The sequence below is a fragment of the Chiloscyllium punctatum genome, chromosome 17 (assembly GCF_047496795.1).
Source record: "Chiloscyllium punctatum isolate Juve2018m chromosome 17, sChiPun1.3, whole genome shotgun sequence".
Classification (NCBI taxonomy): Eukaryota; Metazoa; Chordata; class Chondrichthyes; order Orectolobiformes; family Hemiscylliidae; genus Chiloscyllium; species Chiloscyllium punctatum.
The window spans coordinates 23,317,051-24,470,483 of NC_092755.1; the positions used below are offsets into that span (position 1 = coordinate 23,317,051).

Genomic DNA, 1,153,433 nt, shown 5'->3' on the forward strand with positions numbered 1-1,153,433 from the left:
TGCCCCCTCGTGCTCGCCGTCACCATACTTGGAAAAACGCTCTGCCTTTCCTCCCTACCTAACCCTCTGATTATCTTATATGTCTCTATTAAGTCACCTCTCAAACGTCTCCTCTCTAACGAAAACAACCTCTCAAGTCCCTCAGCCTTTTCTCATGAGACCTTTCCTCCATACCAGGAAACATCCTATTAAATCTCCTCTGCATCCTTTCCAACGATTCCCCATCCTTCTTATAATGTGGTGACCAGAACTGTATACAATACTCCAAGTACAGAAGCACCAGAGTTTGTACAGCTGTAGCATAACCAGATGGTTCCGGAACTCGATCCCTCTATTAATAAAAGCTGAAACACTGTATGCCTTCTAAACAACGAGGGCTTTTGCCCGAAACGTCGATTTCGCTGCTCGTTGGATGCTGCCTGAACTGCTGTTCTCTTCCAGCACCACTAATCCAGTATTTGGTTTTCAGCATCTGCAATCATTGTTTTTACCTCCTCAACAACCCTGTCAACCTGGATGGCAACTTTCAAGGATCTGTGCATATGGACACCGAGATGTCTCTACTCATCAACACTACCAAAAATCTTACCATTTACCCAGTACTTTGCATTCCGGTTACTCCGACCAAAGTGAATCACCTCACACTTGCCCGCAATAAACTCCATTTGACACCTCTCAGCCTAGCTCTGTAGCTTATCTATGTCTCTCTGTAATCTACAATGTCCTTCATCACTATCCTCAACTCCACCGACCTTAGTGTCATCTGCAATCTTACTAACCCACCCTTCTACGCCCTCATCCAGGTCGTTTATAAATATAAGGAACAGCAGTGGATCCAACACAGACGCTTGCGGTACACCACTGGACTCCAGGATGAACATTTCCAATCAACCGCCAACCTCTTTCTTCTTTCAGCAAGCCAATTACTGATCCGAACTGCTTTTTCTCCCACAATCCCATTCCTCCGCATTTTGTACAACAGCTTACTGTGGGGAACCCTACAGAACGCCTTGCTGAAATCCATTTACCCCACATCAACCAGTTTACTCTCATCTACCAGTTTGGTTACCTTCTCAAAGAACTCAATAAGGTTTGTGAGGCACGACCTACCCTTCAAAAAACCGTGCTGACGAGCCCTAATCAAATTATTCTTCACGAAGTGATTATAAAGCCTATCTCTTATCACTTTTTCCAACACTTTACCAACACCTGAAGTGAGGGTCACTGGTCTATAATTACCAGGGTTGTCTCTACTCCCCTTCTTCAACAGGGGAACCACATTTGCAATCCGCCAGTCTTCTGGCAAAATTCCTGTCGACAATGACGATTTAAAGATCAATGCCAAAGGCTCGGCAATCTCCTCCCTGGCTTCCCAGAATATCCTAGGATAAATCCCATCCTGTCCAGGGGACTTATCTATTGTCACACTCTACAGGATTTCTAATACATATTCCTTGTGACCTTCAATTACACCTAGTCTAATAGCCTGTATCTCAGTATTCTCCTCGACAACATTGTCGTTTTCTAGAGTGAATACTGTCGAAAAATATTCATTCAGTGCTTCCCCTGTCCCCTCTGACTCCACACACAATTTCCAACTGCTATCCTGGATTGGCCCGAATCTTACTCTCGTCATTCTTGTATTCCTGAAATACGTTCAGAATGCCTTCGGGTTTACCATGATCCTATCTGGCAAAAACTTTTCATATCTCCTCCTGGCTCTTCTGAGCTCTCTCTTTAGATCTTTCCTGGCTACTTTGTAACCCTCAAGCGCCATAATTGAGCCTTTACATCTCATCGTACCACATGCCTTCTTCTTCATCATAACCAGAGATTCCACTTCCTTCGTAAATCACGGCTCCCGCGCTCTATAGCTTCCCCCCTTATCTGATAGGAACATACTTACCTCGGACACACCGGAGCTTTTCCTTGAATAAGCTCCACATTTCTAATGTGCCCATCCCCTGCAGTTTGCCTCCCCATCCAATGCTTCCTAAATCTTGCCTAATCGCATCGTAATTGTCTTTTCCCATTGCTGTAACTCTTGACCCGTGGTATACACCTCTCCCTTTCCATCACTAAAGTAATCATAACAGAATTGTGATCGCTATCACCAAAGTGCTCACCTACTTCGAAGTCTAACCCCTGGCCCCGTTCATTGCCCAGTAACAAGTCTAATGTGGCTTCGCCCCTTGTTGGCATGTCTACATACTGTGTCAAAAAGCCCTCCTGCACACACTGGACAAAAACTGACCCATCTATAATACTCGTACTATAGTGTTTCCAGTCAATATTTGGAAAGTTGATGTCCCCCATGACAACTACCCTGTCTCTCTCACTCCTATTGAGAATCATCATTGCTATCATTTCCGATACATCTCTGGAGCTATTCGGAGGCCTATGTAAAAGTCCCAACAGGGTGACCGCTCCTTTCCTGTTTCTAACCTCAGCCCATACTACCTCAGTTGACGAGTCCACAAACAGTCTTTCTGCAACTGTAACAGTGTCATTCTCCAACAATGCCACACCTCCCCCTGTTTTACCATCTTCACTGTTCTTATTGAACCATCCAAATCCTGGAGCCTGCAACAACCATTACTGTCCCTGCTCCATCCATATATCCTAAATGGCCACAATATCGAAGTCCCAGGTACAAAACCATTCTGCAAGTTCACCCTCCTTATTCCAGATGCTCCTGGCGTTGAAGTAGACACCCTTCAAACCAACGTCTTCCCTGCTGGCGCCATTTTGCGTCCCTGAACCTTGATTTCGGACCTCCCTTCTGTCAACTTGTTCGATACACAAACTGCAATTTTGGTTCCCATCCCACTGGTGGGTAAGTTTAAACCCAATCCAATAGACTTAACAAATTCCTCCCCCCACCCCGCAGGATATTGGTACACCTCTGGTTCAAATGAAGACCATCCTGCTTGTAGAGGTCCCACCTACCCCAGAAAGAACCCGAATTATCCAAGAGTCCAAAACCCTCTCTCCTGCACCATCCCTGTAGCCACGTGTTCAACTCCCCTCCCTCCCTATTGCTCACCTCACTATCACATGGCACTGCCAACAAACCAGAGACTAAAACTCTGTTCGTCCTGGCTCTAAGCTTCCATCCTAGCTCCCTGAATTTCTATCTTAAATCCCCATCTTTCTTCCTACGTTTGTCGTTGGTACCTCTGTGGACCACGACTTGGGGCTGCTCTCATTCCCCCTTAAGGATCTCAAAAACACGATCAGATACATCACGAACCCTGGCACCTGGGGGGCAATTCACCAACCGTGCGTTTCTCTCGTCCCCACAGAACATCCTATCTGTCCTTCTAACTATGGAGTCCCCAATGACTACTGCTCTGTTCCCCTTCCCCCTTCCCTTCTGAGCATCAGGATCAGACTCTACGGGAGCTCTGTGCCGCACTGCTTTCCCCTGGTAAGTCGTTCCAAGCCGTAAGAAATGCGATAATAGTCAGGATGAATGCGTAGCTTGTGAAATGATAAATTAGGAAGGGGTTCAAATTTTGGGGAAATTGGTATTGGTTTTCGGGGAGGTGAAACAATTTACAAATTCGATGGCCTACACCTAGGCCGGACTGGAGCAGTTCCTTTGGGGGTGCTTTTGTTGGGAATTATTTAACCTAATGTTTCAGCGGGATGAGAACAAAATCAGGAGGTTTGTTGACAGTAAGGAGGTTGTAAGGAAATCCTGTAAGGAACTAGGTAATGAAGTCCGTATGATGGAGGGGAAGTGTAGGCAGGGAGCAGATGATTAATGTGAACTGACAGATGGTTCGAGATGATTTTGCTTTCATGCGAGCAGTGTAGTAGGTAGGTCTTGGATTAGAAACTGGGAGTATGATGTTATTGTTGTTACTGCGTCATGGTTGAAGAATGGGCAAGATTGGCAACGAAGTAGCACACGATATAGCTGTCTCAGGTGTGATAGAGAGAGAGGTAAGAAGGTTTGAGGAGTTGCTTTACTGCTCAGAGTGGATATCACAACTGAGCTGAAGGAAAGCATCAGCGAGAACTGGAGAAGTGAGGCAGTATGAGCAGAACAGAGAAATAGGGAGGGTACAGTAACAATGCTGGGGTTTTACCACAGGCCTCCCAACAGTGAGCATGAGATAGGGGTACAAATATGTAAACAGATTATGGAAAGATATAGGAGCATCAAGATGGTCATAAAGGGAGAGTTGGATTTTCCCAAGTGGGATTCACTTGGTTAGAGGGTTAGTCTTTGGAGAATTCATAAGGAGCATCCAGGAAGATTTTATCGAACAGTATGTAAATAGGTTAACACAGGAAGGGCCGTATTGGACATCGTCTGTATAATGAGCCCAGCCAGTTGTTTGAAGTTTCCGTAGGGGTTTACTTTGGGCATTATGAATAATTTCACAGGGTTTTAGAATACTTATGGACAAAGACGAGAGTGGTCCAAAAGGAAGAGTGCTAAACTGAGGGAAGACCAACTGTAGCAAAATTCGGCAGGAGCGAGGAAAAAGGCAGCTGTTTGAAGGTAAATCCACATTTAATATTTGGAAGACTTTAAAAGAGACATTGATTGGAGTCCAGGACAGACACTTCGCTATGAAAGTGAGGGATAGAAATTGCAAGATTTGGGGTCGTGGATGACAGGTGAAATTGTGACAGCAGCTAAGAGGCAAAATGAAGCATATATGAGGTCTCGGTGAAGGAAAACAGACAAAGCTTTGGAAGCATATCGGGAATTTAGGACTAATCTGCAACGAGGATTGAAGACGGCTAAAAAGGGGGCATTCAATATCTTTAGAAACCAGGGTTATGAAAAATCCCAAAACCTTTTATTCGTGTATAAGTAGCAAGAGGGAAACTCGAGAAAGGGTTGGCACACTCAAGAACAAAGGAGTGAAGTTTTGAATGGAGTGAGAGAACATTGGTGAGATTCTTATTGAGTGCTTTGCAATGGTATTCACCGAGGAGAGGGACATGATGGTTGTTGAGTTTAGGAATCGCTGTTTGGTGACTCTCGCGTAAGTTGGCATGAGTGAGGAGGATAGGTATTGGGTATTACAAAAGACATTAAGGTGGATGATTCCTGCTGGGATCCAGCCCAGGCTACTGAGGGAGGCAAGAGCAAACATATCTGGGGCCTTCACAGATGCCTATCCAGCACACATGAACACAGGTGATATCCCAGAGGGCTGGAGAATTGTTAACATGTTCCCCTTGCTTAAGAAGTGTTGTAAGGATAATTCAGGTAAGTTTAGAGCCTGGTGTCAGTAGTGGGGATGCTGCTGGAAAAGATAGTTAGCGATAGAATGTGTTATCATTTGGAAGAAGATTGGATTATCAGTGATAGGCAACATGGTTTTTTACAGGGAAGGTCATGTCTTACCAAATTAACAGTTTCCATTGAGGAGGAAACAAAGTTAATTGATGACGGAAGGGCTGTAGACGTCATATGCATGCACTTGATAAGGCTCGCTATATTAGGGCGATGGAGAAATTGAAGTTGCATGGAGTCCAGGGTCTTCTGTCTTCCTGGACAGCAGGAGTCAGAGTAGTCGTGGGAGGGATTTTTTCAAAATGGATAACTGTGGCCAGTGATGTTCCACTGGGATCCATGATGAGACCACTGTTGTTTGTGATATGCATAAATGATCTGGAGAAAGGTATAGGTGATATGGTTAACACGTTTGCAGATGACACTAAGATTGTCAGCAGAGAGTGAAGAGGACGGTCAGAGAACGCAGCAGAATACAGATAGATTGGAGATTTGACCAGAGAAGTGTGAGAAGGAGTTCAATATAGGCAAATGTGACGGTGATGCATTCTGGAAGATCTAATTCGAGAGCGAAATGGAAAAGCCCTGGGAAACTTTGTTGTTCAGAGAGACCTGGGCATTCAGGTCCCTTGTACCTTGAAGTTGGCAATGCAGGTCGATGAAGTGGCCAAGGAGATATATGGCATACTTTGGACGGGGTATTGTGTAAAACGTTAGTGGATCATATTTAAGTTCTTTTGACTTTCTTTCGGCCACGTTTTAAATACTGCATACAGATCTGGTCGCCGCATTATCAAACGTCATGGATGTTTTGGCAAGGGGCAGAGGAGTTCCACCAGGATATTGTTGGTATGGAGAGCACGAGCGATGAAGCCGGGTTGAATAGTTTGGGATTATTTTTATTAGAAAGACAAAAGTTGAGTGGAGTCGAGATTGAAGTCTACGATATCTTGAGAGGTATCGACATGGTGTTAAGCAAAATGATTTTATACCGAATGGGGAACTTCATTAATCATGTTCATGATTTCAAAGTGAGAGGGGAAATGTTTTTAGGAAATATGCGTGGAACGTTCTTTATGCAGAAGGTGGTTGGAACCCGGAATGTGTTGCCAGCGGAGGTCATAGAGGCGGGCACAATGGCTTCATTTAAGATATATCTCGACATATACATGAATGGGTTGGGGGCAGAGGCATACAAATCCTTGGAAAACAGCTGGCAGGTTCTTCAGAGGACTTGGATCATCGGAGGCCTGGAGGGTCGAAGGGCCTGCTCCTGTCGTGTAATTTGCTGTATTCTTTATTCTTTGAAGCAGTGTAGAGATTGGGCCACATGCTGTTTTTTGGGGCAGAGAGCAGGAATGGTTTAAAAAGACGTTGCTCGGAGAACAGAGGTGGGATAGTTTCACAGGACGTTTCTAGCATAACAGTGTGGTGATAGGTCACAGGCTGTGGACGGACAACAGTATAGCTTTATATTCGCAAACCCTTGCTTGCAGAGCAATGTGGGAATGGGTCACGGGCCATTGGACGGGCAACAATGTAGTTATACGTTCGCAGGCTGTTGCTTGGTGAACAGTGATGATATGTTGACAGGCCATTGCTTCGAGAACAGAGTGAGGATTGGCTCTCAATGTTTGTTCGAGAAATAGATTCGGCATGAGTTCAAATGTCATATCGAGTGGAACAGAGTGATGCGAGTGGGGTTGGGGTCACAGACTGTTTCTATGAAAACAGAGTGGTGACGGGGTGTTGTGAGGGGAACCATGCGAGGATGGCATCACAGGCCAGTGCTTGGAGAACAGATTGGGGTTTGGTTCATAGGCCGTTGCTCGGGAAATAGCCTGGGTATGGTTTTACAGGCTGTTACGAGGAGAACAGGGTTGGAATATACGCATAGGCCATTTCTCTGGGAACCGAGTGGCAATGGGTTCACAGGACGTCGCAAGAAGAACAAAGTTGTCATTGGTTCAGAGGCAGTTGTGAAGGAATGCAATGAGGATGGATTTATAGGCGTTTGCTATGGGGTACAGTGGCGATATGGGGTTGCAGGCTGTTGTTCGGAGAACAAAGCGGGGATAAATTCACAGTAGTTGCTGAAAGAACATACAAAGGTTGCGACATAGGCCACAGCTAAGGGTACAGTCTGGAGAAAGGGTTACAGGATGTTGCTGGTGGAACAGGCATTGCGAGGGGAACAGAGTGGGCATCGATTCAGAAGACGTTGCTCGGAAAAAAAAATGTCGATTGATTCACAGGCCGTTGCTATGAGAACTGACTGGGTGTATGTACACACAACGTGGCTCAGAGAATACTGGGCGATAGGTTGACAGGCTTTTGCTTGGTGAAAAGAGTAAGAACGGGGTCACACGTCACTGATGGGAAATACTGTAAGGATGGGATGCAGGCCGTTTCGAGAGGAATGTTCGGATGGATCCCCCAAAATTTGCTGGGAGGGGAGCGTTGGAATGGAAGACAGGCCGTTGGTCGGAGAAGAGAGTGGTAATGGGTTCACAGGCCAAACCGAGAAGAACAGAGTTGGAATGGGATTCGAGGCCATTGCCATGGAAACAGAGTTGGGTAGGTGACACAGGCTTTTGCTTGAGCAACAGAGTGGGAATTGTTGATAGGACAACAGGCCATTGATAGGACAAGAGTTTCAGGACGTGTTCACAAGCCGTTTAGAGTGAAACAGATTAGAGCTAGCATCACACTACATTGTTAATGAAACAGTGTGGACATGAAACGAGTGGCGATGAGTCACAGGCCATTGCGAGAGTGAACAGCACAGAAGTGAGTTCAGAGGCCGTTGCTATGGGAACCGAGTGGGTATACGTTCACAGCACGTTGCGAGGGGAATACTATGCTGATGTGTGAACAGGCTTTTGGTGGGAGACTGGAGTGTGAATGGGGTCTTAGGTCGCCGTGAGGGGAACAGGGTGAGCATGAGTTAATACACTATTGACAGGTGAAATAAGTGGGGGTCTGGTCACAGCCCATTGTTTGTAGCACAGTGGGATGCGTTCAAAGGCTGTTGCTAAGAGAACAGAGTGTGAATGGCTTCACAGTCCACCACTAGACGAATAGAATTAGAGTGGAGGGAAAAAAGTTGAGACTTTGAAGGGAGATTACAGAGAGTTAGGCAGAAAATTAAAAAGGAGGTCTTCACGGGCAGTAATATCTGGATTACTCCCAGCGCTACGAGCTCGTGAGGGCAGAAATAGGAGGATAGAGCAGATGAATGCATGGCTGAGGAGCTGGTGTATGGGAGAAGGATTCACATTTTTGGATCATTGGAACCTCTTTTGGGTTAGAAGTGACTTGGACAAGAAGGACGGATTGCACCTAAATTGGAAGGGGACTAATTTACTGACAGAGAAATTTTTAAGAAATCCCTAGGCGGATTTAAACTGGTTGGCGAGGGGACGGGGGGGTTGGGGGTTGTGGGACCCAGAGAGATAGTGAGGAAGGAGATCAATCTGAATCTGGTACAGTTGAGAACAGATGTGAATCAAACAGTCAGGGTAGGCAGGGACAAGGTATGTCGAATAAGGTAAACAGCATTTATTTCAATGCTAGGGGTCGAACAGGGAAGGCAATGAACTCAAGGCATGGTTATGAACATGGGACTGGGATATCATCGAAATTACCGAAACATGGCTCAGGGATGGGCAGGACTGGCAGTGTAATGATCCTGGATATAAATGCTACAGGAAGGATAAAAAAGGGAGGCAAGTGAAGAAGGGGAGTGGCATTTTTGATAAGGGATAGCATTACAGCTGTGATGAGGGAGGATATTCCCCAAAGTACATCCAGGGAAATTATTTGGGTGGAACTAGAAATAAGAAAGAATGATCACCTTATTGGGTTTGTATTATAGAGCCCCTAATAGTCAGAGGGAAATTGAGAAACAAACTTGTAAGGAGGTCTCATCTATCTGTAAGAATAATAGGGTAGTTATAGTAGGGGATTTTAACTTGCCAAACATCGAGTGGAACTGCCATAGTGTTAAAGGTTTAGATGGAGAGGAATTTTTTAAGTGTGTACAAGAAAATTTTCTGCTTCAGTATGTAGATGTACCTACTAGAGAAGGTGCAAATCTTGACCGTCACTTGGGAAAGAAGGCAGGGGAGGTGACTGAGGTGTCAGTGGGGGAGCACATTGGGACCACCGACCATAATTCTATTCCTTATAAAGTCGCTATGGAAAAGGATAGACCAGATCTAAAAGCTGAAGTTCTAAGTTGGAGAAAGGCCAATTTTGACGGTTTTAGGCAAGAACTTTCGAAAGCTGATCGGAGACAGATGTTCGCAGATAAAGTGATGGCTGGAAAATCGGAAGCCTTTAGAAATGAGATAACAAGAATCCAGATAAAGTATATTCCTGTCAGGGTGAAAGGGAAGGCTGGTAGGTATTCGGAACGATGGATGATGAAAGAAACTGAGAGTTTGGTTTAGAAAAAGAAGGAAGCATATGTCAGGTATAGACAGGATAGATCGAATGAATTCTTAGAAGAGTATAAAGGAAGTAGGCGTATACTTAAGAGGGAAATCAGGAGGGCAAAAAGGGAACATGAGATAGCGTTGGCAAATAGGATTAAGGAAAGTCCAAAGGGTTTTTACAAATATATTAAGGATAAAAGGGTAACTAGGGAAAGAATAGGGCCCCTCAAAGATCAAGAAGATTCCTGAAGAAGGGCTGATGCCCGAAACGTCGATTCTCCTGTTCCTTGGATGCTGCGCTTTTCCACCAACACATTTTCACCCCTCAAAGATCAGCAAGGCAGCCTTTTTGTGGAGCCACAGAAAATTGGGGAGATACTTAATGAATATTTTACATCAGTATTTAATGTGGAAAGGATAGCGAAGACATAGACTGTAGGGAAATAGATGGTGACATCTTGCAAAACGTCCAGATTACAGAGTAGGAAGTGCTCGGTGTCTTGAAACCGGTAAAGGTGGATGAATCCCCAGAACATGATCAGGTGTAACCGAGAACTCTGTGGGAATCTAGAGAAGTGATTGCTGGGCCTCTTGCTGAGATATTTGTATCATTGGTAATGACAAGTGTGGTACCAGAAGACTGGAGGTTGGCAAACGTTGTACCACTGTTTAAGAAGGGTGGTAAAGACAAGTCAAGGAACTATAGACCAGAGAGCTTGACGTTAGTGGTGGGCAGGTTATTGGAGGGAATCCTGAGGGACAGGATGTCCATGTATTTGGAAAGTCAAGGACTGATTAGGGATAGTCAACATGGCTTTGTGCGTGTGAAATCATGTGTCACAAACGTGATTGAGTTATTCGAAGAAGTAACAAAGATGATTGATGAGGGCAGAGCAGTAGATGTGATCTATATGGACTGCAGTGAGGCGTTCGACAAGGTTCCCCATGGGAGACTGATTAGCAAGTTTAGATCTCATAGAATAAAAGGAGAACTATCTATTTGGATAACGAACTGGCTCAAAGGTAGAAGACAGAGGATGGTGGTGGAGGGTTGTTTTTCATACTGGAATCCCGTGACCAGTGGAGTGCCACAAGGATCGGTGATGGGTCCTATACTTATTGTCATTTACACAAATGATTTGGATCCGAGTATAAGAGTTACAGTAAGTAAGTTTGCAGATGACACCAAAATTGGAGGTGTGGTGGACAGTGAAGAGATAACAGATTACGTCAGGTTACAACAGGATCTGGACCAGATGGGCCAATGGGCTGAGAACTGGCAGATGGAGTTTAATTCAGATAAATGCAAGGTGCTGCATTTTGGGAAAGCAAATCTTAGCAGGACTTATAAGCTTGATGATAAGGTCCAAGGGAAGGTTGATGAACAAAGCGACCTTGGAGTGCAGGTTCATAGCTCCTTGAAAGTGGAGTCGCAGGTCGATAGGATAGTGAAGAGGGCGTTTGGTATGCGTTCCTTTATTGGTCAGAGTATTGAGTACAGCAGTTGGGAGGTCATGTTGCGGCTGTAAAGGAGAATAGTTAGGCCAGAGTTGGAGCATTGCTTGCAATTCTTGTCTCCTTCCAATCGGAAATATGTTGTGAAACTTGAAAGGATTCAGAAAAGATTTACAAAGATGTTGCCAGGGTTGGAGAATTTGAGCTATAGGGAGAGGCAGTAATGGCTGGGCTGTTTTCCCTGGAGCATCAGAGGTTGTGAGATGACCTTAGAGAGGCTTACAAAATTATGAGGGGCATGGATAGGATAAATAGTAAAGTCTTCTCCCTGGTATCGGGGAGTCCAGAACTAGAGGGCATAGGTTTAGATTGAGAGGGGAAAGATATAAAAGAGACAAAAGAGTGATACATGTATGGAATGAGCTGCCAGAGGAAGTGGCGGGGGCTGGTACAATTGCGATATTTAAGAGGCATTTGGATGGGTATATGAATAGGAAGGGTTTGGAACGATAAGGGCTGGTTGCTGGCAGGTGGGACTAGATTGGGAAGGGATATCAGGTCAGATGGACAGGTTGGAGTGAAAGGTCTGTTTCCACGCTGTACATTTCTATGAGTCTATGAGTGAAATCACTGGCCGCTGTGGCAATATGTTTACAGGCCATTGCTAAGCGAAGAGAATGGGAATGGGTTCAAAGATTATACTATGGAACAAGACTGGAGATTGGATCAACGGCTATGGCTGTGCAAACAGACTGGAAATGGATTCACCGGATGTTGCTTGGGTAGCAGATGTGTGATGAGTTCACAGGCATTTGTGAGGAACACCGAGGGGAATGATTTCAATGGACGTTTGATGAAAAAAAGTGGGGATGGGTTTCAATACCGTTGCTCGGGTATCAGAAGATGGATGAGCTTAAAGTCCGCTACAAGATGAACATTATAGTAAAGGGTTCACAGGCATCTGTTCGCAGCACATATTGAAGATGACCTCAGAGACAGGTGCTGGGTGAATGGAGTGGGGATGAGTTCACAGCCGTTGCTCGCTGAACTGAGTAGCATTGGGTTCACAGGCAATTGTTGGGAGTACAGTTTGCGAATTGTTTCTTAGGACGTTAGCTGGAGAACAGAGATGACATGAGTTCACAGGCCATCGCTAACGTGACACTGAGGGGACGGGGTCTCAGTCTGTGGCGAGGAAACTGTTTATGGATTCAACTGCAGTTGCGAGGGGAACACGCTCGGTTTGCGTTCACAGGCCGTTGTTCGGAGAAAAGTGTGTAAATAGGCTCACGATTTTTTTTTATAGTAGAACAGTGTCGGGATTGGTTCACAGTCCGTTGCCAGTGGAACACAGTGGGGATCGGTTCACAGGCAGTTGCTACGGGTACAGAGTGGTAATTGGTTTACAGGCTGTAGCTAGGGAACACAGTAGGATTGATAGGCTGTTGTTGGGGAAACTGTGGGAGTTGGCTCATTGGCTGTCGTTAGGAGAACAGAGTGGGGATGGGTTCAACGGCCCTCGCTGGGAGAACAGAGTGAGAAGGCATTGACAGGACGTCACCAGCGGAACATTATGTGAACGATTTTAAAGGGGGTTGCTATGGGGAAAGAGTAGGAATGAAATCTGAGGCCGTTGCTGGGAGAACAGAATGGGAATGGTTTCGCAGGTCGTTGCTCAGAGAACACATTCGGACGTGATCACATGTATTTCCTTGGAGAACAGATTGGGGCTGCTGTCACAAGCCATTACTAGAACAGCACAGTAAGGATGGGTTCACAGGACTATGCTGGGGGAACAGAGTCCGGATGGGGTCACAGCAATTGCTCGGAGAACAGAGTACAGATGGTTTTTCAGGCCGTTGCCAGGGAAAGATATTGGGAACTGTTTCACAGGCTGTTGCCAGGAAAACAGAGTGTGGATGGTATCACAGGCTGTTCCGTGGGGAAGAGAATGATGATTGGTTCACAGGCCTTTGCTTGGAGAGCAGCGTGAGGATGGTTTCAGGGAATGTTGCAAAAGGAACATAATTGGGATTGTTCACAGGACTTTGCCAGGACAATGCTGTATTGATCGGTTGACAGACAGTTGATAGAAGAAGAGAATGGGAATGGGTTCACAGTCCCTTACTTTGACAAAAGAAGAGAAATGGGGTCCCAGGCAGCTTCTAGGGGAATAGTGTGCATGTGGGTTTACAAGTCGTTTTTAGAAGTACTGAGTAGGGAGGAGGTAACAGGGTAGGAGAACAGTGAGTTTATGGAATCACAGGACGTTGCTCAGTGAGCAGAATTGGGATGAGCACGGGATGTTGCTGGGAGAAAAGAGTGGGGATTATATCAAACGCCATCACCTGGTGAAATGTTCGGGCATAGGTTCGTAGGCTGTGGCGAGGGGAACAGATTTGGTATGGGATCACAAGAGATTTCCAAGAGAACAGTGCATGAATGAGCTAACAGGCCGTTATCGGGGAACAGAGTTGGTAAGGGGTCATGGCTTGTTGCAAGGGAAGCAGCGTGGGGATAGGGTCACATCCTGTTGATAAGGGAACAGAGAGGGCATGTGTGCAAAGGACTTTGCGAGGAGAAGAAAGTGGAAATGGGGGCAAAGGGCGTTACTATGGGAAAAAGTGGGGAATATTTGGGTGACCATTTCTCGGGGAGTAGATTGGGAATGGTTTAATAAGCAGTTGCTAGGAGAAAAGAGTTGGGATGAGCTCACAGACTGTGGGAAGGAGAACAGAGTAGGGATATGTCACAGGTCATTGCTGGGTGAACATAATGCGGATAGGCTAACAGGCCAATGATTGGGCGACACAGTTGGAATGGGGTCACAGGATGTTGCCATGGAAATATTGTGGATGCGGTCACAGACTGTTGCCAGGCGAACGGAGCGGTGAAGGGTTCAGAGGCCGTTGGAAGCAGAACAGAACGGAAACGGTATTGCAGGACATTATCATGGGAACAGTGTGGTGATTGGTTCAGAGGCTTTTTCGAGAAAACAGGGAGCATGGGTTAGAAGGTCGTTGATACAGGACGAGAATTGAGTTGGGCTCCCAGGCTGTTGCCAGGGAAACAGCTTGAGTGTGTGTTGAGATGCGATTGCTAATGAGCAGAGTCAAAGGATTCACCAACACATTCCACGGGAACCACTTATAAATACGGACACAGTCCCGGGAGTCTCTTGTAAATTTCGACTCAATGCATGCGGTCCACCTGTGAATATCAATACATTTCTTGGAACACCGATTTAAATACTGGCAATCTCCCCAGGACATCCAGAAATACCGACACATTACCCAGGCTCTCCCTGTGACAACTGAGATCTCCCGGGACGCACTTGTAACGACCGACACACTCCTTGGGAACCCCCCACTCCAAATGCTGAGGCATATCCCAAAATTCGGGCAAATGCTGGCACACTTTGTGGGATAACATGCAAATGCTAATACTCTCCATGGGACCCCCATGTAAATATGAACACACTGCATTGAGCATCCGCTGTAAATACCATCACCCATCCCAGGACTCACGTGTAAATGAGGACAGGCTCCCTGGGAACACCTCTGTAAATACCAACACACTCCTTCACACCAAGCCCTCAAATACAGACACACTCCGTCAGGCCACCCTCTAAATACTAACACATTCCCCAAGACACCTTGCAAATGTTGACATACTCCCTGTGGCCCTCTAGAAGTACTGACCCTCTGCCCCGTACCCCACACACGAAAATACCGACACACATCTCTGGGGCAATGCCTTGTCTACCAACACACTCACCAGCACTCTGCAAATACTGACAGGATAGAACGTAGAACAGAGAACAATGCAGTGCAGTACAGGCCCTCGATGTTGTGCCGACATTTGAACTACTCTCACCTCGTCCTCCTACACTAAGCCATCATCGTCCATGTGCTTATCCAATAAGTGTTTCAAACGCCCTGATGTGGCTAAGTTAATTACATTGGCAGACATGTAAGCCAAGCTTACAACTCTCGCAGTAAAGAACCTGCTTCTGACATCTGTCTTAAATCCATCATCCCTCAATTTGTAGTTATGTCCCCTCGTACAAGCTGACGTCCAAGCTGATGTACAAGCAAAAGACTTCCACTGTTTACGATATCTCATACTCTGATAATCTTTTATGTCTCTATCAAATCCACTCTCAGCCTTCATCTTTACAATGAGAACAGATCCAAGTCTCTCAAGCTTTCCTCATAAGACCTTCCCTCCAGACCAGGCAACATCCTGGTAAATCTCCTCATCTGCTCTCCACCTTTTCCAATCCTTCCACATCCTTCCCGAAATATGGGGACAAGAATTGTGCACAGTATTCCAGGTGTGGCCGCACGAGTGTTTTGTATATTTGCAGCATGATATTGTGGCTCTGGAACTCAATCTCTCTACCAATGAAATCTAACACACCGACTGCTTTCTCATCAGCACTAAACACCTGGGTGGCAACTTTCAGGGATCTATGTACATGGCCACCCAAGTCCCTCTGCACATCCACATTACTAATAATGTTTCCATATACCCACTAGTCAGCCTTCCTGGTATTCTTCCAAAAGAGCATCACCTCACATTTCGCTGGATTGAACGCCATTTCCACCTTTCATCCAATTCTGCAGTTTATCCAACAACCCCGCAACCTGTATATTGCTTCCAAACTGTGCACTAATCCAACGATCTTACTGTCATATGCAAATTTACGGATCCATCCACTTATGCCTGCCTCTATGTAATTTATTAAAATGACAAACAGCAATGATCCCAAAACAGATCCTTGTGGTACTCCACCAGAAACCAGCCTCCAGGCTGAATATTTTCCATCAACCACCATTCGCTGCTTGTTTTCAGAAAGCCAGATTCTAATCGAAACTGTTAAATCCCTTTCAATCCCATGCTTGTGCATATTCTCCAACAGCCTACCATGCGGAATATTATCAAAGGCCTTACTGAAGTCTATGTATACCTCATCAACTGCCCTACCCTCATCTGCCTGCTTGAAAAAAATCTCAGTGAGGTTTGTGAGACACGACCTGCCCTTGAAAAAAACCATGTTAACTATCTGATATAAAATTGTTGCTTGCTAGATGATGATAAATCTTATCTCTTATACTCCTTTCCAAAACCTTCCCTACATCAGAAGTAAGGCTCCATGGTCTCTAATTACCTGGGGCATCTCTGCTGCCCTTCTTTAGCAAGGGCACAACATTTACAATCCTCCAATCATCTGCTCCTAAACCTGTTTACAACGACGACTCTAATATCAAAGCCAATGTCTCTGCTATCTCGTCTCTAGCTTCCTAGAGAATCATCAGACGAATCCCATCTGACCCAGGGGACCTGTCTACTTTCACTCCTTCCAGAAATGATAACACAAGTTCGAAACTAACCTCGATCCTTTCTCGTCTAATATCTCGTACCTCATTCTTCTCCTCTGCAATATTGTCCTTTACCTAAGTGAATCCCAATGAGATATGGTCGTTTAGCATCTCTCCAATCTCCACAGTGTTCACACTCAACTTCCCACTTCTCTCTGACTGGCCCTATTCAAATCCTACTTATCCCTTTATTCCTCACATACCCTGAGAAAACTTTAGTGTTCTCATTTATTATATTTGCTAATGTCTGCTCGTGTGCTCCATTAGCTCTTCTTAACTCTCTCTTGAAATCCTTCCTCGCTGACCTATAACTCTCCATCGCCTCATCTGAACCATCTTGCCTCAACAAAACATAAACCTCCTTCTGCTTAACAAGAAATGCGATTTCTGCAGTAAACCATGGTTTCCTTGCCTTATCACTTCCTCCTTGCCTGACAGGGACATAACTATCAAGGACATGCAATATCTGTCCTTTCAACCAGCTCCAAATTTCTATTGTCTGCATCCCATGCATTTTGCTAACACATTCTATGCGTTCTAATTCTTGCCTTATGGCGTTATGATTGCCCTTGCCCCATCGATAACACTTAGCCTGTGGCATGTATGTATCTCTTTCCATCGCTAAACTCAAAGCAACTGAATTATGGTCACTCTCTCCAAAGTGTAGACCTCCAACTAAATCAAACATCTGGCCTGGTTCATTACCAAGCACCAGATTCAGTGTGGCCTCCTCTCTTTTCGGCCCTTCGACATTCTGTGTCAGGAACTCTCCTGTACACATTGGACAAAAAACTGAACAATCCATTATTCTGGACGTCTAGCATTTCCAGTCAATGTTGGGGCAGTTAAAGTCCCCCATAATGACCACCCTTTTCCTTTCACTCCTAAGCAGAATAATTTTGCCAATCCTTTCTTCCACCTCCTTGGAACTCTGCGGAGGACGACTAAAAATTCCAACAATGTGACCACTCCGCTCCTGTTTCTAACAGCGGGAACCCCTTGTAACTACCAACACATCATCCCCGTGACTCAGCCTGTAAGTAGGGACATTCTTTACGGGACACTCCCTGTTAATACCGACACACGCCCTGGGAACCCCTTCTAAATACCGACACACTCCCAGAGACCTCCTGCAAGTGCTCAATTTCTCCACGGGGCGCGCGAGAAATATCACCAAACACCCCGGGATCCACCTGTTACAAAAAAGAAACACTCCATGGAAAACCCCTGTAAGTACTGAAACACTCCCCAAAAACCTCCTGCAAATACTGACACAGTCCCCGGGACCCCACATTTAAATACGGACACAGTCCTCGGGGCCCCCTCTGTAATTAGGGACACACTCGCTGGGATGTAACTGTAATTCCCTACATATTCCCCGGGACCCCTATAAATTCTGACACACTCACTGGTGCCCCCCTCTGAATATAGGCACACCCATTAGTAACCTCCCGTAAATACTAACTTGGTCCTCGGGACCCCAACTTTTATCCAGACAGACTCCCTGGGCCCCTCGCTCCCAGCAACTCCACCTGAAAATACTGTCACTCTTGCCATGGCACCTTGTAATTACTGACACGCACCTGGGACCCTCCCTGCAAGTGTTGGACCCACACTCTCGGTCCCCCTTTTCAATACTGACAGACTCTCCAGGACACACTCTGTAAATACCCGGAACTGCCCATCGTAAATAACAACACATTCTCTGCGAACCACTTGTAAATGACGACACACTCGCAGACAGCCCAGTTCAAATACCGACAGGCTCACCAGAACCCATCTGTAAATACAGACATGCTCCCCAGAACCCTGTAAATCAAGAGAAACTCAACGACCCCTAAAAAATGTTGACATATTCCCTGGGTTCCCCCTGTAATACCAACACGCTCCCTGGTACCTCCCCTGTAAATACAGACACAGTCTGGTACTTTCCAGAAGAAAAAATAACTGATGCATTCAATGGACTCTCCCTGGTACTCTCTCTGGTACCTGCCCTTTATATACAGATACTCTCCTCAGGACGCCGTTTGTAAATACTGACACACATCTTGCAAAACGTCTTTGATTACCGACACACTCCTCGTGATCCACTTCTAAATAATGACACATTCACCACACCGTAAATGCAAACACGCTTTCTGCATCCCAATGTTAGGACTGACACACTCCCCAGGAGACACTCTCAATACTGAAACACTCCCTGAGACTCCCTGTAAATACAGGCAGACTCCCCAGGACAGAATCTTTAATTGTGGACGCCCCTGTAACTACTGACACAGTTCCCGGAAACACCTTGTAAATATCCACACACTCACCCAGTCCCGCTGAAAATCTCCCTGGGACCCAGCCTGGAAATACAGACACACCCCGTGGGACCACCCACTAAATAACAACACAATCCCTGAGACACCCTGTAAATGATGACACAGTCTGTGGGACTCCCTGTAAACACTGACACTCTCCCTGGCACCTCTCTCCAGTAAATACCGGCATACTTTCCGGGACCGTCTGTAAATACTGATACACTTCCTGTGACCCACTTTGTATACACCTCCCAGGAACGCCACTTAAGTACCGATGCAATCCCCAGGAACACATCTGGTACATACAGCCACACTCCCAGGGTCTATCTGCAAATACACACGCAGTCCACTGGAGCCCCTTGTCAGTCACAACGCAATTCCCTTGCTCCCCCTGCAATATTTACACCCATTCCAGGAGCCACCACTTTAAAGAGAGGCACACTCTGCAAGACCCTCTGTCAGTGCTGACACACCCCCGGGACACCCTGTAAAGACTAACACATTCCCTCGTACCCATCTAAATGCCGATACACTCCCCATGACACCCTGTAAATACTGTCACGAAACTGGGATCCCCTGTAAATACTGACACAAACTCACGAGCCGCCACTGTAAAAACCGACATACTCCATGCCCCCACATACAAATATGGACGAACTCCCCGGGACCCCACCAGTAAATACAGACACACTCCCCTGGAACCTCCCCTGTAAAAACAGTCACACTCCCCGAGACCCACAGTAAATACTGACACACTCCTTGGTACCATGCTGTAAATGGAGGCACTCTGTCTGTGACCCCCGCTAAATACCAACACATTCCCCAGCACCCACCTACAAATACTGATTCACTCCCCCAAATGACCGCTGCAAATGGTGACACACTCCCCAGGACCCCCTGTATCTATTGACTCACTCCATGTGACCCTTGTCCGTAACTACCAACATAATCCACGGAATCTTTGTTGTGAATGCACACACTGTCCCCTGTAATTACCAACACATGCTCCGTGCCCTCGTTGAAAATACTGACAGATTCCCCTTGAACCCCCTGCAATTCTGGCGCTCCCCGCGGGATCCAGCACCCAGTAAATACCAACCCAATCTACAGAAAAACCCGTGAAAATACCGACAGAATCCCTTGGACACCCTTCTAAATACTAATATACTCTGTGTCACTAACCTGTAAATAGCAACACACTCCTTGGGGCCCACTTGTAAATACCGACACATTCTGCAGTATCCCATTCTAAAGGACAGCACATTTGCTGGAAGGCTGCTACTGTAAATATCGACACACTCCCTGGGATCCACCCAGAAAGGAAGTTTGAGGGGGATCTGCCTCTGGAGGCAGTATGGGCTGAAGTCAGAAATAGGAAAGTTGCAGTCACCTTGTTGGGTGTTTACTATAGGCCCCCCAATAGCAGCAGAGATGTGGAGAAACAGATTGGGAAACAGATTTTGGAAAGGTGCAGAAGCCACAGGGTCGTAGTCATGGGCGACTTCAACTTCCCAAATATTGATTGGAAGCTATTTAGATCAAGTAGATTGGATGGGGCGGTGTTTGTGCAGTGTGTCCAGGAAGCTTTTCTAACGCAGTATGTAGAGTGTCCAACCAGAGGGGAGGCCATATTGGATTTGGTACTCGGTAATGAACCGGGACAAGTGGTGGGCTTGTTAGTGGGTGAACATTTTGGTGATGGTGACCACAATTCTGTGACTTTCACCTTGGTTATGGACAGAGATAGGTGCGCACAACAAGGTAGATTTTACAATTGGGGGAAGGGAAATTACGATGCTGTAAGACAGGATTTGAGGAGCATACGTTGGGAGCATAGGCTGTCAGGGAAGAATGCGGTGGAAATGTAGAACTTTTTCAAGGAGCAGATACGACGTGTCCTTGATATGTATGTACCTATCAGGCAGGAAAGAAATGGTCGTGTGAGGGAGCCTTGGTTGACGAGGGAGGTTGAATGTCTAGTAATGAGGAAGAAGGAGGCTTACATAAGGTCGAGGAAACAGGGTTCAGACAGAGCAGTGGAGGGATACAGGATAGCCAGAAGGAACCTGAAGAAAGGGATTAGGAGAGCTAAGAGAGGGCATGAAAATTCCTTGGCGGATAGGATCAAGGATAACCCCAAGGCATTTTATGCGTATGTGAGAAACCTGAGAATGACGAGAACGAGGGTAGGTCCGATCAAGGACAGTAGTGGGAGACTGTGTATTGAGTCGGAAGAGATAGGAGAGGTCTTGAACAAGTACTTCTCTTCAGTATTTACGAACGAGAGGGACCGTATTGTTGAAGAGGAGAGTGTGAAACGGACTGTTAAGCTAGAAGAGATACCTGTTAGGAAGGAAGATGTGTTGGACATTTTGAACAACTTGAGGATAGACAAGTCCCCCGGGCCTGACGGGATATATCCTAGGATTATGTGAGAAGCAAGAGAGGAAATTGCAGTACCGTTGGCAATGATCTTCTCGTCTTCACTGGCAACGGGGGTGGTACCAGCGGACTGGAGAGTAGCGAATGTTGTGCCCCTGTTCAAAAAAGGGAATAGGGATAACCCCGGGAATTACAGGCCAGTTAGTCTTACTTCTGTGGAAGGCAAAGTAATGGAAAGGGTACTGAGGGATAGGATTTACGAGTATCTGGAAAGGCACTGCTTGATTAGGGACAGCCAGCACGGATTTGTGAAGGGTAGGTCTTGCCTTACAAGTCTTATTGAATTCTTCGAGGAGGTGACCAAGCATGTGGATGAGGGTAGAGCAGTGGATGTAGTGTACATGGATTTTAGTAAGGCATATGATAAGGTTCCCCATGGTAGGCTTATGCGGAAAGTCAGGAGGCATGGGATAGAGGGAAATTTGGCCAATTGGATAGAAAAGTGGCTAACCGGTCGAAGGCAGAGAGTGGTGGTAGATGGTAAATATTCAGCCTGGTGCCCAGTTACATGTGGAGTTCCGCAGGGATCAGTTCTGGGTCCTCTGCTGTTTGTAATTTTTATTAATGACTTAGATGAGGGAGTCGAAGGGTGGGTCAGTAAATTTGCAGATGATACGAAGATAGGTGGAGTTGTGGACAGTGAGGAGGTCTGTTGTCGGCTGCAGAGGGACTTAGATATGATGCAGAGCTGGGCTGAGGAGTGGCAGATGGAGTTCAACCCTGCCAAGTGTGAGGTTGTCCATTTTGGAAGAACAAATAAGAATGCGGAATACAGGGTTAATGGTAGGGTTCTTAGTCAGGCGGAGGAACAGAGGGATCTTGGGGTCTATGTACATAGATCTTTGAAGGTTGACACTCAGGTGGATAGAGTTTGTAAGAAGGCCTATGGAGTATTATCGTTCATTAGCAGAGGGATTGAATTCAAGAGTCGTGAAGTGATGTTGCAGCTGTACAGGACTTTGGTTAGGCCACAGTTGGAGTACTGTGTGCAGTTCTGGTTGCCTCACTTTAGGAAAGATGTGGAAGCTTTGGAGAGGGTGCAGAGAAGATTTACCAGGATGTTGCCTGGAATGGAGAGTAGGTCGTACGAGGATAGGCTGAGAGTTCTCGGCCTTTTCTCGTTGGAACGGCGAAGGATGAGGGGTGACTTGATAGAGGTTTATAAGATGATCAGAGGAATAGATAGAGTAGACAGTCAGAAACTTTTTCCCCCGGTACAACAGAGTGTTACAAGGGGACATAAATTTAAGGTGAAGGGTGGAAGGTATGGGGAGATGTCAGGGGTGGGTTCTTTACCCAGAGAGTGTTGGGGGCATGGAATGCGCTGCCCGTGGGAGTGGTAGAGTCAGAATCATTGGCGACCTTTAAGCGGCATTTGGATAGGTACATGGATGGGTGCTTAATCTAGGTTAGAAGTTCGGCACAACATCGTGGGCCGAAGGGCCTGTTCTGTGCTGTATTGTTCTATGTTCTATGTTCTATGTTCACCCTGTAAATATAATACAATAGACAGCAGGTGCAGGAGTAGGCCATTCTGCCCTTCGAGCCTGCGCCACCATTCATTCTGATCATGGCTAATCATCCTGAATCAGTAGCCTGTTCCTGCCTTATCCCCATAACCCTTGGTTCCACTTGCCTTCAGAGTTCTGTCCAACTCTTTCTTGAAAGTATCCAGAGATTTGGCCAACACATGCTGGCACACGCCCTGGGAAACCCCTCTAAATAAAAACACACTCCTCTAAATTCTAAAACACTTCCCTGGAAACCATTCCCGGTAAATACCGACACACCCCCGGGATCCAACCTGCACACATGGACGCACTCGCCAGGACTGCCTGGAAACAGAGACACACTGCCCTGAACACTCTTGTAAGTACTGACACCTCCACTAGGAGACCCAATTGCAAATGCTGACACACTCGCTTGGATCTCTCCTGTTCATACAGACAACTCCGTAGAACCTCAGCTGTAAATGCAGATACAGTTCCCGGTACCCCCCGTGTAATTAACAATACATTCCCTGGTACCCCACCCAACGTATATCCTGACACACAAACTGGACCCCCGCAGATGCTGACACATTCCCGGGATCCCCAAAAAATACCGACACAGTACCAGGGACTCACACTGTAAATACTGACATACTCCCCAGATCAACCCCCTGCCCAACTAAATACCTACACACAGCCCAAATCCCCGTGTAAATGCTGATATGCTCCTTGGGTACCCTTGTTAGTTCTGACACACTCTGTTGGAGCAGTGTGGAGTAGTGACACAATTCCCGGAAACGCTTTATAAATGCTGACACATTCCCAGGGACCCGCACTGTAAAAATTGATATTCTCCCCAAGACCTTGCCCTTAATTGTGCACCAACACCCTGGGACCCCACCAATAAATACCGAGACACTCCTTGTAACCCTCTGTAAATATCGACACAGTCCTCGAGACCCCACGTAAAGGGTGACACACTCCCCAAAGGCACCTTGTAAATACCGAAACACTCCCTGGGACCGAGCCTGTCAATGCCACTGTCCCCGCCCCCCTGCAAACACCAAACACTTCCAAGGAAGCTATGTAAATAGGGACACACTTCCTGGATACTGCCTGTAAATACCGACCCCCCCCCCCCCCCAAGGCCCCACTGTCAATAACGACACACTTACTGAGACGCCTATCTAAATACTGACACTCCCCAGTAGCTCCCTGTAAGTACTGACACATTCTCTGGGATCCCACTGTAAGTACCATCACACTCCCTGAGAAGGACAGGAAATACCCACACACTTCCCGTGACACCCCCTGGGTATAAAAACACACTCACCATTCCTCACCCTGCCTGTGCCCACCCCAGGTAAATGGAACAAAGAACAATGAAAACTTACAGCACAGCAACAGGCCCTTCAGCCGTCCAAGCCTGACCCAATCCAAATCCTGCATATAGCTATAGCTGTTGCCCAATTCTTAAGCATGTGGGCGGCATGGTGGCTCAGTGGTTACCACTGCTGCCTCACAGCACCAGGGCCTCATGTTTGATTCCAGACTGAGGCGACTGTCTTTGTGAAATTTGCACATTGCCCCCGTGTTTGCGTGGGTTTCCTCCGGGTGCTACAGGTTCCTCCCACAGTCCAAAGATGTGGATTGAAGGTCAGGTGAATTGATCATGTTAAGTTGCCCGTAGTGTTAGGTGCATTAGACAGAGGGAAATGTGTCTGTGTGGGTTACTCTTTGGAGGGTTGGTGTGGACTGGTTGGGCCGAAGGACCTGCTTCCACACTGTAGGGAATCTAATCTTCGTATAAAGCACTTGCGAAAATATCCACCTAAAACGATTCACCTCTCACCTTGAATACCTCACCCTGGGAGAGAATCTCTATTTACCCAATCCTCACGTTCATGATTTTGTAGGTCTCAATCGGGTTCCCCACAAATCTGCTTTTTTCTAATGAAAACAATCTAACCTACTCAACTTCTCTTCATAGCGAGTACCTTCCAGACCAGATAAGATCTTTGTAGACTTTCTCTGCACTCTCTCCAAAGCGTGTAGATCCTTTTGGTAATGCGTCGACCAAAACTATATGCAGTACTCTAAATGCAGCTGAACCAATGTGTTGTACAATTTTAACATGATCTGCCAGCTCTGACACTCAATACCTCGTCCGGTGAAGGCAAGCATACCATGTGCATTCTTGACCAGTCTCTCCACCTGTGCAGCCATCTCCAGGGTACAAAGGACCTTAGCTCGCAGACCTTTCTGATCAGCAACTTTTCCCACGGTTCTTGCGTTTGCATTATAGTTTGCTCTCGAATTAGAATTCCTAAAATGCATCACCTCACATTTGTTATGTGGAACTCCATCTGTCACTTCTCCGGCCAACTCTCCAGTCTATCAATATTCTCTTCTATTCGTTAACATCCCCTATGCTTTTTGCTACTCCACCAATCTTCATGTCAACTGCGAACTCACTGATCAGACCAAAAATGCCCTCTTCCACATCATTTATATATATTACAAGCAATTGTGGCTTCAGAACTGAACCCTGTGGAACACCACTGGTCAGCTTTCTCCATTTTGAGAAACTCCCATCAACTCCCAGTCTCTGTTTCCTGTTGCTCCACCAGTTCTTTATCCACCTAGCTCGAACATCCTGCACACCATGTGACTTCATTTTCTCCTTTGACTTAACACGGGGAACCCTATCAAACGCCTTACTAAAGTCCATGTAGATGACAACTATAGCTCTTGTAAATGCCAACACACTCCTTGGGATTCCCTGTGAATACAGACACAGTTGCCGGTTCCTACTTCTAAATAACGTCAGACTCACCAGGACCCACTTGTAAATACTGACACAGTCCCACACCCACTCTTCTCCCGCATATGTATTAACACAGTCGCCTGTATTCCTATAAATGCTGACATAGTTTCCATTATGGACACCCTACCAGGAATCCCTGTGACCACTGATGTAAATACTGACACATTCCTCGCACCTCGCGTTTGAAAACTGGTGTATCCCTCAGGATCCCCTCTAAATACTGACACATTTCATGGAAACAACCAGTAAATATTAATACACTCCCCGGGACACCTCCTGTAAATGCTGACACACACCACGTGGAACTCCTGTAAATACTGACACACTCCCTGAACACACTTGCACATACTGACACAGTCCCCTGGACACGCCTGTAAATATTGACACACTTCCTGTGATGCTCCCTGTGAATACTGACATTATATCCAGGACCCCATCTAAGTACAGAGTTCCCTGGGTACCCCATTTAAATACCGCCACATACCCCAAGGCTTCCACTGTAAATAGCAACACTTTCCCCGTATCTCCCCGTCAGGGCCGACAAATGGCCAGGGACCCCACAACAGCTCCCAGGTAAATAATGCAATACTCACTGGACGCCCAACGTAAATACTGACACGCTCCCCGGGATCCGCATTATAAAAGCCGACATAATCTCCAAAACACCCCTGAAAATATTGACACACTCCTGCCATCTGTCCTATAATTACGATACAATGCAAGGGATGTCCCCTTTAAATCTTGACACTTTCCCCAGGAACCTCCTTTCAAATGCTGACACACTCACTGGAACATCCCTGAAAGTTCTGACACATGCCACAGAAACCCCTAATAAATGCAGACACGTTGCCCGGGAACACCCCTGTAAATGCCATAACACATCCTGTAAATAACAACACACACAGTCCCCAGGAAACTACTGTGAATATTAACAAACTTCCTGGACACCCCTCTAAATATTGACACACTGCCCAGGACCACGCCTGTATCAAATTACCCATTCACTGGGACGTCTTGTAAATACGATGCATACCTTAATACCGACCCTCAAAACACTGACACACTCTGAGAATGCAGACACAATCCCGAGACAACCTATGGAAATGCCAAAACACACATCTCCCCTGTGAATACTGACACATTCCCCGGTGGTCTGCTTTAAATGCAGATACAGTCCGCGGTAGCCGTCTTGTGAATATATTTACACTTTTTAGAGCCCTCGGTAAATTCTGAAAAACTCCCCAGGGCACCCAAATAAAAGTTGACACACTCCCTGGCAACCCCTGTAAATAGCGACACACTCCCTAGGACCGCAGTGTAAATAACAACTCGATCACTTGAATTGCATTAATACTGAACAGTCCCTCGGACCCCCTCTAAATAGTGAGTCAAGTTCTGGCATCTCCCCTCTAAATACCAACACAGTACCTGGACTTCTGCTGTAAATACTTATACAGTATCTGCGACACTCAAAAAATACACACACATTCCCAGGACCCCATTGTAAATTATGACACCCTACCTGGACACCCCTGTAGATACTGACACACACCCCGGGAACCCATGCAAATACCGACACATTCGTTAGCAACACCCCTCTAAATGCAGTCATACTCCCTGGGACACCACATAATTGCAGACCATCTCCCTTTTAACTGCTGGGAAATTATGAACCCAGCCCGGGACACTCCTGTGAATACCAACACACTCCATGGAAAACCCCGTAAATATCGACACATCTCCCACCGAACGTTTGTGAATACTTACACATTCATCAGGACTACCTTATAATTAATGACACACTCCTCAGAACACACCTGTGAATACTGACACACTGCTAAGGACCGCCTGTAAACACTGACACACTAACCGGACCCCTCTTGTGATTACCGACACACTCCACAGGACACCTGGAGATATCGACATGTTTCCCAGGACTCTTGTAAATATTGACACATTGTCTGGGATCCCTGTAAATAGTGGCACACTCCCTGGGACTTCCCTGTAACTGCTAGCATACATCCCTGTGCCTCTACTCTAAATAATGGCATGCTCCCCAGAACACTACAAATCAAACTGACACATTCACCATGACCCCGCTGTAAATATCAACAAACCCCTATGGGCCCCCCAAAATACCGCACATTCCTCAGGATTCTTCACAAATACCGTGATACTCCCCGACATCTTTCCTGTAATAACTGATAGAATCCAAGGGATCCACCCGTAAATAATGTCACACTTCATGCGACCCTCCTTTAAAACCAAAAGAATCCATGGATCCATCCAGTAAATACCGTCACGCTCCCGAGGACAACTCCGTAAAATTTTGACAGGCTCGCTGTGAAGTCCAACACAGTCCCTGGGACCACTGCTGCAAATACCAACACAATCTCCGGAATATTCTGTAAATACCAATACATTCCCCTCGTCCTCCTCATTTCCCAGGGACTCACTCTTCAATACTGCACACTCACCAGGACATCGCCTGTAAATAATGACACACACCCCCAGGACACTCTGCGAGACCACAGTTAATACTGACATCCTGCCTGAACACCCCTGTAAATACTGACACACTCCCTCTGGTAGAAAAAAAGGGCTGATGCCCGAAATGTCGATTCTTCTGTTCCTTGGATGCTGCCTGACCTGCTGCGCTTTTCCAGCAACACATTTTCAGCTCTTACACTCCCTCGGGTGCCCTTGTAAATACTGACATACTTTCTAGGACCACACTTAAAATGCCGACACCTTGCCTGGACCCCCTGAAAACACTGACACACTCCCCAGTACCTTGCTCTAAATACACACACACTTCCTGGGACCTGCTTGATCAAATTGACACGCTCACTGGGCCCCCGTTGGAAAAGCAGAAACATTTCGTAGGACCTTCTCTGAAAATACCAATTCACTCCGTTGGACACATCTGCAAATACTGACACACTCACCAGGACCCACATGTAAATAGTGACACACTCCCTGCGATCACAACAGTACATAATAACACACTCAACAGGACACACCTGTAAATACCGTACACTCCCTGACATACAACTGCAAATACTGACCCATTCCCAGGACAATGCTGAAATGCAGACACAGTCCCCTGGACCACCCATGTAAATACAGACACACTCCCCAGGACCACCCTATCGATACTGATGCACTCCACAGGAACCCCCTGGAAATACTGACACCTGCCCCGTGACACTCCCCTCCAAATAAATCCCGACATTCTATCCAGGAACCCCTGTAAATAGCGACACACTCCCTGGGACCTCCCTGGAAATACCAATGCACTCCCTGGGATCCCTTTGTAAAAACAGACACACATCTGGGAACATGCCTTTAAATAATGACATACTCCCCGGGACTTCCCTCAAAATAACACCACACTCACAAGGAGCCCCTAGTAAAAACAGAGACACTTGCCGACTTCTCCCCTGTAAATACTGACACAATCCCCGGGACACCCCCGTAAATAGCGAAACACTCCCTGAGACCACCCCCTTCAAATATTGACACAATCCCCATGTCTACCCTGTAGTTACCAACACGCTCCGCACGACTGTTCTGTAAATACTCATACGTGACCCAGAACTCCCCTCTAAACAGCAATACAGTTCCCAGAACCTCCCTGTAAAGACCAACACTGTCCACGGGACCTCTGCTGTAAATACTGATACACCCTGGAGGACCTAATATAAATACTGACACACCCCCACCTTCCCCCATTTAAAGACCAACAAACTCTCAAGGACCCACCTGAAAATACTGACACAATCCCCATGTCTATCCTGTAGTTACCAACACGCTCTGCACGACTGTTCTGTAAATACTCACACGTGTCCAGAACTCCCCTGAAAACACCAATACCATTCCCAGAACCTCCCTGTAAAGACCAACACTATCCACGGGACCTCTGATGTAAATACTGACACACCCTGGAGGACCTAATGTAAATACCGACACACTCCCACGTTCCCCAATATAATTACCAACAAACTCTCAGTGACCTACCTGAAATTAGACTCCCCGGACAGCCTCTGTGAAAACAGACACACTCCCCGGGAACCCACTGTCAATACAGACCCTGACATCAATGTAAATGCTGATACACTTCCCAGGACCACATTGTAAGTAATAATACACTCACTGGTCTTCCCTGTACATGCTGACACATTCCCTGGACGGCTCCCTACAAATGCTGACACTCTCACCAGGACCTGCTATAAATAATGACACACTACACGGGCCTCCACAATACAAACACACACACTCCCCGGGATCCCAATGCAAATAATGATATACACACAAGGACCACCCTGTAAATATCAACAAATGCCCTGGGACACCCCTGTCACTCCCCAGGCCACTCCCGTGAATACCAACAGTCTCCCCGGGACCCCCCTTTAAATGCCCACAAACTGGCCGGGACACCCACCCCCGGTAAACACCAGCACACTCACTGCCCCCACGTCTAAAAAACTGACATACTCCACAGGAAACCCATATAAGTACCGACACACTCGCCAGGATCACCCTTTTAAATGGCGACATATTGCAGGGCCCCTCCTGTAAATAATGACACACATGCAGGAATCACGTATCTGACCCAGAGTTTGTATTTAATTTGCGATAAGACTGTTTGTTCTAACTTTTGCATTACTGCTTCTGTTATGAGTCCAGAGATCGGTGAGCCCATGGGTGTTCCATTGATTTGTTCGTATATCTGGTTATTGAATGTGAAGTGTGTTGTGAGGCACAGGTCCAGTAGTTTAAGTATGCCGTCTTTGTTGATGGGTTCAACGTCCTGTTTTCTGTTCTGTATGTCCAGTAGGTTGGCTATTGTTTCTCTGGCTAGGGTTTTGTCGATCGAGGTGAACAGTGCCGTTACGTGAATGCCGAAAGAAAACAACTGACGCACATCCCCAAGACCAACCTGCAACTACTGACACACTCACCGGGACTACCTGGAACTACTGACAAACTGTCTGGGACACCCTTTACATACCAATACAATCACCGGTACCTCCCCTGTGAATACCGACGCACTCCATGAACAGCCCTGCATATAGAGGGACTCTCCTCGGGACACTGCCTGTAAGTGCAAACATACTCACTGTGAGAATATGCTCCTCTGACTCCCCTGTGAATACTAACTGCGTGGAGAGACTGTAAAGACTAAGACAAACCACACACCCCTATAAATTGCAACATGGTCCCCGAGACTCCCCTCTGAATACTGACGCACTTCTCGTGGATCGTGTGTAAATATTGAATCACTCCCTGGGATCCCTGCAAGGACTGGCACATTCCCCAGGGATCCGCTTGTAAATACAAACACACTTCCAAGGACGACCCTGCAAACACCGCCACATTCCCCGGGACCCCTCTCTAATAACGGGCACACTCCCCAGGGACCCCGTCGTTCAAATATCGACACACACCTCATAACCTCACTGTAAATACTGACACACTGGGAAACTCCTATAAAATCGAGTACACTCCCGTGATATTCCCTGTAAAGACTTTCGCACTCCCTTGGAACACCTCCCATAAAATCTGACACGGTCCCTGGGACCTCCCTCTAAATACTGACATACTCTTTGGGACTCGTGTCCTAATACGAACGCACTCCCAATCAAACCCCTTTCAAGACAGACACATTCCCTGGTAAGCCCGTGCAAATCCTGACACTATGCCTGGGCCACCCTATTAATACAGTCATAGTTCCCAGGAACCCCCTGAATACCGACACACTCCCCGAGGCCCCCTAAATAAAGACACACACCCTGGAACCATCTATAAACACCAAGACGCTCCCCAGGACACCCTAAAAATGTCTGAACACTCCCTGGGAACCAGTTGTATTCCGACACACGCCCCGGTACTGCTTCATTTTTTCCTGTCCCACTGTCTCTCACCTCACTTTCTACCACCCTCTGACTCTTTCTCGCTCGACCCACATCTCACTCTTGCTCATTTTGCTCCCTCCACTCTTTCTGTGTATCCGTCCCACACTCTAACTCTGTCTCTTTTGGCCCACACCCACTTTTTTTCCACATCTCCCACTCTCTCTATCACCCCGCCAGTCTCTCTCTCCATTCCTACTGTCTCTCTACCCAGAACTACACTGTGTATACGCCCGCTCCACTCTCCCTCCCTCCAACTACACCACTAACACTTTTGCTTAGCCGTCCACCCACACTCTCCCCACCCTGCTGCAAATCTCTCAGCATCCCGCCATTCTCTCTCCCTCTGACCCTTCCACACTCAATTTTCTTTTCTTTAACTTCCTCTCCCTGTCCCCAACTCCACCCTCAGCCAACTCTCTCACTCCACACCTCTCCACACCACAGCACTGATTACTTCTTCCCCCTTAATCTCCAAGCCCTCCCCTCGATCTCCCTCTACCCCCTTCCCAACTCTGTTTCTAAACTCCTGTCCATTCGCGCTCTCTACCCCCTCCCATTTTCTCTCTCTTCCCCACTCCGTCTTTTTGACTTACTCGCTCTACCCGCTACCACGCTCTTTTCATCACCACCCCTCTCTTTCCCCTTCCGTCCCCACCGCCAATCTGTCTTCCACTATCTCTCCACCTCCCACTGTCTCTGTTTACCCTCCTCTCAATTTCTCTCTCGGTATAACTGTCTCGCTCCCGCACCTCCCACTCTCCTTGTCACTCTCCAGCTGCTCCCAAACTCTCTCCATACACCTTCATCCTCTTTCTCGTTAACCACCTCCTCTGTATATATATACAATCTACTCTCTCTCTCACCACCTCCTAATCACTGTTTCCAGTCCCCTCCCACACAGTCACTCGCCCCTACCACTTTCTATTTCTCTCTCCACTGCACTCATCCCTCTCCCTCTGGCTGTCCACCCTCCTCCCACTCATTCTACAGATTACATTAGATTCCCGACAATATGGAAACAGGCCACATGGCTCGAAATGTCTACTCCTACCCTCCTAAGAGCATCTAAACCAGACTCATCTCCCTTTGACTAACGCGCCTAACACGATGGGCAATTTAGCATGGACAATCCACCTGACCTGCATATTTTTGAATTATGGGAGGAAACCAGAACGACCGTAAGAAACGCACGCAGGCACTGGGAAAATGTGTAAAAAACACAGTCACCCGAGACAAGAATCGAATCCAGTTCCCTCGTGCTTTGAAGTAGCAGTGCTACCACTGAGCCACTGTGTCGCCCCGCCAAATTCCCCACTCCAATTCTCTCGCTCTCCCCCGCTCGCTCCCAATCTCTTTGTACCTCACTCTCTCTCAACCCCTCCACTCTCTCTCTCCATAACCCAATCCCACTCTGTCTGTAGCCTCCTTCCAATTTCTCTCTGTAATCTTCTCCCGTTTTCTCTCTCTCTGTCTCTCTTTCTCTCCCTCCCTCTTCCCTCTGTGTCTCGGTCTGTCTGACTTCTTGTCTCTCTCTCTCTCTGTCTCTAACGCGTCCACTCTCTCTCCTTACCCCGAACCAGCCCCCCCCCCCCCACTTTACAGGCCTCCCTCTCTTTCTCTCTTTACCCCACTCCAGCTTTATCTCTCTCACTTTGTCTCTATTCTGTTCCCACTCTCTCTGTATCTACATACTCTCCCACTGCCTCTGTCTCTCTACCCCTCCCCACTCTATACCCCCTCCCACTCTCTCTAAACCACTCCCCTTCTCTGTTTCTTGCTACCCGACTCTGTCTCTCTTTCTCTCCTCTCTCTCTACCACGTTACCTCCCTCTCTATTTACTCCGTCCAGCTCTCTTGCAACCAATTTCCTCTCACTTTCGCTCTCACCCCTCAAGCTCTATCTGTCTATACCCCTCGCACTCGATGTCTACCCCTCCAACTCTTTCTCTTTCTCTGTCTACCCTACTTCCTCCCTCTCTCTTTATCTCTCCCCGCTCACTCTCTCTCCATCCCACTCCCAAAGACTCACTGTTTCCCCACATTCTTTCCATCTGACTGAATCTTCCTCGCTGTCTGACATACTCTCTCTCGTTGGTCCTTCGCTCTCCACCTGACCCAGAGACGGGAGGCGTTAGAGAAGCTGCGGGGTGAGGGGGTTTGTGTGAGTTTGAATATGAAGGGTGTGGTTGGAGCAGTGAGATAGAAAGAGGGTGGGAAACAGAGAAAGCAGAAGAGTTCAGAGAGAAGCGGAGGGAAAGGGAGAGAAGAGTGGAGCCAGATGGAGCAACGGGGGTGAGAGAGTGAGAGAGTGGGAAGTGAGGCAGTGAAAGGGAAAGGCGGTAAGAAAGAGAGATTGTGCAGTGGCGGAGAGAAAATGAGAAGGAAGAGCAGGGAGAGGAAATGGGGAGAGATTTCAAGAGAGAGTGACTGATAGGACAAATAGCGAAGAATGGATGGAGGGAGAGTGGGGGAGGGGGAAAGAGAGAGAGACAGATGTGGTGGGGTGGAGATTTGTTGAACGGGGTCTCAGAGATGAATTTTCCTGAGGCCAAATCGGTGTGGGGGACGCAGAGGTGAGAGCTAGGACAGAACGAATTTCCTGCAAAGATTGAACTTAGGCCACTGTCCACTCCCCTTGACTAAGAACCACGACTTGGAGCTGAGTCTGTCACTCTCCGGCTCAGCTTCCTCAACATAAATTAAAACAACATCTTTCAATCTGCTGCTCGGCACATTTAGATGGAAAGTTTTAATCTTTACAAATTAAAGTAACTGATGCAGTCAGTGGGATGGATGCCTTTTGTCGCTGGCTACTGAGGTTTGAGGAACATTGAAATGACTCCCTGTGGGATAATGTTGGACGATCAAGCACTGTCCTCAGTCCTTTACCATAGAGGCAGGCTGCTTCATCGCTGAAAAACTGAACTGAAGTAAGAAAATGCCGGATGAAATTATTAATGAGTGAATTTGATTGATTAAGGAGTTTCGCTGAAGAGATATTTCGGCACATTCTTCAGCTGCTATCTGAACTTAGTCTGGGTCACAACATAAATCGTGGTGTTTGTGCAGCAACTGAGCAGCAGCAGCCTGAAGCCCAATGCCTGCACATAACAATCCAGAAAGCTAGGCGTATCCATAACCCAGTAAATCCGCTATCATATGGAATAAACCATTAACGTTGACCATAACAGGATGAACTTGGCCGAGATCACAAACTGTAAAATGATGGACCTTTTTTCAATGTCTATTTTCTATGTCAGACTGAGCGTCTCCATTTGTTTGAACCGGGTGTCTCCTGCGGGCTGTACTTGTCACTAAAAATGTATCTAACTGAGAAAACATTGAGCAGCAGATTCAGGAGAAACGGGAGAGTCGGTGTTAGAATGTGTTGGAGGATCTCGATTGTGACCCAGACGCAAGAGAATAGAACACTGTCCGTTTCCTGACAAAACCAGGGCGTCTTCCACATCCAATACCAAGCTATGAACATAAACTACCAGGAAATAGTCTTTAAATAGCTCAGCATACTCGCTACTCCCAGAACCACCGCCGCATTTTTCTCAATGCAATATTTACTTTTCAGCTTCTTGCAACAAATAGCCACAAACCGATCAAAGGTGAAAATGAAAGTCAATGGCTGCAGAAAGCAGGACGGCGTGGATATTACACACGGGGATAGAATCCCTTGAGAAATAAAACTGTTGCGGATAACAATGGAAATGAGTCTCAATATCAGTTCGACGATAATGACGAGTAGATCCTCCGATATAATGGCCCTCAGGTAACGTCTGACACATGGAGACAGTCCACAATCTTTGCAAAGCATGACATAGCTTGTCACGACATCAACTTTTGGACAGAAACCAAACATATTTTCCATCTGCCTGGAGACAAAATGACCAGTTTGACTGTGGAGCCAGTGAAATATTCGAATGTGTCACAGTCGTCAGAGATTTATTCAAATAATTGGAACTGAAATAAGAAATGGCAAGGTCTGAACTGCTTAAAAAAAATGTGTCATGAAACACAAGAACCCCTCCCTCCTCAAACACACAGAGACACATCCATAATTGTGTCCCAACTAGACCGGCACCATTCCCCAATATTTCCTCTGCTGTATTGATGACCTCTCCCTGCCACGGGGTGTTTGAATAATTCATCACTTCACCAGCACATTACATCCCGACTTCAATTTGACCAGGACCATCTTAGTCTCGTCACTCCCTTTCCTGGGCCGCTTCATCTCCATCTCCAGCGACTGACTAAACACGGAAATTTAATACAAACCCGCAAACTCCGACAGTTACCGAGACTACACCTCCTCCCAACCTGCCTCCTGTAAAAACGCCATCCCGTATTCGCAATCCTACCACCTCCGCTGCATCTTTTCCCAGGATGAACAATTCCAATTAAAAAAAGTCAGATGACTTCCTTCTTCAAAGACCCACAATTTCCCCTCCAATGTAGTCGACGATGCCCTTCAGCCCATTTTACCCATTTCCCAGACCTCCGTCCTCACACTCCTTCCCTTCAACCACAACAATGACACAATCTCCCTGTTCCTCACCTTCCAGCTCACCAACATCCATATACATCCCATCATCCAGCGCCAACTACGAATCTACCCCACCAACACCGCCCAAAACACCCCTCACCATCGTACAGGGCCCAAAAGGAAACTTCCACGTCCGACAGAAATTTACCTGTACTTTCACTCATATCATCTACTGTATCTGTTATGGTCTTCTCTACATCGGGGAGATCGGACACCAACTTGCTGATTGTTTCAGACAACATCTCTGGGACAACCACACAAACCAACCCCACCACCCTGTGACTGCACACTTCAAATCCCCCTCCTAATCCATCAAGATCCTGCAGGTCCTGGGCATCCTGCATCGCCACACACGAACCATCCGATGCCTGGAGGAAGAACACCTTATATTCTGGCTTTGGACCCTCCAACCACGTGGTGTCAATGTGGATTAAACAAGTTTCCTCATTCCGCTCCTTCCACATTATCAGAGGTGCAAGCGACCAACTCAGCTCGAACCTCTTGAACTATCCATACATTAGCCTTTCCCAGACATAAGCACCACCCTCCTTTGAGAGCTATCACCTTACTGCCCATATTCATCGCCCTACCCCATTACCAGCTAGCTTCCTCCAAGCCCCACTCCCCTTTCATTTATCTCTCAGCCTCTTGGCACACGGACCTCATTCCTGATGAAGGACTTTTGCCTGAAACATTGATTCTCCTGCTGCTCGGATGCTGCCTGACCTGCTGTGTTTTTACAGTACAGCACTCTCTGTCAGGAAATTATCTGACACAATCATACTCACAGACGCAGACCTGAGGGGTAATGTTTCATGAAGCCCTATCACCTTACCTGGCTCTATCTTGTCCCGCTGCCAGGAGAGCCCGACTCATGTTAGAGAAATCCTGCAATACTCTCAGGGAAGGACATACCCTGGAATTGGCCAACATTGATTCCAGAACACGGGAATTCCCATGGGAACAGGACAAAAATGTTCAAGGAAATGGCCTGATGGACATCGACTGCCCTCCGCCGCATGCCTTGATGATAACTCAGTTACCCCGATTTTGAAAACAAATGAGTTTGATAAGGACACCGAATGTACTATGGGTGTGGTTCCACAATGTCCATCATCAAGATTGTCTCCACAGGCCCAGCACTGACTCAGCAGGGCGAGGCCTCAAATACACAGTACCCAGACTGTGGGAAGTGTTGGATGAACCAAGGGAAACATTCTCACCAAACCCATCGTCATACATGGATCTGTCCCTCAAAGCATCTGTCGGAGCACACAGCACACTCTCCTGCAGAGGACAAGTCTCAGCCTCATGTTAAAGAAACTATCCACTGTGTTATGTGGTACTACGCACTCTGAGGTAGGACATGCTTGTAAATGACCGACCAAGTAGAAACTGGACATCCATGAGACACTGTGGGCTATCAGCAGCTGTAACATCAATGGCCCTCCCGCCATCATAAATTCAGAAGTGATTTGGAGATGCCGGTGTGAAGTGCAAAGTTAAAAAATTACACAACACCAGGCTATAGCTCAACAGGTTTATTTCGAAGCACCAACTTAAGGAGTACTGCTCCATCATCAGGTGGTTGTTGAATACAAGGTCGTAAGACACAGAATTTATAGCAGAATTTACAGTGTGATGTAACTGTCATTAGATTTTGAAAAAGACCTGGATTGTTCATTAAATCTCTCATCATTTAAAATAAACATGTTGTTTTCATTTTTTTAATGTAAATTGGAGAACCTTTTTAAAAGTTACATTCTTAAATGAACTTGAATTGGAGGCATGTCGGCCCAGATAATGCGTTTAACGTGTGAGTTGCACTGTGTGAGATTGTTTGGGCCACAATGTTCAGATTGATTCTATTTAAAAAAAACAACGAGTTTTCAGAACCTGAAACGGATTCGTGCACATTTCTGAGCAAAATAAAATGTAATTAAGCAAATACACGTTCAGGCAAAAAACTTATAAGTGTTTTTTTGCTTGTGCGCATGTATGTGTGTGCGTCTGTCGGGGGTGTCAGTGTTGATGGCTATGCGTGTATGCGAGAGCGTGTGCATATGTGTCTGAGAATGATTGTAAAGTGTACACTTCTGTGAGAGGGTGTGTGTGAGTGTGGGTGTGTATGTGTCAGCGTTTGAGAGAGCTCTGCATTAGTGTATGGCTCTGAAGGGGCGTGTGTGCCTGTACGAATGCGTGTATGCGCCGGAGTACCTGTGTGTCGGACTGTGTGTGTAGTAATGTCCTTGTCTGTCAGTGTATTTGTGTGTCTGTGTCTGTGTGTGTACAGTACAGCGTGTTCACCTGTAGTGTGACATGAATCCAAGGGCTGCTCACTGATGGTTCCAAACGTTTCAGCCCAACACGAACATTGAAGCAGACTATTCAGCCCATCAAGAGTTTTGGATAGGAACAAATGAGGCCATTCAGACATTCGATGCTTTTACTCAACGAGAGAAGTCGATCTTTTAATTTCTTATGCCTGTAACACAGGAAATGGAAGGGAGCATTCAAATTTTCAAAGCTGCTGCACAGATATGCAGGTAAGACTGGTTACTGAGCAGCGAGCGGGAATAAATTCGGGATAAATCAGTTTTTAACAGTTTAACACAAATTGACCACTGCACTGACACAGTGACGAGTGCTGAGGCCTTAACCATTGGCAACCAAGAGCAAATTTTTAGATAATTGGAACAAATTTATTGTCACGAGGATCGGCTGGACATTACATTATCGAGAGGAGGTATATTGTGCAGGAAATGGACAACAATTCAGCAGCTGTAATATAACGTGGGTAACTGTGGACCTTTGGATTTTTCAGGAAGAATAGAAGGCTGTTTATTATATAAACGAAGAGAGATTACAGTACTTACTGGCCCGGTGAGTAATGGAGAATTCACTCTGACCCATTCAGAAGTGGTAAGTGTTGTTCCATCTCCCTGATGGTCTGCTCCCTGATGGTTCCAGTGGTCCCGTTTCTTACAGTACACTCGGAAGTTTCTGATGTTGTTGGTTGGCGGTGGGGAGTGGTGACGGGGAGGGTGTTCTGAATTGTGGATCAAGTGGATGGCGTTTATCCAAGAGGGCATCGTTTCTTTCTACGTGGAGACCCGAAAATGATGGGAATGTCTAACTGCTTCTAAATGAAGATGCTGTGGCTGTTGCCAGGAGACTGTATGAACTAAAATGATATACTGAGCATGGTTGCACACCGATTATAATGTATGGCTTTGAGGTATGTAGGGAAGAGGTGTTGGAAATTCTGGAAAGGGTGAAAATAGAGAAGTGTCCTGGGCCTGATGGCATTTATCCTAGGATTCTCTGTGAAGCAAGGGAGGAGATTGCAGACCCATTAATCTTGATTTTTATGTCCTCGTTTTCTGCAGGAATAGTGCCAGAAGACTGGAGGATGACAAATGTGGTTCCCTTGTTCAAGAAGGGGAGTAGGGATAACACTAATAACTATAGGCCGGTGAGTCAAAATTCTGTTGTGGGCAAAGTCTCAGAGAGAATTGTAAGGGTTAGGATTTATGAACATCTGGATAGGAGTAATGTGATCAAGGATAGTCAGCATGATTTTGTGAAGGGCAGGTCGTGCCTCACAAACCTTATTGAATTCTTTGAGAAGGTGACTAAGGAGGTGGACGAGGGTAAAGCGGTAGATGTGGCGTATATGGATTTTAATAAGGCATTTGATAAGGTTCCCCATGGTAGGCTACTGCAGAAAATACGGAGGCATGGCATTGAGGGTGAGTTGGAGGCTTGGATTAGGAATTGGCTGGCTGGAAGAAGACAGAGGATAGTAGTTGATGGTAAAGGTTCATCTTGGAGTGCAGTTACTAGCGGTGTTCCACAAGGATCTTTTTTGGTACCATTGCTGTTTGTCAGTTTTTTTAAATGACCTGGACGACGGGCTAGAAGGTTGAGTGAGCAAGTTTGCGGATGATACGAAAATCGGTGGAGTTGTTGACAGTGAGGAAGGATGTGGAAGGTTACAGCGGGATATAGATAAGCTGCAGAGCTGGGCAGAAAGGTGGCAAATGGAGTTAAATATAGGTAGGTGTGAAGTATTCACTTTGGTAATAGTAACAAGAAGATGGGATCCTGGTCTAATGGTCGGATACTTGGTAGTGTGGATGAGCAGAGGGATCTTGGTGTCCATGTACACAGATCTCTGAAAGTTGCCACCCAGGTAAATAGTGCGGTGAAGAAGGCATATGGTGTACTGGCTTTTATTGGTAGAGGAATTGAGTTCCGGAGTCCTGAGGTCATGTTGCAGTTGTATAAGACTCTGGTGGGGCCGCATCTGGAATATTGTGTGCAGTTTTGGTCGCCATACTATAGGAAGGATGTGGAGGCAATGGAACGGGTGCAGAGGAGGTTTACCAGGATGTTGCCTGGTATGGTAGGAAGATCGCATGAGGAAAGGCTGAGGCACTTGGGGCTGTTCTCATTGGAGAAAAGAAGGTTTAGGAGTAACTTGATAGAGGTGTACAAGGTGATTGGCGTTTAGATAGGGTTGACCATGAGAACCCTTTTCCATGTATGGAGTCAGCTATTAAATGGGGGCATAACTTTAAAATCAGGGGTGGTAGGCATAGGATAGATGTTAGGGGTAGATTCTTTACTCAGAGAGTCGTGAGTTCATGGAATGTCCTGCCAGTAGCAGTGGTGGACACTCCCTTTTTATGGGCTTTTAAACGAGCATTGGATAGGCATATGGAGGACAGTGGGTGAGTGTAGGTTAGGTGGGCTTGGATCGGTGCAACATCGAGGGCTGAAGGGCCTGTACTGAGCTGTATTTTTCTATGTTCAATGTTCTATGATATTAATGACGTGAAAAATGGAGTTCCCTATCATAAGAATGAGAATATTTTTTAAAAATAGCATTGACAGAACAGCTGAATTAGTTAGTTATATCACATTCTCAATCCACCACAGATGTGCATTAACCCAGAGGAGATATTTGTTCAGCACAGATCAGCCCGTGCTTGGTCCAACCCAACCATCAGTTTGGTGCGGAAAATGTGCAGACCACAGCGGTACGTTGATCTATGAAGCCAGTCTAGATATCTGTCCGGCACAGGAAACTGTGCAGACCGCAGGCGTGTATTGGACTATAAACATGGACTGGATCTCTGTTCATCACTGGGAGCTATGCAGACCACAGCAGTGCATTTATCTTTAAACCTGGTCTAGATATCAGTCCTACACGGGGAGCTAGGCAGAACATAGAAGTGCATTGACCAATGAACCCAGACTGAATATTTGTTCCTCACTGGGAGCTATGCAGAGAACAGCAGTACAATTGTATTCAGGCCACTCTGAGCGAAGCACTTTGTATGAGGTTGAAATAAATTTTGTTTCATTTTCTCCCTTTTTCAATTTTTTTAATGCACACTTCCAAATTATAGTGACAATAGCTTGTAAAGACTTGAACCAAATGAAATGGCAGCAATGGGCATATTCATCTCCTTCTGTTAATATCTTCGGGACTGAATTGCAAGGAATCAGACAAAATATGTCTGAGACACCAAAAAATTTCTTCGAAGAAGGAAACAGTCATGAATTGTCTGAAAGATGGCGGCAGGGTCAGAATCTTTCCAGGCGGCGCTCCTCTGCTTCATCCACTCACTCATTGTGTGTCTCCTTTTTTAAATCCTTTATTCTTGAGGGTCTTTTTTTCCACAAACGTTAAATTTTTTGAAGTTACTCCGACAGGAATGGAAGAGTTGAGTCTCAGGACGGAGGTTGGTGTTGGGAGGGCAGGTCGTGAGATTTGAAGCACAGAGCAGTCTGGAGAGTGGGCCTGTCATGGTCTGGAAATGGGGCCCGGCATGGTCTAGAGATTGAGCCAGTGCGGCTTGGAGACTGGGCTGGCACGATCTGGGAATGGGCCCGGTGCGTCCAGGAGATCGGATGTGTAAGATCTGAAGCTGTGCATCGTGCAGTCTGGAGACAAGGCCGGGTAAGGTCTGAAGACTGGGGCCGGTGCGGCTTGGAGACTGAGTGTGGTGCTGACTGGGGACTGGGCCGGGCGCGGTGTGTAGACTGACCCCGCATGTTCTGTAGACTGTGCCCATTGTGGGCTGTCGACTGAGCCCGGCGCTGTCTGCAGACTGGGCTGTGTGCAGTCTGGAGACTGTGGTGCCTGGAGCTTGGGCTCATTGTCGTCTGAAGACTCGACTGTGCATAGCGTGGATAATGGGCTCGATGCGATTGGTAGACTGGTCTTTTGCAGCATGATACTGGGTATTGCGCAGTCTGAAGACTGGGACGTGTGCGGCCTGGAAGCTGGGAACAATTTGGCCTGCAGACTGGGCCCAGTGTCGCCTGGAGACATGGCTCACTTAGGTCTGGAGACTGGGCCCCATGCTGTCTGGAAACTGCGCCCGGCGCAGTCTGGAGACTTGTCCCAGTGAGGTCTGGAGACGGGGTCCTGTGTCGTCTGTAGACTGGGCCCAGTGCAGCCTGGAGACCCGGTGCTCACACAGACTGGGATGTAAGCAACTTTAATTCGAATCTGATCATTTTTCATTTTTATTCTTCTGCTGGACTTACATTTATTATTCTTTAAATTTTGTACCAATTACTCAAGAATCTTTACCGACGTGCCTTGTAAATAAGATGACGCCATAAGCGAGGACATTTCATGGTTTTCACTGCATTTATTAGAGTGCACGTATCAATGAAGCCAATTCAACTCAAATGCCGTCTTCGATGTTTTTCCCAACAAAGCTGCTCCTTCTGCATTGGTCTGGAGCAGCGTGCAGTGGGTGGCATTAAATCACTTCAAATACACGGGAGATAGATTGAGAAAAAGTGATAGTGCGAAGATTTTCATCCCCATTTCAATGGATTCACTCCCAAAACAACAGGAAGCCAAACGCTCCGAGACGTAGATGCATTAATACATTGAAGCACTGACAAAAAGGCACATGAAAACACACACACACACACACACACAGACACACACAGACACACACACATACACACACTCAACTATAAACACCCATACACAGATAGAGACACATACACACAACCATAAAAACACAGGTATATGCAGCCGTTCGCCACTCATGCCTGCCTTCCCAATTAATAGGATCACAGCTGATCTGATCCTGGCCTCGCCTTTATTTCCACTTGACGAATAAGGCAAGGCAAGTGACTGACCTGTTACAATTTGTGCACATTGGAACCTGTGAGTGAAAGTTTATGAGTTTGAAAATAGTTCCAGAAAAGGATAAGCCTTTTCGACAAGGTTAGGTTATAAAGTGGGGCAAGGCCAACTGTGATGGTATTAGACAGGAACTTTCGAAAGATGTTTGCGGGAAAGCTGGTCACAGGTAAAGGGACGTCAGGCAAGTGCGAGACTTTCAAAAGCGATAGCGTTAAGGGACAACATGTTTCTGTTAGTGTGAAGAGGAATGCCAGCAGTAGTAGGGAACAGGTCATGACAGGAGATATTGAGGCAAAGAAAGAACAAGGAGGTTTATGTCAGATACAGGCAGCTGGGGACCAAGGGAATTCTTCAATGAACATAGGCGGTGTAGGAGAAAACCCGAGGGAAATCAGGAGGGGGAAATGAGGTAGGCCATAGCTTTGGCTGTTTATCTTCCAACAACACAGTCCATATGTGGGTGGCCATGCTGGGCTCATACTCCTCACAAAGACTTGACCTCCTTCCACTCCACTGCTTTACAGGCAATTCCTGCTCATTCGATAAGATTCTACATGAATAAATCGCGTCAGTATTTACTGCGGAGAAAGTCATGGAAGCGAGGGAACTTGTGGATACCAAAAAGAAGGTGAGGTTTTGAAACGAGTCCTCAATTTAAATAAGGAATTGATGCAGGTGATAAAATGCATAACCGTTGGTAAACACCCAACACGTGTTCAGTTGTATCCCAGATCTTTGCAGGAAGCTGAGAAAGAAACTCGAGGGCCCCGAGCTGAGATATCGAATCATCGCTTAGAGCTATGAGGATGCATCACTGAATCCAAAACATTAACTGTGATTTCACTGCACAAATGCGGCCAACCCTGCTGAGCATTCCCAGTATTTGCTGTCTTTGTTATTAATTTACCGCATCCTCAGCTCTTTTCGTGTTTTATTTGTATAATTGACAACACAGATGAACTGCTGGAGGAGTGGAAGACTGCTAATGTAATCACATGTTTTTTTTTTAAAAGTGACTGCAAGGAAAAACCAGGGAGCTACAGAACGTTGAGGTTGATGTCGGGGTGTACAATTGTTTGGGGGAGATTTCATGAGACAGGATTGATCAGCATTGGGAAAGGCAGGGACTGATTAGGGGCTTTGTGTCGGGTAAAACGTGTCTCACCATCTTGGTTGAAATTTTTCAGAAGGTATTAATGAAGTCGGATGAAGGCAATCTACGTGGACTTAGTAAGGCTCAGCAAACATTCGACATGGTAGTCTGGTTAAGAAGGTGATATCACAGGGGATGAGGGAGGCCTAGTTAATTAGGTGCAAAGGTGGTTTGACCGAATGAGGCAGAGGGTAGTGGTAGAGATTTGTTGCCACAATTTGTTGTCTATGATACGTCATATGCCAAAGGACCAATCTGCCATTTTTCGTTATTTTTATTAGTGATTTGTATCAAAACATAGGAATGATGAATAGTAATTTCGAAGACGAAACCAAAATTGGTTTTATAGTGGACTGTGAAGAAAGTCACTTAAAAGGACAGTGAGATCTTGAACAACTGGTTCAGCGGGCTAAGGAATGGCAGATGGAGCTTCATGCAGATAAATGTTAGGTGTTGCATTTTGTGAGACAAACCAGGGCAGGGTCTGTACAGTTAAAAGCAGGGCTCTGCAGAATGTTGTTTAATAGACTGACCCAGGATTGTAGGTAGAAACCTCCTTGAAAGTGGAGTCGCAGGCGAGGAATGCCTACGTTGATTGATCAGAGCATTGAATATATGAGCTTGGACATCGTGTTCCAAAGCCGCACTTGGAGTACTGAATATAAATCTTGTCACTCTGATTTAGGTAGGATATTATGAATTGGCAAGGGTACGAAATATTTAACATGATTGGAGAGAGAGAGAGGATGTTTTGAGATACAAGACAAGGCTGGGAACTTGTTCCCATTGAAGACTTTATAGAGTTACATCAAGCCATGATGGGCATGAATATGATGCATAGCCAAGGTTTTTTCCACATGTTGGGGTGTCCAAAACCAGAGAGTATCGGTTTCAGGAGAAAGGGAAGAGGTTTAAGAGGGATCTAAGAGGTAGTTGTTTCTCATATATTGTGAGTATGTCGCGCGCTATCAGAGGAAGTGGTAGCAGCAAGCACAATTACAACATTTAAAAGACAATTTGATGGGTACATGAATAGGAAAGGTTTTTAGGGATATTTTCCCAAAGCAGAAAACTAGATCTAGTTCAGTTTAGGAGACCTGGTGAGCATGGACGTGTTGAGCCAAATGGTCTGTTTGCATAATATATGACTCAAAGAGCTTATGACTCTTTCACACCCCTCTCATTTCCGTCATTACCCTCAATTTATTTCCAGGTAACAAACACTATGTGGATACTTCCAATGATCTAGTTTTCTGATTTTGCTTTAACAGAGAATTCCTAAAATAACATGGCCCTGCAGAGAATAGCTGAAGCAGAATTCTCATCAACCACAGTTTGTAACTTTTTGCCGAGTATTATTCCTTAGTTTATCGTTTGTATCAAGCTGATCTATCGTTCAGAGACGAGTGAGGGTGAAAGTGTCAGAGTCAGAAACATGTGGACCTAAAACTGAACACAAAACGTTAAAGATACTGCACTTGAATGGTTACATTTCAATTTTCAGGATTAACATCTAATGGAGAGGGCGACATAATCCCAAGATCAGCTCAAATCTCTGATGTACCGCCTCATCCAGTCTTCAATGACAATGTACGATTGAACAACTCACTGGAGGAGTTGACTCCATAACTAACCCCATCTTAAATTATTGAATAGCCCTGCACATGATGGTAAAAGACAAGTATGCAGTATCTGCATTATCCTCAGACAGAAACGTTGAGTTGTTGATCCATCTCACACTTGTCATGATACCCGCAGAATCACAGATTTGATTCAAAGCACATGACACGAAAAAAACAGCTGAACACAGTTATGAAGATAAAGGCAATGATCCCTGACAGTATTCCTGCAACAGCACTGAAAATATGTGCTATCCAACAAGCAGGGTCCATGGGGAAGCTGTTTCATTCCAGCTCCAACTCTGATATCTATCTCGGATGTGGGCAATTACTCAACTATATCCAGTCGTACAACAAGAGAATAATTAAAATCTGTCCAATTAGTGACCCGTTATCCTCATCATGATAGTCAAATTGGTGGAAGTTCTTTTTTGACGAAGCTGTCAGGCAGCACAGAAATAATCTAGTCAGTGTGGTTTCTGATAGGTCCCCATGAAAAGATGGTGCCGTTGTGGAAATGTCACTGGATTACTAATCCAGAACAGGCTGATGCTCGGGCAGATGGTGCGAGTTAAATCAATTAATAAAATATCAAGATCTAAAATATAATGTAATAGTGCCCTTGAAGCCAATGTCGATTTCAAACAACGGTTTACTTTCCCAATGTACTTAAAGAAAGCAAATCTCCGGTGGTTTCCAAGTCAGGCCGAAAAGTGATTCCAGACTCACAGCCATGTGATAAACTGTTAAATGGTCCCTCAAACAGCCAAGCAAGACACTTAATTCTATCAAACTGCTCCGAGGTCTTTAAGAATAAATCCGGACAGAATCCTGGCACCAACCTTGGTATCGAAAAAGGAATGGGCAATACAGCCCTTTCGACCCTGCAGAGACTTCCTTCCTAACACCTGAGAGCTTGTGACAACATTTACAGAGCTTTCCCACAGACTGCACAAAAACATAGGGAACGGGGTATGCCATTCAACACAGAGAATCTCCCCCATGCTGGTTCATGGGCGAAAATCTCGAAAATGCACTTATCCCTTAATGGCCATATCCCTTAATGTGATCAACCATCGCGAAATATTGGATATGAATTGCAATAGTCCCTTTTCTCCATCGATTTTTCTCCCCATTCAATTACAGATGGTTCTCAATGAAGCGAGTTTATTAAACAGATAACGTGATTCGTAAATTGTGGATCTTATTTTTATAAAGAAAACGCCCGTCCACTGTTATGCGATTCCATACGTGATGCCAGCTGAACAGCAAAACCCAGCCTCAGGATCCTCGGTCAGCAAAATTTACACTCAGTGTGTTCAGTTCCAACAATCCGTTCTGTGAGGCTTGAAATTGAGCCTGAACTGTGAATTGTAGTCTACACTTAGAAGGAACGTTATTTCAAACCAGGAGGAGAATCTTTGGGACAACTGGAGTACCACGTCAGCATTCGGTGTTCAATCAGCTGACGCGCTTATTTGTGAAGAGCTTGATAAAAGGTAAACTGCTGAAGTCAGAGAACGCTGTGTGAAAAATATAGATTTGCTGTACTATTTCAGGATAATTTATGAAATTATGAGGTTGACTTAGACTGTGCTGTCCGTCGTATTCGGCGAACTATTAATTTTGTTTTGCTTTTTACTGATTATTTTTGGAATTTCGTCGAGAAACCTGCTCTTACACCGGCCCCATGATTTATATTGCATGATTTTCTATAAAGGAGGAGAAAGTGAGGACTGCAGATGCTGACGATCAGAGCTGAAAATGTGTTGCTGGAAAAGCGCAGCAGGTCAGGCAGCATCCAAGGAACAGGAAAATCGACGTTTCGGGCATAAGCCCTTCTTCAGGGATGAGGAAAGTGCGTTTATTAGGCTTTGATAAAAGGTAGGGAGGATGGACTTGGGGGATGGGCGTTGGAAATGCGATAGGTGGAAGGAGGTCAAGGTGAGGGTGATAGGCCGGAGTGGGGTGAGGGAGGAGAAGTCAGGAAGAAGATTTCAGGTTAGGAAGGCGGTGCTGAGTTTGAGGGATGTGACTGAGACAAGGTGGGGGCAGGGGAAATGAGGAAACTGGAGAAATCTGAGTTCATCCGTTGTGGTTCGAGGCTTCCTAGGCGGAAGATGAGACCTCTTCCTCCAACCGTCGTGTTGCTATGGTCTGGCGATGGAGGAGTCCAAGGACCTACATGTCCTTGGTGGAGTGGGAGGGGGATTTGAAGTGTTTAGCTACGGGGTGTTTGGGTTGGTTGGTCCCGGTGTCCCAGAGGTGTTCTCTGAAACGTTCCGCAAGTAGGCGGCCTGTCTCCCCAATATAGAGGAGGCCACATCGGGTGCAGCGGATGCAATAGATGATGTGTGTGGAGGTGCAGGTGAATTTGTGGTGGATATGGAAGTATCACTTGGGGCCTTGGCGGATTGTGAATGGGATAACGTTAAGTGCAGGTCCCACAGTAACTCTGCATTAAAGTGTTCAAACTTCATTCAGAGCCTGTATCTCTCTGTCAATCGACATGAGATCACTGACAGGCACATAAATTCTCGGGAAGAAAACATCCTATAGGAAGTATGGAATTTCACACTTTATTAATGACTGTTTCAGACATAATGAGTAAGTTTCCATAACCATCAGTTGTTAACTACTTTTTCTCTCATAGCTCTACAGATTCAACACATTGTTACTGCACTCTCTCATCATGGTAACATGACGTCAGGGTTTAATGGCACGTCCCAATCGTGAAGTCAGAGGTGAGGGAGAGAGCTGATGCTTTCACTTCACACTACGATGATTCTCGTGTGTTTTTGCAGGCTAGGAAGTGCTGGGCTCCCGAGGCTGCTTGCTACTGATCAACAAGCTTTCTGAGTCTTTTTGTTTAATTTCTTTATATTTCACTTCAACATTTATTTTCCTATCATTTAACGGCTTGAGTGGGCACAGGACATTTTTTTGAAGCTCCATTAGTGGCTTAGGCGGGGTGAGTACGTTCCCTTCCTTATGGGCATTATGGTCTGTGGAGTGGTGCGCGGCTTCAGTGGAGAGATGGTCAAACTGACTCACACAGAATTCTTAGTTTGACAGATCGCCAGCTATCGCTGCCGTATCAGCAGGGTTGTGTGGTAGTAAATATCTCCGGTCTGCTGCACACTCTCTTTATGATTTATCTCAGAATGACCTTGTGATGTTGTTTCCTCCCGGTTTGGAGAACGGCTTGCAAGAAAATCTGTCTCCTGAATTGCTTTTTGACAAGTGTGTGTCTATGTGTTGTCCCCATTTGGAGAAATTTCTTAAATAAGCCTATTTGTCCGTTAAGTTTTCCAGTAGAAACAAGTTATTCCAAGTTCCTCTTCCTTTAGTTGTGTTTTGTCAACGGTGTATGAATAAATTGTGTTGTGTTATTGTCAAATATTTTGACAAAGCGAATTGTATCTGCAACACAACACCTCACATTTACCTTTAAAGAAGAAAACGCCTTGGTCGAGACTGCCTTCTTTGTGTATTTTGAGGAGCTCTGTCTGATCTATAATAAGAGGGGTACATATCGACGTTTTAATTGGATCTGTACGTAATGGACAACATATTGCAGAAATACGGGGTTGGACTGCAGCTGGAAGAGTCATAATAGATACTCATTCCACCTCAGAGATCCAGCCCGGACATGTATAAGTCCAGATGAGATACCTGCTCAGCATGGAGCACTCTGCAGACCAGGCTCAGAACAAAACAGCAATCTGTCCAGGAGAGAACACTGTGCAAGTCACCTGACCACTAGTCATGTTTCCAACATGGGGAGCAATGCAGACAAGAAAGGTGCATTGATTTATAAACCCGAACGAAACGCTTCGTCCAGGATGAAGAGATACACAGACCACACCAATGTCTTGCTCTATCAACGCGGGCAAGGTTAAGGAGCTGTACAATGAACAGGCCTTCATTTTACAGTAGCTGTGGGATTGGTGAGATCGAGGATCTTGGTTGCTGAGAGGTTAGGTGAACTATATTTGAGCAAAGGCTACAACCGAGACATGACATGTGTAAAATCTCCATCCGCCCTCCTCCTCCAATCAAAAAGACTGATGTGCTGATAAGGTAAGGATTTCCACTTCTTTTACATTGCATGATTGCGGAAGATTTACTTTTGTTTTCTTCTATCATTTATATTCGACTTGAGAATTTGAAATAGGCCATAGCAGAAAAGTATTAAGTCATACATTTATTCAAATAAAATACTGACATAAGTAGAAAAAACTGGGCAGGTGATGTGTGTCGCTGTATGAAGTGGGAATTGGCCAATCCCTTTGTGAACGGCAGTGACCACATCTGCAGCAAGTGTTGGTTGCTGGGTGAGGTCCCGCTCAGAGTTGATGGTCAGGAATCTGAGTTTAAACCTGTCGGTACATCCAAGAGGGGAGAGTAATCTGGATGCTTTGTTTCTGTCGGCAGTGACACCTGGTTGATTAAGTAATTCAAATTCAGTCCGTTCTCAGGGCCAAAAGAGTGTGATTGAAAATGAGGCATGGAGGGCCATACAAGAATTCAGAAATGAAGGTACCTCAGTTTTTGACCTTATCCAACAGATATGAGATGCTTGGTCCCTGTGTGGATGTAGAAAAGGGCTGCGGGGAGCATCAGCCAGCTGACGATATCACCGTGTTGCAGAAGGCGATTGAAGAGACAGCGAAAACCATCAGAAATTCATTCAGAAAGCGACAGGGTGAGGGCAGCAACTCACAAAACGATTCAACCTGATTTCTTATCCATGTACTGGGCTAAATGTCTTTTAAACGTTGTAACTGCACCCGCTCCCACCACTTCCTCTGGAAGTTCATTCCTCACACAAGCCTGTTCCTGTGTATAATAAATGATCCTTATGTCTTGTTCAAATCTTTCGTCCTTTAATCGGAAAATATCTGTGCCATATTGAATAGCCAACCCTCGGTAAAAGACACCTGTCATTCAGCATATCTGTACCCTTCCTGATGTTATAAACCTCTTTAACCTTTTACTCTCCAATGAAAACGTTCCAGCCTATCCAGCCTCTCCTTATACCTCAAACCCTCCATTCTCAGTAACATCCTGTTAAAACAATTTTGAATCGTCTCCAGCTTAATAATATCGTTCCTATAACAGGGCAAGCTGAGTTTGACACAGTCGTCAGAAGAGAACTCACCAATGTCCTGTAACATCTCAACACAGCTTCACAACTCCTGTAAGGAAGGCAAGTGTGCTAAGTTTAGAAAACGTCTTCTGCAGCACACTTCTTTATGTGACGCAAACATCAAAGAATTCTACCTGACAACTTAACTATCTGTTCCATATGACCAAAGCCTAATTTTAATTGTAAAAGTCCTGCCCCTTGTTTATTTCACAAAATCGACTACCTCGCGATCATTCACACGAAACGCCTCTGTCACTCCTCAGCCCAGTGAGTGCCGTTTCAGCCCCTCATCCTCTCCCTTCAGTTTTAATAGACTCTCTCTCTCTCTGCAGGAGACTTACACACTCTTGCCTTGATTACGCGAAGTCTTTGAGCATGCCTTAGGTTGTGCAGTCAGTGGGTAGGAGAGGCTGGAAAGAAATCAGCTACCTTGTATCACTTCATCGTTTCAGAAAGAGGGCGTTCACACTTCAGTGATATGAAGTTGTGATCAGTGTTTGAGGCCAGAAATTATTCTCTTCGGTTTTCCCTTGTGTTCAGTAATAATATTTTTTCGAGATCCTTCAAAGCACAGAATGTGTCTGAAGTATTTGTTTCCTTAATATTTCAGTTTATAGAACATAGCCATTTACACTGAAAGTTATACTCAAGCAACTGCAGTTGTTAATGGACCATAGAACATAGAACAGTATAATACAGTATAGGCCCTTCGACCCTCGATATTGTACTGATCATTTTTCAGACTCTGGGATCTGATTACATCACATCCCCTTCATTTCTATCTTCCGTGTGCCTATTGAAGAGCAACTTAAGTGTTGCTAACGTATCTGACTCTACTACCTCTGCTGGCACGACATTGCACGCATCCACTACTCTCTGTGCAAACATGCTATGTCTGAAATCTCCTCTAAACATTCCTCCTTTAAATTATGCACACTTATGCTAAGACATTTCCGCCATGAGAAAAAGTTCCTTGTTATCTACTCTTGCCATGACCCTCATCATCTTGTCCACAGATATCAACTCACCACTCATCCTCCTTCACTCCAGTGAGAAAAACCCCAGTTCCCTCAACATTTCTTCATAGAGCATGCACTCCACTCAAGGCAGCATCCTGGTAAATCTCCTCTGCAACCTCTCGAAAACTTCCACATCCTTCCTATAATCAGTCGACCACAACTGAACACAACTTTCCAAGTGTGGTCTAACCAGGGCGCTGTTGACCTGCAGCAAAACCTCATGGTTCTTAACCTCAAACCCCTGCAAATCAACGCTTTCACACCTTCTGAACAACTCTAGCAACTTTCTGGTAACTTTGACATATCTATGAACATGGATCCCATGGTTTCTCTGTTCCTCTACACTGCCAACGATCCTGCCTTTAGCCTTGCAAACTGCATTGAAACGTAACCTTTCAAAGTGAATCACTATCCAAGTTGATCTTCAACTGCCAATTATCAGCCCAGCTCTGTGTCCTGCCTTGTACGGTTGCCATCTTTAACATCACTACATACTTTCCACAACTCCACCAACCTTCGTTTTATCGGCAAACTTACTAAACCACTCTTCCACTTCCTCATTTCAGTAATCTATAAAATTACAATGAGCAGAGGTTGCAGAACGGATCCCTGCAGAACATCACTAGCCACTGAGCTCCAATCTGAATATTTCCCATCCACACCACACTTTGTCTTCTATGAGCCAGCCAGTTCTGTATGCAGACAACCAGATTTCACTGTATTCCATGCCCTCTTACTTTCTGAATGAGTGTACCATGGAGAAACTTGTCAAATGCCTTGTTAAAATCCATTATACAGCACTTCACTACTCTAACTTCATCAACGTGTTTTGTCACACCCTCACAAAGCCATGTCGATTACCTCTAATCAAATTCCAAATAATCATAAATCCTGTTTCGCAGAATCCTGTCCAATAATTTGCCCACAACCGAGGTAAGACTGACTCGTCTGCAATTCCCAGCGTTATCCCTCCTTCCTTCCTTAAACAGGGGACGAGCATCTACCACCTTCCACTCATCTGGTAATACAACAGAAGGCCACGAAACACAATGCGATAAGGGCGTACGAGAGTGTAGTGAAGATGAAACATGTGGGTAAAACAGCTATTACTATAACAGATTGAAAGACTTTCTTTTCCTTTAAAGTTATGTAAAAATGAGAGAAGCACGGATAGACATTTGTCCACTGAAATTTGAGTTCACAGATTTAATAACGGAAAGCAAATAAATGGCGTAAGGAAATCAGTTGCTCGTTTGAGTGGCCGTCATGGCAGAAGACCCCAGTAATGCATGAGAACATCACGAGAAGCTGCGGTTCACGTGAGTGCAGTGGCCATCCCAAATGAAAAGATGTTGCAGACGTTTGGTAGACGGATCGATCATCCACATGAGAAGCACAATATTCCAGAGTTCTGAAGGGCAATGCTGAGGAGACTCAAGATGCATTTTTGCTGATCTTTGAAGAACCAGTTGAGTCAGGGCGGGTGTTAGGATAGAATGCTGAAAAATTCAGCCAAGTACCTGGAATTCACTTCGAGCATCAAACAGTTTATTATCATGATAGCAGTGGGGTGAGATCCTCTAAAAATCCAGATCAATCTGCAATGAAGAAAGAAAAACATACATTACTGCCCACTTCTAAAAATTACATCACAAGCATAATATTATATAGTTCCATACACTTCCAACTGAGTTAATCATATGACTGCACGGATAGATACGGACAGGCTTGTGATGAAGAACGGCATTGCATGGTGTCATGATGTTTCCCAGACTTCCTCCTTTCACTTTTTGGGGATTTTCACAATGGACACTACATTTAAGTACATTCCTTCCCTGTTATTTGCCACCTTCACCATGTTAAGTGCCAACAAATTGAATAGTTGCCCATCACTTCATGAATTTTAATTCCTTCGCATTGTTTAATGATCTAATTACAATATCTGCAAAATGATTTCATTTTTACAAATTGTTATAGAAATTGTGACATCAGTTCCAATAAATTTATAGTTAGAACTGACGTTACAATTCTGCAGCTAACAAGTTATGCGCCGTTCTTTATTGCCGTTTTTAATAGAAACGCTCTATTTTTATTGTCGTGTACCACAAAATGTAACCATTAAATCCACATTCCACTGTCTGCTAGTTTCTATACCGATGATTAAATTATCGCAAAAAATGATCTGGAGACTGCTTTTACAGTCTGAGTCTGGCTTGTTCATGCAATTCTTTATGATTTCCCCCCTTTATTCTATTACTTTGAGCCTGCAGAAAGATAAAGAAACAATGCAACACCGACGATAGGAGCGGAGTCGGTAATTTGGCCCTTTCGGCCTTCTCCTTCATTCATCCCCATAATGGCTAACCATTCAACTCAATCGCCGAATACTGCTTTCTCCCCAAGACCTCTAATCCATTTCGCCCTAAGTGGTATTGATGTCCTAACTTATGCAGGCTGTATAAAGCATATGTATTTCCACACTTAATAAGAGTACTATCAGTCATGTTTCGACTGCTTTTGCCAGGGCCGTCTGCCGCCATCATGCTCTGGCTCGTTATAAGTAGACATAACATGTGATCATTCCAACTGTAAAATAGCGAAATTCATAACTCTGGTTAAGAAGTGCAGGAGGTTGAAGACAGGAAAGTACTTGCTAGTTAGCCTTACCGACGCCATTGACACGATTTCAGAGTGTATTATTGAGTATGAGATTTGAAGTAATTTTGAAGTCCATGTTGAAATATGGGTGACATATCACGACTTTGTCAATGGAAAGTGAAGCATGACAAATGTTTTCGAGGAGGTAACTTGCATTTTACGTGAAAATGGCGACTGAATGTGATCTTGTCGGATCTCCAGAAGTATTTGACAATGTCCTTCCCAGGAGACTGCTGAATAATTTAATAGTCTATCGAGTTCGGCGCAAGGTACTTCCATTGATGGAGATTTGGTTGAAATGTTGAGGGCAGAGACTGGACTTCAAGCCATTTCTTTTCAGAATTGAAGCCAGTTACTCTTGGAGTTCTGTGGGAATCCATGTTCGGATCATAATTCTTCATGATGTACATTCATGATCTGGATGACGGAACTCAGCGCATTGTTGCTGTGAAGACAGAGAAAACAAAGATGAGTGGAGAGACAGATAGTGTTGAGAAAGCAGGTAAGCTTCAAATGGAAATGGACGGAAGACGAAAGTGGGCAAAGATGTACAAGGTGGAAGAAAACATGGAAAAAGGGTTTTCATGTGCGTGATAAATTCAGGTGAAATAGTGACCTGCAGATAAAGTTATGATGAAAACTTATAACATCAATAGTCGAATAATATAGATTGAGGAGCTTATAAAATTAATGCAGCACTTGGTGGAAGGCTGCTGTGAAGACTCCTAATTATTTTATCTCGGTCAGCACTTGTCTGATGCTTCTGGTTACAGAGCGCCGATCCAAACCAAAACAACAATATATATCCGAGATGGTCATTGGAACGAGACAATACTGGTCATTTAACTCAAACAAAGTCATAAATAAATATAATCATAACGTTGTCAACTCAGCAACTCATTTCCAAAACATCCGTTCATTCAAAGAAGAATTCTTTCGTTGTGCTAATGAGTTCAGCCATGTACAATTGGGTAATGGACGAAAGGCATTGATTTGACTTTCACACACACACACACACACAAATTAAATTACTCAAACTCTATGACTGTGAGTTGAGTAAACAGATACATTGCAAGACAATGACAAAATGAGAAGATGATGATCAAGAAATCAGAAAAACCCCAAGAGATAAAATATGTCTTAACTGAATGTCTGTACTAATTATTAGCAGGTTGAAGTTAAATTGTCCAGGAATATATTCCGAATTCCTGCAGGTAATGTTCACACTGATAATATAAACATACTGATCTGAAACTGTACAATTAAAATAATGCATTTTGGAATCAATGTAAGTATGCTGAACAGGAAAAATTCACACGATATATTAGTAGTCTGAAATTCACGTCTTCATAAGGGTCATAAAGGTTCATAGCTAGATCTTTGCATTATCAGTTTAAACTACTGCCTCTGAAAGCAAAGACCATGGTATCGCGTAGTTTGAAGCCATGTTCCATATGAATCATCTTTACATGGATTGAATATTAATCTGAGGAGGAAGCTTGTTTATGTTTGCCTTTTGAAGCATAAAAAAAACCTTTGACTGTTCATATCTTTTCCTGGAAACAATGAAAAAGATCACGGAGCAGGTGAAAACGAGCAATTCCTCATCTGCAGCTGTTTTTGTTTTCATTGTCTGAAATATGCATCATTCCATAATTTCTTGTTTTCTTTATGTCTCATCTTACAACTGAATATAACGCCACGAGGTACCTTGACCTCTGTGAAAACAGGCCATAACAATTGCAATCATTAGGATAATTACTGAATAAAGCAAGACGAAAAAAGCTAATTATCTCCCTGGAGCCCGACAAACAGTACAAATTTGACAATCATTCAGTGCAACGCAAAACGGATTCACACTATCTAAACGAAATGCACGGAACACCAAAGGGTTTGCTCTACGCAATTTACTATCCAATCATTGCAGCTATTGGTGTTCCAGGTAAACACACTTTTTGATATTACATTGAATCATGATGATCTGTATCAATGTTCCAATTTCTCAAATGAACTTTGTGTGCTGAAGAATTTCTTACCTCCAAATTCATGGAAAAGGTTCCCGCTTACGATGGGATTATTTGGTCTTGTAACTATTTATGCTGGATTTTCGGAATCTGCCTGAAATCGCATAGTGTTCCTGACTATGTCACTGTGAATTTTTCAAAAAAAAAATCACCCGATAAGGACAATGCTGGCTCGGCCAGTCCTTAATTGTCCAGAAGACAGTGAACAGTGAAACACGTTGCTTGGATTTGGAGTCACATGCAGACTCCAAACACTTGGTATGGTAAGAATAGCAGTTTTCTTCTTTAAAAGATGGAAATAGATCAGCTGGGGTAGCCGACATTAACAATTGATTCATGCTTATCACACGATCCGTGATTCCAGATATTTGCTGAAATTACGTTCCACGATCTGCTTTGATTGGATTTGAAACTGAGTCTCAAGATTGATACCTCAACCGCTGTGCTAATACTTCAGTGATAATGCCACTCAGACATCGATCCCCCAGTGCATGTTATTTAGTGTTATTGAAATTAATTTTCCCTCGAAAATGTTCATGGTGTAAACCGAAGTGTACAGTGTTTTTGTCACGGTCACTCTGAGGATATTTGGTAGTGTGGAGGAACAAAGGGATCCTTGGGTCCATATTTTCCACTAAAGTTGAGACTGTTGTCAAAAAGGTACGTGGTGTGTTGGCTTTCATTTGCAGGGGGATTGAATTTAAGAGCTGGGAGGTTATGCTGCAGCTCAAAACAACCCTGGTTTGACGCCACTCGGGATATTGTGTCCAGTTCTGGTCGCCTCGTTAGAGGAAAGATTCTGAAGCTTTAGAGAGGGTACAGAGGAAACTTACGAAGATGTTGCCTGGATTGGAGTGTTTGTCTTGTGAATAATTGTTGAGGGAGCGAGGGATTTCCTGTTTGGAAGGAAAAAGGACGAGACGTGAGTTGATAGAAGTGTGCAAGATGTTGAGAGGCATATCTAGAGTGGATAGTCAGCGATTTTATTTTCCCATAGTGGGAATGTCTATCGGGAGCGGGCATAATTTTAAAGCAATTGTAGAAAGGTTGATTGGAGATGTCAGAGTCAGGTTCTTTGCAGAGAGAGTGGTGGGTGCAAGGAATGCACTGCTGGAGTGGGACTCGTTTCAGAAACATTAGGGACATTTAAGCGACTCTTGGATTGATATGTGGAATAGAGTACAATGTAGGTTATGTAGTTTAGTCCGATCTTGGCGTGGTAAAAGAAGCTGGCAAAACATCGAGGGCCGAAGGGTCTTTATTGTGCTATTCTCCTCTGCGGTCTCTGCTCTTCTCACATTCTAAAACGGTGTAGAAGTTTGACAATTGTGGGAATTAGCATTTTCCGTGTATGCAGTGTCAGATTGTCCGACAGGTTTGAATTTTGCTGTCGTTTTGGGTTGGCGAATTTACCTCTGCTACCACAGCCTATTTCAGACCTATTCTCATTTGAATAGTTACCTGATGGATTAATTTCTGAAAACGGTTAATTAATTAGATGCTTCAGCGATTAGATGATTTATTTCATGCATTTACTAAATTAATTGAGTGAATGCATAATATGCATCGAATCCCTTTCACATAAAAGCAGTAATTTATTTGTGACCAAGAATATAACCCTTCTACTGTAAGATTATGAGACATTGAATTCCCAGTTTCTCCTTCTTCACATTATTTGATGAAAAACAATTTAATAATTCTCATTATTTGCATCTGTCTTTTTTTACCTTCTTCACCTGCAATCTGCCAATACATGTATCTTAGTTTCTTCAACATTTGTGAAGTAACATCGATATTTGTGATGTCACTCGCATTTGAGGTGTAATATTCACCACTAAGTATCCACTTTCTATCCACAATTAGTTTTCATTCCTAAAGAGCGGGCAGTACTGAGGGACTATGCTATTTGGAAGGAAACGTTTATCTGTGTAAATCTTCAACGATCTCAATCTTCCTTGTGCCAGATGGGCAAGTTAACTCTCAAACTACTTTGGATTTATCACTTTGACTAAATCAATGCCTCTGGAATAAAACGCCATTGAAGCTCCTGCATAATGTTGTTTGATTAGTTTATGTTATTTTCCAATCAAATTATTTTGAGAAATATAAATGTTTAGAGTGTACAAACACAAGTATTCGTCTGAAAGCAGTAAACCTGATACAAATTTAGTAGAAAGACAGATGTTTTAAAGTATTAACACCCCTTTCGCTTTCAGGATCCAAGGTTTCCTCTTTCGATAAACAGAGCCTTACTGAGACAAGACCTGGTCAATTGTTGACCGTTTTGGTTTTCTAACCCTAACAAACGTGATATGGTCATGTCTGCACAGCAGCAAAGCTTTACCAGGCTCGTTTTTGTGATGGAAGGACTGATATTTGACGAGAAAATGGACCGGTTCAGAATGGTTAACCATCCACTAAAATGTCCGATTTTCGATCTGTGGAAGGTCTCTGGACATGAAAAATAAAATCTATTTTCTTAGCACAGTTACAGCGAAAGCTGTGGAGATTCTTCAGCGGTTTCAATTTTTCCAGCATACGCAGTTCCTTGATTGTTTGTTCTGGAGTGGGGGTGAGTAGGGTGAGGTGCAAACGATGTTCACTAGAGTAGAGAAGAACGAGAGAAAACTCACAGTAAACTATAATACTTAACAAGGCCGAGAGAGTATAAAAACAGGAATGTTGTATTTCAAATTCAGGCGTTACAGAACGAGATGTCACAGTCTAGGGATACAAGATCAAGCATATAGGAAACAGATGAGGATAACTTCTTCATTCAGAACGTGTTAAGCTGACTGTTGACATTCTCTGGCAAGAGAATGGAAGAGGCCAACACATTGAACAGGGTGGAGCAGTGGATGTTGTGCACATGGATTTTAGCAAAAGATTTGATAAGGTGTCCCATGATACACTCATCCAGAACTTTAGGAAGAATGGGATACAGGAGAGTCTGTCGGTCTGGATACAGAACTATAGACGACAGAGAGGATAGGACCATAGCCGACAGAGAGTGAGAGTGGATGGAAAGTATTCACCCTGAAGTTCTATGATCAGTGGTGTTCTGTCGGGATCTGTTCTCGGACCTCTGCTCTTGATGATTTTTATAAATGACTTGGATGAGGAAGTGTCAGTCTGTTTGTGTATGTTTGTCGATGTTGCAGTTGTGCATAGTGTGGAGGGCTATTCTCGGTTGCACTGGGGCAAGAAGTGACAGGAAGCAGAGAACGTCTGAGAACTGGTTGATGCATTTAAGCTTGAAAAATTGAAAAGTGATTAATTTTAGACTTTCGAATTTGAATGCAGAATACAGAGTTAAAACACATGTTTCTTAGCAGTGTTGAGGGACAGAGCGATCTTGGGTTCTATGCCCATAGATCTCTCAAAGTTACCAAACAAATTGTAAAGAAGGCGTATGGTGTTTTGGGTTTCGTTAACAGGGGGCTTGAATTTAAGAGCCGTGAGATTATGCTGCAGTTCGATAAAGCCCTAATTAGACCGCATTTAGAATATTGTGTTAAGTTCTGCTCGCCGCAATGTAGAAGGATGTAGAAATTTTCGAGAGGCTACAGACGTGATTCATCAGGATTCCCAATGGACTGGATGGTATGAATTAAGGAGAAATGCTGAGGGCGCTAGACCTTTTCGCACTGGAGCAAAGAAGTGTGAGCGACGATATGATTAAGGTGTATTGCATGATGAGTAGCATAGACAAAGTGAATAGCCACAAACTTCTTCCTATGGCAGAATTGTCTATCCTGAAGGGGTACGATCTTAAGATTATTGAAGGAAGGTGTAGGAGAAATGTCTGAGGTAAGTTCTTGATACAGAGAGTTGTGGGTGCGTGGAATGCACTGCCAGCATTGCTATGAGAGTCAGATACATTAGAGCAATTTAATCTTCACAGAGCTGATAGAAAAATTATGCGCATGAAAGTTAGTTTGATCTCAGCGTAGCATAACATTCAGTACAATATCGAGAGCTGAAGTGCCTGTACTGTGCTGTACTATTTTGTATTCTCCGTTCTACGTAGAAGACGAAATAGATGAGTACCTAACGAAAAATAGATCAAAGATATGCAGTGAAAATGGAAATATGTTCTGATTGGATGATAGAACTGGCTTGATGGATTGAATGGCCAATTGTTGTCTCAAATTCCATGTCTTCATGTTCCATTTTTTCACTGTTATCACTTCCTCTTTCACCTTAATGCATACAGATATATGTTATTACAACATTCCCTCTTCTCTCTTCCAATCTGTTCTCCAGCAAACATTGCTGTTATTGTGATCCTGGTGAGAGGAAGATGCGGACTCTCCAAATGTATTACCTCCTATCTGGTGTCCATGGCAGTGTCAGATGTGTTACTCATTATCACCGCTGTCGTAATGAATCGGATTTCTGGGATTTTCTGGCCATTTAGCTTCTTATCTCTAACACCATTATGCAGAGTCCGTATTGCATTTATCTATGCAGTCATCGACTGCTCTGCCTGGTTAACAGTTGCTTTTACCTTTGATCGATTTGTTGCCATTTCTTGTCAGAAGCTGAAAGCAAAATACTGCACCATGAAGACGGCTCAGCGCGTCATAGGAATCATTTATATTCTTAGCTGTCTGAGGAATACGTTTTTGTATTTTATATATGAACCTTTATACATCATTGACAATGTTCCCTGGTTCTGTGCCATTAAGTTAATATATTATACGTCAGCTGCATGGGCCACATTCGACTGGGTTCTTGTTATTTTTACTCCTTGTCTCCCTTTCATTCTAATATTGTTACTCAATGCCCTGACCGTCAAGCACATTCTGTTAGCCAACAGAGCTCGCAGGAGACTCCAGTTCCAAATAAATGGAGGAACTGAGAATGACCCAGAGGTACAGAAGAGGAGAAAGTCAATTGTTTTACTTTTTGCTATCTCTGGCAGTTTCATCTTGTTATATCTGTTTTATTTTATAACAATTGTCTATGTTCGGGTTGTTGATGTTACTTATTTCTCAGGGGCTAATTTCAGTGACACAACATTCCTTTTGGAAGAAAACGGATATATGCTTCAATTTTTGAGTTCCTGCATTAACCCATTTATTTATGGAGGAACACAGAGCAAATTCAGGGACGAATTAAAACATGGGTTAAAATATCCACTCAGACGTTTGAAACAGTTCAGTAAAAATTAAAATTGTTACACAAAAGATTAATTCTCTCCTAATTTCTGTGTCCCGTGTTTCGTATAGGTCTCAGAAATGGCTCATATTGCAAAATGTGTAATGAATTGCTTTGAGATCTTTAGTGCCCTGAATTTAACAATGCAGAGCAATAGCGTAGTCTAAACACAATGTAGACCCATAACTTCAAATAAATTAATTTCAAGTTTCAACCATGTTGCTGACAGCATGCTTGATGCTCATTGCCGTAAAAGTTATGCTTTCTACTCGCAGTCTAACCTTTAATCTATCATGAAATAACAAAAACCTTTGGCTAATGAAGGATCTCTATTTCTATCTCCATAAACATCCAATTAGTACATATTTGTGTTCTATTTTTATCTCTATGCGAAACTTTTTTTTAAAATTATGTGCGTTGTTCAATATGTAAGGTCCAAAAATCACGTATCTATCACCATAACTTATTGCAAAGAAGAAGCCAGAGGTGGAGTGTGGAGCGTTGCGGAAAGTAATTACTAGGCATTTTATTTGTCACTGATTGCAGTCAATTCACAGTAATTCATTGGACAATCAAACGGTTCCCAATATATGGTTAATTATGTTGAAATATGGCAAAGTACAATTGAAAATTGGGCGATCATTAAAAGCACAACACATTTCTATAATTAGTTTTAAATTTATTCGCAGTGAACGGTACAAGAAATATACAGGGGTGGAAATCAAGGGCACACAATGACTTGCAGGAATGCATCCCAGCCTGTTGTCTGGAATTTCCGAACTCAGACAACTGTCTCTGAAACACAAGTCTGAATTCGGCTTACACTGGTGCAAAAGTGCATCTTTGGAATTCCAACAGTATGCAAACTCGGAAGAAATTGCACATGAAATTGAATATTTCCCATGCGATTTTTCTTCGCCTGAAGTTGTATGAAAAATTCATATCAATCGTAAATCCCACGGGGTCTATTGAAATGAAATAAATTGTTATTCAGAAAAAGGTAGATACTTAACAACATTATTAAACATATATTAAACATTTATTAAACACGCCCCTACCTAATCTAACACACGACGACTAAAACCTCCATTGGATCCTTTGCAGCCACAATCCTCCACCATGTTCTCCAGCATATGGAGTCCTTACTTTCTCCCAGTTGATTTTAAAACTCCTGCGAAGCCCCTTCCCATGATGCCTACCTTATGGAAGTTCTCCTCCCTCTCCACAAGGATCCCAGTGAGTCGCTCTCTACCTTGAAGTTCTTCAGGCATGTTTTCAAGCATACTCGCTACTATAGCCACATCTCCTTCCCCAGTACTTGCCGACAGAGTCATGCATGTACTCTGGAAAAGTACGATTTGGAGTTCAACAGGACAACAAGAACATAGGTCAAATCTGAAACATTCAGAAATAGTTTTCCTTTTGGATCCTCCATTCTACACTCGTAACTATATGCTGCCAATTCCCCTACTTACTATCATTACTGTCTCCCCTCAGGGCCACAGTGTCACAGGCATGCAAATGACCTCTGTTGTTTTACATTCTCAGAAGTATTCACACGCTAAATAAATGTTTTTATCTTTACCATATCCGCCATAAAAGAACGTACGTTAAACAAACGTTCATGTACTTAAATCAAAACTCGGAGGATTTGCTCGACCATCCAAGAACCTTCTCTTGGGCTCCTGAACCGTTCTGATGCAATTAGCGACTCAGCCACTTCAGGCACCACGCCATGGAGAATTATGAGCCTCTTGCACACCCACTGAACAAAAAATCACAGCTACTGCCAACTGCGCCTCCTTCACGATCGCCATCCAGACAACAAACTTCATTATCCCTGGGAAGATGACCCACTCCGCGACCGTTGCAGGATCTGCTGCTGCCGTGATGGCCAGCACCGATGAGACACCTAACCTGTATGTCACTTCTGCCATCGCAAATGCCGCCACCGCAGTCACTTCCATCCCAAGGTATATCACTCACCAGAATACCAACGGCTAAAGCATGACATCAATTCTGGCATCAGTGATGTCACTCACCAGAGCTCAGCTGACGACGTTGTCATCACACGTTATGTCACTTCGTCCCGCATGTCCTGCAATCGGCCCCATTTCCGCCTCTATGGTCAGTGTCATTGACGTTGGTGATGTCACCCCAACACCTTGGCGGGCTAATTCCCGTGGCAGTCTCTGCCCCCAGTCCTAGCTCCAGCCAGACCCCAGGTCCTGTCTCCCTGCCCTGCTGCATTTTCACTATTTCCCCAGACCTCCCCCTTACTGCGGATGAACGTTCAGTCCTTAGCAATGGCCTCACCTTCATCATTCTATTCTCCCAGATTATTGAGTTCCACACACGTTGTTACATGGAACATTTATTTTACTGCTTCTCCCTTCCGGCCCACTTATTCAATCCAAACTCTTGCCCACATTCCGCGGACTACCTCTCTCATCTCCAACACCGCCAACCTACCTGAACACCCCGTGCTGGCCTGTTACCCTTCCTTGAGCTCTTCATTTCTAACTGCTGCCATGACGGAGACCATCTCGGCTGGTTCACCCCCTCACCAACTCCAATGTCCCGCCCTCGCAACGAGCAGCACTCCACGACCTCCACTCCAACCCCAAGCTCGCAAGCAAACCAACTGACAGTCAGGTGCCAACTCGCTGAAAGCTCCTTCTTTTGCCCACTCGACCATGATCTCAACTCCCATCAGCAAACCATCGTCTCCCAAACTATCCACAACCTCAACACTTCCAGGGATCTTCAATCCAAAGCCTCCAGCATCATAGTCCAAGAACTACACACTGCCTGATTCTACCTCCGATGATGATTCATGAACTTGACTGACCCCGCTGACTCATTGTCTCGGCCTGCTCCTGTCCCACTGAATTCATCTCTGCCTACCTTGATGCAATCCTGTCCACCTTCGTCCAGGATCTCCTCACCTATATTCGGGACACCATGCACGCCTTTCAGCTCTTCCAATACTTTCCTTTCCGTGGCCCCATCCTATCTTCACCATGGACATCCCTCCCCTGCACACATCTATCCACCACGACGAAGGCCTGCAAGCCCTCCGTTTCTTCCTTTCACTCTGTCCTAACCAGTAATCTTCCACTGATCTACATGGCTGAACTGGTTCTCACCCATAACAGTTTCTTATTACAATCTTCCCACTTCCTTCAAGCAAAAGGGGTAGCCATGGACACACGCATGGGTCTAAGCGAAGCCTGCCTCTTTGTCGCATAAGCGGAACAGTCCACCTTCCACAGCAACACTGGCATCATTTCCAACCTTGTCTGCTGCTACATCAATGATTGAATCGGCGTTACCTCGTGCTGTCACAACTCAGCGCAAACAAACCTGACACACCCATCAATAAAACGGGGCTCCTGACTCTGTTCCAGCACTGAATCGGCACTCTTCCGTGCCCTAGCTCACTGACTCTTTTTGTGATCAAAAAAAGTCTGCCACCTGCATCAACAATCTTGCACACATGAGGACCTGGACCCATGTAACAGCCACAAGCTCTCTCCCTTACTTCAGCAACTCTGATTCTCCATTGCATTGTGATATTCTTTACAGAGTCCATCACATACCTGGCAACATTGTAACCCTGCACCCTGACGTCCTCGGGGACTGACCATACGGAACGTTAAAATGTATGCAACCTAGCCTCCTGCCCTGGGATGAATAATCACCCGACATTCTACTGGTTTGTACCCTATCCTCTCGCTCGTTACACTTTATCAAACGACCGCCATACTTACCTGGCATCCTAAACCACGATCAATTTACATTCCTTCACTCCTCATGGCGTAACGTCGCGCTTACTTTACCCCTTAATGTTTGGAAGAAGCTGTCAAATTATCTGCCTGCGATGTTTGATATTTAAATAATAGAAAATGACAATTCACTGCAGTAAAATAGTTGAAATGAATTGATTTCTCTGGAAGTTCTGCCCAGTTGCTGCCCATCTGATATTTCTGAAGGATCCATGATCACAACCGACTTAAAGTCATGCAGGACTCTTCTACTGCAGAGAGAATAAGCCATGGAGAACGAATCTGAAAAATCGCATGCTTGCAGGAACGCTGCCCTGATGTATTTTTTCCTGCAGTCTACTGCTTCCTGCATTTCCTGCTGCCATTCATTAAAAATTCTGAAGGCGAATGTCCAGCCTGCAACGAATCAGTGTCAAGCTGCTGTGAAAGTTTGTAAGCTGATAGCACAAAAAAAATGTGAAAACTGATCAATGCTGACAATGTCATTGTAAATTTTGTTTAAAAAAAATCTTCACTTGTGGTCTTCACTGGCTGGCCAAAATTTATTACCTGGTCCAAGTTGTCCTTGCGATGGTGGCAATGAGCTGCCCTTTTGAACTGCTGCAGCTCCCGTGCTCTATTAGATCAACAAGGCCCTTCGCAAGGAACTTCCAGTGCATGAACCGCAGAAATATATATCGGACAATCCTGCAACTTGTTAAATCGACAGATTAGTTCCCAAAATAATTATTTGAAGAGTTTGTTCTCTTCATTGAACTGGAAATTTCATGTGTTGCTACTCGAATGATATTCTTTTTTTTTAAATTCCAGAGCGATGTGTTGCATGTTGTGAAAAGTAAAATATATTTTGTTATCACTTCACACAATACGACAACTTGTTATAGTCCAACAAGGTAATTTGAAAGTACATGCTGTGATCGTTCACGGAAATTGGATGTCTAAGATATGACAGAGGAAAGTCAAATTAACTGTCCAGCGAGTCAATGAAAAAAAATTCCTCCAAAAACAATTACTTTACTACATTTCCCAGGGATTAATTTTAAAAATTGCATATCTTAGAAATTGGGAAATATTTATACTGTTCAATGCAAATACATTTCAACAACGACAATGCCATCGTAAACACATAAGAAATGGTGAGAAATCCAATTTCCTCTCAGACGATTTTTTTTTCGGGCAAATAAATACCATCCACCATACTATCAACCATAACTGGTAGCCTTCATTTACAAGATACGGCTTGAATTTTGAGGGGACAGTTATACCTGATTTTGATTGTCTTATTTTCTGACACTGGTAAAAGTAACACTATCAGTAATTGGTGTAAAAAATACTATGTTGACGTTTCCTGTTCTGATTTAGCAACGAACTTGCATCGTCAAATCCATACAATATACAATACAAAGAACAAAGAAAATTTACAGCCCAGGAACGATCCAAATGTACTGTCTAAACCTATCGGTCAATTCCTAAGCTTCTGTATCCATCTGTTCCCCAGCTACACATGCATATATCCAGAATCTACCATGCCTGCCTCTGCCACCTGTGCTGGCAACACGTTCCAGGTGCCCGACACCCTCTGTGAGAAGTACTTGCTTCGTTTATCCCCCTTAAGCTTCCCAGCTCTCACCTTGAAAGCGTGACCTCTTGTTATGGAATTCTTCGCCCTGGGAATAAAATCCTTGTCGCTATCCACCCAGTCTATACCCTTCATGATTTTTGTGAACCTCAATCAGGTCCCTTATCAATCTCCTCTTTTTTAATGAGAATAAACCTCACCCACTCAACCTGTCGTCATAACACCTTCTCCACCAGGCAACATCCTTGTAATCCTTCTCTGCGCCGTCTCCAAAGCGTCCACATACTTTTGGTAATGTGGCGAGCAGGACTGTACACAGTATTTCAAATGCTGCCGAACCAAAGTCCTGTAAAATTTTAAGATGACTTGCGAGCTGTTATACACCGTCCAATGAAGGCAAACATACTATATGCTTTCTTGATCACTCTATCCACCTGTGCAGCATCCTCCAGGGTACAATGGACCTGCACTCCCAGATCTCTCTGCCCATTAACTTTACACAAGGCTCTGCCGTTCATTGTATAATTCGCTCTAGAATTAGTCTTGCCTAAATGCATCACCTCACATTTGTTTGGATTGGAGTCCATCTGCCACGTTTCTACCCAAATCTCCAGTCTATCTGTACCCTCCTGTATTCTTTGATATAGTCTCTTATGTTCTTTGCTACTCCACCAATCTTGGTGTCATCTGCAAACTTGCTGATCATATCAACAGTGCCCTCTTCCAGATCATTTATCTATCTTGCAAACAACAGTGGCCCCAACACTGACCCCTGTGGAACACCACTTCTGATCTTTCTCCACTTCAAGAAACTCCCTTCAACTGCTACTCTCTGTCCCTTGTTGCTCAATCAGTTCTTTATTCACCTAGCTAGAACACCCTGCACACCATGTGACTTCACTTTCTCCATTAGTCTACCTGGGGAACCTTATTAAACGGTCCCATCTTTCTGTAAAATGTTTTACAATATACATATTCTGACTTTCTTTTGTTTTCTTCGCAAGCATGGTGTACAGCCATTTTGTAAAGATTCATCTGAAATTTCCATTCACAAATAAAATTGGTGTTTCACAAATAGTGTCATTTGAACCACCTGAAAAAGAAATTCTTCGGTTTCATTTTCTACAATTGTAACTCAATCCATTTTTTCGTAAAAGTAGTTGCAGAAATAGCTTTTCGGGACTTTTGCGTTCTGTGCATCATCAGTTGTCATTTTGAATTTCCAGAGACTCCAATCATACTGTTACTAGCATAACTTTCTAGTTGAACAAAATATTCTTCCAAAGATAGTTATAAAGTTATCTTCAGTTGTAATCAACTCCCCAGCTGGTCTTCCTTATTTCTTCAATTAACAAATAACATCCTTGCCAGTTTTCTTTTCTATTAGCTCTATACATATTGTCATGTATCCATGAAATGTGTTATCGGTAAATGTGCAAATACCTTCCAGCTACTTCTTCATCGCGTTTGCCTTAACGCATTGAATCTATTTTAAATCTGCTGTGGAATTTCAGGATCATCTATGCTCCTTCCATTAACTTTACATATGGCAGCAAGGAGTCGCAGGGTCACGGCGCCATTCAATCTTTCACTACATGTCAACCAGTAGTCACGAAGGACGATCACAATTTTTGTGATATAAAGACATGCTCGGACTGTAAATTAGTTAAATAATTGTAAATTCAAAGAATCCATACAGGCTGGAGACAGTCGGGTCGGCCCAACAAGTCCGCATTGAGCCTCCAAATCCCAAACTACAAAGACTCCCATCACTCTACACCTTTCACTGACGAAGGCACCAAACCTACACATCCTAAACATAATGGGCAATTTAGCTCATCCAATTCACTTAACATGTACTGTGGGAGAAAGCAGAGCACTGGACGGAAACCCACGAAGACACCGGGAGAATGTGCAAACTCGATATGGACAGTCGCCCGAGGCTGGAATTGAACCCGAGTTACTGGCGCTGTGAGGCAGAAGGCTGCTCACTGTGCCACTGTGGCAATTTTTCAGCGTGTTACCATTGTTTGGAGAGTGCTTGTAAATGTTAAAAATCATCGTAAAGAAAGGATGATGGACCAAATGAACGGGGTGGAATGGAAATTTGATTAGTTATTCAGGGAGGTGTTAAATTCTTGTGGGCATATGTTTGTAAGGAAAGGCAAGAGGCGATGAGGCAAGTGTATTTACTTCCTAGGAAGACATAAGTTGTAAGAAAGACTGATTAATTTATGAAGTGGTACCGTTGTTAAGGAAATAAGAAATGGAAGTATGTTACGAAATTGTGTAGCGTGTGTTTGAAGTGGCAGGCTGTAAGCCAGAATTTGTTAGTAAAAATGAATGGAAGGGAAGAGTGCACTGTCAGGAAAAGAGGTGATGAACTTTTCAATAGTTGGAGATTTTTTTAAAAGCAACTCTTTTAAAAACAAGCAACTGGCATTTCCAAAATGAAACGTATGTATCAATTGGCTGAGTGCTTGGCAATCTCAGCTTGTTTTGGTGTGCCGGCAACTAGTTTGAATATTAGCCAACTAATTTAAACCAGGATCTCGAAACCAAAACCCTTTTATATTTAAATCTGTTAGTTATCACTGCCTGAAGCAATCTGCTTTTAAATAAATTAATATGTTAGCTGTTGAACTAAAGTGGAATTTGAAAATAAGAGGGAATGCCAACTGCCACCCTGAGGTAAAAAAAAGAGAACATCTCGTTCTGACAGAAATCTCCAATCTCTCTAAAAATTGAACATCCAGTCATGAAGGTGTATGGTACATATAGATAATATTCCTGACATATAGGTAATATTCAATGAGATACGATTCCACAACAGAAAACAATGTCCCATAGAGAATATCCATGAAGGATGAATCAGCTGAAAGAGAAGCGTTTCTGACTGGAGAGACAGATAAACATTCCAGAATACATATCCAGTTTGGAATTTGAGATTCTAAGTTTTAATTTATATTTTTATTCCTACTTAGGTGTACTGGAACAGGATACCGCGATAATTTGTTTCATATAACATAGAACATAGAACATTACAGCGCAGTGCAGGCCCTTCAGCCCTCGAAGTTGCACCGACATGTGAAATTAATTTGATGTCCATCTAACCTACAAAATTCCATTATTATCCATATGTATGCCTAATGAACATTAAATACCCTTAACGCTAGCCAGTGTACTGTTGTTGCAAGCAGGCCATTCCACGAGCCTCTTATTCTGTGCATAAAGATACTTCTGTTATGTATCCTAAATCCATAATCCCGCAATTTAAAGCTATGTCCCCTCGTATTAGCCTTCACAATTCGAGGAAACAAAACGGTCTCACTGTCCACTCTGTCTAACCCCCTGATGTTTTGATACGTTTCGATTTAGTCACCTCTCAACATTCTTATCTCCAACGAAAACATCTCCAATTCCTTCAGCTTTTCCTCATAAGACCGTCTTTCATACCAGTCAACATCCTATTAAACCTCCTCTGACCTGTTTCCAAAGCTTTCACAATCTTCCTCTCACATGGTGATTTGAACTGTACACAATACTGCAGGTGCGGTCGTACCAGTGTCTTGTTCAGCTGAAGCATCACCTCGTGGCTACGAAACCCCATCCATCCTCCCAATGAATTTCAAGAACCATATGCCTTCTGAACATCTCTATCAACCTGAGTAGCAGCTCCCAGAGATTTATACACCTGGTAACCGAGATTTCTCGTCATTTGCAACCCCACGCCTCCCCCCCCCCCCCCCCCCACCCCCGTCCATGAGCCTTCACTTCTCCTCCTCACATAAGCGTTTTTCTTCCTCTTAATAAGAGCTTCAACTTCTTTATTAAATTTTGGCTCCCTCTCTCGACAAATCAACAAATACCTCCCTGCCTGATAGGAATATAATTATCAAGGACCCACAGTAGCTGTTCCTTGGATAAACTCCACATTTCAATTATTTCCATCCACATTTACATTTCCTTCCCGATCCTATGCATTCTAAATCTTGCGTAATCACATCATAATTCCCTTTCCCCGAGTTATACTTCTTTCCCTGCCGTATATACCTATCCCTGCCCATTGCTGTTGTAAATATAACTGAATTGTGGTCAATATCACCAACGTGCCCACCTACCTCCAAATCTAACACCTGGCTAGGTTCATTCCCCAATACCAGATCCAATCTGGCATCGCCCTTTGTTGGCCTGTCTACATACTGTGTCAGAAAACCCTCCTGCACACTGAACAAAAACTGACGCTTCTAAACTACTCGAACTAAATTTTTCACAGTCAACATTGGAAGGTAAAGTCCCCCAAAACAACTATCAATCATCATCTTTGTTATCCTATCCTCTACATAACTGAAACAATTCGGAGGCCTATAGAAAACTTCCAACAGAGAGACCTATTCTTTTCTGTCTCTGACCTCAGCCCAATCTTTCTCAGTAGACGAGTCGTCAAACGTTATCGCAGCTGATGTAATACTAACTTGATTAACGCCATCACCCCGTTTTACTATCTTCTCTGTTCTTATTAAAATAACTAAATCCAGAAATCTGAAACAACCACTCATTTTCCTCCTATTTCCATGTCTCTGAGGTCGCCATAACGTCGAAATCCTATGGGCATGTTCAGCCAACATATCCTGGCATTGAATCACACACATTTCAAATTGGTGCACTCTCCTGATGCTGGAAACCTGTCCCTAATCTCACTCCCCTCAACCTCTTTTCCACTGGAATTAAAATTCAGGTTAGCATCTCCATGTTGCATGAGCTTAAAACCCTGCGAACAGCATGAGCAAAGTTCACTCCCCAACGGTTTTGGTATCCCTCTGGTTCAGGTGAAGATCATCCTGTTTGTCGATGACCCACCTTCCCCAGAACGAAAATCCAATTATCCAAGAATCCAAAGTTCTCCCTCCTGCTTCATCCCTGCAGTTACGTGTTCAGCTCCACTCTCTCTCTGTTCCTCGAATCACGAGGACGTGGCGCAGGCAATAAAACTGACATAACAACTCTGTTTGTTCTAGCTCAATGTTTCAATCCTTGATCACCTTATTTCTGTTTTAGATCCCCACCTTTCTTCCTACCTGTTTCGTTAGTGCCTATGTAACCCACGACTTGGTGCTGCCGTCCCGTCCCCCTCAAGGATCCCAAAAACTCCATCAAAAACATCACGAACCTTGCCACTTTTCTTGAGGAGCTGGAATTAAGTGCAATTCCCAAAATGAAGTCAGTAGGAACACGACAGGTGACTCTTACTTTCCACATAATGCAGGAGGAATATTCAATTGACCTAACAGCCATTCCAACTCTTCTAAATTCCCAAATAGGAACATAATACCATAAGGCATAAGAGTGGAAGCAACGACATTGGGCTGATCGACTTCACTCCGCCGTTTAATCATGGCTAATGCGAGTTTCAATTCCACTTATATGCAGTCTCTCCATTGCCCTTCATTTCTTGTGAGATCAAGAATGTATCAATCTCTGCCTTGAAGATACCCCTCGTCCTGGCCTCTGCTCCACTCCATGGCAATGAATTCCCGCTTTTCTTTAGTTGAACAAATGTCTCCTCATTTCCATACTAAATTGAACCCCTCTCGTTTTAAGGCACTGCCCACGTGTCCTAGCCTCCACACCTAATGGAAACATCTTGCCAGCGTCCTCCCTTTCTAAGCCATGCATTAACTTGTACGTTTCTATTAGATCTCCCGCAACCTTCTAAACTCTAATGATTGCAATCCCAGGATCGTCAACGAACCATCACATGTTAGGCCCACCATTCCAGGCATCATCCTTGTGAATCTCGACTGCAGACGCCCAAGTGCTAGTATATCCTTCCTGAGCTGTGGTGCCCAAACTTGAACACAATATTTTAAATGGGGCCTGACTAGAGATTTATAATATCTCAGAAGCACGTTGCTTTTTTATTTAAAATTCACACCCTCTTGAGATATGTGACAACATTACATTTGCTTTCTTAATCACGGACTCAACTTCCAAATCAACCTTCAGAGAATACAGGACGAGCACTTGTCGTGCATAAAATGTAGGGAATCACCAGGAGAGGCAGAAAGTACTTCAAGGCGAAAGTCTTTATTTGCAAAGAAAAAACCGTAACACTTAGAAACCAGATTCTTGAATCTCCACGAACATCAGAATCGGTGGTTCTTCATATCATTCTTATCATGCTTTTGTTAGCTTATCAGCATGTCCGACTGGTGCTAATTAAAATTACCTCACACCAGCTAACGTACGAATCCTCAAATTTCAGTGCCAATATGCATGTCCAGCAGTCTCTTAAATATCCCCAATGACCTCACTTCCACAACTGCTGCTAGCAACGCATTCCATGCTCTCACGACTCTCTGCGTAGAGAACCCGCCTCTGACATCCCCTCTATACTTTCCTCGAAACAGCTTAAAGCTATGACCACTCGTGTAAACAATTTCTGCCCCTGGGAAAAAAGTCTCTGGCTGTCAGCTCTATCTATGCCTCTCATTTTCTTGTACACCTCAATTAGGACCCCTCTTTTCCTTCTTTTTTCCAATTAAAAAGGGCCAAGTTCAGTCAACCTCTCTTCGGAAGATAAGCCCGCCATTCCAGGCAGCATTCTGGTCAACCGCTTCTGAACACTCTCCAAAGAATCCACATCTTTCCTATAATAGGGCGACCAGAACTGGACACAGTATTCCAAGTGCGGTCTAACCAAAGTTTTATAGAGCTGCAACAAGATCTCACGGCTCTTCAACTCAATCACACTGTTAATTAAAACCCAAACACCATATGCTTTCATAAATCCATAACACCAACCCTGTCCACTTGGATGGCAATTCTAAGGGATCTATGTAGCTACACACCAAGATCCAGCTGTTTCACTACACTGCCAAGAGACCTGTCTTAAATCCTGCACTCAACTTTCAAGTTTGAACTTCCAAAATGCATCACCTCGCATTTATTCAGGTTGAACTCCATCTGCCACCTCTCAGCCTATCTCTGCATCCTGTCAATATCACGCTACAGCCTACAACTGTCCTCTATACTGTCAACGACACCTCCAACCTTTGTGTCGTCTGCAAACTTGCTGACCCATCCTTCAATCTCCTCATCTAAGCCATTAATAAAAATTACAAAGAGTAGAGACCCAAGAACAGAGCCCTGTGGAACTCCACTCACCACTGAATTCCAGACAGAATACTTTCCTTCCACTACCACGCACTGCCGTCTGTCGACCAGCCAATTCTGTATCCAGACAGCAAGATTTCCGTGTATCCCATTCCTCCAGACCTTCGGAATGAACGTACAATGGGGAACCTTATCAAATGCCTTGCTGAAGTCCATATACACCACATCAACTGCTCGACCATCTTCAACTTGTCTGGTAACATCCTGAAAGAACTCAATAAGATTTGTGAGGCATGACCGTCCCCTCACAAAGCCGTATTGACTATCTTTAATCAAGCCATGCTCTTCCAGATGGTCATAAACCTTCTCCTCAGAATCGTTTCTAACACCTCGAAGACGGCAGACGTGAGACTGACTGGTCTGTAATTATCGAGGATGACGCCATTTACTTTCTTGAAGAGTGGAATTACATTTGGATCCCTCCACTCCTCCGGTACGACTCCGGTGGAGGGCGAGGATGCAAAGATCTTCGCCAGCGGGGAAGTAATCACATTTCTCGCTTCCCAAAGCAGCCGAGGACAAATCTGGTCTGGCCCTGGCGACTTGACAATCTTCATGTTTGTCAAAAGCTTCAGCACATTAGTTTCCTCAATCTCCATCAATTCCAGCATGCGTGCCTGCTCCTCAATGGTTTCATTCACCACAAGGTTATTTTCCTTCGTAAAGAAAGAAGCAAAAATCTTATTTAGGGCGTCCCCAACATCCTCAGATTCTATACACAATTTCCCTATGCTATCCCTTATTGGCCCCACTCTTTCTTTGATCATTCTCTTACTCTTCACATGTTTTGATTAGTGTAACATTCCACAGACATTTTGCAACAGTCCACCAGTGGTCTGCATGTTTTAACTCTTCCCATGCTTTTATGCTCTTTATTTTTGCGTATTCCCCTCTTTGAGACCAACTGGTGTCACGGAGAGAAAGAAGACAGTAAGCTCAGCCATTCTGATGCACGATACAGGCAATGTGTTCCCAACACGGTCTAAATAATTTTCGGAGTCCGAGTCGGACAGAGTTCTTTCTCCGTTCGTGGAGTCCCTTGCGTCAAAACCTCTCCTCGAATAACTAGAACCGGAAAAATGGCCAAGGTCCCTCATAATCTAGGACCCGTGCATTCATCACAAGTATAATCAATATCCTCAAGTGGACATATTCCTCGCACCGTGCTGGTTGTGAGATCATGACAGTCGAGCAGTGGGGTTCCGTCAGAGGACGAAGCACTTCCTGGGTTCGTTGAACTGACCACTAGTTGCCATGTAGTGACACAAACTAAAAAAGACTTAATAAAAGGTAAAGCACAACAAAAGACGAAAGCAGCAAGAAGTAAAACCGTTCGTATAGTAAGACCGATTAGATTACTTACAGTGTGGAAACAGGCCCTTCGGCCCAACAAGTCCACACCGCCGCGCCGAAGCGTAACCCACCCATACCCCTACATCTACCCCTTACCTAATACTACGAGCAATTTAGCATGGCCAATTCACCTGACCTGCAGGTCTTTGGACTGTGGGAGGAAACCGGAGCACCCGGAGGAAACCCACGCAGACACGGGGAGAACGTGCAAACTCCACACAGTCAGTCGCCTGAGGCGGGAATTGAACCCAGGTCTCTGGCGCTGTGAGGTAGCAGTGCCAACCACTGTGCCACCGTGCCGCCCAACCAATCTGGACAAACCATGCTCCCCAAGACCCTAGTATATTATTCAACCAATCAAATGCCTGATGAAGAAACCCTGCGTTGTCTTCTAACTCCTGTCTTAGATTCTGTAGTTTTTCCATCGTTTTAATCAAAGATACCCCAGCGCTTGTGTTGTTAGGTACAAAGATACAGTGATGATCCCCAAACATCAGACACACCCCGGTTTTTCTGCCAATATCTAATCTGAGGCCTGTCTGTTTTGCCATGTCACTTTTTCAGAAGCATCCAATTTAATTCAAGACCACAAGGGCATCATCAGTATAATTGATAAATCTCTCCTGGTTGTAATAAATGTAATTAATCCATTCACAATTCTTGCTAACCTCTATCCCTGGGATGAGAGCCTCCCAGGATGACATGGGAAGGCAACAACTCCAATGGTGCTGTTGTTGTAGTACCCCGTGGTCCACCAGCAATAGTGCCTGCGGCAAGTTCATTGCGAGCATTTAACTTATGAGGAATTCCTCCTGGCTGTCTTATGCTATGAATCTGAATCATTGTATCAGGGACATTCCGTCGCTTTGCTTGGTGCAAAGCTGACTAACGTAAAGGCGTGCGTTTGATGATATGACTACCTCGTATTGGAGGTCGTCATATCACAGGTACAGCTGCCACTCCGTTCAGCAGGCAGCAGCGCAAGCAACCGTCCTTTCCTACCACACATGCACCAAGTATATGCAAGTGGGACGAATTGACAATTTTAGATAGCCCTAAATGTGGTGTCTGCCTCGAGTTGAACCGTATTCCCGTAAAGACTCTGAAAATAAGATACTGGTGTGAAACCATTTTGATTTAAACATTGAAAACTTAACCCGAGCCGTATCCTGAAAGCAGCCACGGTGAACGTGTAATTAGCCTTGCTGGTGGACCTTGGGATACGATAGCTGCAACACTGTTGGAGTTGCTGCCTTCCCACATCATCCTGCTGGTAGAACATAGAGGCTTGAATTAGAAGACACAAAAGGAGGCAATTTAATTTGATGAATCATCCGGATTAAGAGGTCAGCTAGAGTGCTGTAAATGCCATTGAGTACAGGTAATCAAGTTATAGGGCATGGCGACAGCAGAGTATGAAGTGGTCGCCTTAGTGCACAAGGATCAGTTTTCTCCAGCCATTATTACAGCCGTGTAGTTTGCCCATTGAAACCAATGATTGTCACGGGCGTGTACCCTGTTAGGGCAGCAAGGTCTACACTTCTAATTCATCTTTGTCTCCCTGGCATTAGAAGCCCTGGTCTGCGAGGTTAATAACCTCCAGGTCTGCACATGCTGGCCTAGCATCAGAGAAGGGAGTATCAGGGGCTTCTCCCTTGTCTTTCCTATCCCCGCTGCCAGGAGAAGAGCTATGCTCCACATCTACATCACTACCATTTCTAGAATGGTCAGTATCCCCAAGAACTGCACCTGTACCCTGTTTGGAACCCTGCTGGGCCGTAGTAGCCTCCTGTGTGCCCGCCCCGTGTCCACGTTCCTGGGCCTCATTTCCACTTCCTCATTTTCAGAGTTAATTTGTGCTGGAGTGAGAGCTTTAACACAATGGTTAAGGTGGTACCATGCGTGTTGTTCTGTCACTTGGATGGCTGCAGGTGATGCCTTCGTCACGACGAAAGGTCCTCTCTCCTAGGCTCATTCCAGCATCTTCAGAAGCCCCACACGTACACCCAATCCCGGTCTTAATAGATCCTTCTTCGTTGTCAAGTATTGGTTCTGCATGTGGAAAATCTCCTGCAGCACAGTTAGCTGCTGCATATATTGCTTAAGTTCTAGACTTAACTGCTGAAACGAGGCACTTCGTTGGGGCCTCTCCACTTTGGCACTGTCATAGGTCTGCCTGTGAGCATCTTATACAGTGTTAAATTGGACATGCAGTTTGTCTCCATGTTATAAATCATTGGCGCCAGCGGTAGCGCATCGAGTCAATTAAGGATGCTGCTTGCTCGGATCGTGTTTAATTTGGATGTCAATGTTCCATTAATCCTTTCCACTATACCCTGTGACTGGGTATTGAACATGCACCCAAACATCTGATTCTCAATAAGGGCAGAACGAACTTGACTATTTTCTGAATGAAGGCAGGCACATTGCCTGAACCAATTTCTGACGGTACATCAATCCTTGGGATAACTTCCTTCGTCAGAAATGTGACCACTGTCCCAGCTCCTGCAATTTTGGCAGGGATAGATTCTACACGTCGGCAAAATTTATCATTCACTACTAACATTTGCCTTTTCCCTCTCACCTTTTTTTATCGTGTCGACGTCGTCAATTACGAAATGGTTAAATGGCCTTTCAGGTAATGGTATGTTGTCTGTAAGTGTCGCTGTCCCCTCCTAACATTATACTGTGCACACATTGTGACAATAAATAGTCCACCGAAGCCTGCAGATACGGTTACCAGAAACCATCCCCCATTATCCTCCTGAGTACTTGCCCTGCGCGCACAGTGATCCAATCCATGCATCGCTGAAATAAGAATTGTCAAAAACGGGGTGTGTCCTACTCATAAACCTTCCTCTGTGGTTCATAAACCTTTTTGATTCTGTCTAACACCCCTCTGAATCCATAGGGTTTGCTCAGCCAGGGTAGCTCTCCCTTGCATTTCAATGAGGTCCTCTATCCTTGGTTCCGAATCTAACTGCACCTGAGGTGCAATCACAGATGAAATAAAACAAGCTTTCTTAGCTGCCTCACCCGCTGCCTGGATTACCCCTTATCACCATGTCACCGACATTTCTGTGTGCTTGGCTCTTAATAATACCTAGTGCCTTAGGCTTCATCTGTTCCAAAATCTGCTGGCAGTCTTCTGTTCCAAAATCTGCTGGCAGTTTTGCATGTGATCCCCATCAGCTTTTTTACCCTCCATCATTTCACAGACCTCCATCAATGCCTTAAGTTCAGCCAACTGAGCTGAACACTGCTGTTGTTAAGTTTCCAGTTTTATTGTCCTATACTGTGACTGGTCCTGTCTTACAATCGAATACTTTGCATAATTCCCATCATAATCCCTGTAGCAATAAACCTATCATCATCAGGCCGTGGCTCGGACTCAGAATCAGCTTTCAGTTTGAAAACTGCAGTTATTTCCCTTATACAGTCATGGGGTCTCCCTCATTCTCAAATGAGACATAGACCATTATGGTCCTTGTTGTGCACCTCTGTATGGTTATGTCAGGAAATGTCAGCTGCATCCGATATGCTAATCCTCTGGCTGGAGTCAGTACAAATTTTCCGTTCTCCAATAACTCCGCCACCTTATGATGCATATATCGGATGACGGGGTAACCCATTGTTAGTGAGGATGCTTTTTCATACGGAAAATAGGCAGCCGCCAATCACTGAGAGCACAGTGGACGGCCCTGAGCTACTTCATCTCGGCGGGCGCAAAAGGAAGCAATCGGCTGCACAGTTCTCCCTACACTCGCCTCCTGCACCAGTACTGCAACGGTGTATCCTGTCCACCTGTTTGACACAAAAAGGTAAAAAGGTTTGTCGTAATCAGGCAAGGTGGCCTCAAAGCTTATTTAAGGGTATTGAATGCTGTCATAGCCTCTTCATTCGACTGCAAAATGCATCTTCAACATGAATGCACGACATCCTTCATTATTTTCCTTTCGGGTGCCACAATCTCAACATACTCCTCAATCCAATCTGCGCTAAATCCTGTGATGCCCAAAAATGTCATCATTTTCCCTACTGTCTCTGGTCTAAGAATTGTATCATTTGCTTCAATCTGACTTGGGGAAATTGCCTTCATTCCCTTTGCAAATAGCCTACCCAAATACTCGACCTGCTGTTTGCAAAACTGCAGCTTTTTCCTGGTTGCGTTATGCTCTCCATCGGCCAGTATTTTCAAGAGGAAAAGGTATCTTGCTCACACTGTTTCTGACTATCTAAACAGACAAGCAAATCTTCTAAATACTGTTCAGCGTACTTTCTAAAGACGTAACCTCCACTTTTAACTTTCACAATTGCTTGAAGACATGTAGTAAACGCTTAAAACAATGGGGCATTCTTGTGTAAGTGTATTGTTGACCTTTGTATGTAAACGCAGCAGACACTGGCAGTGATCTGCTCGGGGAACACTACAGAAAGCATAACATAAATCTACAACCGAGAACCAAGCTGCCTGTGCAGTCATATTAGACAGCAGCATGTGCAGATTAGGAAGAACTGCTGCCCAACCCTCCACAACCTCATTTGTTGCTCTTAAATCATGTACGAATCTCCATTATGAGCCGTCGGCCTTTAAGAATGGTAACAAAGTTGAATTGCAGGGATTACAAGTTACTTTAAGTACCCCTGCCTTCAGCAATACTTGTATTGTAGCTGCTATTCCCTCTACTGCCTCTGGTTTTAAAGGATACTCCGGTCTCCTAAGCAGAGTAGCTCCAAGTTTCAATCCTGTTTCCACTGGGCTAGCTGATTTCACTATTCCCACATCTGTCTATTGCTGTTACCACAAAGTGGATGGAAATGTATCCAATTGCTCATTACCATGTTGACTATGTTCCTGCACTTCACTGGCATGCTCCGATTGGGTGTTACCTTGACTTTCTTCGGAACCCCTGTCATGTTGCAGCATGCTAAGATTTTAATATAGCTGCCATAGTCGGATTCCAAAACCACTGTCGTAAGTATATTCCATTTCCGAAATGTTTCTACATGCCTACAATTCTACAATTTATATTTTGATATCCTTTATTTACCAGTGCGGCGCCTGGCACACTGTACCATTTTTCCAGGAACGCACATCTCTTTATTTGCAGAATCACTCGTGTCTCCCCTGATACTATTGCTTCACTTCTCACATGTTGTGGAGCGGTGACTTCCAGCTGCCACTGTCTCTCTAATACCTCATCCTGAGACTTATCAACTATCACTGTACAGTGGACCTCAGACTAAGGTAGTCATGCTCTAGGCAGCATCGTCAACACTTCTGCTTCTCACATCCCCCAAATGTCTTGAATCTCACTTGCTATATTCCCTATCCAAGAAATATTAATATCTCTAACCTCTTGCATCACTAATTGTGTATTAGCCTTTTCTACGACCAAGGCCGTCTGTTTTCACTCCAATCTCTACCTCTAACTGGAGAAAATCATCGCTACCAACAATGTAATTGGCGTCTTTTTAGTCACTAATAATATTATAATTGGCAGAACATTCCCCTACGTTCCATTTGTAATCTTAGGGGAGCTGTAAATCGATTTAACCATGATTTCGCTGAGACCCATACAGTTTTAAGAAGTTCGCTTGACATGGGAAAGGGAGAGGCAGACTGCGACTGTACACAAGTGAATGTGGCTCCAGTATCTATCAACACCTGTGACTGCAGCCCTTCCATATTAACTTGTACTGCTGGTTTTTGATCAGCCTCCAATGTTACTAGAGGATCGTGCCACTGCCCACTCAGGTTCTCAGGGCATCCAGAGCATATCTCATTCGTGTAAACAGTTCCTGCTGGACATATAGGTAAATGGTAAGTGGACTGGGGACTCCCGCCATCTAGGTCTGCTCTGGGGCAGCGAGGGTCCAATAAGGGCAATTCCTCCTGATGTGGCCGGGTTGATGGCATCCCCAGCACATCATTTCTGCCTCCCCCCTTAAGCCTTAGTCCCTTTTCCTACGCCGCTGTCCTTGGGAATCCCAGTTTTGTTTTGGCTGCTCTTTAAATGTGCCCTGTCCTGGTTGCATCACCAGAGCGAACATTTCTCGATAAACCTCCATTGCTGGCATGGGACTTTCTGGCCCATGACCACCTACCTGGTAGAACACCCCTTTACACCAGCACTTGGTGCAGCCAGTGTTCATTACTGTGTCGGTTCTTACTGACAACACATTGTTAGCCTTCTCTTTTTCTTTCTTATGAAGCACTTCAAGCTGCATTTCCGCCAGCTTGCATTGCACCTCCTCCTTCTGCTCAGATAATTTCTCTTGGTCTTTTCGAAAGCTTTCAACTGCATGAACGAGTTGATTACTAAATTCCTCATGGCTCAATGATGACGTCACACCCTCAACGTCCTCCCAGTGGATCCGCTCTTAACGCCTGAGAGCCCATGTTTGGTGGATTATAGTCTCTTTCGGCCTGCCATGCTCGATCAAACCCAACCCCATCAACCATTGGATTGTCTGCCACATTTCAAACGGCCTCGGACTATTATTTACTTTAACTTATTGAGCCATTCTAACCTAACCAGCAATGCCTTCAAGATTCCTATATTCAGCAATCGCCCTGTGGTTTCACCTTCAGACCCCGATGCACTCTTCCGCTCCCTCATGTAAACTGGCCAGTGCAGTTTCCAGCCCTTCCAGATCCTGAGTTCTCCAAGGAATGTATTGTGGCTTTCTCCCCTATTTTATTAGCAGCGGTAGCATCCTTCCCTGTTGGTCGCTTTCCCCTTTATCTGTGCTACTTCTCAATAATTCCCCCTTGGAGTCTGTGTCCGTTGCTATTTCCAATTCCTCCCATTCTTTAGGCACTCAGTTGTTTTTCTTTCCTTGTCTCTCTTCAGCACTTTCCACTTCTTCTGCGTCACCTTCTCTTCTTCTCTCTTTAGCCTCCCTCTAATTTAGCCAGTAATCCCTTTCATTACAAATAAATCAACATGAAGAAAAGATGGCTTCATTATTTTTTGGTATGACATACATAGAACTTCAATCTAAGTTCATCTTAACTTGTGTGTGTGTGTGTGTTTGCGCGAGTGTACGTGTGTATGCGTGCACAAACATTGGATAGAAACGAATCTCATCTAAATTTTGTCAGTTAAATCTGTGAAAGCTCATCTACAACTCGCAACAGTTATGTTTGTAAATCAAAAGTGTGTAACCTAAGACTCAAAATAAATATGCTCATAATCCTGTTTTGAAAGCATTTTAATAATGTCAGGGTTTTGTAATCCATGAACAGAATTGTCTCTGACACGTTGTTCGTGATGTGCGCATTATAATGTGTTAAGGTCATTACAGACTCAATAATTCTTTTTCGGTCATGGAGTTTTTTTTTCTGCGAGGTGCTGAGTTTCTATGAGAAGAAACCAACAGGCAGTTCAATGCTATCATCATCTCCCACGAGCAATACAGCTAAAACTCCTATGTCAATAACAACTTTGAAGGATTCGAAAAGTTTATTGTAATTGAAACTAACGTGATGGTTAATATTGCATTTAAATGACCAAATGCCTCCTGGCAATGTTCTGTTCACGGAAATGTTCTGTTCTTCTTCATCAACTCTGTTAATGGTACCTCTGCATTGCTCCATCGGTTTGGGAAGTAAGATCTTCTGATAGACTCTGCTTAGTCACAAAAATCTAGGCATGTCGTTGTTTGAGATTGAGTGAAAAAATTACTCGACGGCATTCGTCTTTACATTCCGTGGGATCAAACTTCCATGATCGATGTTATGTCTCAAGAACGTCACCACTCCTTTCGCCAAGTCATTTTCTTCGAAAGTTATTTCTGGTTTTGCTATTCTTCGTCGTTCAAAGAGCTCTCCCACTGTTCCAAACGATTTTTCCAGGACTCATCAAAGATTACAACATCATCCAGATAAATTGCACTTTTTTTAACCCAGCCATAACTCTGTTCATGAGTCTTTCGAATGTCGTGGGTCCATTCTTCATTCCAAAACGCATCACTTGGCATTAAAATAGCCGACATTTATTTCATCATCTCTGATGAAGGTACCTGCAAAAAACCATGCAGGAGTTAGAACTTGGTGATGTTAATAGCTTGTACAGCTTTTTCCATACCGTTCTCCAGTCTTGGTGTCGGATATATATCCAATTCTGTTCCAGCATTGACCTTATAATAATCCACGCAAAATCGTTGAGTCCCGATAGGTTTGGGAAGGAAGATGATCAGCAAACTCCACTCGCTCTGGCTTGGTTCAATCCCCGTTGAGAATGGTCTCCACCTCACTCAGGACGTGTCTGCCTTTGAAGGGGAAATCCGATTCGCATGTTCTTTTATCGGAGGAGTAAACACTACGTCTTCATCATGAGCAATAGCATTCGTGTTTCCCATTTGATTCCGACATCTGCCCTCACACTGAAGTAAAAAAACGTTCTTGTGCGTTCATTGCTTCTGTGACAGATAAGTTACTCATCTATCCCACTCGTCAAGGGCTTTTATTCAACTTAATTTGAGGCCCATCAAAGCCCACACTTTCTGAATTTGTTTCCTCACTCTGCGGGACAGTAACTAAAACGTGTTTGTCCAGTTCTTTCTCTCACATATAATACGGTTTCAACACGTGTTGTGACATACCCAACACTGTTTTGTTTTAATCTGGCATCTTAACTAGATAGTTCACATGTCTCATTTATTTTTCTCATTATTATAGCGACCAAAAAACCTTGGTTTGAAGGCATCTGCTAACACTGGTAATAGCAGTAAAACGTCATCCCCTTGGGTAAACGTTTGATTCTCAGTTTTTTTCATCTGCGACCTGTTTCATGGTGGGTTGTGCCCTCCATCGGTACTGCTTAGCTAACTTACATACTCGATTTTATCATTCCCTCAACTCCAAGACATAATCTCTGAATTTGCTACTGTCAATTTATATTTAATTAATTCGTATGGTCCTCTCACTTCAAGTCCGAATGTTAACTCGAAGGTTGCAAAGTGAGTCGATTCGTTTGCCGCATCAGCAATGGGAAATAATATGGATTGGATACCATTATCCCAATTATTCGGGTAATCCTGACAGTATGCTCTCAACATGGTCTTCAATGTCTGATAACACATTTCTAAACATCACTCAGGATGACACGCACATGATTTAAAGTGCTGTATACCTGAGCTATATCTACTTAAACAGCCTAGGAGTAAAATGTGCTCCTTATTCCGACTGACTCTCGCTTCATAGCCCATACGGTGACAAGAAAGCTACTAACTTCACCACCAAACTTTTTGCCTTGAAATTCCATAATGGATTTGCCTCTGGAAATGTGGAAGACCTAATCAATATGGATCTCAAGTACTGTTTCCCATTTTTACTTCCCGGTTGTGGACCTACACAATCAAAATAACCTGAGTGAAATGTCCTTCAAATGCTGGAATTTGAACCAAAAGTGCCGGACTCAGTAAAACCTCTGGCTTGCTAACCATTTTGGCGTGTATGGCAGGTTAGGCAAAATATAACCACATCCTTGTGAATTCCAGCCCTATGAATACGTTTTTGTGCCTGAGTCTAATTCTTTCATCCCACTATGTGACCTCCTATAGTTAGGTCGAGAGCTACACATAGCACCCCCTATCCAAGTTACCGGCAACCCAATCTTGTGCATTTCAGCCCATCTCTCCTCTGCACTATCCTGCCATGGTCTCTGTTTCTGTTTCAAAAATATATCTTTTCGATAATTACCCTCAGGAATGTATTCGGCCTCCTTTTTGGAATATGCATCCAATATACATCTTTTATCGTTTTGTCTTCCTGTTACAAGGTTTTTACTCTTTTAGGACCTGAAAACCTCTGTCTGACCCGCGACCTGTTCGGGTTTGTCCCACACCATTGCGTCAAATCGTTCATCTATCTCCTTATTTTTTTCTCGCTCTGTGACTTCTGATAGTGGGATCTGCTTTGTACACAGTCTGAGAAAATATAAGCATATTTCTGCTTTAATTCTTCATATTCTTGGTTTCCCTTGGGCTTCTTCAAAAAAAGGGAGTCACTCACACCTTAAAATTTGCTAATTCATTACCAACAGCGAACTGAATTCCTGGAACAAAGAATCTGTCAATCAGTCACACTGTAAATTCCTCAGTCTTCGGTTGTCAGCCCAACCAAATCTTACGTAGGGAACATTAAATTTCTGTGCATGTAGCCCAGAATTTACCACACTCTCAGGTAACCACATCAGAAACAACGAACCATTCCATGCCCCCACTCCCACCACCCTCCCCCACCCCCAGCTCCGCTCCACTTCAGGAACGCCTCTAAATACTGACACGTTTCTCCGGTGTATGAATTCATTTCTGAACATATGTATAAACATATGCACAAACACGATAAATCAGCTTTTATCAACCTACCACTCAAATGAAAGTTAAGGTACCACTACAACATGAGTGAAATGAACAATCAGAAAGTTCACTCATCCCATAAGATCAGCAACCAGTTAGATCACATATCTCTCAAAATTATAACATCTTGTCCTTTTCTCCCAGTTCGTTCTGTATACACTTTACACACACAGGCAGTTTCTTCCGAGATCAGGTACTAACTCAATTCCCAGGCACTGTCTGGGCTGTGCAACGTCCTGCTGCCCCTCGGCTTTTATTGGGGTTTCCTTTACGACCTTCATTAATGACACTGTCGTACCTTTTTTTTTGCTGCATCTTTTCCCACAGTACCTCTCTTTAACAACCAGCACTGTGCCTTTTTGTGTCCGAATTTACAGCAGTGGAATCAAGTCAGGCCTTTCATGTCTTTCGCCATCTCATGGACCTTTTCTTTAACCTGTGGTAAACTCTTACCAGTGTTCGCTACTCTTGGCTTTATAGTGGAGGGTCTCCTCCTGTCCCACCTTCTATCCCGCACACAAGATTCTGCCTGGAATCTGTCATACACACCAACATGTATTAATCACTTCCTAAAAGTTCTGTTCCACCAGGTGAATTCTTGCCATCTCTGGAGTGAGTTTTTAAACTCCACCATCAGAATAGTCTTTCCTGTCGCCTTACATGTCCAATGTATCTTCAAGGCACGCGTTGTTCCATCAAAATGGCAATATTTAATTGTTTCGAGCACAACGTAAGTCTAACCTGGTTCCTTCTTTATGTTTGTCAAACTCTCTGTGTGCACTTCTGGTACCAATTCATAAGCACTTCAAATAGCCTGTTTGACCTCTTTATAATCACTTGACCTCTCATCTGACAGCTCGCAAATATCTCACAAGCTCTGCCTACCAGTGTAGACTGTAATAACATTACCCACATATCCTTGAATCACTCGAGCTCCCTTGCCATTAGTTCAATGAAATAAATAAGAAATTCAACATCCTTCTTATCAAACGTTTTGCAGAGCTTCGACATAGTTGTATTCATTACTGGGTTCTGTTTTAAGTCCTCCCTGTTAATTTGACTTTACTGACTAAGTAGCAAACTCTCATGTTCAAACTCTCTCTCTCTTTCTCTCTCTCTCTTTTTCTCTCGCTTTCTACTTTCTCTTTATCTCTCCCTTCCTTCTGTCTCTTTGCTCAGGAAAGCACCATCTCTCTCTCTTTCCCTCTCTATTTCTCTTTCTCTGACTCTCTATCGACTCTCTATCTTCACATTTCTTCTTTCTCTCTTCCTTTGTTTATCTTCTAACTTAATTTCTATCAGGTGTATTGCAATTCTTGTACCTCTCTGACACACATGTTTTGAATAACTCCCTTACTTCCTGCCTTTCTTTTCTCCTTGGTTAAACCCAAATCTAACTTAGTCGCTAATTCTAAAACTTTGTATTGTTCTTTCCTTCTAAACGTTCCCAGCAAATTTGATAATCATATTTGAATCTTAGATGATGTTCAGCAATTTTAAGGGCTGATTCTCGCACTTTTAATTTAATCAAACACAGGTCACCGAAATTAAACACATCGTCTCGGCGATGTTTTGTTTTAAGATCGAGGACATTAACCTGGAAGTGTTTAAATCTACTGGGCTTTTTTCAAAACCCAAATCTATTCAAATCTGTCCAAATGTCAGACTGAATCTATCAAAACTTGTTCAGAGCTTGAATCCAAGAGCCAAAATCTGCGAATTCGCCCGAAACTGTTCCGACACGGCGTAAACCCCTCTGCTAATTTACACAAGCAACACGGGAATGATTCATCCCGTGCTGTAATCTGTTCAAAATCGAGAGGCAACGAATTATCCTCAAAGTCACGATTTAAAGCAAAACTGAACAACGTTAGTTGTTTTAAGTCATTAGGTCGTATTAACTAACGACTAGTTTATAAGTTCTTCGTCTTAAACTTATCTTTTAACTCCCTGTCAACAATACGAGTCTGATTATTTAAAAAATCTGATTACGACTTGCTGAAAAATAATCAAGATGAATAACCAGTCAGCTTTGCCTAGTGTCATCAGTAGATTTTAATCTGCAGTTTGTTAATTCCAGTCAGGTTCCATGTTTTTCTGTGCAAAATCCTTCTCCAGACAGATACCTCTCAGAGACCCCTTACTCGCAGCCAACATTTCATGGTCTTTTGGCAATTATGTTTGTCACACTGACCACCTGTTCAAAATATCTGTTGTTTGCACTCCAAGTACGAGATCATTACTTATGTTTTAATATTATCAGAATACTCAATTGATGCGTGATTGAAGTTTGGTGTCTTGGAGTATAATTTAAACTGATTGGACGAAACTGAATTTGTGTTTGTCTTATCATAATCCAGCTCCTCAAGCCGTTTCGAAGGAATGTAACAATGTTACCTTCTGCTGGGCTTTTTGTGGTTGTTTCCGTCCTTGATAGCTTTTCAACTCTCTTAAAGGAACAGTACGCATCCACCTTCATAACACAAGTCTGAAGTGATTTTTGAAGTCCTATACATCTGTCTGACAGTGCAAACAATTCATCTCATTCTGTGAATGACAATGTAATTTTCAAAATATGTCGGTTACATATGACGTTTGAATTAAGTTCCAGCTGACATCAAATGAAAACAAACAACCTTGCAAACTAGAAATGTGACACACATGCAGGGAGTGCTCGGTAAAATCAGCAACTGTGACTGTACACTTGCTTCAGAACTTTTCTTTACAATGTACCAAAAAATATCTGGTGATCCTGAAACCTTTAAACGTTTGGCAGCACTAAGAACAGGGTGGAAATGTAACGATGGCCACGGCTTTAAATCGCATTCTGAAGCACTTTCTATTTACTCAGTCTAAACTATATTTATTCAATAACATGGAAAAGTAATGTGCAGTGTTCTATTCACAATATCCTGTCCACAGAAATAGCAGTCTAAATCTGAACTGACTAATCACTGTGCAATGCGTCATCTGTCAGGTGGGAAGGATAGTGATAATAAATTTTATGTTAATTGCAATTCAGTCATAATTATTGAATATGATGGATTGTTTGATTATACGAACAAAGTATACTCATAATCTTATTGCAGTATTCCGATTATATTCATTTAACATTATCTACGGCCTTGATTTTCAATACATTTAGAGAGGCTTGATTTTTAGACTGAGGGGGGATTTCAGTGATATTAACCAAATGCCAAACCTGAATTTTTTTATCCTCCCAGATGCCAAGAACATGCCCAACAATGATACTTCAAGTATTTCTTGCTATTGCTAATTTCACATTCACTTTCAGCACTGTGTTCTTCACCAAGTGTCGATCTTGCATCGAGAAGAAAATCCTGTCAATTTATCCTTTTGACACTGTGCCAGGCCATCTGAGCTCATTAATGATTTCTGATCCGATGACAAGAGCTACCACGTTCTCTAATAACGCAATACGTTCCGTTGTAAACGGTTTGGAAGTGAGGACAATTCTCTCTCTGTTCTTTATTTGCAGTTCGGTCTATCTTCATTTAGATATTTGCACAGGCCCATAATACGCAGCGATTTGGTCAACTTGCAATGTATGAATTGAATTCTAGATTATATACTTCCCTGGAAGATTTTCTTCAGCATTAAATTTCAGTAGTGTGTTTATAACTGTGCAGCATGTGACAATGATTTACCTGAATTTAAGGCTATATCAATGGTTGAACAATGCATGATCTTTCACAACCTTGCCGTCGTGACGTTTTCTACTCACTGAGGAAAATAATTTAATGTCCCATTCAGCCAACTGCATTTGTAACCGTTCTTTCAAACTGTGAAATACATGCAATACCATTCATTGTTGTCTGCATTGTAACTGCACTGGCAAAAGCGCCTGTGTGTTCCCTGTTCAATTAAAATTGTCAGATAGGACGGAAAATAAATTAAACCCAGGAGATGACATGGGCCCTCTGCTGAAGTTATAGTATAGAGCACTGAAAACACTGAAACATTTCAAGCATGTTTAAGTCTGCTATATAGGAACAGAATTCGGGTATTCAATCGGTTAAAGAAATATTAAGGAACTGTGAGAGACAGACATCCTGATCGAAATCTATATTCCACAGTATCATGAGGAAAGTGGAAGTTTCAGGTTGTAGGAAAAAGGCTGTTGAGTGTATACAACAATTAGCAATCAGAGTTTGTGAGGCCTTTACCTTAGGAGTCATCATTTGTTCGGTCGAGAAAAGAAGGGGCTGTAAAGTAGTCAACATGGTTTGACTTTACTTGATGGATAAAAAGGCTAACCACAGTGGGGGACAGGTGACCTTAAAGCTCTGGATTGCTCCTCCCAGACTAATAATTTCAGTGAAGAAATCGGCAGTATTTATGACGCTTGGGGCTCAGCATGTAAGCAGGAAATATCTCCAGTGCACTCTTCTGGACGTGTGGGCATTCGGAACGGGGGCGCAGGACATTCGTGAGCCTGAGGGAATTTTGGGTAAAGTGGAGGGAGAGGAGAAGCGTGTCAAGAGTGCGTGGTGCTGGAAAAGCGCAGCAGGTCATGCAGCAATCGAGGAGCAGGACAAGCGATGGTTTGCGCAGGAGCCCTTCATCAGGAATGAGGCTGGGAGCCTCGTGTGTAGAGAGATAAAATCGGGGTGGTGGCAAGGGGAATGCATCTGAGAGTGCAATAGATGGATGGAAGTGCGGTTGATCGTGATAGGTCAGAGAAGACGGTGTTGCAGATAGGTGGGAATGAAGATTGACATGAGGGATATGACTTATGGACGGTTCTGAGCTGTAAGATCGGAACTGGGGTAAAATGGGGGATGGGAAATGAGGAAAATGGTGAAGTCCACATCAATGCCCTTTTGTTGAAGGTTCCCGAGGCTGAGGATGAGGTGTTGTTCTTTCAGACATGGGGCCGGGAGGGAGTGGCAATAGAGGTGCTCCAGGGCCTGCAAGTCCTCGGCAGAATGGGAAGGAGAGTTGAAACATTTGACAAGGGGGCGGTGGAGTTGATTAGTGCGGGTTTCGCGGCGAAAATCTCTGAAGCGCTCTGTTAGAAGGCGTACAGTCTCCCCAGTGTAGTGGAGACCGCATTGTGAGCAACGGATACAGTAAATGACATGTGTGGAAGCTCTGGTGAAACGTTGATGGGTATGGAAGGCTTCTTGGGGTCTTGGGCGAAGGTGAGGGTCAGTGGTGGTCGCATGTTTTCCAATTCCTCCGGTGGTAGGGGAATGTGCCAGGAGGGGAGGGCGGTTTGTTACAAAGCATGAACCGAACATAGTGATCGTGGAGTAAACGGTCTTTGCGGAAAGCAGATAGTGGAATGGAGGGAAATACATCACTGGTAATGGGCTCCATTTGTAGATAGCAGAACTGTCGGCGGATGTTGCAATTTATGCAGAGGTTGGAGAGGGGTAGCAGTAAAACAATGGAGGAGGATTGCACGGCCAGGAAGGAGAGTCAATAGTGAGATGAAGAGGCAGGAATACTGCCAGGTTCTGGCCATTCACTATAGAAAGAGATACTGCTTTGGATCCTGTTGTATTGCCAATGGGCTGTCGAGGGAAGGAGGAGCAGCAACGGTCAATCAAGATCGATGATCATGTTAGTTTCTGCTGGACAGGGGGAAAAGCAAGAAGTGTCGAAAGACATGATCCAGATATACAGGGCCCTGAGGTTATAATGCTCCTACTGCTTGGTTCAGGGAGAAGGTGAACAGCCAATAGTCAAGGGGCACATTCACACCAACAAGGTGTGTATAACATCAGGGACATGATGCTCAAGGCAGATGGTTTGGTATCAGGCAGCAAGCACAGCAGTTGCATCCCAAAAGCAGTGATGTCAGGATGACTCATGAATATTACTTCTCATTTCCCATCCAAAGCATTCTCCTGAATGTTCTCCAGTGGACGTGCCTTCCCAACATTTCCAGACACAACATTCCACCACGTAACTACTGGCTGGATGAGAGAGTTATTCTCTCAACAACATCCTTTGAAAATAATTATAAAACTGAGCCATCTCACTCATTTGCCTTTTAATGAAACAGAGCCAATGTTTTAATGGCTTTTCACTGCTGAGATTTCCGAGTCTTGAAATCCTCTCTCTAAACCTCTCTTGCCTTCTGCTCTCCCCTCCAAATTTAGCACTCCCATTTTCAAAACTCGCTTTCGAAGCGATCTGTGAACCCTCCACTGCACTCTCTCCAACATATTTCCAACAGCGTGGTGTCCAGAACTGTACACAGGACACCCAGAAGTATGGATTAGTGTGGACGGTAAGGGTGAGACAATAATCTAGTTTGATATCCAACCTGCACACTACGGTAGTGAGTGTGATGTGCGAGTGATTACTGACAAACTGTAAAGGCAGGCAAATGAACTTAAATACAAATTTACAACAGGGCAGAAAGTCTGAACTATTGGTATTTTCCTCAATGAGGGTTCCAAGCAAACATAAAATCACTCTTTATTCTGCTTCAATGTCGTTGTGATACTTTGCCGTGGAAGTGCATTTTTTTAATTTTGCAGAATGTTTGCCGATCCAGCCATGCCACACATAAAATCAAGCTTTCTGAGAGAAGGAGAAATGGGCAAAATGCAGACATGTCAGGAAAATGCAGAACTGATTTGAGAGACATAAGTCATCGTAAAATGTTACGGTGTTGACGACCCTGTAAAGATAAGACGGGGCTGGGAGGTGCCATGACGTAACCATTGGTTACCAATTTGCATGAACATTTAACGAGCGTCTTACCTTTTCAGTGAACACGCTTGAATCACGGTGACAAGGTTGAGATGATGCACAGTTTTAACCCTGAGTTATTATGCAGTGACAAAAAAGGAGTAGGGATCCGCATTAAGTGCAGACAATTTGTCAGTCTGGTTATGACCTCAGTGAATATCAGTAATCACAGGTTTGAGTTTGAAGAGAATGAAAGGGAATGGTGCTTTTCTGGGGTCTCGGGTGATGGGCAACGTGGCCGGAAGTCACAATAAGTGGGAGAGGGTGAAGGAGGTCTCTATTCTCGGCTCCTATTGCTGAAAGGTCAAGCTCAATGAGTAGAGAATTGTTCAAAGGGTCCCAGAGGTACACAGCATGTAAACAGATGCTTCAGCCCCTCTTGCCCATGTGAACATTGTTTACCAAATGGAAACAAATCACTTTGCCTGTAGTTTGCTTATATCATTTTATTTTAAAGACAGATGTTTTGTTGATTGGAAACGGTTAAAGTTCCCTGTCAGGCTGCAGCCCATAAATATTCCATATTCGACACAACGGCTGGCAGTGAATTTGTGCAAACCTCCTTCACACTGGATGGGTTTTCTATGGACGAAACGCAGGAGGAAAGTCACGAATTTTCACCAATACATCCACCTGTACGTCTACAGACCAGCCAAGGACAGAATTGCAGTTCCTGTGAGCAAATCCACAAAGGTGACATTAATGGAAGCACAACTCTCTCATCAATCACACAGAGCAAGCACCACGCTGTTTTCCTGGAAAGGAGCAGCAATGGGCTACAATCGTTCTTCTCCCTTTTTTGATATTCATTGAAAATGGTTACAATCGCCTTTGAAGCTGTATCCGTTTTAGAGTTTTAAGCCTACAAGAACGTTGCTTCAAAGGAACATCATTTTCTATATCTGCATTATGCATGATCAGTTCCCTGCTTATTCATATCTGCCTATGCAGGTGATGGTTACAACTATTTGAGCTCATTTTGATTTTCGTTTGAAGGTATATCAATAATTTAAGCCTATTTTCAAGAACTTCTTCATTGTTCATTTCGAGTCATGTCAGGTTTAGAACTATTTGAAATTGACCCGGTGGTTTCAGTTGTAACACGTTTCACCTTATTCTTTTGCTCTAGTTCGTGATTGAAATATTTTGCGCATATTCACATGACACATTTTGAGAGATGTATGGATGATTGGCTAATGAATTGAAAGCGATGTGTGTTTTGGGATTGACTACCAGTGTGCCTCACGGATCAGTGCTGGAAACAAAATTGTTACCACTTATAGATTCACAGAACCTTCGGTCCAACTCATCCATACCGAACAGGTATCCCAACCCAATCCAGTCACACCTGCTAGCATCTGGCCCATAATCCCCCAACCCCTTCCTATTTATATATCCATCCAAATGCCTCTTCAGTGTTGCAATTTTACATACCCCCCCAAAACCTTTTCTGGCAGCTCGTTCCATACATGTACCACTCTCTGTGTGAAAACGATGACTTTAGGTCTATTTTATAAAATTCCTCTCTCATACTAAACCTATGCCCTCTACTTATGGACTCCCAGACCCCAGGGAAAATACTTTGCCTGTTTACCATATACGTGTCACTCATAATTTCGTAAACCGACATAAGGTCACCTCTCAGCCTCCAACCCTCCAGGGAAAACAGCCCCTACCTGTCCCGCCTCTCCCTACTGCTGTAATCCTCCAAACCTGGCAACATCCTTCTTAAACTTTTCTGATCACTCTCAAGTTTCACAACATCTTTCCGATAGGAAGGAGACTATAATTGCACGCAATATTCCAACAGTGACCGAACCAATATCCTTTATAGCCGCAATTTGACCTCCAAACTACTTGACTCAGTACTCTGACCAAGAAAGGAAAGCATATCAAACGCCTTCTTCACTATCCTATCAACCTCTGACTCCACTTTCAATGAGCTACGAACCTACACTCCAATTTAACTTTGCTCAGCAGCAAAGTTGAATGACCTTACCTTTTAGTGTATAAGTCCTGCGAAGATTTGCTTTCCCAAAATGCAGCACGTCGCATTTATCTAAATTAAACTCCATCTGCCACTTTTCAGATGGCCCATTGGCTCGTCTGGTCAAGATCCTGTTGTAATCTGAGGTAACCCTCTTCGCTGTCCACTACACCTACAATTTTGGTATTGTCTGCAAACTTACTAACTGTACCTCTTGTGCTCGCATCCAAATCATTTCTGTAAATGACAAAAAGTATAGGAACTAGCACCCATCCCGTGGCATTCCCCAGGTCACAGGCCTCCAGTCTGAAAAACAAACCTGTACCACCACCCTCTGTCTTCTAGCTTTCAGAGAGTTATGCATCCAAATGGCTAGATCTTCCTGTATTCCATGAGCTCTAACCTTGCTAATCAGTCTCCCACGGGGAACATTGTCGAACGCCTTACTGAATTCTATATGGATCACATCTACCGCTCTGCCCTCATCAATTCTTGTTGCTACTTCCACAAAAGACTCAATCAAATTTGCGATTGATGATTTCCCACGCACAAATCCATGTTGACTATCCCTAATCAGCCCTTTCCTTTCCAAATACATTAACATCCTGTCCCTCAGGATTCCCTCCAACAACTTGCCCACCACCGACATCAGGCTCACTTGACGACAGTTCCCTAGCTTATCCTCACCACCCTTCTTCAACAGTGGCACCACGTTAGCCGACCTACAGTCTTCTGGCACTTCACCGGTGACTATCAATTATACAAATATCTCATCAAGAGGCCCAGCAACCACTTCTCTAGCTTCCCACGGAGTTCTTGGCGACACTTGATCAGCTCCTGGGGATTTATCCACCTTTACCTGTTTCAAGATATCCAGCACTTCCTCCTTTGTCATATGGAATTTTTGCAAGATGTCACCATCTATTTCCCTATATTCTATATATTTCATAGCTTGACCTACTGTAGTTTTCCCTACAGTTTATATCTTCCCTATCATTTTCCACAGTAAATACTGATGCCCATTGTCACCCATTTCCTGCAGCTGCCCACAAAGGCCGCCTTGCTGATCATTGAGGGGGCGTATGCTCTCTCTTGTTACCATTTTGTCCTTAATATATTTGTGAAATCTGTTTGGATTCTCCTTAATTGTATTTGCCAAGGCGATCTCATGTCCCCTTTTTGCCTTCCTGATTTCCCTCTTAAGTGTACTGCTGCTTCCTTTATACTCGACTGAGGATTCACTCAATCAATCCTGTCTATACCTTACATATGCATACTTCTTTTTTAACCAAACTCTCAATTTCTTTAGTCATCCAGCAGTTCCTATACCTATCAGCCTTTGTTTTCAGCCTAACAGGAATATACTTTCTCTGGATTCAATCATCTCAATTCTGAAGGCTTCCCATTTTCCATTCGTCGTTAATCTGTGAACATCTGCCCCCAATCAGCTATCGAAATTTCTTGTCTAATACCGTAAAAATTATCCATTCTCCAATTTAGAACTTCAACTTTTAGATCTGGTCTATCCTTTTCCACCATTATTTAAAATCTAATAGAACTATGGTTGCTGGCCCCAAAGTACGCCCCCAATGTCACATCAGTCACCTGTCTTTCCTTATTTCCCAAGACTAGGTCAAGTTTGCACCTTCTCTGGTACGTACATCCACAGAGTGAATAAGAAAACTATCGTCAAAGACTTTAAAAATTCCTCTCCATTTAAACCCTTAACTCTGCAGTAGTTCCATTCTATGTTTGGAATATTAAATCACAACCAAAACCAACCCTATTAGACTTACAGATAAGCTGAGTTCTCCTTGCAAGTTTGTTTCTCAATTTCACTCTGACTATCGTTGATTTAGAGTTGGCAGCCAAGTGGAGTGTGTAAATTTTCACAGATGACACTAAGAAGAGTGGCACAGTAAAGAATGCAGAGGGATCCTGACAGGTTAACTCAGTGTGCAAGATTGGGGCAGGTGCATTACAATGCCAGTCAACACAAAGGCATTATATTCTGAAAGGAATAAGAGTAGCATAGACTATTATAAAAATGGTGAAAAATTGCAGCACGTTGCGACTTAGAGGAACCTGGGTGTCGTTGTGCATGTCTCACAGAATATTGATTTGCAGGTGCAGCAGGTAATTACGAAAGGAAATGGAGAGGTTTCCTTAATTGGGAGTTGGATGGATAATTAACACACCAAGTTGATGCTTCAGCCTTCTCCGGTGCAGATGTGGCCACACCTGATCGGAATGTGTACAGTTGTCATCTTCTTAATTGACAAATAATGTAATGGCACTGGACGGGATGCAGAGGAGGTTCACTACTATGTTTTTTTGCTTCTGAGGACAGCTGAGAGGATACTCTTTCGAATTTAAATAAATGGGTGTGTTGTCTCATAGTCACATGCAAAATTAGGAAGGGAATAGATAAGATAGAAGCAAGGAGGTTTTTCCACTCGGAAGTCAAATTGAAAGGAGGTGGCACTGCCATTAAATAAAGGGAAGCAGATTGCAGACTGAGTTGAAAAAGTGCTTTTTCACCCAAAGGGTTGTGAATCTGCGAGTAACTTGAACTCTGCTCGTGAAAACATAAGCAGCGATTTTATTGAATGGTGCAGCAGGCTCGAGGGACCAGATAACGTACTTCTGCGTCTTATGTGTGTTATATCTGTGTGTCGAACACCGAACACAGAACGTCACAGCACAATACAGACTCTTCGGCTTCGATGTTGTGTTGATCTGTGAAACCAATCCGAAGCCCACCTAAGCTGCACTATTCCACTAGGCCAAACTCTCAGTTTCTGCCTGATCAGGAAACTGCAATGGGATGTCTGAACTTCTCGTGCAGACTCTGTGACTCATACAGAGGTTGAGAAGAGAAAGTTCCTAAAAGTGAAGGAGCAGAGAACATTAGGCGCAATTTGGCCGACTGACTCTGGGCATTCCCTTTCGTGAATTGCGAGATCACCTTCTCTCTCTCTCTCTGACGGACACAGAGCGGTGAAATAGGAGGACTGCAATTGCAGGCCATCCGAGTCAAATAATGTGGTGAATGACCACTCTGTGATACTCACCCCACACAGATCGTAAGTGCCCGGAATCTTCACGGCTTTAGTGATCAATGTCATGTGCTCTTTGACAAAATCCATGCACTGTCAGAACCAAGATATGGACAAGAGAGAAAAGTGTTCAGCTGATTACATGCAGATGCATTTGAATATTCGAATTGTACCAGTCTCCACCACTTCCACGACGAGTTCGCTTCACACACGCACCGCCCTTTGTATGAAAAGGTTACCCCTCTCTTCTCATTTAAATCTTTTGCCACTGAACCTTAACATTACGCTGTCCGATTTTTAAACCAGCCCACTGATAGAGATAATAACGGCGATTTGCCTCATTTTTGCTTCTTATGATTTACTACATTTCGTTATGGGACCCACTCATCCTCTTAAACACCAGGAAAAAACTTCCCAACATCTCCAGCCTCGCGTTATAACTCATATCTTCCAGTCTCGGTAACAACCTTGGAAATCTTTCTTTGCTCCTTTTCAAAATTAATATTATCCTTCCTGCAGCAGAGTGAGCAGAATGATGCACAGTTTACGAAAAGTGGTCTCACCAAAGAGTCATACAGCTCTAACATGACATCTTATCTCCTGCGTTCAATGTAGGACCGATGTAGGGACGTGCACGACGTCCATTCAAGTAAATATGTAGCTGCACCCCTTGGTCTCTCTGTTCGACAGCATTCCCCAGGCACTAGCATAAACTGTGTAAGTCCACCCTGAGTTGTCTTGCCAACACCTCACGGCCTAACCTGTTTAGCGTTTGCTCATTCATCAATTCCTCCATGCTAAGGGACCCTAGTGTACATTCCCTGAAATGCCTTCAGGGGAACGATATATTTCCTTAAATAAGCACAGTTTCCTCAAGTTATGTTTTTTTTTCCCAGCACCTTTCATCTCATTCTTACTGAAACTCACCACCAAATTGGACTCATGAGGCAGCGAGTTGCAGACTTCCTGCTGCAGTGTTTCCATGTCTACACCTTCCTTCCATTGCGACTGGAGCCTAAGGGAGATGTTCTCACACAGGTGACAGGACATTGTTGACCAAACTAAAATTCGGAGACATGGGAGAGATTCGGATTAAATGGGGAATGCTTCCCTGCAGACAATGAATAAAACAATCTTCATATTTTAGTTGAGTGCAGAGTGAGGGCGATGGACATTTTTTTTAAAAAGAGATTCATACTAAAAAGCAAAAAAGTGGTTCTCTCGCTGTGTATCTTCGGGGGTGCGTGTAGTTTCAAGACACGTGGAGAAGATACAGTGAAATTGATCTAGAAACTCAGCAACTCTGGAAGCAGCTGTGGAGTCAGAGAATGTACGGTCAATGTTTTGGGTCCACTGTACCCTCTTCAGAACACATTTCGTCCTGCACAGAGCAATCGAGTCATTTTACAGGCATTTCCAATAATGCTTCCATCAAGACATGCATCAACGAGCGCTGGCCGTGACTGGTTAATCATATTAACCGCCTTGGGGCTGTTGGAAATAGAATTAGGATTGAGAAGGGCAACACTGGGCAGCAATGTCCTTCAAAAAGATTTCAGAATTCGTTTTCGCCTTTATCTCTCTCTCTCTCTCTCTTCCTCTTTTCCAAGCTCACTGTAAGGGTAAGCTCAGAGGTGGAAGAATCACAGATTTTCTTGTTGACTGTAGAGAATTGAGTTGGAGGTTCCAGAAGGATAGGACAATCCGGAATTGCGTCGAGGTGTAATACCATTCCCCTTAGTGCAACATCTGAATAATCACAATGTTTTGTGGTGATTTTCAGTATGGAACATTCAAACCTGAATGTTCAGGATTCTTTGTGCCATTTGAACTGATGTGTTTCTTGTCTCTCCTTCATAAGGACACAACTGGCCACAGATGCTGTGGCTGCTTAAGACTCAACAGATTCTGGACTGGAAAATGCTTCCAGAGAGACTGCTCAGGTCATAATGAGACTTCACTTTGCTGAAGTGCTGTTGGTAAAACCGCGCCACAAGGGGATATATTGTCTCTCCCACAAGTGGAATCAGCATAGCTATTAGGCACAGTTATCATAACCCCTTATGTCGAAAGAAATACAAGAGTGCTTGTCAATATTGACTGCATTGTCGACAGTTTTGACAAGGTTTCAGATCAATGACATATGTGTCAGTTATGAACTGTTAACTCGCCTTTCTGTCTCTGCGGATGTTACGAGACCAGCTGATTTTATAAAGCAGTTTTGGTTGTTTTTTATTTCCCAACAGTGTAAAGGGAGCCCATTTGGTCCGTCACGTCTGCCGCAGGGCATCCTGCACTTTCCCTGTCGTTGACGACTTTCAGAATCCACAGTATAATCCCCTCGTGGGCAATGCAGGGCTCGGTTGTGAAGAGGATCCCACGGTCTGTCCCATTCTGACACGGCCTCTGATCTCTCACTTCCTTAGAATAACCGCAATTTTCTCGATAGCCCCGCTTAAATCGATGAGTTGCAATTAAAGCTTAATCGATTTCCCTCTTTCCACGCAACCAAGGAAGCTTTACCGGGTTATGAGCTCTCTCCGAATTTCGCATTATGTGAATGCAAACATCTAACCATCTTATAGAACCGCTAAATTAATGCAACTTTCCCATCGCTGTCACTGAGAGGGAACATTTCAGATTGCACTTTGAGCAGCAAAAGAGCGGTGAATTCCCAACAGCATCAGAGCAGTGGGAAGCGACAACCGCTGTTTGTAACGGCGTTTCCGAGACACCTACTCAGCGTTCATTTTCTCTGTCAACGTACAAAAGAGGAACATTTTACAAAGAAGTCCACATCTTACCCGGAGATAAGCAGAAAAGGAGCAGGAGCACAAAGAGAGCCATCACTGTTTTCTGACTATCGAAACCACATGAACCCCTGTTTTTATACAACAGGCAATAGCCCTGAATAAAGAGTTCGCTGTCCAATGACAGAATAGCGAGCATAGCAAAACAGGTGAGGCGCCCAACAGGAACGCTGCTTTGTGTCCAAGACAACCGTCCCTGACACCGACAGATTCATCTCCGTTTGTCCGGGTTGAAAATTGCACCACATTTTCTCACTGCCTAGAAATTAAGATCATACATTCTCGAATAAAGAGAGAGAGAAGCAGAGTTCCCGTTTGGATATGGTGTGCATTTCCCTCAAGGGGCATACCCTGTACCAAAAAAAGACCAGCCAATGATCCCATCCAGGAAGTCGGTTGCGGATCTGAAGACGGGGAGGTGACTGACCCAGAGAACTGGCTGTTCCTACTATCAGTGACTGGCAATGACATGGATTTGGGAGTTGGCACATTGAAGGAACCACCGTGCACCATCTTCATTTCGCATACGGAAAAACATTCGATCAGATGGAGAGCAAACCTTATTCAACTGTGAAGGAGAAATCCGAGGCACACTTTGTTAAAGCTCTCCCATTTTTATTCCGACCTTTCCCAGCCATATCACAACTCTAATCTCACAACTAAGTGCTATACATTTCTCCATACATTTCCGAACTCTAAACTCATAAGGGAGGAATCTCTGACTCGGGACAGCCAAAATTTATGCTGTACATTCAAAATCATCTGTGAATCTGATTTGCAAACTTCCCCCTCTATGTTTACTTATTTGCAGCAAGTGCCACTGACGAAAGTGAAATCTTTTCCAGTTGCAAACAAAGAAAACGTTCTGAAGAAAAATGGAGATGTTAACATGTTGATGATTCACTTGTGACTTCGTTTTATTCCGTTGCTGCCGGGTTAACCATAACGTCGACTGAGGCAATTTCTGAAAGCGAAAATTGAACTGTAATGAAGTTGCAATTTTGTCAGAGGATCTCAAAATATTTTCCTGACAGGCGCTTAGTGATGCACATTGCCTGCTGTAAGTCACAGATATCTAACACAAAAGGCCAAGCTGACTGCAATTTCTTAGCTCAGAGAAACGATGGAGGATAAACTCAGGAATGAGGCAATGAGCTATGTTAAGTTTTGGACAATGAGAAGAGCAGCACATGCGTTACCAACAACAGATCCGGAAGGAAGGTTAATGTGTTTCGTTCGCCTTCTGTTCAACCAGGGGAATTATGAGTCTGTGAATTTCAGTGCCACAGAAAGCGTTTGGATTTGAAACTTTACGCATTATCGTGTACAAACAACACATGGATATCGAGGATAATAGACAGAGAAGGTGTAAGTGCTTAATTATGGTCGTGGAACATCATGAATGGAGAAGATTGAGAGGCTGAACATCCGGAGTTTGTTTTGCATCAACACAATGCATTGCATTTTGGTAAAACAACCGAGGGGAGGGCTTATAAAAACATACATAGAGCTTTGGGTAGTGTCATAAGATGGAGAAACAGGGTACGCGTGGATATTTTTAGCTGAAGAAATGCATGGCGTCCTGGCCATCGTCCATTAGTGGGTATTCCAAAGCGAGTTGAGAGTTTACCAAAGCAATTTACCAGGAGTTTGCGAGACATGGCGTGTTTGAGTAGCAAAGAGAGGATGGGAGCTTTTTCACTGGAGACTCGGAGGTTGTGGGGTGACCTTGAACAACTCTTTAAATCATGAGGGGCACAGCGAAGATAAATGGCAGGTTACTTTTCCAAATGGTGGGTGAGTTGAATACGAAGAGTGTTTTTTAAAGTGAGTGGAGCAGATTTACAAAAACATGAGGGGTATTCAAATAACCAGCATGTGGTTCGTGGGAGAAATTAATTTCCAAAGGAAGTCTTAGATATGGTTACAGTTACAGCGTTCAGAAGACATGTGGATCGATACGTGAACAAGTAAAGTTTCAAAAGACTCTGAACAGGATTGGTCAGGTGGGAATGGTTTAGTTTGGGATTAAGGTTGGAATGGACTGGTTGGACTCAAGGTTTTGTTTCTGTTTTGCATGACTCGATGCCTTGCACAGATTTCCAGAGGCCTTTGAAAGAGCAGCCATAAGGGGAGCCTTGTTCAGTGTGGCCGTTTCTACCCGGAGGTGTTGCTTTGTTGCATTTGACTGTCACTGAAATTTTGTGGAAGAGAAACCGGCAATCGCAGCTCTTCAGAATGGTTACTGATACTGTTCGGGGATGACTTACCAAAGGTAACCTAGGCCTTTCAGATCTCTGGCACAGAGTCTGACCATGTTGCTCAGTACGGAAGGGGTGGGGTGGAGGGGAAGAAGACCATCACTTATAAACGACTCCATAGCTGGGAGACAGATAGCTGTTTCTGTGGAAAGGAGAGAGACTTAAAGTGGACATGCTGTCTCCAAGGTGCCATGGTTCAGGTTGACTCCGATCGTGTTTTTGGAATTCTTACTCGGGAGGGTGACGATCTCAAGACTTGTCCCACACAGGTATCAACGAAAATGAACAACTAGATTATGGCGTGTGAACTTACAACATGAAGTCGGACCTGGGATTTCTATGTTTTGACCATTTCGGAGATGTGGATAGAGCAGGGTCAGGAATGAATGTTGCAGGTTCCAGCGTCAGAATAGGGATGTGATGAAAGAGAGAGAAGTGTAGCATTATTTGTCAAGCACAATATTACGGTAACAGAACGGACATTTGATGAACACTCGACTTCTGAGATTTGTGGGCTGAGGACTGAAACAGAAAAGAAGAGATTGGGATTATTCTATGAGCCACCGAAAAGTTCCAGTGACTTACTAGAAAAGATTATAAAGGTGATTCTGGATAGCAGCGAAAGTAACATGTTACTTGTTATTGGGGACTTGAAATTTCCAAATATTGACTAGAAACTGTGTAATTCGAGCACTTTAGGTCGTTCAGTTTTTGTCTAATGCATGCATGATGGATTCCTGACACAGCATCTGGACAGGCCAACAAGAGGTGAGGCTAAATTGGATTTGGTATTAGGTAATTAACCAGGTATTAGTTGTGGAGATAGATGAGCACTTTGGTGATAATGATTGCAATTCGGTTCCGTTTATTTTAGCAATAGAAAAGGAATATTATGTGCTGCAGGGCTGCAGCTCAGGGAAAGGCAATTAGGATGGGAATGGCAAGATTTAGAATGCATAGGATGGGGAAAGAAGCTGCAGGGGATGGGCACAAATGAAATGCGGAGCTTGATTAAGGATGAGCAAATTCGTATCCTTGATAGGTCTGCACTTTTCAGGCAGGGAGGAAGTGGTCAAGCAAGTGATTCGTAGTTAACTGAACAAGTTGAATCACTTGCCCTGACAGGGATGGAGGCTTGTGTGAAGATGTGACGTTAAGGCTCAGTTACTGCACTGAGAGTTTCAACTTAGCTAGAATGGAACTGAAGGTAGAGCGAAGAAGAGCCGGAAGAGGACATGAGAAGTGTTTGCCAGGTAACATTAAGGAGAACCTAAAACTTTCTACACCTATTTCAGAAATAAAAGAAATACTGTGTAAGCTTAGGGTCAGTGAAGGACAGCAGTCAAAGTTTTGTATTGAGTGTGAGGAGACAGGAGTGGCGCCAAATTAATATTTTCCGTCAGTATTCACACTGGAAAAAGACAATGTTGTCGAGGAGAATACTGCAATACAGGCTATTGAGGTTCATAAGGCTGGCCAGGTGAGCTCAAATCTTTGGGTGCTCCTCCTGTACTATGGGATTAAAAGCAGAAATAATACCATGCCTTTGGACCCACCAATGAAACAGGTGATGTCTCCAGTCCCAGCTCTTCAGAGCACATGTTTAATGGGAGCCGGGGCTGGGAATACAGTTCGCTACCTGTGAGGCAGACTGGATCAGGAATAATACAAATGGGTGACGGGGATGAGGCTATGAGGACGCACAGAATGCTAGCAATTCCTGGGAAGCAAGGGAGATGTTTGTCCTCGTGACAGAGAGAGGGGACTTAGCAGGAACACTATCCCACTATGGATATTCCCCAGAGAAAAAGAGAAATGATTTTTATTTTTATGGATGACGAGTGGGCCTTCGGGATGGAGGCGGTACTAACAGACAATTGCTTGAAACCCGTTGACTCCACTGCAGAGGGAAATGGGAAAATGTGTGGGAAATACAGTCGTGAACCAATTGTAAGGGGAGAGAAAGTGTTTCAAAGCTTTCCTCTAAAGTGCAAGAGGATGTGCGATTTGCTCGGTGTTCGGTAAAAGGATCTCCCAGAGAGTCTATTCAATGGTCGTCGGGCACATTGGCACCAACAACATGTGTGCAAAACAAGGGTGAGGACCAAGAGGCAGGCAGCGGCGTGTTGGGAAGCAATTGCAACAGTGTGATCTCAAATGCAGTGATCTTAGGATGATGCGAAGTGCCACGTGCCCATCAGTGTAGAAACAGAAAGGTATAACGGACAAAGATATGGCCAAGGAGATGGCGCGAGAGGGAGAAAGATGGAGTGGACGAGGTTCTGATTCTGGGCACCATTTCATGCAGAGTAGGAATTAATACACACGGGAGCTTCACAACTGGGCAGGCACTGAGATCATTGGGGTCGAGGGGTGGTATGTTGGTCATTAAACCAGGTGTATACATGGACTGTCTCACGAGAATGGCAGTGTGCGCAGTGTTAGCAAACCTGGTACGAATGGCCGCGAGAAAACAAAAGGACAGTATTTCAGAGGAAACTGGACATTTCGCTCTATAAGTTGCTGGAAGCAGCTCTGAAGAGTTCCAATTTATAATCCCCTGGTTTTAATGCGGACTGTGATTAACGATGCCAACTTATAATGTGAGTTTCGCAGTTCACTGCTGTTTATTCAGTGTCAGTCCAACGATCTGGAGACATCGAGGACATTACCTTTGGTTTCAGTCTAGCTGGAGCTGAAACGACGGGAATCGTTACCTGCAAGTCTGTTTCTGAATTAGGCTGCTTGCAATGCAGACGGCGTTGTCTGCCGTGGTTTGGATCTGCCTGTGGACATAAGCAATGCAACAGCGGTCAACGTACATGGCCTAGTCAGGCACTGCGGGATTAAAACTCTCTCACTCAGCCTTAAGTCATTCGCATGAGGAACAGCAAATTGAGAAAATTGTCGAACAGAATTGCTAACAGCTGTTTCGATTATCCCTATCCATTTGCAATGTCGTCTGTTTGCAAAACTTTATTCAGCGAGTGAGTTGCGTTTCTAACCAGCAATGAGATCCAGAGGACACGGTGAAAATATTCATGGGACATGCTACTGCGAGAATTCCCATTGACAACGATAACATCAAATTCGTTCAAATCTCCCCCACCCCCACAGCCCCCATTCTGTTGGAAAAGCTAACATTTTCTTTCCCATGTGGAATGGATAAACATGTTTTGTCCTGAAAAGTGTTAGTGTCTTGAAAATGTATCTCCGAAAGTCATTGAGAGCAGATATTGGAAAGGCAAGAGTTAAAACGACAGTGTCGTCCAAACTCAGGATAACTTTGGAACTAGCAAAACTACATCAGAAACAAGAACCTATTTTAAGACATGCTTGGTCAATTTTTAAACTTTTGGATCTAATGTGTTCAGTTTTCCAAATATTGGCTGGATGCTTGAAACGTTGACTGAAATCAATGACGATTATTGCGAGCCAATGTTTCAGTCACACTTTTTTTTTCTTTTCTGTGCATTGAAAATACTCCAAAGAGGCTCCAAAGACTGTACATGCAACGTTAACTCGGGTTACTCTCTCGAGAGGCTGTTTTTTCCCAGTGTTTGTTCGGTCTTTTTCTCCCAAAAACGCAGATTCTTCTTTTTAACCTGCTATCTTCAGTCAGGAAGGAGAAAGGAAAACTCAGTAAAAAAGAAAAACTCTGTAGCTGCAGAAAGAGTACGCAAGGTGTTTTGTCAGCAAAAGGGGCAGATCTGTGCCTCTGAGCTTCAATCTCTTTCCAAATCCCACCCCAACTTAAAGTGACGGGCAAACTAAAAACCTGTTTACCGGTGAGCCTGAGTCCACCCAGATATGCTGCTTTTGTTTAATTCAACAAAAGGCAACAATTCAAGGATCTCAATGCTGTTTAACCACTGTTTCTGAAGCAGACATTGCAACAACATTCTGTCAAAATAAGTTTCCCAAGAGAACCAGTACATAGTTGTCAGATTAGATTCCCAACATCATGGAAACAGGACCTTCGGTCCAACAAGTCCACAGCGACCGTCCAAAGTGTAATCCACCCACCCGGACTCATTCACATAGGCAATAATTACACCTGACTAACGCACCTAACACGATGGGCAATTTAGCATGGCCAAATCACTTGACCGCCACATCCTTCATTGTTGAGGAATCACTCCTTAATGAATTCCACGATGTGCGTTTTGGTCGGAAGTGTTGACATCAATTTGTGATTTTATATCTTGAGCAGTTATAACATGTTTTTGAAAACGGTATCATAGCAGCTGATGTAATGTTTTTGCTTCAGTGAGTTCAACTAATATCAATGATGAGATGAGGAGCCATGTAAGTGAATATGTATTTCAATTGTATTCCAGGGCCCACTTTAATGGGTCAGTTCAGAGTATCTTGTTGGACTATCAATTCCAAATTAATTAAAACAACTTCTTGTCTAAGAAATGGAACATTCAATAGTTGGTGAGTTACAGCGTAGTCACGAGCCAAGTCGAGCAGCTGTTCAGATCCCCGGTTATCTCCTTTGTAAATTGCTGATGTTGAAAGTCGCTGTGAGCTCTGTATGTTCTTGATAGCAGTTCAAATTGATTTATTTCACAACTTGTTGTGCTTAAAAATTGAGCAAAGTGAGTTACTCTGTGCACAGTGTTGCAGTGCTTTAGATTGCGTTGTACCTGCAATGAGTTTGCTTTGTTAATTTCTAGCATTCAGTCCTAGTTAAACAAAACGGGCATGTATATTTCAAAAATGTGCTGTTTTTTGTACTCTCGAGGGTAGTTGTGAGTCTTCAGAATTCTGGGCAGCAAAGGTTAATAAATGATTTTTTAAAAATCCTTGATGACCAATGAAGTGAAAGAAAAGCAGGGATATTCAATAATATCCAGGAATATCGATATGAGGATAAAGGTGTGTGAGTTTTGAAATGATCGATTAGCAATGCAAGTTTAAAGGGATAAATGCGCGGCTTTTGTATTTTTGATTGTATCTTCAAAGGGTTAACGAATTGTGTTTTGCCTTGAGTGTTTTTGTTGAGAAGAAGGCTTCTGCCCAAGAGATGGGAGTGGACAGTCATCAATTCTTACCAGGTTTTACTTGTGAGCCTGGCGATCAGAATCAGTATAACCAAGTACCTTTCATGTGGAGGCAGGCCGTGCGGTCCACGGAATCCAAACCAATCTTCCAAAGAATGTCCAATCCACCTACCCAATACTTGTATCCCGCATTACACGTGGCTAACACATCGACACTGCACATCCCTGGATATTATTGGCTATTCACCACGTATAACTCACGTTCTGTGCACATCTTTGTACTGTGAGATGAAATCGGAGCTCTCAGAGAAAATCCACGCAGAAACATCTTGTGGTCACATGAGGATGAAATTGAACCGACGTGTCTTGCAGAGTGAAGCAGCTGTGTTAACCATTGAGTCACTGTACCAAGAAAAATCGGTTGATATAACTCTTTTCAGGAGGAAAACTGTGTTTTCCAGTCCCTATAATAAAAGAGGAAGCTGGAAATCGTCTCACCCTACTCCGAGGCTTACGTTTATTCGGATTTAACAATATTGACTATCAGTCTGATGTTGTATAATATTGCGCATAACTGAGCCTAAAACAGATGGGCGTAAGATTTTAAATAAGGGGAAACAAAGATCAGAGATTATTGTAATTTAGAAAGAGAATAACATCGAGCACATGCAGGCACAGAAACTGATCAGGAAGAAGTCAGGAGAGGTATGAATGTGGGTAGAGATAGCATGATCGGTAACAGGTTAGGAGAGATAAAAGGATGAAGAGATTACACAGACAGAGTGAAGAAAGACACAGGAAAAAGCAACTGTGGGTTTGAAAGGAGACTGTGTTTTACAGAGTTGAGATGGCGACGCAAAATGGCAATTGGGACTGTCTGAGAGAGAGTGACAACGAGGGGTGGAGAACAAATTAGAGGGATAGAAAGGGATGAAAAGCTATTGAGATGGATGGGAGAAGCTGTGAAACTAACAGACCATGCACAATAATTCACGGGAGAAGCTGATTTTTGTTTCTTGACTGAATTCTGTCTTATTGAGCGATATTGCAAGTTGGGCACACTTGAAGCAACGATGTTACTTTCAGTATAACAGTTTCTAACATAAACCTGTTGTCTTTCCGAAATTCTAAACCGCAATTGTGTCCAATGTTGGATCAATATCTTCATAACCCAGTGTTTTGAAACTGAGCATAAAAAGGCCTTTCTCACAGAAATCGAAAAGCACAAGTCTGATGGGCTGGAATGGAAGATAATTATATAAAAACCGGCCGTGTAGAATTATTAAACTTGGTTTGCACCCTTCGCTAACCTGTCACTAACATCAAAGACCATAGAGATTAATAATTGATATGGCTCTTGAAACATTGACTGTTAGTTTAGTTCAAGAAGCACGGCTGAAGTGTAATCCTTCACAGATTGCTGACAGTGTGGAAACAGGCCATTGAGCCGAAATGACCACAACGACCCTCCAAAGAGTAACCAGTTCCCTGCTCTAATGCTGTAGGTTTACTCCTGACGTTTGAACCTAACGCACATAACGTTCAACCCTAACCCTATCATATCCAGTTCACCTTCCCTGCATATCTTTGGATTAAAGATGAAACCGGAGATCCCGGAGGAAACTCACACACTCAAACAAGGGGAGAATTCTAAATTTTCTCGTTTTTAAAAATGGAATCCCTACAGTGTGGAAATAGGCCACTCGGCCCCACAAGTCGACACTTGACCCTTCGAAGAGTATAAACAATGACTGCAGATGCTGGAAACCAGATTCTGGATTCGTGGTTCTGGAAGAGCACAGTACTTCAGGCAGCATCCAGGTAGCTTCGAAATCGACGTTTCCGGCAAAAGCCCTTCATCAGGAATAAATGCAGTGAGCCTGAAGCGTGGAGAGATAAGCTAGAGAGGGAGGGGGTGGAGAGAAATTAGAATAGAGTACAATGGGTGGGTGGGGGAGGGGATGTAGGTGATAGGTTCAGGCTCACTGCCTTTATTCCTGATGAAGGCCTCTTGCCCGAAACGTCGATTTCGAAGCTACTTGGATGCTGCCTGAACTGCTGTGCTCTTCAAGCACCACTAATCCAGAATCTGGTTTCCAGCGTCTGCATTCATTGTTTTTACCTCGTTGATTATAACCCGACTGCGAATCCTCTTGCAAGGATGCCTGCCTTGAAGAAGTTTTCCTCCTCTCTTTACAAGCATCTCAGGGAGTCCCTCTCCCACTGCAACTCCCAGGTCATTTCCTCTGCCCTAAAGCTCTTCAACCATGTGGTAAAACAAAATCGCTACCACAGCCACATTAGCTTCCTCAGTGCCTGCCTCCGTAACCAACTCATCCCATACGGACTCCAGACCACCTTTAAACCAGCAGAGTTTTGGGCCGAATAGGACAAACAGTACAGACTACAGATTCAAAAACACCAGCAACAGTTCTCCTTCAAGATCCTCCGGTCAACACTTGCAGCAATGCACCAGCACCTAACCTCTCTACAGTCAGCCCTGCCTCAGTTGAGGGCTACATTCTCTCAGAATTGCAAAGGACCCACTCTGTACTCCATCCTCAGGAGAATTCATTCTTTCAACAAACATTATTTCAATTCCATCTCAAACATCAAAAACTGTAAGTACAACAAACTTTTATCCACCCACCTCCATAACCAGCGCTCGTCAAACATTCCAGAAGATTTCCCCGGCCTCGAAATTTGTTCCACCATTCGCCATGCGGCTGATGCAGCTGCCACCCCCACGCTGATTGATGATGTCACTTCCGTCCCCATCATGACCACTTCCACAGCCATTTCCACCCATCACAATTCCTCATGCAACACATCTGACATCACTTCTGCCCTTCACATCATCGCTGATGCCACATGCTCAGTGACTTCCGCCACCCCTCCTGCCGTGTTCACCACCACTTTCGCCCCCAACAGCGCCACTCACCTGCATTCTGCTGACATGCCCCCCACAGACCCCACTGTCACTATCCCCACCCCCCAGAATTCCGAGGGGAACACTACCCCTGCTCATGACTCCACCCCCATTCCCCCAACATCAAACCCACTCCAGTTACAGGTTCTGCCCCAACTCCCAGCTCTACACCCACACCAGATCCTAGCTCCCAGCCCTGCCGAGTTTTCACCATCCCCCCAGACCTCCCCCTCACTGAGGACGAACGATCAGCCCTCAGCAAAGGACTCACCTTCATCCCCCTCCGTCCACGCATCAATGAATTTAATACACGCCGTGACGTCAAACAATTTTTCCATCGCCTCCGCCTCCGAGCTTACTTTCACAATCAGGTCTCCCGCCCACCTTACGAGGACCCCTTCTCCCACCTCCAACACATTGCATCCACCTGGACACCCCGCGCTGGCCTATTACCTGCCCTCGACCTTTTCATTTCCAACTGCCGCAGGGACATTAAGCGTCTCAACCTGTCTACCTCCTTCCCCCGCTCCAACCTCTCACCCTCACAACGTGCAAACCTCCAATCCCTCTGCTCCAATCCCAACTTTACCATCAAGCCAGCGGATAAAGGGGGCGCAGTGGTAGTCTGGCGCACTGACCTCTAAACCGCTGAAGCCAAACGTCAACTCGAGGACACCTCTTCCTACTGCCCCCTCGACCATGACCCCACCCCCATTTCCAAACCTTCATCTCCCAGACCATACAGAACCTCATCACCTCAGGAGATCTCCCACCCACAGCTTACAACCTCATGGTCCGGGAACCCCGCACTGCCCGGTTCTACCTCCTTCCCAAGATCCACAAGCCTGACCACCCTGGCTGACACATTGGCTCAGCATGCTCCTGCCCCACTGAACTCATCTCTACATACCTCGACACTGTCCTATCCCCCCCTTGTGAAGAAAATACCCACATACGTTCGTGACACCACCCACCCTCTCCACCTCCTCCAAGGCTTCCGTTTCCCTGGCCCCCAACGCCTCATCTTCACCATGGATATCCAATCCCTCTACACCTCCCTCCGCCATGACCAGGGCCTCCAAGCCCTCCGTTCTTTCCTCTCCAGACGTCCCCAACAGTACCTTTCCACCGACACTCTCATTCATTTGGCCGAACTGGTCCTCACCCTTAGCAATTTCTCCTTTGAATCCTCCCACTTCCTCCTGACCATAAGGGTAGCCATGGGCACACGTATGGGCCCCAGCTATGCCTGTCTCTTTGTTGGCTACGTAGATCAGTTGATCTTCTGTAATTACACCGGCAGCACTCCCCACCTCTTCCTCCGCTACATTGATGACTGCATTGGCGTCACCTCGTGCTCCCACGAGGAGGTTGAGCAATTCATCAATTTCACGAACACATTCCACCCAGACCTTAATTTTACCTGAAATTTACCTGGACCATCTCTGACAGCTCCCTCCCCTTCCTGGACCTCTCCATCTCCATTAATGATGACCGACTTGACACTGACATTTTTCAAACACCCACCCACTCCCACAGCCTCCTGGATTACACCTCTTCCCACCCTACCTCTTGCAAAATTTCCATCCCGTGTTCCCAATTCCTCCGCCTCCGCTGGATCTGCTCTCAGGAGGACCAGTTCCACCACAGAACACACCAGATGGCCTCCGACTTTAGAGACAGCAATTTCCCTTCCCATGTGGTTAAAGGTGCCCTCCAACGCATCTCGTCTACAACCCGCACCACCGCCCTCAGACCCCACCCCTTCAACCGTAACAAGGACAGAACGACCCTGGTGCTCACCTTCCACCCTACCAACCTTTGCATAAACCAAATCATTTGCCGACATTTCTGCCACCTTCAAACAGACCCCACCACCAGGGATATATTTCCCTCCCCACCCCTTTCTGCCTTCCGCAAAGACCGTTCCCTCCGTGATTACCTGGTCAGGTCCACGCACCTTACAACCCACTCTCCAATCCTGGCACTTTCCCCTGCCACCGCAGGAACTGTAAAACCTGCGCCCACACCTCCTCCCTCACCTCTAGCCAAGGCCCTAAAGGAGCCTTCCACATCCATCGAAGTTTTCCTTGCACATTCATTAATATCATTCATTGTATCCGTTGCTCCCGATGCGGTCCCCTCTACATTGGGGAGACTGGGCGCATCCTGGCAGAGCGCATTAGCGAACATCTCCAGGACACGCCCACCAATCAACCACACCGCTCCGTGGCCCAACATTTCAACTCCACTTCCCAGTCTGCCAAGGACATGGAGGTCCTGGGTCTCCTTCACCGCCGCTCCCTCATCACCAGATGCCTGGAGGAAGAACGCCTCATCTTCCACCTCGGAACACTTCAACCCCATGGCATCAATGTGGACTTCAACAGTTTCCGCATTACCCCTTCCCCCACCTCACCCTAGTTCTAAACTTTCAGCTCAGCACTGTCCCCATGACTTGTCCGGACTTGTCCGACCTGCCTATCTCCTTTTCCAGCTGTCCACTCCACCCTCTCCTCCCTGACCTATCACCTTCATCCCCTCCCCACTCACCCATTGTACTCTATGCTACATTCTCCCCACCCCCACCCTCCTCTAGCTTAACTCTCCACGCTTCAGGCTCACTTCGTTAATTCCTGATGAAGGGCCTTTGCCCTAAACGTCGATTTCGAAGCTACTTGGATGCTGACTGAACTGATGTGCTCTTCCAGCACCACTAATCCAGAACCTTCAAAGAGTATCCCATTCAGATCCATACCCCGACCCGATTACTCTGCATTTCTCCTGACGATTGCACCGAAGTTACAAATCCCTGAACACTATGGATAATTTCGCTTGGTCAATTCACCTGACGTGCAAGTCTACTGAATGTTGGAGGAAAATTACTCACACATGGGAAGAACGTGCAAACTCCACAGAGGCTGTCGTCCGAGTCTGCAACTGAACGTGGTTCTCTCGCGCTGTGAGGAAGCAGTGCTAACATCCCGGGGGGGGGGGGGGGGGTGGAGGTGAGTGAGTGGTCGTGTTCCAATAGTTTTACATGCCTTAAGTCGTATGGGAAGGTACCTTTGGGTTCGGGCACATTTACGGGGCAATGTCACCAAATATATGGGGACTGGAATGAGACTTAATGTACTCATGAGGGGTGGGGAGAGCAAGGTATTCTTGGTATTGTGATTCAATTCGAGTTGTTAGAAGGGTTTAAGGATTATTGGTTGATTGCAGAGACTGGTCAGCCGTTCTATGAGCGGAAGGGTGAAATTATCTTAATGTGTGTAAAGGGGTTTTGAGAGCAGTGCAGCGGGGAATGGAGGAGGTGCGCTCGAGGGCTCTCTGAATGACAATGCAGAGAAACACTTTGATCAAAATGGGTGGATATCTATGATGCTTGATAGTGGAATGTCTCCTCATCCAAGCAGATGGAGTATCGGCTAAAGTATTGCGTGAATGCAGTGGACTGCTTGCCGGTTATTGGCAGGGAAAGGGTGTTGTTCCTCTAGCGATGAGAGACTGTTGGTTTTCTAGCACTCATCCGCCTGGAGATTGCACCCGAAATAGAAATGGAGATGTCAAGACAGGGGAGGTTGATGTCGGGGATGTACCAAGTGTGACTGCTGCAATGTGCCTCAATGTTAACTGCCCTGGAGCAGTTGTGGTGTGATAAAATACTGACATAGTATACTATTCAATGCATGAACTATTAAAAGAACACTTCCATTCTTGCTTCAATTATTCCAACCAACTTATTCTGTCAAGCTGTCGTCACTTGAGTTTCATAACCGTTGCTCTCTTGAGAAACCCAACGTTATTTTCAAAGTTAGAAATCACACAACGCCAAACTATAGTTCAACACGTCCATTCTAATTATTAGATGACCTTTTCATATGAATGAATAATTATCCATATCATGATTAGAATATCTTCTGCATTTGTCGTTATAGAGAATATTGAAAAAATATAATTTCAATCTCGCCTTCAATTTTTTAATATTAACATATTAAAAGTTTTATGAAGTACTTTCTATAGTGATGAAATTCACTGTAATGGATTGAAGAATATTTGTATTAAGACTCTGTTTATGTCTCTGTCATTTTATGTTGTGATGACTGTTATGTCTCTTGGCTCCTGTTACTGCATGTCTGAGGTCTTGTCTTTACTGTCTGAGCTTGTGATCTTACACTGTCTTTCTTCCTAAATCCTAAATCCGTGGCTCACAATTACGGGAAGAAGAAATGGAGAAATCTGGGGTAAGTGGTGTTTACTCGGCACCAAGGCCATTTTTTGCCATTTTTCATTTTCTATCTATTATGCTTTGACATTTTTTTCAGATTAACCCTTTTGTGCTCTGGCATCATGTTGGATGATCTTTATCTACTCACATAAATGTGTTCTAACATTGCTTATGCTACTAAGAGACTTTAGAAATGTGAGCCCGAATCCCTTAAAATTACATAATGATGATTTAAAATTAAGTGTTATCTTTTTAATAGAGGGAAAGTATAACTGTTTGAGATAAATATTTTTAATATAAAAATAAGGATTAATGTGGAAGTCATGATTCTATTGACACTTATGTATTGTACAATAGCTCCAGTGTCAAGGAAGAATTTTTGAAATCTCAGCATTTAGTAACTTTTGGGTAAAGCTTCGAATAGGCCTTTTTGATCTCATGTAGAAGGAAGTGTTCTTTGAGTGCTCCAGTTTCATCCCACAGTCAAAAAAAAATGTGCAGGTTGGGTGAATTGGCCATGCAAAATTGCCCGTAGTGTTAGGTGAAGGGGTAAATGTAGGGTAATGGGTCCGGATGGGTTGGTCTTCGGAGGGTCGGATTTGGACTTGTTGTGCCGAAGGGCCTGTTTCCACATTGTAAGTAATCTAATCTAATCTAATCTAACCTAACAGCTCTATTTGGAAACACGAGCTTTCGGAGCGCTGCTTGTTCATCACGTAGTTGTGGAGTTTCAAACGTCTTAGAAAATATTAATTCAATTCCCACATTTCTCATGCATTCTGCCTGAGCAGAGCACAGTTTCTCATTCTGCCTAACATGTCGAAAGGAATCTTTTGCCGTCACACTTCAGCAGCTTTTAAACTTGTGCCAGATCCGAACTTGTACCATTGGATACTCTCATTGACAAAACAATTTGCCAGTTGCATACTTCACTGCACTTTACTTCAGACATTCAAGTAGATCCCATGCATTCTTTTATTAAATTACTGTATTGAGCAAATAAAGCATTCTCTTTTTTTTATCAAAGTTAATTGTACAGAAATAGAGAGAAATCCTCTATCATAGAAATGGCGGAAAACGATTAAAACTTCATTCTAGAAATGTTAATTGCGACTTGGACTCTGGTTACGATCCAAGTATATTTTGACTCATTCAATTAACCTCAGTTTAAACTTGATCCTGTCCCGCTGAAAGTGTGCTCTGATACTGTCGGATAGCCTTATTTATAAAACATTTCATCCCTTCCTGACTTCACTGCACCTGACTTGGGCCCTTCAAATGGATCTCGTGCTTTTCTTTCTCAATTATGGTATTGAGTAAATCAATGATTAGTGATTTCCCATTTCTAGCAAAGGAAATTGAACACAAGTACAGAGCAAAAGTTTGCTTTCCTTATAGAAAATGTACAGACAACGGTAAAAAAGATCCGTCTAGACATGTTAATTGCGTCGTTTTCTTTGTATCTGATAAGAAAGCTCTGAGATTATTCTTTAGTCTTCTTTCGTTAAACACATTTCATTTATCATCCTCTCCCCCGCATCAACTGTTCTTTCTTCAAAAGCATTCTTCACGATCGCATGGTCGTTCTCACTGGAGTTATGTTGTGGTGGATAGCTGCAAATTGTTTCCGAAATTCATGCCCGCTCATCACACGTGTTTGTTCTCTCATGGCCACTTTGAAATTTTCAGCCAGCGTTGTTTCACTGGCTCACTGTGGTTTTCGCCTCTGATTTATTTTTCTCGCCATTTGTTGAGAAAAGCATAAAATAATGCACTAGACTGAAAAGCAAAACACCAACTTTGGTTCCAACCACAGTGAGTGTACTGCGCTGTTTGGAACCTCATCATTGAGGCTTTCCACAGGAAGGTCGATTTCTGATTGGCATTGGTCCATGGCAATGCGGTTTGAAACTCAGCTTTGTTCCTGACGCGTCATGGACCGCATTTATCATGTTTCATTTCTCCCAAATGTTCTTGTTTTGCAGCTAAATATTCTGACAGTCGCAATGCAGTGACTACGAGAGAATGACACGGTCTCCAGGACTGAACCATTGGAGAGAATCACAAAGACGGAGAAATGGTAAAGGGAAGGAGATCCATCATTTTACTCTTTAGTATATCGATACTTTGATGGTTTCATTGGCTACTGGGCTTGTTTATGATATATATGAGCGAACTAAAAACATTGAGTTTTATACCTCCGGCTCAGATCACCACATGAAAACAGAACGCTCATCTGCCATGATACAGCTCCGCAGCATATTTGCCAATACTTTCCTTTACACTGTAACACAACATCAATTCTGAAATGAGCTCAATCACACTGGGAAATATCCAGGCGAATGCACTGCAAAATTAGTAATGACTTCTGCCTGTTTAGAGCGACTGTGGACTTGTTCCTGGCACAAATATGCTGACGACAACACTGGAACAATGTCCAGGACAGAAGAAGCCTCAATGTGCAAGTGAATTTACATATCTCCTTAGTCATCAACGGATGTACTGTCTGACCGAATGACAAGTATGCGGCGGTGAATTCTTTGAACGGACAAGCTGTGAATTGAAACCTGCGGCGTTGATACTGCATTTAGTGTGTCATACATTCAGCTCTGCATTCCTTCCTTAATTCTTTTTGTTGTAGTCAATAATAAGCACACTTAAACAATGACTTCATTTTTTATCTCGAAACACAATAAGCCCGTTCTGTCCTGTCACTTTCGGATTTATTATTTAATTATATTCATATCCTCTAATGCAGACACAATTTCATGAGGCTGCACTTGGAGTCTGGAGAACAGCTGGATCTTGTTTGGAGAGGAGTGAAAGGGTCTGATACTACCGAAAGGTTGATGTTAAGAAGGCGGATGTGCTGGAAACTTTGTCAAACATAATAATATATAAATCTCGTGGGGAGACAGGTTGTATCCAAGGCTTCCCCGAGAAGGGATGGAAGACATGCCTGTTTCGGCCAAGATCTTTTCTGTCCTCTTTGAGCAGTGCCAGATGATTGACGCTGACGTGTGCTCTTCCGTTGTTCAAGAAAGAAAATAGGGATAAGCCTGGGAATTCCGGACAAGTCACGCTTATATCGTTGGTGGGCACAATATGGCAGAGGATTCTGAGAGTTAGGATTTATGAATGTTCGTAAAAACATTGTTTGAGTAGAAATAGTCAGCATGGTTTTGGCTGTCGAAAATTGTGGTGCTTGAAACCCACAGCAAATCAGGCAGCATCCAAGGAGCAGGAGAATCGACGTTTCATGCGTAAGTCCTTCATCAGGATTGTAATCGGGAAGGGGATTGAGAGATAAATGGGTGGCAGTGGTGCTGAGTGGAGGTCAGTTGGGAAACCAATAGGAAGAGGCAGTTGTGGCGTGGTGGTGATTGGTCGGAACAGAAGGTGGGCAGGAACATAGAGAGATAGAACAGTTCAAGCGGGCAGTACCACGTTGGCGGTTTGAATTGCGATGAATTGGAGGGAGTGGAGATGGAAAAACTGGCGAAGTCGACTGTGCTACGTGTCATTAGAGAGTCATATGGCGAATGGTAAGGTGTTTTTCCACCTGGCATTGTATAGCAAGTATTTGGCAGTGGAGGTGGTCCGGAACTTGCATGTCCTTCACAGAGTGGGAGAGGAAGTCGAAGTATAGGGCCACAGGGCAGTGGGGTTGCTTGTTGCGTTGTGTTCCAGAGATGTTAATTGAAACATTCCACACGTTGGCGCCTTGTCTCCGTAAAATAGAGGAAACCATATCACGACCAATGGAAACAGTAGGTGACGTGTTTGCATACACAGAATAATCTCTGCTGGATGTGTAAGGATCATTTAAGCCCTTGGATAAAGGTGAAGAAGCAGTTGTTGGCATGGTTGTCCTGCGGCGACCATGAATAGCGGGTCCATCGGAAGGGCGCGTGGACATAACGAGAGAGTCATGGAGGGAATTGTCTCCGCGGAATGCTGAGATTCGTGGAGAGGGAAATGTATATCTGGTGCTTGGGTCTGACTTTAGTGGTGGGAGTGGCGGAGGATTATGCGCTCTATCCGTATATTTGGGGTTGGAAGGCGAGGTCCAGTGGGATTTTTATTCTTATTGTCCTGGGAGGGATGCGGTTCTTTGGCGAGGGTCGGGAAATGGAAGAAATGCGCTGCAGGGAATCCTGACCCCGTGGAGTGGGATGTTGCTTTCCTTAAAAATGAGATCATATGCAATGGTCTGGAGTTGAATTGTTACTACTGGATACAAATACGGCCGGGACGGATAATTTAGGAATACGGGACAGCATTTTCACAGGAGGAGGTGAGGGTGCAGTTGTTTTTCAGGTCGTTGTGGGAATGGTTAGGATTGAAGATGATGTGCGTGCTGAGTCGGTTGCCACAAATGGAAATGGAGAGGTCCATGAAGAGGAGGAAGGTGTCTGAGAATGGTTAGGTGAACGTGAGGTCAGCGTGGAAAGTGTAAATTCTCCTCACAGTCGCACAAGGTGGCGCCCACAGAATCATCATTGTAGCGAATGGAAATAAAAATGAGAAATGGTGCCATGGTCACTCCTGAAGGTGGATTGTTCCACATATACGATGGAGAGGCAGACTTGACTTGGGCCCACATGTTTGGCCAAGGCTGCTGTTTAGGTCTGAAAAATGTGGGAGGATTCGAAGAAGAAGTTGCTGTGGGTGAACACCAGTTCTGCCACTTGAATGGGTGTATCGGTGTAGAGATAATGGCTGGATCAGCTGGAGTGGAGCAAACGGAGGGTATAAAGGGTTACACCGTGCTGAATGGATGCGTGTAGAGAACGCTTCTCCATGGTGAAGATGTGATATTGTGGGCAAAAGGGAAACGAAATTCATGGAGGAGGTGTAGGACGTGAAGTGTGTTGCCAATGTATGTGGGAGGGGAATAGGACACTGGCAAGGTATGAAAAAATAGGTTCCGTGGGGCATGATTTGGAAGAGACAGTGGTTCGATGATGGCAATAAGGTTCGTGAATTTTCGTTGAGAGGTAGAATCACAAAGTGTTGGTTTTCTGGACGATGAGGTTGAAGGCTGTGCATGAGCGATATCTGAGATGATGAGGTTGTGGATAATATGGGAGATCATGGTTTGTTGATGGAAGGTGAGGTCGTGTTTGGGGGGCAGCAGGAGGAGCTATCCGTGAGATGGCGCTGGGCTTCACCTGTTTCGAAGTAATTGCACCAAACGAACACAGCGCACTCCCAACTTCCCGTCCCGTGGGTTGATGGTTACTTTGGGCTTGGAGCGAAGGGAACTGAGGACTGAGCATTGTGAGAGTGAGGTTGGAGTGGTGGACCGGTTGAGGTGGTCAATGAAATGGCGGCAGTTGCTGCAAAAGCGGTCAGGGGTGGGCAACAGAGCAGCACACGGTATCCAGTGGATGGAGCATTTTGGAGGTAGGAGAAGGGATCCTCGGATGTTGGATGTGAATCATGATGGATAAAATAAGCACGGAGTCAGTGGCAGCAGAAGAATAATGTGATGATCAACAGCTGTTGAAATCCTTGATCCATGAACGTAGATGGCGCCTGGCTTTAACTGAGGACTGAACGTTCATCCTCAGTAAATGGGTCGTGTGAGGGATGGGTAAAACCATTCAGCAAGGCTGACACTAAGGACATGGCACAGAGTTGGAGTTGGAAATTGGGGCAGAGACTGTCATCAAACGAAGTGCCATTAACCATGTAGTTTGGAGGGCGGAAATGCTGCATTCAGTCGCATCCTCGGGATTGGCAGTGTCCTTACGCATGACATCAGTGGTGTCTTCAGCGGCGGCTGTGCTGATTGACTTCAATGGGGTGGAACTGTCTTGGGTGCAGCAACAACAGGGAAGGATGTGGTTTGGAGATGCCGGTGTTGGACTGGGGTGCACAAAGTCAAAATCACACAACGTGACGCTGAATCACCTGATGAAGGAGCATCGGTCCGAAAGCTCGTGTGATTCCAATTAAACCTGTTGGACTATAACCTGGTGTGTGATTTTTAACTTTGGAAGGAAATGGCGTTGCGATTAGCTTTGGAAGTGATGTCAGCAGTGAGAGCAACCCTGACTTAGAATTGTATCAGGGTTTCTGCAGTGTGATTGAGCTTGTCTCCCAGAAAGCCCTTCCTTTTGAAAATGAGGTTGCTCCTATTGCACAACCTTGCGACATCGTTATTAAACCTCTGCTTCTCTGTCACATATTATACGCCCTTTCAATTCTTGGATTACTGCCGTCTTACGTCATTACATGCCCTTTCCCAGTCTTCGCTTTATTCCTTCCCAGCCAATTCTGCAACTGAAAAGTACTTGCATGTCCGTCTTCTCTTCTCTTCATGTATGTTGCTGTTTGACACTCAATCTCTCTGTCTGTCCGCTCTCCCTCTCTTTCTGTGTTTTATCCCTCTGTCACTGCATCTCGCTGTCCTTTAATGTGTCTGGCCCCTCTCTCCATCAGTTTCCCTGTATTTGTAAATAATTTGGTGCATCACTTCTGACAAGTATCCCTTCCGGTGCTTTATACCTCACAACACGACCCGTCAGTCTTCCAGAATACACAAGATTTAGTGCAGAGACAGGGTGCTTGATGCATCGGGTTTGTGGAGTCAATGGTGCAATTCGAAATTAATCATATATATCCACACATTGTTCATTTTCCTCTACGATCACGCCCACGCCCACCGTCCACTCTTCAAGTGTCGGTTGATATGCTCCTTAAATACTGAGACCATATCTGCTTCTACCTGACCCCTGGAAGCGACGTCCACACACCTACCAATCTCTGTGTAGAAAAAAACGTTTTCCTTAAGCATCTCCTTTAAACTTGCCCCTTCCTCCCTAACCATTGTATTGATATTTCTAGTCTCGGATAAAAGATTGAAAATGTCCAAATCTCTCAAAATCGTACGGACTGTTATCAGTTCGCCCGTCAGCGTCCAACTCCCAACAAAGATAATTCAAATATTTCAAACGTCTCCTTTTAGATATTCCATTACCTTCCAAGAAACGACCTGGCAAAATTGGATTACACTCGTTCCAAAACTCAGATCGTTCTTCTCCTGTTGTGACCATAACTGTACTCAATGCCACTCTTGCCAACTTACTAAAGTATTAAGGAGCTCCAACGTGACCTGCCAAGTTTTGTACTCAGTTCCCTCACCTGATGAAGGTAAGTATGTTGTACACCTTTGTCACCTCGTTACGCTATAGTAATTTAACTTTGAAGCAGCTACTGACGTCTAACCAAAGACTCTCCATGTGTCAATGGTCCTCTGAGTCTTGCCATTTGTTCATACTGTATTGGAACAAAGGTGTAGTGGCCAGTCGGGTAGCAATTAGCTGATTGCCACAGCTTTTCTTTGCTAATTAAAGTTTAACTTGTTGTGGGATTTTCTGCGTCTCCAGGTTTTCTTTTTACAAAATATTGAGTGATTCTTCCACAACCATCTTGGCATGTCCAATGGGACTGAGAAGGGACGTTTCCCTTCAAAATTATGCTGTAGCATCCGAGGTTTAGCGTTGGCTTTCGTGAGATGGGCAGAATAAATGTGTTGGCCACACACAATAGAAAGTGTAAACATTTTGCTGCTAATCTGGGCTATATTTTGTCAAACAAGGGGGGTTCTCGGAAACACGAAAGTGTAAAGAAAGCTTCTGGTGGGTCTCTCTGATGGTTGATGGTAAATGAAAAGGTCAGGATATTCAGGAAAACTGCGCATGGGGTTGATTAGGAACAGAATAAAGAGATCGAGTCAAAATTCCACGTCGTGTAAATAACTTCTGTGGATTCCGCCCTGAAATAGTAAAGGAAAATCTAAAAAGAAACAGAAAGAAAAGGAAAATCAGGTGACTGAATGAGCAGAAACGGTGAGGACTGTTTTATTGTTAGTATTATTGATTTTCAATTAAATTGTAAACCGGCAGATTAGAAGTAGACGATTAGAAGTGAAATAATAGAGAATAGCAAGTTTTCTAAAGTGTTACCGGAGTGTTGATTTTTTTCTTCAAGTGGCCTGGATGATAATCAGACCGAAGCTCTGGCTTGCAGAAACACTGTGTGTGTGTGTGTGTGTGTGTGTGTATGTGTGTGTGTGTATGTGTGTGTGTGTGTATGTGTGTGTGTGTGTTTGAGAGAGAGACAGACTTTCGAGTTCAACCATTGTGGTCTGGTGTGTATGCACAATTTATTCTTGGTGGTTAAATGTTTATGTCTTGTTCTCCGGATCTCGAGATCCGGCAGTGATTTGATTTTGTTTAGCACTGTAGGAATTTCAGATAGAGCTTTTGTTAAAACCTATTTCAAAGAAGCATCAGTGATTACAGTATTGTGTAGATGCACTCCTCGAATAGTACAGGCAGAACGAACGAGAATAGATTATCTTTATTAATTAGGTGAAACTAAGGGAGTTTCAAGACTGTTAAACCGGTAAGAGACGATTGCGAGTTGTAGAGATATGGAATAATCACAACAATTGACGAGGTACTACCGGATATGTAAGGCATAAGGGAGTAAAATGTGAGAACCGACGCAATCGATCAGCTTGATTGCAATATATGTCACGTTGAATAAAGGGACTGAGTTTGAAATAACTGCAGAAGAAGTTTCCAGTCGTCAGAAAGTATATCGTAAAAATTTCTAAAAAAATGGAGAAAACGATCTCAAAATTTACGAACTAAGTGGCCATAATAGAGTAGCTTTGATGAAAATCTCTACACTGAAATGAAAGGATTAAATAAAAATTCCACACCAAAGGAAAGTGTTTCCGTGGGCCATTTTGAGGGTACTTGTGCACTTACATTTGGTGTTGTAACTGCTGCTTCTTTTCGTGTCCGTGTGATACATGATGAGCTCTTTATGAACACATTCAACGCATTGGAGGTACCCCGTTGTTGACCAATACCTTAAACAGGCAAAGTAGGATCAGGGACACACTCACATTTCGGGTGGCGCAAAGTCGGCGGGGCAGAACATCAAACGGAGCCCCTGGCGAGGCAAAAGTCTCATTGAAGAGCATCAGACGAGTGCAGTTGCCATCTCAACTGATTGCATGTGTTGCATGCGCATTTAGATTGTACGGGGTTTTTAGATCTTGTTTTTCCTCTTCCAGTGCGAGTGGTGCGAGTTTTTGGCCTGTGCTTCCAGGTGCAGAAGGATAATCTTTTGAGTTCTTATCCCTGGAAATTATTATTGCCCGCTTTTGGAACTATGCAATCGATTTGGCCTTTGAGCATCCAGCATCCTTGTATACTTTGTCCGTATGAGTGTAATGGGGTAAAGCATGCATGTTAATTTGTCGGTTATGTCGGTAACTTAGTGTTGTAATGCTTGCACAGGATCATTTTATAGAGCACCAGTAATCAATAATGGTTTTTCACATTGTCATAAGCTAATTCAATCACCACTGGATGATGTAGTACTGAAGGCGATTGTACTGTCAGTTGACAGGTAAAGTGCAATGTAGCGAACCAGTGTGGCAGAGGATTATTAGATGAGGAAAACAATGCAAGCCAGTATGGTTGGGTATGCTCATGCTATCGGAAAAGCGCAGGAAAGAAAGCTGCATAAAGTACAGAGAAACAGAAGGCTCTTGGGCAGACAGGGAAGCAATTTTCTAGCTTTGATTTCACAAGATTAAAGTTTAATTTCGTGAATGATTTTCTGTGTCTGCTGGTATTTTTAAATGGAACTTTGAGTGGTCTTTCCACAACAGTGCACCATGGAACCCATACGACATCATCTTCTCCATCAGACTACCATGAGGAACCTGAAATCAATGTAAATGACATATACAGCCCTTCCCTCATTCATCAACTTTGTCACTTCTTTAAAAGCTTCTATGAAATTCGGAAGACATGACGTTTCCTGTACTAAAGTATATTACCTATCAATGCTAAGACCCTTTTATTTCAAGTGGGAATAGATTCTATCCCTCACTATCTTCTTCAACAGATTCCCTATCACTGACGTCAGGTTCACCGGTCTTTCATTACCTGGATTATCCCTTGTTTCTTAAACAAGGTGACAACATTCGCAATTTTCCAGTTTTCCATATCCCCACCCGTGTTCAAAGATGCTGCAAAGATATCTGTTCAGATCCCAGCTATTTCCTCTGTTGCATCCCTCAGAAAACTGGGATATATCCCATTCGGACCGAGATATTTGACCACATTTGTGCCTTTTAGAATACACAACACTTCCTCTCTACTTATGCTGCATTTACTGAGAGTAATCAAACATCAATCTCTCCCCTCAACAACCTTCATACCCCTCTCCTCGATGAATACCGAGTCAAAGTACTCATGAAGAATCTCACTCGTTTTCTCTGACTCCACCCACAAGTTTCATCCTTTGGCCTTGAGTGCGCCAACCCTTTCTCTTGTTACCCTCTTGTTTCTTTAAGATAAATACAAGGCTTCGGAATTTTACTTAAACCTGCTCGCTAAAGTTATTTCATGACCCCTTTTAACCCCCTAAATTACTATTTTCGGATTGGTGCTAGATTCCTGATATTTTTCCAAAGCTTTGTCTGTCTTCAGTCTTCTCAAACTTACGTACACTTCTATTTCCTCTTAGCTTGTCTCACAATTTCACCTGTCATTCATGGCTCCCTAAACTTGTCATTTCTATCCATCATTTTGTTTGAAAAAGCCAGAGTGATGAGTACAAGGATACTGTAAAATTCTAGATTTACAGCACACGGCAGGAGACCAAACCATATCATCACGAATCGCCACAATTGGAAGCAAGTATTCGAACATATGCCCACTGTTTTTCATATTGGAAAAGAAAGTTTGTAATAAACGTTCTCAGAGCATAATGGATCTTACAGTTGTTCATGCGATTGCAAGCATAGTTAAGTATTAATTATTATTTTATTGCAGTTAACGTATTCATGGTAGTCTATTTACACAAAGTTTTTTTTCTATTTGTTTTATTAACATGCAAAAAACAAACAAAAAACAAAAATAAGTCACCATTTAAAGGGTGGAATATAAGAAGATTGGAAAATTCTGTATATCTTTTGAGACTTTTCTTTTTTCATTGCAAAAACTTCCATTTTGTTTTGGAAAACCGAACAGTTTTGCTTTAAATAAGAAGTTATGCCTTCATTCTGGAGAGTCCAACACATGTTCATCTCTGGAAAATACATTTTTTCTTCGAGGAATGTATTGCAGAGGGGTCCATTTAGCTAAATGTTTGATTTTATTTAATCTTACATGTTTGATATGTGTAGTGTGGGACTATGCATACCTATACATTTAACCATTATCGCCTGTAGGTAGTGCAAGGTAGTGAAAGGTATCATATAAAGTCCTGCTTTTAGGCATAATGTTATTCAGACCATATAAAAGGTAGCGAAAGAGATGGCTAGAACCCTTAGGAACGTTTTTATCCGGAAACATCATTCAGAAGGTTGTTGACTCAGGAAAGATCAGAAGATAGTTGAAATGTCTCGGCTTGCTATTCCTTCCTTAAACAGATATTCAGTTATGGGAACTCTTGCAGGGGTAGTCTCTCCGAAGAAAATGGAAGAGCCATCAGTTATTGAACACTTGGAACGATTCTAATGTTTGGAAGCGTTTGACGATATTTGGAGAATTGTTGCCACAGGGGATTGCTCTGACAGGGGCAAAACACGGGATTCTGTGGCAGTAAGCGTAAATTAAGAATAGCTTGTTGCTGTTCCGTTATTCAGATAAAGAAAGTCTCGAAACATTTGAGGCATATTGTTAAAAATGAGATTGAGAAGCCAAAATTATAGCACATTTTGGTAAGAAAGTCATTTTTCGGGAAAATAATAAATAGCACAGAGTAAAGTTAAGAGTTGTGGTGGAAGATTTTTTAAAAAAAGAACTTAAAAGTGGTAATTTCTTGTTTGGTCGCAACTCTAAACTAAACCAAAGGAAAGAACTTAACAGTAGGAAGAAAAAAATCAATTGCAGACGATTGATTGTTCAGGCATATAAGTCTTTTGGAGTTTTTTTTTTGTAATAGAAAAGACCAAAAAGGATTGGTCTAATCTAAACTGGAAAGCAACCAATATTTGACAAAGAAGATTTGCTCACTTTTTCAAGGCAAACTTTACATCTTTAGAGAAGGAAACAGCAGTTATTCTAAGTAGCATTGTAAATGGTAGGATGGTTGGAGAAGGGTATGAATTTGATGAAAGCACATCAATTAGAAAAAAACACAGACGAGGGAGTCAGAAAATATAGTAAGTCTGGAGAACTAAATTGCATTCATTTCATTTCAAGGGGCCTACAGGGAAGGATGATGAATTCAGGGCAAGTATAAAAACGTGGGAGTGGGACATAACATCTATTCCTAAAACCTGGATAAAAGATGTTCAAGAGTGGCAGTTCAATGTTCCAGGCATTAGGGGCCATAAAAAGGATAGAAAATGAGACATGTGGTGGCTGCCTGGGTTTAGAGGGCTGGCTGGAGGGCTGCCATCATGATTAGATTAGATTAGATTCCCGACAATGTGGAAACAGGCCTTTCGACCCAACAAGTCTTCGCCGACGCTCCAAAGAGTAACCCACCCAGATCATTTCCCTCAGACTAATGCATCTAACACTACGGGCAATTTAGTATGCCCTATTGACATGACCTGTACATCTTTGAGTTATGGGAGGAATCCGAAGCACCCAGAGGATGATTAGGGAATAAAGTATTGCAGTAACGAGGGAAGATACGAAAGTAAATATCACGCTGAAGAGATTGAACGATATGCTAATTTGTGACAAATCGCCCAGTGAAAATATATTAGTGGAAATTAAAAACAAGAAAGTAAAGAACACGTTGATGGGATTGCACTATATGTACCCCAGCATTAAAAAGAAATTGAGGAACAAATATGTAGTGAGGTTTCCGATATACATAAACACAGTAAGGTTTTCATAATGATAAATTTTAATTTTCCAAAAATTGACTAGGATTACCGTAGTGTTAACGTTTTGTGGTGAAGATTTTGTCAAATGCTTTCAAGAAAATTGTCTTTATCAATACTTGGATGCTTCCAGAGAGAAGGAGCAATACTACATCTTCTTTTCCTATAATAGGCAGGGCTGGTGACTGAAGTAAATGTGAGGGAACACATAGGGTATTGAAGTCATAATTCTATTACTTTCAAAATGGTTGTAGAACAGAATAAGCCTTCCATTAACATTATATTTTCAATTGGAGTACCACAAATGTTATTGGCATCTAACAAGGATTTTCCAAGTTTGATTGATGTACAATGTTAAAAGGTTAAAAGAAGGTCTGACAAGTTGGAGGCGTTCAACACTGTGACGATGAGTGTTGCGAGGCATTATCTTCTTGTTAAAGTGAACGGTAAGGCTGGTATCATTAAGGAACAACGGATGAATAAAGTTACTGCGGTTTCACTCAAGAATAAAAGCGAATCTTACTTCATATAAAAACAACTATGTTCAATTTGACCTCTTAATCATTATTGAGAGAAATATCAGGAAGGCAAAAAAGGATACGAGATAGTATGAGTTGAAAAGGCTCAGGGCAATCTAAACATGTTCATCAAATACGTTAAGAGAAAGAGGGTAACGAGGGAGAGGGTTAGTCCGCTTAAAGGTTGTCTTTGATACCTTTTCGAAATAAGGCTGCTACTTATGCAGTGGAATGGCGCGGTTTGCAGAGGGTGGTATTACATCACACTAACACAAGAGGGAAGGACAGATTGAGAGAGAGTGAGGGAGCGAGGCAGGATATTTTGAATCTCAGTTCACTGGATTCACTCTCATAACATCAGAAACCAAATGCTCAGAGGAGCAGATACAAAGGTGCACACATTAATACAGTAAAACATTTCCAAAGGCACACACGCACACACACACCCATAAACAGAGAATTATATGCAAACATTCGTTCTCTCATTCCGACCTTGCAATTTATTAAGAACATGGCTGAGCTGATGTAAACCTCAACTTTATTGCTCTTGGGAAGTAAGATAGGGCAAGTGACTGAGCTGTTCGACTTGGAGCACTTTGGAATAAGAGAATGTAATTATCTCATATTGAAAGTCGTTCTGGCAGTTCTGAAAATAGATAAGACTGCTCCACAAGTTACTGTTGTATATTTGCGCAATTTTGATGTTAATAGGCAGGAACTTTAAAGGTACAGGTAGACAGAAATTGTTTATGGAGAGAGGGACGTCTGGTTTTGTAGGCGGCTTACAAAAGCGTGGTAATAAGTGTTCAGGGTCAGCATGTTCCTGTTAGTATGAATGGCAACGCTAGCAGGAGTAGGGAACAGGACACGACAGGAGGTATTGAGGCTCTGATCAACGAAAAAAGAAGGAGGGATAGTTCAGGCGCAATAATCGGGATCAAGGGAATCCCTTGAGCGTCCCTGCTGTAGGGGAACACTTTGCAGCGACATCACAAGGACAAAAAAGGAGATCTGAGGCAGCTTTGTCTGATAAGGTTATGGCAAATGGACAGAGATCCTGCCAGTACATTGATGATAAAAAAGAAACAAAAAAAGGGAGATAATAGGGCCCCTAAAAATAAAACTGCATTCCGTGTGCAGTTCCAGACGAGATGAATGAGGTTTACCAGGTTTATTGACACAGTGATAAGTTTACAAGTTGCCACATGTGAACTTATGGACAACTGTAATCCCCACCAGTAACAGAATCTCAGTGCAAAACGGAAAAAAGAAAGCAAAGTTAAAAAGCAACACATTGCAATCCTTCCTGTAAATGTGGAAGAACGCAGAAACTCAGTTAATGTTGAACAAAACAGTCCATAAGTGCTTGTTCATGCTAGGTTCACACTACTCACAAGGATTCGACCTCCACCATTCCGTGGCCTTACAGCCTCTTCCTGCACGATGGGTGAGATACAACACAAATATGTCGTCTCACTATTTACTGTGGACAAAGACATGGAGATGAGGGAACTCGGGGAAATAAACCCATGTTATGACTTTTTGAAAAGCGGCCAAATTACAGAAGAGGAAGTGCTGGAGGTCTTAAAATGCATCACCGTAGATAAATACCCAGTGCCTGTTCAAGGATATCACAGGTCATTGTGGGAAGCTGCGAAGACATTGTTGGGGCCCTCACTGAGATATTTGTATCAGTCCTCAGGGTGCTGAGGAAGGGTCACTGAACCCGAAACATTACCTCCGATTTCTCTGCACAGAAGCTGCCAGACCAGCTGAACATTCCCATAAAATGTTTGTTTTTCCTTTCTGATTTAGTATCTAAATTTTTTTCAGTGTTTTTCTTTTATCCGGAGAAAACGCTGGAGGACTGGAACACGGGGCTTCGGTTGTAAGCACTGCTGCCTCACGGTATTCTGGACAAGGGTTGAATGTCTGCCTCGGGCGACTGTCAGTGTGGAATTTACATATTCTCCCCGTGTCTGCGTGAGATAGCTAAGCATGCTCTACTTTCCTACCACAGTCCAAAGATGTGCAGGTCAGGTGAATTGGACATGCTAAATGCCAATAGTGTCTGGTGCATTAGTCAGGAATAAATATAGAGTCGGTGAATGGGCCTTGGAAGGTTGCTCTCAGTGGCAGTGCGGACCTGTTTGGACAAAGGGACTGTTTTCATATCGTATGGAATTTAATCCAATGTGGAGACAATTATTTTAAAAGGCTGCAACGAAAAGCCAGGGAACTACAAAACGGCGAATCTGATGTCAGGGCGTGGTTAAGTGTTTGGAGTAGACACTGAGAGAAAGGATTTACATGCATTCAGAAAGTCAAGAACTGGTTTTGGATAGTTAGCACGACTTTGCGTATGGCAAAACATGTCTCAGAAACGTGTTTGCAAGTTTTCAAGAGGTGACCAAGGAGACAGATGACGATAAAGCGGCATACGTTATCGACATGGACCTTAGTGCGGCCCCGCACTTTTCTGCATTTTTACGCTCATTTATAAGGTGAGATCACAGGGGATCAGGGAGACCTAGCCAATTATATATAAAATTGTCTTGACATTATGAGACAGAGGATGCTTGGAGAGTTTTGTTGTTCTGACTGCTGACCTGTGACGAGCAATGCACCACAAGGACCAATCTGCTATCGTTCGTTATTTTTATAAATATTACGGATGAGAATACAGGAATCATGGTTAGTACATTTGTAGACAAAACCAAAATTGGTGGTATAGAGGATGGTGGGAGTGTCGTTTATTAGGACAATGAGATCTTGATCAACTGGACCAGTGGGGCAAGGAATGTCAGATGGATCTTTATACAGATAAATGCGAGGTGTTGCATTTTGTTGCACAAACGAGGACAGGATTTAATTGATAATGATAGGGCCGTAGAGTGTGTTGTCGAACAGAGACCAAGGGGTGCAGGTACATAGTTCCGTAAAAGTGGAGTCATGTGTTGACAGGAAATTGAAGAAGGCATTACGACCGCTTACCTTTATCGCTGAGAGCATTGGGTAAAGGAATTGGGGCATTCTATTGTGGCTGTACAAGAGAATGGTAAGAACACTTTGGGAGGGTCGAGTATAATCTTTCTCGCCCTACAACATGAATTATGTTGTGAACTGGAAAGGGAACTAAAACGCTTAAAATGATGCGACGGACTCCGGAGGTTTTGAGATGTAAGAATGGGCTGGGAGTTTGTTCCCTTTGCGGAGGAGAGTGAGGGGTCACCTGAAACAGGATTATAAAATCATGAGGGGCATAGATAGGAAGAATAGCTTAGAACTTTTCTCCAAGGTAGGAGTATCCAAAACCGGAGAAGGTATGTTTTAGGTGAATGGGAAGCGGTTTAAAAGAGAGCTAAGGGGCAGCTGTTTCTCACAGCTGGTGGTGTCAGAAGAAGTGGTCGTCGCGAATAGAATTACAATATTTAACAGACAGTTGTATGGAGATATGAATAGGAAAGGTTTGGAGCTGTATGCGCCAAATGCAGAAAAAAGGAACTCGTTCAATTTAATAAACCTGGTGAGTGCAGACGAGTTGGGCCAATGGGTCTGTTTAAGTATTGCATGACTCGATGTGTCCATGATTCTATAACTCCTCTTGCGTCTCTAATTTTTCATTGCCCTCAATTTATTTCCAAGTCAAAAATCATGGATAAATATTGTTAATGATTTAACTCTCCGAACTTTATTGAATAGAGTATTCCAAACATTGATGTCGTGCCGTAGACCACATCAGGACAGAAGCAGAATTGCATTCAACGACAAATTTTAACTTTATTTCCGGGATAATCCCTCTGTCAATCATTACCATCAAGCCCACCTATGGTTCCGTGATGAGTGGGGGTAAACATGCCAGACACATGTGTGCAGAACTCTAATGACAAATCGTTAAAGCTACCACCCTTCACTGGTTACAGTAGAAACAACAAGAATAACATTTGATGGTGAGGGGGAAATCATCCCAACCGGAACAGATCAGATCTCAGCTCTGCAGTCCTGCCACATCCAGTCACAAGTGTGGATGGACGAAGAAACAATTTACTGAAGGATATGGGGCCACAAATGTCTCCATCAAAAATAAAAGAAAACAGCATTTACCTCGGTGTAAGGACGAGGATGCAGTGAACATCCTCATTTCTTTTGGCATGATGTGGGGAAATACATTAATGAAGCAAGTGAAGATGTTTGTGCAGACGAATCTGCACCGAGGAATGCACACAGCTATATGCAGGGTCTGAGATGATCGATGTTCACCAGTCACATTGTGTTCTGAATGATCCAACCAGTGATGACTGTAAAACCGATGCCAGTTAAGATCAATTTTGTTCAGGCTCCTTGACACCTTGCTTTGTCTAACCCTGCCATGATATCAGGGCCATTCACTCTTATGATGTGTTCATACATTTTGTTCATGGCAACAGGACAATGTATATGTGTGGTGAGTGTTTCCTGCTGTCGAAGGGTTGTGACTGTTGGGGCCACTTTACCCAGATCGTTAGGGGAGCTATGTCACTTAAATGTTGGGTAGCGTGTCAACGCATTTTGGCATGTCAGAGAGTTGAGGTTTACAATCAGTTCGGTATGAAAGAGAAATTGCTTACAGGCGATTATCTATAATCTTCCTGAAGGGAAAGGTAGGACTGAGAGGTCTGAGATAATATTCCATTATTCCCCATACTCCAGTCATTTGCTCGCCCGTGGGACTGAATTGAAGAGGTTGAATGGACTGATCCGGTTGCTGTGTAACAGGGTATGGGTATCCCATGGCCTCGACTTGGTCCAGTGTTCTAGGCTTGAGAGGCTGACTAACCTCCTCTTGTAACTTTGTGACTATATATTCGTCTCGAGGGCTGAACTGCCTCATCCTGTTCTGTTGTAACTGAAATCCATAGACTAAAACTCCTGCACCAGGAGAAAGTGAAGACAGTAGATGCTGGAGATCAGAGTCTAAAACTTGGCGCTGGAAAAGAAAAACAGGAGAGGCAGCATCGAGGAACAGGAGAATCGAAGTTTACGACATTCCTGATGAAGGGCTAAATCACGAAACGTCGATTCTTCTGCTCCTTGGATTCTCCCTGACCAGCTGGGCTTTCCCAGCACCTCATCTCTCGACACCTTCCACGCGCTCGTAAACCTTTCTGGTCACTTTATCAAACTTCAAGAAATTTGTCAGGTATGAAGTTTCACGCACAAAGCCATGTTTACTATTCCTAATCAAACTTTTTATTTCCAAATGCATGTATATCTTATTCCTGGGAATCTTCTCAATGAACTTACCTACCACAGGCGTTCAGCTTGCTGGTCAATAACTACCAGGCTTTTATTTTCAGTCTTTCTTGAACAAGGTCATTTTGCTTCCCACCTATTCGCTCCACTCTCCTCTCCGACTTATCACCCCACCACAGGATTGACAACGTTTTTGGCATAAACCCTTCATCGGGAAGGCATTGGTGCCTTCCCATTCTTTTCCATTCCAGTATTACAATCTGCAATGGAATTATGATCTGTGCTTGCTCAGAAGGCAGCACTGTATGCAGCACTAAATGGAAAGCGGTCTACCAGATGTTTGAAGGGGGCATTGTGGAGTAGAGAATTGGAGATGAAGAATAGACTGTTTGAAGTAAAAACACGAGGATATATAAGTCTTCTGGGCCAGACGGGATATAACCCAGATATCGACAGGAAGAAAGGGAAGATATTGTTGCTTCTTTGGCGATGATCTTTTAGTCCTCACTGTCACCTGCAGAAGTGCCAGATGATTGGAGGGTGCTAAATGCTATTCCCTAGTTCAGGAAAAGGAATAGGGAAAATCATGGGAAATATAGAATAGTCAGTCATACGTCAGTGCTGGGCACAGTATAACAGAGAATTCTGTCAGACATGATTTATAATTACTTTTAAAACGATAGGTGGATTCGGGATAGTCAGCATGACTTTGTGAGGGGCAGGTCATGCCTCACAAATATTATTAAATTATTTGACGATGTGGCAATACACATGGAATGAAGGTGGTGCAATGATATAATGACCATGGATTTTAGCCAGGCGTTTGATAAGCTTCCACTGGCAGGCTCATTCAGAAGAAAGGAAGCATGGTATGGAAATACACGTTGTTTGGATACAGAATTAGTGGCCATAGAAGACAGAGGGAGTAGTAGATGCATAGTATTCAGCCTGGAGTTCGGTGATCAGCGGTGGTCCGCAGGGTCGGTTTTGGGACATCTGCTCGTTTTGAGTTTTATAACTGACTTGGATGAGTCGAAGGATGCGTAGTATGTTTGCCGATGACACAAACGTTTGTCGAGTTGTGGATAGTGTGAAGGCCTGTGGTATGTTGCAACAGGACATTGTCAGGATGCAGGACTGGGCTGAAAAGTGGCAATTGGAGATCAAAAGGAAAAGTTTGAAGCGATTGATTTTGGATGGTCAAATTTGAATTCAGAATACGGAATTAAAGGTAGGATTCTTGGCAGTGTGGAGAGATAAAAAGTTCTTGCAGTCAATCACCGCAAATCGCATGAAGTTGCCACTCAAGTTGATAAGATTATTTAAAATTCTGGATTAGTGGCGCTCAAAGAGCACAGCAGTTCAGGCAGCATCCTAAGAGCAGTAATATCGACGCTTCGGGCAAAAGTCCTCCATCAGGAATACAAGCAGAGAGCCTGGTGAGTGGAGAGATAAGTGAGAGGAGTGTGGGGGAGGGGATAAAGGTGAGAGGTCGGAGGATGAGTGTGGAGTGGGTAGGTGGAAAAGAAGATAGGCAGGTAGGACAAGTCATGGGGACAGTGCTGAGATGGGAGTTTGGAACTGGAGTGAAGTGGGGGAAGGGAAAATGAGGAACCTGTTGAAGTCCACATTGATGCACTGGTGTTGAAGTGTTCCGAGGGGGAAGATGAGGCGTTCTTCCTCCAGGCATCTGGTAATGAGAGAGCAGCCACGAAGGAGGGCCAGGGCTTCCATGTCCTCAGCAGAGTGGGAGGGGGAGTTGAAATGTTGGGCCACAGGGTGGTGTGGTTGATTGGTGTGGGTGTCCCCGAGATGTTCTCTAAAGCACTCTGCTAGGAGCCGTCCAGTCTCCCCAATGTAGAGGAGACCGCATCGGGAGCAAGGGATACAATAAATGATATTGGTGGATGTGCAGGTAAAAACGTGATGACGTGGAAGGCTCCTTTAGGGTGTTTGATGGAGGTGAGAGACGAGGTGTGGGCGCAGGTTTTGCAATTCCTGCGGTGGCAGGGCAAGGTGCCAGGATGGGATGGAAGGGTGAGTTGTCGGGGAGCCTGGACCTGACCAGATAATCACGGAGGGAACAGTCTTTGCGGAAGGTTTTAAGGGGTGAGGAGGGAAACTGCCATCCAGTATTCCCAATTCCTCCGCCTCCACCGTATCTACTCCTAGGTGAACCAGTTCCACCACAGAACACAGTAGATAGCCTCCTTCTTTGGAGACCGCAATTTCCCTTCCCACGTGGTTAAAGATGCCCTCCAAAGCATCACGTCCACATCCCTCACCTCCGCACTCAGACCCCACCACTACAATCATAACAGGGACAGAATGCCTCTGGTGCTCACCTTCCACCCGACCAACCTTCGTATAAACCAAATCATCCGCCGACATTTCCGCCACCTCCAAACAAACCGCACCACCAGGGGATATTTCGCTCCCCACCCCTTTCCGCCTTCCGCAAAATGATGGTGTCACTGCCAATCATATTGAGATTATCCCGCTCCCACATCCAACAGCTGCAGCACATCACCTGCACAACCACCTCTACTTCGTTAATTATGTTATTAATTGTTTTCTTACACTTCCTGGTCACACTCTGTTTCAAATTTTCATGGAATAGATAAATAGAAAAAGGACACAAAATTGTAATTTTTAACCCAATCTCACGATCGAACAAAACTAGAAAACCATTACCCTTCCAACCCACCACTTTCTTACTTGTTAGAGGAGGAGGGTGGGTGGGAGAAAGTGCATGTGTCGTGTTGGCTTCAGGTTCTGCCAAAATATCGCAGTTCATTTCCCTTCTCAACTGCTCCTGTTCCCGGCTCTCACCACTACCGCTGCTACTGCAAAATGAAGCAATGTTCCACATACTGAACACTTGTCTTCGCTGCACTTATAGAGAAAGGCACTGCGGTGGTCTGCATATCTCCCCATGCCAGAGAGACCGTTTCGTCCTGGTTTATAATTGAATGTATCCATGTGGGCTCCACTGCTCCTCATGTTGGACAGATATCTCGTCGACTGGTGAGCATTGTGCAGTGTTCCTGAACAGATGGCTGGGTTGCACTGAGCCAGGACTGCACATTGTTCCATGTTAAGCAGATATCTCATGTGGCCATCCATGTTTCTGAACAGAATCTGTGAACTGGATTGAGTATCGGATACAACGCCTGATATCCGATATCACTCCTCCATATCGGCCCATTCAGCTGTCAAGCCCCATTATTCTGTAACTTGTGGTCCATTAAGTAATTATCCAATTAAATCGGGAATTTCGGTCCCACTCGTTATGGACCAAATAAAGTCCTTCAAACTACATGGAGATGGTAGACTTGATCTGCATGCTTTCTGACTTACAAGGTTGATGTGACGTGCTGAGTTTCAGACTCAACTCGATTAGTCAAAATATTCGACATTAAGCCAACCAAAATTTATTAAAACACTCGAAAAAATAGAGCAAAATTAAGAGGAACATTGAATAACTGTTGTGATTCTGTTCGCCGAGCTGGGAATTTGTCTTGCAAACGTTTCGTCCCCTGTCTAGGTGACATCCTCAGTGCTTGGGAGGCTCCTGTGAAGCGCTTCTGTGCTGTTTCCTCCGGCATTTATAGTGACAGAAGCACAGAAGCGCTTCACAGGAGGCTCCCAAGTACTGAGGATGCCACCTAGAAAGGGGACGAAACGTTTGCAAGACAAATTCCCAGCTCGGCGAACAGAACCACAACAACGAGCACCCGAGCTACACATCTTCTCCCAAGCCACTATAAATGCTGGAGGAAACAGCACAGACGCGCTTCACACGAGGCTACCAAGCACTGAGGATGTCACCTGGACAGGGGACGAAGCGTTTGCAAGACAAATTCCCAGATCGGCGAACAGAACCACAACAATGAGCACCCGAGCTACAAATCTTCTCCCAAACTTTGAACATTGAATAACTTAATTCTATTGGAAAACTTAACAGAAAACTATGTTATTGAACTACTAAACAGCAAATGAGTGGAATGAAGACAGGCTTAGATCAGCAGACTGAAATGTTCTAAGAATGGATCAGAGTCTGAGAACGTTGACTGGAATGTTCGAACAATGGATCAGAATCTGAGAACATTCGACTTGAATAATCCAACAATGGACTGGAGTTTATCCTTGGTTCTTTCCTGTTATTCTCCGGGCTCGACATGGTTAGAGTTGCAGACAGAAGCTGTACTGATGATTGTTCACGCCCGTTAGTATCCCATCCTCACTATTGTTGGTGTTCCTGGTGAGCCTATCTCTGCCAGTTCGATAAACGACGCTGAATATTATTGCTCTTTACATATGTGTATTTAGCAAATACATAAACTGTTATCTTCAGTTTTACTCACAAACTCCACCTCATTTCCATGAATTTCAGAATCCTCGCTAACTCATTTCAGAAGGAACAACACTGGTCCGCCTTTCAGTCTCCCTTTTCCCTGGTGTTTTAAGATCCGTATACTATCTGTCATCAAACATGCCTACACCTATCTCTATAATATCCACAGTCTCCAGTTCCGCCTCAGTGCTGTTGTTGCATGAGCCATCATCGACTCTTTTGTTAACCTCAGACATGACAGTTCCAGTTATCGTCTGACTACATTTCCATTTACTTATGATTTGACCAAAAACTTGTTCTTACCTCTTCACTTATTTCACAATAGGGACTCCATATCAGATTTATAACGTCACTGAACGGATAATTCAGAGGCACAAGTTATGACTCTGAAGGCATTGTTTCAAATCCTACCACAGCCTCTGACATAACTAAAATTTAAATGAGAAAAATTGGAACAAAACCTCATTTTAATATTGGGAACTAGAAAGTATCGGGATTCATTTTATTATTTCACTGATAACCTTCGGTAAAGAAACTAAACATTATTGGCCAGTCTGGACTAATTGTGAAGACAGATCCACAACAATCTGGCTGGCTCAATATCGTCTTAACAAATGGCCTCATAATCAAGGCCAGTTAGTGATGGACAAGAAATGCTGTCCTTGCCAGTGATGCTGACATACCGTGGCAAAAAAAATTACTAAAAGTGAAATAAGCCAACGAACTGTGGATGCAGGGGATCTGAAATGAAATTCTTCAGCGTTTGGAAATGTTGGAGAATGTCATCAGATATGGGAACCTCGGTCGGGAGAAAAACATAAAGTGTCGAGGTCACTGGACTCGACATCGGAAATAAACAAAACTGGGAAATATTCTGATTTATATGAGCGATGGCTGGATGACTGATGGAAAGGTTGCGGTTAAATGGAAGGAGATATGTTCAGCGAGTGAGAGAGAGAAATATACATACATAGGGAGAGAGAGGAGAGAAAGAAAATACAGGCATTGCTGATGGTGAACTGGAATGAAAATGAAATAGGAGCTTATTTCAACATTTTTCTTTTCCCCATATTCCTGAATATCACGTCAATTTATGTATGTCACTGTTTGAAGTGAGTTACATTAGCTCTCCCACTCTTTTCTGTATGTGGTAACGTGATAGTCAACTCCATTGGCAAGATTGGTGCTGCTTTCATAGTTGCTGAGATGCAGAGGACGATAATTTACGTTGTCAACTGTCTCTTTGTTGGAAGGAACTGTTACTGCGTGATCATGCAGTGACGTCAAGGCATTTTTCAGCCAGGAAGGAAAACATTATCAACACTGAATGGATGCAGCATGGATTTGGGAATTTCACTCGCTCCTTTCATTGGAAAATACACGGAGGTTCGATGGACGCTTTTTCTCGAGTTTGTGTTGTCAACTGCTGCATTCATTCAGGGAGAAACGACAGTCTGTTGACCACACTCTGGACCCTGCACCTACAGTTTATTTGGGTCCATGACAAACAAATACAGCTGAGACTACACGTAAGGGAAGCCCTGTCCCAGGGAGGAGCAGGGCACTGTACTTCACGCACCGACACCTCCACTTCCCGAGTTTTCCACGAATATTGTTATAAGCTGAAACAATTCCAAGAGTAAAATGTGAACCCAGCTTCTTTCGAAAATGTGGTGGTCAGTGTGCTGTGTCCCATCCTTCAGAATAATGTAGTCTCACACGTTGGGCATGACTGTGCCGAGACTCGTCATGAAGTGAAATACATTGAATTTGACGTTTCCACGCACGAGTGGGTGACACATCCATCGTTTCTAAAGTGCAGCCTTTGGATGTTTTCACGAATTGACAGACGCCACCTGCCCACTGAGAGGAATACATTGTTTCTATCTCCCACAACGAAGGTGCAGCAAGGAAATTCCCGAAATACGAGGGAATAGAAGGACTGGTGAAGATGAGGAACTGCAGGAAGATAGAATTAACGAAGAGTATGTTTTTATAATCTAATTAACTTGAAGCTTGGCGAGTTGATACATGTGATGAGCTACATCCAAGAGGACTGAGGAGGTGGCAATAGTACTAGTGAAAGAATGACTCATTATTCATTAAAGCTATTTAGATTCTGGAAAAGATCCTGCAGACTGGAAAGCAACTATTGTGACACTAAATATCTAAAACAGGGCAAAGTAGGAAAACAGAAAACAAAATAGCTTGGTGTCAGCTGTGTGAAAAAAAGGAACATTTGATGAGGAATATGACAGCTTGACATTTGGAGAATAATAATATGATTTGGTAGAGATGGCCTAGATTCAGGAAAGGGAAATCATACTTTATATACCTTCTAGAGTTTGTGGAGAGTGTCCATTGTGACATCAATAATTGAGAACCACTGGGATTGGAGTCTTCGAATTTTCAGAGGATATTTGAGATAGTTGATAACAGGTTATTGGAGAATGTTAGAGTTCATGGGTAGGTAGGATTAGAATATTTACTGAATGCATGAAAACTTGAATCATGGAATGAATGCGAAGAGTCGTATTTTTCTCTGGACTGAAGGCTTGTGTGTCATGAGAGGAATCAGTGCTCGGGTAATAGCTGCTCAGAAGATATAAAAAGTGATATGAATAACAAATATAGTAATTCTCATTTATGTTAATTAAATGGTGAAATGTTGGGGAGTACTGTTGTTGAAAAGGACTGGGTGCCCTTGATTATAAGTTACTAACAGAATTCATGTGTGGCAGTAAGTAATTATTACTGTAAATGATACGTGTTCCTTCATGCAAAATGATTAAAATACCAGTTTCAATGGTAGCGTTTTGTTGAAACAGTGTTTGGGATATTGTGCACAGATGGAGTCTACTTTAGAAATAATGACCTTCATGTGACCGAGACAGTTCAAGGAGTTTCATCAGACTAAGCCCTGGCATGATGTCACCATGAGGAGAAAGTGTTTAATCTTCAGCACTGTAAGAAATAAGAAGTTGAAACTTGATGGTTATGCACTACACTCATTATATCTCAAGCAGCAATTGATAAGGTGAGAAATTCCATACTTTCCGTAAGATGCTCGATTCCCGATAGGTTACATGCCTGTGCAGTGAACTCATGTGGATTGACACAGAGATACAAGTTCTGAGTTAACTCGGAGTACTTTACTGAACAGTTAGACTGTGTGACGCTGCACTCAACATTATTTTGTTCATAATCCTGTCAGCAGCGACTATACCTGCATTCTGAAACAGTTAGCCAATCCACACAAGCTTCTGACATCCAGAGGGAACATGAGTTTTCTCTCTCAGATGTGAAGATGTCTTTGAGAATGGCGAAAACAATGGCTTTATTCCCAACGCCAGAAAACCATGATAAAATAAGATGTATGCATTTTGACTAATGAAGCCACAAGGAACAAAATGGAGCAGTCCATCTGTGCAGTACTTGCTCCATTTGTTTGTGACATTAAAACATCTATGACACTTTCCTGTTCATGTGTTAGTGAGAAGCTGAATGACCTTTATAAATGATTCCAAGTTTGAAATTCACTCTTTCTGATCTCGCGTGCGTGTTTTGTGTGGCTGAGCACACTCCTTGCCTTCATGTGTAATCGGCAGGAGGAGCTAATTGTGCTGTCCCGATTCTTGTCCAATAATTTTGATGGACTGAATGGCTTCCTCACATTCTTGAGAAGCCAGATTGAGGTACTGAATGAAAGTGACCGGATACGTTATTAGGTTAACTGAGAAATCACCAAGACATAGATTGTGTTCGTCGGAAATGTGCAATATCTGACATCGCTGTTACATGAATGTTACAGACACTTTAACATAATAGTTTGAATGATGTCCAGGTCTTTTTGCACATTGATACAGAATGTTCAGGAGCTGAAAGGGTCAAATTGTTCTCAACATTGCGTGATCATTAGTGATTTGAATCTATGTAGACTCAATAGGATGAATGTCCTACTTCCACTCTGCAGTCATTCCCCACTGACAAATTGGGAATGCTAGTTTGACGAAGCTACCCTGAGGTTCCTGCAGGGATGATAAATGCCCACCGATGATAATCAACTGCTATTGTGCCCTGAATGACTCCAAACAGTGGAAAGGCCATAATCGATTTTCATAAAGTGAGATTTTGCTCAGGCTCCATGATGTCATTCTCAGTTAAATAAAGACTTGATGTTAGGGCCAGTTGCCCTCACATAAGCCCTTGTATTAACGTCTTTTGAACGGGTGATTGTCAGTAAGGCGGAAAGACTTATGTTACAGGATGATACAGATGGAATGGTCAAATGGGCAGATCAATGGCAGGTGTGAAGCAAAAAAATATAAGTTTGTGATGATGCACTTTGGAGGAAGAACTAAACGGGGGAGTACGCAATGAATAACAGCACACTAGGTAGCTCAGAGACTGTTTTTCGATTAATCCCTGAATGTGACTGGACATGTTAATTGGTTAGTTAAGAGGTCACACGCGACTGTAGGCACAGCCTTTATGCATCGAGACATAGAGTGTAATAACTAGAAAGGACTTTGGTTAGGCCAGCTGTTCCCATTATATTTCAAGCATTTGCTTGAGGGAATCATATGCAATATTTCAATGTCTGCTGACAAAATTAAACAATGTCTGATTACGAGTGAGTGAGGAGGACGTAACAAAGTTTCAAGTTGACGGAAACAAGCAGAGTGAATGAGCAAATACGTGGCAGACGGAGATCAATTGAGGTATATGTGACGTTGTGTACTTTGGGCGGGGGAGGGAACAGAGGATGGCAGCTTAAAAGGTGAAACGGCATTGGTTGTAAATCTTTGGTCTATAAAGGGACGGGTGCTCCTTTCTTTTTGTTTCCTTCTGCGGAGACCTCTGAGAACCATGCAAGGTATTACGTTCTGAAGGCAGAAGTCAATTCTGGGAATGGCACTGGCACGCTAACCCGTGTACAAAGACCCACCAAGTGGGTAGCTGTAACATTGAAAATGATCTGGATCTCTTGGTATACCAGTCACTGAAAGTAATATTGTAAGATCAGAAAGCAATTGAAATGATTAATGTTGTGTTGACCTACATTTAAGGGGGATTTGAGAACAGGGATATGGGTGTCCTACTGCAGCTGTACAATGCTCTGTTGACACTTCATCTCGAACATTGTGCAGTACTTGAGCAGTTTAGATCTCCTTATCTAATAAGAGACACACTTGACACTGAGGGAGTGCAGCGAAGCATGACCACACGGATCTCTGGAATAACAGGCTTATTGTGGGAGCAGTATTTGGTTCGAATGGGCCTGTATTCCATAGGGTTTAGGAAAATGAGTTAAATATATAAAACACTGACAGTTAGAGACTGATAGGAAGTAGGGGTGATGATTCCCCTGGCTGGGATGTCTAAAACGGGAGACCACATATTAGTTCAGGGCAGGTCACTGCGCATTGAGTTGAGAATGCGTGTCTCCACTCAGAGACTGGGGAAACTGAGGAACTATCTGCAACGTAAGACTGTGGAGGCCAATACACAGAATTTAAATCAGGATTTCGGGACACAAACGTTATATGGAGAAATCAGGGGTACGATATGGAATTGGAGGGTCAGTCATCATTATGTTGGATAGAAAAGTCGATGGAACAAGGGGACTACTACAGTTCGTTTTTTCATTTTCCCGAGTTGAATCCCACTAAGGGAGTGTACTTTGTGCGGGAAAAGTGCATTGACTTGTGCTGATTGACCTATTCCCTTCCCGATGTTTCTGTGCGAAACTTCTGTAAATATTGTTCGAAGGATGTCTCTGCAGGGTCGTCAGGACTGTATTTCCCATTCCCTTTTCTGATATCGAGGCTGGTGCTTTGTGTTCTGTCCGGTTTATCCTTTGGATCTCGGAGCAGTTTAATACAATTGGGTAGCTTGCTTGGCCGTTTCGGAGACCATTGAAGAGTTTCTCACAAGTCTCAGTGTCTGGAGTCAGTTTTAGGCCATACCAGTAATACACGGATGATTTGCTTCCTGAAAGTATGTTGGGGAAGAAAGTTGATTTTTACGACAGACATTGGGTTCCTGGTCACTATTACTGATACCAGATTTTAGATTTCAATGTTTTATTAATTGTTTTTGAATTTCCACCGCTGCCAGGCCATTAGCCTGGTTTGGATTAGTAAGCCAATGACATTTGGCAACAGTACCATCCCCACATGGGGACCAAACTGAAATCACACTGAACGGGTTTTTTCTGTGCTTCTTGACAGCTCTGTCAAAATGAACACCCACCAATTTGAGTATCGTAATGGGACTGCGGGGGTGATCATCTCCTCTTAGGGGATTGGACAGGGTTGAGTAATGTTACATATTGCCAGGTAAATGTCAGAGTTGCATATGGAATGAAACAGCTTCCACAGAGACACGGTTTGCTGTGCAACACAAATCTTCAGTCATGTTGCAGGAATGGTGCCGGGGACCATAACGTTTGTGGTATCTACTGTGTTCAGCAGGTTTTCATGCCAAGTGCAGCGAATCGAATTGATTGAAGTTTGACATCTGTGATTCTGTGGGCATCATGGAGAGAGTGAGGAGGATTATCGACTAAACAATTCTGGCTGAGGATGGGACAGACACTGCATCCTCGTCCTTTACACCGATTTGAATGCTGTTCTTTTTATTTTTGATGGAGAAATTTGTGGCCCCATCTCCTTCAGTGAATTGTTTCTTTGTCCATCCACACTTGTGACTGGATGTGGCAGGACTGCAGAACTTAGATCTGATCTGTTACTGTTGGGATGATTTCCCACTCACCATGAAATGTTATTCCTGTTGTTTGAACTGTAACCAGTGAAGGGTGTTAGCTTTAACGATTTGTCATCAGAGTTCTGCACACATGTGTCTGGCATGTTTACCCCCACTCATCACGGAACCATACGTGGGCTTGATGGTAATGGTTGACAGAGGGATTATCCCGGAAATAAAGTTAAAGTTTGTCGTTGAATGCAATTCTGCTTCTGTCCTGATGTAGTCTACAGCACTACATCAATGTCTGGAATACTCTATTCAATACAGTTCGGAGAGATAAATCATTAGCAATATTTATACATGATTTTTGACTTGGAAATAAATTGAGGGCAATGAAAAATTAGACACGCAAGAGGAGTTATAGAGTCATGGACACATAGAATCATGCAATACTTAAACAGACCCATTGGCCCAATTCGTCTGCACTCACCAGGTTTATTAAACTGAACTAGTTCGTTTTTTTCTGCATTTGGCACATACAGCTCCAAACCTTTCCTATTCATATCTTCTTACAACTGTCTGTTAAATATTGTAATTGTATTCGCGACTACCACTTCTTCTGACACCACCATCTGTGAGAAACAGCTGCCCCTTAGTTCTCTTTTAAACCTCTTCCCATTCACCTAAAACATACCTTCTCCGGTTTTAGTTACTCCTACCTTGGAGAAAATTCCTTAGCTATTCATACTATCTATGCTCCTCATGATTTTATAAACCTGTTTAAGGTCACCTCTCACCCTCCGAAGCAAAGGGAACAAACTCCCAGCCCATTCTTACATCTCAAAACCTCCAGAGTCCGTCACATCATTTTAAGCGTTTTAGTCCCCATTCCAGTTCACAACATCATTCCTGTAGCAGGGCGAGAAAGATTATACTCAACCCTCCCAAAGTGTTCTTACCATTCTCTCACACAGCCACAATAGACTGCCCCAATTCCGATACTCAATGCTCTCAGCGATAAAGGTAAGCGTTCGTAATGCCTTCTTCAATTTCCTGTCTACCCGTGACTCCACTTTTACGGAACTATGTACCTGCACCCCTTGGTCTCTGTTCGACATTACCCCCTATGACCCTATCATTATCTATTAAATCCTGTCCTCGTTTGTGCAACAAAATGCAACACCTCGCTTTTATCTGTATAAAGATCCATCTGATATTCCTTGCCCCACTGGTCAAGTTGATCAAGATCTCATTGTTCTATTAACCGACACTCCCAGCATCCTCTATACCACCAATTTTGGTTTTGTCTACAAATTTACGATCCATAATTCCCATATTCTCATCCGTAATTTTTATAAAAATAACGAACGATAGCAGATTGGTCCTTTTGGTGCACTGCTCGTCACAGGTCATCAGTCAGAATAACAAACTCTCCAAGCATCCTCTGTCTAATACTGTCAAGTCAATTTTATATATAATTTGCTCGGTCTCCCTGATCCCCTGTGATCTCACCTTGTAAACGAGCGTATGATGCAAAAAGGTGCAGGGCCGCATTAAGGTCCATGTAGATAACGTATGCCGCTTTATCGTCATCTATCTCCTTGGTCACCTCTTGAAAACTTGCAAACACGTTTCTGAGACATGTTTTGCCATACGCAAAGTCATGCTAACTATCCAAAACCAGACTTTCTGAATGCATGAAAATCCTGTTCCTCAGTATCTACTCCAAACACTTAACCACGCCCTGACATCAGACTCGCCGTTTTGTAGTTCCCTGGTTTTGCGTTGCAGCCTTTTAAAATAATTTTCTCCACATTGGATTAAATTCCATACCATATGAAAACAGGCCCTTTGTCCAAACAGGTCCGCATCGCCACTAAGAGCAACCCTCCTAGGCCGAATCTCCAACTCTATATTTATTCCTGACGAACGCACCAAACACTATTGGCAATTTAGCATGTCCAATTCACCTGACCTGCACATCTTTGGATTGTTGTAGGAAAGTCGAGCAGACACAGGGAGAATGTGTAAATTTCACACTGACAGTCGCCCGAGGCAGACATTCAACCCTTATCTGGAATACCGTGAGACAGCAGAGCTTCCCACCGAAGCCCCGTGTTCCAGTCCTCCAGCATTTTCTCCGGATGAAGGAAAAAAACTGAAAAGATGGTAGATGATAAATCAGAAAGAAAAAGCAAACATTTTCTGGGAATGTTCAGCTGGTCTGGCAGCATCTTTGCAGAGAAATCGAAGGTAAATTTCGGGTTCAGTGAACCTTCCTCAGCACCCTGAGGACTGATACAAATATCTCAGTGAGGGCCCCAACAATGTCTTCGCAGCTTCCCACAATGACCTGTGATAACCTTGAACAGGCACTGGGTATTTATCTACGGTGATGCATTTTAAGATCTCCAGCACTTCCTCTTCTGTAATTTGGCCGCTTTTCAAAAAGTCATAACATGGGTTTATTTCCCCGAGTTCCCTCATCTCCATGTCTTTGTCCACAGTAAATACTGAGACGACATATTTGTGTTGTATCTCACCCATCTCTGCAGGAAAAGGCTGTTCGGTCACGGGATGGTGGAGTTTTAATCCTTGTGAGTAGTCTGAACCTAGCATGAACAGGCACTTATGGACTGATTTGTTCAACTTTTAACTGAGTTTCTGCGTTCTTCCACATTTACAGGAAGGAATGCAATGTTTTGTATTTTAACTTTGCTTTCTTTTTTCCGTTTTGCATTGCGATTCCGTTACAGGTGGGGATTACAGTTGTCCATAAATTCACATGTGGCAACTTGTAAACTTATCACTGTGTCAATAAACCTGGTAAACCTCATTCATCTCGTCTGGAACTGCACACGGAATGCAGTTTTATTTTTAGGGGCCCTATTATCTCCCTTTTTTGTTTCTTTTTTACCATTAATGTACAGGCAGGATCTCTGTCCATTGCCATAACCTTATCAGAAAAAGCTGCCTCAGATCTCCTTTTTGTCCTTGTGATGTCGCTGCTAAGTGTTCTCTTACAGCACGGACGCTCAAGGGATTCCCTTGATCCCGATTATTGCGCCTGAACTATACCTCCTTCTTTTTTCATTGATTTTAACATTTAAACAATTTTAAAAATGTCTTCATCCCAATGGACAATAAAGCTGCTCTCTTATTAATGATAAACGACTGGTTGTGATTTCAACCTGAGGGTTACCATGTCCCAGGTGAGTGGTGATGGTGGGAATTTCGGAACTTCATGGTGATATCAGCCAGTGTGGCAAGTGACCCACACTGTTGGTGCCACTCTCTATCGCAAAAACAGCCGTCCAGCCAGCAAAGCTGCAGGAGTTCAGTTCGCACAGCTGGTTTGACAGCGACTGTGAGGAATAGAGAGGTGAGGTAATCCTCTGTTCAATATCGCTGCCAGTTATCTCATCGTCTGACAGAACACCACTCCATATCTAAGATGATTCGTTCGGTGTCCCATTGTCAAAATCCTGGACATTCCCTATCTCCTGTCCCCATCATACCTTCAATTATTTTTCCGACACTGTCGCGACTGTAGTGGCACAGGAAAGCAGCTTCAATAAAATACTGAAGGGAAATAAATTTTGGTCCATACATTAGAAAACAATCCCGCTGAATTAATTGATGAAACATACCTGAACAAACCATTTTGATAGCCAAGATTATGACTACCAAAAATTCAGATTAATGTACAAGTAAAATCGTTGGATATGTAAACATTTGGCAGACTTTTTTCGTGTGGAGACTGAGTAAGAGAATATGCATGAGAGTGTAAGAGAGATAGTGCGAGAAAGAAATGGCATATCAATTGCTGAACTCAGTTCAAAGTCATTTTGACTATGAGGAAATACATTGAGCAAAGACCACTGCTGACTGAATTTTCTTTGAAAATTTTCGACACATTGAAGCATTTTGAGACATGACTTTCCGAAAGTGGTTAGTACATTTCGCACGTCAGAAAGTTCCTGCTTCTAATAGCAGAAATAGCTCCTTATAATCCTAAATAATCATCTGATGTTTGCGCAGTCCTTGTGTCTCAGATGAAAATTTCGTTCTCGTGATTCAAGATTGGTCAGTGTTTGTGCTCGAGAGAAATGAAACATAGTGTCATGCCAAATTGCTTATTGCTATTGAATTGATGAAGTTCTGTCATCAGCTTTTACGCTGCAGTTGGATTAGAAGAGTACTGTTATCTATGTTGGGTGACACAAGTATCGGGAGAGAAGAGTAAATTTTCCAGTGAGGGGTTTTACATTCAAACCGACATTGAATGATTACTGTTAGTGCAAGGATATGATGACTCAGTGGTAAGCACTGCTGTCTCACATGTCAGGGCCTCAGTATCGATTTCGTCATCGCGCGACTGTCCGTGTGGAGTTTTCACATTTTCCTGTGTCTGTCCGTGTTTCTTTCAGGTGCACCGGTTTCCTCCCACAATCCAGATATATACAGGTGAGGTGCTATAGTCAGGGGTAAATGTCAGGGAATGGGTCTAATAGGGTTACCCTTCAGACGGTTGGTGTGTATGTCTTGGGGAATAAAGGGCCTGCTTCTACACTGTAGGAGTTCTACGTATTTATGAAGGACATAGGGAACGAAAGTTTGGTCAATAGCTGATTCAAGACAATATGTCTGAGAAGAGTTCCCATCGCTCGTACTTGGAGATAGGCTCGCTGCCAGTTCATCAAAATGTCACTTTCCAATTGGAAGTAATTACTTGTTGTATCTACAGACCAAACTTCTGTGATTCATGCACAAGCACACCCAGGTGCCTTTGCATAGCAGCATGCTGAAACTTCTTGCCATTCAAGTAACAATTCTTTTTACCATTACTCCTTCACATTACTTTCCATTTATTCACATTGTATTCCATCTGCCAGACCTTTGCACATTCAAGTAAAGTATATATATTTCTTTGCAAAGTTTCACAGTCGTCTGCACACTTTGCTCTGCCACTCATCTTCGTATCATCTGCCAATTTTGACATACTACACGTGATTCCCAACTCCAAATCATCTCGATAAATTTTGAATAATTGCGGTCCCCACACTGATCCCTGAGGCACAGCACTAGTTGCAGATTGCCAAAGCGAATCGCACTTTTTACCCCGACGTTTCGCTTCCTGTTCATCAACGAATCCTCTATTTATGCTCCAACTTCATCCGTAACACTATGCATCTTCATCATTTGCAGAAGCCTCTTGTGCTTCACCATGTTGAAGGCAATTCAGAAATCTAGATACACCGTATTAGTTGGGTCCCCTTTGTCCACCTTGCATGTAACGTCTTCATAGTATTCAAAAGATGTATTAATATCCTTCATAAACCCATATTGCGTCTACCAAATGTGACCACTTCTATCGAGATGCCCTGCTATTTCTTCCTTGAGAATAGAATCAGGCATTCTGCCCATTACAGAGTTCAAGCTAATAATTCACCAACTTCTATCCAAATGCCTTTTTAAATAGTGGCGTCACATTAATTGTTCTCTAATTTGCTGGGACTTCCACAAAGTCCAGTAACTTTTGGAAATTTAACACCAGTGCACTTGTTATTTCTCACGCCGTCATTTTAGTATCCATGGATGCCTTTCATCAGTGCCAGTACATTTGTCTATCCTGAGAACCATCAGTTTTGTGGAATACAGCATCTTCCGTAATAATGATGGTACCCGCGACTTCGCCGACTTTTATCTCATTCTCAATTTCTGGTGTCATATTAGTGTCCATCACTGTGAAGACCGATTCAAAATACCTGATCAAAGCCTCGATCATCCCACAAATAAATTTCCCTTCTCATTCTCTAAAAGACCAACTTTTAGCCACGTTTTGTCCTTTTATGTATTTATAGAAACTTTGGGAGCTTTCTTGATGTGCTATGCTATTCCTTTTCTCAGGTTCCTTAAAGTTCTTCTTCTGGCTTTCTGTTGACGATTAAAATTTTCCCGATAATCTGTTTTCATATTGTTCTTGGTCACTTTTTATGCCATCAGTTTTAATTTGATCGTCTGTCCTATTTCCTCAGGAATGCATGGCTTTTTCTGCTTTTCTGACAGTCCTTCCTTTCCCTCCAATATAATTTTGCTGAGCACTTCGGAAAAGTTATTTCAAAGTCCATCACTGCTCGTCAACCGTCCCACCATTAAATCTGTGCATTCAGTCGACTTCAGCCAAGTCCTCACTCATCGCATTGCTGTCTGCCTGGTTTAAGCACAGGACCCTGGTACTGGATGTTATCTTCACACCCTACATCTGTATTCTAATTTCAACCATACTGTCATCGCTTCTTCCTAGAGCATCCATAAGTATGATGTTATTAATATAGGACCAGATCTACGAGCGTTTGCTCTCTCGTCAGTTAAATTGCATAGTCTTTAAGAAAACTACCATGGATACACCCAAAACGATTCTCCTCAAGGCTACTCTGACTGACCTGGTTCGATCAAACGACATGTAGTTTTACATACACCATGATAACAGTCTTAACGTTTTTCCAGGCATTAGTACTTTTCTTTGTTATTGCCCGCCCTAATGAGATGCTCTTATTTGGCAGCCTATAGACTACATCTATCAGTGACTTTTTCTTCCGAGAATTTCTAAATTCCACCCAAATGTATTAAACCATGTTGTCCATAGAAACTCGGTCATCTCTCAGAGCCGCCCCGATGTCGTCCATGTATATTAGAGCTACACCATTCCCCTTATATTTCTGTCTGTCCTTCTAATCAGTGTGATCCCCTGGATATTAAAAAAAAACAATTGAGACCATCCTGTAACCATGGCTCTGTAGTGACTACTAAATCATATTCAACCATGATCATTTGCGCCGTCGACTCATCGACCGTGGAATGAATGCTAGGAACATTGAGCTAAAGTGGCCTTCCGCTATCTTTCTTACCGTCATGAGTTCCAACGTCACTAAGAATATCTCCTGAGTTGTCCTTCCTTTTTAATTCTTTCATAGTCTGCTTTGAACGTTAACGCTCCTACACACATGGTAACATGATGCTTCCCTTCGTATTTATCAGTGTACTATCTGAAGTTTTCCCTTTCCCTTCCGCACGACTCACTCGTGTACAGTTTAGTGACCACCACATTTATCATTTTCGCGAGAACACTGGTTCCATATCGTATCATACAGTGACCTTCCCATCCACATCGGTCTCCTTGGTTTCAATACTGATGCCAATGCCCCATGAAATGTAACCCGTCTTTGAGTCATGTGTTTCCTTCACTAATTGTTTTATCCCTAAAACAATTTGCGTGTCTCAGGCATTAATCTGAAGATTATAACCGCCCAGGAACTGTCCCGTAATTTCGTTCCAACTGCTTGATAATCCCCAAACAGATCCTACATCTTAGCCTTCCCTCTCTCATTACTCCAACATGGACCACAACAACGAGATTGTCCCCATTCCGCTCCAATATTCTTTCAAGCCAGTCAGATAGGTCTTGCACCAAGGCACTGGGCAGTCAACATATCATGCATAACTCTCGATCCAGCTTGGAAAGGATACTATCTATCCCCTAATTATAAAAACCCCTTAACTGCTACTTGTCTTTATTCTCCCCGCTCTTCAATGGCCTTCTCCACCATGGCGCCGTGGTCAGCTCGCTCATCCTCCCAACAACCCGTTTCCTCATCCACACATGGAGCCAACAACTAACACCTGCTGGATAAGTTCAAAACCTGGGGCTCCTCCATTACTGAATTCACCTGCCTCACTTGCATACACACCATGTTATCCTGATCACTAACTGAATTTGATTTATTTAATCTACCAGGTGTGACTGCCTTCAGAAGCAAATGATCCAGTTTACTCTCCTCATCCTGATTGTGCTGCCGTGTTTGAAGCTCAGATTTCAGATCGTCAACTCTTAGCAGGTCTTCATTCAACACTGCAATTCACAATGAGATCACTACGCCCCACCCTCATACAACGACAGCAGATCACCTACCAAGCCATCTCTACTGAGTTAATTACTTACATACAGTTCTGAGTTAGTTGATTGCTAAACTTTTCTGATATGCTTCTTCAAATAATCAAGTAATAAATAAATGATAAAGGAATGAAAGTAATTTATACGAAATAATGGGATGAAAAAGAAACAGAAAGAAAACTTACCTATTCAGCACACCTAATCACCACTGTCTTTATTTTAGAGGACAGGGGTCTCGGGTCCAGGCGCTGTACAAAAATTGTAGTTTATCAATCTTCCCGAAATGCCCCGGTCCTCGCTGTTACCAATCCCACTGCTACTGTGGAATTACTGTCTGTTCATTGCACAGCTCCCCTAACTTAACAGGTGCCTTGTCTGCATTTACAGAGCAAGACACTGATGTGGTCTGCATATCTCCCCATGCTGGCCGGACCGTTTTGGTCCGAGTTTATAAATCAATGCACTGGTGTCATCTGTCCTGCTGCACAGGTTGTACAGGTAACTAGTGGACTGTTGAGCCTTGCATAGTGTTCCATCATGGGAAAATTGCTGAGTTGTGCTGAGGCTGGTCTGCACAGTGCTCCATAATGAGCACATAGCTCATGTGTGCTTATACATGCCCGGGCTGAATCTGTGAGGTCGATCAGTATCTGATATAACTCCTTATATAACTATCAAGTCTCTGGCTCGCCCATTCCGCTGTGAAAACCCAGTACTCCTGCAACATGCTGTTCATTATGTACATATCCATTTGAAAGATGGATATCTATCCCCCTTGATATGGACCAGTCAGATCTCCTTAAAATAGATAAGAATGTAGCATCGACCAGGGCTATTTAATTACTAAGTTGTAATTGCTCCAATATGGGAACATTCCATAAACGCACATTTGTCAAAAAGTAAATTAAAAAAAAACAGATGGTCTCACATGCACTTCTCCAATCCAGGAGGAAAGAATATCTAATGTACCATTCTAACATCAATCACCGAGCGAGAGTGCAGCAGCCTGGAGAGATTTACTGTCTTACAAAATTGATGAGACCCCAGAAGAAACTTGCAAAAAGGAAATCTAAGAATCCTGGTTCTGTGAAGCAGATCACCACTCCAAAGGACCCGAACGGGGCCACAATGCCCACAGGGAACGGGCAGTACTCACTCTGCTGTAGAGTGGTGCTGGAAAACCACAACAATTCAGGCAGCATCCGAGGAGCAGAACTGCTCTGCTTTTCCAGCACCACTCTACTCCAGAATTTGGTTTCCAGCATCTGCAGTCATTGTTTTTACCTTTACTCACTCTGCCTCCGTCATTGTAGGACTTTCGCAAAAGTGGCCTCTACACACTCAAGCCGTTCAATGATGGTAAAAAAAAACGTTAAAGTTAAATATAAAAGAATAAAACAAAAGGATGCAGAAGGCCTCGAGAGTCTAACTCTTCCTCCCGGACCATAAAACAGTAGAATCATCTAGGTAGTGAAAAGAAAGCATCATCTTCTAACAATACGCTTGGAGATATTTCATTAGCCCAATAGCCAGCGATATCAACGTCACATTCAGACCAAGTAATCTTGTTGGTTGTCCTGTATTTAGTGAAAAAGGGTTAACTAGAACTGTTCGTTCAGTGACCGTAATTCATGTCCGTCTCCATGGATCCTAACTATGTCACTGGAGGATTTCCCTCTTCTATAATTAAGAGGCTATTTTAAACTTGTTATTCAATAATATCAGGGATAGCATCATCCTCAACACGTTTGCGCTCAGCAGCTATAGAGAGAGGGAGAAGAAGAGAATCTTACAACAACAGACTGGAATGTTCCAAAATGGATGAGAATCTGAGAACAAAAGACTGGCCTGTTCCAAGAATGGGCAGAGGTTTATCCATGGGTCTTTCTTTGATTTCTGCGGATTGGCCATGGTTAGAGTTGCGGATACAGGCCGTACTGATGATTATTCAGGCGGGTTACTACCCCGCCCTCGCAATTGTTGGTTTTCCTGGTAAGCCTATCTGTATTAATTCGATAAACGATGGTGAAGGCTTCGGTAATTTATATTTAACAGATACGTGATGTATTATCTCCAGTTTCAGTCAAAAACTCCACTTCCTGTCCATGAATTTCAGACTCTTCACTGATAATCATCTAAGAAGGAACAAGACTGTTGAGAAACTCGAGGTGAATTTCGCCCCGAACTGTTTTATGTTTTTGTGTTCCCTCTGTCCTCAAACCTGCCGACAACCACCTGCATAACACCCTCACCCTCCAGCTCTGCTTCAGTGATGTTGCTGACTTAACTATCGTCTACCCTTTGTTAACTTCAGGTTTTCTGGCTAGAGTTCTCCTCTGACCACCCTTCCAGTTACATAATATTTTGAACACAAACTTGCTCTTGTCTCGACAGTTACTCCGCAATAGGGACTCATATTGAGTAATAATGTAAATGGATGTGTTCTTCAGAGGCACAGGTTATGACTCTAAAGGCATTGAATCAAAACTACTGCAGACAATGACAGAACATAAATTCGAATGGCAAAAAAAGAGGAATATAACCTAATTTCACTCTTAGAAATCATAAACCATCAGGACTGATTTAATAATTTTACTGACATCCTTTGGTAAATAAACTTCTTGCCATGTCTGGACTAAATGTGACTTCAGACCCTGAGTAATGTGTCTGGATTAATACGATCTTGACAATTGACTTCGCAGTTAAGAGCAATTAGGATGGCCAAAAAATGCTGCCCTTGGCAGGAATGCTGACATCTCGTGAAACAAAAATAGCGAGCGTGAAATAAACCCAGGAACTGTAATGATAGAGATCTGAAATAAAATTATCCAGCGTCTACATGTGTTGGAGAATGAATTGAAAGGAAACGAGAATGTGAGGATATTCTACCATTTTCACTTTTCCCATGTTCCTGAATATCACATCCGTTTAGGGATGCCTCTGCTTAATGTGACCCGTGTTCCCTCTGTCTCACTTCTCTGAGTGCGGTGACCAACTCCATGGGCAATGCTGGTGCTGCTTTTAAAGTTGCTGAGATACAGAGAAATGTAATGTTAAGATGTCAACTACTTATTTGGAGAGAGGAACTGTAACTGTGGGACTGTGTGGAATGGTTATGGATTTTTTTTCAGTGTGTAAGAAAAACTGAGGAGAGGGAGGCATTATCAACACTGAATGGGTGCATGATATGTGTGAGGATTGGACCTTCTCCTGTCATTGGAAAGTCAGTGGAGGTGTTGTTGATGCATTCTCCGGTTTGTGTGGTCAGCTGTTACATTAGTTTAGGGAGACTTTAGGTTCTGGCGACCCAACTTTAGAAACTACATTTATAGAGTATCTGACTCCATATTAAACAAATGGAGCTGAAACTACACAGAAGGGAACCTCTGTAAACAATGAGGGGCAGGGCCTTGGATAATCCTCCCTGGGATTTCCAGAAACATATTTTCGAAGCTGGACCCATTCAGGTCTAAATTATGAAACTGGTTTGATTCAAATATTGGGTCGTCACTAAGCTGACGGCCCTCCATCAGTACAACCTTTAGGAAGAAAACAGGGGCAGGACTGTGCTGAAACTCACCATGAAGTGAACTGGATTGATTCTGAGTCTTCCCAGGCAGGAGTGGGTGACATGTTCATCATCGCCGACGTTCATTCCTTCGATGTATACGAGCTGACAGAAGCCATGTGGCCACTGAGACGAATGCATGTGTTCTCTCGCACCACCCCTCCCCCCAAGGAAGGCACAGAATCTATATCCAGAAATACTACAGAACAGAGCAACGGGTAAATGAGGAACTGCAGGAAATTAGAAATAATAAGATGTATGTTTTTGAAAGTCTCATTGAATTGACGATTGCTGAGTTGCTGCATCTGATGAGCTGTGTCCCAGAGTATTGTGGATATGACAATACAGCCCGTGAAAGAATTACTGATTAGTTTTCAAAGCTGGTAAGATTGCAGAAATGATTCTGTCGAGTACAAAGCAGCGATTGCGAACAGAAATGTTTAAGCAGGGCAGAGAGGAAAAACAGAATGCTAAACAGATTAGTGTCAGCTTTGAGAAAAAATATTGGAACATTTTACAAGGAATGTGACAACAAGACACTTCTCGAAATAATGACATTTTAGGAAATTTGACGTGGTTGAATGCAGGTCAGTGGAGAATGTTAGAGCCCATGGCTCCGTAGTGGTGTAATGCATGCCGAATTGATTAAAATTTGAATAATGGGCAAACTTAAGAGAGTATTGTTGTTGTGGTTCTGTTCGCCGAGCTGGGAATTTGTCTTGTAAAAGTTTTGTCCCCTGTCTAGGTGACATCGTCAGTCCTTGGGGGCCTCCTGTGAAGCACTTCTGTGCTGTTTCCACCAGCATTTATAGTGGCCTGTCTCTGCCGCTTCTGGTTGTCAGTTCGAGCTGTCCACTGTAATGGCCGGTATATTGGGTCCAGGTCGATGTGTTTGTTGATAGAGTCTGTGGATGAGTGCCATGCCTCTAGGAATTCCCTGGCTGTTCTCTGTTTGGCTTGCCCTATAATGGTAGTGTTGTCCCAGTCGAATTCATGTTGCTTCTCATCTGTGTGTGTGGCTACTAAGGATAGCTGGTCTTGTCGTTTCGTGGCTAGTTGGTGTTCGTGTATACGGATCATTAACTGTCTTCCTGTTTGTCCGATGTCGTGTTTTGTGCAGTCCTTGCATGGCATTTTGTACACTACATTAGTTTTGGTCATGTTGGGTATCGGGTCCTTTGTTCTGGTGAGTTGTTGTCGGAGCGTGGCTGTTGGTTTGTGTGCTGTTGTGAGTCCCAGTGGTCGCAGTAGTCTGGCTGTCAGTTCAGAAATGTTTCTGATGTATGGTAGTGTGGCTAGTCCTTTGGGTTGCGGCATGTCCCCGTTCCGTTGTCTCTCCCTTAGGCATCTGTTGATGAAATTGCGAGGGTATCCGTTTTTGGCGAATACTTTGTATAGGTGTTCCTCTTCCTCTTTTTGTAGTTCTGGTGTGCTGCAGTGTGTTGTGGCCATATTTGAATAGTGTCCTGATGCAACTTCGTTTGTGTGTGTTGGGGTGGTTGCTTTCATAGTTTAGGACTTGGTCTGTGTGTGTGGTTTTTCTGTAAACCTTTGTGGTGAATTCTCCGTTCGGTGTTCTCTGTACCATCACGTCTAGGAATGGGAGTTGGTTGGTCGGATTCCTGTGAGTGTGGCATTGATAATCTGGTGTGTGTTCTCTATTTCTGTGTTTTTAATTATTACAAAGGTGTCATCGAACGTATCTGACCCAGAGTTTGGGCCAGATATGTGGATGACACCTTTGTAATAATTAAAAACACAGCAATAGAGAACACACACTAGATCATCAACTCCACACTCACAGGAATCCGATTCACTAGAGAGGAAGAAAAGGACAACCAACTCCCATTCGTAGACCTGATGGTACAGAGAAAACCGAACGGAGAATTCACCAAAAAGGTTTACAGAAAAGCCACACACACAGACCAAGTCCTAAACTATGAAAGCAACCACCCCAACACACACAAACGAAGTTGCATCAGGACACTATTCAAAAGGGTCACAACACACTGCAGCACACCAGAACTACAAAAAGAGGAAGAGGAACACCTATACAAAGTATTCGCCAAAAACGGATAACCTCGCAATTTCATCAACAGATGCCTAAGGGAGAGACAACGGAACGGGGACATGTCGCAACCCAAAGGACTAGCCACACTACCATACATCAGGAACATTTCTGAACTGACAGCCAGACTACTGCGACCACTAGGACTCATAACAGCACACAAACCAACAGCCGTGCTCAGACAACAACTCACCAGAACAAAGGACCCGATACCCAACATGACCAAAACTAATGTAGTGTACAAAATCCCATGCAAGGACTGCACAAAACACGACATCGGACGAACAGGAAGACAGTTAACGATCCGTATACACGAACACCAACTAGCCACGAAACGACAAGACCAGCTATCCTTAGTAGCCACACACACAGATGAGAAGCAACATGAATTCGACTGGGACAACACTACCAATATAGGGCAAGCCAAACAGAGAACAGCCAGGGAATTCCTAGAGTCATGGCACTCATCCACAGACTCTATCAACAAACACATCGACCTCGACCCAATATACCGGCCACTACAGTGGACAGCTCGAACTGACAAGCAGAAGCGGCAGAGACAGGCCACTATAAATGCCGGAGAAAACAGCACAGAAGCGCTTCACTGGAGGCTCCCAAGGACTGACGATGTCACCTCGACAGGGGACGAAACGTTTGCAAGACAATTTCCCAGCTCGGCGAACAGAACCACAACAACGAGCACCCGAGCTACAAATCATCTACCAAACGTTAAGAGAGCAGTGTTTCTTTTTGCTGGACTGAAGGCTCATGGACTGTCAGAAGAATCAGTGCTTGGGCAACAGCTGTTCACAACTTGTAAAAATATTTCTGATGTGAACCACAGATACAACAATATTAATCTATATCTATTGAACGGTGAGAATTTGGGAATTGCTGTTGTTCAAAAGGACCTCGATGACCTTGGTCAGAAGTCATGAAGAGAATTCATTCGGGGCACTAAGTAATTATAGCTGTAAATGATAAATGGTCCTTCATGCAAAATGATTAAAATATCAGAGTTAATACAACTCATTCAGTAGAAATATTTTGATGAGACGGTATTTCGGGTACTGTGTACAGACTGAGTCTGCTTTATAAATAATAACCTCCATGTCACCGAGACAGTGCAAAGGCATTTCACCAGACTAACCCCTGGCATGATGGTAGCATGAGCAGAGAGTGCAGTAACAATGTGTTCTATCCGGAGCGCAGTGATATAATAAGAAGTTGAAACTTGATGATTATGTACGCACACTCGTTATGTCTCAAAAATACGGTGAGGAATTCCATACTTTCTGTAGGATACTGTGTTACTGATAGTTTACGTGCCTGTGCACAGATGACAGAGAGGAACATGCTATGAATGAACGATGAACACTTTAATGCACGGTTACTGAGTGAACCTGGACTCAGTGCTACGTTGTTCAGAATCCTATAAGCAGCCATAAAAATTTCGTACTGAAACAGTTACCTCTTGCCCATCAACTTGTGACATTCAGAGAAAACATGGGTCTGCACCCTCAGAGGTGGAAGATGTCTTTGGAATTAGTTTTGAAAAAGGCGTCATTCCCAGTGTCAGAACACCATGCTACAGTAACACGTATGTACTGTGACTAATGAGGCAAGATGTAAAACATGGAGCGGTGCATCTGTGCAGTTCGTGCGCAATTAATTTGTGATGTTGAGCATCTCTGATGCCTACCTGTTCCTGTGCTGGTGACTTGAGAGGACGAATGACTACTTTCTGCTCCTTAGTAAATAATCCCAGGTTGAAAATGGTTTCTTTCTGATCCCTTTTAATAGGCACGTGGATTGAGCAGACTCCTTGTCTTCCTGTGTAACCGGCAGGAGGAATTGAATGGGCTGTTCCTCCTCTTGTCCAATAGATTTCTTGAGCTGAACGGATTCCCCATATTCTTGTGAACCCAGTTTGAGGTACTGAAATAAAACCTCCATTTACTGTGGAAATGTGAAGCCCTATTACATGAATGTTACGGACATATTACCAGCATGCGCTTAAATTTTGTCCAGGTCTTGTTGCACATGGGCACAGACTGCATCAGGAGCTGTAGGGCGTAAACTGTTCTGAATGTTCTGTAATGTTCAGTGAGCATCCAAACTTCTTTTCAGTGTGGACTCAATACGCTGAATCTCCTGCTTGCACACAGCAGGGATTCGTAGTTGACAAGCTGGAGATGCCTGGGCTGAGGAAGCTTTCCTGAGGATCCCCTGCAGAGATGTCTTACTGTTGAGATGATTGATATTCATTGACAATTAAAATCTTCCCTTGGCTTATTAATGACTTGTAAGAGTGGAGAATTACAATGAATTCTGATGACATGCAATTTTCCTTAGGCATTTTGATGTCATCCTCAGATAAATATCAGGAACAGTCGCTCTTACCTAAGCCCTTATATTCACTTTTTTTGGCCGAGTGGTTTTCTGTGGTGAGGAAGCTCTTATGTAACAGGAAGATGCAGATGGGATGGTCAGATAGCTGATCAATTACAGATGGAATATAACACTCAAAGGCATGTACTGATGCACTTTGGCAGAAGGAACCAGAATTGCAGCACACGAGGAAGCTCAACGGGTGCTTCTCCACTCACCACTGAATGTAACTCATCACGTTAATAGCTTAGTTAAGAAGTCACAGATGACTGCAGGCATTGCCTTTATTCATCGAGACATAGTTTATAAGAGCTATACAGGATTGTATTTCGGACCGATGTATTCCCAATACCTGTCAAACCTTTGTTTGCGGGAATCAATTGCAATATTTCCAAATCGTTGGTTTGTGAGTGAGTGAGGAGGATGTAAAAACGTTCCAAGGTGACTGTGACAACTGGAGTGAATGGGCATACACATCGCAAATGAAGAACAATTTGGGTAGATGTGAGGTTGTGCACTTTGGGAGGAACAAATGAAGGGGTGCTCACCTCTTTAAAAAAGCATTGGTTGTAACATATATATTTATATAGGGACTGATGATTCTTTTATTTTGTTTTCTTCTGTTGAGTCCTCCGAGATATATTTAGGACAGTGTGTTCTGAAGCCAGAATTCAATACAGGGAATGATATTGACACACTGACCAGTGTACATAGGTCCATTAAGTGAGTCGCTGTTAAGTTGAAAAGGATCTGGATCTCCCTATACATCAGTCACTGAAAGCAATATTACAGGAGCAGAAAACAGCTCGGAAGATAAGTGATGTGTTGACCTGCATTTCAAGGGGATTTGAGTGCAGGAGTAAGGGTATAAGCCTACAGCTGTACAGGGCCTTGGTGAGACCCCATCTCGATCACTGTGCGGTATTGTGTGCAGTTTGGGTCTCCTCACCGAATAAAGGAGAAACCTGAAATTGAGGGTAAACAGCAAAGAGTGACCCGACGGATCTCGGGGATAACAGGCTTGTTGCGCGAGCAGAGCTTGGGTTGACTGGTTATGTATTCCGTGAGGTTTAGGCAAATGAGTGGAGATATCAGTGAAATGTATAAAAAAAAAACCTGACAGAAAGACACGTTTTGGAAGCAGGTATGATCGTTTCCCTGGTGGGAATGTCTAAAACAAGGGCCCATATTTTTAGGAAGAGGCAAGTCACTCTGCATTGACATGACAATAAATGTCTTCTATCAGAGACCAGTGAACCTGAGAAAGTCACTCCCACATCAGGTTGTGGAAGCCAAATTACCGAATATGAATAAGGAATTCTAGGCACTAAAAGGATGAGGAGAGAGCAGGAATATGGTGTGGAGGTCAAGGATCGGGTATTATTTGCGGGATTCTCCTGTAACACAGCAGATGTGCTCGCCTACGTCATTGTCGTTATAGAAAATCATGCAATATAAATAATGCGGCATGTGAGGTAATAAAAGGGTTCTGTGAGAAATGCCAAAAATATCAGTAAAAAGCGAAACAAATCTCATCGTTAGCCTAACACAACGGAGAGCACCGTCTAAGTACATCATTACATCAAAAATTCTCTCGAAAGAGTGCAATAAATGTAACGCTTTAACACTGCAATCAATGATATCATTAACTTCCTTTCACTAAGTTATTCAGCAGAATGCGCATGAGCCAGTTGACGATTGATACTGATGTGGAATTCCGTTCTCCCCAAGATTCTCCCCATGAATTGAAATAAAGTTCCTTCTCAATGTGCACTACAATTCTTCATTACAGCCTCAGTTTCAAGGCAGAGCGGATTGCATTCCTGTTTTAGTTGAACACACTGTTTGTGCATTTTGCAAACAGAGAATCCTGAGTTGGATATCGCTGTTCAGCACCTGCGAGGGACTGAATTGCGTAAAAGTGAACGGCCGTTTGCTTAATAAATATACTGTCTACAATTTACTACTCGCGTTGCAGCCACATCGTGTAAAATGAACGCACTTTACATGACAACTACCTCTGTATTGAAAGGGGGAGCAAGATTGATGGATCAAAGGGACTATTACAGTTGCTCTTTTTTATTTCATGATGGAAATTAACATTGAGTGAAAAGGTCACACTGCAGATTAGAATTGCTAACGGAGACAGTAAATGGGTGACCAATAGACATGAAAAGAGTAGGAAAGCAGTGCAGGTGTCCCCTGCGGTTATCACCCTACAAAACAGGTAGACCAATTTGAAACGTGTTGGGGGAGATGGCTCACCAGGAGATGGCAGCAGTTCTCAAGATCATGGCACCATGGCGGGCACTGCTGTTCAGAAGGGCAGGAAAAGGGCTCATAGGGCCACATTCATAGGTGATTCTATTGTGAGGGGAATGGTTAGGCGGTCTTGGGGCCGAAAACTGGACTCTCGAATGGTATGTTGCCTCCCAGGTGATCAGGTCAGGGACGTAATCCGATCAGCTGCAGAGCATTCAAAAAGGAGAGGGTGAACAGCCAGTTGTCTTGGTGCATTTAGGCACCACCAATATATGTAGAAAACGAGATGAGTTCCTGAAAGAAGAATTCAGAGAGCTAGGAGAGAAGTTAAAGAGAAAGACCTCAAAGGTAGCGATCTCGGATTACCACCAGTGCCACGTGCTAGCCAGCATAGAATTGAAAGAAAAAGGCATGATGAACACGTGGCTTGACAGATGGTGTAGGAGGGAGTGTTGATATTTGTTGGACATTGGGACCGGTTCTGGGGAAGGTGGACTATTAGAAAATAGACACTCCACATCTGAACCCGACTGGTACCAGTATTCATGGGGGAGATTTTGATACTTTTGACAGGGAGGTTTTGAACTAATGTGGCAGCGGACTGGGAACCAAAAGAGCAAACACGTAGGCAGCGAGGTGGAGACTGGAGACTGCAAGAATCATGAAGATCGTTGAATAAAGGGAGGTGTAGGCAGAGAGTAGATGAGTGCAAAAGAACTGGTGACCTGAAATGCATCTACTTTAATGCAAGAAGTAAAGTGTGTAAGGCAGATGAACATAGGGTTTGTATTGGTGCCTGAGAGTATGACGTTATTGCAAGCACAGAGACTAGTTTGAAGGAAGGGCATGATGATTGGCAACTAAATGTTCCAGGATATAGATGTATCAGACAGGACAGAGAAAGAAGTAAAAGTCTTCGGGTGTCGGTGGCTGGAGTTGCATTGCTCGTCAGGGATGTGTTAAAGGAGGACACTATGGAGGTCTTGATTAGTGAGGCATTATGGGTGGAGCTGAGAAATAAGAAGGGTGCAGTTACATTATTGGGGTTGTATGCGAGGTAGAAGAAGAAACACGATACCAGATTATGGAAGGATGTAGAGTAATAGGGTAGTGGTGAGGGGAGATTTTAATTTTCCCAAAAATAACTGGGATACAGTAGCGTCAGATGTCTTCATGGGGTAGAAGTTGTACGAAGCGTCCAGGAGAGTTTTCACGAACAGTATGTCAATAGTCCGATGAGGGAAGCGGCCATATTGGACATGGTTCTGGGGAACGAGCCAGGACTGGTGGTAAAAGTTGCGGTGGAGGATTTCTTTGAGAACAGAGACCATAATTCTGTAAGTTTTAGAATAATCGTAGATAAAGTAAACAGTGGTCCTAAGGAACGGTTACTAAACTGGGCCAAGGCCAGTTGTATTAAAATTAGGCAAGAGCTCGGTAACGTGTTTTGGACGCAGCTATTTGAAGGGAAGCCCACATTCGTGATGTGGGAGGCTTTCAACAATAGTTTCAAGATAGTGCAGGATGGACATGTCCTGTTGAAGGCAAAGGATAGGACGGGCAAGATTCGTGAACCGTAAATGACTAGCCAAGAGGAAAAGGGAAGCATACATAAGTTTAGGCAGCTCAGAACAACACGGGCCCTGGAGGAAATTCGGATGAGTAGGACAAGTCTTAAACGTGTAATCAAACGTGCAATAAAATGGGTCATGAAATATATTTAGCAAGTCGAATTAAGGAGAATCACAAAGAATTTTATTCTTGTATAAGAAGCAAGCGGGTAACTAGACAAATGTTAGGACCACAAAAGGATAAAGAAGGAAGGCTGTGCGTCGAACCTGAGCAAATGGGTGAGATTCTGAATGATTGCTTTTCATCCGTGTTCACTGAGGAGGGGAACATGATGAATCTGGAGAATAGAGATAGGAGTTTGATTAGTCTGGATCGCATTGACATAAGTAGGGAAAATGCATTGGGTAGGCTAAAGATTATTAAGGCGGACAAATACTCAGGACTCGATGGGATCTACCCTAGATTGCTGAGGGAGGCGTGAAGGAAATAGTTGCGGACCTGATAGATATCGTTGAGTCATCCTTAAATACAGTTGAGGTGCCAGAGGACTGGAAGGTTGTTCATGTTGTATCCCTGTGCAACAAGGGTAGTAGGGAGATTCCGGGTACCTACAGACCAGCGAGCCTTACATCCGTGCTGGAAAAGTTGCTGGAGAGGTTACGGAGGGATAGGATCTATTGATATTTCGAAAAGAATGGGCTTACCAGTGATAGGCAACATGGTTTTGTGCGGGGGAGATCGTGCATCACCAATTTAATAGAGTACTTCGAGGAAGTGAAAAAATGAGAAATGATGGAAGGGCTGATGATGTCATATACATGTACTTTAGTAAGGCGTTTGATAAGGTTCCCAATGGTAGACTAATGAAGTCACATGGCGTGCAGGGTGTTCTAGCTAGGTGGATAAAAACTGGTTGAGCAACAGGAGACAGAGAGTAGTAGTTGAAAGGAGTTTCTCTAAATAGAGAAAGGTGACCAGTGGTGTTCCACAGAGGTCAGTGTTGGGGCCACTGTTGTTTGCAATATACATAAGTGATCTGGAAGAGGGCACTGTTGTTATGATCAGCAAGTTTACAGATGACACGCAGATTGGTGGAGTAGCAGAAAGCGTAAGGCACTGTCAGAGGATACAGAAGGGCATGGATAGACGGGAGAGTTGGGCGGAAAAGTGTCAGGTGGATTTCAATCCAGACAAATGCGAGGTGATACGTTCAGGCAAAGTTAATTCGAGAGCGAATTATACAATGAACGGAAGAGCCTTGGGAAAAGTTGACAGGTAGAGAGATCTGGGAGTGCAGGTCCATTGTACCCTGAAGGTTGCTGCACAACTGGATAGATTAGATTAGATTAGATTACTTACAGTTTGGAAATAGGCCCTTCGGCCCAACAAGTCCACACCGCCCCACCGAAGCGTAACCCACCCATACCCCTACGTCTACATCTACCACTTACCAAACACTACGGGCAATTTAGCATGGCTAATTCACCTGACCTGCACATCTTTGGACCTTGGGAGGAAACCGGAGCACCCGGAGGAAACCCACGCAGACACGGGGAGAATGTGCAAACTCCACACAGTCAGTCGCCTGAGGCGGGAATTGAACCCGGGTCTCTGGCGCTGTGAGGCAGCAGTGCTAACCACTGTGCCACCGTGCCGCCCACACGGATAGAGTAGTCAAAAAGTCATATAGTATGCTTGCCTTCGTTGGACGGGGTATTGAGTAAAAGAGCTGGCAAGTCATGTTAAAACTGTACAAGACATTGGTTCGGCCACATGTAGAATATTGGGCACAGGTCTGGTCGTCACACTGCCAAAACGATATGGATGTTTTGGAGAGAGTGCAGAGAAGGTTTCCGAGAATGTTGCTATGTGTGGAAGCTGTTTTCTATGAAGAGAGCTTGAGAAGGTTAGGTTTATTTACATTAGAAAACAGGAGATGGGGGTTCTGATTGAGGTTTACAAAATCATAAAGAGTGCAGACATGGTGAATAGAGATAAGCTTTTTCTCAGGATGAAGGTCTCAATAACGAGAGGTCACGCTTTCAAGGTGAGAGGTGCAAAGTTTAAGGGGGATACACGCAGTAAGTATTTCACACAGACGGTAGTGGGCGTTTAGAACGCGTCGCCAGCAGAGGTGGTAGAAACAGGCACGGTAGATTCATTTAAAATGCGTCTGGACAGATACATAAGTAGGTGGAGAGCAGAGGGATAGAGATGCTTAGGAATTGACCGGCAGGATTAGACAATATATTCCGATCGCCTCAGGCTTGGAGGGCTGAAGGGCCTGATCCCGGGCTTTAAACTTTCGTTGATCTTTCTTCTCACCAAGGGATATGTACAATGCATGGGAAAAGTACATTGAGGAGATCTTCGGCCATGAACCAATATGAGGGAGACTCAGTGTGCTGAATTGCCTCCCATTTTGTCATAATTCTGTACATTCATTGGGGAATTTTTGTAAAAGGTGTCACAAGGTTTCAGATGTTAGAAAGGAAGTCTCTGGAGGATCGACATTCCCATTCTATTTTCGAATACCAAGGCTGGTGCTGGAAATGTGCCTGCATTTATCCTTTAAGAACACGGAGCAGTTTGATAGAATTCAGTGTCTGGATTGGCCGTTTGAGAGACCATTGAAAAGTTATCAAGTGTCTGTGACTGGAGTACCTTTTAGGCAAGATCGGGAGAGCATAGGCGATTAGCTTCCATGAAAGCACATTGGGGAAGCAAATCGTTGTTTAAAATCGACATTCGCTTCAAGGTCACTGTTACTGACACAATATTTTTGATCTCGATATTTCATTCATGGTTTTTAATTTCCACCAGTTACCAGAGTATTTGTCTGTCTGGATTAGTAATCCAGTGAGAGTTCCACAACAGCACTCTGTCTACATGAGGACTTATCGGAAACCACACTGAGTAGGTTATTTCTGTGCTGCCTGACAGCTCTGTCAAAAAGAACTCCCACCAATTTGACTATCGTGCTGGCGCTGAGGGGGTGCGAAGTGGTCAGAATGTAATTATTCTCCTTTTGAACGACTGGACATAGTCACATAAATTTCCACTTTGCCAGATAGAAACCAGAGTTGCAGTTGGAATTAAGCAGCTTCCCTATGCATACGGCTTGTTGTACAGCACAGGGCTTCAGTCCTATTGTCGTGATGGTGTCAGGGGCCATTGGCTTTGTCGTATCAATTGTGTTCAGTTGCTTTTTCATGTCATGTGCAGTGAATCAAATTGGTTGAAGACTGGAATCTATGTTTGACTGGGCATCATTAAGAGGGTGAGGTGGATAATCGACTCAACACTTCTGGCTGAGGATAGTGCAGATACAACATTCTTGTCGTTTACACTAATGTGCAGGGTTATTCAATTATTGAGAATAGGGATATTTGTGGACCATCTCCTCCAGTGACTTGTTTAATCATCCATCACCTGGATGTGACAAGAGAGGAGAGCTTTGATCTGGTCTATTGTGCTTGGGACAATTTTACCCTCTTTATCAGATGTTAGCCCCGCTATTTGGAATGTAAGCAGTCAAATGCGGTAGTTTTCACGGCTTGTCATCAGATTTAGGTACACATGGTTCTGACCGTGGTATGTTCACCCACACTCATCACTGAACCACAGATCGGCTTGATGTTAGATGTAGATTGACGGATTATCCTGGACATCGATTGCAGCTTGTCCTTCAGTACAACTCTGCTTCTGCTATCGTCAGCAGGCCCACATCAAGATTAAGAATTTTCCATTCAAGCAAAATCGGAGAGGTAGATCATTGCAATTATTTACAGAGGGTTAATGACCTGGAATTAATTTCAGCGCAACGAAGATGACTAACGCGGCATTTTGTGGTCATAAACTATTCGAGTTGTAACATATGCAAACAGACCCTTCGGCCCGGATTGGCTATGCTCACAATGTCTATGGTTTCCGAAACTGAAGAAATCCTATTTTACTACTTTTGGCACATGTCCCTCAAAAGCTTTCCGATTCATGTCCCCATCCAATCGTCTTTTATATGGTGTAATTGCACTCACCTCTACCACTTTCTCTGACACATCATGACATATAAAATATGCCTTGCGAAGCAAAGGGAAACAAATACCTCTTTGATCTGTTCTATATCTCTTCCCTCTCAACTTAACCCTATACTCTCTGGTACTGGACAGCCCACCCTGGCGAAAGACCAAGGCTGTTCATCCTATCCATGGCATTCTTGATTTTCTCAACCATTTTAAGGTTACCCCAGAGCCTTCTGTGCCACCAAATCCCAGCCTATCATTTTATTTCAAAGCATCCTTTCTGTTCATAATATCATTGTTACAGCGGGGCGACAAGGTCTCTTTTTACAGCCACAACGTGATGTTACAACTCCTAAACTCAATGCTCTGATCGATAAAGGTAAACATTCTAAACACCTTCTTCACTGCCCTGCCTCCCTGTGACTCTACTTGCAAGGAGCTATATAAGTGAACCCTTCTGTCTGTCTCTTAAGCAACATTCTCCACAGTCCGACAGTTAACTGTGCAAATCGTTCCCTGGTGTTTCAAACAAAATGCAACACCTTATATTTATCAACATGAATCTCCATCTGCCATTCCTCGGCCCACTGCGCAAGTTAGTCAAGATCTCATGGTCATTTTAAATTGCCTTCTTTACTGTCCACTATTACACGAAAATAATCCTTGGTATTTATCTACGTTGTGCATTTTAAAAGCACCATCAAATCCTGTTCTCTATTGTGGTCTCGTTTCACAACATCTTTCTTATTTGTTTCTCCAAGTTCCCACGCTTCAATATCTTTCCTCACAGTAAACACTGAAGGGATATATTTGCATAGAATATCACATATTCCACAAATTCTACTGCTGTGGTCCGCGTAACACCCCGTGATGGATAGATGTCGAGTACGGGCTTACAGATCAATGCACTGCTGTGGTCAGCATACATTTCTGTGCAGGACAGATGTCTAGTCCGGGTTGATAGATCGAGCAGAAACAGGCTGTGAGGCAATGGAGCGGGGCAGATCTACTTCTTGAGATGAGTGTGAACTCAGCATGCTCGGCATTAATGGACTGTGTTGTTAAAATGTTACATGTGTTTCTGTGTTTTTCCAATTGTGCATGAGGGCAGAAATGTTTTATACATTAATTTTGTTGTCTTCATTATTCCACAAGAATAATGTGCCAAGGTACTGTACCCGGGGGCTGCGGTAACATGTGATGATTGTAAACTTTTCATTGTACTCATTTGAGTTTCTGCGACAATAAAGCTTTAAAAATAATTCGCCTTCTCTGTGTCCACACACAGAAGGCTCTTTGACTTTTAACGGTGCTCTGTTCTCTCCCAAAGTACTCTTTACTCGTTAATATCCTTGTTGAATCTCTTTTGATTCATCTTAACCTGATCAGCCAAAGCTGTCTCATGCCGCGTATTTCGCCTCCTGTTTTCCTTCGGTTGCCCTCCTCCACCCCGTATACTCCTTGATGAAGTCCTTGATCCCAGCTGCCTAGACCTGGTATATATCTCCTCGAGATCTTTTTTCGTGACGAGAGTCCTAAAATCCCCTGTCATGTCCAGTTCCCTACTCCTACTACCACTGTCCCTCACACTAACAAAAACACGCTGTCGCAAAACTCTCATTATCTTGCATTTGAACGACTCCCACGTGCTTGACGTACCTCGACGTGTGAACCGCTTCCCCACTCAACTTTTGAAAATTCCTGCCTAATAACATCAAAATGGGCCTTGCCCAAATTTGTAAATTGTAAAGCTTCTGGACCAGGCCTATTGTTTTCCAAAACTATTTTTGAACTAAACGAATTACAGACACTGTTCTCAACGTGCTGTCACTCCAACAGCACAGTCACTTGCCCTGCATTATTTCACAAGAGGAAATACAGTTGAGGGCAGGATCAGACCAGCTAAGATTTTTCTGAATGGGAATGTAGGCAGGAGGGACAAAGTGATTGCAGGTACCTGTGTGTTTATGGTTGTGTGTATGTGTGAGTGGGTGTGTGTGTATCTGTGTATAGTGCGGATTTGTGTGTGTGCTTCAGTGCATTAATCTGTGTACCTCTGAAACTGCATTCCTGAGCATTTGGGTTTATGTTGTTTTGGGAGTGAATGCATTGAAATGGGCATCAAAATGCCCCTCTTCACTCTCATTCTTCATCGCTCTCACTCCCTGTTGTATTCGAAGTGATCGAATACAACCCTTTGTTGATCGCCACACACGACTGCAGAAGGCACAGCTTTGTTTGTACAGCCATCAAAGACAGTGATTCTCTCACATTTGAATTGGATTGGCATCATTGCCATGTGCACTCTAATGAATGCAGTGAAAACTTTGCAATGTCTTCGCTTATGGCATCATCTCAGGTACAAACAATCTAGATATAGATTCTTAAGTATTTGATACAAAATGGAAAGATAATAAATAAAAGTCATAGAGTCAAAGAGTCATAGAGATATATAGCATGGGAACACACCCTTCGGTCCAACCTGTCCATGCCAGTCAGATATTCCAACCCAATCTCGTGCCACATGACAGCATCCGGCCCATATTCCTCCAAACCCTTATGATTCATATATATATCCAAATGCCTGTTAAATGGTGCAATTGTACCAGCCTCCACAACATCCTCTGGCAGCTGATTCCATACTAGTACCACCATCGGTGAGAAAAGGTTGCCCCTTAGGTCTCTTTTATATCTTTCCCCTCTCACTCTAAACCTATGCCCTCTACTTCTGGAACCCCCGACCCCAGGGACAAGACTTTGTCTATTTACCCTATCCATGCCCCCCATAATTTTCTAAACATCTCTAAGGTCACCCTTCAGCCCCCGATCCTCCACGGAAAACAGTCCCAGCCTGTTCAGCCTCTCCCTATAGCTCAATTGCTCCAACCCTGGTAACATCCTTGTAAATCGTTCCTGTACCCTTTCAAGTTTCAGAACATGTTTCGGATAGGAAGGAGACCAGAATTGCACGACATATTCAAACAGTGGCCTACCTAATGTCCTGTAAAGCCGCAACATAATCTTCCAACTCCTGTAAACATACTATGACCAATTTCAAGGAGTTATGAAACTGTGCTCCAAGGTCTCTTCATTCAGCAACACTCCCTGGAACCTTACCATTAAATTTATAAGTCCACTAAGATTTGCTTTCCCAAAATGCAGCACATTGCATTTATCGGAATGAAAGTCCATCTGCCAGTTCTCAGCCCATTGGCATCTGGTCAAGATCCGGTTGTAATCTGAGGTAACCCTCTTCGCCGTCCACGACACCTCCAATTTTGGTGTCATCTGCAAAATTACTAACTGTACGTCTTATGCTTGCATCCAAATCATTTATGTAAATCACAATCAGTAGAGGATCCAGCACCGATCCTTGGTGGCACTCCACCGGTCACAGGCCTCCAGTCTGAAAAAAACACCCTCCACCACCACCCTCTGTCTTCGACCTTTGAGCCAGTTCTGGATCCAAATGGCTCGTTCTCCCTGTATTCCGTGAGATCAAATCTTGCTGATCAGTCTCCCATGGGGAACCTTGTCGAACGCCTTACTGAAGTCCATACAGATTAACTCTGCTGCTCTGCCCGCATCAATACTTTTTGTTACTTGGAAACTTTCAATCAAGTTTGTGAGATGTGATTTTCATGTACAAAGCCAGTTTGACTATCCCTAATTAGTCCTTGCCTTCCCAAATGCACATCCTGTCCATCAGGATTCCCTCCAACAACTTGCCCACCAGTGAGTCAGGCTCCGTGGTCTATAGTTTCCCAGGATATTCCTTACCACCCTTCTTAAACAGTGGCACCACGTTAATTAAAATCCAGTCTTCCGGCAACTCACCTGTGACAATCAATACCGCAAATACAAGAGGCCCAACAATCACTTCTCTAGCTTCCCACAGAGTTCTAGGTTACACCTTATCAGATCCGATTTATCCACCTTTACCCGTTTCAAGACATTCAGCAATTCCTCCTCTGTAAAATGGACATTTTGCAAAATTTCACCATCTATTTCCCTACATTCTATATCTTCCATATTCTTTTCCACAGTAAATACTGAAGTAAAATAATCAGTTAGCATCTCCCCTATATTCTGCAGCTCCACACAAAGTCCGCCATGCCGATCTTTGAGTTGCCCTATTTTCTCTGTTGTTCCCTTTTGTAAAAAGAAACCCTTTGGACTCTCCTTATTTGGATTTGCCAAAGCTATCTCCTCTTCCCGTTTTGCCCTGCTGATCTCCCTCTTAACTATACTCCTACTTCGTTTATACTCTTTTAAGGATTCACTCGATCTAACCTGTCTATATTTACATACTCGTCCTTATTTTCCTTATCCAAATTCTCAATTTTTTTAGTCATCCAGCGTTCCCCAAACCTACCAGCCTTTCCTTTCACCCTAACAGGAATATACTTCATATGGATTTTCATTTCTGAAAGTTTCCCATTTTCCAGTCTACCTTGAATTGCAAACATCTGCCCCCAATCAGCTTTCGTAAGTTCTTGCCTAATACCATCAAAGTTGGCCTTTCCCCAATTTAGAACTTCAACATTTAAATCTGGTCTATCCTTTTTCATCGCTATTTTAAATCTAGTATAATTATGGTCGCTGGTCCCAAATTGCTCTCCCACTGACACCTCAGCCACCTCACTTGCCCTTGCTTATTTCCCAAGTGTAGGTCAAGTTTTGCACCTTATCTAGCAGGTACATCCACGTACTGAATCAGAAAATTCTCTTCCTCGCACTTAACAAATTCCTCTCTATCTAAACCTTTAACACTATGGCAATCCCAGTCTATATTATTCGTCAAGAAAGCTGTGTTCTCCTTACAAGTTTGTTCCTCAATTTCCCTCTTATTATTCGTGGTCTATAATACAATCCCAATAAGGTGATCATCACCCCTTTTTTATTTCTCATTTCCACCAAAATAACTGCCCTGTACGTATTTCCAGGAATTTCCTTTCTCAGCACAGCTGTAATGCTATCCCTTATCAAAAATGTCACTCCCCCCCACCCCCCCCCCCCCCCCTCTCTTGCCTCCCTTTGTATCCGTCCAGCAGAAGAATATAATGGAAAAGTGAACAGTCTCGGATAACGATCTCTTACATGCCAATCTGTGCCAGCAACGAGTCTCCGGACTGCACCAAACTCAGTGTCCAGACGACAACAGGCCCACTCTCCATAACTTACCAGCTCAGTGTCCAAACTGTGCAGAGCCCTATCTCCAGAGTGTGCCATGTCTGACCTCTCTACTGCACTGAGCCAAATATCCAGACCGGTCCGGGGCAAGACTCCAGAATGAACTGGGCTCACTCTCCACTCTGCACTGGGCCAGGTCTTCAGGGCCCACCGTGCCCAGTCTCCAGACCGCACCAGGCCCAGTCTGCAGACTACAGCGGGCCAAGTATTCAGATAGGAACAAGACCAGTCTCCACATTCTGCTGGGCCCAGTCTCAAAACCATGCTGAGCCCAGACTCCACGCCACACCGGTCCGAGTCTACATTCCACACAGGCCTAAGTCCACAGATCACACTGAGCCCAGTCTACAGACGGCGCTGGGCCCAATCTCCAGACCGCGCCGGACACAGTCTCTGGACGCAATGGACTGAATCCTCAGACCACATTGGGTTCAGTCTCCAGACAGCACCAGGCCCAGTCTGCAGACTGCAGCGGGCCAAGTATTCAGATCGGAACAAGACCAGTCTCCAGATTATTCTGGGCCCAGTCTCAAGACCATGCTGAGCCCAGACTCCACGCCTCACCGGTCCGAGTCTACATTCCACACAGGCCTAAGTCCCCAGACCACACTGAGCCCAGTCTACCGACTGCACTGGGCCCAATCTCCAGACCGCGCCGGACACAGTCTCTGGACGCAATGGACTGAATCCTCAGACCACATTAGATCCAGTCTGCAGACCGCACAGGTGTGGTCTCCTGGCTGTACTGGGCTTTAAATCTCGAGACCTCATCTTCACATACGAGCCTCCAATCTGGGGTTCAACTCCTGCATTCCCGTCCGAGTAACTTCAAAACATTGAAAGTTTTTGGAAGAAATAACTCTTCAGAAATAGTGTAAAAGAAGAGACACAACGAGCTGGCAGAGCAGAGTTCCACCTGAAACAGTCCGACCCTGCCGCTATCTTTAGGATACATCACGCTGTTTCCTTCTTCAAAGAATGCCATTGGAGACCCAGAAAGGTTTGGCTGATTCCTTGCAATGCTGGTCCTGCGATATTAAAAGAATGAGGTGAGCATGCCGATTGCTGGCCCAAATGCTGCCATTGGGTTTGTTTCAGGAACTTACAATCTGTTTTAACCATAATTTGGAAGAGTACATAAAAAAACAAAGACGAAATTGAGAGAAATTACCAGAACTTTATCGCAGTCTCTTCCAGAGTACTTCACTCAGAGTTGCCTGGGGTCAGTTGTACTGCTGTGGTCTGCATAGCTCCACGTGCTGAACAGATATCTAGCCCGATTTATATAGATCAATGCACTGCTGTGGTCAGCGTAACAACCCGTTCTGGACAGCTATCTAATCCGGGTTTATAGATCGATGCACTGGTATAGTCTGAATAGCTTCCCCTGCTGAACAGATATATAATCTGTGGTGATAGATCAATGCACTCCTGTGTTTTGCATAACACACGATGCTGGACAGATATCTAGTCCAAGTTTAAAGATCAATGCCCTGCCGTGGTCTGCACAGTTTTCCACACTGGGCAGCTTCCTGATGAAGGACCTTTGCCAAAAACGTCGACTCTCCTTCTCCACGGATCTTGCCTGACCTGATATGTTTTCCAGCACCAGATTCTCGACTCTAATCTCCAAGTCTTCTGGGTTGGACTGAGCAGAGCGTGATTTATGCGTACTCTGTGATGAACAGCTATCTCCAATGGGTTCATGGCTTTCTGTGGTGGCAGAGATATGTGCTGTCTCGCAGCGCAGTTTCACTAATGTTACAGACACTTTAACAACACAATTTGTAGACAATTCGGAGAGGTAGATCATTTCAAGCATTAAAGTGGAGGCAGATGGAACTTTGACAATCAGAGAGCGGTGAGATGTGAAAAATTGGGCATTACAGTGGGGATGAATCCAACAGTAGATCAGCCATGATCTTATACACTGGCAAGGCAACTTGATCGTCCGAAATACCTACTCCTGTTTCTTATGTCTTCATATTCTGTAATTGCAAAATTAATGATTGTAATTTTCCTGGACGTTCTGTTACTCAATGCTGCAGTCAGGGACACCAGATGATTTTATGAGTTATTTCTGGAAGAGTATGTGGCCTGTAATCACAGTGAATCTTGGTCTCGAAAACGACCAACAAATGAAGCACAAGTATCAAAGAGGAGAAACTCCAACAGGCATATTTTGTACCCGGACCTGATTTCCTAATAACATTTTGCTCCCACTCCAAACTGCGTGTGACAGTCTTGGCGATCTGCATGAGACCCTGAGATACTGTGGACTAGCTAATTCGACCAATTGGGCTCTATCTGCTCCTGTGCAGGAGGATTTAGATGCTGAATAGAATATAAGGACAGTGGACTGAGTAGCAGGAGTGGGCGATTATCCACTTCTTTACTGTTCCACAAGAAACTAAGATCATGACTGATATGACAATGTTTTTAACAGCACTTGTCTCTCTGTTCACCATTTTCCTTCATTTACTTGGCTGTCAAATGTATAACAAAGAAAACTTTGAACCAACGTAAACACCCAGGCACCACTAACTTCTGGTGAGTAGAATTCCCACTTGAACAGCCCTTTGACAATTTCTCATTCATGTTCTGAACAATGTTGGATGGTGACCGATGAAATTTCCAGTCCGACTACTCCACTGGTTACAACAAATTTGAAAGGTAAGAAGGTCAGTATTATTGCCAATGAAATAGGTCTCATGCTGGGTCACTTTCCCGTACAATTAGATATACAGAGGCACACACACAGGCGCATACACAAATGCAATCGTCTTAAGGCAAACAGAAAAAAAAGAATGCTTTCGAGCATTTCATAATTGCAGAACTCATAACAAGTTGCCATTTACATACAGAACTGGCTCAAAGGTAGAAGACAGAGGGTGGTGGTGGAGGGTTGCTTTTCAGACTGGAGGCCTCTGACCAGTGGAGTGCAACAAGGAGCGGCCCTGGGCCCTCTAAGTTTTGTCAATGACATAAATGATTTATATGCAAGCACAAGAGGTACAGTTAGTAAGTTTGCAGATGACAGCAAAATTGGAGGTGTAGTGGACAGCGAAGGGGTTACCTCAGATTACGTTAGGGTATGGACCATATGGGCAAATGGGCTGAGAAGTGGCAGATGGAGTTTAATTCAGATAAAGGCGAGGTGCTGCATTTTGCGAAAGCAAATCTTAGCTGGACTTAAACACTTAATGATAAGGTCCTAGGGAGTGTTGCTGAACAAGGAGAGCTTGGAGTTCAGCTCCATAGCTCCTTGAAAGTGGATTCACAGGTAGATAGGACCGTGAAGAAGAAGTTTGGTATGCTTGCCTTTATTGGTCAGAGTATTGAGTGCAGGAGTTGGGAGGTCATGTTGCGGCTGTACAGGACATTGGTTAGGCCACTGTTGGAAAATTGCGTGCAATTCTGGTCTCCTTCTTATCGGAAAGATGTTGTGAAACTTGAAAGGGTTCTTAAAAAATTTACAAGGATGTTGCCTGCGTTGGAGGATCTGAGCTACAGGGAGAGGCTGAACAGGCTGGGGTTATTTTCCCTGGAGCATCGGAGGCTGAGGGGTGACCTTCTGGAGGTTTACAAAATTAAGAGGGGCATGGATAGGATAAATAGACAACGTCTTTTCCCTCGGGTCGGGGAGTCCAGAACTAGAGGGCATAGGTTCAGGGTGAGAGGGGAAAGATATAAAATAGATCTAAGGGGCAACTTTTATTCACGCAGAGGGTGGTACGCGTATGGGATGAGCTGCCATAGGCTGTGGTGCAGGCAGGGACAATTGCAACACTTAAGAGGCATTTGAATGGGTATATGAATAGGAAGGTATTGGAAGGATATGGGCCAGGTGTTGGCAGGTGAGACGAGATTGGTTTGGGATATCTGATGGGCATGGATTGATTTGGCCGAAGGGTCTGTTTCCATGCTGCACATCTCCATGACTCTATGACTAATTGAAAAAGTGAATGCCGGTGCCAAATATTATGCTGTGTCTGAAGTTTTTCTGCTCGCATAAGCTTCTTGTAATGGTATTTTTTCTCGGAAAATTGGATTTAACTGAATTCCCTTTGCGTCAGGCAATGTAGCGATTCTAATGAATCCTGCATCAGGAATCCTCCACGAGTGGTAAAGATGCTTGTGAGATTTTCTTCTCACACTTTGTTGTCAGTAGGAACAAAATAAGACAGATCGTGGAATAAGCTTCTGCTTCTCAGGCAGGTAATATTCTTCTCCCGCTCTGTGTTGAAATATGCAATGATATCAACTGAATACCAAACTGTATATATGTGATATACTTGAACATTTTGTGGAAAATTATTCTGGTACGTATGCAGGTGCATCATTGCTGTTGTCCTACACAGTAGCTTTCATCAGCAAAAAAAAGTCCTTGCATTCTAAATTGATAACATGTTTGCATGCATCTGCATTTTTTAAACAATAGGTTAATGTCTTCATTATAACTGTGCTAATTTTAATTGATCTTATTCTTTAAACTCATTGGTGTGTTTTAGTCGCTTTAACAAGTGATAATATGTTCAACCTGATATACTTTTCTGAAAATCGAGTATGTTTCAACAAAATCTCTCATCCATAATCTAAACTGATCTTTCTTCATAAAATGAGATCTTCCTTCCAGAAGGGTGGGTTGCGCTTCGCCGGGTCGGTGTGGACTTGTTGGGCCGAAGGGCCTGTTTCCACATTGTAAGTAATCTAATCTAATCTAATCTAATCTAATCTAATCTCAACGAGTAAAGGGAAACATCTTTCAAAACCTACGAAAACAATCATTTATTCAGAAATTATGTATTCTTTTAAAGTTTAGGGCATTTTACCGGCACACACTGTGTCAGATGTGTTGTCAGTAATGCCCTTTAAAGACGCAGGAAAACATTCCTACGATTTAAAGTGACTCTCTTTCGAGAAACATCACCATTCCACTGACCGTCCAAATCACTTGCTGCATCTGCAGGCTTACTGTATATTATTCATGTACCAGGAACCCAAACAAAACCTGTCTCGAAGAGTTCTGCAGTGGTCTTCCATTCAAACTGTTTACTGCTGTTTTATGCTTCCCAGCACACCAGATAACTCATTCTATGTTATTTCTCCTGAAGGCTTGCTCATCAAACTCCACGGCCTAAAATCACATTGTACATTCACTAACTCCATTTGACGACTTATTGAAGGGCCATGTTGGTTCATGAGCGAGCTGAGCTTCAATCTATAGAGTTCCCTTCATCGAAATCTTTGTTACAGATTATTGATCTTTTATGAATTGATAAGGAGCGTCTTCACCAACAGGGTTGTTAATCCATGGAACTCCTTCACTTGTGAACTAATTGATATGACTTCAGTATTTTTCAAACCTAATGTATTTTTTTAACAATAAGGGGCATGGTCAGAGGAATTAAGTGATATGGTGACACCGCGGCTAAGTAGATGTAATTCCATGCAAAGATCAACTACGATCTTATTGAATGGCGCAGCAGGCTCGAAGGCCCAATAGCGTCGTCCTGCTTCTCGTTGTTATGAACTCCTGACCCACGCTGATCTCTGATGTACGCTACTAGTTACAGCTCATCTATCTGAAAGTAAACATTTATCTCTGCTGCATATTTGCTGTGAGAGACAACGTCGCTGAACCTGTTAGGAACTCAGGTGGTATGAATGGCCTCTTCCTGTGCTGCATAATTTACTAATTCAGGTAAAGTATTTCATTCCCTTTTCTTGTAGCAGTTCAGAGAGACATACCTGTCTCCTCCCGTCTCGTTGTAATGATCCTGACCAGCGGCATGGTCCTTTACCTCTATCACAACCTCAAGGGGTTGATTCGGATAATGGTGCATAAATTGGAGCAGCAGTTAGCCATTCGATGGCACCATTCAGAATATTCGTTGCTGATCCGACTGTGTGTGGCCATTGCTAATCTGTTTGTTCCCAATAAACACTGACTCTCCTCTCCAGCAAGTACCAGTCCTGGACAACCTTGAATTTTCTCAATAAACATCTCTTCACTGTTGCATGACGATGTGGACACCATAGACAGCACAACACCAAAGACAAATGCATATCCTTATTTCACTGCTGTTCCTTTATATTAAAAAGATATTTATCTGGCATCAAATCGCCACCTCTTTTGAAACATAAGGGCACATTAATTTTGAACAGACATAAACCATTCACCACACGAAACGTATGCAACATTGCCACTGATTCTTTCAAATCTAATATGTGTCAAACACAGCCTCGATTGCTCTCTGCATAAGACAATATCAGATAGCTTAACACCTTAAGATCATAAACCCCATATGGCCAATCGAGTCGATATGCCATTTAATAATGTGTTAATATTTCTCAACATCGTTCTCCTGCCTTTACCATGCAACCCTTGATGCTCTTGTTAATCAAAAAAAGTATCTGAATTGGTCCTAAAGACGTTGTCTAGCGTGTCTCTGTGTGTCTGTTTGGGTGTGCATATGCATATGTTCTAGTGTCTAATTCTCTTTGTATATTAACTTGTGAGTTTCTATATGTGTTTGCTTCAATTAGTGCGTGATATACGTATCTCTGTGTGCCACTACCTGTACGTGTGTGTGTGTGTGTGTGTGTGTGTGTGTGTGTGTGTGTGTGTGTGTGTGTGTGTGTGTGTGTGTGTGTGTGCGTGTGTGTTTGTGCGCGTGCATCTACCTTCATCTATTAAAGCATATGATAATATTGTGGAGTGTTTAAAGATGTTTGTGTCCATTTCTGTGTCTGTGAAATTAGGTTGGTGCTGTTTTGGGAATGAGAGCCAGAACAGACAGTAGGATTAACGTGAAAATTACTATTCATTGGACGTTGCTTCTTATTTGGTAAGGCGTAGAAATTTTCAAATCTCCATAGGAGTTGTCCTGGTCTCCTGCATCTCGTGCCATGGTTTTTTGAACAGAGCCGGGAAAGTTTTGTGTAGGAATGTATATCGGGCACTCCACCACCCGAATTGGGTCTTTCTATCCTGTTACAGTCAGTTTCACCTGAAACGAGACGAAGAGAGGGACGCAGTGATTATATGAATGGGTGGCCTTGTTTCTCGTGATGGTATAGGTGTGTGGAAATGTTGAGGTGTCAGAAGTGAGTGAGTCCATAGTGTTGAATCTATGCAGTGTTCTTACTGTAAGGGTTATGGTGAAGCAAGCAGAGAGAATAAGTGAAGATAGGTGCTGCATGCAGGAGTGAGAGTGGTAGAGCGTAAGCCCTGTTCAGTGGTATGTGCTAAAAAAGATATGCAGTGATTTTGAGGAAGCAGACGGAATGCAGTGGCACTTATCCTCGCAGAGTGGGGAAGGTCATTCATACTTTTCTTCTATTGCCAAACATTGCAGAACTTATTGTGGAGAATAGGGACATGGTAGAGAAACTAACCAGTTATTTTGCACTTGTCTTCATGGAGAAACGTCCAGAAAATCTCTGAGAATTACCACGTGTTCGTATGGGGCTTGTAGACGGAAAGAGGTAAAGTTAATTTATATAAGTATCAAAATATAGCTGGCTTGACGATTGTTAAGTCTGACGGACCAGGTGTACTTGTTGCCAACATGTTAGAAAATTTAAAAAATAGAGATATTAGTTGCACTGTCAATGACTGCATTTGAGATTCCAGTACATTTTGCAAAGGCCGGCAGCCAAGCTGTCTAATGGAATATGGTCAACGTCATCCACCGTTTACAAAGAGAAGAAGAGATAATGTCGAAAACTCTCATTAACTTGACATCTCCTGAGAAATTGTCGGAATTTACGAGATATGACATGGTGTTGGATATTTAGACATTATTACAAACTTTGGAGAGAAACAGCATGAATTTTTGAAAGAGAAATTATTCGTGACAAACTTCAGAATTGTTTGAATTTGCTTCTTGCAACAAAGCTTACGTAGAGCTAATGAAAGTGGTATATTTGAATTTCGAGAAGGCTTCCCACAAGAACTCATGCAATGAATTTATAAATGAAATTAACGCAAAGAGTAGTTAGAGGAATGCAAGTAAGCAGAAAGTTAAAGTTAAGTTTGCCCTCATGTCAGGGAATCAGAATATGGATGTAAATACATTATGAAGGAGTTACACCGACTGTAGCTGCGATTGCACCAGGAGTATCTTTTTAGTGCCCCAATCTGAGAAAGAATATAGTATCCACAGCGAAAGTGCAGCGGACAGATAAATCCTTCAGATGGCAAGATTGTGTGATGACGAATCTTGGACTCTTCAGTTTCAAAGAATGAGTAGTGATCACACTGAAGATTAGAAAATTCGCAAAACGTACGGCATGGTGGAAATTACCCAAATGCTTTTTTGGCTGTTTACTCGACATTTAAGTTAAATCATTGTGGGATTGGGGCTGGACATGTAAAATTGCAATGAGAAGGAAATTCGGAGGGGATTGACGAACACGGAGGCATGGAAACCTGCTCACAGGCAAAATTAGGGAGAATATTCAGCTATTCCTGAAGAACGTCATTTGAAACAGAATAACTAGAGGATAGGACGGACCAATTCGTGACCTCGCAAGTCGCATCCAGTATCAACAGTAGATTGACAATGGTAATAGTTGGTTGTTCGTATGACTGCATACCTGCGACCAATGGTTACTGCAAGGGTCAGTGTTGTGTCCCTGAATAATTGTGGCATTTATCAATGATATAAATGTGAATAGGAGGGGGAATGGGCAGTGTAATAACTAAGTTTGTGTTTGACACAATAATTTGCCGGGTGGTTGGCAGTGAGCAGGTATATCTTCTTTTTCAGGGAGCCATGGATGGGATGATCACATCGGCAGATCAATGGCAAATGGAATTGAAACCTGATAAAAATGAGTTGATGAACTTTGTAAGAAGGAATCAGACAGGGGAGTGTTCAATGAATGGCAGAACAATAGGAAGCTCAGAAGGTGCTTCTCCACATATCCCAAAATGTAACTGGACAGGTTAAGAAGGCATCCGGCACCATAGGCGGAGCCTTCATTCATAGAGCAATAGATTAAATGAGCTGCACAGGAGATGGTTATGACACAGATGAAATACAATGTACAGTTCTGGACACCAACTTACACGATATGTGCAATTGCATGGAGCGGGTGCAGACGAGATTCATCAGGATGTTCGAAGGGGTGGAGCATATCAGTTATGAAGAGTGACTGGATAAGCTCCGATTTGGACTTTGCAAAAAGTGAGTAATGCAGATGCTGGAAAAGCACAGTCGGTCAGACATCATCCGCGGAGCAGGAGAGTCGTCGTTTCATGCAAAAGCCTGATGGAGGCTGATGAAGTCCTTTCTCATGAAGGACTTTTGCCCAAAATGTCGACTCTCCTGCTTCTCTGATTCTGCCTGACCTGCTGTGCATATCCAGTACCACACTCTCGACTTTTGTACTTTAGAGCAGGGAAGGCTAATGGGGACGTGATTCAGACCAATAAGATTATGAGGAACATCGACAGGGTGGATAGACAGCAGTTGTTGCATTTAGTCAAAGGGCCAAGAACAGGGAAGAATCCTTTTTGAAATTATGTGATTGGGATTTAAAGAGAATTTGATGATAGTAATTCACGCAGAGGGTGTTAGCTTCTACAATTCACTTCCTGAGAAAATAATTGTTGTGGGTCGCCTCACACCATTAAAACGTAATTATGTGTACATTTGAAGTGTTAAAACATTCACGGCTGCTGCCTTCATAATGGAAAATAGGACTAATGCAGATCGTGCTGTATATCTGTCAATATAGTATCTATGCATCTATGATTGTGTAACATTAGAAGGACAATCATTTAGCCGTTTAAGACGGGAATTATTGAGTTTCTGAAGATTACATTAACAATGGTTATACGACTGAAATTTAATAACTTCTGAATGAATGGCAATGAGGACAGTAAGAGAAAACAAGTGCAGTTTCCTAAATTATAAAACTGGAGCATAGAGAATGGAAAACAATGAAATTGTAGAACTATGATGCAACTACTTCAGTTTTGCCTTCGCGGAAGAAAACATTTAAAATGAATCTTTCCAGAATATTTGGATTTTCAAAGATATTTGATGGAGTCACAAGCTGTGTGCGATAAGTCAATGCACGTGGAGTCATGGATATTGAAGGCATGTAAGTAAATTGTTTTTGGAGTATACTGCACGTGGTCGTACGGCAGCGATCAGTCCTTGGACACGAGCTATTCACAAAGCTTATCAAATAAATGTTTGAGGAAATCAAATGCAATAGGTCCAAGTCTACTGACAGCTAAAAACTGGGTTTGTCAGTGGTCAGGAGAATGCTCTGGCCAAGTGGAGTCAATGTGCAAGTGTATGGCAGGTACAGAGCAATTAGGAGATATCTGGCATTGTGCATTTTTTTCGGCATACAAAGCACTGAAGTGGAATACTGGCAAAGTGATTTGTTGAATATTATGGAGCTACAGCTACTTATGTCCCTTTCTTTCATTTTTCTCTGCGCAGACCTTTGAGGTCCATGCAGGGCAGTGACTTCTGAAGCTAGAAGTCAATATTGAAAATAACGTTGGTGCGTCAATCTGTATACAGAGACCGCCAAGTGGATAGACACAATTTTGAAAATGGATCTGAATGTCATAGTGTATTACTCATTGAAAACAACACTGCAAGATAAATGGGGTGTCGATAATGATTTCAAAAATAATCATGTTCAAGATTAAGGTTCTCGAGCTGGTAATGTACAGGTGTGAACTCATTTCAATGTTCTACAGTATTTTGGCAGTGATGGTTCCCTGATTTAATAAAGAACGCATTTCCTCTGGAGGAAGACAGCTAAGTATTATTCGTCTGATATTTTTGATGACGGTTTCGATCACTGAGACGTCTTTGGGCTGACTGGACCTGTATTCGATGAGGATCAAGCATATAAAAGTTTGTCAGGATGAGTTAGAATGGAAACAAGGATCATGATTTCCCTGGCGAGATATCTAAAAAAAAACAGAGGTCACAGACTTGGATATGGGCAGATAACTTTTCATTTAGCTGATAAAAAATGGCTTCACTCAAAGACGGGTGAACGTCGGGAATTCTCTGCCACTTAAGACTGTGGAATCCAAGACACTGAAAATAAAGTAGAGTCAAGTCGATAGATTTATCGAAACTTAACAGATGGGGAGAGATGAGGAGTACTGTATGAAGCTAAGGGGTCTGCCATCATTTAATTGAATTCGGGAGCACGTTCAATGGACTTAAAGTTTGACTGCAGTTCCTTATTTTTTTTTATTCCCATAGTTAATCGCATTAACGGACATACAAAGTCCATTGAAAGAATATTCAGCCATAAAATGGGTGTATAGGTTGAAATATATTCGCGTTCTCCTTTGACTGTGTGATTTAAAGAAAGCTCTGTAAATCTTGTTCCAAGGTCTCACATGTTGACAAGGAGACCGCAGTGTAATTATATACAATAGAACATACCACATCAACCAATACAGCGTAGTACAGGCCCTCCAGCCCTCAATGTTGCACCGACGTTTGTAAACGATCTGAAACCCATCGAACCAACACTATCCCATTTTCATCTGTACATTTATCCGATCACCATTCAAATACCTGTTAATTGGTTGAGGCTACTCCTATTGCAGGGAGGGCATTCCACTCCCTTACTACTCTATCATCCCTCAACTAAAGCTATGCCCCTCGTTCCAGCTAACATGATCCGAGGAAAACCCTCTTCACGCTATCCAATCCACTCATCATCTTGTACGTTGTCACCGCATCACTTTCTTCTCTCCAACGAAAAGACCCTCAATTCCCTCAGCCTTCCCTCATAAGACCATATCTCCATGCCAGGCAACATCCTGCTTAATCTCCTCTGCACCCTTTCCAATGCTTCGATGTCCTTCCCATAATGCAGTGACAAGATATTATACCCAATAATGCAAATGAGACCGCAACCAGAGCTTGTAAAGTTGAGATATGCCATCATAGCTCCGAAACTCAATCATTCTACAAGACAAAGCGAACACTTCATACACCTTCTCAACAACGTTATCAATCTAGATGGAAACGTTAAGGGATCTGTGCATATGGACACAGAATTCTCTCTGCTCATTTTTAGGACCAGGAATCTTAATATTAGCTTCGAGCTGTAAATTCCTGTTCTCCTTCCAAAGTGAAAACCTCATACTTTTCCACATTAGTCTCCATTTAACAATTTCTGGTGCCAGCTCTGCGTCTTATCTATGTCCCTCTGCAATCTGCAACATCCTTCCGCATTGTTCACAACTTCACCGAACTGAGTGTCATATAAAAATTTCATAAACCATCCTTCCACATCCTCAACCACGTCAGTTATCAGAAATGACCAACAGCTGTGGCAACAAAACAGATCTGTGCATTCCACCACAAGTAACTTAACTCCAGGATAAACATTTCCAATCAGTCAGTCAATTTCCGATCCCAATCGTTAACTGATCCTCAATCACATTCCTCTGTACTTTATGAAATAACCTAACATGCTGAAACTTATCAAACGCTTCACCGAAATCCACATATACCGCATCAACTGCTTTACTCTAATCCGACTGTTTGATAACCCTCTCAAATAACTCAATAAGTTTTGTAAGGCACGACCTACCCTTCACAAAACGGTGTTGGTTCTCCCTAATCAAATGATTCATTTCTAGGTGACTATAAATCCTATCTCATATGATCCTTTCCAACAATTTACCCACAAGTGAAGTCAGGCTCACTGGTTTATCATTACCAGGGCTGCCTTTACTCCCCTTCTTGAACAAGGGGACAGTATTCGCTATCCCCCGGCATCTGGCATAATTGCTGCCAAAATTTATTGCATAATGCTAAAATCCAAAGGCTCTACAATCTACCCCCTCCCCACAGCTTCGCAGAAACTCCGAAGTAAAATCCCATTTGGCATGGGGGATTATCTATTGTCACACGCTCCAGAGTCGCTAACGCCTCATCCTTATGAACTTCAATCCGATCTAGTCTACTCGTGCCTCAATATTCTCATTGACAACATGCATGGCCTTCTTACTGCTTGTATACTAACGAAAAATATTCATTTATCGCCTCTTCTAACTTTTCAGACTCCACTCACAAAGTTTCATCACTTTCCTTGATAGTCCCTAAAATGTCACTTAGGTGTTTTTTTTTTAACCGACATATCAACAGAAAGCTTTAGAATTTTCCTTAAGGCTTCCTGCCATCTGCCTCTCATGTCTCCTCTGGGCTCTTCTTAGCTGTCTCATTAGATCCTTCTTGGCTAACTTGTAACACTCAAGAGCCATAACTGAGCCTTCTGGTATCACTTTTACATGAACGTCCTTCTTCGTATGACAAGAGATTCAACTTCTTTAGTGCACCGCGGTTCGCTCGCTCCACCAATTCTTCCCAATCTGACAGGAACATACTTATCAATGACTCGCATTTGCTATTACTTGAACAAGCTCAACATTTCAGTTGTGCCCATCCTCTGCAAGTTCTTTTCCCATCCTATGCATCCTCCATCTTGCAATTCACATCATGATTGCCTTGCCCCCAGAAAAAAAACATTAATCCCTATCCCTTCAATCGCTAAAGTGCACGTAACCGAATTTTGGTCACTATCACCACAGTGCTCCCGTACCTCCAAATCTAACACCTGGCCCGATGCATTACTCGGTGCCAGATCCAATGTGTCCTCGCTTCTTGTTGGCCAATTGCAATACATTGTCAGGAAACCTTCATGCACACATTGCACAAAAACTTACCGATCGAAGAAACTCGAACATTAGCGTTTCCAATCATTAATTGGAAAGTTAAATTACCCGGCAACAACTACCATTGTACATCAGCTCCTATCCAGCATCATCTTTGCAATTATTTGCTCTACATGTCTGCAAACTTTGCGGAGGCCGATAGAAAACGCCCAACAAGGTGTTTCTTGTTACTAACCACAGTCCACAACATCTCGATAGACGATTGCTCATCAAATGTCCTTTCTTCCACTGTAATACTGTCCTTAAGTAACACTGCCACGCCTCCTCCTCTTTGACCATCTCCCCTGTTCTTACTGAAACATCGAATCCTGGAAACTGCAACAGGTATTCCTGTTCCTGCTCTATCCATATCTCGGAAGTGACCACACCATCGAACTCTCAGGTACCAATCCATGCTGCAGGTTCACGACCTTATTCCAGATGTACCTACCGTTGAACTAGTCACACTTCCAACCACCTTCCCACCTGCCAGTAAACTCCTGCGACGTTCAAGCTTTATTCATGACTTCACTACTCTCAGCCTCTTGAAGACTGGAGATACAATTCAGGGTCGCAGGCCCCTGCTGTATAAGTTTCTATCCTTCCGAAGAGCATTAACATCCTTCCCACAGTGGACATTTGTACCTGTGTATATTATAGTGAACAGCAGTCCCTGTGTGTATTCTATCATTCTATCGAGATGTCAGAGGATGAATATTCACTTCCTCCTACTGAGTGTAAGAGTCGAAAGGGTGAATACCCTTCTCGTGTTGCACTGTTACAAACTGCAGAGGCGTGTCAATCTAAGCCTGTATCAGTTTAATAGAATCACGAGGTTGAATGGCCTCCTTCAGTTGCCGTATAACAGGCTCGAGAGGTGGAATGACTTTCTCCTGTGCGCTAGTTATATGCTCCAGAAGGTGAATGATCTCTTCCTGCCCCTGCAACGCAATAGAGAGGCTGAAACATCTCCGCCTCTCCCCCTTCAACAGATCTGAATACATTGACTAACACAACAATCCGTAGACAATGAGCAGACATAAAAATCATCTGATGGAGATTGCTCCCTTCTCAGTTACAGAAACATAAACAGCAAAATGTTCTCCAGTTGACCTCACAGTAAAACCTCGTACAGTTGCCGTAACACGGTGGATTATGCAAGTAACTTTGCAAAACCTACCAACATTCCATAATTCCACCTCTTCAAATGGTAACAGGATAGTTTGGGCTGAATGGCCTTCTGCAATCTTTCTCTGCCAGGCACATAGATACAAAATTGCTTCTCCCTATTTCTCAACAGCAGTCTCAATGCTCTGAATGATGCCGCAAGTTTTTGAAATTATTTGACAAGGGGCAATTATCAGTAGTACTACGACTCAGCGTAAACTCTTTGGTTAATTTTAACATGACACACAGCAAAGCTCACCTTGCCACGTAATCTGTCAAAGATTGAGTGACAAAGTACTACCGAAATCCGACGAATTAAAGAAAAAGTAATCATTTATTCTTTAACTCCAAGTTAAAAAATGCTTACAACATTGTAAACCTCCTTTGGTATATTTATCTACCTCCCAAACTGCAACAATATTATGAAGCAAGAAACTTCTCCACTCCGATAAATTTTAACAAAATAAAATCAACATTCAAACCCAGCTATCTTTCGGTCGTCCCTTTGTGTCTTGCTCTACAGATTTTCCTGTCTCATTTTCGTCGGTCTGCTGCTTTACAGATTTCATATGAACACTTACCTTTCAGAGAGTCGTTCCGCGGACACAGTCTGTTTGTGCTCTTTGCCGCTCTATTGAACTATCCAAAATGCCTGATTTTATAACCCAATAACATCGAACGGGCTCGTTGGTTTGTTGTCATTAAAACAGTAATATTCAAATTCATTCACAGTTGTGTATCTTGGAGCATAATTTATACTCTCAGGCCGGATTTGAATTTGTTGTGTAACATTCCAACTCCGCTCAGCAATTTGTTTCAGAACCATATCATACATCTTTAATGTTTGAGTGCAAGCTGTGCTTTTCGTGGACTGTGCCAGCTTTCACACTCCTTAAAGTACAGTACACACCTCCAAATTCATAACACCTTCCATCGTAACGAAAAGATGTCTGAATTTTTTTCTATTCCTTAATGATATTACCATGACATACATATGACTTTAGTCAAACTTCATCTTAACTTCTTCCAACGTACATATAAAACATTGAATAGACCCTAATCCCATCCATAATGTATCAATAAAATGCGCGATAATGCATTTAGTGTTATATTCGTACAACCCGCAAGATGTACGATTTGTAACTAAACGTTTATAATATAAGGCCTCAACGAAATGCTCTCGTATTATTGTTTTTAAAGCGTTCTAAGAATCTAAGCAGATTGTAGTCTGTGTACACATCCGTCTCCGACACACTGTTTGTTACATAAACTTTAAGACATTTTAAGGACAGTACCAAACTCATTGCCTGTTTTCCACTGTTGAGTATTTCCTCTGCTGGGTGTTGAGGTTTTTGTAGAAGTAACTTATTGACAGTTCAATTCCAGCATCAACTTTCTGTAGCAGTACAGCTTTAACTCCTAAGTCACTAGCATCGATGGCAAACTTAAAGGCTTTCAAAGATATTGATGTATTTCGGTGGTTAATACTGTTTTTAAACTGTCTAATGCCTCCTGGCATTGTTCAGTCCGACGAAATTTTCTGTTCTCCTTCAACACATCTGGTAATAGTGTCCCGACTCTGCTGATGTTTTGAGCAAAGGTTCGAAAGATTCCGTTGAGTCCCAAAAATCAAAGTAACACTTTCTTTGAGTTTGGGCGTGGAAATTTCTCTGTGGCCTTCTTCTTTGCATTCCTTGGAGTCAACCACCCTGACCAATGTTATGTCCCAAGAACGTCACCTCTGCTTTCCCGAATTCAGTTTTGTTAAAGATTATTAACAGATTTGCTTCTCTTAATCAGTCCAAATATTCTGGCAACTGGAGATGGAGAGGAAGGACGGAACATAATCTAAGAATATCGGACTAGAATGTTTCAACAATGCATAGGAGATTATCCAGGAATAATTGGTTTCTTTCTTCGTAACAGCAGATGTCATTAGCAGTGTAGCTGAAATGTCGACTTTAAATGTTTCAAAATGTTTACTGCCCTGTCCAGGCTATCGTTGATGTTCCTGGTGAATCTCGGTGTCCACGTATTCCTTCGACAAATCATGTTCAACTGCATTCCATTTATTTTCAGATCCTCTACTCTGCTTGCCAATGTTATTATCATTCTCATACTTTGAAACCAGGTGTCCACTTCACAAACCAGTTCGAACAACATCAGTGACTTTGTTCAATTACTCTTTTCCTCTTCGGTCCTGGAAGTGTCTTGTTTCAGCTGTGAACCACCATTCATTGTATTACCGTCATTTAAATATTTGGAGCACTGAGTTCACTCTCTTCTTTTTTTATTACAAACTTAACTTTCTCCGTATGACTTCATCTAATGTCTGAGCACTATCTGAGGCTGAAACAGATAAATCACATGTGTGATAATCCGTTTGCCATGAGCTGAATCCTGACACTGTACCGTGACAAATAAAAAATTTAACTTCTGACACATCCAGAATATATGTCACTGGCTGAAACCATCTGTTATTCGAAATATGAGGTGCGAAATACAGATTCACGATGGAGAAAGTGAGGACTGCAGATGCTGGAGTTCAGAGCTGAAAATGTGTTGCTGGAAAAGCGCAGCAGGTCAGGCAGCATTCAAGGACCAGGAGAATCGACGTTTCGGGCATGAGCCCTCCTTCAGGAAGGGCTCATGATTCACGATGCCAATAATCTGCTGTTGTTAACATTCCCAATTCTAAATGTGCAGAAAGAATATTGATGCAATACTTCAAACTCACAAAAAAATCCCATCAATCCGTCATTACAGTCCACACTGATGTAGTTGTATTATTTTTCAGACGGACAATGCCCTTCTTTTAATATTCCAAAGCAAGTCTTTCAATCTATCAATGAAACAACCCTCACTCGATCTCTTTCGCATGTCCAAAACCCTGCCAGTTGTTAAATTTAAACTGATTTCTTACATGTGTGTTTTCTTTCAAACAATGACTTTCACATCTAACCAATCCATCACACGCTACACACGCTCGCGGGCACGCGCACACATACACACACGCATACACACACACACACACACACACACACACACACACACACACACACACACACACACACACACACACACACACACACACACACACACACAGTCTCTCTCTCTCTCTCTCTCTCTCTTTCTTCTGCCTTGAACGGGTGCAGTGCAGATGTAGACTCATAAATATTCATGAGCTCTATTTAGTGGCGCCTGCAGTATGGGTTACAAATTTTCCCAGCTTGGTCGTCATTATTTGAAAGTATGATCGCAAACCACTGACAAAGACTTCCAATACTCCACATGCTGACTAGATAGTCCTGTTAACTGATCAAAGCATTGGCATGGTGTCAAACGCTGCATATGCTTGGCTGTCATTCAATCAATCAATGAAACAACCCTCACTCAATCTCTTTCACTTGTCCAAAACCCTGCCAGTTATTAATTTTAACCTGCCTTCTTGATGGCGTCTATGGTGTTTCTAACAGGACTTTTGAGAACTTGACGTAACGGACCATTTCAACTGATCGTGCAATGTTCTTATTCAATTTTGCATTCTTGTGATTGTCACCCTCCAACGGCTTCACTTCCTCAGTTCTTCTTACTTCCCTGTCTCCTTTCCTAATTTTCCACAACAAATCATCGATTGGTGAATTGTCTATATGCGTCTTAATTGTCAATATCCCTCTGCATCTTTACATTATCTTGGCTTTTGACTCATTTTTACATTGAGTACTGGAGTTGTGAAGATCAGAAACAATGCAATGGTGCGTTTCAGGCTGTTGACACACTTCCTCGTGTTTCCCATGTGTTTAGCATCTTCAGCAAGGAAGTTTCTGTAGCTTTGTCTCACGTCTTTGAAACTTTGTCTGTGTCTGTCAACTGCATGCCTGTGCTTGTCCCTCTCAGCCGATCATGCAGTCAGGAACACGAGGAAGATTCTCGGTCATTCTTTGTAAAGGACGAGGCATCGAACTTTCCACGGAGCACCTTCTGACCGACTCCTGGTATTGAAACATTAGTGGAAATATAGGGAATGTTTTGCTAGAGTTTGCACTGTGAACTGCTTCAGACATTCGCCTATACCTGAGGGTTTGCTGACCCTACTCAGGGCAGAGCATAGGGACAGTAGTGATAGCATCTGGGAATTCACCGCAAACAACAAATGGAGCAGAGGCATCAGAGGGAAAGCTGTGCAACCACGGAGTGAGTGCATGTATGGGGTGAGTGAGGGATAGGAATGAGGAGTGTGCACCGACCAAATCGGGTTTTCCCAGAAAATGGTTAATCAGAAACTGTAAACGTTTCACGAGAAGTACAAATATGCAGATAGATTGCACGATATGTTGCACTGGAGGGGTTACTCTGACCAGTTCAGATATAAGAGTTTGCCAAGTTCAGATTATTAACAACACCAAAGTGTGAACATTGTGTGAGGTGACCCTAAACGCAGACTAGCGTCAATTCCTTCAATGCAACCTGCAGCTTCACACCAGGGGTACGACGTGGTTCCAGTTTTGTTAAGATCACAGAATTATTCATCATCCATGATCCTGACCTTCCCAGGTAGGAGACGGTGCATACCCTCATTTTCCAGTACGTCAAAGATGACGTATTAATCATGTGATGAAGGACATTTATATCAGTTGCTGCTCCCTCAGGAGGGAACTGCCGAATATATACTTTGTTTCCAAGTTTAGTGGGATTTGCAAACCTGTGCAAGGCTTCGCACGGCCCCATATCAATGTGGTGTGATTGAGGAAGGATCTCTCACGCTATTATTGTTGGACAGTGACAATACACAGCAATCAATTTGATGAATACAATATGACCGGGCAGCAGCCACAATCTTTTTCGTGTGAATCAGTCAGCCGTTCCCATCTTCGGGCCTCCACTTAGAAATAAATGATGGCATCTCTGATAAAGACCAACCCTTTGAAGCACAAATCAAAACAACCTCCCGTGTCACCACTTGCCACCGCCCTCAACAACGTCAAAATTTCCTGTGTGGACTGAGAGCGAAGGGGCCACTGGGAACATCAGTGAACAGAGCATCAGGAAGGTGGAGCAACACTTCCAGTGTCTGAACTGGTGGGAATAGACGCTTTAGCACAATCTGTTACACTAAGTCCTGTAATTTACTTCTCCATTTTTCTGATCTTTTGTTTGTGGCCTCTAATATTTCCTGTGTTATATAAATAATGAGCAGGTTAATTAGACTCATCCTGATGCTCCATAACACGGTATTGGCGCTGTATACCCTACTCTATTGTTATCGGCTTCGGGGCCATGTTGAAAGAATGTCATTTTTCATTCTTATAAACCCCAAATGCGTTTTGGATCAAACTGTTTATCTTTTCTTCATACATTAACACTTCAGTCATTGGAGTCAGTCAAGTGAAACATTGCTGAGCTGTTGCCAATACAATAATTTCGCGTCATCAATGATGAAACACAATTGTGTAATAGAGCCCCAGTCTGTTCAGCCTCTCCCTGTAGCTCATATCCTCCAACTCTGGCAACATCCTTGTAAATGCTTTCTGAACCCTTCCAAGTTTCGCAACGTCTTTCCAATAGTAAGGAGACTAGAATTGCACGCAATATTCCAACAGTGGCCTAACCAATGTCCTGCACACGCGCAACATGACCTCCCAACTCCTGTAAGAAAGTGAGGACTGCAGATGCTAGAGTACCAGAGTTGAAAAATGTGGTGCTGGGCAAACACAGCAGGCCAGGCAGCATCTGAGGAGCAGGAAAATCGACGTTTCAGGCATAAGCCCTGAAGATTTTTCAAGTCCCAACTACTGTGCTCAATACTCTGACTGACAAAACAAAGCATATCAAACACCTTCCTCACTATCCTATCTACCTTCGACTCCACTTTCAAGGAGATATGAACCAGCTGTCCAAGGTTTCTTGGTTCAGCAACACTCCCTCGGTTATTACCATTACGTGTATAAGTCCTGAAAAGATTTTCTTTCCCAAAATGCAGCAGCAATTAATACTGTGACTGAGACTCGACCTATGTGTCACTTGAAGGGGGGAAGAAAGGATTTTCCATTTAACTTGGAGATGACGACTTCTTCCTCTCCCGGAAGGTTATGAATGTTTGAAATACTTTTGCTAGAGAACGGTGAAAACAACACTGAATATTCCTGAGGCCGAGGCTTTCACTCGGGTCAATTGTAATCGCTGTGGGGGTGGAGAAATATGGAACTGACACGACAAAAATTTCCTCCATTCACTTCTTGAATAGTGGAGCAAGGTCAAGGACCAGAATAAAACCTACTCATGGACATTATTCGCGTATTCGTATATTTGCCACACGCAAACAGTTCTCTTGTTTCTGTTGATGGTCCGGGTAAGACCCGCTCAAAACATTTCAAGAATGCCCAGACCCTAATTTTGCGAATTGTTTTAAGCAGGTGTGCAGTGCATATTCCTGGCATGATGTAGCTGGTCAAAGCACTTTGTGCAAAACAGAAAATGATTAATTTACAGCATGATGCAAAGGAACACCAACAAAAGAGAGTCGAATATAAAATGACCGAAAATCTGAAAACTCAACATTTTAACTCAATTTAATGATGCTGTTCCTAGCAATTGCAATAATCCCCATAATCAACCCTTGGGGAAAAAAATGAATAAAAAACAAACACAGGCTCTTACAGGAGAGATCTCAGAGAGAAATGGTCGGGATGGATTTGCTTCATTGAGACAAGCAGCATCAATACGGACTGACTTCCTTCAATGAGCAGCCAGACTGCGAAAACCCAGACTAAACCATGCCATAGAAGCTGAGCTGAGAGACCTGTCAACTCACATTTCAGTATACAAGTGTATTCGTTTTTTGTTCGAAAAAAGACAACCTGAATGTTCGATGCCTGATGAAGTATCTTTTAGTTATACTCACATTGACCCTAAAACACTCCCAAACAGACAGCTTGGCAAAGCTGCGTTTATGACTTCTCTGGAAAAAGAAGAACCTTGTTGAAGGAGCATCATCACACGTTGTAAGATAACACTGTGACCTGACTGACCTGTTCTTGTGCATGGGGTCACATTTGCAAGGATGAATGATCTCTACGTTTCCTTATGAATTCAGTTAAAATCGTTGAAGTATGCACTTCCGCTGATTTCAACCAAGTTTGAGAAAATAAAAAGTCTCCTGCTGCTCCTGTGTAATGGCATTGAGTGGCAGCAAGACCTCCAGCTTTTCTCAGTCTTTAATCTCCATAGGGCATAATGCTTGTTCCTGTTTTCAGAGAACATTTTCAAGCATCTGAATGCCTTCCTTGCTTTTTGTTATGATTCAACCAATACGTTGATGAATCCCTAATATCGCCATGTGTCGTATTTTGCAATTGAATTCACTCTTGCAATCCTTTCAGTCCAGGCCTGTGGTACTAATAACTTGCTGTCATATTATATACAAGGCTCGAGAGGCTGAATGACCTCCTCTTGTTCCTGAGTAGTATACCCGAGGGTTTGAATGGCCGTATTTTGAGCCGTTATAACAGACTATAGAAGCCGAATAGCCTTGTGCTCTATCTATGTAAATAGCTTCAGAGGCTGAACAGCTTCTTCCTGTACATGCACAACAGGATCGTGTGTCGTGTACTCAGGACGACTACATCAACAATCTTGATCATTCTTTTGACTTCACGAGTATATTCTTTCATCGTAGGCTGAAAGTTCATTTTAGTGTTCCCGGTTGAAAGAAATTCTGGAGTTTACATGTTAAAATTTCCTCCTGCTATGTAATTGTAAATGACTTCCTCTTGTTCCTGTTTCAAAGACGGAAGTGTCTTACCGGCCACTGACTGCTGCTTGTCATAGAACCAAAGCGTTAATGGGCTCCTCCTCTTTCTTTGTGACAGGCATGAGATTCTGATATTCTCTACCAGTTCCTGTCTGACCCAGTCGAAAGGCCAATGGCTGAGTGATTTTCGTCTGTACCACACACGAGAGGTTGAATGCCTCTTCACTTTCCGTTTTAACGAACTTGAGACGCTGAAGGTTCTCATTTTGCTCGACTGTAAAATACTCAATTGGCCGAATGGCACCCCACTGCTCCTGTGTAATAGACTCACGAGGCTGAATGCCCTCTTCTTCTTCATTTTTAACTGCCTGGAGTCAACGAATGCACTCCTGATACCGTGCAAATTAATTTAGAGGCTGAATGGCCTCCTCCTGATTCGTTATCACAGAGTCAAGAGGCTCCACAGCGTCTTTCTGTTACATTTTAGCAGGATTGAGAAGTTGAATGAACAAACGAGATTGTTGTAAAGTCTTTCAACGGTCAGAATGCCGGTTTTGATTTTTTAACATGTAAACTCCAGAATTTCTTTCAACCAGGAACACTAAAATGAACTTTCAGCCTACGATGAAAGAATATACTCGTGAAGTCAAAAGAATGATCAAGATTGTTGATGTAGTCGTCCTGAGTACACGACACACTTTTTTGCCCCATACTTCTCACTTTGGCAACTTCGACTGCCTTCTAAAGATGCGCAAATCCCAAACACCGAGATTTCTCATCGTATCATTTAATAGCATTCTTTGTGAGAACGTCTCCGACTTTGTCGAGCCCATCTTGAAACCGACGGTACAGGGGGGCGCCAGCTTCTTTTGCAACACGACAGATTTGCTATAGTAACTTCACACCAACAGACTACACAAACGAAGAACATTCCTCGTCCTAATTTATGTTTTGGCCATCTGCACCAGCATCCTCCTTGACAACGATATCGCTGAAATAGACTCAGTACTCAAAACCAACAAGTACTAATCTCCCAGTGAAATCCTACAAAAAATTCGCTTCACCTTCAAACAGAGCATCTAAACCTTCGACAGCCAATTCTTCATCCAGACACATAGAGCGGCATGGGACCACGTTTACAGTCCAAAATGCCAAATGGTCTTGCACAATGTCGAAAAAGACGTAATGCTGCACAGGGCCTCCCATCAACGAGACACACCAGATACATAGACGACACTTTATCCATCTGAACACATGGTAAGGAGTGCCTGAATCAACGACATTGCGGGAAAACAAGTTCCATCCCACCACACATTTAACACGTCCTACTGTTTAGAATCAATATCACTCTTCGACACAAACATCTTTATCAAGGACGAACAACTCAGTACCTCACTCTACAGTAGGCCTATGGATAACCTCAAGATGTCGTACTTCTCTAGCTACTATTTTAAAAATAAATTTAAAAAGGCATGCCCTACGGGCAAGCCGTATGCACACTCAGAACTGTACAGGTGAGGAGGAAAGTGGCGAACAACTGAAGGTGCTGAAGGAAGCCGACATAAGAGCTGGACGTGATACTGATCACAGGTTCTGGTATGCCACAATGGAAATCTGCAACGGTCCCTTCAAAAACAGATACAGGATATGACTGATAGTGTCCACTTTGTCATCCAGTACATCCCGGGAGTGGAGGGACCATGCCATGTACTTTGCAATCTGCAATATATTGTCGATGACGATGAGCATCTCGACAAGATCTTCCCTGTATCTCCACTTCTTGCCTTTAATCAATTGCAAAACCTTTAAAAGATCATTGTTGAAGCAAACTGTCCAGCCATCAGGCAACGGGACACCTCAATACCACACACTGTGCCACGGCAAACCTTGCTAGACAAGACTGATTAACGCTCTTTCCTCAAGAATCCCCTTTGTTACTTCACCAAAAAAAAACTCGATCATGTTAATGAGACATGATTTCCCACGCACAACCCCATTTCGACTATCCCGAATCAGTCCTTTCATTTGCAAAAACATGTATATCTCTTCCCAAGGTGGAATGTGAAGAGTTCTTTCTCCAGGTGTCGGGTGGTCAAATTTTGGCGGTGGAGGAGGCCAAGGAACTGCATATCCTTGATAGTGTGGGGCAGTTTAACTTTGAATTCCTACAATGTGGAAACAGGTCGTCGGCCCAACAAGTCCACACCATCACTCCGAACCGGACCCCATGGAAACCCATTCCTGTAAGCTATATTTAGAACTGACTACTGCAGCATGCCTGCACATCCCTAAAAACTCCGGGCAAATTAACACGGCCAATTAACCGAACCTGCACATCTTCGGGTTGTGGGAGAAAACCGGAACATCTGGAGGAAACCCGCATTCAGGCAGTCACTGAAAGCTGGAATTGAACCATGGTCCCTGGACCGTGAGGCAGCAATGATAACCACTGAGCCACCATGCCAACCGAGGGAGATTTGTAGTTTAAAGCCATTGGGCGGTTGGGTTAGTTGATCCTTTCGTCCCAGAGATATTATCTGAAACGGTCCATAAGTTGGCATCCTGTCTCCCAAATGTCGAGGAGTCCACATCGGGATCGACGGGCACAAATGTGTGGAGCTGCAAGTAAATTTATACCAGATGTGAAATGATCCTTTTGGGCCTTGGGCAGAGGTGCGGGGGAAATATGGCTATTGGTTTTGCACTTCCTGTGGTGGCATTTGAAGGTGCCAGGAGTGGTGGGTAGGCTGGTGAGGGAGTGGGGGTGGGGAGCGGAGGGACCTGACAAGGGAGCAGCAGAGGAAATGGTCTCTCCGGAAACCTGATAGTTATGGGCAGGGAAATATATCCCTGATGGTGGTGTCCGACTGTAGGTGGAAGAAACGGCGAAGGATGATGCGTGTTGTCTGCTGTTTGTTGCGGTGGATGGTACTCTGACATTGTTTTGGAGGGAGAGGGAGTTTGGGTTTTCAAGAGTGGAGAGTTATAGAGGCGATGCGCAAGAAGGCATTATCGACCTTTTTCGAGAGGAAAATTTGATCTTCGAAGAAGGAGGCCGTCTGGGAATTTCTTGTTGGAATCGGTCATCCTGGGAGCAGACGCTACGGAAGTGAAGGAATTCAGAATAAGAGATGGCATTTTACAGGAGGCAGGGTGGATGCGTGTATATTCCGGGGAGCTGTGGGTTTTAGTGAGCTACAATATGCAAAGTTGAGTCTGTGACCATTGATGGAATTGGAGAGGTCCAGGAAGGGAGTGGGGAAAGGTGTCTGAGATGGTGCAAGTGAATTTGCGGTCGGGGTGCAATATGATGGTGAAGTTTATGAACTGTGTGGCGCCGATAAAGTCATCAAGATAGCGGAGGGAAAGGTTGGTTATTGTGCTGCTATACCTTCAGAAGATTTCCTGGAACATTATGTACCGGACATGGTATAACTGACATTACCCAGAACATTCTGTTCTCAACATTGCACAAAGGAATTATCCCAGAAACGTCTGTGAAGAACGTTGTACAACTGCCATTGCCAGGAATATCCTGCACCCGATATTCTATCACTGAAATTCCCCGGAACATTCTCTACCCAACATTGCATAACTGACATTCGCTGGAATATTTTGTAACCAACATTCTACAACTGTCATTTCCTGGAACATTCTGTACTAAACATTCGAAAACTGACATTCCCCGTCATATTCTAAACCCGTCATTGTGTCGCTGACGTTCCCTGGAACATTTTGTCCCTGACATTACTTGTGAACGGCCGGACTTCAGTGAATTGAGCAAACGATAAGATCTCGAGGGAAGAGATCCCGTTCCAGGGAGAAGGAGATAATGTTCCGAAGTACCCTCAGGCAGTTAAAGTGTTTAATACTCTTTAGCTGAAAAGAAAGAATTTTCGGAACTCCATTTGTCTTCAAGGAGCTTCGAGAGAGCATGCAGAACAGAAACGTTTTCACTCACCATATTCGGAACTGGAAGGAAGTGACTTGTGTCTGCTTTCGGGGGATTGATTGTGTACGAATATTCCAGGAAACGCCTGTTGTTATGGATATGTCTCTGTGTGTTTGGGGAGGGAGGGTATTTTGTGTTTCACGATGTATTTTTGCCAGCAATTCAGACTTTCCGTATTGTTATTCGACCTCAAATTATTTTCATAAATCTCTAAATGCGGTGACACATTTGGAAATTTCACTGGGCCCTCTGTCAAACTGGTCACTTTGTCTCTAGGCTAATATATAATGTGTTTGTTTTTCTTCCTCACAGTTAATGTAGTGACCATCTACGTTCTGCTTTATAAAGATTGTGAATTGTCTCCATGTGTCAGACGATACCTAGGGGCCATGGCAGTGGCGGATCTACTGGTCATTATCCTCGACCTTATAATGAGACACATTCCCATTGTTTATAATGAAAATTTTTATTTCCTGGAGTCCATCCCCGTGTGTAATATCCACGCCGTCCTGCTTTATGCAGCCACTGACTGTTCTGTCTGGTTCACCGTCACTTTCACATTTGATCGATTTGTGGCCATTTGTTGCCAGAATCTGAAAAATAAATATTGCAGTGAGAACACGGCGGCTGTGGTTCTGGGAACAGTGACTGTACTGAGTTGTTTAAAGAATATTTTCTGGTATTTTATGCTCTCACCTCGGTATCAGCTGGGGCAAACACCCTGGTTTTGTGTGGCAGCAATCGGTGTTTATAACTCCCTTGTCTGGATCACAACTGAGTTCGTCCATAATATTCTCACCCCGACTCTGCCATTTTTCCTGATTCTATTGCTCAATGTTTTCACCGTTTCACCGTCAGATACATTGCAGTGACCAGCAAAGCCCGCAGAAGACTCCGGGCTCACACAAATGTGGACCATCGTTCTGACTCAGAAATGAGAAATCGAAAGAAATCCATGATTTTACTGTTTGTTATCTCAGCCAATTTCATTCTGTTATGGTCAATGTTAATGGTGTATTCTGTATGGTACCGAATATGGTATATTGTAGATATCCCTGTACACCCACAAAACTTTGTGCGTGAATTGGGCTCCATGCTGCAGCTCCTCAGTTGCTGCACAAACACCGCGATTTATGCATTGACACAGTCTAAGTTCAGAAAGCAGTTGAAGAACGTGCTGAAGTACCCCCTTACCCAAATTTGTCAATCGATCAAATTCACGCATTAATCAACCCATCCTGGATTTTCGAATTTCAGTTCAACATTTCAGTGATGAATTGGTACGTTGCTATGGTAACAGGCTGGTTTGTCCAACCTTATCGCACAGCAGGGTTACTGGGACACACTTCAATATCTCTCTCTGCCCAGGGGCCAGTTATGAAAGGAACCATCCCACTTACTGTATCGATCACATGAATTTGTAAACAATAAAAGCCTTCATTAAGAAGCGCCGAGCAGCAGAGTGAACAATATTGTTGTTTGACTTTGTGTTGACTAAACTGAACTGATCTTCAGGGAAGAAGAGGGGATTGGTCCTGATCTCAGGAGTTGAGTTTTAATCACCCAGTCCTTGCTATCACCACTGGCTACCCCCACCATTACATGGACAACGACACAGATCATCTATCGACCCCGTTATCCCATCTCTGCTCAACAAAGTCCGCCTGTCTCTCTCTCTCTCTCTGTCTAACCCTGTCTCTCTCTCGCTCGATCACCCGTTCTCTCCCTTCCCCGTTTCTTACACCTTATTTCTCCCTCTCTCTCTGCACAATCTCTCTTTCTCTTCCTGTCTCCCTTTCACTTGCCGTCTTCAAATCTGTCTCTTCTCTGTCGTACATGCCACAGTTTCTCCACCGGAATGCACTCTTCTCTGTCTGTGAGAGGGACGGAAGGTGAGACAGCGAGAGAGAGAGAGGGACAGGATAAGAGAGAGATGGGAGAGAGTTGGGGTTGGGAGAGTGGCGGGTGGAAGAGTGTGAGGTTGGTAGAGCATTGGAGAGAAAATATGGGTGGAGGGAGGGATTGATTTGTGGAGAGTGGAGACAGGCACGGAAACAATGTGAGAGAGAAGGGAAAAGCGGGAAATGCTGAGGGGTGAGAGGTTGGATTGGGGAGAGAAAGTGGGAAGACGTAGAGAGAGGGGAGAGAGAAGGCAGCGGGAAGAGGAAGGCTTGGGAGAGAGGGAGAGGGTGGGAGAAAGGAGGGAAATGGAAGAGAGTGATAAATTAGAGGGGGAGAGGGAGGGAGGGGAGAGAGAGATGAAGGGGCAGGAGAGAGATAGTGTGAGAGGGAGTAGGGAGAGTGAGCGATTGGGGCATGGTAAAGAGTGAGAGAGGAGAGCGCGAAAGGGGAGAGAGAGGGAGGAGAAGGAAGAGGGAGAGAAATTTGTGGTGAAGAGTAAAGGGAGGTAGAGTGTGCAAGAGAGACCGTGAACGAGAAGACAGAGATTGAAGAGGACAGGAGTCCGCGAGCGGCGGGGTGGGTTTGAGAGAGATAGCGACAGGAGAGAGAGAGAGTGAGGAAGAACAGAGACGTACGGAAGTGGAGAGAGAGAGTGGGAAGGGAGGCGGAGAATGATTGTGGGACGGAAAGGGGAGAGAGTGGAAGAGAAGAAACAGGAGAGAGAGGGAGAGAGGAAGGTGGAGGGGGAAGGAATTGAGAAATGGGAGGAGAAGAGGGAGACGTAGGGGCCAGAGTGGGAGAGAGATGGATGAGAGAGGGGAAGAAATAAAGTGAAAAGGACGCTCCAGGATGAAGTGAGGAGGAGTGAAAGTGGGTAAGGGGCTGAGGGGGAGAGAGAGGGAGGTGAGAGACAGGAATAGAGGTAGCAGAGAGGATGTGGTGTGGAGAGAGGGAGGCGGGGAGAGAGAACGGGGAGTGAAAAGACAGAGGTGGGTAGAACGACAGCGGTAGGAAGAGAGTGAGGGAAGAGAGTGCCATGCAGTTAGATAGAGGGAGGCAGGTGAAAGGGAGACTGAGGTGAAAGTGAGAGAGACATACATACAGACAGACAGAGGGGGGATATAAAGAGAGGTGTGGAGAGAGAGGGTGGAGAGAGAGAGACAGCTTGAAAGAGAGGAGCGTAAGTGCAAGAGTGAGGGAATGAGAGGGAGAGAGAGACTATGTAGAGTGTGGGAGGCGGGAAAGGTAAAGAATGTGGAGGGTGTGTATTCTTGGGAGACATGGGGAGAGAGACAGTGTGATGGGGAATGAGCGAGAGTAAGAGAGCGAGAGGGAGGGATGTAGCGCAAGAGAAATGCAGATGAGAAGAGAGACAGGTGGTGGAATGAGAGGGAGCGATAGACAGAGAAGGGAGAGTGATGGCGGCGGTTAGGGAGTGGGAACTGAGTTGGAAAGGGAGAGACAGACGGGTTGAGGGAGAGATGGAGAGGGAGAGGAGCAGACCGAGCGAGAGAGAGAGAAAGAAGAGAGAGCGCGGTCAGGAGAGATTGGGAAGAGAAAGAGGGAGGGGAGAGAGAGATTCAGGGTGGAGGAGAAGAGGAATGGGAGGAATGGGAGACGAGAAGGATGGGGGAAGGGACAGAGCGAGAGAGTGGGGAGAGAGTGGGAAGAGAGTGAGGAAAGGCAGAGATTGAGAGGAGGAGCATGAGAGTGAGAGCGTGAGGGACGGTAAGAGAGATAAGGATGTTGGGAGACCGATTGAATGAGGAAGAGATATAATGAGGAAGGAGGAATAGAGAGGGGGATTTGTGAGAGACAGAACGAGAGAGACGGTTGCAATAGAAAGGTGTCGAAGAATAACGAGAGAAATAAGGACTGTGGTAGTGTTAGAGCTAGACAGAGGTACAGGGGAGAATTAGTAAAGGGAAGAGAGAGAAATGGAAGACGTGAGAGAAAGGGTGGCAGCATGGGAGAGAGGGGTATAAGAAAGATAGAGAGGAGGGAACTGAAAGCAAGAGACAGGGGAGGTGGGCGAAAGAGAAGGAGGAGAGAAAGAGCAATGAAGAGGGAAAGAGAGTTTGGTGGGAGTGACAGTGAGAGGGCGGAGTGAGAGATTGACAGGAACGACGAAACAGAGGCATGGTGTGAGACAAAGAGTGAGAGATCTGTACATAGTGACAGTGAGGCGGGGGAGAGAGAGGGAAAATAGTTGAGAGAGAGGGCGGGAGGATGGGAGAGAGAGGTATAAGCACATAAAGAAAGGGGAGAGTTATGAGAGCGCGAGAGAGAGTGGGGTGGAGAGAAAGGCCGCCAGAGAATGTGTTGAGAGAGAGCGCAGGAGGGATGAAGGCAAAAGGTAAGGAGGAGCAAGGCGGTGGTTGCAAAAATGGAAGGGGAGAGAGGGGGGAAAGCGATATGTGAGGGAGAGAGGGACGAGGATAGATAGAGGGAGGGGAGACAGGGAGGGCGAGGGAGGCAGGAGAGAGAATTTGGGGAGAGACAGAGTGCGGGGAAAGTGGAGATCAAGCGAGAGAGCGCGGGGAGAGAGAGTGAAGAGGCGATAGAAAGAGAGTAAGGGTGAGGGAGAGAGGGATATGGTTTAGTTAGGGAGAGAGGGATTTGAAAACAGAAAGGGGGAATGACAGAAAGGAATGTGAGGAGTGAAAGAGATGGGTGGGTAAATCAGTTTGAGTTCTAGGGAGAGACAGAGAGGAGGGGGAGGCACAGATGGAGAGGAAACAGCGATCCAGAGAGCAGCAGAGATCGAAAGCGAGCTGGGTCAGAGAGAAGAGACGGAGTGGGAGACATAGATGGTGGGAGTGGGGAGAGACGGAGCGAAAGAGTTTGAGTGTGTTGAGAGAGTGATGTGAGGAGGGAGAGAAAGAGGGAGAGGAAAGCTGGGGGAAGAGAGAGAGAAGTGAAGAGACAGAGAGAGGGGTGATGGGGCAGAAAGAGACTGGGAAGGATGAGGGAGAAAGAGGCAGACAGGACAGAGTAGAAGAGAGAGAGGGAGGAGTAGAAATTGAGACAGAGAGGAGCGAATGGAAAGGGTGAGAGGGGAGGAGACAGAGGAGCAAGAGAGGCATTGAGAGAGGGGGAGGAAGAAAGAGAAAGGCAGGGGAAAGTGAGATTGGGCGGTGGCAGAGAGAGTGAGGAGGAGAGAGCGAGGAAGGGGACAGAGAGGGAGAGGTACAGCGTGAGATAGGGAGGGACGAGGGAGAGAGGGTGGAGAGAAAGACAACAAGAGAGACAGAACAGTTTGGAGACAGAGAGGGCCACAGAGATTGTTGAGAGAGACAGCAGTGGGATTGAGAGAGGGGGAGACTGAGGGAGAGAAGAGGCAGAGAGAGGGTGGTGAGACAAGGAGAGGATGAGTGAGGGGGAGGGGAAAGAAAAGGAAGGTGATGGAGAGAAGTAGGCCTGGGATGAAGAGAGGGAGGATGCTGAGGAGAGAAGAAGGGGATGACAGAGAGAGATGGAAGCTCGAGACAGAGATATGGGGAGAGAGAGAAAGAGTGAGGAAGATAAGGGAGGATTCGGGCTACAGAGAGCGGGGTAGAGAGAGTGAAGAGGGAGCGAGAAAGAGATAGAGAGAACAATGAGAGAGATGGAAGAACAAGGAGGGTGGGGGAGAGTGAGAAGGGGACACAGGTAGGGAGAACGAAAGAGCAAGTGAGTAAGAGAGTGAGAGTGGTGGGTATAGCGACAGTAAGGCTGCCACGAGAGAGATCGAGGGTGGATGGAGTTGAATAAAGGGAGAGTTAGGATTGAGGGAGTAGAGAGGAAAGGGTGTTGAGGTAGGGAGGTGGGAATATGAGGGAACGGTTAGACAGAGGGAGGGATGGAAAGAGCGAGACAGAGTTTGATGAGATGAGCGAGAAAGAGGTGGGGAAATCAAAGGGCGAGAAAGAGCGGGAGTGGAGCGGAGAGAGAGAGGACGGTTAGAGAGATGGATGTAGTAGAGAGAGGAAAAGACGGAGAGACGGAGACAGAGGCAGAGAAGCTAGGCTGAGATAAAGAGAGAGGCAGGAGGCAGAGTGATAGAGAATGAGGGTTAGGGAGAGAGAGGGAAAGGGGAGGAAGTAAGAACGATAGAGGGACGTGGGTAGGAGAAAGCGAGACAGAGAGGATGACAGAGATATCAGCGGGGAGAAAGAGATGTACTGGGCAGGGTTTGAGAGATGGGGAGGGAGATATAGGAATACATGACAGCCGCCATGGGGGGAAGAGTGACGGAGGAGAAGGAAGGGAGAGCGGAATGGAGAATTGAGAAAGCCAGAGAGGTGGAAGAGACAGAGGGGGAGAGACAGAGCAATGGAGGATGGAGAGATAAAGAAATGAACAGGAGAGAGAGCAGGAGAGGTAGACAGATGATTGGAAGGAAAGGGAGAGCGCTGGAGGTATGAGAGAGAGGGAAAAGGGAGAGAGAGGAGGAGAGAGAGGGGAGAAGGAGAGAAATTGGATGTGGGAGAGAGTGTGGATGGAGAGGTATAGCGGATGAAGGTGAGGAGGGTGACACAGGTGGAGGGGTAGAGAGTAGGTTTTGATAGAGAATGGCAAGAGAGAGGCTGAGCTGGAGTGTGGTGGAGGGATCAGTCGAAGGAGAGAGTGAGAGAGGGAGGGAGAGAGAGAAGGATTGGGAGAATAAGAGAGACAGAGAGGGAGGGAAGAGAGCGGGAGAGAGAGGTACTGGGTTATAGAGAGAGAAGCAAGTGAGAGGGAGAAAGAGTGAAAAAGAGAAGGAGGGGTGAGGGACACATGAGTGAACAAGAGGGAGGGAGAGAGAAAAGGAGCGAAGGGAGAGCGAGAGATGGGGACATGGCTAGGTAAGTTTTGTATTGTGAGAGTGACTTGGAGGGGTTAGAGTGAGAGATGGAGGGCGTATGGGAGCAGCAAAGATATATAATCTGCTCAGTGTGGTTTCTGGTAAGTACCCATTTGTAAATGGTACTATTGTGGAAATGCTATTGGAATGATAATACGGACCAGGCTGACGGTCTGGCAGCTGTTGGATGTTAAAAACAAGTAACAAAATTTCGAGATTTAAAAACTCCTGGCAGTTATTGTGCACGTGAAGCCAATATCCATTGCAAATACCAATTTACTTTACCAATGTAGTTTCAGGAAACAAGTGTCCCCTGCGTTTTCGTCTGGCCTGAAAGTGACTCCCGACACACAGGTGTGTGATAAACTCTGCAATGGTGTCTGAAATGGCCAAACAAGACACCTAAACTGGTGCAATGTATGAAAAGATAAAACCAGGCAGAACACACGGCAACATCCTCGGTATCGGAAAAGGGGATGTGGGACACAGTTCTGGCGACACTGCAGAGACGTCTTCGTCAAATCTGAGAACTTACAACAAAATTTACAGACTGCACGGTAAAGAGAGAAGGATCAGGTCATCCAACCCATTGTGTATTCGTCCATTCAATTCCAAGACCGAATTTCTCTTCAGTGTACTTATCCCACAACATGCTCATATCCCTTGAGATTAGCTATCGGCAAAAAAAATTAAAATAGGGTCTTTAGTTATCACTTCGGTCCATCAATTTTGCTTCCCTAGGAAATAAATTGATGGATACGCCTCTATCCCAAAACCAGACATGTCCTCTCCTCATTAATTGAGAGTTTAGTTCTCCTCATTTATATACAATATCTTGGTTTCCACAGCATTATGTGGGGGAGAATTTCCAGGTTCACCAGTCTCTGAGTGCAAACGTTTATCCTCATTTCAAAGCAGAGTGTCCTGCTTATACGTAAGAATGTGGCCCCTTGTTTGAGACGTCCCAGGCAGGGGAATTATCAGCCCTGTTTCCAATCTCTCTCACCTCGTCAGATATTAATATATTTTTGTGAGATCTCCACTCATTTTCTGAAATCTCATATAAGACAGACCCAGTCGGCCCATGCTCACACAATAAGCATCTCATCACAGTGATCAGATGGTAAACCTTCAGTGCACTTGTGCAATGCCCGGTTTGTCGCTTCTTCGGTAAGGCAACCAGAATTGCACAAATACTGCACAATCTTCGCGATGCATTTCACCAAGACCGTGTACAGTTACTCCTGAACTCAAATCCCCAAAAATCGAAGTCAGAACAGCATTTTTCTTCCTTACTAAGTTCTATCCTGTAATGCTGCCAACAGTGACTGCCGTACAAGGAGATTCAAGACCTTTTCAATGTTACAGCTCGCCCCATCCTGGTCTCTGTACACTGAGCAGCGTGAAATTGCCATTCCCAGTATTGACGTTTATCTCCAGAACTCACTCCACTGGAATTCAGAGGTCTGTGCAGAAATAAACAAAACAAGGAACATAAGTCCCTTTTTCGAGCAATATATTTCAAACAGCTCCAGCCTTTGTAGCTTCTCCCTGTCAATCTAATCTTCCAAGCCTCGCCACAACTTTGCATTTCTTTTTTAAACCAGGTTCCACGAAATCTTTCCAACAGAAAAAATCAGAATTGCACAAAATATTCCAAAAGTGGCCAAAACTTGACCTCCCAATTCCTTTACGCAATGCTCTCACCGATAAAACAAAGCATAACAAACGCCTTCTTCACGGTGTTATCCACCTGCGTCTCTAATTTCAATGAGTGTGAACCAGCACTCCAAGACGTAAAAGATGATCAGAGGATACGATAGCGCAGACAGTGAAAGGCGTCTTCCTAGGATGATGACGTCAACTTGTACGAGAGGGCCCAACTGCAAATTGAGGGGTGATAGATTTAAGACAGATGTCAGAGGCAAGTTCTTTACGCAGACAGTCTAAGGGCGTGAAATGCCCTACCTGCTAAGATAGTCAACCCAGTCACATTAGGGAGATAAGGACACGGCTGATTTTGGGACACTGTTGGGGGAGGAGCTGGGAATAGTTCACAGGTCGCCGGAACATTGAGGGCTGAAGGGTCTGTTCTGTGCTGTATTGTGTTTTATTCTATGTTCTATGCCCCACTGTTCAGCAATACATCCTCTCTGCAGACTTCGAAATAATGCATTTGATTCTCTCAAAAGAATGTTGATATGTATTATGAATAGGTAGCGCCCAAGCAGACATCTGTATGACATCTCATGAGCCTTTCACTCCAACATGAACATTCCTTTATTCCAGTGTTTCTAATGGAAGATAGTGGCCGGGGTGGAGTCCTGTGCTGCAGGTTGGCCGCTTTGACTGCTAAGCATCTTTTTCTCCCGTTTCTTGATTTTTGTCGTTTACTTCGTTAAATCTCAGCTCTGCCATCACTTGGATGGTGGCAATCGACCAAAACTGTCTGCGTGCAGTTTGCACATTCTCCACGTGTCTGCGCGGTTTCCTCTGGGTGTTCCAGTTTCGTCCCAAAGTCCAAAATCAGGTGAATTGTTCATGGTTATTTGCCTGTTTTTTTGTGCATTAATCAGAGGTAAATATGTCTAGTTGGGTGACTCTTCGGAGGGTCAGTCTGTACTTGTTGGGAAGAGGATCCTGTTTCCACACTATTGGGAATCTAATCTGAAAAGTGCACATCAAGTTGTTTTGAGCTGGGGCAAAGGAGTAGGCCTACAGCAGGGCCTGGAGTGTCCAAATAGAGATAGATGCATTTTGAGAACTTTGAGATTGGCCCTGGTTGTCGACTTCGAGATGTTTCCAGAATGTGGACATTGAAATGGGCACAGGTGTGGACTTCGAGATGGGTCAATGGGCAGTTCTTCAGGAGGGCGCAGAGCGCGAACCTTGACTGGACCAAGTGCACAGGAGGGTGAGTCATTACTGGCTTTTGTGAAACAGACAGCAGACGTGCAATCAGTGGCTGCTACCGAGTTTTCATAAGATTTGTACCTCAGGTTGAGTTTCTGCGTGTCAGATTGCTCGCTGAGCCAGAACCCCAGCCAACAAACGTTCATCTCCTGGCTGCTGCATGGTCGGAGAGACCCCATCAGTGGCACAAGGTTTCCGACGTGGATTAAAGCGAGGCGTTGCTTGTAGGATGGCGGTGCAGGCATCATCAATGTTCATGACTTGTCGCAGGATTGATGGACTCCCGCCAGTCTAAACTCTCCTTATTTCCTTGTTCTTATACTGTTCAAAATGGCAGATTTCCTGTTAACAAATGAAAACATTCTCCCTTTTTATTGTATCTTTACTGCAAAATACATGTGTCAAGAAAATGAAAATCCAAATTCAAAATTCTACTCACTGTTCCATGCCAACTCAACTGTTCTACAAGCATGTCTTTATATTAGTCCCAAACCAATTTGATCTTCAACACCAAGATTAAGACATTAACAATGATCCTTTTTAAAATCCAAACATATTGCAAACTGGTTTTCTGTAATTTATCATTTCGTCGGTCTTTCAAACGGAATTTCCACTTCATCAATCTATCTTGACATTGTCTCTGCTGATTACTTTCAGTTCCAATAATTTCTCCAAAACTGTTGATTCAATAAATTCATTTTATTTTTGCACACCAGAGGTAGATTTCCCAGTATTGCTGGGAACACTTTTGTTTTGATTTTTCCTTCTTCGAAGACAGAACGGAAGTGGCTGTTTCATTGTTCAGCCATTTCCTTGCTCTCCAATCGCAATTTATTGGTTTCAGACTGTAACAAGGGTGCAGTTGCTTTTTCCAGCCTTTGCCATTGGAACACTTTTCGAAGCTGTTGGAATCCACGCTTTTGCACAATGCTCAAATACACTTTTGAAATCCATCAGTTCCAGACTCAACCTACGCAATGATTGACATTCCACAATCACAGATACCAGACGGAAATACAAAACGATCTACATTAGACCGTCATTAAAATTCGACGACAGGAGCCGAGAACGTTATCACACTTCAAGTGCACGTGCAAGTACTTTTTGACAGTTGTGAAGTTACATGAGACATCTACCCTCTCAGGAAGTACATTCCAGACACCAATAGACTATGAAAGAAAATCGATCTTTCAGTCCTCTTTTAACATCAAAATCTTCACTTCAAAAGTGTTCTCCTTTGCTCCTCACCCTTTGACTTGAACCATCAACTGTTGTCTATTCATCATGTCCATTTCACTCATAAACCTGTAACTCTGAATCACGTCCCCCTTAGTCTTGTCTGCCCCAAATGAAACAACAAGATCTTATCCAGCCACTCTTCATAGATTATATGCTCCAACTCTGGGAACATCCTGGTTAATCACCTCTACAACACAATCACATCCTTCCTGTGATGCGACATGAAGAACTAGACCCAGTATGCCATCTTGGCATAAACAATGTCCTGTATAGGCTTTTAATCTATGGCTCCATAAATAAACACGATGCCTACGGTACCTTACACCTTCTTTAACTTGTCCATTAGCCTGGCCATTCACTTGAGGAATCCGTGGAGAATCGCCTTCTCAGCTGGTTAATGTGTTGCCATGCTTTGAGTACCTGCCGCCTCGTTCCTTCTTCCTCGGTGAATGACTTCATATTTAACGGTGTTACATTTCATCCGCCATTGAACTGCCAGTCTGACCATTGAATCCATATATTCCTGTATCATAATGGCTGTGAGGATACCCGTGACAACTCCCTTTGCATGGAATGCGTGAATGTACTTATTACACTCCCCATTCACATTCCTCTCTACATCATTCAGAAATATCACAAATAATGAGTAACACAGCGCTATTCCCTGTAGCAGACCAGGAGGCATTGTTCTACTGCTCAAAAATGGATTCAAATACGATCCACTGTCTCCTGCACGAAAATATTTTCGAATATAATGTGTTAAAATGGTCATATTATTATAATATTTAACTTTTTTTATATGTTTCCTATTTGGGGTTTTTTCAAAGTCCTTTTGAACGAATTAATTAAGCGAGTATCTCAAACAAATTTAATCAAATTTGCTGCACATAGCTCCCTTCCGTTAACGTTATGATCACTAGTGCTGTTCAAAACTTGCGTCGAAATGGAAATCTTTTATCTCTTTTCGGGAGTTCCTCCAATACATTCCTGAGCAATGATTTGATGCTCACTTCTCTATGGTTATCTATTAAATCTCTGATATATTTCCCATTCAGTGGAACCACATTAATTATTGTTTGTTTCTCTGGCAGGTCCTGTGAATATTTTGTTACACTTGAAATATGCTTAGAATATACTGGGATTCTCGCTAAACTTGCCTGCCAACAGTTCTCTGCGTCCTGTGATAGACAATCTCCTCCATGTGATTTTTCTAAGTTTCACTGCGATTACATCTCATTCCTTGAAACTGTTGACAACAGTCCGAGTTCACTCAACAGACAATCTTGGCATCTGAGGGATTAATCTGCAGAATTCCATAAAGCAAATGTAGTCCGTATATGATACTTTGCATCACGACACCAAAACTGTACACACACACCAGATACAGTCTCATCAACACGGTGTTATTGTTGCAATACGTCGTTACTTTGAATCGGATCAGATGCTGATATCTGTAGTGCAAACAACAAATAGTCGGGATCACAACCGGTCACATAGTATCCATGGAAAGAGAGAAAAATAACATTGCAATCGAGACGACGTTTCATCACCTGCAAGTTGATTCCCTTGAAATGGATTCAGGCATAATGTTAAACTTCCTATTTTTAGGTGCTGCTCCGAATGCCCTTACATTCTGAGTATCAAATATCACATTCTTTATAATAAATTCCTTCTAGTTAATGAAAGGTTAAATGGTCTGTCGTTCTCCATTGTCCCTCTTCTTCCTTTTTTGCATAAATGGAATGCATTTATAATCTTCGAATGTGATGAGGGAAGAATAAATTGATTGGCAACACAATCGCTAGATCTATTGCTACTTCCTGCGAAATTCTGGTATGAAGGACAGCTGGTCCATCAGATTCATCAATACCCAATCTTCCAGATACTAACATGCCACGGAAATTCATGCTTTCCGGGTATAGTTGCACATTTCCCATGATCCCGTGGTATTTCCGAGAGTTTTTCCGTATCCTTCTCTGGGAGACGTGTTATAACTCACGCAAACATCTTTTCAGATATTCAAAGCCTGGAAAATATTTTTACCGTTTGTATGAGTGTCTGTTTCATCAAGCTTTTACTTTCCTAGGCTCAGTGAGATGGATACAAGTTCAGCAGATGTCCTCGCACCTGATACAGCATTCGTTCCACTATGGGAATTTTCTTCTCTTACAGGCATTTATTCACATACTACTTATTGCTGATCAACTATTGAGCAGCACTGTCCAGACGATATGTGACTGGGGCTCGTGATTGGGCTGAGTGCCCACTTGCTCATTGTAAGGCAATGAACTTTAGCTGATTGTTAAATGACTGTAACCGACACAATCACTCAGCTCTCTCTATCTCATCGGAGTGACTTTTGACCATAAGGTCGCCTTGTCTCTTCCCTTGAGCACACGAATAAACAGTCAATAACTCAAGATTTGTGTGGCACAGGTTATTGCTCCGTGAAATTGGACCGCGACAAGCGAGTCACCCACAGCATAATATTATCCCAGTTCTCACAGTTGGAGGCGTCTGCAGGACTTCTATTACACGAGGTTTTTGGACTGGAAACTTTTATTTTTTCCTTTTATTTGCAACATCCCTGAGTCGGCGATTTTGCTTTAACTTGAAAAGGGAGACGAGAATTCTTCCCTTAAACAATGGGGTGGAGTTTTGAGTTGAGAAGTGAGAGGCGGTTTCCTCCCTAAATATACGTGGTTCTGTGTTTTCTTTACTATTACGGGATTGTGTTTTGGTTGAAGAAGGTAAACGACGTTTTGTCCCTGAGCCTACGATGTTCTGTGTTTTTATTTCACTAAGAAGAAGTTGTGTTTGAGTTTAGAAGGCGTACACGGTTCCTCATTGGATGTACGGGCTCCGGCGTTGTTTTAATTACAATTTTCTCGCCACAACACAGGAGAGTTTCATTCACCGTTGGCGGCGTTTCCCTAAGTTGGCTGCCAGAGTGTTTCCCTTTTTGCTGTGGTTCCAGAGACTTTTTTTCATTTTGTTTTGATCCTGCAGGATCGTTTTCTTTTTCCTCTTACAAACATTGAGTTTCGGGCCACGGCCTGTGAAAAGAGCGATTGCTTTTGGAGGGTTTTATAAAACTCCCCCAGCATTTTGTCCTTTGAGCCGACGAGCATGAGTAGGGAGCTGGGTTCCTTATTAAGTACGGCCTGTTCTGAATCTCTGAAGCAATCTTGGGTTGAAGGAGAGTGCGCCACACTTTGTGTTTAATTCGGCGGTGTTTGCCTTGCGTTGTTGGTAGGGATCCCGATTTTTGTTATCTGAATCTGTTTCTCTGTTGTATCTGTTTTGGCTTATCATGTTTTGCTGTTTTGTCTTGTTTCTCTGTTCGGCTTTGACCTGTTTGTTTTGGTGTTTGTCCTTTGCTTCCTGTTTTTCTTTTCTTCCATTCCAGGATAATGGAATCGCTGAATTCTAAATGAAGGAGGATGCCTGCCGGCAGGAACAAATGAAACTAATCTCGCTGATCATAGTCTATTTGCATCTCGAGGAAAACACAGAAGCGTCTTGGTAAATATGCTCCAATCAAGGCAATAGATATCCTGGTCCTTCCAGGTCACTGGCCGATAATCTTTGAGAGATGAAATATAGTGGGCGTTTGCTCTTTTGTCCCATTCAAAAATAAAAAAGGAAAGCTCGCCAGGGACAAAATGCTCCGAGACAGGCTAATACAATTCTCGCTAATCGGCCACAAGATATTGGCGTGATTACTGAATGGGATCCGAGTTTCCGGAACGAAAGTGATGCTGAGAGCAGCTTAGGCTTTTCAAAATTAGTTTCTAAATATTTGGTGGATCCAGGGTTATGTCAGGTGTAACCCCGTTTGATAAGCCCTGGAAACAATCTAAGGTTCGCAGCATGCTCCTACATGCCCCGATCCGTTCGAGTGTCCAATCTGATTTTTAATTGGCTTTACAAATCTGCAGTAATTCCAGTTGCTTACTTCAGAACTTAATGAATTTGGGCAATTATTGGGCAACATTGGGCAATTATTAAATGCTCAGTTGTATTTCCCCTGAGTGTTGGACACACGTAGAGGCACGAACAACTTGCCATGTTCATTCCGTTAGAATTGCAAATGAACCTCCTGGAAGGTTTTAGATTTTGGTTCAGCAGCCACGTGTCACAGCCATGATTTATGAGTCTTAGCACCCCAACTTGAATATTCTGGATTGCGACTGCCTCATTACCCTTATAAGCATCATTAGATTTAAAATAATAATGGAAAAGGATAGATCAGGTCGAAAAGTTGAAGTTGTAAATTGGAGAAAGGCAAATTTGGACTGCATTAGGCAAGAATTTTCGAAAGCTGATTGGGGGCAAACGTTCGCTGGTAAAGTGACGGCTGGAAAATGGGAAGCCTTCAGAATTAGAAATAATGGGAACCCAGAGAAAGTATATTCCTGTTGGGGTGAAAGGAAAGGCTGGTATGGAAAGGAAATGCTGTTCGGTATAGGAAACCCTAAAGAAATTGAGGGTTAGTTTAAGAAAAAGAAGAAAGCAAATGTAAATTATACACTGGAGATATCGAGTGGTTCCTTAGAAGAGCATAAATAAAACAGGAGTTAACATAAAAGGGAAATCAGGAGGGCAAAAGGGAGACATGAGATAGCTTTGGGAAATAGAATTAAGGAGAATCCAAAGAGATTTTATAAATACAGAAAGGACCAAAGGGTACCTGGGGAGAGAATTGCGCCACCCAAAAATCAGCAATGCGGTCTTTGTGTGGGGCCACAGAAAATACGGGAGATACTAAATGAGAATTTTGCATCAATATTTACTGTAGAAAAGGATATGGAAGATATCGAGATAGAGAAATGGATGGTGACATCTTGCAAAATGTCCATATTACAGAGGAGGAAGTGCTGGATGTCTTGAAATGCATAAAGGTGGGTAAATCCCAACGACCTGATCAGGTGTAACCTCGAGCTCTGTGGGAAGCTGGAGAAGTGATTGCTGTGCCTCTTGGTGAGAAATTCTTACCATGGATAGTCACAGATGAGGTGTCAGAAGATTGGAGGTTGGCTAACGTGGTGTCACTATTTATGAAGGGTGATGAGGACAAGCCAGGGAACTATAGACCAATGAGCGTGAAGTCGGTGGTGGGCAAGTTGTTGTCGGAAGTCCTGAGGGACAGGGTGTATATGTATTTGGAAAGGCAAGGACTGATTAGGGATACTCATCATGGCTTTGTGCATGGGAAATCATGTCTCACAAACTTGATTGAGGGTTTTGAGGAAGCAACAAAGAGGATTGATGAGGGCAGAGCGGTAGATGTGATCTGTATGGACTTCAGTGAAGCGCACAACAAAGCTTTCCATGGGAGACTGATTCGCAAGGCTAGATCTCACGGAATACGGGGAGAAATAGGCAGCTGGATACAGAACTGGCTGAAAGGTAGAAGACAGAGGATGGTTTTGGAGGTTTGTTATTCAGAGTGGAGGCTAGTGACCAATGCAGTGCCACAATGATCGGAGCTGGGTCTTCTACTTTTTGTAATTTACATAAATGATTTGAATGCGAGCATAAGAGGTGCAGTGAGGAAGTTTGCAGATGACAAAAAAAATTGGAGGTGCAGTGGACAACGAAGTGGGTTACTTATGATTGCAACAAGACCTTGACCAGATGGGTCAATCGGCTGAGAAGTGGCTGATTGAATTTAATTCAGATAAATGTTAGATGCTGCATTTTGGAAAAGCAAACCTTAGCAGGACTTTTGCGCTTAATGGTAAGTTCCGAGGGCATGTTGCTGAACAACGAGACCTTGGAGTGCAGTTTCATTGCTCCTTGAAAGTGGAGTCGCAGGTTGGATAGGCTAGTGAAGAAGGTGTTTGTATCCTTTCCTTCATTGGTCAGAGTATTGAGTACAGGAGTTGGGAGATCATGTTTCGGCTGTACAGGACATTGGTTAGGGCACTGTTGGAATATTGCGTAGAATTCTTGTCTCCTTCCTATCGGAAAGGTGTTGTGAAACTTGAAAGGATTGAGAAACCATCGACAAGAATGTTGCCTAGGTTGGAAGGTTTGAGCTATAGGGAGAGGCTGAACAGGCTGGGGCTGTTTTCCCTGGAGTGTCAGAGGTGACCTTATAGAGATTTACAGAATTATGAGGGGCATGGATTGGATAAATTGGCAAAGTCTTTTCCCTGGGGTAGGGGGAGTCCAGAACAAGAGGGTTTCGCGTGAGAGGGGAAAGGTATAAAAGAGACCTGCGGGGTAACTTTTTCACGCAGAGGGTGGTACGTGTATGGAATGAGCTTCCAGCAGAACTGCTCGTGGCTGGTACAATTGCAAGATTTGAAAGGCGTTTGGATGCATATATGAATAAGAAGAGTTTGGAGGGCTATGGGCCGGGTGCTGATAGGTGGATCTAGGTTGGGTTGGCATATCCGGTCAGCATAGACGGGTTGGACCGCAGAGTCTGTTTCAATGCTGTGCACCTCTATGACTTTATGAATCTATGAAAGCGGACACACGTTTTAATGCAGCTGCAGTCATTTCACAGCCGTTAACATTATAAATGAGCACTTACTGGTCAGATTACTTCAGGTTTCTCTTCTGGGATTTATATTAACGGATTAGCACCAGATAATTATAATGGACTGCAGTGTTGGAAACTGTGCGAGTTTTAGATTTTCATATTGAATGTTGAATCATTGAATTTCCATTGGCAAGTGTCTTCATCACTTGTTTCGTTTCCACCTCTGAATTACCGTTAATCATTTATTTCATTTTTTTTCAGAATGAATTGTACTGGCCCTGAATCACAAAATCATAATTATTTGGCAGGGTTGATTGGTTTTATTTCTTTATACATTGTCAGTGATCTATGTCCTCGCGTAATTTGAAATGCTGTTGCATTCAGTCATTGTTAACTAAAGAATGGAAAGATAACTTATTGGCCATTTGAAAGAATTCTGCATGTGATAGGGCGATAGAGATATATTTACAAGATGGAACTCGCACAAGCATGGAGATGTTCTTCGCTGACCTTGAATGGGTCGAAACAATATTTTAAAAAAAACAAAGGGAAACAGTGTAAGGCCACTAAGGCTGAGGAATATACAAACATTGTTAAAGAGGAGAAAGTGGGATGTGTAGATACTGTAGATAATGGCCAAGAGTATGCTGCTGAGAAAAGCACAGCAGGTCAGGCAGAATCCGAGGAGCTGGAAAGTTGATACTTTTGGCAAAAAACCTTCATCAGGAATTAGGCGGGCCGGCGCGGGGATGGACAGATAAATTGGATGGGGTGGGGCTGAGTAATTTAGCTCGAGAGTGCAATAGGTGGCTGAAGGTGAGGATAACGGTGATAGGTCGGAGGAGAGGGTGGAAGGGATAGATGGGAACAAAGATGGACAGAATGGACAGGTCCTGAGAACAGTGCTGAGCTGACAGATTGGTACAGGAGTAAGGCGGGTGGCGGGTAAATGTGCAAACTGGTGAAATCCAAATTGATGTCCTGGGGTAGGAGGGTCACGAAGCGGAATATGAGTCGTTTTTCCTTCAGGCCTCAGATGGTAAGGAACAGCTGATTGAAGAGACCCAGGACCTGCATCCTCTCGGCAGAGTGTGAGTAGGAGGTGAAGTGTTCGGCCACGGTGTGGTTAGGTTGATTGTTGCGGGTGTCCCGGAGATGATATAAAGGAAACCCCATCGGGAGCAAGTGATTTAGTAAATGACATGTGTGGAAGTACATGTGGAACATTGGTGAATACTAAAGGATTTTTTTTGCGGCCTTAGATGCAGTTGAGAGAGAGGTGTGGGCACAGGTTTTGCAGGTCCTGCATTGGCAGGAGAAGGGGTCGGGAGAGGAGGGCGGATTGAAAGGGTGCATGATTCTGAGAAGGTAGTCTTGGAGTGAATTTTCATACAGAATGCTGATCGGGATGGGATGAGAAATATATCTCTGGTGGTAACGTTTGTTTGTAGGTGGCAGATATAGCGGATGGTGGTGCAGATTATACAGTGAGGTGGAAGGTGAGGAACGGGATTCTGGATCTGTAGCGGTTGGATGGGTGGGTTTCTAGGGCGGAGATGCGGGATGTGCATGAGTTGCACTGGAAGGCATCATCAGTCACGTGAGTGAGAAATTGCGTTGTTTAAAGAAGTCGGCCATCTGGTATTTTTTGTGGTTCTCCTGGGAGTAAATGTGGAAAAATCGGAGGATTTTGGAATAAAAAAAACATTTTTTACAGGAGGCGGGGGGGATGTTGTGTCATCCAGGTAGCTGTAGGAGTTGGTGGGTTGGCAGAAAGTGTTAGTGTTCAATTGGCCAACGTTGATGGAGATGGCGATGTCCATTAAGGGGAGAGAGGTGTCAGAGATGGTCCAGGTGAATATGACGTGCCGGTGGAATGTGTGCTGAAGTTGATGAACTGTTCAACCTCCACGTGGGAGAATGAGATTGGGCCAAAGCAGTCATCAATGTACTGGAGGAAAATGTCTGCAGTATTGCGGGTGCTAGATTGTTCCATGGCGCTGATAAAAAGGCCGGCATAGCTCGGGCACTTACGGGTGACCATGGCTACCACTTTCGTCTGGAGGAAATGGGAGCATTCGAAGGGAGAAATTGTTGAGTGTGAGGGCCAGTTCACCCAAGGGAATAAGACTGTCAGTGGAAGGTTACTGATGGAGTGGTCAGAAGAGGAAGAAACGGAACGCTTGATGCCCTGGTCATGGCGGGTGGAAGTTTATAGGTAAAGTATGTCCATGTTGAAGATGAAGCGTTGCGGGGCAGGGAAACGGAAATCTTGGAGGAGCTACAGGGCGTTAGTGGCATTCCAAACATATGAGGGGCGTTCCTTTTCCTGATTGGCGGGGGTGGGGGGGATGGGGAAATGACAATATCGAGGTGTTTGGAGATGTATCGTTGGGGCACGACTGGATGAGATGACAGGTCACCGGAGGTGGTCCGGCTTGTAGATCTTCCATATGGGTTTGAATCGGGTGGTGAGCAGTTCCTGAAGCGTTGGAAGCTGTGGCTGGGAAATCCCCTGATGTGATGAGGTTGTGTACGGTCTGTGAGATAAACTTTTGGTGCTGGGAGCGAGGTCGTCGTCGATTGGGTGGTAGGAGGATGTGTCTTTAAGTTGGTCCCTGGCTTCAGCAGTGTAGAGGTCAGTGCAAAAAACTACCACTGAACATCAGTCTCTGCTGGTTTGATGATGAGTTTAACATCGGAGCAAAGGGAGTGGTGGACTGGGCTTTGTGAGTGTAAGACCTTGGAGTGCGGAAGTGTGTAGACAGGCTGAGGCTGTGAATATCTCGTCGTCATTTCAAAGTAAAGGGCTTGAGGGCAGGAAACAACTGGGTATGGTTTGAGCAGGGAGATGGAGTGTTTTGTTGGTGGGTTATGGGGTCTTGGATGGTGAGTAGGAGTCTTCGTTGAAAAACTGAGCTCAGAGGCAGACATCGCAGCAGTGTTTGACGTCACATCACACATTGAATTCGTTGGTATGTGAAGGGATGGGAATAAAGATACGGCCTATACTAATGATTGTTTGTTTGCTCTCAGTGAGGGAGAGATCTGGAAAGAAAGTGAAAACTTGGGAGGGCTAGGGGCCAGATCCTGGAATGGGGCTGGATCTGCGAGGGTGGGGGGAAGACTGTAACTGGCGTGGGCTGAGTATTGGGGTACTGGGAGTGATGACATTTGGGAAGCGATGCTCATCCAGGGGTTCTGGGGGCAGTGGTGTTGACAGTGATGACCACTGCCATGGTCGCTATGATGGCAGACAAACGCCCCCACAATTGCTACGAGGTCCAGAAAACTGTTGCCATCATCATTCCGAGGGCCAGCCAGGTGCCTCCGTTATCGCTCCGAGAGCCACAGAGTTGGAACCACGATCGGGATGAGGGCCAGAGAAATGCCGTCGTGATCGCAATGAGGTCCAGAAAACCACTGCTGTGACCGCAACGAGGGCCAGAATCCGCCACCATAACCACTACGAGGGCCAGAGAACTGCCACCGCTATTGCTATGAGGGACTGACAACCGCTGTCCTGAACGTGATGAGGGCCACAGAATCACCACTGCAAATGTTACAAAGGCCAGACAACCTCTGCTTTTATCTGACGAGCGCCAGACAACTGCTGCCATAATCGCTAGGATGGCCAGACAAACTCTGCCCAGATTAGCACGAGTGCAAGACACCCTCGGGTATGATCACCATGAGGGCCACACAGCTGCCACCACAATCATTACAAGGGCTAGACAAATGCCACTGCAATGGCTGCAAGATCCGCTGCTGCGGAGACCAACACAAGCTTCAAACCTACTGCAACCACTACTGTCAACATCAGCATCACCTACACCATGGGCTTCACCACATCCTTCCCCGCAGCTGCCATCGTCACAACCACTTAAAACCCCACATACCCAATTAAACGCCCACCGACAATGCGCCAAGCACAGATCTCAATGTTACCGCCCCACACCACAGAAACCGTGGGTAGTCATCAATAAGTCAAATGATAGCACCACTGGACCCCCTCTACCACCACCACCACAGTTATCTTCATCCATTCACGCATCAATGAATTCAATACATGTTGTGGCATCGACCACTTCTGCTGTCTCCGACTCTGAGCTCACTTTTTCAATCCCACCCACCTTCCGGCTCGTCCGGCTCCAACACACTCCATCTACCTAGACAGAACGTGGCAGTCCGTTATGCGGCCGCAAACTCATTATGTCCAACTGATACTGAGATATAGTCACTTCTTAACTCTGTCCACCCCAATCTCCCACTCCAACATCTCATCTTCACAACATGCAACCGTCCACTCCCACTACTCAAACACCAAACACACCTTCGAACCAGCGGACTGACGGGCTGCAGGAGTAGTTTAGCGCACTGACCTGCACGCTACTGAAGCCGGGTGTGAATTGAAAGACACCTCCTCCTCTTGCCCCATCGACCACAGCCTCACATCCCATCACCAAACCATTATCTCCAAAACAATACACAAACCCATCACCTCAGGGGGTCACCCAACCACAGCTTCCAAACTCACAGTCTGTGAACTCCGCACCGCCCTATCCCTCCTCCGTCCTAAGACATACAAGCCTGGGTACCCCAGCACATATCATCTCAGCCTTTGCCTGCGCCTCCAAATTCATCTCCATACGCCTCGATACTGTTCTAACCAAATCCAGTCTGACCCCCAATAGCTCATCTTCACCATGGACATCCAGTCACTATACACCACCATCCGTCATGGCCAGGGCCTCCATTCCTCCTGTTATCCCCCTCCCGATGTCCTCACTAGTACCCTCCCACTGGCACGTTTTTTCCCTTCGCAGAAGTGGCCCTTATCCTCAAACATTTCTCCTACGAATACCACTTCATTCAGATGAAAGAGGGAGCCATGGGCACCGCAACGGCCCCAGCGATGCCTGTCTCTGTCGGCCAATGGAACATACCATCTCTCGTCGTTACACCGTCACGTCTCTCCACATTATCCTCCGCGACATTAATGATTGCGTCGGCGCCACCTCGTCCTCCCATGAGGAGGTTGAACGTTCATTAAATTCATCAACACATTCCACAACACCTTCAATTCATCTGGACAATATCTGATACCACTCTCCTTTTCCTGGACCACACCAGCTCCACCGATGGTGACCAACCAAACACTGACATTTTCCACAAACCCTCTGACTCCCGGAGCTACCTGGAGTAAAGGTCCTCCTACCCTGCCTCCTGCACAAATGCTATGTTTTATTCCCAACTGCTCTTCCACCACCGCATCTGCGTCAGGAGGACAGGTTCCACCACAGAACATACCAGATGGCCTCTTTCTTTAAAAAAAACAATTTTCCTACCCACTTTGGCGTTGATTCCCTCCGGTTGATCTCAATCACATCCCGTACCTCCACCGTCAAAACCCGCCTTAAAACCACTCAACTTCTCAGCACCAACCTCCTTATGCATCCCATCATCCTCAATTATTTTTGCCAACTGCAAACGGACCACACCAAAGATATAATTTCCTCCACAAATATATCTGCTTTCCGTAAAGACTATTCGCTCCACAACTTTGTCAGAATCACGCCTACATAAAAAGCCACCCACACCTTCCAACACCTTCCTTTGCCACCTCAGGATTTGCAAAACCTGCGACCACACCTTCCCACACACCTCCTTCTCCGCCAAAAAGGAGTCTGCCTCATTCATCAATGTTCCACCTACTCATCAACACATGTCTTTTCTACTCTGTTGCTCCTGATGTGATCTCCTCCACACTGGGGAGACAGGATGCGACATTTAGAGGGCGTCAGATCACACCTCTGGGATATTCGCATCAATCAATCTGACCACCCTCCGGCCAATTGTTCAACTCTCCCTTGAACTCTGTAGGGGACTTGCAGATCGTAGGCCTGCTCCATCGTCAATCCCTCACCATGCGACGGCTGGAGGAAGAACACCTCATCTTCTGCCTTGGGGTGCTCCAGCAACACAACATCAATGTGAATTTCATCAGTTTCCTCATTTCCCCATTTCCCCACCTTACCCAAGCACCTTCCTCATGACACGTTCCATCTGTCCATCTTACTTCACACCTGTTCAACTCCACCAGACGCTTCGACCTATCATAGCTACCCCCACCTCAGCTCGCTTCACCCCAGCCCCTCCCTCCCTCCTCGTCTGTTTCTTGATGAAGGGCTTTTTTTCCCAAAACGTCGGTTGTCCTCCTCCTCGGATGCTGTTTAACCTGCTGTGCTTTACAGCACCGGACTGTTGACTAAACACAAAGACATTATGCTCTTCAGGAATACAAAGCCTATGATGGTTGGCATACTGCTGCTATTTGTGGATTGGTGATGATACTGATAGGAATGAGGAATGGGCACTTTATTCCAGGATACACAATGAGCCGTTAAAATCACGAATTGCCCTCAGCACACTCCCTCATTACAAACCTTTCCTTCTTTTGAAACAAAAGCGTCCAGTCTTCATGGCTCATATCATGGGAATGAGCGGGCTGAGCTATCCTAAACCAGCCGCCATCCGGGAAATCAGAGTTATCAGAGCGAAATATCGGAGTGCATGATTAAAAAGGCCCAATTTGCTCAATATGTCCAAAGGATGATACATTTGTCAAGTCTCCAGAGTTCTGGGAGTGGCCTGAATCCAAATGGTTTGCGTTATTAAACTGAAACAACTAGTCCCTCTCTGAGGGAGGTGTTATACAGCCCACATTTGGAAAATAATCGAGAAGCTGATTCACTTTTTTTTAGATTACTTACAGTGTGGAAACAGGCCCTTCGGCCCAACAAGTCCACACCGCCCCGCCGAAGCGCAACCCACCCATACCCCTACATTTACCCCTTACCTAACTTTTGTTTCACCCGACGCTTCTTCCTCATGCTGCCACTGACATGATCCAGACAAACAATATGAACGAGTCCAGGAATTTCCAGTCGCAAATGGGTAGGCAGTGATTTTCTATTGGGATGGCCAGAACTAGAATGAACCACGACGCGACTTACAGGTAAAAGTGCCCTCGCGATCCCGTATACCGTCTGCTATGCGTTATGCGCTTGATTGGGAACAAGCTATCCACTGGGGCTGGAAGGAACCACCCATGACCACCCAGGGAGCACTGCTGAGCAACCCTTTCAAAAGGACACCCTGGATATGGGGACAAGCAGGCCTCAGCCCTGCACATTTATGACTGGGACAAATCAACAATGACTCCTGGGGACAAATGACGAGCCTTTGCTTTAACTGTGGAAATATAACCACTGTGGGGGCGATGTGTCCTGAATGTACACTTGGAGATAACCTGGTGATCGGTATGCTTAGATCCTAGCAAGGAGAAATTCTTGAATATACACTGGCTGTCATTGTATTTTTGATGTGACCCACGATAACGGAGACTTGTGGGAACGCATTGAATTTAACTTCCAAGGGACATCCTATTAGTAATTCTGGTTTGTCCAAACAGCCTGGCAGTTATTAAAATCTTCGACTCACGCTGAGGTAACTGATGCAGTCTTGAAGGGAAACGAGCTGGTAGTCGCTGCTTCCAAGCAGGCAAAATGACACTCCAATCTTCTCGTCGCATTGGTTGTCCAGCAAAACACGGTTAGAGAGAAGGTAAGGACGGGCAATTCAGAACTACATCAGCTACATTAATCACAGTGGAAGCCCCTGCTGAATTTCACAACCTATGGCTTCAAATCGGGTTTTCCCTCGATTCTCAAACCATGAAGTGGGTGGGCACTGCTGGAACTTTTGTGTTCCTTATTCGCTGATGCCTGTTCGAGTTGATTTACTCATTCACGTGCGAGAAGAGTGAATAGTCAATACTTTTTTACAAACTTGGTGGCACCTAGATGTTCACAAAGAGGCTGAATAACGAGCTGAAGAATGACTGATTTGTCGAAAAAAGACAAATGCTGTGAAGGAAATGTCCTGTTTTGTTGAACCACTTCCTTGCGTCCTGGGACATTTACTCGTCTCCAACTTGCATTGATAGAATTACATTGCATAGATTTTTATGAATGTCGTCTAATAATAGCAAATGTTTGAGTAGATAAAAGAAAACAATCCTACCGACTGACGACGCAGCGACAATAATATTGAACAATTTGGAAATACCTGCATCAGTTAATCAGAACACTTCAAAGTTTATTTTCACATGTACGCCAAGCCAAATAATTAGGACTGGGACCAATTGGAGCCTTGGTGAAAAGGTCTGTGCCTTGGCGTGCTGGTCATCTGTACTTCAGGCAAGGTCAGTTGGAGGCCCAAAAGGATACACGCGATGCAATTCAAAAGAGTGTGAAACCCCGGAGGAAAACCAGAAGGTCCTGAAGACAGACCGGTTCAGTATCCTTCCGCGAATGGCTCAGCCTGATCTGTCTGCCTTTCGTGACATTCTTTATTTTCTTTCTTTTCTTTCTTTGACGAACTGTGATTAATTGGGGCACAACAGATAACCTGATAACCTCCAAAAAACAGGAGTCACATACTTTAGTTTGTGCACTAAATTTCAAGAACTCTCGCTGATGGGCATGCACCCATATCCCCATCCAGTCCAAATTCGCACCATTGAGCCAGTATCGAATTAGAGCGGCTTGCAGCTTTCCCTTGCATTTGAAACTTCTGGACGAGAAATCGAAGTAAATCTACACACCATCCCATGTTTGGTTCAGTTCACTGTTGTCACCCACCTCTCCAGCGCACTCGCAGGTGCCTCGATTTCCCATTTCTGATGAAACCCCCGATGATGATCCCAGTCCATGCAGCCTTCTGCCCCTTTCCTTTCTGAACCAGAGGATGATCTAACCGATCGCTAACCTTCACCTCTGAAAGTCATCCGGCTCTGAGTATATGCATCATTTTGCTGACACCTCCAATCCGTTCTGCCGAAAAAGTGTTGTGAAATTATGGAAGAAAATTTTACCAGATTTATTAGACATGTCTGTGGAAGCCATTTTTTTCGCAAAGCAAACTTTGCAGAAAGATGCATACTGCTGACACTGCAGACTGAAACTGAGCTGTTTTATTGGATGTAAATCAAGCGTAATTTTCATGGAAACAGCCTTCTAAATCTCTTCTGAACCCTCCACAACCTAAAATATCCTCAACATTACACGGTAAGCAATACTTGTCATAGTACTCCAGGAGAAGCCTCACCATTGGCATGTCCAACTTGGACATGCTGTCCCAATTCCTATGACCGAAAATCTGTGCAATTACGGCAAACAGGCCAAATGCCTTCTTAACCTTCTTAAATGCTATTGCGATTCCTGAGACTTGATTGACGAAAGGTTATTTTTGGCATCTGAATAGCCTCAGATATCGATGCTTCAGGCGGGAAGTAAAGGGAGGTAAACGGGATGGAGAAGCATATGTCAACGGATTATGACATGATGTCGGAGCAACAGCGTGGTGGCGATAGGATATCTTAGCTTTCCAGATTGGTTGGTATTTACGTAGCGGTGGAGGTATGGATGGAGATGAATTTGTACGGAGCATCCAATAGTGTTCTCTATCGCAGTATGTGACTAGTCCAACTTGCGAAGGGGCTGCAATGAACCTGATTTTGGGGAATGAGTCTGGCCAGGTGTTTGAAGTTTCAGTCGAGAATTACTTTGGGAATATTGGTCACAATGCCGTAAAATTTACAATATTACAATACTTATGGACAAAGACCAGTGTGGACCAAAATGAAGCTGCTAAATTGGGAGATATCTAATAATACCAAAACTCGGGAGGAGATGGAGAAGATAGATTGGGAGAAGCCGTTTGAAGGTAATTCCGTATTTGATATGTGAGAGGTCTTTTCAAGCGAGGTTGATTCGAGTTCAGGAAAGATAGGTTACTGTGAAAATGAGGGATAGGAATGACAAGATTAGGGAATAATGGATGATAGGTGAAATTGTTGCGTTAGCTAAGAGGAAAAAGGAAGCGTGCAGGGTTTAGGTGACTGAAGACAGACGAAGGTTTGTAAAAAATATCGGGAATGTATGACCAACCTGAAACGATGAATTAAGAAGGCTAAATGGGTCCATGAGACATGCACGTTTATGGAAAATCTCAATCCTTTTTACTCATGAAAGGAAAAAGCGTGCAACTAGAGTAAGGATTGGCCCAACAAGGGCAAAGCAATTTGTTATGTTTGGAGTCATTGGAAATGCATGTGATTCTTAATGAGTACATTGCATCATTGCTAACCCGGGGAGAGGGGAATGACGGTTGTAAAGGGTAGGATCTATTACCATTTGGAGGAAAATAGACTTATCAATGTGAGGCGACATGATATTTTGCAGAGGATGTCATGTCTTACAAACTTAATAGAATTCTTTGAGGAAGTGACAAAGTTGATGTCGAGGGAAGAGCTGCAAATGTCATGTACGTGGACTTCAGTATGGCGCTTGATGTCATTCCCTGGTGGACGAGGGCAATTCGAGTGGGGTCAAGCGTGTATTAGCTCAATGGATAGAGAAATGGCTTGGAAACAGGAGACGGAAATGAGTAGTGGAATCACTTACTCAAAATGGAGAACTGTGACTAATAATGTCCCACAGGGATTGGTGCTGGGACCACTTTTTTTTGATGTACATGCTTCTTTTGGAGAAAGATATAAGTTGCCTGCCTAGCAAGTTTCCAGATGACATTAAAACCGAGGGAGTAACAGATAGTGAAGAGGTCTTTTAGAGAACACAGGAGAAAGTGAGGACTGCAGATGCTGCAGTTCAGAGTCGCGAGTGTGTTGCTGGGGAAGCAAGACAGTTCAGGCAGCATTCGAGGAGCAGGAGAATCTATGTTTCCAGCAGTAGCCCATTATCAGGAATGAGGCTTGTGGGCCGGATGCTGAGAGATGAAAATGAGAGTGTTGTATTGGGGACAAGGTGGCTGAGAAAGGGATCGGTGGACGAAGGTGAGGGAGAAGGTTGTTGGTCAGAGCAGGAATTGGCGGGTAAAGATGAGGAGGGCGGTGCCGAGTGGGCCGCTTGGGATTCGGATAACGTGTGGGCGTGGGGAAATGAGGAAGCTGTTCAAATCCATATTTAGCCGGTGTGGTTGCAGGGTCCCAAGGCGGAATATGAGGTGTTCCTCCTCCAGGCGTCAGTTGGTGTCGGTTTGGCAGTGGACGAGGCCCAGGACCTGTGTGTCCTTGATAGAGTGGGAGGGGGTGTTGAAATATTCAGCAATGGGGTGGTGGGGTTGGTGGGTGTGAGTGCTACAGAGATGTTCTCTGAAACGATCTGCAAGAAGGCATCCTTTCTCCCCGATGTCGAGGAGCCCGCATCGGATGCAACGCTTGCTGCAGATGACATTGGTTGAGGTAGAGATAAATTTTTGAAGGAGGTGACAGGATCCTTGTGTTGTGTTTGGATTGAGATGAGACGAACGGCGTGGGGACAAGTTTTCCAATTCCTGCAGTGGCAGGGCAAGGTGTCAGGAGTAGTGTGCGCGCTGATGGGGCGTGTGGACGTGATAAGAGAGTCAAGGAAGCGAAAGTCTCTTTGGGACGCTTATTGTAACAACGAGGAACATATATCTTTGGTGGAGGGATACGTTTGGAGGTGTAGGAAGTCGCGGAGAATGATGCAATGTATGTGGAGGTTGCTGGTGTGGACGCTGAGGAGCGGGGATACTGACCTTGTTGCATTTGCAGGGGTGGGGTTCAATGGCAGTGGTGCTTGACGTCGAGAAGCTGCACTGGAGTGCATCATTAATCCTGTGGAAATTGAAGTTACTATCTCAAAAGAAAGAGGTTATCTGGGACATTCTGAGGTAAAATTAGTCATCCTGGGAAGAGGCAGCAGAGGCGGAGGAATTGGGAATAAGGGAGGTCCAGTGGGAGGAGGCGTAACTTAAGCAGCTGTGGAAGTCGCTGGGCTTGTAACAAGAGATCAGGGTTCACCTGATCAATCTCGTCCATCACCATCCCTTTCCTGAACCTTTCATCACCATCTCCAGCGACCAACTAACAATAGATATCTAATACAAATCCACCGAGTTCCAGAGCTATCAAAACTACACCTCCTCCCTCATTACTTCCTGAATAAACGCCACCCCTTCTTAAATATACTTAATGTCCCAGCCTCGACAGCCCTTTGCAGTGAGGAATTACCACAGATTCCTTGCCATCTGAAAAAAAGAAATTACTCTTCATCTCCATCTTGAAATAGTGAGCTCGTTCTGGGATTTTATGACCCCGTTACATATTTTTGCACAAGGAAACAAAGGAAGTGTCAACGATAATTTTTGAGGGTAAGGAATGTGGAGTGGTGCATTTCTGATTGGAGGTCTGTGGCCAGTCGTGATTCGCACAGATCAGTGTTGTAATTGCTACTTGTTATTTTCATTCGTAAGTAAGATGGAAATTTCCAGAACCTGATTGGTAATTCTGCCGTCGACATTTGGAAAGGCATGTTCTAATTAGTGATATTTGATGGAAATAGTGGGCAGTGAGGATATATGTTGAAGTTTACAGCAATATGTTGATCAAATGGAATGCTGGACAGAGAAATGGAAAATTCAATTTCATCGGCAGAAATGTGAGGTGATGCATTTTGGGAAGTCAAAAGGAAGAGAAAATTGCACTGCAAATGACCAGACTCTAAGGAACATTCATATACAGTGGCGTTATGGAAAATCATAGCTCTCCGAAAATAAAAACACAGCAGGATACATAATAAGGAATCAGAATGGCACTCTTCCCTTTCTCGGTCGCAACTTTGAGTCAAGACATTTGCACGTCATGTTGTGACCTAATAAAACTTCAAATCGGCCACTTTTGCAATGTTGTGTGCAATTCTCATCGCCCCAATATAGGAAGGATGTGGAGGATTTGGAGAGGATGCAAAAGAGTTTACCTGTTGCCTCGATGAGAATATGTTATGATAAGGAAAGTTTTGACGTAATTGAATGTTTTGCTTGAGTGTCGGAGTTGGAAGGTCGACCTTATACAGGTTTGTAGCATCACATGAGGTGTGGATAATGTGGATAATCGGAATTTCTTTGCCAATGTGGAAATGTAATATTATAGGACTCATCAGTTTACGATGAGAGTGAGAAATTTAAAACGAAATGACTGAATAAAGATTTTTTTGTCTAAAGTAGGGTGAAGCAACCCATAAGGTGTGTTGAAGCGGACATCTGAGCAGCATTTTGAAGTGGCCCTTAGATAGAAACGTGAACGGGCAGAGAATAGAGTGGTGTGGACCACGTGCAGGCAGATGGGATTAGTTTGCAATGACATCATGGTCAGTCAAGCTATGGTGAACGAAATGGCCTATTGATGTGCTTTCCTGTTCGATATTCTACCTTCCCAGCATTTATTTTCTCAAATCCCTTCAGAACCTTGGATCTTTCATCAAGTTTATAGATCATTCTTTAAAATGTCAATGTGTTCAACCTTAATACATTCCAACTCTTGTCATCAGAAAATCCCTTCATTCCCATGATTAGTCGAGTGAAAATTCTCTGACCCTCCTCCAATGGAAGAATATCGTTCCTTTGGGCACTCACGCTCTTCATGATATTGTAGGTGTGGTCCGACTCGTACCTCAGCCTGGATTTTCTAAACACATTTTCCAAACAATAGCTAACCGGTGACGTCTATTGTCTTGTCGACCTAAATCCTGTTTAGCAAGTTTTTAGGGCTAATTGGAACATCAGAACATGGGAGTGAGGGGCATCAAATGCAATCCTTTGAAACGACTCTACCAGTAAATATGGTCATGGCTCATCTCTTTGTGCTCCCCGATGCACTATTCTGTCAATACATCATTGTCCCTCAATCGCCTGTCTATCAATAAACAAATGAACTCAGCTTCGATAGAATTTAAATTTCCGACCAACACAAATTTCTCGGAAGGAGAATTATCAACTGACTGAATTCCCAATTTGTGAATTTCTTCTCTGTTCTGACTCAGAGAGTCGCTGTTTCATTTTCAAATTCCACTCCTCCAGTGATCACAACAGATTTCAATTGTAATCAATTTGAAGACATGGTAAATGAAAAAGGCCTCAGACTGCGTCAGGTTCAGTGAAAGGAACAATCAGGCAGGTTTTTATCATCAACCACAATAATATGTTAGGACCTAAAGGAGGAGCATTGTAGATCTCTGGTCAGCATTGCTGCCTCAGACCACCAAGGAGTTGGGTTCATTTCCAACATAGGGCGAGCCGCTATGTGAAGTTTGCACAATCTATCAGTGTCTGTGGGTTTTTCGTTCAAATGATTCAGTTTCCGTCTGCAGTCCAAAGACATGCAGATTAGACTGAATTGGCCATGACAAATTTGCCCATTGTCCTCACTGTCCCTCCCTCTTGCACATCTCTAATTCTCAATTTCCCTCTCCCAGATTACCACACAGCTTCCGTAGTTATGGGCATACCTGTCATTGACAGGAGAACAGTGTTTGGATGGGCTCACATGATTTTGTAAGGGGAACAGAGTCAGAATGGTCTAACACGAGAGTGCCAAGTGAGCAGAGTAGGGGTGGGAGCAGAGGTAATTGGTCGGAAAACAGAGGGGATGGTGTCACAGGCTATTGCTAGGAGTATAATGCGGGATTGTAGCCAGAGAGCATTACGATTAGAAGAGAGTGGGGATTAGATTATCGATCATTTCTGGGATATTAGCGTGGGAATATGTTCACAGGACGTTGCCAGGTGAAAAGAGTGTTGGCGGGGCCGGAGGCTATTGCCAGGAGAACCGTGTTCTGACGAACACACGTGCCATTGTTAATGGAATGGATTGGAAATCAGCTCACCAGCTGTTGCAAAAGAAACATTGCACCTAAGTGCTCTCAGGCTGTTGCCAGGATTAAATAAAAAGTGATATGTTCACATGGGATTCTTTGTAGAATAGAGTGGGGATGGGTTCATGGGCCATTGCGAGGAGAACAGGGTGGTGATGGTTTCACAGAGAGTTTTTAGGAGAGTAGACTAGGGATGGGGTCACACACCATTGTTCGGGCAACAGGGTGGGAATGGATTTATTCAACTTTGCTTGGGTAACTGTGTCGGGATGGATTCACGGGAGATTGTTTGGAGAACAGTGCAGGGATGAAGTAAAGGCTGTTGTTAGCAGAACAGCGTGTGGACGGATTGAAGGTTGCTGCGCCAAGAACCGATTGACGATGGATTAACGATCCGCCTTTAGGACACCAGAGTGGAGTTGGAATCGACAGGCTGTTGGGATGGTAACAAAGTGAGGACAGGATCACATTCCGCTGTTAAAAGTACAGATTTAGGATGGGGTCAGGCAGCAGTGCTTGGAGGACAATGTGGGAATGTAGTCACAAGCTGTTTCTTGGAAAACAGAAAGCCGATGCGTTCACAGATTTGCAAACTGAAAGGAGAGGGATTGACAGTTAGGTGTTCTGAGATCAGGATGGGATTCGGTGGACACGCAGTTGCTAGGAGAAACGGGTGCGGATGTCATCACAGATGTTGCTAATTCGAACCGAATGTGGATGGTACACAGGCCCTTGCGTGGAAAAAACAGTGGGGATGGGTTCAAAGGCAGTTTCGACAAGAATAGCGTAGGGATGGAGTTAAAGGTTATTATGGAAGAAGTCAGTGAGGATAAGACCACAGACAAATGCTCAGTGAACAGAGTGAGAATGGGTTTACAGGCCGTTGTTAGGAGGACAGAGTGTCGGTGGATGGCACGCTGGCTTCCAGAGTTTGGACGGGTTCAACGGCAGTTTCAACGAGAACTGAGTGTGGATAGTGTGGATGGGTTCATGGTCACTGATAGGAAAACAGAATGGGGATGGACTTTTCAGTCTGTTGCTAGTTTAATAGAATGGGTTCTTAGGCTGTTGCTCGGGGAATAGATTTGTGATGGGTTCAGCTGTAGGGGTAAGGACAAACAGTGGAAAGGGGTTCACTGACAGTTGCTCGGAAAACAGAGTGCTGATGGAAGTCACAGGCAGATGGGAGGTCAACGGAGATTGAGAGCTGTCACATGCTTTTGGAGGGAGGACAGAATGGGAATAGTTGCCCACGCCATTGCTCGCAGGACACAATGGGGATGTATTCACAGGGTAATGCTTGGCGAACTGAATGGGAAGGGGTTCACAGACAGTTGCTAGGAGATTAGGGTGTGTATGCATGTAGTGGCCAATGCTGGGAGAACAGAGTGTGGATGGTGCCACCGGCCGTTGCGACTGAGAGCGCAGTAAACATGCAGATAATAGGCTATTGCTTTGTGGACAGAGGGGTGATGGGTTCACTGGCCGTTACTGTGAAAATGGGAATGATCTGCACAGGCTGTTGGTCGTGAAACACAGTGGGGTTGGGTGTCACAAGCCTGGGGAACAGAGCAGGGATTGGTTTGCAAGCTTTTGCTTGGAGAACAGAGAGGGCACGGTGCCACAGGTAGTTTCCAATGAGAACAGAGTGGGGACAGAGTCACACTCCGTTGATTGGCAAACACAGTGGATGGTTTATTGGCAGTTAATAGCAGAACAGAGTGGGGAACGTTTCAGAAACTGCTGGTAGGAAAACTGAGTGAGACTGAGTTTTCAGGTCATAACAAAAGGAGAAGAGTCAATCTGGGCTCCCAGCACATTGCGAGCAGAGGAAAGTGAGGATGTATTCATAAGGAGTTGCTCGGAAATCAGTTTTGGCATAGGTTAGTAGGTGGTTGTGAGGAGAACAACTTGCGAAGAGTTGACAGGTTGGGAATGATACGCAGTTGGTATGTGAACAGAGAGAGGTTGGGATCACCGGCCATTATTATAGAAACAGTGGAGGGAGTGATAGAGAGGTCATATGGAAACAGAGTGCAGATGGTTTCACAGGTTGCTGGTCGCTGAAAAGTGTGACGATTGGTTTCCATGCCATTGCTGGTGATCAGATTTGGGACCGTTCATGGGTCATTGCTCGTAGAACAGATTGAGGGTGGTCTCACTGGCTGTTGTTAGCAAATCAGCGCGGGCCTGAGCTAACAGGCGATTTCTGAGAATGCAAGAGTATTCTCTGAGTGCAGAGCACAGAGGTAAGAGAGCAGAATGGGGATAGAGTCACAGGTAATTGCCGGAGGAAAGAATGGGGGCAGTGTCATAGCCTATTGCTTGGAGCACAATGTGGTTATGGAAACACAGCCGTTACGACATGTATAGATTGGGCATGAGTTCACTAGCCATTGCATGGGCGGCAGAGCAGTTGTGTGTCCACAAGCTGTTGCCAGAAGAAAATACTGAGGGTATGCTCACAGCACGCTTCTCGGGGCAGTAAGAACTGCAGATGCTGGAGATCAGAGTTGAGAGTGTGTTGCTGGAAAACCACAGCAGGTCGGGCAGCATCCGAGGAGCTGGCAAATCGACATTTCTGGACTGTGCCCTTCATCAGAAATGTTCCTCTGGTAACAGACTGGGGTTAGTTCACCGGATGTTGTTGGGATAACTGAGCGGCGATGGGTTCACAGGCTGTTCCCCAGGGAACGGAGTATGGATGGGTTCACGTGCAGATTTTAGGAGAACTGAGTGAGGATGGGGTCACAGACTACTCTTAGAGGAACAAAGCGTGTTGCCTTCACAGGCCAATTCTGAGGGGAACAGAATGCGAATGGTTTCACGGGGCATTCCTAGGGGAACGGAGTGGAGATTGGGTTCATTGTTGGTTGCCAGGAGAACAGAGTGTGGATGTATCCCAGGTTGTTGCAAGAATGGGGATGGGTTAATATACTGACTGGAGATAGGCTCACGGTCCACCGGTAGGAAAACAGTGTCGAGATGGACTTTCCTTTTCAACCTCTGGCTATGGAACAGAGCAGAGGATAGGGTCAGAAGCTGTTACTACTTAGAACAGAGTGGGGAAGATAATTGCGAGGAGAATAGAAAGGGGATGAGTTCACAGGCAGTTGCAGGAGAAACAGAGTGTGGATTGGTTCAAAGACCATTGCACGTGGAGCAGGGTGAGGAGGTTTTCATAAAGTGTAGGTGGGAGAGTGAGGGGGATGGAGTCACAGGCTCTTTCTCAGGTAACAGAGTAGGGATGGGTAACCAGGCTATTGAGAGAAGAGCAGCGTTGGGATTGTTTCACAGGCAGTTGCCACAGAAAAGAATAGGTATATGTTCACAGGCTAATGTTAGGCGAACAGTGAGGACATGGGTTCACTGGCCGTTGTCAGGAGAACAGCCTGTGAATGGATTACAGGTTTTTGCGAGATTGTGGACAACTTCATTGACTGTTTCTCGGAGAATCGTGTGGGGTCAGGTTCACAGTCCAGTGGCAGAGAAACAGTTTCGAGATGGACTTTTCAGGCAGTTGCTACGATAATAGAGTGGCGTTGGCGTCACAGGCTTTTTCTCGAGGAGCAGAGATGCGTTTAGGTCAGCGACTGGTGCTAGCAGAACATGGGGGAAGGGGTTCATAGGCAGTTCCGAGGACAATGAGTGGGGAGAGACGTCAATTAAAGTTGCTATGGAAAGAGTATCTGGATAGGTTCCAAGGACATTTCATGGGAAATGAGTTCAGAATGGTTCAAAAGTTGTTGCTAAGAGAGAGATTGGCGATGGGTTCACAGTTAGTTCCTACTTGGAACAGTGTGGGGATGGTTTCCAGGCCATTCTAGGAGAGTAGATTGCAATGGATTTCCAGGCATTTTCTGGAAGTACAGGCTGGGGATAGGGTCGCAGACCGATCCTATGGAAACCTTGGGAATTGTTTCAAACACTTTTGCTCGGAATACTGAGTCAGGCGATTTCACAGGCCATTGCTAGTGTAACAGAATGGCGATCATTTCACTGGCCATTGGATGGAAAACCATTTGGCGATGACCATCACAGGCTGTTGCCAGGGAATGGGCTCACAAACTGATGTGAGGGGAACGGTGTGGTGATTGAATCACAAACATTTGCTCGGACAGCACATTTGGGATGGGTTCACAAAGAGTTGTGATAGGAAAAGAGACGGGATGGGATGACCATCCTTTGTGACGAGGGATTCAAGGCACAGAGAACATCGTGAGAATGTTTTCACAGACTGTTGATCATAGAATAGAGTGTTCACAGGCTATTCCTTCCCAAACAGATTGGGGAAGGGTTCAAAGGCAATGGTGAGGAGAAAATATGGGAATGGAATCAAATGTGGTTTTTTGAGCCACACGAAGGTGAAGGTTTCACTGGCCGGTGCCAGAGACAGTGTGGATATGGCTTCACAGGCCGTTGCTATGGAAACAGGCCTGGCATGTTGTTGCGAGAGGGACTGAGAGGGAATGCATTCACAAGCTGTTGCTCAGAGGGCAGAGTAGTTATGGGTTCAAAGGCCGTTGCTCAGGAAACAGCACAAGTTCATGGTCAAACGCGGCTGCTCATTAAACAGAGTGTGGATGGAGTCACAGGACGTTGCTTGGAAACAGAGTCGGATAAACTTCACAGACTTTTTGACGGAAATAGAGCAGGGATGGGGATACAGACTGTTACGACGTGAACAGAATGAGGAGCCTTCACAAGCAGTTGCTAGGAGGACATGTTGTGGACGTGACCACAGTTAGTTCTGAGGAGTACAGGGTTGTAATAGGATCACCAGCCATTGCTAGTGGAACAGCGTGTGGATGGTTTAAAAGGACACTGCCAGGGAAACTGGATGGCGATTGGTGCACGGGTTGTTGCGCGAAGCACAGAGTTGGGATCGGATCACTGGCAGTTATTATCGAAACAGTGCTGGACGGATTACCAGCCATTGCCAGAGCCATGATGGATTATCAGGTAATTGCTGGAAAAACAGTATGTGATGGGTTGACAAGCTGTTGTTTGGTGAACAGAGTGGGGATGGGGTCACAGGACTTTGTCAAGGCAACAGATTTTGGATGGGGTGCCAGGGTGTTGTAAGGGCAACAGAGCGGGGATTGTTTCACAGGCAGTTGTTAGTAGAGAAACGTTGGGATGTTGGAGAACAGAGTGGGCATTGTTCCACAGGATGTTCTCGGGCAGCAGAGTGGATATGATTTCAAATAATGTTGCAGGAGAGCAGAGTGGTAATGGGGAAGGTATTAAGCGATACTGTAACTTTAAGAAAGTTGAAAGAAAGCAAGGACTTAGAGATGGAAACTGTGTGCTTAAAAAACTCTGCAATTCTTGGTTCAGAACATCTGGCACTGACTGTGTTGACAGGGTAAAAGAGCACATTACAATTCGACCAATCAGTTTAAATTAATGCCAATCTCCAAACAACTTTAAGTTTAGTATATTGACCATGTTAAGACCAATGGAACGAGTCGATGCTTTGGAGTTTAGACCGAGAAAAATTGAATAGCTCGGGAGAACTACCAAACCACCAGCATGTTCAGATTGCCCAAAATGCTGCTCTCTTAAAAGTATCATTATCTATCAATAATCCGTGCATCAGATATCGCAAAGAAGAAGAAGATCTACAGAAGAAAATTGAAAAAGAAGTTTCGACAGATGCCTGATTCTGAAATTTGAACTTTTTGGGAAATATTACGGGTGTATTTATGGGAATAATATTGTTGAAGAGAAAGGAAAAGATAGTTTAGAGGTATGAGTTGCAAATAGTTGTTTGTTAATTGTACTTTAAGAAGTGAACTTGCTAATGTGAACTTTAAATAGTTATTTGCCTCTTGAAGTTTTACAGATTATTGCATTGGACTAAACTTTGGTGTGATGCTGGTTGGAAAGAGCAGGTTTGCAGTGGGGGTTTACTCTTTATCGTAACAGGTTGGGGGATTGTCGTCGGGATTTAAATGATTTAGGTCTTTGATTGGTGATTTGAACTGGTTTGAACATTTTCAATAAATTTACTGGAAAGGGCACAAAGTTTGCAGGTGTCTTCGATAGTATAAAGGGCAACTGTAGGCTGCACCGTGACATAGGCAGGTTATGGAGCTGGCTTCAGAAATGCAGATGGAATTCAACCTGGATAAATGCGAGGTGATGCATTTTGGTAGGTCGAACTTGAATGCTTCAGAAATGATTAAAGACAGGATTCTAGGCAGTGTGGAGGACCAGAGGAATCTGGGTGTGCAAGTACATAGATCCCTGAACGTCGCCACCCAAGTGGATAGGGTTTTTAAGAAAGCATATGGCGTTTTGGCTTTCAGTAACAAGGGATCAAGTTTAAGAGCCGCGAAGTTTTGCTGCAGCTCTGCAAGACCCTCTTGAGACCACACTTGGAATATTGCGTCCAATTCTGGTCGTCTTACTATGTGAAAGAGACATGGATTTGGAGAGAGTGCAAAGAAGGATTACCAGGATGCTGCCTGGACTGGGGTGCTTGCCTAATGAAGAAAGGTGAATAAGTTTGGACTTTTCTCTCTGGAGAGAAGAAGGAAGAAACGAGACGTGATCAATGTGTACAAAATAATGAGTGGAATAGATAGAGTCAATAGCCAGAGACATTTCCTCAGGGCAGGGTTGACTGGTTAGGCGGAGTCATAGTTTGAAAATATAAGGAGGAAGGTATAAAGGAGACGTCAGAGGAAGGATCTTTGCGCAGAGAGTTGTGAATGCATGGAATGCGTTGCCAGCTATCTTGGTGGAAGTAGAGTCAGTGGGGACAAGTAATCGACTACTATACATGTACATGGATGGCAGTGAGGTGAGGGGTGGCCGAGTTCAGTTGCCATATTTTACATTAGGATTAAATCTTGGCCCAACATCGTGGGCCAAAGGGCCTGTTCTGTGCTGAACTTTTCGATATTCTAAATGCTATGGATCGACAAATCCGAGCAAATGTAAACGCTTGCAGATCCTAAATCTTTATGTAAATCTTTCACTGCCTGAAAGTGGGACATGTATAGACACAGTGCTGGTCAATAAGTAAAGGCGCAGTGGGAAAACATTCCATAAAAGAAGGTTCACCAGTAGCATGAGTACAAGTTGGAAATGAAATCCCAGAAGAGCAGAGGAGCTGCACGAGGTTGTACAGCTGAGGCAGAGCTGGGTATGGAGTTAGTACCTTATCTCTAGAAACAATTCTCTTCTGTGGTTCAAGTTTACTCAGAAAGAACGTGAAAGATGGAAAACTAGGTCGAATTTTGAGACATACAGGATCTAATCATGCACTGATAGTCAGGGATGAGTGAAAGTGCACTCTTTCTAATCTGTTACTCGAGAGTGCCCTAATTTGTGGGATAGTTTGTCAGAAAGTTAGCGTATGCCTATGGAAGTTTAGGTCGTAATACCAATTCAAGACTGGGGAAGTAGCAGTGTGAGTGTTTGACAAAATGTCAGTTCCAGGAATTCAGTTTGTTCTTGTGAATGACTTGGCAGGATCCGAGGTCGGGGTGAGACCCATTGTTGTGAAGAAGTCCAAGAAAGACCAAGAGACTGAGGAGGTAAAACAGAAATATCTCAGTATTTTCTCAGACTGTGTGGTAACCCGATTTCACTATCGAAATGACAGCACGAAGTGAGAAGTAAAGAGAAAGATGAAGAAGTTGAGGTTCAGTCAGGGGACACCCAGAGTGTCGTGGATATATCGTCTGCTCTGCCCCAGATGGCAGTCGAGGACAAGTCTCTTCATAGTTTCAAGAAAGAGATGGATAAACCTCTGAAAGATAGTGGAGTCAAGAGTTATGGGATTAAGGCAGGAAAAGGATACTGATTGGTAATGATAAGCCATGATCATAATGAATGATGGTGCTGCCTTGACGGGCCGAATGGCCTACTCCTTCACCTCTTGTCTATTATCTATTGTCTACTGATATCTTGTTGGACTTAACGGTACAGGTCAAACCTGAATATGATGAATGTTGAGATGAGAGAAGTTTTATTCGTCTGGATCACGTTCGCATTATTAGGGTAGATATGTTGGGTATGCTCTCGGTTATAAAGGTGGACAAATCTCCAGCACCGGATTGGAGCTATCCCGGGTTGCTGAGGGAGGCGAGAGAGGAAATAGATGGGGCACTGACAGATATCTTTGTGGCATACTTAAATACACGTGGGTGCCGGAGGACTGGAAGTCTGCTCATGTTTTCCCCCTGTACAAGAAGGCAAGTCAGGATATTCCGGTAACTACAGACCAGTGAGCCTGATGTCAGTGCTGGGAAAGTTGCTGGAGAAGGTACTGAGGTATAGGACCTACAAATATTTACAAAATACTGGGAAAATCAGTTATAGGCATCAAGGCTTTCTGGGGGATGAGTGGAGATCGTGCCTTACTAACTTAATAGAGTTCATCGAGGAAGTGAACAGTTTGATAGATGAAGGGAGGGCTGTTGATTTCATACACGTGGACTTTAGTGAGGCATTTGATATGGCTCCACATTGTAGACAAATGGAGAAAGAGAAGTCAGATGGTGTGCAGTATTTTCTGGATAGGTGGATAAAGAACTGGTTCAGCAACAGGAGACAGAGTGTAACAGTTGAGGGAGGTTCTCGAAAGGTAGAAAGTTGACCAGTGGTGTTCCACAGGAGTCAGTATTAGAGCAACTGTTGTTTGTGATATATATATATAAATGATCTAGAAGAGGGCTCTATTAGTATGAGCAGCAAGTTTGCAGATGACACAAAGATTGGTGGAGCAGCACAAAGTATTAGGGACTGTAAGATAATACTGGCGGATATAGATAGACTGGAGTGTTGGGCGGAAAATTGGCAGAGGGCTTTCAATCCAGTCAAATATGATGTGATGCATTTAGACACACCTAATTCGAGAGTGAATTATACAATGAATGGAAGAGCTTTCGGAAAAGGTGTTGGGCAGAGAGATCTGGGAGTGCAGGTCCATTGTGACATGATGTTTGCTGCACAGGTGGATAGAGTGGTCAAGAAGGCATATAGTATGGTTGCCTTCAGTGGACGGGATATTGAGTATAAGAGCTAGCAAGTCATGTTGTAATTCTAAAAGACATTATTTCGGCCTCATTTAGAATACTGGGTACAGTTCTGGTCTCCACATTAGCAAAAGATGTGGACGCTTTGGGGAGGAGGCGGAGAAGGTTTATGAGGATGTTTCCTGGTATGGAAGGCGATATCTATGAAGAGAGTTTTAGGAGGTTAGGTTTATTTTCACTAAAAAAAGAGATTGGTGGGGGTGGGGGGGGGGGGGGGGGCTTGATTGCGGTTTACAAAATCAAGAAGGGTATCGACAGGGTGGGTAGAGATAAGTTTTTTTCCCAGCGTGAAGGTTTCAATAACGAGAGGTCAAGCTTTCAAGGTGAGGTGAAAAGTTTAAGTGGGAAACACGCTGCAAGCACATCACACAGAGAGTGTTGGGCGTTTGGAACGAGTTTCCAGCAGAGGTGGCACGGCAGATTCATTTAGGATGCGTCTGGGCAGATGCATGAGAAGATGGGGAGCAGAGGGATACAAATGCTTCGGAATTGACCGACAGATTTAGACAGTGCATTTGGATCGGCTCAGGATTGGAGGGCCGAATGTTCCTAGGCTGTAAATTTTCTTTGCTATTTGTTATTTAATTAGGTAGATGGCAAGCCAATGTGTTTAGTCTTGAAAAGCTAAGGGAAATGCAACAGCGAGAAAGGTAATAGAAGACACAGACACACACACGGACGGACACACACACACACACACACACAAACACACACACACACACACACAAGTCCTCGGGTGTGGCAGGTAGCACATGACATGCATGCAGGAGGTCACCGAGAGGCAGAAAGTTTGCAGGCTAAGGCACAAAAACATATATTTTTTTTGTCTGGCTTGCACAAAGATATGATTAGATTTTGGTCTATGTGTAGTATGTTCAATGTGGTAGGTAAGACACGGCAGCAATAAAATCGGCACATTTATTGCTAATGCTCATATTTGAAGTTTATTTCACGTGCATTATATTTGAGGGTATCGGTGCCCTCCAAGGAAACAGGCGAGAGAAATAGCTGGAGAAGCGGTTGTGACTTGCTGCCCTGCCGGGTGAGTAATCAAAGTCAGGTGATGTGGGTTTTGATGTTCCTCAAAATAGATTAGAAGTCCTTAAGGAGTGCGATAACTAAGTAAGTCATCTGTCTCAGGAGGATAAACCTCATTGGAAAGATTTCTCACTGCAGTACAAGGACATATGTACCAATCAGATGGGGAGGACTAATGCCACTGTACAGGAAGTAACAAAGGGAAAATTGCTCTGACAAAACAACGCACCCATCTGCTCAATACATCTTTGATAGTCTTGGTTACCAAATTGGACGGGACTCCATTATTCTGCGTGAATCATCCGAAGGTCAACGTCGCTACAAAACCGCACTCATATCTCATTTCTAGCATGGAGAAAGTCGAACAAGCCAGTTGCATTGCCAATTTGGACTGAATGCGTGGTTACTGGCAGGTACTGTATCAAGATGTGAAAAGAAATTTCTGTGCTTGTAACGCCAAATGGTTATATCAATTTAAAGTGATGCCCTTTGGAATGACGAATGCACCCGCCACATTCCGAGGACTCATGCACAGTGTTGTGTTTTGGTTAGAAACCTGTGTACGATGTAGTGATTACATGGTACAGCTGGCAGAGCTCTTTGAACGACTACGGGAATCAAAACTGGTAATAAACTGAAACAAAACTGAATTTGAGAAAGCAGAAGGGACATTCTTGTTAAATAGCATCGGTCACGGAGGGTTGATCCTATGGAACTGAAAGACGAAGGCCATTCAGCAATTTCCACAATCAACCTCGAAGAAAGAGATGCTTCGAATTTTCAGACTCAGCACATTCCATCGGAAATTGATTCCAGATTTCCGCAGTGTAGTGGAGCGTTTAACCGCTTTGCTGAAGAAGAACTCAACGTTTGGCGAAACAGAAAATTGTAAAGAGGCATTCGACCATTTTTACATAATATTAAGCAACAAAACAGTTTTACCTACACCAAACCTTTTAGAACCTTTTAACGACGGCATAGATATTACTGACATAGGAGTTGGAGTTGTACTCGCACAGGAAGATGTGGAACAGCTGGTTGGAACATTTTCGAAGAAGATCAACATCCAACAGAGGAAATGCTACATGAACGAAAAAAAAATTATTGTGTTTGGTACTGGCCTTACAACATTTTCATGTGTATGTGGTGAACAGTGTGTTGGAGACGGTTCTGTGCACGCGTCACAATCCGCTTCCGTTCACAGAAAGCGTTGAAGTCAACAGTATGAGACTATTTCGTTGGAGCCTATGCTTCAGACCTCGAATATAAATTTCGTACACGTTGCAGATTGTAATGCTTGAATTTCAGGTGTGTGGTCGTGGGTTTAACTGATGACGTTTCGATGACGTCTGCATTTACTTAGTGCTATGTGGTCTATACGGTTATACGAGAAGAAGTTAAAATGAACGAAGGTTGAATTTATCGGTTTGCTAGGGTAATGTGTTTAAAGAAAACAATAAAATAAAATCATTGTTTACTTATGTTTGCTATTTTTTTCTGAAGGCGGGAGGTGTTAGGAAGAGGTAAAGATTCCTGTGGCTTTAAGACAGTTTAAATCTAGCAGAACTACCTGACAACACAAAGTGTTCTGAACTGATCCAATTGAATCCAATTACTACAGAATGTGGATTGTATTCACTACTCATTTTCTCTTTCCTTCATTTCAAGATTCTGCTTCCAAGTAATCTTTGGAAAACAAAATTGGTGGTTACAAAGACATCTTAAATTGCATGCATCTTTCACATCTCTTAAAACCTCTCGACAACATAACATTGTCATTAAAATACTTGATTCCTCAAACTATTTGTAAATTCCCATTCTGAACTGAGCGTGATAGATTTTGGAAAGTCCTTTAACATGTGGACGGTTGGCACTCAAACGAAGAGATGTATTTGTTTCTTCTGAATGTCTCTCAACATATTTATTTTATAATCTCATTTTTAAAAGAAGTGGAAGATATGAAAACTGAAGGGTTTCTCTGATCCCATTTCTGTGCTATCTTTTCAGCTGCAAGGACCATCAGGACAGCTTGCCTTGAAGAACGATGTCATTCTTTTGGAGGTGAATATCATTGAGCATTCATCTATAATTCGATCCTAAATTGCTTTGCTGTAGTTTATTGGTGAGGTCCTGTTGTGATCCCTTCACAGTGGATGTAAATCCATGATCATCCATAGCTGTGCTCCCGAATTTTGCCATTGTCCTACTTGTCGTATCTTTAATAATGAACATCTTGAATCTGTGAGTTAGTTTGCTGTTCTTTCTTCCATTCATATTCAAGAGACGGTTTCACCACGGCAGATCCCATCAACTGTATGCTGCTAATTTATTCTACTCGTGGACGTGGCCTCTTTCACAAGCATCACTCGCACTCTCCAAAGGTCCTGCTAACTTTCGTTTTTCGTGCTCCCACTTAGACACACGATTCCCTTTGCTACTCTTATCCGAACCGCTCCCCACCCCTTTATCGCTCTCTTTCAACCTTGAGAGTTTTTTGTAAGTCCAGAACCTTCCTTGATGGATCATTGCAAAAGAGTTGTGGAGAACATTAAACAACAAAGCAAAGAATCAGGCCGAAGATGTTATGCTGAACATGACACAAAATTTAACTATTTCCCTCCATTCATTGTATCATCATGTGCTTATCTAAACGCCACTTAATATCCCAGATCGTGTATGCATTCACAACCACACCTTTCAGCATTCTCCAGATTCCTCACACTCTCTGTGTGAAAAATCTTGCCCCTCATATCTTCATAATCTTCACACTGAACAACCCTCCCTATATATTTGACGTTGACCGAACGTTACAATTGTCCAGGTATTCCAATTCCCGTGCTATTGTGACCTCCGCCATTCTCTCCCCACGCCCAATCGCTGTCACCTTCTGCAGTCACTCCAAATCTCCCTATCACGGTCACATCCTCCAGTCACTCCAACCCATCCTATTACTGTCATCTTCTCCAGTCACTCCAATTTTCCCTTTTTCTCTTATCTCCTTAAGTCACTTCAAACCACAATGATGTTTCAACCTCTTCCAGTCATTCCAATCCTCCCTCTTGCTGTCACCTCTTAAATTCATTCTAGCCCTAAATGTTTTTCCCTCCTCCATTCACTCCAAACATTCCTATCTCTGTCAGCTCCTCCAGTCACACCAAGCCTCCCTATTGCTGTCACTTCCTCCAGGCATTCCATCACTCCCTATTGCTGTCCCCTCCTCCAGTCCCTCAAGCCCTACCTGTCATTTTCCCCTCCTCTCATCACTCCAAACATTCCTAGTTCGGTAACCTCCTGCACTCACTCCAAACTTCCCTATCGTTGCCACACCTCCAGTACCTCCAACCCTACCTGTCATTCTACTTCCTCGAGTGATGGCAACGTCATAGGGAATAGAGTGAAAGCGGTAGCAGGGTACTGAGTTAGATGATCAGTCCTGACTGCATTAGACAGACGTGTAGGCTCGTGGGACTGAATGACATACACTTGCACCTCTACAAAACACTCTCTGTTTCCATGACTTCCTTCAGTCACTACTATCTTCTCTATCTGTGTTAAACCCACAAGACCTGCTCACCATGGAAATTTCTCAGACAGCAGAATATTACTTATCTCTCCATCAGAACTTACAGCCCTCCAAATCTGTTTTATACTCCAACCCAAAACATTCCCGAACTTTATGACTTCTTTTAGCTGCTGGAACCGAGCCGATCTCTGAAACTCCATATCCTACAGCGTCCATACTTTGTGTACCCCTCCAATCCCTACAGCCCCCTGCTTTTGTAGCCTTATCACACACACTGACAACTCTTCCCGAACTGTAACTTTAACTGTTACTGTTATCTTATCCTACAAACCTCCCTATTTGAATGATCATTTTTGTTTCTCAGCCCTTCCTGTGTCTGCAACCTATACTAGCCTCCGTAGCACTCCTTACATCTGTAAACTACTTCGTTCCTCACACCATTCTCTGTGTCTGTACCTACCTCCAGCCCTTAAATCACTCCACATCTGTCAGACCCAAAGGTGTCCCGATAGACTCTGCATTCCAGTCGCTTTCTAACATCCCCCAGGCGCTGCAAGTCATCCTATAATCTGTAACCCTCTGAGCTGCAATAACATTCCACCATCTCGGTTTGCTCCTGTACTCTCTCCAACCCCGCCAGCTTCTCAACCACTGTCTCCCTGTGAAACTCTGTAACTTTCCCTCTGTGTTCCCTGTTTCTGTCCAAAACATTTCTGTCTCTCTGTTAACTCATCCAACCCCTCCACACCTCACGATCTCAGTAAACTCCTGCAGATCCTCCATTCTTCCATCGCTACCGCAACCAATTGCAGCACGTGTTCCACTCAAAAAATCCTAAAGAATTGCAGTGGCTTGACGAAAGCCTCCTGCCCGATAAGTTGATCTTGTTGCTCCACGGATGTTGCCTGATATGCTGTGCATTTCCACACATCTTTGCACATTCAATATCGAGTAAAATAGTTCTGGAACATATCATCCTCCTTGTCTGTGCTTCCTCTTCAATTCCCCACAACTCCCCTATTTCTCTAATCTCATGCAGCCCCGATAATGCTGCCTTAGAGTGCCACCTAAATATGTACTCACTCTGGTCACTATAAGTCACTTAACTCTAACATCCACCAGAGTCTAGTCCCAAAATGTCCCTGTCTCTCATTTTATTTTCCCTTTGTTCAAGTATTCATGTTTCTGTAACCATTTAGTAGAAGCCATTTAGACATATCGAGCACTAACTCGAGTAAGTATTTCCAACACCAACAAGCGACAATAACTTTCATTTACCTCTTCAGTTCCAGCGTTTCTGCCGACAATTTCCAGTAACCTACTTCAGGGCCTGCGACTTTCTCAAGTTTCCATATAAATGGTCCCAACCTCTACGGTGCTTTCAATCACTGGAAGTCCTCTGTGCCCTCTTAATCTCATCCTCGTTTCTGCTGCCTTGTAGGTAGAAAAGCGACCCTATGAGGCACCAATGATGTTCCAACTCTCATCTGAGGCTTGATGGCGACCATTACCTGGGAGTCACAAAGGCAGAGAACTTGAAAATGATTCGAAACATGTCGGTGAATATAGATCGGCAGTGAAGCTCAAGACCCACTGGGACAAGTGAGTCAAATTTTCCCTATGAGGAGGCAGCCTGGATTGGTAGCTGGAGAAAAAAAAATAACTCGTGCCTGGGTGAGACAGAGAGGGTGACATGTGAGGACGCAGAATGTAGTGGGAGCTGAAGATTGACACTTGCCTGGGAATCACAGTGATGGTGACGCTTTCAGGGAGCAGAATGCAGTGCGAGCTGTAGGATTATACGAACCTGTGAACAGCAGAGACGGTGACAATGTGAGGGAGCAGAGAGGAGTGGGAGCTGGAAGATTACACGTAAATGGAATTTACAGAAACGATTATCCTGTGAATGAAAATAGTGGAGCAGGAGCTGATATAATACACGTGCCTGACAGTCACTGAGACGGGGAAGCTGCAGGTGGAGTGTTGGTTGGACCATTGCCGAGGAGTCACAGTGACTGTGACCCCGTGAGTAGTAGCGAGCAGATTGGAATGGGAGCTGGAGGTTAACACGGCAATCAGAGACAGTCATCCTGTGAGGGAGCAGAGTGGAGTGAAAGCTAGAATACTAAACGTCCCTGGAAGGCACAGAGACGACGACCCTGTGAGGGACCAGATTGGAGTAGGAGCTGGAGGATTACTCGTAACTGGGAGTCGCAGAGGCGGTAAACCTGTGAGGGAGCAGTCTGGAATGGAAACTGGAGAATAACACGTACTTTAGAGACACAGAGTTGGTGCGGCAGTCAAGGAGCAGATTGGAGCAGGAGCTGGGGCATTTCACGTACCTGGGAGTCACAGAGACGGTAATCCCGTGAGGGAGCAGAGTGGAGTGGGAGCTGGAAGATTAGAAGTACTTGGGATAAACAGAGAGAGAGTGACGCAATGTGGTTCGAATCATTGACTCACCGCTCCCAGCAGGCTCCTGGTCCAAGATCCCTTCGAGTTACTTGTGCTGCTGAAAAACAGAAATGGAGCACTCCCACGCCCGATATTTCCACTTTCATTCTGACTGCTTCTCAATCAACTGACTTTCTGTTGATATTTTCTAGAATGAGCCGATAAATAGAGTTTCAGATAAGGCCAATCCCACTCATTGGACCACATACCTCATCAACACACAGTTCTCTCCACCACAGCTACACGTCCCTCATCTCCAATGTTTTGTAATGAGGATTAACAGGGACGCTTGTTATAAACAGAATCAAAGAAATACGATGAAATCCTTCACTATCTCTCAATGGTTACCAAATTGCATTCCGAGCTCCTTATTCCCACACCCTCACATATAGCCCTTGATGGTCATGTTTATATTATACACACTACGCACACACAAATACAAGCACACATATGTTTGTGCCATAATCATAACCAATAAGTCTGGCTCCACCGCTCTATGGACAAGATTATTCCAAGGACTCACAGCATTAAAAAAATCTCCTCACCACGATAAGAAATCGTGAGTAATTTTAGATATTTTGTTGCTGTTGCTGTGAAAGCGAACAGTTGTATTGGAAAAGTTGGAGGAGCTGCAGGGTCAACAATTGTTTGCCTCGTGTCATAAAAAATGAAGTCATGTGGCGTGAAGCAGCATTCTGCAAAAGTACTGGTATTCCCAGTAAAGTTGGATGTCGGTATGCGCTGTGTGTCGGCCTTCCCTTCTTCACGGAACACTGAAGGTTACTGAAGATTTCAGGATTGTGTTTGACAGATCCTCAATGGACCCTTCAATGGGAACAGAGAGAACATGGTTTTTCGGCGACCGTTTGTTCAAGCATAAAGTTTGCAAATTGTGTAATAGGCTCGAGGGACCGAATCGTGAAAGACACCTCCCACCTCATGTGATATTGTCTCGGTCAAGCTCTTGAGGCTGTTGCAAAGACACATAAAGATATCATCCGACGATTCAGGACTATTAGAATCAACACAAAAACAGTTACACAAAAGTCGACGAGGCCAATCAATACTTCACAGCTTCTCCACAGAAAGGCAGAGCCCTGTTCAGACAACAGGAAAAAAATGTTTAGAAAAACTGTTAAGTTGTAATGTGAAGATATAACTATTCGATGGCTTCAAAGAAATGCATCAGCAAATATTTACCGTTGTGTCAATAATTTGGATCAGGGAAATATATGGATTAGAGCTCAACTCGCTGACACACGGACGCAGTCATTAAATAAATTGTCAGATGGATGGAGAGAGTGTGAAAAGGGATGCAGAAATGGCAAGTAAATTAGAAAACATAAATAAAAAAAACAGCGTGAGGACATTACCTTTACAAAGGATATACCAGCTTAACTTTCAACCTTAAAGATGGGATTTTCTTGATTTCAAAAGAAATAGCACCGTGAATGACAGCAGTTATTATGCATTGACATGAAAGAAGGAGCTGCGATGGAATCATACAGAATGGGAAAAAATCTCTTGGTCGAACTTGGGAACAAATAACACAAATGTATGTTTCAACGAAGAGAACGAGAAAATGCAACTGAGAAGAGAAACAACAGCCGAATTCTCGCTGTTTCTTTTTTCGTTTCTCCTCACAGCAAATTCGTTGAGCTGAAAGCGTGTCACATTGTTGGAACACCTTAATGAGTCCCATAGATATTTCATTAAAGTGTTCCAACTGTCTGTAGCAAAGAGAAAGTGAATCGAATATAGCTGTACGAGAATGAACTTCCAGAGGCAGGATCTTGCCTGAATTTGATAATTTTGCAATGCCATTCGTGACAAACTGTCACTTTCCGCTTTGCCAATACATTATCTATTACTTCGACAAAGTGCTTCAAGTCATAATTTCTTGGAATTTTCATGTCTGTGCTTGCACTGATGCACTGACACGTCTGTGTGTGCGTGTGTGTACTTCTGTGCGCGTGTCAGTTTCAGTTTGCCTGTTTGCATCAGTGTGTCTGTGTTTGTATATATCTATGTCTAAGTGTGTTAATGCATTTGTGTGTGCCTATATCACGTGTATGTGTATCTGCGTCAATATGTCTATGTTCATGTGTGTCTGTATCAGTATGTGTTTTATTATTTGTATGTGAGTGAGTATATCTATATCAGAATAGTTGTGTCGTGTCAGTGTGTGCGTATGCATCAGTATTTTACAGAACTGTACATACAACAGCAAGTTTGCATATTCAAAACTGTTCATCAGATGTCTTTGCGTCTTTGTTGAGGAAGATGATCTTTAAAATAAACCAGTTATTTACTGCTGACTGAAGAAACTTGGCTGACTTGTTCTTCACACTGAACGTCATACCGTCATATAATTTGCCGTAACAGTATTCTGTTTTGTCGCTGAGTCCTTGGAGCTTAAAGTTTCACTCTGCTTTCCCTGGCAGATACTGCTAGGCTTAAGGTTTTCCAACAGTTTCAGTGTTTGTGTGAGGCTATATCATAGGACAGTTTACATTGATTTTTTTGTGACCTGATGATGGGGACTGAAAAGGAAAGAGTAATCATTCCAAAAATTATTCGGACAGATATGAAGAATGTTTCGTAATGATCTTTGGAATGTCGAATTCTGTGGCACACCAATGTTCGCATTGGGTGTCTCTAAGTTATATGGAGGTTCCCTTACATTTTTGACCGATGAACCATGGACTGACAGAGCAGCATGGCGAAGATCACAAACGGATCTGTTAGCCCCTGTCAAATCGTCGCTTTACAAAGCTTCCTCCGTCTGCAACTTCTGCTTAATTTATTGGTCATAGTGTAGACCAAGATTCATTAAGTACATAGCATCTGTAAATTTCTAGGGTCAGCTTGACATGCATTCTGATCATCGTGAATTCAGCATTAGACCTTGTTTTTATTTGGATAATCACATCGGCAAAAAAAACTTCCATTAATCATGGATGATCTGTCATCTCATTGAGTTATTTTGACTTTTTTTGCTAAAAGTTATGTAATACGTCGTCACATATACGCTGCTGTTCGTCAACTCACTTTCCCTTTGGTCTATTTTTACAGCTGACTTTAATCAATTAGTAATTCAAACAATACTTTGTTTCTGCTTTGCTACTGTTTCAAGCTGAGGGGTATGCGTTGGCGGCGTGGAATAGGGATTCCTTAGTTGGCTCATAATGACAAGCAGACAACTAAATAAGAGAATCAAAACAACTTACAAAAACGAATGTCAAAATGACTCAAATTCCATGTTCAACAGAGAGGTCCTTTGCATACAAAGGAATTGAATTCAGCGCAAGTTATACCATTTCATTGGGTCTGAACTTTATAATGCTAGAACCGCTGTACAGAGTCCACCTTCATGGTCAGCAAATGAAATAAAGAAAAAGTCCATTCACTCCAAAATTAGAGATTTCCATAATTCTGGAATTGAAACGATTCAGAGACAGTGTGAAAAAGCTGTGGGAATGTCGCTCATTGGTGGAGGTAAACTTCAGATGGACCCGACAAATGTAGGGAATATTAATATGGAACCCTGAGCACAACAAAAGCCAGTGTCGGTCAGTGAGGGCAGAAGTGATGGGTGAACAAGACTCTGAGTAATTGGGGATCCAGGCACCAAAGTTGTAAATGAGCTGACGTTTTTCGAAGGTTGTTGTAATGTCGTTGAGACAAGAGTTGGACTATCTGAGTCTACAATCATCCAAACGACATGCGTGCATGTTCCAGTCGCAGAAAACGCGTGCAGACGGTCATCACCTGGTTTTTCAGTAAGGCAATTCATACCGTCTTGGACTCAATTTTCAGTTAATAACTTCACATCAAAATTTCTGATGATGAGAATCCAACAAAACTTCATTCAGTTGTGACTTCTTTGCATAACTAGAGTTAGAGCAGACAAATTTTCTCATCACATATTTAAGGGTATTTTATATTTCTAAATGTCCTTTCTTACTATTTTCACTCCCTTTGTCTTATGTTTTGGGCACACCCGTCATATTCTGTCCTGTTCATCTTGTCCCCCTCAGAACTTCCTCCCCGTACATGCACATTCATATGCAACTATGAATGTTTATTTTTTTTTAAATCTACTGCTTCATTTCTGTTGGGTAATTAGGACGAACCATCTCTACAATTTACTTCGTTTCTCTATGCGTAGCTGTTGCCAGACCTGCAAAGTTTCTCCAGGATTTTGTTTTATGTAATTCTTAGCATTTGTAGTGTTATGACACAGGGTAAACCCTTCTGCAAATTTCAACTAGATACGCAGGAAAGCTAGCATCGTCCCGTGGTCCCTTCAGTTTCGAGTGGCAAGAAATTATCCCAAATATCATTATTTAAAGGAGAAAAATATGACACTTTTTTTTCTTTAAGCCCAAAAGAAAACATTAAACAACAACTTGTCCCAAGTCTTTTCTCTTAACACTATTTTTACCTCAAAATCTACAGTATTGGTACGATAAAATCACGTAAAATTTATGACAAATCGATTTTCGAAACCATTTGTCGACTTTGGTTTCGAACATCTTTTGGACGTTTCTGTAGGTCGTCTTCAGTCTTCTACTGCAAAACGCTCGTATAGTCAGGTATATTTCAGAGACCTATTGGGCTGGTAGTCTGTTGGCGATTGGCTGTTTTTTGCTGTTCTAAAAGTACGGTCTTATTCATACCTTCTAAATTTTCGTGGCAAATTAGAGAATCATCTTCAAATCCCAAATACTCTTTCTAAATTTTAAGATGCATGTCTCTTTCTGTTAATTTTCCCGACCACACGTCACCAAGAGTAAACAAATTTTCTTACCTAATTTCATTTCAGTATCTAGGGCACTAACCTGCAAGGTTTGAACTCCAGTGGATTTTCTCGCACCCCACAGACACTCAAATCTGTCCAATTCACACACCGGATCTGTCTACACCTATCCAATTCAACAATCCGAGACCCAAAATGTTCAAATCCTGGCGATGAGCACCGAAGAAATTGGACCGGATCATTCGTTTTATGTAATCGAAAAGAGTAAAATTCAAATGCGATTGGATTTTGGTATATGGGACATAATTTAAACTGATTGTGCGAATTTTAATTTGTTGTGTACATACCATAACAATGTGGCTCCAAGCATTTGCTTTACAACCAAATTTTGTATTTTAAGTCTTTCAGTACACTCTGTGCCAGCCAGAAATTTCATCTCCTTTAAAGGTACAGTACATCTTGACAACTTTATAACAACTCCCCCATTCATAACAAATAAATCATCATGAAGAAAAGATGGTGTCATTTTTTTGCTATGCCATAAATAGAACATTAACTTAAGTTCATCTTAACGTGTGTGTGTGTGTGTGTGTGTGTGTGTGTGTGTTTGTGCACGTGCATGTGTGTGCGTGCGTGGACAAACATTGGATGGAAACGAATCTTATCTAAATTTTGTCAGTTAAATATCCTAAAACTCATCTGCAATTACATTCTTACAATTCCCAACATTTATGTTTGTAAATTCAAAGTCTATAACATAAGACTCCAACGAAATATGCTCATAATCTTGTTTTGAACGCAGTCCAAGAATATCAAGGCTATTGTAATCCATGAACATAATTTTCTCTGGCGAGTTGTTTGTGACATGCACATTAAAATGTTCTAATTTCATTACAAACTCAATAATTCTTTTTCAATCGTGGAGTTTCTATTTTTTCTGGTAGATGTTGAGTTTCTATGAGAAGAAACCAACACGCAGTTCAATGCTATCATCATCTTCCACGAGCAATACAGCTCAAACTCCGATGTCAATAACAACTTTGAAGGGTGCGAAAAGTTTGTTGTAATTAAAACTGACGTGATGGTTAATATTGCATTTAAATGAGCAAATGCCTCCTGGCATTGTTTTGTTCGCGGAAAGTTTCTGTTCTTCTTCATCAAATCTGCTAATGGTACCTCTCCATTGCTGATCTTAAAACTATCTTCTGATAGAAGCTGCTTCGTCGCAAAAATCAAAGCGTGTCTTTATTCGAGATTGAGTGAAAACATTCCTCGACGGCATTCGTCTTTACATTCCATGGGATCAAACTTTCATGACCGATGTAATGTCTCAAGAACATCACCACTCCTTTCACGAAATCAGTTTTGTGGAAGTTTCTTCCTGGTTTTGCTATTTTTAGTCGTTTAACGAGCTCTCCCACTGTACCATGTGATTTTTCCAGGATTCACAAAAGGTCACAACATCATTCAGATAAATTGCACGTTTTTAAAACCAGCCACAGCTTTCTTCATGAGTCTTTCGAATGTGGTGGGTCCATTCTTAAATCCAAAACGCATCACTTCGCATTAGAATAACCGACATTTATTTCATCATCTCTGATGAAGGAACCTGCCAATAAACACGCAGGCGTTCTCACTTGGTGATGTTAATAGCTTGTACAGCTTTTTCCATGCAGTTCTCCAATCTTGGTGTTTGATATCTATCCAATTCTGTTACAAAGTTGACCTTCTAATAATCCACACAAAATCGTTGAGTCCCGATCGGTATGGGAACTAAGACGATCGGTGAACTCTACTCGCTCTGGCTCGGTTCAATCCCCGTTGAGAATGATGTCCACCTCACTCAGGACGTGCCTGCATTTGAAGGAGAAATCCGATTCGCGTGTTCTTTTATTGGAACAGCGAACTCAACTTCTCCATCATGAGAAATAGCATTAGTGTTCCCCATTTGATTCCAACATCTGCCCTCACACTGAAGTCACAAAACGTTCTTGTGCGTTCATTGCGTCTGCGACAGTTAGTTTACTAACCTATCCCATTCGTCAAGGGCTTTTTAAAACTTATTTTGAGGCACATCAAAATCCACACTTCCTGAATTTCATTCCTTACTCTGCGGGGCAGTAACTAAAACTCTCACATATAATACGGTTTCATCACGTGCTCGTGACATACTCAACACAGTGATTTTTGTTTAAATCTGGCATCATAGTGCACAAATCTCATTTCTTTTTCTCATTTTGATAGAGGCCAAAAAACATGGCTTTGAAGGCATATGCAAACTCTGGTAATAGCAGTAAAACGTCATCCAGTTGGGTAAACGTTCGATTCTCAGATTTTTAATCTGCGACCTGTTTCATTGTGGGTTGTGCCCTCCCTCGGTGCTGTTTAGCTAACTCACATACTCTACTTAATCGGTAGCTCACCTCCAGTACATAATCTAAGTGTGAGATCTCTGAACTTGCTACTCTCATTTTCTATTGAATTAATTAATAAGGTCCTCTCACTTCATGTCCGATTGTGAACTCGAAGGTTACAATGTGAGTCAATTCGTTTGGTGCATCTCCAATGGCAAGCAATACGGATGGGATACAATTATGCCAAGTTTTCGGTTAATCCTGACAGTATGCTCTCAACATGGTCTTCAATGTCTTATAACACATTTCTAAAGATCACTCAGGATGATACGCATTTGATTTAAAGTGCTGTAAATCTGAGTTATGCCTCCATGAACAGCCGAGCAGTAAAATGTGCCCCTTCATGCGACTGACTCTCTCTGTATAGCACATACGGTGTGAAGAAAGCTACTAACTTCACAACCTATCTATGTGCCTTGAAACACCGTAATGGAATTGCTTCTGGAAATGTGGTCGACCCAATCATTATGGTTCGCAAGTACTGGTTCCCATTTTTAGTTCTCGGTTGTGGACCTACACAATCAATATAAGCCGAGTGAAATGTTCTTCAAATGCTGAAAGTTTAACAAATGTAGTGGATTCAGTACCGCTTCTGGCTTGCTAACGAATTTGCGATGAATGGCAGGTAAGGCAAAAAGGTATCCACATCCTTGTGCATTCCAGGCCAATGAAAATTTTTTTGTGCCTGAGTCTACATCTTTCATACCGCTAGGTGACCTCCTACAGTTAGGTCGGGTGCTGCACATAACACATCCATTCAAGTTACCAGCAACCCAATCTGGTGCATTTCGGCCCATTTCTCCTCTGCACTCACCTGCCATGGTCTCCGCTTCTGTTTAAAAATTATATCTTTTCGATAATTATCCTCATGAGTATAATCGGCCTCCTTTTCAGAATATGCGTCCAATATATATCTTTTATAGTTTTGTCTTCCTCTTGCAAGTCTTTTACTCTTTTAGGACCAGAATACCTGGAACTAAGACTCTGTCAATCAGACATAATGTAAATTACTCAGTTTTCGGTTGTCAGTCCAAACCAAACTTACGTAAGGAACGCGATGGTTCTGTTCATGTAGCCCACAATTTACCACACTCTCAGGTAACACATCAGAAAGAACGATGCCCTCACCCACATCCGCCACCCCAACCCCTCCCCCGCGCCGCGCTCCACTCTGGGAACGCATCTAAACACTGATACGTTCCTCCAGTGTATTAATCCATTTATGAAGGTGTGTATAAACATACACACATCCACGATAAATCAGCTTTATCAAGCTACCACTAAAATGAAAGTTAAGATACCTCTACAAAATGAGTGAAATGAACAATCAGAAAGTTCACTCATCCCTTCCAATCAGTGACCGGTTAGATCATGAATCTCTCGAAATTATAACTTCTTGACCTTTTCCCCCAGTACGTGCAGCATGAGCTTTACACACAGTGGGGAATTCTTTACAGAGATCAGGTACTAACTTAGTTCCCAGCCCCTGCCTGGGCTGTGCACTGTCCTGCAGACCCTTGGCTTTTATTAGGGTTTCCTTTACTACATTCCTTAATGCCACCGGCTTAGCTTCATTTGCTGCATCTTATCCCACAGTGTCTCTGTTTAACGACCAGCACTGTGACTTTACGTGTTCGAATTTACCACAATGGAATCAGGTAAGGCCTTTCACGTCCTTCGCCCCCCCATGGACGTTGCTTAATCTGTGGTGAACTCTTACCAGTGTTCTCTACTCTTGGGTTTGTCGTTTAGGATCTGCTCCGGTCTCACCTTCTGTCTCTCACACGACAAGATACTGCAGATGCTGGAGACCAGAGTTGAAAAATGTGATGCTGGAAAAATTTATTCATTACTTCCTGAAATTTCTGTTCCACCAGGTGAATTCTTACCATCTCTGGAAGTGAGTTTTTGAACTCCTCCATCAGAGTAGTACTTGTTGGAGCCTCATATGTCAAATCTATTTTTAAGGCACGCAAAGATCCCTCAAAAGTATGTTTAATTGTTTCAAAATCAACATAAGTCTGACCTGGTTCCTTCTTTATATTTCTAAACGGCAGTTTGTGCACTTCTGGAACCAATTCATAAGCACTTCAAATAGCCTGTTTCATTTCTATATAATCATTTGGCCTCTCATCTGACGGCTCGCAAATATCTCACAAGCTCTATCGACCAGTGTAGTCTGTACGAGCATTACCCACATATCCTTGAGTCACTCAATCTCCCTCGCCATTTATTCAATGAAATAAATAAGGGATTCAACATCTTTCTCATCAAAAATGTGGCAGAGATTCGACATGCTTGTATACATCACTATATCCTGTTTTAGTCTCCTCCCTGTTAATTTCACTTTGCTGTCAAAGTGGCAAATTCTCATATTCAAACTCTCTCTCTCTCTCTCTCTTTGTCTCTCACTTTCTACCTTCTCTCTATCTCACAATTAACTGAATCAATCTCTCAAATTGCGTTCATTGACACACGAACCAAAGTTGTAAATGCGGAACCATGCACAACTCAGAGTCATAGTGATGAACAGCATGGAAAGAGACCCTTTGGTCTAACCCGTCCATGCTGACCAGAGATCACAAACTAATCTAGTCCAAGACGACACTATTCACTCGCACACATCCGTTTGTTTCAACAGGTTATGTCAAGAATTTGGTCTGAATTCCTTTCTCCTGTTCTCTGCCACTGCGGAATGAATTGAACAGTAACATTTATTCTCTGTGCTGGGTATAATGTGTTGAAGAATGGCTTATGCCCGAAACGTCAATTCTCCTGCTCCTCGGATGCTGCCTGTCCTGCTGTTTTTTTTCAGCTTCACATTTTTCAACTCTGTTCTCCAGCATCTGCAGTCCTCACTTTATCCTACAATGTGTTGAAGTTCATGTACATGAATTTAATTGAGCTTGAGCGACATGAATTCCTGCAGTAACACCCCATGCTGAATCAGACTGCAGTGACCACCCTGCATCATCGAGAATGGCAGAGGCAAGGTTCCCCATTATTGGGCAAGATTGTCTCTTTCTCAGCACCTTTGCAACTTCGACTCTGTCTCAGATGAAATAATTTTATCAAGGTTCCCACCAGAATGTTAGTTCTCGTGCATGCATGATTTCACTTTTTTTATACCCTACCACACCTTCTATAATTACAAATCACGATATCCCTACGACCCTGTCCCGCAATCCAGTGTTTGACAAGGAGATGAGAGCGTATTTGTGCTGCTCTCCCCAGCACTATCTGTCAGTTGAAGACGGGTGAGTCGAGGCGCCGACCGACATAACCCGGCATGTGGGAAAGCGAAATATCACTGCCTTCTGGGAGCATGGAGTCACAACGGGAAGAAGCTGTCATTAAATCTCAGTACTTCTTTACCTCCCCACAGCAACAAAAATATCCTTTATTAAAAAGAAACACATAACTTGTTTATTGATGACACCACTAGCATGAAACTGGTTGGTTGGTTTACGTTTATAATTTTCGCCTCGGGGAGAGAATTCAGATGGGGGCAGGGTGGGTTCAAACGCCATGTCTCCTTCGTCTCCGCCGCATCTGCTCCCAAAAGGACAAATTCCAAGACCGTACAACCCAGATGGCCTCCTTCTTCAAAGACCACAATTTCCCCCAGGCGTGAACGTCGATGTTCTCACCGCATCACCTTCACTTCCCGCTCCTCCATCCTTGAGCCCCGCCCCTCCAATCGCCTCCAGGACAGAATCCCACTGGTCCTCACCGACCTATATATACATTGTATCATCCGTCGTCATTTCGGCCACCTCCAAACGGACCCCACCACCAGGGATATTTTTCCCTCCCCTCCCCTGTCAGCGTTCTGAAAAGATCACTCCCTCCGTGACTCCCCCGTCAGGTCCACACCCCCCACCAACCCAGCCTCCACTCCCGGCACCTTCCCCTGCGACCACAAGAAATGCAAAACTTGCGCTCACATCTCCCCCCTTATTTCCCTCCAAGGCCCCAAGGGATCCTTCCATATCCGCCACAAATTCACCTGCACCTCCATGCATATCATTTCCTGCATCCGCTCCACCCAATGTGGCCTCCACCATTTTGGGGAGTCAGGCCGCCTACTTGCAGAACGTTTCAGAGAACACCACTGGGACAACCGGACCAACCAACCCAACCACCCCGAGGCTCAACACTTCAACACCCGCTCCCACTCCACCAAGGACATGCAGGTCCTTGGACTCCTCCATCGCCAGACCATAGCAACACGAGAGCTGGAGGAGGAGGCCTCATCTTCCGCCTAGGAACCCTCCAACCATAAGGGACGTACTCAGATTTCGCCAGTTTCCTCATTTCCCCTCCCCCGCCTTGTCTCAGTCCCAACCTTCAAACTCAGCACCACATTCCTAACCTGCAATCTTCTTCCTGTACTCTCCGCCCCCACCCCCACTCTGGCCTATCACACTCACATTAACCTCCTCCACCTATCGCATTTCCAACGCCTCTCCCCCAAGTCCCTCCTCCCTATGTTTTATCTTATCCAAATGAACACACTTTCCTCATTCCTGAAGAAGGGCTCATGCATGGAACGTCGGTTCTCCTGCTACTGGGATGCTGCCTGATCTGTTGCGCTTTTCCAGCAATTCATTTTAAGCTCTGATCTCCAGCATCTGCAGTCCTCACTTTCTCCTCTGGGACAGAGCCGCTTACAGAGAAACAATAGCTCATTTTTAACCCTCCCTTCCGCATTGGACTGTCTGCAGCTTCGCACCTCAGGGCAGTGCTGATGGGTTTCACTCGGATTCTCTTCATCTGGAACAGCCAGAACTCCACTGTTAACTGCTGCCCCCTCACAGCAAACAACGTGAATCAGATTGTTAAAGCATTTTCTACAGGATTGCAATGTGAGCTTGGATTCTGGACACGAAACAGGAAGCACAAAACAGAACTCTGTTATAATAATGTACCTGAGGGAGGAGATTCACATTTCCATTTCTCTCTTTCTGGTCAGCTGAGCATCTTTCCATCTCACCGCTAACAGACGTCTGGAGAAAATCCTGCTCATTGGAGTAACTGTCTCCTCCCACATCAAATGACCGCCATGTAGCAGAATATGGAATAGGGTTATCCCTCCCACAGTACAGTTTGCAAGTAGAAACAAAATGGATTAATTAACGGCCAGTGGAGAAACCCTGGTCCCTGGGGAAGGGACACACAGCAGAGTCCCGGGAGCAGGTAGACAGAATGAGAAGCAGATATCCTGGAACCTCTTTGATTCTTGGAAATCCTAGAGCAAAGTGGAATGTATTTCATGCTGTGAAAACCTCAGCTGTTTCGTGGTGAGACACCGTGCTGAGTCTGTGGGTCATTGGTCAAGTGGAATGATTTTCGCTTTGCGCCTCCTGGAATAGAAACGTGTGAGATCGCGGGTTGGGTTCCCCGTTCGAGCCTTGGTTTCCAGTTATCACGTTATCCAAAATGCCAGATTAATTTTATCAAAAAGCAGCTTCATTTACCGAGATCAATCTACCTTAAGAAGGGATGGGTTGGAGCTACCCTTGCAGCGACAAAAGCAAATGGAAACGCTTGTACAAAGTGAAAGTAAGTGTTTCTGAATGTGCACCCGTGCAATCAGACTCTGAATGAATCCTCCAGCTGCATTACTGCTCAATTCTGAGTATGATCCGTCAGAAGCGGGAAGTGAAGTATTTGGAAACAGTGCAGAATAAGTTGACGTAGAAGGTAACGTGTATGAGGAATGTCACTGACGAGGTAGATTGAACGGTTGGGACACTTCTAAGAGAAATATATCACGCGAATGATATATAACAGAAGTTTTAAAAGGCATGGAGGCGGGACAGATGGAAACAAGATGAAGAAAATACTCACTCACTGGGAAGTAATGAGAATAATTTGGCAGAGATTTAGAGTGGTTGGAAAACGAATAGAAAGAATCACGAGAAAATACAATCGCCCAGGTACTGCAGAGTATATTTTAGAAGAATGACACGTACGGAAGGTGAACGGATGGAATAGATGGGAACTTGGGTCTGAGATATCCCAAATGTTACAGCACGGGTTAGGGATGGAACTAACTGTGAGCTGAATATTATGGCAGAATGGAGTCATACAGTCATCCAGATGTACAGCATGGAACCAATTGTTTCATTCCAATTAATCCATATCGACCAGACACCCTGAGTTTATTTCGTCCCGTTTGCAAGAATTTGATTCATATCGTTCTCAACCTTTCCTTTTATATGCCCATCCAGATGTCTTTTAAATGTTTTGATTAAACCAAACTCCTCCACTTTATTTGACAGCTTATTTCATGCAGCACTTCCATCTTTGTGGAAACGTCATTCCTCATGTTCTTTTTAAATATTTCCCCTCACCGTACACTTATGCACTGAAGTCATGATTCGCCCTCGCTGACAAAGATGACATTGTCCATGTAACCTATCCATTCCCTTCATGACTTTATGAACCTTTAAAGGGTCATATCTCAGCATGATGTTTAGCGAAAATCACCAGAACCTTTTCAGCCTCTCCCTATAGATCATAACCTGGCAAATCTTATCTGAGATATTTCAATATTCACAACACTCTTTCGGTAGCAAGGCGACCAGAACTGCACGCAGTGTTCCAAAAGAAGCCAAAACAATGTCCTCTACTGCCAGAGCATGACCTCCTAACACTAATGCAGAGGTGAGGAATGCAGACGCTGGATATTTGAGTGCAAGGTGTGTTGCTGGAAAAATCACTGCATATTTGCAAGGTTTGTGAAGTTTTGTAGCTCAGGTTGACGTTTAGGGTGTATGTTTGCTGACTGAGCAGTAGGTTTGATATCCAGACCTTTCATTACCTGGCTTGGTAACATCATCAGTGGCGACCTCCAGGTGAAGCGAAGCTGTTGTCTCCTGCTTTCTATTTTATTTTTGTCCTGGATGGGGTTCCTGGAGGTTGTGGTCATGTCATTTCCTGTTTGTTTTCTGAGGGGATGATAGATGGTATCCAGATATATGTGTTTGTTTATGGCGTTGTGGTTTGAGTGTTAGGCCTCTAGGAATTCTCTGGAATGTCTTTGCTTAGCCTGTCGCAGGATAGGTGCGTAGTCCCAGTCGAAATGGTGATTTTTTTTCCTCCGTGTGTCGGGCTACGAGGGAAAGAGGGTCGTGTCTTTTTGTGGCTAGCTGGTGTTCGTGTATCCTGGTGGCTAACTTTCTTCCTGTTTGTCCTACGTAGTGTTTGTCGCAGTCCTTGCATGGAATTTTGTCGATGACGTTGGTTTTGTCCATGAGTTGTTCTGGGTCTTTTAATTTTTTTAGTTTTTGTTTGAGAGTGTTGGTGGGTTTGTGTTTTGTGTTCCGAGGGGTCTTAGTAGGCTGTCATTTCAGAAACTTTATTGATGTATGCTAAGGTGGTTAGTGTTTCTGTCTGTATTTGGTCTGCTTGTCGTGGTTCGTTCTTGAGGAATCTGCAGACTGTATTTTTTTGAGTATCCGTTCTTCTTGAATACATTGTAAAGGTGGTTCTCCTCTGTTTTACGAAGTTCGTCTGTGCTACAGTGTGAGGTGGCTCGTTGGAATAGTGTTCTGATACAGCTTCGTTTTTTGTGTGTTGGAATGGTTTCTGGTGCCGTTAAGTATTTGGTTAGGGTTTGTAGGGTTTTCTGTATTCACAGGTTTGTAGTTCTCCGTTGTCCTTTCTTTCGACTGTGACGTCCAATAATGCGAGTTTGTTGTCGGTTTCTTCCTCCTTGTTGAACTTTATGCCTGTGAGGGTTTCGTTGATGATGTTAAATGTCTCTTCTATCTTGTTACGTTTTGTGATGACAAAAGTGCCATCTCTGTAGCGGACTCCGATTTTTGGTTTGATGGTTGGTGGGGCTGTTTGTTCTAGTCTTTGCATTACGGCTTCTGGTATTAATCCTGATAGCGGAGATCCCATGGGTGTGCCGTTGGTTTGTTTGTAGATTATATTGTTGAACGTGAAGTGGGTGGTGACGTACAGGCCCACGAGGTTCATAATGTTTTCGTTGGTAATGTGATTGATGGTGGTTGAGGTGTGTGTGATTATATCTTCTAAAGGTTGTTCTGGTTCTGTTCGCTGAGCTGGGAATTTGTCTTGCAAACGTTTCGTTCCCTGTCTAGGTGACATCCTTAGTGCTTGGGAGCCTCCTGTGAAGCGCTTCTGTGCTGTTTCTTCCGGTATTTATAGTGGCCTGTCTCTGCCGCTTCCGGTTGTCAGTTCGAGCTGTCAACTGTAGTGGCCGGTATATTGGGTCCAGGTCGATGTGGTTGTTGATCGAGTCTGTGGATGAGTGCCATGCCTCTAGAAATTCCCTGGCTGTTCTCTGTTTGGCTTGCCCTATAATGGTAGTGTTGTCCCAGTCGAATTCATGTTGCTTGTCGTCTGTGTGTGTGGCTACTAAGGATAGCTGGTCGTGTCGTTTCGTGGCTAGTTGGTGTTCGTGTATACGGATGGTTAACTGTCTTCCTGTTTGTCCGATGTAGTGTTTTCTGTAGTCCTTTCATGGGAGTTTGTGCACTACATTCGTTTTGCTCATGTTGGGTATCGGGTCCTTTGTTCTGGTGAGTTGTTGTCTGGGAGTGGCTGTTGGTTTGTGTGCTGTTATGAGTCCTAGTGGTCGCAGTAGTCTGGCTGTCAGTTCTGAAATGCTCCTGATGTACGGTAGTGTGGCTAGTCCTTTGGGTTGCGGCATGTCCTCGTTCCGTTGTCTCTCCCTTAGGCATCTGTTGAGGAAATTGCGAGGGTATCCGTTTTTGGCGAATACTTTGTATAGGTGTTCCTCTTCCTCTTTTTGTAGTTCTGGTGTGCTGCAGTGTGTTGTGGCCATTCGGTGTTCTCTGTACCGACCATTACAGTGGACAGCTCGAACTGACAACCGGAAGCGGCAGAGACAGGCCACTATAAATGCCAGATGAAATAGCACAGAAGCGCTTCACAGGAGGCTCCAAGCACTGAGGATGTCACCTAGACAGGGGACAAAACGTTTGCAAGACAAATTCCCAGCTCGGCGAACAAAACCACAACAACGAACACCCGAGCTACAAATCTTCTACCAAACTTTGAATCTTCTAAAAGTGTTTTCTTTACCAGATCGATGTTGATGGAGGTGAACAGTGTTGTTACGTCGAATGAGATTATTGTTTCGACTTCCTCTATTTTGGCGTTTTTGATGATTTTTTTTGGGAATTCCTGGATGGAGTGGATGTAGTGGCTGTGACTCTTCTACTAGGTATTTCAGTCTTGCGTGTAGTTCTTTGGCCAGTCTGTAAATTGGTGTTCCGTGTAGTGAGACTACGGATCTCAGGGGTCTCCTGGTTTATGGATGTTTGGTAGTCCGTAGAATCGTGGCGTGTTGGTCCCGTCTGGTTTCAGTTTTTGGAATTCCGTCTTATTTAATTGTCCGGAATTCAGGATGAAGAGCTTTTGCCCGAAGGGTCAATTCTCCTGCACCTCGGATGCTCCCTGACCTGCTGTGATTTTCCAGCACCACACTCTCGGCTCCTAACTCATGTACCCAATGTCGTGCAAAATAACAGGCAAGCATAACAATCGCCTTCTTCACCATCTATGTACCTGCAACTCCACATTAATGGTACAATGAATATGCAGTCCACGGTCTCTCTGTTCTTGAACACTGTACAGGAGCTTACTACAAAATGTACAAGTCCTTCTCTGATTTGTCGTTCCGAAATGCAGACCTCATATTTCTCAATTTCCATCTTCTGCCACTGCTCGACTCATTCGATCATCCATTTAAAATCCCGTTGTAATCTGAGGTGATAATCTTCTCCAGCTTTTGTGTCATGTTCAACCTTACTGGTTGTACCTTCTACAATCACATCCAAAACATTTAGGAAATGACGAAAATTTACCAAGCATCGATTCTTGTGGCACTCCAGTGGTCACAGGCCTCCAGTATGAAAGATAACACTCCACCACCAAGCTCTGTCTTCTACCTTCGATCCAGTTCTGCATCCGAATGGTTGGATCTCCTAACCTTGCTAACCAAACTCCCATGGCGAACATTGTCGACCACTGAAGTCCGCATAGATCCCTCACATAGCTCTGTCCTCATTAATCCTCTTTGTTACTTCATAAAAAAACTCTTCCTATTTCACAAGTCATCATTTCCCACGCATAACGCCATTGCTGACTTTTCCTAATCGGTCTTGCCTTTCCAAATACATTTACTCCTGTTTCTCAGGATTCCCTCCAACAACGTGCCCACCACCGACGTCAGACTCGCAGGTCTATAGTCGCCTGGTTTTCATTACCTCCTTTCTTAAATGTAGTATCATGTTAGTCAGCCTACAGTGTTGTGGCCCCTCACCTTTGATTATCGATGACACAATATTCAGAAAGTGACCCAGAAATCACTTGCCTCACTTCCGACTGAGCTCTGAGGTGCGATCTGATCACGTCATGGGGATTTATTAACTTTTATTCGTTTCAATACATCCAGTGCCTCCTCCTCTCTAACATAATCTTTATCTCAAGATAACAACATCTATTTCCCCACAGACTTCATTTTTCATGCCAAAGGTCAAGACTTATCGATGGGCAAAGGCAGTTGTAATGCGATTTGGCAATTTTAAGATGCATAGAATGGGGTAGCAAATGCAAGGGATGCAGAAAATGGAAACGTGGAGCTGGTTTAAGAAACCGGTATTGCGTGTCCTTGATAGGTATGTCCCAGTCAGGTAGGGTGGAAGTGATAAGGTAGGGGAACCGTGGTTGACTAAAGAAATTGCATCTCTTGTAGAGTGGAAGAAGGAGGCTTATAAGTTGAGAGACAAATGGGGTTGAGATGTGGAAATGGAGAGTTACAGATCATCTGGGAAGGATTTAAAGAGAATGTTAAGAAGAGCAAAGAAAGGACACGAGCAGTCTTTAAGAAATACATAAAGGAGCATAAAGCTTTCTATCGGAATGTGAAGATTAAGAGGATGACGAGGGAGGGAATAGGGCCAGTCAAAGACAGAAGTAGGATGTTGAGTGCGGAAACTGTAATGATCGGAGAGGTACTAAACGCACATTTTTCACCGTTTTTCACTCAGGAAAAGGAGAATATTGTAGAGGAGAAGAATGAGATACAAGATTTTAGACTTAAAACGGTCAGTGTTAGTTATGAAGAGGCGTTAGCAATTCCAGAAGGAGTGAAAGTAGGCCAGTCACCTGGGCCAGTTGGGCTTTATCTGACGACTCTCTGGGAAGCCAACGAGGATATAGCAGAACATTTGGCTTTGATGTTTGAGTCGTCATTGTCTACAGGTTTAGTACCAGAGGAATGGAGGATTCCAAATGTTGTGCTCTTGTTCAAGAAGGGCAGTAGAGATGACACAGGTAATTAAAGATCAGTGAGCCTTACGTCTGTTGTACGAAAGGTTTGGGAAAGAATTATAACATGTCAGATGTATAATCATCTAGAAAGGAACAATTTGATTTCAGATAGTCAACATCGTTTTGTCAAGACCTCATTGAGTCTTGTTTGATCACGTGACCAAGAATGTAGATGCGGGTAGAGCAGTTGACGTGTTAAACATGGACTTCAGTCAAGCCTCTGAGACGTTTCCACATGGTAGGCTATTGAAAAAAATGCAGATGCATGGAATGGATGGTAATGTGGCAATTTGGATTGAAACAGGCTTTCTGAAAGAAGGCAGGCAGTGGTGATTGATGGAAAATATTCAACCTGGAGTCCAGTTACCAGTGGTGTCTAACAAGGATTTGTTTTAGGACAACTGCTGTTTATCATTTTTATAAATGATTTAGACGCAGGCATGGACGTGGATGAATTAGGAAATTTGCAGATGACAATAACGTTGGTGGAGTAGTGGACAGTTTGCTAGAATGTCACAGGTTGCAGGGGGACTTGGATAAACTGCAAAATTGGAATGAGAGGTGGCACATTGAATTACATGCACCTAAATGTGAGGTGATGCACTTTGGGAAGAATAATAGGAAGGCAGAGTATTGGGTCACCGGAAATATTCTTGCTTGTGTGGATGTGAAGAGGGATCTTGAAGTACATGAACATAGATCGTTGAAAGTTGCCACCCAGGTTGATAGTGCTGTTAAGATGGCATACGATGTGTTAGGTTTCACTGGAAGGGATTGAGTTTCGGAGCCGCAAAATCATGCTGCAATAGTACAAAATGCCATTGCCGGGGCAGTTGGCATATTGTGTACATTTATGATCGCCGCATGTTGGCAAGGATGTGAAAGCATTGAAAAAGGTGCAGAGTAGGTTTACCAGGATGTTGTCTGGTCTGGGGAAGGTCTAATGAGGAAAGGCTGAGAGAAATGTGTTTGTTCTTTTCGGAAAGAAGAAGGCTCAGAGGAGATTTGGTAGAGACATACAAGATGATCATATAATTAAATAGGGTAGACATGAAAGTCGTTTTGCTTGGATGATGACGTCAGCTTGCACGAGGGCACATAGCTACAAATTGTGTGGTGATAGATTTAAGATAGATGTCAGATGCAGGTTCTTTACTGGAAGAGTTGAAAGGGCGCGAAATGCCCTACCCACCAGTGTGGTTAACTCAGGCACATTCTGGAGATTTAAACAATCCTTGGATATGCACATGGATGATGATGGGATTGTGGAGGGGGATAAGCTGAGAATAGTTCAAAGGTCGACGCAACATTGAGGGCCGAAGGTCCTGTTCAGCGCTGTATTCCTTTATGTTCCATGTTATATGTCCTTCCCCACAGTAAACATTCAAATAAAGGACAGGATTCATATCACCCCCATCACGAGTGGCACCAAACAGAGACTGGCTTATCGATTTTGGAGATGTCCCTTTACTCTTCGCAGACTCTTTTTTTGTCCTTAATGTATTTATAAAACCAGTTATGTCTGATGTCAACAAAGCAACATGCTGCAATTGAGCTAGGTAGAACTCAAAACGATGATAGTCTGATTCGAATTCAGACGCGTTACCCATTACAACACTGGGCCGGCCGAGCGCCGACTTCCTCTCAGCGTTTCCATGTGCAATGGAGACATTTAGATTGGGAGTAATAAGATTGACAAGGTGAAGAACTAGCAAAGGGAATCAGCGTCACTGCTTTAATTCAATAAGTCCCACTTTGTGAAGCAGTGCCTTTCCCTGGTAAAGGAAACACATTTGTCTTCAGGTGCCCCCTGCAGTATTGTCTGCATCTCTACTGAAATTTTCCATTGTTGTATTCACAGCCACTATATACGATTTCATGATCCACTTCAGTAAAATGTACTTTTATCATTTGAGTCAAGGGCTCTTCCCTTCAAGAGCATGAACAATAGCGAGAAAACTCTGTTCATTTCTAGCCCCGAATCTAGAATAAGACGAGTTGAACGGCTCGCTTATTGGTGCCGCCCGCTCACTTGGAGGCCAGTGCGTCAAAACGAAGCCCTGTGACCATCTGCCTGTTCTGTGCCTTCCTTAAGTACATCTGCTGAACAACATCAGATTATCACAGCTGTTTTTTTCACATTGAAACACAAGGCGATAATATGAGCTGTTTTGAAACTTGGGGAAGGCAACTTTGCTGCTGATTTTGGTTATGGAGTTAACGACAGACACAAGAGTGTGCACAAGTCAGGTCACAAGGTTTACGGTCAGCATCACTGGAGGTCCCTGCTTTGGAGTCCGAGTTTTCATACCACAGACCTGGATATAATTCCCACACAGATAGTGAAGATATCTTTCTCGTTTTCTGAATTATTCGAAGTAAAGCTAATTCCTGCTTGCGTGCAGAGCACACACCTGGATCCTGCCAAACTTGGTCCAGTGAATCTTTCCATCCGTCTATCAGGACAATGGCAGCAGATTCACGGGAAACTACCACCGCAAATCTCCCTACGATCATATCACCTTTCTGATTTGGAAGTATCTCGCTGATCCTTCAGTATCGCTGTGTGTAAATGCTGGAAGTCCCCCCCGCCCATCGGTATCATGGCCATGTGTCCGTGCTGAGGCGTAGAAAGGTTCAGCAAAGTAACTCATCCATTCCATCACTGTGGTAATTCGGGATATGAACTGAATACTATCCCATTGAGTGACGACTATATTCCAGGAAAACGATTCTAAAAGTTGAAGGTTCCTATCAGACATCTGCAATCGTTTGGAAATAATTTGAGAAATGGAACAGGACAGTGAAATAAAGTGATCAGCAATGATGGCTGGGAGGCATGAGGCAGGAAGTGAGCGTGGTGCAAGACTCAATGTCAGTGCCAATCGGTCAACTTTTTCTGCGCAAAGTTTACAATTACTTACACATTACACCTCGTCAAATCTCCACAATGAACTTGTTCATCTTGTTGAGGTCCCCTCTATGTGTATTAACGTGGTTCATGGGCCCGAAAAGAATGAACACATCCTCTTTCTCCTGTCAGTTTAAAGAGGTGAAGGTATCAGTTTGAAATTAATGCAAGGGGATATTATCTTTTTATGTGTCTTTTCAGTGGAGAATGCTCAGCTGTAAACCGTCTGAGTTTGTAAATTCGAGGACTGATTGCAATTCTCTGTGATCCGAAAACACGTTTCCAAGTCATGTAAAGAAGTGGTTAACCAACTTCACATATGGATGAGCGGATGAGCAAATGAGTAAATCGTGTGGCGCCGTGGCTTAGTTGGTTAAAGCGCCTATTTAGTAAACAGGCGATCCTGGATTCAATTCCCAGCGGTGCCTGTTCGTTGCATTCGTATTTGGGCTTGGTGTTTTAACTCTTTACAAATGCCGTGTCAACCAAGTCAGCGTCGACTTGGATGTTCATCTTGTTATGATTTGGAGATCCAGGTTAAGTTACAACAGTGATTCTTTTTTTTAAGTTCTGAACTATCAATTAAGTCTGTGGTTTATTTCCCTTATTCAACGAGCACTTCTGCTTCTTGTCCTCTTTTTCCCCCTCCTTCATACCCAGTTTCGTAGGAATAACGAAATTACACAGGAGGTGTTGCAGATTTGCCAGAGAACTTTGTGGTAAAGACCGAGAAACCACCAGCTGATCACTCTCATTCTCTGAGGTCAACGTTCATTCATTTTAACCAACATTTAAACCATCGCTGTGATTTTTTAGTTGTAGTATACTTGTGTTTTTTTTATGGTGGATTCAGAATTCTACTTTGAATTCGAAACAGTCACAAATGATTGAGGAACAAATGTCACCTGACCTGCGATCGAATTGACAGACACATTATCCGGAGAATGTGAGCCCAGATCTGCACACTCCAGTCAATGAGCAAACATTTTCTCATCAGCTGCACTCAAACTGCCTCGAAATGTCAGGCTTTTAATCGAGCATAAATCGGTAATGAGCTGTATGGACAGACAGAGTGTTGGAGAATGTGAAAGAGAAAGAGGGTGAGGTGGATACACAGAGACAAAGGGAGACAAATGGAGACACATGCTGAGTTAGACACTGAATGGAACAATTCGCCATGAGACATTGCTGCAAACTGACAGTAAGGAAACGAGAAAAGGCAATCATTTAAGCACAGTCTTTTACCAGCTGAGAGCATCGGAGGCAGCATTACAGCCAATAAAGTCCTTTTGAATTTTTAAAGGTGACATTTGTCAGTCATTGAGTTTTTTTGATAAATATCCTGAGTCGACAGGTAAGACTGATTATTTTCCCAGCATTACAGTATGGAAATGTATAACTGACGTGTTCTGTCAATCTGAAACTTTTACTCGGTTTCTCTCGACAGATGTTGCCAGGCCTGATGAGTTTCTCCAACAATTCATGTTTTTTATTCGTTCAGATCTACATCATCAAAGAAAAATGAAACTCAGTATTCTGTTGATGGCTTCATTTTTCAAACCCCTCAAAAAAGACTGTTTAGCATTCTAAAAGTCAAATATACACTACACTGACTATACAGCGACAAACTTGCAAAACCACTTTTAAATTCAGGACCTGGAAGACTCAAGACCGAACGTATCCATATCCTTTTCGGAGTCTCGACAATATATGGGAAATCACGTTTCGGTGACCTGCCAAATGCACAATTGTCAAATTGACTGGCTGTAATAACAGGCTCCGTCTACTTGGCAGAATGGGAGCGGGAGAATAATAAGTTTCCAACTCCAGATAAGTTTCCAACCAGATATCCACTCTATCATTACAACCAGCTTATTACATCTCAGGAACAGTACCTGACTGTACCGCACCTCAGCAGAAATTGATATCTTTAGATGCTGGAGATCAAAGTCAATAAGTGTAGCACTGGGAAAGCACAGCCTGTCATTCAACATCTGAGGAGCATGGGAGTCGACGTTTCAACCATTTCTGATGAACAGCTTATACGTGAATCAACGAGTTTTCTGCTCTCCGGATGCTGCTGGACGAGCACCACACTTTTTGACTCTATCCCACCTCAGCTCATCTGCTTCAGAAAAATAATGATGAACTTTCCACCACTCAGTTTGATTCTTCTGTCTCATGTTTGACAGCTTTTAACATTCTATTCCTCATATGAATCAGATCATCCAGATTACTGTCTAAAAATAAACTGTGGATGCTGGAAATCTGAAACACAAGCAATAATTGCTGGAGAAACTTTGCATTCCCTGAATAGTTGAACATTAAATTGGGAGCAGGAAATGAGAAAGCCGCAATTTAAAAACTGCTACAGATAGTTTCTCCCAAAAAAATTATGAAGTGCAGTGTTTCGATCAGGTGCTCACCGTCTCATGTGCTGATAGCAATGGGGACATAAATGTTGGCCCAGCCATTGATGAACAAATGAAAAAAAAACTTTTTGCGTTGCTCATCAGTTGCTACCCCTGCAGACCATGTCAATTTGATTCATAAAGCATGACTGCCAGACCTCTCTGCATTTCAGAGTCTTGCAACATCTCATTTAAATTAAAGGTTCATTATTGAATGTTACTGACAGACATCTCATTCTGTACTTCATTCTTCATGGGTCAATACTTTACGTATAAGGTTCCTCATCACGACGTCATACAAGTTTAATACCTTTAACGTTCAATTCACGGTTTAACTTCCAAACTACTTTCACCAAGAAGATGCTCATTGTTTTAAATCGAAGACTAAGCTGAAATGAAGCCTGTTGGAAAATACAAATATCGCTCTATCACTCTTTGTACCCTGTTTAGTGTTTCTGTGTGAAACTCGTTAAACTTGAGCCCTCTCAGTTTGAACTCCGCCAACCTGGGTTAAAAGCAGACCTGGGTCAGTCACCTATCCACCCCTCCTCATGATTTTATAAACGTCTAGAAGGTTACTCACCAGCCTGGAATACTGCTGGGGATAACCCCTGCTCAAACACTCTCTTTACAACTCAAGCTGTATCGACACTGCAACATCCTTGTACATATTCTCTGCACACTTTCAAGTTTTACAACACCTTTCCTGTTGAAGGTGATTGGAATTGTAAGCAGTCTTCTAAGTGTGGCCTCATTAATATTCTGTACAGCCAGAACATGACATGTGAACTCCAATAATCGATGTTCATACTAATCAAGACTAGTGTGCCAAATGCTTTCTTCACGAACTTTTCTACATGTGACACCAATTTTACTGCTGTCATAGTCTTTGCTTTGACTTATAATGTCGTGCTTGTCTTCTTAACTACCATATTCTGGTGCCTTCACGAATCTGTGGACCAACATGCAAGGTCACTCTGTTCCTTTGGGTGTCCCATGCTCTAACTTTCTTTGAGTACTCCCATGACGTGTTACTTACAAAATGCATCGCCTGATGTTTTTATTGTTATTTTCAGCTCCCAATATCTGCCCATTTGACAAATCTACGTCGAAAATCCTGGAATCTAACAGTGAGGTCTTCCTCACTGTTAACCACTTTGCCAATCTTCATATACTCCTCAAATTTTCTTATTATCTCCCCCACATCATTTCCACATTCTTTATGTGCAATCACAACCATTAAGGGACAAAATATTGATCCTTGTGGTAGACGACTGAATACCAGCTCCACGTCACAGAAACAGCACCATCCTTTGTCTCCAGGCACCCAAATAAGTTTGCATCGAACTTACCAAGTGTCACTGAATCCCTTTTATTTTAACCCTGTTACCAGTCTCCGGTGTGGAATCTTGTCAAAGGCTTTCCAACATCCTCATAAACAAAATCAACTTCACTACCCTCGTTTACATCTCTGATCACTCCCTAAAATATATTTAATCTGATCTGTCATGTATGACCTGCTCTGTCAAAACCATGCTGACTCTCGCTGGTCAAACTTTGTCTGGAGAAGTTGCAATTAATTTTCTCCTTAAGAGGTTTCTCCACATGTTTCCCGACTAATGATGCTCGACTCACGGCTCTGTAATTCGCTGCATTATCTCTACCAGCCTTATTGAAAACTGGAAATATCTTAGTCGTCCTGCGGTCCTCGAACTACTCCCAGATGTCCATAAAGCAATGTAAAACATTGGTCAGAACATGTGTAACTATCTCTCTTTTCTCACAAAGCAATTTGAGACACAACTCCATCCCGAGCTGGGGATTTGTCTCATTTTCGCCTGTCAAAATCTCCAATACCATCTCAGTTGCGATGTGAAACGGCTCCAGAAAACCTCAGTCCCTCAACCGGCTTTCTGTAAATATATATTACCACACGAGGACTGTCCCCAGCTGAATTTGTAACGTGATTAACTCAGTTATCCGTTTGCTGATTTTACTGCGCTATCACACTGGAGGGAGATAATTCATGTATTATAAGTGGAAAACGCTGTTTCAGCCTTTGCACCTACAAATCCTATAGCTTTGACAAGCAATGGCACATTGTCATAGTGAGAAAAGGTTCAAGTGTTCTGTATCTGTAAAAACAAAATGCATTCACTTAATTCCACCTCCTGCGGAGACTCCAGTCTGTTCAGATTTGATATGAGGAATTATTTCTCTCTCTGTTGTTCATCGCATCCAAGACAGAACTGCGTTATAAAGCCCGTGCACATGATTGCTATATTAACAAACCTAAGTAGTTGATGCCTATGGCACACATTGTACTGGGATTAATCCACAACAGAAGTTTTCAATTGGAACACAGTACTGTCTTCGGTGCAGGGGAACATGGACAATCTCAGGCTTCCAAAGGGGCACAGACACTACCGTTCTTCCTCGATCATTCACAGTATCAGATTCCAACCAGGGCAAAAACAGAAGGTGCTGGAACAGCTTAGCAGGTCTGGCCGCAACTGAGTAGAGAAGTAAGAGTTAGCATTTCGGGTCCAGTGTCCCTTCGTCAGAACTGTTGGCACCTAGAAAATTTTGGCCGATATGCAGAAGACAGGGTGGTGGGGTTGGTGTAATCAGTAAACGGTAGGTGTGTATAGACCAAAAAGAGGGAGAAGAAGAATTGGACAGACAAATGAATAACCATCTGGCTTGGAGTGTGAGTAGTTTTTAATGGAGACTGTTCGTGACTAAACGTACTTAGTGTGTAATGTCTGGCTATGTGATAATGAGGAGTGGCATGTGGGGTAGGGGGCGAGGACATGAAGGAGTTCAGCTCCTAAAAATATTGAAATTGATGGAGTCCAGAAGGTTGCAGTATCCACAAATGGAAAATAAGATGTTGTTCTTCACGCTTGTACTAAGCTTCTTTGGAACACTGCAGTAAGCCTAGACAAAGATGTTGACCAGGCAACGGGCTTGTCTGTTAATAGGGCCCGGAAGTGATAGTTGAGGGTCTTTCTTGAAGACGGAGCTTGGATGTTCTGCAAAGCAGCCAGTGAGTCCAAACTTCATTTCCCAAGATAATGGAAACCACATAGCGAGCAGTCAATGTATCATACTTGGTTGTGCGAAGTGCAGGCAAAGTGATGCTTCACCTTGAAGGTGTATTTGGGCCCTTCGATACTGAGGAGGGAGGACGTAAATGGACAGGTGAGGAAACAAAATGCGCAAAGGAAGGATTATTCAGGAGACATTATGACAGATGTTGGAAATCATGAGGGTAAGAAAGCTATCATGAAGACAGATTATCAAATGATCGTAGCAATTGGAACAAAGATGAAGAGTTAATGGCACAACTCATCAGGAATGAATTTGTTTTAGTTGCCATTACGGAGACATAGTTACGGGATGGTCATGACTGGGAGTTAACTATCCAAGGTTTTCAGACTAGTCGGAAGGACAGACAGGAGAGTCTGATATTCAAGGACGACTTCAAGGCGGTACTGCGAGATGGTATGGGTTCGATGCAGAATGAGTTTGAATTCATTTTGGTGTAAATTAGAAAGTCTAAGAAGGAAACTTCACTTATAGGCGTAGTATGTAAACCACAAAATAAGCGATTACATTTGGCAGGTCAATGAACAAAGAACTAAGTAATGCCGGTCAAAATGGGCAGGCTACCTTATTTGGGGATTTTAATCAAAATGTAGATGTATCGAACTAGCTCAGTCAGTATTGCGTTGGGGAGGACTTTGTTCGATTTAATCATGATGGTTTACCTGAACAGTATGCCAAAGAAGCGACGAGTTCGCAAGCTATCGTCGATCTGGTCCTCCGTCGTGAGACAGGCATCATTGATTACCTCATCGTTAAGGATCCTCTCGGAAGGAGTGATCACAGTGTGGTTGAATTTATAATGCAGATAGAGAGGGTGAATTTAAAAGCCAATGCCAGATTCCTGTGCATGTACAAGGGGCTCTATCATAGAATGGTGCGGGCCGAGCTAAAGTCGACTGAAAACAAAAGAAAAACTTATGCTGAACCAGCTGATGAGCTGAACTTTCAAATACATTTTTTCAAAACGCTCAGCGAAATTATATTCCAGTGAAAAGGAAGGACTGTACGAAAAGGTGCAATCCGCCATGGGTGGCTCAAGAAAAAAGGGAGACTATCAAATTCATGGAGAAGGCATACAAAGTGGTTGAAATCAGCATGAAACTGGAAGATTTTGAAAGCCTTCAAGGTCAAAAGAAAGCCACAAAAAGTGCTGTAAAGAATTGTAAGAAAGAACAAGATAAAAAAAAAACAACTCGCACAGAATATAATATATTTAGCAGACGTTTCAACCAAAAAAAAAGAAAAAGAGTGGTTAAGGTGAACGTTGGCCCTTAGGCATTTAGTTATGAGTTAGTTCGTGATGAAATGACTGAGTCATTGAACAGGTATTTTGTACCGTTCTTCACAGCGGAAGTCACTAACACATGCCAGTAATTGACAAAGAGACAGAGGTCGGTGACGACTTGGAAACAGTCTTTATTATGGAAAAACGAGCGTTGGGCAAACTGATGCAGCTCAGGATAGACAGTCTCCTGGCCCTGATGGAAGGCATTCCAGGGTGCTAAAGGATCGGCGGGGGGAAAAAAACAGGTGCACTGGCGGTAATTTTTCAAATTCGCTGGACTCTGGAGCAATTTGAGCAGATTGGAAGACAGTAAATCTGGCGCCACTGCTTTAAAATTTGGCGCCACTGCTTTAAAAAAGGGAGGTAGACAAGAGGGGGAATTATAGACCAGTTAGCTTAATCTCTGCAGAAGAGAAGGTGCTTGAATCGATTATCAACGAAGGATAAGAGGTCGCCGCGATAGAGATTGAACAGACACAGCATGGATTCTTGAATGGCAGGTCATGCTTGACAAATCATTTGTATTCTATGAAGACAAGACAAGTATGGTGGACAACGGGGACTCAGTGGGTATGATACAACTAGATTTCCAAAAGGCCTTCGACAAGGTGCCGACAAGAGGCTGATGCATCAGGTAATGATGCATGGTGCTAGTGGTCGGGTAAAAGCATGGATAGAGGATTGGTTAACTAACAGGAGGCAAAATTGATGATAAATGAGTACTTTCTTGCTGGCAAACAGTGAGTATTGGTATGCCTCAGTGATGGGTTTTGGGACTGCAATTACTTACATGGAACATACAGCACATATAGAGCATTGCAGCGCATTACAAATAGAACATTATGGCCCATCGGGCGTCGATGTTGCATCGACCTGTCATACCAATCTGAAGCCCATCTAATCGACACTATTTCATGTACGTCCATATGCTTGACCAATCTCAAATTAAATGTACTTAAAGTTGGTGAATATACTACCCTTGCTGTTGAAGCATTCCATGCCCTTACTACTCTCTGAATAAAGAAACTACATCTGACAACTGTCCGACATCTATCACCCCTCAATTTAAAGCTATGCCCCCTCGTGCTCGCCCTCACCATACTTGGAAAAAGGCTATCCCCGTCCACCCTATCTAACCCTCTGATTATCTTATATGTCTCTATTATGTCACCTCTCAACCTTCTTCTCCCTAACGAAAACAGCCTCAAGTCTCTCAGCCTTTCCTAGTAAGTCCTTCTTTCCATACCAGGCAATATCCCAGTAAATGTCCTCTGCACCCTTTCCAAAGCGTCCACATCCTTCTTATCATGCGGTGACCAGCACTGTACACAATACTCCAAGTGCGGCCGCACTTGAGAGGCAACTTTCAAGGATCTGTGTACCTGAACACCGATATCTCTCTGCTCATCTGCACTACCAATAATCTTACCATGAGCCCAGTATTTTGCATTCAGGTTAAACCGACCAAAGTGAATCAAGTCACACTTGTCCGCATTAAACTCCATTTGCCACCTCTCAGCCCAGCTCTTCAGCTTATTTATGTCTCTCTGTAGCCTCCAACATCCGTCGTCACTGTCCACAACTCCACCGACCTTAGTGCTGAAAGCAAATTTACTAACCCATCCTTCTTCGCCCTCATCCAGATCGTTTATAAATAATGACGAACAGCAATTGTCCCAACACCGACACTTGCGGTACACCACTCGTAACTTGACTCCAGGATGAACATTTCCCATCAACTACCACCCTCTGTCTTCTTTCAGCAAGCCAATTACTGATCCAAACTGCTATATCTCCTACAATCCCGTTCTTCCGCATGTTGTACCATAGACTACTGTCGGGAACCTTATGGAATGCAATTTATATTGATGATTTGGATTTTGGGACAACGTGTAGCACGTCGAACATGATAGATGAAACGAAGATGAATGGCAGAGGACAGTGTTCAGAGGACTGCGTAACATTGTAGAGGAATATAGAAACATTGGCTGAGTGGGCAAAGGTCTGGCTGATGGAATGTGAAGTCATCTATTTTGGTAAAACTTAGAGTAAAAAGGGTTATTACTTGTCTACTAAGATGTTGAAGCATGCTGCTGTGCAGCGGGACATGGACGTCTTTTTGCAGGAATGACAAAAATTTGGTCTGCAGGTACAACAGGTTATTAGGTAGGCAAATGTAATGTTGTATTTCATTTCTTAAGAGTTTGAGTTTAATAGAAGGGAGGTTATGTTGCACCTGTACAGGGTGCTGTGAGGACATGCTTAGAGTAATGTGAGCAAGTTTGGTCTCCTTACTTGAGAAAGAATGTAGTGGTACTGGAAGGGGTACAGTAGAAGTTCACTGGGATAATGCCGGAGTTGGGGGAATTGGGGTATGAGGACACACTGATGAGATTGAAGTTATATTCATTGGAATTCAGAAGAATGAGGGAAGATCTGTTAGAAATATGGACAACTTTGAAGGGAATAGTTCAGGTAGAAGTAGAAAGGATGTTTCCACGAGCGGGTGAAATTTGGACACGATGGCATAGCCTCAAGATTAGAGGGAACAGATTCAGCACTGAATTGAGAAGGAACTTTTTTAACCAAAGGATTGCTACTCTTTGGAATCCTTGATTCCCGATGAAGAGCTGTTGCCCGAAATGTCAATTTGTTGCTCATTGGATGCTGTCTGACCCGCTTGCGCGTTTTGCAGCACTACACTCTTAGCTCTCATCTCCAACATCTGCAGTCCCCACTTTCAAAATTGGAATTCTTTGCTCAGCAGAGTAGTTGACGCCAATTCTTTAAACGTTTTTAAGGATAAGATCTTATTTTTGAACAATAAAGGAAGGCAAGGATACTCTGAGAGGACGGGTAAATGGATCTGAGCGCTCGAAATGATCAGCCATGAACGTATTGAATAAACCCTGCTCCTATTTCTGATATTTTAATGCATGCATGTTTCAGAGCTACATCAATTGCAGGGGAAGATTTCACGATGCTATGTGGTGAGGAGTTGGGCGTAAAGGCAGAATGCACCTGGAGGGAAGGTTCCATGTGGAAGGCAGCGAAGGGAGTTGAGAAAAATATGAGTGTGGTGATAGCATTTTGCTGGAACTGAATTTTTTTTGAAAAAACGATTACCACTTTGAAGCACCACAACGCATAAAGTTACAGAATATGATCTGGAAAATGGGATGAGAGTTGATAGGCGCGTGATGCCTGACATTGGCAAGGAATGACAAAAGACCTCTCTCCTTGCGGTAAAAGTGCTCGTCTCTATGAGAAATTAATTGCAACAGCGTTATGCGGCCACAAGATAAATCAGAGTCCGGAATTTATCCAGCAAGTAATACAATTCTTTGTTCCCTGAATCCTCTCTATTAGACTGCCTGCCATTACACACCACCTACGAATACTCACTAACTGTATCCATTAAGCGATTTTAACTCTCCTAGCCAGATCTTTGGCCAACTTTTCTTCTCCTTCTTTGGGTTCTTTCCCCACCTATCGTTTATTCCTTTACAAGACAAAAGTTAGTAATACTCCTTATTTGCCTGACCGAGTACAGTATTGAGAACGCACGGTGCAGGAGACGCACAGCGGGTAAGGCAGCATCCAAGTCGCAAGAAATATTTCAGTCAGGACCTTCTTGAGGACTCCTGACTGCAGTTCCAACAAAATTGCAAAGCTCAACACCACCCAGAACAGAACAGCCAAATTGATCAGCACCGCATGATTGACACAACATCGACCCAGATCAATTTCGTCCACCAACAAATACTAAGACATTCATGTCATTCCATCCACAAGATACACTGCAGAAATTCACCAAGCCTCTTTAAACTGTATCTTTCACATTCACAACGAATTCCATCTCAAAGGAAAAGGGTAGGTAGGAAAACCGAACAAACCAGTTATCATCCTGACCTGGAAATATTTTGCCATTCCTCTCCTGTCAGTCTCGAAATTCTGGATTTCCCCTCCTTTACAATGTGGGTCTCCTGATAGCACACGGGCAACAAAGTTTCCGGAAGGCAGCTTATCATCACCAGCTGCTCTGAGCAGTTGTAATCCTTCCCACAATCCGTACATTTCCATGTTGCATATCTCCTTACATGTCTCCAAGTTGGATGACCTGTTGAATCCTTCCCCTTACCCACAGAAAACGTATGGCGTCTCTACAGATCTTTTAAAGAATGTTAATTGGATAATGTGGAATAACTTCTGGGGTTAGTGCACTGGAACACTCACACTTTAGAGATTCTGTGTGTGTGTGTTGGCGCCTTACCACTCACATTGTCGTTTGAAATCTTTTCCCACAGAAATAACAGATAAAATTGTAGCCTTCAGGTCCTGCTGAATTTAGTGATTCTGTTGGATCTTTATACAATACTTGAGTTGACTCACTCGTCTTCAATTTTTTCAATGTATTCCTCTGCGAAATATTATCGCTGTACATACAGTGTAAAATCTATGCCGAAGTGTGTTAATGCGTTTGTTAATGTCTGTATCACATGTAGGGGTATCTGTGTCAATATGTCGATGTGCATGTTTGTTTATGTGAGTATGTGTTTTAATATGTGTATGTGAGTGTGTGTGTCTATATCAAAATGGCTGTGTCGTGTCAGTGTGTGCATATGCATCAGTATTTTACAGAATTGTGCATATATTAGCATACCTGAATATTCACAAATGTTCATCAGATGTCTTTGCATCTTTGTTGAGGAAGATGATCTTTATAATAAACCAGTTATATACTGCTGACAAAAGAAACTTGGATGAATTGTTCTTCACACTGAACCTCATACCGTCATATAACTGGCTGAAACACTATTCTGTTGTGAAGATGGGTCTCTGTACGTAAAAGTTTCACTCTGTTTTCTCTCACACATACTGCGAGGCTTGAGATTTTCCATACGTTTCAGTGCATGCATGAGACCATATCACAAGGCATTTTACATTGAAATGTTTTTATTGCGACCGGATGATGGATACAGAAAAGGAAATATTAAACGTCCCAAAATTTAGTCGGACAGGTGTGAAGAATATCTTGCAATGATCATTGGAATGAAGAATTCTGTGGCACGCAAATTCACGCATTGTTTGACGCTGAATTATATGGAGGTTCCCTGACATTTTTTGACCGACGAGCCAATGATCAATAACATGGATAGACAGAGCAGCACGGCTAAGTTCATAAACAGATCTGTTACCCACTATCTTTACAACGCTTCCTCCGTCTGCAACTTCTGCTTAATTTATTGGTCATACCATATAACAAGATTCGTTATGTACGCAGCATCTGTAAATTCCCAAGCTTTTTTAACTTACATTCAGATCACCCTGAATTCAGTATCAGACGGTGTTCATTTTGTTTTTGGAAAGTTAGATACTCATAAACTCGGAAATCATGGATGATCTGTCATCTCAGTGAGTTATTTTGACTTTTTTTGCGGAACGTTATGTAATACTTCTTCACACATAAGCTGCTGTTCATCAACTGACTTTCACTTTCGTCCACTTTCACAGCTCAATTTAATCAATTAGTAATTCAAACAAACCTCTGCTTCTGCTTTACGACTGTTTCTTGTCCATCATCCAAGCTGAGGGGGACGGGTTCGCAGCCAGGAAGGGGGCATCCTTATTTAGCTCAAATTGACAGGCAGACAACCAAATAACAGAATCAGAACAACTTGCAAATACGTGCGTCAAAATGACTCAAATGCTATATTCAACAGAGAGCTAATTTGTATACAACAGAAGTGAGTGCAGCACAAGTTGTACCATTTCGTTGGTTCTGAGCTTCATAACGCTAGCACCACTCTACAAAGTCCAAATTCATGTCAAGAAGAGAAATAAAGAAAAAGGCCATTCACTGGAAAATTATAGATAATTCTGGAAAGGAAACGATTCAGAGTAAGTGTGAAAATGATGTCGGAATGTGACTCATTTGTGGAGTGACACATTAGATTGACCCTACAAATGCAGGGAATATTAACATGGAAGCCTTAGAACATCGAAAGCCAGTGTAGGTCAATGAGGGCAGAAGTAATGGCTGAACAGGACTCTGAGTAATTGGGTGCCCAGGCAGCAAAGTTATGGATGAGCTGAAGTTTTTTCGAGGTTGGGTGAAATGTCGTTGAGACAAGTATTGGAGTAACTGAGACTACAGTTATCCATACGACATGCATGTTCCAGTCGTCGAGGAACTGAGACAAAGACAGAGGTTGGGAATGGAATGGTGGTCGAATTACGTGGTTGTCTTATTAGACGTCAAATTTGACCAGAAACTCAAATCTGTGAAAAGTGGAAGACGAAGTGCTGCAGACTCATTGGTCCAGACTCAGTCATTGACTGGAGATGGATCAAAAGCATACTCACCACTGACAAGATTGCAAAGCTCCAATGGGATCCGGGATCCCACTAGGAGGCAGAAAGAGAAATGATTTTATAATGACACATATTATCGTTAGTTAAATCATGCATTTGGTGGTGAGGATAAGTTTCGAACAATAGTAACAATGTGGTGATTTCCACCACAATTATTGTCAAAGTAACCGGAGAGCAGGATAAAACAAACAGTCTATATCCCTCAATGACTGTATGGTTTGTGTTATGTACATGAGTGTAAAGGTATTAAGCTATAGAAATGTATGATATCAGTGGGATCACATCATGAATCTCCTGTGCAGTTTGCTAATTAATTCTATTTTTTGTGTTCATGCTATGAAAAGATTCCAGAGAAAATGTAGTCAATTCATGCCAGGCATGTATGAGCTATTTTATGAGGAAAGTGCATCTCGTTTCCACGGGAGTTTAGAAGAAAGAGAGGTGTATTGATTGAAGTTTGTAAATGTCCCCACTGTCCTAACATTGCCTCTATGAAAATGAGATTTCATATTCTGATGAGTCAAACTAAATTTTGTTGAATGATTGGTCCTTTATTATACTTCTGGGGCGAAAAGTATCATTTTTTCTTTACTTTCCTTCAGGTTTATGATAGATTTCAATCTTCTGAATCAGTACAAACACAAGCACCATAACGAGCAGTAAGCCATTCACTTTCTGAAGGCTGCACCCGGTTTAACAATACCATAGCTGACCTGACTGCGACGTTCAATTTGAATTCCTGCCTGTTTTTCATTAGCTTTCAAGTCCTTGTCGAACAAAAACTGATCGATCTGTGCAGTTAAAATATGATCGAATATTTCCTCCAGCATCTTGTCAAGCACCAAGTTAAACGACATGACTGCATTTCAAACGAAGAAAGTAAGCGCTTTATTCAATGGCGACTCCTGATTTTTAAGCAATGAATTCGTGTCCTGGATTCAAACATAAATTTAAGCATTCTCTTCCGTTTTACCCCGTTTGCATCCCACAGCATCAGAGTAAGACAAAACATAAAGCTGAAAATGTATTGCGTGAAAAGCGCAGCAGGTCAGGCAGCATCCAAGGAACAGGAGAATCGACGTTTCGGGCATATGCCCTTCTTCAGGAATGAGGAAAGTGTGCCCAGCAGGCTAAGATAAATGGAAGGGAAGAGGGACTTGGGAGGGGCGTTGGAAATGCGATAGGTTCTCAAACACATTCTCAAACAAACTCGCTACCACAGTCACATCTCCACACTTTCTAAAACATAAAGCTGCCGAGTCTGTTCTCCACTATTCACTAACATCGAGGCTGATATGATCATGAGATTTTACAGTAAATAAGAAAGCCATTCGATCCATGCTGTCTGTTTCAGCTCCCGCAAATGCTGCCTGTCTAATCCCACTCTCAAAGCTTATCTCCATAGCCATCTATGGAAGCAAAGGTTGGACTCCATGTCGGGGACCTGAACAACAATTCCTGCTTCAGTAAAGCGTATATTAACCACGTTTCGGAGATGCCGGTGTTGGACTGGGGTGAACAAAGTTAAAAATCACACAACACCAGGTTATAGTCAAACAGGTTTAATTGCAAACACACTAGCTTTCGGAGCGACATTTCTTCATCAGGTGATTGTGGAGGGCTCGATGGTAACACAGAATTTATCGCAAAAATTTGCAGTGTGATGTAACTGAAATTATACATTGATGAATTAATTGTCTGTTAAGCCTTTCATCTGTTAGAATACAGTGATAGTGGTCCGGGACATTCAGCCTCGGACCTTCGGGTAACTTCGGGACAGGCAGCAGAGGAACGTGGCCGAGCAGAGGCTGATAGCTAATTTCGGTACCCAAAAGGAGGGCCTCAACTGCGACCTTGAGTTCATGTCACATTACAGGTGATCACCATTGCACTACAAACACACACACAGATATTCCTACACACATACACTGCCACACATACACACGGGCACAGTTACGCACTGACGTGCACACAGACACCCACACACACCCTTATAGACACACACAGTCCCACACATGCACCCCCTCACAGACTTAAGACACGATGCACTCACTACACACACACACACACATACTTTCTCACACTCACAACCCCCACCCCAGAGAGACACACTCACAGACAAAGACTCACATGCACACATATATTTTGTGCGGTGAATGTTTTTGTACTTTCAGAGTTCCATTGCACTTTGCTCAAAAACTACATACATTCATGTCGAACTCTGAGCTCAAAAACTGCATGAATTTCTCTAAAACTGTGTTATCTCACTTTTAAGATTAGAATCAATCTAAACATCAGTTCATAGACAGAGAACACAGGGGAGTAACACCTTCAACATATTGTCTAGCTATCACCATTGTTAACAGCTAACTGAGAATGCAACTTTAAAAAAAAGGGTTTTGCGATTTACACATGAAAGAAGTGAAACTATCACTGTATTCCAACAGATGAAAGGCTTAACAGACAATCAATTCTTCAATGTATAATTTCAGTTACATCACACTGCAAATTTTTGCTATAAATTCTCTGTTACGATCGAGTCCTCCATAATCACCTGATGAAGGAGCGTCGCTCCGAAATCTAGTGTGCTTCCAATTAAAACTGTTGGACAATCACCTGGTGTTGTGTGATTTTTAACGATATTAATCACTGCCTTCTCAAATGCACGTCTCATTCTTATTCTCATAATCCTTCATTCCTTTCGTACTTGGAAATCTGACCCCATCACACTTGACTCTAACTATAGACACAGCTATGGAAACCCTTTCACTCATTGCTCTCTGCGAGAAGAAGTCGTCGCTACCTCTGTCATAAATTGGGATCTTTTAAGCTGAAGATACTTTCTCCGTTCACAGAATCTACCTCAAGGGGATATAATCTTTTGATAACTATCGTGTCATGACCACAGATAATTTTATATTTATTTTCCTCATCAGGGTCTTCTCTCAATTTTACAAATTCCAATGAATACATGCGCAAACTAATCTAGTTTGGTCTCTGAGGAAGCAGATCAATTCCTCGCATAAACTTCCTGAACCTTCTCTGGCATGTCTCCAGTGCATCTTTATTCCTGAGGACTTGTTTTTTACAATAAAAAGAATTTAACTGTTCATCGTGTTGCAGTTGTGGTCAGATAGAGACTGGTATGATTATGATAGGATACTTGTGCATCACCTGTTTTTATTTAATGACCAACAGTGCACTTGAATTCCCAAATACCGACGGTCCTCAGAAGCAAGACATTTCAAGGTTCAACTCGAGGATCCCAAACTATTTGGTACAGATGTTTCTGGTTTATGTTCTCAATTGAATAGCACTAAGCTATTCTGCTCTTATTCCCACATAATTTACATTACCCAATAATACATAGGCCAATAATGTATCCTGTTGCATCGCATCACTGGCTTCGTGTAAATTCCCCAGAACTTGTTTTCGTCATTCATTTTTGTTTTATTTGCAAACATGGAGTGAGTACAATAGTTTCCGTCACTCACATCGTGATAAGTAATATCATCCCTCGTATCGATCCGTCTGGCACTTCGCCAGTGAAAGCGTGCCAATGTAGACATTATACCTTGATCAAAACTTTATGTCCATTAGTGAGAAATACTTGTGGCCAATGTGCTTCAATGAAGGCAACACAGACATTTACTGCACTGCTGCGGGAATTCAAACAGCACAATTGACATCTTTCTGTACTTCAATTCGGACAATCAGCCAACTGAGTCCACTAAATCCCTGGAGTCCTGGATAGTAACCCACAACCCTCCAAATCATTATTCAGTTCTGCTTATACAAACTCAGATTTTAATAAAAAAACTTCCTTATTAGTTGCTAAATCTGAAAAAAAAAGTTTATGATTCATTGATAATAACACACGGATCCTACGGCATTTTGTGCATTCATTATAATTCCTCAGTAATAAATTCACATTTAAACATATAATCTTCAATTTCTGATATCTTATTCCACTCACCTGATGAATGATTGTGTTCTTATACACTTCAGAGATTGATGGAGATGGATTTTTCATTTGGTTGGAATGTGGATGTAGATGGATACTTGTTGAGGAGGTGCATGAACTGTTTTTGGAGAAGGAAAACAGCGGCTTATATAACAGAAACAGAGGAGTCCTAATTTCTTCAATGATAAAGACTCATTAAAATATGTCTAAGGTTCAAATCCTTCTTTCAGTTTAGCAGTTCAAAGTAAGAAATACTTTAACGTTAAATGTTACCTTGTTCCTTAATTTTTCTACATATTGCATGAATTAATGCTTCACGTTTTAACGATATTGCACTGACTGCCTTGCATCTAAACTTTTAATAGAACGTGAGGACTGCAGATGCTGGAGACCAGCGTTGAAAAATGTGGTGTTGGAAAATCACAGCAGGCCAGGCTCATCGGATGCTGTCTGGCCTGCTGTGTTTTTCCAGGACCACATTTTTCAACTCTAAACTTTTTTAACCTAACGCGGTGCTTTGTCTTTGGACATTACACCCTTCTTCACTGTCCGCCTATACTTATGTACTTCAGGCACGTAGCGATAAAATCTAAGTATAAATGTTTTGGAGCATAGAACATAGAATATAGAACATAGAAAAGTACAGCACCGAATAGGCCCTTCAGCAGACGATGTTGGGCCGACCATTGATCCTCCTGTAAGTTTAGCCTGATGTACGAACCCTCTTATTTCTGTGACCAAATGCATGTCCAGCAGTTTCTTACATATCCCCAATTACGTCGCTTCCACAACAGCTTCTGGCAACGCATTCCATGCCCTCACAACTCTCTGCATAAAGAACACGCCTCTGACATCCCCTCTATTCTGTCCGCCAAACAGCTTAAAACTATGACCCCTCGTGTTAACAATTTCTGCCCTGGGAACAAGTCTCTGGCTATCAAATCTATCTGTGCATCTCATTATCTTGTACACCTCAATTAAGTCCCCTCTCTTCCTTCTTTCTTCCAATGAAAAATGTCCGAGCTCAGTCAACCTCTCTTCCTAAGATAAGACTTCCATTTCAGGCAGAATCCTGTTAAAACTCCTCTGAAGTCTCTCCAAAGCATCCACATCTTTCCAATAACAGGGTGACCCGAACTGGATGCAGTATTACAAGTGCGGTCTAACTGACGTTGTATAGAGCTGCAACAAGATCTCACGGCTGTTAAACTCAATCCCCCTGTTAATGAAAGCCAAGACACCATATGCTCTCTTAACAAACCTGTCCACTTGGGTGGCAATTTTTAGGATCTATGCACCTGCACATCAAGTTCCCGCTGTCCCTGCACACTGCCAAGAATCCTGTCTTTAATCCTGTACTCAACGTTCAAGTTCGACCTTCCAAAATGCATCACTTCGCACTTATCCAGGTTGAACTCCATCTTCCACCTCTCAGCACATCTCTTCATCCTGTCAATGTCACGCTGCAGCCTACAACAGTCCTCTATAGTGTCAACGACACCTACAACCTTTGTGTCGTCTGCAAACTTGCTAACCTATCATTCAATCTACTCATCCAGGTCATTAATAAAACTTACAAGGACTACAGGCTCAAGAACAGAAGCCTGTGAAACACCACTCACCACTGACTTCCAGGCAGAATACTTTCCTTCCACTACCACTGTCTTCTGTAGAGCAGCCAATTCTGTATCAACACAACTAAATTTCCCGATATACCATTCCTCCTGACCTTCTGAACGAGCCTACCTTGGGGAATCTTATCAAATGCCTTGCTGAAGTCCAGATCCACCACATCCACGGCTCGACCCTCATCAACTTGTCTAGTAACATCCTCAAAAAACTCAATAAGATTTCTGAGGCAGGATCCCCTCACAAAGCTGTGCCGACTGCAATTAATCAAACCATGGTCTTCTAGGTGGTCATAAATCCTATCCCTCAGAATCCTTTCTAACACCTTGCAGACGACAGACGTGAGACTGACTGGTCTGTAATTGCCAGGGATTTCCCTATTTACTTTCTTGCAGAGAATAATTAAAGTTGCCTCCCTCCAGTCCTCAGGTACGACTCCGGTGGAGATCGAGGATGCAAAGATCTTCGCAAGCGGCGAAGTAATCACATTTCTCGCTTCCCAAATCTCGTCTGGCCCTGGCGACTTGCCAATCTTAATGTCTGTCAAACCTTTTAGCACATCAGCTTCTTCAATCTCTATCCGTTCCAGCATGCTTGCCTGCTCCTCAATGATTTCATTCACAACAAGGTCCTTTTCTTTCGTAAATACAGAAGCAAAACCTCATTTAGGGCATCCACGACCTCCTCAGACTCGACACACAAGTTCCCGATAATATCCATGATCGGCCCTACTCTTTGTGTGATCTTTCTCTTATTCCTCACATGCATATAAAATGCCTTTAGATTCGCCCTATTCCTTCCTGCCAAGCCTTTTTCTTGCCCCCTCCTGGCTCTCCTCAGACCATTTTTGAGCTCATTCCTTGCCTGCCTGTAATCGTCTGGAGCTGAGAAAGACCCTTGATTCCTCCACCTTACCTAAGCTGCCTTCTTTCTTTTGTCGAGAAGCTCCTCCGCTCTGGTCATCCAAGATTCCTTTATCTTACCCCTTCTTGCCTGTCTCAGAAGAACACATTTATGCATAACTCGTAACAATTTTTCCTTAAACAGTCTCCACATGTCAATAGTGTCCTTTCCATGGAACAATTGCTCCCAATCCATGATTCGCAACTCACGTCTTATAACATCATAGCTTCCTTTTCCCAAATTAAATATGCTCCCAATGTGCCTGCTTCTCTCCTTCTCCATAGCTATGTCTAATGTGAGGCAGTTGTGGTCACTGTCACCAAAATGCTCTTCCATCGCAAGATCTGACACCTGGCCAGGCTCATTGCTGAGCACTAAATCCAAAATGGCCGCTTCCCTTGTCGGCCTGTCAACGTAAAGAGTTAGGAAACCCTCTGAACAAACCTTAAGAAAAACAACTCCTTCCAAACCATCTTGGGGAAGGAGGTTCCAATCAATATTGGGGAAGTTAATGTCACCCATTACAATAGCCGTACTGCATTCAAACTTTTCCAAAATCTGCCGACCTATGCTTTCTTCAACCTTTCTGCTGCTAATGGGGGGCGGCAGTAAACTCCTAATGAGGTGACTGCTCCCTTACTCTTCCTAATGTTAACCCATACTGACTCAGTAGGCAGACCCTCCTCGACAATCCTAACTTCTGTAGCTTGGAACCCTCTCTGATTAGCAGAGCTACACCCCCACTGCTTTTTCCTCTCCCTATTATTTTGAATTGTTCTAAACCCTGGACCATCCAGCATCCATTCCTGCCCCTGAGAAACCCACGTCTCTGTGTTGGCCACAACATCATTGCACCTAGTACTGATCCATGCTCTCAGCTCACCACTTTTATTCCTGATACTACTTGCATTAATCAAACACACTTTAACCGATCCCTTGGTTCTTTCCCAGGAAATTCCTTCCCACTGGCTCCGCTACCTCTTGCTATTACCTCATCTCCATCAACTCTCAGCACCGGTGTAGAGCTCAGGTACCCACCCCTGGCCATACTAGTTTAAACCCTCCTAAACCACTAAAGAAAATTCCACCCAGGATATTGCTCCCCTTCCAGTTCAGGTGCAACCCGTCCTTCATGTACAGGTCTCACCTTCCCCAGAAGGCATCCCAATGATCTAGATATCTGAAACCCTCCCTCCTTCACCAGCTGCGCAGCCACGCATTAAGCTGCGCCTGCTCCCTGTTCCTCGCCTCGCTATCTCATGGCACCGGTAGTAAACCCAAGAACACGACTCTGTTCGAACTGCTCTGCAGCTTCCACCCTAATTCCCTGAAATCATTTTTTTTAATATCCTCAATCCTTTCCCAGGCTGTATCATTGCTGCCGATATGTAACACGATTTCTGGCTGTTCCTTTCACAATCTTATGCACCCGATCGGAGACGTCCCGGACCCTGGCACGAGGGCGGCAAAATACCTTCCGATAATCCCGATCATGACCACAAAATCTCCTGTCAATTCTCCTAACAATCGACTCTCCTACCACTAGCGCTTTTCTATTCAGCCCCATTCCCTTCTGGTCCACAGTGTCAGGCTCAGTGCCAGAGAACAGGCCACTATGGCTTTCCTTTGTTAGGTCATCCACCCAGCAGTATTCAAAACGATGTACTTATTGCTGAGGGGAATGTCCACAGGGGATCTCTGCACTGTCTGTCTGTCCCCATTCCACCCCTGACTGCAACGCAGCTATCCTTATCCTGAGCCTCAAGAGTGACCAACTGCCGGTAAACCCTCTCAATTAACCCCTCAGCCTCCTGAATGATCCGCTGTACATCCAGCTCCAACTCCAATTCCCTAACACGTTTTCCAAGGAGCTGGAGTTGGGTGCACTTCCGGCAGATGTAACCAGCGGAGACATGTTTCATGTCTCTCACCTGCCACATTCTGCAGGAGGAGCAATCAACTGCCTATATATATATGCCCATATTTCTTCCATCACTAAACATGTCCACTACTTCCGGCATAATATTCTGATTCTTCCCTTCTGCCTCTACTCTTTGTAAAGAAATCATCATCACTGTGCTGTCAGTGGCAATGAAACGACAGTTTCATTGAACTGTTGTGATTCTAGAACTTCTGAGCTGATACCATGCGCATTATATTCCAAATGCAGTTCTCTGATGTATTCGCAATGTGACTGAGGCTGTCTCTGCTCCTTGCTGAGGGGAATGCATTAGCTATATTTCCAAAACGCAAAACACACAAAATCTACGAGATGGTTTACCCTAAAGAGTGACTGGTGAAAATGAGAAACTGGGAGATCAGAAGCAATACAGATAGATTGTTCAAAGACAAATTGAATTGAAGCTTAGATAAGTTGCTGTACTAGTTAGGCCCCATTACGCAGTGTTCAGGGAGGTGGCAATAGAGTTAATGACAGAGTTACAGAATTACACATTACTGAAACAGACCCTTTAATTCAATCTGTCCGTGATAAGCATAATCACAAACGTACATGGTCCCACCTTCCTGTGCTTGGCCCTTATCCCTCTAAAACTTTGAAATTCATGGACTCGTCCATTTTTGTTGAACGTTGTAAGTTCAAGAAAGTGTTATGGAATGCACTTCAAAATTCTTTAGATTCTGGAAATTCTGGTTCCTGAAGACTGGAAAGAAGCTATTGTATCCTGAAATAATTAAAACGAGAGTGGGAGGGAAAACTGAGCAAAACTATATATTGGACAAGCTAATGTAAGTTGTGAGGAAAACATTATAATCTTTGCGAAGGAATATAAAAAGCAGACACGGGGGATATCAGATTATGACTTGGCAGAGTCAGCTTAACTTCACTAAATGGAAATCATCTTTCAGAAACCTATATGCTATATAGCGGTTGTGTCATCAACAAATGAATAGCAATGGGAGTGATCCATTTAAATTTACAGAATACTTTGAAATGGTTTCTGACAGGTGAGCGATAGTCAGTGTGTAAGGGGAAATGGATTGAGAATTATTCAATGTCGAGAATACAGAGAGCAGCACCGTGGTATGGACTGGAGACAATTACTCATGGGAAATCGCATATATCAATGTTGCAGCACAGCAATTTGCAAGGCAATGGCCTGTTTTAGATGTCAGCAGCAAACAGTGTACATCTCATTTAGTACTGATTCAATGGTGCGAGGTTTCGATGTGTTCTTCAAAAAGACAAGTATGCCCTTGATCAAGAGTCACCAAAAACAGGACAAACACTGTGTAAGTCATTAGTGCAGTAGTTGCTATGCTTTCATTCATTGTAAGATGAAGTACGTACGTAAAGCGATCTTCCTCCAATTGGCGAGCCTTGATTAGAGGATATTAATTTGTAGCTTGAGTAATTTAATTGCACATATTTCGTCCCCTGTCCGGGTGATATTTTCTGTACTTTGGAGCCTCTTGTGATGCGCTGTGTCTTCTGGAATGTATTCGGGTAAGTCCCTGCTGCTTATGGTTGCTGGTTCCAGATATTTGTTGTAATTGCCAGTATATTGGGCATGGGTCTGTGTGCTTGTTTATGGAGTCAGTGGATGTGTGCCATGCCTCTTAGAATTCCTTGGCTGTTCTCTGTTTAGCTCGTCCTATGATCGCTGTGCTATTCTAGTCGAATTTGTGATTCTTGACATCTGACTGGATTGCTATTAGCAAAAGCTGTTATGGCGTTCAGTTGCTCATTGCTATTCGTGGATGCGGATTGCTCGTTATCTCTATGTTTATCCTGTATAGTGTTCCGTGCAGGCTTTGCATTGAACGTTTTGAATTACGTTCGTCTTGCACATAATTAGTATCGGGTCTTTTGATCGGGCGAGTTGTTGCGTGAACGTGGCTGTCGGTTGATAAGCTGTCATGAACCACAGATGGAGAATACCCTGTAGGTTTCATCTCGTTTGTCGGAAATGATCTCCTTTCCACAAACACTGATGGTGGTACCAGGAGGAGAGAATGAAGAAACTGAGTATTAAATCCGTAGCCCTGTGAGAGAAGAAGAGATGGTTACCTTGAAAGTTGTTGGTTGGCGTGGATCAATTATTCCCATAAGAGACATTGATCGTGGCAGAGATTCATTATTTTACTCAGAATTGATTTATTTGATTTATTATCAGGTGTACCCGAGTATTTTGGAAATCATCGTTTGTGAGCAGGTTAGGCAGATCGTGGTAAGCAAGCACATATAGATCAAAGGGAGAAGGAAATTTTGAACACTGTAAGGCACACCGGTTACATTGCACCAGATGAGTATGAGACAAGATAAACATGAACAATACCAACATTATTTGAAATTTGAGAATCCCTTCATCAGTTAAATACGAAGTTCCTAATAGTTTATGTGGCTCTGTGATCCTCGTGGCAATTGAGAGAGAGGTAAGGCTCTAAATTAGCTCTCGACGCATAAATGTGCACTCGTGTGTTACCCTGCAATGGACGTCAGGTTTATACAATCCCGTCAGCAGCCACAACACCGTTCTTAAGAAACAATGAGCCATTCCCACCGTCTTCTGACATGCATGGAGAAATACATGGCCTCACGGGGATGGATGTTGCCTCCTCGACACTTCAAACATAATATTTTGCTTCCCTCCTCATAGCAAGCAAACCCACGTTAATGTCCCACGTGTGTATCACGAGACACAAGGAACAACGTGGAACAATCAGCCCGTGAAACCTCTGCTCCACTCTCAGTGAGAGTCGCCTGGCTGCTACTCTCTCTGAATATTCTGTTCATTTTCTTTTTATCACCTCCTGCATTGCAGAACTGGATGTGAGAATCTGTGTGTGAATTTTCCTTTTTGCTAAGGGATGTGTATGTGGGAGATTGCTTTCTTGGAACAGTTAATCAGTAATCGTCACTGTATCTAATATTCTGATAAGTTTTCCAATAGAGTTAAGTTATTTTAAAATCCTAATCATTTAGTTGTATTTTATCAACAGTGGTTAAATAAATGGTGCTTTGCTTGACAATGAGTAATTGGACCAGTCACATTGCATCTGAAACAGCCACTTTACAGGTCCCTTTCAAATATGTAAAAACAAAAGACTCCATACTACCGTCTTAAAATATTTTTGAGGGCCTCTGGTCTGGTCTATAACACTGGACTCTTTATCTTCCCTTGTCACAGGACTGAATGGGCTATGCCTCTTTTTGTCCCATGGTTTCAATGAGCTGACGGACGACCTCATATTCCCGTGAAGTGAGCATGAGACGCTGAATCAAACTCTTCATTTATAATTGTGGAATTGTGCAGTATCGAGCAGTGCTGTTACAAGAACACTAAGTGGACTATAAAATAACAAGCTTGAATATTGCCCGGGTCTTACTTCACGTGGCCTCAGTGTGCTTCAGGAGCGAAAAGGTCACACATTGTTCTGAACATTGTGTGATGATCAGTGACAAGCCCCACTTCTGATGTTATGATTGGGGAAAGATTTTGATGAAGCAGCTGAAGATGTTTCTACCGAGGATTCTACCCTGAGGACATCATGCCGTGGAAGCGCAGGACTGGGACGATTGACATCCATGGTCCATAGAGAACTTCCTTGGTGCCAGGATTGACTCCAATCAGTGGGACGTTTTCGTTGATTCCCATTCAGTTCATTTTTGTCGAGCTCTTTGACGTCATCTTCAGTCCACCACTGCCTTGATATCATGACCAGTCACTCTTACCCCGACCCTTGTGTTCACCTGATTTGTTCATGTGAATAGGTCATTGTATAGGGTCAGGGAGTGTTTTTTGCTGTGAATGTCAGGAATTCTCTATTCCACAGCGTTAGGTGAGCTAGATCACTGAAAATACTTCAAGAGGACTTAAATTTTGACTTATCAGAGAGTTGAGGACCATAAAGAACCGGACACTAAAAAGAATTTGAGATCTGGACCCGATCAGCGAAGATCTTATTTAAGTGCAAGGCAGGCTTGGTAGGCAAATGACCTTCTCCTCTTTACGATGTTCTTACATCACATTACTGGAAAGTGGCATTACATATGGAAAAATCATCTTGATCCAAATTATTCTTCAACTGCCACTCCTGTCCCGTTGGCCCATCTGATTATCGTTCCGTTCTATTCTGGGATAATAATCTTCACTGTCCTCGACACCACCATTTTGATGTCATCTGCAAACTTCCGAACCATATCTCCGATATTCATCACAAAATAATTTATGAATTAGAAACTGTGTTGAACTCAGTACTGACAGCTGCAGCACACCGCTGGTCACAGGCCTCCAGTACAAAAAGAAATCTCTCTACCTTTAAGCCAATTTTGAAACTAACTGGCGCCTTTTCTGTGAATCCCATGTGACCTACCCTTCCTAATCTGCCTACCAATCGGAACATAACGACCACCTTGCTGAAGTCCACATGAAAAATGTTTGCCACACTGCCTTCATCAATCTTCTTTGTCACCTCTTCAAAAATCATAATCCAATTAATAACATATGACTTTCACAACAGAAAGACATTTTGACTCTTCCTAATCAGACTTCACGTTTCCAAATGCATATAAATCCTATCCCCCAGAATCCCCTCCGACTACTTAGCCACCACTGTTGTCAGGCTTACCAATCTACCGTACCCTGACTGGTCGGGTCACTGGTTCCTTTTCTAGTTGCACTCCTCCACTGATGGCAGTAAATTTGAAATTAAGTAGGTTAATGATGTGACAGGTCTCAGACATGGTCAGGGTCAGTGTTCAGAAGATGTCAGCAGTTTCGTTAATCTTCTTAATTTAACAGGTTAATAACCAAAACAAAATTACTCAAACTAAAAGTAAAATGAATGAGCCACATTGAGGACCTTCACGTTTTGGAGGTGTTTTTTGTTGGATTGGAATGGACAAAGTTAAAAATCACACAACACTAGGATGTTGGAAGCGTTGACATTCGAAGCACTGTTTCTTCATCAGGTGGTTATGGAGCAGAATCATAAGACATAGCCTTTTTATCAACAGAATTGCAGTATCACAGAAAGTAATATTAGCCGTATTTAGATTAAATCTTTCAAATTTTCAAATGGTCATATTAGTTTCCGTTCCTTAATACTTCTTATCGGATGTGGGAGTTTCCGAGAGTTTATGGGTAACTGATATCTACGATATATATCATTTGTTTCGAATCCTATCAGATCGATTGGATTGTTTGAAGGGACAGGGTTGAGGCAATGCGGAAAATAATAGAGCTAGTTTGCAAGAAATATGACAGTTATAGAAAGGGACAAAAGCTGCAGATAGATTAGGTACATAGGTGAACACCACGAAAGGTCGGAGAGTTAAGAGGGTAGAACAGTAGTCTTTTGTAGTTATGCCCATTGCAAACAATTATGTTACTTTGGAAAACGTGCGTGGTGATAGCCCTTCACTAACAGCCAATTATCTGCTATCAAAATTGGCTTTAATGTAATGAGGGGTACAATGGATTCCAAGGGGTCGAATGTGTGAGTAGACTATCCAGTCAGACGTACAGACCGATGCTTCTGCAACCAGCAGCATAAAAATCAGAATGGTGTGTTGCCTCCCTGGTGCAGGTATCAAGGATGTCTAAGAGAGGCGGCAGAATAAACTCAAAGGTGAGCGGGAGTAGCAAGAGGTCATTGCACGCAGTGGTACCAATAACATAGGTAAAAAGAATACAACTCTGAAGGGACATTATATAACGTTAAGCGGGAAATTTTTAAAAAAGAGTTCACCGAAAATGGTATCTTCTTGATGACTCCGGATGCTACGAGTTACAGAGGGTGGGAATTGGAGGGCAGGGCAGATGAATGTTTGGGTAACGAGATGGTGGATGGGAGAAGATTCCCATTATTGGATCATTGAAATCTCTTTTGGGGTAGACGTGATCTGTAAAAAAAGGATGGATTGCAACTGAATTGGAAGGGGACTAACATTCTGGCAGGGAGATTGGCTGGAGCTGACCTGGAGGGTTTAAAACAGTACGGAGTGTTCGCAGCGGCGGGGAGTACAGGGAAATACTGAGGAAAGAGATTAATCTGAGTCTGGTACAGTTGAGAAAAGAAGCGAGGCAAATTCTCAGGGCAGAAAGGAACAAAGCAGAGAGCAACGTAAGACTGATTAATTAACCTGCATTTATTTCAAAGCAAGAAGCTGAACAGGGTAGGCAAATGGACTCAGGACATGATTTGAAATATGGGAGTGAGATATCATAGTAATTATATAAACGTGGCTAAGGGATTCACATGACAGGCAGCTAATACTCCAGAAGGCAAAAGCTACAGGAAGGATAGAAAGGGAGGCAAGAGGGGAGAGGGAATGGTGTTTTTGATAAGAATAGCATTGCAGCTCTACTGAGGGAATATACACCCAGAAATACATCCAGGGAAGTTATAGGACGCAACTGAGAAATATAAAAGCGATTTTCACCTTATAGGAATTGAATTATAGACCCCCTAAACACCAGCGGGAAATTTAGAAGCAAATTTGTAAAGTGCTTTCAGTTGTCTGTAAGAATAACAGGGTTCTTATGGTCAGGATTACTACATTCCAAGCATAGACTGAGACTGCCATATTGTTAAGAGTGTAAAAGCAAATTTTGTGAGTCAGTATGTGGATGTACATACTAGTGAAGGTGCAAAACTTGATCTACTCTTGGGAAATACGGTAGGGCAGGTGACTGAGTTACCAGTGCGGGAGGACACTGGGGCCAGCGACCAATGTTTTATTAGTTTTAAAATAGTGATGGCAAAGGATAGACCAGTCAAAGTTCTAAATTGTAGGTGGGCTATTTAGAACGTATTAAGCAAGAAAATTCAAAAGCTGATTAGATGCAGATGTTCGCAGGGGAAAGGATGGCTGGAAAATGGGAAGACTTCAGAAATGAGATAACGAAATCCAGGAAATGTATATTTCTCTTCGGGTGAAAGGAAAGACTGTTCGGTATAGACAATGCTAACGACTGGGGATATCGAGGGTTTAATTCACGAAATTTACGAAGCAGATGTCAGTTATAGATCGGAGAGATCGAGCGAATTCTCAGAAAAGTATCAAGGAAGTAGGAGTAGACTTCAGAGGGAAATCATAAGGCTAAAAAGAGAACATGAGATAGCTTTGGCAAAGAGGGATAAGGAGAATCCAAAGGGTTTTGAAAAAATACATTTTAGTCAAGGAGTAAATAGCAAGGCAGCCTCTGTATGGAGCCGCATGGAATGGTGGAGATAATAAACGACTATTTTGGATCAGTATTTACTGTGAAGAAGGACATCGAAGATATAGAATGTGAGGAAATGGATAGTGACATTTGAAAAATGTGATATTGCAGAGAAGGATGTGTTGGATGTCTTGGAACGCATGAAGGTGGATAAATCGCCTGGACCTGGTCAGATGTATCAGAGAACTCTGTGGGAAGCTGGGGAAGTGAGAGCTGGGCACCTTGCTGAGATATTCCTGTCATCGAGAGTCAAGATGATGTGCCAGAAGAATGGAGGTTGGCAAACGTGGTAACATTATTTAAGAGTGTTGGTAAAGACAAGCCAGCGAATTATAAACCGTTGGGCCTCACGTCCGTGGGGCACATATTGATAGAGGGAAGTCTGAAGGACAGAATTTGCACGTCTTTGCAAAGGCACGGAATGATTAGAGATAGTCAACGTGACTTTCTGCGTGGGAAATCATGTCTCGCGAATTTGATTGAGTTTTTTGAAAAGTAACAGAGAGCATTGATGGGGTCAGACCGCTGAAAGTGATCTGTATGGACTTCAGTAAAGCGTTCGACAATGTTACCCATGGGGGAATTGTCAGCAAGATTAGGTTGCATGGAATACAGGGAGAACCAGCCACTTGAATACAGAACTGCCTGGAGGATGGAAGACAGATATTAGTGGTGGAGGTTTGTTTTCAGGCTGAAGGCCTGTGACCAGTGGTGTTCCATAAGGATCGGTACTAGGTCCACGACGTTTTGTCATTTTTATAAATTATTTGAATGCAAACATAGGAGGTATAGTTAGTAAGTTTTCATGTGACAACAAAATTCGATGTGTAATGGATGGCGAAAAAAATTTACCACAGATTAAAACGGGATCTTGATCAGATGGGCCAATGGGCTGAGGAGTGGCAGATGGAGTTCAATTTAGCCAAGGCACAGAGTTGCATTTGGCAAAGCAAGTCTTACCAGAAATTATGCACTGAATGGCAACGCCCAAGGCTGTGTTGTTGAACAAATAGATCTTGGAGTGCAGGTTCATAGCTCCTTGAAAGTCGAGTGGCAGGTAGATAGGTACATGAAGAGGGCGTTTGGTCTGCTTCACTTTATGTTTCAGAGGACTGAGTAAAGGAGTTCAGACGTCATTTTGCTGCTGTATAGGACGTTGGCTGGACAACGTTTGGATATATTGCGTGCAATTCTGGTCTCCTTCCTATCCGAAGAATGTTGTAGAACACGAAAGGGTTCAGAAAAGATTTACAAGTATTCCGTCACGCTTGGAGCTACTGGAGGAGGCTGAATAGGCTGGGGCTCTTTTCACTGGAGTATCGAAGGCTAAGGGTGATCACATGGAGATGTATAAAAGCATGAAGGGCATAGATAGGATAAAGAGACAAAGTCTTTTCCCTTGGGTGGAGGAGTCCAGAGCTAGAGCTCATAGGTTTAGGGTGAGAAGGGAAAGATATAAAAGGGAGCTAAGGGGTAACATGATCAAGTCGAGGGTGGTGCCTGTGTGGAATGCACTGCAGATTAAGTGGTGGAAGGTGGTACAATTGGAATGTTTTTAAAGGCATTTGAATTGGAAAGGTTTAGAGTGATATGGGCCAAGTCTCGGCAAATGGGTCTGCATTATGTTGGGATATGTCGTCATCATAGCCAAGTTGGAGCAAAGTGTCAGCTTCCGTGCAGTACATCTCGATGCCTCTATATAGAGTATAGAACATTTTAAAAGTTACGTTCTCAAGATAACTTTTAACAATATGTGTTATCTCAGCTCAGATGTGCATTGAAGGTATAAAGTTAAATTGTGTCTTTGCCCCAATATTCGTCAGACTGACTCTATTGCAGTAGGATGAGTTACAGAATATTGCAAGGGTTTATGTATTTTTCGACCAATTTAAAATGTAATTCTGCAAGTACAAATCCTCTCCACTAACACGCATATGTTTGCCTGCAGGGCAGACCGAGTGGATGTGTTCGTGTGGGCGTGTGTTTAGGGGTGTGAGATTCCATGAGAGAGTGCTTCTGCGTAAGAGAGGGTTTACGTGAGTGTTTGGGTGTGTTTCTGTGCACGCTTGTGTGTGTGTGCGCGTGTGTGAGGATGTATATTTCAGTGGGGTCGCCTGCAGTGTGACATGAACCCACGGTCCCGGTTGAGGCCATCCCCATGGGTATCGAACTTGGCTATGAGAATCTATTCAGGCACTCTGCGTTTATGCTTGTCCTGAAGTCCACCTTGGAAGATGGTCACCCGAAGGTCTCAGACCGAATGTCCCTTACCAATCAATTATACTCCGACTGGAAACGAACACTCTTCCCAGTGACTGTTGAGAGTTGTAGAGTCATCCGTTGTTGCAGCATCTGTTCCTTCTCGCAAATGTGCCTTGCCTCAGGACATCCTTGCCTGGAGTGTATGAGATAGACTGCATTTGCTGAGTCACAAGATAACCTGCCACGAACATGGTGGGTGGTGTCCCCAAGTGTAATGTTGGTATCCGTGACGACATGCTGACACTGCGGCATAGAATGAATGAACATCACATTCTGTACCTGATATTCCCCGGAACATTCTGTAACTGACATTCCCGGAACAATCTGCGCGCAACATTCTCTATCTAACGTTCCCCAGATAATTATATACCCAACAAACTTCACTCAACATTCCCCAGAACATTCTGTAAACACATTCTCACTCAGATTCTATACCCAGCATTACCCGGAACATTCTATAACTGATATTCCCCGAAAAAAAAACTGTACCCAAATTTCTATAACTGTCATTCCCTGGAACATTGTATACCCAACATTCTGTACCTGACATTCTCAGGAATATTCTGTAACTGACATTCGAGGAAAATTCTATAACCGATATTTCCCAGAACCGTCTGTCACAGACATTCTTCAGAACATTCTATACCCGAAATTCCGAGGAAAATTCTGTAAACGACATTCTCCGGAAATTTCTATATCAGACATTGTCTGGAGCTTTCTCTTACAGGCATTCGCTAGAACATTCTAAAACTGACATTCTCTGAAACATTCTATCCCTGACATTATTTGTGTATGTCCTGATGTCAGTGAATTGAACAAAACATAAGATCGCGAGGGAAGCAATCCGGTTCCAGAGAGAATGAGAAACTGTTTCAAAGGCCCATCCGGTCGTTAAAGAGTTGATTATGTTTGCCATATGTTTCTATTTCTTTACAACATCGGATGGACCACAATTGAGATTAAGAGACAGAAATTTCCAATGTCCGGTGTCTTCAAGGAACTGGGAGAGAATCCTGCAGTGCAGCAATGTTTTCACACTCTGCATTCGGCACATTAGACAGTCACCCGTTTTTACTCTCGAGTAATCGACTGTATGGGAATGTTCTAGAAATCATCTCTTCTTATGAATGGGTCTCTGCGTGTTTGGGGAGGGAGGATTTCCTGTGTTTTATGATACATTTTAATTAGTAATTCAGATCTGACCATTTGTTGTTTCAGTTCAAACTACCTGAAAAAGTCTCTGAATGTCGTGACACATTTGAAAATCTTACTGGGTCCACAATCAAACTGGTCACTTTGCCTTCAGGTGGATGTTTTACGTGTTTGTCTTTCTTCCTTATAGTTAACATAGTGAAGACCTAAGTCCTGCTTTATAAAGATTGTGGATTTTCTTCATATGTCAGGCGCTACCTAGGGGCCATAGCGGTGTTGGTCTCCTGGTCATTGTCCTCGACGTTATAATGAGACACATTCCCATTGTTTATGAGGATCAGTTTTATTTCCTGGAGTCCATTCCCGTATGTAATATCCACGCCGTCCTGCTTTATGCAGCCACTGACTGTTCTGCCTGGTTCATCGTCCGTTTCACCTTCGATCAGTTTGTGGCGATTTGTTGTCAGAAGTTGAAAAGTAAAGATTGCAGTGAGAAAACGACGGTTCTCGGTACAGTGACTGTGCTGAGCTGTTTAAAGAACATTTTCTGGTATTTTATGCTCATAGCTCAGTATCAGCTCGGGAATGTCCCCGGTTTTGTGATGTAGAACTCGATGTTCGATCCTACTGTGTCTGGGTCACATTCAAGTACCTCCACCATATTCTAATTCCGGCTCTGCAATTTCTCCTGATTGTGCTGCTCAATGTTTTCACCGTCAGAAATATTTCAGCAATGAGCAGAGCCCGGAGGATACTCCGGGCTCACTCCAATAGTAATGTTCAATCTGACACAGAAATGAGAAATCGAAAAAATCCATCATTTACTGTGTGTGATCTCGGCCAGTTTCATCCTGTTATGGTCAACGTTAATGGTGTATTCTATATGGCGGCGGATGCATGAATTGGGGTATAGTTCTGTGTCTCTAGATTTCTTTGTCCAAGAAATGGGTTTCATGATGCAGCTTCTTAGTTGCTGCACAAACACCGCAATTTATGCTGTCACCCAGACAGCAGCTGAAAAATGTGCTGAAGTGTCCCCTTATCAAAATTCAACAATCCAATTCACTCCTTAATCAAGCTATCCGGGATTTTCTCATTTCAGTTAAATGTTTCAGCAATGAATCCGTCTGTTGCGATGGTAGTGAAGGTTTGTCCAACCTTATGCCACAGGGAGCTACCAGGGCACATTTTAATGTTTCCCTTAACTCAGGGGCCAGAGAGAAAAGGCAACATCCTACAGTCTGCATCGATCATGTCAATTTGGACACAATGAAAGGATTCTTTTAAAAGTACCAGGCAGAACAGTGAAATATGTTGCTCTTTTTGTTTGTGTGAAAGAAACTGAGCTGGAAAGGGACTGACTAAGCCAAAAGTCCTGGTCCTCAGGGAAGGGGAGGGGACTAGATCCTGAAATCAGGAGTTGGGTCAAAGTCACTGTTCTGGCTTTCTGCTCTGGGTGCACACTGAGACCTAACTTTGAGCAAAATTCATCTCTGTACACTAATCTCCAATTCTCTGTCCAACCGTAGCTGTCTCTCTATCTCTCTCTCCCTCTCCATTCCCCACTTTCCACCCTCCCCTTACACCCTTCTTGCACTGTCTCCGCTTATCCACGCGCCCTGTTTTTCTCCTCATTTCTCTCGCTCTGTCCATACGCTCTCTCCTTCTCTGCCCCACTGTTTTTCACTCTCTCTTCCCTCCTCTCTCTCATACACCCCGTTGCTGCCAACCCTTCCAATCTTCTCTATTTCCCTCAACATTCTCTCACTCTCCGGCTCCCTCTGTCTCATACGCGCCTTTCTTTCTATTCACCATTTCACTCCTACCACCCCCCTTATCTCTCCATGAAGTTTTCACCCCGCCCCGCATCCTCGTCCTTCCCCAGCCTCTGCTCCCACCTCCTCTCACTGGATCAGATGAAGAGGCAAGGCCAAGCGAGGAAGATTGTGCCAGATAGGGAGGGCGGGGATGATAGAGATTCATTCATAGGGATGGGGTTGTGGGAGAGCAAGAGTCAGACAGAGGGAGAGGGAAGGAAGGAGAGAGGGGTAAGGAGAGAGAGTCAGAGGCAGGGAGAGGGTGAGCGAGAGAGTCAGACAGAGGAAGAGGGAGAGAGGGAGAATCATCATCGGTAGACGGCAGAGATGGATAAAAACATAGAGAAGAGAGAGAGTCAGACAGTCGGAGAAGGAATGAAAGAGTCAAACGGAGGGAGATGGACAGAGATAGAAGGGTGTGGGGAGGGACGGAGAGGAAATGACGGAGAGAGTCAGACAGATATTTAGGGAGAGAGATGAGAAGGCGAGGAGACAGAGAAGGAGAAGGGGAGTTAGATAGAACGGTTGAGAGGGAGAGAGACTGATGTGGTGAGAGAGAGAGGGGAAGGGCGAGAGAGTTTGTGAGGATGGGAGTGGGACAGGGAGAGGGAAGCGAGAGAGAGTGGGGTAAAGAGAGTGGGTGTGGGTGAGAGGGATAGATAAGTGGACAAGAGAGGGGAGGGGAGACAGTGGGCGAGATAGAGAAAGTGGGAGGGTGGAAAGATAGAGAAAGAGGGGAGGAGTGGAAGAGAGAGACAGAGAGCAATGGGAGAGAGACGGGGAGAGAGAGGGAGGGACGCGAGACATGGGGAGAGAAGGATGGGGATTGTGAAAAATATGGGAGGGCACGAGAGAGGTCGGAAGGCAAAAGAAAGAGAGGAGGTGAGAGAAGGATAAAGGGAGACAGAGATAAGGGAAGAGAGAGAGAGGGTTGGAGAGAGAAGAAATGGTGACAGGGAGAGAGGGATTGGAGATGGAAGAGGCAGAGAGAGTAAGGGGGAGAGGGAGGTGGATAGAAAGTGGCTGGAAACAGAAGTAGAGGGAATGGGTAGAGCATAAAGAAAATACATGATGGAAAGAGAGAATGCGGAGCGGGAGAGCGATATATGGAGAGACAGATATGACAGGTGAGAGACACTATGAAGGGGTACCCAGTGAGAGAGGCGAGAGGTGGGAGAGAAGAAGGTGAGAGAGATGACCGTGGGAGAGCGAATGGGACGGGTGAGAGGGAGTGGAGTTGTAGGGAGTGGGAAGAAGAGAGAGAGGTTGAAAGAGGGGAAGGGAAGGGTCAAGAGAGAGAAAGAAAGAGGAAAGAGAGAGGAGCGGGAACGCGAGGATGCAACAGTTGTGAATTAGAGAAGTACTGGGGAGTTAAAGGGAGAGACAGAAGGTGAGGAATGTTAGGTGAGGAGGGAGAGAGGGCGGAGTGGAGATAATGTGGATGCAATGCAAGAATGGGGCGGGAAAGTGTGGGCGAGGGATAGAGATTGTGTCGAAAGTGGGAGGGAGGAGAGGGAGAGTGAGATTGCACAAGGAGAGGGAGAGAGTAGGTGGGGTCGAGAGATTGTGGGAGTGGGAGAGGGAGAGAGATTGTGGACAGAGAGACGGGGAGTGGGAGAGACATAGAGTGGAATCACGAGAGAGGAGTGGATAGAGATTGAGGAGGAAGGCAAGAGAAGGAGCGAGGGGAAGAGATAATTGGTGCAGACAAAGAGAGAAGGAGTGCGATAGAGAGAGTTGAGGAGGGAGAGTGCGAGCATTGTGGAATCGGAGTGATAGTTGTGGTAAAGAATGGAGGATTGAAAGTGTTATGAAAGTGTGGAGGTACTGTACCTTTAAGAGATTTGAAAAGCTTGCAAGAACTGTCAAAGCAAGGAGATTCATGAACAATTTAAGAATGGAACACTTTATTGAATCAATTATCCACAGTTGAGTTGCCATGAAACAAAAGCAAATTCAAATTCTGATAACCAGTTTAAATAAAGTCCTAATGTACCAAAGTCCAATCAAACTTGAATTTAGTATTTTGATCATATTAATATCAATGAAGTGATCGGATGTTCTGGGGGACAAAACTGGACATTTTGAACATCAAAAGCGAGCACTGCCGAGAGAGAGCTCTCGGACAGGTAACTGTCTGTGAAATAAATTTATTCAGGAGAATATCGAAACTGCCTTGGGGAACATCTACAGGGGAAAATCTACACAGGAGAATCAATAAAAATAGTTAGTTTTGATTTTATTTGTAAGTATTAATCCTGATTTTTTTAAAAATTGGACGAGTATTGCAGATTGGGAGGCAAAAGATAGTGTGAAGTCAAATGAGTTGTAAATAGTTGTTTGTTTTAATATTCTCCATTGGACATAAAGAATAAAGCAATTATTTTCTTCCTTTAAATGGTGACCTGTGCGATAGTTTGCTGCTTCGTGAATTTTAACATGGGGTACCTCTTATATGTGTTGTTGTATTAAGTTAATAGAGGGGTTTAACACCGTGTCGAATAAAAAAAAAATCTATATATGTCTTACCCTTGGTTGTTTTACCAAAATGCAACACCTCGCATGGATCCACTCAAGGGTGATGAGCTCAAATTTTCAAGGTCTCTTTGTAGCTTAGATAACTTTCGACACTGTCAAATATACCACCGAGTTGCTGTCATCTGAAAACGTGTTAACCATGCCTCCTAAATTCTCATCCAAACCGTTGAAATAAAAAACGATCGAAGGACCTATCCGTCTGCATCGCTTGGGTTCCATTCTGCAAAACAAGCCTACACAATGCCCTCTGGCTCCTAACGTACCAAAATCGCAAGCTCTCCCTTAAACCCATGTGATCTAAGTTTAGTAATCAATCAACCACTGCCGACTGGTGGTAAAGATTGCACTAAAGTCAGTGTTGACAACGGCTACCACTTTGCCTTCAAGAATTGTTTTAGTGATGACATCCAGAAAAATCAATCCTCTCAACTTTGTGAGGCATGACTTCCCATGAATAAGGTCATGCTAACGACACCTGCACAGTGTTTATCTCTCCAGTTGCATGTGAATCCTATATCTCATATCGCCTGAAACAAATTGCCCAACACAAATGTCGCACCCAGTGATCATTCGTTCCGAGGATTCTTTTTCGCAGCGGTTCTTCAATGAAGTCAGTAAATTAGGCACCCTCACCTTTTCAGACATGTCATCTGCAGATTTTCTTTCTACTAATCACAAAATTGGCCACCCTGAACGTTTCAGTCACATCTACACCAGCTGTGAACTGAACAGATTACTCTGCCTGGACCCTGAAATTTCTTCCTAACTACGCACAAAATTTCAGGATAGAGCTGATCAGTTCCTGGAAATTAATTGACTTTCCTATTTGATTTTATCGCTCCAGAACCTACTCATCTGCAATGTGAACTGTTTACAAGACATACATACAGACTTACCCTGTCTCATTATACTACATTTCTTTGACCACAGTTAAACTTACTGACGAAAAAGCGACATATTCATTCAGTATATCTCCCATATCCTGTGATTCTAAGCATGCACTAACTCGTTGATGTTTAAGTGGGGCTATTCTGTCCTTTGTTGCTCTTTTGCTCTTGATATACTTGTCGAATGTACTTGCATTGTCATTTACTTTATCTGCTAAAGTCATTTCATTTTTTTTGCCCTCCTAATTTCCGTCTTAAAAATGTTTTTCTGCTCTTAAAGTGTTTCATTGATTTGAGTTGTCTGCATGTGCTATATTACTACTCATTATTCTTGACCAGAGTCTCATTATCTACATTCACACATTGTTCACGACTCTCCTTTGATCGTTCACTCTCACAGAAACATCATGCCCTGAACTTCCGTTGTCTCACGTTGGAAAGCATTCCATTTACAGTTTCCCCTTTACCTGTGAATCTACTCGAATTAAGAAACGTAACTTTCATACAATCCTTTTACATTTCCATTATGACTTTCATCGATTTTTGAACTCATTAAAAAAGATATGAACGTCTCTAGCTGGGTCAGGAGGTGTCTTTTTCACTAATTTTCTAAGAGTCAATCACAGTGCTCCTCGTCTGGAGTACCATGTGGGACAGACCAGATTTGCCAACATTTCCTTTCCCTAAAGGTCATTCGTAATTGTTTCCCGCAATTAAGGGTAGATTATGGCGATCAGTTGACTCTTAATTCCAATTGATGACTCAATTCAAATTCCACCATCCAGCATGCCAGGATATGAAGCCATGTCCCCGGGACATTACCAACGTCTTTGGATATATCATCTCATAATAATACCACCATGCCATCTCCTCCAACAAACGAATGAAATTATGGTCAACGGTCAAAAATTCCTTAACTTTAACATTCTGTCGTTTGCTCAGCCTTGGATTATTGAAATAAAGCAGACAGACCATTTGGAAAAAAAGGGAAAATTAATAACGTATCCATTATCAGGCAATACATCTGAACAAAGGGTACAATGCAACTTATGTAATGGTCCCTTCGTTTCTGGATGGTTAGCAGAGTACTTGATTTATTCCAAACATATCACAACCTCGTTGAATAACTTTGATGTAAAATTTAACCCTTAATCCGCTTGTATTTCTGTCAGTATGCCGTATCGAGTTAAACAAATTGAAGAGTAGCATTTCTGCATTAGTTTTCTCCATGATACTGTGAAATGAATGGTCCCTGTATAAAAACAAAGGGTCACTGTAAATCTAATAGACACATTCATCATTTGCATAATGGGACAAACAAATCTTTCTGTTCAGAATGATTTGAAATTTGATGACGGCAAATGAATCATTTCGACCCCCATTTGACGCAAATTCCAAATATGTGATCTCTGAAACTTCCATTCTCAATTCCATGTGAATTAATTCCAGGGGTTCTTCCAACTCATATCCAAAATACAATTTATATGGACTGAACTGATTTGTTTCATTCGGTGCATGCACAGTTGCAATGTCTACGAATTAAGTTCATTAATCCATATCCCCTGGTTAATCGACAAATCAAATCTCTTTATCCCAATCCTCTGCTTAATCTTGACTGTAAGGTCTCAAAATTTTCTATAAAACTGATGCAATATTTGTAATGTTCCCTTCTTTGCTGGATGGTACACAGAAGATTTGATGTATACCTGATATATCACAACCTCGTTGAATAACGTTCATGTAAAATTTAACACTTGATCCGCTTGTATTTCTTTGGATAGTCCGTTTCGAGTTAAACAAAAACAGTGTAACACTTCTGCATTAGTTTTCACCATGATACTGTATAATGAATGGTCCCTATGTAAGGAAATGGTCCCTGGAAATTTAGTAGACACATTCAACATACGTAATAAACATTGATGTCAATTTGTTTGCATCCAATCGGAGTCCGATGTATTAAGTAAGCCATTTTCAAAAAAAAAGTTTGGCAAATGCAGGAAGTTATTAAAGATGCCGTTTGTATCAAAACCTGAAGATTTCCAATTACCTCACACATATGGCGTGCCCAGCAATATTCAAACACATCCTTATTCAGACCAAGACAATGAAATTGTATTTGTTTTGGAGCGTGCTTTTTCCTTAAAAGCCAATTGACCTCCCTATGGCAATTCATGCGTTACACGCAAAGCCTTTTTTCTGTAACACACGTGTCATGCAACATGAATAACTTTTAAGTATTTCTCATCATCCTGGTGGTCTCACTGTGTGATCTTCACTTTCTCACGAAGACTTCGTTCTTATGACAGTGCCATTTTGGTACACGTGCACAGTCTTCATCTGTTTTCTGCGTTTGGATAAAACTGCCTTAGAGTTTCAACTTATCATGAAAAAACACCTGATTTGCCGGAACTAAAATAAAAAATGTTGTTCTGGAAATGTTGGCTTATTTTCTCTGTCTGAATGATTTGATTAAACATGATCTGTGATATCTGAACATGAACTTCTTCACATTTCCTCTCTGATTTCCACTCTTATTTTTTGATTTTGCTTTTAGACCTTGTCATCACACATTGAAGAAAACTCTCAGGATATACACAGTGACAATAACTTCTCAAGATTTAGTTTAGTCATGGACAAGGTCAAGAGTGACCCTAAGGTGAGTTGCTTAATTCAACAAATGCCAATTCCTCTAAATGAAACAGTAATTGGACAATGTGGGTTGGGAACAGTTGTGGAGGGAACATCCATATCTGGGATGTGGGAGGTTTTTAAGGACCAATTCATTAAAGTGCAGGACATGCATGCCCATGCAAAATAGTAGGATGGGAAAAGAAGGTTTCGAATGCCATGGATGACAATGGAAATTGTAAGTTTAGTCAAACGGTAAAAAAGGAACAATATGACAGGTCCAGACAGCTACAAACCGAGAGGAAAACTTGAACAATATTGAAAAATTATGAAGGAAATAAACACGGAATTAGGACAACTAAAATGGGCCATGAAATGTCCTTAAGCAAACAAAATCGAGCAGGATCCTAAGACTTCTTACGCAGAAAATAGAAGATGGAAGATAAAAGTAGGAAGTGTAGGTCCACTCAAAGAAAAAGGAGGCAAGTCATGTGTGGAGCCATAGGTTGTGGGAGAAATCCTTAATAATAATTTGTGTCAGTATTCACCAAGGCGAAGGACATGACTGATGTTGATGCCAGCGAAAAATGTATGTGAAGTGCAGACATTGGCACTCTATTCAAAGAAGTCTTGGTTCTCCAAAATTGCAGCTGAAAATGTGTTTCTGGAAAAGCGCAGAAGGTCAGGCAGCATCCAAGGAACAGGAGAATCGACTTTTCGGGCATAAACCCTTCTTGGATGCTGCCTAACCTGCTGCGCTTTTCCAGAAACACATTTTCAGCACTCCAGCATCTGCAGTCTTCACTTTCTCCTCACCAAAATTGCATCAAAACAGAGAACTGCCCAAGGCCAAATGCGAGATAGCCGAAATTAATGCGAGAGGTAGGGAAAGAAATAGTCGGGGCATTAGCAGATAACTTCACAACATCTTTGACAACAGTTGACTTTCCAGAGGACTGTAGATTAGCTAATGTTGTTCGCTTGTTTTAGAAAGTAAATTCGAATAACAAAGACAATTCTCGGCCAGCGAGCCTGACTTCAGCATTGAGGAAGCTCTTGGTAAAAATAAAGAGTAATAAGAAGTATGTATATTCGGAAGAAACTGGAATGGTCACTGACAGGGAGTATGGGGAAGTGTCATCTCCATCAACTCAGTAGTGTGATTGAATTGTGGGAAGTGGTGACAAAGATAATTGATGAGGGAAGTGCTATGGATACAGTTTATATGAAGGTTTTTTTTAATGGCATTTTATAAAGTCCCACCGCAGATTGGTAGAAAAACTAATATCACATAATATTCAGGTGTACTGTCGAGCCGAATACAAAACTGATTTCGAGTTAGAAGACAGAGGTTAGCAATGGATAGAGATTTCCCAGAATGGACACGGCTAACTAGTGATGTTACACAGGGGTCTGATTTAGTTCCCATGTTGTTCGTAATGTGGAAAAAATAATATGGAGGACAATGTGGTTGGTCTGAATACAAGGTTTGCAGACGATACAATATTTTCAGGATTTGGTGAGAGAGCCAACGATTATGAAAGAAGAAACACAATATCGGTAGATTGGTGAATTGGGCATAGAAATAGTAGGCAAGTGGGAGATGATGCATTTTTGAGATTCAAATTTAAGTGTGTTATTTTTTGTAAATGGCAGAACCCTTACGAACATTAACATGTGAACGGATCTCATCGTGCAGTTCCACAGCTCCTTAATAGTGACAACGCATGTTGCCAGGGTGATTAAGAAGGCATATGGCACCCTTGTTCATCGAGGCATGGGGGAAACGTGGAACCGGGTTGCAGCTACATTAGACCCTTGTTATGACGAATTTCGTGTATGGCGTGAGTTTGTGCCGCCACACCACCAGGATGAGACCTTAAGAGCGATTGAAGAACAATGTCAGCAGGGTTTTACCTGATTTTGAGGATATTGCCGATGAAGAAATGTGAGAATTGATGAGAATTATTTTAACTGGAAAGACAGCGGCTGAGAATCGACCCGATAGTTGTCTACGAAATTATGAAAGGTAGACCGACAGTGGATAGTAAATGGCATTTTCCCAGGGTTGAACTCTCAATTACAAGGTCACAGAGGTACAAGATGAGAGTGGGAAAGTTTAAAGGACATATGCGAGGGAAGTGCTTCATGCAGAGTGTTAGGAGCCTGGAACTCACTTCCAGATGAGGTGATGCAGGCAGGCAGATCAGTGATAATTAAGAGGCATTTGGATATTTCCGTGAAAAAAGGTTTGTATACAGAATAAGGACAAAATAAGAAGCAGAAGATGTGGTATTTTTGGTTTCGTTTAGGCATGATTATTGGCACAGACTGAATGGTCGAAAGTCCTGTTCCTGTGCTGTACTTCTCTTTTGCATTTTCTTCTTCTGTTCCTGTAGTACCACAGTTGCCTGATTTTAATATGGCTTAGTGTGGACATTAGCTGTGACTCCCAACTGCGATCTCGCCAAGGGTCAACAGCATATTCAGAACCACACTTTCTCTGATCCTCCTACCACCACATCAAGACTTTTCTTTGCACTGTCATGCGCACTTTACATAATGGAATAATGCTTGTCTCAACATGAATTGCATATTCTACAATCTATCCTGGCAATACTCCTTTGACTCACTTGTATCCTCATCACTCACGGGAAACTTGCTCAAAATGTGAAAAACTCTTAATTTCTTTGCCTACCCTGCTGTCATACGTAAGTAAGCCTTACCTGCACATGTAAATTATTTAACGAGGTCTCAAACATTCTTCTGAAATAACCACTCTCCAAGTTGTGATTCTTTGAAGCTTCGCACAGTGACCATGCTTTCCTTTGTGTATTCTATAAAATTCACTGGCATAATGTGTTTTCCCACATCCAGCATGCCATTGTGTTTTCTGAAACACTACCATCGAGTTTTCATGTGGCTTACTTAAATACAGTGAACATACTTTAGGTTTCTTTTTCCCTCAGGTGTTTCCTTATTAGCCATGTTGTCAGCTTTCATTACAACTTTCAATGGGATAGCCTTTTCTTTTGCCACATGTCGAATTCTCGTTTCCCCATTTTCTATATCTCGAAGAATGAAATTAATGTCAAAAATCAAGCATTGTTTTTTGAATGAACTTACAGTCATCTGATATTTCCCCTGCGCCGTCTAAACTCTCGGCTGTTCCACACAAAATCTCATTATTTCAGCAAGTGAACCTTTGAACTACTTCAAAAACATGAGCTACATTATCAAATGAAATGAATCACATGATCTCGCAAAAAATTCGGCAATGATTGGAAATATCTAAACCCATCCCTACCGACGTTTAGCGATGACGGGATTGCGCTTGAACAGTGACGTCATCGCTGCTCCCTTTCACCACTGCCTTCGTCATAGTCATTCGTGTCAAGTGTTTTCAGTTCCAAATGGCGAATTTCAAAGAAACTTTTTTTTTGCCTTACTTATGCTATGGCCACCTTTGCTTGTTTGCTGCCATTTTTCATGACTTTCAATCTTTTGTGCTGCCTAGCGTATAGATTCTTTGAGATTTTTCCCTTGCAGTTGTCTCCATTTCAATCTGATTCATTTGGAATTGAATATTAGTAATCTCTTCAATGGTTCGGACTGCAATTTTTTAAGATGAGCTATTTCTGAAGTTATGTTCTCTTTCCTCTCAGAGTTTTGCAACTCCACCATCAAATTATCTTCCATGTCAGAAAGCTTTGCCTTGCCGCACATTGGGTACAATCCCAGGATTCAGCACGAGTGAAGGAGTCATTATTACAGAGGATAGCTATTGTTTAAGCCAAACAATGTAAATCCCCAAATTAATTATAAAACACCAAAAATCGCACGGAATGCATTTGAATCAAATAATCCTAAACCCTTTCTGCAATTGCAGATGTTGATTCCGACCAGACCCTCAATTTAGGTCTTGACCAGACTAAACCCCCCTCAGGATACTTGACGGATGTAAGCAAGACCCGATATTGCAAGGTTTCATGTTTTAAAGTTAAGTTTAATGCATTGCATTCCACATGAGATTCGATTGGTCAAACTATTCGACGATAAGCCAAAAGAATCACTTTAATGTTTTGCAACAGTTAAAATCTCGACAAAATAAGAATAAAAGAAAAGTAATGAAGTAACTTTAACTCTACCAAATTCTTAACGATGTCATAGGTTTATGAACTATTACCAAATAACTGTTCTGATAAAATCTCATAAACACTATTGGCATAAACTAAATCAGTCAAACACTTTACCTCTCACGCCATTCTAGCAGCAGGAAGAGAGCAAAAGCAGTTTGCTGTATCAAAAAGAAGATTGACAACTTCCACGTCCAGATTGAAAGCACAAGCATCAGCAGAAATCAAAAACCAATTGTCCTCGGTCTTTCAGATCTTGACCACATCCATTCAGGCTCCTCTATTGTTCCAACTTTAAAAAAAAAGTATTTCACAAGACATGAAAGCTGATGAAAAGACTCATGCGTAAAAGCTCGACTCTCCTCCTCATCGGACGCTACCTTACCTGCTGTGCATTTTTCAACTCCAAGATGTTTAGTCTATTTGCATTAACTGGACTCTTTTTCACCTCTAGTTCAGCCTTTCTTCAAAAAAGTACAAAATCCTCCCCTTAATTCCATACTACTTGTTATCGTCAATATATTTAGGTTCACAGCACTGATCCCTCCTGCAGCCCACTAACCAGTGCCTGTCATTAACAAAAATAGACACGTGATCTAACGACTTGTTTCCGACCTGCGAAAAATTTGCACTCATCGTAACACAGTGTTTCCAAATTCATGTATATTACTTTATTTATGCGGACCTAATGGTTATCTTTCTGAAAATCCAAGTAAACCATACCGACTCATTAAGTCCGTGAAGTATACCTGTACATGCGTAAAACATAAGGTCCCATTGAGAATCATACAATCATACAGTTCTAGAAGTCCTGATAGAAACATTATCTCAAAGACATGTTTCCAACATTGATCGTGTCTTTTGTTTACAGTGATTAAATATCCATCATCTCCAAATGACTGACTGCCCGACCTCTCTCTCTCCCCTTGGATTTCTGCTCAGGGGTGTACCATAAACCCCTCTTCCCCAGATAATATGTGCAACATTATCCTGTAGAGGCCAAAGATGGAAACAGTCAAAAACTTGCAGTAAACGGTTGTGTGTGTGTATGTGTGTCTGTATGTGTGTGTGTGTGTGTGTGTGTGATAGTGCGTGTGTGTCTATGTAAGTACGTGAACATGCGCTACTTGCGAACTCGCCTGCAAAAGGCAGCAGCCGCAGCAGTCTTCTTGTTGATGTGCACTTGTTGATGGCGTGGACAAGGGCAACAGGGGAGCAGACGGGGATGGTTTTGGACGGGGTCGGGGGCGGATTGAGGGCGGTGTTGGACGTGGTTTAGGGAGTGAGGGGTTGCATGCCCTGTGCTGTTGCCTTGTCTCCAGAAGGGAGAGCAGACTTAAAACAAACTCTGAGCTCCAGAAGAAAGGCAGTCAGTTGATTCACCAAATACACTATTATCCAAACGGCGATTCAACAATGGCCATCACCAGTCAGGATTCCTCTGATTCTGTTGGCAGTTGAAGAAATGCAAAATGATCTCGACAATATGCAGGCTTGATCTCATAAGTGGCTCGTAAACCTTGCGCTTCATTAATGAAAGAAAATGATAAGAGAGAATTGAACTACTGACCCTTGCATTCATTGATTTTATAATCACTGAATGATCCAATGTGATGTACTGGGCGTTGCTATCGACTTGTAACTCAGTTGGCCTCGCCATATAAGTACAATGGGGACCAGAGTATAGTCAGATGCTGTGAGCACTGTGGCCAGTACGTCACCTCCTGACTCATCAAAGCCTGTCCACCATCTAAGGTTCACAACTCAGGAATGCCATGGAATGCATATCACTCAAAAAATAGAGAAGTTTCGTGAGACTGTGCAGAACAAGGCAGCGTGCTGGGTTTGTCCATTGTCCATCACGGACGGTCATTAGCAACAGTGTGTGCGAGTTGCAAGATTCATTGAAGGAATGCATAACATATCTTTCGGCAGCGCCATGGAGACCTACGACAACTTTCTCTTCAAACGAGAAGGAGAAGCAGGCACATAGTGAGACCTTCGACTGCAAGATCTCCAAACCAGTTATCAATCTGACTTGGAAATATTTTGTCCTTCATTTACTGGATCAAAATCCTGAGATTCCATGCCTTTATGAACCGTGACTGTTTCTGTTGCAACCGATCTCTAACAGTTTAAGATGAAAGCATACCATCTCGTTCTAAAAGCCAATGCGGGATGAGTAACATATGTTGGTCAACTCGTTACGTTCGTGCACCATATTCGAATAAAGAAATGTTATTGTTTTCCTTTGTGATGGCAGAAAGGACCTGCTTAAATTTAATTTGTCAAACGTTTATTTAATCCACACTATGTGCTAACGTTAATTCAGTTTGTAGCAGTTGAGAGTGTGTTGCTGGGCAAACACAGCTGCTCAGGCAGCAGCTGAGAAAAAGGAAAATCGACTTTTCTGGCCGGAATGTTTTTTCTTCAGGAATGAGGCTGGGACCCTCTGGGGTGGAGAGATAGATGAGAGGGGAGTAGGGTTGGGGGAAGATAGCTGAGATTGCAATACTCGAATGCAGGTTGGTTAAAGGTGAAACGTCTGAGTGTAGGGTGTCGTGGAAATGTGGGAAGAAAGATCTACAGGTTCGGCCACACATTGGGGTGGTGCAGAGCTGGAAGTTTAGAAGTGGGTAAGGTGGGGGAGGGGAAATGAGGAAACTGGCGAAGTCTATATTCATGCCCTCGTGTTGAACGTTTTCGAGGCTGAAGATAATGTGTTCTTCATCCCAATTGTCGGATGGTGAGGCAGTAGTGATGGAGACGGCCAAGGACCTGTATGTCCTCGACAGAGTGCGAGCGACATTTGAACAGTTCAGCCAAGGGGCGGTGTGGTTGATTGGTTCGAGTCTTCTGGAGGTGTTCACTAAAGCGCCCTGCGTGAAGTCATCCAGTCTCCCCAATATAGAGGAGACTGCATCAGGAGCCATGGATAAAATAAATGGCATGTGTAGAAATGCAACTGAAACTTTGATGGATGTGGAAGGATTCTTTTGAGGCTGAGATGGACGCAAGGGGGTCGTCTGGGCACAGGTTTTGTAACTCCTGCAGTGCCTGGGTAATTTGCCAGAAGGGGAGGTTGGTTTCTTAAGTGGTGTGGGCTTGACCAGTTGGTCACGGAGGGGACAGTGTTTGCGTAAGTGGAGAGTGGTGCAGAGGGAAATGAATCACTGGTGACGGGGTCCATTTGTATGTGAAAGAAATGTTGGCGGATGATACAATTTATGTGGAGGTAGGTGGAGTGTGAGGTGAGGACCAGGGGGGTTTTGTCCTTTACGCGGTTGAATGGGGTGGGTTCGAGCGCCGAGGTGCGGGACATCCATGAGGTTTATTGGAGGGGAAGTTTCAGTCTTTACGTAAGGGCACCAGCTGGCGTTTTTTGTGGTGGAAGTGGTCCTCCTGCGAGCAGCTGCTGCCAGAGTTCCATCTCTCCCCTTCCTAGACCTTCCTAGACCTCCCCATCTCTATCCACATGGATCACTCAACACTTATGTTTTTTGCAAACCAACTGGCTCCCACAGTTAACTGGATTACAACTCTTCCCAGCCTACCTCCCGTAAAAATGCTCTTCGTAATTGCCAATTCCTCTGCTTCTTCTGCATCTGCTCCCAGGAGGACAAGTTCGAACCTCAGAAAACAGCAGTTGACCTCCTTGTTTAAGGACTGATATGTCTCCACCCACGTGGTTGAAGAAAACCACCAACGCATCTCAGCTCCGTCTCGCACCATCGCCCTCTAACCCCACATCGAAACGTCGATTTTCGTACTCCTCGGATGCTGCCTGACCTGCTGTCCTTATCCAGCAACACACTCTCACCTCTGAGTCCAGCATCTGCAGACCTCACTGTCTCATTCAGTTTGCAGCAGTCTGCTTGCTTTCTCATGGCATTACACCTGATTGCAGTTAGTTCATTCCTCCAAAAAAGCTGACTTACCCACTCCATTTTCCTCGTCGAAATTAATTACTTTGTCCTCCTTTGCCATTTTCTAAACTGTTCTCAGTCCAATGGTTTTTATATTTCATTTGTGTACACCATCTTTTTTGAATTTGAAACAATTTCAAACTTCCATTGCAACCAATGTTCTCTTTTTGCTGTTATTCCAGACAGGAATAATCAAGCTTTGAATTTCGTCCATTCTCTCTTTGAAGGTTTATCACTTTTTAACGACTCTTATTTGTTCAGTAACATTTTACAATCCATTATAAGTGACTGATAGTTCATGCCATTCCTTTTGTATTTTCGATTCATGAACATAGGCAGAGATACAAATCCCTCTTTTCTTACCTTGATTGAATTTCTACCATGTTTTACTGCTCATAACCAAATGGTCTCACACAGGACCAATTACTCATTTATCATTTCATCATGTCCAGTCCAGGATGATCTGTTCTCTGTTGATTTCATTGACATAATGGTGTGGTAAACTTTCCCTCCACGCATCATAAAATACTATTGTGTCATATTGAATCTAGTTAGGTTACCAAAAATGCTTATACATGTTCTTTTATCGCACGAATCATTCATATCTATTTAAATAGCATTGCCTTCACCACCACTGCAGTTAAGTGGCTTTTTGCCACCTGCAATAATGCTTTTTTTTCTTTTACGGTTGGCACATATCAGTTCTGCTCACACAAATTTTACATTAACTAGTCAGCCTGTGTCAATGTTGTGTTTATTTGCTCTTTTAGCTGTTCGGAAACTCCAATATCATTTCTCTTATGACTGTTCTTCCTAAATACGGGACTTACAGCACGCATTCCTGGTCATCCTGCAGGCATGTTCCCTTTCTTCCACGTCATACCCTTCACAACCATTTGTATTGCCAAGTTTCCACGTTCTTTGCAATGCACCTTGCATTTAGGCAGAGGATTAAGGCTTAATGTTTATGCTTCATTATCCAATTGCTGCTTGTTAAAACTATGCTTTTATTTGATTCTGATATTTGACATTTTGCTTATCTTTTTCCTTACTTCCCTCCTGTACTCTCTCAATTGTTCCTTGATTCCCCTTCTTTAATGCGTTACCTAGTTTTTTTTCACGATCCTGCCAATTGAATTTCATGTACTTTCTAACTACTGAAGCATTAAGCGACTAAGGGCATCAGTACCACCCTTCACCAAGTGCAATCGATTCATGTTGTACTTGTTCTATCTTCGGCAAACCGGGTCCCAATGCTCCAGAAATACGAATGTTCCAGCTCACACCGTGTCTTAAGTTACGTGCTCATCCCATTTGCCCTGTTATTTCTATTGGGACACTCACATGATACGAGGAGGGAACCTGATAACAGTACATTCCTGGTATTCCTTTTCAGCTTGCTTGCTAATCTTTTCACATAATGTTTTAGAAATTTGAACCTTTTGGGTGTTTGTTTTTTGCATCAATATGCACCATGAAAACTGGCTGATTATCTTACACCTTCAGGATGCCCAGTCGTCACTCTGTACGCAAAGTTTTTCGTGCATTGCCTACCTGGTCTTCCAAAGTTGCTTAATATTTCACATTTCCCTTCTGCCTGTGAAGTCATAGACTGCGCTGTCAACTCTTTGCTTTTCTCTCAACATCATGGATTATCTGCAATATCTCAGCAACCGCGCCTGCTCAGAAACCCGCGATTACAACAGCTGAATTAAGACCTGCAAAAAACTAAGGACGGGCTGTTTCCGTCACTGGAACGATGTTGTGGTTTCCAAAAAGAAATTATAGAACACAACACATCTTTCACCGCTTTTGCCATGACATAATTCTTTAAATTAAATATTTAGAAAAGACGTAATACTGAATTAACATAAATGTATATTGTTTCCTCTTTCCTGTTCTTTCTTCATCCAGTACATATTTCTCAGAAACCATGTGACACGAACATCCCTGGTATCCGGGAATCGACAAATGTGACAATATTCACATTACTTGGACTTCTATTTATCTTTAAGATTTCTTCCTTTGAGCCTCTCGTCTTGCAGCAGAGAAATTAATTTGTTTTCCTTTAAACTCACTGATTTAGCTAACAGGCAGCAAACACTTCCCTGCCTGCTTCACCATGACGCCGACAGCGAGGACCGCAACAAAGCTCATCCTTTTTTTTAACAAAAGCTGTTCCTTGGGTCAAGTATACTTGGTCCTTGATTTTATTTTTCCAGAGGGGTAATAAACCGGTCCCTGTTCAGAACAGTCTGATATGGTACAGAAATGAAAAGAAGTTTGATAGGCTTTTGTTTGTATGAGAAGTCAGGCTAATTTGATCATGTGTCAGAAGTGCTATGTATGAGGAAAGGGGAGCGGTCAGCTCTCTAACTGAGATGATCAGCTTTACTTCAGTCTTGAAATGATTGGAGGTTCAACACGCAGCTGTATGGAAGATGTCTCTTTTCTGCTGCCGTTCAACTTCAACCCGTAATCATGTGCATCATTTATACAGGGCTTTAAAGGGAGTTTGCTTATTGGGACAGTTATGTATATTCGGAGTAAAATAATTACGTCTCTTTGGATACGATAGGTCCTGTCGGAGTTCTTTCTCTGTTCTTTGTGTTTAATTTCTTGGTTAAAGTTTTGTCTGTTTTAAAACTTCGCAGTCAATCCAGCTAACTCAATCCGAGTAATTTCTACTGAACACTTAGCGAAATAAATTGGAAAGTTATTGTCTGGCGCTACCTGTTTAAATTTAGATTGAGTGTTCTGGCTTAGTCCATAACAGATTGGGAGCTCTTCCAGGATTTCAAATAGCGAGTGGAACGTCTTTCTTTTTGGTGTTGGTTTGTTTGGATAGACAAAGCTTGGGATAAGAATGGCTCCCTCAGTCGCTGACAACATTCTGGATGTGGATGCAGTGACGTTGGAAATATAGCTAGATGTGAATGAGACACAGATGCAAATGTTCGCAGAGAAGCTGGAATTGAATGTGTCTGCTTCTGTCAGGAAAGGAGAGATAATTACAGCAGAAGTTCGGCATTTAAACATGATAAAGAAACCATCAGAATTTTTAGATGTCGCAAGAATTCAACTTCAAGAGGCACACCTTGAGTTACAGGCAAAAGATAAGGAAGCGAGAGCAGAAATGAAGCGTTATGAATTGCAATTAAAAGCAGAAGAGAGGGAAAAAGAGAGAGAAGAGAAGGAAAAATAGATATTTTTAGCATGAAAAACTGACAATTGGAAAGGAAAGTCTGCTTAAAAGGCTGGAGATAAAAGGTGAGGATAGGCTCAGTGAAGAAATAGTGCAAACTCAGTGGAAGAGCAGAGAGCTAAAACAGTAAGGTCAGGAGCAGAATTGGCTTAATGATTATGAGCTGGCCCCAAAAATGCAGTTTTGCTCTGGTGATACGTTTACTCGCTGAGCTGGAAGGTTGATTTCCAGACGTTTCGTCACCCTACTAGGTGACAACTTCTGTGAGTCTGCAGACGAATCACTGTACATGGTTCCCTCTTTCTATTTGTATATTTGTGTTCCTTTGCGTTGGTGATATCATTTCCTGTGGTGACCTTATTTCGTGTTCATTTCCTCAAGAGGTAGTAGATGGGATCTACTTAAATGTGTTTGTTGATAGAGTTCTGGTTGGAAAGACATGTGTTTGGCTTGTCCGAGGATGGATGTGTTGTCCATGTCGAAGTGAAACAACGCATCCATGCCTGGACAAGACAAACAGAGACACACACGAGAATTCCCAAAAGCGAGACATTTCAACTGGAACTTTATCAACAAACACACCGAATTTACCCCATCTTCCAACCCTGAGGAAAATAAGAGGAAATGACATCACCGCATGAAATGACATCACCACAGGAAATAACGTCACCAACCGAAAGAAATCCAAACAAATAAAGAGAAAACGGGAATCCTGTGCAGTTCTTCGCCTGGAGGCCCACTAAAGCTATTGCCTAGTACGGTGACGAAACATTTCAAAAGGAACCTTGAATTCAGCGAGCAAACCTACATCCAGAACCTCAACCCGAGTTACAAATCTTCTTTAAACTCACCCACTCGGTTTGGCTTCCAGCATTAATTTGAGTCCATGAGAGATATACATTGCATCAAAGAGACATCCTTGCGTGGAAAGGGAAAGGGTCATCTCAGTGAAAACATAAGGATAACTTACCACATAGTAAACAAGATACCCTTAAGGTTAACAAGGAAGTTAATAGGTTCCCATGTTGTCACTGCAGCTAATAGGACCACAAAAAATCACAGTGCTGGGGGTTTGGGGTGCTGAGAGAAAGCCAGATGTAGAAAAATGAGACAAGCCTGGAAGTTTTGTTGGTTAGGAACAAAAGGCATAAGGGAGGATATAGAAGGACTTCAGAATGTACAGGATTATCAGAGTTCGGATAAGGAATAAGTGCCAAATCTGCTTAAACATCCTCATGCCAAGGTAGAGTTTATACACATAGGCAAGGAGTAGTATGTAACGCGTTTACAACATTAAGACACACAGAATTTTCTCAGTCTGCAATGTTGAACGATAAGGTGATATGCACTCCTGAGGGACTATTGGTAGAAATGCCACTAGCGACAGGAAATCATGGAGGGACAAAGATTTCTCAATTTTGTGTAGTGAGGGTGGAGAATATAGAGAAGAGTGGAAAAATGGTGGCAGGTGTACTGGACAACTATAAGCTCAAGAAATACAATATTTTCTTGCAAATGATATAGCTGATTCGCCGGTAGGCCTGCTGCCTACTCTAGTTGGAAAGCCAGTCGAATAGCCTTGCAACTGAAGACTTGGAGAATGTTTATCAAGAATCATCCCTGATTGTGTGATCAGACGATCACAGAGGCACAAGTTGGAGAAGGAGACTTCAAAAGGCCCAGATAAGGAAGCTGGCAAACAGATATCTGAAACGTTCAATGATCATATAAATGGAATAGAAAAAGAGGAAAGAGGTGAACATGCCAGTGAACACGAATCTGCTCTGCTGATTTAATACAGCAGAAAGATGAGGAATTAAAACAATTACATCAAAAGGCAAATACAGATAAAGCAAGTGAAAACATTCTTGTTATTACTTAACAATAGATGTCTTAATGAGGAAATGGAGACGATCACATATTCAAGCAGATAAGAAATGGTCAGGGATGCATCAAATTGATTTGCCAGTAGGAGACAATCGGAAAACTTCAGGCAGAATGAAAACCTGAACCTTTAGTACCTTTTCGTACATTTGAGGAAATTTTCACACGAGTCTTAATTGATTGCATAGCTCTCCTACGTGAAAAAAAAGTGGGAATATACATTTATTAATAATAATACATGTGCCGACTGGTTTTCGAGAGGCAATCCCATTACGCAACATGACAGCAAAAGGTAATGTAGAAGAATTCCTATTTTTTTTCTCAATGAAGACTGCAAATTGTGATCCAGTCAGATCATCGATCAAAATTCACATCCAACCTATTCAAGGAGGTTATGACAACGTGGCAGTAAAGCAATTTTAATCTTCTGCGTACCATCCAGAAACACAGAGAGCCCGAGAGAGATGGCAACAAACACGAAAGATAATGTTTTAGACCTTCTGGTAACGTTAATCCAAATATTTGGGATGAGGGAGTTCCGTTTGTACATTTTGCGATCAGAGATGCACCGAATGAATCAACATAATTCAATCCACTTGAATTGAATTCTGGGCATGAAATAACAGCATTGTTTAAATTGATTAAGGAGACTACACTTTTGGACGATATTGCAAATTGTAGAGAACAATTAACAAGACCTGGTAAGTTAGCTAGGCAACATTTAAAAGTGAAACAGTATAGAATGAAACAGCAAGCCGATATGAGATCAGAAATTCGCAATATTGCAATTGGGGGTGAGGTATTGGTGTTACTTCTTGTCAGAGGTGAACCTTTAAAAGGAAGGTCTGGAGGACCGTATGAAATTGAGAGGAAATTGAGAGGACTCAACACCGGAAGAAGTTCTCACAGAATGATGTGCCATGTAAGTTCAAAACGCATTTTGATCGATAAGGAAAGCCAGAGGAGAAGTTGTTAATGATTGCAGCACAGAAGGAAGAACCAAGTTCAGAGGATTCTGAATTGGGCATTCCTCAAATTAAAATGAAGAATGACAAAGTTGTCAAAATATGTGATAAATTGTTGAGTTACCTTCCACAAGAAAAGCGAAAAGACCTAAAAGTGTTGTTATTATCACGTTGGGAGATATGCAGAAATAAACTGGGAAGTACGAAGCTGGCTGTACATGATGGAGATCTTGGATATGATGTTCCGAATAAGCAACATCCTTGTGGGGATAACTCTCGAACGTTGGTACAGATTAAGAAAGGATTCAAGCGCACGCTGTACGATGGAATAATCGAAGTGAGTTACAGTAACTGCAGCTCACCCATAATCATGGTGCGAAATCCAAATTGTAACTAATGATTATGTGTGGACTATGGCAAAATCAGCACTGTTTGAAAGACTGATACATATAAAATTCCAAGGTTGGAGAATTGTGTGAAAAACGTGGCACAAGCAACGTATATTTCTGAGTTCGACTTGCTCAGATGCTACTGGCAAGTACCTCTGGTAGAGAGAGCAAATAGAATTTCGGCTTTCGTAACGCCAAAAGGACTCTTTCTGCTCAATTCATGCCATTTGGTATGAAAAATGCTCCGGTCACATTTCTGAGACTGACTAATGAGGTAATCCAAAAATTGCCGGACATTCCCAACTGTGTAGTGTACATTGATGACCTGGTGATTTTTAGTCACTTTTGGAATGAACATTTTGACAGGGCACCATTGACGACTACAAATTCTCACGATTAGACTCAGGACCACCAAACTCTTGGCTCTAAATGCATTTTGACAGATCACTGTCCACTGAAACTTCTTGTCCTTTTCTTACCAATTCGCTGAGTGGAGTAGCCACACTGCTAAAGTTCGGCAGAAGCATTGATTGGACTTATTTGACCTAGTTTGGAATGTAGGTTTGGTGGTAAAACTATCTAAATGTGAATTTGCCACTGACCAAGTCACCTTCCTGGGCCATGTTATTTTACACGAACGAGATGCAAAAACGAAAGTAATTCAGAAATTCGCCACATGGTCGACAAGTAAGCATTACCTTCGTTGAATAGATTTTACTGAAAGTTTGTGCCGAACATTAGCAGTGTGGCTACTTTAGGGCCAAGAGTTTGGTGGTCCTGACTCTATTCGTGAGAATTTGCAGTAGTCACTGGTAACCTTTCAAAAGACTTTTGCCATCCTGAAAACTGTATTAACCACATTCCAGCATTAGCCACACCGGAATTCACGAAGCATAACATGGTGATCATCAATGGCAGTGATGTTGGTGACGGTGGGAGGACGATGAGTGAATAGAATGAAACATTGGTTATTTCTTGCGGATGTTGAACTTTCATCAAAAGAAATTTTCAATGGTGGAGACAGAGACTTTAAGCTTGAAGTATTGATATTACCAGCAATGCATCTGAGGCAACTGGTTTGTACATGATCACAAACCATTCACGTTTGTGGGAAATTCAAGGACAAAAAAAAACATATAATTTAGAGGGAACGTGTTGTTGCAGCCATTCAATTTGAGAATTGTGCATGTGGCATGTCGCGAAAGCGTGATTGCTAATGCATTATCGAGACAGGAGTGAGATACAGAGGCAGTCAGAGGTGGGTGCATCGCGGCCTGAAGTTCCATGTACTTGTGTTGTTTTCATGTTGATAATCATGAAAGTGTAAATATGTGTTTAGACTATTAACCAACTATTGAGGAGTTCGAAATGAAGCCATCTTTTGGTATTGTTTGTTCATTTGTCTTTAATGGAGGAGGTGTCACAAAACTTGTCTCTTTTTTATCTCCGAGCTATTGCTTGGCTCAGGATAGCCTGTTCTTGATTTTCTTTTTCTAACGGGTAATAAACGGGCCGAGTTCCCATCAACCTGGTTTGGTACAGAAATGAATAGTATTTTGGGAGGAATTTGTTTAAATGTAAACAGATTAGACTTGAGACCAAAATCACCATCTGTGAGAAGCAACCTGTCTTATGAAAGGGAGCAGTCAGCACTCCAGCTGAGCTGATCTGTTTTAGTTCAGTCCTGAATTGGTTTGAAGTTTAACAGGGAGCTGGGTAAAATCTCTCTTCCTTTTCATGCCATTCAACTTCAATGTATTCAATTTATACTGGGTTTGAAAGGAGTTTGCTTATTGACACTGTTGTGTATATTTGGAGCAAAATAATTAAGTCTAGTTGGATAGGTTGAATTTTGTGAGGGTGCTTTATTCAGTTTATTGTGTCTCTTGCAATTTTGTGAATACATCTTCGTCTGTTTTAATATTTAGTAGTTAGCCCACCTAACGTAATCCGGGTATTTTTCACTGTTCACTTCCGGAAAACAATTTCAAAGTTATTGCCTGAGCTGCCTGCATATGACTGTTTTGAGTTCACAACAGGACAAAACCAAGACTGTTGCAAGGCAATGCTGATGATGAGCACCCCATTGGAAAGAGTATTTCATGGAGACACCAAGAGCAAGGATATTCTTCCAAGAATTCCCAAATAGGTCTCCCGGAAACACCGAAATTTTATGTTGTCGAAGATACAGCTTTATCTGTGTATTACAAGCATTTTTACCACTCAGATTTCTTGGAAATAACAAAACTGCCTGATTTTGCTCTGTGAAATGCTAGAAAAGTGATAACTGAAGGAAAACCACATATTCTGATAAAATCCTGAAAAATAGAAATGGAGTAGTTGAACAGGGAGTGTTCCTAACTAGCAATGTTGCAGACAGAGCTTATTGGTTAATGTGGGATGGGAGGGAGTATTCGTGAATATTCCAGTGCGCATGTGAAGATATATATTGATATGTGGATCACAACAGCTCAAAACCTAAGACGATGATCTCACTTTGAAAAGTCTACTTTGTTCTTGGGGAATGTTTAAAGTGAGTTCATAAAGATGTATCGAAATGCCTACTTTACTTCTGGTAGAGTAGAGGCCAGTTCTCGCAGTGCGTTTTTTCAGTTGGGTTTTGTTTTAAAAGTGAGAAGCACCTTGTTTAGCTCTAGCAGAGAAACTGCCGCCTTCCATATCAAGGATGAGTCTAGACTGGTTTGTCTCTCTTAAATCTTTTGGAAGTTTTTCCCTGTTGTCTTAAGAAACTGTGTTTGAATTTACCTTTTGCCACAGGGGTGTGTTTATGGGAGGTTTGGATTGGAGAAATTCCACAGTGATGTTGCTGTACTGGGCCAGTTAACTGTTCCAATTGTTATGTTATTCTAAATTCCATTTTCTTTTGTCCAGATTTCAGCTGTAGTGTTTAAATAAATTCCGTTTTGCTTAAAGCCGAATGGTTTGACCAGCTGCATCGCACATGGTACATGCACTCTACATCTGTCCCTAAACTATGAAAAAACTTAACATCGATTCTACCGACTCAAAATATTTTTAGGGGGACTGACCTATGTCATAACAAGCTCTTCAATGTTACGATTTGTGAAACAAAATGCATCCAGTAATCAGCTAGAATGCATTAATTCGGCATGAACAGTGAAAATTACTGGCAAAAAAAAGATTTTGCGATAAACTTTTGTGGACGATGTGCCAGAACATTTCAAGAGGGAATACAAAGTTTGTGAAGAACGTTCGCCAGCTGACTATGAAGAAAAAGAAGTGGATGCGACCTCATGACTGCATTTAAATGCCATAGGCAGGGAAAATAGCAGGTACCAAAACAAATAGAGCAGATAATATTTTCCCAATAATTTGGATCACGGTCAGTGATCAAATGCAAACAAGGTGATCGTGCTCACTGAAAGGATTAAAAACAGGAAGAGTATACAAAGCGTTCTTGAAACGGATTAGCAATCAATTGTGGTTGATTGTGTTTGGTAATGACAATCGTTTTCCCTTCACTACATTAAACAAGAATTTAACGAATCGTCGATAGAATGATGAACTATCTTCAGCCAAAACAACAGGAATAGATTAAAGTGGGGATTGCTTTAGCTCCCACCACCTCCCCTCCACCTCCCCCCCCCCCCCCCCTCCACCCCGCCACACCAGATCCCAATGAATTCGTCCCCAGTCCGAATATGCATAATGTAATCTCGAGTAAGAATCCACTAATTTGCTCTGGACTTGTTGCCATTGGTCAGTGGTAATCTGCAGCCATTGTATATTGTAAGTCTCATCTATGGTCATGCAGTTCAATGACATGATTCATTCCACTTACTTAATAAGGTAACTGCCCAAAGCATTTGCTAATTATTAACACAAATCTGACTGCTGGCAATTTCCTTCTGCACTTGGAAGCGAACCACTTCAGCAGCCATGAGTTCACTTTGTTTCTGATGAGACACAAACCATTGGTTAGCTTTCACAAAGGTTCACAAAGCTTCAATTCTCTTCGGTATTTTGCCAAGCTCTACCCCCTGCACGTATTTACCAAATGGTAAGGCGTATCGTGTGCACAGTTTTTGTTTCCATGCACTCTGGTTGGAACACACTCGGCATAGATTTTTGTTTCAATACAATTGGCTGACATAAAGCTTGGATTGCTCTGCATCATACATTTGTCCATCAAACTGCGAGTTCCGTGATTAAAGGGACAAGCAGCCTTGGTGCTGATACCAATAATGAATTCATTTCTGTTTCACGGGCTCGTGTATTGCGAATTCCTTGCAGTGAATGCAAAGTAAAACATGACGCTAAAGATGGTATGATCTCAAACTGAGATGTGTCAGAAAGAATTTTTATTTTTTGGAAGAGCTTAAATCTCTTCAAATTAAATTAGGAAAATAGCAGTAAACCATAGCTTTTCTTAATATAAAGACAAGTGTCAGGCGTTATATGCTGCATGCAAATTGATTGATCAAACTCACTTTCTCGAAGCAACACACACCTTATTCATAAGTAAAATGCATTAATGGAAAGTCAAAAAAGGCAACAACTCGATCAGAAAACTTAACAGATCATTACATTATTTAGCAAATAAAGAGTAATTTTTCGAAAACAAAATCATCCCAAAATATGCCATTGGCAAAAAAAAATAAACTAAACATAGACTGCCTCACAGACAATTCTCTTGACATTAATTTAAAAAAAGATGAAGAGACACACCTGAGAGAGATAAATAAAGAGACGGAGAAAGTATAGCTCGAACGGACATATTGAAGCTTCCAGTTCTCTGCTGAAGATCCAGCAATTGTTCCTGAAATAAACAAAAAAAAAAGATTCTTGCCTCTGTTTCTGCTTGACTCCACCCATTCCAGCCTATTTGCAAGGGTTCAACTTTTAAAAAAAGACATAACAAGCCATTTACTTCATTGAATTCGAATACACAATTTGTATTTGTGTAGATAAAAAATGAGAGGAAATATCACAGAAAAAGAAAACAAAACACGCTTTCAAACCACATCGTCACATATCCCCTTTTTAACAATGACCTATCAATATTCATGGATAGTTTCATTTAAGAATAAAAACACTTTAAACCTTATGTAGGAGAAAGTGAGAACTGCAGAAGATGGAGTCGAGACTGTTGCTGGGAAAGCACAGCAGTTCAGACAACATCGGGAAGCAGGAGAATCGACGGTTCAGGCGTATGCCCTTCATCTGAAAACATCCTGATAGAAGGCTTATGCTCAAAAAGCCGATTCTCCTGCATCTCAGGTGCTGCCGGAATTATTGTGACGTTACAAAGAATTAAAATTACTTTGATAATAAGCATGAAAACGTTCACTTCTACATTTCATTTCCGTCCATTTACTCACACCACTGAATGCCTCTGTCTTTCTTCATTACAGTCACGAAAATGAATCGGTAATTATAACCACCTGTCTTGTAATGTATGGAATTTTAACACTGAATGCCTGCAATAATATTCTCTGTTTCAACAATCTGGAAGTGTTGTCCTTAACGTTTCCCAAAGATTTGAAGGAATTATGAGAAGTAGGGATAACATGAGTGATATGGTGTAAAGTTCCAAAGCTAAAGCAACTCTCAAGGATTTCTTCTCAATCTGAGAACAGTTCTGTTGATATATGTTCTACTTTCTGGGAAAAAAAGAAAACGCCCAATATATTGTTCTCAGCTCTCGTCATCTTCTTGCAAAAGCACAGCAAGGGCGTGCACATGATTCGGATCAGTATCCACTCAATGTTTTAATTCTACCAATAAACATTGGCTCCTTGGTATAGAAGCGTAAAACTGTTTGATATATCGAAACGAATTATCTTCTGAACTGAAATGAGGCAGTCATTGTTTTTATGTAAGGTGATACTTGTTGACATTTAATAGATCCAAAAATATGCAGTCTTGCTCGTTTTTGGTGTTGTAAACAGCAGTTGCATACGTTGACGAAAAATGAATACCATTACAAAGAACAATGAACAACAGTAGGCCAGTTACACATTCGCATCTGTTCCACGATTCTATAATGATTTGGCTGAACTGATTTTGTAGTTAACTCTACTTCACTGCATAGCACCAATCGTCTTCGAAGCATTTTTCATTCGAGGATCTCTCCACCACAGAGTGGCATTACAATTTGCCTGTTTGTCAGATATTACGTTTTTATGGAAGGAATTCAAAAGTATATTTTTTTGCTGGGTAGACTTCTCCTTTTCCTCATTTTTGTTTTAAATGATTGTTACTTTTTATTCAAGGATCAGTGTTTTTATTCGAGGACCACAATTATTCATACATTCTAAAGATGTTTTGACCACGTGTAGTTTGTCAAAGTTTGCAGATGAGACTGGTATGTGTGGCAGGACAAAGAGTGGTGAGGATTGTAAAATTTGCAAAGGAACATAAATATATGTGCAAACGCCTTACAGATGGAAAACAAGAATCGTAAATGCTAAGACATTCATTTGGGTGAGATTAACAGTAAATAGGACTATACTTGAATGGTAAGAAAACGTTACAGCATGCTGTTGTGCAGAGGAACATGGGTGTCCTTGCGCATGAAGCACAGAAGGTTGTCCTGCAGTTACAATGGGAAAGCAAGTAGGAAAATAGAAATTTGTTCTTTATTTCTGAAGAGATTGTGTTTAAAAGCAGGAACGTTAAGTTGCAGCTGTATCGGTTGCAGTTGAGATGACATCGGAAAAACTGCTCCTCGGCTTACTTCCGTGAGAAAGGATATATTGGTACCAGAGTGGATGGAGGGGGGTTCACTAGGCTGATTCCAGAGTTTTGAGGTTTGGCTTATGAGGAGTGACTGAGTCGACGTGGAAACTATTCACTGGAATTTAGAAGAATTAGGGAGAATCTTACAGGTATATATAAATTTATGAAGGAAAAACCTCAGATAGACGTAGAGATGATGTTGCCAATGGCAGGTGAAACTAGGACTACAGCATGAAGCAGGTTTGCAACTGAACTGAAAAGGAACGTCTTCACCAAGAGGGTTGTGACTCTATGGAATTCCCGGCCAAGTGGAATAGTTGTCACTAATTCAGTAATTGTTTTTAAAACTAAGATACTTAAATGTTTTTGAGAAAGAATTGATTCAAGGGTTTCGATGAGAGTGCGGATTAAGTGGAGTGAGGCGAGGAGGTTCCATTCATGATGTTATTGACTGGCAGAGTATGCTAGAAGGTCCAGGGGACCTCCTCCTGTTCCTCAGTCTTATGTTCGTATATTCATTCAAAAACAAATTGAAGGTCTCAAGCTCTGTATTCTCCCAAAGAGGAAATTAATTCCCAAATTCAGCAGCCCGGTGCTTCTCAGGATATTACATTTTGCAATGAGTCATTTTGGACTCTTCGAAATATCACACGCATACAGGCCCAAGTAGACTTTCTTTACACAAAAGACAATCGCCTCATTGCTGTTACAAGTACGATAAATCTCTTTGAAATCCTTCCAAACAATTAGCATTCTTTGGTATTTACGGCAGTCTCCATTTTATGCAGTCCTCCGGATGGGATGCAAAACTAAACTATAAATTCCCTATTCTGCATTCAACTCAATATGTCTCCTTTCCACACTTCACTTTCCGAACTATCATTGTATTATCATGAAATTCAACGGTAGTAACTTTCATTCATTCAGTCAAATCTTTTTCTACCAGTTAGAAAAATTTGAAGTCCCAGCGCCGATACATATCGACACAATGCATCCGATATCCGCCAGCATGATGTAAAAATAATTTATTCTGCTCTTTATTTTCGTGTAACCAAGTCACTCTTCCTTCAAGGATAATACTTTGCTACCAACACAAATAATTGGATTCCGAATCATGATTTTATGTGAATATTTTTTGCCGTGTATAGGATTTGTTTTGGAAAACGAAGTAATATAAATCATCTTGCTCCCCTTTAAAACTTTACATCTATGAGTAAGTCCATAAATTAGTTCAACGTGATATAATTTCAACAAAACCATGTTCGTTCTGCCTGTAAATCTGGAACATACCCGACTGCGAAATTACAACGCCTTTAGTATTAAAGCTTCTCAAATTTACAAATAGTAGGTGTTAATTGCTTTTTATTTGCACATTCTACGGTATTAACAAATAAATGACTTACGTTATATGTTAGACAATTTAAAGGAATCTTGCACTAATCTAATGAGATTTGCAAAACTAAAACTGATGTACAGCAACCTCAGTCGATATTCGGTTCGTGATCCTTGGGACGAAATCCATCAAATATAACAGCTTGTCAATTTGGAGTTCCAACAATTTTAATTAACATGTGGCCAGTAAACGTTGTGTATCGTATGTGATTGAAAACAGAAAGAGTTCACATCAAACTTAAATGTGAAGAACACAATTACAATGAATGTTCATATTTAATACATGTTACGTTGACTTACCAGCAATCTCCACCGTCCTCTTGTTTCCCCTCGCATTAATTGCATAGCACGTAATCGAAACTCATCCGGCAACATGTGCAATGATAATCTTGTCATTTGCTGTTTTAGCCTTGAACGTGCCTCGCAAAAGACTTTCCATCATGTACTTCTCAATGGACAATTCAGATTCTGGTCTTAGACTCTCTGTCATTTGGTCGACCAAAGAGAACTGCATCCCATTCATTTAATTGATGCATTTTGCCAACAATTATCGGATCAAGTTTTCTGTGGAGAATCTGAGTATTTACGTGACCAATAGTGCCACATAATTGGAAACATATTTCTGGATGAATGATGCTTCCCTAATTACACAGTTAACTCAAATCGTGAACGCTACATGGCAATCGAACTAATTTATGTCCTTGAAACTACACTTTGTGTGTGCCTCAAGTGGTCATGCTGCAGTAGATGTAAATGCACGGTCTCCTTCCATGTATTGTCGCGATCTCCCTGTCACAGTAATTGCTGACCTTCATTCCAAAAGTGTAGAATATGAGCTACTTTCTTCGACCTGTCCCCACTGACTTACAAAATGAATAATTGATGAGATTCGATCCTATTGCATATCATCATGAAATATTCCAAGTAAACGATTTTCAGAGCTGACTGTTCTTGCAATAAGGAGAAAGTGAGGACTGCAAATGCTGGAGATCAAAGTTAAAGAATGTTGTGCAAGAAAAGCGCCGTCAGTCAGGCAGCATTCGAGGAGCACGAGAGTCGGCATTACGGGCATCAGCTTTTCATCAGGAATGAGGCTTGTGGCCAAAAGTGGCTGAGAGGAAAATGGGAGGAAAGGTGTGGCTGTGGGAAACGTCGCTAAGAATGCGATAGCTAGATAAAGTTTGGGGTGAATTTGATAGCTCGGAGAGGCAGTTGACCGGACTGGTACAAAGGAACAAGGACATGTAGGAAGGTGGTCAAGAGGCCAGTGTCCAGTTAGAAGGTTAGACCAGGGATAAAGTGGGCGAGGGGAAAAGAAGAACCTGGTAAAATCCACATTGACCCGAGTAGTTGGAAGTTCTGATGGTGGAAGATGAAGCGTTATTCTACCAAGTGTCGGATGATAAGGATTTGGTGGTGGAGGAGGCCCAGGGTTTGCATGTCCTCCATGGAGTGGGACGGAGGAGTTGAAGTGTTCGGCCACAGGCCACTGGGGTTGGTTGTAAGTGTGTCCTTGAGATGTTCCCTGAAATGTTCTGCAAGTTAGCGTCCTATCGCCACACTATTGAGGAAAAGAAATCTGCAGCAGCAAACACAGTAAATGACGACAGTGGAAACACAGGTAGATACATAACGGGAATGGAAGAATTCTTTATGACCTTCGGCAGTGGTAGGGGAGGATGTGGATGCAGGCTTTGCGATTTTGCCATGACAGATGAATGTGCAGAGAGTGAAGGGTGAGTTCGCACGGTGCTTGGACCCAACAAGGGACTCACGGATGGAATGATCCTTAACGAAAACAGATAAGGATGTGGAGTGTTGTTGGAGTCAGTTTGTAGGTGCCCATGTTAAGTCAGTACCCGGAAAACGAAATTGAGAGGTCCAATGAGGGGAGGGAGGTGTCAGAGACACTCCACGTGAATGTACGCTCGTATATGAACGTCTTAATGAAGTTGATTAACGCTTCATGTTCCTTTGGGAGCTCGTGGTGCCACTGATACCGTCATTGATGTCGCAGGTTTGGTAAGGTGGGGAAAGATGCTGGTGTATCTGCGTAAGATGGACTCATCGACGGACCCTATGAAAGAGAGGCATAGATGCGGGGGCATCTGAGTACTCATCGCTAACATTTTGATCTGGAGGAAATGGTAATATTCAAAGGAGAAATTGTAGAGGTTGAGGACCAGTTCAATCAGGCGCTTGAGTGTTGTCATTTCAAAGGTACTGTTTGGGTTGGCGGGAGAGGAAGAAACAGAGGGCTTGGAGGAAATTGTCATGGTTGATCGATGTATATTGGAAATAGATGTTACCATTACACACAATTGCAATTTCCACAGTCCTGGTAAGAAAAGAAAAATGTATATAATCTGGTCATAGATGAACACAGCGCAGATGGAGTCTTGATCCAAATGAATGAGTAACACTATACCTATACCAATCAACTTTCAATCACTTGGAGGAAAGTCTTGAACTTAATGACTTTCCAAGCTTACAACAAAGTGCTCTTTCACAGTCATTAAATTTAAAAAGTCAGAAATTCAGCATAAGATTACAAATGTCGGTATCATCGCATGAAACATGCATTTTGACGTAATTCACTGTCGCCAATGTTGTTATCCAGCACCTATTTTTGATAGATTTATATCAGTACACTTACTTTGCACATGGATCAGAACATAGAACAATGCAGGAAGAGACCCTTCGCCCAATATGGCTTACATGACGTCATTTGACATGAATGTAATCTGAATAAGCATGGTCCATATGCATCTATTTTATGATTGATTGCAGTCAAGCATGTGGTGCTGGAAATGCGCATAGGTGAGGCAGCATTCAAGAAAAAGACAATTCCTGATGAAGGTCTTTTGCGTAAACCATCGAATTTCCTTCTCCTCCGATGCTGCCTCATGTGCTGTGCTTTTACCATACTTTTGACGTTAGTGTTGAATTGCACTTACTCTCTCATTCTTTGTTGCCCTGTATCGAATATCCACCACAATGTCTTTGCAGCATTTGTCAATTTTTATTGATTTGTTCTCCGTGTTCTCTCATTTGCTCCAATTCTTGAAGTTTATCGAAGTTGCACCATGTCTCTAATTTACTGATGCTCAGCATTAAATTTCCAATTCATTGTTGCCCAGCACCAATTACCACGTTAACTTGTGTCCTGAAAAATGTCTTTAATCAGGGTTAACCTACACCAATTCTCATAATTACTGATGCCATAACCCATTTCTCCCATTTAGTATTTTCCTGCCCCAATTCCTCCATTCAGTGTTGTTCTTTAATAATTCTCTAACTTACAGCTATATTGCAGCAGTTCTAGCACTTTGTGCAAAACTGTCCCAGTTCTCCCATTTGTGCTACATTTAGTGCAAAACTGCACCAGTCCTCCCATTTAGTGCAACACTGCACAAGTTCCCTCACTTAATGCCACACTGCAACACTTCTTCCATTTAGTGCTACAGTGCCCCAGTTCTCCTATTTAGTGCTTCATTACCCCAATTCTCCCACTTGTTGGAACACTGTACCAATTCATCCATTTAATGTTACAAGGCACAACTTTCCCATTTAGTGGTACATTGCCTCAATGCTCCCATTTAATAGTACACTGCATCAATTCTCTCAATGAGTGACACACGGCACAGGCTCTCCCGTTTAGTACCACACTGCACCAATGTCCCATTTATTCTTGCATTACCACAATTATCCCGTTAGCTAACGTTTTCCATTGTTGTATACCTTGAAACAAATTAAAGTGGATAAATCTCCAGGAACCAATCAAGTATACTGTAGAACTCTATGCGAAACCAGGGAAGTGATTGTTGGACTCCTTGTTGAGACATTTGTATATTTGATAGTTGCTCGTGAGGTGCCAGAAGTCTTCAGGTTGGCCTATGTGCCACCGCTATTTCAGAAAAACGGTAAGGAAAAACCAGGGAACTATCGAACTGGGAGCCTGACGCTCCTGGGCAAGGTGTTGGAGGAAATCCTGAGGAATAGGATTTGGATGTTTTCAGAAAGTCAAGGACTGATTGGGCATTGTCTGCATGCTTTTACGCCTGGGAAAACATTAACTTGATTGAGTTTTTGAACTATTAACCAAAGAAGATTGCTGAGGGAAGAGCGGTGGATGTGATCTCTACGTAAATCACTAAGGTGTTCGAAAAGGCTCCTTATGTTAGACTGGTTACGAAGGTTGATTTGATGGAATACAGACAGAATAGCCATTTAAATACAAAAGTGGCAGAGGGTAGTGGAGGAGGGTTGCATTTCAAATTGTATGCCTGTGACCAATGGTGTTTCCTAAGAATCAGTGCTGTATCCACTGTTTTTCGTCATGAACATAAATGATTTAGTTTAAGTTTGAAGATGACACCAAGATTGGTGGTGTAGTAGACCACAAAGAAGGTTACCTTAGAGTACAATGGAATGTTAATGAGATGGACCAATCTGTTGAGAAATGGTCGATGGAGATTAATTTAGTTAAAAATACTTGATGCTACACTTTGGAAAAGCACATCAGTGAAGGTCTTACAGTCTTTATGGTATGTTTCTGCAGAGTGTGCTGATCAAAGAGTCCTTTGTTTGCAGGTTCCTTGAAAGAGGAATCGCAGGTAAAAGGTAGTGAAGACGGAGTTTGGAATGCTATCCTTTGTTGATCAGAGCACTAAGATTATGATTTGGGAGGCAACGTTGGAGCTGTTCAGGACATTGATTCGGCCACTTCTGAATTATTTCACAATATCGGATGGATATTGTCAAACCTGAATGGTTTCAGAAAAGATTTACAACGATGTTGACAAAGTTGAGGATTTGAGCGACAGGGATGTGCTAAATAGGTCGCGGCTGTTTTCACTGGAGCGTTGGAGGCTGAGCGGAGAACTTACAGAGATTTATAATATCATGAGTGGCGTGGTTAGGATAAGTAGACAAGGCATTTTCCTGGTGATGGTAAAGTCCAGCACGAGAGGGCATAGGTTTCGGGTGAGAGGGGACAGATTTAAAAGGAATCTGAGGGGGAACTCAGACATGCAGAAAGGAACGTCATGTGAGTGTGTAATGAGCTGCCAGATTAAGTGGTGGAGGCAGGTACAATTACAACATTGAAAGACATCTGAATGGGTATATGAATAGGAAAGTTTCGAATGATATTAGCAAAGTACTGTCAAATAAGACCAGATGAGATTCAGTTCACTGCTCGGCATGGACGAGTTGAACCTTTGTCTGTCCTATAATCTGCCTCTCTACGACTCTATGATTTGAAACATTTCTTTCTGAAACCCCTGTCTCTCTGGTGTAACAGGACGACCAGGTATTTTTTGTTATGTTGAATAATAATGTTGGGTATCCTTAGATCAAGTAATCCTTAGTTTAACCATAACGTTATTTAGACCACGATCGAATCAACTGAACGAATTGATTGCCCGAATGGACGCAGCTGTGGGCTTAAACCCCAGATGTAACAATTTGTATTTTAGTTTTTACTCTATGACACTGTGGGGAGAGTGGTAAATTAAGCATTCACCAAAACAATGGCATACCATTGAAATGTTGTGCATGAAACTGACAGGGAACGCTCATGACTTAATCAAAGCAAATAGATAGAAGATTCTAATTTTTAAACATGCACAGAGAACTTACACTTTCGTGAAGTTAAACGCAGGGAGTTGAATGTTTATTAAACACCATGACATTAACGCAATTTGAAGATGAAATAGTCTACTCCAGCTTCATACATTGGACCGTTGCGCTCCAAGCCCACACCTAATCTTTCACTGCTCTGCAGCATTAAGTGAAGTGATTGTACTACAATAATTTCAAATTATGACTGACAACAGACGTCAAAAGCTTTTGCCTGCTCCGTATCTCTTTCTCTTCGTCCATCTCTGAATAACTTGCCCTTCTGTCTGTCTGCACATCATTCCGAAATTCTCAACTTCTCCCTTTCCCTTCCTCCTCCATCCGTTTGCCTCAAGATACACTGACTCCAAACTGTAAGTCGCAGTGTGCAACCGGGAATTCAGCCAACAGGAGAAAAAGGACCTGTGAGGTGTTTTTTTTTAAAAAAACACGATTGGTTTCCATTCTCATTTTCTGGTTATTTTACTGTACGTTTAGCAATCAGAACACAATGTTTCTCTAATTTCACCAAGAAAAGCGTCATGAATATCAGAACTAAAAACGTAATACCAGAACAGTTGATTAATTGAGGCCATTCGCCGAAGTGCCTGTGACTATAAAGTATAAATGGAAATCCCTGGGGATGAAATAACATTCCACTGAATGTTTCAGTCCCACGGGACCCACGGCTAGTTCATGTTCACTGAAGTTGCTGAAAAATCCCAGCAGGTGTGACAGAATCTCTGAAGAGAAATCAGATTTAATAGGTCAGGTCCGTTAACCCTTCCTCATAACTGATAGTAGATGAATATGTATCGGTTTATGTGTAGAATATGGTGTGAAGGTCGGGGGTTGGTCGCGAAAGTGAGGAGTAAACAATAGCTGGGGATAGAATCCAAAGAGACAGAAGAGCAGTTGGATCAACAAAGGAGTGATAATGATCTAAGTGTAAAGAGTTAATAGCCGTTAATGTGTTCGGTTCGAGGTTAACACTGAGATTTGTGTAACAGCGGGCTGTGTGATAACTAGGTTTGGCGGATGGGTTGGGAGCCAGGAAATAGGAGATTTCAGCTCGAAAATTATTGAAGTAAATATTGAAATCGGGGGGCTGCAAGGTTTCCAAGAGGATAATGATTTGTTGCTCTTCCAAATTCTGCTGAGCTTTATTGGATCATTGCAGCAAGACTGACTCAGAGATGTTAGCCAGGGAACAGAGAGTTGCCTTATATTGGCAGACAACTGGAAGTTCAGAACCTTTTCTGAGGACAGAGTGCAGATGTCCCGCGAAACAGTCACACATTCTATTTTTAGTTTCCCCAGTCGTGTTTGTGATAGGTTTCTTCATGGGGTCCAGCCCATCTCCCTCGGACCCCACACCCGCACTTATTATCAGACGTCATGGTGAGGCAGGAAGCTTCGGAGACTTCCCTGAGGGTGAGGCAGCCGTATACGGGAAAGCATTGAATTGGTCAAGATGTCTCCAAATTAAAAGCCTAGCGGCAATCATCCATTCATTCATTCTTTCTTTCTTTCTTTTTTTCTTTCAAGACACATCATCACACAGGTATATTTGGAAGCATTTCTTCCAGCTGTTGGTGAATTATTTCTGTGGAAACTTAGCTCAACCTTGTTCATGATGACAAATAATGTCAGCAAGATTTGTAACCATTGGCTTTTTAAGCTCAGAACCTGAACATCTTGACAAATATTGAATGCAATGATGGTGCTCTAAAGCTACAGCCATGATTACAACACAGACAGACAATTTTCGGCTCGGCCTGAATGAGTTTCTAAAAAGAAACGGAAGTGATTGAGTAAATGGCATAGAGGCTGCAGTATAGCTTTGTATGTATCCACACATAGGGCTGCTTCCTGGTGAAATGGATGTGTTTCTACTGGTAGGGATCAGACTGTCGATACCTCTCGACAATGAAATTTCCATCTTGTACCTTGGAATATGAGCATTGGTAAAGACAATCATCCTATTAGTTACTGAAATCTGAAGCTGAACTCGCTAACACCCGCAATGCGGTGATCATGGAAGCTTATTGCACCTCAGTCTCTGTGGCTAATTAGGCGTTGGGTGTTGATTAAAATCATTGTGCGTTGACAATGGGAATAATCTGAGATTTAGGTCCAGACCACCCAGGAGTTGTGTTCGGAAGCACTGTAATCGACAGAGATTGTCAAATATTTAGAACTCTTTTGCGTAAGCAGCAGTGGACACAGGATCATACCTTAAATTTAAATCTAAGATAGATAACAAAGGTGCTAAGTGTCATGCGCTAAATAGAGTTCGGCCACAGAGTAGCCTTTTTTTAAATGTTAGAACAGGCACAAATGGGGTGATTGGCTTACTCCTGTTTACTGGTCTGTTATTCAAGATTTCAGTGCTGTAAATTGGTGCATTGCTTGCAAGAAAACATCTTCAAATATTGACTGTTCTTTGAATATCTCATACAGATACAACACAGTATCTTACAAATGCAACAGCGAAACAAGTAACCGACTGTTTTTCTCCACATGAAGCATTGGAAAATATATATTTTTAGGTTCAAACAACCCGAATAATACCTTCAGTTCCATCTGCTCAAAGCTTCAACGACTGGGATTAGTTTTCGTGATCTGTTCTGAAAGGAAACTGATCTAAAGTTTTCTGTCAGCCTTCTCCACTTTAAACTCATGGCTGAAATGTGTCACTGCCGGAGTCTGTCGTATCGAGGTGTTTTCTCCAAATCTACCAGTGTTCTGTCTGTTCTTCTTTTCCGCTTATACTGTATTACTTCTGGAGTTAGTGTCGTGTGCACCCTGGTTTCTGATTATCCTCATCGTGACCAATTAACTCCAGTAAAGACCGGGAAAAAATAAGTTACTGTTTCCAATCCCTGCTCCAAGGTTCATTCCTGCCTCTGCCACACCCACCCAGCTCCCAATCGCTCTCTCTTGTTGATCACTGAGAATCAGCCCAGATGGTTAAGGCTGGGCTTGTTTAGGAACAGAAAACCTGAAGCTTTCTCGCGCTCAGAGCAAGCACAAAACACTCTTCCTTGGGCTTCTACGTCGTCACTGTGTAATTCTAAACTCCCCGTTGTAATCGAGCCTGTGGCTCAAATCCGTATGGCTCCAGCCAGCAGTTCGTGTCCTCCCTGCCACAGTTTTTCTCGGCCAGCCGGTTCACAGCTGCACAGCGCATGCACGTGATTGACATTAGCACCTGCCCAATACGAATAGGCGGAGAAGAGAGCGAGCCTCCAGCGAATGAGAGTAAATGAGGGACGGGCTGATTCTGCTGGTGGCATGGAGCTGTGAGGGTGAATGTTATCTCTGTCCTCAGTCAGAACAAAGCAGAATGGAAATGAACTATTCATCTCAAGGATTGTCTCGGTCATTTCGGAGATGGGGGGATTCCAGCACAATCCGTGCAGATAGCAATGCAAAAGCACTGCCAATAGTCTTCAGTCAAAAGTGTGAAAGGTTGGTCGAAGCACAGAATCCATGAGTAACAACAAATGTTTGAGTGCGTTCGACGATTCTAAGATTAGCAGCGGATAAATAATGGAACAGGAGGCGATTCTTTGAACCTTTGTGTCTACCCTGCCGTTCAATATGATGATGAATGGTCATCATACTCAGTGAAGCTGCTCTCGTGTAACTATAACATTGAGATTGACGAATACATTTAAAAAATATGTGTATTATGTCGAGTCCACAAACGCAGAACAAATACAAACCCAACCGACTCAAGTCAATCAAGAAAGTGATGGAAGGTTGTTAGCTCCCACTTTGTTCTCACTCAGCAATAAGCAACTCATTGATGCTGCGTTCTCCATTAGGACCACCCCGCCTTTGTCTTCATCACAGGATGAGTATAACATGGATTAAACACTGAATTCCAGAGACAAGCTGAGAATGACTGCCGTTGATATTATGACAGCACCTCTGTGTAAGGCATCAAAGAGCTATTGCAGAACGGCTGTCAATTGAAATCAAAGGAAATTCTCCACTGGTTGGAACCATACAGCTCAAACATTTGTAAATCTTGGTGAACCATCATCCCAAGCCCAGCCTATCAAAGTAGGTGTTAATCAGGGTAGTGTCCAAGGCCAAGACATTCTGTGCTGCTGCAATGACTTTCGGGCATGAAAAATGTCACCGTTTTTCTCAGAGATCCATAAAATGATGGAATCCCTCCGGTGTGGAAACAGGTCATTCGACCCAGCAAGCCAATTCCGAATATCTGGAGCGCATCCCACCAATAGTCGCCACCCGCTCCCAACATCTGTAGACCCTACATTTCCCATGGATAATCCATCAAACTAGACATCCTTGGGTACTGTCCAATTCTGCATGGCCAATAAACCAAAACTGCTCAACTTTGGAATGTCAGAAGAAGCAATAGCACTTGAAGGAAACCAAAGTAGACATTGGCAAAGATTCATAACTCAACACAGACAGTTATCCGTGTTTGGAAATGGACCCGGTTCCTAACTCTGTGAGACCATGATTACACAATATACAGCACAATTTGGGACACTTCAGATGGACAATCAATGCCTGTCCGAAAGTTAGTGAAGAAAATCATTCACTTCTCTGATCGCTGTTTGAAGAATCTTATTTTGAACGAATTGGTTGTTATAATAAAGGAATAACATGCCACTTGCTTCATGCAACTAAACTCCTCCAGTGCCTTCAGGAGAGTTTGCAAAATCAGTATCTGACAGACACATTTGATGATATTCCATTGAATGTCTGAAAAATGAGTACTATGGAACAAATACTACTAATAAGGGGAACGGCAGACAGGTATAGTGAGGAAATAGCAGAAATGCCTGCTGAAGCTAGGCTATAATGAACAATTGGAGATTCTAACGATTGCAGAATGATAGCTGCACAGGTATCTCAGGTGGGTTATTATAAATAACAGACGCAGGGAACAATACAGTCAAACGTGAAGATATCACACAGAGTAATGGACAGGAGATTACAGTGATCAAGCGTGATGAGGACATGAACGAGTTACAAACCAGATGCAAATTTTAAAGTTTGTTATTTTCTTGAGCGTGAGAAAATGTGTTAAGTGAGCTTGGGATTGACGAACAAGTTGAACCTGGGGCGAGCATGTGCATGCACGCCAGAGTTTTGTGTGATCTTATATTTATGGTTGAGCTAATGATATATAAGGTTAGTATGAGAGGCTGACCAGGGACATGGAGAATAATCTTAGAAAAAAAATCCTTCCATGGATGGAATGGAAGCACGCAATGATCCGGAGAATTGCAGTTAGATTTCAGGATGGTGTGGAAATATGATGAGGAGCTCATTTTGTTTAAAAGACTGACACAGATTTTGGATTGATTGAGACTGGTGCAGTCTCGACTGCACTGTAGAGGGATTGAACTCACTAGTTATGCCACGGAATAAGTAGTGACTATGACGATTTTTAACTGGAGCAAATAGCGTAAAGTAATTATCGCCAGACAATTAATCCAGAGACATAAGTTACGTTCTGGGGATATGGTTTTGAATTCCACAATAACAACTAGAACCCGAGTTAAGTGTTGAAAAACCCCACCTTGTTCAGTGAAGTACGGTGGGAAAGATACCTGGTCCACAGTCAGTGTAGTCAACATGTTACACAGCAGACCACAGCAACATGGTTGATTTAACTGCTTTTGATGGGCAGGAAACGCTGAATGAGCCAGTGACCCCAAAGCCTTGTGACTAAATAAAACATCCATTGGTGTGGGATATGCATTCTGATAATTTCGCAATAGTGGAGTAATGGAAACACCAGGATGTGTTCCAAAATAGAATTGGGCCATGCCAGTAGATGTGTGAAAATTAATGCCGGGATTTTGGCTGAGGTGATTTACTGGTGTGGTGTCGGTGACAATAAGGGGAGCCTCGCGGCATCTTTGAGGGACACCAAGTTCCAAAATTTTAGAGTTGGGTTTAACTGAAGAATGGTAAAGGTGGATATCGAATGAGAGGGACAAGACCAGACAAGAGGAAGAACTGTCACGAATGTCAGTGAATTAATAGAGGCTGGATGCTCAGCGATTCAGTGGAAAAAGTTTAAGTAATTGCTGTTATTTCTTAAGGGTGTGATGCTGTGGATGTAGCAGAGGAGCTGGAGAAAGTTGAGCGTTCAGAGCTCAGACAAAGTGAAACTTCAGAGACAGTTGCTGGGAAAGAAAGGACGTGGAAAAGACAATTGCTCGATCTGTCTCAATCTGAATGACAAAGTTGCTGCATGAGCTTCTCAAAGGGTGGAGGACAAAGAAAGGGAAAGCACTTCTAAATAAAGAGAGTTCATGAAATAATCTCACATGGATTCATCTCACATACAAAACCTCACCGAATGAATTTTGCAATTCCAAATATATTTCTTCTATTGGTTTCCACATGATCTAAACTGTTGTTACCTTCTCTAAATATTTTAATATATTTGTCCCTTATGATTTCATTTTCACAAACCATGCTGATTCTGCTTGATTGTTTCATGCATTTCTAAATATTCTGTTATTCCAATTCGTGTCATAGATTGTCAGCTTTACACAATCACCGAACAGATTGTGAAATTCTGTTGAATTAATCGAGCATTTTCACGACCTGGACACACAGAAAAGGTGATAAATAACTAGTAATTGCTATTTAAAAAAACAACTGACTGTGATGTCTTCCAGAACTGCTACGCAGTTTGCTCTTAGAGCCTTCATGTGAGAGGAGGGCCTGAGCGGTGAGGTGGCGGAGGTTTTCAACAAGGAGGCGGGGATGAATGAAAGGATTTATTAACCAACAGCACAACTATTACTTTTTTGCCTTCCCCAAAACCAGTCACTTGCACCATTAAAAAAGAGCTGGAAAGCAGTCGTTTGTGCATGTGACCTCTTTGATTGTCCCCCCAAGTCACAATGTCCTGTCATCGAGTGCTGTATGAATGGAAATTTCCTCGAATTCAATCCGGTACATTGGGACGCCGTCTTTGCTTGAGGGATGGTTGGAATACTTTGTTCAAAATGGCAGTTGGTGCGCAATCATTCAGCTGTTTAGCTTTAAATCTGAGATGGATGAATGTTTCACACCAGCCCATGTTTTCATTCAATGGCACAAAACGAAATTGCATAATCCTAATCATTTTTTCTCTGAACGTTGCTGGCTTCAGTGTCCGTTACAAACATCCTCATTCCAATTGCCTCACTCGCTCCGAAAACTGTCTGACGCAAGCTTTTCACAACTTTAGTAGAATGTATATATTAGCTTTTGTTCGCATTGCCAAGTCTTTACTGTGACGTTCCATTTCCATTTCAGTTACACCTTCTGACTCCAGCACAGACTCCATGTGCTCTAAATCTCATCTAATCCTTTGTAACCTCGAGACAGAATGGCCGTAACACACTCCTGGTCTACCTCCCACTTTCAACCTTCTCTGTAACTTTCATCTCTCCTAACACTCTAATGCCTGTGTGCTCACTCACACTGAGTATTGTACTCCCCACACTGAGCTCAGTGACCTCGCCAGGTGAGAAATAACAATATTTTAAGACCTTGTTGTCGTTATTTTCAAATCCCTCAATGATAGCGGTCATTAAAGTCTTTGTACCCTCTGTAAGCGAAACATTTCTTCAGACGATCTGCACCCACCTAATTCTGGACTGCTCAGCATGCTCAATCACCCCAAAATGGTGGTTGCTATTTCAGTACGAAACTTCAATTAAGCAAATAAAGTCGTAAATAATTAAAATACTTATGCCACTCCAGGAGGATTCGTGATTTCTCGATTCAATGGCAGCTCATAGACCCCATTGTGGTTCAAAGTGACCATAACCACAGCAACTGTTGGTTGTGTGAGGAATCCAGGTTCAGATTGACGAATTGGAGCCTGATCTCCGAATCACTTCAGGAATCCGGGAATAGCTTACGTGGACTCTCTGTTTCAACAGGCAGTACCACTCCAGAGATTAACTGCCTCTGTTGACTATGAGTGAGGCATGTAGAGAAAACCAGAGGGTATTGCTTAAGGACCAACAGGTTTGAGATTCTTTTTCCCTCTGTGAATGAGAGTGGTTGCTGTCGGGAGGATGAGCAAACTGAGCACTGCGGTAGAGGGAGACATTCAAGATGAAGAAGAAAAGTGAAGTCGTTATCAGGAAGAGACAAGTCACAGAAATGAACGGCGTTCTCTGTTGCCAGAATCGAAAGCCCGAAGGCTGTTTTGGTTAACTTGTGTCCAGATTTAGGATCTCGCATCTGGGCTGCAGAGGAACATTGGAGTGTGAGAAGAACTAACCCCTTTTCCTTCTAGAATAAAAGAGGGACGAGGTTCTGATGAACGAATATGAGTAGAATACGGCTAAATTACAGAGGAGAACCAAAAATATTAATGAACTCTATATTACTATCTGATCCAGTAGCGAATCGGGACAAGGGAAGCTCGATTAAAAAGGTACATGAATGACTGAAAATTTTGTTTTGGTGGTGGGGAGTTTGCAGGTTTGAATGCATTGGACAATGGCGTTAGTACTCACTTTCGCCAAGGACGGAACTGTGCCTTAGGGACGTGATCTAACTGAATGATGCTCGGATTAGAGTTTAGATTAGATTACATTACAGTGTGGAAACAGGCCCTTCGGCCTAACAAGCCCACACCGACCCACCAAAGCGCAACCCACCCATACCCCTAACCTAACACTACGGGCAATTTAGGATGGCCAATTCACCTGACACAGCACATCTTTGGACTGTGGGAGGAAACCGGAGTACCCGGAGGAAACCCACGCAGACACGGGGAGAACGTGCAAACTCCACACAGTCAGTCGCCGGAGGCGGGAATTGAACATGGGTTTCTGGCGCTGTGAGGCAGCAGTGCCACCGTGCCGCCGGCTTGTGGATAGGACTTCAATATAAATTGTGCAGTAGGTTTCACTTAAGCGGGAAACTATTGGAAAAATATAAGTGAATGGAGGGCTCAACACTGGTTCAAGTACCTGCAAAATCTTAAACAATTTGGATGCGTTTGTAGCAAAAATTGAAATTGGCATGGACAATGTTGTAGGTGCTGCAGAGATGTGGCTGCAAGGGGAATGAAGTGAAGTAGAGAGGAAGAAAGAAATTTGTAGAATGTCTAAAATTTTTTTTTGAAGCGGCTTGTGGGAACGCCCAACAGGAATGGGCAATTCTGGATTTAGTGATGTGTAATGTGATTCTGAATCTGAACGTGAAAGAAACCATTGGAGTCAGTGACTTGAAAGAATAGAGTTTACCCAGCAGGTTGAGAGAGAAAATACACAATCAGATGTAACAAGATTGAAAATAAAGGGAGCCTATCATGGCAGACAGTGCAACAGCAAGGACAGGAGTTTCTTGGATGACTCAGAAGACACTGCAGAAACTAATTCGACAGAAGAAGAAATAGACGGAGAAAACGATGAGGCAACCATGGCTAACAAAGGAAGGCAGGGACAGCATGACAGCAAAAGAAAAAGAAAAAGCATACAATGTAATAATATTTTGTTGAAGCCAGAGGATTGGAAAGGCATTAGAAGCAGCATAAAATTAATCAAGAAGAGAAATATGGGGACATAAGAAAGAGTATGAGAGTAAGCTCGCTAATGAATTTTCATGGAATACTTTAGATATCTAAATGTTTACAAAAGTGGACATTGGAATGCTAAAAATGCGGGTGGAGACACAATGATGGGGAATAAAGAATCAGCAGAGGAACTGAATAGGCAATTTGCATCAGTTTTCAGAGTGGAGGACACGAGCAATGTCGCGGAATTTCAAGAAAGACATGGGCAGAAGTGAGATTAATGGCCATCAACCGTAAAAAAGAGTGCTAGGTAAGTTGAAAGGTCCGAAGATGGATAAATCACTCAGACCGAATGTACTACAGACCAGAATGGTCAAGGAGGCAGCTGAGGGTCATGATGCATTCGAAATCTCTGGAGTTAGGAGGGTTCTGAGAGGACTGGAAATTAACAAATGCAACACCGCTGTTTAAGAAAGGAGGGAGACTGTGGTAGGGGACAAAAGGCCGCATACCTGACCTCAGTTGTTGGTCAGGTTTTAGAGTCCCCTTTTAAATATGAGTTTGCATGGTAGTTGGAAGCGCATGTTAAAATAGGGCAGAGTTTTGTCAAGGAGAATTCATGCCTGACCTACCTGTTAGATTGCTTTGAGAAAGTAAAAATCTAGTTCTACAAGGAAGAGCCAAAGGATGTAATCCATTTTGATTTCCTGAAGGCCACACAGCAGGATGTTAAATGTGATAAGAGATGGTGTTGGTGCCAAGGGAGATGATTGGTTTAGTGGCAGGAGACAGAGAATCGGGCAAAAGATGTATTTTACAGAATGGAACAGGCGGTAACTTGCTGAGTTTCGCGGGGGTCAGTGGTCGGACCACAACTATTCACGGTTTACAATAACAATCTGAACAAAGTAATGTTGGGCATTACTGAGATGTTTGTGGATGACGCAATGATGTAGATACAGGTAATTAAGTGGGGAGGTTGCAGGAGGATTTGGATAGGATCAGACAATGGAGAAGAAGTGCAGACGGAATAATGTTTGGGTAAGTGTAAATAATGCGGTTTGGTTGGTTGAAGAAACGCGCAGACCATTTTCTAGCCGGGAAAGGCTTCAGAAATTTAAAGCACAAAGGGAATTGCAAGTCCGAGTTCAGAGATGCTCATATGGCTAACATGCAGGTTCAGTTGGGAGTGTGAGTCGGCGGGAGCAGACATGAAACGTTTGACGTGAAGTACTGAATTTGGCTGTTTGTGTTATCTGAAACACCAATTACATCATGTCCTCCAACTCTCGCCCTCCCGATTCGTGAAGTTCCAGATGTGGTTTTTGTTTTTTTTTCTTATGTCTCTTTGGGAAATTAGAATCGTGGGAATGGCTGTTCGGGCAGTTGAAAGTGACATTGGGAGCCAAATATTGATTTATGGACGAAGTCATAATCGTCAGACCTTTCAGCTGCTATTCTTGCCATTATATGACTCCTCTCTTACACGTGGGTTCTTATTACGGCAGCAAAGGAATTTGTGGACTCCCAAGTGCAAATTTCGAAAGTACAAACTCCCTATGTTTTTATCTTTTCTTCTCTCTCCTTTTCCCTGTCTTCACTCTCATTTTTTTCTCTTTTTTCTTTCTACTTCCCACTCTCCTCTCTTTTTTCTCTTTCATTTGTTTTCCGTCATAATTTCATATCTTTTTATCTCTCCTTTGCTCACGGAAGGACACAGCTCCTGAAACAGTTTGTTGGCTAATTTCAGCAGCTTGGCTTTCGTCACGTTTTGCAATACACCCAAGTCACTTCTTCCACTCCACCCCTTCTCCGATAACTCCTGGTGACTGAAAGAACCATGGCTATCCCAAGCACTGTTTAAAACCACCAAGGACAAAACACGGAACAAAAGTCACGAACAAAAAACACTTGTTGCCTTCGGCTCCAACAAACAAATCCCAAAGTGAACTTCAGAACAAGTCCCGAACGAGCCCCCAGACTGTAATGTGCCAGACCAGGTCCCCAATAACGCTTATAGAAGGTAGCACAGACTATAACTTTGCTATTTTTTTAAGCAGGGGTGAGTGGATATTGCAGAAGACATGCAACTGGTTTGAAACAAAACATAATTTGTTGCATCATCGCTGAATGAGGCACAAACAAAAGGGAACAGAATACAGAATAACTTAACTAAGCCGAAAACAGAACAAATTATCCCACGTTAATGATGCTGTTCCTATTACTTACGACAATTCGCATAAACACCCCTTGGTACAAAATGTAAACCCAAACGCGGGGCATTACATAAGGGAAATTAGAGAGAGAGAGCACGAGACTGGAGCTGCTTCTTTGTCCCAGCAACTTCAATACATCTGCGAAAAACAAATCCACACCTGACAAATGCTGAGCTGGGAGAAATGGTCACCATATCCCTTTCGTTGTAGTAAAAGTCTTACTTTCAAATACGTCAAAGCCTGTTGCTTAAGGCTATTGGTTTCAAACAAAATAGCCTTTAAACCCATCAATTCAGATTTTTCAGAGTCTGTGTCTTTTACGACCTCACTGTAAAAAATGACCAAGGACAACATAACCTTGTTAATGGACCAGCTGTGTCATGTGCAGAACAGAGAGACCTGGGTGTCAGGCACAAAAGCTTGAAGTTTGTGTAAATGCAGACAGGTTGTTCAAGAAAGCGTTTGGAATGCTTGACTTCATTGATCAGATCATTGAGTATAGCAGTTGGTCAGTTATTTTTAGCTTGTGTAGTGCATTTGTGAGGCTTCCCCTGGATTACCGTGTTCATTTCTGGTCGCCCTGTTATATGGAGGATATTATTACGTTGGGGAAATTTTAAAACAGACTTACAAAGTTGTTCCCCGGAATGGACTGTTTGAGTTAAAAGGAGAGGATGGATCGGCTGGGGTTTTATCAACTGGAGTGTACGAGGTTGAGAGGTGACCTGATAGAGGTCTATAAAATGATCAGGGGCATAGTTACTGTTCAATTGCTGACGCCTTTTCCCTCGGGAATAGATATCAAGACGAGGGGGGCAGTTTTATATTGTGAGGAGAAACGTTTTCCAAAACATATAGAGTCATAGAGCTGTACTACGTGGAAACAGACAGTTCTATCCAGCTCGTCCCTGCCGACCAGATTTCGTAAATTAATTTAGTCCCCGTTACCAATCCTTGGTCCATATCCCTCTAAACCCTTCCTAATCATGTACCTATCCAAATATCATTTGAATGATTAAATTGTACCAGCCGTCACCACTTTCTCTGGCAGCTCATTACACATGCACAACTTTCTGTGTGAAGAAGTTCTCCCTTAGATCCCCTTAATTTCTTTCTGCTCCCAACTTCAACCTTTGACCTCTCTTTTTGGACTGTGCTACCTCAGGGAAAATAATTTGGCTATTCTTTCCAACTATGCCACTCGTGATTTCATAAACTTCTAATGTGCCTATTCAACCTCTAATCCTCCAGTGAAAACATCCGCAGCCTATTCAGCCTCTCCCTAGCTCACAGTTTTCAAACTGGTCACATCCTTGTAAATCTTATCTGAGCAATTTCAAGTTTCTTAGCTTCATTCCTTTAGTATGGAGGTAAGAATTGCACATAGTATTCCAAAAGTAATGTAACCAATATATTGTAATGTTGCAATACGAACACCCAACATTTATGTTGAATGCACTGTCCAAGAAATGGAGGCATACCAAACGCCTTCTTCATTATTCTATAAATTTGCAAATCCACATACAAGGAACTCCAAGGTCTATTTGTTCAGCAACACTCCCCAGGGCATCAAGTGAATTGTATTTGTCCGACCCTGATTTTGACGTTTCGAGAGGTTCAATCTCACAATACTCTAAATTAATATCAGTTTGAAACTCCTAGGCCCATTGGCCCATCTAAACAAGTTTCCGTTGTACTCTGAGGTATCTTACTTCGCTGTCCTTTGCATCTCCAATTCTGATGTCGTCTGTAAACGAACTAACTAATCTCTTATTCTCACATCCAATTGCTTGATATAAGTGACGAAACGTCGTGAGTCCTGCACCTCCTTGCGTCACACCAGTGGTCGCAGGCCATTAATCTGAAAAGCAACACTCCACCATCACCTTCTCACTTCGACCTTCAAAGCAGTTCTGCATCCAAATGATTGGTACTCCGTCTATTCCCTTTAAGCTGACATTGCATCGCATTCGACGATGAGGGAGGCGTTCGAATGCATTACTGACCTCCTGACAAATATCATCCAGCACTATGCCCTCACTAATCCTCCTTGTTACTTTGTCACAAATATAATCAACTTAGTGAGATGCGATTTCCCATATAACTAGCCTTGTTGCCTACCCCTCATCAGCCCGTGACTTTCCAAATAAATGTAAATCCTGCTATTCAGCATTCGATCCAACGACTTGGACACCATTGATGCCAGTCTCCCGGGTCCATTCCTCACTCGGTTTTCCTTCCCAGTTTGTTAAGTAATGGCACTACTTGAGCTGACCTCATGCATTCCATCATCTCACCTGGAGCAATTGATGTTTTAAAAAAACATCTTAACAGGAGGTGAATAAAACATTTCCCCAGCTTCCAAAGATTAGATTAGATTTACAGTGTGCAAACAGGCCCTTCGGCCCAACAAGTCCACACCGACCCGCCGAATCGCAGCCCACCCATTCCCCTACATTTACCCCTTACCTAACACTACGGGCAATTTAGTATGGCCAATTCACCTGACCCTGCACATCTTTGGACTGTGGGAAGAAACCGGAGCACCCGGAGGAAACCCACGCAGACACCGGGAGAATGTGCAAACTCCACACAGTCAGTCGCCCGAGGTGGGAATTGAACCCGGGTCTCTGGCGCTGTGAGGCAGCAGTGCTAATCAGGACCCACGAGGTGCATTTTTTTATCCAGCCCGTGATTTATGTGTGGAATGAAGTACTGGCAGAAGTAATGAATGTGGATAAAGTTAAAACATTCAAAATAATCTGATTATGTACAAGCATAAGGGTAATTTTTAAAACAAAATTTAAATATAGGTCAATCGAAGGCAACCGTGCCTGGATTAGTTTGAGATTATGGTTTGCACTGACTTAAATGGGCTGATAAATCTGTAACTCTGTGACTGATTGTGTGTTTGTGTGTCCAAATTCTTATCAGTATATTTCGTATCGTCTTTGTTTGTTGATGTGTGCCTACACATATCTCTGTCTACCCCTCTGAATGTATCTCACTCTCTGTGCATGTAATGTGTATTCCAGAATTACTGTTTGCATTTACGTTTGTATCTCGGTCTCTGCATCTCTGTACAATACGAAGTCATTTGTGTGGAGGTGGGTCACTGAAATGGGGTTCAAAGGCTATCTCCCTTTACCCCTCTATCTTTCTCTCTGTCCATTTTATTTCATGTGAGGCAATACCAACCTCTACTGGTCTGTTTTTGGGCTTTTCAATGCTTTCCCACATGTAACATTATTTCTATTAGTTATCACTAGACATTGCTAACTAACAGAAAATGCAATGAAATTCATATCTATATTCAACTTGATTTTCTCTGCATTCCTGAGATATAATTGCAATGGGAATACTCTTTAATCTGTGCATTCAGGAAGACTGCTCAAAGGCAAATAATTTCGTCATTGCAGAGGGAGCATTGACATTTATCCACATGAGCATGTTCAACTCTGATGCCCCCAGCAAAACGAAAATGCTCTTGATGGCGTGCGCGTGTGTATGTGTGTGTTTGTGTGCGCGCGTGTGCGTGATTGTGTGAGTCTGTGTGTGTTTGTATTTGTGTGTTTGTGTCATTGAATGTGTGAGTGTGTCTGTGCGTGTGCCCTTGGGCAGTGTTTTAGTATTGCGCTTGATCACACCAGCTCGTGTGTTAGTATTTCAATGTTTGCAGATACCAAATCTGGAAGAATTGTAAAGTTTGCAGATGACTGTGTGGTACTGCAACAGGGCAGTATCAAGTTTGTGCAGTGTTCGTGTATATGGCAAATGAGGATTAATTCAGAGCCGTGTAAGCTCATGCATTTTGTAGGAAGAATTTTGAAGGACAATTGTAACTTGTCTACACAGTTATAAAGGGAATGCAGAAGCATAGGGCAGTTGGTGTGTATGAACACAGAATGTTGAAGATGTCAGGGAAAGTGGAGAGATACCAGTATGTATCGCTAATTAGGTTCATTATCTGAGCTGTTCATAGGAGGAGGAACAGGAGAGAGCATCCGTACTCACTTTCTGGCAGGTGGTGGCGGCGATGTGTTCCGAGCCCACCCGACTGCTCATCATGACCATGCAGATTCGATTCGTCCTATCTCAACACAAAAGAGAAAATGAATTGCGGCTACAACTTCTAAGTTGTGCCAAGGCAAAATAAACTGTTGGTTGGTTTAAATTGAGAATTGCCCTTCACTGACCATTACACTTTACTCGGGTATTCGGACGTGGATGTTTCAGAAACATTAGACAAGTTGTCCCGATCCTCTTCAGCCCACGCCTGGGACACTTGTTTATTTCTCGATATCTGTGGGAAGAGGTGAATCATTGCTCAGACAGAGGTTTGGGGCTCCTCACTGATGAGTCATACCGTCTCCACTCAGATACTTCCGTGTGCAGTTTGTAAACGGTTACAACTCGTAAATAGAAGACTACAAGACAATACAGGTCGAACTATGAGCGATAGTTTAATAATATCGAAAAAAGCGAATAATACCAATGGTATAATACACATGATTAGTTGAAAAATCATCGCAGCCTGAGCACAGTGTCTCATATTCTATGGTTTTCAATATTATGTTGTTTGTAGAAATCTTGTCTGCGAAGGCACTGGTTTAGATAGGATTACCCCTGGACAAGAAATCCCTCGGGATTGCTGCTAATGCATGTCGAAGTGAAGTGTATTTTGAGTTAGAGCATCCCATTCGCTGATTGTTTGGTTATCGTGCCTCCTCCGATTCGAAAATGATTTGATCACAGTCAATACTTCTGCATATCTTGAGTCATCTCTGTTATGTTTGGCACATTCTTTCTTAGCTGGAAATAATAGCTTCCAAACCCAAAATGATTTCCCTTTCTCCCACAATAAAACAGTACAGCGAGTGCTGGAGAGCAGAGACAATACGGTGACAATTATGCTTGCAGTGTGGGGAGAATAATTGATCATTTCCCTGTATTGCTGGATAAATTTGCAGATACCAAATTCTGCACTGAGCTGGGTGTTGAGCTAAAACCATGCTTGGTGTGCACCGTGGCGTGGCCCCATTTGGGAAGAGAATAGTCCTCCTCTATACTATCCATCATGTCCTCCTTGTCCCTGCAGACAAATCGTAAGGTAATTGCCCCTTATCTGCCATGTAAGGGCAACTCCAAACTAAGAAAGTTCAACCGTCCACACTTTGACCATTTTAAGATGGCACCAGTGACATGGATCACGGAATATACAGGGGCATCCCGGCGACAGTCATTAGCTCCGGCCATGATGGGTGGGAGAATCGGGATGGTGTTGAATGAGTGGGACACGATAGTGTAAGGCAGTTCGTGAATAAGTTGAGTTCGAGAAGATGTAAAGAGGAGAGTAGTTAGGCCTCGTGAAGGCGATCCCTCTGCCACACTCAATGAAAGTGGCACTGTGACAATTTATTGATAGATGTACCACAATAATTCGAGTCTCTGCTGATCCCACAACAATTTACAAAACTCGATCATATGAACTCACACCTATCCCCCGTTCACCAAAGATTCCTGGAAACAGTATCTCATGTTGCAAGATGCTGTCGAAATGTCTTCCTTTCAGCATTATTAAACCTGTGAATACATCCTTCGATGACATTGCCTCTCAGTCTCCCCTTCTGTCCCTATATTCTGTACCCTCTGATTTGTCGATATTCAAAATGATTCCCATGACAACTCTCCCTGGCATTGATGTTTACAACCTCAGAACCCCTTGTTATGGCTTAATGGAGATATGGAGCTGTAAATGGATGGGATCTCTACATTTTGTCACTCGCAGCAATGGGTTGATATTTTTCCCACGCTGGTCAGTGACCCAATGCTGTGTTAACAAGCAATGCATTGACGTCGTGGACACAGCTCTCCATGCTGTTCAGATACCTGGTCTGGGTTTACAAATCAATGCACCATTGTTGTTTTCACAACGTTTTAATCTCGGAAGATTGCTGGGTTACTTTGAACAGAACACTAGGTTGGTCTACACAGATTTCCTAGTGGATATATATCGCCTCTGGGTTTATGGTGTCTGGCTTCCTTCTGTAATATGGACTGACAATGTGATATAACTAACCATTACGTGATTTGGCAATGCCTTTATTTAATGTTCTGATTCTCATGATTGGGCTGGCAAAGTCTGACTGCTCCACCTAGTCCCTTGCCCACTGTCACACACTTTATTTCTGCCACTTATGATCCATAAACAAATCACCCAATATTCATATGAATAACTGTGCTGTATTTTCATCAGGCGCTCGATATTGCTCATCCTGAGCATTGAATTCCACAGATGCGTTGCACAGAGACAAAGTTGAAAAGCATGGTTGGCACTTTCTTTCACTTCACTTCCCAGTGTCATAGAACATAGAACATAGAAGAATACAGCGCAGTACAGGCCCTTTGCCCTCGATGTTGGGCCGATCCAAACCCACCTAACCTACACTATCCCACTATCCTCCATAAGCCTATCCAATGCCCGCTTAAATGCCAACAAAGAGGACGAGTCCAGCACTGCTACTGGCAGGGCATTCCATGAACTCACGACTCGCTGATTAATGAACCTGCCCCTAACATCTGTCATATTCCTACCACCCCTTAATTTAAAGCCATGCCCCCTTGTAATAGCTGACTCCATACGTGGAAAAAGGGTATCACGGTCAACCCTTTCTAAACCCCTAATCATCTTGTACACCTCTGTCAAGTCACCCCTAAACCTTCTTTTCTCCAATGAAAACAACCCTAAGTGCCTCAGTCTTTCCTCATACGTTCTTCCTACCATACCAGGCAACAGCCTGGTAAACCTCATCTGCACCCGTTCCAGTGCTTCCATATCCTACCTATAGTATGGCGACCAAAGCTGCACACAAAATTCCAGATGTGGCCTCACCAGAGTCCTATACAACTGCAACATGGCCTCAGGACTCCTGAACTCAATTCCTCTACCACTAAAAGCCAGTACGCCATATGCCTTCTTCACCGCACTACTTACCTGGGTGGCAACTTTCAAAGATTCCAATGGACACCAAGATCCCTCTGCTCATCCACATTTCCAAGTATCCGACAATTAGCCCAGTACCCCATCTTTTTGTTCCTCTTACCAAAGTGAATCGCCTTTCACTTAGCTACATTGAACTCCATTTGCCACCTTTCTGCCCAGCCCTGCCGCTTATCTATATCCCGCTGTGACCTGACACATCCTTCCTCACTGTAAACAACTCCTCCGACTTTTGTATCATCCGCAAACTTGCTCACCCAACCTTCTAACCCCTCCTCCAATGACAATAAAAATTACAAACAGCAATGGTCCCAAAACAGATCCTTGCAGAACAACGCTAGTAACTGCAATCCAAGATAGAACCTTTATCATCAACTACTACCCTTTGCCTTTTTCCAGCCAGCCAATGCCTAATCAAACTTCCAACTCACCCTCAATGGCATACCTCCGTATTTTTTGCAGTCGCCTACCATGGGGAACCTTATCAAACGCCTTACTAAAATCCATCTACACCATATCTACCGCTTTCCCCTCATCCACCTCCTTAGTCACCTTCTCAAAGAATTCAATAAGGTTTGTGAGGCACGATCTGCCCTTCTCAAAACCATGCTGACTATCCTTGATCACATTATTCCTATCCAGATGTTCATAAATCCTATCCCTTACAATTCTCTCTAAGACTTTGCCCACAACAGAAGTGAGGCTCACCGGCCTATAGTTACTAAGGTTATCCCTACTCCCCTTCTTGAACAAGGGAACCGCATTTGCTAGCCTCCAGTCTTCTGGCACTATTCCTGTAGACAACAATGACATAAAAATCAAGGACAATGGCTCTGCAATCTCCTCCCTTGCTTCCCAGAGAATCCTACGATAAATGCCATCAGGCCCAGGGGACTTATCTATTTTCACTCTTTCCAGAATTTCCAACACCTCTTCCCGACATACCTCAAAGCCGTCCATTCTACTTAATTGTGACTCAGTATTCACATCGTCAAAAATGTCCTGTTCCTGAGTGAACACTGACGAAATGTATTCATTCAGTGTCTCCCCAATCTCTTCAGCCTCCACACGCAACTTTCCACTACTATTCTTGACTGGACCTATTCCTACACTAGTCATTCTTTTATTCGTGTCATACCTATAGAAAGCCTTAGGGTTTTCCCTAATCCTACCAACTAAGGAAGTTTCATGTCCCCTCCTTGCTGCTCTTAGCTCTCTCTTCAGGTCCTTCGTGGCTACCTTATAACTCTCAATTGCCCCAATTGAACCTTCACGCCTCATCTTCACATTGGTCGCCCTCTTCCATTTAACAAGGGATTCCAATTCCTTATTAAACCACAGCTCCCTCACACGACCCTTTCCTCCCTGCCTGACAGGTACATACTTATCAAGGACACTCAGAAGTTGCTCCTTGAACAAGATCCACATATCAATTATGCCCTTCCCTTGAAGCCTATTTTTCCAAGCCACGCATCCTAATTCATGCCTCACTCTTACCCTGCAGTGCACACTTATCCCTCTCCATCACTAAAGTAAAAGTCACCGAATTGTGGTCACTGTCCCCAAAGTGCTCACCTCCCTCCAATTCTAACACCTGGCCTGGTTCGTTACCCAGAACCAAATCCAGTTTGGCCTCACCTCTTGTTGGCCTATCTACATATTGTGTCAGGAAACCCTCCTGCACACATTGGACAAACACCGATACATCAAACGAACTTGAGCTATAGCTTTCCCAATCAATATCTGGAAAGTTAATATCCTACATAACAACCACCCTATTACTTTCACTCTTCTCCTTAATCATCCTCGCAATTCTTTCTTCTACTTTTCTAGGACTATTAGGAGGCATGTAAAAGACTCCGAACAGGGTGACCTCACCTTTCCTATTCCTAACCTTCAGCCCAAACTACCTCAGATGGCGAGTCTTCATCCATCGTCCTTTCCACCGCTCTAATTTATCTTTGACAAGCAATGCCACACGTCCCCCTCTTTTACCCCCACTTCTGACCCTCCTAAAACATTTAAACCCTGGACCCTGCAACAGCCAATTCTGTCCCTGCTCTACCCATGTCTCCGTAATAGACACAACATCGAAGTCCCAGGTACCAACCGACGCTGCTGGTTCACCTTCCTTATTTTGAATACTTCTTGCATTGAAGTATTCACACTTCAAGCCACTTTCCTGTTTACAGGCACCCTCCTTTGAGATTTATGCCATGTTCCTAACCTCCCTACACTCCAGGCCCTGCACCCTAAAGCTACAGTCTAGGTTCCCATGCCCCTGCAGAGTTAGTTTAAACAACCCCCCCCCCCCACCCCCAAGAGCACGAGCAAACCTCCCGCCAAGGATACTGGTGCCCCTCAGGTTCAGGTGTAGACCATCCTGTTTATAGAGGTCCCACCTTCCCCAGAAATAACCCCAGTTTTCCAGAAACCGGAATCCCTCCCTCCTGCACCATCCCTGAAGCCACGCATTTAACTGTTCTCTCTCCCTGTTCCTCGACTCTCTATCACGTGGCATGGGTAACAAACCAGAGACAACAACCCTATTCGTTCTAACTCTGAGCTTCCACCCTAGCTCCCTGAAAGCCTGCCTAACATGCTCAGCCCACCTAATTTCTATGTCATTGGTTCCAATGTGGACCACGACTTCGGGCTACTCGCCTTTTGTTTGTTTTGGATTCATTAAATTTGTCAAAAACTCTTGTCCTCAGTTACTTAAGAACTTTGTGTAAATTTGTGTACTAAACTTATGTTCATTTATACAAAGAGCTAGTGTCCATTTTTGGAATAAACTTGCGTTCATTTATGTAGAAATGCCTTCAGTTGAATAGTATTGGAACCATGTGTGTGGTCTCTCTGGGTATGAAACTGCAGCATTGTGTCCGTGTGTATTCCAAGTCTGGGTCCAGTGTGAATGGGGCAGTGACAGGAACAGACCTGAGCTAAAGCATTGGTTTGCTGCTTTCTCCCACACTCGGTCTCATCCCACAAAAGTGATTGCGGTTGTGTTTCATACCTGTTGGAGGTGTGTTCCAATAGAGGGTGCTAGGACCAGAGTGGATGAACTGGGATGTCGGAGGAGATGGGTTTTGAGTGACAGCCTCTGTTAGCCACAACTCATTTGGCAGGTTGACTGACCGAGGTCAGTATCTGTGTGTCTCTGACTACCAGTAGATAAGGAATTGTTCAGCATGTAGTGTCATCGAGACACTGCCGGAAAATGAAAGGAAGGATCTTTTCATGTGGTTCCTCGAGCATGCTGTCAATACCAACAAACATTAAGACTTTCATTGGGTGGCAGTGAGAAGGACAATGCCTGTGAGATCCTCAGTGTCAACCTGAAATGGAGACAGAGACAGACGGGTAATAAAGTGTCCACTGCCGTCCACTGGAAAGCCACTGACGCTCATGGTTAATTTCCCTGCAGCCCCATATTCCCCATGTCCTTCAAGAACCCCATCACATCCTCCCAGTACTTCCAACCAGAAAGCATCTGTTGAATGACGCCTCCTTCCATTAGCATTGCTGCTGGCATGGCTTGCTTATTCCATGACCGTGGTTTCCAACCCACTGTGATTGCCTCACCTGTATTCGACCTATCACCCGTCCTTAACCCCTTGTCCCTTCCCGTCACTCAGAGCAGCGTTGTCAAGTTCTCTTTGCCATCACGTTTCATCCCACAGGCTTCTGCATTCAAAAGATCATTCCTGATCATTTCAGAAAACTCCAGCAGAATGCCAGCACCAAGCATATCTTTCCCTCACTTCCACGATCTGCATTTCTCAGGCATCATTCCCTCTGAAACTTTCAAGACCATTCCACAACCACTAAATCCATCCACTTCTCCATGGCACCTTCAGATGAAACTGCGGAAGGTGTGAAACCTGCCCCTTCACCTCTACCCTGCTCACAATCCAAGTGCCGAAACACTATTTCTAATGAAGCAGCATTTCCTCTGCACCTTCTCCAATCTTGTGAGTTGTATTCGCTGCACCCAATGTGGCGTACTCCTCCTTGGAGATTCCAAAATCAGATTTGGTGACGGCCTGGTCGCACACTTCTGATCTATGCACAAGCATTATTCCAACAATCTCATAAACGAACATTTAAATGCAGGATCCTGCTCGTATGCCTGTATCTGTCCTTGGCATGCTGCAATGATCCTGTGAATCACAGCATAAACTGGAGGAAGAAAGCTCATATTCAGACGAGGCACTTTTCAGATTTCTGAACTTAATAAGGTGTTCAAATTATAAACCATTTCTTCACTTTCATTTAGCTTGTGATCATGCCCTCTCTCCCCACCCCTTATCCCAGTGACTGCCCTTTCAGGTCTGACAGTAAGACATAGCATTGCTCTGTCTTTCTCACATACTGATAGCTTCATCTGAGCAATCACAATATTTTCTCCACCAGCACACACTGCACCCACGAACCTCCCCCAAAATATCATATAAATGCTGCCCGCTCCACTCTTCTTTCCAGTGCTGATGAAAAGTGATCGTGACTTGAAACGTTCACTTGGTCTCTCTTCTGTGATGCTGCCTGTCCCACTGAAATTTCCAATATTTTTTCTCAGTTCAGATGTCAGCATCTGCAATAAATTTCTCGTGACATGATCAAGAAGTTTGCAAATCATATGAAATTCGTAGCATAGTCAATAGTGAGGGGGAGAGCGTAAACTGGTGGAGAAAGTCAAAGATTACTTAGATGTGCAGAACAATAGGAAATGGAATTCAATTCATAAAATAATGAGACATGATGTACTCAATGTGTTTGAGAATCCAGCGCTTTTAATCCAAAGTGGAAAATAGAGTTATTGCGCAAAGAACATAGATCCGTATAGCACAGTACAGACCTTTCAGTCCTCGATGTTGTGCCGACTTTTTATGCTCCTCTAAGATCAAAGTAACTTGCATACCTTTCATGTTACGATCATCCATGTTCCAATCCAAAAGTTGCTGAAGTGACTTCAAAGTATGTGACGCGACTACCACTGCAGGCAATGCATTCCACGCAACCACCCCTCTCTGTGTAAAGAACCGGCCTTTAACATCTCCACTAAAGCTTCGTCCTGTCAGCAAAAATTATGCACTCCATGACAGTCATTTCCGCCTTAGAAAAAAGTCTCTTGCTCGCCAAACTACCTATGACTCTCATCATCTTGTACATATCTATAAAATCACCTCTCATTATTCTTCGCTCCAATGAGAGAAGCCCGAACGCCCTGAAACTTTCATCATAGGATATGCCCTCCAGTCCAAGTAGCATCCTGGTAATTATCCTATCCACCCTCTCTAAAGCTTCTACATTCTTCCTATAACGAGGTGACCAGAACTGAACACAATATTTCAAGTGGGTTGTAACAAGAGGTCTACAGAGCTGCAGCACAACATTGCGTATCTGAAACTGAATGTACCTGCATATGAAAGCCAGCACAACATACGTCTTATTTACAAATCTCTCAACTTGTTTGACGACTTTTAGGGATGGATGCATGGACGTGGACGCCAAGATCACTCTATTCTTACACACTGTCAAAGATTCGGCCTTTAATGCTGTCATCTGCATTCAGATTCGACCATACAATTTGAATTATTTCACACTTATCGAGGTTGAACTGCATCTGCGGATTCACAGCCCTGGTCTCCATTCCTTAAATGTCGCACTGCAACTTACAATACACCCCACACTATCCACAACTCCAAAACCCTTCGTGTCACAGCCAAATTTACTAAGCCACTCTTCCGCTTCCACATTCATGTCATTCACGCAGAGCCACCAATGGTCACTGAGCTTCAGTCTGAATACTTTCCATCTACTATCACTCTCTTTCATTCAATAACCTAGGAAATTCTGTGTTCATATAGCCAGATTTCCCTGTATCCCATCTCCCCTTACTTACTGAACCTCCTTGGTAATATCCATATACATAATATGCACTGCTCGACCTTCATTAATGTGTTTGTCATATCCTCAAAGAATTCAGTAAATCATGTGAGGCATGACCTGCACCGCACGAAGCCATGCTGACTAACTCTAATCAAGCCAATCTTTCCCAAATAATAAGAAATCCAGTCTCTCAGATTCCTCTGCAATAATATGCCCATCATTGAGGTAAGATTGTCTGTTCTGTAATGATTGGCATTAAACCTACTTCCTTTCATGTCCAAGGCAAAAACATTGGCCAACTTCCAATCATCTGGTACTACTCCAGTGGACAGTGAAGATGCAAAGACAATCGCCAAAGGCGCAGAAATGTATTCCCTCGCTTCCCGTGGTAAGGTTGGATATATTCCATTTGGACCAGGGGAATTATCTAACCTCAAGCTGCCAAACTTTCCAGCATATTCCCGTTCTTAACATCAGCCTGTCCAAGCATAACAGCCTGTTTCACGCTATCGTCACAAACGTCAAGATCCTCCTCACTCGTGAATACTGAAGGAAAGCATTCATGAAGGAAATCGCTATACTTATCCGACTCCATGCACCAATTCCCTCTACTATCGCTGATCGGCACTGTCCTCACTCGGCCATCTTCCTTTTCCTCACGTAAATGTGGAATGCCTTGGGGTTTCCCTTAATCCGAATGGACAAACCGTTTTCATGACTCCTTCTTGCTTTCGTAAGTCCATTCTTCAGTGTTTTCGTGGTTACCTTTTATCCTTCTCGAGCCGTGTATGATCCTTGCTTCCTCAGCCTTATGTAATCTTCCTTCTTCTTCTTGATGAGATGTTCCACATCTCTATCATCCAAGATTCTTTCACCTGATCATTCCTTCCTTGTCACATTGGGACAAATCTATGCCAAACAAACAGCAAGTTCTCCAAGAACACCCTTCACATTTATGTCGTGAATTTCTCTGAGAATACAAGCTCCCAATTTATGCTCGAATGTTCCTGTCTAATGGCATCATAGTTTCCCCGCCCACAATGAATTTTTTCCGATACTGTCTGGTCCTATGCCTTTCCATAACTATAGTAATGTTAGGAGAGTTATGATCACTTTCACAAAAATGCTCTCTCAACGAGAGGTATGACACCTGACCTGCTTCATTACGAATCTCCAAATCCAATATGCATCCCGCTCCCCCCCTTCCTCAGTCGGCCTTTCTACATATTGAGTCTGGACCCCTTCCTGGGCACACCTGAAAAAATATGATCCATGTTATGGAAGTTAGAGTTGCCCTTGAATAGAACCCCTTTACTTCTGCACCTTTACAAAACTTGATCCTCCGTGTCACTGTTGCTGTTGTGGGCTGTGTGGAAAACACCCAGTAATGTGATTGCTCCTTTCATGTATCTAACTCAAACTCATACTGTCTCAGTAGACAAAGTATTCGCGATGACCTCCCTTTCTGCAGCTCTGACACTGTCCCTGCAAGGCAATGCCACTCCCCCACCTCTTTGTCGTCATATATTTATTGAGTGGAATGGGCAAGTTGTTCTGAATATCTCCCGGCTGTTCAGTTCTTGCTTCTGTGTCAATGTGTGAAACATGCTTCTCAATGTGACAAACAAATGCAGAAAGTGGTGTAAAAACGCAGTAGATCCGGTGGCATTTGTGGAGAAAAATCAGAGTTCACGTTTTCGGTGCAGTGACCCTCACCAGCAGTAACCAACAATTTCAGATTTTGTTTCGTATTGCCAGCATCTCCAATTCTTCAACTTTTTTTGAATCTCTCCCACTGGTCCTGGTCTGACGGAGGTGGGGGTGTGGTTGGTGATTTCTAATTGGATAAAGCAGCCGTTGCACTGCCACTCAGATTGATTGCAAGTGCCAATGTCAGAGGTTGACTGCTCTGATTGCCTGAAAGGATGTGAGCCAAAGCGTGTTGTGGCATAATTATCGGATTGGTTAACATAGCTGTCAGTCATTTGTAGGCTGGTCTGATTTGTTGTTACAGCTATCAGTAACGGGTCAGGCCTCCCTCAAAGGCTGTGCGGTCGTGCAGACGAAAGACAGAGTTTTCTCAATGGTTCAGCGAGCCATTGCATGTCCGCAAAGCTCACTGATTGTCTACCACGGTTCTCTGGGTGGGTAAAAAACGAAAAACAACCTGCAGAAGTGACAATCTTAACTTAATTTGGAGAATTGTGAAGTGATGTTTTTAGGAAGGGAACAGGCAATCACAGTTATGCATCACGAACAAAAACAGAAATTGCTGTTAAAGCTCAGATGTTCTGGCACCACCTGTGGAGAGAAATCAGTGCTATCCTTTCGGGTCGAAAGACCATTCCTCTGAACTCGAAATTAACAACTGACCTGAGAAAAGGCAAAGTGACAGGTTGTCTCGAAAGTAAAGGCTGAGGCAGAAGACAATGAGTGAGAGAAGTTTTGTGTTTGGAAATTTGATTCCAAAGCGTCTTCTCAGAGGTTGGTAGTGGTTTCTCTTTTTTCTGTTATCACAACAGATGCAATTAACACATGACATAAAAACTAGCCAGATCTCTGATAGCGAGGATCAATTTCAAGCTTGGGCGACTTTCTGAGGAGAATTTGTACACTTTTCTCGTGTCTGCGTTGGTTTTGTCCGGTTGCTGCGGTTTTCTCCTACAGTTCAAAGTTGTGCATGCTTGGTGGATTGGCCATGCGAGATAATCCATAGTGTCTTGGGAATTACAAGCAAGGTAGATTAGTCATGGTAAATGCAGGGTTATCTGAATTGGGTGGGTTGCTCTTCGGATGGTTGGTGTTGTTCGGTAGGTAGAATGGCATGGTTCCACACTAAAATAATTCGAAGATTCTTGCAATGTTCATTCATACAGAGAAGAGTCAAATATAACTCTGTCTGGAGCTGTGTGAAGCTGTGTGTTTGGGAAGAGAGAAAGAAAAACAACACGTATTGTGGCTATGCAAGAATGGGGAAGCACAAATGTGGTGCAGTGCATAATTATTTTGGGTCGACCGAGTGCAAAACAGATAGAAATAGACAGAAGTAAGAGGTAACGTCAGGTACATGGAATAGGAGACAGATATATAGGATATGCTTGCACAGAGGTAGAGGAAGAGGAACGAAAGATAAAGACAGAAGGAAACACAGTGAGAGCTGGCTGGGGACAGAAAAGGAGAGAAATCTGCTCAACTGCTCTGTGAAGCCACTTTCCAAAGTTTGTCATAAACACTTGGAAGAAATTGCAGGTTCAACAGGTCTGTTTCTTGCTTTGTCTTTTCTGGCTTTATCTTTTCTGTTGCCTAGGTCATGCTCAGCTGTCGGTGCCATTTCATTTGTTTTTTGAGACATTGTAGCAATTGATAGAACTGACTGCCTTGCTCTTTCAGAGGGCAGTTAAGGATCTACCAACTGGCCTTGAGATTGGATTCAAATGTAGGCAGACCTGGTGAGCATGGCAGATTTCCTTCTCGGAAGGACATCTGAGAGCCAGTTGGATATTTCTGGAAACCAACAATAGTTTCACAGTGATCAGTGTATTCATAATTCCAAGAATTTCTGTGTGAAATATTCTGCAATCTGCCATGGTGGGATTCGAATCTGAGCATTACATGAGTTCCTGGATTAATCTGCAAATTATTCCAGACCAAATCAGCCCGTTAGCCCGTCACTCACGCCTCGATGACTTCTGACGCCAGCTGAACCCCTCCTTATCTGTTTAACCCTCTCCAGCCCAGACATCCGTCCCCTTCCACCTCTTTGATTGCTCACCCACCAGTTATACCTTTCCATATCTCTGTAACCTTCCACAGCTCCTAGACCCCTCTCACCTCTGACATCTGCTACACCCCTCCATATCTCTGTAACCCCCTCTAGCCCCAACACCTCTCCACTTCCTTATATTTGTAACAGCCTCCAGCCTAACATGCATCTTTGTCTCTGGCAACTCCTTCAGCACTTATTTGCCTCCGTTTTTCTGTAACGTTCTCCAATGCCTATAACTTGCCCCCTCTCTCTAAACTCAACCTGCCCGGACACGTTTCTCTTTCTTGAACCTCACTAACCCTTAGACACATCCCTATCTCTGTAAAATCTTTACACCTTCACTTATCTATGACTTCATCTACATCAGAGGAGAGGACGTTGAGAGGGTTGAGAAGAACAAGTTCCTCAGACCGACGATAACCAACATCCTGTCCTGGACGGCAGTTGTTGATACAATGGTTAAGAAGGCACATCAACACCACTTCTTCCTGAGGCAGCTTAGGAAGTTCGCCATGTCCATTATTATCTCAAGATCTTTTACAGATGCACCATGGAAAGCATAGTATCATGGCGCATAACGGCTTCAGCCGGCAACTGTTCAGCCGAGGACTGTCAGAAACTACAGAAGGTTGTGTGCAGAATCGAGCTCATCAGGAAAGTCAAGGTTTCATCCATGAACTACATTTACGCAGCTCATTACCACTTGAAAGACTGCCAACAAAATCATGCTCCCTCCGACCTCAGTAATATTCTCCTGCAACATCTTCCGTCAACCAGAAGATCCAGAAGCATGATCAGGCACCATCAGTTTCAAAAGCGGCTTCTTCCCTCCCGTTATCAGAATGTTGGATGGACTCCCTAACTTCAAATTTTGCTCATCTTGTTTATATTGATTTTGCTTCATGCATCGCTTGTGCAAAGAAAACATTCTGCCTCACTTTATCGAAACACTCTATGATGTATATGCTCGATTATTATGATCCAACAAATGCTGCTCGCAAACAAAGCACTGTACTTACGTACATCTGACTACAGTAAATCAAATTAAATAAGTCAGGCTCAAGGCGACACCCGATCCATTCAACACTTGCGAGCACAAACACCCGACTGATCTCTGTTAACTCCGAGAGCACCTGCATCCTTTACTATTTCCGTAACTTCTTCCAGCATTTACATCTCTGTCTATCTCTGGAAACCACATACACCCTGACATTTTTCCTTATCGCAGTAGTGATCTCCAGCAGCTACACTCCTCCATATATAGGGAACCGACTCCACAATCTTCATCATTCTCTATCTCAGTGATATACTCTGGCCCAACAACGCTTCGTTTGTTTCAGCATCTGCTCAAGTCCATTAACACCTTCTGTTACACCCTCTGACAGGTCCTCCAACCCAAGAGCCTCCCTTCTTGTGTAATTCCACACAACAGTAATGTCCATTTCTGGAACTTCCGCCAACATCGACAAACATCGAAATCTCTGAAAACTCTTCCAGCGGTCACACATCTCCCTATCGCTGTCATCTCCTTCAGATACTCCTGCCCTCTCTATCACTGCAAACTCCTCTCATCCTTGCCACTCCGGTCATCGCTAGAAACTCCTACAGTCCCTATACCCTTCAATATTACTGTTATCTGCTCCAATCCCCGTAAATCTACCTCTCACTGTTTCATCTTCCAGCCTGTGCAACGTTCGTTTTCGTTGTAACCTCTTCCAGCAACGACATCCCTTCCTATTAAATGCAGAATCGTAGGCTGATCAATACTACAGGCGATGGCTAGGTCCATGAACCTGTTCTGGAGTTTGCAAACACGCTTATGGAGAAAAGATTTAAACTTTAATGTCCGGATACTAACCCCCCCAATCCCGCCAAATCCCACCCCTCCCCCCCAAACACACACCATTGGCTATGTTATCTGTAATGTTGCTTTTTTAAAAAATTCTGCCTTTGTAACAAAGTTGATACCTGAGAATGGGGACATTGTACACTGTTTACAATTCTCGCGTGTTCATATTCATCAGGACACATGACAGTACAGCCTAATTCTGTTTCTAATTCGAGTATCAAATCTCCAGGTAGCCAAGTGTGTTAACTAAATAGTTCCATTATTTGTAGTCTTTTAACAAGTATTATTAGTTTGTTTTGTATGCTTCACTTTGAAAGAAAGTGTTGACAATATCATTACGTAATTCAATAAAACAATACTTCCAATTGGAAAGTGACATTTTGATGAATTGGCAGCGAGCCTATCTCCAAAGTACGAACGATGGGAACTCTTCTCAGACATATTGCCTTGAATCAGCTCTTGACCAAGGTTTCGTTCCTATCTCCTTTATAAAACGGTAGAACTCCTACAGTGTAGAAGCAGGCCTTTTATTCCCCAAGACGTACACACCAACCATCTGAAGGGTAACCCTACCAGACCAATTCCCTGACATATACCCGTGAATATAGCACCCCACCTGTGTATATTTGGATTGTGGGAGGAAACCGGTGCACATGAGAGAAACACGGACAGACATGGGGAAAATGTGATAACTCCACACAGACAGTCGCGCGATGGTGAAATCGATACTGAAGCCCTGACATGTGAGGCAGCAGTGCTTACCACTGAGCCATCATATCCTGGCACTAACAGTAATCATTCAATGTCGGTTTGAATGTAAAACCCCTCACTGGAAAATTAACTCTTCTCTCCCGATACTTGTGTCACCCAACATAGCTAACAATACTTTTCTAATCCAACTGCAGCGTAAATGTTGATAACAGAACGTCATCATTTCAATAAAAATAAGCAATTTGGCATGGACACTATGTTTTATTAATCTCGAGTACAAACACTGACCAATCTTGGATCACGAGAACGATATTTTCATCTGAGATACTCGGACTGGGCAAACATCAGATGATTATTTAGGATTATAAGGAGCTATTTCTGCGATTAGAAGCAGGAACGTACTGACGTGCGACATGTACTAACCACTTTTGGAAAGTCATGTCTGTAAATGCTTCAAAGTGTCGAAAACTTTCAAAGAAAATTCAGCCAGCAGTGGTCTTTGCTCAATGTATTTCATCATAGTCAAAATGACATTGAACTGAGTTCAGCAATTGACATGCCATTTATTTCTCGCAGTCTCTCACTTACACTCTCACGCATATTCTCTTACTCAGGCTTCACCCGAAAAAAATCTGCCATTTGTTTACATATCCAACGAATTTCCTTGTACATTAATCTGAATTTTCTGGTAGTCATAATCTTGGCTATCAAAATGGTTTGTTCAGGTATGTTTCATCAATTAATTCAGCGGGATTGTTTTTTAATGTATGGACCAAAATTTATTTCCCTTCAGTATTATATTGAAGCTGCTTTCCTGTGGTACCACAGTCACGACAGTGTCGGCAAAAAATAGTTGAAGGTGTGTGAAGGGGACAGGAGAGAGGGAATGCACAGGATTTTGACAATGGGACACCGAACGAATCGTCTTAGATACGGAGGGGTATTCTCTCAGAGAGTGAGATAACTGGCAGCGATATTGAACAGAGGATTACCTCACCTCTCCATACCTCACAGCAGCTGTCAAACCAGCTGTGCTTACTGAATTCCTGCAGCATTGCTGGCTGGACGGCTGTTTTTGCGATGTAGAGTGGCACCAACAGTGTGGGTCACTTCCCACACTGGCTGGTATCACCATGAAGTTCCTAAATTCCCACCATCACCACTAACCTGGGACATGGTAACCCTCAGGTTGAACTCACAAACAGTCGTTTATCATTAATAAGTGAGCAGCTTTATTGTCCATTGGGGTGATGGCATTTTTTTTTGAATGACGATACATTAATGTCATGATAGTGAGTGGCTTGTTAGGAAACATGCAGCTGGAGGTGTTCCCATGCTTCTCCTGCCTTTGTATTTAGAAATGTGTCAGTCGCAATTTGGAAGATGCTGCTTAAGGAACATCAGCGAATTTCTGCAATGAGTATTGTCAGTCATGCATAATGCTTCCACTGAACATTCGGTGGTCAATGTAATGCATGTATGCAGATATTTTACCAAATATGGCACCAATCAAATTGATGTGTGCCTTGCACAGTAGATGGTGGTGAGGCTTTCGGAGTTATGTGATGCATTACCCATGACAGTGTTCTTTACCTCAGATCTGCTCTTGGAGCCACAGTATTTAATCTGTGAGTCCAGTTCATTGTCTGCTCAATAGTAACTCCACGTTATTGATTACAATGGTTCACAAACAGCAAAGCCTCTGAATGTCAAGAGGTGGAACTTTAGTGATCTCGTATTCGAGGTGGTAATTGTTTTACATTTGTGTGGTACGCATTTTAATTGGCACTGATCAGCACAGCCTTGGATGTTTCTGAGATTTTGCATCATTGCGGCATGGAGTGCTGCAGTATGCAGGAATACTTCTGAAGATTGTGCAATTATTCGCAAACAGTCTAACTTATGGCACTTGTAATTGACAAGAGGTTTTTTTGTACAGTTACAAAAGACAGTTAGGTTTGGCTGTGGACAGCAGGTTTCTTTCCCTAAAGGACATTTATGAATTCGATGAATTTTACTTCAATTGACCATAGCTTTCTGTCAATATTAAAAGTCATGAAATGAACTGATTCAAAGCTGGCATCCTGCCTGAATTTGAGACCAACTTGAAAGTTTTGTGCCAATTACTCGATAAAGATATAAGTTTTAATATTATTTAGCGAATTATTAACTTGCTTCTACTTGATCCCGAGACAATGTGAATGCATTCAAATTAAGACCAGGCAATGGCATTACCATTGACTGCGAACAATTAAGAGAAAATCAAGATGGCTTAATGTATTTGCTCAGTGTGTAAGAAGCAAATTTTGACGATCAGAGGAATTGTTTCCCCATGCAAAAGAAAAAGTTAAGTAGTGAAAGAAGAATGTAAAAATACATTTCATGTACTCTGTGTGTGTGTGTGTGTGTGTGTGTGTGTGTGTACCCGCGCGCGCGCGAGAGAGAGAGAGAGAGAGAGAGAGAGAGAGAGAGACGTTCTATACTGCCCATAGTGTCCAGAGATGTGCAGGATAGCTGGATTGGACAAGGGAAATGAGAGGAAACAATGATAGGGCAAAGGGTGGGTCAAGTTGGATGCTGTACAGTGAGTCGGTGTGGAATCGTTTTACATGTGGCCTGCGTCCACAGTGTACAATTCTCATGTTCGAAAATCGGCTTTTCCTTAGTCTGAAAGGACTTCGCCATGTGTTTATGCAAAAAAATAATTCGGAAATCAAGGTGCTTGGAACACATTTTGTCCTCCCTTTGTAGGGTTGGGAAACCGAATGGGAAGTGAAAGAGTTAAAAGAAAACGAAACTCGCTCAATCTCTCACCATTTATATGATGCGAGCAGATATTGCAGATTTTGGAGACCTTAAATGTGTAAAGATTCTGATATGCATAGGATATATAACCAAGGGAACAACGGAAAATATTACAGGGACTCTGACTGAAGCATTCAATTCCTCCTCAGCCACGCTGGGGTGGGGACGCGGAGAGGTAGCGGGGGTGCTAGAGGACTGGAGGACAGTTGGTGTTTTTCCATTTTTGAAGAAAGAGGTGGAGATCGAACAGGAATAACAGGCTACTGAGTTTCACATCAGTGTTCAGGACACGATTGGAGAAAAGAAAACCAAAGGATAGAATTAATCTCCGTTTAGTGTGGAATGTTTTCAGCATGGATAGTCAGGACGGTTTCGTCAGAGTGTCACATGCCTCATCAATCTGGTGAGGTTTTTCGATGAGGTGGCCAGATCTGTCGATAATGGTTGGGCAGATGAAGTACTTCATAGCAATTGAGCAAAGCCTTTGACAAGTTCGCACATGGGGGACTGAGAAAGTGTGTGTGTGTTTTACGGAGTGGGTGTGGCTGGGGAATGGGGAGATGCAGTTGATGAGGTTGGGAATGTGAAATAGGATTTTTGATGATACTATCATTGTCTGGGTCGTTGTGAGGGAGGTATATTTTCTTAGGTGAGAGATAGAAATAGAGAGATTGGTCAGATGGGCAGATGAGTGGTTGATGAAATGTAATCCTTCTGAAATGTTAGATGATGCACTTTAAAAGAAACCCAGTCACCAGAAAAGGGTATACTCAATGAATAGTCCGACATTAGGAAGGACAGAGGATCCGAACGGATTTGAGGTGCTGTTGACAGATCCCTGCAGGTGGAATGACAGGATACTGGGGTAGTTTAGAATGCTTATACGACACTCGCCTTTTTCAGTCGATGCATAGGTTCTAAGGAGAAAGTGAGGACTGCAGATGTTGGAGATCAGAGTCAAACAGTGTGGCGCTGGGAGAGCACAGCAGAACAGACGGTAACAGAGGACTTGGAAAGTCGACTTTTCGGGCATAATACCTTCATCAGAAATGTGGGAGGATTATAAAAGGAGAGTGCATGTTGAAGCTGTACCGAACTTTGTTTAATCCACAGTTGGAGTATTTGTGTAGTTCTGGAGACTGCACCATAGGAAGGGTGTGATTGCACTGGAGGACGTGCACTGGAGATTCAACAGAATGGTGCTCAGTTTGCAACAATTTAGCTGTGCAGAAGGAGGGTGGATAAGTTCGGAGTGAATTATCGAGAGCAGGTGTATAACTTATAAGGGGCATGGACAGTGTGAATCCAAAGTAGCTGTTTCTCTCAGTCCAAGTGTCAGGAACAAGGTTGTATAATTCTATGTGAAAGGCAGGAGGTTCACAGTGGACATGAGGAAAATTCCTTTCTTCCAGAGAATGGTATTTGCCTGAAATGCACTGTCTGGGAGGGTGTTTGAGATGGGAAAACATACACACTTTTAAAATTACTTGGATGAGCTTTTGAAATGTCATAACATTGAAGTCTATAGGCCAAGTGGTTGAAAGTGGGATTAATGTAGATTTAGATTCATTTTGGTGGAATGAACACGACGGGTCGAAGGGTCACTTGTATTATGTATCATTCTGTCATTCTGGATTCTGAAGTCAAAGGTCTAAATCTTTTCTGTTTAGTTTTTGCATTTGTTTTGCGAACTATATCACTTAGTACACGTACCAACTGTTGTGGTTTCTGTCAGCTTCAGGTTCTGATTGAGAGTGCTCATTCACAGATCGAATTTCCCAAATGTGTTGTAAAATTGGATTAACAAGAAAAATAGGGATACAACAATATGCAATAGAACAGCTCTTAAAAAGGTCCACCGCGCGAACTATTGAATGACTGTAAAGCCTGATCAAAATGAATGCCGCCACTGAAAAGAATATCGAAAAATATTTTGGTATTGATGGGACGAACTATATATGATTTTGTACAAGCATTGAAGTTTGAAGAAGATTTACAATTAATATTAGAGATCTAACAGGATGAGATTAATCTAGTCTTTGGGGTATTTCAATTACAGGCTTAAATCTCAATTACATCACAAATTTAAAATAAACCTTCTGTCATACATTGTTTGTTAAAAATGTTGGATAAAAATTCAATGTTTCCCAGTGGAGCACCACATGATATAAAATAATAACTTTTGAACTGTGTCAGCGCCAGGTAATTCTCCAATTCAGACAGACTCTCAGCAGCAGGACGTCAAAGGCTATTTCACAAACAGCAAAATGTATGTTCCAAGGATAATGATAGAAAAAATTTACTATACCACCTTGGCCATTTTTGGTATTCCTGGTAAGTCTTGAAACAATTTATTTTTAAAAATCTCTGCATTAAATCATACTTACTTCCACTCTATGATTAATAGTTATCTCCTTTCCATTTAGCATGGCAAATACCGATGGCAGATGACAATGCCCCCACTTACTGATTTTAATGTGAATAGTTTATTGATTAGGAGGATCCTCAGTAATGTGCAGCATTACATTTTCACTATGCCGCGCAGAATGGGTTGGCACTGAGGCCACACTGATGGAGTTTGAATGAGTACTGACTTTGGATGGTCGAGAGAGTGTTGAGGAAGACCGATCTCTCTCCGTAGTAGCTCAAACCTGACTATCAGTCAGATGGTTTTTGTAACGACCGACATCTTAGTAACCTCTGAGTAAGGTGTTCCAAATTCCTTGATGCAAAGGTATTTTGTTCGTGGATCTCTCTCAGGTATCTTGGTCAAACTGGGAGAGCAGATGCCAGGTGGGCAATGTTTGGTTTGAGTCATTACGGAGTGATAAGTGATGGCTTTGAACATCTTGTGTGTTTTCGTCAATCAGTGGGTGTGTGGGGCCACGACATATGTGAGGACAGATTGCTGGGAGGGGTGTTCAGCACAGGGTTCCAAAAATGATGTGTATTTCTGGATTGTTTGTTTCCACAAAAGACATGTGAGTCGTGCCATTTGTAAAGAGAGGCACTGTACTGTAGGGCAGAGTCGAATATGAAAAATATTGCGACCTTGAATTTTGTGACAGCAGCAATCCAACAGTTGTGAAACAGGTTTTTCAAACAAGATATTTCCCAACTATCCCTTTGTTGAGTTATATTTCGATGTTCCCCTTACGATACTGGTCTATTTGAATGGTATATAAGGGCATTTGGGCATTTGATTGGGATTGTTACTCCGTATTTGGATCTGAATTTACGTTTATATTTATTATTATTTTTATTATTGTCGCTGTCATTTTTCCAGTTCTGACGTTTAGGAGATGAACCTCCTGGATATAGTTTAGACCAATTCACTGTGAAACCGTCGTGTTATACGTTGGACTGCAGTTCTGTGTCAATTTTGAGAAATTCCTGTTATTGTACCCCATCTAGAGGACTCAGAACTTTGGAGATTGTGTGGTACAACAGATTTTCCTGATGGAAGAGAAGTCGATTTGGGGTGACTGAAGTACAATTTAAGATATTTCAGATTATTTTACTGTTCCAAGGTTCCAATAAGGCTCAAAAATATCTGGCAAAATGGAGTAAAATTTAGAGCTGCTGCGTGTGCCGATGTTCAGAATTGAGGGGATTGGTGAGTTAGACAACGCATCAGGGTCACCAATTGATTTCTAATCCAACAGCAGCGCATTGCTACAATAATCTGTACCGTTTGTCGACCCAGCTTTGAATGACGTTCTTTGCCACATGGTGTGGGGTATCAACGCCGTTTTCATGCGGCGTGTCTGTCCAAGCAGTGATTTCGATTAACACCACACAGACAAATTTATATAGAGGTATAAATGCCAACAATTATAATTGCTTTGCTATATCGATGCCATATCGATGTATTTCAAGATCTTGTTGGCCGATTTGAGCTAATCTACTTCTTAATAACGTCACATGTTCCTTGTTTTCTGAATGATCGGAAAGCAGAGTTGAGTGGGATTGACTACTCACCTGTGTTTAGTATGTGGGAACTTGCTTATGACTAAACCTGTGCTGGGTGTGGATGACCATTCTGGGCATTGACCCCCCGCAGGGCAGTTCAGCATGTTCAGCTCCTTCTGCTTCGATGAAATGTTTCATATTTTTCGAATTACTGTTTGAAGTGGGGTGATTTATTGATGATCACATTTAGGTGCTGAGCTGTCCCGGAAAGTTTTGAGGCAACTGAGGATTGAGATTATCTTGATGGTGAGAGAGAAGTAAGAATACAGGGACCTGCTGTTTTGTCCAATTGTCAGGGTTGCCACATCAACACTGCTTGCTGGGATATATCTGGCACAGCGTTTGTTGCATCACGGGAGTGGATCAGACAATTTGATGCAATAATGGCCTGTCTTATTCCATTCCAAAATGGTTCATTTGAAGGAAAATGGAGACTTGTTAGTCAAATGAATTTTATTTTCTACCCAATAAGCCTCTGTAAGTTTCACAGAACACAGATTACTATCATCATGCCAGAGGTGAGAACAACACAGCACACTGAGAGTTCTGGGGCAAAAACATTCCTCGATGGGCTCTTGGAGTAGAATCGTGTCTTGACGTTTTGTCTTTACTTCGCCAGAGCATCTTACACCCTGATATGGAGTGCTGTCTGAATGCTGATCCATTGACATGCATAATGGTTAAATTTAACACTCCACTTACTGGGCATTGGCCTGGTTCTTCATGTGTAATATAAATGTTTGCGGTTAATATTTCCAAACCATCACTATCGTGTAACTTCTCAATTGGAATGAAGAAAACATTTTGTCTGCAGCTTTCAGGCACTCCATATTATCCCGCGATCGACTGGGATGTTGTGTACAATTGATCTAGATCTCCACGAATTACACTGTTTGAAGTGCTTACTGATTGTGTAATTGTACTGAACAAGGATCACGAACTTCAGTCCAGATCCCCTGGCTCCAGTGGCCACATTGTACTAGGAGGATATTCCATTGTCGAATTGCACTGAGTGTGGGTAACTGCTGAAATAGAAACTTATGACGCAGCATTCTTGCGTTTCTGTGGTGACCTGTAAATGCAGCATTGTCGTAAGTGTGGAGCACTGAGAGGAGACGACCTGTGACTCCAATTGGAAATTTTGCAAAGAGTATCTTTGACTATAGATCTATATTGCATGTGGGTCAATAAATTGACACTGAATTCCAGTGACATAGTAATTCAGTGAGCATCTTCAAATAGAATTTTAGCAAAAGTGATTTCCTAAATAAAGAGGAACAAATGACCGGAGTGTGAAAGCGCAACTGGGAGCATCACTCAAAGGAAAATTATGCTGAGTGGGAATTATTAAATGGAGTGGAAGTATCTCCGACTGCTAATTTAGCTGTTTGTGGGGAAAAGAATGATTTATAATATCTGACTGCAAAGGTAATTATGACCATAAGAATATGAAACAGTGACTCCTTCGTTTGGATGACCTTCCTCATTGCTGTACTGTCCAGTGATGAAGTTCTCAATGCAGTTTGTAAATATACAATGGTTTGCTACTAGGAAAATACTCGCAACTCGTTGATTATGTTTGATGCTAAGTTTAGAAAGTGAAATGTCCCATTGAAGATAAACAGATGCAATATTTTCCGAGAGCAATAACGGTCATTCAACAAAATGCCATTAAGACATATCATGTTGATTCAAGCAATGTTTTTGATGCTGATTAATTTTCCATCAAGGTTAGGGCAAGTTGTGAAACAATGGTTACACTAATGTCTTATCTGAATATTAATAGGTAGGTATATAGAGTTGGAAATGTTGTCACGAATTGCCATCTGTATGTGGATAGAATAAAATTATCAGTTGTTAAATCTGCAATTCATAATCTGCCTACAGTTAATTGTTCAGAGATCGCTGCCCTGCACTTTGTGATGTGTGGCTTCATTCGGAGGAAGAGCTCTCGATGAGAACTGTGCATCAATCAGTTTTAAGGCAAATTATAAAAATAAAAATAGGAATACCAATAGGAAAAAAAGTCTGTTTCAACAAATAATAAAATTCAGTAATTACCTCACAAAGCGCTGTGTATTCTCCACCCATCTGTCATACTCCATGCCACTTCACAGCTTACAAATCCAATTTCCTGATTTATAAGCATTTCCCTTCTTTGAGCGTCATAATGATAAACATTCCGACTCTCTTGGGCTGAAACTCAGTCACATGCTTGTTGCATTTTGTACGATGAACTCTGACCTTCCCAATATTCACATGTTAAATCTGTCGAACGCCACACTTAGGACTGTTTGCCTTGCATTTACAGGAGGATTGGCTGTCTGTTTATCAATCAATTGTGCCTATTTTTACAGTTAAATTTTAGTTCCCGAAAAAAAGATTCAACTCTTTCACATACAAATCACAAATAGTGATTCACAATAAGGCAGCCATCAGAAAAAACAAAATGAAATTACATTCTGGTAATCTCATTCTCCCTGGTTTCATCCTGACCACAGGTGAAAATGGTTTTGGCTTTTGGAACACAATCATCTCAACTGTCGAACATCGCTCCAGCAACTATTCAGTTTCCTAAAATCTGTATCTGTCTCAGCAATACCTTTCCTTCCACCATCATTTCCAAATAAAAGATATTTTCTTGTGATTGCACACTGGTTACCACCATGTATGATGCACTATTTAAGTAAGAGGTCTGTGCCAATATACAGTAAGATAAAATTTCGTTTAATCTGATAAGTGACAAACGTTGGATTCAAAACGAAATGCAGAAATTTTGCAATCCCATATGTATGTAGGGTGTCTCAAATTCTTTGCTTAACTGATCCAAAATGTCTCTGTGGTGGATGTTGTGGTCATATGGGAAACCCCAGCCAGTCTGTTTCGTCTATGAAGCATATGAAATCAAACACTGCCGACACCAAAAAGAGAATACATGATCGTGTTTTCATCAGCAATCCGCTGATCATGTTCTTCCCTGTGTCTGGTTGAGATGGTTTAAATTTTATATTTCAGAGTACAACAATCATCTTTGTGTCATTACGTACAGTCGGCATGAATAATGCTCCATCAGCAACTTGAAATCTCTTCTTGTCCTTTCTCTTACAGTTAGTCTCGTGATGATTGTAATTTTAGCTCGGGGCAAATGTGGTCTTTCAACATGCAGCACTATCTACCTGGTGGCCATGGCAATGTCTGATCTACTGTTCATTTTTTTTTATGTCGTACTTATCCGATTTCAACAATTTTATTATCCACGATGTTTCCTGAGCATCACTCCGGTTTGTAGTCTTATCGACATCCTCTGCAGCCTGACCACTGACTGTTCTGTCTGGTTCACTGTTGCCTTTTCTTTCGATCGATTTGTCGCCATTTGTTTTCATCAGATGAATACTACGTATTGCACAAAGAAAACTGCAATGAGGGTTCTAGCGATCATCTGTATTTTATTTTCGCTAAAGAACATCCCTTCGTACTTTCGTTTTATACCTGGAACGATTATCAACAACATTCAATGGTACTGTCATGTCCGGTCTAGTTATTATTACGACCGTCGGTGGATAAGTTTCAGATATTTTGAACAATTTTTAAGACCGATGTTACCATTTATATTTATTCTCTTTCTCAATGTTCTGACTGTTAGACACATCTTCCAGGCTATTAAGGTGCGTAAGGGATTGGGGAATCAGAGAAAAATAGAGAACGATCCAGAGGTAGAGAGCAGAAAGAAGTCTGTAATTTTACTCTTTGCCATCTCTGCCAGCTTCATACTCCTCTGGTTGGGCTGTATTTTATATTATTTTAATGTTGGTTATTCATTGGATTATGCTGTTTATCGTCTCTTTGAACTAATTGTATTTATGCTGCGGAACTTCAGCTGCTGCACAAATGCATGTATTTATGTAGTGACACAGAAAACGTTCAGAGACCAGATAAAGTATGCTGCTAAATATCCAGTTATGAAAATTATTCAGTCAATGAATAAATCCAAGTAATTGAGAAACAAGATTAGTTGCAGCAAATAATGGAACGAGGAGTCCACGTGAGGAAAGGACGAACAGATAAGAAGGGTTAGAAACACGACAATACTCCTTTTCTAATGGGCAAGGAATGACTCCTGCTATTTTATTGCATCTGTTCTCTCCATCCAGCTGAGGCTATCCACAGTTTTGTGTTTATTTTTAAATGATAAGCATGCAAGAAAGTAAACAATCTGAACTAAAATAAAATTGCCAATAAGGCATTGAGTAACCACATGGAGCAGATGTGCGTTCAATATTTAGGGAGAATAAACTTGCAGTGCAGCTTGCTCAGCATCACAGCTACAAATTCCCTGTCTACACCACTGGTAGCAGCAGTGCATACCATAGACAAGATACACAGCAGAAATTCCATACTAAACAACTTCTGAACACACAGCACTCTTATCTGGAATGTAAAGCTCATCAGATAAATAGGAAACACCCCAATTGGAAATTTCAAATCAAACCATTCACCACCCTGGTTTGAACAAACATTTGGTTCCAAAATGTGCCAATTTTTGGAAAATCCTGGAATTCCTTCCTTTACAGCACTTTGTATTCAGCTGCACAAAATGGAATCCAGCCGTTCAAGAAGGCAACTCCCCACCGCTTCGTCCATACCTGCTACGTGTGGGGAACAAAAGCCAGCAGACAGCCAGAAATGCCAACACCCCATGAATAAAGTATAAAATAATTTCACTATTTGCTGCCAAGATTGCATGCCATGTGTCCATATCCTCAATTATCAGAAAATTGAGAAACGATTCCATTGAAATATATAAGATCCTGAATGACAGAGGCTTGATAGGGGAGATGCTGAGAAATTATTCCAGATGGTGTGGTAATCTTAAACACGCGGACGCAATCTCAAGATAAGGAAAAGCTGTTTTAGGAGTGAGAGGAGGTAACGCCTTTTTCCTCAAATCATCTCGGAGTCTTTGGTATTTGATATCGCTGAGGATTGAGGATGCTCCCTCACTTAGTTCATTTCAGACTGAAATCGACAACTTCATAGTGTCTCAAAGCATCATGGAAAATGGGGAGGACGCTGGATTTGAAGTCTGAAGTCAGCCACAATCATACTGACTGCTGGAACAAATCGAATAAACGCGTCTTCTCCTGCTCGTTTTCTGGGATCTTGTTTTCCTTGCTGGCCCAGTCAGCAATCCGTTTAGATTTGTTTCCATGAAAACATTTGTCGTTTAACGATTGCAGCTTCCACCCTATCATAGACCATTTCATTTCTTCTTCAGCACCACTCCTGGTCCAATTGCGAAAAAAAACTTTTTCTAACTTCCGTTACTTCTGCGGAAGTACCCCAGAAAACAAATGTTATCCTCTCCCTTCCCCATTTCCATCACACAATTCCCCGCGCTCTCTGGATGCTGCCCCACCTTGTCAGTTTTCTCATCATGGTCATTTGAGAGGCAATGGGTCCACCTTTCGCTCTTTTTGTGACAGGATGCATTCTCCAGCTCAACTCCTTAATATTCTGTTCCTTTCGAGATCACATTGGTGCAATAAAGGAATATGAGAGACGTTGTTATCACGCAATACGTGGGATGGGACATACCTTACAAGGGGGAAAGGCCAAAATAACGAATCAACGTACTTTAACGCTCCGTTCATGCCATCTCCTGGCAGAGACTGATTGAATCTGCAGTCTACAGGCAGACCTGTGAAATGTATGTACACAAAAGAAGTAGAAAAACGGATGAATGCAACTTCAGCATGCATTGCAACCGTCTACACGGACAACAGGCTGTATAATATGAAAAGGGCAAACATAGCTGTGTGGAGGTTATTTGGAAATGGGTGCACCAGTACAATCGTTGTAGGTTGGCTTTTCACTTGCCTCACGCACACCACATACTTCTTCCTCGGAAGAAGCCCGAGGGAAATAGAAATGACCAATCCCAACGAGAAACCGGTTCATGGAATAGTACTATTAAACATAGGTGAGAGGTATTGGCCCAGTTCTGACCTTCTTCCACCGCCAAACACGAGCCACGCGACGTCTGGGTGAAGAACGGCTCACCTTCCGACTAGGCATCCTCCTACCCCACAGTATCAACTTCGATTTCTCCTGTTTCCTACTCTCCCTCCCCTCACTGAATTCCAGGTACAACCCTCCAACTCAGCACTACCTTGTAGAACTCTGCCACTAATCCATCTTCCTTCCAACATATCCGCTCCAACCTTTGCTCCGACCTATCCACATCACCTCCAGCTCCATATTCCTATTGCCTGCTAAGATACTTTACCTTAGCTCCACAACCCCCTCCCATTTACCTTTAAGCTCCGTTCTCCATCCTCACATTCCAACTGAAGGGCTTCTGCCCAAAACGTCGAATGTATTGCTACTGGGATGCTACTTCACGTGCAGTGACTTTCCAGCTCCACAGTTTTTGACAAAGGTGAGATGTCAAATGATAACGTCAAACATTCAAACGCCAGAATATTTCTCGTTCGATTGAAACAAATGTATCACATGTTAACCAATGCCGTGGTGCACAAAGCATTTGATGCCACAGGGGCCACCAAATGTGGGGAATGCCATACTCTCACTCGACACCAGAAGGATGACGCTGTCACAAGGGTCAATGCTGTGCCGTTCCTCGTCAATTTTTATTGAACCTACAGGGTATGAATGAGAACATGCAGAGGGTTAGACAAATCATGAAAGAATTAACAGTTTAAAGTGAGGAAAATCTCAAAAACCAGGCAGGGCCAATTCACAAAGTTGTGGACATACAGTTCGAGGGGCTGTTGGCAAAGGAGGCACGTGCTAAAACAATTAATCATTTAATCGATAGGGAATGAGAGTGTACTAAGATATACACTACCCCATCACACACCTCAATTTCTGCTTCAGTCCCCAACATTAGTATTGATCAAGCTCGAAAGGTGCTCATCAAACAACGTGAGAGAAAATTGCTCATGGGATCTGACATGTGTCATGACGATTTCATGGATTATGAAGCGATCATATAAAACATTATTCCAGGTAAAAACAATGACTGAAGATGCTGGAAACCAGATTCTGGATTAGTGGTGCTGGAAAAGCACAGCAGATCAGGCAGCATCCGAAGAGCTGTAAAATCAACGTTTCGGGCAAAAGCCCTTCATCAAGAATACAGGCATATTGCCGGAAGGGTGAAGAGATAAATGAGAGGAGGGTGGCGGTGGGGAGAAAGTAGCATAGATTACAATAGATGAGTGGGGGAGGGAATGAAGGTGATCAGTCGGGGAGGAGGGTGGAGTGGATTGTTGGAAAAGAAGGTTGGCAGGTAGGACAAGTCATGGGGACAGTGATGAGCTGGACGTTTGGAACTGGGGTGAGGTGGGGAAGGGGAAATGAGGAAACTGTTGAAGTCCACATTGATGCCCTCGGGATGAAGTGTTCTGGTTCTGCAGGGATCACTTATGGAACCTCTGCTCTTTGGGAGTTTTATAAATGGCTTGGACGAGGAAGTGGAAGCATAACTTAGTAAGTTATCAGATGACATGAGTGGTGGTGAAATTGTGGATAGTGTGGAGATTTGTTTTCGGTAGCCACGAAACATTGACAGGATGCAGAACTGAGAAAATAACTGGCAGATGGAGTTAAATCTGGAATAATATGAAGTCATTCACTTTCGACGATAAAATTTGAACGCAGAATACAGGATTGGAAGGAAGATTCTTGGCAGTGAGGAGGAAAACAGGGCTCTTGGCATCCATTTCTACAGATCCCTAAAAGTTGCCACCAAATTTGGTGGGGCTGTTGAGAAGACGTATCGTTTGTTGACTTTTATTAGCAGGGGGATTGAGTTTTCGAACCGTGAGGTTATGCTGCAGCTCCATCGAGTCCAGGTTAGATCGCACTTGGAATTCTGTGTTCAGTTCTGGTCAGCGTATTACCAGAAAGATGTGGAAGCTTCAGAGTGGGCGGAAATAAGATTTGCCAGGATGCTGCCTGGACTGGAGGGAGTGTTTTATCAAGAAACGTTGAGAGAGATAGGACTTTTTTCATTTGAGCGATGAGAACTGACTTGATCGAGGTGTACAAGATGTTGAGTGGCACAGATAGAGTGGATGACCAGAGGTTTTTTTTTCCCCATGATGGAAATGTGTATCACGAGGAGGCACAATTTTAAGGTAATTGGAGGAAGGTTTTGTGGAGATGTCAGAGGTAGATTCTTTTCTCAGGGTGGTGACTGCGTTGGATGCACTGCCAGCAGTGCTAGTAGAGTCAGATACATCAGGGCCAGTTTATCAACTCTTGGATCATCACGTGGAATTAAGTACGATGAATGTTATGCAAGATAGTCTGATCTTAGAGTCGGATAGAAGGCCAGCACGGCATTGAGGGCCGAATGGCTTATATTTTACAACACGGTTATACGTTGTGTCACTTACTGATCACACTGCAATATCCTTCCTGGGAATTGGAGATCGATTACAGCAGAGAAAGACGTCACTTGGTTTGGGCGAGTGAAACAAAATGGATGTGTTGCGAAAGCCAGCATTGAAACTGGTTAGATCCTCAAACTAACAATGTCTAAACGGAACGATTTCAGTCAGGTACATGGGCACTAATCTTATAATTCATTTGCCCGAACATCACAAGTTGGCCTTCCTTCGGACATCATCGTCCTTCAAACTAAATCTGTCAAGATCATCAGGCATGTCTTTCGTTCAATAACTCCTGCTGCCTCTCCTGGGTTATTGAATCAATTTTGGAATAAAAAAAAAGAACTGATGATGTTGTAAATCAGAAACAATAACATAAGTTGCTGGGAAAGATCAGTAGGTCTGTCAACATCCTAAATCTTCAGGTCTGAAGAACATTTACTGGAGACGAAATGTTCACTCGGCCTTTTTCCTAACAGATGCTGGCAGACCTGTTGAGTTTCACCAAGAATTTCTGTGCAGTGGTTCAGATCTCTGGTATCCGAAGTTCTTTGTTTAAGTAGACCTGATGTTGAACAATCCAAGTGGATATTGCAATTGGTGATAGTCTATTTCATCCCTTGAAGCACATGTGAAGAGTCATAGGATCTTAAAATAACAAAAATGTGGAAATGGGTCTTTCATTCCGTCAAGTCCACACCGACTCTCTGAACTGTATTCCGCCCAGTCTCAACTCTCTTATCTTGTAACGCTATATTTTCTATGGGTAAACCATCAACCCTGCACATCCCACAATATTATGGGCAAAGTCGCGTGCCAGTCCACACAACCTGCACATCATTGGACTGAAAGAGGAAACCGGAACACCCGGAGGTAACTCACACGGACACCATAGAAAATGTGCAAACTCCATACAATTAAATCAGTCTTAAATCAGAAGCTGGGTATCTTTGTAATTGGAATGGTTTCGAGATGGAGAACAAATGTTTAGACCACCGTGTGAATCATACGCTGAAAAGCCTAAATTTAGTGCGGTAAAACATCTAAAATATGATGACAGAATACAACGTGATCTTGACCAGATGAGCCAATGAGCAGAGAAGTGTCAGATGGAGTTTAATTCAGATAAATGTGAGCTACTGCATTTTGGGAAAGCAAATCTTAGCAGCACTTATCTACTTTAGGATACGTTCCCAGAGAGTGTAGCAGAACAAAGATACCTTGGAGTGCAGGTTCATAGCTCCTTGACAATGTAGTCGCTGGTAGATAGGATAGTGAAGAAGGTGTTTGTATAATTATTCTATCGGTCAGAGTATTGCAGACAGGGGTTGGGAGGTCATGTTGCAGCTGGACAGGACATTGGTTAGGCCAAAGTTGGAATATTGCGTGCAATTCTGGTCTCCTTCCTAACTGAATTATGTTGTGAAACTCGACCGCATATTCCAACCCAATCTAGTCCTACCTTCCAGCACCTGGCACATATCCCTCCAAACCTTTCCTATTCACATACCCATCCAAATGCCTCTTAAATGTTGCAATTAAGACCATAAGACCAGAAGACATAGGAGCAGAAGTAAGTCCATTCAATAATGGCTGATGGGCATTTCAACTCCACTCAGCTGCATTCTCCCGGTAGCCCTAAATTCCTTGTGACATCAAGAATTTATCAATTTCTGCCTTGAAGACATTAAGCGTCCCAGCCTCCACTGCACTTGCGGCAATGAACTCCACAGGCCCACCACTCTCTGGCTGAACAAATGTCTCCGCATTTCTGTTCTGAACTTACCCCCTCTAATTCTAAGTCTGTGTCCACGAGTCCTAGACTTCTCGCCTAACGGAAACAATTTCCTCGTGTCCATCCTCTCCAAGCCATGTATTATCTTGTAAGTTTCTATTAGATTCCCCTTAATCTTCTAAACTCCAATGAATACAATCCCAGGATCCTCAGACGTTCCTCATATGTTAGAGCTACCATTTCAGGGATCATCCGTGTGAATCTCTGCTGGACACGGTCCAGTGCCAGAATGTCCTTCGTAAAGTTTGGGGACCAGAACTGGACACAGTACTCCAAATGGGGGCTACCCAGAACTTTATAACGTCTCAGTAGCACAACGGTGCTTTTATGTTCCAACCCTCTTGAGATAATTGACAACATTGCATTCGCTTTTTTAATCACAGACTCAACCTGCTTGTTTACCTTTAGAGAATCCTCAACTAGCACTCTCAGATCCCTTTGTACTTTTGCTTTATGAATTTTCTCACGGTTTAGAAAGTAGTTCATGCTTGTATTCTGTTTTCCAAAGTGCAAGACCTCGCATTTGCTCACATTGAATTCCATCAGCCATTTCCTGGACCACTCTCCGAAACTGTCTAGATCCTCTGCCGCCTCCCCACTTCCTCAGTACTACTTGCCTGCCCACCTAACTCTGTATCATCGGCAAACTTCGCTAGAATGCCCCCAGCCCCTTCATCCAGATCATTAATATACAATGTGAACAGTTACGGGCCCAACACTGAACACTGTGGGACTCTGCTTGTCACCAGCTGCCATTCCGAAAAAGAACATTTTATCCGAACTCTCTGCCTTCTCTCAGACAGCCAATCCTCAATCCATACCAGTAGCTCACCTCGAACACCATGCACTCTCAGCTTGCTCAGCAGCCTCCCGTGTGGCACCTTATCAAAGGCCTGGGTTTCCCCGGTCTAACCTACTTGCCACCTCTTCAAAGAACTCCAACAGGTTTGTCAGGCACGACCTCCCCTTACGAAATCCATGTTGACTTGTTCTAATCCGACCCTGCTCTTCCAAGAATTTAGAAAACTCATCCTTAATAATGGATTCTAGAATTTTACCAACAACCGAGGTTAGGCTAATTGGCCTATAATTTTCCATCTTTTGCCTTGATCATTTCTTTAACAAGGGGGTTACAACAGCGATCTTCCAATTATCCGGGACTTTCCCTGACTCCAGTGACTTTTGAAAGATCTCAACAAACGCCTCCGCTATTTCCTCAGCCACCTCGCTCAGATCTCTCGGATGTAGCCCATCTGTGCAAGGAGATTTATCAATTTTAAAACCTTTTAGCTTTTCTAGCGCTTTCCCTTTTGTAATGGTAAACCATACTCACCTCAGCCCCCGACTCCCTTTAATTGTTGGGATATTACTCATGTCTTCCACTGTGAAGACTGATGCAAAGTACTCATTAAGTTCTCCTGCTGTTTCCTTATCTCCCATCACTAGGCTTCCAGCATTAGTTTGAAGTGGCCAAATGTCTACTCTTCCCTGTCGTTTGATTCTTATGTATTGAAAGAAACTTTTACTATCATTTCTAATATTACTGGCTAGCCTACCTTCATATGTGATCCTATACTTCCTTATTTCTCTCTTTGTTATCCTCTGTTCCGTTGTGTAGCCTTCCCAATCTTCTGATTTACCAGTGCTCTTGACCACTTCATAGGATCTCTCTTTTTCTTTGATAGATTTCCTGACTTTCTTTGTTAGCCATGGCTGTCTAATCCCTCCCCAGATAATCCTTCTCTTCTTGGGGATGAACCTCTGTACAGTGTCCTCAATTTTACCAACAAACTCCTGTCTTCCCTGCGAGGCTCTGCTTCCAGTCTATTTTCGTCAGTTCCTCTCTCATGCCCTCATAATTACTTTTATTTAACTGTAACATCATTACATCAGATTTTGACTTCTCTCTTTCAAACTGCAGACTGAACTCTGCCATATCATGATCGCTGCTTCCTTACTTTAAGATTTTTTTTATAAAGTCTGGTTCATTACATAGCACCAGGTCCAGAATAGTCTGCTCCCTTGTGGGCTCCATGACAAGCTGTTCCAAAAAGCCATCCTGTAAGCATTCCATGAATTCCCTTTCTTAGGATCCACTGGCAACATTATTTACACAGTCCACCTGTATATTGAAGTTTCCCATGATCACCGTGACATTGCCTTTCGGACATGCCTTCTCTATTTCCCGGTACATGTTGCACCACTGTTACCATCCTGACCACTGTTAGGAGGTCTGTACATAACTCACACTATGTTTTTTTTTTTGCCTTTGTGGTTCCTCAATTCCACCCACACAGATTACACATCATCCAACGCTATGTCATTCAGTGCCATAGATTTAATTTGTTCTTAACTAACAAAACAACCCCGCCCCCTCTGCCAACCTCCCAGTCTGTCTAATAAGTTGAAAACCCTTGGATGTTTAACTGCCAGTCCTGACCCCCCGTAACCACGTCTCTATGATGCCTACCACATCGTAATCATTCACAATGATCTCTGCCATTATTTCATATGCTTTGTTGCGAATGAGCATTCAGGTAAAGTGCCTTAATGCTAACTTTCTTATCATTAGTGATATTGGAAGTTATATGATGTCCTAAGTTTTACTTCCTTTTTTCTGCATTCTCAGTCTGCCTCAATTTTAAATCCGCCTGGACACATGCTATCCTGCTGCTTGTCTTTCCATTTAACGCCATAATCCCTGTTGCTTTCACTTTCCCTTCCCCCCAACTCAGAAGTTTAAAGTCCTACTGACCATACTATTTATCCTCTTCGCTAGAGCATTGCTACCTGATCGGTTCAGGTTGAAACTGTCCCAACGGTACAGATCCCCCCTGTTCCAAAACTGACGCCAATGCCCCATGAAGTGGAATCTCTCTTTCCCATACCAATCCCTTAGCCACGTGTTTACTTCCCTAATTTTCTTATCCCTATGCCAACTATGACGTGGCTCGGGCAGTAATCCAGAGATTATGACCTTTGAGGACCTGTACTTCAAATTCCTTCCTAGTGCTCGATAATCCCCAAACAGGTCCTCCACCCTAGCTTTGCCTATATTGTTAGTCCCAAAGTGGACCACAACAACTGGATCCGCTCCCTCCCGCTCCAATATCCTTTCAAGCCGGTCAGAGATGTCCCGAAACTTTGCACCGTGTAGGCAACACGCCATGCGAGACTCCCGATCCGGCTTGCAAAGTATACTATCTGAACCCCTAATTATAGAATCCCCTAAAACAACTACTTGACATTTTGCTCCCCCTCTTGAATGGCCTTCTGAACCATGGTGCCGTGGTCAGCTGGCTCATTCAGTCCAGAGCTCTTTTCCTCATCCGGACAGGGAGCAAGAATCTCATTCCTGTTGGACAAGGTGAAGGGCTGAGGCTCCTGCACTCCTGAACTCAGGTTCCCCCTACCTGCGTCACTTACAGTCACATTCTGATGTCCCTGATCATTAACTGAATGTGAATTACTTAATCTCCCAGATGTGACTGCCTCCTGAAACAAAGCGTCCAGGTCACTCTCCCCCTCCCGGATGTGCCGCAGTGCTTGAAGCTCAGATTCCCGATCATCAACTCTGATCCGGAATTCATCCAGCAACCAACTTTTGCTGCAGATGTGGTGACTGCCGTTCACAATGGGATCAGCCAGCTCCCACATCCAGCCTCCACCACATCCACTTCCAGCTCATTCCATACTGAAAATGTGTTGCTGGAAAAGCGCAGCAGGTCAGGCAGCATCCAAGTAGCAGGGGAATTGACATTTCGGGCATGAGCCCTTCTTCAGCGCTCAGTCCCGAAACGTCGATTCTCCTGCTCATTGGGTGCTGCCTGACCTGCTGCGCTTTTCCAGCAACACATTTTTAGCTCTGATCTCCAGCATCTGCAGTCCTCACTCTCTCCCAGCTCATTCCATACATGTACCATCCTGTGCGCGAATACGTTGCCCCTGAGGTCTCTTTTATATCTTTCCCCCTCACCTTAAAACTATGCACTCTAGTTCTGGACTCCCCGACACCATGGAAAATACTTTGCCTATTGACCATATGCATGACCCTCATAATTATGCAAACGTCTGTGAGGTCACCCCTCAGCCACCAACGCAGTGGGGAAAACAGATACAATCTGTTCAGACTTTCCCGGGAGCCCAGATCCTCGAAACCTCGCAACATCCTTGTAAATCTTTTCTAAACCCTTTCAATATTCACAACATCTTTCCAATAGGAAGGACACCAGAATTGCCCGCAATATTCCAACAGTGGCCTAACCAATGCCCTGTACAACCGCAACATGACCTCCCAACTCCTGCACTCAATACTCTGACCAATCAAGGAAAGCATACCAAACGCCTTCTTCACTATCCTATCTACCTGCGACTCCACTTTGAAGGAACTATGAACCTGCACTCCAAGGTCTCTTCGTTCTGCAACACTCCCTAGGACCTTACCGTTAATTATATAAGTCCTGCTAAGATTTGCTTTCCCGAATTGCAGAAACTCGCATTAATTTGAACTAAACTCCATCTGTCACTTCTCAGCCGATTGGCCCATCTGGTCCAGATCTTGTTCTAATCTGAAGTAAGATTACAGAAGAATGGAAGAAAATTAGGACGGTAATGAAGTCTGAGCAATTGTAATGGGGCTGTTACTGCAGTAAAAATGAGATCATTAGTAAAAGGTTGGAGACTGCAAAGAATTATTAACAAATAGTCTCAGGGAACGGCATCGCAATGATTGTTCATGCGTTCATAATAGGAATGAAAGCTCAGGAAACTGGAGCAGGAGGAGACTGTGCAGCCTGTTCAAACCATTTAGGCTCCTCTGGCAGTAAATCCAATCATTGCTGGATTTATTTTTCGAATTCAGTTTCCTGTCTTCACACATGTCCGCTGATTCTCTGTGGAACCACCCAACTGTCTATTCTAATCCGAAATGTTCTCAATGAGGAAACACGCACAATCCTCAGTGATAGAGAATATTAACGAATCAGTGTTGACTCCTCATCTCAGTCAGAAATAATCTGTCTCTTTCGCCGACGTCGTATCAGTGAAACCGAAGGAACTGAAACTGTTGTAAATAAGAGACAAAACCAGAAGTTGGTCGAAAAGGTCAACATATCTGACAGTATCTCTGATGACAAATGAAAGGTATTGTTTCGTGTCCGGTGACCCTTCAATTACCAGACCTGAAACGTTAACTCTGATTTGTCATGACAGAAGCTGCATGATCTGCTGCGTTTTTCCAACAGCTCCCTAGATTGTGCCCTTGTATTTCAGATTCCAAAATTCACAGGAATACGTTCTTAGCAGAGGCCCTATCAATTTCTGCCTCTTCACAATCTGATACATTCCAACGAAATTGTTTTTCAGTTTTCTAGAATATATTCAGAAACTCAGCAACCGAGATATGTTTCTGAGCAAGGGTGGCGAGTTGCTTGATGTTGAATTGGCAACAGGTGGTGTTCCTGTCTGTCTGCTGTGCCTTGCGTTCTGGACTATCGAGCTAGAGATCTGGAAGCTGTTCTGTAAGGAACCTTGGCGAATTTCTGCAGTACGTTTTAAACAACGCACAGCTGCTACAGACTGTCGTTGGTGGAGTCAGGGGATGTTTCTGGCTGTGGTGCAGAACACTAGTGCTCCCCATCATCATCAATCTATTACAAAAACGGAAATCCACTGTTTACACAGATCTGCTGTACGACCTAGTTAATTGTAAAAATGACCATGGAATGTTAAAGATGTTCAGCTCTTTCCCTGACACTTGAGGCATCACGCGACTGTTCGAGAGACTTATCCGCATTTCACCTGTAAAAGTTGTGAATGAGATGATTGACATATGGTGTAATAGATGGTAAAATCAGGGATCAATCGGTTATTGCAACCTATCCTATGTATTTCTGTGGGTCTGCACGGAGCTGTGAGTATTCATGTGTGTTCTCGTTCTGTGTCTGTGTGTCGGTGTTTCTTTCTATCCGACTCTCCGTGTCTGTGTAGGTATGTGTGCATGTTAGTAGGTTTCAGTGTGCATATTAGTATGTGTCCCTTGTTTGTGAGTATGTGTGTCTGTATCGCTGCAATGGGCTCTCTGTTGTTCTGATGGTTGCATCAACTGAAATGTCTGTCGACCCATTCTTCTGGTGTTATGGTGTTGGGGAGACAACTGAAAGCATTCTCGAGAAGGCACACCGTGACGTAACTTTGCAACTTGTTTTGGTAATTCCAAAGTGAAAATGACCAGGGGCAAGATAACTAGGTTGACCACTCTATTTTAAAATAGACAAAATTACACAAAAGTACACAATGTAACACAAAGGACAGAATAAAGAACCCCTACAGAACTCAATGCATCCAACTAGACCTAATTATACTCTTCCCGATACGCACAAGAGTCCAAATAAGCAAACTCCCTTAAAACCCTAGTATAAATGGGACTCATACTTACAGGATGAAGTTGAAGGGTAGAAAAGAGAGTGTTTCCATGCAGCTACCTGTTGAACTTCCCACTTCAAACTGAACTAAACCTGCTCAGCTCAGCTAGTTCGAGAGCTGACAATTCCCCTCTATTTAAACAGGTCTCTGCTAAAGCATGACGACGTTGACATGAAATCTCAAACATTTATATAGAAATGAAAGGCCTCAAAAATCCTTTTTATTTCATTTATGAAACAGGCTGACCGAAGGCTGAAAAATGTGTTGCTGGAAAACAGCAGCCAGTAAGACATCATCCAAGTAGTAGTAGAATCGACGTTTCGGGCATAAACTCGGAGGATCAGATGCAGTGGAGGCGAAGGAATTGCTCCCAGGAGGAACAATTCCAATACCGAACAACCCAGATGGCCTCCATTTTCAGAGACCGCAATTTGCCCTCAGATGTTGTTGATGATGCTCCGCACCACGTCTCCTCCACTTCCCGCACCTCTACCCTTGAACCTCACCCCTCCCATCGCCAACAGAACCGAACCCCACTGGTCCTCACCTCCCACCCAACAACCGACAGATACATCGTATCATCCTTCATCATTTCTGCCACCTCCAAACAGACCGCACCACCAATGATATATTTCCCTCCCCTCACCTATCAGCGTTCCAGAAAGACCACTCCCTCCACGACTCCCTCGTCAGGTCCACACTGCCCACCAATCCAACCGCCACTCCCGGCACCGTCCCCTGCAAATGCAAGAAATGCAAAACTTGCGCCAACACCTCCCCCTCACTTCCCTCCAAGGCCCCAAGTGATCCTTCCATATACATCACAAATTCACCACCACCAACACACACATCATTTACTGCATCCGCTGCACCCGATGTGGCCTCATCTACATGGGAGATAGAGGCCGCATACTTGCGGAACGTTTCACAGAACTCCTCTGGGATACCCGCACCAAGCAACCCAACTGCCTGTGGCTGAATACTTTAACTCCCTCTCCCACTCTGCCAAGGATATGCAGGTCCTTGGCCTCCTCCATTGCCAGACCATTACAATACGTCTCCTGGAGGAAGAGCGCCTCATCTTCCGCTTAGGAACCTTCCAACCACAAGGGATGAATGCAGATTTCTCCAGCTTCCACATTTCCCCTCTCCCCACCTTATCGCAGTCCCAACCCTCGGACTCAGCAACGCCTTCTTGTCCTGCAATCTTATTCCCGACCTCTCCGCCCCACCCCCGCTCCAACCTATCACCCTCACCTTAACCTCCTTCCACCTATCGCATTCCCAACGTCCCTCCCCCGAGTTCCTCCTCCCCACCTTTTATCTTAGCCCGTTTGGCAAAGCCTCCTCATTACTGAAGAAGGAATTATGCCCGAAACGTCGATTCTCCTGCTCCTTGGATGCTGCCTGACCGGCTGCGCTTTTCCAGAAACACATTTTTTAACTCTGATCTCCAGGATCTGTAGTCCTCACTTTCTCCTGACCGAAATCTGCCCGGTTTATTGCCCTTCTGTCAAGAAAAATCAAGGACAGAGTGTCTGTAAGTCAGGAACCGCTTTTTTTTAGGAAAAAGAGACTAGCTTTGTGTCTACTACCCCCTGAAAAAAATGAACAACCAATGCCAAAAGATGACTTCCTTTTAAAACCTTCAAAACCCATTTCGTAGTCTAAACATACACATGCATTGCACTAACTATAAACATGCAAACATGCACATCCCCATTGAAAGTCAAGGCACGGCACACCCACTCCATGTCTCATTTGCATTTTGATAACGCATCAGCAATGACATTTCTGCGACTTGTCACATACACAATTGTGAAAATGAATGGTTGCAACAACAACAAATTCATCTAAACAGTCTGGAATCTTTGTCCTTAAATTTCTTCCAAAATATCAATGAGTTGCGATCAGTGTATACAATTGTGTCAGATGCGTTGTTGATAAAATAAAAACTAAAATATTGTAATGCCAACAACAAGCTCAATGTCTCTTTTTTTCACCGTTGAAAGTTTCTGTTTATGAACTTTCAACTTCCGGGAAAACCACGCGATGGGTCTGTTTATTCCCTTGTGATCCCCCTCCAGGAGCACAGCACCAACCCCCACATTACTGTCATCGATAGCCACCTTGAAATGCTTTGAGTGATCCGGTGTGGCTAATCATAGGGCAGTGGTTAACACACATCTTAGGCGATCAAATGACTTGTGACAGTCCGTTGTCCACTGCAACTTCTTGCCCTATTTAAAACATTTTGATGAGAGGTGTAGCCATACTGTTAAGTTTCGGCACAAACTTCCGGTAAAATCCATTTCATCCCAGGAACCTGAATACCTCTTTTTTTTGTCGTCGCTGTGGGAAATTCCCATATTACTTTAGTTTTTTTATGTCCTGGGTCCACTTGTCCATGTCCGATAACATGGCCTAGGAAGAATTCACTTTTAGCTAGGTTTACAAACCAACCCAGACTTCCCAAGTCGAATGAAGAAGTCTGACAGATGCTATAAATATTCGTTCCATGAGTGACTAAAAATCACCACGTCATCAATGTACACCACACAGTTGGGTAATTGAGCAGTGGGCTTGTTAGTCACTCTCTGAAATATGGCTGGAGCGTTTTACAAGCAAATGGCATGACGTTGATTTGACATCATCCATTTGGCGTTACGAAAGCCAAAACTCCTTTTGTTCTCGATGAAAGTGGTAGTTGCCAGAAGCTCTGAGCAAGTCCAACTTAGAAATGTAAGTTGCTTTACACGCTTCTTTGACATAGTCCACCAATCGTGGAATTGGATATGCATCAGTTTTCGTAACAGCGTTGACTTTGCGATAGTTCACGCATTACCATTGGCTAGCATCTGGATTTGGCACCATGACTGTGGGTGAGCTGGAGTAACTATAACTCATTTCAATTATGACATCCTGGAGCATGCGCTCTATTTTTTTCTGAACTTGTGCTAATTTTAGAGGGATATACCTATCAGCATGATGTTGAATTGGAAAAGCATCTCGTATAACTACATCATGCATAAGTAGATTAATACTTCCCAGTTTATTTCCACATGTCTCCCCATGTGATAGTACTAACGCATTCAGGTAATTGGGATTTTCTTTTGGAAGGTAAGTCAATAACGTATCCCAATTTTTGATAACGTCCTCAATGTCCAATATGATTTGAAGAATATCCAATCCAGAATCCTCTGAAAATGTTTCTTCCTTATGTGCTGTAATCATTAACACCTTCACCTCTTGCTTTCCTTCCCGATCAAAATATCGTTTGAGCATATTCACATGGCACACCCTGTGAGATTTCTTCCTGTCTGGAGTCCTTAGCAAGTATTTAACTCCCTTCAATTTCTTATCAATTTGACAAGGTTCATAAATATTGTCTTTACAGGCGACTTGTTACTGTAAATAACACAAATACCTTATCCCCAATTGCAATATCGAGCTTTTGTGATTACTCATCCGCATTTTGTTTCATTGTATGCCGTGGTACTTTCTAATGCGGTCTAACCAACTCTCCATCTCTATTTTATCTCTCTCTACAGATAGTCCAATAGGGTGGTCTCTGATTCCTGATTTATTCATTTCTCCTGAATCAATTTTAACGGTTCAATTCATACTCAAAAACTAATTCAAACGGACTAAATTTGTTCGATTCCTTCGGTGCATCTCTGATCCCAAAAAGTACAAACGGAATTCCTGGGAAAATCTGATGGTCACAGAGATGTGGGTGTTCAGGTCCATTGTTCCCTGAAGGTGGCAAAGCAGACCAGTAATCAAGAAGGTATAAAACATCCTTTCCTTCATTGGACGGGTATTGAGAAGAAGAGTTGGCACGTCACAATACAGATGCATAAGACTTTGTTTCGGGCACATTTGGAATATTGCTTAACTTTATCTTCACGCATCACCAAAAGGATGTGGATGCTTTGGCAAGGATGCCGAGGAGTTTCACTCATGCGTTACCTGGTATGGAGTGCGCAAGCTATGGAGAAAGTTTGATGAGATTAGGACTCCTTTCATTGGAAAGACGGAGGTTGAGGCAGGACCTCATTGAGGTCGACAAAACCATGAGTGGATAGACAGTTTGGACAAAAGAAGCTTTTTCCTCGAGAGGTAAGTCAATTATTCGGGTTCACGAGATCAAAGTCAACATGTTACTGGTCAGTGGAGATATCATTGGAAAGTTCTTTACATAGTGGTTGGTGGGTGCCTGGAGCACGTTTCCAGCGGAGGTGGTAGAGGCAGGCACGTTTGCATCACTTAAGATGTATCTCGACAGATACATGAATGGGCACAGAGCAAAGAATAAAGCCCTTGAGAAAATACGCAACAGGTTTAGATTGTGGTTCTGCTTCGGTGCAGGCTTGGAGGGGAGAATATTTCAGACAGTTCTCATGCTGAATCTTCCTTTATTCTTTGTTCTTTCACCCCGTAGGCTTATATGTCAATATGCGTGAATGAGAGATAGATCAAGTTTCGCCTGTGTGTGTGCGTGTGAGAGTGAGTGCGCGTGAGGGAGTGCATGTTTCCGTGTGTGTATGCTTGCTAAAGTGTCTGCGTGTGTGTGCATTTGATGGAGTACATGCACGTGTGCGAGTGTGGTGGTTTTTGTACGTGTGCATGAGAGACAGCGTGTGTTAGAGAGATGATCTGCGTGAGTGTGAACATATGTATGTGTGTATGTGTGTGTGAGAGAGAGAAATAGAGTAGTTGGTTCATCCAGAATGTGACATGATCCCATGTTCCCAGTTGAGACAATCCTCATTGATTTCAAACTTGGCTGCCAGCCTTCACTTGATCCCTCTCATTGTTGCATCTCCCAAAGTCCACCCTGGAGGATGTTCCTAACCGCTGAAGTGTTCACCAAAGGGGAAGAAACGCCCCTATACCACGTTTGTTGCTTGGCTTCCTGTCATTTATTTTCATAATGTCTGCTTGACCTCGCTACATAATCCTTGCCTGTTGCGTATCCTTGTTTCACAATCTCATACATTCTTCATTAAGCATGTATACACACAACACACACTCTCTCATGTGCACTCGTACTCACGTGCACACACTCACGTGCATACACAAACATTCTCTCACATGCACTTGTACATGCACATTGGAGCATGGGGAGAATTTGTATTCGCAGAATTATATTTGCATACTCTTTCTAATTTGCTCAAAAATGCACAAACTGCAGGCAATCAATGCATATAATTTATGTAAATTCCACATTGGAAGTGGAAACAGTCTGACTCTATATTGGAATACAAACGGATCTGAACCTGATATCTTTAATGCATTGTCTGAGCTGAGAAATCACCTTCTTTGTGAGCAAAACATTAAGTTATATCGAGAATGTGACTGAAAAGACTTTCAAATTTACATGTCAATGAAACAAATCCTGAAACCCATTCTAAAATATGAAGGACATAACAAGAGTTGAGGTTTACTTAAAGTAAAATTGCAGTTGTGTGACACTGTAATCCTTTGCTCTAACTTCTGCGTCTTACGTTCCTGCTCCACAACTTCCTGTGAAAATAGCAGTGTTTCAAAATCTAGTGCTTCCAAATTACTTGTTGGACTATAATATGGTATTGTGTGATTTGCAGTTATTATTTCTGACACTTTCACAAAGACCTGGGTGGCACCAAGTGGGAAAGGTCTACGCGGTGACGTCGTCCCAAGATGCCCGCCCCAGTGTGGGAATGCCGAACAAGGAGGAAACGAAATGACAAACCGAAGGGGCCAGGACTGTGAGGCATGGAATATCCATGCCTCAGGTGGCGATGAGGAGGAATCAGCAGCGTCGATCGGAATGTTCTATTCCACAGAAATATCCCACTGCTCCTCTATTTTCCTTTAATATTCCTTAGAGAATCCACCCACGAACATATCAGCATGAAGTACTTCAATGTTATAACACAAGGCATGTGACACTGATAGGTCCTACAGAAGTATGAAAACATTCAAAATTGTTGATCATATTGTTCAGCGATGTGCAGGGTCTGCGGGTTAGCCATGGGAAACGCGGTGTTACAGGGATCGCGAGAGAAGGTGTCTGGGCGGACGCTTTTCGAATGAGTGGTGTGGATTCAATGGACCAAATGTCATCGATCTGCCCTACAACAAATGTATGATTCACAGTTTGCTGTTTGGCTGTTTTGTGATGGATAGCGACGGTAACAATACGGGCTGAGGAACCTCGACCAGCTGAGGTCACTCTGAACACACTGCCTTACAAACCACAAGTTAAAATCACTCCTCTTTGAAGTGAGATAGTAACCGTCCAGGGCAATGGCGAATGGGTTAGTGACAGAGTCAGAATAGGGTCAGGTTTCTCTCCGTGCGTCAGTGATGGGAAACACACTGGGATTTGTCTGTTCTCCCCTGGGTCAGTGACAGACACATCTTGGGGTCCGACTGTTCAACATTGAGTCAATGACAGAGACACAGTGTTGTCAGTTTGCGTTTGCCTGGGTTAGTGGCAGAGACACAGTGTGGTCAGCTTGCTGTCCTTCCTGCCCCCCTCCCCTGTGCGCAGGTTTGCTGATGCCTTTCCTCATGCATTCGGACATGCTGCCAGGCAGAGTGATGCGCTGGCATAGCATGGATGGTTTCATGGATGATCAAGTTGAATGCAGGCGAATACAAATCATTGATTCATTACTTCTGGGAGACGAACTCTTCTTAAAGGACTGCCCAAGGTTTGTTCAGACCCTCCAAAAGACATTGGCTGTGGTCTCCATTTTGCAGAATGGATGCGGATCAGAGACTGTGCTGCATATAGCCCTCACATCATACAGTTTGACATTAGGCAATTCACATGTACTTCAAAAAATTCTGACTATGAGAAGGCCAGCGTAGAATGCTATCGTCTCGTGCTAAAATACGAGCGTCATCGAGGGACATGGGTAACGTTCCAGAGGACTGGAGGGCTGCTCTTGGTCTGCTGTTAAGGAAAAGCCATTTAATTATAAACCCGTGAGACTGACATAAATGGTGGGTAAGTTTGGACAAAAGGAATTATGTTAAAAAAGAGGCAATTATGAGCATTATTTTAACATATATACTGAGATTGTGGAGAGGCCGACAGATGGACCACTCTGGAGGAATTCTATTTTCATCCAGATTTTGAAGAATGAATGGTGGATCTCTTTGACAAGCAGTTTTTTTTTCGTTTGATCAAATTTGTTTGATTTCTTTTCACGATTTGACAGTTTATTTGTATTGAGTTGTCGCATACTTCATGTTATATCTGTGGGAAAGGAATGGAACCTTATTTTCAGAAGAAAGTCGATATTGATAGCTGTTCTTTTTAGGTTTGTGTCACTGAGGGCATATGGGAGGCAATGAGTGTTATTATTACGAAATTTAGAGAAGTGATTACACAGCAGGAACCGTCAGACAGATAATGGACTGGCAGTGAAGGTATGAAGGTATTTCAGGAAAATTCTGTGGCTATTCTTCTTTCAAATACATATCTTATTTTGTTTCCTCTTGAAAGAGGCAGGCTTTCAAAGTAAGGTAGAAGAGCAGGTCACATCAGAAGCAATAAATATGAAACGTATGTGCAACGGGTTTTTCAAAATGTACAAGATTAATTCTTACAGTGACTCTCCTGTCAGAGGCACAGACAGAGATTCTGTGACAGTGAGCGAAACTCGATTATGGTATGTTGCTTTTCTGGTGTCAGTTTGTGGATGTCTCAAAATGTGTTCAGTATATTGTGAAAGGGGAGAGTGAGAAGCTGGAAGTTGTACATATTGAGCGGAATGATTTGGTCAGGAAAAACGTTAAAGCTTTGCAGAGTCAATACAAGACATTATGTCGAAGGTTAAAAAGCAGAACAGAAAATGTAGTAATCTCTGGTTTACGTGTGTTACCAAGGTCGAAGAAGAAAAATTAAATCACTGGAAGAAGAGGCAGGTCAATGTGCAGGAAATCAGTTTCTTGGATCGTTCTGATTTTTTGAGTTAGAAAAGACCTGTTCAAAAAGAAAGGTTCATACTTGAACCAGAAAGTGACCAAAAGCCTGGCAGGGAGATTTGCTCATTCCATTGTGGGAACAAGTAATCTTTTAGAGATATGGTGGGCGCTTTCTAAGATAGAAAATAGACAAAAAGGTGAGGATGATTATGAATCAGAAATAAAGAGTAAGGTAAGTAGAAAAGAGAGACAAGAGCTAGTCATGGAACAAAGTAACTTTGAAGAATTAAACTGCATTTATGTCAATGCAAGAGCTCTTTCCGGTCAGTCGGATGAGCTAAGGACATGGATGGAAACGTGGGATTGGGACGTCATAGCTATTTCAGAAATTTGGCTGAGGGAAGAGCAGGACTGGAATCTCAATGTTCGCGTTTTCGCTGTCATGGGAAGGGTGGAAGAGAGGTGAAAGGGGAGAAGGTGTGACGTTTTGATTCAGGAACGCATTACGTGAATAAATAGAGTAAACGTTTCTTAGATACTACTTAATGGAAATGTATTTTCGAAATGTTGTAACTGTACCTGCACTTACCACTTTCTCTGGCAGTTTATTCCAATAGTCAGAAGGTCTTTACTGATACATTCTGCAAGATTCTCCTTTGAGTTCACTTCAATATAACAAATGTCATATTAATGCTTCATCAATTTTTCACATTTAACACAACAGTCGAAGGAATTGCGAAGCCATCATGTACAGATCACAAACACCTCTCAGTGCTCTAAGGTTATAATAGTAGGGGAGTTTAAACTTCTAAACACTGCCTGGCACTGACATAATTTTAAATGTTTGATGGTGACGAATTTGTTAAATGTTTACAAGAAAGTTTCTCTCTCAAAATGTAAATGCTCCATTTAGAGAAGGGACAAAACCTGAACTTCATTGAATCCCTGTGGCAGGAAGCAGGTCATCGGGCCCAATAAGTCCACACCAAACCGTGGAAGAGAATCTACCTAATGTTACCCATGACTAATATATTTAGCCTGCACATCCCTGGACACATGTTAGGTGAATTGGTCTCGATAAATTGCCCATCATGTTCAGCGATGTAGACGTGAATTAGTCTGGGGTAAGTATAGTGTAGTAGCAGAATCAGTGTGGGTGTGTTACTCTAGGGAGGGACGTTGTGGACTTGTTCAGCCGAAGTGCCTGTTTCTGCACGGTAAAGATTTAGGTCTCTCTGCGACCGGAAAACTATTGTTTCATTAGAAAGGTAATAGAAAGTATTATTTTAAAATATTCATTTGTGGAACTTGGACGTCACGGACTGTGCAGCATTAATAGCCATTCCATATTTGCTCTTGAGAAGGTGCTGGTGAGCTGCCTTCTTAATTCGCTGATGTCCGATTGCTGGAAGAAGACGTCATTTTATCCAAAGACTGTGAAGTATCAATGGTATATTACAAAGACAGTGTCGTAAGTGGCTAGGTGGGGAACTTGTGGATAGTCGTATCCGGAGTACCCATTGCCTTTGTCCTTCTCGGTGGAACTGGCCGTGGTTTGGAAGGTGCTGACTAATGTTATACCGTGAATATCTGCGGTGCATCTTGCAGATAGTACACACTGCTGCTACTGCGTTCCAGTGGTGGACGATTGAATGCTTGTAGAGTTCGTACTAATCAAGCAGATTGCTTTATATTGGAGGGTATCTTGAGTTTTATCGGAGCTGCACACATCCAGGCAAGTAAGGAATATTCCGTCACACTTTTGATTTGTCGTTTGTTGATGGTGGAGAGAGTATGGGGTGTCATGAAGTGAGTTGCTCGTCGCAGTATCTCTAGACTGTGATCTGCTCTTGCAGCCACTGTTTTTATGTGGTGAGTTTGGTTGAGTTCCTGGCCCATGGTAACCTCAAAGATGTTAACAGAGGAGGATACAGTGATGGTAATACTGCTGAATATAAAGGGGCAGTGTTTATATTGTCTCTTTTCAGTGATCATTATTATCGGGCATTTGGGTTTTGTAAATGATACTTGCTACTTGTGGGCAAAGGCTGGATATTGTACAGATCATGTTGCCTTTGAGCACGATTAATTCAGTACCTGTGGAGTCGCACATGGTGCTGAACATTACAACCATCGGTGAATATCCCCACTTCTGACATTATGACAAATGTAAGGCCATTAATGGAGCAGTTGAAGATTGTTGGCAATACCGTGGGGGACTTCAGAAGAAATGTGGTGGGTTGTGGTGATTGACCAGCCAGAATCATAACCATTTTCCTTTGTGTCATGTATGTCCATAATCCTGATATTCATTGATTTTAGTTTTGCCTGGACTCCTTGGTGAAATACTCGGTCGAATGTGACGTTGAAGTCAAGGATTGTCAGTCTCACCTTAACTCTGGAATTTAGCTCTTTTCCTCATTTTGAACCAAGATTGTAATGAGATTAGGAGCTTCATGATACAAATGGGAATCACTTTGTAGGTTGTTGCTGAACAAGTGCTAATTCTTGTTTGTGACTTCTTCCATCAGCTTCGTCATTTTGGAGACTGGACTGATTGGACGCTGATTGGCTGGTTTGGGTATGGCCAGCTTTTTGTGGACAGGTGTGAACAATTTTCCCGATTATCGGATACATGCCAGCAATGTAACTGTACTTGACGAGCATGGCGAGGGTAGCAGCAACTTCTGGTCCACACGTCTTCAGTATAATTACCGGAATGTTTTCAGGACCATTGCCTTTGCAGTATCCAGTGCCTCCAGCCTTTTCTTGTTCTCACGTCGAGTGAATGGAACTGGCTGGAAACTGGTGTCTGTGATGCTGGGTACCGTTCGAGGATCCCCAAATGGATTATACGCTCGGGACGTCTGACTGAAGATTGTTGCTGATACAGCAGCCACACCTTTTTCACTGAAGTGCTAGGTTCTTCAGGATTTGAAAATGCTGACATTTGCGGAGCCTCTTCTTCATGTGCTTTGCTTAATAGTTCACCACCATTCACAAATGGATGTGGAAGTGAATGTTACTTGCATTGGAGCTTTGAGCCACGAGAGAGGCGTATAGGCTGTGGCTCTTTTCCGTGCGGCATCTAAGGCTGAGGGCTGATCTTATGGAAGTTTATAACATCGTGAAGGGTATAGATAATGTTAGTATGCGAGGGAATTTTTTTCAATTGAAAAGCAGTGAACAACGGGGTGTTATAAGTGTAAGTTGTGAGATGAAAGATTTGGAAAGGGCCTGATGGCCAACGTTTTCACGTAGAGGGTGGTGCGTGTATGGACTTAGTTTGCACAGGAAGTGGTGGAGGTTAGTTCAGTTACAACATTGATGAGACATCTGGACAGATATGTCAGTAGAAAGGATTGAGTGATATGGGCCAAATGCTGGTAAATGGAATGAGATCAGACTAGAGTACCTGCTTAGTATGGATTGTGGGAAATCAGGGTCTGTTTCCATGCTTTACGACTCTATGTCGCTAGATAAGTGCAGAAAACAGCATTAATCACATTAAATTGAATAGAGTTAACGTTGACCCATTGAAGGTTCGTCACACGAGAGTAACATCAAATATTCTCAAAACTCGCTGGGTAAGAAATGAAATATTAAAAGAGATTAATTTTATGGAGTCTCTAATTTGGAGAAGGAGCAGGGTAGTCAGGCGAGTATGGAGGAGGGGATCTGTTCAGAAATGTACACAGCTCAGTGACTCAGGATTGTCAGATTTATTAGTGCTTCTGGCGTTATCAGCAGCCATTACATTTAACTTATTTCGATGAAATCTGTAATTTTTTTCATCATCACACCAGCTGGTAACATTTATGTCAAAGCCGAAAATCTAATACTTCCATGCAGATTAAAAAAAAAAGGTTTCCACCAACTAAAGAAAGCAAAGACGTCAATGGATGGCTTCGGAAACTATTTGAGTAAATTGGGTGAGAACTTAAAATTCAACATTTAACACACAACGCGCCTTTGACGTGTCACTGTGGTCAATTCATGGTGACGAAATGGGATTTGTTGGGAAGGCAAACCAAAACAAATTTGGACAAAGTTAACGCATGCATTTTATAAGCAGGTCATTAAAATGTGCTTCAGGAAAATAAAATATCTATAAAGCAGCATCGAAGGAGGAAGAGAGTTGACTGATGAAGGATTCTGCTTGAAACGTCAATTCGTCTCTTCTTCGGATTCTGCCTGACCTGCTGTGCTTCTTCCAAGGGAAGAATGATTCTACTCTGTCTCTCCAGCATTGGCAGACCTCACTGTCTGCCAGGTTTCATTCTGGTATCAGCAAATATGGCCGTTGGATACGAGGGTCCAGGGGTAACAATGGAAACAATAACTGATTCACGAGTTATGAACTGAGCTCGAGATGGATATAGGAGCTGTATTGCTGATGGAAGCAATCATTCTTCGTGATGATGCAGATATCTTTTTGGACTGACCTCAGGATCTATTATGAGGCCACAAGCAAGCAGGTTTCACTTAGAGACAGTTTACACTGAGATCAATGCACACAGCAAAAGCCATAAAACGCTTTCATGGAAGCACTGAGGATATTGTCTCAGGTTTCACATCTGACCCCATTCCCAAGCTTCAAATCCGTTCTGGCATTGAGTCATTGCCCTTGGATTCCCCCACCAACACAGAAGCAGATTCATTGAAAGAAAAAGTAAAGGAAGGGAATGTTATGAGTATAGGGCCAGGGGGAGCTAAAAGACAGAATTCAGCTAAAAATACATTTGTAATAAAAAGACAAAGTATTTTCAGCATAATGTGTTCCATGTATAAATTCTTTTTTTTTTTAAAAAAAACTTTCGTCCAGATGTTTGGATCAGTGAATTATGTCTTGGAGAGTCGACAAGAGCCTCATGTTGCTGTTCACAATCTGGCCTGCAGAGAACAATTATACTTTCCACGTGTTATTTATTTTTGGATCTGACCATTCAGAGACCGGATTGCTTGGGATGATTTCTTTTTTTTTTCATGGCATGTCTAATTCCTCTTTCGGTTTGTTTCTTGTTCCTCAGCTTTCTCCTGAATGCTGTTCAATGCTATCATCACTTTCCACTTCCATTGCTCTTCCACTCTCTTGCAATTTGCTCTTCAGTTGGACCAATTTATTGCCCATGTGAAACCGAGGGTAATCATGTCGCTGCTCGTCCATTTCCTTTCAGACCATTCCTCACGTGGCCTCCTCGTTCATCTTTTGCTGCATTTCATGTTGTCTCAAAGTTACTTGGATTTGTTCATCGATTGAATAATTTATTAACCCGATATTTGACTACATATTTAAACTGGTCTCGAAATGATGTCTTCGTCACCAGATAAAACAAGGTAACTTGGGTTCTGGAGGATTCATGTTACTTATTTAAAGTGATCGGAAGCAGGAGATTCCATGGAATAATTGGCATTAATGACCTCTATAGTGTACCCCATCGAGAGAAGTACAAACCTTTCGGATTTGGCGATGACTAAAGTCACAAAATTATTTCTGCTCTATATCTCTCGTTCTTCTTTGATTTTTCTCTGAGCCCTCGGCCCCTTACGAATGTTAATGTATGTCTGCCAGTCGAAATGTTGATATAGAGAATACATATGAATGGAAAATTACTGGTAAAACTGCTTCCACGTATTTGAAACTTGTCCTCAGATTGTCATTACAATAACTGCCGCTTGAATAGAAACACAATGCAATATTGTTCCTGTTAATTCCAGGTTAAAATCGGAGTTGATGGGAATGTTATGTAACGAGGAGAAGATGCAGATTGTTGCTAGACCCCTGATTGCAGTTTTCTCTGTGCAATAAAACATTTTCGTTTGATGTAAACAAATGGCAACAAGTTAATCAAGTGTAAAAGCAGCAGTATACCAGAGAGAATCAGAGATTTTAGTTCAGCAGTAGGAAGGGGGGAGCGTAGACGAGGGGGTTGTCTGGAAGGTGAATCACTGATTGAAGATTTACCTTATGCGTCGGTGATTTTTTTTCCTTTCAGCAGCAGGAACAGCTGGTGAAGTTGAATCATTAACGTATTTACAGGAGCAACCGGAGAGGGGCTGCCAAGGACCAAAGAACTACCGGTAATATATTTGGACAGTGGCTGAACGTGCTGAGCACCTATAGTGCCTCCCACCCGCCATCCTCCTCGAACAAAAGTAAGAATTGATGATCTGGAATCTGAGCTCCAAACACATCGCCATATGCAGCTTTGGGAGAGATCCTTGGGCGCTTTGTTCAGGAGGTGGTTATACCTGGTGCATTAATTAAGTGAAATTCAGTTCGTGATCAGGAACAACAGGCAAGTGAGGCAGGTACGGCGATCCTGAGTTCAGGAGTAGAGCAGTCTCAGCTTTTGACCTGATTCAACAGTTATGAGATTCTTGGTCCCTGTATGGATCAAGAAAACGGCTATGGGGAGGAAGTGCCAGCTGACCACAGCACTGTGGTACGCAAGGCCATTCAAAAGGGGAGAATCAAAAAGACAAGTAGTAGTCAAGGGGATTTTATATTTAGGGAGATATTCGTACCCTTGGTATGCCGGATCGGAATTCCTGCGTCATGTGTTGCTTGCCTGGTAAATATCGGGAACCGGAAAGGGGACTATATGGGTTTCCTTCCAGAGGTCGGTGTGGACTTGTATGGTTAAAGGGCACATTTCCACACTGGCGGGATTCTATAAAAAAGAGCATCAGGTAAAAAACTTGCACAGAATATAAAGACAGCTAGCTATAGTTTCTATAAAGGAATTAAACGAAAAAGACTGGCTAAAGTAAACTTTGGGCGTTTGGAGGATGAGAAGGGGCATTTAAGTGTGGGATGTAATGAAATGGCCGAGATACTGAAGAGGTATTTTGAATTCGTATTTACACTGGCCTTCGCTAATAATATGCCATTAAATTACAAAGAGACCAAGGTAGGTGAGGACCTGGAAACAATCATTATTACTGAAGAGCTCGTGTGGGGCAAGCTCACGGAGAAAAGAATTGATAAGTCTCCTGGCCCTGATGAAATGCATCCCAGTGTACTAAAATAAATGGTGGGAGAAATAGCGGTGCTCTGGTAGCAATTTTCCAAAAGTCATTGGAGTCTTGGCCAGTCGCAGCAGATTTGAAAACAGCAAATGTGACACCATTGTTTAAAAAGGGTAGTCGACAAAGATTGGGAATTATAGATCAGTTAGCTTAACCACTGTAGTGGGGAAGATGCTTGAGTCGATTATCAAGGAAGAAATAGTAGGATCTCTCGAAATAAAGTGTCCTAATTGGCAGACGCAACATTAGTTCACTAAGGGTGGGTCATGTTTAAAAAAATCTTTTAGAATTCTACGAAGACAAGTCGATAAATGTGGACAACGGGACCCAGTGGATGTGGTCAACCAACATTTGCAAAAGGCATTCGACAACGTGCTGCACAAAAGGCTAGTGCATAAGAGAAGGATGCATGGCATGAAGTAGAAAATATAAGCATGGATACATGATTGCTTAACTGACAGGAAGCAAAGAGTGTGGATAAATGAGTGTTATTCTGCCGGGCAACAGTGACTAGTAGTATACCTCAGGGTTCAGTGGTGGGACTGCATTTATTTACTTTTAGATGGGTGATTTGGAGTTGGGCACCACGTGTACTGTGTCCAAATTTGGAGATGACACGCAGATGAGTGGCAGAATACAGAGTGCAGAAGATTGTGAAACATTATGGAGGAACGTAGATATATTGAGTGAGTGGGCAAATGTCTGGGATATGGAAAGTTATGTGAATAAATTTGAAGTCATCGATTTTGCTTGGAGTATCGGTTAAAAATATTAATTGGATGGTAAAACGTTTCAAGATGCTGCTGTGCAGAGAGACCTGGGTGTCCTGCATGAATCACAGAAAGTTGGTTTGGAGGTACAACAAGTAATGAGGAATGCAAACGGAGTTTTGTCCATCATTGCTTAGGGGGTTTAGTGCAAAAGCAGTAATATAATTTTGCAGCTTTATAAGCTGTGAAACCACACCTGGAGTAATGTGTGCAGCTTCGGTCTCCTTGAAATAGGATAAATTTGCATTTGAGCAATTGCAGACGATGTTCAAATGTTTGAATCTGGAATTGAGGCGGTTGAATTAAAAGGAGACCCTGAGTAGAAGGGGATTATGTACATTGGAATTCAGAAGAGGGTGCATTTTAAAGAAACTTATGAAATTATGAAAGGAATCGGTAAAATCGAAGATGCGGCGTTTCCATCTCGCAGGTGACGTGAGGAAAAGACGGCATAGCCTCAAGATGACAGGGCGCAAATTTCGGACTGAATTGAGAAGGAAATCATTCACCCACAGGGGCGATAATCCATGGAATTCCTTGCCCAGCGAACCAGTTTATGCTACTTCAGTAAACGCTTTTAAAGCTAAGGTAGATTTTTAGAAAAAGGAACTAGGGGGTATGGTGAGAGCGTGGCTAAGTGGTGCTGAGTCCACGAAAAGATCAGTCCAAATCTTATTGAATGGCGGAGAGGGCTCGAAGGGCTGGACGGCCTACTTCTGCTCCTAAATCCGATGTTCTTATGATCTGGGAAATATACAGGGAAGTTGTTCCATTTTTAATAGGACAATTTCTTCATGGAGAACAAGTTGCAGAAATATTCGTGTGGATAGCCGAAGAGTATTGGTTAAGGAGTCAGACTTGGGCGAGTTCAATCAAAGGAATGAAAATATGTATGAATGCTTTGCCGAATCAACAGAAAAAAATATTTACCACACGTTCTGGATCCACCAGACAGAACGAGCCCTATCGTTATAAACCCGAATGATATATCTGTTCACCATGGTGATCTGTAAAGACTAGGCTAATGCACTGCTCAATAGGTAATTTGTCCACCGGGATTCATTGTGCATACCTAACCAGTACATTTCTCATTGTCCAGCAGGCATTCATTTGTAAACGTGGAGTGGGCAGGTCGAGCACGCATCAGTCTTTGATTGGCGGCAGGTGCAGCTTCATTCTGTAACCAATCCCATGCTGTTCTTTTCCTGGGAATGTTTGATGGTGACAACATGCGGGGGTGTGAGTGGCTTGACACACATCATTGAATTAGTGTCACAACCATGGTTTACATTACCTGTCTTTTGACAAGAACAAATGTAAGTGGAGTTTCAGTACTTCAGTGAAAAAGGTATGGCTGCTTTATCAGCAACAATCTTCAGTCAGACGTCCCGAGGGAAGAATCCATTTCGTAATCCTCGAACGGTCCCCAGCATCACAGACACCAGTTTCCCGCCAGTTCCATTCACTCTACACGATAACAAGAAACGGCTGGAGACACTGGATACTGCAAAGGCAATGACCCTGAAAACATTCCAGTAATTATACTGAAGACGTGTGCTCCAGAAGTTGCTGCTCCCCTCGCCATGCCCTTCAAGTACACTTACATTGCTGGCATGTATCCGATAATGGGGAAAATTGTTCACGTATATCTTATCCACAACATCCTGGCCATACCCAAACCAGACAATCAGCGTCCAATCAGTCCAGTCTCCATTATTGTTAAGCTGATGGAAGAAGTCTTCAACAGTGTTATGAATCAGCACCTGTTCAGCAACAACCTACAGAGTGATGCCCAGTTGTGTCATTAAGCTCCTCATCTCTTTACAATCTTGGTTCAAATATGAAGAAAAAAGCTCAATTCCAGAGTTAAGGTGAGACTGACAATCTTTGACTTCAAGGCCGCATTCGACCGAGTATTTGACCAAGGAGTCCAGGGAAAACTAAAATCAATGAATATCAGGATTTTGGACATACATGACACAAAGGAAAATGGTTATGATTGTGGCGGGTCAGTGACCACAACCCACCACATTTCTTCTGAAGTCCCCCACGGTATTGCCAACAATCTTCAACTGCTCCATTAATGACCTTACATTTGTCATAATGTCAGAAGTGGGGGTATTCACCGATGGTTGTAATGTTCAGCACCATGTGCGACTCCTCAGGTACTGAATCAATCGTGCTCAAAGGCAACATGATCTGGACAATATTCAGCCTTGGCACACAAGTAGCAAGTAACATTGGCAAAACCCAAATGCCCAACAACAATGATCACTAATAAGAGACAATATAACCACTGCCCCTTTGTACTCAACAGTATTACCATCACCTTATCCTGCTCTGTTAACATCTTTGAGGTTACCATGGGCCAGAAACTCAACCGAACTCACCGCATAAAAACAGTGGCTGCAAGAGCAGATCACAGACTAGAGATACTGCGACGAGCAATTCACTTCATGACACCCCATAGTCTCACCACCATCGACAAACGACAAATCATGTGCTTGATGGAATATTCCTTACTTGCCTGAATGTGTGCAGCTCCGATAACACTCAAGAAGCTTGATACCATCCAATACAAAGCAATCTGCTTGATTAGTATGAACTCTACAAGCATTCAATCGTCCACTACTGGAACGCAGTAGCAGCAGGGTGTACTATCTGCAAGATGCACCGCAGAAATTCACGGTATAACATTAGTCAGCACCTTCCACACCACGACCAGTTCCACCGAGAAGGACAAAGGCAGTGGGTACTTCAGATACTACGATCCACAAGTTCCCCACCTAGCTACTTACGACCCTGTCTTTTAAATATACCATTGAGACTTCACAGTCTTTGGATAAAATGATGAACTCTTCCAGCAAGTGGACCACAGCAAATTAAGAAGTCAGCTCACCACCACCTTCTCAAGAGCAAATATGGATGGGCTATCAATGCTGGACAGCCAGTGACGTCCAAGTCGCACACATGAATATTTTAAAATAATACTTTCTAAAACCTTTCTAATGTAAGAATAGCTTTCCTGTCGCAGAGAGACCCAAATCTCGACAGTGCCGAAACAGGCACTTCGGCTGAACAAGTCCACACAGACCCTCCCTAGAGTAATACACCCACACTGATTCTCCTACTACACTATGTTTACCCCAGACTAATTCACCTCCACATCGCGAAATTACGGGCAATTTATCGAGACCAATTCACCTAACATGAACACCTCGTGATTGTAGGAGGAAATCTATGCAGACACGAGTGGAATGCACAAGCCCAAAATAGACAGTCACCTGATGGAGGGACGAATCCGTGTTGCTGTCGCTGTGCTAACCACTGAGCCACTTTACCATATGTCTTCAATTTTTTGCGTTGGTTTCCTCCCTCAGCCAGAAGATGTGCAAGTGATGTGCATTGGACATTAAATACGGTTGCTCGTGTCCAGGGATGTGCAGGCTAAATATATTTGTCATGGGTAACATTAGGTAGAGGGTTGGGATTCTCTTCCATGGTTTGGTGTGGACTTATTGGGCCCAATGACCTGCTTCCACGCCGTAGGGATTCAATGAAGTTCAGGTCTTGTCCCTTCTCGAAAGGGAGCAAGTAGTTTTGATAGAGAAACTTTCTTGTCAGCATTTAATATATTCGTCACCATCAAACCTTTAACAGTATGGCAGTGCCAGGCAGTATTTAGAAATTTTAAATCCCCTACTATTATAACCTTAGAGCACTGAGAGGTGTTTGTAATCTGTACATTCCAATTCCTTCGCAATTCCTTCGACTGTTGTGTTAAATGTGTAAAAGTGATGAAGCATTCACATGACATTTGTTATATTGAAGTGAACTCAAAGGAGAATCTTGCAGAATGTATCAGTAAAGACCTTCTGACGATCGGAATAAACTGCCAGAGAAAGTGGTAAGTGCAGGTACAGTTACAACATTTCGAACCGTACATTTCCATTAAGTAGTATCTCACAAGCGTTTACTCTATTTATTCACGCAATGCGTTCCTGATTCAAAACGTCACACCTTCTCCCCTTTCACCTCTCTTACATCCTTCCCATGACAGCGAAAACGCGAACATTGAGATTCCAGTCCTGCTCTTCCCTCAGCCAAATTTCTGAAATAGCAATGACGTCCCAAACCCATGTTTCCATCCAGGTCCTGAGCTCATCCGACTGACCGGAAAGAGCTCTTGCATTAACATAAATGCAGTTTAATTCTTCAAAGTTACTTTGTTCCATGACAAGCTCTTGTCTCTCTTTTCTACTTACCTTACTCTTTATTTCTGATTCATAATCATCATCACCTTTCTGTCTATTTTCACGTTGCATAGAAAGCACCCACCATATCTCTAAAAGATTACTTGTTCCCAGAATACAACGAGCAAATCTCCCTGCCAGACTTTTGGTCACTTTCTGTTTCAAGTGTAAATCTTCCTTTTTGAACAGGTCTTTTCTACCTCAAAAATCATAACGATCCAAGAAACTGATTTCCTGCACATTGACCTGCCTCTTCTTCCATTGATTTAATAGCTCTTCTTCGAACTTGGGAACAGACGTAAACCAGAGATTACTACATTTTCTGGTCTGCTTTCTAACCTTCGACATAATGCCTTGTATTCACTCTGCAAACCTTTATCGCAGTCCCTGACCAATTCATTCCGCTCAATGTGTACAACTGCTAGCTTCTCACTCTCCCCTTTCACAATATACTGAACACATTTTGAGACGTCCACAATCTGACACCCGAAAAGTAACATACCATCATCGAGTTTCATTCACTGCCACAGAATCTCTGTCTGTGCCTCTGACAGGAGAGTCCCAGTAACAATTATTCTTTTACGTTTTGACAGACCCGTTGCACATACGTTTCATTTTTATTGCTTCAGATGTGACCTGCTCTTCCACCTTCCTCTGAGAGGCTGCCTCTTTCAAGAGGAAACAAAATAAGATATGTATTTGAGAGAAGTATAGCCACGGAATAGTTCTAAACTACCTTCATACCTTCACTGCCAGTCCATTATCTATCTGACGGTTCCTGCTGTGTAATCACTTCTCTAAATTTCGTAATAATAACACTTATTGCCTCCCATATGCCCCCAGTGACACAAACCTAAAGAGAACAGCTATCAATATCGGCTTTCTTCTGAAAATAAGTTTCCATTCCTTACCCACAGATATAACATGAAGTATGCGAAAAGTCAATGCAAATAATCTTACAAATCGTGAAAAGAAATCAAACAAATTTAAACAAACGAAAAGGAAACTTCTTGTCAAAGGAGATCCACCATTCATTCTTCAAACTCCGGATGAAAATAGAATTCCTCCAGCGTTGTCCATCTGTCGGGCTCTCCACAATCTCAGTTTATAAGTAAAAGAAAATGCTCATAATTTCCTCATTTTTTTTACATAATTCCTTTTGTCAAAACGTACCCACCATTTATGACAGTCTCACGGGTCTATAATGAAATGGCTTTTCCTTAACACCAGACCATCAGCAGCCTTCCTGTCCTCTGGAACGTTACCCATGTCCCTCGATGACACTAATATTTTAACACGAGGCGATAGCATTCTTCGCTGGCCTTCTCCTAGTCAGACCTTTTTGAAGTTCATGTGAATTGCCTAATGTCAGACTATGTGATGTGAGGGCTATATACAGCACAGTCTCTGATCCGCTCCCAATTTGCAAAATGGAGACCACAGCCAATGTCTTTTTCGGGTCTGAACTGATCCTGGGGAGTCCTTTAAGAAGAGCTAGTCTCCCAGAAGCAATTAAACAAAGATTTGTATTCGCCTGCATTCAACTTGATCAGCAATGAACCCGTCCATGCAATGCCAGCGCATCACTCTGCCTGGCAGCATGAGGAAAGGCATCAGCAGTCCTGTACACAGGGGAGGGCGGCCGGAAGGAGAGCAGGCTGACCACACTGTGTCTCTGCCACTAACCCAGGCAAGAGCAAACTGACAACACTGTCTCTGTCATTCACTCAACTTTGAACAGTCGGACCCCAAGGTGTGTCTGTTACTGACCCAGGGGAGAACAGACAAATCCCAGTGTGTTTCTATCACTGACGCACTGAGAGAAACCTGACCCTATTCTGACCCTGTCACTAACCCATTCGCCATTGCCCTGGAGGGTCACTATCTCACTTCAAAGTGGAGTGATTTTAACTTGTGGTTTTGTCAGGCAATGCGTTCAGAGTGACCTCATCTGGTCGATGTTCCTCAGCCCGTACTGTTACCGTCGCTATCCATCACAAAGCAGCCAAACAGCAAACAGTGAATGATACGTTTGTTGTCGGGAAGATAGATGACATTTGGTCCATTGAATCTACACCAATCATTCGAAAAGTGTCCGCCCAGACACCTTCTCTTGCGATCCCTGTAACACTGCGTTTCCCATGGCTAACCCACAGACCCTGCACATCGCTGAACAATATGATCAACAATTTTGAATGTTTTCATACTTCTGTAAGACCTAACAGTGGCAAATGCCTTGTGTTATAAGATTGACGTAATTCATACTGATATTTTCATGGGTGGATTCTCAAAGGATGATTAATGGAGAATAGAGGACAAGTGGGATATTTCTGTGGAAAAGAACATTCTGATCGACGCTGCTGATTCCTCCTCATCGCCACCTGAGGCATTGAATACTGAGGCATGGATATTCCATGCCTCACAGTCCTGGCCCCTTCCGTTTGTCCTTTCGTTTCCTCCTTGTTCGGCATTCCCACACTGGGGCGGGCATCTTGGGACTACGTCACCGCGTAGACCTTTCCCACTTGGCGCCATCCAAGTCATTGTGAAAGTGTCAGAAATAATAACTGCAAATCACACAATATCATATTATAGTCCAACAAGTAATTTGGAAGGACTAGATTTCGAAACGCTGCTCTATTATCAGGAAGTTGTGGAGCAGGAACATAAGAAGCAGAAGTTATAGCGAAGGATTACAGTTTCACACAACTGCAATTGTACTTAAAATAAACCTCAACTCTTGTTATGTCCTTCATATTTTGGAATGGGTTTCAGGATTTGTTTCATTAACATGTAAATTTGCGAGTCTTTTCAGTCACATTCTCAATATAACATAATGTTTTGCTCACAAAAAAGGTGATTTCTCAGCTCAGACAATGCATTAAAGATGTCAGGTTCAGATCCGTTTATATTCCAATATAGAGTCAGACTGTTTCCACTTCCAATGTGGAATTTACATATATTATATGCATTGACTGCCTGCAGTTTGTGCATTTTTGAGCAAATTAGGAACAGTTTGCAAATATAATTCTGCGGATACAAATTCTCCCCATGCTCCAATGTGCATGCACAAGTGCATGTGAGAGAGAGAGTATGTGCATGCACGTGAGTGTGTGCACGTGAGTACCAGTGCACATGAGAGAGTGTGTGTTGTGTGTTTACATGCTTAATAAAGAACGTATGAGATTATGAAGAAAGGATACGCAACAGGCAAGGATTATGTAGCGAGGTCAAGCAGACATTATGACAATGAATGAATGGAAACCACGCAACAAACGTGGGACAGTGGCGTTTCTTCCCCGTCGGTGAACACTTCAGCGATTAGGAACATCCTCCAGGGCGGACTTCGGGAGATGCAACAATGAAAGGGATAGGGCGAAGGCTGGCAGCCAAGTTCGAAATCAATGAGAATGGCCTCAACCGGGAACATGGGATCATGTCACATTCTGGGTGAACCAACTACACTATTTCTCTCTCACACACACACATTCTCGCACGCACACACACATACATATGCTCACACTCACGCAGATCATCTCCCTTACACACGCTGTCTCCCATGCACACGTACAAAAACCTCCACACTCACACACGCACACACATTCTCACAGGCATGTACCCCATCACATGCACACACACGCACACACTTTAGCAAGCATACATACCCTGAAATACGCACTCTCTGACGCGCACTCACACTCACACGCACACACACATGCAAAACTTGATCTCGCTCTCATTCATGCACATTGACATATAAGCCTACGGGGTGCAAGAACAAAGAATAAAGGAAGCTTCAGCATTAGAAAAGTGTGAAATATTCTCCCCTCCAAGCCTGCACCGAAGCAGAACCTCAATCTAAACCTGTCGCATATTTTCTCAAGGGCTTTATTCTTTGCTCTGTGCCCATTCATGTATCTGTCGAGATACATCTTAAGTGATGCAAACGTACCCGCCTCTACCACCTCCGCTGGCAACGTGCTCCAGGCACCCACCAACCACTATGTAACGAACTTTCCAATGATATTTCCACTTACCAGTTACACGTTGACTTTGATCTCGTGACCCCGGATAATTGACTCACCTCTTGAGGTAATAGCTTCTTATATCCAAACTGTCTATACCACTCATGGTTTTGTCGACCTCAATTAGATCCTGCCTCAACCTCCGTCTTTCCAATGAGAGGAGTCCTAATCTAATCAAACTTTCTCCATAGCTTGCACACTCCATACCAGGTAACGCATGAGTGAAACTCCTCGGCATCCTTGCCAAAGCATCCGCATCCTTTTGGTGATGCGTGAAGATAAAGTTAAGCAATATTCCAAATGTGCCCGAAACAAAGTCTTATACATCTGCAATGTAACATGCCAACTCTTCTACTCAGTACCCGTCCAATGAAGGAAAGGATGTTGTATTCCTTTTTGAATACTGGTCTGCTTTGCCACCTTCAGGAAACAATGGACCTGAACACCCACATCTCTGTGTACATCAGATTTCCCCAAGAATTCCGTTTGTGCTTTTTGAGATCAGAGATGCACCGAAGGAATCGAGCAAATTTAGTCCGTTTGAATTAGGTTTTGAGCATGAATTGAACCGTTAAAATTGATTCAGGAGAAATGAATAAATCAGGAATCAGAGACCACCCTATTGGACTATCTGTAGAGAAAGATAAAATAGAGCTGGAGAGTTGGTTAGAAAGCATTAGAAAGTACCACGGCATACAATGAAACAAAATATGGATTAGTAATCACAAAAGCTCGATATTGCAATTGGGGATAAGGTATTTGTGTTATTTACAGTAAACAAGTCGCCTGTAAAGACAATATTTATGAGCCTTATCAAATTGATAAGAAATTGAAGGGGGTGAACTACTTGATAAGAACTCCAGACAGGAAGAAATCTCACAGGGTGTGCCATGTGAATATGCTCAAACGATATTTTGATCGGGAAGGAAAGCAAGAGGTGAAGGTGTTAATGATTACAGTACATAAAGAAGAAACATTTTCAGAGGATTCTGGATTGGACATTCCTCAAATCATATTGGACATTGAGGACGTTATCAAATATGGGATACGTTATTGACTTACCTTCCAAAAGAAAATCCAAATTACCTGAATGCGTTAGTGCTATCACTTGGGGAGACATGTGGAAATAAACTGGGAAGTATAAATCTACTTATGCATGATGTAGTTATTGGAGATGCTTGTCCAATTCAACAACATGCTGATAGGTATATTCCATTAAAATTAGCACAGGTTCAGAAGGAGATAGAGCGCATGCTCCAGGATGTCATAACTGAAGTGAGTTATAATGACTGGAACTCACCCACAGTCATGGTGCCAAATCCAAATGCGACCCAACGGTAATGTGTGAACTCTCGCAAAGTCAACGCCGTTATGAAAACTGATGCATATCCAATTCCACGATTGGTGGACTATGTCAAAAAACCGGGTAAACCAACTTACATTTCTAAGTTGGACTTGCTCAGAGCTACTGGCAACTACCACTTTCATCGAGAACAAAAGGTGTTTTGCCTTTCGTAACGCCAAATGGACGATGTCAAATCAACGTCATGCCATTTGGTTTGTAAAACGCTCCAGCCATATTTCAGACAGTGACCAACAAGCGCACTGCGAAATTACCCAACTGTGTGTTGTACATTGATGACGTGGTGATTTTTAGTCACTCATGGAACGGATATTTATAGCATCTGTCAGACTTCTTCATTCGACTTGGGAAGTCTGACTCGGTTTGGAAACCAAGCTAAAAGTGAATTCTTCCTGGGCCATGTTATCGGACATGGACAAGTGGACCCACGTCATAAAAAAAAAATTAATATGGGAATTTCCCACAGCGTCGACAAAAAAAAGAGGTATTAAGGTTCCTGGGATTAAATGGATTTTGCCGAAAGTTTGTGCCAAAACTTTAACAGTATGGCTTCACCCCTCATCAAAATGTTTTTAATAGGCGAGAAATTGCAGTGCACAACGGACTGTCACATGTCATTTAATAGCCGAAGATGTGTGTTAACTACTGCCCAATTATGAGCCACACCGGATCACTCAAAGCCTTTCAAGGTGACTATCGATGACAGTAATGTGGGTGTTGGTGCTGTGTTCCTGCAGGGGGATCACAGGGGAATAAAAAGACCCATCGCGTGGTTTTCCAGGAAGTTGAAAGTTCATTAACAGAAACATTCAACGGTGAATAAAAGAGACATTAAGCTTGTTGTTGGCATTACAACATTTCAGTGTTTATTTTATCAACAATGCACCTGACACAATTGTATACACTGATCGCAGCTCGTTGATATTTTCGAATACATTTCAGGACAAAGATTCCAGACTGTTTAGATGAATTTGTTGTTGTTGCAACCATTCAATTTCATAGAAACATAGAACATAGAAAAGTACAACGCAGTACAGGCCCTTCGGCCCTCGATGTTGCGCCGACCGATGCCTACCTAACCTACACTAGCCCAATAACCTCCATATGCTTATCCAATGTCCGCTTGAATGACCATAAAGAGGAAGAGTCCACCACTGATACTGGCAGGGCATTCCATAAACTCACAACCCGCTGAGTAAATAATCTACCCCTAACATCTATCCTTATACCAACCTCCCCTTAATTTAAAGCTGTGTCCCCGAGTAACACCTGACTCCAAACGCGGAAAAAGGTTCTCACTGTCAACTCTATCTAAACCCCGAATCATCTTCTACACCTCTTTCAAATCGCCCCTAAAACCTTCTTTTCTCCAATGAGAACAGCCCCAAGTGCCTCAGCCCTTCCTCATACGATCTTCCTGCCATGCCAGGCAACATCCTGGTAAACCTCCTCTGCACCCGTTCCAGTGCTTCCACATCCTTCCTATAGTATGGCGACCAAAGCTGTACACAATACTCCAGATAAGGCCGCACCAGAGTCTTATACAACTGCAACATGACCTCAGGACTCTGAAACTCATTACCTCTACCAATAAAGCCAGTACGCGATATGCCTTCTTCACAGCACTATTTACCTGGGTGGCAACTTTCAGAGATCTGTGTACATGGACACCAAGATCCGTCTGCTCATCCACACTACCAAGTAGCCAACCATTAGCCCAGTAATCCATCTTCTTGTTACTCCTACCAAAGTGAATGACTTCACACTTAGCTACATTGAAATCCATTTGCCACCTTTCTGCCCAGCTCTGCAACTTATCAATATCCCGCTGTAACCTGCCACATCCTTTTTCGCTGTCCACCACTCTGCCGACTTTCGTATCATCTGCAAACTTGCTCACCCAGCCTACAAGCCCCTCCTCCAGGTCATTTATAAAAATGACAAACAACAATGGTCCCAAAACAGATCCTTGTGGAACACCGCGAGTAACTGCACTCCAAGATGAAACTTTACCATCAACTACTACCTCTGTCTCCTTTCAGCCAGCCAATTCCTAATCCAAACCTCTAATGCACCCTCAGTGCCATACCTCCGCAATTTTTACAGTACCTACCATGGGGTACCTTACCAAACGCCTTACTAAAATCCATATACACCACATCTACTGCTTTACCCTCGTCCACTTCCTTAGTCACCTTCTCAAAGAACTCAATAAGGTTTGTGAGGCATGACCTGCCCTTCACAAAACCATGCTGACTATCCTTGATCACATTATTCCGATCCAGATGTTCATAAATCCTATGCCTTACAATTCTCTCTAAGACTTTGCCTGCAACAGATGTGAGACTCACTGGCCTATAGTTACTAGGGCTGTCCCTACTCCCCTTCTTGAACAAGGGGACCACATTCGCTATCCTCCAGTCTTCTGGCACTTTTCCTGTATGGAACGACGACATACAAATCAAGGCCAATGGCTACGCTATCTCCTCCCTAATTTCCCAGAGGATCCTCGGTTAAATGCCATCAGGCCCAGGGGACTTATCTATTTTCACCCTTTCCAGTATTCCCCGCACCTCTTCCCTACATACCTCAAAGCCATCCATTCGAATCACTTGTGACTCAATATTCACATCAGCAACAACGTCCTGTTCCTGAGTGAATACGAACGAAAAGAATTGATTTACTGTCTCTCCAATCTCCTCTGCCTCCAAGCACAACTTCCCACAACTATCCTTGACTGGACCGATACCGACCATAGTCATCCTTTTATTCCTGATATACCTATAGAAAGCCTTAGGATTTTCCCTAATCCTACCAACTAAGGACTTTTCATGTCCCCTTCTCGTTGCTCTTATCTCTCTCTTCAGAACCTTCCTGGCTACCTTATAACTCTCAATCGCCCCAACTGAAACTTCACGCCTCATCTTTACATAGGCCGCCCTCTTCCCTTTTACAAGGGATTCCAATTCCTTATTAAACCACGGCACCCTCACAAGACCCTTTCCTCCCTGCCGGACTGGTACATACTTATCAAGGACACCCAATAGCTGCTCCTTGAACAAGCTCCACATATCATTTGTGTCCTTCCATTAAAGCCTATTTTTCCAATCCACACATCCTAAGTCATGCCTCACCGCATCATAATTTCCCTGCCCCCAGCTACAACTCCTGCCCTGCAGTGCACACTTTTCCCTCTCCATCACTAGATTAAAAGTCACCGAGTTGTGATTACTTTCCCCGAAGCGCTCACCTACCTCCAAGTCTAACACCTGGCCTGGTTCATTACCTAGAACCAAATCCAGTATGGCCTCACCTCTTGTTGGCCTGTCTACATATTGTGTCAGGAAACCCTCCTGCACACATTGGACAAACACCGACCCATCTAACAAACTCGAACTATAGCTTTCCCAGTCAATATCTGGAAAGTTAAAGTCCCCCATAACAACCACCATATTACTTTAAATTGCAATACTTTCCTCTACGTCTCTCGGTCTATTAGGAGGCCTGTAGAAAACTCCTAACACGGTGACCTCATCTTTCTTATTTCTAACCTTAGTCCAAACTACCTCAGATGGCAAGTCTTCCTCCATCGTCCTTTCCACCACTGTAATACTGTTATTGACAAGCAATGCCTCACCTCCGCCTCTTTTGCCCCCACCTCTGACCCTACTAAAACATTTAAACCCTGGAACCTGCAACAGCCATTCCTGTCTCTGTTCTCCCCACGTCTCTGTAATGGCCACAACATCGAAGTCCCAGTTACCAACCCACGCTGCAAGTTCACCTACCTTACTTCTTATACTTCTGGCATTGAAGTATACACACTTCAAGCCACCTTCCTGTTTTCCACCACCCTCCTTTGAGATCGATGCCATGTTCCTAACCTCCCTACACTCAAGGTCCTGTACACTAAAGCTACAGTCCAGGTTCCCATGCCCCTGCAGAGTTAGTTTAAACCCTCCCAAAGAGCACTAGCAAACCTCTCCCCAAGGATGCTAGAGCCCCTCAGGTTCAGGTGGAGACCATCCTGTTTATAGAGGTCCCACCTTCCCCAGAAAGAACCCCAGGTGTCCAGAAACCGGAATCCCTCCTTCCTGCACCATCCCTGTAGCCACGCAGTTAACTGTTCTCTTCCCTATTCCTCGACTCTCTATCACGTGGCACGGGTAACAAACCAGAGACAACAACTCTGTTTGTTCTCGCTCTGAGCTTCCAACCTAGCTCCCTGAAAGCCTGCCTAACATCCTCACCCCTCTTCCTACCTATGTCGTTGGTGCCAACGTGGACCACGACCTGGGGCTGCTCCCCCACCCCCTTAAGGACCAGGAAAAAACGATCAGAGACATTACGTACCCTTGCACCTGGGAGGCAACATACCAAACGTGAGTCTCTATCACCCCCGCAAAACCGCCTATCTGTCCCCCTCACTATTGTCCCCAATAACTATCGCTCTATCTTTCTCCGCCCTTCCCTTCTGAGCAACGCGGACAGGCTCCGTGCCAGAGGCATGAACCTTGTTGCTTACCCCTGGTAAATCGTCTCCACCACACGTATCCACAATTTCACAATTGCGTATGTGACAAGTCGCAGAAAATGTCATTGCTGATGCGTTATTGAAATGCAAATGAGACATGGAGTGGGTGTGCAGTGCCTTGACTTTCAATGTGGATGTGCATGTTTGCATGTTTATAGTTAGTGCAATGTATGTGTGTGTTAGACTACGAAATGGGTTTTGGAGGTTTTAAAAGGAAGTCATCTTTTGGCATTGGTAGTTCATTTTTTTCAGGGGGTAGGAGACACAAAGCTAGTCTCTTTTTCCTCAAAAAAAGCGGTTCCTGACTTACAGACACTCGGTACTCGATTTTTCTTGACAGAAGGGCAATAAACCGGGCAGCTTTAGGTCAGGAGAAAGTGCGGACTACAGATGCTGGAGATCAGAGTTAAAAAATGTGTTGCTGGAAAAGCGCAGCCGGTCAGGCAGCATCCAAGGAGCAGGAGAATCGATGTTTCGTGCTTAAGCCTTTCTTCAGTAATGAGGAGGGTGTGCCAAACAGGCTAAGATAAAAGATGGGGAGGAGGGACTTGGGGGAGGGATGTTGGGAATGCAATAGGTGGAAGGAGGTTAAGGTGAGGGTGATAGGCTGGAGAGGGGATGGGGCGGAGAGGTCGGGAATAAGATTACAGGTCAAGAAGGCGTTGCTGAGTCCGAGGGTTGGGACAGAGATAAGGTGGGGAGAGGGGAAATGAGGAAGCTGGAGAAATCAGCGTTCATCCCTTGTGTTTGGAAGGTTCCAAGGCGGTAGATGAGGGGCTCTTCCACCCACCTCCATAACCAGCGTTCCTCAAACATTCCAGAAGATTCCCCTGGCCTCGGAAACGCTATTAGCCATGCGGCTGACGCAGCTACCACCCCCACGCTGAGTGATGATGTCACTTCCGCCCACATCATGGTCACTCCCACAGCCACTTCCGGCCCTCACATCATCACTGATGCCACACACTCAGTGACTTCCCCTACTGCTACGATCACCACCACTTCCGCCTCCACCAGCGCCACTCACCTGCCTTCTGCTGACACGCCCCCCACAAACCCCACTGTCACTATCATCACACCCCAGAACCCCGAGGGCAACATTACCCCAGCTCATGCCTCCACCCCCATTCCCCCCACCATCACACCCACTCCAGGTGCTGGCTCCTACCCCACTCCCAGCTCCACACCCGCACCAGATCCCAGCTCCCGGCCCTGCCGAGTTTTCACCATCCCTCCAGACCTCCCACACAATGAGGACGAACGATCAGTCCTCAGCAAAGGACTCACCTACATCCCCCTCCGTCCACGCATCAATGAATTTAATACATGACGTGACATCGAACAATTCTTCCGTCGCCTCCGAGCTTACTTTCACAATCAGGACTCTCGCCCACCTTCCGAGGACCCCTTCGCCCACCTCCAACACACTGCATACACCTGGACACCCCCCGCTGGCCTATTACCTGCCCTCGACCTCTTCATTTCCAACTGCCGCCGGGACATTAACCGCCTCAACCTGTCGTCTCCCCTCCCCCACTCCAACCTCTCACCCTCACAACGCGCAGCCCTCCAATCCCTCTGCTCCTATCCCAACCTCACCATCAAGCCAGCGGATAAAGTGGGTGCAGTGGTAGTCTGGCGCAGTGACCTCTACACCTCTGAAGCCAAACGCCAACTCGAGGACACCTCTTCCTACTGCTCCCTCGATCATGACCCCACCCCCCATCACCAAACCATCATCTCCCAGACCATACAGAACCTCATCACCTCAGGAGATCTCCCACCCACAGCTTCCAACCTCATAGTCCGGGAACCCCGCACTGCCCGGTTCTACCTCCTTCCCAAGATCCACAAGCCTGACCACCCTGGCCGAACCAATGTCTCAGCATGCTCCTGCCGCACTGAACTCATCTCTACCTACCTTGACACTGTCCTATGCCCCCTAGTCCAGGAACTCCCCACATACGTTCGAGACACCACCCACGCCCTCCACCTCCTCCAAGACTTCCGTTTCCCCGGCCCCCAACGCCTTATCTTCACCATGGATATCCAATCCCTCTACACCTCTATTCGCCATGACCAGGGCCTCCAAGCCCTCCATTTTTTCCTCTCCAGACGTCCCCAACAATACCCTTACAATGACACTCTCATTCGTTCGGCCGAACTGGTCCTCACCCTTAACAATTTCTCCTTTGAATCCTCCCACTTCCTTCAGACCAAAGGCGTAGCCATGGGCACACGTATGGGCCCCAGTTATGCCTGTCTCTTTGTTGGCTGTGTAGAACAGTTGATCTTCCGTAATTACGCCGGCACCACTTCCCACCTCTTCCTCCGCTACATTGATGACTGCATTGGCGCCACCTCGTGCTCCCGCGAGGAGGTTGAGCAATTCATCAACTTCACCAACACATTCCACCCTGACTTTAAATTTACCTGGACGATCTCTGACACCTCGCTCCCTTTCCTGGACCTCTCCATCTCCATTAGTGAGGACCGACTTGACACTGACATTTTTTACAAACCCACTGACTCTCATAGCTACCTGGATTACACCTCTTCCCACCCTATCTCTTGCAAAAATGCCATCCCGTATTCCCAATTTCTCCGCCTCCGCCGTATCTGCTCCCAGGAGGACGAGTTCCACCATAGAACACACCAGATGGCCTCCTTCTTTAGAGACCGCAATTTCCCTTCCCACGTGGTTAAAGATGCCCTCCAACGCATCTCGTCCACATCCCGCACCTCCGCCCTCAGACCCCACCCCTCCAACCGTAACAAGGACAGAACGCCCCTGGTGCTCACCTTCCACCCTATAAATCTTCGCATCAACCAAATCATCCACCGACATTTCCGCCACCTCCAAACAGACCCCACCACCAGGGATATATTGCACTCCCCACCCCTTTCCGCCTTCCGCAAAGACCGTTCCCTCCGTGACTACCTGGTCAGGTCCACACACCCCTACAACCCACCCTCCCATTCTGGCACTTTGCCCTGCCACCGCAGGAACTGTAAAACCTGTGCCCACACCTCCTCCCTCACCTCTATCCAAGGCCCTAAAGGAGCCTTCCACATCCATCAAAGTTTCACCTGCACATCCACCAATATCATTTATTGTATCCGTTGCTCCCGATGTGGTCTCCTCTACATTGGGGAGACTTAGCGCCTCCTAGCAGAGCGCTTTAGGGAACATCTCCGAGACACCCGCACCAATCAACCAAACCGCCCCGTGGCCCAACATTACAACTCCCCCTCCCACTCTGCCGAGGACATGGAGGTTCTGGGCCTCCTTCACCGCCGCTCCCTCACCACCAGACGCCTGGCGGAAGAACGCCTCATCTTCCGCCTCGTAACACTTCAACCCCAGGGCATCAACGTGGACTTCAAAAGCATCCTCATTTCCCCTTCCCCCACCTCATCCTAGTTTCAAACTTCCATCTCAGTTACTGTCTCCTTGACTTGTCCGACCTGCCTATCTTCTTTCCACCTATCCACACCACCCTCTCCTCCTTGACCTATCACCTTCATCTCCTCCCCCACTCACCCATTGTACTCTATGCTACACTCTCCCCACCCCCACCCTCCTCTAGCTTACCTCTCCATGCTTCAGGCTCACTGCCTTTATTCCTGATGAAGGGCTTTTGCCCAAAACGTTGATTTCGCTGCTCGTTGGATGCTGCCTGAACTGCTGTGCTCTTCCAGCACCACTAATCCAGTATTTGGTTTTCAGCATCTGCAGTCATTGTTTTTATCTTCCTCCAGGAGTCGTATTGCCATGGTCTGGCAATGGAGGAGGCCAAGGACCTGCATATCCTTGGCGGAGTGGAAGGGGGAGTTAAAGTGTTCAGCCACAGGGCAGTTGGGTTGCTTGGTGCCGGTGTCCCAGAGGTGTTCTCTGAAACGTTCCGCACGTATGCAGCCTGTATCTCCAATGTAGAGGAGGCCACATCGGGTGCAGCGGATGCAGTAAATGATGTGTGTGGAGGTGCTGGTGGATTTGTGACGGATATGGAAGAATCCCTTGGGCCCTTGTAGGGAAGAGAGGGAGAGTTGTTGGCGCAAGTTTTGCATTTCTTGCATTTGCAGGGGACGGTGCCGGGAGTGGTGGTTGAATTGGTGGGCGGTGTGGACCTGACGAGGGAGTCGCGGATGGAGTTGCCTTTCTGGAACGCTGATAGGGGAGGGGAGGGAAATACATCATTGGTGGTGGGGTCTGTTTGGAGGTGGCGGAAATAGTGAAGCATGATACCATGTATCTGGAGGTTGTTGGGTGGTAGGTGAAGACCAGTGGGGTTCGGGTCTGTTGGCGATGGGAGGGGTGAGGTTCAAGGGTAGAGGTGCGGGAAGTGGAGGTGATGTGGTGCGAAGCATCATCAACCACGTCTGAGGGCAAACTGCGGTCTCTGAAAATGGGGGCCATCTGGGTTGTTCGGTATTGAAATTGTTCCTCCTGGGAGCAATTCCTTCGCCTCCACTGCATCTGCTCCTCCGTGCTTATGCCCAAAACGTCGATTTTACTGCTCCTTGGATGCTGTCTTACCGGTTGCTCTTTTCCAGCAACACATTTTTCAGCCTTCGGTCAGCCTATTTTATAAATGAAATAAAAAGGATTTTTGAGAACTTTCATTTCTATATAAATGGATGAGATTTCATGTCAACGTCGTCATGCTTTAGCAGAGACCTGTTTAAATAGAGGGGAATTGTCAGCTCTCGAACGAGCTGAGCTGAGCAGGTTTAGTTCAGTTTGAATTGGGAAGTTCAACAGGGAGCTGCATGGAAACGCTCTCTCTTTTCTGCCCTTCAAATTCAACCTGTAAGTATGAGTCCCATTTATACTAGGGTTTTAAGGGAGTTTGCTTATTTGGACTCTTGTGCGTATTCGGAGAGTATAATTAACTCTAGTTGGATGCATTGAGTTCTGTAGGGGTTCTTTATTCTGTCCTTGGTGTTACGTTGTGTACTTTTGTGCAATTTTGTCTAGTTTAACATAGAGTAGTCAACCTAGTTATCTTACGCCGGAAATTCTCACTGTGAAATTAACAAAACAAGTTGCAAAGTTAGGTCACGGTCTGCCTTCTCGAGAATGCTTTGAATTGTCTCCCCAAGTCCATAACACTTGAAACACCCGAAGAATGGGTCGACTGACATTTCAGTTGATGCAACCATCAGAACAACAGAGAGCCAATTGCAGCGATACAGACACACATACTCACAAACAAAGGGGCACATAGTAATACGCACACTGAAACCTACTAACATGCACACATACCGACACAGACACGGAGAGTCGGATAGAAAGAAACACCGAGACACAGACACAGAACGCGAACACACATGAATACTCACAGCTACGTGCAGACCCACAGAAATACATAGGATAGGTATGCAATAACCGATTCTTCCCTGATTTAACCATCTCTTACACCATATGTCAATCATCTCATTCACAACTTTTACAGGTGAAATGCGGATAAGTCGCTCGAACAGTCGCGTGATGCCCCAAGTGTCAGGGAAAGAGGTGAACATCTTTAAAATTCCATGGTCATTTTTACAATTAACCAGGTCGTACAGCAGATCCGTGTAAACAGTGGATGTCCTTTTTTCTCATGGATTGTTGATGATGGAGAGCACTAGTGTCTGCACCACAGCCAGAAACATCCCCCGTCTCCACCAACGACAGTCTGCAGCAGCTGTGCGTTGTTCAAAACGTACTGCAGAAATTCGCCATGGTTCCTGACAGAACAGCTTCCAGATGTATGGCTCAATAGTCCAGAACGCAAGGCACAGCTTATCGACAGGGACACCACCTGTTGCCAATTCAACATCAAGCAAATCGCTACCCTTGCTCAGAAAAATATCTCGGTTGCTGAGTTTCTGAATATATTCTAGAAAACTGAAAAACAATTTCGTTGGAATGTATCAGATTTTGAAGAGGCAGAAATTGATAGGGTCTCAGCAGAGGACGTATTCCTGTGAATTTTGGAATCTGAAATACAAGGGCACAAACTAGGGAGCTGTTTGAAAAACTCAGCAGATCATGCAGCTTCTGTCATGACAAATCAGAGTTAACGTTTCAGGTCTGGGAATTGAAGGGTCACTGGACAAGAAACATTACCTTTCATTTGTCATCAGAGATGCTGTCAGATATGTTGACCTTTTCCACCAACTTCTGGTTTTGTCTCTTATTTAGAACAGCTTCAGTTCTTTCGGTTTTACTGATATAACGTCGGCGAAAGATACAGATTATTTCTGACTGAGATGAGGAGTCAACACTGATTCGTTAATATTCTCTATCACTGAGGAGTATGCGTGTTTCCTGATTGAGAACATTTCGGACTGGAATAGACAGATTGGCGGTTTCACAGAGTATCAGCGGGCATGTGGAGTGGACAGGAAACTGAATTCGGAAAATAAATCCAGCAATGATTGGATTTACTGCCAGAGGAGCCTAAATGGTTTGAACAGGCTGCACAGTCTCCTCCTGCTCCAGTTTCCTGAGCTTTCATTACTATTATGAATGCATGAACAATCATTCCGATGCCGTTCCATGAGTCTATTTGTTATTAAGTCTTTGCAGTCTCCAACCTTTGACTAATGATCTCATTTTTACTGCAGTAACAGCCCGATTCCAATTACTCTGACTTCATTACCGTCCTAATTTTCTTCCATTCTTCTGTAATCTTACTTCAGATTACAACAGGATCTAGACCAGATGGGCCAATCGGCTGAGAAGTGGCAGATGGAGTTTACTTCAAATAAATGCGAGGTTCTGCAATTCGGGAAAGCAAACCTTAACAGGACTTATACACCTAATGGTAAGGTCCTAGGGAGTGTTACAGAATGAAGAGACATTGGAGTGCAGGTTCATAGCTCCTTCAAAGTGGAGTCGCAGGTAGATAGGTTCGTGAAGAAGGCGTTTGGTATGCTTTCCTTTATTGGTCAGAGTATTGAGTGCAGGAGTTGGAGGTAATGTTGCGGTTGTACAGGGCATTGGTTAGGCCACTGTTGGAATATTGCGTGCAATTCTGGTCTCCTTCCTATTGGAAAGATGTTGTGAAACTTGAAAGGGTTTGGAAACGATTTACAAGGATGTTGCGAGGTTTGGAGGATCTGAGCTACCGGGAAAGGCTGAACAGATTGTGTCTGATTTCCCCACAGCGTTGGTGGCTGAGGGTTGACCTTACAGACGTTTGCATAATTATGAGGGTCATTGATATGGTCAATAGGCAAAGCTTTTTCCATGGTGTCGGGGAGTCCAGAACTAGAGTGCATAGTTTTAAGGTGAGAGGGGAAAGATACAAAAAGACCTCAGGGGAAACGTTTTCACGCATAGGGTGGTACATGTATGGAATGAGCTGGGAGAAAGTGAGGATTGCAGATGCTGGAGATCAGAGCGAAAAATGTGTTGCTGGAATAGCGCAGCAGGTCAGGCAGCATCCAATGAGCAGGAGAATCGACGTTTCGGGACTAAGCGTTGAAGAAGGGCTCATGCCCGAATTGTCAATTCCCCTGCTACTTGGATGCTGCCTGACCTGCTGCGCTTTTCCAGCAACACATTTTCAGTGTGGGATGAGCTGGCAGTGGATGTGGTGGAGGCTGGATTTGGGAGCTGGCTGATCCCATTGTGAACGGCAGTGACCACATCTGCAGCAAGTGTTGGTTGTTGGAAGAATTCCGGATCAGAGTTGATGATCTGGAATCTCAGCTTCAAACACTGCGGCATTTCCGGAAGGGGGAGAGTGACCTGGACGCTTTGTTTCAGGAGGCAGTCAAACCTGGGAGATTAAGTAATTCACATTCAGTTCAAGATCAGGGACATCAGAATGTGACTGTAAGTGAAGGAGGTCCGGGGAACATGATTTCGGGAGTGCAGGAGCCTCAGCGCTTGACCTTGTCCAACAGGTATGAGGTTCTTGCTCCCTGTACGGATGAGGAAAAGGGCTCTGGACTGGATGAGCCAGCTGACCATGGCACAATGGTGCAGAAGGCCATTCAAGAGAGGGGAGCAAAAAGACAAGTAGTTGTGATAGGGGATTCTATAATTAGGGGACAGATAGTATTCTTTGCAAGCTGGATCGGGAGTCTCGCATGGTGTGTTGCCTGCACGGTGCAAAGTTTTGGGACATCTCTGACCGGCTTGAAAGGATATTGGAGCGGGAGGGGGAGGATCCAGTTGTTGTGGTCCATGTTGGGACTAACAACATAGGCAAAGCAATTTGGAGGACCTGTTTGGGGATTATTGAGCACTAGGAAGGAAATTGAAGTACAGGTCATCAAGGGTCATAATCTCTGGATTACTGCCCGAACCACATGATAGTTGGCATAGGGATAAGAAAATTAGGGAAGTAAACACGTAGCGAAGGGATTGGTATGGGAAAGAGAGATTCCTCTTCATGGGGCATTGGCATCAGTTTTGGAACCGGGGGGATCTGTACCGTTGGAACGGTCTCCACCTGAACCGATCAGGTACCAATTATCTAGCGAAGAGGATAAATAGGGTGGTCAGTAGGACTTTAAACTACTGAGTTGGGGGGAAGGGAATGTGAAAGCAACAGGGAGTATGGAGTTAAATAGAAGGATAAGCGGCAGGATAACATATGTGCAGGCATTTAAACTTGAGATAGACTGGGAATGCAGCAAAAAGGAAGGAAAACTTAGGACATCTTATGACGTTCAATGTCTCTAATGATAAGAAAGTTAGTATTAAGGCACTTCACCTGAATGCTCATTCGCTACAAATTTGATGAACTAATGGCACAGATAATGGTGAATGATTATGATGTGGTAGGCATCACAGAGACGTGGTTACGGGGGGGTCAGTTAAACATCCAAGGGTTTTCAACTTATCGAAAAGATTGGGAGGTGGGCAGAGGGGGCGGGGTTGCCTTGTTAGTTAAGAACAAATTAAATCTATGGCACTGAATGACATAGCGTCGGATAACGTGGAGTCTGTGTGGGTGGAATTGAGGAACCACAAAGGCAAAAAAACATAGTGTGAGTTATGTACAGACCTCCAAACAGTGGTCAGGACCAGGGGTGCAACATGTACCAGGAAATAGAGAAGGCATGTCAGAAAGGCAAGGTCAAGGTGATCATTAGAGACACATCAATATACAGGTGGACTGGGTAAATAATGTTTGAAAGTGGATCCAAAGAAAGAGGAATGCTTACAGGATGGCTTTTTGGAACAGCTTGTCATGGAGTCCACAAGGGAGCAGGCTATTCTGGACCTAGTGCTATGTAATGAACCAGACTTTATAACAAATCTTAAAGTAAGGGAACACTTAGGAAGCAGCGATCATGGTATGGCAGAGTTCAGTCTGCAGTTTGAAAGAGAGAAGGCAAAATCGGATGTAATGGTGTTATAGTTAAATAAAGGTAATTATAAGGGCATGAGAGAGGAACTGATGAAAATAGACTGGAAGCAGAGACTAGCAGGGATTACAGTAGAGCAAAAATGGCAGGAGATAGTGGGTAAAATTGAGGACACTGTAGGGAGGTTCATCCGCAAGAAGAGAAGGATTATCTGGGGAGGCATTAGACAGCCATGGCTGACAAAGAAAGTCAGGAAATCTATCAAAGAAAAAGAGAGATCCCATGAAGTGGCCAAGAGCACTGGGAAATCAGAAGATTGGGAAGGCTACAAAAAGAAACAGAGGATAACAAAGAGAGAAATAAGGAAGTAGAGGATCAAATATGAAGGTAGGCGAGCCAGTAATATTAGAAATGATAGTAAAAGTTTCTTCCAATTCATAAAAAAAAAACGACAAGCAAGAGTAGACATTTGGCCACTTCAAAATGATGCTGGAAGCCTAGTGATGGGAGATAAGGAAATAGCAGGAGAACTTAATGAGTATTTTGCATCATTCTTCACAGTGGAAGACATGAGTAATATCCCAACAATTAAAGGGAGTCGGGGGCTGAGTTAAGGATGGTTGCCATTACAAAAGGGAAAGTGCTAGAAAAGCTGAAAGGTCTTAAAATTGATAAATCTCTTGGCCGAGATGGGCGACATCCTAGATTTCTGAGCGAGGTGGCTGAGGAAATAGCGGAGGCGTTGGTTGAGAACTTTCAAATTCACTGGAGTCAGGGAAAGTCCGGGTTAATTGGAAGATCGCTGTCGTAGCCCCCTTGTGAAAGAAATGATCAAGGCAAAAGATGGAAAATTATAGGCAATTACCTGAACCTCGGTTGTTGGTAAAATTCTAGAATCCATAATTAAGGAAGATGTTTCTAAATTCTTGGAAGAGCAGGGTCGGATTAGAACAAGTCAACATGGATTTAGTAAGGGGAGGTCGTGCCTGACAAACCTGTTGGAGTTCTTAGAAGAGGTGACAAGTAGGTTAGACCGGGGAAACCTAGTGGATGTGGTCAACCGAGACTTCCAAAAGGCCTTTAATAAGGTGCCACACGGGAGGCTGCTGAGCAAGCTGAGAGCCCATGGTGTTCGAGGTGAGTTACTGGTATGGATTGAGGATTGGCTGTCTGAGAGAAGGCAGAGAGTTCGGATCAAATGTTCTTTTTTGGAATGGCAGCCAGTGACAAGCAGTGTCCCGCAGGATTCAGTGTTGGGGCCGCAACTGTTCACATTATGTATTAATGATCTGGATGAAGGAGCTGGGGAAATTCTAGCTAGGTTTGCCGATGATATAAAGTTGGGTGGGCAGGCAGGTAGTTCTGAGGAAGTGGGGAGGCTGCAGAGGATCTAGACAGTTTGGAAGAGTGGTCCAGGAAGTGGCTGATGGAATTCAATGTGAGCAAATGCGAGGTCTTGCACTTTGGAAAAAAAGAATACAAGCATGAACTACTTTATAAACGGTGAGAAAATTCATGAAGCCAAAGTACAAAGGGATCTGGGAGTGCTAGTTGAGGATTCTGTAAAGGTAAACATGTAGGTTGAGTCCGTGATTAAAAAAGCAAATGCAATGTTGTCAATTATCTCAAGAGGGTTGGAATATAAAAGCACTGTAGTGCTACTGAGACTTTATAAAGTTCTGGTTAGACCCCATTTGGAGTACTGTGTCCAGTTTTGGTCCCCAAACCTCAGGAAGCACATTCTGGCACTGGAGCGTGTCCAGCGGAGATTCACACGGATGATCCCGGGAATATGAGGAACGGCTGAGAATCCTGGGATTGTATTCATTGGAGTTTAGAAGATTAAGCGGAATCTAATAGAAACTTACAAGATAATACATGGCTTGGAGAGGGTGGACGCTAGGAAATTGTTTCCGTTAGGCGAGAAGACTAGGACTCGTGGATACAGCCTTAGAATTAGAGGGGGTAAATTCAGAACAGAAATGCGGAGACATTTCTTCAGCCAGAGAGTGGTGGGCCTGTGGAATTCATTGCCGCAAGTGCAGTGGAGGCTGGGACGCTAAATGTCTTCAAGGCAGAAATTGATAAATTCTTTATGTCACAAGGAATTTAGGGCTACGGGGAGAATGCAGGTAAGTGGAGTTGAAATGCCCATCAGCCATGATTGAATTGCCTTACTTCTGCTGCTATGTCTTATGGTCTTATGGTCTTAATTGCAACATTTAAGAGGCATTTGGATGGGTATGTGAATAGGAAGTGTTTGGAGTGAATAGGGCCGGGCTGGCAGGTGGGACTAGATTGGGTTGGGATATCTGGTCGGCATGGACGGGTTGGACCGAAGGGTTTGTTTCGATGCTGCCCATCTCGATGACCCTGTGACAGTATTTCATTCAGAACGAGGTTAATCATATACAGAATCAAAACGAAATGTAAACTGCAATGAAAATGCATATACTGAGTTATAGTGTAATACTGTCAAGGTTAAGTACAGCATGGAAAAACTGAAAGGGTTCCGAAAAGATTTACAAGGATGTTGCCAGTGTTGGAGGATTTGAGCTATAAGGAGAGGATGAACAGGTTGGGGCTCTTTTCACTCGAGCGTCGGAGGCTGAGGGAATCTTTATAGATGTTTACAAAATTAAGAGGGGCATGGATAGGGTTAAAAGACCAAATCATTTCCCTGTGTTCAGGGAGTCCAGGACGAGAGGGCATAGGTTTAGGGTGAGAGGGGTAAGATATAGAAGAGACATAAGAGCAGCTTTTTCACACAGTGAGTGTGTGGTATGTCATTGGAATCAGCTGCCCGAGGAAATGGGGGAAGCTGGTACAATTGCAAATTTTAAGAGGAATTTTCTGGGTATATGAATCAGAAAAGTTTGGAGGGATATGTGCCAGGTGCTGGAAGGTGGGGCTAGATTGGGTTGGGATATCTGTTCGAGTTTCACAACATCATTCCGTTCGGAAGGAGACCTGAATTGCACGCAATATTCCAACTTTGGCCTAACCAATGTCCTGCACAGCTGCAACATGACCTCCCAACTCCTGTCCGCAATACTCTGACCAATAGAAGAAAGTATACCAACACCTTCTTCACTATCCTATCTACCAGCGACTACATTATCAATGAGCTATGAACCTGCACTCCAAGGTATCTTTGTTCTGCTACACTCTCTTGGAACTTATCCTAAAGTGGATAGGTCCTGCTAAGATTTGCTTTCCCAAAAGGTAGCACCTCAGATTTATCTGAATGAAACACCATCTGACACTTCTCTGCTCATTGGCCCATCTGGTCAAACTCCTGTTGTATTCTGTCATCATATTTTAGATGTTTTACAGCACTAAAATTAGATTGTTCGGCGTATGATTCACACGGTGGTCTAAACTTTTGTCCTCCATCTCGAAACCCTTCCAATTACCCAGATACCCAGTTTCTTGTTAAGACGGATTTATTTGTATGGAGTTTGCACATTTTCTATGATGTCCGTGTGAGTTACCTCCGGGTGTTCCGGTTTCCTCTTTCAGTCCAAAAATGTGCAGGTTGTGCGGATTGGCCTGGCTACTTTGCCCATAATGTTGAGGGATGTGCAGGGTTGAAGGATAACCCAAAGAAAATGCAGCGTTACAAGATAAAAGAGTTGAGACTGGATGGAATACAGTTCAGAGAGTCGGTGTAAACTTGATGGAATGAAAGACCCATTTCCACATTTTAGGATTTTAAGATTCTATGACTCTTCACATGTGCCTCATGGGAGGAAATAGACTATCACCTAATGCAATATCCACTTGGATTGTTCAACATCAGGTAGACTTAAAGAAGGAACTTCGGATACCAGAGATCTGAAAGACTGCACAGAAATTCTTGGTGAAACTCAACAGGTCTGACAGCATCTGTTAGGAAAAAGGCCGAGTGAACATTTCTTCTCCAGTAATTGTTCTTCCGACCTGATGATTTATGATGTTGACAGACCTCCTGATCATTCCCCATAAATTATTATTCTTGTTTCTGATTTTCAACATCATCAGTTCTTTTGTATTTTTTTTATTCTTCTATTTATCTGATGAGCTTTACTTTCCAGATAAGAGTGCTGTGTGTTCAGAAGTTGTTTAGTATGGAATTTCTGCTGTGTATCTTGTCTATGGTACTCACTGCTAATACCGGTGGTGTAAACAAGGAATTTGTAGCTGTGATGCTGAGCAAGCTGCACTGCAAGTTTATTCTCCCTAAATATTGAGCGCACATCTGCTCCATGTGGTTACTCAATGCCTTATTGGCAATTTTATTTTAGTTCAGATTGTTTACTTTCTTGCAGGCTTTTCGTTTAAAAATAAACACAAAACTGTGGATAGCCTCAGCTGGATGGAGAGAACAGATGCAGGAAAACAGCAGGAGTCATTCCGTGCCCATTAGAAAAGGAGTATTGTCGTGTTTCTAACCCTTCTTATCCTTTCAGTCCTTTTCTCACGTGGACTCCTCGTTCCATTATTTGCTGCATCTAATCTTGTTTCTCAATTACTTGGATTTATTCATTAATTGAATTATTTTTATAACTGGATATTTAGCAGCATACTTTATCTGGTCTCTGAACTTTTTCTGTCTCACCACATAAATACATGCATTTGTGCAGCAGCTTAAGTTCCGCAGCATAAATACAATTAGTTCAAAGAGACGATAAACAGCATAATCCAATGAATAACCAGCATTAAAATAACATAAAATACAGCCCAACCAGAGGAGTATGAAGCTGGCAGAGATGGCAAAGAGTAAAATCACAGACTTCTTTCTGCTCTCTATCTCTGGATCGTTCTCTATTTTTCTCTGATTCCCCAATCCCTCACGCACCTTAATAGCCTGGAAGATGTGTTTGACAGTCCGAACATTGAGAAAGAGAATAAAAATGAATGGGAACATTGGTGTTAAAAATTGTTCAAAATATCTGAAACTTATCCACCGACGGTCGTAATAATAACTGGACCAGACATGACAGTACCATTGAATGTTGTTAATTATCTTTCCAGGTTTATATCGAAAGTACGTAGGAATGTTCTTTAACGAGAAGAAAATAGAGATGATTGCGAGAACCCTCATTGCAGTTTTCTTTGTGCAATACGTAGTATTCATCTGATGAAAACAAATGGCGACATATCGTTCGAAAGAAAAGGCAACAGTGAACCAGACAGAACAGTCAGTGGTCAGGCTGAACAGGACAACGATAAGACTACAAACAGGAGTGATGCTCAGGAAACATCGTGGATAATAAAATTGTTGAAATCGGATAAGTACGACAGAAAAAACAATGAACAGTAGATCTGACATTTCCTTGGCCACCAGGTAGACAGTGCTGCATGTTGAAAGACCACATTTTCCCCGAGCTAAAATTACAATCACCACGAGACTAACTGTAAGAGAAAGGACAAGAAGAGATTTCAAGTTGCTGATGGAGCATTATTCATGCCGACTGTACGTAATGACACAAAGATGATTGTTGTACTCTGAAATATAAAGTTTAAACCATCTGAACCAGACACAGGGAAGAACATGATCAGCGGATTGCTCATGAAAGGACGATCATGCATTCTTTTTTTGGTGTCGGCAGTGGTTGATTTCATATGCTTCACAGACGAAACAGACTGGCTGGGGTTTCCCATATGACCACAACATCCACCACAGAGACATTTTGGATCAGTTAAGCAAAGAATTGGAGACACCCTACATACATATGGGATTGCAAAATTTCTGCATTTCGTTTTGAATCCAACGTTTGTCACTTATCAGATTAAACGAAATTTTATCTTACTGTATATTGGCACAGACCTCTTACTTAAATAGTGCATCATACATGGTGGTAACCAGTGTGCAATCACAAGAAAATATCTTTTATTTGGAAATGATGGTGGAAGGAAAGGTATTGCTGAGACAGGTACAGATTTTGGGAAACTGAATAGTTGCTGCAGCGATGTTCGACAGTTGAGATGATTGCGTTCCAGGAGCCAAAACCATTTTCACCTGTGGTCCGGATGAAACCAGGGAGAATGAGATTACCAGAATGTAATTTCATTTAGTTTTTTTCTGATGGCTGCCTTATTGTGCATCACTATTTGTGATTTGTATGTGAAAGATTTGAATCTCTTTTCAGGAACGAAAATTTAACTGTAAAAATAGGCACAATTAATTGATAAACAGATAGCCAATCCTACTGTAAATGCAAGGCAAACAGTCCCAAGTGTGGCGTTCGACAGATTTAACATGTGAATATTGGGAAGGTCAGAGATCATGGTACAAAATGCAACAAGCAAGTCATTGAGTTTGAGCCCAAGAGAGTCGGAATGTTTATCATTCTGACGCTTAAAGAAGGGAAATGGTTATAAATCAGGAAATTGGATTTGTAAGCTGTGAAGTGGCATGGAGTATGACAGATGGGGGAAGAATACACAGCGCTTTGTGATGTAATTACTGAATTTTATTATTTGTTGAAACAGACTTTTTTCCTATTGCTATTCCTACTTTTATTTTTATATGTTGCCTTAAAACTGATTGACGCACAGTTCTCATCGAGAGCTCTACCTCCGAATGATGCCACACATCACAAAGTGCAGTGCAGCGATCTCTGAACAATTAACTGTCGGCAGATTATGAATTGCAGATTTAACAATTGATAATCGTATACTATCCACATACAGATGGCAATTCGTGACAACATTTCCAACTCTATATACATACCTATTAATGCTCAGATAAGACATTAGTGTAACCATTGTTTCACAACTTGCCCAAACCTTGATGGAAGATTAATCAGCATCAAAAACATTGCTTGAATCAACATGATATGTCTTAATGGAATTTTGTTGAATGACCGTTATTGCTCTCGGAAAATATTGCATCTGTTTATCTTCAATGGGACATTTCACTTTCTAAACTTAGCATCAAACATAATCAACCAGTTGCGAATATTTTCATTGTAGCAAACCATTGTATATTTACAAACTGCATTGAGAACTTCATCACTGGACAGTACAGCAATGAGGAAGGTCATCCAAACGAAGAAGTCACTGTTTCATATTTTATGGTCATAATTACCTTTGCAGTCAGACATTATAAATCATTCTGCTCCCCACAAACAGCAAAATTAGCAGTCAGAGATCCTTCCAATCCATTTATTTATTCCCACTCAGCATAATTTTTCTTTGAGTGATGCTCCCAGTTATGCTTTCACACTCCGGTCATTTGTTCCTCTTTATTTAGGAAATCACTTTTGCTAAAATTCTATTTGAAGATGCTCACGGAATCAATATGTCACTGGAATTGGGTGTCAATTTATTGACCCACATGCAATATAGATCTATAGTCAAAGGTACTCTTTGCAAAATTTACAATTGGAGTCACAGGTCGTCTCCTCTCAGTGCTCCACACTTACGACAATGCTGCATTTACAGGTCACCACAGAAACGCAAGAATGCAGCGTCATAAGTTTCTATTTCAGCAGTTACCCACACTCAGTGCAATTCGACAATGGAATATCCTCCTTGTACCATGTGGTCACTGGAGCCAGGGGATCTGGACTGAAGATTGTGATCCTTGTTCAGTACAATTACACAATCAGTTAGCACATCAAACAGTGTAATTCCTGGAGATCTAGATCAATTGCACACAACATTCCAGTCGATTGCGGGATAATATAGAGTGCCTGAAAGCTGCAGAAAAAAGGTTTTCTTTATTCCAATTGAGAAGTAACACGATAGTGATGGTTTGGAAATATTAACCGCAAACATTAATATTACACATGAAGAACCAGGCCAGTGCCCATTCAGTGGAGGGTTAAATTTAACCATTATGCATGTCGATGGATCAGCATTCAGACAGCACTCCATATCAGGGTGTAAGATGCTCTGGCGAAGTAAAGACAAAACTTCAAGACACGATTCTACTCCAAGAGCCCATCGAAGAATGTTTTTTGCCCCAGAACTCTCAGTGTGCTGTGTTGTACTCACCTCTGGCATGATGATAGTAATCTGTGTTCTCTGAAGCTTGCAGACGCTTATTGTATACAAAATGAAATTTATTTGACGAACAAGTCTCCATTTTCCTTCAAATGAACCATTTTGGAATGGAAGAAGACAGGCCATTATTGCATCAAATTGCCTGATCCACTCCCGTGATGCAACAAACGCTGTGCCTGATTTCTCCCAGCAAGCAGTGTTGATGTGGCAACCCTGACAATTGGACAAAACAGCAGGTCCCTGTATTCTTACTTCACTCTCACCATCAAGATAATCTCAATCCTCAGTTGCCTCAAAACATTCCGGGATAGCTCAGCACCTAAATGTGATCATCAATAAAACAGCCCACTTTAAACAGTAATTCAAAAAATATGAAACATTTCAATCGAAGCCGAAGTTGCTGAACATGCTGAACTGCCCTGCGTGAGGTCAATGCCCAGAATGGTCATCCACACCCAGCACAGGTTTAGTCATAAGCAAGTTCCTACATACTAAACACAGGTGAGTAGTCATTCCCACTCACCTCTGCTTTCCGATCATTCAGAAAACAAGGAACATGTGACGTTATTAAGAAGTAGATTAGCTCAAATCGGCCAACAAGATCTTGAAATACATCGATATGGCATCGATACAGCAAAGCAATTATAATTGTTCGCATTTTTACCTCTATATAAATTTGTCTGTGTGGTGTTAATCGAAATCACTGCTTGGACACATGAAAACGGCATTGATACCCCACACCATGTGGCAAAGAAAGTTATTCAAAGCTGGGTCGACAAACGGTACAGATTATTTTAGTAGTGCGCTGCTGATGGATTAGAAATCAATTGGTGACCCTGATGCGTTGTCTAACTCACCAATCCCCTCAATTCTGAACATCGGCACACGCAGCAGGGCTAAATTTTACTCCGTTTTGCCAGATATTTTTGAGCCTTATTGGAACCTTGGAGCAGTAAAATAATCTGAAATATCTTAAATTGTACTTCAGTCACCCCAAATCGACTTCTCTTCCATCAGGAAAATCTGTTGTACCACACAATCTCCAAAGTTCTGAGTCGTCTAGATGGCGTACAATAACAGGAATTTCTCAAAACTGACACAGAACTGCAGTCCAACGTATAACACAACGGTTTCACAGTGAATTGGTCTAAACTATATCCAGGATGTTCATCTCCAAAACGTCAGAATAGGAAAAATGACAGCGAAAATAATAAAAATAATAATAAATGTAAACGTAAATTCAGATCCAAATACGGAGTAACAATCCCAATCAAATGCCCAAATGCCCTTATATACCATTCATATAGACCAGTATCGTAAAGGGAACATCGAAATATAACTCAACAAAGGGAAAGTTGGGAAATATCTTGTTTGAAAAACCTGTTTCACCACTGTTGGATTGCTGCTGCCACAAAATTCACGATCGCAATATTTTTCATATTCGACTCCGCCCTACAGTACTGTGCCTCTTTTTACAAATGGCACGACTCACATGTCTTTTGTGGAAACAAACAATCCAGAAATACACATCATATTTGGAACCCTGTGCTCAACACCCCTCCCAGCAATCTGTCCTCACATATATCGTGGCCCCACACACCCACTGATTGACGAAAACACACAAGATGTTCAAAGCCATTACTTATCACTCCGTAATGACTCAAACCAAACATTGCCCACCTGCTATCTGCTCTTCCAATTGGACCAAGATACCTGAGAGAGATCCACAAACAAAATACCTTTGCATCAAGGAATTTGGAACACCTTACTCAGAGGTTACGAAGATGTCGGTCGTTACAAAAACCATCTGACTGATAGTCAGGTTTGAGCTATCACGGAGAGAGATCGGTCTTCCTCATCACTCTCTCAACCAGCCAGGGCCAGCGCTCATTCCATCTCGATCAGTGTGGCCTCAGTGCCAACCCATTCTGCGCGACATAGAGAAAATGTAATGCTGCACATTACTGAGTATCCTCCTAATCAATAAACTATTCACACAAAAATCAGTAAGTGGGGGCATTGTCATCTGCCATCGGTATTTGCCATGCTAAATGGAAAGGAAATAACTATTAATCATAGAGTGGAAGTAAGTATAATTTAATGCAGAGATTTTTAAAACTAAATTGTTTCAAGACTTACCAGGAATACCAAAAATGGCCAAGATGGTATAGTAAATGTTTTCGATCATTATCCTTGGAACATACATTTTGCTGTTTGTGAAATAGCCTTTGACGTCCTGCTGCTGAGAGTCTGTCTGAATTGGAGAATTACCTGGCGCTGACACAGTTCAAAAGTTATTATTTTATATCATGTGGTGCTCCACTGGGAAACATTGAATTTTTATCCAACATTTTTAACAAACAACGTATGACAGAAGGTTTATTTTAAATTTGTGATGTAATTGAGATTTAAGCCTGTAATTGAAATAGCCCAAAGACTACATGAATCTCATCCTGTTAGATCTCTAATATTAATTGTAAATCTTCTTCAAACTTCAATACTTGTACAAAATCATATCGCTTATCTCTCCATGCTGCAGGCTCACTGCCTTTATTCCTGATGAAGGGCTTTTGCCCGAAACGTTGATTTCGCTGCTCGTTGGATGCTGCCTGAACTGCTGTGCTCTTCCAGCACCACTAATCTAAAATCATATAAAGTTCGTCCCATCAATCCCAAAAGATTTTTCGATATTCTTTTCAGTGACGGCATGCATTTTGATCAGGCTTTACAGTCATTCAATAGTTCAGGCGGTGGACCTTTTTAAAAGCTATCTATTGCATATTGTTGTATCCATATTTTTCTTGTTAATCCAATTTTACAACACATTTGGGAAATTCTATCCGTGAATGAGCACTCACAATCAGAACCTGAAGCTGATAGAAACCACAACAGCTGGAACGTGTACTAAGTGATATAGTTCGCAAAACAAATGCAAAAATTAAACAGAAAAGATTCAGACCATTGACTTCAGAATCCAGAACGGCAGAATGATACATAATACAAGTGACCCTTCGACCCGCCGCGTTCCTTCCACCACAATGAAACTAAATCTACAATAATCCCACTGTCCACCACTTGGCCTATGGACTTGCATGTTATGACATTTCAAACGCTCATCCAAGTAATTTTAAAAGTGTGTATGTTTTTTCCATCAAAAATACCCTCCCAGACAGTGCATTTCAGGTAACTACCATCCTCTGGACGAAACAAATTTCCCTCATGTCCACTCTAAACCTCCTGTCTTTCGCTTAGAATTATGCAACCTTTTTCCTGAAACTTGGACTGAGAGAAACTGCTGCTTTGGATTCACACTGTCCATGCCCCTTATAAGTTATACACCTGCTCTAGTCACTCCGAACTTATCCACCCTCCTTCTGCACAGCTAAATTGTTGAAAACTGAGCACCATTCTGGTGAATCTCCTTTGCACTTCCTCCAGTGCAATCACACACTTCCTATGGTGCAGTCTCCAGAACTACACACAATAGTCCAACTGTGGATTAAACAAAGTTCTGTACAGCTTCAACATGCCCTCTCCTATTATAATCCTCCCACATTTCCGATGAAGGTATTATGCCCGAAAAATCGACTTTCCAAGTCCTCGGATACCGTCTGATCTGCTGTGCTCTCCCAGCGCCACACTGTTTGACTCTGATCTTCAGCATCTGCAGTCCTTACTTTCTCCTTATCATCGAAGCATCGACTGAAAAAGGGGAGTGTCCTATAAGCATTCTGAATTACCCAAGTATACTGTCATTCCACCTGCAGGAATCTGTCAACAGCACCTCAAGTCCTTTCGGATCCTCTGATCTTCCTAATGTCGGACTATTCATTGAGTACACACTTTTCTGGTGACTGCGTTCTTTGAAAGTGCATCATCTAACATTTCAGAAGGATTACATTTCATCAACCACTCATCTGCCCATCTGACCAATCTATCTCTTTCTATCAGTCAACTAAGAATATATACCTCCCTGACAACGACCCAAACAATGCTAGTATCATCAAAAATCCTATTTCACATTCCCAATCTCATCAACTGCATCGCCCCATTCCCCAGCCACGCCCACTCAGTAAAACACACACACAAACACACACACATTCTCAGTCCCCCATATGCGAACTTGTCAAAGGCTTTGCTCAATTCCTATGAAGTATTTTTACAGCCCTTCCCTTATCTACACATCTGGCCAACTCATCGAAAAACCTCACCAGATTGATGAGGCATGAGCCCCTCTGACGAAACCGTCCTGACTACCCATGCTGAAAACATTCCGCACTAAATGGAGATTAATTCTATCCTTTGTTTTTTTTTTCTCCAATCGTGTCCTGAACACTTATGTGAAACTCAGTAACCTGTTATTTCTGTTCGATCTCCACCTCTCTTTTTGAAAAATGAAAAAACACCAACTGTCCTCCAGTCCTCTGCCACACTCCACACCCCCCCACCCCGTCCCCACCCCACCGTGGCTGAGGAGGAATTGAATGTTTCAGTCAGAGTCCCCGTATGTTTTTCCATTGTTCCCTTGGTTACATATCCTACGCATATCGGAATTATTACACATTTAAGATCTCCAAAATATGCAATATCTGCTCGCGTCATATAAATGGTGAGAGATTGAGCTAGTCTCGTTTTTTTTCACTCTTCCACTTCCCATTTGGTTTCCCAGCCATACAAATGGAGGACAAAATGTGTTCCAAGAACCTTGATTTCCGAATTCTATTTTTTTGAATAAACACATTGCAAGGTCCTTTCAGACGAACTAAAAGCGGATTTTCGAACATGAGAATTGTACACTGTGGACGCAGGCCATTTGTAAAACGATTCCACACAACTCACTGTACAGCATCACACTTGACCAACCCTTTACCCTATCGTTGTAACCTCTCATTTCCCTTGTCTAATCCAGCTATCCTGCACATCGCTGGACACTATCGGCAGTAGAGAATGTCTCGTCCATTCAATCTGCACTTCCCTTGGAATCTGGGAGGAAACTGAATCATCCAAAACCCAAACAGAGACTGCGGGAACATGCGAAATCCACACAAACAGTCGCAGAGCGTTGAAAATAAACCTGGTCCCTGGTGCTGTGAGGCAGAAGTGCTAACCACTAAGCCACTTCATATAGCACTCATAATTCAGAAGAATGGTTTAGGTTTTTACACTGTCTGTCTCTCTCTCACTCTCTCTCTCTCGTACGCGTGCACGAGCACACACACACACATACACACACACACACCACTTGAAATGTATTTTTACATTCTTCTTTCACTACTTAACACTTTCCTTTGCATGGGGAAACAATTCAACTGATCATCAACAGTTGCTTCTTCCTCACTGAGCAAATACACTAAGCCATCTTCATTTTCTCTTAATTGTTCGCAGTCAATGGTAATGCCATTGCCTGGTCTTATTTTGACTGCATTGACATTGTCTCGGGATCAAATCAAAGCAAGTTAATAATTCGCTAAATAATAATAAAACTTATATCTTTATTGAGTAATTGGCACAAAACGTTCAAGTTGGTCTCAAATTCAGGCAGGAAGCCACCCTTAAATCCGTTCATTTTATGACTTTTGATATTGACAGAAAGCTATGGTCAATTGAATTAAAAACCCATCGAAATCATAAGTGACCTTTAGGGAAAGAATACTGCTGTCCACAGTGAAACTGAGCTCCACGTGTCTCCATGCTCACAGAAATTGATGTTGATTTCGCAGGTTAGTCACATAAGCTCAAGGCCCACACTGCATGAGTTCCTCAGGATTGTGTTCTTGACCTAACTGTCTTTTGTTACTGTGCAGCTTACCTCTTGTAAATTAAAAGAGCCATAAGTTAGACTGTTTGCGAATAATTACACATTCTTCAGCAGCATTCCTGGATAATGCAGAACTCCATGCCGCAATGATGCAAAATCTCAGAAACATCCAAGGCTGTGCTGATTAGTACCAATTCAAATGCGTACCACACAAATGTCAAACAATTACCACTTCGAATACGAGATTATCAAAGTTCCACCTCTTGGCATTCAGAGGCTTTGCTGTTTGTGAACCATTGTGATCAACAATCTGGAGTTACTATTGAGCAGAAAATGAACTGGAATCACAGACTGAATACTGTGGCTCCAAGAGCAGGTCATAGAGAAAGAATACTGCCATGGCGAATGCATCACATATCTCCGAAAGCCTTTCCACCATCTACTGTGCAAGGCACACATCAATTTGATTGGTGCCATATTTGATAAAATATCTGCATACATGCATTGCATCCACCACCGAATGTTCAGTGGAATCATTATGCATGATTGACAATACACATTGCAGAAATTTGCGGATGTTCTTTCAGCAGCATCTTCCAAATAGCGACTGACACATTTCCAAAGACAAAGGCAGTAGATGCATGGGAACACCTCGAGCTGCATTTTTCCTACCAAGCCACTCACTATTCTTACTTTAATGTATCTTCATTAAAAAAAATGCCATCACCCCAATGGACAATAAAGCTGCTCTCTTATTAAACGACTGGTTTTGAGTTCAACCTGACGGTTACCATGTCCCAGGTGAGTGGTGATGGTGGTAATTTAGGAAAATCATGGTGATATCAGCCAGTGTGGGAAGTGACCCACACTGTTGGTGCCACTCTACATCGCAAAAACAGCCGTCCAGCCAGCAATGCTGCAGGAGTTCAGTTAGCACAGCTGGTTTGACAGCTGCTGTGAGGGAGAGACAGGTGAGGTAATCCTCTGTTCAATATCGCTGCCAGTTGTCTCACTGTCTGACAGAACAGCCCTCCGTATCTAAGACGATTCGTTCGGTGTCCCATTATCAAAATCCTGGATATTCCCTCCCTCCTGTCGCCTTCACACCTTCAACTATTTTTTCCGACACTGTCGCGATTGTAGTGGGACAGGAAAGCAGGTTCAATAAAATACTAAAGGGAAATAAATTTTGGTCCATACATTAAAAAACAATCCCGCTGAATTAATTGACGAAACATACCTGAACAAACCATTTTGATAGCCAAGATTATGACTATCAGAAAATTCAGATTAATGTACAAGTAAAATCGTTGGATATGTAAACATATGGCAGATTTTTTTTCGGGTTGCGACTGAGTAAGAGAATATGCGTGAGAGTGGAAGAGAGATAGTGCGAGAAAGAAATGGCATGTCAATTGCTGAACTCAGTTCAACGTCATTTTGACTATGTTGAAATACATTGAGCAAAGACCACTGCTGACTGAATTTTCTTTGACAGTTTTCGACACTTTGAAGCATTTTCAGACATGACAGTCCGAAAGTGGTTCGTACATGTCGCACGTCAGAAAGTTCCTGCTTCTAACAGCAGAAATAGCTCCTTATAATCCTAAATAATCATCTGATGTTTGCGCAGTCCTTGTGTCTCAGATGAAAATATCGTTCTCGTGATTCCAGCTTGGTCAGTATTTGTGCTCGAAAGTAATCAAATATAGTGTCCATGCCAAATTGCATACTGCTATTGAAATGATGAAGTTCTGTAATCAGCTTTTACGCTGCAGTTGGATGAGAAAAGTATTGTTATCTGTGTTGGGTGACACAAGTATCGGGAGAGAAAAGTAAATTTTCCAGTGAGGGGTTTTACATTCAATCCGACATTGAATGATTACTGTTAGTTCAAGGATATGAAGACTCAGTGGTAAGCACTGCTGCCTCACATGTCAGGGCCTCAGTATCGATTTCACCATCGCGCGACTGTCCGTGTGGAGTTTTCACATTTTCCCGTGTCTGTCCGTGTTTCTATCAGGTGCACCGGTTTCCTCCCACAATTCAAATATTTTCAGGTGAGGTGCTATAATCAGGGGCAAATGTAAGGGATTGGTTCTGATAGGGTTACCCTTCAGACGGTTGGTGTGTATGTCTTGGGGAATAAAAGGCCTGCTTCTACACTGTAGGAGTTCTACGGTTTTATGAAGGAGATAGGGAACAAAAGTTTGGTCAATAGCTGATTTAAGGCAATATGTCTGAGAAGAGTTCCCATCGTTCGTACTTTGGAGATCGGCTCGCTGCCAGTTCATCAAAATGTCACTTTCCAATTGGAAGTAATTACTTGTTGTGTCTACACACCAAACGTCTGTGATTCATGCACAAGCACACCCAGGTGCGTTTGCATAGCAGCATGCTGAAACGTCTTGCCATTCAAATAATAATCCTTTTTACCATTATTCCTTCACATTACTTTCCATTTATTCACATTGTATTCCATCTGCCAGACCTTTGCGCACTCAATTAAAGTATATATATTCCTTTGCAAAGTTTCACAGTCGTCTGCACACTTTGCTCTGCCACTCATCTTCGTATCATCTGCAAATTTTGACATACTACACGTGATTCCCAACTCCAAATCATCTCGATAAATTTGGAATACTTACAGTCCCCACACTGATCCCTGAGGCACAGCACTAGTTGCTGATTGCCAAAGCGAATCGCACTTTTTACCCCGACTTTTCGCTTCCTGTTCATCAACGAATCCTCTAAAAATGCTCCTATTTCATCCGTAACAGTATGCATCTTCATCATATGCAGAAGCCTCTTGTGCTTCACCATGTTGAAGGCAATTCAGAAATCTAGATACACCGTATTCGTTGGGTCCCCTTTGTCCACCTTGCATGTAACGTCTTCATAGTATTCAAAAGATTTATTAATATCCTTCATAAACCCATATTGCGTCTATCAAATGTGACCACTTCTATCGAGATGCCCTGCTATTTCTTCCTCGAGAATAGAATCAGGCATTCTGCCCATTACAGAGTTCAAGCTAATAATTCACCAACTTCTATCCAAATGCCTTTTTAAATAGTGGCGTCACATTAATTGTTCTCTAATTTGCTGGGACTTCCCCAGAGTCCAGTGACTTTTGGAAATTTACCACCAGTGCACTTTTTATTTCTCACGCCGTCATTTTAGTATCCATGGGTGCCTTCCATCAGTGCCAGTACATTTGTCTATCCTGAGAACCATCAGTTTTGTGGAATACAGCATCTTCCGTAATAATGATGGTACCCGTGACTTCGCCGACTTTTATCTCTTTCTCAATTTCTGGTGTCATATTAGTGTCCATCACTGTGAAGACCGATTCAAAATACCTGATCAAAGTCTCGATCATCCCACAAATAAATTTCCGTTCTCATTCTCTAAAAGACCAACTTTTAGCCACGTTTTGTCCTTTTATGTATTTATAGAAACTTTGGGAGCTTTCTTGATGTGCTATGCTATTCCTTTTCTCACGTTCCTTCTAGTTCTTCTTCTGGCTTTCTGTTGACGATTAAAATTTTCCCGATAATCTGTTTTCATATTGTTCTTGGTCACTTTTTATGCCATCAGTTTTAATTTGATCGTCTGTCATATTTTCTCAGGCACGCATGGCTTTTTCTGCTTTTCTGACAGTCCTTCCTTTCCCTCTAATATAATTTTGCTGAGCACTTCGGAAAATTTATATCAAAATCTATCACTGCGTGTCAACCGTCCCACCATTAAATCTTTGCATTCAGTCAACTTCAGTCAAGTCCTCACTCATCGCATTGCTGTCTGCCTTGTTTAAGCACAGGACCCTGGTACTGGATTTTATCTTCACACCCTATATCTGTATTCTAACTTCAACCATACTGTCATCGCTGCTTCCTAGAGCATCCATATGTATGACGTCATTAATATATGACCAGATCTACGAACGTTTGCTCTCTCGTCAGTTCAATTCCATAGTATTTAGAAAACTACCATGGATACACTCAAAACGATTCTCCTCAAGGCTACTCTGACTGACCTGGTTCGATCAAACGACATGTAGTTTTAAATACACCATGGTAACAGTCTTAACATTTTTCCAGGCACCATTAATTTTCTTTGTTATTGCCCGCCCTAATGTGATGCTCTTATTTGGCAGCCTATAGACTACATCTATCAGTGACTTTTTCTTCCAAGAATTTCTAAATTCCACCCAAATGTATTAAACCATGTTGTCCATAGAAACTAGGTCATCTCTCAGAGCCACCCCGACATCGTCCTTGGATATGAGAGCTACACCCCCCCCCCTTACATTTCTGTCTGTCCTTCTAATCAGTGTGATCCCCCTGGATATTTAAAAAAAACAATCGTGACCATCCTGTAACCATGTCTCTGAAGTGAGTACTAAATCATATTCAACCATGATCATTTGCGCCGTTGACTCAACGACCGTGTAATGAATGCTAGGAACATTCAGCTAAAGTGGCCCTCCGCTATCTTTCTTACCCTCATGAGTTCCAACGTCACTAAGAATATCTCCTGAGTTGTCCTTCCTTTTTAATTCTTTCATCGTCAGCCTTGAATGTTAACGCTCCTACACACATGCTAACATGATGCTTACCTTCGTATTTATCAGTATAATATCTGCCGTTTTCCCTTTCCCTTCCGCACGACTCACTGGAGTATAGTTTAGTGACCACCATATTTATCATTTTCGCGAGAACACTGGTTCCATATCGTATCATACAGTGACCTTACCATCCACATCGGTCTCCTTGGTTTCAATACTGATGCCAATGCCCCATGAAAAGTAACCCGTCTTTGAGCCATGTGTTTTCTTCACTAATTGTTTTATCCCTAAAACAATTTGCGTGTCTCAGGCATTAATCTGAAGATTATAACCGCCGAGGACCTGTTCCGTAATTTCGTTCCAACTGCTTGATAATCCCCAAACAGATCCTCCATCTTAGCCTTCCCTCTCTCATTACTCCAACATGGAACACGACAACTAGATCCCAGCCCCCCCCCCCCCCCCCCCCCCCCCCCTCCGCTGCAATATTCTTTCAAGCAAGTCAGATATTTCTTGCACCAAGGCACTGGGCAGTCAACATATCATGCATAACTCTCGATCCAGCTTGTAAAGGATACTATCTATCCCCTAATTAGGGAAACCCCATAACTACTACTTGTCTTTATTCTCCCCGCTCTTCAATGGCCTTCTGCACCATGGTGCGGTGGTCAGCTCGTTCATCCTCCCAACAACCCGTTTCCTCATCCACACAGGGAGCCAGCAACTCACACCTGCTGAATAAGATCAAAACCTGGGGCTCCTCCATTCCTGAACTCACCTGCCTCACTTGCATTCACACCATGTTGTCCTGATCACTAACTGAATTTGATTTATTTAATCTATCAGGTGTGACTGTCTTCAGAAGCAAATGATTCAGGTTACTCTCCTCATCCTGAATGTGCTGCTGTGTTCAAAGCTCAGATTTCAGATCATCAACTCTTAGCAGGACTTCATTCAGCAACCAACACTTGCTGCAGATTTGGTCACTGCAGTTCGCAATGAGATCACTAAGCCCCACCCTCATACAACGACAGCACATCACCTACCAAGCCATCTCGACTGAGTTAATTACTTACATACAGTTCTGAGTTAGTTGATTGATAAACTTTTCTGATTTGCTTTTTCAAATAATCAAGTAATACATAAATGATAAAAGGAATGAAAGTAATTTATACGAAATAATGGGATGAAAAAGAAACAGAAAAAAAACTTACCTAATCAGCACACCTAATCACCACTGTCTTTATTTTAGAGGAGAGGGGTCTCGGGTCCAGGCGCTGCACAAAAATTGTAGTTTATCTATCTTCCCGAAATGCCCTGGTCTTCGCTGTTACCAATCCCACTGCTACTGTGGAATTACTGTCTGTTCACTGCACAGCGCCCCTTACTTAACATGTGCCTTGTTTGCGTTTACAGAGCAAGACACTGGTGTGGTCTGCATATCTCCCCATGCTGGCCGAACCGTTTCGTACGGGTTTATAAATCAATGCATTGGTGTCATCTGTACTGCTGCACAAGTTGTACAGGTAACTAGTGGGTAACTAGTGGACTGGTGAGCCTTGCATAGTCTTCCATCATGGACAAATTGCTGGGTTGTACTGAGGCTGGTCTGCACAGTGCTCCATAATGGGCACATAGCTCATGTGAGCTTATATATGCCCGGGCTGAATCTGTGAGGTAGATTAGTATCTGATATAACTCCTAATATAACTATCAAGCCTCTGGCTCGCCCATTCTGCTGTGAAAACCCAGTAATACTGTAACATGCTGTTCATTATGTACATATCCATTTGAAAGATGGATATCTATCCCCCTTGATATGGATCAGTCAGATCTCCTTAAAATAGAAACGAATGTAACATCGACCAGGGCTATTTAATTACTAAGTTGTAATTGCTCCAATATGGGAACATTCCATAAACGCACATTTGTCAAAAAGTAAATTCAAAAAACAGATGGTCTCACATGCACTTCTCCAATCCAGGAGGAAAGAATATCTAATGGACCATTCTAACATCAATCACTGAGTGAGAGTGCAGCAGCCAGGAGAGATTTACTGCCTTACAAAATTGATGAGACCACAGAAGAAACTCGCAAAAAGCAAATCTAACAATCCTGGTTCTGTGAAGCAGATCACCACTCCAAAGGCCCTGAACGGGACCACAATGCCCACAGGGAACGGGCAGTACTCACTCTGCTGTAGAGTGGTGCTGGAAAAGCACAACAATTCAGGCAGCTTCCGAGGAGCAGAACTGCTATGCTTTTCCAGCACCACTCTACTCCAGAATTTGGTTTCCAGCATCTGCAGTATTGTTTTTATCTTTACTCACTCTGCCTCCGTCATTGTAGGACTTTCGCAAAAGAGGCCTCTACACACTCAAGCCGTTCAATGATGGTAAAACAAAACGTTAAAGTTAAATATAAAAGAATAAAACAAAAGGATGCAGAAGGCCTCGAGAGTCCAACACTTCCTCCCCTGCCATAACACAGTAGAATCATCTAGGTAGTGAAAAGAAAGCATCATCTTCTAACAATACGCTTGGAGATATTTCATTAGCCCAATAGCCATCGATATCAACATCACGTTCTGACCAAGTAATCTTGTTGGTTGTCATGTATTTAGTGAAAAAGGGTTAACTAGAACTGTTTGTTCAGTGACCGTAATTCATGTCCGTCTCCATGGATCCTAACTATGTCACTGGAGGATTTCCCTCTTCTATAATTAAGAGGCTTCTTTAAACTTGTTATTCCATAATATCAGGGATAGCATCATCCTCAACACGTTTGCGCTCAGCAGCTATAGAGAGAGGGAGAAGAAGAGAATCTTACAACAACAGACTGGAATGTTCCAAAATGGATGAGAATCTGAGAACAAAAGACTGGCCTGTTCCAAGAATGGGCAGAGGTTTATCCATGGGTCTTTCTTTGTTTTCTGCGGATTGGCCAAGGTTAGAGTTGCGGATAGAGGCCGTACTGATGATTATTCAGGCGGGTTACTACCCCTCCCTCGCAATTGTTGGTTTTCCTGGTAAGCCTATCTGTAATAATTCGATGAACGATGGTGAAGGCTTCGGTAATTTATATTTAACAGATAAGTGATGTATTATCTCCAGTTTCAGTCAAAAACTCCACTTCCTGTCCATGAGTTTCAGACTCTTCACTGATAATCATCTAAGAAGGCACAAGACTGTTGAGAAACTCGAGGTGAATTTCGCCCCGAACTATTTTATGTTTTTGTATTCCCTCTGTCCTCAAACCTGCCTACAACTACCTGCATAACATCCTCACCCTTCAGCTCTGCTTCAGTGATGTTGCTGACTTAACTACCATCTACCCCTTTATTAACTTCAGGTTTTCTGGCTAGAGTTCTCCTCTGACTACCCTTCCAGTTACAAATATTTTGAACACAAACTTGCTCTTGTCTCGACAGTTACTTCGCAATAGCGACTCATATTGAGTAATAATGTAAATGGATGTGTTCTTCAGAGGCACAGGTTATGACTCTAAAGGCATCAAAACGACTGCAGACAATGACAGAACATAAATTCGAATGGCAAAAAAAAGGAATGTAACCTAATTTCACTCTTAGAAATCATAAACCATCAGGACTGATTTTATAATTTTACTGACATCCTTTGGTAAATAAACTTCTTGCCAAGTCTGGACTAAATGCGACTTCAGACCCAGAGCAATGTGTCTGGATTAATACGATCTGGACAATTGCCTTCGTAGTTAAGAGCAATTAGGATGGCCAAGAAATGCTGCCCTTGGCGGGAATGCTGACATCTCGTGAAATAAAAATAGCGAGCGTGAAATAAACCCAGGAACTGTGGATGATGGAGATCTGAAATAAAATTCTCCAGCGTCTACATATGTTGGAGAATGAATTGAAAGGAAACGAGAATGTGAGGATATTCTACCATTTTCACTTTTCCCATGTTCCTGAATATCACATCCGTTTAGGGATGCCTCTGCTTAAAGTGACCCGTGTTCTCTCTGTCTCACTTCTCTGAGTGTGGTGACCAACTCCATGGGCAATGCTGGTGCTGCTCTTAAAGTTGCTGAGATACAGAGAAATGTAATGTTAAGTTGTCAACTGCTTACTTGGAGAGTTGAACTGTAACTGTGGGACTGTGTGGAATGGTTATGGATCTTTTTTCAGTGTGGAAGAAAAACTGAGGAGAGGGAGGCAGTATCAACACTGAATGGGTGCATGATATGTGTGAGGATTTGACCTTCTCCTGTCATTGGAAACTCAGTGGAGGTTCTGTTGATGCAACCTCCGGTTTGCATGGTCAGCTGTTACATTAGTTTAGGGAGACTTTAGGGTCTGGTGACGCAACTTTAGACACTGCATTTACAGAGTGTCTGACTCCATATTAAACAAATGGAGCTGAGACGACACAGAAGGGAGCCTCTGTAAACAATGAGGGGCAGGGCCTTGGATTATCCTCCCTGGGATTTCCAGGAACATATTTTCGAAGCTGGACCCATTCAGGTCTAAATTTTGAAACCGGTTTGGTTCAAACATCGGGTCGTCACTAAGCTGACGGCCCTCCGTCAGTACAACCTCTAGAAACAAACCAAGGGCAGGACTGTGCTGACACTTACCATGAAGTGAACTTGATTTATTCTGAGTCTTTCCAGGCAGGAGTGGATGACATGTCCATCATCGCCGACGATCACTCCTTCGATGTATCACTAGCTGACAGAAGCCACGTGTCCACTGAGACGAATGCATTTGTTCTCTCGCACCACCCCTCGACCCAAGGAAGGCACAGAAACTATATCCAGAAATACTACAGAACAGAGCAACGGGAAAATGAGGAACTGTAGGAAATTAGAATTAGTGAAATGTATGATTTTGAAAGTCTCATTGAATTGACGATTGCTCAGTTGCTGCATCTGATGAGCTGTGTCCCAGAGTATTGTGGAGATGACAATACAGCCAGTGAAAGAACTACTGATTAGTTTTGAAAGCTGGTAAGATTGCGGAAATGATTCTGTCGATTACAAAGCAGCGATTGCGAACAGAAAATTTTAAGCAGGGCAGAGAGGAAAAACAGAATGCTAAACAGATTAGTGTTAGCTGTGAGAAAAATATTGGAACATTTTACAAGGAATGTGACAACTAGACACTTGTCGAAATAAAGACATTTTCGGAAATTTGACGTGGTTGAATGCAGGTCAGTGGAGAATGTTAGAGCCCATGGCTCAGTCGGGATTTGTAATGCATGCCGAATTGATTAAAATTTGGATAATGGGCAAACCTAAGAGAGTAGCGTTTCTCTTTGCCGGACTGAAGGCTCGTGGACTGTTAGAAGAATCAGTGTTTGGGCAACAGCTGTTCACAACTTGTAAAAATATTTCAGATGTGAACCACAGATACAACAATATTAATCTATATCTATTGAACGGTGAGAATTTGGGAATTGCTGTTGTTGAAAAGGACCTCGATGACCTTGGTCAGAAGTCATGAAGAGAATTCATTCGTAAGTAATTATAGCTGTAAATGATAAATGGTCCTTGATGCAAAATGATTAAAATATCAGAGTTAATCCATCTCATTCAGTAGAAATATTTTGTTGAGACGGTTTTTCGGGTACTGTGCACAGACTGAGTCTGCTTTATATATAATAACCTCCATGTCACCGAGACAGTGCAAAGGCATTTCACCAGACTAACCCCTGGCATGATGGTAGCATGAGCAGAGAGTGCAGTAACCATGTGTTCTGTCCGGAGCGCAGTGATATAATAAGAAGTTGAAACTTGATGATTATGTACGCACACTCGTTATGTCTCAAAAATACGGTGAGGAATTCCATACTTTCTGTAGGATACTGTGTTACCGATAGTTTACGTGCCTGTGCAGAGATGACAGAGAGGAACATGCTCTGAATGAACGATGAACACTTTAATGCTCGGTAACTGAGTGAACCTGGACTCAGTGCTACATTGTTCAGAATCCTATAAGCAGCCACAAAAAAATCGTACTGAAACAGTTACCCCTTGCTCAATAATTTGTGACATCCAGCGAAAACATGGGTCTGCACCCTCAGAGGTGGAAGATGTCTTTGGAATTAGTTTTTTAAAAAGGCGTCATTCCCAGTGTCAGAACACCATGCGACAGTAACACGTATGTATTGTGACGAATAAGGCAAGATGTAAAACATGGAGCAGTGCATCTGTGCAGTTCGTGTTCAAATAATTTGTGATGTTGAGCGTCTCTGATGCCTACCAGTTCCTGTGCTGGTGGCTTGAGAGAACGAATGACTTCTTTCTGTTGCTTAGTAAATGATCCCAGGTTGAAAGTGGTTTCTTTCTGATCCCGTGTAATAGGAACTTGGATTGAACAGACACCTTGTCTTCCTGTGTAACCGGCAGGAGGAATTGAATGGGTTGTTCCTCCTCTTGTCCATAGATTTCTTGAGCTGAACGGATTTCCCATATTCTTGTGAACCCAGTTTGAGGTACTGAAAGAAAACCTCTATTTACTGTGGAAATGTTCAGCCCTGTTACATGAATGTTACGGTTATGTTACCAGCATGGGCTTAAATATTGTCCAGGTATTGTTGCACATGGGCACAGATTGCGTCAGGAGCTGCTGGGGGTAAACTTTTCTGAATGTTCTGTAATGTTCAGTGAGCATCCAAGCTTCTGCTCAGTGTGGACTCAATAGGCTGAATCTCCTGCTTGCACACAGCAGGGATTCGTAGTTGACAAGCTGGAGATGCCTGGGCTGAGGAAGCTTTCCTGAGGATCTCCTGCAGAGATGTCTTTCTGCTGAGATGATTGATATTCACTGACAATTAAAATCTTCCCTTGGCTTTTTAATGATTGAAAGAGTTGAGAAGTACAATGAATTCTGATGAAATGCAATTTTTCTTAGGCATTTTGATGTCATCCTCAGATAAGTATCACGTACAGTCGCTCTTACCTAAGCCCTTATATTCACTTATTTGGCTGAGTGTTTTTCTGTGGGGAGGAAGCTCTTATGTAACAGGAAGATGCAGATGGGATGGTCAGATAGCTGATCAATTACAGATGGAATGTAACACTCAAAGGTATGTACTGATGCACTTTGGCAGAAGGAACCAGAATTGCAGCAAACGAGGAAGCTCAACGGGTGTTTCTCCACTCACCACTGAATGTAACTCATCACGTTAATAGCTTAGTTAAGAAGTCACAGATGACTGCAGGCATTGCCTTTATTCATCGAGACATAGTTTACAAGAGCTATACAGGATTGTATTTCGGACCGATGTCTTCCCAATACATGTCAAACCTTTGTTTGTGGGAATCAATTGCAATATTTCCAAGCCTGCAGATGGCACTAACCGTTGGTTTGTGAGTGAGTGAGGAGGATGTAAAAACTTTCCAAGGTGTCTGTGACAACTGGAGTGAATGGGCATACACGTCGCAAATGAAGAAAAATTTGGGTAGATGTGAGGTTGTGCACTTTGGGAGGAACAAATGAAGGGGTGCTCACCTCTTTAAAAAAGCATTGGTTGTAACATATTTATTTATATAGGGACTGATGATTCTTTTATTTTGTTTTCTTCTGTTGAGACCTCCGAGATCTATTTAGGACTGTGGGGTCTGAAGCTTGAATTCAATACAGGGAATGATATTGACACACTGACCAGTATTAATAGGCCCACTAAGTGAGTAGCTGTTAAGTTGAAAAGGATCGAGACCTCCCTATACATCAGTCACTGAAAGCAATATTACAGGAGCAGAAAACAGCTCGGAAGATAAGTGATGCGTTGACCTGCATTTCAAGGGATTTTAGCGCAGGAGTAAGGGTATAAGCCTACAGCTGTACAGGGCCTTGGTGAGACACCATCTCGATCACTGTGCGGTATTGTGTGCAGTTTTGGTCTCCTCACCGAATAAAGGAGAAACCTGAAATTGAGGGTAAACAGCAAAGGGTGGCCAGACGGATCTCGGGGATACAAGGCTTGTTACGCGAGCAAAGCTTGGGTTGACTGGTTATGTATTCCGTGAGGTTTAGGCAAATGAGTGGAGATATCAGTGAAATGTATCAGAAACCTGACAGAAAGACACATTTGAGAAGCAGGTATTATAGTTTTCCTGGTGGGAATGTCTAAAACAAGGGCCCATATTTTTAGGTAGAGGCAAGTCACTCTGCATTGACATGACAATAAATGTCTGCTCTCAGAGAACAGTGAACCTGAGAAAATCACTCCCACCTCAGGCAGTGGAAGCCAAGGCAACGAATATGAATAAGGAATTCTAGGCACTAAAAGGATGGGGAGAGAGCAGGAGTATGGTGTGGAGGTAAAGGATCAGGTATTATTTGCGAGGATTCTCCTGTAACACAGCATATGTGTTCGGGTGCGACATTGTTGTTATAGAAAATCATGCAATATAAATAATGCGGCCTGTCGGGTAATAAAAGGGTTCTGTGAAAAATGCCAAAAATAATGGTAAAAAGCGAAACAAATCGCATAGTTAGCCTAACACAAAGGACAGCAAAGTCTAACTACATCATGACATCACATATTCTCTTGAAAGAGGGCAATACATGTAACTTTTTCACACTGCAATCAATGACATCATTACTTTTCCTTTCACTGAGTTATTCAGCAGAATGCGCATGAGCCAATTGACGAACTGATACTGACGTGGAATTCCGGTTCTCCCCAAGATACTCCCTCTGGATTGAAATAAAGTTCCTTCTAAGTGTGCACTACAATTCCTCGTTACAGCCTCAGTTTCAAGGCAGAGGGGATTGCATTCCTGTTTTAGCTGAACACACTATTTTTGCATTTTGCAAACAGAGGATCCTGAGTTGGGTATCGCTGTTCAGCTCCAGCTGGGGATGGAATTGTGTAAGAGTGAACGGCCGTTTGCTTAATAAATATACTGACTACAATTTACTATTCGCGTTGCAGCCACATCGTGTAAAATGAACGCACTTTAAATGACAACTACCTCTGTACTGAATGGGCGAGCAAGATTGATGGATCAAAGGGACTATTACAGTTGCTATTTTTTATTTCTTGATGCAAATGAACATTGAGTGAAAATTCACACTGCAGATTAGAATTGCGAATGGAGACAGTGAATGGGTGACCAATAGACATGAGAAGAGTAGGAAAACACTGCAGGTGTTCCCTGCAGTTATCACCCTCCTAAACAGGTATACCAATTTGAATAATGTTGGGGGAGTTGGCTCACCAGGAGATGGCAGCAGTTGTCAAGATCATGGCACCGTGGCGGGTACTGCTGTTCAGAAGGGCAGGAAAAGGGCTCATAGGGCCATATTCATAGGCAATTCTATTGTGAGGGGAGTGGATCGGCGGTTTTGTGGCCGAAAACTGGACTCCCTGATGGTGTGTCTCCTCCCAGGTGCTCAGGTCAGGGATGTCACCGATCAGCTGCAGAGCATTCTAAAAGGGGATGGTGAACACCCAGTTGTCTTGGTGCATATAGGCACCGCCGATATATGTAGAAAACGAGATGAGGTCCTGAAAGAAGAATTCGGAGAGCTAGGAGAGAAGTTAAAGAGGAGGACCTCAAAGGTAGTGATATCGAATTACCACCAGTGCCACGTAGTAGCAAGCACAGAATTGAAAAAAAAAGGCATGATGAACACGTGGCTTGACAGATGGTGCAGGAGGGAGGGTTCACATTTGTTGGACATTGGGACCGTTTCTGGGGAAGGTGGACTATAACAAAATGGACAGTCCATATCTGAACCAGACTGGCACCAGTGTTGTTGGGGTGATTTTGATACTGCTGATGGGGAGGCTTTGAACTAATGTGGCAGCGGACTGGGAACCAAAAGAGAAAACAAATTGGCAGCGAGTTGGAGACTGGAGACTGCAAGAATCATGAAGATAGCATGCATAAAAGGAGGAGTAGTCAGAGAGTAGATGAGTGCAAAAGAACTGGTGACCTGAAATGCATCTACATTAATGAAAGAAGTATAGTGTGTAAGGCAGATGAGCATAGGCTTTGTATAGGCCTGAGAGTATGATGTTCTTGCAAGCATAGAGACTTGTTAGAAGGAAAGGCATGAGGATTGGCAACTAAATGTTCCAGGATATAGACGCATCAGACAGGACAGGGAGGGAAGTAAAAGTGGTGGTGGTGGGGGCGATGACTGGAGTTGCATTGCTGGTCAGGGATGTGTTAAAGGAGGACACTATGGAGGTCTTGAGTAGTGAGGCTTTATGGGTGGAGCTGAGAAATAAGAAGGGTGCAGTTACATTGTTGGGGTTATATGTGAGGTAGAAGAAGAACCACGATACCAGATCATGGAAGGATGTAGAGAAATAGGGTAGTAGTGATGGGAGATTTTAATTTTCCCAAAAGTGACTGGGATACACTTAGTATCAGAGGTCTTCATGGGGTAGAAGTTGAACGAAGCGTCCAGGAGAGTTTTCACGAGCAGTATGTAAATAGTCCGACGAGGGAAGGGGCCTTTTAGGACATCGTATTGGGGAACGAGCTGGGACAGGTGGTAAAAGTTGCGGTGGAGGATTTCGTTGAGAAGAGAGACCATAATTCTGTAAGTTTTAGAATAATCGGAGATAAAGTAAACAGTAGTCTTACGGAAAGATGACTAAACTGGGCCAAGGCCAGTTGTATTAAAATTAGACAGGAGCTCAGTACCGTGTTTTGGACACTGCTATTTGAAGGGAAGTCCACATTCGTGATGTGGGAGGCTTTAAAATATAGTTTCAAGATAGTGCAGGATGGACATGTACTGTTGAAGGCAAAGGATAGGACGGGCAAGATTGGTGAACTGTAGATGACTAACCAAGAGGAAAAGGGAAGCATACGTAAGTTTAGGCAGCTAAGAACAACACGGGCCCTGGAGGAAATTCGGAAGAGTAGGACAAGTCTTAAACGTGTAATCAAACGTGCAATAAAATGGGTCATGAAATACATTTAGCAATCCGATTTAGGGAGAATCACAAATCATTTTATTTTTTATGTAAGAAGCAAGCGGGTAACTAGAGAAATGATTGGTCCACAAAAGGATAAAGAAGGAAGGCTGTGCGTCGAACCTGAGAAAATGGGTGAGATTCTGAATGATTGCTTTTCATCCGTGTTCACTGAGGAGAGGAACATGTTGAATCTGGAGAATAGAGATAGGAGTTTGATTATTCTGGATCGCGTTGACACAAGTAGGGAAGATGCGTTTGGTAGGCTAAAGATTATTAAGAAGGACAGACACTCAGGTCTCGATGGGATCTACCCCAGATTGCTGAGGGAGGCGTGAAGGAAATAGTTGGGGCCCTGACAGATATCTTTGAGTCATCCTTAAATGCAGTTGAGGTTCCAGAGGACTGGAAGGTTGTTCATGCTGTCTCCCTGTACAACAAGGGTAGTAAGGATATTCCGGGTAACTACAGACCAGTGAGTCTTACATCAGTGCTGGGAAAGTTGCTGGAGAGGTTACAGAGTGATAGGACCTATTGATATTTCGAAACGAATGTCTTTACCAGTGATAGGCAACATGGTTTTGTGACGGGGAGATGGTGCGTCACCAATTTAATAGAGTTCTTCGAGGAAGTGAGATCTGGGAGAGCAGGTCAATTGTACCCTGAAGGTTGCTGCACAAGTGGGTAGAGTAGTCAAAAAATCATACAGTATGCTTGCCTTCGTTGGACGGGGTATTGAGTAAAAGAGCTGGCAAGCCACGTTAAAACTGTACAAGACATTGGTTCGGCCACATGTAGAATATTGTGCACAGCTCAGATCGTCACATTACCAAAACGATATGAATGCTTTGGAGAGAGTGCAATGAACTTTTACGAGAATGTTGCTTTGTGTGGAAGCTGTTATCTATGAAGAGAGTTTGAGAAGGTTAGGTTTATTTACATTAGAAAACAGGCGATGGGTGTCCTGATTGAGGTTTACAAAATCATCAAGGGTGCAGATATGGTGAAAAGAGATAAGCTTTTGCCCAGGATGAAGGCCTCAATAACGAGTGGTCACGCTTTCAAGATGAGAGGTGGAAAGTTTAAGGGGGATACACGCAGTAAGTACTTCACACAGACGGTAGTGGGCGTTTCGAAAGCGTTGCCAGCAGAGGTGGTAGAAACAGGCACGGTAGATTCATTTAAAATGCGTCTGGACAGATACATAAGAAGGTGGAGAGCAGAGGGATACAGATGCTTAGGAATTGACCGGCAGGATTAGACAGTACATTCCGATCGCCTCAGGCTTGGAGGGCTGAAGGGCCTGATCCTGGGCTTTGAATTTTCTTTGTTCTTTCTTCTTTCTAATGGATATGTACAATGCATGGGAAAAGTGCATTGGGGAGATCTTCGGAAATGAACCAGAATGGGAGAGACTCAGTGTGCTGAATCGATCCTACTTTGCCATAATTCTGTACGTTCTTTGGGAAATCTGTAAAAGTTGTCACAAGGTTTCAGATGTTAGATAAGAAAGTCTCTGGAGGATCGAAAGGACTGTCTTTCCCATTCTCTTTTCGAATACCAAGCTAGTGCTGGTATTGTGCCTGCATTTATCCTTTAAGAACACGGAGCACTTTGAGAGAATTCAGTGTCTGGATTGGCCGTTTGAGAGACCATTGAAAAATTTATCACATGTCTGTGTGACTGGATTAACTTTTCGGCAAGATCGGCAGACCATAGGAGATTTGCTTCCATGAAAGTACATTGGGGAAGCAAATTGTTGTTAAAATCGACATTCGCTTCAAGGTCACTGTTACTGACTCAATATTTTTGATCTCGATATTTTATTCATGGTTTTTAATTTCCACCAGTTGCCAGAGCATTTGCCTGTCTGGATTAGTAATCCAGTGAGATTTCCACAACAGCACTCTGTCTACATGAGGACTTTTCGGAAACCGCACTAAGTAGGTTATTTCTGTGCTGCCTGACAGCTCTGTCAAAAAGAACTTCCACCAATTTGACTATCGTGCTGGCGCTGAGTGGGTGTTAATTGGTCAGAATGTAATTATGCTCCTTTTGAACGACTGGACATTTTCGCTAAAATTTCCACTTTGCCGGATAGAAACCAGAGTTGCAGTTGGAATTATGCAGCTTCCCCATATATACGGCTTGTTGTACTGCACAGGGCTTCAGTCCTATTGCAGTGATGGTGTCAGGGGCTATTGGCTTTGTCGTATCAATTGTGTTCAGTTGCTTTTTCATATCATGTGCAGTGAATCCAATTGGTTGAAGACTGGAATCTATGTTTCACTGGCCATCATTACGAGGGTGAGGTGGATAATCGACTCAACACTTCTGGCTGAGGATGGTGCAGATACAACATTCTTGTCTTTTACACGAATGTGCAGGGTTCGTCCATTATTGAGAATGGGGATATTGATGGACCATCTCCTCCAGTGACTTGTTTAATCATCCATCACCATTTATGCCTGGATGTGAGAAGACAGGAGAGCTTTGATCTGGTCTATTGTGCTTGGGACAATTTTGCCCTCTTTATCAGATGTTAGCCCTGCTATTTGGAATGCAAGCAGTCAAATGCGGTAGCTTTCACGGCTTGTCATCAGATTTAGGTACACAGTTCTGCCCGTGGTATGTTCACCCACACTCGCCATTGAAACACACATCGGCTTGATGTTAGCTGTAGATTGACGGATTATCCTGGACATCGATTGCAGCTTGCCCTTGAGTACAACTCTGCTTCTGCTATGGTCTGCAGGCCCACATCAATATTAAAAATTCTTTATTTAAGCAAAATCGGAGAGGTAGATCATTGGAGTTATTTACAGAGGGTTATTGACCTGGAACGAAGTTAAGGGCAATGAAGATGACTAACGCAGCATAATGGGGTCATAAACTATTCGAGGTGTAACATATGCAAACAGACCCTTCGGCCAGGATTGGCTATGCTCACATTGTCTATGGTTTCCGAAACTGAAGAAATCCTATTTTACTGCTTTTGGCACATGTCCCTCAAAAGCTTTCAGATTCATGTCCCCATCCAATCGTCTTTTATATGGTGTAATTGTACTCACCTCGACCACTTTTTGTGACACATCATGACATATAACAACTACCTTGGGAAGCAAAGTGAAACAAATACCTCTTTGATCTTTTCTATATCTCTTCCCTCTCAAATTAACCCTATACTCTCTGCTGCTGGACAGCCAACCCTGGCAAACGACCAAGGCTGTTCATCCTATCCATGGCATTCTTGATGTTCTCAACCTTTATAAGGTTACCCCAGAGCCTTCTGTGCCATCAAATCCCAGCCTATACTTTTATTTGAAAACATCCTTTCTATTCATAACATCCTTGTTACAGCAGGGCGACAAGAACTCATTTGTATAGCCGCAACCTGATGTCCCAACTCCTACACTCAATGCTCTGATCGATAAAGGTAAACATTCTTAATGCCTTCTTCACTGCCCTGCTTCCCTGTGACTCTACTTGCAAGGAGCTATATAAGTGAAACCCTCTGTCTGTCTGTTAAGCAACATTCTCCACAGCCCGACAGTTAACTGTGCAAATCGTTCCCTGGTTTCTCAAACAAAATGCAACACCTTATATTCATCAACATGAATCTCGATCTGCCACTCCTCGACCCACTGCACAAGTTGGTCAAGATCTCATGGTCATTTTAAATTGCCTTCTTTACTGTCCACTATTACACAAAAATAATCCAGGGTATTTATCTACGTTGTGCATTTTAAAAGCACCAGCATTTCCTGTTCTCTTTTGTGGTCTCGTTTCACAACATTTTTCTTATTTGTTTCTCCAAGTTCCCTCGCTTCAATATCTTTCTCCACAGTAAATACTGAAGTGATATATTTGTGTAGGATATCACATATTCCACAAATTCCACTGCTGTGGTCCGCATAACACCCCGTGATGGATAGATGCCTAGACCGGGTTTACAGAGCAATGCACTGCTGTGGTCAGCATATATTTCTGTGCAGGACAGATGTCGAGATATCGAGCAGAAACAGGCTGTGAGGCAATGGAGCGGGTCAGATCGATTTCTTGAGATGATTGTGAACTCAGCATGCTAGGCATTAATGGACTGTGTTGTTAAAATGTTTAATGTGTTTCTGTGATTGTCCAATTGTGCAGTAAGGCAGAAATGTTTTATACTTCAATTTGGTTGTGTTCATTATTCCACAAGAATAATGCACCAAGGTACTGTACCCGGGGGCTGGGGTAACATGTGATGATTGTGAACTTTTCATTGTACTCATTTGAGTATATGCGAAAATAAAGCTAGTAAAAACAATTCGCCTTCTCTGTGTCCACACACAGAAGGCTCTTTGACATTTAACGGTGCTCTGTTCTCGTCCTAAGTACTCTTTACTCGTTAATATGCTTGTGGAATCTCTTTTGATTCTCCTTAACCTGATCAGCCAAAGCTGTCTCATGCCGCGTTTTTCACCTTCTGCTTTCCTTCCGTTGCCCTCCTCCATCCCGTTTGCTCCTTGATGAATTCCTTGATCCCAGCTACCTAGTCCTGGTATATACCTTCTCGATACTTTTTTTCGTGACCAGAGTCCCAAACTCCCCTGTCATGTCCAGTTCCCTAATTCGACTACTCTGTCCTTCACACTAACAAAAACACGCTGTAGCTGAACTCTCATTATCTTGCATTTGGCCGTCTCCCACTTGCTTGACATACCTCGACGTGTGAACCGCTTCCCCACTCATCTTTTGAAAATTCCTGCCTAATAACATCAAAATGGGTCTTGACCAAATTTGTAAATTGTAAAGCTTCTGGACCAGTCCTATTCTTTTCCAAAACTGTTTTCGAAGTAAACGAATTACAAACACTGTTCTCAACGTGCTGTCACTCTCACAGCACAGTCACTTGCCCTGCATTATTTCAAAGAAGGAAATACAGTTGACTGCAGGATCAGACTAGCCAAGATCTTTCTGAATCAGAAGTTAGGCAGGAGGGACAGAATGATTGCAGATTCCTGTGTGTTTATGGCTATGTGTATATGTGCTTGGGTGTGTGTGTATCTGTGTTTACTGCGGAGTTATGTGTGTGCTTCAGTGCATTAATCTGTGTACCTCTGAAACTGCATTCCTGAGCATTTGGGTCTATGTTGTTTTGGGAGTGAATGTATTGAAATGGGAATCAAAATGCCCCTCTTCACTCTCATTCTGCATCGCTCTCACTCCCTGTTGTATTCGAAGTGATCGAATACCACCCTTTGTTGGTCGCCACACACGACTGCAGAAGGCGCAGCGTTGTTTGTACAGCGATCAAAGACAGTGATTCCCTCACATTTGAATTGGATTGGCATCATTGCCATGTGCACTCTAATGAATGCAGTGAAAACTTTGCAATGTCTGCGCTTATGGCAATATCTCAGGTACAAACAATCTAGATATAGATTCTTAAGCATTTGATACAAAATGGAAAGATAATAAATGAAAGTCATAGAGTCAAAGAGTCATAGAGATATATAGCATGGGAACACATCCTTCGATCCAACCTGTCCATGCCAGTTAGATATTCCAACCCAATCTCGTGCCACGTGACAGTATCCGGCTAATATTCCTCCAAACCCTTACGATTCATATATCTATCCAAATGCCTGTTAAATGGTGCAATTGTACCAGCCTCCACAACATCCTCTGGCAGCTGATTCCATACTAGTACCAACCTCAGTGAGAAACCGTTGCCCCTTAGGTCTCTTTTATATCTTTCCCCTCTCACTCTAAACCTATGCCCTCTATTTCTGGAACCCCCGACCCCAGGGACAAGACTTTGTCTATTTACCTATTCCATGCCCCCCATAATTTTCTAAACATCTATAAGGTCACCCTTCAGCCCCCGATCCTCCACGGAAAACAGTCCCAGCGTGTTCAGCCTCTCCCTATTGCTCAATTGCTCCAACCCTGGTAACATCCTTGTAAATCTTACCTGTACCCTTTCAAGTTTCAGAACATCTTTCGGATTGGAAGGAGACCAGAATTGCACGACAAATTCAAACAGTGGCCTAACTAATGTCATGTAAAGCCGCAACATAATCTTCCAACTCCTGTAAACATACTCTGACCAATTTCAAGGAGTTATCAAACTGCGCTCCAAGGTCTCTTCGTTCAGCAATACTCCCCAGAACCTTACCATTAAGTGTATAAGTCCAGCTAAGATCTGCTTTCCCAAAATGCAACACATTGCATTTATCGGAATGAAAGTCCATCTGCCAGTTCTCAGCCCATTGGCATCTGGTCAAGTTCCGGTTATAATCTGAGGTAACCCTCTTCGCCGTCCACGACACCTCCAATTTTGGTGTCATCTGCAAACTTACTAACTGTACGTCTTATGCTTGCATCCAAATCATTTGCGTAAATCACAATCAATAGAGGATCCGGCACCGCTCCTTGGTGGCATTCCACTGGTCACAGGCCTCCAGTCTTAAAAAACACCCTCCACCACTACTCTCTGTCTTCTACCTTTGAGCCAGTTCTGGATCCACATGGCTCGTTCTCCCTGTATTCCGTGAGATCAAATCTTGCTGATCAGTCTCCCATGGGGAACGTTGTCGAACGCCTAACTGAAGTCCATACAGATTAACTCTGCTGCTCTGCCCGCATCAATACTTTTTGTTACTTGGAAACTTTCAATCAAGGTTGTGAGATGTGATTTTCATGTTCAAAGCCAGTTTGAATATCCCGAATTAGTCCTTGCCTTCCCAAATACATGCACATCCTGTCCATCAGGATTCCCTCCAACAACTTGCCCACCAGTGAGTCAGGCTCTCTTTTCTATAGTTTCCCAGGATATTCCTTACCACCCTTCTTAAACAGTGGCACCACGTTAATTAAAATCCAGTCTTCCAGCAACTCACCTGTGACAATCAATAACGCAAATATCTCAGCAAGAGGCCCAACAATCACTTCTCTAGCTTCCCACAGAGTTCTAGGTTACACCTTATCAGATCCGATTTATCCACCTTTACCCGTTTCAAGACATTTAGCAATTCCTCCTCTGTAAAATGGACATTTTGCAAAATTTCACCATCTATTTCCCTACATTCTATATCTTCCATATTCTTTTCCACAATAAATACTGAAGTAAAATAATCAGTTAGCATCTCCCCTATATTCTGCAGCTCCACACAAAGTCCGCCATGCCGATCTTTGAGGAGCCCAAAATCTCTCTTGTTCCCTTTTGTAAAAAGAAACCCTTTGGACTCTCCTTATTTGTATTTGCCAAAGCTATCTCGTCTCCCCGTTTTGCCCTGCTGATCTCCCTCTTAACTATACTCCTACTTCGTTTATACTCTTCTAAGGATTCACTCGATCTAACCTGTCTATATTTACATACGCGTCCTTATTTTCCTGAACCAAATTCTCAATTTTTTTAGTCATCCAGCGTTCCCTATACCTACCAGCCTTTCCTTTCACCCTAACAGGAATATACTTCATATGGATTTTCATTTCTGAAAGCTTCCCATTTTCCAGTCGTTCCTTTAATTGCAAACATCTGCCCCCAATCAGCTTTCATAAGTTCTTGCCTAATACCATCAAAGTTGGCCTTTCCCCAATTTAGAACTTCAACATTTAAATCTGGTCTATCCTTTTTCATCGCTATTTTAAATCAAGTAGAATTATGGTCGCTGGTCCCAAATTGCTCTCCCACTGACACCTCAGTCACCTCACTTGCCCTTGCTTATTTTCCAAGTGTAGGTCAGGTTTTGCACCTTATCTAGCAGGTACATCCACATACTGAATCAGAAAATTCTCTTCCTCGCACTTAAATTCCTCTCTATCTAAACCTTTAACACTACGGCAATCCCAGTCTATTTTTGGAAAGTTAAAATCCCCGATCAGAACCGCCCTATTATTCTTCCAGAAAGCTGAGTTCTCCTTACAAGTTTGTTCCTCAATTTCCCCCTGACTATTCGTGGTCTATAATGCAATCCCAATAAGGTGATCATCACCCCTTTTTTATTTCTCATTTCCACCAAAATAACTGCCCTGTACGTATTTCCAGGAATTTTCTCTGACAGCACAGCTGTAATGCTATCCCTTATCAAAAATGTCACCCCCCCCCCCCTTGCCTCCCTTTGTATTCGTCCAGCAGAACAATATAATGGAAAAGTGAACAGTCTCGGATAACGATCCCTTACATGCCAATCTGTGCCAGCAACGAGTCTCCGGACTGCACCAAACTCAGTATCCAGACGACACCAGGCCCGCTCTCCATAACTTACCAGCTCAGTGTCCAAACTGTGCTGAGCCCTATCTCCAGAGTGTGCCAAGTCTGACCTCTCCACTGCACTGAGCCAAATATCCAGACCGGTCCGGGGCAAGACTCCAGAATCAACTGGGCTCACTCTTCACTCTGCACCGGGCCAAGTCTTCAGGCCCCACCGTGCCCACTCTCCAGACCGCACCAGGCCCAGTCTGCAGACTACAGCGGGCCAAGTATTCAGATCGGAACAAGACCAGTCTCCAGATTATACTGGGCCCAGTCTCAAGACCATGCTGAGCCCAGACTCCACGCCTCACTGGTCCGAGTCTACATTCCACGCAGGCCTAAGTCCCCAGACCACACTGAGACCAGTTTACAGACGGCGCTGGCTCCAATCTCCAGACCGCGCCGGACACAGTCTCTGGACGCAATGTACTGAATCCTCAGACCACATTGGGTCCAGTCTCCAGACGGCACCAGGTGTGGTCTCCTGGCTGTACTGGGCATTACATCTCGAGACCTCATCTTCACATACTTGCCTCCAATCTGGGGCTCAACCCCTGCATTCCCGTCCCAGTAACTTCAAAACATTGAACGTTTTTGGAAGAAATAACTCTTCAGAAAACAATATAAAAGAAGAGACACAACGAGCTGGCAGAGCAGAGATCCACCTGAAACAGTCCGACCCTGCCGCTATCTTTAGGACACTTCACGCTGTTTCGTTCTTCAAAGAATGCCATTGGAGACCCAGAAAGGTTTGGCTGATTCCTTGCAATGCTGGTCCTGCGATATTAAAAGAATGAGATGAGCATGCCGATTGCTGGCCCAAATGCTGCCATTGGGTTTGTTTCAGGAACTTAACCGTAATTTGGAAGAGAACATAAAAAACCAACGAAATTGAGAGAAATTACCCGAGAATTATCGCAGTCTCTTCCAGAGTACTTCACACAGAGTTGTCTGGGGTCAGTTGTACTGCTGTGGTCTGCACAGCTCCACGTGCTGAACAGATATCCAGCCCGATTTTATACATCACAGCACTGCTGTGGTCAGCGTAACAACCCGTTCTGGACAAATATCTAATCCGGGTTTATAGATCGATGCACTGCTATGGTCTGAATAGCTTCCCCTGCTGAACAGACATCTAATCTGTGGTCATAGATCAATGCACTCTTGTGTTTTGCAAAACACACGATGCTGGACAGATATCTAGTCCAAGTTTAAAGGTCAATGCCCTGCCGTGGTCTGCACAGTTTTCCACACTGGGCAGCTTCATGATGAAGGGCCTTTGCCAGAAACGTCGACTCTCCTTCTCCACGGATCCTGCCTGACCTGATATGTATTCCAGCACCACACTCTCGACTCTCATCTCCAAGTCTTCTGGGTTGGACTGAGCAGAGCGTGATTTCTGCGTGCTCTGTGCTGAACAGCTATCTCCAATGGGTTCATGGCTTTCTGTGGTGGCAGAGATATGTGCTGTCTGACAGCGCAGATTCACGAATGTTACTGACACTTTAACAACACAGATTTGTCCTTGGTCCAGATCTTGTTCCACATGGAAAAAGGCTGGTTCAGTAACTAAGGGGTGAGAAATTGTTCTGAACATTGGGTAGTCTTCCCCACTTATGACCAAATGATGGGGGAAGAAATAGATAAAGCGGCTGAAGAAGTTTGTGCCGTGGAACTATCCTGTGGCTGTCCTGCAGAAATGAACAGTACTGAGAGGATTGAATCCTAACAACCACAAACATCTTCATTTGTGCTCTCAGTGACCCCAACCAGTGGGGATATTACACATGATTCTATTAAATTCAATTGAGTTGGTCTTCTTTCGTGACAAGGAACGGGAAAATCGACGTTTAGGGCATAAGCCCTTCTTCAGGCTTATGCCCAGAACGTCGATTTTCCTGTTCCTTTGATGCTGCCTGACCTGCTGCGCTTTTCCAGCAACACATTTTCAGCTCTGATCTCCAGCATCTGCAGTCCTCATTTTCTCCTTCCTTCGTGACAGACTCAGTCAAATGCTGTCTTGATATTAGGGCCAGTCATTGTCAGATGAGCTCCTGTGTGCAGCTCTTTTTTTCATATCCATAGGTAATGATGCATGTCCGGGGATTGTTTTCATCTCACAGAGGGTAGCGAATGTCCGGAGTTATCTTTTGTAGACAATTGGCGGAGGTAGATCATTTCAAGCATTAATGTGGAGGCGGATGGAACTTTGACAATCAGAGAACGGCGATGTGTGAAGAATTGGACATTACAGTGGGGATGATACCAACAGTAGATCAGCCTTGATCTCATACACTGGCAAGGCAACTTGATCGTCCGAAATACCTATTCCTGTTTCTTATGTCTTCATATTTTGTAATCGCAAAATTAATGATTGTAATTTTCGTGGACGTTCTGTTACTCACTGCTGCAGTCAGGGACACCAGATGATTTTATGAGTTATTTCTGGAAGAGTATGTGGCCTGTATTCACAGTGAGTCTTTGTCTCTAATACGGCCAACAAATGAAGCACAAGTTTCAAAGAGGAGAAACTCCGACAGGCATCTTTTGTACCCGGACCTGATTTCCTAATAACATTTTGCTCCCACACCAAACTGCGTGTGACAGTCTTGGGGAACTGCATGAGACCCTGTGATACTGTGGACTAGCTATTTCGACCAATTGGGCTCTGTCTGCTCCTCTGTAGGATGATTGAGAGGCTGAATAGAATATAAGGACAGTGGACTGACTAGCAGGAATGGGCGATTAGACACTTCTTTACTGTTCCACAAGAAACTAAGATCATGACTGATATGACAATGTTTTTAACATAACTTTTCTCTCTGTTCGCCATTTTCCTTCATTTACTTGGCTGTCAAATGTATAACAAAGAAAACTTTGAACCAACGTAAACGCCCAGGCATCACTAACTTCTGGTGAGTAGAATTCCCACTTGAACAGCCCTTTGAGAATTTCTCATTCATGTTCTGAACACTGTTGGATGGTGACCATGAAATTTCCAGTCCCACTACTCCACTGGTTACACCAAATTTTAAAGGTAAGAAGGTCAGTATTATTGCCAATGAAATAGGTCTCATGCTGGGTCACTTTCCCGTACAATTAGATATACAGAGGCACACACACAGGCACATACACAAATGCAATCGTCTTAAGGCAATCAGAAAAAACAGAAAGCTGTCGAGCGTTGCATAATTGCAGAACTCATAACGAATAGCCATTTACATACTGAACTGGCTCAAAGGCAGAAGACAGAGGGTGGTGGTGGAGGGTTGCTTTTCAGACTGGAGGCCTGTGACCAGTGGAGTGCCACAAGGAGCGACCCTGGGCCTTCTAAGTTTTGTCACTTACATAAATGATTTGTATGCGAGCACAAGAGGTACAGTTAGTAAGTTAGCAGATGACAGCAAAATTGGAGGTATAGTGGACAGCGAAGGGGTTACCTTAGATTACAATAGGGTATGGACCATATGGGCCAATGGGCTGAGAAGTGGCAGATGGAGTTTAAGTCAGATAAATGCGAGGTGCTGCATTTTTCGAAAGCAAATCTTAGCAGGACTTATACACTTAATGGTAAGGTCCTAGGGAGTGTTGCTGAACAAGGAGAGCTTGGAGTTCAGCTCCATAGCTCCTTGAACATGGATTCGCATGTAGATAGGACCGTGAAGAAGGAGTTTGGTATGCTTTCCTTTATTGGTCAGAGTATTGAGTACAGGAGTTGGGAGGTCATGTTGCGGCTGTACAGGACACTGGTTCGGCCACTGTGGAAAATTGCGTGCAATTCTGGTCTCCTTCTTATCGGAAAGATGTTGTGAAACTTGAAAGAGTTCAGAAACAAATTACAAGAATGTTGCCTGGGTTGGAGGATCTGAGCTACAGGGAGAGGCTGAACAGGCTGGGGTTATTTTCCCTGGAGCATCGGAGGCTGAGGGGTGACCTTATAGAGGTTTACAAAATGAAGAGAGGCATGGATAGGATAAATAGACAACGTCTTTTCCCTCGGGTAGGGGAGTCCAGAACTAGGCGGCATAGGTTCAGGGTGAGAGGGGAAAGATATAAAATAGACCTAAGGGGCAACTTTTTTCACTCAGAGGGTGGTACGTGTATGCAATCATCTGCCAGAGGCTGTGGTGCAGGCAGGTACAATTGCAACACTTAAGAGGCATTTGAATAGGTATATGAATAGGAAGGTTTTGGAAGGATATGGGCCGGGTGTTGGCAGGTGAGACTAGATTGGTTTGGGATATCTGATGGGCATGGATTGATTGGACTGAAGGGTCTGTTTCCATGCTACACATCTTTATGACTCTATGGCTAATTGAAAAGGTGATAGCCGGTGCCAAATATTATTCTGTGTCTGAAGTTTTTCTGCTCGCATAAGCTTCTTGTAATGGTATTTTTTCCCAGAAAATTGGATATAACTGAATTCCCTTTGCGTCAGGCAGTGTAGCGATTCTAATGAATCCTGCATCAGGAATCCTCCACGAGTGACAAAGATGCTTGTGAGATTTTATTCTCAAACTTTGTTTCAGTAGGAACAAAATAAGACAGATCGTGGAATAAGCTTCTGCTTCTCAGGCAGGTAATATTCTTCTCCCGCTCTGTGTTGAAATATGCAATGATATCAACTGAATACCAAACTGTATATATGTGATATACTTGAACATTCTGTGGAACATTATTGTGGTTCGTATGCAGGTGCATCATTGCTGTTGTCCTACACAGTAGCTTTCATCAGCAAAAAAAAGTCCTCGCATTCCAAATTGATAACATGTTTGCATGCGTCTGCATTTTTTAAACAAGTGGTTAATGTCTTCATTATAACTGTGTTAATTTCAATTGATCTTATTCTTTAAACTCATTTGTGTGTTTTAGTCGCTTTAACAAGCGATAATATGTTCAACCTGATATACTTTTCTGAAAATCGAGTATGTTTCAACAAAATCTCTCATCCATAAACTAAACTGATCTTTCTTCATAAAATGAGACCTTCCTTCCAGAAGGGTGGGTTGCCCTTCGGTGGGTCGGTGTGGACTTGTTGGGCCGAAGGGCCTGTTTCCACACTGTATGTAATCTAATCTAATCTAATCTCAACGAGTAAAGGGAAACATCTTTCAAAACCTGCGAAAACAATCATTTATTCAGAAATTATGCATTCTTTTAAAGTTTAAGGCATTTTACCTGCACACAGTGTGTCAGATGTGTTGTCAGTAATGCCCTTTAAAGATGCAGTAAACCGTTCCTACGATTTAAATTTGACACTCTTTCGAGAAACACCATCATTCCACTGACCGTCCAAATCACTTGCTGCATCTGCAGGCTTACTGTATAATATTCATGTACCAGGAACACACAAAAAAAACCTGTCTCGAAGAGTTCTGCAGTGGTCTTCCATTTAAACTGTTTACTGCTGTTTTATGCTTCCCATCACACCAGATAACTCATTCTATGTTATTTCTCCTGAAGGCTTGCTCACCAAACTCCACGGCCTAAAATCACATTGTACATTCACTACCACCATTTGACGACTTATTGAAGGACCATGTTGGTTCATGAGCTAGCTGAGCTTCAATCTATAGAGTTCCCGTCATCTTTATCTTTGTTACAGATTATTGATCTTTTATGAATTGATAAGGAACGTCTTCACCAAGAGGGTTGTTAATCCATGGAATTTCTTCACTCGTGAACTAATTGATATGACTTCAGTATTTTTCAAAGCTAATGTATTTTTTTCACAAAAAGGGGCATGGTCAGAGGAATTAAGTGATTTGGTGAGGCCGCGGGTAAGTAGATGTAATTCCATGCAAAGATCAACCACGATCTTATTGAATGGCGCAGCAGGCTCGAAGGCCCGATAGCGTCGTCCTGCTTCTAGTTGTTATGAACTCCTGACCCACGCTGATCTCTGATGTACGCTACTAGTTACAGCTTAGCTATCTGAAAGTAAACATTTATCTCTGCTGCATATTTCCTGTGAGAGACAACGTCGCTGAACCAGTGTAGGCGCTCACGCGGTATGAATGGCCTCTTCCTGTGCAGCATAATTTACTTATTGAGGTAAATTATTTCATTCACTTTTCTTGTAACAGTTCAGAGAGACATACCTGTTTCCTCCCGTCTCGTTGTAATGATCCTGAACGGCGGCATGGTGTATTCCTTAACCTCTGCCACAAACTCGAGGGGTTGATTGGGCGAATGATGTATGAATTGGAGCAGCAGTTAGCCATTCGATGGCACCATACAGAATTTTCATGGCTGATCCGACTGTGTGTGGCCATTGCTAATCTGTTTGTTCCCAATAAACACTGACTCTCCTCTCCAGCAAGAACTAGTCCAGGACAGCCTTGAATTTTCTCAATTAGCATCTCTTCACTGTTGCATGTGGACACCATAGTTAGCACAACACCAAAGACAAATGGATATCCTTATTTCAATGCAGTTCCTTTATTTTAAAACGATATTTATCTGACATCAAATCGTCATCTCTTTTGAAACAGAAGGGCACATTAATTTTGAACAGACATAAACCATTCACCACACTAAACGTATCCGACATTACCACTGACGCTTTCAAATCTAATATGTGTCAAACAGAGCCTCGATTGGTCTCTGCATAAGACAACATCAGATAGCATAACACCATAAGATCATAAAGGCCATTTGGCCAATCGAGTCTGAGATGCCATTTAATAATGTGTTAATATTTCTCAACATCGTTCTCCTGCCTTTACCATGAAACACCTGATGGTCTTATTAATCAAAAAAAAGTATCTGAATTGATCCTAAAGACACTGTCTAGCGTGTCTCTGTGTGTCTGTTTGGGTGTGCATATGTCTATGTGCTTGTGTCTGTGGCTATCTGTATATTAAGTTGTGTGTTTCTATATGTGCTTGCTTCACGTTGTGCGTGACATACGTATCTCTGTGTTGCCAGTACGTGTAGGTTTTTATGTGTGTGTGCGCGCACACGTCTATCTTCATCTATTAAAGCGTATGTTAATATAGTGGAGTGTTTAAAGATGTTTGTGTCCATTTCTGTGTCTGTGAAATGAGGTAGGTGCTGTTTTGGGAATGAGAGCCAGAACAGACAGTGGGATTAACGAGAAAATTACTATTCATTGAACATTGCTTCTTATTTGGTAGGGTGTAGAAATTTGCACATCTCTATAGGAGTTGTCCTGGTCTCCTGCATCTTGTGCCATGGTTCTTTGAACAGAGCGGAGAAAGTTTTGTGTGGGAATGTATATCGAGCATTCCACCACCCGACTTGGGTCTTTCTATCCTGTTGCAGTCAATTTCACCTGAAACGAGAGAAAGGGAGGGACGCAGTGATTATATGAATGGGTGGCATGATATTAGTGATGGTATACGTGTGTGTAAATGTTGAGGTGTCAGGAGTGAGTGAGTCCATGGTGTTGAATCTATGCAGTGTTCTCAGTGTAAGGGTTATGGTGAAGCAGGCAGAGAGAATCAGCGAAGATAGGTGCTGCATGCAGGAGTAAGAGTGGTAGAGTGCAAGCCCTGTTCAGTGGTATGTGCTATAAAAGATATACAGTGATTTTGAGGAAGCAGACGGAATACAGTGGCACTTAACCTCGCAGAGTGGGGAAGTTCATTCATGCTTTTCTTCTATTGCCAAACATTTCTTCAGATCGCCTCAGTGTCAAGGTGAGCTTGAACGAATATAATGTCCAAGATACCAGCACAGACCATGTCCAACAGATTCCACAGAATGGGTTGGACTGGACAATACAAATAGCAAGGAGTAGCAAGCATTGGTGATTTATATATTTAAACCAAAAGTGTTGAACAAATTTTGCACTTGTTATGCTCTGGAAATGAGCTACGCAAGTATCGTGGGTTGTGCAGTAATAAAAAAAACTGATCTTAAGTTGCGTTTTAACAGCATTAACTAAGTGACTGATAATGCTGCGAAAAATAAATCCCATAAGTGCATGTGAGATAGGGTGAATGGCATGTTGTGAAAGAATAGAGAGACCAGATTATTCGGATTTGGTGTTTTGAGGTCAGAAAGACGAGTTAACAACCTCGCTTAAAGCAGTTGCTGAAGGAATAGTGTCAACAACATAGTGACTTTACATGAGGTCTGCATACAACATAGAAGTTTTGAACATTACGATCAAACATCGTGGAAGCTCAGAGGTGAGAGGTCAAGTTGGCTGCACTGAAAGTTCATTTTAATATTCAGTTGTCAGAGAAAGTGAGGACTGCAGATGCTGGAGATCAGAGCTGAAAATGTGTTGCTGGAAATGTGCAGCAGGTCAGGCAGCATCCAAGGAACAGGAGAATCGACGTTTCGGGCACAAGCCCTTCTTCAGAAATGGGGAGTTGTAGACAAGCGGTAATTATTATTTAGAAAAATACTGCACGTCTGAATGATATGTATCTTAATCTAAGGTATACGCAGTAAATGAAAAGAAGGTGACTCAACGATGCTGAACATAACAAATTAAACACTGCATTTAACAAATGGAATTGGCTTCAGAACAATTCCACATATTGTGGAAAACTGAGAACTCTGAAAAAATAACGATACAGAATCGGTGGCTGAAGAAACTGCCAAGCAAACCAAACAGAGAACAGGCAAGGGTGTAATTGACATGTGGAACTTGTTCAAGGAACAACTATTGAGTGTCCTTGATAAGTATAAGGCAGGGAGGAAAGGGTCGTGTGAGGGAGCCGTGGTTTAATAAGGAATTGGAATCCTTTGTTAAATGGAAGACGGCGGCCTATGTAAAGACGAGGCGTGAAGGTTCAATTGGAGCGATTGAAAGTTATAAGGTACCCAGGAAGGATCTGAAGAGAGTGGTAATAGCAGCAAGGAGGGTACATGAAACGTCCTTAATTGGTAGGATTAGGGAAAAACCTAAGTCTTTCCATAGATATGTCAGGAATAAAAGAATGACTAGGGTAGGAATAAGTCCAGTCAAGGATAGTAGTGGGAGGTTGTGTGTGGAGTCTGAAGAGATTGGGGAGATACTGAATAAATACTTTTCGCCAGTATTTACTCAGGAACAGGACATTGTTGCCGATGTGAATACTGAGTCACAATTAATTAGCATGGACGGCTTTGAGGTATGTCGGGAAGAGGTGTTGGATAATCTGGAAAGGGTGAAAATAGATAAGTCCCCTGGGCCTGATGGCATTTATCCTAGGATTCTCTGGCAAGCAAGGGAGGAGATTGCAGAGCCATTTGTCTAGATTTTTATGTCCTCGTTGTCTACAGAAATCGTGCCAGAAGACTGGAGGATAGCAAATGTAGTTCCCTTGTTCAAGAAGGGGAGTAGGGATAACCCTAGTAACTATAGGCCGGTGAGTCTCACTTCTGTTGTGGGCAAAGTCTTAGAGAGAATTCTAAGGGATAGGATTTATGAACATCTGGATAGGAATAATGTGATCAAGGATAGTCAGCATGGTTTTGTGAAGGGCAGGTCGTGCCTCACAAACCTTATTGAATTCTTCGAGAAGGTGACTAAGGAGGTGGACAAGGGGAAAGCAGTAGATGTGGTGTATATGGATTTTAGTAAGGCGTTTGATAAGGTTCCCTATGGTAGCCTACTGCACAAAATGCGGAGGTATGGCATTGAGGGTGAGTTGGAGGTTTGGATTAGGAATTGGCTGGCTGGAAAAAGACAGAGGGTAGTAGTTAATGGTAAAGGTTCCACTTAGAGTGCAGTTTCTAGCGATGTTACTAGCGGCGTTCCGCAAGGATCTGTTTTGGGACCATAGCTGCTTGTGATTTTTATAAATTAGCTGGAGGAGGGGCTAGAAATTTCGGTGAGCAAGTTTGCGAATGATACGAAAGTCAGTGGATTTGTTGACAGTGAGGAAAGATGTGTCAGGTTCCAGCGGGATATAGATAAGCTGCAGAGTTGGGCAGAAAAGTGGCAAATGGAGTTCAATGTAGCTAAGTGTGAGGTGATTCACTTTGGTCAGAGTAACAAAAAGATGGTGTACTGGGCTAATGGTCGGATACTTGGTAGTGTGAATGAGAAGAGGGATCTTGGTGTCCATGTACACAGATCTTTGAAAGTTGCCACTCAGGTAAATAGTGCGGTGAAGAAGGCATATGGCGTACTGGCTTTTATTGTTAGAGGAATTGAGTTCCGGAGTCCTGAGGTCATGTTGCAGTTGTATAAAACTCTGGTGCGGCCGCATCTGGAGTATTGTGTGCAGTTTTGGTCGCCATACTATAGGAAGGATGTGGAGGCACTGGAATGGGTGCAGAGGAGGTTTACCAGGATGTTGCCTGTTATGGTAGGAAGATCGTATGAGGAAAGGCTGAGGCACTTGGGGCTGTTTTCATTGGAGAAAAGAAGGTTTGGGGTGACTTGATAGAGGTGTACAAAATGATTCGGGGTTTAGATAGGGGTGACATGAGAACCTTTTCCACGTATGGAGTCAGCTATTACGAGGGGGTATAGCTTTAAATTAAGGGTTGGGAGGTATAGGACAGATGTTAGGGGTAGATTATTTACTCAGCGAGTTGTGAGTTCATGAAATGCCCTGCCAGGAACAGTGGTGGACTCTCCCTCTTTATGGGAATTTAAACGGGCATTGGATAGGCTTATGGAGGACAGTGGGCAAGTGTAGGTTAGGTGTAGGCTTGGATCGCCGCAACATCGCGGGCCAAAGGGCCTGTACTGCGCTGTATTCTTCTATAAGTGTAAACGAATAGGAAACACAAAGGCTGCCTAAACCTCTGATCTATATTTCAAAATAGAACAACATAGAACCAAGGTCAAATGTGTAAAGTTGTAAGCAGGATTGCAGAACTTATCGTGGAGAATAGGGACATGGTAGAGAAATTAACCAGTTATTTTCCACTTGTCTTCTTGGAGAATCGTCCAGAAAATCTCTGAGAATTACCACGTATTCGTATGGGGCTTGTGGACGGAAAGACGTACAGTTAATTTACATAAGTATCAAAATATAGGTGGCTTAACGATTGCTAAGTCTGACGAACCAGGTGGACTTGTTGCCAACATGTTAGAAAAATAAACAATAGAGATATTAGTTGCACTGTCAATGACTGCATTTGAGATTCCAGTACATTTTGCCAATGCCGGCAGCCAAGCTGTCTAATGGAATATGGTCAACGTCATCCACCGTTTACAAAGAGAAGAAGAGATAATGTGGAAAACTCTAATTAACTTGACATCTGTTGAGAAATTGTCGGAATTTACGAGATATGACATGGTGTTGGATATTTAGACATTATTACAAACTTTGGAGAGAAACAGCATGAATCTTTGAAAGCAAATTTATTCTTGACAAACTTCAGAATTTTTTGAATTTGCTTCTTGCAACAAAGCTTACGGAGAGCTAATGGAAGTGGTATATTTGGATTTCGAGAAGGCTTCCCACAAGAACTCCTGCAATGAATTTATAAATGAAATTAACGCAAAGAGTATTTAGAGGAATGCAAGAAAGCAGAAAGTTAAAGTTAAGTTTGCCCTTATGTTAGGGAATCAGAATATAGATGTAAATACATTATGAAGGAGTTACACCGACTGTAGCTGCGATTGCACCAGCAGTATCTTTTTAGTGCTCCAATCTGAGAAAGGATACAGTATACACAGGGAAATGCAACTGACAGATAAATCCTTCAGATGGCAAGATTGTGTGAAGATGAAACTTGGACTCTGCAGTTTCAAAGAATCAGTAGTGATCACACTGAAGATTATAAAATTCGCAAAACGTATGACATGGTGGAAATTAACCAAATGCTTTTTTGGCTGTTCACTCGACATTTAAGTTAAATCATGGTGGGATTGGGGGTGGACATGTAAGATTGCAATGAGAAGGAAATTCGGAGGAGATTGACGAACATGGAGGAATGGAAACCTACTCACGGCAAAATTAGGGAGAATATTCAGCTATTCCTGAAGATCGTCAAGTGAAACAGAATAACTAGAGGATAGGACGGACCAATTCGTGACTTGCAAGTAGCATCGAGTATCAACAGTAGATTGACAATGGTAATAGATGGTTGTTTGTATGACTGCATACCTGTGACCAATGGGTACTGCAAGTGTCAGTGTTGTGGCCCTGAATAATTGTGGTATCTATCAATGATATAGATGTGAATGGGAGGGGGAATGGGCAGTGTGATAAGTAAGTTTGTGTTTCACACAATAATTCGCCGGGTGGTTGGCAGTGAGCAGGTATATCTTCTTTTTCAGGGAGCCATAGATGGGATGATCACATCGGTAGATCAATGGCAGATGGAATTAAAACCTGATAAAAATGAGTTGATGATCTTTGTAAGAAGGAATCAGACAGGGGAGTATTCAATTAATGGCAGAACACCAGGAAGCTCAGAAGGTGCTTCTACATGTATCCCAAAATGTAACTGGACAGGTTAAGAAGGCATCCGGCACCATAGGCGGAGCCTTCATTCATAGAGCAATAGATTAAATGAGCTGCACAGGAGATGGTTATGACACAGATGAAATACAATGTACAGTTCTGGACACCAACTTACACGATATGTGCAATTGCACTGGAGCGGGTGCAGATGAGATTCATCAGGATTTTCGAAGGGGTGGAGCATATCAGTTATGAAGAGTGACTGGATAAGCTCCGATTTGGACTTTGCAAAAAGTGAGTAATGCAGATGCTGGAAAAGCACAGTCGGTCAGACAGCATCCGAGGAGCAGGAGAGTCATCGTTTCGCGCAAAAGCCTGATGGAGACTGATGAAGACCTTTCTCATGAAGGGCTTTTGCCCAAAATGTCGACTCTCCTGCTTCTCTGATTCTGCCTGACCTGCTTTGCTTATCCAGTACCACACTCTCGACTTGTGTACTTTAGAGCAGGGAAGGCTAATGGGGACGTCATTCAGACCAATAAGATTATGAGGAACATTGACAGGGTGGATAGACAGCAGTTGTTGCTTTTCGTCAAAGGGCCAAAAAAAGGGAAGCATCCTTTTGTAATTATGTGATTGGGATTTAAAGAGAATTTGATGATAGTAATTCTAGCAGAGGGTGTTAGCTTCTGCAATTCACTTCCTGAGAGAATAATTGTTGTCGGTCGCCTCACGTAATTATGTGTACATTTGAAGTATTAAAAAATTCACGGCTGCTGCCTTCATAATGGAAAATAGGAGTAATGCAGATCGTGCTGTATATCTGTCATTACAGTATCTATGCATCTCTGATTGTATAACATTAGAAGGACAATCATTTAGCCGTTTAAGACGGGAATTATTGAGTTTCTGGAGAGTACATTAAAATGGTTATACGAATGAATTTTAATACCTTCTGAATGAATGCCAATGAGGACCGTAAGAGAAAACACGGTCAGCTTCCTTAAGTATAAAACTGGAGCATAGAGAATGGAAAACAATGAAATTGTAGAACTATGATGCAACTACTTCAGATTTGTCTTCGCAGAAGAAAGCATTTAAAATGAATCTTTCCAGAAATAGTAAGAAAACAAGTCTGTTGAGAAAAAAAGATAATGCAATGAAGTTAGTAACGAAACTGTTTTGGGAAATTATTGGGTCTCAAATTAACTGGGGCAGACAAATTCAAGGACGATTTTTGATATCCGAATCATATATGAGAAACCAATTGGTAAATACATTATGGCGAATCAATGGTGACAAAATATTTGGATTTTCAAAGATATTTGATGCAGTCACAAGCTGTGTGTGATAAGTAAAAGCACGTGGAGTCATGGATATTGAAGGCATGTAAGAAAATGGTTTTTGCAGTTTACTGCACGTGGTCATACGGCAGCGATCAGTCGTTGAACACGAGCTATTCACAAAGCGTATCAAACAAATGTTTGAGGAAATCAAATGCAATATGTCCAAGTCGACTGACAGCTAAAAACTGGGTTTGTCAGTGGTCAGGAGAATGCTCTGGCCAAGTGGAGTCAATGTGCAAGTGTTTGGCAGGTACAGATCAATTCGGAGACATCTGGCGTTGTGTTTTTTTTCGGCATACAAAGCACTGAAGTGGAATATTTGCAAAGTGATTTGTTGAATATTATGGATCTACAGCTACTTATGTCCCTTTCATTCATTTTGCTCTGCGCAGACCTTTGAGGTCCATGCAGGGCAGTGACTTCTGAAGCTCGAAGTCAATCTTGAAAATAACGTTGGTGCGTCAATCTGGATACAGAGACCGCCAAGTGGATAGACACAATTTTGAAAATGGATCTGAATGTCATCGTGTATTACTCATTGAAAACAATACTGCAAGATAAATGGGGTGTCAGTAATGATTTCAAAAATAATTATGTTCAAGATTAAAGTTATCGAGCTGGTAATGTACAGGTGTGAACTCATTTAAATGTTCTACAGTATTGTGGCAGTGATGGTTCCCTCATTTAATAAAGAACGCATTTCCTCTGGAGGAGGACAGCTAAGTATTATCAGTCTGATCTTTGTGATGACGGTTTCGTTCAATGAAACGTCTTTGGGCCGACTGGACCTGTATTCGATGTGGATAAGGAAAATGCGAGGAGTTCTTAGTCAAACATATAAAAGATTGTCAGGATGAGTTAGAATGGAAACAAGGATCATGATTTCCTTGGCGAAATATAAAAAAAACAGAGGTCACAGACTTGGATATGGGCAGAGAAGTTTTCATTTAGTTGCTAAAAAATGGCTTCACTCAAAGACGGGTGAACGTCGGGAATTCTCTGCCACTTAAGACTGTGGAATCCAAGACACTGAAAATAAAGTAGAGTCAAGTCGATAGATCTATCGAAACCTTACAGATGGGGAGAGAAGAGGAGTACTGTATGAAGCTAAGGGGTCTGCCATCATTTAATTGAATTCGGGAGCACGTTCAATGGACTTAAAGTTTGACTGCAGTTCCTTTTTTTTTTAATTCCCATAGTTAATCGCATTAACGGACATACAAAGTCCATTGAAAGAATGTTCAGCCATGAAATGGGTGTATAGTTTGAAAGATATTCCCGTTCTCCTTTTACTGTGGGATTTGAAGGAAAGCTCTGTAAATCTTGTCCCAAGATCTCACATGTTAACAAGGACAATAGACAATAGACAATAGATGCAGGAGTAGGCCATTCTGCCCTTCGAGCCTGCACCGCCATTCAATATGATCATGGCTGATCATTCCTAATCAGTATCCTGTTCCAGCCTTATCTCCATACCCCTTGACTCCACTATCTTTAAGAGCTCTATCCATTTCTTTCTTAAATGAATCCAGAGACTGGGCCTCCACTGCCCTCTGGGGCAGAGCATTCCACACAGCCACCACTCTCTGGGTGAAGTAGTTTCTCCTCATCTCTGTCCTAAATGGTCTACCCCGTATTTTTAAGTTGTGTCCTCTGGTTCGGCACTCCCCCATCAATGGAAATATGTTCCCTCCTGCCAGAGTGTCCAGTGTAGGAGACCGCAGTGTAATTATATACAATAGAACATGCAACCTTAACCAATACAGCCTCAACGTTCCAGCCATCATGATCCGAGGAAAAACCTCTTCACGCTATCCAATCCACTCATCATCTTGTCTGTTGTCACCGCATCACTTTCTTCTCTCCAACGAAAAGACCCTCAATTCCCTCAGCCTTTCCTCATAAGACCATGTCTCCATGCCAGGCAACATCCTGATTAATCTCCTCTGCACCCTTTCCAATGCTTCGATGTCCTTCCCAGAATGCAGTGACAAGATATTATACCCAATAATGCAAATGAGACCGCAACCAGAGCTTGTACAGTTGAGATATGCCATCATAGTTCCGAAACTCAATCATTCTACAAGACAAAGCGAACACGTCACACACCTTCTGAACAACGTTATCAATCTCGATGGAAACGTTTAGGGATCTGTGCATATGGACACAGAATTCTCTCTGCTCATTTTAGTAACAGGAATCTTAACATTAGCTTCGAGCTGTAAATTCCTGTTCTCCTTCCAAAGTGAATTAACTCATACTTTTCCACATTAGTCTCCATTTAGCAATTTCTGGTGCCAACTCTGCGTCTTCTCGATGTCCCTCTGCAAGCTACAACATCCTTCCGCATTGTTCACAACTCCACCGAACTGAGTGTCATATAAAAATGTCATAAACCATCCTTCCACACACTCAACCACGTCAGTTATCAGAAATGACGAACAGCTGTGGCAACAAAACAGATCTGTGCAGTTCACCACAAGTCACTTAACTCCAGGATTAACATTTCCAATCAGCTAATCAATTTCCGATCCCAATCGTTAACTGATCCTCAATCACATTCCTCTGTACTTTATGAAATAGCCTGACATGCTGAAACTTATCAAACGCTTTACCGAAATCCACATATACCGCATCAACTGCTTTACTCTAATCCCTCGGTTTGGTAACCATCTCAAATAACTCAATAAGTTTTGTAAAGCACGACCTACCCTTCACAAAACGGTGTTGGTTCTCCCTAATCAAATGATTCATTTCTAGGTGACTATAAATCCTATCTCATATGATCCTTTCCAAGAATTTACCCACAAGTGAAGTCAGGCTCACTGGTTTATCATTACCAGGGCTGCCTTTACTCCCCTTCTTGAACAAGGAGACAGTATTCGCTATCCCCCGGCATCTGGCACTATTCCTGCCGATATTTATTGCATAAGGCTTCAATCCAAAGGCTCTACAATCTCCCCCCTCCCCACAGCTTCGCAGAAAATCCGAAGTAAATTCCCATTTGGCATGGGGGATTATCTATTGTCACACGTTCCAGAGTTGCTAACGCCTCATCCTTATGAACTTCAATCCGATCTAGTCTAATAGTCTGTGCCTCAATATTCTCATTGACAACATACATGGCCTTCTTACTGCTTGCATACAAACGAAAAATATTCATTTATCACCTCTTCTATCTCTTCAGACTCAACTCACAAAGTTTCATTACTTTCCTTGATTGTCCCTAAAATGTCACCTCGGCTTTTTTTTTTAACCGACAGAAAGCTTTAGGATTTTCCTAAAGGCTACCTGCCATCTACCTCTCATGTCCCCTCTTGACTCTTCTTACCTGTCTCATTAGATCCTTCTTGGTTAACTTGTAACACTCAAGAGCCATAACTGAGACTTCTGGTCTCACTTTTGCATGAACGTCCTTCTTTGTATGACAAGAGATTCAACTTCTTTAGTGCACCGCGGTTCGCTCACTCCACCACTTCTTCCCGATCTGACAGGAACATACTTATCAATGACTCGCATTTGCTATTCCTTGAACAAGCTCAACATTTCATTTGTGCCCATCCTCTGTAAGTTCCTTTCCAATCTTATGCATCCTCCATCTTGCAATTCACATCCTAATTGCCTTGGCCCCAGAAAAAAAAACATTAATCCCTATCCCTTCAATCGCTAAAGTGCACGTAATTGAATTTTGGTCACTATCACCACAGTGCTCCCGTACCTCCAAATCTAACAGCTGGCCCGATGCATTACTCGGTGCCAGATCCAATGTGTCCTCGCTTCTTGTTTGCCTACATACATACATTGTCAGGAAACCCTCATTCACACATTGGACAAAACCTTACCGATCGAAGGAACCCAAACATTAACGTTTCCAATCATTAATTGGAAAGTTAAATTACCCGGCAACAACTACCATTGTACTTCCACTCCTATCCAGCATCATCTTTGCAATTATTTGCTCTGCATGTCTGCAAACTTTGCGGAGGCCGATAGAAAACGCCCAACGAGGTGAGCTCTCCTATCTTGTTTCTAACCACAGTCCACACCATCTTGGTGGACAATTGCTCATCAAATGTCCTTTCTTCCACTGTACTACTGTCCTTAAGTAACAATGCCACGCCTCCTCCTCTTTGACCATCTCCCCTGTTCGTACTGAAACATCGAAATCCTGGAACCTGCAACAGGTATTCCTGTTCCTGCTCTATCCAAATCTCCGAAATGACCACACCATCGAACTCTCAGGTACCAATCCACGCTGCAGGTTCACGACCTTATTGCAGATGTAACTCCCGTTGAACTCGTCACACTTCCAACCACCTTCCCACCTGCCAGTAAACTCCTGCGACGTTCAAGCTTTATTCATGACTTCGCTCCTCTCAGCCTCTTGAATACAGGAGATACAATTGAGGGTCGTTGGTCCCTGCTGTGTAAGTTTCTATCCTTCCAAAGAGCATTAGCAAACCTTCACTCAGTGGACATTTGTACCACTCTGACTCAAGTGTAGACCATCCTTTTTATAGAGGTGCCACCTACCCAAAATAAGTCAAAATTAGAACTGTTCCTCCTTCCCCTTAAGGATCCCTCTGGGACGCCATGGTGGCTCAGTTATCACTGCTGCCTTGCAGCACAAGGGGCCAAGGTTTGAGTCCAGCCTCGGGCGCCTGTGTGTATGGACTTTTCACATTATCCCCGTATGTGTGTACGTTTCATCCGGACGCTCAGATTTACTCCCATGCAACAAGCATGTGCACGTCAAGTGAATTGGTTATGCTAACTTAGCCAGAGTGAGAGGTGCAATAGTCAGAGGGAAATGGTTCTGGTTGGGTTGCTCTTTGGAGGATCGTTATGGACTTGCTGGGCCAAAGGTCCTGTTTTCATACTCTAGGGAATCTAATCTATCCCAAAAACATGATCCAAGACATCATCGATCATGACCCATGGACCTGGCATCACGGACCCAGGTCCAGCTCACCGTCCGGAGCGTTGTTTCAGAGTAGCTGGATGTATGTACAATTCCAGTCTATCGAAAAAGCACGGACACTGGTGGTGTCCAATGCCTGACATTCTTTCGGAGGATCATTCTACTGTTCTAATATCCATTCCTACTGGTCTGGAATCACAAAGAAAGACTGTTGCAAGTAAATTCGTAAAATCGGTTTACAGCAATATTTATTTTTGAATAGAGGTGGAGGTTGGGCAGGAGACATTAACTGTGCCGTGTTTGGGGGAAATCAACTGCCCAAATATCTAACCTCACATACTCAGCAGTCTCTTGTCCTCTCCTCCTCAGCGTGTTTCGGCCTATTCCCGAGGTAAGGTAGTTGTAGGGTTAATTGAAATTCCTGACAGCCCCTTGGACCTCATTCTCACAGCTCCCGGTCACACTGGAAGAGTGGAGGCTGCTGACTCACAATGTAAATTTTATATACGTTAATTTACTTTCCTGGCAGCCTCCTGACTCTCGCGATCAATGTTCCGACTCCCATTGCAAAACTGAACATGGAATTTCTGCTCTTGACAGGGCTGTGCTTCATGTTCGCTTTTTGGATACCTCGTCAGTGGATGAGTTTCCGACACAGTTTTTACGTTTGTGATTTAGGAGTTGGTTGATATCATCGAATGTTTTGGTTGGCCGTTTCAGTGAGTACTTACAAGTTATTCACAAGTCTCTGTGTGTGGAGTTACTATTACCAGGAAAAGACAGCCGGTTCAATTTCTGAAAGTACTTGGTGAAGCGTATTGTTGAAGCCAATTATTGTTTACAATTGACTTTGGCTTCAGCGTCGCTACTTCTGACTCCAGATGACAATCCAAATATTTCGTTACTTGTTTTTTTCTTAATTCCCCAGATGCCAGAGCATTAACCTGGTCGAGTTTAGTATGCTAGTGATACTTTCATTACAGCAACAACTCCACATGTCGACCCATCGGGAACCACATTGAGAAAGTTATTTCCATGTCAGTATTTCCGTTCTGCCAAACGGAACTTCCATAATATTGACGACTGCAATGGCACTTTTGCAGTTGGGCAGATTGCCATTGTACTCCTAATCAGGACAGGACATAGTTGAGTAAAATTTCACGTTGCCAGAAAGATGACAGAGTTGAAGCTGGAATGAAACAGCTTCCCCAGGTCTACGTATCAATGTGCAGCAGAAGTGTTCAGTCTCTTGCAGAAATGTTTGTATTTGCTCTGTCCATTGAACTCAGCTATTTCTTTATGTGACGTGCAACGGATCGAATTTCTTTAAGACTGGCATCTGTGATTCTGTGGACAATATGACGTGGATAAGATGTATCATCCAGTTAGAACGTCTCATGAAAGATTCTGGAGAAACTTGCAACTTGTCGGTTGCACTGATGTGCTGCGCTGTTAATTCATGGTGTTGGCGACATTTGTGGAAAATTCAACCCCAGTGAATTGTTTAGTAGTCTATCATGACTTATGGTTTGAAGTGGCAGGACTGCAGATGTTAGATCTAATCTCTTTGTCTTGACATTTTTTACCTTTCCTCTCTATCGAAGTTAGTGCTGACGTTTGGAATCCAAGCAGACAATTGACATCGTGTCGTCACAATTGTTAGGTGCTCATGGTGCTGAACCTGGTGTTGTTCGCTGTGAGAGCAAATCTGCCTCCGAGTCCACCCACAGCGTTGACACAAAGAACATAAGGAACCTATCTGCCTGAGCAACAACAGAAACGAACCAGAGTTGCTCAGCCTTGATCAAACAGGCTAACTAAGACACTACCGGGAAACAGGAGATGGCTCAAGCCGCTTCCAGACGAGGGATGCACTTCCTGAGACAGCCTGATAGCAGACTTCCTTGCCCTCCGGAAGCACAACTGCTCCCGAAGCCCAATAGACATCCTTGGTCCTTACACAGACTTGAACTGCATAAATGATGCTCAGACTGAAAGGCATCAAGGGAACTTGCTTCCGAACTCATCACAATAGAAACTCATTGATGCCAGGATGTGGAACGGTAACACCTAATGTCAGAGAAGTTCGGAATCTCAAAACTCAATCATGGACGAATTGTGTCTGTCGGACAGCTGATTGTCCTCGCATTGATTGCATTTTGCACTTGATCGTATTGTAATAACACCATATTACTGTAGCCTATAAAATGACGGCAGACACTGATCGGGGAAGAGAATCATTGATCTACATGCACAGACTGTCGGTTCTGTGTCAGCCTATTAAATTTCTAGTCCAGTGATGTCGGTTGTACGAAGAAGCTTGTCAATTTCACCTGGTCAACGCTTGTTTGGTCTCTGTTTAAATGGATAATTTCTCCGACAGTTTCACATAGTCTGGAATGGTCTGAAATTATAAAGGGACTTAGACTTGCACAGCATTTTAATACGATTCGGACCTGGCAGCGAGCTCTATCCCAGCAAGTCACAACGAAAACCGGTTGGACGTATGGAGGGAGTATCCAAAATTCTGATCTAATAAGGCAGCATTTCGACACTGAGCTGTTTTCCCTACTGGAGTGCTGGAGGGCGTTGAATGCCAGCATTCACTTTGGGTCTCACGCTGGAATTTTCGGACACACATTCGTCAATGCTTCGTGCAGCGATTTCCCACAGCTCGAGAACCTCCGACGCTGATATCTGCAGTTACACCTGGCAGTGCTCGCACTCACTGAGAAACCCCGACGAGCTGGAAAACAGGGTTCAAAGTCACCAACACGCTGACAAACAGACATTAGAGGTCCCGACGAGCTGACAAATGGACTTCAGTCATTTGTGCTTGGTTGCGATTCGAGAGGCTTTATTTCTGCGGGATTAGTGTCGATTAGATTCCCTACAGTGTGAAACCAGGCCCTTTGGCCCATCCAGTCCACACCGCCTCTCCGAAGAGTAACCCACCCAGACCCGTCCCCCTCTGGCTAATTCACCAGACACTATGGGCAATTTAGCATGGTCAATTCACCTGATCTGCACATCTTTGGACTGTGGGAGAAAAGAAGAGCACCCGGAGGGAACTACACGCAGACAGTCGCCCAAGGCTGGAATCGAACCTGGGACCCTGGTGATGTGAAGCAGCAGTGGTAACGACTGAGACACCATGTCCTCTGTGTGCAAACAACGTTCGCGTTCTGTGCATTGAATAGAGATGAGCCTCCCCTGTGTTTCACTGGGATGAGATTCCACTGTGTTTTGTTGGGGATTGAGCCCCCGTCAGGAGTAAAGTGAGAAAGGGGTTGAAGAGCCCTCGTGGCGACATTTGAAGATCATCGAGTCTTTGCTTTGGGGGAAGAGAGTGGCTTAGATTACATTCTCTTTTTAATACGTGTAATTTCAGTGAGAGGATGCAGACAAATTAAAAACGGGAAACTCTGAAATTATGGTTGGACTAATACTTGGGTTGAAAAAGGAAGCTTTATTGTAAACTGCACGATGTTGAGATTGTTTTATGTTTTTTTTAAAAAAATGGATTGTTAAAGTACTGGGTTTGGAAAATCCTTTTTCGTCACCGTTTTACCTTGTTTGAATCAGGACCACAAATCCATATATTTTGTGGTCCATGCAATGGGACACATTTGGTTTTTGCATTGTACAGCATTTTGTTATATTTAAATATTATCAAACTTTTAATCTTGAAACAAACTGTTTGAGTGCCTGGAGTCCCTGATTTGTTTGAAATTCTAAATGCTTGTTTTAAAAAATGTTGGGGTTAATGGTCATTTTTTAGCCAGTTGACAGAATTGCATTAAAACATCTTTGCTGTTGTGTTTTAATGCAAAGTGTTCACAAGAATAAGAGTACATTTTGAGTGTGAAGTTTTCATAAGATTTTAGTCAACCTTAGAGCTTGTAGCTGAGCTGTTTCACTTCTATTGATTATTGTGAAGACTTCATTGCCCCTTCATACTGCAATTTCAAAGAATGTTGATCTGGACCATAAGTGCCACTGTAATTCCGATTGTTTCACTTGGGAACTTTTATTGGGAGAACACATTTAAAACAATTCTGCATTTGTTTCCCACGAATATTTGAGATTTAAATGTGAACGGAAACTGCCTCTTCAAATGCTTAAGCAGAGGAAACATTTTGTTGTTTTCTTGCTGTTCCAGACATTGAAATACTTTTCCTGACAGTTTTCATTCGAGGTCATTCGAGGGCTTGATTTTTGGACCATTCCTTGTTGTTTCTGATTGACTGAAATATTTAGGCAGTACAATTTAGAAGTCTACTGATTATGTAAAACTTGATGATATCATAAATAGTTTACACAGTAACACACTATTGAGAAGATTGATAATGTTGAAATAGGCAGGCACAATTTAGTGTAGATAAATGTGTGAGTGTCTTCATACTGAAAACCATTTGGCATCGGAGGAAAGAGAGAGGAAATGCAACTATACTTTCAGCAGTTAACACTGTCTCTAACACTTCGCTATTCGCATGTAAAGCATGCCTTCCAATCACCTCCCATCACTTCACAACCTGATCCAATGGATTCAATCAGCTCCGCAGTCATCAGCCCGAAAAGTGTCGAAGCTAACAACAATGAAGAAGAGATCAGTCCGCTTTTGTCAGTAACTTTCCTATGGACATTAAATCACATGAGCCTTACCTTGTCTTTCGATCATTTAAGGGATATGAAGTTTCACTGATCAAGCTAACCATCACAACAGCAAATTGGCTTTGTTAGATTTAAAGGAAGAGCTGGAGCAGAAGCAGCAAAGAATTCTGTGTTCACCTAGAATGCAGCTAAACCTACAGCTGCTAAACTTCACACTCAGATGCGCTGGTGTCTTCCAAGTGAAGCATCTCTGCAAGGATGCAAGTTTCGTCAGTTTTGTTAATTATGTAACTGCCCTTATTCAAGTTTCAGATTTCAGAGAAGAGTGATGCATGATAGCCTGTATTTTTTGTTCTTAGTTTGGACTTTACTCAAGGCGGATTTTCAGAACTGTCTCGTTTACACTCAACTTGGAGGAGTTGGCCTGGTTCATGTGAGCTTGCCAAATATCCCTGCCACAGGAGCGCTCTCTGCTGTTTCGGACTTGGACACCGATGGCTATCCCTCCAGTTCTGAACACCCCGCAACCACCGCCCCCCACTTGAAAACCTTCCCCGTCTCCAGCAACATTGTCCCTTTGCATCACACCCTTTAAATAAACAAAAAAGAGGAATTGTGGGAGATAATCCACTTCCTTGTCCACCCATAGCATGGACACAAATTACATAAGGAACAATATCTGACTAAGCCAAAACAGACACTGACAAGAGTGTCTCAGCCTTGACCAAACAAACTCAATAAGACACAAGGCAGCAAACAGGAGATGAATCAAGCCACTTTCAGACTGAGTAATACACTTCAGGAGACAGCATGACAATAGTCTTCCTAGCACTCAAAAAGCACAATTGCTCCCACACACTAAGGGCAGCCTCACTCCTTACACATACTGGGACTCCTCAAACGATGCTCAGTGTAATGGCATCAAGGTAACTTTCTTGCAGAATATCCACGATGGAATCCGACTGATTCCAGGATGAGAAACATGAACACCTACTCTAACAGAGGATCAAACTTTATCTCCTAGCTCAGCTGATCATTGCTATCGGACTTTTGATTATCCTCCCATTGATTGTGTTTTATTCTTGATTATACTGTAATTCACAACTTTATACTGTAACCCAATACAAATGCCTGTGCCTACTGCTCGAGGATGAGAACTATTGTTCTACGTGTGCAGAATGTCAGTTCTATGTCAGCCCAGTCAATTTCTCTTCCAGCGACTTCGATTGTAATAAATAGCTTCTCAATTACACCCGGTCTGCGCTTGTGTGATCTCTGCTTATTTGGGTCCGACATTCACTCACACTGGTCACTCCACCATTGTTTGTCTGGAAGGCAATGGTAGAGTGTGGGCTTTTCCTCGGTACCACACTACAGAATGTGATTTCACACAGTTCTGCTCCTGCTGTGGTCCGTACTTCATATGGATGCCTAGTTTTGAGCTGACATTTCTGCAATGATGTTCTGCTACCTATTCCCCAACTCGCATCGAATCCCATTCAGCTATTAGCCCTGTACTCAAAAACTTACTCTGATATCTGATGTGGTTACACTTCAATTTTGATGTTTGCATTCTTGAGAGAGTCTGTCCATCACGTCACTCCTCCAATTTGTCACATTCTCCAAAGCTCTTTAACATGTTCATTTCAATGTGTTCTTTTCCAGTATTGTCATATTCCGTGGTTACAGTGAATGAGTTTTCCTGTGTTTGTGTCCCTGGCCATGAGGTTTGTACAGTCTGTGATATCAGACTGACGTTGTTCAGAAACAAGAAAATACTATAGCAGAAGCGGTTGTTCACGTGCCAGCATATAGCACTTCATGTTGGATACAAACTCTGAAACATGTTCAAAAACAGAAATTGATCAACAAACTAAGCAGGTCTAGAAGCATCGGCAGAAAGCAGTAGAGTTATCGATTCTTCAAACCCTCCCGTTTCTCAAGAAATATTTGCATTTGGTTCAAATTTACAGCATCCAAAACCCTTCGTTTCATTCAACCGATGCCGTTCATTTCTGGACAGATTCAGCAGGTCTGGCAGCATCTGCGAAGGATGAGACGCAGAATTATCATTTCAAGTTATTTGGTGACACGTTTCCATTAATGAAATGAGAAAATGAGCTTTTAAATACTTTGATAGAAGTGGAGGAGGGGTGATCAGAAACAGAGTGTGTGGAGGCCCAATGTGGTGAAAAAGAAACAACAGTGAAATAAATACAAATTAAAGTGTGGATGTGTGAAACAGATTGTCTCTGTTGAGAGAAAGGTATGCAAGATACAAACAAGGTCATCATGAGACTGGTAGGAAGAATGCATGAACGATTGAGCAAAGTCATAATGGGGCTTGGCTGTGAAGTTATGGTATTGAATGTTAATTTAGACAGCTGTAAAATACCAAATCGTGAAGACAGGTTCTTATAATAGGAAGCAATTAGAAGGTCAGAGATATTCCTACAGACAGCGTGGAAGTTTTAGTTAAAGCCTTCTGTGCTGGGTCTCGGCAGTACAATGGAGACTGTATTGTGAGCAGCACTGGCAGTGGACTAGAATGAAAGATTACATGGGGAATCCTGCTTAACCTGGAAGTTTTGATTGGGGTCTTGGACATTCTGGAGGGCCGAGGTGAAAAGGGAAGAGCTGCAGCTTCGGGAATTGCATTGGAAGGTGCCATAGGGGAGTGGACAAGTGTTCGGTGTGATGGTAGGTATTACAGAGGGACGGGTTCCTGTGAAGTACGGACAGCTGTGAGGAGAGGAAGATATGATTGATGATGGGCTCCTGTTGAAGTTGGTGGATGTGGCGCAGGGTGGCTCTTTTAATGTGGATTCTCGTGCAGTGGTTCGTGAGGACAAAGGAATGTCTATCATTCAGCAGTCAAGCATAGATAGGGATGAGAACAGACGCCTGGCAGATGGGTCAGTCAAAGCTGAAGGCCTTGTCCGTTAGGTTTGGAGTCTAATCTCAATTCAAGGAAAATAATGTCATTACAGAGGCTTCACTCTGGAATGTAGAAGAGATTATCGAACTTATATGATGGAGTTAAAGAAATTGGGAGAATGGGATCATTCTCTGCTAATCATGTTTTCAGTCACATGCAGAATTCCCCACCCGCGACCCACAATTACTTGAAACGAAATATGTATATAACAATTACGGGGAGTGGCCATTCCTCCCATTTCACGTGTTTTCCCCACTTTAGTTTAGCAGTCGCAGTCAGAACATGCTGGAGTCCAGGGCAGGTTGGAAACTTCAGCAAATGATTCCGACTAACAGTTCTCTAGAAATATTATTGGAATTTGTTCATTTTTACCAGTATATCATTTACCTTTTAGCTAATTCGTGTGTAAATTTTATGGTACAGGATTCGAAGAGCTCCTTCGTTCAGTAATTGTATCAGGTCAGTGAAGATCAAGGAGTAACATTGTAAATTAGAGAGTGCATTGAAGCTGCAGAAAAGGAGACTGTACAGGATGGATTGTCTACTGAATCAGTATTGGTGGAAGTCACTAACAGGAAAGGAGAAGTCACTTTGTTGGTTGTTTTCTGCAAATAAAATCAAATAACAGCAGAGAGATGGAAGAGCAGATTGGATAGTAGATTTTGGAAAGGTACAGATATCAGAGAGTTGTTGTAATGGGTGACTACAATATGGATTGGAACCTCCTGATTGCAGATTGTCTGGATGGAGTCAATGATGCCAGATATTTACAACAGGGTTTCTTGAATAAATATGTAGATAGGCTGAGTAGGAGGAAGGCCATTTTGGATTTAGTGCGAGGGAACAAACCAGGCCAAGTGTCATATATATCATGGAAGAGCATTTCGGCGATTGTGACCCCAAATGCCTCACCATTGCCATACCATGGAGAGGAATAGGAACGGACAGGAAGGGATGTTATGTAATTGGAGTGTGGATTTGGAATTAAACTGACTTTAGACAGGAGCTGTAGAGTATAATTTGGTAACATTTGTTCTCCGGGAAATGCAAGACAGAAATGTGGAGATTATTTAAGGAGCGTTTGCTGCGATTGTTGGATAGCTTTTTCCCACTGTGACAGAAAAGGTATGGTCAGGTGATCGCACCTTTGATGGTAAGAGAAGAGGAGCTACACGTGAACAGAAAGAAGGAAGCATATGTAAAGGCAATGAAACAGGGATCTGGCACAGGGCAGCTAGGAAAGAACTCAAAAATCGCATGAGGAGAGCGAGGAGGAGTCGATAACTCCTTGATGGGAAGAATTATGGATACCTCAAAGGCGTTCTTCTCTATTGTGTGGAAGAAGAGAATGATCAACGTCAGGGTCAGGCTGATCAGGGATATTGGAGAGTATCTGTGCCTGGAATCTGAAGAGATAGAGGATTCCCTGAATGTATGTTTGGTTTTGTTTCAATATTCCCGAGAGAGATCCAATCTTACTGACAGTGAAAACACAGTGGACGAGGTTAATAGGCTTGCACAGATTGTTATTAAGAAAGTGGATGCACTGGAAATTCTGGTATCATGATAGATTAATCTCCAGGGTCTGACAATGTATGTACACTTTACAAGGTTACCTTGAGAAGCGAAGAATGTGATTGCTGGTCATATCCTAGTGAACTTTGCTTCCTCAATCTCCACGGGAGTACTATGGGATGATTGTAAGGACTTGAATGTGGCTCCTCTGTGCAAGAAACGAAATAAGGAAATCCCTGGGAAATACAGACCAGTCAGATTTAATTCTGTGGAAAGCACTTAAAGGGAAAGGACTCTGGAGATTGGATTTATGACTATGTGGAAAAAACAGTTGGATTCAAGAAAGCGAGTTTATGAGGTGCAGGTTATGCCTCACAAGCCTTATTGAGTTATTTGAGCATGTGAGGAGATAAGTAGGGCCAGGGGAGGACGGTTGACATGGTGTGTACGGTGTACATTCCAAAAGCATCATGCAATCAGAGTGAACATTTTAGAGAAAAGGAACACATATCCTGCCTTGCAAAATCAATGCATTTACTTTCTGGAATTCACTGATCAAATGACATGCAGGCTTGATAAACAAGAACTGATGTAATGTGCATCGGGTTTTCCAGTCGTTTTCTATGAGATACGGGAAAATATAAGCTATTATATAAGAAAGGAGCTTTTACGATGAAGGATAATGCACAGTTATGCAATGTAGACTGTTCTGACACGAAGAATGATAGTAGGAATTAATGGCTCTTTATTGGATTGATAGCTGCATCTGCTGGAGTACGACATATGTCAGTCTAATGGCATCAATTATTTATACTCTATACCGATGACTTGATGGAGAAGGCTATGCGCAGTACAGATCTGAAATTGCGGATTACACAAAGGTAGGTGGGATATCATGCTGCAATAAGGATATGAGAAAGCTGAAAGGGCGCACAGTTAAGATTATTGATTGTATTAAAAATTGAGAGCTGAGTTCATTCCACGCAAGTATGTGGTCAGCCAATTGAAAAACACTTTCATGCATTCATATATATCAAGAGACTTCAAAAACGGAGAAGAGATTGGGGTGTTCCTGTTTATGAAACATAACATCAGCATACTGGTGCAGCAAGTAACGACATTAGGACATGACGCTTATTCCTAGAATGGAATCACTGACTGACGTTGTCAACAATAGTAAGGTGGTTGTAGTTGACACTAATGACGATTGATATTCTGGAAACATACACGATACAAAAGACAAGAAGGATGTTGAGAAGGCTGTTTCCACTTCTGGGCAGAATATCGAACTTGGGGACACTGAGACAGAATAAGGGGCTTTGACTTAAATCAGATTGCAAAGAAATGCCTCCTATCAGAAGGCAGCGAAAGTCTGTAATTCAGTAATACAGATTGTTATGGAGTTTAAATCAACGAATATATTTACACTCGAGGTGGTTGAAGTTTTGACATATGAGCGACTTGAGGGATTAAAGGAGGTAAGATGAACTTGGAGTTGAGCCCTGGAAAAGACCACATTGAAGGAAAGGGCAGACTTGCGAGTTGGAATCGTATTTTTCTGTTCTGTTTTCTTATGTTCTTTTCTTTTAGTATTGGAAATTAACTGGTTAGCTACCTGGGAATCATGTTGTGCAAGGTTGCGTTGGAGGAGAGTAGAGAATTTGTTTGAAGCATGGGGTAACGGGGCTCTAATGAAAGTGAATGTAGGTCTATCACATGAGCGACATCTGGAGCAAAAGCAGCCAAGACGGGAAGCGTGGAAAGAACGATGTGAGTCAAGGGGTGTGCGTATGGGAACGGGCGGGGTGAGGGACAGGTCTCTTCTGGATCTCGCTGGAATTTCCGAAAAATACTTTTCAAAGTTCACCGAACCATCAAAGTTGCCTCTATCTGGTCCTGTGTTGCAGATTCGAAACTTTGAATGGAACATTTGTCATAGCACTTAGGAGCACGACTGGCTCACTTGACCCTTTGACACCAAACGATCAGGGCATAAGATCATGGTTTACCTTTTTATGGCCACAGCTACACTTTACTATGAATACACAATTTTCTACCATTCTTTTGTCTATCGAATTTCGAATGAAGTCAGCCTCGATATAATTTTAAAGGTCACATCTGGGCATGGGATATCCCACTTGAGTAGATTACAACGGGTTGAATTTCTTATCAGCCTTATGCTAAACGAGATTTAAGAGTCGCTGTTTCATTTCCTCTTTACCCCCCACTTCTTTTCACAGCAGATTATAAATGTAACCCGTTTGGTGATATGACCAATGACAAAGCTCTCAGACTGAGTCGGATTCAGTGACAGGAACAATTCAGGAGAATTCATTTAGTCAGCTACAAATAATGAGATTTGTGGAGTAGCGTGGAGGCACCGTGCTCAGCATTGCTATTTCACGGCAACAAGGACCCTGTCTCAATTCCAATCTCGGACGACCATGATTGTGGAGTTTGTATAATCTCCCCGTGCTTGTTTGAGTTTGCTCCCTGTGCTACAATTTCCTCTCATTGTCCAAAATATGCACTTTAGGGTGTATTGGCAACGTTAACTTACCCATAGTGTCTATGTGCATTAGTAATGGGAAATTCAAAGTCATGAGAGTGTGTGAGGTGTGGGTGCAATAGTTTTTGAAGTGTCGTTGTGGACACGATCGCCCGAATGGCCTGCTTCCACACTGTAGAAATTCATTGTCTAGTTTTGACGAAAGAAGCATCCATTGGGTATTGAACTGACGAACCTCTCCTCAAGACCTTGGGTGTTTTTTTATGATCACCTCTCATTCCAAACGAAACCTGTTAAACCTACACAACATAAGTCTTTTATCTGAGGAATAACTGAACTGAAACCTCTTTGGACTATTTCCCATTTAATTATAACCTTGGACAATCTCAGCTGGTCTGGCAGCATCTATAAGGAGAGAAAAGAGCTGATGTTTCGAGTCTCGCTGACCCTTTGTCAAAGCTTTGAGAAAGGGTCAGTTAGGAAAGAAACGTCAGCTCTTTTCTCTCCTTACAGATACTGGCTTACCTGCTGAGATTGTCCAGCATTTTCTCTTTTGGTTTCAGATTCCAGCATCCGCAGTAATTTTCTTTTATCGTCTTTTATTAATTATAAGCTTTGTCATTTAAAAATACAAAAGAAGTATGTTCACACACTGCTGAGGAGATTTATTTCCTTTTCTCGTAGTGTTGTGAGACTTTGGAATGCTCTTCCCCTGACAGCATTGGAGAAAGAGATATTTAATAATTTTGAGGCACAGACGGATAGAATCATTAATAAAAGTGGAGTCTGGAATTATCAGGAAGTACACATGAATGTGCAATACGGGTGAAATGCTTGCAGTGGTACAAAATGACACTGTGGATGAAGAGAACATGCAGGAATACAAAGAAATATGAAATGATAATGTTGAGAAAGTTTAGCAGAGCGAACTGAGATAGATTAGAGACCCAAAGGGCCTGCTATCTCATTGGAGAGAAACCACTCATGGTGGTATAACTTAAGGGTCACCAAACCTCACGTGGGAGGTGAGGTTGATCGAACATTCCCTTTCTCGTAACCGCTGTCACTGGGGAAAAATTGAATTTGCGCTTTTGGCCACTGGCTGCTTCATAAACCTGCTATTCAGCATGGGAGACCATGAAGCTGCTCTGTACATAAATAGTCAAAGACAGAGGAAAATACAATATTTGATAACAGAGTCATAGATTCAATTTACATAACGTTCAAGATAACGGCTGAGTACAAAATTAATGTTCTCTGTTGAAATTGTATTCCATCATGAGACAAGTGTTGAGATGTTGTCTTTGGATGAATACAATAGGTTTAGACAAGCGAAATAATTAGAAGTACGAATTGTGATTTTATACTTATGACCACAAAATAATATGGAAGACAGTACATCATCAGATTTGTCTTTATCTTGTTGGCTGACGGCTTCTTTGACGGGCTGACCAGCCCCATGATGGATGAAAATAATTTGCGATTTGAAAAATAAAATCGACTCTGTTCCTTCCCCTGGCTTTTCATACCGGGAACTGACAATTTACAGAAACTGGGAATTGATTAGAACATTATCTGCGACATTGCATAATCAAACGCATGCACAAAATTCTAGAAGTGGCATGATTCTGAAAATTCCAAAAGCAACATTCTCTGAACCATCTATACTTACATTGGAGTATGGTGAAGGTGTGCGTGTGTGTGTGTGTGTGTGTGTGTGTGTGTGTGTGTGTGTGTGTGTGTGTGTGTGTGTGTGTGTGTGTGTATGTGTGTGTGTGTGTGTGTGTGTGTGTGTGTGTGTGTGTAAGAGAGAGAGATGAGAGAGAGAGATAGTTGGAAGGGGAAGGAAAGTGCTGCATGCAGTGGTGTGGGTGGTTGAGAATGAACCTTGTTCAGAGCTAGGTGTTCCAACTGATGTACTGTGAATGTGAGGAAGCAGAGAAAACGCAATAGCACTTATCATGCCAGAGCGGGGAAAGTTACTCATGCTGCTCTTCGACGGTTGGATATGTCTTCAGACCGCAGAAATTGCACTGAGTTTGGTAGTGAGATTGGTGCGTCTGGTGATGCAGCCTTCTCTGGGAACAGAATGTCCTCCTCTGCACTCGCCCATTCTGCAGAGCCTTCGTGCCACTGTCGACAAATTGTTGTACAATTTCCACTTACTTGCCATGTCCAGGGTAAACTTTGCAGGGCAGATCCGAACTCAGAAATCTCAAGCGTGTCCCTTTTGGCTTATTAACGATGGCAGCAGTTCCAGCGATCAAGAAATATCCAGGGGCACCCGGGCAATGGTGCGTACCTCCAGTCATGATGGGTGGAGAATCGGCCTGGCATTAATTGGAGGAACACCATGGAGCCGAGTGTGTAGTAAATGACGTGGGATCCATAAGATTATACCACGAAATTAGCTCCCACTCGTGCAGAAGGTTCCTCACCCATACTGAATGATAACGACACTGAGACAAATTATTGTTAGATTCATATCAGTGATTAGAACAACCCTTTGACGTCACTCCAACTATCAATGCTGCAGAATAAATCCTCACTGAAAAATCTCCATCATTTGAACTCCCACTAATATCGCATTCACACATCATTCATGGAACACCAATGAATTTTACAAGATGTATTCCAAATGTCTTCATTTCATCATTCTGAAACATCTGATATCATGCCTCCTTCACGCTGTCTATCAATCTCCATTTAGCATTCAATATCCTAAACCCCGCCCACTTTTTGTACTTAACTGAGTCTTTCCACATCTCAGTCTGCAAGTAGTTTTCAAACCTATCGCACCCCTTGTCATACCACAATGGAGATATGGAGGTATACCAACCCACCAACCGTCATGTGCACCGTGTCATTCGTCGTCATTTCTGCCACCTCCAAACAGACCCCAACCTCCAAGGATATATTTCCCTCCCCTCCGCGATCAGCGTTCCAAAAAGACCACTCCCTCCGTGACTCCGTCATGAGGTCCACACACTACACCAACCCACCTCCACTCCCAGTACCTTCCCCTGCAACCGCAAGAAATGCAAAACTTGCGCTCACACTTCCCCCTTAGTTCTCTCCAAGGCTCCAAGGAATCCTTCCATATCTGCCACAAATTCACCTGCACTTCCACACACATCATTTACTGCATCCGCTGCACCTGATGTGGCCGCCTGTGTATTGGGGAGACAGGATCTAATTGAGGTCGACAAAACCATGAGTGGTATAGACAGTTTGGATGTAAAAAGCTTTTTCCTCGAGAGGTGAGTCAATTATTCGGGGTCACGAGATCAAAGTCAACATGTAACTGGTAAGTGGAGATATCATTGGAAAGTTCTTTCCATAGTGGTTGGTGGGTGCCTGGAGCACGTTGCCAGCGGAGGTGGTAGAGGCGGGCACGTTTGCATCACTTTAACTGTATCTCGACAGATACATGAATGGGCACAGAGCAAAGAATAAAGCCCTTGAGAAAATACGCAACAGGTTTAGATTGCGGTTCTGCTTCCGTGCAGGCTTGGAGGGGAGAATATTTCAGACAGTTCTCATGCTGAATCTTCCTTTATTCTTTGTTCTTTCACCCCGTAGGCTTATATGTCAATATGCGTGAATGAGAGATAGATCAAGTTTCGCCTGTGTGTGTGCGTGTGAGTGTGAGTGCGCGTGAGAGAGTGCGTGTTTCCGTGTGTGTATGCTTGCTAAAGAGTGTGCGTGTGTGTGCATGTGATGGGGTACATGCGCATGTGCGAGTGTGGTGGTTTTTGTACGTGTGCATGAGAGACAGTGTGTGTTAGAGAGATGATCTGCGTGAGTGTGAGGATATGTGTGTGTGTATGTGTGTGTGTGAGAGAGAAATAGAGTAGTTGGTTCATCCAGAATGTGTCATGAACCCATGTTCCCGGTTGAGGCCATCCTCATTGATTTCGAACTTGGCTGCCAGCCTTCGCTCGATCCCTCTCATTGTTGCATCTCCCAAAGTCCACCCTGGAGGATTTTCCTAACCGCTGAAGTGTTCACCAAAGGGTAAGAAACGCCCCTGTACCACGTTTGTTGCTTGGCTTCCTGTCATTCATTTTCATAATGTCTGCTTGACCTCGCTACAGAATCCTTGCCTGTTGCGCATCCTGGCTTTACAATCTCATACATTCTTCATTAAGCATGTAAACATACAACACACACTCTCTCATGTGCACTCGTACTCAAGTGCACACACTCACGTGCGTACACAAACTCTCTCTCACGTGCACTTGTACATGCACATTGGAGCATGGGGAAAATTTGTATTCGCAGAATTATATTTGCATACTCTTTCTAATTTGCTCAAAAATGCACAAACTGCAGGCAGTCAATGCATATAATATATGTAAATTCCACATTGGAAGTGGAAACAGTCTGACTCTATATTGGAATACAAACGGATCTGAACCTGATATCATTAATGCATTGTCTGAGCTGAGAAATCACCTTTTTTGTGAGCAAAACATTATGTTATATCGAGAATGTGACTGAAAAGACTCTCAAATTTACATGTCAATGAAACAAATCCTGAAACCTATTCCAAAATATGAAGGACATAACAAGAGTTGAGGTTTATTTAAAGTAAAATTGCAGTTGTATGACACTGTAATCCTTTGCTATAACTTCTGAGTCTTATGTTCCTGCTCCACAACTTCCTGTGAAAATCGCAGCGTTTCAAAATCTAGTGCTTCCAAATTACTTGTTGGACTGTAATATGATATTGTGTGATTTGCAGTTATTATTTCTGACACTTTCACAAAGACCTGGGTGGCGCCAAGTGGGAAAGGTCTTCGCGGTGACGTCGTCCCAAGATGCCCTCCCCACTGTGGGAATGCTGAACAAGGAGGAAACGAAAGGACAAACGGAAGGGGCCAGGACTGTGAGGCATGGAATATCCATGCCTCAGGTGGCGATGAGGATGAATCAGCAGCGTCGATCGGAATGTTCTATTCCACAGAAATATCCCACTGGTCCTCTATTTTCCTTTAATATTCCTTAGAGAATCCACCCACGAACATATCAGCATGAATTACTTCAATGTTATAACACAAGGCATGTGACACTGATAGGTCCTACAGAAGTATGAAAACATTCAAAATTGTTGAGCGATCTGCAGGGTCTGCGGGTTAGCCATGGGAAACACGGTGTTGCAGGGATCGCGAGAGAAGGTGTCTGGCTTTTTAATGAGTGGTGTGGATTCAATGGAACAAATGTCATTTATCTGCCCTACAACAAATGTATGATTCACAGTTTGCTGTTTGGCTGTTTTGTGATGGATAGCGACGGTAACAATACGGGCTGAGGAACCTCGACCAGCTGAGGTCACTCTGAACACACTGCCTTACAAACCACTAGTTAAAATCACTCCTCTTTGAAGTGAGATAGTGACCGTCCAGGGCAATGGCGAATGGGTTAGTGACAGAGTAAGAATAGGATCAGGTTTCTATCCGTGCGTCAGTGATAGAAACACACTGCGATTTGTCACTTCTCCCCTGGATCAGTGACAGACACACCTTGGGATCCGACTGTTCAACATTGAGTCAATGACAGAGGCACAGTGTTGTCAGTTTGCGTTTGCCTGGGTTAGTGGCAGAGACACAGTGTGGTCAGCCTGCTCTCCTTCCTTTCCCCCTCCCCTGTGCACAGGTCTGCTGATGCCTTTCCTCATGTATTCGGACATGCTGCCAGGCAGAGTGATGCGCTGGCATAGCATGGATGGTTTCATGGATGATCAAGTTGAATGCAGGCGAATACAAATCATTGATTCATTGCTTCTGGGAGACTAACTCTTCGTAAAGGACTCCCCAAGATTTGTTCAGACCCTCCAAAAGACATTGGCTGTGGTCTCCATTTTGCAGAATGGAAGCGGATCAGAGACTGTGCTGTACACAGCCCTCACATCATTCAGTTTGACATGAGGCAATTCACATGAACTTCAAAAAGGTCGGACTATGAGAAGGCCAGCGTAGAATGCTATCGTCTCGTGCTAAACTATTAGCGTCATCGAGGGACATGGGTAACGTTCCAGAGGACTGGAGGGCTGCTGATGGCCTGGTGTTAAGGAAAAGCCATTTAATTATAAACCCGTGAGACTGAAATAAATGGTGGGTAAGTTTGGACAAAAGGAATTATGTTAAAAAAGAGGCAATTATGAGCATTATTTTAACATATATACTGAGATTTTGGAGAGGCCGACAGATGGACCACTCTGGAGGAGTTCTATTTTCATTCAGAGTTTGAAGAATGAATGGTGGATCTCTTTGACAAGAAGTTTTTTTTTCGTTTGATCAAATTTGTTGGATTTCTTTTCACGATTTGTAAGTTTATTTGTAGTGAGTATTCGCATACTTCATGTTATATCTGTGGGAAAGGAATGGAACCTAATTTTCAGAAGAAAGCCGACATTGATAGCTGTTCCTTTATGGGTTTGTGTCACTGAGGCATATGGGAGGCAATTAGTGTTATTATTACGAAATTTAGAGATGTGATTACACAGCAGGAACCGTCAGACAGATAATGGACTGGCAGTGAAGGTATGAAGGTAGTTCAGAAAAGTTCTGTGGCTATTCTTCTCTCAAATACATATCTTATTTTGTTTCCTCTTGAAACAGGCAGGCTCTCAAAGTAAGGTAGAAGAGCAGGTCACATCAGAAGCAATAAATATGAAACGTATGTGCAACGGGTTTTTCAAAATGTACAAGATTAATTCTTACAGTGACTCTCCTGTCAGAGGTACAGACAGAGATTCTGTGACAGTGAGCGAAACTCGATTATGGTATGTTGCTTTTCTGATGTCAGTTTGTGGATGTCTCAAAATGTGTTCAGTATATTGTGAAAGGGGAGAGTGAGAAGCTAAAAGTTGTACACATTGAGCGGAATGATTTGGTCAGGAAAAACGTTAAAGCTTTGCAGAGTGAATACAAGACATTATGTCGAAGGTTAAAAAGCAGAACAGAAAATGTAGTAATCTCTGGTTTACGTGTGTTACCAAGGTCGAAGAAGAGCTATTAAATCACTGGAAGAAGAGGCAGGTCAATGTGCAGGAAATCAGTTTCTTGGATCGTTATGATTTTTTGAGGTAGAAAAGACGTGTTCAAAAAGAAAGGTTCATACTTGAACCAGAAAGTGACCAAAAGCCTGGCAGGGAGATTTGCTCATTCTATTGTGGGAACAAGTAATCTTTTAGAGATATGGTGGGCGCTTTCTAAGATAGAAAATAGACAGAAAGGTGAGGATGATTATGAATCAGAAATAAAGAGTAAGCTAAGTAGAAAAGAGAGACAAGAGCTAGTCATGGAACAAAGTAACTTTGAAGAATTAAACTGCATTTATGTCAATGCAAGAGCTCTTCCCGGTCAGTCGGATGAGCTCAGGACATGGATGGAAACATGAGATTGGGACGTCATAGCTATATCAGAAATTTGGCTGAGGGAAGAGCAGGACTGGAATCTCAATGTTTGCGTTTTCGCTGTCATGGGAAGGGTGGAAGAGAGGTGAAAGGGGAGAAGGTGTGACGTTTTGATTCAGGAACGCATTACATGAGTAAATAGAGTAAACGTTTCTTAGATACTACTTAATGGAAATGTATGGTCGAAATGTTGTAACTGTACCTGTACTTACCACATTCTCTGGCAGTTTATTCCAATAATCAGAAGGTCTTTACTGATACATTCTGCAGGATTCTCCTTTGAGTTCACTTCAATATAACAAATGTCATATTAATGCTTCATCAATATTTCACGTTTAACACAACAGTCGAAGGAATTGCGAAGCCATCATGTACAGATCACAAACACCTCTCAGTGCTCTAAGGTTATAATAGTAGGGGAGTTTAAACTTCTAAACACTGCCTGGCACTGACATAATTTTAAATGTTTGATGGTGACGAATTTGTTAAATGTTTACAAGAAAGTTTCTCTATCAAAATGTAAATGCTCCATTTTGAGAAGGGACAAAACCTGAACTTCATTGAATCCCTGTGGCAGGAAGCAGGTCATCGGGCCCATAAGTCCACACCAAACCGTGGAAGAGTATCTACCTAATGTTACCCATGACCAATATATTTAACCTGCACATCCCTGGACACATGTTAGGTGAATTGGTCTCGATAAATTGCCCATCATGTTCAGCGATGTGGACGTGAATTAGTCTGGCGTAAGTATAGTGTAGTAGGAGAATCAGTGTGGGTGTGTTACTCTAGGGAGGGACGTTGTGGACTTGTTCAGCCGAAGTGCCTGTTTTTGCACGGTTGAGATTTAGGTCTCTCTGCGACCGGAAAACTATTGTTTCATTAGAAAGGTAATAGAAAGTATTATTTTAAAATATTCATTTGTGGAACTTGGACGTCACGGACTGTCCAGCATTGATAGCCATTCCATATTTGCTCTTGAGAAGGTGCTGGTGAGCTGCCTTCTTAATTCGCTGATGTCCGCTTGCTGGAAGAAGACATCATTTTATCCAAAGACTGTGAAGTATCAATGGTATATTTCAAAGACAGGGTCGTAAGTGGCTAGGTGGGGAACTTGTGGATAGTCGTATCCGGAGTACCCATTGCCTTTGTCCTTCTCGGTGGAACTGTCGTGGTTTGGAAGGTGCTGACTAATGTTATACCGTGAATATCTGCGGTGCATCTTGCAGATATTACAAACTGCTGCTACTGCGTTCCAGTGATGGACGATTGAATGCTTGTAGAGTTCGTACTAATCAAGCAGATTGCTTTCTATTGGAGGGTATCTTGAGTGTTATCGGAGCTGCACACATCCAGGCAAGTAAGGAATATTCCGTCACACTTATGATTTGTCGTTTGTAGATGGTGGAGAGACTATGTGGTGTCATGAAGTGAGTTGCTCGTCGCAGTATCTCTAGACTGTGATCTGCTCTTGCAGCCACTGTTTTTATGTGGTGAGTTTGGTTGAGTTTCTGGCCAATGGTAACCTCAAAATGTTAACAGAGGAGGATACAGTGATGGTAATACTGCTGAATATAAAGGGGCAGTGTTTATATTGTCTCTTTTCAGTGACCATTATTATCGGGCATTTGGGTTTTGCAAATGATACTTGCTACTTGTGGGCAAAGGCTGGATATTGTCAATATCATGTTGCCTTTGAGCACGATTGATTCAGTACCTGTGGAGTTGCACATGGTGCTGAACATTATAACCATCAGTGAATATCCCCACTTCTGACATTATGACAAATGTAAGGCCATTAATGGAGCAGTTGAAGATTGTTGGCAATACCGTGGGGGAGTTCAGAAGAAATGTGGTGGGTTGTGGTGATTGACCAGCCACAATCATAACCATTTTCCTTTGTGTCATGTATGTCCATAATCCTGATATTCATTGATTTTAGTTTTGCCTTGACTCCTTGGTGAAATACTCGGTCGAATGTGACCTTGAAGTCAAGGATTGTCAGTCTCACCTTAACTCGGGAATTTAGCTCTTTTCCTCATATTTAAACCACGATTGTAATGAGATGAGGAGCTTCATGACACAACTGGGAATCACTTTGTCGGTTGTTGCTGAACAGTTGCTGATTCTTAACACTATTGATGACTTCTTCCAACAGCTTAGTCATCATGGAGACTGGACTGATTGGACGCTGATTGGCTGGTTTGGGTGTGGCCAGCTTTTTGTGGACAGGTGTGAACAATTTTCCCGATTATCGGATACATGCCAGCAATGTAACTGTATTTGACGAGCATGGCGAGGGTAGCAGCAATTTCTGGACCACACGTCTCCAGTATAATTACTGGAATGTTTTTAGGACCATTGCCTTTGCAGTATCCAGTGCCTCCAGCCTTTTCTTGTTCTCGCGTAGAGTGAATGGAACTGGCTGGAAACTGGTGTCTGTGATGCTGGGGACCGTTCGAGGATCCCGAAATGGATTATACCCTCGGGACGTCTGACTGAAGATTGTTGCTGATACAGCAGCCACACCTTTTTCACTGAAGTGCTAGGTTCTTCAGGATTTGAAAATGCTGATATTTGCGGAGCCTTTTCTTCATGTACCTTGCTTAATCGTCCACCACCATTCACAAATGGATGTGGAAGTGAATGTTACTTGCATTGGAGGTTTGAGCCATGAGAGAGGCGTATAGGCTGTGGCTCTTTTCCGTGCAGCATCAAAGGCTGAGGGCTGATCTTATGGAAGTTTATAACATCGTGAAGGGTATAGATAATGTTAGTAGGCGAGGGAATTTTTTTTCAATTGAAAAGCAGTGAACAACGAGGTGTTATAAGTGTAAGTTGTGAGATGAAAGATTTGGAAAGGGCCTGATGGCCAACGTTTTCACGAAAAGGGTGGTGCGTGTATGGACTGAGTTTGCACATAAAGTGGTGGAGGTTAGTTCAGTTACAACATTGATGAGACATCTGGACAGAAATGTCAGTAGAAAGGATTGAGTGATGTGGGCCAAATGCTGGTAAATGGAGTGAGATCAGACTAGAGTACCTGCATAGCATGGATGGTGGAAAATCAGGGTCTGTTTCCATGCTTTACGACTCTATGTCGCGAGATAAGTGCAGAAAACAGCTTTTATCATATCAAATTAAATAGAGTTAACGTTGACCAATTGAAGGTACGTCACACGAGAGTAACATCAAATATTCGCAAAACTCGCTGGGTAAGTAGTGAAATATTAAAAGAGATGAATTTTATGGAGTCTCTAATTTGGAGAAGGAGCAGGGTAGTCAGGCGAGTGTGGAGGAGGGGATCTGTCCAGAAATGTACACAGCTCAGTGACTCAGGGTTGTCAGATTTATTATTGCTTCTGGCGTTATCAGCAGCGATTACATTTAACTTATTTCGATGAAATCTGTAATTTATTTCATCATCACACCAGCTGGTAACATTTACATCAAAGCAGAAAATCTAATACTTCCATGGAGATTAAAAAAAAAGGTTTCCACCAACTAAAGAAAGCAAAGATGTCAATTGATGGCTTCGGAAATTATTTGAGTAAATTGGGTGAGAACTTAAAATTCAACATTTAACACACAACGCGCCTTTGACGGGTCAATGTGGTCAGTTTATGATGACGAAATGGGATTTGTTGGGAAGGCAAACCAAAACAAATTTCGACAAAGTTAACGCATGCATTTTATAAGCAGGTCAATAAAATGTGCTTCAGAAAAATAAAATATCTATAAATCAGCATCGAAGGAGGAAGAGAGTTGACTGATGAAGGATTCTGCTTGAAACGTCAATTCGTCTCTTCTTCGGATTCTGCCTGACCTGCTGTGCTTCTTCCAAGGGAAGAATGCTTCTACTCTGTCTCTCCAGCATTGGCAGACCTCACTGTCTGCCAGGTTTCATTCTGGTATCAGGCAAATATGGCCGTTGGATACGAGGGTCCAGGAGTAACAATGGAAACAATAACTGATTCACGAGTTATGAACTGAGCTCGAGATGGATATAGGAGCTGTATTGCTGATGGAAGCAATCATTCTTGGTGATGTTGTAAATATCTTTTTGGACTGACCTCAGGATCTATTATGAGGCCACAAGCAAGCAGGTTTCACTTAGAGACAGTTTACACTGAGATCAATGCATACAGTAAAAGCCATAAAACGCTTTCATGGAAGCACTGAGGATATTGGCTCAGGTTCCACATCTGACCTCATTCCCAAGCTTCAAATCCGTTCTGGCACTGAATCATTGCCCTTGGATTCCCCCACCAACACAGAAGCTGATTCATTGAAAGAAAAAGTAAAAGAAGGGAGTGTTATGAGTATCGGTGGGACTAGCAACATAAGCAAGTCCGGGATGGAGGACCGGATTAGGGATGATCAAGCACGAGGAAGGAAATTAACGAATAGGCCCTGAATAATTATTATCTCTGAAATATTGCCTGAGCTAAGTGAAGTTGGAAGAGGGATTTTAAAAAAAAAGACGTGAACAGGTGACTAAGGAAATGGTGTGTGAAAGAATGGTTCCATTTTATACAGCACTGGGATGATTTTTGGAAACGGGCGGACCTGTACCAATGAGACAGTTTCCACCTAAACGATCAGTAGTTTAGCTAAAAGTATAAAAAGGGCTTTAACTTGGACTATTAATTTGCAAGTGGGGGCGCGGTGGCAAAGGGAAAGGGAAAGCGACAGGAAATATGATGATAAATACAGAAAGAAAAACAGCAGGTAAGTTCGTATGCGGGAGGGTTTACGGTCAAGGCAGACTATGAATGAAACGAACAGGAGGATAACTCAGGAGATATTAGAGATGTGAATCATGTCAGTAAGACAGCACGTTACCGAAATGTTCGGAGCATTCGTAGCAAGGTTGATGAGTTGGATGCACAAATCATCGCGAACGAACATGAGTTGGTAGCCATTATGGAGACATGGTTACTGAATGGTCACGACTGAGAGTGAAATATCCAGGGATATCAGACTATTCAGAACAACCGACAGGAAGGTAAGGGAGGTGGTGTAGCTCTCATATGTAGCGATGTCCAGGGAAGTGGTCAGAGACAATGTAGTTTCTATGGAGAATAAGTTTGAATCCAATTTGGTGAAAATTAGAAATTCTAAGAACTATTCACTGACAGGTGTAGTCTACACAGACTTATAATATCATCACATTGCGGCGGGTAATAAACAAAGAACCAATTAATTCCTATAAAATCATACGGCCAATGTCATGGGGGATGATAACCTACATAGAGATTGGGTCGAACCATTTCGATCGGGTATCCTTGAGAAGGAGTTCGTTGAATATATTGATAACAGTTTTCTGTAATCGAACTGACGAGGGACCAAGCTGTCCCAGATCTGGTCCTGTGTATTGAAACAGGAATAATTAATTACCTCATAGTTAGGGATCCTCTTGGAAATTATGAGCACATTGTTGTTCAATTAAGAATACAGATGGAGAGTGCAAATTTAAAATTTAATATCGGGGCCTGTCCATGAACAAGGAAACTACTATGAAATTAGGAAGGAGCTGGCTAAAGTAGACTGGAACCGAATACTTTATGGTGGGACATTTGGCGAGCAGTAGAGGACTTTCAACGCAATTTCTGAAAACTGCTCAAAAAATGTATATGGTGAGAAAGACGTGTTCTGAAGATGTCGGTGCACTGTCCCTCTAAGAATGTTGAAAGCTAGCAGAACTTCCTGACCCAGCACCAAAAATTCGGAAAAAGTTAAAACACATCTTTTTGTCGAACAACCTGTTTACCTGGTTTCCTGGAAACGACTAAACAGCTTCGAATTCGGCTAATCAGTTTAAATTACAACCCTAAAAATGCCAAACTCCAACCAAGACTGAATTGAGTTCACAATTGAGTATGATTGAATTGACAATCATAAAAGCCAATGATACAATCCGATGCTTTCCGGACATAAGCTCAGGGAATACTGAACATTTGGAGGGGAACACCAACGCCATTGACATTTGACACTGTCTAGAGAATAGCTCTCTTCAAATTATCCTTATCGATCATTAACCTGTGAAGTAGCAATCGCTGAGATGAAGAAAAGAAGATTCGACGTCCGGGTAGATTTTGAAGAGTTAAATTTTGGTAAATCTTAATTGAGGTTTTTAAGCAGACTAATATTGTAGTAGGGGATGTAAAATGATCCGTCGAGGTAAGAGTACTTAACAGTTTTTAGCAAATTATTTTCTGTTATACTTTAAGAAATAACGCTGTTCGAATTATGTTAACTAACTCTTTGCCTCTCGAATTTTCACAGGTTATTGCATGGGCTAAATCGTGTGTCTGTTGGTGGTTTAAATTATCAGAATGACTGTTACAATCGTAACACAAGGACTGCAAGAACACGGGTAATCTGCGATGGGTGTGAAAGCAAATAAAGTAGGATATCCCATTGAAGTGGAAGGCAACCATTTGGCCAAAATCGGAATGAAACTGGAAGCCTGGGAAGTGTTACATATCAACAGAAAGTCACAAATGGTGGTATAAAGAAAAGTAAGATTAATGGGTGGAACGGTGGCTCAGTGGGTAGCACTGCTGCTGGAGAACCACGTTCGATTTCAGTATCTGGCGACTGCATGGTTGTGTTTGCACATTGTTCCCGTGTCTGCGCGGGTCACATCCGGGTGCTCCGGTTTTCTCCCAAGTTTAGACATGCACAGGTTAGGTGAAGTGGCCATGCTATATTGTCCATCCGCGTTCAGGGATGTGGAGGTTAATTGCATTAAGCAGGCGTAAATATAGGGAACCGGAAAGGGGACGATATAGGTTTCCTTTCAGAGGTTGGTATGGACTTGTATGGTTAAAGGGCACATTTCCACACTGGCGGGATTCTATAAAAAAAGAGCATCAGGTAAAACACTTGCACAGAATGTAAAGACAGCTAGCAACAGTTTCTATAAAGGAATTAAACGAAAAAGAGTGGCTAAAGTAAACTTTAGGCGTTTGGAGGATGAGAAGGGGCATTTAAGTGTGGGATGTAATGAAATGGCCGAGGTACTGAAGAGGTATTTTGAATTCGTATTTACACTGGACTTCGCTAATAATATGCCATTAAATTACAAAGAGACCAAGGTAGGTGAGGACCAGGAAACAATCATTATTACTGAAGAGCTCGTGTGGGGCAAGCTCACGGAGAAAAGAATTGATAAGTCTCCTGGCCCTGATGAAATGCATCCCAGTGTACTAAAATAAATGGTGGGAGAAATAGCGGTGCTCTGGTAGCAATTTTCCAAAAGTCATTGGAGTCTTGGCCAGTCGCAGCAGATTTGAAAACAGCAAAAATGACACCACTGTTTAAAAAGGGTCGTTGACAATGATTGGGAATTATAGATCAGTTAGCTTAACCACTGTAGTGGGGAAGATGCTTGAGTCGATTATTAAGGAAGAAATAGTAGGGTATCTCGAAATAAAGTGTCCCAATTGGCAGACGCAACATTAGTTGACTAAGGGTGGGTCATGTTTTAAAAAATCTTTCAGATTCTACGAAGACAAGTCGATAAATGTGGACAACGGGACCCAGTGGATTTGGTCTACCTACATTTGCAAAAGGCATTCGACAACGTGCTGCACAAAAGGCTAGTGCAGAAGAGAAGGATGCATGGCATGAAGTAGAAAATATTAGCATGGATACATGATTGCTTAACTGACAGGAAGCAATGAGTGTGGATAAATGAGTGCTATTCTGCCGGGCAACAGTGACGAGTAGTATACCTCAGGGTTCAGTGGTGGGACTGCATTTATTTACTTTTAGATGGGTGATTTGGAGTTGGGCACCACGTGTACTGTGTCCAAATTTGTAGATGACACGCAGATGAGTGGCAGAATACAGGGTGCAGAAGATTGTGAAACATTATGGAGGAAAGTAGATATATTGAGTGAGTGGGCAAATGTCTGGGATATGGAATATAATGTGAATAAATTTGAAGTCATCGATTTTGGTTGGAGTATCTGTTAAAAATATTAATTGGATGGTAAAACGTTTCAAGATGCTGCTGTGCAGAGAGACCTGGGTGTCCTGCACGAATCACAGAAATTTGGTTTGGAGGTACAACAAGTAATTAGGAATGCAAACGGAGATTTGTCCATCATTGCTTAGGGTGTTGAGTTCAAAAGCAATAATATAATTTTGCAGCTTTAAAAGCTGTGAAACCACACCTGGAGTAATGTGTGCAGCTTCGATCTCCTTGAAAAAGGATGAATTTGCATTTGAGCAATTGCAGACGATGTTCAAATGTTTGATTCTGGAGTTGAGGCGGTTGAATTAAAAGGAGACCCTGAGTAGAATGGGATTATATACATTGGAATTCAGAAGAGGGTGCATATTAAAGAAACTTATGAAATTATGAAAGGAATCGGTAAAATCGAAGATGGGACGTTTCCATCTCGCAGGTGACGCAAGGAAAAGAGGGCATAGCCTCAAGATGGCAGGGAGCAAATTTCGGACTGAATTGAGAAGGAAATCATTTACCCACAGGGGCGTTATTCCATGGAATTCCTTGCCCAGGGAACCAGTTGATGCTACTTCAGTAAACGCTTTTAAAGCTCAGGTAGATTTTTAGAAAAAGGAACTAAGGGGTATGGTGAGAGCGTGGCTAAGTGGTGCTGAGTCCACGAAAAGATCAGTCCAAATCGTATTGAATAGCGGATCGGGCTCGAAGGGCTGTATGGCCTACGTCTACTCCTAAATCCTATGTTCTTATGATCAGAGAAAGATTCAGGGAAGTTATTCCTGTTAAAATAGGACAATTGCTTCATGGAGAACAAGTTGCAGAAATATGAGTGCAGATAGAGGAAGGGTATTGGTTAAGGAGTCAGACTTGGGCGAGTTCAATCAAAGGAATGAAAATATGTATAAATGTATTGCAGAATCAACAGAAAAAAATAGTTACCACACGTTCTGGATCCACCAGACAGAACGAGCCCAGGCGTTATAAACCCTAATGATATGTCTGTTCACCATGTTGAACTGTACAGACGAGGCTAATGCAATGCTCAATACTGCCAGGTAATTTGTCCACCGGGGATCATTGTGCAGACCTAACCAGTACATTTCTCATTGAACATGAACGGGTCTGTCCAGCAGGCATTCATTTATAAACGTGGAGTGGGCAGGTCGAGCACGCATCAGTCTTTGATTGGAGGCAGGTGCAGCTTCATTCTGTAACCAATACCATGCTGTTCTTTTCCTGGGAATGTTTGATGGTGACAGCATGAGGGGGTGTGAGTGGCTTGACACACATCATTGAAATAGTGCCACGACCATGGTTTACATTGCCTGTCTTTTGACAAGAACCAATGTAAGTGGAATTTCAGTTTATAACTTAACAGATCTGTCGCTCCTCTGAGAATATTTTCTGGAAATAGGAAAGATGATGCTTTGATTTGTATCTGGGTCTGTGCTGAATCTGTCCTGAGATTGTTTGATGGGGGCAGTGTGGAGCGAGATATGACTGTTTTTAGAAACCTTTGATATTCTTCTCCTTCGGTATTTGATGAGGACAGTGTTGGGTCTGATTTAATCAATATTTCCATACTTAATATGGTCTATGCATTTACAAATGGCTAGTGTAGGAGGATCATCACTTCACGTTGGACGCCATGCTGTACATGTCCTGGGAGAGTTTGTTTCAGACAGTGTAAAATGTGGTTTTATCATAATCTCACCAGCATGCTGAAAATGGCCTGTGTATGTGACAAGGACCTGTGTCGGGGGATCTTTAATTTGAATGTAACCTTTTGTGTTACTTCTCCTGGAATGATAGATCGGAACAGTCCACAGTGGTCTTTCAGCAATGGTGGAGAGAAAAAAACAGACGTAATATTTCCTTCAGAAGCGTTCTGAAGAGGGGTCACTGGACTCGAAACATTTACTCTGATTTCTCTTCACAGCGGCTGGCAGACCAGCTGAGATTCTTGGAATCATAGAATCCCTGCAGTGTTGAACAAGACCTTTCGCCCCAAAAAAGTCCAAAACAGCCCTCCAAACAGGGACCCAACCAGACCCATTCCCCTTCCCTATTACTCTGCATTTAGACACTATTAATGCACCCAAACTACATCCCTGGACATAACGTGAAAATTAGAGTCGCCAATTCACCTAACCTGTACATCTTTGGATTGTGAAAGGAAGCCGGAGGACACACACACAGACACGGGGCGAATGCACAAAACCACACAGTCATGTGTGGCTGGAATCAAATGAAGTCCCTAGCGCTGCGAGGCAACAGTGCTAGATAATGAGCCAACATGCTGTCTGCGTGGTTAATCAGCTTCTGCCTTTGTTTTCTTCCCTTTTTTGGATAGTGATCTTTTTTCCGTACCCAATGTTGTGCTGTACCAGTCCCGGGAGTGGTAGATGAGCAAAGTACAGGGTAAGCTTTATCCTCTGTCTCACCGCATTCTGTAACTGTCCTGGGAGTTTTGATGATGGAGATAGCAGAGACGGCTTTGGTCAGTATTTCGTGCTGTGCTTTGCCTGTCCTGAGATTGTTTTATGGAGAGATTGTAGAGAGACATTTACATTCAGATTGAAAGTGAAGAGCTGTGTTTATTGTTAATATAAACCGACCATATCGGCATCCTGTGTGTTTTTTTTGTGATGGAGCCAATATTATCGTAGCTTTGTTTTAAGTTTACTTTCAGTTTGAAACTGAAGAGAGAGCACCAAGGTTGTCTAAACCCTTGCAGTCTCGATCATGCTAGTAATGTTGAAGGAGCTTTACTTTCATTCTAACTTAGCGAATCACACGCACCTGCCTTTTTATATTGACCGCCAGGATTCTGTTATCAGCGATGTAAGTATATTGTCCGAAGCGTCGAGTATGAAAATGCAACAGTTGGAGCCAATAACAACACCGGGACCACCCTGTGCCTCTAGTAAATAGTCAAGGTCCAGACAGTTTTGCAAAGCAATAGGAGTATCACTTTTTTGTCTTCTCCCTGTGACTGCAGCTCATTGTCATTGCTGTCAAGTTAGTTTCCCTTTGGATTAGGTGTAAATGTCCTATGGTTTAGACTATGGTTTCATGTCCTCCCAAGCCACACTAATCCATCTGTCAAGGAGGTGTCCATGTTTAAGGTTAGGATGTCAGTGCGGACATCTTTCTTTTTTGAAAACATTCAGGCATGTTTCTTACTTGTGAGGTACAACCACCTTCCCGCAGAGATCTATGGCGACAAACTCTTTGTATTTACTGGAGGCTGAGATCAACTGATTTTTGCTGTTAAGATGGAAAAGGCAAAGTCTGGGGGGAGGAAAGGACAAGATAGTTAGTGTGAATTTTCTTCATTGAATATCTTTTATTTCCACATGCATTTGCCTCCCTCTCTTATCTTTTATATATCAAAAAACATCTTGCAATCTTCTTTAATATTGCAAACAACCCGACTGGCTAATTTCATCTCCCCGCCATGACCTTTTATGTTATCCTTGGTTGGTTTTTAAAATCTTCTCAATCCTCTGCATTCTCAATGATCTTTGCCACACTTTCTGCGTTCTCTTTGCTTTCATGCTGCCCATGACTTTCATTATCCACCTTGTCTTCCCCAGAGTATTTTTCTTATTAATTGAAATGAGTATCAGCTGTGCCTCCGAATTATCCTCAGAAACTCCTACCTTTGCTGTTTCAAAACCTTCTGTCCTGGGCTGCCCTTCCCATCAACTCTGGCATATTTCTCTCTCAAGTCTTTGTCGTTACATCATTGAATCATAATCGTTTCACATCCAAACGTGAGCAACAGACCTCGGTTTAAGGGGTGGTTGAGGGCGGGGCGAGGTGGGGCGGCGTTGACTGTTGTAATTCGGAGAACGATTGCAAATTTGATGAACAAGGTATAAAGAAAGAGAGAGAGATAGAAGACAGACGACGAGATGTGAAAATAGAGAAAACAAGATTATTGACATAAGTAGATGTACTTCTCTATTTGTTTTGGCAATCTTTATGTGCTGTATGTACAACAGAATATTATGTTCAAATGCTAGTTTTCATGCTTGGTCTGATGTCAGAAACTCAATCTCCAATAATATGGCAGACATCCACTGTTGGCAGAATCCAAAACGCCAACATAATGATGTCGAGGTAGAAAGTTGATTAACTGAAATAAGATGGGAGACCAATGGCAGAAATGGATAACACACATAGTAATAAGTTCGACACACTCGATCAGGGACTCCCAGAGAGGGGGAATACTTGACCTCAGATTATCATAACATCTATGATGAATATCACGTTAAGTTTTATGAAGATTATGCGTCATATGCAAAATATTTTGATAGCTGTTTCTACGTAGTGCATTCTGAATGTCTTGTGCACATCCGAGCAAACGTACCTGTCTGCACACACACACTAAACAATGGAGATACAAACAGCTGTAGTCAATTCCATTTCAAGTTATCCTGTCATATTTTCACTGTCACTCGCCATTACTTCTTCCAAATGTTTCTTTTATTTCTCTAGGGGATGTCACTTTATTCTCCTCCAGTCTCGGCAGCCACTGTCCACTATTCATGCATTTTTCTCAACAATGTCTCATCGATCCTTTTTCTGATCTTTCAATACAAACAATCAAAACAATCGTCAATGTGACATTTGTTTTTGGTTAAGGCCAAAAAAGTCTGAAAACGGAAAGATGTATAAACTGTGCAATAAGATGTTTGCAGTTTCAGAAACAAATTATTGAAGTGTGTCGCTTTAAAGACAGAATGTTACATTGCTAGAACAGCTAGAGAAAAGTTTGAAGAAATCCGCATTTAATGTGTGTGTTGTGGGAAATTGTGCTAAGAGAAAGTTTTTGTTACCTTGGCAGTCCTTATTGATAAAGGTGAAGTAACAACCTCTCCACTGGCTCTTTGGACGTTTGGTGCATCCCATTTTGTGGGTGCATAAAACAAGAAAATTAATGACTCTGTGAAGTAGAAACACCACCTTTCTCCATTATTTTGAACATTTTTAGAGCATTTCGAGATGGGCAAGAAGATCAATCGCAGGCGACTTTAAAATTGTTGATGTGAAAGGCGTTTACTGCAAATGTTTTCTCAGTGGCAACGATTGATGTCAGTCTCTGTGGAGACTTATCATATCACTGGAGAGTTTCCTTGTTCTATTCATAAGTGGCTTCTTTCAGTGTGTCATCACACTGTGTCAGTGGCAGCATCATTGATAAGAATAAGCAGTTCAAGAAAGAAGTTGTGATCGGAATCTTAGAATGATCGACTGGGATCTTACATTAATGGATGAAAATCTGAGAAACCTTAATGGAAATGAGAGAACAATGAATCCGAATCTGAGAACATCAGACTTGAATGTTCCAACAATGGACAGGAGTTTATTCTCGGCTCTTCATTATCTTTCTGTCGATGGGAAATGGTTAGTAAAACGGATAGAATGTGTCCTGATGATTATTCAGGCGGGTTATTATCCAATCCTCGCTGTTGTTGGTGCTCCGGGTAAGCATATCTGTGCCCATTTATTTAGTCTGCAAATCATTTTGATTGTTGTTACTATTGTTGTTGCCAACATTTGGCAAAGATACAAAATATTACATTCGCTTCCTGTCTCAAACTCCATTCTTGTTCCACGACTTTCCTAACCTTCACTTACAAACATCTGAGGAGGAACAAAAGTGCACATAAACATGATTGGCTCAATTTTCTCCGAATTAATTTGTACATCAGTATTTCCTCTGCCACCAAACCTGTCGATTGCCACCTCCATAATATCCTCAGTCTTCAGTTCTATCTGAGTGCTATTTCTAAACAAACCATCATATCCACCTTTCCAGTTGCAGTTACCTTCGGAGCACTCTTCCATTTACAAATATATTGATCAAAAACTTATTCTTGTCTCCAACGGGACTGTTGCCACGTGCAAATTGTGAAACTACTTTGATTCTAAGATTAAGTGATCATAGTTTGTGTCATCTCTTTCCAGATAGCCTGCAAACACACACGAGGCAGAGGATTGTGTTTTTAGAGACCATGAAGTGACAGATTAATTGAATTGTCTTGGTTCGAGAATATTCCGAACGGGAGTGGGTGGCTCGTCCAACATATTCCAAGTTCAGTCCTCCGATGTACTCACTCAATATCAGGCCATCTCTGCAAACTGCTGACGGGAGTAGTTTAGTTCTGCCTCCATGGAGGAAGATCCAGTAAATCTTCCAGAAATACTGCAGGGCAGAATGAAATGACTACTGCAAATGAGAAACTATGGCTGATAAGAATTCGTAATGAAAAATTAATTAGTGACTAACTGATTGAAGGTTGGTAATTTGATGCAACTGATGAAATCCAGCCCAAACTATTCGTGTAGGTGGCAATGGAGCTAGTGAAAGATTTATGGAGTGAAACAGCATGAAAATAGTCCCTTTGGTCCAATACGTCTTTGCCAACAATAATCCCAAACTAACCTCATCAGACCTATCAGTGTTTGACCCATCTTACTTGAAACGTTTCAAATTTATTTACATATATAATGATATTTTCTATGTTGTAACTATAAGAAAGAATTATCGGAAATCCTTCAAAAGTCTTAGGATTCTGAAAACTGGCAATCAGCTAATGTAACCCTGCATTTTTAAAAGAGTATTGGGAGGGAAAGCAAAAAATGTGACAACATTATCTCAGTGTTGAGGGAAAAAAAAAAGAAACCTTTTATAAGAAATGTGATAACGAGACATTTGGGGAATTGTGATATGACATAGCAGAGTCAGCCTTGCTCCAGGACGAAGACATCTTCTTTGAGAAGACTATGGAGTCTGTGTTTGTTGAGGAATTCATAAATAGGAATAAGTGAGAGCGGTATATTTGAATATGCAGATGAATTTTAACATTTTTGTTGACAGGCATGCAAACGTTCCACGTGTAAGGGGTAATATAATACTTGGATTGAGAAGTATTACTTGGTCGCAATGCAGAGAGCATAAATAATGACATTCAGTCGTGATCATGTATCACATGTATTCGTGGTTGGACCACAGCAATTGGCAAGGCAGATGAATGATTTCAGTATAAGGAAAATCTCGCATGATCGTTTTTTGGGCTGATTAAATGTAGTAAGCTTTGTAAATCTTGTTGTCCAAACGCACCACCATTTCCTTGATCATGAGTCACCATCAATAGTACATCCAGGGGAATCAATAATGGGGATACTAAACCGTATAATTTCCTTCATTGTAAGCTGATTCAACTCTGTAAGAAAGGACACAAGCATGCAATTGTAGAGCCTTGCTGAGAGAGTATTTGAATTACTGTAATTTGTTCTGCTTTGTAAGGAATACCACAAAAATAGATGGTGGTACCATAAAGAGAGAATGAAGAAACTGAGTGTTTAATTCGTAGCGCTGTGAGAGAAGAAGAGGTGATTGTGTTGAAGCTCAACAGTTGGTGCTGATCAGTTATTTGCAAAAGGGCCATTGACAACATGAGAAATTCTGTACTTAACTAGGACTGGTTTATTTGATTTATTGTCATGTGTAACGATATACAGTGGAAATATTTGTTTGCGAGCAGTATAGGCAGACCAACGATATGCAGATCATAGTGTGAAAAAAAACTTGGACCGAGTGAGTCATCCAAATTTCGCATCACAGGAAGTGCACCAGACAACATAATTAATTTGAAGGTAAGCGTTATTTCAAGCTACAGAGTCTATTCAGCAGTCTAATCGAGCATTCCTCATTCTCTGTATGCCTCTGCGGCTTCACAGGTCGATTGTGAACAATAGAAAGAGTTTGTGTTTAGAAGACATAAATCCTCTCAGTCCCAGGACATCTCAGCGGGTTATCCTCAAGGTAGCTTCCTCGGTAGAAACATCTTCGCCTACTTCATTAATGCCTTTCCCCCATCATCACATCAGAAGTATGCACATTTATTGAAGATCACACACAAAATTCTCAGAACAAATGAGCGAGAGGTACTCCTCTGAATGAATACATAAAGTTAATGTGCATTCGCTGTGCGACTCTGCTCTGAATGTTACGTTGTTAACGATCTCTGAAAGTGATCACAATATTTCCCTTCTGAAACTGTCAGCCTTTCTTTAATTACCCATAGTGTTAGGAGGGTTAGTCAGGGTTAAATATAAGGTCGGGGCATGGGTTTGGGTGGGTGACTTTTTTGGATCGGCCGAGTTGGACTTGTTGGGCTAAAGAGCCTGTTTCCACACGGTAGAGAATCTCCTCTCACAGTGGTCTGACCTCCATAGATAAGACCAGCCTGCCTTCTCGGAGATGAAAGCTGCATAATTCAGACTTTGCACAAGACGTTTGGCTTCCTTCTTGACTGTTCGAAAACAAATACTGCTAAAGTAGTAAATGGGTACCATTGCGCAATGGAGGCAACATGGACAACGTGGAGCAGTCTATATTTGCATTATGTGCTTAATTTCTTTGTCATGTTGAAATATTCCGTCACTGTGCAAGTAAGTTGAGGACCTGAATGGCTTCTTCCTGGTTGGATTGAATTGGGCCAAGGGACTGATTGGTCTAATCCTCGTGCATAATTAACAACTTGATGCCCTAACTAGTGTGAGGATGCTGTCGGTTTAGAAGTTTGGATTACTCTTGTTTCTTTTATGAAAGGGATTGAATGTGAGCGACCAAATTGGCTAATTAAGGCCACTTGAATAAACAAATTGAGAGGCCTTGAGATTGTTTTAATGAACTTGAATATTGTGGCCTGCTCTCATAGATTAGTCTTTCTGACATTTGGTTTCTCATTAGCATCAGAGGCGATTGGGTTTTCAACAGAGTTGTAAGCTTCAGTGAATGTCTCCTGGATGCTACTATCTCTGAATTTTCTCTGGAGATTGTTTTCCTCCTGAATTGGAGAACTGCTTGTGAGAATTTGTGTCTGGATTTTCCTATTTGCCAAGATGTTTCTTTATATGATGTAACTATATTGGAAGAAATAATTACTAATAGTAACTGCTTAAATTATTCGTTAAGTTTTCTAATACAATTAGGTTATCCTCGATTCCCCTGTCATTGATTTTAATTTATCGCATGTATTAAAGTAAGTACGTTTTGCTACATATCAAGCAGTTTGACCATTCGCATTTCATCTGGCTCAGACATTTTACATCTGTCGTTCAAATAAGAAAACGTTAGGGTCTAGTGTACGTGGGAAAACAATTTTGAGGGGTTCTCGGCTTGTCCACAATACTACACCCCTTTTGTTCATATTTAGTAGCCTGGAGTGACAGAGTTGGCTATTCCTCTTCTTGTCCAAAAGTTTCAATGTACTGAATGAATCTTTCATCTTCCTGTGAAACCAAGATCAGTTGCAGAATGAAATCTTTTTTCAATTTTGAACACGTGCAGTGTCTTTTATTACGTTTGCACGGATGTTACGTACGCTTGAACAGCACAAGCGTGAATATTGCCCAGGTTTGCTGCACGTGGACGTAGAGTTCTTCAGGAGCTGTAGGGTAACGATTTGTTCTGAGAATTTTGTGTGTGATCTTCAATGAATGCGCATACTTGTGATGTTATGATGGGGGAAAGGCATTGATGAAGTAGGCGAAGCTGTTTCTGCCGAGGAAGCTAACTTGAGGATAACCCGCTGAGATGTCCTGGGACTGAGAGGATTTATGTCTCCTAAACACAAACTCCTTCTTTTGTTCTTCAATCACTTCAACCAGTGGGACATTTATACTGATTCCCATTAATTGTTCGGGATCCTTGAAACGATCCTCAGATAAATACTGCCTTGGGTATCGTGGCAATTCATTCCTTACCCTTATTTTTAGCTGTTTTCTTCACGGAAACAGGTGCTGGTGTGGGAGCAGGAAATGTTTTCTTCACCCTCAGGGTATTAAATGTCAGGAATTCTCGCTTCCAAGGAGTGACAAGAGCTAGATTACTAAATGTATAACACAAGAGCTGCGTGGCTTTTGACCTATCAGAGAGTTGAGGGCGATGAATAATTGGGCATTAAAGAGGATTTGAGACCTAGGTCGATATGCCATGATGTTATTGAAGAGGACAGCAAGCTTGTGGGGGCTGAATGAACTGCTCCTCTTTCTGATGTTCTCACATTCTGCTATTGGAGGGTTAGTGGATCCTATTTCCATGCAAGTTGAGTTTTTGAATGCTGCAATCGGGAAGGCAGAGGATTATGTGAGTCACCATTTCCTGAGGCACGGGGGCTTTTTTCACAGTTAATCTGGCTGAATAGTAAACCATCAAGTAAACTACAATTCGTACAGAGAGATGAGGGACGTCTTTTTTAACAGCGTGGTTCCCTAATTGCCTTTTCTAATCTATCCAAAACGTGTGCAACAGTCTTCAGGAAGTGACTGGTCTCTTCTGTTTCTGTGCATAGCGTAACACATATAAGTTGCATCCAAATGCTCGTGTCTAACAGTTTTGAGGGGCTGAATGGAACATAGGACTGAGAAGCAGCGATGACCCAAGAGATACTTTGACTGTTCCGCACCAGGCAGAAAGATCATAACTGATCTGGTAGAGTACTCAGAACCACTTTTCCTTCGGAATCCCATTATCGTTAATTCGTTTCGATGTCAAATGTTTAACTAACTGAGTTGTGAAAGAATGAAAACAGAGACGCATCACACACTTCCTGTGACAAGAATTCCGACTCGAAATTACATTTTAGCATCTCTCCTCATGCTTCTTATCAAATTGGAGAGTCAAATCATATGTAAATAAACCATTTTTGTCCAACTTGTCCACGCTGACCAGATGCCTAAACGGATTTTACCCCATATGCCTGCATTTGGCCCATATGACACAATCCTTCCCATTAATGTACACATTCAGAAGACTTTTAAATGTCTAATTGTACCAAACACCACCACTTCCATGGCAGCTAATTCAGTAGCGGCAATATCCTCTGCATAAGAAATTTGCGCATAAGGTCCCTTTAAAATCTTTCCACTTTCAGCTTCAACCGATGCGCTCGAGTTTTGGAATCGCGTTCCCTGGGAATAAGGCCATGGCTATTCACCCTATCCATGTGCGTCATGACTGTATACACCTCACTGATGACACTCCTCCACCTCTAATATTCCAGGAAAAACAGCCACAGTTTATTCAGGATCCACATTTAGCTCAAATCCTCCAAACATAGCAACACCCTTTTAAATATTTTCTGTACCATCTCAAGTTTAACAACATTGTTCCTTTAGCAGATCATCCCAAATTGTACACAGTAGTCTCAACGCGGCCTCACAAATGACCTGCACGGCCGCATCATGACCTCCTAATTACTATGTTGAATGCTCTGACGGCAACAAGACAAAACGTGTTCTTCACCAACCTCTGTATCTGCGACTCCACTTTCATGGAACAATGTAATTGCACGCGTAAGGTGCTGTTTCCAGAAACAATTCCAAGGGTAGCACAATTATTTGTGTGAGCCCTGCCCTAATTCATCTTCTCAAAGGTCCAATGCTCACATTTATCGAAATTAATCTCTGTCTGTCACTCCTCGGCTCATTGGCCCATCTGATGAAGATCCCGTTTTACGCTGAGGGGACCTTCATCTCTATCCGCTACACCAGCTATTTTGATATCAGCAGGAAACCTATTAATCATGCCGCTGATACGTTTTTCGTTTCAGGGCTGGATTACTTCACACAATGCATCAGATTTAGTCTCAGCCATGCCATGTACAGAGGCAGAAAAACATCCTTAAAATCATAGACGATATCCTTTGCATGAAGCGGTTTCACTCCATTCCCTTTCCAAATCACTTTATGCATCTTCAGACTAACTGGATGACATTTATGTGCCATTGAATATTGAAATCTTTCTCCAGGTGCATAATTGACTTTTGTTTTTGCCTTTCACAAAGCACAGCCTACACACAACACACATTGCTGTTATTCTTTTACAGGAAGTTTGCTCATGATCCTGCTCTGTCTAAATCCCATTGCAAATATTCTGTATCCAGTTGACGTCTAATTGCATGAGTACCTTGTTGTAATAGCAAACCGAGCACCAAGCCATTCAGCGCCTTTGTCCAAGTCGTTAATCTATATTATAAATTGGTGAAGATCTCAGACTGATCATTCTGAGTTCCATTAGTAACAATTTCAATCTGAATTTAAGCAAGTGCCTCTTCACTGTATTTACCTCTTCACTGTTAGCCAACCAGGTATACACTATTCCGGCGTAGTAGAGTAGAAATTTTAAATGGCCTCGTTAAGTGCTTTGTTGCTGCTTGTCAATGTGTGCTGCTGTGCAAGGGACCTGTATGTCTTTGTGCCCGAACCACAGTATTTTAGTCTGTTGGTGCAGCATGTATCGAAAAAGGCAAATGGACTTTTGTACTTCATTGCTAAAGGGTTTGACTGCATGTTGCAGCTGTATCGGTAGCTGGCCAGATCACATTGGAGTACTGTGTTTAGCGTTTATCCCTTCACTTTTTGAAAGAATATATGTGCAGATGCGATTAACTGAGTTGATTTCGGAATTGAGAGGTTCAGCTGATGAGGGGAGACTGAGTCGTCAGTGATTATATTCATCGGAATTCAGCAGAAGGAGGCGGATCGCATAGAAATATAAACAAAATTACGTTAATAAACGAATGGATAAGACAGAAGCAGGGTGGATATTTCCACTGGCGGATGAAACTAGAACAAGAGTGTATAGCCTAACGTTTAAGAGGAGCAGGTTGATCACCAAATGGAGGAGGAAGGGATTCACTCAAAGTGTTCTGAACCTGAGAAATTCACTGCCAAATGAAATAGTTGAGGCGTCCTCACTGAATGCTTTTCAAGCTAACACAGCTAAGTTTATAATGAATCAAGGAATTAAGAAATATTGTGACAGGTTAGAAAAGTGGAGTTGAGGACACGAAAAGATTACCCATGATCTCATTACATTGATGATCAGTCTTGGAGGGTCAGACTTCCGCGCCCTCTTTCTTGTTCTGGTGTTCTTATTTTATGTTCTTATATTCTGAGTTTAGCAATACTCCAGTAGGGTCAGTTGTTGTCAGATCATTTGCTAGAGGCAGTGCTGTCAATGATCCATATTCTTGAGAATTTAAAGGAAAATAACAGAATATGGACTAACACATTAGTCGAACGCTGCACTGTCAAAATGCTATCTTTCAGATTAAGCTATAAATCTTGTCGACGGGGACAGGCGCTGGATGAAGTTCTGAGAGCGATGAGACATGTGGCTTGTTCGAGTCAGGTGATAAGACAGATTTACAGTGAATGTGAGAGAGCAGACGCTACACGGTGGCATTTATCCTGGCTGAGTCGGGAAGGTTAGTCACGCTTATCCTGTATTGTTGGAGATTTCGACAGACCACAGTTGCTACATTGATCTGGGTAGCAAGCACAGACCACCCTCAGGGTTTCTGGTGGCGTGGAATTGTCTGGGAAGACAATGGTCCTCCTCTGTACTAACCCATCCACCACGACCACCGTGCACCTGCTATCGTGGTGTAAGTGCCACTTATCTACCATTTGACCCCAGTTACAAATCTGAAGAAAAATCTCCATCATCCGAATGCATATTAATATCCCATTCACCTGCCATTCCTTGAAACACTGGCCCATGTTGCAAGATGCAATCCATATGTCTTCATTTCAGCATCCTGAAACCTGCGAACACGTCCTACCATGACACTTTATCTCAGTCTCCACTTCCCCTATTAATTTCTCCAGCCCTTCCCATTTGTTGATATTTAAACTCTTTCCACTATCATCGCTCTCTCTGACGGTGATTTTCACACCCCAGCAACACCTGCCATGGCACAATGGATTTATGGAACTGTAAATGGATGTTAACTGCACATCCAGTCACTTCCATCATGGACCTAACACAGTGTCACCGAGCAATGCACTGGGGTTTTCTGCACAACGATTTATGTTCGAATAATAACTGTTCCAGGTTTACAGATCACTTCAAAAATGTTCCTTGCACAGCTCCACGCGCTGAACAGCTATCTACTCCGAGTTTATGAATCAATTCAATAGTGAATCCTGCGTAGTGTTCCATTCTGTAGAGATTGTTGTTGTACTGATCGGTACATGAAACTGGGCTGTCCAGTGTTTCTCATCTGGATTTACGGTGTCGACATTGGTTTTGTGAGATGGATTGAGAATATCATATAACGAACTGCGTTAGCTGACGCTGCATTATCTTTATAGCATGTTCTCAATCGTGTGTATGAGACCTTCAAACTTTCACTACTCCAACTAATCACAGACCTTCTAAATCTTCAACATTTCTTCAGCTTGTTCTACTTTGCTTAATTATCCACTTTTAAGACAAACATCAGCCCTACTGAATCTTATCAGAGCCTTTGCTGTTAGTTTCCCTCGATTTTCACGTTCCATCCTTATGAAGATCAAAAACAATTTCGAAAAAAAATCTGTGGTCGTCGTTCTTGTTCACTTCCACCTTTTTTCCCATGTCATGTTCCATTTATATGGGTTTTCTGTCGCTTTCACTCACACCTTTGAACTTTGGTCTATGCCTAATAACTGAACACATGTGCTTGTTCCTCTCAGCTGGATGCGTGGTCACCAACACGAGGTGGTCCCCTGAGAATTGCTCAAAAGACCAGACATCTAACATGCATCTCAGGGGCTTCTGACTGACTTGTTATTGAAAAAGTAGTGGAGGCGCAGTTGATGGTTTGCTGGAGGTTGCGCTGTGATTTGCCTCGGACATTCAGGGAGACAAGGGGATTCGATGACCAAGTCTGAACGGAATACGGGGACTTCGTTACAGCATCTGGGTCTGAAATATGAACAACCAGGAGACGAGGCTTCAGAAAGGGGAAACTCTGAAAACAGCGGGAGAATCTGTGGAGGGGTGTGTGGATTGTGTGGGAGAGAGAAATCTGCCATATCTAGTCAATAGGAAACTGTCAAAGTTTCAGTAAATCTGACTCGTGAACATGCAGTGCAGAAATTATTGGACAATCTCGAATAAATGATTCCCCTTTGGTAAAAAGCTCAACACACTCGCCCCTCCTCCTCACCCAACCAACCACAACAAAAAATCCCTTGTGTTCTGCGAGTAATGGATCGACTTGGAACATTAGTTAGCAGGCCATAAGAGAGATTATCACAGAATCCTGACAGTGTGAACGCAGACCGTTCGCCCATCGAGTCCACACTAATCCTCGAAATAGCTTTCCACCTAGAATCCCCGATTTTATCCTGGTAGTATAACATTTTCTCATGGCAAACGCATCCAGCCTTCACACCCGTTCATCACGATGGGCGATTTGGCATGAGTCGATCATGTGTGGAACTGGAAAACAAAAACGCAGTAGGTAAAACCATACGATGTTTCAGGTGAGAAACTATCATCAACAATGGTGAACGGGAAGGGGCTGCAAAATAAATAGACAGCGGAGTGGCACCCAGGGAAAGATAGATGAATGATGTCAGGTGGATGCTGGTGGGAAGTAATTGGTCGATGGGAAGACTGGAGTGGATAGGTGGGAAGCAAGATGATCCATTCGGTCAGTCCAAGGGGACAGATAAAAACCTGGGATGAGCTCGGGTTTAGTATGGCCAACATAACCTGCGCATATTTGCCTTGTGGCAGGACATTGGAACACATGGATGAAGCCATCACAGGCACAGGGATAATGTGCAAACTCCGCGTTGCCAGTTGCTTGGTGTTGGAATTGAGCCTGGTTCCCTGGCGCTGTGAGCCTAAGTATCTAACTAAGCCAATGATGGAGATGGAAGAACAGTTCTGATGTCTCAACGAGTCAGAGCAAACCCTCCAGTACACACTGTGTCATTACGTCCTGCCACTCTCTCCATTTCAAAAAATTATGACATTCCATTCGTCCTGAAAACAAAACATAACATTTTATGTATCACGTTATATCCCATCTGCCAAACAATTATTCCATCACTATATCTGTTTATAACCATTTGCAATCTCTCCCCTCCTCCTGTTAATTAAATATGCAGTTTATCTTTTTGTCATCACCAAACTGAATTAGAGTACCTTTGTTCCACTCCTCCAAATCATTGGTCTCTATTGTAAATAGTTGAAGATTCAGCACTGATCACTGCATGATAGCACTGGTTTCATGCTGTCAAACTGATCAAGGTTGTTTTATTATGAGTGTCTGCTTTCTGTTTGGTCACCAATCCTTCCCCGTTCCTCACCAGGTTATTTGAAGGCTTAATACGACCAAGGGGTATTTTGAAATGCAGTCCCTAGAGCCTGCTCTGGCAGTTAATACGATTATGATTGATGTCATCTCGAACTTAGATCCACTTTCCAGCCTGCTCTCCATAATCCTTCGTTTTCTCAATGTTCCAGCATCCACTGCACTCTGCGGCAGTGAACTGCATAGATTCACAACCATTTGAATGAAGTAATTTGGCATCACCGCTGTTCTAAATCTGCTCCACGTTATACTAAAACTACGGCCTCTTGTTCGAGGTTGCTCCAAATGAGGAAATATCCACTTGACGTCTCCATTTTCAATTACCTTTAGCATTGTACAGACCTCAATGAAGTCTCCTCTCATTCTGCCAATCTCCAGAGACTACAGGCCTGATCAGCTGAATCACTGTTCACAAGAAACACTCCTCATCTCTGGAATCAGCCTAGGCAACCTCGTCTGAACTGCCTCCAATGGAACTGCAAAGCTTCTCCAGTCAGGGCGCCAAATCTGGGCACAGTCCTACGGTTGCAATCTCACTAATGACTTGCATAGTAGCAGCAACATTTTTTTTAACTTTTATACTCTATTCTTTTGGAATCAATGCTGCAATTCCACCTCCATTCGTCATTACCTGCTGTACATGAGTGCAAGTTATCTGTGATATGCACAGAGATCACACACGTCAAATAAGGTCACACAGATTCCTCTGTACCTCAGCACGCTAACGTTTCTCACCATTTCAATCATATGTTGTCTGTCTATTTCTCTCATCAAAGTAGACACAACTGATAATTATTCATGATCAAATTCTTCTGTCAAATTATGGTTCAATTCGCCCAAGTAACCCATATTCATTTGTAAACTTCGGTCACCTTCATTGAAACTTACATGTCCAACTGTGTTAGTGTCATCTGAAAATTTGCCTCAATTATGTTACAAACGTGTAACTAGGTAACAGTGTAGTTTGCAAATTGTTGGTGCCTGAGTAGCGAGCTGGATGACTCCCAAATTTTGGCAACTAGGAAACGGCCGATCTATTCTTTTTTCATTTTGTTTTGGACCAAATCTCCATCCAAGCTATTAAGTTACTTTGCATACCAGGTGCTCTTATTTGACAGATTAGTCTTTTCTCCTTCTGAAATTTCTTCTGGATATCCAGATATATTAAATCCCCAGGATCCCCATTGTCAAACGTGTTTCTTTCTTCTTTCACGAGATTGAACAAATAATTCTAATATGATTTATTCTTCATAAAACCATGCATAGTCTGATTAATTTTGATTTGACCGTGCAAATCTCGTGTTATTAGTTCCTTGAAAATGCATCCTAATAGTTTGCTTACTATTTTTATTTACCAGTGCAGATGATCATTCCAAGTCCTTCTCCTTCTATAATCACTACGTTCACTTTCAATCATGTGTAACAAGCACAAGGCTTTAAAATATCTGGTCCGATTCCCATGTAATGGGTATGAGCCACTGAATGGTAATATTCTGCACTTAGATTACTCACTCGATGGGCTGACTGCCCTCATAGTATTCCTCTATTAGAGACTAAATGGCTTGATCATCCAGCTGTTGTTCTGCTGCTGTTCGTAAGAGGCTAAAGGTCTGCTTGTCCCCCTCTTATTACTGTGTAAGGCGTTTGAGGGATCATGGAATCGTCCTGTTATTGTAGAACAGTTTGAGGGGCGAAAACACCTCCTCCTTTTCTTTGGTCTACCCCTGCCTCGCGGAAATGGGATTGAAAAAGTGCCTTGACTTCGCCCGTTCCACTACAACAGACAAGTGAACTGAGTTAACGCCTGCTTTCCTACAAGTATATCTCAATGTATATTTATCCTTCTTCAATTTCTGTGCAACAGGCTCGATGGGTTGTCAAACCTTCTTTTATTCCAATATACCAATCTCCAGTCACTTTCTGCCCTCTTCCAGTTCCTGTGCTGCAGACATGAGGAGCCTGAATGGGCTGACCTTGTTGCTGTGCAACTGAATACCAATGGACATAGCCAACTCTGGGTCCTGAAATCACGGCTTCATGGGCTGATTGGCCTCCTCTTGTTTCTGTATATCAAGCTCCAGGGACTGAATTGTCTCATCCTTTTCAGGGGCAACAGGGTGAAATGTCTGTGTAACAGGCTGGAGAAGCCGAGTGGATTACTCCATATGCAGTGTTAATGGCTTCTGTTGCTGACCCTCCGTTCTCTCTGCTATGTCAATGAAAGATCATCTTCCATTCCTGTAAAGGACAATGGATATTGCATCAACCTGACAACGCGTTGCTTATAAGCTGACATCTTTATTGCAGTCATCCTTCGCGGACCCATCACTGAGCTGCTTCCAAATTGACAGTGTACTTTCTACAGTAAGGAGACCATATTCGTACACACTGCGTCAGATGTGATCTCACTGAGTCCTGAACAGTGGCAGACATACTTTGCCAACCTGCTATAAGGGTCCCATCCGGGTTTGATCAGTCTCTGCTGTCAGGAGGAATACACAACGTTGTTGAAATCTCACTGCCTTTTTCTACTCCACTAGCATGACGAGGGACCGAGTCAAAATATCAAAATGGCGAGAGGAATGAATGATCTCAATGTTGAAATACGTCTCGTGAAAGATCTCGTCTGAATCTGCCATTAATATATCCAGGGCCCCAATTGTTTAGAATATATCTGGTAAAGTGGAGGTTGGAAATGGCAAGGAAAATCAACTTCGTTGGGAATTATACATCAAATGAAAACTGCAATGCAATCGTTGGGAGTGTTATAAAACAGAAAATCAAATATCCAAGTTTGTATGAACTGCAGAACAAAATGGACAAACTCAAGTTGCATCTGAACAGTGTTAAACAAGTAACCATTGTGAAAAGTGCATTTCATGAGCATGTATGAGATATTTTCGCAGCAAGTTGAACACCGAGCTAAATATCAGGCTGTTTTGAATTGTTGTTGTGTGATCAGAAGAGCTAACTGAAAATCTTGTTGTGAAGGAGTTTTTTCTAGACGTGATAGTGATGTATTAATGCTTATATGATGTCTGAAAACTAAAGGGTTTGTTATGAATTTATGGCTATACATCTGAGTCAGGCAAGCCATTACGTTATTTGGGACAAGTCATCTTCAGTGAGCTGGAAACATGTGTGAAAAAAAAATTTAAAGGAAGGTAGACAATGTTGATCAGTTATAGAAACACTGTATGGTGAAAAATATCGATCTACTCCGACAAGTTGAAAAGACCACAACAAAAGTGACTATGATGGTGAACAGAAGAGGGTGATGATCGCATTTGATCACTGGCTCCAGCTCAGAAAAATGCCAAATATTTTGTTAAAGCGGTTAATCAGGGAAACGTAGTACCCAGCAATTTAGAACCACGAAACTGATATGAACATCAAAATGAGAAGAGGCACGCAAACTAACAAGAAGCACAAAGGCTGCAAAGCAAACTTTCTTTCGATATCTTAAAGGAAAATGAAAACGAGGTCAAATGTGGAACAATAAATGTGCAGCAAAGATAATGAATTGTAGAGAATAGATAAATTACAAGGAAGGAAACAGCTATTTTGTGACTGTCTTCAAGGATTAAGATCAATAAATTTTCCCGGAAAGACCAAGTGACCATGAGCCATGTGTAATTAAAGATTGAAATCATTCATAAGAGTAACGAGGTAGTATTTGGAACTGAGCTGGATTGAGCGGTGGTCAGTCTGACAGACCTAAAGTTCTTTTTAATTGAATTTCAGAGTAAGTAGCAATCCACATATTGATTACTTTGTGGATCAATATGTTACGTTCCAACACAGTTTGCAAAGGGAGGACATCTGAAAGATTACAAATGCAAACCGATGGTTGAAAGTGAGAAAGAGGGGGAGTAGACAACCACAAAACAGGAAAATTCCCATTAATTGGACGGAAACTGTTGGATTGCATTATAAAGGATATGATATCAGATATTTAGACGGTATCTTTCTGCAGCGTGCCCGCCTCCCCAGTGTTGCAGTGCTGCAAACTAAATAAATTTGTGTAGTCTGCAAACCGAGCGAGAATGCCTTGAGTTCATTAATGTACAAAATAAAAAGTTGCCGTGTCAACATCCAATTCTGTGGAAAAGCACTTGTTGCCTCACTGAGAAGGACCTGTTCATCCCCATTTTCTGCTTTCTGCAAGGCAGCCAAACTTCCGTACATGCTCGTACTTTGCATCTGTCACCATGGGCCTTTTGTCTAAGTCAGAAGTTTCCAGTGTGGAATCTTTTGAAATGCATTCTTGAGGTCCAGGTAATAACATCTATTAGTTCTCCTTAGTTTAACATGCTAATTGCTTCCTCAAAGTATTCAAGTAGATTAGGGCGGCATGACCTCGTGTTGGTGAAACCATGCTGACTTTCCCCTACTTAACCATATATGTTGCAGAATTCAGAAATGGCAGCGTTAACAATGGATTCCAGGATCTTCCACATGACTGAGGTTAAGGTAATCAGTCTGTAATTTTCCCTCCTTTGCCTTACTCCCTTTTAAAAAAGGGGTGCCACCTTAGCTACTTTACAGTCCTTTGGAACCCTCCCTGACTCTAACGATACCGGAAAGATTCCATTAACGCCTCCACTATGTTTTCAGCTATAACCCTTCGAACGCTGGCGTGCAGTCCATCCATTACAGATTATGTATTCACCTTAAGGCCATACAATTTTTGTAGCACTTTCTCCTTTGTATTACCACCATACTCATCTGTGCCCCCTCACTCTCTTGAATTTTGGGATATTTCTCATAACTTCCATCGTGAAGACTGATATGCACTGATTACTCAGTTCCTCAGCCACGTTCTTGTTCCAAACTATTATCAATCCAGAGGCATGTTACAGCGGTCTGATCTCCACTTTTGCCTGTTTTCCCCTTTAAGAAGAAAGTGAGGACTGCAGACCCTTTTTCCCCTTAATACAATCTTCCGTCTCATGAGCAGGCTTCCTTTATATTACGGGCTAGCTTAGCCACATATTTAATCTTCTTTCTCCTGATTTCTTTTATTTTTTTCAGGCCTCTGTTGGTCTTTGTAAGCTTCCCAATTCGCTGGTTTCCCACTGCCCTTCGCCACATTGCAGTCTTTCTCCTTTTCTTAAATGCTCATCTGTATTTCCTTACTCAGCCATGTTTGCTGCATTCTCCCTGGAGGATAGTTATTTATTTTCTCGGGATGAATTTCTGCTGTGTCTCCTGAATTTCTCCAAGAAACTCCTACCATTGTTTAACCAAAAATTTTCCTGCTCGTCCCCTCACTCAGTCAAGTGTATGAATCTCCTCCCTCATGTCTCTGAAGTAGCTTTTATTCAGTTGTCATACGGTAACATCTGATTACATCTTGTCCCTCACAAACCGCAGGTTCATTCAGTTATGGTATGATCACTGCCTCCCAAGGCTTCCTTCACTGTGTGGTTCCTCATCAATTCTACCTCATTGCAAAGCACTAAATCCAGTATTGTTTGTTCCCGACTGGGCGCCACCAAAAGCTGCTTCAAAAAACCATCTCATAGTCATTTTACGAATTCATTTTCTTGCAATCCATTCTCCACCTCATTTTCCCAGTTTATGTGCATATTGAAATGCCTAAACGATCACTACAACTTTGTCTTTCCTACACATATTCTCTCTTTCTTAGTCTATCATGCGCCTCAACTCCAGACTACAGTTTGAAGTCCTTTCCAGAAATCCACCTTTGCAATTCTTCAATTTTACACACGCACGTTCTACACCACCTGACTATACTTTGCTTCTTATTATCGGCTTAATTTCATTTCGTATCATCAGGCATACGTACCTCTCTGCCCACCTGCCGACCATTTAGACCGGATGTATATCCTTGGATACTCAGCTCCGGATCGTGATCCCATTGCAGCCACGCATCTATGATGCCTGTCACGTCAGACCTGTCAATTTTATTTTTTTTACACAAGCTCATTTACTTTATTCCTTATACTTCGTGCAATCAGATATAACACCTTCAGTGCTGTGTTCACCGTCCGACTTCTCAGTGGCAGCCGTTTATCCAGTGAGATTGAAGCTTGATTGTGAACTCGTTCCAAACATTCTTTTCTATTTGTGAATGTGCTGTAAACGTTACTAAACTCTTCTGAGGTCTGCAGTCTTCCCTCCTCATTTAATTTGGATTTTCTAATTTTCCCCCGTAAGTTAACGCTTCCCCCTCCAACGTTTCCTTTATAGCCCTGTCTACGGCCCGAGGTATTCAAATAATTAGGACTCTGCTCCCAGCATGGTTCAGATATAGACCGTTCCACTTGAACATATCCCTTCTTCCGCAGTGTTGATGCCAAGGTTCCATGAATTCAAACCCATTTATCCCACCAAGAATTTACCCGCTTAATCGCCTTGACCCTGTGTCAAGTAGCTCGTGGCACAGGTAGTTATCCAAAGAACCTTTTTGATTCTGATTTTTAACTTAGCTCCGAGCTGTTCATGCTCTATTAGCAGAAGTACTGCCAGCGTTTTAGCTCTGTCATTGGTACCTATGTGTACTATTGCCACTGGATCGTTTCACTCCCACTCCAAGTTCCTCTGCAGCCCAGATGAGATATCCCAAATCAAGGCACCAGACACGGAACAGCCCTTTCGGGTCTCTCTATCGTAGGCACAGAGAACAGTGTCTCGGCCTCTAACTATAATCTCTCCAATTATAACAACATTCCATTTCTCTTCCCTCACTTCCATGCACAATGGTGCTGTAATCATTGGACTCGTCATTCCTGCAATAGCCTTTCCCTTCGACACAGGGTGCAATGTACTTGAACCTGTTGGACAAGTAACTCTACCTCCTGGACCTCTCTACCTGCCACACTCACAGCCACACCTAACTGACTCTGACCATTGTCCAGGTAACTCTCCCCCTTCCTCACGTGTCGCACTGTTTGAAGTTCAGACTCCAACTCATCGACTCTAAGCTTGAGTACTGCCAGCAACCAATATTTGTTACACATATAGTCATTGCTAAACAGAATAGCTGGCAGCAGCTCTCACATTATGCAGAAAAAATACATCACCTGATCCTCCATCCTTTTAAGATCTGTTTTGAACCTATTCTTATTTTAACTTGCGATTCTTTTGTTTCTCTACTTGTTTTCTCAGTCTGAATGCACGTTTTAAACATTAAATTAACAAGATGCAATTCAGCACAGGTTCAAATTGAGCGGACTCCATATTAGCCAATTAAATCACAGTACTCTTGTGACATCCCTTTACAGTTTCGTCTCAGTCGAAACCTGTTTCAAGCAGAATCTCTTCCATTCCCATATTACTCTCCGCTCTCTTTTCCTCTGTTTCAGTTCTGAAGTGAAATTCTGTACCTCTCTTATTCTCTGATGGCAGCTCACATCATTGCCTGTGCAGAAGAGGTCGGAGACATAGGCGCTGGCATCAGCGCATGAGCAGAATAGTGTAGATATTTTGCCATTCACATCGGTGCATTTGCAGAGATCAGTGCAGATATTAGACCATTGACATCGGAACTTTCACAGAACTGTGCGGAGGCTTTGCCTTTGAAATTGGCACATTTGCAGAGAATAGTGCAGAGGACTTCGCTGTTGACATTGGCGCATTTAGAGAAAAGTGCGGATATGTCACTGTTAGCATCGATGGTTGCATATATTGCTACGTGCACAGAATTGTGCGGAGAGTTTGGCGCATGCACCAAAAGAAGTGCGCCAAACATTTGCTACTGGATTCACGCTATTGCACACGTAGAGAAATGTCTTCAAAAATACTCTTCGCTAATTTTTCATCGATTTTAAAGCCAAATCGCACTGATGAAATTTATTTTATATGAGAATTACTTGTGTGCTCTGTGTATGTGTCAACTTCAGTGCTTCCTTCAAGTGTTTTCAACATTGAGTAGAAATGACTTATCATGGAGGTATGGTGTGAAGGCCAGTAGATGTCCTCATTAGGCAAATTCCTTGACCATCTTTGAATTTTACCAGGTGATGTCTTGTTTTCTGGAAGCAGTATTGGGAATTCCAAGGTCAATCCTGTCCTGACTGAGTACAACGGTGCCACCAACATTTGTGGTTCTGTTTCAGAGTCACAGAGATGCCCAGCACGGAAATAGCCTCTTTTATCCAACTTGGCCATGCTTACCAGATATCCGAACTTAATATAGCCCCATTTTCCAGCACTTGTCCCATATCCCTCTCAACACCTTTCATTTATGTTGTAATTGTACTCCAACCACAACTTCCTCTAGCAGCTCATTCAATACATGCATCAATCTCTGCATGGAAATGTAATCCTTAAAGTCCCTTTTAAATCTTTTCCCTTCCTTTAACCAATGTCCTCTCGTTCTGGACTAACCTAGCCCAGGTAAAATCACTTATCATTTCGGGGACAGGGTGGGACAAGATTAACACAGGGATGGTGACCGTTCTTCATGAAACATTACAAATCAGGTCCGATTCTGTGAATACGATGATGTCAAGATTGTTTCCTGCCCAGTCACATTTAGGAACAAAAGTAAAAATGGAGCAGGAATAACGGTTTAAAAAAACATAATAAAAGGCACTCTATGTGAATGTGTACTGTTTTCTCAATAAAGTTTCAGGTATTCACTTTGTGCATTGTCAGAAATGGATATGATGGAACAGCATTACAGAGACATGACGACAGGATGATCTATAGTAGGAATTAGATATTCCGGATATTTCATATTCATGAGTGTTATCTAACAATGAAAAGGAATTGGGGGAGATCTCTGAGTAAGAGATGGTATCTGTGTAACCATAAAAGAGGACCTGACATCAAATGATCAAGAGATTGTGTTAATCTTGTGGATTTTATTATGAAAAGTGACAAGTGAGTCGAGTTTGTGGAGAAATTTCCACCGTGAGCCAGAGTGAATCTCCACAAACTTACTGGACAGAAGGACTTTTTTGATGCGGGTTTTATGAGTCTACCGCCTTCTATACTTAATATTTTCCAGAACATTCTAAAACTATCACGCGCATAGCATTCTGAAACCGACATTATTTGTGAACGGCGGATATTAGTTTGAATAAGATAACCTCCTGAGGGAAGAAATCCTGTTCCAGACAGACGGAGATTTTGTTTTGAAGTACCTTTCTTTGAGGGTAGTTAAATTGGTGAACATGTTTTCCCTGCATTTACCTTTCTTGATGACAGATGATCCACTGAAATTCAGAAAAAAAAAGACGGAAAAGGCCAATTATTTGTTGCTTTCAAGAACTGGGGAACAATTCTTCAGGTCAGCAATGTTTTCCCTCTTCGTATTCGGAAGTGGAAAGAAGCGACTCCATCTGTACTCGAATGAACGAGTCTGTGGGAATGTTCTCGAAATCATCTGTTGGTATGAATATGTGCCTGCCTATTTGGGAAGTGATCATTTATTTTGTTGCATGTCACATTTTGTGAGTAATTCACGAATTGTCATTTGTTCTTTCTGCTTCTAATACTTCAATAACGTGACACATTTGAGTATCGCACTGGGTCTTCGATTAAAGTGGTAACTTCCCCTCGAGGCTGATAAATAATTTGCTTGTTTTCCTTCCTCACAGTTAACTTAGTGACGATCTTTGTCCTGCTTTATAAAGATTGTGGATTGTCTCCATGTGTCAGACTTTACCTGGCGGCCATGGCAGTGGCAGATCTACTGGTCATCATTCTTGATTTAACATTGAGACACATTCCCATTGTTTATCTGGAGCAGTTTTATTTCCTGCAGTCCATCCGCGTGTGTAATATCCACGCTGTCCTGCTTTATGCCGCCACTGACTGTTCTGTCTGGTTCACCGTCACTTTCACCTTCGATCGATTTGTCGCCATTTGCTGCCAGAATTTGAAAAGTAAATATTGCAATGAGAAAACTGCGGCCGTGGTTCTGGGAACGATGACTGTGCTGAGCTGCTTAAAGAACATTTTCTGGTATTTTATGCTCTCCGCTTGGTATTCGCTGATAAACCACCCCTGGTTTTGTAATGTTCCAACAGATGTTTATAACTCTCATGTTTGGGTCACAATTGAGTTCCTCCACCACATTCTTAACCCAACACTCCCATTTTTCCTGATTCTGCTGCTCAATGCTTTCACCGTGAGACATATTTTAATGACCAGCAGAGCCCGCAGGCGACTCCAGGCTCACACCATTGGGGACGTTCAGTGTGACGCAGAAATGAGAAATCGAAAAAAATCCATAATTTTACTGTTTGTGATCTCGGCCAATTTCATCATATTATGGTCCACGTTAATGATTTACTTTATATGGTACCGGATGTGGTTTATTGGGTTCCAGTCTGTCTATATACATTACTTTGTGCGCGAATTGGGCTTCATGCTGCAGCTCCTCAGTTGCTGCACAAACACCGCAATTTATGCCGTCACTCAGACTAAGTTCAGACAGCAGCTGAAGAATATGCTGAAATATCCCTTTACCCAAATTCACCAGTCAATCAAATTCACTCATTTATTAATCCATCCGGGATTTTCTCATTTCAGTTCAATGTTTGAGCGATGAAGCAACCTTTTGCGATGGGAGCAGTCTGAGGGGATTCCTGGTTGATCCAATCTTTATCCCACTGGTGGTTACAAGGACACATTGCAATGTTTCTCACAACTCAGGGTACAGTGAGAATAGGCACCATTGTAATGATTGTGTTTGTAACGTCAACTTCTAAAAAAAAATAAAAATATTCATCGAGAAGTGCCGAGCAGCAGAGTGAACTCTATTATTGTTTTACTTTGTGTTGAAGAAGCTGGATGGAAACAGAGAGAGTCGGCCCCAAGTCATAGTCCACAGGGAAGGGAGGAGACACGGCCATGAGTTCAGGAGTTGGGGTTAAATAACTCTGTCCTTGCACTCACCTCCGGGTCACACCCTCCGACGAAGCCACAGAAGAATTCATCTCTCTTCCTTGCTCTCTTTTGCTTCCTATCTCTTTCGCACTCTTACAATGTTCTTCTCTCTCCCCACGCACCTATTTTCTCTTTTTTTCAACGTCTCTCCCTCCCCATTTTACATCAGTCCCTCTGTTCCCCCTCTTGCACTCTTCACCCACTCAGTTCGGCGACTGTTGGAATATTGGGTGCAATTCTGGTCTCCTTCCTATCGGAAAGATGTTGAGAACCTTGAAAGGGTTCAGAAAATAGGGACAGGCTGAACAGGCTGGGACTGTTTTCCCTGGAGCGTCGGAGGCTGAGGGGTCATCTTATGGATGTTTACAAAATTATGAGAGGCATGGATATGATAAATAGACGATGTATTTTCCCTGCGGTCGGGGAGTCCATAACTAGAAGGCATAGGTTCAGTTTGAGAGGGGAAAGATATAAAAGAAACCTAAGGGGCAACTTTTCACGCAGTGGATGGTACATGTATGGAATGAGCTTCCAGTTGTGGAGGCTGGTACAATTGCAAAATTTAAGAGACATTGGATGGATATATGAATAGGAAGGGTTTTCAGGGATATGGTACGGGTGCTGGCAAGTGGGTCTAGGTTGGGTTGGGATATCTGGTCGTCATGGACAGGTTGGACCGAAGGCTCTGTTTCCATGCAGTACAACTCTATGACTCTACTCAAATACTTAGGTGTCAGTGAAACAGACATGTGCTGTGTCCATGAAAAAAGATTTAAATTACAATTGAGGAAATGTTTGTTAGATGATAAAGAAAGACAGAATAAAGGGAGAGAAAAGGACAAAAGAAAGGTAGAGAGAAAGATAGACAGAATAAAGGGTGAGAGAAAGTTTTCACTGAGCAATAAGAGTGAGAATTCGAAATTGCGAATTTGGAACTTCGTCATCAGAGTCAAGTTAACTGGATGGAGATTAGATGAGATGTCAGTATTATTACAAATATTTCAAATTTCAGCCATATTATCATGAGAGAAACATCGAAAACCTTCTTCAACTTATTTGAAAAATTGGTGAGCCTGTTGGAGTGGTCCCTGTATTTATGGACAATTCTAGTTTAGACTGAACTGGTAGGTTGGACTAGTGAGGCATTTGCCTCTATGTCAGTTGAGAGGGCATGAGATTACAAAGAGGTCAAACAGCTATTTTAAGCGCTTATGAATTGATACCAGAAGCGCATAAACAGCCTTCAGAAGCATAAAAATGGAATTAGGTTTGACTTATTTTTTGCGTTTGAAGGAAGTAAACACCATAATTTCTAATAATGGATGCCGGCCTTAAAAATAGATAAGATCTATGAGGTTGAACGTGAGATTAGTCTGCTGGTGGAGTTGAAAATTCATGTGGAGTGTTCCTGTGGGGCATCAGAAATTCCAGAATTTTCCAAAAGCATTATGTTAAACACGGTATAAAAGAAGGAGAATACACCTGAGGGTAACTTTCAGAAAGGTGAAAGCTTGAGACGGAAATGGAGACCAAGTCAGCATAGTGCACAACCGAAATCGGCGAAATGCAGTAGATTGTTTAGTCTGTGTATTACACGGTGGAATTTTTAGAAGTAGAATATGAACTCGATAGATTAGACTAGATTCCCTACATTGTGGAAACAGGCCCTTCGGCCCAACCATTCCATACTGACCCTACGAAGAATAACCAACTCAAACCTGTTTCCACCTGACTCATGCACCTAACACTACGAGCAATTTAGCACGGCCAATTCACCTGGCCTGCATATCTTTGGACTGTGGAAGGAAACCGGAGCACCCGGAGCAAACCCACGCTGACCCTGGGAGAACGTGCAATCTCCACACAGACTGTCACCCTAGGTTGGAATCGAACCTGGGACTCTGGTGCTGTGTGGCGTCAGTGCTAACCACTGAGCCACCGTGCCGCCCATGAATGTGTCCACTGTGGTGTTTGAAAGACTCAGGCTTCGGTAAAAAAAATCATTTTTATTGGCCTGGACTGCACGAGGATGTTGCTAACCTTCACCAGACGTCTCATACATGCCAAATGGTCGGTACGTTACAGGCGGAAAAAAAGCCAGGACCTTTGTTTACAATTTCTGCACGTGAAGAACGTTTCACACGGGTTATGAAAGATATTTTCGGACATACGCCGAGTAATAAAAACGGGAAACAGATTTCGTTAACCATAATGGCTTTGTCTACCAGATTTCAAGAGTAAATTGAATTATGAGAATTAAGGCAAAATGAGTGGTGGAGGAGTTCGTTGCTTTGTTCGCGTGTTATGGGCTACCCATAGAGATTCATTTGAATCAAGGTTCTAATTGTTTTGCAAGCCTAGTTATGGACTTGGATTTTATTCAAGTACGTATCATATTTATTCCAAGAGAGCTTTAGAAAGCTGGCATGAGACCTTGAAGACCATGTTGAGAGCAGACTGTCAGGATGACCCGAATAATGAGGAGGAAGATGTCCAATTCGGATTGTTTCCCATTACAGATGCACCAAATGAATAGACGCAGCTTACTCCCTTCGAGTTAATATTCTGACATGAAGGTGAGGACCCATGAAATTATTTAAAGTAAACTTGACAAGACCAAAGCACAAGACCTAACAATTTGGTTTTGCATCTGGTGAGAGGAAGATGTTATGTCGAGCAGGTGATTTTGCTAAAACGTACCAAAAGGGGCCACAGCATAAAATGAAGCAGTTTCCATGTACAAGCACAGACTCAGAAGTTGTCTTTTAGTCATGACCTGTTAGTACTGTTGCCAGTGATAGGACACAATTTATAGTCAGGATTAGTAGCCCCTGATAAATTTAGAAAAAAAGTTGAGTTAGGTGAACTATCTCATAAAGTTGTTGACTTGTTGAAACTGAATTGCACTGGACAGAAACAACTGAAGAAACAAATGTAAGTTACTTCTCAGCAGAGTGCGGAATCAAATCCAGATATTGTGGATTTTGATCTGACTCAAAATATCTTTCAAACTGAGAAGGCCTTGAGTACTGGGAACAGGTTAATACACTATCCTCCTCAGAACCAATGAACACAGTTGAAAGTTTGCTACTGTAGTATGCGGACATATGTATGATTCTGATGCATGGGAAGAATGCAATTGTAAATGATGTGGATATAGGCAATGCTGTTCAGATAAAGCAACACTCTAATCAGCGTCACACTTCCAAAGCCAGCGAGGTCCTGAAGGGTGTGGTAGCCAAAATCAACGAGGATGGCATTGAACTGAGCCAGAATGCATAAAGTTCAATGATGTTCTTAGATACCAAAGCCCAAATGCAAATAACGTTTCATACGGATTATGAATGATTGTGATGGAGCCCTGCCTGGAATTAAAAAAAAGTTTTCATTATCCACAATGGTTGTACCTACCAGATTTCAAGAGACAATTTGATCACAAGAATTCAAGCAATCAGATTGGACTCAAGGCCAGACTGGATTCAACGATTTTGCTTGAATTATTGGAAGTCCATACCGTTACAAAATCGGACTCATACCCAATATCGAGATTGGAGGTCTGCATGGAGGGAATTTGACAAGCAGTTATATCAGCAAGTTGGACAAACTGTGTGTTTATGACAAGTACATTTCCCAGTGACAGTGAAAGACATTTCTGCGCTTGCAAACACAAATGAACTGCAACAAGTCAAATTGATGCCCTTTGGAATGAATAACACACCCGCCAAATTTGAAAGACTCACAAACAAAGTTGTCGATTGGTTTACAAACTGTGAAGTCTGTTTGAACAATGTATTGGTGTTTTGTAAGCACGGGTAGGATCATACTGTGTCGTTTGAATGAACACGAGAGGCGAAATTGGCAATAACATTAAACAATACAGAAGACACAAAAGGTGTCTTCTTGAGTGATGTTCTTGGGACATAGCAGTGGTCCTGGAATGTTGACCACACGGAACGCAAAGACGAAGGCCATAGAGGAATTCTACCTAATAAAGTATAGATAAGGTAGGTATCTATTCAATTATGAAATATATTTGTCTGGCAAGAAGTTAACGTGAAATTCGATTAATGTCATACACATGGCATGGTGATGGTGTTAAGACAAATAAGAAATTGAGCCTTTTTTTTCATTATATTGGTTAATTTGCTTTCTTCAGGGGAAGGGGTCATGAAGGTCCATACGCGTACTGTATTTTTAAAGGAGAGAGGAAAATAATCCGGAAATAGATAAGCACACCTGAAAATATGTAACATTTGGTGTCCACAAACACTGCACGGTGTTGCCATACACCTAACAAATTCAAACTCGGCCAATTAATTTCAGTCGTACCACAGATAACAAATGCCAATCGAATTTCAATTTTTCAATTTGGGATGACATCAAACCAATTAAATGATCCAATGTTTTGGGGAATAAAACCAGACATTTTGAAGAGATTGGTAGAGAATAGCAACGACTACCAACAAACAAACTGCTAGCTATATAGCTGTCTGAAAGTTCCCTTATGAAAACAAATATATGCAGCAGAACACTAATGTCAAACCAAAGAAATCCACAAAGAATGGTGTGGATCTGGAGATAATAACGGGTTTTCAAATTGATGTTGACGTAAATTTAAGAGGGAATGTATCGGACCAGTATTGTTGCGTGATAGTTAAAAGATAGAATTAAAAGGATGTTGGAAATAGTTTTTGGTTTTAGTATTCTCTTTCAGACGTTTAGAATAAAATTGATATTTTTTACTTTAAATGGTGACCTTTGGGATTATTGTTTTCCTCTCGATGATTATCGCATTGCAGCAAGCGGTGCGGGTCTCTGTGTGTCAGTTTTAGAATGATCAGAGTGTTTTAACCCGTGTCATAACCAAGTCTTTATGTCTTTCTCCACGATAAACACAGGGAGGAAATATTCGTTGAGAAGCTCGCCCATTTGCAGTCGTTAGACAAAAATATAAACTCACACACTTACTCTTGAGAGGCCATAATCTTTCTGTAATAATACTTTTCTCTCAGCCAAAGCTATCTCAAAGCCTTTACGTTGAAAATAAAGCCTTTATTCCTTTATTGCTGATGTTCTGTTCAAGAAAGTAAACAGTGATATTTCATCAAACTAAAGGAAAGTCAGCATCGCAACGTCATTTGGAAAGCTGTTGGAGAGTATTCTAATGGACAAGACTGTTGGTGTTTCAAACCGCCTGGCTAATTAGACACAGTTAAAATACCTTTGCGCAGGCAAGGGCATGTCTTATTAACATGATTGAATGTTTCGAGGAGGTGATGAAACTTGTCGTTTATGGCCGTGCTGAGGATATTAGCGAGATGAATTTCACTGAGACTTTCAGCAAAGTCCCTCATGATAGAGTCGTCCAGAGATTTAAATGCATGGGATCCACTGTGAATGGGTCGCATGAATTCTTTTGGTTTTGCCCATACTAGGCAGAGGAACGTGGTGGAATAGCGGAGTTTTGTTTTCTGAAGGAAGTCCGCGACAAGTGGTGGTCCTTGGTTATCGCGACTGGCAGCTCTGCTGTTTCTGGTTTGCATTTTTCACATGGATGAAATTGCATATTGGCGAGTTTGTAAGTTTACAGATGAGATTAGGCTCAGTGGTTTCTGGGAAAGTATAGAAGGTTGTCAAAGAATAGAGCAGGAACTAGATCTCTTCCAGGAATGCACGGAGATTTGGCAGATGGAGTTGAGTCCAGTGCTGCACTTGGAGATCATGCCTTCATGAAAAGTATATAGTTAATCGTAGGAACCTGAAGAGCTTTTATTTGAAGAGGGATTTTGCTTTCAAATCCAGTGCTCCCTGAAAGTGGCAACACAAATCGACAGGGCAGTAAAACAGGTTTATGACATGCACGTCTTTATTGTTCGGAGACTTGTGAGCAACAGTCAGGCTATCATGTTGCAGCTTGATAAGACATTAGTTCGGCTTAAATTAGAGTTCAATTCTGTTCACCATGTTATTGGAACATTATGGAGCATTGGAGAAGGTGCAGCAGAGTTTTACCAGGATGCTACCAGGATTTGTGGATATGAGCGATAAGGAAATGCAATTAAAAAGCTCGGGTTGTTTTCTATCGTGAGGCGGAGGTGAGGTAAGACTGGGCAAAAGGCTACAGAAATATGAAATTAATGGATAGGGTTATTGGCCTGAGTCTCTTCCCCACAATGAAGTGTCTAACTTTAAATTACATGCATTTCAGGTGAGAGGATCAAAGTTCAAAGGGAGAAATGAAGGGTGCGTTTCTTTAATGCAGTTGAGGTTTCGGAGTCTGGAATGCACTGTCGTGATGTCAGTAGTGGCAGAAGGGTGAGCTAAGGAAGCCTTTAGGTATGCATGTCAGAATGCAAGTCATGTAGAGATATGGACAAAGGGCAGGGAGAATGAATTAGTTTAATTTGGATGCATGTTCAGGACAACGTCATCCATCGAAGTGCACGTTCCTGTGCTTTCCAGGTCCAAGTCAATTGTTCCATGTTCCCGAAATTAGGTACTTCTGTATCTTTGATAACCCAACATCGATGGAAGAGTAAATGTTTCAACACAGGCATGTGAGTACACGTGACAATTTATGTAACTGAATTGAAATCAATTCAATCATTACTTCTACGCCTTTTCTTAAGAGCGCTGTTTTCCCCCGGTTGTTTCAAAGGAAGATTTGGATTTTCCTTCTTTTATGTGCGAAACTGGCAGTCATGAATTGATGACCAAAATGAATATTGACTGGGGGGATGAAGAACTAGGCTGTCTGGATTCAAAGAATACAGCGAGGTAATGTGACTTTCAGATTGTTCTGTAGTGAAAGGACATTACTTCCATCTTGCAAAAAGACAAATTTCAGACAACTATTCGAATTTCTGTTATCGTTTTTCTGCACTGCTTGTTTATCTACTCTCTAGAGACGCATCAAATTCTCCCTTTACTCTGAGGCAAAGCATTCCAAGTTCCAAAGTCAAAGCATCAGCAAATGTCTGTAATGTATGTTTCATTCACTTACCAAGCTTCTGAGAAGTCTGTACTCTGAAGAAACCTCCCATAAATGATAAGAAGTCTTCGCCTGTCCACTTAACTCTTGGTACCTCAGTGTGATTAGATTCAATTGCTGACTTTTCGTCCTTTAATTTGGATCGAAGTGCCATCATAGAACATAGAATGTAGAACATTACAGCACATGACAGGCCTTTCAGCCCTCGATGTCGCCCCGACCTGTGAAACCAATCTGAAGCCGATTCATCCTGAACTATTCCACTTTCATCCGAATGTTTATCCAATATCATTTAAAAGCACATTAACTTGGCGAGTCTACTAATGCTATGAGCGGGGCATTCCACGCCTTGAGTGTCTATGAGTGACGAAACTACCTCTGACTTCAGACCTATATCAATGAGCCCAAAATTGAAGTCTATGCCACATCGTATTGGCCTTCACCATCCGAGGGAGAAAGCTGTCAGTGTGCAACTTGTCTAAACCTCTGATAGTCTTACCTGTTTCAATTAAGTCACAGGTTGACCTTCTTCTCTCGAACGAAACAGCCTCGAGTCCCTCAGTCTTTCCTCGTCAGAACTTCTTTCCTTACTCAACAACATCCTGGTAAATCTGCTGTGAGTCCTTTCCAAAATTCCCTTGTCTTTACTGTAATACAGTTACCAGAACTGCGCGCAATACTCCAAGTATGGCCACACCAGAATTTTGTACAGCTGAAACTTAACCTCATGGCTATGACGATCAATCCCTCTACCAAAAATGCCAATACTACATGTGCCTTCTTCACAGCAATATCAACCTTAGTGTTAATTTTAAGAGATCTATGCACATGGACACCAAGATCTCTCTGTTCATCTACACTATCAAGAATCCTTCCTCTAGCCCACCACTCTGTATTTCTGTTGCTCTTTCGAAAGTGACTCACCTCACACTGATCCACAGTAAACTCCATTTTCCACCTCTCAGCCTAGCTCTGTAGCTTGTCTAAGCCGCATTGTACCCTGCAACATCGTTCGTTACTATACACAACTCCAACAACATTAGTGTCATTCACAATTTTCATTACCCATTCTGCTACGCCCTCGTCCAGATGACACACTGCAGTGGCCGAAACAGATCCTTTCATTCCACTACTGAACTCAGGATATACATCTCCCATCAACCACAACCCCCTGTCTTCTCTCAGCTAGCCGATTTCTGATCCACACCCCAAATCACGCTCGATCCCATGCCTCTTATTTTTTGTGCAATAGCTTCCGATGGGGATCCGTTTTGAAAACCTTCTTGAAATCACCCACTTCACCCTTATTCACTGGGAGTTTGCCTTCTGAAAGAAAACAACAAAGTTTAGGAGGTACGATATACCCTTCACAAAACCGTGTCCCGTGTCTCTAATCAACTCACTCCTTTCTCGGTGATTATAAATCAATCTCTTCTGACGCTTTCCAACACTTTACCCACAACTGACATAAGGTTCACTGGTCTATAATTTCCAGTGTTGGCTCTCGTCCCCTTCTTGAACAATATGAAAAGCATTTGCTTTCCTGTAGTCTTCTGGAGCTATGCCTGGTAAAGATGAGCTCTAAAGATCAAAGCCAAATGCTGTGCAATTCCAATTCTCAATTGTGATGTTCGACAACAAAATGAGAAATGCAAAAAAGTCAGGTAATCTCCTATGGGACTGTGCTTTAATTGCACGATATGCTTAATGATTTCCATGGACCTAAAGTTATTAAAATGCGTCAAATCTGTCTTGGACTGGCCGTCATGGAAAATAAAGCTCCTCACTTAATTGGCACTACATTTGGTCCCTGCAACATTGCGGTCTAATTAAACCACTCAACACAATCTCCAAGATACACTTTAGGAAAATCACAGTATTCACGACAGATCACCTTTTATTTCCACTACCATTACCAAGAACGGAACACCAGATACGTAGGAACACCTCCCTCTGCAATCTTCTCTGCGCACCACTGAGCACCTGATTACTAACTTCTCAAAGTTCCTTCGATGAGAAGATTTCTGGAAAAGCAGTGTGAGTTTACTGACAGCACAAGTACAGCAGCAGTTTTTTTTTCTCATCAGGATAATTATGGACAACTAACAAAACACTGAATAAACCAGAAAATTACACATTACAGATTCGTTTTTGTAAGATATTTGGCAAATAAAGACTAAACTTCTCTCAGCAGATCAACGGTTAATTTTATATCATGTCATTGCAAATATAAAAAAAAACAGTCAGTGCCGGCATTCTGAACTGAGGCGAATTAATCCCATATAACTGGCATAATGGTTTCCGAAATAACTTTTCTTGCCAAACAGTTAGAGCAGTCTAGTGTTCTCTTTTTTTTCCCTATGCAATGGCTTTCAGGAGCTGCTTGCCATTCTTCCATTTCTGTGTAACAGGAACAAAGATAAAATGGCTGTTGTCCAGACTTTTTTCTGTGACTCGTAAGTAATTAAAAGTTGCCTTATGCCTCCCTGTTGCAGTTCAAATAGAGTTCAGCGATGTCTTCACTTTTCATTTTTTCAGGTTTGTAGTCACTGATGATCTCAACTAATTGACAAGATATCAGAAGTACTGAGCAACCTCGTTCCAGTTGTGTGCGATGTGCTGAAGTGTACTAATGGGAGTGCCTGCTCTGTCATTTCAGTTTCTGAAAAAAAAACAATGTGTTACCTCGGGTGCTTCTTGAATCGTGTCAAGCATTTAGATCAAATGTGTTCTATATTCAGCAGGATATTTTATGCATGCTCTTAGATATTATCAAATTCTCTTTCAGGTATTGGTCCGATGGAATCAATTAAAATCCTCGCAAAAGATTTCTCAAATGCAGAAACGGGTGTTAAAAATGCTGGTTTTATTGATGCCTCTGTTTTTCCAATTGACTGACACGTATGACATTTCCGGCAAAATGAAAGCACATCTTTGTGCATAAGAAAATGTTTTTCTGTATCAGCAAGACTTTTTTTTCCTATTGGTAATTCAAGTGCTTCCTCCAACACTTCTTTTCTGTGAACCACTGGCACTGCACCTTTTTGAAATTTTCCCCATCCCTCATCCATATATCTTTTGTTAAGATGGTCGCATTCTGAAATACGTTCAGAATATTCTTCTGCATACGCATTTGGATATAATTGTTTCAGTTTTCCATTTTTTGTTTTAACTTAGTTAATTTTTCCGAATGAAAAACATCCTCTTTGTCCTCCACCTGCCCATGATTTGTCTCAAGCATTCAATCGAACACAATTACAGACAATTCTACTTTAACATGATAATATTTATTCATTGATTTCTCATCCTTTTTCCACTGGTGATATTTTGACCTTGTTATCAGATTGTCAGGAAAAATCTCATGATATATCTTCTGTAAGACCTCAGTATTACAGAATTCTGCTTCTCCATTGGACTTTTCATCACAGCAGGCAGCACACCTACCTGTGGCCCAACTATATTGTTATAAAACACCAATTGTCCTCCAGGAGCCTAGAGTTTCTCCAGTACTCCTATTAATAATTCTCCACTATTCCCTTCACACTCCAAACTCACTGCACATATGGAGCATTTCTCGGATCGCCATAAATTCCACGTTATAGCAGTGGACTAGTATTTCAGCGTTACATATTCTCTTCATCCATCAACATGAAGGATTGAGCTGATCCCGTATCTCTGAACACTAAATATTCTTGAGGTATTGTTCCCACTCTATGAGAGGAAATCCTATTTTCGCAAGTAAATAATTGATGAAGTACTACCACTTTCTTCACAAGTATAGTCTTTCTGGTGTAGTACGTTCTGGTGCAAAATTATCGCATCCATTGTGATTCATTTTGCAATTTTAGCAACATTCCCTGTCTTATGCTGCTTTCCGATACCTTCTACCCAGTGCTTTTACTGAACCACAAACGCTGTGCACTTATTGGGCCTATTTTATTGCAGTGAAAACACGTCAGCCTTTTCAGTTATCTTCCCCCTTCATGGGTTTCCATTTTATCTTGTGGTAAACTATCTTTATTAACTTGAACAACGTCTACTTTGCCCTTACCAGAGGATTTCTCTTGAACATCATTTCAATTTCACATGTATTGAAATTAATGTCAGAAGCAAGATTTTACCCTTTCAAACTCAATGTACGTTGGAACATTGTCCATTCTTAGGTTTCTAAATCGCTGCCTGTGATTTTCGGATAGAATGTCAGATGTACTCATGTATGGGTTCCTTGACTTCGTCCCACCTCCCTTTTCTGATGGTGATGCGGATACACCACTAACTCTACCTAGCAAATATCTTTGGTTCAGTCAAACCCATATCATGAGGGGCCACTTCATTTGTTTAACCTGTTTCTGGAATGAAATGAAAAAGGCTTCGATACTCTCCGAATCAAACGTGCATACTGCCTGGATACATTTGAACAGACTTCCACCAAGTCTTCAGGGACGATGACTTTGCTCAACATCACTAACTTCCTGACTAAGCGTAACTTTTAACTTCACCTTCATCCATTTACATCAACTTTCCATTAGAACTGCCAAATTTTGTCGACCGAACTCAATCTGTTTCTCCCCATCCTTTCTCTCTCTGTTATCTTTCTTCTGTGAGGGCACTCCTCTTTCATTCTTTTCTTTTTTCTGAGAGTGACTCTGTCCTCCTACTTTTTCCTCTGTCTTCAACGAATGAAAACTATTTCAGTTCCAGTTCATGGTCAAGCTGCTTCATATCCAATTGAAGTCGAGTCAATTCCAACGTTTCCAGAAAAGTTAAATTTTGAACTATTGTTATTACCGTTTCTTTTCTCACTGACGAAGGTAAAAACAAGTCCACCCTTGTCTCTGCAAACCAGCCTGCCAGTTGCAATACATTTAGCTTTATCTTTGCCTTCTATAAAATGACCAAATTGCTTCATCCGCCACCCGCAGAAAATTCTCACTGACTGAAAGAGTCATTCCACCGCAAAGTACTGTTTAAACGGTTGTGGTTCTGTTTGCCGAGCTGGGAATTTGTGTTGCAGACGTTTCGTCCCCTGTCCAGGTGACATGCTCAGTGCTTGGGAGCCTCCTGTGAAGCGCTTCACACAAGCACTGAGAATGTCACCTGACAGGGGACGAAACGTCTGCAACACAAATTCCCAGCTCGGCGAACACAACCACAACAACGTGCATCAGAGCTCCAAATCTTTTCCTAATCTTTGAAACACGCAGCAAAAAAGAAACCGACATCTGCTACTCGCCTTTAAGTCCAACTGCTCTAAAACCAAATTTGAATGATGAAAACATTCCAACAAAATGCAACGGTACAGGCTTGACCCTCTCAAAGTATTTTCAGAAGGTGGCCCTGACTGTTTTTTGTATGAAGGTTGATGTGACGTGAGTGTTCCCCATCTGATACAAGTCATCAAAGCACTGGAGTTTCAGGAAAAAAAAACAGTAATTTCAGGACAACAGTTGTAGCCCCAACAAATGAAAACGTAATTTTCAATAACTTAACTGTCGAAATACTACACCAATCCGCTCCAATAGCTATTAGTAATTAACTGTTCCAATACTTTAAAAGCGCATGAACATATCCATGGCAAAAACATATCAAACACAGACTCTTATAGAAGGAAGAAAACAATTTCAAAGACATAACCTTCAATATAAATTCAGAAAAGTCTTTTAAAGAAGCTGGCGACTTCCCTGCACTCCACCAACTTGTGTCTGCTGCAGATCAAATAAAGTCAAAAAAAGGGCATGAACTGAGAGCACTGGCCATTCCTTTTCCAGCTTTAACCGGGAAAGTAATGCATGAAAATAAAACTGTTGGACTATAACCTGATGTTTTCGTCCAATAACGACACCTCCAAATCCTTACTAAAATCGACACTGCGGCAGCGATGCCTTTATGACCTCTTCATATAAGAAAAGACAGAATATCATTTATAAAGTGACAGCATTGTCATCAGCACAATACTTTTTTTTTGTGATTCCACTTCTCTCGCAATGGTATTGATATTTAATTCCACCCGCATATTCTTCTTCATTAGTTGCTTGCTTAAATATCGTAGAAACGATGCATGTCGTCAGTAAGGAATATTGATATTTATTCAGTGTTCTTTGCCTAATCCCAGGCGTTCAGATGAGCACGACTAAATTTCCAACTGGTCTGGAATGAGTTACTGGATAAATAGATCGCATTCATCACATGTGATACATGAAAAAAATATCCAATGTGGTAAGTCAATTTCTTCATGTGCATTTTCCTCTATTTGACACTAAGTGCACAATTTCAGAAACTGGACAAATATTCGAATTTGATGAGCAACAATATGCGTAAGGATACAGCATTTGGCAGCGATGAAGTGCAGAGTACAATTGATAAACGTATTAATAACAAAAATAGTCAGGAAGCAGGGTAACTTTTCACAAAATCCGGCTGTCTAAATTCTGAAATCAGGTGATGTACATGACATCTGACGTCCAATGTATTCAGAGCACAACGAAAGTGAAGTCGAGAATATCAGGGCCAGATCTTATTTTGTTTCATTGTGTTATTCAAAACAAAAACATTCTAAATGAGCCGATCTAATGTAAGTGATGATTTGACATAATCGACTCAATGGAGGTCTGATGTGTGCATAAATACAGCTAAGCATTTCCATGTGTCGGTCATATGGCAGCCAGAGACCTTCAACAACTACAACAGTCATTCATTTTCAGAAATGAGGAAACCACCGGTTTTGCTGTTGCAAGAGATTTACTATCCACTTCTTGCAGCTGCTGCTCTTCCAGGTAAGCCATTGATCTTATTTCTTTCCGGTTGATTTTACTTGACCCCGTGTAAGCGTTGAATACTCTATTTTTCCATTGTCAGTTTTCACAAAACCAGTGATTGAACACTTTAGGCTCCTCCATTTTAAATGGGAGCATAACTCGTGTATTAACAATTGCCACCAATGTGCCGCCTGCAAGGAGTCGTGTCGTTCTTTAGACAGTCTGGTAATACCAATCAAAATGATGTCTACAGCAGCATATTAAACCTTTGCGTGAATGTCATGTTTTGTAAATCACTCTAAATGCATTCACATCCTCTGAATAAATATCTACACCTCTATATCAATCATGCTTTGCAACATTGCCGACTCTGTCTCTTATATCTGTCTTTATTACAGCGAACACGATGACTATTTTAATTCTTTTGCGACGAACCTGTGGTCTTTCCAAATGCATCACTGCTTATATCGTGGCCATGGCAACATCGGATCTATTGGTCGTCATCAATAATGTTGTAGTGTATCGCATTTTAAGTTATCACTTTCCATTGTCCTTCTTCTCCCTTACACCTTTTTGCAAGCTCATTATATACATGACTGTCATCAGTCTCGATTTAACTGTTCGGTTCACTGTGTCCTTAACATTTGACAGATTTGTGATGATCAGCTGCCAGAGATTTAAAACATTATATTGTACCGAAAGAACTGCAACCACGGTATTAATAATCATTTCGGTCTTGACGTTGTCAAAGAATATTCCAGTTTTGTTTGCATTTGAGCCAGAGGAAATCATTAATGGAATCCAATGGGGCTGCCGATCAAGTGGAACATCATCTGCATGGGTAGCTTTGGTCTGGTCTTATAGTGCCTGGCTTGGTTGGCTTCCATTTCTCTTGATATTCTCGTTTAATTCTTTAACCATCCACTGTATTGTGATGGCGAATCGAACTCGGATTAGGCTCCGCGGTCACAGAAATAAGAATGAAAGCAGTGCAGAGACGGAGAACCGGATGAAGTCCATCGTTCTATTATTTTCGGTATCCATCAGTTTCATGTTGCTTTGGTTGACATATTCTGTTATTTTGGTCATTACCAGACTGGCAAACACTAATTATTACAGAGGTGACTTTAACGACCCTGAATATATTGCAACTGAAACAGGAAATATCCTCAAGTTGTTGAGTTGTTTCCTGAATCCCTGTATTTATGCCACAACCCAGAAAAAATTCAGAGGAGAACTGAAGAATGCAATGGAATCGCTATTGAAACAAACTCTCAGAGTATTTATAAAAAATGTGGACAAGAGCAATATATTTTAGCGGAATCTCTTTGCAGCTGAGGCTAGATTTCACCCTGATTTCCTTAATTCTCCGGGTTGTTAAAAAAACTTTGCACAGTTACCCTTCAGATTTTCAATCAGAATTTTGATGTGTGATAATTTCTGTTTCGTGCGAATTTTGATTGAAACATACTTATCAAACACCCATTGAAATTTTCGTCTTCAAAATCAGGTGTCAATGTTCTAAAACCTCTCTTGTGCAGGATATTTTTAAAATAAATACATGAATATAAAATCGATACCGTGATCAAATACGTCAGCATAAAATCGAACTCATATGTATTGCTGTCAGTAGAAATTATCAAAAATAGTATTGCTTCAAATTGGAAACTGGCTATTTTTGTGCACGTTTTGCAAAATAGTCTGACGAAATTACACATTGGAACACCATAGTCGACAACTTCAAACTTGCAAGAAGAAACAAAGGAAACGTTCTTGCGGTTCTGGCTCTTGTATGACACGGAACAGAGCATGAATTCATTCAATAGACTGATCAGATAACCTCTGTCAATCGGCCTACTATGTACACAGGAATAGTGCCGATAACACTCAGTGATGAGTCCATGAACGAAATGCATATTTAGAGAGATATCGAAAATAAGAGCGATCTTACATCTCAAGACTTCTTTTTCGTATTCTCTCGATGCTCAAGCATCCTCAGAGACCTCAGAAATATGCATTGCTATTACTTTAATACATTTAAGGAAACGACCACAACCGGTTTCTGTGACAGAGAACGCCACTGTCTCTGTTTGAAAACACTGTCTTCATCGCAGTCATATATATTCTTTCTCGTCTTCTGAGATTCTGAAGCATGGCTCCATCGCGCAATAAGAATTGTGGAAGATCTGATGGATCTTACTTTTCTTGTTCTCAAACATAAAGCAAGATTATCGGATGGAAACCCTCAACCTACATATTTGAATCAACGTGATGTATTTTCAGTCACTGTCTAAGGCAAATTTAATGTCTAATCCTTTTTCGCCTGCCTGAAGTTACATTGTACTTTCTTCGTTAACTTCTGAAATTGGTGTGGGAATACCAAATGTGCGAATGCATGGTCTTGAGGTGAAAGAAGGGCATTTAGTTAAATTCGTCTTTATCTTTACATGCAGATACAAGTATCAATGAACAGTTGCTCTCTGACGATTACAACATGATCACATAAATAACGTGTAGTGTCAAAGAGTCCCACAGCACAGAACGCAGAAACGTTCATCTAGCCAGTTCGTGCCATCCATAATCAAAAATAAACTAGTCGCACTTCTCTGTGTGTGGCCCATCTACTTTCAAACAATTCTTGTTATCATACTGAATTTAATGAATTTTAAAAGTCGGAACTCGATGTCCAATTCTACCTGTGCAAGTTCATTCCACAACCGAACCACTGTTTGCGTAAAAAATACCAGCATGTATTTATAAAAGTTTCTCCTCTCACCTTGAAAATATGTGACGGTTTATTAAACTCCCCCATACAATGGAAAACCCACCTGCACTTCTCCTCATCTGTGCATCTCATGATTTTATAAACCTGTATAATGCCATCTCTCAACGGCAATTACTTCATTAAAAATGTCCTTGCATATCCAGTCAATATTTCAGAGGTAAACCCTTCATTCACAATAACATCTCACTGAATCTCTTCTGACCACTCTGCAGCTGAGCTCTAAATCATATTCGGGGCTTTGACGGGCTGAAACTGAGAACTCATCCTTTCAACATTACAGTCATGGTAGACTTGTCAAAGGAAGATTGTGAACAAATCGCTGCCCAATTTCATGTGATGTCCGTTGGCAGGAAGAACCTCGACCCTCCTGAGAAGCAGGTAAGGGGTGTATTCTGCTGCAATTCCCAGTTGCTTCTATCCTTCATTAAATTAGCACAGTCAGCAACAACTGACCATCTCCAGTTGTAAGTTTTAACACATTTTGGGCTACATTGTTAGCCAATCGCATTACGATTTCAGGTGGATGATAGTTCACTGACTCATTCAGTGACGGAACGTTCAATGATGCATTGGGAATCGGTTTCCCATCTCCTAACACCTACAGAAAGGATTATACCAGATATTGATTTGATGGTAATTCTCCTTCTTTTGACGAAAGCACTATCAATGGTGAAAGAGGCTGAGTAATGTTTCCTGATTTATTTCTAGTAAAACTGCAATTCCTCATTTTCATACCTGACTCCTCATCGAACAATTACCTCTCTCCGCAGGGAGAGGAGATGCTGAAAGATCATCTCCATTGCAAGAAATTGTTGCGAAAACTCCACATAAAACAGGAAGTAGGAAACCGTATTGGACATGAACATGAATAATATTCAGTGTTTGTCGGGGTCTCAGAACAGGATCAAGGAATAGTATGTTGTTGCGGTACGTTATTGGTGTCGTAGAGTCGTGGAAATTGTTTTATTGAAGTTTTTTTCTGATATTGTGTTGGTGAAGGCGTTTTCACATTATGTGGAGCGTGAATTATTGTGATCATGAAGGGGCTTTTAATGTTGTGTGACTTATTATTTATTATGTTGGAGTACTTTGCATAATACCCTTTTGAAGTGGAAGTAGGAAGATGTGAACACACAAAACTCTGGATCTCAAAGAAGGTCAAAGCCAATTTTCGACAGGCAACAAGGCAATTACAAGGTGTTGCCTGCAAAAAGGAAAATCACGCCGAATTCTCGATTCATTCTGCCAATGGATAATGCATAGGAATGGATGACTTTGTCTCTTTGAATTAACTTTGGAAAGATATTCGAATATGGATAGAATGGCAAGTTTTTTTTTCAAAAGAAACGACTGTGAATGCATTTAATGTCGTTCTCCAGAAGAAGATATTCTTGCCTCTTCTTCCAAATCAAACAGGAATAAAATATATATATTTTCATAACTGTTTTGCAGGCATGAAGCTCATCAGAGAATTCGGAGAGGATTTTATCCTGTATGAGCTCACTGAGACTGTGAGGTTGGGAGTCTGCAGAGGGAGTAAATTTGATATGTTTGCATTAGAATTTTGCCAGTATGTTGGAGGGAATGTAGATAGAACAAAGGCCTGCCTCATGACGAATGTAGCTTAGTAGAGCACAACTGGAACAGGAGGCTCTGGTTGGAGGCTGAATAAGCTCGTGCTGCTTATTGTGGAGCAATAACTGTCTATGAGAGGCATGGTCATGGTGATAAGGAAATTGCTGTCTCCCTTCGACCACGGGGCACAACAAAGGGGGCACAGTTGTCTTGGAAAACAGAATGTTTACCGGGGAGTTGAGGGCTAAACATTTAAACCCAGAAATGGTGGTATTCTCGAGCGGATTGCCTCGGAGGGTATTTGAGACGGGTATCATCTACGGTTTGAACGATACTTGCATGAACACTTACAATGTCATGACTTCCATGCCTATTGACCAAATCCGAAAATTAGACACCTGTAGGTATGGCATAGTTAAGGTAGAATAGAATCGATGGACCGAAGTGTCTCTTCTAAAGTGTTTCTTCGAAAATTCCATAAAAGAGTTTGGGAGAAGGGAATTGTGCATGAGCAAAGACTACAAATATCACCACATGGTGGAACATATTTGAGGAAATTGTAGTTTCAAACATAAAGTAAATGATGTTTGAAGTGGTAATACAATATAAATTCAAAAGTTTTAATAAGCAAATAAACAAAATATGTTATGTACCACAGAAAGTACCTTAAAGCCTTGGGCACACAGACATTAAAAAGTTATCCTAAAAAAAGTTGCACATAGTAGGCACGTGCGAATTGTTCTAACATTCAAGTCAACGTTTCATATGTTACAAGCTAGACTCTGGAAGTGAAAAGAACGCGAATCAGAAAAGTACATATTTCAAGTTGCTGAGACGCTACAAGGGCAAAAGAATTTGACAACTCATTCTGAAAGGCAAGCATAACTGTTCAGGCGATGTATCGATATTTTTAATTGTATCCGAACTTCCTCTTTACAAACAATTTTCAGTAAATTGAAAACTGGAATTGGTAATTTTGATGAACATCTTTAACATTACTCTCGAACTGAATTGAGCACTCATTGAAAAATAATTCACTAACAATGGATTGCGAGGATGATTCAGGAGAAGAGTGAAAATAAGAGGGTGGTTGTTATGGGGTATTTAACTTTCCTGATATTGACAGGGAAAGCTATAGCTCGAGTTCGTTAGATGGGTCGGTGTTTGTCCAATGTATGCAGGAGGGTTCCTGACACAATATGTAGACAGGCCAACAACAGGTGAGGCCATAATGGATTTGGTTCTGGGAAACGAGCAAGGCCAGGTGTTAGAATTGGAGGGAGGTGTGCAGTTTGGGGACAGTGACCACAATTCGGTGACGTTTACTCTAGTGATGGAGAGGGATAAATGTGCACTGCAGGGCAAGAGTTATAGCTGGGGGCAGGACAATTATGATGCGGTGAGGCACGACTTAGGATGCATGGCTTGGAAAAATAGGTTTCAAGGCAAGGGCGCAATTGATATGTGGAGCTTGTTCAAGGAGCAACTATTGAGTGTCCTTGATAAGTATGCACCTGTCAGACAGGGAAGAAAGGCCGTGTGAGTGAGCCGTGGTTTAATAAGGAATTGGAATCCCTTGTTAAAGGGAAGAGGGCGGCCTATGTAAAGATGAGGAGTGAAGGTTCAAAAGGGCGATTGAGAGTTATAAGATAGCCAGAAAGGATCTGAAGAGAGAGCTAAGAGCAGCAAGGAGGGGACATGAAAAGTCCTTAGTTGGTAGGATTAGGGAAAACCCAAAGGCTTTCTCTAGGAATGTCAGGAATAAAAGAATGACTCGGGTAGGAATAGGTCCAGTCAAGGATAGTAGTGGGAAGTTGCGTGTGGAGGGTGAAGAGATTGGAGGGACACTGAATGAATACTTTTCGTCAATATTCACTCAGTAACAGGACATTGTTGTCGATGTGATTATTGAGTCACAATTAATTAGAATGGACGGCTTTGAGGTATGTAGGGAAGAGGTGTTGGACATTCTGGAAAGGGTGAAAATAGATAAGTCCCCTGGGCCTGATGGCATTTATCCTAGGATTCTCTGGGGAGCAAGGGAGGAGATTACAGAGCCATTGGCCTTGATTTTTATGTCCTCGTTGTCTACAGGAATAGTGCCAGAAGACTGGAGGATAGCAAATGTGGTTCCCTTGTTCAAGAAGGGGATTTGGGATAACCCTCGTAACTCTCGTCCGGTGAGCCTCACTTCTGTTGTGGGCAAAGTCTTAGAGAGAATTGTAAGGGATAGGATTTATGAACATCTGGATAGGAATAATGTGATCAAGGATAGTCAGCATGGTTTTGAGAAGGGCAGATCGTGCCTCACAAAACTTCGTGAATTCTTTGAGAAGGTGACTAAGGAGGTGGACGAAGGTAAAGCCGTAGATGTGGTGTATATGGATTTTAGTAAGGCGTTTGATAAGGTTCCCCATGGTAGGCTACTGCAAAAAATACGGAGGTATGGCATTGAGGGTGTGTTAGAGGTTGGGATTAGGAATTGGCTGACTGGAAGAAGACAGAGGGTAGTAGTTGATGGTAAGGGTTCATCTTGGAGTGCAGTTACTCGCAGTGTTCCGCAAGGATCTGTTTTGGGACCATTGTTGTTTGTCATTTTTATAAATGACCTGGAGGAGGGGCTTGAATGCTGGGTGAGCAAGTTTGCGGATGACACGAAAGTCGATGGAGTTGTGGACAGCGAATAAGGATGTGGCAGGTAACAGCGGGATATAGATAAGTTGCAGAGCTGGGCAGTAAGGTGGCAAATGGAGTTCAATGTGGGGAAGTGTGAGGTGATTCACTTTGGTATGAGAAACAAAAAATGGGGTACTGGGCTATTGGTCGGATACTTGGTGGTGTGGATGAGCAGAGGGATCTTGGTGTCCATGTACACAGATCTCTGAAAGTTGCTACACAGGTCAGTCGTGCTGTGAAGAAGGTATATGGCGTACTGGCTTTTATTGGTAGAGGAATTGAGTTCCGGAGTCCTGAGGTCATGTTGCAATTGTATAAGACTCTGGTGCGGCCGCATCTGGAGTATTGTGTGCAGATTTGGTCGCCATACTGTAGGAAGGATGTGGAGGCACTGGAACGGGTGCAGAGTAGGTTAACCTGGATGTTGCCTGGTGTGGTAGGAAGATCTTATGAGAAAAGGCTAAGGCACATTGGACTGTTTTCATTGGAGAAAAGAATGTTTAGGGGTGACTTGATCGAGGTGTACAAGAAGATTAGAGGTTTAGATAGGGGTGACCATGAGAACCTTTTTTCCACGTGTGGAGTCAGCTATTACGAGTGGGCATAGCATTAAATTAAGGGGTGGTAGGTATAGGACAGATGTTAGGGGTAGATTCTTTACTCAGCGAGTCGTGAGATCGTGGAATGCACTGCCAGTAGCAGTAGTGGACTCTCCCTCATTTTGGGCATTTAAATGGGCATTGGATAGGCATATGGAGGATAGTGGGCTAGTGTAGGGTAGGTGGGTTTGGATCGGCGCAACATCGAGGGCCAAAGGACATACTGAACTGTATTTTTCTATGTTCTATGTTCTATGTTCTAATGCAATTTCAGATAGTTTCGTGAAATTTTGGTTGTTCGCATATTTTGTTTATTTTCAGGAATAAATGTATGAAGTCTCATTATCAGTTCAGCAACTGACATTGTTTTGAGTACACAAAACTGACAGGTGATGTGCATAAAATGCAGCAAGGCATTTAATAATATTTCCCACGGTAGGCAATTTCATAAAATACGAGGCATTGGATATAAGGAAACCTGTCCGTCTGGATGCCGCTTTGCCTGACCCACAAAAGAGAAAACGCAATGACAGATGATAAGTATACTGGCTGGAGCTCGTTGGCCAGTGGTGTTCCACAGACATCGGTTCTGGAACCTCTGCTGTTTCTGACTTTATTAATGACTTGGAAGGAAGGATTAGTTCGTTTGCCTATGACACGAAGATTCATGGAATTGTGGGTAGTGTGAAGGGCTGTTGGAGGTTGCAAGAGAACATTAACAGATTGCAGAACTTTGTGGATCAGTGGCAGCTGGAGTACAACGTTGAAAAGTGTGAATTCTTTCATTTTGAAAGGTCGAATTTGAATGGTGAATGCATGTTTGAACGCAACATTCTTGACAGGAACAGAAGGATCTGAGGTACATGTTCATGCATCCCGAAAAGTTGTCACCCAAGTTGATTGGATTTTCAGGACGACATATGGTGTGCTGGCTTTTATTCGCAAGGGGGGTTTTGATTTAGAGTTGCGAGTTTATGCGGCAGATCAGTAGAGTTTGGTCAGACCACACTTGGAATGTTGTGTTCAATTGTGGTCACTTCATGAGACGAAAAATGCTGAAGCTTTAGACAGTGTGCAGATGAGATTTAATGGGATGCTGCGTGGACTGGATGGCATGTCTTATGAAGAAAGGTTGAGGAACGAGGGCTAATCTCATTGGAGTGAAGAAGGATAAGAGATGTTTTGGTCGAGGTGTACAAGACGTTGAAAGTCATAGAAGGATTAGATAAACATGGACTGTTTCCCAGGCCAGACATATCGATCACTAGAAGGGATAATTTTCCGGAATTTCAATATAATGAAGTATTTCAGCCTGGTGATGACCAGGGACCATTATTAATTTTCACGTATAAAAGAAACCAAACAAATCCCGTTCACTGTTCTCTTTGAGGAAGTCATTAGCTGCTCTTGCCTGAATGTGATACCAGATCATTAACAATTTACTTTTTTCTAAACACCTCTATTGGCAAAAAAAAGGTTTGGCAATCACTTGTGGAATAGACAGCGACACATATGTCCGAGCAATAAGTAACAAGAAAAAGTAAATCATGGAATGAAAATTAACAGAAGTGCCACGGCAGCACACAAGGTCGGTTGCATCGAAGTGAAATGAAATTTTTATTTGTCCCATGGGCTCCAATGTTATCGCACTTCAAGAGATCATACTAGCATTTTCACATAATTCACATTGAAAATATACCCGAAGGAAGTTGAAAGGGAATACCTACTGAGAAATGCTGATTGAAAATATATTACAACATACTATTAAAGGGAATACTGCAATCAGTTTATATCTGATGAAATATACGATCGGGATGAAAAATCAGAAGGAGGAAAGAGGCTGTCATCAAAACTTGATTTTTCAAAGGTACCAACAGTCTTCCCAGTGGAATCGCTCGAAGTATGTTGGATATTATTATCAAGTAAACCTCAAAGAAACTGCATGTTCCGAAACGAGTGATACAAAGTCCTACTAATTGTAGGAAAATTGTTTAGTAGGCTTATAAGAGTATCCTCTGCTTTTATTGGAAAATAGCTTACTGTACTTATGATTGTTTCCTTTGATTTTAAATTTGCAATTTAATTACAAAGCGCATTTAAAAAGAAATTCACATCGGCTTGCTGCTGCATATTTAACACTTTTCGATTTTGATTTTGCTGGAAATGTCAAGGATGCCTATGACGTACTTGCAGAATATGAATTAAATGAAATATTCCACAAACCTTTTAAATTGTACTTTTACGGTAATGCATGTTTACAATCAACGAAACTGAGGTAGAAAATAACAATGGAGTGTCATATTATCAGAAATAAAGATCGGGAAAAGACAGAATATCTCATCTTGTAATCATCACTTCTCGGATGCAAAAAGTATAATCAGACTTTCCAATTCGATTCATGCACCATGAAATATATGTGCACAATAGATGGGTCACGGTTGACCCGGAGATACATTAGTGGTTGTAAACGGTATATCCTAATTGAAGAAATGAAAGTACGTCTGCTATGATTGGGAAATGCATATTTCGTGCAAGGCTTTCTTGCTTCTATATGCTGTCCTTTATTTATGAAGCTAGAGTACTGCATTTTGAGTGGTCTTACACATTTTTCAAACCCTCCAAATTTTGTTCTTTTGCGAGTGTAAACATTAAATCTGGAAATTATATCGCTTCTCCACAATCTCCCAAATTAGTCTCTGTGAAATTTCCTCGTTTCTTTGGGAGCATGCGAACAGGTTTCTGAGTCTGAATACAATGTTATCGTAAAGTTCATTTGACGAAATGTCTTCCTTTGACTCATCAATCAACAAACTAATTCACAGACTAATCTAATTCCCCAATGTCACTGCCAATTCGCTGCAGTTAAAGCATTCTAAATTTCTGCATTTATCATGCACATTTTTGATTTCCGTGATCAATGCGAAAAGACATCCCAGACACGGGTTTGCAAAAATCAATTTTTTAATTGGGATCCCTGGACATCCTGGTGATGTTCATCAGCAGCTGTGTTCAATGTGTTATTCGATACTATCAGCAGCATGACCACCAACAGAGACAACAAACAACTGATGCAGTCATCGCTGGATAAAACAGTTCCTGACACAATGTATTCAATGATATGAGCATTCAATCTTCGTCTGAAAACAGTATGCTGGAAGTTGGTGGCAATTTGTCACAATCTAACCAAAAACAAAACGTTAATTATCACGGTGTAAGGTTGGACATGGGTTTATGCTGCGTTCTCTATTTTTGGTTGATTCTTACATTTTAAATAATAATAGCATAAACTCCGACTTCCTTTTTTCCTTAGTACGATTAAGTACTTAATCGTATGCTCTCTGTATTGTGTTATACTTTCAAATATCACCTGAAAAATTTTCAAGCCATCCAAACATTCTTGTCATCTGCTTCCACTCTACTTCCTGGTGGTGTCATTGTGAATAAGTTTTCATTTCTTTAACTGTTTCTGTAAATAACATACAAAAAAAAGTTGTTTCTCCAAACCGTTTGCGAAAGTGGAAACCATGCAGATTTGTCCCTGTCAGAAGCCATGCGAAAGTGCTCCACCCGATGATGAAGATTTACACAGGAGGAAACCGAATACTGCTTTCTCCCATCTCTGTAATCTCGCACTCCACCTCAATACATGAGGTGCATATAGCCGCAGGGGCGCTTTTGTTCAGCAGAGCTGAGAGGTAATGTTATTCCAGTGATCTCCAAACCAAATTCCCATTTAAAATCCCGTTTAGAATTAGTACGAAATTCATATCAGTCCATCTAATTTTTATACCAATTTACGCCAAACGAAACTGATTTTCAGCAATGCTTGTTTGTAATTCGATGGGTTAGTAGGTTGGAAACATCGCATCAAACGCTTTAGATCAATCATTCAGTGTGGTGCGACACTGATGACTTCAGGTCTCCCTCATCTATTCTGAAGAAGGGAATCAGTGTTCAAAACATTAACGGAGTCTTCTTTCAACAGATTTGCGAGAACAGCTGTGTTTCATAAGGCGAGCTTGTTTTTTTTATTCGTCTATGTCTTCTGCCATACAGCAAATGCAATCAAAATAATTGCTTTCAATGTAATATGTCACACAATGGTACGACACAGACACAACGATGCGTGTGTGTGTGCTTGTCTACTTTATTTCATTGTAAAGCAGGGTATTGTTTTAACACTAAGTCTTCCACTTTAATTTTATGCAATCGTCTTATTGACATCTGGACGAACGCGATCTTTTTTTGTTTCACTGAATCGATGCCATTCAAAGTGGTGCATGCCTCCACCAGATTCCCCACTCATGCTTCTCTGTTGCATTTCCAACAATCACAGATTACCCAGTACAAACCTACTTGTGTCTCATCTAGCCATACTTAATGCATAGTATTAAATGATGTGGAAAGATCCCAAGGTAAGAAAAGTGCATTATCTGCGAAGCATCAGATGTCCGTGCTCGGTCCAATTTGGCAAAGTCATATCTTATCATTCCTGCATCGATTCCCATGTCGTGATGCATTTAGAGAGACTTGCAAATTCGAAAGCACATTCAGTTGATTAGTGTGTGGTTTCAACGATATTTGGCTGAAGGGAAAGAATTGGAAGGCCGTGCTCACTGCCCATTGATCAGTTGACACGTTTCCTAGACGCACAGTGTCATGGCTAAAACAGCAAAGTAAATGATTTTGCAAAAATGATCCTGAACTGTCTTAGTGACACTCATCCCACATTCCAAGGCTTGGCCCATGAAGCTCTCTGCCATCACAATTCAAGTGCTCATTGACATACTTTTTCACTTTGGTGAGTTTTAGCAATTTGACTGACCCCAACACTCTCTGGCAGCCTCTTGCAGACATCCAAACCCTTTGGGTGCGAAACAAAATCTTTGATAGCCCCTAAACAAATAACATAAGATGATGTCTTCTTCGTTATTCATCCATCAGTTTAATAATCTGCTACATAATTCCGCAGCTCCGTTGCCTCTCATAAACTCATAATCCTCACTCTGGAACCAGAGAGTCATCTCAGCTTTAAAGAAAAGCCTCAGGTCTGTCCAAACTATCTGACTGGCTAAATTTATACTGTCCAGCATACACCTTGGCGAATATGTGGTGCACCCCGGCCAGAGAATTCACAGCACAGTATGGCATGGCTAATGGGACTGCCCACTGTAATCTGGCTCTGGCATGCTCGAAGATTTGTACAACTCTACTCGAACGCCCCTGGTCTCTGCACTGTTGTACACATGGCAGGAAAGGACAGAAGCTTTATTTGTCTTCTGAAGCACAGTTTCAACGTTTGGTACCAATTTCAATTGTCGATGAACAAGGATCCCAAGTTCCCTTTGTTACTCAGAGCTTTCGAACGTCCTTCCATTCATTGAGTAACTGTTTGTCGTGTTACGTCTTGCAAAGTGCATTATTGAACAGCTTTCAGGGCAAATTTCGATCGGCTGCTGATCTGCCCATTTGAGCAACCCATCTAAAACTTCCTTAAACCTAATATCTGCTTCTGCACTTTTGACCACCAACATAAATGTCCTGCCATTTGCACACCCATTTATTATCTCTATCCTCAACTTAACCATAGCTTATGATAAAAATAATGTTTTGTACTATTTCGAAGTCGTCCAGAACAATGCTTCTGTGCAATTTAGTTTGGCATATTTCACTTGGCTGCTGGACGTGCAGGCGAAGTGTTGCGAGAAATATCTCTGATTTATTCACTTAATCTTTCAACATAAAATTCATGGCAGCTGCTGAAAAAAAGACAATTTTCAATTCTTCATGTTACTGCATTTGAGGCGGTAAAAACAACTCTTGATTTTGTGAAGATCTGATGACCTCTGAACACTTTGTTCACAACTTAAGATGTTTAGCTTTTCGGAGCCATAACAAAGTTGCTCACAGCCAGAATATTTTAATCAACAATATCTCAGAAATCCACAGTTGAATCAGTTATTACTTTTCAGGCGAAACTCAACTCGTGGACAGTCTCAAGTTTTCCCCATCGTAACGTTCTCATCAACGAGCAGCTGCATAATATTGGGGAGACTCCGTGCCTCAAAAATTTGCATCAACTGTATCACAAGGAAGGCTCCTTTTATTTTGCTTTAATGATTTGTTTCCCCAGTTCATCCAAATACGAAGTACAAATTAATATAAAATAACGACCTTTTCAAACAGGGGAGGTTCAAGCAGGATTTCGGAGCTGCCGATGGAGTGTACAAAGCTGGAACATCTATATGGGCAACTTGACTGAAGTTGGAGGGCTTCCAAACGCTGCTCATTCCTCCTTTAACCAAAGTGTATTCCTGAAAACTATTGAGCATTCTTTGTTATTCTGCAAAAGAGGCATGTACGATTGGAAACGTTAACACATTTTGTCTTTTCGCTGACCCTGTCACGTCTGCTGTTTCACCAATTTTTCACACGTTTCAGCTCTCCATTATCTGCTGTACTTCATGTAAATTTTCTTAGTGTTGCTTGGCTAATGCTTGTCTGATGTAAGGGAACCAGACGTTTTATATCTGTTTACGGGTGGTGATAAAAATATCAGAATCAAAATTGAGAAATAACCCCTTTCCCATAACTTACAAACTCACGTAAATAACATCCATTCTCTCATTAACAAAGACTGTTTTGGATCAGATCAGGCACCTTCAAAGCATTTCAAGAACATGGACCAAACCTAATAATTCAATTTCCTGATTTTCCATTCAGTTTCAACCACTTCTAGTGGTGAATCATCTTTATCATTATCAATCACAAGTTACATTCCTGGAACAGAGCGCTTGTTCGACCATGACTTCCCCACTCTTCTCAAGACACTGTAACATAACTTTACATAATAGAGCATTCCTTGTTTCACTCTGAATTGTTGTCTCTGGGACCTGTTCCAGCAATAGACTTTCAGAGATATATAACGCCTCATCTATCAGCATCAGATATTGAGAGGTATCTCGGAACATTGTAAACTCTTCCCCTACCGCTCCTGACATGTGGGAGTAAAACTTGCATTCACAGGTATATGATTTAAGAAAATCTTTTCCTCCTCAACCAAACTCCGACCACCTTGTACGTTCTGGTTCAGTTTTCTAGCCTTCACTGGAGTTTCTGTCACCAGTGCAACAAAATTTATTGGCATATTCTGTTTCCTTATAGTTGGTTTCCCAAAGCTTTTCCTCACATTCCAGCAGTGTGATTTCCTATGGCCTACATTATTGCAAAGCAAACACGGGAGGTTTATTTTCTTTTCTCTGTTCCTTTTAAACGTTTGAATTTCATCGAAATCTACCTTTCCATGTCCACGTGAGAAATTCTCTTTTCCCGAATTTAAGTCCCTCACTGATTGAAATTTATTAGAGAAGCCAAAATTGAAAGCTGACCCAATTCATAGCCATCAGCCATTTCAGCTGTCAATCTTTTCGTCTTGATCCTTTTCTTTTCGTCCTGGATTGTTGTTATTTCATGACGTGAATTTGTGAATTCCTCCAAACTGGTTTGCTCTATTTTGAATGCCATGACCTATATGCAAAATTACTTGATTTGATCCTTTCAAACTCAATGGAAGTTTAACCAGGTTCCATCCTTAGATTCCTGAAGCGTTTTCTGTCAGCTTCATGCACCAGTTTCAATGTAATCGTGATGGCTTTTTTCAACTTCTCATAAACCCCAGATCCGTCCTGTTACAGTGATGGAAATGCCTCATCAGCTCTAACAACAAATTTTGTTTGGATCAACATAACTCACGTGAGATTAACAAAAATGGCATCCGCATACTTCTCAGCAAAACTAGGGGATGCATGAATGCATTTAAGCAGATGCTCACCATATCTTTGAATGTCAGGGTTTTGCTCTTCCTTACTCTCTTCCTCACTAAGCTTGTCTTCAGCATTCATCTCCATCCTTTTACGTCGAATTTCCTGTATAAATGCCTGTCGTGTCGTTTCGTGGCTAGGTGGTGTTCATGAATGCGGATCGTTATCTGTCTTACTGTTTGTTTGATGTAGTGTTTTGTACCCTTCATTGGTTTTGCTCATGCTAGGTATCGAGTCCTTCGTCCTGGTGACTTGTTGTCTGAGAGTGGCTGTTGGTTTGTGTGCTGTTATGAGTCCTAGTGGTCGCAGTAGTCAGGCTGTCAGTTCAGAAATGTTTTTGAAGTATGGTACTGTGGCTAGTCCTTTGGATTGCAGCATGTCCTCATTCTGCTGTCATTCCCTTCGGCATCTGTTGATAAAATTGCGCGGGTATCCGTTTTTGGTGAATGGACAGTGTAGGTGTTCTTCTTCCTCTTTTTGCAGTTCTGGTGTACTGCAGTCTGTTGTGGCCCTTTTGAACAGTGTCTTGATGCAACTTCTTTTGTGTGTGTTGGGGTCGTTGCTTTCGTAGTTTAGGACTTGGTCTGTGTATTTGGCTTTCCTGGATACCTTTGTGGTGAATTCTCTGTTCGGTTTTCTTTATAACATCACGTATAGGAATGGGAGTTGGTTGTCCATTTCTTGCTCTCTAGTGAATAGGATTCCTGTGAGTTGGCGTTGAAGATCCAGTGTCTGTTCTCTATTTCTGTGTTTTTAATGATTACAAAGGTATCATCTATATATCTGACCCAGAGTTTGGGTTGAATTTGCGGTAAGACTGTTTGATCTAACCTTTGCATTACCGTTTCTGCTATGAGTCCAGTGATGAGTGAGCCCATGGATGTGCCGTTGTTTTGTTCATATATTTGGATGTTGATTTGATTATTTCCTTAGTAGCCACACACTCAGATGAGAAGCAATATGAGTTTGACTGGGACAACACTAGTATTATAGGACAAGCCAAACAGAAAAAAGCCAGTGAATTCTCGAGGCATGGCACTCATCCACAGATTCAATCAATAAGCATATCGACCTGGATCCAATATACCGGCAACTGCAGCGGACAGCTGGAACTGACAAACGGATGCGGCAGATACAAATCACGATAAATGCCGGAGGAAACGTCGCAGTAGCGCTTCACAGGACACTTCCAAGCACTGAGGATGCCACCCAGACAGGGGATGAAACGTCTGCAACAAAAATTGCCACCTCGGCGAACAGAACCACAACAACGAGCACCCGAGCGACAAATCTTCTCCCAAACGTCTCAATCCATGTCTGGACTTTGTCCAGATCTTCGTTCAATTGGATATGGACAGATTGTGGATTTCAAGAACCCATTATGATACTAGACATAGAGATGTCATTGTTGAAAATCGCTGTTATTTTGGGAAGATCATTGATGATGCAGCTGGAGATGGTTGGAAAGAGGAGAAACTTAGGAATTCCTAAACAGATGTGCTCGAGCTGGGATGACACATCCCCAACAACCACAAGCATCTTCCTTTTTGCCAGAAGTGAATGGAAGGTAATTGTCATGATTCTCATCGTTTCCTTTTTGTCCGCGGCTCCGTGATGCTCCATTTGGACAGTTATGGCGTTGAAACAAAGAGCTGACCTCAAATCTCGATTTTACTTCTTTTTGACTCTACTCAAACTACGCGTTGCCATAGGTTCTGGCGTTAGTTAAAACCAAACCACCAGAAAACGCCTTACTTTGTAATATATTCAAATGTGAGGTTCAGGGGAGTTCCCAATTCCCATTTCAATAGAAATAACAATTTATTGTCCTCATTCAATAGTGAACACTGAACAAAGAAGTTGTTGTCAAATCCAACCTCCCTTTTCTTAAAGTTTTACTCTCTCACACAAATCTATACAATTTCCTGTTCCAGTGCAATTATTATACACCCCATCTTAATCTCAATACCACACAGTATCTGTCTTGTTCGCTGACTTCAATCTTCATCAGCTGATCGCTCAACTTTATTTTCTTTTAAATGTTAGTAAGTTTCACATGAAAAGGCACCTTCGGTAGAGACGTTTTCTAATTTCGTTGGGAGAAAGATGTTAGATGGCCAGCATCGACTCCAGCTTGATGACCGATACTTAGCTGATCGGTGGCAGTTGCGCACTGTTCCAATTGTCAAAATTCCCTTGTATTTCAGGCACCCCCAACGTCGGAGCTTTGCATTGGACTGACGTTGTCAAAACAGTGAATGCAAATTTGATTTGATTTTTGTATCGTGAGGCTTATTAAACAAATTGTTTGTGTACGGATTGTTGTGATTCAGCAACCAAAACTCAGCTCCCAATTTCACCGCCATATGCTACATGTATCTATCTTGTTTCACAGCCTTTCCATTTGTGCACCTGAGCATGCACCTCATGTGTCCTTCAAAATGAAAAAAAAACTCTTTCTATTTTAAACTAGACGTGAATGTTTATGTCGTAGTATTAATTGGTAAGGTCACATCTGCATTAATGAGACTGGCACTGGTGATGGCACTGAGCGAAGTATGTTATTGTGTTAGAAACATAATGGATAGCCTCGACCAGCGAGACTGGAGTTGAAAGAATCAGTGGTAACATAATTGACACAAAAAAGAAGGATCCTGAGGAGAATTCACTCGATGCATTTGGAAATCGTGCTTCTGTTTGAGGAAGCACCAACAAATGAAGATTCAACATTTCCTTTTAAAAAAGTAGTTGACCCAATCTGGATAGAAAGACTGGTAAAATAAATATCTCAGACATTTTTTGATTCTCCGCAATTCACTTTGTCAAAATGAAGTTAGTGCAGAAACATTTAAGAATTTTTAATCAAAGGTTGATACACTGTTGTGCGTAAATAAGCGAAGAAGCTGCTGACTAAAAACAATATGTTGTTCTTAGTTTTACTTTTCTTTCCAGACAGTATGAAAATGACACGGAGTCCAAAAAGTCAACGGTTGAAGGGATTGAGGGCCAATTTGATAATAGCTAACCGATGCTTTCTCAGGCTGTAGGCTTTCTCTTCAAAAAGAAAAGTTGTGAAATGGAAGGGGAGTGGCCAGTTTTCGCAGCTGATCTTTAGTCAGTTTTGCTTTGGTTTCTAGCACGAGTGTGAAAGAAGTTACTGGACACAAAGAAGCAGATCCAGGCAGGTATTCTTGTTCTGAATTCAATCCTGGAAGAATCTTTGTTTGATTTTACTGATTGTCTCCGGAATGTTTATGCGGATTTTGACAAATGTTTGCCCATAATTAACTGGGATGATATGTTGGGTTTGCGGAGCGGTTAAGTCACTCGGTATACTGTCTTCTGTTAAATGTGATTCATCGATAATCCCCTCAATAACTTCTGCCTTGTTTGAAAGGAAATGATTTTAACTTTGGCATTTTTCGTGAAATATCACGTTCAAGCTGCTTCAAACAAACCAGAAAATTTATAGTCTTCTGAAAATTTTTTGGGGTCTTCCTTGGTCCGTAACAGTTTGGGGGCTCGTTGAGGGATTTGTTCTGTATTTTCGATTTGGAATAAGGATTCTTGGACTCGACGGAAGCATATGGTAGGTATTAGGGTCGTTGTTTTTTTTCCAAACTTTGAACGCAGTTGATTTAAACTCCGTTTGAAATAACAAGTTACGAAGAGTTTGCTAGGAGTGGAACAATTGATATTCGTGGATTTACACAAGGCGATAAAGGCCAGCCTGCTGGAATGAGCAGACACTCTGGACTGAGAGTTTATTTCTTGCACGAGGAAAGGAGAGGTAATTCCTGCAATTGCTCAGTGTTTAAATTTGCTGGAAATGTAATCAGAATCAAAAGCAATTAGAGCTGGTGAAATTTCAATTGTCAACAAAGTACCTTTAGTTAGAGGTAAAATACAATGGCAGTGTAACAGAAACGAAAGAGTTTGATGCACAAATAAAAGCCGGCGAGGGAGAAAAGGAAAGAGCATATGAAGAGAGAGAGATTGAGAGAGAAAAAAAGGACGTCGGAGAGGCATTTTGAATGTTAAATGCGGGAGGAAACATCACAGAAGCGCTTCACAGGAGGCTCCCAAGCACTCCGGATGCCACCAAGAGAGGGGCCAAAACGTCTGCAACACAAATTCCCAGCTCGGCGAACAGAACCACAATAATGGATTGGGTAGCCATGTATAAGATTTATGCCGAATAGGCGATAGGCAAAATCATCTCCATTAAGACCCTCTTTCACCACTGTCCCATTACGTGTAATTGTGTTACCATTAGTAACTCTTTCAAGGTCAGTATCCTCGAGTTCCTATGCACCAGAATCTCAACATGGCTCGCAACGAAAATACAGTGATTACAAGAGCATGTCAGTAAACAATAATACTGCGGTCTGTAACACAACTCCTGAATCTCCCCAGATCCTGTCGATAACCTACATCGAGATGGAAGCGAGAAAGTATGGGGAAATAAACAGTGATGTCTTGAAAGCTGTCTATGTTGGTCAAGGACAGTATTGCAGTTGCAGAAATGATGTTTGGGGACTCGTCTACAGAGGTAGTATGGGCTTGGGTTAAAAATAAGAAAAGAGAGTTCACCCTGTTGGGAGTTTTCTCTCGGCCTCCGAATAATTCCAGGGATGTAGTGGAAAGGATAACAAAGATGATTCTCGATAGGAGTGAGAGATACAGGGTGGTTGTCATGGGGGTCTGAAATTTCAAAATATTGACTGGGAACAGTACAGCACGAGTACGATAGATGGGTCAGTTTTTGTCCAGTGTGTGCAGGAGGGATTCCTGACACAGTATGCAGACAGGCCAACAGCCTCATTAAATTTGGCACAGGGGAATGAGCTCCGCCAGGTATTAGACTTGGAAGTAGGTAAACACTTTGGTGTTCCCGATCACAATTCTCTTATGTTTACTTTGGTGATAGAAATGTGTAGGTGTATGCCACTGGGCAAGAGTTCCAGCTGGGGGAAAGGCAATTACGATCGATTAGGCAAGATTTACGATGCATTGAATGGGGAAGGAAACAGCAGGGGATGGGCACATTAGAAATGTGGAGCTTAGTCAAGGAAAGGCTCCTGAGTGTCCTCGATAAGTATGTAACTGTCGGGCAGGGACGAAGCTGTAGAGTGCGGGAGTCGTGGTTTACAAAGGAAGATAACACTCTGGCCAAGAGGAAGAAGAAGACTCATGTTAGGATGAGAGAGCTTGGAAGAGCCAGGTTGAGGTACGAGAAGTTGCTGGCGGATAGGATCAGTGTAAACCCTAAGGCTTTCTACAGGTATTTAAGGAGTAAATGGATGATGAAATTAAGATTAGGGCCAATCAAGGATAGTAGTGGGAAGTTGTGCGTGGTGTCAGAGGAGATAGGGGAAGCACTAAATGAATATTTTTCGAAAGTACTCACTCTAGAAAACGACAATGTTGTCGAGGAGAATATTGAGGTACAGGTTACTAGACGAGCTGTGATTGAAGTTCCGAAGGACGAGATATTAGAAATCCTGCGGAGTGTGAAAACAGATAACTCCCATGGGCCCGATGGGATGGATCCTCGGAACCTCTTTGAAGACAGCGAGGAGATTGCTGAAACTCTGGCATTGCTCTTCATATCATTATTGTCTTCAGGAATCGTGTCAGAAGAATGGGGGATGGCAAATGTGGTTCCGCTGTTCCAGAAGGGAAGTAGAGACAACCCTGATAATTATAGACCAGTGAGCCTTACTTCAGTAGTTGATAAAATGTTGGAAAAGATTATAAGAGATAGGATTTGGAACAATTTCAAAAGAATAATTTGATTAGGTATAATCAGCATGGTCTTGTGAAGGGTAGGTTGTGCCTCACAAAACTTATTGAATTCTTTGAGAAGGTGACCAAATAGGTAGATCAGACTAAACCGGTTGATGTGTTGGATATGGATTTCAGCAAGGCCTTCGATAAGTTTCCACAAAATAGGCTATTATACAAAATGTGGAGGAGTAGGATTGTGGGAGATACAGCAGTCTAGATCAGTTATTGGCTTGCTGAAAGAAGACCGAGGGTGGTGGTTGATGGGAAATGATTTTCATGGTGTCTATTTACTGGTGATGTTCCGCAAGGGTCGGTGTTGGGACCACTGTTGTTCATCATTTTATAAAGGACATGGTGAGTGCGAAGAAGGACGGGTTAGTAAATTTGCAGATGACACTAAGGTCGGTGGAGTTGTGGATCGTGACGAAGGATGTTGTAGGTTACAAAGAGGCATAGATAGGTTGCAGAGCTGGTCTAAGAGGTGGAAAATAGAATATAATGCGAACAAGTGTGAGGTGATTCACTTTGGTCTGAATAACCGGAATGCAAAGTACTGGGATAATGGTAAGATTCGTGGTAGTGTAGATGAGCAGAGATGTCTCGGTGACCAGGTACACAGATCCTTGAAAGTTACCACGCAGGTTGACATGGTTGTTCAGAAGGCATACAGTGTTATATCTTATATGTGTTGAGTGATCGAGTTGCAGAACCATGAGTTTATGCTATACCTTCTAACCTCCCTCATAATCTCGCTTCCCAGTTCTCTCTCTCTCTGTCCTTTCCCATCTGCTCTCCTTCTCTCCACCCACCGTCACTGCTTCTCAACGGCCTCCCTCAGTAACTCTCTTTCCTTTCTCACTCTCCCCTTCACACACTCTCTTCCGTTCACTATCTCCGTCCACGAGCATTCCCCCCTCTTTTGTACCCCTCCTCCCACCGCTTTTTCGCGCCCCAGCTCTTCTTCTCTCTCCCTCTCTCCCTTTCACTCTCTCCTTCCACTCCTTGCCTCTCTCCTCCTCGCTCTCTCCCTTTCCACTCTTCCACTCTCACTATCTTCCCTCCCACGCTCTCCTCCTTCCTCTTGTTCTCGTTGTATCTCTTCATCTCCCAGTCTCTCCCACCCGCTCTCTCTCCTTCAGGCTCGCTCCCCGTCCCCTCTCAATGTCTCTATCGCGCTCTCTCCCCTCCTTATCTGCACGCTCCTTACCTCTCCTGAGTCTCACGCGATATACACCTACTTCTATGTCTCCCCTCCCCGTCTCTTGCTCCCTGACTCTCTCTAGCTCTCTCTCTCCCTGGTCTTGCCCTTCTCCCCCTCCCTCTCTGTTCATCTCTTCCCTCTCTCATCCCTCCCGATTCTTTCTTCCCCGTCCCTCACTCTCTCTGTTCCCTCTCTCTCCCGCCTCCATTTGTCTCACCCCCTCCATCACTCTCTCTCATTTTCCTCTCTTTCACTTTATCTTTCTACCCGCACCTCTCTCCTCCTGCATTTCTCCTCTCTCTGTTGCTCCCGTCACCACTGTCCCGCTCTATCACTGCCCTCTTTCTCTCGCACCCTCTCTCCCTCTCTTTCTCCCTCGCCGCTCCTTTTGTCACTAACTCATTCTCTGATCTCTCTCGCACTTGTCCCTGTCTCACTCTCCCCCTTCACATCTGACACTCCAGTCTCTCTCACTCCCTTCCCCTCACTCTCCCTTCCCATTTCTCTCCCTTCTCCTCTCTGTCTCTCTCTCGCTCTCTTCCTCCCGCCTCAGTCTATATCTCTTTTCCTCCCCTCCCCTCTCTCCCTTCTCTCTACCTTCACACTCTCTCACCCACTCGCCCCCTAATGTTTGCCTCTCCTCACTATCTCTCTCTCTACTTCTCCCTCTACCTCTCTCCTTCTTCACCTCCCCTCCCTCTCTGTCACTGCCCTCTCTCCGTCTCTCTCTCACACCTTCTCTTGCTCACCACTCCGCACTCTCCCTAAGCTCTCTAACTCTTCCCACAACCTCGCTTTCCCTCTCCATCAATCTATCCCTTCAGCCCTAGAACATAGAAAAACACAGCGCAGTACAGGCCCTTTGGCCCTCGATGTTGCGCCGATCCAAGCCCACCTAACCAACACGAGCACACTATCCTCCATATGTCAATCCAATGCCCGTTTAAATGCCCATAAAGAGGATAAGTCCACAATGGCTACTGGCAGGGCACTCCATGAACTCACGACTCGCTGAGTAAAGAATCTACCCCTAATATCTGTCCTATACCTACCACCCCTTAATTTAAAGCTATGCCCCCTCGTAATAGATGACTACATACGTGAAAAAAGGATCTCATGGTCAACCCTATCTAAACCCCTAATCATCTTGTACACCTCTATCAAGTCACCCCTCAACCTTCTTTTCTTCAATGAAAACAGCCCCAAGTGCTTCAGCTTTTCCTCATACGATCTTCCTACCATAACAGGCAACATCTCTTCTGCACCCGTTCCAGTGCCTCCACATCCTTCCTATAGTATGGCGACCAAAACTGTACACACAATACTCCAGATGCGGCCGCACCAGAGTCTTGTACAACTGCAACATGACCTCAGGACTCCGGAACTCAATTCCTCACCCAATAAAAGCCAGTACGCCATATGCCTTCTTCACAGCACTATTTACCTGGGTGGCAACTTTCAGAGACCTCAGTCACCTTTCGTCATCTCTCTCCTCCTGCTCTTTGTTTCTCGCAAAGCTCTCTCTCTCCCTCACTCTCCTCGCTTTCCGATTTCTTTCTCTCGCCTCCTTAGTATATTACACTGCCATCCTCCCTCCAGCCCTCTCTCTGTCCTCTCTTCACTCCCTCTCTCGAATCCCTTCATCTGTCTCTTTGTCCCTTTTCTCTCGCTCCCCTTCCATTGTTTTACCCCTTCCGTCCAGTTCTCCTCTCTCCTACCTCTCACTCTCTATCCCGACCTCTCTCTCTCTCTCCCTTGGCTCTGCTTATTTCTCCTCCTCTCTCTGCCTTTCCCATCTCTGTCGCTCTGTCTTTATCTCCCTCTTCCTGTCTAGCTCCGTCTTCCCTCCCACTCTCTCATTCATCTCCCTGTCTCTCCCATTCGCTCTTACCTCCACTACCATCGTTCTCTCTTTCTCTCTCCCTCTTGCTCTCTCTATCCTCCGTTTACGTCCACTGTCTCTCTCTTCCACCTCCCTCGTTCTCTCCTTTGTCCCTTCCCTCTTCCCTTTCGCCTCCTTCTTCTGTCCCTTCCCACCCCTTTCCTCTCTTACCCCTCCTTCGCTATCTCTACCCCACCTCTCTATCCACCCTCACTCTCTACCCCTCCCCCTCTCTCGCCCCCGTCCCTCGGTCTGACTCTCACTCCAGTTCGCAAGCACCATCCATTTCTCTCTGTCAATTCACTCCATCTCTCTCTTTCTGCCAAACATTTCACTGTCTCTCCCAGGCCACATTACCCCGTTGCCTCTCACTCTCTTTTTTACGCACCACACTCTATCTCCAAATCTCTTATTTCCTCCTCTCTCTCTTGCCTCTCACTTGGTGTCTCCAGATCACCCTCTCCTTATCTCCCTTACCCTGTCTCTCTAAACCTCCCCCTCACTCTATCATTCTCTCTCAAACCTCTCACTCCGTCACACTCTCTCTCCATCCTCTCTGAATCTTTGCCCCTCTGGCTATCCTGCTCTCCCCATTCTCTTTCCACGTCTCTGAGTTTCTCCTTCCCCTATCTCTCTCTGTCTCTCTGTCCCACCACACTGCCTCTGTCTGCACCATCATTCTCTATCTCTCCCTCTCCCCTACCATTTCTCTCTCTTTCAACCCTGCCTCTGCACCCCTCGCATTCGCCCGCTACGTCTTGCCTCTCTCTCGCTCGCTCACCACCTCCCAGTCTCTTTTGCTTCCTTCCCCCTCTCTCTCCATTACCCCATCCCTTTCCACTCCTCCGCATCCAACTCTGCAGTCTTCTATCTTTCTTCTCCCACTTTCACCTTCTATGAAACAGGCACCTCCCTCTCACTCAAACCCTCCCCCTGATTCTCCCCTCCATCTTATTCCCCCTTCCTCACTCTGACTCTCCCCCAACTCTGTCACTCCCCTCAAGCTCACAATTCACCATTTCTCCATTACTTTCCGAAATTTCCTTTCCCTCCTCTTTCTCTCTGTCTCGCTTCTCCCTATTTCACGCTCACCTCCCCCTCTTTCTAAATGCCTCCTCCACCTACCTTTTCTCCCCCTCCCCATTCTCCCTCTCTCTCATTTTCTCTCCCCCTCCCACACTGTCTTCCTTCCCTCTCTGCCGCTCTCTCCTCACCTCTCTCTCCCTTCAATTTCCATTTCTCTCCCCTCATTCTCCCCTTCCCACTCACTTTATCTCCTCCATTCCCTCTCTGACTCTGTCTCTTCACTTTCTCTCCCTTTCTCCCTCTCGACGTCATCCTCTCTCTGCTTCCACTCTCTCTAAGAGAGCAATGCCTCCGTCGTTCTCTCTCACACACTAATCCCCTGTTCCGTCTATGAACGGTGTCCAAATTGCTACAAGCTTCCCTCTCTGCCCCCTCCCCATCCCTCTGTCGCTCTTCCCGCTGTCTCTCTCTCTCTCTCTCTCTCTCTCTCCCTGGTGTTCCCTTTCTTCCCGTCTCTCACTGATTATCTCTACCCTCTCCCTTCACTCCCAATTACTCACTCCACCTGACCATCCCTTTCCCCACTCCATATCTCCCTGTCTTCCTCCTTCTAACCCACTCAATCTCTCCCTCTCCCTTCCCCGCACATTTCTCCAGCTCTCCACCACTCCTTCTCTGTCCCCACTCCATTTCTCTCCCCTTCCCTCTCCCTTACGAGTCTCCATCTTTTTATCTCTCGTTCTTGATTGCCCCACTATGTCGCTACCCTGGCCCTTTTCTTTCTCACTCCTGTATGTCTTTCCCCATTCTCCCATCCCTGTCACTCACCCACCCTTCTCTCTCTCTCCCCCCGTCTGCCCCCCTTCCAGTTCTTTTTATCTATACCCGCCCCTCTTTCTCTAACTATCTTACACGACTCTCTCTTTCCCATCTCTCACTCTCTCACTTAACCCCCTCTGCCAGTCCAATCTCTCTCTCTGTGTTTCCCTTCCCTTCTCTCACACTTCTCCCCTTCCTGGCTCTCTCTTTCTCCAGCCATCCACTAAATCTCTCTTTATCCAGCTTCCCTCCTTATCTCACTTCTTCCCGCCTCCCTCGCTATTTCTCTTCCCCTCTCTCTGCCCTCCCTCGCAGTGCCCCTCCCTCTCTACACCATCTCTATCTCCCTCCTGTCTATCTCTCCCCAAAGCCTGCCCACTACCCCTCTTGCTCCCTCGACCTCCCCCTCTCTCCCTCACCATCACGATCTCTCTCTCACTCCCTTCTCTCTCTCTCCATTTCTTTCTATATTCCATCTCCCCTCCCCCTCTGTCAGATACTGGTTATGTTCCTTAACCCCTCCCCCTTCCGCTCTCTTCCCTTCTCACTGTTCCCTCTCTCCCTCTCTTCCCCTGCTCTCTGTCTCTCACCACTGCCGTCGCCCTTTCTCTGCCTGCGTCTCTGTCACCGTACAATCTCTCCCTGTCTCTTATGCATCCCTCTTTCTGCTTCCCTTATTACTTTCTCTGGTACCTCTCCAATTCTATCTATCTCACTCCCCATCTGCCTCACTCTCTCATTCAAACGTCTCTCTCTCTCTCTCCTCTCTCTGTCCCTCCCCATCCACCTCTCTTTATCTCACTCTCCCTCTCTCTCAGTCTGTCTCGCACTCACCTTCCTCTCTTCTTTCCTCTCTATCATAATCTCCTCCTTCGCCCTCTCCTCCCTCCCTCCCTCTTTCTGTCTGCCGCTCCTCATCTCTCTATCTCCCTTCAATCTCTCTCTCTCTATCGTTCTCCACTTCCTTATGCCTTATATCCCTCTCACTCTCTCTCTCCCCTATTTCTTCCTATCTCCCCTTTGCTCTCTCTCTCCTCTGCAGCATTTCTTTTGCTCCCCACCTCTCTCTGCTCTCCCTCTCTCTCCCCCTCGCTCCCGCTTCTCCCTCACTCTCTGTTTGCACTCCCTCTCGCTCCCCTCTCATCCTCACACCTACCTATCTTTGTCCACCCATGACTGTCTCTCTCTCCTTCTGTCTCTGTGTCTCCCTCTCACCATTTCACCCACCCACAGTCCACGAGTTCCTCTCACCACCCAAACTCTCTCTCACACCCTAGTCTCTCTCCACCTTCCTCCATCTCTCTGCCCGACCATTCCCTTTCCTTCTCTCTCTCACCCCATACTTTGTCTCGACTATTCCCTCCCTTCATCCACTACCACACTATCTCTTCCTCTTTCCTCACTCTCACCTTCCCTCTCTTCCACATCCAGTCTCTTTCCCCATTCCTCTCTCCACCCACTCTGTCCCTGTTGTCTCTCATACCTCCCTGACTCTCTCTGCCCCCTCCTTCACTCTCCTTCCACTGCTCCCGTCCCTTTCCCTCTCACCTTGTTCTCTCTTCACCCGTTTCCTCTGTCTCTGCAAAGTTCTCTACAATTATTTCCCTCCCTTTCCACTTCTCTTTTCTTTCAAACCCTCCCTTCCCCTTCCCTCCTTACCATTTCCTCCGTCTAACCCTGTCGAATCCCTCTCTGCCTCGCTTCCCCTCTCTCTCGCTCCTCGTCACTTTCTCTCTCTCTTCCTCCCGCCTCCCTCTCTGTCTTTCGCCCTTTCTTCTCTCCCATCCTTTCGCTTCCTCACACCATCATTCCCCCCTCTCTCTATACTGTCTTTCTCTCTCTGCCTCTCCCCACCTCTCTGTCTTCGCGCATTGCCCCTCTCTGGCTGGTTCTCTTCGTCTCTGCCTCTGAAAGCCTCACACACCTCCACCCTCTATCACGCTTTCTCCCACATCCCTCTCTCTAACACCCTCCCTTTCTCTCCGGGCACTTCCTCACTTTCTCTCTCTCGTTAACTTGAACTCTCTCTTTCTCTCTCCCCCTGAACTCCCTGTCACTTCACTCCCCCCTGCCTCTCGGCCTCTTACCGTCATCCCCATTCAGTCTCCGCCCCTCTAACTTTCACCACATTGTCTCTCCAGCCCTCTCTCCCACTCCTTACTGTCTCTCCCCACTTCCCTCTGCCCCTCTCTCACTAACCCTCCCCCATTTCTCTCTCTCTCTCCCCACTCCCTCACCTTCGCGGCCTCCCTCTCTTCCTCCTTCCCTCCTCTTCGTTGTCACATCCCTCATTCTCGCGCTTTCCCCCTTTGACGCACTTTATCTGCCCTCACTCTCTGCCTCTCTGAGCCCTGTCTCTCTCACTCCCTCTCTGTCCATATTTTTCTTTCCCTTCTTCTCTTTCTGCCTATCTCTCTCCACCCCTTGCTCTCTTCCCACAGTTCCTCGAATTACACATTCTCTCTCCCTCCACTCATTCACTGTCACCCACCTCCCTCATTCTCCCCCCTCCATTTCTCTCTCCATCCACCCTCACGCCTCTCTCTCCCTCACTCTCTATCTTCATCACTCTCTCTACTTCCCCAGCACACTCTCACTTCTGTCTCTCTCGCTATCTCATCCGTCCTCCCTCCCTGTCTCTCTCTGCCTGCCCTCTCCCACTGTCTCTCCCATCCTCCCGCCCAGCCCACACTCTCTCACTCTCCCACCTTCCTCTATATCCTCTCCTCTCGCTCCTACTCTATCTCTGTCACAACCAGACTCCTGCTTTCCCCCTCCGCCTTTCACTCCTAGTTTCGCCTTCGCACTCTCTGCCACTCTCTCTATATCTCTCTCCCATTTCCATTTCTCTCCCTTCCCTCTCTGTCTCTTCCCACTGCCCTCTCTCTCCCTCTCTACCCCACGCTCTCGCTCTCTATCTTCCCACTCCGTCTATGTCTCACTGCCTTTCTTGCCCGTGCTCTTTCTCCACCGTCTCTCCATCTCTCTCTCTCTTTAGCTCATCTCTCTCGCTCTCCCTCTCCATCGTTCTCAGCCCTCCCTCTCTCTGTCTCTCTGCTCTCCCCATCTCTCTTCCTCAAAACCCCTCTCCCTCTCACCTTCTCCTGTCTCTCCTTCCATCCCGCGATCTCTAACCCCCACTCTCTCTCACACTGAGCCCCGCCCGCTCTCTTCCTCAATCGCCTTCTTAACTCTCTTCCCCATCCTACCCTCTCTTCTAACCCACCACACAACATCTCTACGCCTACTATCGCCTCCATAGCTCCACTCCCTCTCTCCCAATCTCTCTCCCCGCACTCTCGTCATACCCTCGCTGCACTCCTTTCCCCTCCCCTACACAGTCTCTCCTGAACTCTCTCTGCCACCATCTCGTGCTTCCACTCTCCCTCCCCCTCACGCTCACCACACTCTTCTCTCTCCCGTTCCTGCTCTCTCCCCATTCCTCTTTCCTCCACCTACCTGTTCTCACCCTCACTCCTTTCTCTCGTTCCACTCATCCTCTCCGCTTTCCCTATCTCTCTCTCACCTGCTCTCTCAACTCATACCTTCATTTCCCTAATCTCTCTCTACACATCCTCTCTTCCCTTAAACTCTCTCCAATGTTCACTCTCACACTTACCTCACTCTCACTCCCTTCACATTCTTTTGCTGTTTCTTGCCTCCCCTCTCTGTCTTTCGCTGTCTACACTCCTCCCCTCCCATTCTACTTCGTCCTCTCTCCCCAAACTCTCTCAACTCCCAATCTCTGGCCCCTGCCCTTACTCTCTCCCGCTTCCCTCTCTCTCCCTGTCTCTCGCTCCACTCACTTCCTCCCTCTCTACGACAATTTCACTCTGTCCAACCTATCCACACTCTCTCCCGCTCCATCTCTCACCTTGTCTCCCCATGTATTTCTCCCACATTCCCTCTCTCTCTTTTCGACCGTTCATTTCTCTTTCTGTACTCACCAATCTTATCTCTTGCACCTCTCTCATTCTCTCCCTTGTACCCCTCCATTCCCTCTCTCTCCCTCCCTCTCGCTACCTCCTCATCTCTCTCTGTGTTCCTCACTTTTCCATCTCTCGCTCACTTCCTCATTCTATTTCATTCTCGCCACTCTCCCTCCCGTCCCTCTCTGTCTCTCACCACCGCCCGCTCTCTCTTTCCCTCCCTCTCCACCTCTGTTTCCATTTCTCTCCGTCACCCCTCCCTCTCTCCCTGTCTCTCCCTCTAACCCTGACACTCTCCCTTTCTCTCCTCCATCTCTTTCTCTTTCCATCCCTCCCTCTTTCTTCTCTCTTAACCCTCTCCCAAAATTCTCCTTTCCGTGTCTCTGCCCGCCCCTTCACCCCTCTCCCTTTGTCATACACCGCTCTTTCCACCTTCACCCCTCCCCATCACTCTTTGTCTCTCACCTCCTCCTCCTCTGTAACCAACCTTCCTCTCTCTCCGCCTCTCTTCTTGTCTCTTACTCTCTCTCTCCCCCGCTGTGTATCTCTATCCACTCTCCCTCTTTCTCACCATACCTTTTACTCTCCCCCTCACGATCGATCTTCCTTCTGTGCTGCCGCACGTTCACTTCCCTCCTTCTCTCCATCCTCTCTCCCCTTCTCACCCTCTTGCCTCCCCTCCTCCACTTTCTCCCGTTCCCTCTCTCGCTGCACATCATCCATCTTTCTTTCCTCCTCCTCTCTCTCCACACCTCATCCTCGTCCTTTCACGCTTTTACGCTCCCTTTTTCTGCCCCATTCTCCCTCTACACGTGTCCCACTCTCTCCTTCCGTTCTGTCTCTCCCCACCTCCCTGTCTCTCTCTCCCCCTACTCTCTTCCCAATTTCTGTCTATCCGTCCCCACTCCATCTCCGCGCCTTTCTCTCGTCCTCCCCGTCTCCATACCTCTCACATCCCTCAATCTCCCCCTCTCCCCCCTTGTCTCTCTTTAACTGCCCCTCACTGTCTGTCTCTTTGGCCGTACTGTTGTCTCTCTTACACCAACTCCCTCCGTCTGTTTCCTTCTCTTCTTCGCTTTCTCTCACCCCATCTCAATTTTCCCTGTCTCGGTCCCTCGTCTCTTAATCTCACTCCTCATATGCCTCTCTTTCTCCACCCCTAAGGCTCTCTCCGCATGCCTCTCTCTCTCCCACCGTCTGTCTCCACTCGCTTATTTACTCCCACATCCCTCATTCTCTCCCATTCACTTTTTCTCTCTCTGTGTCCTCACACTCTTTCTCCCACTCTCCAAGCCTCCTTCTCTTTCCTACTTTCCCTCCTTTTGTCTTCTGCACCATCACACTATCTCTGACGTCTCTCTCCTATTCTAACCCCTTCTCTCTCGAATCTCTCTCTCTCTCATTCTCTCCTGCTGTATCCCTCTCTGCCTTCTCCCACTCTCCCTTTCTCACCTCCTTCTCTCGCTTTTCCCCTTTCTCTGTCCCCAATTACTACCTCTTCCTCTTCCACCTCACTGTGTCAACGTCTCTATCACCCACTCCCACTTTAACTGTCTATGCCCTCCTTTCTCTCTCTCTTTCATCTTCGAGATCTCATCTTCACCCTCTCTCCCTTTAGCCACTCTTCACTCCCTCCCCAGCGACTCTCTCTTCCCCTTCCTTGTCTCTCTCTCTCACTCAATTGATCCCCTCCCTCTCAATCGCCCACTTCCCTCTCTCGCTCAATCCCCCTCTGTCCAGCCTCCCTATCCCTCTCTCTGTCCTTCCCTTTATTTATCCTCCCCCGTCTCTGTATTGTCTCCACCCTCACTCTTCTTCTCTGTCCGTTTCCATCTGTCTCCACCACGTCATTCACACTCTCTCCCATCTTCCCACTCTCTCTTTCACTCCCCTTCGCTCTCTTTCTCTCTCCAGCCCCTTTTCTCTGTCTTCTCTCTCTCTCTCCCAGCATCCCGACCTCTCTCTCTTCTTACCCTCAGTATCTCTCAGCTCCTATCTCTATCTCGCCGACATTATTTCTCTCCGCCTCACACTCCCCCCTCCACTCCTCTCTTTATCTCCTCGCCACTCGATCTCTCCCTCTCTCTGTCTCTCACTCCCCCTCTCCCTCCCTCTCCCAACTCCCTCTCAGTAAAGTCCTCCCTATATATCTCTCCCCTCCCTCTCTCTTTTCCTCACGTTGTCCTCACCTCTCTATTTCGTTCGTCACACCTGAATCTCTCTCTCTAGGCCTGAATATCTCTCGATATCTCTCGAAAGGGCGAGTGCACAGAGGGAGTGAGGGAGGAAAATGAGATGAAATAACGGGGGAGATAAATTTGGGACTGTGTGTAAATGAAGGATTCGAGACGGAGCCAGTGATAGAGAAAGCGAGATACAGATGATGTTGACTGGAGATAGCAGCAATGGGGTAGAGAGATGAACTGTACCGAAGACCAGGTCGGTGGTGGGTCACAGAGGTGAAAGGAATGACATAGCGACTTAAATCGAACTCCTGAGCTCAGGCCCCGGTCGTCTCCCCTTCCCCAAGGACAAAGACTTGTGGCTGACTCTCTCTCTATCCAGCTCAGCTTCTTGAAAACAACGATAAAGAACAATATCCTTCACTCTGCTGGTCGGTAATTTTTAATGGACATTTTTATTGTTTATAATTTGAAGTGATCGAGACAGTCAGTAGGATAGTGCCTTTACTTCCTGGCACCTGAGTTGATAGAATCATTGAAATGTCCCCGAAACCCGCCTGTCGGATAAGGATGGACAAACCCGCACTACCCACAGGCTGATACAAAAGCGACAGGCTGCTTCATCGCTGAAAAATTCAACTAAAATGAGAGACTCCCGGATGGATTGATTAATAAGTGAATCTGATTGATTGGTATATTTGGGTGAAGGGATATTTCAGCACATTCTTCAGCTGCTGTCTGAACTTTGTCTGCGTCACAGCATAAATTGCGGTGTTTGTGCAGCAACTGAGGAGCTGCAGCATGAAGCCCAGTTCCTTCACACAGGTATGTAAAGACACACGTCGACGCCCAATCACACCCATCCGGTAGGATATGGAAAATATCATTAATACTGACCATAACAGGATGAAATTGGCCGAGATCACAAACAGTAAAATGATAGATCTTTTGCGATTGCTCATTTCTGTGTCAAACCGATCGTCCCCACTGGTGTGAGCCCTGAGTCTCCTGCGGGCTCTGCTGCTCACTAAAATGTGTCTGACGGTGAAAACATTGAGCAGCAGGATCAGGAGAAATGGGAGAGCTGGGGTTAGAATGTTGTGGAGGAACTCGATTGCCACCCAGAAAGGGGAGAAATGAACACCGTCTCTTACTTCACAAAACCAGGGCTGGTTCGCCAGCCGATATTCACCTGTCAACATAAAATACCAGAAAATATTTTTTAAACAGCTCAGCACAGTCACTGTTGCCAGAACAACAGCCGCCGTTTTCTCACTGCAATATTTCCTTTTAAGCTTCTCGCAACAAATGGCCGAAAATCGATCAAAGGTGAAAGTGACGGTGAACCAGACAGAACAGTCAGTGGCTGCATAAAGCAGGACGGCGTGGATATTACACACGGGAATATCCCACATGAAATAAAACTGTTCCCGATAAACAATGGGAATGTGTCGCAAAATCAGGTCGAGGATAATAACCTGTAGATCCGTCACTGCCATGGCCGCCAGATAACGTCTTACACTTGGGGACAATCCACAATCTTTATGAAGCAGGACGTAGGTCGCCACTACGTTAGCTGTGAGGAAGGTAAAAAAAAACATTGTACATCAACATGGAGGAAAAGTGACTTGTTTGATTGATTGAGGACAGATAGAGATTGTCAAAGGTGTCACTGTACCCTGAGATTTATTAAAATAGTTGGAGCTGAAATGACAAATGTGAAAATCTGAATTTCTGACAAAAATGTATCATAAACCACAAGAAACATTCCCTCCCGAAACATACTGAGACAGATCCAAAGGAACAGATTATTTCGAGGAAACTCCCACATACTCGATCGTTGGAGAGCAGACCCAGATCACTTTTTTTCCATATTCTACCACGGAAGGTGAAACCTTGCTTTCGTGAAGGATTCTCTCCCAGTTCCTTAAAGACAAATGGAGTTTGGACATTTCTGACTTTTCGAGTCGATTGTGAATAATCATGCTCACTGAATAAGTGTAAACGGAGGGAAAATGTAGTCACCATTTTAACTGCCTGTGGGGACACCGTAACAGTGTCTCCCTCACCCTGCAACTGGGCGTCTTCACTTGAGATCTGATCATTTCTTTCAATTCACTGACGTCCGGCCGTTCCGAACTAATGTTGGGGGCAGAATGTAACAGAGAATGATGGTTGAGTATTTTCTAGGGAATTCGAGTTCCAGACAGAATGTTTTGTGCAGAATTCTGCGGGTAAACTTCACAATTACACTGGCAACATTCCCCACATTTCTTGCCGCTACTTTGATGAATTTATCGGCGGCATTTCGTGCTCCCACGAGAAGGGTGCACAGTTCATCAACTTCACCAACACGTTCCATCCCAAACTCAAGTTAAGCTGTACCATCCCGGACACCTCCCTACCTTTCCTGTAAATCTGCATCTCCATCTCTGGTGATCGTCTCAAAACGGACATCTACGACAACCTCACCGACTCCTACAGCTACCTCAACTACACATGCCTCCACACTACTTGCTGGAAAATACGACTTCCATTATTCCAAATTCTTCGAAAACGGCCCACCTGCTCCCAGGATGACCAATTCCACCTTAAAACATCCCAGATGTTCTCCTTCCAATACCGCAATTTCGCCTCCTACATGGTCGATGATGCCCTTCAGCGCCTCTCATCCAGTTTGCCCACCTCTGCCCACGAACTCCGCCCCCGCAATTGCAATACGGACAGCATGTTCCCGGTCCGAACCTGCAAACCCACCTCACTCTGTATCCTTCGCATCATACTCCATCATTTCCACCACAGACAAAAAGACACATCACCTCCATCCAGTGCCCCAAAGAGCCCTTCCGCATACGTCACAAATTTACATGCACTTCCACACATGTCATCTACTGTATCCATTTCAGACAATTTCATTACGTCTACGTTGGGGAGCCAGGGCACCAACTTATGAAATCCGTTATAATACGGGACACAGCACTGATCCCTGTGGTAAACCACCGGACTCTGGTCTCGAGTTACGCAAACATTATTCTGCCACCACCCTCTGTCTCCTACAAGTAAGACAGTTATGGATATAACTTCCCAAGATACAAATGATAACATGAGATTTGCCTTATTTTTTTCGGTTGTTTTCATGTGGGGCTTTGTCAAACGCTTGCTGAGAAACCCATTCAATGAATTCCTTGAAAATTTGCAACACAATTTCATAAGGCATCTCTTCGCTCTGATAAAGCCATGCTGACTGTCCCTGATCAAACATCGCCTCTCAAATGGAGATCAGTTTTCTCCTTACCTTTTTACTCCACAATTATCACTATCAGTGAACTGATACTCGCTGGTCTATCTGCACTATACTTCCTTTGAATTCGAACACATCAGTCCTGTGGCATCACTCCTGCGAACACATTCCATATTCAGAAAATTATCAGTAACTTTGATCCCTTGTCTCAAACATCAGCCTGGGGGAAAAAAAAGACATTGGATCATTTGTCCAATTTTATACGAGCGTAAACCATCAATCCCCGCTCATATCTGATATCAATCTGCTCAAGAGCTTCCCAGTCTATCTTCTCGACTTCTGTCCCTGAACCCTTCTTCTCTCAAGGAAAACAGACGTGAAGTGCTCATGTAGCAATCTGTCAATGTTCACGAGCTTCATACACAGATTGCCCACTTGGTTTCTAATGTGTTCTTATTGTTTCCTGGTGATTGTATTCTGCTTGATGTCCATGCAGAGTATCTTGGGATTCTCTCCAATCTTGCCTATTCCCACTTATCCATGTACCTGTTTTAGTCAGTCCCCTCCGTGAGATTTTTCTCGTTTTTATGAAGATTACTTTTCATTAGTTGAAACTCGAGGGAACACAGTCCGAATTCCGTCATCAGACAATCTTGTCATCTGAGGGATTAATCTGGAAAATGTCTATTCAGTATATGTTGTCAGTATGTTCTCCCTGAGATCTCTAACCAAAACTGTGCACAGAACTCCAGGTACACTTTCGCCGACACTCTGTGAACGTTATGCAGGGCGTATGCCTTTTACTCGGAATAAATTACTTCATATGCTTTTATCTGTACTGAAATCAACAAATGCTGCAGTTCACAGCGGGTTAGACAGCATCCATGCAGAGAGCGCAAGCTACGGCTTCCAATCTGTATGACTCTTAATTATCTACTCTCTCATACCCTTTAAATGAAAACAAACCTAAATTTTATTTTCATACCTGCACATGGTCTTCCCAATAACTTTTGCTTCAATTATTTTCAAATGCCTTACTGTGTGATTTCATTGAAATTTCCTCCTGAATGTGCAATGTATTTCACATACATCGGTTCTCCATTGTTTATATCTATAAACGATATCTTCAAATAAAATACTTTTAAAAATATGACTTCCTTTTCATACGTGCAGAACCATTCTCTTGAAGTGTGCTATTATTTCCCAACCGACCAAACCACTTTCATTATCATAGATTCCAACAGATTCTCTCCTGTGGATGACATGTTAACTGGTCAATAGTTCTCCATTCTTCCTCTTCTTCCCATCTTGAATCGTTGTAATACATTATTAACCTTGCAAATTGATTGCAGAAAAGAAATACAGTGATCCTCAATGCAATCCATATGTGTCTTGCTGCATTGTTCTATTGGAATACTGGTCATTTTGTGTTTCCGGGAGATGATGTATTCAGACGTCATCAAAACTTCCATATTTTAGGAACGCTATTCCCAAAAGTTATTTTACTGCCTATTTTTCAATTAACTGTTCTGATCACATATCACTAATTCCAAATTGCCTGGTCTCGATCTTGATGCTCAACATATTGTTACGAAAACCAGCTCAAAAACACTCGTGAAACTCATTTTTCCCTGCGTTAAAATTAACTTGGTTTCTTACAGTTTGGATGCAACTTGCATGTCTCCACCATTACTGCAATACCGACAAAGTTGGATTTTTATTTTCCTGTTTTGTAACATAGCCAATACTTGCATCATAATTTCGACTTTGATATATAATTCCATTGAATTTTTCATTCAACTTGCTGTTTCTAAGGTGCACATTATCCGATTCCATGGAATTTGAGTGACGTGGGCTCTGGCGAGATTAATGGTCGATATAGGCAAAATGTTTCCCTAGGCATATCTCAGTATTGACATTATATTGCCACATTTTATCCGTTCTTCTCAAGCATCATTGTAACATTTTCACCAAGATCTTCCATTGTGCTGGGGGAGTAGACAACGACAATGATCCTTCAGTAATGCAGTACATTCCCCCTGACAGGTAAGGTTGGTCTAACCTTGGTGTGAAACCTCCAGCAGTATGGAGAAGTGCTGATGTTGTTGTCCAGGATTTTAGTGAGATGACATCAGCAGTAGTGTGTACGGACTTCATCTCCTCACAAAGGAAAGGATATTACAATTATCTCAGGGATTTTTCTCTCAATTAATTTCTGTTACTAAATTGTTAATCATAGAAGCACTGCAGTGTGGAAGCAGGCCATTTGGCCCATCGTCTCCACACTGATCCTCTGAAGGAGACCATTCCATCCAAACGTACCCACACCACCGTCCCCAACACAATTTCTGTTAGCCCGCATTTTCCATGAGTAGTGCACCTCGCCTGCACATCCCGGATAATTTAGCATGGCCAATCCACTGATCTTATAGATCTGGGGACTCTGGGTGGAAATGGAACACACGATGAAAACCCACGCAGACGAGGAGAAAATATGTAGACTCCACGCAGACTGGAAGTGGAATTTAACTTGGATCTTTGGTACTGTGAGGCATCTCTGCTAACCATTGAGCTACCCAGCGTGAGCGGCATCGCTTGCCCATACAAATAAGTCGCGACACAGCCTTGTTTGTACCCAGAGAACTTTCACATGTGAGGTGAATGCAATAACCAGTACACTGCAGAAACGGAGTGTGGCCCCATCCCGCGGAAGTGGCTGCCCTGTGTCGTGCTATGGATCACTTTGCATGAAACAGATTGTATTGAGTTGCGTTCAATTTAAATAGTCCTCACGCGCACCCAGATTCAGTAGAACACCTTGTGAGCATAACTGGCAGTTATGCGATGTGAACTCACAGCACCTTCCATACTGAGGCTGAAGTCCAGCGCCACAGCGTGCACAGCTACGCTACCGCACTGAACTATCCCCACCTGCTAGTTTTGGATCCTGATGAAATTACTGCATCACTGGAAGGAAAAGGAAGTGATTATGTCAGTGCGCCACCACCTTAATGGAACACAACATTCTCTGAACGTGGCCAAACACAGGCAACAGGAGAGGGAGAGCTGATTGCTTAAAACATAGGAATCAATTTCAGCCAATACCTCTCTGCTTCCACAGCACCACGTTGGATCAACAACCTGATGGAACAGCAACATGGCATTTGACAGAGGTTTGAGCAACGACTGGTTAATGTCATGCGTTTGCAATGCTAAAGTTTGAACCACGGAAGCAGGCACTTCAATCAACTGATCCGAGCGTCACGTTAACTTAAGATGGAGCGATGAGCAGATTGATCCAATACTTTTTAAAGTTGAGAAGAATGACAGATGATCTTGTTTTGATGCTCAGCAACAGAGGACAATCACACAGCTAATTGAGGAGTTTGATCCACCTCTCGAACCTGTAACACAAGAGCTGCAGATGTAGATTAATTGATACTGTTACCGTAGATCTAGAGGAGTCTGTTTCTTTCCTGGATCCTGATATACCGTTTCAGGAAGACGCCAATCAGCCCCTCCACGCTCCAACACAGGACCCATACTCGACTGTGCAGCACCTGTATCCTGTCACACAACAATCAGATTACACCGTTCAGCCTTCTGAATGCTGCAACACTAGAACTGGAAAAGGCCACAGAGTCACTGGATATTTTCAAACTCGGTTAAGGCCATTCAGCGTAACTCATGTATTGCACAAATACAGGAGAAGAACATGAAATCGTTTCAGGTGTTTTGATGTGAACGGGAGGAGATAATTCAGCCATCTGTCTGTTGTATGGGAACAGGGTACTACCAATCTCTCTCTCTCTCTCTCTCTCTCTCTCTCTCAATGCCGTTTCACGGATACGGGGAGGAGACTGTTCAGTATCTCAATCGTGTTGTGGAGATACTTGAGGAGACATTTCAGTTACTCAAATGTTGCTCTGCAGCAGCAAGATTCCATAAGGCACCAAACCACTCATACAGCAGCGGGCAAGAATTTTCGGCCTTGAGCGGTTTGATGTGGAACAGGAGAAGGACATTCAGCCCATTGATACTGTAATGTAAGAAGACCAGGAGGACATTCAGCCAATCGAGACAATAATGTAGGAGCAGCAGGAGGACACTCAGCCCATCGAGTATGTAAACCTGGAACAGAATGAGGCCATTCAGCAACTTATGTCTCTTACACCGAATTCAGAGCAGATATTTTATAGCTTTTATGCCTGTTTACACAGGTATTGAAATGGAACGTAGACGTCAAAGAAAGCAATGAACTTAGAATAACCAATTTCACTAGAGAATAAAAGGAAGTGAAAAAATCTTGGGATTGAATGCAAATTGTTAGGCTAATTCAGTAAGGAACTAAAAACAGGAGATTGTCCAGTTCAACCCATAGTCAATCATAGTCAACATGATTTTATGACGAATAAATCGTATTTGAATTATTTGCCTGAGGCCATTTTTAAAAATTTGGCAATCAAGTTGGAGGATGGGGATCCGATAGACGTATTATACCTGGAATTCCAGAGGCATTGCAAAATGTGCCTCACAAAAGATTAATTTGCAAAATAAGAGCACGTGGGGTTAGGTAAAGATTATTTGCTTGGTGAGAGGAATAACTAATCAGGATATGAAAGTGCTGGTGTTTGACTGGCTTGAACAAGGTCAAAAATCACACGACACCAGATTATAGTCCAACAGGAATATTTTAAAACCATAGCTTCTGGAGTGTTGCTACTTAAACAGGTGTTAGTGAGAAAGGATGATGTTTGATACAGAATTTATATGGAAAAGATCAAAGTGTTGTACTATGCATACGCTTTAATCGAACACACTCGATGGTTTTTAGTTCTTTAATTCGTTAGAATGGAGGTGCAGGATTTGATTGATTAATATGCAAATCCCAGAATTTCTTTCAATTCACTCCTGGAGGTACCTGGTGTGTGTGCGCGTGTCCATGTGCGTGTGTGTGTGTGTGTGTGTGTGTGTGTGTGTGTGTGTGTATGTGTGTGTGTGTGTGTGTGTGTGTGTGTGTGTGTGTATGCACGCATGTGAATGTGTATGTGTGTGTGAGTCTGTGTGTGTGAGAGAGAGAGCGACAGAGAAAGAGAGAGAGAGAAGGGTTGTCTGGGGAGGTGGGGAGAACGTGAGTGTGTGTAAAGGGGGAGAGTGAGAGTCTATGTCTCCAAGTTCAGACATCGACAGATACAGCAGATGCCTTTTCCCACACATACTCACTCCATGGTTTTCGATCTGCCCCTCTATGCAGCCTCTGTTTCATTTGTTGTTCATGTTGCAGACCCAGACGCTGTAACTACAGTTCCCATGCTCCATCCAGAGTTGGGCCACTAAATCCTCAGATCTCCCTGAATGTCGGAGGCAGTTCACAGCACAACCTGCAGCAAAGCAACCCCAGCACCTCCACTAATTCGTCAATATAAAGAGTCAGTCAGAAGCCTCTCAGCTATATGCTAATGCCAATACTTCACAATAATACTCAAGGGGCTTCCTTGTGTTATTAAAAGCACGATCACCTGACAGGTACCAACATAGTCCATCAGTGGACAGACACAGACCAAGTTTCAAATTCACGCATCAAAGCTACTGGAAACCCCTGTGTAACTTCGAGCAGCACAGTTGACACACCAGGAAGGGAACAACAGCCCGACGCACACCTTTTCATTGATTCTGAGCTTCTCACTGACAGCACTCGACAGACTGGGTGCTAAGAAACCAAGTCCATGGAAAGATGCAGAGGGGCAGAAAGATTCACATTAACATAGAAACAGGCAATTCATGAACTGAGGACATACGTGGAAACATCGGGGATGTGTGGAAGAGAGGGGAGTGAGTCGTACTGGAAGTGATTCGCCTTGGAAGGTCCAAATCACAGGAAAGACAACATTGAATAAAGGCATGACAAAACCCGTTGAAATGGTTCTTTGCATCAAATTCTGGATCGGTTTGACAGAACACCTCAAACTGGGACAAGGTAACAGCCCAGCAGGGAGAGTTGCGCAGATTATGCCAGTGTATTGCTCTGTCAACCAGACTACCTGCCCAGTATGGGAAGTACTGCAAACCTTTGCCACTATAATGTTGCCACGATTGCACTAGCTATCTGCCTAACAGAAGTAAGCTTAGCATTCTCTAAGGTAAAGCAGGACAAGACTGATATTTAGGGTCTTGTGAAGTGTTGCCACAGGCAAAGACCTGAATAGAGATAAATAGAACGCTTGCAATATGTAAACAGGCCATGAGGCCCACCAACTTCACACTGACCATCCAAACAGTGTCCCACCAGACACATCCCGTGCCCTATCCCTGCAATACTGCAATTCTATAGTTAACCTGCACATCAATGAATAATGCAGTGCAATTCCTCAAGGCCTGTCCACCTAGACAGCGGATGTTTGGAGTGTGGGAGGAAAATGGAGCACCTGGAGAAATACACGCAGACACGGAGACAATGTGAAAATCCCACACAGGCAGCCAGCTGAGGGTAGAATCAAAGCCAATCCAAGGCACAGTTCTAACCACTGAGCCACAATGCCAACTCAATGATCAACGGAGAGTGACTGCATTCACTCTCTTTCCTCTGGATCTGTCACATGTGATCAGATCTTTCTGAATTCTACTCCGGTACCTCAAACATGAATTTATTTTCCTTCACCCGAGGATTCACATACCCCTCACCGCAGCCAAACGCTGATAGGTTTGGCTTCCGGCTGTCACCGCTCCATCTCCTGCAATTTTACCGTTATCCTTTCCCCTTCTTCCTTGAGCACGTCATCCATTAATATCATACGAACAACAACAGAATCTCTTCAACCATGTCGTGTTGTATCTGTTGCGCCCGATGCAGTGTCCCCTACATAGGGGAGTTTGGACGCCTCCTAGCAGAGTGCTTCAGGGAACATCTCCGGGACACCCGCACCAATCAACCACATCGCCCCTTGGCCCAACATTTCAACACCCCCTCCCACTGTGCCGAGGACATGATGGGCCTCCTTCACACCCGCTCCCTCACCACCAGACGCCTGTAAGAAGAACGCCTGATCTTCCGCCTCGGAACACTTCAACACCAGGGCATCAATGTGGACTTCAACACTTTCCTAATTTCCCCTTTCCCCACCTCACCCTAGTTCCAAATTTCCAGCTCAGCACTGTCCCCATGATTTGTCTGGACTTGTCCTACCTGCCTATCTTCTTTACCACCTATCCACTCCACCCTCTCATCCGTGGCCTGTCACCTTCATCCCCTCCCCCACACACCTATTGTACTCTATGCTACTTTTCCCCGCCCCACCCTCCTCTAGCTTATCTCTCCACACTTCAGGCTCTCTGCCTTTATTCCAGATGAAGGGCTTTTGCCCGAAACGTCGATTTTACAGCTCCTTGGATGCTGCCTGAACTGCTCTGCTCTTCCAGCACCACTAATCCCGAACAATACTTGTCAATCTAATACAAACCAAATCACTGCAGATCCTGGAGATGGGTAACAAAACTGTTCTTATGAAGGGTTCCCAAGTTTTAAACATTATCTCTCCTTTTTTTTTCCGACAGCTACGAGCAGAACAACTGAGTTTCATCAGGAATGTATTGAATAGCTAATTTCCTGTTTGATGTATGCACAAAATTTGCTCCACAGTTTTACCTTCGATATATAACTCTTACCAGTATATATGTTTTTCTAGACCTGCTGTTTCAAAGCTCCGGGCAAAATATTTCTGTGAAATCTGAGCACAGTGGGCTGTGTTTGGATTATTGGCACAGTCAGTGAGATGATTCCTGAAGCCTTTCTTGATCTCATGATAATCTAGCTGCCTATTATTCATTCTCATCAAGAGTATAGGTGACAATCTCCGTGAGCAGCCCCTTACACTGATGGAGGGAGAAGGTCAATGATCTCCCTAAAATGCTGTATATCCCTCTCGATGTTTGAGACTGCTCCAACCCAGGGGAAAATTCAGAGCAGGCAGGCATGGTCTGGTGCCATGGCCCCCACCACTGGTCCTGGGGGAAGGGCAAGTCCTGATTGTGACCCTCCCCTCACAGGAGGAGATCTATGGCCCTGCGCACAATCTGGGTTTAGGGAGGAGTGTAATGTTCCCCTGCCTGCCACTTAAAGGCTCAATATCAGGGGCTTTGCACGGTAGCTCCACATGGACTGTGCGTGTCCCAGTGCACTATGGGCTTTCAAGGATGGCACTGATTCCCGGGATGCTGGGTAATTCCAGACTCTTTGCTGAGAGGGGAGGTGCTCTGGGAATGTTGTGTCATAGGAATTACGCAAACCCAATTTGACTTGCATTGTGTGGGCTCAAAAACCAATTAATATGAGGAGTTGGTGAGATCCATTCCGCCTCCCAGTGCGAATTTCTAGCCAAACTCAAATCAACTGGTACGTTTTACACAAAAACAATAAGATTAGTGCAAAGCAAAAGAACATAAGAAATAAGGCAGCATTATACGATCTGCCCCAGTGAACCTGCCGCGCCATTCAATCCAAATATGCCTGATTTTTTCATGGACTCAGTTCCACGAACATGCTTCATTTCCAACAATGTTCAAACACCTCAATGTTTTTCCCCTAATAACATGCAACCACGTAGCACCGACTGCTTCCACAGATTCACAATCCTTTGGATTAGTCAATGCTAAATCTGCTCTTCCTTATTTTCAGGCAGTGTCCCGAAATCGTGTTTCAACCGCCCGTGGGAAAAAAATCGCTCTCTTGCGATCATATTTGTTCCCTTGATGATTTTCGATAAGATTTCCCCCTCATGTTTCTAAATTCTGATGAGAATATACCAGTCTATTCAATGTGTACTCATCAGGCAACCCTCCCATCTCCGGAATCCACGCAGTCAACCTCATCTACACTCTACACTCCATCCAGTGCCAGTGCATCATTTCTCAAGGACAGAGACCAAAACTGTACACAGTACTCCAGGCGTGACCTCACCAACACCATAAGCAACAAAATCTCCCTGATTTTATCCTTCATCCTTTTGACAATGAAGGACTTTATTACCTTCTGAACCTGCAAACCAACTTTTTGTGATTTATACACGAGGTCCTTCTGCACCAGTTGTTAACCCTTTAAATGATAGTGCATTTTGCTATTATTCCAAGTAAAATGCATAACTGCAGTTTGACAAACATCATACTCCACCTGCCAGACCCTTGCCAACTCAGTTAACCTATCTCTATCCCTCTGCAGACTGACACCGTCCTCTGCAAACTTCGTTGTACAACTCATCTTAATATCGTCTGTGACCTTTGACACAGTGGACTTGTTTCTGAACACTACATCATCTGTGTAATACCTTGAACTAATTGATTTCAGATCCTCTTTTCGATCGTACAGATGCCCGCCTTTACTCGGAGATCTCTCCCACCTCATTCACAGTTTGGTAGAACACTTCCAGGTGTACATGTTCTTGAAATTCAGTTCCCAATATCAGTCATCCTGTCACCATTTCTTTCTAATGCCATTAGATCACATTCATTTACCTAAATATATACATTAATTTCCTCAATTTCGTTCGATAATACAACACACATTTAGAAAGACTGCCTTTCATTCAGCCCTTTACCCGATTATTCCCTGATACATTGTCACCTTTATTTCTCATATTGACCCAGTCAGGAAACATTCTGGCATCACCATACTCTCAGAATCAGACTTGATACTTGACGTTTTATTAAGCCCCATCACAATCTCTGGGTATATCCTGCCCCAACGGCAGGACAGACCCACCAGTGGTGGGGAAACCGTGGTATACAATCAGGAAATGAGTTACGCTGGAATTCCCCAGTATTGATTGTGGAGCCCAAGAAATCTAATGTTAACAGTTCAGATATTGTCAGGAAATCTCTGGCCGATGCACATCTACTGCGCTCCAAACTACCCCTCTGTGATATATCAGCTGCCCTCGATGTTGAATATAATCGGAGGAAGCACTGAAATTGTCAACAGCTGTCATGGTGCATATCAGCAACCACGATATAGGTAAAAAACGGAATGTGGTCATACAAGCCGAATTTAGGCAGTTATGAGCCAAGTTAAAATGTTGAACTTTAGAGGTAATAATATCAGGATGGCCACCAGTGCCACATGCTAGTCATAGTAGGAATGATAGATTAGGCAGGATTAATGCGTTACTTGAGAGGTTGTGGAGGAGCAAGAAGATCACATTTTTGCGACATTGGTACTAGTTTTGGGAGAAGAGGGACTATTACAAATTGGAAGGTCTTCACCTGGGCTGGACTGGAACCAACGTCCTGTGGGGTGCTTTTGTAAACACTGTTGTGCAGGATTTAAACTAATGTTGCAGGGGTTGTCGGAACCAAATGGGCAGTTTAGTGGACAGTAAGGGGGTCGTAACTGAAGCCTGTCAGAAACGAGATAATGAAGTCAGCTTGACTAACGTAAGACTTGGCACGAAGCGGACTATGAACACAAAGCGACAGGTGGTTTCAGGTGTATTTGCTTTAATGTTAGAAGTGTTGTCGGTAAGGCAGATGTACGCTATTCTTGTATGGGTATTTGGGAGCATGATGTTATTGTTATTACTGAGGACTGTTTGAGGTTAAGGCAAGATTAGCGACTAAATGCCCCACGATATAGATGCTTCAGGCAGATAGCGAAGGAGGTAAAATGAGTGGGGAAGTTGCAATACTGATCAGAGGGAATATCACAGCTGTGCTGCAAGAGGGCATTATGGACAGTCGAGTATGGAGGCAATATGGGCAGAGCTCAGAAATAGGAATGGTGCAGTAGCAATGTTGGACATGATTTACAGGCCTCCCAACAGTGAGCGTGAGATCACGGTACAAATATGTAAACAGAAGATGGAAAAATATAGGAGCAACAGAGTGGTGGTGATAGGATATTTTCATTTTCCCAGCATTGACAGGGATTCACATCGTGTTACTGGTTAATTGGAGTTGATTATACATCACAACAGCTATTTAATATGATGAGATTTGATACCGCTAAAGAGTCATGATTATGACTTCTAAGAGTAAATTTTAAAACTCTGTCACCAGTTATTGAAAAGAAGCTGTGAAGGAATGATGGGACTGGCCTAAAGATAAAAGAAATTGGACAATAGTGTGAATGGGACAGTTCTGCTAAAATACAATTGCGTCTTATTTTGTTGTCAAGCAAATACATTCAGACTTTTCACAAAAGCTATGGCTGAACAGGAAATTGGAGAAAATTCCATTGATACTTTGTGCTGCTACTCGTGTACTTGTGGACTGAATGTGAAATTGATTGATCCAATGCTGCAATGGTGACATTATGTCACCAAATTTAGTGAGTCAACTGGGAAGACAACTCTTTCCTTCTTAGTTTTGTTTTGTTTCTATTAGGTTTAGTTCCAACAGTGCAAGGAAATGAAACCACCATTATTTTGTTATTTTATTTTGAAGACAACTTCTAGAAAGTTGCGGGTTTTGAGGAAACACTGGTGCTTCAAATGGCAATATTTCCCATGGTTTCTGATTTAATCGTGCTTTTTTAAAAAAAAACATGGCTAATTCAGTCTCTAAAGAAAATGATAGTTGTTGCTGTATGAATGCTCTTTTTCGATGGGCAGATATTGGCTTCGCGTTGGTAATTCCCACTTGAAGTTGTCTGTTTTATAAGAAGTGTCATTAGCACTGCACAGGCCTGGTCTAAGACAGCACAACTGTTAAATATGACCACAGTATTGCATAGTATACAATTTTTTTGTATGCGTTCTTAATCTCTCAAAATAAAATTTGATTTCTTTTAAGAAAATATCACTCAGCAATAGGTGTGGTCCAATACGTTACTTCGAGTCACTAAACTTCGAAGCGCTGCTTCTTCAGCAGTTCGTTAAAGGAGCAACAGTTGGAAGGCCAGTGCCTCCAAGTCAACATGTTGAAATATAACCTGATGTCGTGTGATTTTATAACATTGTCCACCCGGGTCCAACACCGGCTCCTCCAAATCAGGTTTAGATAGAACAGAATTTGTAATGAGCAAAGAGGAGTGTTTTCAATGGCAGCGTGTTCATATCCAAGTCGGGAAGAGTCGATATGGACCTGGTGTTGGGGAATAAGACTGATCTGGTGGTTAAAGTTTCCGTAATGGATTACTTTGTCAGTGGTGATCACATTGTGGTAAGTTAGAAAACAGCCATGGACAAAAACGAGAGTGGTCGGATAGGAAAAGTTCTTCATTGGTGGGAGGCCAATTGCAGAAGATTCGGCTGCTGGGGAATGTGGATTGGGAGCAACTGTTTGAGGAAACATCCAGATTTGATATTAGGGAGGTTTTCAAAGAGAGGTTCATTAAAGTCCATGAGAAATATGTTCCAGCAAAAATGAAGAATGGAAATGGCAAGATGATAGAACCATGGAGGACAGGTGGAATTGAGAGAGGAGCTAAGAAGATAAAAGAAACATTTGTAACGTCTAGGCGACAGAAAGCAAATGAAGCTATGGAAGAATTCGAGGAAAACAGGAACAATTTGAAACGAGGGATTAAGAGGGCTGAAAGGGATGATGATATAACTTGAGCAAACAGGTTTAAGTAAAATTCCAAAAGCTTTTTTTCGTATATAGGATTGAGATGGCACCAAGGTTAAGTGTAGGCCCACTCATGAATAAAGTGGGAAAGTTATGGGTGGAATTTTTAAAAATAGCTGAGATTCTGAATGAGTAATGAGAGTCGGTACTGACATAACAAATGTTGAGGTTTAGGATGGATGTTCGATTACTCTCGGTCCAGTCAGCACAAGGACGGAATTAGCGTTGGGTACTTTAAAAGGCACTAAGGTGACATGTCCCCAGGTCTGGATGGGATCTACCCCAATTAGTGAAGGAAGCGAGAGACAAATTTGTTGCAGCGATACTAGATGTCTTTGCAGCATCCTTGAACACGGATTAGCATGTTTTCAGATGACACTAAGATTGGTACCGTAGCAGATAGTGAATGGAACGGTCTGAGAATACAGCAGAATACAGATGCATTTGGAGTGTTGGCCAGAGAAATGGCAAATAGACTTCCATCGAGCAAATGTGAGGTAATTCAGTTTGGAAGACCCAGTTCTGGAGTGTACTACATGGTAAACGAGAAAAGCCCTGGGGGAAATTGAAGCACAGAGAATTCTGGGTGTAGAGGTCTATCGTTCACTGAAAGTGGCAACGTAATTCAATAACGTGGCTAAGAAGGCAAACAGCAAGCATTAATTCATTGAACAGTGTGTTGTGAGTTGTCAAGTCATGTTGCAGTTGTATAGGACTACGGTTTGTCCCCTGTCGGAAAACTGCGCGCAGTTCTGGTCGCCACATTAGCAAAAGAATTTGGGCGTTTTGAAGAGGGTTTAGAGAACGTTCACCAGGATGTTGCCCGGTATGGAGGGCGCGAGCTATGAAGAGAGATTGACTATATTAGAATTATTTTCCTTCGAAAGACATAGACTGAAATCTAGAAAATCATGGGAGATGTAGACAGGTTGGAAAGTCAGTTGCTTTTTTTCCCAAAGTGGGGACCCCATTACTAGGAGTCACGAATTCCAGGTGAGAGGGGAAAAGTTTAAGGGAGATAAGTGTGGAAAATTCTTCATGGAGGGGTAACGTTGCCTGGAATGCATTGACGTGGGGGCGGGGGTGACAGAGGCGCATACAATAGCGCCATTTTATATCTATCAAGACAGATACATGAATCGGCAGTTAGCAGAGGGATACATATTGCTGGAAAATAGACGACAGGTTTAGTTCGAGGGTCTGAATCGGCACAGGCTTGGAAGGCCGAAGGGCTTGTTCCTATGCTGTGACTTCATTTTAGCTTTTATTCATTGCTACATTGACACAGGACGTACCATTGGTGTGGGACTTCAATATCAATCACCAAGAGTGTCCCCACAGGCTCACCTCTGACTGAACAGGGCGAGACTTCTAATACACAGCAGCCAGACTGTGGGAAGTGATGGAGGAACCAAAAAGAGGGAAACATGATCAACAAACTACTTTTCAGAGATGTAGGAGCAGCCTGCACAAAGTCGTGACAGAGGAAAAGGCTCAGCCTAATATTGAAGATACAACCGACTGTGCCATGTGGCAACTCCTCCTCTGTAGGACTGACAAATGGAAACTGATTGTCCATGAGTCACTGTTGGCTATCAGCAACTGCAGCATCAATTACCTTGCCTCCATGATAAAGAAGATGTGGATTGTTCTCTGATGGTTTCAAAATATTCAGTACCATTCAAAACCTGCACCTATCCTGAGCCAGATGATTCAGCCCATCAAGAGATTTAAAATGGAACAGAATGATAATATTCAGCTTTTCAAAATTGCGACACAGGAATACGAGGAGGACCAGTTACTGAGCCAGAAGCAGGGATAAATTCGGGATAAATTAGTCTTTATCAGATTGACACAGATTCACTGTGACACAGTGACCAGTGCTGAGAACTCAACTATTTGCAAAATATTTCAATCGTTTTGGGAAATGTAACGAAACCGTAGCTAAATTTGTGGATGAAACTAAAATAGGCTGGAAACTAAGTTATCAAGAGGAGGTAGAGAATCTCGAATTGGATACGCAATGGACAATAATTGTTCGATTGTATATAATATGGGGAACTGTGAATCTGTGACGTTTTCAGGCAGAATTAAAAGGTTGAATATTACATTAATGGAAACAGATTACTGGATTTTTTGATAGTGTGTACTGGAAGTTTCACTCAGTTCCTTTCAGATATGGGAAGGGTTGCTCCATCTCCTTGATGGTTTGCTTCATGCAGTTCATCGTGGTGCCATTGCTGTCGGTATACACGGGATATTTGCATGTCGTCGGATGACGGTGAGTAGTGATTGGGGGAGGGTGTTTTAAGCCATGTATCAAAGCGTCTGCCTTTATCTGAGAGTTCATCCTTTCTTTCTACGTGGAGACGCGAAGATGATGAGAATGGTTGACTGCTTCCGAATGAAGCGGATGTGGCTGCTGCCAAGACAGTGTGTATACACCAACATGATGTACTGCATATGGGCACAGTTTAACATTAGTACAGTGAGATACGGAGGGTCCAACCACAAGAATGGAAACATAAAGGAAATACATTGATAGGTCCGCTGAAATAGTTACTTATATCAGGTTCTCAATCTCACTTACAGAACCAGCCCATGTACCAGAATTCCCGAGTAGATATCTATTCAGCATTGAGCACTGCGTTGAGCAAGCTCTACTTGATACACACCATCAGACTACTCAGAGTGCAACAATGTGCAGACCATGGCCGTGCCTTGATCAATAAACCCGGACGAAATATATGTCCAGCAAAGAGAGGTATGCAGACCACATCCATACATTGACCTATAAAACGGAGTGAGCTACCTGTCCTGCACAGGGAGCTTTGCAGACCAGAGGAGTACATTGGACCATAAATTCAGACTCGATACCTGTCCAGTACGGGGTGCTGTGCAGACCAGGACACTGCATTCATCGAGAAACACGGACTAGATATAGAGTCATAGAGATGAACAGCATGGAATCAGAGACTTTGGTCCAACCCGTCCATGCCGACTAGATATCTAAACCTAATCTATTCCCACCTGCCATCACCCCACGCATATCCGTCCAAAAACTTCACATTCATGTACCCACCCAAATTACTTTTAAATGTTGCAATTGTACCAGCCTTCTATTACCAGGAGCTATGCAGACTACGGCACTGCACTGACCTAAAAACGTGGACTCGATATCTGGCCAGCAGAGGCAAATATGCAGACCAACGCAGTACAGTTGTATCCAGGCGTTTTGGAAGAGTTTGAGACGAATTTTATGACATTTTATTGATGTACTTTTCCAAATAATAGTGATAATTGATTACAATTTCTGGAAACAAGCCCAGTGGTATTTTTCGGGGAAGTAATGGCTGTGTTGGATTCATACAGACATGGTACTTCGGACGAAACTGATGTATTCCGATGAACCTGAACACTCACGTCGTCCCATTTCCCTGCACGCAGACCATATCCTCCGTAACATTGCCTATCCATGTACTTGTCGTTTGCAATGTTGCTTACAGACCCGTCTCAACCATTTCCGCTCGTAGCTCATTCTGTATGCATACAACCCTCTGTATAAAAACGTTGTCCCTCAGTTTCCCCTTTCTCCTTTCCTCTCGAATTTTCACTGATGATTTCTCATCCTCGCTTTTCCAGTCCTGGGCGAAAAAAAAGTTTGTGTTCATTCACCATATACATGCCTCTTATGAACTTATACTCGTCCATAAAATACACCTCTATAAGAGACACCACAGTCTCCTTTGCTGTAAAGAAACAAGTACCTGTCTTGTCCGAACTCTCCCTATATATCAGACTGTTGACTTAAGGCAACATCCTTGTAAAATCCTTCTTCACCTTTTCCAGTTTAATATCATCCTTCCCATAGCAATTAGGAAATAAGACGGCAGGTGAATACCCTGTTGCAGTGAAAGCACCGTCAGACCAGTGACCATAATTCTATTAAATTGAAAATAGATCTGGAAAACGACAGTGCCGATCCAAAAGTTAATATTATAAATTGGGGCAAGGACCATTTAGACGGTATTAGACAGGAACTTCCAAAAATGATTAAAGCAAACTGTTCACAGGTAGAGGGACAACACGCAAATGAGACTCTTTCAGAAGCGACAAAATGAGAGTCCAGTAACACCATGTTCCATTAAGTGTCAAGGGCAATGTTAGCCGAAGTAGGGAACAAAACATGGTAGAGATTCTGGTCAAGGAAAAAAAGAAGGATGCATATGTCAGATCTAGGAAGCGGGGCTCAATGAAACCATTAAGGAGCATGGAGGATGTATACTCATGTGAGAAATTGGGAGAGGAAAAGGGGGCATGAGACAGCTTTGGCAAATAGTGTTTGCAGAATCAGGTAAGATTCCATAAGCATATGAATGGCAAAAGAGTAACCAGCGAGAGAATAGGGCCTCTTAAAAATTGAACAGCCATTTATGTCATAGAGTCATTGAGATGTACAGCACGGAAACGGACCCTACGTCCACCTCGTCCATGACAACCAGATATCTGATCCCAATCTATTCCCACCTGACAGCATTTGGTCCATATCCCTCTCGAACATTACTATCCATATACCAATCCAGATGCCTTTTAAATGTTGCAATTGTATTAACCACAATCATTTGCTCTGGCAGCTCATTCCATGCACGCACCACACTCTGAGTGAAAAGGTAATCTCTCAGGTTTCTTTTATATCTTTTCCCTCTCACCCTAAACCATCTGCCCTCTATTTGCGATGATTCACAGGAGAATAATTAGGTTTATTAGATTTATTGTTCGATGTACTCACATGAGGACAGTAAAAATGTTACAAGTCTCCACATGTGATGCAATCTGACTGACAAAGATAACAGCTCCCCACCCTGCCTAATCCACCCTGCCTCACCCACCCCCATCCGAACCACTCAGGTACAGAATCCTGGTACAGAAAATAAAGACAACAACATTACAATGTAAAACATTACATCGCTTCCTGTAAAAGTGGGAAAAAGCAGCAACATAGTTGACAGTTCAACAAAACAGTTCATAAGTGCCTGGCCAAGCTGGGTTCACATTCCTCACAACGAGTCAACCTTCCCCACTCCTCTGCCTTCCAGTCTATTTCTGCCGATGTGTGCGTCCGATACGAATATATCTCATGAATATTTACTGTGGGGAAAGACATTCAAGCCAGTGAAATCGGGGAAAGGAATCCAAGTAGTGATGTTTTGAAAGGAGTCTGCGTTACAGAAATTGAAGTGCTGGAGGTCTTGAAATGCTTAACAGTTGATCAATACCCAAGACCTGTTTGTGTATGCCAGGTGTATGTGGGAAGTAGGGGAATAAATTGCAGTTCCACTAGTTAAGATACTTGTATTATTCCTCAGAGTTCTGAGAAAGGGTCACTGGACTCGACAAATTAACTCTGATTTCTCGGCGCAATATTTTAAGTGATATAATGGAGACGGGAGCTTTGAGATATCAGGATTGAATGGATAGTGCGGGATTATTTTCCCCCTTTGAGTGGGTGGTGATGAGGTGACCTTGAGAGGTCTATAAGAGGGTGCATGGATAGGGTGAATAGCTAAGGTCTTTACTGGATGGTACAGGTATCCAAACCAGGCAGGATAAGTTGAGAGGCGAGAGATTTAAAAGGGAAATAAGTTGTAGCAGTTTCTCAGACAGGGTGGTGTGTATATGTAACGAGCTGTCAGCGGAAGTGGCACAGGCGGGGACAACGACAACATGTAAAACACAATTGAATAGGGACAGGAATCAAAGTTTCAAAGAGGTATGTGCCACGTGCAGGCAAATCTGACGAATTCAGTTTATAAAGCGTGGTGAGCATGGACAAGTTGGACTGAAGCGTCCTTTAGCTTTATGAATTTCTCTAAGTGTCTTTGACTTTATAATGTCTCTTTCATCACCAATTCTCCAAAGCCCTCAATGCATTTCCAGGTCAGAAATTCTCTTCAAATACTTTCAATCATCTCCGAACCTTTTTAGAGTATTCCTGACATTGATTTGGTGCTGTGGACCACAGCAATAGCAGCAGAACTGTATTCAACGACAATATGTAACTTTTTGGCTGGGAAAGTTCTTTCGTCTACCATGACCGACAAGCCGATCTATTGATGAGGAACGAGTGTAGATAAATATTCAAGGATCAGAACCATGTGTACCTAAACCTGATGGCAACCCGTGAAAGCTACCTCACTTGACCGCTTACATTCCAAACAGCAGGAAAAAGATATGACGGAGAGAGCGATATGTTCCCAACACCAACAGACGAAGAATCCTTTTGCATCCACGTCTAAATTGATATCATCTGTCTTGGCCTCCAGTAAATGGTGATGGAAACAACTCACTGAAGGAGACTTCTTCAGAAACATACCGTTGCTAAATAATGGAACAACCCTTTTCATCGGTGTAAAAGATAAGGATGTAGTGTCTGCAATATCTTCAGACAGAAGTGTTGAGTCGACAATTCAACTCACACTCACCATAGAATCACAGATACCTGTATTCAATCAATTTGATTCACTGACCGTGACATGAAGAAACAGTTGAACACAATAGATACGACAAAGGCAATGGGCCCTGACACCATTCCTGCAATAGGAGTGAAGACTTGTGCTGCACAACAAGCCGTGTCCCTGGGGAAGCTGTTTCATTCCAGCACAAACTCTGACATCTCCTTTGCAATATGGAAAGTTGCTCAAGTATGTCCAGTAAACCAAAGAGGGGAATAATCACAGTCTGACCAAATAGCACCCCTCGATCTCATCACAACAGTCAATCTGCTGGAAGTTATTTTTCAGAACTGTTAAGCAGCACAGAAATAACCCGCTCAGTGTGTTTGGCGGTAGGTACCCACGTGGAGATTGGGCTGTTGTGGAAATATCATTGGAATATTAATCCACACCAGTCCAATGCTCTGGCAATTGGTGGAAGTTAAGTACAATTTATAAAATCAAGATCTAAAATCTGATGTCAGTAATAGTCACGTTGAAGCCAATGTCGTTTGTAATTGTATATCTGCTTCCCCAATGTACTTTCAGGAAGCAAATATCCCGTGTTTTCGTGGTCTGCCTGAAAAGTGACTCCAGGCACACAGACATGTGATAAACCCTTCAATTGTGTCTGAAACGACGAAACAAGAGACTCAACTATCCCAAAGTGCTCCGAGGCCTTAATGGGTTAAATCGGTCAGAACAACCGTCAACAGCCTCGATATCAGAAAAGGGAATGAGAATACAGTCCAGTCGACCCTGCAGAGTCCTCCTTCCTAACATTCGAGAGCTTGTTACAACGTTTCCAGAAAATTCACATAGACTGCACATAAACACCAAGAAAGGAGTAGGTCATTCAGGAAATAAAGCTTCCCCCATTCTAGTGCATGATGGAGTATCTTCCCAATGTATTTTTCCCGCGCAACACATGTATTACTTGTTGTGATTGCTCTTTGGAAAAATGTGAAGTAGGAACTACAAGTTTCCCTTCAGTCCAAAGAGTTTTCTACCCCATAGATAGCGAATGCTCTATCACAACAAAATATTCCTTCTCCCTCCGTATCCCTTTCGTGTCTGTACGTCTTAATTGATATCATCTGCCTTGGCTTCCATAACCTTATGTCGGAGAAAATTCATAGTTGGCCCTGTCTCTGAGTGTAGGCATTTATTGTCATATCAGTGTAGAATGGCCTGCCTGTACCTAACACTGTGGTCCCTTAATTTTACACGTCCCAGTAAGGGGAATTATCGTCCCTGATTCCAATCTGACTTGTCCTGCAGTGATTTAGATATTTCACTGATTTCTCCGCTCATTTTCCTATACCCATGGAATACAGGCGCAGTCGACTCAAACTCTGCTTACACGAAGAGCCTATCATCATAGAGGTCATCTGGTCATCCTTCGTTGCAATCACTCAATGTCAGATTTGTTCTTTGGTAGGTAAAGAGACCAAGACTGCACACAATACTGAATAACGTTCGAGACAAGGTCGCACCAAGGCCCTGTACCGCTGCAGATATGCACGCAACACCTATCCTCAAATGCCCATGAATTCAAGGTTCACACACCATTTATTTTTTAACTGCTTCCTTTTCCTGCATTATTGTTTTCAGCGATTGGTGTGTAGAAAGACTCAGATCCTTTGCGATGATACAGCTACACACTTGCTTGGATATGTACAATAGTCCAAAAATGTGCAGGTCAGGTGAATTGGGAACAAAAAATTGTCTATAGTGTTAAATGCACTGTCAACGGAAAATGGGTCTGTGTGGCTTGCTGTTCGGACGGTCGGTGTGGACCTGTAGGTCAGAAGGGCCAGTTTCCACACTGTAGTGAATCTAATATAATCAGTATGCCAATGCTATTCTCAGTATCGACCTTTGACTTTAGAACTCAATGCCCTGCATGGAGCTCAGATGTCAGCGCAGAAGGAAACAAAAAAGATAATAATTCACTTTATACAGTGACGTTTTTCAACCAACCACTTTCAATATAGTAGTCTGAAATCTATTGTTCTCACCAATGGGCGCAACGTCATATCTACCCACAGTATTCTCCTTCTGTCACTTAGTTCCACATTCACTCCACTTGCCTCCATCACCTTGGAGATTTTTTTTATATCCAGTTCACACAACCACAATCCAATGTCCTTTAGTACCGTCAGCAAACTGGGTTATTTTACATTTGATTCAATCAACCGAAGGCGGAATGTCTATTGTGAGCAGCTGGTGACCAAGCGATGGTGGTATTCCCTGACATCTCTGCCCTTGTCCTCCTGGATAGACGTGGTCATTGTTTTGCAAGATGGTGTCTGCGGATCTTTGATGAATCATTTCAGTGAAGCTTGGAGATAGTACGAACTGATGAGTATGATGGATGAACTGCTATTCAAATTCGGCTGCCTTGCCTTGGATGGTGTGAAGCATCTTGAGTATTATTTGGGCTGCACTCATCCAGGCAGGTGAGTAGTATTGCAATACATGCCAGTCAAAGTTTAAATACTTCGTTTAACATCAACCATGATCTACTGTTGACCTGTCTACCCTTATCAGTTTGATAAAAAAAAACTTGTTCCTTTCGTTCGAGACATCTCATGAACTTTCGTCCAAGTCCCATTTTACTTATATCATTGAAATATTTACCGTCCCTTCCGCTGTAAGGAAACATGTAAAGTACTGGTGTAAATTATCCGCCTGTTCTCTGCACTGAATTCCATGGTCACGACTTTCAAATGTTCTCAATATATTTTCTAAATTTGAGTTCTGCCAAAAGTCGCACACTCATGTTGATTTTCTTTCTTATATATGTGAAGAAATCTCATGATGCTTTTGTAAATATTCCTTTCCAATTTACTTCCATAATACTTTAAAGCTTTTTTCTCAGCTGTATAGATTCATATACCACAGAAACTAATTCTGATCCAACTTGTCCATATGGCCAAGTTTTCCAAACTTTACATTCTCGACAGGGTGGAAAACGCCCTTCGGCCCAGCAGGTCCACACCGCCCCTCCGAAGAGAAACCCACCCAAACACATTCCCCTACCCTACATTTACCCCTGACTAACACTGTGGGCAGTTTAGCATGGATAGTTCACCTGCACTGCACATCTATGGATTGTGGGAGGAAACCGGAACACCAAAGGAAACCCACGCAGACACAGGGAGAATGTGCAAACTCCACGCAGATAGGCGGAAATCGAAATCCGGACCGTGGTGCTGTGAGGCATAGTGCTAACTATAGAGCACCTTGTCGCCCACTTAATTAGTCCCATCTGTTTGCACTTGGCCCAAATGTCTCTTAACGTTCCAATTCATATGATTGTCCAAATGTCTTTTAAATGATGTTGCTGCACTTGCATCTATCACTCTTTCTCTGGCAAATCGTTCCATACCGACATGAGCTTATGCGTGAACAAGTTGTTCCTTTGTCCTTTTGTAATCTTTCCCCTCGCAACTTAAGCTTCTTCCCTCTATGTTTGAACGCGCCTGCAGTGTGGAAAATTTCTTGGCTATTTACGCTACCCATGTCTCTCACGATTTTATAAACTTCGAGAACGTCACCCCTCGACATCCTACATTCCATGTGATAATAACTTCAGAAAACGCATTTAAAAGTAAGAACTGCGAATTTGAAACTATATTGAAAATGATAGGTAAACCGCACTCCGCCGAACACTTCATACTGTTGTTTGTTTTTCTTCATATTGCAATGCTAAGGCAGCATGAGAAGTTTAATAGTGCCAATATGAAGCCAAGAACCTGAGTTCTTTTTCTAAAGGAGCGAATGATCTCTCCAGTGAAAAAATATTTCTGCCAGATCTATATAAGAAAGAGAATTCTTCCATTTCACGGTCAGCCTGCATTTGCCTTAAGTAAAGTGAGACGAAGACTGAATATAATTTTTGAAACTTGCATGAAAGTATGAATTCTGTACAAAGCATGAAAGATGTATTCAATAAGGTTTACTCCAACAAGCAAACTTTCAAGAATGAAATGTGAGTGGAAGATGTAAAACAGCATGAATGGAGAGGCTGAGCCAAACTGCGACCAGAGGCAGAATAGCAGCACAAAATCAGATTGATGCAAGTGCATGGACGATAGATTTAATTAAGCAGCTCAAGGTGAACTGCGTGACAGTCATGTCAGGGAATGCTCTGTAAGGTTTGGAGGAGAACTAGGAATCAGAGGTATTGTTATTAGCATCGAGTAAATGTTACTACAAAGGCACGAGGGAGAGCAGGCCAAAGTCATTTGGAAGTCAGCAGGAAACAATGTCGAGCAGCAATCGCAGAGCTTTTTGGGGATAACTCAGGAAGCACAGCTGGCATTCATGCCTATCACGTGCTTCTGGTCCCCGAGAAAAAAACCCTAAATCGGTCCTGACACTAATGCTCGCCAGTGTGTGATTGAATACTCTCCATGACAGACTTTATCAACCATGGATGCATCATCTTCTTACCGAGTCTTCCTGTTTGATCAGAAACAATAATTGAGGTAAAAACAATGACTGCAGATGCTGGAAACCAGATTCTGGATTAGTGGTGCTGGAAGAGCACAGCAGTTCAGGCAGCATCCAAGGAACTTCGAAATCGACGTTTCGGGCAAAATCCAGGGGATTTCGAAGCTACTTGGATGCTGCCTGAACTTCTGTGCTCTTCCAGCACCACTAATCCAGAAACAATAATTGCTGAATGTTACAAGGTATATTTTTGTATGTCTTGCCATCCATGCCCACTGACCTTCCTTTCGGTCTTTTCCCACATCCTGCTTCAGAACAGATGGAAGCCAGCAATCCTCAATCTCTGTGCCTGGTTCATTTCGGACATTCATGGGAACATCTGCATGTGGGTGACCACATGATCAGTTGTCAGTGACTCAATTCTCCTAGTTTCTCCATCTCTGCCATTTCTGTGTGGTGATACCATATTCCCGTGAGCAGCCTTTCATTTGACCTGCTTTTCATTCTAAATAGAAATCCCCTTAAATCTTGTCGGCTGAGCCTCCAGCTGTGACTGTCCCAACTCCTGGGGTTCTGGTCTCACCCCTTGCCCTCCTTCCTCGAACAATGACAGAGATCCCTTTGTCCTCACTTCCCACTGCAGTAGAATCCATATTCACAGATTCTTCGTCATCTACTTCCACGACTCCCTGCATGACAGCGCCATCAGACACATGCAATATAGAACATTACAGCGCAGTACAGGCTCTTCGGTCTTCGACGTTGTGCCGAACTGTGAAACCAAGCAGAAGCCCATCTAAACTACACCATTTTATTTTCATACATTTATAAATCCAATGCCAATTTAAATACCCTTCATGGTGACCAGTCTACTCCTGCTGCAGATAGTCCGTTCCATGATTCTACTACACTCTGATCAAAGAAAATACCACTGCAATCTGACTGATGTCTGTCACCCCTCAATGTAAAACTATTTCCCGTCGTGTGAGCAATCACCATCCGAAGAAAAATGCGCCCACTGTCTACGCTATCTAAACATCTTCTTATCTTATATGTCTCAATTAATCATCACTCAACCTTCTCTCCACAACTTTATCAGTCTCAAGTTCCTCAGCCTTTCTTCGGAAGACCTTTCCTGCATTCCTGGCAGCATCCTATTAAATCTCTTCTGAACAGTTTCGAAAGCCTCAACGTCCTTCTTGTCATACATGGGATTGCGTGTGCTTTAGTGGTTTCGATCAGAAATTGGCGAGCTGGAAGCAGACATTATCAGTTGGCCGAAAACATTCTTCAACACGATCCACAAGTCTACCGAAGTCAACCACAAATTTACGAACCCATCCTTCTCCGCTCTCATCCAGGTCATTTATGAAAATGACAAAAAGTAGTGTCCCCTAACGAGATTCTTGCGGTATACTAAATGTAACTGCACTCCAGGATAAACTTTTCCTCGCAACCTCCACTCTTTGTCATCTTTCAGTTAGCCAATTTCTGATCCAAACAGTCAAATCACCCTCAATCCCATGCCTCCCTATTTTATGCGATAGCCGAAATTGGGGAAACTGATGAAACGCCGCATCAACCGCTTTATCCTCATCCAACTTTTGGTCACCTACTCAAAGATCTCAATGCGATTTGTGATGCACGACTTATCCTTCACAAAGCCGGGTTGATTATCCCTAAACAATTTATTCTTTTCTAGATAATTTTAAATCCTTCCGATTATACCCTTTTTCAACACATTACCCACAGCCGAAGTAATGCTCACTGGTCTATAACATCCAGCGTAGCCTCTACTCAGCTTCTTGACCAAGGGTACAACATCCTACTGTCTTCCAGCACTATCCCTGAAGACAATGACGACTAAGATATCAAAGCACAAGTCTATGCAGTCTCCTCCCTGACTTTCCATAGAATCCCAGGATAAATCCCATCCAGTCCAAGGGACGTATCCATTTTCACACTTGCCAGAGTATCTAAAAACTCCTCCTTGTGAACCTCAATCCAATCGCGTCTAGTAGCGTGTATTTCAGTATCCTCCTCGCCATTTTCATTTTCCAGTGTGAATGCCGACGAAAAATATTCATTAACCTTTTGCACTACCTTCTCTGACTCGACACACAGCTTTCTACTACTACTGCACTCCTATTGGCGCTAAACTTCTTCTAATCATTTTTTTCTGCCAAACCGATAGAAAGCCTAAGGGTTTTCCTTGATCCTATCCGCCAATGCCTTGTCATGCCCTTTCCTGACTCCTCTGACCTTCAGCTTTCGGACTTCCCTGGCAAAATTTTAACTGTCAAGCATCCTAATTGAGCCTTCATGTGTCATCCTTACATCAGGTTTCTTTTTTCTGTGGACAAGAGCTTCAAACAGGGTGACCAGTCCATTCCTGCTTCCAACCTCAGTCCATACTACGTTTGTTGACGGTTCAATGAACATTTCATTGCCTCTCCCATCTTCCCCTACCGATCATTGTCCGCATTTCATATAGTTCCACTCCATTTATAAAATTCTCTATCACTTTGAACACTTTTTGATTTCCCCAGTAGCCCCTTCCCATGCAATTGGAGGATCTCAAAGACTTGCCTTAATATGTCTTCCCTCCTCTTTGTCCGAGACCCGAAGCACATTTTCCATATGAAGCAGCATTTCACTTGTCATGGTTCAATCCAGTTTTCTGTCATTGCTGTTCAGAATTAGTCTGTTTTACACTGGGAAAACCAAACTGAGGCGGCTTTCAGTAAAGCTGACACACCATCTGTTAGAATAATCCTAACGTTCGGATTGCTTCCCACTTCAATAACCTAACTTCCTCAAATGTGAACATTTCAGCCCTGGGCTTCTGCAATGTTTCAATGAAGAACAACCAAAGGTCGAATAGCACCTCATTTTATATTTTAGTACTCTATAGCCTAACGGAGATTATGTTCAATTCCATAACATCACAGCCAGACCTCACCATGACGGTGCTCCATTTTCCTTACATTCCCACTTTTGGCATCCCTATTCCCTTGCCTGGGTCTTGCTGCAATAGAGAGAACCCACTTCCCCCATGCACCCCTAAATTTTCACCCAGTTTTTACCTGTTTTTCTTTCACCATAATTAAATGGCCATTCTTCTATGACATTGTGCCTCCACATTATCTATTTCCCATCACTCCCTTCCACTTCTGTCAAGTTCTGAAAAAGCCCATTTTCCGGTCCATTTTTACTTCTGAAAAGTGGTCCCGCTGGACTGGAAGTTATTTCTGTTTTACATTCGCCACAGATGCTGCCATACCTTCTGATTTTCGAAAGAAATTTATGTTTTTGAACCATTCAAAACTTGTGTGTTCAGCCATGAAGCACCGTACACTGGGGAGTGAATGATAATACAAGGTGTGCAAATTCATTTGTATTTAAACGACATAAGGCTGGAATCACCGACACGACAGAGTTCTTAACCATAGTCGGGCAGAGAAACAGAGGGAAATACATCATTTCAAACAGAGAAGATAACAAAATTCGAATGAAAGGTTTCAAGTGAATATGTTGCATAGTTTTGCAGAACGTGACACCATGAACAGACCCAGAGAGGAAGTAGAATATTGAAATGGATGTGTTACCATATCAGACATCAGAGTGGGTAAATGGGTACAGGGGCGATAGTTGTATGGGGCTCGGTGTGCCTTCGGGGACAGACAGTAGACTTGCACTGCAGGTATTTCAGCACAAAGTGGAAGTCATGTGGTGCTGTGCACCACAGCGGAACAAAAGCAGAATTGTAATCAAACACAATCTGTAACTTTTTTGTGGGAATAATCCCTCAGTTTACCATTACCGTCAAACCAATCTATGGCTCAGTGAGAATTTACGTAAACATGCCAGGGTCAGGATCAAGTCTACCTAAACTTGATGACAAACCGTGAAAGCTACTACACTTAACTGCTTACATTCCAAACTGCAGAAATAACATCAGAGAGAGAGGGCGAAATGATTAAAAAAAATCGAGTTTTTGCATTCCTGCCACAACCAGTCAGAACTGGAGTTGAACTCTGAAACATCTGACGAGACAAAATGACTGCACAAATATTGTTTTTAATCAAACAATTACTCTTGGGATTAGGATAGGTCTCATTTATTGTCCAGTGGGCAGTTAAGAGTCAACCACATTGCTGTGGGTCTGGAGTCACATGTGGGCCAGAGCAGATATGGATGGAAGTTTCATTCCCTGAAGGACATTAATGAACCTGATGAGTTTTTCCAACAATCGACAATGGATTTATGAGCATTATTAGACTCTTAATTCCAAACATTTATTGCATTTAAATTCCCCCATCTGCTGTGACAGGATTCGAAGTCATGTCATCAGAACATTACCAGAACTGCTAGACTAACACCACTAAACCATTACTTTGGCATTCCCCTGAAGAATGGAACAGGCCTGTGTATCGCTATAAAGACAAGCTATCATTCTCTGCCAGAAGCGTTACGTGATGATATAATCAGAATTACAGATCCCCGTCTTCAAATATTTCGATTGCTGCACATCAAGAAACAGCTGAATACAGTAGATACGACAAAGACAATGGGCACTTACAGCATTCCTGCAATAGTCCTGAATACTTCTGCTGGACCATAAGCCGTGTCCATCAGGAAGCTGTTTAATTCCAGCTTCAACTTTGGAATCTCCCTGGCAATTACGAAAATTTCTTAAAAATGGTCAGTCCCTTAAGAGGAGAATATTTACAATCTGACTAATTGCCACTTCCTCAATTTCATCACGATAGTTAAACTAGTGGGCGTTCTACTTCACAGACCTTTCAAGCACCAAAAAAATAACGTGCTCAGTGTGGTTTACAAGAGGCGCTGTCATGGAAATGTCACTGATTTTCTAATCCAGACCAGACTAATGTTGTGGCAGGTGGTGGATGTTAAAACCAATTCCAAATCTGATGCCAGTAATATTGATCTTGACGACAGTGTCAATGGTAAACATCAATTTCATTCCTCAATGGACTTTCATGAAGGAAATCTCCCCTGCTTTCCAGGTTCTGGCCTGAAAACAACCTCAGACACACAGACGTGTGATAAAAACTTCAATGGTCTGTGAAACGGCCAAGTAATTATTCAACTGCATCAAACTGCCCCGACATCTGAATGGATAAGCGCTGTCAGAACACCCGACACCAGACTTGGTATTGGAAAAGGGAACGAGAAACATAGTCCTGGACCTACCTCCGAACATCGGAAAGCTTCTGACAACATTTAGAGAGTTTTCCCACAAATTGCACAGAAACATCCGGAAAGGTGGAGGCCATTCAATGCATTGAGCCTGCCCCATTCCAGTTCATGGTCAATCAGCTTCTTCATTTTTTTCCCAAACACTGTGTGCTGTAATCCTGTGAAGTTATTAACTATCGGAAAGACACAAAGTGGGAACTGCAGTCGGCCCTTTAGTCCATTAATTTTGCTTTCCCCTTCAATATAATGAGGGCTGATCCTCTATCTCCACACCATACACCGAGTGCAAACTCATGCATTTCGTGTCGAGAAATCCTTGCTTAAATTCAATGCCTTGGCTTCCACAGTCTTATGTGGGTGATAATTTCCTAGCTTCACAAGTCTCTGCATGCAGACATTTGTTCGCATCTCAATGCAGCTTGTCCCGCTGTAATTAATATGGTAGCACCTTGGTATAGACATCCCACCCAGGTGAATTGGCGGAATTTTATTTACTTCACGGAGATCTCCACTCATATTCCTGAACCCGATGGAATAACGATCCCATCGACCCAAACCCTGCTCCCATTACATCCTGTCATCTCAGAGATCAGTCTGGTCATTCTTCGCTGGACTCCCTCAATGTGAAGTTTGCCCTTTGTCTTAGAGAATAACTGCGTACAAGACTGCACAATGTCCGAGATGTGCTCTCACCAAGGCCTGTACAGCTGCAGAAAGACACCCTTACTCAACCAGTCAAACCCACTTGATGTGGAGATCAACACATTAATTATCGTCCTAATGGCTTTGTGCTCCTGCAATAATGATTTAAGTGATGGTATGCATTGAAACCAAGATCCCCTTCCATGTTCCAGCTACCCACTTGATAGATCTATGCACACTGGTCAGTGTGTCAATGCCATTCCCAATATTAACTTCTGGCTTCACAACTGCCATTCATGAGCTTCGGAGTTCGCTGAAGAAGTCAACCAACGTATGCACATAAGAATTTCATAATCCAACATGTTTACATTAATACCTTTTGAAATGATAACCAGCCATTCTGTTTTCCAACCAAAGTACCTAAGCCAATGTCCATCCATATTGTTCTTCCTCTCCCACGTATTTGCCTATTCAGTTCACTTGTTTCAATCCCATTGGAACTTCTTTAAATGTTCCCTACCAACTCTCAATCTCACTTTTATGGCATTAGCAGATTTGGAAAGATTGCATTTAATACACTCGAATAACAGTGTGATCTGCTTTCTGAGTATCTCGGGGCCAAATATCAATTTCGGGGTTATCCCGCCAGTCCCTGCTTTCCACTCCAAGTTCTGAATCGAATTCTCTATGTTATCCTAAGCAGGTTTAAGTGGATATCCCAAGAGTGGTGCAGCCAGTCAAATGTTTCGTTTTTAACACAACAGTATTCCTTTTTCAAAATTATCAAAAGAACCACAAACGAAAGAGGATAGAATTTTGAATAACTTCCCCTATCTGAAAAGTGAACCCATTATCGCAAATTAATGAAGTTGCTCAAAGTGTTTGCAACAATCCACATAAACACTCATTGCAAACAAAAGAAAGAAAAACATCCAATCACAGGTTTTTGCAGGAGAGCTGTCGGAGGGTGGGAGGATCATCACTGCACTGCTTCTTTGGGTTCAGCATCTTCACAACTGGCTCCTTACTTTCAGTGTTTAGTCAGCCTGATAAACACCAAACCAAACAAACTAAAGCAGAGGAGCAGGTGTAGGCCATCTGACCCTCCCAGCCTGCTCCACCACTCAAAAGGATCACATAATTTTTTTTCAGGAATTCCCATCCACGTACCTTCGCTCTCGCCCTATCCCTTAATTACTTTGCTGCTCAAAAATATCTATCTTTACTTTGAAAACGTTTACTGAAGTAGCGCCAACTACTTCACTTTGCAAAGAATTCCATCTATTTACAAGCCATTGGGTGAAGAAGTTGGTTCTCAAATCAATCCTAAATCTGCTGTCACTAACCTAGTGGCTATTCTCTTTTGTCCTCGCTTCACCTGCCACTTGAACCATCCTCTCTCCTTCTATATTGTGCCTTCCCGTCATAACTTTATATATGTCTACGAAAGCCCCCCTCTTTGTTCTAAATTCCAATGAAAATATTTCCAGACTACTCAGTATCTCTTCATGCATCAACCCTTCAACTCCAGAATCTAACTAGTGAACTTATTCTGCTTTCCCTGCAGCATCAGTATATAATTTCTCATGTAAGGAGAACAAAACTGCTCACAGTCCTCCAAGTGTGGTCGTACAAGCAGCCTATTCAGCAGCAACACCACCTTCCTGCTTTTAATCTCAATCTTTGTAACATGATGGACAAAAATTGTTTACCTTTGTAAGGACCTGTTGCACCTGCAGACCGACCTTCTGTGATTCATTCACAAGGATACCCAGTGTCCCTCTCCATAGCAGCATTCTGCTAAATGTTATCACTCACGTAATAGCCGTTTTTACCGTTACTCTTATGAAAATGATTGACGTCACGTTTATTATCATTGTATTCCATCTGCCCGACGTTTGCCCACTCACTTCGGGGATCTATATTACTCTGTATAGTCTCACAGTCCTCTGGCACTCATCTACGGGTTAACTGCAAATTTTGACACCCGACACGTGTTCCCCCAACTCCTCCTCATCTGTATAAAATGTGAATAATTGCAGTTCCAACACCGATTCCTGCGGCACTCTTCGAGTCACTGATTGCCTGCCAGAATAACACTCATTTAGCCCCACTCTCTACCTCCAGTTAGTCATCCAATTCTATGTCCATGCTCATACTTTACCCCAAACGTCAATGCATTCTTATCCTATGCAGCGGCCTCTTGTGCAACACTTTGTCAAACATGTTTTGGAAATCTCGGTTCACCACAGCTACCGGGTACCCGGCGCTCTCTTTTCCAGTAATGCCTTCGTCGGTTTCCAGCAGATTTGTTCAGCATGTTGTGTCTTTCATTAAATTCTAATGTGTCTGCTCAACGGGACAATTTCTCTCGAGATGCCTTGCACGTATTCGGTGGTAATGTCCTCAAGCATCTTCCCCACATCAGAGGTTATACTCATTGTAACCGTTCATTAGTTGGAGTTACTTTATCTATTATTCTGTTAATTTTTCCGGTAGTTAAGTTATTCAAAACTCCTCTTCTTTTTACGCATTTTTATTCGAGAGATTAAATAAATTCACCCAGACTGTGATCACTCCTTTTAAGAGCATCTATAACTGTGAAGTCATTAATTATTCCTTTCTCATTACACAGGGCCACATCTAGGACTGCTAGACCCTCATTGTACAAATTGCATTTTGACGTTTATAAACATTCCCTCATAGTCAAACCCAGGTTTTTCGGAAACGCTGCTTTTACGACATCTCTGATTAAAGTAAAAACACCAAGGACAGCTTAACCTTGATAAAGGAGCAGTTTTGTCTCGACTTGGGACATCATCAAAACTGTTTTGTGAAAATCAAAATTCACAACATCCAATTGCTTCACCCATAATTTATTTACTAGTCTGTTTGTCTAATATGAATCGCATTTAATAATTCGATATTGCCTTCACCTATATTCATTACGTTTTAATTAATTCAATTTTCAAAGTTCCCTGGTAATGCACCCTTTAGAATAGACTCTTGTATTGTTCTGACTGGTTCTTTTTGCTCAGCAGACTGCAATTTCCTGCTGTCTCCCTGCCTCATTTGGAAATATTATGGTTATATTTACTTCTCTCAAATCTGAAACTTTGGTTCCAGGAAACCATCACTTCCTGTCTTAATCTGTTAAGTAGTTGATTTTCCACCATCATACAGTCAGAGAAGCATGGAATCTCTACCATCAGAAATACAACACCGTCTCAGTTAATCACACGTTCCGACACAAGAACCGTTGCCGTGAAGGTTATGATACTCTAGGTGCTTGCCTAATTACTTTTTTTTTACCATTTTATTGTGACAACTGCACAGTCATGAAGTGAATTCCAAATCCACAACATCATCTGGGTGAAAACAATCCTCGAACACTCTCTGAACCTCGAAACCTTCACTTTCAAAACTGTATTCCCTAGGTCTTGTTCCTTTAACTAAAAGGATTAGCTGCTGTCTATTCACTCTGTCCATTCTCTTCGGAACCTCATCCTACTGAATCCCAGCACCCCTCGCCTTCTCTGCTCCAAAGCAAATGAGATGAGCTTATCCAGCCTCTCTTCATAGCTGATATGCTCCATCGCAGGGAACGTCTCCTCTGCACCCCATTCAGTGCAATCACATCCTTCCACTAATGTGGCTCGCAGAACTGTACACATTATTCCATTTTGGGTGAAACATTTTTTTTTACATCGCTCTTACAATCTGCACCTGAATGAGTAAACGCAATATTTACTTCTCCCAGTGACTTCTTAATAACCGATCACCCATTTCAGTCACATTCATAGATGTATAGAGAAACACCCTCTGAGCCTCCTCGTATGCTGTCACTCCCCGTCTGGTTCCTTCTTCCAAATTACATCACGTCATAATTATTAGTGTTAGAGTCCACGTGCCATTGATCTGCCCATCTGAGCATTCTTTCTATATCTTCCTGTAACATAAGACCCTCCCCCTCAGTGCCAACCACCCACACAATCTTTGTGTCAAGTACAAACTTACTTATCACGCTGTCCGCACTGGTGACTCCACATTCACACCAACGTCAATTATAAATAGCACAGATAATAAGGGGCACAGCAGTGATCTCTGTGGTACAGTAGTGTATGCTGGTTTCCAGTCGCACAAAGAGTATTTTGCCGCCAGTTATGTATTTGTTTTACCCTAAAAGTGTTGGAATACTCACTGGTCTGTACTTTCCTGGTTTATCTCCACCAGCCTGTCTATCAAGGGTGTTGTCCAGTCTACTGGCACCACCCCTGTGAACAGATTCTATTAAAACGTTTGCATCAGCGCCATTCCTCCCTTGTCTCCAACAGCAGCTTGAGATACAATTCACCCAGGCATAGGGACTTTTCCAATGTTATACCAGCTAAAACCATCAATCCCTATTCACATCTTATGACAATCTGTAAAAGAGTTTTCCAGACCATCTTCTCTGAATCCCCAATGCAATCATTTCTGACTCCTCCGAAATTTCGGTCCGAAGTAATCTGGTCCGTCACATTAAACAATCCTCAATCCAGCCGTGTTTCTAAATATTACCTCGTTACTAAAATGATTGATTTTCATCTTAATTACGAAAGACTTATCGTCATTTGGTCTTTCTGGGAGCTTTTCTGGATCTTCCTCCATGCAGACAATCGCAATATAACTGTTTAGTTTCCCTGTCAGTTTTCTGTTCTCTACAATAAATTATCCTGTCCACATATTCACTGTTCCATATTTGTTTTCATTTTCCTTTCAAATATCAACAGAAGCTTTTCGCGAATATTTTCATGGAACAAAAAAGATAATCACATCACAGGAACAAGCCCTTCGGGCATTCAAGTGTGCACCGATGGAAATTCTCTATCTAAACCTGTCGACGATTTTCCAAGGACCTGTTCCCCGAGCTTCCTGTCCATTTATGTATTTGTCTGGATGCGTTAAATGACGCTATCGTGCTCACCTCTGCCACTTCCTGTGGTAACATATTCCAGGCACTGCTGACCTTCTGCGTGAAGAAGTTTCTGACCATATCCTCCGAAACAGTTTCACCTCTCAGCTTGAACTCGTGACCCGTAGTAATCGAGCCCCCACTTAGGGAAAGAAAGCATTTTGCCATCCATCGTGGTTGCACCACATATGATTTTCTCGACGTCACGCAGGTCATTCGTTAACCTGGGTCTTTCTCAAGAAAACAATTCAAATCTACTCACCCTCTCGTCATAGCAAGCGTCGCCATACAGACAACACCTGGTGAACATGCTCTGCACCCTCGCCTAAACCATCCGCTTCCTTTGGTTAATGAGACGATGAGAACTGTACACAGTATTCCAAATGTGGCCAAGCAAATTCTTGCACAAACGTGACAGAACCTGGCAACACTTGTACTGGACAATTAATCACAGTAGTTCTCCACTTTCTCTTTTCTTCCCTTCTTAAATCTTTGGAATGCAAGAAGGAAAGTATACCGTATGCCTAAATGATCACTTTATTGAATGCATTGCCACTTTCAGTGCAAAATGGACCTGTACTCCCAGATCTCTCTGTGCATCAACTTTCCGAGGTATTTTCCATTTCTCACATAGTTCGTTCTTGAATTGGATTTTCCAAATTGCACCACCTCATATTTGCCCGGATTGAACTCTGTCTGCCATTTGTCTGCCCAACTGTCCAATCCATGTTATATTCTGCAGCATGTCCTGACAGTCTCCATCATTATCTGCTACTCCAACCATCTTACTGTCATCTGCAGACATATTCATCAGACTACCTAGACTGGCCTTCATATCATTTATGTACATCACTAACAACAGTGGCCCCATCACGTATCCCTGGGGAACACCACTGGTTACAGTTTTCCATTTTGAGAAACTCCCTTCCACCACTACTCTCTGACTCCTGCTGCCCAGCCAGATCACTATCCAGCTGTCTCGTACATCGTGGAACCCATGCGACTTGAATTTCTCCATTAGTCTATTTTAACAGACGCCTTGTCAAGGTATGTGACATCGACCATCTTTTCCGCACGTTCAATGTTCTCACTTTGTACAGGAATTCTACTAAATTTGCTAAGATATGACCTACCTTGCACAAAATAAAACAGGGACGTACTTGTGCAGTGTCAGTCTGTGCTTTAACCTGGAGTCAGATTATTTCTTATTTTCAAAGTAGGACATTATGAAATGCCATATTGACTGCTCGTCTATAAAAATGTATGTTTTTGAACAAATAGAACGTATGCACAAACTTGCAAATGCAAATTCAACAAATAGATTAGTATGTGTGTGCATGTGTCTGTGTGTGTGTGCGTGTGTGTGTTTGCGTGAGACATAGAGAGAGATAAATGGAGTGTGAAATAGGGAGACATTGAGAGAGAGTGTGTGTGCATGTATGTGACAGAGAGCTCCGGGGTAATTTATATGTGTGTGTTTGTGCGCTTGTGTATGTGTAAGGGTGAGAGTAAGTTTATGTGTGTGTCCAGGTGAAGACCCAGATAGACATGGCAGATCTCTTTCCCCCCACACAAACTGACTCCGTGTTTTTAGAGTTTCTCCTCTCTGCAGCCTAAGCTCCATTTGCTGTTCATTTTGCAGACACAGATGCTGTAACTACAGTCCCCGTGCTGCGTCCAGAGTTGCGACATTAAATCCTCTGGTCTCCCTGAACGACTGAGGCAATTCAGAGCACAACCTGCAGCAAAGCAAATCCAGCATCTCCACTAAATTTTCAATAACAGGTGTCAGTCAGCAACCCCTCAGCTACAAATTAGATGCCTGGTCCTGTACAATAGGACTCGAGATACTTCCTCGTGTTACTGGCCGCACGACCAGTTAAGAAAGATCAACACAGGCATTCAATGAGAGGCGACGACCAAGTTTCAAAGACGTGGCTCAAAGCTGCTGAGCCCCCCACCAAATTTGGAGGACCACATGGAACACGCCAGGAAGTGAACAATCGCCCAACACAAACCATTTCATTGTTGTTGAACTTGATAATGCCAGCACTCAATACACGAGGGTGCCAGAAACCAAAGCCCGTGAAAGGTACAAAGGCGTAGAAGGATTCACATTCAAGACAGAAAGAGACAATTAAGATAAACACACCACATGTTGTTTAAATATGGCGAAACAGACAAGAGAGTGGGTCTTTCGTAATGGGACTTTCGAGAGTCCAATCACATGAATGAGAACGCTGAATAACGGCAATTCCAGATCAGCTGAAATAACGTGTTACTTAAAATTCTTAATCTGCCTCACAGAACCAGCTCAGATGGTATAAACTGGGACAAGCGACAGCTCGCCGCTTGCACTCGGTAACTGACAAGCACAGGAAAATTTGCAGCCCATATTGCGAATGACAGTAAAAGGGTCTCTCACAGGTTTGTGTCTCGGCATCTCCATGCATCAGCACAATGCAAGGCGTTTTAAGTGTACATGTGCATGCGTGTGTCCGCAACAGTGATAGATGTGAAAATCATGGTCTGAGAGAAAACGTGCATGGAGGAAATCAGTTAAAAGTTGAACAACTGTTGGAGTTCAATTAATGGACAGAGAAAGACGGACAGACTTGGCATGGATAGGTGTCATGAGGTGCTTGAGAATATATAACTAAACCCAATAACAATGTAGATCAGTGTGCACAGGAGTAACGGATGAATGGGGATTTTGTTTCGAGTTCAGATACGAGTTGTGGATTATCAATTCAGAGTTGATTCTGCAGAGGTGAAGCTGGGAGTCTCAGTGGCAGATTATTGCCATCATAAAGACAGCATTTAATAGATCAAGAATCAAATAGCAGATGGGATGTGACAGTGAAGTATCGTCAGAAGATGTCAGATATTAATCAGTGATGGGATTGAGTCGGAGGAACGAAATCGCGTTTGCAACCAGAAGAGACGACAGTGGTCTACATGCTCCCAATATTTAGCTAAGAAGGGTAGTAATACAATGAATTGTGGCTCTGAGCTGAAACTGGGTAGATCAATATGAGAAATAATGCCAGAAGCAAACAGGGGGAGAGTGACATATCAAGTTCATTGATGCAGTTAGTAATGGTTTGTAAAGTGAAAATCTGGATTCAGAGTCTTCACAGGATAAAGAACCGTGGCAAGGATAGTAGAATCAAATAAAAGAACAGTGTTACAGTCAAACATGATTTGTAGGGTTAATGATTGAACAGTAAAACTTACCAGAGACACCGACGAAAGCCAGGATTGGATAATAAAAATATTGAATAATGTAAAGTGCATACAGGGTCCGCCATCGTAATGATACTTTTTCACTAAAAGTGGAAAAAATCCAAACATCCCAAGATAAACTCCTGTTCATTCTTACAATATTTCAATCTACCTTGCTCAAATCCTGAACCAATGTTATAATATTCCAATCACTTGTAGTCAGGTTCGGATGTCTCCTCCCCCTCTCTCTGCAGCTGCTGATCTCTGTCAATTCTGTCGTTAATGCGGCCGCACATACATTGCAATAATACATTGACAAAGCACATTCATCATTAAACGATGGAAACCATCCACTGGGGTAATTATAATCCATGGAGACTGAGATTAATCACAGTCACCGGACAAACAGTTTCAATTAACACTTTGCTGACATCACTTTTTAAATCATAACAAAAGGAAACATATACTAGATCTCCATTGAATTTATGGCGTATGCTGAGGGAAGTACCATAAATTTACAAACTTTTTACTCTACTTTTCTTGAATGTGAGCATATTGCCAGACCACTTCATGGTTATATATGTTCCAACCCGCATTTAAAAGGTGACAAGTATAAGATAACAGATCAGCTGGATAAAACATCCTTCTCATAATGCGGTGACGAGAACTGTACACAATATTCCAAGTGCGGCCGCACCAGGGTTTTGTACAGTTCATAGTTCCGGTACTCGATCCCTCTATTAATAAAAGCTAAAACACTGTCTGTATTCTGAACAACACTGTGGGCCAGGGTGGCAACATTCAAGGATCTGTGTCCCTGGACACCGAGACGTCTCTGCTCATTTACACTACCAAGAATCTTACATTGCATTCCGGTTACTTCGACCAAAGTGAATCACCTCACACTTGTCTGCAGTAATCTCCATTTGCCACCTCTCAGCCGAGCTGTGCATATTACCTATGTCTCTGTGTAACCTACAACATCCTGTGCCACTATCCACAACTCCACCGACCTTAGTCTCCTCTGCAAATTTATTAATCCACCCTTCTACGTCCTATTTATTAAAATGATGAACAGCAGTGGAACCACCACCGCCCCTTGCGGGACACCACTAGTAACTGGACTCCAGGATGAATATTTCCATCAACCACCACCCTCTCTCTTCTTTCAGCAAGCCAATTTCTGATACAAAACTGCTATATCTCCCACAATCCCATTCATCCGCATTTTGTACAACAGCCTACTGTGGGGAACCTTATCGAACGCCTTGCTCAAATCCATATACACCACATCAACCGGTTTACTCTCATCTTCTTGTTTGGTAACCTTCTCAAAAAACTCAATACGTTTTGTGAGGCACGACCTACCCTTCACAAAGCCGTGCCGACTATCTCCAATCAAATTATTCTTTTCCAGATGATTATAAATCCTATCTGTTCTAAGCTTTCCAACACTTTACCAAAAACTGAATAAGGCTCACTGGTCTATAATTAACAGGGTTGTCTCGACACCTCTTCTTGAATAGGGGAGCCACATTTACTATCGTCCAGTCTTCTGGCACTATTCCTGTAGAGAATGACGATTTAAAGATCAATGCCAAATGCTCGAGAATATCCTCCCTGGCTTCCCAGAGGATCCGAGAATAAATCCCATCCGGCGCATGGGGACTTATCTATTTTCAAACTCTACAGGATTTCTAATAAACCTTCCTTATGAACCTCAATCCCACCTAGTCTGGTAGCTTGGAGTAAGGCAAATTTTGAAAGTGTCAGGCACTTTCATATGTAACCGACATATTTTGAAAATTACATCGTCATTCACAGAATGCATGACATGAATTGTTTCCCCTGTCAGACAGATGTATAGGACGTCAAAAATCACTTTAGACTTGTGTTATGAAGGTGGATGTGTACTTTCCTTTAAGAGAGTTGAAAAGCTAGCAAGGACTGAAACAACCACAAAAAGTCCGGCAGAAGGTAGGATTGTAACATTTCTTCGAAACGGCTTGAGGAGCTGGATTATGATGAGACAAACACAAATTCAGTTTCGTCCAATCAGTTTAAATTATACCCCAACACACCAAACTTCAATCACGTATCAAGTGAGTATACTGATAATATTAAAACATAAGTAATGATCTGGTACTTGGGGTTTAAACAACATATATTTTGAACAGGTGGTCAGCGTGACAAAGATAATTGCCAAAAGACCATGAAATGTCGGCTGCGAGTAAGGGGTCTCTGAGAGGTATCTGTCTGGAAACGGATTTCGCACAGAAAAACATGGAAAAGGACTGGGATTAACAATCTGCAGATTAAAATCGACTGATGTCACTCGGCAAATCTGACTGGTTATTCAACTTGATTATTTTTCAGCAAGTCGTAATCAGAATTTTAAAATAATCAAACTCGTATTGTTGATGGGGAGTTAAAAGATAAGTTTAAGATGAAGAACTTATAAAATAGCCGTTAGTTAATACTACCTAATGAAATAAAACAACTAACCTTGTTCAGTTTTGCTTTAAATAGTGACTTTGAGGATAATTCGTTGCCTCTCGATTTTAAACAGAATACAGGACGGGATGAATCATTCCCATGTAGCTTGTGTAAGTTAGCAGAGGGGTTTACTCCGTGTCGTATCAGTTTTGGGCTAATGTGAAGATTGTGGCTCTTGGATTCATGCTCTGAACAAGTTTTGATAGATTCAGTCTGACATTTGGACAGATTTGAATAGATTTGGGTTTTGAAAAAAAGCCCAGTAGATTTAAACACTTTCAGGTTAATGTCCGAGATCTTAAAATAAAACATCGGCGAGACGATTTGTTTAATTTCGGTGACTTTTGTTTGATTAAATTAAAATTGCGAGAAGTAGCCCTTAAAATTACTCACTATCATCTGAGATTGAAATATGATTCACAGATTTGCTGGGAAGGTTTAGAAGGAAAGAACAAAACAAAGTTTTAGAATAAGCAACTAAGTTAGATTTGGATTTAACCAAGGAGAAAAGAAAGGCAGGAAGTGTAAGGGAGTTATTTAAAACTTGTTTGTCAGAGAGGTAAAAGAATTGCAATGCAACTGAGGGAAATTAAGTTAGAAGATAAACAAAGGAAGAGAAAAAGAAATGGGAAGATAGAGAGTCGATAGACAGTTTGAGAAAGAGAAAGAGAGAGGGAAAGAGAGTGATAGATGGTGCTTGCCTGAGCAAAGAGATAGAGGGAAGGAAGAGATAAAGGGAAAGTAGAAAGCGAGAGAAAAAGAGAGTGAGAGAAAGAGAGAGAGAGAGAGAGTTTGAACATGAGAGTTTGCTACTTAGTCAGAAAGGCAAATTAACAGGGAGGATTAAAACAGAACGCAGTAATGTATACAATTATGTCGAATTTCTGCCAAATTTTTGAGAAGGAAGATGTTGAATTTCTTATTTATTTCATTGAACTAATGGCGAGGGAGGTCGAGTGCTTCAAGAATATGTGGGTAATGCTATTACAGTCTACAGTGGTAGGCAGAGCTTGTGAGATATTTGCGTGCATCAGATGAGAGGTCAAGTGATTATAAAGAGGTCAAACAGGCGATTTGAAGTGCTTATGAATTGGTACCAGAAGTGCACAGAGAGAGTTTGAGAAACATAAAGACGGAACCAGGTTGAGTTCGAAACAATTAAACATCGCCATTTTTATGGAACAACGCGTGCCTTGAAGATAAATTGGACATGTGAGGCGACAGGAAAGACGATTCTGATGGTGGAGTTTGAACATTCACTCCAGAGATGGTAAGGATTCACCTGGTGGAACAGAACTTTTAGGAAGTGATTAATACATGTTGGTGTATAAGACGAGATTCCAGGCAGAATCTTGTCGTGTGCGGGATAGAAGGTGGGACAGGAGGAGATCCTCCACTATGAAGCCAAGAGGAGCGAACACTGGTCAGAGTTTACCACAGGTTAAAGAAAAGGTCCATGAGAGGGCGAAAGACATGAAAGGCCTGACTTGATTCCACTGTGGTAAATTCGGACACAAAAAGCCACAGCGCTGGTCGTTAAAGAGAGGCACTGTGGGAAAGATGCAGCAAGAAAAAGTACGACAGTGTCATTAATGAAGGTCATAAAGTAAACTCCAATAAAAGCCGAGGGGCAGCAGGACGTTGGACAGCCCAGACAGTGCCTGGGAATTGAGTTAGTACCTGATCTCGAAAGAATTTGCCTGTGTGTGTAAAGTTTATACTGAACGAACTTGCAGAAAAGGACAAGATGTTATAATTCTGAGAGATATGTGATCTAACTGGTTGCTGATCGTAAGGGATGAGTGAATTTTCTGATTGTTCATTTCACTCATATTGTAGTGGTGCCTTAACTTTCATTTGAGTGGTAGGTTGATAAAAGCTGATTTATCGTGTTTGTGCATATGTATATACATATGTTCAGGAATGAATTCATCCACCGGAGAAACGTGTCAGTATTTGGAGGCGTTCCTGGAGTGGAGCGGATCTGGGAGTGGGGGAGGGTGGTGGTAGTGGGGGCATGCAATGGTTCGTTGTTTCTGATTTGGTTACCTGAGAGTGTGGTAAAATTTGGGCTACATGCACAGAAATTTAGCGTTCCCTACATAAGATTTGGTTGGGCTGACAACCGCAGACTAAGGAATTTACAGTGTGACTGACTGACACAGTCTTAGGTCCAGGAATTCAGTTCGCTGTTGGTAATGAATTAGCAAATGTCAAGGTGTGAGTGACTCCCTTTTTGTGAAGAAGCCCAAGGGAAACCAAGAATATGAAGAGTTAAAGCAGAAATATGCTTATATTTTCTCAGACTGTGTACAAACCAGATCCCACTATCAGAAGTCACAGCGCGAGCAAAAACTAAGGCGATAGATGAACGATTTGACGCAATGGTGTGGGACAAACCTGAACAGATCGCGGGTCAGACAGAGGTTTACAGGACCTAAAAGAGTAATAACCTTGTAACAGGAAAGCAAGATGATAAAAGATGTACATTGGACGCATATTCCGAAAAGGAGGCCGAATACGTTCCTGAGGGTAATTATCGAAAAGATATATTTTTTAAACAGAAACAGAGACCATGGCAGGAGAAATGGGCTGAAATGCACCAGATTGAGTTGCCGGTAACTTGGATAGGGGGTGTTAAGTGTAGCACTCGACCTAACTGTAGGAGGTCACATAGTGGGATGAAAGAATTAGACTCAGGCACAAAAACATATTCATAGGGCTGAAATGCACAAGGATGTAGTTATCTTTTGCCTTAACTGCTATACACGCCGAAATGGTTAGCAAGCCAGAGGTTTTACTGAGTCCAGCACATTTGTTCAAATTTCAGCATTTGAAGGACAATTCACGCAGGTTATTTTGATTGTGTAGGTCCACAACCGAGAAGTAAAAATGGGAAACAGTACTTGCGATCCATATTGATTAGGTCTCCCACATTTCCCGAGGCAAATCCATTATGGAATTTCAAGGCAAAAAGGTTGGTCGTGAAGTTAGTAGCGTTTCTTGTCACCGTATGGGCTATGCAGCGAGAGTCAGTCGGATGAAGGAGCACATTTTACTCCTAGGCTGTTTAAGTAGGCATAGCTCAGATATACAGCACTTTAAATCAAGTGCGTATCATCCTGAGTGATATTTAGAAATGTGTTATCAGATATTGAAGACCATGTTGAGAGCATACTGTCAGGATTACCCGAATAATTGGGTATCCCATCCATATTATTTGCCATTGCCGATGCGCCAAATGAATCGACTCACCTTGCAACCTTCGAGTTAACATTCGGACTTGAAGTGAGAGGACCTTACTAATTAATTAAATATAAATTGACAGTCGCAAATTCAGAGATTATGTCTTGGAGTTGAGGGAACGATAAAATCGAGTATGTAAGTTAGCTAAGCAGTACCGAGCGAGGGCGCACCCTACAATGAAACAGATCGCAGATGAAAAATCTGAGAATCAAACGTTTACCGATGTTTGCAGATGCCTTCAAACCAAGGTTTTTTGGTCGCTATGAAAAAAGGGAAAAATAAATGAAATAGATGAACTATCTAGTCAAGATGCCAGATTATAAAAAAACAGTGTTGGGTATGTCACAACACGTGTTGAAACCGTATTATATGTGAGAGAAAGTACTGGAGAAACACGTTTTAGTTACTGTCCTGCATAGTGAGGAAACAAATTCAGAAAGTGTGGGTTTTGATGGGCCTCAAAATAAGTTGAAAAAAAACCCTTGACGAGTGGGATAGATTAGTAAACTATCTGTCACAGAAGCAAAGAACGCACAAGAACGTTTTGTTACTTCAGTGTGAGGGCAGATGTCGTTATCAAATGGGAAACACTAATGCTTTTGCTCATGATGTAGACGTAGGATTTGCTCCTCCAATAAAAGAACATGCGAATCGGATTTCCCCTTCAAAGGCAGACACGTCCTGAGTGAGGTGGAGACCATTCTCAACGGGGATTTAACCAAGTCAGAGCGAGTGGAGTTTGCCGATCGTGTTATTTCCGAAACCGATCGGGACTCCACGATTTTGCGTGGATCATTAGAAGGTCAACGCTGGAACAGAATTGGATATATATCTGACACCAAGATTGGAAAACTGCATGGAAAAAGCTTTACCAAGTTAGAACTCCTGCGTGGTTATTCGCAGGTACCTTCGTCAGAGATGATGAAATAAATGTCGGCTATTTTAATGCCAAGTGATGCGTTTTGGAATGAAGAATGGACCCACCACATTCGAAAGATTCATGAACAGAGATATGGCTTGGTTTAAAAGAAAAGTGCAATTTATCTGGATGATGTTGTAATCTTTGGTGAGTCCTGGAAAAATCGCATGGTACAGTGGGAGAGCTCTTTTAACGACGAAGAACAGCAAAACCAGAATTAAAGTTCACGAAACTAACTTGGCGAAAGGAGTGGTGACGTTCTTGAGACATAACATCGGTCATGGAAGTTTGATCTCACGGAATGTAACGACAAATGCCGTCGAGTAATTTTTTCACTCAATCTCAAACAAAGACATGCCTTGATTTTTGCTACTATGCAGATTCTATCAGAAGATCGTCTGAATATCAGCAATGCAGAAGTACCATTAACAGATGTGATGAAGAAGAACAGAACATTTCCGCGAACAGAACAATGCCAGGAGGCATTTGCTCATGTAAATGCAAATTTTACCATCATGTCAGTTACAATTACAATAAACTTTTCTAATCCTTCAAAGTTGTTATTGACATAGGAGTGTTAGCTGTATTGCTAGTGGAAGGTGATGATAACATTGAACTGCCTGTTGGTTTCTTCTCATAGAAACTCAACACCTAGCAGGAAAAAAAAATCTCCATGACCGAAAAAGAGTTTTTGAGTCTGTAATGACCTTAACACATTATAATGTGCACGTCACGAACAACGCATCAGAGACAATTCTGTTCATGGATTACAAAACCCTGACATTCTTACAATGCTTTCAAAACAGGATTATGAGCACATTTCTTTTGAGTCTTATGTTACACACTTTTAATTTGCAAACATAAATATTGCGAGTTGTAAGAATATAATTGCAGATGAGCTTTCACAGATTTAACTGATAAAATTTAAATGAGATTCTTTTCTATCCAACGTTTGTGCACGCATGCACACGTTCAAGCGCGCAAACACACACACAAAAGTTAAGATGAACTTAGATTAAAGTTCTATGTATGTCATAGCAATAGAAAATGAAGCAATCTTTTATTCATGTTGTTTTATTTGTAATGAAAGGGGGAGTTGTTATAAAGTTGTGAAGATGTACTGTACCTTTCAGGGAGCTGAAACGTCTGGCGGGCACAGAGTGTACTGAAGGACTTAAAAATGTAGCGTTTGGTTTTAAAGCAAGTGCTTGGAGCAACATTGTGGTGGTATACAATAAATTAAAATTCGGTCAATTAATTTTAGTTATGCCCCTTATACCGTAATCCATTTGCATATGAATTCTACTCTTTTCGATTACACCAAACCAAAGAGCCAGTCCAATGTCTTCGGGGCTCATCGCCAGTATTTGAACAGTTTGGTTCTTGGATTCCTTATTTGGATAGGTTTAGATAGATTCGGTGTGTGATTTGGACAGATATGAGTATCTGTTGCGTGTGAGAAAACCCAGTAGATTTAAAACCTTGCAGGTTAGTGCCCTAGATAGTGAAATGAAATTAGGTAAGAAAATGTGTTAACTTTTAGTGACTTGTGGTCGAGAAAATTAACAGTGAGAGAAATGAATCCTAAAATTTGGAAAGAGTTTTTGGGATATTAAGATGATTCTCAAATTTGCCACGAAAATTTAGAAGGAAAGAAAAAGGCTGTACTTTTAGAACAGCAAAAACAGCCAATCACCAACAGACTACTTGCAGAATAGCTCTCTGAAATGTAACTGGCTACACGAACGTTTTGCAGTAGAAGACCGAAGACTACCTACACAAACGTCCAAAGGACGTTTGAAACCCAAAAACGACAAATGGTTTCGAAAATCGATTTGTCATAAATTTAAGGAGGATTTTATCGTACCAGTATTGTAGATTGTAAGGTAAAAATAGTGTTAAGAGAAAGGAGTTGTAACAAGTTGTTGTTTACTGTTCTCTTTTGTGCTTAAAGAATAAAATTGTCATTTTTTTCTTCTTTAAATAATGATATTTGGGTTAACTCTTTGCCACTCGAAACTGAAGAGATCATGGCACGATACGAGCTTTCCTGCGTGTCTGGTTTAAATTTGCAGAAGGGTTTACCCTGTGTCATAACACTACATAAAACAAAATCCTGGAGAAACTTCGCATGTCTGACAACAGCTGCGCAGAGAGAAGCCAAGTAATGTGTAGAGACATATATGGTTCGTCCTAATTACTCAATGGAAAGGAAAAAGTATATTTTTAAAAAATGCATAGTTGCAGGTGGATGTGTCTGTACGGGGAAGGAGTTCTCAGGGGGACAAATACAACACGACAGAATATGACGGGTGTGCCCAAAGCATAAGAGAAAGGGATTGAAAATAGTCAGAAAGGGCATTTAGAAATATAAAATTTACTTAAATATGAGATGTGAAAATGAGAAAATCTGTCTGCTCTACTTCTGGTAATACAAAGAATGTACAAATGAATATAGCTACGTTGGATTCTCATCAGCAGAAATTTTGCTGTGAAGTTATTCAGAGGAAAATTGAGTCCCAAACGGTATCAATTGCCTCAATGGAAAACAAGGTATTTACCATCTGCATGCGTTGAGCTTCTTGACTTCACATTTTTTTATTGGCCTGACTTGAAGAACTTTGTCAAACGTTTTCCAAATGTTCACAGAAGCAACATACCTTGGTCTGTGCTCGTTAACTATCTTTGCAATTTCCTAAATAAAAATCCAGTTTGTGAGATGCGACCTTGTCTGCATATAGACGAACTGGTTTTTACTAATAATAGTTAAAGAGTTGAAGAGCAAAGAACTGTACAGCACCGGAACAGGAATTGCCAAGACTACCCCAACAGATATTGCCTTTCTAGACTAAATATCGTTTGCATCTATGTGCTCCGTTTCCCTCCTTTGCCGGCATGTTCAGAAATCTGGCAATGTACTGGTTAAATGTAGCCATTGTTTCCGCCTTCACGATCGTCCAGATGTGTATTCTCGGCACCTAGCACTCTCTGCGTACAAAGTCGAGACTCGTCTCTCTCAGCTCCTTTCGTCTTAAGTGTTTTCCTCTTAACGCTATGTTCCCATGTAATTGATATTTCAAACTTGGGATAAAAATAAGACTCGAACTATCCATTAATCCAATCCGCTCTGTTCAAAGCTTTTATCGGATTGCCCGTCATTCTCCTTCTTTTAACTGAACACAATCAAGTTTAATTATCAAATCTATCCTCACTGCTAATACATTGAAAACCGGGCAACATCTCTTTAACCAGTTGTGTAGCCTCTCCAAAGTCTCCACATCCAACTGGTCGTGTGACAAAGAGAATTATGCACAACATTCTAAAATGGGTCGATATTAAGTTCCATAAATCGGCAATATACCTTGCTAAATATTATACCCGATTCCCAAATGACGATGACATGCGTGATAGCGTGATCTATGCATTCTTGACGACCGTAACTATTTTTGCTAACACTTCCAGGAAACTGGGGACCTCTAAGCGAGCATCCGTTTGTCTGTTGATGTCTTGTTGATGCAAGTTACCGATACTTTTCTCCTGCATTAGATATCAGACTTACGTCATCACCAAATGAATTTTCTCTGCACAGGTCTCGAGTGCGTTTTCGCGATTCTCTCTTCTTGGCAATCCTCAGAACAGTCCTTAGCTACCACAATCTTTATATTGATGGAAAAATTACTAATCAGGGCAACTGCATTCTCGTCCAAATCATTTACAGGTTACCGAGCACTGTTCCTTGGGAACATACTTACCAAGAATTGCAGTCTGAAAATTATCGTTCCAATGTACGTTCAGTCTTCTAGGACTAAGGCTTCTTTGAATCAATGTTAGTACCTTACAGTAAATCTCATGTGACATCAAATTTTTTTTATCGGCCTGACTTGAAGAAGTTTGTCCAACTTTTTCCAAATCTTCACAGAATCAACATACCTTGGTCTGTGCTCATTAACCATCTTTGTAATTTCCTAAAAAATAAATCCAGATTGTGAGATGCGACCTTGTCTGACATAGTGGAACTGGCTTTTACTAATAATAATGTGCAGGTGCCGGTGTTGGACTTGGGTGAACAATGTTATATATCACGCAACACCAGGTTATAGTCCAACAGGTTAATTTGGAAGCACTAGTTTCCAGAGCGCTGCTTCTTCATCAGATCATTTTTGGAGAAGATCATTAGACACAACATGTTATCATAAAAATTTGCAGTGTCATGCAACAGAGTTGATATGTGGAACAAATCTAGATTGTTTTTCAGTCTTTCATGTAAAATATTGAAAACTCTCCGAAAGCTCGTGCTTCCAATTGAACCTTTTGGACGTGAACCTGGTGTTGTGTGATTATTGTGCATAAATTATTTTTTCTATTCTAAATATCCTATTTCTAAGACACGTCTGCAATAAATTCCCTGCTATTATTGTAAGGCTTACTGGCCTGTACGTTCACGAATTATTCTTGTCAATAATGTGAAAATAAGAATCGTTGTTGTTAGTCTCAAAGCTTCTTGCACACCCCCTGTGACTTAGCAGGAAACAAACATTTCGGGCAAGACTTCAACAATTTCTACACTTTCCTTCTTCAGTATTCCGTGATGTATGGTACCAGATCATGAGGATTTGTCTTCCGTGGAAACGATCACTAATACTTGAACATGGTGCACCCTGCATCATGCAAGCCTGTCTCTTCAGGTGACTGTTCTTTCTAATAAGTATTGTTACTTACATGACTGCCCTTAAGTCTGTGGAGTGTGCCCAAGCTATCCAACTGATCAATACACATTTCTAATCTCCCGGGTTCCTTCCATATACCTACACATGTTTTCTTCCCCAATGATAATCTAACTTTCTCTTGACAACATCGATATCACTTCCCTCCACCACACTCTTCAGTCATAGATTAAACATATTGCACATTCGCTGTGAGAAAAATATTTCTTGTCATAAAATAGTGTCATGCATAAAATTTGTAAACAACTGAATACCAACTCTGTGGTCTAAGGATTTGTTCCTGGTCGAAAATGCCAAATCGACCTGGAGAATAGAAACAGGAGCACATAGTGAACTGAATGAGAGACTGGAGCAAATAATCCAGTGAGAATGACCACTGAGAGATGTTGCCGCAATATCATATATGAGGACCAAATAACTATTTATGAAGTTTGAACATCAACTTCTGTCATATTGTAATCTACATCTCTATAAACTCTCTACGGTGACTGCATTTTGACAATTGTATATCATTACATTTCTAATAATAAAGAAAGCACAACAAGTGAATGTGCTACTTGTACCTTATACAACTGACCCATTACATTGCCCACAATCCTTACACTTGAGATATTCTGCATTCTACGTTGCATGCACCATAGCTTCGCTACAGTGTGGAAACAGAACATTTAGCTCAGCAATTTCACACCGACTCTCTGATGACCAGTGCAATCAGACTCACCTCTAACCTGTCCTAGTAACACTACACTTCCGAAGGCTAACCTACATGCTTCTGGATACTGTGGGCAATTTAACATAGCCAGACCACGGAGGCAGTGCGTTTTTGGAGAAAACCGGAGCACATGGAGAAAACACAAATACACATCGGGAGAACGAAAATATGCTCCAAACAATTCAGTCGTACAAATTCTGGTCTTAACCCGTGACCATTCTCTGTGAACCAGCAGTCTAATCACTGAACCATTCCACAACTCGAAGGGTATGCGCCTGAGATAAAAACTGATGTCTCCGAAATATCATCTAGTCACCAATCTTCCCACATCCTGTCTAATTTTCAATTTTGTCGTCGATGTCATGTCCAGATTATCTATTCCGTGCAATCAATTGGATTAGCAGTTTTCTGACCAGGACAGTAAATGCACATGAACATATTTGGATCTGAAACTAAGCAAATTCGCTTTGGGAATTTAGCATAACTTTTGGTTCGCATATCTAGACTTTTTGTCCTTCAAAAATACAAATTTTGAAAACATGGACTTATTTCCCGATATTTTGGACTCCAAATATTTCCGAAATGTTTGACAAATATAAAAGTTAGTGGACTTGATTGAACTGTTTACTTATCCTCCTTTTTGACATAAAGATCGATATTTCCAACTCACCAGACTGATGGTAGATCTTAATATTCAAGAAGGATGGACAGATTACCGACACTCCCTCTGCTCCTTCCATCATTACGTCCATAATTAATGTGAATAAGTAGCAGCAAGAAAGACTAAAAATTATTAACACGTGATAGTGTTACAGACCAAGCCAGCTGCGGTCGGAATATGTGAAGAAGGTAGCCTGGACCCTAACCTTGACAACTGTTTGAGCCGATGTACAGTGGATATTCCGGGAGTGATGCAGTTGGCCCAACCACTCAGATTTAATTAACACGGAATGAATTTACCGAACGAAACATGAACCAAAGAGAATTGCATTTAGAATAATTTAACTTGTCTGAAAACCGAATCGAAACTGTCACAACTTAATCATACTGTTGCAGTTAATTGCAACTTTCCAAAAGCGCAACTTTTGCAATGAAAGGTAAAATAAAATACGAATTCTTATAGGAGCGATATCAGAGAAATGTTCGCAGCACCTTCTCTGGGTTTATATCTAAAACCTGATCTGCAGATGCAAATAAAATCTAATCAAAACAACCCTTGAAGTGGGATAAGTGGCCATCCTCTTTCATTGCACAAATATTTTCGAAAACAAAACATAATTTAAAGGCTTTACCATGTAGAATGTTCCATTCGTATCAGAGCCTCAGCCTTTATGACCCCTGTGGAAAAAAGGCAACGACAACTATTCCTGATCAAAGGAGCAGCATTGCCACAATAGAAAGGATTTCGATGGAAAACGGTGAACTATAACCGATCGTGCATTGAAGGGAGTTAAAGTCAGTCTGCACGAATCCTAATTTTCTCAATAGCCGGATTCCATCTTCTCTTCAAAGGGATGACTATGCGTGTGTTTTCCCAAAGTAACAGAGGGAGTATTACGTGCGACATAATAAGGAATCTCCAGCTGCACAGTGAGGGACAGGCAGACCAGAATCTGACAGCAACAGTCTGAAATATTAAAGCAATGGATCGAAGTTTGTTTTTTGGTCTTTATGGTACATTTTTAGTTTGGCCATTATTCGCAATGCGGATAAGAATTATACTTTGGGTGATGAAAGCTGGTTGCTACCCTCGCAATTGTTGGTCTTCCTTGTAAGTTACTCCTTCTGACTATTAATTCAATAAACAATTGCACAACGTTAATTATTTAGTTATTAAAACTTTGTCAGCATGGGAACAATTGCCATCATTTCGCCTTGCAAACCCCATTCTTTGTCAAGCAATTATAAGACCATTATCTGAAGAGAAACCAGACTGTTCAAACATAATAAGTGTTATTGCTCACAACTAATTTAATTTCTATCAGCAGATAGTAGGCTGCCAAATTCGTTTTACTGTCTGCTCTCGACACGAATGTTCCAATTCTCCTCTCACGATACTTGCACTTGTGAGTAAATCGACGGGAAGCTTCAAATCTTCAGGCAGCATTAGCAGCGGATTGCGATAATGTAGCTTTCCTAGTAATCCAGATACCAAGACAAATGCAAAATAAATGGACTCAAAATCACCAAGTCGCTGCTCGCTAAGATTTTATACATATTATATGTAAACATACTCACAAAAACACACGCACACATACTCTCACACACGATTGCATACATATATGAATGCATGTGTGTGTAAGTGTGTGAGTGCGTTCGTGTGCGCATATACATATATGAGCAGTCTGTATTAGTTTGCAGAATCTACATCACAATGCAGTTTTTTAATTCCCTTCAGAAAAGGCCTGCCTTGCTTACTCTGTCCAATATCTAAATACAGGGCCGCACAAATATCAAGTTTAACTGTTACCTGTCCTCCAGTTTTGGCGAAACCAGACACGAGTTTGGTCGAAGTCGGAATGGACAAAAACATGCTGCACCGCTCGTGTTGTGCAAAAGCTATTCTGAAACAAAACTAAACTACACGAGTACCCTTCCTCTGTCTTTTCCATTCTATCAAAAAAATCACTTTCACTTTCACTTCATTGCCTCAATTGATTTTTATTTCTCTCTGTGTATCCCGCCCCTCAACTTGTTGCTTTGCTTCACAGGCATCAGAGTTGCTGATCGGAAGGAAATGATGCGAGCTACACTGCCAACCACTTCTTTGGATAAAAGAACTGTCCATTTTGGGGTTGAGGGAGCAATGGCCATGTCTCTTCAGAATAGAAGACGAATCGAAGAAAGGGAATAAAGAGCAAGGGCAGCTTATCATAATTACCAAGGTGGCATCCCGTGTATGTGCAGCAGTTGCTGTCCTTTTCACATTGGAAATTTTGGGGAGATGCTGCAAATTGTTTTTTGCATGGTTGTAGAGGTGTAATGTATTTTCAAAGAAGATCTGAACGTTAACTGACAAATTGAGCAAACAATGCAACTGGGCCAAATTTTCTATTAAATGTGAGGTGGTGGAAATTTGGTGGTCGACGTACTCTAAGGTTTGCCATGTCACTTTTCAAATTTATTGATATTCCCGGAGTCCATTGTAACATACTTGTCATCCAAAAAAGGAATGTATTCGAAGGTGTGTCCTGCTGTTCAACAAACTTGGAGTCTCATAGAACGGTGAGGATATTGATGCCCAATCCCACAAATGTCACTGCTTCATTGACTTTCTGTGCACCTCACATTCGAAGGAAGATGTGGGCTTATTGCAATATGATGTCCACTAATGTTTCTAAATGTTGAATCTCATGATGCCTGGGAGAGGTGAAAATATCGTTTATATCTTCGTGAAGGGCTGTCAAACATCTTCCAGTAGTATCAGTGCACTAAGTAATTTATTTCTTTTATCAATTTGTTCATGGAATGTGCGAAACTTTTCTGGGACACAAGTCAACTTTAGACCCGAGTTGCCTTAAGAAAGCTGGTCTTTGCTGTGATCATGATCCACTGCCTTATCCAGTAGAAGGGATGTGTCTGTCGGTTCAGACCGTGCTGATTTATTGTTTGCCAGCGCATTTTGTGAACTGAACTCACGAGGAATTGCTTGAAGCTAGCATTAATGAAAAGAAGGTAATTGAGAAAGAATTCTGGTAGAACACACATAGCGACGAGGCAATTTGTCCATGGAGATCTGACATTCTTTTGTATTTATATTTAGATTTAGATTTTATTGCCAATTGTCCTGAAGTACAGAAGTACAAGATTGCAGTGAAAAAGGGTGCAGTGTAAAAAGACAAAGCACCGGGTTAGGTAACGGTACCTTGTTATAAAAAGCTTAGATGCAAAGCCGTCAGTGCAATAGAGTTAAAAAGTGAAGCATTACTTCATACAACAAGTAGAAAAATGAAGAAACAAGGTAATAGTAAACATTAATGTATTTCTTACGAAAAACTGTTAAACTGAAAGAATTGGTTGAATGATCAAGATATTTTGTCGAGTAGATTTCATTGAAAAAATTATGACTCTTCTGTTTCTGTTATATATGCCACTGTTTTCTTCTTCCAGAAATAGTTCATTCACCTCCTCAACAAGAACCCAGCCACATCTGCATTACAAACAAATGAAGAATCTATGTCTATCAAACTCTGAAGTGTATAAGAAGAAAATCATTGCTCAGATGAGTGGACCAAGATATGAGAAATAGATGATTATATGTTTCAGTATGAATTTATTCCTGAGGGGTTATCATGAATTCATGAGAGGTCAGAGAGAATTAATAAAATGCAGTAGGATCTTGTATTTTATGCAAAATTAGTGAAACATTTCGTTCAGATATAGCAAGTAATAAGGAAGTTTTTTAATCTGAGTTTTTATAAGCAGGACTGAATATAGATTTAGAGGGCAGAGCATTATTATAGAGGGTTCCATGGATTTAGTGAGCTCGGTTGGCTGGATGACCGATTTGCAGTGTAGAATAAGGCCAATTGTGTGATTTGAATTCCCGTATCAGCGTAAGAAATTTCAATGTTGAATTCATTCAACACATCGGCCACAGGATTTTCTTTCCGAAGGATAAAAAGTTATGATCAGGGTAGCATGCCTACATTGGCTCCCATTCACTGGCGAATTGCCAGACGGATCGATGTTGGGGCTGATATTACATTTAATAGAATGACGGGGGTGATGGAAACGATTGGAGTCACTCCTTGTTTGCATGTAGAACAAAAATGAATCACGAAAGCAAATCATGAGGATTTCACACGAACTCAGTGATGGGATACAACGTGGCAAATTATTGGATTATATGCTCGCTAATGGAACATTATGTGTGAATAAGAACAGAATAGCTCAATGCTGTGGCCGGAGAAAATATCCTCAGATTAAAAGATCCCAATTTTTGACAGGGACAATGATGAAGCCTTCTTTCAGAAAGCAGTGAATGAAAGAGTTTTCAAGATGTGTCTGTAATTGGAGTACATTGAGGACCTGTGCAACACAATCCTGAAATCTTCAGTAACATTCCCTGTTCCGTGAAGAAGGGAAGGCCGACACACAGTGCATACTTACATCCAACTTCACTGAGAATTCCCGTATTTTTAAAGAATGCTGCTTCACGCCACATGACTTCATTTTTTATGACTCGAGGCAAATAAATGGTGACCTTGCAAGTTCTCCAATTTTTCCAACATAACTGTTTGCTTTCACAGCAACAAATTTCTAAAATTACTGTCTTCGCTGCTTTCTGTGTAAGACGTTTCCTTATACTTCCTTATCTCACCTACACATAATGAAACATCTTTTCAACTTCCACCCTGTAAAGTTGTCTCTGGGTGTATTATATCTCATTAACATCAGCTCTCACTCCCCTAAATTCTTAGCGTTATAGGCCCAAACCGTCCACAATTCCACGGAGGATAAATCATTTTTTCAAGGACTGCTGGAGTGAAACGTTTCGGGACTGCATCCAACATAATTACCTCTTATCTTCGATAAGGATTCTGAAGGTTACAACGGAAACTCCCGGATGAAGTTGTAGTAGGACTGGGTTCAGTTGCAGCAACACTTCTTCGCCTCAAAGTTGACTCCTCGGAATAGAGCCCAACACTGAGATTACAAGTACATCAAATTTATTGTTTCTTCTGAGAAATGTCCACGAGTTCTTATTGTGATGAGGAGATCTATTTTATTTTTCTTCATGCTGTGAGTCCTTAGAATAATCTTGCCAATAGAGCAGTGAAGGCAGACTTATTGATTATCATTAAGGCACAGACGTGTGTGTGTGTCTGTGTATGTATGTATGTATGTACGTATGTATGTATGTATCTATCTATCTATCTGTCTGTCTATCTATCAATCTATCTGTATGTGTGTGTGTGTGTGTTATATACATATATATGTGTGTATATATATAACATGACAATCAAGGGCTATATGTGAGGGTGTGGGAAAAAGGACTTTGGAATGCAATTTGGTAACCATTGCGAGATAGTGCAGGTTTCCATCGAATCCCTATGATTCTGTTTATAACCACCGACCCTATTAATCCTCATGTACTAAACATTGGAGATGAGGGACGTGTAGCAGCGGTGGAGAGGGTGGTGTGTTGACGAGGTGTGTGGTGAATTGAGTGTGGTTGCCCTTATCTGAAACACCATGTTTCGGCTTATTCTCCAAAATTACACCACGATGTCAGTTGATTGATAAGAAGTCAGAACGAATGAGAAAATATTTTATCTGCTTTAAATGTTACCTCAAGCTTGGGAGTCCTCCATATCTGTTTTTTTCAGCAGCTGCAGCAACTCGAAGGGACCTTGGACCAGGAGCGTCTGGGAGCGGTGAGTCACTGATTCGAACCACACAGCGTCACTCTCTCTGTTTGGGCCAAGTTCGTGTAATCTTCCAGCTCACACTCCACTCTGCTCCCTCACGGGCTTACCGTCGCTGTGATTCCCTGGTACGTGTAATCCCCCAGCTCCAATCTGCTACCTAATTGTCTCACCTGTTTCTCTAATGTACGTGTTACTCTCCAGCTTCCACTCCACACTGCTCCCTCACAGTGTCACCGTCTCTGCGACTCCCAGTTACGAGGTAATCCTCCAGCTCCTACTCCAATCTGGTCCCTCACAGGGCCGTCGTCTCTATGCCTTCCAGGGACGTTTAATACTGGATTATTGGTGCTGGAAGAGCACAGCAGTTCATGCAGCATCCAACGAGTAGCGAAATCGACGTTTCGGGCAAAAGCCCTTCATAAGGAAATTCCAGCTTTCACTCCACTATTCTCCCTCACAGGCTTACTGTCTCTGAGACTCCCAGGCACGTGTTAAGTTCCAGCTCCCATTCCAACTTGCTCACTGCTACTCACAGGGTCACAGTCTCTGTGACTCCTAGGAAGTCGTCCAGCACACACTCCACCTGCAGCTTCTCCATCTCGGGGACTCCCAGGCAATTGTAATCTTTCAGCTCCTGCTCCTCGCTTGTCATTTACAGGATAATCGTTTCTGTGAATTCCAGGTGCGTATAATCTTCCAGCTCCCACTCCACTCTGCTCCCTCACATTGTCACCGTCTCGGTTATTCCCAGGTTTGTGTTGTCCTAGAGCTCGCACTGCACTCTGCTCCCTGACAGGGTCACCATCACTGTGATTCCTAGGCACGTGTTATCCTTCAGCTCCCACTCCATTGTGAGTCCTCACATGTCACTGTCTCTGTCTCTCCCAGGCGGGAATTCTTTTTCTCCAGCTCTCAGTCCAGGCTGCCTCCTCACAGGGACACTTTGACTGCCTTGTAGTAGTGGGTATGGAGCTTTACTGACGATTTATATTCACTGATTTGTAGCGGATCGCTTACAAGTTCTCTGCATTTGTGACTCCCAGGTTATGGTTGCCTTCAAGCCTCAGCTGAGTTCTAACATCCAATTCCGGCATTGCTGCCTCATAGGGTCTCTTTTCTACCTGTAAGGCATCAGAAAATAGGATGAGAATAAGAGGGCACAGAGGTATTACAGTGATTAACAGCACTGTATAGGATGGGGCTATTCATATGGAAACTTGGGGAAGTTGGAGCCCTGAAGCAGCTTACTGGAAGTTATGGGCAGAGTTGCTGGAACAGAAGAGGCAAAGAAACGTTATTGTAGCTTGTCGGTGTTGGAAATTATTACTCGAGTTAGTGTTCGGTGTGTATAAAAGGCTTCTAGTAAATGGTTGTAGAAACATGAATATATGAACAAACGGAAAAAAAAGATACAGGGACCTTTGGGTTACTAGGATCTTGTGGATGTTAGAGTTAAGTGTCTTATAGTGACTGGAGTGAGTACATATTTCGGAAGCACACTAAGGCAGCATTACCGGGGCTGGATGAGTTTATAGAAATAGGTGAGTTGTGGGGGACTGAAGAGGTAGCATAGACAAAGAGGATGATATGTTGCTGAATTATTTTACTTGATATTGAATGTGTCAAGATGTGTGGAAAAGCACCCCAGATCAGGCAGCATCCGTGGAGCAGCAAGATCAACTGATCGGGCAGGAGCACTTCGTCAAGGCACTGCAATTCTTTCGGATTTAATGAGGGGAATACGTGCTGCAATTGGTGGAGGTAGCTATGGAAGGATGGAGGATCTGCAGGACTTTACTGAGATCGTGAGATGTGGATGGATTGGATCAGTTAACAGAGAGACAGAAATGTTTTGGTGAGAAACAGGGAACACAGACGGAAAGTTACAGAGTTTCACAGGGACAGAATGGTTGAGAAGCTGACAGGTTTGTAGAGAGTGGAGAAGCAAACCAAGATTGTGGAATGTTATTGCAGCTCAGAGGTTTACAGATTGTAGGATGACTTGCACCACTTGGGGGAGGGTAAAAAGTGAGTAGACTACAGAGTCTGTCGGGACTGCGTTGGGCCTGACAGATGTGGAGTGACATAAGGGTTGGAGGTAGGCACAGACACACAGAGTGGTGTGAGGAACGAAGTAGTTTACAGACGGAAGGAGTGCTATGGAGGCTAGTATAGGTTGCAGACACAGGAAGGGCTGATAAACTAAAAAGGATCATTCAAACAGGGAGACTTGTAGGAGGAGTTAACAGTGACAGTTAAGGTTAAAGTTCAGTAAACGTTGTCAGTGTGTGTGGTACGGCTACAAAAGCGGGCGGCTGGAGGGTTTGGATGGGTACACAAATGTATGGACGCTATAGGATATGGAGTCACAAAGATGGGGAGAGTTCCAGCAGCTAACAGAAGTCATAATGTTCGAGAGGGCTTTGGACTGGAGGATAAAACAGATTTGAAAGGCTGTAAGTACTGGTGGAGAGACAAGTAATATTCTGCGGTCTGAGAAATTTCTATTGTGAGCAAGTCGCGTGGGTTTAACACAGATAGAGAAGGTAGTAGTGACTGAATGAAGTCATGCAAACAGATAGTGTTTTGTAGAGGTGCAGGTATATGCCATTCAGTCTCACGAGCCTATCCCTCTGTCTATTACAATCAGGACTGATCATCTAACTCATTACCCTGCTTCCGCTTTCACTCCATTTCTTAGGACGTTGCCATCAAAGGAGGAATTAGAATGACAGGTAGGGTTGGAGTGACTGGAGGTGTGGCAACGATAGGGAAGTTTGGAGTGAGTGGAGGAGGTTACCGTGTTAGGCATTTTTGGAGTGACGAGAGGAGATGAAAATGACAGGTAAGACTGGAGTGACTGGAGGAGGCGGCAGCAATAGGGAGTGTTGGAATGCCTGGAGGAGGTGACAGCAATAGGGAGACTTGGTGTGACTGGAGGAGGTGACAGAGATACGAATGTTTGGAGTGACTGGAGGAGGGCTAGAATTAATTGAAGAGTTCACTGCAATAGGGAGGTTTGGAATCACTGGAGGAGGTGAAATGACATTGTGGGCTGCAGTGACTGGAGGAGGAGATAGAAATTGGGAGATTTGGATTGACTGGGGAAAATGACAGTGATAGGATGGGTTGGAGTGACTGGAGGATCCGACACCGATAGGGAGATTTCGATTGACTGCAGAAGGTGATAGCGAATGGAGGAGGTTACAATGACACGGAGGATTGGAATGTCTGGAGGATTGCAGAATTCAGTCAAATATATATATATCACAATTCAGCCAAATATATAGGGAGGGTTGTTCAGTCTGAAGATTATACAGTTATGAGGAACAGTTTTTTATTATACAGAGAGTGTGAGGAGTCTGGAGAATGCCGACAGGTGTACCTGTGGAGGCAGACCCGATCTGGGCTGTTAAGTCGGGTTTAGACAAGCACATTGAGATACAAGGAATGGAGCGAAATAGAACAAGGGCATGCAGAAGGAATTAGTTAAATTTGGTGTCATGTCCAGTACAGTGTCTTCGGCCTGATCCTTTACTGTATTGTTTAATGTTCTTCGTAACTCTTTTACAATGATCCATCAAGGAAGGATCTCGATTTACAAAGTACTGTCAGGGTTGAAAGGGAGAGAGAAAGGGGCTGGGGGCTATTGGGTTAAGAGTAGTAAAGGGAGCACGAAAAACGAAAGCAAGCAGGAGCTTAGGAGAGTCCGAGTGATGCTTGTGAAAGAGGCCACGTATACGAGTGGAAGAAATTAGTAGTACCGAGCTGAGGGACCTGCAGTGGCGAAACTGCCTTTTGAACATGACTGAAAGAAACAACAAACAAACTAACTTACAGAGTTAAAATACTCATTATTAAAGAGACAACAGATTGGACAATGGCAAAGCTAGGGAGCAGAGCTATGAATGATCGTGGACCTACATCGACTGTGAAGGGATCACACCAGGACCTGACCAATGAACCACAACAAAGCAGGTTACGTATCGAATTATAGATGAATGCTCAATGATATTCACCTCTGAAAAAAATGACATTGTACTTCAATGCATGATTTCTTGATGGACCTTGTAGCTGAAAAGTTAGCATAGAAATTGAGTCAGAGAACCTCTTCAGTTTTCATATCTTCCACATCTTTGAAAAATGAGATGATAAAATAAATATGTTGAGAGACATTCTGAAGAATAAAATACATCTCTTCGTTTGAGTGCCAACCATTCACATGTTAAAGGACTTTACAAACTCCATCAGCCTCAGTTCAGGAGGGGCATTTTCAAATGGTTTGAGAAATCAAGTATTTTAATGATAAGGTTATGTTGTCCAAATTGTTTAACAGATCTGATAGATGCATGCCATTTAAAATGTCTTTGTAACGTTAATTTTGTTTTCCAAAGATTATTTGGAAGCAGAAGCTTGAAATGCAGGAAAGAGAAAATTAGTAATGAATAAAATCCACATTCTGTATCAATCCGATTCAGTTGGATTCGGTGTCAGTTCAGAACACTTGGTGCTGTCAGGTAGTTCTGCTCGCTTTAAACTGTCTTAAAGCTACAGTACTCCTTTCCTCTTCATAACAACTCCCGCCTTCAGAAAAAAAAAACAAAATTAAACGATGGCTTTATTCTATGGTTTTCTTTAAACACATTACCCTAACAAACAGATAAATTCAATCTTCGTTCATCTTAACTTCTTCTCGTATAACTGTAGAGACCATATAGCACTGTAAATACAGACTTTTCTTGAACATTATCAGTTAAACCCACGACAATGGATCGGCAATTAAACATTACGACCCGCAACGTGTACGAAATTTAAATTAGAAATCTCTAACGTAAGCTCCAGCGAGACAGTCTCATATTCTTGCCTTCAACGCGTTCTGTGAATGTAAGCGGATTGTGATACGTGCACAGAACCATTTCCAACACATTGTTCGCGTCATAAAACATTAAAATGTTGTAAAGCCAATGCCATGCCCAATAGTTCTTTTATTTGTTCGTGTAGTATGTCCTCTGTTGGATGTTGATCTTCTTCGAAACTTTTCCAACCTGCTATTCAATCGCATTCCACTTCTTCCTGTATGAGTACAATTCCAACTCCTATGTCAGGAGTATCGATGCCGACATTCAACGGTTCTGAAAGGCTTCGTGTAGCTAAAATTGTTTTCATGCTTAACATTAATTTAAAAAGGTCGAATGCCTCCTGGCATTTTTATGTCCACCCAAACGTTGTGTCCCTCTTCAGCAAAGCGGTTAAAGGCTCCACTACGCTGCGGAAATCTGGAATAAACTTCCACAACAATGCGCGTCACGTGACCTTGGATCCTGCCAAGTCATTCACAAGAACAAACTGAATTCCAGAAACTGACATTTTGTCAAGAACTCACACTGTTACTTCCCCAGTCTTGAGTTGGTATTACGACCTAAACATCCACAGGCATACGCTAACTTTCTGTCAATCTATGTCACAAATTAGGACACTCTCGAGTAACAGATTAGAAAGAGTACATTTTCACTTATCCTTTACAATCAGTACCTGAGTAGAGCCCGTATCTCTCAAAATTCAACCTCGTTTTCCGTCTTCCGCGCTCTTTCAGAGTAAACCTTAACCACAAGGGCGAATTGTTGCATTGTGTAACCAGAGAAGAGATCAGGCACTAACTCCATACCCAGCCCTGCCTCAGCTGTACAATCTCGTGCATGTTCTGGGATTTCCTTTCCAATCTGTACTCATGCCACTGGCGAAGCTTTTTTTATGTAATGCTTTCCCACTGCGCCTTTACTTGTCGACCATCATTGTGTCTTTACATGTCCCACTTTCGGGCAGTGAAAACATCTTTTTCCAGAGCCCCTCTGATATCACCGACACTGTAATTTTCGGTTTCCCACTCCATTATGGTGAAAACAACTGAGGACCTTCACCTCTTGTCCACCTTCTTGGGCTTCTGTAACCAGTTGTAAACTCTTATTAGTGTTGTCTACACTTTGGTTCGTAGTGTAAGGTCTCCCCTTTTCCCAACATTTGTCCCTGATAGGACAATGGTCTGGCCAGAAGATTGTCTTGTCCACCGACATGTATTTATCGGTTAATGCTAGTGGCCTTCTCAATTTCTGAACGCTTTGTTCCTCCATGTGAATTCTTACAATCTCCAGAAGTGAGTTTTTAATCTCCTTCAGCATAATAATCTCTCTTCGAGCCTCAACCGTCTGATATATTTTCAAAACACGTCAAATATCAAAATGACTATGTCTTATTCTTTCGAAATCGACATAAGCCTGAACTACTACCTTTCTTGTCTTTCTGAAACGCTATCTATATATTTCTGTTACCAACTCATAAGCACTTAAAACAGCCTGTTTAACCTCTTCATAATGTCTTGACTCCTTAGCTGACAGCACGGGAAAACATCAGAAAAAACTGCTGATCAGGTTATTCAGAATTAGAATTATACATGAATCCTGGGAGCACTCCATAGCCTCGCCAATTCCCCACGTGAACTAAAGAAGGTAGGAACCAATTTTCCAACAAAATAAAGCAGCGTTTTAATAACTTTGTCTGTGTCAGTACCTTCTCTTTCAATCTCCATACTGTGAACTTGAATTTGCTGACTCAGTTGCAAGTTCTGCAATTCAAATTCTCTCTCGTTTTCTCTTTTCCTTTATTCTCTCTCTCTTTTTCGCATGTTTCTCAGTTTGAAGCAATAACAAATCGCCAAAATTAAACACATTGTCTCATTTGCGCTTCATATAACGATCTAGGTTCTGCAAGTGTTTAAATCTGCAATGATGTTGCCTTTCATAAAATTTAGAACATCGGAAAGTTCAGCACAGAACAGGCCCTTTGGCCCACGATGTTGTGCCAACATTTCATTCGAATGTAAAATATGGTAACAAAACCCGCGCGTCCCTCAGCTCACTGCTACCATGTACATGTCTAGCAGTCGCTTACTTGATCCCAATACTCTGCTTCCACCACTACAGCTGGTAACGTGTTCCATGAATTCACAACTCTCTGCGTAAATAACCTTTTTCTGATGTCTCCTTTATACTTTCTCCTAATACTTTCAAACTATGACTCCTCGTACTACTCAACCATGCCCTGGGGAAAAGTATCTCGCTATTGACTCTATCTATCCCACTCATTATTTTGTACACCTCGATCACGTCTCCTCTCTTCCTCCTTCTCTACAGAGAAAAGTCCGAACTTATTCACCTTCCTTCATAAGGCATGTCCCCCAGTCCAGGCAGCATCCTGGTAAACCTTCTGTGAACCCTCTCCAAAGCCTCTGCATCTTTCCTATTGTAGGACGACCAGAAGTGGATACAATATTCCAAGTGTGATATCACCAGGGACTTGCAGGCTTGCAGCAAAACCTCGCGGCTCTTAAACTCGATCCCCTGTTAATGAAATCCAAAACACCATATGCTTTCTTAACAACCCTATCCACTTGGGTGGCAACTTTGAGGGATTTATTTACTTGCACACCCAGATCCCTCTGTTCCACCACACTGCCAAAAATCCTGTCTTTAATCCTTTCTGCAACATTCAAGTTCGACCTACCAAAATGCATCACCTCTCATTTATCCAGGTTGAACTCCATCTGACATATCTCAAGCCAGTTCTGCATCCTGCGTATGTCAAGTTGCAGCCTGCAGTTGCCCTTTATACTATCTATGACACCTGCAACCTTTGTGCCATTTCACCAAAATGTATTGAAACGTACAAACCAGTTCAAATCACGAATCAAAGACCTGAACCATTCAAATCCAGACGACAAGCCCCCAAACTGTTATGATGCAGAGTCAACCCCCACCGCCACCCTGCGAATTCCAACGAGCATCGCACAAATGATGAGTCCAATGCAGTAATATTTAAAACTTCAAGAGGCCACTAACTATTTAAAGTTAACATTAGCAAATTCACTTCTTAAAGTACAACAGAGAATAATTAACAAACAAGTATTTGCAACTCATTCCTCTAATCGATCTTTCTCTTCAATAATATTATTCTGATCAATCCCCGCAGCAAGATTTTGCAAAAAGTTCAAATTCCACAACCAGGCATCTGTGGAAAAGTCCTTTTCAATTTTCATCTGTAGATCTTCTTCTTCTTAGCGATATCTGATGCACAGATTATTGATAGATAATGGTACTTTTAAGAGAGCTGCATTTCGGGCAGTCTGTCCATGCTGGTGGTTTGGTAGTACTCTCCAGCTGTTCATTTTTTCTCGGTCTAAACTCCAAAGCACGACTCGTTCCATTGGTTCTTAATATTGTCAATGTACTAAACTTAAACCTGATTCTAGATTGGCATTAATTTAAACTTATTGGCCGAATTTGAATGTGTTCTTTTACACTAGCAACCCAGCCAGTGCCAGATGTTCAGAACCAAAAATTGCACAGTAATGTTTAAGCACACCATTTCCTTTTCTAAGTCCTTGTTTTGTTTCAACTTTCTTAAAGATACAGTATCGCTGAACACCGTCACCATTACCACCCTGTTCCCTTGCAACATATCCACTCTGCTGCCCGAGAACCTCCTGTTGTCCCATGCCCACTCTCTTCTCCAACATCCCACGTTTCTCTAATAGCAACTGCCTGTGAATCAATCCCCGCTCTGTTGCCCTTACAACACCATGTCACACCATCCAAAGTCTGTTGCCCTGACAAAGGTCTGTGAGCACGTCCCCACTCTGTTTACCGAACAACAGCTTGTCAACCCATCACGCACTGTTTTTTTCCAGCAATGGCCTAAGAATCCATCATGGCTCTGGCAATGGATGGTAATCCTTCCCGCACTATTTCTCTAATAACCGCCTGTGAGGCGATCCCAACTCTGTGTTTCTTGCAACAGCCCGTGCACCAATCGCCATCCAGTTTCACTGTCAAAGTTCTTTGAAACCATCCCCCCGCTGTTCCCCGAGCAATGGCTGCTGATCCGATTACTACTCTGTACTCCTCAGAACTGACTGTGGCCTCGTCCACACCATGTTCTCCATGCAACTACTTGTGAAGGCTCCTCATTCTGTTCAATTCGTAACAGCCTGTATCCCCATCCCTGCTCTATTTCCCTCCAAACTGTCTGTGACGTTTATCCTAATCTTGTAACTCCATCCAAACTCTGTTTCCTGAGCAGCCGCGTTTGACAATGACCTCATGCTGTTTCCCGAGCAACGACCTCTGAAGCCATAAATACTCTGCCCTTCTGGCAACAGCTTGTGAACACATACCCTCTCTGTGATTCTCGCAACAACATGTGAGAACATCCGAGGTCTGTTTCCGCAACAACTACCTGTGAAGCCATATCCACCCTGTCTCCAGCACCGGCCAGTGAACCCTTGACCTTCGTGTTGTCTGAACAACCACCTTTGATTCCATTTCATTTCTTTCTCCTAGCCATTGCCTTTGAACAATTCCCCAATACTTTCGGGAAGGAAGAGCATGTGAACACCCTATTCTGTTCACAACAGTTTGTGAAATCATTTCCACTCTCTTATCTGAGCCTGTGAATCCCTCGTCACAATGGATGGCGACCCCATCCTCACTCTTTTCTTATGTCAACTGTTTGTGAACCCATCCCAAATGTGCTGCCCTAGCAAATGCCTGTGATTCAATCATCACTCCGTTCCCCTCACATCGGTTTGTGACCCCAGCCCCACTTGTTTACCGGGCAACAGCCTGTGATGGTCATCGCCAATTAGTTTTCCATCCAATGGCCGGTGAAATGATCGCCACTCTGTTACCCTAGCAATGGCCTATGAACTCGCCTGACTCGGTTTTCCGAGCAACAGTGTTTGAAACAATCCCCACTGCTTCCATAGGATCGGTCTGCGATCCCGTCCCCAGCCTGTTCTTCCAGAAAATGCCTGGAAACCCATTGCAATTTACTCTCCTGGAAACGGCCTGGAAACCATCCCCAAGCTGTTCTAAGTAGGAAGTAACTGTGAACCCATCGCCAAACTTTCTCTGAGCAACAACTTGTGAAGCATTCGGAACTCGATTCCCATGAAATGTCCTTGGAACCAATCCAGACACTCTTTCTATAGCAATGGCATTTCACATCCCTCTCCACTCATTGTCCCAGGAACTGCCTGTGAACCCCTTCCCCCGTGTTCTCCGAGCAAAGGTCACTGACCTCAACGCATCTCTGTTACTCGAGCAACATCTTGTGACGGCAAACCCACTCGGTTGTAGCAACAGCCTGAAAAGTCCAGCTCGACCCTGTTTCTCTGCCACTGGACTGGACTGGGAACCTGTCCCCACACGATTCTCCGAGAAACAGTCAATAAAGTTGTCCGCACTCTCGCAACAGCCTGTAATCCATTCATAGACTGTTATTCTAACAACGGCCAGTGAACCCATCTCCTCATTAGTGGCCTAACAGTAGCTTGTGAACATATCCCTATTCTTTTCTATGTCAACTGCCTGTGAAAACATCTCAACGCTGCTTTCCTCGCAACAGCCTGGGTGCCCATCCACAAACTATTACCTGAGGAACAGCCTGTGACTCCATCCCCCTCAGTCTCCCACTACACTCTGTGAAAACATCCCCACTCTGCTCACTCTGCAATCGTCATTGAACCAATCCACACTCTGTTTCTCTTGCAAGTGCCTGTGAACTCATCCCCTTTCTGTTCTCCTCGCAATTGTCTGAGAACTTTCCCCACTCTTTTCGAAGTAGTAACAGTTTCTGACCCTATCCCCTGCTCTGTTCCTTCGCCAGAACTTGAAAAGTCCATTTCTATTCTGTTTTCTTAACAATGGATCGTGAGCCGAAATCCAGTCGGTATATTAACCCATCCCCACTCTCGCAACAACCTGGGATACATCCACACTCTGTTCTCCTGGCAACGGCCTGTGAACCCATCAACACTCTGTTCCCCTAGCTCCTGCCTGTAACCCGTTCCCCACACTGATCTCCTACAAGAACATTTTAGTGCATGAAATGCCTCCCCACACTGTTCTTCTTGCAATGGCATTTACACCCATTCCCACTCTGTTCTCCTTGCAACAGTCTGTGACCCCATCCCACACCGTTCTCCGAAATATTCCCTGTGAACCCATCCACTCTCTGTTCCCCTCGGAATTGCCTGTGAAGCCACCTGCGCTCTGTTCTCCAAACAGTAGCCTGTGAACAACCTCCATTCTTTTCTGTAGTAACTCACTTTAAACCCATCCTGACTGTTTTCCCCGAGGAACAGGCTGTGGCGCAATCTCCGATCCGTTTTCCTCGGAATTGGCCTGTGAAATCAACCCGCTCTGTTCCTCCAGGAGTAGTCTGTGACCCCATCCTCATTCGGCTCTCAAAAAACTGCCCATCAACACTCCGTTCCAGGGGAACAGCCTGTAAACCCATCCCCACTCGGTTATCCCAACAACATCCGGTGAACCCAACCCTGGTCTGTTACCAGAGGAACATTTCTGATGAAGGGCTCTGCCCCGAAATGTCGATTTGCCAGCTCCTCGGATGCTGCCCGACCTGCTGTGGTTTTCCAGCAACACATTCTCAACTCTGATCTCCAGCATCTGCAGCCCTCACTGCCCCTAGAAACGTGCTGTGACCATATCCTCAGTATTTTCTTCTGGCAACAGCTTGTGGACACACAACTGCTCTGCTGCCCAAGCCTCAGCTTTTGAACTTATGCCCAATCTATTCATGTCGTAACAGCTGTGTTTCCATCACCACGCTGTGCTCCGAGCAACAAGCTATGACACTGTCCCCACTCTTTTCTCCGGCAACTACCTGTGACTCTGTCCCCATTCTGCTCTCTTACCTTTGTGCTCTGCACTCACCTCCAATCTTGTATTCTCAGAAATCGCCTGTGAACTCACACCCGCACGGATTTGCTAACAACAGCCAATGAGACCATCCTCAATCTGTTCTTCGAGCAATGGCCCATAAACGCTCCAAAGTCTGTTCACCATCAATGGCCTGGAAACCCATCGTCACACTTTTCTGCGAGCAGCAGCCTGTGAAACCATTTGTACTCTGTTTTCATCCGACCTCTGTGTCACTCCCTACACTGTTTCAATCATAATGGCCTGTGATCCCATCCTCTCTCTGTTTCAATACCAACTGCCTCTTATTCCCAACCTATAAACTCTTTGCAAGTTGTTCTCCTCACAACCACCTACTAACTTATGCCAACACTGTTTTCCGAACAAACGGCTCATGAATACACCCTCCCTTTCTTCTAGTAGTAGTGTGCTGTGAGCCCAGACTGACGCTTCTCCTTTTGTAATGGCCTGTAAACTCATTCTCACTCTGTTTTCCTAGCAGCTGCTTCCGAAACTTTCCCCACTCTCTTCTGCTATCAACCGCCAATGAACCCAATCCACTGTGTTCGCCAATCAACGGACTGTGACTCTATCCCCACTCTGTTCTTATGGGAAACTACCTGTGGCACCATCCCCTCTCTGTTCCTCAAGCAAAACTTGTGAAACAATCCCTGCTCTGTTCCCCAGGCTTATGACACCCAACTCCATTGTGTTTCCCGACCAACAGACTCTGAGGACATCCCGATTTTCACAGTAACAGACGGTGAAATCATCATCCCCTCTGTTCACAAAGCATTACCCTATTATCCGCATCTGTGCTGTGCTCGAAGTAGCAACGGCTGGTGGCAGCATCCACACTCTGTTCTGCCAGGAACGGCCCGTGCACACAACCACACCCCAATCTCCTAGCAACTGCCTGTGAACCCCTTCCCATTCAGTTCGCCAAGAAATAGCCTGTGAATACATCCCCATTCTGTCCTCCGAGCAACGGGATGGGAAATTATTCCTATTCTGTCCTCCCACCAAAAGCATGCGACCGCTCTCAATCTCTGTTCACCTCCCAACTGCCTGTGAATTTCATCAGCACTCTGTTTTCCGAGCAACTGTCTGTGAACCTCTTTCTGCTTTGTGTCCTTGTCCCTACAGCTGAACCCATCACAAATCTGTTCCCCGAACAATAGCCTGTGACCCCATCCCCATTCTATTAACCTAACAACAGACTGAAAATTCCGTCCCCACTCGGTTTTCCTACGAGTGAGCGTGAACCCATCCCCACTCGGTTCTGGTTTAAACGGCCTTTGTACCCGTCCAAACTCTGGAAAACAGCGTGCCCTCCATCTATTCTCTGTCCTCCTGGCAATGGCCTGTAAACCAATTCCCACTCTGTTCAACTGAGCATTTGTCTCAGACCTTATCCTCACTCTCATCTCCTGTAATAACCTATGATCCCATCCCCACCCTATTCTTGTCGCAACTGCCTTTGAACCCATCCCCACTGCTTTTTTATTCCTCGCAAGGGCCTGTGCACCATCCACACTCGGTTCAAATTAGCAACCTTAGGTGTTCCGAGCAACTACCTGTGAACCCAACCCCATCCTGATCTCCTTGCACTTAACTGTCAACCCGTGTCTTTTCGGTTGCAAAGCAAAAGCCTTTGAACGCATGGCTTATTTGTTCTCCACGAAACAGCATGTGACGGCATCCCCACGTTGTCCTCCAAGTACTGCCCCGTGATCCGATCCTAAGTCTGTCTTTTTAGCAGCAGAATGTGATCCTGTCCTCACTCTGTGACCCTCCCAACAGCCTGTGGATTCCATCTCCACTCTGATGTCCTAAAAGCGGACCGTTAACCCATCCTCAATTGGTTGCTGTCGCAGCAGCCTTCAATCCGTCCTCACGTTGTTCTGCTAACAACAGCCTTTACTTCATCCCTGCACTGTTCTCCAAACAATCTTCTGTGAATCCATCCCGACACAGTTATCGGAACAAAGTCCTTTAAATCCTCGCCCTTACTGTTGCTCAAGCAATGGTGTGTGACCGCATCCCTAGTCTACTCTTCTAAAAGCTCTCTGTGAACCCATCACCAACCCATTCTCCTTGCAATGGCCAATGAAGCCATCCCCACTCTACTCTACAATGAATCCCATATGAACATATCGCATCCAAAGTTTGGGAGAATATTTGACGCTTGGGTGCTCGTTGTTGTGGTTCTGTTCGCCGAGCTGGGAATTTGTGTTGCAGACGTTTCGTCCCCTGTCTAGGTGACATCCTCAGTGCTTGGGAGCCTCCTGTGAAGCGCTTCTGTGATGTTTCCTCCGGAATCTATAGTGATGATCAATCTCCAGCTCAGACTCGTCAACACAAACATAAACAACAATAGTTTCACTCTGCCCCTTGTCATTTTGAATAAACTTTCTTATAGTTTTTAAATTGAATTTACAGATGCATTAAGTCGGATGGTGCATTTTCGCACTGGCCATAAGTTGCGAAACATTAATATTTGTTCCAGTTACCCCCGTTGCATAATGTTAGATATATCATCACTATCTTCAGTCTGTTTTCATTGCGACAGACAACTTCATCGCTGAAAACCTGAATTAAAATGAGAAAATCCCGGACGGATTAATTAATGAGCAAATTTGATTGATTGATTTATTTGGGTAAAGGGATATTTCAGAAAATTCTTCAGCTGCTGTCTGAGCTTAGTCTGAGCCACGGCATAAATCGCGGTGTTTGTGCAGCAACTGAGAAGCTGAAGCATGAATCCCAGTTCCCGCACAAAGATTACTAGATATACAGTGGTATCCACAATAAAATACATGCGATACCATATGGAATACACCATTAACATTGACCATAACAGGATGAAATTGACCGAGATCGCAAACAGCAAAATAATGGATTTTTTTAGGTTTTGTATTTCAATGTCAGACTGAGTGTCTACATTGTTGAGAGCCCAATGTCTCCTGCGGGCTCTGCTGGTCAGTAAAATGTGTCTGACAGTGAAAGCATTCAGCAGCAGAATCAGGAGAAATGGGACAGCCGGAGTTAGAACGCAGTGGGTGAACTCAATTATGGCCCAGATCTGAGACAAGTAAACATCATATATTACAGAACAAAACCAGGGGCTGTTCACGTAATACTCGCTTGTGAGCATAAAATACCTGAAAATATTTTTTAAGAATACTCAGCACAGTCACTGTTCCCATAACCACAGCCGCCGTTTTCTCACGGCAATATTTACTTTGCAACTTCTGGCAACTAATAGCCACAAATCGATCAAAGGTGAAAGTGACGGTGAACCAGACAGAACAGTCAGTGGCTGCATAAAGCAGGACAGCGTGGATATTACACACGGGGATGGAATAGCGGAATTCCAAATGTTCCTGAAAAACAATGGCAATGTGTCTCAATATCAGGTCGATGATAATGACCAGTAGATCCGCCGCTGCCATGGCCCCCAGGTAGCGACTGACACATGGTGACAATCCACAATCTTTCTTAAGCAGGACATGGATCGTTACTGGGTTAACTATGAGGAAGGGAAACACACAAATTATACATCAACCTGGACCAAAGTTAACGATTTCCTTTTAAAGACAGAGTTAGCATTTTCAACTGGTCTCTTAATTGAAGGAATTGGAGCTGAAATAACACATGGGAAGATCTGAATTACTTACGAAGATGTCACGAAAAACACAATGTAGATTCCATCCTAAACACGCAGACACACATCCATAAGTACAAATGGTTTCGTGAACATTTCCACACACTCGATCACTCGAGAGCAGACACGGGTTACTTCTTTCCAGTTATTCATATTGAGGGTGAAAAAGTTGCAGTCCTTAATCATTCTGCCCCTGTTCCTTAAAGAGAAATTGTTATGGACGAGGCCAGACCACTCACAACATTCTTAACCAGGGAGGTCAGACGATAACTTTGCAATTTGTTTCGGTACGTGTACACTAACGATTAACCAGAGTAAGTTACTGAGGTTGACTAACAAGTTCTAAAACAGACGAAAATGTGTTCACAAAATTACAGAATAAAACACAAGCAACAGAATAAAGAATTCCAACAAAACTCAGTTCATCCAACCTGGACTTAATCATGCTGTTCCGAATATACACATCAGTCGCAATTATTAAACCCCCTTAATAACCAGCACAAATGGAAAACGTGCTGAGAGTTTGAAGCTAGGAATGCGTTAGAGTTTGCACACAGCTCACTGTTGAACTCACGAGTAGTTCTGGAATGAACTAAACTGCTCTACTCGAGAGCTGACCACTCCACTTTCATTTTCAAGTCACTTCTAAAACACAACCACTTTGACCTGAAGTCTTCTCCATTTACATTTCAACAGATAGGCCTATTAATATACTTGAATTACTGTACCAAACCAGATTGATCGGAACCCAGCCTGGTTTATTACACCATTTGAAAAAAAAAATCAAGAACACAGAATCCTTGAGCCAAGGAACAGCTTTTAGAGTCAAAAGAGACCAGCTTTGTGGCACCTCCAAAAGTTAAAAATGAACCATCAATACGAAAGGAGCGCTTCATTGCAACCTCAGAAAAATTCGGTTAGTAGTCTGAACACACATATTCACTATACTAACTGTAAAAATACAAACATGCACAACCACATTCAATTTCAGGTCGCAGTACAGTCTATACTGAACGCCTTCGTATTTCATTCGGGACAAAATAACGCAATCACGTGTTCACATGCGCACAAATGTCAAATTGAACAGCTGCAACAAGCTCCATCGAAACTGTCTGGCATTTGTGTCCTTTTATTGGCAAACACCAGGCTTAAAGTCTCTTTCTCGAATTGTGAATATTGCTGTTGATGAGCGTTCAGCTTCCGAGAACAAATAGACGATGGGTCATTCTAATCCCTCGTCATCCTCCTGCAGGTGCATCACACAGACACCCACAAAACTGGCATCGATAGCCACCTTGAAAGTCTTCGTGGAGCTTTGCATGACTAATACTGGGGCAGGGGCGAACAGTTTTGACGGCTTTCAAATGCCTTTTCACAGTCGTTGTTCACTGAAAGGTCTTGCGCTTTTTTAACAATTTGTTGAGTGGAGCAGACACATGGTTAAGGTTTGGTTCCAAACTTTGGTAAAATCCAATCAACCTGAGGAACCACAGCACTCTCTGCTCTAACTGCGTTAACTGTCTGCCCTACACCTCAGTTTGTATTACATCAGGCAGTGAATTTTCGAATTCCTCCAAAATAATTACCTCTCCAAGGGCATCATTGGTTTGCTCAATCGTTAAAGCTCTTCTCCGTCTATGAAGTTACTGTGTTTGATGCTTTCAAACTCAATATAAGTTAGACCCTAGTCTCTCTTTAGATTCCTGAAACGTCGTCGATCGGCTTCTGGTACAAGCTCATATGCTCTTCAAATGCTTTTTTCCTCCACCTTATACTCCCCATGTACCGGCTCTGAAAGTGATGTGACTACCTCACAAACCCTAACGACAACTTTCGTTTGGATCAACAAAACACACTTTGGCAGTTGACACTGCATGTGTTTCGCCACCTTAGCAAATGAGGTGAATAAGGCTTCTAGATCCTGTTCATCAAAATTAGGCAATGCTTGAATATAATCAAACAGTTTCTCACTGGGCCTTTGAATACGAAGGGCTAGCTCATACTGACTCTCTTCCTCAATAGGTCGATCCTCAGCCTTTATCTGGAGCCTTTTTGAACTGGCTTTACTTTTTAAGGCTCAGTTTCTGACGTTTTTTCTTTCTCTATTCTCTCGTTTTACCTCATCGTAACTGCAACCGTTTCATTTCTGCAACTCTTTCCTTATGTCTCACGTTTAACTCAAGTTGTTTCCTTTGCAATTGAACTCTTGCCATCGCTGTAAACTCTGATGGTTTCTCCAGCAAACTTAAATGCTGAGCTACTCTTGTAATTATTTCTCTTTTCCTCACAAAACAGGCAGTTCCAATTTAAACTTTTCGGCAAATAACTGCAGATCGGTCGGACTCACTTTTTGAAAAAAATCCAAGGTCACTGCATCCATATCCAGATTTGTTTTGGCGACTGAAAGAGCTATTGCTATCCCAATCTTAGTCTCCACAACCAAGCCAACGTTCGCATCAAAGATACTAGCACACACCACTTGCTGTGTAAATTAGCGCAAAGAGCCCCCAATCTGTTATGGACTAGGCCAGACCACTCAAAGTATTCGAAGACAGACATCCTAGACTATAATTTTATAATTTCATTCGCAACGTGTTCAGTGGATGTTACCCAGAGTGAATTAGCAAGGTTGATTCCCAGGTTCCAAAACAAACAAAAAGTTATTCGCAAATTATACAATGTACCACAAAGAACAGAATAAAGAATTATAACAGAACTCGATCTACCCAGTATAGACTTAACTATGGTGTTCCGAAAATACACAACAGTCCCAAGAAGCAACCCCCCCCCCTTAAAAACCCGTACAAATGAAACACATGCTGACAGGTTGAAGTCAGATAAGAGAGAGAGTTGAACTCACGACGAATTGTGGACTGAACTGAACTGATCACCTAGAGAGATCACCACTCCCCTTTCTTTTTACAGGTCTTTTCTGAAACATGACCACTTTAGCCTGAATTGTCATCCGTTTACATATGATCAAAAATGCCTCTCAATATACTTTAATCTCTATACAAAAGCAGAGTTATTGGAGTCAACCCTGGTTTTTGCCCCTCTAAAAAAATTCCTTGAAGCAACGAAAATTCCTTGAGCTTTTAAGAAAATAAAAATGACTAGCATTCTGTCAAAATCGAGTTTGGAAATTCAAATCATACAGTTTACTTTGTGGTTCATTGTTGTACAGAAACGTAAACTCAGGGAAAATGTATTCATCGTTTTATCTGCATGAGGGATCTTCGAACAAGTGATGCCTTCTCCCTGCAACGGAATTTTTTCCCTTGAACCTTTTGTTCAATAATCTGACATGAGACCATGCACAAATAATGTTTTTATCGAATATTCTGGGTGATATCGATTATACAATGTACCAAGGAATGTTCTAAACAGTTCCCAGGATAAGAAAACGGACACTTCACACGTTATGTGATACACGAAGATGGGTTGAGACTTTTATTTTGCAAAACTCAAGGACATACAATTCAGGTGCATTCAGCGTCCATTCTGCACTTTACACATGCTCAACTATTCACGAAGATCGGGGCTGACCTGACTATATTACAGGAATAGTCAATCAAACACTGAATCCTGTCATCAATCACTCGAACCTCAGACACGTATCTGACATCGGTTTTCATCAAGCATGTATTCTGGAGCCATTTCCACAATGACAGATTCTCCAAATACTCCATCATATTGCACGACAAACAAAAAAAATCTCAGTGTATAGGTATCCGGATTCGATCACAACTGGGAGATGCAGTTATTTCATTTGAAGCACTTTATTGCACTTAACCCATTACAACATCTACACCAATGATTAATATAAATTAAAATACAGTAAGTTGTTCGCTTAAAGATTATCAATCATTTTGAAAAATAACGCAGTTAAAGAGCGCGACATCAATTCTTATGACGTCTGGATTCAAAGCTGAACCACATTTAAATTTGGACGGAAAGAAGACGATTTGGGAAGTGAACGGGACAGCAGAGGCATGGTGCATGAAAAAGGGACTCCATTTCATGGCCACGTAGAACATTGGGATGGGCACCTCCTGAACCAATCGGGAAGCCGCATCCGAGTGGAAAGGTTAAATAAAGTGATCGCAAGGATTGTAAACTTCTTGAAGAGAAGATGGCTTAGGAGACGTTTCACAACAAGTAAATGGAGAGAAAATTTCAAGAAGTTTGTGGGCGGCACGGTGGCACAGTGATTAGCACTGCTGCCTCACAGTGCCTGAGACCCGGGTTCAATTCCCGCCTCAGGCGACTGACTGTGTGGAGTTTGCATGTTCTCCCCGTGTCTGCGTGGGTTTCCTCCGGGTGCTCCAGTTTCCTCCCACAGTCCAAATTTGTGCAGGCCAGGTGAATTGGCTCTGCCAAATTGCCCATGGTGTTAGGTAAGGGGTAGATGTAGGGGTAGGGGTATGGGTGGGTTGCGCTTCGGCGGGGCGGTGTGGACTTGTTGGGCCGAAGGGCCTGTTTCCACACTGTAAGTAATCTAATCTAATCTAAATTTCTGTCAACTCTTTTCTGGCAAAATGGCTCATGGATCTGCATGGGAATGGAGATGGTTAATCACAGCACTGATGGTGTTACAACCAAATGCCAAAGGTAAACGAAACAAGTTAAATGAGTTTACAGCTCACATTTAGATTTTCAGGTGTAATGCTTTGAGTGACACAGAGACGTCACTGCTATTCTATCAGCATTAGTAAGTAAATATCCAATGATAAATATCGAGTTGGAAGCACAGATGGGCAGTCAAACATTGCTAGTAAGAGATCAAATGAAATCAATGCCAAGAAGAGAAAGAGGGCAGAAGGCATTGAATCCGTGTGGGCAGAAATGATGAACTTCAAAGGAAAGAAAAGTTTCTTGAAGGAGATGTGTACAGGTCTCCGAAAATTAGACGGGATAGGAGGCAAAAAAAAAACACAAAGTCTGGACAAAAAAAGGCATGTATGAAAGGCACTGTTTCAATGATCATGGGGGACTTCTCTATGCGGGTGAACTCGGAAATATCAGTTTGATAGTGGATACGATCAATAAAGAAAGAATTTGTGGAATGAATGCAAGACTTTTTTTTGGACTTGTGGAAGAATAAACACATGAAGCGATAATTGTTGATTTGGTCATAAATAATGAGGCAGATTTGTTGAGGGAGTTGAAGTCAGAGGACCCCCTTGTGACGTTGAACACAATAAGATTGTGACAGTTTGACAATTTTTTCAACCTTAGAAAGTGGGCGGCACGGTGACATAGTGGTTAGCACTGCTGCCTCACAGCGCCAGAGACCCGCGTTCAATTCCCACCTCAGGCGACTGACTGTGTGGAGTTTGCACGTTCTCCCCGTGTCTGCGTGGGTTTCCTCCGGGTGCTCCAGTTTCCTCCCACAGTCCAAAGAAGTGCAGATCAGGTGAACTGGCGGTGCTAAATTGCCTGTACTGTTAGGTAAGGGGTAGATGTAGGGGTATTGGTGAGTTGCGCTTCGGCGGGGCGGTGTGGACTTGTTGGGTCGAAGGGCCTGTTTCCACACTGTAAGTAATCTAAAAAGATCAATGATATCCTGCATTTTGATAAGGAGAAGCTGGAATCAAATTTAACACTACTATTGAAAGAAAAGACATGACGAAGAATTGATTAGAGGGAGAACTTAGCAAGGAAGATGTTAGATTCGTAAAATCTGGGGTTGCTGGGGGTAATTCGGGAGGTACAACCGAAATTCATCCCAAGGATTCAGATACATACTGAAGAGAGAGAGAGGGACGTGGTGGAAATTGATCAATGCAACAACAGCTCTTAAAGGGGGGAAGGTGTCGGATGATGGAAAGTTATAGACTCGTTAGGCTGGCCTCGTTCGGTGGTGAGATGTGAAAGGAAGAGATTGCAGAATAAGTAGAAGTTGATCGTAAAGTAACAGTGAGTCTGTGTAGATTTACAAAGCAAAGACGTGCCTGAAAATGCTGTTGTAATTCTGGTTGTTTATTTCCTCGCTGAGCAGCAGGACATTTTTCCATGGTTTCATCACCATACTATTTCACATTATTAGTGCACCCCAGGGGAAAAACTGATGGTGTGTCCCACTTTCCATTTATGTGTCTTGATTTCTTATGGTGGATGATATAATTTCTGGTTCTTTTTCTCAAAGGATAATGCATGTGGTCGAAATTGATATGTTTATTGATGTAGATCGGGGGCAGTGACCACAACTCGGTGACTTTTACTCTAGTGATGGAGAGGGATAAGTGTGCACTGCAGGGCAAGAGTTATAGCTGGGGGCAGGGAAATTATGATGCGGTGAGGCATGACTTAGGATGCGTGGATTGGAAAAATAGGCATCAAGGGAAGAACACAAATGATGTGTGGAGATTGTTCAAGGAACAGCTAATGGGGGTCCTTGATAAGTATGTACCAGTCAGGCAGGGAGTAAAGGGTCTTGTGAGGGAGCCGTGGTTTAATAAGGAATTAGAATCCCTCGTGAAAGGGAAGAGGGCGGCCTATGTAAAGATGAGGCGTGAAGGTTCAGTTGGAGCGATTGAGAGTTATGAGGTAGCCAGGAAGGATCTAAAGAGAGAGCTAAGAGCAGCGAGAAGGGGACATGAAAAGTCCTTAGTTGGTAGGATTAGGGAAAACGCAAAGGCTTTCTAAAGGTATGTCAGGAATAAAAGGATGACTAGGGTAGGTATCGGTCCAGAAAAGGATAGTAGTGGGAAGTTGTGCGTGGAGGCGGAGGAGATTGGTGAGGCACTAAATCAATAATTTTCGTCAGTATTCACTCAGGAACAGGACACTGTTGCTGATGTGAATATTGAGTCACAAGTGATTATAATGGATGGCTTTGAGGTACGTAGGGAAGAGGTCTGGGGAATACTAGAAAGGATGAAAATAGATATGTCCCCTGGGCCTGATGTCATTTATCCTAGGATCCTCTGGGAAGCTAGGGAAGAGAAAGCGGAGCCATTGGCCTTCTTTTTTATGTCGTCGTTGTCTACGGGAATAGTGCCAGAAGAATGGAGGATAGCGAATGTGGTCCCCTTGTTCAAGAAGTGGAGCAGGGATAGCCCGAGTAACTATAGGCCAGTGAGTCTCACTTCTGTTGTGGGCAAAGTCTTAGACAGAATTGTAAGAGATAGGATTTATGAACATCTGGATAGGAATAATGTGATCAAGGATAGTCAGCATGGTTTTGTGAAGGGCAGGTCGTGCCTCACGAACCTTATTGAGTTCTTTGAGAAGGTGACCAGGGAAATGGACAAGGGTAAAGCAGTAGATGTGGTGTATATGGATTTTAGCTAGGCGTTCGATAAGGTACCCCATGGCAGGCTAATGCAAAAACTGCGGAGGTATGGCATTGAGGGTGCATTAGAGGTTTGGATGAGGAATTGGCTGGCTGGAAGGAGACAGAGGGAAGTAGTTGATGGTATAGGTTCATCTTGGACTGCAGTTACGAGCGGTGTTCCACCAGGATCTGTTTTGGGACCATTGCTGTTTGTCATTTTTATAAATGACCTGGAGGAGTGGCTTGAAGGCTGGGTGAGCAAGTTTGCGGATGACACGAAAGTCGGTGGAGTTGTGGACAGCGAAGAAGGTTGTGGCAGGTTACAGCGGGATATAGATAAGTTGCAGAGCTGGGCAGAAAGTTGGCAAATGGAATTCAATGTAGCTAAGTGTGAAGTCATTCACTTTGGTAGGAGTCACAAGAAGATTGGTTACTAGGCTAATCGTAGACTCCTTGGTCGTGTGGATGAGCAGAGGGATCTTCGTGTCCATGTACACAGATCTTTGAAAGTTGCTACCCAGGTAAATAGTGCTGTGAAGAAGGCACATGGTGTACTGGGCTTTATTGGTAGAGAAATTGAGTTCCGGAGTCCTGAGGTCATGTTGCAGTTGTATAAGATTCTGGTGCGGCCTCATCTGGAGTATTGTGTGCAGTTTTGGTCGCTATATTATAGGAAGGATGTGGAGGCATTGGAACGAGTGCAGAGGAGGTTTAGCAGGATGTTGCCTGGCATGGTAGGAAGATCGTATGAGGAAAGGCTGAGGCACTTGGGGCTTTTCTCATTGGAGAAAATAAGGTTTCGGGTTCATTTGATAGAGGTGTACAAGATGATTAGGGGTTTAGATAGGGTTGAAAGTGAGGACCTTTTTCCGCTAATGAAGTCAGCTGTTACTAGTTGACACAGCTTTAAAGTAAGGGGTGGTAGGTATAGGACAGATGTTAGGGGTAGATATTTTACTCAGCGGGTTGTGAGTTCATGGAATGCCCTGCCAGTAGCAGTGGTGGACTCTCCCTCTTTATGGTCATTGAAGCGGGCATTGGACAAGCATATGGAGGTTATTGGGCTAGTGTAGGTTAGGTAGGCTTCGGTCGGCGCAGCATCGAGGGACGAAGGGCCTGTACGGCGCTGTATTTTTCGATGTTCTATGTTCTCTGTTCTATGTACTGGTTAGAATGCCATTTCTCGAGGAATTCCCGTGTGTGGCTCTGTTGGCTTGTCAGGGAATGGATGTGTTGCCCCTGTCAAAGTGTGTCCTTCTTCATTTGTATGTAAGGATATTAGTGATATTAGTCATGTGTTTTTGTTTCGGATAGCTGATGTTTATGTAGCCATGTGGCTAGTTCCGCCCGTTTATCTGTTGTAGTGCTTGTTACAATCCTTGTATACTGTTTTTTAAATGCTACCACAGTAAAATGTTACAAGCCACTTTATACATCATGTCCAGGCATAAGTTGGCACTCATCCCGACAAGGAAACCGGCAGAAAAAATGATGTGGCCTTCCAAGAACAACGAACAAAGAAAATTTACAGCTCAGCATCATTCGCTTCGACCCTCCAAGCATGAGCCGTTCCAAATGTACGTTTTCAACCTGCCCGTCCATTCCTATGCATCCGTATCCCTCTACTCCCCAGCTACTCATGCATCTGTCCAGACGCATCTTAAATGAATCAAACGTGCCTGCCTCTACCACCTCTACTGGCAACACGTACAAAACGCCGACCACCCTCTGTGTGAAGTACTCAGCGCGTGTATCCCCCTGAAACTATCCACCTCTCAATTTCAAAGCGTGACCTCTCGTGATTGAATCCTTCGCCTGAGAAAAAGCTTGTCAATATCCACCCTGTGTACTCCTTTCATGATTTTGTAAATCGCAATCAGGTCCCCCCCACAATCTTGTTTTATCTAGTGAAAATAAACCTAACCTACTCAACCTCTCTTCGTAGCTAACCCCTTCCATACCTGCAACACTCTCGTAAACCTTCTCTGCACCCTTTCCAAGATGTCCACATCCTACTGGTAATGTGGCGCCCAGAACTGTGGATATTATTCTAAATACGGCCGAACCATTGTCTTGTACAGTGTTTACATTACTTGCCAGCACTTATACTCAATATCCCGTCCCCTGAAGGCAAGCATACGTTATGCCTTCTTGACAATTCTATCCACCTGTGAAGCAAATTTCAGAGTACAATGGAACTGCAACTCCCAGATCTCTTTACACATCAACTTTTCCCAAGGCTTTTCCATTAATTGTACAATTCGCTCTCGAATTAGACTTGCCTAAATGCTTCACCTCACATTTGTCTGGATTGAAAGCCATCCACCACTTTTCAGCCCAACTCTCCAGTCGATGTATATCCTCCTGTATTCTCTGACAGCCCCTTATGCTTCCTGCCACTCCACCAATCAACAGGTTCAGCCGTCGGTCTTGCACTACCACTGATCCACCATCGATCTGACCTTCAGGTTCTCTCAGCTACGCGTTGTCAATCAGTAACAGGTATTTCAAAATTCTATCCATCTCCTATTTAAATACTTACAGTGATCTCGCTTCCACAACTCTCTGGGGTAGAGAATTCCAGACGTTAATTAATATCTGAGAGAACAAAACTGTTCACTATCTTAGTTCAAGAATTAGAGGTCACTAATTGGTAACTAAATTTCCTCGGTTTAGGTTCAAAAGAATTGCTCGAAATATCTTCGAAACTTCGACTTTTTAATACCACACTGATTCATGACTTTGAATAATCACTCATTATTATTCCAAACTTTAATGTGTACCCATCTAACTTGTAACCCTAACTGCCTCCAATTCTAATACACCTTTTCTAACGTATGTGATCAAAACCGTTCAGATTTAGACTTTGTAGTATTGCCAAAGACGATTGCAAGGCCTCCTTTTCAAACAAAACAAAATGCAGCCGCCTCAGAATGAAGGCCAAAAGTCCATCTGCTTTCTTAATTGCTTACTGCACTTATATGCTGAAGTTTTGAGTTTCACGCACCAGGACATTCTCAACTTTTTTTGCTTCACAATGTTTGGACTCTCTATTAATTTAAATAACACATAGAAATTTCGATTCACCCGACCATATGACAACACATTTTTTTTCTGGTATTCAGCTCTATTGCTAAAGCATGTGCACACTCACATAATGATCCTACACCTCATTAGAGATTATTTGTAACCTCATCCCAGCATACACTACCACTTTTTATTTTGCATTATCACCGAATATGGAAAAAAATTGATTTCGTTTTCCTGCAAGATGTTCATTTAGATCATAAGAAATTGAGGAGCCAGGAGTCATTCCTTTGATTCGCCACAAATTCCATTTTTTCCAAATGAAATATGTCCATTAATCCCAACTCTGTCTTCTATTTGTTAAACAAATCTGAATCCATCTTCACATAATACTTCCCAAACTGATAGCGCCCATCTCGTGTTTCATTCAAAAAATCCTGCCAGACTTGCTTGGTTTCTCCGGCAAATTCTGTTTCTGAGCAAGTTCCAAATATTTGTGTTAAAGCTGCTCAAAAGCCAAGTCCAACATTGAGCACAATGCGCTGGCAGTGAACGGTAACGTAAGGTGCAGGTATTCACTGGTTCTGAAACTACATAAGGCTGGCATTGCTAACACAAACGAGGTCTGAATCATGATTATGACACGAAACTGTGGGAAACAATTTCACTTCAAACAGTGAAGACTGAACGAGTGGAAGGGAACATATTCAGTAGAATATGTTGAACTACTTGAAATCTGTAATTTCTTGGACGGCTACGACCATTAAGAGACCCTCACAAAAAAGTGACGATTTATTGGAAGTACGAGCACAACAATAACATGAGTAGGTCACTGAAGACAGGGTGTCGGGGTGAACTGGGGGACAGGCAGCAGACTTGGATTGCAGATCCAATTTAAATCTGGGCACTCGTGTATTGCTGTGGAAGATAGCAACAGCAGAAACAATTTATATTAACCCAGAATCAGGAACATGTTGCCTGGGATAATCACTCAGTTTACACTTACCATCAAGTCAATCTGTGGTTCAGTGATGAGCGTGGCTGAACATGCCAGGGTTGGAACTATGTATATTTCAACCTGATGACAATCAGCTAAAGGTACCGCATTTGACTTCCTACATTCCAAATAGCAGAGCTAATATCTGACAGAGACCGAAAAATAATCCCAAGAACAACAGGTCAGGTCGATGCTCTGCACTCCTGCCACATCAAATCATAAATGGTGGACTATGAAACAACTCACTGGAGGATAGGGCTCCACACATGGTATCATCCGAAAGAATGGAACAGCCCTGCACATCAGTGTTAACGTCAAGAATATAGTAACGACAACATCCTCAGCCAAAAGAGTTGAGTCAATGCTCACCTCACCGTGTACAAAATGACAGACGCCGGTCTTCAACAAAATTGATACACTGTCCGTGACAAGAAGCAGCAGCTAAACACAGTTGATACGCCATATTCAATGGGTCCTGACATCACTCTTGCAAGAGGACTGAAAATGCCTGATGAGCAAAAAGCCATTTCCCTGGGAAAGTTGTTCCATTCCAGCTCCAAACCTGACATTGGCCTGGCAATATGGACAATTATTCAGTTATGTCCAGTCCCCAAGGTGAAAATGACTACAATCTGAACCAATCTGTTAAAGGCCTTTCTGAAATACGATATAAAGAAGCTTCTTAAAAAACATTAATTTTCTTTGACATCTCTCTGAAACTGTCAAGCTGACTGCCCTCTACGTCTGAAAATAGAGAACGAAATCCTTTTCTCTTATTTTATACAATAACTTCCATAACACTGATCTGTTACTCACAGGCCTTTCCTTCCATGGTCAGTCTTTTACACCATTCTTGTAAAGTGGAACAACATTTGCTCTTCGCCAATATTCTGGCACCTCTCCTGTGGCCAGGTTCTGCGTACAAATTTGAATCAGGGCCTTTCATCTGCCTCATAGCATCCTGTGATACAACTCTTCCGGACCTGGAGATTTGGCCAATTTTAAAATTGCCAAAATTATGAATCACTGCTGGGATCTTGTATTAATATGCTCAAGACCTTCCCAATGCATAATTTCAAATTCAATATGCACACCCTCCTTCTCCCAAGTAACAATTGATGCGGAATGTTGACTCATCACAGCATCACAGCTCCAGGGACATTTGTTTAAATACAGAAATGGGAGAGAATTCAGACTTTAAACATTCTCGTTGTTTCTACGTGGATTTCAACCGGATGCTTCAGTTTCCTGCTGCAAACTAAAGTTCGTAGTTGCGGTGAATTATCCATGCTATATTTCCATAGTGTGCAGCTTATGTGGATTAGCCATTGGAAATGCAAGTAAGTTCGGATGAGTTAGGTTTGGGTTGGATGCTCTTCAGGGAGTCGATGCCGAGTCTATGGACCAAATGGCCTGCTGCCACACTGTCTGAATTCTATGATTAAAGCAAATGCGAAGATGCATTCAAGCATTATTGCTCTGATTTCTAATGGGGCTAAATTGTTCACTGGTAATTCTGTGCTGCTTGATAAACTTGTAGAATATGAGGTATCCTTCGGTATCTTGCTTGCCAACACTGCTCCATGCCCATCGTTCCTGTATCCCGTCTGAGCGAACTGTGTATATTTCACTGAATTCACCTCTCATTCTTTGAAACTGTGGAGAACGCATGCTGAGTTTGCTTATCATATAATTTTGCCTTTTGATGGACTAAACTGGAGAACGTCCTTTGCATTTCCTCTATTGCTCTTTCGGATTGGCAGATCAAAACTGCACAAGATACATAGAACATAGAACATAGAACAATACAGCACAGAACAGGCCCTTTGGCCCACGATGTTGTGCCGAACGTTTGTCCCAGCTTAAGCACCCGTCCATGTACCTATCCAATTGCCGCTTAAAGGTCACCAATGATTCTGACTCTGCCACTCCCACAGGCAGCGCATTTCATGCCCCCACCACTCTCTGGGTAAATAACATACCCCTGACTTCCCCCCTATACCTTCCACCCTTCACCTTAAATTTATGTCCCCTTGTAACACTCTGTTAATACTCCAGATGCAGTCCTCCAACACGCCATACAATATGTGCAGGCCGTATTTTCTTCTGTATTCTGATTCATTTTCAATGAAGGTCAACATTACTTCGACCTTTCTTTTGGAATTTGATTAATTGACTCACCTTATGAGTTCTGGAAGAATTTTCCCGTGTATCCAACTACTTTAATCATCCATTGCCGACGTCTCCAAGAAATATCACAGAGCAATATTAGGAAAGGTTTTCCAATTTTATTTTTCTTTCTCCATAATTATTCCTTACCATTTTGCCGTTTTGTTGTTGTCCAATATCTCAGTGTTTGCAACAGATTCCAACAGATTCCCAACTGCAGATATCAAGTTAATTGGTCTGTCGTTCCCCACTCTCTTTCTTTATTCCCCTCCACAATTACTGGATGTAATCATTCATAACCTTTCAGTGATCCAGAGCGATATCCTGCCTTTGCAGCTTATGCAGGGAAAATGACACAATGATCACAATGGAATCAACATGTCCCTTTGTTTTCCGACCGAAATTACGGACTGAAGTACGTTTGACCCGTGAAATGTTTAATCCAACTACGATTTCTAATATTACTTTGCAACTGATATGAATGTTTTTAAACTGTAATTACACAAGTCTATGTTACTTAATATTTCCGGGAGATTTTCTGGATGTTTCTTCATAAATAAAAACAGAAATTAACTGTTTAGTTTTCCTGTAATTATTCCCTAGTTTTTAAAGTAAATGATTCCGTCCGTATATGCACTGTTAACATTTCACCTTGCTTGCATTTTCCTTTCAATGCGAGAAGGTGTTTGTCGGCAATCTTTATATGTTTCATTAGTGTTCTTTTGTGCTTGCCTTTCGATTTGCTTACCATTTTCCTGGTCTTCTTTGCCATGTCCTAAATGTCTCCGAATCTATGGCTTGCCACTTTATCTAGCATATTATACACTGTTTTATTTGATCTAATGCAATTTTAACTTACTTTGTTTACATTCATTTAATCATCATTTGTTTTTATTGTTTGCTTCTTGGACTTATAATATATATTGTACAACCATGGTGTATCTAACAATAACAGATATTGCCTCTCTTCAATTTAATATTTTTTTGTCATTTGCTTTTCCAATTCAATGAAGCAAGTTTGCTCTTTATGGGTTGCACGACGAGGGCTATTAACCGTAAATTGAAACCAAAAGAAAATCTGTTTTGTAATTAGACGTCAGAAAAATTCAATATGTTATATTCACTAACTCCAAAAGGGTCCTTCACAGTAAAGTTTGCAATGTGTTATTCGGATCTCATAACTATTAATTTCAAAAGAGTCTGTTCTCCAGGTCAGTGTTCAAGCAATCTGCAAAAACATCACATCTCATACAGGCTCATGAAATCCATTTTCTCAGCTTTATCATTTATTTAGGTTAGCACAGTTTAAAAGCAATTTGTATTTGTCAGTTGTAACTGCAGGATGAGCACACTTGTTCATACAATTTCCGGTATTATTGCATGCTCAACATTTATATGAAATCCGTAAGAACTTTGAATGCTGTAAATCAGAGACCAAAACAAAAGATGCCGGCGAAGGTCACAGGTATTGCAGCACCCATGAAGAGAACTTAGAGTTAACAAATCGGGTCCTGTAACCCTTCGTCAGAACTCTTCCAAACATTTACACTGCCCATTAGACTTTGACATATAGCTTCTTTTTGTTTGCTTCTCTTTGTCGTTTCTAAGCTCCACCTTACCAGATAGTGTGGAATCCGAGCTACATGGGTTCTAGGGATTTAAACGACATGTTTAGGTATGCCATTCTCCATGTTGAGATCATCTCAGTACATCTTATCTGATCTTCACAAGCAAATTTGTGACATCTTCGCCAGATCTCCTTTTGTGCTGGTGGATTAAAAGCGGCAATGAGCTTTCAGCAATTTTGTGCATTTCCCCAGAGAACTGAGACTGTTCTAACAAGGGTGGGAACATTAGAGCAGGTTGGCAAAGTGTTGCTGCTGACGCCGAGGTTCTTACTCAGATCACATCTGGAGTAACATGTACAGATTTGTTTCCTTACTGAAGAAAGGTTAGTGTTACTTTGGAAGCAGCTCAGAGATGGTTGCCTCAAATAATTCCTGCAATGAAAGCGTTACCTTATAAGGAAAGGATAATCAGGTTGATCCAATATCTATTGGATTTTCCAATAATGAAAGTTTTTTTTTGAACGAGTCAGCAAGAATAGTCAATTACACCAATAATAGAAGAACCCATTCGTTTTCTCCAGCGTGATATACAGGGGCAGAAGGATATTCAGGCCTTCGACTCTGTTACATTGGAACAGGACGAGTAATTTCTTCTCCTGGCCACGAATAGCAAGTACCAAGATGAGGCCATACCGTCCCTCTGCCCTGTAACACTGCACCCAGAGTAGGCCAATCCGCACCAGTAACCTTTTTTCACAGCAACAGGATCAGTTCACTCAGCCTCCTCAAGCTGTAACACAGGAAATGGAAGAAGCTGCAAAGTGACTGCAGGTTGGTATAATGGATTCAGAGAAAGCCATTCAAGCCAGTGAGCATCTTGCACGAGAGGTGGGGAGAAAGGAAACTAATTACGACACGTAATGGGAAAAAAAGGAGGCAGTTTAGGCACGTGGCTGTTGTATGGGAACAGGAGAAATCACTAACTCCCTCAATCACATTTCAGGGATGTAGGAGGTAAACATTCAATGTCTGGAGCCTTGTTTCGAAAAATGTGAGGAGATGGCTCAGCCACTTAAACTGTGACATAGCAGCAGGAAGATTCCATAAGCCCTGCAATTTCTTACATATCAACAGGAGGATGACAAGATGATTTTCAACCCCTTACTGAGGAACAGGAACAGGATATTTAGGCCACTGAGTCTGTAATGTTGGAAAACCAGGAAGAGACTCAGACCATGGAATGTGTAAACCAGGACCAGAATGAGTTTATGCATCCTCTGCTGCCTCTGACACGGCGAATGGAGGTAATATTTTGAAGTGTTGTGGCCTTTAGAAGGGAATAAACTAGGTATGCAGACGTTATCAAAAGGGGAGAACTGAGAATCATCATATTTACTCCGTAATAAAAAGTAGTGTGCAAACGACTGATATTTAAGGAAAATTCTTAAATACTGTTATCAAGGAATTAATTATACGAGATTTGGTAATTCAAAATACAATCCATCGGCATCAGCATCGTTTCCTGAAGGAAAAATCGTTTTTGAATTTTGTATTCGAGTTTGAACATAGAACATAGAACATAGAAGAATACAGCGCAGTACAGGCCCTTCGGCCCTCGATGTTGCGCCGATCAAAGCCCACCTAACCTATACTAACCCACTATCCTCCATATACCTATCCAATGCCCGCTTGAATACCCATAAAGAGGGAGAGTCCACTACTGCTACTGGCAGGGCATTCCATGAACTTACGACTCGCTGAGTGAAGAACCTACCCCTAACATCAGTCCTATATCTACCCCCCCCCCCCCCTTAATTTAAAGCTATGCCCCCTTGTAATAGCTGAATCCATACGTGGAAAAAGGTTCTCACTGTCAACCCTATCTAACCCCCTAATCATCTTGTACACCTCTATCAAATCACCCCGAAACCTTCTTTTCTCCAATGAAAACAACTCCAAGTGCCTCAGCCTTTCCTCATAGGATCTTCCGACCATACCAGGCAACATCCTGGTAAACTTCCTCTGCACCCGTTCCAGTGCCTCCACATCCTTCCTATAGTATGGCGACCAAAACTGCACACAATATTCCAGATGCGGCCGCACCAGAGTCTTATACAACTGCAGCATGACCTCAGGACTCCGGAACTCAATTCCTCTACCGATAAAAGCCAGTACGCCATATGCCTTCTTCACTGCACTATTTACCTGGGTGGCAACTTTCAGAGATCTGTGTACATGGACACCAAGATCCCTCTGCTCTTCCACACTACCAAGTAGTCTACCATTAGCCCAGTAATCCATCTTTTTATTACTCTTATTAAAGTGAATGACTTCACATTTAGCTACATTGAACTCCATTTGCCACCTTTCTGCCCAGCTCTGCAGCTTCTCTATATCCCGCTGTAACCTGCCATATCCTTCCTCACTGTCTACAACTCCTCCGACTTTCGTATCATCCGCAAACTTGCTCACCCAACCTTCTAACCCTTCCTCCAGGTCATTTATAAAAATGACAAACAGCAATGGTCCCAAAACAGATCCTTGCGGAACACCGCTAGTGACGGCACTCCAAGATGAACCTTTGCCATCAACTACTACCCTCTGTCTTCTTCCAGAGAGCCAATTTCTAATCCAAACCTCCAACTCACCCTCAATGCCATATCTCTGTATTTTCTGCAGTAGCCTACCATGGGGGACCTTATCAAACGCCTTACTAAAATCCATATATACCACATCTACCGCTTTCCGCTCATCTACCTCCTTAGTCACCTTCTCAAAGAATTCAATAAGGTTTGTGAGGCACGACCTGCCCTTCACAAAACCATGCTGACTATCCTTGATCACATCATTCTTAGCCAGATGTGCATAAATCCTATCCCTTACAATTCTCTCTAAGACTTTGCCCACAACAGAAGTGAGACTCACTGGCCTATAGTTACTAGGATTATCCCTACTCCCCTTCTTGAACAAGGGAACCACGTTTGCTAGCCTCCAGTCCTCTGGCACTACTCCTGTCGACAAAGAGGACACAAAAATCAAGGCCAATGGCTCTGCAATCTCCTCCCTTGCTTCCCAGAGAATCCTAGGATAAATGCCATCAGGTCCAGGGGACTTATCTATTTTCACCCTTGCCAGAATTTCCAACACCTCTTCTCTACATATCTCAAAGCCATCCATTCTACTTATTCGTGCCTCAGTATTCATATCGACAACAATGTCCTGTTCCTGAGTGAATACTGACGAAAAGTGTTCATTCAGCGCCTCCCCAATCTCTTCAGCCTCCACACGCAACTTCCCATTACTATCCTTGATTGGACCTATTCCTTCCCTAGTCATTCTTTTATTCCTAACATACCTATAGAAAGCCTTAGGGTTTTCCCTAATCCTACCAACTAAGGACCTTTCATGTCCCCTCCTTGCTGCTCTTAGCTCTCTCTTCAGGTCCTTCCGGGCTACCTTACAACTCTCAATCGCCCCTATTGAACCTTCACGCCTCATCTTTACAAAGGCCGCCCTCTTCCATTTAACAAGGGATTCCAACTCCTTATTAAACCACGGCTCCCTCACACGACCCTTTCCTCCCTGCCTGATAGGTACGTACTTATCAAGGACACTCAATAGTTGCTCCTTGAACAAGTTCCACATATCAATTACGGTCTTGCCTTGGAATCTACTTTTCCAATCCACACATCCCAAGTCATGCCTCAACGCATCATAATTTCCCTGCCCCGAGCTATAACTCTTGCCCTGTAGTACACACTTATCCCTCTCCATCACTTGAGTAAAAATCACCGAATTGTGGTCACTGCCCCCAAAGTGCTCACCTACCTCTAGTTCTAATACCTGGCCTGGTTCGTTACACAGAACCAAATCCAGTATGGCCTCACCTCTTGTTGGCTTATCTACATATTGTGTCAGGAAACTCTCCTGCACACATTGCACAAACACTGACCCATCTAACGAACTTGAGCTATAGCTTTCCCAATCAATATCAGGAAAGTTAAAGTCTCCCATAACAATCACCCTATTACTGTCACTCTTCTCCTGAATCATCATCGCAATCCTTTCTTCAACGATTCTAGGACTATTAGGAGGCCTGTAAAAGACTCCTAACAGGGTGACCTCACCTCTCCTATTCCTAACCTCAACCCAAACTACCTCACATGGCAAATCTTCGTCCATCTTCCTTTCCACCGCTGTAATACTATCTTTGACAAGCAAAGCCACACCCCCCCTCTTTTACCCCCACCTCTGACCCTACTAAAACATTTAAACCCTGGAACCTGCAACAGCCAATCCTCTCCCTGATCTAGCCACGTCTCCGTAATAGCCACAACATCGAAGTCCCAGGTACCAACCCACGCTGCGAGTTCACCTACCTTATTTCGTATACTTCTGGCATTAAAGTATACACACTTCAAGCCACTCTTCTGTTTACACGCACCCTCCTTTAAGATTGATGCCATATTCCTAACCTCCCTACACTCCAGGTCCTGCACCCTAAAGCTACAGTCTGGGTTCCCATGCCCCTGCAGAGTTAGTTTAAACCCCCCCCCCCCACCAAGAGCACTAGCAAACCTCCCCCCAAGGATACTGGTGCCCCTCAGGTTCAGGTGCAGACCATCCTGTTTATAGAGGTCCCACCTTCCCCAGAAAGAACCCCAGTTATCCAAGTACCGAAATCCCTCCCTCCTGCACCATCCCTGTAGCCACGCATTTAACTGTTCTCTCTCCCTATTCCTCGACTCTCTATCACGTGGCACGGGTAACAAACCAGAGACACCAACTCTGTTCGTTCTAACTCTGAGCTTCCAACCTAGCTCCCTAAAAGCCTGTCTAACATCCTCAGCACTCCTCCTACCTATGTCATTGGTGCCAATATGGACCACGACTTCAGGCTGCTCCCCCTCCCCCTTAAGGACCCGGAAAACACGATCAGAGACATCACGTACCCTTGCACCTGGGAGGCAACATACCAAACGTGAGTCTCTCTCGATCCCACAAAACCGCCTATCTGTGCCCCGAACTATCGAGTCCCCAATTATTATTGCTCTGCTCTTCTCCACCCTTCCCTTCTGAGTAGCGGGGACAGGCTCCGTGCCAGAGGCCTGAGCCCCGTTACTTACCCCTGGTAAGTCGTCCCCCCCACAAGTATCCAAAACGGTATACTTGTTCTTGAGGGGAACGACCACAGGGGGTCCCTGCACTGGCTGCTTCCTCCCAGTCCCCCTCACTGTCAACCATCTATCTGCCATCTTTGGAGTTACTACTTCCCTATAGCTCCGATCTATGACCCCCTCTGCCTCCCGAATGATCCGAAGTTCATCCAACTCCAGCTCCAGTTCCCTAACACGGTCTTGGAGGAGCTGGAGATGGGTGCACTTCCTGCAAGTGTAATCAGCAGGGACGTCCATGGCATCCCTCACCTCATACATGTGGCAGGAGGAACATTGCACTGCCTTCACCGCCATCCCTCTAAAGCTAACCTTTATTTTTAAAAAAAACTGGGTCTAAAGAATACAACAAGCAAAATTCGGCACTTCCCTCCTTACCACAACGGATCTTATTATTAGGTTAGAGGAGGAGGACGGGTGGGAGGCACTACCTCCGTAGTGCCTCGGTTTCTTCAGCTGCGCGCTTTTAAAGGGGAAACAAACCTACCCAGGTAAGCTTACACTCTACCTGCTTCCGGGTCTCGGCTGCCTCTCTGGTCGTCGTCACTTCCCCCTACTGCTCCCGCTCTTTCTGTGAAGAGAGAGTGAAAAAAAACACCGCTGCCCGCTACCGGTAAGTACTTTTAAAACAAACAGTCTTACCTTAGCTGCTGCTCGCACTCAAAAGAATTCTTTAAAGAATGTGTCAAACAAAGCAAATAATGTGGATTCTGTAGATGTAAAGTAAAGAGCACATGGGTTTTAGAGTCATTCACTGGCTTTGACAGAGGATTGATGAGCCAACACATGGGCAAGGTGAAATAATTACGTCGTTTTCTGATCAACAAGTGTTGGGGTGCCATAGCTTTCGGTTCAGAGACTCGAATGATTTGCAATAATTATTTGATGGAGAAGAGGATAGCAATCAAAATCACCACATTTTCAGCTGTCCCTAAAGTAGTTGGAAAATTAGCTTGTAATGAAAAGTATGCAATTTATAAATGACAAAGGATGGCTTTGTTGATTGCGCAACATTTAGCAGGTGAAATTATGATTTTATTCATTTTCTTCAGGAGAATAGAGAGAGAATTTTCTATTTAAATGGAAGGAAACTTCAAAGTACTTAGGTGCAGAGCAATCTAGTGTGATCAAATGCTGTTACAACGGATACTGAGAAAGGCAAGTGAAATTTCACCAATTATTTCTAAAACGAATAAAGTCCATAAGTAGGGAAGAGTTGCTGTAACTGCGCACAGCATTAGTGAGGCCACAACTGGAGTAATGGGCTCGGTTTTGATGCGCTGACTGCCAGAGGGATGCACTGAACTTTCATTTGAAGCAGTTCAGAAGAGATTCACCTGACTGTTTCCAGACATGAGGAGTCAGTCTTATGATTGAGCGGTTCAGTCAGATATTCTTTGGAGAGGGGAAGAATGATAGAAGATCTCAGTGAGATATGCAATGTGCTCAAGGTGATTGACAATGTAATTGTGGACATTTCCACATGTGGGGCAATCTAAAACAACATGATTTAATACAAGACAGGACAGATTTAAACCGGGGTGATGAAAAATTCCTTCTCTCAAATTGTTTTGAATCTGTTTGATTCATGCCAGCAGATTGCATTGGATGCAGGGATTATTCAGCGAATGAAGGGCAGGAAAGTGGAATCGAGGCAGGGTTGACACCAATCATGATTGTACAAAATGACGTATCAAGGTCCAGGGGCTGAATTCGCTCACGATGTCCCTGATTCTTATTCTACCTTTCAACTCTGCTGCACAGGAATGTAGGAGGACTGCTTATCAACCAGCAAGAAAACACTGGAATAAATTAGTCATAATCATTTTGGCAGCACGTAACCAGGGGAGTGAAATAGTGCCCAGTGCTGGGTTCTCAGCTATGGACAGTCGATTATAATGCTTTGGAGGCATGGGACAAATGTACTGTAACTACGTTTGGAGATGATAATAAGGTAAGCAAGAAATTAAATTTTCAATCGAAGTTAGAAAGACTGTAAATGGGCATAAACCGATAACACCAATGGATAATCGTTTCGCAGGTGGGACATAACGTGTTTCATGAGCTTCAACCTTTTTCAGGAAGAACGGTAATTCAATGTACTTCGTGGCATAGCGTGTATTGAAGACAACGGGAACGGTGCTCCATGTCCCTGATGATCTGTTCCCTGATGTTCCCAGTAACTCCATTGCTCGCAGGAATCACAGAAGATCTTGATGATGTTGTTTGGCGGTGGGGAGAAGTGAGGCTGAGTATATTTTTAACAGTGCATCAAGGAGATGAAGTCAATCCGAGACACCATACTTTATTGCTACGGGGAGACCCGAAGATGCTCCCGAATGATGAGGCTGTGGTTGCTGTCAGGACAATAGATATTCACAATCGTTATGTACTGTGCCTTTTCACACTGCAACATTATTTGAGAGAGATTTCCTCCAATTCCCTTTCCTCTCCCCATTGACATAGGGACCTGGTAGTGCCATGTATACTATTGGGAACCCCAACATACTGAGAAAACAAGGTTTCAACCGGTAGCTCCTTACTGAGGGAGAAAACAAGGTCTTCCTCTTATCCATCATATATTCAGTGTCACCACATTGTGAAATGGAAATGTCACCCACTCCTGCCTAGAAAGTTTTATATCCTGGAAGCTGAAGGAAATGTGACCCTAACAGCCAATGGCAGCATTGTCCTACCCCTGAGTGAAGCTGATGGTTGTTTTGAAGGAGGTGACAGCGCTCTGTGACCAGTCCGTTGTTCAATAAGGATCTCCTCACACACTGTTCCTGAGTTAAGTGTCGCTTGGATGGCTGTTCTTGGGAAACTCGGTGTGGATACGGCAGATCCCTTTCCTAAAACACACACACACTCCGTGGGTTCTGAGCTTGTCCTCTCTGCAGCCTCTGCTCCATTTTCTGTACATGTTGCAGACCCAGATGCAGGAACTACAGTTCCCAAGCTCCATCCAGAATTGGGTCATCAAATGGGAAGAGATTTTGGTGTGCACGAATGGAGGTCGGTGTGTGAGCAGATAATTGCCATCATTCAGGCAGTATTTCACAGTTCAGATTTGAAATAGCAGGTGGAATGATCCAGTGAAGTATGTTCTAGAGATATTTGTCGTTAAAATTAGAAATGATCAGGGTTTGGCATTAAGAATCAAATCATGGAATAGCGATCACCACAGTTGTGATTCGTCAGTTTCAGTGTCAGATATTGGCAGGGGATGAGTTGGTATCAGAGGAAGCAAAAGGAGTTTGTAACTGGAACAAAAGACAATGACCACATGATCCAACAAAAAGTAAACAAATAGGACAATGATATGGGCATCAAGGTTCCCTGTTGCAGCTGCTTTGGTCAACAAAGAGACCACTAAGGACAGTGCTAGAATCAAACAGGGAGAGTGTGGTTCAACAGGTTCACTGATGCAGATGAGTAATTGTTTTTGGGGTGGATGTCTTTTTTCAGATTTTCAGCAGGAACAATAACAATGGCAAGGATAGTAGAGTGAATGAAACGAACTGTAATCCTCATTCTTTATTTTTAGCCATAGAAACTGAACATTTAGACTTACCAGGGACACCAACGATTGCCAGGAGAGGATAATAAAAGTTTTAAATAATAGAAAGTGCAAATACGATTCTCAGTGATAATGGCATCACATCGTACTATGTGAAAAGGTACCAAACATGCCAAGAAAAACTCCTATTGATTGTTCTAACATTCCTGTCTATTGTTCTCAGATCCTGATATATTGTTGTAACATTCCAGTGTAAGACTCTCCTATTTTGATCTATTGATGGAACAGTCTAGTCTAATGTTATCAGATTCTGATCTCCTCCTTCTCTCTCTGCAACTTCTGCTTCCTGTTCGTGCTGTCGGTGATGCTCCCACTCATACTATGGGATAGCACATGGAATTGGAACCATTTATCAGGAAAAGATGAAAACCCTCCACTGGGATAATTAAAGCTCATGGAGTCTAACATTAATCGCAGTGACCGAACAAACAAGTTCAGTTAACGCCTTCCTTTTATCACTTTTCAAATCACAATAAATGCGAATAATTTCTCGTTCTTCGATCATTGAATATATTTAAGACTAAGATCGATATGTTCGTGAGCATCAAGGGTGTTCTCGGGTTACAGAGACAAAGTCGGGTCATGGGAATGATAAACTTATCAGACATAATTAAATGGCGGTTCAGACTCGGTGGGCTGAATGGTTTAATCTATGCTCCTATGTCTTATGGTCTTGTTATGATCTTGTGGTCTATGGAATGGAGGAGGATTGCTGACAGATAGACCATATCATCTTCTATTTTGTGTAATCTTTCTTCCTTGAACGCATCCCACGCTGATTGGCAAAGAGGACAGTAGTAAAATGACAAACAATCCTTTTGTGTAGTTTCCAGAGACGATGAACCAAGGTAGCAATTTTCTTTGCCCATTGACTTTTTGTACACTGCACCTATTTTTTCACTTCTCGGTTATTAAATCCGTTCACAATCTTGTGATATTATTCATAAAATTGAGACGGTTGCTCAAAAGCGGCAGGGGGAACAATTTTGACCCCATATGCCTGTAAGGCAGAGATAGAACGAAGTCATTCAGTGGACTACTGAGATTACCACTATAAGTTTTGGAAAGCAGGATGATTTGGACATCACTCAAACAGAATGATTCAAAACGTGGAGAGTTATTGAAGCTCGACAAGTTCATGTTATGACGACATCTTGTGGACAATGTGTTTTTTGTCTCCCTGGACCTGGAGAAGGTAGGGGCCTCAATCAGATACATTTCAACATTACCCACGGTCTGTTGTGCCACTTGAAGACTTGATCCCGTGACACAGGGAAATGACCTGGTCATTCACCCTCAGGAGTCAGGTTAGATGGGAAGGAAAGGGACACATCCAGTCCATTGAGGCTTTTGCACAGGAACAAGAAAGGAAAATTTAACTTCTGAAGTCTGTAAAATGGCCACAGGAGGAGGCGATTAAGCCGTCTTAGCTTCTAGCACAGAAGCAGTTATTGGCACTCACCTGTTCATAGTTTTTACAGTGAAAGGGGCGAAGTTTACTCAGCCTTTTCCAACATTCACTCATTGGGGCTGTTGCTCTCAATGTGGTATTCTCTGCAGTGGTGAAATAAAACGCCAACAGGGATATACGTACAACAAAAATACCCACGACCCTGTGACAGAACACTTCAACTCCTCCTCCCACTCCGCCAAGGACATGCTAGTCCTGGGCCTGCTCTCTAGCCAAACTCCCGCCATCTCCATCTGACACCTGGGGGAATAAACCCTCATCTTCTGTCATGGGACCCACAACCCCTCCACTCCTCGAAACCAAGGCGAGTGCCTGGCTCAAACCCATAGATACCATTTTTGTGGGTTCAGGTGATGGAGAAATTAGTTGAAGAAATAATGACTATGTCAGAATTCGAAATCTGTTCTCATTATGTGGTAAAGGTGCCACAACGAAAAATGGCCTCCCATCTCCATCTATACATTTGCATCACTGACCCCATTCAATCCGTGAAATGAAACACATAATACAACAACCACACTGTTCCTGATGCACATTCAACGAATGTATGTGCAAGACTGCTGAATAATAGGATTTGAATTAATTGTCCATTTAAAGCTGGGGAGTCAGTGAGTCCTGGCACAAGATTTTTAAGAGAACAAGAAGATAAAAAGCAGAGCTCCAGAAAAATAGCATGTGTTGGATTTAATTTTCCTAAAGTGTGGATTCTGGAGATGTGTCTGCAAAACTGTCCAAATAAAAGGTGCTATTTTTAAATTGAACCTTAGACCTTACTCTGTTGTTACATTTACTCAAATGCCACATCCATCACCACCACGCTCTCACCGCCACCATCACGTTCACTCCCTTGTACACTTCACCACCGGTATGCTCAACTTCCTGCACAATCCCCCATCATCATGGTTGCTACGCTGCACACGACTCCAAACTTACTAACAGTCCCTCTAACACTCCCCGAATATCACTCTCACTCTCCTGCACACTCCCTGACGAGGATGCACACTCCCCAACAGTCTTCACACTCCAACCCTCCCTCCCTTTCACAATAACCCAGTTTCATGCTCAATCCCATGCACACTACTCCACCGTCACGCTCACTGCTCCGTACGCTCCCCCACCATCATGCACATTTCTCCACTCAGTCCCACACCATCATGCTCCTTCCCACGCAAACATCTTCACTCTCATTCGCAATCCCCCACTTTATCTCCACTCTGACACACTGACCCCTACACAATTCGCCACTGTTACACTTACTCCCTGGCACACTCCTCCAATGTCACATTCTTAACCCTGCACACTCCCGCAGAGTCATGCTCACTCACCCAAACATTATCCCACCGTCACACTCAAAACATGCACATTCCCCCACTGCCAACTCCACACCATTGCACACTCCCCCACCGTCACACTCAGCCCACACAATTACACTCAGTCTCGTGCACACTCCCCCACAGATATTCTCATTCAGCTACAAGCTCCCCCACTCCCCAGAACAGTCATCAACTGCCACGCTCACTCGCCCAAACTTCCCTACTGCCAAACGCACTATCATACACACGTCACCACCAATACACTCAGTCATCTGGACAATTTCCCAATCGTCATGCTCACACTTCCCCGCATCAAGCTCACGTCAACGCACTGTCACCCATCAGCACACTCAACTCATGCATATTCCCTTTCCATCACTCTCGCTCCTCGCACACGATCCAACTACCATGCTCACCACGCGGCACTACTGGCAAACTCAGTCAACCGCACAATTCCCCACCATTGAGCTCTCACTCCTGCATCCTCCGCCACCGTCAAGCTCATGCACATACACACACACACTCCCATCAGCACACGAATCTCGTGTACAATCCCTTTCCACAACACTGTCTTCGTGCACACCATTCCACCACCACACTCACTCTTATGCAGTCAGGATTAGTCTCCCTCATACTCTCACACCGTCATGCTCACTGCCCCACACATTCCCGCACTGTCATCCACATGTCCCTGCACACTCTGGAATCGTCACACTCCCACCCTTGTACACTCACCCATTCTAATTGCTACTCCCCCACTACTCTTCACCGTCATGCTCACTCCCCTGAAAACTCTCCCAGAGTCATGTCCACGCGCCCACCCATTCCCCCCATCAGCCCCACTCCCACACATTACTCTCCACCATCAAGCTCACTCCCCCAACCTATCAATTGTCACACTAAATGCCCCAGACACTTTCCCACTATCACACTCACTCCCCGGCACATTGTCCACCATCATATTCACAACCCCACACACTGCCCCACAGTTCAGCTCACTCTCCCGAACACTACACCGCCGTCAAACTCACACTCAGCACACTCACCCACAGCCAATACCAGTTCTCTGCACACTCCTGCCAGTCACAGTTGCCCATACGATTCCACACCCTCATGCCCCTCTCGCGCACATTCCCCCGCCGTCACGCTCATTCCACTGCATTCCCCACTGACACAATCACACCACAACCATCGAGCTCTCTCCCCTGTACACCCGACCACTGTCATCTCCCACTTCTTTGCACAGTCCCCACCGTCATGTTCACTCTGATCCACACACCCACACTTGCACTCTCAACCCTTGCACACTCCGTTTCCATCGCATTCACTGCATGCACACGATCCCAACACCCCAGTCACACCATTTTATACCCAATTGTATACTTACCCACTGTCATACGAACTCCCCTGCACACTCCTTCACTGTCACGCTCACTCCCAAAAACACTCCCCCACTGGCACACTCAACCCATGCACACTCCCTTTCCAGCACACTCACTCCCCTACCCTCTATCCCACTGTCACACTCACTCCACCTGACACGCCCTCAGCAATGTGCTCACTCCCCCATTCACTCCTGCAATGCCATGCTCACTGCCCTGCACACTCCCCAATGTCCTTGAAGTTTGCAGAGTCATCACGCTCACTCCCTGGTAAAAAACATCCACTGTTTCCACTACTTCCCCACAAATCTCCACCGTCATGCTCACTCCGCCGCACACTCACCCAGATTTATTTCCATGCCCCCACTATTCCCTCACGGTCATCCCCACTCACATGCATTTTTCCCACCATCATGCTCACTCCCCCAAACTAGCCACTGTCGCACACAATCCCCTGCACACTTTACCACTGTCATGCTCACTCCCCAGCACAATCCCCACTGTCACATTCACAATGCCACACACATCCATAGTCACACTCACTCATCCGAAACCTAGACCGCCCAGCACAGCCACAGCCAAACCCACTTCTCCACACACCCTTGCCATCATAATCGGTTGTCCACACGATTCCCCCTCCTCACGATCACTCTCCAATACACTCCCCCACTGTCTCCTCCCACTTCCCCAAACACACCTTCACCGTCATATTCACTCCAATGCACATTCCCACCCTAGCCGCAAGGTCATCCCCACATCCCATGTCACTTCCCCGTACACTGCCCCACTGTAATTCCCACTCCTCTGCACACTATCCCCCACCATGCTCACTCACCCACACACTTTCTGATTTCACACACTATCTCCAGCTCAAGTCCCCATAGTTGCATTCACTCCACAGCACATTCGTCCACGTTCACATTCACAACAACGATCAGTTGTCCAGAGTCATGCTCACACACCCTTACACAACTAGCGGCCACACTCAAACCGAGCATTCTTCACCACGCCAAGGGTCATTAGCCGACAATGCACCCCCGCCATACTCAGTTGCCTGCACAATTCCCAATATCACACTCACTCTCCTGCACACACTCTCACCATAAATTCATTCCACCACACTCTCCCCCACTGTCCCACACACTCCACAACCGTCACGCTCACTCCCCTGTACACTCCATCACTGACACCCCCACTTTCCTGCACATGCCCCCACAGTCATTTTCACTCCCACTCACACTCACCCACTGTAAGCTCCCTTTCCATCAAATCGCTACCCCACTACCACAATCACATCTCGCCCACTCCCCAATCATAACGCTCGTACGCCCACCGTAATGCTCACTCCCACACACTCCTCCACTGTCACAATCAACCCGTGCACACTCCTGTTCCAGCACACTCACTTTCCCGCACACCATCCCAGCATCACGCTCAGTCCCCCGTACACTTACCCACCATGCAGTCAACCCCTGCAAATTCCCGCACCATCAAGCTCATTCCCCCATACACTCCCAGCAGCATGGTACTCACTCCTTTGCACACTTTGACAATGTCAAACTCACTCCCCTGTAAACTCCAACACCATCACGATCATTCAATTTCATGCTCAATCCCTGCCCATCCACCTGTGTAACTCCATTCACCCGTACACTCCCACACCATCACGCCGCCACCCCTTCACATTCCCGGCCTGGCATGCATACTCCACCTCACACTCCCCCAAAATCACGCTCACACCCACACACACTCCTTCATGATCACATCCATTACCTCACACCGTGCCCCACTGACATGTTCTTTCACCTGCACATTCTCCTATTGTCATTCTCATTCTCTGCAAAGTTTCCCTCCATCACACTAATATCACTGAACACTCTCATCGCCAGACACAGTGCCGCATCTTACCCCAGGGTCACGCATTTTCCCCGCACAGTCCACCACCATCAAATTCACTGCCGACATCCATCCTACCATCATGCTCACTTCCCACAGACTACCACACTGTCATGTACACACCCCAACTCATTCCACCACTGTCAGTCTCACGCCCACACACATTCCCTCACTTTGCCATACACTCACCACACACAGCCGCACTGTCACGTTCACTCCCTGCACACTCCTGAACCATCATGCTCAGTCACCTAGGTACTCCCGTAGCACCACTCTCACTCCACAAAACACTCCCCGCACTGGGACATTCAATTCCCAACATACACCACCTCTGTCGCACACACTTTCCAATGCAGACACATGGCACACTCCCTCCATCACTCACTGTAGCACCATCGCACTCACTCTGCCGCACACTCTGCCACCGTCAAATTCAATCCCCTGCAAACTCGCTCATCATCACGCGCATTAGCCCACCCACTCTCCCATCATCATGCTCAGTTGAGTGCGTGCTGCCTCAAGCTCACCCTCCTGCACACTCCACCAGGACAATGATCACGATGCTAAAAACAATCCCCATCATGCTCACTGATCTGCACACTCCCACATGTCATTCCCACTTTTCCTGCACACTCCCACATCATCATGCTCATTCCCCAGCACACAGCCCCACTATCCTCCACAATCCCTGCACACTCTCCACCGTTTTGCTGACTTCTCCACAATCTCACCCACAATCATCAACACGCCCCCAACACACTCCCCACTGTCACGTACACTCCACTACATACTCACCCAGTGTATCATCCACATTCTCGCACACTCGCCCACCTTCACGCTCTTCACTCCCCAATACCCCAGTGTCATCACGAAGTCCCTGCACATTCCTGCACCATCATGCTCACTTCTTGGCATTCTCTATTGCTGTCATATGCATTCCCAAACCGACTGCCCAACTGTCACAGTCACCACACGCAAATTCACCCAGTCTGACGCCAATATTCTTGTGCACTAACCCATCTCCATGGTCAGTCGGCTGCGCATGAACCTATTCACTCTCCCGCACCCTCCCCCACCGCAGGGTCAGCCCTTGTTTAATCCCACGCCGTCAGGCTGACTACCCCACCATTGCACTCATTTGTCTGCAGACTCCGTCAATGGCACACCCCGCCAAACTCCCAGTCTGTCATGATCACTCAGCCACTCATTCCCCAAATTTCAGTTCCAGTTGCACACACACTTCCTGACTTCCACGCTAACTCCCACCGCGCATTCCCCCATCATCATGTTCATTCCCGCTCCCATTCTCCCACCATTATGCTCAAACCCCCACACTCTCCTCCACCATCACCCTCATGTCCCCACACACTCTCCCACAATCACACTCAGTACTCCGTACTCTTCTCACCCATCATGACCTTTACCCTGTGCACTCTACCACCTTCAGCCTCACATATCCACAGACACCACCAACATCACACTCACGTCCCTGCACACTATCCCACAACATGCAGTATCCCGCACCCTCTGTCATCTTAACACTCTTACACCCACACACTCCCCACTGTAACGTTCTCATCTCCGCACAGTCTACCGCTGTCACACGGTCGCCCTCGCCCTTTCCATCACCGTCTTCAACACACACTCCCCCAGACACAGCCTCAGCGTCAAACGCACACACCACAGACTCCCTCGCCATCTGTGATCAGTTCCCCACAAATTCCCCCACCATCAGGATCACGCCCCCACTCAGTCCACCACAGTGATGCTCTGTCTCCTGCACACTTACGCATCATCACGCTCACTCCCCAACACACAATTTTAATATCATCCCCTCTCCCTGCACAGTCTCCACTATCATGCGCACTCCCCAGAACATTCATCTATATTCGTCTCCACGCCACACACAACCTCACGCTGTCACCCCAATCTCCCTCCCATTCCCCACCATTATGCTCAAGCCGCCACACTCTACTTCACCATCATACTCATATCCCCACACATTCTCCAGCCATCACACTCAGTACACCGTACCCTCCCCACAAGTCATCCTTATGTCACTGCAGAATCCACCACAGTCGCAGCCACATCTACGCTCTTGCAGTCTGTCATGCTCACTCAGCCGCACACAATTCCAGCATGACGCTCACGCCCCCACACATTCACCCAGTGTCACACCCACATAACTGCACCACTCACCCACTGTCATGCTCAATCCCCAGCATACTGTCCCACCCTCACCGTCGTGACTCCCCCACTGTCAACACAATTCCCTTGCGCAATCGCAAACCATCACATTCCAGCCCCTCTCCCGTTCTGTCAGACATGACCTCCACATACACACCACTGTCAATCTCATTCTCCCGCACACTCCCCACCTTCAAGCCCATTTCCCAACACACTGTCCCACCTTCAGTTCACTCCCCCCACACGTCCCCACCAAAAAACTCACTCCACCTCACACTCTCACAATGTCATTCTCACTGCCATACACACTCCACTACCAGCACACTCAACTCATGAACATTCCCTTTCCATCAAACACGCTCCCCCTCACACAATCCCACCGTGACATTCACGCCCCGTCTCCCACCAATACACTCACTCCCACGCACACTGCAACGTCATCACGCTTACTCCCCCACAAACTCCTCACCATCACTGTCACTTACCTGCATATACCCCCGTAATCAAGCTCCGTCCAACCATTCTCCTGCACCATCACACTCACTATCCACCATCATGCTCATTCCCTCGCACACTCACCTATATTAGTTCCCACTCACCTGCACACTGCCCCATCTTCATATAAACTCATCCACAGACTCCCACCATCACTCTCACTCACGGGCATGCTCTGCCCCCATCATACACGCTCCTCCACTTTATCATCCTTTCTCCCACCGTCATGCTCACTCCCCTGCACAATGATTCACCCGTCACTTTCCCTCTCCTGCTCACTCCTCCACAGCTATACTCACTTCCCTGCACAATCTCGCAGCCTCACATTCTCTCCTCTGCTTAGTACCCCACCATCACATTAACTCCTAGGCACACTGCCCACCTTCATACTCACTCCCCCGCGCACTCCCCCCACACACTCACTCCACTGCACACTCCCCCACCATTATGCACACTCCCCCACAAATGCTTCACCACTGTCACGCTATTTCCCTTCATGTCAGTCACTGTCCCACAGTAAAGCTCACTCCAATGCACAATACCCCATCGTCACGCTTACTCTCCATACACTTCCCTACTGTCATATGGCCAGCCTCACACTCTCCGACTGAAATACTCACACTACTGCACACTCACCATCTTCGCACTAATCTCCGACCCAATTCTGCACTGTCACACTCAGCGCCCCGTATACTCCCCTACAATCACATTCACTCCTTCACACATTGCGCCGTCACACGCACTCCCCTGTAACTTCCTAACCGACAGGCACACAACCCCACGCTCTTTCCCCACCGTCTCCTTCACTCCCCCAGTACATCATCCACTCTCCCAACATCAAACTCACATCTCCACACACTTTACCGTGTGTTCACTTTACCTTCAGTTCACATGGCCCTCTTTATCGTCATAACCTCCTTCGGTCCCCATGACCATCGCTATCTGTGTAACATTCTTCATGTCGCCACAGCCCTCCAAAGTTGAATAACCTCCCCTCAGCGACAGAACCTTCCCTATCTCCATCACCACCTTCAGTCCCGGAGATCCTGCCTGACTGTGTCGTAACCTTCCTCACCAAAACTCTCCCTATCTGTGTAACCTCCTTCAGTCTCCATCAATATCCCTATCTCCATAAACTCTTACAGTGGCTGCAGCGCTCCCTATCCCCATAGGCTCTTTCAATCCACACAGCATTCCTGATCTTCATAATCCCTTTCGGCCCTCACAACCCTCCCTAATTCTACAACCCCCTTCAATCCTACAATCATCTCTGTCTGTGTAACTTCCTCAGTCCCCAACACACTCCCTGTCTGTGCAGCCTTATTCCATCTCGACAACTATCCCTGTCTGTTCAACCTCTTTTAGTCCCCACGCACGCCCCTATCTCCATGATCTCTGTAACCACAACTGTACCTATTTCTTTACCCTCCTCAGTACCGTCATACCTCTCATCCCCGTAAATTCGTTCCTCCCCAACGACACTCTCTATATCCATTTAGGTCAGCATGCCAGAGCTTTCTTCACTGCCTGCTGTACCTGCATCCTCCACTTTTGTGAAACCTACCTGAAGACTTCAATTTCACCCGATCTTCGTAAATTCTTAGAGTTACTAAACCCTCCTTATCTCTGTAAACTTTTTTCCTACAGTGTATAAAATTCTCCCTGTCTTTGTAATGTCCTCCAAACGCTCGAACTCTTCTCTCTTTGTGACATCATCCTGCAATTTTAAACGTCTTGACAGGTAAATCCTCTTCAGGCACTGCACTTTCTCAATTTCTGTTACCTTCCCCTGCTCTTGGAAACCTCCCAATCTGCATGATCCCTGCTGTTTCTGCCGCCATCCCTATCTCTAAATCCCACCAGCCTGCATAGTCCTCCTTATATCTGGAACCTTCTTTCCAATCTTTTCTCCGCACCCTCTTTTACTGCAAACTCCTTCAGCCCCTGCCTGATTTGCGATTTGCCAAGCGTACTCCTGTCCTTCCAATGAATGTCAGTGTCTGAAACACTCTAGTGCTGTCAACTACAAGTATGTACAAGTGGCTCTAGAGTCCAGAAACGTCTCCTGTACCACAACCACTGTACCTCTCCTCACGCTTTCAGACCCATTAAGCTTCCGATTTCTTCACACCAGTAAAACCTTTTCTTATGACCGTCCCTAAAATCTTACCTCTTTTTGTGAAATCCTCCACTGTCTCCACAAACTATTTCGGCCCCTCAGATCCTCCCTATCAGCTCATCCAGTCTCTCCATCCAACTACTTACCTTGACATAAGTCTGCAGCCTTTGCACCTAATCTATGTAAAGTGTACTCTTCCCTTCAATCCTCCCTATCGAGGTTACATCATCTAGTTTGTGTGATACCACCTATGTCGGAAACTATCTCTGGCCTGTAAAGTCTGCCATTCTCCATAGCCTTCATGTCCACGTAACTTCCAGAACGAACAATCGTTCCTATATTTACAACAAAATCAGTCACTACACCCCTCCATATCTCTCTTAATTTCTCACGTCCTCTCTTTTAAAGCCACCTCATTGTGTGTGCTCCTCACTGCCTGCGCCTGCCTATACTCATCCGTGTATCTGGAATCTCATCCAGCCTGCTCTACCTCTGTAATTTCCTGCAATCTGAAAAGCTCTTTCTTCTGCGATCACTCTCGATTGCTTGGAACTGCGCGTAACTCTGTAACATCCCTGAGCCCCTGAAATCCTCCCTATCTCTGTAAGCTCCCTCCATCTTATTATCCCCACAGTCACTGAAACAATCCAGGTATTTGCAACAAAGCAAATGTGTTAACAGCATTAACTGAAGTGAGCAGATATGATCGAACTGTCATTAGGGAGATGTGGCTGCACAATGGCCATGGATGGGAAGTAAATATTAAAGGGGTTTAGAGATTCAGCACGACAGGCAAAACGATAAGCAAGTTCCAGTAACGTTGTGAAAAAAAATTGTGAGATAGCCACGTGGAATGAAAGAACAAAGTTCACATTCTATTTGGATGGAGCTGAGAAACAGCAAGCAGCAGCAGCAACCGTTACAGTCAGTAATCGTTGATGGTATTGTAAATATGACTACAGTCAGGAAATTGAATGCACTTGTCTCAAGGGCAGTATAGCTACTGTGTGTAACAGTAGTCACCATCCCGACTGGATAATTAATGAGCATCAGGGCTGTCATGCATCAAATTCTGGAATGTGTAAGAGATGGCTTTCTATGATAGCATGCCAAGGGCCCATCAAGAGAAGGACTAATTCCATATCAAATGTTGTGTAATGATCAATGTCTAATAAGATCATTCTAAAAAGCTTTGTGAGTGCAATATACCTCATCTCGTATTGCGTTTCCATCTGACTAAGCATAGACCATCAGACATAGACGTGGAATTAGGCCATTTGGCCCATTGGTATTTCCACTATTCAGTGAAATCATGGCTGATCCGGTATCCTGCCTTTACCACATAAACCTTGTTTCCCCGATAGACTAAAATCTGACCAATTATTTAAACAGACTTAATGCCGTAGCCTCGACAGCCGTCTGCAGAAACACAAGCCACAGCATCACTTCCCTGTGAGTGAAGAAATTACTCCTCACCTCAATCTTGAATAGGTGAGCCTTTGCTGGGATTTTATACCCACTTGTTACAGCTTCTCAAACAAGGGAAACGAAATGCAGTGGCAAAGATATTTTTTGCTGACGATAAGGAAATTGGTGGAGTTGTGTATATTGAGGAAATATATCAAAGTTTACATCAGGGCATGCATCAGCTAGAATGATGCATGGAGAGATGGCAAATGGACCTTAACTTGTGAGATATGAGATGACGAATTTTCTGTTGTAAAATGCAAGGAATTAGCATATTTGGAGGGAATTGATGTACAAAGGGTTCTCGATATGTGTCATAGCTGCCTGCAAGTGGCAATACACGTAGTTCAGATGAGAAAGAAAGCACATAACATGTTTTTCCTCATCAGTCGTAGGACTGAGTGCAGAGGTTTGCATGTCATGTTGTAACTGTATGAAACTTTGATTTGGCCACATTTGGAGTACTGTGTGCAGTCCTCATTGTCCCATGACAGGAAGAATGGAGAAAATATTCGAAGTTAATAAAAGCGGATTATGAACATATTGTCTCTGTTAGGTCTTTTAAGAAGGTAAAAACAATGACTGCAGATGCTGAAAACCAAACACTGGATTAGTGGTGCTGGAAGAGCACAGCAGTTCAGGCAGCATCCAACGAGCAGCGAAATCAACGTTTCGGGCAAAAGCCCTTCATGAACTGCTGTGCTCTTCCAGCAACACTAATCCACTAGGTCTTTTAAGAGTCTATTAGCTACAAGGTGAATATAAACAAACTTTAATTGTTTTGCTCGAGTGTCAGAGGCTGGGTGGCGGAAGGGTACAAGCATATAAAATAGGAAGGGCAACGATAATTCGGATAGTTGAACTCCCTTTTCTAGCTTACAAGTATCAAATACAAAGGTATTAAAGAGAGAAGGGGAAAGTTTAAATGAGATGTGCGAAACAAGTGTTTCCTTTACAGTGAGTTTGGAAGGTGTGAAGTTAGGTTGTACAACCAGAAATGTGAGCGAAGTTTTATTTCGCATTTAGACAGGCAGGTGAACAAGCGTAGATATAAGGAGATGGACCATTTGCAAGCCAATGGTGTTCGTTCGGAATAGCATTATGATCAGCACAGCCATAGTAGACTGATGGACATATTGCTGTCGTGTATTGTTCTATTTTCGAACTTTTCAGCATCTCCCCTATCAAACCCTCAGAATCTAAGATTGTTCATTCAAGTTCTTCTCATTCTCAAGCTCAATCACTCCACCTCTTGTCACTAGAAATTCCATCTATTCTCAAGATCATCTGAATGAACTGCCTCCAATGGAAGAGTATCTTTCTTTCTGGTACTCAAACTGTCCATAATATTCTCGCAATGGTCTGACTTGTACGTTGTATAGCTTAATACAAGACCTCCCTATTGTTAGACTACATTCACTTATTAGTAAATGCGGCATTTGATTTGCCTTCTCCATTACTTGCTGACACTGTGAGCTAAACAAAACCCTTTGTGCAGTAAATCTGAAATCAAAAGTTGCTACCCTGATAGTAAGTAACGAACGGTGGAATGTATTATTATATAAACGGGAATAGACAATAACTGGAACATTATGAACATTGGGAGCTACATTTTGTGGAAGAGATTTTTTTTGAGGCAGTTGGATTATATTTGTGAGTGTGAATATCAATGGCAGAATAGGTAAGGATGTTGGAAGGGTGTGATGGCAGGAGAATGTGATTTATTTAAATTTTCAGAAGGTTTAAGAAAGTTGTCAATAAGGGTTAAAGAGTAACCGTGCTAGAATCTTAAAAGGAATAAAGGTAGATCTATAATTCGTAACATATAAAGTCTATGCCAGGATATTGTGGAATCCGTGGACTGTATTGCAGGGCCCCTAACCGAGAGATTCGCATTGTCAAAAGACACAGTGAGTGCGGCAAGACTGGAGGGGAGACAATGGAACAGTTAGGAATCGACAGAACAGTGAGACATGTGATGGCTTATTTATACGGGGAGATTTTGAGAGAAATGTGCGACATGCATTTGAAAACGCAAGAGCTAACAAGAGACAGTCAGCATGGATTTGTGAGTGGAAAATCGTGTCTCACAATCCTGATTTACTCTTCGAACAGGTGGACAAGAGACAGATGAAGGTAGAGAGGTCAATGTCGTCGACATGGATTTCAGCAAGACCTTTTACAAGGATCGAAGGATTGTAGAGTATCTAGTCATAAGGAAGAAGGAAGCTTACGAAGGTTGCTGAAGCAAATATCAAACGGGGTTTGAAAGGGTTGCATGAAACTGCATGGTGGCTCAGTGGTTAACTCTGCTTGTCTCATAGCACCAGGGATCTGGCTTCAATTCAAGCCTCGAGCAAATGTCTGTCTGGAGTTCGCATATTCTCTCGTATTTGCATGGCTTTTCTCGATGTGCTCAGGTATCCCCCAGAACGCAATGAAGTGGAGGTTAGGTGAATCTGCCATGCAATATTGTCCATAGTGTATAGGAATGTATAGGTTTGGGGCATTAGTCAGTGGAAAAGTCGAGTAACAGGATGAGGGAATGCGTCTGAAAGGGATTCTCTTCGGAGGGTTAATCTGAAGTTATTGGGGCGAACAGACTGTTTCCACACTACAGGGATTCTGTCAAGATAGCCGTGAAGGATCTGAAGAATTGATTTAGGGGAGCTAGATCTCAGGCATAAAAAATCTTTAATGGGTAGGATTAAGGAAAACCAAATGGCGTTTTCAAGTTAAGTGACAAACACGACGATGGCCAGAATGAACCTAGGGCCGATAAGGCACGATGGAGGGTACGTATTCATGGAGGCGAGGGAGGTAGGCGAGATCCTTAATGAATAGTATGCTTCAGTATGCAGGAATGAGAAGGAATTTGTCATTTGTGAGGACAGCGTGAAATAGGCTGATACATCCGAACAAGTTGATGTTAAGAAGGAGGATGTCCTAAATATTTTGAAAAAGGTAGTACAGACAGGCCCCGAGGGCCAGACGAGGTAGATATTGGTTTCCTGGTATGTAAGATTGTGGGTAATTATGAGATTGGTAATATACTGGGCAGTGAAGAATGTTATCTCTCATATAACAGTATTGTTGGAAAAGTGGGATGAAAAATAGCAGATGCAGTTTAATTAGACAAGTATGAAGTATTCCATTTGATTGAGTTGGTCGAGCTGATGAGAGGCATAGTTGTAGTGCATAGTGAGGGACATTTATTTTTCCAATGATAGAAATGGTTTTCACGAGGGGGCATAGTATACAGGAGATTGGAGAAAGACAAGTGGACACTTCAGAGTTCAGTTCTTTACACAGAGTGGAGGGTTTCTGGTGTGCGCAGCAAGCGATGGTAGTAGAGTGAGACACATAACGGGCATTTAGTAGACTTCGAATAGGCACATGGATGATCGTAAAATGAAGGGCACGTTGGTTCGTTTGATCTTAAAGTCGGGTGAAAGGTCAACACAACATGAAGGGCCGAAGGACCTTGTGCTGGACTGTTCTATGTTCTATGTTCTACCATATGGTAGACGAGATAATAAGTTCAGATCAATATAAAATGATATGGCATCCAGGAGGAGCGAGTCAACTGGATATAAATTTGGCTTGACATTAGAAGACAGAGTGCGGTGGGACACACTTTGATTATCTTACGGGAAGCATAGACAAGCGGTGCAGGATGGACACTGAATTTTGATATTTAGGTAAATGATTTGGATGGGAATATTGGTTTCCTTGTCCGTAAGGTTGGGGTGGGGTGGTGGTGACATGGCAATTAGTGATACGTTTCGCAGGAAGGAGGTAATATCAGATACAACGTGATTAACAGCATTGTTGGAATAGTGGGATGAAGAATGGCAGATGGAAATTATTGAGATAAGTAGGAAGTGTTCCAATTGTTGAAGGAAACCAGGAGTTTACAGTTAATGTCGGTTCGCTCGGTAGCGTGTCAAACAGACACTGAGTAACGCTGGTACACAGTTCTTTGAAAGTGGTGCCACATGGAGACGGGGTGGTGAAGCAGGTATTTGGGACATTTGCCTTCATTTTTCAGAGCATTGACAGTTGGAGGTGGATGTCCTATTATGGCTATTAAAGGCATTGATGGGGCTGCCATAAAACTATTGTTGATCAGTAGAATGAGCACATCTGGTTCACTTACGTCATTTCCGGAAGGGCACATGACATTCTAAACTGGCCTGGCTAACATGTGTATTCAGACCCACAGTAATATGGTTGACTCTGAGCAAAGGATACTGGTTCACGTGACATCCTCATCCCATAAATGAATAAATAAAAGTACATATGTCACTATTTACCTCTGAAAACACCTCCCGTTCCAAGATTCATACTGGCTTTGTAACACTCTTCAGGCCCTTGCCACTCTTGGACCTCTCAGCACCTCCAAAATATTGAAGTCGCCGTGTTCCTTCTGTGTCAATGAACCCTGACAATGAATCTCTTTCCACTGTCCACCTCCTTTGAGCAGACCATTGGCAAACGTTTTAACACTTATTGCTTAAATAGTCTCTCGCTTCAGGTTTATTCATACTTTATGGTGATCGTCTAAGCCTCATAATCTAATATGATCGCTTTTGTCTTGAGTGAGAGACAGATCTTTCAGTTTCGTTGCCCCGCCTCACATTCATGATGAGGATCTTACGGTTGTATCGCCGACTTTCCCACTACACAGATGCTGCCCGACTGGCTGTAATTTTCCAGTACCAAAGTTTTTGGCACTGATCATCAGAGTCTGGCATTTATGATGCGCAAATGTTGCCTGTCATTTGTCATCCCAGCCCTCGGTATTGTCCAGGTCTCATTACATTTGACTATGAACTGTTTCAGCATGCAAGGACTCGTGAATTGTGTTAAACACTATGCAGGCACCAGCAAGCATCCCCACTTCTGAGCCTGTGATGAAGGTCAGGCCACACCTGAAGCAACTGATGCTTCTTTGGCAACGGACACTTGTCTGAGGAAATTCCGGCAGAGATGACCTGGAGGTGCGACCGCCAACGAACAAAACTGTACTCTTCTGTCCGAGGTATGTCTTCAATCACTGGAGATGTTTCCTCCTAATTACCATTGATTCCAGCTATAATAGAGCTCCCTAATCCTCTCCTGGTCGAATGCAGCCTTGATGTCAAGGGATGATGTTACCACACTATTGGAATTTAACTCGATTTGCTATATTTGAACAAAAATTGCAGTGAGGTTAGGAACTGATTAGTCCTGGTGGATGCTAAAGTGGGTGTCGTTCAAACATATAAATATTCCTGGATTACATCTTCTCCACACTGTAATTTAGTTTCTGTTGCTTGATTGCACTGTTGATGACACTTTATATCATTTAACTGATGATCAATAGGAGGCTGATTTGTAGTAATTGGTTATGTTGGATTTGCTCTGTTTTTGTGTAAAAGTTAGACATTGGAAAGTTTCTGCATTGTTGGTTATATGCTAGTGTTGGAACTTTGTCAGAACACCGTAGACCGCGGTGAGATATTTGGTCGCCATCACGACCAATCTTGTTGAAATATTTTAAAGCTTTTCTGTGATGCATGTCAGACTGTATGAATCACTGGAGAAATTGAAAACAGGTTTACTGATGTGCTGCATTTGATGCGTAGAACAGAATTTTAACTGAGTTGAACAGTAGAGGAAACAGTTAAGAAAATTAACGAATGCAAATAAGAGGGCAAAGCAAACTGCAATCCTGTTCATGCACGAACTTGAAACCACAGCGATGTTTATTTAATATTCGTGATGATGAGACATCGATGACGATGCTCAGATAAAGAAAGGCAAAGAACATGAGATCATTATATTTTGCATTAAGATCTGATTTTTAACGTGGAGGTCAGGACTAGAATAATCTAACAGACTGAAAGAGTTAAACTATAAAGAAAATAAGTATTTTGATGACTTAATTTGGACATTTTTTTGTTCCCATTGTGAAGTGTATGCATACCAATAAGGAACATGTTCTCCTTGAATTTCAGATGTCGGAGACAAGGTGTGAACTCTCAAACGCTTCATTTACCTGGGCTAAGGGCCTGTTCAGGAAATTGACTCAGCTTAAGCAGCTCAAGTTCCTGATAATCATCAAATCGGAGAACAGATTGGGTTTACATAGTCCGACATGTTCCCTGTGTAATGCTGTCAATTTACTTTGATGAGTCAGCCGTCGTTCTCGTAATTATTAATTAAATATGTGCATAACTATTTAAACAACGATTATACACTTGGATATGTTGAGTATTCTTCGTGAACATCTGAACCCGGTATCATGTACATGCAGTTGTTCTGTTCATTGGAACGATTTAACAGCTTGTGAACAGTCGGCGACAGAACAGGAAAATATTTCTAACTTTTCAAAAAGATATGATCTGGAGGAAAACTGCACAAGTTGTTAGTTCAGGATGCGTTTTAGTGTAGCAGGATTGGATCTTATGTTTATTAGAGTTATTTCTGCATATAATATCAAAATAGAGTATAATTACCTTTATTGTCACATGCACTGCCATGTGCATTCAAAATATGATAATGTCACTAATTTGGCGCCAAGTTAGGTATAGATTCTGAAATGCTTGTTACAGAATTGACAGTGTAAACATAACGTTTAACAAAGCAATACAAACTTTCATTCAGGATACAGAATAAACGTAAAAATAAAAGTGTCTTGAAAAAATAAACAAATTACAGTTGGTTTCACTGAATCCATGAAATCCGGGTATCAGAACTGGAAGCCCAGCTGCCTCCTTACCCTGGCCTCTGCCCCGGGGCCTGGCTCCATGAATTACCTACACAGGCTCTGACTGCCTCCCGCACCATGTTCCGGACCACAATTTCACCACCAGGACTTGGCTGCACTGTGTAAAAGTCAAATAGTCCAGGATTATACCTTCACCAAACTGCAATTTATTTTCTTCTTTTTTCAGCAAATCTTATATCATGTCCTGATACATTTTGTTATTTTGAATCAAACAGAGTGTCATTTTAGAACTGTTCAGTTTTTTTTTTCTTTGGTGTTGCTGTACACCCTCAATGAGTGCTGGGTATCGACGTTTTTGATCCATTGTATATGTTATGCCTCAGTTGTTCCTCGAATTCGAGTTTAAAATGGAGGTACTCGAATTACATAGGAAAACCTTGAGGTTAATAATCTTCCTGGAGAGAAGGGAACGGATTTTAATGCAATTGGAACAGTAGGTAGCATTCAGCTTTTGGTTTTCTTGCTAATGTTTAACCTATTTTATTTCCATGTTTCATGTTGTGATTGATTCTTTGAATAGTACAGCACAGCAAAAACACGTCTTTTGGCCACACTGGAAACATCATTTATAAACAAGCACCAATGATTCTAATCCCAATTTTTTTTCAGTACTTGGCACATTGCCTTGTGCAGTTTGGCATGACAAGGTTCACTTTGGATACAATGCCTGTTTCTAATACCTTCTGTTAATACGTATTGGCGGTTTTCTCTCCTCATGCTCTGAATCCAATTCCATTGCCTGAATTTGGATGATTCACTTGGTGTATCTCCGTTCATCTTGGAGTTCAGTTAGTGGTAGTGGAACACAAGGATCTGTTCAACGGCCATGGCTTTTTCTCATTTTTATAAATGTCCTGGATATGGGTGTGGAAGAATAGGATAGCAAATTTGTGGATGACACTAAAGGCGATAGAGTTGTGGATAGTGCCAAAGGATATTATAAGTTAACCTGTAATGTCTTCTATCAGCTCGATAATATCTGATACACACCGCCAAAGCACCCTCAATCTCATGCACAATCAGAAGGAAGTGGAAGCATTGGCAAGGATTCAGAGGATATTCAATGGAACGTTGCCTGGTAGGGAGGGAAAGACTTAAGAGGAAAGGGTAAGGAACTTGAGGCTGTTTTCGTTAGAGAGAAGATAGTTGAGAAGCGACTTCAATGAGACATATCAGATGAGCATAGGTTTAGTTAGCGTCGCCAGTGAGAGCAGTTTTCCTCGGATGGTGATGGCTAGCATGACGGGGACATAGCTTTACGGTGAAAGTGAGTACTGCAAATGCTGGAGAAACGAGTCAAGATTAGAATGTAACTGAAAAAGCACAGCCGGTCAGGCAGCATCGGAGGAAAAGGAAAATCGAAGTTTTGGGCAAATGCCCTTCAACAGGAAAGACAGAGCTTGATATTGGCAGGTGATGGGAGAGTTGAAAACGCGTTGCTGGAAAAGTTCAGCAGGTCAGGCAGCATCCAAGAAGCAGGAGAATCGACATCTCTTCGCCTTCTTGGCGCACATTCCTCATTCCTGAACAAGGGTTCATGCCCGAAACGTCGATTCTCCTACTCCTTGGATGCTACCTGACCTGCTGCACATTTCCAGTAACACATTTTCAGTTCTGATCTCCAGCATCTGCAATCCTCACTTTCACCTAGGTGATGGTATAGGGCAGCTGCCAGAAGTAGTTTCTTTACACAGCGAGTAGTAGTGGCATGGAATAAACAGCCTTCAGCAGTAGTAGCCTGGTTAACTGAAATGGCATTTGAATTGTCATTGTTTGGGAAAGTATATGAAAATGGAAGAGTGCAGTTTAGACAGCCTTTAGATTTGTTCATAGTTCGGTGTAACATCGAGAGCTGAATATCTGTACTGCACTGTAATAGTCTATGATGTCTTGCAGCAGGTGGTGGACGTGGATCAAGATGGTTCTGTGAATGTGGATTCGACTGCAGTGGGAAGAGAGGGCAAGGAGATCTCGGTCATTGTTCTGGGAAGAAAGGGAAGGGGGTGAAATGAAAAGCCCAGAGTTGGGACAGTCACAACTGGAGGGTCAAGCTCCTAATATTAGGGGGATTTCTACTTTGAAAGAAAATGAAATCATGTCAAAGGCTGCTCACTGGAATATGGTATCACCACTGAAAAACGACAGAGATGGGGAAATTGGGAGAATGGATTCACTCCCAGCTGATCATGTGTTCAGGCATTTGCAGGCGTTCCCCCTGAATGATGGAAATGAACCAGGCATCAAAATTGACGACATTTATTTGACATCTGGTCTGATGTTGGACAGGGAAATAGACAGCGAGGAAGATCAGTGGGTATACATGAGCAGGCATTCAAAAGATATCCCACAACGGTCAACAATGATTGTTTCTGTTCAAACAGAAGGACTCTATAAGAACTTGAACAGCCCATAGTTGAGAAAGATGCCAAGAAGCGTGTTAAATCACAGGTTGGCGATCATTAGTACAGGGCCAGATTTAAGATGCTTGAATCAGTGCAGCAAACAGGTGATTGGCAAAAATGTCAGCTGTTCTTCTTGAATTAACCCCAGAAACTCCTGCGATTGCTCCTCCATCATCTTCCCTGCTCGTCTCCACTTCCAATTGGCACATGCGAGATCTCACTCATGTCGTTGTAGTTATCTTTTCTCAGTGCTAATGTCATTACCTCTGATTCACGGTTCTCCTTCTCAAATTGCCCAGCATTTTCTCTCACATGATGATTGCTACCCACTTTCGCTGACTAGTCAAGTATAACTTCCATACTCTTTGCATCAATCTGAGTTTTGTGCTGCAATTTTTTTGCTAGTCTCAATGTGCGTCAGCTTCTCCATTCATGCTGTTTTACAACCATCCACTCCCATCTCATTCTCGAAAACTCACCACTTGCCGGGATCCTTACTGTATATAAATTTCCCTCTTGGTACAGAATTCAAACTTCCATGCAATTTGCAAAAAAAAAGTATACTCAGCCTTCGGCTAACTCTGCTAAAGGCAACTGCAGGTTGTCTATGTGGTAGAAGACTTCCCTTTCTCATTTCGATCTGGCAACGACGCTTTTTCACTGAAGAGAACATTACCTCCTTTAGAACAAGGAATTTAGGTGCTTGACTTCATATTGGCACGAGTAAGAGTTTCATGCTGCTTTAGTATTGTAATATGGAGAAAACCAAACAAAGAACAGTATGAAGTTTTTCGACTGAGTGTTGTTTACCTGTCATTTTAAATACTCTTTATAATTTGCAGTTTTTAAAATGCTTACTCTTGAAGTTATTATCAGATGAATTATATTTGGTTGAGGATGACATCCCAGAATTTTATAAAATCATGAAAGGCATGGACAGGGTGAATAGTCAAGATCTTGTCCACAGGTAGGGATTTCATACATGGTGTGCATATGATTAACCTGCGAGGGGAATGATATAAAATAAACAAAGGGGTAACATTTTCACGCAGAGGGTGTTGTGTTTATGGAATGAGTTGTCAGAGGAAGAGTGGTAGATGCAAGTATAACTACCACATTTAAAAGGTATGTGGACAAACACATGAATGGGAACAGTTAGAGGCATAGCGGTCAAATGCAAGCAAACGGGTTTAATTTAGTTTGAATACCATGGTCAGCATTGACAAGTTGGCTCAAAGTTCTGTTTCTGCGCTAGGTGACGGTATGAATCGATAAAGTGAAGCTTAAAGGAAGAAAGTATTACGGAAGTAAATTGATAAGAAATATTAGCACAAGCAACGCGAGCTTTCTGGACATATATAAAACATAAGGAAAGTACATTGACCATTTGGAGGGTGTGACTCGGGGACTGGCTGCAGGGAACAGACAGGTAATTTACTCCAGAACTTTACATCTTTCCTCACAGGGGATGGAACCGTAACTATTTCATTGATATATACAAAATGGTAATAGGAAGAAAGTTCTTGAACTGTCTTTAACAAAAGGAACAACGTTGTTTTATTTTTCACAAACCAATCATGGTAGACAGACCATCAGCCATTCATAGTTGCTTTTAAAAGACGTGGTCAGCGAGTGACTGGTGGAACTGTGTGAAATATTCGGTTAGTCTATGGATTGCAGGAGTGTTCCAGCGAAAATGGCAAAGCTCCGATCTGGTCCCTGTTTTCAAGAAAGAAACGAGACATGAAGCAGGAACCACTTAACCTAACCATGGGGATTTGGGAGAATCTTTTATAAAGGAAAGAATTGCAGGGTATTTCAGAAACCTTCATGTAGAATCAGGATTTTTTTCTGAAAAACAAATTGTGCTTTGCCCTGTAAAATCATGCATAGTTGTTTTTGGGTGTACTTTGAGTATGTACCAAGCGCATTTGCTGAAGGGGAACTGGTAGACCGGAAGCTTTCCAGAGATTTCCGACAAGACATCAAAAAATACAGTGTCTTATTCAAGACAAAAGAGTGATGGTTAAGATATTTGTATGGGATGACGATTGCTTGACATAGAGAAAGTGGAGAGTCAGGGTTGATGTATTTTTATGTTAAAACGTATCTTCTGGATGACCACAAATATTAGTCCAATGGCATCAGCTATTTGCAATCTATACTGAGAGCCTGAAGGAGGGAACTGAGTTGAATATATGTCCAAGTTTGTGGATGACACTGAGAACAAAAAGGCAAGCTGTTATTTAAAGGAGAGCGCTTTCAGAAAATGTGCAGTACAAAGGGATTGGCGTTTTTCTGTGTATGCTACATAACATGAGCATGCTGATACAGCAAGTATCAAGGTTTTTTTTTCATAAGACTGGAATGAAAGCGTTGAGTTAACACGGAACTCTAAAGTGGTGAGGCGTACATTCGTTGTGTTTAAATGAATGAGTGAAGATACTTCTCAAAATACAAGAAGTAATGGGGGCTGTATAAAGTATATTTTGAGAATGTGTTTCCACTCTTGGGTGGAGTCCTGAACTCAGGGGCATAGATACAGTTTAAGGGCATTGACCTCGAACAGAGATGGAAAATAATGTCTTCTCTCATAAGGTGGTGAATGCATAGAACTCCCTAACTCTGAGATTTGCGGAGGGATATGAAGATTGGGCAAGAAAGTGGAGTTGAAACATGGAACCAATTAGCCGTGTTCCTATTAAATTACAGAGCAAGTTTTGAGGGACCGAATAACATTCTCCAATTCCTATTTATCACGTTCCTATCTTCTGTTGTTCGAAAATAACTGGTTATTTTCCTGTAACATTGTGCAATGTTACATTCCAGGACAGCAGAGCGTTTGGTTGAGTTCACACTTAGTGGGACATGGGGGTTGTATTCACATCGAATTTAGATTTGCAGCATGGCCCATAATCTGCAGCAGAGTTTAGAGAGAGGTTTGGCGAGGAAAAGGTTTTGCGGTGGGTGGGGAGTCACGTCCTGACTCAGCCTGGATTTTCTAAACACATTTTCCAAACAATACCTAATCGGTGACGTCTTGTCGACCGAAATCTTGTTTAGCAGGTTTTCAGGGCTAATTGGAACGTCAGAACATGGGATTGAGGGGCACCAAATTTAATCCTTTGACAAGACTCTACGAGTAAATATGGTCATCTCCTTGTGCTCCCCGATGCACTATTCTGTCAATACATCATTGTCCCGCAATCACCTGTCTATCAAAAAACAAATGAACTCAGCTACGATCGAATTTAAAGTTCCAACCAACACAAATTTCTGGGAAGGAGAATTGCCAACTGACTGAATTCGCAATTGTGAATTTCCTCTCTGTTCTGACTGAGAGTGTCACTGTTTCATTTTTAAATTCCACTCCTCCACTGATCACAACAGATTTTAAATGTAACCAGTTTGATGACATGGCCAATGAAAAAGGACTCAGACTGGGTCAGGTCCAGTGAAAGGAACAATCAAGCAGATTTTTATCGTCAACCACAAATATATGTTAGAACCTAATGGAGGAGCATTGTGGAAAGCGAAACCCTTGTGAACACTTTACAGTGTGCTGGATGATTTAAAAATACAGACAATCATGTTTTTCATTCTGAAAGAATGTTTGCTGGATTTTCCTGTTATTAGCTAGTGTTATATTATAGTAGGGAATGGGGAGCTTGTTCATTTTTATCTTCCTCTGGGTGTGGCACAAGCTGGTGGTAGTTATCAATGTGGTTGTGATGACTAAACTCCCCCTATGGGCTGCTCAAGCCCTTTTTGTGGGATTAATTGCCCTGGATACCACATTGGTAGCCAGGCAGAAGATAAAGCTTTGCGTTATGTGAATGCCCCCAGTGCGCAGTGGCTCGAAGCGTTTCTTTTTGTGGTTTTGTATGTAAGTAGTTTTAGACGGTTTTGACAGCATGTTAATTGGAATAGATTTAGACTGTGTAGTTTTTAGGCTGTATATCTTTCTTTTCATTGATGCTGGGCGATTTTTTGTTGGAGTTCTTCCTCTCTGGATTTCAAATGTTGTTACACTGTGTTTTTCCTAATGATGTATTGAAATGGTGTACCTGGAACATTAAGGGGTGCCATTCGCCAGTCAAGAAGAAAATGTTACTCTCTCCTCTTTAAAAGGTGAGGGTTAATATTGCTCAATTGAGGAAAACGCACCTTGATGACAAGAACATTTGCATGTACAGCAGGGTGGGTTTGATGGAGTCTATTTCTCTTCTCTGAATATCAGGAGTAGCGGAGAAGCCATACTTCATAGAACGAATCTTCCATTTAAATAGTTAGATAGTGCAAGACACTCAGAGAAAGTTCTTAATCCTCAAAGACTTGATATGTGGGAAATAATGCGGTATTTCGAGTGTTTATTTACTGCGGCGCACTCCCTTAAATTCCTGGTAGGTGCATTTTCAAATTAAGTAATCTTGTATCACCGCACATTAACGTACAAGTACATTTCAATAGTCGTGTGGACCTCACGGTGGACAGACACCCAAAGGCTCCCAATACCCTCTTTGCAAATGAATGAATTCATAGGTTCTTGTGTGGAACTAGGGCAGGCTGATATTTAGAAGAATCTCCAGCGTCGAGGTCGAGACTTTTCCTTCTTCTCTAACCTGCAGAAATGCCAAAGGAGGTTTGATCACTTCCTCAGACCCTGCAGCAATCTAAGATTCAGTGGTGTCCTGTGCAATTGGGAATATTGCCATTTCTAAACATACAGTGTTTAGAATAGTTACAGTCTAGTATAGCCAATAATGTATGGACAATATAACAGTGTAGAGACTTTGGCAAACTGAATCCCTTTATTCTGAAGTGTTATAGGTTCACTGTCTATTTCTTTAACGGTTCCAGAGCTTCCTGAGGCATTAATCCAGTTTGGGCCAGTAATCCATCCACTCTATGGGAAACAGCTCAGGTTTCTGACAAGGAAATAGTTATTTCTTTAAAACATGCAGAATGGGGAGCAGCAGCACTTGCTTGAGACACGATTGAGTGCTGGACAGAGGGCATACTTCGATCAACCCTCGGTGGCTGAGCGACAGAGGATCACAATGATTCGGTCTAGATTGAATTCCATGCTCACTCAGAGAGCCAAGAAGGAATTTGCTTTTGTAAAAGAAAGATTGTTTGAGCACGGTGATAAGCCGGGCAAGTGTTTAATGTATTTTTCCAGGAACAAGAGCGCCTCCCACTTCATTACCTCAATTAGGAAAGGTACGGCGACCCTTACCTGCGATTCCAAAAAGATTAATGCAGCAATTCGGTCACTAAACTCCGAACGATTTCAGACTGAACAACGTGAGGATAGATTAATTAAGACGGTGTATTTTTTCAAGAACTTGGATCTTCCATGAGTAACCTCTGAAGAAGTGTCTGCATGAATGCATCATTGCCAGTGCTGGAGTTGCAGGGCGCTGTGAAGCAACATCAGAGTGGAAAGACGCCCAATCCTGACGGCCTTCCCAATGAATGTTGTCAGGGCCATATTCAATCAATCATACAGTCATTCTGCTATCATATCCTTATAAGAGGAAAATATATCTCTTATTCTGAAGAAAGGGAAGACCATAGTTGAATGTGATTTTTATACGCCCATGTCACGATTAACTGGCGATATTAAAATCCTATCTGAGACCCTTGCCTTTAGCCAGGAAACTGTGCGGCCTTCCATTGTCAAAGAGTACCAGACTGACTGTGCAAATGGCTATTCTTCCAATCATGTCAGGTGATTTCTCAATGTGATTCAAGCGTGTCAACAACAATCTGTAAAGGGCTTTAAGGTCTGCTAAGATGCAGAGAAGACATTTGATTGGGCTGAGTAGTCACGTGTCATCTATACGTGAAAACAGTTTGGTCTCGGTGAAGTTTTATCAAGTGGGTGAGGGTGCTTTATAGCGATCTTCTGGAAGCGGTTCTCAGAATTGATGTGCGATCCAGTAATTTTCATATTTCCAGAGGCAGTCGACAAAGTTGTCCCCATTCGCCATTGTTGTTCACATTGGCGATAGTGTCACTGGTGGAGGCCGAACATACGGGCTTTACAATGGATTGCAGATCTTCCAACATTTTTACGAGATTTCTCAATATGATTCAAGCGTGTCAACAACGATAATTGATGTTTTTCGATGCAGGGAAGGCATTTGATTGTGTTCAGTGGTGGTATGCTTTCTATGCATGGCAACAGATTGGTCGAGGCGAAGCTTTAATCACGTGGGTGAGGGGCCTTGAAAACGATCTTCTGCCCGCTGTTCTCACCAAATGTGAGCGATCCAATAATTTTAATGTTTCTATAGGCAATCTATAACATTGTATCCTTTCGTCTATGTTGTTTACAATGTTGATAGAGCCATTGGATGAGTACACCCCAACATATCTGCCGTAAACATGGGATAAAAGTCAAATAAGATTACATTGCATACAGATGATGCTCTTATTTTTTTATCAAATCCCCCAGTATTCGTACCTCACCTGATGCAATGCATCAATTCGTTTGACGCCTTTTCCAGCTATAAGATTAATTTTCCAAATTCGATGTCCATGCCAACTGGAGGTCTTAGGGAAATACCCGATGCCGTGGGTGAATGCCGAATTCGTTTTAAAGGTAGCATGTGGTCGTGAGGGCCTCTATTTAGGTACGTTCATTGTTCTTTAATCATTCATTTTACGGGAACATTGTCCATTTTTTGTCAAAATTGAAACAAGACCTTGGAAGACGGGAGGCAGTTATAATATCTTATTAGGTCGGATAGATCTAGTTAAAGTGATTGTCCTTCCTCATTTTTTTCTCCCCCGTGTGAATGCTTCCTTTGCTGTTCCCCAGACAAGTATTTAGGAAACTCGATGTCTAGTTTAGCTCTTTAATTTGGCATTGCAATTGATACCTTATCAAGATAACAAAATTTCAATTGTCCCACAGACTGCGGATGAGGCTCCCCTACATAATAAAAGCTAACAATTATGCCCTCTTTTATCCTATGTTAGGAACTGGTCCTGAGAGGACTCGGCCTCATATGGTTAGATATTGAAGCACCTCAGGTAAAGTGCTCCCTTATTAGTCTGCTGTTCTTAGAAATAAAAACATGAAAGTTAAGGAGTATTGTCATAACTCAATAATTATCAATACTGTTACAGCATGGAGGGCAATGCGTCATATCCAGGACAACACAGCCAAAACCACATTTCTTCCCCCTATACTTGGTATACTGGGTTGTTAACCAGTAACAATGGATTCTGGGTTTAAACTGTAGGCAACGAATATGTATCTTGCTTGGCAGATTTAGAATCAGAAAACACCCTACCGTGTGGATACAGACAATGGGCTCAACAAGTCCACACATACTCGAAAGAGTACCCTACCCAGACCGATTCCAGTACCATCCTATATTTACCTTGACAAATGCCCCTGTACTACACATCCCTGAACACTACGGTCAATTTAGCATGGCCAAATCATCTAACATGCACATCTTTGGACTGTGGGAGGAAACTGAATCAAACCCACACAGACGCTGCTAAAACTTGCAAACTCTACACAGAAGAATCAAACTCGAGTTCTTCGTGCAGTCCTAACCATTGATCTACCGTGCAGTATTTGCAGGTGGCACAATGATGTCCTTTTATCAAATAACTGGCAATTATGGACTGCGTTGTGGAGACCTCTTTCTTATTTGCACATCTGAGATTTTCTTCAAAAAAGAAGAACACCATTAATGGATCCTGACAGATCCTTTAGAGAGAAGAGGGTGCTTAATGCTTACATCCCACTCTCAGTCAGTCCAATATATCATTAGTTGGAGAGTGGACTGTCAGACGAGCCTGTGCGGCTTTGTGATGTCAAAGAGAGTTGGTGTTCAGATCTCTGGGGAGACCTGGAAGGATATTTGTAAAAATACAAAAAGGATTTTACTTTATAATAGGATCCATGTCATACAGATAATGCAGCTTCATCGAGTCTATCGGGCCAAGAGTGGCTCTCACACTTCAAAGTGGTGGTTATCGTCAACATGTCCTAAATATAGAATGACTACGGACACTCTTATTGATTGCCTGTGGCCTTGACACAGACTTTGTATACATTGGATGGCTGTTTTCAGTGTGATAGAGAGGGTCTTGGGGACCGAATTGGAGAAGGACACGGTTTGTCTTTTCCAGTGCCTGTCCAGGGTACCTTCTGCATATGTGCATGGTGAGAAAAAAAGATAGCATCATTACTTTCTGTGGTTGAAAAAATATTATGTTGTGTTAGCTATCTGAAAACGCCTCTGATCTGTAAGGTTGGCGTAAGCTGGTGATGGAGCATTTCACTTTGGACTTTCTCACAACTAGATGTAGGCTTATCTTCCACTCTAATAAGGGCTTTTGTATGGCCATGACGGTCTTTTCTAACGAATCTCAGAAAGAGATAGGAAGAATTACGAACGTTTGAATGTACACTATGTAAAGCCCTCGAAAACGAGAGCTGTCATGTCGTTATGCTGAGCTTCATTATTTATTTATCACTTTTATTTATTTTTGATTTTCTTCTATCCGATGACTGTATTCACCTTGCTGCTTTGTATGTACATGCCCGTTGGTGTAATGCTGCTCAATTTGTACAGTTTTTGAGTTGTGTTGTTGTTGGTTTATTATAAAATTTTTAAACATCTTTCTCAATTAAAAAACATTTAAAAATTAAAATTTAAAATTAAAAATAAAAATTTAAAATTAAAAGTTAACATTGGTAGAGAGTCCCGAACGACTCTCATTAGAGAGCCACAAATGGTCGTTTAAATTAAGGATCAGCACATTTCGGGGGAGGGATGAGGTTGAAAAAGTGGCCTCTTAATGGTAACCTCAGTCAGTTTGGGGAATTCAATCTGTGCATTTGACCTGTCTCTGCATCACAAACCAGCCGTCAAGCCAACTGAGTGGAAGACGATTACTAACTGCGATTGGATTTTGAAAACCATAAAATACGTTTAGATTTTTGATTGGTCTGGATAAAGCATGCTTACTATTAAATGAAAGGATAAACCTGATCGAATATATTGGAGAGTCAGCCCTCTTGGGAAATGCCTCTCGAACACATCCTCGATGAAAACCTTGTTAAAAGTGTCTGAGTGTCGTCTCGTCAGTGACAGGAACACAGGGGGTTGAACGAATGAAAGTTCCCGTAACATGGAGCTGAGAAAACATACAGATCAGCCGTGATCGAATTGAATGCGAAACCACAATTGAATGGCTCTATGGCCTCACGATGGATTTGAAGTGCAAGTGATTTTATAAACTTACACATCTGCTCCTCCCTCTTATGTTTCCACATTGGTGCACTGCCATTTTCCTGAAACTCGGAATTATTCGGAACATTATTTGGGGCATTCCCTCATTAGCACTCTTCACAACATTCTCTCACAGTTTAGGAGGTATTACAAAAGCAAGACAGAGAGAGGGGATATCCTGTCTGCAGCAGTGAGAGTGGTTCTGCCTGCAACAGTGAGCATGGATCTTGTTCGGGTTAAGCGCGATGACAGACATGCTGTGAGTTCAAGAGAGCAGAGCGAATATAGTGGCACTTATCCTGAGAGAGTGGGAAGTTTATTGATTCTTGTCGTGTATTGCTGGACATATATTCAGACCGCAGATACTGCACTGAGCTGTGTTGTGAGCTCAGACCATGGGTCTAGTAGGTCTGGTAGTTTGCCTCCACTCCCACACAGTAAGCAAATTGTCCCCTGTATACTAGCCCATCCACGGGCCCTCCATAACCCTGTCGACAAACAGTGGTGTAATTGTCCCTCATCTAACATTCTCGGGGTAAACAATGCAGGGCAGCTCTAAACTGAGAAATCTCAACGGTGTGTTGATTGGTCTTTTAAAGATGATACCTGTGCCTGGAATCACAGAAGGTCCAGGGCCATCTTGGTAATGGTGAGTAACTCCAGAATGATGGGTGGAGATGAAGCTGGCATTGAATTTAGGAACACCATGGGGTGGGGTAGGCAGTTAATGAGGTGAGTTCAATATGGTAGTACAAGGAAACTAGCTCAGCTTGATGCAGACAATCCCTCTGTCAAACTCAGTGAAAATGTCACTGAGAAAAATTATTATTAGATTCAACTCAATAAGTCAAAGATTCTCCTGACCAACTGACATCGACAAGAAAACATCCCAACTTCTATACTCAATGTCCTGATGATGGCCAGTGTGCCAAAAGCCTTATTCACTGCCCTGTGTATCTGCGACACCACTTTTTGAGAACCATGCACCTGATATGCAAGGTATGTCTGATCCACTACACTCCTTTTGGGAAGAGCATTAATCATGAAACTACTACCTGGATTTCCCTTCCTGTGTATCGGTATCCTGGGGCCTCATTGACCTCGAGAGTTCCGGATACCCCACACTCAAACATTTGAATGACTGCCTCCTGTCCCTGTAACCTAGTCTGGTGCAGCTGAATGACTGCTTTCTGTTCCTTTGAACCAGTCTCGAACAGTTGAGGGATTGCCTCCTGACCCCGTGTACCAGTCTCTAGTAGATGAATGAAAGTCTCCTGCCCCTGTGTACCAGTGACGAACAGTTGAATGGCTGCCTCTTGTTCAATTGTACTCGTCCCGAGCAGTTGAATGATTGCCTGCTGTCCTTTGACCCCGCGTCGAGAAGTTGAATGACTTCCTTCTGATCTTTTTTCCCAATCTCGAGCCATTTAATGGCTGCCTCCTGTTCCTGTCTCCTAGTCTTGGTCATATGAATGACTGCCTCCTGTTCCTCTGCCCTAGATGTCCTCCTCCTGTTCGTGAGTAAAATGCTCCAATGCCTGTTCGCTCTCCTGCTTCTCCTGAGTGACGGTCTCCATCAGTTTGTGCTATCCTGCTGCTCCTTCCGAGTGTAATTCATGAACTAAATGGTCTCTTCACATTGCTCACAGCTTCTGTTGTCTGAAAACCTTTCTCCTGCTTCTGTAACACATCCTCAAAATTTAAATGTTGTACTTTTGTATTTTGCTCTCAGTCATTCAGCAAGCAAGCTGACTGACAGATTTCTGATGCTGAGTGATCTCTTCCTGTTCATTTATTACACACTCAGGAGAGAATAGTGTATCAGAGATGGACAGTACAGCAAAAAAGAACTCTTCAGTCCAGGTTGTCCATGCCGACTAGATAGCAGAAATTAATCTCGCCATGTTTGTCAGCACTTTGTCCATATATATCTGAAAGCTTTCTTTACATGTACACATCGAAATGCCTTTTCAATTGTGTAATTTTACCTGCTTCCACACCCTCTGATGGTTGGTCACTCTACACGCACAACACCCTACGTGTAAAAAACGTTGCGCCTCATTTCCCACTTTTAAATCTTTCCTCCCTCTCCTCACACCTTTGTCTTCTAATTCTTGACCTTCCCACATTGGGAAAAATATGTTGTCAAATGTCCTTATTTATCCCGCTTATGCCGTCATAAATCTCTGAGAGGTCATTCCACAGACTCAACACATAAAAATTGTACCAGGCGATTAATAAATGACAGTGTATAAACTATTGATCCTTGTGGAACACCATTGACCACAGGTCTTCAATTTCAATTTAAAAACCTGCACGTGCTGTCTCCAACCTTCACGACATTTTGTGTCTAAATTGCTGACTCATTCTGGATTTCAAGCAGTCTAAACTTGCTAACCAGACTAGCATGCAGAACCATGTCGATGTCTCACTGATATACATGAAGACAATATCTAAAGCCCTGCCTTCAAAAATCACCTTAATCATTTCTTCAAAAAAAATCATCAAATCAGTGAAACGCGATTTCCCACCGACAAACCCTCTTCATTGCTGGGTCTTCCAGAAACATATATAGCCTTTCCCTCATAGTCCCTCCTACAATATTGTCATCATTGATTTCAGGCTCACAAGCCTATAATTCCATGTTTTTTCTTACTGTCTTAAATAATGACACTATGTTAGCAGCCAGGCAAAAGTGAGGACTGCAGATGTTGGAGATCTGGGTCGAGATTAGAGGGGTGCTAGAAAAGTACAGCAGGTCAGGGAGCATCCGAGGAGCAGGAAAATCGACTTTTCGGGCAAAAGACCTTCATCAGCACCACTCTTTCCTAGGCTATGTTAGCAGCCATCCAGCCTTTTGACACCATACCTCTGGCAATCGATGAAATACATATATCAGCAAAAGACTTAGAGATCAATCCCGAGATTTCCAAGAAATTCTGGGATTCAACTGATCAGGTCCGAGTGTTTTGTTCATCTTTATGTGTTTTAAAACGTCCAACACTTCTTGAAAGATAGCCAGTTTTTGAGATGTCACTAAGTATTTTTCCAAGTTCCATCACTCTTGTCGTTTACTCCACACTAAAAATTGAGGAGGAATACTCGTTTAGTATCTCACCCATCTCCTGTGGTTCCACGCATAGACAGTCTTACTGATCCTTAATGGAACCTATTCTCTCCCTAGTTAATCTTTTTACGTATTTGCCGAATTTCTTCATTACCTTGTTAACCCTACTTACAAAGCCTTCTCATGCCCAACATTTTTTGCCCCGAAAGCCCTGTTAACTTTCCACGTACTGCTCTTGTACTCCACTGGGGATTCACTCGGTCCCAGCTCTCTTTACTTGACGTATACTTCTTTCCTTTCCTTGAACAGAGCATCAATATCACTGGCCATGCAGCACTCTCTGCACTTGCCAGCCTTGCCGACATCACTGATAGGAACACCTTGCCTATGGAAACGCACAGTAGAATTTTTGAATGCCTTCCATTTTCCAATCATCGCTTTACCTCTGAATACTTCTCTCAATCAGCCTTTCAACGGGCTTACCTGGCACTTTCAAAATTGGCCTTACTCCAAGCTACCAGACTAGGTTGGATTGAGGTTCATAAGGAAGATTTTTTAGAAATCCTATGGAGTGTGAAAATAGATAAGTCCCCTGCGCCGGATGGGATTTATTCTAGGATCCTCTAGGAAGACAGGGAGGAGATTCTTGAGCCTTTGGCATTGATCTTTAAATCGTCATTGTCTACAGGAATAGTGCCAGAAGACAGGAGGCAAATGTCGTTCCCCTTTTCAAGAAGAGAAGTAGAGACAGCCCTGGTAATTATAGACCAGTGAGCTTTACTTCAGTTTTTGGTTAAGTGTTGGAAAGCTTAGAACAGATAGGATTTATAATCATCTGGAAAATAATAATTTGATTAGGGATAGTCAGCACGGTTTTATGAAGGCTAGGTCGTACCTCACGAAACGTATTCAGTTCTTTGAGAAGGTTACAAAACAAGTAGATGAGAGTAAACCGGTTGATGTGCTGTATATGGATTTCAGCAAGGCGTTCGATAAGGTTCCCCACAGTCGGCTGTTGTACAAAATGTGGATGAATGGGATTGTGGGAGATATCACAGTTTTTGATCAGTAATTGGCTTGCTGAAAGAAGACAGAGGGGGGTAGGTGATGGGAATATTCATCCTGGAGTCCTGTTACTAGTGGTGTACAGCATGGGTCGGTGTTGGGTCCACTGCTGTTCATCATTTTAATAAATAGGACGTAGAAGGGTGGGTAAATAAATTTGCAGAGGACACTAAGTTCGGTGGAGTTGTGGATAGTGGCACAGGATGTTGTAGGTTACAGAGAGACATAGATAAGATGCAGAGCTCAGCTGAGAGGTGGCAAATGGAGCTTACTGCAGACAAGTATGAGGTGATTCACTATGGTCGGAGTAACCGGAATGCAATGTACTGGGCTAATGGTAAGATTCTTGGTAATGTAGATGAGCAGAGACGTCTCGGTGTCCAGGTACACAGATCCTCGAAAGTTGCCACCCTGGTCCACAGTATTGTTCAGAATGCATACAGCGTTTTAGCTTTTATTAATTGAGGAATCAAGTACCGGAACCATGAGCTATACAAAACCCTGGTGCAGCCGCACTTGGAGTATTGCGAACATTTCTAGTCACCGCATTATGAGAAAGATGTTAAAGCTTTGAAAAAGATGCAGACAAGATTTCCTCGGATTTTGCCTGGTATGGAGGGAAGGTCTTTCGAGGAAAGGCTGTGGGACTTGAGGCTGTTTTCGTTAGAGAGAAGAAGGTTGATAGGTGATTTCATAGAGACATATAAGATATTCAGAGGGGTTGATAGGCTGGACAGGGAAAGCCTTTTTCCAAGTATGGTGGTGGCAAGCACGAGGAGACATATCTTTAAATTTAGGGGTGAAAGCTATAGGACAGATGTCAGAGATAGTTTCTTTACTCAAAGAGTCGTAAGGGTATGAAATGCTTTGCCTGCAATGATAGTAGATTCGCCAACTTTAAGTACATTTAAATCGTCATTGAACAAGCATATCGAATAGTGTAGTTTAGATGGGCTTCAGATTGGAATGACAGGTCGGCGCAACATCGAGGGCCATAGGACCTGTATTACGCTGTAATGGTGTATGTTCTATGTTCTATGTAATGTTGACATCAGGTCTGTCGTTCTCCTTAACTATTTTAAAACTAATATTTACAGAGTAACTGACTTGCAAGGTTGAATGAACTCCACCTGTCCCTTTGTACCAGTCACGAGAGGCTGAGTGGTCTCCTATTGTCCCTCTGTAACAGGCTCGAGCGGTTGAATTGCCTTCTCCTCTACCTCTACAACGTTCCCCAAGTTCAATGGCCTCCTCCTCTCCCTCTGTAGCAGACACAAGAGGTTAAATGACCTCCTACTGTCCAACTGTAGCAGAATCGAGAGGCTGAATGACCTCCTCCTGTTGCCATGTGACTGGCCTGAGAGGTTGAATAGCCTCCTCCAGTAACCTGAAACAAGTACGTAGGGACAGAATCCATTCCTGCTGTTCCTGACCAACAGTCTCAATGCTCTGAATAATGTCTGATTGTTCTGGGAGTATTTGATAATGGAGCACTTAAAACCAGTAGCAGCATTGCGCAATGTCAATGGACAATAAATATTGTAATCGTGGTTTATGATCTCGGGAAATTTCCCCACCAGATATTTTATCCAGCTGATCTGTTATTTTATACTTGTCACCTTTTATAAGCGGGTTGACAATGTGGTCTGGCAATGTGCTCACATACAAGAAAGGTAGAGTAAAAAGTTTGAAAATTTATGGTACGTCCCTCAGCAAACGACATAAATTCAATGGAGATTGAGTGCATGTTTCCTTTTGTTATGATTTAAAAAGTGATGTCACGAAGGTGTTAACTGAATCTGTTTGTTCGGTGACTGTGCTTAATCTCAGTCTCCATGGATTATAATTAGCCTAGTGGATGGTTTCCATCGTTTAAAGAGGAATGGGCTCTGTCAAAGTATTATTCCACTGTATGTGCGTCAGCATCACCGACAGAATTTACAGGGATCAGCAGCTATAGAGAGAGCGGGAGGAGAGATCCGAACCTGAGTACAAGTGATTGGAATTTTATAATATTGGTTCAGGATTTGAGCAAGGTAGATTGAAATATTGTAAGAATGAACAGGAGTTTATCTTGGGATGTTTGGAAGTTTTCCACATTTGGTGAATAAGTACCATTATTACGGCGGACCCTGTTTGCACTTTACATTATTCAATATTTTTATTATCCAATCCTGGCTTTCATCGGTGTCTCTGGTAAGTTCAAACATTAAGCATAAAAATCATGTTTGACTATAACACTGTTCTTTCAATTGATTCTACAATCCTTGTCACTGTTCTTTCTCCTGCTCAGACTCTGAATCCAGATTTTCACTTTACAAGCCATGACGCACTGCATCAATGAACTTGATATTTCACTCCCTCGCTGTTTGCTTCTGGCAGTGTTACTCATGGGTCTCTATATTGACTTACCCAGTTTCAGCTGTGAGCCACAACTCATTGTATCACTGCCCTTGCTAGCTCAATATTGGGAGTATGGAGACCACTGTCGTTTCTTCAGGTTGCTAACGCTCTTTCGTTCCTCCGACTCAATCCCATCCATGGTTAATATCTGACTTCTTCTGACGATACTTCACTGTCACATCCCATCTGCTATTTGATTATTGATCTATGAAATGCTGTCTTTAAGATGACAATAATCGGCCACTGAGACTCCCAGCTTCAACTCTGCAGAAACAAATCTGAACCGATACTCCACAACTCGTATCTGAACTCACAACAAAATCCCCATTCATCCATTACTGCTATGCACACTGATCTACATTATTATTGGCTACACTTATATATTCCAACAGTTGTTCATCTTTTAACTGATTTCCTCCATGCACGTTTTCTCTCAGACCATGATTTTCACATCTATCACTGTTCCAGACACACGCAGACACATTTACACTTAAAACCCCTTGGCTTGTGCTGATGCATGGAGATGCCGGGGCACAAACTTGTGGGAGACCCATTTACTGTCATTCGCAGTATGGGCTGCAAATCTTATTGTGCTTCTCAGTTCCTGAGTGCAAGTGGCGCAGCAATACACTGGCAAATGCTGGGAATACTCCCAATGCTGTGCACATAGACCAGCTGAATGAGCAATACACTGGCATCGTCTGCACAGCTGTCCATGTTTAGCTATCAGCTTGTCCCAGGTTATACTGTCCAAGCAGGTTCTGTGGGCAGATTCAGAATTTTAAGTAACAAATTATTTCAGAAGATCTCGCATTGCCTTTATTCAACCATCTCATTCATGTGATTGGACTCGCAAGTCCCATTACTCTATTTAGACCCACTCTCTTGTCTGTTTCGCCATATTTCAACAACATGTGGTGTGTTTATCTTAATTGTCTCTTTCTGTCTTGAATGTGAATCCTTCTACCCCTTTGTACCTTTCACGGGCTTTGGTTTCTGGATTCCTCGTGTATTGAGTGCTGGCATTTTCAAGTTCAAAAACAATGAAATGTTTTGTGTCGGGCTGTTGTTCACTTCCTGGCGAGTACCACATTGTGCTCCATATTCGATGGGGGGTGGTGGGGACTCAGCAGCTTTGAGCCACGTCTTTGAAACTTGGTCTTTGCCTATCATTGAATGCCTGTGTTGGTCCTTCTCAGCTGATCGTGTGGCCAGTAACACGAGGAAGCCTCTCGAGTCCTACTGTAAAGGACCAGGCATCTAACTTGTAGCTGAGGGGCTGCTGACTGACACCTGTCATTGAAAATTAAGTGGAGGTGCTGGATTTGTTTTGCTGCAGGTTGTGCTCTGAATTCCCTCAGACATTCAGGGAGACCAGAGGATTTAATGTCCCAATTCTGGACGCAGCACGGGGACTGTAGTTACAACATCTGCGTCTGCATAATGAACAGCATATGGAGCAGAGGCTGCACAGAGGGGAAACTCTAAAAAACACGGAGTCAGTTTGTGTGAGGGAAAAGAGACCTCCCATGTCTGTCTGGGTCTTCACCTAGACACACACATACACTCACGATCATCCTTACACACACACAAGCACACAAACATACACATACAGATTACCCTTGAGCTCTCTGTAAAATACATGCACACACTCTCTGTCAATGTCTCCCCATTTCACACTCTCCATTTATCTCTCTCTCTCTCACACGCACACACACATGCGCCCACGCGCACACAGACACATGCACACTCATACTATTCTATTTATTGAACTTGCATTTGCAAGTTTGTCCATACGTTCCATTTGTTCAAAAACATACATTTCTGTAGACGATAAGTCATTATAACATTTTTAATGTCCTACTTTGAAAATAAAAAAATAATATGACTCCAGATTAAGGCACAGACTGACTCTGCAAAACTACGTCGCTTTTTTTTGTGCAGGGAAGGTCATGCCTGAGTAAACGTAGTAGAATTCTTGCACCAAGTGAGAGAATTGAACATGCGGAAAAGATGGTCGATGTCATATACCTTGACAAGTCGTCTGTTAAAATAGACTAATGGAGAAATTAAAGTCGCATGGTTTCCAGGATGTACGAGACAGCTGGATAGTGATCTGGCTGGGCAGCAGAAGTCAGAGAGTATTGGTGGAAGGGAGTCTCTCAAAATGTAAAACTGTGACCAGTGGTGTTCCCAGGGATCCGTTATGGGGCCACTGTTGTTAGTGATGTACAAAAATGATCTGAAGGCAGGTCTAGGTCGTCTGATGATTAAGTCTGCAGATGACATTAAGATTGTTGGAGTAGCAGATAATGATGGAGTCTGTCAGGACATATTGCAGAATATAGCATCGATTGGACAGTTGGGCAGACAAATGACAGGCAGGGTTCAATCTGGGAAAATGTGAGGTGGTGCAATTTGGAAAATCCACTTCAAGAGCGAACTATATGAGAAATGGAAAATACCTCGGAAAATTGATGCACAGAGAGATCTGGAAGTTCAGGTCCATTTTGCACTGAAAGTAGCAACGCGTTCAATAAAATGATCAAGAAGGCATATGGTATACTTTCCTTCTTGCATTCCAAGGATTTAAGAAGGGAAGGTAAGAGAAAGTGGAGAAAGTGGATGATGAATTGTCATCCACAGTAGGGAATCTGGTGGAAATTATTCAGTACAAGTGTTGGCATGGTCTGTCACGTTTATGAAAGACTTTGCTTCGGCCACAGTTAGAATACTGTGTACAGTTCTGATCGTCTCATTACAAAAGGATGTGGATGGTTTCGCGAGGGTGCAGAGCATGTTCACCAGGTGTTATCTGTATGGCGACGCTTGCTATGACGAGAGAATGAATAGATTTGGATTGTTTTCATGAGAAAGACCGAGGTTGACGTCTACAAAATCATATGGGGTGCAACCACGATGGATGGCAAAATGCTTTCTTTCCCTAAGTGGGGGCTCAATTACAACGGGTCACGAGTTCAAGCTGAGAGGTGATAATGATTTGGAGGTTATGCTCAGAAAGTTCTTCACGCAGAAGGTGGTCAGTGCTTGGAATATGTTCCCATAGGAATTGGCAGAGGTGGGCACGATAGCGTCATTTAACACGCATCTAGACAAACACATAAATGGACAGGAAGCACGGGGAACAGGTCCTTGGAAAATCGGCGACAGTTTTAGATAGAGGATCTACATTGGTGCAGACTTGGATGCCCGAAGGGCCTGTTCCTGTGATGTGATTTTCTTTTTGTTCCTTGCAAATATTCGCAAAAAGCTTCTGTTGATATTTGAAAGGAAAATGAAAACAAATATGCAACAGGGAAGATGTGGGCAGGGTAATTTATTGTAGAGAACAGAAAACTGACAGGAAAAGTAAACAGTTATATTGCATCGAGGAAGATCCAGAAAAGCTCCCAGAAAGACCAAGTGACAATGGGACCTTATAATTTAAGACAAAAATCACTCATTTTAGTAACGAGGTAATATTTAGAAACACGACTGGATTGAGGATTTTTAAGTCTGATGGACCAGATTTCCTTCATACCGAAACTTTGGAGGAGGCAGCAATGGACCGAATGATTGCATTGGGGATTCAGAGATGGAATTTGAGAAGATGGGCTGGAAAACCCTTTTACAGATTGCCATAAGATGCGAAAAGGGATTGACGGTTTTAGCTGGTATAACATTGGAAAAGTCCCTATGCCTGTGTGAATTGTATCTCAAGCTGAATTGCAGACAAGGGAGGAACGGCGCTGATGCAAAGATTTTAATGGAAATTGTTAACAGGGGTGGTGCCAATAGACTGGACAACACCTTTGATGGGAAGAGTGATGGAGTTGAACCAGGAAAGTAGAGAGCAGTGAGTATTGCAACAGTTTTAGGGCAACTAAAGTACATACTCTTTATGCGATCAGAAACCAGCATACAATACTGTACCACAGAGATCGCTGATGCGCCCCTTATTACCTGTGGTATTCATAAATGACGTTGCTGTGAATGTGGAGTCATCAGTGTGGTCAGTGTGGTAAGTAAGTTTGTACTTGACACAAAGATTGCGTGGGTGGTTGGAACTGAGAGGGAGGGTCTTATGTTACAGGAAGATATAGAAAGAATGTTCAGATGGGCAGATCAACGGCACGTGGACTCGAACCCTGATAAATATGAGGTGATGTAATTTGGAAGTAGGAACCAGACGGGGAGTGACAGCATACTAGGAGGCTCAGAACGTGTTTCGCCGCAAATCTATAAATGTGACTGAACAGGGTGATCGGTTATTCAGAAGTCACTGGGAGTAGTAAATATAGCGTTTACTCATCCAGGTACAGATTGTAACAGCGATATAAAAAATGTTTCAGCCAAGATGGAATAATGTGTACAGTTCTTCGAGCCACATTACTGGAAGGATATAATTGCACTGAATGGGGTGAAGAGGAGATTCAAAAGGACGTTCCCAGCGATGGAACATATTAGCTATGAAGAGTGGCTGGATAAGCTCGGGTCATTTCCTTTGGAGCAGAGAAGGCTGGGGGTGGTGGGATTCGGAAGGATATCTTTCCGAGGAGAATGGACAGAGTGAATAGACAGCAGCTAATACTTTTAGTCAAAGGATCAAGAACTAGGGAATATACTTTTGAAAGTGAAGATTTCGAGGTTCCGAGAGGGTTCCAGGATTGTTTTCACCGAGATGATGTTGTGGATTTGGAATGCACTTCATGACTGTGCAGTTGTCACAAAAAATGGTTAAAAAAAAGTAATTGGGCGAGCACCTAGAGTATCATAATCTTCACGGCAATGGGTCTTGTGTTGGAACGTGGGACTAACGTAGGTGGTGCTGTATTTCTGACGGTAGAGATTCCATGCTTCTCTGACTGTATGTTTGTGGAAAATCAACTAACAGATTAGGACAGGAAGTGATGGTTTTCTGGAACTGAAGTTTCAATTTTGATAGAAGCAAATATAACATAATATTTCCAAATGAGGCAGGGAGACAGCCTGAATTTGCAGTCTGCTGAGCACCAAAGAAGCAGTCAGAACAATACCAGAGTCTATTCTAAAGGATGCATTACCAGGGAACTTTGAAAAGTAAATTAATTAAAACGTAATGAATATACGTGAAGGCAATACCGAATTATTAAACGCGAATCATATTTGACAAACAGACTAGTGAATAAATTATTGGTGAAGAATTGGATGTTGTGAATTTTGATTTTCACAAAACATTTTTGATGATGTCACAAGTCGAGTGTTGTGACAAAGATTCTCCTTGAACAAGGTTAAGCTGTCCCTGGTGTTTTTTCTTTAATCAGAGATGTCGTAAAAGCAGCGTTTCCAAAAAAATCTTGGTTTGACTATGAGGGAATATTTTCAACGTCAAAATACAATTTGTACAATGAGGTTCTAGCTGTCCCAGATGTGGCCCTGTGTAATGAGAAAGGAATAATTAATGATTTCATAGTTACAGATCCTCTTGAAAGGAGTGATCACAGTCTGGTTGAATTTATAATAGAGAGAGACTGTAAAAATAAAATCCAATTCTATGGTCCTGTGCTTAAACAGGTAACACTGCAATAGAGAGAGAGGGAGGACTTAGGCTAAGGTACACTAGGAGCAAATACTTTATGGTGAGAGAGTTGACGAGCAGTGAAGGACTTAAAAAACTTTTTCTTTCAAAGTCCAAAGCAAAAGTATATACCAGTGAAAAGGAAGGATTGTGAGAAAAGGGGTAGTCTGCCACGCGTGTCTAAGGATATTAAGGAAGTCTATCATATTGAAAGAGAAGGCATGCAAAGTGACCAAATTGTGTACAAAATGGCAGATAGTTTGAAATCTTAAACGTCAATAGAAAGCCACAATAAGTGCTATAAAGAAAGTTAAGATAGAACATGAGAAAAAGCACAGAATATAAAAATAGACAGCGAAAGTTTCTATAAAGATATAAAACGATTTAGAATGGCTAAAGTGAACGTTGGTCGTTTCGAGGAAGAGAAGTTTCATTTAGTAATGGGATCTGGTTAAATGGCAGAGGCATTGAACAGGTATTTTGTGACGGTCTTCAAAGTGTGTGAGTAATAACATGTCAGTAATTGATAAAGAGATGAAGGTAGGTGAGGAACTGGAAACAATCATTATTACAGAAATGCGGTGTTGGGCAACCTAGTGGAGCTAAGAATAGGCATGTCTCCTGGACCTGATGGAATGCATCTCAGAACACGAAAAGTGATGGAGGGATAAATAGCAAATGGACTTGCGGTAATTTCCCAAAATTAGCTGCACTCAAGGGAAGTTCCAGCAGATTATAAAACAGTGAATGTGACATCACGATTCAAAATGCGAGTTGGAGAAAAGATCAGCCATTGTACACCAATTAGTATAACCTATGATGTGGAGAAGATGCTTAAGGACATTACCACGGAAAAAGTGCAAGGCATCTCGATAGAAATTGTCCCCTTGAGCAGACACATTAGGATTTAATGAAAGACACAACATGCTGAATAAATCTTCTGGAAACCTACGAAGGCATTACTAGAAAAGAGAGCGCCGGGTACCCGTAACTGTGGTGAACCGAGATTTCCAAAACATGTTTGACAAAGTGCTGCACAAGAGGCCGCTGCATAGGATAAGAATGCATGACGTTTGGGGTAAAGTATTAGCATGGACCTAGAATTGGATGACTAACAGGAGGTAGAGTGGGGCTAAATGAGTGTTATTCTGGCAGGCAATCAGTGACTCGAACAGTGCCGCAGGAATCGGTGTTAGAACTGCAATTATTCACGTTTTATAAAGATGAGGAGTTGTGGGCCACGTGTAGTGTGTCAAAATTTGCAGTTGACCCGTAGATGAGTGCCAGAGCAAAGTGTGCAGAGGACTGTGAAACTATGCAGAGTAACATAGATCCCCAAATTAAGTGGGCAACCGTCGGGCAGATGGAATACAATGGTAATAAACGTGAAGTCAATCATTTTCATAAGAGTAAACGTAAAAACTACTATATCCTGAATGATAAAATTTTGCAGAATGCAGCTATGGAGAGGTACACTGAGTATTCTTGTGAATGAATCACCGAAGGTCGGTCTGCAGGTGCAACAGGTACTTAGGAAGGCAAACAATTTTTGTCCATCATGTTACAAAGATTGGGATTGAAAGCAAGAAAGTGGTTTTGCTGCTGAATAGGGTGCTGGTAAGGCCACACTTGGAGTACTTGAGAAATTACATACTGATACGGCAGGGAAAGCAGAATACGTTCACTACTTCGATTCTGGAGTGGAAGTGTTGATGTATGAAGAGATACTGAGTAGTCTGGAAATATATTCATTGGAATTTAGAACAACGAGGGTGGCTGTTGTTGAAATATATAAAGTTATGACGGGAAGGTACAAGATAGAAGTAGAGAGGATGATTCAAATGGGAAGTGAAGCTAGGACACAAGAGCATAGCCACTAGGTTAGTGAGGGCAGATTTAGGATTGGATTGAGAACCAACTTCTTCTCCCAATGGCTTGTAAATCGATGGACTTCTTTGCACAGTGAAGTAGTTGGCGCTACTTCAGTAAACGTTTTCAAAGCAAAGATCGATATTTGTGAGCAGTAAAGTAATTATGGGATCGGGTAAGAGTGCAGGTCCGTGGATGGGAATTCATGAAAAATAATTCTGGATCCTTTTGAGTGGTGGAGCAGGCTGGAAGGATCAGATGGCCTCCACCTGCTCCTCTGCTTTAGTTTGTATGGTTTGGCGTTTATCAGGCTGACTCAACACTGAAAGTAAGGAGCCAGTTTTGAATATGCTGAACCCAAACAAGCAGTACAGTGCTGATCCTCCCACTCTACGACATCTCTCCTGCAAAAACCTGTGATTGGATGTTTTTCTTTCCTTTTATTGTTTTGAGTGTTTATATGGATTGTTGCAAATACTTTGAGCAACTTCATTAATTTGCGATAATGGGTTCAGTTTTCAGATAGGCTAAGTTATTCAAAATTCTATCCTCTTTTGTTTGTGGTTCTTTTGATAATTTTGAAAAGAAATACGGTTGTGTTAAAAACTAAACGTTTGACTGGCTGTACCACTCCTGGGATGTCTACTTTAAACATGGTGAGGATAACATACAGAGTTTGATTCAGAACTTGGAGTGGAAAGCACGGACTGGCGGGATAATCCCGAAATTGATATTTGAGCCCGAGATACTCAGAAATCAGATCACACTGTTGTTCGAGGGTATTAAATGCAATCTTTACAAATCTGCTGATGCCATAAAAGTGAGACTGTGAGTTGGTGGGGAACAGTTAAAGAAGTTCCAATGGGATTGAATCAAGTCAACTGAATAGGCAAATATGTGGGAGAGGAAGAGCAATATGGATGGACGTTGGCTTCAGTACTTTGGTTGGAAAACAGAATGGCTGGTTATCATTTAAAAAGATATTAATGTAAACATGTTGGATTATGAAATTCTTATGTGCATACGTGGTTGACTTCTTCAGCGAACTCCGAAGCTCATGAATGGCAGTTCTGAAGCCAGAAGCTAATATTGGGAATGGCATTGGCACACTGAGCAGTTTGCATGGATCTATCAAGTGGATAGCTGGAACATTTGAGGGGATCTTGACTTCAATGCATACCATCAATGAAAACAATATTGCATGAGCACAAAGCCATTAGGACGATAATTGATGTGTTAATCTCCACTTCAAGTGGGTTTGACTGGTTGAGTGAGGTTGTCTTTCTGCAGCTGTTCAGGTCTTGGTGAGACCACATCTCGGACATTGTGCAGTCTTATATGCAGTTTTTCTCTCAAACAAAGGCCAAACTTCACATTGAGGGAGACCAGTGAAGAATGACCAGACTGATCTCTGGGATGACAGGATGTAACGGGAGCAGAGTTTGCGTCGACTGGGCCGTTATTCCATCGGGTTCAGGAACATGAGTGGAGATCTCCGTGAAGTATATGAAATCCCGACAATTCTCCTCGGTGGGAAGTCTAAACCAAGGTGCTACCATATTAATTACAGCGGGACAAGCTGCATTGAGTTGCGAACAAATGTCAGCATACAGAGACTGGTGAAGCTCGGAAATTCTATCCCACATAAGACTGTGGAAGCCAAGGCATTGAATATAAGTAAGGATTTCTAGACACGAAATGCATGAGTTTGCACTCGGTGTATGATGTGGAGATAGAGGATCAGCCCTCATTATATGGAAGGGGGAACTAAAATTGATGGACTAAAGGGCCGACTGCAGTTCCGACTTTGTATCTTTCTGTTAGCTAATAATTTCAAAGGATTATAGTATGCGGTGTTTGGGTTAAAAAATTAAGAAGCTGATTGACCATGAACAGGAATGGGGCAGGCTCAATGCATTGAACGGCCTCCACCTTTAAGGATGTTTCTGTGCAGTCTATGGGGACACTCTGTAATTGTTGTTAGAAGCTTACCGATGTTCGGAAGTAGGTCAATGACTGTGATTCTCGTTCCTTTTTCGAATACCAAGTCTGGTGTCGGGTGTCCTGTCAGCGCTTATCCTTAAACATATCGGGGCAGTTTGATGCAGTTGAATATCTTACTTGGCAGATTCACAGACCATTGAAGCTTTTATCACACGTCTGTGTGTCTGAGGTCGTTTTCAGGCCAGAACCAGGAAAGCAGGGGAGATTTCCTTCATGAAAGTACATTGAGGAATGAAATTGATGTTTACCATTGACACTGGCGTCAAGGTCAAGATGACTGGCATCAGATTTGAAATTGGTTTTAACATCCGCCACCTGCCAAAATATTAGTCTGATCTGGATGAGATATTCAGTGACATTTCCAAGACAACGCCTATCATAAACCACACTGAGCACGTTATTTCTTTGGTGCTTGAAAGCTCTGTGAAGAAGAACCCCCACTAGATTAACTATCGTGATGAAAGTGAGGGAGTGGCAATTAGTCAAATTGTAATTGTTCTCCTCTTAAGGGACTGACCATTTTTATGAAATTTTCCAAATTGCCAGGGAGATTCCAAAGTTGGGGCTGGAATTAAATAGCGTCCCCATGGACACGGCTTATGGTCCAGCAGATGTATTCAGGTCTATTGCAGAAATGGTGTCAGGGCCCATTGCCTTTGTCGTATCTACTGTGTTCATCTGTTGCTTGATGTGCAGCAATCGAATTGATTGAAGACGGGGATCTGGAATTCTGTTTGTGTCATCACGTAACATGTCTGGCAGAGAATGCTGCAGACATTACATCCTTGTCTTTACAGCGATATACAGGGCTGTTCCATTCTTCAGGGGAATGCCAAAGTCATGGTTTAGTGGTGTTAGTCTAGCAGTCCTGGTAATGTTCAGATGACATGACTTCGAATCCTGTCACAGCAGATGGGGGAATTTAAATGCAATAAATGTTTGGAATTAAGAGTCTAATAATGCTCATGAATCCATTGTCGATTGTTGGAAAAACGCATCAGTTTCATTAATGTCCTTTAGGGACTGAAAATTCCATCCATACCTGCTCTGGCCCACATGTGACTCCAGACCCACAGCAATGTGGTTGACTCTTAACTGCCCACTGGACAATAAATGAGACCTATCCTCATCCCAAGAGTAATTGTTTGATTAAAAATAATACTTGTGCAGTCATTTTGTCTCATCAGATGTTTCGGAGTTCAACTCCAGTTCTGGCTGGTTTGTGGCAGGAATGCAAGAAATCGATGTGATTTTTTTTATCATTTCACTCTCTCTCTCTCAGACGTTTTTTCTGCAGTTTGGAATGTAACCAGTTAAGTATGGTAGCTTTCCCACGGTTTGTCATCAAGTTTAGGTAAACTTGGTCCTGACCCTGGCGTGTTTGCCCACACTCTCCCTGAACCGTAGATTGGTTTGACGGTAATGCTGGACTGAGGGATTATTCCCACAAAAAAAGTTACAGATTGTGTTTGATTACAATTCTGCTTTTGTTCCACTGTGGTCCACAGCACCACATGAATACCAGTTTGTGCTGAAATATCTGCAGTGCAAGTCTGCTGTCTGTCCCCGAAGGCACACCGAGACCTATACAACTATTAACCTGTACCCATTTACCCACTCTGACGCCTGATATGGTGACACCTCCATTTCAATATTCTAATTCCTCTGAGGGTCTGTCCATGGTGTGACGTTCCGCAAAACTATGCAACGTATTCACTTGAAACTTTTCATTCGAATTTTGTTATCTTCTCTGTTTGAAATGATGTGTTTCCCTTTGTTTTTATGCCCGACTATGGTTAAGAGCTCTGTCGTGTCGGTGATTCCAGCCTTATGAAGTTTCAGAACAAATGAATTTGCACACTTTGTATGATCATTCACTCCCCAGTGTGCGGTGCCTCATGGTTGAACACACATCTTTTGAATTGCTCAAAAACCTCAATTTCTGGAGAAAATCAGAAGGTATGGCAGCATCTGTTGCGAATGTCAAACAGAGATAACTTTTCGAGTCCAAGGAGACCACTTTTCAGAAGTATAAAATATGGACCACAAAATGGGCTTTTTCAGAACATGACAGAAGTGGAGAGGGGTGATGGGAAATAGAGGATGTGCAGGCACAATGCCACAGAAGAATGGCCATTTAATTGTGGTGAAAGACAAACAGCTATAAACTGGGTGAAAATTAAGGGCTGCATGGGGGAAATGGGTTCTCTCTATTGCAGCAAGATAAACAAGACACAGGCAAGGTAATAGGGAGGCCAAAAGGGAGAATGTAAGGAAAATGGAGTACGGTCATGGTGAGGTCTGGCTGCGAAGTTATGGAATTGAACATAATCTCCTATAGGCTATACAGTACCAAAATATAAAATGAGGTGCTACTCGACCTTTGGTTGTGCTTCATTGAAACATTGCAAAAGACCAGGGCTGAAATGTTCACATCCGTGCAAGTTAGGTTATTGAAATGGGAAGCAATGTGATGGTTAGGATTATTCCAACAGATGGTGTGACAGCTTTCCTTAAAGCCGTCTCCGTTTGGTTTTCCCAGTGTAAAACAGACTGCATTCTGAACAGCAATGACAGGAAACTGGATTGAAACATGACAAGTGAAATACTGCTTCATATGGAAGGTGTGTTTGGGGCCTCGGGCAAAGAGGAGAGAAGAGATGTTAAGGCAAGTCTTTCAGACCCTGCAATTGCATGTGAAGGGGCTACGGGGGAAATCGAAAATGTGTTCAAATTGATAGAGAATTTTACGCATGGAGTGGAATTATATGAAATGCGGACAATGATCCGAAGAGGAAGATGGGAGAGGCAGAAAAAAACGTTCATGGAATCGTCTACAAACGTTGGAGACTCAGGTTGGAAGTAGGAATGGACTGGTCACCCTGTTTGAAGCTCATGTCTAGAGAAAAAAGAAACCTGATGTTACAATGACATGTGAAGGCACAATTCGGCTGCTTGACAGTTAAAGTTTCGCCAGGAAAGTCCGAAAGCTGTAGGGCAGAGGAGTCAGGAAGGGGCATGACAAGGCATTAGCGATAGGATCAAGGAAAGCCCTCAGGCTTACTATAGGTTTGGCTGGGGAAAAAAAAATGACTAGAAGACGTTTAGCGCCAATAGGAGTGGAGTAGTAATGGAAAGCTGTGCGTCGAGTCAGAGAAGGTCGTGGAAACGCTGAATGAATATTTTTCGTCGGCGTTCACACTGGAAAACGAAAATGTCGAGGAGGATACTGAGATACACGCTACGAGACGCGATTGGATTGAGATCACAAGGAGGAGTTTTTAGATACTCTGGCAAGTGTGAAAATGGATAAGTCCCCTGGCTTGGATGGGATTTATCCTGGGATTCTTTGGAAAGACGGGGAGGAGGTTGCAGAAACTTGGGCTTTGATGTCTATGTTGTCATTTTCTTCAGGGATAGTGCCGGAAGACGGTAGGGTGCTGTTCTCTTGGTCAAGAAGCTGATTAGAGGCTACTCTGGATATTATAGACCAGTGAGCATTAGTACGTCTGTTGCGAAAGTGTTGAACAAGGTTATAATAGGAAGGATTTAAAATTATCTAGAAAAGAATAAATTGTTTAGGGATAATAAACCCGGCTTTGTGAAGGATAAGTCGTGCATCGCAAATCACATTGAGTTCTTTGAGTAGGTGACCAACAGTTGGATGAGGATAAAGCGGTTGATGTGGCGTTTCATAAGGTTCCCCACGGTCGGCTATCGCACAAAATACGGAGGCATGGGATTGAGGGTGATTTGGCTGTTTGGATTAGAAATTGGCTAGCTGAAAGATGACAAAGAGTGGAGGTTGCGAGGAAAAGTTTATCTTGGAGAGCAGTTACATTTAGTGTACCACAAGGATCTCTTTAGGGGCCACTGCTTTTTGTCATTTTCATAAATGACCTGAATGAGAGCGGAGAAGGATGGGTTCGTATATTTGTGGTTGACATCGGTAGAGTTGTGGATCGTGTTGAAGAATGTTGTCGTCCAAACGATAATGTCTTCTTTCAGCTCGCCAATTTCTGATCCAAACCACTAAAGCACACACAATCCCATGTATGACAAGAAGGACGTTGAGGCTTTCGAAACTGTTCAGAAGAGATTTAATAGGATGCTTCCGAGAATGGGGAAAAGGTCTTCCGAGGAAAGGCTGAGGAACTTGAGCCTGATAAAGTTATGGAGAGAAGGTTGAGTGGTGATTATTTGAGACATATAAGATAAGAAGATGTTTAGATAGCGTAGACAGTGAGCGCATTTTTCTTCGGACGGTGATTGCTCACACGACGGGAAATAGTTTTACATTGAGGGGTGACAAACATCGGTCAGATTGCAGTGGTATTTTCTTTGATCAGAGTGTAGTAGAAAAATGGAACGGACTACCTGCAACAGGAGTAGACTGGTCACCATTAAGGGTATTTAAATTGTCATTGGATTTATATATGTATGAAAATAAAATGGTGTAGTTTAGATGGGCTTCAGCTTGGTTTCACAGTTCGGCACAACTTCGAGGACCGAAGAGCCTGTGCTGCGCTGTAATGTTCTATATTGTATGTGTTTGATGGTGCTGTCATACAGGGAGTAGTGGAAGTAGATGACGAATATTCTGTGAATGTGGATTCTACTGCAGTGGGTAAAGAGAGGACAAAGGGGTCTCTGTCATTGTTCCAGGAAAGAGGGCAAGGGGTGTGACCAGATGCCCAGGAATTGGGACATTAACAGCTGGAGGCTCAGCCGACAAGATTTCAGGGGATTTCTACTTTGAAGTGAAAGGAGGTCATATCAAAGGCTGCTCACTGGAATATGGTATCACCACACAAAATGACAGAGACGGAGAAACTAGGAGAATTGAGTCACTGTCAACTGATCATGAGGTCACCCACATGCAGATGTTGCCCTGAATATGAGAAATGAACCAGGCACAGAGATTGAGGATTGCTGGTTGACATCTGTTCTGAAGTAGGATGTGGAAAAAGGCCGAAAGCAAGGTCAGTGGGCATGCATGGGCAGACATACAAACATATGTCCAGTCACACTCAGTAATTATTGTTTCTGATCAAATACAAAGACTCGATAAGAAGATGATGCATCCATGTGTGACAAAGTCTTTCGTGGAGAGTATTCAATCACTAACTGGCGAACATTACTGCCAGGACCGATTTAGGAGATTTATTTCTGGAACCAGAAGCGTGTGATACGGATGAATTTCAGCTGTGCTTCATGAATTATCACCAGAAGGCCCTGCGATTGCTGCTCAACCTTGTTTCCTGCTGACTTCCAACTGACTCTGGCTAGCTCTCCCTCGTGTCATTGTATTAAGCTTTACTCGATGCTCATAACAATACCTCTGATTCCGAGTTCTCCTTCTCAAATTACAGAGCATTCCTTGACATGACTATCACGCAGTTCACCTTGAGCTGCTTAATTAAGTCTATCGTCCATGCACTTGCATCAATCTGAGTTTTGTGCTGCCATTCTGCCTCTGGTCTCAGTGTAGTTCAGCCTCTCCATTCATACTGTTTGACATCTTCCACTCACATTTCATTCTTGAAAGATTACTTGTTGGAGTAAACCTTATTGAATACATCTTTCATGCTTTGTACAGAATTCATACTTTCATGCAAGTTTCAAAAAGTATATTCAGCTTCGTCTCACTTTGCTCAAGGCAAGTGCAGGCTGCCCTTGTAATGGAAGAATTCCCTTTCTTATATAGATCTGGCAGAAATGCTTTTTTCACTGGAGAGATCACCAGCTCCTTTAGAAAAAGAACTCAGGTGCTTGGCTTCATATTGGCACTATTAAACGTTGGCCTTGGCATTGCAATATAAGGAAAAACAAACAATAGCATGAAGTGTTCGCCGGAGTGCTGTTTACCTGTCATTTTAAATATAGTTTCAAATTTGCAGTGCTATTTTTTAATGTTTTTCTCGTGAAGTTATTATCACATGGAATTTCGGAGGTCGAGGGGTGACATGGATAGGGTAAATAGCCAAGGTGTTTTCCTACCGTAGGCGTGTTCAAACATAGAGGGAAGAGGCTTAAGTTGCGAGGGGTAAGATTACAAAGGGACAACTTGTTCACGCAAAAGCTCATGTCGGTATGAAATAATTTGCCATCAAAAGAGTGACAGATGCAAGTGCAGCAATAACATTTAAAAGACATTTGGACAATCCTGTGAATTGGAGAGATTAGAGGCAATTGAGCCAAGTGCAAACAGATGGGACGAATTAAGTGGGCGGCAAGGTGGTTCTATGGTTAGCACGATGCCTCACAGCACCACGGTCCTGGTTTCGATTTCCGCCTATCTGTGTGGAGTTTCCACATTCTCCCTGTGGGTGCTCCGGTTTACTCCCACAATTCATAGATGTGCAGTTCAGGTGAATTGGCAATGCTGAACTGCCCACAGTGTTAATCAGTGTAGAGGAATGGGTTTGGTTGGGTTTCTCTTCGGAGGGGCGGTGTGAACCTGCTGGACCGAGGGGCCTGTTCCACACTGTAGAGAATGTAAAGTTTGGAAAACTTGGCCAGATGGACAAGTCGGATCAGAATTAGTTTCTGCGGTATATGAATCTATACAGCTGAGAAAAAAGGGAGAAAATATTACGGAAGTAAATTGGCAAGGAATATTTGCAAAAACATCATGAGATTTCTGTACATATATAAGAAAAAAATCAACATGAGTGTGCGACTTTTGACAGAAGTCAAATTTAGAAAGTATATTGAGAACAATTGAATTTCTTGACAGTGGAATTGAGTGCAGAGAACAGACGGATAATTTACAACAGTACTTTACATGGTTCCTCACAGCGGAAGGCACCATAAATATTTTAATGAATTAAAGACAATGGTAACAGGACGAAAGTTCATGAGATGTCTCGAACTAAAGGAACAAGTTTTTTTTTTAATCAAACTGATAAGGGTAAACAGGTAAGCAGTAGATCATAGTTGATGTTAAACGAAGTATTTAAACTTTGACTGACATGTGTTGCAATCGTGCTCACTTGCCTGGATGAGTGCAGTCGAAACAATACTCAAGATGCTTCACACCATCCACGGCAAAGCAGCCAGTCTGACTGTCAGTTCATCCATCATTCTCCACTATCAACTCTTATCAGCATCAGTTTGTACTATCTCCAAGCTGCACTGAAATGCTTCATCAAAGATCCGCAGACATCCGCTTGCAAAACCATGACCACTTCTATCCAGGAGGACAACGGCAGAAGATGTCAGGGAATACCACCATCGCTTGGTCACCAGCTGCTCACAATAGACATCCAGCATTCGTTTGATTGAATCAAATGTAATATAACCCAGTTTTCTGACGGTACTAGAGGACATTGGATTGTGAGTGTGTGAACTGGATATAAAAAAAAACTCCAAGGTGATGGAGTCAAGTGGAGTGAATGTGGAACTACGTTACAGAAGGAGAATACTGTGGGTAGATGTGACTTTCGCCCATTGGTGAGAACAATAGATTTCAGCCTACTATTTTGAAAGTAGTTGGTGGAAAAACGTTACTGTATAAAGTGAATTATGCTCTTTGTTGTTTCCTTCTGCGCAGACATCTGAAGTCAATGCAGGACAATGAGTTCGAAAGTCAGAGGTTGATACTGACAATGACATTGGCATACTGTTTAGATTAGATGCCCTACAGTGAGTAAACTGGCCCTTCGGACCAACAAGTCCACACCGACCGTCCGACAAGCAAGCCACCCAGACCCGTTTCCCTTTGGCTAGTGCACTTAATACTATGGACAATTTAGTGTGGCCAATTCACCTGACGTGCACATCTTTGGACTAGTGTACATAGACCAAGCAAATGTGGAGCTGTAACATCGCAAACGATCTGAGTCTTCCTACTCACAAATCGCTGAAAATAATATTGCAGGAAAAGGAAGCAGTTAAAAAATAAATGGTGTGTGAACCATTAATTCATGGGCATTTGAGGATAGGTGTTGGCCTGCTTATCTGCAGCGGTACAGGGCCTTGGTGCGACCTTGTCTCGACCGTTGTTCAGTATTGTGTGCAGTCTTGGTCCCCTTACTTATCAAAGAACAAATCTGACATTGAGTGATTGCAACGAAGGATGACCAGACTGACCTCTATGATGACAGGCTCTTCGTGTAAGTAGAGTTTGATTCTACTGGGCCTGTATTCCATGGGTATAGGAAAATGAGTGGAGAAATCAGTGAAATATCCATATCACTGCAGGACAAGTCAGACTGGAATCAGGGACGATAATTCTCCTGACTGGGACGTCTAAAATAAAGGGAATACTGTTTTAGATACAGGCAGGCCATTCTACACCGAAATTACAATAAATGCCTACACTCAGAGATGGGGCACACTGTGAAGATCCTCCCACATAAGGCTGTGGATGCCAAGGCAGTTGATATCAATTGAGACGTACAGACACAAAAGGGATACGAAGGGAGAAGGAGTATTTTGTTGTGATCGAGAATTAGCTATCCATGGGGTAGAAAACTCTTTGGACTGAAGGGAAACTTGTAGTTCCTACTTCACATTTTTCCAAAGAGCAATCACAACAATTAATACATGTCTTGCGTGGGAAAAATATATTGGGAAGATGCTCGATCAGATACTAGAATGGGGAAAGCTTAATTTGTTGAATGACCTCCTCCTTTCTTGGTGTTTCTGTGTAGTCTCTGTGAATGTTCTGCGAATGTTGTAACAAGCTCTCGAACGTTTGGAAGGAGGACTCTGCAGGGTCGACTGGATTGTATTTCCAATTCCCTTTACCGATATCGAGGCTGTTGAAGGGGTTTCTGACCGATTTAACCCGTTAAGGCCTCGGAGCACTTTGCGACAGTTGAGTCTCTTGTTTTGCCGTTTCAGACACCAGTAAAGTGTTTATCACATGTCTGTGTGTCTGGAGTCAGTTTTCAGTCAGACCACGAAAACACGGGATATCTGCTTCCTGAAAGAACATTGGGGAAGCAGACTAGAGATTATAAGCGACATTGGCTTCAACGTGACTATTACTGACACCAGATTTTAGATCTTGATTTTTAAAATTGTACTTAACTTCCACCAGTTGCCAGTGCAACAATCCAGTGATAATTTCACAACGGCCCCATCTCCACTTGGGTACCTACCGCCAACCACACTGAGCGGGTTATTTCTGTGCTGCTTAACAGCTCTGAAAAAAATAACTTCCAGCAGTTTGACTGTTGTGATGAGATCGAGTGGTGCTAATTGGTCAGACTGTGATTATTCCCCTCTTTGGTGACTGGACATAGTTGAGTAACTTTCCATATTGCCAAGGAGATGTCAGAGTTTGTGCTAGAATGAAACAGCTTCCCCAGGGACATGGCTTGTTGTGCAGAACAAGTCTTCACTCCTATTGCAGGAATGGTGTTAGGGCCCATTGCCTTTTTCATATCTATTGTGTTCAGCTGTTTCTTCATGTCACGGTCAGGTTGAAGACAGGCATCTGTGATTCTGTGAGGAGTGTGAGTTGGATCGTCGAGACAAAACTTCTGTCTGAAGATATTGCAGATACTTCATCCTTGACTTTTACACCAATGGAAAGAGCTGTTCCATTATTTAGCAACGGTATGTTTGTGAAGACGTATCCTTCAGTGAGTTGTTTCCATCACCATTTACGACTGGTTGCAAAAGGACTCTTCGTCTTTTGGTGTTGGGAACATATCGCCCTCTCCATCATATATTAGTCCGGCTGTTTGGAAAGTAAGCGGTCAAGTGCGGTACCTTTCACGGGTTCCCATCAGGTTTAGGTACACATGGTTCTGACCCTTAAATATTCACCTACACTCGTTCCTCAACCATAGATCGGCTTGATGGTCATGGTAGACTGAAGAATTATCCCAGCCAAAAACTTACAGATTGTCGTTGAATACAATTCTGCTGCTACTGCTGTGGTCCACAGCAACAAATCAATGTCAGGAATACTCTAAAAAAAGTTAGGAGATGATTGAAAGCTTTTAAAGACAAGTTTTGACCTGGAAATGCATAGAGGGATTTGGAGAATTGGTGATGAAAGTGACATTATAAAGTCAAAGACAGTTAGAGACATTCAAAAAGCAAAAGGACGCTTCAGTCCAACTTGTCCATGCTCACCACGTTTTCTAAACGGAATTCACCCTATTTGCCTGCACCTGGCACATACCTCTTTGAAACTTTGATTCCTGTCCCTATTCAATTGTGTTTTACATGTTGTAATTGTTGTCGGCTGTGCCACTTCCACTGACAGCTCGTTACATATGCACACCACCCTGTCTGAGAAAAAGCTGCATCTTATTTCTCTCTGAAATCTCTCGCCTCTCAACTTATCATGCCTGGTTTGGACACCTATACCGTCCAGTAAAGACCTTAGCTATTCACCCTATCCATGCACCCCATACTCTCATAAACCTCTGCAAGGTCACCTCATCACCACCCACGCAAAGGGGGAAAATAATCCCGCACTATCCATTCTATCCTGATATCTCAAAGCTCCCCTCTCCATTACATCATTTAAAATATTGTGCAGAGAAATCAGAGTTAATTTGTCGGGTCCAGTGACCCTTCCTCAGATCTCTGAGGAATAATGCAATTATCTTAACTAGTGGCACTGCAATTACTTCCCCTGCTTCCAACAATTACCCGGCATATACAAACAGGTCTTGGGTATTGATCAACGGTTAAGCATTTCAAGACATCCAGCACTTCAACTTCTGTAACGTAGCCTCCTATCAAAACATCACGACATGGATTCCTTTCCCCGATTTCACTCCCCACAGTAAATGTCCATGAGATATATTTATATAGGACCTCACACATCGGCAGAAACAGACTGTAAGGCAGCGGAGTGGGGAAGGTTGAGTCGTTGTGAGGAATGTGAACCCAGCTTGGCCAGACACTGTTTTGTTGAACTGTCAACTATGTTTGTGCTTTTTCCCACTATTACAGGAAGCGATGTAATGTTTTGCATTGTAGTGTTGTTTTCTTTATTTTTCTGCTTTGTACCAGGAATCTGTCCCTGGGTGGTTCAGATGGGGGTGGGTGAGGCAGGGTGAGGAGCTGTTATCTTTGTCAGTAAGGTTGCATCACATGTGTCGACTTGTAACATTTTGACTGTCCTCATGTGAGTATATAGAACAATAAATCTAACAAACCTAATTTTTCTCCTGTGAATCATCACAAATACAGGGCAGAGCTTTAGGGTGAGAGGGGAAAGACATAAAAGAGACCTGAGAGATAACCTTTTCACTCAGAGGGTGGTACGTGTATGGAATGAGCTGCCAGAAGAAATGATGGAGGCTAGTCCAATTGCAACATTTAAAAGACATCTGGATTGGTATATGAATAGTAAGGCTTGAGAGAGATATGTGCCAAGTGTTGGCAGGTGGGAATAGATTGGGTTCGGATATCTGGTCGGCAAGGACGAGGTGGACGTCGGGTCCGTTTCCGTGCTGTACATCTTAATAACTCTATGACATAAATGGCTGTTCAATTTTTAAGAGACTCTATTCTCTCCCTGATACGCTTTTGCCATTCATATGCTTATGGAATCTTATCTGATTCTACAAACACTATTTGCCAAAGCTGTCTCATGCCCCATTTTCCTCTCCCGGTTTCCCCCATAAATATACATCCTCCATGCTTCTTAATGGTTTCATTGCCCACCGCTTCCTAGATCTGATATATGAATCCTTCTTTTTTTCCTTAAACAGAGTCTCTAGCATGTTTTGTTCCCTACTCCTGCTAACATTGCCCTTGACACTGACTGGAACATGATGTTACTGGACTCTCATTTTCTCGTTTCTGAAGGAGTCTCATTCGCTAGATGTCCCTCGACCTGTGAACAGTTTCCCTGAATCATTTTTGGAAGTTCCTGTCTAATACCGTCTAAATGGTCCTTACCCCAATTTATAATATTAAATTTTGGATCGGCACTGTCCTTTTCCAGAACTATTTTCAAGCTAATAGAATTATGGTCACTGGTCTCAAAGTGCTTTCACTGCAACAGGGTGTTCACCTGCCCTCTTATTTCCAAATTGCTAAGGGAAGGATGATATTAGACTGGAAAAGTTGAAGAAGAAATTTACAAGGATGTTGCCTTAAGTCAACAGTCTGTTATACAGAGAGAGTTCGGACAAGGTAGGTATTTGTTTCTTTACAGCAAGGGAGACTGCGGTGTCTCTTATAGAGGTTTATTTTATGGATGAGTATAAGGTCATAAGAGGCATGTATTTGGTGAATGAACACACACATTTTTCCCCCAGGATTGGGAAAGCGAGGATGAGAAAGCATCAATGTAAAGTTCGAGGTGAAAGGAGAAAGGGGAACCTGAGGGACAACGTTTTTATACAGAGGGTTGTATGCATACAGAATGAGCTCCGAGCGGAAGTGGTTGAGACGGGTCTGTTAACAACATTGCAAAGGAATTTGGGCAAGTACATGGATAGGCAATGTTATGGAGGATATGGGCTACGTGCAGGGAAATGGGACGACGTGAGTGTACATGTTCATCGGAATACATCAGTTTTGTCCGAAGTACCATGTCTGTTTGAATCCAACACACCTGTTGCTTCCGCAAAAACTACCACTGGGCTTGTTTCCGGAAATTACAAGCAATTCTCACTATAATTTGGAAACGTATATCAATAAAATGTAATAAAATTCGTCTCAAACTCTTCCAAAATGCCTGGATTCAACTGTACTGCATTGGTCTGCATATTTGCCCGTGCTGGATAGATATATATTCGACGTTTTTAAGTCAGTTCAGTGCTGTTGTCTGCATAGCTCCTGGTACTAGAAGGCTGGTACAATTTCAACATTTAAAAGTAATTTGGATGGGTATATGAAAATGAAGTTTTTGGAGGGATATGGGTGTGGTGATGGCAGGTGGCAATAGATTAGGATTAGATATCTAGTCGGCATGGACGGGTTGGACCAAAGTCTCTGATTCCATGCTGTTCATCTCTATGACTCTATATCTAGTCCGTGTTTCTCGATGAGTGCAGTGTTGTGGTCTGCACAGCACCCCGTACTGGACAGATATCGAGTCTGAATTTATAGTCCAATGTACTCCTGTGGTCTGCATAGCTCCCTGTGCAGGACAGATATCTCATCCCGTTTTATAGGTCAATGCATGGATGTGGTCTGCATACCTCTCTTTGCTGGACAGATATCTCGTCCGGGTTTATAGATCAACGCACGGCCATGGTCAGCACATTGTTGCACTCTGAGTAGACTGATGGTGTGTATCAAGTAGAGCTTGCTCAACGCAGTGCTCAAAGCTGAATAGATATCTCCTCGGGATTTCTGAACATGGGCTGGTTCTGTTAGTGAGATTGAGAACCTGATATAAGTAACTATTTCAGCTGATCTAGCAATGTATTTCTTTTATGTTTCCATTCTTGTGGTTGTATCCTCCGTATCTCACTATACTAATGTTAAACTGTGCCCATATACAATACATCATGTTGGTGTATTCATACTGTGTTGGCAGCAGCCACATCCTCTTCATTTGAATGCAGTCAACCATTCTTATCGTCTTCGGGTCTCCACTTAGAAAGAAAGGATGAACTCTCAGATAAAGGCAGACGCTTTGATACATGGCTTAAAACACCCTCCCCCTCATCACTACCCGACAACCGACGACATGAAAATATCCCGTGTATACCGACAGCAATGGCGCCACGGTGAACGGCATGAAGCAGACCATCAAGGAGATGGAGCAACCCTTCCCATATCTGAAAGGAACTGAGTGAACCCTCCAGTACACACTGTCAAAACATCCAGCAATCTGACTCCACTTATGTAATATTCAACCTTTTCATTCTGCCTGAAAACCTCACAGATTCACATTTATCCTTATTTTATACTATCAAACAATTATTGGCCGTTGCGTATACAATTCGAGATTCTTTACTTCCTCTTGATAACTTAGTTTCCAGCCTATTTTAGTTTCATCCACAAATTTAGCTCCTGTTTCGTTACATTTAACAAAACGATGGAAATAGTTTGCAAATTGTTGAGTTCTCAGCACTGGTCACTGTGTCACAGTGAATCTGTGTTAATCTGATAAAGACTAATTTATCCCGAATTTATCCCTGCTTCTGGCTCAGTAAATGGTCCTCCTCGTATTCTTGTGTTGCAATTTTGAAAAGCTGAATATTCCCTCCCATTTGGTGTGTAACAGATATGAGACGTTAAACGTTCTGCTCCAATTGCTGACTAACAGCCCCGAATGCCTGAAAAGGCTCATTCTGTTCCATTTTAAAACTCTTGATGGGCTGAATCATCTGCTTCAGGATAGGTGCAGGTTTTGAATGGTGCTGAATATTTTGAAACCATCAGTGAACAATCCACATCTTCTTTATCATGGAGGCAAGGTCATTGGTGTTGCTGTTGCTGATAGCCCACAGTGACTCATAGATAATCAGTTTCCATTTGTCAGTCCTACAGAGGATGAGTTGCCTCATGGCACAGGGAAGTTGTATCTTCAATATAAGGCTGAGCCTTTTCCTCTGCCACGACTTTGTGCTGGCTGCTCCTACATCTCTGAAAAGTAGTTTGTTGATAATTTTTCCATCTTGTTGGTTCCTCCAGCACTTCCCACAGTCTGGCTGCTGTGTATTAGAGGTCTCGCCCTGTTCAGTCAGTGGTGAGCCTGCGGGGACACTCTTGGTGATTGACATTGAAGTCCCACACCAAAGGTACGTCCTGTGTCAATGTAACAATGAATAAAAGCTCAAAGGAAGTCACAGCATAGGAACAAGCCCTTCGGCCTTCCAAGCCTGTGCCGATTCAAACCCTCGAACTAAACCAATCATCTATTTTCCAGCGGTATGTATCCCTCTGCTCACTGCTGATTCATGTATCTGTCTTGCTAGATCTAAAATGGCGCTATTGAATGCGCCTCTGTCACCCCCACTGGCAATACATTCCAGGCAACGTCCCCCCCCCCCCCCCCCCCCCGCATGAAGAATTTTCCCCACATATCTCCCTTAAACCTTTCCCCTCTCACCTGGAATTCGTGACTCCTAGTAATGGAGTTCCCACTTTGGGAAAAAACGCATCTGACTTTCCAACCTGTCTACACCTCCCATGATTTTCTAGATCTCAGTTTGGTCCCCCTCAATCTATGTCTTTCGAAGGAAAATAATTCTAATAGAGTCAATCTGTCTTCATAGCTAGCGCCCTCCATACCGGGCAACATCCTGGTGAACTTTCTCTAAACCCTCTTCAAAATACCCAAATTATTTTGCTAATGTGGCGACCAGAACTGCGTGCAGTATTCCAATTGGGGACAAACCGTAGTCCTATACAACTGCAACATGACTTGACAACTCATAAAACACCGTTCAATGAAAGAAAGCTTGCTGTTTGCCTTCTTGGCCACGCTATTGAACTACGTTGCCACTTTCAGGAAACGACAGACCTCTACACCCAGAATTCTTCAATTTCCCCCAGGGCGTTTCTCGTTTACCATGTAGTACACTCCAGAACTGGGTCTTCCAAACTGCATTACCTCACATTTGCTCGGATGGAAGTCTATTTGCCATTTCTCTGTCCAACACTCCAAATGCATCTGTATTCTGCTGTATTATCAGACATTTCCATTCACTATCTGCTACGGCACCAATCTTAGTGTCATCTGAAAACTTGCTAATCCGTGTTCAAGGATGCTGCAAAGACATCTGGTATCGCTGCAACAAATTCGTCTTTCGCTTACTTCACGAATTGGGATAGATCCCATCCAGACCTGGGGACATGTCACCTTAGTGCCTTTTAAAGTACCCAACACTAATTCCGTCGTTGTGCTGACTGGACCTCGAGTAATCGAACATCCATCCTAAACCTCAACATTTGTTATGTCCCTCTCTTCTGTCAGTACAGACTCTCAGTTCTCATTCCGAATCTCAGCTATTTTTTCTAATTCCACCCATAACTTTCCTACTTTATTCATGAGTGGGCCTACCCTTAACCTTGGTACCATCTCAATCCTATATACGAATAAAAGCTTTTGGAATTTTCCTTAACCCTGTTTGCTTAAGTTATATCATCATCCCTTTCAGCCCTCTTAATCCCTCGTTTCAAATTGGTCCTATTTTCCTCAAATTCTTCCATAGCTTCATTTGCTTTCTGTCGCCTAGACGTTACAAATATTTCTTTTATCTTCTTAGCTCCTCTCTCAATTCCACCTGTCCTCCATCGTTCCATCATCTTGCCATTTCCATTCTTCATTTTCGCAGGAACATATTTCTCATGGACGTTAATCAATTTCTCTTTAAAAAACTCCCTAATATCAAATCTGGATTTATCCTCAAACAGTTGCTCCCAATCCACATTCCCCAGCAGTCTAATCTTGCTACAGTTGGCCTCCCACCAATGAAGAACTTTTCCTATCTGACTACTCTCGTTTTTGTCCATGGCTGTTTTCTAACTTACCACAATGTGATCACCACTGACAAAGTAATCCATTACGGAAACTTTAACCACCAGATCAGTCTTATTCCCCAACACCAGGTCCATATCGACTCTTCCCGACTTGGATATGAACACGCTGCCATTGAAAACACTCCTCTTTGCTCATTACAAATTCTGTTCTATCTAAACGTGATTTGGAGGAGCCGGTGTTGGACCCGGGTGGACAATGTTATAAAATCACACGTCATCAGGTTATATTTCAACATGTTCATTTGGAGGCACTGGCCTTCCAAGTGTTGCTCCTTTAACCAACTGCTGAAGAAGTAGCGCTTCGAAGTTTAGTGTCTCGAAGTAAACGTATTGGACCACACCTATTGTTAAGTGATATTTTCTGAAAGGAAATCAAATTTTATTTTGAGAGATCAAGAACGCATACAAGAAATTGTATACAATGCAATACTGTGGTCATATTTAACAGTTGTGCTGTCTTAGACCAGGCTTGTGCAGTGCTAATGACACTTCATATAAAACAGACTACTTGAAGTGGGAATTACCAACGCGAAGCCAATATCTGCCCATCGAAAAAGGGCATTCATACAGCAACAACTATCATTTTCTTTAGAGACTGAATTAACCATATTTTTTTTTAAAAGCACGATTAAATCAGAAACCATGGGAGATATTGCCATTTGAAGCACCAGTGTTTCCTCAAAACCAGCAACTTGCTGGAAGTTGTCTTCAAAATAAAATAACAAAGTAATGGTGGTTTGATTTACTTGCACTGTTGGAACTAAACTTAATTGTAACAAAACAAAACAAAACTAAGAAGGAAAGAGTTGGCTTCCCAGTTGACTCACTAAATTTGGTGAGACATAATGTCACCATTGCAGCATTGGATCAATCAATTTCACATTCAGTACAAAAGTAGACGAGTAGCAGCACAAAGTATCAATGGAATTTTCTCCAATTTGCTGTTCAGCCATAGCTTTTGTCAAAAGTCTGAATGAATTTGCTTGACAACAAAATAAGACTAATTGTATATTATCAGAACTGCCACATTCACACTACTGTCTAATTTCTTTTATCTTTAGGCCAGTCCCATCATTCCATTACAGCTTCTTTTCAATAACTGGTGACAGAGTTTTAAAATTTACTCTTAGAAGTCATAATCATGACTCTTTAGCAGTATCAACTCTCATCATATTAAATAACTGTTGTGATGTTTAATTAACTCCAATTAACCAGTAACACAATGTGAAAATTAAAATATCCTATCACCAGCATTCTGTTGCTCCTATATTTTTCCATATGCTGTTTACATATTTGTACCTTGATCTCACACTCACTGTTGGGAGGCCTGTAAATCACGCCCAAAATTGCTACCGCACCATTCCTATTTCTGAGCTCTGCCCATATTGTCTCCATACTCGAGTGTCATTAATGCCCTCCTGCAGCACAGCTGTGATATTCCCTCTGAACAGTATTGCAACTCCCCCACTCCTTTTACCTCCTTCGCTATCTGCCTGAAGCATCTATTTCGTGGGGCATTTATTCGCCAATCTTGTCTTAGCCTCAAACAGTTCTCAGTAATAACAATAACATCATGCTCCCAAATACTCATACAAGAATAGCGTACATCTACCTTACCGACTACACTTCTAACATTAAAGCAAATACACCTGAAACCATTTGTCGCTTTGTGTTCATAGTCCACTTCGTGCCTAGACTTACCTTAGTCAAGCTGACTTCATTATCTCGTTTCTGATAGGCTTTAGTTACGACCCCCTTACTGTCCACTAAACTGCCCATTTGGTTCCAACAACCCCTGCAACATTAGTTTAAATCCTGCACAACAGCGTATACAAAAGCACCCCACAGGACGTTGGTTCCAGTCCAGCCCAGGTGAAGACCGTCCAATTTGTAATCGTCCCTCTTCTCCCAAAACTAGTACCAATGTCGCAAAAATGTGATCTTCTTGCTCCTCCACAATCTCTCAAGTAACGCATTAATCCTGCCTAATCTATCATTCCCACTATGACTAGCATGTGGCTCAGGTAGCCATCCTGATATTACTACCTCTAAAGTTCAACATTTTAACTTGGCTCATAACTCCCTAAATTCTGCTTGTATGACCACATTCCGTTTTTTACCTATATCATGGTTGCTGATATGCACCATGACATCTGCTGACAATTTCAGTGCTTCCTCCGATTATATTCAACATCGAGGGGAGCTGAGTTATCACCGAGGGGTAGTTTGGAGCACAGTAGATGTGTATCAGCCAGAGATTTCCTGACAATATCTGAACTGTTACCATTAGATTTCTTGGGTTCCACAATCAATGCTGGGGAATCCCAGCGTAACTCATTTCCTGACTGTATATCACGGTGTCCCCACCACTGGTGGGACTGTCCTGCCGTTGGGGCAGGAGAGACCCAGAGATTGTGATGGGGCTTAATAAAACGTCAAGTATCAGGTCTGATTCTGAGAGTATGGTGATGCCAGAATGTTTCCTGCCTGGGTCAATATGAGAAAGAAAGGTGACAATGTATCATGGAATAATCAGGTAAAGTGCTGAATGAAAGTCAGTCTGTCTAAATGTGTGTTGTACTATCGAACGAAATTGAGGAAATTAATGTATATATTGAGGTAAATAAATGTGATCTAATGGCATTAGAAAGAAATGGTGTCAGGATGACTGATATTGGGAACTGAATTTCAAGAACATGTACACCTGGAAGTGTTCTACCAAACTGTGAAGGAGGTGGGAGAGATCTCCGAGTAAAGGAGAGCATCTGTACGATCGAAAAGAGGATCTGAAATCAATTGGTTCAAGGTATTGCACAGACGATTTAGTGTTCAGAAACAAGTCTACTGTGTCAAAGTTCACAGACGATATTAAGATGCGTTGTACAACGAAGTTTGCAGAGGACAATGTAAGTCAGCAGAGTGATATAGATAGGTTAACTGAGTTGGCAAGGTTCTGGCAGGTGGAGTATGATGCTTGTAAATTTGCAGTCATGCATTTTACACGGAATAATTACAAAATGCGTTATCATTTAAAGGGTTAACAACTGCAGCATGCTGTTGTGCAGAGGGACCTCGTGCATAAATCACAACAAGTTGGTTTGCAGGTTTAGAAGGTAATAAAGTACTTCATTGTCAAAAGGATGAAGGATAAAATCAGGGAGATTTTGTTCCAATTATTTTTGATGTTGATGAGGCCACGCCTGAAGTACTGTGTACAGTTTTGGTCTCCGTCCTTGAGAAATGATGCACTGTCACTGGATGGAGTGTAGAGTGTAGATGAGGTTGACTGGGTGGATTCCGGAGTTGGGAGGGTTGCCTGATGAGTACACATTGAGTAGACTGGCATATGGTCATCAAAATTTAGAAACATGAGGGGGAAATCTTATCGAAAAACATCAAGGGAACAAATATGATAGCAAGAGAGAGCGATTTTTTTCCCACGGGCAGTTGAAACACGATTTCGTGACACTGCCTGAAAATAAGGAAGAGCAGATTTAGCATTGACTAATCCAAAGGATTGTGAATCTGTGGAATAAAATGCCCAGTGAAGCAATCGGGGCTACGTGGTTGCATGTTCTTCGGGGAAAAACATTGAGAGTTTGAACATTGCAGGAAATGAAGCATGTATTTGGAACTGAATCCGTGAAAACATCAGGCATGATTGGATTGAGTGGCGCAGCAGGTTCGCTGGGGCAGATAGTCAAATCCTGGTCTTATTTCTTATGTTCTTTTGCTTTGCACTAATCTTATTGTTTTTGTGTAAAAAGTACCAGTTGATTTGAGTTTGGCTAGAAATTCGCACTGGGAGGCGGAATGGATCTCACCAACTCCTGATATTAATTGGTTTGTGAGCTGACACAATGCAAGTCAAATTGGGTTTCTCGTAGTTCTTACGACACAACATTCCCAGAGCACCTCCCCTCTCAGCAAAGAGTCTGGAATTACCCAGCATCCCCGGAATCAGTGCCATCCGTGAAAGCCCATAGTACACTGGGACACGCACAGTCCATGTGGAGCTACCGTGCAAAGCCCCTGATATTGAGCCTTTAAGTGGCAGGCAGGGGAACATTACACCCCTCCCTAAACCCAGATTGTGCGCATGGGCATAGATCTCCTCCTGGGAGGGGAGGGTCACAAGCAGGACTTTCCCTTCCCCCAGGACCAGTGGTGGGGGCCATGGCACCAGACCATGCCTGCCTGCTCTGAATTTTCCCCTGGGTTAGAGCAGTCTCAAACATCGACAGGGATATACAGCATTTTCAGGAGATCATTGTCCTTCTCCCCCAATCAGTGTAAGGGGCGGCTCACCGAGATTGTCACCATTACTCTTGATGAGAATGAATAAGAGGCAGCTCGATTATCATGAGATTAAGAAAGGCTTCAGGAAACATCTCTCTGACTGTGCCAATACTCCCAACACAACCCACGGTGCTCAGATTACACAGCAATATTTTGCCCGGAGCTTTGAAACAGCAGGTCTAGAAAGAAATAGATACTGGTAAGAGTTATATATCGAAGGTAAAGGTGTGGAGCAAATTTTGTGCATAAATCAAACAGGAAATTAGCTATTCAAGATATTCCTGATGAAACTCAGTTGTTCTGCTCGTAGCTGTAGGAAAAAAGTAGAGATAATGTTTAAAATTTGGGAACCCTTCATAAGAAAATTCTTGTTTCCCATCTCCAGCATCTGCAGTGATTTGTTTTATATTAGATTGACAAGTATTGTTCGGGATTAGTGGTGCTGGAAGAGCAGAGCAGTTCAGGCAGCATCCAAGGAGCAGTAAAATCGACGTTTCAGGCAAAAGCCCTTCATCTGGAATAAAGGCAGAGAGCCTGAAGTGTGGAGAGGTAAGCTGCAGGAGGGTGGGGTAGGGAGAAAGTAGCATAGAGTACAATAGGTGTGGGGCGGAGGGGATGAAGGTGATAGGCCAGGGATGAGAGGGTGGAGTGGATAGGTGGAAAAGAAGATAGGCAGGTAGGACAAGTCCAGACAAATCATGGGGACAGTGCTGAGCTGGAAGTTTGGAACTATGGTGAGGTGGGGAAAGGGGAAATTAGGAAACTGTTGAAGTCCACATTGATGCCCTGGTATTGAAGTGTTCCGAGGCTGAAGATGAGGCGTTCTTCCGACAGCGTCTGGTGGTGAGGGAGCGGGGGTGAAGGAGGCCCAGGACCTCCATGTCCTCGGCAGAGTGGGAGGGGGAGTTGAAATGTTCGGCCAAGGGATGGTGTGGTTGATTGTTGCGGTGTCCCTGAGATGTTCCCTGAAGCGCTCTGCTAGGAGGCGTCCAATCTCCCCAATGTAGAGGAGACCGCATCGGGAGCAACAGATACAACATGACATGGTTGAAGAGATACTGTTGTTGTTCGTACGATATTAACGGATGACGTGCTCAAGGAATAAGAGGAAAGGGTAACGGTAAAATTGCAGGAGATGGAGCGGTGACAGCCGGAGGCCACACCTATCAGCGTTTGGCTGGGGTGAGGGGTATGTGAATCCTCGGGTGAAGAAAAAGAAGGTCATGTTTGAGGTACCCGATTGGAATTCAGAAACATCTGAACACATGTGACAGATCCAGAGGAAAGAGGGTGAATGCAGTCACTCTCCATTGATCATTGAGTTGGCATTGTGGCTCAGTGGTTAGAACTGTGCCTTGGACCGGCTTTGATTCTACCGTCTGCTGGCTGTCTGTGTGGGGTTTTCACATTGTCTCCGTGTCTGCGTGTATTTCTCCAGGTACTCCATTTTCCTCCCACACTCCAAACATCCGCAGTTTCGGTGGACAGGCCTTGAGGAATTGCACTGCATTATTCAGTGATGTGCAGGTTAACTACAGAATTGCAGTATTGCAGGAATATGGCACGGGATGTGTCTGGTGGGACACTCTTTGGATGGTCAGTGTGAAGTTGGTGAGCCTCATGACCTGTTTACATATTGCAAGCGTTCTATTTATGTCTTTTCAGGTCTTTGTCTGTGGTAACACTTCACAAGACCCTAAATATAAGTCTTGTCCTGCTTTACCTTACAGAATACTACAGCTTACTTCTTTTAGGCAGATAGCTAGTGCAATCGTAGCAACATTATAGTGGTAAAGGTTTGCAGTACTTCCCATACTGGGCAGGTAGTCTGGTTGACTGAGCAATACACTGGCATAATCTGCGCAACTCTCTGTGCTGGGCAGTTACCTTGTCCCAATTTGCAGTGTTCTGTCAAACAGATCCAGAATTTGATGCAACGAACCATTTCAACGGGTTTTGTAATGCCTTTATTCAATGTTGTATTTCCTGTGATTTGGACCTTCCAAGGGGAATCACTTCCAGTACGACTCACTCCCCTGTCTTCCAGACATCCCCGATGTTTCCACGTATGTCCTCAGTTCATGATTTGCCTGTTTCTATCTTAATGTGATTCTTTCTGTCCCTCTGTATCTTTCCCAATACTTGGTTTCTTAGCTCCCAGTCTGTCGAGTGCTGCCAGTGAAAAGCTCAGAAACAATGAAATGTTGTGCGTCGGGCTGTTGTTCCCTTCCTGGTGTGTCAACTGTGGTGTTCGAAGTTGCACAGGGGTTTCCAGTAGCTTTGATGCGTGACTTTGAAACTTGGTCTGTGCCTGTCCACTGATGGACTATGTTTGTACCTGTCAGTTGATCGTGCTGTTAGTAATGCAAGGAAGCTCCTTGAGTATTGTTGTGAAGTATTGGCATTAGCATGTAGCTGAGAGGCTTCTGACTGACTCTTTATATTGACGAATTGGTGGAGGTGCTAGGGATGTTTTGTTGCAGGTTGTGCTGTGAACTGCCTCCGACATTCACGGAGATCTGAGGATTTCGTGGCCCAACTCTGGATGGAACATGGGATCTGTAGTTACAGCGTCTGGGTCTGCAACATTAACAACAAATGAAACAGAGGCTGCATAGAGGGGCAGATCGAAAACCATGGAGTGAGTATGTGTGGGGAAAGGCATCTGCTGTATCTGTCGATGTCTGAACTTGGACACATACACTCTCACTCTCCCCCTTTACACACACTCACGTTCTCCCCACATCCCCAGACAACCCTTCTCTCTCTCTTTCTCTGTCGCTCTCTCTCTCACACACACAGACACACACACATACACATTCACATGCGTGCATACACACAGACACACACACACACACACACACACACACACGGACACGCGCACACACACACGCACACGGACACGCGCACACACACCCGGTACCTCCAGGAGTGAATTGAAAGAAATTCTGGGATTTGCATATTAATCAATCAAATCCTGCACCTCCATTCTAACGAATTAAAGAACTAAAAACCATCGAGTGTGTTCGCTTAAAGCGTATGTATAGTACAACACTTTGATCTTTTCCGTATAAATTCTGTATCAAACATCATCCTTTCTCACTAACACCTGTTTAAGTAGCAACACTCCAGAAGCTATGGTTTTAAAATATTCCTGTTGGACTATAATCTGGTGTCGTGTGATTTTTGACCTTGTTCAAGCCAGTCAAACACCAGCACTTTCATATCCTGATTAGTTATTCCTCTCACCAAGCAAATAATCTTTACCTAACCCCACGTGCTCTTATTTTGCAAATTAATCTTTTGTGAGGCACATTTTGCAATGCCTCTGGAATTCCAGGTATAATACGTCTATCGGATCCCCATCCTCCAAATTGATTGCCAAATTTAAAAAAAAGGCCTCGGGCAAATAATTCAAATACGATTTATTCTTCACAAAATCATGTTGACTATTATTGACTATGGGTTGAACTGGACAATCTCCTGTTTTTAGTTCCTTACTGAATTAGCCTAACAATTTGCATTCAATCCCAAGATTTTTTCACTTCCGTTTATTCTCTAGTGAAATTGGTTATTCTAAGTTCATTGCTTTCTATGACGTCTACGTTCCATTTCAATACCTGTGTAAACAGGCACAAAGCTATAAAATATCTGCTCTGAATTCGGTGTAAGAGACATAAGTTGCTGAATGGCCTCATTCTGTTCCAGGTTTACATACTCGATGGGCTGAGTGTCCTCCTGCTGCTCCTACATTATTGTCTCGATTGGCTGAATGTCCTCCTGGTCTTCTTCCATGACAGTATCAATGGGCTGAATGTCCTTCTCCTGTTCCACATCAAGCCACTCAAGGCCGAAAATCCTTGCCCGCTGCTCTGTGAGTGGTTTGGTGCCTTATGGAATCTTGCTGCTGCAGAGCAACATTTGAGTGACTGAAATGTCTCCTCAAGTATCTCCACAACACGATTGAGATACTGAACAGTCTCCTCCCCGTATCCGTGAAATGGCATTGAGAGAGACAGAGAGAGAGAGAGAGAGATTGGTAGTATCCTGTTCCCATACAACAGACAGATGGCTGAATTATCTTCTCCCGTTCACATCAAAACACCTGAAACTATTTCATGTTCTTCTCCTGTATTTGTGCAACACACGAGATACGCTGAATGGCCTTAACCTAGTTTGAAAATATCCAGTGAGTCTGTGGCCTTTTCCAGTTCTAGTGTTGCAGCATTTAGAAGGCTGAACGGTGTAATCTGATTGTTGTGTGACAGGATACATGTGCTGCACAGTCCAGTATGGGTCCTGTGTTGTAGCGTGGAGGGGCTGATTGGCGTCTTCCTGAAACGGTATATCAGGATTCAGGAACTAAACAGCCTCCTCTAGATCTACGGTAACAATGTCAATTAATCTACGGCTGCAACTCTTGTGTTACAGGTTCGAGAGGTGGATCAAACTCCTAAATTAGTTGTGTGATTGTCCTCTGTTGCTGAGCATCAAAACAAGATCATCTGTCATTCTTCTAAACTTTAAAAAGTATTGGATCAAACTGCTCATCGCTCCCTCTTACGTGACGCTCGGTTCAGTTGATTGAAGTGCCTGCTTCCGTGGTTCAAATTTTAGCATTGCCAACGCATTCCATCAACTAATCGTTGCTCAAACCTCTGTCAAATGCCATGTTGCTGTTACATCAGGTTGTTGATCCAACCTGGTGCTGTGGAAGCAGAGAGGTATTGGCTGAAATTGATTCCTATGTTTTAAGCAATCAGCTCTCCCTCTCCTGTTGCCTGTGTTTGGCCACGTTCAGAGAATGTTGTGTTCCATTAAGGTGGTGGCGCACTGACATAATCACTTCCTTTTCCTTCCAGTGATGCAGTAATTTCATCAGGATCCAAAACTAGCAGGTGGGGATAGTTCAGTGCGGTAGCGTAGCTGTGCACGCTGTGGCGCTGGACTTCAGCCTCAGTATGGAAGTTGCTGTGAGTTCACATCGCATAACTGCCAGTTATGCTCACAAGGTGTTCTACTGAATCTTGGTGCGCGTGAGTACTATTTAAATTGAACGCAACTCAATACAATCTGTTTCATGCAAAGTGATCCATAGCACGGCACAGGGCAGCCACTTCAGTGGGATGGGGCCACACTCCGTTTCTGCAGTGTACTGGTTATTGCATTCACCTCACATGTGAAAGTTCTCTGGGTACAAACAAGGCTGTGTCGCGACTTATTTGTATGGGCAAGCTGTGCTGCTCGCGTTGGGTAGCTCAATGGTTAGCAGAGCTGCCTCACATTACCAAAGATCCAAGCTCAATTCCAGCCTCAATTTACTTTCTGTGTAGAGTCTGCATATTTTCTACTTGTCTGCGTGGGTTTTCATCGTGTGTTCCATTTCCACCCAGAGTCCCCAGATCTATAGGATCAGTGGATTGGCCATGCTAAATTATCCGGGATGTGCAGGCGAGGTGCACTACTCATGGAAAATGCGGGCTAACAGAAATTGTGTGGGGGACGGTGGTGTGGGTACGTTTGGATGGAATGGTCTCCTTCAGAGGATCAGTGTGGAGACGATGGGCCAAATGGCCTGCTTCCACATTGTCGTGATTCTATGATTTACAACTTCGTAACAGAAATTAATTGAGAGAATAATCCCTGAGGTAATTGGAATATCCTTTCCTTAGTGAGGAGATTAAGTCCGTACACACTACTGCTGATGTGATCTCACTAAAATCCTGGACAACAACATCAGCATTTCTCCATACTGCTGTAGGTTTCACACCAAGGTTAGACCAACCTCACCTGTCAGTGGGAATGTACTGCATTACTGAAGGATCATTGTCGTTGTCTACTCCCCCAGCACAATGGAAGATCTGGTGAAAATGTTACCATGATGTTTGAGAAAAACGGATAAAATGTGGCAATATAATGTCAATACTGAGATATGCCTCGGGAAACATTTTGCCTGTATCGACCATTAATCTCGCCAGAGCCCACGTCACTCGAATTCCATGGAATCGGATAATGAGCAGCTTAGAAACAGCAAGATGAATGAAAAATTCATGGGAATTATATATCAAAGTCGAAATTATGATGCAAGCATTGGCTATGTTACTAAACAGGAAAATATAAATGCAAGTTTGTCGGTATTGCAGTAATGGTGGAGACATGCAAGTTGCATCCAAACTGTAATAAAACAAGTTAATTTTAACGCTGGGAAAAATGAGTTTCACGAGTGTTTTTGAGCTGGTTTTCGTAACAATATGTTGAGCATCAAGCTCGAGACCAGACAATTTGGAATTAGTGATATGTGATCAGAACAGTTAATTGAAAAATAGGCAGTAAAATAACTTTTGGGAATAGAGTTCCTAAAATATTGAAGTTTTGATGACGTCTGAATACATAATCTCCCGGAAACACAAAATGACCAGTGTTCCAATAGAACAATGCAGCAAGACACATATGGATTGCATTGAGGATCACTGTTATTCTTTTCTGCAATCAATTTGCAAGGTTAATAATGAATTCCAACGATTCAAGATGGGAAGAAGAGGGAGAATGGAGAACTATTGACCAGTTAACATGTCATCCACAGGAGAGAATCTGTTGGAATCTATGATAATGAAAGTGGTTTGGTCGGTTGGGAAATAATAGCACACTTCAAGAGAATGGTTCTGCACGTATGAAAAGGAAGTCATACTTTTAAAAGTATTTTATTTGAAGATATCGTTTATAGATATAAACAATGGAGAACCGATGTATGTGAAATACATTGCACATTCAGGAGGATATTTTGATGAAATCACACAGTGAGGCATTTGAAAATAATTGAAGCAAAAGGTATTGGGAAGACCATGTGCAGGTCTGAAAATAAAATTTAGGTTTGTTTTCATTTAAAGGGTATGAGAGAGTAGATAATGAAGAGTCATACAGATTGGAAGCCGTAGCTTTCGCTCTCTGCATGGATGCTGTCTAACCCGCTGTGAACTGCAGCATTTGTTGATTTCAGTACAGATAAAAGCATATGCAGTAATTTATTCCGTGTAAAAGGCAAATGCCCTGCATAACGTTCACAGAGTGCCAGCGAAAGTGTACCTGGAGTTCTGTGCACAGTTTTGGTTACAGCTCTGAGGGAGAACATACTGACAAGACATTTTCCATATTAATCCCTCAGATGACCAGATTGTCTGATGACGGAATTCGGACTGTGTTCCCTCGAGTTTCAACTCATGAAAAGTAATCTTCATAAAAACGAGAAAAATCTCACGGAGGGGACTGACTAAAACAGGTCCATGGATAAGTGGAAATAGGCAAGATTGGAGAAAATCCCAAGATAATCTGCATGGATATCAAGCAGAATACAATCACCAGGGAACAATAAGAACACATTAGAAACCAAGTGGGCATTCTGTGTATGAAGCTCGTGAACATTGACAGATTGTTACATGAGCACTTCACGTCTGTTTTACATGAGAGAAGAAGGGTTCAGGGACAGAATTCGAGAAGTTGGACTGGGAATCTCTTGAGCAGATTGGTCTCAGATATGAGCGGGGATTGATGGTTTACGCTCGTATAAAATTGGACAAATGATCCGATGTCTTTTTTCCCCCAGGCTGATGTTTGAGACAAGGGATCAAAGTTACTGATAATCTTCTTAATATAGAATCTGTTGGCAGGAGTGATGCCACAGGACTGATGTGTTCGAATTCAACGGAAGTATAGTGCAGATAGACCAGCGAGTATCAGTTCACTGATAGTGATAATTGTCGAGTAAAAAGGTAAGGAGAAAATTGATCTCCATTTGAGAGGCGATGTTTGATCAGGGACAGTCAGCATGGCTTTATCAGAGCGAAGAGATGCCTTATGAAATTGTGTTGCAAATTTTCAAGGAATTCATTGAATGGGTTTCTCAGCAAGCGTTTGACAAAGCCCCACATGAAAACAACCGAAAAAAATAAGGAAAATCTCATGTTATCAGTTGTATCTTGGGAAGTTATATCCAAAACTGTCTTAATGGTAGGAGACAGAGGGAGGTGGCAGAATAATGTTTGCGTTACTCGAGACCAGAGTCCGGTGGTTTACCACAGGGATCAGTGCTGTGTCCCGTATTATAACGGATTTCATAAATAATGTAGGCGTGAGATTCGAGGAGTGTCATTAGTAAGTGCATGTTTGACAGCGAGGAGGGAAGTCTTGTGTTACAGGAAGATATAGGTGGAATGGTCAGATGGACAGATCAATGGCAATGGACTGTAACCCTGATAAATATGAGGTGATGCACTTTGGAAGAAAGAACCAGACAGGTGGTTATATTTGATTTCTTACAGTATGGAAACAGGCCCTTTGGCCCAACAAGTCCAAACTGACCCTCTGAAGAGCAATCCACACAGATCCAGTCCCATAATCGATATTTATCCCTGACTAATTCACCTAACACTTTGCGCAATTTACCATGGCCTTTTCACTTGAACTGCATATCTTTGGATTGTGGGAGGAAACCGGAGCAATTGGTGGAAACCTACACAGATATAGGGAGAATGTGCAAACTCCACACAGAGATTTCCCCATGGCGAGAATCAAATCCTGGTCGCTTCCACTGCGAGAATGTAGTGCTAACCACTGAGGCACCGTGTCGTCCCATGTACTCAATGAATGGCAGCACACTAGGAAGTTCAGAGAGCGCTTTTCCACAGGTCCTTGAATGTGTCTGCACAGGATACAAAGTGTTAAAGAAGTTATTGTCTATATTCATCGCGGCTAAGTTTACAAGAGCTTTCAAGGACTTTTGTGAAGCCAAGATGGAATAATGTGTGCACTTCTGCGACCCACTTTACAGGAATGAAGTGATTTCACTGGAAGGGATGCAATGGAGATTCACCAGGATGTTCCCGGCAAAGGATGTTTATATTGGAGCAGAGAAGGCCTAGGGCGATGTGATTCAGAAGAATAGAGATAAAGTTAACGTAGATTTATGAAATGAGAGACATCTTTGAGAAATTGACTGTTTGACACCTTGGGGAGAAGCAGTGGATGCAGAAAGATTTTTCATAAAGTCCCAAGCCTACTTTGCAAAATCAAATCTCGTGGGTATGTGCTAGTATATGAACATGGTTTTAAAATGGGAGAGTTGACAGGAACCAGTGTAAACGTTAATGGCACTCTTTTTTGGGAAGTATGTATCATGCGGGATCACAGGGATTGGGTGTTGCACCACAGGTATTCCCAATAAAATTCAAACCTTGGTTGCTGTAGTCCAAAATATTATTACCAAGCAATACACGATGTCTGCTTGTGAGTGGGTGAGGAGGACATAACAGAAACTCCAAGGTGCCTGAGACAAGTGGTGTGAATGGACAAATACTTGGGAGGAGGAGAGAAATGTGGGTAGATGTGACGTTGTGCACTTTGGTGGGAAGAATAGAATACTGGCCAGATTTTTTAAGGAGGGATTGCACAAAAAATGTGGTTCTCTAAATGGACCGTGCTCCTTTCTTTTTCCCTTCTTTACAGTCCTTCGAGTTTCATACAGCGCAGCGAGTTCTGAAGCCAGACGTCAGTGCTGCGAATGGCAGTGGCACACTGACCAGTGCACAGAGAAACACCAGTTGGGTAGCTGTAACTGAATAGGATCTGGATCTCCTTGCACATCAGCCACTGAAAGCAATATTGCCGGAGCAGACAGCAATTAGGAAGACAAATGTTGTGTTGCAATTCATTTCAACGGGTATTGAGCACAAGAGTAAGGGTGTCTTACTTCAGTTGTACAGAGCCATAGTGAGACATCATTTGAAATATTGTGCGGTATTTTGTGCAGTTTTGATCTCCTTAAGTAATGCCGGATAAACGTGACATTGAGGGAGTGCAATGAAGGATGACCAGACTGATCTCTCGGATGACCGGCTTGTTATGGGAATAGACTTTGGTTCGACTTGATCTGTGCTTTATTGGGTTTCGGAAATTAGTAAAAATCTCAATGAAGTATATAAATCTCTGACAGGGCCAGACAGATTAGAAGCAGCAGTGACAATTCCCCTGGCTGGGACGTATAAAACAGCGTGCCACAACATTCGGTTCAGAAGGCCACTTTGCATTGAGATGAGAAAACATGTGTGCACTCAGACACTGGAGAAACTGGGAAACTCCCTCACACATCAAGCTGTGGAAGCAAAGGCACTGAATATAAATAAGGATGTTGAGACACTAAAGGGATAGAGATTACACAGGACTATGCTGTGAAGGATCAGGCATCATTTTATTGAATGGGCGAACAAAACTATGGGTCGAAAGGATCGCTGATGTTAATATTTAATACGTTGTCCAACTGTTAATCATATTAAGGGATACGTGCATTGTGGAGGCGAGGTGCATTGGAGCGATGTTCACTCGTGAAGTAGAATGGGGGAGGCTCAATTTGTTGATTGACCTACTCCTTTCCCGATGTTTCTGTGAAATCTGTGGGTAAGCTCTGTAAACGTTGTTACAAGCTCTCAGATGTTCGGAAATATGTTTCTGAAGAGTCGACATAATTGTGTTTCCCATTTCCTTTTCCGATACCGAGGCTGGTGCTGGGTGTTCTTTCCGGTTTAATTCTTTAAGGCCTCGGAGCAGAAGAGCTTATCACATGTCTGTGTCTGGACTCTCTTTTAGGCCAGACCAGGAAAACACGGGAGATTTGCTCCCTAAAGTATAATGGGGTAGTAAACTGACGTTGGATCGATGTTGGATTCAGGTCTCTATTACTGACACCAGATTTTAGATGTCGATATTTCATAAATTGATTTAAATTCCGCCAGCTGCCATACCATTTGCCCTGTGTAGATGAGCAATCCACCTCCACATGGGAGACCCAAGGGAAACCACACTGAGCAGGTCACTTCTGTGCTGTTTGGCAGTTCTGTCAAAACACAATTTCTAAATATTTGACGATAGTGTTGAGACTGAGGGGATAGTAATATATTAGATTGTAATTATTCCCTTCTTCCTGGACTGGAAATAGTTGAGTCATGTTCCACATTGCCAGGGAGCTGTCAGAGTTGGAGCTGGAATGAAACAGCTTTCCCAGGTACACGGCTTGTTGTGCAGCAGATATCTTCATTCCTATTGCAGGAGTAGTGTCGGGCCCATTGACTTTGTCATATCTATTGTGTCAAGCTGTTTCTTCATGTCATGTGCAGTGAGTCGAATTCGTTGAAGATTGCCATGCGTGATTTTATGGGCTTCAAGTCAAGGGAGAGGTGGATCTCTGACTCAACGGTTCTGGCTGAGGATGGTGCACAAACTACATCCTTGCCTTTTGCACTATGTACAGGTTTGTTACATTTATTAGCATGGGGTTAATTGCAGACCAATCTCCTGCAGTGAGTCGTTAAACCATCCATCATCATTTATGACTAGATTTTGCAGAACTGTTGGTCTGTTGATCTTGGGATCCATGCGCTCTGTCTATCAGATGTTCGTCCTGTTGTTTGGAACGTATGCAAAAAGTAAAGTAACGACAACGGGTTATCATCAGGTTTTGTTACACATGGTTCTGACTCTGGCATATTCACCTGCAGTCGTTCCTGAACCATAGAGCAGCTTGATAGTAATGATAGATTATTCTGGATAAAAAAAGGTTTCATATTGTGGTTGAATATAATTCTGCTTCTGCTGTTGATTTGGTTTCCAATACCACATCAATGTTAAGAATCCACGACTTAGGGAATTTCAGAAAACTAGACTTTGAAAGCATGTACAGAGGATGTTTCGACTTCTAAATGAAATGCTTGCAGTGAAGAATTAGTAATGAAGAATTGAGTCATAGACTCTCAGAGTCATGCAATATTTAGACAGAGCATTCGACCCAACGCTCACCAGTTTTCCTGATCTGAACCAGTTCAATTTTTCTTCTTTAGGCACATACACTTCCAAACATTTCCCTATTCAGGTACCCATCAAATTGTATTTTAAATGTTGTAATTGTAATCAACAATGCTCCTTCTTCTGACAGTGCGCTGCATTAATGCACAACCGACTGTGAGAAACAGCTGCCCCTTAGATTTCTTTTAAATCTCTCCACTCTTATATTCAACCTAACCTCTTTGGTTTTGGATCCCCCCAACCCTGGGGAAAAGATTTGCTATTCATCGTATTTCTGCCCCTCATGATTTTACAAACCTATATTAAGTCACCCTTCAGTCTCCAATGCAAAAGTAACTAAATCCCAGACCATCCATATGTCTCAAAATCTACAGTATCCCCTTTCCAATTTATATCATTCTTCCTGCAGCAGACCTTTAAGATTTGTACTCAGTGATCTAAATGTGGCCTTTGCATTCCCTTGTACAGCCACAGCATGATGCCCCAAATCTTCTACACATTGCTAATGGCTTCTTCACAGCCCTGTCAACCTGTGTCTCCACTTTCAATGAACTAAGTAGCTGGTCCCTGTATCTCTCTGTTCAATAACACTCCCCAGTACCCTACCGTTAAGTGACTATATCCTGCCCTGGTTTGTCTAACAAAATGCAATGTCTCACATTTATCTGCATAAAGCTCCATCTACCATATCTCAGACTACTGACCCAGTAGATCAAATCTCATTGTTCTCTTAGATAACCTTCTTCACTGTCCATTATCACACAATCTTTTTGTATCGTCTGCAAACTATCCATGGTTCCTATATTGACATCCAAATCTTTTAGGAAAACAATGAACAACAGCAACCTGGTCACTGTGGCACTTCGCTGGTCACAAGCGTCCAATTTGAACAACAAACTCTCCCAGCGCCCTCAGTGTTTTACTGTCAAGCCATTTTTGAATCTGATTGGCTAGCCCTCCCTGTGATTTAACCTTCTTAATCCATCCACCATACGGATTTTTGTTGGGCCTCACTAAGGTGTGCGCTGATCACTGATGCTGTTTATCTTCCCCTGTCTTCTCGGTCACCTCTTCAAAAATTGCAATCTAGTTTGTGAGACACGCTTTCCCACACATAAAAACATGCTTACTATCATGGCAGTCCTTGCCTTTCGAAACGCATGTAAATTCTGCCTCTGAGAATCTTCTACAAACACTTACCCACACCTAACATCAGACTCACCAGTCTGTAGTTCCATGGCTTTTCCTTGCAGACGTTTTTATCTATGATGTACCAACATTAACTGTTTTCCAGTCTTCCAGCACCTCACCCGTGGCTGTCAGTGGTACAAATTTAATTAGAAAGATCTGCAGATTCTGCAAATCAGACACAAATTCAGAAGGTCCTGCGAAAACTCAGCAGGTCTAGCAGAATATGTGCAGAAAAATTAGAGCTAACGTTTCAGTGATCTTTCCTCAAAACTCTGAGGAATGACATGAATATCTCAGCTAGTGACCCCGCAGTTTCTTCCCCAGCTTTTTGCAAAGTCCTGGGATACAGGTGAACAGATCCCGGGTATTTATCTACCATTATGCATTTTAAGACCTCAGCATTTCTTCTTCTGGAATGTGGTCACGTTTCAAAAATCACTTATTTTTATTTCCCCGAGTTCCCTCACTTCCATGTCTTTCTCCACAGTCAATACTGACGTGATATATTCATGTGGAAAATCACCCATGGTCCAGTAACAGGCTATAAGGCAGCGGGGGAGGGCGATTCCTTGTGAGGTGTGTGAGCCTGGCAATGCCAGGAACTTATGTGCTGTACTGTTGAACTGTTAACTGTGTTTCTGTGGCTGTCTCCTCTTTTATAGGAAGGGCTGAAATGTTTTACATTTTACTTCTTTTCATTATCTTCTGCTTTGTAACAAGATTCTGTACATGAGAGGCGGGTGTGTGGAATTTTGTACTTACGATTATGTCACCTGTGCAGACATGCAAACGTTTCAATGTCCTCATGTGAGTACGTGTGACAATGACACTAATAAAGCGAATTCATCTTCTGTGAAACTACATATACATGGCTGTTTGATTTAAAGGGGACCCTATTCTCTCTATAGTTTCTGGTCTACCTTTAATATACTTACATAATCGCTCTCAATTTCTCTTAACTTTATCAGCTACAGCTATCCCATGCTTCCTTTTTGCCCTTCTGATTTCCCTGGTAAGTGTTCTACTACACCTCGTAAGTTAAAGGGATTCATGATCCCAGCTGCATATTCCTGATAAACACCTTATTGCTTTCCCATGACTGGACCATCAATGTACCCTGTCACGTCTTGTTCCCTGCTCTTCACACTGACAGGAACAGGAATATCTCGCTTTTGAAAGACTCCACTTGCCAGATGTACATTTATTTAACAACAGCTTCCCTCGAATAATCGTTTGAAAGTTCTTGCCCAATACCATCACAATTGGCCATGTCCCAATTTACAACATTAACTTGTCAAACAGGCCTATCCTTTTCCAGAACTATTTTCAAACTAATAGAATTCTGGTCACTGGTCGGAAAGTGCTCACACCCCAACAGCACAATTACTTGCTCTTTCCTAATTTCCAAGAGGAAATAAAGATGAGGCGAGAATGAGGGGCGGAACAGGAATAATTCCATATAATTTCGTGTTTATGGGTGTGTGTGTGTGTGTGTGTGTGTGTGTGTGTGTGTTTGTGTGTGTGTGTGTGTGTGTGTGTGTGTGTGTGTTTGTGTGTGTGCGTCTGTGCATCTGTTTGTGGACGTGCGCATGTGCATGTTTGTGAATCCATTGAAATGGGAATCAAAATGTCCCTTCTCTCTCTCTGCCAATCCTCTTGTGCTTCAAGTGATGTATTACCACCCTCTGCTAGCCGCCGCTGGGCATTTCGGAAGCAGCAGCTTTGTTGGGAAAAGGCACCAAAGACAGTGACTCTCTCAGATTTGAATTAAATTCGCTACATTGTCACGTGCACACTAACGAAAGCAGTGACATTTTAGGAATGTCTTCGCTTATGACACCACTTCAGGTGCAAGAAATCTCGGTACACATTCTTCAGTATTTGGTGCAGCAGAATAATAAGGTAAAAAGAACGGATTCGAATTACTGACCCTTACACCCGAGTGTGTACCAGCAACGAGTTTCTTGACTGCACCGGGACTCGTGTCCAGAACACACCAGGCCCAGTTTCCAAACCGCATCAGGCTCAGTGACCAAGACGCACCAGCCCAGTCTCCAAAGTACCCAAAGCCCAGTCTCCAGGCCACACTGTGCATAAATCGCGAGGCCTTTACTCCCTCAGCAAGCCTCTGTTCTGAGACTCACCTTCACCATTACCGTTGGAGTCACTTTAAAAAATTAAAAGTTTGTGAAGGAAAAATACACCAGAAAGCAGAATAAAAATGAGAGACACAAAGTGGGCGGAAACAGATGGGTTCCTACCCTGCCGACATTCTTCATACTTCACTCTGTTTCCTTTCATATTTCACGTAGCATATTTCACGCTGTCTCCATCTTCCACATATGGAGACTCAGAGCAGTTTTGTCCGATTTCTTGCAATGCTGTCCCTGAAATATGAACAGAGGGAGATGCACATGGCCATTACTATCCTGTATGCTGCCATTGGCTTTATTTCAGGACTTTATAATCCATTCTCACTGCAATTTGGAAAAGTACATCAAAACACATTGAAAGTTAGATAAATTGATATTACCTTCATCTCAACCTTTTCCAAAGTGCTTCACTCAGAGTGGCCTGGATGCAATCGTACTGTTGTGGTCCGCATAGCTCCCCTTGGTGAAGAGTTTTTTTAGACTAATTCACGGTATAGCTCCCGATGCTGGACAGACATCCTTTCCGGATTTATAGATCAATGCTCTGCTGCGGTCGGCACAGTTTTCCACACTTTGCAATTTTCTGTGTTGAACCGAGCACACCTTGATTTATGCAGTGCTGTATCCTGACCAGATATGCCCTCTTGGTTAATGGCTCTCTGTGGTCGATTGAGAACTTAAAATAACTAACCATTTGAGTTGATCTGACACGGCGTTTTATTTATGTTCTCCTTCTTGTGTTTGGAACCTCCGTCTCTCTCTATTAATGTTGCAGTGAGCTCATGTACAGTACATCATGTTTGTGAATTCACCCTGTTTATGGCAGCTGCCACAGTCTCTTTATTCAGAAGCAGTCAGTAATTCCCATCGTCTTTGTGTCTTCGTAAAAAGAAAGTATGACCTCTAAGATAAAAGCCGACCCCTTGGTACATAGTTCAAACCATGCTCCCATTCACTACTTCACACCGCCAGGCAACCACATGAAAATATTCAGTGTGTAATGAGAACAATGTGACCACTGGAAACATTAGGGAGCAGACTATCAAGGAGATGGAGTAACACTTCCCATATCTGAACTGGTCAGAGTGAACCCTCCAGTAATCACTGTGTCGTGGAGTCCTGTAATCTCTTTCCGTTTCAGCTGCATACTGCACTTTATCCTTACTGAAAAGTTCAAAGGTTTATGTTTAAACACGTTATTTTCCAGCTGCCAAATTATTGTCCTGTGCTTATCCAATCAGAGTGCCCCGACCACTTTTTGATAACTTCAGTTCCTAACTATCATGGTTAGAATACATGTTTTGCATTTATCAAAATCTTTGATCTTGTTTGCAAATAGTTGAGGCCCAGCACTGGTCACTCTGTCATTGCAGTCATTGATTTGTGTTAAAATTATTAAAATCGATTTATCCCTAATATATCCCTTTTTTTCCAGCTCAATCACATGTCCTCCCCCATTCACATGTAGTTACTTTGGAATGCCGAATATTCCCTTTCATTCCCTGAGTAACAGCCATGAGAGTTAAAATATCTAATCCAATTGCTGAGTAAAAGGCTCGAATGGTTGAATGGCCTCATTCGGTTCCCTTGTAAAACACTTGATGGGCTGAATCGCCTGCTTCAGTATATGCGCAGTTATGAATGTTGCTGAATATTTTGGAACAATCAGTGAACAGCCGTCTTCTGACCTTTTGATGCAGGGGAAGTGCATCGATGCTGCAGCTGCTGATGAACTAAATTAACTGATGGATACCCAGTTTCCATTTGCTTAGACCTTCAGAAGAATGTCCTTATTCACAGGAGGTAGTGCCACATAACACAGTGGGCAGTACCTTCAGAATGAGACTGAGACTTTCTCTCCATCCGGACTGTCTGCTCGGTATTCCTGCTGAAGTATTCAGAGACAGATCCATTTGTGCCAAGGTGTATGTTGAGAATGCTTCCTTCTTGTCGTTTCCCCTATCACTTCCCACAGACTGGCTGCTGTGTATTTGAGGCTTCTGCCTGCTCAGTCAGTGGTGGATCTATGGAGACACGCTTTGTAATGGACATTGAAGTCCCACACCCTGAGTGCGTTCTATTTCCTTGTCACCCTCACTGATACTCTGAGGAATTGAGTTATCACCAAGGGGTGTTTTGGAAACCAGTAGATGACGATCATTAGGAGATTTTCTGGAACTGTTACCATGAGACTTCCCGGGTTCTGGAATCAATGTTGGAGAATTGCAGGGTAACTCCTTTCCTGACTTTATCTCCGAGGATTTTCTGAGCACTCGTGGGTCTGCCCTGCCCGCCGACAGGATATAGCCAGGGATGGTGATGCAGCTTCAATCAATATTACCCATCAGGCATGATTCTGCGAGTATGGCAGTATCAGGCTGTTTCCTGACCAGTGGTCAGAAAACACAGACGGTCAGGCAGAATTATACGAGCTGGAGAATCGATATTTCTGGCATAAGCACTTTACCACGAATGGGAATTGTGTGTCGTTTTTGGGGTGGGAGTGGTCGATAAATAAATGGGAGGAGTGCTGTGGCTGGTGTCAAGGTAGCTGCGATTGCGATATGAAGATGGATCTGAGGGAGTAGTTGATAGTTTAGAAAATATAGTAGAGTGGATCGATGGGAAAGGCGATGGACTTGACAAGAGGGCAATGCCGAGTTGGAGTCTTGAGACTCGGATAATGCTGGGGGACGGGAAATGAGGAAACTCGTGAAATCCACATTAACACAGTGGGATTGCAGGATCCATTGAATGAAGTTGAGACGTTGTTCCTCCAGTCATCGGGTGGTTCGGGTTTGGTGATGGAGGAAGACCTCGACCTGCATATCCTTGGTGGATTGGGAGACGGTGTTGAAATTTTCACCCACGGGGCACGGTGGGTGCGGGTGTCCCAAAGACGTGCTTTGAAATGATCCACAAGTTGGTGCCCTGGCTCCCCAACGTAGAGGTAATGACATTGTCTGAAATGGATACAGTAGATGACATGTGTGGAAGTGCATGTAAATTTGTAACGTATGCGGAAGGGCTCTTTGGGGCACTGGACGGACATGATGGGTCTTTTTGTCTGTGGTGGAAATGATGGAGGAGGATGCAAAGGATACGGAGTGAGGTGGGTTTGCAGGTACAGACCGGGAACATCCTGTCCTTATTGCAATTGGGGGGGCGGAGTTCGAGGGCAGAGGTGCGCAAAGTGGATGAGAGGCGCTGAAGGGCATCATCGACCATGTGGGAGGTGAAATTGCGGTATTGGAAGGAGAACATCTGGGATGTTTTAAGGTGGAATTCGTCATCCTGGGAGCAGGTGGGCCGTTGTGGAAGAATTTGGAATAATGGAAGTCGTATTTTCCAGCAAGTAGTGTGGAAGCATGTGTAGTTGAGGTAGCTGTAGGAGTCGGTGAGGTTGTCGTAGATGTCCGTTTTGAGACTATCACCAGAGATGGAGATGCAGATTTACAGGAAGGGCAGGGACGTGTCTGGGATGGTACAGCTTAACTTGAGTTTGGGATGGAACGTGTTGGTGAAGTTGATGAACTGTACAACCTTCTCGTGGGAGCACGAATTGCCGCCGATAAATTCATCACAGTAGCGGAAAGAAAGGTGGGGAATGTTGCCAGTGTAACTGTGAAGTTTACCCGCAGAATTCGGCACAAAAGATTCTGTCTGTAACTGGAATTCCCTAGAAAATACTCAACCATCATTCTTTGTTATATTCTACCCCCGAAATTAGTTGGGAACGGCCGGACGTCAGTGAATTGAAAGAAATGTTCAGATCTCAAGTGAAGAGGACAGTTGCAGGGTGAGGGAGACACTGTTACAGAGTCGCCAGAGGCAGTTAAAATGGTGAATACATTTTCCCTCCGTTTACACTTGTTAAGTTAGCATGATCGATCACAATCGACTCGAAAAGTCAGAAATTTCCAAACTCCATTTGTCTTCAAGGAACTGGGAGAGAATCATTCACGAAAGCAAGGTTTCACCCTCCATGTTAGAATATGGAAAAAAAGTGATCTCTGTCGCTCTCCAACGATCGAGTATGTGGGAGTTTCCTCGAAATCATCTGTTCCTTTGGATCTGTCTCAGTATGTTAGGGGAGGGAATGTTTCTTGTGGTTTATGATACATTTTTGTCAGAAATTCAGATTTTCACATTTGTCATTTCAGCTCCAACTATTTTAATAAATCTCAGGGTACAGTGACACATTTGACAATCTCTATCTGTCCTCAATCAAACAAATCACTTTTCCTCCATGTTGATGTACAATGTGTTTTTTTTTACCTTCCTCACAGCTAACGTAGTGACGACCTACGTCCTGCTTTATAAAGATTGTGGATTGTCCCCATGTGTCAGACGTTATCTGGCGGCCATGGCAGTGGCGGATCTACAGGTTATTATCCTCGACCTGATATTGAGACACATTCCCATTGTCTATCGGGAACAGTTTTATTTCATGTGGGACATTCCCGTGTGTAATATCCACGCCGTCCTGCTTTATGCAGCCACTGACTGTTCTGTCTGGTTCACCGTCACTTTCACCTTTGATCGATTTGCGGCCATTTGTTGCGAGAAGCTTATAAGGAAATATTGCAGTGAGAAAACGGCGGCTGTTGTTCTGGTAACAGTGACTGTGCTGAGCTGTTTAAAAAATATTTTCTGTTATTTCATGTTCACTGGTAAATATCGGCTGGCGAACCAGCCTGGTTTTGTGACCCAAGAGACGGTGTTCATTTCTCCCCTTTCTGGGTGGCAATCGAGTTCCTCCACTACATTCTAACCCCAGCTCTCCCATTTCTCCTGATCCTGCTGCTCAATATTTTCACCGTCAGACACATTTTAGTGAGCAGTAGAGCCCGCAGGAGACTCAGGGCTCACACCAGTGGGGACGATCGGTTTGACACAGAAATGAGCAATCGCAAAAGATCTATCATTTTACTGTTTGTGATCTCGGCCAATTTCATCCTGTTATGGTCAGTATTAATGATATTTTCCATATCCTACCGGATGGATGTGATTGGGCGTCGACGTGTGTCTTTACATACCTGTGTGAAGGAACTGGGCTTCATGCTGCAGCTCCTCAGTTGCTGCACAAACACCGCAATTTATGCCGTGACGCAGACAAAGTTCAGACAGCAGCTGAAAAATGTGCTGAAATATCCCTTCACCCAAATATACCAATCAATCAGATTCACTTATTAATCAATCCATCCGGGAGTCTCTCATTTTAGTTGAATTTTTCAGCGATGAAGCAGCCTGTCGCTTTCGTATCAGCCTGTGGGTAGCACGGGTTTGTCCATCCTTATCCGACAGGCGGGTTACGGAGACATTTCAATTATTCTATCAACTCAGGTGCCAGGAAGTAAAGGCACTATCCTACTGACTGTCTCGATCACTTCAAATTATAAACAATAAAAATGTCCATTAAAAATTACCGACCAGCAGAGTGAAGGATATTGTTGTTTGTCGTTGTTTTCAAGAAGCTGAGCTGGATAGAGACAGAGTCAGCCACAAGTCTTTGCCCTTGGGGAAGGGGAGGCGACCGGGGCCTGAGCTCAGGAGTTCGATTTAAGTCGCTATGTCATTCCTTTCACCTCTGGGTCCCCCCACCGACCTGGTCTTCGGCACAGTTCATCTCTCTACCCCATTGCTGCTATCTCCAGTCAACATCATCTGTATCTCGCTTTCTCTATCACTGGCTCCCTCTCGAATCCTTCATTTAAACACAGTCCCAAATTTATCTCCCCCGTTATTTCATCTCATTTTCCTCCCTCACTCCCTCTGTGCACTCGCCCTTTCGAGAGATATCGAGAGATATTCAGGCCTAGAGAGAGAGATGCAGGTGTGACGAACGAAATAGAGAGGTGGGGACAACGTGAGGAAAAGAGAGAGGGAGGGGAGAGATATATAGGGAGGACTTTACTGAGAGGGAGTTGGGAGAGAGAGGGAAAGGGGGAGTGAGAGACAGGGAGAGGGAGAGATCGAGTGGCGAGGAGATAAAGAGAGGAATGGAGGGGGGAGTGTGAGGCGGAGAGAAATAATGTCGGCGAGATCGAGATAGGAGCTGAGAGATACTGAGGGTAAGAAGAGAGAGAGGTAGGGATGATGGGAGAGAGAGAGAGGACAAATAAAAGGGGCTGGAGAGAGAAAGAGAGCGAAGGGGAGTGAAAGAGAGAGTGGGAAGATGGGAGAGAGTGTGTATGACTTGGTGGAGACAGATAGAAGCGGACAGAGAAGGAGTGTGAGGGCGGAGAGAATACAGAGACGGGGGAGGATAAATAAAGGGAAGGGCAGAGAGAGGGATAGGGAGGCTGGACAGAGGGGGATTGAACGAGAGAGGGAAGTGGGCGAGTGAGAGGGAGGGGATAAAGTGAGTGAGAGAGAGACAAGGAAGGGGAAGAGAGAGTCGCTGGGGAGGGAGTTAAGAGTGGCTAAATGGAGAGAGGGTGAGGATGAGATCTCGAAGCTGAAAGAGAGAGAGAAAGGAGGGTATAGACAGTTAAAGTGGGAGTGGGCGATAGAGACGTTGAGACAGTGAGGTGGAAGAGGAAGAGGTAATGTCTGGGGACAGAGAAAGGGGAAAAGCGAGAGAAGGACGTGAGAAAGGGAGAGTGGGAGAAGGCAGAGAGGGATACAGCAGGAGAGAATGAGAGAGAGAGAGGCGAGAGAGAAGGGGTTAGAAAGAGAGACGTCAGAGATAGAGTGATGGTGCAGAAGACAAAAGGAGGGAAAGTAGGAAAGAGAAGGAGGCTTGGAGAGTGGGAGAAAGAGCGTGAGAGCTCAGAGAGAGAAAAAGTGAATGGGAGAGAATGAGGCATGTGGGAGTAACTAAGCGAGTGGAGACAGACGGTGGGAGAGAGAGAGGCATGTGGAGAGAGCCTTGGGGGTGGAGAAAGAGAGGTATATGAGGAGTGAGATTAAGAGGCGAGGGACTGAGACAGGGAAAATTGAGATGGAGCGAGAGAAAGAGAAGAAGGGAAGGAAACAGACGGAGGGAGTTGGTGTAAGAGAGACAGCGGTACAGCCAAAGAGAAAGAGAGTGAGTGGTAGTCAAAGAGAGACAAGGCGGGAGAGGGGGAGATTGAGGGATGTGAGAGGTAGGGAAACGGGGAGGACGAGAGAGAGGCGCGGAGATGGAGTGGAGATGGATAGACAGAAATTGGGAAGAGAGTAGGGAGAGAGAGAGACAGGGAGGTGGGGAGAGACAGAACGGAGGGAGAGAGTGGGACACGTGTAGAGAGAGAATGGGGCAGAAAAAGGGAGCGGCAGAGCGTGAAAGGACGAGGATGAGGTGTGGAGAGAGAGGAGGAGGAAAGAAAGATGGATGATGTGCAGCGAGAGAGGGAACGGGAGAAAGTGGAGGAGGGGAGGCAAGAGGGTGAGCAGGGGAGAGAGGATGAAGAGAAGGAGGGAAGTGAACGTGCGGCAGCACAGAAGGAAGGTCGAGCGTGAGGGGGAGAGTAAAAGGTATGGTGAGAAAGAGGGAGAGTGGATAGAGATACACAGCGGGGGAGAGAGAGAGTTAGAGACAAGGAGCGAGGCGGAGAGAGAGGGAGGTTGGGTACAGAGGAGGAGGAGGTGAGAGACAAAGAGCGATGGGGAGGGGTGCAGGTGGAAATAGCGGTGTAAGACAAAGGGAGAGGGGTAAAGGGGAGGGCAGAGACACGGAAAGGAGAATTTTGGGAGAGGGTTGAGAGAGGAGAAAGAGGGAGGGATGGAAAGAGTAAGAGATGGAGGAGAGAAAGGGAGAGTGTCAGGTTTAGAGGGAGAGACAGGGAGAGAGGGAGGGGTGACGGAGAGAAATGGAAACAGAGGTGGAGAGGGAGGGAAAGAGAGAGCGGGCGGTGGTGAGAGACAGAGAGGGACGGGAGGGAGAGTGGCGAGAATGAAATAGAATGAGAAAGTGAGCGAGAGACGGAAACGTGAGGAACACAGAGGGAGATGAGGAGGGAGCGAGAGGGATGGAGAGAGAGGGAATGGAGGGGTACAAGGGAGAGAATGAGAGAGGTGCAAGAGATAAGATTGGTGGATACAGAAAGAGAGATGAACGGTCGAAAAGAGAGAGAGGGAATGTGGGAGAGATACGTGGGGAGACAAGGGGAGAGATGGAGCGGGAGAGAGTGTGGATAGGTTGGACGGAGTGAGATTGTGGTAGAGAGGGAGAAAGTGAGGGGAGAGAGAGACAGGGAGAGAGAGGGAAGCGGGAGAGAGTAAGGGCAGGGGCCAGTGATTGGGAGTTGAGAGAGTTTGGGGAGAGAGGACGAAGTAGAATGGGAGGGGAGGAGTGAAGACAGCGAAAGACAGAGAGGGGAGGCAAGAGACAGGAAAAGAATGTGAAGGGAGTGACAGTGAGGTAAGTGTGAGAGTGAACATTGGAGAGAGTTTAGGGGAAGAGAGGACGTGTCGAGAGAGATTAGGGAAATGAAGGTATGAGTTGAGAGAGACCAAGTGGTGGAGAGAGCAGGTGAGAGAGAGATAGGGAAAGCGGAGAGGATGAGTGGAACGAGAGAAAAGAGTGAGAGTGAGAACAGGTAGGTGGCGGAAAGAGGAATGGGGAGAGAGCAGGAACGGGAGAGAGAAGAGTGTGGTGAGCGTGAGGGGGAGGGAGAGTGGAAGCACGAGATGGTGGCAGAGAGAGTTCAGGAGAGACATTGTAGGGGAGGGGAAAGGAGTGCAGCGAGGGTATGAAGAGAGTGCGGGGAGAGAGATTGGGAGAGAGGGAGTGGAGCTATGGTGGCGATAGTAGGCGTAGAGAAGTTGTGTGGTGGGTTAGAAGAGAGGGTAGAATGGGGGAAGAGAGTTAAGAAGCGATTGAGGAAGGGAGCGGGCAGGGCTCAGTGTGTGAGAGAGTCGGGGTTAGAGATCGCGGGATGGAAGGAGAGACAGGAGAAGGTGAGAGGGAGAGGGGTTTTGAGGAAGAGAGATGGGGAGAGCAGAGAGACAGAGAGAGGGAGGGCGGAGAAAGATGGAGAGGGAGAGCGAGAGAGGTGAGCTAAAGAGAGAGAGAGATTGAGAGACGGTTGAGAAAGAGCGTGGGCAAGAAAGGCAGTGAGACATAGACGGAGTGGGAAGATAGAGAGCGAGAGCGTGGGGTAGAGAGGGAGAGAGAGGGCAGTGGGAAGAGACAGAGAGGGAAGGGAGAGAAAGGGAAATGGGAGAGAGATATAGAGAGAGTGGCGGAGAGTGCGAAGGCGAAACTAGGAGTGAAAGGCGGAGGGGGAGAGCAGGAGTCTGGTTTTGACAGAGATAGAGTAGGAGCGAGAGGAGAGGAGATAGAGGAAGGTGGGAGAGTGAGAGAGTGTGGGCTGGGCGGGAGGATGGGAGAGACAGTGGGAGAGGTCAGGCAGAGAGAGACAGGGAGGGAGGATGGATGAGATAGCGAGAGAGACAGAAGTGAGAGTGTGCTGGGGAAGTAGAGAGAGTGATGAAGATAGAGAGTGAGGGAGAGAGAGGCGTGAGGGTGAATGGAGAAAGAAATGGAGGGAGAGAATGAGGGAGGTGGGTGACAGTGAATGAGTGGAGGGAGGGAGAGTGTGTAATTCGAGGAACTGTGGAAAGAGACTAAGGGTCGAGAGAGATAGGCAGAAAGAGAAGAAGGGAAAGAAAAATATGGACAGAGAGGGAGTGAGAGAGACAGGGCTCAGAGAGGCAGAGAGTGAGGGCAGATAAAGCGTGTCAAAGGGGGAAAGCGCGAGAATGAGGGATGTGACAACGAAGAGGAGGAAGAGAGGGAGGCCGTGAAGGTGAGGGAGTGGGGAGAGAGAAGAGAAATGGGGGCGGGTTAGTGAGAGAGGGGCACAGGGAAGTGAGGAGAGACAGTAAGGAGTGGGAGAGAGGGCTGGAGAGACAATGTGGTGAAAGTTAGAGGGGCGGAGACTGAATGGGGATGACGGTAAGAGGCCGAGAGGCAGGGGGGAGTGAAGTGACAGTGAGTTCAGGGGGAGAGAGAAAGAGAGATTTCAAGTTAACGAGAGAGAGAAAGTGAGGAAGTGCCCGGAGAGAAAGGGAGGGTGTTAGAGAGAGGGATGTGGGAGAAAGCGTGATAGAGGGTGGAGGTGTGTGAGGCTTTCAGAGGCAGAGACGAAGAGAACCAGCGAGAGAGGGGCAATGCGCGAAGACGGAGAGGTGGGGAGAGGGAGAGAGAGAAAGACAGTATAGAGAGTGGGGGGAATGATGGTGTGAGGAAGCGAAAGGATGGGAGAGAAGAAAGGGCGAAAGACAGAGAAGGAGGCGGGAGGAAGAGAGAGAGAAAGTGACGAGGAGCGAGAGAGAGGGGAAGCGAGGCAGAGAGGGATTCGACAGGGTCAGGCGGAGGAAATGGTAAGGAGGGAAGGGGAAGGGAGGGGTTTAAAGAAAAGAGAAGTGGAAAGGGAGGGAAATAAGTGTAGAGAACTTAGCAGAGACAGAGAAAACGGGTGAAGAGAGAACAAGGTGACAGGGACAGGGACGGGAGCAGTGCAAGGAGAGTAAAGGAGGGGGCAGAGAGGGTCAGGGAGATATGAGAGACAACAGGGACAGAGTGGGTGGAGAGAGGAATGGGGAAAGAGACTGGATGTGGAAGAGAGGGAAGGTGAGAGTGAGGAAAGAGGAAGAGATAGTGTGGTAGTGGATGAAGGGAGGGAATAGTCGAGACAAAGTATGGGGTGAGAGAGAGAAGGAAAGGAAATGGTCGGGCAGAGAGATGGTGGAAGGTGGAGAGAGACTAGGGTGTGAGAGAGAGTTTGGGTGGTGAGAGGAACTCGTGGACTGTGGGTGGGTGAAATGGTGGAGGAGAGAGAGACAGTCATGGGTGGAGAAAGATAGGTAGGTGTGGGGATGAGAGGGGAGCGAGAGGGAGTGCAAACAGCGAGTGAGGGAGAAGCGGGAGCGAGGGGGGAGAGAGAGGGAGAGCAGAGAGAGGTGGGGAGCAAAATAAATGCTGCAGAGGAGAGAGAGCAAAGGGGAGATAGGAAGAAATAGGGGAGAGAGTGAGAGTGAGAGGGAGATAAGGCATAAGGAAGTGGAGAACGATAGAGAGAGAGAGATTGAAGGGAGATAGAGAGATGAGGAGGGGCAGACAGAGAGAGGGAGGGAGGGAGGGATGCATAAGAGACAGGGAGAGGTTGTACGGTGACAGAGAGGCAGGCAGAGAAAGGGCGACGGCAGTGGTGAGAGACAGAGAGCAGGGGAAGAGAGGGAGAGAGGGAAGAGTGAGAAGGGAAGAGAGCGGAAAGGGGAGGGGTTAAGGAACATGACCAGTAGCTGACAGAGGGGGATGGGAGATGGAACATAGATAGAAAAAAATGGAGAGAGAGAAGGGAATGAGAGAGAGAGATCGTGATGGTGAGGGAGAGAGGGGGAGGTAGAGGGAGCAAGAGAGTTAGTGGGCAGGCATTGGGGAGGGATAGACAGGAGGGAGATAGTGATGGTGTCGAGCGGGAGGGGCACTGCGAGGGAGGGAAGAGAGAGGGGAAGAGAAATAGCGAGGGAGGCGGGAGGAAGTGAGATAAGGAGGGAAGCTGGATAAAGAGAGATTTAGTGGATGGCTGGAGAAAGAGAGAGCCATGGAGGGGAGAAGTGTGAGAGAAGGGAAGGGAAACACAGAGAGAGAGATTGGACTGGCAGAGGGGGTTAAGTGAGAGAGTGAGAGATGGGAAAGAGAGAGTCGTGTAAGATAGTTAGAGAAAGAGGGGCGGGTATAGATAAAAAGAGCTGGAAGGGGGCAGACGGGGGGAGAGAGAGAGAAGGGTCGGTGAGTGACAGGGATGGGAGAATGGGGGAAAGACATACAGGAGTGAGAAAGAAAAGAGCGAGGGTAGCGACATAGTGGGGCAATCAAGAACGAGAGTTAAAAAGATGGAGACGCGTGAGAGAGAGGGAAGGGGAGAGAAATGGAGTGGGGACAGAGAAGTAGTGGTGGAGAGCTAGAGAAATGTGCGGGGAAGGGAGAGGGAGAGATTGAGTGGGTTAGAAGGAGGAAGACAGGGAGATATGGAGTGGGGAAAGTGAGGGTCAGGTGGAGTGAGTAATTGGGAGGGAAGGGAGAGGGTAGAGATAATCAGTGAGAGACGGGAAGAAAGGGAACACCAGGGAGAGATAGAGACAGAGAGAGACAGCGGGAAGAGCGACAGAGGGATGGGGACGGGATAGAGAGGGAAGCTTGTAGCAATTGGGACACCGGTCATAGACGGAACAGGGGCTTAGGGTGGGAGAGGGAACGACGGAGGCATTGCTCTCTTAGAGAGAGTGGAAGCAGAGAGAGGGTGAAGTCGAGAGGGAGAAAGGGAGAGACAGTGAAGAGACAGAGTCAGAGAGGGAATGGAGGAGTTAAAGGGAGAGGGAAGGGGATAATGAGGGGAGAGAAATGGAAATTGAAGGGAAAGAGAGGTGAGGAGAGAGCGGCAGAGAGGGAGGGAAGACAGTGTGGAAGGGGGAGAAAAAATGAGACAGAGGGAGAATGGGGAGGGGGAGAAAAGGTAGGTGGAGGAGGCATTTAGAAGGAGGGGGAGGTGAGCGCGAAATAGGGAGAAGCGAGACAGAGAGAAAGAGGAGGGAAAGGAAATTTCGGAAAGTAATGCAGAAATGGTGAATTGTGAGCTTGAGGGGAGAGACAGAGTTGGGGGAGAGTCAGAGTGAGAAAGGGGGAATGAGATGGAGGGGAGAATAAGGGGGAGAGTTTGAGTGAGAGGGAGGTGCCTGTTTCAGAGAAGGTGAAAGTGGGAGAAGAAAGATAGAAGACGGGAGAGTTGGATGCGGAGGAGTGGAAAGGGATGGGGTAATGGAGAGAGAGGGGGGTGGAAGCAAAAGAGGCTGGGAGGTGGAGAGCGAGTGAGAGAGAGGCAAGACGTAGCGGGCGAATGAGAGGGGTGCAGAGGCAGTGTTGAAAGAGAGAGAAATAGTAGGGGAGAAGGAGAGATAGAGAATGATGGTGCAGACAGAGGCAGTGTGGTGGTACAGAGAGACAGAGAGAGATAGGGGAAGGAGAAACTCAGGGACGTGGAAAGAGAATGGGGAAAGCAGGATAGCCAGAGGGGCAAAGATTCAGAGAGGATGGAGAGAGAGTGTGACGGAGTGAGAGGTTTGAGAGAGAGAGATAAAGTGAGGGGAGGTTTAGAGAGACAGGGTAAGGGAGATAAGGAGAGGGTGATCTGGAGACACCAAGTGAGAGGCAAGAGATAGAGGAGGAAATAAGAGATTTGGAGATAGAGTGTGGTGCGTGGAAAAGAGAGTGAGAGGCAACCGGGTAATGTGGCCTGGGAGAGACAGTGAAATGTTTGGCAGAAAGAGAGAGATGGAGTGAATTGACAGAGAGAAATGGATGGTGCTAGCGAGTTGGAGTGAGAGTCAGACCGAGGGGCGGGGGCGAGAGAGAGGGAGGGGGAGAGAGTGAGGGTGGATAGAGAGAGGGGGTAGAGACAGCGAAGGAGGGGTAAGAGAGGAAAGGGGTGGGAAGGGACAGAAGAAGGAGGGGAAAGGGAAGAGGGACGGGAGAAAGGAGAGAACGAGGGAGGTGGAAGAGAGAGACAGTGGACGGAAACGGAGGATAGAGAGAGCAAGAGGGAGAGAGAAAGTGAGAACGATGGTAGTGGAGGTGAGAGCGGATGGGAGAGACAGGGAGATGGATGAGAGAGTGGGAGGGAAGAGGGAGCTAGACAGGGAGTGGGAGATAAGGACAGAGCGACAGGGATGGGAAAGGTAGAGAGAGGAGGAGAAATAAACAGAGCCAAGGGAGAGAGAGAGAGAGGTCGGGATAGAGAGTGAGAGGTAGGAGAGAGGAGAACTGGAGGGAAGGGGAAAACAGTGGAAGGGGAGCGAGAGAAAAGGGACAGAGAGACAGATGGCGGGATTCGAGAGAGGGAGTGAAGAGAGCACAGAGAGAGGGCTGGAGGGAGGATGGCAGTGTAATATACTAAGGAGGCGAGAGAAATAAATCGGAAAGCGAGGAGAGTGAGGGAGCGATAGAGCTTTGCGAGAAACAAAGAGCAGGAGGAAAGAGATGACGAAAGGTGACTGAGGTCTCTGAAAGTTGCCACCCAGGTAAATAGTGCTGTGAAGAAGGCATATGGCGTACTGGCTTTTATTGGGTGAGGAATTGAGTTCCGGAGTCCTGAGGTCATGTTTCAGTTGTACAAGACTCTGGTGCGGCCGCATCTGGAGTATTGTGTACAGTTTTGGTTGCCATACTATAGGAAGGATGTGGAGGCACTGGAACGGGTGCAGAAGAGATGTTGCCTGTTATGGTAGGAAGATCGTATGAGGAAAAGCTGAAGCACTTGGGGCTGTTTTCATTGAAGAAAAGAAGGTTGAGGGGTGACTTGATAGAGGTGTACAAGATGATTAGGGGTTTAGATAGGGTTGACCATGAGATCCTTTTTTCACGTATGTAGTCATCTATTACGAGGGGGCATAGCTTTAAATTAAGGTGTGGTAGGTATAGGACAGATATTAGGGGTAGATTCTTTACTCAGCGAGTCGTGAGTTCATGGAGTGCCCTGCCAGTAGCCATTGTGGACTTATCCTCTTTATGGGCATTTAAACGGGCATTGGATTGACATATGGAGGATAGTGTGCTAGTGTTGGTTAGGTGGGCTTGGATCGGCGCAACATCGAGGGCCAAAGGGCCTGTACTGCGCTGTGTTTTTCTATGTTCTAGGGCTGAAGGGATAGATTGATGGAGAGGGAAAGCGAGGTTGTGGGAAGAGTTAGAGGGCTTAGGGAGAGTGCGGAGTGGTGAGCAAGAGAAGGTGTGAGAGAGAGACGGAGAGAGGGCAGTGACAGAGAGGGAGGGGAGGTGAAGAAGGAGAGAGGTAGAGGGAGAAGAAGAGAGAGAGGATAGTGAGGAGAGACAAACATTAGGGGGCAAGTGGGTGAGAGAGTGTGAAGGTAGAGAGAGGAGAGAGAGGGGAGGGGAGGAAAAGAGATACAGACTGAGGCGGGAGGAAGAGAGCGAGAGAGAGACAGAGAGGAGGAGGGAGAGAAATGGGACGAGAGAGTGAGGGGAAGGGAGTGAGAGAGACTGGAGTGTCAGATGTGAAGGGGGAGAGTGAGACAGGGACAAGTGCGAGAGAGATCAGAGAATGAGTTAGTGACAAAAGGAGCGGCGAGGGAGAAAGAGAGGGAGAGAGGGTGCGAGAGAAAGAGGGCAGTGATAGAGCGGGACAGTGGTGACGGGAGCAACAGAGAGAGGAGAAATGCAGGAGGAGAGAGGTGCGGGTAGAAAGATAAAGTGAAAGAGAGGAAAATGAGAGAGAGTGATGGAGGGGGTGAGACAAATGGAGGCGGGAGAGAGAGGGAACAGAGAGAGTGATGGACGGGGAAGTAAGAATCGGGAGGGATGAGAGAGGGAAGAGATGAACAGAGTGGGAGGGGGAGAAGGGCAAGACCAGGGAGAGAGAGAGATAGAGAGAGTCAGGGAGCAAGAGACGGGGAGGGGAGACATAGAAGTAGGTGTATATCGCGTGAGACTCAGGAGAGGTAAGGAGCGTGCAGATAAGGAGGGGAGAGAGCGCGATAGAGACATTGATGTGTATCTGGGAGAGGGGACGGGGAGCGAGCCTGAAGGAGAGAGAGCGGGTGGGAGAGACTGGGAGATGAAGAGGTACAACGAGAACAAGAGGAAGGAGGAGAGCGTGGGAGGGAAGATAGTGAGAGTGGAAGAGTGGAGAGGGAGCGAGCGAGGAGGAGAGAGGCAAGGAGTGGAAGGAGAGAGTGAAAGGGAGAGAGGGAGAGAGAAGAAGAGCTGGGACGCGAAAAAGCGGTGGGAGGAGGGGTACAAAAGAGGGGGGAATGCTCGTGGACAGAGATAGTGAAGGGGAGAGAGTGTGTGAAGGGGAGAGTGAGAAAGGAAAGAGAGACACTGAGGGAGGCCGTTGAGAAGCAGTGACGGTGGGTGGAGAGAAGGAGAGCAGATGGGAAAGGACAGAGAGAGAGAGAACTGGGAAGCGAGATTATGAGGGAGGTTGGAAGGTATAGCATAAACTCATGGTTCTGCAACTCGATCACTCAACACATATAAGATATAACACTGTATGCCTTCTGAACAACCATGTCAACCTGCGTGGTAACTTTCAAGGATCTGTGTACCTGGTCACCGAGATATCTCTGCTCATCTACACTACCACGAATCTTACCATTATCCCAGTACTTTGCATTCCGGTTATTCAGACCAAAGTGAATCACCTCACACTTGTTCGCATTATATTCTATTTTCCACCTCTCAGACCAGCTCTGCAACCTATCTATGCCTCTTTGTAACCTACAACATCCTTCGTCACGATCCACAACTCCACCGACCTTAGTGTCGTCTGCAAATTTACTAACCCGCCCTACTTCGCACTCACCATGTCTTTTATAAAATGATGAACAACAGTGGTCCCAACACCGATCCTTGCGGAACACCACCAGTAAATAGACTCCATGAAAATCATTTCCCATCAACCACCACCCTCCGTCTTCTTTCAGCAAGCCAATAACTGATCTAGACTGCTGTATCTCCCACAATCCTACTCCTCCACATTTTATATAATAGCCTATTTTGTGGAAACTTATCGAAGGCCTTGCTGAAATCCATATCCAACACATCAACCGGTTTACTCTGATCTACCTATTTGGTCACCCTCTCAAAGAACTTAATAAGTTTTGTGAGGCACAACCTACCCTTCACAAGACCATGCTGATTATACCTAATCAAATTATTCTTTTGAAATTGTTCCAAATCCTATCTCTTATAATCTTTTCCAACATTTTATCGACTACTGAAGTAAGGCTCACTGGTCTATAATTATCAGGGTTGTCTCTACTTCCCTTCTGGAACAGCGGAACCACATTTGCCATCCCCCAGTCTTCTGACACGATTCCTGAAGACAATGACGATATGAGGAGCAATGCCAGAGTCTCAGCAATCTCCTCGCTGTCTTCAAAGAGGTTCCGAGGATCCATCCCATCGGGCCCATGGGAGTTATCTGTTTTCACACTCCGCAGGATTTCTAATATCTCGTCCTTCGGAACTTCAATCACAGCTCGTCTAGTAACCTGTACCTCAATATTCTCCTCGACAACATTGTCGTTTTCTAGAGTGAGTACTTTCGAAAAATATTCATTTAGTGCTTCCCCTATCTCCTCTGACACCACGCACAACTTCCCACTACTATCCTTGATTGGCCCTAATCTTAATTTCATCATCCATTTACTCCGTAAATACCTGTAGAAAGCCTTAGAGTTTACACTGATCCTATCCGCCAGCAACTTCTCGTACCTCAACCTGGCTCTTCCAAGCTCTCTCATCCTAACATGAGTCTTCTTCTTCCTCTTGGCCAGAGTGTTATCTTCCTTTGTAAACCACGACTCCCGCACTCTACAGCTTCGTCCCTGCCCGACAGTTACATACTTATCGAGGACATTTAGGAGCCTTTCCTTAAATAAGCTCCACATTTCTAATGTGCCCATCCCCTGCTGTTTCCTTCCACATTCAATGCTTCGTAAATCTTGCCTAATCGACCGTCATTGCCTTTCCCCCAGCTGTAACTCTTGCCCAGTGGCATACACCTACTCATTTCTATCACCAAAGTAAACACAACAGAATTGTAATCGGGAACACCAAAGTGCTTACCTACTTCCAAGTCTAAGACCTGGCGGAGCTCATTCCCCTGTGCCAAATTTAATGAGGCTTCGCCCCCTGTTGGCCTGTCTGCATACTGTGTCAGGAATCACTCCTGCACACACTGGACAAAAACTGATCCATCTATCGTACTCGTGCTGTACTGTTCCCAGTCAATATTTTGAAATTTCAGACCCCCATGACAACCACCCTGTATCTCTCACTCCTATCGAGAATCATCTTTGCTATCCTTTCCACTACATCCCTGGAATTATTCGGAGGCCTATAGAAAACTCCCAACAGGGTGAACTCTCTTTTCTTATTTTTAACCCAAGCCCAGACAACCTCAGTTGACGAGTCCCCAAACATCATTACTGCAACTGCAATACTGTCCTTGACCAACATAGACAGCTTTCAAGACATCACTGTTTTTTCCCCATACTTTCTCGCTTCCATCCCCATGTAGATTATCGACAGGATCTGGGGAGATTCAGGAGTTGTGTTACAGACCGCAGTATTATTGTTTACTGACATGCTCTTGTAATCACTGTATTTTCGTTGCGAGCCATGTTGAGATTCTGGTGCATAGTAACTCGAGGATACTGACCTTGAAAGAGTTACTAATGGTAACACAATTACACGTAATGGGACAGTGGTGAAAGAGGGTCTTAATGGAGATGATTTTGCCTATCGCCTATTTGGCATAAATCTTATACATGGCTACCCAATCCATTATTGTGGTTCTGTTCGCCGAGCTGGGAATTTGTGTTGCAGACGTTTTGGCCCCTCTCTTGGTGCCATCCGGAGTGCTTGGGAGCCTCCTGTGAAGCGCTTCTGTGATGTTTCCTCCCGCATTTAACATTCAAAATGCCTCTCGGACGTCTTTTTTTTCTCTCTCAATCTCTCTCTCTTCATACGCTCTTTCCTTTTCTCCCTCGCTGGCTTTTATTTGTGCATCAAACTCTTTCGTTTCTGTTACACTGTCATTGTATTTTACCTCTAACTAAAGGTACTTTGTTGACAATTGAAATTTCTTTTGATTGCTTTTGATTCTGATTACATTTCCAGCAAATTTAAACACTGAGCAATTGCAGGAATTACCTCTCCTTTCCTCGTGCAATAAATAATCTCTAAGTCCAGAGTGTCTGCTCATTCCAGCAGGCTGGCCTTTATCGCCTTGTGTAAATCCGCGAATATCAATTGTTCCACTCCTAGCAAACTCTTCGTAACTTGTTATTTCAAACGGAGTTTAAATCAACTGCGTTCAACGTTTGGAAAAAGAAACAACGACCCTAATACCTACCATATGCTTCCGTCGAGTCCAAGAATCCTTATTCCAAATCGAAAATACAGAACAAATCCCTCAACGAGCCCTCAAACTGTTACGGACCAAGGAAGACCCCAAAAAATTTTCAAGAAGACCATATATTTTCTGGTTTGTTTGAAGCAGCTTGAACGTGATATTTCACGAAAAATGCCAAAGTTAAAATCATTTCCTTTCAAACAAGGCAGAATTTCTTGAGGGGATTATCGATGAATCACATTTAACAGAAAACAGTATACCGAGTGACTTAACCGCTCCGCAAACCCAACATATCATCCCAGTTAATTATGGGCAAACATTTGTCAAAATCCGCATAAACATTCGGAGACAATCAGTAAAATCAAACAAAGATTCTTCCAGGATTGAATTCAGAACAAGAATACCTACCTGGATCTGCTTCTTTGTGTCCAGTAACTTCTCCACACTCGTGCTAGAAACCAAAGCAAAACTGACTAAAGATCAGCTGCGAAAACTGGCCACTCCCCTTCCATTTCACAACTTTTCTTTTTGAAGAGAAAGCCTACAGCCTGAGAAAGCATCGGTTAGCTAATATCAAATTGGCCCTCAATCCCTTCAACCGTTGACTTTTTGGACTCCGTGTCATTTACATACTGTCTGGAAAGAAAAGTAAAACTAAGAACAACATATTGTTTTTAGTCAGCAGCTTCTTCGCTTATTTACGCACAACAGTGTATCAACCTTTGATTAAAAATTCTTAAATGTTTCTGCACTAACTTCATTTTGACAAAGTGAATTGCGGAGAATCAAAAAATGTCTGAGATATTTATTTTACCAGTCTTTCTATCCAGATTGGGTCAACTACTTTTTTAAAAGGAAATGTTCAATCTTCATTTGTTGGTGCTTCCTCAAACAGAAGCACGATTTCCAAATGCATTGAGTGAATTCTCCTCAGGATCCTTCTTTTTTGTGTCAATTATGTCACCTCTGATTCTTTCAACTTCAGCCTCGCTGGTCGAGGCTATCCATTATGTTTCTAACACAGCTACATACTTCGCTCAGTGCCATCACCAGTGCCAGTCTCATTAATGCAGATGTGACCTTACCAATTAATACTACGACATAAACATTCACGTCTAGTTTAAAATACGTCTAGTTTTTTCATTTTCATTTTGAAGGACACATGAGGTGCATGCTCAGGTGCACAAATGGAAAGGCTGTGAAACAAGATAGATACATGTGGCATATGGCGGTGAAATTGGGAGCTGAGTTTTGGTTGCTGAATCACAACAATCCGTACACAAACAATTTGTTTAATAAGCCTCACGATACAAAAATCAAATCAAATTTGCATTCACTGTTTTGACGACATCAGTCCAATGCAAAGTTCCGACGTTGGGGGTGCCTGAAATACAAGGGAATTTTGACAATTGGAACAGTGCGCAACTGCCACCGATCAGCTAAGTATCGGTCATCAAGCTGGAGTCGATGCTGGCCATCTAACATCTTTCTCCCAACGAAATTAGAAAACGTCTCTACCGAAGGTGCCTTTTCATGTAAAACTTACTAACATTTAAAAGAAAATAAAGTTGAGCGATCAGCTGATGAAGATTGAAGTCAGCGAACAGATACTGTGTGGTCTTGAGATTAAGATGGGGTGTATAATAATTGCACTGTAACAGGAAATTATATAGATTTGTGTGAGAGAGTAAAACGTTAAGAAAAGGGAGGTTGGATTTGACAACAACTTCTTTGTTCAGTGTTCACGATTGAATGAGGACAATAAATTGTTATTTCTATTTAAATGGGAAATGGGAACTCCCCTGTCCCTCACATTTGAATATATTACAAAGTAAGGCGTTTTCTGGTGGTTTGGTTTTAACTAACGCCAGAACCTATGGCAACGCGTAGTTTGAGTAGAGTCAAAAAGAAGTAAAATCGAGATTTGAGGTCAGCTCTTTGTTTAAACGCCATAACTGTCCAAATGTAGCATCACGGAGCCGCGGACAAACAGGAAACGATGAGAATCATGACAATTACCTTCCATTCACTTCTGGCAAAAAGGAAGATGCTTGTGGTTGTTGGGGATGTGTCATCCCAGCTCGAGCACATCTCTTTAGGAATTCCTAAGTTTCTCCTCTTTCCAACCATCTCCAGCTGCATCATCATTGATCTTCCCAAAATAACAGCGATTTTCAATAATGACATCTCTATGTCTTGTATCATAATGGGTTCTTGAAATCCACAATCTGTCCATATCCAATTGAACGAAGATCTGGACAAAGTCCGACATGGATTGAGACGTTTGGGAGAAGATTTGTAGCTCGGGTGCTCGTTGTTGTGGTTCTGTTCGCCGAGCTGGCAATTTTTGTTGCAGACGTTTCATCCCCTGTCTGGGTGGCATCCTCAGTGCTTGGAAGTGTCCTGTGAAGCGCTACTGTGACGTTTCCTCCGGCATTTATCGTGATTTGTATCTGCTGCATCCGTTTGTCAGTTCCAGCTGTCCGCTGCAGTGGCCGGTATATTGGATCCAGGTCGATGTGCTTATTGATTGAATCTGTGGATGAGTGCCATGCCTCGAGAATTCACTGGCTTTTTTCTGTTTGGCTTGTCCTATAATAGTATTGTTGTCCCAGTCGAACTCATATTGCTTCTCATCTGAGTGTGTGGCTACTAAGGAAATAATCAAATCAACATCCAAATATATGAACAAATAAACGGCACATCCATGGGCTCACTCATCACTGGACTCATAGCAGAAGCGGTAATGCAAAGGTTAGATCAAACAGTCTTACCGCAAATTCAACCCAAACTCTGGGTCAGATATGTAGATGATACCTTTGTAATCATTAAAAACACAGAAATAGAGAACGGACACTGGATCTTCAACGCCATACTCACAGGAATCCTATTCACTAGAGAGCAAGAAATGGACAACCAACTCCCATTCCTATACGTGATGTTATAAAGAAAACCGAATAGAGAATTCACCACAAAGGTATACAGGAAAGCCACATACACAGACAAAGTCCTAAACTACGAAAGCAACGACCCCAACACACCCAAAAGAAGTTGCATCAAGACACTGTTCAAAAGGGCCACAACAGAATGCAGTACACCAGAACTGCAAAAAGAGGAAGAAGAACACCTACACTGTCCATTCACCAAAAACGGATACCCGCGCAATTTTATCAACAGATGCCGAAGGGAATGACAACAGAATGAGGATATGCTACAATCCAAAGGACTAGTCACAGTACCATACTTCAAAAACATTTCTGAACTGACAGCCAGACTACTGCGACCACTAGGACTCATAACAGCACACAAACCAACAGCCACTCTCAGACAACAAGTCACCAGGACGAAGGACTCGATACCTAGCATGAGCAAAACCAATGAAGTGTACAAAACACTACATCAAACAAACAGTAAGACAGATAACGATCCGCATTCATGAACACCACCTAGCCACGAAACGACACGACAGGCATTTATACAGGAAATTCGACGTAAAAGGATGGAGATGAATGCTGAAGACAAGCTTAGTGAGGAAGAGAGTAAGGAAGAGCAAAACCCTGACATTCAAAGATATGGTGTCAATCTGCTTAAATGCATTCATGCATCGCCTAGTTTTGCTGAGAAGTATGTGGATGCCATTTTTGATAATCTCACGTGAGTTATGTTGATCCAAACAAAATTTGTGGTTAGAGCTGATGAGGCATTTCCATCACTGTAACAGGACGGATCTGGCGTTTATGAGGAGTTGAAAAAAGCCATCACGATTACATTGAAACTGGTGCATGAAGCTGACAGAAAACGCTTCAAGAATCTAAGGATGGAACCTGGTTAAACTTGCATTGAGTTTGAAAGGATCAAATCAAGTAATTTTGCATATAGGTCATGGCATTCAAAATAGAGCAAACCAGTTTGGAGGAATTCACAAATTCACGTCATGAAATAACAACAATCCATGACGAAAAGAAAAGGATCAAGACGAAAAGATTGACAGCTGAAATGGCTGATGGCTATGAATTGGGTCAGCTTTCAATTTTGGCTTCTCTAATAAATTTCAATCAGTGAGGGACTTAAATTCGGGAAAAGAGAATTTCTCACGCGGACATGGAAAGGTAGATTTCGATGAAATTCAAACGGTTAAAAGGAACAGAGAAAAGAAAATAAACCTCCCGTGTTTGCATTGCAATAATGTCGGCCATAGGAAATCACACTGCTGGAATGTGAGGAAAGGCTTTGGGAAACCAACTGTAAGGAAACACGATAAGCCAATAAATTTTGTTGCACTGGTGACAGAAAATCCAGTGAAGGCCAGAAAACTGAACCAGAACGTACAAGATGGTCGGAGTTTGGTTGAGGAGGAAAATATTTTCTTAAATCATATACCTGCAAATGTAAGTTTTACTCACATATGTCAGGAGCGGGAAGTGAAGAGTTTACAATGTTCCGAGATACCTCTCAATATCTGATGCTGATAGATGAGGCGTTATATATCTCTGAAAGTCTATTGCTGGAACAGTTCCCAGAGACAATAATTCACGGTGAAACAAGGAACGCTCCATTATGTAAAGTGATGTTACAGTGTCCTGAGAAGAGTGGGGAAGTCATAGTCGGACAAGCGCTCTGTTCCAGGAATGTAACTTGTGATTGATAATGATAAAGATGATTCACCACTAGAAGTGGTTGAAACTGAATGGAAAATCAGGTAATTGAATTATTCCATAACACATATTCTAGAAATTTTGCTGACTCAATGGTATCGAGGTCACAAAATCACAAGCTGTATGAGGAGAAAACGAGATCACAGAAAAGCAAGTTGACGTTTCATTAGCAAAGATTTGGTCTGATCACACGGTTGAAACATTTCAGGAGCAGGGAAATGTGGAAGCAAGTATCTCTTGCTCAGATAAATTAACTCACTTACAGCAGCAATATGAACGCTGAAATTAATCGTGTCAAAATTCATACACAAAAATAATTGGAATGAATTCCTGTATCTTAAAAATTATGTCTTAATGGGAAAATGGAGACCATCACATATTCAGGCAGACGTGTAACGTGCAGAAGTTCATCAAATTCGATTGCCGTTGGTTTATGGAAAGGCGCTGTTGCGGGTGTCACTGAAGCTCCCTCCAATGGGTCATTGAGGAGTGAGAACAACTGAAATTAAAACAGAAAAGCATTTTTATTAGCCTCGAGTGCACAAGTATGTGTTTGCATTTTGCCAGCCGTGTCGTACATGTCAGGTAATTGGAAAATCAAATTTGCACTTTACTACCTATTGCAAGAGTCTTAATTGTTTGTGTAGCACCCGTACCCAAAACAAAAATGGATGTCTCTAATGGGTTTCCAAAGGCCGTTCCATGATGCAATACCACAGCTAAATGAATAATTGAGGAATGACTCAAATTTTGCACAAGATACGGACTACCCACAACGATATAATCACGTCAGTGTCAAAACTCACATCAACAGTATTCAATTAAGTTATGGACAGCTCGCAATATAACAATTTAAATCTGCTGCATACCATCCTGAGTCACAGCAAGCACTAGAATGGTGACATCGCAAATTAAATGCCACGTTAAGTACTTAGAGTGAAGACTATCCTGATGACTGTGGGAAGAAAATTCCGTTTGTGCTTTATTGCGATCAGAAATGCTCTACATGAATCGATCAAATTCAGTCTACTTAAACCAGTTTTAGGCATGATGTGAGAGGTTAGTTAAAATTGATGAAGGAGAATTTGCTCAGCCAGAATTCTGACACCTCGCACCATAATCTCTTAAATTTGGAGATGCAAAGAAATATTCCAAATTTCACCACCTCAAGAAAATAATACTGATATTCTCATTCTTTTAGACCAAAAAAGAAAATTAGACAACGACTCTTTGCAAATCTTACTCTTAAACATATCATTTACCCCCCACTCTACAATATTGGTTTGATAAAAACACGGTATGAGATTTACAAAAAACTAAAAACGCGTTTCATAGTGCACACTGTCAATTCTCGGTGTCGACTTACCTCTGTCATTTTCTTCTATCATTTTCTCTGTGTTGATTTTACTCTGCCGATTTTCCTCAGTCGATTTTTTTGGTGTTATCTATTCTTCGGTCTTCTGCTGCATGAATCTCTGATGGGCAGGTAGCTTTCAAAGAGCAATTCGGTAAGCAGTCGTTTGATCTTTGCCGTTCTCGCAACTGTTTAAAGAGCCCGATTTTATGCCCCAAAACATCGAATCGTCTTACTGGTTTAATATCATCAAAAGATTAAAATTCAAATTCGAATGCATTTTGGGATGTTGAGACATAAGATAAACTGATTTTCCAAATTCGAATTCGTTGTGCACGATAGCAATGCAGCTCCAGCTATTCTTTTCACAAGCAAATGGTCCCTTTTTAAATTGTTCAGCACACTCTGTGCTTTCAGTCTTTCCTTGCCAGGTTTCATGCTCTCTTAAATGTGCAATATTCACGTGCATGTTCATCAATAGCAAATTGTCCTATTATATAAATTGTAAAAATATTGCAGCATTCTGCAGTGCAGAGGGACCTGGTGTCCTTGTTCATTAATCAGAATAAGGTGGTTTGCAGGTGCAGCAGATAATTAAGGCGGCACATGGAACAGGTACACACATAAATACACAGAAAAACACAGATACAGACACACGCACATAAAACCTTAATCACAGAGTCATTTAGAAACAATATATTTTAAATTACAAAAATAAAAAAAAAAGTTTTTGATTCATTAGTGATCATGCATTATGGGGAAAGGCAGGAGGAATGACGTTGAGGAACACAGCAACCATTATCGGACAGTAGGGCGGACCTAGGGGTACAAATGACCGCATTCTGCTCCTTTTTACGCTCTTATTGTATTATGGGATCTTAAAACGTGTCCTTAGAGTCGAGAGTCAATTAAGGCTGCTGAACATTTTATTGGGGATTCAGTGGCAATGTGGGATAGGTTCAAGAGCTTGAATTATATATGTTTGTTCCTAATTGTTGTCTTTAGGTCTCAAAATAGTTCGTTCCTTATTGTGGGTTTAACATAGTTTGATCATAATGGATACCCGATTGAGATAAAGTTGTCCCTTCCCCCTTTGCACTGTGCCGTCTGCAGTGCCCTCATCCTCAGGGAATAGCAAAAACTGGGTCTTTGTAGATGTTCAAGGCTGAGCTCAAAGAATCTTTGGGCATTGCAATCAATAATTATTGGGCAAATAATGTTCAGATTCAATCATATCATCAATGAGCATTCTGAATTAGGCAACAGTCTCACGGAGCCGAATGGCCAACTCTATGCGTTTCTGTCTCACTCAAACCCTCAATGCCTTTGCGCAGTGAGAGGAAGATCCCATTCAACCAGTCAGGAGACGATCATTCTATCCCTCAGGAGTTACACAGGAATAGAATGAAGCCATTCAGCTCTTTACGTAATTACAAAGCAAGAGACGAAGCCATTCAAACATTCTAAAAATTGGCGTAGGAGTAGCTTCCCCATGCTTACCTCAACATGGTCCAATTTGGGGGTCGAGTAACATTATTGTATGCTTCAGATCAAAGAGGGAGTAAATGGAACCTGCCTGAGAAGGAATAGTCTACTCAACATTCTGTCGTTCTTTATTGCTCCTCATACCAAATTGGGGGAACAGAAAACTTTTCACTCATCTTTACCACTCGTACAGGATTCCAGACGATGATGCACTGAAATTTCCCCACCGTCTGAATCAAAGGAAATCCGCAAAATCCACTTGTTCCAGGTGGACATCCCATTGCCAACGGAATGTTTGAGCAGAATAACTTTCAGGTGCAGAATACTATTTGGGCAATCACCTTTTTTATATTTTCTCAAGTGCTTCGGTATTGTTTGGACAAAGTTTTTTTCACATTGACGTTCTGTACAGGCGTGTGTCTGTGTATTGGGGTACAGACAGGAATTTTTGCTTCGAGCCCAAGCAGATTCGTCACCATCTCATTGCTGGTGGGAAAGGGTAAAAGGATTTCTGCTCCTCATTCGTATTCCCTTTGTTACTTAAAACCCCTCAAAACTCTGCTGAGAAGCGTTGGAGTCATGGAGACGAGAGGATTTCATGAGCAATCTCTGAGTGAGATATGGGGCCTGTATTGACAGTGAACCTGGGACTGCAACAAGGCCAATAGATGAAGCACAAGTTTCGGAGAGGTGAACCTCTGTAAAGAGAAGGAGGGGACACCTTTGTACCCAGGCGTATTTTTCACGAGCATTGCCAACCTACACCAAACTGTATGTGATTGATTTGATGAGGAAATGATCTCCTCTGTTGATCTGCACCAGGTAGAAGGAGGGGTAACGGCCAGGAATTGGAGAGATAGACAGGGGTGTAGAGGTGTGTATGCTAAAAAGATCGGAAGAGTTGGTGGGGTCTGAAAGAGTTGAGAATGATAGGAAGTAATGTCAGTTCTGGGTTTTAGATATTTAGGAATGTTGTCGAGGTTGGACGAGATCGGAGATATCTGGAGAGGTGTCGGGAAACGTCGAGGTTACGGAGACACGGAGACAGGGAAGGGTGAAGGTGTTGGAGGATAAAACAATGTTTTTTCAAACGTGTAGAACACAGTTTGGTGCCAGAACAACAGTTGCTATTGTCGTATTGGAATATCTTGTTTTCAGTTGCTGGCAAAAAATGACAACAAATCAATGAAAAGATAACATAACAGGAAACAGTCTGTGGCTGCAGGAAGACGGACTGCAATAAAACTTCACACAGGAGCGATATCCAGGAAAGACAATGGGAAGCAATCATTATTAGTATGCCTCAAGATAACCTCCTTGAAAATAACAAGGAGATTGCCTATTGCCATGGCCGAAGTAGTAAATAGTGCAGGAGAAAAGACCACATTTTCCGTTGGGCTGATTGACAATCCCTGGTAAATACATTGGAGAAGACAGAATGAAAACTGAACGTAAATCACTGCAAACGATACCGAATTCTGAAGTTCACACTCAATACAACATGAAACGTTCATTCGTGCATGTGTGTCTGTGCCTGTGTGAGAGATGTACAGATATATATATGTGTGTGCGTGTTTGTGTGTGTGTGTATGTGTGTGTTTGAATGTGAGAGTGTGTGTGTGTGTGTGTGTCTGCGCGCGTACACGCGCGCCTGTCAGTCAGGGCCTATGATGATGTTGTGATGTTGCTGCACCAGTAAATAGTTTACGTTGCCTTGGCATTTTATTCGGAGAGGTCGCCATAGACATTGCCTCTGACACTTTTAAGTTTAATGAGTTATAGGGCCAGTTTGATCACAGCTGACAGATACCGCTGAAGGTAAAAAAATCTTTGTCTTCAAAAGGCAACACCTGTACAATGAGAGTGGATTAAACGGTTTCTCTTTTTTCCGGCTGAGGTTTTCTCTGGTTTGATGTAGTGTTTGATCGTGTGGTTGCTCACTGAAAGCAGTGAGACAGTTTTAAAGCTGCTGGTCCATACTCGCCAACGCTGTATGACCTCTTTCCTGTGAGACCATTTGTTTGATTTTACCTTTTATGACAAGGGGTATATAAGGTGTTTTTACAAGCAGTTAAACCAACAGGAGAATGTTGTGATTGTCTTTTGGCTTTTCTGATAGTTTAAGTTATTTTGTGTTCTGTTCTCTTTGTTCTTGTTTATGCAGTAAATATATAAACACATTATATTTTGTTTAAAACGAAATGGGTTAGCGAGCTGCATTCTTGCTGGAACAGCTGCAATACACCTGCTTAAAGCACGTTGTAGAGTTAGGTTTGGGCCACGTTCTTGAAATTCTTTGAAGGTTCCTGATCTGATCTGAAACAGTGTTTGTAATGAGATAATGGATGATATTTGCATGAGTTTGTAAGTTATGTGAAAGGGGTTGTTTCTCAATTTTGATTTTGAGATTTTTATCGCCACCCGAAAACAGATATAAGACATCTGGTTCCCTTACATGTGACTAGCATTAGCCATTCAACACTAAGAAAATTCATATAAAATACAGCAGATAATGGAGAGCTGCAACGTCGGAAGATTTGGTGAAACAGCAGATGTGGCAGGGTCAGCGAAAAGACAAAATGTGTTAACGTTTCCAATCCGACATGTCTCTTTTGCAGAAAAACAAGGAAGGGTCAATAGATTTTTGGAATACAATTTGGTTAAAGAAGGAACGAGGAGCGTTTGGAAGCTCTCCAAGTTCAGTCATGTTGCCCATATCGATCTCCCAGCTTTGTATACTCCATCCGCAGCTCCGAAATCCCGCTTGAAACTCCAGTGTTTGAGAAGGTCGTTATTTTATATTAATTTGTACTTTGTTTATCGGATGAACTGCGAAAACAAATCATTAAAACAAAATAAAAGGAGCCTTCTTCATGATACAGTTGATGCACATTTTTTGAGGCACAGAGTCTCCCCAGTATTATGCAGCTGCTCGTTTATGAGAACGTTATGATGGGGAAAACTTGAGACTGTGCACGAGTGGAGTTTCGCCTGACAAGTAATAACTGATTCAACTGCGGATTTCTGAGATATTTTTGATTAAATTCTTCTGGCTGAGAGTAACTATGTTATTGCTCTGAAAAGCTAAACATCTTAAGTTGTGAACAAAACGCTCGGACGTAATCAGATCTTCACAAAAGCAAGAGTTGTTTTTACCCTCTCAAATGCAGTAACATGAAGAAGAAGAAATTTTTTTTTGTTTCAGCAGCTGCTGTGAATTTTACGTTTAATGATTAAGTGAATAGGTCAGAGACGTTTCTGGCGACATTCAGCCTTAACGTCCAGCAGCCAAGTAAAATATACCAAAGTAAATTGCACAGAAGCATTGTTCGGGACGACTTCGAAATAGTACAAAACATTTTTTTTTCCGAAGCTATGGTTAAGTTGAGGATAGAGATAATAAATGGGTGTGCAAATGGCAGGACGTTCATGTTGGTGTTCAAAAGTGCAGAAACTGATATTAGGTTTAAGGAAGTTTTTGACGGGTTGCTCAAATGGACAGATCAGCAGCCGATCGAAATTTGCCATGAAAGCTGTTCAATAATGCACTTTGCAAGACATAACACGACAAACAGTCACTCAATGAATGGAAGGACGTTCGAAAGCTCTGAGTAACAAAGGGAACTTGGGGTCCTTGTCCATCGACAATTGAAATTGGTACCAAACGTTGAAACTATGCTTTAGAAGACAAATACAGCTTCTGTTCTTTCCTGCCTTGTGTACATCAGTTCAGAGAGCAGGGGCATACGATTAGTGTTGTACAAATCTTCGCGTATGCCAGAGCCAGATAACAGTGTGCAATCCTATTAGCCATGCCATACTGTGCTGTGAATTCTCCGGCGGGTGTGCACTTTTGGCAAGGTGTCTGCTGGACAGAATAAATTTAGCCAGTAAGAGAGTTTGGATAGACCTGAGGGTTTACTTTACAGCTGAGACAGCTTTGTGATTCCAGAGTGAGGATTATGAGTTTATCAGAGGCAACGGAGCAGTTCAATTATGTAGCAGTTTATTAAACTGATGGATGAATAACGAAGAGGGCATAATCTTATGTTATGTGTTTAGGGGCTATCAAAGATTTACTTTCGCAGCCAAAGGGTTTGGATGTCTAGAAGTGGCTGCTGGAGAGTGTCGGGGTCAGTCGAAGTGCTGAACCTCACCAATGTTAAAAATTATGTCAATGAACACTTGAATTGTGATGGCAGACAACGTCATGGGACAAGCCTTGGAATGTGGGATTAGTGTCAATAGGACAGTGCAAGGTCATTTTTGCAAGTTCATTTTCTTTGCTGTTTTAGCCATGACACTATGCGTCTAGGAAACGTGTCAACTGGTCTGTGGGCAGTGAGCACGGCTTTCCAATTCTTTCCCTTCAGCCAAAAAACATTGAAACCACACACACTAATGAACAGAAGGTGCTTTCGATTTGCAAGTCTCTCTGCATGGATCGCGACATGGGAATCGATGCAGGAATGACAAGATATGACATTGGCAAATTGGACCGAGCATGCACATCTGATGCTTCGCAGGGAAGGAACTTTTCTTAGCTTGTGATCTTTCCACATCATTTAATAATGTGCATTAAGTATGGCTAGATGAGACACAAGTAGGTTTGTACTTGGTGATCTGTGATTGTTGGAAATGCAGCAGAGAAGCATGAGTGGGGAATCTGGTGGAGGCATGCACGACTTTGAATGGCATTGATTCGGTGAAACAAAGAAAAATTCGCGTTGGTCGAGATGTCAATAAGACGATTGCGTAAAATTAAAGTGGAAGACTTACTGTTAAAACAATACCTTGATTTACAATGAAATAAAGTAGACAAGCACACACACATAGGTGTGTCAGTTTCGTATCATTGCGTGAAATATGTAATTGGAAGCAATTATTTTGATTGCATTTGCTGTATGGCAGAAGACATGGATGAAACAAAAAAAAACATCTTCGCCTTTTGAAACATAGCTGTTCTCGCAAATTCTGTGAAAGAAGTCTCTGTTAATGTTTTGAGCACTGATTCCCTTCGTCAGAATAAAAGAGACAGACGTGAAGGCATCGGTGTCGTACCACACAGAATGATTGATCTAAAGCGTTTGATGCGATGTTTCCAACCTTCCAACCCCCCGGATCACAAATAAGCATAGCTGAAAATCAGTTTCGGTTGGCGTAAATTGGTAGAAAAATTAGATGGACTGATATGAATTTCGTACTAATTCTAAACGGGATTTTAAATGGTAATTTGGTTTGGAGATCAATGGAATAACATTACCTCTCAGCTCTGCTGAACTAAAGCGTCCCTGCGGCTTTATACACCTCATGTAATGAGGTGGAGTGAAAGATTACAGAGATGGGAGAAAGCAGTATTCCGTTTTCTCCTGGGCAAATATTCATCATCAGATGGGTCGCATTCGCATGGCTTCCTACAGGGGCAAATCTGAATGATTTGAACTTTCGCAAAGGGATTGGAGAAACAACATTTCTTTTGTATGTTATTTACAGAAGCAGTTAATGAACTGAAAACATATTTACAATGACACCACCAAGAAGTAGAGTGGAAGCAAATTACAAGAATGTTTGGATTGCTTTAACATTTTTCAGGCTATATTTGAAAGTTTCATACAAAGCAGAGAGCATGCGATTAAGTACTTAATCGTACTAAGGAAAACAAATTGTACGACAGAGTTTGTTGTATTATTATTTAAAATGTAAGAATCAACCAAAAAAGAGAACGCAGCATAAACCCAAGTCCAACTTTACACCGTGATAATCAATGTTTTGTTTTTGGTTAGATTGTGACAAATTGCCACGAAATTCCAACTAACAGTTTTCAGACGAAGATTGAAAGCTCATATCATTGAATACATTGTGTCAGGATCTGTTTTATCCAGCGATGACTGCATCAGTTGTTTGTTGTCTCTGTTGCTGGTCATGCTGCTGATCGTATCGAATACCACATTGAACATAGCTGCTGATTAACATCACCAGGATGGACAGAGATGCCAATGAAAAAATTGATTTTCAGAACCCCATGTCTGGAATTTCTTTTCGCATTGATCATGGAAATCAAAAATGGACATGATAAATGCAGAAAATTTAGAATGCTTTAACTGCAGCGAATTGGCAGTGACATTGCTGAATTAGATTAGTCTGTGAATTAGTTTGTTGTTTGATGAGTCAAAGGAAGAAACTTCGTCAAATGAACTTTACAATAACATTGTATTCAGACTCAGAAACCTGTTCGCATGCTACCAAAGAAACGAGAAGATTTCACAGAGCTTAATTTGGGAGATTGTGGAGAAGCGATATAATTTCCAGATTTAAAGTTTGCACTCGCAAAAGAACAAAATTTAGCAAGCTTGGAGTTTTCCGAGAGTTTGAAAAATGTGTAAAACCACTCAAAAAGCAGGACTCTGGCTTCATAAATAAAGGACAGCATAAAGAAGCAAAAAACCTTGCACGAAATATACATTTCCCAATCATAGCAGACTTACTTTCATTTCTTCAATTAGGATATACCGTTTACAACCACTAATGTATCTCTGGATCAACCGTGACACAACTATTGTGCACCTATATTTCATGGTGCATGAATCGAATTGGAAAGTCTAATTTTACTTTTTGCATATGAGAAGTGATGATTACAAGATGAGATATTCTGTCTTTTCCCGATCTTTATTTCTGCTAATGTTACAGTCCATTGTTATTTTCTACCTCAGTTTCGGTGATTGTAAACATTCATTACCGTAAACGTACAATTTAAAAGGTTTGTGGAATATTTCATTTAATTCATATTCTGCAAGTACGTCATAGGCATCCTTGACATTTCCAGCAAAATCAAAATCGAAAAGTGTTAAATATGCAGCAGCAAGGCGATGTGAATTTCTTTTTAAATGCGCTTTGTAATTAAATTACAAATTTAACATCACAGGAAAAAATCATAAGTATGGTAAGCCATTTTCCAATAAAAGCAGAGGATACTCTTATAAGCCTACTAAACAATTTTCCTGCAATTAGTAGGACTTTGTATCACTTATTCTCCGAACATGCAGTATCTTTGAGGTTTACTTGATAATAACATCCAACATACTTCGAGCGATTCCACTGGGAAGACTGTTGGTACCTTTGAAAAATCAAGTTTTGATGACAGCCTCTTTCCTCCTTCTGATTTTTCATCCCGATCGTATATTTCATCAGATATAAACTGATTGCAGTATTCCCTTTAATAGTATGTTGTAATATATTTTCAATCAGCATTTCTCAGTAGATATTCCCTTTCAACTTCCTTCGGGTATATTTTCAATTTGAATTATGTGAAAATGCTAGTATGATCTCTTGAAGTGCGATAACATTGGAGCCCATGGGACGAATAAAAATTTCATGTCACTTCGATGCAACCGACCTGGTGTGCTGCCGTGCCTCTTCTGTTAATTTTCATTCCATGATTTACTTTTTCTTGTTACTTATTGCTCGGACATATGTGTCGCTGCCTATTCCACAAGTGATTGCCAAACCTTTTTTTTGCCAATAGAGGTATTTAGAAAAAAGTAAATTGTTAATGATCTGGTATCACATTCAGGCAAGAGCAGCTAATGACTTCCTCAAAGACAACAGTGAACGGGATTTGTTTGGTTTCTTTTATACGTGAAAATCAATAATGGTCCCATGGTCATCACCAGGCTGAAATACTTCATTACATTGAAATTCCGGAAAATTATCCCTTCTCGTGATCAATATGTCTGGCCTGGGAAACAGTCCATGTTTATCTAATCCTTCTATGACTTTCAACGTCTTGTACACCTCTATCAAAACATCTCTTATCCTTCTTCACTCCAATGAGATTAGCCCTCGTTCCCTCAACCTTTCTTCATAAGACATGCCATCCAGTCCACGCAGCATCCCATTAAATCTCCTCTGTACACTGTCTAAAGCTTCTGCATCTTTCGTCTCATGAAGTGACCACAATTGAACACAGCATTCCAAGTGTGGTCTAACCAAACTCTACTGATCTGCCGCGTAAACTCGCAACTCTAAATCAAAACCTCCCTTGTGAATAAAAGCCAGCACACCATATGTCGTCCTGAAAATCCAATCAACTTGGGTGACAACTTTTCGGGATGCATGAACATGGACCACAGATCCTTCTGTTCCTCCACACTCTCAAGAATGTTGCGTTCAAACATGTATTTAGCATTCAAATTCGACCTTTCAAAATGAAAGAATTCACACTTTTCAACGTTGTACTCCAGCTGCCACTGATCCACAAAGTTCTGCAATCTGTTAATGTTCTCATGCAACCGATAACAGCCCTTCACACTACCCACAATTCCATGAATCTTCGTGTCATAGGCAAACGAACTAATCCTTCCTTCCAAGTCATTAATAAAGTCAGAAACAGCAGAGGTTCCAGAACCGATGTCTGTGGAACACCACTGGCCAACGAGCACCAGCCAGTATACTTATCATCTGTCATTGCGTTTTGTCTTTTGTGGGTCAGGCAAATCGGCATCCAGACGGACAGGTTTCCTTATGTCCAATGCCTCGTATTTTATGAAATTGCCTACCGTGGGAAATATTATTAAATGCCTTGCTGCATTTTATGCCCATCACCTGTCAGTTTTGTGTACTCAAAACAATGTCAGTTGCTGAACTGATAATGAGACTTCATTAATTTATTCATCAAAATAAACAAAATATGCGAACAACCAAAATTTCACAAAACTATCTGAAATTGCATTAGAACATAGAACATAGAACATAGAAAAATACAGCGCAGTATGGCCCTCGATGTTGCGCCGATCCAAGCCCACCTAACCTTCACTCGCCCACTATCCTCCATATGCCTATCCAATGCCCGTTTAAATGGCCAAAACGAGGGAGAGTCCACCACTGCTACTGGCAGTGCATTCCACGATCTCACGACTCGCTGAGTAAAGAATTTACCCCTAACATCTGTGCTATACCTACCACCCCTTAATTTAAAGCTATGCCCACTCGTAATAGCTGACTCCACACGTGGAAAAAGGTTCTCATGGTCAACCCTATCTAAACCTCTAATCATCTTGTACACCTCTATCAAGTCACCCCTAAACATTCTTTTCTCCAATGAAAACAGCCCAAAGTGCCTCAACCTTTCCTCATAAGATCTTCCTACCATACCAGGCAACATCCTGGTAAACCTGCTCTGCACCCGTTCCAGTGACTCCACATCCTTCCTATAGTATGGCGACCAAAACTGAACACAATACTCCAGATGCGGCCGCACCAGAGTATTATACAATTGCAACATGACCTCAGGACTCCGGAACTCAATTCCTCCACCAATAAAAGCCAGTACGCCATATGCCTTCTTCACAGCACGACTTACCTGTGTAGCAGCTTTCAGAGATCTGTGTACATGGACACCAAGATCCCTCTGCTCATCCACACTACCAAGTATCCAACCAATAGCCCAGTACCCCATCTTTTTGTTACTCATACCAAAGTAAATCACCTCACACTTGCCCACATTGAACTCCATTTGCCACCTTACTGCCCAGCTCTGCAACTTATCTATATCCTGCTGTAACCTGCCACATCCTTATTCGCTGTCCACAACTCCATCGACTTTCGTGTCATCCGCAAACTTGCTCACCCAGCCTTCAAGCCCTTCCTCCAGGTCATTTAAAAAAATGACAAACAGCAATGGTCCCAAAACAGATCCTTGCGGAACACCGCGAGTAACTGCACTCCACGATGAACCTTTAGCATCAACTACTACCCTCTGTCTTCTTCCAGTCAGCCAATTCCGAATCCTAACCTCCAACTCACCCTCAATGCCATACCTCCGTATTTTTTGCAGTAGCCTACCATGGGGAACCTTATCGAACGCCTTACTAAAATCCATATACACCACATCGACCGCTTTACCTTCGTCCACCTCCTTAGTCACCTTCTCAAAGAATTCACAAAGTTTTGTGAGGCACGATCTGCCCTTCTCAAAACCATGCTGACTATCCTTGATCACATTATTCCTATCCAGATGTTCATAAATCCTATCCCTTACAATTCTCTCTAAGACTTTGCCCAAAACTGAAGTGAGGCTCACCGGACTATAGTTACTAGGGTTATCCCTACTCCCATTCTTCAACAAGGGAACCACATTTGCTATCCTCCAGTCTTCTGGCACTATTCCTGTAGACAACGAGGACATAAAAATCAAGGCCAATGGCTCTGCAATCTCCTCCCTTGCAACCCAGAGAATCCTAGGATAAATGCCATCAGGCGCAGGGGACGTATCTATTTTCACCCTTTCTGGAATGTCCAACATCTCTTCCCTATATACATCAAAGCCATCCATTCTAATTAATTGTGACTCAGTATTCACATCGGCAACAATGTCTTGTTCCTGAGTGAATACTGACGAAAAGCATTCATTCAGTATCTCCCCAATCTCTTCAGCCTCCACACGCAACTTCCCACTACTACCCTTGACTGGACTTATTCCTACCCTCGTCATTCTTTTATTCCTGACATACCTATAGAAAGACTTAGGGTTTTCCCTAATCCTACCAACTAACGACTTTTCATGTCCCCTCCTTGCTGCTATTACCACTCTCTTCAGATCCTTCCTGGCTACCTTATAACTTTCAATCGCCCCAATTGAACCTTCACGCCTCGTCTTTACATAGGCCGCCGTCCTCCATTTAACAAGGGATTCCAATTCCTTATTAAACCACGGCTCCTTCGCACGGCCTTTCTTCCCTGTCTGACAGGTACATACTTATCAAGGTCACTCAAAAGTCGCTCCTTGAACAAGCTCCACATATCAATTTCCCCCTTTGCCTTGAAATCTATTTTTCCAAGCCACGCATCCTAAGTCATGCCTCACCGCATCATAATTTTCCTGCCCCCAGCTATAACTCTTGCCCTGCAGTGCACATTTATCCCTCTCCATCACTAGAGTAAACTTCACCGAATTGTGGTCACTGTCCCCAAACTGCACACCTCCCTCCAATTCTAACACCTGGCCTGGTTCGTTTGCCAGAACCAAATCCAGTATGGCCTCACCTGTTGTTGGCCTGTCTACATATTGTGTCAGGAACCCTCCTGCATACATTGGACAAACACCGACCCATCTAACGAACTCGAGCTATAGCTTTCCCAGTCAATATCAGGAAAGTTAAAGACCCCATAACAACCACCCTCTTACTTTCACTCTTCTCCTGAATCATCCTCGCAATCCATTGTTAGTGAATTATTTTTCAATGAATGCGCAATTCAGTTCGAGAGTAATGTTAAAGATGTTCATCAAAATTACCAATTCCAGATTTCAATTTACTGAAAATTGTTAGTAAAGAGGAAGTTCGGATACAATTAAAAATATCTATACATCGCCTGAACAGTTCTACTTGCCTTTCCGAATGAGTTGTCAAATTCTTTTGCCCTTGTACCGTCTCAGCAACTTGAAATATGTACTTTTCTGATTCGCGTTCTTTTCACTTCCAGAGTCTAGCTTGTAACATATGAAACGTTGACTTGAATGTTAGAACAATTCGCACGTGCCTACTATGTGCAACGTTTTTTCGGATAACTTTTTAATGTCTGTGTGCCCAATGCTTTAAGGTACTTTCTGTGGTGCATAACATATTTTGTTTATTTGCTTATTCAAACTTTTGAATTTATATTGTATTACCACTTTTAACATCATTTACTTTATGTTTGAAACCACAATTTCCTCAAATATGTTCCAACATGTGTTGATATAATGTAGTCTTTGCTCATACACAGTTCCCTTCTCCCAAACTCTTTTATGGAATTTTCGAAGAAACACTTTAGAAGAGACACTTCGGTCCATCGATTCTATTCTACCTTCACTATGCCATACCTGCAGGTGTCTAATTTGCGGATTTGGTCAATAGGCATGGAAGTCATGACACTGTAAGTGTTCATGCAAGTATCGTTAAAACTGTAGATGATACCCGTCTCAAATACCCTCCGAGGCAATCCGCTCGAGAGTACCACCATTTCTGGGTTTAAATGTTTAAACTCCCCGGTAAACATTCTGTTTTCCAAGACAACTGTGCCCCCTTTGTTGTGCCCCGTGGTCGAAGGGAGACAGCGATTTCCTTATCACCATGACCATGCCTCTCATAGACAGTTATTGCTCCACAATAAGCAGCACGAGCTTATTCAGCCTCCAACCAGAGCCTCCTGTTCCAGTTGTGCTCTACTAAGCTACATTCCTCATGAGGCAGGCCTTTGTTCTATCTACATTCCCTCCAACATACTGGCAAAATTCTAATGCAGACATATCAAATTTACTCCCTCTGCAGACTCCCAACCTCACAGTCTCAGTGAGCTCATACAGGATAAAATCCTCTCCGAATTCTCTGATGAGCTTCATGCCTTCAAAACAGTTATGAAAATATATATTTTATTCCTGTTTGATTTGGAAGAAGAGGCAAGAATATCTTCTTCTGGAGAACGACATTAAATGCATTCACAGTCGTTTCTTTTGAAAAAAAAACTTGCCATTCTACCCATATTCGAATATCTTTCCAAAGTTAATTCAAAGAGACAAAGTCATCCATTCCTATGCATTATCCATTTGCAGAATGAATCGAGAATTCGGCGTGATTTTCCTTTTTGCAGGCAACACCTTGTGATTGCCTTGTTGCCTGTCGAAAATTGGCTTTGATCTTCTTTGAGATTCAGAGTTTTGTGTGTTCACATCTTCCTACTTCCACTTCAAAAGGGTATTATGCAAAGTACTCCAACATAATAAATCATAAGTCACACAACATTAAAAGCCCCTTCATGATCACAATAATTCACGCTCCACATGATGTGAAAACGCCTTCACCAACACAATATCAGAAAAAAACTTCAATAAAACAATTTCCACGACTGTACGATACCAATAACGTACCCCAACAACATACTATTCATTGATCCTGTTCTGAGACCCCGACAAACACTGAATATTATTCATGTTCATGTCCAATACGGTTTCCTACTTCCTGTTTTACGTGGAGTTTTCGCAACAATTTCTTGCAATGGAGATGATCTTTCAGCATCTCCTCTCCCTGCGGAGAGAGGTAATTGTTCGATGAGGAGTCAGGTATGAAAATGATTAATTGCAGTTTTACCAGAAATAAATCAGGAAACATTACTCAGCCTCTTTCACCATTGATAGTGCTTTCGTCAAAAGAAGGAGAATTACTATCAAATCAATATCTGGTATAATCCTTTCTATAGGTGTTAGGATATGGGAAACCGATTCCCAATCCATCATTGAACGTTCCGTGACTGAATGAGTCAGTGAACTATCATCCACCTGAAATTGTAATGCGATTGGTTAACAATGTAGCCCAAAATGTGTTAAAACTTACCACTGGAGATGGTCAGTTGTTGCTGACTGTGCTAATTTAATGAAGGATAGAAGCAACTGGGAATTGCAGCAGAATACACCCCTTACCTGCTTCTCAGGAGGGTCGAGGTTCTTCCTGCCAACGTACATCACATGAAATTGGGCAGCGATTTGTTCACAATCTTCCTTTGACAAGTCTACCATGACTGTAATGTTGAAAGGTGAGTACTCAGTTTCAGCCCGTCAAAGCCACTAATATGATTTAGAGCTCAGCTGCAGAGTGGTCAGAAGAGATTCAGTGAGATGTTATTGGGAATGAAGGGTTTACCTCTGAAATACTGACTGGATATGCAAGGACATTTTTAATGAAGTAATTGCCGTTGAGAGGTGGCATTATACAGGTTTATAAAATCATGAGATGCACAGATGAGGAGAAGTGCAGGTGGGTTTTCCATTGTATGGGGGAGTTTAAGAAACCGTCACATATTTTCAAGGTGAGAGGAGAAACTTTTATAAATACATGCTGGTATTTTTTACGCAAACAGTGGTTCGGTTGTGGAATGAACTTGCACAAGTAGAATTGGACATCGAGTTACGACTTTTAAAATTCATTAAATTCAGTATGATAACAAGAATTGTTTGAAAGTAGATGGGCCACGCACAGAGAAGTGCGACTAGTTTATTTTTGATTATGGATGGCACGAACTGGCTAGATGAACGTTTCCGCGTTCTGTGCTGTGTGACTCTTTGACACTACACGTTATTTATGAGATCATGTTGTAATCGTCAGAGAGCAACTGTTCATTGATACTTGTATCTGCATGTAAAGATAAAGACGAAGTTACCTAAATGCCCTTCTTTCACCTCAAGACCCTGCATTCGCACATTTGGTATTCCCACACCAATTTCAGAAGTTAACGAAGAAAGTACAATGTAACTTCAGGCAGGCAAAAAAGGATAAGACATTAAATTTGCCTTAGACAGTGACTGAAAATACATCACGTTGATTCAAATATGTCGGTTGAGGGTTTCCATCGGATAATCTTGCTTTATGTTTGAGAACAAGAAAAGTAAGATCCATCAGATCTTCCACAATTCTTATTGCGCGATGGAGCCATGCTTCACTATCTCGGAAGATGAGACAGAATATTAATGACTGCGATGAAGAGAGTGTTTTCAAACAGAGACATGGCGTTCTCTGTCACAGAAACCGGTTGTGGTCGTTTCCTTAAATGTATTAAAGAAATAGCAATGCGTATTTCTGAGGTCTCTGAGGATGCTTGAGCATCGGGAGAATACGAAAAAGAAGTCTTGAGATGTAAGATCGCTCTTATTTTCGATATCTCTCTAAATATGCATTTCGTTCGTGGACTCATCACTGAGCGTTATAGGCACCATTCCTGTGGACATAGTAAGATGATTGACAGAGGTTATCTGCTCAGTCTATTGAATGAATTAATGCTCTGTTCCGTGTCATACAAGAGCCAGGACCACAAGAAAGTTTCCTTTGTTTCTTCTTGCAAGTTTGAAGTTGTCGACTATGGCGTTCCAATGTGTAATTTCGTCAGACTATAAAATCTCTTTTTTTGCAAAACGTGCACAAAAATAGCCAGTTTCCAATTTGAAGCAATACTATTTTTGATAATTTCTACTGACAGCAATACATATGAGTTCGATTTTATGCTGACGTATTTGATCACGGTATCGATTTTATATTCATGTATTTATTTTTAGAATATCCTGCACAAGAGAGGTTTTAGAACATTGACACCTGATTTTGAAGATTAAAATTTTCAATGGATGTTCGATATGTATGTTTTAATCAAAATTCGCACGAAACAGAAATTATCACACATCAAAATTCTGATTGAAAATCTGAGGGGTAACTGTGCAAAGCATTTTTAACAACCCGGAGAATTAAGGAAATCAGGGAGAAATTTAGCCTCAGCTACAAAGAGATTCCGCTAAAATATATTGCTCTTGTCCACATTTTTTATAAATACTCTGAGAGTTTGTTTCAATAGCGATTCCATTGCATTCTTCAGTTCTCCTCTGAATTTCTTCTGGGTTGTGGCATAAATACAGGGATTCAGGAAACAACTCAACAACTTGAGGATATTTCCTGTTTCAGTTACGATATATTCAGGGTCGTTAAAGTCACCTCTGTAATAATTAGAGTTTGCCAGTCTGGTAATGACCAAAATAACAGAATATGTCAACCAAAGCAACATGAAACTGACGGATACGGAAAATAATAGAACGATGGACTTCCTCCGGTTCTCCGTCTCTGCACTGCTTTCATTCTTATTTCTGTGACCACGGAGACGAATCCGAGTTCGATTCGCCATCACAATACAGTGGATGGTTCAAGAATTAAACAAGAATATTAAGAGAAATGGAAGCCAACCAAGCCAGGCACTATAAAACCAGACCAACGCTACCCATGCAGATGATGTTCCACTTGATCGGCAGCCCCACTGGATTCCATTAATGATTTCCTCTGGCTCAAATGCAAACAAAACTGGAATATTCTTTGACAACGTCAAGACCGAAATGATTATTAATACCGTAGTTGCAGTTCTTTCGGTACAATATAATGTTTTAAATCTCTGGCAGCCGATCATCACAAATCTGTCAAATGTGAAGGACACAGTGAACCAAACAGTTAAATCGAGGCTGATGACAGTCATGTACATAATGAGCTTGCAAACAGGTGTAAGGGAGAAGAAGGACAATGGAAAGTGATAACTTAAAATGCGATACACTACAACATTATTGATGACGACCAATAGATCCGATGTTGCCATGGCCACGATATAAGCAGTGATGCATTTGGAAAGACCACATTTCCGTCGCAAAAGAATTAAAATAGTCATCGTGTTCGCTGTAATAAAGACAGATATAAGAGACAGAGTCGGCAATGTTGCAAAGCATGATTGATATAGAGGTGTAGATATTTATTAAGAGGATGTGAACGCATTTTGAGTGATTTACAAAACATGAAATTCACGCAAAGGTTTAATATGCTGCTGTAGACATCATTTTGTTTGGTATTACCAGACTGTCTAAAGAACGACACGACTCGTTGCAGGCGGCACATTGGTGGCAATTGTTAATACACGAGTTATGCTCCCATTTAAAATGGAGGAGCCAAAAGTGTTCAATCACTGGTTTGATAATCTTTTGTGAAAACTGACAATGGAAAAATCGAGTATTCAACGCTTACACGGGGTCAAGTAAAATCAACCGGAAAGAAATAAGATCAATGGCTTACCTGGAAGAGCAGCAGCTGCAAGAAGTGGATAGTAAATCTCTTGCAACAGCGAAACCAGTGGTTTCCACATTTCTGAAAATGAATGACTGTTGTAGTTGTTGAAGGTCTCTGGTTGCCATATGACCAACTCATGGAAATGCTCAGTTGTATTTATGCACACATCAGACCTCCATTGAGTCGATTATGTCAAATCATCACTTACATTATTTCGGCTCATTTAGAATGTTTTTGTTTTGAATAACACAATGAAACAAAATAAGATCTGGCCCTGATATTCTCGACTTCACTTTCGTTGTGCTCTCTATACATTGGACGTCAGATGTCATGTACATCACCTTATTTCAGAATTTAGACAGCCGGATTTTGTGAAAAGTAACCCTGCCTCCTGACTGTTTTTGTTATTAATACGTTTATCAATTGTACTGTGCGCTTCTTCTCTGCCAAATGCTGAATCCTTACGCATATTGTAGCTCATCAAATTCGAATATTTGTCCAGTTTCTGAAATTACATACTTCGTGACAAATAGAGGAAAATGCACACGAAGAGATTGACTTACTACATTGGATATTTTTTTCATGTATCATATGTGATGAATGCTATCTATTTATCCAGTAACTCATTCCAGACCAGTTGGAAACTAACTCGTGCTCATCTGAACGCCTGCGAGTAGGCAAAGAACACTGAATAAATGTCAATATTCCTTACTGATGGCATGCATAGTTTCTACGATATTTAAGCAAGCAACTAATGATGAAGAATATGCGGGTGGAATTAAATATCAATACCATTGCGAGAGAAGTAGAATCACAAAAAAAAACATATTGTGCTGATGACAATGCTGTCACTTTATAAATGATATTCTGTCTTTTTTATATGAAGAGGTCATAAAGGCATAGCTGCCGCAGTGTCGATTTTAATAAGGATTTGGAGGTGTCGTTGTTCGACTAAAACACCAGGTTATAGTCCAACAGTTTTATTTTCATGCATTACTTTTCCAGTTAAAACTGGAAAAGGAATGGCCAGTGCTCTCAGTTCATGCCCTTTTTTTCGACTTTATTTCAGCTGCAGCAGACACAAGTTGGTGGAGTGCAGGGAAGTCGCCAGCTTCTTTAAAAGACTTTTCTGAATTTATATTGAATGTTATGTCTTTGAAATTGTTTCCTTCCTTCTATAAGAGTCTGTGTGTGATTTGTTTTTGCCATGGATATGTTCATGTGCTTTTAAAGTATTGGAACAGTTAATTACTAATAGCTATTGGAGCGGATTGGTGTAGTATTTCAACAGTTAAGTTGTTCAAAATTACGTTTTCATTTGTTGGGGTGACAAATGTTGTCCTGAAATTACTGGGTTTTTTTTCCTGAAATCCAGTGCTTTGATGACTTGTATCAGATGGGGAACACTCACGTCACATCAACCTTCATACAAAAAATAGTCAGGGCCACCTTCTGAAAATACTTTGAGAGGGTCAAGCCTGTACCATTGCATTTTGTTGGAATGTTTTGATCATTCAAATTTGGTTTTAGAATTGTTGGACTTAAAGGCGAGTAGCAAATTTCGTTTTCTTTTTTGCTGCGTGTTCATTCCGAGGATTTTAAACAGTATTCAAAGATTGGGAAATGATTTGTAGCTCTGATGCACGTTGTTGTGGTTGTGTTCGCCGAGCTGGGAATTTGTGTTGCCGACGTTTCGTCCCCTGTCTAGGTGACATTCTCAGTGCTTGTGTGAAGCGCTTCACAGGAGGGTCCCAAGCACTGAGCATGTCACCTAGACGGGGGACGAAACGTCTGCAACACAAATTCCCAGCTCGGCGAACAGAACCACAACAGTTTAAACAGTACATTGCAGTGGAATGACTCTTTCAGTCAGTGAGAATTTTCTGCGGATGGCGGATGAAGCAATTTGGTCATTTTACAGAAGGCAAAGATAATGTTTAAGTATTGCAACTGGCAGGCTGGTTTGCAGAGACAAGAGTGGACATGCTTTTACCTTCGTCAGTGAGAAAAGAAACGGTAATAAAAATAGTTCAAAATTTAAATTTGCTAGAAACGTTGAAATTGACTCGAATTCAATTGAATATGAAACAGCTTGAACATGAACTGGAACTGACAGTTTTTCATTTAGTTGAAGACAGAGGTAAAAGTAGAAGGACCGAGTGACTGTCAGAAAAAAAGAAAAGAAGGGGAGAGGCGTGCCCTTACAAAAGATAACAGAGAGTGAATGGATGGGGAGAAAGAGATTGCGTTTGATCGACAAAATTTCACACTTGTAATGGAAAGTTGAATTAAATGGATGAAGGTGAATTTGAAAGTTATGCTTAGTCAGGAAGTTAGTGATATTGAGCAAAGTCATCGTACCTGAAGACTTGGTGGAAGTCTGTTCAAATGTATCCAGGCAGTATGCCCGTTTGATTCGGAGAGTATCGAAGCCTTTTTCATTTCATTCCAGAAACAGGTTAAACAAATGAAGTGGCCCCTCATGATCCGGTTTTGACTGAACCAAAGACATTTGCTAGGTAGAGTTAGTGGTGTATCCGCATCACCATCAGAAAAGGGAGGTGGGGATGTGACGAGGTGAAGGAAGCCAGACATGAGTGCATCTGACATTCTATCCGAAAATCACAGGCAGCGATTTCGAAACCTAAGAATGGACAATGTTCCACCGTGTATTGAGTTTGAAAGGATCAAATCTGGCTTCTGACATTAATTTCAATACATGTGAAATTGAAATGATGTTCAAGAGAAATCCTCTGGTAAGGGCAAAGTAGACGTTATTCAAGATAGTAAAGATAGTTTACCACAAGATAAAATGGAAACCCATGAAGGGGGAAGATAACTTAAAAGGTTGACGTGTTTTCACTGCAGTAAAATAGGCCCAATAAGTACACAGCGTTTGTGGTTCAGTAAAAGCACTGGGTAGAAAATATCGGAAAGCAGCATAAGACAGGGAATGTTGCTAAAATTGCAAAATGAATCACAAAGGATGCGAAAATTTTGCACCAGAATGTACTACACCAGCAAGACTATACTTATGAAGAAAGTGGTAGTTCTTCATCAATTATTTACTTGCAAAAATAGGATTTCCTCTCATGGAGTGGGAACAACACCTCAAGAAGATTTAGCATTCAGAGATACGGGATCAGTTCAATCCTTCATGTTGATGGATGAAGAGAATATGTAACGCTGAAATGCTAGTCCTGGAAAAAGTGCTATCACGTGGAATTTATGGCGATCCGAGAAATGCTCCATATGCGCAGTGAGTTTGGATTGTGAAGGGAATTGTGGAGAATTATTAATAGGAGTACTGGAGAAACTCTAGGCTCCTGGAGGACAATTGGTGTTTTAAAACAATATAGCTAGGCCACAGGTAGGTTTGCTGCCTGCTGTGGTGCAAAGCACAATGGAGAAGCAGAATTCTGTAATACTGAGATATTACAGAAGATACATCATGAGATTTTTCCTGACAATCTGATAACAAGATCAAAATATCAACAGTGGAAAAAGGATGAGAAATCAATGAATAAAGATTATCATGTAAAGTAGAATTGTCTGTAATCATGTTCGATTGAATGCTAGAGCCAAATCATGGGCAGGTGGAAGACAATGGAATTCAACGTGAACAAATGCGAGGTCTTGCACTTTGGTGAAAAGAATAAAAGTGCAGACTACTTTCTAAACGGTAAGAAAATTCGTAATGCCAAACTACAAAGGGATCTGGGAGTGCTAGTCGAGGATTCTCTCAAGGTCAACATGCAGGTTGAGTCTGTCATTAAGAAAGCGAATGCAATGTTGTCACTTATCCCAAGAGGGTTGGAATATAAAAGCACCATAGTGCTACTGAGACTTTATAAAACACTGGTTAGGCCCCATTTTGAGTACTGTGTCCACTTTTGGTCACCACAGCTCAGGAAGGACATACTGGCACTGGAACGTGTCCAGCGGAGATTCACATGGATGATCCCTGGAATGGTAGGTCTAACATATGAGGAACGGCTGAGGATCCTGGGATTGTATTCATTTGAGTTTAGAAGATAAAGGAGAGACTTATTAGAGACGTACAAGATAATACATGGCTTGGAAAGGGTGGATGCTAGGAAATTGTTTCCGTTATGTGAGGAGACTAGGACCCGTGGACTCAGCCTTAGAATTAGAGGGGCTAAATGCAGAACAGAAATGTGGAGACATTTCTTCAACCAGAGAGTGGTGGGCCTGTGGAATTCATTGCCGCAGAGTGCAGTGGAGGCCGGGACACTATATGTCTTCAAGGCAGAGATTGACAGATTCTTGTTGTCTCGGGGAATTAAGGGCTACGGGAGAATGCAGGTAAGTGGAATTGAAGTGCCCAGCAGACATGATTGAATGACGGAGTGGACTCGATGGCCCGAATGGCCTTACGTCCACTCCTATGTATTATGTATTAAAGAGGATGTTTTTCATTCAGAAAAATTAACTAAGTTACAACAAAAAATGGGAAACTAAAACAATTGTATCCAAATGCGTATGCAGAAGAATATTCTGAATATATTTCGGAATGCGACCATCTTAACAAAAGATATATGGATGAGGGATGGGCAAAAGTTCAAAAAGGTGCAGTGCCAGTGGTTCACAGAAAAGAGGTGTTCGAGGATGCACTTGAATTACCAATAGGATAAAAAGTCTTGCTGACACAGAAAAACATTTTCTAATGCGCAAAGATGTGCTTTCATTTTGCCAGAAATATCATACGTGTCAGGCAATTGGAAAAACAGAGGCATCAATAAAACCAGCATTTTTCATACCCGTTTCTGCATTTGAGAAATCTTTTGTGAGGATTTTAATTGTTTCCATCGGACCAATGCCTGAAAGAGAATTTGATAATATCTAAGCGCATGCATAAAATGTCCTGCTGAATATAGAACACATTTGATCTAAATGCTTGACACGATTCAAGAAGCACCCGAGGTAACACATTGATTTTTTTTATCAGAAACTGAAATGACAGAGCAGGCACTCCCATTCGTACACTTCAGCACATCGCACACAACTGGAACGAGGTTGCTCAGTACTTCTGATATCTTTTCAATTCGTAGAGATCATTAGTGAACAAAAACCTGAAAAAAGGGCAAGTGAAGACATCGCCGAACTCTATTTGAACTGCAACAGGGAGGCATAAGGCAACTACTTAATTACTTCAGAGTCACAGAAAAAAAGTCTGGACAACAGCCATTTTATCTTTGTGCCTGTTACACAGAGATGGAAGAATGGCAAGTAGCTCCTGGAAGCTATTGCATAGGGCAAAAAAAGAACACTAGACTGCACTAACTGTTTGTCAAGAAAAGTTATTTCGGAAACCATTATGCCAGTTATATGGGATTAATTCGCCTCAGTTCAGAATGCCTGCGCTGACTGCTTTGTTGATATATGCAATGACATGATATAAAATTAACCGTTGATCTGCTGAGAGAAGCTTTCGTCTGTATTTGCCAAATATCTTACAAAAACGAATCTGTAATGTGTAATTTTCTGGTTCATTCAGTGTTTTGTTAGTTGTCCATAATTGCCCTGGTGAAAAAAAGATAACTGCTGCTGTCCATGTGCTGTCAGTAAACTCACACTGTTATTCCAGAATTCTTCTCAACCAAGGAACTTTGAGAAGTTAGCAATCAGGTGCTCAGTGGTGCACAGAGAAGATTGCAGAGGGAGGTGTTCCTACGTATCTGGTGTTCCGTGCTTGGTAATGGTAGTGGAAACAAAAGATGATCTGTCGTGAATACTGTGATTTTTCTAAAGTGTATCTTGGAGATTGTGTTGAGTGGTTTAAGTAGACCGCAATGTTGCAGGGACCAAATGTAGTGCCAATTAAGTGAGGTGCTTTATTTTGCATGACGGCCAGTCCAAGACAGATTTAACGCATTTTAATAACTGTAGCTCCATGGAAATCATAACACATATCGTGCGATTAAAGAGCAGTCCCATAGGAGATTACCTGACTTTTTGCATTACTCATTTTGTTGTCGAACATCACAAATAAGAAGTGGAATTGCACAGAGAGATCTTTGTGTCCATGTGCATAGATCTCTGAAAATTACCACTCAGGTTGATATTGCTGCTAAGAAGGCACATGTCGTATTGGCATTTTTGGTAGAGGTATTGACGGTCATAGCCATGAGGTTAAATTTCAACTGTACAAAATTCTGGTGTGGCCATACTTGGAGAATTGCGCGCAGTTCTGCTAACTGCATTACAGTAAAGACAAGGGAATTTTGGAAAGGACTCATAGCAGATTTACCAGGATGTTGCTGAAAAGAGGTTCTGACGATGAAAGGCTGAGGGACTTCAGGTTGTTTTCGTTTGAGAGAAGAAGGTTGACCTGTGACTTAATTGAAACTAGTAAGACTATCAGAGGTTTAGACAAGTTGCACACTGACAGCTTTCTCCCTCGGATGGTGATGGCCAGCACGACGTGGCATAGATTTAAATTTTGGGCTCATTGATATAGGTCTGAAGTCAAAGGTAGTTTCGTCACTCATAGACACTCAGGGCGGGGAATGCCCCGCTCATAACATTAGTAGACTCGCTAAGTTAATGTGCATTTAAATGATATTTGATAAAAATTCGAATGAAAGTGGAATAGTTCAGGATGATTCGGCTTCAGATTGGTTTCACAGGTCGGGGCGACATCGAGGGCTGAAAGGCCTATCATGTGTTGCAATGTTCTACATTCTATGTTCTATGATGGCACTTAGACCCAAATTAAAGGACGAAAAATCAGCAATTGAATCGAATCACACTGAGGTACCAAGAGTTGAGTGGACATGCGAAGACTTCTTATCATTTATGGGAGGTTTCATCAGAGTACAGACTGCTCAGAAGCTTGGTAAGTGAATGAAACATACATTATAGACATTCGCTGATGGTATGTGTTTGGAACTTGGAATGCTTTGCCTCAGAGTAAAGGGAGAATTTGATGTGTATCTGGAGAGGAGATAAACAAGCACTGCAGAAGGACGATAACAGAAATTCGAATAGTTGTCTGAAATTTGTCTTTTTGCAATATGGAAGTAATGTCCTTTCACTATAGATCAATCTGAAAATCACATTACCTGGCTTTATTCTTTGAATCCAGATAGCCTATTTCTTCATTCCCCACAGTCAATATTCATTTTGGTCATCAATTCATGACTGCCGGTATCGCATATCAAAGAAGGAAAATCCAAATCTTCCCATGAAACAACAGGGGGAAAACAGCGCTCTGAAGAAAAGGCGTAGAAGTAATGATTGAATTGATTTCAATTGAGTAGCATAAATTGTCACGTGTACTCACATGCCTGTGTTGAAAAATTTACTCTTCCATCGATGTTGGCTTATCAAAGATACAGAAGTACCTAATTTCGGGAACTTGGAACAACTGACATAGACCTGGAAAGCACAGGAATGTGCACTTTGACGGATGACGTTGCACTGAACATGCATCCAAATTAAACTAATTCATTCTGCCTGCACTTTGTCCATATCCCTACATGACTTGCATTCTAACGTGCATACCTAAAGGCTTCCTTAGCTCCCCTTCTGCCACTACCGACATCACGACAGTACATTGCAGACTCCGGAAACAAACTGCATTAAAGAAACGTACCCTTCATATCTCCCTTTGAACTTTGATCCACTCTCCTGAAATGCATGTAATTTAAAGTTAGACACTTCACTGTGGGGAAGAGACTCAGGCCAATAACCCTATCCATTAATTTCATATTTCTGTAGCCTTTTGCCAAGTCTCACTTCACCTCCGCCTCACTATAGAAAACAAGCCGAGCTTTTTAATTGCATTTCCTGATCGCTCATATCCTCAAATCCTGGTAGCATCCTGGTAAAACTCTGCTGCACCTTCTCCAAAGCTCTATAACGTTCCTGTAACATGGTGAACAGAATTGAACTCTAATTCAAGCCTAACTAAGGTCTTATCAAGCTGCAACATGATAGCCTGACTGTTACTCACAAGTCTCCGAACAATAAAGACATGCATGTCATAAACCTGTTCTACTGCCCTGTCGATTTGTGTTGCCACTTTCAGGGAGCACTGGATTTGAAAGCAAAATCCCTCTTCAAATAAAAGCTCTTCAGGTTCCTACGATTAACTATATTCTCTTCCTGAAGGCATGATCTCCAAGTGCAGCACTGGACTCAACTCCATCTGCCAAATCTCCGTGCATACTGGTACAGATCTACTTCCTGCTCTATTCTTTGACAACCTTCTATACTTTCCCAGAAACCACTGAACCTTATCTCATCTGTAAACTTACAAACTCACCAATCTGCAATTTCATCCATGTCAACAATGCAAACCAGAAACAGCAGAGCTGCCAGTCGCGATAACTATGTACCACCACTTGTCACGGACTTCCTTCAGAAAACAAAACTCCGCTATTCCACCACGTTCCTCTGCCTAGTATTGGTAAAACCAAAAGAATTCATGCGACCAATTCACCGTGGATCCCAAGCATTTAAATCTCTGGACGACTCTACCATGAGAGGATTTACTGAAAGTCTCAGTGAAATCCATGTCGATAATATCCACAGCACTACCATAAACGACAAGTTTCATCACCTCCTCGAAACATTCAATCATGTTAATAAGACATGTCCTTGCCTGCGCAAAGGTATTTTAACTGTGTCTAATTAGGCCAGGTGGTTTGCAACATCAAAAGTCTTGTCCATTAGAATACTCTCCAACAGCTTTCCAAATGACAGTGCAATGCTGACTTTTCTTTAGTTTGATGAAATATCACGGTTTACTTTCTTGAACAGAACATCAGCAATAAAGGAATAAAGGCTTTATTTTCAACGTAAAGGGAGCTATGATCAAGGGATTCCCGAGAGGTATGCAGTGGACAATAGAGTTTATTGATGAAGGCTTTGAGATAGCTTTGGCTGAGAGAAAAGAATTATGACAGAAAGATTATGGCCTCTCAAGAGTAAGAGTGTGAGTTTATATTTTTGTCTAACTACTGCAAATGGGCGAGGTTCTCAATGAATATTTCCTCCCTGTGTTTATCGTGGAGAAACACATAAAGACTTGGTTATGACACGGGTTAAAACACTCTGATCATTCTAAAACTGACGAACAGCGACCCTCACCGCTTACTGCAATGCGATAATCATCGAGAGGAAAACGATAATCCCAAAGGTCACCATTTAAAGTAAAAATTATCAATTTTATTCTCTACGTCTGAAAGAGAGTACTAAAACCAAAAACTATTTACAACATCCTCTTAATTCTATCTTTTAACTATCACGGAACAATACTGGTCCGATATATTCCCTCTTAAATTTACGTCAAAATCAATTTGAAAAGCCGTTATCATCTTCAGATCTCGTCCATTCTTTGTGGATTTCTTTGGTTTGACATTAGTGTTCAGCTGCACATACTTGTTTTTAGAAGGGAATTTTCAGACAGCTGTATAGCTAGCAGTTTGCTTGTTGGTACTCGTTGCTATTCTCTCCCAATCTCTTCAAAATGTCTGGTTTTATTCCCCATAACATTGGATTATTTAATTGGTTTGATGTCATCCAAAATTGAAAAATTGAAATTCAATTGGCATTTGTTATCTGGGGTACGACTGAAATTAATTTGCCGAGATTGAATTTGTTAGGTGCATTGCAACACCGTGCAGTGTTTGTGGACAACTAATTTTACATATAAAGACATTCTGTTCAGGTGTGCTTTTCTATTTCCGGATTAGCTTCCTCTCTCCTTTAAAGATACAGTACACGTATAGACCTTCATGACCCCTTCCCCTGCAGAAAGCAAATGGACCAGTAAAATGAAAAAATGGCTCAATTTCTTATTTGCCTTAACAGCATCACCATGACATGTGTATGACATTAATCTAAGTTCACATTAACTTCTTGCCAGACAAATATATTTCATAATTGAATAGATACCTACCTTATCTGTCCTTTATTCGGTCGAATTCCTGTATGGCCTTCGTCTTTGCGTTACGTGTGGTCAACGTTCCAGGACCACTGCTATATCGCAAGAACATCACCTCTGCTTTTGTGTCTTCTGTTTTGTTTAATGTTATTGCCAATTTCGCCTCTCGTATTCGTTAAAACGACACAGTATGATCCTACCAGTCCTTACGAAACACCAATACATTTTTCAAACAGACTTCACAGTTTGTTAACCAATCGACAACTTTGTTTGTGAGTCTTTGAAATTTGGCAGATGTGTTATTCATTCCAAAGGGCATCACTTTGACTTGTTGCAGTTCATTTGTGTTTGCAAGCGCAGAAATTTCTTTCACTGTCACTGGGAATAGTACATGCCATAAATACACAGTTTGTCCAACTTGCTGATATAACTGCTTGTCAAGTTTTCTTCATACAGACCTCCAATCTTGATATTGGTTATGAGACCGATTTTGCAACGGTGTGGACTTCCACTAATTCAAGCAAAATCGTTGAATCCAGTCTGGTCTTGAGTCCAATCTGATTGCCTGAATTCTTGTCATCAAATTGCCTCTTGAAATCTGGTAGGTACAACCATTGTGGATAATGAAAACATTTTTTTTCCAGGCAGGAGTCCGTCACAATCATTAATATTCCCTGTGAAAAGTTATTTGCATGTGGGCATTGGTATCTAAGAACATCATTGAACTTTATGCATTCTGGCTCAGTTCAATGCCATCCTCGTTGATTTTGGCTACAACACCGTTCTTGACCTCGCTGGCTTGGGAAGTGTGAAGCTGATTGGGATGCTGCTTTATCTGAACAGCATTCTCTATATCCACTTCATTTACAATCGTATTCTTCCCATGTATCAGACTCATACATATGTCCGCAAACTACAGTAACAAACTTTCAACTGTGTTCATTGGTGCTGAGGAAGATAGTGTATTAAACTGTTCCCACTCTTCAAGGCCTTCTTAGTTTGAAAGATATTCTGAGTCAGATCAAATTCCACAATATCTAGATTTGATTCCGCACTCTTTTGAGCAGTAACTTACACTTGTTTCTTCAGTTCTTTCTCTCCAGTGTAATACAGTTTCAACAAGTCAACAACTTTATGAGATAGTTCACCTAACTCAATTTTTTTTCTAAATTTATCAGGGGCTACAAAACCTGACATTAAATTGTGTCCTATCACTGGCAACAGTACTAACACGTCATTACTTAAAGACAACATCCTAGGTCTGTGCTTGTATTTGGAAACTGCTTCATTTTATGCTGTGGCCCCTTTTGATACGTTTTAGCAATATCACCTGCTCGACATAACCTCTTCCTCTCACCAGACGCAAAACCAAATTGTTAGGTTTTTTGCTTTGGTCTTGTCAAGTTTACTTTAAATAATTTCATTGGTTCTCACCTTCATGTCAGAATATTAACTCGAAGGGAGTAAGTTGAGTAGATTCATTTGGTGCAGCTGTAATGGTTAACAATACGAATTGGACATCTTCATCCTCATTATTCGGGTAATCCTGACAGTCTGCTCTCAACATGGTCTTCAAGGTCTCATGCCAGCTCTCTAAAGCACTCTTGGATGAAGTATGATACGTACTTGAATAAAATCCAAATCCATATCTAGGCTTGCAATAAAATTATAACCTTGATTCCAATGAATCTCTATGGGTCTCCCTTAACACATGAATAAAGCGACGAACTCCTCTACCACTCATTTTGCCTTAATTCTCATAATTCAATTGACTCTTCAAGTCTGGTAGACACAGCCATTATGGTAAACGAAACTGTTTCCCATTTTCTTTCTCGGCAGATGTCCGACACAATCCTTCGTAACCCGTGTGAAACGTTCTTCACGTGCAGGAATTGTTAACAAAGGCCCTGGCTTTATTTCCGCCTGTAACGTACCGACCATTTGGCATGTATGAGACGTTTGGCGAAGGATAACAACATCCTCGTGCAGTCCAGGCCAATAAAAATGTTTTTTTTTTACCGAAGCCTGAATCTTTCAAACGCCACAGTGCATACAGCACCAGGGCCCCAGGTTCGATTTCAACCTAAGGTGACAGCCTGTGTGGAGTTTGCACATTCTCCCAGTGTCGGCGTGGGTTTGCTCCGGGTGCTCCGATTTCCTTCCACAATCCAAAGATATGCAGGCCAGGTGAATTGGCCGTGCTAATTTGCCCGTAGTGTTAGGTGCATTAGTCAGGGGGAAACGGGTATGGGTGGGTTATTCTTCGGAGGGTCGGTATGGACTGGTTGGGCGGATGCGCCTGTTTCCACAATGTAGGGAATCTAATCTAATCTATCGAGTTCATATTCTACTTCAAAAAATTCCGCGGTGTAATACACAGTCTACACAATCTACTGCATTTCGCCGATTTCGGTTCTGCACTATGCTGACGTGGTCTCCATTTCCTTCTCAAGCTTTCACCTTTCTGAAAGTTACCCTCAGGTGTGTTCTCCTTCTTTTATACCGTGTTTAATATAATGCTTTTTGAAAATTCTGGAATTTCTGATGCCCCACAGGAACACTCCACATGAATTTTCAACTCCACCAGCAGACTAATCTCACGTTCAACCTCATAGATCGTATCTATTTTTAAGGCCGGCATCCATTATTAGAAATGACGGTGTTTACTTCCTTCAAACGCAAAAAATAAGTCACACCTAATTCCATTTTGATGCTTCTGAAAGCTGTTTATGCGCATCTGGTATCAATTCATAAGCGCTTAAAATAGCTGTTTGACCTCTTTGTAATCTCTTGCCCTCTCATCTGACATAGCGGCAAATACCTCACCAGTCCAACCTACCAGTTTCGTCTAAACTAGCATTGTTGAAAAAGACAGGAACCACGTCAACAGGCTCACCAATGTTTCAAATAAGTTGAAGAAGGTTTTCGATATTTATCTCGTGACAATGTGGCTGAGATTTGAAATATTTGTATATAATACGAACATCTCATCTAATCTCCATCCTGTTAAATTGACTCTGATGACGAAGTTCCAAATTCGCAACTTCGAATTCTCACTCTTATTGCTCAGTGAAAACTTTCTCTCACTTTCTCTCACCCTTTGTTATGTCTGTCTTTCTCTCTACCTTTCTTTTATCTTTTTCTCTCCCTTTATTCTGTCTTTCTTTATCATCTAACAAACTTTTCCTCAATTGTAATTTAAATCTTTTTTCAAGTACACTGCACATGTCTGTTTCACTGACACCTAAGTATTTGAGTAGAGTCATAGCGATGGACAGCACGGAAACAGACCCTTCGGTCAACCTGTCCATGGCGATCAGATATCCCAACCCAACCTAGAACCAACTGCCAGCACCCGGCCCATATCCCTGCAAACCCTTCCTATTCATTTGTCCATCCAATGCCTCTTAAATTTTGCAATTGTACCAGCCTCCACCACATCCACTGGAAGCTCATTCCATACACGTACCACCCACTGCGTGAAAAGTTGCCCCTTAGGTTTCTTTTATATCTTTCCTCTCTCACCCTAAACCTATGCCTTCTAGTTATGGACTCCCCGACCCCAGGGTAATGACATTGTCTATTTATCATATCCATGCCCCTCATAATTTTGTAAACCTCCATAAGGTGACCCCTCAGCCTCCGACGCTCCAGGGAAAACAGCCCCAGCCTGTCCAGCCTCTCCCTGTAGCTCAGATCCTCCAAATCTGGCAACATCCTTGTAAATATTTTCTGAACCCTTTCAAGGTTCTCAACATCTTTCCGATAGGAAGGAGACCAGAATTGCACGCAATATTCCAACAGTGGCCGAACTGATGACCTGTACAGCCGTAACATGACCTCCCAACTCCTGTACTCAATGCTCTGACCAAAAAAGGAAAGTATACCAAACGCCTTCTTCACTATCCTGTCTACCTGTGACTCCACTTTCAAGAAGCTGTGAACCTGCACTCCAAGGTGTCTTTGTTCAGCAACGCTCCCTTGACCTGAAACTTAAGTGCATAGGTTCTGCTAAGATTTGCTTTCCCAAAATGTAGCACCTCGCGTTTATCTGAATTAAACGCCATCTGCCACTTCTCAGCCCATTATCCCATCTGGTACAGGTCCTGTTCTAATCTGAGGTTACCCTCTTCGCTGTCCACTACACTACCAATTTTGGTGTCATCTGCAAGCTTACTAACTGTACGTCTTATGCTCACATCCAAATCATTTATGTAAATGATCAAATGTAGAGGGCCTTGCACAGATCCTTGTGGCACTCCACTGGCCACATGCCTCCAGTCTGCAAAACAACCTTCCACCACCACCCTCTGTCTTCTACACTTTGAGCCAGTTCTGTATGCAAATGGCTAGTTCTCTCTGTATTCCATGAGATCTAACTTTGCGAATCAGTCTCCCATGGGGAACGTTGTCAAACGTCATTTCGATCACATCTACTGCTCTGCCCTCATCAATCTTCTTTGTGTCTTCAAAAAACTCAACCAAGTTTGTGGGACATGAATTCCCACACACAAAGCTATGTTGAATATCCCTAATCAGTGCTTGCCTGTCCAAATACATGTGCATCTTGTCACTTAGGACTCCCTCCAAAGATCTGCCCACCACCGAGGTCACGCTCACCGTTCTATAGTTCCCTGGCTTGTCTTTACCGCCCTTCTTAAACTTTGGCACCACGTTTGCCAACCTTCTGTCATCTGGCACCTCACCTGTGACTATCGATGATAATAATATGTCAGCAAAAGGCCCCGCAATCTCTTCCCTCACTTTCCACGGAGTTCTCGGGTACATCTGATCATGTCCTGGGGGTTTATCCACCTTTAACCGTTTTAAGACATCCAGCTGTTCCTCCTCTGTAATCTGGACACTTTGAAAGACGTCACCATCTGTTTCTCTACTATCTATATCTACTATATTCCTTTCCACAGTAAATACTGATGCAAAATACTCATTTAGTATTTCCCCCATTTTCTGTGGTTCCCCACAAAGGCCGCCTTGCTGTTCTTTGAGGGGCCCTATTCTCTCCTTATTCCCCTTTTGTCCTTTATATATCTGTAAAAACCCTTTGGATTCTCCTTAATTCTATTTGCCAAAGCTATCTCATTGTCCGTTTTGCGCTCCTGAGTAATTCCCTGACAATTTCAGCTTTACTTTTGTCCTTGGTTAAACAAAATTCTAACCTCTGTTTGTAATTCCAACAGTACTTTTTAAAATTCTTTTCTTTCCTAACAATCTTTGCAAACTTGGTATCATATTCAAACCCCAAATAACGTTTACCAATTTTAACAGATATTACTCTCACTTTTAATTTAACCAACTGTAAGTAACAAAAATTAAACAAATTGTTCCACCTATGTTTTATTTAATGATCCAGGACACTAACCGACAAATGCTTTAAGTTACTGTGATTTTCTCGATCCACACATCTATTGAAACCTGTCCAAATCTCAAAACTGATCTGCCTCATAATATCGAAATCACAGGCGAGAACCTCCACACTATAAAACACACTGCCAATTTTTAAATAAGACACACATACAATGTGACTTGGCACCGTAATCTGTTAAATTTGAAGAGAAAAAGAATCATCCAAGACGGAAAAACTTAATTAAAAATAACTTCTATTTTCTGTAAACCCAAAAGACAAGATTAAAACCAACAACTATTAGCAACCACTTTCTCCTCAACCTATTTTTACTTCATACTCTACAACACTGGACTGAAAAATTTCCTCCTGAATTTCAGGCAAAATCAATTTCAAACCTAGTTACAGACACACACACTCACGCAGACCCTCTCTGATACGATCCCACACTCAAACACGTACCCTCTCACAGAATCTTACGCCTTTACACTCACAATCACACATAAACATACAACCTGTCTCACTGACAGCGGCATCGCCAAATCATTGCTTTCAATGTAGAGAGGCTGGTAACCAAGTTCGGTACCAATAAGGATTGCCTCAACCGGGAACCTAGGTTCATGTCACACTACAGGTGACCGCATTGCACAACACATACACAGACATTCCTTCCCTCTCTCCCACAGACACGCACTCTCACGCATACCCTCTCTCATGCTCACAGCTGCACTCCTATCCTCACACCCACACCGAAGTCTCTCACTCACGTATACCCTTTACACATGCACACATTCATGCTCCCAACACAGACACATTTTCACACACACATATTAACTTAATTAGATTAGATTACTTGCAGCGTGGAAACAGGCCCTTCGGCCCAACAAGTCCACACCGACCCTCCGAAGAGCAACCCACCCATACATGTACCCCTTCACCTAACACTACGGGCAATTTGGCATGGCCAATTCACCTAACCTGCACATTTTGGAAACCGGAGCACCCGGAGGAAACCTACTGGGAGAATGTTCAATTCCACACAGAAAGTTGCCTGAGGTGGGAATTGAACCCAGGTCTCTGGCGCTGTGAGGCAGCAGTGCGAACCACTGTGCCACCCTAATTTGTGACGCGAATTTGTACTTGCAGAATTATATTCGACTTTGCTCAAAAACAGCATGAATCCGTGTAAGATTCTGTGAATCCGTTTTGAAGATGAGATTCAGTCTGAACATTGGGACTCAGGTCACCTCACAAAGGCACCACAAACCTCCAATGCATTATCGGCGCAGCCATAGCACATGTTGATCAGTTCACTTGAGAATGCAACTTTAAAACATCTTCTGCGATTTTCATATGAAAGAACTGAAAGCAATACTGGCATTCTAAAAGATAAGAGAGTAAACAAATAGTTCCCTTTTTTCAATATATCATTTTAGTTACATTACTCTTAAACGTTGTTATTATTCTATGTCTTATGATCTTATACTGCACAACAACCTGTTGAAGGAGCAGCGCTCCGAAATCTACTACTTCCAATTCAACCTGTTGGTCAATAACCTGGAGTCGTGTGATTTTAAAAAATTGACACTGTTATCATATGATCAGATCAACATGGCAAAAATGCAAAATTCGGATGCGTGTCCACAGAATTTCACATGTGACATGTTTCACTGGAGACTTAAACGTCTTCATGCTTTTCCTTCTTTTATGAAGTTTCAATATTTATTCTTCTGATGTTTGAGGACTTGGCTTGACAATGGAGGAACATGGAGCTGATTTTTTGTTCATGCCCCATGTTCAATGAAATTGAGCTGAGTGTGAAGTTGTTTTACTAATCGGGAGAGATATTTCCTGAATAAGATTACAACGAGTGGTAACACATGAATTTCCGGAAAGGAGTTGGATTGCAGACTTGCGAGCTGATAACGATACTGAACACATCGAGAGGTAGAAATCTTCATGCCTCTGAGTTTCTGTATGGCTATCGATTGAAAAATACATTATATTTTCCTTTCTGATGTTCACACTACAATCGCGCCTGTAAATGTCAACTGCCAATGAATGGATGCCAATTCTTTTTCCTCTACAAAAGAATCTCTGTTTTTTGTAATGAACAGTGCATTTGCGGCATTTGGCTAATATGCTGAAGCAGCAACCCACGCATAAAACGATGAGCAAAAGTTAAAAAAAAATGAAGTGGATTTCTCTCTGATGTTCGAAGTTATCTGGTGTGTTATAAGTTCAAATTAATAAATCTACTAAGGTTACCAGAAGGAGCGTCAATCCACCAAAGAGTCATAGTAATTAAAAAGCAAGGCACACATCTTTGGCTCAACATGGCCATGCCGAATAGATATCCTATACTTATCTACTCCCTTTTGCCAGAATTTGGCCAAATCTCTGTAAGCGTTTCCTATTCATGAAAATCATCCAGGTGATTTTCAGATATTGGAACTGTAGCTGCGTCCAGTACTTCCCCAGGCAGTTCATTCTAAATGTGCATCACCATTTCGGTGAAATCGTTACTTCCTTTCCGTTTAGTTCTTTCTCCTCTCACACTAGACGTATGCTGTCAGGTTTTGTACACTCCTACAGTGGAAGAAGACCTGAGTTACTCACCCTTCCCATGATCCTCATAACTTTATAAATCTCTATAAGGTTACCCGTCATCCTGTTGTGCTTCAGCGAGCTTGAAAACTCGAAATTCAGCATTCCAAGCAATCTTTTCTGAACTTTCATGTTCAACGGTTTCCTATCGATAGCAAAGAGATCAGAATCGCACACACTATTTTAATGTGACCTAACCAATGTCTTGCACACATGCAACCTCCCAATCATCAACTGAATGCCCTGCCAAAAAAAAAACAGGGATGCAATTCAACTTCTGAAAGATTCTGTTAACCTATGACTGCGCTTTCAAAGAACTATGAACCTGCAATTCAAGGTCTCTTTTTAGATTAACGCATCCCAGTCCCTACCATTAAGTGTACAGAGAAAACTGTGGAATGAAGATGCTGAAGATCTGAGTAGAGAGTGTGATGACGGAAAAGCACATCACGTCAGGCAGTATCCGAAGAGCAGGGGAATCGGGCAAATCCCTTGATCTGGAAGTGTATACGTCTGGGTGATTTGACTTTCCAAAAGCATTAACTTACATGTAATTAAGATACGATCCATATTTTCACTCCTCCACCCAATAGCAAATCTGACTCAAAGTACCGCTGTAATCAGAGATAAACGAATTCACTGTCAACAACACCACGTATTTTGGTGTCATCTGCGACAATACGAAGCATGGCTTAGAAGTGTTGATCAGATTGGTAGGCCAATCGCAAATGGTTTTATAGCTTGTTAACGAAATAAAGATTTTGCGAAATTTAATAAAAGGCAGGACGCTGGCAATATTGGAGGAATACAGGTATCTTCCTTGTGGCACTCCACTGGTCACAGACCTCCAGACGGAAAAGCAACCCTCCACCAACACCCTCTGTCTTCAAGTCTTGAGCCAGTTCTGTATCCAAATGTCTAGTTCTCCCTGTTTTCCGTGAAATCTAACCATGCTAATCGGTTTCCCATGGGGAACCTAGTCGAATGCCTGACTGAAGCCCACATACATCACATCTACTGTTCTGCCATCATCCCTCTTCTTTGTAACTTCTTCTAAAAACACAATAAATTTTGTGAGACATGATTTCCTACGCACAACGTCATGTTGACTATTTCCTAATCAGTCATTTCCATTCCAAATACATGTATATCCTGTCCCTCAGGATTCCCTCCAACAACCTGCCCACCACCGACGTCAGGCTCATTGACCTTTAGATTCCTCGCTTCTCCTTACCACCCTTCTTAAACTTTATCACCACGTTAGACAACCTCCAGTCTTCCTGCACCTCACCTGTGACTATTGATGACACAAATATCTCAGCAAGACCCCCAGTCATCACTTCTCTAGCTTCCCACAGAGTTCAAAGGTATACCTGATCAGGTCCTGGGAACTTATCCATCTTCATGTTTTTCAAGACATCCAGCATATCCTGCACTGTCATAAGGATATTTTTTTCAAAGTGTCACCATCTATTTCCCGACATTCTATATTTTCCATATCCTTTACCACAGTAAACTTTTTTTTGCAAAATACTCATTCGTATCTATCCCATTTTCAGCAGCTGCACACGAAGACAGCCTTGTTGATGTTGAGGCGCCCTATACTCTCCCTAGTTACGCATTTGCTCTGAATGTATTGGTACAACTCCTTTGGATTATTCTTAATTTTATTTGCCGAAGCAACCTCATGTCCCATTTTTGCCAGCCTGATTTCCCCTCTTATGGTATACTCATACGGCCTACATACCCTTCTAAGGGTTAACTCGATCTCTCCTGTCTATATCTGACATATGTTTCCGTCCTTTTCCTTTCCAAATCCTCAACTTCTTTAGTTATCCAGCATTACATATATCTAGCAGCCTTTCCTTTCACCCGAAGAGGGATATACAGTCGATGGATTCTCGTTATCTCATTTCTGAAGGCTTCCCATTTTCCAACCGGCCCTTTATCAGCGAACATCTGCCCCAATCAGCTTTTGAAATTTCTTGCTAATACCGTCAAAATTACCCTTTCTCCAATTTAGAACACTGACTGTTAGATCTGGTCTCTCATTTTCCTTCACTAATTTAAATTTAATTAAATTATGGTCGCTGGCCTCAATGTGCTCCCCCACTGACACCTCAGTCACCTGTTCTGCCTTAATTCCCAAACGTAGTTCAAGTATTGCACGTTCTCCAGTCAGTACGTCCACATACTGATACAGAAAATTTCGTTGTACACACGTAATAAATTCCTCTCCATCTAAAACTTTATGCAGTCCCAGTCTATGTTTGGAAAGTTAAAACACCCCACCATAACCAAATTATTCTGACAGAAGCTGAGATCTCCTTACAAGTTTGTTTCTTAATCTCCCTTCAACTATTCGGGGGACTTTAATAGAGACCCAATTAGGTGATTATCCATTTCTTTTTTCCTCAGTTGCACCCAAATAGCTTCACTAGATATATTTCCCAGGAAGATCTTACCTCACTCCAGCTGTAATGCTTTCCCTTATCAAAAGCTCAACTCCATCTCTTCGCTGGCCTGCCTTTCTATTCTTCGTGCAGCATTTGTATCTCGGAACATTAGACAGCCAGTCCCTGCCCAGCCCTGAGCCATATTTCAGTAACTGCTATGATATTCCAGTCACAACTTCCTAACCATGCCCTGACATTTTGAGTCATTTCTGTTCTCAACTTTACCAGTCTCAGATTGATCTCTTTCCTCACTATCTCCCTGAGTCGCACCTCCCACCTTACTAACTTAAGTCCTCCATAGCAGCTCGAGCAAATCTCCCTTCCAGTATATTAGTCTCATTCAAATTTATATGCATTCCGCCCTTCTTGTACAGGTCACTTCCTCCTCAAAAGAGATTCCAATGATGCAAAAGCTCCCATACATCAATTCCTCACTCAGGAGTTCACCTGCTCTATCCTTCTATTCCTGCACTCACTAGCCCGTGGCACCGTAGTAAACCAGATATATCTAAACTCGAGATGCTCCTTCTAAACTTTCTGCCTAATTCTCTGTAATCTCCCTTCAGAATCTTAACCTTTTCCCATCCTATTTCCTTGGTTCCACTGTGAAAAATGGCGCCTTGCTGACCGTTCTCCCCTTTGAGAACGTTCTGCATCCTCTCTGAGACATCCTTGATCCTGGCCCCAGGAATGCCACATACCATTCTGATTTTATGCTGCTGGCAACAGAGACGTCTGTCTGTACATCGGACTAGAGAATACCCTATCACAATTGATCTCTTGGAACACAACGTGCCCCTCGTTGCATTAGAACCAGTCTCAATACCAGAAACTTGGGTGTTCGTGCTCTGTTTCCTTGTGAAACGATCAGACCCTACATTTTCCAAATCAGAACTTGCATGAAATGGGGACAGGCGCAGAAGGTTTCTGCAACAACTGCCTAACTGTCTTAACTTTCCTGGAGTTAATCAATCTATCTGACTATATCTGAGACGTTTCCCCACGTCCTATAACTGTCATCTATCACATACGGTTGTTGCTGCAAATTCCTCATTGCCTCCAACTGTCTCTCCAACTGGTCCATTAGATCTGATTGCATTCGCAACCAACAACATTTATTGTTTATATAATCCTCAGTAACCCATAAACTCTCTTTAATCTTCTAAATCATGTGAAAACTGGACATCGAAGTGCGACTGGGATATACATAACTGATCTTGGAGGACATACTGAGATGGTTCACCAGGATGTTACCTGGAATGGAGAAATTGAGTTGTTAATGGAGAAGAGATAGGTTTGGAAAGTTTTCCTTTGAGCGTAGATGACGGAGGTGTGTACATGATTAAGCTGCATATATTTGTAAGGCGTTTGGACACAGCGAATATCGTGCAGCCATTCTGCTAGAATGAGGAATCAGAACTGAGACAGCACAGACCTTCGGCCTCGCCCGAAGATTGCGAAGGAATTTGGTTAAAAGAAGCGTTTTCACTCAGCATGTGGTGAAAAAACTGCCTGGGAAGATACTGTTGGCCTGAACGTTTACAAAAATATTTGCATAACTGCATCAAATATGATAAATTTCAAGGGTATGAGTGGCATTGTGCTCAATGTTTAGCACAGTTACCCCATAGCATTGGCGAGTTAGATTCAATTCCAGCCTCGGGCAAATGTTTGCATGGAGATTGCACATTTTCCCGACAGCTGCGTTGGGTTCCTCCCAAAATTCCTTTTCCGTCCAACTTCGTAAATGTGTGCAAGTTAGGTGGATTCGCCATGCTGAATTGCCCCTAATATCTAGAAGATTAAGTTGTTTACCATAGAAACCTGCAGGAGCATTGCATGAGTGTTCGGAGACTGTGTGGACCGGTGGCAGTTTTAGCACACTTTCAATGGTGGATATGTCGGTATAAAATCAATATTTTCTGCACTGAATGAATTAATGAATTTACGAATGCGTCTTGTATTCTGATTCAAACCATGATACAAATGGTAAAACAGAGTGGACCCGGCAGAATTTGATGTAGCACATCGCTGCTCAAGGTCCTGAATCCTGAAACAACACCCATCAACCACTGTCCTTTCTTTCTATATTCAAACCAATTTTGCATCAAATTGGTTACCTCCCCTTCGATCATTTGGGATTCAAACATACGAACATATCTAGCATATGTAACTTTGTAGAACGCTTTGCTGAGGTCCAAAGAAGCAATGTCTTCCACTCTGCTTTCATCAATCTTCATTGTCAACTCTTCAAAAATCTTCAGTTTATAAGTGAGACATGTCTTCCCAACCACAAAGCCTTAATGACAGTATCTAACCAGGCCTTGCTATTCCAACTGAATTGATTTGCCGTCCCTCAGTATCCCCTCCAACAATCCATTCACCACTAACTTCAGGCTCAAAGGTTTATAATTTTCCAGCTTTTTCTTGCAGCTTTTCTAAAAAACGAAGGTACAGCATTCCTGTACTCTATTCTTCCAGCACCCCACATGTAACTGTCGATAATGCGAATAGTTTAGCAACGGATTCAGTAAACTTTTCCTGAGCTACCCACAAGCGTCTGGGTTACAACTGATCAAGACCCGAAGATGTATCTACTTTTCCGCCCTGTCAGGTCTCCAGGACTTCCTCCTCCGGAACGTGGACGCTTTTCGAGACATCACTGTTAATTTCATAATGTTCAATAACTTACATTTCGTACTTCACAGTAAATAATGCAGTAGAATTGTTGTACAATGTGGAGAATTAATTTCCTGCGGTTTAACTAATAGACGGCCTTGTTGGTCCTTAAGGGGCTTATTGTTCCCCTGTCTAGTCTCTCGCCCTCATGTATTTGCACGATCTCTTTGGAATCTCCTTCACATTCTTTGCTTTCTTTGTCCTGGTTTAACCAGCCTGATTTCCCACTGAACCCAATGCCAGAAATTCCGAAAAAACAAACAAACGAGGAGCTCCTACAATCAGAATTTATGTAGGTGTGAACCAAGCTAAAATTAAGACCTCCGAAATAGTAATCTGATGATTGCTACCAGTGCCCGGTGCTAAACAGAATAGGACTGAAGGACATGCAGGATGAATGTGTGGTTTGAGGGATGTTGCAAGAGAGTGGGCTTACATTTGTTGGGACATTCTCATCGATTCTGGCACGGGTGGGATGATTACAAATCAGACGGCCCAACCCTGGGCCGGACTGGAATCAATGCTTTTGTGAACGCTGTGGGAGAGGTGTTAAACTAATGTGGCAGGGTATTGGGAATTAAAGAGGGATTAGTCGACAGTAACATGACGGTAACTAAAGCTTGAATGAACTAGATAATGAAGTCAGTAGGTCGAGAGCAGATGAAAAGCGCAAAAGGGACTCGTCGTCTGGGGTGCATTTGTTTTAATACTGGAAGTGTAATTGGTAAGGCAGACGATCTTAGGGCTTGGAATAGCACCAGAGATTATGATGTCATTGACATTATTGAGACTTGTTTGACGGAAACACATGATTGGCAATTACATATCCCGGGATTTCGATGCTTCAGTCTGGATAGATTTGCTTTACTGGTCAAAAAGGATACGACAGCCACACTGTAGGAGGTCACGATGAATGACTCAAAGATTGACGCAAGATGGGCAGGGCTCAGAGATGGGGAAGATGCAGAATCAATGTTGGAGCTTTACTACAGGCCTCTCAACAAGGAGCAGGAGATAGTAGTTATAAATATGTCAACATATATGGAAAAATGCAGGAGGAAAAAGTGGAGTGCAGATGGAATATTTTATTTTTCCCAGTATTGACTAAGATTCCGTTCATCGAGGAGGTCTAGAAGGAGATAAATATATTTGGCAGAGTCCAGTAAAACCTTCTCGAGCATTTTGTAAATAGTTCGACAGAGGAAGGGACCATTCTGGACCTGATGTTGGGGAATGAGCTCGGAAAAGCTGTTTAAAGTTTCAGATGGCAATTACTTTGGGAATAGCATTCACAATTCCGTAAAATTTAGAATTATCATGGACAATGACGACTGGGGTCCGAAAGGAAAATTGCTAGATTGGGGGAAGGTCAACTATATCTACATTCGGTAGGAGCTGGGGCAAGTATATTGGGAATAGGTGTTTGCAGGTAAATCCACGTTTGATATGAGGGAGTCTTTTAAAGAGTGTTTTACTGGAGTGCAGCAGGGATTTTTCATTTGAAAATGAGGGATGGAAATATCAAAATTAGGGAAGCAAAGAAGATAGGTTAAAGTGTAAAATCAGCTGTAAGCAAAAGGACGCATACATAAGGTCTAGGCAGGCAGATTCTGAAGGCAAGCTAAAAACAATGACTGCAGATGCTGAAAACCAAATACTGGATTAGTGGTGCTGGAAGTGCACAGCAGTTCAGGCAGCATCCAACGAGCAGCGAAATAGACGTTTCAGGCAAAAGCCCTTCATCTGAAGGCAGTCAAAGCTTTGAAGAATATCGAGAATGCAGGAAAAATCTGAAACGTAGAATTAAGAGGGCTAAAAGTGGGTAAGAGATACCTTTAGCAAACAGGGTTAAGGAAAATCCTAAAACGTGTTATTCATATGTAATGAACAAGAGGAAAACTAGAGAAAGGGTTGGCCCAATCAAAGACAAAAGAGGAAAGATACGTGTGGAGCCTGAGAAAATGATTGAGACGTTAAACGAGTAATTTGCATTCGCAATCACTGAGGAGTGGGACAGACTGGATGTTGAGATTGGTAACTGATGTTTGATTACTCTACTTCAAGTCAGCACATGGAGGGAGAAAGTGCTGGATATTCTCAAAGGCATTTCTGTTCTTTTTTTTATATCAATGAAAAAGAGAGATCCTATAAAGTGGCCAAGAGTACTGGGAAATCAGAAGATTGGGAAGGCGACAAAAACGAACAGAGGAAACCAAAGAGAGAAATAAGGAAGGAGAGGATCAAATATGAAGGTCCGCTAGCCAGCAATCTTAGAAATGATAATAAAAGTTTCTTTCAATACATAAGAAACAAACGACAGGCAAGAGTATACATTGGGCCACTTCAAACTGATGCTAGATGCCTAGTGATGGTAGATAAGGAAATAGCAGGAGAACTTAATAAGTACTTTGCATCAGTCTTCACAGTGGAAGACATGAGTAATATCGCAACAATTAAACGGAGTTGTAGTGTGAAAGGTAAAGTTGGCAGAAATGTGTCACAAAGATTTTTTAAAAATAATTGCAGCAGATTTTAATGGAATGGTAACGATGACACTAAATGAACAGCTGAGAAAAAGTTTCGCTTTCGTTGTTGGTGTTGTCATGTACAGAGAAGAGACCCAAGTATTAGGAAACAATCACGCGAGATAAGGGAGAGGTGATGGCCTGCGATATTACATTTGGGTAGTTAATCCAGAGACGCAGGAAGCGTTCTGGTGACGTAAAACTGGAATTCCTGTAGAAAGTTGAAACTTATTTCAAAAATCTGGAATTAAGTTTTTAATATATTTATGAATCAATTATCAGTATTCTGGACAACGGTCTATGTGAGGAATTGTCTCTAGAGAGGGATACTTTTGTCTTTACCTGCCCTGGCATGCATGTGAATCCAGACCCAAAACAATGTAATTGATTCATAACTGGCTTCTTGGCAGTTACAGATTTGCCATAAATGATGACCTCATCAACTACAACCTCGTCTGCTGAATGAATGGGAAAAGAAATGACGGAGGCGAACTGGCACGTTCACAAGATTCCACATTGTTTCATAGTAACTGAAACACACAGTTATGAAAGTACTTCAAGGGAGCTATGTTAATACTCGTTTTAGTTATTTTGACATTAAATTCGTTTGAGTCAAAAAGATGCAAATTGAGTCTGTCTACCTTTTGGAAAGAAGAAGTGTCGAACATAACGTTGCAATAGTGCAGTTGTGGACACGACTGCAAGTTTTGATTCTCGCCTCAGAGTTTGTGGAGTTTTTACATTCTCTGGATGTTCTGCTTTCTCCTATAATCCAGTGACGTGCAAATTAAGTGAACTGGACTTGCATAATTAAAGAGTAGCATGGTGTTTCAGGTAGATTAACGATCGAAATATTGGTTTACTGGAATAGGGTGACGTGCTCCTCGGGTGGAGATGCAAACTTGTTGGATGAAATGACTTTCATCTGCAAGTTACGGCAATGCCATACTTTCAGAGATGATCTTTTGTGCTTGATGAAAGAGCTCAATTTTCTGAAGCAAATCTCTCTGCAGAGGAAGCATAGTTTGAGAAAACCCACAAGGCCCTGACAAAGCGGTTCCAAGCTAAAACATGAAAATTGCACTCTGGACGGATGGGTTGTGGCATATTCTACAAAAACAGATAATTAGTATCAAAACTGACTTACCTTCCGTCAGAAGACTTCAAATTGCAATCGTCTCAGATCATACCTTCTCCAATATATTTTTATGCTTTTTAAGATGGAATCAATCAGTTCGTAGGAACTCAGAACTGGAAAAAATGGAAAGAAATGAAGTAGCATGAATAACGCTGTCGAGTAAATAATTTTGCAGCTCGAGAGTTGAAAATACTATTCACCTATGTTCGTATGTTTGGCACAACAATCAATACCATACATGTTACACTACTGCAAAATTAGCAAGTGCATATATACTGCAGGATTACTTGATGCGATGTGTAGTGGTGAAGTCGATGACTCTATCCACTAGTGTAATGAAAACATCTCCAAGCAATGATCTCACAAAAAGTTGAGGGACAAAAATTTCCATCTTTAATGTTTAATGGCAGAGAATGAACTGGTATGATTACATCACAGAGACGCCACTTAGACAAAGCGGACCAAATAGCCTCTTTCTGCAAGAGAACTGAATGAAAACCATGCGTTTCTTGTCTTATTCTATAATTTTATGATGTCTCGTGGGTATTAATACTATTCTTTGCTGTCCTTCACATTCTGAAATAAAGCGTTAAAGGAAACTGTGATTTCTTATGACTTACATAAATAAAGGAGAGGTTAGATAGTTAGTGATTGTTGTGTCCAAATAAAACCGGCACAAAATGTCAAATTTTTGATTGGTATTTATGTTGAGATCACTTTCACCTTTACAAAGAGAAACACAACCTCATGATAAGACATACACCTACAAGTACAATCTCATATTTTGAAAGAGAGCCTAAAAGATAGAAGTTGGGAAGAATCATTAAATCTGCAGGAGCTGAGTGGTGACCTTACAGTGGTTTACATAATTATGACGGGCTGCGTAAATAAACCCAGATCATCTCCTTGGGTTCAGGCAGTCCCGAACTACAGGGCATAGGTTAGGGTGAGAGGGTAAAGATCCACCAGAGACCTAAGGGGCAACGTTTTCACACAGTGGGTGGTATGTATATGAAATGAGCTGCCAGAGGAAGTAGTGCAGGCTGGTACAATTGTAACATTTGTGATTCATTTGGATGGGCATATGAATAGGAAGGGTTTGGAGATCCTTCGTGACTGCAATAGTCAGGCCCACGCCCCACACAATAAACCCTCCCAGCCTAGAACATTCCACTGCCAACGCAGGAATTGCAAAACCTGCGCCCACCCCTCCCCACTCATCTTCATCCAATGTCCAACAGGTGCCTTCCACATCCATCAAAGTTTTGCCTGCACTTCCGCAAATGTCATGTGTTGCATCTGTTGCTCCTGATATGGCCTCCTTTCAATTGGGTAGACGGGATGCTTTCTCACAAAGGGCTTTAAGGAATATCTCCGGGACACCGGCACCAATCAACCCCACCAAGCCGGGTCCGAACATTTCAACTCTCCCTCGCAGTCTGCCGAGGACATGCATTTCCCGGGCCTCCTCCACCACTACTCCTTTTCGACCCGACGCCTGGAGGAAAAAGGCCTCCTCTTCCGCCTCAGACCACCTCAATGCCAGGGCATCAATTAGAATTTCCCCAGCTTCCTCGTTTACCATCCCCGCACCTTACCCCACTTCCAAACTGCTAGCTCAGCACGATCCTCATCATCTGTTCTACCTGCCAAACTTTCTTCCCAACTACCCGCTCCACCTTCCTCTCTGATATATCACTTTCATTTGCACCTCAATTAAACAATTGTACTCTTAGCTACCTTCACCCCCCCCCCCCCCACACCCCAGCCCCATCCCACTCCCATTTATCTCTCCACCACTGTGGCTCCCTGCCACATTTCTGATGAAGGGCACTTGTCCGAAACTTTGATTTTCCTGCTCTTTGAATGCTGTATGACTTGCTGCACTTTTCCAGCACCACTCTAATCCTTATGAATTCTCCTGTTTCAGTGAGATATAACTCGTGCCTTTGTAGTTACAACGTTTCTTTCGTTACGACAAGCTGGTGAACTATTCTGTTAAGTAAACCAAACACACACACACAGAAGTTCATCTCGCCACGTAATCTGTTAAAATGTGAGTGACAGAGAATTCCATAATGTTCCTATTTTATGAAAATTGTAACAGTTCATTTTTTAAATCTAATAGAGAACATTAAACAACAATTGTTCACATCTGTAGCCCCCCTTTCTTTCAATTGCTTATTACCTGCCTCCAACTCGACAACAGTATAATTTTCCAGGACAGTTACTAAAATTACATCAACTTATTTTCGAAACCGCAGAGTGTCTTCAGTATCTGCCTTCTTCTGGATGAGATCTCCATGGGTCGTCGTCTTTCTTTTTGCTGGGAAGATGTTTCATATCAAAATGTACTTTTGATAGAAAGTGTTTCTTAATTTCCTGGAACTGTGTTGATGGTTGTTGCTCTGTCCAGTTTTCGAAATGCCTGCATTCTGCATCTTTGCCAACGTATCATCTGATTGGTTCAATGTTTGCAAATAAATGGATTAAAACTCGATTTTATTTCTGTATCCTGGGGAATAATTTAAACTCATTGATTCATTTCGAATTGTTGTAAAACAGCAAATAACTGGGATATCCTTTAAAAATCAAATGCAACATTATTTCAATTCTCCAGTGCACTCTGAGATTGCCATCAGGTTATATCACATGGGTGCTTGTAAGCTCTTAGTTTGGAACACCATTCATTCTCATTTAAAGGTACAGTGCGCGCCTTCAACTTCATAACACCCCTCCCCCATTCAGAAAAAAATGAATACAAAGAAAAGATAGCTTCATACGTAGTTCATTGAACAATGTCCATATTATTTTCTGTAGACAAACAGACACAAACGTGCACATCCACACACATAAGTATTTATATATGTCCAGTCTTATCTATACTTCTCCTTTAAATTCCCGATAAGGCATATGCAATCGTAATTATACGACATGCAGCATGTATAATTTGTCAATTAAAAATTTGTTACGTATGACCCCTGAAAAACCTTATCATACTTTTGCTTATAAATCTTTCCAAGATTGTAAGGAGATTGTAGGTGGTGAACACAATTATCTCCGACACATGATGCAGTCCAGCAAAATTAAAATGACGTAAGGTCAGTACCAAAATAGTTTTTGATGGCAGAGCATTTTCGCTGGTGGGTGTTGAGGTTCTTTGAAAAGGAGGAAATTGGCCGATGAATTCCATTATCATCTTGCTGTAATGGTACAACTCCAACTCCTATAAAGTTAGCATCGATTGCAAATTCCGAAAATTTGGCGAATGGTCAAACTGGTATGGTGATTAATGCTGCTTTTAAATTATCCAATAGCTCCTGGCATTGTTATGTCTACGAAAAGTTTGTGTTCATCTTCCTTCAGTCTGTTCGTGATGCCAACACGCTTCTGCAGTTTGGAACAGAGTTCTGGTCGAATCCACTTATTCCCTAATATCGAAACGCACATTTTTCCTTGAGGATGGTCGTGGAAATTCTTCGAAAGCCTTCATGGTGACCTTGGGGTCATCATTCCATGACGGAAGGTATGTCCCAAGAACGTCACCTCTGCCTTCAATAATTCAGTTTTCTTTAAGTTTACTTCCAGTTTTGATTCTCGTAATCGTTCGAAGTTTCCTGCCAACTGTATCATGTGATAACTCGTCCACTCGTGAATGATCACTCCTCTTTACTGGGAAAGCGCACAGTTTCGCAATCCAGTTGCAAGACACTTCGTTCATGTGTCTTTGGAATGTAGCTGGTGCAATCTTCATTCCAAAAGACATCACTTTGAATTAATATATACAATTTGGGGTTTGAAATACAGAAACATTTTTCAGGTTTCTCTGATTAATGTACCTACGAAAAACCACGTGTTTAGTCCAAATTTGTGATGCATGCGGCTTATCAAACTTTCTCTGTGCAGTCCTCTAATCTTGGTGTTGGGTATGAGTCGGATATTGTGATGGCTTTGATGTTTGGACAGTCCACACAACATCGTTGACCACGTTAGTTTCCAGAACCACATGATTGGCGAATTCGACTCAATCTGACTAGGTTCGATGGAAGCTTTTGATCATCACAATCATATTCTTCTGCATCTTTGCGCATTTGAGAGGATCAACTCTCGAAAGGTGCTTTTTTTCTGAACAGCATTTCCTAATTCCACCTCACGCAAAGAAATATTAATCCTCCCCACCTCATTCATGCATATGTCCTCATACAGTTGCAATAAGCATTTCAACTGGGTTATTTACTTCTGAGCCAGAAAGTTCAGTAATCTCTCCCACCCCTCAAGGACATTCTCATTATTTAACTTATTTTGAAGCTCATCAAACTTTCAGACATCTGGATTTCATAGCACACTCTGCAGGGCAGTAGCTCGAGCATGTTTCTCCAATCTCTGTGTCTAATATAGTAAGATTTTAACACGTTCACAAACCTGAATGTATGTGCTTCGTTTCCCTGTGAATCCATCACCCCTTCATTTTCCAAAACAGCATACTTGTTTGAAATGGGGATAACCAAAGGGGACCCCTGCACTAACTGCCTATTTCCCTTATTATTCCTGGAGTTAACCGTTGTATGTGACAAAATGTGTGACTTTCCCCCTTCCTATATCTGCCATCCATCACATCCCCTTGCTGTTGCACATTCTTCATTGCCTCTAACTGTCTCTCCAACTGATCCTTTCCATCTGATATCATTCACAATCAACGTCATTTATGGCAGGTATCATCCGCAGTAAACCGTAAACTTTCTTTAAATTCCCACATCCGACAAGATTAGCACATCATTCCACTAAAGGCCATTTTTACTCCTTCACAAAATATAGACCCAGAAATTTCATCATCTTATGCCTCTTCAAAATAATGCTTCAGGATAAATTAATAGTTGCGGCTTAGATTTTAGGATTAGTCAAGAGACATATCTAAATAGATATACATAATCAAGAATGAACTCACTGTACTCACGACTGCAGACTTTCTGTACGCCATACTTAAAACTGTTCACTTATCTGTTGCTGTGCTGTGACCTCGCGCAAAAAGGTGCCTCCAAGATCAGTTGTGAATTTCATAATTTGTTCATTTTCCCAGACGCACTCCGATGCCCAGCAATGCACGAATTCAATCAGCAAAGGCAGTAAAGGTATAAGTTCACTCTGTGTCATTTTCTTTCTCTCTCTGTCTTGCACTGACCTCACTCTGTGCTTCCTATGTCAGTACCTTTGGTTTAAAATTGCTGTTCTTTTGATGTTGTTCTTCAAAGTTTCAAAACGATGCAGCAGCACATAAAACAGTAATTGCTGCTCCTAAAATTGCGAGGAAATCACCTGAAACACTTAAAATACCTAAACAGAAGCAGCTGTTGCATCCTGATTTTTTTTCCATCCTCCGTCTTGGATTACCCAGAACCCTGCATGTCAAACGTCGTTTCTGCAACTGTAATAATGTCATACACTAACAATACCACACCACCCCCTCTTTTATCATCTTCCATGATAATAGTGAAAGGTTTAAATACCTGAACATTAACCACTATTCCAGTCCCTAATCTATGCATGTCTCCGAAATGGCCACAACATCGACATCCCACGTACCAACTCATGCAGTACCGTCACCCACCTGATTGTGAATGCTCCTGGCATTGAAGTAGACACATTTCGAACCAACATCTTGCTTGTCGCTGACCTCTTGCCATTTACGAAACTTATTTCTTACCTCATTACTCGAATCCTCCTGCATACTCGAACTACAATTTAGCTTCACGTCTCCCTGCTGAATTAGTTTCGTCACACCCGAAAAACATGAGCAAATCACCCACGTGCCCACCAGCACGCCATAATATGGGCATCACTCTGCTTCAGCTGAATATCATCCTTTTTGTAGAGATGCCCCTTCCACCAGGAAAAGCCCCATTTATCCATGAATACAAACATTTTCCCTCCTGCACCATCCCTGCAGCCACGCGTTCAACTCCTTTCTCTCGCTATCCCTTGTCTCGCTAACACATGGCAAGGGCAGCAAACCAGAGATAACAACTCTGTTTGCTCTGGTGTTAATTTTCCAAACCAGCTCGCTGAATTTCTGACTGAAATGCTCTCATCTCTTCCCACCTGTTCCCTAGTGCCTAGAAAGACCATGACTTGGGGTTGCATTCCTCCCGCCCAAAGATCCAAAAAACATGGTAAGAGACGTCACGAAATCTGGCCCTGGCCGGAACACACAAACCACAAGTCTCCCTCTTTCCAACAGAACCACCAATTTGTTCCTCGAAATATGGAGTCGCTAATGACTAATGCTTTTCTCCTCTACCCGGTTCGTTCTGAGCACCAGGTACAGAAGATGTGCCAGAGGCCTGTGCCACATTACTTTACACTGGTAATTACAGCTGCCACCCCAGGAACATCCAAAATGATTCACTTGTTGTTCAATGCAACAGCCACAGGGGATCTCTGCACTGCCTGCTAGTTCTCTTTCCGTTCCCTCCAATATCTGCATGGACATGATGTATGACTACCCCCCTGTAACTCCTCGCAATTACTGTCTCCAACTTCCGAAAAACATGAAGTTCATCCCGTTCCAGCACGTTTCCTAAGGCGGTTTTCGAGGAGCTGGGGTTGGGTGAACTTCCCGCAGGTGCAGCCAGCAGGGACTTTAGTGGTGACACTTACTTCCCACATTCTACAGGAATAACATTCAACCACCCTAGCATCCATTCCCAATAATACAACCGAAAAAGTCACCTTACCAATGCGGCACACAGAAGCTGTATTTCGTTAGAGAAGGAGATGTTGGAAGACAATACCTGGGTAGTGTTTCGGGTAAAACAATCGCCCAAATATAAAGCCTCAATCATCCAGCAGTCCCGTGTCCGCTCGTGCGCAGCATGTGCTCGGTCTATACACGAAGTAATTTTTAATACTATAAATTTAGGTTGCCGTCCGGCTTCTGGTTCTCGCTGTCGCTCCTCCCACTGAAAATGCCATCGATAAAATGAAATCCGGTGAACTCATGGGTAAGTTTATATTACTTTAAATTTACCTTCCCGTCCAGCCTCTGCTCCACTCTACCGCTCCTCCCACTGCACTTGCCACCAAAAAGATGACAATCACTGAACACAAGAGGTCGGGTCCTGCTATCTTTAAAGCACGAAACAATCTATCAAAATGTCTATGTTTAATTCATTCAAACTCAACATTAGTCTGACCTGGCTCCCTCTTTACGTTTCTGAATAGCTGTCGATTCGCTTCTGGAACCAATACATATACACCTAAAGTGCCCTGTTTGACGTCTTAATAATGTTTTGACTCCTCATCTGAAAACGAAGCAATTGGCTCTCGAGCTCTGCCTGCCAGTTTACACTGAATAGAAGTACCCTTAAATCATCGTACCACTTCCTCTGCCTCGCCTTTTTCTTTCGAATGAAATACAGATTCTTCGGCATCTTTCTCATCGAAATGTAGCAGAATTTTGACATATTTGTTCGTAATATTACTTATGCTTTAACCTCCATTCTTTAAACTTGACTTTGCTGACTTAGTCCCGCGACTTCTAAATTTCAAATTCTCTCTTGATTTGTCTGCACAGAACAGAGAACAATACAGCGCCAAAGAGGCCCTTCGGCCCCCAATGTTGCGCCGACCTGTGAGATTATCTCAGGCCATCCCCCTACACTGTCCTATCGTCATCCATGTGCTTATCCAAGGATTATTCGAATGTCCTTTATATGGCTGAGTTAACTGCATTGGCAGTCAAGGCATTCCACGCCCTTCCAACTTTCTGTGTAATGACCCTGCCTCTGACATCTGTCTTAAATCTATCAATTTGTAGCTGTGCCCACTCGTACAAGCTGACGCCATCATCCGAGAAAGAAGCCTTTCACTGTCTACCCTATCTAATGTTAAGATCATCTTGTATGTCCCTTTCAAATGTCATCTTACCCTTCTTAATTTCAATGAGAACAGAACCAAGTCTCTCAGACTTTCCTCATGAATCCCGCCCTCCAGATCAGGCAATATCATGGTAAATCTCATTTGCAACTTTTGCAATGCTTCCACATCTTTCCTGTAATGGGACCAGAACTGTACACACGATTCTAAGTGCGGCCACACAAGGATTTTGTACAATTGCAGCAAGACATTACGGCACCAGAACACAGTGACTCCACGTATTAAACATAACACAAAGTATGCCTTCATAACAGCACTATCAATTTGGTGACAACTTTCAGGGATCTGTGCACATAGAACATAGAACATAGAACAGTACAGCACAGAACAGGCCCTTCAGCCCAGGATGTTGTCCTGACCACTGATCCTCATGTATGCACCCTCAAATTTCTGTGACCATATGGATGTCCAGGAGTCTCTTAAATGTCCCCAATGGCCCTGCCTCCACAACTGCTCCTGGCAACGCATTCCATGCTCTCACAACTCTCTGTGTAAAGAACCCGCCTCTGACATCCCCTCTATACTTTCCTCCAACCAGCTTAAAACTATGACTCCTCGTGTTAGTCATTTCTGCCCTGAGAAATAGTCTCTGGCTATCGACTCTATCTATGCCTCTCACTACCTTGTATACCTCAACCAGGTCTCCTCTTCTCCTCCTCTTCTCCAAGGAAAAAAGCCCAAGCTCAGTCAACCTCTCTCCATAAGATTAGCCCTCCAGTCCAGGCAGCATCCTGGTAAACCTCCTCTGAACCCGCTCCAAAGCATCCACATCTTTCCTATAATAGGGCGACCAGAACTGGACGCAGTATTCCAAGTGCGGTCTAACCAAAGTTTTATAGAGCTGCAACAAGATCTCACGATTCTTAAACTCAATCCTCCTGTTAATGAAAGCCAAAACACGATATGCTTTCTTAACAACCCTGTCCACTTGGGTGACCATTTTAAGGGATCTATGTACTGCACCCAAAGATCCCTCTGTTCCTCCACACTGCCAAGAATCCTATCCTTAAACCTGTACTCAGCTTTCACATTCGACCTTCCAAAATGCATCACCTCGCATTTATCCAGTTTGAACTCCATCTGCCACATCTCAGCCCATCTCTGCATCCTGTCAATGTCCCGCTGCAGCCTACAACAGCCCTTTATACTGTCAACGTCACCTCCAACCTTTCTGTCATCTGCAAACTTGCTGACACATCCTTCAATCCCCTCATCCAAGTCATTAATAAAAATTACAAACAATAGAGGCCCAAGGACAGATCCCTGTGGTACACCACTCAACCACAGACTTACAGGCGGAATATTTTCATTCGACTACCACTCGCTGTCTTCTGTTGGCCAGCCAATTCTGTATCCAGACAGCTATGTTTCCCTGAATCCCATTCCTCCTGACCTTCTGCATGAGCCGACCATGGGGAACCTTGTTAAATGCCTTGCTGAAGTCCATGTACACCACATCCACAGCTCGACCCTCATCAACTTTTCTAGTCACAATCTCAAAGAACTCGATAAGGTTTGTGAGGCACGACCTGCCCCTCACAAAGCCGTGTTGACTGCATTTAACGAAGCCATGCTCTTCCAGATGGTCATAAATCCTATCCTCAGAATCCTTTCTAATACCTTGCAGACGATAGACGTGAGACTTATTGGTCTGTAATTGCCGGGAATTTCCCTATTTCCTTTCTTGTACAGAGGAATTACATTTGCCTCTCTCCAGTCCTCAAGTACGACTCTCGTGGAGAGCGAGGATGAACAAATCTTCACAAGTGGCGAAGCAATTGTATTTCTCGTTTCCCAAAGCAGCCGAGGACAAATCTCTTCCGGGCTTGGCGACTTGTCAATCTTAATGTTTGACAAAGTTTTCAGCATATCAGCTTCCTCTATCTCTATCCATTTCAGCATGCACACCCGCTCTTCAAAGGTTTCATTCACTATAAAGTTCATTTCTTTCGTAAAGACAGAAGCAAAAAACACATTTAGGGCTTCCGCTACCTCCTCAGAAAACACACACAAATTCCCTATGCTCTCCCTGATCGGCCCTACTCTTTCTTTGACCATTCTCTTATTCCTCACTTCAGTGTAAAATGCCTTTGTGTTCTCCCTAATCCGCTCTGCCAAGCCTTTCTCATGCACCCTCCTGGCTCTCCTCAGACTATTTTGAAGCTCCTTCCTTGCCTGCCTGTAATCCTGTCGAGCTGAGCTTGACCCTAGCTACCTCCACCTTTTGTAAGCTACCTTTTCCCTTTTGACGAGAAGCTCCAGCGCTCTCGTCATCCAAGTATCCTTTATCTTACCACTTCTTGCCTGTCTCAGAGGGACATATTAATTCATTACTTGCAACAACTGTTCCTTAAACAGTCTCCACATGTCCATAGTGCCTTTACCATGGAACAATTGCTCCCAATCCATGCTTCCTAACTCATGTCTAATCGCGGCATAGTTTCCTCTTCTCCAATTAAATATCCTCCCATTTTGCCTAATCCTCTCCTTCTCCATAGCTATGTAGAATGTGAGGCAGTTGTGGTCACTATCACCAAAATGCTCTCCCACCACAAGATCTGATACCTGCCCCGGCTCATTGCTGAGCACCAAGTCTAGAATGGCCTCTCCCCTCGCCGGCCTGTCAATGCGTTAGGAAACCCTCCTGAACACACCTTACAAAAACAGCTCCATTCAAATCTTCTCCTCGAAGGAGGTTCCAATCAATATTGGGAAAGTTAAAGTCACCCATTACAACAACCCTACAACGTCCACACTTTCCCAAAATCTTCGGAGCTATACTTTCTTCCATCTCTCTGCTGCTATTGGGGGGCCCGTAGTAAACCCCTAAAGAGGTGACTGCTCCCTTGCCATTTCTAATTTCCACACATACTGACTCGGTAGGCAGATCTTCCTCGACAATGGAAGCTTCTGTAGCTGTGATATCCTCTCTAATTAGTAGTGCTACACATCTCCTCTTTTCCCCCTCCCTATTCTTTTTAAGGTCCTTCTGCACGTACACACTAACAAGAATCTTGACATTGACCACGTATTCTGCCTTCCTGTTATTCTTCCCAAAGTGAATCACCTCACATTAACCTGCATGGAATTCCATTTGCCACCTCTCAGCTCAATTCTGTAGTTTATCCAAGTCTCCCTGGAAACTGCTACATTCTTCCACACTCCCACCACTCCACCGACTTTGCTGTCAATTGCAAACCTGCTAACCCATACACCAATGCCTGCGTCCCAGTCATGTATAAAAATGACAAACAGCAGTGGTCCTAAAGCAGAACTCACTCCCTTTATTCTCTATCTCTTTCGTTCCCCTTTCTCTGTCTCCCTTTCTCTTCCACTGTCCGTCCCTTTCTTCTCTCTCTCTCTCTTTGCCCAGCCACGAACCTTCTCTCTCACTCTCCTCGCTTATCTCTCTCTTTATTCTTTCTCTTTCTCTTTTTCTCTCACTTTCCATACTCTATTTTCCTCAATTATAATTTAAGCGTTTCTACATCTACTGCAATTGTCTGTTTCCCTAATACACCTAAGTGTTTGAGCAAGTAGCATATAATTTCAGCTTTACTTTTGTCCTTGTTTAAACCCAATTCAAAAGTTCTTTGCTAATTCTAAAATATGTTGTCTTTTGCTTTCCTTCTGAACTTTCTTGAAAACATTGCGAACCATCTTCAAATCCAAGCGCCTCTTTAACAATGTTGAGATGCATTTCTTTCACTTATAATTGAATCAAGCACAAGTCACTAAAATTAAACAGATTGTCGGGTCGACGCTTTATTTAAAAACCTAGGACACTAACGGGCAAGTATTTAAATCTACTGGGCTTTTTCTTCCACCAAATCGATTCAGGTCTGTGAAAATCGCAAACTGGATCATTGTGAACGCTTCAAATCGTGGACGGACGCCCCCAAGCTGGAATGGTTACATTCTGTTCTCCTCTCTGTTCATTAAAACCATCATCACTAAAGAAGATTCGCTGCGTGCTGTAAACTGTTAAAATTCGAGAGGCAAAGATATATGTCAGAATTCATTAATTTAAAGTAAAAGTTAACCATTGTATTCTTGAAGTCCAGCAGAGAATGGTAAAACTAACAACTGTTTCTATTTCCTTCCTCTTAACCCTATCTTTGACCTCCCACCCTCCAATGTTAGTCCGATAGAAATACCGATTACTAAAGAAACAGTGTGCAAAACCATTCAGCTTTTCTCAGTTTCCTCCATAGATATTATTTGTAGATTCTATCCAGGTCGGTTTCGATGTTATGGTGTGCAAACTCCTTCCCCAGGCAGATGCCTCCCCGAGACCTCGAGCTCCGAATCTCTATGGCAATTCACCCCCTATCTCTTCCAAATGCCCTGGTTTATACCACAAAGTATCGGATCGTTTCACTGTTTACAATATAATCAAAATATTAAATTCAAATTTAATTGATTTTGGTATCAAGGGCAATAATTAAAACTATTTGGCCTAATTTGCATTTGTTTATTTTTTCATGGAAGCGCAGTTACCCTCTTAGAGTCGACCATGCTTTAAATTGTTCAGAACACCTTGTGCTGTGTCTGGCAGTTTTGCTAGCTTTTAAACTATCTTAAAGGTACAGTACCTCAACACTTTCATAACCCAATGTGTGCAAGATAGTTGGATTGTCCATACTCAAATTGCCCATCATGTTCTGTGATGTGGAGGCCAGTTGTATTCGTCGTTGGGAATGCTGGTTTGGCTGGATGGGAACTCTTCGGAGGATTAGTGTGCACTGTGTGCGTTGAATGGCCTGCTTCCACAAAATATGAAATCTATGATATAAAATAAATGTCCACGTCAGTCAGTCCCCTTAGAATCGGTTAAGGTGCAACTCAGAAACAGCAAACATTGATCTGAGATACATATCAAAGTCAAAACTGCAATACAAATTTTGGGCATGTTATAATGCAGGACATTATAAATGCAGGTTTGTGGGTACTACAGTCATTAAAGATAATTTCAAGTTGCATTTAAGCTGTGTTAACACATGCAACTGCTAATGTTGAGAAGAATGGATTTCTTGAGCATGAATGAGATGGTTTACTTCAACAGCGTGTTGAGCATCAAGTAGAGATCGCGAAGTTTTAGAACTTGTGTTGTGTAAGCAGACGTGCTAATTGTACATATTGCAATAAAGAAGCTTGTGGGAGTCGTGATCAGAAAATATGTCGAGTTTTCATTGGCCAGATACAAAATAGTCCTTCGTTAGATTGTGTGCATATACCAACGTCAGGCCTAACATGAAGGTATGAGTGCAAGTTAGCTTCACTGAATTGGAAATGTGGATGAAAAGGTTTAAATGAAAGACAGGCAAATTGCGTTATTTATAGAAAAGCTGTAAGGTGTTTAATATACGTACCTCCCTTCAAGGTACAAAACGGCAAAAGGAAAGGTGACTCAACGATGTTTAACAAACGCATTTAAATTTTGAATTCAATCAAAGCACGGGGTCAGAAAAATGTTAAATGTTGTGGAGTAAGAGTCACTAGGACACAGGAGGATTAAGAAATTGATAAGTAACTCAAAAAAGGACATGAATGCACACTAACAAAAACATAAAAAACTGATGAAAAGCTCCCGTTAATATTTGAAAGGAAAAATGCCTGGAAGATCGAATATGGAACAGCGAGTGTGTGGACAGAATAATTTGTTGTAGAGAACAGATATATGACACGGAAAACTAAACAAATGCTTAGTGTTTGTCTTCATGCAGGAAGGCTCAGGAAATCTCCCAGAAATATCAAGTGACCATGGAACGTGTGTAACTAAGGACTAAAATCAATAATATCAGTGACGAAGTAGTATTTGAAAACATTGAGCATTGTTAAGTCTAATGGACCAATTTGACTTCATACCAGAATTTCGAAGAAACATAAATAAACTTATTGATTGCTTTAATGAACACTGCATCTTCTGCTATTTATTTTGAAAAAAAATATATACAGTTTCACTCGATTTAAGAAGGGAATAGGATGCAGAGGTGAACGTGTGAGCTGATGTATTTTGGAATATCAAATTAAAGTGAGAACAGTAAATGGAAACGACCTGGGGAAAGTTGATGTGCAGAGAAATCTGGTTGTTCAAGTCCCCAGAAGGTGGCAATGCAGGTCGTTCGAGTGGTTAAGAAGGGATGCAGCATGCTTTCCTTCATCGGATGGCGTGTTGAGTACTGGAGTTAGCAGGTCATGTTTTAGTAGTATAGGACTTTGGTTAGTTCCAATTTGGAATACTGTATACAGTTCTCGACGCCACATTGCCAATAGGTTGAGGATGCTATGGAGAGGGCGTAGAGGAGGTTCAAAGACGTGTTGTTTGTTATTGATGGTGCTAACTATGAAGGGAGATCGAGTCGGTTCGTGTTATTTTAATTCGAAAGACGGAAGTTGAGCCAGGACTTGATTGAAGTCAACAAAATCACGAGAGCTACAGGCAGATTGGACAGCAAGAACCTTCTTTTTACAGAGTGTGCGACTCAATATATGGGGTCACGAGTTCAGGGTGAGAGGTGTACACTTTCCAGGAGTTTTGCATGGCAAGTTGTTTACACAGAGTGGAGTGAGTGACTGGAATGCATTTCCAACGGAAGTGATAGAGACGGGTAGGAAAGCGTCATTTAAGATGAATCTGGATAAAGACATGAATGGGCATGGATCAGACAGACACAGATCCATCGAAAATAGTGGAAGGTTACAGTAGAGGAATCCAGTTAGGTGCAGTCTTAGAGGCCGCAAGAGCTGTTCCTGTCCTGTCAAGCTCTTTGTTCTTTGAGAGTGTAGAATTAAGGACCAGTAAGCGTATCATTCACAGGAGGGAAGTGGTTATAAAAATATGATAATATACACTTAGAAAGTAACTGTAATTTCCACAAGAACGATTTCAATTTTATGAAAGCGAAGTCAAAATTTGCAAACTTCTTGCTTGAAGGTATCTCCATTATGCATAGACAATGCATAACTACTGGTTGTTAGATATTCAGGAGAAATTTCGAAAGACCTCACACGGTAAGTTATGATAAAGAAACAAATGGAACTTAGGCATACGGGAAAGTAAAATTTAAGTTTGCCTTGATTTAAAGAAAAACCGGAATGTAGATGATGAAGCATCATCAAGACTCGATACATTAGCTTGCTGTCTCTCCATGAACCTTGTCTGACCAACTGCAATCTCCAGCATTTGAATTTGTCAATAGAGATTCCAGGATCTGCAGTAATGTGCTCTCACTAAAAGTAAATGCGTCCAGCATGCTTACAAAAAGTGTTGATGAGACTGTACGTGGAATATTGTTCGCAGTTTTGGTGTCCTGATCTAAGGAAGAATATCTTGAGCACATGTAGTGAATGAATATTTTCCAGATTAATCCATCAGATGGCATGATTGTCTGAAGAGTAAACTCGGACTATGTTCGGTAGAGTTTAAAAATAATGAGCAATAATCTCAATTAAACCTAGAAAATGCGCACAGAAGCGACTGCAGAGCACACGCAACGTTGACGAGAATTCTAAGTTATTCCAAACGAATGCAAAGCTGAACTGAAGATCAGAAATCAAAAAGGCCCCACTAAAATCAAGGTGAAATCTGTGGATGAAGCTGGTGAACATTATAGATAATCACACGAGTCCTTTGTACCCGAATTACTTATAGGAGGATGCACATGCAGAATTCGACATGATGATCTGTGAATATAGTGTGGTTCCACTTTCAAGGAAAGGTGGTGTAAATAGATCATAGATCTGTAGACCCAAGTGGATATCGGATATCTCTTAAAGAAACTCTTGGAGAAAATGGTGAAGATGAAATAAATCGTCGATTAGTGGTAAAATTTGATCAGTAATGGTCAGCCTGATGTTATCCGAATGAAGTAATACCTAATTATCTTCATGATGTTTTTATTTCGAGGACGTTGTTTATGTGGTAGTTCAGCAAGACCTTTAACAAAGCCACATATAGAGACAGAGAAGCAAAGACTCTGAAAGTACGGAGAAAGGCTGTGTGCCCCAATCTGGTGCATGCCGACCAAAATTTCCCTATTTCCATTTACTTGGACTGTATCCTTCTAAATCGTTCCTATCAATATATTTGTCTAAAAGCCTTTTAGACATGGTTTATATCCCCACCTCAACCACTTTTCCTGACAGCTCATTCCATATGCGTACCATCCTCTGTGTATAAGTGTTGCCCCTCAGGTTTTCTTTCATTCTTTTCACTTTACGATAAACTGATGTCTTCTTGTTGTTGAGACCCCAACATTGGTTAAAAAAAACTGCAATCACACACCTCATACATACCTCTCATGATCGTGTTGAGTTTTTAAGATCCGCCCTCGGACTCCTATGCTTTAACGACATACTTATCCGAGCTTGTACAACCTCTCCCGATGGCTCACATCCGTAAGTCCTGGCAACATCATTTTAAACGTCTTCTGTGTTCTTTACAGAATAATAACTTCCTTCCTATAGCAAGGTGACCAAAAACTGAACACAAGACTCCTGGTGAGGCTAGAACTGTGTCTTGCAGAACTGCAACATAACTTGCCAATCCATGACCTGATGAATGAAGGCCTGGGTGCTACAAGCCTTTTTTTCACAGCTCTGTCTACTTCTGACATGGGAAGCTGATAAACCAATTAAAGTGCAGTCGTTTCATGAGCAACTTGGAAATTTACATTCAAATTTGTTTCAGTGGCTGGAGGCAGAGGGTGTTGGTCGAAGACTGCTTTTGTGACTGGAGTCCAGTGTCCCCGGTTGTACCACATGGATCTGTGCTGTGTCCCTTATTTGTTGTGGTATTTATAAATTCTGCAGATGTGAATACGGAGAATGTGGGACGGGTGTGAACAGTAAATTTGTTTTTGGCACCAAGATTGCCCGGGTGTTTGGTAGTGAGGAGGAAGGTCTTATGTTACACGAAGATATGCATGGATGGTCAGATGGACAGTCAATGATAGACAGAAATCAACACAGATAAATATGAACGGATGCAGTGTGCAAAAAAGGAATTGGACAGAGGAATACTTATTAACGATTAACTGCTGTGCTCTTCCAACACCACTAATCCAGAAAGAGAAATACTTATTGACGGTTTAACCACTAAGAAACTCATAAAGTTCTTCTCCACAGATCCTTGAATTTGATTGGATGTTATATGAAGAATACAGTTGCAGGAGAGCGAGGGCAGAGAAAATTCATCAGGATGTCCCTTCCGGCAATGGAGAGCATCCGCTGTGAAGAGAGGCTGAATCAGCTCGGATTGTTTGCTCTGGAGTAGCAAACACTGAGTGTCATATCACATGTAAATATCAGACGATGAGGTGCATGAATAGGGTGAATAGACAGCAGCTCTTCCTTTTCGTCAAAAGGACAATGAAATGAGAGAAACAGTTTAAAATGGAGGGCTTGATGCTTAGAGAGGAATTGAGGATTGTTTTTTCACCCAGAGGGTGTTGGGATCCGAAATGCACTTCCTGAGAATGTAGTTGACACAGTAACCGCACAAACTGTAAAAGGTACTTGGATGACCACTTGAAGTGTCAAAACATTCACGGATAAGGACATTATGCGGCAACGTAGGACGAATGTAAACCGTGCTGTATGTCTGATGGTACAGACTCTCTGCTTCTGCGATTCATTGGTTGTGGAAAATCAATCATTGAGCAGGGTAAAACAGAAATTGCTGGAGCTTTGAAAATTATGTTAACAAGGGTGAAAAGAGTGATCGAGAACAGCGTCTGAAAATTTGTCAATGGCCAACGTAAGAGACAACAAATACAGCATTCTTACAGTCTGAAACCAGGGAATGCAGAATGGAGAACAGGGAAACGGCACAACTGTGAAGCAACTATTTCAATTCTGTCTTCGCAGAAGAAACAAAACAAACAACAATGTCTGCAATACTTCGAAACAATAGTCTGTAGAGGAAAAGGGATTAGTATGAAATTAGCAAATCAACGGTTTTGGAGAAATTATTGGGACAGCAAACAAAGGTCATAGGCAAGTCAACACAGATTTACGAAATGTGAATAATATTTGAGAAGCTAACTGGTCGATAAATTATGAAGAAGCAACGACTGCAATGCATTTGAATTTTCAGAGAGATTTTTGATGAAATCTCAAGCCGAGTGTGCAAACTCAAATATTATTACTAATGTATAAACAAGGCTTTAGAATGGAACAGCTGACAGGAAATAGTGAATATGAATAAAATAATTTTGTTTTGACTGGAAGGATAGGGTAGTATCACAGGGATCAGTGATAGGGCCTCAGCTATTCACAATACGTATGAAATATTTGGTTAAGTTAATCAAAGGCAATGTTTCCAAGTCTGCTGATATCACTAAACGATGTCCGAATGTTAGTGGATGAGGAGGATGTGAAAATTCTCCAAGGTGATGAAGACAAGTGGAGTGAATTGGCAAATACATGGCGGATGAAGAACAGCGTGGATAGATGTAACGTTGGACACTTTGTTGGGAAAAATGGAATGGCAGGCTATCATTTAAAAGGTTTAAAAATGTTGATCTTTAAAGCGACTTAGTTTCATTTTCTGAATCCTTTGCACATTCCTTCAAAGTCCATGCATGGCAGTGAGTTCTGAAGCCAGAAGTTAATACGGGAAATATCATTGGCACGCTAACCAGTGTACATCGACCCACCCGAGTGGGTAGTTGTAACATTGAAAAGGATTTGGATCTCCCCGTGCACCAGTAACTAAACACAATAATGGAGGAACCGAAAGCAGATCAGAAGGTAAACGAGGCGTTGACCTTTATTTCAGGGGGACTTGACGACAGGAATGTCTTACTGTAGCTGCAAGAGCCTCAATAAGAAAACATCTCGAACATTGTGCAGTATTCTGTGTAGTTTTGGCTTTTTGCCAAATAAAGGACAAAGTTGACATTGAGGGTATGCAGTGAAGGATGACAAGACTGGTATCTGGGATGACAGACACGTTGTGGTATCAGGATAGCTGCAAACTGGGCCTGTATTCCATGGGGTTTAGGAAAATGTGTTGGGAGATCTCAGTGAAATATCTAAAATACTGACAGAGTGAGACAGGTTGGAAGCAGGGATGATAACTCTTCTGGCTGCGATATCTTGAACAAGGGGACACACTGATAGATACAGAAAGCCTCTCAGCATTGTGACGGGAATAAGTATCTGCACTCAAAGACTGGTGACCATGCGGACTTCTCTATCACTGAAGTCTGTGGAAGTAAAGGCACTGCATATAACTTAGGATTTCTAGACACTGAAATTAAGTGGAAAGGACAAGAGAATGGTGTGGTGAAAGAGGATCAGCTATCATTATCTGGTGTTGGATCGAACACTGGGCGAACCAAAGGCAATACTGTAGTTCCTATTACACAGTATCCTAAGGTCAATCACGTTCAGTAATACAGTACATCTGAAAGTGAGGATGGCATTTGCTGGAAATCAGAATTGAAGAGTGTGGCGTTGGAATAGCACAACAGGTTAGGGAGTATCCCAGGAGCATGCAATCGACGTTTTTGGTATAAATCCTTCATTCGGAATGCGAGGACCCTTCCCGTCTCAAACATTCTTGATCAAGGTGTTACGCCAGAAAGGTCGACTCCCCTGCTTCTTTGATATTCCCTAACCGTCTGTGCACTTCTGGCGATACAGTTTTGACGTAAGGGGTATGTACGCTGTGTGGGTAGAGTGCATTGAAGAGACCTTCGGCCATGAAATGTGATGGAAAAGGTTCGAATGGCCGACTCCCTTCCCGATGTTTCTATGCAGTGTGTGGGAAAGCTCTATAAATGTTCTCACAAGCTCACAAGTGTTCTCTGAAGGATCCGACGTCATTTCCACCATCTCCAAACGGACCCCAGAGATTTATTTCCCTCCCCTCCCCGATTAGCGTTCCGAAAAGACCACTCCCTCCGTGACTCCGTCGTCAGGTCCTCACCCACCACCAACCCAAACTCCACTCCCGGCAACTTCCCCTGCAACCGCAAGAAATGCAAAACTTGAGCCCACACCTCCCCACTTACTTCCCTCCAAGGCCCCAAGGGATCCTTCCATATCCACCACAAATTCAACTGGACGTCCACACTCATCTTTTGCTGCATCCGCTGCACCCGATGTGGTCACCTCTATATTGGGGAGACAGGCCGCCTACTTGCGGAACTTTTCAGAGAACACATCTGGGACACCCGGACCAACCGACCCAAACCACCCCGTAGCTAAACACTTCAAATCCCCCTCCCACTCCACCAAGGACATGCAGGTCCTTGGACTCCTCCATCGCCAGACCATAGCAACACGACGGCTGGAGGAAGAGCGCCTCATCTTCCGCCTAGTAACCCTCCAACCATCAGGGATGAACTCAGATTTCTCAAGTTTCCTCATTTGCCCTCGTCCCCACCTTGTCTCAGTCCCAACTCTCGAACTCAGCACCACCTTCCTAACCTGCATTCTTCTTCCTGACCTCTCCGCCCCCACCCCTACTCCGGCCTGTCACCCGCACCTTAACCTCCTTCCACCTATCGCATTTCCAACGCCCCTCCCCAAGTCCATCCTACCTACCGTTTATCTTAACCTGCTTGGCATATTTTCCACATTCCGGAAGAAGGGCTCATGCCCGAAACATTGATTCTCCTGCTCCTTGGATGCTTCCTGACCTGCTGCGCTTTTCCAGCAATACATTTTCAGCTCTCTTCTCTGAAGCATCGACAAGACTGAGTTTCCCATTTCCTTTTCCGCTACCGAGGCTGGAGCTGGGTGTTTTGTCCAGTTTTGACCTTTAAGACCTCAGAGCAGTTTTATCCAATTGAATGACTTACATGGCCATTTCAGACACCAATGAAGAGTTTATCACATATCTCAGTGTTACAGCCGGAGCACAGAGAGTGGAGCCGGAAGGTAAGCGGAAACTAGTTTAATTTAACGTTTTTCTTTTCGCAATCTGTGTGTGATTTTTTCAACTAGGAGCGGAAACAAGGAAGTCGTCAACAGAGGCTTCTGAGAAGGTAAGACGTTTGAGTGGAGAAGGAACCCTCCCTCCCTCCCTCCTCTAACCTAAAATAAACGGAGTCAGTCGGCTGAACAGGTAAGCTAATTAGTGTTCTTGTTTTGGAGACTGAGTGTAGAGTTAATGTGGTTCTGTTCGTTGAGCTGGGAATTTGTGTTGCAGACGTTTCGTCCCCAGTCTAGGTGACATCCTCAGTGCTTGGGAGCCTCCTCTGAAGCGATTCTGTGATGTTTCCTCCGGCATTATAGTGGTTTGAGTCTGCCGCTTCCGGTTGTCAGTTCCAGCTGTCCGTTGCAGTGATCGGTATATTGGGTCCAGATCGATGTGCTTATTGATTGAATCTGTGGATATGTGCCATGCCTCTAGGAATTCCCTGGCTGTTCTCTGTTTGGCTTGTCCTATAATAGTCGTGTTGTCCCAGTCGAATTCATGTTGCTTGTCATCTGCGGGTGTGGTTACTAAGGATAGCTGGTCGTGTCGTTTCGTGGCTTTTTGGTGTTCATGGATGCGGATCGTTAGCTGTCTTCCTGTTTGTCCTATGTGTACACTAATTGTACAAAATCTCATGCAAGGACGGCAAAAAACACTACATAGGACAAACAGGCTGACAGCTAACGATCCTCATCCATGAACACCAAATAGCCACGAAATGACATGACCAGCTATCCTTAGTAGCCACACACGCAGATGACAAGCAACATGAATTCCACTGGGACAACACTATTATTATAGGAAAAACCCAAACGGAGAACAGCCAGGGAATTCCTAGAGGCATGGTACTCATCCACAGATTCAATAATTAAGCACATCTAACAGGACCCAATATACCGACCACTGCAATGGACAGCTGGAACTGACAACCGGAAGCAGCAGAGACAAACTTCTATAAATGCCGGAAGAAACATCACAGAAGCGCTTCACAGGAGGCTCCCAAGCACTGGGGATGTCACTTAGACAGGGGACAAAACGTTTGCAACTCAAATTCCCAGCTCGGCGAACAGAACCACAACAACGAGCACGCGAGCTACAAATCTTGTCACAAACTTTGAACATCTACGGGTGTAGAGTCGTGGCAGCACAGGCAGTGAAATGTTCCTCCTGCAGGATGTTTGAGGTAGGGGTGACCACCGATGTTCCTGCCGACTTCACCTGCAGAATGTGCAGGCAGCTCCAGCTCCTCACAGACCGCGTTAGGAATTGGAGCTGGAGTTGGATGAACTGAGGACTATCGAAAGGGTGATAGATAGAAGCTACAGGGAAATAGTTACGCCAGAGAACAGAGGTAGCCAGGGAACAGTTAGAGGTGGGAAGGAGAGGAAGCAGGCAGTGCAGGGATCCCCTGTGGTCGTTCCCCTCAACAATAAGTATACCGCTTTGGATACTGTTGTGTGGACGGCCTAGAAAGGGTAAGCTGCAGTGACCGGGTCTCTGGCACGAGGTCCGACTCTGATGCCCAGAAGCGAAAGGGAGAGAGGAGAGCGCTAGTTAGAGGAGACTGTATAGTTAGAGGGACAGACAGGCGGTTCTGTGAACATGGGCGAGACTCTCGAATGGTTTGTTGCCTCACGGTTGCCAGGAACGGAGACGTCTCGGACCATGTGTTCAGAACCCTTGAGGGGGAGGGTGTGCAGCCAGAAGTCGTGGTGCACATTGGCACCAACGACATAGGTAGGAAGAGGTGTGGGGAGGTCATTCAGGAGCTCAGGGAGTTAGGTTGGAAGCTAAAAGCAAGGACGGGCAGAGTCGTTATCTCTGGGTTTTCGCCGGTGCCACATGACAGTGAGGCAGGGAATATGGAGACAGTGCAGTTGAACACGGGGCCGCATGGATGGTGTAGGAGGGAGGGCTTCAGGTATTTGGACAATTGGACTGCATTCTGGGGAACGTGGGACCTGTACAAGCAGAACGGGTTGCACCTGAACCAGAAAGGCACCAATATGCTGGGAGGTAAGTTTGCCAGCACTCTTCGGGGGGTTTAAACTAATTTGGCAGGGGAATGGGATCCGGACATGTAGTCCAGCAAGTAGGTTAGCTGTTTTTCAGGATGTCCAAGAATGTAGGGAGGCTGTGGAGAAGGTAGCACTGACAGGAAATACTTGCAGACACAGAGATGGGCTCAATTGTGTATACTTCAACGCAAGGAATATCAGAAATAAAGTGGGCGAACTTAAGGCGTGGATCGGTACTTGGGACCACGATGTTGTGGCCATCACGGAAATGTGGATAGAAGAGGGACAGGAATGGTTGTTGGAGGTTCCTGGTTACAGATGTTTCAGTAAGATTGAGGGTGTGGTAAAAAAGGATGGTGGTGGCGTTGCTAATTAGAAATGGTATAACGGCTGCAGAAAGGCAGTTCGAGGGGGATCTGCCTTTGGAGGTAGTATGGGCTGAAGTCAGAAATAGGAAAGGAGCAGTCACCTTGTTGGGTGTTTACTATAGGCCCTCCAATAGCAGCAGAGATGTGGAGAAAAAGAATGGGAAACAGATTATGGAAAGGTGCAGAATCCACAGGGTAGTAGTCGTGGGCGATTTCAACTTCCCAAATATTGATTGGAAGCTTTTTAGATCAAGTAGATTGGACGGAGCGGTGTTTGTGCAGTGTGTCCAGGAAGATTTTCTAAATCAGTATGTAGATTGTCCGACCAGAAGGGAGGCCATATTGCATTTGGTACTTGGTAAAGAACCAGACAAGGGATGGGCTTGTTACTGGGTGAGCATTTTGGTCAGGGTGACCACAATTCTGTGACTTTCACCTTGGTTATGGAGAGAGATAGGTGTGTGCAACAGGACAGGTTTTACAATTGGGGGAAGGGTAAATATGATGCAGCAAGACAGGGTCTGAGGAGCAGAAGTTGGGAGCATGGGCTGTCAGGGAAGGATGTCGTTGAAATGTGGAACTTTTTCAAGGAACAGATACGACGTGTCCTTGATATGCATGTACCTCTCAGGCAGGAAAGAGATGGTCGTGTGAGGGAACCTTGGTTGACGAGGGAGTTTGAATATCTTGTAAGGCGGAAGAAGGAGGCTGACATAAGGTTGAGAAAACAAGGTTCATACAGACCATTGGAGGGATACAGGATAGCCAGAAGGGAGCTGAAGAAAGGGATCAGGAGAGCTAAGAGAGGGCATGAAAAATCTTTGGCGGGTAGGATCAAGGATAACCCCAAGGCCTTTTTATGCGTATATGAGAAACATGAGAATGACGAGAACGAGGGTAGGTCGGATCAAGGACAGTAGTGGGAGACTGTGTAATGATTCGGAAGAGATAGGAAAGGTCTTGAATGAGTACTTTTCTTCAGTATTTACAAATGAGAGGAACCGTATTGTTGAAGATGAGAGTATGAAACGGACTGGTAAGCTAGAGGAGAGACTTGTTAGGAAGGGAGATGTGTTGGGCATTTTGAAAAACTTGAGGATAGACAAGTCCCCCGGGCCTGACGGGATACATCCTAGGATTATGTGGGAAGTATGAGAGGAAATTGCAGAACGGTTGGCAATGATCTTTTCATCTTCACCATCAATGGCGGTAGTGCCAGGGCACTGGAGAGTGGCGAATGTTCTGCCCCTGTTCAAAAAAGGGAATAGGGATAACCCCGGGAATTACAGGCCAGTTCGTCTTACTTCGGTGGTAAGCAAAGTGATGGAAAGGGTACTGAGGGATAGGATTTATGAGTATCTGGAAAGACACTGCTGGATTAGGGACAGCCAGCACGAATTTATGAAGGGTAGGTCTTGCCTTACGAATCTTATTGAATTTTTTGAGAAGGTGACCAAGCATCTGGGTGAGGGTAGAGCAGTGGATGTAGTGTACATGAATTTTAGTAAGGCATTTGATAAGGTTCCCCATGGTAGGCTTATGCTGAAAGTCAGGAGGCATGGGATAGTGGGAAGTTTGGCCAGTTGGATAGAGAACTGGCTAACCAGTCGAAGTCAGAGAGTGGTGGTAGATGGTAAATATTCAGCCTGGAGCTCAGTTCCAAGTGGAGATCCGCAGGGTTCAGTTCTGGGTACTCTGCTGTTTGTAATTTTTATTAATGACTTGGAAGAGGGAGTTGAAGGGTGGGTCAGTAAATTTGCAGACGGTACGAGGATTGGTGGAGTTGTGGATAGTGAGGAGGGCTGTTGTCGGCTGCAAATGGACTTAGATATGATGCATAGCTGGGCTGAGGAGTGGCAGATGGAGTTCAAACCTGCCAAGTGTGAGGTTGTCCATTTTGGAAGTACAAATAAGAATGCGCAACACAGGGTTAATTATATGGTTCAAAGTAAGGTGGAGGAGCAGAGGGATCTTGGGGTCTATGTTCATAGATCTTTGAAAGTTGCCACTCAGGTAGATAGATCTTGTAAGAAGGCCTATGGTGTATGAGCATTCATTAGCAGAGGGATTGAATTCAAGAGTACTGAGGTGATGTTGCAGCTGTATAGGACCTTGGTAAGGCCACATTTGGAGTACTGTGTGCAGTTCTGGTCGCCTCATTTTAGGAGATTTACCAGGATGTTGCCTGGAATGGAGAATACGTCTTACGAGGATAGGTTGAGAGAACTCGGCCTTTTCTCATTGGAACGGAGAAGGATGAGTGGTGACTTAATAGAGGTTTGTAAGATGATCAAGGGAAAAGGTGGAGTAGACAGTCAGACTTTTTCCCCGGGTACAACAGAGTATTACAAGGGAACATAAATTTAAGATGAAGGGTGGAAGGAATAGGAGGATGTTAGGGGTAGTTTCTTTACCCAGAGAGTGGTGGGGGCATGGAATTCGCTATCTGTAGGAGTGGCAGAGTCAGAATCATTGGTGACCTTTCAGCGGCAATTGGATTGTTACCTGGATAGGTGCTAAAGCTAGGACAAATGTGCGGCACAATATCGTGGGCCGAAGGGCCTGTTCTGTGCAGTATTGTTCTATGTTCTATGTTCCAAAGTTCCCACATCTTTCCGATATTGCAGTGACCAGAAATGTTTTCAATACTCCATGTGTGGCCATACCAGTGTCTTCTGCATATGAAGCATGACCTCGTGTTTCTAAAATTTAATGCTCCTGCTGATAAACGGTAAAAAAAACAATTGCATCTTAGGACCCTGTCGACCGAGGTGGCAACTTTCGTGGATTTATGCTCCTGTGCAACGCTATCTCCCTGTTCATCTAGACTGCCAAGATGGTTACCATTCACCTGGTACACTTCGTTTCTGTTACTACTTCCAAAGTGAACTACCTCACACTTTTCATCATTAAATTCCATTTGCCAATTCTCAGCGCAGCTCTGCATCTTATCTGTGTCCCCAATGGAACGTACAACATCCTGCTGCATTATTCACCACTCTGCCGAACTTAGTATCATCTACCAATTTATTAACACATTCTTCTCCACCCACACACATCATTTATGGTAATGACAAAAAGCACTGCCCCAAAACACATCTTTGCTCAATGCGACTACGTAACTGACCTTCAGGATGAACATTTCGTAGCCGCCACGACCCTTGGTGTCCTTTCAGCGAGCCAATTACTGATCCAAAGCGCGAAATCGCCTTCAATCCCGAAATTCTGTATTTTGTGAAATGACCTACCATATAGAAACTCAACAAACGTCTTACTGAAGTCCATATACACCAGATCAAGCGCTTTAATTTCATCCATATTAATGAGGTACAAAATATCCTTTAGAAAACCGTGTTGCCTATTCAGAATCAAATCATTCCTATTCAGTTGATTCTAAATCCCAGCTCTTGTGACCTTTTCCAACACCTTACCAACAATAGAAGTAAGGCTCACCGGCCCATTAGCACCAAAATTGTCCCTACTCCCCTTCATAAACAAGGGAACATTTGCTTTCTTCCAGTCTTCTGGAACTACTCCTGTCGAGCAAGATCAAACTGAAAGGTTCTGCAATCTCCTTCCTGGCTTTCCAGAGAATGCGAGGAAAAATCCCATCTGGCCCAGGAATCATATCAATTTTCAGATTTTCCAAAATTGCGCAAACGTTCCCTTTCTCAACCGCATTCCCATCTAACCTATTAGATTGTATCTCTGTATTCTCAAGAACATTGCCATTTTCCAATGTGAATACTGATGAAACGCTTTCATTTAGCACTTCCCTGATATCCTCAGATTCCACACACGTGTTCCCCTTATTTTATTGCTGCAGTACATATAGAAGGCCTTAGGGTTTCCCTTCGTCCTATCCACCAACGACGTCTAATGCCCCTTCCTGATTATTCCTAGCCCTCTCCTCACTTCTTTGTTGGTTAACTTGTAACTCTCCAGCTCCTTAACTGGACTTCCACGCTACACCCTTACAAAAGCTTTCTTCTAATCTTGAGAAGAGCTTCACGTTCTTCAGTAAACGATACTCCGTCTCTCGACAACCATGTTTCTGCCTGATAAGTATAAACTTATTAAGTACCGGCAGTCGCTGTTCCTTGGATAAGCTCAGAATTTCAAGTGTGCCCATCCCCTGCAGTTTCCTTCCCCATCTTTATACATCCTAAATTATGCTGATCGCATCACAGTTGCCTTTCCCCCGTTATACTTCTTTCCCTGCGGTATAATCGTATCCCTGCCCATTGCTATTGTAAACGTAACCGAATTTGGTCATTGTCGTCAAAGGGTTACCGACCTGCAAATCTAATACCTGGCCGGGTTCATTCCCCAGTACCAAATCCAACATGGCATTGGTTGTTGTTGGCCTGTCTACATGCTGTGTCAGAACACTTTCCTGAACACATTGTACAAAAGCTGACTCATCTAAACGACAGGAGCTATAGTATGCCCAGTCAATATTGTGGATATTAAAGTCCCCCATAACAACCAGCCTGTTACTCACGCGCTTATTGTACATCATATTTGCTATCCTTTCATCTACTTCCCTGGAACAATTCAGAGGCCGACAGAAAATTCAACACGCTGAGATGTCTTTTCCTGTTTCTGGTCTCAATCGAAACTACTTCAATGTATGAGTCTACAAACGTTATCTCAGCTGCTGTCATAATACCCTTCATAAATAATGCTACTCCTGCTCCCACTTTGGCCATCTTGTCTGTTCCGACTGAAGCATCTGAATTCCAGAATCTGAAGTAACTATTCCTATCCTTCCTCCAGCCATGTCTCTGAAATGTCCACGTCATCTAAATTCGTGGTCCCAACCCATGCTGCAAGTTTATCCATCTTTTTTCAGATTCTCCTGACATTCACATTCACACATTTCCACCCAACATGCTGATTGCCTGTGCCCTCTCACGAACTTGTAAATCTATCGCTGACCTCACTACCCTCACCTGTACACTGGAACAACAATTCAGATCCTCATCCACCTGCTGCACTAGTTTAAACACCCCAAGCAGCAATAGCAAATTCCAGTGTACATTTGCCACTTTGGTTCGGGTGAAGAATATTCTGTTTATGGAGGTCCCACCTCGCCCAGGAAAAAAGCTCCAATTATCCAAGAATTCAAAACCCTCCCTCCAGTACCATCCCAGTAGCTACGTGTTCAGCTCTGGTCTCTCAACGCTCCTCGCATCACCAGCACGCGGCATGTGCAAAACTAAAAGCAGGGGTAACTACAGTGTTAAGTCTAGCACTAATCTGCGCCCTACTTGCCAGGATTTCTGCCTTATATTCCCACCTTTATTCTGACCGATGTCGATGAGGCATCTGCACACTATAATGTGGGGTTGGTCCTCCTCCCCCTCAAGGAATCCCCAAAAAAAGATCAGAGACATCACGAACCCGGGAACCTCGAAGGTAACAAACCAATCGTGAGTGTCACCCGAAAACAGAAAACCTCCTGACTATGGAGACCCCACTGACTAAACCTCTGCTATTCTCTCGTGTTCCTCTCTGAGCAACAGTGCCAGACTCTGCACCAGACCTGTACCCGATTGCTTTCCCCTGGAAAGTCGTCAGCCACCCACCCTCCAACAAACAGCATCCAAAACGGTATAATTATTGATGAGGGGAAACACCGCAGCACTTCACTGCACTGCCTGCTGGTTCAGCTTCCTAGCTTTGAGGGTAACGTATTCCCGTGGCTGAGAGTACGTAGATCCCTGTAACTCCTCTCAATAACCCCCTCCACCACCCGAATGATCTGATGTACATCCAGCTCCTGCTCAAGGTCCTGAACACAGTTCTCGAAGTGCTAGAGTTGTGTGCACTTCGCACAAATGAATTCAGCAAGGAAACTCGAAGTGGCCGTTACCTCCCCCATATTGCAAGAAGAATATTCACCTGCATTAGTCTCAATTACCACGATTCCAAATTCCCAAATAACCGATGCAAAAAAGTATTACGAAAGCAAACACATATCACATTAACAACTGACACACAGATCAGTTTTTGTTTGATTATTTCAGGAAGGTGAGTGGGACACCACCCGAGTAGTGTCAGATACAGCAAACGCCCATGTATATAATCTGGTTATCTCTCCAATTGATTTAAGGAACTAAAGAATGCCACACCTAAATGTGAGTAATATTTAGACTGGGTACTTACCTATCCCGAAAGGCTCTGCACTCCCTGGTGACCTCATGACATTTCTGACTGGCTCCAGGAACTAAAGAACTCCAGACCTAAAGGTAAGCAATATTTATAATGTATACTCACCCATTCCGAAGGGCTCTGCCGCTCCCTGGTGACTCCGTTACCTCTCCAACAGGTTCCTAGAACTAATGAACGCCGGACTTAAAGGTAAGTCACATTCATGCTGCATCCTCACGTACCCCACAGATTCCGCTGCACCCTGGCGATCTTGGAACCTTTTCTACTGTCCCCAGACCTAATGAACACCAGAACTAAAAGTAACTAACATTTATACATTAAACTCACATATCCCGGCAGGCTCCCCTGCTCTCTGGCGATCTCGCGACCTCTTCTACTGACTCCAGGAATTAAAGTACGCCGGGCCTATATGTATGTAAGATGTATATTGCATACTCAGGTATCCCGACAGGCTCCGCTCCTCCCTGGTGACTTCGTGACCCGTCCAACTGGCTCTTGTAACGAAAGAACAGGAACTAAAGTGAAGACGTAGAGAAATGTGACATGCCCATGTATCATTTCAGGTTGGAAAGTGAACTCAAGACTGGAGAAGTAACAGTGAGTGTGATCAGCAGAATGTCATTTTCAGGATTACAGATTGTTCTTGGGAAGGATTCAGCAGGATCCAAGGTGGGACTGTCATGATTACACAAATTAGTGGAATAATCCTATCACTTTCGTATTGTTTGCCATTAGAGATGCCCCAAACGAATCCATTCAGCTTACTCATTTTGAGCAAATATGAAGTGAAAGGGCGTTTGAAAGGAATTAAAGAAAAAAAGTAATCGAATTCAATTCGGACATCGCACAGTTCAATGATGTATCTGAGTTGAGGGAGAATATATCTCAGTAAGGTAATTTTGCTAAACAGCAGTCAAAGAGCATACAACCTAGAATGATGCAGGTGGCCGATAATGACTCCAAACTTCCAATATTTCACCGTGGAAACGATGCATTGGTAGGAGTTCGCTTTAAAGCCAAATTTAGTGGAACCTATCAAATGGAGAGAACCATTGCCAGGTAAACTATTTGGTAAAGATGCCAGTTATAACAAACTAAAAGCTGTTTCGTGTACATCATGTGAACATATCGCAATCCTATTATAATAGTCAGACGTAACTGGAGAAACATTACTGCCAAGAGAGTGTTGAATACAATTCAGATGCATGGAGTTTTATGTGCTCCAAAATGCATTAATTACCGAGTAAGTCCTATGGGATCGGATATTGAGTTATCGGTCTCCAGTACAAGGAATCGAGATGAAATGCTTTTGCAGCAGCATGAGGACATATGCACGAATAAAGTTCGGAAGCCTAATGCTATTATGCATGAGGTGGAATTAGGTAATACTGTTCCGATAAAACAACACCACAACAGGCTTAATCTTCTCAAAGCCACAGAGGTTCAGAGGAAGCAGTGTCGATGCTCGACAAATATACCACCAAACCGACTCAGTGTGTGGGGATCGCCCATCATGTTCGTTCACAAACCAGACGGGACTCAACATATTTGCGTGCAACATCAAAAGCTCAATGCCGTAACTAATATGGACATCTATCCAATATCAAGTTTGGAGTACTGCAGAAAGAAAGTTGAACAAGCTTCAAAGATCATAAAGTTGGACTGCCTGAATGGTGGAGGGTATATTTCTCAGACAATCGAAAGGATTTCCTGCGTTTGTATCCCCGAATGGGCTATTTAATTCAAAATGATGGATTTTGAAAGGAAGAACGCACCAGCCACACTTCAACACTCTTGAACAGAATTGTGACCGGATTAAATAATTGAGCAATTAATCGTGATCACATCGTGATATTTAGCAAGTCATGGAAATACCGTAGTTGGCAGAGCTCTTCTAACCATTACGAGGAGGAAAACTGGTGATGAAATAAATAAAACTGAATTTGTGAAAGCAGAGGTAATGTTCTTGGGACAGAGCATCTGTCATGGAAGTTTGAGCCGAGGGAACACGAAGTCGAAGGCCATCGAGCAATTTCCACGACCATCCTCAAAGAAAGAGGTGCTTCAATTTTTGGGACTCCACAGAATCTCGCGGATGTTTCTTTTTACTCCAAACTTCATCGGCGAGGTGGCACTGACAGATTTATGACGAAGAGGGTAAAATTTCCGTAGGCAAAACAATACCAGGAGGCATTTGAGAATTTAAAAGCTATATTAAACACTACACCATTTTCGGCTGCATCATTATTTTTCAAAAGCATTCAAAAATGTAATCGATGATAGCCATATTGAGAAGGAAGGTTGACGGTGGAATTGTACGGCCCAAAAGCAACTTTTCGAAAAATAGTTCAATATTACTCCAGAGACAGTGCTCGACCTTCGAAAAAGAGTAATTGAGATGGATACTGGCATGCAAACATTTAAAAGTTTATGTGACGAACAAGGTATCAGAGACGTTTGTGAACATGGACCACAATCCTTTTACAATTTAGAAAAAAATAAACAAAGACGAAAATATGAAATTATTTTGTTGCCATTTTATTTTGCAGACATTTAACAGACAAATTATACATAATTGTGGGTAATACTTAAATGATTCCAATATTCTCTGTGAGTGCAGCTATCACTAACAAAAGTACAACTGCGACTAACAACATATATTTCATAGTAATTATATCAAGAATTCGAGGAAATGGAGTCTGCTTTTTGTTATGGCAGTTCATGTTCCTTTTCTTAAGCGGGGACCTGTCAAGAAGCGGGAAGCATGTGTGGTCACTTTAAGACATAAAGTGCTTTTCTTTTGAATTTAATGTGCAGCCAGAACTTCCGGCTTAATTTCAAGATGCTTCAAAAGTAATAATTGAGTTGTAAATGGATGGTCAGTGAAGCGCAACGGAGGAGCAGGATAGTCGACGTTTCAAGCATAAGCTGTTCATGAGGCAAACGTTGTATCTCCTGCTTATTGAATGCTGCCTGACCGGCTGTGCTTTTCCTGCACCACACTCGAAGTAGAAAAGGTCCTGGCTTGTCTACCTCTCCCTTTGCCTCAGTCCATTGATTCCTCGCAACATCCTTCTAAATTCCTTCTGCACTCTTTCAAGTTCAATAACATACTTACAATAGCAAGGTGACCAAAAGTGAGCACAATGCTTCAAGTGAGGTCTCACCAACTTCCTATATAACTGCAACATAACATCTCAAATTCAATACTCAAGGCTCTGACAGACAAACGCAAATGTGTGAAAAAGTTCTTTACTGCCCTGTCTCCCATTAACTCCACTTTCAGAGAACGGTTCACCTGAACTCCAAGATGCATCTATTCCACGGCACTCCTCAAAACCTTACCATTTACCATGAAACGCGCACCTCGACTTTACTTTCCAACATGCAAGACCTCATAGTTTCCTACATAAAACTCAATTTGCTATTTTTCGGAACACTACCCATTTGATCAAAGTCCTGCTCTAAGTTCTAATAACCTTTCTCACTGCTCACGATACATCTGTGTTAATGTCATCTGCAAATTGATTAATCATGCCTTGTACATTCTCATCGAAATCATTAATAGAGATAACAAGCAGAAATAAACCTAGCGCTGACCCCTGAGACACTCCACTAGTTACAGTCCACCAGTCCGACAAGCTTCCTTGCACTATTACGCTCTGCTTCCTACCCTGAAGCTAAGTGTATATCCAATTTGTCAGATTCCTTTGGATTGCATGTGATCTAATCTTCAGGAGCAGTCTATCTTGTGGAACCTTTTGAAAGGCCAGACTGAAATGTGGAGTATATCTACCGCCCTTCCCTCGTCAAGTTTCCCTATCAATTCATCAAAGTACTGTAAAAAAAATCTCGAGGCATGTTTTCCCTCTCAGAAATACAAGCTGACTACTCCTAATCAAATTCTGCATAATAAATAAGAGCAGTAAATGATATGATGGCCTTCATTTTAATATTATTTAAATACCTAAGTAAAACCAATTTCACAAAGGTTGAGCCGAGATGAGAAACTATTGGGTCGTGTTGTATTGATTTGAATTCCTTTATAAAGCACGATCCTCTTAGCAATGAAACAGACGATGGTACCATGAGGAGCAAGTGAAGAAACTTATTGTTTACTCTGCAGCACTTTGAGAGAAGAGGAGATGGTTACCTTGCAATTTGAGAGTTGGCAGCTATCAATTATTTCCAATAGGGTGAGAATTTCCACATTTACCCTTGATTGATTGATATGATTTATGGTCTCGTGTTCCAATGTGCAGTTAAAAGTTTGTTTGTCAGCAGTACAGGCTAAGTATAGTAAACATGGACAAAGTGGCCAAAAGCTTAAAAATGAACCTTTTCCGGAATAAGGCATGCAGATTAGCCTACAGTGAATGCCCATTAGTCAAGATCAACAGGAACAAGATCAGCATTATTTTAACTGAGAGAGTTCATTCATCAGTCTAATATGACATTCCTAATTGTTTATGCGACTCAATGAACTCAACCCACGTTAATGTGCAGTCGGCATGTGACCCTGGAGAGAACGTTTTGTTGCTCACAATCCCCGAAAGCAGCCACAATGTCTTACTTCTGAAACAGATAGCCATTCCCACCAGATTCTTACCTACACAGAGAACACCAGTCTGTCTTTTGGGAAATGAAAGATGCCTCCTTTTGACGTCATACGAAAAATTTTGCTTCTCTCCTCACTGCTCGAAAACCAAGGTAAAGTCCCACGTGTGTTCCACGAGCAATGCAGCTGCGAGGCAAAATATGGAGCCCTCTATCCTTGCAGCCTCTGCTTTTTTTGTCATGTTCGAGCATCAATTGCCACATTCTGTACCAGTACAGGTGATCCGAGGAGCTGCCATCCTCCCGTTCCTGAGTAAGTGACTCAAGTGACTGAATGGCTTGACCTCCTCCCATTGGACAGGACCAAGCGAATGATTGGGTTTCCCCGGTTACTGTTTATCAGCTCGAAGTGCTGACGAGTGTGATGACGCTGCAACTTGTTATTTTGTCCTCGTTTCTTGAAAATGAGAGATTGAGTAATAATTATCCAGCTTGTTACTTAACTCTACTTGAGTGAACACATTGAGATGCCTGGTTTGTTTCAATGCAACATGAATGGGTGTGGTCAGCTCTCAGGGATGAAGATTTTGATTTTAGTTTCTCAGTAATATCAAAAGCTATTGGGGTCGCAACAGAGTTGGAAGCTTCAGGGAATGTCGCCTGCTGCCAGTCACTCTGAACTTTCTGTGGATTGTTTCCTCTCCTGGATTGGAGAACTGAATATACGATTCAGTTTAAGAAATTCCCTTGTCACCTCGCCGTCTGTTTATGGGAGGTTACAATATTGGCGAGTGAATTAGTAATAGTTACAGTTTCTCTTATTCTGTTAAGTTTTTACATGGAGTTAAGTTATTCTAAAATCCTCTTTGTTTGTATTTTATTCTCAGTTTATAAGCAAATTGATTTTTGCTCAAAGTGGATTTGATTGGCAAGTCACATTGCATCTGACTCAAGCACATGGCATTTGTTTTAAATATAAGAAAATGTTAGGCTCCAGGCTGACACACTAAACTATTTTTTAAAGTCTCCAATCTGATCATAAGACAAGATTCCTTGTCTTTCTTTGTAATAGGCTGGAGGGACTGAATGGGCTATCTCGCGTCTTCTTCAATAAGTTTTATTGAGCTGAATGACCTCCACATAGTCCTACGAAGCCAATGTGAGGTGCTGAATAAAGGCCACATTTTTTACCTGTAGAATATTAGCTGGCAGTATTGTTACATAAAAGGTATTTGCCCTTTAACAACAGATGCTTGAATAAGATCCAGGTCTTACTGCACGTGGACAGAGACTGCTTCAGGAGCTAAGAGTTGACACATTGTTCTGAACACTGCGTGTTCTTCAGCGACCATTCCTAATTCCGATGGTATGATGGAGGAAAGAATTGATTAAGCAGCTGAAGATATTTCTGCCGAGGAAGAAACATGGAGGGAGGATATCCCATCATTGAGGTGATCGTCATTCATGAACAACGAATATATTCCTTTGTGCCATAACTAAATCCCATCAGTGGGAAGTTTAAACTGATTCTCATTTAGCACAACGTTGCTTAGATCCTTAATCAAGCAACACCTTGGTGTCAGGGACAGTCACTCTTACGCGAACCCTTAATTTACTTCTTTTGTTCATATTGATAGATCATGTTGTTGGAGCAGCATTGTTTCCTTCAAACAGAGCAAACTCAATTTCATGAATTCACTTTTCAAGAGTGTCTGGGGAGGTGAATAAGTGAAAAAAAGTGAAGAGGGTAAGGTGGATTTTGGACTGTCAGAGAGTTGAGGGCCATAAAAAATTGAACATTAAAGAGGGATTAAGAGTTTCGTCAGATCTTATTAAAGGGCAAGGCAGACTTGGCGAGTGAACGACCTGCTCCTGGTTCTGATTTTGTCTCATTCTGTTATTGGAAAGTTAGTGGGTCTCGTTTTCATGAACGTTCCGGTACTAAATGTTGCAGTCAGGGAGAACAGATTACTTTGTCTGCCATCGCTGGGTGAGGCATGAGGGTTGTATTCACAGTGAATCTGTGTCTGCGACATGACCAACAAATGAAGCACAAGTTCCAGAACGGGGAAGATCTGGAGAGAGAGATAAGGATCCTCTTTCATTGTCAGCTCAGGTTCTCCAATCACATTTAGCAAACAACCCCAAACCGCGTTCCAAACTTTTGCTGAACTGAATAATCTCCTCTGTTTCTGTACACCAGGTTAGAGGGGTAAGTGGCCCTAAACTGCTCGCCTAGCAGGTTTGAGGGGCTGAATGAAATTTATGAACATAGGACTGAGGAGCAGGAGTGGGTCAGTAGGCAGTTTCAGCATTCTCCACCAGGCACTACGAGGGTAACGAATCTGGTTGTGATCTCAGACCCACTTGCCTGTCAGCGTCCTATTATCTTTGACTCAGTTCTCTGTCAAATATTTCCGAATTTCGAATCAGTGGAAATGTAGATACAAGACAAACTTCTGGGGAAGAGAATATTGACTCAAAATGTTATTTTTCGAATTTATCGTCGACCCTCTTGTCAAGTCAGAGAGTCATACAGTAGAGCAAAATAGTCCTGCAGTCTTTCTTGTTCAAGCCGAGCAGATATCCCAATTCTGCCCAGTCCCATTTGAAGTCATAGAGTCATAGAGATGTACAGCATGGAAACAGACCCCATCGGTCCAACCCTTCCATGCCGACAAGATGTCCCAACCCAATCTAGTCCCACCTGCCAGCACCCGGCCCATATCCCTCCAAACCCTTCCTATTCATATACCCATCGAAATGTCTCTTAAATGTTGTAGTTGTACGAGCCTCCACCACATCGTCTGGCAGCTCATTTCTCTCCCATCCCTAATTTACCCCAACCCAGATCTCAATATCCGGTGAAATTGAGAATGCATGGAAAATCAGCATAATTTTGAAACACTTCAACAAATCGCTTTCACTAATAGATGAACCAGCATCTCCCTAGAGACTTTTGCGCATGTTCCTCAGTTTCAACTCAACTGTAAGTCATGAGGTAGAATGGAGGAAAGGAACATAATGAGTTCATTCACTACTAAGGCTTCACTCTGTAAATTGAGGTAGCAGGGACATGTCAGATTTCAACATCTTCAGTCTTCGTTGCAGGTACTTAAATTTGGTCGACAATTTGCGAGCAGAAACATTCGTGTGTACGCCCCAAAATTGCCAAGATTCAGGAACGATTTCATCAGACTTCATTCAGTCTGTTATTGCTTTACCTATCCATTCTGAGTGTCAGTCACCTTACAGCCTGGAAACCTCTTCTGGCACCAAGGCCTTTCTGGAATGAATTGTTGGTACTAGACTGTTGTTCATAGACTCCTGTTGACAGGAAACTCTAGGATGCATTATATTCAATTGTTTCAGAATTTATTAATTGGAACCCGCTCTCTACCTTTACTATAATAATCTGAATTTAACCATTATTGTCTAATTATTTCCAATAGCTTCATTTTTAAAAGAGGGTTCTAAAGATTTTGAAGGCGGTTCAGAAGAGGTTTACTCAATGGATGCTTTGAATGAGTGACTTGAGCTGTGGGAATAGGTGGACAGAATGGGCTTGTTTCCACTGGAATTTGGAATGTTAAGGGAAACTTGATCAAAGTATATAAGATCGCAAATGATCTTGCTGAGTATGGAATGGAGATTTTCTTCTGGTCAGTGAGTTCTAACCTAGGGAACGTGGTTTTAAAATTAGTGAAGGGTAACCTTTTTTGGATGGAGATGAAATGATTTGTTTTCAGGGCAGTGTAACATGGGAACTGTCTCTCCCAGAAAATGATAGAGATGTGGACAATAATATTTTTAATTCACTGGAAGATTTATTCCCTTGCATAATAAAAATCTAAGATTACGGTGGGCAGATGGGAAAGTTTTAGCTCAAAATATAAACAGACCAGCCATAATCTTCTGAAATGGAGGAGTAGGGTCGAGCGAGCACATGACCGACTTCAGTTCCAGTTTCACGTGCTGCCATGTGATAAACAGTTATCTGAAACTTCATATTTTTATTGTTATTAGTCTTAAAGTTGAGCCCTGTCGTTTCTCTCTCTTCCTGTCTATCTGATCCCCAATCTCAATAATAACATGCTCACATGTTCTTGTGCAGACTATCTCAACTCCAGTTAAAGTCCAAACCTGTACATTGACCTTTGTCAACCTGAATGATAATAAACTGAGAGATTCAGCAGTGAAACAACTGTCACAGGCTTTAAAAAATCTTAATTGTAAAGTTGCTGTTATTACCAAATTCTGTGAGGTTGTGTTTGTTATCAGATTATTTAAAAATGTCGTTAACTGTTATGTTGTGGAATTAATGACCAATAGTGGGGCTTCACTCGGATTCCTGTTAATTCTTTCTCTTGCTCCAAGACTCTACAGAAATGGTTTGACAACGTTTTCTGATCACGTGCTCTGCTGTGGTCTCATTGAAAACCATTCTTTAAAGGATCTGAACCTGAATGGTAGGAATTTGGGAGGTTCTGGAGTCCAACTATTGTGTGTGGTTCTGGGGAATCCGGACTGTAGTAAACAGAAACTGCTGAAAGTAACCGATTGTGTGAGATTCTGTTGACACTAATAGTTATCTGATAGTCTGCATGATTGTTTCACTCTAGAATTGTAATTAGTCGAGATTTGAGAATATTAATTCCTGTATTACTAACAAGCACTGCATGTTGCTACTGCTATCGATAACATAGGACTCTGGGGGATAACTGATTTCAGTCATTTCTCTTCTGTCAAGAACGTGGAATGTCAGTCTCACGGTGCTTGTGCTGAGTATCTTTGCACAGCTGTCAGTACAAACCACTCATTTGAAGTTCTTCACAGCCAAAAATGTTCCCTCTGTCTCCCGCCTCTTCCTGATCTGTAGGGGTTTGTGTGAGTGTTTGTCATTCTGTAAACGTAAAACACAATGTGATCAAGCCAGCTTAATCGGCAATAATTTAACAATTATTGAATTACTATCTCAATCTGATTTATAATTGTAATAAATGTATTTATTTCCTGTTTACTCTTCAATCTGTTTCACGTTGTTGGCAAATAAGTTCAGCTGATATAAAAACACACGTCAATTGGAGTCAGCACAGGAATCTACATCTGGACTGATTGTTTCAGAATCTTCAAGGACAAAAAAAAGCGCAAAAAGACGAGAACAACTTTCACATTGTAGGGGTGGAAAGAATGTCAGAGGTTAGAATAGAAAAAGATCATCGTGTGTGAGATTATGAATGGTACGCCACATGGCTTCAGGCCTACAGGAGCAGGGAGTAAAAGTCACACTGTCAACTCATGACATGGCCACCCCCTCGCCCACATAGAGAAACTGCTGGGGCCTGTTTTCAGTTAACAAAAAACCGTACCATTTGTTGCAATATCGGAGAATGCAAAGTTTAAGCTGATGTCTCTGAGAGAAGACATACAAAAAGGCCAAGATACAATAATGTATTAATGAGCCCAAATGGATAACACAAGAGACAGTGCCATAAGTCCGAAGTGATAACTTGAAACTAGCTGAAAACAGTCGGCAGACTCTCAAAGGACTTAGTATATGGGCAGGGCTAACCTCAGATCAAAGTCATAATAACAGGACAGGCTTTTATATCTTCTGACCAATTTTGACATCACATACCATCTATTAATAATTAGAAAGTGATGCACATCCCACTAAAACACAAATTGATTCACGAATGTATGTTAAACTTTAGATATGTGCAGGAGTATTTATTCAGGTTTGACTGAGTGTACCATGTTTCAAGTAATAAAGCTGTGTTTTCCTTCAGGATGTCTGAACTCCGAGCAATCAGACACAAATGTTTGCTCACAACACGGTATATGGACAAAGGCGAGTCATCGGTATTTTGTCTGCGCAGACTCATGCAAATAATTATATTTTGTCTTTAAAAGTGATGACTATATTTCTATCACTTGTTTCTTCGGGGGAAATGAACAGTCGCCAGCAGAGAGGGATAGTGGTGTGATGACCGGTATTTGACCGAGCGATACTCACGTTGTCCAGCAGAGGGAGATTGCTGTTGTTGGTCTGTGTGCTCTAATTGACACTGATGAGTATAAACAACTTTAACACAATTTGTGTCAAACATCGACTTCCCAGCTTTAACTACAGATGATAAAGTGGAAGAACCATTTAATATCCCATTGTCAAGCACAGAATAAAACTGCAGATGCTCCAATACAAGATAAGCAGGAGGCTGGGAGAAAACAGCAAGCCAGGCAGCATCAGCAGGTGGAGGAGTCAACGTTTTGAGTACAACCACTCTTCAGGACTGGGGTGGTAGTAAGGCGAGCTGAGGGGAGGTGGTGGGGGAGTGTTAAATGTGGGGAGATGGGTGGAATGATGAAGTAATGATAGGTGACCACAGTTACCGGGAATAATGGGAAAAATAAATCCAGACAACAGCTGGAAGGGAGGGTCGGTCACAGGAATGGAAGGGGGGGGGGGAGAGGGGCTGGAAACGGAGTCAGGGGATGAGAAGAATGGTTATTTGAAATTGAACAACTCAATGTTGAGTCATCCGGAAGATGACGTGTTGTTCTTCCAATTAATGGTCTGACTCACTCGGGCAATGAAAGAGGCCAATGATGTTCATGTCGGAGAATGAGTGGAAATCAATGTTGAAATAGGCAGTGACAAAAAGTCAGGTCCGCTCTTCTAGGCCCGTCTGAGTTGCCCAGTGGAAAGTACCCCTAGTTTACAGTTGGTCTCTCAGATGTAGCGAAGTTCACATTCCCTTGACTTATTCCCAAGAATGAAGTTCATTTGTTTAACAATCTTGTCTTCAATTCTGACATTTGCATGCTCTGCATTTTTTAAAATTGTGTCCATTCTTATAATTGCTCTATTTTAAATTGTAAATATGATATTTTCAGATTTATGATGGTTTCTTTTCATTTGAATAAACCTCAAACTCATTCAGCTTGCTGACATAGACCAGCAGTTGTGGCAGCATTGTGAAGAGAAATCAAAATTAAAGTTTTAGGGCCAATGAGCATTCCTCAGAACTTCCAGCTTGCTGACATTACTTATTTGTTTTGGTTTCATTAAATATGTCAAAAACTCTTGTGCTCATTTACTTAAGAACTTCGTATAAATTTGTTTACTAAACTTATGTTCATCTATACAAAGAGCTAGTGTCCATTTTTGGAATAAACTTGTGTTCATTTGTGCAAAAAATCCTTCAGTTCATTAATATTGTAACCATGTGTGTGGTCTCTCTGGGTTTGAAACTGCCGCGTTGTGTCCGTGTGTATTACAAATCTGTGTCCAGTGAGGATGGGGCAGGGACAGGAACAGACCTGAGGTAAAACATTGGTTTTCTGCTTTCTCCCACAGACAGTCTCATCCCACTAATGTGATTGCTGTTGTGTTTCAAACCTGTGGGAGGTGTGTTCCAATAGAGGGCGCTAGGACCAGAGTGGATGAACTGGAATGTCGGAGGAGATGGGAGTTGAGTGACAGACTCTATTAGCCACAACTCATTTGGCAGGTGGACTGACTGAGGTGAGTATCTGTGTGTCTCTGACTACCAGAGGATAAGGAATAGGTCAGCATGTAGTGTCGTCGAGACACTGCCGGAAAATGAAAGGACGGATCTTTACAAGTGGTTCCTTGAGCATGCTGTCAATACCAACAAACATTAAGACTTTCATTGGGTGGCGGTGAGAAGGACAGTGCCTGTGAGATCCTTAGTGTCCACCTGAAATGGAGACAGAGACAGATGGGGAATAAAGTGTTCACTGCCGTCCACGATAAAGCCACTAACGCTCTCGGTTAAATTCCCTGCAGCTCCATATTGCCCATGTGCTGCAAGGACTCCATCACATCCTCCCAGTCCTTCCAACCAGAAAGCATCTGTTGAATGATACCTCCCTTCCATTAGCATTGCTGCTGACATGGCTTGCTTATTCCATGGCCGTGGTTTCCAACCCACTGTGATTGACTAACATACATTCGACCTATCACCTGTGCTTAACCCCTTGTCCCTTCCCGTCACAAAGAGCAGCGTGATCAAGTTCCCTTTGCCCTCACGTTTCATCCCACAGGTTTCTGCATTCATAAGATCATCCCCGATCATTTCAAAAAACTCCAGCAGAGTGCCAGCAGCAAGCACATCTTTCCCTCACTCTCACGATCTGCATTTCTCACGGATCATTCCCTCTGAAACTCTCAAGACCATTCCACAACCACTAAATCCATCCACCTCTCCATGGCACCGTCCGATGTTACTGCGGAAGGTGTGATATCTGCCCCATTCACCTCTTTCCTGCTCACAATCCAAGAGTCTATAACTCTTTTCAATGAAGCAGCATGTACCCTGCACCTTCTCCAATCTTGTGTGTTCCGTTCGCTGCACCCAATATGGCCTACTCCTCCTTGGAGATACCAAATTCTGACTGCGTGACCACCATGTTGCACACTTCTGATCTGCGCACAAGCATTACTCCAACCTTCCAATAAACGATCATTTTAACGCAGGATCCTGCTCACATGCCCACGTCTGTCCTCGGCATGCTGCAATGCTCCTGTGAATCACAGCATAAACTGGACAAAGAAAATTCATCTTCAGACGAGGCACTTTACAGACTTTTCAACTTTTTAAGTTGTTCAAATCGTTCAAATTATAAACCATTTCTTCACTTTCATTTAGCTTGTGATCATGCCCTCTCTCACCGCCCCTTATCCCAGTGTCTGTCCTTTCAGGTCTAACAGTAAGACATAGCATTGCTCTGTCTTTCTCCATACTGATCGGTTCATCTGAGCAATCAGCATATTTTCTCCACCAGCACACACTGCACCCACAAACCTTCCCCAAAATATCATCTAAACGCTGCCACCTCCACTCTTCTTTCCAGTGCTGATGAAAAGTGATCGCGACTTGAAACATTCACTTAGTCTCTCTTCTGTGTTGCTGACTGTCCCACTTAAATCGCCAACATGTTTTTCTCAGTACACATGTCAGCATCTGCAATAAATTTCTCGTGACATGATCAAGAAGTTTGCAAATCATATGATATTCATAGCATAGTCAGTCGTGAGGGGGAAGGTGTAAACTGCAGGAGAAAGTCAATAGATTAGTCAGATATGCAAAGCTATAGGAAATGGAATTCAATTCGTAAAATAAGGAGACATGATGTACTTTGGGAAGGATTACACGATGAACAGTAGGACCATGGAAAGTAGTGAAGATTATTGTGAAGTGAATTGATACATAATCCTGAAAGTAGTAGTGCAGATATACGCTTAAGAAGCTCGATGGGATACTTGCGCTTATTTCCCAAGACAAAGAATTAAAGAGCATGGTGGTTAAGCTGGAATTTTGTAAATTGTTGTTTTTACCACAACTAGGGCAATTGTCACCACATGATTGGAAAAACGTGAGTGTACTAGAAATTGTGAAGAGGAGATTTACCAGCAGACTGCGTCAACTGAACTTTCTGAGCCATGACGAAATATCTCACCACTTATATACTCTGCCAGTATTTTCTTTTGGGCAGAAGATACAAACGTTTTGTTATACACATAACTACAAATGCAAGAATAGTTTCTTTCCCGCTGTTATTACATTTCAGAATTGACCTCTAATTTTAAATATTGATTTCGCTGTTGCTCTCTGTCCATCTTCTCTGCAGTCGTAGTGTTGTAAGGTTCGCTCTGTTCTGTTACGTAATGCATTATGTATTGGATGACCTGCCACGTAAAACAAAACTTTGCAGTTTACCTAACTACATGTGAAAATAATAAATCAAATCAATATCGGATTGATGCAATGAAGCAACAGTGGGAATTTCTTAGAGTTTTACAAGATTCTCAGAAGCATGGACGGTATGCATCAAATATATTTCTTCTCCATCAGTGCATGTATCAATTTCCAGGGGCACAGATTTATATTAAAAGGGAGGAGTCTAAGACAATAATTTAGAAGAATGTTTGCCATTCAGGGGGTTGTTGAAATATGGAACCTACTGCCTGATGATGTGTTTGAGAATCCAACACTTTTATCCAAAGTGGAAAATAGAATTATTGCACAAAGAACGTAGATTCGTATACCACAGTACAGGCCTTTCAGTTCTCGATGTTGTGCCGACTTTTTATGCTCCTCTAAGATCAAGGTAACTTGCATATCATTCATGTTACTAACATCCATGTGCCAATTCAAAAGTTGCTTAAATGCCTTCAAGTATGTGACACTACTACCTCTGCAGGCAATGCATTCCACGCAACCACCCATCTCTGTGCAAAGAACCAGCCTTTGACATCTCCCCTAAACCTTCCTCCAATCAGCAAAAAATATGCACTCTGTGATTGTCATTTCCGACTTAGGAAAATGTCTCTTACAAGCCACTTTATCTATGACTCTTATCATCTTGTACACAACTATAAAATCACCTCTCATCATTCTTCGCTTCAATGAGTGAAGCCCAAATCTCTGAACCTTTCATAATCAGATATGCTTTCCAGTCTAGGCAGCATCTTGGTACAGTTATTCACCTCTGCTCCCTGTCTCACGCTTCTACATTCTTCCTATAACGAGGCGACTAGAACTGAAAACAAAATTTCAAGTGTACTCTAAGAAGAGGTCTACAGAGCTGCATCACAGCATTTCGGATCTGAAACAAAATGTACGAGCATAGGAAAACCAGCCCATCATACGTCTTCTTTACAACTCTCTCAACTTGGGCGACAGTTCTGAGGAATGCATGGACGTGGATTCCAAGATCACTATTCTAACACATTGTCAAAAAATCTGCCTTTAATGCTGTCTTCTGCATCCAGATTCGACCTTCCAAAGTGAATCATTTCACACTTATCCATGTTGAACTGCATCTGCGATTCTCAGCCCTGCTCCCCATTCTGTAACTATCGCATTGCAACTAACAGTAGCCCTCCACACTACCCACAAGTTCAAAAACCTTCGTGTTCTTAACATCAACCTTGTTCAAGCATAACAGACTGTTTCACGCTATCGTCACAAAAGTCAAGGTCCTTCTCACTCGTGAATACTGAAACAAGTCATTCATTAAGAAAATCGCTGAACCTCTCCGACTCCAGGCACCAATTCCCTCCACTCTCGCTGATCGGAATTGTCCTCACTCGGACATCTTCTTTCTCTGCACTTAAATGTGGAATGCCTTGGAGTTTCCCTTAGCCCGAACGGACAAACCTTTTTCATGACCTCTTCTTGCTTTCCTAAGTCCATTCTTCAGTTCTTTCGTGGTTACCTTTTAGCCTTCTACAGCGGTGTCTGATCCTTACTTCCTCAACCTTATGTAATCTCCGTTCTTCTTCTTGACGTGATGTTCCAAATCTCTATGATACAAGATTCTTTCACCCTACCGTTCCTTCCTTGTCTCATTGGGACCAATCTATGCAACACTCACAGCAAGTTCTCCAAGAACACTCTCCACATTGATGTCGTGAATTTCGCTGAGAATGCAAACTCCCAATTTATGCTCGAATTTTCCTGCTTAATAGCATCATAATTCCGCCGGCCAACATGCTTTGTTCCCCATACCATCTGGTCCTATCCCTTGCTATAACTATACTAACGTTCAGAGACTTGTGATCACTTTCGCCAAAATGCTGAGAGGTATGACACCTGACCTGGTCCATTACAAAGCACCAAATCCAATCTGACCCACCACCCCCCACCCCCAGTGGGCCTATCTACATATTCAGACAGGAATCCTTCCTGGACACACCTGTCAAAATATAATCCATACAAAGTTTGGTAGAAGATTTGTAGCTCGGGTGCTCGTTGTTGTGGATCTGTTCGCCGAGCTGGGAATTTATCTTGCAAATTTCGTCCCCTGTCTAGGTGACATCCTCAGTGCTTGTCAGCCTCCTGTGAAGCGCTTCTGTGCTGTTTTCTCCGGTATTTATAGTGGCCTGTCTCTGCCGCTTCCAGATACGAACACCAACCAAAAGAGGGAGTTCGACCCCACCCCACAGCTCACCAATACGGTAAACAACACACTGAGGAATCTACAAAAAAACGGACAGATAACCAGGTCTGACCTACAAAGAATGAAACCTGAAAGCAACAACACACCCAGATTCTATGGTCTACCCAAAGTGCACAAACCAGACATCCCACTCAGACCCATAGTATCACTACCAGGGACACCATCACACAAACTGGCCAAAGAACTACAGCAGAAACTGAAACACCTGATCAGCGGATCCAGACAATCTATACAATCGACACAGGAATTCTTGGACATCATCAGAAATATACACATAGACAAGGAAGAAACTATGATCTCATTCGATGTAACGGCACTGTTCACCTCCATCGACAAAACACGAGCCAAAGAAACAATAGCCAACCTGCTGGACAGACATAACAGACAACAGGACATTGAACCGATCAACAAAGACGGCATACTTAAACTACTGGACTTGTGCCTCACAACACACTTCACATTCAATAACCAAATATACGAACAAATCAACGGAACACCCATGGGCTCACCGATCTCTGGACTCATAGCAGAAGCAGTAATGCAAAGGTTAGAACAAACAGTCTTACCACAACTTCAACCCAAACTCTGTGTCAGATACGTGGATGACACCTTTGTATTAATTAAAAACACAGAAATAGAGAACACACACCAGATCATCAACACCACACTCACAGGAATCCGATTCACTAGAGAGGAAGAAAAGGACAACCAACTCCCATTCCTAGACGTGATGTACAGAGAACACCGAACGGAGAATTCACCACAAAGGTTCACAGGAAAGCCACACACACAGACCAAGTCCTAAACTATGAAAGCAACCACCCCAACACACACAAACGAAGTTGCATCAGGACACTATTCAAAAGGGCCACAACACACTGCAGCACACCAGAACTACAAAAAGAGGAAGAGGAACACCTATACAAAGTATTCGCCAAAAACGGATACCCTCGCAATTTCATCAACAGATGCCTAAGGGAGAGACAACGGAACGAGGACATGCCGCAACCCAAAGGACTAGCCACACTACCATACATCAGGAGCATTTCTGAACTGACAGCCAGACTACTGCGGCCTCTCGGACTCATAACAGCACACAAACCAACAGCCACGCTCAGACAACAACTCACCAGAAAAAGGACCCGATACCCAACATGAGCAAAACTAATGTAGTGTACAAAATCCCATGCAAGGACTGCATAAAACACTACATCGGACAAACAGGAAGACAGTTAACTTTCCGTATACACGAACACCAACTGGCCACGAAACGACACGACCAGCTGTCCTTAGTAGCCACACACACAGACGACAAGCAACATGGATTCGACTGGGACAACACTACCATTATCGGGCAAGCCAAACAGAGAACAGCCAGGGAATTCCTAGAGGCATGGCACTCATCCACAGAGTCTATCAACAAACACATCGACCTGGACCCAATATACCGGCCACTGCAGTGACAGCTCGAACTGATAACCGGAAGCGGCAGAGACAGGCCACTATAAATGCCGGAGGAAACAGCACAGAAGCGCTTCACAAGAGGCTCCCATGCACTGACGATGTCACCTAGACCGGGGACGAAACGTTTGCAAGACAAATTCCCAGCTCGGAGAACAGAACCACAACAATATAATCCATACTTTGAAAGTTGGAGTTACCCTTGACAATAACCCCTTTACTTCTGAACCTTTAGAAAACTTGCTCCACCGTGTCACTGTTGCTGTTGGCGGCTGTGTGGAAAACACCCAGTAACGTGATTGCTGCTTTCGTGTGTCTGACTCAAACTCATACTGACTCAATAGACAAACTATTCACGATGACCTCCCTTTCTGCAGCTCTGACACTATCCCTGCATTGCAATGCCACTCCCCCACCTCTTTGTTGTCATATATTTATTGACAGGCATGGGCAAGTTGCTCCGAATGGTTCCCAGCTGTTCATTTCATGCTTTTGTGTCAATGTGAGAAACATGCTTCTCAATGTGACAAACAAATGCAGAAAGTGCTGTAAAACCTCATTGATACGGTAACATCTATGGAGAAAAGTTTAGAGTTAACGTTTCAGGTCCAGTGACTGTGACCAGCAGGAACCAACAATTTCAGATTTCATTTCGTATTACCAGCATCTCCAATTCTTCAACTTTATTTGGGATCCCTCTAACTGTTCCTGGTCTGACGCGGGGTGGGGGGTGGTGTTGATGGTGGGGGGACGGCGTTGGTGATTTCTGATTGGATGAAGCAGCCGTTACACTGCCAGGACTGAGTCAACATTGAACAGAGGAAATATTAACAATCAGTACCAATTTGATCGAATGCAAGTACCGATGTCATAGTTTGGCTGCTCTGATTGCCTGAAAGGATGTGTTGCACTATCATAGGGCAGCTAAGCATCTACCACCTGGAGTTGAGACTGAATTCAAATGGAGGCAGTCCTGGTGAGGATGGCAGATTTCCTTCTCTGAATGACATCTCTGAGCCAGTTGGACATTTCTGGCAACTGACAATGGTTTCACAGTGATCAGTGTATTCTTAATTCCAAGAATTTCTGCACGAAAGATGCTGTATTCTGCCGTGGTGGTATTCGAATCAGAGTTTTACTTGAGTTTCTGGATTAACCTGCTAAATAATCCAGACCGAAACAGCCTGCTAACACGTCACTGACACACTATGACTTCTAACCCCAGCTAAAGCCTTCCTTATCTGTTTAACCCTCTCCAGCCCAGACACCCGTCCCCTCCCACCTCTTTCATTGCTCACTCACCAGTTATACCTTTCCATATCTCTGTAACCTTTCACAGCTCCTCGACCCCTTTCACCTCTATGACATCAGCTACACCCCTCTGTAACCCTCTGTCGCCCCAACACCTCTCCAGTACCAACACTATGACCTCCAACACCAGCCGTATCTCTACATATCTCTGTAATGTTCACCAGCCCCTCAACCACGCCCTCCTAGTTCCGTGGCCTCTGACACCAATTTAACTCCTCAATATCTCTGCAACCCGCTCAAGACCCTACAACCTGCCCCCTCGCACTTCTATGACCTCGAACACCAGCTACAACTGTTCAGATCTCTGTAACCATCGACAGATCCTCTTGCCCTCCCTCTCACATCTATGATCTCTGACAACAGTTGCACCCTTCCCTTTGTCTTCAACCTGCTCCATCCCCTCCAACCCACCACTCCCGCCTCTATGATCTCTAACACAAGCTATACTTCTCCATATCTCTGTTACATTCTCCAGCTCCTACACCCCTACCACCAACTTCTATGACATCTTATACCGTCCACACCCCCATATCGCTGAAATACTCTCCAGCCACTACACCCAACTCAACCAACCTCTGTGACATCTCAGACCAGCTGCGCATCTTCATATCTCTATAGCCCGCTCCTGCTTTCTCCCCTACCCGCCTAACACCTTGATCTCTTACACCAGATAGACCCCATCGATACATCTGTAACCTTCTCCAGCCCCTACACTACTCCGCATCCCACCTTAGGACCTCTGACACCAGCTACACACCTCCATATCTGTATAACCTTCACCAGCTTCTCCCAGGCTCGCTTCCCACCTCTACGTACTCTGACACCAGATACACCACTCCATATCTCTTTAACTTTCTCCATCACATCCATATCTTCCCTCCCACCTCTATGATCTCCAACCCCAGATGTACCTCTCCATGTCTCTGCACCCTTACCCAGCTCCTTCAACCCTACCCCCTCTCCTCAATGTCCTCTGACACCTGCTACACCTCTTCATATCACTCTAACCCTCTCACGCCCCTACACCCCTACTCTCCTAACCGTGTGACTTCAGACACTTGCCACACCCTTCTATATCTCTGTAACCATCTCTATCCGTTCCACCACTCCCCTTCCACAAACACCACCTCGAACACCAACTGCTCCCCACCCATATACCTGTAACGTTCTCCATCTCCGACACCACTCCCCTCCCACTTCATGACTTCTGACACCAGCTACACTTCTCCATATATTTGTTACCTTTTCTAGCCCCAAAGTCCCTCCTCTCCTATCCCCATGACCACTGACACCAGCTACATTCCTCCATACCTACGCAACCCTCTCCAGTCGCGAAACCTCTGCCCTCCCACGTCTGTGATATCCAACACCAACTACACCTCTCAATTTCTCTGTAGCCTTCTCCAGACCCTACACAGCTCCGCTCCTTTCTCCGTGCCCTCTGACACTAGCTACACCCTTCCATACCTCTGTACCCCTGTCCAGCACCGATACCTCTGACCTCCCACGTCTATGATCTCAAATACCAGCTACATCCCTGTATATGTCTGTAACTTTCTCCAGCCCTTTCATGACTCCACTACTACCCCATGACCTTTGACACCAGCTACACCTCTCCATATCTCGGTAACCATTTCCAGCCCCTACACACCTCTGAATCTCTGCAACCCCCAATTAGTGCAGTTCTCTACGTCTGTACAATCCTCCAGCATCTTCATGCTTCCTTATTTTTGTAAAAATCTCCAGCCTAACATGCATCTTTTTCTCTGCCACCTCCTTCAGCACTTACTTGCATCCGTTTGTCTGTTACGTTCTCCAATGCTGATAACTTCCCCCCCGTCTAAACTCCACCAGCCCGTACACGTTTCCCTTTCTTGAACATCACTAACCCTGACATACATCCCTATCTCTGTAAAACCTTCACACCTTCATTTATCTGTGACTTCATCGACATCAAAGGAGCGGAGGTTGAGAGGGTTTAAAACAACAAGTTCCTCAGACCAACGATAACCGACAACCTGGCCTGGACGACTCATGTTGATGCAATGGTTAAGAAGGCACAACAATACCACTTTTTCCTCAGGCAGCTTAGGAAGTTCGCCATGTCCATAAGAATCTCAAACTCTTTTACAGATTCACCATGGAAAACGTGGTACCATGGCACATAACGACTTCGGCTGGCAAGTGTTCAGCTGAGGACTGTCAGAAACTACAGACGGTTGTGTGCAGATCCGAGATCATCACGAAAACCAACGTTTCATCCATGGACTCCATTTACACAGCTCATAAACACTTGAAAGACTGCCAACAAAATCATACCCCCTCCGACCTCGGTATGTATGTGTGGACGTCTTGGGGAACAAAAGGCCTGTTTCTACACTGTGGGAATTCCAGTTTTATAAAGGAGATATGGAACGAAACATTGGTCAATAGCTGATTCAAGACAATATGTCTGAGAAGAGTGTCCATCGCTCGGACTTTGGAGATAGGCTCCTGCAACATCTTCCGTCAACCAGAAGATACAGAAGCATGATCAGGCACCACCAGTTTCAATAGCGGCTTCTTCCCTCCCGTTATCAGAATATTGGATGGACTCCCTAACTTCAAATTGTGCTTATTTTGTTAATATTGATTTTGCTTCAAGCATCGCTTGTGCGATGAAAACATTGTGCCTCACTTTATCGAAGCAGCCTTGGTTATGTTCTTGTATGCTCTTGATTATTATGATCCACCAAAAGCTGCTCGCAGACAAAGCGTTTCACGGTACTTAGATACACCTGACAACAGTAAATCAAATTAAATCAGTCAGGCCCAAGAGGACACCCGATCTCTGTAACACTTGCGAGCACAAACACCCAGTCAATTTCTGTTACTTCCGAGAGCACCTGCATCCTTCCCTATTTCCGTAACTTCTTCCAGAATTTACATGTCTCTCTATCTCTGGAAACCACATAAGCCCTGACATTTTTCCTGATCTCAGTCATGAGCTCCAGCAGCTACACTCCTCCATATATCAGGAATCGACTCCACAATCTACATCATTCTCTGTCTCAGTGATATACTCTAACAAGACAACGCTTTGTTTTGTTATCATCTGCTCAAGTTCATTCACACTTTCTGTTTCACCCTGTGTCACGACCTCCAACCTCAGAGCCTCCCTGATTGTGTAATTCCATGCAGCAGCAATGTCCATCTATGGAACTTCCGCCAACACCTACGAACGTCGAAATCTCTGAAAACTCCTTCAGCTTTCCTATATCTGCCTATCTATCCTTCAGACATCCCTGCCTTCTCTATCTCTGCAAACTCATTTCATCCTTGCGACTCCGGTCATTGCTAGAACCTCCTGCAGTCCCTACACCCTTCAATATGACTGTTATCTCCTACAATCCCCGTAAATCTACCTCACACTGCTTCATCGTCCAGCCTGTACAACGTTCCTTATCGTTGTAATCTCTTACTGCAACGACATCCCTTCCTATTAAATGCAGAATCGTAGGCTGACCAATACTCCAGGCCATGGCTTGGTCCATGTGCCTGTTGTGGTGGTTACAAACACGCTTATGGAGAAAACATTTAAACTTTAATGTCCGGATGCCGCCCCCCCCTAACTCCCCTCCGACTCCCTCCCCCGTCCCCCCTTCCAACACACAAACCTTTGGCTATGTTATTTGTAATGTTGTGTTTTAAAAATTATGGTTTTCTAACCAAGTTGGTACCAGAGAATGGGGACATGTACACTGTTTACTGTTCTCACGTATTCATATTTTTCAGGATACGTGACAATACACCCTAATTCTGAATCAAATTCGAGCATCAAATCACCACGAAGCCAATTATGTTAACTAAAGAATTTCATTATTTGTAATCTTTTCACAAGTATTATTAGTTTTTATAGATGCTTCACATTGAAAGTAAGTGTTGACAATATCATTACGTAATCCAGTAAGGCAATACTTATAATTAGAAAGTGACATTTTGAGGTACTGGCAGCGAGCCTATCTCCAAAGTCCGAGCGATGGACACTCTTCTCAGACATATTGTCTTGAATCAGCTATTGACCAAGGTTTCGTTCCATATCTCCTTCATAAAACTGTGGAATTCTCACAGTGTAGAAACAGGCCTTTTGTTCCCCAAGACGTCCACACCAACCGTCTGAAGGGTAAGCCAACCAGACGCATTCCCCAACATTTACCACATGACTCTCGCACCTCATCTGTATATCTTTGGATAGTGGGATGAAAGAAAGATGCACCTGAAAGAAACACGTACAGACACGGGGAGAGTATGAAAACTCCACACAGAGAGTCGCACGATGGTGAAATCGATACTGAGGCCCTGACATGTGAGGCAGCAGTGCTTACCACTCAGCCACCATATCCTTGCACTAACATTAATCAAACAATCTAGGTTTGAATGTATAATCCCTCACTGGAAAACTTACTCCTCTCTCCCGACACTTGTGTCACCCAACATAGATAACAATACTTTTCTAATCAAACTGCAGCGTAAATGCTGATTGCAGAACTTCATCGTTTCAATAACAGTAAGCAATTTGGCATGGACACTATGTTTTATTACTCTCGAGCACAAACACTGACCAATCTTGGATCACGAGAACGATATTTTCATCTGCGAGATAAGGACTGCGCAAACATCAGATGATTATTTATGATTATAAGAAGCTATTTCTGCTATTAGAAGCTGGAACCTTCTGACGTGCGACATGTACAAACCACTTTCGGACATTCATGTCTGAAAATGCTTCAACATGTCTAAATCTTTCAGAGAACATTCAGCCAGTCTTTGTTCAATGTATTTCATAATAGTCAAAATGACTTTGAACTGAGTTCAGCAATTGACATGCCATTTCTCTCTCGCAATATCTCTCTCACACGCTCACGCATATTTTCTTATTCACTCACCACCAGAAAAAAATTCTGCCAAATGTTTACATATCCAAAGATTTTACTTGTACATTTATCTGAATTTCCTGATAGTAATAATCTTGGCTATCAAAATGTTCAGGCATGTTTCATCAATTAATTCAGCGGGATTGTTTCTTTTAATGTATGGACCAAAATTTATTTCTGTTCAGTATATTGTTGGAGCTGCTTTCCTGTGCCACTACAGTCGCGACAGTGTAGGAAAAAATAGTCGAAGGTGTGAAGGGGACAGGAGAGAGGGAATGTCCAAGATTTTGACAGTGGGAAATCGAAGGAATCGGCTTAGATATGGAGGGCTGTTCTGTCAGACAGTGAGATAACTGGCAGTGATATTGAACAGAGGATTACCTCACCTCTCTATATCACACAGAAGCTGTCAGACCAGCTGTGCTAAGTGAACTCCTGCAGCATTGCTGGCTGGATTGCTGTTTTTGAAATGGAGAGTGGCACCAACAGTGTGGGGTCACTTCCCACACTGGCTGATATCACCACGAAGTTCCTCAATTCCCACCATCACCATTCACTTGGGAGATGGTAACCCTCAGGTTAAACTCACAACCAGTCGTTTCTTACTAATAAGAGAGCAGTTTTCTTGGCCATTGGGGTGATGACAATTTTTTTGAAGGAAGCTACATGAAGGTCAGAATGGTGAGTGGCTTGGTAGGAAACATGCAGCTCGAGGTGTTCCCATGCATCTACTGCCTTTGTCTTTGGAAAGGTGGCAGTCGTCATGTGGAAGATGCAGTTGAAGGAACATCAACGAATTTCTGCAATGTGTACTGTCAATCACGCATAATGCTTTCACTGAACATCGGTGGTTGATGGAATGCATGTGCGCAGATATTTTACCAAATATGGTACCCATAAAAATAATGTGTGCCTTGCACAGTAGATAGTGGAGAGACTTTCGGAGTTATGTAATGCATTAGCCATGGCAGTGTTCGTTCCCACTGACCTGCTGTTGGAGCCACAGTATTCAATCTGTGAGTCCAGTTCATTGTCTGCTCATTAATAACGTCCAGGTTGTTAATCACAATGGTTCACAGACAGCAATGCCTCTGAATATCAAGAGGTGGAACTTTAATGATCTCGTATTCGAGGTGGTAATTGTTTGGCATTTGTGTGGTACGCATTTTAATTGGCACTGATCAGCACAGCCTTGGATGTTTCTGAGATTTTGCTTCACTGCGGCATGGAGTGCTGCAGTAACCAGGAACACTGCTGAGGATTGTGCAATTATTCGCAAACAATCAAACATATGGAACTTTTATATGATAAGAGGTCAGTTGTACAGTTACAAAAAACAGTTAGGTCAAGAACACGATCCTGAGGAACTCATGCAGTGTGGGCCTTGAGCTTATATGACTAACCTCCGAAAACCACATCAATTTCTGTGAGCATGGAGACACGTGGAGCCCAGTTTGACTGAGGACAGCAGTTTTCTTTCCCTAAAGGGCATTTATGAATTCGATGGGTTGTCACTTCAATTCACCACAGCTTTATGTCAATATTAAAAATCATAAAATGAACGGATTGAAAGATGGCTTCCGGCCTGAGTTTGAGACCAACTTGAAAATTTTGTGCCAATTTCTCAATACAGATTTAAGTTTTATTATTATTTAGCGAATTACTAACTTGCTTCTACTTGATCCCGAGAAAATGTGAATGCAGTCAAAGTAAGACCATACAATGATATTACCATTGACTGCGAACAATTAAGAGAAAATCAAGATGGCTTCGTGAATTTGCTCAGTGATAAAGAATCAACTATTGATGATCAGAAGAATTATTTCCCCATGCAAAGAAAGGTGTTAAGTAGAAGAAGAAGAGTGCAAAAATACTTTAATGTGGTGTGTGAGAGAGAGTGAGAGACAGAGAGAGACAGAGAGAGAGAGTGTGTGTGTGAGAGAGAGAGAGTCCGTAAAACATCCAAATAATTCTTCTGAATTATGAGTATTATATGCAGTGGCTTAGTGGTTAGCACTACAGCCTCACAGAACCGGGGACTAGGTTTATTTCCACCGTCTGTAACTGTTTGTTAGGAATCCGCATGTTCCCGCAGTCTCTGTCTGGGTTTTGGGTGATCCAGTTTTCTCCCAGAGACCAAGGAAGTGCAGATTGAATGGACGGGACGTTCTATATTGCCCATAGTATCCAGCGATGTGTAGGATAGCTGGATTAGACAAGGGAAATGAGAGGTAACAATGATAGGGTAAAGGGTGGGTCAAGTGGGATGCTGTACAGTGAGTCGGTGTGGAATCGTTCGTACAAATGGTTTGCTTCCACTTTGCGCAATTCTCTTGTTCGGAAATCGGCCTTTACTTATTCTGAAAGGACTTTGCAATGTGTTTATTCAAAAATTAGAATTCAGTTATCAAGGTTCTTGGAACACATTTAATCTTACCTTTGTATGTTTGGAAACCAAATAGGAAGTGAAAGAGTCATAAAAAAGAAACTCACCCAATCTCTCACCATTACACATGATGAGAGCAGGTATTACAGATTTTGGAGACGTTAAATGTGTAAAAATTCTGATATGCGTATGATATATAACCAAGGAAACAACGGAAAAAATACAGGAATTCTGACTCAAACCTTTAATTCCTCCCCATCCACGGGGGCGGGGGAGGGGTGTGGTTGCCAGAGGACTGGAGGACAGCTGGTATGCTTCCATTTTTCAAGAATGGAGGTGGAGATCGAACAGGAATAACAGGCTACTGAGTTTCACATCAGTGTTCCGGACTCGATTCGAGAAAATTCCAAAGGTGAGAATTTAATCTCCATTTAGTGCAGAAAGATTTCAGAATGGATAGAAAGGACGGATTCACCAGAGGGGGTTATGCCTCATAAATCTGGTGAAGTTTTTCGATGAGGTGGCCAGCTCTGTAGATAAGGGTAGGGAAGTTGAAGTAGTTCATATGGAACTGAGCAAAGCCTTTGACAATCTCGCCCATGGGGACAGAGAATGAAGGAAAAAGCACACGACATTCAGAGTAAATTTGCAGTTTGGCTCCAAACTTGGCTCTATGAGAGTGGGCAGTTGGTGTTCATAGAGTCATCTTGTGTAATTAGAGACTGGTGTCCAATCGCATCCGACAGGGATCAGTGATAGTTCCCTTATTATTTTCATGTTCATAAATGATATTGACCTGTGTGTGTGTTTTTTTTTACGGAGTGGGTGTGGCTGGGGAATGGGGAGATGCAATTGATAAGATTGGGAATGAATAGTACGATTCTTGATGATACTAGCATTGTCTGGGTCGTTTTCAGGAAGATATATATTCTTAGGTGACAGATAGAAATAGATAGATTGGTCAGATGGGCAGATGACTGGTTGTTGTAATGTAATTCTTCTGAAATGGTAGGTGATGCACTTTAAAAGAAACGCAGTCACCAGGAAACGTAGTACTCAATGAATAGTCCGACATTTGGAAGATCAGAGGATCCGAAAGTACTTGAGGTGCTGTTGACAGATTCCTGGAAGGGGAATGACAGGACACTTGGGTAGTTGGGAATGTGTATAGGACAACCGCCTTTTTCAGTCGATGCATAGTTTATAAGGAGATAGTGAGGACTGCAGATGCTGGAGATCAGAGTCAAACAGTGTGGCGCTGTGAGAGCACAGCAGGTCAGACATATCTGAGGAACTGGAAAGTCGACTTTTTGGGCATAAGACCTTCATCAGAAATGTGGGAGGATTATAAAAGGAGAGGGCATGTTGATGCTGTACAGAACTTTGTTAATCCACAGTTGCAGCATTGTGTGTAGCTCTGGACATTGCACCATAGGAAGGGTGTGATTGCACTGGAAGAAATGCAAAGGAGATTCAACAGAATGGTGCACAATTTGCAACAATTTAGCTGTGCAGCGGGAGGGTGGATAAGTTCGGAGTGACTTATCTAGAGCAAGTGTATAAGTTATAAGGGGCATGGACAATGTGAATCCAAAGCAGTTGTTTCTCTCAGTCCAAGAGTCAGGAAAAAAGGTTGCATAATTTTAAGCTAAAGGCAGGAGGTTTAGAGTGGACATGAGGGAAATTCATTTCCTCCAGAGGATGGTAGTTACCTGAAATGCACTGTCTGGGACGGTATTTGAGACGGGAAAACTTACACACTTTTAAAATTACTTGGATGAGCATTTGAAATGTCATAACATGCAAGTTTATAGGCCAAGTGGTGTTAAGTTGGATGAATGTAGATTTAGGTTCATTTTGGTGGAATGAACACGATTGGTGTAAGGGTCACTTGTATAATGTATCATTCTGTCATTCTGGATTCTGACGTCAATGGTCTAAATTCTTTTCTGTTTAGTTTTTGCGTTTGCTTTGCGAAATATATGACTTAGTACACGTTCCAGCTATTGTGGCTTCAATCAGCTGCAGGTTCTGCTTGAGAGTGTTCATTCACAGATAGAATTTCCCAAACGTGTTGTAAAATTGGATTAACAAGGAAAATAGGGATACAAGAATATACAGTAGAACTGCTGTTAAAAGGCTCCACCGTCTGAATTACTGAATGATTGTAAATCCTCATCAAAATGAACGCCATCACTGTAAAGAATATCGAAAAACATTTTGGTCTTGATGGGACGAACTGCATATGATTTTGTACAAGCATTGCAGTTTGACGAAGATTTACAATCAATATTTGAGATCTATCAGGATCATATGAATCCAATCTTTGGGGTATTTCAATTAAAGGCTTAAATCTCAATGACATCACAAATTTAAAATAAACCTTCTGTCATAAACTGTTTGTTAAAAATGTTGGAAAACAACTCAACGTTTCCCAGTGGGGCACCACATGATATAAAATAATATCTTTCGAACAGTGTCAGCGCCAGCTCATTCTCCAATTCCTGAAGAAGGGATTATGCCCGAAACGTCGATTCTCCTTCTCCTTGGATGCTGCCTGACCTGCTGCGCTTTTCCAGCAACACATTTTTAAGCTCTGATCTCCAGCATCTGCAGTGATCACTTTCTCCTAATTCTCCAATTCAGACAGACTGTCAGCAGCATGACCTTAGAGGCTATTTCACAAACAGCAAAATGTATGTTCCAAGGATGATGATCGAAAAAATATATTATACCGTCTTTGCCACTTTTGGTATTCCTGGTAAGTCTTCAAACATTTCAGTTTTACAAATCTCTGCATTAAATCATACTTACTTCCACTCTATGATTGATAGTTATTTCCTTTCCATTTAGCATGTCAAATACCGATAGCAGATGACAATGCCCACACTTACTGATTTTAAAGTGAGTACATTATGGATGAGGAGGCTCATCAGTAATGTGCAGCATTGCCTGTTTCTCTGTACCATGCAGAATGGGTTAGCACTGAGGCCACACTGATGGAGTTTGAATGAGCACTGGCCCTGGCTGGTAGAGAGAGGGTTGAGGAAGAGCGATCTCTCTCCGTGGTAATTCAAACTCTGCTATCAGTCAGATGTTTTTTTGTAATATCTTAGTAAACTCTGAGTAAGGTGCTTCGAGTTCCTTGATGCAAAGGTATTTCGTTGGTGGATCTCTCTCAGGTATCTTGCTCCAAATGGGAGAACAGATACTAGGTGGGCAATGGTTGTTTTGAGTAGGTCATTGCGGAGTGATAAGTGAGTGTCAGCACAGATGGCTTTGAACATCTTGTGTGCTTTCGTTAATGCTTTCGGTGTGTGGGGCCACGATATATGTGAGGACAGAGTGCTGGGAGGGATGTTGAGCACAGGGTTCCAAATATGATGTGTATTTTTGGATTGATTGTTTCCACAAAAGGCGTGTGAGTAGTGCCATCTGTAAAAAGATGCACAGTCCTGTAGGGTAGAGTCGAATATTAAAAATAATGAGATCTTCAATTTTGTGGCAGCAGCAATCCAACAGTGATGACACAGGTTTGTCAAACAAGATATTTCCCAACTTTCCCTTTGTTGTGTTATATTTCGATGCTCCCCAAACGATACTGGCATATAAGGACATTTGATTGGCATTGTTCCTCTGTATTTGATTAGATTAGCTTACTTATAGTGTGGAAACAGACCTTTCGGCCCAAAAGGTCCACACCGACCAGCTGAAGCGCACCGCACCCACAACCATCACCCTATATTTACCCCTTCTCCTAACACTACAGGCAATTTAGCGTGGCCAATTCAACTAGCCTGCACATTTTTGGACTGTGGGAGGAAACCGGAGCACCCTGAGGAAACCCACGCAGACACGGGGAGAATGTGAAAACTCCACACAGTCAGTCGCCTGAGGGTCGAATTGAACCCGGGTTTCTGGAGCTGTGAGGGAGCAGTGCTAACCACTGTGCCACCGTGCCGCCCACATTTGGATCTGAATTTATGTTTATATTTGTTACTAAGTTTATTGTCTTCGCTGTTACTTTTCCAGGTACTGACATTTTGGAGATGAACATCCTTTCTATAATTTAGACCAATTCACTCTGAACCCGTTGGGTTATACGTTGGACTGTAGGTCTCCATCAATTTTGAGAAAATCCTATTATTGTACCCCATCCAGAGGACTCAGAACCTGGGAGGTTGTGTGGTTCAAAAGAACTTTCCATGATGGAAGAGAAGTCGGTTTGGGGTGACTGAAGTACAATTTAATATATTTCAGAATTTTTTACTGCTCCAAGGTTCCAATAAGGCTCAAGGATATCTGGCAAAACGGAGTAATATTTAGTCCTGCTGCTTGTTCTGATGTTCAGAATTGAGGTGCTTGGTGAGTTGGACAACATATCAGGGTCAAAAATTGGTTTATAATCCATCAACAGTGCACTGCTAAAGTAATATATACCGTTTGTAAAGCCTTTTTTGAATGACACTCTTTGCCACATGGTGTGTGGCATCAATGCGATTTTCATCCGGTGTATCTGTCCAAGCAGTGCTTTTGATTAACACCACACAGACAAATTTATATAGAGACATAAATGCCAACAGTAAAAATTCCTTTGCTATATCGACGCTATATCTATGTAGTTCAAGATCTTGTTGGCCGATTTGAGTCAATCTACTTCTTATAACGTCACATGTTCCTTGTTCTTCGAATGATTGGAAAGCAGAGGTGAGTGGGAATGACTGCTCACCTGTGTTAACTATGTGGGAACTTGTTTCTAACTAAACCTGTGCTGGGTGTGGATGACCATTCTAGGAACTGACCTCACGCAGGGCATTTCAGCACTTTCAATTCCTTCTGATGAAATCCTTCATATTATTCAAATCAAAATTTAATTTGAGGTGATTTAATGAAGATCACATTTAGATGCTGAAAAATACCAGAATGCTTTGAGGCAATTGAAGGGTAGAGATTATCTTGATGGTGAGAGTGAAGTAAGAATACAGGGATCTGCTGTTTTGTCCAAATGCCACATCAGCACTGCTTGCTGGGATATATCTGGCACTACGTTTGTTACATCACGTGAGAGGTTCAGCCAATTTGATGCAATAATGTCCTATCTTCTTCCATTCCAAAATGGTTCATTTGAAGGAAAATGGAGACTTGTTAGCCAAATAAATTTTATTTCGCACCCAATAGGCCTCTGTAAGTTTCAGAGAAGACAGATTACTATCATCATGCCAGAGGTTAGTACAACACAGTAGACTGAGAGTTCTGGGGCAAAAGCATTCTGCGATGGGCACTTGGAGGATAAGGTAAAAACAATGACTGCAGTATAATCCTGTCTTGAAGTTTGGTCTTTCCTTCCCCAGAGCATCTTACACCCTGATGTGGAGTGCTGTCTGAATGCTGATCCATCGATATGCACAATGGTTATATTTATCCCTTCACTTAATGGGCACTGGACTGGGACGGTAGGAATTCCTCATGTGTGATATTAATGTTTGCGGTTAATATTTCCGAACCATCTCTGTTGTATGACGTCTCAACTGAAAGAAAAGAAAATCCTTTTGTCTGCAGCTTTTAGGCACTCAATATTATCCCACGATCAACTGGAATGCTGTGTACAATTGATCTCGATCTCCAGGAATGACTCTGTTTGAAGTGCTTACTGATTGTGTAATTGTACCGAACCAGGATCATGAACTTCGGCCCGGATCCTCTGCCTACTGTGGCCACATGATATTAGGAGGATATGCCATTGTCGATTTACACTGAGTATGGGTAACCGCTCAAATAGAAACTTATGACACAACATTGTTGCTTTTCTGTGGGGACCTGTAAATGTAGCATTTTCGTCAGTGATGAGCATTGAGAGGAGATTACCTGTGACTCCAATTGCTAAGAGTATCTTTTACTGTAGACCTATATTGCATGTGGGTCAATAAATTGACACCCAATTCCAGTGACAGAGTGATTCAGCGAGCATCTTCAAATAGAATTTTACCAAAAATGATTTCCTTACCAAAGAGGAACAAATAACCGGAGTGTGAAAGTGTAACTGGGAGCATCAGTCAAAGGAAATTTATGCTGAGTGGGAATTATTAACTGGAGCGGAATAACTTAACCCAGCGTTCTTCAGCATGCAGAAGTATCGCTGACGGCGAATTTAGCTGTTTGTGGGGAACAGAATGATATATATAATATCTGACTGCAAAGGTAACTATGACCATAAGAATATGAAACAATGAATGCTTCGTTTGGATGACCTTCCTCAATTCTGGACTGTCCAGTGATGAAGTTCTCAATGCAGTTTGTAAATATACAATGGTTTGCTACTAAGATAATATTCACAACTGGTTGATTATGTTTGATGCTATGTTTACAAGGTGAAATGTCCCATTGAAGATAAACAGGTGCAATATTTTCCGAGAGCAATAACGGTCATTCAACAAAATACCATGAAAACATATCATGTTGATTCAAGCAATGTTTTTGATGCTGATTAATCTTCTAGCAAGGTTCGGACAAGGTGTGCTCCATGGCAACACTAATGTCTTATCTGAACATTAATAAGCATGGCTATAGAACTGGAATTGTTGACACGACTTGCCATCTGTATTTTTAGAATTAGATTAACAATTGTTGAATCTTCAATCACAACCTGCCGAATTAATTGATCAGAGATCGCTGCCCTGCAACTTGTAATGTGTGGCTTCATTAGCAGGAAGAGCTCTCGCTGACAACTGTGCATCAATCAGTTTTAAGGCAACATATCGAAATAAAAATCCGAATAGCAATAGGAAAAACCGTCTGTTTCAACAAATAACTAAATGCAGTAGCTGCTCTATTGCAGCTATGTTTAATAAGTGACTATAAGAGCATCACATCGAATTAAGCCTTTTCAATTACGAAGTGTTCGAACCCTGAATGAGCATTCCACATTCATGCACCTCAGTTGAAGTCTCCATCATTCGTGGAAATATCATTTCCTTAATTACATCACAAAGTATTCTCTACCCATCTGCCATACTCCATGCCACTTCACAGCTTACAAATCCAATTTCCTGATTTATAAGCGTTTCTCTTCTTTTACCGTCATAATGGCAAACATTCCGACTCTGGAGGCTCAAACTCTGTCACTTGCTCTTTGTATTTTGTACGATAACCTCCGACCTTCCCAAATATTCACATGTTAAATCTGTCTTGCGCCACACTTAGGACTGTTTGCCTTGCATTTACAGTAGTATTGGCTATCTGTTTATCGATTTTTACAGTGCCTATTTTTACAGTTAAACTTTAATTGCTGAAAAAAGGTTCAATTCTTTCACATACAACTCACAAATAGTGATTCACAACAAGGCAGCCCTCAAGTAAAAAAGGAACTTAATGAGATTACATTCTGGTAATCTCATTCTCCCTGGTTTCATTCTGAAAACAGGTGAAAATAGTTTCGGCTGTTGGAACACAATCATCGCATTTGTCGAACTGCAGCAACTGTTCAGGGTCATATACGAGGCCCTCAAATCTGTATCTGCCTCAGCAATGCCTTTCCTTCCACCATCATTTCCAAATAAAAAATATTTTATTGTGATTGCACAATGGTTAGGACCATGTATGATGCGTTAGGTAAGGAATAGGTCTGTGCCAAGAAACAGTAAGATAAAATTTCGTTTAGTCTGATAAGTGACAAGCATTGACTTCAAAACGAAATGCAGAAATTTTGCAAACGGTATGTATGTCGGGTGTCTCACATTCTTTGCTTAACTGATGCAAAGTGTCTTTACGGTGTATGTTATGGTCATATGGGAATCTCCAGCCAGTCTCAGTAGTCTATGCAGCATATGAAATCAACCACTGCCGACACGAAAATAATAATGCACGGTCGTGTTTTCATGAGAAATCCGCCGATCATGTTCTTCCCTATGTCTTTTACAAGTGCAAATGATCCATTTAGAATGTGTTGTATGTTATATGGTTCAGACCCTTTAAACTTTATATTACAGGGGACAGTAATCATCTTTCCGTCATTACGTACAGTCTGCATGAATAATGCTCCATCAGTAACTTGAAATCTCTTCTTGTCCTTTCTCTTACAGTTAGTCTCGTGGTGATTGTGATCTTAGCTCGGGGCAAGTGTAATCTTTCCACATGCATCACCATCTACCTGGTGGCTATGGCAACGTCTGATCTACTGTTCATTGTTTTTTATGTCGTACTTATTCGATTTCAACAATTTTATTATCCACTTTGTTTCCTGAGCATCACTCCGGTTTGCAGTCTTCTCAATGTCCTCCACCACCTGACCATTGACTGTTCTGTCTGGTTCACTGTTGCCTTTTCTTTTGATCGATTTGTCGCCATTTGTTTTCATCAGATGAAAACTACGTATTGCACAAAGAAAACTGCAGTGAGGGTTCTAGCAATCATCTGTGTTTTCTTTTCGTTAAAGAACATCCCTCCGTACTTTCGATTTAAACCTGGAATGATTATCAACAACATTCAATGGTACTGTCATGTCTGGTCCAGTTATTTTAACGATCGTCGGTGGATAAGTTTCAGATATTTTGAACAATTTTTAACACCAATGTTCCCATTTATTTTTATTCTCTTTCTTAATGGTCTGACTGTCAGACACATCTTCCAGGCTATTAAGGTGCGTAAGGCATTGGGGAATCAGCGAAAAATAAAGAACGATCCAGAGATAGAGAGCAGAAAGAAGTCTGTGATTTTACTCTTTGCCATATCTGCCAGCTTCATACTTCTCTGGTTGGGCTGTATATTATATTACTTTAATGCCGGTTATTCATTGGATCATGCTGTTTATCGTCTCTTTGAACTAATCGTATTTATGCTGCGAAACTTAAGCTGCTGCACAAATGCATTTATTTATGTGGTGACACAGAAAAAGTTCAGAGACCAGTTAAAGTATGCTGCTAAATATCCAGTTAAAAAAATAATTCAATTAATGAATAAATCCAAGTAATTGAGAAACAAGATTAGAGCAGCAAATAATGGAACGGGGTGTCTACGTTAGGAAAGGACTGTAAGGATAAGGAGTAGAAACATGACAATACTCCTTTTCTAATGGGCAAGGAATGACTACTGCTGTTTTCTTGCATCTGTTCTCTCAATCCAGCTGAGGTTATCCACAGTTTTATGTTTATTTTTAAAAAGAAAAGCCTGCAAGAAAGTAAACAATCTGAACTAAAATAAAATTGCCAAATAGGCAATGTGTAAACACATGGAGCAGATGTGCGCTCAATATTTAGGTAGAATAAACTTGCAGTGCAGCTTGGTGAGCATCATAGCTACAAATTCACTGTCTCAACGACCGATAGCGGCAGTGCATACCATAGACAAGACATACGACAGAAATTCCATATAAAACAATTTCTGAACATACAGCACTCTTATCTGGAATGCAAAGTGCAGCAGATAAATGGGAAAACCACCAATTGAAAATTTCACATCAAACCACTCACCAAACCTGGTTTGAACATTCTGTTCCAAAAAAGTGCCAATGTTTGGAAATCCTGGAACTCCTTTCTTACCGGAACTGTGCATTTAATTGCACAAAATGGAATCCAACCATTCAAGAAAGCAACGTCCCACCGCTGCCTCCAGACCTCTTACGTATGGGGAACAATAGCCAGCAGACAGCCAGTAATGCCAAAACCCCATGAATACATTATAAAATCAGTTCACTATTTGCTGCCAAGATTGCATGCCATGCGTCCATAAACTCAGTTATCAGAAAATTGAGAAACGATTCCATTGAAATACATAAGATTCTGAACGACAGAGGCTTGATAGTGGAGATGCTGAGAAATTATTCCCGCAGGTGTGGTAATCGTAAACACGTGAACGCAATCTCAAGACAACGAAAAGCTTAAATGAAAGTGAGAGGAGGTGACACATTTTTTTCTCAAAGCATCTAGGAGTCTTTGGTATTTGATATCTCTGAGGATTGTGGGTTCACCCTCACTTCGTTCAATTCAGACTGAAATAGACAACTTCCTGGTGTTTCAACGCATCATGGGAAATGGGGAAGACGCTGGATTTGAAGTCTGCAATCAGCCACAATCATATTGACTGATGGAACAGATCGAATAAACACGTCTTCTCCTGCTCGTTTCCTGGGATCTTGTTTTCTTTATTGAACCAGTCAGCAATCCGTTAAGATTTGTTTTCATGAAATCTTTTGTTATTTAAAGTTTGCAGCTGCCACCCTATCAAATACCATTTCATTTCTTCTTCAGCACCACTCATGTTCTAATTGCTAAAACAAACTTTTCTAACTTCCGTTAATTCTGCTAAAATACCATATAAAATAAAGATTATCCTCTCCCTTGCCCAGTTCGATCACACAATTCCCCGCTCTCTCTGGATGCTGTCCCACCTTGTTAGTTTGCTCAACATGGCCTTTTCAGAAGCAATGGGTCCACCTTTCACTCCTTCTGTGGCAGGATGCATTCTCCAGATTAACTCCTTAATATTCTGTTCCTTCTTAGATCACATTGGTGCACTAAAGGGGTATGAGAGACGTAGTGATCACGCAATACATGGGATGGGGCATGCCTTCCGGGGCGAAAGGCCAAAATAACGACTGAAAGTACTTTAGCGCTTCGTTCATGCTATCCCTTGGTAGAGACTAAGTGTATCTGTCGTCTACACAGCCTTCCCACTCTCACACAGTCCTCCCAACATACCTAACGCCCCCACACACAGAGCTCCCCACACATGCAAAGCTCCTCACTCGCACAGCATGCGTGCACGCGCACACACATACACAGCCTTCCGTAAATGCACTATCCCCCAGAAACACCACACATTGACAGACAAACACACGCCCCGCCAAACGTAGTCACTCACACACACACAGCCCTTCACACACGCAGCCCACTGCCACGACCATATATACGACCCATGAAAGAGCCCCAACACACAGCACCGCACGCATGCACAACTTTGACAATAATCGTGCAAACATGCGCTATTACATTTTGTTTAAGTCTGATGTACTACTTCCACCAAAAGCCTCCACTTTTCATTCAAGTCCCGACAATGGGTTGGCAAGTATTTCCCCAAGATTACTGACAAAAGTTTGCAATGTCCCCCTGATGGGAAGATGGTACTGTTTACTGAAGAGTACACTCGCATAAGCTGCACGGCTCTGAATTCTGGGCTATAATCTTGTCCCACTTTAGTTTCTTGTCTGTCACTGTAAAGTAAATTCAGAATTTGATGCTAAAAATCATTTTGGCTGATTTGGCAATGTCGTTATTCAATATCCTCATCATTATGATTTGCATCGTCCAAGATCTAACCACTTCAATTAATCTCAGTTCCTGTCCTATTTCCCAATTTTTCACGTGTTCTCAGCTAATGACCTGTCTCTTTTTTTCTGCTTCATGCGTGATATCGCATGGAAATAAACTTCAGTACTAAACGGTCCATGACGATGAGATATTCTAAAATTAACCTCGTCTCATTTTCCAGCACTTCGGCTCATATTCCTCTCCACCCTTCCTAATCATGTGGAGCTCCAGATGCATTTTAAATGATGCAATTCTACCAGCCTCCATCACTTCATTTGACAGCTCATTCCATCCTCTTTGTGGTAACTTGCCATTGAGGACCCATTTAATTCTTTCCCCCTCACCCTAAACGTATGCTCGCTAGTTCTGTATTCCCCCAACCCAGCGAATAGATATGGTTTATTCACTCTTGTCCTGCTCCTCGTGATTTTATAAACATTATTAAGGTCACCTGTCAACCTCCAGCACTATCTGGGAAGGCAATGTCCCCCTATTCAGGCTTTCTCTCCAGCTCAACCCTCCAACACTGTCAACATTCTTATAAATCTTTTTCTGAACTCTTCCAAATTTCAAAACATCATCCTGACAGGAGGGAGACCAGATTCTTCCAAAAGTGACCTAACCCATTTTCCGTAGAACCACAACATGAACTCCCAAATCTGTGCTCTGAATTACAAAGGAAAGCTTAGCAAATCGCATCTTCACTCTCCAAAACTTCCCGTGACAGTACTTTCAATGAACTTTGACCCTGCACTCTATGGTCACTTAATTCAGCAACACTTCCCAGCACCTTACATCACATGGCATACGTCCTGACCTGATTTGTCTTTCCAAAGTGCAGCACCTCGCATGTATCTGAATGAATATGTATCCACAACTCATTGGACCATTGGCACATCTGATCAAGATACCGCTGTACTCTGAGTTAACCTTCTTCGTTGCCCTCTACCCCTCCAACTTTGGTTCATCTGCAAACATACTAGCTTTACCACCGATTGTCACATCCAAATCATTTATATAATTGACAAAATTAGTGCACCACGCACCGATCCTTGTGGCACATCACTGGCTATAGGCCTCCAGTCAGAAAGGCAAGCCTCCATCACCACACACTATATTTTACCTGAGAGTGAATTCTGTATCTAAATGGCCAATTCTCCCTGTAACCATATGTTCTAACCTTGCTCACCAGTCTCCCGTGAAGAACTGTGTTCAACACCTTACTGACATCCATAAGGACAACTACCACTGTGTGTGTGTGTGTGTGTGCGCGTGTGTGTGTGTGTTTGTAAAGAGATCTGCGGAATTCACCTGTGGATTAGAGAGACGAGCATCGGAAACTACACTTCATTGGGGAGCAGTGTGCGTAGGGCCACTGATTGAACAAGGAAGCGAGCACAGAGTGGTGTCACCTTCTTCAACACGACCTACAGCTTCACACGATGGGGAGGACGGTGCTGCCAGTGGCTGTTAGGAGCACAGTTACATTCATCTTTTATGATCCGGAACTTTCCAGGCAGGAGTGGATGGCATATCCAACATCTTCCAGTATGTCAACATCAATGTCACCATTCAGTCACGAATGATATATTTGATGGATGAGCTAACTGAAATGTACACGAGCTAACAAGTGTATCTTTGTTTTCACAGTACAGATTGTGTACATGACTCTGTATGGTCGCCAAGTCAATGGAGAGACGTAGAGGAACTGAGGAACTCTCACTCCATTAATGTTGCAGTGTGATTCATGGACAGCACATCATGTTGGTGAATCCTCGCTGTCCTGGTAGCTTCCATGGCCTCTTCATTCAGAAGCAGTCAATTATTCCCACTTTATTCGCATCTCCACGGAAAAGGAAAGGGTGGCCTCTCCAATAAAGATCGTCCCCTTAATACACGGCACAAATCACCATCCCCTCACCTCTCCCAATCATCAACCAAACATATCAACACATCCCGTGTGTAGTGAGAGTGAAGGGGCAACTGGGAACATAAGGAAGCAGACCATCAGGGAGATGGAGCAACACTTTTGATGTCTGAAAAGGTCAAAGTGAAGCCTCCAGTACACATTGTGTCACTTAGCTCTGTTTTCTCTCTCCGTTTCAGAAGGGTACATGCCATCATTCTTCCTGAAAAAGAAGACAGCTTACACATCACATTATACATCACTTACCAATCTATTATCCAGTGACTTTCGCTGTACATATTCATTTCCAAACACTTCAGATTACCTTGATAATTTAATGTCTTGCTTATCTGAGTGTCATCACAAAACGTAGTAAGTGTGCAACTATTCTATCCTCCTTTTCATTGATATAGATTGGAAATAGTGGAAGACCTTCTGCTGGTTCCATTCTGTCGAACTGATTAAGACGCCTTCATCTCGAGTGTCTGCTTCCTGTTTGATAACTAGCAGTCTCCCAGTCCTACATTCAAAAGGCTGATTAAGAAAGAGGAGCAACAGTCAGCAATTCAGCTCCTCGAGCCAGCTTCATCATGTAACACAATCATGGCTGATTCCATCACGGCCTCAGCACCACGTGCTCGCTCTCCATATCCATTAATTTACTCAATTTCCCAACTTCCATTGCAATCTGTGGCAGTGAATAACAAATATTCACAACACTTTGAGAGAAATAAGTGCCCTTCACGCCAGTTTTAAATCTGTTCTGCCTTAATCTAAAACTCCGATATCTTGTCCTACTTTGCCGCGCATGTGGAAACCTTCACTCTACATCTGAATTATCAATCACCATTTACAGCTTACAGACCTCTTTGAGAAATCCTCTCATTCTTCTAAACTCCAGAGAGTATAGGCCTGAACTGGTCAACGTCCCGCCAAAAGAAAAAAACTTCTGATCTCTGGAATAAACCTAAGGAACCTCGTTTGAATTGCCTTCAATGCACATACATCACGCTTCAAGTCAGGGCATCCGAACCGTAATCCATTTGCAGTCTCACTAACACCTTGCGTAGTAACAACACCAGTTCCTACATTTATACGGTATCCTTTCACAAATAAATAAGGAAATTGAAATTCCCCTTTTCGTTACATGATGTATCCACATGTGAGTTTCCTGTGATATTCCCAGCACACCTAGGTCCCCCTGCACCGAAGCACTCTGAAGTTTGTCTCCATTTAAATAATGATTTGCCTTTCTATGCTGGCCAAATTGACTAACCCCATATTTGTCCACGTTAATTTCCATTGCCAAGTGTCGGCCCATTCACCCAAATTATCTTTATCCATTTGTAAATTTCTTACATTTTCTTTGCAAAGCAATTTCCCACCGATGTCAGTGTGAGCTGAAAATTTATGTGCAGTATTTCCTATTCCGTCAAACGACTAATAACGTAGATTAGAAATAGGTGTGGCCTGAAAAGTGACATCTATCGCACCACAGAAATTGCAGTTTGCCAAAAGAAAATGAACGATTTATTACAGCGGAATGCCTTTGTCGGTTCACGAACTCTCTGTCCATGTTCATCAATACATCATAAACCGTCTGAGCTTACTCCTTCATCTTTGAGTAGCGCCATAACCAATGCCTTCTGGAACAGCAGGTACATTACATCTCCAGGATTCGCATTATCCACTTGGTTTGTCACATATTTAAATAGCTCAAACAAGCAATTCAAAGATGATTTGTCTTTTGGAAAGGTCCAATGTGGATTTCCATGCTCGCCCCATGACGGTGTGTGGTTCCTTTGGTTGCACTGGTTTCTTCTCACAACACAAAGAAGTGCAGGTGAGCTGAATTCGCAATGTTACGTTGCCCATCATTTTCAGGGATATAGGTTACGTACATTTGTCAGATGTACATGGAGAGTAATAGTTTCAGGGAAATGGTCTGCATGGAATACTATTCAGAGCGATGATGTGGCGTTGTTGTGCTGAAGGGCTTGTTTCCACAATGTAGAGCACCTCTTCTCAAAACATATTCACTTCGATGAATTGCAGTTTCCTTGTTTTTAATAGAAAATTACAAGGTGTACAAATCTTTATTAAGTCTCTACCAGCAGGAAGAAAAGAAACACCCAAGTGGCTAGTGACAAGCAGTGCCTTTTGCAGCTTCCGCATCTATTGTAGATAATCAGACAAAATAGGACCCGATCGTTCAGAAGAAATGGCCGAAACAAATCTGCACAGAAAGTGTGGGAGATGTTCAGAAGTACTTTCCACCAACGGCTGTTGACTCTATATCGTGTGATAATTTAAGTCGAAGAAAACCTATTTTGTGAATGTTTGTTAAGCAAATTGATAGCGAAAATGGGAGAAAGGTCGAAATATGGAGTTTCACAAGGCATCAGCCATGGCACAACTGGGTCGACGTGATGAATGGCCGAGACCTGTCCGCTGCTCCCGGTTCGTTCTCATGCCCTTTTGTCACGACCTGAGGTACACTGCGAGACGAGATTTTTTTTGTCAAAATAACACAGTTCATTGATGCAATGCAGTTTGCAGAAAATGCTACTTTTTACCTCGATTGAGCATGTGTTAAAGGAATCTGTTACGATCACCAGAAAACAATCCTTCTCCACTTTGGTTTCACTACGAAATTTATCAGTATCCTTCACTTGCTCCATGACGATGTGGAAGTCGTGGTAATGACAAATGTTCCATCACCGACACATTTCCCATTCGGACCATAGAAAGGCTGTTCTCGATCTACCTTGTTGCAATACTTCACCTCACCGCCGACGTGTTCCCGCTGGAGTGGGGCTAACCTACAGGAACAGCTAAAATTAGTCAACCTCAAACACCTTCAAACCAGAACCAAACTTAACTCAACCCAGTGTCATCGATGCTATTGGAGTGTGTGCTATCTCAGATGGGAAACTCAAAATTATTATCAGCATCTTTAAAGAGACAAATAAAAGCATGGGCTCCGCGCAGAACATCATCAGGATGAAGGTGCTACATCAAACACAAACGGTCTTGATGAGCAAATTCGATTATTAAGCTCCATAATGAGACGTTTGTCCTGCCAATACCTGGACTCTATTCTGTCAACCACGACCGATATTGATGAAGAGATCCACCACTGTCTCCAGTATGTGAGGACAGCCTTCGGCCTTCTGAGCGAAAGGCTGGTCGAGAACAGCAGCAACAGATCCGATGCCAAACTTATGGTTTACACAATATGGTTATTGCTGTACTCTGATATAGCTCTGAGTTGTAGACAGTCTGCAGCATGAAGCTCAAACCGCTGGAGCAGTCATACCAACGCTATCTCGGCAATAACCTGCAAATTTATTTGGAAGGAAGACAAATGTCCTCAACCAGCCCAACAACTCCAACATTGCGGCACTCACCAAACTTCACTGGCGGTGATGGGAAGAGCATGTCATCAGCATGCATGACACGAGACTCCAAGAAGATGCTGTACTCTCAGTTTCTAAACGGCAGATGCCTGCCAGGTGGAGAGAGGGAGAACTTAAGTGATGCACTCAAGGCCTCACAGATGCCGTGTAAAAATACCACAGGCATTTGGGAATCACTCGCACTACACCGTCCAAAATGGAGGAGCAGAGGCAAGGCATCATGTACCTTGAGAATTGCCATCACGAAGAAAATGGAAGCCAAGCAACAATAGCGAAAGGATCGCACTGCTCTACCCACTTCTTTCTGTGACCACGGCCTTCTCCAATTATAACACAACAAACAGCTAGGTGGCTGGAAGAAAACAGCAAGCCAGGCAACATCAGGAGTTGTAGAATCTGATGCCTCGAAAACAACACTTATTCAGTACAACCTGTGGTAATCTTACTGCACTGTATATCCACCTACATACTCACCCTGACAGTGGAAGGCATCCATCCTAGTTTGCAAATGACCACCAAGAATGATGTGAACTGGAAGCTCAATGTTTTTTCCCGTTGGCTTTGGTTTATCCACACCTCAACACTTCCTCGAGAATTCTGTTGATCTCACCATCTGGAAACTAATAGTAGTGAATTTAGTGATCTTACCCTTGAGGCTGTGTGAACTAGTGTAATGAAACTAATATCCGATTCTGATAGAATGGTCCAATGATCCCTCAACTCATAACGATAAAATCTGTTGTTATTCACCGAACAATGGTGATGAACTCACCCTTCCTGCAGTTGAAACTGAATTTCGAGCACCAAACCGAATAGGGTTGCAATTAAAACGTTAGTTTACTTCTACCTGCTGAGCAGTGTTCTTCTTTATGTCTGACTCGTGTTAGACAACAGACCGGACTCCTGCAAAAGTATTTTAAGATTGGATTAGATTAGATTACTTACAGTGTGGAAACAGGCCCTTCGGCCCAACAAGTCCACACCGCCCCGCCGAAGCGCAAACTACCCATACCCCTACATTTACCCCTTACCTAACACTACGGGCAATTTAGCATGGCCAATTCACCTAACCTGCACATCTTTGGATTGAGGGAGGAAACCGGAGTACCAGGAGGAAACCCATGCAGACACGGGAGGACGTGCAAACTCCACACAGTTAGTCGCCTGAGATGGTCGCCTCGACTCTTACTTTTTCTTCCCATATATGTAGATGTGAAGTGTCCTGATTTGAATGCAATATCACTGATCAAGTTACACGACGTTACGCAAAAACAAAGTAATAAAACGATCCAGTGAAAATATGAACAAAAGACAGAAGAATTTACAATAAGTCAACTAATGGAAAAAAATAGCAGAATAATGGATACAATAAATATTACTGCAGTAACAGCTCACAAACACAGCACTTGGCAAAAAGTCAAATTCATACCGACATTCGCACATGCAATTCTCCAATCGAGGAGGAAAAGAAACTTATCAAGAAAACAATTCAGAAAGAATAGCAGCCAGGCGACATACACTGAAACTTTTAACACTTTTAAGATCCCAAAGGCTTCTGATGTTACTGAAAGTAAAACCCAGAAATATTGTTCTGTGAGAGCTGGTTACACCCATTCAGGGTGTACAGTATGAACAAGCATTACCAAACCGTTTACTCAAGTCATATTATGTCGTTAGGACTGCACCTCTGCATTACAACCTCTCCTCAAAAAATAAGAAAAGGACTAAATAATGAAAAATCAGAAAGGGATGATCACCTTCTTGGGGTTTTACTTCAGATACACACATGGTCAGCGGGTAATTGACAAAGCAGTTTTTGGGATATTTCAGTTATACGCCAGAATAATAGGATGGTTGTGGTATGGGATTTTAAGTTTCCAAACATAGACTGTGACTGCTATGGGGTTAAACGTTTAGATGGATAGGAGTTTGTAAAGAGTGTACAGGAAAATATTCTGATTAAGTGTGGGGATGCACGTACTGGAGAAGGTGAAAGACTTGACCTACTGTTTGGAAATAAGGCAGGGAAGGTGTTTGAGGTGTCAGTAGGAGACAACTTTCGAGCCAGAGTTCATAAATTTATTCGTTTTTAAATAGTGACGGAAAAGAATAGAACGGATCTCAAAGTTGAAGTTCTAAATTGTAGGAAGGCTAAGTTTGATGGTATGAGAAAAGAAACTTCAAAAGCTTATTGGGAGCAAATATTCGCAGTTAAAGGCGCGGCTGGAAAATGGGAAATCTTCAAAACTGAGATGACGATTCATGTTGGGGTGAACGGAAATGGTATTAGCTGCAGAGAAAGCCGGATGACCAAAGAAGTTGAGGTTTTCGTTGAGAAAAAGAAGGAACCATACGTCAGATAAGGATAGAGCAAAGAAATTCTGACAAATAATATAAAGACAGTGGCAGTGTGCTTCAGAGGGAAGTCAGGGGGGGCATAAGGTTGACGTGATAGCTTTGGCAAATTGGATTTGGAAGAATTCAAAGGTAGTTTATAAAACATTAAGGACAAAAGGGTAAATCGGGAGAAATTTAGGCCCCTCAAGGATCATTTGGGCAGCCGATGTGTGGAGCTGCATGAGGGTGGGGAGAAATGAGACAAAATATTTTGCATCAGTGTTTTCTGTTGAAATGACATGGGAGGAATAAAATGTGCGGAAATAGCTGCTGACAATTTGTAAAATGTATATGTCCTCAAGGAGGAGGTGCTGGACGTCTTGAAACGCATAAAAGTGAACAAATCCTCAGGAGCTGATCAAGTGTTATGTCGACCTCTGTGGGATGGTAGCGAAGTGATTGTTAGACTCCTTGCTGATATACTTGTATCATCGATAGTTACAGGTGAGGTGGCGAAAGACAAGAGGATGGCTAAGGTGGTGCTACTATTTAAGAAATGGGGTAAGGGAAAACCTGGGAAATATACACTAGTGAGTTTGACATCGGTGTTTGGCAAGTTGTCGAAAGGAACACTGGAGGAGGGGATTTACATATATTTTTTAACTGGAAAGACTGATTAGGTTTCAAAAACATAGATTGGTGCGTGGAAAATCATGTGTCACGAATTTGAATGAGTTACTTGAAGACGTATCAAAAGGAATTTATGAGGTCAGAACTGTGGACGTGATCTATGTCGATTTAGTAAGGCATTTGATCATGCTATTCCTCGGAGTTTCGTTAGCAAGATTACATCTCAAGGCTCGAAGGTAAAATAACAGAGGATGGTAGTAGAGTTTTGCTTTTCAGACCGAGTGTCTCTGGTCACTGCTGTGCCACAAGGATTGGTGCTGACTCCACTGCTTTTCATTATTCATATGAATGTTTTGTATCGTTCGTAACTTTGCCGATGACAACGAAATTGGAAGTGTAGTGGACAGAGAAGATTAACCAACAATGCATTGGGATCTTGATCAGCTGGAACAAGGGGCTGAGGAGTGGCAGATGGAGTTTAATTTAGGCAAATGCGAGGTGCTGTATTTTGGAAATGCAAATAAAAGCTGACTGGTACACTTAATGTCCTGGGGTGTGTTGCTGAACAGAGACTTTGGAGTTAAAATGCACAGTTTCATGAAAGGAGGGTCGGAGGTAGACAGGATAGAGAAGGAAGTGCTTGGTATGCTTTTCTTTATTTGTCAGAGCTCACACAGACCACCTGATCAGTAGAATACAGGAAGGAGGTGTTGCAGCGGAGAGCTGTCTGGCTGGAACGAAAATAACTTTGTTCAAGATAGATGGTCACGAGTGTAATATGCCCCCCACGGTGCAGTGGCGGCAGAGGTGGACAATTGGGGAGAATGGGCTGGAATTCTTTCAGGATACTGGGTGGGAGGAGATGTTGCATACATGTTGGGAGACTGCCAGCAGGATGCTGGGAGGGGGAGCAGATCTTGCAAGATAATGGGTAGGAGGAGATGTTGAAGGACACTGGGTAGGAAGTCTTCTTGCAGGATGCTCGGTGGGAAGAGGCCTTGCAGGATATTATCTGGGATGAGACTTGCAGGATACTTGGTGGGATAAGACTTCAAGGTCACTGGTTGGGTGAAGGCCTGTAGGATACTGGGTGGGGGAATCTTGCAGTTTAATGGCTGGGAAGAATTTGCAGCAAAAATGCAAGAGAAATTAGTACGGTAAGGCATTATTAATAAGCAGGAACATAAAAATGGAATCTGAGGCCCGAGGCCTATCCACTTACGTGGGAGCCTGGAAGGAATGAGAGTGGGAGAAAGAAGCCAACTTGGATGGACCGTCAGTCATCAGAAAAAGTGTCAGGAAAGTGATATCAAAACAAACATAGTAAGTTCATTGGGTGGTTAGTAGCTTCTAATTTAAATATCTTTTCTGAGTTATTTTCATTTTGTCGGGCATTTGGAGAAATATTTCATTGAAGAAGGATTTGTAGGAAATTTTAAAGATACATCTTTGATTCGAATTAATTAGTTAGAAAAATGCAGGACAAAGCAATATTTTGTCCCTGCATTTTGTGGGAGCTGGTGGACCCCAGACAGATTGTGAAGATCACACCTGGAGCAAGGATTGGTTGCTTGACTAATCCAGCTGGGAACCGATGAGCTGGAATCTGAATATCGAACTCCAGGGATGGGGAGTTTTCCTGGACGTTGTGTTTTGTGAGGCAGGAACATTCAGCAGGTTAACGGAAGTGAAATGTTGAACGGGCATGAACAGATTTTGGAGTGAGAAGGAGGAGATTCAACTGTTTTAATTCGTTTGGGGACAAGCAACATTGGCGAGAGTGGGCAGGAGATCTAGTTTGGGGAATATCAGTAATTAGGAACAGAACAACCGAGCAAGAATTCAAGGGATAAATATATGGTTTCTTACATGCGTTAGGTCATAATTTGCAGAGAAATTAGGAAAGTAAAGAAGTAAATCAAAGGGTTGAGAGTGGAGCAGGAAAGAGGGGTCTCTTTTGATGGGACACTGCTATCTGTCTTGTGGCAGGACGGAGTTGGAAACATTGGAATACGCTCCACCTGAACTAATCTGCAACCAGAATCTGAGTGAAAAACTTAAATGAGGTTGTCATGAAGATTTTGATCTCATTAAAGCAGGTGAGAGGGTGGGGTGTGTAGGCTTTGTAGATGGTTTTAGAATTTCTAGAAAAAGTGATAGGGCAAGGAATGTTGACAATTTCAGGAAACATACGGTCAGCATAGCAGATAAGAGGGCAAGTATGATAAGGGGTGAAGTAAATGCAGGACTGAGATGTAACACTTGAACATTCACAGCATACAAAATTTAAATGACCTTGTTTTGCAGATTGAAATTGTCAGCGTGATGTTTTGGGCATCACAGAGATGATACCATAAAAGAAGAAGAGTTGGGAATCAATTACCAAGTGAACATATCCCAATGAAAGAACAGGCAGATAGGCTGCTGGGATGGCGTTGCCTAGAAATAAATAAAATAAAGTCGATAAGCAAAAGCCATACAGCGACAGAAGGCACCGAGTCTCTGTGTATAGAGCTGAGACAATGCATGGGAATGAATTAAAATGAAAAAAAGGCTACAATGGGAGGTTGTACGTGCCGCCAAACTGTACTCAGGATCGGTAAGAGGGCATGGCACAGAAAATAAATGGAGAGATGCAACAGGCAATTAAGAAAGGCAATGTTACAATAATCGTCGGAGATTTAAGTAATCAGGTGGACTGCGGCAACCAGGTTGGCCATAGATCCTAAGAATATTAATTCCCAGAATTTGGATCAGACTTTTATTGTGAAGCTTATACTAAAGCCAACTGGAATGAGAACATAGCGCATAGATCTATACTGCACAGGAATGATGTTGTGCTGCACATGACCTCAAATGAAAATACTCAATAAACACGTCTGCCTGCCCCTGGTCAATGCCACCCCATTCCTTGCATTTTCATGCACTTGTATTTTTAACCATCCCTGTGAATCTGCGTACACCACCCAACCTCAGCAGTCCGTTCCAGACTCCTGTCATACCCTGTACAAAAAAAGTGTTCGTCTGATCTCCTGCGACTTCATCACTCTCAACTTACATGCATGCCCCTTAGTTTTAGACATATCAATTCTGGGAAAACAACTTTCTGGCCGTCAAGTCAATTATGCATCGCATAATGGTATTGGCGTTTATCAAGACTCTCCTCAACCTCCACTCTTCAGAGAAAACTATCCACGTTTTCGATAGTGTCTTCTAACAGATGATAACCTCTCGTTCAGGCAACATCCTGGTAAACATTTTCTGCACAATCTCCAAAGCCTACACATCCTTGTTGCAAAGAGGCGACCAGATATGGGCGCAACACCCCGAATGTGGCCTAACTAGGGAACAAACGATTCTGAATTTGTCGCAGTGAAATGAGGTAGCCTGATCAGGCAGCGCAAAGTGAACGATCCTTTGGCGGTAGTGACCTATTATATTAAGTTTTCACTCTAAAATTTGAGATGAAGAATGTTGAAACAAATGTAACAGCATAAAAATTGCGGGAGGAGCTGTCCAGATTTGATTGCAAGGGGAGCCGAGAAGGGACGAGAACAGGCCTGGAATTGTAGGAATTTCACGTGTAATTCCAGAGGCTTAAATTTGTCAAGGATCAGGAAGCATACTAAAGGGAGAACGAGGCAAAGATGATTGTCAAAAACTTCAGGGAACAATAACATAATTTAAAACTTACACAATGTATTGAAGCCAGATGATTTGCAAGCCTTTAAACACTCGAGGTCAACTAAGGAAACAATATGCGGAGAGAAGATGAAATGATAAGCTGTCCAGTAATATTTAAGAATATTGCAAGTGTTTATAGTCTTATGTATGTTAAAAAATGGGAGAGAAACGAGCGGGCAATCTACCACTGAGAATTGAAGCTGGGGAAGCAATAATAGAAAACAGAGAAATTGTACATTGCAACAGTCTGCATGGTGATCAGCACTCGCAGCAGTTTACCAGAACTTCAAAAATGTCACAGGGCAGTGCTGTGTATCGTGGCTACCATGACGTAGAAGGTACCGGGGAATCTGCAAGTTCTGAAGATAGATACATAATTCGAAACAAATGGATTATGTCAAAGCCTCTAACAGGATATCTGTAGAAATTGTCGAAGCACTTTTCGTGATGCATAAGAAATCGCTGGAATAATGGACAGAGTCCGAGGAGCCAAAATGGCTAATGTAATGTCCATGTTTATGTAGGATGGGAATTAGAAGATGGTGCCAGTTAGCTCATGTTCTGTTGTTGCTAAGATTTTAGAATTGGCACGACTTCCAGGAAAAGTCATGCTTGCGAAACCCGCTACATTTACTTGATGAGGCAATGACAGTTTTTGTCAAGATTAGCGTAGTGCTTTTACCCAAAGAGTTTTTGCGCAAAGCGTCAATTTTCCTGCTCCTCGGATTCTGCCTGGCCTGCTGTGCTTTTCGAGCACCTCTCTCATCTTGACACTAATCTCCAACGTCTGCAGTACCCACTTCTGCCAATGACAGTTATTGTTTGCCAGCGGACGAGTGAACGTGATTTTTGAAAAATTGCCGCGTGGCGCCAGCGGAAAAAAAATATACGACTAAATGATACTTGGGGCATGAAACTGTCAAAAATAAAGGAGGAAGGTTCACTGTCCTTAGGAACAATCACTGGACCCGAACCGATAACTCTGATTTGTCTTCACAGATGCTGCAAGACCTGCTGAGCTTTTCTATCAACTGGTGTTTTCGGTATAAATCAAGGACGTGTTGACTGACTGATAAAGCTTTCTTTCTGAGGAAGGCACAAGCTGATCACTCGAGTTCTGCAGGTATCCGTTTTGTGACTACTCACATTAAACACTAAGGATCTATACGAAGGAACAGAAAGCATTTATGCTCCATTTGCTCACAACCCAACCGAAAGATGTCGGAACGAGTAACATTGGTGAAGCGAGCAGTCTGCAGAATGACTGTACCGAAAGGGATAGTGGGCAGAAAAAAAACTTAACGGGTGAAATATAATACATCGGTCGCTGGAATAGAGAAAAAGACTTTTCAAAATTGGAACAACTTCGGTAATCTGAATTTCAGAAGGGATTTAGCATTGCTTAATCTGGATTTCCCTATGGTTAACATGCAGGTTTATTTGTCACTACAGAAGGGAAATCTAAAACGAAAATTCATTTAGTAAGGACCTATTTAGATCAGATATGACATACCGCTGAGACTGTATAATGGTCTGGTCATAATATATTTCACATGATTATAAGAAATTTTGAACTCTGCAACTAAGGAAAGATGTGCTGGCCTTGGAGAGTGTCCAAAGTAGCTTAGAAGTATGAATTCGGGAATGCAAGTTCTTTCATATATGGAATGGTTGAGGACTCTGGGTTTGTACACCATATAGTTTGGTGGTGGATTGTGGGAATGCTGACAAGCCTGGATGGAGTGAACTTGGAGAAGACAATTTCACCAGTTGTACAGCCTGAAATGCAAGGGCAAAATGTCACGGGGAATGGATAACTCTTTACAACTGAGACCAACAGAAATTTATTTCGGCTGAGGGCAGTGAATCCATTAACCCCGAAAGCAGGCTGTCAGTGATTTGAAGGTGCATATTGCCACTCCGAAGACTCATTGTTGCCAACAGAAAGTATCTTTCCTCCAATCACAGCTGTTTCACTTCGAACTTATCAGTGTTATTTTTCTGTTCCTAAGTTTCCTCGTTGTTGCAGAGCCAAGATGAGGTTTGAATGTCTGAGGTGTGAGAATTTAATTAGTTTCAATGTACCATATCAGTTCTTGACTCCCAGAACAGTAGAGGCAATGGCCCAGACTGTTAAGGAAGGTCCTTTGAATGTCTCTGCCCAGGTGGACAGTTCACTCGTCTACCCCTTCTGAATCCCCTTCCCAAAGATTTTCTAAAGAGTTAAAAAGTTTGTGTCTGGATTTTCCTTTTGTTTCTCCTGAACATATTTCCACGTGCCAATTGTCAATATTTTCACAATTTATCTTTGGAAATATCAGAGTTGGACTACGTACAGACATTATGAAAAAGCAGTTTAGTAGAGAGAATCTCCAGGCCAGAATTGTTTTCTTTGGAGCAAAATGTGTTCACTATGGATTTCCTGGGTTCATTAAAATGATTGGGTACGAGGGTGGATAGAATAGCAAGTTATAGATTTATGCAACGTGTAAACAAGCACTTCAGTGCAAGTCATTCCGCAGGGCTGCTATTAGAGTGCTGGAATTGGAGGTGCTGAATGAAATAAGGGGTTCATAAAATGAATGGATAGAATGATGGAGAATCTCGGCAAGTTTGGCAGCATCTGTGGAGAACAAACAACAACAGGGTTTTGAGTCTGGTATGATCCTTCTTCAAAACACGAGTTTCCTCAATGGGAGTAAATGAACGTTGAGAACATCTGAGTGTAGTGTGGTGGCATTTCTTGGAACTTAGCTGTGACAAACTGAACCAGAACGCAGTTAAAAATTGCAACGTGAAGAAATGCAGTCAGGTGGATTGAGGTGCGCTGGTAAACCTCAAAGTTTTGCCTTATCAATACACATATATATTTGATCACAGCTAGAATTCTGAGCAGGAGTTTATTATTTGGAAGAAGGGATAAATGGAAGAGGTGAAGAAAGGGAAGAAGGCGCAAGGATGGAAGGAATGAAAGCAGGAAGGGAGGGTGCAAAGAATTTCAATTAACGAGCACTGACTGCACAATTTCGATACGCATCTAAGCATATTGGTGATGTGAAACAATTCAAAAGTGGAAGGAGAAGGGTTTACAGCAAGACTGTCGAAAAGTAGTTAAAACCTATCGTCAGAAAACTGCGCTGAGTGGTATTGAAGTCAGGGCAGTTAAAGCCCCTAGCGACGGAGAAAACACTTTCTGTTCTGAATTGCATCAGTGACAGTGAGATATTTCCAATCTGTCCCAGAAATTAGAACCAGAATTTTATAACATATGTGAAGAAAACATCAATAATACATTCACAAAGCTTGAGTACAAATGTGTGATTATCGAATTTTGTGCCATACATTTCTTTGTTGCTGCAACTACAATCCGTCACTTAATGAATCATGATTGAGAGTGATCCATGATGAGGTACATCAATTGAGGGTGAACCCCTTGTAGATGTTTTCCGGATACTTTATTTTTTACATCGTTCTATGAGTACAGTAAAAGGGCACAGCAACGCCTTCTTGAACTCCTCACGGAACTTGTTCTGGGATATTGCATAGATGAATACGTTGTTGCAGGAGTTGAGTAATTGAAACAAGTTCGTTGTCTCTTGCAGGACGTAGTTTAAGTCTTTGAAATTCAAGTTGTTGAAGTATGCATCACCCTTAATACGTAAGTACAGGAAATGTCCAACTTCGGTGGACCACAACAGCAGGAAGCTGAGTGAAATGGCAAAAAGCAGTACGATGGATCTTTTACGGTTTACCATCTCGGGGTCACTGCCATTTTCAGCACTTACAAGTTTCCTATGGAGTTTGCTGGCTGTGATGATGTGTTTTACGGTCAGGACGTTAAGTAGCAGGATGAGGAGGAATGGGAGAAAGGGGGTTAAGATGTGCTCCATCCAGTCATAGGCCTGCCAGACCGGCAAAGTATAAAAGATAGACTTTATACCACAGAACCAGGCTACCCAATCTAGGATGTAGAAGGGCCTGTAGATGATGTACAAAGGGAAATTTTTAACACAACTCAGAATGCAGACCATTCCTATGATCAGCAACTCAGTTTTCTCATTGCAGTATCTGATCTTTAGGCTCATCAAGCAAACGAACACAAAACGGTCGATGGTGAAGACTGCAGTTAGCCAGACGGAGCCATCCCGGCTGCAGCGAACCAGAATTGTAGTCAGTCTGCATATGGGGGTGGTGGACAGAACACTGTTGCTAAAGTAAATGCGGCTGATTCGGTTAAGTATGCATCCGGTGACAATGACAAGGAAATCTGTCATCACTATGGCCTTCAAATAGTAGGTGATGCATCTGGAGAGTCCCCGGAACAGAATTGCAATTGCCATCAAGTTGGCTGTGTTGGATAAAAAAGTTAAATAGTTTCTTCAAATGCGAAGTCTAAAGAAAGGCATTACCTAAATGTTACCCAGACAGATGTCACCAAGTGAACCCCAAGAAACACATACTGCCTCACCCTATCTGACACTGAAACCCTTCTGATCCACTACAGTGGCACCTCCAGATGCAGGCTCACCCATGTTCACAGGAAATTGTGAGTAGAATGGTCTGAAATATCCACAACTGACACCGAAACCATTGGGCTTCAGAACTCTGCTAACTGGCAAATTCGCACGACTGGTGGCAATTTATTCTCTTCAGTGAACAGTATTCATTTTTGATACTCATAACCGTTCACTTTCCCATTATTATCTCAGCTGTCAAATTTTCTCCAAATCGACCCTCTTGTATTATCATGATAATTGACATTCAACACGTGACGTTTATGCCTTTGATGTTGAGATGGAATTCCCTTCTTCAAATCGCACTGTCTTTCCTTCTGTATATCACTCCTCATATCCCAACATTTTGATAATACACTCCTTCATCCGTTCCTGTTTCCCTTTGTGCAAAATATGTTTGTGAAACTTCCTGTGAAATACCACACTATTCGTATTGCAGTGTCTGCAAACGAAAGCAACTCCATGTACATACATGTGAGCAAAACGTGAAAGGAAAGATTCAAGACGATAGTAAATAGATATCTTGCTGATGAATAACTAATGCATATTTTACAAGATGAATGTCAAATGCAAAATAAAATGCAACAACATGAGTCAAAATCTTAAGTGAAATAAATTCACTTTTATTTTTATTCACCTCTGCGAAAAGTATCAAATATTTTTTCCTTGCAGCACTCAAGGCAGGTGAACATTTGCAGCTTACAGAATTAACCGCTCCATAAATTAGCATTGCAGATTTTTAAAAATCCATGCACACAGTTGTTGATTACATTGCATCGAACAGAATATGTGTCCTGCAGACATTTATTCAGTAATTGATTCAGCCATTCCACCTTCCACTCATCTACGTCATGGCTGATCTTCTTTATCAACGTCAATATCAGATCGGTGCAGGAAAATGCACTTCACGACATGGCTAAACTACAGGCTCATATGCCAATAAATCTACGGTATTTATTTTAGTTTAACATTCAACTTGATCCTTAATAATGCAACAGATTATCGTTCAGGCAATACATTTTATTAATTCATATAGGTACTATCTAGTAAGTGAAATGCGTGTCATAAATCATTGAATATAATCTTACATTTCTCAATGATATAAGTGCAAATAATGCACGATTACTCTTCCTAATGATTCATAACATGCAATAAAATACAATAAACAAAATGATAATGCCATCTAAATGTTCCTGGTTTATGTCCCTTACATTCACAGAGGGGTGAATCTGAGAAAATTGGACAAGGGATAAAAGGAACTTCACTGAAGATTTCCAAATAACTAAGTACTTTCTTTGTAATGCATTTCTTACCTGGGATTCCAACAACGGCAACTAAGGGATAACTAATGGCATAGAAGAGCCCTTTCACTGGCCCATGCATGACCGTTCGCAAGTAATTCAATCTTCCAAGTTGAGCTGTTTAATTTTGTGAATATTCAGATTGCCCTTCATTTATTTTATCTGACAGTCTCCAAGGGAGCAATTAAATTGCATCAGGCACTCAATTTTCGATCAATGAACGAACAGAACCACATTTTGTATTTGAAGCATTGCCGGGGGAGGGTCCTAAAATATTTATTTTTGTAGCTCTCTTCCCCCATATTCACGCCGAGTATTCCCACCAAACTGGCTGATAGCAGATAATGACGAGAGTTACTATTTCGAACCCTCTCTCTTCTCATCATTCCAGCCAGATTCCTCATGTTTTCAGCACCTCAACGTCAGATTAAGTACTGTGCTTATTTGATTGCTGACGTTACTTTATAATTTTATTTACAGTTGAAAAGTTGGAAAAATCTTGATGATTATTGAAATGCAATAAAATGAGATCAACAATGTGTACAGGTCATCTGCCAAGTTCGAAATTCATATCAACATGTGTCCCCGACCAAACCACATTCAGAATATACATCAGAATGATCGAGAATGAAGTCATAAATGTTGGTGAAGAATAATAGGAACGTGCATTACTTTAACAAAAAGACCAACAAAGTGGAGTGGAATACTGACTGAAACACTGCATAGAAATTCTCGAGCCGAATATAAGGTAAAGAGAGATGGTTAATGCTGTGTGAATACAAACACGGTCTGACATAGTAATAACTGAGAGGGACTAGTTCCAAAATTCATGAATGCAAGTGTCTAAGCTAAGCTTTCTGGCCAATCTCCAGTTGTGATTGAGAAAGAACTGATCGGACAGGCCAATCTGTTTGGTGGAGGTGACCAGTGAATGTCCCTACACCGGAAATTTGATCCAGCGATGCAGAAGCAACGGGAATATATTCCGTGCTGACATTTGCACGGGAATTAACAGATGGTTGTGCTCCCATGAATATGCTGCCCTTGTTCTTTGTGATGAAAGTTGTCTTGAGTTTGCAACGTGTTGTCGAAAGAGGCTTGACGAATTTATGCATGGATTATTTTTCGACCAAACACTGTTTCAGCATTAAAAAGAAAGCAGTGACGTTGCTGGGAATCCAGAATTAAACAAACTGTGCTGGAGAAACTGAGCACGTTTTCCAGCATTTGAAGAAAAAGAAACAACGTTCAAGTTTGAAAGTGGTGAGGAATGATCTTTTGACCCGAAAAGTTAACTTTGATTTCTCTCCGCAGTTGCTGCCAGACCTGATCAGCTTTTCCAGGTTCTGTTGGGTTTTTTTCTGCTTTACAGCATCTACAGATTGTTTTACTCCGATTTTCAAGTTTCATCACTCTTTTGAATCTTCTTTGTTCCTGTCTATGTGCAGCGTTGGAAACAATATCCTTTATCTCCTTTATCTTGAATGTTGTCAAGATTCTCGCGTGTTGTGGGAACTGTACACCTCCAAGGAAGTACGGCACGTTACATCATATTACTATCATTTGCTTGGAGGTCGTGAAACGTCTTTTTGTTGTCAGTAGGTAAGTAACTCATTGCAGGAACCCCAGTCTCCGATCTTTACTTGAAGCCACCGTACTCACAGGCATAGACCTGATCAGATTCTGGGAAATGGGAAGACTCTGGATGTTGGTCGTGAAAGACTCAACGTTGGTCATGAAGGACTCAATAGTATTAATGTAAGGGACGATTGTTAAATTTGTTGCTTTGGAATGTTCTCTCTTGTCTTCTAATCTCTTGTCGAACATGGAAATAGAAGCAACAAGTCCGTTGTTTACACGCTCGTCATCATACGTACAATTATTCTAATATTATTTTCCAGGAATTCCCCATAATTGTGAATTGGTCCAAAGCCTTGTTTACAAAGGCGTTTCAAAACCTCATTGGTACACTTTTTTTCCTGCTATGCTACCTTTTATGCAGTGAGTTGTGGGTGCCAAGTGCGTGATTTTATTTCCACAAATCGTGTCGCTGCCTCCTTTCTCGTATTGTGGAATTGTATGCTGGAATTACTGACAACTTTAATAATGGGCAGGCTTAATCCTAACTGCCCTATCTCTGTCCTCAAAAGTTTTGTTAACGCTAATTTGGACTAAATTACAATTAATGAGAATAAAGTTTAGATTTACCGTAATGAGAAACTGAATTACATTTATACACTCATAGGGAAATACACATACATATAAACCTAAACGTTTGGAGCACTGAAGAATCAAATTTGCCTAAAACAAAGATGTCAATTGCCACCTTGCCTGAGTTTCTTTGTTTTCCGTTTCGAAACTTACATAAGCGCTCCTGGTGAGTGAAATATTACAGACGTCCTGCATCCATAGTATTTTTATTTCAACTCGGCAATTTGATCCAGTGAAGGACTTGTTTGCCTTTGCTTTTGAAAACTGTGATTAAGAATAATCGAATCCCTACAGTGCAGAAACAGGCCATTCAGCCCAACAACTTCACACCGACCATCTGAAGAGTAATCCACCCAGACCCATTCCCCAACTCTGTGACTAGATATTTTCCCCTGACTAATGCAGGAACTGACATATCCCGGAACACCATGGGCTATTTAGCAAGAGTAATCCACCTCACCTGCACAGCTTGGGATTGGGGATAAAACCAAAGCACCCAGAGGAAACTCATGCTGACAGGGAGAGCATGTGCAAACTTCACACAGACAGTCGCCCGAGGCTGGAATCAAATCCAGGTTCTGTCCACTGTGTGACAACACTGCTAACCACTGAGCCACTCTGTTGTATCATGTTTTGAATAATAATTAATCGCATTGCATAGTTAGGACAGTAAGCAGGTAAATATGAAATCCAGGAACAAATGCTGAGGAAAACACATGGTAATGTTTGGAACGAGGTACAGTTCAGAATTAGAAGTTGGGATCATAAAATACATGATCAGAATTAGTCCATTTGACCCATTCAGTTTGCTCCTTAATTTGATCTTCCTTATTAGTTTGACAACCTACTCTTCCTGCCTTGTCCATTTAATGTTTGATATCCTAAATAATCAGTAACCGTTATATTTCTATCTTAAGTGCACTTCACCTGTGCACCCTTCTATGGGACCGTGTTCCACAGATTCACTGACTAGAAGCAGAAGATAAATGTCATTCTGTCATTTCTGAAATTTCCTCCCTTCACTCTGAGTCTCTGCCAGTGTGTCCCAGAAACTCCTAAGAGCGAAAATGCTTTCTCCACATCCACCATATTCAGACTTCACAGAATTCTGTAAATTTCAATGAGTTTTCCCCTCACGCGGCTAAATTCCGTGACGTGCAGACTAAACGGCTTCTCACATGAAAACCATTTCATTCCCAGGATCAATATCGTATTCCTGCTCTGGACTCACCCCTACAAAGGACAGCATATCCTTCCCTCATTATAGGGAGCATAACTGCTCATACTATTCCAAATGGATTGTAACCAGAGCATTATACAATTTTGAGCAGTGAATCGCTGTTCTTGTATTCGACCATTTTTCAAAATGAATGTTAAACTTGTGTTTCCCTTCGTAACTGTGAACTGAACCTGGATGTTAAAATAAGACAATCGTAAAGTAGAACTAGGTAAAAACAATGACTGCAGATGCTGGACACTATAGTTTAGATTAGAGTGGTGCTGGAAAAGCACAGCAGTTCAGGCAGCATCCGAGGAGCAGTAACATCCTCCTTTCGGGCAAAAGCCCTTCATCAGGAATACAGACAGAGACATATGCCTGTATTCCTGATGAAGGTCATTTGCCCAAAACGTGGATTTTAATGCTCCTCGGATGCTGCCTGAACTGCTGTGTGTTTCCAGCACCACGCGAAAGTAAAGTAGAGCTCCAATATTCATTTGCACTTCACGTTTCCAAAGACTTTCCCCGTTGAGGAAATCCTCTGAACCTCTATTTTTTTCACCAAATCCACTTTTTCCCACGATGTTTTTCAGCCACAATTCCTTTCCTTATTCTCCTGGGCCGTTCAAGTCTTTTCCAGCCTCCCCGCTTTCCCAACATTTCCTGACTTTCCAAATATGAATGTAGCATCTGCAACGTTAGCAGCAATACCCTTGGTGTTGTGTTCAGATATTCAAGATGTAATTTGCATAATTGTGGTTCTGTCACTGACCGTGTGGAATTTCCACTACACATTGGAAGCCATACTGAAATGAGACCCTTTTTTCCCCACTGTCTGTCTTCTGCCGTTTTTAGTACTGCGGGCTTTTTTTTTCCTCATTCGGCAGACTTCTGTGTGGTAAGCCGTCTAAAATAGTGTTGGTATCCTCTGGCTCTCCTTTGTCTAATTTGTTCGCTGTGAACAAGAATTTGCAACAGATTTCTCAGGCATGATTTTCCCTTAACAAAACCATTCTGTCTCAGCACTATTTTACGACACACTTTCAAATAATCAGCAATCTTATCTTTCATAATTGACTCTTAACAGCGACGACGGCAGGCTAACCAGTCACCAATTTTCCGTGTTTCACCTCACTGGCTTCTTGAACAGAAATTTAACTGCAGTCATTTTCCTGTACACCGGTACCTCACTAACTCAGTGTTTGCTGAATGGTCAACAATATTATCTCAAAACATTTCTACAGCGATGTCAGTCAGAACCCTGAATTGGATCACATCGGTCCAGGTGATGTATCTAGGTTCAGAACTTTCATCTCCCCGTACACCTTCATCTTAGTGATGTTCACTGCACTTATCACTGTCCCCTGACTCTCGTTAAGTTCTGGTATGCTAACTTTCCACCATGGAGGCTGATGAAAAACACTGATTCAGTTCCGCCACCATTTCTTGTTCTCTATGACGACTCTTCTAAACTCGATTCCCAGTGATCCAATGGCCACTCTAACCTTTCCCTTACCTTGTATATGTCTCAAAATCAAAGATTTTGAAATCTTCTTTCATATTACTAGGTTGCATACCTGCTTATACAGTCACTCCAAATATTTTTAGCACATAAGCCTGTCAAATTCGTTTCACTGGTATCTATAAAAACGGCATCGACATATGCATTTTCTAACAGACAAGACCCACTAAACCCATAAAACTGTTGGGAAAGAATGTGGAATTGTGGCGTTGATGTACAAGATCAGTCAAGGTCATAATGAATGGCTGAGCTTGCTCGATGGGTCTGTGGACTATTCCAGTTCCAGTTACCATTTTTGTGTGAACTAATGTCACTTTCTAGTGTCTTCGGGCATCACCTTCTGAAATGTTAGCATTTAGAGTGTCAATGACAGAACACTCACGGAAACTCTAGCACTTACAAATTTTTCTGGAAGTTTCTACTACGTTGGAGCTGCATCACTAGTCCTTCACCCAAACTCCTGCAAAACCCTTCCAAGCAAACTCGTTGGAATGATATTTCTGATTGACAAAGTGAGCTCAGCACCCTCTTCTTCTGGGTCAGGCATTGAAAAATAAATGTTCGTCGACTCCACACGTTGTGAAAAGTAATCAACAAAATATGGCTGATTTTTGGAATTGATTGGAAGGGTAGAATGTTACAAATTGTCAGCCCTGATTTTATTGAAATGCAGAAAAAGGAGAGAATGTGAAATGTGCTGCTGAGGTTGCATTGCTTATGTCCTTTTTTATTCAATTGTAAATTATTTTACACCAGGGAAATAATTTAATGATGTTTAATCGGATCTGACATTGTGAACCAAGCGGTTCTACATTCCCCAGAAAAATAGGGAATAACGAGACGATTACAAAGCGTTTTTAAATTATTCATTCGATCAAGGAGGTTTTATGATGCTGTCTGAATAAAAATATATTTTGTCGTCGTGTTTTTTTTTGTCAGGGAAGTTCATAAATACTGAAGTGCCAAAATATACAATTTTGCATTGGCAGTGGAGTAGCCAGTTCTCCCATTTCACATTTTCTTTGACTAGTTTGGTTCAATTGTAGCAGAGAAGCTGCTGCAATACACTGAAAGAAGATTTCGTGCTACAGCAGATGATTTTTGATTAATTGTTCTCTCTGAAGTTTCCACTATTTGTAAGAACTTGAGTCTAAATTTATCTTTTGCCAAAACGTGTATTTTTGTTGCGCGATTTGGTACAGCTCCTTGGGTAAATTCTTACATCGAGTCTGTTGTGTTTTCTCTTAGTGAGCGTATTCTAAATACCATTTCCTTCTTTTTTCGTTTTTCAGCTGTAGTGTTTAAATACATTCTGCTTTTCTTAGGGCCAAGTGACCTGCGCAGCTGAACCAAAAGATGGAGCAATCTCTTCACATCTGCCTTTAAAATCACAAAAAAACTTACAAGAAAGTAAGCACAGTATATGCTGCAGATCAGAGTCGACGTGTGTGTTGCTGGGAAAGCACAGCCAGTCAGACTGCATCCGAGGGGCTGGAGAATCGAGGTTAAGGACATAAGCCCTTCCTTCCTGCTGAAGGTCACCTTCTTTACGAAGGACGTATAGGCAAAATGTCGGTTTTCCCGTTCCCCGGATGCTGCCTGATTGGCTATGCTTTTCCAGTATCACACTCTTCGAGAAAAAGTTAGAATATAGAACATAGAGCGTAGAACAGCAGAGCACAATGCAGACCCTTCACTGTTTTGTGCCGAACATTTAACTTCATCCAAGGTCAAACTTCCTTGCACATTCCTCAATTTATTGCCGTCCATGTGCTTCTCCAGCAGTCGCTTAAATATTCCTAGTGTCTCTCACTCTACTATAACTGCTGGCAGCGTATTCCACGAATCCATGAATCTCTGCATAAAGAAGCTGTCTCTGACATCTCCCTTATACCTTCCGTCAATTACTTTAAATTTATGACCCCTCGTGACAGGCATTTCTGCCCTGGAGAAAAGTCTCTGGCTCTTACCTCCATCAATGCGTCCCACAGCTTATAAAATTCAATCATGTCACCACTCTTCTTTCTTCTATCGTGTGAGGAAAATCCGAGCTCACTCACTGTCAGTTCATAAGACGAGTCCTCCAATCCAGGCAGCATCCCTGTAAATTTCTGCTGCATCGTCTCGAAATCATATAAATCATTCCTCTAATGAGGCGATCAGAACTGGTCCCAATGTTTCAAATGTGATATGACCAGGTTCTACAGATCTTCAGGGAAAGCTCACGGCTCTTAAACTCAATCCCCCGTAAAAGAAATAAAATAAAACTTTCTTACCAACTCTTTCAAATTGAATAGAGGGATCTACATCCATGGACCCCATGATGCAGCTGTTACTGCACATTGCCAAGAATCCTACCTATAATTCTGTATTAATCTTTCAAATTCGACCTTCCAAAATGAATCATTTCGCCTTAATCCAGGTTGAGCTTCATTTGCCGCTACTCAGCACAGCTCTGCAGAGTTTCCATGTCACCTTGTACTCTGGAAAAACCCTCATCAATGTCTGTAATGCCAATGAACTTTTGTCATCTGCAGACGTACGAGCACACCCTTCAACTTCTTTATCCAAGACATTTATATAATCAACAAAGAACAGAGGCCCAGAAACAGATGGCAGCAGGAGACCACTGGCCATCGATCTGCAGGCTGAATACTTCTTATCCATTACCACTCACTCTTATCTTTCCAACAGCCAATTGTGCATCCACAATTCCTTATATCCCATATCTCCTAACTTTCTGGATGTGGAAGAGGCTCTGCTCTACCTGCATAGTTTTTGAGTATCTCTGGCCATAACGTTTTGCGGGCTTTTCTGTGGACCTGTTCGATAATTCCAATTTGGGTTCAGTGTTGTTGGACTAAAAGGCAGCGATTGAGAGTTTTTGGGTCTTAGTTTTCGGATGTTGAGTTCAGCTGATATAAATAGTGCTAGGTGTTCTCATGGCTCAATCTGTAACGAATATTTTTCCAGGGGGACGACGTGAATTCGAGCAGTTCTGCCAGAAGCGAACAAGCTAATGCTGATTGAAATTATAAACTAGATGGAAATGATCTTGTCTTCATTCTGCGAAAAGGTGAGTAAATTCCAGCAATAGCTCGGCTTTTTATCTTGCTGAAAGTACCACCACGATCTTTGAAAATTGCGAATAAAGGCAAAGGAAAGAGAAAATGATCGAATCACCCACGCAGAACAATAAAAAAGAGAGAATGAATCACGTTTGTAAAGCAAAAAAAGAAAAGGAAGAAATGGGGAAAGAGAGGTAAGAATGAGAGAAAGAAAGAGAAGAAAGTGGAAAAAAGAGCAATAAGAAAAAATGAAAGACAGAGAGAGAGGAAAGGGCCAACGTGAGAGAGTTGAACTTCCGAAATTGGGAATTCAATAGGAAAGTCGACATAAAATAATGGAGCTGAAGAAAGAAGTTTGGATTAGTGAGGAAGATTGTGTTGATGTACAAAGCCATCACAGTCAAAGACCAGATTTCGACCTATATAAATAGATTCAAGCGATACATAAATCTAATTCGAAAGACGTTGAAGTCATTTTCCTCACATTATAGAATTTGGCCAAGCAATGGACATGGCCAATGAACATGTGGGTTTGGTTGTTCCAAAAACAGCTTGTACGTACAGCTCATGATATATTTGCATGACTAACCGCAGAGGTATCTCTAGATTATGAGTAGGTGACGAAAACCATATGTGGTACATATAAGCTTGTGCCAGAACTGAGATAATTTCAGAAATCTAACGTGGGATTCTGGTCAAACACAAACTGAGCTTGAAATGATTACACATGCCATTTCCCTAATCTGTTGCCTCCGATTCGTCTGCTCCACCTTGGTGGGACACGACGTCTACCCGCACATCGTTTCAAAGAACATCTCCAGGACACCCGCACCAACCAGCTACCACCCCATGGCGGAACACTTCAATTCCCTCTCCCACTCCGCCAAGGATACACAGGTCCTGCGCCTCCTTCATCGCCTCTCACTAGCCAAAGGACGCCTAGAGGGAAAAGAGGGCATCTTTCACATCGGAAGCTACCAAACACATAGCATCATGTCAATTTCAAAAGTTTTAAATATTCCCTCCCTCCAGCTTTTCTAAGATCCCACCTTTTGAATCAACCCGTCCCTCATGACTGTTCTTACCTGGTCATCTTCCTTCCAACCTATTCTCTCCCCCATCCTCTCTGACCGATCACGTTTAGCCCTATCTGCATCTACCAATCTTACACTCAGCAACCTTCCCCAAGGCCAACCGCTGCCCAAGTTATCTCTCCAAACCATCGGATCACAGCTTCATTTCTGGTTAAGTGCTTTTGCCCGAAACATCCATTCTTCTGCTCCTCTGAAGCTACCTGACTGGTACTTTTCTTCCAGCACCACACTCTTGACTCTAATCTCCAGCATCTGCATTCCTCCCTTTCACCTTGTTCAGTTACCTTCACGGCGAAGATTTTTTCAAGGGTGCCTATATTGAAGTTTTCCTCCTTTCCCGACAGGGATCTCAGTGAGTCTGCCGCTCACTGCAAACAAAAGGTTGCCTCCACTGCCCTGAAGCGCTTCAGCCAGGTCCTGAAGCAGACTCGCTATCAGAGTTATATCTCCTCCCACCCTAGAACCGACGGATGCAATATTGACTCCGAACTGCATTCAGACCAACACAATTTGGATCTGAACAGGACAACCAGTACCTGCTATAAATTCAAAACCTCCTGAAATGGCACTTCTTCTGGACACTCTACTCCACAGTTGTTAAATCCCAACACCTTATCTCTCTATCGTCAACCCTGCCCAAGCTGAAGACCACAATGTATCAGAACTACAAAGGATCTCTGCTGTTTTCCATCTTCAGAAGAAGTCATGCACGTAATTTTTCATCTACAAAATATCGGAAATCAAAATCTGGAAGTTCAACAATTTTTCATGTGAACACCACAGTAGTCCGGAATCATCGAACATTCCAGAAGATTTCGACGGCCTGCAGAACTGATATCCGTCCCCCCAAGGCCATGTAGCGACTCCAACCACCAACTTCATGATGAACGAAGACGTCACTTGCGTCGCTGCTGCTCAACAGCCCACAGCCACAGCTGAACATGCCACCACCCTGCCTGCTCGACAGACATCCACCGCTGCGACCACTGCAAGATCACCTGCTGCCTCAACCGCTGTAAGATACACCGCCGCCAAAACCAAAGTGAACCAGAACATTACCTCTGCAGCCATTGTGGCTGCGGCAGCAGTCACTTCAACCTCTGACATCAGCTACAACATGCATTCCGCCACTTTAGCTTCTATAGCTGCCGCAGTAACAAGCACTTTCGTCCCCACTGCTGCCATTCACCTGAACACCGCCAATAACACTCCTTACGCAGATCTCACATTATATCCTCTGACCCCCGAAGCCTTGGGTGATCCCACCTTCCATAAATAGCGTCAACCCCAGTCTCTCCCCAACCGCGTCCACTCTAATTACAGTCTCTACTTGCACTTCTAGTTTCTGCCTGTCACCCGGTTCTAGCTCCCAGTCCTGTTTTATTTTCGCTTTCCACCCAGGCTATACCCTCACTGAAGATTAAGGATCATTGTTCCGCAAAGGCCTTCCTTCAACCCTATTCACTTCCGGATCAATATAATTCAACGTGCATTGTGACATCTGCCACCTCTATCTCGATGCTTATGATTTCCACGAAAAATCCCGCACACTTCTCTTGCCTCCAACACGCCCCATTAACCTGAATACTACGTGCTCGTCTGTTATCTGCCTTCGGTATCTTTATTTACAACTGCTGCTGGGACACTAACTGCCTCAACTGTCGACCCTCCTGACACAATCCAACATCGAAAGCTCGCAACTCGCAACCCTCCACTCCCTCTGCTCGAACTCCAACCACACAATCGAACCAATGAATAAGGGAGCATAATGGTAGTTTGGTGCACGAACTTCTTCACTGCTGAAGCTAGATGCGAACGCCGAACATTTCTTTCTACTGGCCCCTCGACTACGGCCTCACCTGCAGTCACCTATCCATAATCTCCCAGACCATACACAACCTCATCAAATTAGGGGATCTCCCACTCACAGATTCCAACCTCAAAGTTCAGTCAGCTGCACTGCCGGGACTGTCCAAGCTGACACAACGGTTTGGCCTGCTCCTGCTCATGGAAACCCACAGCCACGATATTCTGATACTGTCCTATCCCCCAGTCCATGAACTCCCCACACACTTTCAGGACACCACTGACACCCTCTACCTCATCGAAGACATTCACTTCCTTGACTCCCAATGTCTCATGTTCAGCATGGACACCCAGTCCATATGCACCTCCATCCATCAAGACAAGAGCCTCCAAGCCCTTTATTTCATCATTTCCCGGCGTCTCTCACACTCTCTTCCACTGACACTCTCACTCGTTTTGCTGAACTGCTTCAAACCTTCAAATATTCTCCTTTGATTCCCCCCACTATCTCAAAAGACAAGATAGGCAGCCGTGGGCAACCGAATGGGCCCCAGCTATGCCTGTGTTGGTTATGTGGAGCGGTTCGTCTTCTTCAGTTAGACAGGCACAATTCCCCACCTTTTACTCCGCTACACTGATGAATGTATCGATGCCACCTCGTGCCCCATCAATGAGGTTGAACAGTACATCAGTTTCACAAAAACATTCCACCCCTTACTTCAGTTCACTGAGTCTGTCTCAGATACCTCACGCCCCATCCAGGCCCTCTCCATCTCCATCAACGGTGACTGACTGAACACCGACTCTCATAATCTCCTGGATGGCACCTCCACCCACCGTGACTACTGTGAAAATGCTTTCCCTTATTCCCAATTCCTCCATCTATGACAGATCTGCTCCCAGGTGGAACATTTCCACCATAGGACACACCATATGGCCTCCTTTTTTTAAAGACCGCAACTTCCCCTCCCACTTGATATAAGATTCCTTGCAGCATGTCTCATGCACTTGCCTCACCCGTCTCGCCTCCAAACGCAACATTGACAGGGCTATCCTGGCCCCACCTTCCACCCCATAAATCTCCATGTACAACGCAACATCCTTCGTCATTTCTGCTACATACAAACGAAGCCAGCCGCAAGAGATGTATTTCCCTTCCCAACGCTCTCAGTACTGGAAGAACTCTCTACTCCACGAATGCAATTTGCCCTTGCTAACGAATTATATTGTCACAGGTACATGTTCTCTCTGTTGTGTTTGAAAAGTCAGCAGTAAATCACGAAACTGAGGTATTGCAGAAAGTATGTCCATGTGTTTTAGTTTTCTATCTGAGTGGTAATGAGATCACAACGTCATCACTTGAAACACCAGCAGAAATGAAAGAATACCAATAAAGAAGTTAACATTGAATTTTCTGGGACCACATTTGATCTCATCATTGAGACAAATCACGGCTAAGTGGTGTGCCAAGTGAATATGGTTAACTCAGTTAAATTAACTGATTTACAGTCAGAAGATTAAAAATTGAAGCAATTGCATCAAAAGCTGTCAACCTAAGAGGAATCTGTGTATACCCCTGAGTGCTAGTATCTTAAAATTGATGTCTTCACGAGCAAGTGGTGACCCTGTCATATTCAGGCAGTGGAGAAATTGGGAGAAGTCGATAAAGTCGCATTACCAGTGGGTTACAGAAAGAAGGTGTTGCGGTGTACATGGATTACATTTGGAAAATAGTTTATGGGACACGGAAAACTCAAAATAAAATGCAAAAGCATTTTTACTGGCCTGGATTACAGAATGATGTCGTTCCACTTTGCCAAGCAAGTCATGAATCAGGTTATTGGAAAATCGCAGTCAGCAATTAAAACCTGCACATTTGCGACCCATTCCTGTACAGAAGTGTGTGAAATGATTGCATAGGGCACCTAGATAAAACAAAATGTGGAATTCAGTACATGCTAACAATAATGATGGATGTGTCCACTACATTTCCAGAGGCCATTTCATTACGAAATCTCAGAGCTAAATCTATTTTAAAAGAGTTGCTCAAAATTTTCCCAATATACGGACCACCCACGGAGCGGCAAACAGATCAAGAATCAAATTTTGCATCAAGGAAGATATGGACAGTTTCGGTAAAAAGTATTCAGATGCACAGCAAACTGTCCAGAATCGCATGGAGCACCAGAATGTAGGCAGCAGACTTAAACATCCATGTTCAGGGCAGAAAGTCGAGGCTATCTGGATGATTCGAAAGAAGGGACTCTGTTTGGACTTTTAGCCAGTGAAGATGGACCCATTGAAATTACCACCTTCAGCCCATTTGCGTTAGTTTTTACGCATGAGGACGACTAAAATTAATGAAGCAGAAATTGGTGGGTCCGAATTCGGAGAACGCACTTATGAACTGCTTGTCAAATTTTAGGGAACAATAAAATAGACCGGAGGAGTTCGCCAGACATCACGCAGTAATAGCAGAGTATACGATGAAACACGGCACAGAAATAAATCAAAAACTCACAAGCTTTCCGATGGACATAAAATGTACGTGTTACTTCCAGAGATACGTAAACTGTTAAAAGCAAGGTTTAGTGGACCATATCAAGTGGAATGTTAATTGAGTTAGATGAAGTATTTGCTAACAATTCCAGATACAAAGAAATCTTAGACAGTGCGTCATGCGAATATGTTCAAATCTGTTCTGGAAGGGAGGAGCAAATAGAGAATGTATGGTTGCTTTCAACAAAGAAGTTTCTGTAGTCGTCAAAAGAATCTGGACAATGAGGGAGTAGTCAAAACCTAGGATAACGTACTGAGTTAACTGCCAAAGTAATATCGAAATGAACTGAAAGTTTTTTTTTATTCTCTTGAGCATAGGGAGACGTGTGGAAATATGCTGGGAGGTACGAATCATATTAAGCATGATGTAAATGCAGGAAATGATTTTCAAGTTGACCAACAACCTTCTCGGCTTTACCGTCTAAAATTGGCACAGTTTTAAATAGAGTTTAAGAGCATGCTCCAAAATAAGAAAATAAAGTGAGTTGGAGTGCATTCAGCTCGCCCATATCCATGCTTCCAAAACTGGATGTTCTTCAAAGGTTATGCTTGCGCAAAGTCAATTGAGTCGCAATGTCAGATTCATATTCGATTCCATATTTGACAAATTGGGGCAAGCAATGGAAATGTTCAAGATCAGACTTGCTCAGAGGATACTGGCAGGTGACCTTATCCGAAAGAACAGAGGAAATGTCGACTTCTGTAACACGAAATAGATTTTATCAATATAAAGTGATGCCATTTTATGCGAAGAGCTTACCAGCCACAATTCAGAGACAAGTCAATGAAGTGATTTTTGTATTACACAACTGTGACGTATATATCGACGACCTGGCCCTTTACAGTCACACATGAAAGGAACATTTATAGCATTAATAAGGATTAATTAACCGACTGCTTGAGGTGTTTTAGTAATAAATCTGGCAGAAATTGAATTCGCCAAAACCCAAGCCAGGTTCCTGGGCCATATTAGCGACATCGACAGATGAACCCACAGAATGTGAAAACAGAATTTATTGGGGACGTTCTGCATCCAATCGACAAAGAGAGCAGTAATCAAATGCCCAGGACTGTCTGAATTCTATCTGAAATTCGTACTGAAGTTTAGCAATCTGTCTGCTCCAATCACTGCACTACTAAATAAATGGAAGACGTTTCAGTGCATGGCAGACTGTCAAAAGATATTTGATAGCCTGAAAGCAGTGTTACTCACTGCTCCATTATTAGCCACATCTAATTACGCAAAGTCATTCATGTTGGCTGTTGATGTGAGTAATGGGGTTGTCAGTGCGGTAGTCTCACGAGAAAGACCTTCTGGATTTTTCTCCTCGAAAAGTTTCATCAGAAATATTATATAATTCTGAAGTCGACCATGAGCTTAGTGCTGACGTTACAATATTTCAAAGTTTATATTGCCTGGAGAATGTCTGAGACAATCACATGCACTGACCATGGCCCATTACATTTATTGGGATTATATAAGGAGAGAAACTCCAGACTGCTAAGTTTGAGCTCATTACTGCAAACCTTTAAATAGCAAATTATGCATTTTGCGGGATAAGAAAAATTCATTGCCGAATAATTGTCGGGACTTGGTTAAATAAGTGAAGGTGTTCAGTGGCAGGACTAAACAAACTGATATAGAATATAATAGTGCATGTTTGTATGATTTTAGTTCATTTAATGTTTACGTTTTGTCGTGTACTAATAGAGTAATATTAAGGGGCTTATAATAAAAACACCTCTGCACAGTGCTGGTTCATTATTTTCAAGTGTGGGGCATGTGCTTTTGCTGCCCCTTTAATAAAGTTAATTTTTCTGTTTCTTTCCAAGGGAGTTCATAAAGACAGAGGGACCGAAATATCTAAATTCACAGGAAAATGTCACACAACACTGCAATTGCTAGCTTTTGGAGCGCAGCCCCTCTACTGATGGTGGAGTAGCGCTCAGAAAGCTAACACGTCCAGATGAATCTAATGGACTTTTTCCTCATATCGTGTAGTTTTAAACTTGCCTACCCCAGTCCAACATCGGCACCTCCACATCATGGTTAATTTACCAATGACAGCAGGGCGAACATTTCATCCAGTTCATTTTCTTTCCAGTTTGTCTTATTTGTAGCAAAGTAGTTTTTACACCGCTTTGAAAAAATAGTTCCAAGCTTCAACAGACGATTCTTGACTGACATCTCTCTCTTTCTCTCAGCTCTGCTGCCTGTAAGAACCTTTGTTTAAATTTACCTTTCCTCAAGGGTTGTGTTTAAGTGATGTCACGGTAATTCGAAAACCTCCTTAGTTAAATTTTTGTATTAAGTCAGTTGAGTTTTCCAACAGTTGGTTTTTCGATATTCATAACATTTTGTTCGTGTTTCAACAGTTGTGTTTAAATAAAGTCTGTTTTGCTTAACGCTGTGTTGTTTGACAAGCTGCATCTCATCTGGAATATTCATCTACTTTTGAAATGAGTCAAAATTCACGTCTGGGATAAGTTCTTAAAATATTTCAAGATGAACTGTCCTGGTGTATAATTGAGGTGCGCACGAAATGTCCTTATTTTGTTGTTCAGTGCAGAACAGTGAGCTTCCGATCAACGCCAAAATTAAAATACTCAACAGTTCTTAAAGTATCAGTGAAGTGAAAAAGTGATAACGTTACGCATTCACTGATCCTGTTTTTCCATATACAATTTCCTGCCTCCGCACTTCTTTGTGTCTTTTTTTCCCCTGTCAATACGCGAGCTTGGTATGAATATAGATACAGAAAGTAAGGCGTTTTTTTTTTGCAAAGAGGCACACTGAAATTAGAGCTCACTGACAATTGCCGTGCGTGGAGTTGGACATTGTGACACATTTGCCTGTATTTCCTGCAGTGAGAGCAGGGAAAAGAATGGCGCAATGCTCTGTGTAGTAACGATTTCTCTTTGAGAGGTGAGAAAATCATACTGTTGTAAAATGGTGACGATTTACCGTCTGATTAAACCTGACCTTAGCCTAGAGACTGTGTACTACGGTTGTGTGCGAGTTCGCCACGATGGGAAGTTGATTTGCCGAAGTTCCAACCCCTTTGTTGGTGATATCCACAGCGCTGCTGTACTGTGTCAGTTCGCAAACCGAATTTGAAGTACAGATGCACGCGATGTTGACAGGCATAGATAGAGTTGATTGGCAAAGACGGTTTCCCTTGGCAGAGATGTCAGTCACGAGGGGCAGAATTTTATGGTATTTGGAGCAACGTGTAGGTGAGATGTCAGAGGTATGTTCTTCACTGAGAGCTTGGTGGGTACGTGGAATGCACTTTCCGCATTGATAGTAAAGTCAGCTGCACGATGGACATTTAGCGGCCTCTTGGATCGGTGCATGGGAGATAGCACAACGAAAGGTATTTTTGTTACTCGGACTTCATGCAGTTGGATGAAAGTCCTGGAAAACATCGAGGGTCGATTGGACTGTACTGTGCTGCACTATTCATTGCTCTATGTTCTATACTTATACTAGTTTTAAAAGAAATATGTAAATTAATGGAAACTTTAAATCAAATAAAGTTATAAATTTGATTGAGACCATTTTCATGATATTAATCTGTAACTTTCAGAAGGTGATTGTGGGAAGCGTCGCAGGCGAGAGAATGTTTGAAGCGTTGGAAGCCTTGTAGAATGAGAAAACGAGGGTTCAGACACAGGAAGTTACTGTTAATTGAAGGCAAGGTTATTAGACAGAGTGAATGCTGGATGTCCTGAGAAATTAAGTGTCTGGTCAAGAAAAAAATGCATCAATTAGGCATAGACATTTTGGATCAGGTGACTCCCGGGAAGAGTATGTGGGCAATTGGAGTAGATGGAAGATGGAAGTCAGAAGTGGACGAGATAGCGTTGGGAAAGTGTTTCTATATTCTATATATTCTCTAAATACATTGAAGACAATAGAGTAACTACGGAGAAAATAGCGACTTGTAAATATCAACAAGGTTGTCTACGTGTGGAAACGTAGTGATATTGTGGGTGTGATATTGAACAAGTAACGAGCATAAATATTGACAGTAAAGAAAAACATGCAAGCTGGAGAACTAAGCGAAATAAAAAGAATTTTTGAAAAGATGAGTCGCAGGAGATCCGAACACCCATTAAGATAGACAAATCCCTTAGACCTGATATGGTATTATGCATAATTTTGTGCTTCGCTGGCAGAGATTGCTGGCACGCGTTCTGAAATATTTGTATTCAGGATAACCACGTATAAGATGGCAAAAGCTTGGAGGTTTGTCATGTGTTTGCATTATTTAAGGAAGGTTAGAAGTAAAACCGATTAAATTATTTGCACGTTATGTAAGTGAGGTGTACGGTGGATTCTGAGGGACAAAATGTACATATATCCCGATATGCAAGAACCGATTAATGCGAGTGAGCATGGCTTTCTGCATGGGAAATATTGTTTCAGAAACCAGATTGATTTTTATTTTGAAATCCAGGCAAAGAAGATTCAGGAGGTCAGAGAGGTAAGCGTTTCAATATAAAACGCATGAAAATGTTTGACAGGATTCTGCATGGCTATCCTGTTAGTAAGGCTAGTTCACATGTTATTCAAGGAGAACAAGCCAACAGAACACAACATTAGCCTGAAGGGAGAGGGTGGTGGTGTGAAGGGATGCTTGTCGGAGTGGAGGATTCTGACCACTGTTGTGCCACAGGAATCATATCTGAGTACAGTGAGTTTCGACATTTACATAAATGTTTTGATGTGAATTTGGTTGCATAGCTCGGGAGTTTGTAGAAAAGTTGGAATATTAATCAGATGGGCCAATTGGTCAAGGAGTGGCAGATGGAGTTTTGTTTCAATACATGTGAGGTGATGAATTTTGTTAAGGAAAATCAAGGTTAGTAACGGTTAACGTTAGAGCTCTGAGGTGTGTTACCACACAAGGCAGCAAAGGGGTACAGATACATAATTCCCTAAAAGTGTAATCAAAGGATGATTGGGTGATGAATAAAACGATTCGCTCCTTTGTATTCATTAATCAGAACATTGGGCATAGCGGTTGGGATTTCATCTTATGGTTGCACCGGTCATTGATAACTTTTGGAATACAACATAAACTCGAATCCTCTTCTATAAGTGCGATGTTGTTAAGTTTGAACGGGTGCTAACATATCTTTAAAGGTGTTGCAAGGACTGGAGAGTTTAAGAAATAGAAAAAGGGTCAATAGAATTGGACTGTTTTTTACTCTGGAGCATTAGAGAATAAGCAATGAGCTCATAAAGGATTATACCATCATGATGTCCATGGACATAGTGAGTAGCCAAGATGTTTTTTTTTATGGTGGGGATGTCCAAAACTCGAGGAGTTTTAAGATGATACCAGTAATTTTTTTAATGAAAAAGGATCTGAGGGGTAGCATGGTCACACAGTGTGTTGTGCAAGTTTGGAATCAGTTCGCAGAGGAATCAGTCAATACAGTGGGAGGCATGGTGGCTCAGTGGATATCACTGTTGCCTTTCAGCGCCTGGGATACTGGTTTAATTCCAGCCTTAGGCTACTGTCAGTGTGAAGCTCCCACATTCTCCCCGTGTCTGCGTGGGTTTCCCCCGGCTGCTCCAGTTTCCTCCCACAATCCAAGGATGTGCAGGTCAGGTTAATTGGCCATGTTAAATATTTAAGGGAAGTGGGTCTGGGATGTATACGCATCAGTGTGGACTTGTTGGGCCGAAGGGCCTGTTTCCACATTGTAAGGAATTTAATTTAATCAGGTAGAATTACAAACGTTGAAAGACATCTGAGTGAGACATGAATACAAAGGATTTAGAGGGAACTGGGGTAAATATTTGTTAATCAAACTAGGTTGCTTTGTGATATCTCTTCAGCAGGGATGACATGCACCAACGCGCTTGTTTCTGTGCTGTCCAGTTGAGTCAATCTATGATTATATAATAAAAGCTTAGAGCACCATGACAGTGTCAGGACTTCTGCACATGGATTTTCTTTCCATATGTTCTCTCGTTTGAAATACTAAGAATGTCTGCAATGTTGAAAAATTGTGACTATTTTGAGGACTTTTTAATTTGCATTATATTGGGAAGCGAGAAAAATGATGCAGAGGACAGAAGCAGTAAGTTGCGCTGAGCACTGAAGCATTCTTTCTGAAAGAACACTTGACTATTGTAGAATATTGCCGAGTGTAGGATAGCCATGTAAATAAATCTGTCTTCAACAGCAGTTCATAGTATAGCATACCTTCAGTGAGTAACTCACATCCTGACTCTGTCAGGAAGAAGTCAAGAGTTTGATGGAATTATCCCCAAGAATAACACATGACACCAACAGCCCACGTGATTGCTGTTGTGTTCAAAATTATCTATCTCTTCCACCACCACGGTAGGTAGCACCAGTGTATAGCATCTACAAGTTGTACCAATCTAATAGAATTCATTGAGGAAGTGAAGAGATGTTTCATAAATTAGGATTATTTTCATTAGAAAGATGGAGGCTGGGGATAGCCTGTTTGAGGTGTACAAAATCTTGAGAGGTAGAGACAGGAAAAATAGCAAGAAGCTTTTCCCAGTGTGGGACACGTAATTACTGGGGGTCACGACTTCAAAGTGAGAAGGAAAACGTTCAGGGGAGATATGCATAAAAAGTTCTTTGCACAAAGGATGGCGGCTGCCTGGAACACATTTCCAGCAACGATGTCGAGATTTATGACGTACCTCGACAGACTCCTCGAAAATAAGCGACAGGTTTAGATAGAGAATCTGGATTGTCGTGGGCGTAGAGGGCCGAAGGGCTTGTTCCTTGTGCTGTAATTTTCTTTGTTCTTTGATCTTTGGTTATGATCTCTCTTCGGCGTGATCAAGTTGGGCAGAAGGGTCTGTTTGCGTGCTGAACATCTTTATGTCTATTCGACTCGAGGGTTAGGATTGTAAGCTATTGAGGTTGTGATAAATATCCTTGTTCGACATGAGTGATAATTTCCCAAGCATTATAACATAATAATCTATCCCGAACGTAGTTTGATTGATCTGAATCACGAACTTCTTTTGTTTCCACAGACGCTGTGGGGCCTACTGAGTTTCTCCATCTAATTCTGTTTCAGTTTCAGATTTCCAGCACCCGCAGCTCCTTGTTTTATGTTAACCTCAACGATGTTTGAGATAAAATCGATTTCCTGGTGGCTCATTTGTTTTCATTCTCCAAATTGCTGTCACAACAATACAATAGTAGAGTAGAACTTCCATTCTCTGGCTCAGTATCAAAATGGGCCTCTGGCAGTGACAGCGCCAAATGCTGTCAAATAGATGATCAGAGAATGTGACAGAAGCCATTGCATGCTTTCTCAATAACGCTAATTTTAATGTCTTCATTTGAGTTAAATTTGGCAGCAAATCGGTGTCTCCCTGTCTTCGTGGTTTTATAGCTTGTAAAAAGACGAATGGACCCCTTCTGTCAGTGCGAGTCATCAGAAATACAACTATTCTCATACCACTTTCCAGCAAATTGACCATAACCTGAGGTGTCCTGACGTTTCGAGGGTAAATATCAAAATGATTATCCCTGTAATCTGAAATGACTGAACGAATGGGACTGATATAGTAAGAGTGTTTTGAAATCCATCCCCATTTTTATCCACAAAGAGAGAAACACAGAAACACTGCGTGAGTAGACAGACGCTCTGGATTTTACCTGTTCCACGTATTTCACATTCGCTGTCCGTTCAAACACACAAATATTCCCAAAAAATACGGAAGCTTTTGGTGAGCCAGAAACAGCTTCTCCAGCCAGTGAGAAGCGTTGCGGTGATCAAAGATATGAAATAGACAGTGCGCTGAAACAGTCCTCCTTACTTGTCACGTAAAAAAACCATTTCAGAAACCTCACTCCTGAGGGATCTGGAAAACTGAGAAGACAACGCCCAAATTATATCCTTCAGTAAAGTCAACTGCCAACTTGCAGCGGTGTAAAAGCCGCAAGGCGCACACCAGCTGTTACATCTCGAACCTGCAATCTCCAATCTACAGGCAGACGCGTAGTTAAAAACACCACTGGTGCAACAGATGCATGTAGCCATTACAGCTTGTCGTGTTGTGTTAAAATGGACATAGGCAGAATAAGGTTTTGCAAAGTGAAAAGCAAGCAATGACCATCACTGTCACTGCTTTACTTCGGTCGCCCCTACTATGCAAAGTATTCACTTCACTGGCGATGGGAAAAAAAAATTGTCCTCGGGTGCCTGCTTTGTTGTTGCCTCCTTTTCTGCTGGAACTTTTCAATGTTTTCTTTTCATCACTGTGCAAGTTTACAAACGATTCCATTGAAATGCATTTTCATGTTTGGATATATGGTATGTTATTCAGAAAGAAACCTTTAGTCTTGCATAGCGCTGGATTTGGAATTATTTGAGTTAAATGACCTCCCGATCGCGGCCAGCCCTTCACTTCAGCTGAACGCCTGAAAACAAACCTGCGTTTTGTACCTTGCTACAACACATCAACTGAACAACATTAGATTATCACAACTGCACTTTCTTCGCACTGAAACTCATGGCAATCATGAGACGTGTTTGGAAACTTCGAGCGAGAACTTCGCTCATAAAGGGGGTAATGACGTGAAGAACAGACACAAGGGTGTGTATAAATCAGGTTGCAAGGGTTACTGACAGAAGCAATGGGCGTTCCCTGCTTCGGAATCCGATTTCACATTGCCCACGCCTGAATCCAATTCCTGGTTAGGAAATGACGATCTTTTTCGACTTGTAAATTATCCGAATAAAAATTAATTCCTGGTTCGAAACTTAATACACAAACCGATTTCTCCAGAATCAGTCCAATGATTGATTGATTTTAACTGGAAGGAGAGTAACAGCAAACACAAGGAACCTACCATAGTCAATCCCCCACTAATCATCTCACAATTCTGAGGTGGAAATATGTCGCTGTTCTTTCTGTGTCGTTGAGTATAAATCCTGGAACTTCCTTTGTTGTGGCATCATGACTGTACCTCAATGTCCACGTTCCGGGAAGTAACTCATATCTCCCACCTCTTAGGTAATTACGGATGGGCAGTGAATATTCTTCCTGTAAAAGACCTTCATTTCCCGGAAACGAGTTTCATATAATTTGCTGTTTCTTACCAGCCATATGCAGTCGGTCAAGACACATTCAGAGGCAGATAATGAAAGTGAAATGAAAGTGAAAAGCGATGATGACTGCCAGGCATGAAGCAGGCTATGCGTGTGCATTTGGTGGTGCAAGGCCGACTTTCGGTGCTAATGGGTCAGCTTTTATTATCTACTCTTTACATGGACACACACCACTCCTGGTCAATTAATCACAATTATCCTTTGCCACGTATGAGGTTCCCTCTGTGTGGACTGACTCAGTTAATGGAAGCCGAGAAAATGAACGGATTCTCTTCTTCCTTTTAAATTATACAGGTCACAATGTTAGTTTTAAATCAATGCAAGAAGAGATTATATCTTTCTGTGAATTTTCAGTGGAGAATGTTCAGCTGAGAACTCTGTATTTTGTGGAAATGTTAATTGAATTTATTGCTGAGCAACATTGATAGGGAATTTAAAAAAAAAACCTGAGTTACTGTGATAGGCTGGTTAAAGTAATGTATATATGTGTGGGGAACAGAGATTCCTGTGTTGTGCCATGGCTCATTTGGTTAAAGAGTCTGCCAAGTAAACAGGAGTTCCTGGGTTGAAACCGTGGAGGTGCCTGTACCTTGATTTGAATATTTCTTGCGTGAATGTCTCTCAAATTCCACGTTGTTGATCCAACGCATCAATTGACACAACACAGCCTCCTTCCTGTCTTGATCTCAGCTTGTTATCGGTTGGTGTTACCAGTACTATCGCCTGGTTTGATTCGATTAGTAATTGTCGAATCTTTCTGACATTTAATTCATCATGGAGTTCTTTTTTTCCCTCTGTTCAACAGGAGCTCTTGCCCTTCTCTTCTTTTATTCTCACTGTTTCATTCCTAGTCTGATGGGAATAATGAGGACATGCAAGAGAAATTGCAGATGTATCTGAGAATGTTGTGGCAACAGAACAGACGTCACCACCTCATCACTGCTCTCAGTATTGTCACAACCTTTTTTTTTAAAGCGGTTCCTTTTCTCAAAGATACTCTCTACTTTACATTTTTCAAAGGATTCGCTACGTTCGGGCTTCGAGTTGGCTCAGTTGACCCAGAGATACAAAGAGTATTGTGAGACGTTTTTGTTTCCGTAAACAGATGAGAATTTAGGCTACAGTTTTCATGTTTCAGAAGTAACCTTAAAAATGAAGGGGGAGCGATCAGTGCTGGATGCTGAATTATTGTTGTTAGTCAGTTCAGTTCAGCAGTGGTTTGTGTCAAAACAGGCTGCTACAATCTGTCTCCTTCTGCCCTTCCGACCTCGACCTGTAAGCCTGTGTGTTTCCGTTTTACTTTTCGTTTAGGGAGCTTTGTTTATTGGGACTGTTGTATACATTGGCACAGCATAATTACTTCTGGTTTGGATATGCTGTGTTCTGTGGGCATTCTTTATTCTGTTCTTGGTGTTTCGTTCCATAATTTTGTGAGTAAATTTTTGTCTGTTTTAAAATTACTCTAGGTAATCTTCACTGTATACTTACCAAACCAACGAGCAGATTTCGGGCTGGGCTGCCCGCTAAAGAATGTTTTGAGTGATCAGGCCGAGTACATAACACTGTTCGTTCATTGTACACCAACTGTAAAGATAAAGAGGGGCAAACAGCGAACACATTGAGGTAGACACTGAAAGGACAAATTCTGCTTTCGATATGGCTGCGACCTAACAGAACGGAAAAGAAAGTTTCAACTGTTTAAATATTGCCTTTCACCAGTTTATAACAATGGAGGCAGCATCACAGACGATTAAGTCTTTTTTAATAATTTAAAGTTGACAGTTGGAAGGCAATGAGAGATCATTATAAGTAAGTTAATTAAACAAATAAAACTGTTAATTTTCTCGGTATTATAATGTAGAAATACATTATTAACCTGGTACTGTTTATCTGAAACAATGACGTTTTTGTACTCTCAACAGACGCTGCAAGGCTTGCTGAGTTTCTCTGTCCATTCCTGTTTTTGTTTCAGATTTTGAACATCAACAGCTTTTTTATGTTTTATGTTAACCTGAAGAACGTTTCGAACAAAATAGATTACTTGACAGATCGACAGGATATTTCTTGTTCTTAAAATGGATCAGGAAAAACTCATGACGAAACATTAGCAGAGCAGAATTGCCATTCTGTAACCATGAACCAAACAGCGCTGCCGAAGCCGATCCCTAAACATTAGAGGAACTAATAAGGGAACAGACGCTTTTGTATCTTTTCCCAATGGCACCCCTTTTCACTTTTCATTTGTAATCATTTTGGCTGCAGAACCGTTTCTGCCTGTCTACGAGTTTTAACAGCATGAGAATAGACGATTTGGCTCATTGCATTAGTGCAGGACATCAAATCTCGAAATATTTTAAGCCTGTTTTCCTGAATTTGGCCCATAGCCTTATGTGCTCTGATATTTACAGAGGAAACGTCATTGAGATTATTCCTGAAATCTCAAATGGTACAAAGAACTTTTGAGATGGTGGAGCTGTGCTCACACCGTTTGAGGAACTCATCCTCGTTTTCAGTTCAAAAGCTCTGTCATCTGTCCCTTCTGATATATCCATGACTCACGACAGAGCACTACATCGTTCGGATAAATTGCACATGTGTTAAACAAACCTCAGCTTTGTTCATGGGTCTTTGAATTGTGGCTGGTGCGTTCTTCAATGCAAAAAGCATCACTTTGAATTGATATATCTCATTTGGAGTGACAAACGCAGAAACTGTGTTTGCTCTCTGATAAATGCACGTGTCAATAACCATACAACAAATCAATCGTTGTGATGTAACTTGCTTTTCCAACTTTCTCCATACTTTCCTCTTGTCTTGTTATTGGATATGGGTCCGATATTGTCAAAGCATTGACATTCCGATAGTTCGCACGAAATCGTCGAATCCCATCAGGTTTGGGAACTTACAAGTTTGGAGGACTGGAATCACTCGAATTAGATTCAAAGATATCTTCGTTGAGCATTGCATACAATTCTGTCTGGAACTCTAAGGGGTTGAGACGATTAAGTCTTTAATCATGGTGTAATCGGATCAGCATTCCCTACTTCCACCTCATATACAATAGTATTAGACCTCCTCATCTTATTCCTGCATATGTCCTCATATTGCTGCAACAAATCGTTCAAACAGGTTATTCGTTCCTGAGACAAATAGTACACTAAACTCTATCATTCCTAAAGAAACACTGCCTGATTATTTAACGTATTTTGAGACACATCAAACTCCATGACATTTGGATTTGATTCCTCACACTACGGAGCCCTAAGGAACACCTGTTTCTCCAAATCTCTGTCTTTATTATAGGCAGATTTCAATGTACTCATATGACGTTTCGGAAACAGATTTTCTTTTCTGTCGTGCGTTTTTACCAGACAGTTTGATTGATGTTTGTTTCTCTCAATTTGATGGTAACCATTAAACTTGGCTCTGAAGGGATCTCCTGCGACTGGTAACAATAAGTATATGTTAACTCTATGGGAAAACGTTCGAAATACATCGCTTTTCTTATCTGCTATCTGCTATATTATATGCTTTGACTTCTTTGGCCTTGTTCAGTTAACTCACCTTCCTGATTTAATCTCTCCCTCAGTTCAGACACATAATCCAAGTGTGAGACCAATGACTTTGACCCTGTCAATTTTTTTTCTGTAATTACAAATGGCTTCTCACTTCATGTCCGAGTAGTCACACAAAGAAAACAAACTGAGTAGATTCGCTGGGGCCATTTGGAATCACAAACAACATCCTTTCCCTGTCAACCCGCATCTCACAAATTCTCATCATCATGATTTATAAATATCACACACATCGATTTCCTTCCTGGTGATGGCATGCTGTTTGCAGAGGAAGATTTCAAAATTGCAGTCTTTTGATTGTCTTATTTTGCAGAGTTAAAAGAGTCCTCTCGTGAAGTCATCCTTCTGCGCTACAATGAGAAATGTCCGAGCTCACTCAAGCTCACTTCATGTGGCACGCGCTCCAGTCAAGGCATCATCCTGTTAAATGACCTCTGCTCCCTCTCGAACGCTTCGAATTCTTTCTGATAATGAGGCTATCACTGGGCATAATATTCCACGTGCATTGCAACCTGGTCTTAACAGTTGCACAGCATGGTCTCAAGGCGCCTCATCTCAATTCTCTTGCGAACGAAAGCAAACACATGGTATGCTTTCACAACAACACTATCAACATGGGTGGCAACATTGAGGGATCCATAGTCGTGGAATTGTGTCCCTTTATCCTAATCGTTCAGGTAATCCTGACAATACGCTCGTATAATGCTCTTCAAGGTATGATGTCACATTTAAATGGACTCCTGGGGTTCAGGATGATTCGAACATAATTTCAAATGCTTTAAGACTGAGCTTCCAGAATTTATTTAAACAGCCTAAGAGTAAAGTTAGAGCCTGGTCTGACTGGATCTCTCTGATAGCCCACACTGCGTGAACAAAACTACTAACTCCTCCACTGCACGTTTTGCCCTCATGCATCATAATCGATTTACATCGGGGAAACTGGTTAACACAACCATTATGGTTCGCAAGTGTTGGTTCCTGCTTTCAGTTTTAGGGAAGGGCATTACACAGTCAATCATAACCCGCCTGAAATGTTCTTCAAATGCTGGAATTGGCAACAAAGGTGCAGGTTTTACTAATGCCTGTAGTTGACCTTCCATTTGGCACGAGTGACATGTATGGCAAACTTTAACCACACCTTTGTGCATTCCAGGTCAATAGAAATGATCTTGGACCTTAGCTTGATTCTTCCTCCCATGGGGCAAAAGTGAGGACTGCAAATGCTGGAAATCACAGTCTAATTGTAGGGCTTTTCATAATCCTCGGATGCTGCTTGACCTGCTGTATCTGTCCAGCACCAATCTAATGTTGATTCTTCCTCACATCAATTGACCTCCTGTTGGTAGGGCAAGTGATACCCATAGTATATCCTGTCTGTGTGCTACCAGAAGCACAATCTGGCGCGGTTCCGCCCATTTCTCTACAGTAACCTGCCTTGGTCTCCATTTTCGTCTTTAGCATTCTATTTTTAAGATAATAACCATTAGTGTACATTCTGATTCATTTTCTGAATACGTATCCACACACACACACACACACACAAAGGCACAATCTCTTACTGACTCGTCATTTTGTTGCACGTCGAATATCGATCCCTCAACATTGACACCAAAGTTGATAAAGTTGTTTTGAAAGCATATAGTGTATTGGCTTTCGTTAGCAAGCTCATTGAGATTAGGAGCCAGGAGGTTATGCTACAGTTCTATTAAGACCAGGTTGCACTGCACATGGAGTATTACGTTCATTTCCGATAGCCTCATTATAAGAAGGATCTGGAAGCTTTTGAGATGGTGCAGCGCAGAATTAACAGGATGCTATCCTGACTAAATGGCAAACCTAGGAATTAAACTTGAAAGGGCTCAGGCATTTCCCTCTGGAGCAAAGAAGGGTGACTTGACACCATGATTCTTTAAACTCAGCAAAATAAGTCAATCAAGAGACTGGACTTTTCAATTCCTCCTCTGCAAACAACATCTCGAGACCAGAAAGGAAATCGGTGTTTGTGATATTCATAAATTATGACGATGAGAATTTGTGAGATGGTGGCTGATAGGGAAAAGAATGCTATCTCATTTTGGAGATGACAGAAAGATTAATTGAGTGGCTTTCCAGTAAAGAGAAAAGTGGCAATTTACAGGATGATATCGACAGCGTTCAGAAAGCCCGATCAGAAAGTCAATGAAATGTAACACTGACAATAGTGAGGTGATGCTCTTCTGAAGAAACAAGGCAACAGAATACTCAAACTCGGAAGAGAGGCCAGGTTTGCCTGTTTCTTTTATTTGCACCAAGTAAGTTTTGGGAATCACCATACTGTGAGAGAGAAGACTATGAAATACATCGACAGACGACAGATGTACTCATTAATCAAAGGGTAAGGAACAAACTATCACACTTACAAAGTATAACGTCAGGTTATGACAGAAGACACTTGGATAGGAATGTGGATGATTGTAAAACGAAGATTATGTAGGTTGGTTTGATCTTCGAGTCGGAAAAAATATCGGCACAGCATCGAGGGTAGAAGGGTCTGTGTTGTGCTGTACTGTTCTGTGTGCTATGTTATACTAAAAGGTTTTAACGGGAGCTGTTTGTTTAGCGACTGTGATTAACGTCTGTCTCCATTGATCCTAATTGTGTCACTAGAGGGTTTCCCTCTTTGCTTAATAAGGCGCTTCATTTAGCGTGTCTCATCGTATCATGGGCATCATCATTCCCGATATGCTTATGATCAGCACCTCCGGTGAGAGGCAGAGGGAGTGAATCTGCGAACAAGGAACTGGATTGTTGCAATAATGATTCAGAATCTGAGTGCAACAGACTGGAATGTTCCAACGCTGAACAGAAGTTTATCCCTGGGACTTCACTTCCTTTCAGGAGATTGGGCTTGGTTAGAATTGCGGATTCGAGCCGTACTGATGATAATTCAGGTGGGTTACTATCCCATCCTCGCTATTGTTGGTGTTCCTGGTAAGTCTATCTCTGTCAACTCTATAAAGTATTGCCAGCATCAGTTGATTTATATCATTTATATTTGACCAAGTCTTAAAACTATTTTCGTCAGTTTCACTCCATTCCATTTTCACGAGTTTCACACTCTTTATTTTCAAGCACCTAAAAACGAAAACGCTTGAACAGATTATCGAGTCTCCCTTTTCAACTGAGCTGTTTTGTGTTTCTGCATTCTGTCTGCCATCCAGCCTGCCCACAATCCACCTTCATAATGTCCCCTGTCTCCACCACTGCCCCAGTGCCATAATCTACCACTTTGTTCACGTCATACTATATGGTTCCTGGTTTATTCTGACCATTCTTCCAATTCCAAATATTTTGCCCAGAAACGTGTTTTTTCGTTCAAAAGTAATTTCACGATCGGCAGCCCATATCAGAGAATGACAGTCACTGGAAGGGTAATTTAGAGTCATGGGTTTTCACTCAAAAGGCATTTTTTTTCTCATCATACCTCAGAGCTTAAATTTGAAAAATAAAACTGTAATGAAATGTAATCTCACTTATGGCAACTATAAAGCATCAAAGATTATTTTATTGAAGACCTGTCTGTTTCACTGATGCCTTTGGTATAGACTTTGAACATCATTGCCCGGTATGGACTGGGCATGTCTTTAGACTTACAACAAGGTGGGTGGCCTCACGATCAAGAGTAATTACTGATGTGCAACATAGGCAGCTCTTTTCAGCAACGGTGGTATCTCACAAAATAACAATATAAAAGCTGAAAAAAGGAAATAAATGGTGGACGCTCGATATCTGAAACAAATTCTCCCTAACTTTCAGATAATGTAGAACCTCAGCAAGTATGGCAGTCTCTGTCGGGATAAACAGATAACCTGTCTCGTCCTGTGATCCTAAATCCGAATTGTGACTTGAACGACGAAGATAACAGCTATACGAAATCTGGATCACAAGATATTTTGAGGATTTGGTTTACAAAAAGGCATAATTCAGGTATACTCAGCAGAGATCGAGTGAATCCTTAGAAGAATATAAAGACAGTAGGAAGATACTCAAGAGGGAAGTCAGCAAGGACAGAAGGGACCATGAGATAGCTTTGGCAAATAGGGTTGTGGAGAATCTAAAGAGATTGTATGAATTTGTAAAGGACAAAACATTAACTAGAGAGAGACTATGATCCATCATATATCTTCCAGGCAGTGTATGTGTTGGACCACAACAGATGGGCTGATGCTAAACAGCAATTTGCGTCACTGTTCAAAGTGGAGAAGGACATTGAATATATAGAATATGGGGAACGATTTGTTGACAGCTTTAAAAATTCTGACAGAGGAAGAGGTCCTGAATGCCTTCAACCGAAAAAAGGTTAAATCCCCAGGACCTGATCAGGTGCAGTGTAGAACTCAGAAGGAATCCAGTGAAGTGATTGCTTGACACCTTGTCAGATATTTAGATCATCGGCAGTCACAGGTGAGGTGCAGCAGTCCGGAGTTTGGACAGCATGTTACCACTATTTCAAAACGTGGTAAGGAATTGTCAGAGAATTGTCGGTGTGCCTGACGTCGTGGCAGGCAAGGGTTGTGCAGCGAATCCTGACGGAGAGGAATTGCATGTATTTTGCAAAGCAAGGACTAAAAAGGAAACGTTAGCATGGCTGCGTGCATGTGGAGGTGTTGTGCTGGAATACAACAGCCGTTCACCCAGCATCTGAAGAGCAAGGAAATAGACGTTTATGGAATGTGTTCTTCATCATGAAAGAGGGGATAGCCCAAGAGGCCAGTGGGGACTGAGAGATAAAGGGAGGTTTGGGGCTGGGGGTGGCGGTGGGGGGCATGTAGCTGGGAATGCAATAGCGAGATGAAGTTGGGAAGGAAGTCGAGAGGAGGGTGGAACAGATAGGTGGGAAATAAGATGGACAGCAAGGGAAGCACATGAGGAAAGTGCCGAATTGGAAGGTTGGAACTGATATAAATTAAGGTAGTGAGAGGGGAATTGCGAACAGTCCACAATGATCCCATTTGGTAGAATGGTTCCAAGTCAAAAGATGAGGCATTCTTCCTCCACGCATTTAGTGATAAGGGTTTGGCGGTGGAAAAGGCACAGGACCTGCATACCCGAGGAGTATTCTAAGGGGGATTTAAGTTGTTCGGCCACGGGGAAGTGCGCATGTTTCATGCGTGTGTCCCACAGATGTTCTCTGAAATGATTCAAACGTTGGCGTCCTGTATCCACGATGAAAAGTAGACAACATCGAGAGCAACGAATACAGCAGATGACGTGTGTGAAAGTACAGAGAAATCTCTTTCGGATGTGACAGGACCCTTTGGGGCCTTGAACGGAGGTGAGCAGGGAGGGGTGAGCGCAGGGTTTATACTTCTTCCAGTGGCAAGGGAAGATGTTTGGAGTGGAATGTGTGTTGCTGGGGAGCGTGGAAATAACAGTGGAGTTTCAGGGGGAATGATCTTTGCGGAATGCAGCCAGGTGGTTTTGGGGGGATGCATCCCTCGTGGCAGTATTTGTCTATAGGTGACACAAATAGCGGAGGATGATGCGGATATCCGGAGGTTGATGGAGTAGAAGGTGAGGACCAGGGGGCTCTGTCTTTGTTGCGATTGGAGAGGTGGAGTTCCATGCCAGAGGTGGGTAAGTGGAGGAGATGCAGTGGTGGGCATCATCGACCACATTGTAGAGGAACTTTCTGTCTTTGAAGAAAGAGGCCATCCGGACTGTTCTATTGTGGAATTGGTCCTCCTGGCAGCAGATTCGGTGGAGGCAGAGGAATTCTCTAAGAGGGAAAGACATTTCACAGGAGGTAGGTTGGGAGGAGGTGCAGTCCAGTTAACTGTGGGGCAACATGGGAAAGTAATAATGCTATTTGAAGAACTCGACGAGGTTCTCCTCCTCTGCCTTGCGACCCTCCTGCCACCCAGAATCAATGTGCATTTCACCAGCTTTTACATTTCATCATCCCCTGCCTTATCCCAGACCCAAACTTCCAACTAGACATTTCCCCCTTGACCTGACTTACCTGTCAATCTTCCTTCCCACCTATTGCCCCACCTCCCTCTGTGACCTATTACATTCACCCCAACAGCACCAAGCTCTTTGACTCTGCCCTCCAGCAGATGCAGTCCTCATTTTCTGCTTTATAGTCCTCATTTTCTCCTTTGTACATGGGAAATCATTTCTCACTAAATAAATTCAGTTTTTGAAGAAGAAAGAAACATCAATGAAAGCACAGGGTGATCTATGTATATTTCAGTAAGACATTCAAAAATGTTCGTTACAGTAGATTGGTTTGCGAGGTTAGATCACACGCATTACATGGGGAACTGGCCATTTGGATACAGAACTGGTTCGAAGGTGGAAGACAGAAGATGGTGCTGCGGGATTGTTTTTCAGGCTGAAGTACTTTGTCATCAGTGTGACAAAAGGACTGGTGCTGGGGCTCCTGCACTGAAAAAAAATGAACGGCCTCTTTGGTAGCTAGAATGGGTTTTCCAATTACATTTTCCATCGCTCCCCAAACGGCGTGTGTAACAGTCTTGAGGAGTTGAATGGTCTCCTCTGTTTCCGTGCACCAGATACCGGGAGGAAATGACCTTCACCTAATCCTGCGTAGCAACTGAGAGGGGCTGAATGGAATAAGAGCACGCAGGAATGAAGAGGAGTCGGTCATTAGATATTTTGACACTACTCCAGAAGGCAATAAATCGTGGCTAACCTGGATGTAGTCTGAGCTGCATTTTCCTGTCAGCAATTCATTATCTTTTACTCAATTTTCTGTGAAGTGGTTAAGAAGGGCAGCTTGGAATAAATGTGAACACCCAGACACAATATATTTCTGGCAAACTTGAACTGCTCTTAGAGTATTACTCCGCATTTTTGTTTGAACCTAAGTTAGAGGGCACTGTTTCATTTTCTAGTTGCATTCCTCCAATGTTCAAGACACAATTTCAATATAAATACGGTGGGGATATGGCAGGTACGTGGATCTCAGGCTGTGTCATGTACAATATTTTAAACAAGTCATGTGGGTTTCTCTAAACTGCAAAAAATAACTAGCTTATTACCAAATAAATGTTACTGAAACTGTCATGAGAAGACGAATGACAAATAGTTCACACTTTGTAGATAAATGTATCAGTCTGTCCTTTTCCAAAGTTATTGATATATGCAGACACAAATGCTCATGAAAGTACACACAGAAACAGACACCTGAGGAAAAGCAAAATACATGAAATCTCCGCAGACTTTCAGTATAAAATATCTTAGTCCAAAAATAATTAAACTGATGATTAAAGGAAAATCAACAGAATGCCCCAAATGTTCTTCTGCTTCTGAAGGAATTCTTATCACACCTTTTGGCAAATGGCTTTCCTGTAGGAACAGTTAGTCCAATGGCAGAATTCTTTATCTTCATGAGTAGGCAATTTCCACTGAATCTACGACTGCAATTCTTCACGTGATAAAATTGACAGATGGATTTTCAACTCACAAATATTGTTGTGAGGAGCGAGAGAGTGACAAAGAGAGACAGAGTAAGAGAGAAAGATAGCTAGAGAGAGTTTGACGGGGAATTTTGGCTGTCGGTGTCAGGTTGCTTAAGCTTTCTCTCTCTATGTGTTGAATCATTCAGTATTGTTATCCAAGCTCCAAGCTGGACCGTGTGAAACCTTCTTGACTATTCTCTGACTGCGTGACTCTATCCAGTTCTCTTATCCGTGTAGGCGCACCACGGCTGCTATTGGACCCAATGTCATTCCTATCCTAAAATAAGTACCCATTTCATAATTTGAAGGCATGTCTACATGTGCACATGTATGTTTTTAAGTAAATGTTTGATGTCCTCAAAGCATCCAGGATAAAATAAATTCATCCTATTCTTAAAATTAATCCCCCATCTTAGTCTCCCAAAAAAGAAGAAACATCCATCCTGAGTCAGTTTGGTCAAAATCTGATGTGATTAAATATGAACATCTTTCACTCTCAGGCCTGAACTGTTAAATCTTCGTAAAGTAAGACCTCCGTCCCAGGACTGAGTAAAGTGATACGTTTTTGAATAATGTTCAAATGAAGTTGTATCTTTTTCTGTAAAGCCGTTTAAGGGAAAGGAAACTGCACTTAGACGTTGTCTCGGCAATGCCCCGTACAGATACAGTAAAATATTGCTGCGAATCTACCCAACACACTTTGCAAGAGACTATGTTATTCCATTCAGCTTCCCAACCACTTACTGCATCTGGAAACTGATTTCATATGTTTCATCAGGGATTCACAAAAACCCTCTGTACCACCAGATTCTGCGCCCTATTTTCATTCAAATCGTTTGCTGTTGTTATATCCTTCAACTAAAACAAAAACTTCCCTTCACCCACGTTACGCTACTTACGCGAAAGCTATGATCACGGACCTCCCCTGTTTGCATCCCATTGCAGAAGAGTGGCCTCCATTTGACAATTCATTGAATTACTCCCTAAGATTATCAGCTAATTGAGTTCCAATAATATCGGTCCGTGAAATAAACCATTAATATTGTTTGTAAATCATTAATGACACCAACGTGAAGAGTGAGGCACTCCACTAGATAGCGTTTTTCAAGCCAAAATAAAACACTTATCTCGACTCTGTATTTTCGGTAAATAACCAGGTCTCCTCTTTTCCTTAATATCAGGCTAGAACGTTTGAAAAACATCGCACCGTATTGTGCATTATGTTCATAGGTTTTGTTGTGTGCCATGACGTTTTTCTATTCGTGTCCAAATTCTTAGGGGAGCGGAATGGGCACCCTCTGTCTCATTTCCACACTGACTGGCTAAATGGGATCTTTATCGATCTCTAATAAAGTCGAAAAGTTGATTAGGAGAAGAACATATAACTTACTTACAGCAGTTGATTGCAGAGTTTTAATCTAAAGTGAACTATCGAGCTTTCTGTTCCATTCAGAACGAACATTGCTGATGTAATTGTGCCTAAACATCCAGTCCCTCTCTGTTTCCTCTGAACATTGAACAGTTGAGCTCGGGCTATATTCCGTTAATAGCCCAATCTAAATGGCTGCCTGAATCACCGCCTCCTGCTCCTCTGTAACTGACACGAACAGCTGAATGGTGTCGTCCAGTCTCAAGGCTCAAGATGCTGAGTTACTTCCTCCTTTTGCTGTACAACAGACCAGAGAGGCTGAATAGCATAACTTTGTTTCTGTGTAACAGTGTCGAGAAGCTGAATGGCCTCTACATGTCCGCCTGTAATAGACACATGAGGCTAAATGGCAGTGTTCCGATTCGCAATTTGAGAGTATTAAAGGAAACTTCATCTTGCTTCCCTGACTGTCTCGATGGAAAGACTTATGCTTTGTTCCTTCACAACGTGAGGGCTTCGCTCGCCATTTATTATTTACTGCTATCTCCAATTGTGCAGTAAGCAGTTTCACTGCAACAAATTGCTGTGGACATGAACATTCATGTGGACCAGACAGGGTATGGTCAAAGATTTCCTTTCCTGAAGGGAATCGTAAGGGAATTCCCTTGTCTTGTTGAAATGTAACAAGTTCAAGAGACTGACAGTCTTCCTCCTGACCCGCTGTAAGAGACTCAAGTGGCAGAATGGCGGCCTCCAGTTCTTGAAACTGACTTAAGTGGCTGAATGGTCTCTCCTGTTCTCCTGTTGCTGGCTCTAATTCCTATTCCTAGGCTCAAGAAGCTGAATGTCCTTCTCCCGTTGAAAATTACCATGTTCCAGAGGATGAATAGCCTCCTGAAATTCTAGTGTCACAGTCTCAAGCGACTGTTTGGCTTCCTTATGTTCCTGGAGAAAGTGAGGACTGCAGATGCTGAAGACCAGAGCTGAAAATGTGTCGCTGGAAATGCGCAGCAGGTCAGGCAGCATCCAAGGAACAGGATAATCCATGTTTTGAGCATGCGCCCTTCTTCAGGAATGAGGAAAGTGTATCCAGCAGGCTAAGATAAAAGGTAGGGAGGAAACATAGCACCGCCTTCCTAACCTGCAATCTTCTTCCTGACTTCTCCACCCCCACCCCCACTCCGGCCTATCACCCACACCTTGACCTCCTTCCACCTATCGCATTTGCAACGCCCTTCCGCCAAGTCCCTCCTCCCTACCGTTTATCCTAGCCTACTGGACACAATTTCCTCATTCCTGAAGAAGGGCTCCAGCCCTAAACGTCGATTCTCCTGCTCCTTGGATGCTGCCTGACCTGCTGCGCTTTTTCAGCAACACATTTTAAGCTTCCTTCTGTTCCTCCATAACTGGCTTTAGTGGCTGAATGGCCTCCTCCTGTTCTCACGCAACAGGCTCAAGAAACACAATTTCGTCATCTTGTTTAACTGTAAGGGACTCATTAGCAGAATAGCCGCTTCCTGTTCTGCAAGAAAAGATTTGATCGGCTAAATGGGCTCCATCAATTCCTCTGCAACGCATTCGACATGGTGAATGAATTCCTCCTATTCCCTGCATAGAGCTCAAGAGACTGAATGACGTCTACCTGGTCCTCTGAATCAAAGTCGAGAAATTGATTGGGCTTCTCCTTCTTCTCTGTAGCATAGTCTCGAGGGTGAGTAGAATCCTCCTGTTCACAAGGAACAGGCTCTCGAGGCTGAACGGCCTACTCCAGTCTCTCTGTAATAGCCTCGATATATCCAATGACTCAACAACCCGTGGACGATGAGTAACTGGTAAATTGTACCAGATGGAGATCTCTCACTTCTCAGTTACTGGAATACAAACAACAGGCTGTATTCCAGATGATCTCGCAGAATGAATTCGGACAGTAACACCTCACAACATTTTCATTGATTTCCTTTGCAAACGTGATAACATGCCAACCTTTGAAATCTTCCAGCGAGTATAAGGTAGACTGGATTGAATGGACTCTTCTTATCCTCCGTGGCAGGCACTTGAGATCAGAATTGCTTTCTCCTATTACTGTGCAGCAAACGTGATGTTCTGAATGGCTTGACAAGGATGCACATGGTTATGAAAGGATTTGCTAACAGTTTGTTAAAAATAGGCTCGGCGTAACACAAAGTCATTGAGCAATTGTGTGTGTTATCTTCCAGGTGTGTGTTCCCTCGAAATTTCGCCACCAATCATTTGCGTAACTGGTCAGTCACTGTTGAAGGTATAAAACCCGATAGTCTTCTGGCACTAATCCCACAGGACAAAGAAGCAAGATGAATTGTGGTCCATGCCTCTGCCACCCTCAGCCATTACATTCATCCAGACGGAATTAGTGTCCTCTTTTAGTGTGATATGAGAAGTGATGTAAGGGAGTGAATGAAGATTTTTGTACGGCCACTGTGATAAATGATAGTGAGTTTTGAGAAGATTAGTATGACAGTCTCCATTAAGTCCAATTATTGCAGAAGAAGGTTTCCATCGTTTAATGATAAATGGGCTCCATTCAATGTGTTATCCATAAGTACAAGCAGTACCATCACCGACAGAACGAACAGGAATCATCAGCTGTCCAGAGAGAAGAGGTGGAGAGGTTAGAGTCTGAGAACAATAGACAGGAATGTTGCAAAATAAGTAGGCATCGGTCCGAGGACATTCAGGCGCTTTATGCATGCTAAATTAATAGTCGTTATCAGTGCAGATAACCACCAATCTCTGCATCCAACGCATTATCCTGAAACACTTCCTCTAACTTCAACTAGACTACAATGCAAGCACATATTCCCCTCCTCACCCTTCTCTGTCTTCCTCAAGAACTACTTCTTTGGCAGTCCTGGATTTGCAGCAGACTGCCCAGCGACCCACACCACGAACCATCATGTACCCCCCCCCCCCCCCCACCGAAATGGTAAAGATACCAAACCTGCTGGTAAACCACCAACGTCATCTCCATCCAAGGCTCTAAACTGTCCTTCCAGGTTAGACAGACGTTCACCTGCCTCTCTTCGAAGCTAGTTCACTGCATCAGGTACTCCCAAAGTGGTTCTCAGGGAGACCAAATTTAAACTAAGAAAACATTTTGCTGAGCATCACAGCCGAACCCGCATGGACTTAACAGACTTTCCAGTCACTGCCCATTTTAATTCACCTGCCACTCCATTTCTGACATGACCATCATTGGCCTCGTCCATTGCCACAAGGAATCAAAGAGCAATTTGGAGGACGTGCGCCTCAAATTCTGCCTGGGACGATTATAGCCTGGAGCCTCAATTTTGATTTCTCCAATTTCATATAACTTCCCTTCACATCCCCGACTCCCTTCCCAGAAACCCCTCCGTTCCATTCCTCTCAGCAACCTACTGGATACATCCTTTGAATCGACCATCCAGGTGATTGTATCCTCTACCTGTCTCCAGCTAGCCTCACTATCCTGCTTGCCCCACTCCCTTTTCCTGCAGCTCCACTCATACACAACCGCAGTCCTGAAGAGGAGTTACAGCGAAATGTCAACTTCTCCACCTCCTGATGCTGCCTGGGTTGCTGTGTTCTTCGAGCCTCCTGCTTGTCTACCATAGAAATTTCCAGTTAGGAGGAGTGACGCTTCCAACATCTCACATTATGTTGAAATCAATGTCACTATTCAGTGACAGACGATATATTTTTGATAACGTGAATACAGTATTTTCTCCCTCAGCAGGGAGCTGCCAGTTGTGTCCTTGTTTTTTCCAACATCCTCGATTCCCGATGGTGTGCATGGTATTGTAAAATCTTCATGACAAAGAAGCGAGGTAGAGGATGTGAATGAACTTTCATTCTCTTAATATTGCAGCGTGCCCATGTTACTGAAAACCCAGTGAGCCGGCACAGCCACACCCGCTTCATTCAGAAGCAGTCAGCCGTTCCATCGTCTTCGGGTTCCCAAATAGAAAGAAAAGGATGCCATCTCTGACAACAGCCTTCATAACATGAATCCATGATCAACCGTTGAAACACCCTCCCCCTCAACACTCATCACAATCTACCAATCACATTAAAACTTTCCATATGCAATGAGAGCAATTGGACCACTGGTATCATCAGTCAGAGATTTGTTGCAACATTACTAATGTCTAAAAGGGGAAGAGTGAACCATCTAGTACACATTGGATCACTTATTCCTGTAATCATTCCCCATTCCAGAAACATGCTGCCTTCCATTCTCCCTGAAAAAAAGACATGACATATTCACAATTGACTTCATTATGTTACATCTGCCAAACCTTTGGCCATTGCTTATCCATTTATACATTCTCTACCTCCTCTTAATTACGCCATTGCCTCTCTGCTTACCTTACAGTCGTGGAGACGTTTAGTTAGAATATATGTTTTACATTTATCAAAAAACATTGAGAAACATTGCAAAACGTTGAAGACCCAGTACTGGTCACAGTGCCACTGCAGTTGATTCCTTCTGATAATCCCATAAAGCCTACTGCATCCCTAACTTCCCCTGCTTCCAGCTCGTTAACCAATCCTTCTTGTAGTCCTGTGTAGTATCTTTGAAAGATTGAATATTCCCTTCAATTTTCTGTGTATCAAAAATGAGAGATCAGAGAATCTGCTGCGATTGCTGAGATACCTCCTCCAAGGATGGAATGCCCTCATTCTGTGCCTGTTTACAATTCTTGATGAACATCGTAGACTTCTTCAATGTAGTTGCAGTTGTGAATGGTGCTAATTTTTTTCGTAACATCAGTGGACAGCAGACATTATGACAGAGGGAAGGTCACTGATGCAGCAGCTAATGATTGCCCATAGTGCATTGTGGATGCCCAATTTCGATTTCCTCGGTCCGTCTGCAGTATGTTCGACTTCGCAGGAGTTAATGTAACATAACATGTTTAGTCGTGCTGCTAGGACGGAACTAAAATTGATTGGCAGTGGTGTGGGATCCGCAGCAGCAGGGAGGCAAGTACGAGTGTCAAAACAAATACAGTAATCAGAAATACTAAGTTACGAGACAGGACAAGTTGAAACACGACAGGCAGCATGAAATACCTGTTAGAGTAAATGACATTTATTTCTATGCAATTGGATTGACAGGTAAAGTCTATGAACTCAGGTCTTGGATAGGTACGTGGGAATACGATAATATAACCATTATTGAAACATGGCTAATATTGCGATAGGACATGCAGCTTACTCTGTTGGTGTACAGGTGATATATTTGGGCCAGTGTTCTTGGAAGCAGCGGTGAAGGAGGTGCATTTCTGAGTAAGGTGAGTATGAGAGTAACAATAAGAGATTAAATAACGGAATAATCATTCAGCGAGGCTTTCTGGGTGGACATAAGAAATAAAATGTTGTGGGAGTTGTACAGTCGTATCTGAAATACTCACCAGGAATTGGTGAACTAAATTATAAGGGCGATCGGGGAGACATGCAGGAAAAATATAGTTGTCATAGCAGGGGATTTTAATTTTCACAACATGGAATGAGACTTCCAGAACGTAAAAGGCACAGATGGGGTAGTTTTCACAATCAGTATATAGAGGGCCTCAATTGGGAACAGGCAAAACTAAATCTACTCGGGGGAAAAGGGCAGGGTAGGTGAAGGATGTGACGGGGGGAACTTGACCATAGTTCTATTAATTAAAAAATAGTTATGTAGAGAGGCAAAACTGGTCCAAGGTTCAAGTTCGAAATGGGAGCAAGACAAACCTTGATGGAATTAGACTGGAGAGTGCAGGAGTTTATTTGAGTATTTTGTTTGTCGATAAAGGGACGTGTGCCAATTAGGAGGCCTTCAGAACTGAGATAACAAGAGATCACAGTCTATGTTTCTCCTGCGAGCATCAAGGGCAAGATTGGTAGCAATCGGGAACACTGAATGACAAGAGAAACTGAGGCTGGACCAGAAAAAAGAAGGAGGATTTGCAGAAGGTTGAACAGCTCAGATAAAGGGAATCCCTGGAGGTATACAGAGAATACAGCATTTTTCTGAAGCAGGAACTCGGGAGATGAAAAGAGGCACGAGATAACCTGGACTGAGAAGACTGGGCTGACAGCAAAGAGATATATTAAGCATATTAAAGGGAAAAAAAAATTAAAGAGACAACAGGGCCACTCAAGGACCAAAGTGAACATGCATCTGTCGTACCACAGGATACTGGTAAGTTTATCAATGAATATTTCTACTCGAGGAAAACATCAAAACTTGGAAACACAGGGAAGTTAGTGGTGTTATCTTGGGGACAGACCATATGACAGCTGAGGAAATCTTGGATATATTAGAATGTTTGATGATGGTTTAACCTGCTGATCATACGAAAATATATCCAATGCAACTGCAGGAGACGTGACAATAAATTTTGAGGTCTCTGGCTGGTATTCCTGCATCGTTATTAACCATGGCCAGCTGGAGAAGACTGAAACGTAGCGAATCTACTGGTATATTCAATAAGAGCTTCAAAGAAAATCTTGGGAACAAGAGACTAGTAAGCTTAAAATCTGTGGTGGATAAGTTACTTGAAAAGAGTCTGACGATGAAGTTATAAATGTTTTTGGAAAGACAGGGTTAGATTAGGAATGGTCAACATGGATTTTCCAATGGGAGACCATGCTTTACTTTTTTTTAAGACTTGATGAAGTGAACAGCGAAGCCGACAAGAGAAAGGTGGTAGACATAATCTGTATGCAATTCAGTTATGTTACATGGATTCCATACAGTAGGCTGTTCTAGAGGGTTAGAGTCGAAGACATTGGTGCTGGATAACCACAGACATTCAAGCCGCAAACAGAAAGCAATACAATAGACATTACAGGCATAAGCACTTCATCAGGAATCATTCTGTCGATTGTCCTGCTCCTGGGATGCTGCCTAACCGGCCGCGGTTTTTCCAGCACTGCTCTGTTTGATTCTGATATCCAGCATCTACAGTCTTCACATTCACCCTGCTCTCGTAGGTTAGGTCACATGGAATCCGGGGCGAGCTGGAAAATTAGATGCAAAGTTGGCTTGATTACATGAAACAGAGGGGTGGCGTGGAAGGATGCTTGTTGGACTAGAGGCTTTTTCACTTGTGGAGTGCCTCCGAGGTCGGTGCTTGCCCTATTAATATTTGTTGTCTATGTTAATGATTTGGATAAAAATGTACAAGACATGACTAACACGTTTGCTGATGACACTAAAGTTGGTGGCAATGTGGACAGTGAAGAATGTTCTCAGAAATTGCAGCAGGACATTGATCAGCTATGGAGGAGGGCTGAGAAATAGGAAATGGAGGTCAATCGAGAAACATGTGAGATTCTGCATTTTGGAAAGTCAAAATAAGGTCGGAGTATCCTGGTGAATGTTTGGGCCTCAGGAAGTGTACTTTAGCAATGAGGTCTTGGAGTTCTGGTTCATAGTTCCTTGAAAGTGAATCGAGAACGTGAGGGCATCAGTTTAAGGTTACAGGGGCAAGAATGAAAGGGAACTTGTGGGGCAACGTTTTTAAACAGGAGATGGCGACATTTGGACAGCCAAAGTGATTGAGGTGGGTATAGTAATAGCATTTACAAATCGTTTGGAAAAATACATGGATAGGAAAGTATCAGAAGGATGTGGCCCAGTTGCAGAGAAGAGGGTTTACCGGGTACAGGTATTTTGGCCAGCAATAACCATTTTTGGCCAAAAGGCTTGTCTCCGTGCTGTAAAGGTCTTTGACTCACCATGACTCAGTGACATAGTGGGCAGTATTTTCAATAGGAGGATGAGACTGTATCACCTCCAGCATTGTGTGTTGTGTGCTCCTGCAGATTTTGTTGGCGACAGATCCATCTGTGACATGTTGTTTGGTGAGAATGTTTCCGTCTTATTGGTTCACTCATCATTTCTCACATTCTTCTGATGCGCATTAAATTACCACAGCCAGAGCACGTTCAGTGCTCTTTCACAGTCAGTCCATCCTCTGAGTTGATTTTAACATCGAGAACCAATTTAGTACAGATGAATGGCGAGGAGGGGAATAGATATCAGGCAATTATCTTGACCATCTTTGAACTGTTTTCATGAGATTCCGTGGGCACTGGAATCAATGATGCAGAATTCTATGGATTCGCATTTCCTGACTGCATACCATGGTGCTCGCAGGTAAGTTCTGTCGGTGGGACAGTATATATCCAGGGATGGTGATCGTGCTTCTTGAAACATGACCCGTCGGTCTGGTTCTGTGACCATGACGATTTCGGACAAATACACAATGGCCAAATGGGAAATTAGCGAGACAGATCAGCAAAATACTCTGTATATGGAGTTGCAGGAAATGGGAGAGATACTAAACCAGTATTTTGCATCAGTCTTTTCTGTGGAGAAAGATTGGGAAGAAAAAGAAAGTAGGGAAATAGATGGCGACATCTGGAATAGTGTCCATATTGCAGAAGACGAGGTGTTAGCTGTGTTCAAACAGAAAATAGTGAATATATCCGAAGGAACTGACCAGGTGTATCCTGGAACTCTGTGGCAAGCTAAGGAAGGGATTTGTGGCCACCTTGCTGAAATATTTGTGTCATCGATATTCAGAGGTGCACTGATGGATGACTGGATGACTGCAGTGGTGCCACTATTTTATAAAGGTGGTAAGGAAACAGTACAGAATTTGGACCTCTGACCCTGACGTTGGTCGTGTGCAGGATGTTTGAAGGACTTCTGAGAGACTGGATTTACATATATTTGGAAAGGCAAGGACGGATTGGGGATTGTCAGCATGCCTTTGCGCGTCAGAAAGCATGTCTCGCGAAAATGTTTGAGTTTATTGAAGAAGTAACAAAGAAGATTGATGAGGGCAGAGCTAGGCTGTTTAGCAAAGTCGGATCTCAGTTATACCAACAAAAGATAAGATCGCGAGGGATAAGATCCTGTTACTTTGAGAAGAATCGTCGTTTCAAAATCCCTCAAGCAACTAAAGGGTTCAAACCATTTTCTCTGGAATTACATTTCTTCACAACAAAGGATATACCACAATATAGACTAAAAGATAGAAATTCCCATTCTGCATTAGTCTTGAAGTTACTCAACGAGATTCGTTCAGGACTACATCATTTTTACCCTCCACAAAAGGAACAGTAAAGAAGTGTCCTGTGTCTGCCTTGCAGTGATCGTGTATGCGGGAATGTTCTAGTTTGTTATGGTGAGGGAGTGTTCTGTGATTCTGTGATTTAGGTCACATTTTGTCAGCAATTCAGACCTTAGAATCTGTTAATTCAGCTTCACCTATTTCAGTAACTCCGAGCATAATGATAAATTTGAAAATGTTACTGTGACTTCAATCAAACTGGTATCTTTGCCTTCAGCTGATGTATAATATGCATGTTTTCCTTCCTCACAGTTAACTTAATGACAATCTACGTCCTGCATTGGAAAGACTGTGGATTGTCTAGATGTGTCAGACGATACCTGGGGGCCATGGCAGTGGCGGATCTTCTGGTCATTATTCTCGACCTGATACTGAGACACATTCCCATTGTTTATCAGGAACACTTTTATTTCCTGCTCTACATCCCCGTGTGTAATATCCACGCCGTCCTGCTCTATGCAGCCACTGACTGTTCTGTCTGGTTCACCGTCACTTTCACCTTTGATCGATTCATGGCTATTTGTTGCCAGAAGCTGAAAAGTAAATACTGCAGTGAGAAAACCGCTCCTGTTGTTTTGGGGACAGTGACTGTGCTGAGCTTTTTAAAGAACATATTCTGGTATTTTATGCTCACAGGTGATTATGGGCTCGGAAACGTTCCCTGGTTTTGTGATGTAACAGTCGATACTCGTGACTCTCGTGTCTGGGTCACAACCGAGTTCTTCCATAACGTTCTAACACCGGCTGTTCCATTTTTCCTGATTCTGCTGCTCAATGTTTTCACGATCAGACACATTTTCATTACCAGCAGAGCACGCAGAAGACTCCGGGCTCTCACCAGTGGGGTTGCACAGTGTGACACAGAAATGCAAAATCGAAAAAGATCCATCATTTTACTGTTTGTCATTTCGTCCAATTTCATTCTGTTATGGTCAACTTTAATGGTTTATTCTATATGGTATCGGCTGGATGATATTGGTTATGGCTCTGTGTATCTCCATCCGTTTGTGGCAGAATTGGGCTTCATGCTGCAGCTCCTCAGTTGCTGTACAAACACCGCAATTTATGCAGTGACCCAGACTAAATTCAGAAAACAGCTGAAGAATGTGTTGAAGTATCCGTTTACCCAAATTCATCAAACAATCAAATTGACGAAGTAAACAATCCATCTGGGATTTTCCCATTCCAGTTCAATGTTTCTGAAATGAAGCAGCCTGTTGTTATGGAAACGAACTGATGGTACTGCTGGTTTGCTGACATTAACACACAGGGCGTTACCGGGACACATTTCAATGTTTCTCTCATCTCAGGGGCCAGTGGGAAAGGATTGCAAATGTGTCTATTGCTTCAATCTGTAATTCGGAGACATGTTCACGAAGAAGTGCCAGGCAACACAGTGAACTATATTGTTGTGTGTCTTTGTGCTGAAGAACCTGAGTTGGAGCGAGACTGAATCATCTCCTAGTACTAGTCCTCAGGAAATAGAGAGGGAGCGTGGGCTGAGCTCAGGAATTGAGTTTTCGTCCTTTCACGTTGCTTTCACGTTTAGGTCATTCATTCATACCTGGCCTTGACAGAATTCATGTCGCTCCTTTATTCCATATTACGCTCACACTTCCACTTTGTCCTTGTGTCTCATTATTCACATTTTTGTCTCCTTCTGATCAAGTCTCATCAGTAACATCGATCAGAAAAAACTGGTGGCGTAGGGAGGCCACCCAAGGCGGTATTGTAACATTTTAGACATAGAAGGAACGAGTGACACTGACTCATCTCATTTTAATTCATATATTCAATGAGACATATTCAACCCAGGGATAGACAGACAGACAGATAGACACACAGACACACACACACACACACACACACACACACACACACACACACACACAAACACTCACACACACACATACAGAGACACATATATGGAAACACAAACCAACATTAACTTTCTGTCAGTACAAATATAAGAATGACAGACAGAGAGAGAAAGGATGGAAAGAGCAGAAGCAAATTTCAATGGAGTCAACCCCAAAATAGCAGACAGGTACAGTTATACAGGCACAGAGACAAACTCAGATTGAGACACACACGAATACACCCACTCAAACTCACTAGCTCACACACGCACAGAGCTGAAAGCACACGGATATTGTTCAACAGAGATCGACACAGATAGAGGCAGAAACAGAACTAGATGTGTATATATATATGTGTATATCTGTCTATATTATACATATGTACACACTTTTGGATCGAGACGCAAACACACATATGGATGCACTGACACAGAGAGGGAGAAAAGAAAGGAGAGATGGGAGAGAGAATGATAAAGAGAAAGACAGCGACAGAATGTCAACTTGTCTCTCTCACCAATTGCTCCCTTGTGTTTAAATTAATACACCCTCTGTGGACCAGACTACTTCATCGGCAGGGAAAGGTGGAGAGTGAGAACCGTCAGGAGTTCAATCCAGAGAGAGAGAGAGCAATTTGCAGCAATCTGCACTGTGGGTTTTGGGTTTTGCTGCTCCTTACATGCTGTCTGAACTTTTCTGCTTTTCCAGCTGCAAATCTATTGACACTGGCGAGGGAGAGAAAGTGAGAGTTAGGAATGAAGAGAGAAAAATAGAGCCGCACTAGGTATAGAGCGAAAACGATGAATACCGAAGACTGAGGAAGGTGCTGGAGAGAGGTGTGGTGTGTGTGTGTGTGTGTGTGTGTGTGTGTGTGTGTGTGTGTGCGCATGCGTGTGTGTGAGAGAGAAAGACAGAAAATGTTATATTAGAGCTTCTGCAAACAAAGTTTTGACATTGAGCCACTATTTTCAAAGTGGAAGACACTGCAGGTAACTTGACCCATGCCAAGATCTCCAAAGCCATAGTGGGACTGCAGACATTTTGTGCGTTTTCGTGATGCTGCGTTATGATTCAGCTTTGGTTCCTGGATGCAAAGAGGGACAAGACATACTACTTGTCAAGTTAAAAAGAAAGTTGCAAATTTCTATGTTCTCTCCACAGTCCATTCTTGTTTTTCTGTCTCTTTCTGTCTCTCTCCTCATCACCTGATTTTTTTTTCTCCCTCTCTCAAATGATATAATCTTGGACATTATAACCTTTCTCCGAATATTTTAAAAAGATTTTAAGCGTTTATGTTTCACTGCATTCTGTTTTATAAATCGGTGTACTGCTTCCCAACTGGCTGTGTGCCAGTAATGCAGGCCATTGACCTACAATGCTTTCCGAAAGGTTGTTGCTTCTTATTCCAGAATGTGCTGAAATTCCTTTATAGGTTCGGCTACATGTAATCACAGATGCATTATTGTGAATATAACTTACAAATTACAGTTGAGTTTGGTATCGATTCAATGTTATATTTATATGGAAAGAAGTTAAAATGAGCTCAGATGAAAGTCATACATACGTCATCATAATGTGATTGAGGAATAGAGAAAAGACATACATACATGACAGTTAATTTTTTCTTGGGGTGGGGGTATTATGAAGGTGGAGACCTATTGTACCTTTAAGAAAAACATGAAACATGCAGGGAAATAGCACATAGAATTCTGAACAAGATAACAAAGTAACTTTTTTTGAAACAGCTACAAGCAGCAGGGTTCCGATGAGAAAAAATAAATTTTATATTCAGTCATCACTTTAAATTATGCCCCAATATACCAAAACCCAGTCAAGTTTGAATTTCGTGTTTTGAGAAAATTGAAACCAATGAAACGATCGGCTGTTGTGGGCTGTAAAACCAGACATTTTTAATTGTAAGGACACAATTGCGAAGCCAGCAAAAGGCACAATCTGCCAACAGAAAAGCGGTCAGAAAGGTACCTGTCTATAAAAGTTTGCACAGCAGGTCATCTCAAAGAAGACACAGAAAGATCTGCAAAGGAAAATACAAAGAGAAGATTCGACAGCTGACTGGTTTTGATAGTTGGATTTTGTTGTATATCTTAGTAGAGATATTGTTATTGGACTAGTATTGTAGAGTGGGAAGTAAAATATAGCTTTCAAAAGGAATTGTAAATAATTTTTGGTTTTAACATGCCCTTTCGGGCGTAAGTAAGAAAGGTGGTAATCTTTACTGTAAATAGTGACTTCTAGGGTAGTTCTTTGCTGTCGAAATTTAACAGATGATAGCACGGGCTGATTTTTATCTGTTTTTGTGGTTGAAATTAGCAGAGGGGTTTACACTGTGTTGTACCAGCAGGAGATAGATAAAAGAGTTTCAGACTGAATTGAAAAAAAATGTTCTACATATTAATTTTCAGTGAGACGTTTGCTAACTCCACCACTGACACATGACAAAGTCTGTCAGTTGCTCCATGACGAGGCCTCTGTGGGTTTGAGATCTAATTGCAGGAAATGTGAACTATCTGGGTGGAAGGCTGTGTCATTTTAATGTGAAACAGGGTGGGCATGATCAGAATTTGCAAACGGAGTGGGATCTTAACAGTCCATGTCCACTCCCTTCTTCATGGCTTGGAAATGGTGGACGATAGGAAATTGTTTCTGTTAGGCAAGGAGACTAGAACCCGTGGGCACAGTCTTAGAATTAGAGGGGGCAAATTCAGAAAAGAAATGCGGAGACATTTCTTCAGCCAGCGAGTGGTGGGCCTGTGGAATTCATTGCTGTAGAGTGCAATGGAGGCTGGGACGTTAAATATCTTCAAGGCAGAGATTGATAAATTCTTGATGTCACAAGGAATTAAGGGCTACGTGGAGAATGTGGTTCAGTGGAGTTGAAATGCCCATCAGCCATGATTGAATGGCGGAGTGGACTCGATGGGCCGAATGGCCTTACTTCCACTCTTATGTCTTCTGGTCTTAATCAGTCTGTGAGTCTTGAGGTTGAAGGGAAGGATGTGTTCCTAATGAAAGGGACCACATTACTGTCTCGTCAGGGTGGTGAGAGAATGGTGAGGCACTAGTTCTGCAAATGAGGAGGGAAAAATGCCTCCACTGTACAAAGGAGTAGAAACTGCAGGGTCTGACTCATCCGATTCCTACGAGGCACAAATTTATGATTGAGTCAATGGTCAATTCGATGTTTTGCTGCTTGTGGAATCCCGCACAGCAGGCAGGATCGGCGCGGGAGGCCGGCAAGATCGGCCCATTGCAATTGAATGGGAGACAGCTGAAAGAGAGGCACGTGATAAGTTGGGGCAAGTACAGTTTCTGGGGAATGGGTTGAGGCGTTGACTCCAGTTTTTAGTTCGAGCCCAGCTCCAAAGCTGAAATTGGTCAGTTCAGAATTTGCTCTTGGATTCAGTGGGGGAGATCTGTTACCACATTGCACCCAATGCCATCTTTTTTGTGCGATGACTGCCTGCAGGATTTTACTTTACAGTAGCAGGTCGACACAATTTTCAAATCCAAACGAGGAAGGGGTTCTGAATATGAGCATTGAAAGTGCAAGAACTTGCATTGTCTTTCAGTTTGAGTTTTGAGCTAAGGAAAGCTGGTGGGATCCTGCTGTGCACAATGTCCTTAATTTCAGTTCGACCCACTCTCTTTTGGGAGCATCGGGTTACTGGGTAGGGGTTGTGCTCTGACAGGGTGTTAAGGGAAATCGCTTGTGCTCCTGAATGTGGCTGTCTATGGATCTGGCTGTGCATCCCTTTGGTCTGTGGAGTGATCCTGTTTATGTTGGCCCGTGTCTGAGTTTGAAGACGGTCCAATCCCAATTCAAGTGTATTGCCGTTCATTTTCCCACAGCTCCGTCACTCACCCCACCCGTCTTTTCAACTCCTCGTCCTCCAAACTGTGACATCAATGTCACAAATGTTTTCAAGACAGTTCGGGAAGATTTCAGCACGTGGTAAACAAAAAGCATTTCAATCAAAACATTGAGGAAGTAGAGAGACAGACATTGACCTTTTCGCAAGCGGAAGTTGAGCAGATTTAGAGATGAACAGGGACAAGAAAGGAAAGAGTTAGAGGGGAAAGGAGTGAAAGATGGAGAGGTGATTGTACCAGTTACGGCTTTATAATTAATATTTCGCCTGGAACAGCACCAATCGCAGACAGGCTGTGCACGTGGACTATGCGTCATGCATGGGAAGGGGCGGAGGCATTGATGTTGATTTCTTTTTTCTTCCCTTCTGCTGTGTCAGAGACCCAGCTGGAAAGGGCAGATTGAAAATAGCGTGTGTGTGTGTGAGCGCGCGTGTGTGTGCACCTGTGTGTGAGAGAGTGAGAGTTGAAGAGAGCGTGAGCGAGGGATGAAGCGATATCGACTCTGGGTAGAGACTCCTTTAAATTGAGTCATCGCGTTGTCTCACAGAAAATAAACCTGTGTTCAGTCAGAAAGCAATTGCCTCTTGATCCCAGTTGAAATCTGGTCCGGTTCTGTTGATTTGAATTCAGGGTAAATCGCTGACAATTTGGGGAGATTTTTGAAACACCTTCCTGTTTCCAATTATCTGGGTTCAAGAACAGGCGCTATGCTGGGGGAGATTTTCAGTGCCAGAATGTGGAATTTCGGGTGGTAGTGAGATCTTGGTATACGAGAGGTTTGGGTAAAGTGTCAGATTATGGAAGTTCAAGGCCAGATGTGGTATATTGCTGTCAGATTGTGGAAGGCAGCGCGTACTAGTATCTTGCTGTGCTTTTGGTGCTGGATTTTTAAAACATAAAATTTCCTTTCTCTCTGTCTTTCCATCTCTCTTTTTCGAGGAAATTCCATTTGGGAGCTGAAACTCGTATGATGCAGAGACAAACAGAATCAAATTACTCTGCCAGGAGAGATCCACGTACAATAGTTGAAACCAGAGAGAGGATGAGAGAGGGAGAGAGGGAGAGAGAGAGAGAGAGGGGGGGGGGGTGAGACGGAGAGAATTATGATAAACCAATCTGCATCCAATTACACACCCATAAGCTCACCAGTGCCGACACTTCTGGGGCTCAGTTTGTATCCAGGGATTTTGCCACAAGAGGGGTGAGCTGTTGGCTGCAGGTGGGCGAGACAATAGAGCAAAACACATTCTCTTGCACAGCCCGATCACATAGATTTTACTGCCTCCCTCTCTCCCTGCCTCCATATTCCCAGCTGCCTGTCGCTTCATCCCTCCCTCACGCTCTCTTAAACTCACGCTCTCACACTCACAGATGCTTTCTTTCAATCTCCATCTTCCCCAGAATCTTCACCTCCTCCCCAGTTTTTTCAGGAATTGTTCCATCGTTCGATCTTGTGCATTTCCCACCTTCCGAGTTCTGCTCTCTGCACACCTTTCTCTCTCACTGTCCTGAGAGAACGTGATATTCTTGCCTGAGTGACAGTCTATCCATAATCCCACGCCCATCATTCGGGCTTGACGTTATGGCTATTGAACTTCTCTTCCTTGATTCCTTTCTGTCCTCCTGTATTTCAATCGCTCTCTGTCTGTCCTTATTCGTTGTCTCCTTAAGTTTATTTTCCCTCTCCTTTCTCTCTGTCTTTTTCTTGTTTTCATTGGGACCTCTCTCTGCTCTCCTCTCTCTGTCCTTCAGTTACGTTATGAGGTATTTTGATATATTTTTCGCTCTCTGTCACATTACACCACAACCCAAAGCCAACCGTCCCCAGTTTGTCATCCTGTCTTTGTCCTGGGATGTTTCAGTCTCTATTCCTTCTCTTTCACTCTGCCTAACTGTTTCACACACTCTTTCTCTCAATAGTTTTCTCTGTATCCATCTGCCCTCCCTCTCCTTGCTCCAGGTTTCACATTATCTCTGTCACTGTTTCTTTCTCTCTTCCTCTCACTCTCATTCTCCCTCTCAGTCCCTTACGTTTTCTCTCCATCGGCCATACAGAGGCATTTCACTGTTCCCCACTCCCTCGGTTTTATCCCCACCCTCTCTCGGTCTAATCTGTAAGCGGGAGGGGTTTGTTAGATAAAATACGTTTCTCTTTTAGGGCAGTTTGTCTGCCTGAGGACTGGGTATTTGCGATGCAGCAAGGCAGTCAGTGAAAGACCATTGAGTCTCTATGACGTCCAGCCCCAAGTGTGATCGCAGCGGCTCAGCGAGGGGGCGAGGAGCTGGGAGGTAATGTAGACCTAAGCAGATTTATAAACGGCGGTGGGAAGGTGTCAGGGATGAAATCGGAGGGGATGGTTGCTGCACGGGGTGGAATTAGAAAGTGACATGTTGAAACATTTTGTGAAGGGCAACATGCTTGTGGAGAACAATTCGGGGTGGATAACATTTAAAGGGGCGCACAAGATAGTGAGGAGGGATCTACTTCAGAGGGCATAAAACGGGAGCTCGAAAAATAGTATTAGCCGGTCAACTATGGGGACAATGTTTCCTGGAGAAATGCAATACCTGAGGAAATAATATTTTCATGGGTGGGAGTGTAGTTTACGAGTTGGAGCAGTATTGCATTGGGGGCACAATGTTTGTTGACGGTGTAAAGTAATGTAAGAGTGCTATCCAGCTAGTCATTGCTGGACTAGCCAACTATGTTTTTTTTAATATATCGATTACCTGGTTATATTTAGTCACACAGGGAAGAAACAATTATATTGTTTATTAGAATTGTTTGATCAAATTCAAAAAGGCAGGTTTGGTGATAAACCTGGATAAAAGTGAATTATCCTTCGCCAAGTTAACCTTTTTGGCCATGTTATTGGACACGGACAAGTAGTCCCACATGCTGAAAAACATAAAGTGAATTGAGAATTTCCCCATACCTTCGATAAAAAGATCATTACTAAAATTCCTGGGATTGAGTGGATTTTATCGAAAATTTTTACCAAATTTTAGCAGTGTGGCTGCTCCACTCAGTGAATTGCTAAAGAGCGGCAAAAATGTTAAGTGGGCAGCAAAATGCCAGAAGACATTTGTCACCTTGATATGTGTGTTAACCACTGCTCCAGTATTCACCTTTGACCTAAGTACTCAAAGTCAGTGAAGGCGGATATTGATAGAAGTGATGTGGGTGTGAGTGCTGTTCTCTTGCAAGAAGACAACGAGAAGATAGAAAGATCTATAGGGTTTTCTTCAGTAAATTGAATATTCGTCAGCAGATATATTCGACAGTTGAGAGAGACTTTCAGCTTGTGTGGGGATTATAACATTTCAGTGTTTATCTTACCAGTAAGGCTACAGGTAAGCTAAGGGAGATTTTTAAAATTACTTACCGGTCGTGGCCAGCAGTATTTTTCCTCCACAGTCGGAGCGGGAGCAGCGTCGGAAGTGACGCGGACCAGAAGGGCTGCCGGGGAGGCAAGTAAGTGATCATATATATTAGCAAGGCGGCTAAACCCGAGCCACTCCTACTGTAGAGTCTCCCACCCACCCTCCTCCTCTAACGAAGTTAATAAGGTATGGTTCATTTCTAGACTTCCCTTTTTGGGACATGACGCATATCTCCGCTGGCTACATCTGCGGGAAGTGCACCCAAGTCCAGATGTTACCGGCAGTCGATCACTCCTGAGGGTCAGGATAACGATGGATGGGTTACAGTCAGGGCGAAGAAAGGGGAAAGACAGGCAGTGCAGAGATCCCCTGTGGACATTTCCCTCAGCAATAAGTATGTCGTTTTGGATACTGCTCGGGGGGTGATCTACCAGAGGAAATCCATAGTGGTCAGTTCTCTGGCACTGAGCCTGACACTGTGGCCAAGAAGACAAGGGGGCAGAATAGAAGAGCGCTAGTGGTAGGAGACTCGATTGTTAGGAGAATTGACAGGAGATTTTGTGGTCAGCATCGGGATTCCCGGAAGGTACGTTGCCGCCCTGGTGCCAGGGTCAGATCAAGTGAATAAGATTCTGAAAGGGGAGGGCGAACATCCAGAAATCGTGTTACATATTGGTACCAATGTTATAGCCAGGAAAAGGATTGACGATATAAAAAGTGATTTCAGGGAGTTATGGTGGAAGCTGCAGCGCAGGACGAACAGAACAGTGTTCTCCGGTTTACTACCGGCACTGAAACATGTGCTGGAAAAACACAGCAGGCCAGTCAGCATCAGAGGAGCAGGAGAATCGACGTTTCGGACATAACCCATTCCTCGGGAATGAGGCTGGTGTGCCAAACGGGCTGAGAAAAAGGGTGGGGGTAGGGAATTTGTGGGAGGGGCTCTGGGAATACGAGAGGTGGAAGGAGGTGAGGGTGAGGGTGACAGGCCAGAGAGGGGGTGGGAGCAGAGAGGTCGTGAAGAAGAGATTGCAGGTCAAGAGGGTGGTGCTGAATCTGAGGGTTGGGACTGAGATAAGGTGGGGGGAGTGGAAATGAGGGAGCTGGAGAAATCTACGTTCATCCAGTGTGGTTGGAGAGTTCCTAGGCAGAAGATGAGACGCTCTTCCTCCAGGCGTCGTGTGGACAGGGTCTGGCGATGGAGGAGGCCAATGGCGGAGTGGGAGGGGGAGTTAAAGTGTTCAGCCACGGGGCAGTTGGGTTGGTTGGTGCGGGTGCCCCAGAGCTGTTCCCTGAAACGTTCCACAAGTAGGTGGCCTGTCTCCCCAATGTCGAGGAGACCACATCGGGTGCAGCGGATACATTAAATGATGTGTGTGAAGGTGCAGGTGAATTTGCGACGGACATAGTAGGATCCATTGGGGCCTTGGAGGGAGGAGAGGGAGGAGGTGTGGGCGCAAGTTTTGCCCTTCTTGCGGTTGCAGGGGAAGATGGTGGGAGTGGAGGTTGGGTTCGAGGGGGTTGTGGACTTGACGAGGGAGTCACGGAGGGAGTGGTCTCTGCTGAATGTTGATAGGGGTGGGGAGGGAAATATATCCCTGGTGGTGGAGTCTGTCTGGAGGTGGTGGAAATGATGTATCCGGAAGTTGGTGGGTTGGAAGGTGAGGACCAGTGTGGTTCTGTCCTGGTGGCGATTGGAGGGGCGGGGTTCAAGGGCGGAGGTGAGGTAAGTGGAGGAGATGCGGTGGAGAGCGTCGTCGACCACGTCATTGGGGAAATTGCTGTCTTTGAAGAAGGAAGCCATTTGAATTATTTGGTAGAGGAATTGGTCCTCCTGGGAGCAGATGCGGCAGAGGCGGAGGAATTAAAATAGGGGATGGAGTTTTTACAGGGGGCAGGATGGGAGGAGGTGTAATCTAGTTAGCTGTGGGAGTTGGTCGGTTTGTAGTAAATATCTGTGTTGAGTCGGTCGCCCGAGATAGAAATGGAGAGGTCTAGGAAGGGGAGGGAGGAGTCTGAGACGGTCCAGGTAAAATTGAGATAGGGGTGGAAGGTGTTAGTAAAGTGGATGAACTGTTCAACCTCCTCGTGGGAGCACGAGGTAGCGCCAATGCAATCATCGATGCAGCAGAGGAAAAGATGGGGGGTAGTGCCAGTGTCGCTGCAGAAGATGGACTGTTAAACATATCCAACGAAGGGGTAGGCATAGCTGGGGCCCATGCGGGTGCCCATGGCTACTCCTTTGGTTTGGAGGAAGTGGGAGAATTGGAGGGAGAAGTTGACAAGTGTGAGGACTAGTTCAGACAGTCGAAGGAGTGTGTCTTTGCAACGGTACTGGTCGGGTCGGAGGGAGACGAAGACGTGGAGGTCTTGGATGCCTTCATGATGGGGGATAGAAGTGTATAGGGACTGGATGTCCATCGTGAAAATAAGGCGTTGGGAGCCGGGGAAGAGAAAATCATGGAGGAGGTGGAGGGCATGGGTGTTGTCCCGAATGTAGCTGGGGAGTTCTTTGACGAAAGGGGACAGGACAGTGTCGAGGTATGCAGAGATGAGTTCGGTGGGGCAGGAGCAGGCTGAGACAATATGTCGGTCGGGGCAATCGGGTTTGTGGATTTTGGGCAGGAGGTAGAAACAGGCGGTGCGGGGTTGTGAAACGAAGAGGTTGGAGGCAGTGCGTGGGAGATCTCCTGATGTGATGAGGTTATTGATGAGATGTTGGTTTGGTGGTGTAAGGTGGGGTCATGGTCAAGGGTGCAGTAGGAGTAGTGTCCAAGAGTTGGCATCTAGTTTCAGCGGTCTAAAATCGGTGCACGAAACGACCACTGCGACACGCTTGTCTGCCAGTTTGATGGTGAGGTTGAGGTTGGATAGATATCGAGCATTTCTTCCGCCGCCTTCACCTCCTTGCCTACTTCTTCAACAAGGACTCTTGCTCACCCTCTGACGAGCCCTTCTCCCACCTCCTACACACCCCATTCACCTGGACACCCCATGCTGGCCTCTCACCCGCCCTCGATGTCTTCATATCCAACTGTCACCGCGACATTGACTGCCTCAACTTGTCCACCCCTCTCACCCACTCCAAACTCTCACCATCACAACACGCAGCCCTTCACAACCTCCGCTCCAACCCCAAACTCTCCATCAAAAACATACACTTTGCTACCCGCACCACGAGAAAGCGAGGCGTGGAACAGGGAGCGTGGGCAGCTTAACACGTTGTGGGTTTCAGATATATAGATACTTGGGATGCCTTCTGGGGAAAGTGCGACCTGTACATGAAGAACGGGTTGCACCTGAACTGAAAGGGGACCAATGTCCTCGGTGGAAGATTTGCTCGAGTGGTTCAGGAGGGTTAAATCTGGAATGGCGGTTGGTGGGAACCTGAACAATATGCCGGTGGTGGGAGGTGATGACGATGAGGCAATAGCAAGAGGTAGCGCAGCCAGTGGGAAGGAATTTCCTCGAAAAAACCAAGGGATCGGTTAAAGTGTGTTTGATTTAACGCAAGGAGCATCAGGAATAAAAGTGATGAGCTTAGAGCATGGATCAGTACCTGGTGTTATAATGGTATGGCCACAACAGAGACGCGGATTTCTCAGGGGCAGGAATGGCTGCTGGATGTTCCAGGGTTTCGAACATTTAAGAAGAATAGGGAGGGGGGATAAAGTGGACGGGGTGTAGCACTGCTAATCAGAGAGGGTATCACAGCTACAGTAGTTAACATTGTCGAGGAGGGTCTGCCTACTCAATCAGTATGGGTGGAAATTAGGAACAGTAAGGGAGCAGTCACCTCATTAGGGGTTTCCCACAGGACCCCAATAGCAGCAGGGAAATTGAAGAAGGCATAGGTCGGCAGATTTTGGAAAATTGTGGACGTAGTAGGGTTTTTGTCATGGGCGACTTAAACTTTCCCAATATTGATTGGAACCTCCTTCGAGCAGATCGTTTGGAATGAGCTGTTATTGTCAGGTGTGTTCAGGAGGGGTGTCTAACTCAGTACGTTGATAGGCCGACGAGGGTAGAGGCCATGTTGGATTTGGTGCTCGGCAATGAGCCGGGGCAGGTGTCAGGACCTGTGGTGGTACAGCATTTTGGTGATATTGACCACAACTGTCTCAAATTCTACATAGCTATGGAGAAGGAGAGAAGCAGCTACAGTGGGAGGATATTTATTTGGGAAAAAGGAAACTGTGATGCTATTCGGCATGTGTTGAGAAACATGGACTGGGAGCAATTGTTCCATGGAAACGGCATTATAGACATGTGGGGACTGTTCAAGGAACAGTTGTTCCGAGTGATGCATAACTGTGTTCCTCTGAGACAGACAAGAAGGGATAAGATAACGGAACCTTGGATGACGAGAGCGGAGGAGCGTCTCGTCAAAAGAAAGAAGGCAGACTAGGTAAAGTGGAGGAAGCTCGGGTCTTGCTCAGCTCTAGAGGATTACAGGCAGGCGAAGAAGGAGCTCAAAAATGATCTAGGAGAGCCAGCAGGGGGCAGGAAAAAAACTTGGCAGGAAGGATTAGGGAGATTCCAAAGGCATTTTACACGTATGTGAGGAATAAGAGAATGATTAAAGAAAGACGAGGGCCAATCAGGGATAGCATAGGGAACTTGTGTATAAAGTCTGAGGCGGTAGGGGATGCCCTAAATTAGTTGTTTGCTTTTGTCTTTACGACAGAAAAGGACATTGTAGAGAATGAAACCATTGAGGAGCAGGTAAGCATGCTGGAATGGATAGAGATTGAGGAAGCTGATGTGCTGAAATTTTTGACAAAGATTAAGATTGACAATTCGCCAGGGCCAGACCAGATTTATCCTCGTTTGCTTTTGGAAGCGAGAAATGTAATTGCTTCGCCCCTTGAGAAGATCTTTGCATCCTCGTTCTCCACCGGAGTCGTACCTGAGGACTGGAGGGAGACAAATGTAATTCCTACTTTCAAGAAAGGAAATAGGGGAATCCCCGTCAGTTACAGACCAGTCAGTCTCACCTCTGTTGTCTTCAAGGTGTTAGAAAGCATTGTGAGGGATAAGATTTATGACCATCTGGAATATCATCGTTTGATTAAATGCAATCAGCACGGCTTTGTGAGAGGCAGGTCATGCATCACAAATCTTATTGAGTTCTTTGAGGATATGACTAGACAAGTTGATAAGGGTCTAGCGGTGGATGTGGTGCATAAGGCATTTGGTAAGGTTCCCCATGGTAGGCTCGTTCAGAATGTCAGGAGGAATGGGATACAGGGAACTTTAGCTGTCTGGACACAGAATTGGCTGGTCGACAGAAGACAGCGAATGGTCGTGGAAGGAAAGTATTCTGCCTGGAAGTCAGTGGTGAGTGGTGTTCCATAGGTCTCTGTCCTTGGGCCTCTGTTCGTTGTAATTTTTGTTAATGACTTGGATGAGGAGATTGAAGGATGGGCTAGCAAGTTTGCGGACGACACAAAGGTTGGAGGTGTCGTTGACAGTATAGAGAACTGTTGTATGAATCAGCGTGACATTGACTGGACGCAGAAATGGACTGAGAGGTGGCAGATGGAGCTCAATCTGGATAAATGCGATGTGATGCATTTCGGAAGGTCGAACTTGAAAGTTGAGTACAGGAGTAAAGACAGGATTCTTGGCAGTTTGGAGGAAAAGGTGGTCCTTGGTTTGCAGGTACACAGATCCCTTAAAATTGCCACATATTTGGACAGGGTGGTTAAGAAAGCATATGGTGTTTTGGCTTTCAATAACTGGAGATTGAGTTTAAGAGTCGTGAGATCTTGTTGCAGCTCTATAAAACTTTGGTTAGGCCGCACTTGGAATACTGTGTCCAGTTCTGGTCGCCCTATTATAGGAAAGATGTGGATGCTTTGGACAGGGTTCAGAAGAGGTTTACCAGGATGCTGCCTGGAATGGAGGGGTTATCTTCCGAAGTGAGGTTGATTGAGCTCGGACTTTTTTCATTGGAAAAATGGAAGGAATAGAGGGGACCTAACTGAGGTGTACACGATAATGAGAGGGATAGATCGAGTTGATAGCCAGACACTTTTTCACATGGCAGAAATTGCTACACGGTGGATTATAGTTTTTAGCTGTTTGGCAGAACGTTCAGAGGGGATGTCAGATGCGGGTTCTTTACGCAGAAAGTTGTGAGAGCATAGAATGCGTTGCCAGCAGCAGTTGTGAAAGCGAGGTCATTGGGGATATTTAAGTGACTGCTGGACATGCATATGGTCACAGAAGTTTGTGGGTTCGTACATGTGGTTTACCTTATATGAGGATCATTGGTCGGCACAACATGGTGGACTGAAGGGCCTGTTCTTTGGTATACTGTTCTATGTTCTATGCTCTATGTGACTTTTCAAAGAAAATTATATACAGAGATCGTAAATGATTGAACGTGAAGGAGAAATTTAAGGACAACATTTCAGTGTGTTGAAATTGAGCAGGTTATTATAGCCATTAAATTTGAAAACTGTGCATGTGACAGGACGGGAAAAAGTGATTTTTGACGTAGTGTTGAGACACGAATAAGAAAAGGAAACTTTCGTTAGCGGGAGTACTACAGATTGAAACGGGATGTGTTTGTGCATGTTTGCACGTTCATCGCCAGTGTAATTTATATTCGTGTGTTAGAGTACTAACAATTGTAAAGGGGTTTTAAAATGAAGCCATATTTTGTTGTTGATTTTTTTTTTGTTTAACGGGGCGGGCGGTGTTTGACGAACTTGCTCCTTCTGCAAGGCTATGTCATCCTTGGCTTTTTTACAGAGAAGTCGTAAACGACACCAACTCTGAAAGTCAGTTGGTTGAAGGTTTTTCGGTCCAAATTGATTATAGCTAACAGATACTGCGTCATGAACAAGATTTTCAAGTAAAAAAACCACACTTGCCTAATGATAGGAGATTGGTCAGTTCTCCCAGCTCAGTTTTTTCTGGGTTTTTTTGTTTAGTTTAGCAGTAGTTTGGAAAAGCTCCTGGAGCCGGAAGCAGGCTCAGGCTGGTACTCTCCCCAGAATTCTGTCCTGTAAGAACTTGCTTGATCTTGCCTCTTGTGCCAATTGGAGAGTTTGGGATTGTTGTAAGTATCAGGAACAGCAACATTAAATTGGGGTAGTCCGTTGGGTTTTAGGGTAGGACAAGTTATTCCGTATTCTCTTTTTCTGTTCTGTGTTTCATTCAGTAATGCTGAAAAATAAAAATCTGTTTTGTTTAAACTAAGTGTTCTGATCAGCTGATTGTCTTCTGGAATGTTCAGTTTGCACCTGCTTAAAACAGCTATCCCAGTCAGGGTCTGGGTTAACTTCTTCAAATATTTCCAGGGGTCTGGCTGGGTCCAGAACACATTCCAGTCTCCTGAACTGCACGGGATGCTAGATTGCTGTGTTAGTTTAATCACAAAATATGAAGCCATTGATAGAAATGTTCCACACCTCTCTGAAGACAGGACTCGTCTTAGTAGCTGGAAGATTGCAAATGTGACACTACAATTCAAATGTGAGAAAGAATAATCTCGAAAATTAAAAACCTGTCAGATGGACAGCAATGGAGGGAAAACTGATGGAGGCCATAACACAGATAAACGTAAACATAAACTGAGAGAATTTCAATTTAGTATTAGACAGCCTACATGGCTTTTTCAAAGGCTTGTCAAAATTGACAAGTATAATTGAGTTATTTACGAAGGAGATACAGGCGGAGAATGAGAGTTGTTTTGAGCACATTGTGCACTTCGACATTCAGAAATTAAATGATAAGTTGGCAGCAACTTCCAAATAACTGAGATTGATCATTGCTTGGCAACACGAATTAGACATTGAATAAATGGTAGTAAATAGACATTAGGCATCGATGTGCATTTGTCAGATTGGAGACGAGTTAAATGTAGGCAAGGGTGATGACTGTAGAAGCTGGAAACCAGAGTTTTCATCAGGGTGGTGCTGAGAAAACACAGCAGGTCACACAGCATCGGAGGAGGAGGAAAATCGACGTTTCGGGCAAAAGACCTTCATCACTTGGAGCATCTCTGACACCTCCCTCCCCTTTCTGGACCTCACCATTTCCATCAATGACGACTGACCTGACAGTGATATATTTTACAAAACCACTGACGCCCACAGATACCTGAATTACACCTCTTCCCACCCTACTTCCTGCAAAAGTGCCATCCCATATTACAAAGTCCTCCATCTCTGCTGTATCTTCTCCTAGGTGCACCGTTTTCACCACAGAAGACACCAGGTGGCCTCCTTCTTTAGAGATCGCAATTTCCCTTCCCACGTGGTTGAAGCTGCCCTCCAACGCATCTCATCCACTTCGCGCACCTCCGCCCTCAAACCCCACCCCTCCAACCGTAACAAGTACAGAAACTACTTCTTCTCACTTTTCACCCTACCAACCTTCGCATTAACCACATTATCTATCGACATATCCGTCACCTCCGAACGGATCCCACCACTCGAGATATATTTCCCTCCCCACCTCTTTCCGCTTCCACAAATACCGTTCCCTCCGTGAAAACCTAGACAGGTCCACGCACACCCCCAACAACCCACCCTCCCGTCCTGGCACCCTCACCTGCCACCGCAGGAATTGCAAATCCTGCGTCCACACGTCTTCCTTCACCTCCATCCAAGACCCTAAAGGATCCTTCCACGTCCTTCAAATTTCCACCTGTGCATCGACAAATGTCATTCATTGTATCTGTGGCCCCCGATGTGGCCTCACCTACATGGCTGAGACTGGACGCCTCCACGCAGAGTGCTTCAGGGAACATCTCCGGGACACCAGAACTGGGACTGCAGCTTTTTACAATATATGTTCATAATATAGAAGATGGTATTAGCAATAACATTAGCTAATTTGCTGATGATACTGAGCTGGGTGGCAGGGTGAAATGTGATCAGGATGTTAGGAGATTACAGGGTGACCTGGACAAGTTATGTGATTGGTCAGATGCATGGCAGATGCACTTTAACGTGGATAAATGGATGCTTATCCATTTTGGTGGCAAGAACAGGAAGGCAGATTACTAGCTAAATGGAATCAATTTAGGTAAAGGGACAGTACAGAGAGATATGGGGTTTCTTGTACACCACTCAATGAAGGTAAGCATGCAGGTACAGCAGGTAGTGAAGAAGGCTAATAGCATGCTGGCCTTCATAACAAGAGGGATTGAGTATAGAAGCAAAGAGGTTCTTCTGCAGGTGTACAGGGCCCTGGTGGGACCACACCTGGAGTACTGTGTGCAGTTCTGGTCTCCAAATTTGAGGAGAGACATTCTGGCTATTGAGGGAGTGCGGCGTAGGTTCACGAGGTCAATTCCTGGAATGGCGGGATTACCTCACACTGAACGACTGGAGCGACTGGGCTTGTGTACCCTTGAGTTTAGAAGACTGAGAGGGGATCTGGTTGAGACATATAAGATGATCAAAGGATTGGACATCTGGCAGCAGGAAACGTGAGTGCCGAAACAGAGGACACCGCTTAAGAATACGGGGTAGACCATTGAGGACAGAGATGAGGAGAAACCTCTTCACCCAGAGAGTGGTGGGTGTGTGGAATGCTCTGCCCCAGAGGGCACTGGAGGTCCAGTCTCTGGATTCATTTAAGAAAGAGTTGGATAGAGCTCTCAAGGATAGTGGAATCAAGGGTTATGTAGATAAGGCAGGAACAGGATACTGATTAAGGATGATCAGCCATGATCATATTGAATGGTGGTGCAGGCTGCAAGGGCGGAATGGCCAACTCCTGCACCGATTGTCTATTGTCCTCCTTTCCTGACTGCCACCCGCAGACAGCGTGCAGCCCCAATCGCTTTCTTTCCGTCTGTCTTGCTGATTTTGGCAGCGCTCCGCTCTCCTCCCCTCCCTGTCTCCTGCCTGCAGGAGACTGATGCCAGGCACAGCAGCAGCAAAAATAACCTGTCTCTCCATTGCGTGCGTGGCACAACACAAGTGCAGAGGGGTGACTTGAGCAGCCACTGCTGGCGGAAAAAGCCGACTGCACCTAGCATACCCAGGCGGTCTCCCATCCAAGTATGAACCAGGCCTGAGTCGATTTAGTTTTCGAGATCAGACGAGATCGGGCGTTTTCAGACTAGTATGGCCGTAGGTGCTGCGCCCTGCCTTTTCTCCCGACTTCAAGGCGTGCTGGCCAGCCACATTTTCTTTGCTGCTCTTTCTCTTTATCCCCTTTGTTTTTTTTTCTCTCTCTTTTCACTTTGATCTTCCTCCTCCATGCGTGCTTCCCTCCCTCCCTCCAGCTAGCCCTTGCCCACCAGGCTCCTGTCGTCTCCCACATCCCCACACAGGCCAACTGCAAGACCTCCCCTGCTTCATAGGGCTGCAGCCTGCATTCTCTCATTCTTCCACACTCCTCAACGCCTCCATTGCGAAGGATTTATACCCCTCTGATCCTTGCGCAGTCATGTACCTCCCTAAATGCATTTAAAATGACGTTGTTGTGCCTGCTTCTCATACCTCCGTTGGCAACGCGTTGGAGGCAGCCACCGCCCTCTGCATAAAGAATTTATCATGCATAATTTTCACCTCTCAGCTTGAACTCGTGACACCTTATAACTGAGTCCCCCAGTCTTTGAAAATGCTTTTTGCTGTCCAGTCTCTCGATACCTTTCATGACTGAGTCGGCAACAATCGTCTCCCCTGTCAAGCTCCATTTTTCTAAAATCGTCAACATCTCTTCATAGTTCGCGCCGTCCGTATGGACACCATCCTGAGAAGCTCCTCTGCAGCCTCCCCAAAGCATCCACATCATATTGTTAATGGAGTGACAAAGACTTTGCGCAATACTCTGAATGTGGCCAAATTGAAGTTCGATATAACTGTAACACGACCTGCCAAGACTTGTACTCATATACCATCTGATGAATGAAAGAATTCTGAATGCTTTCTTGACCTCGCCTTCTTGTAACCGTTGTGGTACAATCGACGTTTACACCCAGATCGCTCTGTACACTAATTTGCGCAAGGGTTTTTCGTTTATGATATAGTTAACTCTTGATCTGGTTCTTCCAAAACGTGTCACCTCACATTTGTCTGCTTTGAAATCCTTCTGCCTTTTATCAGTTAACCCTGCAATCTGCTTATATAACCCTGCTTATATTCGGCGGAATTATCTGACAATCACCTTCACTATCTGCTTCTCCAACAAACTTTGTGTTACCTGCAAACTTTCTATTCAGACCACCTCTACCTTCCTTCAGATCTTATATGTATATCACAAACAACAGCTGTCCCAACACACAACCCTGTGGAAACCCAATCGTCAATGTTCTTAATTTTCATAAATTCCTATCCACTTATCCTTGCTGTTTCCTTCTGCCAAACCAGTTCTCTATCGATCTCGTTCATGCTCCCAGGGCCCCGTGCGAATTCACATTCTCCATCAGGCTAGCATCTGGAATCTTTTCAAATGCATTACTGAAGTCCAGCTATACCATATCTGCCGCCTTTCTCTCGTCAATCAACGTTCCCCAAATGAATTTAATTATTTTGATAAGGCATGAACTTTCTTGCACAAAATCTTGCTGCCTAAGAATGACAAGCCTGTATTTTCCAAAAGTAAATAAAACAGATCCTTCGATATTTTTTCCAGCAGCTTCCCTCCCATTGACGTCAGGTTCACTGGTCTATAATTACCCTAGATTATTCTTGATATCCTTCTGAAGCAATCGGGTAATATTAGCTGTTCAACGGTACTCTGTTCAAGAATGCTGTAAAGATATCTGTTAAGTCCACAGTTACCTGCGCTAGATCCCATTTGGACCTGAGATATTGTCCGCCTGATGCCTTTTAGAATACCCAACACTTCCTCCCCATTTATGCTAACTTGACTGCGAGTAATCAAACATTTTTCCCTCATCTCAACATCCATCATATCGGTCTTCTTGGTGAATAAAGACGGCAAATACTGCTTAATCATCTCGGTGACTTCAGGCATATCTTCACTCCTTTGTCCTTGAGTTGGTCGAACCTTTCTCAAGTTTTCCTCTTGATCCTTTTGTAAAAATAAAGTGCTTTGGATTTTCCTTAACTTTGATGATAAAGATATTTCATGACCCTCCTTGAGCCGTCTTAATTCATTGTTTCAGATTGATCTTTCTTTCTCGATATTCTTCCAAACCTAGTTTTATTTTCAGTCCCCGAGATCTTACTTATGCTTCATTTTCCTTCTTAAAATGTCTCAAAATATCGTCTATTATCTGTTTCGTATTCATAGAATTCCATCAGATTTGTCGAGCACAATTGCCCACTCATGCATCCACGCTTTCAGGAACCAGTTCTTGAAGTTGTCTGGGTTTTAGGTTTTCAGGCCCTGGGGATTGAGCCGCCTTCAATCCCATTCAATTTTACCAGCACGATTATTGTACCAGTATTGATCTCCCTCAGCTCTTCCCTCTCACTGAATCTTACATTTGCCGACACTCACGATACCTGATTTGTGTCATATTATGAGTATTTGCTTATTTATTTGCTTATTTGACTGAATGCTTTCTGGAAAATCACGGCAATTTTTCAAGTAACAAAACCTGTTATTTCCATTTTATGTGTAGTGTCCAACTCAAAAAAAAGAGCCTTCTCTTTTGTCGTTGTCAGGTTTGGTAAAAGAGAAGTCCTGAAGACACTAGAATTATTTTTGTAATTGACTATTCAGGCGTAATCTATATTTTTATATTTCCTTCTTGCGAGATAGGAGTCACTGGTTGGCGAGCATTTCAAAATCATCCCCATTACGCTCGAGAAAGTGTTTGACAGATTTTTTTTACTGTTTCAGCCTCTGTGTTGTTGGTAAATCCATAATTTTGCCAGGGAAGGTTTTCCAGGATTTTGAGCAGGTGACGATGATTGCATAATAAAATATTTCCAAGTCAGAATAATGTGTAACTTGGAGGTTATATTTTTGGTTTTTGTTTTTACCATACATATGTGCAATTGTCCGTCTTTCTGGTGTCATTCAAGCGAGCTTATTTCTTCTTGACTGGGTCAACGTGGGAGCAGCGCCCAAGTAAAAGCGAACCCGGGAGACTCTTCACCGCAGAGAGCGGATCGAGCTGGGCAGAGGTGAGGTTGGAGCGCAGAGCTGGTCGGGAAGGTAAGTGATTAGTATTTGAGTGGGTGTGTTCTAGTTTGCAGGCAGTGCAGGGTTCCACTGTGGTCGTTCCCCTAAATAATAAGTATAAAGCTTTGGAAACTGTTGTGGGGGACAGCCTTGCAGGTGTAAGTTGCAGAGAAGGCGTCTGTGGCGTGAGGTCTGGCTCTGAGACTCAGAAGGGAAAGGAGGAGAGGAGGAGAGCGCTAGATATAGGACACTCTCTAGTTAGAGGGACGAACAGGCAGTTCTGTGGACATGGGCGATACTCTCAGATGGTTTGTTGCCTCCTGGGTGCCAGGGTCCGAGACGTCTCAGAATGTGTCTTCAGAATCCTTAAGGGGGAGGGTGTGCAGCCAGAAGTCGAGGTACACATTGGCACCAATGACATAGGTAGGAAGAAGGATGGGGAGGTCATTCAAGAGCTCAGGGAGTTAGGCTTGAAGCTCAAAGCTAGGACAGACAGAGTCGTCATCTCTGGGTTGTTGCCGGTGCCACGTGACAGTGAGGCAAGGAATAGGGAGAGAGTGCAGTAGAACACGTGGCTGCAAGGATGGTGTAGGAGGGAGGGCTTCAGGTATTTGGACAATTGAACTGCATTCTGGGGAAGGTGGGACCTGTACCAACAGGACGGGTTGCACCTGAACCAGAAGGGCACCAATATCCTGGGGGTAGATTTGCGAGCACTCTTCGGGGGTGGTTAAAACTAATTTGGCAGGGGGATGGGATCCGGACTTGTAGTCCAGCAAGTAAGCTAGCTGTGTGTCAGGATGTCCAAGACTGTAGGGAGGCTGTGGAGAAGTTAGCACTGAAAGGGAATACTTGCGGACACAGAAATGGGCTCAAGTGTGTATACTTCAACGCAAGGAGTATCAGAAATATGGTGGGTGAACTTAAGGCGTGGATCTGTAACTGGGACTACGATGTTATGGCCAGCACAGAAACGTGGATAGATGAGGGACAGGAATGCCTGTTGGAGGTTCCTGGTTACAGATGTTTCAGTAAGATTAGGGAGGGTGGTAAAAAAGGAACGGGGTGGCATTGCTAATTAGAAATGGTATAAAGGCTGCAGAAAGGAAGTTTGAGGGGGCTCTGCATTTGGAGGTAGTATGGGCTGAAGTCAGAAATAGGAAATGTGCAGTCACCTTGTTGGGTGTTTACTATAGGCTCCCCAATAGCAGCAGAGATGTGGAGAAACAGATTGGGAAGCAGATTCTGGAAAGGTGCAGAAGCCACAGGGTCGTAGTCATGGGCGACTTCAACTTCCCAAATATTGATTGGAAGCTCTTTAGATCAAGTAGATTGGATGGGGCGGTGTTTGTGCAGTGTGTCCAGGAATCTTTTCTAACTCAGCATGTAGATTGTCCAACCACAGGTGAGGCCACATTGGATTTGGTACTCGGTAATGAACCGGGACAAGTGATGGGCTTGTTAGTGGGTGAACATTTTGGTGATGGTGACCACAATTCTGTGACTTTCACCTTGGTTATGGAGAGAGATAGGTGCGCACAACAAGGTAGATTTTACAATTGGGGGGAAGGGAAATTACGATGCTGTAAGGCAGGATTTGAGGAGCATAAGTTGGGAGCATAGGCTGTCAGGGAAGGATGTGGTGGAAATGTGGAACTTTTTCAAGGAGCAGATACGACGTGTCCTTGATATGTATGTACCTATCAGGCAGGAAAGAAATGGTCGTGTGAGGGAACCTTGGTTGACGAGGGAGGTTGAATGTCTCGTAAAGAGGAAGAAGGAGGATTACATAAGGTTGAGGAAACAGGGTTCAGACAGAGCAGTGGAGGGATACAGGATAGCCAGAAGGGACCTGACGAAAGGGATTAGGAGAGCTAGGAGAGGGCATGAAAAATCCTTGGCGGATAGGATCAAGGATAATCCCAAGGCATTTTATGCATATGTGAGAAACCTGAGAATGACGAGAACGAGGGTAGGTCGGATCAAGGACAGTAGTGGGAGATTTTGTATTGAGTCGGAAGAGATAGGAGAGGTCTTGAACAAGTACTTCTCTTCAGTATTTACGAACGAGAGGGACCGTATTGTTGAAGAGGAGAATGTGTAACGGACTGGTAAGCTAGAAGAGATACTTGTTAGGAAGGAAGATGTGTTGGACATTTTGAACAACTTGAGGATAGACAAGTCTCCCGGGCCTGACGGGATATATCCTAGGATTATGTGGGAAGCAAGAGAGGAAATTGCAGTACCGTTGGCAATGATCTTCTCGTCTTCACTGTCAACGGGGGTGGTACCAGGGGACTGGAGAGTAGCAAATGTTGTGCCCCTGTTCAAAAAAGGGAATAGGGATAACCCCGGGAATTACAGGCCAGTTAGTCTTACTTCTGTGGTAGGCAAAGTAATGGAAAGGGTACTGAGGGATAGGATTTATGCGTATCTGGAAAGACACTGCTTGATTAGGGACAGCCAGCACGGATTTGTGAAGGGTATGTCTTGCCTTACAAGTCTTATTGAATGCTTCGAGGATGTGACCAAGCATGTGGATGAGGGTAGAGCAGTGGATGTAGTGTACATGCATTTTAGTAAGGCATTTGATAAGGTTCCCCATGGTAGGCTTATGCGGAAAGTCAGGAGGCATGGGATTGAGGGAAATTTGGCCAATTGGATACAAAACTGGCTAACCGGTCAAAGTCAGATAGTGGTGGTAGATGGTAAATATTCAGCCTGGATCCCAGTTACAAGTGGAGTTCCGCAGGGATCAGTTCTGGGTCCTCTGCTGTTTGTAATTTTTATTATAGACTTGGATGAGGGAGTCGAAGGGTGGGTCAGTAAATTTGCAGATGATACGAAGATAGGTGGAGTTGTGGACAGTGAGGAGGGCATTTGTCGTTTGCAAAGGGACTTAGATATGATGCAGAGCTGGGCTGAGGAGTGGCAGATGGAGTTCAACCCTGCCAAGTGTGAGGTTGTCCATTTTGGAAGGACAAATAAGAATGCAGAATACAGGGTTAATGGTAGGGTTCTTAGTCAGGTGGAGGAACAGAGGGATTTTGGGGTCTATGTACATAGATCTTTGAAAGTTGCCACTCAGGTGGATAGAGTTTGTAAGAAGGCCTATGGAGTATTATCGTTCATTAGCAGAGGGATTGAATTCAAGAGTCGCGAAGTGATGTTGCAGCTGTACAGGACTTTGGTTAGGCCACATTTGGAGTACTGTGTGCAGTTCTGGTCGCCTCACTTTAGGAAAGATGTGGAAGCTTTCGAGAGGGTGCAGAGAAGATTTACCAGGATGTTGCCTGGAATGGAGAATAGGTCGTACGAGGATAGGTTGAGAGTTCTCGGCCTTTTCTCGTTGGAACGGCGAAGGATGAGGGGTGATTTATAGAGGTTTATAAGATGATCAGAGGAATAGATAGAGTAGACAGTCAGAAACGTTTTCCCTGGGTACAACAGAGTGTTACGAGGGGACATAAATTTAAGGTGAAGGGTGGAAGGTTTAGGGGAGATGTCAGGGGTGGGTTCTTTACCCAGAGAGTGTTGGGGGCTGTGATTGATTCAAATGGGGTTACCTCGGTTGTTCTTCTGTGTAGGTCTTGATTTCATTGAAATGCGTGAGATTACGTCTGGCCATCCAGTTCCTGTTTTTGCTATTGTCATGGCTAATTTGTCTTTACGTTTTATCTTCCTCCACTTTAGTAACGCTGAACTTTAGGATTCTGTGGAATATGGAGACGCTGGAAATTTCTCAAGTATGACAAGTTCTTTTCATGATGCTTCACGTGAACATATCCCCTGATCTATGTCAATCGGAATGGGCAGTACCCACCTTACAATAATTCTGTCTTCTGTATCTTTACAAATGTGTAAGCCCTGCAATGTCTCTTAGGGAGGTGTTGTCATTTTGCAAATTCATCTACAATCATCAAACAATTTTCTTTCCCTGACGACAAAGAAGGCATCCAGCAAAATCTATCTGTGATTTTCTCACGTTCATCCAAATCATAGTGGGTCCTCTTGGGTTGTGCTGTGTAAATTGTTGACACTACTAAGCCACGCATCGCTCAATCTGTGGGAATTGGAACCCACTGACTTCAATAATTTCTGTCCTAGAAAAGATTTGAAGCAGCAGTGTCGTTCATTATACGTTTGCAAGCGTGGTGTCCATAAGATAGGCAGACCGAGCTGAACGAGTACACATCATATGTACAATTTATTTCTCTTTCCCTCTCCCCTCTACTCTAAGCCTGGCGCCCATTGTTGTTATGTATCTCTTGCCATATCCGGTCGTGTGCATAACAAAGTACAAGTCTTGCTTGGCCGTTTCACCACATTCTGCTGTGGTCCATTGTTCGTCTATCCTCCTTCAATGTCATCTGCTTCCTTGCTTGCTAAAGCAACTTTTTCTCCCATTCTTCATCCAATCTGAACCTTATGATCTCTTCACTGTGTTTTTTTTCTTGTTTTTGCAGACACGGGAAACAGATGTTTTTAACTGTTTATAGAGGCATGTCTAGCTTAAGCTACACCCTCTTCCTCTTTCATGATTCAGCCTTGTGATTTTTGCAGATAGCAAGATTTATGCTTACTCCTCACAATTACTCCTTTTTTTTACATTCAATTGCAGTTCCTGAAATGTTTCATTGAAACATCGCCCCCAAAATTCGCAAGCATCATTCCTGAGATTTCATCCGTCTTGGCCTCACTCATTCCCTCATTATTTAATGCATAAAGTTCTCTGTCTGATTCCCTTTTACAGGCTTCTGTTTCATTAAGGCTGTCTCAATCAGTCTTTGTGTGAGCCCCTGTATTCAGGGTATGATGCATCAACCAATGGGGCCCATAACCCTGACTACACTATGAGGGAATTCAGGATGGAATCCACTACAAAATATTTTGAAATGTAATTTCTTAGACTTTTCCATTTTCCAAACCATGATTCAAGCCATCCCGTGAGAGATGTGTCTACTCCTGAATTCTCCGCCAGTTCATCCGCTAAGGGAGTCAATCCCCTTAAGGCCCGAGCAATTGAAACATCAGGTTTGGTGTTTTTTGGAATAAAAGTACAACAGCTTCCTCCTAATATCACACACACACATTCTTTTTTTGCGCTGGAGTCATATCAAGGGCCATTCCGTTTTCCCATGCCATTCGACTTGTTGCATCAATTTGTTCTGATATTCCTTTAACCGCTTATACAATCCTACAGAAATAATCCTGCGCTCGCTTCACTATTGTATAATCAGTTACTGAAAATCTCTTTAACCTGAGTTTCAGCAATTCTTGCGTTGATTCGGCTGTACAGACTTCTTCATCCACTGGAGATTCCACTGGTCCTTTGATCCGAGTGCAGTGAGTCCAGACTTTCTCCGCTTATCTTATCGCCATTTCGGTCGTCAAAATCACCACGTGTTGTGTGTTCAGGGGTGCTTCCTTAGTCACTTCATTGGGTCTTCTATTCCACGTAACATCTGGTTTATTTCCTTTCTGATGACCATGTGTATGTGCTACCACTATTTCTCGGAGGAGTAATAGCGACGCCATGACCCATTTGATTAACTGCTCATGTGTTAGTTCCTTCCCCCTGCTATTCATCAGTCCTCTTTCCTGCCATTTCTTTCCAAAAGTGGGTAGAACATCAAATGCTTATTCAGAGTCAGTGTATACTGTTCCATCTTTATTTTCCCATTCTAAAGGCTCTTTCCAACGCATATATCTCGCAGGTCTGAGCTGACCACCCATTTGGCAACCTTCCTGCCTCTACCTTCCAACCCGTCTACGACTGCATAACCATTATGTCTTTTCCCTTCACTCACCCGGGTCTCCTGCATGAAGTGGAATGTTACTCAGGTCCATGCAGACCTTAGTTTCCCGGGGGTGACCTGAGTGTTTGCAGGCCGTGGCTGCCACTTTAATGTTGATGGAGGAAAGCAGAAAGCTCACATTTGGGGGAGCCCTAATAGTAAGAACTTCACACCAAGTGAGAATGATCCTAAACCAAAACTGTCAACGCAGTAGTGCTCTGGATTCTGAGGAGATCCTCCTTCCCCCTTTCCAGAGAAAGGCAGCTGGATTTAAACAATTGCCCGTCACTTACACTGGATCATCCTTTTCTATTAATATTTCCTCATACTTCAGAATCCGTGAGTCCATCAGCCATCGCCCAGCTTTTTGGTTTAGGATCATTCTCACTTGGTGTGAAGTTCTTACTATTAGGTCTCCCCCAAATGCGAGCTTTCTGCTTTCCTCCTTCAACATTAAAGTGGCAGCCACGGCCTGCAAACACTCAGGTCACCCCCGGGAAACTGGATCCAATAACGTCAAAAGATATGCTACTGGCTGTTCCATTCCTCCCCACATCTGGGTTAATACTCCCAAAGCTCGTCCCTTGTCTACGGAAGCAAAAAAGAGGAAAGGTTTGTCTAGAGAAGGTAAGGCTCACATGGGAGCATGGATCGGATTTCTTTTGAGTTCCTCATCATCCCAAGTTAGACACATTGGCTCCTCCCCTAATACTTTGAGATATAATTTCTTAGACTTTTTTTAGCAGAATAGTCAATTCACAATCTACAATATCCCGTCAGACCACAGAATTTAAGTAACTCCCGTTTAGTGCTGGGCAGTGGCATCCCCACCATTCCCTCTATTCGTTCTGGGATTATCTTTCGCTTTCCATCACTATCCAAATGCCCTAAGTTCTTCACTTCTCTCTCCACATATCATAGTTTGTTCTTAGATACTCGCAGTCCCTGCTGACCCAGGAAATTGAATATTTTTAGCGGCTTCTACTGCTTTTCTCTTCGTTTTCCTGTTATTAAGCGGTCATTTACACACTGCAACAGGGTGGATTGGGGGTGCTATATTTCTCCAATATTTGTTCCAACATTTGTCGAAATACATTCGCTCAAAGGCATCCTTTAAATCTACCACAATAAAGCATTTGTGATCATAAGCGATCTTATTTCATAATGTATAGGGATTTGCACCACTGGGTGCCTGTTCTGTACCATTCGATTCAACTTTCTCAATTCCTGCACAAATCGATAAGTTTCATCAGATTTCCACACTAGTACATTTGCAGTGTTATAAGGACACATACATGGCTCCAACAATCCATCTCTAATCAGTCCATCAATTACTGCCTGAAGTCCTTGGTTACCTTTTATGGAAATGGGATATTGTCGCTCACAGGCAACGTCCCCTTTCCTGTTAAAACTTATTTCTTGGGGAAGGATCTGTCGTCTTCCACGATCCCATTCTCTAGCCCATACAGTAGGGTCTATCAATTTCTCCACTCCTCTGTCAACATTGCCATTTGTACAACTATTTTTTTTTCTCCTGTAAGCCAATTTCCAGTCCTAAGAGGATAATTAAATCTCTACCAAGTAAGTTGTTTCCTCTACAGGGATATACAACAGTTTCTCAGTGATTCTATACTTAGAAACTTTCTGTCATCATGGTTCAAATACTGGAATAGTAAATCCTTCCCCTTTTACGCCGGAAGAAGCAATTGAGCGTCTTGACATTCCTACTTTCGTTTGTTCGAAATTCAGCGATGACCATGCTGTCCCCGAATCTACAAGGAAGACTCCCTCTTCCCTACAGGGTCCCACCTTCCAACTTATCAAGGGTTCCTGATGGTCCACGGGGGCAACCCTATGCTTCATCTAAATTCATAACGGAATTGCGCTCTCTTCCCTGTGTAGATCAGAACACTTCCACTTAAAATGCCCCATCTTTCTGTAATAGTAGCATCCATCTCCGCCCCTGTCACCCGAACCCTCTATCAACTGCTTCCTCTTGTCCTCTCCCTCTTCCTCTCTGTCTGACATGCTGCCACCCGGTGCACTGGTTGCTTACTATTGATTCCATTCTTTTCTTAAACAACTCGTCAACCGGAACTACCATCATTTCTGCCTTCTGTTTTTGTCTCTCAATCTCTCTCTTTGCAAATACTTTATGTGCCTCTCTTAATAATTCATCTCATGGGTATATGGCTCCACACTTCCATCTTCTGTATCTTTCTCTGTATGTCTGGCCATACCTTTGTCATAAAATGTATTCTCAAAAGACTCTGTGTCATTGGAACCTCAGAGTTCGTTCCAGAGTATTTCCGAATTGAGTTTCTTAACCTTTGCAAAAATGCAGAGGGAGTCTCATCTTTCTTCTGTCTAACTTCAAAGGCTTTAATCAAATTCTGCTATTTTAGAACTGCATCGCTTATTCGTTTCAGAATCAGGTCTGTCAATTCCCTGATTTCTTCCCTGTGATCCGGGTTTTCATTGGCCCACTGGGTGTCTCTGAGTGGAAACTTCGTCTCTCCCTGTCCAGCATTACCATCCACAGTGGGATGTTCCATGTCCCATATTCTAACGGCTGCTCCTCGGAAAAGACCCCTTTCATCTCCAGTAAATAGTATTTTCAATATTAACTCAGTTCATGTGCATGGAATGGGCACCCAAAAATGATTAATTTGTACAGACAACCCGAACGAATCCTCAACCAGGACCTTCATCTCCGTTCTAATTGCTGTGAACTCCCCACTGCTGAGGTTGGCACTGGCAAAGCCAATCTCTTTGTCGCCTATTGTTACCTCCCGAAGGGGATATGTCTTTATGCTCTTCCCCCATATTGTGGTTTCCTCCCCTTGGCATTGGTTTAGCTACCCTGGAGGCTTCCCCTATGTCTACTTTATCTTCCTTTTCTTTCGTTGAGGATTGAGGGTCAGGGACAATAACATTTCCGCCCACCGCCCCTTCTTCGTCCTCTTGTGGGTCAGCTGTTCCCTGTCCCTGTCTGTCGGTCTCTCCTCCTCCTCCACTTCCACTCAATCTGATTTTATGGTACGGGGGCGGGGGCGGGGGAAGCAACTAAGAGGATCCCTGTGATTGGGTGGGACAGATGGGGAATCCCTTGTCATTACTACAATCATTCCTTGAATGCCCTTCCAACGGGACATTTAGTCCGCCTCTTCTTGACGAAAAGGTTGTTTTCCATTCGCACACAAATTTGAATACGAACATACCCAATCCTTGTCAGAAACGTACATTGGCCAGAAGAAAGCCGGATGAAGGATTTGTACTTTGGTCCATACGAAACAACAATATTTAATCATTTTCTCTTTATCTTTTTCTCTTTTATAAGTGATACTTGTCCATTCCAGCAATATTGCAAGCTCTGAAAGCCTCACCTACCCCCGCTGCCAGTCCTCTCCTCTCTCTCCTCTCCCTCTCTCTCTCCCCTTCGCTCCCGCTTCTCACTCTCTGTTATCACTCCCACTCGCTCCGCTCTCACCCCCACACATACCTATCTTTCTCCCCCTCATTACTGTCTCTCTCTCCTTCCGTCTCTGTGTCTCCCTCTCCCCATTTCACCCATCCCCGGTCCACGAGTTCCTATCACTGCCCAAACTGTCTCTCACACCCTCGTCTCTCTCCACCCTCCTCCCTCTCTCTGCCCCCATTCCCTTTCCTTCTCTCTCCCACTCCATTCTTTGTGTCTACTGTTCCCTCTCTTCATCCACTATCCCACTCTCTCTTCCTCTTTCCTCACTCTCACTTTTGTCCTTCTAGACACTCTTACCTTCCCTCTCTTCCACATCAAGTCTCTCTCCCCATTCCTCTCTTCACCCACTCTCTCCCTGTTGTCCCTCATCCCTCCCTGACCCTCTCTGCCCCGTCCTTCCCTCTCCTTCCGCCGCTCCCGTCCCTGTCCCTCTACCCTTGTTCTCTCTTCACCCGTTTTTCCTGTCTCCCCTACCTTCTCTACCCTCATTTCCCTCCCTCTCCACTTGTCCTTTCTTTAAACCCCTCCCTTCCCCTTCTCTCCTGCCCATCTCCTCCGCCTGACACTGTCGAATCCCTCTCTGCCTCACTTCCCCTCTCTATCCCTCCTCGTCACTTTCTCTCTCTTCCTCCAGCCTCGCTCTCTGACTTTCGCCCTTTCCTCTCTCCCATCCTTTCCCTTGCTCACATCATCATTCCCCTCTCTCTCGATACTGTCTTTCTCTCTCTCCCTCTCCCCACCTCTCTGTCTTCCCGCATTGCCCCCTCTCGCTGGTTCTCTTCGTCTCTGCCTCTGAAAGCCTGACACACCACCACCCTCCATCATGCTTTCTCCCACCTCCCTCTCTCTAACACCCACCCTTTCTCTCTGGACAATTCCTCACTATCTCTCACTTTCTCGTTCCCTCCTATCCTTTCTTTCTCTCTCCCCATTTATCTCTCTGTCCCCCCTAACTCCCTCTTATTTCACCTCTCTCACTCTCTCGGCATCTTACCATCATCCCATTCAGTCTCCGCCCCTCTGTCTTTCTCCCACATTCTCTCCAGCCCTCTCTCCCACTCGTTTCTGTCTCTCACCACTTCGCTGTGCCCCTCTCTCCCTAACCCTTCCCCATTTCTCTCTCGCGCTCCCCACTCCCTGACCGGCGAGGCCTCCCTCTCTTCCTCCCCCTCCTCTTCGTTCTCACACCCCTCATTCTTGCGTTCTCCCCCTTTGACGCACTTTATCTCCCCTCACTCTCTGCCTCTCTGAGCCCTGTCTCTCTCACTCCCTCTCTGTCCATATGTTTCGTTCCCTTCTTCTCTTTCTGCCTCCCCCCGCCTGGTCTCTCTCCAAAGTGCCTCGATTTACACCCTCTCCCTCCCTCCACTCATTCACTGTCTCCTGCCTCCCTCATTCTCTCCCCTCCATTTCTCTCTCCATCCACCCTCACGCCTCTCTCTCCCTCACTGTCTCTCCACCTCCCTCACTCTCTATGTTCCCCATTCTCTCTAATTCCACATAACAGTCTCACTTCTGTCTCTCTCGCTATGTCTTCCCTCCTCCCTACCGCCCTATCTCTGCCCACTCTCTCCCACTGTCTCTCCCATCCTCTCGCTCTCTCTCGCCAGGCCCACACGCTCTCACGCTCCCACATTCCTCTATCTCCACCCACTCGCTCCTATTCTGTCTCTGTCTCAACCAGCCTCTTCCTCTACCTGTCTGCCTTTCACTCCTTGTATTGCCTTCGCACTCTCCCCCCACTCTCTCTATCTCTCTCTCCAATTTCCCTTTCTCTCCCGTCCCTTTCTCCTCCCCTTCTCTGTCTCTCCCCACTGCGCTCTGTCTCCCTCTCTACCCCACGTTCTCCCTCTCGATTTTCCCACACCCTTTTTGTCTCCCAGCCTTTGTTGCCCGCGCTCTTTCTCCGCCCTCTCTCCATCTCTCTCTCACTCCCATATCACTTTCTCTCTTTGGCTCACCTCTCTCGCTTTCCCTCTCTATCTTTCCCAGCACTCCCTCTCCCTGTCTCTCTCCCCTCCCCATCTCTCTTCCTCATATCCCCACTCCCACTCAAATTCTCCTGTCCCTCCGTCCATCCCACTCTCTCTAACCCCGACACTATCTCACACTGAGTCCCGCACGCTCTCTACCTTATCGCCTTCTTAACTCTCTTTCCCCATCCTGACCTCTCTCCTAACCAACCACACACCTTCTCTACACCCACTATCGCCTCCGCATCTCCACTCCCTCTCTCTCACAATCTCTCTCCACGCACTCTCGACATCACCTCGCTGCACTCCTTCTCCATCCCCTATACAGTCTCTCCTGAAGTCTCTCTGCCACCATATGTCGCTTCCACTCTCTCCCCATCACTTACCAAACGCTTCTCTCTCACCTTTCCTCTCTCTCCCCATTCCTCTTTCCGCCACCAACCCATTCTCCCCCTCACACTTTTCTCTTGTTCCACTCACCCTCTCCACTTTCACTGTCTCTCTCTCACCCGCGCTCTCCACCACTTAGTCTCTCTCAACTCATACTTTCTCCCATCAATCTCTCTACACGCCCTTTCTTCCCCCACTCTCCCTCCAATGTTCACTCTCACTCTTACCTCACTCCCACTCCCTTCACACCCTTTTGCTGTTTTTCCTCCCCTCCCTCTCTGTCTTTCGCTGTCCCGACTCCTCTCCTTCCATTCTCCAAAGTACTCTCTCCCCAATCTCTCTCAACTCCTAAACTATCGCCCCTGCCAATGCTCTCTCCCGCTTTCCTCTCTCTCTCCCTGTCTTTCTCTCTCCACTCACTTCCTCCCTCTCTCCAACAATCTCACTCTCTCCAACCTATCCACAATCACTCCCGCTCCAGCTCTCCCCTTGTTTCCCCACGTATCTCTCCCACGCTCCCTCTCTCACGTTGAACCTTCAACCCTCTTTCTGTACGCAGCAATCTTCCCTCTTGCACCTCTCTCATTCTCTCCCTTGTACCCCTCCATTCCCCCCTCTCCCTCCCTCTCGCTCCCTCCTCAGCTCTCTCTCTGTTCCTCACGCTTCCGTCTCTCACTCACTTTCTCATTCTATTTCATTCACTCTACTCTCCCTCCCGTCCCTCTCTGTCTCTCACCACCGCCTGCTCTCCCTTTCTCCCCTCCTCCTCCGTTTTTCTCTCCGTCACTCTCCCTCTGTCTCAGTCTCTCCCTCTAACCCTGACCCTCTCCTTTTCTCTCCTCCATATCTTTCTCTCTCCATCACTCACTCTTTCTCCTCTCTCCCTTTCCCAATATCCTCCGTTACGTGTGTCTCCCTAACTCTTCATCCCTCTCCTTTTGTCTCACACCTCTCTTCCCACCTTCTCTCCCTCCCCATCCCTCTTTGTCTCTCACCTCCTCCTGCTCTCTACCCACCGTCCCTCTCTCTCCGCTGCTCTCTCTGTCTTTATGTTTCTCTCTCCCCCACTGTGTCTCTATCCCCTCACCCTCTGTTTCTCACCAACCCTTTTTTCTCCCTCTCACGCTCGACCTTTCTCCTCTGCTGCCGCACGTTCACGTCCCTCCAGCTCTCCATCCTTTCAACCCTTCTCTCCCTCATGCCTCCCTTCCTTCACTATCTCCCGTTCCATCTCTCGCTGCACACCATCCCTCTTTCTTACCTCCTCCCTCTCTCTCCACCCCTCATCCTCGTCCTTTCACGCTCTCCTGCTCCCTTTCTCTTCTCTATTCTCTCTCTACACGTGTCCCCCTCTCTCTCTCCATTCTGTATCTCCCCACCTCCCTGTCAATCTCTCTCTCCCTACCTTCTTCCCAATTTCTGTCTATCCGTCTCCACTCCATCTCTGTGCCTCTCTCTCGTCCGCTCCGTCCCCATACCTCTTACATTCCTCAATCTCCCGCACTCGCCCTTTGTCTCTCTTTATGTCCCCCTCATTCTCTGTCTCTTTGGCCCGACCACTGTCTCTCTTACACCCTCTCCCTCCGTCTGTTTCCTTCCGTTCTTCTCTTTCTCTCTTTCCAACACCATTTTCCCTGTCTCGGTCCCCTCCTCTTAATCTCACTCCCCATATGCCTATCTTCTCCACCCCTAAGGCTCTCTCCGCACTGCCTCTCTCTCCCACTCTCTCCACTCGCTCATTCACTCCCACGTCCCTCATTCACTCCCCCACACTTTTTCTCTCTCTGCGCCCTCACGCTCTTTCTCCCACTCTCCAAGACTGCTTCTCTCTCCCATTTTCCATCCTTTTATCTTCTGCACCATCCCTCTATCGCTGACGTCTCCCTCTTTCTCACTCCTTTTCTCTTGCCTCTCTCTCTCTCATTCTCCCCTGCCGTATCCCTGTCTGACTTCTCCCGCTCACCCATTCTCACCTCTTTCTCTCGCTTTTCCCCCCTCTCTGTCCCCAATTATTTCCTCTTCCTCTTCCACCTCACTCTCTCAACCTCTCTATCTCCCACTCCCACTTTAACTGTCTATCCCCTCCTTTCTCTGTCTCTTTTAGCTTCTATATCTCATCCTCATCCTCTCTCCCTTTAGCCTCTCTTAAATCCCTCCCCAGCCTCTCTCTCCCCCTTGCTTCTCTCTCTCTCTCTCTCACCCTCTTCATCCCCTCCCTCTCAGTCGCCCACTTCCCTCTCTCTCTCAACCTCCCTCTCTGCAGCCTCCCTGTCCTTCTGTCTGCCCCTTCCCTTTATTTATCCTCTATCCCCGTCTCTGTATTTTCTCCTTCCTCACTCTCATTCTGTGTCCACTTCAATATGTCTCTACCCTGTCAGTCACTCTCTCTCCCATCCTCCCACTCTCTCTTTCACTCCCCTTCCCTATTCGTTCTCTCTCCAACCCCTTTCTTTGTCGTTTCTCTCTCCCAGCATCCCTACTTCTCTCTCTTCTTACCCTCAGTATCTATCAGCTCATATCTCTATATCGCCGATATTCTCTCTCTCCGCCTCACTCTCACCCTCTCCACTCCTCTCTCTATCTCCTTCCCGCTCTATCTCTCCTTCTCCATGTCTCTCACTCCCCCTTTCCCTCTCTCTCCCAACTCCCTCTCAGTAAACTTCTCCCTATCTGTCTCTCTCCCCTCCCTCTCTCTTTTCCGTTCGTTGTCCCCACCTCTCTATTTCGTTCCTCACACCTCCATCTCTCTCTCCACCCCTCCCTCTCTATCCTCTCTCGCGGCCTCACTATCTCTCGATATCTCTGTGATTTCTCTCTCTCTCTCTGTTCCACCTCCGTCTTTCTCTCACCATCCGCCCTCTCTTTGTTCCCCGTCTCTCAGCCTCCCTCTCTCCCACTTTCCCTCTCTTTCACTCTGCACCTTCCCTCTCTTTCTGACCCTCCCTCTTTCTCACCGCTTCTTTCTCACATCTTCCTCTCACTCTCCACCGCTGTCTCCCTCTTTCCTTCCTTCCACTCACTCTTTCTCGCCTCTCTCTCTCTTGCTCTTCACGTCTCTCTATCCCTAATCACTCTCTCGCTCTCTTCCACCTCACTCTCTTTGTCTATCCACCCTCTCTCTCTTTCTCACACCTCTCCTTGCCTTCCTATCTCTATTTCTCTCATTTTCCCTCTCTCTCCCTCTCTGCACGCCCCTCTCTCTGTTAGCTCCCTCTTTCTCACCCCTATTCTGTCGCCTGTCCCTGCCACTCTCCCCCGCCGTCTCCCTACCCCACCGCCCACTCATTCTCTCTCGTTCCGCCTGTCTCTCGCAAATCAGTCCACGCTCCGCATCTCTCTCCTAACTTCCTCTTACTCTCTCCCGGCCCCATTTTGTCGTTCTTCCCTCCTCTCTGTCCCCAATCTCTCCGTCTCCCTCTTCCACCTCACACTCTGTCTCCCACTCGCTCTTTAACTGTCTTTCCCCTTCCCTCACTCTATCGTTTTCTATCTGTCTCTCTCACCATCTACCCGCCCTCCCCGCCTCTCTTAACCGCCCCTGTCTCTGACTCTCTCCCCTTCTTTGTCTCTCTCCGCCTCACTCCATCCCCGCACTCTCACTCCATCACTCCCCCGTTTCTCTCTTAACACCTCTCTCTCCACAGCCTACTTATCCCTTTCTCTCTCCTTCCCCCTCTATTCCCTTGTCTTTCGCTCCTCACTGCCTCCTCTCTCTCACTTGCTCTCCATAAGTCCCTTTCCTTCTCTCTCTGCCAACCTCTCTTTCGCTCTCCCTCGTCCCCCACTTCTCTCTTTCTCCCTCCACATTTTACTCGCTCTCCCCATGCTTTTCTGGGTCTCCCCACTCATTCCTCTCTCAACCCCCTTCCTCTAAGCATTCTCTCTCCATCTCCTTCTCTCCTCTCTCTCCCCACTTTCTTTCTTAAACATCACTCAGCCTCTCTCGTGCTCTCCTTCTGTCTATAACCCCGCCCTCTCTCTTGTTCTTCCCCCCCCTTTCTGCCAGCCCATGTCATCTCTCTTTTTCAACTTCATTCGCTCTCTATCCACTCCAATTGTCTCCCTTTTGATACCTGTCTTCTCGCTCTGTCATCACGCTTCCCAAAATTTTACTTACACTCAATATCTTTCACCTTCCTGTCTGTCTCACTCCATGCTCCCACTCTTTCTCCAACCGGTCTCAGCCTCGCTATCTCGCTGTCTACGTTTCTCTACTTTTCTCTCTGCACCTTCCATCTCTCTCTCGCCCACGTTCCCTCTCACCACTCCCTCTCGCTCCCACTCCTCCTCTCTTCCACATGTCCCCATCTCTCCTACCCTCCGTATTCTCTTTTTCCACTTCTGCCACTCTGTGTCTCCCCAAACCAATATCTCTGTCTCCATTATTCCCTTTCCCTCTCCCTCCACACTCTCTCTTCCCCCTCCCTTTATCTCGCCCCGTCCCTGTCTCCCATTACCCTCTCACTCTCTGACGCCTCTCTCTATTCTTTTCTGCTCGTCTCCCTTTCTGTAAACTCCACCTCCTCTCTGTACCCCACTACCTCTTTCTGTATCTCTCGTTCCCCACAACTCTCTCTTCTTCTCTCACCGTCTGCCTTCTCTCTCCACAGCCGTCCATCTCTCTCTCTCTACCCGTCCAAATTATCTCTCCTCCCCTCACTCACTTTCGATTCCCACTCTCATTATCCAAAACCCTCCCTCGCTCGATACACCTCCTTCTTTTTCTCTCACGTCTATTTCTATCTCGCCCCTCAGACACTCTCTCTTCTCTGCTACCTGTCTTTGTCTGCACTCTGCCTCTCTTCCCCAGCTCCGTCCCTCTCTGTCATCTCCCTCTCTTTCTCCCTCTCACCCACCCGCGTCTCTTTCTCCCCCTCAGTTTCTTTTTATCTCCTTTCCTCCTTCGATGCCTTCGTCCCTCTCCCCCTCATTCCCATTCCCTCTTTTCACCCCTCACATCTGCCTCAAAATCTCTCACTGTCTCACACTACCACCCGCTCTTTCTCTCTCGATCATTCCCCCAGCTTTCTCTTCCCATTTGCATCCTTCTCTCCACCCAGCCCTCTCTGTCCTCTCCTCCTCTGTCTCTCGTTCCCCAAACTCTTTTTCTCTCAGTCTCCCCTCCCTCTCTTCTCTCTAAAACTATCTCTCTTTTTCAGCAACAGACTGTCCTTTCTTTCTCCCCTCCCTCTGCATCTATCTTTCTCTCTCCCCTATCTGCGTGTTTTGCTCCGAACCCCCTCTCCTCTCCCTCTGTCTCCCTCTCCCCTCCCTCTCTCTTCCACCTCCCTCTCTCTCCGCGCACCCATCTACTTTCTCTCAACCTCTCTCCCTATAACCACAGTCCTCTTCGTCTCTCTCTCTCTACCTCCATCTGCCCCTCTCACTCTTTGCACGTTCTCTCCCCTTCGCTTATGCTCTCTCTCTCTAACTCCCTCCCTGTCTCTCTCGATAGCTTTTCCTTCCCTCTCTAGCCATCTTCCTCTGTCTTTCTCTGTCCCACCCTGTTCGGTCTCTCTGATCACCTCCCTCCATCTCTGTTCCCTTCTCAATCTCTTCTAGCTGCCGCTGTTGCTCAACCCACCCACTCTCTAACCCTTCCTCTCTCTGCTGCCTTCCCTTTTCAAAATCTCACTCATTTTTCTTCCAGTCCTCCCTCACTCTCTCCCCATTCACCATCTTGCTTCACTCTCAGTCACTCTCTGCCGTGCCTTCTTCATTCACTCTGTCTCCCCCTCTCTCTAGCTCCACAGCTCCTCTATCTCTCTCACTCGCTATGTCCTCTCTCACTCTTTATAATCTCTCTTCTTCCCTTTTACCTCCTCCCTCTCTCTATTGCCCTCAGTCTCTGTCTTTCTTATTACCTACCCTCTCTCGTCCCCCGCCTCTCTCCACCCACCATGACATCTGCTCTCCCTCAACCTCTCCCTCTCTCTACCCCAGCTCTCTCCATCACTCTCTCTCTTGGACTCCCTCCCTCTGTCGCTCTCTCTCTCTCTCTCTCTCTCTGCTCTCTCGCTTCACTTCTCTTCCCTCCCAGTCTCTCTATCCATCTCCCTCTCTCTCTGTCTGCCAGTCCCTGTCTCTCTCTTTGACAGCCCCTCTGTCTCTGTCCCTCTCTCTCTCGTCAAGCTGCCTCTTTTGCTCCACTTCCCTCTCTCTCTTTTGCTCCTCCCTCTCTCTCTCCCGCCTTCCTCCCCCAAAAGTATCTCAGCCCTGCCTCTCTTTCTCTCCCTCGTCCGTCTCTATCCTCTCGTTCTCCGTGTCTGTACCCCCTCCATCGCTTTATCTCTGCATCTCTTTCTCTCCCCACCACCGTCGCTCACTCTCACCGCTCCCTCTCTCCTCTCTCCATTTGTGTATCCCTCCCTCTCTGCTGCACCACCCTCTCTTTCACTCTTTCGTTCCTCCAACTCTCCTTCTCTCTCCCATCGGCCTTCTCTACGTCCACAATTCCCTCTCTCTCCTCTCACTTTCTCGCCCTCCTCCTCTCCTTGGCTTTCACTCTCTTTCTCCCCTCTGTCTCTCCAATCCACCCTCTCTCTCTTCCAGCCTGTATCTCTCTAACCACTCTCTTTCTAAACCCTTCGCTCTCTCTCTGTCCTCCTCCCTCTTCTGTTCCACATTTGGTTTTCGCTCTCTGCCCTTCCCACTCTCTCTCTGTCAAATTTGCTGCCAGCCTTTCGCTGCTCCCTCATTCTCTCTCCCCTCCATCTCTCTTTCTCTGTTTTCCCCTCCCTCTCTTTCTCCTCTCCCACGCCCTGCCACCCCCTGTCTCACTTTCTTCCCCTTTAATTTTCCCTCCATCCCTCGCTCTCTCCCATCTGCCCTCTCTCTTTCCCCTCTCTCCTCACTCTCTCAAGCCACTCTCTCGCTGTCTCTACCCTCCTCGCTTTCTATCCTTGCCATTCGTGCCTCCCTGTAACTCTGCCATTCTCTGTCCCTCTCTGAGCAGACTCTTCCTTTCCCTCTCTGTCTCTCTCCCGCCCACCTCTTTATCTATATCTCATCTCTCTGCCTTCATGTCTCTCCCTCTCTCACGTCTGTCTGTCTTCCTCTCTCCCCTCACTCTCTCTCAACGAACTATCTCTCCACTTGTCCCAGCCTCCCAATCTCTCTTTCCCCTTTCCCTCCCTCTTTTTCTCTGCCCCTCCCCCTCTCTTCCCCTTTGCTCTTGCTCTCTGCCCTTTCTCGCTTTCTCCATTCTCTGTCTCTACCCACTCTCTCACCCACCTGCCTTGCTCCGTGTCTCGATCGCTCCTCATCTCTCTTACTTTTCCTCTCCCTCTCTCTCTCCTCTCTTGCCTCTTTTTCGCTCCGCCATTCCTCTGTACTCCCCTCCCCCTCTCTCTCATCTGCCCTCATGCTCCTCTCCCCAGTCTCTTTCAACCCAATCTCCCTCAACCCTCCCTCTCTCTCTACTCCCTCACACCCTACCTCGACCATTCACTGTCCCTCCCGTATCCCTCTCCGTCCCCTCTCTCACCCTCCTGTCCTCCCCCACTGTCGCATTCTCCCATCTCTCTCCTGTTTGTCTCGCTCTCTCTCGTTCTATCTCTGTGTCTGCCCCGCAATCATTCTCTCTTCCCTCCTTCAATCTCTAATCCTACCTCCCTCCCTATCTCTAACCCTTCCATCTGTCTTTTTCCACTCTCCATGTTTCTACCTCCCGCTCACTTCTATTCAGCCTCTTTCCTCTCTCTCCTTCCCTCTCTCCCATCCCTCTCTCTGCACCTTTTCTCTGTCTTGTCCTCTCTCCCCTTCCATTCCTCCCTCCCTCTTCTCACTTTCACCGTCTCTCTAATCCGTGCCTTCCTCTCTCTCCCTCGCCCTCTACACCTTTCTCTCCAATCCCCTCTCTCTCCACCTCTCTTCCACCTCCTCTCTCTAGTTCTCTCTCCTTCCATTTTCTCTCCCTCACCCCTCTCTCTCCACCCTCTCCGTCTCTTTACCCGTTCCGTCTCTCCCCACCAACATCTCTCCCTCTAATCCCTCCCTGTCTCCTTCTGTCACCGCGCCTCACTCTCTACAACCCTCTTTTTCTATATCTCTCTTGACCCACCTCTCTTTCTCTCTACCCATCTACCTCTCTCTGTCTCCACAGCTGCATCTGTCTCCGGTCTTTTTTGTCTGCCCTACCCCCTTTCGATACCCACTGACTCTCTCCACTCATCTCGCTCTCCTCCTCTCTATCTCAATTTCCTCCCATCCTGTCTGTCTTCCCTCCGTCTCTCTCTGTCTCGACAAACTCGCTCTCTCTCTCCGCGTCCCTTCTCGATAACCTTTCCCTCCATCTATCTCCCAATTCACTCCTCCTCGCTCTGTCTTCATTCTTCTCTCTCTTCACACCCTCCTCCCTATCCCTCCCTCTCACCCTTCAATCCGTCTGGCACTCTCCCATTCTTCCTCTGTTTCTCTCTCACTTGCCTCCCTTTCTCTATCTCTTTCGCCCACACTCTTATCTGTCTCCATCTCTCTCCCTGTCAATCCCACCGTCCATCTCTCTCCCGCTCCCTGTCTCGCCCACCTCCCCTTCCAAACATCCCTATCTCTCTCTTTCTTCCATTCCCCCCTCTATTCCTCCGCCTCACTCTTCCCCTCTCTCCACCCTGGAGGCTTCCTGCCTCTTTTGCTGTTGAAGGGCTTTCGCCCGAAACGTTGATTTTTCTGCTCTTTGGATGCTACCTGACCTGCTGTGCTTTTCCAGCACCGCGCTAACTCTCTCTGTCAGTTGAGCTCAGATGGTTGCGCAGCTAGTTTCCAATGCAGAATAGTTCTAACCCCAGGGGTGAAACCTGCACCAGCTGAGATTACTGTGAACGTTATTAATTATAAAACCAGATCTCACTCGTGCGTTTTTCACATTCAATCAAGTGGGTGGCACGGTGTCTTAGTAGTTAGCACTGCTGCCTGACATCACCAGAGCTCCAGGTTGAATTCCAGCCTCGGTATGGAGTTTCCATATTCTCTCCATGTCTGCTTGGGTTTTCTCCGGGTGCTCTGTTTTCCTCTCACAGTCCAAAGATGCGCAGATCGCATAAGTTTGCCGTGCTATATTTCCCGTAGTGTTAGCTTCATTAGTCAGAGGGTAGGTATGAACATATTGGACCAAAGGGCCTGTTTCCACACTTCGGGAATCTAAACTAATCTGTCCCGAACCCTCCTGCTCTCCACCCTCTCCCATTTCCCATCTTTCTCTCCCCTCTTTCGCTCACTTTATCTCACGCCTGTCCCTCTGTTTCCGTGTTCCCAATTACTCTCTCGCTTTCCCACCTCTCTCTCTTTGCTTCCTCCACCTCCATCTCTCTCTAATTCTCCTGTCTGTCTATCCCCACGGCGCTATCTCTCTCTACCACAATATCTCTTTCTCGCTCTGCCCACTATCTTTCTTCCCTCCCCCTTTTCTTCTATTTCCACTGCTCCCCATCTCCTTTTCTCTCTCTCTACTTTTCACACGCTCACCCCCCTCCACTCGCCCTGTTACGCAACCTCCCCCTCCTTCCTCATGCGATCTCTCAGTCTCTCTCCATCTCCTCTTCATTTCCCACGATCACTCTCCACCCTCCCTCTCTCACTTCTATCTCTCTCTCTTCCAAACCCCTCTCTTTCCCTCACCATCTCCCCCACCCTCTCTCATTCTGTCCCTGCCATTACCTCTCTCCCCCTCCCACTCTACCCCAACTCTATCTCTTCCCTTCCCTATCTCTCTCCCACAAACTCTGTCTCTGTCCCTCTCACTCTCCCGCTCTCCCACCCGTTCCACTCTCTCTCATATTCTCCCATTTCGCTTTCTTTCTCTGTCTCTCCCAAAGTCTCCTTGCCCCACTTCTTCCCACTTTCTACTCTTGTCTCTCAACCCCTTCTCTCTCCTCCTGCCCCTCGCATTTCTCCCCTCTCCATCGCCCCGTCACACACTCTCTTCCAACCGTCTACCCCACACTCTCCACATCTCTCATACTCGAGACTCTCTCTCTTAAAATCTCTCTCCCCATCACTTCTCTCTTCCCCGAATCCCCCAGACTCTCTCTGCCAGCCCTAACTGCCTTTTTCCGTCTTTCTGCCCTCTTTCCCTTCCCCCTTTCTCCCACCTCTCCCCGCCTGCGCTCTCCGCGCAATTTCTCTTTCCTCCTCTACCTCCTTACACTCTCTCTCCACTTCCCTCACTGCTTCCCTCCCGCTACGTCTCTCCCTCTCTCCCACACCCATTCTGTCTATTCCTCTATCTCCCTACTTCCCAATCTCTCCCCACCTCTCTGTCCACCTACCTCCCGTCCCACTCTCTCTACCCCCTTTATTCCCTCTGTCTCTGTTTCCCTCTACCCATTTTATGTCACCCACACTCTCCCCCCTTTCTCACTCTCCCTCTCTCTCCATCCCGTTTCCATTCTCTTCCCCTTCTTTCCCGTTCTCTCTATCCTTCCCTCGCTGCCCACTGTCTCTTCCTCCTGCCTTCCCACTTTGTCTCTCGCTTCCATTTCTCTCTCTCCCGATCCCGCTATCACTCTCTTCCCACACCCCCTTCCCTTTCTTTCTCGCCTCCCCTCCCGCTCTGTCTCCTTCTTCTCTTGATAATCCCTCTCTTTCTCTCTCTCTGCTCTCTCGCCACCGTTCCACCTGTTTTCGGCCTCTTTTCCTCGTGGTTCTGCGTTCCTCGCTGCCTCGCTACCTCTCTCCCTGTCTCACTCCTACCGTCTCTCTCCACACACTCTGCGCCCTGTCTCTCCCTCTCCCTCTGTGTGACTTCTTCTCACCGTCTCCCTCTGACTCTCGCATTCTCCCCGCCCTCACTCTCTTTGTCTCTGACTGTGAGAATAGGGAGAAAATGGGAGACGAATATGAAGGTGGTAGTCAGAATTAGAGAGAAGTTGCTGGAGAGAGAGAAAAGGGGATAAGGGTGGCAGAACCATGGAGGTAAGAGAGAGCGAGACAAAAAGTGGGCTGGCAAGAGATGGAAGTGAAAGTGAGAGTGGAGAGAAAGGGCGAGTGCACAGAGGAAGTGGGGGAGGAAAATGAGATGAAATAACGGGGGAGATAAATTTGGGACTGTGTGTAAATGAAGGATTCGAGAGGGATCCAGTGATAGAGAAAGAGAGATACAGATGAGGTTGACTGGAGATAACGGCAACGGGGTAGAGAGATGAACTGTGCCGAAGACCAGGTCGGTGTGGGGGGCCCAGAGTTGAAAGCAATGACAGAACGACTTAAGTCGAACTCTTGAGCTCAGGCCCCGGTCCCCTCCACTTCCCCAAGGACCAAGGCTTGTGGCTGACTCTGACTCTGTCCAGCTCACCTTCTTCAAAACAACGACAAACAACAAGATCCTTCAATCTGCTGCTCGGTAATTTTTAATGCACATTTTTAATGTTTATAATTTGAAGTGATCGATGCAGTCAGTGGGATGGTGCCTTGATTTACTGGCACCTGAATTCATAGAATGATTGAAATATCCCTTTAACCTGCCTGTCGGATAAGGTTGGACAAACCCGCGCAACCCACAGGGTGATACGAAAGCGACAGGCTGCTTCATCGCTGAAAAATTAATTAAAATAAGAGACTCCCGAATGGATTGATTAATAAGTGAATCTGATTGATTGGTATATTTGGGTGAAGTGATATTTCAGCACATTCTTCAGCTGCTGTCTAAACTTTGTCTGCGTCACGGCATAAATTGCGGTGTTTGTGCAGCAGCTGAGGAGCTGCAGCATGAAGCCCAGTTCCTTCACAAAGTCATGTAAAGACACGGATCGACGCCCGATCACATCCATCCGGTACCATATGGAAAACATCATAAATACTGACCATAACAGGATGAAATTGCCCGAGATCACAAACAGTAAAATGATAGATCTTTTGCGATTGCTCATTTCTGTGTCAAAACGAGCGTCCCCACTGGTGTGAGCCCTGAGTCTCCTGCGGGCTCCACTGCTCACTAAAATGTGTCTGACGGTGAAAACATTGAGCAGCAGGATCAGGAGAAATGGGAGAGCTGGGGTTAGAATGTGGTGGAGGAACTCGATTGCCACCCAGAAAGGGGAGAAATGAACACCGTCTCTTACGTCACAAAACCAGGGCTGGTTCGCCAGCCGATATTCACCTGTGAACATAAAATACCAGAAAATATTTTTTAAACAGCTCAGCACAGTCACTGTTTCCAGAACAACAGCCGCCATTTTCTCACTGCAATATTTCCTTTTAAGCTTCTGGCAACAAATGGCCACAAATCGATCAAAGGTGAAAGTGACGGTGAACCAGACAGAACAGTCAGTGGCTGCATAAAGCAGGACGGCGTGGATATTACACACGGAGATGTCCCACATGAAATAAAACTGTTCCCAATAAACAATGGGAATGTGTCTCAATATCAGGTCGAGGATAATGACCAGTAGATCCGCCACTGCCATGGCCCCCAGATAACGTCTGACACATGGGGACAATCCAAAACCTTTATAAAGCAGGACGTAGGTCGTCACAACGTTAGCTGTGAGGAAGGTAAAAAAACACATTGTACATCAACATGGAGGAAAAGTGACTTGTTTGATTGAAGACAGATAGAGATTTCCAAATGGTTCACTGTATTCTGGGATTTCTTAAAACAGTTGGAGCTGAAATGACAAATGTGAAGATCTGAATTTCTGACAGAAATGTATCATAAACCACAAGAAACCTTCCCTCCCCAAACAGACTGAGACAGATCCAAAGGAACAGATGATTTCGAGGAAACTCCCACATACTCGATTGTTGGAGAGCAGACCCAGGTCACTGTTTTTCCATATTCTAACACGGATGGTGAAACCTTGCTTTCGTGAAGGATTCTCTCCCAGCTCCTTGAAGACAAATGGAGTTTGGAAATTTCTGACTTTGAGACTCGATTGTGATCGATCATGCTAACTCAGCAAGTGTAAACGGAGGGAAAACTTATTCGCCATGTTTTCTGCCTGTGGGAACTTCGTAACAGTGTCTCCATTTCCCTGCAACGGGGTCTCTTCACTTGCGATCTTATAATTTCTTTCAATTCACTGACGTCCGACCGTTCCCAACTAATGTCGAAGGTAGAATATAACAGTGAATGATGGTTAGAGTATTTTCGAGGGAATTCCAGTTACAGACAGAATGTTTTGTGCTTAATGCTGCGGGGAAACTTCGCAGTTTCACTGGCAACATTCCCCACCTTTCTTGCCGCTACTTTGATGAATTTATCGGCGCCAATTCGTGCTCGCATGAAAAGGTTGTACAGTTCATCAACTGCACTAACACGTTCTATCCCAAACTCAAGTTAACCTGTACCATCCCGGACACCTCCCTGCCCTTCCTGTACCTCTGCATCTCCATCTCTGGCGACTGTCTCAAAACAGACATCTACGACAACCTCACCGCCTCCTACAGCTACCTCATCTACACATCCTCCCACCCTACTTGCTGGAGAAAACGTCATCCATTATTCCCAATTTCTCGACAACGGCACCACCTGCTCCCAGTATGACAAATTCCACCTTAAAGCATCCCAGATGTCCTCCTTCTTCCAATACCGCAATTTCACCTCCCACATGATCTATTATGCCCTCCAGCACCTCTCAGCCACTTTGCACAACTCTGCCCTCGAACTCCGCCCCCCCAATTGCAATAAGGACAGAATGTTCCCGGTCCTTACCTGCAAACCCACCTCACTCCATTTCCTTCGCATCATCCTCTATCACTTCCACCACAGACAAAAAGACCCACCACCTCCGTCCAATGGCCCAAAGAACCCTTCTGCATATGTCACAAACTTACAAGCACTTCTACACATCTACTGTATCCATTTCACACAATGTCATTACCTCTACGTTGGGGAGACAGGGAACCAACTTGTGGATCATTTCAGAGCACGTCTTTGGGACACTCGCACCAACCGAGCCCCGAGGTTGAAAATTTCAACACCGCCTCCCAATCCACCAAAGATATGCTGGGCGTGAACTTCCTCAATCACCAAACGCGATCCACCCGATTACTGGAGGAAGAATGTCTCAACTTCAATCATTGGATCCTGCAATCCCACATGATTATTGTGGATTTCACAAGTTTCCTCATTTCCTCTCCCCAGCATTATCCGAGTCTCAAGTCTCCAACTCGGCACTGCCTTCTTGACAAGTCGATCGCCTTTCCAATCGATCCACTCTACTATATATTCTAAACTATCAACTAGTCCCTCAGATCCAACTTCATATCGAAGTCGCAGCTACCTTGACCCCAGCCCCAGCGCTCCTCCCATTTCTTTCTTGACCTCGCACCCAAACAACACACAAGCCTCATTCGTGGTAAAGGGCTTATGCCAGAAATAACGATTTTCCAGCTCCTATAATTCTGCCTGACTGGCTTTGTTTTCTGACCACTGGTCAGGAAACAGTCTGACACTGCCAAACTCACAGAATCATGCCTGATGGGTAATATTGAATGAAGCAGCATCACCAGCCCTGGCTATATCCTGTCCCCCGGGCAGGGCAGACCCACCAGTGGTGGGAAAATCCTCGGGGATAAACTCAGGAAAGGACTTACCCTGCAATTCCCCAACATTGATTCCAGATCCCAGGAAATTTCATGGTAACAGGTCCAGAAAATCTCCTGATGGTCGGCATTTACTGGTTTCCAAAACACCCCTTGGTGATAACTCAGTTCCTCAGAGGAAGCAGTGAGGGTGTCAAGGAAATAGAACGCACTTAGAGTGTGGTACTTCAATGTCAATTACAAAGAGTGTCTCCACAGATCCACCACTGACTGAGCAGGCAGAAGCCTCAAATACACAGCAGCCAGTCTGTGGGAAGTGATGGGTGGAAAACGACAAGAAGGAAGCATTCTCAACGTAGACCTTGGCACAGGTGGATCAGTCTCTGACAACTTCTGTAGGAATACCGAGCAGACAGTCCGAATGGAGAGAATGTCTCAGTCTGATTCTGAAGGTACTGCCCACTGTGTTATGTGGCACTACCTCCTGTGAAGTAGGACATTCTTCTGAAGGCCTAAGCAAATGGAAACTGGGTATCCATCAGTTAATTCAGTTTATCAGCAGCTGCAGCATCGATGCACTTCCCTCCATCAAAAGGTCAGAAGTCGGCTGTTCACTGATTGTTCCAAAATATTCAGCAACATTCATGACTGCACATGTACTGAAGCAGGCTATTCAGCCCATCAAGAGCTTTACATGGGAACGGAATGAGGCCATTCATCATTCGAGCCTTTTACTCAGTAATTGGAATAGATCTTGTAACTCACATGGCTGTTACACAGGAAATGAAAGGGATAATTCAGCATTCCAAAGTGAATGGGGTGGAAAGGTCATTGAGTGGGAAATAGGGATAAATTAGGGATCAATCGTTTTTAACCTTTTTACACAAATCAACGACTGCAATGACAGAGTGACCAGTGCTGGGCCTCAACTATTTGGAAACGATATCAATGATTTAGATAAATGCAAAAGATGTATTCAAACGAAGGTAGTTGGGAACTGTAGTTATCAAAACGTGGTTGAGGCACTCTGATTTGATAAGCGTAGGACAATAATTTGGCAGCTGGAAAATAACGTGTTTAAACGTGAACCTTTGAACTTTTCATGAAATACAGTATGCTACTGAAACGGAAAGGGATTACAGGACTCAGCTACACAGTGATTACTGGAGGTTTCACTCTGATTGTTCAGACATGGAAAGTGTTACTCCATCTCCCTGATAGTCTGTTCCCAAATATTTCTAGTGGTTGCATTGCTCTCATTGCTCACACAATATTTTCATGTGGTTGCTTGGCGGTGTGAAGTAGTGAGGGGAGCATGTTTTGAACTATGTACCAAGGGGACGGCCTTTATCTTCGAGATAATCCTTTCTTTCTCCGTGAAGACAGAAAGACAATGGGAATTGCTGACTGCTTCTGAATAAAGAGACTGTGGCTGCTGCCATAAACAGTGTGAATTCACAAACATGGTGTACTGTACATGGGCTCACTGCAACATTAATAGAGTGAGAGACGGAGATCCCAAACACAAGAAGGAGAACGTGTATAAAACGCAGTGTCAGATCAACTCAAATGGTTAGTTATATAAAATTATCAATCCACCACAGAGAGCCATTAACCAAGCGGGCCTATCTGGTCAGGACACAGAACTGCATGGAACAAGCTGTGCTCGGTTCAACCCAGAAAATTGCCAAGTGTGGAAAACTGTGTAGACGGCAGCAGTGCATTGATCTATAACTCCAGAAGGGAGGTCTGTCCAGCACGGGGAGCTATGCCGTAACATAATGTTTAAAAAACTCTCCACCAAGGGGAGCTGTGATGACCAAAGCAGTACGATTGCATCCACGCCACTCTGAGTGAAGAGGTTGAGATGAAGGTCATATCAATTTACTAACTTGCAATGTGTCATGATGTATGTTTCCAAATTGCAGTGAGAATGGATTATAACGTCCTGAAATACTGCCAATGGCAGCATACAGGATAGTAATAGTCATGTTCATGTCCCTGTGTTCAAATTTCAGCGACAGCATTGCAAGGAATCGGAGAAAACTGCTCTGAGTCTTCAAGTTACATGTGGAAAATGGAAACAGCGTGAAATATGCTGCGGGAAATATGAAACGAAACAGCATGAAATATGAAGGATGGCGGCAGGGTAGGAACTCATCTGCTTCCACCCACTTTGTATCTCTCATTTATATTCTGTTTTCTCGTGTATTTTTCCTCACAAACTTTTAATTTTTTAAAGTCACTCCAATAGTAATGATGAAGGTGAGTCCCAGAACAGAGTCTTGTTTAGGGGGTCAAGGCCTCTCGATTTAATGCACAGTGCGGCCTGGAGACTGGACTTTGTGTGTTTTGGAGACTGGGCCGGTGCATCCTGGACACTGGGCCTGGTGCCGTTTAGAGTCTGGGCCTGGTGTGTTCTGGACGCGAGCCCTGGTGCGGTCTAGAAACTCGTTGCTGGCACACACTCGGGTGTAAGCGTCAGTAATTCGAATCCGTTCTTTTTACCTTATTATTCTTCTGCACCAAATACTGAAGAATGTGTACCGAGATTTCTTGCACCTGAGGTGGTGTTAGTGTGCACGTGACAATGTAGTGAATTTTATTCAAAGCTGAGAGTGTCACTGTCTTTGGTGCCTTTTCCCAACAAAGCTGCTGCTTCTGAAATGGCCTGCGCTGGCCAGCAGAGGGTGGCAATGCATCACTTGAAACACAAGAGGTTTGACAGAGAGAGGGAAGGGACATTTTGATTCCCATTTCAATGGATTCACAAACATGCACATGCGCACGTCCACCAACAAACGCGCGTGCACACACACACACACATGCGCGCGCACACACACACACAAAAACAGACAGACAGACAGACAGACACACACACACACACAAACAGACAGACAGACAGACAGACAGACACACACACACACACACACACACACACACACACACACACACACACACACAGAAACACACAACCATAAACACGAAATTATATGGAATTATGCTGCCCCTCATTCTAGCCTCACCTTGATGTCCTCTTGGAAATTAGGGAAGGGCATGTGACTGTGCTGTTCGAGTGCGAGCACTTTCGGACCAGTGACCAGAACTCTATTAGTTTGAAAATTGTTTTGGAAAAGTGTAGACCTGTTTCACAAGTCAATGTTGCAAATTGGGACACGGCCAATTGTGATGGTATTGGGCAATAATTTTCAAAAGATGATTCGGGGGAAGCTGTTCTCAGATAAAAGTACATCTGCCAAGTAGGAGTCTTTCAAAAGCGAGATAGTGAGAGCCTAGAGACAGCATGTTCCTGTCAGTGTGAAGAGCAGGGAACAAGACATGACAGGGGACATTGATGGTCCAGTCATGGGAAAGGAATAAGGTGTATATCAGGAATAGGCAGCTGGGATCATGAATTCCTTTAGCTTACGGGGTGTAGTAGAACACTTACCAGGGAAATCAGAAGGGCTAAAAGGAAGCAAGAGATTGCTGTATTTGATAAAGTTAAGAGAAATGGAAAGCGATTATGTAAGTGTATTAAAATTAAATGAGAAACTAGAGAGAGAAAAGGGTACCCTTTAAATCAAACAACCAAGTATATGTAGTTTCACAGAAGATGAATTAGGTTTATTAGTGTCATTGTCACATGTACTCACACGAGGACAGTGAAAAGTTTGCATGTCTTCACAGGTGACATAATCGTAAGTACAAAATTCCACACACCCGCCTCTCATGTACAGAAACTTGTTACAAAGCAGAAGAAAAAGAAAAGATAAAATTTAAAACATTGCAGCCCTTCCTGTAAAGTAGGAAAAAAAACCACAGGAATACAGTTAACAGTTCAACAGCACAGCCCACAAGTGCTTGGCAATGCCGGGCTTACATTCCTCACGAGGAATCACCCTCCCCCGCTGCCTTACAGCCTGTTACTGTTCCATGGGTGAGATTCCACATGAATATATCACGTCAGTATTTACTGTGGAGAAAGACATAGAAGCGACGGAACACAGGAAAATAAAAATAAGTGATTTTTGAAACATGACCACATTCCAGAAGAAGAAATGCTGGAGGTCTTAAAATGCATAATCTTAGATAAATACGCGTGATCTGTTCACGTGTATCCCAGGCTTTGCAGAAAGCTGGGAAGGGAAGAAACTGCGGGGTCACTAGCTGAGATATTCATGTCATTCGTCAGATTTCTGAGGAAGGATCACTGGACCTGAAACTTTAGCTCTGATTTTTCTGCACAGATTCTGCCAGACCTGCTGAGCTTTCCCAGTACCTTCTGACTTTGTGTCTGATTTGTAGAATCTGCAGTTCTTTCTAATTAAATTTGTACCACTGACAGCCACGGGTGAGGTGATGGAAGACTCGAAAAGATTTAACGTTGTTACATCATATATAAAAAAAAACGCCTGCAAAGAAAAGCCATGGAACTACAGACTGGTGAGTCTGATGCCAGGTGTGGGCAACTCTTTGTAGAGGATTTTCAGAGGCAGGAGTTACATGCATTTCGAAAGGCAAGGACTGCCATTAAACCCAGAATCTCTTTTTATGTGTGGGAAAGTGTGTCTCACAATGTAGATTACAATTTTTGAAGAGGTGGTCACAAAGATAGCATAAGTTATTTGCCTACTCCATAGTGAGCCCCAATAAAATTTCATATGGTAGATTGCCTAAGAAGTTTAAATCACAGGGGAGCAGGGAGGGCTAGCATATCAGATTAAAAAAATGGCTTGACAGTGAAGCACCGAGGACGCTGGAGAGATTAGTTGTTCGAATTGGGCGCCTGTGACCAGGGTGTGCCACAGTGATCAGGCTGCTGTTGTTCATTGTTTTCGTAATAGATTTGGATGATAATATAGGAACCATGGATAGTTTGCAGACGATACGAAAGATTTGTGTGATAACGGACAGTGAAGAAGGTTATCTAAGTGAACAATGAGATCTTATCTACTGGGTCAGTAGTCTGAGGTATGGCAGATGGAGATTCATGCAGATATATGTGAGACATTGCATTTTGTTAGACAAACCAGGCCAGGATATAGTCACTTAACAGTAGGGACCTGGGGAGTGTTATTGAACAGAGAGATACAGGGACCAGCTACTTAGTTTCTTGAAAGTGGAGCCGCAGGTAGAGAGGACTGTGAAGAAGGCGTTAGCATAGAGTAAAGGAATTATAGGGCATTATGCTGTGGCTATACAAGGGAATGGTAAGGCCACTTTTGGATGACTGAGTACAATTCTTATTGGCCTTCTACAGGAAGAAAGCTATAAACTGGAAAGGGGATAAAATGTTTACAATTATGGGGTGGATACTGGAGGTTTTGAGACATATGGATGGCCTGGGATTTTGTTAGTTTTGCATTGCAGGCTGAGAGGTGACTTATTATAGGTTTATAACATCGTGAGGGGCATGGATAGGAAACATAGCAATATCTTTTCCCAGGGTAGGCCGGGGGGGGGGGGGGGGGGGGGTCCAAAACTAGAGAGGTTAGGTTGATGGTAAGAGGGGAGAGATTTAAAAGAAATCTAAGGGGCAGCTGTTTCTCACAGTGTGTGGTGCATTAATGTTGTGCACTGTCAGAGGAAGTAGCATTGTTGAGTACAGTTATAGCAATTAACTGGGTACCTGAATAGGAAAATGTTTGGAAGTGTATGTGCCTTAGGAAGAAAAATAGAACTAGTTGACATCAGGAAAACTGGTGAGCATGGACGAGTTGGGTCGGATGCTCTGTCTGAATATTGCATGACTCTGAGAGTCTATGACTCAGTTGTTCATCACTAATTCTTTACTGCAATCAATTCATTGAGAAGTCAAAACATCCTCTGTACATGCTTTCAAAGTCTAGCTTTCTGAAATTCCTTAAGTACAGAATTCGTGACATTGATATGGTGCTGGAAACCACAACAACAGCAGAAACAGAATTAAATTCAACCACAGTCTGAAACCTTTTTATCCAGGATAATCTATCATTACTATCAAGCTGCTCAATGTTTCAGTAACGAGTGCGGGTGAACATGCCAGAGTTACAACCATGTATAGCAAAAACTGATGATAACCAGTTGTAGATACTTCACTTTTTGCATACTATCCAAATAACAGGACAAACATCTGATAGACAGAGCACAACGATCCCAAGATCACCAGACCAACAGTTCTGCAAACTCTAGACATAAATGATGATGGATGGTTTAACGACTCACTGAAGGAGATAGCTCTGCAATTAACCCCATGCTAATTAATGTAACCGACCTGTATATAGTGCAAAAGGAAAGGATGTAGTATCTGCACCATCCTCAGCCAGAACCGTTGAGTCAGAGATCCACCTCACCCTTGCCATGAAGCCCATAGGATCACCCATGGCAGTCTTCAACAAAGCTGGACACAATAGATATGACAAAGGAAATGGGCCCTGACAACATTCCTGCAACGGAACTGAAGACCTGTGCTGTAAAACAAGCTATGCGCCTGGGAAAGCTGTCTCATTCCAGCTCCAACTTTGACATGAACCTGGCATTGTGAAAAATAACTCAACCATTTCCAGTACGCTCAGAGTGGAATATTTAGAATCTGAATAGTTGCCAAGTCCTCAGTATCATCACGATAGTCAAATTGGTGGGAGTTCTTTTGACCAAGCTGTCAAGCAGCACCGAAAGTATCAGTTCCGCGTGGTTTCCAACAGGCTTCCATTGTTGTGGTTTTGTTCACCGAGCTGGGAATTTGTGCTGCAGACGTTTTGACCCCTGTCGAGGTGACATCCTCAGTGCTTGGGAGCCTCCTGTGAAGGGCTTCTGTGATGTTTCCTACGGCATTTATAGTGATATATAATGATATATTCGACTCAAACCCTGATGACACAACAAACCTGCCATCTCACAGATCAGTCTGGTCATTTTTCCCTGCCCTCCCTCAATGTGAGGTTTAACCTGTATTAGGTCAGGAGACCAAAACTGCACACAATGCTGCACAATGCTTGAGATGAGGTCTCACCACCGCCGTGTACAGCTGCAGGAAGACACCCTTACTCCTGGACTCAAATCCCCCTTACAATGAACGGGAACACACCATTAACGTTCCGACTTGCATTCTGTTCCTGCAATATTGCTTTCAGTGACTACTGTGCAAGGAGATCCAGATCATATTCAGTGTTACGGCTGCCCACTTGTTGGTCTATGTTCCCTAGTCAGGCAAGCCCTTTACAATTGACAGGTTGCCGTTTTCTATTTACCACCAGAGTGCCCAAAGTCACTGATATCCACATTGCACTTCATTTTCCACGTGTTTGCCAGTTCACTCCACTTGTTAAATCACTTTAAAGTTCCTTTAAATTCTCCGCACCAACTCACAATCCAAAATCATATAGTGCCGTCAGCAGATTTGGTAATATTGCATTTGATTCCCTCAACCAAATGTTTGTGATGTTTCAGGAATAGCAAGGGCCCAGGTACCAATCTCTGTCATATCACATGTGTCTTCACATTCAAAAAAAATATATTTTTTTCCTACTCACTGATTCCTGCCAGCCGTAAAATTCTACAACTATGTCGAAATATTAACCAAAATCATCAACAGATATTATATTGTACAATAGGCTTTGGCCTATTCAAAAGGCATTCTGAAAATCCTAATGTATTTCATTCTTGGTTCTCCGTAATGTACCTACCAGTCAGTCTCTCAGATATGATTCAATTTTGTAAAACTACTTTAACTTGTCTATAACTATCAGCTTCATTGTATCCCCTCCCTCTCACCAGAATTGGTTTCCCTAGTATTGCAGATAACGTTTTTGTTTTCTTTTGTTTTGCATCTTTTTTGAAGAAAGGACTGAAGCAGTTGCTCGATAGTTCTGACATTTCCCTGTTCTCCATTCTCTGCTTTCAGTCTGAAAGGAAGGTGCACTTGTTTTCTCTTGACTTTCCCATTGGCCTCCCTATCTTATAACACTTCTTAATGCCCTGTATAGCCACGCATCAATTCCTGTCTTATGATTCTCAAGATTTACCAGAGAAACCTTATTAAATGCCTTGCTGAAATGAATGAGTCTCATGGTAGACTCATTTATAATGTCAGAATGTATGGAATGCAGGGAGATTTGGCTATCTGGATTCAGAATTGGTTGGGTGACGGATGGCAGAGTGGTTGGAGATGGAAATTATTCTGCCTGGAGGTCAGTGACGGGGGGGGGGGTGGGGGGGTCCGACAGGGCTCTATTCTTGGGTCTCTGCTCATTGTAGTTTTTGTAAACGACTTAGATGAGTAGGCTGAGTGGTAGGTTATTAAATTTGCAGATAACGGAGGTGTCGTTGATAGCGTTGAGGGCTATTCCAGGCTACAGCCCGACATAGACAGGATGCAGACCTGGGCTGAGTAATGGTAGATGGATTCACCCTGGATAAATACGAAGTGATGCATTTTGGAAGGTCGAACTCGAATGTTGCATATAGGATTAAAGACAGATTTCTCGGCAGTGTGGAGGAATAGAGGGATCTAGGTGTGCAAGTTAATAGTTTTCTCAAAGTTAGCATCAAAGTGAATGGGGTTGTTCAGAAAGCACATGGTGTTTTGGTTTTCATTAACAGGGGGATCAAGTTTACGATCCGCGAAGTTTTGCTACAGCTCTGCAAGTCCCTTGTGAGACCACACTTGGAGAATTGGAATCCAGCTCTGTTCACCCGACTATAGGAATGAAACATACAGGCATTGGAGATGCTGCAAAGAAGGTTTACCAGCATGGTGCCTGGACAGATGACTTGTCTTATGAAGAGACCGTGAATAAGCTCGGACTTTTCTCCCTGGAGAGATGGAGGAAGAGAGGAGACCTGTTCGAGGTATACAAGATAATGAGAGGAATAGATCGTCCATAGTCAGATACCTTTCCCCAGGGCATGATTGACTGGTACGAGGGTCCATTGTTTTAAAATGTTTGCAGAAAGATATGGAGGTGACGTCAGAGGTAGGTTATTACACAGAGAGTTGTGAATGCATGGAATGCATTGCCTGGGCGGTCGTGGATGCAGAATCATTACGGACATTTAAGCGACTGCTGGACATGCGCGTGGATATCAGTGAGTTGAGGGGTGCATAGGTTAAATTATTATATTTTGCATTAGGATTAAATCTCGGCACAACATCGTGGGCCTAATGGCCTTTTATGTGCTGTACTTTCCTATGGTATACGTTCACCATGTTGGACGATTGACGTCCCATAATCGGGCATGCACAGAGCCATAAGCGATGTATCATCAGAAATAAAGCTCCGTCTATATTACTCCCACTTTCCGACACGAAGCCCGTAGCTGGGAATGTTGTTTTACTTCAAGTGCACGTCCAAGTGCTTTTTTAACATTTCTGAGGTTACCGTGGCAATGCTCCTCTCAGGACATACTTTCCAGCTCGCAACAACCTTTGTTGGAAGAAACAACCTCCAAAACCTCTCTAAAACAGAAAACGCTTCACTTTCATTGTGTACTTCCTTGTTTTTGTTATGCAAAACCAATCATTCCAGCTCGCATTTTATGTAAACGTGTTTAAGAGCTTCACAGTCAATCGTCTCGAATTCGTGACATGCATAATCCTTCTCCACAACAAACTAGTTGTGAAGATTTCATGGAACAATCTATCAATGTTTTCGAGCTTTGCACACAGATTTCCTGCTTGGTTCCTAATGGGCCGTAATTGTTCCCTGATAGGTGCATCCCCTCAGGGTGCAGCTATTTGCACCCTGAGGGGATGTACACACACTTCATCTGGAATGTGGGCGGTGCGGTGCCCAAAGGCTGTGAAAAATAGGGTGTGGGAATGAAGCAGGGGTAAGGTCGCCCGGAAGGTGATGGGTAGATACAGTGGGAAGTGACAGTGACTGGTGGAGAAGGCAGGTGGGATAGAAGCTGAACGCGGTGGCAGGTAAAGATGGCCTGTCAGCCTCGTTCTGCTTCCATCCCATATTCCTGATGAAGGGCCTCTGCTTGAAACTTCGACTCGCCTCCCCCTCCGTTGCTGCCTGACCAGCTGTGCTTTTCCAGTGTCACAATTTTCGACTCTGACTCTCAAGCATCTGCAGTCCTCACTTTCACCTAGAAAATGAAAGCAAACTTCAAGAGAATGATTGACTGTTAATGAAAGTGAAGTCATAGTTTACATTCTTCTTGTTTGAAGATATCTCTTGTAGACATCAACAAATAAGAACTTCTGGATGTGGTATAGTTGAATGCTCGGGGGGAAATTTTGGGGACTTCACACAGTGACTTAGTAGAAAATATTTAAAGCAAAGGATATGGAAAGGAACCTATGGAAACAGTTTGTAAAATTCAGATTTTCCTTCATTTAAAGGGTATCACGAGATAGATGATGAAGAGTCATCTCGACTCAACGTTAGCTTGCTGTCTCTCCAATGATGCTGCCTGCCCTGATGAGCTCTCCGGCAATTGTTTTCTTTTCAGGACAGATTCCAGTATCTGCAGTACTTTGCTTGCACGGGAAGTTAAAAGATCCTGCGCCAGTTTCACAGAGTGTTAGTGAGAGGGTAGCTGTAACATTGTATGCAGTTATGATTTTCTGATATAAGTAAGTATATACTGATCACATAAACTGAATGGGCACTCTCCAGTTTAATGCTGCAGATTCGAAGAATATCTGATGATTCTCGGTCTGTGTTCACTGAAGTTTCAACGAATGAGAAATGATCGCAGTGAAACATTGAAGTTTCACACCAGTGGGGACTGACTAACACCGGAACATGAAATAGTGCAAGCAGGCAAAGTTCGGTGGAATCCCAGGATTTTTCACAATTGCAGCAACTAGAAAAATAGTTGCTGCACCTATTGTCTATTCTCTATTTTTATGCCAAATTCACTATTCCCAATAGCTCCTTTAGAGCAAGGTTGTCAATTCGCTCTTTTGATCATAAAATACCAATTCCAAAAGAGCCTGATCTGAAACTTTGTGCTCAACGTCATGTTAAAGCAAACCATTTCACACATGCTAGTGATATCCATTTCTCAGAGCATTAGCATTTCCTTGGTTTAATGCAGTTTGATGCAGACTGAATTGCTTCGTGATTTCAGCAGTGCCCACAATCTGGTAGATCTAATTTTCTATTTTATAACTTGCCCAACATTCGCATTGCAGTTTTTGCTTTACTATGTACCTTCCCACAATGTTTGCGTCTTCATGCTGATCCTAATCTCCACCATAGCAGATACAGTGGAATATGTGTTACGTGGGCTCTGGGAGATTAATAGTAGATTAATTTAAGCTGTTTGGCAAGGTTGATATCAGTATTGATATCATGTTGCAACATCTCATCTCTTCTTCTCAGTGCCATTGTGACATTCTTTACCTGATCACCCGTTACTCTGGTGGAGTCGGGGAGGACAATGATCTTTCAACAAAAGTGTCTGTTCCACAAACAGTTGAGATTGCTCTAAACTATGAGAACGTTTCAGTAGACTGACAAAGTGTTACTGCTGCTGTACACAATCGTAATGAGTCACAATTGGAGCAGTTTGTACAGATTTAACCGCCTCACTTATGAAAGGGCATTAGAATTAACTCAGAGGTTATTCCCTCAGAGGATTTCTGAAAGTAAGATATTAATCATAGAATCACTACAGTTTTGAAGGAGGATATTTGACCCATCTACTTCACACTAATCCTCCACAGCACACTCACACCCTACCCAATCTCTGTCATTCTGCATTTTCCATAGTTAATGTACCCGGCCTGCATGGCTCCGTTGTTTTAGATAATTTATCTTGGCGAATCCACACAGACTGGTCATCTTGGGACTGTGGGAGAAAACTGGAATACCTTGCAGAAACCCGTGCAGGCAAGACGGGAATATGCAAACTCCACACAGGCAGTGATCCCTGACTGGAATTGAACTCAGGTCTCTGACATTGCAAGGCAGTAGATCTAACCACCGAACTACCCTGCGTGTACGAAGGCGCTCTCGTTCACATCCAAGCATCAGCAAAGCCTTGTTTCTGCCCAGTATGGGAAAGGGAAACTTTCCGTTCTGAAGTGAACGTGATAACTTCATATTCTGACGCTTCTGTGCTGTCACGCATCATATATCGATTTGCACAAAACACGTTATATTTTGTTGTGTTCAACTTGAACAGAACTCACCCGTAACAAGATGCAACTGAACACCTTAACACGTATAAGTGGTAGCAATACGATACAAACCCACACCTACTTTGATACCAAAGCCTAAATCCAGCACCTTAGCCAACTCAGCCACACTACTAAATTGAACTGAATCCATGAGCGAAATTTGCGACCATCTCCTGAGGGTATTGCTGATCTCTCGCAGCACAGGGAAGTGATAAATCCAGTGAGCCATCATTTGAACTTAACACAAATTTCTCTGTCTGTGATCCAGCCCAGGTAACAGGAATGGGAGCACAGTTTCCTTTAAACATGGGAATTACGTTCAGTCAACATCTGTCTCCTTCTACATCACCAAGTGGAATCAACATCCTAATGGAACAGCATGATGGGTTGTGAGAAGCTTAAGCAAGAACTGGTTCATGTCAGGTGTCGGCACCTCTAAGGTTTAAACCCTGGATATCTGTGTTTAACGAGATGGCACTTTAACCAACTAAGCCACACGTCATGTCAACGGATGAGAGAGAGATGGGCAAGTTGATGCAACACCTATTAGAATTTACAAGGAGAACAAGATTTTGTTTTAAAGCTCACCAATAGAAGGCAAATACACAGCAAATTGAGGAGTGCTATTCAGATATCGAGCCTGGAACATTGGAACAGCAAGAGAAACGTCTTCAACCCTTTTGTAGCAGATAAGGAGGATGCTATTCAATTCCTGTATCCTCATATACTGGTTCAGATAGAAGACAATTAGTCTTTCGATGCTACAACATAGGACCCATAATAGACCATGCAGCACCCGTATCCTATTGCACAACAGAAGAATGAGACCATTCAGCATTCTCAAAACTATAACTGGAAGAAGCCACAAAATGAGGGGAAATTGTCAGCTTAAGGCAAGGCTATTTCGCCCATTTAGTGTGTTGCACCAGACAAGCAGAAAGACGTGAAGCTTGTTGAGTATTCTTTTACGTAAACATAAGGAGGTAATTCAATCGCATGGAACAGGAGCAAAACAGTCACTTTCCCAAACTAATTTCAGCGATATAGGAGGAGACTGTTCAGTATCTCGAGCCTGTTCTGGACATCTTTGAGAAATCATTTGTCGCTCTTGAAATGTTGCACCATAGCAGGAAGATTCTGTAAATCCCCAAACGTGTCCACAACAACACGAGGAGAACATTCAGATCTTGAGCGGCTTGGTCAGGAAAAGGAGCAGGACATTCAGAGCATTGAGACTATAATGTCGAAACACCCGGAGTACATTCAGCAAATGAAGTAAACTAGGACAAAAATGAATCCATTCAGCCAGTCATACCTGTACCCAGCAATCGGAGCAGATCTTTTAGCGTTTTGCGTCTGTTACACGCAAATGAATTGGGAATGTAAAGGTTATAGAAATGTAAGCACTTAGAATAACCAGCTCCACAAGGGAATATAAAGTAGAGAGCAAACTATTGGAATTGAAGCTGTTGTTGAAACCTGTTATTAAATGATTAATAATAGTGGATTGTGAAAGTCCAAGTAAAATCCATTCCAGTCAACATGATTTTAAGAAGGATAAGTCGAGTATGAATTGTTTGCCAAGTGTATATATAAATGTGTCAAACAAAGTGGAGAAAAGGCATCTTATAGATATATTGGAATTGTACATCCACATGGCATTGGCAGAAGGTGCCTCACAAATGATGGCCATGCAATCCAAGCACCAGCCGGCTTAACAAAAATTGGTTGGAGAGATGATTGGCTAACCAATGAACGCCATGCTATGGAGGTACCAGTGTTGGATTGGCTTGGACAAGGTAAAAAGAAATCACACGACATTAGGTTATAGTCCAAAGGGATTTCTTTTAAAAAAGACAGTAGCTTTTAGAGCACTGCAGCCTCTTCAGGTGTTAGTGAAAATGAAGACCAAAGACAGATGATTTATGAGGAAAAGTTTAAACCGTCATGCAAATTATGCACATAGATTCAATACACTTAAGATGGCTCTAACATCTTTAGTCAGTGAGAATGGAGGTGAAGGTCTTGATACATCAGAATGCAAATTTCAGACTTTAGATCAAATCACTGTCTGGAGATAGCTGAAGGCATTATCGATGAAATTGAGGGGACCCTTCTGATCAGGTCATGTTTTATAAGCGTGAGGATTGGTTCTGAGTCTGTCTGTGTCTTCAAATGGTGCCAGACCCGTTTTATTTCCAACGTAGGACTTCATACAATTGTCACATTATCTGATGTCATATATTTTATGGTTTTAAACAAAATATAATGTATCTGCAAATACAAATCTGCAAATATATATTCACACCAAATATTTGAACATATGAGCTTGTGTACATGTCTGAGAGAGTGTAAGTGTGAGTGTGTGTAAGAGGGAGAGTGAAAGTGTGTCTATTTCAGACACAGACAGATACAGCAGAGCCCTCTCCCCACACGCTCTCACTCCATTGTTTCAGAACTTCGCCTCTCAGCGCCTCTGCTTCACTTGTTCATGTTGCAGACACAGATGGTGGAAGTACAGTCCACATGCGCTGTCCAGAATTGAGTGACAAAATGCTCAGTTCCCCGTGATTGTCTGAGGCAAATTGTAGCACAACATCGAACAAGCCATCCCCAGCAACTCCATGAACGTTCCAATCACAAAGTCATTCAGAAGCCCCTCAGCTTCAAGTTAGATGCCTTGTCCTATACAATAATACTGGGGTCATCCCCGTTACTGACTGCACGATCAGCTGGGAGGGACCAACAAAGGCGTTCAGAGGACTGGCACAGTACAAGTTTCAAAGATGTGACTCAGATTCCATGACCAGGGAAAAATACAGAGGGACAGGGAGACTCATGAAAAGATAGAAACAAACAATTCATTAACTGAGAACATGTTGTGGAAATATAGTGGAAAGAAAGGCAGAGGTGTTATGCTTTGGACGGTTTAATTCAAACGAAGGAGAACATTAAAAAAAAGGCTTTGCCTGGTCAACTGATATGGCACTTCACATCACATTATGAATCTGCCTCACAGAGCCACCACAGGCAGTAGAAACTGAGACAAGGTAACAGACATGAACAGACAGCTGTGAAGACAGTTCTCGTGCATTGGTCAGTAAACCAATCTTTGTGACCAACATTGGAAGTATTTCAAACCTGTGTCAGTACATTGCTGTGATACTTGAACGAGATATCTGCCAAACAAGTGAAGACTTGCAGCCAACACTGCAAATGACAGTAATTGGGGTTCCCACAAATTTATGTCTGTATCTGTATGTACCAGCTCAAGGAAAGGTTCTTTATGTGTGCATGCATCTGTATCTGAGGCAGTGGTAGATGTGAAACTCATTTTCAGATAAAGTACACCCATGGAAGAAATCCATTTTAATATGAGTAACTGGCAGGGGTTTGGGTAACGCACAAAGGAGATATTGACAGTCAGATATGGTGTCATGTTTGTGAATATTAAAATAATGGCATTCCGAATCCCAATAGCAATATAAATCACTGCGCACAAGAATAATGAATGGATCAAATTTCTGTACGATTTCAGATACGAGCCATGGAGTGTCAACCCAGATTTGCTTCTGCAGGTTTGATGCTGGAATTGTCAGCAGCAGGTTGTTGATATCAGTAAGACTGTATTTCATAGGTCAATGTCCCAGATAGGCTGAGCCAGTGAAACATATTCTGGAGTTGTGATGAATGACAATTAGAAAGGTGAGTTATGGTAGCAGGAATCAATTCATGTTCAACGCGAACATTACAGCTGCACATCGTCTCTTTCAGGCTCAGGTATTGGCTCGAAATTGAAGTGAGAGGAAGAAAAAGATGTTTGTAATCAGAACAGGAGAGATTAAGCTCCACATTCACAATATTCAAATAGCAAGGGCTGTGATTCAATGAATCGTGGTTCACAGCTGAAACTGAATAGATCAACATAGAGACACACAAGGGACTCTGCCAGAAGGAAAGAGAGAGAGAGAGAGAGAGAGAGAGTGCATTAACAAATTGACTGATGTAGATAGTAGTGGTTTGTGGAGTGAATATCTGGAGTCAGACTCCCAACTGGTACAATAGCAGCAGCAAGGAGAGTTGAGGAAATGAAAATAACAGTATTGTGTTCACAAACGGTGTATGTAATTAATAACTGAAAAGGAAGACTTACCAGGGACACCAACGATAGCCAGGATTGGGTAATAAATATATTGAATAATGTAAAGTACATATGCAATCAGCCATGACAATGGCAAATAATCGTAATATGTAGAGAGAGCCCATATATTCCAAGATAAATCCCTGTCCACTGTTGGAACATTCCGGGCTAACGTACTCAGATTCTGATCCATTTTTGGAACACTCCAGTGTAACGCTGTAAGATCTGTCCTTCCCCTCTCTCTGGAGCTGCTGATCCCTGCTCTTGCTTTATTGGCTCTTCCTCATTTTTTGGTATACCACTGTGAATGGAGAGCAGTTTTCATTAAAACATGTAAATCCTCCTCTGGGGTAATTTGAATCCAGAGAGGCTCTCATTAATCACAGTCACTGTACAAACAGTTTCAGTTAACCCCTTCCTTTCATCACTTTTCATGCACTAATAAAAGGGAACGTTTACTGAGTGGGTATGGATGGAATGGATGAGTGTTTTTGAAGGATGGACCATAACTCTTCCAATGTTTTTAATCATTCGTGTTTGTATGTGGGAATAGTGCCATGCCACTGCAGAGAGGTGCATTTTCCACCCTGTTTATACGAGACTGCCGGAGAAGGTGACTGATTGGAAAATTAACAGAGATCATTAATCACGTTAACAACGTTTATGGCCTATTGACATCATGTAATGCTGCACCTATTGTGAAGTACCCTGTTTTCAAATCGTGTCATAACATTTAGATATCATTTAGAGCATTGTGCAGGCTTCACCGGAACAAGGGGTAACAGTCTGTCACCATCTTTCTGAAAGTGACAGAGGGTGACCATTCAGCCTTTCGTGCCTGTTGCAGGACGCCTGGAGCTTGTTATGAAGTAGCTGTTGGCACTAAAAGAGATATGCAGAAGAGCTGTCCTGCCATAAATATTAAAGTTCTAAATTTGTTAAGGCCAATGATGCAAGTTTTAGCGAAGCAATTCAAAAACTACTTTGGAGAGATTATACGCTGAATAATGGGACACCTTCAGAAACGATTTACAAAGTCTAGCAGCAGTATGTTACTGTTCATGAAGAGGGCAATGTTGGCAGTTGTGAGGTATTTTGGATGGATAGAAGCAGAGACTCTGGTCAAGTAACAAAACAAAAGCATATGATAGGTTTGGAGAGCAGTGATCACTTGAATCCATTGAGGAGTACAATGACAGCAGGTTCATACGCAAGATGGAAATCAGGGCGGGAAATGGGAAACAGAGAAAACTTTCGTCAATCGGTTCAGGGAGAATCCAAAGGAATTCTACAAATGAAATAACGGCAAGAGAGTAATTGGGGAGAGAGCAACAAATCCACCTGTCTGTGGAAACACAGATGTTCGGTGAGATACTATATGCATACTTCATATCAATATCTGTTGTGGAGAAGCTTATGGAATCTAGATAAATTGTGGAAATAAATAGTGATATCTTGGGAAGTGTCTATACTCGAGAATAGGAAGTGATACAGTATTAAAATGCTCAAAGGCGGATACAGCCCGGGACCCTGATCAGTTATGACACTTATCCCCTTGTAATGCTAAGGAATTAATTGTTTGGGCATCTTAATGTGATATCTGCATCATGGATAACCACAGATACAGTGCCAGAAGATTGGAGGTAGGCTAATATCGAACCATTATTTCGGAAAGGTGACCTGACGCCAGTGTGGGTATGCTCTTGGAGTATATTCTGGGGGACTGGAATTACTTGTATTGGGAAAACAAATGAGTGCTTAGGGGTATTCATCAGGGATTTGTGTGTGGGAAATCGTGTGTCTCTAAGTTCATTGACGTTTTTAAGGAAATGATGAAGTAGATTGATGAAGACACAGAAACGGATGTTGGCAACATAGAGCTCAGTAAGGGGCTCGATAATTTCCCACATGATAGTCTGTTAGCAAAGTTAGATCATATGGAATCCGGAGTCATTAGCTCAAAGGTAAGAAACGAAGGTGATGGTGGAGGGTTGATGACAATGAAAGGCAACACCGAATTTATCATCGTCATTGCTTTCTTTTCCTGCAATATAGCTTTCACTGACTGGAGATAAGGATATCCAGATCTTTTTCAATGTTGCAGCTCCCCACCTCGTTGGTCTATGTGCATTGCTTTACGTGCCAAAGTCATTCCCATATTGATGTCTAGCTTAAGAGCATACTATCCTGCACTGACCTCAGAGGTCTGCACTGAAGAAAACAATAAAAGGAGGATAAATCGTTTTACGGCTCAACATTTTTCAAACACTCCTTTTACAAATGTCGGCTGCTGTTCTCTATCTATCACTGAAGTGCACAAGGTCCAAATCGCCCTTTGTCTGCCATGTAATTCCCGATTCATTCTACTTATCTCAATCATTTTGGAGTGTGTTTTTATTAATCTCCTCCTCATCTGCGCATAACCTGACATTGTTTAGTGACACCAGTATGCTTGGAAAAATTGCATTTGAATCCCTAACCTAAACGTTTGACATGTGTCGAGATAGCTGGGGCCCAAGAACCAAACCATGCAATATCACATAACTCAAAGGTTGTGAGAAGATACTATCCTTAGTAGCCTCACGCGCAGATGACGAGCAGCATGAATTCGACTGGGACAACACTACTATTAAGGGGCAAGCCAAACAGAGAACAGCCAAGGAATTCCGAGAGGCATGACACTCATCCACAGATTCAAACAATAAGCACATCGGCCTTGACCCAATATTCCGACTACTGCAGCAGACAGTCGGAACTGACAAATGCCGGAGGAAATATCACAGAAGCGCTTCACAGGAGGCTCCCAAGCACTGAGGATGTCACCTAGACAGGGGGCGAAACGTCTGCAACACAAATTCCCAGCTCAGCAAACACAATCACAATACCACATAACTCTTCCAATCCAAAAACATATTGCTTTCTGTCAGCTCTCCCATTATTAAAACATGCTAATATATTTTGCCCAATTCCATAATATTTAATTTTTCACACTAAGCTTGGATTTTTTTTTTCTGATAACCCAATGTGTTGAATCGATTGTTTCTGCAAAGTTTATCTATCAGTCAATTTCTCATATATCATTCCAATTCCATAAATCTATCTTGGCTTTCAGTCCCAATAATTTCTCTAAAACCATTTCTTTCCTAATTACATTATTTGTTTCTCTCACCAGGCTTAGATTTCGAGCATTCCTGTAATGTTTTCGTTTGCTGGGATTCTGCCCAGGGGCAGGCGAGCTGGATTTTTTTCAGAAGGATCATGGAGAATTAATCTTTCTGCTTCGGCTTGAGACAGTAACTTGCAACTTGATGCCATGTACTTGGATTTGAAAAGGGAATACAAGGCATACCATTTAAAAACAGAATCGCCTGGACCCAGGTGAATGAAGCAAACAACCAAGAGAAGTGCAAGGCAAACAATTGAGGGGCATCAAGAATACAGAGGAATACACAGTAAACGAGAGGATTGACATTGTGTTCTCATCCCAGAATGTAAAAGAATACTTCAATAATATCTTTAATTGAGGGAATGGCTTCAATTCCTCTATCAGCCAAAATGCAGAATATAAGTGCATGACGCTTATGCTGGAAATGTGGAAATAATTAGTTCACTTGCAGCTTGCGGATTGTGTGCAGCTCTGGTCACCCTGTCACATGGAAGGAAAGAATTGAACTGAAGAGAGTACAGAGGAAATTCATTAGTCTGTGAAAGTCAAAGTGCAGGTATGAGGGATGTTTGCAGCAGAGCATGCTGAGAGGAGATTTGATCATCAATACTGATCAACATGGTGACCTCAGCAATGTTCTGTACAGGTACAGCATGACATTACAACTCCGACTCTCAACGTTTTCATTGTGACATCTCGGAAGGGGAAAGTGGGTACTGAAGATGCTCGAGATTAGAGTCAAGATTATAGTGGTGCTGGAAAAGCACAGCAGGTCAGGAAGCATCCAAGGAGCAGGAAAGTCGATGATTCGGACAAAAAAACACACTTCATCTGGGATGGGGAGTCTGTTTTTGCTCTCTTCATCTTTGGTGAATATTATACCAGTAAGGATGTTGTTCATGAGTTTGCAGGTTTCTTCGAATTTGTTCCATTTTGCAATGAAAAAAATGTGTCATGCAAATACCGGATACAAAGATTGGTTTGGAACAGGTGAAGGGTTGTTTGCGAAAATTTCCGGATAACTGCATCTGCTAAGAATCCTGGTATTGATAATCTCATGCGTGTCCCGTTGTTTTGTTTGTATGTCTGGTCGTTTAAAGTGAAGTGGGCAGTGAGACACAGGACTAGTCCCTTGAAGATGCTGTACTTGCTGATGGAGTTGGTGCTGTCTGTTACATGCGTCCTTGGTTCCGGCTCGTAGTTCAGTCAGTGTTTCTTTGGCCAGTCTGATAGTAATTGCTTTTGCTACGTCGAAGGTAACCATGACTTCGTCTTCCCCTAGCTTGGTGCATGGGTGATGCCGAAGAATTGTTTGGTGGAGTGGATTCAGTCGCGTAAGGCTTCTAATAACTGTTTCAGTTTTTGGTGAAGCTTCTCTGGTCACCTGTATTTCGGTGTGCCAATGAGTGGCACTTTGGGTGCGAAGCACCTCCCGTGCCCCACCCCACCCCCCCCACCCCACCCCCACTTGTGTACCTTCGGTAATTCGTAGAAAAGGGATGTGTTGTATCTACCCGGTTTCATTCTTGAGCCGTCAGTCTTGTTCATTTCGCTTGTTTTGTGGAGATTCTGCAGTGGCTGTGATCCAGTTTTCTTGCTGCGGAGTCAGATCCATTCCCATCTGTAGTAAGGTGTCAGTGTCTGCGAGTACAGAGTTTGCCTTTCCAATGTACTGTGTTCTGTAAGAATGACAGCCAATTGCCCTTTTTTCGTCGGTAAGATTACAATATCATTACATTTTCTCAGTCCTTCCAGGGCTTTCCTTTCATGGGTATTCAGGGCGTGTCCCTTTTGTCGTCCTGTTTAGTGCTGTCGGTCTGATGGCATGCTCAGTTTCTTCCATAAATCCATTGTCTTTTGGATTGGATTCCAGAACTTATCGAAGTTGTTTTTTTTTCACAACCCTGGAGTTGTCGTTCATCCCTCTGACTAAAAAGTGCATCAGTCTCACAGGCAGGACACTAGCTGCCATGATACAGGAGTAGCAAAGAGCCACAAAAAACATGAACAACTATCATTACTATCTGTACGGACATGCACAGAAGGACACAACTTCGACTGGGAGAGTGAATTCATCCTAGTGCGGGCTCAACAAACGTATTGGAATTAATGGTGATGGATGAGACTCCCAGCTTTTGTGAAGTCTATTGAGTTGGGCATTTCCTGCGTACCTACTGGAGACAGAGAAATAGAGAGAATCGGAAAATACAGTGATTCATTGAGTGTTACATATGGAGAATGGTACTGAGGCCCATAGAGACCACGAAAATCCCAGTCTCCGCCTTGGCCTCTGATACCTCATCTCTCTGGAGCGGAAAGTTCTGTTCACTCAGGATCTGGAGTAGCTGCAAAAGATGAAGGCAGAGGTAATTGGACACATATGGAGAGGGAGAACTCATGAAGAGATACCGAGTGACATCACCAGAGTTCAGGAAGGTATCAGGATCAAACAACTGCCACGAAGAACATGGGTGGAATTGTATCAGTACACAGGGGTGAGTGATCTATTAGTGGTCAGTCGATGGCCTAGTGTTATTCATAATTCAGTGCAGCAAGCAATATCCATTTGATAGATTAATATCTTTCAGGATAGGAAATCTGTTATCAGCAGCTGTCTGGCATGTATATAATCCAGAACAAAAGCAATGTGTTTGAGTCTCAGCTGATCTCTGAAATGGTGTGGCAAACCACTGACTTAAAGGCCAGCTCAGGCAAGAAGCACTGAACAGCGAGAAACATCAACATCGCACGCGTCAAATAAACATAACTCTGCTGGGACTAGTGTCCTGGCAAATCCTATTCATATGTTTATGAAATGGTATTTAAACTATCAGACAAGACGCAGAGACATTGTTCAGTTGAAAGAACCTTTCGAAATTCAAAGATGAAAAGTGAAGTTTCGGAAAATCATTGGAGATATGGTGAAAGACAAAGTGTAAGAAACAGGAATGGACAGAGTTTGAACTAAAAATGTATATCACCTAATAGGTTAGTTAGAGGAAATGCTGAGAACACGTAAATTATATATTTTTCTCGGAAATGAAAAATTACCTGAAATATCTTAGATGGACAGACGTGGTAGAAGAGTGAACAACCTGTAGAACATAAATATTCAATGGTATACAACAGTCCCGAGGCGCAGGCTGAATGGGAATGCAATTGTGTAATCCTGAAAAGGCATTACAAAAAATAAGCAATTGGCCTCAGATTATTCAGTTGAATCCGACTGCACTCTAGGTAGAACTTGTCAAAAGCACCAGCAGGAGAATGGATTCCAGCTGCCGAGCAACATTTAGTTACTTGTCACGGCATTAAACATGAATTATTAGAATTTGCAACAAATGCATTGTAATAGTTTTGGGAGACGTCAATCTTGCTATATTCTGCGACAGTCACACTCGCAAGAGTGATGTTCAAACTGGAGTGTGGGGAATCCTTTTTGGCATATTTCTATGAATACCAAATAGTGCAAGTCGTTATGAACATAGCTCTCTCAGATCGATGAGGAGATGAAACTGAGAGGATGAGAGATACCACACTGAACGAGCCTCAGGGAAATTGTAATATATTGTAATTAAAAGAGATTATGAATTTTTAAAATGACCAGTAGGCACAGCTGATAATCATATAAAAGCCGATTACATGAGTTTGAGTGGAGAAATAACCAAGCTAAACAGGATAAACAGACTGAAATGTGCTGATGGAAGTGAGCAGTGGAAAACATTCGAAGGAACTGTGTAAAACATTCAACAGAAAGGTTAAAAAAACAAATTCCCAGCTGTGCTTACCGTCGAATGGAATGGATCACATTTAATTGACAATGCTTCGAAGACAAGAAATAAGGTAATATTTGGTAAAGGGATCCCAAGTAGTCTCTTAGGATTTGGAGAGAAGTGGGAATCTGAATCATTGTCAGAGCTTAATGAGAAGATAAATATAGGTAGGGTTCAGGGTGATGGAGGTGTTCAGAATGGTACAGAGAGTGGCAAGGCTCTGAAGAATATTACAGGGGCAGTACGTATTTCTGCAGCTGGAAGAGTTTGCACTGGCCGAGACAGAAGTATAGGTTTTAATTTATACATCCATGGTCTGAGGATATAACTGGTTAGACCAGCATATATTGCTCACTGCTAATTTCAGGAGGTCGTTCAGAATCTGCCAGATTGCTGTGGGTCTGGGGTAACACATGATCCACAACAGATAAGAATGCCAGATGTCCTTCCCTAAAGGACATAAATGAACCAGCTGAGTCTTTGTTTTTTCAGATAATTAAAAACTATTTTATAGTCCTCTCCCTATTGTCTTGTCCAGCCAAAGCATGACATCCCAACTCCTATTCTCAATGCTCTGACAATGAAGGCAAGCGTCCAAAACACCTGCTTCACCAGACTGTCTACCTGTAACACAACCTTCAAAGAACTGAGTCGTTGCATCCCTAGGTCTTTCTGTTTGGTAACACTACCCAGACCACGAGCGTTAATTAGACAAGTCCCGCCCTGGTTTGTATTCGCAAAATACAACGTCTTTGAAATCTCCACCTGCTAGACCTCAAAACTGGAACAGCAGTATTGTTGATCCCGTTGTACTCGTAGATAACCCACTTCACTGTCCATTTACCACCAAATTCAATGTCACTCGTAAAATTGCTATAAATATCTCCTGTTATCGCATACAAATTGTTTATATAAACGATGCACAACAGTGGACCCAGCACGAAACCTCACTGATCACTGTTTCGCATTGACCTGCACCTTGACCTCAACCCACTATGAACACCCTGTCAATCAAATTTTAAATCCAGTTAGTGAGCCCTGTGTGATCTAAACGTATTAATACGTCAGGGGCGGGCAATCAACAAACAAATAACTATTGTCTCTAAAATTGTATGGCAATTGTTATGGGGAATATTGGGTAAACCAGCTCGATCACATTCGACTTGAAGAGGAGTTAGTTCAATGTTTCCGTGATGGTTGGCTAGTACAGAATGGAAAGGAATCAATGAGGGAACAATCTGTCCGAGATTTCGTTCCTACGTAATGAGGCAGGATTACTTAATGACATGTTTTTTTGAAATCCTCTTGGAAGGAGTGATCATAGTTGGTTTTTCAATTTAGAGTAAAGTGGAGTGTGTGAAAATAAAATCAAATGCAACGGCCCTGTGCTTAAAAACAGGAGACTACAATAGAATGAGCGAGGACTTGACTCAAATAGACTGAAAGCAAATATTTTAATGTGAATATGTTGACGAGCTGCGCAAGACATTCAGAGCATGTTTTTCAAGATGCTCAGCAAAAAAAACATATTCTAGCGAAAAGCAAAGACTGTAAGAAAAGGGGGAATATGCAATGATTATGTGAGGAAGCAAGGGAGGCGAACAATTGAAAGAGAAGCGATACAAAGTTTCCAAAAACAGCAGGGATCGAGAAGATTGGGAAAACTTCAAAGGTCAACAGAGAGCCGCCAAAAGCGCTACAAAGAATACCAATATAGAACATGAGATAAACTACCACAGAAGAAAATGCAGTTCCAGTTCAGACAGCAAAATGTTCTATAATTATTTACAACACAAAAGAGTGGCAAAAGTAAACGTTAGTTATTTAGATGATGATGAGGAACATTTAGTTATGGAACACGATAAAACAGCTGAGGCATTTAGTTATGGAACATGATTAAACGACTGAGGTATTGAACAGGTATTTGTGATCAGTCTTCACAGTGGAGGACAAATAAAACATGCCAGTCATCCATAAAGAGTCGAATGTAGGTAAGGAGAGCGCTGCTCGGAAAGCTGCTGCTTCCAAACGAAACTGCTTAAATGTAACCCGGTTTTGTGTGAATTTTAACGTTGTCCACACCAGTCGAACACAAGCACCCTCAGAGTTTGACAGGAGTAATAGTCGAAAGGATTATTACTTGAATGGTAAAATGTTGCAGCATACTGCTGTGCAGAGGGACCTGGGTGTACTTGTGCATGAGTCAGAGAACGTTGGTCTGAACGTGAAACAAGTAATTAGGAAGGCAAATTAAATGTTGTCCTTCATTAGTTGAAGGGATTGAGTTTAAGAGCAGAGTGTTTTATTTTGCAACTGTGCAAGGTGCTGCCGAATCCTGGATTACTGTGTGTCGTTTTCGTCTCTTTATTTGAAGAAGGAAATATTAACACAGGAGGGGTGCACAGGACGTCCACATGTTTGATGTCGAAGTTGAGAGCAGGCTTGAAGGCCAGAGGACATTCCTCTCCTCGTAGTTTTTATGTTCATTTCTGCCATGCAGAATGTTGCCAAAGGCCTTGCAAAAGTCCATGTAGACAAGGTGTATTGCTTTACCTTGATATTCAACTTCTCGACCTCCTTAAAATCGAGTCAGACTTGTCAGAAACGAGTTTACACGCAAAAAAAACCCTTGCTTACTCTTGCTTATTACTCCTTGCCTTTCCAAATGCATGATAATCTACTCTAACACAATCTACTCCAACAACGTATGCACCACATTCATCAGTCTCATTGGTCTTTCGTGAATGTCGGTGATAGAAATATATCTGCAAGAGGCTCTCAATTTCCTCCTGAGCATCTCATGAAGTGCTGTAATACGTCTGCTCATGTCCCCAGGTTTCGTAAACATTTTTGCATTTCACGACTTCCAGCAAATCTTATTCTACAACATGAACACTTTCCAAGATATCACAATTTATTCTCCGTGACTCCTGAGTTTCCTATCATTCTCAATAGGAGGTCCTACAGCAACATATTTGTTTCAGATCTCCCCCATTAACAGTGGATACACATTGACAGCCTCACTGAACTTTAAGGGGCCCTTGTCTCTCCCTAGCTAAGATTTATCCCTTATTGAAATTGTTCAAAACGTTTCTGGAACTTCAATCATCCCCAAACCGAGAGTCCTCTCCCATACCTCGATCAATTCTGTCATTAATGGTCACTCCAAAATGTAAAATCCAAACAGGTTTAAATATATTTCCCTTTCATATAATCATGTGTATCCCATTGTTTCTAAGAGTGCAGTTATTACTTATTGTCATATCCTATCTATTACACTCTAGCTATTCCCAATTTACTGTCAGGTGTGAGCACCGTTTGGTTTCACACAGACTGCACAAGGAGTTTTGAGAATTGTTGTGTAAGTGGCAGCTTACAGGTCAGCAGGTAATAGAGCATGTAAACAAGATGCTGTAATTTATTATAATGGGAATGGATTGCAAACATTGGAAGGTGTTGCTAAAATTATACAAGTAACGAATCAAATGAAGAAGAATAATATTAACAGTGCTAGTGCCCAAGGGAAAGAAATTCTGGCTTTGCAGGCTGGACAGAGAATGATCGGTTGATCTTGGAGCTAGATCTTGGGGATATTGTAATCATAAGGGGTTGAGTCAGGTGAGCTTGAACACACTGTAATTTAGAAGAATGAAAGAGAATTTAAATACACATTCATGATTCTGAGTGCATTTGCCATGTTGAGACTGGGAGGTCAGAAAATAGAACAGTACAGCACAGGAAATGCCCTTCGGCACTCCATGGCTCTGTTGACAAAGATGCTTTTATAAACTAATACCACCTGCCTGCACTTGGATCATATCTCTTTAATCTCTGCCTGTTCGGATTTCTGTCTGAACCCCACTTAAATACTTTGCTAACTTTTCCTCTTCTACATGATCCTGTGCAGCTTCCACCCTCTATGCAAAAAAAACTTGTTCCGTTCATCTCATTTAAAATTTTCAGTTTCACCTGAGCCTAAGGCGCCCTAGCATTTGATATTTCCACGTTGGAAAAGAGATTCCGACCATCCAGACTATTCACGCCTCTCCCAATGCCATATATCTGGACCAGGTAGAAAAATAAAGCTGAAAGGTTTACAAAATGGTTCAGACAGAAGTGCCGAAGGGATGATCTATATTAGTCTCCTCCAGATTAAAGTTTTTAAATAACTTGATTCAGTTAGTATGGTATCTCTAAGCAGACTGCAGGGACTGGACATGCAAAGGCTGTGAGCCCTAATAATATGACATTCAAACAGTTCCTGCTGGGATACAGCACTGCATCGACCTGACAATGTGGGAAACTATCGAGTGTGTCCTTAACATGCACAGACAAAACAGCACTCACTGACTGCCCCATTGGTCTCATACCTCCCATGAATATTATGATGAAAAATGTCATCAGCAGTGGCGTCAAGCAGCACTTCTTCAGCAACAACTTGTTCAGTGAAGCTCAGTTTCAGACCTGCCAGGGCAGTCATCCCCTGGCCTCATTAAAAACTTGGTTGAAACATGGACAACAAGAAAACACACAGCTGAATTCTAAGGTGAGTCAAGAGTGGCTGCACTTAACGTTAACATAACTGCTCTTGATCAAGTGTGGAATCAAGAATTAATTGCAAAATTGGAGCAAATGAGAATCAGAGAAACTTCAGTACTGGGTGAAGTTGTAACTGGTACAAAGGAAAATGGTTGAGAGCAGCTATCTCAGCTCCACGACAGCGCTGCACCGATTACCTAGGGGAGGTGTTTCTGGGTATGCCTGTAGATCAGAAATGGAAAGGTAAGACACCATAATCTGAAGAGATGATGTGGTTTCGCTCTTGTTAGACAGAGACAATCGGTAGTAGTTTAACTGGACAGTGAGTGTGCCACACAGAAAGGAGTGGGTGAGTGAAACAATACTGTGCTGGACAGGACAAAGAGTCAGTGCAGGACTTGAACCAACACTCTTGGCATGAATTTACATTCCAAACTATCCAACCAACTGATTGAGCTAACGATGTCCTCACTCGACTGCTTAGGGAAGGTATTTTAATATTAATCTGTTCAGATATGTTGTTACATACCTCTGGAGTAGGTAAAAGTCGAACCAAGCTTCCTCGCTCAGACAGAGTGTCATTATCAGTGAGTTCTTAGACTGATGTGTGTTCTCGATCGAACAATGTTCAGCTGCACAATGAATAATTAATTATCCACCGTAAAATCTCAAATGGGAGTGTTTTCCAATGATTGCATAATATTCAACTTCATACGTGATTACTCAGATGTGCAAAATATGCAGGCACATGCTTAAAAGTGACAAGTCACCTTATCCTTACACACATGCCAGACAACTATCACCTCTAACAACACATTCAATGCTATCGCCACAACAGAATTCCGAAGGACCAATATACTGGATATTACTGTGAACTAGAACTGGATGGACCAAATATATTCATTATCCGTTCCAGTGAGGGGCTTATGCCGAATCGTTTTGACTCTCTGTACCTCAGTTGTTGTCTGATATCCTGTGGTATTCCGGAACCACACTTGTCAACCGAAATAAATTCATTGTCTTTAAGAATATGTCAGAGGCTATGAATCCAGTAAAAATACATTTGCTCAATATTTCTGAAAGCCGATCTGCCATCATTTTGACACACAATGAAAATGCGTGTGATGAGATATACCCCATGTATCAATATGAGTGCAGCTTCATTCCTCATCGACTGACAATTACGAGCAACAATGCCTGCCATCTACATAGAACTCGGCAGAAATTTATTGAAGTCTCTTACAAAGTACCCCTGAAAAAACACCATCAAGAATGGCAAGGGCAGCAGATACATGGGAACATCATTTCGGTCAATACCAAGCCACCCACTATCCTGATTGGGACATGTATTGCTGTTCCTCAGTGACACTGTTTCAAGTTCCCTCCATAGGGGTATTATAAACGTACCTAAAGCGCATGGGTTATCGTGGTTTATTGTGGCAGCTTACCACCACCTCCTCAAGGGCAACATGGCAGGGTAACAAATACTGGCTCAATCACTTCCCATGAATAAATTAGAATGAAATAATATTGTCCAATCAATGCCCAAGTTGGCACTGATTTTTTGATTTTGTGAGCGCACGCCGGTTGGGCATAGTCAGTACGTTGATTGCTGTGAACAGCTCAACGGATTTGCTGTTTGAAACATATTGTCAGTCTTTCAAAAGCATGGCTTACACATCTAACATCAGGTACACACTGACATTGACACATCACATTCCTGCGCTATGAGAAGGACAGAAGCAATTGACAATGTAACCATATCTAGCTGTAGAACATTAGACAGTGATAAATTTGCCGTGAAAATGATTGTGTGTGAATGTTAGCTCACAATTTTATTACAAGGGAAAGTAATTGTATCCTTACGCTTCATAATAATTTGTCTTGGTTGTAGTAATGAGATACATCATTACAAAGCCCCTTACCTGTGATTTGTGCACTGCTTTCATCATATAGTTATCATAAAAGTGAACAGAACAAATGGGTGGGTTTGTGCTTTTCGCACAATTGAAAAGTCAATATAACCTAACGATTTCGACCCGACAATAAAGCGACTTTGCTGTTTATGGTTTGACCAATGCTGAAAATACCTACACAGAAATTTCTAACTAAAGTCACACACATGGAAGTTGTTCTGGGATTATGCTGGTCATCAATTCTGCGTACATACTGACATTGTGTAGCTGACATACACTGAACACGGTTTATGGGAGATTCAGTGCAAGACGCCATGTGCATCAGGAGTCCATCATTTTTATAGCAATTTCATTTCAGATCGCGTCCAAGGTAGAGACTTACAGAGTTGCGGTGACATACAAGAATAGATAAACTTGCAAAACATGTTCTGGTCAGGTGTTTTTTTACAAGTGTTGAATTGTGTTTGGACCAGCACCAAGCACTGTGCTAGTCGATTGACCATGCATTTCCCTGTTGTTCAGGTATGTCCCTAGTTGGTCTGTTGTGAGCGATTGTGCGAAAATTGGCCAGCTCCAGTTTGACAGGACTCTGGATAGCTTTTGGAGCTGGCCAGTGTTTTGGATGTGGTGGGGAAGTCCAGTAACACTGCGTCTGAATTCAGTGTTTTTAAAAGATATTTTCAACAGCTTTGCTGCCTGAAAGATGGTGTGTTAACTGATATGAACATGATTCAGCTGCTTACTACAGTCACTGGATTATGTAATAGTTAGATGTACGCGCTGGCAATTTAATTATTGGTCACTTTAATTGTGTTCAAGTGAAAAACAATTAATTTCTGTTCATTTCAAAACAAGTAAGAAATAAAATGATATTACATCTTCATTGTACAAAATGCAAAAGGGACCTGCCATATATTTCACACAGACTAATCAAGCAACAGGCCGACATTGTCTTTAAAGCCGGATTCAGGGAACAGGACTATGTCCCAGTAAACATAACCGTTTTCTTTTGTATGATCTGTCGCCCTGAAAGGACAACCCAGGCGGGTGGAGGGGTGGGGTGGGGTGAGAGGATTTGGAAGGTCGCTTGTTGGTATATAATCCGTATAGCATTCAGCATTTATGCTGAATACTGTGGATGCTAGGTAGCTCAGAGGCACGTTATTAGGGAATCAATGAAAGGGAAGCATACAGTTGACAACGTCGTCACCGATTCTCCTACTTCAGAGAGACACCTCTGAATTTAATATATCAGTAAGAGTTGCCACTGCATAGAACTTGTGGGGAGGAAGGGTCATTTTCACATTTTGTAAACCTTTACTATTCTGTGTGGCAACCTGTGAGCTGAATGGAACAGACTTTAATAGATAGAGCAACGAACGTGTAGTAGGCCATTAGGCAGCAGCAGAATAATGCGCTATACAACTCATACGGTCTCGAACCTCACGGCCCGTCATACCTCTATCTCCGCAGAAATTATGACGCCAGTGCTCCAGCTTTGTTCAGCGAAGTTTGCAGAAGGATATGCCGGAAGTCGCACCAGCCAGACCGAGATATTTGAGAATAACCTGGAGAAGCCTTTATTGCCTTCAGCTACAAAAAGATGCCGACTTGCATGTTCAACAGCAGAAGCAGCAAGTGAAGTACAGAGCTCAGTGCTCCCACAATGTATGGTTGAAATCTGCCTCGATGTTCCTGCCACATGTTGTCATAAATAATAGTGGATAATGAAAGAGACCATTAGAGGAGGAGACTGCACTCCCACAATGAAATCCACAGCTATGGGGGAGTGCAGCATGTCAGAAGGGAAATTAAAGCTGTTGCGTTTAGAACAACCATCAGCCAGAAGGGCTGAGCAGGTGATCCATTTCGGTTCCTATAAGAGGTAACATGAGCACTGACCCCAGTATTCAGACAACTCGTTTTACCCCACACAATGTCAAGAAATGGCTGGAGACACTAGAAACTGTGGCTTACCTCCAGAAATTGCCACACCTCCAAAAAATCGGTTTCATTTGAGCAAGAACATTAACATCTACCCACAACATAATAGGTTGTACAGTATGCTATGTAAACAAACAGCAGGGAATGGCATTACAGTTGGCCATTGACCCATTGGTGTATGATCTACCATGTAAATATAAGGAAGTTATCAGCAATAAAAATGTGATTAATCAGCAATACCCTGCTCAGTGTCACTCAGTTCGTGTGTCGTCAGGCTCACTGAACTGCTGTCTCGATTGCAAGATCAGTTTGAAGGAGTGGAATTCCAAAAGGGCAGTGAGAGCAATTACTCTTTACATCGAGGCCCCACTTAAAAGTGCGTGACGATAGGGGCCCGAATAAAATCATAGTTAACTGGAATCTGGGGCAATACACTCCTGCTTGGAATAATCACCAGCGCTAAAATACTTGTTGTGAGTGTCAGCAACTGGAACTTCAGGACAGCTCTGCATCCACACCTCAGGTTGGCGAGTGTGAGAGACTTCGCCACTTCCAATTGCTGCATTGACTCTATGTCTATTATAAGGTCAGACGTGAAAATATTCACTGATCATACCATTCCCCAGATGGTGAAACAGTCCATCGGCAATAAGACCTGGAAAATATCCACGTTTAGTCTCATAACTGGCAAATAATATTCATGCCACATGAATGCTAGAAAAATAGAGCAAAAAGTAATCAAGCCATCCTTCTTTGATGTTCAATCGCATTACCACCACAGAGTGCCCAACATAGTGCTTGTGTGCATAAAATTTGTTAACATTGACCAGACATGTTATGGACAAGCCATATAAATGACACTGCCTTCAAGAACAGATGAGAGGCCAGCAATTCTGCATTTTAATGGCCGATGACCGAAAGCCTGTCCCCAAAGACTATGATGGATACATCCCAGGAATTACACTGGATAAGATCAGTCCTCATGATTGCTATCCATCCCCTCCACCACTGAGGTACAAAAACAAGTGTGAGTGCCGTGGCATTCCTTGGACAACATTTTCCACACTCATGACCACTGCCATTTGGAAGGCAAGGGGCCTTATTTAAGGAATAGTGATCATAATTCATTTGTTTTTCACGTAAGTGTTTCAAATGGCAAAGCTAGACTAAGCATTTGCTTCTTAGCATGAATGATGCTCATTGCATTAACTTGGGAAATATTTCATTCAAGTGAATAGGAAACTATAACAAGTAGATTAATCAGAATCAGAACGTTGTCGAGAACGTTATGCTGGCAAAGCACATCCGGTCAGGCAGAATCGGACGAGCAGGAGAATCGACTTTTCGAGCAGGAACTCTTCATTGAAAATTGCTCCACACTCGTGAACTGTCCTACCTGGCCAGATTCCTTCCCACCGATCTGCTCCAACCTCCTCTCTGATTTATCACTATCACCTCCACATCCATCTACCGATCACACTCTCAGCTAACTTCCCCTTAGTCCAGTCCCCCTCCTCTTTATCTCTCCAAACCGTTGGCTCACAGCCTCATTCTTGATGAATGCCTCATATCCTAAAAGTCGATGTTCATTCTCCTTGGATGCTGTCTGATCGCCTGTGCTATTCCAGCACCACACTCTCAACTCTGATCCCCAGCACCTACCGCCCTCATTTTTTCCTAGAATCACAGCAATATTAGGTAAAGAAAAGTGGCTCTGAGAAAGTGGTTTCCCTAAAATGATAAGGGTCTGGATGATAAATCCAGAGTTCCTTGGAAGTTAACAAGCATACTGCCAAAAAAAAGGCTTCGGTCATGTCATTTAGTGGGATCTCAGGACGACAGAGGACAATGGAATGTCGAGGGGTGTGACAAAAAAAGAAATTGTGAAATTCTGCTGGCAAGATAGAGCAAGCGATACTCAGGAGACATATTTTCAATAAAGAGAATGAAAACAAATAAAGTAACACAAAAGGCAAACAACAGAAACCGCCTGCAGCTGTGCAAGGTTTGTATATGATACTTAATTTGAATTGAAATTTAAAAGGACCTCAACAATGTGAGAGAAAGTGATGAATCTGGGAGTATTGTTTGAGAAGACCACATTCAGCCCATCGATCCCACTCCCCCATTCAGTCATGGCTGATGGACATTTGAACGCCACTTACCTGCACTCTCCCCGTAACCCTTTCTTCCTTGCGAGATTAAGAATTTATCAATCTGTGCCTTGAACATATTTAATAACCCGGCCTCCAATGCGCTCAGTGGCAATGAATTAACCAGACTCACCACTCTGTGGCTGGCGAAATGTCTCCTCATTTTCATTCTAAATTGACCTCGACTACATATAAGACTGTGGCCACAAGTCCTAATATCCTCACCTGACGGAAACAATTTCCCAGCGTCCGCCCTTTGCAAACTATGCAATATCTTGTACGTTTCTACTGGATCTTCCCTCAACCTTCTCAGCTCCAATGGATACCATCCCAGGATCCTCAGCCGTTCATCGTATGTTCGGCTTTCCATTCCAGGGATCATTCATGTGCATCTCCGCTGGACACGCTCCAGTGCCCGTATGTCCTTCCTGAGGTATGGGGTCCAAAGCAGGACACAGTATTTTAAACCCGGCCCAACCAGATTCTTTTAAATGCTCAGTATCACTTCACTACTTTTACATTCCAAACCCTCTTGAAATAAATGACAGTAGTATATTTGCTTTTTAAATCACGGACTCAACCTGCAAGTCAACCCAGAACTCTTTGCACGTTAGCAATATGAATTTCCTCACCGTTTATAAAAGCGTTCATGCCCATGTTCGCTTTTCCAAACTGCAACTCGTCACGTTTGCTCACATTGAATTTCATCAGCCTTTTCTTCGAAAATTCTCGTAAACTGCCTAAATGTTCCTGCATTTAGGAATATGAGATCCGATCATCAACACAGAGTGCTCAGAATGGCAAGATTTGGGAAGCTTTGGTGACAAGTGGAATGGCGAGCTCATTCAAAAAACGAAAACGAGGAACTTGTAAGTGTGTGGAAACTGAAGCCACTGACAGGCCTCGAAAACTGTTTTAAAAACATATTAAAAATGTTTAGACGAAGCTCAGAGAGTTAAAATACATCCTGGAATGTAACTGGGAAACGGAATTAAGGTAAACCCAAGCTGGCTTATCAGGAGTAAGGCAGTAGCCAGGGAAAGAATATGTCCATGCCAGGAGAAAGGAGGGAATTAATGCGTGGATCTGGAGGAAGTGGCTGAAGTCCTTAAGGAATATTTTGCATTCGTATTAATAAAGGAGAAGGGCAGTATGGATGGCAAGTCGAGAGAAGGAAAGTATGGATGGTAAGTTGAGAGAAGCTTGTGGTGATACTCCAGCGTACTTCGGTTTCGAAAAATTGGAGGATACACTGGTCGTTTTGTAAAGCATTGTATGTGTATAAACTTCACAGGGGCCGGCAGATGACGTGGTGGGGGTGGGAGGGATGGCGGCGGGAGTTGATGCGAATTCCAATTGATTTACTCGAAAAACCACAGAGACAGCATTTCACAGAGATACAGACAGAGATACACACAAACATAACTGCACATATTAAACAGCTGCCACATATATATGTGGATATGGGAACTTATATGCAAACACATCGAAATTTCTTTAAGACAGAAACAGGTTTTGAGTTCATACTGTAATCGATTATCAGTTGGAGAAGGCACGAGAATACGGCTGAGAAGCATTTCAAACGTGATCAATTGGCACAGCAGATCCACTGGGTTAAATGTCCCAATTCTGCTAAAATTACTGTTTTCTGAAGTGAGCCATTTCAGAAGATCGAATTTAAATGCAGATTGCAGGTTCAAAGGCAGGATTCTTGGAAGTGTTGAAAAACAAAGGGATCTTGAAGTCAATGTCCATAGACACTTCAAAGTTGCTACCCAATTTGAACGTTGCACACGGTGTGTCAGCTTTCATTAACAGGACGTTGCTGCTCTATTGAGCCCTTGTCAGATCACACTTACAATGTTGTGTCCAGTTCTGGTCGCCCTATTATACAAAGAATATGCAAGCTTTAGTGTGAGTGCAGTAGTGATTTACCAGGATGCTGCCTGTACTGGGAGAAGGAGAGGACATGACTGTTGAAGAAATTTGGTGGGATCTCGGCCTTTTTTTCATTGGAGTGATGAATGATGAGAGATGACTTGACAGAGGTGTGCACGATGACGAGATGCATAGATAGGGTTCATAACCAGAAATGTATTTCCCAAGGTGGGAATATCGATCAGAAAGGGACCAGAATATTAAGGTGATTGGAGGAAGGTTGAGGGAGAGATCCGAGGTCTTTTATTACATAGCAAGTGATAGGTATTTGTAATGAGGTGCCAGCAGGTGTCGTGGAATTAATACATTAGGGACATTGACGCAACTCTTGGATAGTCACATGGATGATCGTAAAATGAAGGTATGTAGTGTAGTTTAATTTTAGAGTAGGATAAAAGGTCAGCGCAGTATTGAGGGCTGACGTATTGTACTGTACTCTTTTATGTTCTATTTTCCAATTTCTTATACTCTTGTGAGCTTATGTTATCTGGAATTTCGCTAAATTCAGTGGAGACAAAATTTGGTATGTATTTCATTGAAGAGATTTAATGGACATGTGGGCTGTTATCAAGGGCTGAATCGTCAATATATGTTCCTCGCTGTTGCATCCTTATGTCTCAAAACAGAGGAGATTGTCGAGAGAGGAACACATTTGAGAATAAGGGCTTTCATATTTCAGATTGAAGAAGGCATGTTCGTTTCTCTTTTGCGTTGTGTGAGCTGTGGAGTTCTCATCCCCAAAGAGCACTGAAGAATGGGTTACTGAAAACATTCAAGGTTCAGTTCCATCGATCTTTGATGATGAAAAGAATCCATGCCAACTGGGAACAAACAGGAAAGTGTTATATTCACATCAACATTGCAAATTCAAAATGGTGCAGAGGGCTCGAGGGGCGAAATGACCAACTGCTGCTCGCAATCCATGTGGAGTACTCTCACTCAATCCCTTGATGCTGTCAAGAGTGTTGCGCTGGAAATGCACAGCAGGAAATTTGTCGTTTTGGGCAAAAGCCCTTCATCATAAGCATTTTTTTCTTAGTGAAGGGCTTTTGCACGAAACGTCGATTTTCCTGATTCTCGGATGCTGTCTGACATGTTGTGCTTTTCGGGTGCCACACGCTTGATTCTAATATCCATCATCTGCAGCATTCACTTTCGCCTCTCGATGCTGTTACAGAAGGAAAGGAAGATCCCATTCAGCCAGTCAGCATCAATACAATAAGACAAGAGGATAACATTCTGTTCCCCTATTTTTTACAAAGGGTTAGGGTGAAGTCATTCAGCCTTATGAGTACATGACACAGAACAGGAGGAGGTCATTCAACATTTCTAGCCTGCTGCACAGGAACAGTGGAACACTGGGTAATGTCAGACAAGAGACATTAGGGATAGATGTTTCTTTTCAGGTTGGAAAGATTTACATTGGTGGAGTGCCACAGCGTTGATTATTAGATTAGCAACTATTCAGAATCTGTCAATGGTTTAGATGTGTGTACTGATTGGATTGAGCTCAATTAGCTCAGCAAACAAAATAGTCATATATAAGATGTCAAGTAGTGGTAGAGGGTCTGTAAGGGGATATAGACAGGTGGGTTATATGCAAACCTTCAGCAGAAACAGTATAGCCTGGAATAACGAGATTCGTGCTGTGAAAGAGTGTAAGACAACAGTAAACTACTTAAATGGAGAGAGATCACAAACTTTAGTGGTAGAAAGCATTTGTGCCGCCTGCTACATAAATCACACAAGGTTAGTATGTAGATGCAACAAGTGATTAGGACGGTATATGGAATGATTCTACTTCAAACAAATGCTATCACAATGATTTACTGCATCTGTACAGAGCATTTCTGAGGCCACATCTGATGTATTGTTGTATGTAGATATGATTCCCTAAACTGAAAATAAATATACCTAATTGTTTTCGAAGCTTTGCAAAAATATTTTACTTTATTTGCTCCTGGAAGAAGACCATGTTCTGTCAAAAGTACGGAAACATTCCCTTCCGTTGAACTTGCCAATTCTGACCAAATGTCCTAAATTAATCAAGTCCCATTTGGCAGCATTTGGCCCATTTCCGTCTAAACCATTCCGATTAATGTATCCATCCAAATGGCTGTTCGATGCGATAATGGTCGCAACGTCCAAAGGAACTTCTGGCAATTAATTCCATTCACTCCATGAAACGGTTACCACTTTTGTCCTTTTCAATATTTCACCTCTCAACTTAAATCTATGTGCTCCAGTCTTGGAGTCCGCCTAAGAAGGAAAATGACGTTGGTGATTTACCATTTCCATGCCCCTCTTGGTTTTATAAACATTTAGAAGGCCAAAACACTTCAGAGTCGAGAATGAGAGGTGCGTAGCTGATGGACCTTTCCCCTGGCATTGTACACGAGAGCTAAGGATTCAAATTTAAGAAAATACTGCATAAATTTTAACACAGTTACTATGACAACATGAATTTATTGGACAAAAAAAAAGATATCACATATGAACATATCTTCAAATTTGCTAACCCACCAAGAGAGTATAATTATAAATTAAAAGTTGCTTCGACATGGAGCAGGGAACAGGGATGGCGTCATACATTCCAGATAATTTTCAATGACGCCTCACGTAGTTCAGTTTGGTGGTCAGATAACATTATTGTCAGTTTCAGTCAGACACTGTCAAAATGTAATCTATTGGAGAAGCCACGGCTTATTGCTCACTCTCTTTCCTTGTTCCTTCTCAGTAAAATGTGAGAGGTGAAAATACGTCATGCATCTTTAACAAAAGTGAAAGATTCCTGATGATGATTCATTGGAATCTTTCCACTGCATGAAGCAAAATACAACTTTTCCAGGAAGTAATCCCATTGCTCACAGCTTGGGTGGGCACAATAACCAGACAGGGAAAATAGCATTTAGGGCAAACTAATTTCGCCTCTTTTCTGGAATTTAACTGTTGCTTAGACAAACACTTTCGAGTTAATATCATGAAGGTTTTTCTTTTCTGTTTGTCTTCAGGTATATGTATGTGTGCGTTTGTGTACACCTGTGTGCGTGACTCTGTGTATGTCACGGTCTGTGTCTGTGTAAGTGTATGTCTGTGTGTGCGAACGAATTGCATCTCTGCATACATTGAAAGAGAAGAATTGATACACATATTTGCCCAAATTTCTTCTCAGGTACCATTGATTCATAGATTGAGTAACGTTGCTTTGGTTATAGATGAGTTATTTTTGCACATTTAAGGTATATATCTGAATTGACCCTCACAAAGGACCTGACCTACTCTGAGACCTATATCATTGGCCATATCACTAACCTGGAAACATTTAAAATTACTCATAACCAATGAAGGAGTAGGACCAGTAATTGAAAGAGAGACCCTTTTATTTACTGGGCCTGACCACCCAAAACATTCTTAAGCTGACAGCCCAGACTGTGTATTTGCAATGTGTTTTGGTAAGTGCACAGTGAAAACAACTGGGGTAAACTAGTTAGGTTGACTATCAGGTTGGAAAACAGACAAAAAAAATGTTATGTACAAAATTGCGGTATGAAACACAAAGAACAGAATATAGAATACCCACTAGCTTTAGCAACAAACCTGCTCTCCAAAATTGATCAAACTAGACTGATGAATGTTGTGAATGTTCCTTCCATGAATGATTAAAATTTACCAGGTCAACAATAAGGACCATACAGTTGGCAGTGATCTTATTAGTCAGTCTCTGCAAGATGGTTATCGCCTTTGTCGTACCAAGTCGCCTGGTTTGAACTTTACAGTTCAATAGGTTTGATAAAATCCGAATCTGCTTTGCTTTCTCCATCAGAGATAATTGCTAATCGCCTCTAACCAAGTCCAACTTAGAAATGCGTTGTTGGCATCTGTTTCAATATGTGACGGTTTCCATTTCCTCATTAAGACACAACTTGTTATGTAATAACAGACACAGGGAAGCAAATATACTCCTTCTCTACATGCTTTTGTTATAAACGCTTTAAGATCTCATCTTCCTGCTGCAACTCAATAGACTCAGCAGAGCTAAAGGAACTTGCATTTTTACTTATTTTCTCCTGTTCAGTCGCACTTGCCTAATCAAACAAAGTCTCTGAGAAAGCTGTTTCAACTTACTTATCTGTGCCTTTTGATTTCTCCTACTTCAGCTTGTGATTCTGCGATCGTGTTACTACACAATGAGGGAATACTCCTGAATAAATGTTCTGAATTTGTTTGGTTGCTTGCATCTCGACTGCCATTTCAACTCCAGCAGGCAGCACAATTACCGGTGAATCAAATATATCATTCGCGAGGAGAAACTGTATTCCTCGAGCTGAGCGTTTGTCAAGGACGCCTACCTCAAATTCTACATTCTTCTCTTGACATTGCAGCCTCACTTTACATAACAGAGCACTTGTACTCTCACCATGAATTCCTGTTACCAATAACTTTTCCTGCAATATTTTTTCAGAAATACAAATCCCGTCATCCTCCAGCGTTGCAGACTGAGATGATCTTGCGTCCCTTCATATTGTAACCTCTTCGACTGCAACCCCTGACTAATGTGAATAAGGTTTACGTCTGTTTGTTTTTTACAAACAGATCGGGAACTTTCTCCCTAATCTACCCATGATTCTGCTTTCTAGCTTCCATTGGAATTTCGGTCACCATGCCAACAAAACAGGCAGTGTTATCTTCTTTTCGTATATCTGGCTTTCTCCAAGCCTACCAACATTGTGGTTTTATTTGACTCACATTAATACAATTAAAGCACTGGAGCTTTTTGCCTTCATTGTACCAGTCAAGGGTTTCCTTTTTACCCTGTGGTAAGTTCTCCTTGCCATCGTCTCTGAGATCTATCCCTTTTCACTTGAGGATTTCTTTTTTTCATCAACTTCTATCCCTGACGTCCAAGGAAATTTATTCTGGAAGCCAAGCCTTTGTTTTTTAGATGAACCCATAATAATCAGCCTCTTCAGCTTCTAAACTTGTTGTTCTAACTCTCTGCTCTTCCACATGAGTATGCCCTCCTTCCTGGCTAATGTTGTCTTCAGCCGTCATCTCTACCTTTTTATGTTGACTTCCGTTTTTGAGTGTCAACGTCTCATGTTCAAACGCGGTCTCTTTTTCTCTCACCTCTGCTGCGCTCTTTTGCCCTCTCTTCTACTTGTATTCGTAACACAACCTGTTTCAATTTTGCTGCCCTTTCTTTGTCTTTCGCCTCTAACTCATGTCTCTTCATTTGCAATTGAAGTATTACCACCATAATAGATCCTAATGGTGTTTCCAGCATTTTAAACGTAGTGCCACTGTTGTAATCATTTGTCCTTTACACAGAAGGAGGCAGCTCCAACCCGAGATTGTCTTCTGATTGCTGCAGCTTCGCCATAATCACCTGTTGCAAAACTACCAAGTTCACCCTGTCCAGCGCTAAAAAAAACTCTTGGCGACTGCAAGAGCAATCGCTATCCCATTTCTGACTACACAAACAAACCAACACACGAAATAAACAGACTAGCACATAACACTGGCTGTTGAAAATCGCACAAAGAGCCAGGACCTTCTGGACTAAGACAGACCAGACAAAACATTCTTCAGCAGGCAGCCCAGACTGTAATATTTTAATTTGTGTCGTGAAGTGTACAATTGAAATTTACCCAGAGCAGTAAGCAAGGTTGATTGCCAGGTTTAAAAACAGACAACCATGTATTCATAAAATTGTGGAATGAAACACAAAGAACAGAATATCGGATATCCGCAGAACTCAATCTTTTCAAATTCGACTTAATTATGCTGTTTCGAATGTACACAACAGTCCCAATAAAGAAACCCTTTTAACACAGATCAAAAAATGAAACCAGAGTTTGCAGGGCAAAGTTAGTATGGGAGAAGGTGAGAGAGTCTAGCAGCGTGCTTCCTCACAGCCCACAGTTGAACTTTCTCAATCATCAGTTCAGCTGACCACTCCACTATCTTTACACAGATCACTTCAAAAAGATACGCTTTGGCCTAAAGTCTCATCTGTTTACGTAGAAATAGAAAGGCTTCCTAATACACTTTCAGCTCTGTATCAAACTGGATTGTTACAGGACCCTTATGAAAAAAATAAAACTATTACAATGTATCCTTCAGAAAAGGAACAACTTTCAGAAAAAAAAGGACTAGTTTGCTGATATCCCTCCAACTTCAGTGTGAACAGGGATGTGAAGAAATTCATAAAGCACTGTTTTAGTGTGAATGGCTCTCCCCAGAAGTTTGTAGTGCTTGTGTTTTTTTTTCATTTATTCAAAGTTGTGCCACTTATATGTTGCACAGAAAAAGAGTTGTTGAAGTACAGATGTGAAATTGAGGCTGAGACCACAGCCAGTTTATTCACAATCATCGTGCCTGGTGGAGAACGCTCAAAGTGGCTAATGACCCAATTCCAGCTCCACAGTCCAGTTTCTCCTTTTTCCGTTCAGCCCCTGAAACATCCTACACAAGAGCAGGTAGAGGCCAGTTACTCAAATAATCTGGTGCACAGACCCGGAGACCATTCTACGCCTGAAAACGGTCACATGATGTTTGGTCTGGGCTTGGAAAATATTCTTGGGGAACGAAGGAGCAGATGACGCTGCGAAACAGTTCTTTTTCATGTGTTAGCCATGTTGTAGACGCAGATTCACTGAACATTGCTCCTATAACACACCCAGGGATGACTCACAGAATCCTATCGTCTCTCTGACTGCAACATCTAAGAAGAGACCATCCAGGAAAGTAACTTCCCAATAACAGAATAAAAGAAAAAAGTCAACGCGAGAGGGTCGTTCAGCCCCTCAAGCATGTCTTTCTATTCCAGCAGATAATGGCTGATCTGTTCTTGGCCTCGACTAATCTTCAATGTCCAATCTATTCAGCCCTCAACTCTCTGATGCGTCAAATATCCATTGTCACCGCCTTCCAAACATCTCGGTGATCAATTTCCCCAGCTCTCTGGAATAGAGAAGTCCTGGGAATCACTCCCCTTGGTGTGAAGGAAACACTCTGCAGACATTCATGTGACCCATTGACATGAACAAAATATATGAACATAATGTAAGACTGACTGGCACTGGTATCACGGTAGTGTTTGACTGAACAAGGCGCCGAAGAGCCTGAACAAAATGCAATTTAACGGGAATCAGTTGTAATACCCTTCGGTTGTGTTAATCAGAACACAATGTGGCTGGTGGGTATCAGTCTTCTCAGTCTATGATATCACTAAGGAAATTTCTCAGGATAGCTTCCTCAGAACCAAAGACTTCAGCAGCTTCATCAATGTCTTTCCCTCCGTCATAAGATCAGTTGTTAGAATGTTACGTTCGACCACACAATATTTAGATCGATTTCTCAATTCCACAGGTACGAAAGTATAAAATAAGGTCAACATTCAAAGTTGTGGTGTTAACGTGTAGATAATACTCATGTAAGTGTACTGCTCAGCATGCACATTTCCACATTAAAAAAGAGTAGATCATTCAGCATCTCCAGCTCGTTTAACAGGAATCTGAGAAAGCTATTAAGCCCATCAATGCCATTGGATAAGAAGAGGCACAGCCCATTCACACTCTCCTGCCTATTACACTAGAAGTGTTTATAAGAATAAAACTCACGTGTTCGAATCCAAAGTAGACTTGCAGGAAGCTGGAAGAACTCAACAAGCCAGACAGCATCAGGAGTTGGAGAAGTCAATGCCTTGGGTATCATTGTTCTTCAGGACGGGGCGTAGGCATTAGGGGAGCTGCAGATAAAGAGGATGGGGGGAAAGGATGGGGAGGCAGGATGGAGGGGTGGGGATAAGTGAATGCAGGTAGAGGGTATGCGTTGTTCATGGGAGGAATGGATCATGTTTGTAGTTCGAAGAATGGTTTATCAGAGGAATGGAAGGAAGGGGAAGCGCTGGGAACGGAGTTTGGGGATTTAAAGGGAGTTTATTTGAAGTCGGAAGACTCAATTTGGAGTCCTCCGGGCTGCAGGCTGCGCTGGCGGCAGATGTGGTATTGCTCCTCGAAAGTGCTTTTGTTGTTCGCTGAGGTAATGGAGATCGTGAAAGATGGTCATGTCCAATAAGGATTGGGAGGGCGAATTGAAATAGGTGCGGACTGGAAAGTCTGATCATCCCTAAGGGACCCAGCTGCGATGCTCAGCAAAACATTCGCTTAGTTTACGTTTGATCGTCCAGATGTACAGAAGATCTCATCTGGAACACCAGATCAGGTCCATGAAAGTAGGATCCCACCAACTGACACATTTTCCACACGCAGCTTTCCCTTTGGTAATCTCCGGTTTGTGCTCCATTCCCCACGAATCACTACACTCCAGCGTTCGTCTCCTACAACCAGATAGATACATGGCCTTCTCGCACAATATCTCTTTCACCTCCATCCATTGCCTCGAACAGAACTTCCAGGTTCAGGCAGAGGATCATCTCCCTCTCTTCCAACCTGTTTTACTGCATTCAGTGTTTCTGATCTTGTCTTTTCTCCGTCATGAAGAACAAATATAAACTAAGGGCACATTTTGCTGTGCATCACAGGTGGGCCCGCAGAACAGACCTGACCTTCTACTCACCACAAATTTCAAAACCCCCAACCACTCTCTCGCAGACACAAACAGACCTGGCTTCGTTAATTGTAACAGTGAGTCTGACCGCAAATGGAGATTAAGTTGTGCCTCACAAAACTTATCGAATCCTTTGAGAAGGTGAACAAATAGGTGGATAAAGGTAAAGCGATTGATGTGGTGTATATGGATTTCAGTAATGCTTTGGATAACTTTCCCCAAGGTAGGGCATTGCACACTATACAGATACATGGGATTGAGGGAGATTTATTGGTTTATATCAGAGGTTGTCCAGCTGAAAGAAGACAGAGGATGATGATTGATGGGAAATGTTCATCCTAGAGTTCAGTTTCTAGTGGTGTACCGCAAGGAGCTGTTTTGGGGCCATCGCTGTTTGTCATTTTTGTAAGTGACCTAAATGAGTGCATAGAAGGATGGGTGAGTGAAATTTGCGGGTGACATGAAGGTCGATGGCGTTGTGGATAGTGCTGAAGGATGTTACAGGTAACAGAGGGACAGAGATAAACTGCTGAGCTGGTTTGGTAGGAGGCAAAGGGAGATTAATACGGAAAAGTGTGAGGTGATTCAGTTTGCAAACAGCAAATGTGTAAATTGTACGGTTTTAATTGTAAGATCCTTGGTGGTGTAGATCAGCAGTGAAATCTCAGTGTCCATGCACATCAATCCCTGAAAGTTGCCACGTAGGTTGGTGCATTTGTAAGAATGCATGCGGTGCCCTAACCTTTTATTGATAGAGGGATTGTGTTTTGGAACGACTAGGTCATGCTGAGCTTCACAAAACACTGAATGTTGTGTCCAGCACTGGTCACCGCAATATCGGAAGGATGCGAAAGATTTGGAGTGGGTTCAGATGAGATGAATTTATGAGGATGTTGCTTGTTACGGAGAGAAGTTCTTAATGTGAAAACGCAGAAGATTGTGGCTGTTTTCGTCAGAGAGAAGAGGTTCAGAGGGAAAGTAATTGAGACATACAAGTTAATCAGAGGGTTAGATGGGGGAGAAGTGTGTGTGTTTTCCTTGGACAGTGATAGCTCGCACGATGGGCATAGCTTTAAATTGAGGGACGATAGATGTAGGACAGATGTCAGGTGGAGTTTCTTTACTGTAGAGTCGAATGGGCGTGTAACACGCTGCCTCCAACTGTGGTAAACTAGTCAAAACGATCACTGGATAGACATACGAATGAAAAACGAATAGTGTGGGTTTGAATGGCTTCAAATTGGTTTCATAGATCAGACCAACATTGAGGGCTGAAGGACTTGAACTGTACTGCAATGTTCAATGTTCTCACAGCTTAAGTTCCACCTTGGCAGTCGACAATCGGGAGGACTCAACAATAAGTACTCCAATTTCAAATACTCTTCCCAACCATGCCCCAACTCCCTTTCCAGTCTCACGTCCTGCCTTCCATTCCACAGAATCGCCCTGTCTCCCAGGTACCTACCAGTTTCACGCCGCCCATCAACCGATCAAGTTGAACCCACGACGTCTGTTCACCTATTCCGACCTCATCATTCGACTGTTTTCGCCACCCGAACCACTCCTTCCCTCTTTAACTGTAGGTGTTCCTAAACCCCCCTAAGCCCTAAAGAACGGCTTTACCTGAAATGATGACTTCTCCACCTCATGTTGCTGCCTATCGTGCAGAGTCCTTCAAACCTCCTGCTTTCCTTCAATTACAAAGGAATTTAAGGAGCCCAGTGAGTCCAGCACGCTGATAAGGAGGAACCACGGATCGTCCAATACTATCATTGAACGTCTTCCCTGGGACAAGGAGGAGTGCCACTTGAGACACTAACACATTAACAGAAGAGGCCATCCCGCACCTCCATTCTGAAACACAATCGCAGGAGGTTGACATTGATGCTCCGAGATTACAACCCAATGAAACAGAGACTGCACAGGAAGACTTCTCCACATTGCTCCTCCAGGCTCTGATGCTAATGGTACATACGTGTTACGTTAATATAGTTTGCTGACAGTGAGGAGGGACAATGGATGGTTTGTGTCAAGTCACAACGAGGCATCTTCCATCTCGGAGAAGATTGGTTAGTGCTCGTTTTGGAAATCGGAATCGGGTGGGAATTTCTAACTCTTTCAGAGAGTGGTTGTTGACAGACTTGTGACAAAATATGACGCTCGATGCAGAGACACACAGCAACTGCGCATTGAGATGGAGAGAGACATTTCGAGCCTGAATCTCTTACTCGCACAACATTGGGCTCTACGCAGCAAATATCTGACAGTCATCGAGTCCTACAGAACGGAGACAGGTTCTTCAGCCCAAACTGGTCCTTGCCGACGAAAATGTAGATCCACGCTTACCGCATTTTCCTGCACTTGAACCCACATTTTAAACATTTTCTTTCTATTTCTTTGTCCAAATGTGAAAACGCGAATTGCGCGAAAACATGTGTTATATTTCATGCTATCAACGTTTCATTTCTGAATTAACGGTTGTTGGTACAAAGCACTCAAGTTTTAATATAAACACCTTTTATTCAGTTGTAACCGTCCAGACTAAAACGACGTTTCCTTAACGCTTTCCGCATGGGACCATCAACAAAGAGATTATTCTGGTGAATTCACTTTACATTGTCTCTCTGTGGAAAGAAGGTAATTCCTTTAAAAGATGGGAACATCTGCACACAGTGTCACAAGTACTTTCCGAACAACACATTGCTACTATAGGAAGGCATATTCACCCCTATACTTTAATAATTTTGCCACGAAGGACAGCACATCATGGAATGTGCAGATTACTTGCTGCCCTTTGTGAATTCTGTCACTGAGTCATCACGAAGGCCAACCAGTCCATTTTCGCCAAGACCACGTCCGATCCTCTAACCTTCCAGTAAATACAAAAATGGAATGATCGTATATTTTGCCAAAACATTACTCTACTTTGCAAACAGCTCTGCTTCAAGCACAACCACATTATCAGTAACAACAAAGTTGCCAATGAAGATGGTTGGAGATGCTGGGATGCCATGGCCTCGCAGTATTATTTCAAGGTTATTGATCAAAGGACCCTTTTGATGTCCGAGGTCACGGACTCCCACGACAGTAAATGGTGGAATTTGGATTCAATAAAATATCGGGAATGAAGAATCAAATGAATCAATGAAACCCTTGCCGACGGTCATAAAGAAGACCTACCTGGCTGTCATGTGCTCCATGGAAGAAAATCTACTATCTTCACCTGGTTGGACTGATATGTGACTCCAGCAGTGTGGTTGACATTGGAATTCACGTTGAAATGACAGGCCAGCCACTCAGTCATTTTACTCCACGACAAAGCCTCAAAGAAAATGAAACCAAATGTATTTAAGCAGTGACTACATACAACCCACGGATTGCAGTGTGTCTGGAAGGCAGCTCACCAACATTTTCTCAGGAACAATTGTGAAATGAAATTAAATGCTGGCACAGCATTCCGTTAATGAATAAAAGAAAGTGGGCATACTCAGGGAATAGAGGCAAAGGGACATATCTCAATTTTAAAATGACTTTAATGTATTCCTACATGGGCACGATATTCTCGGATATGGGAAGTGGAGAAAAAAGAAATTAATCGCGTTTTTCAGTTCCACTCTAACTGATTGTCAACAATCCCGGTTTTTGATTTTTCTTCAATCTCTCTCTTTCTCTACCCATTAAACTCGCTCCTGCTCCACTTCAGAACAGACATCCCTGTTACTAGCATCAATAACGCTATTCCCCAGCTGCGGTCAGTCCGGATATATGGTCATCGGACTCACGGTGCCACCTGTTTGTTTTCTTCACTCGAACCTGCCAAATATGCTTAGATTCTGGGGCACTTGCTCATCTTCATTGTTTCCGATATTCAGCATCATTATTTAATTAATTCATATGTTGTTATTATATGGGTTGCTAGCACCGCAGACATTTGTTGACCTCACTAAATGCCATTTGCTGTGAAACTATTCCTTCAGATAGGTCCTGAGCCAAGCATATTTCTGTGGGTCTGGAATCAATCCTAAGCTAGGCTAGGTAATAATGTAACATTTATAATCACAAATTTGCGAAAAGCCCACACCACTCCGCCTACGCCTGCCAAACATCTGAGAACAGGACTGGTCACATTCCCAAACACAAATTTCAGAGGCCTTGATCCTAATTTACAAATGATAGAAGTGAAAAATATTGAAAAATAGCGAAAATGCTGGCAGTCTTATGGTTGATATTCGTGCAATTCGATTTTCTTTCCAGTTACTGCCGTTTGATTTTACGTACTCATGTCATCTGTGGTAGAATGTGAAACAGAGTCCGTTGTGCAATACTCTGTGCCTATGAATTGCATATCCAGTGATATTATTATTTTGACACAGTGTCTCTATTATCTGTGGGAGATGATAAAAACGTATCTTTCGTACAATAGTCTGTCGTTGAGAATGACATCTCCAGAGACGTCACTGCTCTGACACAGTGCCCATATCAGCTGTGGGATACTATGAAACAGTCCCTTTAGTGAAATATCATTTCCCTCTGAACTGTATCTCCAGTAACATCCTGACTCTGACATGGTGCCCCTGTGATCTGTAGGAGGATATGAAGCAATGTATTTACTGTAATAACCTGTTCCATTTGAATTTTGTCTCCAACGACATTCAACTCTGACCTGTTTCCTTTCTACCTGTGGAAGAAGTGAAACAGTACCTTTCTTTTAATAGCCCGGGACTCTGAAGTACATGTCCAGCGTTAATACTCCTTCGACAGGGTGACACTGTCATCTATGTGATGATGCAAAACACAAAATTTAGGGTAATATCATTTCCCTCGAAATTACATCTCCAGCGACGTTACTACTCTTACACCATGTCCTTGTTACTGTGGGAGGATGGGAAACACTGTTTTTAGTATAATAACCTGTCCCTTTTAATTACACCTCCAGCGACATTGCTACTCTGACATAATGTTACTGTCATCTATAGGACGATGCGAAACTGAATCTTTCGATTAAAAATCTGTCTGAATTACGCCTCCAGCGACATTAATACACTGACACAGTGCCACTAACGTTGGTGCGATTATGTGAAACAGTGCCTTTAGTGGAATAACCTTGCCCTTTTAATTACGTCTCCAGTGACCTTACTACTCTTCTGTGAGAGGTTGTGAAACATTGTTTTTAATGTATTATCCTGCGCCTCTCGAATACGACTCCAATGAAATTACTACTCTCAGACTGTGTCGGTGTCATCTGGAGGTGGGTGTGGAGCAGTGAATTTCGGAGCAAGGCCTCTGAAATTTGTGTTTGGGAATGCGACTGGTCCTGTTCTCAGATGTTTGACAGGCGTAGGCGGGGTGGTGTGGGCTTTTCGCAAATTTGTGATTATAAATGTCGTTTGCAATTGGAACTGATGGCAATTTTTTTCCATCTTTGCCAGAGAAAGATAATGAAATTGCAAAGAAGTTCACCACACTTGTTTGGGATTAAGAAATTAATAGTGATGGAGAAACATATCAGAAACACCAACAGTAGCGAGAATGGGATAGTAGCCCAATGGAATAATCAGCAGTGCACCGAATATCCGATCTGATAATGTCGACCAAACCTAGGAAAGATAGGAAATAGCCGTGGATAAACTGCTGTCTATTATTATTGCAGCATTCCAGTTTGGTATTCTCAGATCTGGATCCACTTTCGTAACTTCCCAGTATATTGTTCTCAGATTCGGATCCGTTGTTGCAACATTGCAGTCTGCTGCTCTCAAATTTTGATGCATTGTTCCAACATACGAAGGTACTGTTCTCTGATTTTGATCTATTGCAGTCAAATTCCAGACTATCCCCGGAGTCTGACTTCTCTTCTCCCTGTATCTGTACCGAAGTAAGAGGTGGGGAGTGGTGCCGGTGTAATTACGGAAGATTGACTGTTCGACGTAACCAACAAAGAGACAGGCATAGGTGGGGCCCATGCGGGTGCCCACGGCGACCCCTTTGGTCTGGAGGAAGTGGGAGGATTCGAAGGAGAAATTGATAAGGGTGAGAACAAGTTCGGCAAAACGAATAAGAGTGTCAGTGGAAGGGTACTGTTGGGGACATCGGGTGAGGAAGCAACCGTGTGCTTGGAGGCTCTGGTCATAGAGGATGGAGATGTAGAGGGATTGGATATCCATGGTGAAGATGAGGCATTGGATGCCATGCAAACAGAACTCTTGGAGGAGCTGGAGGGCGTGGGTGGTGTCTCGATGGTATGTGGGGAGTTGCTGGACTCGGGGGGATAGGACCGTGTCGAGGTAGGTAGAAATAAGTTCAGTGAGGCAGGAACATGCTGAGACAATGGGTTGGCCAGGGTAGTCAGGCTTGTGGATCCTGCGAAGGAGGTTGAACCAGACAGTGCGGGGTTCCCAGAATATGAGGAGGGAAGCTGTGGGTGGGAGATCTCCTGAGATGATGATGTTCTGTATGGTCTGGGAGATGATGGTTTGGTGATGGGGTGGGGTCATGGTCGTTGTGGCGGTAGGAAGAGGTGTCCTCGATTTGGCGTTTGGCTTAATCGGTGTAGAGGTCAGTGTGCCAGAGTACCACTGCGTCCCCTTTAACTGCTGGCTTGATGGTGAGGTCAGGATTGGAGCAGACGGATTGGAGGGCTGCGCGTTGTGAGGGTGAGAGGTTGGAGTCGGGGAGGGAGGAAGACAGGTTGAGGCGGTTAATGTCCAGGCGGCAGTTGGAAATGAAGGGGTCGAGGGCGGGTAATAGGCCAGTGCGGGGTGTCCTGGTGGCTGCAGTGTGTTGGAGGTGTGCGAAGGGGTCCTCCGAAGGTGGGCGGGAGTCCTGCTTGTGAAAGTAAGCTTGGAGGCGGAGCTGGCAGAAGAACTGTTCAACGTCACAGCGTGTATTAAATTCAATGATGTGTGGATGGAGGGGGATGAAGTTGAGTCATTTGCTGAGGACTGATCGTTCGCTTTCAGTGAGGGGAATGTCTGGAGGGATGGTGAAAACTCGGCAGGGCTGGGAGCTGGGATCTGGTGTGGATATGGAGCTGGGAGTGGGGACACAGCCTGTAACTGGAGTGGGTGCGATGGGGAGAATGGGGATGGAGTCATGAGCTGGAGGAGTGCTCCCCTCAGTGTTCGGGGGCGGGGTTGGTGACAGTGGGATTCCTGGTGGGTGTGTCAGCAGAATGCAGGTGAGTAGCGTTGGTGGCGGCAGAAGTGGTGGAGACCAGGGCAGTGGCGGGGGCAGAAGAAAATGAGTGTGTGATATGAGCGATGATGTGAGGGGCAGAAGTAATGTCAAGTATGGTGCAGGAGGAATTGTGAGGAGCGGAAGTGGCTGTGGGTGTGGGCATGATGGGGAGGAAGTGACCTCATCAATCACAGTGGAGACGGGAGCTGCAGCAAACGCATGGCTGATGACGTCCGATATTGTAATTTCCCTTCCCACGTGGTGAAAGATGCCCGCCAACGCTTCTCGTCCACATCCCGCCCCTCCGCCCTTCGACCACAGCCCTCCAACTGTAACAAGAACAGAACGCCCTTGGTGCTCACATTCCACCCGACCAACCTTAGCATAAACTATATCATCCACCGACATTTCCGCCACCTCCAAACAGACCGCAGCACCAGGGATATATTTCCCTCACCACCCCTTTCCGCCTTCAGCAAAGACCGTTCCCTCCGTGACTACATGTCAGGTCCACGCCCCCTTCAACCCCACCCTCCAATCCTGGCACCTTCCCCTGCCACCACAGCAATTGCAAAACCTGCGCCCACACCTGCTCCCTCACCTCCATCCAAGGCCCTGAAAGAGGCTTTCACATCCATCAAAGTTTTACCTGCACATCCACCAATATCATTTATTGTGTCAGTTGCTCCCGATGCGGTCTCCTCTACATTGGGGAGACTGGACGCTTCCTAGCAGAGCACTTTAGGGAACATCTCCAGGTCACCGGCACCAATCAACCACACCGCCCTGTGGCCCAACAGTTCAACTCTCCCTGCCACTCTGCCGAGGACATGGAGGTCCTGGGCCTCCTTCACCGCCGCTCCCTCACCATCAGACGCCTGGATGAAGAACGCCTCATTAATCGCCTTGGAACACTTCCACTCCAGTGCATCAATGTGGACATCAACAGTTTGCTCATTTCCCCTTCCCCCACCTCAGCCCAGTTCCAAGCTTCCAGATCTGCACTGTCTCCATGACTTGTCCTAACTGCCTATCTTCTTTTCCACCTATCCACTCCACCCTCCCCCCGAACTATGACCTTCATCGCTTCCCCCTCTCAACTATTGTACTCGATGCTACTTTCTCCCCACCCCCACCCTCCTCAAACTTATCTCTCCACCCTTCAGGCTCTCTGCCTGTATTCTTGATGTAGGGCTTTTGCCAGAAACGTCGATTTGCCTGCTCCTCGGATGCTGCCTGAACTGCTGTGCTCTTGCAGCACCACAAATCCAGATCGCTGTCAATTGGTCTCATCTTCCATTCCCATTTTGCGTCGTGACGTTCGTCGGGAGGGAGAATGATGAATGTTTCTTATCACTGGCTAGATGATTCTTCTGGGTTTTTTTCCGTTTTCAATGCTGCAATTGTGTGAATCCCACACCACGAATCCCCCCGACAAAAACCAATCACGAAGTTGCTACTGTGCTGAGCTCACCTTCACTGGAACTGGCTCCTACCAATAGATTTACAGTGGATATATTTGTCCTGATGAGATACAGGAAGTGTGGATTTCGCTGGACATTCATCTCGGAGTTCTAATAAGTCAAGGTTGTATCTTAAATAAAGGCAAATGTAACATGCTGTAACAAAGCTGGTCTTTTGACAAGGTGATGTTATCCTTGATTTTTTTTTTCAGCGAGGTACTAAACGACCCATGTTTTAAAATGATGAATGATAAGTAGGGGTCCGTTTTTTTATTCCCAAAAGATAATGCCACAGTCAGAAAGCTTTCAACGCCTTAAGAAACACTTATAATCAAGGGAGCATGGACACGTCTGGAGCTGGGCATTTCATTTCAGTTCGGGAGTTCTTTGAGAGAATGTCACTTGAAACTGAATGGTCACGCCTCCTTCTGCGCTTCTGACAAGTGTTGGTTGTGTGTTATGCATATTCTTTGTGCAAAGGGGTTCGTTTTTGGGATTTTTGCTCGTACTTTCGAACAACGTTATTACTGCAGGGTAGTCTGTTATGTTAAAAGAGGATCGTTTGTTCTGATATACTGTTTTCGGTTCGTTGTGTTTCATTCTGTATTCTTCAGAAATATTTCTGTTTGTTTAAACCTCGGCAGTCTGACCAGCTAATTCACTCCAGGAGTACACACTATACAGTTAATTTCAACAAATAGATAAGTTACGGCAAGGGCTTCCAGAGTAAAAATGTTTTCAGGCGTCGGGCCTGGTCCATGATACATTGTGGATTCTATGCAGGATTTAGGTAGCGAGTGGTAGGTGTTAGTGTCTTTTATTTCATGTGTTCATTTGGTTGAGTAAAGATATCTTCGGTCAGCAATGAATATTTCAGTCAGCAAGAACGTTCTGGAGGTGGAAGCAGTGACATTGGGGTTTTCACAAAAACCTAATAAGACCAAACTTCTAGAATTAGGAGACAAGCTGGAATTGAAGTTAATTCCAAATGTGAGGACAGATGGGAGGTTTGCGGCAGTATTGCAGCTTTTAAATTTGCTGGAAATCCATCAGGATCTGTAGAGATGGCACAACCTCAAATGAAAATAGAATAGCTTGAGCTAAATCCAGAAATAAAACATTTTGAAATCCGATGAAAATCAGAAGAGAAAGAAAGAGAACGGTTTTAGCAGAGGAAATAGTAAAATAACAAATGGATTTAGTTGAAGGAAAAGGGAAAAGAAAAACAGATAGCGTTTAAGACAAAAAAAACGCTCATTATGTCACGTGAGGTGAGAACGTCCAGAAAGTTTTGAGAATTTGTGTTAGGAGAACTGGACAGTCTCTCATCTCCAGGAATTTAATTTGTCCTTGTGAATGATATAGCTGATTGACCAGTTGGAGTGCTGCCTACTGTGGTTGAACAGCCAGTGGAGACGCAGGAAACTGAAGCAAGGCGGGGCTCTCATTCTGGAATCTTTCCTGATTGTGTTTTCACAAGGTCACAAATTCACTATTTGAAACTGGATGGAGAGGCTTCAGATGAGGAAACTGAAGTCGCATCAACAGAGACTTTGATTAGCTATTTGAGACAAAACAGGAACAAACAGGTGACCATGTACACATTTTAACTCAACTAAACTAACTTAGTTACGTGAGGAATATGAACATTTAAAGCACTGGTATCAAAAAGCATATACAGTGGGGCGGGAGGAACTGGATATATCTCTGGGTGTTATCATTTGAAAAATCATGTCTTAATGAGGAAATGGAGACAATCACATATTCAACATGATGACAAATGGGCATGTATTCATCACATTATCTTGCCAGTGGGGTATGGAAGGGAGGTGCTGTGAGTGGCGCATGTGCAACCACCTGGAGGTCATTTAGGAGTTAGGAAAGCACAGGCCAGAGTACAAAGACAGTTTGACTGGTCTCGATTGCAGAAGGGCGCAGTTGAATTTTGTCAGATATGCCATGCATGCCAGAAAATTGGAAAACCACTGGCGATAATAAAACCTGCACCTTTCCTACCGATTCAGAATTTGAGGATCTTTTTACAAGAGTCCTGAATGATTTCTTCGGTGCCCCAACTCACACGAAAAGATGAAATCACTATTTCTGAACAATAATACATGTATTAATTGTTTTCTAGAGGCCATCCAAACACGCACTATTACAGCTGAAAGAATTATTGACGAATTACTCAAATTTGCAGTTAGAAACGGACTACCAACAAAGAAACAGTCAGATCCATGTTCAAACTTCACATCCCTAGTATTCAATGTCCTTTTTGACAGCTTCGGTGTAAAACAACTCAAATTTACTGCATACCATCCAGAATCTCACGGAGGGCTAGACAGTCGTCCTCAAACATTAAAATATTGAGGCATATTGTCAAGGCTGTCCCGTGAATTGGGATAATAGAATTCCGTTTGTCCCTTTTATGATCAGAGATGAACCAAATGAATCGCCCAAATTCAGTCCATTTGAATTAGTGTTTGAGCATGAATTGAGAGGAACATTAAAATTGATTAAGGAGAAATTCGGAAGTCAGAATGCAGGGACCACAGAATTGGATATTGTGTCAAATTTTATGGAGTGATTAAGCAGAGCTGGGGAGTTTGCTCGACCGCATTTTAAAATAATGACATCATGCAAAGAAATAGCTAACGGGCAAGAAATCAAAACATTGAAGTTTTGCATTCGGGGTTAAGGTGATATTGTTACTTCAATTGATACGTGAACCTTTAAAACTAAGTTTGTGTGTACATTTTCAATTCTAAAGGAGATTGATGAGGTGATATTCTTGTGAGAACAGAAACAAATCTCACAGGGTGTGTCATGTGAATAAGCACATATGGTATGTTGATAAGGAAGGAAAGCATTTGCAAAAGGTGTTAAAGATTACAACACAGATGGAAAAACGAAGTTCATGCAATACTGAATTGGACATTCCTCAATTTTAATTAGACAATCAGTAAATTGTGAAAACTTCTGAAAAATGATTGAGTTACGTTCCTGAGCAAAATCAAAATGACCTGAAAGAGTTGTCACTAAAATATAGGTATATATGCAGAAATAAACTTGAAAGTACTCATATTATTGTTCTTGATATAGACATAGGAGATGCTGTTCCGATTAACCAATATCCTTACAGGCATAACCATCTAAAGCTGTCACACGTTTGGAAGTAGATTCAACGCATGCTTCAAGAGGAAATACTTGAAGTGCGTATGCAGTGACTGGAGCTCATTCATAGTCATGGTACCAAAGCCAGATGGTAACCCAGGTTCATGTGTGTACTATGGCAAAGTTCATGTTACAAAGACCGTTACACATTCAATTTCGCAGTTGCAAGATTGTGTTGAAAAGGTAGGACAAACAACTTACATTTCTAATTTGGACTTGCTCTGAGGATACTGGCTGGTACCTATGTCAGAAACCAAAGGCACTTTCGGCTTTCATAACGCCAAATGGACTGTTTCAGTTTTAAATCCAACTGTTTGGGATTAAAGACTCTCAGATCACAATATAGTAATTGCCGGATTACCAAACTCTCTTGCGTACATTGATGACGATGATTTTTCATGCCTCATGGAAGAAATATTTGCATCATTTATCAGACGAGTTCAATCGACTTCATTGTGATAGACCTGGCCATAGCTGAATTTGTCCAAGGCCAAGTCACCTTCTCGGGCAATGTTATTAGACACGGACAAATGGCCCCAGAGATGCAAAAACGAAGGTAATTGCGTAATTTCCCACTCCATCGTTATAAAGAGTTGTACTAAGTTTCCGGGGATTGGGTGGATGTAATGCAATGTTTTTTTTTCGAAATTTAGGAGTGTGTCCGCTCCACTCCCTGAATTGGTAGAGAAAAGCAAGGAGTTTCAGTGGACAGCGGACTGACAAATTGCATTTGACAGTCTCAAAGCTGTGTTAACAACTGGCCTGGTGTTACACAAGGCCTTTCAGTGTGAGTACGGATGCAAGTGATGTGGATATTGGTGGTTATACTTGCAGAAAGACCACGGCAAGATAGAAAGACCTATTGGATATTTCTCCAGGATGTTGCACGTTCATCAGCAGAAATATTAGACAGTTGAGAAAGAGACTTTGAGCTTGGGACTAACATTAGAATATTTCAGTGTTTATATGACCAGCAACGCATCTGAGACGTTTTTATACATTAATCATAACTCATTAAAGTTTGTGGAGGAATTGAAAACAAAAATGTAAGATTGTTTAGGTGGAGACTGTTGTAACATCCATTCAGTTTGAAAATTGTGTAAGAGGCAGTTCATGAAAAAGTGATTGCTGTCCCATAGTCGAGACCTGAATGAGTGATGAAGGTGGTGGGAGTGGTGGGTGTACGACAGTTTGAATCCGAAGTTCGTTGTACATATTTGCATATTTACAGTGAGTGAATATACGTTGTTTTAGAGTATTAAACAAACATTGGGCGGTTTTGACGAATGAAGCGTTCTTTGGATATTGATGGCCAATTTTTAGGGGGGTGGCGATTGTCGCAAAGCTGGTCCTTTTACAATGTTATGATGTCCTTGAATTTTTCAGAGATTTCCAAACCAACCCAAGGATCCAGCATGTCTGAAGTTTGAGTGGATCATTGGGGCCCATTTGTTTATACCTAGCAAATAATTTGTAATGCAAATGACTTAAAGATGACCTGGTACAACCAAGCGAGTGTGGCCAGCACTCTGAGTGCGCAGGTCAGTTCGGGGTTGAGTTGAGTCAGGGTCACAGTTGAACCTGAACGCTTTCCCCCTCCTTCTGTCCTTTTGACATCGTAACCTGTAATTGTTTTGCCATTTTATTCTTTGTAGTAAGTGGTTTCTTTTTTGGGAATGTTGTAAATAGTTTAGAACAGCATTGTTAAGTCTGTGTAGCCTGTCAAGTTCTGATCGGATAAGTTATCCGTTATTGTATTTTGTGTTTATTCCATAATTTTGTAAATAAGTTCCAATTGCTTAAAACTTGGCAGTCGGACCAGTTAATTCGCTCTGGGGATAGCCATGATACACTTGCCTAAAACAAATGGCGAAGTTATGGTCTGAGCTATCAGCTTTAAAATGTATGCAGGGGTCAGGCCAGCTCCATAACTACGTACTATAACCATCTTTATTAAACTTCAAGGATTAATGAGTCAGGATTAGAATGAATATGATATCGGCTAGTAGACAGAAAGGACTAGGCACAGCTTCTTATTTAACTCTAAACTGTTTGGTTTTCAAAACAAAAATAAAACATTTGCAGTGAAAAAAGAAACTTTTTAAAATGTATACATACATTTCTAATAATATTATATTCCACCTTGCTTAAAAAAAATGTTCGTTTGAATATAATCATAAATTACTTTGGATTTTTTGCTTGTTTTTGTATGTTAATAAAACAATATAGAAAATTAACCTTTTATAAATAGACTATAACGAGTGTGTTAACTGCAGTAAAGCTATAATTAATATTTGACTATGTCTGCCATTCTAGGAGCAGCTGGAAGATCCATGCTGCTCTGAGAGTTTTTTTTCCAAACTTTGCTTTCCAATATGAACAACAGTGGGCATATGTTCAAAGTATTTGCCACCAAGTCTGGGTATGCATGATGATATGATTTAATCTCCTGCCGTGCACCTAAAAACTAGAATTAAAGAGAATCTTTTTTCTCGTAATGCTGGCTCTTTCAAACAAAATGAGGTACTGAAATGGCAACGTTATGGAAACCTGAATGACAGGTAAAATCGCGAGACTAGCTCCGAGGCAACAGAAGCGGACATACGCTCGAGGCGACTGAAGACAAACAAAGCTTTGGAAAAATATCGCAAATGTAGGACCAATCTGAAAGGAACGATTTAGGGGGTGAAAAAGGGTCATGAATTAAGTTCTGCAAGCAGGGTTAAGGAAAACATTTTCCATTTTTTAAATTCATATATAAGGAGAAAGAGGTTAAATGGAGGAAGTGTTAGCCCACTTAAAGACAAAGCAGGAAAGTTATGCGTGGAGTCAGAGAAAACCAGTGAGATTATTAACGAGTTCTTTACATCTGTATTCATCAAGGAGAACGGTATGACAGATGCAGATGGGAGGGATAGATGTTTGATTACTCTCCGTCAAAACGGAATAAGCATGGAGGAAGTGATGCATATTCTGAAAGACATTAAAGTGGTCAAGTTCCCAGAGCTGAATGGGATCTATCACAGTGTTCAGATGGAAGAGAGGAAATAGCTAGGGTCTTACTAGATCTCTTGGCAGCATTCTTGAAGATGGGTGGGCATACGGAAGACTAGAAAATTGCTAATTTTGGTCCCTCGTTGAAGAAAGCTAGCAGGGATAATCCTGGGAATTACAGACCTGATTCTGACGTCAGTGGTAGTGAAGCTGCTGAAGAAGAGAGTGCTGGATAGGATCTATTCCCACTTGGAAAAAAATGGTGTTAGCATTGACAGATAACATGCTTTAGTGCTGGAAAAGTTATCTTCCCAACTTCATAGAATTCTTTAAGGACGTGACAAAGTTGATGAATGAGCGAAGCGTCCTGGATGTCATTTCCATGTGTTTCAATAAAACATTTTGATTCGGTTCCTCATGGTAGGCTGATGGAGAAGATGAAGTCGCATTGGGTCCACGGTGTACTATTGTGGGAGAATCACTCAATATTCCACAAGAAAAACAGGACACACGGGATATCCGTCAAAAAAATTAAACTTTAATCTGGTGAAATCAAAGCTGTGATAGATATAAAATCGCTTCCCTGTCTGCCCACGCGACTTTTGTTTCACTGCACTTGAGAGAGAATTTAGCGGTATAACTGCCAAAATAACATCCATGCATTTACCCCTTTGTGATCAGAAGTTCTCATGCAGAGAAAAAATAAAAGGAAATTGGATGCACAAAGACTAAATCCATTTGCATAGTCGCAAAACCGGTCAAGAACAATTTCCAGGCAGTAGATCTCAAAGGAACCTTCCTGTGCACCTGACGATCACCGTGCTTCAGGCGATTGACAATGTTAAAAAGATGGAACCATCATGTTGACCTCAGCAGGGACAGCGAGTGAGCATGTGCTATTGGAGTCATTCTGCATTAGAATCCAGCCTTTCACTCAACTAATCAAACCCATCCCCAGCCATTACACAGTATCCCATCGACGATGGCCTTCCTCCATTTCTGTTCTTAATGTATCGATCCAAAAACCATGTCATTGATACTCCAGGAACGTTTCCTCTATGGTATTGCAACTCATTTGATTTGTTATATCTCTGTGCTGATTGCTTCTCCCACAATATCAATGAGATCATAAGATATAGGAGCTTAATTATGAAATAGGCCCATCAGGTCTGTTTCAACATTTGATGGTTATTAATATGTTTCTCAGCCACATAATCCTGCTTTCTCCCGTAACTATTGAGGCCCTGCGAAAATAAAAGACTCTCCGTCTCTTTCAAAAATATCCTCACTGAACTGGCGTCCACACCGCTCTTGCCTTGAAGGTCGAGACCTATCATATCTTTAAGAGATTTGAAAGCTCGCAGAACAGCCGTACTCAACACAAAGTGTTCTGAAGTCGCTAACAGTGTAACATTTTTTTAACAGCTATCAGAACCTAGATTTCTATGATAGAAAAACAAATTCATATTCGGCCAGCAGTTTAAATTATCCCCCATCATAGCAAAGTCCAATCAAGTTTGAATTTAGTATTTTGATAAGACTAAAATTGGTGAAACGGTCTAATGTTTTGATGCATGAAACCAGACAATTTTGATCACTTGAGGGAGAACTGCCAAACCACCAACAAGTGCAGACTACCGGCAGAACAGCTCTCTGAGATGTATATATGTATACGTTGGCAAAGCAGAACAGTGAGTCTGACCATGCGAAAGAATCTGCAGATGAAAATCTAAGAGGAAACTCGGCACAGCTAACTGGTTTTGAAACATGATTGTTTTTCATTAAATCGTAATCGGGATTTTAAAAAAAACTCATATTGTAACTGGGAGTTAAAAAAAGCAGGCTTCAAAAAATGAAGTTGTAAGTAGTTGTTAGTTAATATTCTCTGTTAGACACAAAGAATAAAGTTGTTGATTTTTCTTAAAAGGTGATTTTTTTTGGATTAGATGTTTCCTCTCAAATTCTAACAGATTACAAAACGGGTTGAATGTTTTCTGTGTCGTTGGTTTAAATTCACAAAGAGGTTTTCCCATATGTACCAATTTTCGGTCCCATCGCCAGATTTTAAACAGTTGGGTCCCGGACTTTTGATAGGAACAGATTGGGACAGACGTGAATAGATTTGTGATACAGAATAGCAGAGTAGATTTAAACACCTTCAGGTTAGTATTCTAGATCTTTAGATGAAACGTCGGTGAGATAATTTCTTTAATTTTGGTGACTTGTGGTTGTTTGAATTAGGAGTGAGATAAATGGGTCTTAAAATTGCGAACGAGGTTATGGGATATGAAAATGAGTCTTAAATTTCCCAAGACGTTTTAGAAGGAAAGAAATAGCCTTACTTTTATACTTATCTAATGAATGCGACTTGGATTTAACCAAGTGCAATAGCAAACCCGAAATTGCATGGAAGTTACCTGGTGTATTCAAGAATCAGACAGTAGAGGTAGGAAACCTGAAATTACAATTGAGTAAAACGGCGTTAGAAGATAAACAAATGGAACGAGAGAAATTGAGACAGACAGAAGAAGTGAAGAGAAAGAGGGAGAATAAGAGACAGAGAGAGAGAGAGAGAGAGAGAGAGAGAGAAGGTTCTTATTTGAGCAAAGAGAAAGAGAAGAAAGGGAGAAGAGAAATAGAGACATAGTTAAAAGGAAGAGAGAGAAGTTTCTGGGTCGAGCAAAACGCGATAGAATTTGAACTTGGTAAGTTGCGACTTAGTCAGCAAAGTTAAGTTTACAGGATGGAGATTCAAAGAGAAGGGAGTAATATATACAGATATCTCAAAACTCTGCCACATGAGAAAAACGTTGAAGCCTTCTTTGTTGTATTTGAAAAATTGACGAGGCAGATGGAGTGGTCTGAGTGATTATGAGTAATTTTACTTCTGACTAAACGGGTAGGCAAACCTAGTGAGGCATTTGCCGCGCTGTAAAATGAGGGGTCAAGACATTATGAAGAGTTCAAACAGGCTCTTTTCAGAGGTTATGAATTGGTGCGAGAAGCCTATCGACAATGGTTCAGAAGCACAAAAAAGGAAACATGTTCGACTTATGTTGAGTTCGAAAGAATTAAATAGAATCATTTAGATAGATGGGTACGTACTTTAAAGAGCGATTTGACTTTTGAGGCTCTAAGAGAGATTAATCTGCTGGTGGAGTTGGAAAAACTCACTTCCAGAACTGGTAAGAATTCACGTTGAGGAACGGGAAATTCATGAAGTAAGAAGGGCAGCAGAATTTACATAAGAATACATGATGGTGCATAAGAGATGCTTCCAGATAGAATTTCATGCTATGAGGGACAGAAGTTGGGAGAAGTGAATATCCTACACCACAAAATGCAGAGGCGATAAGCCTGGTAAGGATTTACCAAAGGTTAAAAAGAATCACATGATGAGGGAACAGAGGTGAAAAGCCTCAAGTGTTTTCACTGTGGTAAAGTGGGGCCGGAAAAGTCGCAGTACTGGCTGTTAAAGAAAGGTACTGTGGGAAAAGATGTGGTAGAATAAGCTAAGCCAGTGGCATTTGTGGAAGTAGTAAAGGGAATCCCAAGGAGATGAAGAGGTGCAGTACAGTACACAACCTGAGCAGGGGTTGAGTCTGAAGTGAGTACCTGACCCCTGGAGCGAATTCTCCTCTGTGCGTAACATTTACTCTGAATGGACATTGGGAGAAGCACAAGACGTTATAACTTTGAGTGATACAGGATTCAACCAGTCGCTGGGAGCAAGAGATGAGCGGCTTTGCACTTTTTCTGATCTGTTACCCGAGAGCGTGGTAATTTGTAGTGTCGATTGAGAGACATTTAGCATTTTATGATGTAAGGTCAGGTTGGAGTTCCAACACAAGGTTTAAGAAATAACTGGGAGAGTGAATGACGGATTGTCAGTTCCAGGTATCTAGTTCGTATTTGGGAATGTTTAAGCAGGTTCCAAGTTAGGAGTGAAACCTCTAGCTATGATGAAGTCCAGGGAAGACGATGAAACTAAGAGTTAAAACAGAAAACTACTGGTATTTTCACAGGTTGTATAGCAAGCAGATCCCTCCATCATAAGTCACAGTCCGAAACAAATACTAAAGAGAAAGAAGAAGGAGTTGAGGTTCAGTTCGTGGACACCCTGCTTGACGTAACAGTGCAGGAAAAGGAAAACCTGAACAGGCAGAGGATCAGACAGATATGCTCAGTCCTGAAAGGTTAATGGACTTGTGACATAAAGACAAAACGAGAAAAGATCTATATACATGTGGATGCGTACTCTGAAATGGAGTCAAAAAATATTCATGATGCTTATTATCTGAAAGATAGAATCCTCATATCGAAATGGAGACCACGGCAGTTTAGTGCAGGTGAGAAAAGGGCTGCAGTCCGCCAGATTGTCTTGCCAGTCGCATATGGCCAGGAGGTGGTACGGGTCGCTCATGAACGACTTGTAAGTGCTCATCTTTGGGTACGAAAGGCGAATAATAAGATACACAAACATTTGTCCTGGCCTGGAATGCACAAGTATGTGCTTATTTTTGCCGTATGTGTCATCATGGCTAATAGTAGAATAGTCACAGTCAGTAATAAAACCAGCACCTTTGTTGCCAATTAGCAAAGTTGAAAAACATTTCATGCTGATCCACTCCCGAGAACTAAAAGTGGGAACCAGTATTGGCTTGTCATAAGGGACGTGTCTCCGAGATGGAGTATGAAAGCAAATATGTTCGTAGAGGACTTAGTAGCTTTTGTCACATGGTATGGGCTACCTGGAAAGATTCAGCCGGACCAAGCGTCAGATTTCACTGCACGGCTTTTTAAGCAGACTGTGGATTGCTCAGGTATACAGCACTTTAAATCCAGTGCATATCATCCTGAATCCGAGAGAGCTTTTGAAAGGTGGCAGCAGACCTTGAAGACTATGTTGCGAGCATTCTGTCAGGATTATCCGAATGATTGTGATAAAAGTATCCCATTCGAATTGTTCGCCATTGTAGATGCCCAGACCAATCTACTCAGTTCACTCGCTTTGAGTTAATATTCTGGCAAGAAGTAAGGGGACTTCTGGAATTAATTAAAGAAACATCGACAGCACTAAATTCGGGAATCTCGCACTTAGATTAACAATCGGAGGTGAGGGAGACATTGAATTGAGAAGGCAAGTTAACTAGCAGCACCTAAATAGTGCACCGCAGAGTCAATACTTTTAGCAGTGACAGGAGATCATCACAAAGACATGTTTAATTATCCATATCAAATTGAGAAAAAAATGGGTCACATGAACTATCTAGTTAAGATTCCAGATATCAAAAAATCATTGCTTATATCATGTGAAAATGTTGAATCCGTATTATACAAGAGAAGAAGAAATGCAAAATACTGGTTTGTTACTGCCCTCGGTGTGAGGAATCAAATCCAGATGATGTGGATTTTGATGTGCCTCAAAGAGATTTAAACATGAAGAAGTCTGTGAGGAGTGGGATATGTTAGTAAACAAACTGTATCAGAAGCATAGAACGCACTTGAAAAATTTGTTCATGCTGTATCAGGACATAAGTAAGAAATAAATGGAGATGACTAATGTTATTGTACATGAAGTGCTCAAAGGGATTACGGCTCCTATGAAACAACGCCCTTATAGGCTTAACCCTTTAACATCCAGACAGGTCCAGAAAGAGGTGGAGGCCATGCTTAACAAGGATTTCATCGAACAGAGCCAGAGCGAGTGGAGTTCACTGATTATCTTAATTCCCAAACTGAATGGTGCTCAACGATTTTGCGTGGAATATCGGAAGGTCAAAGCCATTATAAAGTCAGACTCATATCCAATTCTGAGGACTGTATCAAGACATTTCGCAAACCTGTTACATCACCAAGGTTGAATTACTGCGTGGTTAAAGGCAGGTATCTTTTGTGGAGGCGGAGAAATGAAAATCCGTGTTTGTCACCTCAAATGGTCTATTTCACTTTAAAGTATTGCCCTTAGGAATGAAGGACACACCCGCCAGATTCCAAAATCACAGGAACACAGTTGTGGCTGGTTTAATCGACTGTACACTATATTTGGACGATGTCGTGATCGTTATTAAGTCCTGGAAACATCACATGGTATTACAGGCAGAACTGTGTGAACTACTATGAAGAGGAAAACACGTAATGAACCTAAACAAAACTGAAATCACAAAAGGAGAGGTGTCTTTCATCGGCAAAAGGATCAGTCACGGAATGTTGATCCAATGGAAAGCAACGACAAAAGCTGTCAAAGAATTTCCACAATTAAACTCGATGAAAGAGGAGCTTCGATTCTTAGACCAAACGGATTCTATTGGAAGATTTTCTTCCCAAAACTCAGAGTGAAGTGGCATGGTTAATAGATTTTCTGAAGAAGAGCACAATGGTTGGGAGGACAGAACAATGTCGAAGGCATTCGAACATTTGAAAGCAATATGAACAAATGGACCAGTCTGAGCGACATCAAACGTTTCAAACGTTATCAAGTTGACATCGATGTTCGTGACAAAGGATTTGGAGCTGTACTTCCACAGGAAGACGATGATGTGTTTGTACTGGCAGTTGGTTCAATTTCGAAGAAACTTAACATCCACGAAAAACTCCACGATCGAAAACGAAATATTGAGTGATTAGATTAGATTAGATTACTTACAGTGTGGAAACAGGCCCTTCGGCCCAACAAGTCCACACCGCCCCGCCGAAGCGTAACCCACCCATACCCCTACATCTACATTTACCCCTTACCTAACACTATGGGCAACTTAGCATGGCCAATTCACCTGGCCGGCACATCTTTGGACTGTGGGAGGAAACCGGAGCACCCGGAGGAAACCCACGCAGACACGGGGAGAACGTGCAAACTCCACACAGTCAGTCGCCTGAGGAGGGAATTGAACCCAGGTCTCAGGCGCTGTGAGGCAGCAGTGCTAACCACTGTGCCACCGTGCCGCCCAGTGATGGCACTGGCCTGACGACATTTTCATGTGTATCTTATGAACAACTTATCTGAGTCGGTTTTCTACACTGCTCTTACGTTCTGGGAACTCTATAAACACAAAAATATGTGACCATGTTCCAGAATCTCAAGTTACAGACTGTTAATGTACATATCGTTTATATTGGGGTCTTATGAATGTAATTGCAGATGTGTTATCCGGGATTTAACTGATAAACCATAGATAATATTGATATCTATCCATTGTTGTACCTAAGTGCGAAGACGATAATATGACGTTAAACGTCATGATATTGTGTTTATAGAATAGAGAAATAAAGAAGCCATGTTTTCATTATGATGGTTTACTTTCCCTTAAAGTGGAAGGTATTATAAAGGTGTAGAAATACTACGCTGTTAAGAGGGTTGATAAGCTAGCAGAACGGGCACCATACGAAGTGTTAGAAGAAGGTAACAATGAACGTTTGGTCGAAAATGTAGCAGTAGCTGGGTTGCTATGAGACAAAATCAAATTCAAATTTGGCCAATCAGTTTAAATTGTGCCCAAGATACCAAACTACAATCAATTGCATTTCGTATTTTGATAATATTAAATCAAGAAATGATCCGACGTTCTGGGTATAAAACTAGACAATTTTGAACAGTTGAGAAAGAACTACGAAACCACCAACAAGTACATCCTGCCTGCAGAAAAGATCTCTGCGCGGTACCTGTTAATAGTCTTGTGCAGCAGAATAATGAGCCCAACCTGGAGAGAAGATCTAAAGAGGAAATTTGGCAAATTTGACTGGTTTCCAAACGTGATTGTTTTTCTGTGAATCGTAATCGAGATATTTTTAATTGTACTGGTATTGTCGAGTGCGAAGTAGAAGATAGTTCTAAGAGAAAGGAATTGGAAATTGTCATTGTTTAATATTCTCTGTTAGACATAAAGAATAAAGTTGTTAATTTGACTTCAAATAGTGACTTTTGGGATAGTACTTTGCCTGTCGAATTTTAACACATTAAACCTTGAGGTGAATCTTCTTTACGATGTTTATTGAATTAGTAGAGGAATTATATAACACAATATAACAATGAGTTCCACAGAATGACCACACTCTGGCTGAAGAAATTCATCTTCATCTTAGTTCACAAACATTATCCCTTTGCTCTGAGGTTGTGCCAATGTGTTCAAGTACCTCATACCAGTTGAAACATTTTCTTCAAATAAATTGTATCCAAGCTTGTCAGTTTTCTGTAAATATCAATCACACAGAGTCATAGGGTCAGACAACAATGAAACAGATTGTTTTTTCCCAGCAAGTCCGTGCTGAGCAAGTTGAAAACCTAATAAAGTTCCACCTCCATGAACTTGGCCCATATGCCTCTAAACATTTCCTATTCATGCACTTATCCAAATGTCTTATACATATTGTAACTGTATCGTCATTCATTACTTCCTGTGGACCCTCTGTGTTAAAAAAGATCGTCATCTCTTTTTTTTAAATCTTCCTTATCTCACCTGAAGAATAGGCCCACTGGTTTTAATATTCCCGAACCGAGGGAAAGGACAGATGTAGTTAACTATATCTTTACCCAAGCGAGTTTTGAAAAGATTTGTAGTTCAGGTTGAGTTTCAGCATGTAGGTTTGTTCGTTGAGCTGGAAGGTTCATTTTCAGATGATTAGCCACCATACTGTGCAATATCTTCAGCTAGTTGATGTTCATATATCGGAACAAAACAATAAAAACCTCTCTCACTAATATCCTGACAAGGTGATGAGGAAGGACATCACTTTGACTGGGACAACTCACCTATCCTCGGACAATCAGAGACATTCAGCAGAATTCCTCGAAGTATGGTATTCCAGCCAGACCTCTGTCAACAAGTACATTGATTTGGACCTGATTTACCACCCTCTTAGAAAAATAACAGGAAATAACATCACCGCAGGAAAAGATCACCACAGTAAATTACATCACCAACCCAAAGAAACCCAAACATATAAAGAGAAAGCAGGAATCATCAGCAATTCTTCGCCCAAAGGTGACTGAAGATGTTACCTAGTATGGTGACGAAACGTCTGAAAACCTACATCCAGATATCTATACCCCTCAGGATTATATAGACATCTTTTGGGTAAACCTCAACCTTCATCACTCCTCTGAAACAAAAACACAGCCAATCTAGCATTTCCTTCGAACTGAATCCATCCATTCCTTGCAGCACTCTGGTATATATCTTCTGAATTCTCTCCAGCTGAATAATAGTTTTCCCATAACAGGGCAACCAGAACTGGAAAGAGTACATGAGAAGATGGCTCACAAGTATCCTGCCCGATCTCACCATGACGTTCCAACTCCTATACATAACAGTTTGAACAATGAAGGTAAGCGCACGAACAGCATCTTTAACCACTCTATCTACATGAAACACAACTTCAAAGAAATAAGTCAATGAACCTTTAAACTATCCATTTTGCAGCACTCTTCAAGGCAATAACTTTAATTGGAGGAGAAAGTGAGGACTGCAGATGCTGGAGATCAGACCTGAAAATATGTTGCTGGAAAAGCGCAGCAGGTCAGGCAGCATCCAAGGAACAGGAAAATCGACGTTTCGGGCATGAACCCTTCTTCAGGAATTTTTCCTGAAGAAGGGCTCATGCCCGAAACGTCGATTCTCCTGCTCCTTGGATGCTGCCTCACCTGCTGCGCTTTTCCAGCAAGTAATTTTAATTGTACAAGTCGTGCATCCCTTGTTTTTTACCAAAGTAAAATACCTTACATTTATCCAACACTATCTGCCACTGCTCAGCCCATAGTTCCAAGTGATCAATGTATCATTTAAAATTAGGTAACCTTCTTCGCTGTCTGCGATGCCACCATGGAGAGTCATAGACGTTTACAGCACAGACAGATGCCCTTTTATCGAAATTGGTTCATTTCGATTAAAATACATGCCCACAATAATCCGATTTCCCAGCTCCTGCCCCGTGTCATTCTAATCGTTTTCTACCCATCCATTTGGCCAAATGCCTTTTAAATGTTGTTTATGTACGAACATCAACACTTCCAGTGGCGTCTCATTCCATATACATACTTTCAGTGTTGGTGCTGTCTGCAAAATGATTGTCCCTACCTTCGCTATTCTTTTACAAATCACTTACTGCATATAAATGACAAACAAAATAGCCAGCACTGATCATTTTGGAGCACCGCTCCTCACAGGCTTCCAGATCATAATAACCCCATCAGCACTATACCCTTTCTCTTGTTATAAAGTGAATTTTGTGTATTGGCAGATCTCATTCTGAACACCATGGGATTTAACTTTACACCTTTGTCTACCATTCAGAACGTTTTCAAAGTCTTTACTTAAGACTAGGTAAGCAATGCCTATTGTTCTGGCCTCATCAATCTTCTTGATTTCTTGATCAAATACTCGAACAAATTTGCAAGACGCAGATGCCACATCACAAAGCCATGCTGACGATCCCTAATCGTTCCTTGCCTCTGTAAATGCTATCTTTCAGAATCACCTCCAACAACCTTCCCATCATGGAAGTCGCACTCACAGCTTATAGTTGCCAGTCTTCTCCCTGCATTCCTTTCTTCACCAGAGGTATAATATAGGCACTGTCCGTCATTCGGGGCCTCACACATATTTATAGATTACGCAATTATTTCTGCATGGATCCTGACATGTTCCTCCCTGACTTCCCACCATATTTGGGAAACATTCGGTCAGGGTCTGGAGATTTATTGACTACTTCTATTTTCTCTGACCAAGAGCACTTCCTCTCCTGAAATTGGAACGATTTTAAAACAATTATATATTTATTTCCCTGAGTTCTGTCGCCTCCTTCAGGCCAACTTGTCTATGCGAACCCGAATTTTCAAAACTGAACTATTCCACCTTGTATTTCTCTAAATCCTTCATGCACTTGTCCAAATGTCTGATAAATCTTGTAACTGTACCTGTATGTACCACTTGCTCTGGCAGTGTATTTATTATGCGACCCATCATCTGTGAAAAACGTTACCCTTTTTTCCCGTTACATCTTACCAGTCTTGTCCACTCCTCTCCAAGTTAAAAGATCTTTGTTGTTCACTTTATCTATAACTTTTATGATTTTATAAACGTCTGTGAAGTCATCCCTCGAGCTGAGAACATGTCGACTCTTTCTTACATGTCGCGACATAGAGTAGAAAGCAAGCCAGCTGCGTGAAACTTCCCCTCCTCTCCATTTTTTGACCTTTGATAAAATAGGTTAGCAACAGGAACTGCCCAGCTTCATATATGGAATGTGAACATTTGGGCTAGTTTTTTTTATGTTCAGTACTTTGGAAGGACAATTTTTGCTTTTTGCGAATGTCCTCAGTCCTCGCACACTGATGAACTGTGAAGAAAGTAAAAGATTCATTTCGATTTTCCTCTGTTAAATCTCTACGCAACACAGTTTTACTATTGACGATGAAATAATACCTCCAGAACCAATGGTCAACGAGTGTTTAATTATTCATTTTGAAATTATTTGGGAAATTGTGCAAAAAGCAGCCCCGAGCCTATCTGCTCATTGCCTTTCTGAGGGCAAATGAGAAAACTTGCAAAGTATTGTTCTTTGTTCTCGGATAGCTTGTGATGATAGATCTCTCGCGACATACCTGGAGAATCACAAGTTTGGACATTATTCAACAGCCAATTGAGAGGAATATTGAACGGAAGAGAAAGAACCCATTTTGCTGTTAAACTCGACTCTCACTGTAGTGGGAGATGATGATGTCCAGGTAATGTCACAGCACTAATCTGACAGAAACTGTTTTGGAACAAATAAAACCGTATTCAATGACCGTAATAGAACTAATGTAGATTCAGGCGAGAAAAATAGCCCGCCAACTTCTTGGTGTACCGTGGTAGGAGAGTCTGTCGTCCTTATCTTCCCTTACGTATCATGCATTTGATATAGGACTCACGCTAATGTGTTTCGCCCTGAACCAACCTGTGCACAATTCCGGATTGCTTGTGAATTTTGGCTACGTTCTAGTGCAATAATCGTTTGCCTTTTCTAAAAAGAGCATTCGAAGCCTCTTGTATACGACTAACCACCTCAGAGCCAAAATGCAAGCACAAAGGCTCTGGTTCATCAAGTCAGGTATCACTCCAGGGTAGGATTTATTTTGTGTTCATCAGAGTTCGAAGGAGAATATCAGTGAGGGCCGACACCTGCACGCAAGGGCACGAACAGAGAGATACATCATACACAATCATTTCTTTGTCGTCGAAATGTGCTTCGGAAATGTCACATCTATGGAGGACATATCTGAACTGGTCATTGTTTAGGTGAGGAATATCGTGACGACTCCTCGGAATATTCACGTTCGTAGATCTTCAACAGCATAGTTATGAAAAGGGAACATGTGACACTAATAAACATGTCTCCTCGTATACATGCATAGTTAGAGCCCCACACACAGTCAGCAGAATAGTAATTTATATTTTACCGTTGTCAGAGGTATTCAAACCTAAAAAGATAGCGACGAGTCAATATGTTTTACGAAAGGTGAAATCGATAAAATCTTTTGAGATTTAGTTTGTTCCACCGTCTGCATTCAAGTGACAAATTCATTCAAAATGTACGATTTTCATCGATGAGCCAGAGCCTCATCATGTACGTTTAAAGGTTGGTGGTTCAGCATAGCGTTTTCCAATGAAACCAGCAAAGATCATCAGACAATATTTTGAGTTTACTCACCAAAATTGCCCAAAATATGTCCACAGTTTCGACACATGTAAAAGTGCAACTTGCCACTTGGTCAGCCACTAGGATAAACTAGTTCAGAACAAGGGAGTGCTTGTATTTATTTTGCAATGAATATGTAGGAAATATCCAATTGTCTTGGGGGAATGTTTCTTTGTGGATGATGATCATGGTAGCAATAGGAGTCATGGATTTAACGTCGAAGACAACGTGCTGCATCCAGAGACGCACTTTAAAGTTCGGCCCTGGTTATTCCGAGAAATACATCACGACTTCAATTTGGAAATCAGTGGATAAGTTGGAATTAAATAGTCGTAGACGATTAGCTTATGTCACTTCGCCACATCTGAATGGTTGGCTAGCCAAAAGTACTTGTAACGTTATTTTCAGCATCAATATTAATGCCAAGTGTCGAAGTGATATTTTATTGTTTGTGTGTGTGGGAGGTGGTGCAAGCATGCATACTGTCAGCGAAAATGTTGAACGTAACGCAATGAGAAATTGTTGATGGCAGAGATAAAGGTAATATAATGGGCCAAAAAATCCCACTGATTATCATAAATGTCAATGTTTAAAACAATGTTCAAGAACCAAACAGCGAATTCAAAACCAGTTTAGAACATATCATTATATAATTATATGTTTAAATAATTAGAAATTCGCTGTTGTCTTTCGACACTCTTGTGTATTCTGGAATGTGTTGATTCCAATAATATGAGACAAATGGAATAACCAGCAACAATAATTGCAAATGATGTTCATCACGATCAAGTACATATATTTTTGCATGGTTATTGAGAAAACCTAAAGAGTGCTTTATGTTGCTTAGAGATTTCATTCTTCAACTCGAGTTAGAAGAGATGCTGTTGTCAATAAATGCCCGTGTGTTGTCTGGTCTTTTATGAGAACCCATGTTGTTGAATGATAGAAAGTTTATCAAGCATCACACACGAAAAAAAATAATCACTCTCCGTTTACATCGCCAATTTCATTTGATATGTAATGTACCTCATAAAAACTTTTGCTCATTGTCCAGAACTCTCAGAACTATTGATCCAAACTGCTCATGGTCTCCTTTTAAGACAATCATTGGCTTGGTAACCAATAAAATGATCATATTTTGAATTGTCTCCAATGGAGCTGCATTATATCCTTCCTCAAGAAAGGGGAGGCGAAACTCTACGCATTAATCTTGATATGGTCTCACCAGTGACTAAGAGAGTTACAACAACTCTCCATGGTCTGTATTCAGTTCGGTCATTTCGTTGGATATCTAGTTTACAATGCAGAGAGATGCACACAGCCTGGTTTCAGTTCCTGAATCGGCTGAGGTTACTACGACACACTGTTCTTTTCAGGCTGTTTCCTCACCTGAGGCGTGGCTGACCCTCAGGTTAAGCTACCAACACTATTTGCTCTATCATGAGAGGGCAGCTTGTGAACTGAAAGAACACTAGCAACTTTGTGTTGAGTGTTTACTTCAGCAAAAAAATCTCCTCCTTATTTCCTTATCTTTACACAAAAGATGTTCGTGCTGCAACCTCTCTAAGAAATTTGCTTTTGTGCCCTGCAATGCCTGACAAATGTCTCAAAGCGCGTTTCTGCTTTCCAATGGACATGCCATAGTTATCGAAATTGGATTGCATAAGTTGGAAACTACGGTCAATGAAGAAGGAGAGAGTGAGATTGAACCCTGTGTATCCAAACGTGAACTTTTTCACAGCTGCAGACAACATGGACCTTTCTCAGAACAAATGTTGACCTGATTCCATCAGGTTAACATTTCCATTAGTTTCTCGAGTGTTCGTGATTTTCACCAAATTTGTCAAACATGTTACGCACAAATCTGAATAAGGCTAGTTCAAATATTAACAACGCAATCACAAAGTCCTGTTAATATGCTCTTCGATTCTGCTCAGCAAGAACTTCGACACACTGTTTTTGCAAAGCATAAAAGTTAAAGGGACAATCATGACAATGAGAGTGCTCTCACCAATGTTTCTTTTTAATTCTGAAACACATTACACCAAAGATCACATCTCTTAGAGCCCTTTTTATTTTTGCTCACAAAGAAACGTTTAAAGATGGTTACAGCACGGGAAAACGTAGGATGGGACAGTCTGAACGAGGGAGCGGTAGAACACGCAGTTGAAAGACAGAGAGAAATACAATGCAAAGCGAGAACAGAAAACACAGCCAATCTGGAGGGCCTGCCATCGGATGAGCCATCAGTTCAGACAATAACTGACAATAATGTAGTTCCTATCAGAATATATTTAACTGTTCAGGTACACAGAGCTTTCAGTAAATGCAGGAATAGAATGTTAAATGTTAGGTCCGTTTTGGGAAAAAAGTAACATTTGAATGCGATTCAAAATTTATGAACCAATTGCCATTTTATCTGTTTGACCACTTGTGAATCACAATCAAATCAAAGTTAAAGTTTGAGGTGGTCAATTAATCAACATTAAGAAGATAACTTATTAGACCTCTCCTTTGTAACGTTTGGAATTGCTTATTTTTGAAACTATTTTATGATCCATGGGGGTGACATCGTAATTTAGCAATAGTAACAGAAGGTGTTCTTTGTATTTTATTTATTCATTGTATTCTTACTTTCGCTGATACCACATTTGCAAACATGTAAACTGACTGCAGGTTGGTTCACAGTGAGTAGGGAGAAACGTTGGAGTAAAACACATCTGTTTACATCAGAGTGTATTAGAACAACATATAATCAATATCCGCGACGGTGGAGAAAAATTGAATTTCCTCAGTAATAGTTGACATTGGTATTCAATTACAGATAAGAGGTCAGAGTTTTTATTTTTTACAGATTCTAAAACTTACGACGTTTGTGTCCTCATCAAGATACAGTCAGCTCCAGGAAAAAGGCTGGAAAGCAAGTTGGAGCAAGTTGCAAAATTGTGATGTAGATATCTACATCTTTCTTAATACATTACGCAACTTGCAGAGTGCTACCGCTTCCAAACAAAACACTATATATGTTAACTTTGAGGTCATGTACGAATCCAGTATGAGTATGAAGCAATAAGATCATAATATAGATGTAATGTGTGCCTAATACTGTGAAACAATGGATTTTCTGCATTTGTCCATCTCTGGGTCGCTCTGAATGTCTCTATTTCTCTGATTTCAGAGGCATCTGCGAGTTCAAATAACCGCTCTCATATGCCTAACGGTAAGTGCAGTGAGCAGCAAAATCACACCAATGGCAGGAAAGAAGTAAAAATTATGAGAACTAAGCGATATGCTGGTGGCTTGTAAAATATTAATGTGACAAAGCAGAATCAGGAAACATCGTCAATTATGGACAGAGACTCAAATATGAAATACGAGAAGATATTCCTTTCAGAGCTCAGTGGGGAGACTATTCTGCTGATCCAGGGAGCTGTTTCATTGGTGCCATAATTAATTTTCAAATTCTTACATCCAATGGACACAAATCGATCAAAACTGAAAGCAATTGTTAACCAAATAAAGCAGTCTATGATCCGCATATTACAGGAGTCCCCAGATTGCAGATGGGTGTGAACGACATAAAACTGAACTCCAATAAATGCCAGTGATTCGGTTGCGTCTTTCATCAGTGATGATGACCAGGAGGTCCGTCACTGCCATGGACACCAAACAGCCAAGGATACAGCTGGGGTGACCAAATCTTCCTCGAGAAATTATTAGAATAACTACAACGTTCGGTGCAAAAGAGATAATCAGATTGAAATGGGGATGCTGAGCCAGATGGTTAAAAAGTGATGTGGGAAATAGTTTGTGTACACGGGTGTATGACAGCGACATGCAGTGACTGACAAAGAGAGTGAGTATATCAAAAGAAGATTTGCTGGCTTTCAGCAAATTGACAAGGTTTGTAGGAACTGATTAAGTTTTACAGCTTTGTGACAACACATGCATGCCTATTATCATTGCCATATTGGTGTGAATGCAGTTCGTGCACGAATAACAAATGTAGAAGCTATTCAAAAAGAGTTTTATGGACAAAACATCGATATCCTAATCTAGTCAAACATTTCTTTTTCTTTAGAAACGCGCGTATAAATGTCTTGCATGCAAGCAAAGAGGACTGAAACGTTTTGCTAAGCACTTTCTTGAGAGGATATTGGATCACGGATTACATAGCTCTTAGGTCATTTGAGTACAAATGGAATTATTTGGGAACACGGAAGTCGGAAAAAAAGATGGATTTTAACTCTCTGATTCTTATTCTCATTCAGAGAAATTACCCATCGAGGTCCTGCCAGACAATACCCCCTCAATGGTAGTAGGCGTTGTTGCCTTCAATAAAAAAGGTCATAGCCATTCTCATATCCTGGATACTGGAAGTACGCTGGATAGAGTCACAATGACATCACACTGTGACTTTTAAAAACAGCGAAGACAAGAAATGGTTCTTTTGTCGGACAGAACTGGAATATTGCTGAAAAAAAACTTCCCAGATAGAATTAATTGACCAGGCAAACGAATTATTTTGTCATGCAGTAAAGTTCTTACAACTTATGTTATTATTTCTTGCTAATTATCCTGATAATGAAAATTCATAACAAACGACTTGGTGATCTGTGTCCTAATCAGATTTTAAAAAGGGTAAAGAATAAGGGGAGAGTGCAGAATATTTTAAGAGAGTAGAAGGTGGAAGAACAAAATTGCACAGCAAACTTTACTCATAACATTCTAATAAGCCTACTGTTGTGAACTTTTTCAAGTGCCTTACTGATAACTATATACAGAATTTCCTCTGCTCGACCTTCATCAACTTGACTGGTCACTTTCTCAAAAAGCTCTTTCGTGCTTGTGAGACATGCCATACCCATGGCAAAGCCACGTTGACTAAATTTAACCAACTATGTATTTCCAAAATAAATCTACGATATTTCGCAGAATCGTTTCCATTAATTTGTTTACCACAGACATGAAACTGACTGCTCTGAAAATCGCCGGGACCTACCTATTTAATTTCTTGAACAGCGGAGCAACATTCACCTCCCACCACTCAGCAGGTACTAGTCTCTCGAAAATGAGGATGCAACGGCCATGGTTGGCCATGATAAATTGGCCATGATAAATTGCCCGTAGTGTTTGGTAAGGAGTAAATGTAGGGGTATGAGTGGGTTGCGCTTCGGCGGGGCGGTGTGGACTTGTTGGGCCGAAGGGCCTGTTTCCACACTGTGAGTAATCTAATCTAATATGGTTAGAGGGGTAGCAATCGCATTCCTCACATTCTGCAGTAACCTTGGGTATAAGTTCGAGCCCTGGCGTCATATCTATTATGACGCTTCCCAGAATGTGCAGCACTTCCATTTCGGAAATATCTTTGTTTAAATCTACCAACGAGGTCCACGGTGCTTTCACTATCAATAATATCCCTCTCGATACTGGATACTGAAGCAAAAACCACATTTCAAGCCTTCGCTACCTCTTCAGACTCCAGCACAAGTTCACTTCACTATCCATGATCGTTACTACCGTCTGTCTGGATAATCTCTTATTCCTCACGTACGTGCAGAACGCCTTTGAGTTTCCCCTAATCTTTTCAGCCAAGGCTTTATCATGTCATCGCCTAGCTGTCCTCAGTTCAGTTTCGAGTTCTTTCCTCGGGACTATGATATCCTCTTAGGCTACATCCTTGCTTTCCTAAAATAAAGTAAACTTCCCTCTTCCTTTCGATGAGAAGCTCCTCTACTCTTGTCGTCCAACGTTCAATCACCTTACCATTCCTTGCCTGCCTCAGTGGGGAAACGATATTCAGCACTGGCAGCAAGTACTCGACAACAGTCTTCATATTTATTTTGTACATTCCCTGTAGAACAATTGTTCTCGAGTTATAATCTACAAATGGCTATAAGTATCAGCACCTGTCTAATCGCCATCTAGTTTGCACTCCTCCAAGTATTTACTTTCCCATACTCCCTGCTCCTATCCCTCTCCATTGTTATGGTAAATGTGAGACTGTTGTTACTGTCACTGAAATATTCTTCCATCATGATGTCTGACACCTAGCCTGACGCGTTGCCTAGCAGCAAGTCGAATATGCAAACATGCACCCCCCCCTCCCCCCCATCCGTCAGTCGGCCGATCTACATACTGAGTCAGCAATCCTTCTGGGACACATCTGACACAAACGGTTCCATACAGACAATTTGCGCCAAGTAGGTTCTAATCAATATTGGGGAATTAAAACCAACCAATACAACAACTCTGCTACAGATGCACCTTTGCAAGATCTAATGCTCAATATATACTTTCATGTTTCTGCTTCAGTGTGGGTCGGTGGGGGAGTGGGGCGTGGGGGGCGTTTATAGAAAAAGTCCAATAAATTGACTGCTCCTTTCCTGTTACTGAGTTCCAAACGTATTGGCTCAGTAAACAAACCCTCCTATACAAACTCATTTTCTGCGTTTGTGATGCACTCTCCAATTAGCAATGTTTTCCCCTATTCCTTTACAACCCTACCCTTCTTAGACCTAAAACCTGCAAACGTCAGCAACCATCACTGCCCCCGTGAAATCCATAACTCCGTTATCACCCCAGCATTGTAACGTCAGTGGAGTGAAAGCAGATTTAACACTTTGTGTCCGGTGACCATTCTTCAGAGTGAAAAGAATGTTATCTACATGAAAAAGTTCGTTAACTGTGCAGAGGAAGTACATAATTCGGACAGAGTGAAGAATCAAAGATGTTGTAATGTAGTAATGGCACTTTGAATAGATTGCATCTGCGTCAAATTTTGTTTGTGGAAGTGAGAACATATATTCTTGAATTCGAAAATAAATGCTGTTCAACGAGAATAAGATTCGTTTTTCCAGCAAGCCGTTCTGAAAATGGAGACAAGAAATAATACACTGCAGCGAACCACAAGATTAAATGCCGTTCACTTAAAATACCTACAATAAGTTTTAACACTGATATTTATCACAATTGTTCCCTTCAACATAACTGAATGGTATACCTAGATTCCAGATCACCGCAATGACAGGGTAGTAAATGGCAAACAGCAACAGTAACTTGCTCATTTTTCATCAGGAACTCTTTCCATTCTGATGTGTAAATTTATGAGACATAATTATGCCTAATGGCAGTGTCCAGGAGATAATTAGCTCATTTTATTTTAAATTCTAAAAATAAAATGCGGGCCTTGATGCAAACAGGATAACGTAGCAAAATGTTGCTTTTCTTTTCAAAGAATATAACTTTTTTATTGGGACCAATTTCATGTCTGAACTGAAATTCGAGAAATGATGTCTAAATCTGTAATGTAAAGGAATATAAGATCAACAGCTTCAATGCTGAAAGTGGCCACTGTCCGAGAATTATTGTCAGGGTTAATAGTGATTTTGGCACATCATATTACTGACGAGAAATGAGCAGTCCGGGCAGCAACTACAGTGAAGACTTGTCAAGTCGTCAACATCACTCATCTTCAACCATGTGATCACAGCTCACGAGGAAGTTTGTTCCACACTGTAGTGAAAGTGTACATTAAATTTTGTACGATTATTTTTATTTCGTGTGGCAATGCCATCTGAACACAAATACTTTCCTTATCATTGAAGCAACTTTACTTCTTTCCAATTGAATTCCAGCACTGATTGAAAGAGGTCATTGACATCTATATATGTATGAAGATTTATTTAATATTGTCACTTGCGCGTTGGTACACTGAAAGCTGCAAAATGTCGCCATGTTGTGGCGCTATTTTAGATTATAGAAACCAAAAAAAACTGTTTAAATTGCAAAAATTGAAAAACTTGGAATTAATTGATAGTAAATATTATTTTACTAAAAGAGCAATCGAATGTTTATTTCAGCACTTCAGTAATGTTGTGTTGGTTTTGAAGAAGTAGTTGTCACCTGATTTACTCGTCGTGAGTAGGCTGTGTACATTCTGTTTGGTTTACTATGGTCATGTCACATCATCATCATTACCTTCCAATGTCCTATTTCAAAGATTTGAAAGAGACATAATTGGCAAGGTATTTACACAGGAGGTGGTGCGTGTATGGAATGAGCTGCCAGAGAAAGTGGTAGACGCTTGTACAATTGTAAAATTTAAAACGAATCTGGATGGGTATATGAATAGGAAGGGTTTGGAGAGATATGGGCCAGTGCTGGCAATGGGATTGCATTGGGTTGGGATATCTGTTCGGCATGGACAAGTTGGACCAAACGGCCTATTTCCGTGCTGTGCCTCTCTATGATTCTACAACGCTACGGCCAGGCAAATTCCTTATGAATGTGGAATATGGGTTGCTGAACGTGTCCGTAGTCCTCATAATTAGTTGTATCATGATAATTTCATTTCCCAATTGCCTCCGCTGTAAGGAGAGAAATACCAGTCTATTCAGTCCCTTTTCATAAATGAAATTCTACATCACATTCAACGATACACTTTAATTTTCTCGACAAATATCCTCTGTACACACTTCAGTAAAATCTAAACCCTCCTATTATGCGTATTCCAGAACGGCATACAAATGTTGATTTGTGAACTGAAAAACAATCACTTAACAAAACCAAAGAGGAAGTCGTCTCAACGGTGGTAGCCTTTAAGGTGGCTTTTTCAAGGAGCAGTGAGAAAGTAACATTGGATTTATTGAGGGCAATATTTGTGATTGCAAATGTTTGAAAAGAAGTTTATCCGACATCTCATGATTTTATCCAAGTCGGGAGCAGGAGCAAGACACCAATCGATCTAACCCTACTTCCAATTCCATCTCTCCGTTAGACTGCAATATTTCCAATTCTGAAAGCAAGTTTGCCTTCTGGTTGACTGCATGTGTTTTTGGAAACGGATGCTACTTTATGTCCTCGGTGTTCCTATATTCTACATTATAATTTCTAATCTGATATTTATCATTGACCAGTGGGAATTCTCAATAAACGTAAAAGTACATGACATAGGGTTGATGACCGGAAAAGACCATACAAGGAAATCTGCCACCAGGAGCCTGTTCTGTCATTAAATATGATCATGATCAAACCGACATTCACCATGTCCGCTTTCTTATCTTTCCTGGAACCCATGATTCCCTGACTGATCAAAACATTTTCTCTCTAAGTCTTAAATGTTCCCAAGTAATCTGTCCCCACAGCTCTCAGTGCTCAGCAGTTGACGACACTCTGATAAAAAAAAGCTCTTGATCCATAGTCTGGAATTGGTGCCATGTCAATCTGAGACTGACTTTTCTGATCTTAGATTCTGTACTGATTGGAAATGTCCTCATCGTGTTTACCCGAATGCTTCTTCAAAATTGCATCGATTCAAATGAAATCATCTGTTATTCGTTGAAACTGCACTGACTACTCTCCAAATCGGTTTAACTTTTTATAATTAGGTAAGTCCTCTGTATCTTGGATCGTCCTGGTAAGCCTTCTCTGAACTAGAATGAACGGATACATCTCTTTATTCCAAGGTTAACAGAAGTTGTCTCGTTCTGCCTGTGATTAGATGAGCCAAAATACTAAGCTTTAGGCTCAACACACTTGAGTCTAACATAGTAGTTGTGATACAAAGCAAGGAAATTGGCATAATTGGGAACCTCTCTCGATACTGAAGATAATAATTCATATTTGATCTACTACTCCAATTTTACTTGTGGAAAATTCTAAACGTACATTGGAGAGTAAAGTCATTGTTCAAACAGAGGAGTTTAGAAATATAGTACCACGCTGTTCAGCCATTGCATGGGATAATGACATTATACACGTCAGAAATGTAATAGCTGTTCGTCAACTGATTCAACACAAGATGAACATTGACACACAGTGATAAATCTGTCCAGAGTAAACTGTTAAGAAACAAAGGCAAGTTGTTACTTCACGACTCAAGCAGGTACTCATGCGTTGTTGAGATTATATTAACAAACCTGCTCTGATTCTTGCTTGATAAACTTAATGTCTGAACGCCACATGACAATTGATTTCACTGCAGAAGATTTTACGGAATGAAAAACAGGTAATCTCTGTCTTTCGACTATATTGTAAACACGAAATTTTAACAAGATGGAGAACGTTTGATCGGAAGACAAACAACAGAATTGCAATAATTTGGCTGAAAGGATCTTAAACAATAATCATGAACCATGAATACCTTGGGAAAAAAATGACAAGTTTGGCAATCATCAACGTATCCCTTCAGAGGCTGAAGGACAAAACAGTTATAATAAGGTCAAAGTGAGCAGTCAATTGTCGAAGAATAATCCCGTAGAATGACTGAACACTGGAACTATCCGAAACAACACCACTGTAGATTGAAGTCCTGGTCAGTTTATGTCAATTTATATGGTGAAAGCTAAATTGTTTCCCTTCTTTATAAAAAGTCCAAACTTCATTAACCCTCACTTGCTTGCATTAGTATCCATATGGCACAGTTGTGCCCATTCACTATGTTTACTCCTGTGTTAAGTGTATGAATTCTTTTAAACTGCCTATGTGGTTGTGTAACTTTCTGTCATCGGTAAATTTAGATATGAACCTCTCTACTTCATTGTACATTCCGTTATTAAGCAATTGGCGCAAATGAGCCCAGATTGCAGATCTGTGCCATATATTATTGGTCACCGCCTGCTAACTTGAGGCCTGCTCATTAGCCTGAAACAATCATTTATCGATGTCTATTTGGAATTTATCTTTACTTCTGTGAGTTTTTACCTTAGTTAAAAATCTCTGTATGTTAATTTATTGAATCTATACTGAAAGTGCTTATAAGCAACATCCATAAGCATTCCAGACCTCAATTTTCCACCTGGTTCTAAGGACTCTTCCCGCAAGACATCGATGAAATTCAGCACTTCCGCGATCTCCGTCCCTGATTTATCACGTGCAACGAGTGGGAATGTTTACGAGGATACTTGCGAAATGGATGAAGGCCAACGGTTTTGGAGGTATTATCTGTGATTAGGTCAGTGTTTCAACTCCTGTCATTGTCTTCTTTACCTTCCTGTGAAAGGGCAGATGCCAAGTTGTACATTCGGATATAACATTGGAGATGCATTAAAACAATCAGTTTTAGTTTTGGTACCTTTCTGCAGTGTTGATTTATGTAGGCTATTTCTCTGAACTTTCGGTGTAATTTTGGTAAGAAATAGACAACTCATTACAATTCATTTTACAAATACTAGATTTCATTTGCGTAATGAGCAAGCCTTATCGTTGTTTTCATCGTGTTCTCCAATATATCATCAAAGTCGCAGAGACAGCTACTTTTTAAGTCGTTATCTGCTTTGTCTAATGGTCGAGACTGCCTTTGTAGCTGAAAAAAGTGGCATGATTCTCTTCACATTTGGACACGGTTGAATGATAATCTGAAATACCGAATTGTAGAATTGGATAACGTGCTTGGATAACATTGCATGTTGAAAGACTGGACGTACTATATAACTATGTCGTTGTAGTGGAGTAATTAAGCTCAGAGACATCAGTCTCGGATATTTTCGAAACAAACGTGGTGAGAGAAAAACGTCGAAGTAACTAATCGCAATTGTTAATTGCCTCGCCTGGCTAAAAGGAACACATACTGGGATCCATTTGATTTTCACAGTAAATATTTATTGCATGTTATTTCCTCCCTTGGCACATCACTTTTATTTCTGTCTCTATTGTACGCATGAACACGGACTTGCATTTCACATAGCAAACACCACCGAGTCAGTTATCATGGATGCTGGGTGTAGCATTCATTATTTGTCTTCAGGTACAGCCACTTCATCTCTCCGCACAGTCAACGTCAGAATTATTTTCTCCTCATGTTTAAATCCAGCTTCCCTAATTTTCTAAAATGTCCTGGCCCTGGTCCAGCATTATGAATGAAGACGAAATGCACATTTAACAAGTGAGAACAGCTGTTAGTGGTGTAGGCTGTTGAGCCTGCTCTCCCATTCCCTACGATTTAGGCCAAAATGGCATACCTCAGATTCACGTGCTTGCCTTTCACCATGATCGAACAATCCCCTCCTGATTAACAATTTACAAAACAGACTCCAATATACGTAATAGGACAGACCCCACAGTTGTCTATAGCAAGGTGTTGCAAAGAGGCACAACACGCAATTACTCTGTTTTCTTGCCCTGATTTCCAAAGTTGTAACTTTGAATATTCGTACGTTTTCCACGAAAAAAGAGTGCCACGTTTTCTTAGCAAATAGGCTTTCTCAAATCTATAAATTGCATTCGTTCGTGGCAGTTTTATTATAGCTATTTGTCGTATGTACGTAATATTCAATCGTAAAGTCAAAGTATAATATAATCCTGAGGAGGCTCTTCAGCTATTGAGTCTGTACTGCGAACAATGCAATAAGGCATAACCTAATCCACATTTACAACATTTCAAGACTTATGTATGTGTGTGAGTGTGCGCGCGCACACACACTTGTATATGTTATTTGTACTTGTATATATATATACACGCACATATACACAGTTCTTCCAATCCAATCCAATGTATTTTAAAATTTTATATATATATATATATATATATATATATATATATATATATAGATTATTCGACTAAATGCGGGAGGATTGTCAATTGCTTTCTATAAATTTTGCATACTCCTCTCAAGATATCATGCAACCGAATAAGATATTCCCTCAACATTCTCTGCTCCAAATAAATAGCCAAACTTCTTTCAGTTCTGAACATGCTCGAACTTCAGCAACGTCATGGTGAGTGTCCTTGGCTACCCATGAAGTGCATTCACATCTGTCCCGAAGGACTTAAGATATAGGGACATGAACTATATTGTTTGGTCCATCGAGTGTTCTACACCATTAAATCCACGCTGAAAGATATTTCAAACCCAATTTCTCGCTTCTCCCTAGAACCGTTGATCCATTTGGCAATCATGAAATCTGTTTTTGCTTTCATTTTTCTTAATGACCTGGACTACACAGACTTCTGTGGCTTTGAACTCGATTGATTCACCAGTTTATGAGGACAGATGTTTCTTCTTATCACTGTTCAAAAGGGTATTCCTTTACTCTTAGCCTGTGCTAACGTGTCCTTATCTCTGTGTCATTTGGGAACATCTTCCTAATGTCAACTCTGACCACATCGTCCAGTATTCTGTAAGTTTCAATCAGATTCCCCCTCATCCTTCTAAGACCATCAACATCAATAGCAGAGTCCTCAAATGTTCCTCATATGTTAAGCCTTTAACTCCTGAGATCATTCTTGTGAAGCTCGTCTGGATCAGAATCGGGAGCAAATCCATTTGTCCTGAGTGTAGGGCTCAAGGTTATTCACAATATCTAAACGTGGACTGTCCATTGCCTTGGAGAAAGTGTGGACTGCAGATGCTGGAGGTCAGAGCTGAAAAATGTATTGCTGGAAAAGCGCATAATGTCAGGCAGCATTAAAGGAGCAGGAGAATCGACGTTTCGAACATAAGCCCTTCATCAGGAATGAGGAGAGTGTGCTAAGCAGGTTAAGACAAAAGTTAGGGAAATGGGACTTGGGGAGGGGCGTTGGGAATGCGATAGTAGGAAGGAGCTTAAGGTGACGGTGATAGGCCGGAGAGCGGGTGGGGCCGCAGATGTCGGGAAAAGAATGCAGGTCAAGAAGGCGGTGCTGAGTCCGAGGGTTAGGACTGGGATATGGTGGGGGGAGAGGAAATGAGAACGCTGGAGAAATCTGCATTGCCTTGTAAAGTCTGAGCAACATATCTCTGTTTCTCCCATTTTCGAAATGAATGGCAACATGGTATTTGCCCTCCTAACTATCGACTCCAACTTCAAGTTCAATTGAAGAGCAACCTGGACAAGGTTCTAATACCCTTTGCACGCCAGATTACTGAATACCTTTCCCCATTTAGAAAATAGTATATCTCTCTATCCTTCCTACTAAAGTGCATAACATCACATTTCGCAACATTGCATTTCATCTGTGAATGACTTGCATACTCTCCTAACCTATCTATTCCTTCTGCAGTCTTTCTGCAATTCTACACAATCTTTCCCGCCACCTTCCTTTGTTTCATCTGCTAACATGGCGAGAATACTCTCAGTTTCTTCAGTTAGATCCTGAATAGATGAAGCGAAAAAAATTGGATACAAAACTGTTTATTCTTTAACACCACTTCCGTCCTGAGAAGGATACTTTTTATCCCCCTTGTGCCTTCTGCAGATAGCCAATCTTCTATCCATACTAGTGCGTTGTTCATTTCACCATGGGCCTTGGTCCATCTCTGCAGTCTCTCGCACCACAACTTATCAAATGCCTACTGGAATTCGAGACTGATAACTTCGGTTTACTATCCTTGCTCTAAGCTGCTCGTTAACGTCTCAAAGAACTCTTAATGGTTTTGTCAGGCATGATTTCCACTTGATTAAACGATGATAACTTTGTCTCGTTGTACCACATACTTCCAAATACTCGGATATCTAATCTTTCCAAATAGAATGCAAAATTCTAACATCAATTTAGGTCAGGATAATCGGCATGTAAATTTCCATTTTTCCCCCTTGTTTCCTACTTAAACCTGTGGATACTTCAGCGATTCTACAGTCTTCTCCGACGCTGCCTTTCTCTAGTGATACCTGAAAAATCACGATTAAAACATTCTTTATCTCGTCATATATCTTATTCAGAGATCGAACCTATAGCAGATTGGGTTCAGGTGAATTGTTTAATAGTGTGGTGATCAGAACTGCGCACTTCTCTGACGAAAAAAGAATTGTGTTCTTCAAAGATATCAACCCTGCTGTTGTAATCTATCTCTCGACTGTTCAAAGCAAGCATGCTATTTCATGTAGATGGACACTTTATAGCCGCATCATTACTAGAATGGCAAACTCAAATTGGCTCTATAATACTTTCTATGTTGAGGATAATTCCTATGCGTGCAATGTGATCAAATCAGCCCGACCACTGGGATATGTCTGAGCTCTACCCACTAAAACATTACTTCCAACACGAATTCCTCAGGAAAAAGGAACAACCACGATGTGTCAAAAACACACCAGCTGTCAACACCCAACCATCCAGAAACACAGCAGAACAGAACTGCCGCAGGATGCTCGGACAAATAAGGAATAATGCCAACAACCCACTCTACAACTATGAAGAAGAACGGCCTGGGCAAGAAAATGTTCGTGGCAGAACACCAGCACTTCATCACAGGCTAACTGGTGATTTAACTTAGCATGGTGCTGAAACGTCTGAGAATAGATGTACCAGTTCAGCCAGCAAAATTACATCCGGACTCTACATATACCCCTGGTAAAATCAATGACTGCAGATGCTGGAACCCACATTCTGGATTAATGGTGCTGGAAAAGCACGGCAGTTCAGGCAGCATCCGAGAAGCAGGAAAAACGACGTTTCGGTCAAAAGCCCTTCATCAGGAATACAGGCAGAGTGTCTGAAGCCTGGAGAGATAAGTGAGAGGAGGATGGGAGTGGGGAGAAAGTAGCATAGAATACCATGGGTGAGTGGGGAGGGGATGAAGGTGATAGGTCGGGGGGAGGGTGGAGTGGATAGGTGGAAAAGAAGATAGGCAGGTAGGGCAAGTCAGGACAAGTCATGGGGACAGTGCTGAGCTGGAAGTTTGGAACTCGGGTGAGGTGGGGGAAGGGGAAATAAGGAAACTGTTGAAGTCCACATTGATGCCCTGGGGTTTGAGTTTGTTTCAGGACATGGTTGAAAAGCTTCAGGGCAGAGGAAATGATCTGGCAGTTGCAGTGGGAGAGGGACTCACTGAGATTCTATGAGAAAGAGGAGGAAAACTTCTTCAAGGCAGGCATTCTTGCAAGAGGATTCGCAGTAGGATTAAAATCAACCAGTTAAAAACAATGCCTGCAGATGATGGAAACCAGATTCTGGATTAGCGTGCTGGAAAAGCACAGCAGTTAAGGCAGTCTCTGAAGAGCAGGAAAATCAACGTTTCGGACAAAAGCCCTTCATCCGGAATACAGGCAGAGATCCTGAAGCGTGGAGAGATAAGTGAGGGGAGGGTGGGCGTGGGTTGACAGTGAAAAGAATGAAACGGAACCAGCAGACAATGCTGGGATCCCCTGTGTCCTATCCCTCATTAACAAACATATGATCTTGGACAGTGTTGAGGGTCTCGACCGAGCGGAGGAAAGTTAGACTGGTGTGTTCATTGGCATTGAGCCTTGTTGTGCGTTTCAGGAGGAAGGGATGAAGTAGGGTAGGACAGCGATCGTGACTGGAAATTCTGTGGTCGTGAAGGAAACTCCGAATGGTATATTGCCTCCTCGGTGCTCGGGTCAGGAATGTCGCAGATCAAGTCTAAAGGAATCTTAAACGATAGGGTGAGCAGGTAGAAGTCGTGGTATAATGGTGTAGGTAGAAAAAAAAGCATGAGGCTCTGAAGTGAGAATTGTGGCAGACAGGTTGTAAGGTAGGAGTTAGAACGAGCAGAGAAGTGATCCCAGGATTGCTACCGGTGCCAAGCGCTAGTGACACAAGGAACCGAGAGTGGGTGCAGCTGAACACGTGGCTACAGAGATGGTGCAGGAGGGACAACTTTTGATATGTTTCGATATCTTTGGGATATATAGGGGGAAGGTGGGATCTGTAAAAGGAAGAGACATTTGAACTCACCTGGAACGGTAACAATATCCTTGGTGGGGGTTTGCCAGAGGCCTTTGCAAGGGGTCAAATACATTGATAGGGGCATGGGACCCGGAGCAATCACGCAAATGATGAGTGAGCTGGTGAACAGGCAGATACAGAGTGCAGAGAGTCTGACAGAAAAAGACAGATAGTTGAGACGTTAAAGTTGCATTCAGTGTGATAGGTTGAATCGTGCACATTTTGACGCAAAAAGAAACTGACAGAAATAAGGGTGAAGAACTTCGAGTACGGATCAGTAGTGAGAACTGCAACGTTGTGGCCATTCCAGTGATATGGATATCACAAGGGCAGGATGGTTGTTGGATGTGCCGGGGTTTAGCTATCTCACAAGGAATAGAGAGGAAGATGAAAGAGGTGTGAGAGTGGCTTTGCTAATTAAGTAAAACATCACAGCTACATAAAGGGAGTTAATCGAGGAGGGTTTCTCAACTGAGTCAGTATGTTTGGAAGGCAGGCACGGGGAAGGAGCAGTCATGAGATTCGGGGTTTTCTATAGAACAGCACGCCCACCCCCGCCCACTCTCAATAACAACAGCGACTCGGAGGAGCAGATTGGGAGGCAGAGCTTCAAAAGGTGCTGAAATATAAAGACTGTTGTCGTGGGTGACGTCAACTTCCCTCATAATCATTACAACCTCCTTCGTGCAACTATTTTGAATGTCAATGAGTTTTTTAGGTGCATCGGGAAAGATACTTGACTCATAATGTGATTATGCCATCGGGAGGGATGTCTGATTTGAATTGGTGCTTGGAAACGAGCAGGTCAGGGCTTAGATCTCTGAGTGAGTCGTATTTCAGTGATAATGAACAAACTCTCTGATCTTTACTATAGTCATTGAGAGGGATTGTCGTAGACGATTAGGAACTTATTTTAATTTGGGGAGGGGTATTACAATGCTATGAGATAGGAACTTTCCAGCACAAAATGAGAACAGGCATTTTAATAGAAAGGCACGACCGAAATGTGGAGGTTGTTTATGGACTGCTGGCGACGAGTGTTGGATAGGTTTATCAAGTGAGTTAAGGGAGAAATGGTAGGGTTAAGGAACCATGAATGACAAGAGATCTGTAACATGCAGTCAAGAGAAAAAAGGAAGTTTACTTAAGATTTTGGAAGCAACGACCAGCGAGGTCTCGAGAGGGTTACAAATTATCCAGGAAGGACCTGAAGAATGGACTGAGGAAAGCTGGATGGAGACATGAAAAATAAACCTGGATGGTAAGATTACGGAATACTGCAACGAGTTCCAGATTTGTCAGAAAAAGAGAAGTATGTTCTGAGTGAGGATCGGGTCTATCAGTGACGGTGAACAACAAAGATTAACGAAAAATGAACAAAGAAGATTGCAGCACAGTAACAAGTCATTTGGCCCTCCATGCTTGTGGCGATCCAAATTATTGATAAATTATTACTTATCTAAGTATGTTGTTATTCTGCAAGACGATGTGTCCCTTCGCGCCCTGCCCATTCATATATCTGCCTTGTTAAATGACGATATCTTGGCCGCCTCTACCATCTCTACTGCTAAAACATTCCAGACACCCACCGCTCTCTGCTTTAAAGAAAACTTCCCCGGCATATTTCCCTCAAATATTTTCCCCTCGCCTTGAACTCTTGACCTATAGTAATTGATTCCCCAAGTCTTGGAAAGAAAGCTTCTTACTTTCCACCCTATCTATACCACTCATGTTCATGGCAGCTCAAACCGATTCTCCTCCACCTTCGCCTTCCTAATGAAAATAATTCTAATCTCCTCAATCTCTTTCATGGCTAGCACCCTCCATATCAGGTAACATCCTGGTGAACCTCCTCTGCACCCTTGCCAAAGCATTGACATCCTGACTGTAATGTCGTGTCCAGAACTGTGAGCTGTATTCTAAGTTTGGCCAATTTGGAATATGCAGTATTTAGAAGTCCTCTAGAACTGTAGCATGACCAGTCATATCGTGTACGCAATACCCCGTCTGATGAAGCAAAGCACGCTGTCTGCCTCCTTGAATACTCTTAAACCTGCGTAGCCACCTTTAGGGTACAATGCACCTAAACAGCCAAATCTCTATGTGTACATCAATTTTATCTAGGAATTTCCCATTTGCTCTGCTGTTGGCGCTTGAATTTGGTCTTCTAAAATGCATCACATCCTATTTGGTCGGATAAAACTCCATCTGCCTATTCTCTGCCCAACTCTCCAATATATCTATGATCTGCTGCATTTTCTGGCTGTCGACTTCACGAACTGCTCATCTACCAATCTTACTGTCATCTACACACTTGCTAATCAGACCACCTACGCCTTTCTCTAGATAGTCTATGCATATCACAAGCAACAGTGGTCCCAGAACTGATCCCTATCGAATACCACTGGCCACCATCCTCCATTTTGACAAACTCCGTTCCACAACTACTCTCTGTTTATTGTTGCACAGCCAGTTCTCTATTCGTCTAGCTAGTACACACTGAACCCGACGCAAGGTGACTTTCTCCACGAGCCTACCATGGGAAACTGTTTCAAACACCTTCCTAATAACCATGTATATGACATCAACAGCACGTCCCTCGCCAATCAACCTTTTCACTTCCTCAAACAATCCAATAAATTTATTAAGAAGTAACCTTGCCTGCGCAAAAACATGCTGCCTAACACTGATAAGCCTATTTTCTTGGCTAACGCACATAGATTCTACCCCGAGTTCCTTCTTCACTGGCTTCGCTTTCAGTGACATTGAATTCTCGTTTTTATAATTAAGTGAATCAATTATTATTCATTTTACCGTTATTGAAGAAGAATACAACATAAACAAAACTTCTCTCCGCCGGAAACTCACCCGTCTTCAAGGATTCTGCAAAGGCATGAGGTGAAGGCCCAAGTATTTCCTTTCTGGTTTCCCTCGGCATCCCATGCTGACGTGGAGACTTTTGAAATCGGCAACACTTCCTTCCTACTTATACCATCTTGAATATGAGTAATCAACCTTAAAATTAAACTCAACAGCTATCATGTCCCTCTCGTTTGTGAGGAGCGACGCAAAGTATTTATTAAGTATCACACCTTTTTCTCTCACTCCACACTTATCTTCCCTCCTTTGTCTTTGAGAGTTCAACTCGTTTCTCTATTACTTTCCATTACTCTCTATTACTCTCTTCGTACTCATCTACGAATAAAATACTTCATGATTTCCCTTAAATCTGTTTACTAAAGACATTTTATAACTCATTACTGATCCTTCAACTGATCTTTTCTGATTAGTCCTATTTTCCCAATATTCTTCCAAATCTTTGTGAATGCTTCCTTTTCCCTTTAGATGGTCTTACAATTTCAACTGTTATTCATCGTTCGCTAATGTCCCCTTTTGTATCCCTAATATTCGCTGGGGCATGTCTGTCCCGCGCTCTCATCAACATCTCTTTCAAAGCAACCCACATATAAAATGCGGATTTAACTTCAAACAGCTGCTTCAAATCCAAATGGTCCAGCTCCTGCTGAATCGTTTGGATATTTAGCCTTCCCCCAATTTAGCATTCTTCATTTCGGACCATTGCTGTCTTTTTCGATGAGAATTCTGATACTTAGGGAATTGTGATTACTATTGCCAAAGTATTCCGCAACTGAATCTTCAACGGCCTGCCGGGTTCATTCTGCAACATCAGGTGTATAATGTCCCCTTCACGAGTATAACATCGTATACACTGCTGCATCAACCCCCCTTGATGCTCCTTACAGATTCTGCTTCATCGAGATCTCGAACAGTATATGAATCCCAGTCAATGTTGGGAAAAGTATGAAAGTCCCATCGCCATCACCCTATTGCCCCTACATCTTTCCATTATCTGTCGACATATGTGTTCCCACATCTCATGCTCGCTGTTACGAGGCCTATGCAACCCTAACATTCTGTCCTCACCATTCCTATTTCATGGCACTACCCATATTCTGTCACTCACTGTCAATCATCCACAATGCTGTCCTTCAGCACAGCTGTGATAACCTCTCGAACCAGGAATGCAACTCGCCAAATCCTTTTTCCCACCTCTGCCTCTCCCGGGATGGAAATCTGTGCCTTTAGTCGCAGGAGATAGGCGAAGATCTCAATCCATACTTTCCTTCTGTATTCACTAGTGAGGTACTCTTGTCTTTTGTGAGGATAGTGGGAAATAGACCGATAAACTACAACAGGTTCAGACCGACGCGAATCGAGAGTGCAGTGCTGGAAAAGCACAGCAGGTCAGTCAGTATCAGAGGAGCAAGTGAATCGACATTTAGGGTATGATCCCTTCATTATGCATGATGCTTGTGCACTGAGGGGAGCTGCGAGATAAATGGATGGGGTAGCACTGGAAGGATGGTAGCTCAGAATTCAATAGATGAGTTCAGGTCGGGGAGAATGTGACGGATAGGCGAGGATAGTGCAGTGGATAGATGGGAAGGACAAGGACAGGCCGAGTGGGTGTGACACAATTGTAGGCTTGAGACTGGGATAAGTTGGGGGAGGGGAAATGAGCAAACTGGTGAGATCCATTAATTCCGTGTGGTTGCAGGGTCCCAAGGTTGAAGATGATGTGTTCTCCGCCTGGCTCTGAGAATTAAGGTTTAGGTGATGGAGGTGCTCCCAGGCCTGCATGTCCTGGGTTGAGTGGGAGGGAGAGTTGAAGTGTTCACCCTGGAGGTCAGGGGGAAAACGTGGCACGTGCCACTGTGGATGACCGTTCTGTAGTGCTGTGTTTAAATGCTATGCTTTTTGAGTCGTGGTTTTGAGTCCAAACACGACAACACTCTTAGGTGTAATATGTTATCTTCACTTTCTTGTCTCTAATCTCCAGCATTTGCAGTCCTCATTTTCGCTACAGTGATGTCCAACATCGGCAGTCTCACTTTCTAGACTCTGATCTCCACCAATTTGCAATCATGACTTTCTCCTACAACAATTCTTTTACGTTTACTTTAGCACCGGAAAGGGGTTAGTAGATACCGCAGGACAACAGTTACAGCGAGAGAAAAAGTAATTATGGGTGAGACTTAGGATGCATAGACTGGATAAGGCAAGTTCTAGGGATGGGCATAATTAAAATGTGTGGGTTGTTCATGGAACAGCTTCTGCGTGTCCTTGAAAATTATGTACATGTCAGGCAGGGAGGAGGTGATTGACTGATGGAGACGTGTTTTATGAAAAAAGTTGAATCTCTTTTCGAAAGGAAGAATGGAGCTTACGTAAAGAGGAGATGTGAAGGCTCAGTGAGTGCTGTTGAGAATTACATGTCCGCCAGGAAAGACGTAAAGAGAGAGCTAGGAAGAGCCAGAAGGGTCCATGGAAAGTCTTTGATAAGTAGGAGCAAAGTAAAAACCCTAAAGTATGTCAGAACTAAGAGAATGACAAGAGAAAATTTAGGTTTCGTCAAGGACAGTAGTGGGAAGTTACGCACGGAGTCTGCAGAAGTAGAAAAGAAACTGACTGAATGTGCACCGTCAGATTTGCCATTAGAAAAATCTTATGTTGTGGAGGAGAATATTGAGATTAAGGCTGTTATACAAGACGCGATTGAACTTGACAAGGAGGTAATATTAGCAATTGTGGAACGTGTAAGGATAGATAAATCCGCTAGCTGGATGGGATTTAACCTGCTACTCTATGGGCAGCTAGGGTGGAGATGACGGAGAGTTTGGCGTTGCTTTTTATTCCGGCATTGTCTAGAGGAGTAATACCAGAAGACTGGAGAGGTAATGCTGTCACCTTGTTCAATAAGGTTAAATGAGTCAACCCAGTTAACTGTTGACCAGCGATCCTAACTTCAGTTGTAGCTGAAGTGTTGAAAAGGATCGTAAGAAACAAGACTTAATAATCTCTAAACGGGTAATTGGATTGGGGATAGTCCACAATGTTTTTTTTAAAAAATTATGTCATTTCTCACAAATCTTCTTAAGTTCTTTCAGAACTGGTTAAAGCGCTTGTTGTGGTGCATTTAGATTTTAATAAACATTTTGATAAGGTTCCCATGGAACTCTATTGCAGAAAGTGCGAAGGCATGGGTCTGAGGGTAATGTCGCGGTTTGGATCAGTGATTGGCTGAAAGCAGACCGAGGGTGTTGGTTGATGGGAAATGTTCACCGTGGAGATCAGTTACTGGTGACGTACCACAAGGATCTTTTTTGCGGCCACTGCCGTTTGTCATTCTTATAAAAGATCTGGATGAGGGCATGAAAGGATGGGCTAGTAAATTTGCGGATGACATAAAGGTCCGTTGAGTTGTGAATAGTGCTTAAGGATATAACAGAATTACAGAGACACATAGACAAGCTACAGATTTGGGCAAAAAATGCAGATTCAGTTTATTGCGTAAAATTGTGAGGTGATTCCGTTAAGAAGGCATTAAAGGAATACAGGGACCTCGGCTTATAGTAATTTTCAGGGTAGTGTGGTTGAGCAGAGAGGTTTAGGTGTCCATGTGCATAGATACCTGAAAGTTGCCACGCAGCGTGATAGGTTTGTTCCGAAGGCAGAAGGTTTAAAACTTTAATTGGTAGATAGATTGAGTTTTGAACCATAAGGTCATGCTGCAGCTATACAAAGCTCTGATGCTGTCCCACTTAAATTAGCGTCCACTTCTGCTCACTGCATCACAGGATGGACGTGGAAACATTGAAAAGTCTGCAGAGGTGATTTACCAGGTTAGGTCTTATGAGCAAAGGCAAAGCGATTAGAGGCTGTTTTCGTTACAGAGAAGAAGGTTTAGAGGTGACTTAATAGAGACATACCAGATGATCAGAAAATTAGATAGGGTAGACAGTAGACAGCCTTTTTTCCTCGATTGGTGATGTCTAGCACGAGGGGACAAGGCTTAAAAATGAGCAGGACAGAGGCATGACAGATGTCAGAGGTATTTTCTTTACGCAGATTTAATTGAATGCAACAAACTGCCTGTAACAGCAAGAGAATCATTAACTTTATGAGCATTTAAATGATCAATGGATTTACATAGGATGACAAGAAAATAGTGTCGGTTCGCTGAGCTTCGCATTTGTATCTCAGGTCGGTGGAACATCGAGTGCCGAAGGGCGTTATGACGTTCTATGATTTGTCTTCTATGATTCATTTGTTCACGACCACTTTTGTTCCCAAAACCACACCAGTTTCACTTCACTGAGTTTGATGTGAATTCCTCTGAAAATTTCCCTTTCCTTTACTTATCCAATGTGAGTAAACGTTATAAATGTACCTGGACTTACTCCTTCCTCTGGTAGGTCAGTCCACATCCTAACTATAATGTGTTTGTGAAATGAAATTGCCTCTATTTTTCATTAAAAATCTTCCTCATCTAAAATTAAAATTAATCCTTGGACTTTTTAGGTCATCCACACGAAGGAAAATGTTCTTTTTATTCAACTTGTCTTTGCCCTTGGTGACTTCGCAAACTTCTAAACGGGCACCCGTTAGCTCCTAAGCCTAAGACATACCTCTTGTCACACTTTTAAATTGGTCTCCTCTTGTTCTGTGACTTTTCCATTTGTTCGAAACCCTCCTATGAGGTAATCCATCCTTTTATAATTTACATTGTCAACACACCCAAGAATCTTATCACAATTCTCCACGGGTGGTCTCACTCACACTTTGCATTCTAATTATACAACCAGTTTCATATAAGAATCAATATTCGTTTCGCCTTACTGATTACTTGCTTCTCACATGTGTTAGTTTTCATTGTTTCATGTGCAAATGACCCGACGTCCCGATGTGTTGCAAATTCCTGCAGTATTACCACAATTAAATTAGCATGATTTTGCTCCTTTTATTTTTCCACGATCGACAACATTTTTTCAAAATATAGTCCCTTTGTTAACTTTATGCAATTTACATAATCAATCTAAATCACTGTGCAAACTTTAATAACTTGCAACTTCATTTTACAACTAATTTTTGCAGTCTGAAAATTTGACTACGGTGCATTTACTTAATTCTCCAACTGATTAATACATATTGCAAATAGTTTAGATCACGGAACCTTGTGGAATTCCACTGACTAAACGTTGACAATCCGAACAAAATGCCTCTATTTCAGTTCTGGTTTCCTGAATGTCAATGAATTGTCCAACCAGACTGAGATACTTCCTTCAACATTACCAGACCTGATCTTAAGATTCACCATGTAGGAACATGCTTTTAACCTGCTGTCACCCGTAATACTGCACGTCATTGCTTTCAACGATTTGTTCAATTGCTTCTTCAGAGTTTCTGTTGACCCACCCTCGTACATTATTTCAGGTCCAAGATTTCCCTGTGAAAAACTCTCACAACGTGAACTTTCGCCTTATTCAAATGTCATTTCGTATCAATATTTATTTACATCTTTGCCCCAAGAATTTTCTTCCTAAATCTGTCATAAGATGCATTGTGTGGAGCGTAGGAAGTTGACTAGTGCCGTTATTAAAGCTAATACAATAATGATGTGCATAGATAATGTGATTATCAACAGTTTTTATATTCCCTCAGGCGGGGCAATTCGAAAGTATTCCGGTTTTTTTTAATGGAGAGGAGAAAGAATTAAAACTGAAACAAAGCTTTTTTTGCAGAGAGTAGTTAGTATGTGGATTGTATTTTCAGATGAAGGGATGGATATGGTAGAGTTACAATGCTTAAAGTATTTTAGATAAGGACACCAATAAGAAACGTGTGGAGGGGTGAGGGCCAACCACAGTCAGTGGCATCGAACTGAGATTGGAATTATGGTTGGGCAAGGAAGGGCTGGATCAAACGCTCTGTATCTGTGCTGTATGACTCGATGATTCGATAACCATTTCAGGTTTCGAAACAATCTCTACATTCTTTGCACTCCTCTCACAGTTCTGAATATTTCAGTTCGATCTCTCCTGTGACCCTTCTATTTTCAAGGAGACAACTTGAGATTTCCCCATCTATTGCAGAAGTTCGAATTGTATAAACCTTGGTTCATTTTCTAAGACGCTTCTTAACCATGCCCAATACTTACGAAGACTTAATTCTGGATAGCAGAAAGTGATACAGTAATGAAGTATTGCGGAAATTTTGATGTAGGTACAGAATGATATGGATTACGTTGGCACGTGTGATACTGATCAAATAACTGGGGAAAGTAGGACATAATGTTTCTCTTCAATGCTCATGTCCTGAAATTCCTGCCAAGTTGATCTGATAATCAAGATAGTTTGGCCATGGAGTGCTCAGTTATATCTTTTACTTCAAATGAAAACAATCTATGGAAGGCAATCTCATCTGCATCACTTGTTGAAGGTGATCCTAATTATTTCGCTATAATGAGCAACTGCATGAGGGTAACTGAGGAGCAGGTGATTAAATTCAAGTTACTTCATTTGATTGATCCAAGATTTCACATTCTCGAATTGGAATTCCACGATCCTCCTATAGAACTGTCTATTCTTCAAAGTCACGAACTGTTTATGCAATCTTAGAGATGCTTGTGTGGGGCTGGATTGCACAAAGTTAAAGATCACATGACATCGGGTTTTTGTTCAACGTGTCTTTTTGGAAGTATAAAGGAAGCGCTGCTCCTTTGTCATGTAGCAATTGCAACCGGATTATAGGATACAGTATTTTTAGCAAAATATCAAAAATATCATACACTGATGCAATATATTGAACTGACCTGGATTGCTCTTCAGTCTTTCATATTTTCGAATGGACTGCGGGTTTCAATAAATCCATATATGAATCTCAGAACCTCTTTCAAGCCATATGCCTGAGATTACTTAAAGTTTCATAAAAGGAAGACCACACCTAAGTTCAGAAAATATATTAAAGGTGTGTGGTCAGAGTGTGCATATATTGCAATCCTGAGCCTGAATAGTTCTATTTCTAACGTCGGATTTTATAAAATGTCTCATGGCTTATAAAAAATGAACCTGACTGCATGCGGATTTTATGTATTTTCAATAAAGTTGAATGGTTTGTGCAAATGCAATTCATCCCATCGAATTACACGTGTGTGTCTGTGGGTGTGTTTTGTGTGTGTGTGTGTGTCTTTTAGAGAACATGCGTATGCGAGAGGGTCTGCGTGAGTGCGTGAGCATGTAACAGTTTGTGGGTGAGTCTGTTTTTGTTTGTGTGTAGATCATAATTTGTATGAACCCTAATTAACTTGGCAGAATAATCTCGGTTTCTTTTCTTCAGAGCATAGAAGTTTGAGTGAGGGACCGAACCATTTATGGATCTAAGAAGGCCGTGAATCAGATAAATTAAACAAATGTTGGTCCCCTTAGCTGAAGAATGAGCTCAAGGTGTAGCATTGAAAACGGGCCTTTCAGTCAAACAATTGCATCCACCAACACGTCCCGCTGCCTTTACCTGTAACCCTGCATTTTGCAAGGCTAAGTCATCCAATTTACACATCGCTGAAACCATGGGTAGTTCAGCATGGCCATTGCAGCTAAATTCAGGGAGTTTAATCTAATGCAACAGGTAGATGGACATTTCAATTGTCGTTCCATTTTACAGGAGGTTGAGAGTAGTGAGGTCAAAGACAGGTTTGCAGGATGTTGTGTAAATGTGTGCACTTTAATTCCAGCAGCATCCAGAATAGGGTGCATGATCATGGGTTGGGACCTGGCATTTCGAATTTGTGACCAATTCATAGACATCGCTCGAGCAGGGACAGGATCCGTTGTTGCAGATTCCAGGATTTAGATTTACCACAATAACAGAGACGGTGATAAATGATAAATTTTGCCATGTTAATCAAGTGTAGTACTATAGCAGCTAAGAAAACGGTTGAAGACTCGCTCAGTGAGGTAATTTGGGCTCAGGTTAGAATCAGGAAGGGCTAGGTCACCTATTGGGAGGTTTCTATTGAACTCTGAATTGTTCCAGGGATGTAGAGGAAAGGACAGCAAAGATGATTTTCAAAGGAATGCGTGTAACAGAGTAGTTGTTGTAGGCTCTTTACTTTACCATCTGAGTGGGAATTATATAGTTCAAGTTTTTTAACATGGGTCAGTTTTTCTTTAAAGTGTGCTGGAGAGTTTTCTGACACAGCAAGAGTTTTCGGCATCTAAGAAGGAAATCAGTTAAATGGAATGTAAAAGATGCAAACAACGCAATGCCTTTATAAAGACATTGAAACTCGAACAAGCATTTGACCCTTTTAGACACTTATTTTGGAGCAGTTTTAAAAAATCAGTTTTTGAAGCAATTAAACCTCTTGTGAAGAGCAGACAATTAAGGCTTTATGATTTGCAGTTGAACTGCAATATGATAAGGAGCTGCATCATGAATAAATTTGATGTTCCAACACCAATTTTGGTGAATATAATTTGGTGAAAATAGAAATCCTCAGGTGTTAAAGGAAAAGTCGATCTCATTGAAGACAAGCTGAAAATTAGGTAAACGAAAACCATGAGGCACAATGGGTGGTAAGAAATCTCGAGTGTTTTCACTGGAATATAGCAGCCACATGAAATTGAAGTATTGCTTGTTTCGAAGAAATCACACAATACCAGATTATAGTCCTACAGATTGATGTGAAAACATTACCATTCGGTGCTGTGTGGTTTTTAACTTTGTCCGACAAAGGCGAACACCGGTTCTTCCGCATCATAGAAAAATACACTGGAAAGACAAATGCTGGAAAACAGGATAAATTACAGAGTTTTATTGAATTCGCAAAGAATCGTACATTGAAAATTAAAAAGCTGCTAGAGAATATGCGAAATTATCAGGAAACAGGTTAGAAGGAAGTGACAGATCTCGTTCAAAATTTCACTTCCGTAAGCAATGCTTACTCAAGGGCATCAAATAAATAACATTTTTTTTAAAAAAAGTGGTATTACAATCAATCTTTGAAAGTGTGAGATGAGGAGACATGTAATTCGGAGGATTTTTTGCTAAAATAATGTTGAACTTTATGGAATTCATGGCGAGAACAGCAGTATTCATGACATGGAATGGACTTCAAAGATACGCGTTTTAAAGTAAAAATGTGCCAGCTTCATTTCAAACATGACAAATATTGTCATTTCAGGAATACGCAGTTGTGTGGTGTGGTGTGCATTAACGATCTGGCAATTTTCAGTCACACGTGTAATAACTAATTGGAGCGTCAATCAGAATTGGTACATTGATTTTGGGAGGTGTGTCTGGTTATAAACATGCTGAGGAATGAGTCAGAACAAGTCCAGGTTACCTCCCTGGACGATATACATGGACATGGATAGATGACACCACGGGATGTCAGAAGAAACATAACTGGAGAGTTTCCAGGTTCATTGATGAAGCGGAAAATCCCACGATTTCTTGGAACGACTGATTTAATATCCGAGTTTGAACTGAAGATTAGCTGTCTGGTTGTTCAACAGACCGACGGTTTGAAGAAGTGAGGAATTGGATAATGCATTCAACGCTGTGAAAGCTACAGTTAACAATGACCCAATCTTAGCCACACCTAATTGAGCAAAGCCAATCAAAGTTGCTATTAACATGCGTGATATGAGTGTCATGGCGATACCTTGAATGAAGATGATGAGAAGCTAGACCTACTGGATATTCTTTGGGGAAAAATAAATCATAATTTAGAGAAATTTTCCACAATTGAGAGGGACATCTTGAATTTTGTGTCGATGTTTCAAAATTTCAATATTTGCTTCGTCACTATTGTGTGGGAGACAATTACTGATTTATGATTGATTCTATGCCTTAACGTTTTGGTGAAAGAAAAGGTAAACATACAAGGATATAAACATGGAGCTTACAATTGTAAACATACAATTTGAAAATTATACAAACGGCAGGTTGAGAGAACAAAACTGCCAACACATTGTCGTAATGTTGATGAACATAGACCATGATATTCAGGTTTGTTAGATAAAAAAGATTGACATATACTGTAGTAGGTAAAACTCGCATGCCTACCGTCAGTATAATGTGCATGTATTGTCAGGTTGTAAAAATGGCAGAACGATTTTGCTCAGAAAGTGAAGCAATCTTTGTTTCTTGATTGTTCATTATTTTCAACGAAGGAAGCATGGATGTACTATGGCTTTAAGTGCTGCATGTTCCTTAAGAAAGAGAAGTTAAAATCATCGAGCCCTCTGCTTCAAGTCAACTAATTCACCAACTTGTGAGTGTTTGTTTCTTTATCCTTTTCAAAACTGGAACAACTAAAGTACGCTGAATGCATTGGACCATGCTTCGCCATCTTCAGGATTTTTAGGTTAGCTTCCAGTCTCAGCACTGGGCTCTTGACACTGGAAGTGGAAGCTCTGTTTATGTCAGCTAAAAGCTAGTGTTCTCACCATGCTGCTCGAGATATATTTGATATGATCTGTTCAACTGACTGTGCAATTGCAGAGGAATTTTCCTACATTGGAGCAGATATTGAACAGCTGTTTAGTATTCTGTAAAGTATTTCAGTAGATAATCCATTCCTTTTCCTCTGATTTTGTCTTTGCGGTCAAGGTAGGACATGAATAGTGCGTATTTTCCTTCACGCTTGATTGTTTTGCACAATAAAATTTTATGCCAACGAAACACCTAGTACTTGACATCAAGATTAGAAAACTAACTATCTAAGGTATTCATTTGAAATATTTTGAGTGGGGCTGTTCTCGTCTATTACATTGTAATTACATTGTTAATTCCAGTTCCTCCTGTAAGGTGTGCTGAAAATGTGTTGCTGGAAAAGCGCAGCAGGTCAGGCAGCATCCAAGGTGCAGGAGAATCGACGTTTCGGGCATAAGCCCTTCTTCAGGAAGAAGGGCTTATGCCTGAAACGTCGATTCTCCTGCTTCTTGGATGCTGCCTGACCGGCTGCGATTTTCCAGCAACACATTTTCAGCTCTGATCTCCAGCATCTGCAGTCCTCACTTTCTCCTCCTGTAAAGTGTGCAAAGATATCAATGTCATTTTCTGTTTAATGTCATTTACAGTTTTTATTGTTTAGTTTGGTAATGTGCATCGATCCTCTGAAACGAGAGTGAGGCGACACCTCTTGTAGTGTCAGTTAAATTTCATCAAATCGAAATACCTTCATCATAAAGGTCCGTCTTCCGCCTGCATCACTGACCAGTCAGCACGAAGAATCTCTTTCAATGTTGGATGGTCTTCTTGAGCAGGACAAAATGACCAGGGAATACATCATGACGGGTCAGACCCTGGTGCGCACCATGGAGCCGACAGACTCTGATATGCATGCATATAATTTTCTTCATGTATCACGTAAGAAGACATATGGAGGTCTATCCTTGAATAGAGAGTTTAAGAGCCGAGAGGCAATTCCGCGAATGTAGAAAATGTTAGTTAGGCCATAATTAGAATGTTATGTGCAGTCCCAGAATCTATGTTGCAGGATGCATGTGAGTGCACTGGAGACGACATAGAGGATATTTTCAAAAATTATACCCGGGATGGATAGTTCCAGTTGTTAAGTGAAAATGGAAACACTGTTTTTGGTTCACAGTGGAACAGGCAGCAATGAAAAGGGGCATTATTGTAGTGAAGAAAATTTGGAGATGTAAAGACGGCGTGGAGATGACGAAATATATCCACCAGAGGATTAATGATCGAGGTGCATAAATTTTATAAAAGCTGTTGCAAGTTCATAGAAGATTTGAGGAAATACAATTACATTTGAAGGGTGGTGTGCAACTCATTTAATACTTGTATGGCTGTTGTGGGCAGAAAACTGCCCAACATTGAAGAAGGATTTAGAGCATTATTTGCAGTGCCAAGGGCTGAGAATTATATTCGAGTCATGTCGTAATTGCATTTCATCAGTGCAGACCCAATTGTCCATTTTTTTTACAGTGTTGAAGGTCTTTGTCCTCGACATCCCGATAAAGAAAGACATTAGTTCACGACCCGTTACTTTCTGAAGATTCTTAAGACGTTGACAGTCCAAGTGATTTGGAGGCTATTCCCTGCTTCATTCTTCTCACTCTCCCTCCACACTGTGGTCAGGATGAGAAACAATCAAAGTGCTGTTTCTGTGTTTTGTGAATCTGTGACTCGCTGACACTTTTTGGAAGGAACTTCTTAGGTACCTGAGCTCACATGTCCACCAATTGTGAATATATTAAGCATTAAAGGACTAAAAAAAAGTTGTCGAGGTAAGTCAGGAACATTAACACTCTGGCATATTTGAAAGAAATATGATGTTGAAGGGATGAGTTATATCAAAGATAGAAGGTGGGTTGCATTGGCGGTGGAGGTCACAAACAGGAGGAAGGTTAGAAAAACTTAGGAGGCGATTATATTGAATCGGAACATTGTTATGTCCATGTAAAGTTTCACATGGAATGAGGATGGGCAGTGTTTCAGAAGATGAAAAAAAAGGAAGTTTGGTTGATTGCAATGTATGACACAGAGAGACTCAGGGTTGCAGAGCCGTAAAAGATGGCAGTCAGCAAACTGAGTGTGGGGACTGGAGCATGCAACAAAGAAACAGCAAGTGTCGTTGGGATACAAGGAGCTTTCAGAAATGTAGAGAGATACAGAGAAACCTATCGTGGTTATACAGAAATGGAGGCGAAAGTGAGCTGGAAGAGATGAGATTGATTGGAAAGGGTACAGGTTCTGGAAGAGTAAGACAGATAGTGAAGGATATTGGGAGTCGATGAGACTACAGAATTTGTGGGCCAGCACAAGGTCTGGAGATGATAACGAAGCTTGGAGAATCTGCTGGAAGGGGCAATATTTTCTCTGGTGTTAGAGTCTGTGTGTATCTTTTGACGTTGTGATGTCCCTGAAAGCCATTTTTTTATAGGAATTTATCATTGTTACTGTGGGATATATTGTTAAGAGATGGACACGAGTAAGAAACTGAAAAATATGCAATACTTGAAGGTGTTAAATGAAACTGGAAACTGTCGGGGATTTTGGAGAGGAGGTTGTCAGTGCTGGAGGAGATAAATGTGAATTCCATTTTCGAAATGTCAGCTGTACAGAGATGGAGAGATTTGCAAGATTTGAAATGTCGGATGATGACTGGCAATATTTCACTTTTGTAAATATTGCAAGACTTTGAGCGTTGCAAAGATTTGATGGAGTATCAAAGTCTTTCAAGTCGACGATATCAGAGTACAGGGAGGAGAAAGTGTGAGACAGACTGAAGGTAAAAGGATTATATTCTTCAGTCCACTGAGGATGTTGCAAGCTGAGTGCAAAAGAAGGGCAACACATGCGCGAAACCTCGACGGCGTTGCTGAGTGTTGAGGATAGACATATTGTTCACCCTCAAGTGTATCAGTTTAGGATGTAGAAATCTCGTCACTCATACCTTTCCACCATTCAACTTTCTACGGTATTGTTGTACCACGAACCACGTTGTAATTATGAACCACGTTTCCACTAATTTTAATTGTGTTGTTTAGTGAGAACTTGAATTATTGTTGTATATGGATACTTCACTGCAATCTTGAGCTGGTCCCTAAACTTAGCCTGGGTCACTCCATAAATTACTGTATTTGTGCAACAACTTAAATTTCTCAGCATCAATCCAATTTCTCCAAAGACATACGATGAACTGTTGTAATTCAAGGGATCAGTTCCTGTAATTCTGTAGCATAGGAAATATATAACACGGTTTAGCCATAGAAATATGAAGCTTCCTGATATAGTAAACAGTAAAATTGCTGATTTCTTTCGGCTTTCCATTTCTATGTCTCTTCCCTTGCTGTGACCCTTCAAACACTTGCGCACTCGACTAGACATTAAAATGTATCGGACTGTCAGAGCGTTAAGCAGAAGAATTAAAGTGAATGGGAGCAATGGCGGTAAAACTGTATCGAGCCAGTCAAATCCCAACCATGCGGGATCAGAGTAATAGCTTGGTTTCGTGTGACAATACCATGGTACGTTGTCAATGATCATTCCAGGTTCATATGCACAGTAGAATGGAACGTTTTTGGAACAAAGCAGAAGGCTGGTTGTAGCTAAAACTACGCCTGCAATTTTGCTGGTGCAATATTTTGTTTTCAGATTCTGGCAACAAATGAGCACAAATCGATCAAATGTAAAAGTCACAGTATACCAGACGGAACAATCTGCAGCTGCACGAGCCAAGAAATAGGTCACACTGCACACTGGAGTGATGTCGAGAAAACATAATGGGAAATAACAATACCTGAATTGTCTCAGCACGACTTCTGCAATGATGACCATTAGATCAGCTGCTGCCATGGCTACCAGGTAGCGAGTGGTGCAGGCTGAGAGGCCGCACCTTCTCCGGGAAAGGATAGCAATTGCCAGCAGGTTTACTGCAAAAGAGAATTGGAATTGAAGTGGTCTGTTTCCAAACTGTATGGATTCAATTCATACATTGCATGGAGATTTTGCCGAAAAAGACGGCGAGAAAATGGGAGGGGATTTCTATTGATAGGTGAGAAGGAGATAGATACTCTGTGCATGCAGGTCTGAATTCATATTCTTAAATTGTCAAACCGAATATTGAGTAGTGAAGGCTGCAATATCGATAGATGGAAGATGAGGGAGGAGGTTGATGGGCAAGCACCGCATCTTAGGTGGGAACGATCCAATTTGGGGTGCTGGAATTCTCTCAGGGTGTGACGTCATGCTAGGTCAGGAGAAGGAGTACACACCCTCCTTAGTTTAGTTCTGAGTAAGTGTTTCTGAATCAGAAACATTAACTGTGATTTGTCTGCACAGATTCTGAAAGACTTGCCGTGCTTTTATGACGTTTTCTGTTTTGCATGGTTTTGTTACATCTTCTTCATGTTGATTTCCCATGTCCACAACATTATGTCTGCTTTTCTGTGGCTTTTTTCTTTTGGCAGCACAGTGGGATATTTGCAAATATTTACATAGTTTTGCTGGTGGTCTCTTGGGCAATGGCAAGAAAATGGGATTAGAGGAGTGAGAAAGTTGTTGTTGGGTGGCACTGATATGATGGGACAAATAGCCTTTTTATATGCACTAGGAGTCCATGACTGTATGTCTGATTCTCGGCTCACGAATAAAATATTTTATTCCCGCTCCTCTTCTCAGTAATGCTTTTCTTTCTCTCTTATTTCACTTTTCTATTTTATACTTTCAATTTCCCAAACTTGCCCCAAGTAATCAGCATCAATCCAATTTCCACGTTGATTTATTTGCTTAAACATGCTTAACCTCAATACAGATGCAGCCAGATCTGTTCAGTGTGTCCATGAGATTATTTTATGTTGGTGTTGCTGGTGTCCTTTTGTTTTGACATCAAATTTCCATTGGGCATAGCTCCTCTTAGTGCTCTAGGTTATTACATATTGATTGATGAAGGGATACGCTTAGCTGAGCAGAAATTTAAACGGACGAACATTCTTCAAAATGATCCACCATTCATAACATGGAGCAGAATTAACCAATTGGTGAGATTATAAATACTCAAAATCGGAAAGTGTAGACATTTTTTTACGAATTACTCGACGGCATTACCTGCAAATACATTTCTAACTGTTGATCACGCAATGTAATGAATACTCAGAATCCAATCAAGTCTTCTGAATTACAGAAATTACCATTTGAACTTAAAATTTTAAATAATAATTCATAACCGGAGAAACATGTCTAATACCGCGGTGAAAGAGTGAAATCTGCATGCAGATCCGTCACACGTAAGTAGTGAACATCACAAAAATCTCAAAGATCACAAGTGGTTGCTTAAGCCTAATAGTACCAAACTTCAGTCAAGGGGAGAACTTGAGAATAAGGACCAACATGGCAAGCTTCATGGAACTGAACATTCGCTGTTGGCATGAATGTGTACTGTAAACCAATTGTACAACCAAATGGGAGAAAAGAATCCTCAGATCCACAACATTGGAAAAGTTAACAATCACTTACTTGGAACACCAAAATGATAGCCAAAATGGTGTAGTATATTTTTCTTATGTTGTCCATTGATCGATGCACTTTCTGAGAAAAGTCGTCTGCACCCTCGTGACAATATCTCTGTATTGAACTGATGGAAAAATATGCTGGAGTCCGCAAATCATTATTATCAAGATTAGGAAGAGGAAGCATATTCAAAACAAAACAGCAATTCCCTTTCCCACCCTAATGCAATTTCAGAACTGCTCGGTATTTCCAATGTTTTCTGGTTTGAATTGCGTCCTCCAACACTCTGAAGAATGACTTTCACGAGCATTTATTTAGCAGACAAGCATGACCGCTGGGACACTTGGTGTCTCACAAGATTCCAAATGCTATTTTTTATAACTCTAATTAGTATACTGAATAATGTAAGCAAACATATGACGAAAGTACAGTGAAATCCCTTTTTCTATAACGTTTCCAAACTTTGAGAAATTCAATTGAGAAGCATATATTTAGATGAACACTTGGAATGCAAAGATGTGCAAGGCTGCAGAGTTGTTTTGGTGTATGTTTTTACCATCCTGACATTGTAGATCATCAGGCCTTTTTGACTGTGGTATGGATTGTTTCGATTTTTTAATCTATATGTTTCCCATCAACTCTATTTTAGCTCTCTGGTGTTGAATGCAAGCAATCTTATTGAACACGGACACACACAACTTCATGGTGGACATTTCTGCACCCCCACGCAATGCCAATTTTCTACAGGGTAATTTCTGAGATAGGCACTTTACTTTCTATTCTTCATTTTTTGCATATATATTCACAACCCTGGCTTGTTGATTTGTTATTATATACACAATGTTAACTCGTTAAATCTTCAAATTTCACATGAAAATATATAAAGCACTGAGCATTGGCGAATAAAAGTTCTGATTGTTTCGTTTTAATAATGCATTTTCTAAGATGACTCTTCTCAAATGTAATGATTCGCTGAACGTGCATTCAAGTCAATCTCTAGATGGCACACAGAGTCGCTGATGTCTGTTGTCGAACTTAAAACGGTAGACAATAGTTATGGGCTTTTGCCCCACAATGTAATTGCGAGCTTTAATCCTCATATGAGTTTAGAGTCAATGAGTGTATTTCATTGTACTATCTTCTATGTACCTATCCAAGAGTTGCTCACATACCCTAAATGTATCTAATCCTACTACCACTGCTGACGTTTCTGTTGCCAGCAGCATAAAATCAGAATGGTGTGGGGCATGCCTGGGGCCAGGATCAAGGATGCCTCAGAGAGGATGCAGAACGTTCTCGAAGGGGAGAATGGTCAGCAAGACGACATCTTCCACAGTGGAAGTTGCTGTATGGGAGAAGGATTCACGTTTTTGCATCATTGGAATCTCGTTTGGGGAAGCGGTGACCTATACAAGAAGGTCGAAATGCACATAAATTGGAATGAGACTAATATACTGGAAGGGAGATTTGCTAGAGCTGAAATGGAGGATTTGAGTTAGTAAGATGGGAGGTGCGACTCACGGAGATAGTGTGGAAAGAGATCAATCTGAGACTGGTAAAGTTGAGAACAGAAGCGAGTCAAACTGTCAGGGTACGGTTAGGAAGATGTTACTGGAATATCATAGCAGTTACAGAAATATGGCTCAGGGCTGGGCAGGGACTGGCTGTCTAATGTTCCGAGATACAAATGCTTCACGAAGAATAGAAAGGGAGGTCAGAGAGGAGATGGAGTTGCGCTTTTGATAAGGGAAAGCATTACAGCTGTAATGAGGGAATATCTTCCTGGGAAATATATCCAGTCAAGTTATTTGGGTGCAACTGAGGCAACAGAAATGAACAATCACCTTACTGGGTCTCTATTAAAGTCCCCCTCATAGTCGGAGGGATATTGAGAAACCGACTTGTAAGGAGATCTCAGTTTCTGTAAGAATAATAGGGTGGTTATGGTGGGGTGGGGGGGGGGGGGGGGGGTTAACTTCCCGAACATAGACTGGGACTGCATAAAGATTTAGATGGAGAGGAATTTGTTAGGTGTGTACAAGAAAATATTCTGTATCAGTATGTGGACGTACCGACTGGAGGACGTGCAATACTTGAACAACGTTTGGGAATTAAGGCAGAACAGGTGACTGAGGTGTCAGTGCGGGAGCACATTGCGGCCAACGACCATAATTTAATTAAATTTAAATTAGTGAAGGAAAATGAGAGACCAGATCTAACAGTCAGTGTTCTAAATTGGAGAAAGGGTAATTTTGCCGGTGTTAGCAAGAACTTTCAAAAGCTGACTGGGGCAGATGTTCGCTGATAAAGGGCCGGTTGGAAAATGGAAAGCCTTCAGAAATGAGATAACGAGAATCCAGCGATTGTATCTATCTCTTTGGGTGAAAGGAAAGGCTGCTAGATATACGTAATGCTGGATGACTAAAGAAGTTGAGGATTTCGCAAAGAAAAAGACGGAAGCATATGCCAGATATAGACAGGAGAGATCGAGTTAACCCTTAGAAGAGTATGAAGGCCATAGGAGTATAACCTAAGAGGGGAAATCAGGCTGGCAAAAATGGGACATGAGATTGCTTCGGCAAATAGAATTAAGAAGAATCGAAAGGAGTTTTACCAATACATTCAGAGCAAATGCGTATCTAGGGAGAGTGTAGGGCCCCTCAAAATCAGCAAGGCTGTCTTCGTGTGCAGCCACTGAAAATGGGATAGATACAAACGAGTGTTTTGCAAATTCATGTTTACTGTGGTAAAGGATATGGAAAATATAGAATGTCGGGAAATGGATGGTGACACTTTGAAAAAATATCCATATTACAGTGGAGGATATGCTGGATGTCTTGAAACACATGAAGTTCCCAGGACCTGATCAGGTATACTGGGCGTATTTGTTGAGATATCTGTGTCATCAATAGTCACAGGTGAGGTGCAGGAAGACTGGAGGTTGTCTAACGTGATGCCAAAGATTAAGAAGGGTGGTAAGGAGAAGCGAGGAATCGAAAGATCAGTGAGCCTGACGTCGGTGGTGGGCAAGTTGTTGGAGGAAATCCTGAGGGACAGGATAGACATGTTTTTTGGAAAGGCAATGATGAGGCACAGTCAACATGGTTTGGTGCGTGGGAAATCATGTCTCACAAAATTCATTGAGTTTTTAGAAGAAGTTACAAAGAAGAGTGATGATTGCAGAACAGTAGATGTGATGTATGTGGGCTTCAGTAAGGCATTCGACTAGGTTCCCCATGGGAAAATGATTAGCATGGTAAGGTTTCACGGAAAACAGGGAGAACTAGCCACTTGGATACAGAATGGCTCAAGAGTAGAAGATGGAGGGTGTTGGTGGAGGGTTGCTTTTCCGACTGGAGGCTTGTGACCAGTGGAGTGACACAAAGAAGGTACCTGTATTCCTCCAATCTTCCCAGCGTACTACCTTGCATTAAATTCCACATTATCTTTATTTCGTTAGCAAGCTACGAAACCATTTGCGATTGGCCTACCAATCTGATCAACACTTCTAAGCTATGCTTCGTACTTTCGCAGATGACACCAAAATACGTGGTGTTGTTCACAGTGAAGACGTTTATCTCTGATTACAGCGATACCTTGAGTCAGATTTGCCATTGGGTGGAGGAGTGGAAATATGGAGTGTATCTTAATTACATGTAAGTTAATGCTTTTGGAAAGTCAAATCACCCAGACATATACACTTCCAGATCAAGGGATTTGCCCGATTCCCCTGCTCTTCGGATGCTGCCTGACCTGATATGCTTTTCCATCATCACACTCTCGACTCAGATCTTCAGCATCTTCAGTCCACAGTTTTCTCTGTACACTTAATGGTAGGGACCGGGATGCGTTAATCTAAAATGAGACCTTGAATTGCAGGTTCATAGTTCTTTGAAAGTGCAGTTGTATGTTAACAGAATCTTACAGAAGGAGAATTGCATCCCTGCTTTTATTTGGCAGGGCATTCAGTTGAAGATTGGGAGGTTGAATGTGTGCAAGACATTGGTTAGGCCACATTAAAATAGTGTGTGCGATTCTGATCTCTTTGCTATCGAAAGGAAACCGTTGAACATGAAAGTTCAGAAAAGATTGCTTGGAATGCTGAATTTCGAGGTATCAAGCTCGCCGAAGCACAACAGGATGACGGGTGACCTTATCGAGATTTATAATGTCATGAGGATCATGGGAAGGGTGAGTAACTCAGGTCTTCTTGCACTGTTGGAGTGTACAAAACCTGACAGCATACGTCTAGTGTGAGAGGAGAAAGAACTAAATGGAAAAGAAGTAACGTTTTCACCGAAATGGTGATGCACGTTCAGAATGAACTGCCTGGGGAAGTACTGGACGCAGCTACAGTTCCAATATCTGAAAATCACCTGGATGATTTTCATGAATAGGAAACGCTTACAGAGATATGGCCAAATTCTGGCAAATGGGAGAAGATCACTGTAGGATATCTACTCGGCATGGCCATGTTGAGCCAAAGATGTGTGTCATGCTATTTAATTAATTTGACTCTTTGATGGATTGACTCTCATACTCTGTCCTTTTGGTAACCTTAGTGGATTTATAAATTTGAACTTATAACACGCCACATAAATTCGAACATCAGAGAGAAATCCACTTGGTAGATTCATTTGTCTTTATTTTTGCTCATTGTTTTATGCGTGGTTGCTGCTTATACATATTAGCCAAATGCCGCGAATGCACTGTTCATTACAAAAAAAAGAGATTCTTTTGTGTTCATTACAAAAAAAAAGATTCTTTTGTAGACGAGAAAAGAATTGGCATCCATACATCGGCAGTTGACATTTACAGGAGCGATTGCAGAGTGAACATCAGAAAGGAAAATATAATGTATTTGTCCAATCGATAGCCATACAGAAACTCAGAGGTATGAAGATTTCTACCAATGGATAAGTTAAGTATCGTTATCAGCTCGCAAGTCTCCAATCAACCTCCTTTCCAGATATTCATGTGTTACCACTCTATGTCATCTTATTCAGGAAATGTCTCTCCCGATTATTAAAACAACTTCAAACTCAGCTCAATTTCATTGCACATGGGCCATGAACAAAAATTCAGCTCCATGTTCCTCCACTGTCAAGCCAAGTCCTCAAACATCAGAAGAATAAATCTTGAAACTTCATAAAAGAAGGAAAATCAAGAAGACTTTTAACTCTCCACTGAAACATGTCACATGTGAAATTCTGTTGACACGCGTCCGAATTTTGCATTTTTGCCATGGTGATCTGATCATATGATAACAGTGTCAAATTTTAAAAATCACACGACTCCATGTTATTGACCAACACGTTGAATTGGAAGTAGTAGATTTCGGAGCGCTGCTCCTCCAACAGGTTGTTGTGCACTATAAGATCTTAAGACATAGAATAACAACAATGTTTAAGAGTGATGTAAGTGAATGATATATTGAAAAACTGGACTATTTGTTTATTCGCTTATCTTTTTGAATGCCAATGTTGCTTTTAGTTATTTCATATGAAAATCGCAGAAGATGTTTTAAAGTTGCATTTTCAAGTGAACTGTCACAACATGTGCTATGGCAGCGCTGATAATGCATTGGAGGTTTGTGGTGCCTATGTGAGGTGACCGGAGTCCCAATGTTCAGACTGAATCTCATCTTCAAAACGGATTCACAGAATCTTACATCGATTCGTACTGTTTTTGAGCAAAGTAAAATATTATGCTGCATGTAAAAATTTACCTCAAAAATTCGGGCGGCACAGTTGTGAGTACTGCTGTCTCACAGCGCCAGAGACCTGGGTTCAATTCCCACCCCAGGCAACTGTCTCCCTGAAGGGTTTCCTCTGGGTGCTCCGGTTTCCTCCCACAGTCCAAAAATTTGCAGGTTAGGTGAATTGGACTTGCTGAATTGCCCGTAGTGTTAGGTGAAGAGGTAAATGTATGGATGGGTGGCCTTTCGGAGGGTTGGTGTGGACTTGTTGGGCCGAACGGCCTGTTTCCACGCTGCAAGTAATCTAATCTAATTAAATTAATGTGTGTGTGTGTGTGTGTGTGTGTGTGTGTGTGAAAATGTGTATGCCTGTGTTGGGGGCATGAGTGTCTGTGAAAGACTGTATGCATGTGGAAAGGGTATACGTGAGTGAGAGACATCAGTGTGGGCGTGAGTATCGGCGTGCAGCTGTGAGCGTATGAGATCGGGCAGCGTGAGAGTGCGTCACTGTCGGAGGGAGGGAAGGAATGAGTGTGGATGTGTTGTGCAATGCGGTCACCTGTAGTGAGACATGAACCGAGGGTCCCGGTTGAGACAATACTCATTGGTACCGAACTTGGTTACCAGCCTCTCTCCATTGGAAGCAATGATTTGGCGATTCCGCTGTCAGTGAGACAGATTGTATGTTTATGTGTGATTGTGAGTGTAAAGGCGTAAGACTGTGTGAGAGGGTGCGTGTTTGAGTGTGGGATCGTATCAGGTAGGGTCTACGTGAGTTTGTGTATCTGTAACTAGGTTTGAAATAGATTTTGCCTTAAACTTAAGAGGAAATTTTGCAGTCCAGTGTTGCAGAGTGTGAAATAAAAGATAGGTTGAGGAGAAAGAGGTTGCTAATAGTTGTTGGTTTTATTATTCTCTTTTAGGTTTACAGAAAATAAAATTTATTTTTATTTAAGTTGTGCCGTCTTGGATGATTATATTTCTCTTCAAATTTAACAGATTACGGTGCCAGGTGAGATTCTCTGTGTGTCTTTTTTAAAAATTGGCAGTGTATTTTATAGTGTGGAGGTTCTGGCATGTGATTTCTATATGATTAGGCAGATCCATTATGAGATTTGAACAGGTTATAATAGATGTGTGGATCGAGAAAATAACAGTAGATTAAGGCATTTGCCGGTTAGTGTCCTGGATCATTCAATAAAACAAAGGTGGGACAATTTGTTTTATTTTAGTTGCCTATGGTTGGTTAAATTAAAAGTGAGAGTAATATCTGTTAAAATTGGTAAAAAGTATCTGGGGTTTGAATATGATTCCAAGTTTGCAAAGATTGTTTGGAAAGCAACGGTAAAAAAGTACTGTCGGAATTACAAACAGAGGTTAAAATTTTGTTTAACCAAGGACAAAAGTAAAGCAAAATTGTCAGGGAATTACTCAGGAGGGCAAAACGGACAATGAGATAGCTTTGGCAAATAGAATTAAGGAGATTGCAAAGGGTTTTTACGGATATATTAAGGACAAAAGGGTAACTAGGGACAGAATAGGGCCCCTCAAAGTTCAGCAATGCGGCCTTTCTGTAGAACCACAGAAAATGGGGGAGATACTAAATGAGTACTTTGCATCAGTATTTACTGTGGTGCCAAAGTTTAAGTAGGGCGGTAAAGACATGCCAGGGAACGATAGAACGGTGAGCCTGACCTCGGTGGTGGGCCGGTTGTTTGAAGTGACAGGATGCACATGTATTTGGACAGGCAAGCACTGATTAGCGATAGTCAACATGGCTTTGTGCGTGGGAAATCATGTCCCACAAACTTGGTTGAGTTTTTTGAAGTAACAAAGAAGATTGATAAGGGCAGAGCAGTAGGTGTGATCCAAATGGAGTTCAGTAAGGCGTTCGACAAGGTTCCCCATGGGAGACTGATTAGCAAGGTTAGATCTCATGGAATAAGGGAGAACTATCCATTTGCATACAGAACTGGCTCAAAGTGTAGAAGACAGAGAGTGGTGGTGGAAGGTTGTTTTTCACACTGGAGTCCTGTTGCCAGTGGAGTGCCCCAAGGATCGGTGAAAGGCCCTCTACATTTGGTCATTTACATAAATGATTTGGATGCGAGCATAAGACGTACAGTTAGTAAGTTTGCAGATGACACCAAAATTGGTGGTGTAGTGGACAGCGAATATGGTTACCTCATATTACAACAGGACCTGGACCAGATGGGCTGATGTTCTGAGAAGTGGCAGACGGAGTTTAATTCAGATAAATGCGATTTGCTGCATTTTAGGAAAGCAAATCTTATCAGGACCTGTACACTTAATGTTCAGGACCTAGGGAGCGTTGCTGAACAAAGGGATCTTGGAGTGCAGGTTCACAGCATCTTGAAAGTGAAGTCGCAGGTAGATAGGATATTGAAGAAGGCGTTTGGTGTACTTTCCTTTTTTGGTCAAAGCATTGAGTTCAGGAGTTGGGAGGTCACGTTACGGCTGTACAGGACATCAGTTCGGCCACTGTTGGAATATTGCGTGCAATTCTGGTCTGCTTCTTTTCGGAAATATGTTGAGAACCTTGAAAGGGTCCAGAAAATATTTACAAGGATGGTGCCAGAGTTGGAGGATCTGAGCCACAGGGAGAGGCTGAAGAGACCTGGGCTGTTTTCCCTGGAGCGTCGGAGGTTTACAGAGGTTTACAGAGGTTTTCAAAATTATGAGGGGCATGGATATGATAAATAGACAATGCCTTTTCCCTGGGGTCGGGGAGTCCATAACTAGAGGGCATAGGTTTAGGGTGAGAGGGGAAAGATATAAAAGTACCTAAGGGGCAACTTTTCACGCAGAGTGTCGTACATGTATGGAATGAGCTTCCAGAGGATTTGGTGGAGGTTCGTACAATTGCCAAATTTAAGAGGCATAGGATGGATATATGAAGAGGAAGGGTTTGCAGGGATATGGGCCGGGTGCTGGCAGGTGGGTCTAGATTGGGTTGGGATATCTGGTCATCATGGACAGGTTGGACCGAAGGGTCTGTTTCCATGCTGTACATCTCTATGACTCTATTTAAATACTTAGGTGTCAGTGAAACAGACTTGTGCAGTGTCCTTGAAAAAAGATTTGAATTACAATTGAGGAAAAGTTTGTTAGATGGTAAAGAAAGACAGAATAAAGTGCGAGAAAAAGACAGAAGAAAGGTAGAGAGAAAGACAGACAGAAGAAAGGGTGAGAGAAAGTGAGAGAAAGTTTTCACTGAGCAATAAGAGTGAGAATTCGAAGTTGCGAATTCGGAACTTTTTCATCAGAGTCAAGTTAACAGGATGGAGATTAGATGAGATGTTCGTATTATATACAAATATTTAAAATCTCAGCCACATTTTCATGAGAGAAATATGGAAAACCTTCTTCAACTCATTTGAAAAATTGGTGAGCCTGTTGGAGTGGTCCCTGTATTTATGGATAATTCTAGTTTAGACGAAACTGGTAGGTAGGACTAGTGAGGTATTTGCCGCTATGTGAGATGAGAGGGCAAGAGATTACAAAGAGGTCAAGCAGGCTATTTTAAGCGTTTATGAATTGATACCAGAAGCGCATAAACAGCTTTCAGAAGCATTAAAATGGAATTAGATGAGACTTATTTTTAAGATAAGATCTATGAGGTTCAAAGTGAGATTATTCTGCTGGTGGAGTTGAAAATTGATATGGAGTGTTCCTGAGGGCTTTCAGAAATTTCAGGATTTTCCAAAAGCATTACGTTAAACACGGTATCAACGAAGGAGAATACACCTGAGGGTAACTTTCATAAAGGTGAAAGCTTGAGAAGGAAATGGGGACCGTGTCAGCATAGTGCACAACCGAAATCAGCGAAATGCAGTAGTTTGTTTAGTCTGCGTATTACACCGCGGAATTTTTAGAAGTAGAATATGAACTCGATAGATTAGACTAGATTCCCTACATTTTGGAAACAGGCCCTTCCAAACCAGTTTCCCTCTGACTAATGCACCGAATACTACAGGAAATTTAGCACGGACAATTCACCTGGCCTGCACATCTTTGGACTGTGGAAGGAAAACGCAGCACCGGGAGCAAACCCACGCTGACACTGGGAGTCCTATCTGCCAGTGTGCAAACTCCACAGACTGTCACCCTAGGTTGGAATCGAATCTGGGACCCTGGTGCTGTGTTGCATCAGTGCTAACCACTGAGCCACCGTGCCGCCCATGAATGTGTTCACTGTGGTGTTTGAAAGACTCAGGCTTCGGTAAAAAAAAATCATTTTTATTGGCCTGGACTGCACGAGGATGTTGCTAACCTTCGCCAAACCTCTCATACATGCGAAATGCTCGGTACATTACAGGCGGAAATAAAGCCAGGACCTTTGTTAACAATTCCCGCACGTGAAGAACGTTTCACTTGGGTTATGAAAGATTGTGTTGGACGTACGCCAAGAAAAAAAAATTGGAAACAGCTTTCGTTAACTATAATGGCTTTGTCTATCAGACTTCAAGAGTCAATTGAGTTATGAGAATTAAGGCAAAATGAGTGGTAGAGGAGTTCGCTTTATTCACGTGCTATGGGCTACTCAGAGAGATTCATTTGAATCAAGGTTCTAATTTTACTGCAAGGCTAGTTATGGATTTGGATTTTATTCAAGTACGTATCATACTTAATCCAAGTTAGCTTTAGAAAGCTGGCATGAGACCTTGAAGGCCATGTTGAGAGCATAATATCAGACTTCCCTCAATAATGAGGATGAAGATGTCCAATTCGTATTGTTTCCCATTACAGATGCACCAAATGAATCTACTGAGCTTACTCCCTTCGAGTTAATATTCTGACATAAAGGTGAGGACCCATGAAATTATTTAAAGTAAACTTGACAAGACCAAAGCACAAGACCTAACAATTTGGTTTTGCATCTGGTGAGAGGAAGACGTTATGTCGAGTAGGTTGTATTGCTAAAACGTACCAAAAGAGGCCATAGCATAAAATGAAGCAGTTTGCATATAAAAGCACAGACTCGGACGTTGTCTTTAGGTCATGATGTGTTAGTACTGTTGCCAGTGAGAGGACACAGTTTAAAGCCATGTTGAGCAGCCCCTGATAAATTTAGAAAAAAAATGGAGTTAGGAGAACTATCTCATAGAGTTGTTGACTTGTTGATACTGTATTACACTGGAGAGAAAGAACTGAAGAAACAGGTGTAAGTTACTTCTCAGCAGAGTGTGGAATCAAATCCAGATGTTGTGGATTTTGATGTGACTCAAAATATCTTTCAAACTAAGAAGGCCTTGAGGAGTGGAAAATCTTAATATGTTATCTTCCTCAGGAGTAATGGACACAGTTGAAAGTTTGTTACTGGAGTATGCGAACATATGCATGAGTCTGATGCATCAGAAGAATACGATTGTAAATGAAGTGGATATAGGAAATGCTGTTCCGATAAAGCAGCACCCCAATCAGCTTCACACTTCTAAAGCCAGCGAGGTCAAGAAGGGTGTGGTAGCCAAAATCAGCGAGGATGGCATTGAACTGAGCCAGAATACATAAAAGTTCAATGATGTTCTTAGATACCAATGCCCACATGCAAATAACTTTTCACACGGATTATGAATGATTGTGGCGGACTTCTGCCTGAAAAAAAAACAGTTTTCAATATCCACAATTTTTGTACCTTCCAGATTTCAAGAGGCAATTTGATTACAAGAATTCAGGCAATCAGTTTGGACTCAAGACCAGACTAGATTCAACGATTTTGCTTGGATTATTGGAAGTCCACGCTGTTACAAAATCGGACTCATATCCAATATCGAGATTTGAGGTCTGTATGGAGAAAATTTGACAAGCAGTTATATCAGCAAGTTGGACAAACTGTGTGTTTATGACAAGTACATTTCCCAGTGACAGTGAAAGACATTTCTGCGCTTGCAAACCCAAATGAACTCCAACAAATCAAACTGATGCTCTTTGGAAGGAATAACACACATGCCACATGACAAAGACTCACAAAGTTTCGATTGGTTAATAAACTGTGAAGTCTGTTTGAACAATGTATTGATGTTTTATAAGCACCGTTAGGATCATATTGTGCAAGTTTGAAGGAACACGAGAGGCGAAATTGGCAATAACATTAAACAATACAGAAGACACGAAAGCAGAGGTGACGTTCTTGGGACATGGCAGTGGTCCTGGAAAGTTGACCACACGGAACGCAAATACGAAGGCCATAGAGGAATTCTACCTAATAAAGTATAGATAAGCTAGGTATCTATTAAGTTGTTAAATATATTTGTCAGGCAAGAAGTTAATGTGAACTTAGATTAAAGTCATACACATGTCATGGTGATGCTGTCATTTTTTCATTATGTTGGTCCATTTGCTTTCTTCTGGGAAGGGGTCATGAAGATTTATATGCAAACTGTGTTTTTAAAGGAGAGAGGACGCTAACCCGGACATAGAAAAGCACACCTGAATAGAAGGTCTTAATATGCAACATTTGGTGGCCACAAAGTCTTTGAACGGTGTTGCCATGCACCTAACACATTCAAAATTGGCCAATTAGATTCGGTCGTACCCCAGATAACAAATACCAATCGAATTTCAATTATTCAATTTGGGATGACATCAAACCAGTTAAATGATCCAATGTTTTGGGGAATAAAACCAGACATTTTGAAGCGATTGGTAGAGAATAGCAACGACTACTAACAAAGAAACTGCTAGCTATATAGCTGTCTGAAACTTCCCTTCTAAAAACCAATATGTGCAGCAGAACACGAATGTCAAGCCAGAGAAATCCACAAAGAATGGTCGAGATGTGGAGATGATAACGGGCTTTCAAATTGATTTCGACGTAAATTTAAGAGGGAATGTATCGGACCAGTATTGTTCAGTGATAGTTAAAAGATAGCATTAAGAGGATATTGTAAATAGTTTTTGGTTTTAGTATTCTCTTTCAGACGTATAGAATAAAATTGTTAATTTTTAATTTAAACGGTGACCTTGGGGATTATTGCTTTCCTCTCGAAATTTAACGCATTGCAGCAAACGGTGAGGGTATCTGCGTGTCAGTTTTAGAATGATAAGAGCGTTTTAACCCGTGTCATAATCAAGTCTTCATGTCTTTCTCCACGATAAACACATTAGGAAATATTCATTGAGAACGTCGCCCATTTGTGGTAGTTAGGCAAAAGTATAAACTCACACTCTTACTCTTTAGAGGCCATAATCTTTCTGTAGTAATTCTTTTCTCTCAGCCAAAGCTATCTCAAAGCCTTCATCAATAAACTCAATTGTCCACTGCATACCTCTAGGGAATCACTTGATCATAGCTGCCTTTACGTGGAAAATAAAGCCTTTATTCCTTTATTGCTGATGTTCTGTTCAAGAAAGTAAACCGTGATATTTCAGAAAACTAAAGAAATGTCAGCATCGCGCTGACATTTGGAAAGCAGTTGGAGAGTATTCTGATGGACAAGACTTTTGATGTTTCAAACCACCTGGCCTAATTAGACACAGTTAAAATACCTTTGCGCAGGCAAGGACATGTCTTATTAACATGATTGAATGTTTCGAGGAGGTGATGAAACTTGTCGTTTATGGTAGTGCTGTGGATATTATCGACATCGATTTCACTGCGACTTTCAGCAAAGCCCCTCATGATAGAGTCGTCCAGAGATTTAAATGCATGGGATCCATGGTAAATTGGTCGCTTGAATTTTTTGGTTTTGCCCATACTAGGCAGAGGAACGTGGTGGAATATCGGAGTTTTGTTTTCTGAAAAAAAGTCAGTGACAAGTGGTGGTCCATAGTTATCGTGACTGGCATCTCTGCTGTTTCTGGTTTTCATTATTGACATGGATGAAATTGCAGATTGTGAGTTTGTAAGTTTACAGATGAGATAAGGTTCAGTGGTTTCTGGGAAAGTATAGAAGGTTGTGAAAGAATAGAGCAGGAAGTAGATCTGTTCCAGGTATGCACGAAGATTTGGCAGATGGAATTGAGTCCATTGCTGCACTTGGAGATCATGCCTTAAGGAAAAGTATATAGTTAATCGTAGGAACCTGAAGAGCTTTTATTTGAAGAGGGATTTTGCTTGCAAATCCAGTGCTCCCTGAAAGTGGCAACAGAAATCGCGAGGGCAGTAGAACAGGTTTATGACATGTTTGTCTTTATTGTTCGGAGAATTGTGAGTAACAGTCAGGCTATCATGTTGCAGCTTGATAAAACATTAGTTAGGCTTAAATTAGAGTTCAATTCTGTTCACCATGTAACAGGAACGTTATGGAGATTTGGAGAAGGTGCAGCAGATGCTACCAAGATTTGAGAAAATGAGCGATAAGTAAATGCAATTAAAAAGCTCGTCTTGTTTTCTCTAGTGAGGGGGAAATGAGGTGAGACTTGGCAAAAGGCTACAGAAATATGAAATTAATGGATAGGGTTATTGGCCTGAGTCTCTTCCCCACAGTGCAGTGTCGAACATAACATTGCATGCATTTCAGGTGAGTGAATCAAAGTTCAAACCGAGATATGGAGGGTACGTTTCTTTAAAGCAGTGAGTGTTCGCAGTCTGGTACATACTGTCGTGATGTCAGTAGTGGCAGAAGGGGGAGCTAAGGAAGCCTTTAGGTATGCACATTATAATGCAAGTCATGTAGGGATATGGTCAAAGGGCAGGCAGAATGACTTAGTTTCATAATGAAGCATGTTAAGGATTACATCATCCGTCGAAGTGCACGTTCGTGTGCTTTCCAGGCCTATGTTCGTAGTTCCAAGTTCCCGAAATTAGGTACTTGTGCATCTAAGATAACCCGGCATCGATGGAAAAGTAAATCTTTCAACACAGGCATGTGAGTACACATGACAATTTATGTAAATCAATTGAAATCAATTCAATCATTACTTCTATGCCTTTCCTTCAGAGCGCTGTTTCCCCCCTGTTGTTTCATGGAAAGATTTGAATTTTCCTTCTTTTATGTGCGATACCGGCAGTCATGAATTGATGACCAAAATGAATATTGACTGGGGGGATGTTGAACAAGGCTATCTGGATTCAAAGAATAAAGCCAGGTAATGTGATTTTCAGATTGATCTATAGTGAAAGGACATTACTTCCATATTGCAAACAGACAAATTTCAGACAACTATTCCAACTTCTGTTATCGTCATTCTGCAGTGCTTGTTTATCTCATCTCCAAATACGCATCAAGTTCTCCCTTTACTCTGAGGCAAAGCATTCCAAGTTCCAAACACATACCATCAGTGAATGTCTATAATATCTGTTTCATTCACTTAACAAGCTTCTGAGCAGTCTGTACTCTGATGAAACCTCCCATAAATGATAAGAAGTCTTAGCATGTCCACTTAACTCTTGGTACCTCAGTGTGATTAGATTCAATTGCTGATTTTCCGTCCTTTAATTTGGGTCTAAATGCCATCATAGAACATAGAATGTAGAACATTGCAGCAGATGACAGGCCTTTCAGCCCTCGATGCTGCCCGACCTGTGAAACTAATCTGAAGCCGATTCATCCTGAACTATTCTACTGTCATCCTAATGTTTATCCAATGATCGTTTAAATGCCCATTAACTTGGCGAGTCTACTAATGTTACGAGCGGGGCATTTCACGCCCTGAGTGTCCATAGTGACGAAACTACCTCTGACTTCAGACTTATATCAATGAGCCCAAAATTTAAATCTATGCCACGTCGTGCTGGTCATCACCATCCGAGGGAGAAAGCTGTCAGTGTGCAACTTGTGTAAACCTCTGATAGTCTTACATGTTTCAATTAAGTCACATATCAACTTTCTTCTCTCGAGCGAAAACAGCCTCGAGTCCCTCAGCCTTTCCTCGTCAGAACTCATTTCCATACTCAGGAACATCCTGGTAAATCTGCTGTGAGTCCTTTCCAAAGTTCCCTCGTCTTTACTGTAATGCAGTTACCAGAACTGCGCGCAATACTCCAAGTATGACCGCACCAGAATTTTGTACAGCTGAAAGTTAACCTCGTGGCTATGACCATCAATCCCTCTACCAAAAATGTCAATACGACATGTGCCTTCTTAACAGCACTATCAACCTGAGTGGTAATTTTCAGAGATCGATGCACATGGACACCAAGATCTCTGTTCATCTGCACTATCACGAATCCTTCCTCTAGCCCACCTCTCTATATTTCTGTTGCTCTTTCCAAAGTGAATCACTTTATACTTAACCACAGAAAACCCCATTTTGCACCTCTCAGCCTAGCTCTGTAGCTTGTCTATGTCGCATTGTAGCCTGAAACATCGTTCGTCACTATCCCCAACTCCACCGACATTAGTGTCATTCACAGTTTTCCTGACCCATTCTGCTCCGCCCTCATCCAGGTCCTGCTTAAAGATGACCCACTGCAGTGGCTGAAACAGATCCTTTCATTCCACTACTGACACCTGAACTCAGGATATACATCTTCCATCAACCACAACCATTTGTCTTCTCGCAGCTTGCCGATTTCTGATCCACACCCCAAATCACGCTCGATCCCATGCCTCTTTTCTTTTGTGCAATATCGTCCGATGCGGATCTAAAACAAAACTTGAATGATCAAAACATCCCAACAAAATGAAATGGTACAGGCTTGACCCTCTCAAAGTATTTTCAGAAGGTGGCCCTGACTGTTTTTTGTATGAAGGTTGATGTGAAGTGAGTGTTCCCCATCTGATACAAGTCATCGAAGCACTGGACTTTCAGGAAAAGAAACACAGTAATTTCAGGACAACAGTTGTAGCCTCAACAAATGAAAACGGAACTTTGTATAACTTAACTGTTGAAATACTACACCAATCCGCTCCAATAGCTATTAATAATTAACTGTTCCAATACCTTCACATCCCATGAACATATCCATGGCAAAAACAAATCAAACACAGACTCTTATTGACGGAAGGAAACAACGACAAAGACATAAACTTCAATATAAATTCAGAAAAGTCTTTTAAAGAAGCTGGCGACATCCCTGCACTCCACCGACTTGTGTCTGCTGCAGCTGAAATAAAGTCAAAAAAGGGCATGAACTGTGAGCACTGGACGTTCCTTTTCCAGCTTTAACCTGGAAAGTAATGCATGAAAATAAGACTGTTCGACTATAACCTGGTGTTTTAGTCCAACTACGATACCTCCAAATCATTATTAAAAGCGATACTGTGGCAGCTATGCCTTTATGACCTCTTCATATAAAAAAGACAGAATATCATTTATAAAGTAACAGCATTGTCACCAGCACAATACGTTATTTTTTCTGATCCTACATCTCTTGCAAAGGTATTGATATTTAATTCCACACGCATATTCTTTATCATTAGTCAGTTGCTGAAATATCGTAGAAACTATGCATGTCGTCGGTAAGGAATATTCATATTTATTCAGTGTTCTTTATCTAATCCCAGGCTTTCAGATGAGCTAGAGTAAATTTCCAACTGGACTGGAATGAGTTACTGATAAGAGGATTGCATTCTTCACATGTGATGCATGAAAAGACATCCAATGTGGTAAGTCAATCATTTCGTGTGCATTTTCCTCTATTCGCCACTCAGTATGCAATTTCCAGAACTGGACAAATATTCGAATTTGATGAGCTACGATATGCGTAAGTATTCAACACTTGACAGCGAGGAAGCGCAGAGTACAATTGATAAACGTATTAATAACAAAAATAGTCAGGAGGCAGTGTTATTTTTCACAAAATTCGTCTGTCTAAATTATGAAATAAGGTGATGTACATGACATCTGGCGTCCAATTCATAGAGAGCACAACGAAAGTGAAGTCGAGAATATCAGGGCCAGATCTTATTTTGTTTCATTGTGTTATGCAAAACAAAAACATTCTAAATTAACGGAACTAATGTAAGTGACGATTTGACGTAATCGACACAATGGAGGTCTGATGTGTGCATAAATACAGCTAAGCATTTCCATGTGTCGGTCATATGGCAGCCAGAAACGTTCAACAACTACAACAGTCATTCATTTTCAGAAATGAGGAAACCACCGGTTTTGCTGTTGCAAGAGATTTACTATCCACTTCTTGCAGCTGCTGCTCTTCCAAGTAAGCAATTGATCTTGTTTCTTTCCGATTGATTTTACTTTACCCGTGTAAGCGTTGAATACTCTATTTTTTTCCACTGTAAGTTTTCACAGAAGATTATCAAACCAGTGATTGAACACTTTCGGCTCCTCCATTTTAAATGGGAGCATAACTCGTATATTAACAATTGCCACCAATGTGCCGTCTGTAAGGAGTCGTATCTTCTTTAGACAGTCTGGTAATACCAAACAAAACGATGACTACAGCAGCATATTAAACATTTGTGTAAATGAAATGTTTTGTAAATCACTCAGAATGTGTTCACATCCTCTTAATAAATATCTACACCTCTATTTCAATCATGCTTTGCAACATTGACGACTCTGTCTCTTATATCTGTCTTAATTACAGCGAACACGATGACTATTTTAATTCTTTTACGAAGAAACTGTGGTCTTTCCAAATGCATCACTGCTTATATCGTGTCCATGGCAACATCGGATCTATTGGTCGTCATCAATAATGTTGCAGTGTATCACATTTTCACTTATCACTTTCTCTTATCTTTCTTCTCCCTAACACCTGTTTGCAAGCTCATTATATACATGACTGTCATCAGCCTCGATTTAACTGTTTGGTTCACTGTGTCCTTCACATTTGACAGATTTGTGATGATCGGCTGCCAGAGATTTAAAACATTATATTGTACCGAAAGAACTGCAACCACGGTATTTATACTCATTTCGGTCTTGACATTGTCAAAGAATATTCCAGTTTTATTTGCATATGGGCCAGAGGAAATCATTGATGGAATCCAATGGGGCTGCCGATCAAGTGTAACATCATCTGAATGGGTAGCGTTGGTCTGGTTTTATACTGCCTGGCTTGGTTGGCTTCCATTTCTCTTAATTTTCTCGTTTAATTCTTTAACCATCCACTGTATTGTGATGGCGAATCGAACTCGGATTAGGCTCCGTGGTCACAGAAATAAGAAGGAAAGCAGTGCAGAGACGGAGAACCAGAGGAAGTCCATCGTTTTATTATTTTCGGTATCCGTCGGTTTCACGTTGCTTTGGTTGACATATTCTGTTATTTTGGTCATTACCAGACTGGCAGACACAAATTATTACCGAGGTGATTTTAACGACCCTGAATATATCGCAACTGAAACAGGAAATACCCTCAAGTTGTTGAGTTGTTTCCTGAATCCCTGTATTTATGCCACAACCCAGAAAAAATTCAGAGAAGAACTAAAGAATGCAATGGAATCACTATTGAAACAAACTCTCAGAGTATTTATAAAAAACGTGGACAAGAGCAATATATTTTAGCGGAATGTCTTTGTAGCTGAGGCTAGATTTCACCCCCGTTTTCCTTAATTCCCCGGGTTGTTAAAAATGCTTTGCACAATTATCCCTTAGATTTTAAATCAGCATTTTAACATGTGATAATTTCTTTTTCGTGTGATTTTTGTTTGAAATATACATATTACACATCCATTGAAAAGTGACATTTTCCAACTCAGGTGTCAATGTTCTAAGACCTCTCGTGAGCAGGATATTTTTCAAATAAATACATGAATATAAACTGGATACCGTGATCAAATACGTAAGTCTACAATCGTACTCATATTTATTGCTTTCAGTAGAAATTATCAAATGGAGTATTGGTTCAAATTGGAAACTGGCTATTTTTGTTGAAATTTTGCAAGGAAGAGATTTTATAGTCTGACAAAATTACACAATTGAACGCCATAGTCGACAACCTCAAAGAGGCAAGAAGAAACAAAGGAAACATTCTTGCGGACCTGGCTCTTGTATGATACGGAACAGAGCGTTAATTCATTCAATAGAAGGATCAGATAACCTCTGTCAATCAGCCTACTATGTACACAGGAATAATGCTTATAACGCTCAGTGATGAGTTCACGAACGAAAGGCAGATTTAGAGAGATATCGAAAATATGAACGATCTTCCACCTCAAGACTTTTTTTCGTATTCTCCCGATGCTCAAGCATCCTCGGAGCCCTCAGAAACACGCATTGCTATTTCTTCAATACATTTAAGAAAACGACTACAACTGGTTTCTCTGACAGAGAACGCCACAATCTCTGTTTGAAAACTCTCTCTTCATCGCAGTCATAAATATTCTGTCTCATCTTCCGAGATACTGAAGCATGGCTCCATCTGACAGTGGCATTGTGATGGATCTTTCTTTTTTGTTCTCGAATATGAAGCAAAATTATCGGATGGAAACCCTAAAACTTCATATTTGAATCAACGTGATGAATTTTCAGTCACTGTCTAAGGCAAATTTAATGTCTAATACTTTTTTGCCTGCCTGAAGTTACATTGTACTTTCTTCTTTAACTTCTGAAATTGGTGTGGGAATACCAAATGTGCGAATGCAGTGTCTTGAGGTGGAAGAAGGGCATTTCGGGTAATTCCTCTTTATCTTTACATGCAGATTCAAATATCAATGAACAGTTGCTCTCTGAAGATTACAACAAGATCACTGAAATAACGCGTAGTGTCAAAGAGTCGCACAGCACAGACGCAGAAACGTTCATCCAGCCAGTTCGTGCCACCAAAATCAAAACTGAATTCGTCACACTTCTCTGTGCTTGGCTCATCTACCTTCAAACAATTCTTGTTATCATACTGACCTTAATGAATTTTAAAAGTCGGAACTCGATGTCCAATTCTACCTGTGCAAGTTCATTCCACAAACGAACCACTCTTTGTGTAAAAAAATACCAGCATGTATTTATAAAAGTTTCTCCTCTTACATTGAAAATATGTGACGTGTTCATAAACTCCGCCATACAATGGAAAACCCACCTGCAATTCTCCTCATCTGTGCATCTCATGATTTTATAAAACTGTATAATGCCATTTCTCAACGACACATACTTCAGTAAAAATATCCTTGCATATCCAGTCAATATTTCATAGGTAAACCCTTCATTCGCACTAACATCTCACTGAATCTCTTCAGACCACTGTGCAGCTGAGCTACTAACCATTTTTCGGGCTTTGATGGGTTGAAACTGAGTACGCACCCTTTCAACATTACAGTCATGGTAGACTTGTCAAAGGAAGATTGTGAACAAATCGGTGCCCAATTTCATGTGATGTACCTTGGCAGGAACAACCTCGACCCTCCTGAAAAGCAGGTAAGGGGTCTATTCTGCTGTAATTCCCAGTTGCTTCTATCCTTCATTGAATTAGCATAGTCAGCATTAACAGATCATCTCCAGTTCTAAATTTTAACGCATTCTGGGCTACATTGTTAAACAATCGCATTGCGATTTCGGGCAGATGACACTTCACTCCCTCATTCAGTGATGGAACGTTGGATGATGGATTGGGAATGGGTTTCCCATATCCTAATACCAAGAGAAAGGGGTCTACCAGATGTTGATTGGATAGGAATTCTCCTTCCTTTGACGAAAGCGCTATCAATGGCGAAAGATGCTGAGTAATGTTTCCTGATTTCTTTCTGGTAAAACTGAAATTCCTCACTTTCAGACCTGACTCCTCATCGAACAATTACCTCTCCCTGCAGTGAAAGGAGATGCTAAAAGATCATCTCCCTTGCAAGAAACTGTTGCAAAAACTCCACATAAAACAGGACGAAGGAAACCGTATTAGACAATAACATGAATAATCGTCAGTGTTTTTCGGGCTCTCAGAACCGGATCAACGAGTAGTATGTTGTCATGGTACGTTATTCGTGTCGGAGGGTCGTGTAAATTGTTTTAATGTAGTTTTTCACATTCTGTGGAAAGTGAATTATTGTGTCCATGAAGGGGCTTTTAATGTCGTGTGACTTATGATTTATTATGTTGGAGCACTTTGCATAATACCCTTTTGCAGTGCAAGGAGGAAGATGGGAACACGCAAGACTCGAGATCTCAAAGAAGATCAAAGCCAATTTTCGACTGGCAACAAGGCAATCACAAGGTGTTGCCTGCAAAAAGGAAACTCACGCCGAATTCTTGATTCATTCTGCCAATGGATAAGGCATAGGAATGGACGACTTTGTCTCTGTGAAATAACTCTGGAAACATATTCGAAATGAGCAGAATGGCAAGTTTTTTTTTAAAAAGAAACAACTGTGAATGCATTTAATGTCGTTCTCCAGAAGAAGATACTCTTGCCTCTTCTTCCAAATCAAACAGGAACAAAATATATTTTTGTAACTGTTTTGAATGCATGAAGGTCATCTGAGAATTCGGAGAGGATTTTATCCTTTATGAGCTCACTGAGACTGTGAGGTTGGGAGACATCAGAGGGAGTAAATTTGATATATCTGCTTTAGAATTTTGCCAGTATTTTGGAGAGAATGCAGTTGGAACAAAGGCCTGCTTCATGAAGAATGTAGCATAGCAGAGCACAACTGGATCAGGAGGCTCTGGTTATAGGCTGATTCAGCGCGTGTTGCTTACTGTGGAGCAATAACTGTCTATGAGAGGCATGGCCATGGTGATAAGGAAATCGCTGTCTCCCTTCGACCACGGGACACAACAAAGGGGGCACAGTTGTCTTGGAAAGCAGGATGTTTACCGGGGATTTGAGGGCTAATCATTTAAACCCAGAAATGTTGGTATTCTTGAACGGATTGCCTCGGAGGGTATTTGAGACGGGTATCATCAAAAGTTTAAACGATATTTGCATGAACACTTACAGTGTCATGACTTCCAGGCCTATTGACCAAATCCGCAAATTGGACACCTGTAGTTATGGCATAGCTAATGTAGAGTAGAATCGTTGGACCGAAGTGTCTCTTCCGCACAATGTTATTCTAAAATTCCATAAAAGAGCATGAGCAAAGACTCACTGATTTCCACACCGGTTGGAACATATTTGTGGAAATTGTGGTTTCAAACATAAAGTAAATAATATTTGAAGTGGTAATACAATATAAATTCAAAAGTTCGAATAAGCAAATAAACAAAATATGTTCTATACCACAGAAAACACCTTAAAGTCTTGGGCACACAGACATTAAAAGGTTGTCCAAAAAAAAACATGGCACATGGTACATGAGACGATGTACCAGTATTTTTAATTGTATCCTAACGTCCTCTTTACTAACAATTTTCAGCAAATTGACAACGGGAATTGGTAACTTTTATGAACGTCTTTAACATTACTCTCAAACTGAATTGAACACTCATCGAAAAATAATGAAGTAACAATGCAATTTCAGATAGTTTTATGAAATTTTGGTTGTTCGCCTATTTTGTTTATTTTGATGAATAAATTAATGAAATCTCATGACGAGTTCAGCAACTGACATTGTTTTGAGTACACATCTCTGACAGTTGACGTGCATAAAATGTAGCTGGGCATTTAATAATGTTACACATAGTAGGCTCATTCAGAAATTACAAGGCATTGGATACAAGGAAACCCGTCTGTCTGGATGCCGATCTGCCTGACCCACAAAAGACAAAGCGCAATGGCAGATGAAAAGTATACTGGTTGGAGCTTCTTGACCAATGGTGTTGCGCAGACATCGAGTTGCGAGTTTATGCGGCAGATCTGTAGAGTTTGGTTAGACCACACTTGGAATGCTGTGTTCAATTGTGGTCACCTCATTATACGATGGACGCGGAAGCTTTAGGCAGTATGCAGAGGAGATTTAATAGGATGCTGCGTGGACTGGATGGCACGTCTTATGAAGAATTTTGAATGAAAGAGGGCTAATCTCATTGGAGCGAAGACGGATGAGAGATGTTTTGATAGAGGTGTACAAGACATTGAAAGCCATAGATGGAATATATAAATATAGACTGTTTCCCAGACCAGATATGTCTATCAATAGAAGGGATAATTTTCTGGAATTTAAATGCAATGAAGTATTTCAGCCAGGTGATGACCATGGGACCATTGTTAATTATCGGGTAAAAAACAAACCAAACAAATCCCGCTCACTGTTGCCTTTGAGGAAGTCATTAGCTGCTTTTGCCTGAAGGTGATACCAGATCATTCACAATTTACTAAATTCTAAACACCAGTATTGGCAAAAAAAAGGTCTGTCAATCACTTGTGGAATAGGCAGCGACACAGATGTCCGAGCAATAAGTAACAAGAAAAAGTAAATCGTCGATTGAAAAATAACACAAGCGGCACGGCAGCACACCAGGTGGGTAGCATCGAAGTGACATGAAGTTTTCATTCGTCCCATGGGTTCCAATTTATCGCACTTCAAGAGATCAGACTCGCATTTTCACATTATGTCAGGTTTGCACCTCTGTGGTCCTGTTGGCAATGCATTCCACACACCCATGATACTCTGGGTGAAAAGGACATTTCTTCAAAGCCCATTGAAATCTCCAGCCATATAAAATTGTGGGCCCTTGCTATTCTCTGTTCAAATAAGATGAACAACTCCTTCTCATCCACACTGCCGTTGCACCTCATAATATGACACATTTGCTGTTTCATAGACGGTTATCTCCTCCCATCTCTGTTGATAGATGGCCTGTGCAACCCAAGGCTGAATTTGGTGGACACCAACTCCAGTGCAATCACATCCTTTCCATTATGTGGATACCACAAATGCATGAAGTACTGCGGCTGTTGCCTGTACAAAGTCGTATACAACTCAAACAAAATCTCACTGCTGAAAGTCAATGTCACATTTGAATATGCAGAAAGGTTTACTCTGTATTATCAAGCCTGGAGGAATTGAGTTATCAGAAGAAGCAGGATAGGTGGGGAAAGAATTTCCTTCGGGAGTAGAGGCTGACGGACATTTTTGCAGATTCTATGAGATCGTTCGATATTTAAATTGCAATGCATTTTAACAAATGTATGACATTGAAAAACTCGAAGTCATAGATTCTTGAGGAGAGATCACAAAGTTCAGAGACCCAAGGGACCAAGACTGTTGACAGTATGTGAAACGAACTGACAAAGGAAGTTAAAAATGCGAGTACAATAACAATAATTAATGAAAACATCTTTCGAATACATGGAAAGGAAAGGCTTTGTGGGATATTGGACGATTGCAGACAAATAAGAATATTTCAGTTGAGGTAACCTGGACAATTTGGTTTGAATAGTCTCTTTCCATGTTGTTTGAATCTATGACTGTACTATTCTGAATGTATTTACAAGTTATAGCTGGCAGCAATTTAGTTATGAGTCCAAGTAAGATGACACTCTTGAGCACAATTGTTATATATTTTCTAATTCAATACACGTATAGTGGCTCTCAAAGTACTGCATTGTCTATGAGAGTCATAGAGATGTATATCGTGGAAATGTCTTGATGCTATTGACTGGAGTTACAGGGCGTGCCTGACAATTGTGATTGACATCATTCGAATAACGTAAGGTCACAAGAACTGAGAGAAGAAGTAGGTCATCAGTCACCTGCCGGATTCTACAATTTTCATGTTAAAGAACTGCAAGCAACATGGTCATTTTAAAAGATCAGGGACTTAACAAATAATCCAGGATTTTGTAAATATGTTATTTCATTTGCATAGCACTGTATAGTTTTCGTATACATTTCTTTGCCTTATGATCTCACATTCCACAACCATCTGATGAAGGAGCAGCGTTTTTTCTTGGAATGCAACTGCCTCCAAATAAACCTGTGGCAGTATAACCTTGCGTTGTGTGATGTTTAACGAAGTAAATCCGAATCTTACACCTGCAACTCCAAATCATGTATTCTCGGACACTTTGCGTTGTTAGTTGTCCCGATGTCCGGCCGAGTGTCCAGGACCACTCTTAAATTCCCCAACTGTGAGTGAACACCTTTGCCTGGTGATTGTTGTGCGGTGTTCATTCATGAGTTGGCTGCTCCGTTTCACCAATATACACTCTTCCACTTTGCGACTGTAAACAATTGCCAAATCTTAAAGAGATCATTATTCAAAACAAAATGCCCAGCTTTCAGGAAAACATCGCCCACAACACTTTACAAGACTGTCAGGGCAGACGCTGCAAGACGTCTCAGGGTGTAGACACAGAACACACCATTACACATGGCGACCTTCGCACCACCATCTTCCAAGGCAGACTTTGGGAAAAAGAAACCACAGCGTAAAGTAACCGAGCAGAGGCTCATAGCTCACATTGGTACCCTGAGAATGATCTCAATCGGCAGGGTGGGTTCATGTCACACGACAGATGCCCCCACTGCACCCTCCAGCACTCTCTCTCCCTCTCACACACACACACAAGCACAAGCTCACAGACGTATTTACACACAAACTATTTGCATTTGCAAACACTCACATGCACACAAAGATCTGTGTCTCATGCACTTACACACCTCTAAGTTTATACGGTATATCTTTTTTTTGGAGAATCCATATTTTATTTTGCTCAATATGCATGACGTACAGTCAATCCTTGAAAAATTCTGTAATTTCGACTTTCGAAATAGAACCAGTCCGACTCTAGATTTGGATACAGACTATACCTTCAAACCTTTCATTCATTGCCTGAGCTGAGATGACACCATATGTCAGGAAATCTGAAGTTATCTTGATAATGTGACTTAAAAGGAGATTTGGGATTTGCATAATGATGAACCGAAACTAGAAAACCCATTTCATATGTGTTCAATATATTTGAGCTGCACGACACTTTGATCTTTTGCTTGCAAATCTGTGTCTTAAGGTGCAGCTCCACAAATACCTGATGACGAGGTAGCGCTACGAAAGCTCGTACTGACAAATACACCTGTTGAACTACAATCGGATGCTGTGTGATTTCCACCGTTATGTGGTGACCAAAACTCTACGCAGCAATCCAGATGTAAACAAACCAATGCTTTGCACAGGTCAATGAAAAATGTTTGCTTTTTGCTTACTTTCTTCAGCAACATGTACCAAAATTTAATTTGCCTTCCTTTTCAGCTATTGGACGAAAACAGTTTAATGAACGCTGAGAAATTCAGTAATACACTTCTGCAGACTTTGCCTGGTTCATAGAATTCGTACTCAAAGAGAAGATGACTGTTCTAATATTGTTCTACAGGCACGTAATCGAAGAAACGTCGGAAAAAAATGTTACAACATAAAAAGGCAAGAGAGAACAGTGAGACACGGTCATATGTTTGCCTTTGTCAGCCATGTAGGAGTAAGTGAGTGCTGCAGATGCTGGAGATCAGGGCCTAGGTCATACGACTGGGCATATGACATGAAGATAAAAATGAAGCAGTCATGGTTTTTTTTTATTTAAGTAGTCGTAAAACTAAAGATGTATGGTAATGCTGGATCTTCATTCTGAAGCTGTGTCATAAATTGCTGATGGTTCATTTCTTTAACTCACGAAGTGTGGATCGAACATCATTGTCAAGTAATGAAACATTTTGGGCCCATATCCCCTTCCGTTTAGAAGAATGAAACAATATATAATTGAGTTGATTAATGTGCAGAAGGAGTTAACAGAGTTCATAGTCGGTATAAACTTCATGTTTGGTAACGAGACCAAGAAGGGTTAATGGCTAAAATTAATAGGACATGCCAATGAATATTTAACGTGAAGGAGAAAATTCACAAACGGAGAACTGCTTCAGGAAATAAGACATCATTTTTTTCAATGAGGCGGTGTTGGTGGCAGATGTGTTCCAGCTCAGCACCGTCCCCATGAACTGTCCTACATGCCTATCTTTCTTTCCACCTATCGACTCGTCCCTCCTCTCTGACCTAGCACCTTCATCCCCATCCCCTTGACTACATTGCTAACTTCCCCCACCCTCGTCTCTGACCTTTCACCGTAATCCCATCCCCATTCACCTCTTGTACTCGATGCAACTTTCTCCCCACCCACACCCCTCTCTCATCATTCCCTCCTCTGCAGAGTCCCTCCCTCTATTCCTGACGAAGGGCCTTTGCCCGAAACATCGATTTTCCTGCTCCTTGAATGCTGCCTGAACTGCTGCGAATTGTTCCAGCACCACTCCAATCCAGGCAGGTACAACTGGATAATCTTCATAATCCACAGAACGGTTTATTTTCTGTAGTTTTCATAAAACCAACTGGAGGTAATTTCACCTTAATTTCTCCAAAATTGAATATTTGAAATGGTCTGTAAGTGCATAGAGTTAGTAATGCTGGACTTATCTTGCTCTCAATGGTGTAGCTGTTGAAGGAGTGCAATGAACGTTTCCCAGTCTGATTCCAGGGATGGTGGCACTGAGGTATGGAGAGAGATTGATTAGGATTGTTTCACTAAAGTTCAAATGAATGAATGGGAAATCTCTCAGAGAGTTATAAAATTCTAGCAGGACTATACAGGTTAGATGCAGGGAAGATGATGCCGACGGTATGAGGTTATGTCGAGAACACGGTGATCATAATCTGAGGATGCAGCGTTCACTGTATAGGACAGCGACAAGTCTTAAGTCCACCGAAAATGCAGTTAGACTCTGAAATTCATGACCATCGGAAGTAATGAATGCCAAAACAATTAATGCGATCGGAAAAGAGGCGAAATACAGAATCTGAGACGACAGGGATCAAAGGTTATGGGGTCAAAGAAGAATTAGGATGTTGAGTTCAAATGTTTACCCATAATCCTGATGAATGGCGGAGCGGGTTCAAGAGCAGAATGGCCGACATCTGTTGCAATGCGTCTGGAGTCAATGCAGAATAAGTTGCAGACACGTTCTCCCGCTCGTCAGTGTTACCCTATCAGAGTTAAACGGGTTATATTCGGTTTGTGAAGTTATAGTCTGTCTGTGTACAAATCATGAGTCAGACTGGTTGTATTTCCAAAGTGGAATTTACAGTATCTTACAAGGATTGAAAGGGACATAGATACACACAAGTGTGCACGTTTCTCCTTGCAGATATTTTGTGAAGACATTAAGGAAACCATTGAATACTTTCAGCTCTCCAATACAAAACGTAAACATGGAATAGGTGCTTCCTCATGTGAAATAAAATTCAGGACGGCAGACAGAAAACGAAGGTGAGATTGAATTACCGTTCCAAAATGGTTGGAAAATTGTGGAATTCACCGCAGCACATTGAGGTGTATTGTGCAACATTGAGACAATAGAAGGAGGGGTTTGACAGAATTGCAATTAGCAGTTGGTTGAGTTGTTGTTAAGTGTGGTAAGCAAGGTGGACTTATGTCTCGGGGTAAAGTCAGGACTGCAGATGCTAGAGATCAGAGTCTAGAATGTCGTGCTGGGAAAGCAGAGTAGGACAGCCAGCATCCGAAGAACCAGGGGAACTGATGTTTTGGACATAAGCTCTTCAGTAGGAATGAGGCGTGTGGGTCGGGGCTGAGAGATAACTGGGAGGGGATGGAGTTGCGGGAAGGTGGTTGGAAAAGTGATAGGTTGGTGAAGGTGAGGCCCAAGGTGATATGTCAGAGGATGAGTAATGGACTGGTCCAGAGGGCGATGCCGATTTGTACGCTTGAGACTGGGATAATGGCGGGGGACAGGAAATGAGGGATCTTTGAAGTCCACATTTATCCGTGTTGTTGCAGAAAACCAAGGCCGAATATAAGGTGTTCCTTCTCCAGGGGTCGTGTGATAATGGTTTGGCGGTGTAGGAGGTCTGGAAACTACAACTCCAGAACAGGTTACTGTATTCTGCAGGCACAGGCATCGGCGAGCAGAGAGGCGAGTACATGTCAAGCATGGCAGCTCTTAAAGTTGAGAA

At 42.9% G+C, this 1,153,433-nt stretch overlaps 1 non-coding gene and 1 pseudogene across 1 annotated transcript; one reads left to right on the forward strand and one right to left on the reverse strand.

Moving 5' to 3' along the window:
• Positions 1–270,629: 270,629 nt before the first annotated feature.
• On the forward strand, positions 270,630–270,703 carry trnat-agu (transfer RNA threonine (anticodon AGU)). The gene has a single exon. It is a non-coding gene; the product is annotated as a tRNA-Thr (tRNA).
• A 716,929-nt stretch (positions 270,704–987,632) lies between these two features.
• Positions 987,633–987,751, reverse strand: LOC140488221 (5S ribosomal RNA; annotated as a pseudogene).
• Between the last annotated feature and the right edge of the window lie 165,682 nt (positions 987,752–1,153,433).